The 1,153,433-nt window shown below is 36.4% G+C and overlaps 2 protein-coding genes, 1 non-coding gene and 1 pseudogene across 16 annotated transcripts; 1 reads left to right on the top strand and 3 right to left on the bottom strand.

The window, feature by feature from the left end:
* Positions 1 to 101,978: 101,978 nt before the first annotated feature.
* Positions 101,979 to 102,050, bottom strand: TRNAS-GGA. Its single transcript has one exon. It is a non-coding gene; the product is annotated as a tRNA-Ser (tRNA).
* Positions 102,051 to 204,001: 101,951 nt separating this feature from the next.
* Positions 204,002 to 204,771, top strand: LOC122428006 (annotated as a pseudogene).
* Positions 204,772 to 355,050: 150,279 nt separating this feature from the next.
* On the bottom strand, positions 355,051 to 1,064,294 carry ADGRL3 (adhesion G protein-coupled receptor L3). Of its 14 annotated transcripts, none has more exons than XM_043447764.1 (25): positions 1,064,220 to 1,064,294; positions 927,145 to 927,363; positions 904,594 to 904,797; positions 834,006 to 834,219; positions 733,638 to 733,747; positions 667,787 to 667,801; positions 664,597 to 665,397; positions 611,958 to 612,038; positions 537,884 to 538,186; positions 535,431 to 535,534; positions 521,550 to 521,735; positions 518,554 to 518,592; positions 497,386 to 497,569; positions 496,322 to 496,444; positions 486,015 to 486,223; positions 484,516 to 484,692; positions 462,478 to 462,687; positions 458,823 to 459,043; positions 446,908 to 446,974; positions 445,618 to 445,709; positions 410,750 to 410,918; positions 400,084 to 400,209; positions 389,965 to 390,061; positions 369,596 to 369,724; positions 355,051 to 363,131 (listed from the first exon to the last, which is right to left on the bottom strand). In XM_043447764.1, exons 2-25 carry the CDS (start codon positions 927,197 to 927,199, stop codon positions 362,332 to 362,334), a joined length of 4,716 nt encoding a protein of 1,571 aa, XP_043303699.1. In that variant the 5' UTR covers positions 927,200 to 927,363; positions 1,064,220 to 1,064,294; the 3' UTR covers positions 355,051 to 362,331. The 14 variants fall into 14 exon arrangements, with proteins under 14 accessions (XP_043303699.1, XP_043303700.1, XP_043303712.1 ...); XM_043447765.1 differs by having other exon boundaries at positions 537,884 to 538,171; XM_043447777.1 differs by lacking the exon at positions 904,594 to 904,797 and adding an exon at positions 365,052 to 365,103.
* Positions 947,033 to 955,698, bottom strand: LOC122428005 (dual specificity mitogen-activated protein kinase kinase 4-like). The gene is made up of 2 exons (XM_043447617.1): positions 955,643 to 955,698; positions 947,033 to 950,630 (listed from the first exon to the last, which is right to left on the bottom strand). The coding sequence occupies exons 1-2, from the start codon at positions 955,696 to 955,698 to the stop codon at positions 949,448 to 949,450; spliced, it is 1,239 nt and encodes a 412-aa protein (XP_043303552.1). The 3' UTR covers positions 947,033 to 949,447.
* Positions 1,064,295 to 1,153,433: the final 89,139 nt, after the last annotated feature.

Genomic DNA, 1,153,433 nt, shown 5'->3' with positions numbered 1-1,153,433 from the left:
TCAGGTGCTCTTGACTTCCTACTTTTGCATTCTAGTCCCCTATAATGAAAAAGGACATCTCTTTTGTGTATTAGTTCTAGAAGGTTTTGTAGGTCTTCATAGAACTGTTCAACTTCAGCTTATTCAGCATTACTACTCAGAATATAGACTTGGATTACTGTGATATGTAATGGTTTGCCTTGGAAATGAGCAGATCATTTTGTCATTTTTGAGATTGCATCCAAGAGTACTGCATTTTGGACTATTTTGTTGATTATGAGGGCTACTCCATTTATTCTAAGGGAGTCTTGCCCACTGTAGTAGATTTAATGGTCCTCTGAGTTAAACTCACCCTTTCTAGTCCATTGCAGTTTGCTGATTCCTAAAATGCTGATATTCACTCTTGCCATCTCCTGTTTGGACACTTCCAATTTGCCTTGATTCATGGACCTAATATTCCAGGTTCCTATGCAATATTGCTCTTTATAGCATTAGACTTTACTTCCATCACCAGTCACATCCACAACTGGGTGTTGTTCTTGCTTTGGCTCTGTCTCTACATTCTTTCTGGAGTTATTTCTCCACTGATCTCCCATAGCATATTGGGCTCCTACAGACCTGGGGAGTTCATCTTTCAGTGTCCTATCTTTTTACCTTTTCATACTGTCCATGGGGTTCTCAAGGCAAGAATACTAAAGTAGTTTGCCATTCCCTTCTCCAGTGGACCACATTTTGTCAGAACTCTCCACCATGACCCATCTGTCTTAGGTGGCTCTACAACTTATTAGCTTCAAGAAATTCAACAAGTGCTTCTGCATAACTAAAAGATTTTCATCCATCAAATTCATAGAATTCATTAGACTGAATATTTTCTAGTGTACAACATCTGGCTTTTTACTTAATACACTCTTTCATATTAATATTTCTCATTTTTATTTTAAACATCTGTCTTTTAAGATGCCTTTACATAACACAACAGACATTTGCTACTATCTCTCAACAGATGGTTTAATTGCTTTTACAGGAACAATGCCAACAAGAGTTCTCAGAAGCCTACTTCTTAAAAGCTACTTTTCCCCACTCTGACTTATAATCCCCTCTGAGTTATTTAGCAATGAATGATATTCATTTGGTTTAAAGAAATGGTGGAGCTGACAATGAATCTCCCTCATCCTATGGTAACAGAGCCCTTCCTTCTATTGCAATTGTGCCTTTTAATAAAGCTTCTCTTTACCTCATATCACAATTTCTTACACTACCATTCTACAACATTTAGAAAACTTATATTTTCTTGAGACATTAACTACGTGAAAATATTTCATAATCTGTAAAAGTGGAAATAAATAATACAAATGTCACTTCCTTATTTTTCCAAGTCCTGTTAAACTATAAACAAAAATCAAGCTTAATTAAAACAGAATATAATGTAAAAATAATGAGCCATTAAAAACCAATGACACATTTTCTCTGATCATATATCCTTTTTAGTTATACTTAACAAACTAGCTTTAAAATACCACATGTTGTATTGTGATTCTTCTACACATAAGCATCATATTCTACACCAACTTATTCCCCATGATGAACTTCACCAAGACTAGTCTAAACCTGTTCAATGCTGAATCCACTGATCACACACATAGAAGCACGAGGAGCCTTCAGTAAGACAGGAAATTAGTGGATAAGAAGTCAGCATTAAGACTAAAAATTAAAAGTACTCCTAGTTTAAATATGGCTATTGCATTAGCTAAGGAGTAATCAATTTTAAAATATTAATTTTCTAAATTAATTTTAAAGATGAAAGAAATGTTTAAATACCCTTTGAAGATCAATGGATATGTTTCTAATTCACTCTGTTAAATTCATTTCCAGAATTCTATTCACTTCATATTATCTCTTGACATATTTAAACAAATGAAAAATATAATAACCAATAGGAAGCTAATCAAAATATCAAAGGTAAAGAATTTGCTACACAATCAACTTGAGAAATCTTAAAGTCTGATCTTCAAAATTAAGTATTTTGCCCTTTCAGCTCTGAAGGACAGACTTAAGTTATTTAACATAATATATATGGTTGATATGCTAGAAAGGAAATTATGTGAAATATGTGAACATTATTTAGGGATAATAGTGGTATGTGGACAGAGCATATTAACACTAAGAAAATTTTCAAAAACTCATATAGGTTCCTTACCCAGCACAAAGAGAATACATTAACATGGAAAAGCAGATTTGGACTCACTGCCCACTTCTTCATTAAGCAAAAAATGTGGTGGCCACACTGAGAGTGAATTAACATTTTTACTGTTTCTTGATATATGAAATCAAAGCCAGGAATCATATTGATGTTCACAAAATACTTACTATGAATGCAGTGGTATATAGATTATTATTAAAAGACACCTACACTGATCCACAAAGTAATCCCCTACCCTCCTCCAAACTCTCCTTACAAGACCACGGACACAAAAACCAAAGTCACAAAATAAATGGTAACAAAATAAAAACTTTCCTCTCTTGTACCATGAGTTCCTCATTGATAAACAGAATAAGAGGCCATCAGCTCTGATTCTCTCATATCTGTATAGTCCTTGGTTCAAGAATTTTTTTTCATTAATTTGCACAGTTGGCTTCAATGAACTGGTTATCAAAATATCTACAGACACCTACCATATAGTAATTCTTTTTCTTCCTTTAATACATAGTTAATATTTTTCATCATCTTAAAATAGCATTCAAGAAAAGATTTCTGACAATAACTTCCTCTATTTTCTCTTTGTAATATTTGTCATTAATATTGCAGTGTGAAACCTTAAATGCTTCCCCAACTTTTGGTGTTGTCTGTACCTTTAGCAAGAAGTTATTCACTTCTACTGCATGGAAATTAAAGCATGCTATTTTTTGCATATTACTTTAAAAAATCTTCCTTAATTTACTGGATCAAAGATAAAAGAATCAATGACAATTTCCAACTGATTATTCCCAGTTCTTCCTTCTTCCATTCCTGCAATGAGTGAGCATCACCACCACCACCAGCCCACTAGACAACTCGTGTCTAAGTCTCCCTCTGCTAAGGAGGTACAGAAAGTGTCCCAGTCTAGGATGGCGGTTAGTCACAGGTAAGGTGACATTTGAGAGTGGGCAAAATCAAGGTAGACTCTTCAGGTTACAGGACAGTTATATTGCAACTGAGTGTTCAGATCAAAAGGCTGCAGTGTTGGAAAAAATCACCCCACAGTTAGCTAGGATCCATGCAGTCTCCTGGTGCCTAATACTGAAGGTATTTCTGTCTACTCCTCAGACAAGACAAACCCTTCCTTTCCTGCTTCCTTTCTCTCTCCCTTTGGTGCCTGCTCCTTCCTTTCTTTCATCTCCTGTCCCCGTTTCTTCCCTTTCTTCCCCTATCTGTATCATGCAAGACTTTCAGTGGATGTTTCTGAAGTGGGTGATTTTACTCACTCATGCAGTCGAGGAGAGTGGAATATTTCTCAGGCTATAAGCTGGATACTTCACAAGGAAACAGGGGAAACACATCAATTAATCCTTAAAGAAATGGTCTTGCCAGACACTTATGCCCCTATTTGACAAGGCTTTACAATGGAAAACAAACTGGGGAATAGTGGTAAATTAATCTCCGGTCAAATGTAATTCAGTTTTTTAAAGATATTCATAAATGCATTTCCTATTTGCACCTTTATTTTCCTGCTGCCTATGTGAAATCCTGCCACTTGCACATTTATGTGGCCTAGTATATACAGATTTTCATTTCACATTCAGCACTGGAGACCATTTCACTCTTTGTTTACGATGTTATTTTGGATTGTAGTGTTTATGTAACTCTTTCTATCACTTTTTATGCTTCAGTGAATCACATTTCAGTCATGGGTCCATTTTGAGTATCAGGGATATTATGCAACACAAGCATAAAAAAAATTACAAATTTAATAATGTTAACAGTAGCATGAAAATGGCATGAAAATATATTAGGTGAGACAAGTTGTATCATATTAGCTAGATATTTGCAAGTATCAAACCAATGTGGTCCTGGAAAAGACATATACAACCTTAGCAGTGGTCCCCAATCACTTTAGCACTGGGGACTGGTTTCATGGAGAACAATTTTTCCATGGGCCAGGGGGTTGGGAGATGGTTTGGGGATGATTCAAGTGCATTATATTTATTATGCACTTTATTTTTATTATGATGACATCAGTTCCACCTCAGATCATCAGACATTAGATCCCAGAGTTTGGGAACCCCAGCTTTAAAGGACATAATTATCATTAACTGTATGAGTAATGCTATTTCTATGAAAATAAAAATTAGCCTTACATTTCAGATTTGTTTAAGGCTGTAAACAAATTGTTTCATGGATTTTGGATTTTTTTCTCTTCAAACTGACAAACTGCCTTCAACATGGCCACAAACCATACTTGAACAAATACCACTCTATCAAAAAAACACCACTCTGTTTCCCTTCACATTTCTTGTCTCTAAATTCCCTTTATATTACATTGTATTTTGCCTTCTGAGACATTACATGTGTACACACACACACACATTATAATTAGAAAATAAATTAGAAGGACTCCTGTGTTTTGACCTCTTATCATAATTTAAAGCAATTAATAAAGAGTACAGGAACATAAAAACATATTTTGACCTTAGAGTACTTATCTCTATGAAGCCAGATAAAACACAGCAGTAGCTTTCATTTGTCCACAGCTTACATCTTCTCCACAGAATGTGCGATGACTGCACCCTAACTCCAGAGGGATGCTGTGCAATATCTAGAGCACAAAGAATCTGAAGGAAGGAGACGGAAACCATTGTGACGGAAAAAAAAAAAAACCAGCATTGCTGATTACAGCAATAATGATATTGCATATCCATTTAGAAAAGGGCATTCTGGAAAGAGTCAAAATTGACTTCTCTGACACACACTCAAGGCTATGATGAACAAGCATGTGCATTTATATACAAAAGTAGTTTCATGAATTTTCTAATAAATAGTTGGCAAATTAATTTTATTGCAAAAATAACTATTCACTGTGTTAGTACCAATAAGCTGGTTCAAACTGACATCAAACTTCTTTTCCTTACTTGCAAAACAGGAACAATAATACCTAAACTTCCTCTCTGAAGTCAGCATGTATTGAACTCATATCCTGAGCAAGACTCATTCTAGAGGAACAATACTTAGTCTTAATTCTTGCTCTCACTCTCTGTGTGGGGTGGGGTGGGGATTGGACATGTGCTACTGAAATAGTTATTGTATTAAACATTATAGAAAGCAGAGGAAAAGACAGTATTAACTGAGTCCTCAGCATGTTGGTTTATATTTTATCATTAGTTTTAAAAGCCATATTGAGTGAGATACTTAGTAGAGTTTATGGAAGGATCAATTATACACCAGGAGAGTGAAAGGGAGAAGGGAATAAAAATGCTGCAAGAGTTGCCTTTATAGTAGGGATGGTGTATAAGTCTTGAGTTGCTACACATACAAAGCGATAGTGATAGCTTCTGACCTCAGTGACAGACTATTCAGACAAAACTTGCTTTCTACTCATGGCTGGGCATATTTTTACAAGGTAGTATCATAAAGAAAGAGAGATTATCAAGGAAAACATTGATCCTAAAATCAATTATAAACTTGTTAATGTGTTCAGTTTCATCCATTTCAGGCCTGGTATAAACAATGGACATTTTAGCACTCCTTTTATATTGACAGAACTAAGAATTCTCAGTTCTATTATGATGGCAAAATATGTCATCTTGTCAAAAGTGAGTAATTATGACAACTATATTTCATGTGTCTGAGAAGAAGGCCATATTTAAAACTTCTTGGCTATTATTTTGAAGAACTAGAGGATTCCTAAGGCAATCAGGCTAAAGATTAGATGATCTGAAAAGGTGGAGAATTTTTGGAAATTAAAAAAAAAAAAACACAGAAGGAAAGAATTGGGGTACTTTTACAAGGGCAACTAAAAACATAGACTCCCTGACAAATATAGACTCTCTGGTAAAAAATGGATAAATTATATACATACATCTTTAAGATAATCATTATATTTCTTTGTATACTATACTTGAAGTAACTGTAAGTGGTTCTCTCAAGGCTAGATATGAGCAGTTATGATCATTTTGTCATCTAATATTTGCCAGATACTTTAAAATTATTCACTTGCATTCTTCACAATATAGACCCATCTGAAGAGATGAAAATTCTGAGTAACATGTAACCAAATACCACACTAGAGGTCAGCTGAAAGCTAAAACTCTATTGTCTCCCCTTGGTATAAAGTATGACCTAAGAACAAGTAGACTCAAAAATAATGGAAGACTGAGAGAGACAAAGGACAATATTTGAAATATGAAAATGTGTTTAAAACAATAAGTCAAATGAAGGTTTAAAAAATCTAATGAACGTATATGAGACCAAGTTTGAGAAGACAATTTTTGGCTTTGCCTTGTATAAGTTGTTTCTTAAACCAAACTTCTTCTGAAAAGAGAAGGTTAACATAAATTTTCCCAAAGGTTTCTCCAAGCATGAAAGTCGGCACAATAAAAGAGAGTATAGATTTTAAGGTTATTATTTTCTGGATTTTAATCTGAAATTTACCACATATCGGCTGGGTGAACAATGGCTAGTTAATTAGCTTTCATGAGTCTAAATTTAGTCTTAAATATGTACCTTTTAAGACTGTGCAGGAGAGGGGATTATATTTTTAAAAATGGAAATTAAGTGCTTGGCCATTGCAGTCAGTACCAAAATCATCTATCCCTTTTTATTAATTTAAAATTCTATAAATTATAAGTGATAGATTACTAAATTATGCTCTAAAGATTACTGTTTCTAGGTCTTTCTAGCTAAGTGAACTTGGGCAAATATCTGTTTCTTCATGTGTAAGTAGGGTGTAAATGTAAGCTTTCTTTTCCACTCCTTATGAAGAAGAAAAATAACATAAAAACATAGTCATGAAAATAGCTATACTCATGAAAAAATGGACACAGAAGGAATTAGCCCTTCTGGGTACTTACAGTGTTCTAGGGGATTTGCTTGCAGTATTATCTTCATTTCAATCCTGTGAGGTTTTATTATTATTATTATCATTTCACAAGTAAGAAACTGCAGCAAGGGTAGCTTGGCCAAGGTTGATCCGTCATCCAACTGTTAAGTCATAGAGCACCAAAGTCAGTCCACAGTATGCTCACCTACCCACTCCACACATGACTTCTGAATAACCAAGTTGTTAGTAGGAGAAAAGGACTATTTAATCTTAAAGCAAGAATGAAAAAGAGAAGGGTAAAGAACAGGCTAATAGATGCTATGAACAACTATTTAAGTGTCTGCTCATTTAGCAGAACCAAACAAAACTCACTAAGCTGACAAGGAGTCATAGATAATAGGTAAACAAATCACAGAGGAAATGGATAATTATTAAATACAACGAAATTGTTGAATGTGTATGTCTAATAGCATGTTTTTCCTATTTTTATAAAACTGCCAGTGAGAAGAGGAAGAAAAATCCACGTTAATTCATCATATATTCTGATACACTTCAGCTGCGGATTAAAGGAACGATGCCAGTTGCTGCAACTCCAGACAGAGAGCGAAGGAATCCTATACGAGCCCCCTGGGTTTATAGAAGTCTATCAATCACCCTGTCGGTCTTCCGGATCATTATTCAAGTTGCTATACCCAATTTTGCTGGATATATCAGATCAACTCCAGCTCCATAGGTAATTTCTCTCCCTAATGGGTTTGGAATTTGTTCTTTTTTATTATCTTTGGGTTAATGTCCTGCTCAAAATCTTTCTGAAAATGATGGTAAGAATGTCAATCATTACCCATGGGCGTGTGCATGTGCGTGTGTGTGTGTGCGCGCGTGCGCGCCTGTGCATTTCCTTCACAAACAATTACCTTACTGTTAATACACAGGGAATTTAAAGGTATAGACAGAACAGTTCTTTAGTGCTAGTAATATTAGCTGAATATCATGCTTTCTTGTGTTACTATTAACATATTATTTTATATATTCCTTTGCTTATCCTAAGGGGTCTTCAAGGATAAGGAAAAACATATTTAATGGTTCCAGGTTGATGCAAAAATTTGGCAGATATCTAGTCATCTGATCAATAAAGAACAACACACTGGGAAGATTTAACTGAATATTTATCAAAATTCAATCAGCAAACAGATATATACACATAAATATATATATATATGTTTATATATATACACACACACTCTGTCACTAATTTTATTACTATAGACAATATTTATTAATAATATCAATAATTATATTAATTATATGCAATATAACATTTAAATACATAGTGCTTAGTGACTAGTAGCAACATTAATGAAACAGGTATAGTTCTTGGACTTTGTGTGTGTTCAGTCACTCAGTTGTGTCCAAGGTTTTGTGACCCCATGAATTGTAACCCACTAGGCTCCTCTGTCCATGGGATTATTCCGGCAGGAATACTGGAGTGGATTGCCATTTTCTCTTCCAGGGGATCTTCCTGACCCTGGGATTGAACCCAATAATTGATACTCCTATTCATATTTGCCCTCCAGACTTTGTCCTTGTAATGTAGAATTTTCTTGATACAACTTCCCATCATACTCTCCCTATGTCCATTTACCTTGGAATATATCTTTGCTGGTAGAAGTTAATTTAATGTACCTAAAATTGTCCTTGGGGAGGATACCTTTCCAAATATAATTTTCCGTCAGCTGTGGCATTTTGAAAAGACCGTTTTTCATTGCAATTAAAAGAATTGAGTTCATATCTCAGACCTGACATAGACCAGGCATACAACTTCCTTTTCCATTTACATTAAAAATGATATCAAATCAAAACCACAGAGATACTGGAGATTATGATTTATTCTCAAATAACTCAATCCTTTTGTTCCTTAATCTTAATTTTGAAAGGAATAGCATCCTCTGACTTCCATATAAACACTTTTTCAATTCATCCTCATAACAACGAATGCTACAAGGTAGCACATATCAGCATTATCCATACTTTACACAGGAACAGATAGGAAACTTGCATGAGGCCAAATGCACTATGCCTGGCTCCATAATCATTGGACTTTCTGCTATATACTTATACCTTGCTTTGACTTTGGTTAGTCAATGAATCTGAGACAGTTATTGAGAGAAGTTACCTTTTATTATAATATATAAACAAACACATAATAATTACTTTTTTTTTGCCTTCATTGAAATAGGAGAATATCTGTCCTATGGGCAAAGTGGATAATTGTTTTATGAGGGTTATGCTTAATCCCTTATGCTTATGCAATTAATTTGTATGTTTGTCTTTCTATGCATATATATACAAGACTAACCTAATTTATATGCATATGTATAGACATCTATAATGTATGAACACATATATATACATACACACACAATTAACAAGCTTTCAATCCTATCGTTTACTACTCCAAGGGACACTTGTATTTTTTTCTCTTTGCTAAATATAGTGCCAGATCAATCTCTTACATATCGTAGATTTACTTGTTTCTGGTATTATGCATGTTATTAAAATGAGAATTAGATTTTCAAATCAGACACATAACACATTAGATATAAAAAACTTGCTAACATTAATTAACATAATTTTTTTGGTGGAAGTGTCCTGAAGAAAACAACAGCTGTATTGGTCTGGCACAATTAGTGAGGCAAGATAGTATAAAAGATTCTCACCATCTACAGATAACCTGAGGTTTGTGAGATTGTCAGGAAAAGCCATTACCTAAGTTACCATGGTTTCTTACACAAATATAATCATAAAACCTAAAATCATCATGTTGAATGGTAAATACATGTGGGATGTCATGAATTTTCCCATGAGTTTTCAGACTGATGATATTATACTATAAAATACATCTTTTACTATTCTGAATTTGGTGGCACCCAGTAAAAATGATTGCATATGTTATTTCAAATTATATTTAATTTTATCATCATTATTTTCTTTTCTTTCCAGATGGACAGTGTGTTTTCTTCCTATTTTTAAAGACAGAAAGGTGGAAAATTGGTGAATGTTATGAGGACACACTGGGAAGTACATTGTTACTATGGCAATAAAAAAGAGAACAAATGCCTCAATTCTTCTTGGTAAAATTCCATTTCTCTGTGTGAAATGTTATAGTTCACTGCATTAACTGTAAGAAAATAGTCTTTAACATTTTTAATTGAACTAGATATATTTCAGTTTAATTTAAATACATTTAACACCTACTATGTTCCTGGTAATTCAGTTTACAAACATGAACGAAGCACTTTTTCTGACCTCTTTGCAGCCTGTTTAGGAAAACTGGGAAACTGTTAACTTTGACATAAGAAGCAAAAAGTGGGGCAAGGGAGGTTTCCACAGGAAATAAAGCATCTAACACTCTCCTCCCCTTCAACTTGAAAATGCATGTTCAAAATATGAGGCCACCATCACCCTAATTCCAAAACCAGACAAAGATGCCACAAAAAAAGAAAACTACAGGCCAATATCACTGATGAACATAGATGCAAAAATCCTTAACAAAATTCTAGCAAACAGAATCCAACAACATATTAAAAAAATCATACACCATGACCAAGTGGGCTTTATCCCAGGAATGCAAGGATTCTTTAATATCCGCAAATCAATCAATGTAATACACCACATTAACAAATTGAAAGATAAAAACCATATGATTATCTCAATAGATGCAGAGAAAGCCTTTGACAAAATTCAACACTGATTTATGATTAAAACTCTCCAGAAAGCAGGAATAGAAGGAACATACCTCAACATAATAAAAGCTATATATGACAAACCCACAGCAAGTATCACCCTCAATGGTGAAAAATTGAAAGCATTTCCCCTGAAATCAGGAACAAGACAAGGGTGCCCACTCTCACCACTACTATTCAACATAGTGTTGGAAATTTTGGCCACAGCAATCAGAGCAGAAAAAGAAGTAAAAGGAATCCAGATAGGAAAAGAAGAAGTGAAACTCTCGCTGTTTGCAGATGACATGATCCTCTACATAGAAAACCCTAAAGACTCTACCAGAAAATTACTAGAGCTAATCAATGAATATAGTAAAGTTGCAGGATATAAAATTAACACACAGAAATCCCTTGCATTCCTATATACTAACAATGAAAAAACAGAAAGAGAAATTAAGGAAACAATACCATTCACCATTGCAACAAAAAGAATAAAATACTTAGGAGTATATCTACCTAAAGAAACAAAAGACCTATACATAGAAAACTATAAAACACTGATGAAAGAAATCAAAGAGGACACAAACAGATGGAGAAACATACCGTGCTCATGGATTGGAAGAATCAATATTGTCAAAATGGCTATTCTACCCAAAGCAATCTATAGATTCAATGCAATCCCTATCAAGCTACCAACGGTATTTTTCACAGAACTAGACCAAAGAATTTCACAATTTGCATGGAAATACAAAAAACCTCGAATAGCCAAAGTAATCTTGAGAAAGAAGAATGGAACTGGAGGAATCAACCTGCTGGACTTCAGACTCTACTACAAAGCCACAGTCATCAAGACAGTATGGTACTGGCACAAAGACAGAAATATAGATCAATGGAACAAATAGAAAGCCAGAGATAAATCCACGAACCTATGGACACCTTATCTTTGACAAAGGAGGCAAGGATATACAATGGAAAAAAGACAACCTCTTTAACAAGTGGTGCTGGGAAAACTGGTCAACCACTTGTAAAAGAATGAAACTAGAACACTTTCTAACACCATACACAAAAATAAACTCAAAATGGATTAAAGATCTAAATGTAAGACCAGAAACTATAAAACTCCTAGAGGAGAACATAGGCAAAACACTCTCCGACATAAATCACAGCAAGATCCTCTATGACCCACCTCCTAGAATATTGGAAATAAAAGCAAAAATAAACAAATGGGGCCTAATGAAACTTAAAAGCTTTTGCACTGCAAAGTAAACTATAAGCAAGGTGAAAAGACAGCCCTCAGATTGGGAGAAAATAATAGCAAATGAAGAAACAGACAAAGGATTAATCTCAAAAATATACAAGCAACTCCTGCAGCTCAATTCCAGAAAAATAAATGACCCAATCAAAAAATGGCCAAAGAACTAAACAGACATTTCTCCAAAGAAGACATATAGATGGCTAACAAACACATGAAAAGATGCTCAACATCACTCATTATTAGAGAAATGCAAATCAAAACCACAATGAGGTACCATTACACGCCAGCCAGGATGGCTGCTATCCAAAAGTCTACAAGCAATCAATGCTGGAGAGGGTGTGGAGAAAAGGGAACCCTCTTACACTGTTGGTGGGAATGCAAACTAGTACAGCCACTATGGAAAACAGTGTGGAGATTTCTTAAAAAACTGGAAATAGAACTGCCATATGACCCAGCAATCCCACTTCTGGGCATACACACTGAGGAAACCAGATCTGAAAGAGACACGTGCACCCCAATGTTCATCGCAGCACTGTTTATAATAGCCAGGACATGGAAGCAACCTAGATGCCCATCAGCAGATGAATGGATAAGGAAGCTGTGGTACATATACACCATGGAATATTACTCAGCCATTAAAAAGAATTCATTTGAACCAGTCCTAATGAGATGGATGAAACTGGAGCCCATTATACAGAGTGAAGTAAGCCAGAAAGATAAAGAACATTACAGCATACTAACACATATATATGGAATTTAGAAAGATGGTAACGATAACCCTATATGCAAAACAGAAAAAGAGACACAGATGTACAGAACAGACTTTTGAACTCTGTGGGGAATGTGAGGGTGGGATATTTCAAAAGAACAGCATGTATACTATCTATGGTGAACAGATCACCAGCCCAGGTGGGATGCATGAGACAAGTGCTCGGCCTGGTGCACTGGGAAGACCCAGAGGAATCGGTGGAGTGGGAGTGGGAGGGGGGATCGGGATGGGGAATACGTGTAAATCTATGGCTGATTCATATCAATGTATGACAAAACCCACTGAAATGTTGTGAAGTAATTAGCCTCCAACTAATAAAAAAAAAAAAAAAAAAGAAAAAGAAAAGAAAATGCATGTTCAATGAATTTTTCTTCAAAGAAATTTTGAAAAGCTTCATCTTCTTAACCAGTAGGGATATACAGAAGATAGTATGAAAAATTACTGTAGGATAGACTAAAAGGAATTATCAAGTATTTTGAAAAGAGAAATATGGTGATACCTTTTCAAGCCTAGATATAATCATGGCAATCACTACTTAAAACCAGTTACTAATGAGAACCAGTAACATGACTTAAAGAGCCATTTGAGAGTTAGCTCTTGCCTGCTTCTGAAGTCCCATTCCATTCCATTCTCTGTTTTCTCCATAGTTTGTCACTCTGATCTTCTTTAAGTTCCTTGAACAATGTTCTCCTTTCTCAACACCTCCATATAAACTGCTCTCTCTGCTTGAAACATCTCCTGAACTTGAAGTATTACTTTAATATCCTCGTAAAAGTCTAAGCTGTTCCAAATTTCCACCATTATCATCATTACCACCACTCCTGCCTTCACCAGACCAGCTCAGTTCCACTATTAAACTCATATAATATTATCTCCATTAAATCTATCCCATATTATAATTATTTTTGTGACTTACAAGCTCTACTAACTTACAAAAATGCATTGAGGTAGTGCTCTCAACATGGCAGAGCAGAAAGACCCTGGGAGCACCTCCTCTTACACACACACCCAAATCACAAATATTTACAGAGCAACTAGAGGAGAAAAAGAGGAACCCACCAGAAAACATAGACACTTTACAACAAAAGATAGATACTCTACAACTAAAGATATAAAGATGGAGCCAAACAAGGCAGCGAGGAGGGATAGAGTCACACTACAGTCAAGGTGAGTGACCATCAAATGGGAGAATAATTACAGCTTCAGAGATTCTCCCCAAGGGGTAGGGGGTCTGAGCCCCATATCAGACTTCCCAGCCCGAGGTTCCTGTACTGAGAAGATGTGATCCCAGAATATTTGGCTTCGAAGGCCAGCAGGGTCTACTTTAGGGAGTCTCAGACTACCTAAGGGAAATAGATACTCCACTTAGAGTGCACACACAAAACCCCACACATTCCAGGACTCAAGGAAGAAGCAGTAATTGGAAAGGAGCCTGAGTCAGACCTACCAGTTGATCTTGGCGAGGCTCTTGGGGAGGCAGGAAGTGATTCCAGCTCACCTGGAGGACCCAGACACGGGCAGTAGTCATTATTGTGAGCTCATTCTACCACATGCACACAGGACTGGCGGGTACCATTTTGGAATCCTCCATATAGTTTAATCATGGCATCACCGACTTGATGGACATGAGTTTGAGCAAGTTCCGGGAGTTGGTTATGGACAGGGAAGCCTGGCGTGCTGCAGTCCGTGGGGTTGCAAAGAGTCAGACATGACTGAGTGACTGAACTGAACTGAGAACATATAGTTTATTAGCTTCAGCATCCATTCCCATCCTCACCCACAAGCCTTGAGGCACCAGTACAGGGATGCCTCAGGCCAAGCAACGAAGTGTGCAGGGCACAGCCTCACCCAGCAGTGGACAGGCCTGCTCTTTAGACTCTCTTTAGACTCTCTGAGACTAAAGCCGCCCCTGGACACATCTCTGCCCACCAAAGGACATGGCTCCACACACAGGCACAGGGACAAGGTCTGAGACCTAGCAACCAGAGACCCTAGGACCAAGGGCTTCCCTTCATGGCAGGCCCCAACCCAGGATTCCCTAGGCCCTGGTCACACATACCAGCAAGCCTGCTCCAGCTTCAGGACCAGCCTCTCCCACCAGCAAGTTGACATTAGTTCAGTTCAGTCACTCACTCATGTCCAATTCTTTGCAACCCCATGAATCGCAGCAAGTCAGGACAGCCTGTCCATCAGCAACTCCCAGAGTCTATCCAAACGCATGTTCATCGAATCAGTGATGCCATCCAACCATCTCATCCTCTGTCATCCCTTTCTCCTCCTGCCCCCAATCCTTCCCAGCATCAGGGTCTTTTCCAATGAGTCAACCCTTCGCATAAGGTGGCCAAAGTATTGGAGTTTCAGCTTCAGCATCAGTCCTTCAAATGAACATCCAGGATTGAGCTCCTTTAGGATGGACTGATTGGATCTCCTTGCAGCCCAAGGGACTCTCAAGAGTCTTCTCCAACACCACAGTTCAAAAGCATCAACTTTTTGGCACTCAGCTTTCTTCACAGTCCAACTCTCACATCCATACATGACCACTGGAAAAACCATAGCCTTGACTAGATGACCTTTGTTGGCAAAGTAATGTCTCTGATTTTTAATGTGCTATCTAGGTTGGTCATAACTTTCCTTCCAAGAAGTAAGCATCTTTTAATTTCATGGCTGCAATCACCATCAGCAGGGATTTGGGAGCCCCCCAAAATAAAGTCTGATACTGGGTCCACAGTTTCCCCATCTATTCAACATGAAGTGATGGGACCAGATGCCATGATCTTAGTTTCTGAATGTTGAGCTTTAACCAACTTTTTCACTCTCCTCCTTCACTTATATCAAGAGGCTTTTTAGTTCCTCTTCACTTTCTGCCATTAGGGTGATGTCATCTGCATATCTGAGGTTATTGTTATTTCTCCCGGCAATCTTGATTCCAACTTGTGCTTCTTCCAGCCCAGCGTTTCTCATGATGTACTCTGCATACAAGTTAAATAAGCAGGGTGACAATATACAGCCTTGAGTACTCCTTTTCCTATTTGAAACCAGTCTGTTGTTCCATGTCCAGTTCTAACTGCTGCTTCCTGACCTGCATACAGTTTTCTCAAGAGGCAGGTCAGGTGCTCTGGTATTCCCATCTCTTTGAGAGTTTTCCACAGTTGATTGTGATCCACATAGTCAGTGGCTTTGGCATAGTCAGTAAAGCAGAAATAGATGTTTTTGTTTTTTTTTTTTTCTGAAACTCTCTTGCTTTTTTGATGATCCAGCAGATGTTGGCCATTTGATCTCTGGTTCCTCTGCCTTTCCTAAAACCAGCTTGAATATCTGGAAGTTCATGGTTCATGTATTGCTGAAGCCTGACTTGGAGAATTTTAGGCATTACTTTACTAGCATGTGAGATGAGTGCAATTGTGTGGTACTTCGAGCATTCTTTGGGATTGCCTTTCTTTGCAATTGGAATGAAAACTGACCTTTTCCAGTCCTGTGGCCACTGCTGAGTTTTCCAAATTTGCTGGCATATTGAGTGCAGCACTTTCACAGCATCATCTTTCAGGATTTGAAATAGCTCAACTGGAATTCCATCACCTCCACTAGCATTGTTCATAGTGATGCTTTCTAAGGCCCACCTGACTTCACATTCCAGGATGTCTGACTCTAAGTGAGTGATCACACCGTTGTGATCATCTGGGTCGTGATGATCTTTTTTGTACAGTTCTTCTGTGTATTCTTGCCACCTCTTCTTAATATCTTCTGCTTCTGTTAGGTCCACACAATTTCTGTCCTTTATCGAGTCCATCTTTGCATGAAATGTTCCCTTGCTGTCTGTAATTATGGTCAAGAGATCTCTAGTCTTTCCCATTCTGTTATTTTTCCTCTATTTTTTTTGCATTGATCATTGAGGAAGGCTTTCTTATTTCTCCTTGCTTTTCTTTGGAACTCTGCATTCAGATGGAGATATCTTTCCTTTTCTCCTTTGCTTTTGCTTCTCTTCTTTTCACAGCTATTTGTAAGGCCTCCTCAGACAACCATTTTGCCTTTTTGCATTTCTTTTCAATGGGAATGGTCTTAATCCCCATCTCCTGTACCATGTCACGAACCTACGTCCATTGTTCATCAGGCACTCTGTCTATCAGATCTAGTTCCTTAAATCTATTTCTCACTTCCACTGTATAATCATAAGGGATTTGATTTAGGTCATACCTGAACGGTTTAGTGGTTTTCCCTACTTTCTTCAATTTAAGTCTGAATTTGGTAATAAAGAGTTCATGATCTGAGCCACAGCCAGCCACTGGTCTTGTTTTTGCGGACTGCATAGAGCTTCTCCATCTTTGGCTGCAAAGAATATAATCAATCTGATTTCAGTGTCGACCATCTCATGATGTCCATGTGTAGAGTCTTCTCTTGTGTTGTTGGAAGAGGGTGTTTGCTATGACCAGTGCGTTCTCTTGGCAAAACTCTGTTAGCCTTTGGCCTGCTTCATTCTGTACTCCAAGGTCAAATTTATCTGTTACTCCAGGTGTTTCTTGACTTCCTACTTTTGCATTCCAGTCCCCTATAATGAAAAGGACATCTTTTTTGATGTTAGTTCTAAAAGCTCTTGTAGGTCTTCATAGAACTGTTCAACTTCAGCTTCTTCAGCGTTACTGGTTGGGGCATAAGCTTGGATTACTGTAATAGTGAATGGTTTGCCTTGAAAATGAACAGAGATCATTCTGTCATTTTTGAGATTGCATCCAAGTACTGCATTTCAGACTCTTTTGTTGACCATGATGGCTACTTCATTTCTTCTAAGGGATTCCAGCCCACAGTAATAGATATAATGGTCATCTGAGTTAAATTCACCCATTCCAGTCCATTTTAGTTAGCTGATTCCTAGAATGTCAGTGTTCACTCTTGCCATCTCCTGTTTGACCACTTCAAGTTTGGCTTGATTCATGGACCTAACACCCAGGTTCCAATGCAATATTGCTCTTTACAGCATCGGGCCTTGCTTCTATCACCAGTCACATCCACAACTCAGTATTTTTTTTTTGCTTTGGCTCTATCCCTTCATTCTTTCTGGAGTTATTTCTCCACTGATCTCCAGTAGCATATTGAGCACCTACTGACCTGGGGAGTTCCTCTTTCAGTATCTTATCTTTTCGCCTTTTCATACTGTTCTTGGGATTCTCAAGGCAAGAATACTGAAATGGTTTGCCATTCCCTTCTCCAGTGGACCACATTCTGTCAGACCTCTCCACCATGACCCGTCCGTCTTGGGTGGCCCCACACGGCATGGCTTAGTTTCATTGAGTTAGACAAGGCTGTGTCCCTGTGATCAGATTGGCTGGTTTTCTGTGATTATGGTTTCAGTGTATCTCCCCCCTGATGCCCTGTCGCAACACCTACTGTCTTACTTGGGTATCTCTTACCTTGGACGTGGGGTGTCTTTTCATGGCTGCTCTAGCAAAGTGCAACAGCTGCTCCTTAACCCCAGGACAATTGGAGCCCCACAGCATGCTGTGGTAGGACCTAGTCCACCCATCAGAAGACCAGCACCAGTCTATATCTGGTTGGTTCCCATCCCCAACACCAGCAGATCAACACAAGCGTTGGTATGCTCCCAAATCTTAAAATTTATTAGAAACACTAAAGACAACAAATAGCCAAAACTATCCTGAGAAAGAAGAGCAGACATAGAAGTATCAATCTTCTTGGCTTCAGACTACACTACAAAGCCACAGTAATCAAAACACTATGGTACTGGCATAAAAACAGACCCACCGATGAATGGAACAGAACAAGGAACCCTGGAGTAAACTCACATAGTCATTTAATCCATGACAGAGGAAGCAAGAATATACAATGGAGAAAAGATAGTCTTTTCAATAAATGGTGCTGGGAAAACTGGACAGCTACATGGAAAGAATTGAAATTAAAATTCTTCCCACACCTTTACAAAAACAAACTCAAAATGGATTAAAGACCTAAATGTAAGACAAGAAGCCATGAAACTTCTTAAAGAGAACAAAGGCAAAACACCATTTGACATAAATAATAGCAATATTTTTTGGATCTGTCTCAAGGCAAAGGGAGAAAAAAGCCAAAATAAATAAATGGGACCTATTTTTTTTTTTTTTTGGACCTAATTTTAAAAGCTCATTGATAAAGACAAATATACAGTAAAGGGAGTCAATCAATCTTGCACAAACCTATTAAAAGCAGTAATCATGAGGGGAAGAGAGTAAAAACAAAGAGTTGTTAAAATGTATCTGAAATTAAGAAATCAGCAATTTAATCATTCATAGATAGATAAGTATATATAAATCTTATGGTAATCACAAACCAAAAATCTATAATTGATACACAAAAATGAGAAAGGAACCCAAACATAACATTGAAAATAGCCATCAAATTATAAGGGAAAAGAAAAAAAGAGTAAAGGGACATAAAAAACTAGAAAAATAACCAGGAAATAATTAACATAATGGCAATAAGTACATGCATATCAATAAATATTTTAATGTAAATGTACTAAACACTGAATTAAATTTGAAAGTTTTGTAAGGCAAATTAAACCATCAATAAATAAAAAGACAACCTACCCAATGGGAGAAAATACTTGCAAATGATATAGCCTACAATAACAATATCCAAAATATATAAACAGCTCATACAATTCAATAACAAACAAAAGCAAATCATCTGATTAAAAATGGGCAGAACATCAGAATAGATAGTCTTTCAAAGAAGACATATAGATAGTCAACAGGCACATGAAAAATTGTTCAACATCATTAATTAGAGAAATGCAAATCAAAACCACAATGAGATATCACCTCCTACCTATCAGTGGCTACCATCCAAAAGAACACAAATAATAAATGTTGGTGGGGATGTAGAGAAAAGGGAATGTCATACACTACTGGTGTTGTTAATGTAAATTGGTACAGCCACTGTGGAAAGCAGTATGGAAGTTACTCAAACAACTAAAAGATAGAGTTACCATATTATCTAGTAACTCTACTCTAAAAGAAAACAAAAACATTAATTCAAAAAGATGCATGCACTTCAGTGTTCACAGCAGCATTATTTACAATAGCCAAGATATGGGAGCAACCTAAATGCCAACAAACAGATGAATGGATAAAGATGATGTATATGTATATGTATATGTATATATATATATATGTACATCTACATGTATGTGCATATATATATACACACATGTATATTCACATATATATACAATGCATACTACTTTATTTAAAAAATGATCATTTGCATCAATATGGCTAAATATGGAGGTTATTATGTTTAGTGAAATGAGTCAGAGAAAGAAGATTACTGTATGATATTATTTATATGTGGAGTCTATAAAACACAATAGTGAATGCAATGAAAAATAAAAAAAGCAGGCTCATAGATGGAAAGAATATGCTAGTGGTTACCAGTGAGGAGATGGAAGGGGGGAGGAGCTAGAACCAGTAGGTTAATAAGTGGTACAAACTTCTATGTACACAATAAGCAAGCTGTAGGAATATACTGGACAACACAGAGGCTATAGACCACATTTTCTAACTATAAGCTGATTGTATTAACAATGTTGAATCACTGTTGGACACCGGAAACTAACATAATATTGCAAATCAAATATAGCCATAAAAAATTAAATTAGAAAAAGTAGACATTTTTAGACTTGCATTTCTAGTCAACAGTAGATAAGTTTTTAATTTTTTCCCCAAATAAGTTTTCTACTCTGGACTTGGATTCATAATTTAATCATTGTCTATGTAAGCAATGCATATTATCATGAAAAAAAAAAAAAGAAAGCTGCCTCTTTTGCTAACTATATTATTCTGAATACCTACACAAGACTTGACATATAATCAGGGTACAATTGGAGAAGGCAATGGCACCCCACTCCAGTACTCTTGCCTGGAAAATCCCATGAACGGAGGAGCCTGGTGGGCTGCAGTCCATGGGGTCGCTAAGAGTCGGACACGACTGAGCATCTTCACTTTCACTTTTCACCTTCATGCATTGGAGAAGGAAATGGCAACCCACTCCAGTGTTCTTGCCTGGAGAACCCCAGGGACGGGGGAGCCTGGTGGGCTGCCGTCTATGGGGTTGCCCAGTCGGACACACTGAAGCGACTTAGCAGTAGCAGTAGCAATAAGGGTACAATGAATATTTGTTGAATGAATAGTGTTTTCAAGATCACATTGCTATAGGAAAGATGATTAAAAGGAAATAACACTAAGGACAACAAGAAGAATTAAGAAAGTTTTATGTGAGTCCAAAAATTTAAATAAGTCAAGAAAATTGTACAAAGGAAGGATGAAATAAATCTTATTAAATGTTCAGAGAATATTTCACCATGGAAGTAATATTTCAGTTGAATTAAAAGGAATATGGAAGACTTAAATAGAAATCATGGAAGCAAAAAACACTCAGGGTTGTTGACAAAGGCCTCCCAAAGATATTTATGTTCTAATCCCAGAAGCTATAAATACGATACTTTATGTGGCAAATGGAACTTTTAATGTGTGATTAAATTAAGGATCTTGAGATGAGACAATTAACCTGAATTATCTGGGTGAGTCAAATGTAATCACAGAGCAGTTTATTATAAAGAGGTAGGAGGGTTAAGTTTAGAGAAACGAGCTGCAATAATGGAGGTAGAGTTTTGAGTGATGCACTTTAAATATGGAAGAAAGCCAAGAAATATAGAAATCCTTAGAAGTTGTAAAAAGCAAGAAAATATACTCTCCCTTTGCAGGCTCCATATTAAGTAGAGGGAACTTCCTCAACTTCACAAGGAACATCCACCCAAAACACTGAAAGTAACATATTTGATGGTTAGATACTAGGTGATTTTCCCTTAAGATGAGGAACAAGGTAAGGATGTCCCTTCCCAGATCTCTGATAGAAAATCATTCTGAAACTCTTAGTTAATGCAATTAGACAAGAAAATAAAAACCTTTTATATTAGAAAGCAAGAAATAAAACTGTGTTCATTTGCATATGACTTAATTGTTTATGCAAAAGAATGATGTTCTAGAAGATAAAAGAGGAGAAAATCAAGGTGACTTTGGGTTTGGCAATGAATTTTTAGGTATAATACCAAACACATGTCATGAAGAAAAAAACTTATGTTGTACTTCATTAAAATTTATAATGGTTTGTTAACCTGACTTTATATCTACTTTGCAAAGACACTGTTAAGAAAACAAAAAGACAAGTCACACAGTAGAAGAAAATATCTGCAAAATAGGATTCATATCCCTCAAATCTGCAAGAACTCTGGAAACTCAATAGTAAGAAAACAGGCAACACAATTAAAACCTAGGCAGGCAATCTGAACAATCACCTCATGAAAGAAGGTATCCAGATGGAAATAAGCATATGAAATGATGCTTAATACTATATGTCAGTAGGGGATTGCAAATAATAAGACAGTACTACGGAATCTGGTGGGCTGCTCTCCATAGGGTTGCACAGAGTCGGACACAACTGAAGTGACTTAGCATGCATGCATGCACACACCTACAGAATGGCTAAAATCAAAAACAATGACAGCCCCAAATGGTGGTGAGGATATGGACCAACAGGAACTGCCATTCTTTGCTGGTGGGACTGCAAAATGATACAGCCACTTTGAAAGATATTTCGGCAAGGTTTTTGTTTACAAAACTAAACATAGTTTTACCACATGATTGAGCAATCAGACCCACTAAGTATTTACCTAAATCCACAAAATCCCACACACAAAAGCTTGTAGCAGTTTTACTATAATCGCCCAAAATTGGATGCAACCAAAATGACTTTCAGTAGGTGAATGGATAAACTGTGATAAATCCATACAATAAAATGCTATTCTTTGATAAAATAAGTGACCTATCAAACCAAGAAAAGACATTGAGGAGCCTTAAATGCATATTGCCCAGTGAAAGAAACCAGCTTGAAAAGACTACATACTACATGGTTTTAACTATATGATATACTGTAAAAGGTAAAATTAGAGACAGTAAAAAAGATCAGTAGCCTCCAGGATTTGGGGAGGGAAGGATGTACTGGTGGCGCACACGGTGTTTATAGGAAAATAGACCTATTCTGTGTAATATTGACATCATGCATTTGTCAAAACCCATTGAACTGTACAACATGAAGACTGAACCCTAATGTAAACTACTGACTGTAGTTCATTATAATACATTAATATTAGTTCAACAGCTGTAACAAATGTACCACACTAATGCAAGAGGTTAGTAATAGAGAAAATAGGCAGAAAGGAGAAGGAAATACACAAGAACTCTTTGTAAAGCTCATTATTTTCTGTAAACCCAAAACTGCTCAAATAAGTAAATTCTATAATTAAAAAAAAGAAGTTGGGAGAAGTATGTTTAAAAGAAATAAACTTGTGCCTAGTGTTGTATTGCTACTAGGCAAAAGTAGAAAAATCAAAAAATGGCTAATGTTCTACTTTTTGTTTTGTTTATATTTCTATTCTAGTCTATTTTTCCAATTCAAAAGTGTTCTCCAAAAAGACGTATTTTGGAACAGTTGACAACTTATTAATAGAGATAGCACTTCTGACATCAAGTGAGAATCAGTTCTATATTTCAACAACAGAACACAAAAAGGCTCGCATTCCTTAAGGATTTCACAAACCGCTTATTAAACTTTCACAGGCTACTTCAAAAAGTTGAAACAGGAGTCAGGTAAAAAACCTCAAAGGGGGAAGAAAAAAAAAAAACCTACATAGAAGGCCAACTCCTATTTTATTCTCCACACAAACACAGCTCCCATTGAAAATTTTTTTTTTTTTCTTTTATACAATGGCAGACCCTAAGAATTCTACAGAGAAACAAACCTATTCCCAAAGGGTACATAACTAGTACTGCCAAACAGAAGGTTATATCTAAAGGTGAAGCTGACCTCTTCACCATGAAGAGAACAGTGGAGAACAAAAAAGGTCTTTCATCTGGACATTTAAGGAACAACTGTGCAGGACTTGTTAGGGTTATAACTATAGATGACACTGAGAACCTGAATTTAAACATAGTCATCCTGAGTACAATATTAGCTTGGCTTAAAGGGCCTATAATATTATTTTTTGAAGAGGTTTGTCTATTAAGAGACTGAGAGCAATCAAAAATGGAATCTTTCTGTGTGGTTACAAGAATATAAAATCCTTTTTCTCCTCCAGAAGATGTTTCCAATAACAAAAAATACCCAAGAACTCAATTTATACTACAAAATTTATTCCCTATAATTATAATATGTAGAGTAAAAAGTAAAGTTGTATGAAGGTTTACACTCCTAAATCAAAAATATAGAAAGGGGCATAATATATAATAGATTTAAATGTCAATGTACACTTTTTCATCTATATGAAATACTGCTGGTAATTTCATACAGGTACCAAAATAGAGGTGATATTTTTCATCATTATGATTTGCTTATAACAGGAGGCTATTTCATAGCTGCAATCTTTTATAAAAAAATTATATGCTTTAAATGAGTGGAAGCTCTGAATATAGCCTAGGAGAAAAGGCTACTGTACTAAGATTAAATTTATCTATGAAAGCTTTGCTCAAAAAGTCTGCAGGAAATTACTTTATGGTAATAAATAATTTTTCAAAATTAAATTTATCATAAATATTGAGAAAATGTATGTGGAAGGCACTTTTAATGGGTGATAGGATTTTGACGTAGTTGACAGATAAGATTTGAGAACTACAGATTTCTAGCTGTACTTTCTCCTTCTCTCCTGCTAAAAGCAGCTAAAAACTCATCTGCTTCAAAAAGTCTGGGCTAAGTAACACTATCAAAATTCACTTTGATCCTGCATATTTTCTCATTTTTGTAGAACCATAATATGAATAATATCCAATGGATCTTTGAAAATAATATTAAATCTTTATTCCACATGCAGTTTTCTGGAGACCACAGTTCTTCATTATTATTATTTTTAGACCTCATCAGTTCAGTTCAGTTCAGTCGCTCAGTCCTATCTCTTTGTAACCCCAGGAACTACAGCATACCAGGCCTCCCTGTCCATCACCAATTCCTGGAGTTTACTCAGACTCATATCCATTGAGTCGATGATTCCATCCAACCATCTCATCCTCTGTCATCCCCTTCTCCTCCCGCCACCAATCTTTCCCAGCATCAGGGTCTTTTCCAAGGAGTCAGTTCTTTGCATCAGGTGGCCAAAGTATTGGAGTTTCAGCTTCAGCATCAGTCCTTCCAGTGAATATTCAGGCCTGATTTCCTTTAGGATGGACTGGTTGGATCTCCTTGCAGTCGAAGGGACTCTCAAGAGTCTTCTCCAACACCACAGTTCAAAAGCATCAATTCTTCGATGCTCAGCTTTCTTTATAGCCCAACTCACATCCATACATGACTACTGGAAAAACAATACCTTTGAATAGACGGACCTTTGTTGGCAAAGCAATGTCTGCTTTTTAATATGCTGTCTAGGTTGGTCATAACTTTTCTTCCAAGGAGCAACAGTCTTAATTTCATGGCTGCAGTAACCATCAGCAGGGATTTTGGAGCCCAAAAAATAGTCTGTCACTGTTTCCATTATTTCTTCATCTATTTGCCACGAAGTGATGGGACCAGATGCCATGATCTTAGTTTTCTGAATGTTGAGTTTTAAGCCAGCTTTTTGACTCTCCTGTTTCACTTTCATCAAGAGGCTCTTTGGTTCTTCTTCGATTTCTGCCTTAACGGTGGTGTCATCTGCATATCTGAGGTTATTGATAATTTTCCAAGCAATCTTGATTCCAACTTGTGGTTCATTCAGCCCAGCGTTTCTCATGATGTACTCTGCATAGAAGTTAAATAAGCATGGTGACAATATACAGCCTTGATGTACTCCTTTTCCTATTTGGAACCAGTCTGTTGTTCCATGTCCAGTTCTTTTTTTTTTTTTTTTTTGCAGTGCTTTTGTCTTTATTTTTTATTTTTTTCTTTTTTTTTTTTTTTATTAGTTGGAGGCTAATTACTTACACACACATTTTCAGTGGGTTTTGTCATACATTGATATGAATCAGCCATAGATTTACACGTATTCCCCATCCGATCCCTCCTCCCACCTCCCTCTCTCACCCGATTCCCTCTGGGTCTTCCCAGTGCACCAGGCCCGAGCACTTGTCTCATGCATCCCACCTGGGCTGGTGATCTGTTTCACCATAGATAGTATACATGCTGTTCTTTTGAAATATCCCGCCCTCACCTTCTCCCACAGAGTTCAAAAGTCTGTTCTGTATTTCTGTGTCTCTTTTTCTGTTTTGCATATAGGGTTATCGTTACCATCTTTCTAAATTCCATATATATGTGTTAGTATGCTGTAATGTTCTTTATCTTTCTGGCTTACTTCACTCTGTATAAGGGCTCCAGTTTCATCCATCTCATTAGGACTGATTCAAATGAATTCTTTTTAATGGCTGAGTAATATTCCATGGTGTATATGTACCACAGCTTCCTTATCCATTCATCTGCTGATGGGCATCTAGGTTGCTTCCATGTCCTGGCTATTATAAACAGTGCTGCGATGAACATTGGGGTGCACGTGTCTCTTTCAGATCTGGTTTCCCTCAGTGTGTATGCCCAGGAGTGGGATTGCTGGGTCATATGGCAGTTCTATTTCCAGTTTTTTAAGAAATCTCCACACTGTTTCCATAGCGGCTGTACTAGTTTGCATTCCCACCAACAGTGTAAGAGGGTTCCCTTTTCTCCACACCCTCTCCAGCATTGATTGCTTGTAGACTTTTGGATAGCAAGCCATCCTGACTGGCAATGTAATGGTACCTCATTGTGGTTTTTGATTTGCATTTCTCTAATAATGAGTGATGTTGAGCATCTTTTCATGTGTTGTTAGCCATCTGTATGTCTTCTTTGGAGAAATGTCTGTTTAGTTCTTTGGCCCCATTTTTTGATTGGGTCATTTATTTTTTCTGGAATTGAGCTGCAGGAGTTGCTTGTATATTTTTTTGAGATTAATCCTTGTCTGTTTCTTCATTTGCTATTATTTTCTCCCAATCTGAGGGCTGTCTTTTCACCTTACTTATAGTTTCCTTTGTTGTGCAAAAGCTTTTAAGTTTCATTACGTCCCATTTGTTTATTTTGCTTTTATTTCCAATATTCTGGGAGGTGGGTCATAGAGGATCTTGCTGTGATTTATGTCGGAGAGTGTTTTGCCTATGTTCTCCTCTAGGAGTTTTATAGTTTCTGGTCTTACATTTAGATCTTTAATCCATTTTGAGTTTATTTTTGTGTATGGTGTTAGAAAGTGTTCTAGTTTCATTCTTTTACAAGTGGTTGGCCAGTTTTCCCAGCACCACTTGTTAAAGAGGTTATAGATCAATGGAACAGAATAGAAAGCCCAGAGATAAATCCACGAACCTATGGACACCTTATCCATGTCCAGTTCTAACTGTTGCTTCCTGACCTGCACACAGGTTTCTCAAGAGGCTGGTCAGGTGGTCTGGCATTCCCATCTCTTGAAGAATTTTCCACAGTTTCTTGTGATCCACACAGTCGAAGGCTTTGGCATAGTCAATAATGCAGAAGTAGATTTTTTCTGAAACTCTCTTACTATTTTGATGATCCAAAGGATGTTGACAATTTGATCTCTGGTTCCTCTGCCTTTTCTAATTCTAGCTTGAACATCTGGAAGTTCATGGTTCATGTACTGTTGAAGCCTGGCTTGGAGAATTTTGAGCATTACTTTACTAGTGTGTGAGATGAGTGCAGTTGTGCAGTAGTCTGAGCATTCTTTGGCATTGCCTTTCTTTGCAATTGGAATGAAAACTGACCTTTTCCAGTCCTGTGGCCACTGCTGAGTTTTCCAAATTTGCTGGCATATTGAGTGCAGCACTCAAACAGCATCATCTTTTAGGATTTGAAATAGCTCAACTGGAATTCCATCACCTCCACTAGCTTTGTTTGTACTGATGCTTCCTAAGGCCCACTTGACTTCACATTCCAGGATGTCTGGCTCTAGGTGAGTGATTTCATCATCATGATTATCTGGGTCGTGAAGATCTTTTTTTGTACAGTTCTTCTGTGTATTCTTGCCACCTCTTCTTAATATCTTCTGCTTCTGTTAGGTCCATACCATAGCCCCCATCGCACTTTACAAATGTGAAATAAGCAGTGTGAACAGTTAGTTTTGAAGCCACTGTGGGTTGTCCTTATTTTCTGCATATTAATGCCCTAGATCACAAGAAGATATTTAAAATGTATTAAAATTTAAATGTTTCTAAACTTTGCTAGTGCATTTATAATTCTTGGATCTAAACAACATAACAAAACAGGATAACTTTTGAATGTCCAGTCATAAAAGAATGATAGAATAAAGTATTCAGCCCAGTATTACTGAAAGTTACACCATGATTAGAAAGAATGCATTTGATCTAGATAACTTTATTAATGGATAATTCCTTTTTTAAGTTACATCACTCCCTTGCTAGGAGTCCTTTACTTTAAATCCACAATTACATTAAAAAAGAGACACAATAATGCCTACAACAGTGTCAATTGATAAAAGCAGATAATTCTTTTTAAGTAGATAATTAGTGTATATAATATTTTTAAATGTTTGTGCATAGTACAATAATAAAGAATGTGCCTGCCAATGCAGGAGACTGGGTTTCAATCCCTGGGTTGGGAAGATCCTCGGGAGAAGGAAATGGCAATTCACTCCAGTATTCTTGCCTGGAGAATCCCATGGCCAGAGGCAACTGGTGGGCTACATGCAGACAGTCTGACACAACTTAATGACTGAGCTCACTGGCACACATGATTATGCACATGCTGAATAGCAGTAGCTGCCACTGCTGATTTATCAATAATTTGTATCAAAAAAAATAAATGATAATAATAATAATAATTTGTATTATAGAGGTAGCCAATTATGACATACAGGCCAATATACCAACAGCTTGTTTTTTAAAATAAAGTTTGAAACACAGTCATACTCTTGGTTTACATATTATCCATGGCTACCTTTATGTTACAATGATAGAGCTGAGTATTTACAACTGACCACATGGCCAGCTAAGTCCAAAATATTTACTTCTGGACTTTACAGATGAATTATTTTCTGACCCCTGATTTAGAGAAATACTGTAATTCCCTGGCTATTACAGTTGAGCATTTGGATAGTCTGGGAAGGAAGAAATGGTGAGTTTGGAGAAATGATACATATTTTATTTTGTTGTTAAAAAATGAGTTGTAAAAGAGAAAACAAATGTAGCTTGGCCTTTGATTAAATCAAGTTTCTGAAGTTTAAAAATAATACAAATGGTACCATTTGTTACATGCTTACCTTTCGCTTTATATGTAGTGTTTTCTTTAATAATAGTTTTAATGAGAAGGCAATGGCACCCCACCCCAGTACTCTTGCCTGGAAAATCCCATGGACAGAGGAGCCCGGTAGGCTGCAGTCCATGGCGTCGCAAGGAATCGGATACGACTGAGCGATTTCACTTCACTCACTTCACTCACTTCATACTTTATCACTGGAGAAGGAAATGGCAATCCACTCCAATATTCTTGCCTGGGCAATCCCATGGACAGAGCAGCCTGGCTGGCCATGGCCCATGGGGTCGCAGAGTCAGACACTACTGAAGTGACTAAACACACATGCACTTTTAATGAGGTGTTATTATAGTTCTTTTCCATGTGAGAAAAATGTGGTTTATATAGATTAGGAAACAGCAAAATTTACCTAGCAATTTACTTAGGAAGTGACGTGACTAATTCCTGATTTCAAGTCTGGTGAATTTCAAAGCTAAATGTTAACAACAAAGTTAAATTGTACTTTGTTCCTGAACAATGAAATATATCATGAATATGCATTACCAATATGAGGAAAAAAGTTTCAACTGAATGTCCCACTAAGAATGAGTTAATATATACTTCCTTAAAAAAAAAAGGCATAAATATGTTTTTATTTGTACTGCAAACATTTTCCTCAATAAGAAGGAAAAATGGCTGGAAACAGTTCATATAAGAATATTAATTAAATGGTTTTATAAAACCAGTTACCTACTGTTACAAAGAAACAAAAAGAGAATGTAAATGCAGTGAAACTCTGCTTTGCCACTCACTAATTTTGCTTTCTAGCCAAAACTTTTAAACTATCTGAGCTTCAAACTGATCGTCAGTAAAGCAAGACTAAGAAATTTGTATCCCAGTGTTCACAGCAACATTTAATTATAACTGCCATGATCTGAAAACAACCTAAGTGTCCATCAACAGATGAATGGATAGAGAAGATGTGGTCCATATCTATGCAATGGAACACCACTCAACCAGAAAAAAGAATGAAATTTTGCCACTTGTGACAACATGGATCAACCTGGAGGCTATCATGCTTAGTGAAATGTCAGCTAGTAAAAGACAAATACTATCTAATATCACCTATTAAGCAGAATCTAAAAAATTAAAAACAGTAAAACCAGCAAATGAATGAACAAAAGATATAAACAGGCTCACAGGTACAGAAAATAAACTAGTAGTTACCAGTTAAGGAGAGAGGAGGAGGAAGGGGCAAGATAGATGAGGGAATGACAAGGCCCAACAATTAGGTGTGCACTAAATAACAAGCAGAGCACAGGAAATACAGTCAATAGTTCATAATAACTTCATAAGGAAAATAATTCTACAAAAAGCAAAATTACTATGATGTATACCAGAAACTAATGCAATATTTTAAGTCAACTGTACTTCAATTTAAAATAAAGAAAAATTTACAGTAAGTAACTAATGCAACTATGAAACAAAAATGCATAGAATGTAGTAGTTAATAAATTTTAAGTGGTTAGTTATGAAATACATTGGTTACATAGGAAGACTGTTTTTCTTGCAAAAATATTTATTTAAAAATTTACTTACAGTCTAAAAGTATTGCAAAATAGTATGTTTTCATTTCTCTAAGATGTATGGTTTTCTCGTAAGAGTGGGTAGATTCTACGAAAGCAGGAATCAACAGTCTCTTGAGGTCTTTTTACTTCCAATAACTTAAAAAAAGTATTAGTTTACTGGATACAAATTAAGGCCCAGAGCTAATCTCAGCACAGTGGATATCAGGCATGTTTACCCTTGCTGCCACCAAACAAGTTTGCCTGATTCAAGCATTGTCTACCTAATACTTTCAACAGCCTTTGTCACTAACCTTACCATTTCCAGAAGCCCAGTTCTGTTTACTTTCTGAACACTTACTACTATTTATTAGAAAGTACAATAACATGCAGAAAATAAGAGTTTTATGGCAAAGATGTCATCTTGGCTAAGCAAGAGCTTGAAACTGGTAATTACTGAGAATTTTGCATTACTACTAAATCTGTTCCACATATATATGTATGCATACATATTATGTATATATATACAGTAAAAAAAAATCTGGCTTTGTAGTTATTCTTTCCAACCTATTTTAAATTCAGGAAAAAGATCATTTTCAAATGACGCTAATAGGCAATAAATATCATTCTACTATTAAAAGCAAGCAACTCACTGATTTATTATGGGCAGGTTTCTTGCTCTTCACTAACATTTACTATGTATTTACTATGTACTACATATGCTTATTATTTAATATTCATTAAAATTGCAAGAAATGTCTAGTCAGTATACATGAGAACTGAGGCTTAGGAACCATAATTTACCCAAAGTCTAAAAGCTTAGTAAGAGGCAGAAATGGAAATCAGTGACAGCCCTTTCTAACAATGAAGTGTGCTATTATACACCAGGGAATTATATTTGCATTTCAAATTGTGGTCATTTGGGATAGTGTGTTCTTCACTTGGAAATAGCTATTATTATAGTCAGTATGTGAAGGATTAGAAAATTATAAAAAGGCCTATTATGAGGACATAGGGACAAAGTGCCAATGTATTTATGACTTGCATTTACTTCATTAGATATGCAAAACAAAATGTGGTTTTAGGATGCAATTCTTATGACAAATTCTTTTGTACACTGACAAATCTCTGGTATGAAAATGTCATTATATGAAGTGAGACTGGTTAAAAGCAAGCAAGCAAAAAAAAAAAAAAAAGAAAGTTACAGCTAATAAAGATCTCTCTGTTTTGCTTCTACAAGGCATGAGTACTTTCAGATTTGACTTTCTATTGATCTGTTGAATTTCTGTAGGGACTCAGGTGCAATTGAGTGCAACTCTTGTCTTTTCTAAGTCTAAACTCTTTCTTTACACAATTATCCCTCATTTCATGAATCTAATGTGTGTCTGCCCCTTACCCCAATTGAACTTAACCTTTGAAACAAAATTAATCTAATACCAATAACTACTTAAGTGCTGTCTTTCCTGGGCATATTTGCATTTTAAGCCTGTTAACACTTATTTACAAAAATAGACTTGTAACCTTCTTCTGGTAAAATATATATATATAAATATATATATATATGACAAGGAAATGTGTCATACTTCAGAGAAGAGAATAAGCCATGTAACTCATGCACTTAGTCATTTTACAACAAGACTAATGAGTATGGCCATACAGAAGGTCAGCCCTGAGGAATAACCCAGGTACATTCTCTAGACTCCTATCTTAGGAGCTATTAAGGGTGGAACCCTTTCACTCCTGAGTCCAGAATCTAAGTTGCATAGCCCTGGAACCTATCGTTTCCCTCCAGTTTTCCTCTCTAACTCTTCTTCTTAACCCAGCCATGCATCTCTTAACCCAGCCATATATCTCTAGGAACCAAGAAGCCCAGATCTATAGATTAAATTCTTTGGATCTATACATAACATTTTTAAATGTTGTAATTTATAATATGTTATGATTGATTTCTGTGTTTTCTGTCTACAATTGGTTATTAGGGATAAAATGAATAATAGCATAGACTGGTACACAAACAATCCTTATTAACAGTGTCATTATTATTGCTGTTTACTAAGCAACACTGCTTTTAAGAATAATTATTTCACAAATCAAATTATTTGCTGGATGTATATTTTAATATATAAGAAAAGTAAGGTTTCTATTTCATGCTCAAATGTCACTTTGTACTTCAGACTTAGATATGAGTTATTAAAAACAGATGAAATTATTATTTTTCATAAATCATAACTGAACAGTTATAACCTCAAGGAGCTCAGCCTGACATATATAACAGACCTACAGGTTAAGTGTGACAATAACATTGTGCTCTTTGAGGTCAGAGTGTTATCTCCAAAGTAATTATTTTCTAGTCCTATTCTGAGACAGCATAATTGATTTAATATATCCAATCAATACGTATTTGTTTCTGTTGTTTCTGATTGTGGATTTTTTCAGAGAAGTCAGATTGTTGTTTTCAACAGAACAAATCTTTGCATATCCAGTGAAAAGGAAAATACTTAGAGAAATTGAAAGCTATCAACTTTAATTTTACCACTAAAAAACAGAAATAACCTCCTTGTATATTATCAAAAAAATAACTCTACTTCCTTTTTAAAAGATGAATAATCTTTTGCTTCTTCTCTTGATTCCAATGTTTTCCTCTTCAATTCATGCCACCTCTTTAGGGATTTGATCAAACAAGCACCACTTCTTGAATCATTATCCTTTTTCACTTTTTTTCACCACCCTGCCACCTCCCAACACATGCCAAACAGAATGCTAGAATCTCTAGGCATTAAGTAAATAGGCAATCTCAGTGGTGCCCTAATGCCTTTCTTTATTTTGTTATCAAGAATAAATATTAGTCTCAAGTTCATCACCTTCACTTCCTTGCCCTACATTTTCATTTCAGTTTTCAGAAATCTACATAGGTACTTTTTCTTGAAATTGCTCTCTCTAAGGTCATCAATTACTTCCTAGAGGCAAGTTCATTGAAAATCTCTTTGGTTGACTTCTCTTTGATGTCAATAGCATGCATGATCTTCTCAATTAATAACACCTCCTCTCTTTACTTCCGTGAAAAAGGTTTTCTTCCTTCTGCTACTCTCTACCATTTTCTGGTTCTCTACCAGTATCTTTCCCTCTGACTATTCTATGGGTTCACATCACCTATATATAGATGGTCTTCTTTCTCTTGAGCCCCAGACATTTGTATCCATATTTAAACTTGCATATCTATTTTGAATAAAACATAGACCACTCCACATAGATAATCTCACTGCATATGCCACACCAGTTCCTCTTCTTCAAATATTCTTTGTGAAATAAAAAAGTGAGAATTGTTTTCCAGTCCCCACCCACTCTAGTCAAAAAGCTTTGTGTCCTCTACATTTTCAGTCTCTTTCCACATTGCCCTACTGACATCACTCAAATTCAGTCCATCAATATGTCAATATTTCTACTTTTTCCCTCAGTCTCCAATGTCACCTCTGTCTGGTAAAGAATCCATCTGCAATGCAGGAAACCTGGGTTTGATTCCAAGGTTGGGATGACCCCATGGAGAAGAGAATGGCTACCCACTCCAATATTCTGGCCTGGAGAATTTCATGGACTGTATAATCCATGGGGTTGCAAAGAGTTGAACATGACTGAGCGACTTTCACTTTCACATTTTCCTCTTTTTACTACCTGCAAATTCTTTATTCATCCCTGAAACAACTTAGAGACTGAAAAACAGACTGGCACTTATTTTAACACAGTCATTATCTCCCCTATTATCCTCAATAAAAACTGCTTAACATACCTATGTCAACTCAACTTTCCTTCTCTCACTCGTGAGTATATGGGCTAAATTTCAGCTTTAAAGTTCATTTGACTTGTCCCAGATGAATGTCAATATCTCAGGGCTCTCTGCTTTTTATACATTTTCTGTTGGAAACTCCTTCCTTCTCTGAATAACTACTCTTAATTATTTGGGTCCAGAAAAAACAACACCATATATAAAAACGTATCTGTGTTATTTCTCACTGGCCTCAGAGAACAAGACAACCAATATTACAGCACTTACTAGGCAATATTACAACTTTGATATTCTTATCAATCACCTTTATGAAAAATTTTATGGACATAATATGTCTTAATCCTTGCATTCACTATGCCTAGTAGCTTTAGTTAAATATTTATGAAGAAAAAATGTTAACCTATAATAAAAGACAGAAATATCAAATTAATCAAAGATTAATGCATGAATGATACAACCAGAATGTTATTTATTATCCAGTATGGTAAAACCAAAGTATTTGGTTCAGTTCAATTGCTCAGTCATGTCCTACTCTGTGACTTAGGACTGCAGCACTTCCTTACCCATCACCAACTCCCAGAGGTTGCTCAAACTCATGTCCAGTAAGTCGGTGATGTCATCCAACCATCTCATCCTCTGTCCCCTTCTACTCCTGCCTTCAATCTTTCCCAGCATCAGGGTCTTTTCCAATGAGTCAGTTCTCCACATCAGGTGGCCAAAGTATTGGAGCTTCAGCTTCAGCATCAGTCTTTCCAATGAATATTCAGGACTGATGTGAGTCCCTTGGACAGCAAGGAGATCCAGTCAGTCCATCCTAAAGGAAATCAGTTCTGAGTATTCATTGGAAGGAATGATACTGAAGCTGAAACTCCAATACTTTGGCCACCTGATGTGAAGGACGGACTCATTTGAAAATACCCTGATGCTGGGAAAGACTGAAGGCAGGAGGAGAAGGGGACTACAGAGGATGAGATGGTTGGATGGCATCTATGACTCAGTGGAAATGAGTTTGAGTAAACTCTGGGAGTTGGTGATGGACAGGGAGGCCTGGTATGCTGCAGCCCGTGGGGTCACAAAGAGTCAGATACAACTGAGTGACTGAACTGAACTGAACTGGTGTGTTTTAGGATAGACTCGTTTGATCTCCTTGAAGTTCAAGGGACTCTCAAGAGTCTTCTCCAACCTAACAGTTCAAAAGCATCAATTCTTTGGTACTCAGCTCTCTCTATGGTCCAACCCTCACATCCATACATGACTACTGGAAAAATCATAGCTTTGACTAGTCAGAGTTTGTTGGCAAAGTAATGCCTCTGCTTTTTAATACGCTGTTTAGGTTGGTCACAGCTTTTCTTTCAAGGAGCAAGCCTCTTTTAATTTCATGGCCGCAGTCACCATCTGCAGTGATTTTGGACCCCAAGAAAATAAAGTTTGTCACTGTTTCCATTGTTTCCCCATCTGTTTGCCATGAAGTGATGGAACTGGATGCCATGATCTTCATTTTTTGAATGTTGAGTTTTAAGCCAGGCTTTTCACTCTCCTCCTTCACTTTCATCAAGAGGCCCTTTAGTTCTTCTTCACTTTTTGCCATAAGGGTGTCGCATGATGTACTCTGCATATAAGTTAAATAAGCAGGGTGACAATATACAGCTTTGGCGTACTCCTTTCCCAATTAGGAACCAGTGCATTGTTCCATGTCTGGATCTAATTGTTGCTTCTTGACCTGCATACAGATTTCTCAGGAGGCAGATAAGGTGGTCTGGTATTCTCATCTCTTTAAGAATTTTGAAGAGGAATTATGAGACACCAAACATCTATGGGTACCAAATTGCTCAGCCTTTAAAGAGAACAAATTCGTCAGTAAATTCCTCAGATGAGGACAAAGAGATGATAGAAAATGAAAAAAAATTTCAGCATGTGAAGCCAATAACCATGAAAAACAATGGATTCAAAAGCTAGAGCAGATGCAGGGCTGTGTCCTAAATAGGGAATATTTCCTACTACCAGAGCAGAGGTACAATACATTTATCCAGCAGGGTTTCAAAATTACTAATGTAGGTTTCTCATTCTTCTGCTTTCTGAACGGTAGTGTCTTATTTTCCTGAGTGGTAACGTCTTTTTCAAAGCTTGCAAGCGTGCTAAGTCACTTAAGTCGTGTCCAACTCTTTGCGACTCTGTGGACTGTAGCCCACCAGGCTCCTCTGTCCATGGGTTTCTCGAGGCAAGAATACTGGAGTGGGTTGCTGTCCCCCCTCCAAAGGATCTTTCCAAACCAGGGATCGAACCCCCGTCTCTTATATCTTCTGAGTTGGCAGGCATGTTTATCACCACTAGCACCAACTGCAAAGCCCTTTGCAAAGTATACTAGATGTTGTAATATATAATAACTAAAGATTTTACAATGCAATTTTAATTTATATTATAGATAAATTACAAATATGCAATATATAAATATTTTGTTTATTTATTTAATCAACATATATGCCAGAAAAAGAAAGCCAAAATTCTGAATCTTTTCCATTTTCTGGCAAAATGAAGGAGTGTGTGTGTGTGTGTGTGTGTGTGTGTGTGTGTGTGTGCACATATATATATATATATATATATATACACACATACAAATTACCTCCACCTCACTGCCTTTTCACTTATAGTGGCCCTTGCCTTGAATGTCCTTCTGAAAATGTTCACTTACTTACTCTCTTCTTGCCTTTTAGTCTGTGCTTAAATGCCATATAATCAGAAAATTCTTGGCCCAACCACTTGTATAAGTTAAGAAGACACATCGTTTTCCATCTCATTCTGCTTTATGTTTGGAGTGAAGTACTTAAGGCCATCCGATATTTGTGTTTATTACTTATTTTGTGTCCCTGCCCTCACTGTGTGTGTATGCTCAGTCGGGTCTGACTCTTTGCGAACCTATGGACTGTAGCCTGCCAGGTACCTCTGTCTATAGGAGTTTTCAAGCAAGAATCCTGCAGTGGGTTGCCATTTCCTCCTCCAGGGGATCTTCCTAACCCAGGGATTGAACCCGCGCCTCCTGCACAGACAGGCAGATTTTTTACCACTGAGCCACAGATTCACTGCAATTCCCTCAGTGTCCAGAAGAGGGCGTGGCTCATATTAGGAACTTAATGTTGAATACATGATTGAATAAATCATACAATGTTAATCTCAATAGGTTTCCTATCAAATTCTTTATGTAACAGATTGATCCTTGAAAATATATTAAACATATCACATCACTTAATATTACACTTAGAATATATCTAAACTACCTAAAATGCACCATGATCTGATCAGATGTATGTGTTCTGACCTCTGTCTACATTCTCCTGTGCAGAATCCAGGGGTAGATTGTGAATGTCAAAGTGGGGTTTTTAAGCTCCCTGTAATCTCTATCTGCTCTCCCAAAGTTATGATCAAAGTAAAAACAGTATACTTGTCAGGCTCATGATACCCTCCCAATCTCTATTCCCTAACAGATTTATTTCTCAGGCTACTTCTCCATGAAAACTCTAAGCCCCACTCTTCATTATCTTTTAACCATATTGGCCTTATTTCTATTTATCCAAACTTTCAAACTTTTATAGACCTCGGGGCCTTTGTGTTTTCTGAAACATACTAATAACAGATTCTCACATAGTGTTCTTGCTATTATCATGTGAGTCTCAAATATTACCTTTTCAGAGAGATCTCAGTTTACATGTCACATCCTCTGGGTGGGTCTTCCCTAAAGTATTGCACACACACCTTCATGTACATGCGTATACACACACATTCACATCCCTTAATCTTCAGATACTTTTCATGATTGTACTTATCAAACTCTGAAATATATTTTCATTTATTTCTTCTCTGGCTTGTGAAGTGTATTCTCTTCCATTAAAGAATAAGCTCCATAAGAGTAGGGACTTTATCTCTTTTATTCATCACTAGGCTTCCATTACCGGAAACAAATGACATAATGGAAGGCATTTAATGAGTACTAAAAAACAAAAGAAAAAAAAACACACAAATGAACCTAACATTCAGCCTGAATTTTAATACATTCAAATATTAACCTCAACTTTGTAAGGGGACACCATTTATGTGCATAAGATCTGTATTCTAGTCCTAGTTCTTTACAGGTCCTCTGGGACTCAGTCTTGAGTTTGAACTAATTTATGGTAACCCTTTGACTTCTAAAGTCCTGTAATTCTGTAGCAAATGAAATATCAAATGCCATTCTCATTAAATACATTTAAAGTCTTAACTATGTCGCAGTATTTGTACAGTTCAATTTCCTATAGACTTACTCTTTAAAGGAGAATACAGAAATATCAATGTATCTTGACTGGAATAATTTGCTGTTGCTGAGCAAAGCTCTACTGTTATCAGTAACATCCTTAAAAAAATGAAAACTGAGTCAATTGAGTATTCTTGTAGCACAGAACAGATTAAGCAATATTAAGGTATTTTTATGTTAAACTTTCCAAATGCAGGTAAACAGATTTAGGCTTAGGAAAGTCTATATGTATCAGTTTACTAGTTGAGTCAACTTCAATGAAAGATGGTGCCTACATTTCTAGAAAAATCTGAAAAGCAGAAGTCAGATAAAGTTACATTCAGTTCACTTTTGGTCAGTTTGAACAAATTATATAACTTCCTCAACTCTCACTTTTATCATATCGAAAATGAGATATTATTTGTGTTGTAAGTATTATCAATGATATGTTTATTATGTGTACCATAGCATATTTGCAATGTAATAGGCACTAAATAAACTCTACCTGCTGTTAAGATAATGATTAATTGGGAAATTTCATATTTATTGTCTTTAATAAGCAGGATTGCTCTTTTTTAAAATATAAATAATGACAAGGTAGAGATATCTTTTGATGGAAATAAAGTTATGTAAAATTTTTCTTAAAATATATTAAGATCTAGGTCATAACAGTTGCTATTAGTGTTAAAAAGCAGAGATATTACTCTGCTAACAAAGGTCTCTATAGTCAAGGTTATGGTCTTCCCAGTGGTCACATATGGTTGTCAGAGCTGGACGGTAAAAGTGGAGCACCAAAGAATTGATGCCTTTGAACTGTGGTGCTGGAGAAGACTCCGGAGAATCCATTGGACAGTAAGGATATCAAGCCAGTCAATCTTAAGAGAAATCAACCCCAAATACTACTTGGAAGGACTGATGCTGAAGCTGAAACTCCAGTATTTTGGTCATCTGATATGAACAGGTGACTCACTGGAAAAGTCTCTGATTCTGGGAAAGACTGAGGCAGAAGGAGAAGAGGGCATCAGAGGATGAGATGGCTGAATGGCATCACCAATGCAATGGACATGAACTTGGGTGAACTTCAGGAGATGGTGAGGGACAGGGAGGCCTGCTGTGCTGCAGTCCATGGGGTCACAAAGAGTCAGAGACGACTGGGCAATTGAACAACAAGTAGCTATTGATATATGTACATATTTGGACTGAACATGAGATTGAGTACCAAAGCTCTTTCTTGTTAGATTGTCAATGAAGAAAATGTTTTTGCAAAACAATGATATTTTCTAGATAAGAAATGTTCTAAATGTATATATTAATGCAACAATGATAACATAATTTTACCATTTACTGAGTCCCTGCAATTCCACCAAGAACTCTACAAGAGAGGATCTGTTAGCTTGAACTTTACAAGAGTGAATTTTTCAGCTTGATTTAACAGATGAAGAACCAGAGGGCTTCATTTTGTGACATAACATATGCTTTCCAAACATTACCATAAAACTAATATAAAAGATAATCAAACTGAAACAGCTTGCACAGATTTTTTCCTGATAAATATAAAAAGCAATAATGCACACTTATGACTATATAAGGGAATTCATAGTTCATCACAATCTGTGCACAGATTCAGTATGGTACCTGAAATGGTGTTATCATATTTAGTAAATTTTAGATGATTTGTTTATGATGTAATGTTCTAATTGAAAAGTAATTGGCAGCATATGTATGTTTTGCTGTCCTCTCTACTCCAAATAGGGTAATTTGTGGGGTTCATTGGCTACCTCCTTCATCGGAAATATTCTATTCTAAATCTGATTATAGTCCAGAAGTACTAACTACTCAAGTACAAGAAGATTAGATGCCAGCTTAATTTAGAAAAACAAGGATCTTAGGAAACTAACCTAAACTCTAAGTACCAAAAGTAAGGAGATTTGAAAGCTTATCACATCCATGAAAAATATATCAAGAAAATATATGTGTCAGGAGTTAGGCAAAGAGAAAAACAGACATTCTCAATCCTTCTGCAATTCAAAGGTCTTCCGAACAGAATACATTACACTTGTAAGAGATGAGCATCACTAAGATAAATTAAATTTAAAAACCTGCATGTGAAATGGTACTGTGAAAAATGTATATGTACACTTAAGGAAATATTTTAGGTCCTAGAATATAAAGCCATGTGCATCTTATTTAAAAGTTTATGGATATCCACTGTAACTGTTGTTTTAGCAAAAAGATTTTTACTAAATATATCTTAATGCTTCTGAAATCACAGATTTCTAAAAGCAAAATAAAATGAATGCTGTTGCTGCTGTTTAGTTGCTAAGTTATGTCCAGCTCTTTGCAACCGTTGGATTGTAACCCACCAGGACCCCTTGTTCATGGGATTTCCCAGACAAGAAAACTGGAGGGGTGGGTTGCCATTTCCTTCTCCAGGGGATCTTCCCAATCCAGGGATTGAACCTGCCTCTCTTGCTTGGCAAGCAAATTCTTTACCACTGAGGTATCTGGGAAGCCTAGAATAATAAGAACTATAGACTAAGTCCCTTTATATTTCTACTTAAAATATATAGCAAATGAGTTTTTGCCAGGACATTAATGAAATTGTTTTATTTTAATTCCATAAATAATGAAGCAGATGTTGTATTCCTCAAGGCAGAAACAAGTTTTCATAGGTTGTGTCATTCCTATGACATCACAGGTGGTCTGAACTGTATATGGAGGTGAACCAAATGTTTCCCATTTAAAGCTGGCCACAGTAAAGATTTCAGCTCCATCCATGTCATATAAACATGCCTTGGGCAACAGCTCAACAAAAACTTGTAAAAGAGACACCTGTGGTTTTTACATTACGCCCATTTGGTGTAATTAACCAGCTTTATTTTTCATAAGTCAACTTTTTTCATTGTTTTTTAAACTGTCCCTGTAGTGGTCATAAACACCAGGCAGTTTTAATGGGGTAGGATTTTGTTTCTTACAACCCCAGGCAATTTGAAATCAAATCCGTCAGGCCACTTCTAACAAGAAAAAAAAGAAATTGAGGGCTCTGGTTAACGCAGCTCTAGTTGTAGGCCAATTCAATCCAAATAAAATAGACGGACATTAGTGAAGTTCCATCTTATACAGTCTCAGTAGATTTACCTTTCCCTTGGAGGTTAATCCCCAGCGTGGCTATTGTTTTGTTTTGTTTTATTTTTTTGCAATATGGTTGGTTCATAACATGCTTTTTTTTGCATGATTATCCTTTAAAAATAACTGTGCATCCAAAACAAAATATAGCTTGAAATAAAATCTCAAAGAATTTCATAAAATTTATGTGGTTATTTTAAAATGTTTATAATATGTTTAAGAATAGCCAATACCATTTTTAATCAGCACAGCACAGTTGCAGATATGATATATATTTAGGAACTTTTTAGCATTATTTAAGGTTTCATCTGATTCCAAGTATATTTTACATTTATTGCTCTGCTTAGTTCTAGTCAGAGCAGAAATGTGTGACTCTTTGGTACATTAGAACAAGACACAAAAAATGTTTGACATGAACCTTTTTTCTTGAACAAAAGACACTCCTAGAAAGTGTGTATAATTTTTCAAAAAGTTTTCAGGAACAGTCTATAATATAAATATAAATTTATATTAATTATATTATATATATATTATTTATATATATTATAAAATTATATTAACAGTCTATAATATAAATACAGTCTATAATGAAAAGCATTTCAACTATCCTAGGAAACATCCTTATTTATAAGAAATAGCATATATTCTTAAGGAAATAAATAAATAATACATATGATTCTGCCAAATCATTTTCTTCTTCAATGCTATTGTACCACACACAGACTTCCAGTAACAGCACTATGCCTCACAAAGGGGCAAGGGAATAAAGATATATGCAAAGTGTCCCAAATAAGAGTGTATTTAAACACAAAAATTACATCAAGAACCTCAAAAATTATCAACTGTTGACCAAAATGGTTTCAACTTTTCAGAAAAATAATTTCAAATCTAAGAGTTTGCTATAGGGAAAGAAACAGAAACCTGGGCACAGTATGCAAAGTTCACAAAGAAATTCATTGTAGCATCATATGTAATCATAAAGAAAGGAAAACGATCTACATTCCAAACTAGAGGAATGGATACACAAACCACACATAATCTATTCAAGTAAAAAGTTTCCAATCGTGATTTGGTTTGCAGAATCCATTTTGGAAATAGTTTGGCATTCCTTGGGCTTCCCTGGTGGTTCAGCTGGTAGAGAATCTGCCTGCAATGCAGGAGACCCAGGTTTGATCCCTGGGTTGGGAAGATTCCGTGGAGAAGGAAATGGCAGCCCACGCCAGTATTCTTGCCTGGAGAATCCCATGGACAGAGGAGCCTGGCAGGTGACCCAGGGGGTCACAAAGAGTTGAATACGACTGAGCAACACACACACACACACACACACACACACACACACACACACACACACACACACATACAAGAATGATCACAAGAGTGTGGTTTATGACAGCAAAGTACTGAAAATAACCCACATGTCATTCATAATAGAATAAAATATTTCTGATAGAGTCAAAAATCATCACTATTGTATGTACCTATAAAAATACTAGCTATAGCTTCCATGTAATACAATGGATTACATATTTAAGAAAATGTTGGGGTAAAAAAGCAGGATACTAACTAATAATACAGTATGATTTCATGATATAAAGATCAAGAAAGCAAAACTATACCATATTATTCAGGGAAATACACATGGGTGATAAGGGTTTCCAAGTTGGCACTAGTGATAAAGAACCTGCCTGCCAATGCAGGAGATGTAAGAGACATGGGTTCAATCCCTGGGTCAGGAAGATCCCCTGGAGGAGGGCATGGCAACCACTCCAGTATTCTTGCCTGCAGAATGCCATAGACAGAGGAGTCTGGTGGGACAGTCCACTGGGTTGCAAAGAGTGAGACATGACTGAAGCCATTTAGCACACAGCACACATATAGGTGATAAAGTGTACATAGAAGTAAGAAAATACTTTTATAAAAGCACGTTTATAAAGACATCTTGGGGAGGGACCTAAGATGGCGGAGGAATAGGACGGGGAGACCACTTTCTCCCCTACAAATTCATCGAAAGAACATTTGAACGCTGAGCAAACTCCACAAACCAACTTCTGATCGCTAGCAGAGGACATCAGACACCCAGAAAAACAGCCCATTGTCTTAGAAAGGAGGTAGGACAAAATATAAAAGATAAAAAGAGAGACAATAGAGTTAGGGATGGAGATCTGTCCCGGAAAAGGAGTCGTAATAAAGGAAGTTTCCAAACACCAGAAAACCCTCTCACTGGCGGGTCTGGGGGAAGTTTTTGAATCTCGAAGGGCAACCTAATTGGGAGGAAAAATAAATAAAACCCACAGATTACATGCCTAAAAGCAACTCCCAGCAGAAAAGTACCCCAGACGCTCGCATCCACCACCAGCAAGTGGGGGCAGAACGGAGAGGAGCGGGCGCAGTGGTTAGGGTAAGGACCGGGCCTGAGTGCCCTGAGGGCAATCGGAGGGAGCTAACATAGCAACTTAAACTGCGGGAAAGAAAGAGAGAGAGAATTAAGTTGGGAAAAGCCCTAAACTTAGGCACTACCCACTGGTTCCCAGAAGGAAGGACTGAGCAAATACCAGAGAAGAGCTAGCCGGCGGACCGACCCATCCCCCACCGGAGGCAGGAGGCAGGGGGGAGGGGAAAGGGGCAAACTCGGCCCCAGAGACGGCATCCCCTACCAAACTGCAAACAGGCTTCCAGTCTCTAACCAAAGACTACCTGAGATTCTGGATGGTCAGCATCCACCGGCTGGGTCACAGCTAGAGTCCAGCTCCCCAGAACAGAAACAAAGCGCACCTCAACAGCGCGCCAGGAAACTGAGGCTGGGACCGCGGAGGGAAGGCGCCCTGCACCCGGGGAGAGTGCGCTCGTCAAGCTCCTGGCTGCCTGAGCTGCTCGGGCGGGGAAGGCACAGAACGCAGGCCCAACCGAGTCTGTGCTTTTGTGGAGGACCCGAAAACCTGAACCTGAGTGGCTTAGGCCTGGGAAGTGCACGCAACGCAGGGCCCGCTCCCTGGAGAGCAGCCTGGAGCCTGAGCAGTGTAGACAGGGTGAAAACACACACCCTCCCCGAACGGGGGCAAACCCAGTGTGGCCGGAACACCGCAAGTGCTCCCCACACACACCAGTGAGATTTGTCTGCAGCGTCCCCCCTCCCCGCAGCAGGACTGAACAAGCGAACCTAAACAAGAGACCACCTCCGCCCGCCTGTGTCAGGGCGGAAATTAGACACTGAAGAGACCTGCAAACAGAAGCCAAATAAACAAAGGGAACCGCTTCAGAAGTGGCAGGTGCAACAGATTAAAATCCCTGTAGTTAACACCGACTACACCGGAAGGGGCCTATAGATGGCAAGAAGTGTAAGCTCAAACAAGGAGTTATCTGAAACTGAACCGAACCCACACTGCCCGCAACAGCTCCAGAGAAATTCCTAGATATATTTTTACTACTATTTTTTAAATTTTTAATTAAAAAATTTTTTTTCTCTTTCTTTTTTTACTTTTTCTTTTTCTTTTTTTTAAAGTCCTCTATTACACCTCTATTACTCCTTAATTTTCATTTTTATAACCCACTATAACCTGGCAAAAAAAAAAAAAGGACCCTATTTTTAAAGTGAACTCCATATATATTTCTTAAATTTTTTTTGTGTTTTTGTGGTTTTTTACTATTGTATTTTTAAGAGTCTAACCTCTACTCTAGATTTTCAATCTTTGTTTTTCAGTATTTGATATCAATTTTGGACATTTAAGAACCCAAACTTCAGTACCCATTTTTACTCAGGAGTGTGATTACTGGTTTGATCACTCTCTCCCCCTTTTGATTCTCTTTTTTCTCCCCCAGATCACCTCTATTTCCTCCCTCCCCCTTCTCTTCTCAATCCAAATCTGTGAGTCTCTGTGGGTGTCCTGGGCTGAGGAGAACACTTAGGGAACAGAGTACAACCTAGATCTGTCTCTCCTCTCTTGAATCCCCCTTTTTCTCCTCCTGCTCACCTCTATCTCCTTCCTCCCTCTCCCCTTTTTCATGTAACTCTGTGAACCTCTCTGGGTGTCCCTCACTGTGGAGAATCCTTTTACCATTAACCTAGAAGTTTTATTATCAGTGCTGTATGGATGGAGAAGTCTTGAGGCTACTGAAAGAATAAGACTGAAATCCAGAGGAAAGAGGCTTAAGCCCAAAACCTGAGAACACCAGAGAACTCCTGACTACAGGGAACATTAATTAATAAGAGATCATCCAAAAGCCTCCATACCTACACTGAAACCAACCACCACCCAAGAGCCAATAAGTTCCAGAGCAAGACATACCATGCAAATTCTCCAGCAACGCAGGAATATAGCCCTGAGTGTCAATATACAGGCTGCCCAAAGTCACATCAAACCCATAGACCCATCTCAAAACTCACTACTGGACACTCCATTGCACTCCAGAGAGAAGAAATCCAGCTCCACCCACCAGAACACCGACACAAGCTTCTCTAACCAGCAAACCTCGACAAGCCAAACACCCAGCCCCACCCACTGGGAGAAACCTCCACAATAAAAAGGAACCACAGACCTCCAGAATACAGAAAGCCCACTCCAGACACAGCAATCTAAACAAGATGAAAAGGCAGAGAAATACCCAACAGGTAAAGGAACATGAAAAATGCCCACCAAGTCAAACAAAAGAGGAGGAGATAGGGAATCTACCTGAAAAAGAATTTAGAATAATGATAATAAAAATGATCCAAAATCTTAAAAACAAAATGGAGCTACAGATAAATAACCTAGAGACAAGGATTGAAAATATGCAAGATATGTTTAACAAGGACCTAGAAGAAATAAAAAAGAGTCAATTAAAAATGAATAATGCAATAAATGAGATCAAAAACACTCTGGAGGGAACCAAGAGTAGAATAATGGAGACAGAAGATAGGATAAGTGAGGTAGAAGATAAATGGTGGAAATAAATGAAGCAGAGAGGAAAAAAGAAAAAAAAAAATCAAAAGAAATGAGGACAACCTCAGGGACCTCTGGGACAATGTGAAACGCCCCAACATTCAAATCATAGGAGTCCCAGAAGAAGAAGACAAAAAGAAAGGCCATGAGAAAATACTTGAGGAGATAATAGCTGAAAACTTCCCTAAAATGGGGAAGGAAATAGCCACCCAAGTACAAGAAACGCAGAGAGTCCCAAACAGGATAAACCCAAGGCAAAACACCCCAAGACACATGTTAGTCAAATTAACAAAGATCAAACACAAAGAACAAATATTAAAAGCAGCAAGGGAGAAACAACAAATAACACACAAAGGGATTCCCAACAGGATAACAGCTGATCTTTCAGTAGAAACTCTTCAGGCCAGAAGTGAATGGCAGGACATACTTAAAGTTATGAAAGAGAATAACCTACAACTCAGATTACTGTACCCAGCAAGGATTTCATTCGGATGTGAAGGAGAATTTAAAAGCTTTACAGACAAGCAAAAGCTGAGAGAATTCAGCATCACCAAACCACCTCTTCAACAGATGCTAAAGGATCTTCTCTAGACAGGAACCACAGAAACGTTGTATGAACATGAACCCAAAACAACAAAGCAAATGGCAACGGGACCATTCTTATCAATAATTACCTTAAACGTAAATGGGTTGAATGCACCAACCAAAAGACAAAGACTGGCTGAATGGATACAAAAGCAATACCCCTATATATGCTGTCTACAAGAAACTGACCTCAAAGCAAGGGACACATACAGACTGAAAGTGAAGGGCTGGAAAAAAATATTCCATGCAAACGGAGACCAAAAGAAAGCAGGTGTCGCAATACTTATATCAGATAAAATAGACTTCAAAATAAAGGCTGTGAAAAGAGACAAAGAAGGACACTACATAATGATCAAAGGATCAATCCAAGAAGAAGATATAACAATTATAAATATATATGCACCCAACATAGGAGCACTGCAATATGTAAGGCAAATGCTAACAAGAATGAAGGGGGAAATTAACAATAACACAATAATAGTGGGAGACTTTAATACCCCACTCACGCCTATGGACAGATCAACTAAACAGAAAATTAACAAGGAAACACAAATTTTAAATGACACAATGGTCCAGCTAGACCTAATTGATATCTATAGGACATTTCACCCCAAAACAATCAATTTCACCTTTTTCTCAAGTGCACACAGAACCTTCTCCAGAATAGATCACATCCTGGGCCATAAATCTAGCCTTGGTAAATTCAAAAAATTGAAATCATTCCAGTCATCTTTTCTGACCACAATGCAGTAAGATTAGATCTCAATTACAGGAAAAATAACTATTAAAAATTCCAACATATGGAGGCTAAATAAAACGCTTCTGAATAATGAAAAAATCATAGAAGAAATCAAAAAAGAAATCAAAACATGCATAGAAACGAATGAAAATGAAAACACAACAACCCAAAACCTATGGGACACTGTTAAAGCAGTGCTAAGGGGAAGGTTCATAACAATACAGGCTTACCTCAAGAAACAAGAAAAAACTCTACACCTAAAACAACTAGAGAAGGAAGAAATGAAGAACCCCAGGGTTAGTAGAAGGAAAGAAATCTTAAAAATTAGAACAGAAATAAATGCAAAAGAAACAAAAGAGACCATAGCAAAAATCAACAAAGCTAAATGTTGGCTTTTTGAAAAGGTAAATAAAATTGACAAGTCGCTAGCCAGACTCATAAAGAAACAAAGGGAGAAGAACCAAATCAACAAAATTAGAAATGAAAATGGAGAGAGCACAACAGACAACTCTGAAAAACAAAGGATCATGAGAGACTACTACCAGCAGCTCTATGCCAATAAAATGGACAACTTGGAAGAAATGGACAAATTCTTAGAAAAGCATAACTTTCCAAAACTGAACCAGCAAGAAATAGAAGATCTTTACAGACCCATCATAAACACGGAAATCGAAACTGTAATCAGAAATCTTCCAGCAAACAAAAGCCCAGGACCAGATGGCTCCACAGCTGAATTCTACCAAAAATTTAGAGAAGAGCTAACACCTATCTTATTCAAACTCTTCCAGAAAATTGCAGAAGGCAAACTTCCAAACTCATTCTATGAGGCCACCATCACCCTAATACCAAAACCAGACAAGGATGCCACAAAAAAAGACAACTACAGACCAATATCACTGATGAGCATAGATGCAAAAATCCTTAACAAAATTCTAGCAAACAGAATCTAACAACATATTTAAAAGATCATAAATCATGACCAAGTGGGCTTTATCCCAGGAATGCAAGGATTCCTGAATATCTGCAAATCAATCAATGTAATACACCACATTAACAAATTAAAAGATAAAAACCATATGATTATCTCAATAGATGCAGAAAAAGCCTTGACAAAATTCAACATCCATTTATGATAAAAACTCACCAGAAAGCAGGCATAGAAGGAACATACCTCAACATAATAAAAGCTATATATGACAAACCCACAGCAAACATTATTCTCAATGGTGAAAAATTAAAAGCATTTCCCAAAAAGTCAGGAACAAGACAAGGGTGTCCACTCTCACCACTACTATTCAACATAGTTTTGGAAGTGTTGGCCATAGCAATCAGAGCAGAAAAAGAAATAATAGGAATCCAGATAGGAAATAAGTAAAACTCTCACTGTTTGCAGACGACATGATCCTCTACATAGAAAACCTTAAAGACTCTACCAGAAAATTACTACAGCTAATCAATGAATATAGTAATGTTGCAGGATATAAAGTTAACACACAGAAATCCCTTGCATTCCTATACGGTAACAATGAGAAAACAGAAAGAGAAATTAAGGAAACAATACCATTAACCATTGCAACAAAAAGAATAAAATACTTAGGAGTATATCTACCTAAACAAATGAAAGACCTATATATAGAAAACTATAAAACACTGCTGAAAGAAATCAAAGAGGACACAAATAGATGGAGAAATATACCGTGTTCATGGATTGGAAGACAAAATTGTGAAAATGGCTATACTATCCAAAGCAATCTATAGATTCAATGCAATCCCTATCAGGCTACCAACGGTATTCTTCACAGAACTAGAACAAATAATTTATACGGAAACACAAAAAACCTCGAATAGCCAAAGCCATCTTGAGAAAGAAGAATGGAACTGGAGGAATCAACTTGCCTGACTTCAGGCTCTACTACAAAGCCACAGTCATCAAGACAGTATGGTACTGGCACAAAGACAGAAATATAGATCAATGGAACAGAATAGAAAGCCCAGAGATAAATCCACGTACCTATGAACACCTTATCTTCGACAAAGGAGGCAAGGATATACAATGGAAAAAAGACAACCTCTTTAACAAGTGGTGCTGGGAAAACTGGTCAACCACTTGTAAAAGAATGAAACTAGAACACTTTCTAACACCATACACAAAAATAAACTCAAAATGGATTAAAGATCTAAATGTAAGACCAGAAACTATAAAACTCCTAGAGGAGAACATAGGCAAAACACTCTCTGACATAAATCACAGCAGGATCCTCTATGACCCACCTCCCAGAATATTGGAAATAAAAGCAAAAATAAACAAATGGGACGTAGTTAAATTTAAAAGCTTTTGCACAACAAAGGAAACTATAAGCAAGGTGAAAAGACAGCCCTCAGATTGGGAGAAAATAATAGCAAATGAAGAAACAGACAAAGGATTAATCTCAAAAATATACAAGCAACTCCTGCAGCTCAATTCCAGAAAAATAAATGACCCAATCAAAAAATGGGCCAAAGAACTAAACAGACATTTCTCAAAAGAAGACATACAGATGGCTAACAAACACATGAAAAGATGCTCAACATCACTCATTATTAGAGAAATGCAAATCAAAACCACAATGAGGTACCATTACACGCCAGTCAGGATGGCTGCTATCCAAAAGTCTACAAGCAATCAATGCTGGAGAGGGTGTGGAGAAAAGGGAACCCTCTTACACTGTTGGTGGGAATGCAAACTAGTGCAGCCACTATGGAGAACAGTGTGGAGATTCCTTAAAAAACTGGAAATAGAACTGCCATATGACTCAGCAATACCACTCCTGGGCATACACACCGAGGAAACCAGATCTGAAAGAGACACGTGCACCCCAATGTTCATCGCAGCACTGTTTATAATAGCCAGGACATGGAAGTAACCTAGATGCCCATCAGCAGACGAATGGATAAGGAAGCTGTGGTACATATACACCATGGAATATTACTCAGCCATTAAAAAGAATTCATTTGAATCAGTTCTAATGAGATGGATGAAACTGGAGCCCATTATACAGAGTGAAGTAAGCCAGAAAGATAAAGACCATTACAGTATACTAACACATATATATGGAATTTAAAAAGTTGGTAACGATAACCCTATATGCAAGACAGAAAAAGAGACACAGATGTACAGAACAGACTTTGGGACTCTGTGGGAGAAGGTGAGGGTGGGATGTTCTGAGAGAATAGCATTAAAACAAGTATACTATCAAGGGTGAAACAGACAACCAGCCCAGGTTGGATGCATGAGACAAGTGCTTGGGGCTGGTGCACTGGGAAGACCCAGAGGGATGGGATGGGGAGCGAGGTGGGAGGGGGGAATCGGGATGGGGAACATATGTAAATCCATGGCTGATTCATGTCAATGTATGGCAAAAACCACTACAATATTATAAAGTAATTAGCCTCCAACTAATAAAAATAAATTTAAAAAAAAAAAAAAAATGAACATCTTGGTGTAATGAGAGGATTATGACTGAGAAGGAATATATAGTAGGCTTCTGAAGTGTGAATTTATTCATAAATGTATAGGCATTTATATTTCACAATACAAACATAATGTTTGTAAGTGCATAATTTCAAACAACTCTTGAAGAAATAATTATGTTGTAATATTAGACAGAGTAGCAGGATTCTTTTGCATTTGTGTATGTTTGTGTGCATTCACATATATGCTTATGTAAGTACTATATTTTAATAGATGTATAAATATTTACATACATATTTTAAACTTTGCTATGTAATGGAGCTTAAAAATTACTTATACCAAAAATTAGATGATCAGAAATAATATAAATCTTTAATAATGAATGTGATCTTCCCAGGTCCCTATCCTTAATGGAGCAGGTAAAACTGTATTTACTTAGCTCCAACTCACTTTTTAGTCAAACCAAATATTTTTAAAATGTAATGAATCAGTCTTTCAATTCAGCAACAACTCAGTTTCTCTTATTTCTATTTCTTACCAAATTCCTGTTCCTAGTCAAGATAATGTTTAGTTAGATAACTGTGGGCAACCAGGTGACCTCACTGGCTATGAGAAGCATGTCATTGCATCTATATGTGGATTTAATTTTGATAAATATATTAGAAAAAATTTTGGAGATTTGTGTCAATTTGAAAAAACTCAAAAATGAACTGTATAGCCTAGGTAATTTTTTAAATTAAGAAAAACTTAGGTATGTTATGAATGCACAAAATATGTATCATTACTAGTCCACCATTACATAGGCATAAGGTGAGTGATATTTAATAAAAAATTAATAATTTTATGATTTTATTATTGTTCTGAACTTTGCTTTCATAGAAGTATATTACCATACGTTATGTCTCTCTTTTGTAACTGGAGCCTATCATCACATGTGCTTTTAATGTAACAATGCTTCCAATACTGTACTATGAATATGACTGCAATTATGTATGTCAAAGATTTTGTAATACCCATTCATTAGTCTATAGGTTAGGCTACCATAAAGCAATTATATTGTTGCTAGTTTTTATCAATGCACACATCATTATACTTGTAAATAAAAGTTACTTTTTTTCATATCTTTTCATTTTTGATGTCTAGAATTAGCATCTACAGTATGTTCATCATCATATGAGAAAATATTCATCTATTTACTGATGGAAGATTCATCTTATAAACAGACAACACAAACTTACAGTATGAATAAGTATAGTACAGGATTGTAAATGCATTTTCTCCTTACAATTTTATTAATAGCATTCTCTTTTCTCTAGCTTACTTTATTGTAGGAACACAGTTTACCAGTAGGAGTTTCCTGTATGGCACAGGCAGCTCAACCCATTCTTGACAACCTAGAGGGGTGGGAGATGGGAGGGAGGTTCAAGACTGGGGAGATATGTGTATACCTATGACTGATTCATGCCGATGTATGGTAGAAACTAGCACAATATTGTAAAACAACTGTCCTCCAATTAAAAAATAAATTAAAAAAAGAAAAAGAAAATCAAGGCAAGTAGAACAGTTAAAACAATTTTCAAAAAGAATAAAGTGAGAGAATTAAGAAAAGAATACAGCTTATAAAACATATATCACAAAAAATGTTGATTGACTGCTTATGTTATCAGTAAAGCTAAAGTTATATGTGGATTTTTGAATGCATGGGGGTTGGCCCCTAACCTCCCATGTTGTACAAGAGTTAACTGCAGTTTTAAATCAATGCCTTCCTCCCCTCCTCCACTGTCTTCCCCACCCATTTTGAGCTCAGCCCCTGGCTTCTGGCTTGAACTGACCATGATTTAGTCACTGAGTTGTGTCCGATTCTTGAGACCCCATGGGACTGTACCCTGCCAGGCTCTTCTGTCCATGGGATTCTCCAGGCAAGAATACTGGAGTGGATTGCCATTTCCTTCTCCAGGGGATCTTCCCAACCCAGGGAAGATCGAACCCAGGTCTCCTGCATTGCAGGCAGACTCTTTACATTTGAACCACTAGGGTAGCACCAGTTAAGGTAGGAAGATTCTAAACAATTTGTCCTGTAATAGAACAATTAAACAGAATAATAAATTGTTCATGCTTTTCTTTTTAAAAAACAATGAGACAATCAATGTTCTAAGTCCTGGAATCAACATAATATAAAACATACATATTAAAACATGAGAGCTAGCTTCAAAACAAATTAGAGAAATATAATTTAAATCACTAGAATTCATCTCAACCTAACAACCCCTCTAACTCTGTCTTTACTTGTGGTTAAGCCTGTAGCACTTGAAATCCTGTGTTTTTTCCTTTCTAATGTGTCATCATTAGAAATACAATCACCAAAAAAAAAAAAAAAAGACATCTCTGTTCAACATAGCCTTAATTATCTCAGTGTAAAAGCAACAACAAAAAATAGCTAACCAACAAAAAAATCTAATTTAAAATCAATCAAGGAAAGAAAATACAGTCTTTACTCTAGCTCAGAAGGTTTTTTCCATTATTTCCTAAATTTCAGATATAGCTTTGTTTAGGATAGACCACTTTTTTTAGGTATAATTTGCATTTTTGATGTTGAAAGAACTTATTCAAAATTTAAGTATTATCATATTTATAAATATAAAACTAAATAGATCAATGCTAAAAAGAGAGGAGGTAGAGTATTAACATGATCATTATCTGTAATTAAGCAGTTGTTTTTAACCCTCACAAACAGATTCACATGAGGGCAGTAGACCACAATGAAGCCTGGAATATAGAAAGTCACACAAAGATACACCAATAGGAAATGCATATTCAATGCTGGAAACTTTTCCCTTGGCAAGAGACACAGCCTCGTATTTTAGAAACCACAAGTAACCTGGGTTACTGGTATCTTCCTCATGAACAGTAAATCTTTTCTTTTTATATTTCAACATGCCAGTAGGAAAAGACTGTTTTCTCTTTTCCTCCCCTATAACAATTCATAAAGGATCTAGTCTCATAGAACTCTCAAAGTAAGCAAGATTCTAGTTCCACTACTTTCCTATATATATTGACTAAGATGAAAGATACCCCCGGTTAAATGAAAACTCCTGATGTGGAGAGACAGGAAATGGAGTAGACTATCAATTTAAATTTACCATTTTTAAAGCATTTGGATAGAGTTAGTCACTCAGTCGTGTCTGACTCTGTGCGAACCCCTGGACTGCAGCCCGCCAGGCTCCTCTGTCCCTGGGATTCTCCAGGTAGAAATACTGGAGTGGGTTGACATTTCCATCTCCGCTTTGTCGTTGTTGTTCAGTTGCTCAGTCACATCCAGCTCTTTGCTATCCCATGGACTTCAGCATGCCAGTCTTCCCTGTCCTTTACTATCTCCCGGAGCTTGCCCAGACTCACGTCCTTTGAGTCAGTGATGGTGTTCAACCATCCTGTTCTCTGTCATCCCCTTCTCCTGCCTTCAGTCTTTCCCAGCATCAGGGTCTTTTCCAATGAGTCGGCTCTTTGCATGAGGTGGCCAAAGTATTAGAGCTTCAGCTTCAGCATCAGTCCTTCCAAAGAATCCTCAGGGTTGATTTCCTTTAGAGTTGACTTGTTTGATCTCCTTGCTGTCCAAGGGACTCTCAAGAGACTTCTCCAGCACCACAGTTCCAAAGCATCAATTCTTCAGCTCTCAGTCTTTTTTATGGTCCAACTTTCACCTCCATACATGACTACTGGAAAAACCATAGCCTTGACTATATGGACATTTGTTGGCAAAGTAATGTCTCCACTTTAAGGAATGACAACTCATTTACTTAAACATTAAGAGAGAAAAAAGGTAGAAATAAACCATTTTAAATATCAGGCTTCTGACAACTCATTTACTTAAACATTAAGAGAGAAAAAAGGTAGAAATAAACCATTTTAAATATCAGGCTTCTGAATAATCTGAGAAAAAAGATTTTTGAAGTATTTATATATGTCTCCATTATTGTCAGGACTTGAAGTGATAGAAATTTTACCACTTACTTGCCCTTGCCTCTTCCATAGTCCATATATGATCTTCAGCACATCATCAATATTTGTTTTCTATTACTGTTGTAACAGATTACTACAACTTGGCTGTTTACAACAGCACACAATTTTTTTTTTTCTCACAGTTTCTGTAGGGTCAGAAATCTGAGAAAGGTCTCACTGGATGGAAACCAAGATGTCAACAGGAATCTGTTCCTTATTGCAGGCTCTGGAGAAGAATCCAGTCTAAGCTCGTTCATATTGCTGTCCAATTTCAGTCCATAAAGTTGTAAGATTAATTCCCTTTCTTTGCTTCTGTCAGCCAGAGACACCTTAACTCCTAGAAACCTCTCTCTAGCCCTCGTTGATGGGACTGTTACATCTCAAAACCAGAAACAGCACAGTGAATCCCTCTCATCTCAGGCTTGGGACCTCTCTGTTTTCACCTCGTGTTGTATCCCATTTACCTTTTGCTGCTGTTGCATCTTCGATTCCAACCAAGGAAATTTTTCTCTCTCAAGAGCTTACAGGATAAGATTGGATCCACCCAGATAATCTGAGATAATTTATCTATTCTGAAATTCATTTATCTATTCTGAAATCTAAATTATATTTGCAAAGTCCCTTTTGCCATGTAAGAACATTTTCAAAAGTTTCAGTTTGGACGTGGGCATCTTTGGGGAGTTATTATTAAGCCTGTCACCTCATTTGACTGAGAGGAGGCCCTGAAGGGAAAAGGGAAACATGAAAACAACAACAACAAAAGGAATAGACTATAAAGTGATTTTTAAATTTTTTTCTGAGGCTATTTTCATCAATTTCCTTAATGTGCCTTATGTGTTACAAGCTCATTGCTGCATGAATGTTTTTACTCATGCTCTTTGCTTAGCTGCACACCTCTTTTACGCACTGCCTATCCAAAAAAGGAGAAGAGGGTGTCAGAGGATGAGATGATTGGATGCCATCACAGATGCAATGAATGGACGTGAACCTGAGCAAACTTCAGGAGATGGTGAGGGACAGGGAGGCCTGCAGTGCTGCAGTCCATGGGGTAGCACAGAGTTGGACACAACTGGGCGACTGAACAACATTCAAAGCATAATCTATCCTCGGTTTTTAAGAAGACCCTTCTTCCTACAAGAGAGTACCAATATTTATTCAAAGTATTATTGACTTTTTTATTTTTCAGAATCCCTAAGCTTTTAAAAACTGAACCATTAGCATGTACTAATGATGGACTACTATAAATCTCACCACCTCCAAGTAATGTATGTTATGGTTAAGAGCATGGGTTCTATAGCAGAGTGCTTAGATCATATGCCAGATTATTTCCCAGATCTACCACTTAATAGCTGTATACGCTTAAGCAAGTTAATAAATCCCCTTGTGCCTCAGTTTCCTTCTCTGTAAAATAGGAATAATAATAGCAACAGCATGGGTTTAAGTGAGTTACTATACATAGAGTGCTTAGATAAGTGTCTAGCATATAGCAGGTACTCAGTATATGTTAACTTTGATAACTATTGGAGAAGGAACTGGCAATCCACTCCAGTATTCTTGCCTGGAGAATCCCTCAGATAGAGGAAACTGGTGGGCTACAGTCCATGGGGTTGCAGAATCTAACACAACTGAATTGACTTAGGAGGAGTTGATTACTATTGTTAATACCTGTTTAAGTGATTTGAAAATATATCTAATTTTTAGGTTATATTCAATAAGGCTCCAAGATCCTTAGCTATATATAATTTTCCCCTATATGATTTTGTGTATATGCCAGTAAAATATAGGTGAAAATTAATAAAGGTCACACACATATTGATGTTAATAATAGTCATTGTGTGTGTGTGTATTAATCGCTCAGTCATGTCCAACTCTTTGCAACCCCATGGACTGTAGCCTGCTCAGCTCTTCTGTCCACGGAATTTTCCAGGTAAGAATACTGGAGTGGGTTGTCATTATATACATTTAAACTTATCACAATAAAATGTTCTCTGTGCATTAATTACACTTTGAATGAGAAGTTATACTTACTTGTTTTAAAGTGAGGAAATTTTAATTGATTGTCCTAGACTTCTATTTTCAAACAAAATAAGTGAGCATACACAGATTTTATTTTGGCTTAAATCATTAAAATCACTGCAGCAAAAGATAGGTGACTAGTAGCTGCAATGTAAGGCAGTGTAGAAAGTCCACGAGAAAATAGAAGGAATGTAGATCATACCCTCCCAGGAATCTTAGGTTCGTGAACATTTTAACAACTTTATCTACATTTGTAATAACTGTTTTTTAAGTGATGTGTTCTAAAATGAATTTTATTTCATTCTATTTAGAAAGCTAAACTTTAAGCAAAATATCATTATTAGGAACAATGGCAGAATATGCCACTTGCTCATACATTCAACTATTACATATTGAGTTTAGAGATAGTACCGAAAAAAAAAAAAAAAACCTCATATTTTATGGCAAGACCAAAAAATTAAACAGTTTTCTCTGCCCTGTGGCCTCCTCTCTCATGACACTATGCACTGTGTATTCACAGTATGCATCGACCAAATCTCCCCCATTGGCAGAAATACCTGCTCAACCATAAAGCAAACACTCCCCTAGCACCAACAAAACAACTTCTTAAAAAATAGCATTCCTTCTTGATCTTATGAGGACCACATAACACTTAGATCTGGATTGTGTAAACAGTCAATAACACATCATTTAATGTACAGCCCTCTGTCTCAAAAACCTTCAGAACTGTGCCTTGACTTCTAATTGGCACAACAGTTCTTAGAGGTTTCTGAGATGCTCTTCCTTAGTTATTGCTCTCAATCTGGCTGGAATAAAATTTTCCATTTCTCTCATAGATTGATTGATTAATTTTTCATTGAGATAACTTCAAACACTAATCTTGGAGGCAATGTTAGGGGTGAAACGATTTTATCCTTGTTTTTCAGAGACTCTAAGTGTTGTCCTAAAGGCCACACAGCTTGCTATTGATAACATCCAGATTACAACTCTGTTTTGGCACACTTCACCGCCCATGGGGTTTCAGTATAAGGTACTGTTGCTCACTAACTGTCCTAATTTGTTCAGCATCCCCCATCCAGTGTCTAATAAATATTTGTTTCACTTTTTGAGCTTAAGAAACTTGTGTTGAATAACTGAATACATGAAACATATTGTTTATTAGATTATTAGACTATTCATTTGAGAGCGTCCAAAGAAAGAATTTGATAAAATCATGCATTTTAACTAGAACAGTAGCCCTAAAATGCTTTTGGCTTCAAGTAACATAACTACCATCAGTGACATAAACATATGGTTTTATTAATAAATCTTGAAGGACAAGAAGATCAGAGGTTAATTCAGTAGCTCAACCACATCGGACCTCTCAATCGTTTATGATTCTCCTATCTCTTTCCTCACGATCATCCAAAGCTGCTGCAAATCTCAGTCAAAAATAACTGTGTTGAAAGGCAAAGGTGGGAAGGAAATGAAGGGCCCCCTTATGCACCATCCTTTTTAATTAGAGAGGAAATTTTTGTCTAAAGTCCCTCAGCTGTGTTATTCTTACTTTTTTTTTTTTTAGCCAGAACAGGGTCACATGCTCAATCCTAAACCAGGTGAAGAAGTATAGGATTTGTATAACTGACTATATCAATTACTAGCCATGCTCTGTGCAGCACACAGCCTTCCCCTAAATGTGAATAAAATCATCATCCTGTTTGCAAAAATGAGAAGAATGGCTAATTGGTAGGTATCCAACAGCTGCAGGTGCTATTTTCTTAGTGTTCTCTCTCTGCCACATACTAGGCAGACTGCTGTACATTTTTTGAACATCTTAGAGATGAAACACACTTTCAATAATGCAATTGCATAGACATCATGAAAAAATACATAACAATGATAATAAGAATTCACACAAGACAATGTAATAGGTATTTTTGTTTTACCCATTCATCAATGAATAAAATAAGATTTAATTACCTCACCTGATATCAGCAAATCTCAGCAGAAAAGCTTGGACTCAAGCTTATGTCTTTCTGACTCTGAAATTGGAGTTCTTAATATCTAAGATACACTACCTAAATGTCACTGGAGGACTGCCATTTATAATAATTGAGATGAATTCTTGTTCCATGCATTTCCCTTCTTTACTTTGTAACAGTTTTAATATCAGCTGCTGCTCCTTTGGAATCAGAATTAATATCTATAAGAACATAATGTTGTGCAAAGTATTCGTGCATTATAAACACCAACATCTAGTTTCTGCCTTCTTGGAGATAGCAAGTCTAACGGGAAAAGACAGCAGGGTGGGTGGGGGTAGGGTGGAGCATTTCACTTTCAAAGTCAAAAGGAAAAAAGAACTGAGCAATATAATTCTCCCTCCCTGTGTCTCTCTCTCCCTCCTTCCATAACTCTCCTTCTCTCTCTTCCCTTTTTCAGACATATACACACACACACAGCTGTATGCATGTGACCTTGACCCATAGACAGCCTTCATAAAATCTAAACATAATGTATGAATCATTGTCTTAGAAATGAATAAACACCCATCTCTCTAGGCTAAAACTATAAATATACTAGTTTTATTAATATCAGCAAATGCCTAGAAAGTGTCTAATAAAAACAAGGTATCTTTCAATCAATGATAGATTAATTAAATTTAATATGGTAGGATTGGAAAAGTCACGGTAACTAATTGCCCTTACAGTCAGTGAATGCCTCTGACTGTGACATATAGTATCACACTTCAGTATTTTAGCTAAGGCTTTTGTTATTAAATTACCTTGAAACATCAATGTTGGAGGTTATAGAGCTCATTTACTATTTATCTGTATTCTAAGATAGAGGGTCACCTTGTCTTTTAACATTTAGTTCTTATATTTTGCATGTGTCTGCAGCTAATGATATCAACCTTAAAATAATGCAATGATGTTACCTAATGGAACAATAGTAATCAATCCCTACAAATACCTGGAGAAATTAAAAATATGCCCCAAAATTGATTGATTGCCCAAGCTACATCTTATCACCCAGTAGCTAGTAAGCATAATTTAACTACATGATGAGTGCTACCTATCATCTCCTTTCTGGTTTCAAATTTAGCAGTCTAAGAAGAAGCATTGTTCATTTGTTTGTAAAATGTCACTGACATAAACATTAGCCCTTATATAAGGATAAAAAAATCCATCCATCTTCTAAAAGCTCTGTGACTTTCACAGAGAGTCATTATTTACCATCTTCCCCTAAAAGCACTTCTAATGCTGAAGAATTATGCTTGTCCCACACAGATGTGGTTGTGTACAGTTCTCTCTATGACAGTTCATTGCTGGGATAATATCAAGCATTTATATTAGGGCTTCACAAATATCTTGATGTATCCAGAGGTGAAAAGAAGGACAAAAACCAAAGAGGTAGAAAGCGTATCTAATATGTACAAAGTGAAGTACTATCTTAGAGTCTTCAACAAAGTCTATGTTATAAATGAGATCATCTCAGAATAGGAGTATTGGGATGGCAGTAATTAGTTTCATGGTATCAGAGGTAAATAAAAACAATTACCAAAAATACTACTGTAATTATTGAATGTCTATTATATGCCAGGCACAGGTACACCAGACATGCAAATCACTTTAAGATAGAAGTGGGCTATCTGCTTCCATAAATAGACAGGATGTGCACATGCTTAGTAGCTCAGCTGTGTCCGAGAAAGCAGAGGAATTGAAGAAAAACAACTACTTCTGCTTCACTGACTATGCTAAAGCCTTTGACTATGTGGATCACAACAAACCATGAAAAATTTTTAAAGAGACAGGAGGACCAGACCATCTTACCTATTTTCTGAGAAAGTTCTAAGGGGGCCAAAAAGCAGCAGTTAGAGTGGGACATGGAATAATTGACTGGTTCAAAACTGGGAAAAGAGTACAAAGCTGTATATTGTCACCCTGCTTATTAACTTCTATGAAAAGTATATCACGTGAAATGCTAGGCTGGAGGAATCACATCAAGATTGCCAGGAGAAATAACAGCCCCAGACACACAGATGATACCACTGTAATGGCAGAGACTGAAGAGGAACTAAAGAACCTCTTGATGAGGGTGAAAGAAGAGAGTGAAAATGCTGGCTTGAAAGTCAATATTAAAAAAAAAAAAAACTAAGATCATAGCATTTGGTCCCCTCACTTCATGTCAAATAGAAGGGGCAAAAGTGGAAGCAGTGACAGATTTTCTTTTCTTAGGTTCCAAAATCACTGTGGACAGTGACTGCAGCCATGAAACTATAAGACACTTGTTCCTTGGAAGGAAAGCTATGACAAACCTAGACAGTGTATTAAAAAGCAGAGTGTATTAAAAAGCACTTTGCCAACAAAGATGCATATAGTCAAAGCTATGGTTTTTCCAGTAGTCATGTCTGGATCTGAGAACTGGACCACAAAGAAGGCTGAGAGCCAACTAATTGAAGCTTTTGTACTATGGTGCTAGAGAAGACTCTTGAGAGTCCCTTGGACAGCAAGGACATCAAACTAGGCAATCCTAAAGGAAATCAGCCCTGAATATTCATTGGAAGGACTGACACTGAAGTTGAAGCTCCAATCCTGTGTCCACCTTATGAGAAGAGCTGACTCATTTGAAAAGATACTGATGCTGGAAAAGACTGAAGGCAAAAAAAGAAGAGAGTGGCAGAAAATGAGATGGTTAGATAGTATCACTGATTCAATGGACATGAATTTGAGCAAACTCTGGGAGATAGTAAAGGACAGGGAAGCCTAGCATGCTGCATTCCATGGGGTTGAAAAGAGTCAGATACAACTTAGCAACTGAACAACAATGAGAAAATAATTGTAGCCTGTCATTCTCCTCTGTCCATGGGATTTTCTAGGCAAGAATCCTGGAGTGGGTTGCCATTTCCTACTCCATGGGATCTTCCTGACCAAGGGATGGAACCACCCACATCTCATGTCTCCTGCATTGGCAGGCAGTTTCTTTACCACTGAGACACTTAGGAAGACCCCAATATGGTGGATAGTAACTACTTGATCCTAGAGTAGGAAATGTCAACCCATTCCAGAATTCCATGGACAGAGGAGCCTGGAGGGCTACCATCCATGGAGTTGCAAAGAGTTGAACATTATTGAGCATGTGAGACTACAACCACCACTAACCACTTTATATTCTGTGGCCATACCATATGGTCTTTATCTCAACTGCTTTTTTTCTACCCTTGTAAAGGAAAGCAACCAGTCGCTACAAATGGGTATGACTGTATTCAAAGAACTTGGCATTGAGCCAAAATTTATGTTACATTTTCATTTACACAAGTTTGAAATATTTTATAAATTCAATTGTGATTCCTTCATTAACCTATGTATTTAGAACTAGCTGTGTTATTTGTAAATGTTTTGAGGTTTTCCAAGTCATCTTATTGATTTCTAGTTCCTATGGGATAAGAGAACATACTGTATATGATTTGAAATTATTTTTATTATATGTGTCAAGTGTATAGCATTTTAATTCAACACCTGTATATATCACAAAATGATCATTACCACAAGACTAGTTACCATCTATCACCATTCAGCTGACCCCTTTAACCCACTTCACCCAATCTCAAATCCCTTCTCCCTGACAATCACTAATCTATTCTCTGTATCTATGGATTTGGTTTCATCTTGTTTATTCATTTGCATTATTTATTTTTTTATTCTACATATGAGTGAAATAATATGCTATTTGTATTTTTTTCAATGAACATATTTCACTTAGCCTAATACTTTCAAGTCTATCTATGTTGCCCACTATGGTTGGATTTCATTTTATAAACAACTGAACAGTATCCCATTGTATACAGATTTTTTTTTCCTTTCATCACTTTAACTACATCCTGATACTCCTTTCTGGCCTGCAGAAGTTCTGCTGAAAGATCAGTTGTTAACCTTATGGGGATTCCCTTTTATGTTATTTGTTGATTTCCATTGCTGCTTTAAAATTTTTTTTCTTTGTGTTTAATTTTTGCTACTTTGCTTAATATGTGTCTTGACATGTTACTTTGGGCTTACACTGTATAGAACTCTCTGGGCTTCCTGGAGTTGGATACCTACTTCCTTTCCCATGTTAGGGAAGTTTTCAAATAAAATCTCTTCAAATAGTTTCTCGTACCCTTTATTTTTCTCTTCTTCTTCAGATGCCTATAATTTGAATGTTGGTGCATTTAATGTTGCAGTGGTCTCTGAGACAATCTGCATTTATTTTCACTTTTTTCTTTATTCTGCTCTGCTTCAGTTATTTCTACCATTATAAATTTCAACTCACTTATTTACTCTTCTGCCTCAGTTATTTTGCTATTGGTTCCCTCTAGTGTATTTTTCATTTGAGTTACATTGTTCATTGTTGACTGTTCTTTAGTTCTTCTTGGCCCTTGTTAAATATTTCTTGTATCTTCTCAATTCTTGCTTCCATTTAATTTATCTGTGCCTCCATTTTATCCCTTAGGTTTTGAATCATCTTTACTACCATGACTCTGAATTCTTCTTCAGGTAGACTTTCCATTTTCTCTTTGCTTGTTCTGATGGGTTTTGTTTTTTAACCACACTCCTTCATTTGCTGCATGTTTCTCTGTATTTTCCTTTTGTTTAATTTATTGTTTTGGGGGTCTCCTTTCTGCAGGCTGCAAGGTCATAGTTCCTCTTACTTATGGAGTTTGTCCCCCGTGGGTAGGGTTGGACAGTTTTCCTGGTAGCTAGGATCGGTACCTATGTTCTGGCTGCTGGAGCTAGATCTTATCTTTCTAAAAGGCACTATCACACCCAGTGTTATGTGATGGGGTGTCTGTGAGCTTGGTATGACTTTCAGCAGCCTGTCTGCTAATGGGTAGGCTTGTGTTCATGTTTTGCTAGTTGTTTGGTGTGAGACATCAAGCATAGGAGATTGCTGACCTTTGGGTGGGGCCAGGTCTTAGTGAGTGTTGAGATAGAGGCCTTTGAGAGAGCTCTTGCTGATTAGTATTCTATGAGGTCAGGAGTTCTCTGGTGTTTCAATATCCTGTACTCTGGTCTTCTACCTTGGAGCTTCAGGCCTGATCACTTTCTGGAGCACCAAGTCTCCACAAGCCACACAGCATAGAAGGGGAAAAGAAAGAAATAAAAAAAGAAAACAAGATAAATAAATAAATAAGAAAGAGAAAAAATTCAAACACACATACAAACAAAAACAACTGACAGAAAAAGCCCCAAGACAAATGGTAAAAACAACATTAATCAGACAGGAACATGTAAAGAAACACAAACTTACACTCACAAGAAGAAAAAAAGAAGAAAGAATAAAGAGAGGAAGTAAAACAGAAGAGAGCAATCAAACCAATAAATCCATAAATGAAAATAAACACTAAAAACTAGAGTAGCAAAAACAAAACTAGAAACATGGGGGAAAATGCAATATAATGGAAAGTTAGTGTAGAAATAGGAAAAAATAAATAAAATTAATGTAACAATAAAAGCATTAAAAAGAAGAAAAGGTAAGTAAAAAATAAAAATTAAAAAAATTTTAAAAAAAACAAATAAAAAAATTAAAATTAAAGGATTAATAAAAAGGAACAACAATTTAACAAAACAAAAAAGCATGTATGTATAGAGTGGTAGGAAGAAAATTTGCCTGTGACATCAGCTGTCCTTGTCACACAGTGAGTTCTAACCAATCTGCCTACTCAGAAAGTCCTCCAGTGTTTTTCAGAAGGTCTCTGGGCTTGCTGTGGGCACCTTGGGGTCAGTTCTGAATCAGATCTGGCCTTAGTCCAGCTTGTGAAAGTGAAAGTGGCTCAACTGTATACAGCTTTTTGCGACACCATGGACTATACAGTCCATGGAATTCTCCAGGCCATAATATTGTAGTGGGTAGCCTTTCTCTTCTCCAGGGGATCTTGGACTTGCTTCCAAAGTTCACATTTGCTCCCAAGGTCCACAGTCTCAAGCTAATTGCAGGGACTTAATCTGCTGCGCCTGCAGTTGCAGGAGTGGATTCCGTTCCTCTTCTTTGGTCATGCAGCCCTTGGTACTTCACTTTGGTTTTGGCCCTGCCTCTGCTTGTAGGCCATCCTTCTGCATTTGTTCCCTGCCCATACCAGAGGAGGTGAAGGCCGAGGCTTATTAGAGCTCACTTGCTCAGTGGCACTGGGGAGAGGAAGGGTATGGCAGCCACAGTTGGGATGGGCAGTGGCTATATAGACTCCTGGAAGTCCCTACAGTCGGAGGCGGCCGTGTGCTCCCCCAGGCTGTGGGTTCCTTGGAAGAGCCAAGCTGCAGAGGCTCCCAGGAAGTTGTAGGTGGTGACCTGTGCCTGTTCACAGCTTCATGGCCACTGCAGCAGCCATCACACCCACCTCTGGGATCACAGACCCCAGGCCCACCTCCCCCCCAATTTCTGGCATTTGTGTCAGCCTTGGCTGTGGCACGTCCACAAGCAGCCAGACCATCCTTCCTATGGCACTCGTGAAGGCAGGGTCTGCAGAGTTAGAGGGTCCCCGCGACAATGGTCTCTTGCCTTTCTGGCAAGTCCAGGCTTTTCCCTGGCCTCCCTCAGCTGTGTTATACTAGCCTGTTCAGAATACTTTCATGTCGGTCAATCTCAGTCCTCTCCCTAGGGTCTGGCCCCCAAAGCCTGAGACTCAGCACCCAGACCTCACTCGCCATGGAAGACCTGCACACCACATCTTGACTGAAGTGCTGGTTGGCAACAATATCTACGATGAATTCTCTCCATTTTGCAGTTTGCCTTCCGAGAACCTGTTGCTGCATTCCCTTCTGAGGTTCCGAAGCTCCCCGCTGTCCTCACCCTGATGGGGTGTCTGAGTGTGCAAAAACTTTGCCTCCTTCATAGCTCCTTCCTTGAGATGTACCACCCGTCTGGTTTCCTTTGTCTCCACTCCCTCCTGCCCCCCTCCGTTTTTCTTACTGCTCTTTCCCTACTGCTTTATATGGAGATTATCTTGCCTTTTTTGGAAGTCTGAGGTCTTCTGACAGCATTCAACAGGTATTCTGTAGAAGTTGTTCCACATGCAGCTGTATTTTTTATGTATTATGGGAAGAAGATGACCCTCATGTCTTACTCCTCTGCCATCTTCAACTCTTCCTCTGTTCTACATATAAACCACATTTTCTTATCCATTCATCCATTGACAGATGATTAGGTTGTTTCTATATTTTGACTAGTGCAAATTATGCTGCAATGAAGATAGAGGTGTATCTATCTTTTGAATTGGTGTTTTTTTATTCCTTTGAAATATACCCAGAAGTGGAATAGCTGGGCCATATGGTACTTAAATTTCTAATATTTTGAGGAAATTTTGTACTGTTTTTAAAAGTGACTGCACCAATTTACAGTCCCACCAACATCATTTGAGGGTTTCCTTTTCTCCACATTCTTGTTTTTGTTTTGTTTTGTGTTTGTCTAGAACTTATTATATCTCTAGGAAGTTCCTGTCCAATAGGAGCATTCATGATCATAAAAAGTGCAAAGTTGCCCAATTTTTGGAATGTGAATTCAGGGCTCTACATTTACCTTACTTTATTTTATTTTACTGGTTTTGGGCCATTGTTTAGTAACTTTTTCTAAATACATATCAAAATGCCTAGGAGTCATCAATAAAATGACTAAACTTACATTGTATGAATGAGATAATTTCAAATATTGTTTTTTAACATTCACTATTTTCCCTCCTAATTGTATTCCTATAGAAGAAATAGCTTATAATTATACTCACGACCAAAATTATCTATAGAAAATTAGTAGTTTAGACCAAGACATACCAATTCAGACTTTTTCCTAGGTTGTCACTAATTCTTGTCATATTATTTAAGCATTGCTGCAAAATACATACCTTGTCTCTCTTTTTCTAAGTTATGTGTGTGTGCATGTATATGTATTTTCATTGAATAAATATATATATGTAGGGTCATTGAGTATATATATATATATAATATATAATATGTCTACTATGCCTTGCTGTACACTAGAGATTAATAACCTAAAAGTTAAATTTTTAATAACCTAGTGACAAAACTGATAGCTCAGTTTGTAAAGAATCCACTTGCAATGCAGGAGACCCTGGTTTGATTCCTAGGTCGGGAAGATCCACTGGAGAAGGGATAGGCTACCCACTTCAGTATTCTTGGGCTTCCCTGTGGCTCAGCTGGTAAAGAATCAGCCTGCAATGTGGGAGACCTGGGTTCAGTCCCTGGGTTGTGAAGATCCCTTGGAGAAGGAAAGGCTACCCACTCCAGTATTCTGGCCTGGAGAATTCCATGGACTGTATAATCCACGGGGTTGCAAAGAGTCGGACACGACTGAGTGACTTTCACTTTCACAAAACAAGAATTATATGATTCCACTCATAAGAGGTGACTAACGTAGTCAAATTCATAGAAACACAATGTAGAATGGTAGTTTACCAAGTGCTGGGTGGAGGGAGTAGAAAGGGAGTTGTTGTCTAACAGATATAGAGTTTCAGTTTTGCAAGACGATAAAGTTCTGAAAATCTGTCTCGTAACTACATGAATAAACTTAGCACCAAGGAACTGAAAACTCAAAAACTAGTTAACATGGTAAAAAACAAATAATAGGGTAAATATATGTGCATATAAACATGGACAATAACCATATAAATAAATCCCATTGAGGGTGGGCATTTTTTTCTGTTTTGTTCACTAATGTAGGATCCACATCCAGAAAAGCACAAAGATACGGTAGGGGCTCAATAAATAAATTTTGAGTTATAAACATATTTCTTAGCACCAAAAAAGGTACAAAATAATATATGCCAATCTTTATTTAGCTTGTGTGAGTGTATCTGTGTTTGTATTTGTATAAATGCACACACACATACATAGACTACTCTTATAATCAGAATAGAATAGATTATGCTGCTGTAACATTCATAAATAAAAGGTGTTATTTCTAAAAAAAAAAAAAAAGTTATGTTTTCTAGAATTTTTGTGTAGCTCAGGGTTCCTCACCTCCAGAAGTGTGAGAAATAAATATTTGTGTTTTAAGCCACACAATCTGTGGTATTTTATTATCACAGCCTGAACTAAGACATATGGCAAGCTACCTAAGATCTTGTTTCAAAACGTCATTAAGAATCACACCGATGATATTCTTGAAAAATTACCATGGTGGCTTCTCCAGTGTAGACCATGGCTAAAAATGGGAGATAATGTCATTGCAATGAGTTCCATGAGAATCATGAAGTCCAGAGCTGACACCAAATAGCCACACCTAGCAGGCAAGATAATGAAGCTACTGGTGTCATAACGGAGAGCAAGGGTAGAGCAGTAATCAGAACTCTGTTGGTAGGCAGGCATGTCTGGTGGTTTCTAAAATCAACCTAGATAAAAAGCCCAAGAATGTTTCACTGTTTCAATATATATGAAAAACCTATAGATCAGATCAACAAGGCCTGATTTCAGCAATCAAAATAGAGAACTAGAACCTTTAAGTCAGTTCAAAGACTCAGAGCTCCTTGAATGAAGAAAACGGGCACCCTTCAGAAAGAAATAAGCAATAACATCACAAGTGCTTGCTATAAGTTTTGTTTGACAAAAGACCTTGCTGCTATTAACCAAGAAAGCTGTGGATTTAGAAAAGAGAAATGTCCAGACTTTTCAGGATTTACTTGAACCAGGCTCTGTATTACTTTTATATTGCCACCATAACAAGTTATACGAACTTACGATTCTAGAAGTCAGAAGTCTGAAATGGGTCTTATTGGGCTAAAATCAAGATGTAAGTGGAACTTCCTACTTTTTTGGAAGCTCTGGGGAGAATATGATTTCTTGTCTTTGCAGCTTCTAGAAGCTGCCTACACTTCTTGGTTCCTGGGCCCACTTCTGTACCTTCAAAACCAACAAAATTGGTCAAGTGGTTCATACCACTCTCACACAACTGTCTGATTCTTTCCTCTGCTTATTATTCTATTACTTCTACTATTTTCCTATTTCTACTTAGGACCCATGTGATTACATTGGGCCCTCTGGATATTCCAGTATAATCTTCCTGTATCAAGGTCAGTTAATTAGAAACCTTTATTCTGTCTACAATGTTATTTATTTTTTTTTAACACATTCAAAGGTTCTAGAAAGACATGAGCAACTTTTTAAAATTTTTTTGGCAGTGGAGGAAGAGGGGGGAACATTATTCTACCACCAAGTTGTAAACTAACCATTTCTGGCCACATCAAATATTATGGTGATCCAGCAGTGGATGTGGGAATTTATGAAGGTCAGTAATAGAGTCTGGTCTTAAAGTGATCTTAGCAGACCAGCTAAGTCATGACACTGGTTTCCTAACCCATGAAGTATGTGTTATCTGAAAAGAAAAGGGAGTTTGGGATTGATATATTCATACTGGTATATTTAAAATAGATAACCAACAAGCACTTACTGTATTGTATACAGAACTGTGTCCAATATTCTGTAATAACTCAATGGGAAAAGAATTTGAAAAAGAATAGATGCATGTATATGGATAACTGAATCAATTTGCTTTTCACCCAAACTCATATGACATTGTTAATCAACTATACTCCAATATAAAATAAAAGTTAAAGAAAAAATGAAAACTTCTGAAACTATACTTCCAAACCCAAGTAATAATGAAAAACAATGCCCCATTTTTGGGAGAACTATAAAGATTAGAGTTAACATTAAGGACTTGAAAGATGCACAGGTGAAATAACCTCTTATGTCCATTATTTAATGTGCTTCTTTGATCTAAGGAAAGAAGAAAAGGGCCTTACATTTGCTGGTTCAAATTTAGTCTCTACTGAAACAAAGCAACACATGCTTTGGTTCAATTAAAACAGACATACACATACACATTTACTTTACATATATTTGATTTACATTTATATACATGACAGTCAACACAAATTAAATAATATGTAGAATAGACACATTTTTCTTTTCTTTTTTTTTTTTTTTTTTGGTGTTAGTAAACATTATAGTTTCATCCAGGCATTACTGGATATCAACACCAGGTTACGAAGATGGAACTTCTACATTTCACCCACTGAAGTTGTCAGCCATTTATTCCAATTTAGAATTTAAAAAAAAAAAAAAAGTCCAAAGCAAAGTAATTCCTCAGAGTTCTGAATACACTGGATATACTAAGTAGATTTAGCTCTCTATGTAAGTTACAAAGTGAAGTCAGGACTTCCACAGTTGTCTCTTTTTCCCCAGTGGTTCTAGAAGACTCTTGGGGATGGGGCTGGGAAAGAATTTCCATTCAAAGTGGAAATATAAATTTAAACTCTTAGTTATATCATTTAACTCTCCTTTCATGTAAGATTTTGAAACCAAAACATCTTATTGCTGATAGAAACTCATCAATTGGTTTCACAGTTTGGGCTCCTGAGACAAACAACTCATGATTAAATGGTGTGAGCATTTTCCTTGTAATGTTAAATAAAACAATTCCAGCAATGAAATTAGCAACATTTGTCAGTAGTTTGCATGAGACTATTCTTCTTGCATGTATAAAAAGTGGAAACAGTAGTAAAATTACAGGGCAAACCATAGCTTGAGAACAGCTTAACATAACCACAGTTTTAACAGTTATTAATACAAGTGTTAGGGCATAATATAAGCAAAGATTTGATGCCCAAAAGGCATTCTTACAATAATATTTAATATCTGCCTGGGGTTAAAATAAAGTGATATAGAGTATTAGATTTATTATTCCCCAAAACATCAACTGCCAGAGGATGTTTACCAAAGAAATTGTCCACTCTTAAATCTTGAAGTTGTAGAACAAATAAACCCCTAGGATGACAGAATAAGATCATTTCACATATGCAGTTTTCAAAGATTTCTTTATACTTTTGAATGTCTAAGATAAATATTCCAGTATTTCTCACCTTACATTGTTTCACTTTTCCCATAAACATTTTACAGATGCTAATGTGATTGATAGTCACCCTTAAAATAAATGTTGAATTTCAAAAAGGCTACATCATAAGAATGATGTAACTCAAAATAATCACAAATATCTGGAAGTGGACTTCAGTGTATTAGCACAACACACTCCCACTTTGAGACAACCATTTCAATTGTGTCTAAAAGTCTTTTTAAAAAGAAATCTAAGTTTACAAAGGGGAGCTTAAAATTTGCAAACTATTTTGATAGCACTAAGACTTAAATTTATTTAAATAAAATATATGTAACTAGTAACACTTCGCTTTTGTTCACCTTGCTTACCTCCGGGCATGAAACCAACTTTTGGTAAAAATAAAAAATGCATAGCCTAGAGAAATGCATATTGTGCAGTCAAAGAGGATTAAGACAGATAAGAACTATCCTGGCTCCTAAGGTCTACCTTCCTCACTTGTAGCAGCCAGAGGGAAAGAAATGTAAAGCTATCATCAATGACTACTGTGACTTTCATATAGTTTGTTGGTACTGTTCCTGCCTACCTAGGGCCACTATTTAGCTCCAATCATTAGGCTGAGCAATGCAGTTCTGAACCTACAATAAGCAAACTAGAAATATCTGGTTGTCTCTAGCTGGATACAGAGCCCAGAAAAATTCTACTCTGAGGTGATACAGGTTTAAACATTTGAGAAGGCAAGTTTGGAAAGGTGAGAAAATTTACAGAATGGAACATGTGGCTACAGATTAGATGAAGACTTGGCTTGGTAATAGAGACTGCATTTATGAACCAGCCCTAAGTGAATATGGTTCAGGTCTTTTGCTTTATTGGCACTAGATGGCTAAACACCTTGTTTTTCCTCCAATACCCATCACTATCAGATAACAGTAAAACCACCTTAAAGTTAAATTTTTAGAATGAGATAATTCTTCACTATTGCTTTGATCAGGTTTGGAAGTAACTCCCCCTTCTTAATTTGGACCTGAACAAGTGACTTAAACTTCTAAACTTCTAATTCCTCACATGGACGGATAATAGTTATCTAAGGATTAAAATAACATCTACCATCTGCCTTGCACAGTGTTTGGTATATGTGCATTCCATATGGGGTAATTATCTTTATCACCTGCACACATAATTTTATTAAAGTAATGGCACTTGTGGTTTAATATATGTCATTAGTGGTAACTCAGTCAATCAAACTGCGTATAACTTCCTTCCTACACATTATGTTCTTTAGCATCTCATCCTTTAGCAAATCTACTGCCAACTACAAACTGGCACTTACCAATGGCACTGCCTTTGAACAAAGGTATGTGCCATGAACCCAATGCTGCTATAGCCTTTGACCTTCAACAACCCCTGAGGGGGTTAAGGGTGGAGTGAGGCACTCTGTGCTGCAGGGAATCTGGTGGAACAGGTCTTTAGATAGTTGGATGTTTTTAGGAACAGATTTTATGACCTCCTCCTTGCATCTTCTCATATCTAGAGAAGCACTAAATCCCTTCATGGTGACATCAGATCCTTAGGACTAATAAAAAAAAAAAAAAAAAACTTTTGTAAAATGAGTACTTCATGGTATTGAAACTTCCTTCACCAAAACCTTAAATATTGACCTTAACTACCGCTGCTTTGGGTTTCCCTCGTAACTCAGTCGGTAAAGAATCTGCCTGCAATGCAGGAGACCTTGATTCAATTCCTGCGTTGGGAAGATCCCCTAGAGAAGGAAATGGCGATCCACTCCAGTATCCTTGCCTGGAAAATCCCATGGACAGAGGAGCCTGGCGGGCTACAGTCCACAGAGTTGCAAGAGTCAGACACGACTTAGCGACTAAACCACAACCATTGCTGCTTTGGAGCAGTCTCTCAGAGCTATCTGAGATGCTGCCTCCCGGGCTGCAGCCCTCACTGTGCCACAAATAAAACTTAACTCACAACTCTAAAGTTGTACATCTGTTTTGAGTCATCATAAGCATTCAGTTAAGTAGTCTCTCAGTTGTGTCTGACTCTTTGTGGCAAGCCAGGCTTCCTTGTCCATTGCCAACTCCTGGAGATTGCTCAAACTCATGTCCATTGAGTCAGTGATGCCATCCAATCATCTCATCCTCTGTCATCCCCTTCTCATCCTGCCTTCAATCTTTCTCAGCCTCAGTCTTTTCCAAGGAGTCAGTTCTTCATATCAGGTGGCCAAAGTATTGGAGCTTCAGTATCAGTCCTTCAAATGAATATTCAGGACTTACTTCCATTAGGATTGACTGGTTGGATCTTCTTGCAGTCCAAAAAACTCTTAAGAGTCTTCTCCAACCCTACTTTTTGAAAGCATCAATTCTTCGACACTCAGCTTTCTTTATGGTCCAACACTCATATCCATACATGACTACTGAAAAATCCATAGCTTTGAATAGACGGACCTTTGTTGGCAAATTGATGTCTCTGGTTTTCAATATGCTGTCTAGGTCGGTCATAGCTTTTCTTCCAAGGAGTAAGTGTCTTTTCATTTCATGGCTACAGTCATCATCTGCAGTGACTTTGGAGCCCAAGAAAATAAGGTCTGTCACTGTTTCCACTGTTTCCCCATATCTGCTTGCCATGAAGTGATGGGACCAGAGGCCATGATCTTTGTTTATTGAATGTTGAGTTTTAAGCCAGCTTTTTCACTCTCCTCTTTCACTTTCATCAAGAGGATCTTCAGTCCCTCTTTGCTTTCTGCCATAAGGGTTATTGATCTCCAGAGGAGGGAAATTCAATTCAGGGCATATCTGAGGTTATTGATATTTCTCCCAGAAATCTTGATTCCAGCTTATGCCTCAGCCACCCTGGCATTTTGCATGATGTACTCTGCATAGAAGTTAAATAACCAGGGTGACAATATATGCCGTTGATGTACCCCTTTCCCAATTTGGAACCATTCTGTTGATCCATGTCCAGTTCTAACTGTTGCTTCTTGACGTGCATACAAATTTCTCAAGAGAAATCTGGTATTCCCATCTCTTGAAGAATTTTCCACACTTTGTTGTGATCTACACAGTTGAAGTCTTTGGCTTTGTCAATAAAGCAGAAGTCAATAAACCACAAATGGTAGAACAATTATACCAAAGAAATTCTCTTTGGTTAAGAAAGTTCTAGGACCCACAACAGATTTCCCTACCTGGGGATCTGTCAAAGGGACTGAGAACCCCCAGGGGATTTGACTTTGGAGGCCAGTGGAATTTGATTACAGAAATTCCACAGGACTGGGGAAACAGACTCTTGGAGGGCACAAACAAAACCTTGTGCGCCCCAGGAGCCAGGAGAAAGGAGCAGTGTCCTCATAAGAGACTGAGTCAGACTTGCCTGTGAAAGGTTGTTGCTGAGCCATGAAAGAAGCCAGGATTTTTGGCCTCCAGAGGAGAGGGATTCAATTCAGGGCCAGTGACAAGGCTTGATCACTCAGAGCTTTTGTGTAATAAAGTTTCATTAAGGTATAAAAGAGATAGATAAAGCTTCTTACATAGAAATCAGAATGGGGCAGAAAGAGTGCACCCCTGCTAGTCTTTAGCAGGAAGTTATATACCTACTAGTAGGCTGCTAATGAGAGAAAGGAAATGTCTCAAAACTCAGAGAGTGACCAGGCCCCTCACACACAGCATGCATTTTGAGTTAACATTGGCACAAGGTGAGTCATCTGGGCCATAAAATGATTGACATTAATCTTTAAGAAAGACAGGTTTCCAAGCAAATACATAGCCTCATTAACTTAGGTTAAGAGAACATCTGTGTGAGTAAAACATACTGGTTTGCTGAGTAAGACATACTGGTTTGTCAAGTTAGTCATGTATGGATGTGAGAGTTTGTCTATAAAGAAAGCTGAGTGCTGAAGAATTGATGCTTTTAAACTGTGGTGTAGGAGAAGACTCTTGAGAGTCCCTGGGACTGCAAGGAGATCCAACCAGTCCATCATAAAGGAAATCCAACCTAAATATTCATTGGAAGGACTGACACTGAAGCTGAAGTTCCAATACTTTGGTCACCTGATGTGAAGAGTTGACTCATTGGAAAAGACCCTGATGCTGGGAAAGATTAAAGACAGGAGAAGAAGGGGAGGACAGACAATGAGATGATTGGATGGCATCACCGACTCCATGGACATGTGTTTGAACAAGCTAAGGAGTTGATGATGGACAGGGAAGCCTGGCACGCTGCAGTCCATGATGTCACAAAAAGTCAGACTCTAATTGAGCAACTGAACTGAACTGATTGGGCTTGGAAAGTCATTACTAAGATCTGATAGAAATTAATAATGAGGAAATCATCCCAAGGCAGAAATCATAATGGAAAAAATTATCAAACTGAAAACAGTAACATAAAAATCATAATACATTACATCCAAACTTAAATAATTCCAGGAATGTGAAGTTGGACTGTTAATTTTTTTATGATCTCAATACATTTAGAAATATTTAATAAAATTCAAATTTTGGTAAACTGAAATGGAAGGAAACTGCTTAATCTGATTAAATTTCTATACAAGTAAAATCCTATAGAAAATATCATAAAAAAATCATAAAAATTAGTGTTTCTCTTGAGATCTAGAAAAAAGCAAGGCTACTCTATACATTACTATTTTTAGTTAATTTAGTTTTGTGGGTTCTAAGCAGTAAAATAAAATGAGAAAGATAAATAAAAGTTGTTGAGCTTGAAAGACAAAGCAAAGTATCTTACTATTCACAGATAAAATGATTGTATACATTGACAATCTAGAAAAATATTTAGACTATTAGTATTCCTAAGATTTAGAAAAATGCAGGATATATTTAAATATAACATAAAATCAACTATATTTGTATATACCAGAAAAAACACAATGTTGTCTTTAAATGATTTAAATAAGATAAAATGTCAAGTATCTAGGAATAAACATAACAGAAGATGCAGAAAGCTCTATTAAGAAAACTATAAACCTATATAGATAGAAATAAAAGAAGCCCCTAGAACAGTAGGTTACAGTATGTTCATGTATATTAGACCTAATTTTTTAAAGCTGCCCATTCCCCCCCCCCCCCAGGTTTTACAGATATAATATATTTCCCAATAGCATAGTGTGTGTGTGTGTGTTTGAAGAACAGGAGAAGCTAAATCTGACTTTTAAATAGAAAGTTTCAGAGCCAAAACCTGCAAAGAAATCCTTGGGGAAAAAAAACAAACAAGTAGTACAAATTACATTTCCAGATATTGAGACTTATAAAGCTATATAAGTAAGTGTGCTATTGGAACAGGTATAAAAGAATGGAATAGAATGGAATAGAATACAACATAACATAATAAACAGAATAGAATAGAACATAGCCTAGATAATGAGTCTTGGGAATATTTAAACGAACATTAGTTTTAATAACAGCAGCACTGCAGGGTAATGGAGACAGGATAGTATTTTTAACATGTGATTCTGGGAAATTAGTTATTCTAAAATAGAAAAAAATTGAACCTTTACTTCACAGTCTACATAAAAATTTCCATGGAGATTATGAATATTATATTATGAATAAGACAGAAGTGATAAAATCCTTCAGAAAAGTAATATGAAAAAAACTTCATATTCTTGTATAGGAAATAGTTTTTAAAATAAGTTACAGAAAGCACTGACTATAAGGGGGGAAAAGATAAATGGATCATGTTAAAAATAACCTAAATCAAATCTCTAATGATTATACAGTGGAAGTGAGAAACAGATTTAAGGGACTAGATCTGATAGACACAGTTCCTGATGAACTATGTACAGAGCTTCATGACATTGTACAGGAGACAGGGAGCAAGACCATTCCCAAGAAAAAGAAATGCAAAAAAGCAAAATGGCTGTCTGAGGAGGCCTTACAAATAGCTTGGAAAAGAAGAGAAGCAAAAAGCAAAGGAGAAAAGGAAGGATATATACATTTGAATGCAGAGTTCCAAAGAATAGCAAGGAGAGATGAGAAAGCCATCCTCAGTGATCAGTGCAAAGAAATAGAGGAAAACAATAGAATGGGAAAGACTAGAGATCTCATCAAGAAAATTAGAGATACCGAGGGAACATTCCATGCAAAGATGGGCTTGATAAAGGACAGAAATGGTATGGACCTAACAGAAGCAGAAGATATTAAGAAGAGGTGGCAAGAATATACAGAAAATCTGTACAAAAAAAGATCTTCACAACCCATATAATCACAGTGGTGTGATCACTCACCTAGAGCCAGGCATCCTGGAATGTGAAGCCAAGTGGGCCTTGGGAAACATGACTAAGAACAAAGCTAGTGGAGAAGATGGAATTCCAGTTGAGCTATTTCAAATCCTGAAAGATGATGCTGTGAAAGTGCTGCACTCAATATGCCAGCAAATTTGGAAACCTCAGCAGTGGCCACAGGATTGGAAAAGGTCAGTTTTCATCCCAATCCCAAAGAAAGGCAACGCCAAAGAATGCTTAAACTACCACACAACTGCACTCATCTCACATGCTAGTAAAGTAACGCTCAAAATTCTCCAAGGCAGGCTTCAACAATACGTGATCTGTGAACTTCCAGATGTTCATACTGGTTTTTGAAAAGGCAGAGGAACCAGAGATCAAATTGCCAACATCCACTGGATCATCGAAAAAGCAAGAGAGTCCTAGAAAAACATCTCTTTCTGCTTTATTGACTATGCCAAAACCTTTGACTGTGTGGATCACAAGAAACTGTGGAAAATTCTGAAAGAGATGGGAATACCAGACCACCTGACCTGCCTCTTGAGAAACCTGTATGCAGGTCAGGAAGCAACAGTTAGAACTGGACATGGAACAACAGACTGGTTCCAAATAGGAAAAGGAGTACGTCAAGCTGTATATTGTTACCCTGCTTATTTAACTTCTATGCAGAGTGCATCATGAGAAACCCTGGGCTGGAGGAAGCACAAGCTGGAATCAAGATTGCCAGGAGGAATATCAGTAACCTCAGATATGCAGATGACATCACCCTTATGGCAGAAAGTGAAGAAGAACTAAAGAGCTTCTTCATGAAAGTGAAAGAGGAGAGTGAAAATGTTGGCTTCAAGTTCAACATCAGAAAACAAAGATCATGGCATCTGGTCCGATTACTTCATGGCAAATAGATGGGGAAACAGTGGCATACTTTATTTTGGGGGCTCCAAAATCACTGCAGATGGTGACTTCAGCCATGAAATTATGAGACACTTATTCCTTGGAAGAAAAGTTATGACCAACCTAGACAGCATATTAAAAAGCAGAGACATTACTTTGTCAACAGCGGTCATATAGTCAAGGCCATGGTTTTTCCACTAGTCATGTGTAGATGTGAGAGTTGGACTATAAAGAAAGCTGAGCGCCGAAGAATTGATGCTTTTGAACTGTGGTGTTGGAAAAGACTCTTGAGAATCCCTTGGACTGCAAGGAGATCCAACCAGTCCATCCTGAAGGAAATCAGTCCTGAATAATCATTGGAAGGACTGATGCTTATGCTGAAACTCCAATACTTTGGCCACCTGATGGGAAGAACTGACTCATTGGAAAAAATCCCAGATGCTGGGAAAGATTGAAGGCATGAGGAAAGGGGATGACAAAGGATGAGATGGCTGGATGGCATCACCAATTCGATGGACATGAGTTTGGGTAGACTCTGGGAGTTGGGGATGGACAGGGAGGCCTGGTGTGCTGCAGTCCATGGGGTTGCAAAGATTCGGACACGACTGAGCGACTGAACTGAACTGAACTGAAAAATAAGAACATCAGTTCATCAAATGACTTTTTGAAAACTAATTAAAGTAATGGGATATCAAACCATAGAATGCAAGTGTATATATCTGCAATCCAAAAATTTTTAAAGGGCTAACATTCAGAATACAAAGAGCTTTATTAATATAAATCTGTTAGAAAAATACACAAAATTAAGCAGCTACAAATCACATGAGGGAATGACCTACACAAGAAAACATCAGAAGACAAAAAGCAGAAAGGCATGTACTCTTTAAGAACTGAGTCCCTTCCTCTGAGGCCCCTGGTTCCCCAAATCCTCTGGTTCCTGGCTGTCTGGATACTGGATGCTCTGATCCTCCAGCTCGCTAAAGTCTATAATGTGGCAGAGGTAGTTAGTGCTCAGTATTTTGTGTGTTGGGCTTCCCTGGTGGATAAACTGGTAAAGAATCTGCCTGCAATGTGGGAGACCTGGGTTCAATCCCTGGGTTGGGAAGATCCCCTGGAGGAGGGCATGGCAAACCAATCCAGTATTCTTGCCTAGAGAATCCCCATGGACAGAGGAGCCTGGAGGGCTACAGTCCATGGAGTCACAAAGAGTTGGACATGACTGAGCAACTAAGCACATTTGTGTGTTTGTTTGCTTTCCCCAGTCTTTTCCTATAGTTAAGTTGCAGCTATTTAACCTGTTCTGGTCAATGAACCATAAGCAGAAAAATGAATGTTCTTTTCTTCCCAAGGCAGTTCATCACTGGTATTCCTCTTCTTCCTTTCTACAGCATCTAAAGTGCCAATTATACCCTACAATGAAAAAAAGGCTGCTTGACTTGTATCTAACTTTGCATAAGAAAAAAATAACTGTAATTTTGTAGTTTAAGTTTTTCTGTGGTAAGCCCGAGTGGATATCTGCCATAATTTATATGCCAAAAAACATATAATACATTTGTTGGATATAAATATGAGTATATAATCTTATATCATGTAGTCTTTTAATGCTTCCTGCAAAATAAAGGAGGGTTCTTTTCCTTAAATATATCAAAGGAAATAAAAATAGTCTAGTCCAAAGACAAAAACAAAATATTTATTTTCTGTGAAAATATTTATCAGAATCTCATTACTTTCACAGACCAGTTCTAGTTGATCTTGTTGCTGTGCCGACTAATCCAAAAGTACAAATGTCTTCATCTCACTATTATACATTTATGAGAAATGAAAAACTCCTGCCTAACTCTCAGACAATAGAAACATAAGTCCTTTGATTTAAGCAATGATAGTATAGTTTGTTGTCAACCACAATGCACATCTCAAAAGATAAACTAGAAATGTAGGATGAAAGTATAAATCAAAATTTAAAAACTACTTGAAAGACTTTGCCTCTCTTGTATGTTAAAGCAGATCTCATTTTGGGGACTACGATTTTCATCAGAAAACTTAAGTTTCCATATATTTCCTAACAGCATTTTATTCTCAAAAATGGTACAACAAAAATGATTCTACAAATAATAAGTTCCAGAGAAGACATGGAGAAAAAGGAACCCTCCTACACTGTTGGTGGGAATATAAGTTGGTGCAGCCACTATGGAAAAGCAATATGGAGGTTCCTTAAAAATCTAGAGTTACCGTATGATTTAGCAATGCCAACTTGGACCTATATCTGGAGGAAACCCTACTTTGAAAAGATACATGTTCACCAACGTTAACTGCACTACTATTCACAGCAACCAAGTCCTGGAAACAATCTAAATGTCCACTGACAGATGACTGGATAAAGAAGGGATATATATGTGTGTGTGTGTACATATATATACACACACACACATATAGGTATATACCTATCTCAATGATTCCTGAAATCTGTAAAAACTGTCTACCTCTCCAGTGGGTCACTATCCTTGTCTAGACTTACCTGGACCACTGAAAGCTTTGTTCTCTGCATCTGTTTTCAGCTGTGCCTTCATCTTACACATTCTCCACAATGAATCAAAGTTTTCTCTGCAAATCCAAAGTCTGATCATGCCTGGCCTTCAATAACTATCCATAGGTTTCTATTATTAAAATTCAAGTATATATCATTGCCTGATAGATTAGCTATGTTTCTGTTCTTACTTCTTATTCCCTTAGGATTCTATCAAAGCAGACTTCTTTTAGTTATTAAGCATATTATCCTTATTATACATCTTTGCACTTACTGCTAATTTTACCAAGAACTTTAATCCTTTGTCCCCTCTCTTTTGGGCTTCCCAGGTAGTGTTAGTGCTAAAGAACCTGCCTACCAATGCAGGAGGCATAAGAGACTCAGTTTCCATCCCTGAGTCAGAAAGATCCTCTGGAGGAGGGCATGGCAACCCACTCCAGTGTTATTGCCTGGAGAACTCCATGCACAGAGGAGCCTGGAGAGCTACAGTCCAAAGGGTTGCAAAGAGTCGGGCACAACTGAAGTGACTTAGCACACACACACCCCTCTCTTTTAGCATAGCTCCCAGCCTTTTTTCAACAACTTCATGTCATGTACTTATCTCTCCCAGGAAAAATTTTCTGATCTTCAAGCTTGAGTTAAAATAACTTTCTAAAATACACCTATAGCTCTTATAGTTCCCCTCCATTATCCTTACCATGGAATACTGTAATTGGCAGTGGCCTCACTGTCTTATTCAACTATCTCCATTGCTTCATAAAGATACAGACACTTGCAATATTTAATTAGAAGATTAATGAGGTCAAAACTTTTGTCAGTCTACAATTGAGAACTATCTGTATAATAAAAGGAAATGCAAAACCACCTTTTTTTTTTCTAAAACTCTTTGTAAAAGTAATTCTCAATTAAAATCTCCATTACCTTGAATAAGGAAGCTATGATTCAATTTTTCCCAACTTTTTCATTCTAGATGTTTAATAAAGGACACAGAAACTAATGTTAACAATATTCTAAGCATGATTAGTAGCAATGTTGTGAAACTCTATATGATTCTATTAGCATTATTTGGCAACATTGCCCCTGATGGACAAGCTATTATCTATTGTAGCCCCAGTTGTCTCATTTTGAATGCCTATCTTTATCCAATTGCTAGAGCCAAATCTTTTTTTATTGTTGTCTCCCTTATAGGGTGATTTGATAGCTTAGTTGCAAATACAATTTCTTCCCAAGTTATCCTATCCATTTTTATTCCTTTCTATTATCTTGAGACTCCAAAAGACTAAGCAAAAAGGTGAGGTGCAAAATTCACTGTAACTTTTAGAAACAATGAGTCACATTGTTAAATCTTTTGGTGGAACTTTGGAAATGTATCTGTCTTTCCAATTAACTCTGATTGAAGCCTGATTGATGAAGGATGTGGTGAGAATCTGTCAATGACATCTCATGTAAATACACATGTAAGTGTTTAAGATGTGTCACTTGAAATTTTCCGGCAGAGTCTCAAAGTTTATCTTCTAAATTGTTTTGTATCATTTATTACCATTGTATGAAATGAACCCACAGTTTGCTTTAGGGCTCAAGGACAACTGTATAAACACTCATGTAATCAAAGCACACTGCATCAGTTGGTTTTAGTTAAAGAGAGACAAAACATTCAATGATTAAGGAAGTTAAGTATACAATACAGTAAAGATTTTAATAAGCTAAGTGATCTCTTTGAAATTAAATACCTTTTAGTACATTCCAGGAATCAGTAATTTGCTTAGATTTGTACCTTTATATTCTACTTTATTTCTACTCTGAAATCTCATTGATGGTGCTTTACATATATGCTGCTAAGAGCATATTCTCTACCTTTTGTCTCTGAACACATTAATGGTTCCCAAAGCATTCTGGGACATTCCTAAAGTCCTATCAGGTATCAGCATTCTTTTATTTATGTAAATGTTCCTTAAATTTGATTTTCAATTTATGATCTTATTTAGTCACCATGATTTAATTGGCCCATTTTCATTGGGGAATTGAAACAATACGTAAAAATTTCATAGTTCTCTCAACCCTGAAAACCAGTGTGAGAAGATGCTACCAGTATTATAAAGGGAAACTATACCAATATATTTTAAAAGGTCACTGAAAAATCGATGTAAGTTGTCAGATTTGGTCCTGAGATATTCACTGCTCATATTCAGTATTGAACTTCTAGCCCATCAAACCAGATATTTTAAATGCAAATAGACATTGCAAATTTGCTTGAGATCTGACAATCAAATTTCCCAAGTCTGTTAGAATATCAGAACCATTTGGAGAACAAAATATATTCCTGGTTCCAACCTCAAAACATTCTGAGTTAATAGACTGGAAAAGATGCTCAGAAATCCATATTTTTTAAATGTTCCCATAAGAATATATATTGTTTTTTGTTTGTTTTAGTAACATTTACATAAAGAGTAGTAAACTATATGCAAATGGCTACAGCATAACTTTTTAATACACACATAACCAAACACAAATGCATACAGGCAGGACATGTGCCAACTTTTTAATGGTTACCTCTGAGGAGGGAGGGAAGAAAATGGGCTTTGAAAAGAGAATTCTTTAATTCCAACTGTGATATTGTTTTTCCCTTAAAAAGAAAAAATTAATGAAAATAATGGCAAAATGTTAACTCTCAAATTTTGATCGTGGGTCTACAAGTTATTTGGAGAAGGCAATGGAACCCCACTCCAGTACTCTTGCCTGGAAAGTCCCATGGACAGAGGAGCCTGGTAGTCTTCAGTCCATGGGGTCCCTAAGAGTTGGACATGACTGAGTGACTTCACTTTCACTTTTCACTTTCATGCATTGGAGAAGGAAATGGCAACCCACTCCAGTGTTCTTGCCTAGAGAATCCCAGGGACGAGGGAGACTGGTGGGCTGTCATCTACAGGGTCGCACAGAGTCAGACACGACTAAAGTGACTTAGCAGCAGCAGCAGCTACAGGTTATTGTTGTTTATGTTATTATTTTTTAACTATTCAGAACATTTTATAATTTAAAAAAAAATACTATCCCCAGGTAATATAGATCACCATTCACGGTTGAGAACTACTGAAATAAAAACTGAGCAATGTAATTTATCATCCCAACTGGGACACTGTTTAGATTTAAAGAGAGAGCCATTAATAACTTTACCAGAATGAGAGGCAAACTAGAATGTGTGGTTACCTTAGGAATAAACTACTTTAAGTCCCACTTAATGCATGAACTTCTTAACAGCAAAATTTATTTTCTATCATTTTCTCTAACCTCCTTCTTTGTAAGTTATCACAGAGGTTATTGATCTAATTTCCCCAAATTATTATCCGTTTTTCACTGAAGCACTTTAGGGCAATATGTAAGTTTCAAAAGAGTCATAATAAATAGTGGAAATGCAGGACATTTTTTTTTTTAATTTTATTAGTTGGAGGCTAATTACTTCACAATATTTCAGTGGGTTTTGTCATACATTGATATGAATCAGCAATGGACTTACACGTTTTCCCCATCCCGATCCCCCCTCCCACCTCCCTCTCCACCCGATTCCTCTGGGTCTTCCCAGTGCACCAGGCCCGAGCACTTGTCTCATGCATCCAACCTGGGCTGGTTGTCTGTTTCACCCTAGATAATATACATGCTGTTCTTTCGAAACATCCCACCCTCACCTTCTCCCACAGAGTTCAAAAGTCTGTTCTGTATTTCTGTGTCTCTTTTTCTGTTTTGCATATAGGGTTATCGTTACCATCTTTCTAAATTCCATATATATGTGTTAGTATACTGTAATGGTCTTTATCTTTCTGCCTTACTTCACTCTGTATAATGGGCTCCAGTTTCATCCATCTCATTAGGACTGATTCAAATGAATTCTTTTTAATAGCTGAGTAATATTCCATGGTGTATATGTACCACAGCTTCCTTATCCATTCATCTGCTGATGGGCATCTAGGTTGCTTCCATGCAGGACATTTTTGAAATTAATGTATCTCTAAGATGCAATAGTTAGTCAAAAGTATTTAATGAACAGTACTTCCAAGTAAGGTATCAGGTCATATGAGGTTAAAAACTGAAAACATGCAGTCCTTATCCTCAAGAAATTTATATTTCAACTAACTCTATAGATAAAATACAGAAAGCAAACCAAGAATACAGATTCTATAATTGTGTAACAAAAGAATGAAACGTAATAACTATTAAAAAGCCCGGGACTAACGGATAGTAAAGTTAAACATCTTAAATAAGTCGTGTGATTCACCACTGATGCCAAGCGAGAGCTCAGTTTCTCTTCCCACATGTGTATCCTTGCTGCCACCAAAGGCTCTGTCCTGACGCCTGCTTCTCCAGTTTGCACATTATCTCATCATAGACATGATCTCTGCTTTATAATATTTTGACCAAAACACAAAGCTCAATCTGTTTTAGTTAGAAAGTTTTATGTAACTATACATAAAAGTCCTCCCCAAAAGTACTTAATGAAAAAAGCAATTTATTGGCTCAAAAAGGTGAATAGTTCAGATGTGGCTGAATCTAGGACTCAAGGGATAGAATCAAGACCCTCTGTACTTTCTTATGTTCTAAGTTCCTGCAAATTTTTGGCTTCATTTTCAAATCACCTTTCCTTTTAGCCACTAAATTACTTGCAACAAACCCCAAGTTGTTACCTGGGGAGCGGAAAATAAATTGACTATTTCCTAGGCCTTTAAAACAGAAATTCTAGAATTTCAAGCAGAAATTTCAAATGTAACTAGCCTGACTTGAGTCAAATACATTTCCCTGAATTAGCTATTGCTGAAGTTGAAACTTGTAGTTGTCTAGATTGGTTTCCCCTAAATCCTATGCTCCACTGAATCATGTAATCCAAAGTAGACAGGTTGTTATTACCAGTAGGTGGGTCCCTAAAGCAAAGTGAACGTATTGTAGCCATCAGAAAGGAAGATGAATGCTGGGTGGACAAACAGGAAGAAAAGAAAGAACTGAAAAACAAAGAGAAAGAAAAGGCAGGAAGGTATGAGGGAAGAAGAGAGGAAAGAGGAAAACCAAATTGCAAACAGAGAAGGGGAGACAGAAGAAGGGAGGAAGGGAAAAAAGATATAAAATACTCCACTAAGAGAGTGGTGTATAGGTAAATGTTTAACAATCAGCTTTCAAAAAATAAATAAGCAAACAAAACAAAATCTAAGACTTTTTTTGTACTGTTTCACGATTTTTATGCTGCAAATCTTCTCACCATGATGATTTCAAGCTATTAGGTCACTAAACATAGAGTTTAGTAAAGAGGCACAATAGTACTGTTCAGTTCAGTTCAGTTCAGTCGCTCAGTCATGTCCGACTCTTTGCAACCCCATAAATCGCAGCATGCCAGACATTCCTGTCCATTACCAACTCACGGAGTTTACAAACTCATGTCTGTCAAGTGGGTGAGGCCATCCAGCCATCTCATCCTCTGTTGTCCCCTTGTTCTCCTGGCCCCAACCCCTCCCAGCATCAGGGTCTTTTCCAATGAGTCAACCCTTCGCATGAGGTGGTCAAAGAATTGCAGTTTCAGCTTCAGCATCAGTCCTTCCAATGAACACCCAGGACTGATTTCCTTTAGAATGGACTGGATGGATCTCCTTGCAGTCCAAGGGATTCTCAAGAGTCTTCTCCAACACCACAATTCAAAAGCATCAATTCTTTGGCGCTCAGCTTTCGTCACAGTCCAACTCTCACAACCATACATGACTACTGGAAAAACCATAGCCTTGACTAGACAGACCTTTGTTGGCAAAGTAATGTCTCTGCTTTTTAATATGCTGTCTAGGTTGGTCATAACTTTTCTTCCAAGGAGTAAGCATTTTTTAATTTCATGGTGGCAATCACCATCTGCAGTGATTTTGTAGCCCCAAAAAATAAAGTCTGACACTGTTTCCACTGTTTCCCATCTATTTCCCATGAAGTGATGGGACCAGATGCCATGATCTTAGTTTTCTGAATGTTGAGGTCTAAGCCAACTTTTTCACTCTCCTCTTTCACTTTCATCAAGAGGCTCTTTAGTTCTTCTTCACTTTCTGCCATAAGGGTGGTGTCATCTGCATATCTGAGGTTATTGATATTTCTCCCGGCAATCTTGGTTCCAGCTTGTGCTTCATCCAGCCCAGCATTTCTCATGATGTACTCTGCATATAAGGATAAGCAGGGTGACAATATACAGCCTTGAAGTACTCCTTTTCCTATGTGAAACCAGTCTGTGGTTCCATGTCCAGTTCTAACTTTTGCTTCCTGACCTGCATATAGGTTTCTCAAGAGGCAGGTCAGGTGGTCTAGTATTCCCATCTCTTTCAGAATTTTTCACAGTTTATTGTTATCCACACAGTCAAAGGCTTTGGCATAGTCAATAAAGTAGAAATATATGTTTTTCTAGGACTCTCTTGATTTTTCCATGATCCAGTGGATGCTGGCAATTTGATCTCTGGTTCCTCTGCCTGTTTGAAAACCAGCTTGAACATCTGGAAGTTCACAGTTCACGTATTTCTGAAGCCTGGCTTGGAGAATTTTGAGCATTACTTTACTAGCGTGTGAGATGAGCACAATTGTGCGGTAGTTTGAGCTTTCTTTGGCATTGCCTTTCTTCGAGATTGGAATGAAAACTGATCTTTTTCAGTCCTGTGGCCACTGCTGAGTTTTCCAAATTTGCTGGCATATTGAGTGCAACACTTTCACAGCATCATCTTTCAGGATTTGAAATAGTTCAACTGGAATTCCATCACATCCACTAGTATTGTTCGTAGTGATGCTTTCTAAGGCCCACTTGACTTCACATTCCAGGATGTCTGGCTCTAGGTGAGTGATCACACCATTGTGATTATCTGGGTCGTGAAGATCTTTCTTGTACAGTTCTTCTGTGTATTCTTGCCACCTCTTCTTAATATCTTCTGCTTCTGTTAGGTCCATACCATTTCTGTCCTTTATCGAGCCCACCTTTGTATGAAATATTCCCTTGGCATCTCTAATTTTTATACAGAAATACATACTCACACATGCAGTGATACAATCAACATCAATAACCTCAAAAGCAACAGTAGTATTATGTACTAAAATAAGTAAAATTGATGTTTTCAGTAGTTATTTAACTTTGCTTTCAATGTGAATTATTTGCTTATAAGTTTATATAAGATTATTTTTGATAATGTCTGTATTTAACAAACATCTTACAAAATCCCTGAAATTTAAAAATATTGGCTATTCCAAGTTGATATAGTGTGTCCCCAGTACCACACTGAGAGAATGTCTTTCTCAATTTCTTTAACCACACACACACACACACACACACACACACAAAATAGCACTCACACAAAGCAGACTATGCTTGTGCACTGGTCTCCACTAAAGATTTGCTGGCAGATAGAGGGTTATCATTAAAACATGAGAACTTCAAATCAACCATTATATATCTCTATCCTTAGAAATATTACATCCTAGGCACTTCACAGTTTTTATCCTCTCATTTCACCTCAGAAGGCACTTCCCCTTCTTGTATTCTCTGAGTTCTCTCTTATCTCAGTTAAATTTTCATAACCCCTAACCACTGCATCTGCAACAATCCTTCTTACTCTCTTATGAAGAGTTATTTCATGATATTGACCCCTACACCCCCTCAAAAAAAAAAAAAAAAGCCTGCAGGTGTATCATTATATTTGCAAAGCAAATGTGGAAGAGTTCATAAAACTACAGTCTGTGGACCACCTCCTAAAAAAAAAGAAAAGAAAAAGAAACAACCCAAGTTGTTTAAAAGGCTGATTCCTCCATCATGAAACATCTTTGGGGAGAGGACCTAGATACTGCCTTGCTTATTAAACACTGCAGGTGTTTTTAGTGGACATAAAAGTATAATACCATCAGTAATAGGCTAGACAGAACTAACAGGCTCTCTACCGGAAAGAAAATCTTCATCTGTGCATGTATTTTTTCCTCATCTGTATTATGTGCTGTAATGCCATTCTCCCCAAGGTCTCCATGACCACGTGAATAACCTACAGAACCTTAGAGACTCACATAAAAGAGAGCTCTTTTGACCCTCATCTACCTTCAGAACTTTTCCTGACCTTGATTTAACCTGCTCCAGTTAAGTTTAGCCGTTTCCTTCCCTGACAATTAGAGTGCTAGGCCCATCATCTCAGTAAGTTATTGATTGCTTTTCCATCTATTTTTCCTAATAGGCTGAAATCTCCTTGAAATTCAAAACTGCTTCCTAGGCATCTGAATCACCTTATTTAGCATAATGCCTGGCAGTATGCATTCCATCGCTGATTCAGTGATGAAGCAAATAAAGGCAGAGAGAAGAGGAGGAAAGAAGGGGAATGGATGTGATAGACATCAAATAAGATAGAAAAGTATAAAAGAAAATGAAAGAAGAATATAATAAAATGGAGGTGTCTGCCTTAAGTTCTCACTTGGGCTTGAATTCCTGTTTCATTGAATAATATATTATTTTGTTCTTAGATAATTCAGACCTTTAAAAATAAAAGACCCTGAACTTTTATTAAAATACAAATTTCTATTACTGCAGGTGTCCATCAGACTTTCAGGTTTTAGCCTTATTTGTAACTTGCAAACTTAACAATAACTGCTCAACAAACTTACTTTTCATGTGTTCACACGCATTGCACAAAATAATTCATGTCCAGTAAGTGTAACATGTACAAGTCAGGTGCAATGAAGTACCAGGATGCAGACAAGAAGAGCTGAATTTCAAACTGGTTTAGATTACCCATGACCTCTGTGAATCAAGAAATAGAACCCTTTTACTTATTTTCTGTGTAGACATTTACTCATATTCCTTTAAAAATAAATAAATAAATAAAATGTTAGCTACAGGCATACCTCAGAGACATTGTGGGTTCAACTCCAGACAACCACAATAAAAGAAATACCAATAAAGGGAGTAATGCAATTTTGGGGTTTCCCAGTGCATAGAGAAGCTATGTATACACTATGCTGTAATCTATTACATATGCAATAATCTATTACAAATGCAATATTTTAGACATATTGTCTAAAAATGTACATACCTTAATTAAAAATACTTTATTGGTAAAAATGCTATTCAGAACTGAGCCTTTAGTGAGACGTAGTCTTTTTGCAATAGGAACATAAAAAAAAAAATCACAGACCACAATAATAAATATAACGAACAAGCATGAAAAATTGTAAAAATTATCAAATTTCCACTGGATCATGGAAAAATCAAGAGAGTCCTAGAAAAATATCTATTTCTGCTTTATTGACTATGCCAAAGTCTTTTACTGTGTGGATCACCAGAAACCGTGGAAAATTCTTAAAGTGATGTAAATACCAAACCACCTCACCTACCTCCTAAGAAACCTATATGCAGGTCAAGAAACAATAGTCAGAACCAGACATGGAACAATGGACAGGTTCAAAACTGGGAAAGAAGTACGTTAAGGCTATATATTATCACTCTGCTTATTTAACTTATATACAGAATACATCATGTGAAATGGTGGGTTGGATGAAGCACAAGCTAGAATCAAGATTGTTAAGAGAAATATCAATAACCTCAGACATGCAGATGACACCACCCTTATGGAAGAAAGCAAAGAAGAACTAAAGAATCTCTTGATGAAAGTGAAAAAGAGAGTGAAAGGCTTAAAACTCAACGTTCAAAAAAATAAGGTCATAACACCCAGCCCAATCAGTTCAGTTCAGTCGCTCAGTCATGTCCGACTCTTTGCGACGCCATGAACCGCAACACATCAGGCCTCCCTGTCCATCACCAACTCCCGGAGTCCACCCAAACCCATTTCCATTGTGTCGGTGATGCCATCTAACCATCTCATCCTCTGTCATCCCCTTATCCTGCCTTCAATCTTTCTCAGCATCAGGGTCTTTTCAAATGAGTCAGTTCTCCGCATCAGGTGGCCAAGTATTGGAGTTTCAGCTTCAACATCAGTCTCTCCAATGAACACCCAGGACTAATCTCCTTTAGGATGGACTGGTTGGATCTCCTTGCTGTCCAAGGGACTCTCAAGTCTTCTCCAACACCATAGTTCAAAAGCATCAATTCTTCTGCACTCAGCTTTCTTTATAGTCTAACTTTCACACCCATACATGACTACTGGAAAACCCATAGCCAGTCCAATCACTTCATTGCAGTGAAGTGAAACAATAGAAAGTGTGATAGACTTCAGTTTCTTGGGCTCCAAAATTACTGCAGATAGTGACTTCAGCCATGAAAGGAAAGACACTTGCTCCTTGGAAGAAAAGCTATGACCAACCTAGACAGCATATTAAAAAGCAGAGACATTACTTTGCCAACAAAGGTTCATTTAGACAAAACTATAGCTTTTCCAGTAGTCAGGTATGGATGTGAGATTTGGACCATAAAGGTTGAATGCTGAACAATTGATGCTTTCCAACTGTGGTGTTGGAGAAGACTCTTGAGAGTCCCTTGAATCTCAAGGACATCAAATCATTCAGTCTTAAAGAAATCAGTCCTGAATGTTCATTGGTGGAACTGATGCTGAAGCTGATGCTCCAATACTTTGGCTACCTGTTGCAAAGAGTTGACTCATTAGAAAAGACCCTAATGTTGGGAAAGATTGAAGGCAGGAGGAGAAGGGGATGACAGAGAATGAGATGTTGAATGGCATCAAAAGCTCAATGGACATGAGTTTGAGCAAGCTCCAGGAGACGGTGAAGGACAGGGAAGCCTGGCATGTTACAGTCCATGGGGTTACAAAGAGTCAGACAAGACTGAGCAACTGATCAACAGTCAATTGAACTTTAGAAATCACAGGCAAACAAAGACAGAATAGAGCCCAATTTAACATGTAAACACAGTATTTTGCACCACAACCAATGATACTAGAAAGTACCACATGAACAAATGTTTCCCAGTTATTCAAATAGAAACAATTGTAGGAAATATGAGGCCACATAGAGTGACCAGCAGTTGAGATGTGCCAAAATCAAAGGAATAGCAACACAGCAATCAGAATCACAGTCACAATGGGAACTGCAATTTGGATTCAGCAAAACAATCTTATCTGTCATATTAAATTGATGTTAGTCTGAATTTTATTGGTTTTGCAGATATGCTTGCATTTCATGTGTAAATTTTATTTTACATTTAAAGTTGAATAAGAGAGAAAAGCGTGAAGAATTTATCCCCTTTTTTAGGTTAGATACACAAACAGCAGTATAATAAATCTATGCAATAAGACTAGCAAGCCCTAAGAATATAAATTATTTTTTTCCTTTACAAAGAAAGACTGATTTAGAATAAAGTGCAGTATCGATGTGTCACCTCTTTTGTTCAAAAGGACAAATGCCAAGCTTCAATGCTACATGTGATTTTGGTAAGAATTTGATGAGATGTGCTCACATCAGAGTCCTCTCTCCCATATTGGTTCGGATTTTTTTTCTGCTTAGTTTTTTGTGTGTGCATGTGTTCTCAGTAGTATCCAACTGTTTGTGACCCCATGGACAGTAGTCCACCAGGCTCCCCTATCCATTAAATTTTCCAGGCAAGAATACCAGAGCAGGTTGCCATTTCCTTCTCTGGGGGTATCTCCCCAACCCAGGAATCAAACTGTGTCTCTTGCATCTCCTGTGTTAGCAGGCAGATTCTTTACCACTGAAACACTTGGGAAGCCCCTGCATTATACATATTTCTTCCTAAGGAATGCTTAGTGATTAAGAGTGTGCCCTATAAGTCTAAGTTGAAATCTTGACTACTCTTACTCCGTAACTGCAGTAGAGACTTGTCAGATGTTCACCAATCCATTTCCTTCTGTGAACACACAGGACAACTATATTATCAAAGTTTCTTTATACTAAGTTGGACCCACATGAGTGGTATGGTCAATGGTTAGGAGGGAAACAATGCCCATCATTTTGAGTAGTGGTCATTATCCCCCTTAAGCAATCCCTTATTCCCCTTATCCCATCACACATGGATTATGTCTATGATGACCTTGAGAACTATGTGTTCCTAATGTGTTGACTATAGTGTTATAGCAGCAATATAGAAGCAACTTGGGTCATCACTGTGAGGAGGGCTTCCTAAACCATGTGAGACTATTCATGAGCAAGAAATAGACTTGATAAACCTGTATTCTGTTAACCTCTAAGAATTTTTGGTGTTTCTTTGATAGGTAGCATGACCTCAACTCTCCTGCCTAATAGAATAACCACACAGGCTTGGACAAGTTAACTTCAGTGATAAGTTTCAGTTTCCTCATATGTAAAACTGGAGGAAAACATCTATCTCATAAAATAAATGTGAGAATCAAATCAAATAGTTCAGGTAAACCTGTAAAAAAAAAAATGCTTGATGCTGAGTAAGGATTACTATGAGCCTTTCTCCCCCTTTCTCTTCTGTAGTTCATTTCCTATTTCCAACACTTTTTAATTGCTTCATACATAGCCAATGTTAAATGTCTACATTATTTATTTTTACTTATTTTTGGCCGTGCTGGGTCTTTGTGGCTGCACGGGCTGTTCTCTAGCTATCCTGAGCAGCAGCTATTTGCTAACTGCAGTGTGTGGGCTTCTCACTGTGGGGGCTTGTCTTATTTCACAGCACGGGCTCTAGGGCACACTGGCTTTAGTAGTTGTAGCTCATGGGCTCAGCATTGCCGTCCCCCAGGCTCTAGAGCACCCATGGGTGGTAGACTCAGCAGTTGTGGTGCACAGACTTTGTTGCTGCATGACATGTGGGATCTTCCAGGCCCAGGTATCGAACCTGTGTCCTCTGCAAACACAGGTGGATTCTTTACCACTGGGCCACAAAAGAATCCATTTTTAAAAAATAATGTGTTTTATTGATAAATCTGATCTCCTCACAAAATTGAAAGTCCTCTCAAGCTCATCTTTGGTTTGTGTTCACATTGTATTGTTTCTCTGGCTTCATAACAATTATTGAGAATTCACTGCAGCAATAATACAGGTATGTTTTTTGTAATTCCTTATTTCCCTTGGATCTCCTCTTTCTCCATTGTTCTCTACCCTTGAGCATTTACAACACTGATCTACATTTGAAAAGAGTCATTAGAGTTGATTAAACTTAAATTTAATACCTTAATTTAAGTAGTTTTATGTAGAATGAGTCTCCCTGTGTCATCTATAGGATTATTCTCAAACTATAGAAATTTCATTTATCTATATGCTAAATAATTGTAATGAATCTTATTCTCAATCAGCAGAGAGAAGGATGAGCATATGAGAGCATATCTTTCCTTTGCCTCACAGTCACAGACCGATGACATGTTTTTTGTCCTATAGCTAAAATGACATGCATTCAGCTCTTCATTATGCCAGTGCATCTTCCTTCCAACAGTCACTGCTGCTCTCCTTTGGGAACTATTTTTTTGCTTATTTACATATTAGCCCCTACACCTGATGTTTAAGGACAAAATTCAAACTTACTCTATTAGCATCTCTAGCAAATGCCTTAATCACGGAGGAAAATGAATTATTGAATAAATATATTAACTCATTTGTCTGTGGATTTCCAATATGCATCCTGCTATCCCAGTTTCCATAGCAAGTTAAGCTCAGTATCAGATGAAAATCTGAGATATAAAGTGAGGGTGATAAATTAACAAGAGAGCAGGAATTTGCTCAAATGCTCAGGAAGGAATCACAAATACTGCAGCATACTGTCCAGACAGGAATTGTCTAGACAAGGAAAGAATAGGAAAATCAAAATGCTGAAGTCTTAAATTGCTGAATTTACCAATAAATTCATAAATACAATTCTGGGAGACATCTTTTAATAAATAATTACATTTTTTTTTATCAGAGACAAGTGGACTGATGAATGAGGAGACTTGTAATCATAACTGGACGATGAGAAAAGTATACTGCAAATGTAACTTCCTATCTTCAATCAAATTTTTAAAAGAGTAACTTGTATTTAAAAATTAAACATTGTTAATACTACTGTATATATATATTTGAAGATTGCTAAGAGTAAATCTTAAAAGTCCTCATCATAAGAAAAACAATTCTTTTGTAGCTTTGTATGGTGACAAATGTTAACTAGATTTTCTATGTGATCATTTTGCAATATACAAAATTATCAAAAATAATATAAAATGACAATAAAATCATCTACTAATTAAAAAAATAAGCTGAAGAGATGATGAAGGGTTTTATAAATGGTCAGATTATGTTCAATTTTAGGATGGTTTATAAGCCATCTCAATGTTTTTTCCTTCAAACCAATTCTAATTTAACTTTAAAGTTCATCTGATGAAACTGTCAATAATAGAACCAGAAGTATTTCCTTTTTGTGTTTGTAAGATTACATTAATATGAATCTTTTTCTTTTTATAATTCATTTATCAGGGATGCATTCCAATAATCAAAGATACTCTTTCATCATATTTTTTCTTGCTTATGTTAATCTATCATACTAGCACCAGGGAAGAGTAGAGTGGAAAAAATAGGTAGGTAGATAAATAGATAGAGGATACAGATGTTCCAATTTGACAAACTTAATCTTATCCAATAATGAAAAGAATAACTATGGATAATTCAGTCATGTCTATTTTCTCGATAAATTTTAATCTTTCAGGTTTCCTTTCCATTTCCATATTACTACCAGATGGTATCTGCAGTGCATACAGAAAGTGGGACCTTAAATAACTTCCAGTGCTGGGAGTACCTTCATGCAATCTACAGGAGTAAGATCTTGTTCCATCTCTGGCTCCTCTGATTTCAATGACGATCTCCTCAGGACACCAGGTATAATACTGAGTTTCAATGCTGAAACCTGAGGTTTATTAACAAGTGGGGTGAAGCTTAGACGGATTAGAACATGTGATCACCGGCACCCCCATGCCCCTTGATTCAGTACTTGCTGACACAATTTTAGTACTGGTATAACTTTCGTTTCAGCTTCAGGAAAACAGATCATTCCTAAAGATCTGACTCGCCAGTGCCCCATGCTGCCGGGGAACAGTCTGACTCGCCAGTGCCCCATGCTGCCGGGGAACAGAGAGCTGGTCTCTTCAAAGAGCCCCATATGGAAAATGAAACGTGACCCAGAGCAGGAAGATCATGACAAAAATGCCTCACTGGGTGTTTTTCTTCTAAATCTGATTCTTCCTACAATTCTAAGAGGGTTAAATAGTGCTGGTTTTCTGCTCAGTCTTCCCCTAAAGCCAAGATTTCCTGTGTGCGTGTGTGCATGCATATGTGCATGTGAGTGTGTGTGTGTGTGTAGCCTGCCAGGTTCCTCAGTCCACAGAATTCTCCAGGCAAAAATACTGGAGTGGACTGTCATTTCCTTCTCCAGGGGATCTTTCCAACACAGGGATCAAATCCACATCTCTTGTGAGATTGCTGAAGCTGAAGCTCCAATACTTTGGCCACCTGATGAGAGGGACTGACTCCTTGGAAAAGACCTTGAAGCCGGGAAAGACTGCAGGCAGGAGGAGAAAAGTACATGTGTCCACCTCCAGCAATGAAAATTTCTGAGAATATAAGTCCCTTCAACTTTTATTCTCTGCCCAGATGACTGTATTTCTTGGATTGAGTTAGCTCCATATTTATATATTCTTTAAGTCTCATTCTGATCTTATTTGCATTGCCTCTCTAGGTCTGAGAGGAGTGAATGAAGTGGGAGGCTAGGTGACCAGCAGAGCAGTAACTCTCCCCAAAGCAATAACATCACAAAGTGTTCTTGCTTTCCATTCAGTATGATCCTTTATTTTGTATCCTAAATATGACCAAATGATCCAAAGTTGTGAACCATTTCCTCTTGTAGATTCTGTATATGGCCTTTTTCTCTACATTTACTTAGGAGTCTGATATGTATCATTATTGACATCTCATTTAAAATAAAGCAGAAAGTATAATTTTATAAGCACAAACTATGTCCCAAAGAATTCAGTGATAAATCAATTTATTCACTGCTCTCACATAGCTTATAATCTGATGCAAGTCAGACAACAAAAAGCAAAGACTACAGTAAATAAATGATCTCACATAATGATAAATCATATGACTTTTTCTAAGAGACTTACCTCCAATAACATTTTGTTTGTCATGAACACATTGTTTTGTTTCCAGTGTTTCATTAAGAAACATAAATAGGTTTATATTTTGGGCTAAAAATGCAACTCTGGGGGAAAAAGCAAGCAAATTCCTTGTTCTAATGATGGAGTGGAGTGGAGAAAACAGACTATTGAAGTAGAGAAAACAGACTACTGGAGTAAGTAAATAAATAAAATAATTTAAGATTATGAAAATAGTCTAATGGAAATAAAGAGTATTCTGCAATAGAGAAAAACCACAGATGAGAAATGGGTGGTGATGAGGCCTACTACAGCTGGATGGTCAAATAAAGCTTCTCTTAGGAAGTAAAACAGAAGGTAAGACTTGAAGGATGAGGAAATACAAGTTATGGGAGAAACAGGAAATTTGTTTTCCAAACCCAGTAGAACAGGAAATATGAAGACTTTAGGATGAGAAAAGTCTTGAAGAGATCAAGGAACTAGAAGGCCAGTGTGACCAAAACACAAATAGCAAGAATAGTTCAAGATGAGATTGGATTCTAGAAACTTCTGCCAGTACAAATTATTTGGAAGGTATATAACATTCCTTAATGAAATCTAGATTGAAAGTGTCTCCTGTGATATTCACATTAATACACATAAAATATGTTAATTTCAATCAGAGAGCTAATTAGTGTCTGGCTTGATTTGTCAATGATCTTCCAAATTATACCTTGAAAGAAATAGATCCAATTTCAGGAGTATGATAAAATTCTTTGTTGAACAAAGAAACTCTAAAAACCCTTAGGGTGAAGAACTTTTTCTCTAATGCAGTGTGCTGGAGAAAGACAGCCAACTGTGCTCAGAGTGAAGTTAGCTGCCAAAGCTCAAAAACTTAAAAAAAAAGAAAGAAAAAACTTTGCAATTTGCAGAAGTAAAGATTCTACTATGAAAATTTCAGAAGGAAAAACTGCAAAGCTCACAGTATAAAGCAATTAAAACTAGGCTTCCAAAAACTCTGCACATTTATTCAAGCAAACAGTTATAGACAATGCTTATAAAATAAAATCTATCTGGGAGAATGAGATTTTCAAAGACAATGCCTCATACTAAGAAAGATCCCAAAGCATATTAAGTTTCACTATAAAACTGAATCCCAGCTTAAGTTTGTAAATATTTTGGAACTGAGCCTAGAACAAGCTTCACATGAGTCCCAAGGTGGAGATTCACACATCTCTTTAAATTTCTCTCTGACTTGAGCAATTGCTCTTCTGGGCCAAATTTCTGGACAAGAGGAAGACATCTTGAGCATCAGTGCACCTCTTTTTCTCTCACACAAAATTATTTACTTCCTACTCTCAGCTCCCTTGATATTTTGAAAGTATCTGTTACTTTGCTTCTCCTATTTGCAATCCAGTTAGTTAACCTTGTGTCTGCCCCTCAACTTCTCTTCCCTCCCCTTCCACCTCTACCAAAAGACAGACTTTTAGGCTTTTTGTATTTGGAAATCAGTGTGGTGGTTAAATGTATGTATTTGACTTGGTTAGATGCTTCATCCAATGCCAGACTTGATGTTTCTACAAAGGTACATTGTTTTTAGGTGTTCAGTTCAGTTCAGTCGCTCAGTCATGTCCGACTCTTTGTGACCCATGGACTGCAGCAAGCCAAGCCTCCCTGTCTGTCGCCAACTCCTGGAGTTTACTCAGACTCATGTCCAATGAGTCAATGATGCCATCCAACCATCTCATCCTCTGTCATCCCCTTCTCCTCCTGCCTTCAATCTTTCCCAGCATCAGGCTCTTTTCCAATGAGTCAGCTCTTCGCATGAGGTGGACAAAGTATTGGAGTTTCAGCTTCAACATCAGTCCTTCCAATGAACCCCAGGACTGATCTCCTTTAGGATGGACCAGCTGGATCTCCTTGCAGTCCAAGGGACTTGCAAGAGTCTTCTCCAACACCACAGTTCAAAAGCATCAATTCTTTGGTGCTCAGCTTTCTTTATAGTCCCACTCTCACATCCATACATGACCACTGGAAAAACCATAGCCTTGACTAAACAGGCCTTTGTTGGCAAAGTAATGTCTCTGCTTTTTAATATGCTGTCTAGGTTGGTCATAAATTTTCTTCCAAGGAGCAAGCATCTTTTAATTTCATGACTGCAGTCACCATGTGCAGTAATTTTGGAGCCCCCCAAAATAAAGTATGTCACTATTTCCACTGTCTCCCCAGCTATTTGCTATGAAGTGATGGGACCAGATGCCATGATCTTAGTTTTCTGAATGTTGAGCCTCAAGCCAACTTTTTCACTCTCCTCTTTTTAAGGTGTTATTAACATTAAATCAGTAGACTTTGAGTAAAATAGATCATCCTCCATAATGTATGTGAGCCCCATCCAATCAGTGGAAGGCCTTAAGAAAAAATAAAATAAAAAGACTGGGGGGCCTTAAATAGGAAGGAAGCATGCCTCCAGACTGTCTTCAAACTGGAAGTGAAACAGCAAATCTTCCCTGGGTCTCTAACCTTCCACGATTCTATAAAGATTTTGAACTTACTGCATGAAATTCTTCCTTAAAACCTCTCTCAGTAGATAGATATACAGACAGAGATAGATAGGTAGATATAAGTATATAAGTAAATATAAACATATATATATACACACACACACATTTATGTGTGTGTGTGTATATTTCATTGGTTCTGTTTCTATGGAGAACTCTGAATACATACTGTAAATTTTGATCTAATGAATGAATAAGCAAATGAATAAGTCAGTAAATCAGTCAATCTAATAAAATATGGAGAATTTGAGTTGAAAATGATTAAAAATAAAGGGGGATACCACAAGTAAATATAATTTCATATTTCTCCTAACTGTATTTGCAATTTCAGATTTCTCCAATTCAAAAAAATTTTTTTAAATTATTATTTGCTGGGCCTAAAAATTAAACAGTGATGTTTATGCCTTGTTTTAAACTGAGCTCCAGAGAAGTGCAGATTCCTTGGTGCTGTTTGTGTTGGAGAGAGGTGGGAGGGATTAGGAAAGTCAGGGTTTCATCATCAGAGGAACCAAGCCAAGGGCCAAATCTCAGCAGGGCCCATGCAGTTGTTTGGTTGGGAAGAAGCCGGTATGAATAGCACAATCCTCTGACAGCCTCCAGGTTTTACTTTTATACACTTCCTCTACATTTATCGTTTTAATAACTATCCTGTCAACATACTACTTCTGAAAGTGTTGATATGTGGTGCTTTTGGGAAAGGCACTCAGGAGAACAGCAAATCAGCTCTGCTTGTATCTGTCATTCAGACTCGATATGACTGGGATAAACTTCTGTTGTATGAATCCATGTTTTTCTAGATTCCCCCTTTCCCCTGTCCATTTAGCAATAGTACCTAGTGAGGGTGTGGGAGCAGGTGGTAGTTGTGGTGGAAGCCCCTACTTGTCTAGGTAGGGTCCTCAACTGAGCCAGTTTTAGACCCACCTGAATGGAGCCTGGGACAAATGATATCCCAGGGAAGGAAGGATTCCATTTGTTTCAAACTGTTTTATACTACTAAACTAGATCAGTGATGTCTGGATATATATTTTTTATCTTAGAAAATTTCAAATTCCATTTAAAAATCATCCTAATTAGATGAAAACATAATCTATTTAAATGTGCAGCTATTTCCTAAATTGTCTGAATTCACCTTAGCAAGCAGAACCTTTTTAACCCTTTAATCATATATACATTTTAAATTTGATTTGAGGACTAATGTAAGGATGAATGCATTCCAGCATAGACTGGAAAAATTTCCATGTAAGTTAAAGATATTTTTGTCAAAAAAAAAAATAAAAAAAAAAAGATATTTTTGTCATGTAGTTTACAGCAGCAGCATATGTGTTTAAACATTTACACTCAAAGAGGCCAATGAAAATGACCTATTCACAACAGAATTGTTTGTTAACTTCTTAGTTTGTGAGTCATTTAAAAAAAAATGTACAAAGTTAGGGACCCAAAAAACATGTTTCATAATAATAAAAAAAATTTTAAGACTTTTGTTTTTTTCATCCTTATTTACTTTGATTCCAACTGTCTTTTATTTCCAAATTTCTTAAATCTGTATTTAATATTTACAACAGTAGAAATCTATTCCTTGTAGACATTTAAGCAATGCATAAATTAAGTAGCTGTTCTAAAATCCCTAGCTTTAAATTTCCTCTCCACCCACGAACAAGTCTTAACAGACTGATAAATTTCCTTCTGTAACAGTAATACACACTCACACGTAAGGCATTTTGTTGCTGTTTTACCAAAATATAATTGTACTTTTCAAATTATTCTCAAATCTTTTTGATTTTTAAATTTATAGCACAATAGTCAACAGCTATAGAGATGTCTTTTTTTTTCACAACAGTTTCTTAGTATTATTTGATATTGCTACATGACAATAATGATAAACACCTGTGCTTAGTCGTTTAGTCATGACTGAGTCTTCGCAACCCCATGAACTGTAGGCCACAAGGCTCCTCTGTCCATGGGGATTCTCCAGGCAAGAATACTAGAGTGGGTTGCCATGCCTTTCTCCAGGGGATCTTCCCAACCCAGGGATCATACCCCTCCAAATCTCTTACATTGCAGGCAGATTCTTTACCCACTGGGCCACCACAGAAGCCGATGAATACTGGAGTGGGAAGCCTATCCCTTCTTCAGGGGATCATCCCAACCCAGAAATTGAATCAGGGTCTCCTGAATTGCAGGTGAATTCTTTACCAGTTGAGCTACCAGGGAAACCCTGGTAAATATCTTCGGGCATTCAATTTTTTTGCCAGTATCTTTTCAGTAAACCAATGTGTTAATGTATTTCTATCTATCTATAAAAGGGAAAAGTGAAAGTGAAGTTGCTCTGTTGTGTCTGACTCTTAGCGACCCCATGGACTGTAGCCCCCCAGGCTCCTCAGTCCATGGAATTTTCCAGGTAAGAGTACTGGAGTGGGTTGCCATTTCCTTCTCCAGGGGATCTTCCCAACCCAGGGATCAAACCTGGGTCTCCCGCATTCCAGGCAGACGCTTTACCATCTGAGCCACCAGGGAAGCCCTATACATATACATATATATGTGTGTGTGTGTGTGTGTGTGTGTGTGTGTGTACACACAAGGAGATCACACCAGTCAATCCTAAAGGAAATCAGTCCTGAATATTCATTGGAAGGACTGATGCTGAAGCTGAAACTCCAATACTTTGGCCACCTGATGCTAAGAACTGAATCACTGGAAAATACCCTGATATTGGGAAAGATTGAGACAAGAGGAGAAGGGCACGACAGAGGGTGAGATGGTTGCAAGGCATCACCGACTCGATGGACATGAGTTTGAGCAAGCTCTGGGTGTTGGTGATGGACAGGGAGGGCTGGCGTGCTGCAGTCCAACGGTAGCAAAGAGAAGGACACAACTAAGCGACCGAACTGAACTGAACTGAACTGATATATATGTGTATACACATATTTACAGCTGCAACTGTATCTAACTAGTATCCACATATGGATATTTACTTCTATGTGCAATATCCCCAAAAGTAGTATCTCAGTTTAAAAAAAAAAAAAAAAGGTAGGTAGTTAATTTATTCTTTTAATATTAAAAAGGGAAGTGAAGTGAAGTCACTCAGTCATGTTTGAATCTTTGAGACCCCATGGACTGTAGCCTACCAGGCTCCTCCGTCCATGGGATTTTCCAGGCAAGAGTATGGGAGTGCGTTGTCATTTCCTTCTCCAGGGGATCTTCCCTACACAGGGATCGAACCCAATCTCCCTGCATTGCAGGCAGACGCTTTACCATCTGAACCACCAAGCAAAATTTTAATGTTGAAGATACAGACAATTTATATTTCTTAAAACTATAGCAATGATTATTTCTATTAACACTGTATGAGTAGCCATTCCTCACATTCTCACCAGAATTAGACGTTGTTGTTCTATTTTGCCTTTCAAAATCAAGCGTAAAGTAATAATAATGGAGACATTAACCAAAAATGCTTTAGGTTGCTGCCATGACTTGTTTGGCTGTTAGGTTTCTAATTTAAACTGATTACTAAAATATTTTGTCTATTTGAGAAGAGACTGGTCTTTTTCTGATCACTTTGAGAAATTCATTATACTATGTATATTAATCTGATGCCACATGCATTTTACATATTTATTGTGTTACTTGCTATGTAATATTTTATGGTAGATACTTCTGATACCAAAATAACATAACAAAATAAAACAATAAAATTAGTTCAATATAGTTGTGTCTACTTTCCCTAAATTATTTTTCTTATTTTTCCACATTAATTCTTCTCACTTATCAAAATCATACAAATTTTCCTCTAATGCTTCAGGTGCTAAAAGATATTTAATATATTTAAATGCTCAATCCAGTGAATGTAAAACACTTGATTCTAAAATTATAAATTTAATGTTATCATATTGTGACAAAAATATTTAATTGATTAATTTTTTAAAATTATAATCTAGTTTAACTAAGAGCTAGATTCAGCTTCAGCATCAGTCTTTCCAATGAATATTCAGTGTTGATTTCCTTTAGAATTGACTTGTTTGATCTCCTTGCTGTCCAACCATGATAAATCAGACTTTGGTAGTCCATATTTGAAAATAACATTTATTGCATAATTTACTAGCAAAGAGTAAGGGAATATGTCCATTTGAGATGTTAAGGTATTCCTTATGCTTGAATAAGTCTGAATTGTTGGTAAGTGAACAACAAATAGAGCATTATATTCAAAGCTGTTTTGGAAATTGGAGCAAATTGAAATGAAAATAGATACAATCTTCCCATCATTCAGTGTTAAGGAAAATACCACCTATTATTGGCTCTTTCCTTCTATCAGTACTTTACATAGCAAGAAATTCTCAACCTTTTGAATCATCCTTTTTTGGAGAAGCTTATCAACTCCTCCCAATCACAGATACTTCTGATCCCTGTGTTCTTCCAAGATTTCTCTTTTATGTACACTTTTCTTTGCTTTTGGCTTTTGCTAGCAGCTTAAGGTGGCTCAACTTATTTCACTTTCTGCTGTATCTGATCCATCCTCAAATGTTATTCAACTTCTATGGGAAGAAAATTTGAAAACAACCAGGCTTAATACATCACCCCACTTTCCCATTCAGTGCAGACAAAATTGTGGATGTTCAGAAAATGATAGCTACTGTATCATTTTGAAGTGACTAGAAAAAAGAGTTGCCTAAATCTGATGTTCAGAAGCCATAAAGGAAAACAGCAAGAAATTCAACTACATAAAAACCAAGAACATATGCCTGTTAAAGACTTATAAAGTGAAGCGAGTGAAGCCACTCAATCATGTCCGACTCTTTGCAACCCTGTGGACTGTAGCCTACCAGGCTCCTCCATACATGGGATTCTCCCGGCAAGAATACTGGAGTGGGTTGCCATTTCCTTCTCCAGGGGATCTTCCCCAGCCAGGGAAGCCAGGGTCTCCTGCATTGCAGGCAGACGCTTTAACCTCTGAGCCACCAGGGAAGCTTGGACAAAGACTTATAAAGAATAATTCACAAATAAAGGGCAACTTTAAAGAAATACTGTTCGTGCACATATGCTGAGAGAGAATAAAATTCTTTAATGTAAAAGAAGTCTCTACAAACAAATTTTTAATAGAAAAATATATAGGATATAAATATGAAATTAACAGAAAAGCATACTGATGACAGTGTGTATGTTATTTTGCTAAATCCTATGAAAATAAAATGAATAATCATTTTTTCAAATATCATAATTGAAAAATGACTTTAAAGATTATTGTGAGTGTAAGTTAGTGAAAATTTTAGACACACCTTGGAAGTATCTATAAAAATTTTAAGTGTAAAAAGATATTTGGCTCAGGAATTTCAATTTTGAAATAAATAAATAAATAAATAAATAAATAAACTGAGGAAAAAAAAAAGAAATTTAGCCTAGAGATGAAAATCACACAAATATGCAAAAATATAGGTATAAATATTTTCATTACCAAATTATTACCAACACAGAAATCTAAAAACAGCCTAATTGTCCACTGATAGGTTAAAGAAATAGCAATTCATTGAGGTCTTTAAAGGAACTGAAAAATTAGGTTCCTTACCCTTTCCCTTATACTTTATTCCTTAACAGATTGATATTTGAGTGCAATATTGTTAGCATCAGGCTTCCCAGGTGGCTCAGCGGTAAAGAATCCACCCGCCAATGCAGGAGACATGTGTTCGATCCCTGGGTTGGGAAGATCCCCCGGAGAAGGAAATGGAAACCTACTCCAGTACCCCTGCCTGGCAAATCCCATGGACAGAGGAGCCTGGTGAGCTACAGTCCATGGGGTCAAAAAACAATCAGACACAACTTAGCAACTGAACCAAAACAACAATTGTTATCATTAACATCAGTAAGGGGTAAGTTAGGGCTGTGCTCATTTGCTTCAATAGTGTCCAGCTCTTTGAGATCACCAAGCTCCTCTGTCCATGGGTTTTCCCAGGCAATAATAACAGAGTGGCTTGCCATTTCCTTCTCCAGGGGAATTTTTTTTTGACACAGGGATCGAATCCACAACTCCTGCAGCTCCTGTTTCACAGGAAGATTCTTTACCACTTGAGTCACTTGGCTCTATTGGATAACTAATGTCAGCAAACTCCCCTGTGACAGCTTACGAGCAGACCTCTGAAGACTTACGGTATCAAGATGTAGAAATTAACTCACATTCTTTAGAGCCTAATGAGTTCTTCCCAGTTTTACCTGCCAGAAAGGCCTTTCTGTTAGGGAGAACTGGGCAGGAGTGGGAGCAAGGCAGAAGGAGATTAGATTTTACAATGTTGATCATCAAATCATCAAATCTTCCTGAATATTAAGCTTTTTAAGAGCTCATATTTAATGATAGAGAATAATTTGATTGAAGAAAAAAGTAATTTACTTAATAGAGTGGCACTTTTTGAACTTTAGGAAAAAAAAAAAAGAGGAAATGGAGAAAGAAATGTAAAAGTTTATGTATGTATATAGACATAAACATATCCAGAAAGACACATGAAAAAATTTAACAGAAGCCATTTGTAGGAAGAGAAGTATGCAAGAGATGAATATGACTAAGAGAAAGCAGAGCCTATGTCTAAAGAGAAAAAACTAGAAGAAAATAAAATAATAAAAGTAAAATTAAAGGAAAAATCAAACCCTAAAGTAAATAGGAGTATGTTATACTAGTATTGAAATAGATGAACAAAAATTAATCTTTGAGTTTTTCCTTTCCTACTTCTTTAACCTATCCCCCCCCGAAAAAAAAAAAAGCTAATGGATTTTTAATTGTTATCCATCTTCCACAAATCCTAGTAAAACTGAACTGATTTATACTTAAGTTTAATAGACAAAGAATTTTTAGAGAGCATTAACTATTGGATTCTTAAATAAAGGGTGAATTTTTCAGGCTATTTGTACCCAAAAAAAGGGTGCTATCACTGTCCTATATGCTTACATAATAGCCACTTGAAGTGGTTGTGACTTTGTATTTTTCATCCAATGATATAATTTGTTTAATACTTAGTCTTCCATGTAGTTAACCTGAAACAGTAAATTATACTATGAAAACACAAAAGATCAGATTGTCAAATCTGGGTCACGTGAATCAGAAATCTGACCCAGTAAGACAGTTTTATTAACAGTTTTGATGAAATGAATAATCTCAAAGCACATGCCAACAAAGAGAGATACATAGAACTGTTCCATAATTTAAAAGCTTTGAATTTTGTTTACTATAACTTATTATAGTCAACGTGGTCCAACCTGCAAAAACCACACCATAGTATGAACCATTTCAATAGTATTATCATTGGTTTGTTTGCTAAAATTTTTGTCATTAGCATGTTGAAGGAAGATTAGACTGGATCAACTTTCTTCTTTCTCAGAGAAGTCCCCTCTAAAAGGAGAGAGTTGATCACAGACCTGTTTAACCATTTGCATGCCAGATTCTTGGATGGAATCCTGCAAAGATTCTTTTGCAAAAAGAGAGATATGCAAATATAAGCAACTCAGGAATAGGTATACACAATGACTGATTTGAGATACAAAGAGAGAGAGAGAGATACATGCTACTCAAATTAGATAGCAGATCTCCTTTTTAACTATTAGTGTCTTAAAATATATGTATTTACTAATCTGTAATTTTGTACTATCTTTTACTACACTAGGATCATAGCTAAGACCAAAGAGTTGGAGTGCATTAAATAATAGTGCACTCTCTAAGAGACAGTGCAATTTCAGAATTTATACATGTTTATCAATGACTAAAGCTATATTTCTTTCTGTTGCAGGAAGGGGGACCACTTCCAGGGCCTGAAACTGGGCTCTTGTCTAACACTAAGAAAAAAATTGTCCAAGGAGACACATGTGCTGACAGAACAAGAGACTTTATTGGGAAAGGGCACCTGGGTGGAGAGCAGTGGGGTAAGGGCACACAGGAGAGCAGCTCCGCCAGGTGGCTCGCAGTCTTGGGTTTTATGGTGACGGGATTAGTTCCTGGGTTGTCTTTAGCCAATCATTCTGATTCAGAGTCCTTCCTGGTGCTACAGCCCTTGTTCAGCCAAGATGGATGCCAGAGAGAAGGATTCTGGGAGGTGATCGGACAGGTGGTGTCTCCTTTTGACCCTTCCTGAACTCTTCCGGTTGGTGGAGGCTTATTAGTTCCGTGTTCCTTACCAGGACCTCCTGTCGTAAAACAACTCATGCAAATGGTTACTATGGTGCTTGGCCAGGATGGAAGGTTTCAGTCAGTGTGCTTCCCTTAAAAAATGTCTACTCTCTGTTTGGTCCAGTACTAGAGTACTATGCTAAACAGTATAAACAATTGTGACTGACTAAAATCATCATTAAAGGTGGTAAGTATAGTCAGGCAAAAACACATTAACTTAGTTAAGGTAGTTGTTGTTGTTTTTAGTCACTAAGTCAAGTATGACTCTTTGCAACCCCATGAAGCCTGCCAGATTCCTCTGTCCATTGTATTTCCGAGGCAAGAATACTGGAGTGGGATTCCATTTCCTTCTCCAGGGGATCTTCCTGCATCTTCTGCATTGCAGGCAGATTCTTTTACCACTAGTGCCACCTGTTAAGGTAGTTGAATGTGGTAAATGTAGTACATTGTTAATATAATTAAGCATTTTGTAATCACTTTATAAAATATAGCCTTTACTGCTACTGCTAAGTCACTTCAGTCGTGTCAGACACTGTGCGACCCTTTACTACAGATGTCTATTTCATTATGCTCCTAGGATTTTATGTTTTCTTTATGTGTGTACAATATAGTGAGAAAACATCTGGCAGTAGAATTGTTCAAGATATTTGTTAATAGTCAATAAAAGGAAATCAATACTTGAACGACTTTTGGAATCCAGGTGTCAAAGCCCAGTGAAAACTTTAAAAATTGTAATTTCATTTACATGTTTCTGGCAGAGCCAGTGCATTCATAGCTGATGCTGTTGCTGCTAAGTCGCTTCAGTCATGGCTGACACTGTGCGACCCCATAGACGGCAGCCCACCAGGCTCCCCCGTCCCTGGGATTCTCCAGGCAAGAACACTGGAGTGGGTTGCCATTTCCTTCTCCAATGCATGAAAGTGAAAAGTGAAAGTGAAGATGTTCAGTCATGTCCGACTCTTAGCGACCCCATGGACTGCAGCCCACCAGGCCCCTCCATCCATGGGATTCTCCAGGCAAGAGTACTGGAGTGGGGTGCCATTGCCTTCTCTGGTATTCATAGCTGCTACCCACCAAAAGGTATGCAAATCACCAACTGCCAGATGAAAGGACCATATTTCTAAAATGTGTTCTTTGAATATTATTAATAGGTGCTAAGCTCTTCTTGTTTTTCTTAGTAGAGGAATTAGTTTATCTGCCTTCAAAAGCATGATTATACATGTCTTCCAAAGCATTACTCATCTCAATTCAAACTTTGGAAAAGTTTAAATTCAGTTAACTCTTGTTTGGCCTAATTTTTTTTCCTATATTATACACAGACTTGAACTGCCATGTGACTTTTTACTAATATGACATATTAAATTCAAACATGAGCTCTTGATTACTATGTCAATTAGTAAAATATATCTGGGTTTTAAAAATGGACTGAATCATCTTAATTTGCACATAATCCATTAAGTAAAAACTGCTATTCTAATTAGTAATAATGTAACTAATTAAGGTATAAAATCTGATTGGTACTTTGAAATTTAGCTTAATTGGTAATTGCTAATCTAATTAGCAAATGCAATAAACTTCATGAAGTGTTTCATCTGGGAAAAGAGAATAATGCAGTAATGCCAACAAAAAGAAAGAATAATAAAGAATTCAAATTGTGTTCACCTAACCACCTAGGACTCGATCTTGTAAACAGGATGATGACTCCAAATCTGTCTTGAGGTCCAAGAACTATTATGGGGTTCAGCATTTTGCTATTTGAAGAACATACCCAATATGCAAATCTGTGCTTGACAGTAACAATAACAGTTAAAGTTTATTAATAAAAAAAGATGTTGGAGAGCAGCCATTCTCTGATACAGAATAGCTATTGGGAAGCTCTCTATAAAATTCTTTATACAGGTCTTAAAAATTCTAGTACTACCATTCTTATGAAACATATGGCATTAATAGTCTGTAACTATTATGTTAAACAAAATATAATAGATTATATGTGCTCTTTTCAAGTGATAGGTTGCATATCTGTAGTGAAGGGGAGGAATATTCAGTGCTTACAAATTCTTATTTAAAAGCCTCTTTACTTAAACTTCAGGCTTGATTACTTGCTCTTTGATCTAGAAAGTAATCCCTATTTGAGACAGTGAAAGTGTTAGTTGCTCAGTCATGTCCCAGAGAGTAAATTATCGGAGTCTCGATGGTACAGAATTGAGAAGACAAAGTTTCCATAGCAGAAAAACACTTAATCATTTATTCATTTCTTTACTGATGGCTTACTATCCACAGCACAGTGGTAATGTTGCTGGGAAAGCAACACAAAGCAAGAGAGAAAGCTCTCGCCTTCAGTGACCTTATGTGGCAGTGGTGCAAAAATAAAACAAACCATCAATTAAGGCATAATAAGATGCTAAAAGGTGACAAACAGTAGGAGAAAAAGGAAGCAGAGTGTAAGGATTGCTACTTTAGGTAGGATGGTTGTGATAAGCCTATCATGAAGCGGAAAACTTAGTGATTTGAGGGAGAGAATCATATGAATTTCTGAGGAGAACGTTCCAAAGAAAGCAAGTGTCAAAAGTAAAGGCCCTTTTATGGGAGGGCATTTGATTTGTAGTATTTGTGAAACAAATCATTGAGGAAATTGGTGTGCCTATAACAGATAAAGGAAGGAGCATGATAGAGATGCACAAGTAGGAAGTCAAGAAATACCTGGAGTAACAGGCAAATTTGGACTTGGGGTAGAGAATGAAGCAGGGCAAAGGCTAACAGAATTTTGCCAAGAGAATGCACTGGTCATAGCAAACACCCTCTTCCAACAACACAAGAGAAGACTTTACACATGGATGTCACCAGATGGTCAATACCAAAATCAGACTGATAATATTCTTTGCAGCCAAAGATGGAGAAACTATCTATACAATCAGGGAAAAAAAAAAAAAGACCAGGAGCTGACTGTGGCTCGGATATTGACTCCTTATTGCCAAATTCAGACTTAAATTGAAGAAAATAGGGAAAACCAGTAGACCATTCAGGTGTGAATAAATCAAATCTCACTTACAGGAGAAGTGAAAAATAGATTCAAAGGATTAGATCTGATACTCAGAGAGCCTGAAGAATTATGGACAGAGGTCCATAACATTGTACAGGAGAGAGGAATCAAGACCATCCCTACGAAAAAGAAATGCAAAAGGGTGAAATGGTTGTCTGAGGAGGCCATACAAATAGCTGAGAAAAGAAGAGAAGTGAAAGGCAAAGGAGAATAGGAAAGATGTGCCCATTTGAATGCGGAGTTCCAAAGATTACCAAGGAGAGAAAAGAAAGGCTTTCTTAGTGATCAATGCAAAGAAATAAAAGAAAACAATAGAATGGGAAAGACTAGAGAGATCTCTTCAAGAAAATTATAGATATGAAGGGAATATTTCATGCAAAGATGGGCTCAATAAAGGACAGAAATGGTATGGACCTAACAGAAGCAGAAGATATTAAGAAGAGGTGGCAAGGATACAAATAAGACCTATACCAAAACAGACCCAGATAACCACAATGGTGTGATCACTCACCTAGAGCCAGAAGTCGTGGAATGCGAAGTCAAGTGGGCCTTAGGAAGCATCAGTGTGAACAAAGCTAGTGGAGGTGATGGAATTCCAGTTGAGCTATTTCAAACCCTAAAAGATGATGCTGTGAAAGTGCTGCACTCAATATGTCAGCAAATTTGGAAAACTCAGCAGTGGCCACAGGACTGGAAAAGGTCAGTTTTCATTCCAACCCCAAAGAAAGGCAATGCCAAAGAATGCTCAAACTACCACACAATTGCACTCACTTCACACGCTAGTAAAGTAATGCTCAAGATTCTCCAAGCCAGGCTTCAACAATACATGAACCAAAACTTCCAGATGTTCAAACTTGGTTTTGAAAAGGCAGAGGAACCAGAGATCAAATTGCCAACAACCGTTGGATCACTGAAAAAGTGATTGTGTGGATCACCACAAACTGTGGAAAATTCTGAAAGAGATGGGAATAGCAGACTACCTCACTTGCCTCTTGAGAAACCTATATGCAGGTCAGGAAGCAGCAGTTAGAATTGGACATGAAACAACAGACTGGTTCCAGATTATGAAAGGAGTATATCAGGGATGTATATTGTCACCTGCTTATTTAGCCTATATGCAGAGTACATCATGAGAAACACTGGGCTGGAAGAAGCACAAGCTGGAATCAAGATTGCCGGGAGAAATATCAATAACCTCAGATACACAGATGACACCACCCTTATGGCAGACAGTGAAGAAGAACCACAGAGCCTCTTGATGAAAATGGCAGAGGAAAGTGAAAAAGTTGGTTTAAATCTCAACATGTAGAAAACTAAGATCATGGCATCTGGTCCCATCACTTCATGGCAAATAGATGGGGAGACAATGGAAACAGTGGCAGATTTTACTTTGGGCGGCTCCAAAATCACTGCAGATGGTAACTACAGCCATGAAATTCAAAGATGTTTGATCTTTGGAAGAAAAGCTATGACCAACCTAGACAGCATATTAAAAAGCAGAGACATTCCTTTGCCAACAAAGGTCCATCTATTCAAAGCTATGGTTTTGCCAGTAGTCATGTATGGATGTGAGAGTTGGATTATAAAGAAAGCTGAGTGCTGAAGAATTGATGCTTTTGAACTGTGGTGTTGGAGAAGACTCTTGAGAGTCCCCTGGACTGCAAGGAGATCCAACCAGTCCATCCTAAAGGAGATCAGTCCTGAACATTCATTGGAAGGACTGATGCTGAAGCTGAAACTCCAATACTTTGGCCTCCTGGTGTGAAGAACTGACTCATTGGAAAAGAGCCTGATGCTGGGAAAGATTGAAGGCAGGAGAAGGGTTCGACAGTGGATGATCTCTGACTCAGTGGACATGAGTTTGAGTAAACTCTGGGCATTGGAGGTGGACAGGGAGGCCTGGCGTGCTGCAGTCCATGGGGTTGCATAGTTGAACGTGACTGAACGACTGAACTGAACAGAAGATAGATATGCTTAGAAAAGTAGATAGGATCTAATCACCAAGGTTATTGTAAATCTCACTAAAGATTGGCTTTTTTTTTTTTTTTTTTCCAGAAGCATGGTAGGGAAACATAGGAGGGTTCTGAGCAGGGGAACTATGATTTACATTTTTAAAGGATCATCTGACTATTGTACAAAGAGACTGTTCAGGTTGGGAAATAGAATATAAACAGCAGTTTTGCTTGGAGTCTATTGTTATAACCAAGTTAAGAAATTTTAGTGATATTGTTTCATAGTGGTAGCTCTAGAAGGGATTAGAAGTGGTAAAATTTGGAATATATTTTGAACTAGTTCCAACAAATTTTGATGCTTCAAGGTATTCAAGACTGAAAGCAAAATTAATAGTATTTTCTGATCAGTGTGATGAGTTGTGAGAAAAATAAGTCAAGAATTTCCTTGAGATTTCAACGTGAGCACAGAAAGAACAAGTTTACTAAAACAGGAAAGACTCAGGGAGGATAAGGTCTTTTGTCAGGTGGGTGGGGGAAGATTATCCAGAGTTGGTTATGCACATGTTAATTCTGATTTGCCTCTTAGCTAAGCAAGATAATATGCTGAGTAGAGAATCAGATACACTAGCCAAAAAATCACGGAGAGAAATCAAAGCTGAAGAGATGTATTTGAATATGGTCAGTTTGAGCATGAGATAATGTCTGAGTCACAGTACTGAATGGATTACCTTGGCCAAATACCAAAAAGAGGGGTGTTTGTGTTCTATCTGACAGTCTAGGTATACAAAATATCTTGTTGTTGATATCAACTAGATTGCATGTGGAAAATAAAAATTTTCAAGTGATTCAACTAGCTTACACAAATTACATTCCCAAAGTAATGTTATCTTTTCTAAAATGGGGTGCATGTGTGTTTAATCCAGTTTGGATAGTGTAATTGATTATATGAAACAAGCATATATTGTTGGTACCTATCTCTGATACCTATTCCTGATATGGCTTCCCTGGTGGCTCATTAGCAAAACAAGGCTTTGTACAGTGATGCTAAGCTTTAAAACTAGTAAGCGATCCGCCAAATAAAATGCAACGCAATTAATTCCTTGTTCTCTAACCAATTATACTAAAAACTCTTCTTTACTTGGGGAGAGGGAAAATGATAAAAAGATAGAGGCTAATTAAAGAAATAGAGATTCAACTGACCAAGTTAACTTCTTTCTTGTCTGCATTTCTTCCCCTTCCTCATCTCTTGGCAGAAAATGTTTACTCTATTTCTTTACACTTTCATGGTACATCTAATGGTCATCTTTCAGGCCTCATTGTATTTGACCCTCTCAACCCCATCCCCAGTGTATTTGCTATGGTTCACCACTAGTTAATTTTTCAACACTCCTCTCCTTAGTTTTCATATAAAAACATTTTCTTAATTTTTCTCTGTCTGGTTGTTTCCTCTCAATGACATTTAATGATCCTAACACTAATTAATATTAATATTCTTCAACTGAATGTGCAATCATTCCCTAAAACTTGTTCCTGCTCCAGTTGGCCCCATTTTACTGGATGTTTGCACTTTCATCCAAGTTTTCAACTTAGAACCTGATCATTGTTTTTGAAACCTCCCTCTCTAATATTCCTTATTATTCATATCCTCTAACCAAGTCTTGTTAATATATTCTTACATATTACTTAAATTTCCCCATTTCTTTCCATTCCCATTATTTCTTCTAGAGAAGTCTTAACATCTTATGTAAACTGTATTCCTTTCAGGTTTCCATGAATCCACTTTTCATCATATCCAATCCATCCTTACTACCATCAGATTGAACTTACCAAAAGGCATGTCTGATTTTGTCACTCCCATCAGTAAATTTTTACCATCAACTGTTACATCTCACAAAATTTTCCTTTTGTTTTTTATGGTCCAACCACAATGCTTATTCAGTGAATGGTGATGAACTATCTAGACTGGGGCAATATTTATCAATTAATTACTTTATTATTATAGCAGAGGCTCCAATGTTTTTAAACTGTATATTAGTGTATTAGAACTGCCATAAAAAATCATCACAGCCTGGATAGGTTAAAAAAACAGATACTTATTAATCTCACAGTTCTGGAGATTATAAATCTGAGATCAAGAAAACAGCCTGTTTAGTTCTTCTGAGATGTCTTTCCTTGATTTGTAGCTGGCCATCTTCTTCTGATGTCCTCACACAATCTTCTAGCATTGATTCATGTATCCAAATTTCTTCTTTTAAGAACAGCAGTCATATTAGATTAGGATCAACCCTATGAACCTCATTTTGATTTAATCACCATTTTTAAAGGTCTTATCTGCAAGCACAGCTCCTAGAGCTTATCTAAAAATTTTGTAAAGCTGCAGGATACAAAACAAAATACATAGAAATCTCTTGCATTCCTATATATTAACAAAGAAAGATCAGAAAGAAAAATACAAGAAACAATCCCATTTACCATTGCATCAAAAAGAAAAAAATATCTAGGAATAAATCTACTTAAGGAGACAGAAAACCTGTACTCAGAAAACTGTAAGATACTGATGAAAGAAATAAAAGAAGACACAAATAGAGAAATCCACCATGTTCTTGATTGGAAAACTCAATACTGTGAAAATAACTATATTGCCCAAAGAACTCTACAGATTCAATATAATCTCTATCAAAGTACCAATGGTACTTTTAAAAGAACTAGAACAACAACAAAATTACCATTTGTATGGAAACACAACAGACCCTCAATAGGCAAAGCAAACTTGAGAAAGAAAAACACAGCTGAAGAAATCAGGCTCCCTGACTTCAGACTATACTACAAAGATACTGTAACCAAGACACTACAGCACTGGCACAAAAACAGAAATAAAGAGAAGGGAAACAGGATAGGGAGCCTAGAGATAAGCCCATACACTTACGGACACTTTCTCTTTGACAAATGAGGCAGGAATATGGTGAAAAACAATCTCTTCAAAAAGTGGTGATGGTAAAACTAGACAGATACATGGAAAAGAATGAAATTAGTACGTTGCCTAACACCATGTGGACAAACCACTCACTCCTAAAAGAAGTCAACCTTGAATATTCACTGGAAGGACTGATGCTGAAGCTGAAGCTCCAACACTTTGGCCACATGATGCAAAGAGCTGATTCATTAGAAAAGACCCGGATACTGGGAAAGATTGAGGGAGGGAGGAGAAGGGGATGACAGAGGATGAGATGGTTGGATGGTATCACTGACTCAACGGACATGAGTCTAAGAAAACTCCAGGAGTCAGTGAAGGACAGGGAAGTCTGGCATGCTGCAGCTCATGGTGTCACAAAGAGTCAGACACAACTGAGCAACTGAACAGCAATGCACAAAAATAAATTCAAATGAATTAAAGACCTGAATGTAAAGCTGGGTGTTATAAAACTCTTGGAGGAAAACATGGGCAGAACACTTTTGGACATACATTGCAGCAAGAATTTTTCTTTAAATCCACCTCATAGAGAAGATGGTCAATACTGAAATCAGACTGATTATATTCTTTGCAACTAAAGTTGGAGAAGCTCTCTATACAGTCAGAAAAAAACAAGACTGGAAGTTGACTATGGCTCAGATCATAAACTCTATTGCAAATTTCAGAATTAAACTGAAGAAAGTAGGGAAAACCACTAGACTATTCAGATATGACCTAAATCAAATCCCTTATGATTATAGAGTGGAAGTGACAAATAGATTCAAGGGATTAGATCTGATAGAAAGATTGCCTGAAGAACTATGGACAGAAGTTCATAATATTGTACAGAAGGCAGTGATCAAAATCATCCCCAAGAAAAAGCAATGCAAAAAGTCAAAATGGATGTCTGAGGAGGCCTTACAAATAGCTGGGAAAAGAAGAGAAGTGAAAGGCAAAGGAGAATAGGAAAGATATGCCCATTTGAATGCAGAGTTCCAAAGAATAGCAAGGAGAGATAAGACAAACTTCCTCAGCGATCAGTGCAAAGAAATAGAGGAAAACAATAGAATGGGAATGACTAGAGAGCTCTTCAAGAAAATTAGAGATACAAAGGGAACATTTCATGCAAAGAGGGGCTCAATAAAGGACAGAAATGGTATGGGCCTAACAGAAGCAGAAGATGTTAAGAAGAGGTGGCAAGGATACACAGAAGACCTACACCAAAAAAGATCTTCACAACCCAGATAACGACGATGGTGTGATCACTCACCTAGAGCCAGACATCCTGGAATGCTAAGTCAAGTGGGCCTTAGGAAGCATCAGTATGAAAAAAGCTAATGGAGGTGATGGAATTCCAGTTGAGCTATTTCAAATCCTAAAATGCTTTGAAAGTGCTGCACTCAATACACCAGCAAATTTGGAAAACTCAGCAGTGGCCACAGGACTGGAAATGGTCAGTTTTCATTCCAATCCCAAAGAAAGGCAATGCCAAAGAATGCTTAAACTACTGAACAATTGCACTCATCTCACACACTAGTAAAGTGCTGCTCAAGATTCTCCAAGCCTGGCTTCAGCAATACATGATCGTGAACTTCCAGATGTTCAAACTGGTTTTTGAAAAGGCAGAGGAACCAGAGATCAAATTGCCAACATCCACTGGATCATCAAAAAAGCAAGAGAGTTCCAGAAAAACATCTATTTCTGCTTTGTTGACTATGCCAAAGCCTTCGACTGTGTGGGTCACAAGAAAGTGTGGAAAATTCTGAAAGAGATGGGAATACCAGACCACCTGACCTGCCTCTTGAGAAACCTGTATGCAGGTCAGGAAGCAACAGTTAGAACTGGACAGGGACCAACAGACTGGCTCCAGATAGGAAAAGGAGTACGCCAAGGCTGTATATTGTCACCCTGCTTATTTAACTTATGTGCAGAGTACATCATGAGAAAAGCTGGGCTGGAAGAAGCACAAGCTGGAATCAAGATTGCCGGGAGGAATATCAATAACCTCAGATATGCAGATGACACCACCTTTATGGCAGAAAGTGAAGAGGAACTAAAAAGCCTTTTGATGAAAATGAAAGAGGAGAGTGAAAAAGTTGGCTTAAAATTCAACATTCAGAAAACTAAGATCACCGCATCTGGTCCCATCACTTCATGGGAAATAGATGGGAAACAGTGGAAACAGTGTCAGACTTTATTTTGGGGGCTCCAAAATCACTGCAGATGGTGACTGCAGCCATGAAATTAAAAGACGCTTACTCCTTGGAAGGAAAGTTATGACCAACCTAGATAGCATATTAAAAAGCAGAGACATACTAACACATATATATGGAATTTAGAAAGATGGTAACGATAACCCTATATGCAAAACAGGAAAAGAGACACAGATGTACAGAACAGACTTTTGGACTCTTGGGAGAGGGTGAGGGTGGGATGTTTCAAGAGAACAGCATTGAAACATGTATATTATCTAGGGTGAAACAGATCACCAGCCTAGGTTGAATGCATGAGACAAGTGCTTGGGCCTGGTGCACTGGGAAGACCCAGAGGGATTGGGTAGAGAGGGAGGTGGGAGGGGGGATCGGGATGGGGAATACATGTAAATCCATGGCTGATTCGTGTGAATGTATGACAAAAACCACTACAATATTGTAAAGTAATTAGCTGTCAACAAATGAAAAAAAAAAAAAAAAAAGCAGAGACATTACTTTGCCAACAAAGGTCCGTCTGGTTAAGGCTATGGGTTTTCCTGTGGTCATGTATGGATGTGAGAGTTGGACTGTGAAGAAAGCAGAGTGCCAAAAAATTGATGCTTTTGAACTGTGGTGTTGGAGAAGACTCTTGAGAGTCTCTTGGACTGCAAGGAGATCCAACCAGTTCATCCTAAAGGAGGTCCATTTTGGGTGTTCATTGGAAGGACTGATGCTGAAGCTGAAACTCCAATACTTTGGCCACCTCATGCGAAGATTTGACTCATTGGAAAATATCCTGAAGCTGGGAGGGATTGGGGGCAGGAGGAGAAGGGGATGACAGAAGATGAGATGGCTGTATGGCATCACCGACTCGATGGATTTGAGTTTGAGTGAACTCTGGGAGTTGGTGATGGACAGGGAGGCCTGGCGTGCTATGATTCATGGAGTCGCAAAGAGTCGGAAATGACTGATCGACTGAACTGAACTGAAAAAGCACATGAAATGATTCTCAACATCGCTAATTATCAGAGGAGTGCAAATAGAAACTAAATGAGTTATCACCTCACACCACTCTGAAAGGCCATTACCAAAAATTATACAAACAATAAATGCTGGAGAGGGTGTGGAGACAAGGTGAACCTCCTACACTTTTGGTGGGAATGTAAACTGGATAACAGTATGGAGGTTTCTTAAAAACTAGAAATAAAGCTCCTGTATGTTCCAGCAGTCCACTCCTATGCATATATCCAGAGAAAAATATAATTCGACATGATATATCCATCCCAGTATTCATTGCAACACTATTTACAATAGCCAGGACATGCAAACAACCTAAATGTCTATCAACAGAGGAATAGATAAAGATGTGGTACATGGGTACAATACAGTATCACTCAACCATAAATAGCAAAGAAATATGCCATTGATAGCAACATGGAAAGCCTAGCAACTGTCATACCAAGTAAGTCAGACAGAGAAAGGCAAATATCATATGATATCCCTTCTATGTAGAATTAAAAAAAAAAAAAGCCTACAAGTGAACTTATCTACAAAACAGAAATAGAGTTACAGATATAGAAAACAAGTTTATGGTTACTGGGCATGGGTAGGGGTCAGATAATTTGGAAGATTGGGATTGACAAATTCTACTATATATAAAATTGGTAGGTAGTAAGGACCTACTGTATAGTACAGGTAACTCTTCACAATACTCTGTAGTCATCTATATGGGAAAAGAATCCCAAAAAGAGTAGATATATGTATGTATGTATATGTATATATAGAGACATATACACACACATATGTATATCTGATTCACTTTGTTGTACACTTGAAATTAACACAACATTGTAAATTAACTATACTACAATAAAATTAGAAAATAAAGTTACATTCTAAGGCACTGGGACTTAGGACTTTTGGGAGGATATAAGTCAATCCCTAATAAACCTGGCCATAAAACTTATCCAGATTCAAACTTTTCACTCTTGATTATGACAGTCTGTGTTTATGCCATCAAGAAAGGTAACCCTAGTCTAGAAATTCACCAATATTTATGCAGCATAATTTTCTTCTCAGTTTATTCACTCTTGTTAGAAATACAGATATTGGATGAAAAGTTTACTGTCTGCTTGAAAATTTTTTTTAAAAAAACATATATGTGGAGGGAAAATATTATATTTTCTTTGTCAGTCTGAATCATTGAGCTTTGGAAGATTATTATTTGCTAAAATTGTTTCATATAATCCAGGTTTTATTAATGGATAAAACATTTTATTATTGATATTTTACTTGCTCTCTCTGGAACTATTTTAATATTGCTTTAAGTAAACTAAGACAGTCTATTCTTTTCAGTTACCATTTGTAGCAGAACTTCAGAGTATATGTCAAAGGTATTTTTTAACAATGACATAAACTATATATAATAGGCAATGGCATTTTAAAATGTTACCTATATCAATAAAAGAGAGAATGTTTGGAGCAGTGAAAAGTAGACAGCTACTAGAAGAACTGTAATCGCTACATTGCATTCAAATATTTCTTTCTTGATGTTGGAAATCTCTTTTTCTTGGGACAATTAATGAGCTTTAATAATAATATATTTTTATATCATATATTGAAGAACACCCAAAAACATTCTATTACATTTTTGTCTTTTTCAAAATCTTAACATCCAGAAGATCATTCTATGTCAAGTTATCTTCTTTTCAAATACTTGCTAAGCTAAATATTCCCTATGATGCCATCTTTTTCTATCTGGGTCATTACGTTTTCAACCCATTTCTTTCCTGGATCTTGCCACATACCAAGATGAAGGAGACTGTGGTGGACATCTGTTGTTTTTGCTGCCCAGTACTTTCAGACAATCAAATTCTAATTTTCTTTTCAGTCCATTTGCTTCTGTTAGAGTTGAATCCATCTCCTAATACCATGTGATTTAGACGTGGAAATTTGAAGTATCGCTTTGTCTGGCCACAGCAACAGTTAAGGAACAAAACATAACCCAAGCTGAGCTGGTGAGATAGAAGACAATTTTACTCTTATTCCTGGAAAAGATATTCCTACTTTTTCCTGTGAGGCTTGAGATTACATAACAACTGGAGATCCTGCAATCATATTCCTACCACTTGGAACCAAGAATACAAAAGCAAGTCAAGAAATGATGGAAGATAAAGTGAGTTCTAATTACATTGTTTGCATCATGAAACCATTGGACTTTCTAGTTATGGGACCCAATAAATTTAATTTTGTTTAATCCAACTTTGATTCAGATATGCCATTTACAGCATTAAGAGTATCTATCTCAAAAGAGAAAGATACTCTTTTAACGAAAAAATTGTATAGTAGATGAGCCAGCAAATACATCTGCTTTTGGTTACATTGTAACAGGGGGAAAAAGGTATGATGTGCAGATACAAGGCCAGAAGCTACAAAAGGACATTGAGTCTTACAAATAATTTTAGCAAACAAATGCAAGAAGATCCATGTTTTGTACTGAAACAATTAGAAGTTTTGCTAGTATACCTTCTAAAGTCTGAAGTCATAATCAGGATTGCAAAGGCTGTATACAGACATATCTTTCCACATATTCATAAATTGATTCAGAAGGGAATGTATGCCACCTCACAACATGGCAGTAACTCTGGCATATGCAACAGATAGTGAAGGGTGAAATATTGAGAAGGAACAGAATGAGGGACCTAGAAACCTATGAGACAGGCTAAGTCCTCTCAAGTATGGACAGCAATGAAATACTTTCTGTCTCTACATGTGCCGAGTTTGGCTTTGGAGTACAAAATGAAGCAGGGCAAAGGCTGATAGAGTTTTGCTAAGAGAACGCACTAGTCATAGCAAACACCCTCTTCCAACAACACAAGAGACGACCTTATACATGGACATCACCAGATGGTCAATACTGAAATCAGATTGATTATATTCTTTGCAGCCAAAGATGGAGAAACTCTACCGAGTCAGCAAAAACAAGAAAAGGAGTGGACTGTGGCTCAGATTGTGAAGTCCTTATTGCAAAATTCAGAGTTAAATTGAAGAAAATAGGGAAAACCACTAGGCCATTCAGATAAAACCTAAATCAAATCCCTTACAATTATACAGTAAAAGTGAAAAATAGATTCAAGGTATTAAATCTGATAGAATACCTGAAGAACTATGGACAGAGGTTCATAACATTGTACAGGAGGCAGTGATCAAAATCATCCCCAAGAAAAAGAAACGCAAAAAGGCAAAATGGTTGTCTAAGGAGGACTTAATGAGAAAAGAAGAGAAGGGAAAGGCAAAGGAGAAAGAGAAAGATATACCCATGTGAATGCAGAGTTTCAAAGATTAGCAAGGAGAGAAAAGAAAGTCTTCTGAAGTGAATAATGCAAAGAAATGGAGGAAAACAATAGAATGGGAAAGACTAGAGATCTCTACAAGAACATTAGAGATACTAAGGGAACATTTCATGCAAAGATGGGCTCAATAAAGGAAAGAAATGGTATGGAACTAACAGAAGCAGAAGATATTAAGAGAAGGTGGCAAGAATACACAGAAGCACTATACAAAAAAGATCTTAATGACCTGGATAACTATGATGATATGATCACTCACCTAGCACCAGACATTCTACAGTGAGAGTTCAAGTGGGCTTTAGGAAGCATTACTATGAACAAAAGTTATTTGAGGTGATGGAATTCCGGCTATTCAAATCCCAAAAGATGATGCTGTGAAAGTGCTGCACTCAATATGCCAACAAATTTGGAAAACACATCAGTGGTCACAGGACTGGAAAAGGTAAATTTTCATTCTAATCCCAAAGAAGGGCACTGACAAAGAATGTTCAAACTACCACACAATTGTACTCATCTCACATGCCAGCAGGGTCATGCTCAAAATCCTTCAAGCTTGGCTTCAACAGTACATGAATGGAGAATTTCCAGATGTACAGCTGGATTTAGAAAAGGCAGAGTAATCAGAGATTAAGTTAACAACACCCATTGGATCATAGAAAAAGTAAGAGAATTCCAGAAGAATATCTACTTCCACTTCATTGACTATGCCAAAGCCTTTGACTCTGTGGATCACAATAAACTCTGGAAAATTCTTGAAGAGATGGGAATACCAAACCACCTTACTTGCCCCCTGAGAAATCTGTATGCAGGTCAAGAAGCAGCAGTTAGAAACAGACATGGAACAACAGACTGGTTCTAAATCGGGAAAGGAGTACGTCAAGGCTGTATATTGTCACCCTGCCTATTTAACTTATATGCAGAGTACATCATGCAAAATCCCAGGCTGGATGAAGCACAAGCTGGAATCAAGATTGCTGGGAGAATTATCAATAACCTCAGATATGCAGATGACACCACCCTTATGGCAGAAAGCAAAGAAGAACTATAAGGGCCCTTTGACAAAAGGGAAAGAAGAGACTGGTAAGGCTGGCTTAAAACTCAACATTCAAAAGACAAAGTTTATGGCATATGGTCCTGTCACTTCAAGGCAAATAGATGGGGAAACAATGGAAACCATGACAGACTTTATTTTGGAAAAGACCCTGACACTAGGAAAGATCAAAGGCAGGAGGAGAAGAGAACAGCAGAGAATGAGATGGTTGGATGGCATCACCACCTCAATGGACATGAATTGAGCAAACTCCGGGAGATGGTGAAGGACAGGGAAGTCTGGCATGCTGCAGTTCATGGCATCGCAGAGTCTAACAAGACTGAGCTACTGAACAAAACATGTGCCAGGGCATGTGCTCTTTGATAGAATACATTCAAAGAAGCAAGTGGGAAGCTTGAAAGGAAATCATTTAAAGTCACTGTATCTCATGGGAGAAAAAATTAAGAATCCAGGACCACTGCAAAAGAATGAGTATATTCAAAGAAGAATGTATAAAACAGTCTATTTATAAAGCAAAATAATATAAGACAAGTTTCCACAGACAGCTGACTGAAATATATGCTAAGTCGCTTCAGTTGTGTTTGGCTCTTTGCAACCCCCTGGACTGTAACCCGCTAGGCTACCCTGTCCATGGGGATTCTCCAGGCAAGAATACTGGAGTGGATTGCCATGCCCTCTTCTAGGGGATCTTCCCAACCCAGGGATTGAACCTGTGTCTCCTGCATTGGCAAGCAGGTTCTTTAACACTAGTGTCACCTGGGAAGCCCAGCTGACCTACAACCAGCCAGCTAAATGGGCAGGAAAACTATTAACTCCCTATTGTGTGGCAAGCAGTAGTTGGAGTGAGTTCTTTTTTTATCTCCTATGAAGATAGGGAGTGGTCAAGACTGAAGAGATTCTACCAGGGCAGCAGGTGGTGGAGCCGTGTTTGGTCTACTGCCCTGGCATCTTCTTGAGTACAGAAGAGAAACGCATCATCTTCCTATTATAGAGGCAACATGAAAGCAGGAATTTTCTGGATATTGAGAAAACTTGGGTCATCTTCTATTCCACTGTGAGTCCAGTCCATAATCAGAGAACCGTTTCCAAGCTCCCTTCCATTTGTCATCTTGAATCAGCAGTGGCAGTAGAAGGAGTCGAGTGACTGAATACAGAAGCCAGAAAGAGATTCTCAACAGGACAGAAAATCATTCAAGTGGGCTGAGAGTTAATAGGGCAAGAGAGGAGAATGGGGTCTAGAAAATAAAAGGAGTTTTGCTTAGTATTGATAGGAATGGACAAGTAGGTTTGAAGTTAGAAAGTTAATGCCCTAAATTTTACGGAGAAAATGAGCCTTGTGGGGATGAGGGTGTGGTGCATAAAATATATGGTGTAAGAAAAGTGTTTCCACATTTCTAATACTCTGTGGACTCTATAAATAACATTTTCCTATTTGAATCCAATATAAAGGAATTTTTTTCTATCCCACTCCAGAGCTTCTGTAAGTCATTGTTAATTGCTGACTATCCTTACTTACTAAATGATATGTTATTCTTTTTCTGATTGTTTTTAAAAAATAATTTTATCTCTTGTATCAGTATTACTTAGCTTCAGTTATCAATTTCTAGAAGCTTGAAATATTTGCCGTATGACTTAAATTATCTAGGTTCTAGGACCAGGGATTTATAGCTGCTCTTGCCTCTAAGTTTGATAAAAATTGATGTGCAAACTAAAAATTTCTTTTAACTTCAGGAAAAGAGTGATGTTCATCCTCTAATGGAAGAATAAAAAGAATAAGAATGAGTCTGACAGAGATATAATAGTTTCCTTTCCATTTCACCTTACTGAAAATTTATTATCAGATATATTCACATCTGCTTAGGATTTTGGTGACTTAGTGAGGCAAGCTGTCATAAACAGGTTGTATTTCAGATATTGTTATTCCTGATGTCTTATAGAAACAAACTCAATAAAGTATAGTGCTTTATATCACCTTACTCTGGATAAGGAGCACCACTTTCTTTAGCAGTCACTGAATTGTATGAAGTAATTTAGATTGTGTTTTGCGTAAAAATGATAGTACTTATTTTTGTTTAGTGCATCACAGTTAATAAATAGCACTTATATTTATATGTAAGTGTATATAGCTTTAAATGTTTATATAACTTGAAACATTTATAAGTGCTGTTTATTAACTATGATACACTGAACAGAAATAAATGCTATTATTTTTATGTAAAAAACATTTCAGGTAATTCAGTGAATACTAAAGAAACTGGTTGCTCCTAAGTAGTGGCTTCCCAGGTGGCACAGTGGGTAAAGAATCTTCCTGCCAATGCAGGAGGTATGATTGAATCCCTGGGTGGAAAAGATCTCCTGAAGAAGGAAATGGCAACCCACTCCAGTATTCTTGCCTGGGAAACCCTGTGGACAGAGAAGCCCGATGGGATACAGTCTACAGGGTCACAAAGAGGTGGACACAGCCAAGCACACATGGAAGAAGTGATATATAAGTAACAAGGTTAACATGGATGAGTTTTAACCCCAAGGTTATGGAATCACACGTGAAATGAGACAAAAAGGAACCTGTGCTATTAGAACAGAGGGTAAGACTGTTTAATGTTAAAATCAAATAATCTAGACTCTGAGAAATACACTACTGTCTTCTATTATGTTACTTTTTTTGTTAAGGTTTTGGGAACAGAACATAAAACTGTGTATGGAGATGAGGTTTCTTCTGAAGAAAAATGGACATACTTGCTATCATTCAGGCTCCAGAAATAAGTCACAAGTCTGTTTGGTGTGAGGAAAAAGCTTATTTTCCCTTTTAGAGTTGAGGAAAGATTTGGTCCGAATTTAAGTTGTGGAGATCTTAGTAAATTTCAATGCAGGAGTTCAATAGTCCTGACCACATGAAGAATAGTGGGCAATAAGGCAAGATAAGGAATTCTAAAATGACTTGGAATCCACATATTGCTGTAAATCAATTTCTGTGTTGTATTTCCCTAGAACCTGGTTTCCTAGACCTTTGGGACAATATCCTTAAAATTATGGACTGCTCTCAGTTGCATTTTGCTGCGCTTTGTAGAATTAGTACCCCGAAATCAGATGCTGTCCCATGCATCTGTTACAGTAACAGAGATCTGAACCATAGACCTGTGGGCTCTCATAGCCAGGATGGGGAAAGTAACAATGAATCCAGTAGAAAATGTGTGTGTCCAAAAACAGACTATAGGCAGTCATAGGGCAAAACAGACGGGGACAGAGCAAAAGGACTTCAGGGACTTGTCCTTGAGCAAATAAGAATCAGCACTCTGGAAACTACCTCTGAGGTGAAAGTCATTTTGAGGAGGATGGATTGCTAACAGTTAGGCCAGTGAGAGTTCAATACATGCAATCTGGGCATTAAAAATAATTTTGTAACAACATGTTGGCAAGATCTGGGAAACTGGTATTAATATATTTTCTCAGTCATATTCTATTAGTTTCCAAATGCCATTTAGACTATATTCTTATTATTTCAAATCTCCATTGCCATTGTCTTTGTTTGGGCCATCATTGTCTCTTGATTGGATTACCACAATGACTACCTAGATAGACTCCTCCCCTGTCTTAGGTAATACAGCTAAATTGTCTTTTTAAAATTCCTCACTACTGACTTCACATTCCACACATTATGGTGCCCTTACAGATTTGGCGGCTGTTTACTTAATGGTGTTTATTTCTCTAGACTCTATCTCTGCCTCAATTAGTACACCAACTTCTTGCAGTCCCATTAACATTCAAAGCTCTTTGTTACCTCCAAATTTTTCCATGTTATTCCTGCTACCCAGAATGCCCCACCCACCATCTACTTCCACTAAAAATTTTTCTTCCTACTTTAGTGTTAGTTACCACTTTAGCGTTAGCCATGTCTGATTCTTTTCCACTCCATGGACTGTAGCTCGCCAGGCTCCTCTGTTCATGGGATTCTTCAGGCCAGAATACTGGAAGGGGTTGCCATTTCCTTCTCCAGGGGATCTTCCTGACCCAGGGATTTAACCCGGGTCTCTTACATTGCAGCAGATTCTTTACCATTTGAGCCAAAGAAGCCCTACTTTACTTGCATCTTCCTACTTAATTTGCATGTTTCTCTCAACAGAACATTCCTCTGAGAAGTCTTCCTGATTCTTGCCCACCATATATATACAGAATAGGTTATGTTCTTAGCTTACCCTCTAGAATACATTACATTATTATTATAACAGTAATTATTATAATACTAATATTTTATTGATATTGCCTATTTCTTAAGGGACAAGACTGTTGTCTTGTTTACTCTAATGCTTAGCACCATTCCAGACTCAGTAGGTGCTCAAGAAGTGTTAGCTGAATACATTATTTTTCTTTCATTAGTAACACAGCTACTCTATGAGTTATCATTAATTATTATCTTACTTTAAAAGTATGAAAATATAAGAAATATTAAGTGACGTTTCCAATGTAGCAGAGATAGTCAATGATCTAACCAGAATTCAAATTCGGATCTTTTGATTACAAATTCAGCCCTTTATCTGCTCTGTTGCACTGACATTGGATATTATACATTTCTCTACAAATGTATCATTTTGCTGGAAGGCTGTAATCTAGATTTGAAAATTAATTATTGCAGAGATGCTATTGCTATTACAGAACAAAGAGTAGATATTTGAAGAAGATAAGTTCGTCCACATGGTTCTCACACGTAAATATGTATTGAAATTATCTAGAAGACTTGTTAATACACAGATTGTCCAAAGATGGTAAAAAGAAGTTAAAGAGGAACTTATACAATTCTGTAGCTCAGCAATTCTACTTACAGGAAACTAGAAGACAAGAAAGCTTCTCTACATCTTTTTTTTTTTTTCTTTTAAATCTTGTTTAATTGTTTTAAACATATTTCTGTATCTTCCTTATTTAGTACATTAGTTTAAGAAGGAAATTTCTCAATCAACCAGATATTTAGGAAATTGATTCAAGAAAGACTTAACCCTGCTCCTGGCAGGAAACCACCTTGGTTGTGTCAAATTTACTCTGGCAGTCCAAAGACTCCAGGAATGTGGGAATCATGAACATGGCCTCAATGGCCACATTTCTGGTCTGCTACATTCACTCACTATCTTGAAATGTCAATGTCCAGAAACTTTGGATCAATGTTAATACTCCTCCACACTCAGGCATGTATGAGATCTAAATGCTAGGTTCAGAGCTGGAACCTAGCAGTCTTTCTGCTGATCACAGATGCCTAAAAAATTATATTTGCCAAAGAAACTGATGGAAAACACTGCACCACACCAGATATCTCAATTTAGGAACATAGTTCCTTTCCACTTCATTTTTTAATTTAAAATTTTTTCTTTCAAATGTTTGTTTGTTTTGCTGGCTTTGTTTTCTTCCCTACATCTGTTCATTTGTTTGTTTAAGTAAAATTGTCTAATTTTTGCTCCTATTTCCTCTAGTTATAATGTCACATCTGCTTACCATCTTTATTTTTAATTGATTTGTGATAAATGACAGCTTCAAGCCTAACCCTTTAGCTTACAGTTTGGAGTTAGTATACACAATCAGAAAACAGAATTTTACCCTCCTGCTTTTGTCTAAGACTCTAGGATCAAAAAAAAAAGTTTTTTTCACTTACGTGTCTTCCTTCCTTTGGTTTAGCTCCTCAGTAAGGAAATTTATTCTGTTTGTCCACTGCCTAATCTCATGAAGATCTTCTATACTCATTTGTCAAATAGTGTTAATAGTGTAGCAGTCTGGCATCTGTAGCCTAACTTGCAAGATGCTGGTGACAGTGGATTAGAAGCAAATTCTATTAAAAGTTTATAAAATACAAGAAACATACACTTTGTATTTTGCATCAGACACATCACAGCTACCACAGTACCCCATATGTCAAATATTTTCCAAAGTAGTCTCTGAAGAATCTATTGCTAATGAGCATTAGAGTCAATAATTCCCAGAGGATCAGCTAAAATATCCTCTGCTGAGTGGTCATCAGGTACCATCTTATGATCTCCCCACTGGAATGATCCACCTTGCCCCTTTCCCCTCCACCAATGTGCTCCTCTGCTGGGGGCTAGGACTCAATTCAATGGATTTTCTCCATTTTAGTTCTCTGAACATTTCATAGATATTAACCAGGAAAGACCCCTTGTTTTTTCCTTGATATAGCCTGTAGTTAAAAGGCCTTCAGAGAAGTTTCATCAGAACAGTAAGTGCCAAGTTGGGACATATAAGTGCCAAGTAAGTGCACATATAATTGACACCTATTTCTTTCTCAAAATTTTGAATACTAATATAATGGGATAGAGTGAAAATACAGTGCAAGGGGGTCTCACTTTTTAGTGTGCCTCACCATCACCTGGAGAACTTGTTAATACACAGATTGCCAGGCTCCATCCCAAGAGATTCTGATTCAGAAGATTTAAGTTGGGGTCTGAAAACTGCAGACAAAGGTTTTCCTTTGTCTTCTTGTTGATCATATACAGTTTAAGAGCTGGACCGTAAAGAAGTAAGAGTGCCAAAGAATTGATGCCTTCGAACTGTGGTGCTGGAGAAGACTCCTGAAAGTCCCTTGGACAGCAAGGAGATCAAACCAGTCAATGTTAAGGGAACTCAGCTCTGCATACTCACTGGAAGGACCACTGCTGAAGCTGAAGCTCCAATATTTGGTCATCTGATGCAAACAGCAAATTCATTGGAAAAGTCCCTGGTGCTGGGAAAGAGTGAGGGCAGAAGGAGAAGAGGGCCTCAGAGGATGAGATGGCTAGATGGCATCACCGATGCAATGAACATGAACTTGGGCAAACTTCAGGAGATGGTGAGGGACAGGGAGGCCTGGTGTGCTACAGTCCATGGGTTTGCAAAGAGTCAGACACGACTGGGTGACTGAACAGCAACAAGTAAAAACTTGTATTTCTCACGAGTAATATCAATGCTGCTAAACTGAGGACCATACTTTGAGACCTGTTGTTAGAGTTTAAGGAATACTGATTTTAGAAGCAGAAGCTTGAGTCTGAATTACAACAGTTTTATTTGCTGTGTGACGTGGATTAAAAGACTCAGTATCTTTAATCTTCATCCCTCACTTGTATATATGAAAGATAGCAATCAACACTGCTTAGGGTCATTGTGGGGATTCAATTAAAATTAGAAACACACACACACACACAATATTAGGCCAGCATATGACTAAAGCGAGTGTTTTATAAATGTTCTCTGCTGTTCCAGCTCAGCTGGCCTCTTCACAAAGAAGCAACAACCTCTCCACTCTGGGCTATAGCAAAGCCAGCATCACTGACTCAATTCCAAAATAGGTTTTCTTTCTCTTAAATATAGTCCTGCTGGCAATCTTTCTGAGTTTCCCAGGTGGTGGTGGTGGTAAAGTACCTGCCTGCCAATCCAGGAGACATAAAGAGATGGGGGTTTGACCCCTGGGTTGGGAAGATCCCCTGGAGAAGGGCATGGCAACCCACTTTAGCATTATTGCCTGGGGGGATTCCATGGACAGGAGAGCCTGGTGGGCTACAGTCCATGGGATCTCCAAGAGACTATCATGACTAAAGCGACTTGGCTCAGCACATGCAGTAATCTTTCCACAATCTTTCCCTTGTTTCTCTAAAAGTTATAAAGGGCTCCAACTGCCTCCAAAATTATCATTAGATTCTCTGTGGTTCCCTGTGAAAACAGCCAAATGACAAAAGGTTTCTCTCTAATGACAAACACTGAATACTGGTTATAGCCTTACTTGAATGTGGACTGTTTAAAAGCTCCGAAGCCCTGTCTATCTATGAAAGCCTTCCTAAATAATATAAATTTAACTTGAGCAGAAGGAAACTCAGATTTAGAAATTCTCATCAAAGGACAACATAGGAAAGCAATACTTTCTTTTGAATTCTTTTTTTATTTTCTTTTCAGAGTATTTTAAATTGAATAAAGATATGTTAGCCAACAAAATTATACTTTCTCCAAACTTTTCTTCAAATTTCCATTTTCAGTCTTAATTTGATTTCACATTGGCTGTGAGTATGTAATGTCTGCAGAGCAGAAACAGGGAGCGGTGAGGCAAGGATGGAAGGAGATGACAAGTACTTAATCAAAATTTCACTGTTTACTGAACGTTCACTTTGTATGAGACATTATGCTGAGGCATTTTGCTTACACTCTCGTTTGATCTTGCAGTAATCCTGTCAGGTTGAAAAGTATTCCATCCCCATTTTATATATGACAAAACAGGTCATAAGAGGTAAAGCAATTTTACATAGATAGTTAAGTAGCACGGTCAGGATCCAAACTTGGTTTCCTAATGCTTTTACTCTTCATCATTACATCATATTCTCTTCTTATAAGCAATGAAGAGTCTATAAAGAATTCCTTAATCCTAAACATGCATGTTGAGATACTCAAGGATGAATTAGAACATACACACATATACATGCTAATATGGCAAACTTTAGCAATTGTTGAACCTAGATAAAGAGTATCAGAGATTTATTGTATTATTTTTTATAAAATAATATAAATATCAATATATAAATATAATTTATATCTATATAATATAAATATAATATTAAAATATAAATATAAAATAATATAAAATATTTTATAAAACTATTTTAACATTTTTATAATAAAAAAGCTGGATTAAGAGAGGCATTCAAATTTCATAAGGTGACAGCATAAAGATCAGTTCAGGATATGGATTTAAAAATAAAACAAGACAGAATGCAAACAATATAAAGAAGAGGTCACTGAATGAATTGAAATTCTTTGAATTAATGCCTGTGTGCAATCTGCCCTTAATACCCTTGACCTTGAACATTCCATATCTCTATAGCTTTATCTAAATATCTTCTTACACTCTCCCTCGGCATCTGCAATTGTCACAAAAGTTCACTTACTCATTTCAATGATAAAAATCATCTTCTAGCAGTCCTAATTGCTAGAGTACATATCTCTATTTTTTCCTTTATATATAGCTTTGCAAATTTACATGTTCTGCCAAATTGATGATTATTCCAGAAAATATAACAAATTTTCCTGTTCCATCGAAATAGCCATTTGAAGAATTATTTTTTTTTCTTTTCTAAATAATGCAGAGTCAAAGTAAACCAAATTCAATGATATTTATGTAACACTATTTGGATCATAATTTCTCAATAGCATAATTAAGATCAAGAGACCTTTATCCTGTACAGCCTTTTATACTGAAGATCCTGGATTTAAACAGTCACTATCATAATCCACTTAAATGAATGTGAGATACATCACCCAGGAGGCTTGTACTATAATGATTAAATTTAACACTAAAAACCAGGCCTGTCTTTTTCCATATCTATCAACAACATATCTTACATGTAATCGATTCACAAAATATAATAAGTCACCAGAAAATTTTAAATAACTATAATTATGCTCTAGGCTGTAGGCCCAGTCATGTAATTAGAACCAGAATTGTCTTGTTACAAAAATGTTCAGGGCAACCAAAAGGAATTCAAAATTTTTTAAGACAATGCCCAATTATTTTCTTTTGAGAGCTGGTCTTATAAGAACAGTGTGGAGGGGAGAGAAGCTTGAGCTTAGAAACAGACTGCTTATATTTAAGTTATTGTCTCACAATCACTCTATGCCTTTTGGGAAAGTTATTTGACCTGTCTTATCCTCAAATTACTCATCATTAAATGGAAATAATGATAGGAACTATTAGACAATACTGTCATAGGAATAAAACAAGGTAAGTCATGTAGGATTCATCCAAGAGGGCCTATTGATAATTAAGCACTTAATGCAAGCTGCTTGTTATTATCATCATTACAATTATTTTATGCAGATGTACCAGAGCATCTCAAATTCAGAATGTCCAAAACTAAGCTTATTCTTATCCTTTCCATTTTCACTCCTTCTTCTCTACCCTTTACCCTGACAGAACCATGAAGTAGACATGATCTACTTCATTCCCTCAAGATTGGAATCCAGGAGAAATCTGCCTATTATTTAATCATAGCATCAACTCAGCAATCACACTGTATTGATATCAATGACTAAAGCTCTCATATTCTGTATAATGGAGCCCATTATACAGAGTGAAGTAAGCCAGAAAGATAAAGACCAATACAACATACTAACGCATATATATGGAATTTAGAAAGATGGTAACGATAACCCTATATGCAAAACAGAAAAAGAGACACAGATGTACAGAACAGAATTTTGGACTCCAGGGGAAAAGGCGAGGGTGAGATGTTTCGAGAGAACAGCATCGAAACATGTATATTTTTTAGGGTGAAACACATCACCAGCCCAGGCTGGATGCATGAGAAAAGTGCTCGGGCCTGGTGCACTGGGAAGACCCAGAGGAATCAGGTGGAGAGGAAGGTGGGAGGGGGGATCGGGATGGGGAATACATATAAATCCATGGCTGATTCATGTCAATGTATGACAAAAACCACTACAAGATTGTAAAGTAATTAGCCTCCAACTAATAAAAATAAATGAAAAAAAAATAAATAAAGCTCTCATATTTGCCTTCTTTCCTCCATATCCTCTGATACTGATTTGATTCAGGTCCTCATCATTTCCCATCTGGATCATTGCAATGGTTCCTTTATTCCAGTCTAGCTTTCTCCAGGAAGTTTTCCACAAGGTTTGCATGTAATAACTTTTAAAATAATTATCATTTCACTCTCTTTAAAAAATTATATGATGGCTTTTAATGAAAAATTTTCAGGTGTATGTTCAGACACAGCAAATCAGACACATGTGATAATCCCTATTCCTTTTTTTAAATATTTTTTGATGTGGATCATCTTTAAAATTTTTATTGAACTTGTTACAATATTGTTTCTGTTTTATGTTTTGTTTTTTGGGCCAGAAGGCATGTAAGATCTTAGCTTCCTAATCAGGGATCAAACCTGCAGACCATACACTGGAAGGCAAAGTCTCAACCACTGGCCCACAGGGAAGTCCCTCTGCTCCTTCTTAAAATCTCTCTCTATATGCCATCTACGGCTATAAAATAAATAAGCCCAATTTAGCAACTTAAAACATTTATTTTTTCACCTTAATCTGTTCAGGCTACTATAAAAAACTACCATAAACTGGCTAGCTTATAAACTACAGAAATTTATTTCTTAGAGTTCTGGAGGTCAAAAGTCCAAGATCAAAAGACCAACAGATTTGGTGTCTGCTGAAAGCCTGCCTCCTGGTTCATAGACAGCTTCCTGCTGTATCTTCACATGGTGGAAGGGACAGGGGCTGTCTCTGGGGTCAGTCCTTTTATAAGGACACTAATACCCTGCATGATGGCTATCTTCATGATTTAACCTCCTGAAGGCCCCAACTCCTAACACCATCACCTTGTGAATTAGGATTTCAACATATTATGTGACATACACGCTCAGTCTATAAAAATCAGGAATTTGATGCAGCTTATTTGAGTACCTTCATCTCACGGTTTCTTACAAGCCAACAACCAAGGTGTCAACAGGAGCTACAGTCTTATCTGAAGACTTGAAAGGGAGAGGGGTGGTCTGCTTTAAGCTCATTCATGTGCAGAATTCAGTTCCTCCTAGCCTATTGCACTGAGGGCCTGTAGTTCCCTGTTGGTCATTGACCAGAGATCTCTCTTTGCTCCATGCCACGTGGGCTTCTGTATATAAGGCAGGTCACAATACAGAAACCTGCTTCCCTCAGAGCTAGTGTGAGAGTAAGAATGAGAATCAGAGTAACAGAGACAGAAAGTAAGACCCAAGTCAAGGTCTCTTTGTAACCTAATCTCAGAGGGGAAATCCCATTGCATTTGTCACACACTGTTCTTTATACATGACTTACTAGGTCCAGCCCATACATAAGGCGAAGAGGCTACACAAGCACAAGAATGCCAACAGGCAATGACTATCAGAGGCCATTTCAAAGACTTCCTACCAAACCCTTTAATTGACAGTAAAAGAATAAAACCAGGCTTAAGCCAGCAGGACTAAGTGAGTGGAAAAAGCAACAACAGCAGACAAGACATAGAGAAAGTAACTGCACTAATAGAATATGATTTAAAAGCTTAGAAAAAGCTATAATCTAAACCCTTAAGATGACTTAGTAACTCAAAGAAAACTGAAACATAAATCCCTAAGTGATAAGGTCAAACAGAAGCTAACCAATGCATAACTCAGAAATTCTATTGAGAAAGCTAAGATAACATCAGTCTACCAAGATGAGGGGATGCATCAGTAAAGAGGAAACAAGAATTCAAAAAATAATAGATGCAATGCTGGTCAAAGAAAGGGATTTTATAGATGGCAGTGTGAGAAATAAGCCAAAGGAACAAGTGAAATTACAGCAGGATAAAATGTCCTGAGAGTCTTGTCTGCTAGAAGAAAATTAAACTGATGTGATTTAATATATCAGTTATTTTCACTTTTATCAGAGATCATGGGGATAAATTATTGATAGGTAGAGAGAAAGCAAGCAGATGAAAATAAATTATTGAATATATTAAAGAAATGAAGTGCAAAATAAAGGGAAAATAATCATGGTGCATGTTATGTCCAGGCTGTAAAAAAATATCCAATCTTTTTAATGACTATTTTAAAAAAAATTGTAGTATAAGGATATTGGAGCAATGTGTTCAATTCAGTCACTCAGTCATGTCTGATTCTTTGCAACTCCATGGACCACAGCACACCAGGCCTCCCTGTCTATCACCAACTCCAGGAGTCTACCCAAACTCATGTTCACCAAGTCGGTGAAGCCATCCAACCATCTCATCCTCTGTCGTCCCCTTCTCCTCCTGCCCCCAATCTTTCCCAGTATCAGGGTCTTTTCCAGTGAGTCAGCTCTTCGCATCAGGTGGCCAAAGTTTTGGAGTTTCAGCTTCAGTGTCAGTCCTTCCAATGAACACCCAGGACTGATCTCCTTTAGGATAGACTTGCTGGATCTCCTTGCAATCAAAGGGATTCTCAAGAGTCTTCTCCAACACTACAGTTCAAAAGGATCAATTCTTTGGCACTCAGCTTTCTTTACAGCCCAACTCTCACATCCACACTTGACCACTGAAAAAACCATAGCCTTGACTAAACGGACCTTTGTTGGCAAAGTAATGTCTCTGCTTTTTAATGTGCTGTCTAGGTTGGTCATAACTTTCCTTCCAAGAAGTAAACATCTTCTAGTTTCATGGCTGCAATCACCATCTGCAGTGATTTTGGAGCCCAGAAAAATAAAGTCTGACACTGTTTCCCCATCTATTTGCCATGAAATTATGGGATCAGATGCTATGATCTTAGTTTTCTGAATGTTGAGCTTTCAGCCAACTTTTTCACTCTCTTCTTTCACTTTCATCAAGAGGCTCTTTAGTTCTTCACTTTCTGCCATAAGGGTGGTGTCATCTGCATATCTGAGGTTATTGATGTTTCTCCTGGCAATCTTGATTCCAGACTGTGATTTCTCCAGCCCAGCGTTTCTCATGTTGTACTCTGCATATAAGTTAAATAAGAAGGGTGACAATATACAACCTTGACATACTCCTTTACCTATTTGGAACCAGTTGGTTGTTCCACGTCCAGTTCTAACTGTTGCTTCCTGACCTGCATACAGGTTTCTCAAGAGGCAGGTCAGGTGGTCTGGTATTCCCATCTCTTTCAGAATTTTCTACAGTTTATTGTGATCCACACAGTCAAAGGCTTTGACATAGTCAATAAAGCAGGAATAGATTTTTTTTTCTGGAACTCTCTTGCTTTTTCAATGATGCAGTGGATGTTAGCAATTTGATCTCTGGTTCCTCTGCCTTTTCTAAAACCAGCTTGAACATCTGGAAGTTCATGGTTCACGTATTGCTGAAACCTGGCTTGGAGAATTTTAAGCATTACTTTACTAGCATATGAGATGAGTGCAATTGTGTGGTAGTTTGAGCATCCTTTGTGATTGCCTTTCTTAGGGATTGGAATGAAAACTGACCTTTTCCAGTCCTGTGGCCACTGCTGAGTTTTCCAAATTTGCTGGCATATTGAGTGCAGCACTTTCACAGTCTCATCTTTCAGAATTTGAAATAGGTCATCTGGAATTCCATCACCTCCTCTAGCTTTGTTCATAGTGATGCTTCCTAAGGCCCACTTGACTTCACATTCCAGGATGTCTGGCTCTAGGTGAGTGATCACATCATTGTGATTATCTGGGTCGTGAACACACTATATAAATCCACAAAAGCAAAATTAGCATCAAATAAATTCCACTGGAAAATATTTTGGTATTTTATTCCTTCAAGAAAGAATTCATTATCAGATGCAACATATCACACTTGCAAGTTCATATAGAATTCATCATGAAATATTGTACAAATGGCACTGTCGTTCTACAGAAAAACAAACACACGCACACAGACACAAAACAAAAAACCGAATGATGGTGTAGTTCTCTTAGTCCTTATCATATTGCCTCCTATTTACTTTGTATTGAAAATTATCTGGCTTTACTTAAAAGATTTGTTATGACTTTAGGCAAGTGATTAAACTATTTTTTCATTTCTACAAGACAAGGTAGGGGAATATGCTACTTAAATGCAGGGAAATATTTTTAAAATAGACTGAAAAACTAAATTAGTAAATTTTAAAAAGAAAGAAAAAAACATTAATATATGCAAGCTATTTAGAATATAGAAATACATGTCAAAAAACACCATAAAGTGGAAGTTTCTAGGTGAGATTAGACAGAGGGCTGCTATTTTTATAATCCTTATAGTATTAATTTTACTTTTTAAACTTGATACATTATTTTGATGGAAATAATATTTAAATTTTGATAAGTACTTCAGAATTAAACCCATTAAAGAAAAGATTGATTTTGATCATCTTTTCTAACTTATCTCTTCCAACTTCACATCTTGTACCAATGTCCCAGAAATACTAATTTATATGTGGTTTCCCAAAACCTGTCTTCTTGTGCCTGTGAGGCTTTTCCTGGGCTGTTTCATTCCCCGCACACTAGCCTTCCCTCTGCCCTGCATCTTTTTCTTTGTCTGAATCCCACTCCACAGGCTGGACACAACCTAGATTTCATTTCCCTTGGACTGTGAATTAGGCAGAGGAGTGGATGACTTTTGTGTTCTGTGCATGCCACAGTGGGGATATTTATCACAAGATGTTGAGTTTAACTTTTTTCCCCCACTTTCGTTAGAAAATGGCAGTTTCTCTGCCATATGACCCAGCAATCCCACTTCTGGGCATACACACCGAGAAAACCATATCTGAACGAGACACGTGCACCCCAATGTTCATCACAGCACTGTTTATAATAGCCAGGACATGGAAGCAACCTAGATGCCCATCAGCAGACGAATGGATAAGGAAGCCATGGTACATATACACAATGGAATATTACTCAGCCATTAAAAAGAATGCATTTGAATCAGTTCTAATAAGGTGGATGAAACTGAAGTATATAGTATACTAACGCATATATATGGAATTTAGAAAGATGGTAACGATAACCCTATATGCAAGACAGAAAAAGAGACACAGATGTATAGAACAGATTTTGGACTCTATGGGAGAAGGCGAGGGTGGGATGATCCAAGAAACAGCATCAAAACATGTATATTATCAAGTGTGAAACAGATCACCAGTCCAGGTTGGATGCATGAGACAAGTGCTCAGGGCTGGCGCACTGGGAAGACCCAGAGGGATCGGATGGGGAGGGAGGTGGGAGGGAGGTTCAGGATGGGGAACACATGTAAATCCATGGCTCATTCATGTCAATGTATGGCAAAAACCACTACAATATTGTAAAGTAATCAGCCTCCAACTAACAAAAATAATTGGGAAAAAATAAATAAATAAATAAAAAAGAAAGAAAATGGCAGTTTTTCTTGGTCTGCTCCCTCCTCCTCAAATGGTTGGTGCAAGGCACTGTAGAGATGACAGGAGATGACAGGGAAAGAGATAAGAACTGACTCTGAAGCAGGAATTCTGAACTAGAAGTATGGACTACTATGAGGCAATGTAACCTTATTCTAGGTTTGTAGGATGGAGTTTCGGATTTCCCAGGTGGCGCTAGTGGTAAAGAACCCTCCTGCCAATGCGAGAGATATAAGAAACATGGGCTTGATCCCTGGGTCGGGAAGATCCCCTGGAAGAGTGCAATGCAACCCACTCCAGTATTCTTGCCTGAGAATCCCAGGGACAGAGAAGCCTGGTGGGCTATGGCCCATAGGGTTGCAAAGAGTGGGACATGACTGAAGTGATTTAGCACAGGAAAGGGTTTATTTTATTTTATTAAGGTTTGGATATCAAAGAAAATGACAATACCCAAATCTAGAAGGCTTCACAGGCTCAAAAATCTCCAACTGGTTTCCCTGCCTAGCTCTCGTCCCAATCCAAACTATTCTCCCATATAGTAAGTACCCTGAGTGAGCTATCAAAAACACCAATTTGATTAAGTCACTTCCAAACATAAATAACAATTCAGCCCTTCTGAATCAAGTCACGTTTCCCCTTGCCCTTCAGTCTCATGCTCAGTCTACAAGAATATTCTCCATCATTATCATTCCCCTCCTCCATCTCTTTGGGTCTGTGACATCTTCACTTGATTATCCTGCTCCTTCAGGTCCAAGCTTATATTATATATCATATTTCCTAGAAAGTCTTCCCTGACACAGCTGTTTTGAGCTCTTGAACTTTGAACTTGTCCCATGAAAGTACTCATTACCACAAATTAATGTGTTTGCTTCATTGTTCATATTCTTTACCAGGCTAGAGACCCTCTGCATCGAGGGATTTGACTGTTAGTTTACAACAGAATTCTCCATACCTAAAACAAAGTTTAGCATCCTGCAGTCAACAAATACCGGGTTGACTATTTAACCGAATAGTGTAATCACCACAGTTTCAATTAATTACAAACATTCAAGTCATCTTAAAACTTACAGTTCTATAAGGAAATATCATTTGGGAATTAAGGGCCATTCTAAGAGATTTCATAGTTCTTACTTGGCTTATATTTTGTGAATTTGGGTGTTTTGGAAGGAGACCCACTTAATAACTAGCTCAGAAGACTAGGATGCTAATGAGAAAGACAAGCACAAAGGACTTCATTGTCATCGGAACAAATGAGCCACTTCTTCCAGTAAAGAGAAATCTGGGCAACTATAAAACAGCAGACCCAGAGGTTAATGCTAGGTGTATTTCGCTGGGACCGGCTACATGAATACCATCTCCCGTTTAACACTGTTGGATCAGTTTCTTCAAGGACCAGAAGGACCTCCCTTCACGTAATCTTCATGAACCTCTTACTTGGTCCAGCCATGTGTGTAGTTCTGAAGAAATAACTCTGATTTGACATGGCTTTTTCCCCATCATCTCACTCCTTGCTCATCACTTTTGGCTGAACCAGAGTACCTCTGTTCCATGCGCTTTCCACATACATATTTACCAGTTTCTCCCTCTCTCAGCTGGGAACTCTTTCTAATACAAGTTACAGGTGTACAATATAGTGAGTCACAATCGTAAAGTTTGTGCTCTATTTATAATTTTAAAATATTGGCTGTAGTCTTCATGCTGTACAATATATCCTTGTAGCTTATTTTATACCCCAGAGCTTGGACCTCTTACTCACTCTTAGTTTTCTTACATGAAAAACTGGGGTAATTATATGACCTGAGAGGTGTTATGAGGATGAAATTAATGCATACAAAGTACTCAAAACAGTGCAAGGTATACAGGATGTTTAATGTTATTTTTGTTTTAATTTTACTTCCACAAACCATAAAAGATCAAGTGACATTTCACAGCAGAATAGAGTTTCTGCCTCTTTCTCTACTATTTCTCTATCCTTTTATATATTTATATTCACAAATATTTATGTGTTGCATGGTGGTTCATAGTTTCATGAAAGATATAGATGATTTGTGGACTGTACTTTTTATAAATATGAATGTTTTTTCAATTTAATGTTTTCCATTTTAAATTCTACTTTGTCTAAGAATATACTAACACCCACTTTTTATTTTTTTTTTTCATTTTGGATTTGCTTATTTCATTCTTTGCATTTTAGTTTTCTGTATCATCTTAATTGTAGCTGTACAAGCATCATATATGTGGATTTTATTTGGAACCCATGCCAAGAAACTATTTCTTCTATCAACAAGTTCAGCCTTTTCACATTTACTGTCAAAGTTAATGCACTTTCTTTTCTTCTTTATTTTATTGTGCCTCTTGTTTTTTGTTGTACTTTCTTGCTATTCCTTTATTATGTATATTTTATTCTATGTACAAGGTTTTCTTAGATTTTTCATTCTTGTAATTTATATCATATACATATTGTTTTTACTTTTACAAGGATGTTAAGGTGTTAAATTTATATTTAGACATAATTCTTAAATCACTATCATCAAGGTGAAAAAGCATCTTGATTCACTGGGAAGTAAAACTAAATGAATAGCCACTTTTATTTTTTGTGTATATTATCTGTTAGTAGGATTTTATTATTAACATTTTATGTATTATTTAGTTCTATTTCCAATAGTTGGCTTTTGAAATTTTAGCCTTTAGCAGTTATATTTTCTCACCACAAATTGATGTATGCAAAAACGTTATTTTAAAAATATTCTTATAACTGAAATTAGAGTTTACTTCAAACCCTTGTTTCATGTGATTTGCAAAAAACTGAACCTAGGCTTTTTCAAGTAAACTCAGTAACTTCTGAGGTTGACTAATAATTTCAATTTTAAAATATGTCATTAGGGAATTGGTCTTTACTTTTCCTTTGCCCTGTGATGGCATCTAGGAGTAGATTTTGAGAGGAGCAGCCAGTTTGTATAGCATCACTGCATGAGGAATAAGCTGCCTTTGAAAGTCACTGAAAGCTACTTTCCTGTTGGCATCATTTTTTATACTTTTTTTTTAGTATAACAAAACAAAGACACATGCTACTGTGTTTATTCTCCTGGGGGCACTATGCTAGAGCAATGTAACTCAACTCCAAAAGACTGTTCACCTTCAGGGAAACACCTGACAAATGAGAAGATGTCTCTTTTCTGTCCTCAAATCCACCCAAGTCAAAGCTGGGGAGACCCCAGCCCTTGGCCTGTTAGAAGATGCAAACCTCTGATGTCATCTATCTTCTCCAGTCAGTTCCCTTCCCTTCTTACATCTACAGCAGGAAGGCTTATTCTCAGTAACGATATATTTTTCCAAAATCTATTATTAAGGTACATATTTTGACTCTGGATACTCTGACATCAGACTATCATCTATGCCAGAAATTTCAAAAGTCCATTTTGAAATGCAAAATCTCAAAATAAGAAATTTAATCATCTATTCTTTCACCCACACAGGTCTAGGTACTCAAATCTTTTCTAGAAATCATGACACAGGAATCACAGGAGCAAAAAATACAATGTAACATTATAATATTAACTCAGTTACCATTTTTATAGTAAATATATTTACAAACTATTTAAGTCTATTTAACTGTTTTGTTCATTTAACAATAATATTTACTTTACTTTTGTCTCTCAATTGACTGGAGTTTGTCTCTCACTGATTTCTTCTGTCATGAGAAATGCTGGGCTGGAAGAAGCGCAAGCTGGAATCAAGATTTCCAGGAGAAATATCAATAACCTAAGATATGCAGATGACACCACCCTTATGGAAGAAAGTGAAGAGGAACTAAAAAGCCTCTTGACAAAAGTGAAAGAGGAGAGTGAAAAAGTTGGCTGAAAGCTCAACATTCAGAAAACTAAGATCATGGCATCTGGTCCCATCACTTCTTGGGAAATATATGGGGAAACAGTGTCAGACTTTATTTTTTTGGGCTCCAAAATCACTGCAGATGGTGCTTGCAGTCATGAAATTAAAAGACACTTATTCCTTGGAAGGAAAGTTATGAGCAACCTAGATAGCATATTAAAAAGCAGAGACATTACTTTGCCAACAAAGGTCCATCTAGTCAAGGCTATGGTTTTTCCAGTGGTCCTGTATGGATGTGAGAGTTGGACTGTGAAGAAAGCTGAGCACTGAAGAATTGATGCTTTTTAACTGTGGTGTTGGAGAAGAGTCTTGAGAATCCCTTGGACTGCAAGGAGATACAACCAGTCCATCCTAAAGGAGATCAGTCCTGGGTGTTCATTGGAAGGACTGATGCTGAAGCTGAAACTCCAAAACTTTGGCCACCTGATGCAAAGAGCTGACTCATTGGAAAAGACCCTGATGCTGGGAGGGATTAGGGGCAGGAGGAGATGGGGATGACAGAGGATGAGATGGCTGGATGGCATCACCGACTCGATGGGCATGAGTCTGAGTAAACTCTGGGAGTTTGTGATGGACAGGGAGGCCTGGCATGCTGCGATTCATGGGGTCGCAAAGAGTCAGACACGACTGAGCAACTGAGCTGAACTGAACTGATTTCTTTTGAGGTGACTGTTTGAGTGCTATATATTTGACTATATAAGAAATTATTTATCTTAGAATCTTTCTCTGCTAGATTTACCCACAACAAGTAGGAATATATATATATTTTCCCCCACAAGATCTCTGTAGTCTGCTAATTTTGCCTTCTAGAACTATATATGTAAAGTAATCAAGGTTTCTAAACCAAGTAAATTGTCACACAAAAAAATGAGCTGAGGCCATTTACTGTTTTTTAAATTAATTTATTTTTGAAGGATAATTGCTTTACAGAATTTTGCTGTTTTCTGTCAAACCTCAATGTGAATCAGTCATAGGTATACATATATCCCCTCCCTTCTGAACCTCCGTCCCATCTCCCTCCCCATCCCACCCCTCTAGGTTGATAAAGAGCCCCTGTTTGAGTTTCCTGAGCTACACAGCAAATTCCTGTTGGCTGTCTATTTTACATATGATAATGTAAGTTTCCATGCTACTCTTTCCATACATCTCTCCCTCTCCTCCCCTCTCACCATGTCCATAAGCCTATTCTCTATGTCTGTTTCTCCATTGTTGCACTATAAATAAATTCTTCAGTACCATTTTTCTAGATTCCATATATGTGTGTTAGAATACAATGTTTATCTTTCTGTTTCTGACTCACTTCACTCTGCATAATAGGTTCTAGGATCATCCATCTCATTAGAACCGACTCAAATGCATTCCCTTTTATGTCTGAGTAATATTCCATTGTGTGTATGTACCACACTTCTTTATCCATTCATCTGTCAATGGACATCTGGGTTGCTTCCATGTTCTAGCTATTGTAAATAGTGCTGCAAAAAAATGAACAATGGGATACATGTGTGTCTTTCAATTTTGGTTTCCTCAGGGTATATGCCTAGGAGTGGGATTGCTGGGTCATATGTTGGTTTTATTCCTAATTTTTTAAGGAATCTCCATATCATTTTTCATAGTGGCTGTATCAATTTACATTCCCACCAACAGTGCAAGAGCATTCTCTTTTCTCCACATCCTTGGTAGCATTTATTGTTTGTAGACTTTTTGATGATGGCCATTCTGACTGATGTGAGGCGATATCTCATTGTGGTTTTGATTTGCACTTCTCTAACAATGAGAAATGTTGAGCATCTTTTCATGTGTTTGTTGGCAATCTGTATGTCTTCTATGGAGAAATGTCTGTTTAGGTCATTTTCCCATTTTTTTTATTAGGTTGTTTGCTTTGCTGGCATTGAGTTGTATGAATTGCTTGAATATTTTGGAAATTAACCCTTTGTCAGTTGTTTCATTTGCTATTATTTTCTCCAACTCTGAGGATTGCCTTTTCACCTCGCTTATAGTTTCCTTTGCTTTGCAAAAGCTTTTAAGTTTAATCAGGTCCCACTTGTTTACTTTTCTTTTTATTTCCATTACTCTAGGAGGTGGGTCATAGAGGATCTTGCTTTGATTTATGTCATTGAGGGTTCTGCCTATGTTTTCCTCTAAGAGATATATAGCTTCTGGTCTTACATTTAGGTCTTTAATCCATTTTGAGTTTATTTTTGTTTATGGTGTTAAGAAGTATTCTAATTTCATTATTTTACATGTAGCTGTCCAGTTTTCCCAATACCATTTATTGAAGAGGCTGTCTTTTCCCCGTTATATATTTTTGCCTCCTTTGTCAAAAATAAGATACCCATAGGTGTGTGAGTTTATTTCTGGGCTTTCTATCTTGTTCTGTTGGTCTATATTTCTATATTTGTTTTTGTGCCAGTACCATACTGTCTTGGTGACTGTAGCTTTGTAGTATAAACTGAAGTCAGGAAGGTTGATTCCTCCAGCTCCCTTCTTCTTTCTCAAGATGGCTTTTGTGTTTCCATATGAATTGTGAAATTTTTTGTTCTAGTTCTATGAAAAATGTCATTGGTAATTTGATAGGGATCACACTGAATCTGTAGATTGCATTTGGTAGTATAGTCATTTTCACAATATTGATTCTTCCTGCCCAGGATCATGGAATATCTCTCCATCTGCTTATGTCATCTTTGATTTCTTTCATCAGTGTCTTATAATTTTCTGTGTACAGTTCTTTTGTCTCCTTAGGTAAATTTATTCCTAGATATTTAATTCATTTTGTTGTGATGGTGAATGGGATTGATTCCTTAATTTCTCTTTCTGATTTTTCGTTGTTAGTATATAGAATTGCAAGTGATTTCTGTGTATTGATTTTGTATCCTGCAACTTTGCTAAATTCACTGATTAGCTCTAGCAATTTTCTGATATTAACTTTAGAGTTTTATATGTACACTATCACATAATCTGCAAACAGTGAGAGCTTTACTTCTTTTCTGATCTGGATTCCTTTTATTTCTTTTTCCTCTCTGATTGCTATAGCTAGGACTTCCAGAACTATGTTGAATAATAGTGGTGAAAGTGAACACCCTTGTCTTGTTCCTGAACTTAGGGGGAAGGCTTTCAGTTTTTCACCACTGAGAATAATGTTTGCCATAATCTTATTTTATATGGCCTTTACTATATTGATGTAGGTCCCTTCTATGCCCATTTTTTGAAGAGTTTTAATAATAAATGGGTGCTGAATTTTGCCAAAGTCTTTTTCTGCATCTATTAAGATTATCATATGGCTTTTATCTTTCAATTTGTTGTATCACAATGATTGATTTGCCTATATTGAAGAATACTTGCATTCCTGGAATAAACTCAATTTGATCATGGTGTAGGAGCTTTTTGATGTGTTGCTGAATTCTGTTTGCTAAAATTTTGTTGAGGATTTTTGCATCTAGGTTCATCAGTGATATTGGCCTGTAGTTTTCTTTTTTTGTGTGTTGTACTGGTCTGGTTTTGGTATCAGGGTGATGGTGGCCTCATAGAATGAGTTTGGAAGTGTTCCTTCCTCTGCAATTTTTTGAAAGAGTTTTAGAAGGATAGGCATTAGCTCGTCTCTAAATTTTTGATAGAATTCTCCTGTGAAGTTATCTGGTCCTGGGCTTTTGTTTCTTGGGAGATTTATGATCACGGCTTCAATTTCAGTGCTTGTAATTGGGTTGTTCATAATTTTTATTTCTTCCTGGTTCAGTCTTGGAAGATTGAACTTTTCTAAGAATCTGTCTATTTCTTCCAGGTTATCCATTTAATTGCCATATAGTTGTTCATAATAGTCTCATAATCCTTTGTATTTCTGTATTGTCTGTTGTAACCTCTCCTTTTTCATTTCTAATTTTATTGATTTGATTCTTCTCTATTTTTTCTTGATGAGTCTGCCTAAAGGATTTTCAATTTTATCTTCTCAAAGAAACAACTTTTAATTTTATTAATCTTTACTATTGTTTCTTTCATTTCTTTTTCATTTATTTCTGCTTGGATCTTTATGATTTCATTCCTTCTACTAATTTAAGGAGTTTTTTGTTTTTCTTTTTCCAGTTGTTTTAAGTGTAAAGTTAGGTTGTCTATTCAATGTTTTTCTTGTTTCTTGAGGTAGGATTGTATTGCCTTAAACTTCCCTCTTAGGACTGCTTTTGCTATCTCCCATAGGTTTTGAGTAGTCAAGTTTTCATTGTCTTTTGTTTCTAGAATTTTTTTTTATTTCCCTTCTTATTTCTTCAGTAACCTGTTGGTTATTTAGAAATGTGTTGTTTAATTGCCATGTGTTTGTGTTTCTTACAGGTTTTTTGTTTGTTTGTTTTTTGTTTTTTCCTTGCAATTGATAGCTAGTCTTGTAGCATTGTGTTTGGAGAAGATGCTTGATACGATTTCAATTTTCTTAAATTTACTTAGGCTTGATTTGTGATACCAAATGTGGTCTATCCTGGAAAATGGTCCATGTGCACTTTTCTTCTGCATTTGGATGGGATGTCCTGAAGATATCCATGAGATCCATCTCATCTAGTGCATCATTTAAGACTTGCATTTCCTTATTTTCTGTTTTGATGATCTGTCCATTGGTGTGAGTGGGGTGTTAAAGTCTCTTACTATTATTGTGTTCCTGTCAGTTTCTCCTTTTATGTCTGTTAGTGTTTGTCTTATGTAGTGAGGTGCTCCTATGTTGGGTGCATAGATATTTACAATTGTTATGTCTTCTTCTTGAATTGATCCCTAGATCATTATGTAGTGTCCTTCCTTATCTCTTGTAATCTTATTTATTTTAAGGTCTACTTTGTCTGATATGAGGATTGCTGCTCTAGTTTTCTTTTGCCTCCCATTTGAATGGAATGTATTTTTCCCCCTCTCACTTTCAGTCTATATGTGTCTTGAGGTCTGAAGTGGGTTTCTTGTAGATAGCACATATATGGGTCTTGTTTTTGTATCCATTCAGCCAGTCTGTCTTCTAGTTGGGGCATTTAATCCATTCACATTTAAAGTAATTATTCATATACATATATATATATATACGTATATATATATATACATATATATATATATACAATGGCAATGTTCCTATTGCCATTTTCTTACTTGTTTGGAGTTTATTTTGGAGATCTCTTTTCTTATTTTGTATTTCTTAACTATATAAGTTCTTTTAACATTTGTTGTAAAGCTGATTTGGTGATACTGAATTCTCTTAACTTTTGCTTGTCTGAAAAGCTTTTTATTTCTCCATCAACTCTGAATGAGATCCTTGCCAGGTACAGTAACCTTGGTTTTGATTTTTCTCTTTCAGTACTTTAAATACATCCTGCCATTTCCTTCTGGCCTGCAGAGTTTCTGCTGAGAGATCAGCTGTTAAGCATATGAGGTTTCCTTTGTATGCTGTTGCTTCTCCCTTTCTGCTTTTAATATTCTTACTTTGTGTTTAGGCTCTGTTAGTTTGATTATTATGTGTCTTGGCTTATTTCTCTTTGGGTTTATCTTGTATGGGACTCTTTGTGCCTCTTGGATGGCTGGGAGCTGGAGTTTAGGGATTGTGGAGCAATCCCAGGGCAAGGGCTGCTGCTGACTGTGGAGAGACAGATTGAGGGGCCATGTGGGAGGAGATCGTGGTGGGAAATGCCAGTGGAAGAAAGACAGACAGACATGGAAGCAAGGCGATGCTGCTGAGTCACGCATAGGGGGTGGAGCTATCACCATAGCCTCTCTCTCCCCACATGACATCAAAGGCCTGACACAGGAACTACAAAGAAGGACTTCACCCAGGGTGCCCCTTTAAGTGCCTGGTGCACCTATCTACACAGTAGGACCTCAGCCAGGGGGCCCTCTCTATGTGCCCGACACACCAAACAACAGAGAAGGACTCCAGGCAAGAGAGCCCTCTAAGTGCCTGAATGGACGGAGCTATGGAGAAAGACTGGCCAAAGAAGCCTTCTGAAGGCCAGCTACAAGAGGCTGGAAAAAGGACTCTGATAGGGCCATAACTTCTGCAGTGGAGGCAGTCCATGTCCCTGCACACTTGGCGCCTCCAGGGTCCCCACAAGCCAAGCAGCTGTGCCACCTTCATGCTCAAATCTCACTGGGGCAGGGCTGCCACAGGTTAAAAATGCCTTTTGTCTATGCATACAGGGTTGTTTCAGTCATGTCCAACTCTTTGCGACCCTGTAGACTGTGGCCTGCCAGTCTTCTCTGCTTCTCTGTTAAGGAGAGGCATTCTCCAGGCAAGAATACTGGAGCATATTGGCCAATACTGGTCACCATACCCTTCTAGAGCACTATATTTCTGCTGCCCTAGCCACCAATCCCCACTGAGGACCTGATGATGCCAGAACCCTCGCAACCCAAGCAGCTGCACCACCTCCACACCTGGCCCTCACAGGAGCAAACTCAAGTCCTCCAGGGAAGCCTGGTGAGCAAACCCCAGTGGATGACCCACATGTAGAGGTGGCAATAAAACCATGATTGAAACCCAGGGGCAGTGTGGTGAAGGAAGAAGACTCAAAACCTTCCCACACACTGTACAAGCTGCAGATGAAATCCACATGATTAACTGGGCAGACTCTGTGTCTATGAAATATATAAAAGGCCATTGAGAGCTCCCATAGCTGTGGACATTGGAGGCAAGAATACACAGGAGTAGGACCAGATTAGAATCTGAGCTCTCCCCACAGCAGGTCCAGAGATAGCATGGTGTTGGAGGGCATCCTAGGGAGGTAAGAGGGACTTTGAATGCCAGTGAGGGAAAGGACTCTGACAGCAGTGACTCAAGAAAAACATTTACTATTCTTATTTTTTAACTTGGTCTGTAGATTCTTTTGGAGGTTTTTTTTTTTTTCTATTGTCCTCCCTTTCCAAACCCCCCCCACCCCTCCATTGTAGCTGTTGATTTTATTGTCACTAAGAAACCCAATTAAGTTTTTGAACATCCCCCCCCACCCCAGTCACAATTTTTATTGTTTTTATAAACCTCTGCATCTGCATTGGGCTTTTGCAGTTCTGTGGAATTTTCCTTTTTTTTTTTTTCCTCCTTCCTTTTTGTTTTTTCCCCCATTAATCACTCAGTTTAATGACTTAAGTGTTAACTCATCAAAGTACAGGTTGTGTGGGCTTTTACTTAACTTATCTGGAAGACAAGTTTAACTTTGAGGAAATGAAAACCAGTTAAGTACTCAAAACCAAATGGAAATATATCAGATTATTCTCAATGTTAGCATTCATAATTTGGGTATAAAATGTACTTAGCTGTCACATCCCCAAAAAGAACATAAAAATCTGATATTCTAGCAAAGTGAAGTTTCTTATAGTTTTAACTCCATGAGGGACTAACACTTTGACAGTCCTAGTTGCATCTCAAAAGAGAGATCAATGAAGGACACTTACAAAATTTGGGAGACCAAGTTCAAAGTTCAAGATAAGAAATTGGTTCAATTTGAGCATGGAATGTGACATAATAATTTTGAAATTGATGGACATAACATGGTGAGGGTTTTGATGAGTAAAATCTTCTATGACATGTGAGTTTTTGCACCAGTGATCTTTCTATTTTCCTGACAGGAAAACTGTTTGCTCAGATAAATTAATTTATAGAAATTTCCTGAAGTAAGCAGTAAAGCTATTTTTTGTTTGTTTGTTTGCTTATACTCTTACCTTCCTGGGAAAGAACTTCCTGGGACAGAGTTTGGTTATATTATCATATGTGCTGACAATAAATCAATATCATCTAGGGGTGTGATCAGTCCAAGTCTGGACCACTCTTTGTGGAGTGTGATCATATAACAAATTCTGGTTGTGTTCATTTCAATCTCTACAAACTTTAGATTTTCTCATTCTTTTTAGTATATTATTATTTGAGGACAGTAGCTATATAACAGCATTTAAGACTCTGGGATCATACATTTGAGTACTACGGCACAGTAGTTTTCTTCTAGGCCAGAAGAGTGCCCAAATTAAGCCAAGAGAACAATCCTTTCATCAGTCTACTAGAAAGAGATATTGGGGTATTTATTAAAGCATGTTTATCATCTGCTGTGCATGCTACATGTATATGTATGTGCATTATGTCTGTATATGTAAATATACATACACAACATGATTACTTAGAGATAGGGTCTTAAGAAGTAGATGAGATGGTTAGATAGCATCACCTACTCAATTGACATGAATCTGAGCAAACTCTGGGAGACAGTGAAGGTCAGGGAAACCTGGCATGCTGTAGTCCATGGGGTCACAAGGAGTTGGATATGACTTAGTGACTGAACAACAACAACGGTCTAGTCTTTAAAGCAGAAATTAAGTAAATGAGATCATTAGAGTGGACCCTAGTCAAAAACGACTGGTGTCCTTATAAGAAGAGGAGATTTGAACACAAACACAAAGGAAAGGTCATGTAAGGACACAGGAAAACATAGACATTTACAAAAAGGCGAGAGACTTTAGAAGAAACCAACCCTGTTGACACCGTGATCTCGAAATTTTTGCCTCCAGAATCGTGAGAAAATAAAAGTATGTTACTTAAATGGCTCAGTATGCATCAATTTGTAAAGGCAGAAAGCCAAAAAATATTATTTCATAAGCATAAACCTATATCAGATAAGTTTTTAGGTTGATCATTCCAAGGCAATTGCATATACTTTTACTATACAACCATTCTATAAAATATAAAAATAAAGAAAAGCATAGATACAGGTAAGGACTAATGACAAGTGTTTTGCATCTTTTTCTTAGAAATTGTCCATGTGCCCAAAGATTAAATTATTAACTCAATAAAATTTGAGTCTAAAATCTTAAAGTAATAGTCTAAAACTAAGTGGATGCATTGTCTTTATCATTGGTAACATTGTAAGTATTCATAGGCTTAACCACTTATAGCAGTTATTCATTTAAAAAATTATTACAAGCTCTTTTAGCTAACTAAAACTGTGTAATATTTTAAAAATCTGTGGAAACACTGATGGCTTCACCCATATATTATATACAATATGTAGCATAATAAATGTTGCATAATATAAGCATTTTTAAAGTTTAACTCATAAGAAATTAGACTCAAGGCATGCCTTAACTAAAATATTGTGCTATTGGTAGTAAATCATGGAAACGATAAAAGTCTTGAGTTTTTCTCTTGTTTTGAAATATCAAAGGAACTTGGGATTTTACAATCCCACTAGTGATGCATAGGGATTTTCTTTTTCTGCATCTTCATCAGCATTTATTATTGTCACTGTTTTATTTTAGCTCTTGCAAAAGATATGTCATTTTGGTTTAAATTTTTATTTCCTTAATGGCTAGTGATGTTGAACATTTTTTCATGTATTTATTGTCATCCTTACATCCTTTTCAGTGAAATGTTTCTTCATATTCTTTGCCCATTTTCTGTTTGGAATGGCTTGAGATTTTTGTTTGTTTGTTTACTGATAAAGGGTTTTAAGTGGTCTGTTTTTGTTCCAGATATTAATCTTTAAAAGATAATAGCTGTTTGCTATTCTTTTCTCAGTCAGCATTTAACTCATCCTTTAGTCTTCTTAGCCATCCTTCTCAGAGCTAATGGTTTTCATTTTGATTATAATTTTAATTTAATCACTAAGTTCAATTTGTGATTTTTTTCTTTATCATGCATTTGATGTCATGTCTAAAGAACACTTGACCAAATTCTAGCTTTTCTCCTATGTTATTTTCTAAAAGTTTAGAGTTATCCAGTCAGAGTTATTTTTTGGATAAGATGTGACATACAGATTGAGGTTATTATTTTTGTCCATAGATGTTTGGTTACTTCAGTACCATCTATTGAGAAGACTACTCTTTCTCTATTAAATTGCTGTTGTACCTTCATCAAAAATTAAAATCAGTATTTTGGGGGGCCTATTTCTGGATCTAAATTTTGTTTTAATAAATTATTGGAATTGGTCATATTGATTTTCTCACTGGTTTTATGATTCTGATAAAAGTTTTTAGTGTCTGTATTTTATTCATATAATCCTTAAAGACAAGTAATATTACAAAATATATAATTATATTCTAATATAACTTATTTCACATTAATAAAAAGCATATTTCAGCATTTGAACTTGTTTTAAACGTTTTTTCAAACATTTCTTTCTTGATCTCTCCCATCTTCTTTATCCAAATAGTGAAATAGAAATTAGGGCTTACCTGGTAGCTCAGTTGGTAAAGAATCTGCCTGCAATGCAGGAGATCCCGGTTCAATTCCTGGGTTGGGAAGATCCTCTGGAGAAGGGATAGGCTACCCACTCCAGTATTCTTGGGTTTCCCTGGTGGTTCAGCTGGTAAAGAATCTGCCTGTAATGCGGGAAACCTGGGTTTCATCTCTGGGTTGGAAAGATCCCCTGGAGAAGGGAAAGGCTACCCACTCCAGTATTCTGGCCTGGAGAATTCCATGGACTGTATAGTCCATGGGGTCACAAAGAGTCAGACACTACTGAATGACTTTCACTTTCAAAATAGAAATTATATTCTACATTATATTCAGAACATAAAAGTTCTGTCCTCTAATTAGATAAGATATTCAAAACTGTGATTGAGAAAGCTTTCCTATTCTACTGGAATGGTGTCATTTGGAACAACATGTAATTAAATACTAGAGATGAGCTATTGTTGAAATAAGAACACTGTCTAAATGAATAATCTTTACTTACACAACTCTTTGCAATGTTCAAACATTGGCCAAAAAATATTGGCCTTGTAAAAATGATCTAGAATTTATTTTCCCCCATTTAATTCTCTATACAGCATGAACTTAAAAGGAAAGATAAATTGTTTCAGTGATGTTCAATATATGGCAACATTAACTGAATTATTCTAGGGGAACAATAGCTCATATCATTACAATCATCAAATTTTATCTCTATTCCTCAGCCATTTATAAAGTTTAACTCTCTACAGAGAAGAGAGAGATTAGATGTACAGGCACTGGCCCTTTCCATCAAGTACATTCCTTGACTATATTGTTTAATTGATGCTCAGGTTTAAAATTCTCTTTATAAAGAATTCAGACATAGCAAACAGCTATTAATACTTACTGAGTCTGAGTCAGTACAAAGCTAAATTAATAATACATAAAAGAGGAGTGACTTTTGCATCAGTTCTTCATCTCATATGTCAGGATTAGAGATATAAGTTGGTATAATTCTTCTGGTTATCACCATATTCAACTGTGAAGGTTAATTTTATATGTTAATTCAACTGGCCATGGTGTGCCAAATTAAATGTTATTTCTGTTTGTATCTGTGAGCGTGTTTCTGGGTGAGATTAGTATTTGAATCTGTGGACTCAAAGCAGATTGCCCTCCTATATGTAGATGTTTTGCTAAGTTGTTTCAGTCATCTCTGACTCTTTGCAACGCTGTGGACTGTAGTCTACTAGTCTCCTGTGTCCATGGATTCTCCAGGCAAGAATACTGGAATGGGCTCCCATGCACTCCCCTCCAGGGGATCGTCCCAACCCAGAGATCAAACCCGTGTCTCTTGCCTCTCCTGCATTAGCAGGCAGGTTTTTTTGCCATTAGTGCCATCTGAGAAGCCCTAGAATGTAGGTTAAGTAGACATTATTCAATCCATTGTGGGCCTAAATAGAACAGAATGTGAAGGAAGTAGGAATTTGCCCCTTTTTCCTAGATTCCTGCATCAGCTGGGACATCTCATCTCATCTTCTGCCCTAGGACTGGAATTTACAAACCTCAACTTTCCTGGTTTTCAGGCTTTCAGAATCTGACTGAATTATACCGCCAGCCCTCTGGATCCTCGGTTTAGTGAGGGCACTCACAGCATCCATATTACTTGAGCCCACTCCTCATAATTCTCCTCTTCTCTCCCCACACCCTTCTCCTCACCCAGAACAGGATTCTATTCTTTGGAGAACCCTAAAAAATACATCACCCTCCTCAAACCACCTCCAACTATACCAAGTTTCAAGCTAAATTCTGTAAGCTATTCCTTTGTACTGTAAATGCATATGATAAATAAGAATTGAAGTGTTTGTTTCATTGAGTTCAGACTCTTCAGTATCACATGGTTAAAGAAACCGTCATTACTATTTCATATAATTATAGACCTGGAAGAATCTCCACTATTTCATTACAATTAGGATGTGCCCAGCACTGTCCCACACCCCTTACATGTACTTCACACATGAAGAAATGGTGTCCAAGATGACGCTGCGAATAAATGACAAAGCCAATTTTACCCCTGCAGTCCATATGAAGAGATCTCACAAACCATATGCCTCAAATACTTTAAACAATACCATCACTCGTGGAAAGTCTCCTTTTACAGATATGAACCAATCCCTATAAATATTTTCTATTTTTAATCTTTAGTAGAAGCATTTGTAAATATCATTATCAAATGTTCTTGTATTTTACCTCAGCATGATATGTTAGCCTACTGATATTTAATACAGTTGAGTTATTTGTATTATGAAAACTATAACTGAAATATTAGAGCTCAATATTTTAAGTGTTTTTGAGCCTTGGTGGCCCAGTGACTAAGGCTCTGTGCGCCCAGTGCAGGTGGCTCAGGTTTGATCCCTGGTCAGGGAACTGGATCCCATGTGTTGAAATTAAGAGTTCACATACCACAACTGAAAAACAAGAAAGATTCCACATGCTGTAGCTAAAAAATTCCACACATGGCAACTAAGACCTAATGCAGCCAAATAAATGTAATATTGGAAATAACAGGTTCAAAATGATAACTCATAGTCTATAAGTGACTGATTTCTGCAAATCAGAAATCTGCAATGATTTAATCAACAATATAAAGATACACACACATACTATTGCCATCATTGTATGTGTCTCTGCATGCCATGTATGTATACATGTGTATGCCAAATATATATGAGTATACAGAAAATCACTGCAGACGGTGACTGCAGCCATGAAATTAAAAGACGCTTGCTCCTTGGAAGAATAGCTATGACCAACCTAGACAGCACATTTAAAAGCAGAGACATTACTTAGCCAACAAAGATCCATCTAGTCAAAGCTATGGTTTTTCCAGTAGTCATGTATGGATGTGAGAGTTGGACTATAAAGAAAGCTGAGCAGCAAAGAAATTGATGCTTTTAAACAGTGGTGTTGGAGAAGACTCTTGATAGTCCCTTGGACTGCAAGGAGATCCAACCAGTCAATCCTAAAGGAAATCAGTCCTAAATATGCATTGAAAGGACTGATGCTGAAGCTGAAACTCTAATACTTTGGCCACCTGATGCAAAGAATCGACTCATTGGAAAAGACCCTGTTTCTCGGGAAAGATTGAAGGTGGGAGGAGAAGGGGATGACAGAGGATGAGATGGTTGGATGCCACCACTGACACGATGGACATGAGTTTGAGTAGGCTCTGAGAGTTGGTGATGGACAGGGAAATCTGGCATGCTGCAGTCTATGGGGTCACAAACAGTTGGGCATGACTGAGTGATTGAACTAACAAACACACATGTATATGTGTATGTACATATTATGCACATATATACATTACAGGTATATATAAAAACATATACCATATATATGCACACACATATACACACTCACCTACATGCAAAGTAGTACCATGAATCAATTATTGCATATTTTCATTACAGTTGTCCTCTCAGTGTTTGTGGAAGACTGGTCCCATGACTCTCCTGTGGAAACCAAGATCTGCAGATGCTCAAATCCCTTGTATAAAACAGTATAGTATAGTTGGCCTTCTGCATCTGCAGGTTCTCAAGAGATTGGCATGTGTGGCAAACCAATTGGGGTATGTTTTCTAAAGAGAGTTGTTAATTCTGTAAATATAACACTTAATCTTAGAACACCCTGTGATTAACTTTAAGCTCAGTGGACTGTAAACTTGAGATCTAAAATTTCCTCCCAGTCCAAGAATTAGCAATAACTGACTGCAAGATTTTTAGTAGGTAGAGTATACTGGGTTGTATTTGAAGATTTGTGTAATTCCTCATAAATATGTTTAAAGAAAAATATCCTTAAAGGAAACACATTTTTATGTCAAGACTATGCATTAATGATGAGTTTCACAGATATGGTGATCTTCAAAGATAAAGTCTATATTTTGTAAATGAATAAACTAAGATCTCTGGCTGAAGAAGAAAGAAAGTGAAAGTTGCTCAGTTATGTCTGACTCTTTGTGACCCCATGGACTATACAGTCCATGGAATTCTCTAGGTCAGAATACTGGAGTGGGTAGCCTTTCCTTTCTCCAGGGGATCTTCACAACCCAGAGATGGAACCCAGGTCTTCTGCATTGCAGGTGGATTCTTTACCAGTTGAGCCATAAGGGAAGCCCAAGAATACTGGAGTCAGTAGCCTATCTCTTCACCAGAGGATCTTCTCAACCCAGGAATTGAACTGGGGTCTTCTACATTGCAGGTAGATTCTTTACCAAATGAGCTATCAGGGATGCCCAAGATATCTGGCTAGTATATCTTTATTGTGGATGCACAGCTATTTCGTGGCACAAAAAAATACTGTGCAGCTAAAAAAGTGCTCATTGACCTAAGCACTATCTTCACCTACCAAGAAAAACAGGAGTATATATGTTCCTGGACCCTTAGCATGGTGATCAGGGAATACTATCTGCACTTGGTCTTATGGATAGAACTGGAGATATTAGAAAAACTAAGAGCATATCCATTTATTACATGGGCAAATAAAAAAAAGGATCTTTTTCTCATAACTATAATCATGACTAAGTATTCACTATATACAAGGTACAATTTTAAGTATTTTAATAGTTAAATTTTAAATTTTTTAGACAAAGTACGTTACAGTGAGGTTAAATAACTTGCCCAAATGTCACCCAGACTTAAGGGTATAGTTCCAGGATTCATATTTTAATCAATGTGCTCTAGTGCCTCTTTGTATAGATTAAAACTCATCATTTTATATCTTCAGAAGCTGGTTCATAAACTTCCAGGCACATGGAAGACATTAATTTTACTTCCACTGAAAAACAATAGTTGGGAAACCCAAGGTCTAAGCCAGCTGTGTGATACATTTTGAAGTCTTAGAAAGGGAGCAACACCATGGTGTCCTTTGGCCACAGAGTGATGAGTAGTATCTTAGGCTTGTCATCTTCAAAGACCCTTTTTGACCCACTGAGTTGTTCAAATTGTTGATTGAGCAATACACTTGTCTCCTTTCTCTGAAGTCAAAGCCAGCGTCTGGGATCTACTAGTCTAGAACTTATTACAACATTCTTGAACAAAATTTTCCTGAGTTGCCAATTTTCTACCTGACTTTCATCACATCCCACCCTAACTTCTCCAAGCTTTCATGGGACCTCCTAAAGGAAGGAAGGTAAAGTTTATCCTTGCACGCATAGAAAGGAAGAAGAAGAAAAAACAAATCTGGAAAGAAAAACACTACAAAACAAAGAGTCCTTCAGACATATGAAGAAATACCAAAAAGGAATTCCTTTTGGAAGAGAGAGCTTTTCTTAACTTCCCCATCTGCCTCTGCCACTGAAATCTCTGACCCACAGTATATATTAAAGATTGCATTTTGCCTATTTAGCCTTTCATTCTTGAGATGGGAAAGAAAGATACTTTCTTTCATTTCTCAGTCCTAGTTTTCAAAGTGATCTACTGTTTTCAGATAATTAAAAAGTTTGGAAAATCAAATTTAAAAAGCAATAGACCATATTAAAGTATCAAGAATAAAAAAAAATACTAAATTCTACTTTCTCCAAGAAAGATAGATATTTGACAGATTATGAAAGCACCTTTACCAATCTATAGTTGCCAAGTCTTTTATACTATATATACACACACACATATACATGCAAACATACATACATGACAGAAAACAACATAATTCTGTAAAGCAATTATCCTTCAATAAAAAATTAATTAATTAAAAAAATCAGTTCAGTAAATTCAATCAGTCGTGTCCAACTCTTTACGACTCAATGGACCACATCACGCCAGGCCTCCCTGTCCATCACCAACTACTGAAGTTTACTCAAAGTCATGTCCAGTGAGTCGGTGATGCCATCCAGCCATCTCATCCTCTGTCATCCCCTTCTCCTCCTACCTTCAATCTTTCCCAGCATCAGGGTCATTTCAAATGCATCAGCTCTCCACATCAGGTGGCCAAAGTATTGGAGTTTCGCTTCAACCTCACTCCTTCCAATGAACACTGACCACCGATCTCCTTTAGGATGGACTGGTTGGATCTCCTTGCAGTCAAAGGGACTCTCAAAAGTCTTCTCCAACACCACAGTTCAAAAGCATCAACTCTTCAGTGCTCAGCTTACTTTATAGTCCAACTCTCACATCCATATATGACTACCGGAAAAACCACAGCTTTGACTAGATGGACCTTTGTTGGCAAAGGAATGTCAGCTTTTTAATATGCTGTCTAGTTTGGTCATAACTTTCCTTCCAAGGAATAAGCGTCTTTTAATTTCATGGCTGAAGTCACCATCTGCAGTAATTGTGGAGGCCCCAAAAATAAAGTCAGCCACTGTTTCCACTATTTCCCGATATATTTGCCATGAAGTGATGGGACAGGATGCCATGATCTTAGTTTTCTGAATGTTGAGCTTTAAGCCAGCTTTTTCACTCTCCTCTTTCACTTTCATCAGTTCAGTTCAGTCGCTCAGTCGTGTCCAACTCTTTGCAACCCCATGAATAGCAGCACACCAGGCCTCCCTGCCCATAACCAACTCCCAGAGTTCACTCAAACTCATGTCCATCGAGTCGGTGATGCCATCCAGCCATCTTATCTTCTGTTGTCCCCTTCTCTTCCTGCCCCCAATTCCTCCCAGCATCAGGGTCTTTTCCAATGAGTCAACTCTTCGCATGAGGTGGCCAAAGAATTGGAGTTTCAGCTTCAGCATCAGTCCTTCCAATGAACACCCAGGACTGATCTCCTTCAGGATGGACTTGTTGGATCTCCTTGCAGTCCAAGGGATTCTCAAGAGTCTTCTCCAACACCACAGTTCAAAAGCATCAATTTTTTAGCACTCAGCTTTCTTCACAGTCCAACTCTCATCCATACATGACCACTGGAAAAACCATAGCCTTGACTAGATGGACCGTTGTTGGCAAAGGAATGTCTCTGCTTTTTAATATGCTATCTAGGTTGCTCATAACTTTCCTTCCAAGGAGTAGGCATCTTTTAATTTCATGGCTGCAATCACCATCTGCAGTGATTTTGGAGCCCCCAAAAATAAAGTCTGACACTGTTTCCCCATCTATTTCCCATGAAGTGATAGGGCCAGATGCCAATATCTTAGTTTTCTAAATGTTAAGCTTTAAACCAACATTTTCACTTTCCTCTTTCACTCTCATCAAGAGGCTTTTAGTTCCTCTTCACTCTCTGCCATAAGGGTGGTGTCATCTGCATATGTGAGATTATTGATATTTCTCCCAGCAATCTTGATTCCAGCTTGTGCCTCCTCCAGCCCAGTGTTTCTCATGATGTACTCTGCATATAAGTTAAATAAGCAGGGTGACAATATACAGCCTTGATGTACTCCTTTTCCTATCTGGAACCAGTCTGTTTGTCCCTGTCGAGTTCTAACTATTGCATCCTGACCTGCATACAGGTTTCTTAAGAGGCAGGTCAGGTGGTCTGGTATTCCCATCTCTCAGAATTTTCCACAGTTTATTGTGATCCACACAGTCAAAGGCTTTGGCATAGTTAATAAAGCAGAAATAGATGTTTTTCTGGAACTCTAGTGCTTTTTCAATGATCTAGCGAACATTGACAATTTGATCTCTGGTTCCTCTGCCTTTTCTAAAACCAGCTTGAACATCTGGAATTTGATGGTTCACGTATTGCTGAAGCCTGGCTTGGAGAATTTTGAACATTACTTTACTAGCGTGTGAGATGAGTACAATTGTGTGGTAGTTTGAGCATTCTTTGGGATTGCCTTTCTTTGGGATTGGAATGAAAACTGACATTTTCTAGTCCTGTAGCTACTGCTGAGTTTTCCTAATTTGCTGGCATATTGAGTGCAACACTTTCACAGCATCATCTTTTAGGATTTGAAATAGCTCAACTGGAATTCTATCACCTCCACTAGCTTTGTTCTTAGTGATGCTTCCAGGCCCACTTGACTTCACATTCCAGGATGCCTGGCTCTATGTGAGTGATCACACCATCATGATTATCTGGGTCATGTAGATCTTTTTTGTACAGTTCTTCTGTGTATTCTTGCCACCTCCTCTTAATATCTTCTGCTTCTGTGACCTCTGTCCTTTATTGTGCTCATCTTTGCTTGAAATGTTTCCTTGGCATCTCTAATTTTCTTAAAGACATCTCTAGTCTTTCCCATTCTACTGTTTTCCTCTATTTCTTTGCACTGATCGCTGAGGAAGGCTTTCTTATCTCTCCTTGCTATTCTTTGGAACTCTGCATTCACATGGGTATACCTTTCCTTTTCTCCTTTGCTTTTTGCTTCTCTTCTCTTCACAGCTATTTGTAAGGCCTCCTCAGACAACCATTTTGCCTTTTTGGCATTTCTTTTTGGGGGAATGGTCTTGATCCCTGTCTCTTGTAAAATGTCATGAACCTCCATCCATAGCTCATCAGGCTCTCTGTCTATCAGATCTAGTCCCTTAAATCTATTTGTCACTTCCACTACACACATATGTGTAATTTTTAGTTAAAGTTACTACTTAATGCCCTGACAGCATAAAGTTATCTCATCTGTATGTATAACCTAACTTATAGTGAGATAAATGCAAAGAAAAGCTACACTTTGATGGCATTTCTCAACTATTATGCAAAAACCCAAAAGTTTTGCTATGTACTCTGTTAGGCAAAGTTGTGGAGAAACAAGTATCCTAACACATTGCTGGTGGAAATTCACAGTGGAACAACTCTCATGGTAGGGAATTTGGCAGTATCTTACAATTTCATATACTTTACCTCTTGACCCTATAATCTCATGTTTAGATATCCATACAAAATACATCCTGACAAAAATGCAGACCAAGTATCAGCAAAGCAATTTATTACATCACTACCTAAAACAATCATAAAGCATACAACCCCCTCAAAAGTCTATCTATAGCATATTTGTTGAGTAAATTATTGCAGTATTACTCAAAGTCTAGTTAATGCTCTGAAATCACTAAAATTCAGGCTGCAGATAATTCAACAGGAAAAACACCTTCATTTCTTTTGTAGAAAATTCTAAAGAAAAAATGTTAAATGGAGATAAAGCACATTCATCAAAAAGACTCAAGAAACAAACATTCATCTATATGCACAGAACTCATTTTGATGTTGAAATTAACAGATAAATTGTGGGTTCTAAAACAATGATGAAAAATGAATACTAACTGGATTTGATGATACTGAAATTGTTATTATTTAGATGTGATGCTTCATTTGTCATTGTCTTTTTTAAAAAGACTTTGTATTTTAAAGATCATGTGTTTTTTGTTGCATCCAACACTTTGTAACTCTATGGACCTTAGCCCACCAGACTCCTCTCTCCATGAGATTTTCTCAGCTTTAAAAATCATGCTAAAATATTAGCAGATGACAATATAATGTCTGGTATTTGCTTTCATGTGGGAGAAAAATGATGGGACAGTAGATGAAACAAGTTTGGCTGTGCCCTGATAATCACTGAAACTGGATGATGAGTATTCCATGTTCTTTTTACCATTATCTTTAATACTACTTATGTTTCAAATTTTCTGTAATAAAAATATTTTCTTGTCTCTAACCATATATACAACTCCAAAAAGTTTCTCATTATATCCTCTTAGTGTTCTATTTAAAAAGCAGACATGCATTTTCAAAAAGTTGATAATTTGCTATTATTTTTTTAAATTTTTTTTTAGTTTGGCATAAAAAATCCCATATCTATGAAATCATTCAGAAATACCCTATGAAGAATGGACACAAAGCAATGAGCATTCAGTTTTCAAATACTTATGATGACATAAATTGTATGATTAGAATATAAGTCATAAAAAAAACCCTTTGGGAAAGGTCTTCAGCAACCTAGGAAATATCATACAAAGGACAAAGATTCTGTTTTACATTCTCCCTTGTAAGGCACAGAGGAGTATGAGAATAGCTAGAGTAGATTAAATAGCAGTAACCAAATCGGTGGTACACCACTGACTTTTACTATGAGCTCAAACAGAGCACGTAGTCTAAATTTATAGAATTTTTAGATGTACCTTTGCCCTATTACTAGAGAACAGTTTGGTATAGATTGCTTAAGACGAGAATTGTTTAACAAGAGTTATTTTTCACAGGAAATCATGAGTTATAACCAGATCATTAAAGAGGTATAGCAAATAGCTCTTGTATTAATAAACAGCTAAGTAAAGGTTACAAGCAAGCCTATCTATACACTGATCAACTAGCAATGGTCAAAGAAAGGTAGTCGGTTACTTTTAGAGACAGCTTTACTCTACACATCTTAGACATTGCACGACCACTTTTAACAAAGAAGACTGAATCAGCTACTTGAGGTAATAATGTTAGTGTACATGGTAGTCACTAGCTCCATGTCACTTTAAATAAAACTTTAACTAAAGTTAAATGTCATTAAAAGTTATATTCTTGAGTTGCACTAGCCACATTCTATGTGCTCATTAGACACACATAATTAACGGTTATCATATTGGACAGCACAGATATAGAATACTTCCTTCATTGTGGAGAAGGTTCTGTTAGGCATTGCTCCTAAAGAGACTTTCCATTAACACAGCACCACAGTACTTATAAGCTACTTTTCATTCTCAAAAGTAGGCTAATATCTGAAATTACTATTTACTCATTTTATTATTAAAAACCTGATTTGCCAATTATAACCCAGTAACAGTCATTTGGGTGAGCAATGAGCTTATTCCTTTTCCTTTTTTACATGTATAGCATTTTTTAAATAACTATATCAATTCCTGCATTCTGCTTTCGTATGTGTGTATGAACATGTATTAAAGAAATACATTTTTGTTTTAAGCAAAAGATGACATCCTTGAATCTCCTTTACTGTTTTACAATCCTCTCCACTTCAGCTCTGGTTTCCTTACCCTTTCAGATTAAGCAAATTAACATTGTCAATTTACTATGAGTCAATAGTTGTTTAAAGATTAGAAATACAAGAGAAAAAAATTGTATGTTGTGGAAAATTACACTGGATAGATTACTGAAAAGGATTAACTTTTGTATTTTTCTCACATATCAACACAAAGGCTACACAATTGCAGTACAGATTATTAATGTTAAAAGATTTCCTAAATCAATTGGCTTAGAGTGGATTTTTAAAACAATTATCAACATGTGGATTACAAATAATTATTTACTGATATTTTCAATTTGCAATTGTCACAGATCCAGTTTACCTTCCTCTAAACAGAACATACCTGCCCTTAAAGTTTCCACCTGTGCTCTTCACCAACCGTTCTTAAACCCATCTGATTTCTAGAGTCAAATGGGGAACTTTTAAAAATAATTTAGAGACTATAAAGATCATTCTACAGTGGAAATTAAAGCACACAAAAAAAGTATCCAGGAAAACACTAAAAAGAAAAACTAGAAGTAACTAGCCCCACCAGAAATAGAAGTATATTCTAAGACCTCTATAATTAAAGCAATGTGGTACTGGGTTAGAAATAGAAATGAGACTAGTAAAAATTAATAAAAAGTCCAGAAATAGGCTCAAGGACATATGAAAATCTTACATATGATAAAGATAACTTCTCAAATTATTAGGGCCAAAAAAACCAACAATAATAGCGTCCAACACCCCTTCCATATCTGAAAACAATCTTACTCTGTGGTCCTTAAAGCTCTTCAATAACCAGCCTGACACAGCCACTCTAATGCAAATCCTGTGTTAGTTTCCTATTGCTATTGTAACAAATTACTACAAACTTGGTGGCTTAGAACAATAAAAACATATTATCTTACAGTTCTGATGGTCGGAAATCTGAAGTAGGTCTTATGAAGCGTATCAAAGTTGTTTTCTTTCTGGAGGCTTTTGGCTAGCACACATTCCTTACCACTCCCAGCTTCTGATTCCATCTTCACTTCTCTGATGTTGTCCTATAGACTCCCTCTTACAAGCATACCTGTGATTACATTGGGGCCACCTGAATAATCTCTCCATCCTAAAAGCCTTAATTTAATCACACCGGTAAGTCTTTGATCCACTTAAGGTTAAACATTCACCAGTTTCAGAAATTAGGATGTGGCCATCTAGCAAGAGTGAAATCCATTTGGTATGTTGTCTTGAAGTATATTGAAAAATTCTGGCCTCACAGAAATAAGTTAAAGAAGGGAGAACCCCAGGCAACCTTGTATCACATTTTGAAATTGACTGTTGTGGAGGAAATTCAAAAATATTAAGATTAGGAATTAAAATTTTGCCTTCATTTAGAAAGGACAAGAACAAAAGCAGGAGGAGGAAAAAAAAGAGGATCATAGCAGAATATTAAAAAAAACAACATAAAAAATATAATCAGAAACAAAAAAGAAAGTACTGACTAGATTCACATAACCATTCCTTTTCTGTTCTAGTATGACGGCTCCTCCCCCATAAAATAAGGCAAGCCCAGGTAGTCCTCAGTGAAAATCCAACAGCAAGTCAGAAAGTAAACCATTACTAGCCACAGTCCCAAAAGGGACTGGTACCTTTTTATTATCCACAACTTTATGGACATAGATGGTAGCTTGAGGGTATTCATGCAGGCTCCTCTGCTGTTGATGTAATAAGCCTTCTCTACATTCTGGACAGAATTATTAAAAAAAAAAAAAAACAGTAAAACAGCTGAGGAATTACTGTCAAAGAATGAAAGATCTAAAAGAACATCAAAGTTACCAGAAAGTATTCATCAAGTTATTACTCATATTTTAATCACTGTATTTTATTATATGAAAATAATAAGGAAATTCATTTGATGTCAACAAATATATAAATGAGGTAATTATATGATACTTCATACTTCCCACCAGAGGAATATAGTTTTGACCACAACATAATCTTTGATTTCAAGTAGAGAATACAATATTGACAGAGGAGAAGAAAGAAAAGTGCAGAAGGAAACAGCCAGTGGAAAGAGAGAAAGAAAGAAAACAGGGCAGGGGTGGGGGTGAGAAAGGGCAAATAGAAATGGTGGACACAATAGAAGATAATAACAATTGAATAATATATAGTAAAGGCACTGAAAAAGAAGCATGATAATATAAAACCATATTAAAGTAATGGAGAGAGTTACAAGAAGATTTCAACAGTGTTAAACACCAAAGTAAACTTCAACGTTTCTATAAAAGGCCACGTGATTTGGGACAAATATACAGTGACTGTTACTAAAATTAATATTCATTATTGGTGACCCTGAGACATAAGTTCCTAAAATGGAATCAAAATAATAAAAAGATAAAGTTTTATTATGCAGAATTAAGATATAAGCATACATATATTTTTAAGCTATATTTTAATTATATTCTAATTCATTTAAAACCTTGAATTTCAGTTAAAGAATTATACATTACATTTGCTTGGTGAATTAACTGAAAATAATTTGGCACAACTTCAACATCCGATAATATAGGTTTAATTGGGAAGTAAAATTAAATGTCCAACAAGAGGAATTAATTGGAACAAACTGTTTTTCACACCTAAGCATAAAATTAAAACAGAGCAAACCAGCAGAAGTGAAATAATTGGTTTATAATGAATTACAATTTTTAATCACCCAAACCTACTTATTTTCATTTTATAGTAAATTTTATGTTTAGATTAATTCTAAGTTTTCCTTATTACAAATGCAAAACTTACTACAGAGTAATTAAGATAAAATTAAGTGAAAAAAATTCATAGGGAAAACCACATGCATCCAGGCATTTTCACGTATGCAGATACCACCACTGATTTAACCTAGATGTTTATATTTCAAAATCCTAGTCTATATTTAAGTTTTATTGACTTGAGTCAGACTATCATATTTTACATAAGTATCTCATCAACTGTAAAACCTTTAAAGGGTTTCAAGTAAACCATTCTTGTTGAAGTTGTTCCACCCAGATTATTTTCAATTTTCTAACTAATGCCCTACTGTTTGTATTAAAATTAGCACAAGATTCTTTATGTTACAGATAGTGATATGTATGCATAACTGACCTAAAATTGATTATCAAAAGTATGAAACTGAGGGAATATAAAAATAAACTAAGCAGAGATCCATGATAATTTACAAAAACTACAACTTAAGCCCACACAAAAATTGCCAGTGCTCAAAACACTAATAACCAAGAGTCAATTCTCAACAATAATTATTATGTTGATCAATTTGTCTTCTCTTAAATTGCTTTAGGCAATTAGCAAGGGAAAGAGTTGGAAGGTTGGAAGAATTGCAAAAGTTAACTTCAAAATACTGTTCTCTCCCAGGGACTGGAATAAATGATTTTTCCAGGAAAAAGATTTATCAGGAAATAAGTTTCACTCTATCACTCCTCAGATTTTATTATCTTAACCTGTGGGATAACATTTAACCCTTAATAATTAAAAGCAGGGATGTGTCTGTGCCCCTGGGTGGAAATGACCATCATTCTCTCAGGCTGGTCCTACCCCCACTTGCTGATATAATTGCCATATACCAAATCCAGCTTGGGTTTCCCTGGTGGCTCAGCTGGTAAAGAATCTGCCTGCAATGTGGGAGACCTGGGTTCGATCCCTGGGTTGGGAAGATCCCTGGAGAAGGGAAAGGCTACCCACTCCAATATTCTGACCTGGAAAATTCATGGACTATAAAGTCCATGGGGTCACAAAGATTTGGACACAACTGAGAGGGTTTCACCTCCTTTTCTGAGAATACAGCTTGTTAGGAATATCATCCTGGGACCACTGGATGTGGGTTTAGCTTTTGCCTCAAGAAAATACTAGATTAAATCAAAATATTACACAAAATTAATTTCAAGACCACACTATCCGCACTGGTCAATAAAGATAAAAATTGCTTCCTGGAATAATTTCCATCCTAAATATTTTATATTTGTCCCAAGAACAGATAGAGGTTACTAGAAATTTGGAAATCGGTTCAATGATGCTAGAAACACACCTCAAAGAACACAAATATTCAAATGTCTAACATTTAAATACGATTAATTCCTCTCCCATTTATCAAAGCCCAGGGAGAAATTAAAGTCCAAAATTTAATTATACATCAAAATTACTAAAATCTCAAGAAATGAAGTCCACAGTTACCATCCTCATTTCTTACTCTGCTCACTCTCAGCCAGGGGGTCTCATGAAATCCCAGGTAATTATTCTCATGACTTGGTTTTCCCTGGAATTAACAAAAAAAAAGTTATTTTAGGCTTTAAAGTTGAATTGATTGAACCCTAAGTTTATTTATATTTTAGTTTAAGACATACACACTAAGAATGATCAATAAAATATTATTATTGTATGCATACATGTATGTCTGTATTACAGGGCCCTGAATAGTTACAAGGACATGCCTTGTGATTGCAAAACCAGACATGGGCCCACAAAATTCAGAGAACGAAAGAAATTCCCAAGTGTCCATAAGTAATCTTTCATTCTTAGTGTTTTGGCACTCCATACTAATATTGTTAAAGCTTCTTTTTATCTGAAGGAAGGTTCAGCCTACCAAAATGCTATGAGAATAAAGGAAATAGTCTCTTGGCTTCACCTCAGCAGGGTCCCAATTAGCCTGTGCAAATTGATGAAGCTTACAACCCATAGTTTAATATCAATGAATAAAACAAGTGGTTCATTATGACACACATTTATAGGTTGGGAAGGAAGGTGGGGCAGGACCAACTATTCCTTCCACCTCCTCTCCTGACAAGTAATAACCCATTTTTCATGTAAGATGCAGTGATGATCCCCACAGTCTGCTTTCTCTTCTAGTATTTTAACCCATTTACTTACCTTGGCTTCTTGCTCTGAAAATTGCCTTAGCCCTAGGAAATCTGCCCAGTAAAGAAAGCCTTTCATCATTTTTTCCCCCCAGTTGGAAAATGATCCTCAGCAGAATCTTGAATCAAAAGTACAAGTTGATCGTTTTGAAACACATGCCTCGAAATTCTGAAGAGGGCCATAAACTTATGTCAAAACTACCCTTCTAACAACTTCTCCATTATCCGTACTTTGAGTAATTCCACTACTTTGACAACAGCAGAAACAGTTTGTTTTGCCAGTTATGATTTTTTCCTGATTTAATAGGATGTCCCTCTAATATTTTTCTCTTCTGTTTCCTATTTTAGGCAGGCTCAGCAGACTCTAACCTTATTCAGTCACCGCTTTTCTTCTCTCCGAAGTGTACATATTTTAATTTTTTTCATTCTGCATTTGGTTCAAGTTATTATTATTTTTTTAAATTATTGTTACTATTAAATGCTCAACTAACTCAAGACTAGGCTCCACCCATTAATGTCCTGCTTGGTTTTCCTTTGGTATATTACATGTTCCCTATACTTTTCCTTTGAGTCCTAACTACACACATTTCTCTGGAGTGTTATTCAAGGATAAATGTCCTACTGAAACTAAGCTAAAAATGATATGATATGCCAAGGTTATCCTCTTAGCCTCTTTTCATATCTTTTCTTCTTACTACATTAATGTGTCACATTCCTCAATGAATGATTAACCCAAGAATGTTTTAAGTACAGATTCCATGTCTGAAGTTTAACAGGGAGTCTATCAAAAATGTACTTCTTTGGATCCAGGTTTTTTTGAGGGTATCACTCCAGTTCACTCCTTGAGATCACGATTCTTCTGTTAAATTTCTCTGACTCCAGTCAACCTAGTAATAACGCACATATAGCTGCCCTTATAATATTTTAAGAGCAGTAAGTTCTGAATATATCTGCTAAAGCATGAGCTCATAGAGGCAGGGGTTTGTGGCTCTTTTTTTCTGTGTGGTATAGCAAGTGCTTAAGTACTTTTTAAATGAATATATAAAACTCTTTTTTAGCCTGTCATATAGATCTAATTTGGCTTTAGTGACCTTGCCTTCTTTTTAAGTGTATTTCTCCAATACTTCTTGATACTTTCCCAGTATGCTTGCTGCAGTTTGCAGAATTTAAGTAATTTTCTGAACTTCATTCATCTAACATCTTGAAATTTCTTTGATGTCCCAAATTCTTACACTCTTTTGGTGCCAACAGATTTTCCACAACAAAGCAAGATTTCTTTATTTTGATCTTAGGAGGTGCAGTAATCTCATTCAAAGTTTCTTCTACCCCTTTCAAAAAGAATCAATATTACTGTTAAAACAGAGCCCCCCTCTCTATTTATCTCTTTATCAATAAATATTCACCACTCCTCTGTAGTTGAATATGCTGACTGGCTTCTGAAGTCAATGTTCACAAGTCAAGGCTTATGTAATCAATATATAACACATGATTTAAAGGGTGTATTAGAGGAAGGGGGGGGTGACCCTCCAACTAATGGGCAGGCTTCATAAATATGTAAGTTATTAGCTCTATAGTGTTTTTTCTTTGGTCTTGAATACAGCTAATAACAAGATAAAGTAGAACAATGATTTTGGCTATTGATTTATAACGCCAACTAATGACCAATACTAAAATTATAATGGAAAAAAAAAGAAAAGCTCTAATGGTTTGTAGCTTTGTGACAAATGGCTCGTCTTTCAGATTTAAAGTCACAGCCAGTAGGCTCTGTTGAGAAAAATGCAGAGAGGAAAAGGTGTCCCAACAACCAGTGTATACAAAGCCTATATACTGTTCCTTTTGTGGTAAGCTTGATGGCTCAGAGGTAAAGAATCTGCCTACCAACGAAGGAGACTCAGGTTCAATCCCTGGTTCAGGAAGATCCCCTGGAGAAGGAAATGGCAACTCACTCCAGTATTCTCGCCTGAAACATCCCCTGGGCAGAGGAGCCCGGTGGGCCACCATCCACGGGGGTCACAAAAGCTGAACACAGCTGAGTGACTGAGCTCACACACACCACCGCCGGGATGACAGAATAGTGGGCAGTAGACCTGAATGTGCTTACTCCTGAGGTCTTAAAAATCCTTGCGAGAGGCTGTTAAGGCAGGCTGTATGCTGCTCAGGCCGAGGGTGTGTTGGTGTTTAGGGAACTGACAGGAGAGAAATTTAATCCAAGTCTGTCAACTAGTGTTTTGTTCTGACTGATCAACGGGGCAAGCCTTTCAGCTAATCATTTAGGAGTCAAAACTGGGAATCCGGTGGGTCTGTGTCTGGCTTGTCATCAATAAAGTAGGAGGCACCCATGAGTCTTATCGATGTCATGTGGGAGGGAGGTTTCTTCCAAGTCAGACCTTTTCAGGAACACAAGAAGTCTGGGGAATCTCTTTAACCTTCACTGTTCCAGGATGACAAGGCCTAGTTCAACATTGTCACTACTGATCTGTTTGGAAAATATTGTCTTTTTCAAGATTGTATCTGCAATAAATAGGCAAACCAACCTAATCATCTGTCCTAATTCTCAGTAAGCATATACAAAATTCTTAGAATAAGCAAAAGGGCCCCATTTCAAATCAACTAAATTATGTAATAATTCAGAACAACATAAAAGAAAAGGAAAAGCTAGGACAACAAAATTATACAATCGGTCTATCATATAGAAACATCTTTTTATACCAGAATTTAACTGAAAGGACTCTGAGCTAAAATACCCCCTAGTGCTGGAACTCAGGACAAATCTTAACATTGCTTATGCAAAACAACAGAAGGAATTAAATCCAGAACTAGAGCTATGGGGGAAAAAAGAGAGATAGAGAGAAGATAAAGTACAGAGGTCAACAAGGAGCTATTTTACTTACTGCTTCCCTAGCTCAAATTCTGAAAGTCATCTCAAAGGAATCGTCCTTCTGCTTTCCACGCCTCTCTTTTTCATTATATTTTGACACACAGACAAGAACACAGAACGCCTGGACTGCAACAATTTAGAAGCGGTCCATCTATCATATACAGTCAGTATCTGGACAGAGTTATTAAATATTTTAGTACAAACTGCTAATGTGACTGGTGTTGTAGTAACAAAGAAAATAATGATAACAATGTTGTTGTCACTGCTGATGATGATAGAAAAAGATACATGCCTTAAGAAAGCCATAACTCTGAAAGCATTACCTTTAATAGGGAAGAAGACATTTTATCATCAAGCCATAAGGCCAATATAGTGTTAATTTTGATTTTTTTTCTCTGTGTTAACTTATTTATTTTAACTACCACTTTAACTGTCATTTATACGAGGACAATATTTTTCTACTGAGAAAGGCAATTGCAAGAGAAAATTAATTTAATTTGTGAAGCCCTTTGTAATTTCAAGTTACCCTTAAATCATTCCTTTCAACTACTCTGGTAAGGAGATATATCCAATGTCATGTTTTAAGAGCCAATTAACTTTTAAAGTCAGAAAGATATAAAATAGGCATGTACCTGCCCTGAGAGAATTTTGTTTATTACTCTGCCTTATAGAAGGTTCCAGGCTTAGAACTGAAGGTATACCTGCATTACTATCAAGATATATTTAAAGTCACGAACCATAAATTAGCCAGGAAAATGATAATACCATATACTTCTCCTTGTCTAATCCTGGTTAATAGGCTTTTACTCTGTGTGACTGCAACCATAAAGAACTTCTCTTCATTTTCCTTATCATTGCAATTAGCCACATAGGCTTCAATGCCCTAATTAATCAGAAGCAAAGGCTGGGCCCTGTTTCTGTTTTATCCACAGTGCCCAGAACATGGTCAGTCCTCAGTGACTGGGTCTCTGCCTATTCTATGCTCACACTGACAAAACTCAAATAATAATACTGATGGGGTCAATTTTTGAGAATCCAATTAGTTCCACACTTCATTTACTGGTCCTCCCAGAGAACAGTTCAATACTCTTCTTCTCCTAACATTCATTTTAGAGAGGCAGCCCTTATTTCTTAGTGCTTGCTTTCACTATCTTAAGCAAATCATCCTCTGAATAACACACAACTTTCACATATTTTTAGTGTACTTACTCAATCCCATTTGCAACTAATTCATATCCAAACAGCAAACAACACACCTTGAGGTTATTTTTCACTACAAATTCATCTTGGTTTGAATATACTGTCACTGTGTAAGTTTCTATATTTTTTTAAATTATTTATTTTTAATTGGAGGATAATTGCTTTCCAATATTGTGTTGGTTTCTGCCATACATCAACATGAATCAGTCGTAGGCATACATATGTTCCCTCCCTCATGAACCTCCCTCTACCTTCCACCTCCCACCCCATCCTACCCATCTAGGTTGTCACAAAGCCCAGTTTGAACTCCTGCATCATAGAGCAAATTCCCACTGGCTATCTATTTTACATATGATAATATACATGTTTCAATGCTAGTCTGTCAATTAGCCCCATCCTCTCCTTCCCCCGCTGTGTCCACAGGTCTGTTCTCTATGTCTGTGTCTCCACTGCTGCCCTGAAGGTAGGTTCATCAATGCCATCTTTTTTCCAGGCAAGAGTACTGGAGTGGGTTGCCATTTCCTTCTCCAGGGGATCTTCCCAACCTAGGGTTTCATCCCAGGTCTCCCGCATTGTAGACAGACGCTTTATAGTCTGAGCCACCAGGGAAGTCTTATATATGTGTTCAGTTCAGTTCAGTCACTTACTTGTGTCCAACTCTTTGCGACCCCATGGACTGCAGTACACCAGGGTTTTCTGTCCATCACCAACTCCCAGAGCGTAGTCAAGCTCATGTCCAAGAAGTTGGTGATGTGATCCAACCTCTGTCATCCCCTTCTCCTCCCTTCAATTTTTCCCAGCCTCAGGGTCTTTTCAAGTGAGTCAGTTCTTCACATCAGGTGGCAAAAGTATTGGAGTTTCAGCTTCAACATAGTCCTTCCAATGAATATTCAGGACTGATCTCCTTTAGGATGAACTGGTTGCATCTCCATGCAGTCCAAGGGACTCTCAAGAGTCTTCTCCAACACCACAGTTCAAAAGCATCAATTCTTCAGTGCTCAGCTTTCTTTATAATCCAACTCTCACATCCATACATGACTACTGGAAAAACCACAGCTTTGACTAGATGGACCTTTGTTGGCAAAGTAATGTCTCTCCTTTTTAATAAGCTGTCTACGTTGGTCATAGGTTTTCTTCTGAGGAGCAAGTGTCTTTTAATTTCATGGTTTCAGTCACCATCTGTGTTGATTTTGGAGCCCCTAAAAATAAAGTCTGTCACTGTTTCCATTGTTTCCCCATCTATTTGACATGAAGCCATGGGACCAGATGCCATGGTCTTTGTTTTCTGAATGTTGAGTTTTAAACCAGCTTTTTCACTCTCCTTTTTCACTTTCATCAAAAGGCTCTTTAGTTCTTCTTCAATTTCTGCTTTAAGTATGGTGTCATCTGCATATCTGAGGTTATTGATATTTCTCCCGGTAATCTTAATTCCAGCTTGTGATTCATCCAGTCCAGCATTTCTCATGATATACTCTGCATATAAGTTAAACAGGCAGGGTGACAATATACAGCCTTGACGTACCCCCTTTCCCAATTTGGAACCAGTCTCTTGTTCCATGTCCAGTTCTAACTGTTGCTTCTTGACCTGCATACAGGTTTCTCAAGAGGCAGGCCAAGTGGTCTGGCATTCCCATGTCTTTCAGAATTTTCCACAGTTTTCTGTGATCCACACAATCAAAGGCTTTGGCATAGTCAATAAAGCAGAAGTAGATGTTTTTCTGGAACTCTCATTTTTTTTTTGATGATCCACCAGATGTTGGCAATTTGATCTCTGATTCCTCTGCCTTTTCTAAATCCAGCTTGAACATCTAGATTCCATATATATGTGTTAATATACAATATTTATTTGTTTTCTCTGTCTGACTTATTTCATTCTGTATAATAGGTTCTAGATTCATAAACTTTATTGGAACTGACTCAAATATATTCCTTTTTATAGCTGAGTTTTTGACACCTGTAGAGAAATTTATTTTTTCAAGAAAGAAAATGAGTGAAGAGAAAGGGAGGATGGAGGACCAAAGTAGGATCTGAGAAAAGCTGAATTTTATTCCATATAGGGACAAGAACTCCAACAAATAACTGGAAACAATTGCAGTTTGGTGAGGAGAAAGTTGCAATTACCACATCAAATAGAAGCCCTCACACGTCTGATTGAGAAAGCCAAAAGAAAAGGTGAGGTAGTGCTAGTGGGTAAATATGTCGTCACAGTTATAAGAAAGAAAATAGAACAGAGTGAAGGTACTTACTTTTTGTTCCTTAGGCCCAGTTATAGGGCTTCCCTGGTAGCTCAAATGGTAGAAAATCTGCCTGCAGTGCAGGAGACCAGGGTTTGATCTTTGGGTCAGGAAGGTCCCCTGGAGAAGGAAACGACAAACTATTCCAGTATTCTTGCCTGGAGAATTCCATGGACAGAGGAGCCTGACGGGCTACAGTCCATGGGGTTGTAAAGAGTTGGACAGTTATACAGTTGGACAGGCCCAAAGTTTTGGGATTTGTGCACATTGAACCACGTCGATGTAATTTAATTGTCTCAAATGGATCATCTGTTCTTTTACATTTCTTGCCTTAAATAACCCATATCGAACTTTATCAAGCAGACCCAAGATTTCATCATGAAAACAACTTCAGAGAAAGGAAAGAATATACTCATATTCAAGAATATAATAGTCACAATTGTTAAGTACCTAGCAATCTATTTGGATGAAAGGTGCTATACAAATGTAAACCCATCATTTACATAAATAGATTACATCTACAATTGGTTTGCAAAAGTTTCTTCAGAGATTTCCATCTCTTAATTATTTTCTCTGAGCCTCTTCTTGCAATAACCATTCTTTATTGACAATACTGTAATGCAATTCTTTCTTCAAATAAAGGGTTTTATTGATTTAACTGGCAAAACACAGTAACTCAGAGACCCAGAGAGAAATTTCCATAATGATGAAGAAAGATAAAGCAAGCAAAAAATTAAAACTGAAAAATAATGAAGTGCAGGTAGCATGCAAGCAGTTTTGTTTTCTCTCATGTATTTTGCTCAGAAAGAGAGGCCTTCTAAACACAGATTAACTGAGAGGAAAAAGATGTTCACTTCAATTTCTCCTTTACTTTATCCTTTACATTAGCAGGGACTACAGATGCTAGTAGTTAAGAGAACTGATAGGACATGAAATCTCTTGATGGTACATGTTTGTACACATGGACTGCAACTTTGAGATTTTGAAGCATGGGATTGTTGAGTCAAAAAGCTCTCCAAGAGTATTACTGGGAAAATTACAGTCTTCCTGAACCAATCTTATTAATGGAGGAAATCAAGCCTAGCAGCTACTTCTAGTAGAAGTGACAGACTCAGAAAAACAGAAAATCAGTCATATTAATGACTAAGGTCTTTGTGTGTCTATTTGTATGTGCACCCATGCTTTGCTTTAAGATTGGCTGCATAGAAAAAAAAATTATATTGATATTTCAAAGCTACCTACCAGTTACTGTTTAGGTTTTCTAAGAATAATCCTTTCTTTTCCCCCTTCTTTCACTATGAATTTTCAGTGCAAATCAAGAAAAGAAATGAGGGGAAGAGAGTTTTGTCTCAGAGATTAGGATTAAGGAAGCATATTTTTCAATGTGAGATATTCCATGAAAGTTGTTTTTCATTTGTTATTTAAGAATGTAGATGGTAAAGAGTTTAAAAAGTTAGATTTAAAGGAGAACAAAATTTAAATTCATTCCTCTGTTTACTATAAACTCTGTCTCACTTATTCTGAAATCTTGCATTTAGTGTACCCACTATTACATAAATTCACTTCAGAATATTAACCTCTTATTGATAATTTATCAGTGCTAACTTGCATTTCTTCTATATTTGATGTTAGCACACTTGGCTCCAGGAGTTGGTGGTGGACAGAGAAGCCTGGCGTACTGCAGTCCATGGGTCGCAAAGAGTCAGACACTGCTGAGCAACTGAACTGAACACTTACTTTATAAACAATTTGAGCATATTGCTGTTTAATATTATCTGGATGGTACCTGGGTTTCAGAAAAAAACAAAAGATGGGATATCTCCTACAACAGCTGTTTATTTTGAGATTAACAAAGTTTAAGAAAGTATCTTCTGTAGTTCTTTCTTGAAAGCCCAAGATCTAAAATCACCGTATATAGGAATTAGGAGATTTTCTCTGGAGTTTAAATTGTGCCCTCTAACATAAGAAGGACATATATAGCTTAATTGATTTTTACAGTATGCAAACAAATTTGAATGAAAGTCAATGTTGAAAATCCTATGGCAGTTAAGAAATATAAATGTAGATCACAATAAGAACATATTTATTTAGCATTGTACACCTTTGAATTGAATTTGGATTTTTTTTTTCCTCCCCAGAATTTCCATGATTGAAATCCAAAGAACATTCTTTCTAATAAAATTCATGTAAATTAGTATTGAACTTATATCATCTGTTTTTATTCCCTTAACTTAGGAACTATGCTGGTCCAATTCAGGGGATGATAAGACTTAACTACAGTCATAAATACTGATGCTTTTTAAAATTACAAAGGAATTCAAAAGATCTATAATCTTCAAATGGAACCAAACCTGAAATTATCATAAAAAATATCTATTTAATTTAGCTAACTTTTAATATCATCTTTTCATATGAGCTTAAAAAAGAACTCATATCCAAATTAATGTCCTTATATTTGAAAATATTTTTCTTAGCCCAATTCTTATCAAAATTCAAGAAATACATGCTACTACCTGGCTGACTGTCATGTTCTGATTAACAGGACTATGAATAAAGACTAATAAAATGTCCTAGAAGTCAAATGATGCCAGGATGCCAGTGTGATTTTACTATTGTAACTGTAGCTGTAATTTTCTGGAGAATAATTCAAGAAAACAAGTTTACCTGCCCTTAATATGGCCTCAGCACAGTACTTTGCACATAGAAGATACTCCACAAATATTCAAATAGTTGAATATTTCTTATATTGCTACAACAAACAATTTCATATATTGCTGTGCAACAAATCACTGCAAACTTAGTAACTTAAGCCAGCACACATTATTATCTCACACTTTATATGTACCTTGAGACAGCACAGCTTAGACAGGTCCTCTACTCGGAATTCACACGGCTGCAATCAATGTTTCAACTAGGCTGTGTTCTCATCTTCTGTCTTGACTGGGAAAGAATCTGCTTGCAACCTAATGTAAGTTGTGGACAGAATTCATTTCCTTGCAGCTCTCTGACTGAGGGTCTCAGCTTTTTTTCCGGCGCTTGGTTAGAGACTGCACTTAGAGGATATCCACAGTTCCTTGCCATGGAGGTTTATCTAATATGACTGCCTACTTCAGGAAGTCCACAAGGAAAATCATTCACCTCAGGGAGGCCCCATCCTTATTTTAAGCATTTTTGTATGATTAAGTCCGGTTCACCCAAGATAATCTCTCTTCTGATTAATGCAAAATCAACTGATATATGACCTTTTTTACATCTGCAAAATCCCTTAATGTTTGCCATATTCTATTGATATAGCAAATCGCAGGTCCCACTGACACTCAAAAGACAGGCACATCTGGGGCAGGGAATCCTGGGGGCTACCCTAGGATCTGTCTGCCACAGAGGAGATCTGATTTACAGGAAAAATCATGAGGTTTGTTGTTATACTACCATAGCCTTACTGTCTGGAGAAGGTAATGACAACCCACTCCAGCTTTCTTGCCTGAGAAATCCCATGGACAGAGGAGCCTGGCAGGTTACAGTTTATATGGTTGTGAAGAGTTGGACATGATTTAAGAACTAAACAACAATAGTCTTTACTGTCACTTTCAGCATCATTTCATCTCTGTAACTGTCACTCTATCTATAAAAAGCAGTGACAATAATTTTGCATTATTAGTATGAATACAAATTATGAATGTGTAGTAATTCATAAATGGCTGGTAGTGATATTTTTATAACCTAGTCACTATGTGAGGAATCAGAAAAGATCAGACTTGATTTTGCCTTCAGCAAATTCAATGAATTTGTCAGACCTACACTAAACCAAATGTGTTTGTCACTGACACATACCAAGTTCTTGATTTCCTCTCTGGGTTCAGTTCAACTTTAGAGTAGGCACCTTGCACAAGCAAAGAAAAGATGAGCTTCTGTGTTTTAAGAACCTATCATTGGTCAGGCTTTGTGCTAGATGATGAGACAGAGAAAAAGAGATAAATAGAGACAGGATACAGACATAGATATGTCTGTATGAACATATATGAACATACATGTATATAGACCTAGATATGTCTGTATGAACATATATGTATATAGCACTCATATACATGACAAGAAGGAAACATTATTATTCCTATTTTACACAAGGAAACTAATCTAGGACTCTAAGGAAAACAGAGTAACACTGTCACACATAGTGGCTAGGAACAAGATAATTTAAGGTAAAAAACCTACCTGTAAATGACCACTTTCAGTTTGAACAAATTATTTAATTTCTCTGTGTTAATAACAGTACAGCTGACCCTGCTGTATCCAGGGGTTCCACATCCATGGATGCCAAGTGCTGACTTTCCTATGCTGTTTTATATGAGCGACTCAAACAACTGGATTTGGGTATCAGTGGGTGTTCTGGAACCAATTCCCCCGAAGATACCAAGGAACAACAGTACTTGCCTACATGGATTATTAATTGAAAAACATGTAAAGCATTTTGCACTTGCCTAAAACAATTCACATTAGCTCTTATTATCATGATTTTTATTTTTGGTAATAGAAGTATTAGAATGGTTTGGAACTGGGATTCTATTTCAGGTCTGACCACTAATAATTATCTATTCTGTGTCATGTTAGAAGGTATTAATTCCCCCCAAAACTAGGTTGAGTACCTAGCCCAAAGGCCAAGTTGCACCTGCAACTAAGTAAGCAATAGACAGACTGATTCACAGGATTGAGCTCACTCCATCTCAAGTGGCAACTAGATAGTTTCAACATAGAACAAGAAGAGTCCCCAAAGAACGATGGCCTGGAAAAGCTCATTCTTATTCACACAATGAAACAGGGAATTGCAAACAGCCTAGGGTGCTCTTTGTTTCAGCAGCTGTTGCACAGAAAAACAGGGCTTGTCAGTTTCCTTTGGGAGACCACGTCTAGTCTGGTACTTATTCACTAATCCTCCTTCTCCACTAATCATATTATATTTTCAGGTAATACATCTCCAAAAAGTACCTAATAAAGAAAATCCAAATAATAAAAGGAAAGGGATAGTATTGTCTCAAAACTCATCCTATCTCAGTACAAGTCTTTATAGGAAGGGAAAAAAAAACATATCAAATTAATATTAGTCAGTCTTTCTCATATATATTAAATATTTCATCATCCAGTACATTAATTAAAATGGGAAATTTTATCTGCAGATTTTTCTCTATAGATCCATTTTGATATTTTAAATTCCAACTTTAAATAGAAATGGCACATACTAGGACATGATGGAACAACACAGAAGTTCCATCCATTGGGTTAAGCTGGTTTCTGTGTTGGGTATGGGAACGGGTGTCCATTTGTCCAGGTTGAGCATTTATTTTAAACTGGTGGCTATTAATCAGATAACAAAGAAGGCAAACTCCCTATGATAGGAAAGGAAAATTAGTAACTATAGAAATACATCTGCATACATCTAACTCATTTTAGTTTCTTCATAAAGTGCTGGAAAAACAAGCTGCAAAAAATGCATATATAGAGAGTTGTGGCCATTACATTTCAATTATAATCCCTAGAAGTTAAAAAAGAAAACTTCATTTTCAACTGAGGATTATTAAGAATCCGAATTTTCTTTTCTTCTTCCTAACAATTGCAAATCACTAAAAATTCATAAGACTTTTGGCTTTGAAAGGAACCCTGGAAATCATTCCAGTCTGCCTCCTTATTTTCCAAATGTGTGCAGGGAAGCCTGGAGAGACTTAGCAACTTGCCTATATTATCCAGGTTTTAGCTCCTCATGGGAAGAGTAGAAGTCATGTAACCCTTCAGCCTTTATTTTCCATTAAATTTTTGCCTTCTGGGCAAAATTATTTTTCTAACTTCAATACTGCTCTCCATGTTGGGGGAGGTTTTGCTTTGCTGGCCTTTGACAGTTTTATACATAATTTTTTTCACTGCACATCATCACAGATGCATTTATTATCACGTATCTTGATGTTTTATACTTAGCCTCAAATATTTCAGGCAGATATATTTGGTAATCCTTTGTCAGTTTTTCAATAAAGGAAAAGACAGAAGCTGAGGTATGTACCTGTTCTGTTACAAACAGGGTGGCAAGACTACTGAATTTTAAACTACTTTTGATGACTTAGATAGGAAACCTTGTCAGAATAAAGGGAACTCAAATTCTGATTGATTAGTGTTTTCTGGCACATCATAGTCAGCTGCCTTAGACTGAGGATTGTGTGCTAGTGTTATTTGTGTGTTACTAAAGACAGGCAGAATGTGACCACCCAATTGCTCTTCTGCTGCTGCCATCACAAACACACAAAAACGATGAATTTTATAAGAGGTTCTCAGAGTACAGAAATTTTGAATAAAGAAACAAATGCATTAGTGGCTTGCAACATTTCAAGAACACTGTTCTGTTTGCTTCCTTCCCCTTTAAGATATTGTCTCCTAATATATTACTATTTTCCCTGTTTATTGTTTTTCTCTACCTCACTGTCTACAAGGTAAGGAATATGGAGGTTTGGTAAATGTGTTTTGCTATTTTGGTTGTCATTTCTTTCTGGAAAATATCTGAAAACATAGAGAATAGAGCACTGCACATTTTTCCTAGGGTTTCCTCACTTCTAAACTATAATATTCTGTTTCCTTTTAAAAGCTGTGAAAACTCATAAATAAAGTTATGTTGTACAGATGATATCCATGATACACTTCAGCCACTCCAACCTCAATAGTTTCTTTATAAATTGTTTATACTTTGTTTTGCTTAATTAGTTCCTGTTTTCTGTACTCCTATTTCTTGTGTTGAGTTTATAATACAGCAAATATCTGAAGGGCTGGAAAGGAACTAATTGTTGCTTAGAGAATATTGCTTACCAGAGTACTTTATGTATTGGTCCTGGTTCTAACTCCTCAGATCAATTTTATCAATGCTGAAGACTTTCATGTGTTCAATCAAGATCAATTAGGTCTTAGTGAAAATTCAGCCCATCTTTCCAAAGTATTTAATATTTAATAAATGAGATGCAAATTTAGATAGCTATCTACCTTTCTTAGCATTTTTAAATATTTTTACAAATACACTTGCTTCCACATAAAAATTCATCTGCCAGTCATAATTAAGTTTTCTAGCTTAATATAGACAATTATAACCATGGAATGTATTTTGCCATTATGTTGACACCAGGTGGAATTTAACCTCTTGAATACATTATTCTGGAATATATTTTGATTCTCCAGTTCTTCTAAGTTTAGGTACAAAAGTTTGATCCAGCTTGCTTTTTGACTCGCTGTTGGATTTTCACTGCGAGCTGCCTGGGCTTGCCTTATTTGTGGGGGGAGGTGGGGCGGAGTCATCAAAATAGAATGAAAAAGGAATAGTTATGTGATTTATGAGGATCTAGTCAGTACCTTCTTTTTCATTTCTGATTATATTTTTTCTGCTTTTTTTTTTTTCTGCTGTGATCCTCTTTTTTTCCTCCAGATTTTATTCTTTTCCTTTCTAAATGAAGGCAGTCCTTTAATTCCTAAATTAATTATTTTGAATTTCCTGCACATCAGTGAATTTCAAAATGTGGTCCAAAGTTGTCTGGGGTTCTCCGTTCTTTAACTTGATATCTGTGAGGCCAGATTTTTTTAATATACTTCAACCCAGACAACATATCAAATGGATTTCACTCCTGTGGGATGGCCACATCCTAAACCAATAATTTTTTAACATCATTTTATGAAGATGGTAAAAGTGTTTACTGAAACTGAATGCATTATGATCACATACTGAGAAAACAAAATTTAGAATACAATGCGTGTGTGTGTGAATGTGATGTTTAGAAAATTCTCAAATCTGTTTCACTTTCTCAGTAAGGAAACTTAATGATCTTTAAATAATATTGTTAAGATCATTCTTTCTATTCTGATCTGGTATGGATTTCTTTATGAAAGTTTCAAACGGTTACTTCCTATTACAAGTTGGCCCCAGTTATAGTTGGCCCCAGGCTGTCTACAATAAGATGTATACTTTCTTTTTTAAGGACCTTACTACTATTTGCAAATGTATTTGTTGAAAGGAAAGAAATCAAGCCCCAGTTCTTTGAAAAGTTGACGTAGTAGAGTGATTCATTGAGGACTGAGAGAGCTGTCATTTGTTTCTGCACCTTTCTCTATGAATATCTACTAGCAGTGGGTGGGGATGGGAGACCTAGGGCAGGGATGACAAGGTTGCACCTCTGTGGGAGGGAATCAGGATTACTGACTGCCATCCTTGAATAGCAGCCACGTGAAATCTGTCTGATCTAGGATGAATGGCAGCAATAAAAGCATCTTGCTGGACTCTATGGTACAGCGCATGAAAGATGGCAGGGTGAATGAAAATGATATCCAGGTTGCTGTTGTTCAGTTGCTAAGTCATGTCTGACACTTTGCAACCCCACGGACTACAGTAACCCAAGGACTAGAGCACACCCGTGGACTACCCTTCACCATCTCCTGGAGTTTGCTCAAACTCATGTCCTTTGAGCCGATGATGCCATCTTACCATATCATCTCTATTGCCCCTTTCTCCTCATGGCCTCAATCTTTCCTAGTATCAGGATCTTTTCCAATGAGTCAGCTGTTCATATCAGGTGGCCAAAGTATTGGAGCTTCAGCTTCAGTGTCAGTGTTTCCAATGAATAATCAGGATTGACTTCCTTTAGACTTACTGGTTTGATCTTTTTACTGTTCAAGGGACTCTCAAGAATCTTTTCCAACACCACAATCTGAAAGCATCAATTCTTCGGCATTCAGCCTTTTTTATGTTCCAACCCTAATACCCATGCATGACTACTGGGAAAACCACAGTTTTGACTATATGCACCTTTGTCAGCAAAGTGATGTCTCTGCTTTTTAATACACTGTCTAGGTTTGACATAGCTTTTCTTCCAAGGAGCAAGCATCTTTGAATTTTGTGGCTACAGTCACCATCCACAGAGATTTTGGTGCACAAGAAAATAAAAATGTGTCACTGTTTCCACTTTCTCCCCATCTATTTGCCATGAAGTAATGGTACTGGATGCCATGATCTTAGTTTTTGAATGTGGAGTTTTAAGCCTGGTTTTTCACTCTCCTCTTTTGCCCTCATCTAGAAGCTCTTTGGTTCTTCTTTGCTTTCTGCCATTAGGGTAGTATCATCTGTATATTTGAGGTTGTTCTTATTTCTCCCAGCAATCCTGATTCCAGCTTGTGCTTCATCTAGCCCAGCATTTCATATGATGTAGTCTACATAGAAGTTAAATAAGCAGGGTGACAATATACAGCCTTGACGTACTCCTTTCCCAATTTTGAGCCAATCTGTTGTTCCATGTCCAGTTCTAACGGTGGCTTCTAGACCTGCACACAGGTTTCTCAGGAGATAGGTAAGGTGGTCTGATATTCCCATCTCTTTAATAATTTTCCACAGTTTGCTGCAATCCACACAGTCAAAGGCTTTAGTGTAGTCAATGATGTCTAAGCATATTGTTAAAAACCACAGAAGACCGCAGGCTGTAATCTAACTGAACTTTTCTGAGTGGTAAATACCATAAACAAGTACAATTCTTCACCTTCAAGGGGTCATGTTAGCTTCTCCTGGGAACTAGAGCCTAGACAAATTTCATGTACTGCAGATAGTGAAGACTCAACCATGGAAACACATGGAAGTTGTCACAGTAACTCAAAGAAACACGGAAAGGTAAATCCAAATCCATAAGTATGTAGAAGGTGGACTTTTTACCTTTTGAAACCCTGTCAGGTTTCTGGGACAATCCAGCAAGAAGGGAGCCCTACAAGAATACCTTCATAATTCCAGAGACTTCAGCAGAATTTAATTTTGTTTAACCATTTCCTCATCCAGGGATTGAACCCATGTCTCTTAGGTCGCCTGCATCTTCAGGCTGATTCTTTACCACTGGGCCACTTGGAATCACCTAGGGCTTCCCAGGAAGATCCCCTGGAGAAGGAAATGGCAACCCACTCCCGTATTCTTGCTAGAGAATCCCATGGACAGATGAGACTGGAGGTCTACAGTCCATAGGATTGCAAAAAGTCAGGCATGAGTAAGTGATTGAGCACACACACAAGCATTAATTAAACAATGGAGACCTGCATGTAATTCAGGAACCAATATCATCTTCTCCCTAGTATGCATTCAAAGCTATCCTGCAGGTTTGATTGTTTCCTATCACCGAGTGACATATTGGGCAGGCCTTAAATCCTATATCCTGACTCAGAAAATAAAAGCTTTCAATTCATTTTTAGTTATGAGTTTAATCTCATTTATACAATTCCCCAGTGGCTCAGTGGTAAAGTGTCTGCCTGCAATGCAGGAGACCTGGGTTCTGTCCCTGGTTCGGGAAGATCACCTGGAGAAGGAAATGGAAATAGACTCCAGTATTTTGAAAACTCCCATAGACAGAAGAGCCTGTTGGGGTTGCAGTCCATGGGGTTGCAAAGAGCGACTTTGCACACACAAGCAATTTAAATGTCTATTATATCTAATACTCAGAAATCTTAATTCAAATTTAATGTTTCCCCTCTTCCCTAACTTAGGCATGATGCTAGTAGGAAGGTCAAATATGGCTAGTACTCTTAGGAGAGTCATGGTACATTCTGGACCAGGAATGTATTTAAAGCTATCCCTTTCTTTCTCAGAGTAGCATTATGGTTCTCTGGATTCTCTCCCATTACTTGAGATGTCTCACACTCTTGGATTGTACCTAAGTGAGCCCATGGCCAGCTTTTTCTTTCAGCCCAGTTTTGGTCCACAAAGAACATATAGTTTTGGCCTATCTTGTTGGGAGTTAACAGTGCAGTTACTGTTCTAATACAACACTCTATTCTGCTGCTATAGGCCATTTCAGCCAGCCTCTGTCCTCTAAACTTTTTGAGAGAATATAAGGAGGGAGAGTGTTTAGATATGCATTTGATAGTTCAATATGCTCCCAAAATGCAGGCACCATAGTCAAGAACATCACCCATGGCTTGAGGTGAGGTAAAGCATAATCTCTCCTACCTCTTGTGAAACAAGTATAAGCCTCTCCTGAAAAAATTCTTCCTTCTAATTCCCAAGCTCAACCTTTGAGCATGAGCTGGTTAGTGAACCAATGATCGCAAAGTTGAGTTTGACCTCTTCATTTGTAAGTCTGTTATAAGTATGTAGCACTTCACTTTATAAGACCAAAGCACTTGCCATCTAATTATTGGTGTCTTTGCCACCCGATCTTGGTGTCTTCTAGGACCATTTGGGCATTCTGGTATGTAGGCTAATAACAAAACATAAGAGTTATCACACCTTAAGTTAGTAGAACTAACCATATCAGTTTCCTTCCTTGCAATATGTTATCCAAAATGGTGACTTCCAGCTTCCTTAATTGAAAAGAACGGTGGGGTATTGATACACTCTAATTTTAGCTTTCTTACTCTGTGCTGATTACAAACTATATTCTTTATTCCCTAGTCAGCATTATCATTGTCATCACAGTTTTGCCTACCATGATGATGACAGAAATGTTTAAATTCCTTTGGCAGATAGACTCATTTCTTGTTGAAGGTATGAGCTGAGTTATGTTATGAGCTAAGCTCCATATGTTGAAGTGCTAGTTCCCAGTACCTCAGAATGTGATTATTTGGGAGATAAAGCTGTTAAAAAGGTAATTAAAGTTAAATGAGGCCATTGAAGTTGATTCTAATTCATCATAACTGGTGTTCTTATAAGAAGAAAAGATTTAAAACACAGGAAGGTATGAAGGAAAGAACATGCAAAGATACAAAGAGAAGATGGGTATCTCTAAATCATAGAGATGGCACAAAATAAATCAAACCTTATGATACCTTGATCTTGGACTTCTAGCCTCCAAAACTATGAGACAATAAATTTCTGTTTTTCAAACAATGCAGTCAGTCAGTCAGTTTAGTCACTCAGACATGCACAACTCTCTGAGACCCCATGAACTACAGCACACCAGGCCTCCATGTCCATCACCAACTCCCAGAGTTTACTCAAACTCATGTCCATTGAGTTGGTGATACCATGCAACCATCTCATCCTCTGTAGTCCCCTTTTCCTCCTGCCATTAATTTTTCCCAGCATCAGGGTCTTTCAAATGAGTAAGTTCCTTGCATCAGGTGGCCAAAGTATTGAAGTTTCAGTTTCAGCATCAGTCCTTCCAATGAAAATTCAGGACTGATTTTCTTTAGGATTGACTGGTTGGATCTCCTTGCAGTCCAAGGGACTCTCAAGAGTCTTCTCCAGCACCACAGTTCAAAAGCATCAATTCTTCAGTGCTCAGCTTTCTTTATAATCCAACTCTCACATCCATACATGACTACTGGAAAAACCATCGCTTTGACTAGACAGACCCTTGTTGGCAAAATAATGTTTCTGAAGCTTTTTAATATGCTGCCTAGGTTGGTCATAACTTTTCTTCCAAGGAGTAAACGTCTATGAATTTCATGACTGCAGTCACCATCTGCAGTAATTTTGGAGCCCCAAAAAATAAAGTCTGTCACTGTTTCCACTCTCTCCCCATCTATTTGCCATTACATGATGAGACCACGATGCCGTGATCTTAGTTTTCTAAATGTTGAGTTTTAAGCCAACTTTTTCACTTTCCTCTTTCACTTTCATCAGGAGACACTTTAGTTCTTCACTTTCTGCCATAAGGGTGGTGTCATCTGTATATCTGAGGTTATTGATATTTCTCCCGGCAATCTTGGTTCCAGCTTGTGCTTCATCCAGCCCAGCATTTTGCATGATGTACTCTGCATATAAGTTAAAAAAGCAGGGTGACAATATACAGCCTTGACGTACCCCCTTTCCCAATGCAGAACCAGTCTATTATTCCATGTTCAGCTCTAACTGTTGCTTCTTGACCTGCATACAGATTTCTCAGGAGGCAGGTCAGGTGGTCTGGTATTCCCGTCTCTTGAAGAATTTCCCACAGTTTGCTGTGAACCACACAGTCAAATGTTTTGGCATAGTCAATAAAGCAGAAATAGATGTTTTTCTGGAGCTGCTTGCTATTTTGATGATCCACCGATTGCTGGCAATTTGATCTCTGATTCCTCTGCCATTTCTAAATCTAGCTTGAACATCTGGAAGTTCACAATACACATACTGTTGAAGCCTAGCTTGGAGAATTTTGAGCATTACTTTCCTAGCATGTGAGATGAATGCAAATGTGCAGTAGTTTGAGCATTTCTTGCCATTGCCTTTCTTTGGGATTGGAATGATAACTGACCTTTTCCAGTCCTGTGGCCACTGCTGAGTTTTCCAAATTTTCTAGCATATTGAATGCAACATTTTCACAGCATCGTCTTTTAGCATTTGAAATAGCTCAACTAGAATTCCATCACTTCCACTAGCTTTGTTCATAGTGCTTCCTAAGGCCCACCCGACTTCACATTCCAGGATGCCTGGCTCTAGGTGTGTGATCACACCATCGTGGTTATCTGGGTCATGAAGATCTTGTTTGTATAGTTCTTCTGTGTATTCTTGCCACCTCTTCTTAACATCTTCTGTTCCTATTAGGTCCATATGGTTTCTATCCTTTATTGTGCCGATCTTTGTATGAAATGTTCCCTTGGTATCTCTAATTTTCTTGAAGAGATCTCTAGTCTTCTCCATTTTATTGTTTTCCTCTATGTCTTTGCATTGATCACTGAGGAAGGTGTTCTTATCTCAGCTTGTTTTTCCTTGGAACTCTGCATTCAGATGGGTATATCTTTCCTTTTCTCCTTTGCCTTTCATTTCTCTCCATTTCATAGCTATTTGTAAGGTCTCTGCAGACAAAAATTATGCCTTTGTATATTTCTTTTTCATGGGGATGGTCTTGATCACTGCCTCCTGTACAATATCAGGAACCTCTGTCCATAGTTCTTTAGGCACTCTGACTATCAGATCTAATCCCTTGAATATATTTGTTACTCCCACTGTATAATCATAAGGGAGTTGATTTAGGTCATACCCTGCAAGAAGATCCAACTAGTCCATCCCAAAGGAGATCAGTCCTGGGTGTTCATTGGAAGGACTGATGTTGAAGCTGAAACTCCAATACTTTGGCCACCTCATGCAAAGAGTTGACTTATTGAAAAAGACCCTAAAGCTGGGAAGGATTGGGGGCAGGAGGAGAAGGGGGATGACAGAGAATGAGATGGCTGGATGGCATCACCGACTCAATGGACATGAGTTTGGGTGGACTTGGGAGTTGGTGATGGACAGGGAGGCCTGGCATGCTGCGATTCATGGGGTCTCAAAGAGTCAGACATGACTGAGTGACTGAAATGAACTGAACTGAATGGTGTAGTGGTTTCCCTACTTTCTTCAATTTAACTTTGAATTTGGCAATAAGGAGTTCATGAACTGAACCACAGTCAGCTCCCAGTCTTGTTTTTGCTGACTGTATAGAGCTTCTCCATCTTTGGCTGCAAAGAATATAATCAATCTGATTTCAGCATTGACCATTTGGTGATGTCCATGTGTAGAGTCTTCTCTTCTATTGTTGGAAAAGGGTTTTTGCTATGACCAGGGTTTTTGCTATGCGTTCTCTTGGCAAAACTCTGTTAGCATTTGCCCTGCTTCATTCCATACCCCAAGGCCAAATTTGCCTGTTACTCCAGGTGTTTCTTGACTTCCTACTTTTGCATTCCAGTCCCCTATAATGGAAAGGACATCTTTTTTGTGTGTTAGTTCTAGAAGGTCTTACAGGTCTTCATATATCCGTTCAACTTCAACTTCTTTCCTGTGAGTGTCCAGGAGTCTCTGGTGAAGGTGTGGGTTGGTGGAGTCCTGCTGCAGGTTTGGGAGCACTGAGGATAGAAGTGGGCACATGAGGCCTTTTGAAGGAGGTTGCGTTATCTCCATTACCTCCAGGATAGTTTGGTCTCAGTTCACATAAGAGGGAGTGAACACAGCCCCACCCCTCAACAGAAAATTGGATTAAAGATTTACTGAGCATGGCCCCACCCATCAGAACAAGACCCAGACTCCCTCTGTCAGTCTCCCCCATCAGGAAGCTTCCATAAGCCTCTTATCCTTCTCCATCAGAGGGCAGACAGACTGAAAACCACAAGCACCAAAAACTAACCATCCTGAGCACATGGACCACAGCCTTGTCTAATTCAGTGAAACTATGAGCCATGCTGTGTAGGGCAACCCAAGATGGATGGGTCATGATGGAGAGTTCTGATAAAACGTGGTCCATTGGAGAAGGGAATGTAAACCATTTCAGTATTCTTGCCTTGAGAACTTCATGAAAAATATGGAAAGGCAAAAAGATAGGACACTGACAGATGAACTCCCTAGGTTGGTAGGTACCCAATATGCTACTGGAGATCAGTGGAGAAATAACTCCAGAAAGAATGAGGAGATGCAGCCAAAGCAAAAACAATACCCAGTTGTGGATATGACTGGTGATGGAAGTAAAGTTCAGTGCTGTAAAGAGCAATATTGCACAGGAACCTGGAATGTTAGGTCCATGAATAAAGGCAAATTGAAAGTGGTCAAACAGGAGATGGAAAGAGTGAACAACGATATTTTAGGAATCAGTGAACTAAAATGGACTGGAATGGGTGAATTTAACTCAGATGACCATTATATGTACTACTGTGGGCAAGAATCCCTTAGAAGAAATGGAGTAGCCATCATAGTCAACAAAAGAGTCCAAATTGCAGCACTTGGAAATGCAATCTTAAAACAACAGAATGATCTCTGTTCATTTCCAAGGCAAATGATGCAGCACATGCTACTTTGTTATGGAAACACTAGCAAACTAATTCAAGGTCTAAGCAGAAAACACAACTACACTAGCCAAACAGGGACATCATTACATTTCTTTTAAAAGCCCATTAAATTGCCTTCTTCTCATTCTCAAACTACAGAAACTTAGGAATGGCTTTCATTTAATCATTTCAAACTCATAATCATAAAACTCTGACAGTCTATGCACCACAAGAAGTATTATATGCACCTATATCTTCTCTTAAAGGAAAAGGCATCTTCCTGTAAACAAGGTATGTTTTTGAAAAGACAAATTCATTTAACTTATTAAAATATCTATTAAATGTTAAAATATGTGTATAAAAATGTGTTTAAACTAGAATGGGGCTTCCCTCGTGGCTCAGATGGTAAAGAATCCACCTGCAATGTGGGAGACCTGGGTTTGATCCCTGGTTGGGAAGATCCGCTGGAGAAAGGAAAGACTACCCATTCCAATATTCTGGCCTGCAGAATTCCATGGACAGAGGAGCCTGGCAGGCTACAGTCCATGGGGTTGCAAAGAGTCAGACATGACTGAGCAACTTTCACACAAGCTAGAAATGTGGAAGAGAATGAAAGTTCAACCATTTAACTGCTGTTAAATTTTGTGTAATACATAAGCAACGAGTTAGGGCCCATTTTCTTAACTCCACATATTTGCTTAATTCAAATATTTACACAGTTTAAAATAAACTTTTAGTTTTCACTTAAATATGTTAGCTTGTGTAGACATGACTCAGTTTTACTTTCAACAAGTAAGATAATATGGTAGGTGAGAATTTTTGCCACTGTTTTAAGAGTAGTAAAGATATATTATTTTACAGTTATACCTACAAGTAGTTCTCTTATCTGAAAGAAGTATTTCATTCCCTAATATGTTCAAAAATAATATATCCAGAAAAGTGACCAGTTTAGATCTTGAATTAACTTTAACCAAAATAAAGCCATTAATTGAGTTAAGAAAAATTTTCCCTAAGAATAAAGGTAGTTATTCCTTTAAAACATTTCATAGAATTTAGAAGATCTCATTCTAGCAATATAAGGTCTATTTATTCCATGAATAATACTAATGAATGTTAAGAGCAAGAAACTAATTATTACATAATTAATTCTCACATACATTTCCATGTCTTCTCTGTGGTAAAAATATTTCATTTTTCTAATGGCATATGCATTATTAGAATTCAAAGAAATAATTTCATGGTCATTTCCAAATACAAGACTTCTCTTTTGAAGTTAGTGATTTTTATCAAAATTGATTCTCCTTCAGATCAACTGTTCTGCTAAGGTAACATTTGTTCAAATAAGGTCAGACCTTTTAAAGATCCATACATATTCAATTTGATTTAAAGGTGGATTTCTTTTCCAAAATGTAATAATTTTCAAGTAGTTAGCAAACATTTTACAGTTGTCAAAATAAAATATATGCACATAGGCACTTTAAGAATACACAGAAATATGAGAACTCTAGAAGTCTCTTCGATGGCAGCAAAGCAATAAAATATACTAAGCTAAAATACACCAATGGAGAGAACATAGTAACAGAACTTGAGAGATAATAAAGTAGATGAACAAGCTTGTATACCTGATGTTTCACATATACTTTGGGGCAAATGATGCTGAATTGTACTATCAGAATTTATGAGATTTAAGCAATGATTTACTATAATTAAGGGTGGTGAAATATTGCACACGTCATGGATGTGTCCATAGTGAGAAAACCTATTAATACTGCATAAAAACCTGCCAATTACAAGTCCTATATAAATTGAAATTAAGGTTTTTTCCACAAACTGTTGTGGTGCTTAATTATATTATGATATCAACAAAATACTTGCCAGTTAAGTTATTTCTGTAACTTGGACTCCATCTCCCAGTGTCTGGTCTTCAGTCATCATGTCTCTATATCCTCTTTGTCATGTTTATTTCAAATATGTTTCTGAACATTCAAGTGTTTTCTATGGCATTGATATTTTAACATCAAGATAGTTTCAAAATTTTTAATCTAACAAACTTATCAGCCTTTCCTTGTGACACAATTTTCTCAAAAAACCCTTTCTGGTCTAAGATCATGAATTAACAGCATTTTGTAGATTTTTAAAATTCATTTATTATTTATTTTTTATGTATTTTGCTTTCAACACTTCAATTCATTTGGAGTTTGGGCATTTTGGATAATAAAGATGGCCTGATTTGATTATCTTTAAGTACACTTTTTCAGGTATTTGTTGAAAAATCTGTACTTCATTCCTAATAGTTTGTAATGATATCTTAGTACCACCTGGGAAGCCCATATTATATTCTAAGAAAATGATAAAATATGATAAATACAATAAATGAATATATTTTACTTTGTTTCATGACAACCTGTTCTATTGATCTGGTTTCTAAAGCTTGCTCGGTACTATGATATATTCATAATTGTGTAATTTTGCCTTTATAACATGATAGCATGCTTTTATATTTTGTAGGGCAAATCTATCCTTGTCACAATTTTAAAACCATCTTAATAATCTGTCATTATTTCTCCTGTTAATTTTGAGAATCGAGTTGAAGAGGGGGGAAATTGGCATTTCATCAGCTTTATACTAAGCCAATAAACTAATTTTGAAATAATTGATATTTTGAAAACATTCTATTTTTCATCCAAGAATATGATATGTGTCTATAATTATTCAAATATGTTCTTACATTTCTCTAGAGAATTGTATGAAGAGCTTCAAACAAGTATTGTGAAATTTTTAGAGTAATTTTCAAGTATTTGCAGTTTACTTTGTACCTGTTATTATTTCTACATTTCAACTTCTGGCATATAAAAATGCATTTTGATTTTGTGTATCTGTCTTAACCATAATTCATATAGTAAACGTTCTCATTATTTTTAAGAGTTTTAAGTTGATTCTCTTTGGTTTTCTAATGTTTAATTGTGGCAGAGACCATTGTTTTTTTCCTAATCAATAGTCATCCTTTTCTCTTTTATTAAAAAATCTCTGTTATTTGATATATCACTGCAGTTTTAAATTTTATTTTTCAGTCTCACTTGGAGAGTTGAGAAGATCATGGGACACAGTCTATATAAGCTGAAATTTTTAAATGGACTTTCCAGGGGGGCTGCGAGTATTTAAAGAGCAGGACGGACTCATCTAGTATCATCTTTCTTTTTTTTCTTTTCCTTTGTCCTCATCCTTCCTGTCCAGTAGCTACCTTGAAAACATTAACACAATCACACCTTAAGGAAGGAGAAAAAACTAGAAGTTTCATCCTCTGATGATGTCAGGAAAACTCATCAATAGTAAAATTCTACCCCTAGTATTCTTTATGTGCAATAATAATAATAGTAATAATAAATACCAATTTTGTAAGCCACTATTTTTCAGGACTTTAACGTGAGATGCAATTTCAAACAAATAGCTATATTATTTGTAAATAATGACAATCTTTTTCTTTTTTAACCAGTTATGTACTATCTTATTGTATTGGCAGGACTTTTCAGTCCCTATCAAATAATAATGGTGACAGCTTCTTGGATCTAGAACTCAATTCAAACGTATTTCCAAATCTATTTAGTCTTGCTGGCCTGTTCACTGATCCTCAATATTTAACTTGCTCTGGCTCACTTATTGATTGGCACCCTAAAATTAACAGGTCTCTTTATTTGTTGCCATCCTCAAATAGCAAGCTTTGGCTCCACCTTGCAAAGGTCACTATTCACCCATATTCAAAGCAATTGCAGTGATCTCACTCCGACCCTTCTTTCATTTATAACTGTGGTGAGTGTGAAGTAAAGTAGCAGAGAATCATGATGGAGAATGAAGTGTTACTTATAATAGCCTGATCAATGGCTTGGAAGTGACATAGAATTCTACTATTATTTGAAGTTAAAAAATAAAGTTGCTGAAAGAAAATTAAAACCTATGATAGACATGTGAAAACTTGTATCAAGAAAGTGAGATAAAAGCTACCATTTAGCCTGTTATGAAAAGGCTTCAGGAAATTATATGTGGTCATGGAAATATTGTGTTTCAAAAGACCCTTTCAAAAGAAATTGTACAAAACTATCTTCAGAGGCACTTTTGTGATTTTGAAAGGGAATTATTCCCTATAGAACAATGCACCTCGCATGGATGAAATGGGAGAATTATTTTTTTACTTATAACTTCTATGATTATCAGTAAGAACAAATTATTAAAGTGTAAAACAGAAAAAAATTCAATAAGATAGTAAGTCCATTAAGAGCAATGGCCTGAAAAACATGAGTTTCAATATCTAATATGTTGTAACTTTCAATCAGCTACCATAGAACAAAAGTAATAATACATTTATGAAAGTAAAGAAGTATGATAAAATTTATAAGAACTAACGAAATTACATAAAATAGAGTAAGAAATGCATGAAGCCATAGTTTGTTTAGAGGAATAATGATTAAAATTCCAAAAATAATAGGAAAGTGTAATGTCTAATGACATATATAGAAAGGCTTCCCAGTGGCTCAGTGGTAAAGAATCTACCTGCAATGCAGGAGACCTACAGGGGATGTGAGCTTGATCCCTGGGTCAAGAAGATCCCTTGAAGAAGGAAATGGCAACCCACTCCAGTATTCTTGCCTGGATAATTTCCCAGACAGAGGAGCCTGGCAGGCTACAGTCCACAGGGCTGCACAGAGTCAGATACGACTGAGCGACTAAACAACAACAACAATAATGGCTAATGACATACATAGAAATATAATACATAGATCATACATTTGTGGCTGTTAGAAATTTGTTATATCAAACACTGGTCCATTTACATTTCCATTCAATACTCTTTTCCTATCCCTCAAAAGGACATTGAAGAAAAAGAACACTATGGTAATCATCTTCAATATTAAAATAATTCTATGCCTGGAATCAGAAAGGAAGAAAAAAAAAACGATCAGTGATTACATGTGAATTAAGGAAACTGATATCTCTTTTCTCACCTAGAGAAGAATTAATCTAGGCTGACAATTAATGAAAAGAACTTTGATAAGAAATAAGTGAGAGCCATATATCACCAACTTTTACTCAAATTTATTCTATCCCACTACTCCCCTCAAATCCTGCCAGGGAAGGAAGGCAAAAAATAAAAAAGACATACAGGGTTAGCCCATGAAAGTTACCTGCTGCACATACATAGAGTGACAGAATTGGCATCTGGTGATTTGGAGGCTTACTGTTTCCATCTTGCTACCTCTGAATATTTTGACCTTGTCTGCAGGTTACTTCTGGACATAGTTGAAAATGACTACTCCATTTCCAGACATCTCCAAATGCCCATTCTGAACAATGCCCACAGGAAACATTTATCTTTTTCAGAAATTCTCAGTCTCCTCCCTTTCATATCTCAACAGCCTGAATTTTTTCTCATGTCCAAAACTAATGCACTTATGCTGAAGAAATGAAACCATTGGGATAAGGTGTAAGCCAATGGGACAAGTGATACACTGGGCACTGGCATCCCAGGGAAAGGATATCAACGGTTTTTGCTAATTTTGTGTAGGTTTTTTTTTTCCAATCAGATGCTAGTAAACAACATAATGACATTCATACTGTTTACTCTTAATTCTGTGCCTACCATAAAACCTTTGAATGATGCTGTGTCTTCCCATGATGCTTGTCCACAGGGAGATGATGTATAAAGACAGAGTGTCTCGGCTCTTTCACAGTTATTTCTCACTCAAGTTATAAATTATCCTGTAGATTTCATTAAGAAAGAGTAAGGAAGATAGTATCATAGCCAGAAACTCCTAAAGCCAGCTTTCTCAAATAAATTTCCTCCAAGGAAGTTTCTCAGCAGACTATATCGAGGTGGCAATAGAAAGAGAAAATGACACTATGAGTTGATTAACTGAGTGTGTGCTAAGTCACTTCAGTTGTGGATTGAACCTACATCTCTTATGTCTCCTGAATTGGCAGGTGGATTCTCTTACCACTAATGCCACCTGGGAATCTGCTTTCCAAAGCAGAACTCAAGCAGGGTTTAAGAAGAGCTCACCTTTAAAGCTAATGTGAGATTTCTCTCTAGGTCTAATTTTAAAAAGAAAATATTGGGATCACACCATATTCTGGTCAGCTCTGCACTTAAGAACTTGAAATTTGACAAGATTCTTAGGGAGAAAGTATGGATGTCATTGATGCTAATTATAGTAAGTGTTAGAATATATATTCAGATTCAACAGGTCACTGAATCCAAGAAGCCATTACTTTTTCACTATACCATTATTTCATGTACCACTAAGAAAATAAAGCTACCAGTTAAATTATGAAGTCATTGTTAAGAACTGTAAAGAGTGCACAATTTTACTGTATTTGGAACCTAACAAATTGGCTTTCCACAGCTTCGTGAACACAGGCAGAAGACAAGAGACTCTTGGGTCAGAGAAGAAGAGTGTATTACTCACAACATTAGCATTAGCCCAAGCATCCACATTCCTGTGTCAATTCCCTAGTTGCCAATTCCCACAGGGCAACATAAAGAGATTATATAACATCCCTTTACAAAGTGGACTGCATTACCATCACGGAACTCTTGAGTTATTTAGCCTGAATTTTTTTATAGCGTGTTGTCATATCTCCACAGCCATCTCAGGTAAATTTTTTAGATTTCATTACCAAAAATATATATTACTTATAACATGATGACAATAATTCCCAGCTCATGGGATTGTTTTGAATATCAAATAAAGTAAAACAGATAAATGCACGTTCAGGGTAACTACTACATAATAATGTGCTCAGTCATGTCTGACTCTTTGCAACCCCATGGACTGCAACCCCATCAAGAATCCCAGCAAGAATTCTGGAGTGGGTTGCCATTTCCTTTTCCAGGGGATCTTCTAGACCCAGATATCAAACCCACATCTCTTGCATCTCTTGCATTAGCAAGTGGATTCTTTACCACTAGTGCCCCCTGGGAAGCCCATACATTATAACAGGATTTAATAAATGTTAGTTTTCCTTTTTCCTTTAATATTTTCCCCTATGAAACAGACACTCCTAAATACCACAATTCACTCCTAGCTCCCCCAATTCTATACCAGTAGCTACTTAAAGCTTGGATTTCTCTTAACAGGGAAAGATGTACCATTCCAAAATCACAGCTATTGTTAACAAGTGAAATACTTACCTTATATAAAGTGATGAACAAAGAGCAGAGAAGATGGGTTTGAGGATGCAAGTGTATCAGTAAATACAGGGAATATGGACAAACAGTGAGAAAACATTCAGAGAGCAAAACTGTAGTCATAAAAGACAAATGTATTTTATTGTTCTATCTAACATTTAGGTGAGCCAGAACTAGTAAACAGACCATAACCTCTTTTATGAAAGAAAGCATGGAAATTTTGGCCCAAATCCAACCAGAAGCAATTAGGAAATTCCTAACTCATGCTAAATAAACTAATTAGTTCAATCAGCTAACTAAATGCTCTATTAACAAGCACAATGAAATTCTAAATGCAGGAAAAATTGAATAAATGAATAAACAAAAAGACAATTAAGTACAGTTCTGTACTTTAGCCTGTAAATCTTTGATCACAGTTGGGAAGATATGCTGTAATGATGTCTGAATGCTAGAAATCTTTTCAGTATTTTTACTTTCTCTGTTTTATCAAATCCAGTAGTTTGAAATAATTATATAACATTTCAAAGTAAATATATTTCATTTGGGATTGAATTTTTAAAATTTTATAGCTATTTCTCCACAATTTCTTTAAATGTTCACACAAAATTGTTGATATTTTGAAAGCACCAGTGACACATTTCCAAGTTATGAGTTTATTAAACCAAGTACACTAAGTTGGTTATTTGTTTTATCCTGCTTTACCATTTACATTTAATGTAAACTCAGAATACGGTTGCTTAATTTACCTTTTTCTCCAATGTCTTCTTTTAAAGGAAATATCTCTAAAAAGATTTAAATATTGCTGTTATCTTTATTTTTAAAATGTCACCCAATATTCATCATAGATAGTAACTCTTCATTTTGAATGACTGCTGTGAAGATCTATCTAGTCAAAGCTATGGTTTTTTTCAAGTGGTCATGTATGGATGTGAGAGTTGGGCCACAAAGGAAGCTGAGTGCCAAAGAACTGATGCTTTTGAACTGTGGTGTTGGAGAAGAATCTTGAGGGTACCTTGGACTGCAAGGAGATCAAACCAGTCAATCCTAAAGGAAATCAGTCCTGAATATTCATTGGAAGGACTGATGTTGAAGCTGAAGCTCCAATATTTTGCCCACCTGATGCGAAGAGCTGACTCATTGGAAAAGACCCTGATGCTGGGAAAGATTGAAGGAAGGAGGAGAAGGGGACAACAGAGGATGAGATGGTTGGATGGCATCACCAACTCAATGGACTTGAGTTTGAGCAAGCTCTGGGAGTTGGTGATGGACAAGGAATCCTGGCGTGTTGCAGTCCATGGGGTCTCAAAGAGTTGGATACAACTCAGTGACTGAACTGAACTGTATTTAGAAACTCCACAGTACATTTATAGAAATATGCCACAATAACATATACTTGAACATATGTGAGTATATGCACATTGGGAAAAGATTTTTAAATAACAGTTAACCCAATATTCAGTTTATCATCATAATTTTTAAAAGTGTTTTACAGAAAATTTAAGGACATCAGTAATAGCCATTAAAAATGCCATTCATAATGATAGAAACTTTCAAAAGATTATCTTTTCTGAGTATTGTGGTACTCTCAACCTCTCTATGTCAGCCCTAATATTTTTTTTTAATGAGAAATCAAGGAGACTCCCCTGGTGATCCAGTGGTTAAGAACCTGTGTTTCCACTGCAGTGGGCACAGGTTCAATTCTTGGTTAGAGAAATATGATCCCACATACTACAGGATGTGGCCAAGAGAAAAATCAAGAAAATGATGCTTCCAGTATAGACTTTCCTTGTTATTTAGTAAATCAAAATATCCCAATATTGCTAATGTCTCAGTGTTCTTAAATGGCTGCAACATTTAGATATTTAGTAGTTCACTATCTGTATTCTTTTTCTTCCTGCTGGTGGCAACATCTCCACCAGGCATTTATTCTTTGAAACAGCCATTTCAAAATGGATTGCTTTCTATTTTGACACTGTGCAGTCCCAGAAGGGCAAAGTTCTGTCGTTATGGCAATAAAAGAAGAAAATGATCAGGAAAAGACACGCTGACACACACACACAAACATAGAACACACACGTGCATCCCCACAAAGTCATGAATACATGATATCAAAGTTAGTCGCAAGAAAATATTGAGTCGTGTTAATTCCTTGTTCCCCAATGTGGAAAATTTTGTTCTTAGCTGCCTCCCTTCCACTAACTAAACACCATGTGGAATAAAATGATCCTTAGACAGGGGCTTTATCTGATGGAGAAAGTGGTAAATTGACAGTCACCCTCAAAAGCTGAGTGAAGGCTATGTGTATAACTCTGGCCTGGCCGAGTGAGAAACTTTTTTGCCAGTCTGGGTAGACATCCTCATAAAAATGTGCTTAAGATTTTGCAAATGAAATCCAGACTAGTCTGACAAACCCTTGGTGTGAAAGCCCCAGCCCACACAATCGACAACGCTCCTCACAACGCTCTTGCCCTCATCTGTCTTGTCAGAAAGACAGCACTTCATTGAACCCAGGCTAACTGAGCACTGCCCTTGAGCACAAAGACAAGGGATGGTTTTACACCCAGTTCCTTGAGGAAGTCATGGTGTTAAAGATCTAGCTTCATATTTATAAAAATTCAGGAGGATAATCTTAAGTGGAACTCTTACATGACAGAAATTAGAAGTAGGTAATGTGAAATAAACCACTTAGTAGCATTTAAGGCTAATTCTTACCCCAGTATCTCTGTGCGTGTTATTCCCCTCCCTGGGAATGCTCTTTCTTCTCCTTGCCTGTTCAGAGGCCCTTTTAATGTTCACATCCCCTATGAAGACTTCCCCAAATGTTTTTATCCTTATGAACTCCTCTCATCCTTGAACCTGGACTGATGGCTCACAAGGTACTTTGTACTATTAAGTTTTTTCCTAGTTATTCCACTCTCTAATTAAATTATACCTTTCTATGAAGAGAAACAGCTACCTTTATAAAGAGTATGTCTTTTCTTTAGATACTAGTGACAGAGTTAAAACAAACAAACAAACAAAAAACAAGAATCTAGTCCCCATGGAGGTTACTTTTTATTTGAAGGAGAAAGCCAATATATGATGATATCAAGTATATTCAGATAACCTCAAGAGATGTACAGACATTAAAAAATGTTGATGTGATATATGTGATGAAGGGGCATCATTTTATATTGGGAAAATTAAGAAAAGCCCCTCAAAGAAAGCAATTTATAGCTGAGTCCTAACTTACAAGAAAGGGTTGAGCACACATTGATTTAGAAGAATTTGTATCGGGCAGAAGGGAGAACAAGTTATTAATCTGTGAATTGAATTTTCTTTCCTCTAGAGAGAAAAAGCTTCAGCTGTATCTCTACAATTTGCTTCCCATTATATTTCTGGCTTCTTTAGCTCTACCCCTAGATTTCTGGTTTATCTTTTTAATCTCTCCAATTATGTTTGTTTATCTTTTCCTCATCTCCAGGAGTGGTAAACAATATGAGTGAAGTTGGCTAAATATGAGTGGAGTTCTAAAGAAAAAATCCAGAGGGAAGAGATTAGTAAGGAAAATGGATGTTAATAATTAACAAGAAAAAAAAAATAATAGAAGGAAGTAAATAGATCTGACAAACAAGGGAGGCTTTCTATGAATATGGAAGAGCAAAATGACTTGAAGAAACCGTATCTGGCCCATTCAGCACACTCTGTGTTCATGCCGGCTCCTTGAGCCAGAAGGGCAGCACAATGTTTAAATCATCCTGTTCTGTGCAAACCACAGAATAGCTCAAGCTCCTTTTTCTTTAAGCAAGAAAAACACTAAATTTTAATAGAAAAGATATTACCTAATCAATTAGGACATAAGGTTTGCTTTAAGTATTTCTTTGGGGGAGAAGATACTACATTCTATTCAATTAAGGGAGGAAAAATGTAACTTTTACAATCCATGAATTTATAGGGAATAGGTTCTAGTCACTCAGGCCCTTTACATGGGTGCTCACAAACTGTTCTCCTCTGGGTGGAGCAGGCTGGGGCTTCAAGTGAACCCAGATATCTTTCTCTTTTGGCTTCTTTCTTTCTTTTGGCAAGGATATTGCCCTTAACTTGTTACAGCAATGCTAACAGCCCGCTGGGTATACGCCAAACTCTCCCAGTTTTGCCAGGGTAGCCTTTGTGGCTTCTTTCTTTCTGAACAGTGTCCATTCCCTAATGTTTACCATATCACCTTTCCTGAAAATTGCCAAAAGAACAACTCCGTGTTTTCTAAAAGACCTAGAAAACACACAGCAGGTGCCTCTCCTCTCTCTGTGTTAAGTCATTTTGGCAAATTATTGGAAGATGGCAGTTCCCATGGGAAGGAGCTCAAATGTTTTAATACATGTAAAAAAGTACCTACTGTTCCACTGTCATTTAGAGGGGAAGTGGATAGAAATATAGCCACGAGAAATGCTTCATTTTACAGAAGTTAGCCCAAGCAAAGCTGCTGAAATGAAAATCTATGCTTTGGTCTGCACAAGACAATCATAAAGGTGGCTGTATAGATTTGACTATATCTTTTGACTGATGTAACTGCGGATAAACATTCATTTGATAATATATTCAGTCTTTGTAGTGCCTCCAGTGACTGACATCCTTATAATACCAAATCATCTCTCTTTATGTGCCATGATTCCCTCCTCTCAATTAATTCACTCAAGAATACTACATGCATAAATATCTCAAACAGCTCAGGAAAAATGAACGTACACTGTGCTAGCTGAATTGGAAAGTGAGGTGTTAGAAGGAATTCCTCTGTTGTTAAAAGTAATTGTTTGGCTTTTGGTTTTTGTTTTTCCTTTGTGTAGCTTCTGGCAAGCCCTTTCAGCAAATAGTTTAAATTGCACACTGTAGTATTTATGTAGGAAAGTGGCTACAAGATTTATAGCATAATAAAATACCAATTGGCACCATACTGGGTTGGTCATAATTATTATTAAGAACTACTTAACTAGGTGTTTCACATTTCATATCTTCATTAAACACTTGGAGTTCTTACTCTCTCTGAACTCTCTTATGTCTCTCAAGTTGGAGAACTGGTTAATAATATTTTTATTTTATTTCCTAGAATCATGGGGGCTATTTATAATTGAAGGTCATTGATGTGATTTAAAGTTTTCTCCAAAGAACAAAAAAGAAATGAAGATGTCTTTAAGAATGTAAATAAGGGTTCATCTTGAAAACAAGCCTGCTAAAAAGGTTATATGTACACCTTAAGGAGCTTTTACCCATTATGTTTCTTCAAAAAAAAAAAAATCTCAATTTTTTAAAAGTAGTTGTAGGAACTCATCAAGTGCATAGAACTAGAGAGGGCATTTTAAACCAGGAAGGGGAGGTAGAAAAGCATAAAGTTGTGAAATAATTGAACTATTACAATAACGTATAGACACAACATAATAGCTTAGACTTTCCCCTGTAGGTAACAGAGAGCCACTCCAGATAAGCACTGAAGCAACATAATCAGATTTCATTTGAGAAAAAAATTCTGATGATAAGGTAGAAAATGGTTGTAGAGGGATAAAGCTGCATGCAGGAAGATGAGATAGGGACAAGAGTGTAGGAGGGAAATAAGGAGGGTATGAGATTAGCCATGGAGATACTGCTAATCCTGCAGAAGGAATTAAGAGATGGGTTCAGCAGAGAAGGAAATTCATGAACACTTTCGGGATTCCAGCCATTGTATTAAACAACCATTTACTGATCATGTTTTGTGAACCTATCAATATTCAACCACAAGAACCTATTCATCAAGAAAGCTTACATCATCAAGTGAATATTTTATGATATAAAAATGTTTTATATCATAAAGTATTCTAATAGATCGTTTTTGTAAGACAAAAATGACATTTATTTAAAAGGTCTAAGCGGGGGGTGGCGGAGGGTTGAAGTCAGCGGTTCTTCAGCGTTGAGCTTTCTGGTGGGTTGTCCACGCAGCCGGAGGCCGTAGAGCGGATTCGCTCCGGCTCCGGGATGCTCCGAGGCGTAGCAACTGTGGTAGGGACAGATCTGCATTCTAGATACAGTTCCCGACACAGTTCTAGACACAGGCCCCGGGGCCCGCCGGCTGCGCCCTGGTCCAGCTCAATCCTTGGGAAGGTCTACTCCGTTCTGGGTGACGAAGAACAGAGAACATTATACGATGAACAGGGAACAGTGGACGAGGGTTCTGATGTGCTCAGCCAAGAGCGGGACTGGGAGGCCTATTGGAGATTACTCTTTAAAAAGATATCTCTGGAAGACATTCAGGATTTTGAGGAGACATACAAAGGTTCTGAAGAAGAGCTGACTGATATTAAACAGGCCCATCTGGACTTCAAGGGTGACATGGATCAGATTATGGAGTCTGTGCTCTGTGTGCAATGCGCAGAGGAACCCAGGATAAGGCACGTTATTCAACAAGCCGTTGATGCTGGAGAGGCCCCATCCTATAATGCCTTCCTCAAAGAATCAAATAGAAGATGAATGCAAGGAAAAGGAGGCCTCAGGAAGAGGCTAAAGAAGCAGAAATGAGCAGGAAGGAGTTGGGGCTTGATGAAGGAGTGCATAACTTGAAAGCAGCCATTCAGAGCAGACAAAAGGATCGGCAAAAGGAAATGGACAATTTTCTGGCTCCGATGGAAGCAAAGTACTGCAAACCTTTCAAACGAGAAGGGAAAAAAACGACTCTCAAGAAAGAAAAGAAATAATGGAATATTCTCTTCAAAAGTCCATAGGTGTTAACTGATACCTTTGTAGGCAAGGTACAGTCAAGATTTGAAGACAAAAGTCAACTCATCTCTTGAGAAAAGTTGTTTTTCAAGCCTAAATTATTTGGATCAACTATCTGAACCAAGTAGACGCTCTCAGCCTGGTCTTAGTATATCCTAGAAATACGCTGACATTCTGTGAGGTCCTCCTCTGAAGGAGGTTGGTGGTGATCACTGAGGGAGCAAGAGGGTGAATGCTTCCTTGGGAGCACTTTTCTGTGAGTCTTCTGTATAAGGAACTGTATCTAGAATGCAGAGCTGTCCCTACCACTTTTAGTCAATTGTTATTTTGCCATATAGGAGTGAGCTTCAGGGTATTCAGTGGTGTGTGTTTTTTAGGACATGTACTCTACCTAGCCTTCAACACTTGCTGGACATCTACTTTCCAAATACTTACCAGTTTGCTTTCAGTCTTGATGTTCTTGGATAGGCCCTCTCCTTTTTTTTTTTTTTTTTCCTACTCAACCAAATTTGGCACTCTTTGCTTGAGGTATATAGGAGAAACAGGTGTTCAGATTCTTTCAAGCACTTTTGTAAGAATTGTACAAGATTAAATAAGCAAATGAAAGATGACTGTTAAGTTCCCTGGACTTTTTAAGTGATCCCAATATGATCATTTAAAAGATGATTTATTAAATATATGAATGGTGCTTAGGATAAAGAAGAGAGAAGAAAAGTAGTTCTAGCAAGCATTGTATTAGATAGTCTTGTTTAAGTTGCATAAAGAGATGCTGTAATCCTCTCTGTAACTGCTGACTGTCCTTAAGAGTCAGGCTACTGAGCTTGTCAGAACTTGTTTCCTCATCTATAAAAGGGTGAGGGATCTAGGCTAAATGACTTGTTAATTCTGACCTTGAAAGGCAAGCTTTCTTGATCCAGTGGTTTGTTATCATGTACTTATGGTATTGATTTGTGAGAACAGTACAGAGATTTTCATTTATAGAATTGGTATGAGATCATTAGAATATATGAATTTTTTTAGAGACTGTTCAACTTAAAATCTCTGATTTGTAAGCTAACATATTAGAGACTGTTCAACTTAAAATCTCTGATTTGTAAGCTAATATATTCAATACCATATGCATAAAACAAGCCTTCTGTTACTGAGATTCATCTGCATAATTTATCTGAGGTAAGCATAAGACACAGTTTGTGATTACAAATAGGTTAAAAAATGCTCTTTTAATTGTATTAAAAATACAGTTTAATGCAAAAAAAAAAAAAGTAAAATAAAATAAAAGGTCTGAGCACAACGGCTAAGTGGGGGAAATGCATGATGTATTCTCACCAGTTGCCGCATCCTACGTCTGCAGTGAATAATGTTTATTGTTGCACCTCACTCAAGTCTGACCTCCAGTTGCTGGATAGTTAGAAGAGGAGCTAAATGTGTCCTCCAGCAATTTTCTACTTTTCCTAAATGCTTCAGTGCTTCATTCAAAAAGTGTAAGTCCCTCTCTGTCTCTCTTACTCACTCCCTCTCTCCCCTCCCCTCTTTCTTTCTCACATTAATAGCTGCCTCTAGAGCCACTTATGAAGTGAGAGTTATATCTGTAAAAGCTCAATAACATGCTAGGTAGATTCTAGCCAGCAAATTATCTATTTTTTCTGTCTTTTAATTGATTTGAAAAGTAACATATGTCACCTTTTCATCTTTCTCCCCTTCTTTCCTTCATCCTTCCTTTCTTTTTCCCTTGCTTCCTCTTTCTTTCTCTCTTTTCTTCCTTTCCCTTTCCCAAAAATGTTTTCTCTTAAAAAATTATTGATTCATTCTTCCAAGGAATGCTGCAACCTGCGGTCCCCCATTGCACATTCATAGTACATATAAGCATATTAAAATCTAAAATTTCCTGAAATGATAACTTTTATTTCACCTTGTTCAAACCAGCATTTTTCAAACATATGCAAGCTGAGAATTGCTAGCATATAATATGTCAACACCCAGCTAAAAATAACTCAAGAAATGCACTGGGGGACTATTATCAGAGAATGCTAAAGATGATTTACTTATGCAAATACCTGAACAAATAATAGAATGTTGTTGGTAAATGTTCTCCAAGGAGAAAAGTGCATGTGTGTGTGTTTGTGTGTGTGTGTGTGTGTGTGTGTGTGTGCATGTATGTGCATGCAAGTGTGTGTGAATAGACAACTTTCTATTATTTTCTATTTTGTGGGGCTAGAAAAACTGATTAATTTAATTCTACAGTTAATGTGCTTCTGTACATTTTAATATAAAGTATCACCTATTTTATATCAAAACTACTGCAATTATTAATTTATCTGCTTTATTAACTGTCACATAATTATTACACTGCATTTAAAAGAAAAAAAATCTTGTATTTGTGTAAGTGTATGATCATGTTTGCCTGTTTTTATATACATATATATATATGTATATAATACATAAATGCACACTGAAGTTCAGCTATGAGAAATTGGTAGAGATAAAAATACTGACACTTCCATATACTCAGAAAGCTGTGAAAGATTGGAATAAAGCTGAGGCTGCAGGCTGCTGCTTTGAGTCATGGAGGTGCTAGTTATATAAATAATGTTGAAAGATTTCTCCTTTTATACAAATAAAAAGATCAGTGATGTTAGAGGTCCCTGGTACCAGAGCCATAATATAGAAAGGCCATGAGTGATGGATTGATATCAGTGGACTCTGACCAATTAAAACCATACCAATGTGGATGGACCGGAAGGATCAAACTAGGTTATTTCAAAGGGCATTGGTGTAAGTTTGGAATGTTAGGACAGCAGTCATGAAGATCAAGGCCTCTGTCTCCTCACCAGCCTGTCTACTGCTGTCCTTTTGAGGCAGCCCCGATCTCAACAGAACTGAGTCTCCTCTGGGTGACCTTTCTTACAGAGGGCTAGAGCAGTCACTCAGGCTTGATTGTCTTAATTTTATCACCATCACTAAAGATGGGCAAATGAAGAAGGAAATCAACTTTTGAAAAGTCTGGTGTTTTAGAAAGACATTCATATAAGCATATTTTATGTGCCCAATTGGCCATTTAAGAGTTTTATCACAATGCAAACTCACATTTCCTCTCAAGGTTGTTATTTTTACTCTCTGACTAGTGAGAATAACAAAGAACCGGTCATGACTGAGCAACTTCACTTTCACTAGTGAGAATAACAATTTTTATTGCCTGATAATTCCCCAAAAATAGGGCAGGATTTAAGAAAGAACTTTACAGTAATATGTAATATCATCCTTAGATAGCATACCCCTAGCATGATATTCTCATGATATTGTGTGATAACAGACATTTATTATGTCATAGTTTCTAATGGTTAGTGATTCAAGAGAGGTTAGTCACTCAGCCATGTCCGACTCTTTAAGACCCCATGGACTGTAGCCCACCAGGTTCCTCGGTCCATGGGATTCTCCAGGCAAGAATACTGGAGTGGGTTGCTATTTCCTTCTCCAAGGGATCTTCCCAACCCAGGGATCAAACCTGCATTGTATGCAGACTCTTTACTGTCTGAGTCCCCAGGGGAGTGCTTAGCTGAGTGTTTATACCTCAGCAGCTCTCACAAAGCTTCAGTCAGTGTGGCAGCTAGGACTGCTGTCATATCAAGAGTCAGCTGGGAAGAGCTGTTTCCAAGTCCACTCACAAGGTTCTCAGCCCTCAGAAGATGTGTGTCCAAATTCACTCACATAGTTTTTGGCAGGGCTCGGAAGATCTCCTTCTGAGCTCACTCAGGCAGGATCCTCCAAAGGCCTGCTTCAGGATCTCAGACCGACCTCTCCCAGAACCAGCAAGTTAAGAGAGCATGAGGGAGCGCACCCACGGCAGAGCCACAGACTTTTTATAACCTAATTTCAAAAATGACTACGTATCATTTCTTACATTCTATTCATCAGAATTAAGTCCATCTCACAGTCAAGGGGGTAAGATTATACAAGTGTGTGAATACTGGGAGATGCAAACAATCCAGGGCCATTGTTGTGGCTGCCTATCTCAAGAGAAAAACAAATTAGCTGGGTCCTCAAAAAGCTCACTGACTGGATCATTTGAACACTGTTCTCTTGGGAAGTTTGCATTCAACCATCTATTTCTAGAAATAATACACGGCTACTTAACATTTTTGGACAGTAGTTTTGGCTTGATCTAAAAATTAACTTTAGAAGCAGTGTCTAAATATGTGAGGACTGCAAGAAAGACTAACATGAATGCAAAACAGGATTCCTTGAGTTTATTATGGTGAAGATTTAAAGTCTGTAAATTTTAACAAATGCAATTTTAAATTCTTTGCTATATGACTTAAGATAGCCAAGGTATCCTTATCCTATAAATATTGGTAGTTGAATCTATGCTATTTGTAATTTCTTTAATACTGACATCAATGGTCCCAAATTCTCCTATCAGAAGGTAAATAGACATTTTGGAAACTGACACCATAAAACCATATAACAGATTCAAAGTTCTTCAACTTTAGAGGTTTTAAGAGAACATTTGGTTCAATTCCAGGTATTGCAATGAATGATTTTTTAATAATTACAGAACTAAAGTCATAAAAATGATTTTGTAAAAAAAATAAATAGAAATAAAAGTAAAACTAATAGAAAAAAATGATTTTGTAGAAATAACTGAGTCTAGTGGTCTTTAAACTTATTTTTTAGTGCTTGCTCTGGGGGAAGGGTGGACTAGTCAGAGTGAATAGAAAAATGCAAAAACTCTGTAGTGGATAAGTAATTAGCATATTTGTGTAAACAGTGATGCTCAGAAATCAACTGAACAGAGAGAATAAGAAAGTGTAGAAAAAGACAAGATCAGAGAGATAGTAGGTAGAAGAGGGCAGCTCAAACAGGGCCTTGTGACAGGAGGTACCATATAGGGTAGGTTGTGTAAGGCCTAAGAGGGATGGGATACCATTGAAGATACATGAGCACAGAAATGACCTGATTTTACTTATCTTTTTAAAAGGATCATTCCAGCTGGTCTTTTGAGAACAAGCTATTGGGTAACAAAGGTAGGAAAGAGGAACCAGTTGGGAGGTTCTTGCATTAATCCCAGTGAGAAATGATCATAGTTTTGAACATGGTGGTTAACAGTGGAGAGAGCAAGAAATGATCAGACTTTTGAAAACAGAAGCAGTAAAATGTCTGTTGGTTATGGGCTTTGAGAAAAATAGAGGAATACAGGTGATTCCAATATTGTTATGTTAGTAGCAAAATATTTTCTTCAATTAAGCCTTTTATTTTTAAACAAGTAGGAACAGAATCAAACTAATTTAAGCAGGAGTGGTGAGCTCAGATCCCTCATTCAAGGTACCCCATTGCCCCTGACATCACTCTGAGGACCGGTCCTATAGACCTTCTCAGAGAACAGTTTGAAAAACACATGTAGTTAGTTGGTAACACATTCCTCAATCTGTATACACTTTTTTTTTTCATTTTTAAACTGTAACTGAACTTAGTTTGAACCTAGTTTCCAAAGATAGCTAAAAACATAATATTACTCAATATCAGATAAACACTCATTTCAGGTCAGTTCAATTGCTCAGTCATGTCCGACTCTTTGCGACTCCATGGACTGCAGAGCTTGCTCAAACTCATGTCCATCGAGTCAGAGATGCCACCCAATCATCTCATCTTCTGTCATCCCCTTCTCCTGCCTTCAATCTTTCCCAGCATCAAGGTCTTTTCCAATAAGTCAGTTCTTTGCATTGTGTGGCCAAAATATTGGAATTTCAGCTTCAGCATCAGTCCTTCCAATGAACATTCAGGACTGATTTCCTTTAGGATGGACTGGTTTCAACTCCTTATAGTTCAAGGGACTCTCAAGAGTCTTCCCCAACACCACAGTGTTGGAGAAGCATCACTTCTTTGGTGCTCAGTTTTCTTTATGGTCCAACTCTCACATCCATACATGACTACTGGAAAAACCATAACTTTGACTAGATGAACCTTTGTCAGCAAAGTAACATCTCTGCTTTTTGATATGCTGTCTAGTTTGGTCATAGCTTTTCTTCCAAGCAGCAAGCATCTTTTAATTTCATGGCTGCAGTTGCCATCTGCAATGAATTTAGGCTCCTCTTATAGGGATTTGACAGTGTCATGGTGACATTAATGGACAGGGGTAATAATATTTTGTTATACTGTTTACTACGCTGCCACTTGTATCTACCGCCAGGTAAATTTTGATGTGGTTGTGGGCACCTCTCTATTCATCTAGGTGCCCAGAGTTAAATGCAGTCTCTGTATATATGCCTCTTTCAACTGTTGTCTCTCCTTAAATAGAGTGAGAAACAGTAAAATGCAGCCACATTCTCACTCCAATCTAGTGCTGTGGGAAATTTCGTAGGGCTACTTCAAATCCTATTTGTCATTTACAGCAGGAGTGATCATCTAATTTATCATCTCAAACTGGGACATGTTGTCTGAGACAAATGCCATTGAAAAGCAGATGTAAATCAGGAGTGTCCTGGGCAAACCAGGCTGTGTAATTACCCCGTGTCCAACTCTGATAACCATCTATCTTCTCTTGTTCTCATGCCACAATGGTATAGCAAATGCCTGCGAGGCTGCAGTGTTCCAGTTTACAGGCAAATTTGGAAAGCACAGCTCCTTTAAACTCATAGCTGCCCAGATTTATCTGGCAGTTTTATTATCCCAAACTTGAATGGTAAGTCTCAGGGGTTGAGGGGTTAGAGCACAGAGCCTCTTCCTTGGTTCATAGATGGCTCCTTTTGGCTGTATTTTCATGTGACAGAAGAGATAAAGGAACTCTCTGGGGTCTCTTTATAAGGCCACTAATCCCATTCATGATGGTCTTCCTCCCATGAGCTAATCACATCACAAAGGTCTTATCTCCTAATACCATCAAATTTAGAGTTAGGATTTAATATAGATCTCTTAATTTCATCCATGGACTGTTACTTAAAGATCAAACATGTACAGTTTCTATTTACTGGTTTGCCTACTGTGGCCATACGAGCAACTGTGACCTTGTAACTCAGGTGGGCTCATGCATGGGATTAAAGCAAAGAGTTGGGTGGAGGAAAAACACAGGAAGTAGCCATTTATATTGTCAATCATTCAATATTGATCAAATAAAATCACTTTTTTGATGGCAATACTTATATCTCAGGTCATCTAGCAAGATAAAGGAAAAATCAGTTCTAATGCTTCCATTAGTGGACTTAATTCTTTGATGATATTAATACTTTTAAAAGTGCTGAATTGTGCTGTCTTTGTTTAGGTTGCTGTTTCCCACAAACTCCCACCAAAATAACACTGTTTCAAGATTTTAAATCTTTAGGCTTTGTAATATGCAGGACAGGTTTCCCTGGTGGCTCAGCAGTAAAGAATTCACCTGTAATGCAGGAGATGCGGGTTCAATCCCAGGTTCAGCAAGATCTCCTGGAGAACAAAATGGCAACCCACTTCAATAGCCTTGCCTGGGAAATCCCATGGACAGTCCATGGGGTTACAAAAGAGTCAGACATGACTTAGTAACTAAACAACCAAATCAATATGTAAGACAACTTCAGATAAACTCAGAGTGTCTGCTTTCTCTAGGTATATGTAAACTTCTTGATTTAAAGTGCTATATTTTTAAGTTTTGTCACTATATTTTAAAGGTTACTATAAAATATTTTCTGAAATAGTTCAATCAATTAAAGTGAGAAAAAGATATATTGCTATAAAGATGATAACAATTTTAAAAGTCTACTCAATTCCAAAAATTTTAGGGGTCTTAAAAACTTACTCAGTATAATAAACTATATCCACTACCTTTTACATGTTTCAGAAGCTTAAATGTGCAAAAAGTTGACATTCTTTAGATGGATGGCATCTTGGGATAGTTAAAGATCATACTACTCTATTTATAAAAGGACTCTTAACCAATAGAGAGCAATAAGGAACATGCTGTATTTTAGAGTACAGGTATACCATAGTATTTAAAATATATGATATATCTTAGGTAATCCAAGATATAGATTATCAACATAAAAAAGGAAAGAACTCATTTTTTAAATATGGAAAAATAATCTAAGTTTAGAGCTAGATTGTGGGTGTGTGTTAAAGTCGCTCTGTCATGTCCTACTCTTTTTGACTCCATGATCTATACAGTCCATGGAATTCTCCAGGCCAGAATACTAGAGTGGATAGCCTTTTCCTTCTCCAGGGGATCTTCCCAAACCAGGGATTGAGCCCAGGTCTCCCACATTGCGGGAGGATTCTTTACCAGCTGAGCCATAAGGGAAGCCCAAACCTAGATTAAACTTATAATAATATAGATTCCTAAATTCTTACTTATGGCTTTATTTAATTTTGTTCCTCTTCAAATCTATACATACAATAAGAATAGAAAAAGTATATGTTAAATTGAGTTACTAAATTTCCCTTTTAAGAATAAATTAGCAAACTACCCACTGAAAAACAATGTAAAGTAACTGTGAGGTATGTAAAAAGCAAAATTAAAATAGGTGATAGGGTAGAAAATGAAAGGTGGTAGAGAGCAGAGGATGTTATTCCAAATATTATAGATTTGCCCCTCCTACACTGTTAGTGGGAACATAAATTGGTACAGCCACTATGGAGAACAGTATGGAGGTTCCTTAAGAAACTCAAAATAGAGCTACCGTTTAATCGAGCAATCCCACTTCTAGGCTTATATCTGGAGAAACCAATAATTCAAGAAGATACATTCACCTCAATGTTCATTGTATCACTGTTTATAATAGCAAGGACACGAAAGCAATTTAAATGTCCATCAACAGATGAATGGACAAAAAAGATGTGGTACACATACAATGGAACATTATTCAGCCACAGAAAAGAATGAAAAATGGCATTTGCAACATGGATGGACCTAGGCATTATCATGCTAAGTGAAGTAAGTCAGACAGAGAAAGACTAATACCATGTGATGCCATTTATACGTGGAATCTTTTAAAAAGATGATACGGGTGAAAAAAAGGGATGCAGAAACCAACTTAAAGACTTAGAGGATGGGCTTGAGGCTGCCAAGGGGGAAAGACGGGGCCAGGGAATGAATTGAAAGGTGGGGATTAGAAAATGTGCCAGTCACTCAATTGTGTCAGACTCTTTGTGACCCCACGGACTGTAGCACATCAGGTTCCTCTGCGTATGGAATTTTCCAGGCAAGAATACTGGAGTGGGATTTCCTACTCCAGGGGCTTCTCCTGACCCAAAGAGCAGACCTACGTCTCTTGTGTCTCCTGTATCGGCAGGCAAATTCTTTACCACTAGAGCCACCTGGTAGGTCCCTGGGGTTGGCTATACACATGACTATATGTAAGACAGACGATCAACAGGGACCCACCGTTTAGCACAGAGAACTATACTCAGGACTCTGCAATAACCTATGTGGGAAAAGAATCTGTAAAAGAATAGATATATGAACATGTATAAATAAGTCACTTTGCTGTATATAGGAAACTAACACAATATTGTGAACCAACTATACTCCAATATAAAATAAAAATTTAAATATATATATATATATATACATATATATATATATAAATATATAGGTTCCCTAGAGATGAGCCTAAGTCTGGAATTAACGTTCAGATGACTTACTGGGGAAATGCTCTCAGGAGAGAGCAAGCACTCAAAGTGGGAAGCACAGAGGAAAAAGGCATAGTAAGACTGTGGTCTCAGCTAGAGACTAGCTTCAATCTGATCCTATAGGGAAGTTTGGGGATATCACTGCCCTGAAGAGTTGGCCCCATCTCACTGCCAGTTACAGAATAGCCAGTGTTTTTTAGTTTACTATCCTGAAGGGTAAGTTTCAAGACTTCTAGTTATTTACTTCTAGCTATTACTCTATTAGGTCAAGAAAGAAGTATGAGGGTTGTGCCAACAACTTAGAATATCCATTTATGTACCAGAGAAAAGAGCCAAATTTGATCCAGTGGGCCCACTGTGAGATGGACCTCAGCTCTATTTGGTACCTGATCATATTCAACCCTCCATGACAACACTTCGGGTCAGCATCAATTAAGATCCTACATCCAAGAGTCCTCTATTATTCCCCATCCCCCACTGTATGGTTACCCAAATAAGTGGCCCTCGGTTTTTTAGGGGAGAGGGTAGGGAGATCACTGCTGTTCAGTCTATGATTTCTGGGTCTGAGAATTGTCTCATATTTAGGAACTTTATAAGCAAAAGATCATAGCTTTCTATGGAGGCAGGTGACCTCCACTTGTATTAATAATACATGCCTCTTCTTGATCTTCTAGTCATATGTATTAAGCAGTAATCACTTATCTAGTTTTCTCCAAAAACAGGGCAAATTCCATCAAAAGTCACATGAATTTATTTTCAATATTTTTATGTTTACCAATGCTATATTGTTAGGGGAACTACCGACCAAAGATGCCCACCCTGCCCAGGCCCTATAGTAACCACTTGCATGACTTTACAACAGGAGGTCCTGATAAGCAACAAGGAACCAACAAGCTACCACCAAATAGAAGAGTTTGAGAAAGGTCAAAAGGAGCAAGGAGATGCCAGTCCATACATCTTACCAACCTCCCAGAATCCTTCTTACTGGAATCCATCTTGGCTGAGCAATATGCATACCACCAGGAAGAACCCTGAGTCAGAATGATTGGCCAGAAACAACCCAGAAATTAACCGCATTACCATAAAATCCAAGACTGCCAGCCACGTGACAGAGCAGTTCTCCTGTGTTCCCCTAACCTGCTGTCCGCCACCCTGATGCCCCTTCCCAAAGTCTCTTGGTCTCTCATCAAGTGTATCTCCTTGAACAATTCATTTCCGAGTGTTAGTTAGACAAGAGCCCACCCTCAGGCTCTGAAAGGGGTATCCCTTCCTGCAACAATATAACTGATATTATTACATTTTATTTTTCATGTTATAATTTTCAATATTAACAATATTTCTCTTTAATGTAAAAGAAATTTTACATTTTGAAAAGAAATTTTGTTAGGTATTGTACTAGGCATCATACTGACTTAGAACTAGAAGTATTACATTCAATTGCTGTGGCGATTTTGGAGAACAAAATACAAATTCTCATAACGTCAGTATCCCAGTCTGTACTATGAAAACAAAAATATCTGCCCTATTTTACCTTTCTATTTTGAAGTTCAAATTTTACATTAAATTTTTTTGAAAATCATAAAAGCCTTATGTAAATACAATTTACATAATTTGAGCAGATGTCTCAGGTGTGTACTATGTTAGAATATATATGTGCATTGTATGTATACATATATGTATATATCAGAGACATAAATTAATACATAAATGATAACCTGAGTTGGAATATTAAAAGAATTTTGACTATTGATATCTTTCTACTAATAATAATTCTGTCAGCTCATAGAAGCTGCATTTTTTTTTTTTCACCTTTTAGTATTCACTCTACTACTCAGGTCCTAAAATAAGATTTTCTTTTTTTTAGTTTAAATTTAAAACTGGCCTTTCTAATACACGACTTTTCTTGCTTCCAAAAAGGCCTCCTCGTAAAAGCTACAAAGGACTTCTCACCCTTCAAATAGTTCCCTCAGACATTTCGATAAGGGTAAATGAATTTTTTAATCTTCTGGCAGGTTCATAATGCCCTGCAGATGTGGCCCTGGCTCAGAAAATCGCATCGAGGTCTATAAGAGCAATGCTGTCCGCTAGCAGCTGTTATATTGCTTCCAATGCCTGAAGTGCTGTTCCCAGCTGCCATTTCATTCTTCCTAGAGAGCTTTTATGTTGCAAACTTCAAGTTAGGAGAGCTTCTCTTATTACAGCATTTCAGGAGTGACTTCCTTCTGACAAACCCCACTGCATCTGACTGGAGACTTGAATGAGAAAACAGCCATTGAGTCACTTTAAAGGTAACTTGTCAGAAAGGAAGTTTGAGGAGAGAGGCAGACTTGGGGGAGGAGGGTGGAAAGGAGGTGGGAAGGGGAATGAGAGAAGTTTGCACAGAAGCAACTTACTTAGGTGTCATAGGCTATTTTTCTATCCAGAAGTGACTATGTTTCTAAGGAAATATTACCAAGGCATGCTTTTCAACAATATTTGCTCTGAGGAACCTGAAGGATAGATGGAAAATGGAAGACTTCAATCTGAATGTTGCCCAGTGGAACAACTGGTAACTTATCCATGAATCATTGTCCTTCCCAAAACTGAGTTTACAATATCAGATTTTTAACGTTAACTCAAAGCAACCTATAAGACTACAGTTTAATCATATGGGCTAAAATAACATAATTACATACAGCAAAAACCTATCTTGAGCATGACATTTGCCATTTCATGTTACCTCTACTGTTACATCTTTTTTTTTTTTTTAATGAGGCATGACTCAGAAAGGTAAATTTTACATGTTATCCAAGTTCATTTTTTCCTTCAAGCATCAGGCATTTTATTTCAGTGCTTTGTCTTTCAATTTCTTTTTCTCATTACAAAATGTATTATTCATTTTAAAGCTCTTCTAGTTTAACAGGTATTCACTTCTGAGGGCTTTTCTAGAATGGATTTTCTACCGTAAAGGTAATTTATCATATTGAATACTGTCTCTCAAGCTAAAAAGGAAATTGGTAGATAATAAACATTCTCAATGCACCCTTAATATTTGCAAGTGAAGTCTTTAATAAGAGGAAAACAGCATGTGCTACAGTGCCTAACGTGTATATATTTACTCCAAACTACTTTTTAAAATTTAAACCAGTTTTAAAATGCCTCACTGTAGTAAGGCATTTGTAAAGTTTGAAACCCGGCCATGCTTTAAGATAACCAGAAGTGTCACTTTAATTTTACAACATATATACCTATTTCAGATATACTCTATTTTAAGAAATTCTTACATGAAAATACACTTTCTGAATATCTATATATTTTTATAAATAGCACACTAATATGAGACCTATTGATCCAAACTCATGACTTTTAAAAATACATTGTAAAAATTGATTGTATAACCAAGGTTTTAGGAATATGTTCATTTTCAAGAAACGAATGTTCAGGACTTTATCTGATGTGTCATTTCATGAGAAAGATCTCATGCCAATGAAAGTCTTTCAGTATTGAGGTCTTCACTGAGGGGAAATTCTGCATCTCTTCCTACATCTAAGTGTCCAGTTATATTTTATAAATATGCATTTAATGGGAGATTGGATAAACTATTTTACATAAGTGCTTTGGTTGACTTTCTGAGCTTTTTCCGCTTCTCCAGTTGTATGGAAATTACTGGTATGTGGATGACTGTGGAACCATATGTTGAACCACCAAAGCCTCTCCACAATGTCATTCACTCACATAACAATACTCATCAAGCACCTTTTGTAAGCCACACATTTATATGACACAATTTCAGCAGTTACCAGAAAATCTACTCCCCATCTAACTTAATTTCACTGGGACTTTTCTTAATGTAACCAAACATTTCATATAGTGATAAAAGCTATTAAGAATATTAAGCAGTGAAACGGGATAGTCACTGACTTAAGGGTGTGTAGAGGGCAGCTGTTGTTTAGTCGTTAAGTTGTGTCCCACTCATTTGCAACCTCATGGACTGTAGCCTGAGGCTTCTCTGTCCATGGGATTTCCCAGGCAAGAATACTGGAGTGAGCTGCTATTTTCTTCTCCAAGGGATCTTCCCAACCCAGGGATCAAACCCAGGTCTCCTGTATTATCAAGCAGATTCTTTACCACTGAGCCACAAGTGATTGTTAAATATCATGATGAAGGAAAACCTCGCTGAGGAAGAAACATGCAACATAGAATAACACTGTGAGTAATGACCACACAGAGATGGGAAAGAACACAGTGAGGCAGGAGATGATGGGAGAGACCAGAAACTTAGACTAGGTCAGTTGCTCTCTTACAAACCACGGTGTCTAGTTTAGTTTATTCCAGATGCAAAGGGAAAACATTAAAGGCTAACAACAAAGTATCATGATGAGACTAAAATTTTGAAAAGACAATATTATTTAGAAAAATCACAAGCTTTCCAAAGGGACGTGAACAAGTTGATGGCAAGAATAATAACTAGAATCTATAATTTGCATCTCCATTGCCCAACACAGTCCTAGACATCACATTACTCGATAAATGTGTGTTTAATTACTGATATCAAAGTAGTTATGAAAATAGTACACCGAAGGCAACCTTAAGCCTACTACTGGCGATGCTCTAGTTCTTTGGGGGAAGATTTAAACAGTTGGGCTCTTACTTCTGACTGGACAAATATTTTCTCTAGTCTCTCGTACTTTGCTTATCAAAGATTTCCCTTTCCAAGTGTAAAATTACCATAATAGGACATTACCTCAACCCATGTAGTCCAAAAGGTAAACTTTCTTCTCAGGGGCAACAAGGCAATTTCTTTATACTCACAAAAGCAGCAAGATCTGTATGACTAGCAAACATTTTCACCCACAGTCCACAGAGGACTTGATATGCTCAATATATGCTTTATTTAAAGGAATACAGTAGTAAAATATCATAAAGGTTTCTAAAGAATTCAGGGCATATAAGACACAAGGAACAAAGATCACAAGCATTTCTCATAGTAAGTATATAGTCAAAGTCTTTATCTAAAGTAAAAAGTAATTTTATTCTGAAATGCATTATTTGATTAAATGTTTACAAACCAGGACCCAATTCCTGATGAAACTGATAACACATATTTAGAGATGATGCATTTTTAGCATTGTCATTACACAGCTTTCTTCCTGGAGTGTTTTGCATGTAAGTTCCTTTTTCATGCTTCACTCACTTTCAATCACATTTCAGTTTCATTGTTTGAAGAATAAAGCTCTAATTCATTGCCACATACAATTTACAGCCTTGATGTTTGGGTGGACATTTCTTCTCTTAAAATGCACATGTACGTACAGCTGCAGTCTCCTGTCTTTTGAAAGGAATCTGGTAATGATAGCTACCAGCTCTGTCATCAGTCAGAAACTCGACGGCAGCAGCCTCAGCCGCCCTAAAGCATTCCCTGTGACACACAGACTGTCCTTTTACTTTCTTCCTCTCAGTTAATTTGGTCTCTGGGCTTCAGTTTTTCAATTCATCCCAGTTGTCAGTTTATACACTGTATCACCATCCTTCAAGCTTTACTTTGTATCATGCAAGGTGAAAAAAAAAAAAGCGATGACCTAATTCTTGGGATCAAAAATATAGAACATTCTCTAGTATATGAAATGACAGAAACAGAAGAATATACAGCAAAAGTAATACAATTAAAGAGAACTTATAATTTTGGAATTATTACCCTGCCATCAATCCCTGACCTATTAAGAATTGATATAGATTGAACTTCCATAATCTAATTATTGCTTCAGTAACTTCATCCCACTGAAGACCTACCATGTGCCAGGCTAAACAATAATGCTAGGGTAAAGCAGTGAGTAAGACAGGATTGCTATTTCTCAAGGAGCCTATATTTCAATACTATTTAAGAGAAAAAAAAAAATTAATTCCAATGTAATCAGAGAAATACTATGAGAGAAGTAGGGATCAATTAAATACAAATAAAAGGTTTTGGTGGTAACTTAAAAAAGCTTCTGACCCAGATTTGAGGGTCAATAAAGGCTTCCGATGGGCTTCCCTTGTGGCTCTGATGGTAAAGGATCTGCCTGCGATGCAGGAGACCCAGGTTCGATCCTCAGGTTGGGAAGATCCCTTGGAGAAGGAATAGCTATCCACTGCAGTATTCTTGCCTGGTGAATCCTATGGACAGAGGAGCCTGGTGGGCTACAGTCCATGGGGTCACAAAGAGTCGGGCATGACTAAGCGACTAACACTTTGACTTTTTTTTTCACTTGAAAAGTTCCCTATAGAAAATGTTATCTTAACTAAGACCTTAAATATGAACAAGATTCTTGGCAGAAAGGGCTTCAGGCTAAAATTTCCACAATAGTGCAGTATAAAGTACCAGAGACAAGAGGGAACATGATTTTTCTCAAGAAATGCCAGCTTAGTCCGCTGAAACATAGAATATAAGAGGTGAGCAAGAAAAGAAAAGAGTAGCAAAGGAGACAGAAGATGAGGGCACAGACACTGACAGAAGCTTATTAAATCATGCTGGGAGTTTCACTCACTTCTGTGGTCAAGGAAAAGCGCTTTGGATGTTGAACTGGGAATGAATTGGAAGGATTTAAAATTGGGAGAATGGTAGAAATATCAATACTAATGGGGAAATTTCCATATTAATCTAGTGACGATGTAAGTTAACATATCCGCACTAAGATTGGAGGAAAGCTGAAGGACTGGACAGATCTTTAGGAGAGACATTTTATTCTCCCAAGTAATTCAGTAAATAGCAGTAGAGCGAAGAATAATGAATGATTCAAAGATTCCTAATCTAAACAACTGTTGCCATTCTTCATGGGTAAAATAAACAGCCATAAATATTAGACAAAGCCTCTTTTCATAGCCTATACTATTTTTCCTTAGTTACTTGGGATACTTTTTATAGTTTCATTGTTCAGCAAATCCAAGCCCCTGAACTCTTTGCTATGGACTGAACTATGTTCCCCTCAAATTCATACGTTGAAGCCCTAGCGCACCATGTGCCTACATTTGGACACAGGCCTTTCAAAGAGATAACGACAGTTAATGAGGTCACAGAGTCCAATATGTCTGGTGTCCTTATAAGAAGAAGAGATTAGGACCTACAAGGCGAGACACCAGAGGAAGGCCATGTGAGGACACCATGAGATGCTGTCCACTTTGCAAGTCAAAAACAGAGGTTTCTGGAGAAAGCAAAGCTTCTGACATCTTTGGTCTTATACTTCAAACCTCCAGAACTATGAGAAAACGAACTGTTGCTTAAAGTCACTCAGTCTGTGGTGTTTTGTAATAGCAGATTTATGAAACTAAAACATGCCCCAAACTAAAATTTGTCTAAAGAGCAAATTCACCATAACAGTATAGGAAATGTATCACATTTATCAGAGATCATGTTAAAGTCCAGGTGAGATGTGCATGTTGAAAACATGCCTATTAAGGAAGGATGTCAAATACTATGTTGTAAAAAATATTCTTTCTCAGTCAATGCCCAAGCAAGTAATTTCAGTTGTTCAGACCAATGGAAAATTCCCCCAAGAAAGAAATCATAAGTTAGATTATGTAACACAATAAAGTCTTCAACTAGTGATCTCATGCAGGGGTATGACGTGGGTTGTTGTGAAGATGGGACTTCTCACTCCCAGTTCTCTGCCAGCCCCCAGCCATTCCAACACATCTATATTATAAGGAAAAGTAATGGGCTTCCTAAGTAAACACAGCTACAACGGTAAGTTCACAAACAAGATTTCTGGCCCTAAAGCTCTCCTTAATGAAACTTCTAGTACCACTGTGTATGTCCTACCGGCTTTTCACGTTTTTTTTATTTCCGTGTGGCTATAGGAGTTTCAGTACCATTGGGTTTCTGAAAAGAGATAAATGGCCCAGCATTTCATCAGTGAGTCATAATATTATTCAATGAGATGAAATACTTTATACCAGTGGTTTCCACCTTCGTCAATTTATAATAATTTATGTGAGATTAAATCTCACATTAGATTTTTTGAGAGTTATATACTCTATCTAGGATATTCTACAATGTTTTCACTATGTTAAAATCAAGTAAAAGAAACAATTGTATACTTTTAAATCATAGGCATTGAATTTACAAATAGCTTTTCTCCAAGAATATTTTGAAAGTAAGAATGTGGTTATTTAATACAATTTGAAGAGCATAACTTTAAAATGAATTGCCATACTGAAACCTCAAATATTTCAGGACTACTCATGGATTATTACTTGGGAATGAATAACAATAAAAAACTATCCTGTCTCTACTCCTACAATGAATTTTACCATTTTTAGAACATATTCTATGTTTTATTTTTAATACAGTTATTTGCAACTGCCTATATTCCCACATACATTGTAGTAACTTGAGAAAGTTACCATATATTTTTTGTTTTGGTTCCTACATAGCACCAGTCAAAATGGCTCATGCACAGTATATACTTCTAGATTGAATGAAACCAAATATACAATGAGAAAATCAACAGATTTTCTGTACAGAGCCTCATGAGTCCAGAGAGACTACAGAAACACACATAGTATTATTGCCAACAATTCAAAAATGAATCACAGGCTCCAATTAGTCTTCATCATTGATGTAAATCTTATCAGATAGATATTACTGAGAAAGAAATGAAGCTTAAAATACATTGAGGAAAAAATCCACAAGGAGTATTTATTCTTTTTTAATTATTAACTTCAAAGGGTGAATTCAGTGGCATTAATCCAGGCTTGAAAGAAGGCACACTACCTCTGGAAAAGATAGTTCCACAGGGATCAATTTATAAAGCCAGTGCAACTGAAAATGTAATAAAATTCAACAAGTCTAAAGCAAAAACAGTTGAAAGCTGCTAGCATTAAATAGTCTATCCTTTTTCTAAATTAGTGGCTCAAGATGCTCATAGAAAATAAATTCAGGCTCCAAACTACGGTTAAGTGATGGTAAAAATTTCTGTTCTCTTCTATGCAGCATCATAAGGGATTCTTCCTAGATCTAATTCACTGAGGGATTTGGGGAATGTGTGTCTGTGTGTGTGTGTGTGTGTGTAAATATATATATTTATATACATATGTATATATATATATACATATGTATATATGTATATATATATATATGTAAAATGGTGATGGAAATAAAAATGAGCGCAAGGCAAAAAGATAAAGATGCAAAAATTGTTTTACTCTTAATGTGACAGTTGTATGACCACATGTGCAAAGTACTGCATTTATAGACATTTAATATGCAAGTCATAACATAAACAGCACGTCAATCTAACCAGAACTTATAACTGCTTTGGTTGATGAAATTTAAATCTGAAGATACATAGCACACTTTATATCCAGATGCCAGATATATTTGTTTCTGCAAATTCAGTTGAAGTTGAAGGGAGAATAAATCATGGTGGTGGTTTAGTCACTAAGTTGTGTCCGACTCTTGTGACCCCATGGACAGAGGAACCTGGGAGGCTACAGTCCGTGGGATTCTCCAGGCAAGAATAGTGGGATGGGTTGCCATTTCCTTCTCCAAAGCATAAAATAGAGCAAGTGATGTTGGTTGTGTGAAATAGAGCATTAGATGGGTAACGAATGAGGATAAAGTTCAAAGCTATGGAGAACCTCGAGGGGAATTCATGAGAGAGAAAGGAGCTTTATTGACATTGAGTGAGTCATTAAGAAATGTTTAAAGAAAGTGTAATGAGCGGTCAGGAGAAAGAAAGCAAAATCAAGGTGACGGAACTAGCAGACAGCTCATGGGCAGCCAGCCATTATACAGATTATACAAACTTTAAAATTCCAAATTCTTCCTGCTCCTACCCATCTGGACAGACATGCTTAATATCTTTTTAATTTGTAGACTATGTCTTGTAGCAATTCATAGAAGTTTTATATCAATGTGAAATGGGTGTATGATTTTCTTTCTAAAACTGGCAGGTTATTAGAACAACCAGGGCACATAGGCCCTTTATCAATTCACTCTTATTGTTACAACTGGATATTACATAATGCATAAGGTTTTCCAACCTCTAAATGCACTATATTTCTTTGTCTTTTATGAGTATCAGTAGCTCCCAAGAACAGTGCCACACAAGCAAATGGCTACACTTTCAATGTGAGCAGTCAATTACATTAGGAGTGTTAAGATAGCTAATTAACCAGCCTGTGAGTATCTAGAATAAGTCAGTGCAATACATTCATGTTAAGAAGAAAGAATGACAATCCTGTTCTCTTTTTACTCTGGTATATAGGTTTAATTTAGGACTGAATGTATGAACAGTGAATCCTTCACTGATTCAACTGTGGGTTGTTTTTAGAAACCCAACAAATCCAAGTCCTAAAGAAACCAAAATGTATCCCTAGTTTCTAAAATTAAGATATTTAATAGATTATAATCCTTGAACTACAAAATCTCTTTATTTTTGGCTGCCATCACACAGCTGTACAATTGGCTCGAATTCTTCTCAACAAAATATGGTACCATCACAGATGGGAGAGTTTAAGGTTTTGTCTTGCAGAGAGTGTAGATGTTAGCATCACAATGCTATAACATTCCACTAAGCAGCATGACACTTTTCCTTCTTGCAAACAAACACAGGTGATAATTTGAAAATTTTGCACCTATTTTGGCACCTGCAACAATATTTGTCACAAAGTTGAAATAAGAATATGCTTCTAGTTTGTATCTCTCTAGCTGTCTTGGGCTTATGATGCTTCCTACATTAGTAACAAAATTGAAAACAAGATCTAGATCTAGTGTACACACACACAAACAGTACATATAAAGGAATATTTTGATTTCCTAAATAGATGCTAACTTTCAGTTGCTATCCTTTTTTTCTCTTATAGCTTCACAAAGGAGATTAACAGCTTCTATCCAATGTTTGAAAACGATTCAGAACATTTTTTTCACAAAAACTTTTGCACTTGGGATTTGTGTCCTAAATACTTGTCACTTGAGTTTTACTTCAGAGGTTTGGACATTTTCCCAAAATTTATCATTTTTAAGTTTTACTATGGAATTTTATGTAATAATAGGGTGCCCCACCACAATTTCAACTCTAAAATGGGCAGAAGCATACATTTTTATTCCTTTATTCCTTTTGTTATGAGAACATAATATACAATAATGTTGCCATTTTGCTAGATAACATAAAAAGTTGTAAAATTTCTGGAATTTCTTTAACAAACTAAAAGCTTTTGAACTCAATATTTCCTGCTTCCCTCAATGAAAAATTTATGTACTGACTTTAAAATGAGAATCACATTAATCCAAATGTATCTCCCATCACTCTCCAATATCCACTGCTGCCTTGGCTAACTAATTTATATTGCTGCCTCTAAATTAAGCTCTCTTCAAAAGAAAACACTACTTCAAAAAATACATGAACCCCAATGTTCAGGCAGCATTATTTACAATAGCCAAGACATGGAAGAAACCTAAGTTATCAATCAACAAACAAATGGATAAATAAGATGTGACATACATATATACACACACACAGATACACACACACAATGGAATATTACTCACCCGTAGAAAATAATGAAATTTTGACATTTGTAATGACATGGATGGACCTAAGGATTATTATACTTAGTAAAGTAAGTCAGACAAACACAAATATGTATGTTTTCATTTACATGTAGAGTCTAAAAGAAAATGAAAGAATGTAACATAACAGAAATGGACTCATACATAAAGAGATCAAACCAATGCCTCCCAGTGGGTGGGAGAGAGTGTGATAGGGCAAAAAGATCAAAGGGTACAAACTACAAGTTTTAAAATAAATAAAATACAGGAATTCTCTAGTGGTCCAGTGATTAGGACTTGGCGCTTTCTCTGCTGTGGGCCTGGGTTCAATCCCTAGTTGGGGAATTAAGATCCCACAAGTCATATGGCCAAAAAATGAATAAATAAAACACACACACAAAAATAAATAGGTAAATAAGATACAAGGATCCAATATATAGCACAGGAAATATAGCTAGTATTTTATTAAAAATTTAAATTGAATATGATCTGTAAAAATATCAAATCACTATGTTGTACATCCAAAAATAATATAACCTGTAATCAACTATAGTTCAATTAAAAATAATATCAAATTCTTTCCTACCCCTAACACTGACCAGGGTTCTACTTCACTTTGGGGAAAATCAAAACTACCCTCCCCAAGGACCCAAACACCATTCCTTTGATAATCTGCATGAGTAAATGATATATTTTTTTAAATGAGTAGTGAATAAGCAAATCAAGAAATATTATTAATGATAAGTTTTGTAATTCTCTAATCTTTATATTCCATTTTTATAGAAAATTCAAAGATTATTAAATAAAGTGTTTTGCACACTCAAATGTTCTTAAAGAAATAGCTAAATACAAAAAGTTGCTAGCACTTTACTGTATATTAATACTGTGTTAGAAATCCATGAAAAACAAGTAATTTTACTTTAAAGAAAATATCAAGGAAAATATCAATGCTCATATGTGCCTGTGCATCAGTTATCATCATGCTAATTTTAGTTGATGGCTGCTTCAGGCTCAGTTGCTCCCTTTAACTTCAGTCCAGTACACCCAAGGCAGCCTCAGAATGAATTCCCAATTCTGGGACAGCTGGGCTCATTAGGCTTCAGAATTCCTTGGCATGTTTATTTATCCTGACATAAGTTCTTGGGAAATTTCCTAAGGGCGATTTTGCAGACTATTTGATTACAGAATATCCCTTCTTTTGATCTAATTTCTCCCCTTCTTTGGATGAAAGATGAACGTGGAGAGTTGCTAGGGCTGCCACACAGGAGGGGATCATGAAGATATGGGACCAGTAGGAACTACGTGGAGACAAATGGTTAAGGGCCTGATAGTGAGAGTACCAAGTTTCAAGGGTGATTGAGTCAGAAAACTAAATGGGGGGCAGGCAGAGGAAAGGCTTCCCTGGTTGCTCAGATGGTAAAGAATCTGCCTGAAATGCAGGAGACCCATGTTAGATCCCTGGGTCGGTAAGATCCCCTGGAGAAGGAAATGGCAACCAACTCCAGTGTTCTTGCCTAAAGAATTCCATGGACAGAGGAGCCTGTCAGGCTATGTAGTCCACGAGGTTGCAAAGAGTTGGACACAAGTGAGTGACTATCACTCACTCAGGCAGAGGAAAGGGAAAGAAATTCAAAAAGGGAATGGAGTTGCTGGCTCCTCCGTCCATGGGATTCTCCAGGAAAGAATACTGGAGTGGGTTGCCATTTCCTTCTCCAGGGAATCTTCCCAACCCAGGGATCGAACCCAGGTCTTCCACATTGCAGGCAGATGCTTTAACCTCTGAGCCACCAGGGAAGCCCCAAAAAGTTTTTTTTGTACTTAAAAGTATCACACTACTAGGGGCTTCTGCCATGGCTCAGTGGTAAAGAATCTGCCTGCAACGTAGATGTGGTAGGAGCCACAGGTTCAATCCCTGGGAAGATCCCCTGGAGAAGGAAATGGCAACCCACTCCGATATCCTTGCCTGAAGAATCCCATGGGCAGAAGAGCCTGGTGTGGTCACAGAAGAGTTGGACATGACTGAGCAACCAAACAACAACAACAATGGCAGACATTAGAATAATGAATGCATTATCACAATCACTACTTCAGAAGTAATTTTCTTACTTGGAAGAGGAACAGAAAATGGCTTAGTTACTGCTAACTTTCAATAGATAAGCCTGAATTAGAGAAGTTCTCAAAGTCATTCTTTCAGAGAGGACAAAAACTGAACCCTGAAGCTAGTTGGCAGGTTAGTGGTCAAGAGGCCCCTAATTCAAAAACTCTTTGAATATATTTGAATATGTGAATTTTACCAACATTTAATTCCATTAAGGAATTCACAAAAACATCCCTGACCCAGCACCTTTCTGTACCAGAGTCTGTGGTAGGTGCAGGAAGAACTGAACTGATCCTGGCTTCTACTAAGTGTGGTTCTAGAAAACACCTTTTTAAAAGTTTTCATGTTAAATTTTTCTTCCATTGTTCCCAAGTCTTCAGTAAAGTGTTAAACATTACAACCTGTTCTCAGTGGTTCCTGGGGGGAGCTGAAAAGCCAGCTCTCTGCCCAAATGTAAAATGAAGCAGGTTGGACCAACAATAGTCACCTGAGAGAAGTTAGTCTTAAGACAAAGGGTGAGATGGCAAACCACAGAGCCCGTGGTGAACTGAGCAGACTGCAGAGTTAGAGTCTAGAGCCCGGGGGCTGCTTGTGTGCAAACGGAATAGAACAGACATATATGCTTTCTCTGAAGACTGCCAGAAGTAGGGTAATCTGGGAAAAGTCTGGACATAGCATAGTCAGGTGAAATAGCAACTGTTTGTACACTGTGCATGAGAAGGAAAAATCATATGATTATTGAATAAATTCTAGGATATTTGGCTGACACTATCATTAGATTAGTAATTTCATACATGACACATATACTTGTTACTAATACATATTAGCATGTTTTAGAAGAGTCAATGGGGGGCTTCCCTGGTCACTCAGTGGTAAAGGACCCACCTGCCAATGCAGGACACTTGGAATGGATCCCTGATGGGGAATCCCACATACCTGAAGAGCAACTAAGCCCATGCACCACAACTATCCAGCCTGTGCTCTAGAGCCCCGGAGCCACAACTTCGGAAGCCCGTTGTGTGCTAGAGCCCGCGCTCCACAACAAGAAAAGCCACTGCAGTGAGAAGCCTGCACACTGCAGCGAGAGAGTAGCCCCTGCTCACGAAACTAGAGAAAAGCATGCATAGCAATGAAGATCCAGCACAGCCAAAAATAATAAAAAGATCTTAAAGAGTAAATGGGTCTGAGACATTTTCATTCTGCTGTACTTTACCAATTAAATATTTCATGGCTAGGAAAAAACCTTGAAGGATATATGGCTCTCAAATTAAGTAACTTTAATTATGCATTCACCTATTAATTTCAACATCTAAAACATCCTCAATTCAGGGAAGGTTTGATGACAGAAGGAGAGCAGTGCGTCAGAGGATGAGATGGCTGGATGGCATCACCAATGCAATGGACATGAACTTGTGCAAACTTCAGGAGATGATGAGGGACAGGGAGGTCTGCCATGCTGCTGTTCATGGGGCCCCAAAGAGTTGGACACGACTAGGCGACTGAACAACAACAAACTCAGAGCTAACACTCTTTCTCAGTAAAATCTTTAAAAATAAAATCATTATTTCCCACATGCCTAAATAGTTTCCTGCAGTTTGTTCATTCAGTAGCAGAGAAACTGATTCAATTCAGTAGCAAATCTAGAAATAAATCTGGCCATCAGTCTTGGACTGCATATGATCAGGAGTGTACACACATGAACAAGTGAGTGAGGAATACATGAGCGAAGAAAAAATAGAATGAAGAAGAGAAAGAATTATAATGATAAGAATCTTACCCTTCTCCTTTTCTCCACTTTAGACACAAGCAACCCCATGTACAGTTTAAACAGTGGATTCTATTCTGGACACCCCTTCAGATGTGTTTACCCATAGGAAATAAGTTAATACATTATGAAAATTAAAGTGAAAGTCACTCAGTCATGTTCAACTCATTGCAACGCCATAGACTATATATATAGTCCATGGAATTCTGCAGGCCAGAATACTGGAGTGGGTAGCCTTTCCCTTCTCTAGGGGATCCTTCCAATCCAGGTGCCGAATCCAGGTCTCCCACTTTGCAAGTGGATTCTTTACCAGTTGATCCACAAGGGAAGCCCAAGAATACTGGGGTGGGTAGCCTATCCCTTCTCCAGCGGATCTTCCGGACCCAGGAATTGAACTTAGATTTCCTGCATTGCAGGTGGATTCTTTACCAATTGAGCTATCAGGGAAGCCCTAATACACTATATCCCACCCACCCATCTATTGAAAAGAAGTTGTCTTCTTGGACCCATGTAGCTTTTACATTACTCCAGAAGGAATAGAACTTCAGAGGATATTTTTTAGCTATGCTATAGAAAAAATTATATGATAATTCTTACCTAAATTTTTTTTGGTAAGGATTACAATATCATGTATATTTTTTCTCTTTTGGCTATAGTGTTCCAAGAAAATCTAATTTAAACAAGAAAATACACTTATAATATAGTCCTATCCCTATCATATATGTTAACTAATTTTGTATTTTAAGGTACATTGTCTAAATTTATGTTTTAGGAATTTTGCAAAGCAAGAAACCAATAAATTAAAGACTGAGGTATGTCTGTGTTTGTAAAATAAAAATATGCTCTACTTATAATTATTAAAGTAATTTAGAGGTGCAGCACAGATGATAAAAATAAAAATTACTGGTAACTGTCTTAATAATTCCATAATTATTACACTGTGCATAGGATCTTGTATTGTGTACAGATTTGGCACTATTTTAATTTAACAGAATATAGTTACATGTTCATAAGACTATGAATTTTATTTTAACTGAATTTTCTTCTAAGATTTGATATCATTATGGTTTTTGCCAGAAGTAGAACAAATTTTCAGACTTTAAAATCTGTGAATCTTACATTTAATCTTTAAACTTCTTTTCCTCTAATTTACCTCAAAAAGTCATAATATACTTAGGTAAATTTTCTTTTCTTTACAAAGACTGAATTCATTCAGAAATATGGGTCTAAGCTGGATTGGAAGGACATGGATTCAACCAATATGGAAAATAAATGAACGACTATTATAGTTTCCAATTTACAGTGAGATTTCCTAAATAAATAGAGATATAGAAGAGCAAATTTTATCTTATTTCATTCACTTTTTTAGTGACATCTCAGATATTTAACTTCAAATCTTTGTTGAGAACTAAAATTTATTTGCATTTTTTAATGCAAACGTTGTCCTGAATATAGGGTTATTGTTACCATCTTTTTAAATTCCATATATATGCATTAGTGTACTGTATTGGTCTTTATCTTTCTGGCTTACTTCACTCTGTATAATGGGCTCCAGTTTCATCCATCTCATTAGAACTGATTCAAATGAATTCTTTTTAATGGCTGAGTAATATTTCATTGTGTATATGTACCACAGCTTTCTTATCCATTCTTCTGCTGATGGCATTATCTAGACTAAGCTCTTTCTATCCATTCTTTCTGCTGGATGGGCATCTTAGGTTGCTTCCGTGTCCGCTGGCTATTATAAACAGTGCTGCAGTGACACTTGGGGTGCACGTGTCTCTTTCAAGATCTGGTTTCCTCAGTGTGTATGCCCAGAAGTGGTATGCTGGGTCATATGGCAGTTCTATTTTCAGTTTTTAAGAAATCTCCACACTGTTCTCCATAGCGGCTGTACTAGTTTGCATTCCCACCAACAGTGTAAGAGGGTTCCCTTTTCTCCACACCCTCTCCAGCATTTATTGCTTGTAGACTTTTGGATAGCAGCCATTTTGACTGGCGTGTAGTGGTACAGATGTATGAAACAGACCTCTGGACTCTGTGGGAGAAGGCGAGGGTGGGGATGATCTGAGAGAATAGCACTGAAATATTATCAAGTGTGAAATAGATCACCAGCCCAGGTTGGAAGCATAAGACAAGTGCTCAGGGCTGGTCCACTGGGAAGACCCAGAGGGATGGTATGGGGAGGGAGGTGGCAGGGGGGATCAGGATGGGGAACACATGTAAATCCACGGCTGATTCATGTCAATGTATGGCAAAAACCACTGCACTATTGTAAAGTAATTAGCCTCCAACTAATAAAAATAAATGAAAAACATAAATAAATAAATGCAAATGTTGTTACAGTTCCCTTGATTCTAAATATATAATTCAACAAATAATTTAAATTCTACTCTATCATTTACAGAAATGTTTCCTTGCTTCCTTGTAACTACATTCTTTTGTAATTATATTGTATTTATCATTTAATCCAAATATTCCAAAGTCTAGTTGTATGTTCCATTGATTATGAAAGAAAACATTATTATATCCAATGTCCCTTACTTACACAAAGGTTCTTATTGAATTTGATGTTTCAAATAACACACTTGACAATTTTATTGTTGTCACAGATAAGAATGCAGCGCAAACAAAACAAATGTCCTTTGCTGTCAAAGACAAGGATATCTTATGCCTTGAATGCCAGCACAGACAGGAAATTGCTAGCACTGGTTTGAAACAGGGATTTCAGGAAGGAAAAGGGAAAGACTTCTTGACAATCTACATTCTTTACAAATTGTCCATCAATCAAAGGAGAAAAAAATTCTTTAGATTAGATGTTAACTTTTTAACAGATGCATGTAGTTATGTCAAATAGTCTCCATGTAAGAAAAACCTAGGTACTGTAATAATCAGAAGAGCATATTCTGAAAAACTTAATGAGTTTTATTCATTTTGTTGAAATACTGTTAATTAAATTACATGAAATAAAATGAAACTGTATGGAAACAGGTATGCTAACTATAATTTAAATCAGGTTGGTTAAATGCAATGACAAAGTATGTGAAATTTCTGAAAAATAAACCTTAATTTCAAATCTTTTAGATGAAATCAGAATTTATAACACATGTATTTTAAAAGAAAAACTACAAATGATAAATAAATCACTCAAATACTTTAAAAGTCACAAATTAAGAATCAATTATGGATATATTCTCTCCAGCTTTAGTGTTACTAAAGTGTCTTGCTCTGTTATCTGGGGTGAAATCTCAATTGACTGGCAACTTATTATCCAGGTACTTTTGCTTCTAGAGCAACAAGCATTTTATTGCATTTTCTTTCCCTTGCACCTTGCCATATTCTTTTTTTTTTTTAATCAAGATATATATACTATTGCAAGTGGGTTCAGCATATTTTGAACAGAGAAAATCCTCCGTTTTCAATTGCCTTTGGGAAGTGGTAAGAAAATTAATTAAATATATTATACTATTGACTGGAAAACTTCAATGTCATTATTTACATTTCTCAAAATATTGCTACATTTCACAAAGGCATATCTGATTTATGAAACAAATCCTGGCCTGTGAGAAATGGGGTTAAAATGTAGTCATTCACAAATGAATAGGATTTAATCAATAATCCTTGGAAACCCATTTTATCTATAAGTTACTGCAGAACTCATCTATTTCATGATAAAAAGACACAGTGTAAAACCATTGCATTACTTTTTCTCTGAAATTAATAGAATAAGAACATCAAGATTTAGGAAGCATTTGTACGTTTGGGCTGTATGTGAGTGAGGTGTTGGATGAATTGGCTAACAAAGAGCCTATGTTTAAACCTGTAACTGAACTGGAAAAATATTGCCACTAATGGAAAAAAGGGCAGAGGCTTTACATCTTTTCTGTATTCCATCTCACTGTGAAGTCAATGGGGCGAGAAATATAGGCAAGTACAGAACAAAGATTCATGACTGAGAACTCACTGAGAAACAGTTTAACGTCTTAGAAAGAACAGAAAAGGCATCCCTAGTCATTAATTACCAAAAAGTCACAATAAAAAGCAATGCATTGAGCCTGTTATCCACCAAACCAATAGTATTTAGCTGCAGGCAAAATTATGTAGGACTCTGAGCTAAGATTTGGGTGTCAGACAACACAGGCTCTTTTTCTGGTTCTGTCACTCCAATGTTTTGTAACCCTGGCAAACCCAATTAATCTTTCTTAGCTTTCATTTCTCCATATTGACGAATGGAGCTAATAACTGCGGTACTGAAGTACACCTATGCCCGCAAGTCAATTTCTGCCGCGTTAGACAGTGCGCTGATGGACCTTGTATACTGACTCACAATAACTTCCTGCAAGTCATCAACGGAATAAAGTCCTGTGTTACTTTATCAGTCACTGATAGCCTTCATAAGATCTTAAAATAAAGATCTATTCAAAGTGATGACTTTTAAAGTTCTACAGTAAGTTTAAAAGTATATACTTGCCAACTCCTCTAGGGAAAGGAAAAAAAAATTATGCTTTGACTGCCCCAAAAAGAGCAAAATCCTACCTGGTAACCACATTAGGTCAGCAAGTTCAAACTGTTCAGGATAGCTGACATGATGAATGGATATAATTTTCTTTTATATTCAAACAAAAGTATTTGAATGATATTGACTATTTCTTTTCTCACTGTAAAGTGCTAAATAGAATGTTATACAAGATTTCTGGACATCATGTCTATAACAAAAAGTACTTCTTATGAAAACAAGGCCTTATTCTATCTTTAGAACACATGACTTGATCATGCAAAGAGTATCTAAGAATCATTCACAGTTCCTATAACTAATCATAATAATTCAAATGGGGATTCCCCGGGGGTTCAGCCCATAAAGGATATGCCTGCAATGCAGGAGACCCAGGTTCTATCCCTAGGTTGGGAAGATCCCCTGGAGAAGGCAATGGTAACCTACTCCAGTATTCTTGCTTGGGAAATCCCATGGATAGAGGAGCCTGAAGGATTACAGTCTATAAACACTAAAACACTGAAAAGCTCAAACAGTTTATATTATTATAGTCAGATTTATTTTAGCAAATACACGAAAAGTCATGAAACTAACTTTTCTGCTTGATGCCTCTTGGATGTCGCTCGATCTTCTTTCTGTCCTGCAACCACTTCAGATAAGTTCCAACTTCCTAATATTTGCACTTTTTCTTCTGGAGGAAATACGCTTCCTGTGAGTGTACACTAGTGTTGTAGCTTCTATTTTTCCCCAATACCACTAGATTCATTGGCTTAATTTTTTTTTTCATTTTTCTGTAACAAGTAGAAACCCATGTCTCAGGAAATCAGCAACTAGAAGGTTTCAAGGGTCCTGAGGAGCAAGCTCTGAAATTTGCATATTTGCTTCTACTGATAACCTGTCCAAATGATTTTTCTCCATATACCTACTATTGATACTACTCAGGTCACATGAAAGAAGGAAGATGACTGCCAACAGTCCCTTACATTTACATGAAAGAGATCAAATCACATGTGGAGAGACCAAGTTTCAATCTCTATATTTCTCTCTATCCATGACCTTAGCCCAAGTCCAAAATGTTTTCCCATTCTCCCTCCATAAAAGGGCTTTGGGTTGTCTTTGCACTGTTCTTTGTCCATCCCTGGGCCAATCAAATGCTACCAAGACCCTCAGGAATAGATTCTCTATAAAGTTAGGGAATTCTTTTGGATAGTAGTGTAATCCCCAAAGATATATTGGGTCACAACTGCCTGCAGGCTCCAATACCAGATGCCTCAGGTCAAACAAACAGCAAGATAGGCACACAGCCCCACCTATCAGCAAACAGGCTGCCCAAAGTCACACTGTGTTCACAAACACCCCCAAAATACACCCCTTGATGTGGCCCTGTCTATCAGAGGGACAAGACTCAGCTCCATCCACTAGGATGCAGGAACAAGTCCTTCCCAGCAGGAAGCCCACACAACCCCCTGGACTGACCTCACCCACCAGGGGACAGACACAAGAAGCAAGAGGAACAAGACCCCGCAGCCTGCAGAAAGGAGACCACAAACACAGTAAGTTAGATGAAATGAGACAACAGAAAAATAAATTGCAGATGAAGGAGCAAGGTTAAAAACCCAGGAGAACAAATAATTGAAGAGGAAATAGACAATCTACTTGAGAACAAATTCAGAGTAATGATAGTAAAGATGATCCAAGATCCTGGAAATAGTATGGAAACATGGATTTTACTCCTGAGTACACATCCAGAGAAAACCATAAAAAAAAATGCATGCACCCCAATGTTAACTGTGGCACAATTTACAATAGCCAGGACATGGAAGCAACCTAAACATCCATCAACAGAAGAATAAAGAAGATATGGTGTGTGTGCGTGTGTTTAAATATACAATGGGATATTACTTAGTCATAAAAAGGAACACAATTATGCCATTTGCAGAGATGTGAATGGACCTAGAGATTTGAATACTGAGGGAAGTAAGTCAGAAAGAAAGAAAGTGAAGTCGCTCAGTCATGTCTGACTCTTTGCAACCCCATGGACTATAACCTACCAGGTTCCTCTGTCCATGGGATTTTCCAGACAAGAATACTGGAGTGGGTTGCCAGTTCCTTCTCCAGGAGAGCTTCCTGACTCAGGGATTGAACCCAGGTGTCCTGCATTGTAGGCAGACGCTTTACCGTCTGAGCCACCAGGGGAGTAAAATCAAATACTGCATGATATCACTTATACGTAGAATCTAGATAAACGGTACATGTGAACTTATTTGTGAAGCAGAAACAGAAACACCGATGTAGAGAACAAACGTGGATACCAAAGGGAGAAGCGGGAGATGAACTGGGAGATCAGGATTGACATATACACCCTACTGTTTATAAAATAGATAACTATTCAGAACCTGTTGTACAGCACAGGGAATTCTACTCAATTTTCTGCAGTGACCTAAATGGAAAGGAAATCTAAAAAAGAGGGGATACATGTATACTTATAGCTGATTCACTTTGCTGTACAGTTGAAAATAACACAACATTTAAAGTGACTATATTACAATAAAAATTAATTTTAAAAAGATATATAGTGCCAATGGGATAAAACCTGCATGACATCCTGAGCTATCTGGACTTCTAACAGTGGGTAATTCAATGCCATTTAAGATTTACATCTAAAGTTTGGAGTTATTTTATCTATGCTTTGCAACAAAAATTAATTGAAGTGGAGAGAATAGTTTAGAGCTAGACAGATTCTGAACACAGGCACAAGAATCAGGAAGCTATTTTCATAGATCACAACACAGCTGTGGAGTTACTAAGTTAAAGCAATGTCTGTGAGGTTGTGATCAGAGAGGACAAATCTGAGAGATATTTCAGCAAGAATCTTCACAAAATTCAATGAATATGAAAATAAAGGGGCAGGCAAATGTTAAGGATAGCTGTTTTGTTTCCATTTTGAGTCCTCAGTTGGATGGTATCTTCATGCATTGATCCAGAGAGTCAGAAGAGCAGATGTGAACTGTGGCTAGGATGAGTTCAGGGAAGAAAAAAGATGAAACAATAGGTGAAATCTATGTAAATCTAGGCCAGCATGCACTGGCTGCAAAAACCAGGATCCACCACAAAGAAATATGAGTCTAATTCTTTACATACTAACCAGTCAGAAGGGTCTGACTATAGGTTTTCTTGAATGTATGGCCAAGAATATCACAAACTGTGCCATCACACTGGTAAGCATATATATACATACACATATACATATACATTATTTTTTTTTTTTTTAATTTCCTTTAGACTCTCACACTCCCAAGTTCCATTTCCAGGATATTAAGGACTTCTCTTCCCTTCCACTCTGTCCCCACACTACTACACTGTCACAATGCTCATCTCTCACCACATTTCCTCCAGATCTTGACATATTTTCAACCATGACGAGTCACTTGGAAAGTGTCATCAATCATCCATTAATTGGATTTCTTGAGCATTTTGCCTAGAATCCTAGTAAATAAAGTCTTCTTTTTCACATGTCATTGATTTGACAGTTATCGATATATGTAACTACTATAACAAGTAGTGATATAAACCAAATCCCTTATGAATATACAGTGGAGGTGACCAATAAATTCAAGGGTTTAGATGTGACAGATAGAGTGCCTGAAGAACTATGAAAAGTTTGTAACATTGTATGGGAAGCAGTGATCAAAACCATCCCCAAGAAGTGCAAACAGACAAAATGGGTGTCTGAGGAAGCCTCACAAATAGCTGAGAAAAGAAGACAAGGGAAAGGCAAAAGAGAAAAGAAAAGGTATATTCACCTGAATGCAGAGTTCCAAAGAATAGCAAGGAGAGATAAGAAAGCCTTCAAAGTGATCAGCACAAAGAAATAGAGGGAAAAAACATAGAATGGGAAGGACTAGAGATTCTTCAAGAAACTTAGAGATACCAAGGGAACATTCCATGCAAAGATGAGGACAATAAAGTACAGAAATGGTATGGACCTAACAGAAGCTGATTATCAAAAAGAGGTGGCAAGAATACACAGAAGAACCATACAAAAAATATCATAATGACCAAGATATCCATGATGTGTGATCACTCACCTGGAGCCAGACATCCTGGAGCATGAGGTCAGGGGGTCCTCTGGAAGCATCACTATGAACAAAGCTAGTGGAGTTGATGGAATTCCAGCTGAGCCATTTCAAATGCTAAAAGATGATGCTGAGAAAGTGCCTCACTCAACATGCCAGCAAATTTGGAAAACTCAGCAGTGGCCATAGGACTGGAAAAGGTCAAATTTCATTCCAGTCCTTAAAGAAAGACAATGCCAAAGAATGTTCAAACTACTGCGCAATTGCACTCATCTCACATGTTAGCGAGGTAATGCTCAAAATCCTTCAAGTAAGCTTTCTAGAACATGTGAACCAAGAACTCCCAGATGTTCAAGCTGGATTTAGAAAAGGCAGAGGAACCAGAGATCAAATTGCCAACACTCACTGGATCACAGAAAAAGCAAGAGAATTCCAGGAAAAAAATGTCTACTTCTGCTTCATTAACTACGCTAAAGTCTTTGACTGGTGGATCACAACAAACTGAAAAATTCTTTAAGAGATGGGAATACCAGACCACCTTACCTGCCTCCTGAGAAATCTGTATGCAACTCAAGAAGCAACAGTTAAAATGAAACAAGGAACAGCAGACTGGTTCCAAATTGGGAAAGGAGTACCTCAAGGCTGTATACTGTCACCCTGCTTATTTCACTTATATGCAGAGTACGTCATGTGAAATGCCAGGTTGAATGAAGCACAAGCTGGAAGCAAGATTGCCAGGAGAAATATCAATAACCTCAGATATGCAGATGTTACCACCCTTATGGCAGAAAGCAAAGAAGAATTGAAGAGCCTGTTGATGAAAGTGAAAGAGGAGAGTGAAAAACCTGGCTTAAAACTCAACATTCAAAAAATGAAGATCATGGCATTCAGTTGCATCACTTCATGGCAAACAGATGGGGAAACAATGGAAACAATGAGAGACTATTTTCTTGAGCTCCAAAATCACTGCAGATGGTGACTACAGCCATGAAATTAAAAGACACTTGCTCCTTGGAAGAAAAGCTATGACCAACCTAGATAGCATATTAAAAAGCTGAGACATTACTTTACCAACAAAGGTACATATAATCAAAGCTACAGTTTTTCCAGTAGTCATGTATGGACATGAGAGTTGGACCATAGAGAAATCTCAGCACCACAGAATTGATGTTTTTGAATTGTGGTGTTGGAGAAGACCCTTGAGAGTCCCTAGGACTGCAAGGAGACCCAACCAGTCAATCCTAAAGGACATCAATCCTGAATATTCACTGAAAGGACTGATGCTAAAGTTGAAGCTCCAATACTTTGGCCACATGTTGCAAAGAACTGACTCAGTGGAAGAGACCCTGATGCTAGGAAAGATTGAAGGTAGGATGAGAAGGGGATGACAGAGGATGAGATGGTTGGATGGCACCACTGACTCGATGGACATGATTGAGCAGTCTCCAGGAATAGATGATAGACAAGGAAGCCTATCATACTGCAGCCCATGGGGTTGCAGAGTTGGACATGACTGAGCACCTAAACTGAACTGATAACCCATATTAAAATCAATGAGCAATTCAGGAGAAAAGTTTACTGAATCAAGATGTGTCTAAGGTGGAAGGAGATAACTTAAGGGTATGAACACCAGGAGGCAAAGATCATTGGCTGTCATAAAATAGGCAAACTAGCAAAAATAATCTCAAATCTAGAGGTATGTTAGGTCAAATTTGAAGAATCAATATAGTAATCTTTATATATAATAATGATAGGCTTATTTCATTCTCAGTTAAAAGTAAATATTATCAAGTCATATTCAACTCATAACTAAATTGCAACATTTTAATAAAATATTTCCAAATGAACTTGTGTCTGTCAGAGATATTTTTACTCATTAAAACATACATGAAGATAATATTCACAATTATTTAAACAAACTCACTGGAATAACATAGGCTTTGTAAAGTAAATAATCTCAGAGGATATGTTAGAAAAAAAGTCATGTAAATTATTAATTTCAAATGACAAATTAAATTTAATATCAAACAGACTCCTAGTTATAAATATGTGTGCAGTGAACACATCTTGGGAAGTTCCCATAAATTTGAATTTGCTTGCCATGCCAAATTTTAGCACACATTCTTAAAACTGTGTTTTTTCTCCTTTCTTGCTCTCCCTCTCTCTCTCTCTCTCCCCCCCATACATAAACATGTATGCACAAACACACACACAGATGTTATTCATCATTAAAGATGTTTTAAAACCTAGCATTGACCAAAGAGAACATATTTGCTTATATATTTTTTTAATGAGGAAATAAAAACAACAAAAAAGTTTTTGAAAAAAAGAAAATAGAGTTGATACAATGGCAAGTGGTTTCCATAAAGACAAAAAATAACTTAACAAATCTTAAAATCCCAACAGAAGATTTAAAAAATAAATGAGCACAGCTTTGTGCAGCTGATAAAAATAACTATGCTTGGAGGAAATATTTGTTTCAAGTGATTTTTACAGCACAATAAATCAAGTGTTCTTCCTAATGAAATGTACACTAAAAGGGGAAAAAAAGTGAAAAAATTACCAAACTATTTTTAGTAATCATATTTTTGAGAGATAGTATTGTTTCCCTTAGTGGGCTATATAGGACAAATGAATAATAATAATGATGTCATTGAAAATTGCAATTTTGGTCATGAGAAAAGAAAACTTACATGTAAAAAGAATTTGGTTAAGTAAAAATCAAGAATTACTAAATTCATTAAATTTTAATTGGAGTATAAACATGAATAAATGATTTTTTAAAATATGTCTTTTCACTAAAAGGCCTACACAGGAACAATAAAAATCTTTTTGGTTTTCAAATACCATTTATCCAAAAGCAACTGGAGTGCCTCAAAAATTTTTTTAATTTCAAACTGTGGTAGAAAATGTGAGTTGAGGTGAGAGCATGCTGTCAAACCAAACAGTAAGGAAGCAAACACTACTGAAATAATGTCAAAAGGACTCAGAAGCTAACTGGGGGATACACCTACTATCCAAATCTAGGAAAATTTGGAAATAAATAAGAATAGTAATTTGAAATGCTTAAAGCCCATCAAATGTTTAAATTCATAAGCTCTTTAAAAATACATTTTAAAAAACTAATTCATGTTTTTGCAGATGATAAAAAGCCAACACATTATCCAGAAATCCAGTAAACAGAGAAAAGGCTCAAGCATTGCCCCTGTAGTTGTATCTCCAAATGCTCTGAATTCAGATAAACAAAGGGCTGATAGGGGAGAATGCTTTATCCAACTAAGCTTTTCAGATAATAACTGAAAAGGAATGAATGAATTAGAATGCTACCCTTTTACAACCCTTTATGAAATAATGGATCTAGCAGGGGTCATCTGCTAAATTCACCATAAGGACACTTCTAATGAAAATATGGCATCACCTATCAAGTAGCTTTGTCCAAAAGCATCAAGCCTCAGTCTGATCAATTTACAGGGAAAAAAAAAAAAAGAGGACCCATTTCAATATATCACAGGATGTAATCAGCAAAATTTAGACTGTGGGAAATTCTATAACACAAGCTATAAGGTTTCTTCAACAGATAACTGTGAGAAAAATAATAGTGAGATGAAGGTAGAAGCTACAAATTAAAAGAGACTTAAAAGACCTGTCTACCAATTGCTGCACATGGAATTTATTTGGATCATGATGGAACTGAATTGTTTAAAAAAGTGATATATAATTGTGGAACCTAAACAATTTTTGTATGTCCAGTTATATTAAGGAACACCTCCTAGCCTTTTATGTAATAAGAAAGGTTATATTTTGAAATGAGTCATCTTTTAGAGATACATCGAAGATACACACAGATAAAGTAGGATGATATGTGATACTTTCTCCAAAGTAATCCAAAAGAAAGAAGAGCAACAGGAAAGGCGTATAGATAAATCCAACTTATATGAGTTGCTAATTATAAGAAGCTGGGTAAGAAATATATGGAATGTATTGTATAATTTTCTTTATTTTGAATATTAATTTGCTTATTTTTCATTAAAAACAAGACTTTCAATGCTAACTTTTTAAAATAAAATAAACATTTGCCTGAATCTTGAAAGTCACATTCAGTTGGAACAGAGATCAAAAGAGAAAATAGAGTAGAAACTCTAAGGGAGTGAATGGCTAAGAGTAAATGGTTCAAGGATACTCCATTTCCTATGTTCTTCCCTACTAGCTCCTAGGCCAGAGACCTCAGTTCTGCCATCTTCTGCATCTTCTGACTGAAAGAAGTAATGTATTCAATGAAGCTAATGAATTAACTGGGGGGAATAAATGGAGAAAATACAAAGGCAATTTTAAGATCACAAGTTATACCCTCAGGAAGTTAAACTGAACTTCAAAGTAGAACTTTCAACAAAATTATAAAAGGATAAGTACAGGGATCAAATCTGCAATCATCATTTTTCCACAACCCTATCTGAAAAGAACGGAGGAAGGGCACTGTGTGACAAGACAAAAACAGATCCATAACTGTTCTGCTTTGCACCAATTTATTCAACAGCGTTCAGTATCTATGAAAATCAACAAAATGACCAAATAACTGGAGTGGGCATAAAGAGACGTGAAGGGACACTAAATGTATTATTTTAACCATCACAGTATATAGTCAGTAGAAGACACTCTCTAAGTCTATAAATCATATAGATGTTTAAGCATATTATAGAAATTTATAAAGTTACTTTCAATGAGTAACAAAATAGAAGTATAAACTCCCAAAATAATAGAAATAAAAAGAATCTTAAAAAATAAAAACATTTAAAACAAAATGGCAGAATCTATAAGCAAAACACTACAACAGATAATATAAATGACAGAAGTATGACATATAATTCATATTGAACACAAACATACTACCATGATAATAGATATCATATTTTCTTTTCAACAGATGGTGGAACACATATACACATTGATCATATGAAATCCTCAATAACTTACAAATTATATTGTAAACTACAGACTCTGTTAGCTAACTATGTAATCATTCTGAAAAATTTTCAAATTTATTAGCAAAGTATCTAACCAATTGGATATCTTATCTTAAACTATTTTTAAACTAAAAAAAAATACTCAAGAACTTAAATGTCTGATTATTTAGAATATAATTTTAGCAATAATTAGGATTATTCACAAATATTCTATTTTTCCCTTTTTGGTGGGAACATAGTTTTTACTTCACCATGCTGATATTTCCATGTCAATAACCATTTTTATAATTCACTAATTAAATGTCCTTCCATTCTTCATTTACTGATGTCACTTCTGTCACAAATTGAAATACAGTATGCATGTGTCTGTTTCCGCATCTCTATTTTGTTTTATTCATTTTGTTCCCTACAAACATCTCTTTTAATGAACCGAAGCTTCAAGAATAACCCTACAACGTATTGTTGTAGGACTAGTCTTCTTCTTAAATTCAGACCTTAGAAACATCTTGGTTTTGGGGTTCTTTCCATATTAATATATATGGTCTTTTAAATGTTATATATGCATTTTATTTTTTTTCATGCTCACTCTTCCAAAAGAGCAAACAGATTTTATGTGTATATCTCGCATTGCTTCTAGCTGCTTTCATGGTACATTTTAGAGTATACCCCACATACAGACAATCCACTCTCCCATAGGCGACAATTGTCTCTACAACTCCTCACTACAATCATAATCATGTCTCCTCAATGCTTATAGATTTCCTCCTGGGATATACACCAGGAGCTGGACTGCTGGCTTTTGGTGAGGGCACAATTATCATCAGTGATGAAGAATCTTGGTCAATGTAGTTGACCCTTTGTCTTTTCAGCATCAATGCACCAGATTTCTATCTTAAATATTCTCTCATTATTTTAAACTCATCATTTTTCCCTCCATCTGAGAGTACAACAGCACATCTAGGTTATGGGAGTATCTTTTCCATGTAACTCTTGTCTTGTCATTTGGTTTCCCTTATTTTCATTTCAATTAAAAGGCCTTTTTGGGGGTCGGGAGGAGTTGCTACTCGTCTGCTTTAAACCTAGATACTTACAAAGAATCAGAGTTCATGAGTTGATATCCCTTTCATCAAATAACATTGAATCCTGGAAACATATTTTCTTTTAACTTGGAATTTCAATCAAACAATCCCCCAAGTTGAAATGTTTTTAGATATACAAGAAAAGGAGATCAAAGACAAAAGCAAATTAACAAATCTTAAAGCACAAATTCTTAAACTATGAAATAGAAAAGCAAGCAAACTAGAACAAACAACAGAAGATGCTAATAAAACCAAATTGGGAGGGAGGTGGGAGGGGGGATCGGGATTGGGAATACATGTAAATCCATGGCTGATTCATATCAATGTATGACAAAACCCACTGGAAAAAAAAAATAAATAAAAAAAAAAAAAATAAGTCTATGTGACTAGGAAAGAACTTAAGATGAAAAAAAAAAAACCAAATTGGCTTTTTTTTTTTTTTTTTAAAAACCAAATTGGCTTTTTAACAAATGAAAATATATAAGTATACCTAATTAAATGAGAATTATCATTTTTACAGATATAATTTTCCAACTTGAGAATAGAAATATCAACTGAAGCACTATTAGATTTACTAATTATCAAATTTGCCATATATTAATCAGGTGAAAATCAATATCTTCCTATAAATAACAATCAGATATAAAAGAAAACTTACTGTTCACAAATCAACAGCTCTTTAAGGATTCTTAAGAAAGGGCAATCTGCAGCCCCCCAAAACTGGAGAGACAGGTGAATACAGGGAATGGTTTCTTCCTGGAGCAAAAGACACATGCAGTCAGCAGCAGGGCCCAGGGAGGAAAACCTAAAGGGACGTTGACCAACTGCTTGAACTTGGTGCAACTCTGACCCCTAAAAGCCCCAAGAAAATCCTCTAAGGTGAGGGCCCTATGAGACTGTGAGCTTTACCTAGGAGCTTGACCAGATCCCCACAGTATATATTTTAGGAATATACCCTTAAACATTCTGCAAAGGGCGGGGAAAAGGAGCCATTGTGAAAAATAGCAGAGCACTCTGTCTTCCTTCACAAAGCTGCCCTCAGGGGAAACTAGCTAACAAAGCCTAACCTGCTAGGTATTATCAGAGCCTAACTGACCTGGGCAAGGGAAATTTCTGCTACAAAGCTGGAGAAAGAAAATATTCAACTCCAGTCCACTCTAGCCATGCTATGCCACCTAATGGGGAGGGGGGTGGGCGGGGTGGGAACTGAGCCAGCCTTGTCAACTACATAGTCCAGAGGTGCAGGCTCACTAAAAGACTCAGACCTAATCATAGGATTATATACTTCATGTTACATATAAGGAGGAATTTAATACATTACTGAGTTGACCTTTGAAATCAGTAGGAAATGTATAGTTTATTTAGCTTGTAGTTTAGAGATCACATAAATAAGGGGTTTTATCTATCATGTAGGGGCTTCCCAGGTGGCCCTAGTGGTAAAGAATGCACCTACCAATGCAGGAGATATAAGAGATGTGGGTTTGATCCATGAGTCAGCAATAATGCCTGGGAAGAGGGATGGCAACCCCCCTCCAGTATTCTTGCCAGAGAATCCATTGACAGAGGAGCCTTTGGTGGACTTCAGTCATAGGGCCGCAAATAGTTGACACATAACTAAGCAAAACTTAGCACACATGCACACTGTTATGTAGTCAGTTCAGCCCAGTCATTCCAACTCTTTGTGTGCCCCATGGACTGTAGCCCTGTCCATCACCAATTCCCAGAGCTTGCTCAAAACTCACATCCATTGAGTCCAGCGAATGCCATCCAAAACATCTCCTTTTCTGTTGTCCCCTTCTCATCCTGCCTTCAATCTTTCCCAGCATTCACGATATTTTCCAATGAGTCAAGTCTTCACATCAGGTGGCCAAAGTTTGGAGCTTCAGCTTCAGCATCAGTCCTTTCCAATGAAATATTGAGAATGATTTCTTTTCAGGATTAGACTGCTGGATCCCTTGCAGAGTCCAAGGACTCTCAAGAGTCTTCTCCAACACCTCGTTCATAGAACCAATTCCTTGGCGCTCAGCTTGTTATAGTTGTACTCTTCACACCTATACATTGACTACTGACAAACATGGCTTTGACAGATAGACCTTTGTTTGGCAAAAGAATGTCTCTGCTTTTAATAGGCTGCCTGGTTGTGGTAGCTTTTCTTCCCAAGGAGCAAATGTCTTTTAATTCAAGTTGTACGTACACCATCTGCGTGATTTTGGACCAAGAAAATAAAACTCTCTTCACTGTTCCATTGTTTCCCCATCTATTTGCCATGAAGTGAGGGCTGGACGCCATGATCTTAGGTTTCTGAATGTTGATCTTTAAGCCAACTTTTTCACTCTCCTCTTTCACTTTCATCAAGAGACTTTTTAGTTCCTCTTCACTTTCTGCCATAAGGGTGGTGTCATCTGCATATCTGAGGTTATTGATATTTCTCCGGCAATCTTGATTCCAGCTTGTGCTTCTCCCAGCCCAGCGTTTCTCATGATGTACTCTGCATATGAAGTTAAATAAGCAGTATGGAAATATACAGCCTTGAAGTACTCCTTTCCCAATTTGGAACCAATCTGTTGTTCTGTGTCTGGTTCTAACTGTTGCTTCTTAACCTCCATAGAGGTTTCTCAGGAGGCAGGTAAGGTGGTTTGGTATTCCCATCTCTTTAAGATTTTCCACAGTTTGTTGTGATGCACACAGTCAAAGACATTTGCATAGACAATAAAGCAGAAGTACATGTTATTCTGGAAATCTCTTGCTTGTTCTATGATCCAACAGATGTTGGCAGTTTGATCTCTGGTTCCTCTGCCTTTTCTAAATCCAGCTTGAACACCTGGAAATTCTCAATTCATGTGCTACTTAAGGCTAGCTTGGAGAAATTTGAACATTATTTTGCTAGAGTGTGAGATGAGTGCAATTGTGCGGGAATGTGAACATTTTTGGCATTGCCTTTCTTTGGGATTGGAAAGAAAACTGACCTTTCCCAGTCCTCTGGCCACTGTTCAGTCTTCCAAATTTGTGGGCATATTGAGTGCAGCACTTAAACAGCATCATCTTTTACCATCTGAAATAGCTCAGCTGGAATTCCATCACCTCCACTAGCTTTTTTAGTGATGCTTCCTAAGGCCACTTGACTTCCCATTCCAGGATGTCTGGCTCTGGATGATTCATCACACCATCGTGGTTATCTGGGTCATGAAGATCTTTTTTTGTATTGTTCTTCTGTGTATTCTTGCCACTTCTTTTTAATATCTTCTACTTCTGTTAGATCCATACCATTTCTGTCTCTTTTTGTGCCCATCTTTGCATGAAATGTTCCCTTGGGATCTCTAATTTTCTTGAAGAGCTCTCTCATCTTTCCCATTGTGTTTTTTCCTCTACTTCTATGCATTGATCACTGAGGAAGACTTTCTTATCTCTCCTTGCTATTCTTTGGAAGTCTGCATTCAGATGGCTATATATTTCCTTTCTTCCTTTGCCTTTCACTTCTCTTTTCTCAGCTATTTGTAAGGCCTCCCCAGACAACCACTTTACCTTTTCTTGCATTTCTTTTTCTTGGGGATGGTCTTGATCACTGCCTCCTGTACAATGTTACAAACATCTGTCTTTAGTTCTTTAGGCACTCTATCAGATATAACCCCTTGAATCCGTACTTCCACTGTACAACCATAAGGAATTTGATTTAGGTCATACCTGAATTGTCTAGTGGTTTTCCCTACTTTCTTCAATTGAAGTCTGAATTTGACAACAAGGAGTTCATGGTCTGAGCCACAGTCAGCTCCCCATCTTGTTTTTGCTGACTGTATCGAGCTTCTCCATCTTTGGCTGCAAAGAATATAATCAATCTGATTTCAGTTTGACCATCTGGTGATGTCCATGTGTAGAGTCGTCTCTTTTTTTGTTGGAAGAGGGTGTTTGCTATGACCAGTGTGTTCTCTTAAAATATTATGTAATATTTTGTAGTAAGTTTAAAGAATAGTATAGCTATTCTAAATATAAGAATTTCTCTGCATGTATTAAGGTTAAAAACCAGGCTACAGAAAAAATAAATAAAAATATTACTAATTTTATAAACAAATGAATCAGACACTGTGTGGGAGAGAGGCTACATGTATGGATCTAGATATGTTCCTTTGTGGTTAAATCTATATCACCGTGTCTGAAATGTTTCACAGCAATCTGACAAAAGTTGTAGACTGAGAAGAAAGATGAATTCCTGTTTCACTGGACTGGCCAAGAATCTTATGGAAAAACTCAAATGAACTTTTTGGCCAACCCAATTAATTCTGAATGCGTATAGTTTAAGTTCTTTATAATAAAATGCATTTATAAATTCTTAAATGGTTCAGGAAAACTTTCCTTAATATGAATAAATTTAAGCTATGATCTTGAACAATCTCAAAAATTTTATTTCATCAAATATAAAATAATAATATTACCTAGATATCCTCTAGGTGCAAAAGGTCTAGAATCAAGCCTGGGTTTGGTTACCACAATCAAGATGACCTTGAAACTTGGTTTCCACATGAGTAATTGGAATTGCATAGAAGTGGCTAAATTGCAGTGTCTCTGTGAAAATGCATATCCCTGCAAAAACTGCAAAATTCAATGTATTGTTATTAAGCCCTATAACCCTGTAAATCTATCAGCAGTATATCATAATGCCCACAGAAAAACAGTTTTATATACATATAAATTTCTTTACTCTTGCAATATCAACTTGCTTCTGTAAGATGCTCCTTTATCCCTTGTAAACCTCAGTAAAACAACCTTATCTACAAAGAGAAGTTTGCCTTGGCAGTATTTATAAAATATAAATTAAAGTGAAGCTCTCTCTCTCTCAAGGGTCTTAATATACCTTTAAATCTTCTTAACTCTATTTTAAAAATCAGATGTAAATTTTTACTAAAAGGACTGGTTTCTCCCTTTTGAGAGGGAAAAAAAAGGAAAGACAAAAATTTCTTGAAATAGTTTTCACACAACATAGAGTATTAAATAGATGCCAATTGATTTCCCCTCACTTGATTTCTCCATGTCAAGCTACATCTAGCTGCCTCACCTCTAACTTACTTATTCTCTTAAAGTTTTAACAACTGATTCTTCCTAATGGAACAATTGTGCTCATGTAACTAGATCAATCATTCTTCATGAGGCTTGGGCTTGCATTTACTTGTCTAAATCAAGAAGGCTAAGGACACTGAGCAATTAAGAACTATGCTTTTCTAGCCACAAAGAAAATCATGAACCTAACTGGCAAAGAATGAGTTTTTAGATAAGAATGAAAATCTTAAAATAGCCCATTTGTTTACAATTTGCTGGGAAGGCTGCCCTTGTTTTAAACCCTATAGTTACATAGTTGCTTATTTTTAGTTCAGGACAATTATGTTAAATTAGGACCATACACTTATGGAATTACCAATACTGGAAATCTTTCATGAAAAACAAAATCATCTCTGATTATTAATAAATTTTAACATCAGATTAAAAACTTAAAGCTATTTTGAAACAATGAAAATGTGCTTTTGTAAAAGTTAATGTTATTTCTAAAAATCTGTGGAAAGAGTAGCTGAATATTTCAAGCAGAGTTCTACTTAATTTTTCTCTTCCCTGCACTAAACAGTATGCTTCAATTGATAAATCACCAAATGCAAATTAAAAAAAAAAATTCCACTCTCACTTGAAGTCAGTCATCTGCAATAAGAAAAATAAGTTCCTGGAAAAGGCAAATGTGAAAATGTGTCTCCTCTGTGAGAGGTGAATCTGTAAGTTTCCTCATAGCTATGAAATACTATAAACAGTGAACACAAGACGACTGTACTGCAGAGACGTACCAACACTCACTGATTCCTTATTAAGAGAAGAGTGTATATGAAAACTGACACACTTCTCCATAGAAGTTATGCCCTCTGTTCCCAAGATCAGCACAGTGCCTCAGCCTATGCTGACAGCCTGTTTGGGGAACAATTTCCCTCTGATCACTCTTTCCTTGTTTGCAGGTTGATGGAGCTCAGAAGGCACGGCATAGTACCTAGAAGGTTTTTCACAGAGAGGGTGTTTATTTATGGACAGGGGGGCTAATGACACAAATGGGAGCAACTGGTAGGAGATTTGCATCTCACCTGTGTATATTAGCCTGGTAGAATCATGTTTCTTTGTTTCTCAAACTGTCCCCCACCTGACAAAGTGACCTGCATTTTGGCAGCCAGTTCCTTCAATTCAAGCCCTCTAGCAAAAAGTACATGCCCTTTGAATACAAGGCAAAAAGCAAAAGACATTCAAGGGTGACACAAGGTTAGCCTTCATAGTTCTTTCCATTGTTCACTGACATTGATATAGTTAAAAAGAATAGAGCATTGGATGAGCTCTGCAGCAATTTTGAAGGCTTTTTGCTATCCTGGAAAAGGACATAGCCTTTTCAACAACTTGTCATTTTTTTAATTAATAATGATTTATTTCAAAAATTATTAGCTAATAGCAACTCTTTGTTAATGAGCTATTGTTATGTCTAATGGAACATGTCTTATCGAGACTTATGCTTTTACATTATTTTCAAAAATATTTCTTTCCCAACAAATCCTTATTTTTATAATTTCATAAATATAAAGTGACACACAGATGGTAAATATAGGACCATAATTTTGTGGGTGAGAAAGCTAAATCCTATGTGCAAGTTAGGGATTTTAGAATCCCAGCTGTTGATTCAGCTGCCACAGCAAAATCTCCCAAATGTGGTATTAGTGGTAGCTACTAGGTGCTGAGATCACTCACCACTCCTGTTTCCTGAAGTGACCTGATGTGACCCTAATTTGAAAGCCAACTTATTTGGTTGCCGGAAGAACAAGATGATATCATCTTTCCACATCTTGGTCTCACTCGAACCCTGGGCCAACTGCAAAGAAAAACCACTCCTCCAACTCACTCAGGAAGACATATAACAAATACCACTTAAACCCCTTAAGAATATGCCTTGAGAGCAAGCACATGTCTCTCTTGCTTGATGCACTATCCACTGAGTATATGAGCAATACCTTAAAATAGTCTGTTTGGAATTGGGGACCTGGGAGATTTATTATTTCCAGGACAAACCAAATAATTTTATATTGTTGGAGATTCATCTAAGTATAGCTCCATATTTGACCCACAGAAGCTGCAAGTTTAGTACATAAGGGTTCTTATACTTTATACTAATGTAAAAAGAGGGAGAGAAAAATTTTTCCAAAAGTTTACAAATATTTCCAAATATTTACAGCATTTTCCTTTCTGAAAATTCCTCCCTTTTGACTAATCATTCTCATCTATTAAAAAAAATTATGTATTAACAGAAAATAAATCTTGGTCACAGGTATAGCCAAAAGTTAATTATCATTCCTCTAGGAGGAGGAACTATACATTTGAGATATGATTTACTTGACAGAGTCAAGATGTATTTTAATGATCAAAAGGTATTAAATAATTAGATAGGCACTGTAGACAATCTTGTGACATACACTGAACTTTTACACTGCACACTTATTTGAGACATGCAAATGTGGCAAAATGTGGATGGAGGTTCATAGCATTGTACAGGAGGTGATGACCAAAACCATCCCCAAGAAAAAGAAATGCAAAAAGGTAAAGTGGTTGTCTGGGGAGGCCTTAAATATAGCTCAGAAAATAAGAAAAGCAAAAGGCAAAGGAGAAAAGGAAAAACATACCCCTCTGAATGAAGAGTTCCAGAGAATACCAAGAGATAAGAAAGTTTTTTAAAATGAATAATGAAAAGAAATAGAGAAAAACAATAAAATGGGGAAGACAAGAGATCTCTTCAAGAAAATTAGAGATATCAAGGGAACATTTCATGCAAAGATGGGCACAATAAAGGACAGAAATGCTATGGACTTAACAGAAGCAGAAGATATGAAAAACAGGTGGCAAGAATACACAGAACAATATAAAAATGATCTTCATGACCCAGATAACCATGATGGTGTGATGACTCACCCAGAGCCAGACATCCTGGAATGGGAAGTCAAGTGGCCTTAGGAAGCAACACTAAAATCAAAGCTAGTGAAGGTGATGGAATTTCAGCTGAGCTATTTCAAATGGTAAGAGATGATGCTGTTTAAGTGTTGCACTCAATATGCCCACAAATTTGGAAGACTGAGCAGTGGCCAGAGGACTGGGAAAGGTCAGTTTTCTTTCCAATCCCAAAGAAAGGCAATGCCAAAGAATGTTCAGACTACCACACAATTGTACTCATTTCACACACTAGCAAAGTAATGCTCAAATATCTGCAAGCTAGGTTTCAACAGTACATGAACTGAGAACTTCCAGATGTTCAAGCTGGATTTAGAAAAGACAGAGGAACCAGAGATCAAACTGCCAACATCTGGTGGATGATAGAAAAAGGAAGAGAATTCCAGAAAAGCATCTACCTCTGTTTTATGGACTATGCAAAATCCTTTGATTGTGTGGATCACAAAACTGAGGAAAATTCTTAGAATGGGGACTACCAGACCACTTCACCTGCCTCTTGAGAAATCTATATGCAACTCAAGAGGCAACAGTTAGAACCAGACATGAAACAACAGACTGATTCCAAATTGGGAAAGGAGTACCTCAAGGCTGTATACTGTCACCCTGCTTATTTAACTTATATGCAGAGTACATCAGGAGAAATGCTGGGCTGGATGAAGCACAAGCTGGAATCAAAATTGGTGGGAGAAATATCAATAACCTCAGATATGCAGATGACACCACCCTTACAACAGAAAGCAAAGGGCTTTCTAAAGGGCCTTTTGATGAAAGTGAAAGAGGAGAGTGAAAAAGCTGTCTTAAAACTCAATGTTCAAAAAACAAAGATCAAGACATCTGGTCCCATCACTTCGTGGTAAATAGATGGGGAAACAATGGAAACAGTGAGAGACTTTATTTTCTTGAGCTCCAAAATCACTGCAGATAGTGACTGCAACCATGAAATTAAAAGACACTTGCTCATTGGAAGAAAAGCTGTGACAAACTTAAACAGTATGTTAAAAGGCACAGACATTAATTTGCTGACAAAGGTCCATATAGTCAAAGCCATGGGTTTTCTAGTAGACATGTATCAATGTGAGAGTTGAACCATAAAGAAATCTGAGCGCCAAAGAATTGATGCTTTTGAACTGTGGTGTTGAAGAAGACTCTTGGGAGTTTCTTGGACAGAAAGGAGTTAAGCCAGTCAATCCTAAATGAAATCAGTCTTGAATATTCACTGGAAGGACTGATGCTGAAGCTGAAGTTCCAATACTTTGGTTCCTCTTTGCTTTCTGCTTTAAGGGTGGTGTCATCTGCATATCTTAGGTTATTGATATTTCTCCCACCTGACTCATTTGAAAAGACCCTGATGCTGAGAAAGATTGAAGGCAGAAGGGGACAGAGGATGAGATGGTTGGATTGTTTTACCAACTCAATGGACATGAGTTTGAGCAGGTTCCAGGAATTGGTGATGGACAGGGAAGCCTGGCGGGCTGCAGTCCATGGGTCTCAAAGAGTCGTACACGACTGAGTGACTGAAGTAACTGAACTGAACTGGGTATGACTTGTATTCTGAAAATACAGATGCAGAATGTTGTATTGGTCAGCTGCTTTGCAAAGGGGCAAAGTGGAGAGTAGATACTACCTTAAGATCAGTCTGATTTCTGATTAGGTTGGTTACAGGATTCCTGAATGTTTCTCATGGACCAGAGGTACACTATACATAAAAGAAAGTTTTAATTCCTTCCTGAGGATGGGAGGGTGCTGTTGGCCTACAAGAAAAAATATTTGTGTAGGACTGACAAAAAGTGAACAGTTGGCAGCTAGAGAGGCTAGAGAGAAATGCATCAACCATATCACAGAGTATAGTCACATTTTTCTAAGAAGCTTCAAAATCCCTTCACAATTTCCTGGGATAGAAAAAGTTAGTTTTAAATACACACCTGTCCCAGAGCACACAAAACCACTTTTCTAGAGTATCATTCAAGTTGAAATAATAATCACAGTAATTGTAGTTGATACATATAGAAGTTTTAACCATGGCCAGACATGATTCACACATGCACACACACATACAGAAGTGTGTACATTATATTGCATCAAACTTCAAGATGTCCGCATTCTCATATTGTAACACTTCTGAAATCCAGATGTATCTGACAGTCAGTAGAGTTCTATGGCTCACTCTTAATTAGCCTTTACTGCAGTTGTCATTGTCTGTCATATCTTTATTTGGTTACTTCTATGCAATAACTGGATGGAATAACTGGACAACTGCCCCCTTCCAAATATTTTAACCAATAAACCATTTAAGGATCTTTTGGAGGAAAAAATGTGAATTCTGATTCTTGTCTAAAACCCTTTTGTTGATAACTTTTGATAAGGTTAAGAAGAAACCTTCATTGAAACTTATAAGAAGGATGTCAGTCACTTAGAAGCAAATACCATAAACAGTAATGGAACATTCTTTTGAGAAGTGCCATATCACTAGCGACATCTATGGCACAGAAAGGAAAGGGTGTAGAGAAACACAGATGTCAATGTCACTAATCAAAAGTGATTCAAACCTGTTAGACTGGAAGTGGAGCTTTAGAACTGTATTAATAAATGTATTTCACTTAGAACTTATATATATATATATATATATATATATGCACATACACATTAGAATGGTCAAAAAATACCTAAGTATAAATAAACATAAGGGAATTCTTTCCACAATTAAAAAGTAGAAGAGGTTTTTTAAAAGTGTTGAGTCATAGTTTAAGTGGCAAAATTCACTTTTCTTATATTAGTGGTATGTAAAATAAGCGTGGTTTACAATCATTAGAGCCCAAATTCTACTAAATATGGTTTATAAGTTCATTTCTCACAAGAATATTATGAGCTAAGTGATATTTTACCACTATATTTCATCTCACACTTTTGAAGGGTGAGATAGAAAAGTTTATCAGAAGAGAAAGAAGTGAGAGAGAGAAAGGAATTGAAATAACCCCTTTCTTTAAAGCAGGCAGCCTACCCACAGACACTGAGGGGTCTGGGGAGTCTTATCTTTGAACAAATATTGAAGAGTCAATTGATAAAATAAACTAGAAACTTTAAGGCATGAATCCAGACTATTTATAGCAACCAAAACACTTTTCTGTCACTGAACAATGAATGGAAGGGTCATGAGTTTTCATGAAAGAGTCAGGAAAATCTATTCTGCCTGACCAGTAGGATAAAAAGGACAGTGGAAAATGAAAATAAAGTTGCTTTCATGATTATAACTTGTGAATATTTTTTGTCTAATGTACCCACTACACATGGAGTCAGTGGTGCTTTGAATTAAATACTGTGTTGGTTAGTAAGTTGGCTTGCATGAGTTTTCTCTGTACATAGAAGATGATGAGACAGAGACAGTGATATCAAAGATAGATAAGACAGATTTTTTTCCCCCTTAATGAACCACATTCTTTGAATGGGAGACACTAATTGGTGGTTTTAGTTTATTGGGCTGGGTCTAGTGACAGATTTGCCAACAGGTTACATGAATAAAGAGCCACTAGGTAGGCAACTGGAAACTACCCTCCAAACAATATTTTTTAAATTAAGGAAGATTTACAGTTTGTGGGATTTTTTTTTTTTTTTTTGATGTGGGGGAAGATAGGGGAGTCTTTTTTTTGCATACACTGTTTAAATCTGTTAACCTCAAATTCCACTGTGCTTTTCTTCTCTCTCTCTCTCTCTCTTTCTCTGGACTCAATAAATTCACCCCTGAGGCCAATGACAGACTCTCTCTGGAGCAGTTCCCTGGCTTGTGCCCAAGGGTAAAAGTCATTTCTGGCAGCCTATTTATTCCCAGGAGAAAGAAGCAGCGCTGTAACGATCACTGCCGGTCCCTGGCTGGCTCTCTACCACTTGTGCATGTAGATCCGGATCTTGGAGTTTCTGGAGAGGATTTAAGCTTCTGTCTAGAGCCCAGGGCCAGTTTCTGTTTTCTCCTCCTTCAGGCTCATCGCTTGCTTTCTATCCTTCCAGAATCCCTTTAACCTTTGGTTGTTCTGGCAAAACCTTTTCTTGATTTTCCAGGATTCTTGCCTGGGAGATCCCATGGACAGAGGAGCCTGGAGGGTTTCAGTCCATGGGGTCTCCGAAGAGTCAGACACCACTTAGCTTAGTGACTAAACAGCAACAGGGACAATATTGTATCTGTTGTTTTGTTAAGGTTTTTCTGTAATTTCAGAAGAATCCTCAAAGAGGAAATAGTTGCCTGAGATTGTATTTAGAGACACCTTTAAATGGTTGAATTCAGCCAGAGAAATATTTTTCAAGCAATTGCAGTAATTCATAATAATATATTAACTGGATCTATGACAGCATTTGAATGACTGTTTTTCTATATTTAGTTTAAATCATTAAAATACTTTAGAATTTTAAAATTTTCTTTGGGTGGAGATGTTGGAAAGAGAGCTATTTTTCAACCTTCTAAAAATTAAAATAAAATTTTAAATGCCTTTTGAATCTATTACTTACTGAAGAACATCAGAACCTTATGCTGCTATTCTTTTTATTTTCTTTAAAAACAATTGCAGAGAAGAACCTCATGGTTCAGGTGTTACACAGACTGGAGTTAGAAAATAGAAAACTAGAGTCACCTCCTCTGTCTTGTTGGAGGCACTTCCTGTCAATCACAACTTCTCCTCCCCCATAATTTTGATTTGTGTATGGCTTAGCTAGCTCAGCTTTCCTGAGTCCTGTGAGGAAAGCTGAGCACTGAAAAACTGATGCTTTTGAACTGTGGTGTTGAAGACTCTTGAGAGTCCCTTGGATTGCAAGGAGATCCAACCAGTCCATCCTATAGGAGATCAGTTCTGGAAGGACTGTTCATTGGAAGGACTGATGCTGAAGCTGAAACTCCAATACTTTGGCCACCTCATGTAAAGAGCTGACTCATTGGAAAAGACCCTGATGCTGGGAGGGATTGGGGGCAGGAGGAGAAGGGGACGAAAGAGGATGAGACGGTTGGATGGCATCACCAACTCCATGGACATGAGTTTGAGTGAACTCTGGGAGTTGGTGATGGACAGGGAGGCCTGGCATGCTGCAATTCATGGGGTCGCAAAGAGTCGAACACGACTGAGCAACTGAACTTAACTGAACTGAACTAGGTAGCTCAGGGTCCAGCTTTATTTAAACTTGCCACTTTGTATCTCACAAAAAAATTTACCTGTTTCCATATTACTCATTGTGTTTTCTTCTGTTTCTTGAAAAAGGCTAATCACATGAGGTAGTTGTGGCACAGTTGAATGAAAAATGGACCAAGAATCATATGATCTCAATTCAACAACTAACTCAGATGCTCAGTCAGTCATTATACCTCTAATACTCCTTTATTTCCTGTAAATCATGATTAATAAGAATTTTTACAGGGAGCTGTTAGCATCACATATGTATTAGAACAAATGGAGAGGGCATTATAAAATCCATATAGAGCTTTTGTTATCCATAATTGGAAAACTTTATCTTTTATAGTCAGAGATGACATCATCTGGCCATCAGCTTAATTTAAACTACAAACATGAGAAAGGAAATATTTTCTTTCCCAATCTGAACATAACAGGACACCATTCAAAATATATATTCACCATGTTAGAAAAAATAAATAAATACCTGCCATTTTCTGAAATTAGCAGTTCCACTTCCTTAGTAGTAAGTTAAATAGACTATATATAAATATATTAATATATATGTCAAATGTAGCAGGCTAGACTTTAAATATATATATATATATATATAAATTCTGACCAGAGCGAAGGATTTGCTTTCACGAGAAGAGTCTTTTTAAGCATTGAAAAGTGAACTTGTTCCTAAGTTCAGAAGTTCACTTCAGCTAAGCATCCCTAATATTTGGCAGTTGATCCAAATGTTATTTGAACTTTACAACACATATAATTATACTAAAAATCTTATTAAAACAGGATCACTGTCTGGTACTATTTCCATAAGTTTTGCTTCTGATATAGCCATAACAGAGGACTAGAAACATATGTAAAAGTAATTGATGAAAATTGCCCACATGTTTTTGAAATACAGGACAAGACTAAAGTTGGATCATACTCATATACAAAGTTCAAGTTGTTATAAATGCATTCCCATGTGGCAGTTCAAGGGAGTGAAAAGTGAACAGTTCAGGTGATAGCTTTCTCCTGAGTTGTGAAAATAGCCAACTCAAACACCAAATTTCTTCACATATAGAGAAGCAAGAATTGTTACATGTGTATTCAGAGACTAAAACTTAAAGTTAAGCTTTATTTCATTTTCTTCGAAGTGTATTTTGGTATGTGAATGACTATGACACCTCATTTTCCAACCCAAAAGGAGAGGAGATGAGAGGGAAAGTAAGAGAGAAAGAGAGACAGATTCATGCAGTTTGCCCATTCCAATTTGCTTGGATAAATGTTTCAGTTGGTATTGTGTTCACCTTTATATAACAACACAATGAAACAGAGCTTATAGGGCTTAACAACAGCAATAACAAATTTTTATTCTAACAGATAGTCCAAGACGGAGATCGCAGCAACACATCATCAAGTTCCCAAGTTTCTCCTCCCTTTTATTTCAACATCTTTGCTTCAGAGAGCTAGAGATTTCATGCTTCCTTGAAATCCAAAAATCCTCATGAACTAAAATTTCTTATTAAAATTTTTCTTTTCCATAAAATAACTGTATATCTATTATCTCTTATTTCAAAGAGCTTTCTTTGCAAGCCAAGTTTTCAAGGTAAACATCCTATATATTTTGATTACCACCTAATTCAGTAATACTTCTTCTTTGAGTTGGAAATGGAAAGCAGACTCTTGGAATGCATTTTCACAAGGTTCTTCCCACAGAAAGAGAGAAAATCTGTATTCTGATACATCAGCTTCTCAGGCAGGCAGGTGGCAAACACTACTTTGACTCTTAAACAATTTGCTTCTGAATCATTTTACACAACTCAGTCAAAATGTGATGTTTATGTAACCGATTTTAAATTTAGTAACTTTTTTTTTTAATAGAAAGAAAGAACATGAGAGAAGAAACCCAAGCTAGCTCATCCAAAACCATGTACGATAAAAAAAAAAAAAAAGTATCATGGAACACAAAAAGAAATAACCTCACTACATGTAGTCTTAATGCAGAAAGCACACGCACCAGTGAGACCACCCACATTCTTGTAAAAATCCACCTATGTATGCTCTCAAGACCTATTTTAAATGGGCATTTGGCCCAAATTTTATGTGTAGTACAAATCCTACTCCATTTAATAATTCCTCAGTGTTATTCCAACTGTCAAAGTAGTTCATATTTAGTTTATATTCATACAATTCACTGAAGAATAGGCAATTATCTGGATACTGTTATTCTTTGACTTAGAGCATCACTGAAATTCTTAGTCAGTTGGCTGTCTCTCTCTTAACACTAACAAAATGGACCCTAAGATTTAAGATAGTGAATCTAGAGCCAGAACCGGCCCTTAAAGAGGATATGAGAATGTCTCCTCCTGGAGGTGCCTTTTTTATTCATATATATATATATACCAAACAAAGAACCAAATGCCATTTAATTTTCCAAATCTAATAGTCTCCTCTACATCACTGTAAAACACATCTAATGCTATATTCAAGCCCTGTTTCAAGAGACTGTTTCAGTTATTTACCACCATAAATATAATTGTTCAATCATCTCACCTTAAAACTTGCTCAATTATTTTAACCATATTGTTTTCAAAAGAAAATTATTTTCCTTAACTATTAGACATAGTCTCTGAGGAATGTAGATAATTTTCTTGCCATCTTTGTTTCAAAAATGTCCTTCCTATTAAATTTAGCTACAAGAAATTTAAAAATAGCTGAGAAATTATATAACAAAAATATATTTTCCTTTTCTATTTTGATTATTGATGTCTTCTTTGCAGAATCCTCTGAAATCCTACTGCAACACAGGTCTTAAATTGACACCTGTCTGAGACAGCCAGCCCCACCAATTAACAGCTTATCTTTTTCCCTCCTAGATCCTGGCAACAGACCTGCATTTCTGTAGAAAAGAACCTCCAGAAATATCATGAATTGCTATTTCCTTGGAGGGAAAGAGAAATGAACCTTTATATTAGCCGAAAAACAATATTAAACAGCTGCTCACAAGTCTCTCTCCAAAAGCACTTGATTTCTATAATAAACAGAATTAAATTGTGTCCACTTCTGGTCCTAAACAACAGGGCTGGGCTTTAAAATGTAGACCAGGCACATAAAACGCCACTATAAAAGCCAGCCTCTGTCATAAATAGAGTAGTCTAGGGAAATTCCACATTGAAATTGTAAGCCAAAGCTTATTAACCAACTGCTTTAAAAGGACATAGACAAGTTTTATTTTAAGTTTTTTTTTTTTTCTTTATTCCTGGAACCCAAATGAAAAAAACAAAAACCACCCCCTTTTGTTTGACAAAGAAAGATTTTCTTTCTTCTTCTTTTTTTTTTCTCTTTTGCTTTTCTAATTTGGAGTGAAAATAAAATTAAAATTGCCATTCTTGTTTAAATGCCCACACATGTCATTTTTGCCAAAATGGCTTTATGCTGTGTACCAGCTCCACCAATTAAAATTCACAAGTAGAAGAGATGAGGAGATTTAATGATTTGCCTGTTGAGCAGCCAGTGAGCAAAGTAGAGACTTCACATGTAATCCCGAAGTACACACAAACCCTGATGAGAAGAGCTGGATTATTTCCAGGCTCCTTGCACTTTCCCAAAACCTTTCTGGCTCAGTTGTTGTTTTGCTCTGTGTGCCCTGAAGACAACAGAACTGAGGTCTTGAATCTATCCAGCTAGAACAGGATGAACTGGTCTGTGCAAGCACTTTGTCTTTAAATGCTTGAATAAAAGGAAGCTCTAGAAACCAGAGGAAACGGGGGCAGAACACCCAGAAAAAGACATATTGAAATGGCAAGAGGCCTGAAAGTAGACATTATGAAAGGCTCTCTGTTGTTTGGAGTTTTGTTTGTTTGTTTGGAGTTTTGTATCTGTTTTCTTTTCCCTTTTTGTGAATAGTTTCCACTCTAAACTGCAGAAGAAACACTACCGTCCCTTAGGCGTATAAACCTACACAGATTTTGCCTCTTGGATTTCTAACTGAGGCGTGAGAGCCTAGAAAAGGCTGAAGAAGAAGAGCATCCTGAGTGAGAACCTGGCCATTGAGAACAAGCACCACACTGGAACATGACCAGTTTATTAGCTTGGGTGGAACAAATGAAAAGGTTGTCTTTAACATGAGCTACTTGCTAAAATGGGCTTTCCCAGTGGCTCAGTGGTGATGAATCCACCTGCAAGGCAGAGACACCGGAGATATGGGTTGGATCCCTGGGTCAGGAAGATCCCCTGGATGAGAGATGGCAAACCACTCTAGTATTATTGCCTGGAGAATCCCATGGACAGAGGCTGGCAGGCGACAGTCCACAGGTTCGCAAAGGGTCAGACACTGAAACAACAGCACACACGCATTTGCTTAAATGGTTAATAACCTACTGTTTTAGATGCTCCTTAATTCACTCAAAATCTGTACAACTCAGTTACTGAGTAAGGGGGCTTGATGAGCAATAAGAATAAATCATAGCAAACATTTACTAGAGTATTTTTTATATAAGTTTATTTTCATAAATTATGTATGCATGATTGCAATGCAAAAAATATTAGTAAGTGTTTTGCTGTTGATCAGTCGCTAAGCTGCGTCCAACTCTTTGCAAGCCCGTGGGCTGCAGCACGCCAGGTTCTTCTGTCCTCCACTATCTCCTGGAGTTTGCTCAAATTCATGTCCTTTCAGTTGGTGATGCTATCTAACCATCTCATCCTCTGCAACCCCCTTCTCCTCCTGTCTTCCATCTTTCCAAGCGTCAAGGTCTTTTCCAATGAGTCCATTCTTCACATCATGTGGCCAGAGTATTAGATCTTCAGCTTTAGCATCAGTTCTTCCAATTAATATTCAGGACTGATTTCATTCAGGATTGACTGGTTTGATCTCCTTGCTGTCCAGGGGAGTCTTAAGTCTTCTCCAGCACCACAATTCGAAAGCCTCAATTCTTCAGCACTCAGCCTTCTTATGATCCCACTGTCACATCTGTACTGACTACTGGGAAGATCATAGCTTTGACTGTACGGACGTTTGTCTACAAAGTGATATCTCTGCATTTTAATATGCTGCCTAGGTTTCTAATAGCTTTTTTCCAAGGAGCAAGCATCTTTTACTTCCATGGCTACAATCACCATCCACAGTGATTTTGGAGTCCAAGAAAATAAAACCTGGCACTACTTCCACTTTTTCCCCTATCAACCCTGAATAGTCATCAGAAGGACTTATGTCAAAGCTGAAGCTCCAATGCTTTGGTCATCTGATGCAGAGAGCTGACTTATTGGAAAAGACCCTTATACTGGGAAAGACTGAGGGGAGAAGAAAGGGATGACAGAGGATAAGATGATTAGATGGCATCACTGACTCAATGGAAATGAGTTTGAGCAAACTCTGGGAGATAGTGAAGGATGTGGAAGCCTGGTGTGCTGCAGTCCATGGGGACACAAAGAATCAGACATGACTGAGTGGCTGAGCATACCCACACACTTGTGCCCCAGGGTGGAAATAATCTTTTCTTGACTACTAAGACTTCGGAACCAACAAAGCCAAAAATCATGGATCATGAACTATAATTTTTTTCAATAGATCATAAGGTATAAAAGTGAGAGCTTATATTCTGACTCCCAATTTCTTTGCTCCCAGATTCTAAGAAAAAACACCTTATATTACCATGTGGTATATAGCAGATGATATATTCTGCAAGATGTCAGAATGGCCTCATAAGATTGGTGCCATAATGTGTCTTCAATAATCTTACACACAGCAAGACCAGCAACTTTTGGTTGACACAGTACATAGCTAGACCTACAAATCCACTAAATATACATTTGTGCCTTAGTTCTGTTCCTATAAAATCAATTCCAGGATCAGAAGCACTGGTACATGGATATCATAGTGGAAGACTAGGCATTCAATTAGCCACATATATTAATCATGGAAAAGAGAGAAGGCAAATCCAAATTTCAAAGAGTAATTTATTCCAGTAAGGCCAAATCTAGTAAGGCCAAACTGTACAGTTCAAGGTAAGTCATCTATCCCTTCTCGGCTAGTTTGCACCTACCCTCAAGTATGGATGGTATCTATATGTAGGGGGTAAGGGTTCTACCCTACAAGGTTGGTGAACTAGAAATCTAACATAGTCAGAAACTGGTCACATTGTGTTAACAGAAAGATTTGTTGATTCAGTGCATATCTTTCCTATTGAAAACAAGAATTGAACTCATTTGTATTGGCATGGCTACTCACATTTGTATTAGCTGGGTCATCCTCTGTATCTAAGTATTAATAAACTCCTTCACAGAAAGCATGCTTAGTTTCATCATTTTAATGGAAAACAAGTAATCTCACACTCTAGGTAAATTTTATTTCCTATTTAAACAGCCCTTCCTTAAAAGGCCTTGCTAGCAATCGACCATTATTGTTCCTTCAAAAGCCCCTGCCTATACAACCTATACAACAAACTGGTTTCAAATAGGGAAAGGAGTACATCAAGGCTGTATATTTTCACCCTGCTTATTTAACTTATATGTAGAGTACATCATGAGAAATGCTGGACTGGATGAGGCACAAGCTGGAATCAAGATTGCTGGGAGAGATATCAATAACGTCAGATATTCAGATGACACCACACTTATGGCAGAAAGTGAAGAAGAACTAAAGAGCCTCTCTTGATGAAAGTAAAAGAGGGGAGTGAAAAAGTTGACTTAAAACTCAACATTCAGAAAACTAAAATCATGGCATCTGGTCCCATCACTTCATGGGAAATAGACGGGGAAACAGTGAAAACAGTGACAGACTTTATTTTTGGGGGGCTCCAAAATCACTGCAGATGGTGACTGCAGCCATGAAATTAAAAGACACTTGCTCCTTGGAAGAAAAGTTATGACCCACCTAGACAGCATATTAAAAGCAGAAACATTACTTTGCCAACAAAGGCCCATCTAGTCAAAGGTATGGTTTTTCCAGTGGTCATGTATGGATGTGAGAGTTGGACTATAAAGAAAGCTGAACACAGAAGAATTGATGCTTTTGAACTGTGGTGTTGGAGAAGACTCTTGAGAGTCCCTTGGACTGCAAGGAGATCCGACCAGTCCATCCTAAAGGAAATCAGTCCTGAATATTCATTGGAAGGACTGATGTTGAAGTTGAAACTCCAATACTTGGCCACCTGATGTGAAGAACTGACTCATTTGGAAAGACCCTGATGCTGGGAAAGATTGAAGGCAGGAGGAGAAGGGGACAACAGAGGATGAGATGGTTGATGGTATCACCGACTCAATGGACATGAGTTTGAGCAAACTCCGGGAGTTGGTGATGGACAGGGAGGCCTGGCATGCTGCAGTCCATGGGGTCACAAAGAGTCGGGCACGACTGAGCGACTGAACTGAACTGAACTGAACTGATACAACCTTACTATTATTCAGCATCTATGAATGGGTGTGAAAGGTGTCTAATGTCTTCTTTCCTTCTCAGACAAATGAGTAATTAGAAATATAGCCCCAAACTCTCCCCATTAGGATACTAATTCATTCCCACTCTCATTTAGGAACATCTCTGAGTACTACTGTAACACTGCAGAGGTCCATGTTTCTGATATACCATGCAGGATGGTCTATAAACCAAACCGAACTCAGTTTTTTTCTTCCTCTGACAATTACTCATTGGGACCTCCTTATGAAATCTTAGGTATGGATTAATGGAATGAATAAACTCATGTGATGGTAGAAGCTTGGCACACCAGGTATTTTCCAACATGTAATGCTGGCTCCGCTTACAAATCAGACTTCTGAATGGATGCTTCTAATTGGCAGAGACCTCTAATTTCATGGCCAATTTTCAAGGGAGGCTAGAAAAGTAAATTCCTGGTATTCTATTAAGAAGACAAGACTTTGTATGGCAAAAACCACTATAATATTGTAAAGTAATTAGCCTCCAATTAAAATTAATTAATTAAGAAAAAAAGAATACAAGCTTTATAAGGAAGAATACTCAAGATGAAAATAAGTTTTCAAAATGTGGTGGACAATCATTGAGTATGAAAAATGGTCATTACAACATACCCAGAGATCCTAGATTCTAATGGAATTGGCGTCTAATTTAAGATAATGGCAACTAAAATTCAAATACGAACACATTACATACTTTTTTGTAGAATATAGAAGCAAACAAAACAAAACCCCAACTCATCTGATCTAGATTATCTCACTGGAAGTTAAAAAAATTCTGCTGAAGAGAGTAATTAACTTTTCCACATTATTTATTTGCAGCATATGAATGATGACTTCATTGCTAAGCACTAAAGTTAGAAGAGTGAGCTTGCATTCCAGTGGGAAAGCTCAAAGAAGCACATAATTTGAAGTCAGACAGGGCTTTATGACCAGACTCTCAAAGTACAGTCCCAGCAAATGAAGCAGGTCTGTTCTGTCTAAATAAAAGTGAGCAGTTACAGCAAAACTAGAGATAAAATAACTCGCTTCCAAAAAAATTAAAAAAATGAAATTTTTATTTCATCACAAAAATGTCTGTTCAGAATTGCAATGAGTTATATTGAGTGATCTTGTTTTCTAACTCACTCTCTAATTAAAGAGCTTACGGAGATTTCTTGGTCCTTTTGAGCCTTTATTATTTTCTATGCATTGCTTCCACAGTGGCTAATAGGCAGGAAAGGTGAAAAAATAAAGTGAAAATGATAGTCATTGATCTTCTAGTCAACAAATTATTTCCAGGTTAGGCTTCCAGTCAGGTTGTAAAATGTTTCTTCGGCTAAAGTTTTTTACAAGGCAGATTATCAGGCATCACTTATCTATCTCTCTAAGAACATTCTTTAAATCAACCATACTGAGGAATATAACCTACAAACAGTAAAAAGTACCCATTTCAAGTGAATAGTTCTGAGTTCTGGAAATGTTGTACATATATGTAGCCACCACCACAATCTAGATACAAAACATGTTCATCACTTTAAAATAATTCTTTGTTCCCCTTTCTGTTTGATACCTCCCCAACTCCTAGCTATCATTTATTTTAATCTAAGAAAAGTTAACATTTGAGTTTTAAACTTTTTTAATCTAAAAATGCTGGAGTGGGTTGCCATTTCCTTCTCCAGAGGATCTTCCCAACTCAGGAATCGAACCTGTGTCTTGCATCTCCTGTATTAGCAGGCAAAATTATTTTTATCACCTGGGAAGTCCCTATAAAAGCTAACATTTTACCATTAGCTTCTAGATAGAATTTTTGTCATTGCTTCTCTCTACCTTCCTGAAACTCCAGTACTTTGGCCACCTCATGCGAAGAGTTGACTCATTGGAAAAGACCCTGACACTGGGAGGGATTGGGGGCAGGAGGAGAAGGGGACGACAGAGGATGAGATGGCTGGATGGCATCACCAACTCAATGGACATGAATTTGAGTAAGCTCCGGGAGTTGGTGATGGACAAGGAGGCCTGGCGTGCTGCGATTCATGGGGTCACAAAGAGTCAGACACGACTGAGCAACTGAACTGACTGACTGAACTGACCTTCCTGATTTTGCCTTCTAACTTCTGACAACAGACTTCACAAGGTTAAACTTATTCTGTATTTGGCCAAACTTCAGTGTATATCTGGCTGTGTATTGCTGTTGAATCTATAAGTGCAGGTCTTATGCCTATAAAGGAAAGACTTATTTACTTAAATCCTCATACTATTTGCCAGGCATTATATTTAGCACTAGTCTCAGACTATGATGCTAAAGTTTGACAAGATCCCCACCCTTATGTGGATTACAATCTAAGTCGAATAAATTTACTGTAAACCAAACCCTATACAATTAATTCTATTGACTCTAACATATTCCGTACAAATCTAACACCACAAAAATCACAAAACTGTTTCAGCAGATAGAAACTCCATATATTTAGCACGTATATAATTAAATGCCCATAATCAATAAGTACTTAAATAATCACTGTACATTTAGTGAATAAAAAAATTGTATGTTTTTCATTTATTTAATTAATTCAATATTTGTTTGATTTTTAATACAACATTGTAAATCAACTATATTTCAATTAATTTCATAAATTTTTTTTTGGTTTTAAGAATTATATAATCAGTATACATACATTAGATTTGAAAACTAGTTCTGAGTCTTTCATTAAACCAATTAACAAATTATATTATATGACAACAAAACTCTTCCACCAATATCTGGTTTTTTTCCCCAGTATCTACCACCTAACTCATCAATCTGAGATGAAATGACTTTTAAACTCCTCTGTTATTTTCCACAATGTTCTAACTTAGGAAAAAAAAAAAAAACTTTAAATACTAAACTTTATTATTAATGTGTTTCTTCTCCAAATAAAAAATAAAAGTTAAAATCAATTACATAGCAAAATATAGAAATGACTCAACAACGTGTGCAACTGAGGGAGCAAAACAGGCAAAGTCTGCATTATGCATTACTCGATGAAATAGAAATGGACAATAAACTGAATGAAAAAATATACAAGCAAAGATGGAATATAGCCAAAGAGCTAGTAAATGGGAAGTTGTAATTAAGCAGGCACCTAGTGGATTAGAGGAAATTAGACCACTGCTGCCGCATTTCTGCTGCCAGCACAGAATGCTTTTTAACTCAAAATAGTCAACAGCCTACCAAGAGGACTGTAATTATATATTTTTAATTTTATTTCACAGGATATAATTGCAGACAAGATAAAATCAACAAAACTGAGAGAACTGCCTACTATAGATGACATTAAGTTTAACAAGAATATCTCTGTGAGAAGAGTTACTAAATCTTAAGTTTAAAAAATTGGATTGTGTATGTATTTTAATTCTGGTCATGTGGCATTCAGTCAAAGCCTCCTAGATAAAAATCGAAAGGTAAATATGTGAAGAATTTCATTGCCAGCATCCTGCACAAGAAACATCTGGCATCATAATCTTAAACTAACATATATAGAGAGCAAATGCCTTGAGCTGAATAAACAAATTCAAAGCATCTCAGACTAGAGCATCTACATTTTGAATTAGCCCAGTTTCCTTTGGAATTCTGGGGACAAAATTTCAGAGATAATTAAAATTCAAAGGTAATTTTCAGAGAACTTGTGCATTAGCAAGTTTCTTTTCCCTCCATGCACCTTCTCTTCATACCAATCCTGCTACCCATCAATCTGTCTATAATTCTCATTCAGTTATCTACTTACCATGGACCTTCCCAACTCTGGATTCCCACAGTAGCCCCCAAAGTTGTCTCTGTTTACTAGTCCTGATGCCAAAAACAAGCAAGATAACTTAAATGCTAATAGTTAAAGGAATAATGTCTTTATGTGCTACTCATTGTAAAGAACATCTACCTACTGCAAATCATGCCACAACAGCAGACTAGGTGGTGATGGATGAGAAATGGAATGTTTCCTACATATCAGTAAACAAAGGCTGTCTCGATCATCAACAGTTGCAGCCATGCAGCCCTCCAATGTGAGCCAGCGAGTCCTGAGGAAACTCAGGAAGGAAAGAATATGGCCATCTAACAGCCATTAGGCTGCAGTCACTCCCTATGGTGAACCTTGAGGAAACTCAGGATGTGAAAACACAGGACACTGGCCCCAGATAGCTGAGCTGCATACCAAAGAAAGGATTTCAGTGAGCCCAGACTCTTGCATCTTCTCATACTAGAAAAGTGCCAAATTCCTTAACATTTCTCGTTTTCTTTAACTTACAATCATTTTTTTGACATCCAGACTACCTGCCCTTTGTTACAAACCTTTTATATAACCTGGCTCCTCCCACCTCACCTCCTTAGAGCAGTTCTCTCAGGTTGCCTTGAGATGCTGCCTCCCAGGCTTGAAGTCCTAAAAATTTCCACCAAATAAACCATAACTCAATTTTTAGGCTGTGTATATTTTTTTAAGTCAACGTGGATAACTAAGGCAAAGTCTATAAGAGGCTGGAGAAAAAAAAAATTCTAGAAATTAATGTTTTATCTATTGTAATCTCTGACTAACCCTTTCTTTTCCTTTTATTTCCCCAGATTATGTTATAGATCTGTCTGTTTCTTCTTCCACTAACACCACCAGTCATAACACCAATTGTTATAAATTGGTCATTCTGACTGAAGGCTTTTTAAAAATAAATAGAGAAAGTTAATCTGTTAGGGGAAACACTGACTGAAACCAGGCCCCCTGGGCAGGCACCACAGTAGCCATTTGCATGAGTTATATTATGATAGGAGGTCCTAGTAAGGACCACTAAACTATTAATATTAATAACAAACCACCATCAACCAGAAGAAAGATCAAAAGGAGACAGGAGACAGCAGTCCATGTGTCCTCCCAGAATCCTTCCTGCTGGAATCCATCTCAGCCAAGTGAGCAATTCAAGCACCACCAGCAAAGACCCTGAGTTAGAATGACCGCCCAAAGACAACCTGTAAACTAATCCCATCACCATAAAGCTTGAGACTGCGAGCCATGTGGCAGGACAGTTCTTCTGGGTCCCTTTACCCTCCTGCTCTTTGCCCAGTTGCCCCTTCCCAATAGTCTCTTGCTTTGTCAGCACATGTGTCCCTTCTAACAATTCATTTCCAAATGTTAGCCAAGAGCCCACTCTCAGACTCTGGAAGGGGTCCACTTCCTGCAACAAGTCTCCCTCAATTGAATGGGCTCGAGTTTACTGAAACTGTCATGTGTATTTGTAGCCAAGTACAGCTATTAGATTAAAAACTCAACCTCTCATCAAATCTTTCACAATTAAAAGAATGAAGAGGTATGAAATTAAATACAATGGAGATGTAATGCTACCAAATACAGAGAAAAATCATTAAGAATCACATTCTCAGTTACCTGAAGTATTTAGACTTGTGATTTGTTTGGTAAAACCTAGAAGTTGTGGACTATGGACTATTAAGTAACCATTTTTCAAAAAAGAAAATACTTGTTTTTAGATGTAAAAGCCCTTTTGCTATAATCCAATCAACCAAATTAGCTATTGAACACTTAAAATTATATAATCTTAGATTGGAAGGTACTTCAGGGTAGATTTGCTAAATATTTTCATTTAAAATACGATGAAATTGGGTCCTTGAAATAAAAAGCAATTTATACGGAATAACACAAGTTAAAACCAGAAGACCTATTATAACCAAGCAGGACTCTATGGGACCTTCCTGGGATAGACTCCTCCTCCCATATTCTGTGTTTTAGCTCCCCTCTGAAATACTTAGAGACCACTTGATTTTACACACACTTTTACCCACACCACTGGAAAACATTAACTACTTGGTGACCATTAATACACAGCCCCAGGCCTACTGGAGCCTAGGGATTGAAAATGTTAACCCCCTGTGACACCATCCTATTACCTTACCATCAACCAGAGAATTCTGCAGAAACTGATTACATACTCTGACATGCCCCTCTCTCACCTTACCTTTAAAAATGCTTTCCTGAAACCCATTGGGGGTTTGGGTATTTTGAGCACTAGTTGCCCTGAACTAACTGATGGATGCCCTGCAACGAATGTTGCCCTTTCCGTCAGCACCACCCAGTGACAGTAAATCAGCTTTATCGTGCATGGGTGAGTGCGCCCAAGTTTGGTTTGGTAACATCATGCCTTCCAGTTTTCAAAGCAGCATCTTACCTTGTATGCAATGAAAACAGAGGGGTCAATTCAGGAAAATGAAAATGATTATCAGACACATATTTTTCTTCCTTTAAAAGTAAAATAATTTTATTAAGAGTATGCAAAAAAAAAAAAACATATTCTGTACATTAAATTCTCAACAGAGGGTATTTCTGAGAGCAAGATGACCGGGATATTTCACTTTCCATGTTACATATATAACCAGAATAGTCTGATGTAATGCATTATTCCTGAGTTCAGTTCAGTTCAGTTCAGTTGCTCAGTCGTGTCCGACTCTTTGCGACCCCATGAGCTGCAGCACACCTGAGTTACCCTTTGTTAACAGCCTTAAAAAGTCATTTCGAGTCTTCACTCTATGAAAATGGAGCAGGTTCATTCTTCCGCCGACTATTTCTGAGCATTCCTGAGACACCAGACAAAATTAGAAGGGACACTTGCAGAATGGACCCTTAGACTTGCACAGACGCTTTATCTAAACCCTTGTTCCCAGTTTTTTTAAAATTACTGAGTAAAACCCAATGCCACCTCAGGGTGTTCCAGGAATCTGTATGTGACTTTCATGCCAAAACTTGTTTTTAATTTTAACACTAGACCTTGCATTGGTATAAGAACTTTATATGCATTAACAGGTTGAATCTTAAAAACAACTCCATGTAATCCACATGGAGTTGGGATCTGAATCCAGGCAAGCCTGGCTGCAAAGGTTGCGCTCTAAAACATGTCTGTACTGCCTCCATTCTCCAAGGTGCAATTTACATAGTGGTGTTGTGTGAAACTTCAACCAAATTCATGGAATAATGACTCACCATTACTACAGAACAAAAAACTAAAGATTAAAGATAAAATGGCAGCCAGTATTGCTCCTAAATTCCTAGCCATCTCTACCACAAAAAAATCTCTTACATTCCTGTTCCTCTCTTTGTTCTATAATTCCTCACTTTGCTGTTTCCATTGTAGGGCCACCTCTCCCATTTCCTCTGTGCCTGGAATCTTTTAAGGCAAACCAGTTTCACTCCTCTTGAGTCTTTAAGAGGCGAAGAACAACTCTAAATTCCTGTTACTCTTTTGAAGAAAGAGAATTTTTGTTACCTCTCCAAAACAGTCAGGCTTTTGAACTTCATAACTACTAAAAGACTATTATTCTACCTTTCCATCTTAAAAAATTTTATCTACCCCTGACTAGTGCTTTTTTTCCCCCTAAAATGACAGTATGAATACAATTCAGTTTTGTTTGATATTTTTTTCTTTGCATTGTATATATTTTACCCCCCAAAATATCATTTTTAAAATTAGAAGATATTATTCTAAATTACAAAGTCTGATTCCAGTTTAGTTTAGATGTCAATATGAAAATTGACACTGTTTATAGACACTAAAATGTAATGTAGGGATATATTTGAGAACTTGTACAGTAGAAGATCCTTTCTACTTTTTCTTCCTGTGTATAAGTGATAGACTGAACTATACATTTAGGTGGATTCATGACTATTAGGCTGTGTGATCTTAGAAGAGCAAGGAAAAATCAAAAAGAGAAAAAATGCTACCTATATAAACTGTTTAATGTAATAGAAAATATCTACTACATCATCATTATTTGGAATATTATAATTAATCATCTTAATTATTTAAGATGTTTTTCAGTTTTTGAGTACCAACTTAGAACCCGTTCCCAGGTGGTGCAGTGGTGAAGATCCTCTTACCAATGCAGGACTCCCAAAAGATGCAGGTGGGATCCCTGGATCTGGAAGATCCCCTGGAGAAGGGAATGGATACCCATCGCAGTCTTCTCGCCTGCAGAATCCCATGGACAGAGGAACCTGCTGGGCTGCAGCCCGAGGGTAGCAAAGAGTTGGATGAGAGACTAACACTACTACACTACACCAAGTTAGAACTGGATGAAAACTACAGACTCTTTATGGAGAAAAATACACATGCACATATACAAAAAGAATTGGGTACAAAATGACAGGAAGTTGATCTTTTTAAAAGAGGTCCATTGAGCTCTAGGGTTAAACCGTAATGTATTCTGCTAACTTTGTTTTTAAATGTTTCTTGTATAGCTTATTAATCTTATTTTTATTAATGAATATCTTTTTCTAAATTTGGACATATTACTACATTTAATCAAATCAAAATTATGTTCAATTGTAACATGTCTCATTATTTTACACTTCACAAAGTAAAACATTATTCAATTTTAATTATAGGATGCCATTGATTGTAAGATGCTTCCAGGTTTCAGAGGTGTTAAAAATGTGAAAAAGTGCATCTTAGAATCAATGAATTACAATAGTTCTTCTTTATTTTAGACATGAAAAATTGCTTTCATTTCAGATAAATGAATATATGAAATATTGATATTAGGTCTTAGAGTCTTCTCCATTTTTCTTTATTATTTTCCAAGAACTGAATTCACTTCCCTTCAGGAATTCATACACTTTTACCTAATGTGATTGTAGACCTATTATTTTCAAAAGATTATTTTAGCATGTCTGACCTTCTGCAAGCTTCTGACCTTTTTTTTTTTCCCACTTAAAATGATATCTCAAGACCCCAGGCTACCCATTCCAGGAGTTAGTATAAAATGGAGCAGAGGCCAACCAGCCTGCCATTTCTAGAAGCAATCATATTCATTCTCTGATTCCTGAGATGTTCTACCATTTGATATACTTCAGGGGAAATTTCTTTAGAGTCTAGAACCAAGATGTCTACCATACCACTCCTATCTATACTAATTTTTTTGTTCAGCCTCACATTGATGTAAAAGTCTACTATATCCCTGATCAAAACCTTTGCTTCAAACCAGTCCTAATGCTATCCTTTTGATCCACCTTTTAGAGTTATCAACAATACCAACATTAACTATAGGGGTGGCAAGGTTTCTCATTTAGAACATCTTTTTTTGGACCTGAGAGTTATTTTTCATTTCTTTATAAAATATATTTTTATTATCATTTTCATTGACATAAACCAAAGATCAAAAGTCAGTGATCAAAGAAAAAGCTTAAAAAGACTGAAAACATTAACATACTGAGAGCACTAAGTCATACAACTTTCTGCAAATGTCCAGAAAGAAATCAAAAGTGGCAATGTTGACAGGAATTAGCCTTATTTATGTTTTGATATCTTTAATTTTCCAGATGCTCTGGGAAGAAATTTGGACCAATGAGATCTATCCAACTCATCAGATACATAAAATAAAAAATAAAAAAAATTTCAATTTCAATTAGTATCCTTGAACAAAGAGAGCAATTAACTAGTTAGATGATCACTTTTAAATGTAGTTTAGAGATTGAAAATAGTATACAGAACATAGGTACTAGCTTTTTGTAATAAATACCCAAATAATGGCTAAGAGATTTTTACATAATGAAGCAAAACTAAAACCTACAAGGGATAAGCAAATTCATAGATGTAAAAAGTTTTTCAAAGTATTAGCAATTAACCTAGGCTACCAAATAGAGAGGTACTTCCCTGGTGGCTCAGACGGTAAAGTGTTTGCCTGCAATGCGGGACACCTGGGTTTAATCCCTGGGTCAGGAAGGTCCCCTGGAGAAGGAAATGGCAATCCACTCCAGTACTCTTGCCTGGAAAATTCCATGGATGGAGGAGCCCGGTGAGCTATAGTCCATGGGGTCGCAAAGAGTCAGACACGACTGAGCAACTTCACTTTGCCAAATAGAGAACAGTTATATAACTTCCCACATTATCATATTTATCTAGTAATAAAATAAACTAAGTTCTAAATGTTGAAAGGTATCAATGCTAATATAGAATTTTCAAGTATGTTAGATCACTGACTTACACTACTAATAATTGCAGTTTTTACATGCATATGTAAAAATCATAGCAAAATCATAGCACTACTTGTTAACTTCATATATGTATGTGCCAGTTGTTCGGTCATATCTGACTCTTTGTGATCCCATGGAGTCACAAAGACTCCATGTCACACATGTGACCCCCTGTAGCCCATCAGGCTCCTCTGTCCATGGGATTTCCCAGGAAGAATACTAGAGTAGGTAGCCTTTCCCTTCTCCAGGGGATCTTCCCAACCCAAGGATAGAACCCAGGTCTCCAGCATTGCAGGCGGATTCTTTACCATCTGAGCCATCAGGGAAGCCCTACTCTATATGTGTGTGTGTATACATATATATATGTATAAATATATATCCTCATTATTCACAAATTTCATATTTTTTAATCCATCTACTAGCTGAAATTTATTTGTAATCCAAAATCAATACTTGTATCTTTGTTGTCATTTTCAGACGTACTCAAGCACAGAGCAGCAAAAAATGTTCAGTATTAGCACTCACATTCCCTTTGGAAATCGAACAAGGCAACATTCTACCTTCTTGTGTTAGCTCTCATACTGTAAGCAAGTGTTCTTTTCACAGTTTATTTAGCACCACAGTTTGCATTTTTGTGCTTTTGTTGATGATTTTGGTGTTTAAAATAGCCTGCAAGCACAGTTCCAAAGTGCTATCTGGTGTTACAAAAGTCAAAAAGTCTGTGATGTGTGCTATGGGGAAAATACATGCATTAGACAAGCTTCATTCAGACATCAGTTGTAGTGCTGCTGGTCATGAGTCAAGGGTTAATGAATCAACAATGTACTGTTGTAAATACAATGTAAATAAATTTGTCTTTAAACATAAAAACAAATAAAAGTTATACATTGATTGATTGATGAAAATGTTGTAGCCAGAGGCTCAAAAGAACCTGATTCTGTATTTGTCCCTAACTGCAATGCTTAGTATTGGTTAATTCAGTGTTAAAGGAGACTTTATAGAACATAAAAAATGTGGATAACAATAATTCATATTTTTTTAATAATCCATATTTTTATATATAAAAATTTTATATACTAAACAAAAAATTTTTAGTATATAAAAGATTATATACCATGAGCTTCACTGGTAGCTCAGACAGTAAAGAAACCGCCTGTGATGCAGGAGACCCAAGTTTTTTCCCTGGGTTGGGAAGATCCCCTGGAGAAGGGAATGGCCACCCACTCCAGTATTCTTGCCTGGAGAATTCCATGGACAGAGAAGCCTAGCAGGCTACAGTCCATGGGGTCACAAAGAGTCAGATACGACTGAATAACACTAACACTATATATTATGCAATGCCAATTTTAAAGGACATCTTTAGTTTCCCATCATTCACTGTTTCTTCTTATTTGGTGGAAGGGATTCTTCCATTGTTTAAGTCTTGGCTGGAATGTCACGCTGAAGAGATCAGATACTGTTTCTCCATTATTTTGAGAGTAAGGGTCCAGGCCCTTGACCTAGTATCAGCCAAGTGAATGGTATTACTTATAATACTGTGTCTTGGGATGGACATGAAATCTTGTGGCATGAAGACAAAGGCCTAAGTTTTAATATATTCTCAAGGGGCAACTTTCACTGTCATCAGTGTTTTGTCATGGAAATCAGATCAGACAACTTTGCAGTGTGACCAGAGCTAGGAATCTTGATGCTGAAGTTTCCTTGTTTCCTATTCATTCTCTGAGCCTGGTTCTTTAGTCTGCCCAATAAATCTGAGTGACGGCCTATATATGTAGGTTTTTCAGTCACCCAGTTGTGTCCAGGTCTTTGCAACCTCATGGACTTAGCCCACCAGGTTCCTCTGTCCATGGAATTTTCCAGGCAAGAATACTGGAGTGGGTTGCCATTTCCTACTCCAGGGGATCTTCCCTACCCAAGAATCAAACCTGCATCTCCTACATTGGCAGGCGGATTCTTTACCATTGACCTGTGTGGGAAGCCTAATGGCCTGATTTATTTCCAAGAAATTCCTTTTCAGATACGTAGTAAGTATTTTTAGTGTGGCTTGCAATCCAGAATCCAGACTGATTAACCATATGTTATACCAAAACCTGTCAGGTTATAATGAAAACATACATAAATTTGGGGTTATTTTGAAAAGTAGAAAACATATATGAAGTAAATATATTCCCATAAAAGACTTATCATCTTATGTCTACCTTCTATCTAATATTTAATATAAATTATATTAGAGAGAACCAGAATTTTAAAAGATATTTAAGATAGTTTAAGAGATTAATATTTAATCAGTTGTACTATTAAGATATGTTAACAACCTAGAATGAACTAAAATTAGGCTCTATACTTTAAATCATTTCATTGGCAAACTGATTTTAATTTTCACTTCCTTATAAAATTAAGGAAAGACCTTTCAAAGACCTTTCAAGATTTTTTACCTTTTTCAATCTTTCTGAAATTTTAATTTTGTTTTACAAAAATATTTTGTAACTATAAAGCATAATGGAATTGCCCTTCAACTCCATCATAACAAGTAAAAATATATCTGACATTAAGTTAAAATTTAAGGAAGCCAAACAACTGTTCTACAGATATTTCTGACAAATATAAGCTTAAGAAATTTGACAAATTCTACACATTAGGTAAGTACATAAAAAAATCAGTATTTATAGGTTTATTTTCCTGGTATACTGTCATGAAGACATCTGCTTATGCTCTTCTATATTGGCCCCATGTTAAGAATATGAAGCCACCAATAAATAATATGCAGGCTTTGTTTTCTATTCTTCTATATTATATTTTATTTTACAAACTCTTCAGTCCCATGGTGCTTTTGGTTTTGTTTTCATGTATTTCATTTTCACATTTCAGAAGTGTTGAATAATGAAACTATTTTCACAGATGATATTTCCCCAAAATTGCTAGAGATACTTGCAATTTCTCTCACTTCTTAAAAAAGACAGTTTCTTGGTTCCACATGTTGAAGTGTTGAAGGGCCCCGGGGTGGGGGGTCGCTGGGGAATGAGATTTTTTGTTACTCTTAAATTAAGCCTATCACTAAAAGCAGTTAGAAACATTCTTTGCATACTGGAAATACAATTGTCAAGTTCTTGAAAGAATCATCATTAACCCCACCTGAGAAGCAAACACAACACAGAGCAAAAAGAGCCTCGTGGGTGCTGAATGTCTTCACAGCTTCTGAACCCAACATCCCTGGGTGTTTGTAAACCAAGTGAGCAAGACCAGCTCATCATAGAAATATGTTTGCATGCCATCTATTCAAATAAAATCTGCTAAAGTTAAAAAGGAAATGTACCATCAGTAACACAGTGACTGACCAAATTGACATGGATCATATTCATGCATGCTGTAGAAGATGGAAAAGCCAGATGGCTAAGAAGTTATTCTACATTCCATTATTTATACTGTCCAAAAAATAGCCCCTTTCATTTAAGGCATATTCTTTTAGAAATCTTTTCCTGAAAATACATTAACACTATTTTTTTATAATAGGATATTATAATTATTTTTTTCAAATCTTTTTAAGCATCCTTTAAGAGCTATAGCAAATATTATGGCTAATTCTATATATTATTAACAAATATCATTAATATAGTTTAAATGGTCATACTACCCAAAGGCATTTATAGATTCAGTGCAATTCCTATCAAAATTTCAATGGCATTTTTCACAGTAATAGAAAAAAGAATTCTAAAATTTATATGGAATCACAAAATACCCCAAATAGCCAAAGCAATCATGAGAAAGAAAAAAAACTGCAAGTATCACACTTCTTGATTTCAAGTGAATGTGAAAGTCACTTTGCCGTGTTGAACTCTTTGTGACCCCATGGACCATACAGTCCATGGAATTCTCCAGGCCAGAATACTGGAGTGGATAGCTTCTCCCTTCTCCAGGGGATCTTCCCAACCGAGGGATCGAACTCAGGTCTCCCGCGTTACAGGCAGATTTTACCAGCTGAGCCACAAGGGAAGCCCTCTTGATTTCAAAACTATATTAGAAAATTATAGTAATCAAAACAGTTGGAATTTGCATAAAAATAGATACGTAGACAATGGTACAGATTCAAGAGCCCAGAAGTAGACCTTCAGTTATATGTGTGCTGTGTGCTTAGTCGCTCAGTCATGTCTGACTCTTTGCAACCCCATGGACTCTAGCCCACCAGGTCCTCTGTCCATGGGGATTCTCCAGGCAAGAATACTGGAGTAGGTTGGCATTCCCTCCTCCTGGGGATCTTCCCAATGCAGGGATCGAACCCAGGTCTCCCATGTTGCAGGTGGATTCTTTCCCATCTGAGGCACCAGGGAAGCCCAAGAATGCTGGAGTGCGTGGCCTATCCCTTCTCCAGGGTATCTTCCCAACCCAGGAATTGAATTGGAGTCTCCTGAATTGCAGGTGGATTCTTTACTGATGTGGTCCACTAATTTTTATCAAGGGAACCAAGAATAATAAATGTGGAAAAGATAGTCTCTTCAGTAAATAGTGTTGATAAACCTGGATAACCACATGAAATGAAAGAAAACCCTTACCTTATATCATGCATAAAAATTAACACGAAACTGATTACAAACTTAAACATAAGACCAAAAACTATAAAACTTCTAGAAGAAAACATGCGGGAAAAACTCTCTTACATTGGTCTTGGAGATGAGTTTTTGAAACAGACACTAAAAGCACAAGAAACGAAAGCAAAAATGAATGAGATTACAATAAACTAAAATCAAAGAAAAAACCTCGGCACACCAAGGAAACAATCAACAAAATAAAAAGGCAACTTATATAATGGAAGAAAATAATTGTAAATCAATTATTTGATAAGGGAATACCATCTGGAATATATATGAAACTCATACAGCTCAATAGCAAAAAAAAAAAAAAAATCTGATGTTAAAATGGACAGAGGGTCATCCTCCATCCAGAGGAATCATATAGGCATCTCTCCAATAAAGACATCTAAATGGCCAACATGTAAATGAAAACATGTTTAACACTACTAATCATCAGGGAGATGCAAATCAAAATCACAGTGAGATGACATCTTATTCATGCTAGAATGGCTATTATTGAAAAGACAAAAGATAGAAATGTTGGCAAGGATGAGAAGAAAAGGAGTCCCTGGTGTACTGTTGATGGGAATGTATACTGGCTCAGCCACTATGGAAGACAGTACAGAGTTTCTTCATAAAGTTAAAACTAGAACTAACTTGTGATCCAGCAATCCCACATCTGGGTATAAATCCAAAAGAAATAAAATCATGATCCCCAAGAAATATCTTCACTATCATGTTCATTGCAGCATTATTCATGATAGCCAAGATATGAAACAACCTAAGTGTTCATCAATGGATGAGCAGATGAAGAAGATAAGGTACATATATACAATGGAATATTATTCAGCCAAGAGAAAGAATGAAATCTTATCATTTGTCACAACATGGATGGACCTTGAGGACATTATGCTAAGAGAAATAAGTCAGAAAGAGGAAGACCAATACTGTATATATCACTATTATGTGGAATCTAGAAAAAGAAAATAACAGTCATAGAAAAAGTAGAATGATCGTTCCCAGGGGCTGAGGGTGGAAGAAATGGGGAAATATCAGTCAAAGGGTACAAACTCCCAGTTATAAGATGAAAAGTTCTGGAGATCTAATGTACAGCATGATGACTATAGTTAATAATAACTGTTATACACTTGAAAATTGCTAAGAGAGTAGATCTTAATTGTTCTCACCACAAAGAAAGAAATGGTAATTATATGAGGTGATGGAGACGTTAAGTAACCCTACTGTGGTGGTTATTTTGCAAAATGAGCATATCAAATCATATGCAGTACACCATAAACTGACACAAAGTCATATGTCAATAAAACTTAAAACAATATATGTGATACACTAAATGATAATAACTTGTACAAAGAGAAATAAATCAGGTAAGATGAATAGGGAATTCCAGGTGGTAAGTGCTGTCTCTTTTCTGTCTGAGGATAACTAAGAATCAAGTGAAGGATGATATATGATATATGTAAATACCTTTATTTATAAGAATAAATGCAAAAGTCCTGAGGTTGAAACATGTTTTACATGTTTAAGAAGCTGCAAGTTGGACAGCATATCTGGACCTAAGCAAGCAAGGAGGATAAGAGGAGTTGAGAGCATAAATATGTGATGACACTCATAACTGGGACTTTAGATTTTAGCCTTGTGGAGATGGATAACCACTGTAGGGCTTTGTAGGGGATGATGTAACCTGACATGTCTGAAATAATCACCCTGACTATGTGAAGAGACTAACCTGTAGTAAGACAAAAGTGACAACAGAGACCAATTATGAGGCTATTGCAAAAGTCCAGGCAAGAAATAATATTGTTTTGGATGTGAATGTCAGCAATGGAAGTGGTAAAAATTAATATGTATATTGGACTGCCAAAATAGAGAGGATTGAATTTACTGTTAGTTTGGATGTAAGGTAAAGAGAAATCAATGATAATTTCAAAGTTTTTATTTGAGCAGTCAGACTAATGGAATTGACTGGCTAGAAGGTAGGATTATAGGTGATAAAAATTAGTTTAAGAAGAAAAATCAGGAACACAATTTTTGATACATTAATTTGATAAATCTAAGTGGAGGTGTCTATGGAGGTTTGACATACATTTCTGGATTCCATGGAAGTGGTTCAGGCTGGAGATATAAATTTTAGAGTCATCACAGTATCAGTGTTATTTGAAGCCATGTATGTGATCTGATGAGATCACTGGAAGTGTCTCAACAGGTTGACAGGATAGGTTGCTTCAAGAATGAGTCTCAAGCACTCCAACTTGCAGACACTGAAAAGAATGAAGCTGACAGAGTAGACTCAGGAGGAACAACTCATGAGGCAGGGTGAACCAGGAGAGAACTTTGTGCCAGAAGTCAGAAAAAAATGTTTTAAGGAGAAGGGTGTGATCAAATGTTTGCAATGCTGCTGATGGGGTTCAGGATTTGCTAACCTAAAACATGTAACCTCGGCATATTGAATATTTTAAGCTGAAGGAGTCTCAGAAAATGGCAAAAGCAGGAAGATACTCCAACCTCAATCTTGCCCTTTTTTCCCTGAAACAAATGATGAAATACCTAGGTGAGAGGCGCCCTCCCTATACCCAGAGGAAAGGAGCATCCTTATCTCCAAAGATAATGAGACATCAAGAAGAATCTGAACAAACAGGCCTTGCTGTTTCCCCTGTGAGCTGTACTTAGCTCATACTCTGACCCACTGTGTATCTGCACAACTGTGTATTCTTCATCAAACCTAGCAATAAAATACTCAGGTATATTTTCTTAGGGTCTTCATTTCCTTAATGAAAGCTCCTGGGTCACATAGTTTGTGTACTTTTCTACTGTTAATTGCTTTTTGTTAGCTTAATTTTCAGACTAGCTAAGGGACTGCAAGAGGATTGAATAACACTTTTTCCTCCCCTATAATGTTGATGGATGAAGTCAGCATTTAACTTAAGTCACTGGTATTGTCCAAAGCTGCAAGGAACACAAAACACCATGAAGGCATCTTCTCTCCAGAGATTATGGGGTGACTTTCTAGGGAAGGGTAGGTAGTCTCATGTGAAGAAGGAAACCAGAAACCTCCTCTTTCCTGACATCATGAAGCCAGATATGCCATCATTTCTATAGTGAAGGAAGCATGCCAATATTATCCATCTCTCTATTCTTTTATTTTTCTCACATCCAAATGTGGGACCACTAACTTTACCATGCGAAGCAAGTCCTCCCCAGGTGCACCTTCTAAGAGCTAACCAAGTCCCAGCATCTGTGAAAAACTGAAATGGCATAGAGATTGGATGAAATAGCAGTGGAGGTCATCAAAGATGTGCCTCCTGAATCAAGGCTGCAGGTAGAGTGGAGGAGTGGGGTGATTTCTGAATTAAGTAAACAAATTTTAATCACTCAAGGCACTTCATGATTTATGTAAATTTTTATAATTTAGAAATCAGTTATGCTATGTGTTAGAGAAGGTACTTCTCCCACAAGATTTGTAATTCCCTAATAGTCAGTTTTAGTTATATGTATATCTTTAGGGCCAAGCATAACACATGGCCAATAAATAGGTGCTTCATAAACGTGCTGCCAAAACCCAGTCTCAGTTAGTAAGTGAATAGTTGTCATGACCTCATTTTCCCTAGCCTGAATCCCTGCTTTGACACCCCTAGGTTCATCCTGGTTTGGGCTCCACACTATTTCTTAATATGTACAGGGTCTTAAGTTGATGGGAATACAAGACTACCTGACCTGCCTTTTGAGAAACTGGTATGCAGGTCAGGAAGCAACAGTTAGAACTGGACATGGAACAACAGACTGGCTCCAAATAGGAAAAGGAGTACATCAAGGCTGTATATTGTCACCCAGCTTATTTAATTTATATGCAGAGTACATCATGAGAAACGCTGGGCTGGAGGAAGCACAAGCTGGAATCAAGATTGCCAGGAGAAATATCAACAATCTCAGATATGCAGATGACACCACCCTTATGGCAGAAAGTGAAGAACTAAAGAGCCTCTTGATGAAAGTGAAAGAAGGGAGTGAAAAAGTTGGCTTAAGGCTCAACATACAGAAAACTAAGATCATGGCATCCGGTCCCATCACCTCATGGCAAATAGATGGATAAACAGTGGAAACCGTGGCTGACCATTTTGGGGGGCTCCAAAATCACTGCAGATGGTGACTGCAGCCATGAAATTAAAAGACGCTTACTCCTTGGAAGGAAAGTTATGATCAACCTAGATAGCATATTAAAAAGCAGATACATTACTTTGCCAACAAAGGTCCATCTAGTCAAGGCTATGGTTTTTCCAGTGGTCATGTATGGATGTGAGAGTTGGACTATAAAGAAAGCTGATCGCCGAAGAATTGATGCTTTTGAACTGTGGTGTTGGAGAAGACTCTTGAGAGTCCTTTGGACTGCAAGGAGATCCAACCAGTCCATCCTAAAGGGGATCGAGTCCTGGGTGTTCACTAAAGGACTGATGTTGAAGCTGAAACTCCAATACTTTGGCCACTTGATACAAAGAGCTGACTCGTTTGAAAAGATCCTGATGTTGGGAAAGATTGAGGGCAGGAGGCGAAGGGGACGACAGAGGATGAGATAGTTGGATGGCATCACCGACTCAATGGATATGGGTTTGGGTAAACTCCGGGAGTTGGTGGTGGACAGGGAGGCCTGGCATGCTGCAGTCCATGGGGTCACAAAGACTCGGACACAACCGAGTGACTGAAATGAACTGGAGTTGCTTGTATTAGACTATATCTCCACAATGCACTTTCTGATGCTGTGGGATTCACCTCCTGCTACCTGTCAGTCAGCTCAATTGTCCTTCCTTGGTGACTCAGTGATAAAGAAACTGCCTGCAAAGCAGGAGATGCAGGTCTGATCCCTGGATTAGGAAGAGTCCCTGGAGGAGGGCATAGTAACTCATTCCAGTATTTTTGCCTGGAGAATACTGTGGACAGTATGGCCTGGCAGACTACAGTCCTTGGGGTCACAAAGAGTTAGATATAACTGAGCAAGTGACCACACATACCCCCAAGAGAACATGTCCCTGTAATAAACCTACTAAAGAAGTGGGGAAAGGCATACTGATCACAGTTTGATGCTGGAAAGTTGAGGAAAGCCTTTTTTCAGCACTGTACTGAAAAGCGAAGGAGAGTGCATTCTTTTCTCTTGTTTTCCTTTTTTTGTTTTCAGGTTGCTGCCATTTGTTACCAATTCACAGAACAGGAGAATTGTGCTTTCTGTCAGATTACAAGAGACCAGGGTAAGCTTAACTATGAGGCTAATACAGCTTAAAGTTTGGGACCCACACTGTACCACATCCCTTTCAAGAACCTAGGAGGTGTCCTGTGAGTATGTGTTTGAAATTCTGTATTTCATTTCTTTAAAATTTTTAGAAACTTCAGACACAACAAAATGGTATCTGTCCTCCCTAAAATTTTTCTGTTTGACGGACCAGGAGTGAAAAAAACCTAGTCAAACAGCGCCAAGTACCATTAATTAATATTTGTTGAATAAATCAGTCCTCATAATAGAAAGATACTTGCTTAAAATATGTTTTACTTTGTTGAATATGGAAAATAATCTCTCTGCAAGAGTTGTCAGAGGGTGAAATTTATTATGATCAAAACGAAAGCCCAAACTGTAGGTTTATTTAAATGTTTTTGAAGTTTTGTCAAGACTATTGTGTCATTTTAACCTGTTAGTTCCCTTTGAGTAGGAAACTATATGTTTCACTTACATGGTAACAATATATAAACTTTATATTTTGGTATAATAGCCTTCAATCATAAAGTATTTGATATTAGGTCATAGGGAGATTATTGAAACTGGCATTTCTTAATAGTAAAATCTCAACATTTGCTTTTGTTTGTCTCTAAGCCTAAGCAAATAACATCTATCAATATCTATATGTTTGTCAATGTGTCTAAAAAATATAGGAACTCATTTTATAAGGAATCTTTCATGCTGAATCAAGAGATTATGTGAAACCTGCATCAGTCTGCTCTGTCTGCAATGACTTGCCAATCTTTAATGTGCTCACCAATTCTCTCCTGACCATCCGGTAATTCAAAAGTGGTCACTGGGACTAAGACAGAGTTTCATAAATATTGTTCAGTTTGTTCAGGGAGGATAAACTAAAATGAGTTTTAGAAAAAGTGTTTGTAGGTTTTGTGTGTTTAAATTCAATCTCTTTTTCTCCACATTCTCCGAAACCCAAAATAAGTGGAATTCGACTTCATTCTGGCTTTATTTCCAAATATTATCTGTCCCTGCATCTGTTTTTCTTTCTCAATTCCACAGTTGTTAAATGAAGTAGGCTTGCAAGCTCAAAATGAAGAAAATCTAATTCTTGTTTTGTGTGAAGCTTCAATCCAGGGAAGTAAATATTTCATCCACATGGGGAAGTAAATGTCTATAAGGCGTGTGCATGATGGGGGTCCTTTCTCTTCAGTTATATTTTATTGCTTCATCTATTGACTGGAGCATATTAATTCTCATGCACTTAATTTTTTGCACAGATGAAAGCATTATGCTGAAAAGAACAAAATTAAAAACTACTTGCACACATAAAGTATAATAAAGACAGGCTTTTACACTTTTTCCTCTCTCACCTTACCATTTCTTCCCCAAAGCCTAAGACTAGCAATAGAAAGAAAATGTTATTAGTAGGAAGCACAGCATATGCAGAGCTACCCCTTTATCTTTAAAGACTGCAAGACAGAAGCAAGAAATAAGATTCCTATTAATCGTCATAGAACAAAGTATTGAATAGAGTCCAAATATTTCTTTGTATATTATCATAGAGTTTCTGGGTTTCAGTTCAGTCTTCTTTTTGACTATGAGCTGAATTTTTCTTTGTTATTATTCAAACTGTGAAAATATTCATATTACTATTATTTCATATTATAAATGTGAAATTTTAAAAAATTTCCATCACTCGTCAAATATGTTAGTGACTATTTCCATTTTCATGGATAAACGTGTATTGCAGATGACAACATCTGCAAATCTCTGACCTCTTTGACTCTTTCTCCTGCAATGTATCTCTGTCTCTCTTCTGTTTTCTGCAAAATCAGTTAGAAATTTTAGCTTAGAAAACTAAATTTGCTCAAAGCAGCAAAAAGAGATATTGGTAGAGATAGACATATAAGAAGTGTCATCTGAACTGTGAAACTTAATAAATAATATCAAAACTTAGTAGAGGAAAAGATTTGAGTCAGCTCTCCTAGCAATTTATACCACATTACCCACAATGCCCAGTACTTGGAATAGTATGTAAGAAGTCTTAGTGATTACATGGGAAAGAATAAAAAGAAAACCCTGACAAATACCCAATCTAAATTCTTGAAATCATATTTGTGCTAATCACCTATTAAGTTGTGCTGAGGAGTACTTTTCCATGCTCTTTGTAAATAAATTTAAAAAAAAAAAAAAAGAAAGAAAGAAACAAAGGTAATTTGGCTACACAATAAGGGACTGCATTTGAGAGCAAAAGCAGGTCTCTACAGGGCCATCAGACAGCTTCCTGGAGTGGAATAATTAAGTTCAAGATTGCTGGAGGAGACTGCAATGGTATTTTAGTTTATAGCCTCAAAGCCAAGGGGACCCATTATAATGAAATAAGTGAAATTGTGCTAGTTCCTTGTAGGCCAACTACCTGAGTGACATCACCATCATCAAGGTAACATATTTAAATGATACTGGGCTACGTTTAACAATAGTGGAATCTCAGACAACGTTTCTGCCATGGTGTGTGTAGAGGGGTGTGGGGGAACAGTGTTCTAACGAAAGGGATCTGACCAAAAACGAGCCACTAAAGGAGGAACAATTAATTAAATTTTCCTGTGGGAGCTTGGAGAGCTGACAAACAGTCATGAGAAAGTCACTAAAATCTGATATTAAATGTGATTTAGCTGAATTAGTTTAGAAAGCAGTTTTACATTATGACTTTCAGACAGTCTGTCTCTAAAAGTCAGAGTTTTCTCATCTCCAGCTAGTGAGGTGGAAGACATAGTTGTGTGGAGTCATGAACTGACCCTGGATGACACACTCTCACTAACATAAGTGATTATGTTCTTCTGAGAATCAAGGTTGGAAATGAACTATATCATAACCTGAAATAGTATGGCACAGATATCAAGGATAAAGCATACATGGCTTATGTTTATTGAATAAAAGTGAAAATGATGGAGAATAAAACATATCTGTTGAAAGCTAAGTACTATTAGATTCTACCCATCTATTCATCTATGGCACTGTAAAAAAAAAAAAAAAAAAGTATGTTGCACAAAAAAAGAATCAGTTTCAAGGAGTACTAATGGCCTGAATTCCTTGTCAGCAGCGTAACTACTATGATAAACAAACAGAACCTAAGACATAAATAAAACACAACTTTCTTTTGCTCTCCCACCATCCCTTCAAACTTTCTATAATAAAGACCATCTCACTGTAGCAAGATGTGGATGGAAGTAGGTCCCAAGTTTTTTTTTTTTTCGCACATTTAAGGGGAGTAAATCACAAGATGGTCACTTTGGTTTACAAATACATTTTATTTCAGTAATTAGCATATCTAGTATCAGATACTCAAAACAGTTCAATCCTGATGTTGCTTGAAATCTCTTTCTTCCACAAACTGAAAGCTCAAGGAAGCTGGATCAGGGTGGTAAGCACCACTTCTCTCTTAGCTTCTCTCTTTACTTGCAAGCTGCAGTTTAGCTTCTCACCAGATTTGCTTGACTGTGTGACTTTGTGCTGTCTGGGTGGAATAGATGGGTAAATCTCTCAGTGACTTCAGCATACCTAGCTGATAAAGCCAACTCCTTCTCTCATAATCTTCTTTTATGAGCTTCAGAATGCTTCCATGCTCCTCCTCTTGCCTGAAATGCCCTTGTCCTTGATTGATCTGTCTCTACTACATGTGAACTTATGACTCAGCCCCAGACCTAGAGCATCTAGAGTATGCTTCCAGCCCTTATTAGCTTCCTCCTGATATCCAAGTGGATACTTTCCACCCCACCCCCCACTAAATCCTCATAGAGTGGTTCACATCTGACTCACCAGAAACGATCATACCTCTTTTTCCTTGGCAAGATTGGAGAGGGTGGGCCTATCCCAGTGCAGCCACCAAAGTTAATAGGACCTTCTTTCCTCCTCTGGATTTCTTGAGCAGGAAGAAACTCAAGAGCTCATTCTGCTTTACCTTGCTTTGTTTTGGTCAGGCACAAATGGTCAGTTTCCTGACTATCTCAAAGGACAAGAATTGCGAGCCTAGGAGCCTGCCCTCTTCAAGCTTGGGATTGGAGAGTAACTCCCTGCCTAAAGCCTCTTGCTCAAAAGAGGATGGAACAGCCAAGCAGTGCAACAGCTCCAGAGAAACCTCTTTACTAATCCCTTTCATAAGATCCTCTCTTCACACTGTGACCATCTCCATTATGTCCAAGTGCATGAGATGTTCAAGAAATAAAAGAGTAGGTTCTTAATCAGTTTCTTTGAAAATCTTCATGGGTAGATTTGTCTCACACTCACTTTGGTATCTGATATCAGAATCGAGTCTACTTTGAAACTGAAGCAGGAAGAAATCAGTCCTAACACATACCCCAGAGTCTATATAAATGCCATTTTATCTTTGACTGGAGATAAGCTTATTAAGTTACTAAATTAAATCATTAGGATGCACAAATGAAATGTACAGCTTTCAGGAATGTTACTTGGATAAAGCTTAATGGCTTTAAAAATGAAGTGGAACTAGCTTTTATTTGAGTAAAGCCTGTTAAAGCCAATAATATTAGCGGACTTTAATGACCAAATGAATGTATCACCTTCATCAATTAAAGGGCAGGATAATTTATTTATTCAGTGAAATACTGAAAATAGAGGGGAAAATAAATATTTTCCTGTAAATTATCTAGAGGCAGAAAGCTGAGATTTCAGCAATCTTAAGGTGTAGAGGGTCATGGGCCATCAGATTTGAGAGTCTGAAAATACTAAATAGGCCACACCCCACCCCACACTTACAAAAAACACAAACACACCTACACACACAGAAGAATGTTAAAATATTGCATACAATTTCAGCCATGAACTTGAGATTAAGCACCCCTCAAGGACATGACAATTATAGGTTCCTTCAAGCTGGGTTTCTACCTTGAGGAGCAATTTGTGTGTTACAGAACACATTCTCTGCCAAACAATCTTCTGTTAGCAGATTCCCTTAATAATTACAGCCCAAAATAGAAACAATTATGAACAATATAAAGGTATTCTTTCTGGATTATACTTCTGCTCATATATTAGTGTCAACCTGGGTTTTATTTCAATCTCCAAACTTATGCATTATATCACAGATATCTATAACTTTATGAAAGAAGTGAAAATAATGTAAAAACAATGAAAATACTAGGGAGAAAGAAGATATAGAAATGCCTATCCTAAAATCACTTTGTTTTTGTTGTCCAACTTTATAAATAAAACAAATATGTGAATTTTTAAAAATGTGAATTATCTATTTTATAATTGCAGAATGGAGAGAAATAAGAGATATAAAGCTTCTCTGACACTTTCTGTCACTGACTACATCTCCATTAACTTTCAACTATATCAAGAACTCATCACATGTTTGAGGAATCCTCAGATTTTAGTTTAAAATTGTAGTAGAAATTGGTCTCTGTATGTTTTAGTTGTAATTAAAGGGAAGTAAAGATGTGAGCAAATGGGAAGATACATTTACAGACAAAAGGGAGTAAATAACTGAAAGGGGAGAGATCAGATAAATAGCTTCTGGTAATTTTATGCCACCTGTAATTTCTATGGAAATTTTCTGTGACAAATGACAATTATCTCGCATAATGAGAATTTTCTCTGTAACATATATATATATATAAAATATTTGACCTCATTCTATGAGACATCTATCAATAGCTCATTAATATTCTCACCTTTTTTTAACATGTGCTCACTAATTATAAATTCAGCTAGAAAGAAAAAGGATTTGAAAATAAAATGATCCTTCTCATTACAATGCTGAAAATACTTTGCCATTTAATACTGAGTTTCCAGTTTATTAGTTCGAATTTTAAAACTCCTCAGTTTTATAAATATTGTAATCATGGCAAAAAAGAATTTTGTAAAAAATCTAAAAATAACCATAGACAATATTTAGGAAGCTATACTTCTCTCATATTAAAATGAAAATTGAAAAACTGCTTCTATTCAGGAAACCATCAAATGAATAGGCTATCTGGAAGTTGGTATCAGGTTGAAGTTCCCTGATAGCTCAGTTAGTAAAGAATCAGCCTGCAATGCGGGAGACCTGAGTTTGATCCCTGGGTTGGGAAGATCCCCTGGAGAAGGGAAAGGCTACCCACTCCAGTATCCTGGCCTGGAGAATGCCAGGGACTATACAGTCCATGGGGTCACAAAGAGTCGAACACGACTGAGTGACTTTCACACACATGCTTTAAATAGTAATACAGTATTTTAAAATAGACTATTTTAAACCCCTAGTGACTCCAAAAGAATTTCATAGTGTGAGGACAATGGCATGGTAAAGGACATTGAACATGTATACAGGGAATAAGTGAAGATCCATATATGTATACATACATGTACACTAGAATTCTGAAGACCTTTGAAACTTTTCAGCTCTCTGAAGGTAGGTGTAGATTAGTTTTATCAAACCAATTTTCCCTTTTTGCAGCAAACAATTTGCAATATTTGCTTTATCACCTAAAAGTTAAGATCATGGATATGAAAATCTAACTACATGTAGTTTTTGTTTGTTTGTTTGTTTTTTCTAAAAATCTATATAACATCCTATCTGCTATTTCAGTTCAGTTCAGTCAGTCAGTCATGTCCGAATCTTTGTGACCCCATGGACTGCAGCATGCCAGGCCTGCCTGTCCATCACCAACTCCTGGAGTTTACTCAAACTCATATCTGCTATTTACATATAAATAATAAGAAACCACTTTATTAGGAAAAAATCTAAAGATCATTATGTACACTCCTAGGCATAACTACATAAGATTTCATGAAATAGTCAGATGCTGGCCTTTGTCCATATAACTTCATAAATGCTAAATGACAAATGCTACCTGATTCAGGTATGAAGCACTGGGGACTCAAATTCTATGAATAGCTTGCTGTTGCAGAAACGATTTTGTCAAAAAGTGACTGATACTAAATAATCCTGGATAAGATTTTAAACAAAATAAAGTGCAATAATCCCTCAAAATACACAGTAATGTATATTTCTGGAAAAGTATCTCTATAAAATTATGCAAGAAGTCTTTATCTATATCTCTCTCCATAAAAAAACAGAATTGAGTTTCAATTTGAATAAATATGAGCAAATATGTCCCCCACATGAATGCCTTGTTAGTCATTTGAAAATCATGTGCAACAAAGGAGAACTGCATATATAATATTTCTGGTCTTTCTCACTCAAAGAGACTAGTATCTCCCACTTCCAATCATTATGACAAGAAAAAAAATGCTCTCAGATTGTGTAAAGAGCATAGATGTATGGAAACGGATGCATGGACATTCAATGTGGAATGGCCACTTAAGGCTATCCAGAGGATACAAACTGGCTTGCAAACAATGTTAACTTACAAGGTGAGTCCTGACACTTTTTAATTGGTCACAGCCCCCATTCACAATGACTTTGTGTGTCTATTTCCCCTTCTATCTCCTACACTTGAGTAAGAAATAACTGATTTTTGTCCAATTCTCTTATTTTACAAAGAAGTAAACTGAAGAGTTCAATTGGATATCAAATAAATAGTAAAAGCAAATCTTGCTGTTTTTTCACATTAAAGATTTAAATCCACACACTTATATATAACTAATGGAGAGATTTCATGTAAAGTGCATGTAATGTTATTGAGTAAAATGGTTCCCAGTGCCCCCCACATCACAACATCCAAAGTTGAAGACGAAGAAGCACTAACTACCCTGCATTCTAAGGAGGGCTGGTCAACAGTTGAGGGCAGACACTGTCTACCACCACCCCCACTCCTGAGTTAATTATGAGTTTGGAGAACCAGTTTCAGCTACCACAAACTGTTATTCCATCTTCTTCCCAAATCTAAGAAAGAGGGTGGGTCCATGTGAAGTCAGAAAGAGAAAGATAGCAGGTTATTTTTTTCTTGTAGAACCCGTAAGTTCTTAGAGAAATTTTATCAACTTCCACCACCACAACAGGGAAGAAGGTGCCGCTTCTCAAAAAATCTGAAATTATGCAGTACCCTAGAAATGACTGTCCTGCAGGAAAAAGAGCTGGCATACCATTCCCAGGTCAGTTGTCTATTAGGCACTAGACTCCTCAAAGCAAGACAATAAAATTAGGGACAGGTACAGAAGTGAAAGGACTAGAGCAACCTGTTTTCAGAAAGCGTGTGGTTTCTTAGAGATCAGTGGAATACAACAGAATGTCTTAGCTATCTTCTCAGTAAGCCATAAATGAGATTGACCTCAAGGCAAGAGGATGAGAGAAGCACAAACTTTTGAATACTCTGCCTGCTACAGGGATTAAGACTAGGAGGGAAATTTGAATTTGAAGCTCACCTTTCAGATTTGGGAAATAACAGTGTAAGATGGCCTAGAATTATCTTAAGAATTTGCAAATACACCCCAACAGGGCAAACATTTGCCACACACAGGCATCAAGAACAAATCTGAATTAGTTTCCCATGGCTGTCTTAACAAATTACCACAAACTAGGTGACTTATATCAAGAGAAACTTATTACCACCCAGTTCTGGAGTCCAGAAGTCCAAAATCAAAGTGTCTGAAGTGTTGGTTCCTTTTGGAAGCTTTGAGAAAGAGAATCAGAATCCTTTGAGCTTTGAGGAAGAATGCATTCATTCCTTGTCTCTCTCTCCTGCCAGCAATACTTGAAGTTCCTTGACTTGCAGATATAAAACTCTAATCTCTATCACCATCTTTAAATGACATCCTTCTGGGTATGTCTCTGTGTCTTCCCCTTTTCTTTCTCCTCTAAGGATGCACATCATTGGATTTAGGGGCCATCCTATAAAGTTAGAATGATCTCATCTTGAGATCCTCAATTACATCGCAAACACCCTCTTTTCAAATGTGGTCACATTCATAGGTGCCAGGGGCTAGGACTTGGACTATCTTTTTAGCATAATTATTCATCCAATTGCCAACTATTCTGAAAAGTTTTATAGCAAAAAAAGAAAAAGGGGGGGGGGGTGATACTTTATCTCTTCCTTCTGAAATGACGAGAATAATCTTGTCCCCTAAACTGTATCTTCAATTCCTGACAGAAAAAAAAAAAAAAACCTGGACCTCCTGGAAGAGGGAGGTGATGGATGTATTCCAAAGCTGTGTTCCTCAGCATTCCCTTCAGGTAATAGAGCCAGGAATCTGTTCTGCAACAAGTAGAGGTGAGGAGATGAGGTTTAACTTATTTTATTTTTTGACGATGCTGGGTCTTTTTTTGCTGCACATGAACTTTCTCTAGTTGCCGCAAGTGGGGGCTACTCTTCATTGCGGTGGCTTCTTTTGTTGCAGAGCACAGTAGTTTCAGCCCTCGGGCTCAGAAGCAGCCCACAGGCTCAGTTGCCCTGAGACATATGGAATCTTCTCAGACCAGGGATCAAACCCATGTCCCCTGCATTGGCAGGTATATTCTTTTTTTTTTTTTTTTTTTTTAATTGGAGGCTAATTAACAATATTGTGGTGATTTTTGCCATACAGCAACATGATCAGCCATGGGTGTACACGTATCCCCCATCCTGAATCCCTCCCCCCACCTCTGTCCCCACCCCATCCCTCTGGGTTGTCCCAGAGCACCAGCTTTGAGTGCCCTGCTTCATGCATGGAACTTGCACTGGTCATCTATTTTACATATGGTAATATACATGTTTCAATGCTATTGTCTCAAAACATCCCACCCTCACCTTCTCCCACAGAGTCCAAAAGTCTGTTCTTTCCACATGTGTCTCTTTTGTTGTCTTGCATATAGGGTTGTCATTATCATCTTTCTAAATTCCATGTATATTTGCTAATATACTGTATTGGTGTTTCTCTTTCTGACTTACTTCACTTTGTATAATAGGCTCCAGTTTCAACCACCTCATTAGAACTGACTAAAATGTGTTCTTTTTTATAGCTGAATGATATTCCATTGTGTAATGTACCAAAACTTCCTTATCCATTCATCTGGCAGGTGGATTCTTAACCACTGGACCAGAGAAATCCCAGAGATGAGATTTAAAAAGAGTTTATGGTCCAATTTTCTAACTTCACTGGTTATAGTAAGTGAGATTGACTGGCACTAAGGAATCTCTCTCAAATATTGTTTAAGGAACCAGAAAAGGAGATACGTTACAGCACAGCTAATGATAGTGATTGAAGAAAAATAAAGCTGTTTCATTTTTTTTTAAGCAGTTAAACTTATATAGCTCAACAAACTGGTTATATAAACCTTAAATGGGCCTGGTTGACTGGGAAGACCCAGAGGGATGGGGTAGAGAGGGAGGTGGGAGGGGGGATCGGGATGGGGAATACATGTAAATCCATGGCTGATTCATGTCAATGTATGACAAAAACCACTACAATATAAAATAAATAAATAAATAAAAGAAAAAAATATATACATCTATTTTTTTTTTAAATGTTGAAGAAAGTAGTCAAATTGTGAGAGGGGCAGACACCACTAATCAGATCCCCGCCCCCCATCCAGAAGTTATCCCCTCTCTTCAGTACTAAAATCTGGCCTGATACACTTATTATCTCTTTTCTTGAATAATATATTTAAATTTTTATCAACATGTCCTTTCTTCTATAGTTAATGATATGTTTTTCATGAATATATAAATACACAGTTTCTTGTAGAACAAGAATTTCTAATAAATCCAAGCTGAGCCAATGGCATGTTACATTTTATGGCTGGGATTTGTAAAAGATGAATAGAAAAGTGATTAGATGAAGAGCCTGTGAAGTGGATCTCAAGACTGCAAAATATAACAAGTCTTAGCTCATCTTTTGGATAAGTTTTATACTTAACAGGCTGAAATTAGTAATAGTTACATATTTTTAACAGTTAAAAATCTCACACCATCTAATTGGAAAAAATCCATTGGAATCTACATCAAGCTAAATTAAATTCAATCACATTAAATCTTAATTACTTACATATTACTGTGAGCAGTAAGAAGAAGTCAAAAGACACAGACCCTGTCTTGATAGAGATTAAAAGCTAATTGGGGAGATTAGACTTGAAAAATGAAAGACTTAGACAGCAGTGAGGAATAATTTATAAAGAGTATTTGTAAAGCAATAAGTAATATAAGATTTCAGAAGAGAGAGAGAGTTAAAGAGGGTCAGTGGGGAAGTCTTTGAGAAGTGGAATTTGAAGACTAGAAGAACAATTGTAGGGAGACATGGTTGGATGAAAGATTCACTTCTGTAAATGCAGATTTATTTTTCCAAGCATAGCATTAACCAAAAATCACAGCACTATAAGTTCAAAATAATGATATAAAAAAGATGATATAAGTATCAGCCTCATGTTAGAGCCCAATGTGTTTACCACTATTAAAAAATGTATATGTCATACCATACACTGTCTAGGAAAATATGATTATAGACCAATTCTTTCAGAAATTTTTTGTTTCTAGAAAATTATTATGAGAGAATTTCTGTCAAATCTCCTAAGTTATTTCAAAGGCACTGACCTTTGAGTTTTGATGAGCCCTGATGATAAAAAATTATAAAAGTCAGTTTTTAAAAATAAGATGATATTGAGGAGTTCAAGTAATTATACTTTAATAGATATCAGTATGAGTTTACCTATACTGAGACTTTTCATGCAAATATGTGGTAAGCTTTATATACATGATTATCCAGTGATACTCATAACCCTTCCATTTTTATGAACTTTTTCCTATTTACCTAATGACCCTAACAACTAACTTCCCTGTTAACTATAGTGGCACTTTTGTCATTTCTGGGTCAATATTATAGTTTCATTATCACAAGCTTAATAGAAAACTATGCCAAAAACCTAATTTATATCTGGTTAACTAAGAGTTCATGTCTCTTAACCAAATGTATTTTTTTATTATTATTGCTAAATATTTATAAGGGATGAATAAATTTTATGAGGCCTAATACTCATATAATTTGGGGGACTCTACTGAAGAAAAGGAGATCAAACTAATCAATCCTAAAGGAAATCAACTCTGAATAGTCATTGGAAGGACTGATGCTGATGCTGAAGCTCCAAAACTTTGGCCACCTGATGTGAAGAGCTGACTCACTGAAAAATACTCTGATGCTGGGAAAGATCGAAAGCAAGAGGAGAAGGGGGTGGAAGAGGATGAGATGATTAGGTAGCATTACAGACTCAATGGACATGAGTTTGAGCAAATGATGAGGCTTCCCTGGTGGCTCAGATGGTAAAGAGTCTGTCTGCAAGGCTGGAGGCCTGGGTTTGATCCCTGGGTCAGGAAGATCCCCTGGAGAAGGAAATGGCAACCCACTGCAGAATTCTTGCCTGAAAAATCCCACGGACAGAGAAGCCTGGCAGGCTACAGTCCATGGGGTTGCAGGAACTCAGACAAGACTGAGGAACTACCACACACACACAGGAGATGGTGAAGGACTGGGAAGCCTGGTGGGCTGTAGTCCATGGGGTCCCAAAGAGTTGGACATGACTTAGTGACTAAATAACAACTGAAGAAAACCAAACTAACATCTTTCAAAAAGTTGATTGTGGCACAAACATAAAAATGAGGGGGGAAAAGTATTTGTATTCATTAACTGCTTAACACCTTTGTACACTTTTCCTGAAAATTCCAAAAAAAAAAATACAAAATTAATTAAACTAACACATATAAGTGCAATTTAAATTTTCTTCTAGATTATAATGATCTATATAAGTAAGTTTAATTCAATTAAGCTCAATCATGTCCAGCTCTTTGCAACCCCATGGATTGTAGCCTGCCAGGCTCCTCTGTCCATGGTATTCTCCAGGTAAGAATACTGGAGTGGGTAGCCATTCCCTTCTCCAGGGAAACTTCTCAATCCAGGGATTGAACCCAGGTCTCCTGCGTTGCAGGCAGATTCTTTATGTCTGAGCCACCAGGGAAGAACAATAATCTTCTATAAAGGATATAAGAATATTCCACCCCAAAATATACCTCTTTGGCATAATACATTATTTTGAGAAATAGCACAATAGGAAAAGATCTGCAAAGAAGTAGAAAATGCCCTTTTGAAAGAGAATTTTACATGTATAAATCAAATCTTCATTTGTAAAGGCATCTCTCTCTCTATACCAGAAAAAGACATATGATTCTAAAGTCACAAGGGAATCTTATCAATAGAGAAAGCACCTGCTTAAGTCTTCCTAACAAACCTTATCCTTATTTATCAAGCTTTTCCTCGTAACCTCTCCATAACTGGCCTCCCTCGAATACATACCTTTCTTTCTTTTATCTTTGGCTTAAAATGATACTCAAGGTTGAGTTCTAAACCACTCCAGAGAGTTAGTCAGTTTTTCCTGGATCTTTTAGGTATACACAAGTAGTTCTTGCTCCCAGTCAGTTGTATCTGACTCTTTGTAATCTCATGGATTGTAGTCTACCAAGTTCTTCTGTCCATGAAATTTTCTAGGCAAGAATACTGAAGTGGGTTGCTATTTCCTACCCCCAATATATGAGTTGTACACATTAATAAACTTGTTTTTCTTTTGTTATTCTTGTATTACAGGGTCTTAGTCAAGAAATCAGAGGAAACATTATCTTTCCTCCTCTACATCTACATTCTTTATTTTTCACACTAATTTCCAAGTGCAATTGAGTTAAATAGAGATTATTGAAAGGTCCTTCTTGCCAACCCCTGTGCAACCTTCTCCCTGCAAGGAAGTATGTACTTTTATGCCCACTCCAGTGGTGTTTTCAGTCCTCAAATGAATGAATGAAAGAGTGAGTCTTACTCAACATTTAATGATGGTCAGTATATTCTAGGTACTGATAGGCTGGAACTCAGAGATTTGAATTGCTCTTTACTGTTTCTTCAGATTTTATTTCTCAAGCAAGATAGTCTGTTGTTTCAGAGTCTTGACTGGGTTTTATGGTTTATTTGTAGTCTGCTTATGTAGCTGACAATGCCCCTAGCTTGCTGCTAAGTCGCTTCAGTCATGTCTGACTCTGTGCGACCCCATAGACGGCAGCCACCAGGCTCCCCTGTCCCTGGGATTCTCCAGGCAAGAACACTGGAGTGGGTTGCCATTTCCTTCTCCAATGCATGAAAGTGAAAAGTGAAAGTGAAGTCGTTCAGTCGTGCCTGACTCTCCGTGACCCCATGGACTGCAGGCCACCAGGCTCCTCCGTCCATGGGATTTTCCAGGCAAGAGTACTGGAGTGGGGTGCCATTGCCTTCTCTGTCAGCTACCTCTAAGAGTCCTTTAAAAACTCAAAGACCATAGAAATAGTATAATTTTGTTACTACTTCTAATTCTCACTTAAGTCTTAGTGAACTAATGAATTTATTATCATTAAAGAGCTACAACTGACAAAGTGACCTAGACTCCTCCAACCATGGCCAGTGATGTAAGATGCTCTGATGCATGTTTCAGACTCAGCAAGGCTGAGCACACTAAATTAGGTATTTGTAATTATCAAAGTTCTGTTGTCACATTTGAGCCACGCTCTATTACCACAGCACATATATTGCTCATGCCTTATCAAATTATGCTTTTCATCTTCTTACTTCTTTTTATTTTTTTTACTTTTGGTAATCCATACCCACAAAGCATTCCTTTATTTGATCCATTCATCTTACGGATCAAGACTAAAACAATGGAAAGGGGGTGTAATGAAAAGAAAATTGGATCTATAAACATAAAGTCCAAGGTCCACGGCATTCTCCAAGTTTGATTGTTTTCCCTCTGCAGTGTCAAAAAGAGCACTATAATCAATATGCATACATACTGAACAAACTGAACTTGCCTAATCTGACTGTGAATTTTAGTCAGTTTTAATGAGGACCCATAACAGTAACACAGCTTCCTTTATATATCATGGACTTAAAATACTGCCAACTGCTCTTTTACTGAGCCTTTAAGTCATATGTTGAGCATGAGAAGATGAAGGATTCTATCAATTTTATTCCAGTCTTCCCTGGCCCTCGACATAGCACATCTCTGAATAGATTTTTCAAATAATTTCACTGAAATCGAGACTCTTAGAGTCCCCTCTGGCAGATCTATAAATCACAGACTTTAATAGTAACTTCTATTTTCTGGGCCTTCTCTATTTTTCTATTAGTTTGCACATAAGATTTTGTTGTTTACCTCTCAACTTCCATGAAATACAAAATTATAACCTTAAGCACGAAGTTCTGATTTCCTCCTGGATCAGCTAATTTAGCTCTTTACTTTTGTTATGAGAGTAACAATAATTTATCTCGTACTTCTATTTACAGCTACTTTTCAACTTCCAATATTTCTATTGCTGTTACAGATTGCATGTCTGTGGACAACACCGATGATCAAAAAATTTTTCTCTGTGCCTGCTAAGTAACAAAGCAATTGCTAAGCCAAAGATATTATGATATGATAAACAGTCAAATGCTATGAGTTGTTATCCATATATGAAAAGATCCTTTCAGATGACCTTGAAAGTCTTGAAAGCAGCTCTTTTGCCCCTTTGCTATTTGCCCTTTCCTGTTCATTCCCCTTTAACCTTAGAAGAACCTAACTATAGAAATTAAATCACTAGGCAATTTAGCCGAATTGCTGACTTATGCTCTACTGAATGCCTGCCATGCCTTACCAAACCTGTGGACTATTTTCCTAGATTAAAAGAAGTGAGGATGAAGAATTAACTAGTTAAAGAATTACTAGCTCTCCACCCCTCAAAATCTCCTCAGCAATCCCGCAGGCAGATCATACAGTCTAGATAAAATCTGAAGAAAGATAAGGAGGAGTCAGTCTGCATGTAATGGAGACTGAAACAGAATCTAACCCCCTGCCTCAACAATACACTGAGATTCTTCCCCTCTTTGCCCTTTAAAAACTCTCCATGAACTAGAATTTTCAGAATTGGTTTTGGATACAGGAGCCCACCCAGATTATCAGCCTTCTGATTAAAGCAACCTTTCCTTTCTACCAACACTTGCCTCTAAATTATCATCTTTTGAGGGGCAAGCAGCCAAACCTGAGTTTGGTGATAGTCTCAACACCTGGCAAAGAGTTAAATAAATTTAATTGCCAAAGACTTAGGGAGATAGAAGGAGTAGGAGACCAAACCATACAGATAGCACTACAAATTCCATTCATTCATTAGACTGAAACTTCTTTTCCCACAATGAAGGTTCGGAAATGTAGTGTGGCAAGAAAAGGAACTTTGCAGAAGAGAGTGGAAGGAAAAACAATTATTCTGATTAGTCCACAGATAACATGAGTGTTAAAAAAAAAAAACAACAACACTAAATTTGTGACTGCTACATTGCTTTCAGCCCTGAAATGATGGCAGAGATCTATTTTTGTGACTTTTAAAAGCAATGAAAAATAAGAGCAAATTTGAACTAATCCACAGCAAAAGACATGACAACTTACAGAATTATTTTTTGAAAGCCTATTTAAATACATTGATAAATTAGAAACCTAGAGGAGTATTATTTGGCAGGCTTTCTGAGGGAAAAAAAGTGAGTCTGAAGATTAAAATGTAGCCAAAAAGTAAATGGAATTAAAACAAATTCATTTCTAAAAATATCACCTATAATTTACAAATCAGAACAATTATTTATAAATTTAAAAAATATAAGCACTAGACCAAATTGAAAAGGTATACTATCTTAGTAGTGAAATTTATGAATTGCTTCAAGAATAGGCCTTGGCTTCTTTTTAGATGTTTATCAAAACTATTTTGCATTCGAGGCTTCCTTGGTGGCTCAGTGGTGGAGAGTCCACCTGCCAAGGCAGCAGACAGTTTCGATCCCTGATCCCAGGAAAATCCCACATGATGTGGAGTGGCTAAGCCCATACACCACCACTACTGAGCCAGCATCTAGAGCCTGGGAGCTACAGCTCCTGAAGCCTGCATGCTCTAGAGCCCATGCTCAGCAAGAGGAGAAGCCACACTATGAGAAGCCAGTGCACCTCAGCTAGAGAGCAGCCCCCACTTGCAGCGACTGGAGAAAAAGTCCTATGCAACAACAAAGACCCAGCACAGCCAAAGATAATACAAATCAAATAAATAAAATTATTTTCAAAACTCTGCATTTGGATAAGTTCAGAACAGCACACTATCACCACCCCATTATCATTTGAGCCATTTCCTATGGTTAAAGAATGTGTCCCTTTGGAAATTAGAATCAAATGCAACATAATCCTTTTAAAACTGTTAGTTCTTCCCTGTTATTACTCCAACCACATTCATTGTGAATCTTAGAGAATTCATGTGGTGATATTCTATGTTTCAATTTCAATCTTAGTCACAAAAGCAAGCCTTCTAATTCTGTTACCATTTGATGATTGATAGCTGATTTTACACTCATTTGACCTTTTCCAGGCTCTCTTGTTTGAGTTAGCAGCCCATTCCAGTTTTCTTACAATAAAAGGTAGAATGGATTAGCCAGTCAGAATTCAGAATATTTAAGTAAAAGCATAACAACAGATCACTGCTGGCATGTAAGGCAAACATTAAAATTCTAATGACTCATTCCCTTGCCACAGATGAGGAAAGGAATAGAAATAGACATAACATGGATCTACTGTTCTGAAACTAATTATAACAGGAGTTTGAGATGGTAAAACTTTATCCATTCATGCAAATCAGTGTTTTCTTTAGCTTGATGGGGAAGCCCTTGAGATTTACCAAAATTCAGGCTTGTAGAGTTTGGAATCAGGTTAGTTTAAGGTTCAGTATTAAAAGATAGTTTTAAAGATAAAAGAACAGAATGATGTGAAAGAAGGAAGAAAGGGAAGTTATAAATAAAGACGGAATCTCTTTAGTGAGGTTTAATTTAAGAGAAAACTTGATTTAAAAAGGAAACAAGACTAAGGGGAAAAGTTGGAATCATTCCATGACAATATATGAATATCTATACAAGATACCTCCTTTTTTTAACTCATGCTACAATAATATAACCTCAGATATTATAAACTATTTTTATCCTACACTATAAGAAATAATAGTCAAAATAATCTAATAAATGTATTTTCTGAATTTGGGGGAGGTGGTTTGCACAAGATATTAAGGATATCACTGTAACTAAATACAGCATGTTTCCTGTTTCCTTGGAGCCCATATACAAGTTAGTAAGAGAAACATTAATTAAACAATTACACAAAGAAATATAACCTTGTCATTGTAATAAGTAAGTGAAGGTTACAAGAATATGCCACCCCAAAATATGCCTCTTCTCTAGCACTGCAATTCAAAAGCATCAATTCTTTGGTGGTCAGCTTTAGAATTCCATGGACAGAGGAGCCTGGTAGGCTACAGTCCATGGGGTCAAAAAGAGTCATTCATGACAAAAGGAGAAAGTGAAAGTTGCTCAGTCTGTCTGACTCTTTGCGACCCCATGGGCTATACAGTCCATGCAATTCTCCAGGCCAGAATACTAGAGTGGGTAGCCTTTCCTTTCTCTGGGGGATCTTCCCAACCAGGGACTGAACCCAGGTCTCCCACATCTCAGGCGGATTCTTTACCAGCTGAACCACAAGGACGCCCAAAGTTTGTAAAATTTTCGTCCAACAATGCTGTTTTAGATTGAATTGAATTACTGCCCTGATTTTCACCCCTCAATCATCCACACTTTTCTGTGGCCTCATCATGAGACTGTTTCACCACCCTTTGACTTTGGCTTGGCCTTATGACTTCCTTTTACTAAGGGTCTATGGGCATAGGTAATAATATGCCACTGCCAAGCCTGGATCTTAGCAGGATATGTGTTGTGCTTATTCTCTTGCACCCGTATGCCAGTGCTATGAGAGGAAGGGACATCTCTGACAAGGAAAATGAGAGACACTGAATATGCCCACTCTGCCTTTGACCTTCAATTAGAAGTGGGACCTGAGGCACCACTGTCTGCAGAGCACCATCTAGACAAGTTCAGCTGAGACCAGCCAAGCCCCAAAAGACAACCAGATATGCAAGATTAAATGTGTTATTTCAATCCACTGAATTTTTGGGTGGTTAGGTACAGATCATTGTTGTAATTTCCTCAGAATCTTATTATGTTAGGAGCCTGAGAATCCCTCCATTAGAAGAGTCCTTCTCTAAAGCAGCATTAGGAAGTTCTAGATTAGAATAAGGCATATCAATCAGAAGTAATATTTTCCCTAAGTCTATGTTAGTTCAATAGGCTTTAGTTTTGGGGGGTAGCAAATGAGCTCAGTAATGTGTGCCACATGCTTTAAGATGCTGAATGGGATATTTTGATTCAACTTTAAAAAATTGGTGAAATCTCTAAAGCTGTAGACAGTAGGTGTTATATAACTCCCTCACTCAAAGAGAGCTATAAACATATTCCCACAGAACTTAATAACATGCGATTAAATTGGTTCTTTGACTATCAACTCCCACCACCCACTTTCAGTCTTTGGTAAAAATGATTGGAAGATTCATGAGGAAATTACTTAAAGGAAATTCAAAAGAGTAGAGAAGCCTGTGCCTCATTCTGTGGAAAGGAAAGAGTGTATCCACTGCCCCACCACCACCAAGTAGAGAGAGGCAACCCCCCAAATTATTCATATAAATAAGAATTTTCTACAGCATCTCTCTCACTATTTAGATCTTATGCTTGTAAAACTACAGATCTAATGACATGAAGCATGAGAGAATTCTTAAGAAAAACTAATGTGAGTCTTCTGGGTTTGTGGGTAATGTGAAGAGAAAGACTATACATACTTCTCTTGGGAAATTCAGAGGAGAGGATGATGCCAGCCTTGGTAACACTTAGTGACAAGCCGAAGGGAGAGGATGGTACAATAAGCAGGCAGCCATATGCCTTAGCTCTTCTGGGCAGTAAGTGAGCATAGTAACATATGCCATATGTTATGGGACATTTGATGGGATGTTGAATAGGGTATTTCATATCAACTTGAAAAATTTAACTAAACTCAGCATTTTATATAGCTAGAAGGCATACGTTCCCTTGGACCACAAGGATACCACTGTGGGTATGTGGCTTGATCTGGAGTTGTGGACTAGGGGACGGAATGACTGGGGAACAGAACTAATAAAAGGGAGGAAAGAGACCAGCACAAAAGGATTAGCTATTGTGTAAGAGCCTACATAAACCTAGACAGGCCTGATATGTCAGAGTATATTGAGAATCAGTCTATACCAGTATCCAACCAATGAAAATATCTACTCTATTCCTCTGTTGCATCTATACCCTACCTTGGCAGTGAGAGAGTCAATTCTTAGCTTTGTTTGTTTGAATTTACTTATTTTAATGAAACAAAGATGAATGTTTTTAATGATAAAAGGTAAAATTCACAAAGAAGATGGACATCATAAACCCTTAGACACCTAACAACAAAAGCAAGCAAACAGAAGAAATAGTCCACAGATTTGGTATGAGGAAAGGGAGAGGAAAAACTTAAAAAATTTTTTTTAATATTAAACAAGACCATTTTTATAGTTGACAGTGAGGTATATAGCTGCACGATCTGCTACAGACATGGCCATCAGGTCAGGAAAGAAGAGCCTACATTAAAACACAGAAAAGGGGGAAGAACAAAGCTGTCCTTTTATTGTACTTTACTAAGCTAAACTATTTGTATAAAACTAGCTCTTCTGTGTGGTAAAGAATTTGACCTTGCCCCCAAAGAGGTTGGCCTTTGTCCTAACCTTGTGCCGGGTGTTTGATGTCTTTGTTCAAAGATGGGGGCTTTGACCACACTGGACTTTCCCATGGTGCTGGTCCTGGCTGGAAAACCAATCATGTGATTGAGAGTAGGGGTTTTGTGCTTGCTTCAACAACACATATATTAAAACTGGAACAACAGGTGGGGGCTTTGGAATTTCATGGTATCAGTTGACCTGGCATTATCGGTTGAATGTTTGTGTTCTTCCAAGATTAATATATTGAAGTCCTAAACCGCAACCTGATGGTATCTGGAGATGGGGCTTTGGGGAGGTAATTTTGGTTGGATGAGTTCATGAGGGTGGGGCCCTGTTCCAATGAGACTGATGCTCTTATAAGAGACATTAGGTAGCTCTTTCTCTGTGAGTCCAGAGCAAGATGGTGATTAAAAGTTGGGAGAAGAGGCCTCAAAATGATATCTACCTTACCAAGACATTGATTGTGGACATCCCAGCCTCCAGAACTAGAATAAATACATTTCTTTTGTTTAAGTTATCCTGTTTGTGGTATTTTGTTATGGCAGTCCAAGCAGAATAATCTACCTGGTGGCTGAGTTAACCACATGGGCAATCAGTCAATTATATACCCATGTAACAAAGCCTCAGTAAAAACTCTGGACACTGAAACTCAGGTGAACTCTATTTGACAATATTTCAGGTGTACTGTCACCATCAATGCCAGGAGAGTATATCTTCCAGAAGTCAATAGAAGTTTCATATCGGAACCCTCCCAGTCTCTGCCCTATGCATCTCTTCCCTTGGCTGTTATTTTCATATATTGTCTTTCCCTGTAGTCATCTGAAATCATGAGTATACTGGCTTTCAGTAAGTGCTGTGAGTTCTTCTAGCTAATTCCTCAAATTTAGACTGATCAAGGTAACCTCCAAAACTTGCAGTTGATGTCAGAAGTCTTGGGTAGAATTGGCAGTCCAGAAGTATGTATCCTCAAACTTCACAATATGGACAACTTGTATAATTTTACCATATCTATGAGAATAAATGTTTTTTAAGTCTAACTAAATTCATATATATTGTCATGTTGCTCATACAACTGATCAAATTAATTAGCATTAATATAATTAATAACATATTTTCCAATTTATAAAAGTAATATAAAAAGATAAAAATTAAAGAACAAAATATATGTCATTTTAGAAAAATTTAGGAAATAAAATGGAATATAAAAAAGGAAATTAAAAGGATTACTAATTATATCAACCAGATACACGCAATATGATTCTATTAACCTTTTAGTGTGTTAACATATGTTCTGAGTCACATGAGCTAATATTAACATATTGTTCTGCAGAAAGGTTGTAACTACTTTCTAAGCACTGCTGAATTTCTAGACTCCAAACAATGTCATCCTTTCCTAGTCTCTTTTTATTTGTTTACTTGCTATGCTCTCCTTTCTTCTATATGCACACTTTATTCTCAGAGTGGCAAGATAACTGTAGTAACTGAAACATCATATATTCTTAGGTTCAAGTTCAGTGGGAAAGCTTGTTTACAGGCAGACCCCAGAAAGAGTCTAGGAATTGAATGGTTCATGCCCAGCCCTGAACTATTGACTGGCTTGAGCTTAGACTACGTGATTCACCACTGGGGTTGTGGGTGGGGAAGAGAGTCCCCAGATGAACTTCATGGAGTGATGTCAGAAGAGGAGAAAAGAACTGCTAGAGGGTTCAAGGAAAAACAAATGGTAGTCACAATATACATAAAGGCTTTTGGTAGTTCTCTGTGCATTATTTCCAAATTATATCCTGAAGTATTAAAATTTTCTTGTGGATTTGCTTTTTAAAGAATAAGAGCTTAAGGTTCTAGATTATATTTCTGTCAAATTTCTTAATCATATCTTTTCTTTCCAGTTTGTCACTACATTTGATTTGATGAACATTTATGTACAGAAATTTTTCTAAGGGATATAAATTATCCATCTTTTGTGATTTCTTTCATTTGTTTTGTGCTTTTAAAAGTCCTCCATGTAATACAATCAAAAAATTATCCACATATTTACATTTGTATTGTTTATTGTTTTGTTTTCATTTTGTTTTATATTTCTTGAATAGTAATATTATAGTATTTGTTCATGATCCTCCATAGGGCATACAAAGAAAAACACACTGGCATGCCAAAAGAGTACTTCATATTTTTCTGAAATTTGTCTGCTTGATTTTCTCTGTTACAAAATTCAGACAACTGTGTAAACTCTTCACATCCTTTAATGAAAAATTAAAGAATTCTGTCACACTTGAGAAGCCCATGAATCATGCTTCTCTCCTGTTTGCAAAGGCTAGCCATCTATAGAGCTTTGCAACCACAGATCTTACCGATTCCCATCATAACAGGAGATGAATTCCTAATGGTTATGTAGTGTGTGTTGTGGTCATGTTGGATATGATCTGACAGTCTAAGATCATTCCTCAGGAGGAAGAAGAAATAATCCATTGGATAAAGATTTTTCTCTCATGTCCTAATTATGAAATCTTTTACTCTACCTTTTTTGAAGTTACTAATAATTTAGCACCTTAAAACATTCTGGCATCACATCAGGAAATAACCCTGAAAATAGACAGGAGCTGAGTAGGAAAATTCTGCCTCACTGTGTCTAACAAGACCATTGCCTCTGATAGCTCCTAGAGAGCAGAAGGAAACTGTCAAGGTATCTCAGCTGAAAGATTCCCAGGGGCTTCACCAAAACACCATGGTCTCCTAAATAACCAGCCTTTCTGACTAATTTGTAGTCATATGTTTCCTATCTTATTCTTGATTTGTGAGATTTGTGAGGATGTTTCATCTAATTCTATGGGAGGGTTGGAGAAATGAATCCCATGCAATGGTTAAACAATAAGGAACATTAAAAAAAAAAAAATAGATGTGCAACAAAGGCCTAAATTGAAGGACAAAAGCTGTGAGTGCACCATGATCTCCAGCTTGTCAATTCTTTTCAGGCAAAAATGAAGGGTCTCCTTAGATAAATTGAAAAAGGACCCTGAAGTCTGACAAGTAACCTCACAACCAAGAATCTATATACGACAGGTACCAGAACTCCTCCTTCTCATTTCACCATAACATTCACATTCAAACAAGCATCAAATACTGTGAGATTCACCTCTAAGTAATCATTTGTCCACTTTAACCTGTCACAATCACCAATTTAGAATGAAGCTCAACTGTTTTACTGTAATAAGTTCTACCCTGCCCCACCCAATTCATCTCCAGTCTTGTCTTTTTCCCTTTTCCATTGCAGTATGAGTCAAAGAATGATCTTCCTAAACACCACTCCTAAAACACCACTTCACTTCAGGAATTCCTCTTTGACCTTTATATAAAATCTAAACTTCTTAAAATCACTCTCAACGTCCTTGGGATCTTGTGAACCTATCCAGCCATCTCTCTTCCCATTCTCCTGTCGTACTCAATGCTTCAGCACCCTCAAATTCACTCAGAACTTTACATAGAACATCCTCTCTTGTTCTCCAAGTCTCTGCTTTAGGCTTTTATTCTTCTTTTGAAAGCTGTATTCTCCATGTATTCATTGGTCCTCCTCTCCTTCATTAGTCTAAGGAGTGTTGATCCTTGAAGTCCCGTCATACAGAACATTTTCTCCAGGAACCAAATTCTGACCCTCCAAATCAGCAATAGTTGCCTCTCCTACAAGCTTCTATCACACCCCGAATGTCTAACATTCTCTAGCATGTCACTCTGGATTATAATTACCTGTATCATGTTTGATTTTTTTTTCTATTTCCCATACGTAACAAACTTCTTGGGCAGAGATTGTGGATTTCATGTTTATCAACACACACTTGATACACACTAAATTTTAAATCATTATTCATATCCTTGAACAACCTAAAACTCACTCTGTGTTTGGGAAAAGAATGGCTTCATCTTGACTTGTGTCAGTGAAACAGTTGATGGTTATGTCCTCCATTTTAGCCTAGGGAAAGCTGCTTAAAGTGTCCTGCAAGAAACAGCTATAAGAGATCTATAGATAGCAATTATTAATAATAAAGGAGCTTACAATAGTCAAGTTGCTAAAAGAAAGAAAAAATAGAAATATAGGGGAAGAGAAGGGCTCAAAACTGGTATCGAATCATCAGAGTGATGGAGAGAGAAATGGGTTGGGAATCTCACCCATGGTTGAGGGTTCTTGGTGAGTGGAACAAATCCAGTTGGCAGGGACAGAGGTACAATGCACGACAGCGGAGCTGAAATAGCGAGGACACAGGAAACGATGAAGGCGAACATCTCTGCAGATCAAGGTATCAAGAGGGAGAATCAGGACAGAAGTGGAAAGAAGATATAAAAGGATATAGAATACAGAGATGCCTCCTTAAGATCATATGAGGAGGAGTGGGAAGGGCGTTGGAGTGTTCCTGGTTTCTAGTCATTCCACTAGGTGATGCTCAGAGACAATTTTTAACTTTATTGTTTTGGCACCCACAGTCCTTGAATGATATCACACAACAGTGTGGCTTTTGAGGGATGCAAATGATGACTATGTGAATAAATATAAAATCACTGTATTACATAATAATGTTACTTTTTATTGAGCCTTCACTTAGAGGCACGCAAGAAGTAAACTAATAAGTATGCATCATGCTACTTCTGGTAGGCTGAATAAAGACCTAGGACCTGTGAATGTTTTCTGATATGACCAAAGGGACTTTACAGATGTGATTAAATATCTTGAGATGGAAAGATTATTCTGGATTATCTATGTGGCTCTAAATATAATCACAAGGAATGCAGATGGCCACTAGAAGTTGAAAAAAAGCAAAAAAAAAAAAAAAAAATTCTCCCTAAGAGCCTCTAGAGAAACCTGGCAACACCTTGACTTTAACCAAATGAAGCTTGTTTAGGACTTCCGAGTCTAGAACTGTAAGAAAAGACATTTGTATTGCTTTCGGCCACTAAATTGTGGCAATTCGTTACAGCTGCCAACAGGGAACTAATATCCTCCTTAGTTCTCACAACCACTCAATGTACCAACTATGACTGGAAATACAGTTCAGTCGTCTAATCCAGGTAGTCTGCATCCAGTCCTGGAAGTCTGATTCCATGAGAAAATTGATGGACATGCCCCGTATATACCTATGATCAATTCAGGTTGCTCAGTGGTAAAGAATCTACCTGCCAATGTAGAAGATGCAGGAGACGTGGGTTTAATCCCTGGGTCAGGGAGATCCCCTGCAGGGGGAAATGGCAACCCACTCCAGTGTTCCTGCCTGGACATCTCATGGACAGAGGAGCCTGGCAGGCTACAGTCCATGGGTCACAAAGACTTAGATGTGACTTAGTAACTGAGAAAGGCATGGACACAATCATATTTGTGTTTTTGATTAACCAATATCACACATTCAAAACTGGAAAGGTACATTTTTGGAAAGTTGGAAAATTTTTTCAGCTATTTTTCAGCTTCAGTTTCCTGATTGTTTCCCATAATAGAATAATTACTCCTTCTAATAAAGATTTTGAAAAACTCTAATAAGTCATATTAATTATTAACTATTGCAATCATGTTATTATTATATTCACACACACAATATGCTTAGCTGTAATTAATGTAGGATTCCATTCCAGAGGGAAAAAGATATAAAGTTCATAATGCACATAGTTGACTATTAAAGATTTGAACCTACAAGTTAGCAGACATGAATTTCAGCCACATACTTTCTCCTTAGAGTACAACCTTGAATAAGGAATTTAACCTCTCTTGATTCTCTTATCTATAAAATGTGGAGTTTGCCCTATCAGCCAACTTCCTTCTCTAAGATTCTAGGAGTCTGTGATTCAATTTGTTCCTTAAGCTTGTGGATGACACTGGACTTTTCCAGATAGAAAGTTATATTTTACTGGTTCTGAATACACTGCTCAAAGCTTGATTCTAAACAGAAATCCATCCGTTTGGTCTATTCACAACTGCTTTGCCTTGCTGGGAACGCTGATTTTGTAGCAGACTCAGACTGAGGCAATTTTAGTCCCATTACCGGCTGAGCCAAAATCTGTAGAAGCACTTACTGAGCATGCAGTATTTGTCAAACACTTCTGCATATTATTTCTTTAATCCTCACCAAAAAACTTTCAAAATAAGTGTATCATACTAATTTAATAGGTGAAGAATTTGTAAGAGACATACATAACAAGAATTTTTAAGTGGTAAAATATCCTGATCCCAAATCCATGCCTTTTCCACAATTCCATACTATATAATAATAGCTTCTACATGTTGAGTGCTGCAGGTGATTTTATTTTCTAAAAATGGTCACACAATGTATGTAACCCATCCCACATGTTCGTAGTACGTGACTGAAAATCTTCCCATCGAGAGGTATTGTTCCATTGTGTCTGGGCAGCGACTTGTAAGTGCTCTAACAAATGGAGTATGGTAGAATCATCTTACTGAGTTCTGCTCTCCCAGGACACTCATCCTAGCAACCCAGCCATCATGCCATGTGTGTGTTATGTTTTTCCAGCAAGAATACTGGCCTGGGTGGCCATGACCTCCTCCAGGGGATCTTCCCGACTCAGGGATTGAACCCACATCTCTTACCTCTTCTGCACTGGCAGGCAGGTTCTTTATCACCTGGGAAGCCCAACATGGAGGCGAGGTTCATGGGGAGAGGTAATTGCTAAGGTGAAGGACAGCAGAGCAGATAAAAAACCATCCCCATTGTGACCCGGCTGAATTCTGGAGCCACAGAACACATGGACAGCTGTACACCATAAGTTTTGGGGTGATTTGTTAGGGAGCCTTGGAAAGTGGAATAAGTATATGTCACATACGTGTGTGTGTGTGCTAAGTCACTTCAGTTGTGTTTGACTCTTTGCAACTATGAACTATAGACCACCAGGATCCTCTGTCCATGGGATTCTCCAGGCAAGAATACTGGAGTGGGTTGCCATGCCCTCCTCCTGGGGATCTTACTGATGCAGGGATTGAACCTGTATCTCTTATGTCTCCTGCATTGTCAGGAGGGTTCTTTACTACTAATACCTCCTGGGAAGCCCATGTCATATACACAGCGCCTTAACATTTTCTCATTTTACAGAACTGAAAACAGGCTCAAATAGACTTCATGACTCATTCTGACCCATACTATTAGTATGTAAAGAGACGAGGATTAAAACTCAGGCTGTTGTTCGGGGGCTTTTTGTTTGCTTGTTTTCCCAAAACCCATGTGACATTCACTTTACTGCATTATCTCCTGAAAGTATCCCAGTCTGGAAGTTTGTAAAATTTTTGGATACTCACAAGCCTACAGAATAAACCACATTTTAATATGACATTAAATTTATAATATTTGGTAAGTCAAAGACAATTCTATATATGTAACCTAACATCAACAAACAAAATCTTTTAGGAGACCTCATTATTTCTAGGTCACTTTCATTGGCTTTAAGGTATATTCTTATCTTGTCATTTTACATTGGAAGATATAAAGGCATTTTATTTTGAGAGATGTAGCTTTCACAAGAAATACAGCAATTAATATATTAACGTATAATGTAGTAACATTTTACTACTTCAAGTACACTGAATAATTTGACTCATTAAAACTGATTTCATATAAGCCCTTGGAAGCAGATGTAGTTGACTGCCTATCTAAAAATCATTCCATCTTTATCCTTGTTCTCAGAAATATGATGTTGTTTGATATCTACCACCCCTCTTCCAGGCTAGTGACAGATTATTTTTTAAATTGATGAGTTTTGCTAAAGTCTTTTGTCTGTTAGGAAAAAATATCTTAAAAAGAAATTATGAGGTAACTGATTTGGAGGAGGAAGTTCTAAAATAATATTATAGACAGCTCTTTCTTTTAAAATTAAGTCACTGAAACACTAGGTCAGACCCCAAAGAATGCTTTGTTCTGATTGCTTATTTTAAATGTTCCACTATGTATTCTGAATTTCTTCTCTGAAGCCAGACAATTTTTTCAATTTTTTAACCCTCTGTGGAAATAGGTCAATAATTTCACTGTGAGATTAAATGTTGATCTTCCTTTCTTTAAATATGAAACAATATAAATACTGGTACATTGTATAAATCTTTGCTATGCCTTCTCAACTATAATACAGTTGTTGCGTTGTTTTGTTTTATTTGTTTTAAGAGGAGAATGTTCCCCTTAGAGTCAATCAAGTATTTTGATTGGTGCAATAGATATTTGAAACTAGTTTTAAGGTGCTGTGCCTTTTAGTGGTAATTTAACAAATTCAAATGCTATCTAACATCCTGAGAAATTTTGTCACTGATAAAATCTGGCTCACAGTGAATGAAATGGAAGGCGTTTTTAAACTACACATATGTTTCTAATAATACTCTTGTGTATGCACTGTAATTCTTTCAATGTAGATGAGGTACACTGGTGACATCATCCTTTAAATTCTCTTTAGGTAAACCAGATGGTTGAATGTGAATGCAGTAATAATGTTGTTAAACTGTCCAGAGAGGGTAGTTTAATCATCTTTAAGAATGTAACTAATACCCAACATGTGTATTTTTAAATGGGTATTTATATTGAAAAAAAAAAATGATGTCCCCAAATCTGTTTCAGACAATGTTCAGTTAAACTAAGTGATAAAAGTTGCAGGTTTTCCTTAAAAAAAAAAAAAAGAAAGAAAAAAACAGGAAAAAAAACAATATCTTGAAAACTACAATTACGATATAAAAATGGAAAGGACAAACAGAACTTAGAACTTAAACTTCTTTGTCCACTCTTGAAACCTTAGAGCTAGAGATTTGACAAATAAATCTTGTCTTTGTGGCTTTCTTGTGCATTCCATATCCATAATGTCATGGGAAGAGATTAGCTTCTTATAGTGATATAATGAGTATAACTGAGGTTGAAGCCAGGGGAATCAAAGTAAACTGAGTTGATCCAAAGAATAAAAAAGTAAAAATAAATTTTAATTTGAGATTTGAGATTTTTATAGGTGAAATTTCACCATAATTAATGGTTTGCCTTGGATCCTACCCAGTGAGTCTCCTCCCACCCTGAAACTATAGATGTACTAGGAAAAAAGAAAAAGTTGGGCAGAAGGAAATATATGAAGTTAGCAGAGGTGTAGTAAAGAAGGTGCACCATTTGCTGATGATAAGAGGAAATGCACAGCATTTTAATTAAACATTCAAAGTTAAAATAAGTTTGAATTGATAGTTCCAAGGATTGTGCTAGATTTTACTTTTCTGAGGGTGTCACAAATCTCTATTTAATCTTACATAAGCTTAAAATGATCATATATTTAAGGTGGATGATCTATGCTTAGATTTTGAAAACTAACCAGAATGTTAGAATGCTATTATTTACCAGCACTAAAGATGTCTTCAATTCCAAGGTAAAATTAAAGTTTTGTGCTATTTCACTGCATTACCTTGAAAAAAAGTAAAATTCAAATTACCTTGATCATAGAAGGAGGAATGATGTTCATGATGGTGATGGTGCAGGAAGAAAGAAGCACAAGTCTCTGGGCAATTTCTGTGTTTCTATTGTGTTTGCAGAAGGCATGTATTCTGGTCTATTTATTGTCTTATTCTTAAGAGGGGAAAAGTCTGATATGTCCACTCTGGGATTATACAGTTCTCTCATTAATGGGGTGAGTTAGTCTAATACAGAGATGGATTATTAGTAAGTCAACTTAGCTTTACATCTAAATTTACCTCTTCAAATTATTCATGAGAGAAATGAATGTGATATTTTGTTTTTTGTCTGACCTCTAAGTCTATCTCTCCACTGGTTCCAAACTTGAAAAAAAAGAATAAACCTTGAAAAATGAAAATTCAGTGTGTTTGAATCTGAGATACATTCTACCTGAATTTTTCATCTTAGGAAATACATGAGAAATAACAATATTGAATCAGAAAAATATTTCACCTAACTCTGTGTCATACAGAGATAGTAAAAGGATATTTGCAAAGATAAACATTTCTGAGATCAATGATTGCCTTAATGATTATCAGTTCAGTTCAGTTCAGTCGCTCAGTCATGTCCAACTCTTTGCGACCCCATGAATCGCAGCACGCCAGACCTCCCTGTCCATCACCAACTCCCAGAGTTTACTCAAACTCATGGCCATCGAGTCGGTGATGCCATCCAGCCATCTCATCCTCTGTCGTCCCCTTCTCCTCCTGCCCCAATCCCTCCCAGCATCAGGTAGTCTTTAGGACTCTGCATTCAAATGGGTATATCTCTCCTTTACTCCTTTGCCTTTCATTTCACTACCTAACACCATATTAAAAAGTTAAGGCAAGGACTTCCCTGGTGGTCCAGTAGTTAAGAATCTGCCTGCCACTGATTCACGTTGATGTTTGGCAGAAATCAACACAATCAGTTCAGTTCAGTTCAGTCGCTCAGTCGTGTCCAACTCTTTGCGACCCCATGAATTGCAGCACGCCAGGCCTCCCTGTCCATCACCAACTCCCGGAGTTCACTCAAACTCATGCCCATAGAGTCAGTGATGCCATCCATCCATCTCATCCTCTGTTGTCCCCTTCTCCTCCTGCCCCCAATCCCTCCCAGCATCAGGGTCTTTTCCAATGAGTCAACTCTTCGCATGAGGTGGCCAGAGTATTGGAGTTTCAGCTTCAGCATCAGTCCTTTCAATGAACACCCAGGACTGATCTCCTTTAGGATGGACTGGTTGGATCTCCTTGCAGTCCAAGGGACTCTCAAGAGTCTTGTCCAACACCACTGTTCAAAAGCATCCATTTTTCAGCGCTCAGCTTTCTTCACAGTCCAACTCTCACATCCATACATGACCGCTGGAAAAACCATAGCTTTGACTAGACGGACCTTTGCTAGCAAAGTAATGTCTCTGCTTTTTAATATGCTATCTAGGTTGGTCATAATTTTCCTTCCAAGGAGTAAGCGTCTTTTAATTTAATAGCTGCAATCACCATCTGCAGTGATTTTGGAGCCCCCAAAAATAAAGTCTGACACTGTTTCCACTGTCTCCCCATCTATTTGCCATGAAGTGATGGGACCAGATGCCATGATCTTAGTTTTCTGAATGTTAAGCTTTAAGTCAACTTTTTCACTCTCCTCTTTCACTTTCATCAAGAGGCTTTTTAGTTCCTCTTCACTCTCTACCATAAGGGTGGTGTCATCTGCATATCTGAGGTTATTGATATTTCTACTGGCAATCTTGATTCCAGAGTGTGCTTCTTCCAGCCCAGCATTTCTCATGATGTACTCTGCATATAAGTTAAATAAGCAGGGTGACAATATACAGCCTTGACATACTCCTTTTCCTATTTGGAACCAGTCTGTTGTTCCATCTCCAGTTCTAACTGGTGCTTCCTGACCTGCATACAGGTTTCTCAAGAGGCAGGTCAGGTGGTCTGGTATTCCCATCTCTTTCAGAATTTTCCACAGTTTATTGTGATCCACACAGTCAAAGGCTTTGGCATAGTCAATAAAGCAGAAATAGATGTTTTTCTGGAACTCTCTTGCCTTTTCAATGATCCAGCTGATATTGGCAATTTGATCTCTGGTTCCTCTGCCTTTTCTTTTCTTTTCTTTTTTTAATGTTTATTTATCTGTTTGCCTGTGCTAGATCCTAGTTGTGGCATGTGGGATGTAGTCCCCTGAGCAGGGATTAAACTCTGGCCCCCTGCATTGGGAGCCTGGCATCTTAGCCACTGGACCACCAGGGAAGTCCCCCTCTGCCTTTTCTAAAACCAGCTTGAAAATCTGGAAGTTCTCGGTTCACGTATTGCTGAAGGCTGGCTTGGAGAATTTTGAGCATTGCTTTACTAGCGTGTGAGATGAGTGCAATTGTGCAGTAGTTTGAGCATTCTTTGGCATTGCCTTTCTTAGAGATTGGAATGAAAACTGACCTTTCCCAGTCCTGCGGCCGCTGCTAAGTTTTCCAAATTTGCTGGCATATTGAGTGCAGCACTTTCACAGCATCATCTTTCAAGATTTGAAATAGCTCAACTGGAATTCCATCACCTCCACTAGCTTTGTCCGTAATGATGCTTTCTAAGGCCCACTTGACTTCATATTCCAGGATGTCTGGCTCTAGGTCAGTGATCACACCATTGTGATTATCTGGGTCGTGAAGATCGTTTTTGTACAGTTCTTCTGTGCATTCTTGCCACCTCTTCTTAATATCTTCTGCTTCTGTTAGGTCCATACCATTTCTGTCCTTTATCGAACCCATCTTTGCCTGAAATGTTCCCTTGATATCTCTAATTTTCTTGAAGAGATCTCTACTCTTTCCCATTCTGTTGTTTTCCTCTATTTCTTTGCATTGATCGCTGAGGAAGGCTTTCTTATCTCTCCTGGCTATTCTTTGGAACTCTGCATTCAAATGGAAATATCTTTCCTTTTCTCCTTTGCTTTTCACTTCTCTTCTCAGAGCTATTTGCAAGGCCGCCTCAGACAACCATTTTGCCTTTTTGCATTTCTTTTCCATGGGGATGGTCTTGATCCCTGTCTCCTATACAATGTCATGAACCTCCGTCCATAGTTCATCAGGTTCTCTGTCTATCAGATCTAGTCCCTTAAATCTATTTCTCACTTCCACTGTATAGTCATAAGGGATTTGATTTAGCTCATACCTGAATGGTCTAGTGGTTTTCCCTACTTTCTTCAGTCTGAATTTGGCAATAAGGAGTTCATGATCTGAGCCACAGTCAGCTCCTGGTCTTGTTTTTGCTGACTGTATAGAGCTTCTCCATCTTTGGCTGCAAAGAATATAATCAATCTGATTTCGGTGTTGACCATCTGGTGATGTCCTTGTGTAGAGTCTTCTCTTGTGTTGTTGGAAGAGGGTGTTTGCTATGACCAGTGCGTTCTCTTGGCAAAACTCTATTAGCCTTTGCCCTGCTTCATTCCATACTCCAAGGCCAAATTTGCCTGTTGCTCCAGGTGTTTCTTGACTTCCTACTTTTGCATTCCAGTCCCCTATAATGAAAAGGACATCTTTTTTGTGTGTTAGTTCTAAAAGGTCTTGTAGGTCTTCATAGAACCGTTCTACCTCAGCTTCTTCAGCATTACTAGTTGGGGCATAGGCTAGGATTACGATGATATTGAATGGTTTGCCTTGGAAATGAACAGAGATCATTCTGTCATTTTTGAGATTGCATCCAAGTACTGCATTTCGGACTCTTTTGTTGACCATGATGGCTACTTCATTTCTTCTAAGGGATTCCTGCCCACAGTAGTAGATATAATGGTTATCTGAGTTAAATTCACCCATTCCAGTCCATTTTAGTTCGCTGATTCCTAGAAAGTCAACATTCACTCTTGCCATCTCCTGTTTGACCACTTCCAATTTGCCTTGATTCATGGACCTAACATTCCAGGTTCCTATGCAATATTGCTCTTTACAGCATCAGACCTTGCTTCTATCACCAGTCACATCCATAAGTGGGTTTTGTTTTTTTTTTTTTTTTTTTTTGCCTTGGCTCCATCCCTTCATTCTTTCTGGAGTTATTTCTCCATTGATCTCCGTTAGCATATTGGGCACCTACCAACCTGGGGAGTTCCTCTTTCAGTATCCTATCATTTTGCCTTTTCATACTGTTTATGGGGTTCTCAAGGCAAGAATACTGAAGTGGTTTGCCATTCCCTTCTCCAGTGGACCACATTCTGTCAGACCTCTCCACCATGAGTCGACAGTTTTGGGTGGCCCCTCACGGCATGGCTTAGTCTCATTGAGTTAGACAGGACTGTGGTCCTATGATCAGATTGGCTAGTTTTCTGTGATTATGGTTTTAGTGTGTCTGAATCCTCTGATGCCCTCTGGCAACACCTACCGCCTTACTTGGGTTTCTCTTACCTTTTTGGACATGGAGTATCTCTTCACGGCTGCTCCAGCAAAGCGCAGCCGCCGCTCCTTACCTTACCGGAGGGGTATCTTCTCACGGCTGCCCCTCCTGACCTTGAACGTGGAGTAGTTCTTTTCAGCCCTCCTGCGCCTCGCAGCAACCGCTCCTTGGAACTGGGGTTCCTCCTCTCTGCCGCAGCCCCTGTCCTCAGGCGCGTATAGAAAAGTATAAATTTACTACAAAACTTCTAACCTGGAGGTCCCAACCTCTAAAATGTTGCATGAATTATCTGTGGCAAATCTAATAATCAATCAGGAAGTAAGGAAGCTAGAGATTTATTTGTGTTTAAAAATATATACAAACATCAAACAATGCCTTCCATGTTGACTTTTCTCTGCTTACCTGTTTCTGATACAGTATATACAATGGTATATGATTACATGAAATCAACCGAAATAAGAATCAAGTTGAAAACTGCAATGGAGTTTATAACCAAATACAGGCAACACATACGATTTTCAAATTCCCATTCAAGTAGATCTGTTGGCAATAAATTTCTAACCCAAGCTAGCCACTGAGTAAAAAACAGAGTGAACACAGAAGAAAGCTTTCTTTTGTTGGTGATTAGATAAAGTAAAAATGTTTCCAAGAGGAACATGAAAAAACTTGCTGTCAGGAACCAAATGAAATAAAGTTAAGGTGAGCATATAAAGGTAAATAATTATAATAGTAACTAATTGTGGACTTTCCTAGTGGCCCAGTGGATAAGAATTCACCTTGCAAGGCAGGGGACACAGAATCGATCCTCAGTCTGGGAAGATTCCACGTGCTGAGAGGCAACTAAGTCCGTGTGCCTGTCCTCCACAATTAGAGAAGCCACAATGAGACACCTGTGCCCCGCAGCTACAGAGTAGCCCCCACTCACTCCAATTACAGAAATCCTGCGATTTACAGCAGAAATACAGCAACGAAGGCCCAGTAGCCAAATAATAACCACAACAAAATTTTACTGATGTGTTGAGCTATTGTTACCCAGCCCCAAGACCGATGAAAGAGCTGGGAGCCAGTGACAGAGATGTTGACAGCACATGTGCGTGCTCAGTCTTGTCTTGACTCTTTGCAACTCTGGACTATAGCCCACCAGGCTCTTCTGTCCTTGGGCTTCCCAGTCAAGAATACTGAAATGGGTTGCCATTTCTTTCTCCACGGGATCTTCCTGAATCAGGGATCAAACCCACATCTCCTGCATCTCCTGCATCAGCAGGTGGATTCCTTACTACTGAGACACCAGGGAAACCCTGGATGGCATACTAGACAGGGAATTTTACCTGTCCTCAGCAATATATTCTGGAGTGATATCTCAGTATGGACAGCAAATAGACAGGATAGGCAGCCATCTTTGCTACTCTGGGGAGAAGGAGGCTATAAAGTATAAGGAAAATTGACAGCAGGTTGGCTCATCACAAGGACTTTCCCTTTAATGAACTATCAGGTGAGCTGCATCTGCCCTAAGGATCAGAACAATCACAAGCTGAGGTTGAGGGCAAGCATGTTCATGTCAGTAGGGTATACATGTAGTGTGGACTACTTGAGCAAGGAATGTACAGAGAACAAGAATATAGCCATCTTGAGTGGCCTGACCAAACACCATGCTAACTCTCTGCTATGATATATACACTGTCTCTTTCAAGTCTCACAATTCTATAGAAAAAAAATATATATATAATGATTATTTCTACTCTACAGACAAGGATCCAAGGCTTAGGTAGCTGATGTAAGTAGCCCAAGCCCATGAAACTAGTAACGAGTTAAACCCAAATTCAAATCCAAGTCAGTCCAGCTCCATATCCCAAGCCCAAGTTACAATGTACAGTATTGTAATAGAGACAGAAAAGAAAGCTTAGATAAAAATAATTATATTTGTAAACATTCCGTTAATGGCAGGCCACAATCTGAACACCACAAAATATAAACCAGAAAAATCTATAAATATTACTTAGGAAGGTTTTGGTGTGTAATAAACTTTAATGACACTCAGCCAATATTTTATTCCATGAGATGTGCTTACAGAAAAATTAAAGAATATGATAACCTAAGAGCTGATGATTTCCATGATCTTAAACATCTTTATCAAGGTTACCTGAATTAGTTGCTTCCATCTGAGTTGTCCAATCAGTTATTTTTCTGTTTTGGAAATTAATATGGTGGTGGTGGTTGTTTAGTTGCTAAGTTGTGTCCGACTCTTGTGACCCCATGGAATGTAGCCCTCCAGGCTCCTCTGTCCGTAGGACTTTCTAGGCAAGAATACTGGAATGGATTTCCATTCCCTTCTCCAGAAATTAATATAGATGAGTCATATTTGTAAAATTTTAAAATACTAGAAATACATTGTTAATAGACACATTATGCCATTCTTCATATATAAAATTGGAACTATTGACCTGAATTAGGATCTAAATCTTAAACTGTTTGATTTTTCCATTAATGAAAATGAATGGAATATTACTCAGCCGCTAAAAAGAATTCATTTGAATAAGTCCTAATGAGATGGATGAAACTGGAGCCCATTATACAGAGTGAAGTAAGCCAGAAAGATAAAGAACATTACAGCATACTAACACATATATATGGAATTTAGAAAGATGGTAACGATAACCCTATATGCAAAACAGAAAAAGAGACACAGAAATACAGAACAGACTTTTGAACTCTGTGGGAGAAGGTGAGGGTGGGATATTTCAAAAGAACAGCATGTGTACTATCTATGGTGAAACAGATCACCAGCCCAGGTGGGATGCATGAGACAAGTGCTTGGGCCTGGTGCACTGGGAAGACCCAGAGGAATCGGGTGGAGAGGGAGGTGGGATGGGGAATACGTGTAAATCTATGACTGATTCATATCAATGTATGACAAAACCCACTGAAATGTTGTGAAGTAATTAGCCTCCAACTAATAAAAAAAATAAATAAATAAAATAAAATAAAAAAAGAAAATGAATTTGCAGTGATCAACAAACTCTCAAGATTACCTTTATAATTAAAGATATATACATATATATATGTATATCAGTTGATGGAGATTCTGCCACAATGTTAAAAGGTTAACAGGAAGCTAAAGGGTTATGTCTGGAGTAAAAGATACTTGAATAAAATCAATTTTTATACACCTGGTCCTGACTTTTTACCAGATTAGAACCATGTTTTAATTTTTAATCTGCATTCTAATCACCTGAGGATCTTATTAAAAGCAAATCCAAATTTCATGAGACACCATGCAGCAGAGATTCTAAATTTCTGACAAGCTCCCTGGTAATACCAGCGTTATTATTCCACTGACCATGTTTTGAGTGGTAAGGAGTTAGGGAAAGCAGCCTCTGGTCAAATATAAGAGATACTACTAAATCGTTGTCCAGCAACTCTTTCCTCCAAATATTCCCTTTTCTCTCCATCAACCCTGGTACAGTGGAAACCTTCAAGATTCTATTTGATTCACATCCCAGGAGTGAGCTCAGAACTCAACCAATCAGTTCCTTGTCAAATATTGAGAACTGAGACCCAGAGAGAGCCAATTTAGTTTTTCTCAATTACCTCATTACTTTACATAAATTCCAGAGCAAATGCTGGTGGTCATTTTCTATCGAGAGGATGAGCAAGAAAAAAACTGCCTTTCAATGAAGGAGAAAAATAAAGCATGATATTCAGAGAAAGATAGACATAAGAAGCACCAAGGGACTAACTTAATGTATTCTTTAGTGTGTTCCCATTCTAATTTCTATCCCCACGGCCCAAATACACTGCTGTCCTAACAAATTAGCTTTTTGCTCAAGCTGAGAAAGTTTCCATTTCATACAACCTAAGGACCTCTAACTTTATACTCTGAAGTGTAATGTACTTTATCATTATACATCTAAAAGCACATGAGCTTGGGAGTCATAATCATAGTTGCCTCATTTATGTGTAGTGCTGGACATCTGCACTAAGTAGGCACAAGTATGTACATAATAATATATATTACATGCACATTGTTGTAATGAATATTTGCATCAAATATATTATTTCAGTACATCTGCTGCTTTATATTTGGTTCTAAATAAATAAAGATGGCAATCATTAAAGATGTGCAATGATAGAAAAATCTATTAAGTGATATATAAGACTAAATAATATATCTTTATAAGCTAGGAAAACTGCTTTTAAAAAATGTGTGTGTTTTTTCTTTCAGAAGCTTAGTAGTTAATTATGATGATGAAAAATCTTATATTAAATACATATGTTGATTGCTAACAAAGGCACCAGAACGGAATTTTCCTTTAGATAAAGGTATTTTAAACTACTCTGGTGCTTAGATTATTATTCACAATATCTATTCATATTTAACTGCTTAAAAGTTTAGCCTGATTAAGCAAAACATTTACAAATAAGCAATGCCATAAAAACATCTCTACATTTTGGACTCTGGCCAAATCAACTTTCTGTAAACATTCAATGATGAATTCTATAATTGAATAGCTAATAAACCCATCCAACCTTAATCTTAAACTGAATTCACACATATATAGCAATCAGATCATTTCAGGAACACAGGTGTTATAGAGCTATTACAAACTGGGATCTGAAGGAAAGAACAAACACCCTATTTCTCAAGTGTTTAGACTAACTGCAGTGCAAACTCAAAGTATGGTTGTTAATCCTAAACACAACCAAAAACATTGTTTAAATAAATCAGCAAAATTAAATTTCCAGAGCCAATCTATAACATAGAATTGACTTTGTGAAGTAGTAACTCAGACTGGTCCCAAGTTGACTTTGAGGCCAAGAATTCACACTATACAGTTAATACATTAAAATGTGTCATAAATTTACAGTAAAGATGATGGAGATTTCTAGTGCTACTAGGGATTTGAAAGAAACATGAAAATCTTCTCTAGAGGAGAAAAGCTTCATTTTAGGACTCAGAATTCTCATGGATAATTTCCCCCTAAAACATAAGTAGTTCTAAGAAAAATTATTCAAAAAGTATTCAAGGGAATAAAACACTATATGTAAGAATCAGCAAAAAAGACAAAAAAAAAAAAAAGAAAAAAGAATCAGATCGCAGAAGTAAACCATGAATTCATCAAATATCCATACTATTTGAATAAAAAGTAATGATGCTGGCTAGAATTAAAGAAACAAAATATAAGCTTGAATCTATCTTAAGGAAACTGGAAACAATAAAGGAAGCAAGCACCTTTGGAAAAAACTCAGAGAACGTAACAGAAAGTTAAAATATAAAAATGAAAATAGAAGTTCAATGAGTGACTATAGGAGATTAGACACAATAGAGGCAAGGCATTTCTGCAATCGAAGCTAGGTAAGAAGAAAGCCCCCAGAATGTACCATAAAGAAGAAAAACAGAAACTATGAAAAAGGTTAAGTGATGGTGAAAATAACTGAAAGAGTCTAACATAGTTCAATTACTGGTCCATCAATTACTAGTCCAGATAAAGTGAAAGGAATTACTTGGTAAACAGAGTGTGGCTGAGAATATTCTATAACTAATGTGAGATGCCAAACAAAAGATTCAAAAAGTCCAGTGTGGGGTTTACAGAATAAATTAAGGAAATCCATACAAAGAAATATTTTAATGAAACTTCACACAGCAAGTAAAAAGATAAAAATATTACAGTGAGATAGAGGAAAAAGGTTCTTTTCAAAGGAATAAACACTAGATAGTTTACTTCTTAATAATAAAAATAGAAACCAGGAGATAGAGTTCCTTCAATTAAAAAAAAAAAAAACAGATCACACCAAATATCACAGACAATTGAAAAGAGAAAATCCTCCAAACTCATTCTATTATTCATGGATATGCCTGATATTAAACCCAGAAAAATATATTATCAGAAAGGAAAATACCAGAACCGTTTCATTCATTAATATAGAAGCAATATCCTAAACAGAATATTAGCAAATGGAATCCAAATGTATTTTTCAAATAATATCTGTTGGCCAAGAAGATACACCAGTTATGGGAGATTAGGTCAATATTTTCAAAGGCATACATTTAATTCAACACATTAACAGATAATAGGGGGAAAATGTGATCATCTATTTAGATTGAAAAAAGTATTTAATAAAATCCAATACACATCATAATGAATATTATTAGTAAGCGAGAATTTATAGCAGAACATTCTGAATCTTATAAAGAGAACAGATCTAAGATAATACCATCCTGAAAACATTAGAATAGTTTTTTTTATAAACAGGACTAAGACAAGGATACATAGTACCAATATTTTTATGAAACATTGAAGTCTTAAGAAAGTGTAAAAAGAAAAAGAATGAGACATCAAATGTAAAATAGGAAATATATTATTTACATAGAAAACAAAGAGTTTGTAAGTTACTATAATAACAGTGAGTTTGCTAATTTATATAATCAATATATAGCATACAAACTTTGTCAGTTGGGTTTCTAATTAACAGTAATAAACATTTTGAAAATACAATAAGATACCATAATCTACAATACTATATCAGTAATCTTTTAAAATGTTTAAGACTGCTAACAGGGAAATTTTTAAAGCTTTATGAACAGATATTTATTAACATCTAAATATATGGAGTAATATATCATGTCTGTGGTTGAAAGACTGATATTTGGATATAATATATCTCCTGATAAAGTTTATATCCAGTACAATTCCAATGTACACCAAGGTTATTCATGAAACATAATCTGATCCTAAAACTTTATGTGAAGAATTAAAAGGCCAATAAGAGCCAGAGAACAGAGTGAAAGGCACTGCCCAGGAAGTTATCAGTAATTATTATAGAGGTACAATAAGTGAGAAGTGTAAACTGGTACAAGGATAAACAAAATATTAACAACAACTGAAATAGAAAGCTAAGCATAACCACCCATGTTGATACATGACAGAGGTGAAATTTCAGATCAGTTGGGAAAGGAAAATGTTTAGGGAAAAAACGACTATCCATATGGAAAAAGATAAAATTTGGATCAACTCCATTCCATGTATAAACATAGAATGCAAAAATTTAAGGACGTGGTAAATGTCAAAAATGAAATGTTGTAAGTGTCTGGTAGAAGAACCTATTTTAAAAGATTTTAGATTTAGGGCCACGAAAATTTCTATAAAATACCTTTAGGGACTTCCCTGGTGGCCCAGTGGTTAACAACCTGCCTTCCAATGCTGGGAACCGGGGCTGCATCTCTGGTTGTGAGCTAAGATCCCACAAGCCTTGTGGAAACTAAGCCTGCAGGGCCTCAACTAGAGAGCCACCTGCTGCAAACTGCGGAGCCCGCTGCGCCCCGGGCCACGGCCAGAGGCAAGCCAGCCAGCTGCAAGCAAGAGTCCACGCGGCTCAAAGGGAGAGCTCGGCTGCCGCAGCTAAGACCCAACGCAGTGGAAACTAAATAAATACACGTATTTTAAAAGAAATAAAATACCTCTAGAGAGGGAGCCTGCCTGGCACGCTCACTCAGAGCTTGTCCAGAGCCCAGCCCCTGCTTGTGGCTGAGACGCGGACCCCGCCCGGCCTCTGCCTAGAACCCCACTGTCCCCCGCCCCGCCACCCCCACTTCGGGGAGGAGGTACGCCAGGTGCTCCCCATTCAGAGCCCCAAGGTCCAGAGTTCTGTGCCCAAGCGAGTGGCCACGTTCCTCTGCAGGTTTCGCGGTTTGAGGTAGATGCCCTAAACTGTTTAGTTGCCAAACCACACAGGCTACTCACACGGGGGGGCGGAGAGCTGAGCTCAGATGAGCTCCAGGAGCTATACGACGGGCTAAAGCTGAACAAGGTGAACCAGATGACTATATGCTCCCAGTTACACGAAAGGCGTGCTCTTCCTGGCCAGGGTGGTGGGCATCGTGTGGAGCTGAAGCATCAGAACTCCAGACTTGTGTGCACATGCGACCCCGAGATGGGACAGAAGTGGAACAGAGAAGGTCCGTGTACCACCGTGAGGATCTCCGTCCTGTTTACACAGAGAAGTCCTGCAAGTTGCAGACATCATCACTCAACTAAGCTGAGGCTGAGTTGCTGGGTGGGTTAGAGCCAGGTAAAAGCCTTAGTGGTGACGGACATGCTGCACTCTGGGCACTGACAGGGTGATCATCACCAGCTCGGAACTGTGGTCCCCAACACTCTTAAGGTGGCCTGCGAGAAAACTCCATCGGCCGTGCCCCATGTTCTGCAGCAGACCGTCAAAAAATGTGCAAAAGCCACTCTGGGAAAGACTGAAACACAGCCTGGCCCAGTTGGAGCTGAGGATGATCCAGAGCAAGAAGGACATAGAGAACCCAGAAATCATCATCCAGGCCAAGGTGCTGTGAGGCCGTGTGAACCCAGCTCCTTAACGTCCGACTTTAGGTAGCTCATTTGTGTCCATGTGAGAAATATGACTGTTGCCTTAGAGCTATGACAGAAACTTGATATATATATCTTTTTCTTTCATAAGTGTCCAGCATCCCTAACTGGGAAAATGTGCCCCCTCTTGCTTTTTAACTATAACAAAACAACCACAGAAATTTGTAATTTGGGATCCCCAGCTCCCCTCCCCCAAGACTCCTGGAAAACCAGCTCTGTGTTCATGTTTCTGGGGCATCTTCCCCAGGGCCCTGGCTGGCTTGTGGTACTGGTATATCCAAGTCCAACCAGAGGATGAGGCCGGGAGAGGCCCCTGTGTATGCCCTGAGTCAGGGGTTAGTGTTCATGTCCAGAAAAATGATGCTAAATACCTTTAAGCTTGCTCTGCCCTCACCTGTGTTCCCGCTTCAGAACTGTTTGCCTCTTCCTTTATGGCCGGTAGGATCCTGGAGGTGGGGGGAGCAGTGTTGTGTTCAGAGTCTCCACTTCTACTTACTGTGTGGACCGGTTCCGGTAAGCTCAGAAGCACAAATGTGCCAGTCACTTTGGCTGGGACCTTCCCTGGACCCCAAAAACCTGCATATCTCACGTGAGCAGGGCCCTGCCTTGTCAATCAGAGTGTCTCTAAGGAACACCCTGGGTGACAGAAGAGGCTGGTGCCCCGCTGTCTGAGGGCGCCTGTGGGCAGGCCAGCGCCTTGGACTCCTTTGAGAAAACACCCTATTTATGGTAGAACAGGTCAAGGTGTGTTTGCCACCTACTGCTGGTGACGGATGTGTCGTGTCTCCCTGTGGGTGTGCAAGGACAGAGCGCAGAGCGGGCTCCCGCCCTGACCTCCTGCCTCGGTGTGTTTAATCCCACCGGCCAGTTATCTCGCTCCCCTCCCTCCACTCCCCCAGCAGTGTCAGCCGGGTACCAGGCAGCTTGAGGGTTCTAGAAACCGGCTGCAGGCCTGCCCCTCCCCACAAGGGGCGGAGGCGGAGCTTCACGGGAGCAGCCAATCAGAGTCCTTGATTGCTGCGCCCGCAAAGGCCAGCGTGCAGGCTCTGACAACGGTCCAGTCCTCTGCTGCTAGGGTGACATCCCTGGCGCCGCTTTGCCCAGAATTCTGAGGACCCCCCACTATGGATGAGGCAGGGCTGCCCACGCTCAACTTCCACCCTGACTCCGGGGGTGGCTGAGGTGTGCGTCTCCTGGGAGTCTAAGGCTGAAGGGAAGCAGAGGCTTCAAGAAGCGGATCCCTGGGAATGCAGGCTCTCCTAGAGCAGCCCTTGTCCCTGTCTCCAGACCCCCACCTACCTGTGGCTGCGCCCGGTCTCCCAGACGCTCACCTCCTCAGTACTGAGTTCTCTCCTTTGTTGAAAATGCCCCCAGATGCAGGCTGGCTGGTCTCCGCTGGACTCTGCACCTTTTTCCATCTCCCCCACTCCGCTCATGTTCTGAATGTCCTAGCTCTCAGAAGTTAGTGCCTGCAAGCAGAGTCAGGGCTCCTCTGGTCCCTGCAGGGGCCAGCGGGTCAGGGTATGTGGCCCTGTCATGGCCTCACAGGGTCTGCTGGCCCGCGAGGAGGAGGAAGGCCTGGTGGGGGACAGCCCCCAGCAAAGCGGTCAAGGGACCAGCCACAGACCCACAGGGCCTTGGGCCCCTACAGCGCCTTTAATGGGAAACACTGTCGCTGCCAAGGAGAGCTGGGGAGATGGCTACACCGCCAGCCAGTGGGAAACCTTGTTTTTCTTTTCTTTCCAGTTTTTCTTTTTTTTAAACAGAAAGTGTAAGACTAGGGAAAAAACCTGAGTGCCTCCTTCTCTTCAATGAGACGGTGAAAACCCGCCCTAAAACCATGATGTTGGGGGCAGTGGCTTGTTCTGTGTGCACAATGACCTCAAAGAAAAATGCCCTCTGCAAACGCTGCTTCTTGTTTCTTTAAGTTTTCTGTCAGAGCCCTGGCCCCCACAGTGGGTTCCTCTCTTAGTTCCCGGTACTATGCAGAGTGATGAGAATTATTCCACCCATAAAATCATGAACACGTTTGTCTCCTACAACTGTAAAGCCCCAGTCATGAGAGAGGCCGTGGCCTGAGCCCTCTCTCCTGAGAGAAGGAAATCAGGACTGCTAGAGAGCCAGCTTCTGTGGGAAACCAGGTTGCACCTCCCCACCCAAAAAGTGAACTTTTTGTCATGATGTTGCTGAATCTGTGTATCTAAGGCTAGTTTCCACTGGGAAGCTAGTCTGTCTGTCTTGATGACTCCTGAGGTTCAGATTTGCTCATCCAGAAGTTACCTGTGACCTGTGGCAGTGGGTTTTGATAGCTTGGGCCCAAGTTAACCTTTTTTGCTTTTTTTCAATTTCCATAATTTAGTAACATAGAAAATAATATTTATTTTAATAATTATTATTATAAATAAAATAATTATTATTTTAAGATGAGAGATATATTGGCCCTGAATTGTTGGCTTTAGTAATAAAGTATAGAATTCAAACCTTCTCCTGAAGACCTTGAAGATAGATTACAAAATACGGTCCTTTTTTTTTTTTTTTTTTTTTTTTTTAAACTAAACTAGTATTGAATCATTGCCAAGTCCTGCAAAGGTTGCCAGGTTAGTCTGCACTGTTTTTGCAACATGTCAGTCATGGTTAAAATGGGAAAAAAAAGAAAAAAACCTTTAGGAAAAAGAGTTGACTATAAATAAATAAAAAGACACAAATCTATATCAAAACTGGGAACACATTTATCAAAAGATGTTTTAAAGTAAGTCAAAATGTTACAAAGTGGGAGAAAATATTTGCAATATACTTAACAAAGTACTAAGATGTTACATATATAAAGACTTTCATAAAGTAAAATATGAAAAATTTTTAAATGATAAATGGTCAAAAGGGATGGAAACTTTTCAAAGAAAAAAAAATTTACATGACCAATAAAAATATTAGCAGTGGACATGGAATGGAGAGAAAAGTTTGTAGTGAAATACCATTTTATATATACTATGTGACAAAACTAAAATAAATGATAGACAGAAATACAGATTTTGTAAGAATCCAGGGGCTTATTTAATTTGGGATTCTCTCTCTAAGAAAAAGAGATAAAGAATAACTAATAACAAATCTGACATAAAATTTAATATTTATTTAGAATGAAAAATCATAACAAATTATGTTTTAAGAGCTGGCAAAAACCACAAATGGGCTTCCCACATGACGCTAGTGGTAAAACTTGCCTGCCAATGAAGGAGACTTAAGAGAAGTGGGTTAGATCCCCTGGAGGAAAACATGGTAACTCACTCCAGTATTCTTTCCTGGAGAATCCTATGGACAGAGAGGCCTAACAGGCTATAGTCTATAGGGTCACCAAGAGTCAGACACAACTGAAGTGACTTAGCACACACACATCACAAATACCATAAGCCAAAACAAACAAATGAACTTTAAAAGTCTCCTTTTGGACATATCTTGATATGTCCTAAACTTTTTGACTGAATATTTTGTATTGCTCTTCACATAATAAAGATTTTGGAAAATTTTTAGTGAACAGAAAGAAAAATAATTCCAATTTTTTAAGTGTGATTGAAGGTTGTTTCTAATATTGATAAAGCAGAAAAATTTCAATTTTATGGCTTATTATTAGTAATATCATTTAGACTTTTTTTAAAAATTTATGTCAAAATTAGGAAAACCTGTTTGTTTTATATGTGAGCTGTAAGGTTTCAGAGCCTTTAAAATCTTCTCATACAGGAAAATACATTAAAGAATTATGTATTCATTAGTCAAATTACTTACAGGTTCATTGTGTGGCATATTTTATGGTATATTCATCAATGTTAGTATTTTGGGTCACATCAGCAGGAAACTTTTTTTAGCATGAGCCATACAGCTGCAACTTAAAAGACAAATGCATCAAATATACTAAGATGTGCTCCCATGTGTTGAGATGCATAAAACAAGGGTGGACATGCTGGTGTACAAACCTGGTTTACAGGTTTGTGCCCTACTGAACACTGAATTCTGTCGTGTAAGGTACTTTTTTAAAAGTATGTATTTATAACTGTACATGTAAATTACTGGATATGTACCAGACAGGACAGAGCTTCTGTCTTGAATAAGCACCAAGAAGGACAACATCCTCTACTTACAATTTGATTGGAAGATTTTTTTCTTAATAAGTAAGTTCCTACATTCTTGCTTTTCAAAACATTTTTCTCCTCCACTTCACATGTATCTTTGTTGCTAGGGACTGCAGGACAAGTTCATATGGCAGCTCATCTTCAGGGCCATAAGTTCCGTGTGGTGAAACCAGGTAAGACTATACCATAAGTGGTTGGAGAACTCTTAGAAGGCATTCCTACACCAACAAGGCAAACAAGAATTAAAAATCCAAGAAAGTAACTCTATAAACCACATAAACACAATTCTCTACTCCCAAAGTACTTATCTCCTTAGTTGAATCCCCCAAAGCTATTGATGTGCTATTGACATGCTATTGACATTGACCAGCTAGGGAAGTATGACTGCGGAAAAACAGAGTGGAAAAAAGTAACAGTCAGTCAATTACAGTCAAAAAACCTTTTACTGCAAATTTAATCAACACATAAGGTAAATGAATACATTGTTTAAGGACTTTCAAAGGACTTTCTGATAGGAGAAAGGTTTAGAATTGGAAAAGAGATACTTGAGAAAAAAAGAATTCTTAAAAACTTATAACACTATATTCTTAAAAAGAATGTGGATGTAGTTGAATAAATAATACAAAATAGACTTTATGTCAGAAAGTATAGCTAGTTATTGAAGAGAATAAGTATAATTTTCCGGAAAAATATAATCTGATAGAGTCCCTGAAAAACTATGGACAGAGGTTCATAACATTGTACAGGAGGCAGTGATCAATTCCATCTCCAAGAAAAAAATTCAAAAAGGCTAAATGGTTCTCTGAGAAGCCCTTACAAATAGCTGAGAAATGAAGAGAAGTGAGAGGCAAAGGAGAAAAGGAAAGACATTCCCATTTGAATACAGAGTTCCAAAGAATAACAAGGGAAGATAAGAAAGCCTTCCTCAGCGATCAGTGCAAAGAAATAGAGGAAAACAATAGAATGGGAAAGACTAGAGATGTCTTAAAGAAAATTAGAGATACCAAGGGAACATTTCATGCAAAGATGGGCACAATAAAGGACAGAAATGGTATGGACCTAACAGAAGCAGAAGATATTAAGAAGAAGTGGCAAGAATACACAGAAGAACTACACAAAAAAGACCATGATCCAGATAACCACAATGGTGTGAGCACTCACCTAGAGCCAGACATCCTGGAGTGTGAAGTCAAGTGGGCCTTAGAAAGCATCACTATGAACAAAGCCAGTGGAGGTCATGGAGTTCCAGTTGAGCCATTTCAAATTCAAAAAGATGATGCTGTGAAAGTGCTACACTCAATATGCCAGCACATTTGGAAAACTCAGCAGTGGCCACAGGATTAAAAAAGGTTAGTTTTCATTCCAATCTCAAAGAAAGGCAATGCCGAAGAATGTTCAAACTACCACACAATTGCCCTCATCTCACATGCTAGCAAAGTAATGCTCAAATTTTTCCAAGCCAGGCTTTGACATGAACCGAGAACTTCCAGATGTTCAAGCTGGATTTAGAAAAGGCAGAGGAACCAGAGATCAAATTGCCAACATCCATTAGTTCATCAAAAAAGCGAGAGTTCCAGAAAAACATCTACTCTGCTTTATTGACTATGCCAAAGCCTTTGATTGTGTGGATCACAGCAAACTGGAAAATTCTTAAAGAGATGGAAATACACCACCTGACCTGCTTCCTGAGAAACCTGTATGCAGGTCAAGAAGCAACAGTTAGAGCTGAACGTGGAACAACAGACTGGTTCCAAATCGGGAAAGGAGTTGTCAAGGCTGTATATTGTCACCCTGCTTATTTAACTTATATTCAGGTCTCCTGCATTGTGGGTAGATGCTTTACTGTCTGAGCCACCACAGAATCCCTATATACAGACTACATCCTGAGAAATGCTGGACAGGATGAGGCACAAGCTAGAATCAAGATTGCCTAGAGAAATATCAGTAACATCAGATATGCAGATGACACCACACTCAAGGCAGAAAGTGAAGAAGAACTAAAGAGCCTCTTGATGAAAGTGAAAGAGGAGAGTAAAAAAGTTGGCTCAAAACTCAACATTCAGAAAACTATGGATTGTCATCTGGTCCCATCACTTCATGGCAAATTGTCCCATCTGATCCAGTCACTTCATGGCAATTAGATGGGGAAACAATGGAAACAGTGACAGACTATATTTTCTTGGGCCCCCAAATCACTGCATATGGTGACTGCAACCATGAAATTAAAAGACGCTTGCTCTTTGGAAGAAAAGCTATGACCCACCTAGACAGCATATTAAAAAACAGAGGCATTACTTTGCCAACAAAAGTCTGTCTAGTCAAAGGTATGGTTTTTCCAGTAGTCATGTATGGATGTGAGAGTTGGACTATAAAGAAAAATGAGCACCAAAGAATTGATGTGTTTCAACTGTGGTGTTGGAGAAGACTCTTAAGAGTCCCTTGAACTGCAAGGAGATCCAACCAGTCCATCCTAAAGGAAATCAGTCCTGACTATTCATTGGAAGTGCTGATTGTGAAGCTGAAACTCTAATACTTTGACCATCTGATGTGAAGAACTGACTTATTTGAAAAGACCCTGATGCTGAGAGTGATTGAAGGTGGGAGGAGAAGGGGACAACAGAGGATGAGATGGTTGGATGGCATCACCGACTCAATGGACATGAGTTTGAGTAGTTCCAGGAGATGGTGACGGACAAGGAAGACTTGCGTGCTGCAGTCCATGGGTTCCCAAAGAGTTGGACATGACTGAGTGACTGAACTGAACTGATGGTTAGTTATTGAAGATAATAAGTATAATTTTCCAGAAAAATATAATCCTTTAATTTTAATGAATTTTTAATATTCAGGTAGAAACAAAAACTTAAAATGTAATAAGAAAAAATAGACAAATACATAATGAGACAAGTACAATTTTCTTATAAACTACTATGGGATGTAATTAACATAACATAAAATTCACTTGTCTGAAATATGGTTTCTAATGTTCGCAGAATCATGCAAACACAATCACTATCTAATTTCAAGGTCCTTTTTTTAAATCACACTTCAAAGAAACTCCATACACAGTAACAGTCACCACAAAATTTCCCTTTCCTTAAGCCTTTGGCAGTCAATAACCTCTTTCTATGGATTCATGAATTCTGGACATTTCATTTAAATCAAAACCTCAATGAGGTACCATTACACACCAGTCAGGATGGCTGCTATCCAAAAGTCTACAAGCAATAAATGCTGGAGAGGGTGTGGAGAAAAGGGAACCCTCTTACTCTGTTGGTGGGAATGCAAACTAGTACAGCCACTGTGGAAAACTGTGGAGATTTCTTAAAAAACTGGAAAGAACGTGCCAGTATGACCCAGCAATCCCAGTCCTGGCATACAACCGAGGGAAACCAGATCTGAAAGAGACACGTGCACCCCAATGTGTCATCCACAGCACTGTGTATAATAGCCAGGAACATGGAAGCAAACCTAGAGTGCCCATCAGCAGATGAAGTGGATAAGAAAGCTGTGGTACATAGTACACATGGAATTATTTACGTCAGCCATTTAAAAAGAATTAGTTATATCAGTTCTAATGCGAGTGGCTGAAAACGTGGAGTCCAGTGTATCAGAGTGATTAAGCCAGAAAGAGTAAAACACCAAGTACAGATACTAACCGCGTAGTGTATGGAATTTAGAAAGATGGTAACGATAACCCTATTGGCAAGACAGAAAAAAGAACACAGATGTATAGAACCAGACTTTGGACGTCTATTGGAGAAGGTGAGGGTGGGATGATCTGAGAGAAACAGCATTGAAACATGTATATGTAAAAGTGCGTGGAACAGTCGCCATTCCAGGTTGGATGCATGAGATAAGTGCTCAGGCTGTGCACTGGGAAGACCCAGAGGGTGGGATGGGGAGGGAGGTGGAGGGTGGGTTCAGGATGGGGAAACACATGTAAATCCATGACTGATTCATGTCAATGTATGGCCAAAAACACTACAATAGTTGTAAAGTAATGCCTCCAACTAATAAAAATAATTGGGAAAAAAATAAATAAATAAAAAATAAATAAATAAATAAAACTCAGTCAGCAAAAGAAAAAAAAATGAAAATACAATATTTGGCCCTTTGTAACTGGCTTCTTTTACATAGTGTGATTTTTTTGAGGTTCATCCTGGTTTTAGCATGCACAAATGCTTCATTCTTTTGTATAAGTGAATAATATTCTATATGTATGAATATACCACATTATTCAACCATTTATGTTAGTGGAATTTGGTTTGTTTCCATTTTTTGACTACTACAAACAATGCTGCTGTGAAAATCTGTGTGTAATTTTTGTGCGGGCATGTGTTTTCCATTCTCTTTGGTCCATCTTTAGAACCACTGCCACATTTAGTAGCCTTTGTTTATTTAGTCTTTTGAGGAACTGCTAACTGCCATCCTCAGCGCCTGCACATTTTACAATTTCACAAGCAATGTTTAATGGTTTTAATTTGTCCACATCCTTGCCAGAACTTGTTATTGTGTGTCTTTTTTTGTTTCAGCCATTTTAGTGCTTGTGAAGGGGAATCTCACTGTAGTTTTGTCTTTCCCTAATGGCTAGGGATACTAGCCTCTGTTTTCACGTGTTTATTTGCTACTTGTGTATCTTCTATGGAGAAATGTCTTTTAAATTTTTACCTATTATTTAATTACACTATTTAACATTTTCTTGTTGAGCTATGATTTTTTTACATATGTATTTAGGATACAAATTCCTTATGACTTGCAAATATTTTCTTCCATTCTGTAGGTTGTTTTTTCACTTCATTGGTGGTACTAAAGCACAAACTTTTTTTTAAAAAAAGCCTAAGTTATGACTGAGCAACTGAAGTGAACTGAACTGAAGTTATCTATTTTCTCTTTTGTTATTTGTGCTTTGAACGTTATAACTAAGAAACCATTTACTAATCCAAAGTCATGCAAACTGGCTTCTGTGTTTTCTTCTAAGAGTTTCATATGTTGAACTCTTAAATTTAGGTCTTTGATTCATTTTTAGTTAGTTTTTACATATGATGTGAGGTAGACATCTGGATGTCTCATTGCTCCAGCACCCCCAATGGCTCAGCGGGTAAAGAATCCACCTGCCAATGCAGGAGACACAGGAGAGGCAGGTTCGATCCCTAGGTCAGGACTATCCCATGGAAGAGGAAAATGGCAACCCATTCCAATGCTTGCCTGGGAAATCCCATGAACAGAGGGCTACAGTCGCAAATAATCAGACACGACTGAGCAGCTAAACATATGCACACATTTGTAGAAAGACTTCTGTCCTTCCCACCAACCCCTCCCCACAACTGAATTGATTTGGCACCCTTGTCAAAAATCAATTGATGGTAAATGTAAAGGTTTATTTCTGGAGCTTAAATTCTATTCCATTGATATGGAGCATGTCAATCCTTATGCAACTATCCTATTGTCTTGATAACTAGCTGCGAATCAGGAAGTTTAAATTCTTCAACATTTTTAACATTTATTTTGGTCATCTGGTGCCTGTGTGCTAAGTTGTTCAGTTGTGTCTGACTGTTTGTGAGCCCACGGACTGTAGCGCACCAGGCTCCTCTGTCCATGGGATTTTCCAGGCAAGAATACTGGAGTGGGTTTCCCATTTCCTCCTCCAGAGGCTCTTCTCAACCCAGGGATCTAACCCAGGTCTCTTATATCTCCTGCATTGGCAGGCAGATTCTTTACCACTAGCGCCATCTGGGAAGTCCAACCTATTGAACAGATATTCATTTGATAAAGTGACTTAAATGACAAAATGGAGTGGTTTCAAGGCTATGAAGAAGTTCATTTGGATAGGCAAAGGAACCGGATTATTATGTTTAACTGTTTGGTTTTAATTAAATTAATTTCCTATAAAATGTTTTAAAGTTTTCTTTTTTTAATCTCATCACTAATTGAATACAAAAGTAACCCTTGACAATACATATTTGTTTGACTCAGGTTTCATTCCCTCTCAGAGTTTAAAAGAGTGGGTTATGTAATCCCTACTTGATATTTATTGGAACAGATACCAAATTTGCCCAGAGAGCTCCATTGTATAATTGTTTTCTATCATCACATCTCTTGTACCTAGAGCCAAGCTAGATGTACAGGGTCATCTGAAGCCATTTTAAAAATTATTTTATTTTAATGAAGATGGTCCTTTAGTTAAATGAATGTGTCTTTTGTGTTGCATAGTGACTTCCTCCCAAAAGCATTCCATTCACCTCAGAATAAGGACACCTGATGTGTCTTCATCCTGAAGGTAGCACTCGTGAATCTGGGCATGAGCACAAGAAATTCAATTCTATCCAAAGTAATGAAGTAGGAATGGCAGCACAATTATCTGCAAATGGTTTGTGTCTGTTCAGGTTTTTTCACAGTTCAGGCTAATAGCTGCTGCAGGCTTATAAAATTTCTGTGCAGCAAAGTCTTACTATAGGATATATATCTCAACTTTAACTCATAGCTGGCTTTTACTTATTTATTTTTTTCAAACAGATACCCTAAGTCTTACCTCAAAGATGATTTTGGTCTCAAAATTAGTCACCAGAGATGTAGTAGAGAGTTTCCAGCTCACAATATTCAGAGAGAGTTTAAAAATAAACACATTTTTCTGTTTATAATGTATGATGGCAGTGGTGGAGTTGGAGATAGTTGTTTTACTAGTTGTGTGACTTGAGACAATGTTTTTACTGGTTGTAGGGCTCGAGACAAGTTACTTAGATTCTCTGTGCCCTGGTTTTGTCAAATATAACACGGGGGATTAGTGATCAGCTAATTCTTAAGACTGTATTAGTAATCTTATGTGAATACTAAAGGAAATAAACTTGTATGAAATTTAGTTTGCCACTGGCCACGCAGTAAGTCATTAAATAGCTGTTAACTTTTATCAGTTAGCAAAACTAAAGAATATATTGACAAAACTTTATTCTAAGAATATCTAGATTTAATTTAATTGATAATAATTTGTAAATTATTTCTTTTCTTCTATGACTCTGTTACGTAGACAAGTCAGGGTAGCAGAATTTAAGCAGACTTCTAAGATGATCTGTAGCGACGCCTGCCTTATGTTATTCATATCATTTTATGGTCCCCTTCACTTGTATGTGGGGTGAACCTAGTAACCTGCTTTTAATGATTTGAACCCAGCCAAGGCCATGGGATGGTGCTACCAAGACTAGATTCAAATCTGTCTGCCATTTGCTAACACGCCTTTCTCTTGTCTTCTTGCCTGATAGTTCTGATGAAGCAAGGTGCCCTGTTTTGAGTTGCGCTGTAGAGAGGTCCAAGTGGCAAGGAATTGAAAGCAGCCACTGACCAACAGTCAGTGAAAAACCGAGGCCCTAAATCCTACCAACAACTTGGTGAGTGAGCTTGGAAGTGGACCCTCTGTCAGTTGAACCTGACGATGACTGCTCTTCTGACTGCCATCATGACTGATTGCAACTTGAAACAGAATACTCAGCCTAGCCTCACTTGGACTCCTGACCTACTGAAACCATGAGAAAATAAACATTGTTGTCTTAAGGCAATCTCAGGGTAATATTTTATGCAGCTATAAATAGCTAATATAAGGAGGAAGGATTTGAAAACTTTTGAGGTTTTTGAGCCATGTTTTCCAATAGTTTAGACAATCTTTAAAGGAGAATTAGGGAACATGAATTAGGATCTTTATGTATAAACTCTCAAGCGATTGTTTTGGAGAAGAGATTATACTTACTCTGTTATTTCTAAAATACAAAGCTTGCTTCTCTTTTTTTAAGTATTCTGCTCCCATAAAAATGATTCCAAACAAAAAATTATCTTAGAAACTGTCTCTGTGCCCAACTGATGTATTTATGATATTTAAAATGACTACTTCTTTGGTTTTAAAAGACTTTATAAAGATTTATATATAATTTTTCTGAAGGGAAATTGGCAATAAAAAAGGATTACAATAGGATATTAGGCAATAAGCTCTCAAGCTCAAAAACAAAATAATTTATCTTTGTAGCATTAGCAGTTAACACAGAATCCGAAACACAGTGCACACCACAGATTTGTTTTTCTTGCTGAGTGAATTGAAATTTTTTAAAAAAAGAGCTATGTATATAGAGTATAAATTTTGGAGCCAGGCAGATTTTATTTCAAATGCTTCCTTTGCCCACCCTGAGATATGTGTCCTCAGGCAAGCTACTAACTTCCTTAGGAAACAAAAATTACAATTAAGTTTCATATAAGGAAAGAAACATTAATGAAAAAATGTTTAGAGGAACATAGTCCTTATAGATTAAAATATGCTGTAAAGATAATTTTACGTATACCTTATATGTTGTAATAATTTTGCAATTTATTAATTGGATTTTAATAGAAAAAAGAGTAGGCAGGCATGTCAGTGAATCAGAATTAAATGCTCATTAATTAATCCGAATACAATTCTGCAATTTGAGAATAATACATGTGGAATTTCAAACCATGGAAGAAAACAGACTATTTGGATAATAAGGTTTAAAACAACAAAATGTTCTGTGAAAAACAAGTGACATGGAACACTTAGGACGATATGACTTACTATACTAAAATTCTCTAAATAATTTAACCAACTTATTGATATATTAAATTAATAAACCAGTACAAATAAGACCAGGCAGACCTGTTAGAAATACATTCAAACGATATGTAAAACATTAGTTCACAGGAAATATACATCGTTGTCTGGTATATCCATGAATATAGCTCAATACCCCTTCTTCATAAATTGCATTCATGAAAGGAAACATAATACAGTGATCTACAACTGTTCGCTTGCTAGACTGCCAACGATGAAAAGTAATAATATCTAATGTTAGCCATGGGATGGGGAAAGAAACTCTCATAGACTGTATGTGAGAGTATACAGATTAAGACTTTGTTAAGGGAAATTTGTCCCACCTGTCAAAATTAAAAATCCATGTACCCTCTTTGCTAGAATATTATGAAATGATGGTTGTAGAGGTGTAATGTTGGACCTTCCAAACTCCCATCATAAAAAGAGATGCAGAAACTGCATAGTAAAACCCAAAACCTCACAGCGAGCAACTACAATAAAATTGACAAAAGTATTTCCATGGACTCCAAAATACTAGCAGATGGGAGTAGATCACCAATAATTATAGACTATAATTCATAGCATTCATTAAAGGGATAAAATTAAGCAAATGGGAATCCAAATGATCTGAAAGGAGGAGAATTCCAGAATTCCAAAAGATTTTTACCAGAAAACACAGGAGCTAAAAAGTGGGGGTGGGGGGAGTGGGGGGGTGTTTGCACATTCCAATTCCTGGGCGCACAAGTTCCATGGTAAGGTTTGACAGGATGGAGCAGTATGGTTTCTGTGATCATTCAAAACTAACCAGGCAAAGCTACCATCTAGAACAAAGGCCCACAATGAGAAGACAATTTGGGGAATAGATTCCAAGTGAGCAAGACAGGGACGAGATAAGAAAAGTGAAGGTCTGAATAAAAATAGAAGACTGCCAGATCAGAAGAGTTCAGAAAATCATATTTCTCATAACACTTTATAAAGAGGACCCCTGAAACTATGAAGCTAAAACAAAAATTCAGGCCCACTTCTCCTTTCTAAAAGTTTAGGAAAACTAATTTCAGATAAAAATAGGACACAGACAGGGATTGGTTTGAAACCCATACAAAACTTCTGGAAGTAAGGAAAGAATGTGGAGCAGAACTTCCCACAGACATTAAAGCAGGACAGATATGCTCCAAAAAGATAAAAATTATAACCTAAAATTTTAAAATAAAGTGGAAGAAATAATAAAATGATAAGTTGTGAAAGAACAATATATATTAGGATTTTAAAAGTTCAGACAAGATGATTGAACTTAAAAAAATAGAAATAAAAATATATTCAGTAATAAAAATAATTATACAGAATATCTGAGCTACTAAACTCAATAGATAACTTCTTAAAAGAAATACAAAGAAAAAAGGAAAATTGCAAAAACAAAAAGTGAGGAAAGCAATAAGAAATTAAAGAAAACAGATAAAGATGTGGGTAAATAAGTTTCAATATATCTATAATAGTAATCCTTGAAGAAGAAAACAATGGAATGAAATAGAAGTAAGCTATAATAGATGTCCTCAACAACAACAAAATCGATTCCAAGAAATGAAAAAAAAAAATTCTAAAAGTTATAATTCAGGAAAACTATCTGAAAATAAACCATATTGGAAAGGAATGCATACTGAAAAACTTGACCCAGAATGTCCACTCTTGAAGATATATTTTAATAACATCATAGAAATTTTAAGAAAAAAAACAAAAAAAGTCCTGTGAACATTAAGTCAAAATGACCAAGCTACACATGAGTAAAGAAGACCTGATTGTCACCTAATTGTCAATAGCAGCATTTTACGCCAAAAGACAAAGGAGTAGTCTAATCATCATATTTCAGATACTCAAGGAAAGCAAATTTGACTACGTTCTTCTTGCCAAAGTTTAGAGTATAAAAGTAGCAGTTCAGCTTTTTAAATCTTCTTTGAACTCAGTTCTCATGCCCACGCTCCTTCTTGAGAAATCCATTAGGGAAATAAGCCTCAGATAATGAAAATGGCTGCACATATATTGACATGAATATTGATGTCATTATCAATGGCTACTCATACTACATAGAGAGAGACAAACAGATGTGATTTGCTTCCTGATGATGAAAGAAAGGAAAGAAATGAAACATCACCTATGAAGTAATCTTGCTCAAATCACTGTACATGAATCTACTGAAGCTTCTGGATCCAACACTCATTGTAGAAGTGCAGAGAGTGGAAGAAAACTAGTAAAAGACATCATAGTGATGCATCAAGTAAAACTTGATTGTTGCAAACAAAAACAAAACAAACAAACAAAAAACAATTAAAAAAAAATCAAGGGGGGAGAATGGCTTAAAGACCTAATCAGCCTTACTGAGTGACTTATCTGATTCTTTATTCCAAAATATGTAAAACAATTGGCAGTTGAAAATATAAACACTAACTAGGTATTTGAGAATTTTAAAGAATTATTCTTTTATTTTAAGGCATGTAAATGATATCAGTTATGTCTAAATGAAACAGTAATCTCTTAAAGTGTCTCTTTAAGAGACACTTTATATGTATGGATATAATTGCATGATTTGCTTCATGAAAAGGAAAGTAAATCACAAAAATTGTTTATTTCAAAATAAAATGGGAAGGAAGGAGATGGATAGACATATAGATGAACACACTGGGTGAGGTGAGACAGGTCATAAGACATGTTTTATTGTATTTGCAATACTAGTTTGGGGGTTTTTTTCTTATGTAGCTATTTCGGTGCTTTATAAGTTTGTATCATTTGCACATGAAAATACTGATGCTTATAAAAGACATCTGTGGTTGTCTTCATTTACAGAAAAGGAAAGCATTCACCTGGCTGTCAGTTGGCAGTAATCTGTTTGAGAACCTATCAAATCAAATCTTCAGTCACTTTTAAATAATTATGTGTTAAGCTCTAACGATCTTCATTATTTTTCCTTGCAATCATTTGTTAAAACTAGTTTTTTCACCTGCTAGTACACCTAATTATACTTTTCCTGTTTGTTCCTCTTAATTTCAAGTAACAGAAATTTCAAGTAACAGAGTTACCTGTATGCATGCAGAGACATTCAGAAATGTCCATCTAAGCAATACTTTTACCCAAAAGTGATTTTACCCACCAATTGTGTATCATTTGTAAGTGATAGTATCATATGATGCGTGTCCTGTGTTACTGGGACAGAGTTGTATCTTACTGACATCTTTGGGTAAAATGGCATGGTTTTATCAAGAGGAAAAAAACACATACCTGATCATCACACCCCCTATGAGGATACTGCAGTATTTGTTAAATAGCCATTTCCTGATGTGTTTGCCATTATGACTCTTGCTAAACTTTATCTAATGCTCATTTTTAACTGAATAGTCAAGTGTTGATATAAACAGCTTTCATGCATGAGACAAGGAAGATTCGTGTTGCTATCAGGTTTTAATTGAAGCATACTTCACTATCATTTGACTGAATAGTCCATTGCCATTTTCATAATGGACTTCCCTAGTGGCTCAGACAATAAAGCATCTGCCTACAATGCGGGAGACCTGGGTTCGATCCCTGGGTCAGGAAGATCCCCTGGAGAAGGAAATGGCAACTCATTCCAGTACTCTTGCTTGGAAAATCCCATGAAGAGAGAAGCCTGGTAGGCTACAGTCCACAGAGTCAAAAGAGTCGGACACGACTGAGCGACTTCACTTCACTTCACTTCATTTTCATAATGATTACAACCTTGAAATGAAACTCCTCTGATAACTGTAGGCTAGTAATGAGAAATCATGCTGTGCTGGAGCTAAATGATGACTGAGATTTTCCTACAATAATGTATATATATTCCATGAAGAGATTAGAGTTAAATTGAATAGTCCTGTTTTAAGCAGTCTAAAATAAGACCATCCTGCAAAGCTGTAGTTTAATGTTGATGTGTAAAGTCCTACCACTTGAGAGAATCAATTCCTAGGCAGGTGGGTTCTTATCCAATAAGAACTGGGGGTTCCCAAGGAGAGAGGGGTCTGATGTTCTCATGGAAGAGGAAAAGATAAACTTTTTTCCCTCTACATTCCTTAAGATTATATAACAATAATGTATCCTGCTTGAGGACAGTTTCTGGAAAAAACCTTCTGGATAATCCTGTAATCTTAAAATGTAAATTATGGGAGTGGATCTAGTAAGGTCTTTACAACCTCCAGACATTCTTTTGATTCACTGTAATAACTAATAAAAGGTGTGCAACTCCATTGCTAACACTAGCAAGAGGGCACTCGTTCTGCCCCCTTCTGATGTCTATGTCATAAGCTTTCTCTATCTCTTTTATACTTTAATAGAACTTTCTTGCACAAAAGCTCTGAGTAATCGAGCCTCGTCTCTGGCCCAGGATTGAATTCATTGCCTCCGGAGGCTAAGAATCCCAGCATCTTTTGTGGTTCAGCAGAAACCTTTCACACTCTTTCCTTATTTTTCTTTAAAAAAAAAAAAATGGCACTATTATCTTTTCCCACACTTCTCATAAAAAGGAAATAAATAATAATAATTTTAATTGATTCACTGCTCTATCATTTCAGAATTATGTTTAGTTGCATGTGAGAGAAAAATCTAAGTGATGATCACTAAAATAAGATAGGGATTTAGTTTTGCTCAGGTTAAAGAAGTCTGAAGGTGGACATTTCAGGGTCCTACAGAAGCTGCATATTCAGCAGGGACTTATGCTCCTTGAATCTCTTGCTCTGCCATCTTTAACATATAGCTGCATTTTCAAGGTTGTCTAAGTGAAAGAGGAGAGTGAAAAAGTTGGCATAAAACTCAACATTCAAAGAACAAAGATCATGGCATCCAGTCCCACCATTTCATGCAAATAGGTGGGGAAACAATGGAAACAATAACAGAGTTTATTTTCTTGGGCTCTAAAATCACTGCAGATGGTGACTGCAGCCATGAAATTAAAAGATGCTTGCTCCTCGGAAGAAAAGTTATGACCAACCTAGACAGCGTATTAAAAAGCAGAGACATTACTTTGCCAACAAAGGTCTGTCTAGTCAAAGCTATGTTTTTTCCAGTGGTCATGTATGGATGTGACAATTGGACCATAAAGAAAGCCGAGCACCAAAGAATTGATGCTTTTGAACTGTGGTGTTGGAGAAGACTCTTGAGAGTCCCTTGGACTGCAAGGAGATCAAACCAGTCAATCCTAAAGGAAATCAGTCCTGAATAGTCAATGGAAGGACTGATGTTGAAGCTGAATCTCCAATACTTTGGCACCTGATGTGAAGAACTGAGTCATTGGAAAAGACCTTGTTGATGGAAAGATTGAAGGCAGGAGGAGAAGGGGTTGACAGAGGATGAGTTGGTTGGATGGCATCACCAACTCGATGGATGTTGAGTTTGAGCAAGCTTCAGGACTTAGTGATGGACAGGGAAGCCTGGCATGCTGTAGTCCATGGGGTCGCAGAGTCAGACATGACTGAGCGACTGAACTGAACTGAATGGTCCAAGATGACTGCTAAAGTTCCAACCATCACAGGAGGGAAGAGAAGGAATGATGAAAGACACAATGCCTAGCGGAGGCAATTGCTTTTACAGAGACTTCTTGGAAGCAATATCAATAATTTCTATCGAAATCTCATTAAACACCTTTGGCCACAAGAAAGGGTGAGTAATATTGACTTGTAGCTCAGCAAACTGCGGTGGTAATATAATATCAGGATTTTATTAGTAATAGTAATAATAGTTTAGTACTTATATATACTTTGTGTGTGTCAGGCACAGATGTGCATCACATATTCTAAGTGCTTTCATAGATTAACATCTTGCATTCTTATAACAATCCTATGGGAGAGGTAAAATTATTACCCATGTTTTGTGGATGAGGAAACTGAGGCACTGAAGTGTTGAGTAACTTACCTAAATCAGAAATAATCCAAGAATTGAAGCTTGATTTCTTGTTCCAGAATGTGTACCCCTAACTACTAATGCTGGAGTTGGTATTAAATAAAGGTTTTTCTTTAAAAAGGGCCAGATACTTAATATTTTAGTCTTGCCAGCTATAAGGGGTCTGTGCAATTATTCAACTCTACATTTGTAACCAGAAGCAGCAATAGATGACACAAATTGAATGTGTGTGGCTGTGTTCCAGTAATAGCTTCATTTCTTTTAGTTTATCCCTGACAAATATTCATCTTACCTCTCCTAAGAGGGACAAGGAAGACTGGATAGGTAAAATGCAGTTGCTTATTCACCAAAGAGTGAGCCTGTTCTGTTACTCCTCTCAGATATCTTCTTACAAAACAGAGCAGGCTTGAGATCTTGCTGATCCAGAACTAGGTTTAGAAATCAATACATCATGGACTAGTGATTACCATTCTTTCTACTTTAATTTCCTTCTTTTCTATCCCATCATAATCCTGAATATTATCTTCTTAATATTCAGTTTATGCTGTTTGGGGGAAAACACAATATTACAGATTTTGAAAACCTTGGGTTAAAAAATGTGTTTAATCTGTTTAATCAGTTTGTTTAATCTGAATTTACTTGACTCATATAAAATCCCCCTCCCCCCACCCAACACACACACATACATAATATCTCAAAGAACGGAAGATTATCAGAATAGTTTGGGAAACACTGACTTAAGTGTTAAAGTAACTTTCTTACACTTCATTGCTGCAGAAATGTCATCATGATAGAGATTATTTTGAAGGCCTGATAATGTTTCCAAAAACTCTTTGAATAAGATGTGTAAGATTAACATTCATTTACTGAAGGACCACTATGATTAGTTTGAGGTCAGTAGATCATTTTTTTTTTCCTCTTCTTTGGAAGAACTACAAAAAGGAAATAGTTATTCAAAAGCTTTATCTCTAGTCCTTTGTGTCTCAGTTTTTAACATCTTAAACATTCTTTTGCCAAGCTAGGGTAGCTTTTGAGAGAAAAAAATAACCCTAGCAGGATGTATTTAAAAAGTCACTTACTTGTAAGTGACCCTCTACAATCTTCTATTCCTCTACGTTATATTCCATCCACAAGCCTGCTTAATGTACTTCAAACTTCAGCTTAAAATTCTAAGGGGATCACTGTAAGGTTTATTGCAAAGGAGATCAGGTAATAGCAGCCAAGTAACTTGAAATCAGGTCAGTCTTCCTCCATCCTCCCATTTCTGCCCCCCTCCAAAAAAAAAATATATATATATATAATGCCTATTCTGGACAGGAAATTGTTCTGGGAATATTATTAAATATTTGTGAAATATCAATAATTGGAAATACTTATTTGGGTAGGTTGTTTCTATCTAGTAGTAGTTAAGTATTTGTTAGTCTACAAACTATACTGGTGCACTGGAACTTAATATATATTAGTAAATAAATATCTAATGAGATAATTAAATCTCACTAGGGACATAATTGCTGAAGAACATTCTAAAACTAAGGAGACAGCAGAACTTCAGCTCATTTAATCAAAAAGGTTTTATTATTTGCATAGACAGCTTGTATTTTCCCTCTAAAGAATGGTCTTTACAGTACCTATTTTCCATGACAGTCACTTCAGGATTTATTTGCAGCACAGTATGCTTTCCTGCTGGCTAAGAGGTTAAAGCATCTGCCTGCAATACTGGAGACCTGGGTTCAGTCCCTGGATTGGGAAGCTCCCCTGGAGAAGGAGATGGCAACCCACTCCAGTATTCTTGCTTGGAGAATCCCATGGATGGAGAAGCCTGGTGGGCTACAGTCCATGGGATCGCAAAGAGTCGGACACGACTGAGCGACTTCAGTTCACTTCACTTCACTTCATGCTTAAGTTACAATAGTCTTGAGAGTTAAAATCCTTTTCTGCATTCCCTTCTCTTGAAAGTGTTTTCAAACACTTGGGGCATGCAACTCCATAAGCCCCAAGTGTGATTTAATCCTCAGTATTTTCCTTTGTTCTTGAAGTTGATATTCCTCTGAGAAAAGTGAAAGTATGTGTTGACTTTGTATATTGTTAGCATTTAGGTAGGGTGACAAGAAATGGGTGAACATTCTATCATCTTAAAAACTTTAGCATACTGAGATTATTTAATGTATTATTTAATTAATATATTATTTAATTAATTAATGTATTATTTAATATTAATACATTATTTAATGTAAAGCCTATATAGATAAAGGATGAGGTCTTTTTTAGTAATCAAGTTCCAAAATTCCAAAATCCAGGCTTTTAAATCTAGCAAACTCACAATAGAGCATTAACATTCAATTGAATTTTACTTTTAAATGGTGAAATTTAATCTTATCTGTAATTAAATCACTATTAGGCTTTAATTTTTTCTAATTAAAGATTTGCATCATTTCCTTGTGATGGTCTCCCCTCTAGCTTGTTTGAAATTAAGTCTACTGGAAATAGTAATTTCCTCTGATGTATATCCAAGTTTTTGCATCTCAGATTTGGAACACTTCAAACTATTTTTTTTTTAATGAGACCACTCAATTAGCTTTTATTTTTATCTAGCTTTTAATATTTCTGGAAATGCTTCAAAAGAAAAATCAAAATTTAGTAGCACTTTTAGTTTGCTTATTCACAAAAATCTCAATAATTACTTCCACTTAAAACTGAAGAAACTAATAAATAAAACACACTCTACAGTCATATGGATCATGAAGCAGAAAAGGTAGGACTATAATTGTGTTTCACTTCTGACTTCTTTTGGTAGAACTGAAAATCCTATGGCATTATGCAAAGGGTTGGATATTTTCTTTAAACTAAAGAATATAGAACACCCCAGAGTACGACGCATATATATTCCTCCTTAGTGAAATTGGAAATGGGAACCCACTCCAGTATTCTTGCCTGGAGAATCCTGTGGACAGAGGAGCCTGGAGGGCTGCTGTCCATAGGGTCACGCAGAGTCGGACACGACTGAAGTGACTTAGCAGTAGCAGCAGTGAAATTGGGGGAAAGCTGATAGGATTTGCTTTTATTTGTTAGAATTATATATATATTGGAGTAGGAAATGGCAACTCACTCCAGTATTCTTGCCTGGAAAATCCCATGGACAGAGGAGCCTGGAAGGCTGCAGTCATGGGGTCACAAAGGGTTGGACATGACTAAAGCACATGCGCGCACACACACACACACACACACACACACACATACACACATATATATTTCTCCTCATTTTCCTCCCAATAGTTGTATGTTTGTATGTGTGTTGGAAGGTAAAATCAGCAATCCATATTCAAATAAACTGCTTTTTGTGCAAGCATACCTTGGGAAAAGTCCTGAGCATTATGTCTGAAAGACTGTTTCCAGCTGGTGGCAGCATGAATTGAAATGAATTGAAATGTAATTATTCTTTTGTACAGATGTATGTATTGTAGTGGGGTGTATCCCTCAGTTTTAAACCTTCAGGCTGGATGAGAATAACAGCTTCTCTGGCTGTCTCTTGCTAATCCTGGATTAAACCTAATAGCATTTTCATCTTTACCCTTTTTTGAGAGTTTTCATCAAAACCAATTTAATTATCTTTTTCAAGGACACATAAGTGTTAGAAAAAGTAGTATTTCTCTACTTGAAATTTTCAAACTTACAAAGTAAAATTCAGGACTTGACTGAGAGAATGAAACGTTCACTTCTGATTTTCCGATGTTTATAATTAGACTTATTAAGGAGAGGAGAGAAATTAATTGTAACTGAGGGAAATATGCCACTTTTGTAATATTGATTGGATTATGGGTTTACTAGGTGCTCTTGTGAGATAGAACTGAAACTAAATGAAAATAATCAGTTAAGGTCAGTCAGATGTAAAGCAGGATTTAGCTGTGAAAGAGTGACATTTACAAGGCCCATGTCTCAGATGGACTGGATGAGACAGCACTGTAAGAACTGATTCTACTACAAGTGTGTTTTTCCAGCATCCCCCTCACACTAGCTCCTGTTAAGACTTTGTTGTCCTAGAGCAGATAGGAACAGTAACCTAGGCTATTCCAATCATGGTACATAATCCCACAGAGAAAACTGGTCCAGGGTAAGCTATGAGAACCAAGCATGGTGAATCTGAATCACAGGACTAGAAAATGGAGGAGCAGGCTTTTAACTCAGGCAGTGTAGATTCAAAGTCTGGAAACTCAGTCACCATCAGATACTGCTTCTCAGTAGGGAAATCAAGCTAGCACGTAGGAAAAGCAGATAAAAATAAGACACGGAAGTCTTTACTGTGTTCATTGTCCTGGTTCCTAATTAGTTTTGTCTTCACCCTTTTCCTCCATGATTACATGAATCAATAAATCCCATTAAATATTTGATTTTTTTATTTGTTTAGCTTAGGAAAGATTGAGTTTTGGTTCTGTTGCTTAAAAAAAAGGATCTTGAAATTATAGTAAGAGAGGAGAAGCTATATCACATGTGAGGTAGACATATTGCCATAGGAAGGTTAAACCAGGAAAACATTTTAAAAATAACATAGTATAAAATGTGCTAATCAGGAAACCCTGATTCAAGAATTAGCTCCAGCATGAATCAGGTATGACAGTGAACACTTCCTTGTCCTCTGTAGTCCTCAGTTTACTTATCTGTGAAGTAAAAGGGTGGAACTAAATGATTTCAAGACTTGTCTCAGGTCTGCAATTCTGTGAATTTACCCCATGCATTGGGGACACAAATGGCTTAGAGTGATGAGCAGAGTCCAGAGAGATGGATGAAAATGACCTAGAAAAAAAATTTTGGTTGAGGACTAACACGAAAGTGGGTCTGGGAATATTGAAAGGAAAAGAAGGGAAACAAAAGAATGGATTGGCTGATGACTAACTTTTTAGACTGAGTGAAAGAAGGTGCTGTTGATAAGAAACAAAGGCAGAAATGACTTTGGTGAAGCACAGACTTAAGAGGGGAAAATGAGTAAGCCTAAGAGTAAAGATAACAGGGAGACTGAGACTGAGATTGATAAGGAGGAAAATATTAAAGAGAAAAGAGATCTCATATTTCTATGAGATTAGATAGAATATAGCCTGAATATGAGGGAGACTGGACAGGGATGTGGGAAGATGGAGGTGATGACTAGATAGAGGAGAGGAGACCTTAGGTATAGCTTTGTGAAAATAATGGGAACGGAAATTTTCTAAACAGTCCAATAAATAATATAAAGCAAACATGACAAAGAGATGGAATGAGTGATTATAGATAATTTTTCTGCTCCCCTTGTAAAATATTTCCTATCATTGCATAAGTGAAGTAGCTGTCATCAAAAAGGAGTTAGGACTCTGGATTCTTCTAAAATATGTGTCAGATATTTGTATTAACAACTTGTATATAAGAGATGAAAAGTGAAATTGAAAATGTTAGTCACTCAGTCATGTCCGACTCTTTGCAACCCATGGATTAGAGTCCACTAGACTCTATATATATACTATATGTTTATATAAATATATAAATTGCACATGAGTTGATTTATTACCCCTGTGCTTTTTTTTTTTTTTACCCTTACTATAGCAGACATAAAAAATCATTATGGGATTCCTTCTTACTAATCTCAGATGCATCTTTCAAAAGGTATGTTCGAAGCAGACATTAACATTTGATCAGTTGTCACTAGAGCAAAAACTATTTGACATCCTATCATTTTATCCATGAAAGTTATGTGTTAAGTAGCTTGGTAATTTAGATGTATTAATTCTATGTGTCATTGCTGACCACTGAAGGAGAACTTTAGTATCTGTGAGAACCCAACATAAGTGGTTATTTCTAATGAATGGTTACTGATTTTTCTCTTACCTTTCATGGGGTCCTCCATGCTATTCCTGATTAGAGAAACATTTAGGAATCAATATTAGGTGTTTACTAGAACTTAAAATAAAAATGTGAATTCGATAACCAACAGGTAAATATTAGCATTATATTGAAGAAAATTTACTATCTGTTATGCATTTTTAATAATAAAAAAGTATATCCTTCATCATTTTACAAGCAACTCATTTTTACAGTGAGTAGATTTTTGAATAGCTGGGACACTGTGCAAAATACCAGGTACATATATGGTTTGATAATAGTCAAATTTACAGGGAAAACTTAAAGAAACTTTTGTTCCATGCAGTTAATTCTTGGTATTTATCTTTGAATTCTGCATGATCTGAAACTAATAACTGACTTCTTTCTATATGATAATATTCATGGGCTTGAAAATGGTGATAGAAACCCAGATATTCTGAACAAGAGTTTTTCATCTATGAATTAAATAATGAAAAATATATTTAATAATCCAGTTGATTTCTACTTGAATAATATATAATTTATTTTCATAAAATGAGAGAAAAACCATTTAGGTGATTAATCAGACTCACCTGAGGATAAGAAATTTTCTTTGTAATTTTCTGTATATCATTTCTGCTTTAAAGAGAAACTTTATAATATTTTGAGCATATTTAAACATTTTATTAATGTTAATACCAGTATTCATTAAATTCTTAATTCTGTGATTCTCAGCTCAAGCTGCATATTAAGTCACCTGTGGGCTTTGACGATTAATTTATACTTGTTCACCACCCAGAGATTCAGATTTAATTGCTTGGAATGAGGTGTGTGTTTGTTTGCTTTCTTTTCTTTTCCTAATATGCTCTAGGTGATTTCTCATTGATGACAGGGCTGAGAAATACTGAGCTAACTATTGTATTGACCTTTATAATAACACATAAAAATAGCAAGATAAGTTTAATCTTCCTCTTCAAAATAAGAGAATGAAATGTAGCACTATTATTGTGTTTCATAGGGATTTGAATCAGTCTCTCTCTTTGTAAATGAGAAACATGATTGTTGAGTAAAAACTCTTTGTTTCCAGTTTCTGTTGCCAAATGGATATTTGATGTTAGAAGATAGGAAGCTATGTTAAAATAAAGAGATTCTATGATTAGGCAGAATTCTTAAGGTGTCATTCATCTTAATTGCTCTTTCTCCACCTGAAGATTGGGACCAGATATTTAGGGCCGATACTTTTGTAACATTATTTCACAATGAGTTATAAAACCAATTAATATTGGAGGAGTCACTCCTACAGCATTTCATTGGTATAAAATACTCAGGGGCAATAAAAAATGCAGTTGTAACAAAAATATTTTGGGCAGTGTTTTAGCAACTGAGTTCCATAGGTTAATCATTTTAAATTGTTGCTCTTCAAGTTCCTTGAGGATTATAGGGCCAAATAAGCTTAGGAAACAACACAATAAATACTCCTCTTTAACTTTGCAGTACATTCTCTGAAATCTTATAATAAAAAGTTATGTTACCTTGTTTAGCCTGACATCTCCCAAAAACGTTTAAACTCAAAGACATTTTTTTTTTTTTGTCAAATGAGACTTGCTGAAAAACAGTACACACGAAGAGTTTATTTAGTACAAAAAATCTGTTTTAAGAGGTTTTTTTTTTTTTTTTGAGAATTTCATGTGTGTCGAGTACATTATATATCCCATACAAATTAGGTGTTGCATTTACTTTAGAGATGAGATGCTCTATTCTTGGAAAATTAATTTTTCAAAAGTGTACAGTCAGTGACACTTCTCTTTCTCTCGATTTCTGCCAACTGCCTAGTAAAATGGAGTTTGCATAAACTTTGAGCTCTTTAAAAAGCAGGCTTCATGCTTTTCTTAAAGTTTCCTTGAATATCTGTTTTCACTCCTTTATTTAAGAAGTGAAAGTAAAAGTGTTAGTCACTCAGTCATGTCTAACTCTGTGACCCAGTGGACTGTACGTAGCCCACCAGGCTCCTCTGTCCATGGAATTGTCCAGGCAAGAACACTGGAGTGGGTTGCCATTCCCTTCTCTAGGGGATCTTCCCGACCCAGGGATCCAACCAGGTCTCTTGCATTGCAGGCAGATTCTTCACCATCTGAGCCACCTCAACTAATCATTTAGTTGATGTGATGAATACAATGGACTTTAGACCATTGACTTTAGACCATTTAGACTTTAGACCAAAAATCTCTTTTTTTGAACTGAAGAAGAGATTTTGGTTCTAAACTCACTAGCTCTATGACTCTGAGGTCTGAATTTCAATTTCCTTTGTGTGAAAAAATCCATTTCACCATATGATTGGAAAGATTAAATGAGGCACTGTAAAGTGTCAGGTCCACACTAGCCACTCAAGAGTTCCTGATTTCTGTTTCCTTTTCAAAGTATTTTTTTTTTTATGAAAATGTATTTTCAATATTACAAAGCAGAGGCATCTAAATTACATTTTCTCTAGCTGAAATTTGTACTGATGCTGAGTTAATAAACTAAATAATCAGAATCCCTGACAGTACAGAATGATTATATAATGTCTACCTTGGCGATCCACAACATTTACTATATATCATGCCTTTTATTCAAAAGAATAGTGGTGGCTCAGATGGTAAAGAATCTGCAAGCAATACAGAAGACCCAGGTTCAATTCTGGGGTTGGGAGAATTCCCTGGAGAAGGGAATGGCTACCCACCCCAGTATTCTCGCCTGGAGAATTTCATGGTGGGCTACAGTCCATGGGGTGGCAAAGAATCTGACGCAACTGAGCAACTAACACCTTCGCTTGCAGAGAGCACCTAATTCTCCTTTGGGCCAAAGTTTCATTGGTGACCGATTCTCCTACTTGCCAGTTCGAGAGGAGGAAAAAGAAATTGATCAGGCAGCCGATACAGGATTGCATTTGATTATATCACATCATTGCAAACTTTAAGGGCAAACACTAAGTTCTGAATTTAACTTTCTGTTTTCCTGGAAATAACAAATCAACTCATAGACACCTCAGATGGCAGCAGTTTTCTGAAAACTTAAACAAAATAACTTCATGTTTTATTTTCAGCTTGTCAGAGGAGATTGAAGGGGTGGGGATAGTAAGAGTCCATGTTTCAATTATTATCTTGCAGTTGAAATACTGTTCCCAAACCAAAGTTTGGGTATTACCATATAATAACAGTGACTACTTCACTTATTGTTTACTGATATTTTTTTATTGAGGTTTGTAGCTTATGGTTTTACATGTGATTGTACAGAAGATTTAAGGGAAAAAAAAGTTGGAAACGTTGTACAAGGGAAAAAAATCCAATAGATTGAAATCTGGTAGGTGTATATGATAATTTTTATGCCATGTGTAAATATATGAGAATGTAAGAGACCAAAGCCTGCAATAGCTATATTCTAGTTTCTAAAAAAGTGATTTTTCTTATCAATGAGAAATGGCTTAATTAGTTGTTAGTTTTTAAAATAAACTATCATTTTTAAAAAGATACATTTTTAAATTAGATTTAATGCTTGGCAAGTGGGAAAACAGTATGAAAAAAACTTTTCTAATTACCCTTCCATTTTCTAATATATTCACAGAAGTCATTAAGGGAAATCAAGTTGACCCTCTCTACAATTCTTGAGTTTGTAATTCATAGGCAAAGATCAGTGTTAGGATATACAAATAAGACTTGTTTATAACTGAACACATTCTGATTGTCCACAGCTGCTTCAAGACATATCATCTTATATTACTTAGGATGGTAAAGGAAATCTCTATTTTCAAATGAGGCATGAAAACCAATTTTAAATGTTTTTTTCCTATTCTCTTGATTCAGGATGTCATTCAAAACATAAGACATGGTGACAAGTTGAAATTCAAGGCATTAAAAAAATGCACTAGAGGACAAGGCAGTGGTCAGCATGAGAAGATATTCTGTTCTAGTCACTGTATCCTGAGTTCCATCCCCAAAGACCTCTACCTACTACTAAAGAGTTGTTGTTATTCATGAATTTTGCCATTTTTTTGAGGTCAACCAATATATTTTGTTTTGAATCTGGCACTATTTTACCTGTTCCACTTTCAGGAGAATCAGAGGAATTTTTAACATTTAAAAGCCACTTTAGGTACGGATTTCAAACCTATTTCCTTGACAATATATTGTGAAATTCTGCACTCTTGGGCCATTGAGACAAACTTAACTCCTTTAAAATTATCCAACATTGGGCTAACTGTAAACTTTAATAACCTCTCCCTCAGACCACAAAATGGAACATTTTCCTTTTAAAATTATTCATTCTGAATGACAATATTTATCTAAATAAGATCCTTAGAAGGCATTACTTTCTTCTTCTTTCAAGCTCTTTCCTTTGGTATTTTAGAATGAAAGAAGCACTGGGAACTTTCAGACATACTTGGATTATGGAGTAGTTTGATAACACGTCATGTGTGCAACTGTCTGCAGAATTTTATGAATTGACTACAATAACTGGAGAGAGAGAAGGGCTTGAGAGTACTATTTTCAGCAGTGTAATTATTTGTATTATTCAGTCTCAAAGTTTATTCATATATATATAATGAATTAATGATTATTGCTTGGTTATGAATTATTTTGCACAATGTACATAATTCCAATTTAATGTTAATTTAATGCTTATTAGAAAGATTCATAATAAAGCTCTAAAAGGTACAAAGCTACTAGTAGCATTAACTATGTTGACATATAATAGAGTAAGCAGACTAGAGTGTGAATGTGAATTGAGGCAAAAATATTTCTATTTAAGAGACGTTTATAAAATATTCATGTCTCCTTGAGACAAGACTAAACAAGAAATACCTAAAGAGGGTTAAAAGTGGTAAAAATTATAATATGGTAAACTTAAATTTGATTTTTTTCAATACATCAATAACATTTGGTACAGTGTTTAAGATTTTTATCACTCTAAGTAACTTTATTATTTTTTCCTGGATAACTTTTCTCTGTATCTCTAATTTAGTTCTAGTTACCTCACCATGAACTCCACTTGGTTCTGCTCTTCTGTTCATATTATGGTTGAAAACACTTTATTATCTCAACAGAGGTTTTTTTCCCTATATAATCTTCCTTGACTTCTTCACATAAATCAAAGTTCTCCTTTCACACGACTGCTTAAAAATCATAGTTTGTATTTACCTTTGAAATACTCTAAGGGGATATGAGTTTAGAAAGATTTGTGTGATGTACTATTAAGAGACAGAAATATTGAAATCAACACATTTGAATAATAACTTAAAGATCCTAGATATTAAAGAATTACTGGCTTTTAACTTCTTAAAAATAGGGAATGGCAATAACTTTATTTCAAATGAGAATATGCAAAACCATAACAACTACCTGTTTCATTGCAAAAATCACAAAGTTTGCAACAATGTAAACAAGCTGTTTCCTCTGTAAACAGGAAATAAAAGAAATGGCATATGGAAGTACCTGTACAGATGAGTTGAAGACTGATTTCCTTTTTAAAGCAAACAGGAAGTAATCAAGTTAATTAGCAAGTAGGAAAGTTCCTCTTATGGCCTAAGCAGGAAAGAAGAAGCTATCAACACTTGAACTTATTTTAGTCTAGAAATGAAAATTTAGATATTTGTCAATATTCTTCAGATGATTATGTAGGGACGTTTTTACTACTGATTACAAAATTGAATTTATGGTTGGGATCCATCTAATCTATTTTATAAGCTCAAAGATGATTCTCATGTAGAATTCATTTGCACAAAAATGCTTCCATAAGCTATTTTGCAATGTTGCTGCTTCACTTTTGTGCTTCCATGTTACTAATTTATGTGTAGTAATCTAACATAAGACATTTAAAGTATTACTTAGAAATGCATAATAATTACTTATGTGGTGAGCTATAATTAGGAATTGCTAAACATGAGCTAATTAATTCTTAATATCTTGATACTATTATTATAGTACATTGGGGAGATCATACATATTGCTATTTTATCTAAAATATATATTTGTTAAAGAAGAAAGGACATTCTTGTCAGTATTTTCAGAGTTACTCAAAATCAAATTAGGATTTGGGTTCTTTTTTTTTTCTTTCTAAATTTTTCTCTCTCTAAATATGAACTGACTACATACTAGTTCTACAGTGTTTTTTGAAAAATGCCATAAGCAGTTGCACTTTGGTATAGTACTGATGGACAACTTCTAAAAAAATCAATTATTCTTTCACTAATAGGAGGTGATGATTTTGAAGTTGATCTTTAGATAACCTAGAAAAAATATTTTCCTCTCCCTTTTGGTCTGCACAATTAAGCAAAAAGTTAGTCTTTGAAGTCTTTAATGTCATTTTTTAAAGCAGGCAAATTAGTCAATGGATTTGAGCAGATTTGAGGGAAAAAGCTGAAGATATTGCCTGACTTAAGTTTATGGGTTCTTAAATAATTCATTTATAATATATGATTTTTCCCATTATTATGGATATTTTTGTTACACCAACTAGGTTAATATTAAAAAATTTAAATATGAAATCTTAAAAACTTTGCCTCATAATGTCAACATTTTTAGACTAATGTTACTTTAAAAATACAAATCATAACTACATTTTAATTTCAGTCATTATAAATTAGTATTACAGGAGTAAAGGGGTGTCCTTTACCTGCATTTGATTACTACATTATATTGACTATTTTTAACCTCAAGAAAATTTTTCATGCCAGTTTTTTTTTGCCATTATGATTATTTTAGCATAACAATTTATTATTTAGCTATAGTATTTTTAATTTTAATAGAGTGAAAACAAAAGATGCTCAAAAACTTAATTGGAATTCCTGCCTATTTCTCCTCACAAAACTTATATTTCTCCATAAATATTATCAATTAGGAACATGGGCTATGCAACAATCCAACATTTTCTAAATCAACTAGACATGAGGTTTATAAGCTAACGTCTTATTAAAGTATCATGTGAAACAGACCTCAAAAGGGAAACAAAATTGTAAAATGTTATAAAAATGTTATTTTACTTAGAAATAATAACTTGTTTCACTGACATAATTTTTACTTCCAGCTCTCAAATAATGTGCAATGTAGTATAGTATGTTTGATGAAAATTTACTTTTTGATGGAAAATCAGATAAATACACCGAAATATGCAAATGAATGTCACAGAGTACTGAAAATATAGGGTCAGCCAAATATGATTAAGAAAATTTTAAAGTTATTATCAATTGCCACACATGAAAACGCATGTGAAAGAAGATTCAAATTCAGGAATTCAACCCTTGCTAGTGTAAAGAGGACTAGCGGAATATATGAGAGACATACACAAATTTCTATTGAAATGTATATATAATTAACTCTTTCATCCACTATTTTGTCTTCACTATAGTCACCTTCAATTTGGGGGAATAATCTCTTCTCGTGAAAGTCTTTGGGATCTAAAGTCTCTCTGAAAGCACAGCAATTATGATGTATGTGAGTTCAAAAATCTGACCCTTTCATCTTTACATAAGTGCTTGGTCGTTACCAACAAGGACTGAATGGCTTTCCACATCAGTCTATGTATTCAAGTGATCTTCTTCAACTTAGACTATGGAGAGCTGAGAGATTATCAGCTTCAAATTTCCATATAATGAAACACAAAAATAATGGTCAGGGAGGTAGCAATAGCAGAAAATCAGAATTGGCATCATCAGCAAGCTGAACTGAGGTAGTTTCCCCATCATTCTGTGAAACTAGCTTCTTATTGATGGAGCTGTTTTCATGTAGATTACTGTTGGACTGGCAAAACTAGCATAAGTCTTCATAAATCCACAGGCTACATTTGTGTTTCTGAAGTTACCTTAAGCATGTCTAAAAGGGATTCTTTCATTATCAAATGTATTCTATGTACCAGATAAGACTAACCACCTTTTAGGAGTTAATATTGCCATATGTGGTAACTGAAAACCTAACTACTCATAAAGCTTGTGGTTCTCCTGTAACTTAGAGACAATGTGTAGACTTAAAAAATACTTATGTCAACTGACTAAAAGGAATGATGCATAAGATATTTTGAGGTGATATTGATTTTAAGGTTATCATGTACTCTGGCCCAGTACAGAATTTTTTCTTTCGTTGTATATTAAAATTGTATACAGAGATTACTGGCTACTCTGTAAACTACTCTTTCTAATTTTAATTCAAGAAATTAATTCATGTTGTTTAATGATTAATTTTTTTGGAAAAATAAAAAAAAATCACCAAGAAATCATATAATATAATTAGAAATTATAATTTGGCAAATTCATTCTAACTTTGCCCTAGGAGGGTCCCCATGCTTGCACACTGCTGGTAAAGATTCTTCTTCAGTAACTGGAGATCTAGAAAGTTTCTTTGAAAGGACTTTTTCCCTCTCATTTTATCTATACATAGTAAAACAACAACAAAAAAAATAGCATAAAAATGTCTTCTGTTTATAAAATGGGTATTCTCTTTGCCATTATTCTTGCATTTTTAGCCAATGGAATGAATTTAAACATTCAACATCAAAATGAAGAATATAAGGGAGGAAAAAATATGATCCTTCTTTTCCGAATTCAATACTTTAAATCTCTGATTGAAGCTGACTTTTATAATAAGCTGTGTGACTGAAGCTGGCTTATAAATAAGCACATAGTAATCTATATATTAACCTGCTTGAAAGTAAGTTATGCATCTTATTTCAGCCAACATAAAAATGCCCATCTCATTTTTCTCTTACATTTTGTCTGCAAAAACTAATTTTGTGCTTAGTTTATTCATCTAGGCAGACTGATTTCTTTAGCATGGCTCATTTGAGCCACAGAGGATTAGCAGAATTTATATACTGAAAACAGAACGAAAGAAAGGTGAGAAAAATGAAAAGAATAATTAATCATATAGTACATACATCAATACAATATCTTCTAAATCTCAATCAGTTGTTTATTGGTTGGCAAACAAGTTTCACTTTTACAACAAATATTAGTAATGAGGTCATCCAACTTTGAGACCATACAAAATGGATCATAAATTTAAAAAAAAAAATTGTATGTGCTGCTGATTTACCTCTTATAGTCCTACATTACTTAAAATCCTGTCAAATAAATAATTTTCCTGTTAATAAACAGAAGAGTTTTCTTTTTTAAATCACTTCAAAATAACTTGACCTTTTGATTCTGTCTACAAGTGAGTGAATTGCCTTTAAAAATTGGTAGTGCAGGTGCCCACTTGGGGATCAGACTGAGTATTCAGCACTTTCACACCTATGGGATACCGTTTTTCACATGCAGAAGCTCCACTAGTTCTACTGACATCTCTTGACTTCTAGAATCATAGCTACTGTCTTAGTGATGAACTGCTTGCCAAATATGCTTTGCATTACAACAGATGTGCACTGTAAACATAAAAGTTCTTCCTGCTCTAACTTGCAAAAATGCTCTTGGAAATATTCTGACTGAATAAAGATATATAGTGAGGGAAGGAAGTCTAATTTTATTTATTTTATTTTTTTGTAAAAAATAATTTGTTTGCATTACTAGAAAATGATTCTTATAAAGTGATAGCTTCATTTATTTATTTATTTATTTATTTTTTGCCAGGTGAAATTTTAAAGAAAAAAAGGAATGAAAGAAAGAAAAGGAAAAAAAAAAAGAAATGAAGAAAGAAAAGAAAGAAGAAAGGAAGGAAACTCTGCTCTTATTGGTAGACAAACTTGCAAGACCAGCACGAAAGAAAAAAAAAAATTTCTTTTTTTTTTTCCACTACATTAACAGGACTCAAATTCTGGAGGAACAGAAAGCAGACTACATGTGCAATGCTAGTATCTGTACATTACATAGAAATTGTTCAGTTTTTTTTCTGCCATTAGTTTATCATCAGTTAATACAGCAAATCATAAAATATGCATTTAGCATATAATTCTAGAATTCGCCTCCATTTCATTATTGATTTTGTTGTTTGATTTTGTATGCCACAGCTATTCCCACTGTGGCGAATTCGGGTTGTGAGTGACTAAAAACCACTATGTGATACAGTTTGCTTTGCTTTTTATCTTTGTGCAGCACTCCAGTCTAGATGCAGCATTGTTACTAACTTCAAACCACTGTTCTGGCCTTTGAAAAAAATCAGGTCCTTGTAATGAGAGTAACAGAGCATCAGAGATGGTAGAACAAACACAACATAATTCAACAAGGCCACCGTGAGTGCCATTTTCTTCAAATCTCGTTCATTAACATAATGAAGTCTCCATCTTGGGGTGGGGGGGTGAAGGACAAGGAAGCAGAGGGCACAGGGGAATTTCAGCAGTTATCTTTCTCCCCTGGGCTGACCTAAAAATCCCAGTTTAAAAAAAAAAAAAAATAAGGAGTCTGAGTTTTGTGTTTGTCGTTCAAGAACAGCATAAAGATTTAAAAGTACACACATCATTACCACTGCGTATATCAACTCAGCACAGTCTATCAGGTGTTAGCAGTCTTGTTGGCTTCAATTTCTGTCGTCTTCTATAGGCTAGTGACCAAATGAGCTGGTCCTTTTGAACTTCCCTCTGGAGGGGTCCCATCTTTGTTTGGAGGAACTATGAACCCATCACTGCTGCCGCGACCTAGCTGGTAGTAGGTGTGCAGCTGATGGACGTGGTTTCTGGAGCCGAGGTTTGGCATGCTTTTGTAGTAAACATCTTCGGCATCACCACATTTGGCCGGCGGGGGTTCGGTCTGGGTGCTGGTGGTAACGCTCTCTGCAGGGGGCACGCCAGCCAGCGCTGGCATGCTGGTATAGAGAGAGTCCCTGTGGGGTGACTGCAGATCTTCCGTGTGCTCATTGGTTAACAAAGGGAAAAAGCTCTCACTGTGATCTTGGGGGATCCGCCTCCTGGTGTAATGGTGTAGCTGATGGTTCTCTGTGGAGTAGACTCTTGGGGGCAGCAAAGGAGCATCCGATTCCTCATGAATCAATTCCAGGCCCAGACTCTCCTCATGGTTAAAGGAGGTGGCATCATCCAGGACAATGGCATCATCTTCACTCCCACTGCCCAGGTTGTTCACCAGCTTGTTCATCAGATTCCTGTTCTGTTCGCTGGAGCGCTCATGGTTATTCAGGTAAGATGGGATATAGTTGGAAGTGAGTTCCTTCAGAATCTTTTTCTCTAGGGCTGTCTCGTTGTGGTTATAGCCACGGTCTATGATTTGCACACAGTTGCTCAGGTATTCGCCACTGGCAATGCTGTAACTATTGCCATGGTTACCATTCAGTGGTAGAGTATCCATGACACTTGTATCCCTGGCATTGTTCAGGAGCCCCTCTGAAAAAGATCACAAAACATTATGACATTCATGTCCGATTGGCCACAGAACACATACACAGAGACACAGAAGCAAAAACACCCGACTATGAAGTATGTATAAATTGGTAGCAATTTTAATTAAGTATAAAATGTTTGGAAATTAAAAAGCACTGTTAAATATATATGTACATATCTATATAAATATATATATATATATGTATACTTGGACAATTGATAGAAATCTTATAAACAGAAAATAAGTATTTACAGTAAATCTCTAAAAGAATTTTAAAACTCTATAAATTTGCACAAAGCCTTATAAAGTTCCATACAAACATTGCCTGACACTATTTGAAACATATTTGGTTATAACTTAGGAAAAACAAAATTTTCTGTAGTCATTCATAGCTTTCAATTTATACACACCAAAGTCAATTCAATAATTCATTACCTTTTAATTTTATATGTTGTCTTAACATTGAAATAGGTATAGAATTAGCATAATTCATGGTGTGGTACTTTGAATATACTAATCAAAGTAGAAGATTCAAGCACTGTCTAATAATTTGGTATGTAATTTTATAAAACTGAGAATATCCCTATACAAAAAACCACAAAAGGATTTTGTTAAATTTGTCAGAATGATATAGTTATGAAATAATGCCTAGGTAGATAAATGGCACATCAAAATAATTTGCAAATGGGAACTTTCAAAACAGAAATATTTTGGTTTACTTTCCAATTTTTTTTCTGTTATAAGCACTTTGGGTACTATTATATATCCATTAGTAATTGTTAGGGTCATTAGATAATTCTACAAAAGAATGTATAAAACATGGGCATCTAATTCCTATAAACATAGTGTCAGTATTTAAGGTTCCATTTCATAATGAGTGATGACTTTGTGTGCATATTAAGTTTTGGGTTTAAAAGAGATTAAACATCTTATTCTGGGAAGAAACAGCTGCAGTGATATAAATCTGACCATATGCTTCTTCAAGGTTTTTGCATTTTCTTGAATGAACAAAAATCCAAGAATCAATAATAGTTCCATAAATTACTTCAAATGCAACCACAAAATAAAATAAAACACAAACATTTAACCAGTACTACTAAATAAGGGTACTTCTTTATAGAACAGTTTTTTTTTTTAAGAATTCCATTAAACTTCTCAATACATCATTAACTTGTGAAAATATAGCATTCATTCTATATCTGTGATGCAGTTATGTTTAGCAAAAGTGAGCTAGTTCATTACTGGTTTAAATAAAGTGTTCCAAATATATCAATTTTTATACGGACTTCTGATACATACTCTGTGTTCAAGTAACACAGTTTTCAAAAATAACAATGCACTGAATACATTAAAAAAGCAGCCATCACAGACATAGGGTGAAGCGATTTATTTTCATGTTGTAAGATATCTTGTAGACAAATCCACGATGTTAAGAAAAAATAAAAGTAAATGTTTTTAAAGGGCCATATGTGATGGGTGACTGCTGCTGCAGAGGCTGCTATGGTATGCTTGATGATTATGGTTGAGCAACTGATGCATTGAAACGTGTTTATTATTTCTGTTGTCAATGCATTAGGTACCGGTTGAAAACAGCCATACTAAAAAAAGGTGGATACATTGTATGTGACATGTATTTGTGTGATGGAATGTAGTAATGAAAATTAAAAGTTTATGAATTACTTAGCAAAAAATAAATGCTTAATTTAAAAACAATTTAACTCACACAAACATTACATGAGACTTAACAACTATGTTACGTGACACAATAAAAGAATCAGACAACAAAAGCGTCTAATCTCTGTTAACATATATTTATATAAGTTGATTTATAGGTTCTTTAGTTTTTAAATTGTGAGATGAACTGTTTTTAATAACTACATCATCTATATGTGATGCAATAAAAGTGAACTAAAAAAAATTACATTTGATATGCAATGTTTAGCTTTACTCCCATACTTGTCTCTCTGTAGGGCTCTAAACGACAGCATGGAGAAAAGGAAAGAAAAACAACAAGTAAGCTTACAGCGACAGTAGAAGAAACATGAGTAAAAAGCAAATTGATGATATGCAGAAAAAAGAGTCAAAGGAAATCATTCCACTGCCCCAAAATTCATGAGTCTGTGTTACATGGCTTATCATAATTAAAAATACTGAAATGTTAGAAAATAAGAAACCCCCATAACACATGCTAATAAAATGAGTCTTTAATAAGCGTTTCGTCAGTTTGTAAATTTCAAGCAAATACACATTTATTTTAAGGTTAAAATTATCACATCAACCAAAGAGAGTAAAATCCTGAGGGCAAGCCATGACTTTTTCCACAACTTTAATTCAATATTACATATATATTTGTGTGTATGTGTTAGGACATACTTGCTTCTAAGGAATGTCACTTTAATTTTTTTCAGTTAGATTATAAGTAAATTCTTTATTTTGTACAGAGAGAAAAGAAAAACACTTCGAAGTTTTTATAATTATGTTTGTTTACTTATGTATTGTCTCATGTGCAAAGGTTATTTTTTCCCACTGTACCTATACAAATGCTTTTTATCATTTGTAAATAATACTGATCAATACTGTCATTTCTGAAGCTCATATTCAAAAGTTGTATTACTATGGAGAAAGAAAAATGTTAAATCCAACCATTTTTCTGTATCATGAAAATGTGAGGGAAAAAATACCACCAATCAGTATCAAGTTTTCCTCTGGATTGTTGCATAATCATATGCAATCAAACATTTTAAAAGGTAATACTTTAAAAGCAACCATAAAAACATTATTTTTAAAAATTCTCATATTTTAATCCAATCAAAAAACTGCTCTTGCTGATTTTCTTTATAAAAAGATTAAATCATCACAAAATAAAAACCAGCTCAGTCACTGGGCTAGATAATTACAAGAGATATAGACTTGTTACAATTTAACCACTGCTTTAGAGGTACTATTTTTGTACTTTAAAAGTTGACTTGCTTCTCAGCAAAAGACCAACAATATTTCAAAATGCAGAGAAAATTTCTTTTAAAGAAGAATTTGAAATAAAAAGCCAAATTAGTATAGCAACAGATGCAAAGTGCTTGTAGGCTCAGTATGGCCCCTTCTGTAAATGATAACATTTTAGAAGTGGGAAGCACAGGAGAGGTAACTGAAGTTCAGCTCCTGCTTTGCAAGATGAGGAAGCTGCTGCCAAGAGAGACTGAGGCTTATCTAACACCGCTCTGCCGACAGTGGCAGAACTGGGATCAGAAGGGGAATCTTGATTGACTTCATGCACTACTCTCCTCCACCTCCTTCTCTTCACATCCCGCCTTAGACTTCGAAAGCCATAACAGAATATTTAATTATATACTTTATACTATAACCTTGTATTCTTGACAACTATAATGTATTCTTCACGTATCCCATCCTAAAGATATGTCTTTCTTTAGAGTTTTAGAATTGAATTAAATTACCTTAAAATGTAAATTAATTTGTAAAAGCATGACTTCTCAATATATTACATTTTGTTGACAGGTTAATCTATAAGATTTATCTAAGAAAAACTGAACTATCCAATACGGATAGGAAGATAATGGTCCAGAAATACTATGCATGAAGTTTTAAATACTTCCACAAAGAGAATCTGAATCCAATCTAACAAAAGTATATTATTCATTTTTGTTCCTAACACTATATGCATCAGGAACACTATAACATATTTTTACATATTTTAAATAAAAGCATCAAAAACAAAAATGGATATTTTAAATCCAAATGCTTCTTTGCTTGGATGGCATTGGTATAACAGAATTAAAGGACCAACAGAACAGAACCAAGTTGTAATTCAACATAAACCACTCCAGTACATACCGAGCCACCTATATTTCATGTAAGATTTCACCTTGCCAGTAAGAATATAAGTGCATTCATCTGAAAGCATAAGATTAGTAGCAATATGATAGTCACCAAGTTTTATTTTTGGTCAGTGGTAAAACATCATTTTAAGCACTACCATAGTTTCTTAACATCTTAAAAAATACTAAAACATAAAGTAGTTGAACAATTCCATTTCTGATTCTGAAAACCAATAATAAAATTATTTACTTTTGTTTTTAAGAAAAGTCAGCCAAATGTAATTTACTGGCATAAACAACAAATCCATTCAGAAGTAAGCTTTGTGCATTTATTGATAATCTTAATAGCAATATTCAGTAATAGGCTCGACAGGAATAAAACTTTGGATTTATATGGTATTATTTTAAATTTTGTCATTAAAAATTCACTTGGAAAGTGTTTATATAATAGTGTTCCATCCTTAGAAAAATCTCCCAATTTAGAATGCCAATAATAAAGTAAGACAAGAAGGCAAATACTGAATTAGGGAAAACATAGATTAATGATTGTTACTTTTTCATTATGTATGACACTAGAAATTATATCTGAATAGTCAAAAAAGCTAAACACAATGTGATCTAAATTTATTCCTTATTTTAAACCAATTTCCAACAATTCTTCATGTAAGGTGAATAATGTAGAATAGATATAATTTGCAAATATGGTGTAAATCTTCATTTAATATCATTCAAAACTTAATATGTTAGCACACTTTAAAATGCTTTTAGTGACACAGTTATCTGTCATTTAGGCTAATGAAAATAAAGAAAAGCCCCAGACAAGCCTTCATAAAGTCTGCAGAATTGTTCTGCCAAGCCACATTTGGTGCATTGTGTAATATACACATAACTAAGTGCTACAACAAAATAAGGATATTGGCAAACAGCAAACAATATAAAGGGGGATAACCATGAAGAAACTTTCTTCTATTGATAGCACTAAGGCTGCTTTACTAGAATAAAAAGGTGACTAAAAGACTCCAGATTAACTACATTTAAGAATTTAAAGGATGCCACAGACAGCAGAAAAATGCTTTGCTCATCTTTGTTCTAGAAGGCAAAGCTAAGCATCATGGCCAGAGGCAAATTTCAGCTTGGTGGAAAGAAAAATATTTATAACAAATGGAACATTTCAACAATTGAATATCTAAGTTCCTGAGCTAGGAAGGGCATCACTAGAGGAAATATTTAAGCACAGGCTGACAGAATGTCCACAGTATAGCAAAGAGGATTCAATGTGTTCTCTCCCTTCTTTTAATTCTAGGTCTATGATTCTCAGGTGTAAATCTCAAGAAACGGGATAAAATTAACAGTTTGCTTAATTATTTTTCCTACTGACAAACAACTTGACTATATTCCTGAAGTCACTTCTGAATTATTGGCTTTGAGATTTTTGAAATCATTTAAAATCGTCTTTTGTATCTAACAAGGTGTCATCTAGGAAACTCGGATGATTTTAGAGAGATACCCAAAGACCATGTTGCAACAAACATGCTGTTTTTGGAATAAACATTCACACCAAGTTTTCACATTCATGCCAGTAAGTTGTTACCTCTGACTGAGGACACACACACGGATTCCCAAAAAAGGATAACAGACATTTTACTCAAGATTGCCTAGGAAGTTAAAATATATTTAATCTATCACGTCCAGCTTGAAGGAACTATTGAAGTCTCTTTGTTATAGTGAGTTATTTTCAAATATAATTTTAAATAGGTGGATCACTGACTAAAATTTTTCTTTTACAAAACTTTTACTTGAGTGATTTTTTTTTTCCTGTGGTCACTTTACTTATGATATGAATATTTTTAATTTTTGTGCCCCCAATATATTTTTATCTTAAAAAAAAGTAGTGTCATGTACAAAGGCTTAGATTGTAAGTGGTTTTAAAGAGACTTATGGTTATCTGAGCTACAATTTAAAGCTGGAGGATATACAGAGGAGCCATATCCAAAACCCTTGCTGTTGACACGCAGCCACAGTAGAGAAAGCATTTCACGACCTTCCTTAGTCGGTGCATACAGGCAATATTAAGATAGGGCAGAACTTGATCTGTTACTGCTCAGTTCTCTGTTCTTTCCTCCACAGCTTATTTCAGGGTTTTCCATGAAGTTGATCTAAATGCTTTCATTAATACTGATACTTGTGCCGAGTGTGCTTCATGGTAGAAGAGAGCAAGATTACTTTCTTGATCTTATAGCATTAAGATTACTGAATCAAGTCTTCTTTATCTTACTTACCTTAGGCAAATAGCTCATTTCTCAAAATGAATACATAGGTATTTAGTGTGGAAATCAATCAACAACAAGAAAAGTACTGACAAACCACAAAACATTTTATAACATTACAGAGAACAAACACGTATTGGTGAATCAAGCATTTGTTTATCAGAAGGGAAAAATCCATTTCTTACTAAGGAAAACCTAAGGAAAATGGAAAATAAAAGCACCAAGAAGGGTGAAAGGTGAAAAGAGTCTGTGTGTCTGCTTCCAAAAGAAAGAAAAGGCAGGAGGAAGGAAAGAAAAATAGAATGTGGCCATAAAAGCTACATAAAATGGGACTTTCACTTGAAAAAATTAAGATAAACTCCAGCACACCTTGTGTGTTGTACATGCTGACAGAAGGGTTGTTACAGACCGCCGGTTCCCCCAGCAATGTATTATAGGGATTGTTAGTACCATGCGGACGAAGCAGAGCATTGCTTATAAGATGATTAGCCATGGCTCCTGGAGCAGCCCCATAGAAAGACAGAGAAAAAAAAAAAAAAAAGGTCAATCAGGCAAAAGTGTTTGAAAAAAAGAAAGGAAACATTTAGAATGATAACAGTTGATATAGTCCTGATTACAAGCAGGCAGCTAGTCAGACTCAAAAATATATGCCACTAAAGCACACACGTTTCCAACAATGCACATATCTGAGTCAATGGGAAAGAAAGAAGATGATTTATCATGTTAAGCCACATTTAGGGTGTTCTCTTTCCCAGAGTGTAAGCAAGAATATATTCCCATGCTTGCTAAAAATGAAAGATTTTTTAAAAAAGCAAACTATAATCTTCCATATAAACAAAACACAAAACACAAAAGCTGAAAGAAAGTTTAAAACACAGAAAGAAAAGCTAAAATTAAAACATTCATTCAATCACAGAAACCACTGGGTTGTTTTCAATGAAAATAATAAAACGCAACATTTATGATAAAACACTCATTTGGAGAGCAGTTGTGGACACAACAGAAGATTTTGACATTACTTACAATTCTATGAAGAAGACTTATTCAAATTGAAATAAAATAAAATGCAATCATACTTGCTAGTTCACCATAGTAAGCATTAGGTGAAATTTCAAATCTGATAAAATGATCATAAGGATATTATTCTAAAATATTTTAAATAAAATATTAAGTTCGTGGTATCAACCAATACATATAATTACATTTTCCATTTTCCAGCTGGTGGGTTTTGGCATAGCAAAGTAAGAAAGTTAAACTCTTTCATTTCTTTATGAATAGAAGTACTTAGTCTCTAACAAACTGTCAGCATGCATTACAACCTCCCCCTTTCATAGCAATTTAACACAAAAGGCAAAAGCTTTAGAAGACAGTTTTATTAAATAGAATTAGGCCATATATGAAAATCATAGATCTATATGTATTTATGTTAGATGATAAAGGAAAAATAACTGAAGAAAGAAAAATACAAATTGCATAAGGGTAGGTTGAAAACATTGTATATTAATTTAAATATATACATATTAGAAAATGGAAATATAACATATAGAACAGGAGAAAATATGTGCAAGCAAATTTACAAATGTTGGCAGTCCAAAAAAGGACTAGTATCTGGGATATCTGGGACTTTGGAGAACTCCAAAAAGTCAACAGTAAAAAACAATCAACAAACAAAACCAAAAACAATTCAATTAGAAAATGGACCAAAGATATAAACAGACGTGTCATGGCAAAGTGTATACAGGTGGCAAACAAGTTCATAATGAGAAAAGGAGAAAGAATGCTTTAGGAAAATAACAGGTTAAAACCATAAAGAGATATCACTATACACTTAAAAGTGGAGATGACATCAAATGTTGGCATGGATAAAGAGAAATGGGGTCACTCATACTTTCCTGATGGAAGCATACAGTAGTACAGCTATTCTGAAAAGTAGTTTGGACTTTCTTATACAACTAAATGTACAATATTGTAAAGTAATAAGCCTCCAATTAAAATAAATAAATTAATGAAAAAAAAAGACTAAATGTACAATTACCATAACACCCAGCTACTGTACTCTTGGACATTTATCCCAGAGAATTGGAAATTCATGCTGGCACAAAAACCTACAGATTCTTGGCAGCTTTATTTGTAATAGTCCACAGTGGGAAAGCGTCCAGATGTCCTTCATCTGGTGAGTGGATGAACAATCTGTGGCACATCCATACCATGGAATACTACTCAGAAATAAAACCGAACAACTATCAATACACATAATGACCTGGATGAATTGCTCTTATACTGCGTAAAAGAGACAATTCCAATGATTTACACTGAATGATCCCATAAATATGTATATAATAATCTAGAAATGACAAAATTATAGAAACGCAGAACAGATTAGTGGCTTCTCATGTTGAAAAATGCAAGTGGGAAGGAGGTGGGCGTGGTCATAAAGGGGCAACATGAGGCATCCTTGATGGAATGACCCTGTATCTTGACTATGGTGGTGGATAAACAAACCTACTCATGGGGTTGCAAAGAGTTGGACACAACTGAACGACTTTCACTCACTCACTCACTCATTCTTGTAAGAATTACAGGGAACTAAAACACACACACACACAAATACAATTAAATACAAGTAAAACTGAAGAAATCTGAGCAAAACTGGTGGGACATTTCAATGTCAATATGCTGGCTGTGACTCTGTAGTATACTTTTATAAGATATTAATGAGGGAAACTGGGAAAAAGGTATATGATCTCTGTAGTATTTCATTACAACTGCAAGTGAATCTACGATTGTCTCAAAAAGTAATCTATACTGAATGCATAAAATAGGAACATTCAGTTGCTCATAGAAATGTTAAAAAAGTGAAAAGGGAAAACTTAGCCATGGCAGTTTTAATTTTTTTTTTAAAAATCATACTGTTATATGGTAAATTACCAGTCAAATAAATATTTTAAACTCAAAACTGGGAAAGTGAACTCTTGATTTAAAGGACAATAAAGCTTGTCTTGGGTTTCCTTGGTGACTCAGACAGTAAAGAATCCGCCTGCAATGTGGGAGACCTGGGTTGGATCTCTGAGTTGGGAAGATACCCTGAGAAGGGCTGCCCATTCCAATATTCTGGCTTGGAGAATTTCATGGCCAGACAAAGCTTGTCTGATCTGTAGAGCTGAAAGGTTTCAGTTATATCAGGAAATAAGCCATATGTTTACATCCTACACATTCTGCAAAGAACTAGCACACAACTTTTCACTTACTATATGCTTGATGAATATTTGTTAAAATTGTATTTCATATACATTTAAATGTCTTTACACAGTGAGATGACAGATTTTCAGCTTATTATAAAATAGGTACATCAGGATATTATTTTCCATTGATGAATTAAATACATGGTATATTAGTAAGGAAAGCTAAAATGAGTTGGCTATAGTGGTCTTTCAGATAAGAAACTGAATACTGTTCATCTTAAACATGTATATTGCTGATGTTACACAAATTTAAGATAAACTGACTGAGACAGGATTTGATTTGCCCAAATTTTTTAAAAACAAACTGCCTGTAAATTGTATCTATGTAATATTTATTATCACAGCCTTTTCTCAAATAAAAAAAGTTAGTCTTCTAATACAAGTAGTTGTTTTCTAAAGTTACTATAAATGAAAATTTAAATAAAAAATGAAAGGTGTAAGAACTTAAAATGAACTAGAGTAAAACTTAAAAAGATGAAAATTATTCAAACTCTTTATATTTTCTCATAGATCAAATAAGGGTAAGATCTTTATCTCTGGGACTTACATGTGCATTTCTATATATTTCCCTTCATTCCTACACATTATTGAAAGTAATAGGAAAACAAACAGTAGGCTGGGAAGATGGCTTGTCACTTTTTTTCCTTACTTCACATAGCTTATAAAAGAAAATATCCCTTTTTTTACTATGCCTATGTAAAAGATGATCTGCTTAAAAGTTACATCAGAAGAAAACTAATTATTTATGGTAAAGAATGTGAACTAGATTCATCGTGGGGACCATTTCATAATATATACAAGAAGTTAATTATGTCATACACTGAAAATTAATATGTCAATTCACCTGAGCTTAAAAACTAATACATAATACAAGAATATAATTAAAAATAGATGACCTATAGAACAAGCAAACAATTAAGTTGGGAAGAATCAAGCATAGGCAAGAAGCAGGTGACTCAAATTTTGGTTTCTGTTTAGAATTTGGTTTTCAAAAAAGCTAATAATAAGAGAACAAAAAGTGGAGTTCCACAATGGGATTCTAATGAAACTATCAAACTTTGTACAGATAATCCATCTGGTTCTAGCTTTCCTAGCATAAAGTTCCTGTTCAGCTTTTCTTAGGGGTTTCCTAATCTTTAAAAGTATTTTATTTGGAGAAATGTCTGTTTAGTTCTTTGGCCCATTTTTTGATTGGGTCATTTATTTTTCTGGAATTGAGCTGCAGGAGTTGCTTGTATATTTTTGAGATTAATCCTTTGTCTGTTGCTTCATTTGCTATTATTTTCTCCCAATCTGCTAACAAACACATGAAAAGATGCTCAACATCACTCATTATCAGAGAAATGCAAATCAAAACCACAATGAGGTACCATTACACGCCAGTCAGGATGGCTGCTATCCAAAAGTCTACAAGCAATAAATGCTGGAGAGGGTGTGGAGAAAAGGGAACCCTCTTACACTGTTGGTGGGAATGCAAACTAGTACAGCCACTATGAAAAACAGTGTGGAGATTCCTTGAAAAACTGGAAATAGAACTGCCATATGACCCAGCAATCCCACTTCTGGGCATACACACCGAAGAAACCAGATCTGAAAGAGACACGTGCACCCCAATGTTCATCGCAGCACAGTTTATAATAGCCAGGACATGGAAGCAACCTAGATGTCCATCAGCAGATGAATGGATAAGAAAGCTATGGTACATATACACCATGGAATATTACTCAGCCATTAAAAAGAATTCATTTCAATCAGTTCTAATGAGATGGATGAAACTGGAGCCCATTATACAGAGTGAAGTAAGCCAGAAAGATAAAGATCATTACAGCATACTAACACATATATATGGAATTTAGAAAGATGGTAATGATAACCCTATATGCAAAACAGAAAAAGAGACACAGAAGTACAGAACAGACTTTTGGACTCTGAGGGAGAAGGCGAGGGTGGGATGTTTCGAGAGAACAGCATGTATATTATCTGTAGTGAAACAGATCACCAGCCCAGGTGGGATGCATGAGACAGGTGCTCGGGCCTGGTGCACTGGGAAGACCCAGAGGAATCGGGTGGAGAGGGAGGTGGGAGGGGGGATCGGGATGGGGAATACATGTAAATCCATGGCTGATTCATGTCAATGTATGACAAAACCCACTGCAATGTTGTGAAGTAATTAGCCTCCAACTAATAAAAATTAAAAAAAAATTAAAAAAAAAGGAATAAAGCTATTGTAAAAAAAAATAAAAAAATAAAAGTATTTTAAATTTAAAGCACTTTTATCAGTGAAATCTACTAATGTAGGAAGACTGAATTTTAAAGTTTTCTTACTTATCATGAATTCCTGCTAAGTTAGAAAAGGCCAGCAACAATAGCAGCAATGGATTGGCATGCCTCTGTATTATGGTACAGTGTTGCTGAAATGGTACACTATCCATCTCTACCGCAAGAGTTTGGTAGGCTGTTTCAAGTCTGAGGGCAAGGAAGAATCAGCTACTAATCTACAGTCCTAATGAGTGACATTATTGGAGATCCAACTGCTGTTGAATCTAAAACCAGATAAACACTTAAAAAAAAATTTAAACTTAAAACTAAAATCAGCTTTCTCTTTATCATTGGTGTTAAGGAACTTTCTTCCTGATAGAAAAAGAATCACTATTTAAATTAAGTTGGCTTTTATACTATCACTCATTTTTATACCTCATGTACCATTTAAAACTAATATAATTAGTGTCACTGAAACTGACTTTAGTCCTGAAACCGAAGAGTTATAAGAAGAATGGGCTCAGTTACAAGAACTACAGATCAAGATGTGCAGTTTGGTGATCAATGTTTTGCAAAGGCTATAAGGTTATGGATAAGCTCTATGAGTTTGCTAGTTTGAAGTTTTGAGGCAGATATCTGAATAACTTGACAATTATGCTTCATTGATTCACCTTGTGTAAGAAGTTCATACCTTTTCATGGACACTCATAGCTGTTGTAATCTCAAGAGGCCATGTTTCCTGTTGGCGTGCCAAACAGGGCAATTTTCCTAGAAAGTGATGCCTATTTTTTGGGCTTCCCTGGTGGCTCTGTGGTAAAGAATCTGCCCGCAATGAGGCAAGACCCAGGTTCAATCCCTGGGTTGGGAAGATCCCCTGGAGAAGCAAATGGCAACCCACTTCAGTATTCTTGCCTGGAGAATCCCATGGACAGAGAAGTCTGGAGGGCTACAGTTCATGGGGTCACAAAGAATCAGACATGACTGAACGACTAACACTTTCACATTGTATTTCATTTGTCTTTTCCCCCAGGTCTGTTCTGTTTGCTTCTGGCTGCTTCTCCAATTTATTTGGGTCACTTTGAATTCTGATACTGTTTTCCAAGGTTCTGTCCATCCTGTCTTTTCCCTTTCTCTCCAAGTAATTTCTGATTCGTAAACTCCCCTTCTAATAACTGTGAAATTGTTGAAGACTTCCAAGAAGATCAGTGTTTACAGACCACCTGTCACTATTTTGCCACTAAAAAGTTAAGCCTACTGGTTAGTCAGTTTGAAGATAGAAATAAATTGATGTTGGGAGGTGGAGAGGAAGATAGTTACAACACAATGTATGGGAAAAGCCTGTTCATGTGCTAATTTCACTGTAATGGAAACCCCAGAAAACAGAAAATACATAGGGTTTTTTTCACTGCTCTGTATCTCATGTCTAGGATAGTTCTTAAGAGCTCAGTAAATATTTCCTTAATTAAAGAAAAAATTTATGTGAAATCCATGACATTGTGAAAATATGAAAACTAAAACAAAATCTTTTTTTTTTCAATTATAAGTAGTTTTATACTTCGAGTAAATTTTTAAAGAGTGTCATTTGTATAATTCCTACTGTGATTTCAGTTCAGTTCAGTTGCTCAGTCGTGTCCAACTCTTTGCGACCCCATGAATTGCAGCACGCCAGGCCTCCCTGTCCATCACCGACTCCCAAAGAGTTTTTCCAAACTCATGTCCATTGAGTTGGTGATGCCATCCAACCATCTTATCCTCTGTCATCCACTTCTCCTCTTGCGCTCAATCTTTCCCAGTATCAGGGTCTTTTTCAAGAGAGTCAGCTCTTCGCATGAGGTGGCCAAAGTACTGGAGTTTCAGCTTCAACATCAGTCCTTCCAATGAACACCCAGGATTGATCTCCTTTAGGATGGACTGGTTGGATCTCCTTACAGCCCAAGAGACTCTCAGGAGTCTTCTCCAACACCATAGTTCAAAAGCATCAGTTCTTCATCACTCACCTTTCTTTATAGTCCATCTCTCATATCCATACATGACTACTGGAAAAACCATAGCCTTGACTAGATGGACATTTGTTGACAAAGTAATGTCTCTGCTTTTGAATATGCTGTCTAGGTTGGTCATAACTTTCCTTCCAAGGAGTATGTGTCTTTTAATTTCACGTCTGCAATCACCATCTGCAGTGATTTTGGAGCCCAAATAAAGTCCGCCACTATTTACACTGTTTCTCCATCTATTTCCCCATCTACTGTGATTTATTTCCTTCCAATACTACACCAATGACCATACTACTGAAACTATTAAAACAAAGATAAATATTCATATAATTATTTGGAAATGGTAAACACTACCTGAATATTGACTGCAGATAATAATTGGGGGCGGGGGGGACAGCACAGTCTGCCATGAAATACTGAAACTATTAAAGCAGACAATATTCATATAATTATTTGTAAATAGTAAATGCTACCTGAATATTAACTGCAGATAATAATTAGAGGGGAAGAAAATAGCACATACTGCTATGATGCAAAAAGCTTAAACAGGGTAAAACAGTTCAAGGCGGCTATGTAAAAATAGCTGTTCTTTAATTCTTTGACTCATTACATCCTGACTACAGTCTAGTCAAACTTGATTATTTGCTATCAGAAACAAGAGGTAGCTCTTTAATAAAACCATAGGAAAGGAATTAGTATTGAATTTCAACATATGCGACTCATTAACAAGGCTGTCAACAAAGGACTAAGAACAAAATCTTTATCTTTGGCAAAAGCGTGATAGAAAACAAAATAGGATTTTCATATTCCACACTGAAAACTTAGAGGGTTTTCTGACCGGTTTTTGTCAGACCCTGTGCTACTGAAAAAGACTAAGTGTAAAATCAAAGGTAGTCATTTTACGAAGAGGTTTTTTAAAATAATTATATCTGAAAATTGAGGTTGATATAAAAGTTTTTGAATGAGTAAAATTTGAATGGAATAATGAGTATATTCTTTTCAAATGTGTAGTCTTTTACTACAAACCTGCTACATATCTTTCCTTAGGAAACTAAAATATGTGTTCTGACACTGGGAGGCCCTGATGACAGCATGCCTAGGCCAGTCAATGTGATACCTGTAATTGAGGACTGAAAATCTAAGGCAGATTCGCCTGCTTTGAAATTGTGAAGGGAAGAACAGATCTGAAACAAGATCACAGTTGGACCTCACTTGAATCTATATTATATGATTCAGAAACATAATTCAAACAATGTTTCTTCTTGACTGCAGGCTAACAAAAGTATACTGAAAAGTTCTTAAAATAACTTGAACTATCCCTCTCCTTTGCCCCTCACACTTCATTAAAAAAAAAAAAATCCACTTACATTCATACTGATCACATTAAATGGGCAAAATTGTATAATTTAAGACCATGGTGATCCAATGAACCAATTGAATACAACCATTCTCTAATAGTCACATATCAATATACCTCAATTTTAAAATTCTTATGTATAAATATATATATGTGTTAATATATATTTATATATAAGTATATTATATATGTATAAATATGTATAAATATAGCATAGTAAATGTTCTGTTTGGTTTCTTTCAATAAAATAGCTTTACCCAGATGGTTCCTCCCTCCTTAATATACCTCATCCTCCATTCAGTACCCTCACGGTTCTCTCTCCTTTGGTTTGGCATAGTTTTGTTTTGTCTTCTAGGAGGTCATTTTCATTATATAAATTGACCAATGCATACAAGTCAGAGTTTTACACAAAGCAGAGTTATGCCTGAGTGATGTCTTTGTGCTTTTGTTTTCAGAGAGTAATACTGGCCCACAGCAGAGGCTTCCTTTTGTATAAGTAAAAACAGTTTCACCAATAATGTATTTTTTGTAGAAATTTAGAATACTAACTTCAGTGTAAAGCAAGGACTCTTTCGCCAGGAAATGGTCTCTACAAGGTTGTGAAACCCTTAAAGCTGCATGTAAAATGCTTTAGGCGTATGTTTGTGTACTCAACTGTGCTCATACAAGAATGCGAGTACTGTGGCTTTTATTTCGTTTTTAAATATTTATGAAAAGTAGTAAACAGGAAAAAAGGCATGCATTTTTCTTTAGCAAGGGACCTATAAAATAAACAAGAAATCTGGAAGAAATGATTCAGAAATACCCAAAGTATACCTTACATATCTAAGTATCACCTAATCAATTGCAATGTAACAATGGAAAAAGGTTATAACCAAGAATTTACAATGCAATGAGATTTTAACATTATCTAAATCTACCATCATCACACAATATGTAAAGAAACACAGGTGCAGAGACATTCATGATTTATTCAAGGTCACACATGACTCTGGTCAGTATCAGTAGCTATCAGTTCAGTCGCTCACTTGTGTCCGACTCTTTGCGACCCCATAAACTGTAGCACGCCAGGCCTCCCTGTCCATCACCAACTCCAGGAGTTTACCCAAACTCATGTCCATAGAGTTGGTGATGCCATCTAACCATCTCATCCTCTGTTGTCCCCTTCTCCTCCTGCCTTCAATCTTTCCCAACATCAGGGTCTTTTCAAATGAGTCAGCTCTTCGCTTCAGGTGGCCAAAATTACTCTGGTAGTTTTTCTTAAATATATTTAAGTCAATGACTTTCAAACATATTTTAGCATCTTCTCCAAAAATATGTTTCAACAAAATTTTATTAGGAACCTTATAGTAGTGTATTACTTTTTCATCATATGGTTTTCTGTAAATTTAATTAGTTTATTTTTCATATTCACATATTAAATATAACAAAAATAAAAGTAGATAAAAGATACTTCTAGAACTATGGAGAACTGATTCAATAGGCAATTTATCTTTGAAATATTTTGTTTCCTACTTCTCTGCTTTTTTGCATAACAAAACAATATCAGTACACAAATGCAATCTACAGAAAGACAGTGAGAGCAATGATTAATTCAATTTTAAAGGGCTACTTTATAAAATAGAGATAGCCATATTAAGACCAAGATTTTTATAATGATAAAAGTAACATAGTTTGCATGGTATCATTAAAAGTGATACAAATTTTAAAGCCATAGAAACCATAACTTTATATTTTTTCACTGTTTTTATTCAAACAATTAATTAAATTACGAAGTGTCAAAGAAGAGATGTTTTATTGAAACTCAAAAGCTCGTTCATCATTTTTTCCCAAAGTCATAAATTGAAGAGCTGACATCTTGATTTATCACACTATGCACTTTTAATAGCCAACAAGTTTGCTATTAAATTTTAATCAACCTGCCTATTAAATTTCTTTCAAATGGTTGAGAGATACTTCAGTTTCTTTTAATAGCTAATTCATTCACTGGGAATCTATTAATATGGATTTCAATGACATGTTTTCTCCAGAGTAAAGACTGGATTATTGTTAGTTCAGTATAAAATGGAATATTCTGAATGTAGAGGTGTTGCCTCTATTTTAAAATGTAAACTCAGAGCTTTAGAGTCAGGAGGCCTAGATTTTACCTATTCTCTTCTCCCTTATTTTGTGCTAATTGGCTTTATACATGTCTTCTTGTCAAGATACACGAGTTTTTCTACAATAAATACTTAGAAGTAAAATTACTGGGTCATATGTTGCCCACATTTTCATTTTTTTCAAATATGTGTGTATCAATTCACACTTTCACAAGTAGTACATATTTCTTAAACTTTTGCCAGGATTTAGTATTGTCTGGTTGACATTTTGCCAATTTGACTGAGCATGAAATATATCACACTACCCTTATACTTCGCATTTTCCTGAATACTAGAGAGATGGAGTAATTTTTCATATATTTATTGATTGTAAGTGTTCTTTATTCTGAGAATTGCCCATTCATGTCTTTTGCCCACATACACATTAGATTGTTGAATTTTATACATTAATTTGGAGACATTCATTACAATGTAGGCAGTAACATTTTGTTGTTACATGTACTATTTACATCTCCTTCCAGTAGCTCACTTTTTTTGAGTACTGCTTAAATTTGAGATGAGAATCTTATCTTTTTCTTGTAGTTTATGTTTGTTATTTTATTTTTAAGAACTCCTTTAACCTAAAATCTAAAATACATTTTCTTCTAAAAGCTTTAAAGTATTTAAAGTAAAAAAAAAAAATATATATATATATATATATTTTTTTTTGCTCTGCAATGCAACACAACTTGGTTGTACTCTATTGAAGAAACTTATGCCATTAGATAGTCATTGTTATTTTTTACATAATTAGTTGAAAGACAGCTTCTCAGAGATCTTATGTTTTCTGACTACTCAAGTCAATGGTGGCAGGGCTGGAAATCAGAATTCTTGGTGAGTCTTTGCTTCACAAAATAGGAGGTGGATGGTGTGCAAGTAGAAATGATAAACCTAAACCACTCAGTCATTCATTTATAAAACTCATCTTCTGTGGTCAGAGCCATATCTTTCTGTATGCTTTTAACTTGGACATTTTGAATACATTGGCATAGTACTCAAAACAAAGAATACTGAGCCCAAAATAATAAGCCAAAAGTGCTTAACCACAGGTAAAATAGCAGTAAATCACATTTCTTTTTAGTAAGAATGTAGTGTATATAATGTGGTATGTGTTTAGTCCCACAGTTATATTCATTTGTAAATCACAATCTGCTTGTGATTTTTTGCTGAATAAAACAAATTTCAGAACAAAGGAAATATAATAATTAAACAACCTAAAATAACAATTTGAAGAAAATATGACTTTTCATAAAATTGTTTGCCCTATGTTGGCATACTTATAGTGTGCAAATTATCCAAACTCACATGCAGAAAGTCTGTGAAAGTTAGTGGTAGTTGCTCAGTCATATCCAACTCTTTGAGACCCCATGGACTGTTGTCTGCCAGGCTCCTCTGTGCATGGAATTCTCCAGGCAAGAATACTGAAGTGGGCTGCTATTCCCTTCTCCAGGGAATCTTCCCAACTCAGGGATCAAACCCGGGTTTCCCGTATTGCAGGCAGATTTTTTACTGTCTGAGCCACAAGGGGAAGCCTATACCAGCTAAAGTTTGTATTTTAAATTTGGAAACATTATTTAAAAAGTATATAGAGAAAAGTAGATATGAATTAAAACAAGGTGTCTATGAATACAGAGATTCTTGATAATGTTTTTCAGAGAAAACTTATTTTGTCATATAATCATAATCAGCTCAATTCTGTTTTGTTTAGACTGAGGCTATTTCAGGAAACATATTGTTTCTATTTTCCTACATCAAGACTAACTCTCTTCCTTCAATCTGTAATATCATCTTAAACCTATCTTAGTTCTCCAATGATTTTCTGGTGTTGTAAATTACTCTATGAATGTGATGGGTAACTTGTTGTAGTTTTTGAAGAACCCACATCCTTTACAATAATGTTATGAGGAAAGCCTATTACGAAGATCAAAGGAGTGCCTATGACATAAATACTTACTTTTAAATGGCAGGTTGTATATAAGGTTGAACTATATAAAATGAAAGATTCAGTATGCAATAAACAGGGGCTATTTTACTTGGATACTACAAAATTATTGGCAATGACAATTTAAGTATTTTTTTTCTAATAAGACTTTATTTATGATAAAAATACATCCCATTTCCACATTTTAATTTTTCATGTAAATGAATTAGCTTCTATTCACTTTCAGAATAGCAGATATAAGTTAATATAATCTATTTCTTAGGAAAAAATCTGAACAAGTGATGACTCAATTAACTTTGGATATTATATATTGCATTTATACTATCACAACTTTTATGCTTATAATATAGTAGGAGCATTTTTCCAGATAAGAGGTACAGTACCGTTTTGTTTGTTTTTAGATTTTGAATTAGAAGCTGTTTCATAGATTTTTTAAAAACTGAAATTAACACATAAAACTAATAAGTTTAACTTAAAACATTATCACTACCTAATTGAAGTCAACTCAAATAAATTTGCAACTTTTTTCTTGGTATTATTATACCAAGAAACTGTGTCTGAGAGGACACAGTTTCAAGGAACATCAAATTCACGAATATAGAGATTTGGAAAAGTTATATCTTTGGTTCTATTACTAAATTATTATAGGCAGAAGCGATATACCAGATTTTTTTTAACACAATCTTTGCTCTAATCAAAATATTGATCCTTTTACTGAAACATAAGAAATTAAAAATAAGAGAGAAAAGGATTCTACTAATAAAATTTCTTGATATTTTTTGTATTTGAGAACTTCCAGGAAAAAAGAATGATCATAAAATTCTTACAACCTAAGTCCTGCAGTTATATTTGAATATGTATAGTAAAACAGTTATGTTTAGTAATTCTGCATATTCAATATCAAATCATTTTGTAAAAAAATGTTATTGTCAATCCATCCCCCCATTTATGCACAATATCTTACAGTTTCTTTTTCCCTAAGTGAGTAGGATGAATGAATCCATACTAAAGAACTGTGCTTAGAACAAAATAAAGTGAAAGGAAATGAATATTGCATCAAGGCAATTAAGAAATGAAGACGTGAATAACTGTGCTTTAAGAACAAGGTAATAAAAATCATTCTGAAATACATTCTTGGAAAATACCCTAATTCTAATCCTCAGTAAGCTTCCTGAAAGTTGTCATCATAGGAAAATAATGAAAATTTTTATTGCTGTAAGTAGGACTCTATGGTCAGAAAGAATTTGTTTGGAATTTAGATTTTGTACTTTATTAGCCACATGATTTTGGGCAAGTTACCGAGAAATCCAAGTTATTCATGGGTATAAAGATAATGGATAATAAATAATGAACAGTGTACAATAAGAAAATGACAGTTACACGCAATAATGGAGAAATCTCAACTTTACGAAGGCTAAAGAGGAGCATATTGTGTTCTAGCAGAGAAAAGAACACCAGTCATTTCTGAAGATAAGTTGGAGTATTCATATTTAGTTCTCAAAAAAGATATTGTTCTCTAAAAAAAATAATATTACATCCTCAGCAACTTACACAAAACAGTAGTATTTTAAAACTAATTGGAAATGTTCTATAACACCATATTTAGAAGTTATCAAGGTATCTCACTGTGGCTTGTTTGGTTTATAACAAAGCAGTAAGAGATATTGCTAACTATAAATTAAATATAAAGGGAGAAAGATCATATTCTATAAAAATAAGAAATCGACACTACATAAATAACCCTCTTTGTGAAGAGATCTTTAAAAGCTATAATAATAATAACAATAGTAATAACATCATTTTTACTATTGTATTGTTGGCTGTGACAGCCTGGATGATTTCAAGGATTCCTAACAAAGGGACAAAGTTAAGAGCAAAACATAAGTAGGACTTACTGGGCAAGCATTTTAAAGGTTTTTCTTTTTCAGTTCCTGCTAACAATTCATAGCAAGAACATATGCCCCAGACTGACTAGAGATCAATATTTAATATATCTCATATTGCAATGGAAAGTTCATTCTGAAAATTACTTGGTCTTCCTTGAGGAATCAAGGAATCAGGTTATTAGTAGCATTGTTACATTATCTATTTGATGCAATATTTCACTTTTAAAATCTGTATCCATTTTGCTTTTTTGTATTGAACTGATTTCCCTAAAACAGGAGATACTCTTTTATTTTATCATATACTTTAGGAATACTGAAGACACATAGAAAGGAAAGAAACACAGAAATCACTGTTGCCTCATTAACAATCACAAATATAAAAGTAAAAAATACTAGATATAAATAAAATGGTGAATCTCAAATAAAAAATGTGTCCATGCATAGGATACTTACTGCATTTGCACTTATGTCATCATAATACTTATTCATAACAAAGTAATTTGTTATATAGCCCAGTCTGATCTGTTAGCTACGCAAGTTCTCTTAAGCATATGATTAATGGTGCCTACAAATTTCACAAATAGATATCAGATTATATTTGAATCTGGTTAACATTTACAGCCAATGATTTTATAATCCTTCAAACAGCAGGGCTTTGGGGGCAATAAGACCTATCATATGCATATAAGCCAAATTATACTTACTGACATTAATAAGGTGAAGTGAATGAGTTTGAGTATTCACCCTAGTAGTTTTAATATATATAAATCATTAATTACAGTGAAAGACCACTTATATATTTTCATTTGCATTTTTCTTTAAAAACTAAAAAAAAAAAAAATGTGTTTAGTAGCCTATATACTAAGGAGACAGCCAGTGATTTCTTGTGAAGTTTCATCTGTCCCAGTGACCAACCTCCTGGGAAAGACAATATAGGTTCTGAGAAGACATGAATTTAAAAAGGGAACAAGTCATATTCCTACTCTGCTATGTATATGGTTATCTAGAGGACCTGTCTACATTGAGCTAGTGTCTCTAAGCCTCTGAAGCACAGGAGGGCTTGGAGGAAAGAGAAGGTTGTGCTTGCTTATTCCATCTAAGGTAGGGAGAAAAAATATTTTACCTTTATTTCCTCAATGCTAAAATATATATACAAATCAAAAATAGCGCATTTTATGCAGGTGTAATTTGCATTTAATTTCTAATTCAAAAGAGACAATTCAGTTTTATTAGTTTATTTCCTTTGGTTAGTGTCAAGGGGAGCACCATATTAGGTAAATTATTTCTTTTACTTGACATTCAGGTAATTACCTCATTCCTCCTACCTATTACTAGAAACTACAAAGTGAAAGAAACCTTTGCAATGAAGGATGAATTTTAATATCTGATTACTTGAGAGCATTGGCAAGAATCAGTTTTCATTTGTTAGAAAATATTAATGAACTTGTGAATACAATAATAATAATAGTATTTATTATGTTCCTGGCATGTTGTAAGCAATTATGATATATTAACTCAATCCTTTCAAGGTCCCTCTGAAGTGGGTACCATTTATATCCTTACTGCAAAAACCCTGAAAAGTTCAGCAATTTGCTGAAAGTTCCTAGGTTAACACTCCATAGTCAAACTGCTATGTAAAATACAGCTACAGATTAGACATTCTTCTGTCATGTAACACTTAAACTTGGCTTACATAAATACAGCATTACTGGTCATATCTTCATGAAGAAAAATCTACACTGTGTGGGATGTTGATGGGATGGAGAATGGGAAGTAGGGGAAAATAAAATTCACAGTACTAGCCAAGTCATTGTTCCAAAAGGAGAAATGCCTTTTTGGTGGTTCTGTCACTCAAATGGGGCACATTTTTGCAATCCACAGCTGGGAGCGGGGGAGGCACCTTTTGATAATTCAGACATATTGGTAGCAGCTACCTACCAAATCTTGATTTTTAAATCGAAATTTCTGATGTCAATTCAACTTATTAAGCAAAAAGAAATGAGAGATATAAATACTATTCATGATGATAGAGCCTAATAAGATCTCATTTCAGAAAATATCCCAATTTCTATATAAATCTACAAAATGAGTGGAAACGTGTAACAATTATTATAAATGAACTACCAGAGAATTTCTCACCAAATGCTACATATTTGGATCAAACTCAAGTTTGCTAATCTAAATCACTCAGAATACAGTTTGGCCAGTAGAGACTGTGGGTAGGGGATACAGGTGGGAAAGCTAACCTTAGCTACAAATTGTTTCTACTACTGTCAGGAATTCTGAGCTACCAAAAACTTGAATTAGCATTCCACTGTCCTGGGAACAGCTTGGGAACTGAAGATGACTTCAAGGTATATGCAAATTGCATATATTTAAATGAACAAAGAAACAAACTATCCTGTGGGGTTTGTGAAACATGGCTTGGATCAGAGTTAACTTTGTCTGAAACTCTCTGTAAACAACCATCACCTCAGGGCTCTCAAAAAGCTCCTTCTCACTGTGTATACAGTAGCGTGGGTGGAGTTAACTTGATGTGAGTTCTGGGATTTGGGGAATTGGCTTCATGAAATTCTGGATTTGTATGAGTGTGTAGCATTGTGGCAAACCAGTCATCAGAAGAAAAATGTTTGAAAATGTATAGGGAACACTTGGAAAACATCTTCAAAATATAGATATTCCAAGGACAATGTAATGAAAGCTTTTAAAGAGATGAGGTGACCAAATAACAAAATCCCCAAGAGAACATATAAGAATGATTTCATAAATTTGAAAATTATCAATAAATCTTCCAAAGTCTTGCTTGATTCCAAGGAGTACAATCCCAATAGTAATCAAATTTATCACATTGGGGATTCTAGACAGATAATCTGGTATATAGGATATAACTAGTTGGTTCAAGAACCAAACATTAGAGATGATTTGAAAAAATATAAACCATTGAGAAGGATTTATTCACTGCATGGTAGATGTTTTTTTATTCTTAATGAATCCCAAAGATAATAATAATGGTTCTTATTGGAAAGAATAGATGATAAGACATACAGAATTTTAAGATAATTTTCTTTTAATGAATTGGACAGTAGTGTGAATAGAAAAGAAATCCTGGGTTGAAAATAGGACTAATTTTTAGACAACTTCTTGTAGTTTTCAAAGATCAGAAGCACTCTAAAGACAATCATAAGAGATTTAAAATATCTAATTTAGAAAGAAAGGAAAATGAAGTTGGAAATTAAAAAATTATAAGAAATTAAGAATGAATGGGAAGTTAGAATATATGAAGATGTAAAGATGTAGTGCCTAATGTTTTTATTTTAATAATAGAGAATATACTCTTTTGAATACATAGATGTAAATAATTATGCTGCTGAGGTGACTGAAGTGTTTATCTGGAAGGGTGAATCTTATATGCCACCTACCTAAATATGATACACACGCCTGAATGTAGGGAAGATAGGACCCTGGGGAACAAGACAAGATTAAAGAAGGAAGTTAAAGACTAGCTTCAGAGATATAATATGAAGAAATAAAATTTTAAAGTACTGAACTCATCTAAGATAAAAAATAATGAGATGAGAATGAAATGAGGAGTTTCTGACTCGGGGGACTAGGAAATTAATATAGGAGATCAGGAAGATCACTATGATGTCTCCCCATTAAAGTCACTGAGTGAAAGGAAGAATATATATCCTGAAGGAAAAGATCACTGCATAGGCATACTTCAAACAAATCATAAAGTCAATTTTACCCTCTCCCCAAAGTCATCATCAAATAACTTACTGGATATCACAAGAAATTTTGTACCTTTTCTTCAATAACTTTAAGAAGTATCCTTTAAAACTGAAGATTTTTAAAAACAGATTTAATATATAATCAGACAATACAAAATATTATTATTTTCTTTAAATATATTTTAAATTGACCTAGTCATACATAGCACATAGTCCAAGTTGATGAAATTTCTGAGAAGGAAATAAAAAGGGTAAAGCAATCTTATACAATGCAACTGATCTTAAGATCAAGGTCATAAAAATTATTCATTTAAAATATTTTTTAATAAAGCTACATACTTTAATGTCAATATAAATCTAGATCACAATGCTAAGCCAAGTAGTCTACATGTCTTCATGTAAGTAGTAGTTTTCTCTGTCTTCACAGTAAGCAAATAAATGGTGCATTATTACAATCAAATCTCATCTTTTGTTTAAATAATACATTCTATGGTTTCTGTGATCATTAGATGCAAGATACTCCTAACAGAAAATCTTATTAATAAGAATAGCTTTCAAAAAAGAATAGTTTTCTTAAAGGAACATCCTATACATTTTCAATGTATTATTTCTATGTATTATTTAAAGTAAAAAGAAAATCTGTCACGATGAAAGCAATTTATTTCCTAAACTTTGGAGGCATGTGTAGATAATATATTTGCTCTGATTTAGAAAGTATGTCAAAGAATTAAGAGTATTCATATTTAAATTTTCATAAAACTAATCATAAAAGTAAACTTAAAAAGAGAACACTTGTGAGATACTACATAAAAAAACTGAAAATGAAATAAAATACAAGAAGGTAATTCTTTTACTTTAATGTATTTTCTTCATTTTTGGAAGAATATTTGCACTCACTGTTCTAACTTAAGCAAAAGTGTTGTAGAAAATTTAATATCATCACTAGGTTATAGTTACTTTATCACTACCACACATATAAGCATGGAAGTCAATCAAGATTTATACAACATGGATGAATCCCTAAATCAAATTTAACTTTGACACTACTTGTTATAACTTCTTTTATATAAATAAGATGGAACTTATTTGACTAAAAGTAATCGAGAACACCAGTATCTGAATAATTCTTAATCATAAGCCATAATTAGTGAATTAGTTGTTTCTAAGCATTTGATGTAACACAAAGTAGACAGAAGCAGGTTTAAAGCAAACAATTCTAGTTTGGAGCTAATAAAAATAACAATATTGATCATAAGAAATCATGAAAATAACCACCGAACGTATGCATCAAAAAATGTCTCTTTTAGGACAGTCTGATTAAAATGTGCTCACGCCAGCACCATCCCCCAGATAAAACTATGTTCTACAGATTTCCCAGCACAGACTGTAGTGTACCCCAGCTCTATACATTGTTTCTACCCATTTTTACTGCAGTCAATTTAATTTTAATCTCTCTCTCTCACACTCACACATACATTTACGATGGGGAGGGGGAGGAGAGGGAGAAAGTGAGAGGGAGAGAGACAGAGGGAATAAGAAAGATCAAGCACAAACAAAACAGTAGATTAAAGGAACATCATTTTTAAAATCTAAATGATATTCCAGAAACATTTTAACCAGAAGCATATACACACCCAAAGAATTATTATATACATATATGTATAAAATTTACATATAGTGGGTTTTTCCTTCTGTATCTTTAAATATCCAATATTATCTGAACATATCTTTTTGATATTAAGATTAGATGGGATTTTTCCACAAATACACAGGTTGCCTTAAGTATATTAGACAGCATAATTTTACTTCCACAAAGACTAAGAAATTGCTTTATACCTGGGACAATGTGGAACTCTATGATGCTTAGCAGACTATATGGCCACATAATTGCCCATTTTCACAGCTTCCAATGAGGCCTGACAACTCACCAGTTTATAGCAGTGGCAGATGATTAGAGGAAGAAATTTCTCACTTTTTAACTTACTTTCAGAAAAGATCTGAAAACTCAGGATTGAAAAAAGAAGCCTTATGAATAATGGAATACACTGCTACACTCAACCACATTTTATATCTTTGCAATATTCCTATCATATGGAAAAAAGTCCAGAAGTTGCAAATAAAGCAATGCATTTAGGAACTTCTTAAAGTAATCACAAAAAGAGTAAATATGAAAAAATATTTCTAATTACCTCTGTTGAGTGATGCTGAGCTGTTTATATCTCCAGTAATGAAGGAAGACTCTGACTGCTTTCGGACCGTATCATTCCACATTCTACGAATTCGGCTCTGGGTGAAGAAAAAAGAAAAGGAAATAAAGTCACCACACAGTGAACCCTCACACAAGTCACTCTTTTTTTGTTTCTGTAATACAGGTTTATATGAGGCTTTCATTTCTGGCATCTGGCACACACAGCTCCCACAAGCTTGCAGTACAGGAACATGAGGACATCAGGAGCTAAATTAATGATGATCATTGGCTCTTTTAAGTGTATTCTTAAATGCCTATGCCAGAAGTCATTATAACTATTTAAAAGAAATAAATGTAATAGTGGTGGTTTCGTTGGTCAGTTGTGTCTGACGCTTCGCAACCTTACGGACTGTGCCCACCAGGCTCCTATGTCCATAGAATTTTCCAGGCAAGAACACTGGAGTGTATTGCCATTTCCATCTGCAGGGGATTTTCCTGACCCAGGGATCAAATCCATGACTCCTGTGTTGCAGGAGGATTCTTTACCAACTGAGCCACCAAGGAAGCCCCAAATGTAATATGATAATACCAATTTAAAAGATACATGTGATACATATGTGGATACATAGAAGATATATATGAAGATACATAGAAGGGTACTCTAGATAGAATTTAGTAATTTTAATTTCTAAGGTAAAACAAATTATTTTCACTGTAATTTTATGGGAATGTAATATTTAAATGTGCATTAAATTGAAGCTTTAGTAACAAAAATTTACTTAATTCAGAATCTTGTAAGAAGAAATAGTTTGGGATGAAAAGAACAGAGAGTATTATTAAGATGCTACTAAACTTAACATTTTCTATTAATTTTATAAGAAGATCAATGTAATTTTACATGTTACATACTATCTTGACTTTTCTATCTTTTGAAGGAAACAAAGGAAGTCAATTGATCTTTATTCATTTCCATGTAGTAGGAAGTTTTATAGAGAACTGAAATTCTTGCATCATATATCTCAAATTCAATTTTCTAAGTGTCTGATGATTCAAGAAAGCAGAACAATATTTTTCCATTGTGGAGGGAGACTTTTTTTCTGGTTTACTGTATAGCTCCTTTATTAGAGTTAGGGATCAAAAAAGAAATGACAGTCTTGTCAACAGGAAACAAAATATTTTCAGAAGCTTTTCCAAGGATGAAAAAGTTATAATACTAACAAAAGGGTTATGTTCCAAATATATTTGAACTCAAATAGTAGGAATACCTAATTCTCAAAATATTAGATGACTGGTTTTATGAATATTGAGTCATGTTTATCCTTTAGAAATACTATTTTGTTATATAAGTCAGAAAATACACATATTACATATACAAAGCAAAAATAATAAAAGTACAATAAGAAAACCGATGCAATAAACCTGACACTTAAAAAAATGTTTCTATTGAAAAATACTTCAAAATTCAAACTGAAATACTGTGAATCAATTTCTTACATTTGCTTTATTGGTTAATTGACCTCTTTAATGTAGAAAATAGAAAGGGGAAAGGCAAATACAAACATCTTTGCCTTTATGGAGCTGCTAGACTAATACATGACACATTAATCACATATAAATTAACAAAATAAATGCAAAAGTACAATATGTCCACAAATCTCTATAGAAGCATTACTAATGATAGTTGAAAACTATGCACAATTCAAATGACTATCAATGGTAGGATGGACACATAAATCATAGAATAATGTATAGTGATGAAGGGCTTCCCAGGTGGCTCAGTGGGCAAAGAATCCGCTTGTAATGCAGGAAATGCAGGCAGACACAGGTTCAGTCTGGGGGTTGGGAAGATCCCCTGGAGGAGGGTATGGCAACCCATTCCAGTATTCTTGCCTGGAGAATCCCATGGACAGATGAGCCTGGTGGGCAACAGTCCATGAAGTCACAAAGATTGGACATGACTGAATGGACTGAACACACATAGTAATAAAAATAAAAGAGCAACATAGTCTCCTGAAGCAACATAATGCCCAAGGAAAGAAGGAAAACATATAAAAGAATATGTACTGGATGATTTCATGTGGATAAGCATCAAACACATGTAAAACAAAAGCTACTGTTAAAAGTTAAGATAGTGATTATGTCTTGAGATGACTGATTAAGAAGCATTCAAATGGTTTCTAAGTTACTGCCAATATTCTAATAATTGATCTGGGGAAGGATAAATCATTGTGCCATACACTTAAATTTTGTGTGGTTTTGTTAATGTCTATTATGATACACAATTAAAATAATTTTTAAGTGTGTATAACAAAAGAACATGTCCTTGTCTAGGAAATCTGAGAACACTGCAGTGAAGAAGTGAAATCTCAACTGAGAGTTGATGGAATTATGCTTATTTTTGCATGCATGCTCAATTGTGTCTGACTCTGTGACTCCATGGGCTGTAGCCTGCCAGGCTCCTCTGTCCATGGAATTTTCCAGGCAAGAATAGGGAGTGGGTTGTCACTTCTTTCCTCCAGGGGTTCTTGCCCACCCATGTCTTCTGTGCCTTCTGCATTGACAGGCAAATTCTTTATCATTGAGCCACCTGGGAAGCCTCCTATTTTTAGGTGACATTTATTTGAGCTAGCCCCATTATCTTCTATTATTATTATCTTCTATTAGTCTCTCAACCTGGGCTTGCACACCTGTTCCCCTGCTGTTACTTAACAAGCCAAGCATGCTTCTGCCTTAGGTTTTGTATGATTATTTCTTCTGCATGGAGTACTCTTTCCCCAGATACTGGTATAGATAACTCTTACATCTCTTTTAATCTTTGCTCAAATACTTTCTCCATAGAGAAACCTAACTTGATCATCCTATATAGAATTGTATTTCATGCACCCAACTCTGCAACTTTTTGCCCTCATAGCTTTACCATTTTCTATATACAACATATTATAATAATATAGTTATTTCTTATATTTATATTTAATGTCTAAACAGTAATGTCCAATGTCTGCATTAGTTTTGAGGCTCTAAAAAACAGAAAGTTTGGGAATTCCCTGGTGGTTGAATGATTAGGAATCCATGCTTTCACTGCTGAGGGCCCAGTTTCAATTCCTGGTCAGGGAACTAAGATTACATTGGCCACATGAGGCAGCCAAAAGAAAAAAGTAAAATAAAAATTCTGTCCTTTTCTGTTCACCTGAAATGGTACCTGATATATAATAATTATTGTGTGTGTATGTAAAATATATATTACAAATATAACAAATATTTCAATCAATTCTTCGAGGCTCTATCATGTGTTTTTCATGTACTCACTCACTGAAATCTCCCAAGAATTCCCTGAGGTATGTACTCTTCTATTCATTAGAAAATTGAGATTTAGAGGTTAACATGCACAATATCACAGATCTAATAAGTGGTATAACCAATATTTGTCTTCAATCATTTGGATCCTGATTTAGGAGATTAGAACTTATTATACTATATCAAATAATAATTGAAAAAGTAAAAGGAGAAAGGCTAAAGTATTGTAAGCAGAGAAAAATATATAATATGTAGCATTAAGCTTATACTTAAATGTTTGTGGAAAGGAAACAAGCTTTAGAAAATTACAGTGAATAAAGCAAGTCACAGAAGATTGCACACAATAAGATATCATTTTAAATAAATACTTTAAGAAGGTGAAGTAATGAACATCTTTTGGAGAGGTGAAGAAATTTTTAGAATAAGTCATGAAAATGACAAACAAAGGTTAATAGACTGTCTCTGGCAGGGAGATACAGGGATTGCTTAGGGAGAAGTTTCAAGAAGGGAAAAACATATGGCAAATTCTCTATTTCCTAAATTTGATGGTGAGTTCACAGGTGTTGATTTTAACTACTCTTTACAATTTAATCTATGGTACATATATTTTTTGTTTAAAATACTGTATAACAAAAGTAAATACATCTACAAATTCAACAAAATAAATGAAAATAGATGACAGAACAATTAATGAAAGGTCAAGGTGGAAAGAACAATACTTCGGTTCAGAGTTTTTATTTTTTTATTTAATTTTTTTTCATTTATTTTTATTAGTTGGAGGCTAATTACTTTACAATATTGTAATGGGTTTTGTCATACATTGACATGAATCAGCCATGGAGTTACATGTGTTCCCCATCCTGATCCCCCCTCCCACCTCCCTCCCCATCCCATCCCTCTGGGTCTTCCCAGTGCACCAGCCCTGAGCACTTGTCTCATGCATCCAACCTGGGCTGGTGGTCTGTTTCACCCTTGATAGTATACATATTTCAATGCTATTCTCTCAGAACATCCCACCCTCGCCTTCTCCCACAGAGTCCAAAAGTCTGTTCTGTACATCTGTGTCTCTGTTGTTGTCTTGCATATAGGGTTATCGTTACCATCTTTCTAAATTCCATATATATGCATTAGTATACTGTATTGGTGTTTATCTTTCTGGCTTACTTCACTCTGTATAATGGGCTCCAGTTTCATCCATCTCATTAGAACTGATTCAAATGAATTATTTTTAATGGCTGAGTAATATTCCATAGTGTATATGTACCACAGCTTCCTTCCATGTCCTGGCTATTATAAACAGTGCTGCGATGAACATTGGGGTGCACGTGTCTCTTTCAGATCTGGTTTCCTCAGTGTGTATGCCCAGAAGTGGTATTGCTGGGTCATATGGCAGTTCTATTTCCAGTTTTTTAAGGAATCTCCACACTGTTTTCCATAGTGGCTGTACTAGTTTGCATTCCCACCAACAGTGTAAGAGGGTTCCCTTTTCTCCACACCCTCTCCAGCATTTATTTCTTATAGACTTTTGGATAGCAGCCATTCTGACTGGCGTATAATGGTACCTCATTGAGGTTTTGATTTGCATTTCTCTGATAATGAGTGATGTTGAGCATCTTTTCATGTGTTTGTTAGCCATCTGTATGTCTTCTTTGGAGAAATGTCTGTTGAGTTCTTTGGCCCATTTTTTGATTGGGTCATTTATTTTTCTGGAATTGAGCTACAGGAGTTGCTTGTATATTTTTGAGATTAATCCTTTGTCTGTTGCTTTGTTTGCTATTAGTTTCTCCCATTCTGAAGGCTGTCTTTTCACCTTGCTTATAGTTTCTGTTGTCGTGCAAAAGCTTTTAAGTTTCATTAGGTCCCATTTGTTTCTTTTTGCTTTTATTTCCAATATTCTGGGAGGTGGGTCATAGAGGATCCTGCTGTGATTCATGTCGGAGAGTGTTTTGCCTATGTTCTCCTCTAGGAGTTTTACAGTTTCTGGTCTTACATTTAGATCTTTAATCCATTTTGAGTTTATTTTTGTGTATGGTGTTAGAAAGCAGAGTTTTTATAAACCAACCTTTTATAAGTGATTACCACTGGGAGATCAATAGATGGAGAGAATTTTTACTTTTTAGTCTTGAAAATAACATCCCTCCATTACCTACATAGTAGCCACATGATTTTATTACATGTGGGTGATTTCCTGTCACCCCATTTCCTAAATTATATCCTTAACTTTCTAAATAGTCAAAATAAAATCAAAACTCCAGTTCTCTTACAAATACTTAAGGATCCATCTCCCAGCTTTCTTCAACTTCATCTCCCATTCACACACCACTTGAACCAATGACATTCTTCCGACTCCCAAAGTTTCAAGTTCTTACCTACCTAAATGCCTTTATATTTGATGCGCTCACCTGAAATTCTCTTTCCCTGAACATCCTTCCTGTTATTTCTCCAGTCTTTGCCTAGCACTTAATCCAAGTAACCACCTGGACTTTATGCATCATATGGCCATATTTGGTTCTGCACCAACTTTTATAATGTGGTATTTTCTGTTGGTTTATTTGATTGCTAATAAATTTTCTGCCTTTTACAGTTAGTATGAAAGCCCCAGATATTGGAGGAAGTTGCCTTTTAACCATTTTATCACCAGAGCTTATAAGATTGCTTGGCATTTTATAACATAAATCCAAAGTTTCTTAACAACAAAAAATAATGATTGTTATTTTAGAAGTCCTCTGATGTGGAAAAAGACACCTATACTCTCAAAATTTTACCTCAGTATCAGTGAGTGTTTTAGATGTTGCTCATGGAATTTCAGAGTTAATGTAAAATATTTGTTATTTCTACCAAAACAGACTATATTTAAGTAATATTACTTCATGTAGTTTAGACTGTCAAAGTTAAACAGAATCAGTATTATATTAAGCACAAGAAAGCAACATGAGGTTTTTCTTCCCAATATTATAATTGTGATGTTATAACTATAAAAGTAAAAAAAAAAAAAAGACACAGCTTTAAAATGTATACCTGAAATTATAGTCTGCAATAATGCCCCTAGTAAGTGATATCAATTCCAACTTTTAGAGCATATACAATTTGTCATGTTTTGTATACATTAGCTTAATCTTCCTAATGATGTAAGAAATCAGAAACCACTTTACTTATGAAAAAACTGAAGGCTAGTGAGATTTAATGACTTGTTTTGTGTCACAGCTGGTAGGAATATGGCAAGGCTAGAATTAAAACAAGGTCTACCCATTCACAAAGTTTATGATTGTTCTTTTAAGCTGCAGTATTTTATCTTGTGGGTTAGAAGAAATGCTAAACATTGCACAACTCTGTTCTAACATAATGCACGAAACTCTGAAATATTATGATTTCACTGAAGACATCTGCCAATAAAATGGTTGTGGGATAATGGTTGATGAGCTCAGTTTTATGAAAGGAATGCAGAAACAAATCAAGTTAAATGACATTCTGTAGAATCTCAGAAATTACAATTTAAAATTGTTGAAAAGACTGTTACAAAAAAGAGAGGTAAGAATTTATCAGGTTGACAGATCTGAAAGAGACACATGCACCCCAATGTTCATCGCAGCACTGTTTATAATAGCCAGGACATGGAAGCAACCTAGATGCCCATCAGCAAACGAATGGATAAGGAAGCTGTGGTACATATACACCATGGAATATTACTCAGCCATTAAAAAGAATTCATTTGAATCAGTTCTAATGAGATGGATGAAACTGGAGCCCATTATACAGAGTGAAGTAAGCCAGAAAGATAAAGAACACTACAGCATACTAACACATATATATGGAATTTAGAAAGATGGTAACGATAACCCTATATGCAAGACAGCAACAGAGACACAGATGTACAGAACAGACTTTTGGACTCTGTGGGAGAAGGGGAGGGTGGGATGTTTCAAGAGAACAGCATCGAAACATGTATATTATCTAGGGTAAAACAGATAACCAGCCCAGGTTGGATGCATGAGACAAGTGCTCGGGCCTGGCGCACTGGGAAGACCCAGAGGGATCGGGTGGAGAGGGAGGTGGGATGGGGGATTGGGATGGGGAATACATGTAACTCCATGGCTGATTCATGTCAATGTATGACAAAACCCATTACAATATAGTAAAGTAATTAGCCTCCAACTAATAAAAATAAATGAAAAAAAAATAATTTATCAGGTTTAAAATGAAAGAATGGATCCCAAGAAGGTCACACAGAAAGTATCCATGTGTGCCTCCACTCTTACGAGAAACTCAGATTCTGAATGACAATCTACTAGTCCTAACTCAGAAATCTCGGTCCATCTAATTTGGTACATTTGATTCCTTAATTTACAACTTTGCAACCATACTAAGGCATAGAAATAATAAAATAAATTCAAATTTTAAAAAACTGCCTATTATCTGTGGGAATAAGTTCCATGATCATTATGATAATTTGTGGTTGCTAAGTGTCAAGATAACTTGTCAAAGTAAAAATAAACTTTCTAAAACTAACATATAACTGACAGTTTTGACAGTTACATGTTAGTTTTAAAATGTTTAGTTGGAACTATTAGATTGATAATAGATATGTGGTTTTATTTATAAAATAAAACATAACTCCTTTAGTGTGGTGACAATATTTCTGAGAATATTGTTTATTATCTTTGGTTTATAAGAGTTTTTCAAGTGCTAGTTCAGTGTGTATAACTGTCCAGCCTGACAATGAATGTGTTTTAGAGAATCAGATATATTAGCTTGGCAAGTGATATTATAATTAAAGGTTACAAGGATATTTAATTTTCTAAGCCTAAGAATGGAATTGTTTAGGGAAACTGAACCTCTTATTTATAAGCCAATTGGAATTTGTCAAAGAAAAAATTATCTTTTTATTATATATATGTGTATATATATAATTACCAAATTAAAATAAATAAATTTAGAAGGTTGAGTTAACAGAGTTAAAATATGTTCTTGATTTATAAATTTATTTTGGAATTTCAAGTCTTCTTCAGAAAATTTCAATTAACAACACTACAAAAATGACTGTTTTTCCCACTGAACCATATATTCTTAGAAATATTAGTTTGGTAATTGGAACTCAAACTCACTCATGCATGACCCACATATGTCTTTTATTTGTTGCATTTTAGCATCCTAGAGTTGCTGAAATTTCTACATAATAATCTTTGAACTGATATTGTGTGGAAAATGGAAGACAAATAACTTTAAAGCTCAGAATTTCCTTTGAGAGGGATGAAACAGTCATTATTAATATATCTAGTGCTGATGTTGAAGCTGAAACTCCTATACTTTGGCCACCTGATGCAAACAGCTGACTCATTTGAAAAGACCCTGATGCTGGGAAAGATTGAGGCAGGAGAAGGGGACAACAGAGGATGAGATGGTTGATGGCATCACAGACTCAATGGACATGGGTTTGGGTAAAGTCCGGGAGTTGGTGATGGACAGGGAGGCCTGACATGCTGCAGTTCATGGGGTCACAAAGAATCAGACATGACTGAGTGACTGAACTGAAGTGCTGGACTCATGGGAGTAAGGACTTTGATCAGTTAAACCAATGATGCTATTTTGGTATTCTTCACTCCCTGAATTGTCCTTTGACCTAGTAGCATACAACTTGAAATGAGTTATAACTTTCTATGGCAGAAAGTGAAGAAGAACTAAAGAGCCTCTTGATAAAAGTGAAAGAGGAGAGTGAAAAAGTTGGCTTAAAGCTTAACATTCAGAAAACTAAGATCATGGCATCTGGTCCCATCACTTCATGGAAGATAGATGGGGAAACAGTGGAAACAGTGGCTAACTTTATTTTTCTGGGCTCCAAAATCACTGCAGATGGGGATTGCAGCAATGAAATTAAAAGACACTTACTCTTTGGGAGGAAAGTTATGACCAACCTATACAGCATATTAAAAAACAGAGACATTACTTTGCCAACAAAGGTCCGTCTAGTCAAGGCTATGGTTTTTCCAGTGGTCATGTATGGATGTGAGAGTTGGACTGTGAAGAAAGCTGAGCACTGAAAAATTGATGCTTTTGAACTGTGGTGTTGGAGAAGACTCTTGTGAGTCCCTTGGACTGCAAGGAGATCCAACCAGTCCATCCTAAAGGAGATCAGACCTGGGTGTTCATTGGAAGGACTGATGTTGAAGCTGAAACTCCAGTACTTAGGCCACCTGATGTGAAGAGCTGACTCACAGGAAGTACCCTGATGCTGGGAAAGACTGAGGGCAGGAGGAGAAGGGGACAACAGAGGATGAGATGGTTGGATGGCATCACCGACACAATGGAGGTGAGTTTGAGTAAACTCCGGGAGTTGGTGATGGACAGGGAGGCCTGGCTTGGTGCGGTTCATGGGGTCGCAAAGAGTCAGACACGACCGAGTGACTGAACTGAACTGAACTGATTAAACCTACTATTTCACAAGTAAATATTTTCAGTATACAATAAAGAATTATTAGACTAGTTAAAAGAAGCAATTAACTCAAGAATATTTATGTAAAATATTACTTTCTTAGAATTTTAGGTGAAGTGCCAAATTCCTTTCCTCACCTTCATTTTTCATTCAACTAGGAGCAATCTGAAATCATGAATTACTATACAAACTTAGACTCTAAACTTCAAATCTTTTCGCACTTTGGTTTCTTAAATTTCCGTCATAACCATACTCATTTGAGACATACTAAAACAAAACAACAAAAATGTGTTGTGTCAAGTGCTTGGGATAGAAAATAAATCTCACCAAGAAAGGACAGCAATGCATAGCAGAATACAGATAAGAGCTATTTCATTTTAACTAACAAATATCGTTTACCTGTGAGCCTGTGGAGTAGCGCCCGGGAGTTCTAGACCCAGACGTTTTCCCTGAGCCGATGGAGCTCTCTGCACTCTTCCCGCTACAGCAATGCGTTCGCAGGCATTTCCCATACTCTTTTCGTACCTAGTCAAGAACATCAACTTCCATTAGCAAGGAATTCATTTCAGCTAGAAATATAAAATGCATGTGAGTTTTATTTTCAGATAGTTAAAAAATTCTGCCCTACAGATATAAATAAGAAAGTCTGTTCAGAATACATTTTGTATGTTTTTTTTTTTACAATATAAAATAATATCCATACTGTCAAGATTGAAATTTGTATAACTGGACTTTTTAAAACACATATGCCCAATCACACCATAAAGATATAATCTCTCAGTTGAAAAAACAAAAACTTAATAATAAGCCGCTTCTATACTATTTTTAGCTTCACAGATCTGCTACAATGTATTCCTATTGGTGCAACTATTATTTAGGCAGAGGTCTAGCCAGGAAGTTAGAAGAGGAAATGGAAATGGGTGAGAAAGAAAGAGGAGACAGAATATTTAAAGACAGAGCAGAAAAAAAGAATGTGTTGGGCTAAGCATTTTTAAATAATTTATATTTCTTTGAAATTTATTTCTCTTAAAAGAGGTAAGTTGTCAATTTGAGAATATAAAATTCAAAATATTTAAAATTTATTCCCTCAAGATGGTGGTGGTTTAGTCACTAACTCATCTCCAACTCTTATAACCCCAAGGACTATAGCCTGCCAGTCTCCTCTGTCAATGGAATTTTCCAGGCAAGAATACTGGAATGGGTTGCCATTTCCTTCTCCAGTGAATCTTTCCAAACCAAGAATTGAACCTGGGTCTCCTGCATTGCAGACAGAGTCTTTACCAACTGAACTATGAGGGAAGACCTCCATCAAAATAGTTCTATTCAATAATTACAGAGAAGTATGATTTTTTCCTATGTAGGACTACAAATAACTACTTAATCTTTGTTGTAGTATAAAAGTCACAATATAAAAAGGAGATATACATTTTTTAGCTGAGACTTCCAAACAAGAAAATATATCAATAATTCTGGGGGAAATCAATTTAATCAGATAAGACTTACAAAGATAAACAGAAATTGTTCAAAATCATATCTCCACTAGTGACATCAAGAAAAATAAATGCCAATTACTTGTTTATCAATTAAAACATATTATAGGATAACTTACTGGTTTTACATTCACAAATTTTACATTCATTATGAAATAATATTGTATATATATTATCTTTAGTATTTCATTGATTTCACATGAGTCCATAGTTTCCAGAATTTGTGATAATGTAAAATTATTTAAAACAAACATAAAAACATGCTTTCCTGAGAAATGTTACTTAGAATCAAGAAAAAGTAAGGGGTGTGGATGATACATTAAAGTTAGTACTTGAAATTAAACATTATCTCAATATATTACAGTTCATTCCATCTATAATATGGCAAAATCAGAGACTGACTATATTCAGATTTGTTTGAAGAATTCACATTCACTAAATTATGTGATAGGAACAATGATACAAAGTCATGTGAATCAAAGCATGGAAAAGAAGTGCCGGATAGAAGTAGAGAGGGACCAAGAAAGGCTTCCCAGAGAAGAAGACTTCTGAGATAATCTTCATATGTATACCTATGGCTGATTCATGCTGAGGTTTGAAAGAAATCAACAAAATTCTGTAAAGCAATTATCCTTCAATAAAAAATAAATTAATTAAATATATACATATATATATGTTGGAATTTGTTGGTTTAGTGAATTAAGTTGAAAGATAGGATAGATAAGAGAAAAAAGGTGCTCAGTGTGAGCAGAACAAAGAGGCATGATGTGCTAATTTTTGAAGCCTTTCATTGGTTATGCCAAAATTACATATTTTAATATATTTAAATTATATTGTTTCCAACAAAGTTTTTTATGCCATTTATCATTAATTAGAAGTCATCATTTTTATTCACTATTTACAAGCCAATTCATATTTTGTTTTTTAAAATAAGTCTGTGACTGCTTCTGTGTGTGTGTGTGTGTGTGTGTTGAAAATATGTGTGAGGGTGAGATGGGAGGGTGAGATGAAGAAGCTTCTCCATCTTAAACATTCTTTGCTAGGAACTATGCTAGGTTCCTCCCTCAAAATGAATCTGGGAAATAATTATTACTGACATTTTACAAATAAGAACACTAAAAAGATTAAGCAATGAAAGTAAACTGAAAGACTGAAAAGGTTAAGTGATATGCATTATGTGAAAATATCCAAATCTCATGGGTGCTCTATGATCAGAAAGCTCTCACTAAGATGTCACATTTCTAATATTGATATAACCAACATAAGGCATAATATTATTAAAGTAATCTATTAAATTATCTCATTTTTTGTTTCTGGAGGAAATGAGGACAAATATTTAATTAGAATTTGAGGAAACTTAAAATAATCTCCACCCATAGGGAAGTATTATCAATTACAGTTTAGTAATTTGTATTCTATTTATGAAATATCTCCTAGAACCTAAATTTTCACTATAACCTATATCCTATTTTGTTTTTCCTAATGAACTCAACAAGTGATGCTTTTCTCCTTAGAAGAGGAAGTGTTTTTTAGTGAAGTGATTTAAATCTAAACAAATATTTTGGGGAGAGAGGCGCTATTAGAGAGAGAAGAGGAAAGGGAACCACTTCCATTTCTGTTACTTACAAAGGGAGCAATATTATATAAGCAGGAATTCACCATGGAAATTTACCAAAAAGGTTAAATGTTTTGAACTGATTATATAAATAACCAGTAAATAAAGAGATCTAGTGATACCTAGTCCCACATTTAGCTATGTTACTTACTGAATCATTACAGACCTTATTTTTCTATGATTAGATTTGAAGTGGTGAGTATGTGTGTTAAAAAGAAAAAAGCAAAAATAACATGCACCATCTCCATGAGAGGTATCTCTCCAGATTATAATATAACTTATTTGACAATTTAGTCATTTGCATATTCTAATCCACTATTTCACATGATACAACATCTTATCCCAATCAGATATGGCATGTGACTATTCAACATGATGTTGTTCTAGAATATATAAACATGGAAAAGAAAATATACCAGCCCAAGGAATATTTCTTTTATACTCTATGATCAGAAATAAAATAATTATGAAACTTTCTGGGAAGTTTCACATAATTGAGTTAACAACAAAGAAAATGTGACAACCTTAATGACAAAGTAGAGATGCTGGTGAAACAATCATATAACCTACACTCCAGAAAATGACTGACAATTCAAAGTTTGATTTTTTTTCGTTAATGAGTTGAATCAATCAACAAATAATCCTATAAAATATATATCAAAAATGGATTATTTCACATTTCTCTATTCAAATATGAGTAACTACATAAGATGAGCATATTACTGAAATCAGTCAGATGGCTTAAGAAAAACCTCCTACAAGAAATAAGAGTGTTAAAATGTCCATAAGAACCAAAGCTGTCCATAGGTTCAATGCAGTTTCTATAAAAGTTCCAATATTTTTCACAGATACAGAAAAAGATATCCTTAAATGTATACACAACCACCAAAGACTCCAAACAGCCAAAGAAATCCTGAGAAAAAAGAACAAAGACGGAGGCATCACATTGCAGATTGCACACCATACCACAAAACTATAGAAATCACAACAGCATGGTATTGGAAAAGTAGATAAATAGACAAAGGATCAGACTCTGAAGTGAAAGTCGCTCAGTCATGTCAGACTCCATGTGACCCCATGACTATACAGTCCATGGATTCTCCAGGCCAGAAAACTGGAGTGGGTAGCCTTTCCCTTTTCCAGATATCTTCCCAACATAGGGGTCAAGCCCAGGTCTCCCACATTGCAGGTAAATTCTTTACAAGCTGAGCCACAGTGCAAGCCCAATGGAACAGGTTGTGAGCCCATAAATAAACCCTTGTCTATACCTGGTCATAGTAAAAACATCCTCTTCCAACACACACGAGATGACTCTACACATGGACATCACCAGGGGGTCACTACCAAAATCAAAATGATTATATTATTTGCAGCCAAAGATAGAGAGGCTCTATACAGTCAGCAAAAACAGGACCAGGAGCTGACTGTGGCTCAGATCATGAACTCCTTATTGCCAAATTCAGACTTAAATTGAAGAAAGTAGGGAAACTAGACCATTCAGGCTGGACCTAAATCGAATCCCTTACGAATATACAGTGGAAGTGAGAAATAGATTCAAGGGATTAGATCTGGCAGACAGATAGCCTGAAGAACTATGGATGAAGGTTCATGACGTTGTACAGAAGGCAGTTATCAAGACCATCCCCAAGAAAAAGAAATGCAGAAAGGTAAAAAGGTTATCTGAGGAGGCTTCACAAATAGCCGAGAAAAGGAGAAGTGAAAGGCAAAGGAGAAAAGGAAAGATATTCCCATTTGAATCCAGAGTTCCAAAGAATAGCAAGGAGAGATAAGAAAGCCTTCGTCAGCGATCAATGCAAAGTAATAGAGGAAAACAATAGAATGGGAAAGACTAGAGATCTCTTCAAGAAAATTAGAGATGCCAAAGGAATATTTCATGCGAAGATGGCCATAATAAAGGACAGAAATGGTATATACCTAACAGATGTAGAAGATATTAAGAAGAGGGGGCAAGAATACACAGAATTATATAAAAAAGATCTTCATAACCCAGGTAACCACAATGGTGTGATCACTCACCTAGAGTCAGACATCCTGGAATGTGAAGTCACATGGGCCTTAGGAAGCATCACTATGGACAAAGCTAGTGGAAGTGATGGAATTTCAATTGAGCTATTTCAAATCCTAAAAGATGATGCTGTGAAAGTGCTGCACTGAATCTGCCAGCAAATTTGGAAAACTCAGCAGTAGCCACAGGACTGGAAAAGGTCAGTTGTGATTCCAATCTCAAAGAAAGGCAATGGTAAAGAATGTTCAAACTATGGCACAATTGCACTCATCTCCCACGCTAGCAAAGTAATGCTCAAAATTCTCCCAGTGAGGCTTCAACAGTGTGTAAACCATGAACTTCCAGATGTTCAAGCTAGATTTAGAAAAGGCAGAGGAACCAGAGATCATATTGCCAACATCGGTTCATAGAAAAAGCAAGAGAATACCACCAGAAAAACATCTACTTTTGCTTTACTGATTACGGCAAAACCTCTCACTGTGTAGATCACAACAATCTGGAACATTCTTAAAGAGATGGGAATACCAACCCCCCTGACCTGCCTCCTGAGAAACCTGTACGCAGGTCAAGAAGCAACAGCTAGAACTGGACGTGGAACAACAGACTGGTTCCAAATTGTGAAAGGAGTACATCAAGGCTGTATATTGTCACCCTGCTTATTTAACTTATATGCAGACATCATGAGAAATGGCAGGCTGGATGAGGCATAAGCTGGAATCAAGACTGCTGGGAGAAATATCAATAACCTCGTATATGCAGATGATACCACCCTTATAGCAGAAAATGAAGAGGAACTAAAGAGCCTGTTGATGAAAGTGAAAAAGAAGAGTGAAAAAGCTGGCTTAAAACTCAGCATTCAAAAACGAAGATCATGGCATCCAGTCTCATTACTTCATGACAAATAGATGGGGAAACTATGGAAACAGTGAGAGACTATTTTTTGGAGGGCTCCAAAGTCACTGCAGATGGTGACGGCAGCCACGAAATTAAAAGATGCTTGCTTCTTGGAAGAAAAGCTATGACAAACCTAGTATTAAAAACAGAGACATTACTTTGCCAACAAAGGTCCATCTAGTCAAAGCTATGTTTTTTCCAGTAGTCATGCATGGATGTGATAGTTGGACTATAAAGAAAGCTGAGTGTCAAAGAATTGATGCTTTTGAACTGTGGTGTTGGAGAAGACTCTTGAGAGTCCCTTGGACTGCCAGGAGATCCAACCAGTGAATCCTAAGGCAAATCAGTCCTGAATATTCATTGGAAGGAGTGATGCTGAAGCTGAAACTCTTTGGCCACCATATAGTTTGGCCACCTGATGTGGAGAACTGACTACTTGGAAAAGACCCTAATGCTGGGAAAGATTTAAGGTCAGAGGCAAATGGAGCAACAGAGGATGAGATGGTTGGATGGCATCACCGACTCAATGGACATGAGTTTGACCAAGCTTGAGAGCTGGTGATAGACAGGGAAGCTTGAGGTGCTGCAGTCCATGGGTTGCAAAGATCAGACATGACTGAGCAACTGAACTGGACTGATACGGTCAACTAATATGTGATTAAAAAGCTATGAATAAATAATGGGGAAAATACAATCTCTTAATAAGTGGCATTAGGAAAACTGGATAACCACACGAGATGAATGAAACTGAACCTCACTATCTTGTACCACACACAACATCTAATTTGTGAACTTTTAATTGCTGTGTGTAAGACCTCGTTCCCTGACTTGGGATCAAACAGGGCCCCCTGCATTGGGAGTGCTGAGTCCTGGCAGCTGGACCACCAGGGAATTCCCAGGCTTGGAATTTATTAAATCAATCAATCAATTTTTTTTTTTTTTTACAAATTTATGACACCTGTGGAGAGGAAAAAAAGAAAAAAAGATGGCACCCCAGAGCTAGAGCAGGCAGAGGGATATGCCAAAGATGCCAAAGTGCCCTAACTGGAGGGCATCCAAAAGCTCTTGGACGTATGTGTTAAGTTAGACACCTGCCCCTTAGGCTGCTTATACATAAGTAAATGAGTCTCTTTTCTCCTGAAATCTGGTCTCATGAGCAGCTGCAACTGTGCTGGACATGAGGTGGGTTTCAATACAAAAGAAGCCATCTGTGGACTCCTGGAGAGGACTACACCTCACCAAATGTTTGTCACGGGCTTCCCTGCTGGCTCAGACAGTAGAGAATCTGCCTGTAATGTGGGAGACCCGGGTCCAATCCCTGGGTTGGGAAGATCCTCTGGAGGAAGAAATGGCAGTCTACTCTTTAGTATTCTTGCCTGGGGAATTCCATGAACAGAGAAGCCTGGTGAGCTACAATCCATGGGATGGCAAAGAGTTGGACACGACTCTGCGACTAACACAAACACATAGAAAGAACAAGCAACAGAAGAAAAAGTAATAAGTTGCACTATATCAAACAAAAAGCGGCTGCACAGCAAAAGAAACAGAGTTGAATGGCTATCTACATAATGGAAGAAAATATTTGCCAATCATATATCTGATAAGTATATATCTGATAAGTAGTTAAAACCAATAATATACAAAGTACTCACACAACTCAAAAGTAGCCCCCCCCAAACAATCCAACTAAAAAATGCACAAAAGAAATGAATAGACATTTTTTCTAGGAAGACATACAAATGGCTAGCATGAAAAGATACTCAACATAACTAATTTAAAAAATGAAAATCAAAATCACAATTAGATACCACTGGAGGCTCAGAGGTTAAAGCGTCTGCCTGCCATGAGGGGGACCCAGGTTTGATTCCTGGGTCGGGAAGATCCCCTGGAGAAGGAAATGGCAACCCACTCCAGTACTCTTGCCTGGAGAATCCCATGGAGGGAGGAGCCCGGTAGGCTACAGTCCACGGGGTTGCAAAGAGTCAGACACGACTGAGCTACTTCACTTTCTTTCTTTCACATATGTTAGAATGGCTATCATGAAGAAGACAAGAGATAAGAATTGGTATTTCTCTGGTATCTCAGGGGTAAATAATTTGCCTGCAATGCAGGCGACACAGGAGACATATGTTCCATCCCTGGGTCAGGAAGATTCTCTGGAGAAGGCAACGGCAACCCACTCCAGTATTTTTGCCTGGGAAATTTCATGGATAGAGGAGCTTGGTGGGCTACAGCCCATGGGGTTGCAAAGAGTCGGACCTGACTTAGAGACTAAACCACAACAAGAATTGGTGAGAATATGGAAGAAAGAGAGCTATTGTGCCCTGTGGTGGTCATAGAAATAAATACAGCTGTTATGGAAAGCAATATGAAGGTTCCTCACAAAATTGAAAATAGAACTACCATATGATTCAGCAATCCCACTTCTGGACTTATAGCCCAAGGAAACAAAATCAGGCTCTTAAAGAGATATCTGCTTCAATGAAGCACTATTCACAGCAGCCAAGATATGGAAGCAACCAAACTGTCCATCAGTGAATGAATGAATCAAGAAGAAAACTATAGTTTACTGTACTCTCTTGTAAGGATTCACAAAATTGAGCTTGATGACATGTATGTTTTTAAAAATCCACCTCTGTTAAATATGTTCAATATACTAAAAACTATAATTTGTTATTGGCTTCTGAGGTTTGGTATCTCTACCCGGATATCAAAACAGTGACATGTATTTTGGACATAATAAAATAATAATTGGGAAAATTCTAATAGGTACTGGCTAATGAAAATAATCCCAATCAAAATAATTTATGTGTAAAGCACAAAAATCTTTTCTGTTCTACAGAAAATTTCAATACTCACATTGAAACTTAAAATTTCCAGCTAATACAGAAAATAATGGGCAAATCCAGTTCATTTTATTTGAAAATGTTAGTGTAACTAACTATGATGGCCCAATATTTCCTTATTTACATGAACAAATGCTACCTTTTCCTGATTTTGCTTCCAACTTTTTACATATTTCTCTTGACAATCAATTATGGCTCCTTTCTAACAAAAATCTAGAAATCTTTTCAAGTCTTTCTGACTTCTCTGCAGTGTTTTATAATACTGACCACTGTCTACTTCTGGACACTTCCCCCATATCTTTAATTCAGATACTATCTTTTCATTCATTCTTCTCAGACACTTTCTTCCATGTCTATTCTTACTCGTCACTCATGTCCCCGAGTCTTCACACTGATCAACTGTGATCAGTTGCTAGCTGGTTGCATTATAATACCCAATTCCTCACCTTCCTGGGGTACAGGAGGTAGACTGTGTTTCCCAGCCTTGTTTGCAGTTTGGGTGGTACTACTGATGGTGTCCTATCTGATAGAATGTGAGTGGAAATGATACGAACCATTTCCAGACTTTTTATACAAGGTCCCCTCTCTTTTTCTCAGATTATCTGCTAGATACCAACACCCAAAGTAACTATGGAAATCAAATAGTGAGGTTAGTTGAGCTGTCACCTGCATCAATTGGGCCATGAATAAAATCGAATAAACATTTATTAGGTTAAATGATTGCAATTTGGGGTGTAGGCACATTAAGTATTTAGGAAGATTCATCCATTCTAACATCATAACCTGTTTTCTGTAACCTACATTAACTGGCCTAACATTGTTATTGTTATTCTAGCCTACATTTAATATCATGGCAGCACATTTTTAATATCTAACACCATATAAAGCTGAAAACAGGATAAAACTGGACTCATCTCAGTAAGTGGACACACATTTCTCAAATTTGTTTAGTCTCTCAAACCAAAAAGCATACAGACTGATATATTTACTCTTCATTTTCCGAAGAAAAATTGTAGGTCTTGTTGCTTAGGAAAAAAAAAAAAAATCACATTTTCCCATTTCATCTTCAGTGCCACATCTCAGTATATCATAATTATTTTATTACTTCCATTTTATACATGAGGAAACTGGAGCACATGAATGTTAATTAAATGGCCCAAAGTCACATAAGCCATTAGAGGAACTAGTATTCGGACACAGTCTTGACTCAGGGGTCTATGTGATCAGAACTATAAAGACCACATTTTTAATTGAGTTAAAAAGTATAAGATGAGAAAATCAATGTTGAGATTAAAAAGAGCAATGTAAGTGTTTAGTTGCTAAAATTAACTTTTAAAATGAGCAATTTAGGTCCTGGTAGATGTGAAAAATAATTAAAAAATAGACCATTATAAAAATTAAATATTTCATTCTAATCATCAAAATCATAAATTTTAATAAAACATGCTTTTAAAGAAGTTCAGAGATCTTCAGGTTTCCCTGGTGGCTCAGACATAAAGAATCTGTGCAATGCAGGAGACCTGAGTTTGATTCCCGGGTCAGGAAGATCCCCTTGAAAAGGGAATGGCAACTCACTCCAGTATTCTTGCTTGGAGAATCCCATGGACAGAGGAGCCTGGTGGGCTAAAGTCCATGGGGTCACAAGGAGTCAGACATGACTGAGCAACTAACACACACATAGAGATATTTACTAAGTGTTTTACCATTCACTAAAATAATAAATGCTTTCTATCATAAATTGTTTAGGTATTATATTTCTTAGAATACACTAGTTTTTTAAAAAATAGAAAAATATATATTTCCTATGCCATGCCATATAATATATACATATGTATATTCTTTGATCCATACATCTTAGAATATCTACTTCCCAATAAACAAATTCCATGTGTCTGCCAATAATGATATCAAAGACAATAAAGTCAAATCTATAAGAATATTATTTTTGTGCACTGTCTAAATCAAAATATGATTCCGTCTTTTGTTGTTAACACATTCAGCAACTTTGACACTTGCATTTTATGTCTTTCTTTTCTATTATAAACATGAAATTAACCAAATAATATATTATTTTTCAGAGACAAAAAATTAAGAATGACTTATATTATGGGTGTTTTTTTATCATAGAATATATGCCATTTATTCTTTTTTTTTTGGTATGCCATTTGTTCCTGAACAGAGAATTCTAGCTTACCTTCTTTTGTAGGACACAATGGAAAATGAATATAAACATTCCCTGTAGAGAATTGAAAATGGTGAAGAGATACGCCATGATGACTGTGCTTTCATTAATATACATGAGTCCAAAGGCCCAGGTCAATCCTAATAGGCAGAGAAGAGCTATTGCACCTATAACCCATGACCTGCAAAGAGAAGAGAAAATTAAGGGTTATCAAATAGTTTGTCTTTAATTAACATAGTCATATCGTATCAACAATATTGACACTGAAAAAAATGTTACGGTAAGTTTTATTGACAGGAAATGTAAGACAGGTGGTATAAGTACTTCAAGATTTTAATGAGAACTTACAAGTTTTCAAGCTTGAGGAGATATACATGAATGAAAATGTTATGAACACAGAAATTCATTTAAGCAAAAGCAGATTTGTACTATTAAACTATTCATGTATTTGCAGCACATATGTGAATGATATGGAGATGCAATTATGGTTAATGGCAAGGGGGGAAAGTCTGTAAAGTTATGTTAGTCTCCACTGGTCTCATTGGTATGATAACATTTGTTTGATTATAGACTCTTTCCATTAGTGCTTCACCTGATACACTTTTACCCCATTTTTCCAAATTTCCTCTTTTTCCATAAAAAATTTAGTGTGTACTGATAAAAACAGAAGGAACCAATATATGGAACACATATAAATTTCAAAAGTTCAATCTGTCTGATTCTGTAGTTATGTAGAACAAATGTGAAATACAGTAGATGATAAAAAAAAAAAGTTCCCCTCTAGATCACCATCTACTCTTTCAGCCTTTGGATTGCTGTCTTCTGGGTTATGTTAGACTAGACTTTGGAAATCAGGCAATTGGCAGCTTTGTTGAAAAGAAGCCCAAAGGCTCAGGACACCTTCATGTCTTTGAAGTGTCTGTAAACTCATGGGAGATAATGAAGTTGAAAATGGGATGGAGAGGTATGAACAAAGTAGTCCAGAACGGAAGCCAAATTCTCACTCTCACTCCATTCCCTTGGTTTCCTCAAAGCTGCCATTCACAATACTAGTAAATGGATGACAAAAGTCCATATATTTGTGGTTATGTATTATGTATTCACTATCAACATAAAATAGACCTTTCCAATAGATAGGAATCCAATAATTGAAAATGGAATCTTCTCAACTTCTAAGTACATACGATAGGACCAAAACAGTCTAGATTTCTATAGTCTTAGCCCATCCTTTCCTTTCCCAATATACCTTCCTGAACATGGTAAACTAATATTTCTTTTCAGCAGACTATTATCCTCTACTTACATTGTTTAAGAAATGAGTATTTATGGGGATTGAAACTTTGCAAAACAAAGGATGGAAAATTGCATATATTTACTATAATCTGAAGCTGGGTTTAATAAATTTTTCAGAGAGAACTACATCTTAAGAAAGATATGTCCCAGAGTAGTCATTATTACGGTCTTACTAATCTCAAATATTTACCATTTTCCTTCTATAACCATCAGTCACTATATTTCAGATGTAAACATCCACTAAATTTAATGTGCTTAATTTAACACATTAATAATCTTGAATAAAGAATCCCTACAGGAAGTTTGCCATGCCACAAACATGTATGTGACATGTTTGTATATATGAATTAGAAAACATCTTAGAAGTTAATATCTTGTTTCACAAGCAGATTCAGAAGCATGAGAACTTTTAAGATAAAGCTCTCAGTTTTTACAGATATTGAAAAAAGGAAAAATGGAAAGAGTTGCCATTAAACCAAGACAAAATTGTTATTCAGCTTTAGAAATAAAATGATAGGATAAAATAGTCAAGTCAGCTATCCACTAGAAAACACATAATGGGCTCAAGTGTTAATGATATAAAATAGTGATGAGCCCAAATTCTAAAGAAAAAAGAAGTAAGAGCATGAAGAAGTAAGTGAAATGGTACTGTGGAGAAAATGAAAACAAAGGACTCTTCACCAGAAGAACAAACTGAAAGTCTACAGCAAGACCACCCAAAGGTTGCCAATCTTTTATGTTTATTGCTGCAGGACATAGAATTTTAAAATGTACAAAGGAGAAAAAGCCCAAATCTTAACATTTACGTTTATTTTTATTAGATTAGTACAGACTTGTAGCTTTGTTTCAGAAGCTTAAAAGATATGATCGATAATCAAGATATGTGTCAAATTTGAAAGAGGTTATTTTGCATAGGCAAGATTTAATTTTTGAAGGAGGCATTTCCCCTTCTTTTGGATATTTAGCCTAAAAACTTCATTAGTATCATTTGTAACTCAGTAGTTTCATATCCAGAAAATCGTTTGAAGATACAACACTAAGTCATGAAATAGTTTTAGATGAAAGATGTCCGAACAAGCACAGAAATGACGACATATGCAGCACAGAGAAGCACATCACAATGGAAGGAGAAAGCTAATAAAAGCAAAACAAGTCTGTACCACATCGAGTTGCTATTACTGTGGCACTAAGGGCAGGTGATATCCAATTAAAAGAGGTGAAGCAGAATTTCTCTGGCAATACACCTGCAGCATATTTACTCTGCAGAGAAGTTGTATGCCTGATTATTTTCCTGCACAGTTTGCTCTTCTGCCTCAATGTGAATGACAGAAGCTCTAATGATTTTTCAGTACTGATCTGACAGCTGGTTCATGGGACCACACTGATAAATGGAATTTATCAGCCATTCAGGTCATTCTTACTTGATGAAGGGTCTGTTATCCTCATAGCTAAAGAATGCATAGACATAAAGACAAGAACACCAACATTAGCATTTTATGACAAAGAATTTCATATGAAAAATATTCTCCTGGTTCCCAAAGGCCTCTGTCGCCCACCTCCCTAGAAGGCATCATAATCTTCCCTTTATATCCAGAAGGTAAATCCTAAAATGACCATGAGAACCTAAATAACAAGGAACAAAATCAATTTTACAATACTGCAATATCCCTTATGAGACTAAAATATTCCATTTTTTTTCATCATGTGCACATATTACTTGTGCCTTGACAGAGACATTTATTTCTAAGAGACCACATTTCTCTAGAGAATGAGAAATCTTATGAGCAACCTGGAAAAGGCTTGGGGGCATACTTAAAATGACAGATTTCATGTCACCTAAAGGTCTCCTTATTCTATAATATTAGTAGGTAAGATTACTTAATTATGGACAGTACACTTCTGAGTAATTTTAACAAGCAGATGATTGACCTGAGTTAAATCAGAACATTATAGCCCTTTGAAAATGATCAACAAGACTACTTTAAAATTATTTCTGATGGTGCACTGAGAAAAATTTTTGAACAATCTTTTGTAGCAATAGGAGCAAACAGACGGTACCTGTCTATTATCACGTATATGCACTATTTAGTATCATCCACATAAAATGAGATCCAAGCACCAAATTAGTAGAGATTAGTTAGGGGATATTTTGGATCTTTTTTTTTTTTTTGAAAAAAAACATAGTTGCTTCTCAGTGAATTGTGACAGGACTGAAAAGAAACAGAAAACTCCGTCCTCTATTCTCTTACCTCTAGCCAGAGGCAATGGTTTCTGATATCATGCATACAAAGTAAAGCTCTTAGAAAGGCTCCAACTGTGATGCATTCTGAACAAAGCGAACCACAGATAAAAAATCTCACTCTCCAGGGTGATAAAAGAGTAAAGAACAGATTGACAGCCTGGGATTTGAAGCCAGTTTGCCTGAGGTTTACATCCTAACTTAGTCACTTACTAGCTATTTGATCTTAGGCAAAAATATTAATAATTTACCTGTGGTTGTGTCAATTTTTACATCTATAAAATGGTGATAATTATAATGTAAGTTTCCTGTGATAATGAAATGATACATTATGTATCAAGTGCTCAGAATAGTACCTGACACAGTGTTTAATAAAGATCCCATAGTTACTATTAGACTATTTTCATTCTGAAAATACAGAATTTCTTACTAACCCAAAGAATATAACAGAAACTAATAAGTGTTGAACAGTTAAATCATTTGATGATGCTTCAGGAGTAAATATTATGCTGTAAAATAGATGTGGTGAAAGTTAAGTTTGGAGATGGAGCAGGGAGTAACTGACTGTAATGTCTAATACGGAGTTACTGGCCACATGGGTTTATTTATATTTAAATTTAAATTCATTAAAAGGAGATTAAGTTTAAAGTTCATTTCCTTTGGTCACACTAGTTACATTACAAATACTTAGAAACTTCAGTAGCTACCATATTGGACAGGGCAGTTCTAGAACATTTCTGTCGTTACAGAAAGTTCTATAGGACAGTGCTGAACTAGAAGATTCAAAGGGAGTTTTTAGCCAGAAAATGAAATTCTAAGAAATATTTTAAAAATGCCATGGATATGTAAAAAGAAAAATGGAGAAGAATTTCTAAGAATTGATCATATTTAACACTTGTAAACTGTGCCTAAAAAGAAAATCCTATACTTATATTAATATTGAAAACGTACAGAACATAATAGCATGATATTTATTCTACTATATGCATCCCCATGATATCAAAATTTTCCATCTATGATGCTAAATTTATGATTAGGATGACTCTATAGAGCTTATTCTCTTTGCTCTACAGCAGAAGCTAACATAACATTGTAAAGCAACTATGGCTCACTAAAAATGTTTTGTATATATATGTATATATACACACACACACATATATACATACATATATAGAACTTGGACTATAATTGCTAGAGTGAGATGTCTGCCTTTTTGAGAAATACCAAAAAAGAGAGATATCAGGGTGCAATTCTGTGATTTTTGTTGGCAACTCTGGGGATCAGCTGCTTGCTATACTCAATAGTAAAAACTGCAATTCCAATTCCAATTTTACTTAGAGTTCAGTTCAGTTCAGTTGCTCAGTCATGTCCGACTCTTTGTGACCCCATGAATCGCAGCACTCCAGGCCTCCCTGTCCATCACCAACTCCCAGAGTTTATGTTAGCTACACACAAACGGCAGAAAAATTATACCAAAGAAATTCTCGAACTGTTCAGAAAGTTCTAGGACCCACAGCAGACTTCCCAAACTGGGGATCTGGCAAAGGGACAGAGAACCCCCAGGGAATTTGATTATGGAGGCCATTGGGATTTGATTATAGAACTTCCACAGGACTGGAGAAACAGACTCTTGGAGGGCACAAACAAAACCTTGTACACACAGGAGCCAGGAGAAAGGAGCAGTGTCCCCACAAGAGACTGAGTCAGACTTGCCTGTGAGTGTCTAGGAGTCTCCAGTGGAGGCCTGGGTTGACAGTTTGGCCTTAGGCCAAACAACAGGGAGGGAACACAGCCCTACCCATTAACAGAAAATTATTATTATTATTAACAGAAAATTAGATTAACAATTTACTGGGCAATTCATCAGAGGGCAGACAGAATGAAAAACACAGTCACAGAAAACTAATCAAACTGATCAAAAGGACCACAACCTTGCCTAATTCAATGAAACTTGAGCCATGCCATGTAGGGCCACCCAAGACAGGTCATGGTGGAGAGTTCTGACAAAACATGGTCCACTGGAGAAGGGAATGGCAAACCACCTCAGTATTCTTGCCTTGAGAGCCCCATGAACAGTATTAAAAGGCAAAAAGATAGGACACTGAAAGATGAACTCCCCAGGTCAGTAGGTGCCCAATATGCTACTGGAGATCAGTTGAGAAATAACTCCAGAAAGAATGAAGGGACAGAGCCAAAGTGGAAACAACACCCAGTTGTAGATGGAATGGGTGATGGAAGTAAAAGTCCGATGCAGTAAAGAACAATATTACATAGGAACCCAGATTGTTAGGTCTGTGAATCAAGGTAAATTGGAAGTGGTCAAATAGGAGATGACAAGAGTGAACATTGACATTTTAGGATTTAGTGAACTAAAATGGACTGGAAAGAGCAAATTTAATTCAGAGGATCATTATATCTTCTACTGTGGGCAAGAATCCCTTAGAAGAAATGGAGTAGCCCTCACAGTCAATAAAAGAGTCTGAAATTTAGCACTTGGGTGTAATCTCAAAAATGACAGAATGATCTCTGTTCATTTTCAAGGCAAAATATTCAATACCACAGTAATCCAAGTCTATGCTCCAACAACTAATGCAGAATAAGCTGAAGTTGAATGATTCTATGAATTCCTAAAGACCTTCTAGAACTAACAATTAAAAAAAAAAAAAAAAAGATTTCCTTTTCAACATAGGGGACTAGATGCAAAAGTAGGAAGACAAGAGATACCTGGAGTAACAAGCAAGTTTGCACCTGGAGTACAGAATGAAGCAGGGCAAAGACTAACAGAGTTTTGCCAAGAGAATGCACTGGTCATAGCAAACACCCTCTTCCAACAGCACAAGTGATGACTCTACACATGGACACCACCGGATGGTCAATACCGAAATCAGATTGATTATATCCTTTGCAGCCAAAGATAGAGAGGCTCTACACAGTCAGTAAAAATAAGACTGGGCGCTGACTGTGGCTCAGATCATGAACTCCTTATTGCTAAATTCAGACTTAAATTGAAGAAATTAGAGAAAACCTTAGACTATTCAGGTATGACCTAAATCAAATCCCTTATGATTATACAGTGGAAGTGACAAATAGATTCAAGGGATTAGATCTCATAGAGAGAGAGCCTGAAGAACTATGGAAAGAGGTTCCTGACATTGTACAGGAGGTGGTGTCAAGACCATCCCCAAGAAAAAGAAATTAAAAAAAAAGGTAAAATGGTTGTCTGAGGAGACCTAACAAATAGCTGAGAAAAGAAGAAAAGCCAAAGGCAAAGGAGAAAAGGAAAGATATACCCATTTGAATGCAGAGTTCCAAAGAATAGCAAGCAGAGATAAGAAAGACTTCCTCAGTGATCAGTGCATACAAATAGAGGAAACCAATAGAATGGGAAAGACTAGAGAGCTCTTCAAGAAAACGAGAGATACCAAAGGATCATTTCATGCAAAGATGGGCACAATAAAGGACAGAAATGGTATGGACCTAACAGAAGCAGAAGATATTAAGAAACGGTGGCAAGAATACACAGAAGAACTACACACAAAAAAGATCTTCATGACCCAGATAACCACAATGGTGTTATCACTCACTTACAGCCAGACACCCTAGAGTCCAAAGTTAGGTGGGTTTTAGGAAGTATCACTACGAGCAAAGCTAGTGGAGGTGGTGGAATTCCAGGTGAGCTATTTCAAGTCTTAAAAGATGATGCTGTTAAACTGCTGCATTCAATATGCAAGCAAATTTGGAAAACTCAGTGGTGGCCACAGGACTGGAAAAGGTCAGGTTTCATTCAAATCCCAAAGAAAGTTCAAACTATCACACAACTGCACTCATCTCCCACGCTAGCAAAGTAAAGCTGAAAATTCTCCCAGTGAGGCTTCAACAGTACATGAACTGAGAACTTTCAGATGTTCAAGTTGGATTTAGAAAAGGCAGAGGAAATAGTCATCAAATTGCTAACGTCTGTTGTATCATAGAAAAAGGCAGAGAGTTCTAAAAAAAATTTACTTCTGCTTTATTGACTATGCCAAAGTCCTTTACTGTGTGGATTGCAACAAACAGTGGAAAATTCTTAAAGAGATGAGAATACCAAACATCCTTACCTGTGAGAAATCTGTATGCAGGTCAAGAAGCAACAGTTAGAACCCAGACATGGAACCAAAGAATAGTTCCAAATTGGGAAAGGAGTACCTCAAGGCTGTATATCTTCACTCTGCTTATTTAACTTATACACAGAAGACATCATGCAAAATGTTGGGCAGGGTGAAGCATAAGATGAAATCAAGTTTTCCAGGAGAAATATCAATAACCTCAGATATGCAGATGACACCACTCTTATGGCAGAAAGTGAAGAAGAATTAAAGAGCCTTTTGATGAAAGTGAAAGAGGAGAGTGAAAAAGCTGGCTTAAAATTCAACATTCATAAAAAATGAAGATCATAGCGTTGGTCCCATCACTTAATGGCAAATAGATGGGGAAAGAATGGAAACGGTGAGAGACTTTATTTTCTTGGGCTCCAAAGTCACCGCAGATGGTGACTACAGCCATGAAATTAAAAGATGCTTGCTCCTTGGAAGAAAAGCTATGACAATTCTAGACTGCATATTAAAAGCAGAGACATTACGTTGCCAAGAAAGGCCCATCTATTTTAAGCTATGTTTTTTCCAGAAGTATTGTATGGATGTGAGAGTTGGAGTATAAAGAAAGCCAATGAATTGATGCTTTTGAACTGTGGTGTTGGAGAAGATGCTTGAGAGTCTCTTGGACAGGAAGGAAATCAAACCAGTGAATCCTAAGGGAAATCAGTCCTGAATACTCATTGGAAGGGCTGATGCTAAAGCTGAAACTCCAATACTCTGGCCACCTGATGCGAAGAACTGACTCCTTGGAAAAGACCCTGATGCTGGGAAATATTGAAGGCAGGAGAAGGGGACGACAGAGGATGAGCTGGTTGGATGGCATCACCGACTCAATGGACATGAGTTTGAGCAAACTCCAGGAGCTGGTGATGGACAGGTAAGCCTGGAGTGCTCCAGTCCATGGGTTTGCAGAGTCGGACAGGACTGAGTGACTGAATTGAACTGATGGCAATGCGTTTAATTCATGGGAATATAAACATAGGTGAACTGTGACATTTCTGGGTCTTGGCAATTAAAAGATTGGAATTGGGTTTCCCTGGACCTTTTTATCCTTCTCTTTTCCTAAGAGACATTGACAGTACAGCCTCAGATCTAAAAGAAAGGCTGTTTACTGACGGGGAGCCACCTTTTAGATTTAGACCACTGATTTCTATACTCTAACGTAAATTTAAGCTACTAAAATTTAGAGAAATTTTTATTGTGCCTTAGCCTGTGCAATAATTACTAAAGCAGGTTTTAGCTGTAAGAATCCCTAGTTCACATGCAATGTAGAAATTCATGCTAAAGACAAAGAACTCTTCATTAATTTTACCTCCAGAATGACATGAATAATATACAATAGTTTAAAATCTAAATATCACTAAAGTTTATCTATAATATGTCAGCTATTTTCCATCATTTTGTCAGATATTCTACTGGCTTAAAGAATCTAGTTTCAGAATGTCTTTCATCAAATCTAAATTAAATTGATGATAATGTTGCCACCTGTTATGGTGACAAAGGTATATGCTATTGATTCACTTTTTATTTTAAAAAAATCTACATAACAAGTTTCTAAAGTTGAATAATTTTCATTCTGATTCACCAGTGAAAGCCCACTGAAACAGAAATTCATCCCAAGTTGTAAGACTGAAACAATTTTACTCTAATTATTTAAGGTTTTATGAAAATATGGTCACAAATGCTTAAGATGTTCTTGGCAGATGTTAAGAGGAACTTACAAGTTATCTTAGAATTTACAAGTAGTGACATGGAAAATGAAATAAAACATATTGTGTAGTTTTCAAGGTACAAATAAGAAAAAAGATCCACTTTTCTTAGTAAATACATTTTCCTTTTATCAGACATTTATCATTTTAACCTTATATTTAAAATTCAAAATTTTAAATATTAATGTCATAATATTATCTTTTTAGAGTGATCCTTACAATCAAGATCAGAATTTTTAGGGGCCTCTATGGTAGAGAATTTTTAGTGGTGGGTGCTAGTGGTAAAAAAAGTGAAAAGTGAAGTCCCTCAGTCGTGTCCAACTCTTTGTGACCCCATGGACTGTAGCCTACCAGGCTCCTCTGTCCATGGGATTTTCCAGGCAAGAATACTGGAGAGAGTTGCCATTTCCTTCTCCAGGGGACCTTCCCGACCCAGGGACTGAACCCAGGTCTCCCACATTGTAGGCAGATGCTTTACCATCTGAGCCACCAGGGAAGTCCCTCCTGCTAATGCAGGAGACATAAGACACATGGGTTCGATCCCAGGGTCGGGAAGATCCCCTGGATAAAGACATGGCAACCGACTCCAGTGTTCTTGCCTGGAGAATCCTGTGGACAGAGCAGCCTAGCAGGCTACAGTCCATAGGGTCGCAAACAGCTGAACACAACTGAAGCAACTAGCACGTATGCACGTAGATTGATAATACTTATGCATATGCTTATATAGTCTATAACAATTCCAAAGAACACAAAAGGGCTATTAAAATCTAGCCCCATAGAAGCTGAGCTAAAAACAGAAAAATACATCTTCAAAAGATTTCATAACCAAAACATTTACTTATAAATTAATGCTATAATTGTGGTTTAGTTGCTAAGTCTTGTCTGAGTCCTATGATCCCATGGACTGCAGCCCTCCAGGCTCCTCTGTCCATAGGATTTTCCAGGCAAGAATACTGGAGTGGTTTGCCAAGTCTTATAATATAATATGTCAGTATAGACAGATGACAAATGGACAGAAGCAATACAATGAATCAGTTTAGCTATAGAATATTCCTTCTCTGACTTTAACAATTCAAAATAGAATATTATTTTTAATAAATTTTTAAAAGGAAGCATCACCTAAACTTCAAGATAAAAAGAAGACTAATTCTTTAACTAGTTTTAAAATTTCTTCTTCATTATATTAGATACATATAATTTCTTTCTTTTTTTTCTTTTTTATATAGTTGAATGGGTAAGGTTTGGTGTGAAGGAAGATGGAGTCATTGGAGTCCTATCTGAGAATAAGATTTAATCCCCAAGCCAGAGTTGTTGATCTTATCAAATTCAAGGCTAATGCATCCCAAGACCCTCTGGAATTGCCAAATTACCTTATTGGTGTTGAACTGTATATTTAACTGTACAGTGACTGAACTGCATATTTAACTGTGAGAAAGAGAGCAATCATGATATACATTCTGGTCAGTATTCCAGTATTTCCAGGTTCATTATGCAGCTGAATTTACTTTTCCTGATATAAAACTGTATCAAAGGAATAAAGATATTTCTCCTTGGATTTGGTTTGGGTTACTGCAGAGTCAGACATGACTGAAGCGACTTAGCGGCAACAGCAGCAGCAGCAGGAAGGCTAAATGTAATAGGAGTAAGTTTCTCAAAATGAGAGTATTCTTCACTATTTATAAAAGAAAAAAAGACAAAATAGTAAAGACATGGTCTTTCATGACTGCAGTGTTCACAGAATATATAAAACAGTGGAAATAGAAAGAAAAGAATCAGATTTACTAATACAAATCCAGCAGACACAAATCTTAACATGCAATGGAGGAAGGATGTTTTAAATGGGATGTTATTCAAGTTTTAAATTGGTCAACATTTAATAACCAGAATGGCAAAGTAGCAAGATCTGTCTAAGACAGAGTTAAGATATTTGCTACCAGGTTGGATAAGGGATATTTGAGATAGCATAGTTAGAAGAGTAGTGATCAGAGAAATATTTAAACGTATCAATGTTTATACCTCGCTATCCTGAAAATGCTCAATCCATTAGTAACACTTATGATAGAGATCCTGACAGTTTTTATGTTTCTTTCAAATGTATTTTATATTAGTGGGACAATACCATTCTAGATTTATATTATTATTCCATTATCTTTTTTTAACCAGTGTAGGAAGATTAAAATGAAAAGTCATTTAGAATGTAATTCAATGTTTTTGAGTAAAATATAAACAATGTTTCATCATGGTCATATGTTTAAATTAGTTAGCATTAAAGGTATTAAAATCCTTTGAAAAATATGAAAGTATAACAAATATAAAATGTATAGAGAAGATTTTATTTCAACTGTGGATTTTATTACTATTAACATATTACTACTAAGAGCTATATCTTTACAATTTGCTCATATAAAAATATTAAGAGGAGAGTGAAATGAACCAAATAAAGAAAATAAATGGTTTTGAATATATCATAAACATTTTCATTCCTATCCCTCAATGTCCTTACAATAATATTACAGAGTTGAGGAGAGTAAACACCAATATTAAATTTTTAATCCCAGAATTTCACACTGCTGATAAATTGGGTAAGTCTGAAATTAGGAAGAATTGAGTATATAATAAATCAAGATTAATAAATATTAAATAAATGACTAATAAAACTTTAATTATATTATCCCCCCAACTCAATGCTATACAAATTCTTATAACTCAGTACAATATGGTCAAAGAGCTACTTACATATGAAAGACATTAGGAGTATCAATTATGAGAATGAGTAATGAATTAGCATATTGGACACAAACAGCAAAAAATTTTTTACACTTTAGTATCTCCATCTATCAAATTTATAAAATGAATTAGTAGGTTTATAAAAATGAATTTATGAAAATTTATAAAAATGAATTGGTAGTTCCCATGAAAATAAGATGCTTCCCCTGGTGGCTTAGACAGTAAAGAATCCTCCTGCAATGCAGGAGATGTGGGTTCAATCCCTGCGTCTGGAAGATCCCCTGGAGAAGGAAATGGCAACCCACTCCAGTATTCTAGCCTGGGAAATCTCACTGACAGAGCAGCCTGCCAGGCTACAGTTCATGGGATTGTGAAGAGTCGGACATGACTGAGCAACTAAGCACAAACACACACGTACAATTAAGATTTAAAATTTTGGAATCACATTGGAAGCAAATAAGATCATTGTATGATTATAAATATTAATACATGAAAGAAAGTGTATCTTAGTAACTGTAAGCACTAATTTGTGAATCGACCTGTCTGCACTTAGATGAGCATTCTACAACCTTGGGCACATTATTCAACTTCTCTGACCCTCACATTCTTCATCTTTGAAATGTGTATAAATATAGATCTTTGTTCATAGGGCTGTTGTGTGTATTAAACAAAAGTTCCAAAAAGCTCCTTTTATTTAATATGCAAAAAATTACTCAACATATAATTTTAATATACAAAAGTACCGTACACATATTTGTTATTACATTTGCTGTTGTGTATTGACCTTCTGTCCTCAAAAAAAGAGCTGCAGCGAAAAAACAGGTTCCCCTTTAAGTGTTTTGGAAATTCATATATTAACTAGAAATCCAAAGAGCAAGGGAGAATCACTGCCTTTTTCTGAAATTAATATTTAGATTGAGAAAACTTCAGTCTATTTGATATTTTATTCTGGATTTCTTTAGGCTTAGTATAGGCTATGAAATTCTACATTTTCATTTGAAATGGGCTATATACCCAGATTCCTAATGAACATTAAAATAGAAACCAATAGTTCTTTGTATTACATGAGAAATCCAAATTTAATTAATAAATATATTGTATCTTCAGTGTCAAAAAGTATAATAATAACTGCAATATTTCACTAAATGTAATCCTTTGATCAAGTAAGACATAAACAACATAAAATTATGTGTGAAATGTTCATGAAAATTCATTAAGATATCTGTTATAAAATTGAACTTCATATTTTCTCATTTTTTGAAAACTTGAAACTCTGAATAGGATAAAGTAAATGAAAAAATATATAAATATAAGTCTACATTTCTTACTAATGATTTTTATCTTGTAATCTATGAAAACTGTGGTTCTAGTGTGAGATAGAAATATATCAAGATCTGTAAAATAATGGCAACAAATTTGACATCTTTTATTTTTTAAAACTTACAGATTGAATCATGTTTCCAGTCTCATTATTTAAGGACCAATGTTTTTCAGACTTACAAGAAGAGTCTTAGAAGCCACTGACTCTTTAAAACAAGAGAGCTGATAAGCTTGATCATTGGAATGCAAGGAGAGGAAGTACTTTAAAGAATATATAACATACTTTCAGGGTTTCTTTTTTCAATTTAGAAGATATAAAAACTTTTAAGTTAGCAAAATAAGAGAGAAAAATTGATAACTTTTATATATTCTTGTCAAATGTGTTTTGACAGCTTGAATTGTTATATCTTTCTCATACCATATGGTATCATCACCTCTCATTTCAACAACTTGCAACAGAAACATTCATCATACCCTATCTGTGAATAAACACCTTATTATAAATTGCTTGTATGAACAACTAAAACATAAAATAAAAAAGTACAACTGTGTATTTTAAACATGTTGGTATTTACTAAAGATTCTAATAAATGGAACCAAGGCAGGCCTTGAAATACAATAGGACACAGACAAGTCTTATTTAATGTTGGTCAAGTAATGTAACTTTCATAAGCCCTAGTTTACTCACTTTCACAATGGATGACATAATCCATAATGCATATGTGTGTGCTCAGTTGCTTCACTTGTGTCCAACTCTCTGTGACCTCATAGACTGTAGCTCTCCAGGCTCCTCTGTCCATGGAATTCTCCAGCCAAGAATACTGGAGTGTCTTACTATGATCTTTTTAGAGTTGAATGCAACCAAGAAAAGAATAGTCTATGCCTCAACTGGTTTCTTGGATAGTGAGTAGACCTAGATAATGACCCACAATCTCTACTGCAAGTCCACTTCTAACACAGAAGCTCTGTGAGATGTTGTAGTCCCTAAGTAAATTTATAACTAGAAATTTGAATATAATCTTAAAATTACATCAACAAGAAAACATTGAGAAATGGTATAGAAAATTTAAGCAAATATACACATAAATCAAATTTTAAAGATATACAAACTCCAAATACCAAAATAACAGTTCTAAAATCAATCACACGTTAGGCCAAAGGGCAACCTTAATAAAATACTGAGTTAATATCAACCCAACTGCATTCTCTGATGATCATGACATCAAATCTTGAAATCAATAACTTAGAAAACATCCATAGATGTACACGAACAATTATCCATCTGCTGCTACATCTCCAAAGAAACCTCAAGACCCTGAATATTTTACAAATAAGTTCTATTCAATATCAAAACAACAAATAATCCTTTTTTCATATAGGTCAGGCCTAAACAAAAAAGAAGAAAAGCTTTATGAGACTACTATAACTTACTAGGTAGGGAAAATTTAAGAGAATAAATAAGAACATTTTATTTAAAATCTCACTTAAAAATCCTAAATAAGCTATTAGATAGCAAAATCTAATAGTGCATAAACATCATGATCAATTATTGCATAACAGTGAAGAAGAACTTTAAAAACTGATTCTGAAATTTACATGAAAGAAAAATGAAAGTCTAAGAGAAGCTAAAGCAATTTGGAAAGATGATGAAAACGGGAGGTCTCATGCTACCAGATACTAAGTAAGGTTGGTAATAATGAAACAATGGTAGAGAAGTGAGGTCTATGTCCATGGAACAGAAGAGGGCACGCAGAGATCTGCTGTGGGACAGTGTAGCAGCACAAATCCTCAGGAAAAGGAGGGATCATTTTGTGAACAATGAAACAATTGGAAATTTGCCTGATCATATTAGGAGCACAACATGTCCTCCAAAGACCTCAAAATCACACACTATAGAGGAAAATTTGATGGTTTAAATATATAATACTAAAAAAATAAAAATAAAATTTTAAAATTAAAAAAAATAAATACATATATAATACTGTTCTCTGTAATAAAACCAGAATCAACAGAGACATGACAGAGAAGCTACATTCAATAAGCAAAGCATTTAAACTGTATATTAGCAAGTAAATGAGAAAGTTTACAGAAAGGCTCATTGAAAAACAAAATGGGAAAATTTAAAATGTTTTTAGAAAGATTAAAAATAGAAACAAATGACCATAGTCATTTTACTAAAAGGGTTCCTATAAGTATGAACTGAGATGTTGAATATTTATTGTTTTATTGCTTTAAGTTTTTATATATTACACTAATGAAACTAACTGAGTGGAAGATCTGGTAATTTTAGATATCTTTCTACAGCTACCTGAACAAGATGTTGTAAATTCAAAGAAGGCATAAAAATGAGACAAGTACAATGACAATGACTATTGCAAAGAAAACTTGTCATTTTTTTTAACCTCTTGGCATATGTAATGTTAATATTCAATTACGTCAATATTTTTCACCGATATATTACTACTTTTTATACTCATGGCTTGCTGTCTATCTCATAAACAGTTTGAAATTAAAGCTAAAACCATTAATTGCAGTTCTGGAACTGAGAGGATTTTTGTGTTAGCATGTTTAAATGTCTCATTGAAAATATGAACTTCTACAAACAACATTCCTGAGTATTCTAGAATACATGCTCAAATATACATTTATAAAAGAGCCAGGGGACTTGGATGACAGATCTTTTTAAAATACATAATAGTATATAGTGGAAAAATCCAGCAACAATTGGGACTCAGCCAAGAGAAAATTAGATTAGGAAATTTTCAACCTTGGACTGAGCAGCTCAAGACACCTAACATTCCACTATACTGTCTGCACATTTTAATTACAAATCCAGTGCTTTACTACACAGTCCTTTATTTAAAATAACTATGACTTACATCGTTTCACTACTTCTTAATATGAGGTAAACTTTTTAAAAACAAAATAACACTCCTATTAAAAAAGTATTCCTGGAAAGTAGGAGAATGAGAAAAGCTAAAGTTTGAAAGAGTGTTGTTGCTTTAATGTTATTCTTATTTAAATGAGAGATATTCCCTTGGAATTAGGGGATATTGATATGCACCCAGAGTGTGCTGGTAAGTTTTTCAGCTCTATTGTGTAAACCATAATTTGTGATGATTAATTTGCCTGTCAGTGATCATCTATTTATTATCTTTAATCATAGAGCATTTCAATCTCCTTTGATGAATTGGAATATAGTTAAATAGCCTGAGATGTGATTTTAAGATTAAGTATCTTGGTATTTTCTAGAATTTGAGGAGAAAATGTATGTATCTAAGGCAGAGTGTTAGCAGTGTTTTCATCTATCTAGGGGGATTTTTCCATTGCTATGGGTACAAATTCTATTATCTAAGATTATAAGTGACTGTAATAAGATAGTAAAGATTGAATGGGGACCACAAAAAGTTCCAAGCTTGCTCCATCTAATTACTTAAAATTTTTATGCATATCTTTTAATTCAATCCGAATTTCCACCATTTCCCTTGTTCTCCCCAAATTCCATCCTGTCCTTTGAAATTCAGAATCTAATATCAACAAATTCCCCTACATTCTAATATTCCGTCCTGGGTGTGTTTTTGTCACCTTCATGCTTTAAGTGACATTGTTGTCTGCTGACAGTGCTTCCCCTAAAGACCACACAAACTCAAATATTGATTTTCTCACAACTCAGGCAGTAGAAGTAATATTGCCAAATCATGATTTTTACCTCCGTCGAAAACCCAGCTCCTTTGAGAGTCTTGCCATCAAATATCACTACCACCATTTATTTCCTATTTTCTTTTTTGTTATTTACTAGCATCTCCAGACATCCCATTTTTCAGTCGTTTTGTATTCATCCTTTCCTGCCTGACCAGCCTAGATTCTATGACCTTTAACTTCTTGTATTTCCTTTCATCTTTAATGATTTGAAAAAATATGCAACCCTGAATAGGTGAGTATTGAACAAACAACTATGATTTCTGAAGACATGCTAAATTCATGACAACAAATGTCTTATAACATTTAACAATATCCGGAAAATCAACTAAACTCCCCTATCAATCTGCTTTCCCCTACCCCATGGGGAATATTTAACATCTTTCTTGTACCTCAAACTTCCTTTTCACCCCAACACCTTCGGCTGAATATTGCCCCCTATTTACTTTAAAAGAAGCAATCTGATAGTTGCAAATGCATTGGTGCACTGTCTGGACCTCACAACCCCTTGTACAGATCCTGAATTTATCCCTTATCTGCTGCATGCTTAGCTGATAAAGATTTGTCCTGTGACCTGCAGATGACTGTTTTTCTGTACCAGAGCTACTAGGCCCACACAGCCAGAAGTGCCTGGGAGTTTACATTCCACTCTCACAACCCATCCCTTGCCCCCTCAACAAGACTGTAGTAAATTACGAACAGGTGTGAAATTATAGAATTCTAGTTCCTAAGCCTTAACGTTGGACAGTTCCAAAGTGTTATTTACACTCCAGAGCTCCCTCTGGGATCAGGGTCAGTCTGAGACTTCACCAGAATGACAACCTTGCAAAGTTTCTTCCTATTATCTATCCTGCTTCCCCTTACTTTCTTATCGATTTCCTATGAAAGGATTTCCTTCTTTAATTGTTTGTGCTGAATCCTTGGCTCAGAGTCCACTTCTGGGAGAACTCAAACGAGACTACTGACAGAAACGTCCCCATCTTTCCAAAACTGAATCTATAAACTACTTTCAACAGTACCCACACACACTGTGTTCCCCCCTTTTACAATGAGATAAATGCCTCTTTCTTAGTATGCCAACATATCCACTCATTCTGACACTTCTCAAGAACCGTGCTCCTTTGAGGATTGTTCTCTCCTGCTTTTTATGAATTATCTCCTCGTCTATAGGTTCATTCCCATCAGCAAACATACTTCAGTATTTCTTACTTTAAAAAACAAAACAAACACCTTCTAGATCCCAGATATTCTCCAAGAATCTTTGGTGTTATCTTTACTGAAAAATTTGTGAAGAGATTTCTAAACATATAATTCATATAACCTCACTTCTCATTTTTATAAAAGCCACTCTACTTAGGCACACATTCCTCATAACTCCACAATGTCCTGTCATGGCCAAATCCCTCGTCAACTTTTCCATCTCATCATACTTGAGTGCTCAGGAACATCATACCCTTCTATTTTTTGGCTTCTATGACATAATTTTTTATTTACCCTGTTGACTATACTTTCTGAGTCACCAAAGTGACTGTTTACAAAAACAACATCCTTCTAGGGTAGCTTCATTCAGTAATTCACTTTAAATTCTAGTTACTCTTAAATCTCTATCTCCAATTCTGATAAGACCACTGTGACATTAAGATTCCTGAAAACTGCACTTTACTAACCTTATTTTTCAGCTCATTATTTAAAATATTAAAATAATCACAGGATTCTGAAGATGGGGTTCTTGAGTCATGTATTCCAGTCTATATTTAAATTTAAATCTTCTTTAAGCATGTCTTCATTCAAAAATGATCCTTATGAAAAAAACTCAAGTGAAGCACAGTTTATTTGTAGATGTACAATGTGATATAATAAGGAATACATGGTAATAATTGGGAAATGGACTCTGAAACCAGATCGCATATTGGAATCCAAGTTTTAGCAATAAATAGCTGTAAGGTCTCAAGGTAAGTTAATTATCCCATTTGAAATCTCAAAGGTTTATTACAAAGATAAAATTTACACATGTAGAGGGTGCAGAACTGTGTCTAATACATAGCAAAACTTCAATAAATTAAGTATGTCTCATTATTTTGCTCACAGATTCAAAGAGAAAAAACACATGAAATCTTAAATTGATGTTGGATCAAATGCAACTATTAGGGCTGATTTAAGGGCAGAAGTCAAAGGCTTTGGTGTAGTCAATAAAGCAGAAGTAGATGTTTCTCTGGAATTCTCTTGCTTTTTCAGTGATCCAACAGATGTTGGCAATTTGATCTCTGGTTCCTCTGCCTTTTCTAAATCAACTTGAACATCTGGAAGTTCATGGTTCACCTACTGATGAAGCCTGGCTTGGAGAATTTTGAGCATTGCTTTGCTAGAATGTGAGATGAGTGTAATTATGTGGTAGTTTGAGCATTCTTTGGCATTGCCTCTCTTTGGGATTAGAATGAAAACTGATCTTTTCCAATCCTGTGGCCACTGCTGAGCTTTCCAAATTTGCTGGCATATTCAGTGCAGCACTTTCACAGCATCATCTTTTTTTTTTAAATAGCTCAACTGGAATCACATCACCTCAACTACCTTTGTTCATCGTGTGGCTTCCTAAGGCCCACTCAATGTTGCATTTCAGGATGTCTAGCTCTAGGTTGGTGATCACACCACTGTGATTATCTGGGTCATGAAGATCTTTTCTGTGTAGTTCTGTGTATTTTTGCCGCCTCTTCTTAATATCTCCTGCTTCTTTTAGGTCCATACCATTTCTGTCCTTTATTGTGCCCATCTTTGCATGAAATATTCCCTGGGTATCTCTACTTTTCTTGAAGAGACCTCTAGTCTTTCCTATTCTATTGTTTTCCTCTATTTCTTTGCATTGATCTCTGAGGAAGGCTTTCTTATCTCCCCTTGCTATTCTTTGGAACTCTGCATTCAAATGGATATGTCTTTCATTTCCTCCTTTGCTTTTTCCTTCTTTTCTATTCATAGCTATTTGTAAGACCTCCTCAGATAACCATTTTGCCTTTTTGAATTTCTTTTCCTCAGGGATGGTCTTGATCCCTGCTTACTGTACAATGTCACGAACCTCCGAACCTCCGTCCATAGTTCATCAGGCACTCTGTTTATCAGATCTAATCCCTTAAATCTATTTGTTACTTCCACTGTATAATAATAAGGGATTTGATTTAGGTCATACCTGAATGGTCTAGTGGTTTTCCCTACTTTTTCAATTTAAGCCTGAATTTGGCAATAAGGAGTTCATGCTCTGAGTCATAGTCAGCTCCCAGTCTTGTTTTTGCTGACTGTATGGAACTTCTCCATCTTTGGCTGCAAAGAATATAATCAATCTGATTTCGGTATTGATCATCTGGTGATGTCCATGTGTAGAATCTTCTCTTGTGTTGTTGGAAGAGGGTGTTTGCTATGACCAGTGCATTCTTTTGGCAAAACTCTATTAGCCTTTCCCTGCTTCATTTTGTATTCCAAAGCCAAAGGTGCCTGTTACTCTAGGTATTCATTGACTTCCTACTTTTGCTTTCCAGTCCCCTATAATGAAAAGGACATCTTTACTGGGTGTTAGTTCTAGAAAGTCTTGTAGGTTCTCATAGAACCATTCAACTTCAGTTTCTTCAGCATTACTGGTTGGGGCATACACTTGTATTACTGTGATATTGAATGATTGCCTTGGAAACGAACAGAGATCATTCTGTTGTTTTTGAGATTGCATCCAAGTACTGCATTTCAGACTCTCTTGTTGACTATGAGGGCTACTCCATTTCTTCTAAGGGATTCCTGCCCACAGTAGTAGATATAATGGTCACCTGAGTTAAAGTCATCCATTCCAGTCCATTTTAGTTTGCTGATTCCTAAAATGTCAATGTTCACTCTAGCCATCTCCTGTTTGACCACTTCCAATTTGCCTTGATGCATGGACCTAACATTCCAGGTTCCTATGCAATATTGCTCTTTACAGCATTGGACTTTACTTTCATCACAAGTCACATCCACAACTGGGTGTTGTGTTTGTTTTGCTCCATCTCTTCATTTTTTCTGGAGTTATTTTCTCACTGATCTCCAGTAGCATATTGGGCACCTATCGACCTGTGGAGTTCAGATGGGAATACCAGACAACCTGACTTGCCTCTTGAGAAACCTGTACGCAGGTCAGGAAGCAACAGTTAGAACTGGACATGGAACAAAAGACGTTCCAAATAGGAAAAGGAGTATGTCAAGGCTGTATATTGTCACCCTGCTTATTAAACTTATATGCAGAGTATATCTTGAGAAATGCTGGGCTGGAGGAAGCGCAAGATGCAATCAAGATTGCCGGGAGAAATATCAATAACCTCAGATATGCAGATGACACCACCCTTATGACAGAAAGTGAAGAACTAAAGAGCCTCTTGATGAAAGTGAAAGAAGAGAGTGAAAAAGTTGGCTGAAAGCTCAACATTCAGAAAACTAAGATCATGGCATCTGGTCCCATCACTTCATGGCAAATAGATGGGGAAACAGTGGAAACAGTGACAGATTTTCTTTTCTTGAGCTCCAAAATCACTGCAGATGGTGACTGCAGCCCCGAAGTTGAGACACTTACTCCTTGGAAGAAAAGTTATGACCAATCTAGACAGCATATTAAAAAGCAGAGACAGTACTTTGTCAACATAGGTCAGTCTAGTCAAAGCTTTGGTTTTTCCAGCAGCTGTATGGATGTGAGGGTTGGACTATAAAGCAATCTGAGCACCAAAGAATTGATGCTTTTGAACTGTGGTGTTGGAGAAGACTCTTGAGAGTCCCTTGGACTGCAAGGAGATCCAACCAGTTCATCCTAAAGGAAATCAGTCAAGAATATTCATTGGAAGGTCTGATGCTGAAGCTGAAACTCCAACACTTTGGCCACCTGATGTGAAGAACTGACTCATTTGGAAAGACCCTGATGCTGGGAAAGATTGAAGGCAGGAGGAGAAGGGGAAAAAAGAGGATAAGGTGGTTGATGGCATTACCAACTCAATGAACATGAGTTTGAGTAAATTTCGGGGGTTGGCAATGGACAGGGAGGCCTGGCGTGCTGCACTCCATGGGGTTGCAAAGAGTACGACATGACTGAGTGACTGAACTGAACTGAAGGGCAGATCCAGAGTGTTTAAGTCATTTATTTTGGAATTTATGACTAAATTTTTACCTGCAGTATGTGATTCAAAATGTAATTCAATATTTAACTTAATATTACCCACAAATTTTCTTTAAACATCTCCAAGAAACATTTTAAATATGGGTTGATTAGGATTTGCAAGCTAAAAATGTCTTTGAGCCCAATAATATTTATGCAAAATTTCTCACAACAAATTTTTAAAATCGTTTCAGTCAACTTTCAGACAAATTTGTAGGCTGATAATCATTGTACTAAATAGAATTTTCAGTTAAAAATAATTTGTGTCACTTTGTGCTGTTCTGTGCTGAGTTGCTCAGTCATGTCCAACTTTCTCAAAGAGTCACTTTAGAGTTATAGCAACCAAGACAGCTCTTAAAAACCACATAATTGTGATATCCATGAGATTTCATATATTTCATTCAGCCTTGAAGCAAGCATAGTTTGCACTTTATATTTTAAAGAAACATGACCCTAAGTAATCACTGGGGCAAAAATTGACTTATATATTTAAAAGAAAGATGATCTTTGTGGAAATAAATCAAAAGTGACTCAAATCTCTTTATTTATATTGAAATATATAGTTCCAAATCTATTATTTCCTTGTATAATTGTTTATAAGCCGAAAGTATATTAAAATAAATACATTACAAATTAATGAAAACACTTTAGGATAGAATTTGTGAGTTTAACCAATAGTAAGTAAGATTAAGTTTTACAAGACAGAATTAAACAAGATAATGCTAAATACATGTACCTGTTTTGAAAATGCACAGCAGTTACATTTTTAAAAATGAACAAAAAAGTTTAAAACAGTATGCTTAAACATTTTTAATTCCTAATAATAACTAGATTCTTACATTAATTTCTTCTATGGTCAGACTGGTTCCAAATAGGAAAAGGAGTACGTCAAGGCTATATATTGTCATCCTGCTTATTTAACTTATGTGCAGAGTACATCATGAGAAATGCTGGGCTGGAAGAAGCACAAGCTGGTATCAAGATTGCCAGGAGAAATATCAATAACCTCAAATATGCAGACGACACTACCCTTATGGCAGAAAGTAAAGAAGAAGTAAAGAACCTATTGATGAAAGTGAAAGAGGAGAGTGAAAAAGTTGGCTGAAAGCTCAACATTCAGAAAACTAAGATCATGGCATCTGGTCCCATCACTTCATGGCAAATAGATGGGGAAACAGTGGCTGACTTTATTTTTCTGGACTCCAAAATCACTGCAGATGGTGATTGCAGACATGAAATTAAAAGACGCATGCTCCTGGGAATGAATGTTATGACCAACCTAGATAGCATATTAAAAAGTAGAAACATTACTTTGCCAAAAAAGGTCCAGTCTAGTCAAGGCTATGCTTTTTCCAGTAGTCATGTATGGATGTGAGAGTTGCACTCTAAAGAAAGCTGAGCGCCGAAGAATTTTGAGAGTCCCTTGGACTGCAAGGAGATCCAACCAGTCCATCCTAAAGGAGATCAGTCCTGGGTGTTCATTGGAAGGACTGATGTTGGAGCTGAAACTCCAATACTTTGGCCACCTGATGTGAAGAGCTGACTCACAGGAAAAGACCCTGATGCTGGGAAAGATTGAGGACAGGAGGAGAAGGGGATGATAGAGGATGAGATGGTTGGAGGGCATCCCCGACACAATGGACATGGCTTTGGGTGGACTTCGGGAGTTGATGATGGACAGGGAGGCCTGGCGTGGTGCGGTTCATGGGGTTGCAAAGAGTCGGACACGACAGAGAATTGATGGTATAAATAAAAGCAAAGACTAGAATAAGTTCTATCTGTCAAAGAATTTGGGGATGAATGAACTGCAATAGTATAATACTTCCATTTTCATAATTTAGACATATACAGCAGACATTTAATGATGATAATTAGACATGAGAACAAACTGGAGAACAATTATATCAAAGAATTTCTTGCACTCTGGTGAAAGTTCTGGGGCCCACAACAGATTTCCCAATCTGGGGATCTGGCAAAGGGACTGAGAACCCAGGGAATTTGATTTTGAAGGCCAGTGGGATTTGATTATAGAACTTCCATGGGACTGGGGAAACAGACTCTTGGAGGGCAGAAAGAAAACCTTGTGCGTAGTAGGACCCGGGAGAAAGGAGCAGTGACCCCACAAGAGACTGAGCCAGACTTGCCTGGGCTTGTCCTGGAGTCTCCAATGGAGGCGTGGGTCCACAGTGGCCTGCATGGGGTAAGGGGCACTGAATACAACAGCTCTGGGAGCCATGGCATGCTGGCATAAGTCCTTTAAAAGGAGGTCATCATTACCCCATTAATCCTAGTAGGGAAAACAGCCCCACCCATCAATAGAAAATAGGATTAACGATTTTCTGAGCATGGCCCCACCCATCTGAGCAAGGCTCCAACTGCCCCTCAGTCAGTCCTTCCCACCAGGAAGCTTTCATAAGCTTCTTGTCCTTCTCCATCAGAGGGCAGACAGAATGAAAACTGCAATTTACAGAAAGCTAACCACACTGATCACATGGATCACAGGCTTGTCTAACTCAGTGAATCTATGAGCCAGGCCATGTAGGGCCACCCAAGACAGATGGGTCATAGTGGAGAGTTCTGACAAGACAGGGTCCACTGGAGCAGACCACTTCAGTGTTCTTGCCTTGAGAACCCATGAAGAGTATGAAAAGGCAAAAAGACATGACACAGAAAGATGAACTCCCCAGCTTGGTAGGTGCCCAATATGCTACTGGAGAAGAGCATAGAAAATAGCTCCAGAAGGAATGAAGTGGCTGAGCCAAAGTGGGAACAATGTTCAGTTTTGGATGTGACTGGTGGTAGAAGAAAAGTCTGCTGCTGTAGAAAACAGTATTTCATAGGAACCTGGAATGTTAGGTCTGTGAGTAAAGGTACATTGGAAGTGGTCAAACAGGAGATGGCAAGAGTGAACACTGACATTTTAGGAATCAGTGAACTAAAATGAACTGGAGTGGGCAAATTTAATTCAGATGGCCATTATATCTACTACTGTGGCCAATAATCCCTTAGAATAAATGGAGTAGGTCTCATAATCAACAAAAGAGCCTGAAATGAAGTATTTGGGTGCAATCTCAAAAACGACAGAATGATCTCTGTTCGTTTCCAAGCCAAATCATTCAATATTACAGTAATCCAAGTCTATACCACAACCTCTAATGCTGAAGAAATGAAGTTGAATGGTTCTATGATGACCTACAAAACCTTCTAGAACTAATACTAATAAAAGATGTCCTTTTCATCATAGAGGACTGGAATGCAAATTAGGAAGTCTCAGGAGATACCTGGAGTAACAGAGAAGTTTGGCCTTGGAATACAAAATGAAGCAGGACAAAGGCTAACAGTTTTGCCAAGAGGACGTCCTAGTCATAGCACCCTCTTCCAACAACACAAAAGACGACTCTACACATGGACATCACCAGATGGTCAATTCCCAAATCAGAATGATTATATTCTTTATAGCCAAAGATGGAGAAGCTCTATAGAGTCAGAAAAAACAATACTGTGAGTTGACTGTGGCTCAGATCATGAACTTCTTATTGCCAAATTCAGACTTTAATTGAAGAAAGTAGGGAAAACCATTAGGGCATTCAGTCATGACCTAAATGATTAAACAGTGGAAGTAACAAATAGATTCAAGGGATTAGATCTGATAGACTGAGCGCCTGAGGTACTAAGGACAGAGGTTTGTAACATTGTATAGAAGAGGCTTTGGATGATAGCACTCTTTTCTCTCTTTGTTTTTGCTTTTGAACACAACTGCTGAAGAGTAAGGTGGTGGGAACTGAAGGAGACACCTCTGGACCAAAAGCTGACACTGTGAGTGACAACAGCCAATAGGCTAAGGGTGATAAATGATGGAAAGATCTTAGGTACTTACTAATATCACTTAGCTATTAAATCAGCTACAGAGATACGTACTTTTGGATTTTAGTTTTTATTAATCACCAGGATCATTATGATGTATATACTCACAGCAAGGATATCCTAACAGAAACATACCATGACAAGGGACACAAACCAATCTGACTGGGAAATCACTATCTTAAGCTGTTGTCATGTCTGCATACTACCTTTACATTATTACTTTTTTATTAATCATCTCACTTTGCTTAATGGTTTAACAGGAAATATATCATTGTCATAAATGGAAAAAAAAAAGCAGAATCAGTTACCACTAGAGAAAGTAATAAAGATATATAAAATAAATCAATATTCAATATCTGAAAAACACTAAATGCAAAAATCAAATCAAATCAAACCTATATACCAATGATTTCAAATTTAAATCATCAGCTCTCTTTACTATTCCAACTGCTTATGCATCATCTACACTGCACTATTTAGTAAGTCTTTCAAAATTATGTTGTTCAACTCCCCTCCCAAATCTCCTAATCTGCCCCAAGTGTGTCTTTTCCTACAGTTCCATATCTCAATACCCAATGCCAAAAACCTTGGAATCACACTCTACTCCTATCTCTTATAGTCTGTGTAAATAAATTAACAATTCAGTAAGTTGTATCTTCAATACATATTCAAAATTTTATCACTTCTCATTTATTAAATAAATTACTGAGCAATTAAAGGACAAAAATAAAATCTGTTTATACATTAAACAAAATATGTGAATAATATGGAATATAAATGTTATTTAATTATAATTATTCTTGTGTTTCTTCCACCCTAATGAAAGTTTAAGTGAATATTTGCTCCTAGTTATTTTGGGGGAAAAACTATAGCCTTCTTATAACTACTTATTTTAGATTAATCTGTCATTGCATGTATAATTACTACAGAAATGCTGGTTTCATAAAATAATTCTGATTACCAAGCTTTCCCAGAGTCTGAATGCACATTTCATATAGGATACAAAGGAAATCTGAGTCTAGCCAACATACAAAGAACACAGGAGCTACTAACTTTTACGTTTTTCTCATAAAGGAGATTTTTTCCCCCCTCAGGCAGTCTTTCAGGCTTTCTCATCCTTAGGCTGTAATTGACTGTCCTAATCCTGATATAAACCTGATCATTTTGGGGAAAAGTGAAAGAATTATTTGATCTCAAGGTAAACTGCCTGACAGTTTTCCATTGTGCCTGTGACAGTCATCCTTCAAACTGTTTTTTCTTTTTTTTCCCCTCTCTCAGTGTCAGCTCCCAGAAAATCAAGTATGCCAAACACAGTGATGTAAAAAACACCTGGTTCCTAGAAAGAGCTCATGGGGATCTGAATGCATTTTAAAGAGAAAGCCTGAAAACAGAGACTAACACTTTTAATATTTCACAAAACTTAAAACTACAGCCTAAAATGCATGATACAATGAGACTGGCAACAAGACTGGCCGAATGCACAGCTTTGTGAACTGGTGGCTAAAGTTAATCTTCCACAGAAGTGATTGTTAAATGTTTGTAGTTGAAATTAAGCTAATCAGTTAAAGGACTAACTAAAAGCTGAGGAAAGTCTTAACTTATTTGAAGTAAATCTAGTGGTGTCATAAAAATACACAGAACTTCAAACAGTGCTGTTTAGATTATATTACTCTTCAAATACAACTCAGTCATTTATGATAACTTTGTGAGACTTTTTCAGTGATGTTTAACCACAGACCAAGGAAATGGAGGGAAGGTGGGGAAAATGAGATACTGAATGATATTCTTTTCAGAATATTCTTAAAAATTATTTTATTACAGTGAGTAAAGTAAATCAATTACTGGTTCTGACTCTCCTAAGAACTAAAGTGTTCACAGTGTGTATGGGTGTTGACAAGTATATTTGATTTAAAAGTTTTGGAAAAACACATCTCAGTAAAGTGTGTTGGCTGAGGAAATTTTTTACAAGAGGTGACGGTGTCTAAACACATCTCTAAATGCTTAAGCTAATTAGAAATCTATGGCGTTTACTTTAAATGTAGTAGTTTGGGTGGTGGAAGGTAAACAATGAATACAATTAATTGAATAGAGACACAATTTTTTTTTTAACGTCTTCATGGACTATATAAACTATACTGAGCTTCCTTTATAAAAGCCCAAAACAATATTTCAACCTTTTACATCATAGCTAGTATTTTTCCCTTCATGGATCACAACTTTGCCATGTTGAAGGGGCTTGAGTAACTCATGAGTTATGCTGTGCGGGGCCACTCAGGATGGACAGGTCACAGTGAAGAGTTCTGACAAAACATGATCCACTGGAGGAGAGAATGGCAAATCACTCCAGTATTCTTGCCAAGAGAACCCCATGGACAGTATGAATAAGCAAAAAGTTATGACACTGGGAGATGAGCCCCCAGGATGGAAGGTGCCCAACATGCTACTAGTGAAGAGCAGAGGGCAATTACTAACAGCTCCAGAAAGAATGAAGTGGCTGGCCAAAACAGAAACAATGTTCAGTTGCAGTTGTGTCTGGTGGTGAAAGTAAAACTGGACATTGTAAAGAACAATGTTGCATAGGAACCTGGAAATCAACCGTAAGTACTCCCTGGAAGGACTGATGCTGAAGCTCCAATACTTTGGCCAACTGGTGCTAAGAGCTGACTCATTGGAAAAGACTCTGATGCTGGGAAAGGTTGAAGGCAAAAAGCAAAGAGGGCAGCAAGGGATGAAATGTTTAGATAGCATCACTGACTCAATGGACATAAGTTTGAGCAAACTCAAACTTCTGGTAAGGACAGGCGAGCCTGGCATGCTGCAGTCCACGGGTCGTAAAGAGTCAGATATGAATTAGTGACTCAACAACAGTTAATATTTAAGAAGAATGAGAAAGTACTATAAATATTTTCCTCAAAACTCATCCAGAAGGCATTGAAGTGGGTGGATATTTTTACAACACATAATTCAGAACTAGGTTTCCAGTTTTCATAAAGGATTGAACTCTTTTTAAGATACTGCACTGACTACAGTATAAAAATGATAGCATTTTAAAAGCAGGAAATATATATATAAAATTCTATCTTAATATATTAATATAAAGAAGAAAAATCAGAGTATTGAAAGGTTTTGTGTACTGTTACATTTTTCATGATTATATCATTCTGCTTTTCCACCTTCAGTTTTTAAGAACCTACCACACTTAACTTCATGAAGTACTAATGTAGTACTAGCAAAGCTAAATGACTTAATTATTTCTACAAATATCTAGAAATACAGTACAAAGCAAAAGCTACCTTGTTAAGGAATAAGTAAGTTACTATGGATACTGTTAAAGTAAAACATTTTTCTATTCATCCCTGAAGCTACTCAGAAGCCTTCTTAGATTTCTTTATGTGTGGCAGATGTCCAAGTTCACTGAGATACTTTTTCCCCCCTAATTTAAAACTAACTACAGAACTTGCTACTTATTAATCAAATGAGCATTTCACTCCTGGAGCCAATTCTTTCTTAATAGGATAATTTTTGCCTAAAAAAAAAAAAAAGGATCATATCAGGTAAGTTCTACATGAGAAACAAAGCCAATCAAATTCTAATGAGATTTTGATAAGAGAATGAGCAAATTTTACTAAGGAAAACACTGAGATCCAAAGGCAGAAATGTATTTCCACATAGACTGATTAAAAATAATCAAACCATCCTATGTGAACACTAAATTATGTTCTGTATTCTTTATATATATATGATAATTTTAATTATAGCAAAACTCAATAAAGCAGAATCAATTATTCCTAATTCTGAGGAGGTACTAAGACTTCAGAGGCATGATGTAACTTGTGAGGTCATAGAACCAATTCGAAGTGAAATTGTGTATAACGTGAGTTGTTCCTTCTCTTCAGCACTATACCTTCCCTTAGGGATCAGAGCACAGGGAGGCAGGAAGGCACGTGAAAGCTGTTTCTTCAAACTATCTGAACATTGTGTTTGCCAATCCATCACTCATGCAAAACCACAGTGAACGGGAGATACCAGAAACTGGAAAACACGGCTCGGTCAAGATAAGAAGCCTGGATGCAGAAGATATCTGTCCCTGGAAAAGGGCAAAGGGACAGATAGAGGAAACAGAAATCTAGCAGATTCTTTTTTTCTCCATATGGGCACCAACTTTCTTTCTTTGCCCTAAAAATTCATATTATTTATTTTTATTATTCAAAGTCATTGTGATGCTGTTAAATATTTTTCAACGATACAAGTAGCTTATAGAAATGATAGAAATGATCAATTTCTGTGATCATAGATCAAATGATCAACTATAGAAATGATCAATTTTTGTTTCTCAGGTAAATGTCAAGAGTGCTATAAATGTTCCTCAAAAATTAAAGTTATACATGTCATAATACTTCAGCAATACTATAAATTAAGTTTGTGCTGATAACAATTAATTAATTGCTTTATTATATTTATATATATATATTTTTAAATTAGGCTAGATTTTCCTTATGTCTGAAATTCAACCCGAAAATTCAAGTGACTGGAGTTATTTTTTTCCTCCAAATATAATTAGCTATTTCGATGAAAAGAAGACAAAGGACAAGTAAGAAAAGAGCAAACAGAAATGCAGTTTTAAGTACTTTTCTGGTTATATCTGAGACGTGGAGTACCTCTACCTCCATAATTATGTTAACTATAGCAATTTATTATTATTTTTTCCCAGAGTATATCATTAATATAGTCATGATCCAACCAAATGAATACTGTATACTAACATCAAAATGTATTTATTTACTTATTTTTTATAAGTCAAATGCTAATTTATTCACTTATAATAAGAATTAACTGTCAAGTAGGCTGGAACACTTCATGTCAGCTGGTTAGCAAATATTCGCCCCATAACACACAAAAAAGATGTATTATTAATATGATGACTATGGAGTAAATTTAAATGAAAATATAACTAAATAGTTTTTAAATGATTAATTAATTAGAGTAGCATCAGTCATGCAGTGCTAGGGAAAAGAAAGTCTGTGGAGAAATAGCAGATAAGACCTGAAGGAAAAGTGAGTGCCTCTAGAATGGCCGGGGGGCACATAGCTTAAAATGAAGCTGTAGAAAGGGGCAACTAGATTAGGAAGGCTTACTGGAGAAGGCAATGGCACCCACTCCGGTACTCTTGCCTGGGAAATCCCATGGACGGAGGAGCCTGGTGGGCTGCAGTCCATGGGGTCGCTAGGAGATGGGCACGACTGAGTGACTTCACTTTCACTTTTCACTTTCATGCATTGGAGAAGGAAATAGCAACCCACTCCAGTGTTCTTGCCTGGAGAATCCCAGGGACGGGGGAGCCTGGTGGGCTGCTGTCTATGGGGTCGCACAGAGTCGGACACGACTGAAGCGACTTAGCAGCAGCAGTGGGCCATGGTATAAAGTTTGGACTTCAGTGTAAGAGTGACAGGAAACCACCGATGAGTTTTACCCAAGAGAGGTCCATGATCAGATTTAAACTTTTCAAGAGATCGTTCTAGCTAATGAAGGCAGGGGGGCCAGAATCAGTGTGGGGCAAAATGTCAGAAGACCATTGAAGCAGCTTTGCAGAGGTTCACTGTGGCATAAAAGATAGTGGTGTAGTGAATATGGGAAGAAGGAACACATTTTGGATAAAGAAGATATTTCTTCTCTGTGAAAGAACATACATAATAAAAGTAATAAATATTTAATAAATGTATGAATGAATGGTTTTAGAAAGACACTGTCTGGCAAAGGCCTTATATAGTGAGCTTATTTTCTCAGCAAACTGTGTAAAGTGGTGGGTTTTATTCATTATTTTACAAAAGAAAACATAACAAGAAAACATACATTTTTATGCCCTCTCTCCATACTAAAAAAGATTTTCCAAATAAATCATGCTTTTAAAGTAAATACCCTCATATCACCCATACCACTTAAAAATTTATATCATACAGATCCTTATTTTTACTAAAAACAAAAAGGATGCCAGATTTTGTATTTTGCTTTTTCTTAAATTTTTTTTTCTTTGTGATTATGTCCTGGTGATTTTTTTTACAAGTATCTATGAAATAGTTAACATATGTTGAATGAAATAAAATGTCCTTCAAATTCTGTAAAGTTCTAGGAAATATTTTCTTGAGACTTATTTTTTAATTTTCTCTCTCCCACATGTCCTCATAACCTGTAGATGACCATTTTTCTTACTTTGTAGAGGAGAACAGATAGAAATTCCTCAATTTACTGTTCCACTCTGGTTCTACCACATATGTATATCACACCTATTAACTATTTTATCCATTCTGAGTAGACAAGAATTCCCCTAGCTGGTTTATGGCATCTCAGAACAAAAGTGCCTCATGAAATCGAATGAAGTGGAATTACTGTCCCACTCTACTGGATCTCATTCCCCACAGTTTCTTGGATCAGGATTATAGCACATATTCCCTTTCCTCTATTTCTAACCACTTTTAAAACTGGTTCTTTCCCATCAGCATATCCATATGCATATCTTTCCATCTTAAAACTACCCTCTATATTCTTTATAACAGCTGCCATATTTACCTCCTTGTACCTTATTGACTTTTCCTTAAAAACCATCATCATTACATCATTACATTCCTGATTACATTCCTCTGCTCATTTGATGGCAGGGTATGTATGCTTCATTATTATACCCATTTTAAAGAAGAGAGAAAGGCTCAATAAACTTGCCAAAGGCTGTAAACTATACAGGAATTTAGACAGAATTCAAATCAAGACAGCATCATTTAATGCTTTATTTTGCTTCATAATATAAAATTTGATGCCATCTCTACTATTACATGTAATTATTGCTTTTGTGTGCTTGTTTTTCTAATTAGTAATATCACAAAGATTCAACTTGTATTACTTAAAGAAATACATATAAATAATGAGAAAACAAATGTATCTTTTAAAATATGTGACTCTACTAAGTTCAAGACATTTCTAAAATTTTTAATTTGGTAAAAGCTGTCACATAAACACCAAAGTGTTATTCACTTCTTTCTAATAGTACTTTAAAATGTAACAAAAATGATAAAATATTAAATGCATTTTACATTACATAAAGATAGATATAAAGATATAATTTATATGAAAGTGAGTACAAATATGCTAAGATAAAGAAGTTATATTTTATATGCCTATATAATTGATCTAAATTCAATACCATTAGGAACAAAGAGTCCAAGTAACTATAATGACATTTTAGAAGGGCAGTCTAGTTGTACATAATTCAAAAGTGTAATGACTCAACTTTGTAATATTAAACTACAAAAGACTATTACTCACAGTAGATAAGTTCTAGTTTGCTCCATTATATTTTTATTTTTTCTAACCCTTTAGCTACTTTTTCAACTGTTATAGACAGAAGATCCCTTAAACCAAATTAAGCACTTAATTTCAATGCACTTGGTCACTACAGTCTTTAATGCATGACTTTATTCTGAAAACACATTGAGGGCTTACTATAGGCAAGGATCTATGTCAGGTGCTAAACAAAAGTAGATGAGAAATGGGTGACAGAGCTATTATCTGACGTAGTTCAAGGAGAATGTCAGTAGCACATGAAAGTTACAGGCAACCTCATTAAACCTCTGAAAGTACATTCATTTAAATAAAAATATTTAACCAGTTTACACATAGCATACGCAATCACATACAAAAGCTACTTGATACAGACTATATGTTAATGACTAAAGTACATCTCCATACTATTCTTTTTCAAATGTCACAGCCTTTAAGGGAATAGGACAAAGTTCTTGGTTATACTAAATATCTTTTTTTTTTCCAGAAAATGTAAATTGGCTTCTTTTTGTGTATAGAAAGAAGTACTACTAGGGAGGAAAGGAATGTGGTTATTTTCTTATCTCTGCATGTTTCAGATTTTTTTGAGCATAAAAAAGCAGATTTTGGTTAAAGGATAAACCTGAGAGTTAAAAGATGATTGCATAGTGAGAGTCTTCTGGTGGGATTTACTTCCCAAGATATTTGCTAACATTTCAAAGAAGGTAAAATCTGGAGCCTTAAACTTGTATGCCATAGGATTCTACATTAGGGAGATGTGAAGTTTCTCTCTCTCTCAGGAGGACAGAAGGGCAGCAGTGTAAGAATTCCTCTGCAAACACCCAGATTACTAATTTCTGGGTTCCTCACCTGTAGTGTAAACACCCCCATTTGGTACTTGAAGATGGGACCATCTTGCTCCCTTCCCATTGCTCTGACGTAGGAGATGGAATGTTGAGTACTGGTGTGGCTATTGCTCTATGAAACAAGAGTCTGCCTGATATAGTAACTATGTATTTGCTTCCTGGACAAAATAAATAAAGGCATCTAATAAAAACTTGGTCTTCCCTGGTAGCTGAGTTGGTAAAGAATCTGACTGCAGTGTAGGAAACCCGGGTTCAGTCCCTGGGTTGGGAAGATCATGGGGTCACAAACAGTCAGGCATGACTGACAGACTAACACACTTTCAATAAAAACTTATCATTTTTTAAATTAGAATTTAGAAGAAAAGAAGTTTCTTTGAAGACAAAGCTTCACTATACTTATTTTCAGGCATATCAAGTCACCTAAGTAGTCAATAAATGATCTTATTCAGCAAAGAAAACACATTGATCTTTATCATTTTGTCATAAAAATCTCAATACAATTAAAAGTATGAATAGTTTAGTGGATCAAGGTAAGGTAGACTAAAGAAAAACAAAAGAAAAGTTACTTACTTGATATTATCAAGACAGCCAGATTCAGGTTTCAGAATGGCAGTGTGATGAAACATTTTATATAAAGCAATCCCAAGGAAGATTACATTAAGCTGGAATGTAAAAGGTACTGTTATGTAGTATAACTGGAATAGAAAAAAGAGTAAGTCTGTTTTCTATGACAGATGAGTTGTTCTGGGAAATTAGCTCTCATAAATAATTGGATCACAGATAATCATCTAGTATTTTTGTAAAGGCAGCTTGGAAACTTGAGATACCAAAGGATTACAAAGCATTGATATGCCAAATGCAAATAGAAAATCAGCAGCAGTTGGAATGATGCTGTAGAAACTATAAAACAATTCAAAGTCAAGTATATGTTTATAAAAAAGACAATACCTATTCCAGGTTGATATTATATCCACCTTCCAAACATGGACCTTAACTTATTGTTCAAATGATGTATTACAAAACTAATATTCAAAATCATAATATTTGTGAGTAGTTAAATCAAAAGGCTTATAAAATGCTGGTTAAATTCTCATGCTACAACAAACTAGAATTAAAGTAGTGGGCACCCCCAACGACATTGTTATATCACTGGACCAAAAAGAGCATATGACAGGAAATAAAACAAACCACATGTTAAAATGCCCTTGTTACCTGCTTTGTTTATACTTCAGAACTTGGGGCAACCTTGTCTTTTAAAATGATAAGCATATAAATAATGATACCAACAATAGTATCTAAATTAGGATAGACAGTTCATATTTGATAGATATTATGCATTTAAAAATAAAAAAGAAAGCATTATTCCAGAATGTTTACCTAACTCACTTGTCATTCTCAAGTAAAATCCTCTTAAATTTTAAAGTTTTTGAAATTTATATAAAAACAGAATTGGAAGGAACAGGAAGGTTATTTATTTATCTTTTTTGCCACATTTCCAATTTGATTGCATTCATAGTTCAAATTATCCAAATGAAAAAGAAAGAAAATGTACCACTGTCAAACAAAGTCATCACTGTTTAAAACCTATAAAACCAAATGGATTAGGCTAGATCAAGTTCTTGAGGAGCTATAGTACTGCATAAACTTGTGCAAATGCATGTTTTCTGCTCCCGAGGGTTTTGATTAAGCATTTTACAATACAAAAGTAGACTGAGTGTCTAATTGCTTGAGTTATTTAGGGTCAAATAAATACATGCTTACCCCCAAATTAATCTATGTAAAATAAAGATAGTCAGCACAGGGAGAGTGAAAGTTTTATTTCTTGACCTGGGGAACACATAGTTAATTAGGAGTTCTTACCATAATTATCAAGGTCGCTGGTCCTATAAAACTCCAAATGAAGTAGGTGTCAAGTCGGAGCCAACATCTGCAATGAAACACAGGGAGAGAAGGCATTCAAGGACTGGCTACGGGACATACATCAGGAGGGAGCTAGTGACAGAGAAGAATGTGAGCTGCAAAGCATTCCACGGGGAGACAGGAAATATTACATTGCTTGTTCATTTAAATGCTGAATTATGTGCCCAATTTCTGACAGCACTATTGATGGAGTAAGATAATTACCCCTGGAGGAAGCAGGAATAAATGGCACTGGGCCTATTTGCTGGGGCCTTTTGTGTCTGTCATAGAAATCTAAAGAAAAAAAAGAAAGAAAGAGCCATGCCTATAGCCATTAAGTCGAGTAGCTTTAAGCTATCCTTTTCTCTCCAATTATGGTGCTACATAACCTGCCTATCAGCTGTCAGGTAAAGTGACATTTTCCTGTCAAGAAGATCTGAGGAAATTCAGTACAAAGAAGAAATAAATTTGGTATCAGAAGATGGAAGTTTAATTAGGTTGGGCAGCCAACCTTTGAGAGTTCTTGAGTCTTAAAAACTGCATTGTTACTGCTAGTGCTTCTGCGGTTGCAAATGATCCTTAACATCCCATGAAGTTGATTCATGACCCAAAAGTAAATTATTAATCACTTAATTTCAGTTACATTTAATACTCCCCCAATTCTTAAAGCCTTTGGGAAATTACATTTTCTTTCTTCAGGATGACAGGAAGACAAAATGGAAGTGACTAGTTATGAGAAAGATTAACGTAAATTTTGAACGAATTACCTTTGATGTTAAAAATCATATCTTGAATTATTTGCCATTTGGATATACTTGAAGCATAATTAAAAAAAACAAACAAACTGGAAAATAGTTGAGGGGTGTGCTAAGCGTTCTAAAACAGCATGAATGTTGTCTGAAGTACGTAAATATTTCTGATTATGTAACTACTCATTAAATCTCATCAATAATGGAAAACCAGAAAAGCTATGAAGAAATTTATATATGTCAATACAGCAACAAACAAAAAAAAAGTTTTCAAGTGATGAAATGCTATAAAGTAGTGAAGAGGGAGGGTCTTTATATGTCAGTAAAATAGATCACAGTAACAAAGGTTAGTGAAAAACTAAAGTGACATATCTATATGACCTATAATATTCATATTTTTGACAGATATATATATATATGAATGCAATTTTTTTAATTAATTGGGAAAAATCACCTAACTCAATTAGTGATTGCCTCTCATATGAGTGTACAGAGGACTAGAAGTGCACAAGAGAGTCTTTAGCTATATGCTTCATTTTTAAAATTACCGAAAGCTACCTGCCAAAATACCAACAGTTTTGTCATCTGAGCAATAGAGCCAGTGAGCTTTACTATTTTTTTTCTTTTTACTTTTAAGTAACTTAAATTTTTTATAAAGGTTAAAAGTTAGATTTTTTAAGTGAAGAAATAACCAAATGCCCTGAAAAAACCTGATTTTAAAACAAGAAAATCTGGCTTTATTCTATAAAGTAAAATATTTGCGAAATAATTTGCATTGGGATCTATCTGCAGCCCAATAAGAAACTGACTACAAGTTCACATTTTTACATAATTCTCTTCATTCACAATAAACATAATAATCCTATTTGAAAAAAATGTTAGAGAAGCAATCAATACTCAAACTACTAGCCATTAATTTGTTTGAGTACTTAGTAGTCTTTTTGTTGTGCTGTTGTTAACAAAGTTTGGCCATGGAAAAATAAAAGTGTGGTATTGGCAATAAGCAGAAACAAACCAGAGAACTCAACAGTTGAAATACAAACATTGTCTTCATTCTGACCGTAGGCTAGTTTGTTACCCCTCTAATAATGAGTTCGTGTGTGTTGCCAGGAGACCAAAGCAGAGGAAATATCCATGGGTCTCTCTGGGTTTTCAACAAGGATTATATTTTCCCACAAATTAAGATCAATAAAGGACAAAGCACGAATATTTTCCCAGATTAAAACATACATAAGCACGCACGCACACACACACATACACCCACAGACACAGAGTCCAAGAAGGTTGCTAAAAAGCCAGGCTCCTCTGTCTATGGGATTCTCCAGGCAAGAATACTGGAGAGGGTTGCTATTTCCTTCTCCAAGGGGTCTTCCCAACCCAGGGATTGAACCCAGGTTTCCTGCATTGCAGGCAGATACTTTACCATCTGAGTGGCCAGGGAAGCTCTCTGAAATTATAGCAGCATGATATTCTAACAGCACATTTAAGAATGACTGTGATTTGTATAGCCCCTGTTCATGTGTAGGTCAAAGAAGTTTTTGAGAGTTAATCTGAGAACCAAAACATATTCTCTGCAAATTGTTTTCAAAGGGAAATGCATTTTGAGAATTTCTGAAAACAGTTACTCTACAGGTTAAGTACCTCTTACATGAGTAATTTTAATTACAATATTGCAGAATATCTTGGATTAAGTAGGAAAAAACTTTACATAATCTCACCAAATGTGTTGTTAAAATAATATCATTAAATTTTAGTCTTACAAAACTTTTATACTTTTTTGAAAAAAAGGTCTCTACTTAGCAAATGCTTTTTTTGGAAATAGATGTGCTTTTGACATAGTGATCTCTAAATGTAGAAGTGAAATTACTTTAGAAGTTTTTATTTTGGGGGGGGCAGTAAAAAAAATTCTTCAATATATATTTGGTATAAGTGAAATTACTGTATAAATGTTTTTTTTTATTGAAAGAAAATTCTTCAATATCTATTCAGTACAATAGATTTAAATTCCCTAGAGAACTAAACAGTGAATGAGGCAATACGAAAGACTTAACATGTGCCGAATAAATCATCCATCCCTAAGGGCTGCCTGGGCCTGACTATCTTCTGGAAGGCAACGTGGCAAGAATTCCTTTTCTAATTCAATTGCCATATGGCCATACCTGCTGTTTCTGGCTGCATGCTGGCTTTCTCAAAAGTTTCTGTATTTCCTCTCTTTCTCATTTAACTATCTCAAAAGTTTGTGTGATTTGTGCCCTGAGTTTCCTATGCCAGTGTTGAAAGAACGCACCCTAGCTTTAAGATCAGGGAGAATACAGACATCTCTCAGTATCCATGGAAATTGGTTCTAGGACCCCAAGCCCCCAATCCACAGATGCTCAGGTCCCTTACAGCTGGTCCTCTGTATTCACAGATGCTGAACCCATGGATCTAGAGGGCCAACTGTATCATGTGGGTGTTTTTACGTGCCTGGGCACATACAATCCACCTCATAGTATTCCACAAGTCTAGACAATTCAATGTCACTTAGATATAATGCAAAACCACTAATTAAGGGAAGACAAATGTTAAAGGAACAACTTATTGCACTAAACACAATAAAGTCTAGTTTGCAAATGACCAAATAGATATGTCACTGAAAAATATGATTTATCTGAAAATTTCCTTTATTCACTAAGCATCATTTAATTCGTGAAATTGGTAATTTTGTGCTTAGTCACTCAATCATGTCCAACTCTTTGTGACCCCATGGATTGTAGCCAACTAGGCTCCTTCGTCCATGGGGATTCTCTACGGAAGAATACTGGAGTGGGTTGCCATGCCTTCCTCCAGGGGATCTTCCCAAGCCAGGGAATGAACCCAGGTCTTCTGCATTGCAGGCAGATTCTTTACCATCTGAGCCACCAGGAAGCCACTGTTGTTTACTTTTGAAGATTATATCAATTCTTTTCTAATGAACTTCTGTCATTTATATATAATCTATAAATTAGGTTTATAGCAATATTGCAACAAGAGAGATAACCTGCTGTTGAAAGAGCAAGTGTATTCTGATGACACAACATGCTTATTTGACTCAAGTTTGGACAACCTTGTAAGACCAGATATATCCTGTAATTCAAAAGAGAACTTGTCACAAACCATAAACTTTGACTTTTCCTCCCATGTACCTATACAAAGATGTCATCAAAATTTTTTTTGTAGCAATTTTAAAAAATTATAAAATCAGCATATATTGCTAAATATTTGAAAAAGTCTTACTACATTAATTCAAGTTTATTGGTGCTAAAGAAGTAATGCCAATTTACATGGCTAAACTATCATTCTCTTCTAGAACTGTCTTCTTTCAAAATATAAGAAACACTTGCAAATTAGATGATAATAAAGGTATTGATATCTGGATCAGTCTCACATAAAAATATCAATTATCAATCCAGCAAGTACTACCTTAAAGTTTACTCAGAAAAATAAAAATAATGAAATTCATTTCTCAAAACAAGACCAGAGAAAACCATACTTCTAAAGCTAATTCTCTTCTACTAAAATACTCCTCATTGTTTTTCTTTCACCCTTTGCAGCCCCATGGACTATACAGTCCATGGAATTCTCAGGCCAGAATACTGAAGTGGGTAGCTTTTCCCTTCTCGAGGGGATTTTCCCAACCCAGGAATCGAACAGGGTCTCCTGCATCGCAGGCGGATTCATTACCAACTGAGCTATGTGGGAAGCCCTTCTTTCACTAGAAAAATGGTACTGAAGAATTTGTTTTCAGGGCAACAACGGAGAAACAGACATAGAGAACAGACTTATGGACACTGGGCAGGGGGAGAGCGTGAGACGTATGGAGAGCCTAACATGGAAACTTACATTACCATATGTGAAATAGATAGCCAAAGGGAGTTTGGGAATTTGCTGTACGGCTCAGGAAACTCAAACTCTGTAACAACCTAGAGGGTGGAATGGGGAGGGACATGGGAAGGAGTTCCAAAAGGGAGGGGATATATGTATACCTATGGCTAATTCATGTTGAGGTTTAATAGAAAACAGCAAAATTCTGTAGAGCGATTATCCTTCAATAAAAAATAAATTAATAAACACACACACACACAAAGGCATGAATGATTCTGTGTTTAGAAAAATGGTAAAACCAATTGCCCAATATATATAAATGTTACCAAAAACATATGACTTATAATGCTTTTAGATACTAGAAACACTACATTAGTGCAGTTCCTTATTCAAAGTTACCATGTTTAATATAGTGCCATTTAATTAAGAGGCCATGGTGCACTGTATTTTTTTGCCTGTTTATTCACTCTTATCAAAGTAGACATCTAACTATGAACCATTTTTTTGAAGTAATGTAAATTAACAATGGTATTTGCTTCATATTCTGCACACTCTAAATCACAGGCAAAACTGTCCTCGATGAGTATTAAATGTAACCAGTAAACAATCTTCGCTACTGGTAGATCCTGAAATTTACATGGTCTCATCAGATCAGATTGTTTATGAAAGTTTGTAAACTACATATTTGTCTTTTCTCTGTAACATATGCAGATCTGTGTATATTTGTACTACATATATCTGTCAAGATTGAGAGAGAAAAGAAGGAGTAAGGAGAATTGAGGGAAGAAAGGAAAGAAGAGGAAAAAGAACAGATAAATACTTCAAGTATAAATCTAGGTCTAAGCGTACTGACCCCATGGATTGCAGCCTGCCAGGTTATTCTGTCCATGGGATTTCCCAGGGAAGAATACTGGAGTGGGTTTCCATTTCCTTCTCCAGGGGAACCTCTTGACCTAGGGATCAAACTTGCACCTCCTGAATTGGCAGGCAAATTCTTTACCACTGAGTCACCATGGAAGTCCACATGTACACTTAGTTAAATATTTATACATATATATGCCCACACATACATACACATATGTATTTACTCATACACACAATTTCAAATATGGCAGTAGTTTCACAAGGTACTTATATAATAACCCTCATATTACAAATTAGAAAGTGAAACTGACTTGCTCACAGCCACATCGCTCATAATTAGTTGAGCCTGAATTTGATCCTAGTCTACCTGACTCCAAAGTCCCTTAACCTAGTGTTTCTCAAAAAAAAAAAAAATACACAAGATATAAAATAATAAAACCTAAGTTTTGTTGACAATTATAAATTTTAAATGATTAGATGAGAAATGTATATGTTGCACATAAATCACAGATTGCCCAAGTAAAAATATTAGATCTTTGCAATTATAAAGTGATCTCTTGATAAGCTATTATACTTCTTTGGTTCCAGTAAGAAGTTAAGTCTTACATTTGACATCAGTCATATTTTCTAAATAACAAGACAATAGTCTTGATGTTCTGTGATATAGCTAAATCTTACCAAAAAAAAATATGCTGAACCCTAAATTCTTATATACTGCATACAGTGATAATCTCATGCTCAGCACAGGTTCCTGGGTGATGAAATGATGATACAATAAGCCCTCAATCTCTGTAATTCATACATAAAACATGCTCTTGGCTTTAACAACATAACATATGACATACAGAGCACTCCTCACACACATCTTGAATGATTAGCTTGATATACGTCGATGATAAATACTTCTTCATTATCTATATTATTTCCCCCTGGCCAACTTAAAGTCAAACATGCCTGCTGACAACATATTCAATAAGGTAAATGCTTCATGTTAATGCAATATTACAAATAGGAATATTTTACATATAATAATATGATTAGAGAAATATTTCAGATGAATATATAATGTTCTATGAGTAGGATGAAGTGCTTAGACACTGTAAATGTATTGAATGAACCTATGCATATAACTTTCAGATACTATCAAGCATAATGTTCCTTGGCTGACTTCCTTCTTGAATGATAATATAATCCAGTATTTTAAAAATCAATAATCAGTTTTCTATCCAAATGATTATGCAAGTTAGAGAATGAAACTGAAATAAAGAAAGTGGAGGGGGATTTTAACTAGCAGAGGAGAGACTATGCTTTTTAGAGCTGTTGTTAAGCTCACTAGGAAGACAAATCTAAGACTTAATAGATGATTTATAATAATTTTCAGATCATAAAATTGATTTCAATTATCTTTAAGAGCTCAGTTATACTTCGAGAACTCAAGGATGTCCTGGTCCATTATAAATGTTCATGACCTAATCAACGTCTTTCAGAAACCCCTTACTAATTTTTGAACTTGCACTTTAATTCCTGGGCTACTCTCTGAGGTTTACTACTTCCCAGCACTCTCCCTCCTCCTCCTATTGGAACCTACTTCCTTCCAGCCCTTTTTCAATCTACCCATCACTTTAACCACTGCTTTTACTGCCCTAAACTTAGATTTCAAGGAAAGCGCTATAAAATATAACTGCATTTTTTCCTTTGAATAAAAATTAACTGTTCAAACAGTTTACATTTGGGGAGGTAATACTGAGGTAAATAAGGTTTACAGGAATTGAGTAGTTTCAGGTCATAAAATCAAACTATTTATCACAGAATTTCCACATCAGTTCTGTTTGAATTATTAAGTCAATGCCATACTTTTTATCTTTTGACAGAATCATACCCAATGGCCTCACTGAATATCTATATAAATAATAGCATGCATGCATGCCTGCATGCTAAGTCACTTTAGTCGTGTCTGACACTGTGCGATCCTATGGACTGTAGCCCGCCAGGCTCCTCTGTCCATGGATTCTCCAGGCAAGGATGCTGGAATGGGTTGCCATGCCCTCTTCCAGGGGACCTTCCCGAACCAGGGATCAAACTGGCGACTCCTGCATCTCCTGCATTGCAGCTGGATTCTTTACTGCTGAGCCACCAGGGAAGCCCCAAATAATAGTATAAGAGAGACTAAAGGAAGATATAAAAGAAGAGAGAAAATGGAAAAAATCCCATAGTCAGTACAATTTAGACCTGTGGTCTACTAGCTGAGGTTTTTATTTTAACAGTTGTACTGAAATTTTAATTTGATTTTAAGTATCTTATAATTGTGCCTAAATGTAATTCTAAGTCAATTGTCTCAAGAATAATGTCAACACAGATGAAAAGATTTCATTAAACACTATCATGAAATAATGAGATTCTCTTATAAACTTTGCAAATTGATGGCAAACTAAGCAACTTCTCAAAATCAAATTATGTATGCCTTGTGTGTCAGTATGTGTTTTGTACACAATAATCAATTCAACAACCCTAATAACATTTCATAGAAAAACACATCATAATCCATCAGCCAGATGGAATATGATAGTTACCTCTATCTGTATCAAAATAACATTTACTTAACCTACAAAAACAATTTTGTCTCTAATTTTATCTCCTACCATTGATACGATATTCTGTAATTTTTAGAAATGTAAGCTATTAATATTAAAGGTTTCAGAAATAAAACCTCATTGTTACTATAATAAAATACATTAAGAACACTAAGATGAGAAGAAAAGAAAGAGAAGCCTGTTATTTGGAATACTGTAATATATATTCAATGGTTTTATTCTAGATGTAATCAAGCAGTTGAGGCTAACAAGTAAAAATGTATGATAATAAAATTCCAAAAATAAGTAAAATAGACTTTTAAGACAAAAATTTTACTGTATCAAGTTTAATAATTTACAAAATAATGTGTGACAATATGTCTTTGAATTCTGGCTAATTGCTGTTTATTATGACTGTGGCCTTACATATTTGTATTAAAAACATCAATGTATCACATAAGGAGGTAACAGTGGCAAAAAAAAAACCCAAATAAACACTTAAGTATGATGAGCAGGAAGAAGGAAATGCCATTAGAAATAAAAGAAATAAGCAATAGTAACAAATCAGACAACAAAGACAAATTTAATAATAAGCAATAAGATATATAATTCTATATACAGAAATTCTTCTAGTTATATAAAAATTCTTTGCTTATATATACTTTTAAACGATATTTTGATTAAACTCCCTACAAAAACATGGTCTGTTCGTTTCAGCTTATCAGTTCAGTTCAGTTCAGTTCAGTCACTCAGTCGTGTCCGACTCTTTGCGACCCCATGAATCGCAGCACGCCAGGCCTCCCTGTCCATCACCAACTCCTGGAGTTTACTCAAACTCATGTCCATCGAGTTGGTGCTGCCTGGATTCATCTTATCAAGTACATACAAATGACTAAATAACATTTCGTTTTCAACACGTGCTTCCTCAATGAGCAAATCGGAACTCTATTAGACACTGGGCTGGATGAAGTCCCAAAGGAAAAAGTCAAACATTTTTTCCATGTATTTTGAAGGTCTCTCTCTGGACAATTTATTGAAAATACAAAAATGAGACACTAACTGCTCTGTGCCCACCTGTGACAGAGTTTTAGTGCAATTTTCCCTATCCTTTGCTATACTTCTTTCATTTATCCTTTATTTTATCTGTATCTGTTTTGCTTCTCCTTGTTTTGGGGAAAATCATAATGGTGAAACTGAATTATCATTAAGGCTTGTTTCAAATCAGTGCCTGGGAAATAAATTAGCCTCTATTCTTACAAAGTAATAATGTCAGTAAATGAGAGCTTCCAGGTATGGTGCAGGAAATTAAAGCAAGGAAATTAAGCCAAGGCTTTAACAAAGTTACAAGAGAATATATAGTATTGATTCTAAGGAAAGATAGATTCTTGCTATGCAGAAAATGACATCTCTTTCAAAATAAAAGACTAAAACATAAAGCAAACAAATTGTCAGTTTAGTAATAGGAAAATTTACAAATATTTAAAGAGAAAAAAGAACACAGAACAAAGATAAAAGTAAGTCAAACTGCAAGAGAGCAAAATTGAACCTACATAAGGACAATATTCTAAGTGTATAAGGTCACAAATAACTACGTCAGTCAATTTAATATATTAGAGGGGAAACACATTAATTAAAACATAAAATCCTATGATTTAAGGGCAGTGTCTGCTAATGGGTTTCTTTTAGAAAGGATAAAAATATTCTAAAATTAGATAGTGGTGATGGATGCCTAACATTGAATCTACTAAAAACAATGGAAGCATATTCTTTAAAAGAGTGAACTTTATGGCATGTAAATTATCAATAAAAGATTTTAAATTAAATTCTATCATCTATCTAATCTCCCTCTCCTAAAATGTCTTTACAGCAAAATATAGACAATATTTTTATCTAATCCTAATCTGGTCCATGATTGCCACCGAGATACACAAAATGACCTTAGATTTGACTATGATTCACAAGGTTTAGATTGAAAAATAATTACTACTAGCAATATTAGGCAAATGCTTTTATGTAGCCTGTCACTGTTCTCAATAAAAAAACTCAAGGGAAGTGACACGGTCTTCTTTTAAATAACTGTTGGTGCTTCTACACCAAAGCATGTTCTATTTTAACTATGCACCTTTTAACAAGGAGTCCTCTTGTCATTCCCTCCTGAATCTTCTCTTCTGGGAAATGAGCGCTTTATTGCTAGCATATTCAGGCTGCTGACTGCTGGTGGAAAGTCATGAAATTTGGCTTATTAACTTCTGTATAAATTGATGTTATCTAACCTCATCTGAGCCTTCACTATTGCTTGGAAATCTTTTTATTAATATCTAATTGGCTCCTTAACACATTTTCCATAGTGCTCATTTCAAAGCTTTTCAAATCTCCTGTCTTTTCAACATGACCTCACCTATTCATTCAGCAAAGATCAGCATCTCCTACTTGATGGAAAAGTTCCTCCACTTCCAAATTTATCTTATCTGTTATTTTCTTCACACCTCAGAAGACAGGGGTCATCTGACTATTTCAAAAACATCCTAGTTTTAGTGGAAATAAACCTGACTATTTCATTACATGTCTGCCACCATCTACCTCTATCATCATGTGCAAGGCAATTTACCTGGCTCCTGATTTTTCCATCTGTAAAATTAATGCCTTGGACTAGGTGAATTCTAAGGCCACTTTCAGTACTGAATCAAGGTTTTTCTCATCTTATGTCTAATCTATGCTTTTCTATCCCCCTAGGACCTTTCCTTTTCATTCAGCCTATATATGTTGAATACAAATGAGGCATAAGATACTTTCTCTCTACTAATCTCCTCTTCCCAACTTGATTCTTCATACCCTAGATGTACTTGCAGCTTCACTATTAAAAATTCTTCTTCGTCACTGCTATAATAAATTAATATTTGCACTATTTCTCAATCAAATGTTTGCAAGCTGTAGATAACACATGAAGACTCTATTGCCACTGATTTATCTCTTCACATCTTCCAATTTGGCTTCTGTTTCTAGCACTTTATCAAAATAGGACAAATGATTTTTCCTCCATGCTTACCCTACTTGCATTATCTTGGACATAAAGAACCACTTTGAAACTTTTTTCTCACTTTCTCCATAGTTCAAAGGCTTTATTCTTTCACCTCTTTTCCTTCTCTATTTTTATTTTCTTTCTTCAAACTATGTCTTAAATGTGAGTATTCATCAGAGATCTATCTTGTTGTTCTTTCTAAACTTTCTTCTATAGAAACTAATTAATTCTCAGGATCCCAGTTACTATAATGATGTGAATTACAGGAATTTTTTCACTGAATTTCTTTCCATAAGTATGCTTAACATCTCTATGGGTATGTCTCGCCAGTTTGAAGGTATGTTGAAAATAAAGGTCATCACTAGACCCCATTAGCTACTCAGGGAAAAAAGGGAAACCACAAGTTGCCCCCGATCCTATAAGTCAACCTTTCTATTAATGGTATAAGTTACTTTCTAGTGACTAGAATTGATATATCAGGAAGGAGACAAGGTTTTAATGTCAGAGACTACATTCTCCTCTCAATACACATCCTTAACATAGCTAATTCTTGATTTGACAAAAGTCTCAATGCTCTTAAAGATATTAAAAGTACTGTCCCCTTACAATTACTCAAGGTTGTGATGTAGATGTGGAATCTGGGAATATTATCTCTTTTTACATCTTAACAAAAGTACAACCCATGAATTGAATTATCCTCATTTGCTTCTATAGTTCTGTCATTTATTGCTGTACGGTGTTATAAAGATCTTGGATTCTGAGAAAATTCAAAGTTTCAATTTCAACTAGATTTAAAAAGAGGGAAAAAAAGGAAAGAAAACATAAACTCACACTTTGTCAGTTCCGTAACTCCTATAGTCCACAGCAGCTGACACAGCCACAATGAGGGCAGGCATCCCATAGCCGACCAGGTAGAAGTATTTCCTTCGTGAATGTTCGCTCTCAAACACCTCCACCAGCATGATATAGAGCTGCACTCCCTCCAGGAACATCCAGGTGAAGGCAGCCAAGAAGAAGAAATGTAATAGGGCGGCAAAAACTGCACAGGCAATCTAGGGAATGGAACACATGAGTCAGTCAGATAACTATCAAATGAAATTCCAATTGCCATAAAGTTAAAATAAATAGTTATCAAGACTACAGTAATAAAATAGGTCTGCCAAAGAACTGAGACAAGATTCATAAAATTCGCATATTAAAACCTAATCAAATATAACCTATATTTAAAAATCATCAGTTCAGTTCAGTTCAGTCACTCAGTTGTGTCCGACTCTTTGCGACTCCATGAACTGCAGCACGCCAGGCCTCCCTGTCCATCACCAACTCCAGGAGTTTACTCAAACTCGTGTCCATTGAGTCGGTGATGCCATCCAATCATCTCACCCTCTGTCGTCCTCTTCTCCTCTTGCCTTCAATCTTTCCCAGCATCAGGGTCTTTTCAAATGAGCCAATTTTTCACATCAGGTGGCCAAAGTAATTGAGCTTCAGCTTCAGTCCTTCCAATGAACACTCAGGACTGATCTCCTTTAGGATGGACTGGTTGGATCTCCTTGCAGTCCAAGGGACTCTCAAGAATCTTCTCCAACACCACAGTTCAAAAGCATCAATTCTTTGGCGCTCAGCTTTCTTTATACTCCAACTCTCACATCCATACATGACCACTGGAAAAACCATATCTTTGACTAGACAGACTTTTGTTGGCAAAGTAATGTCTCTGGTTTTTAGTGCTGTCTAGGTTGGTCATAACTTTCTTCCAAGGAGCAAGCATCTTTTAATGTCATAGCTGCAGTCACCATCTACAGTGACTTTGGAGCCCCGCAAAATAAAGTCTGTCACTGTTCCCACTGATTCTCCATCTATTCGCCATATTTAACATTTTATTAATAATATGTATGGATGAAAGTAGAGCATTATAATAAGAAAAAAGTATAACATGTAAGAAAAGATACTAAGAAGATCCTCTTGATAATTATACTGGAGATTAGCCTAAAGGTTTTAAAATAGATCTCACAATATTTTTTCTTGATCCTGTATAAACAATCCTGTATTTATTAACATACTAAATTCTTCAATGCAAATGAAGGAGAAACACTAAACCAAGGAGAAAAATAGCTCAAAATAAAAATATAATACTTAAAATATTTTATGAGATTATTACTTCTTATTATTTATGGTTTATTTCTTCCTTGTCTTGTTTAAGAAAGGATTTAAGCTAAAACTGTGAAGTTTGTACTGCAAAGATGTAAAAGTAGATCCGGTAAAAATAAATGTTCCTTAAGTGCTTTAATTTTCTTACTTTTTTGTGTTATTTTACTAAATGCTGGTCTACACAAGCTTGGTCAAAAAAGGCAGCTGGCCCTTGTTCTGCCATATTTTCTAAGGTACTACAAGTTTCAGCTGACCATATATTAATTTTCTTATGTCAGTTCCTGAAATTCTCACTCTTCTGGAGGGGAAGTCTTTATTTTTTATGAGTCCTAAGTAAAATCTGTGGTTCCTATTAGAAAAAAGGCAACAAATTCATACAAATGATCTGATTAGTATGGATTCAATGATGAGTATGATCCTTGAGAAATGAGGCAAAGGGCAGGTCTATATCCTTGGGTTAGAGAGATGATGATGTAGGGGTGATAAGGAAGTCAGGCACCAAAGGAGCTAGAGAGAGAAAAGGGAAGTGAAAGTCACTCAGTCCTGTCTGACACTTTGCAACCCCATGGACTTTAGAAGCCCACCAGGCTCCTCTGCCAATGGGATTTTCCAGGCAAGAATACTGGAGTGGGTTGCCATTCCCTTCTCCAGGAGATCTTCCCAATCCAGGAATTGAGCCCAGGTCCCCAGCACTGCTGGCAGATTCCCTAATGTCTAAGCCGCCAGGGAGGCCCACGGAGAGAGAAAGCAAAGCCTAACTGCCATATAAGATGCAGGAAGAGGACACATATCCAGCAACAAGCGCAAAGACAGTTGAGCTGAGCGGCGCTTATCCAAGTTGCATATCAATCATTGTCTTCATGCTACTGTCAGAAATTAGTTTTGTGCAGTCTGCAAAATTTGGAGAAGTTTATCATACCAGATGTATCATCAGGAAGCAAAAATAAGAGGAAGGTTTCTAAATGAAAGGAAAACTCAAAGAGCACTTGAATTGCAGGTTAAAAAGAGAATGAAATGATTTCTTCTTGGGAAATATCACAGTTTCTTGATTTTTAGAGTTAGGGCTTCAACTATTAACTTTTGTTATCAGAAAGTACTTTTTGGAGAAAGAAATGTGCACTTTGATTGCTTATTCATCTATATGCATTTCTTGGAAAAATTGTCACATTTGTATATGATAACCAATTAAAAGTATAATCACTGTAACTGCACCCTTTAATTAATCATGAATGTGTAATCACAAACATGAATCCAACTGCTTTTTCATTGTAAAGACTATACATATGGACTCATACCAGAGAACAGCATTAAGTGAATGAATTATTTATTATGCCTACAAGTCTTCTAAAAAATGAAAGTTTTCATTTGTAGTTTTAATCACAAGAACAAATGTGCTATTTTCATGAATCTCAAGGACATAGAAAGAGTCTCACAAAAGTTACAAGTGGGCATAAAGTTTGTTTGATATATTAGATATTATCTGTTGATCATATTTTCTGTTTGGTTTTTATCAAGAACAGTTGGCTGGTACTATTCCTTCTACTATACTCTTTTCTTTCTTTTCTTCCCTTCCTTCCTACCTCCTCCTCTCCCTCCTTCTCTTTCTTTCTTGATATAGCTAAATGTCATTAGTAATAAAGTATGAAGTTAGCATTAAAATGTAAACAGAACTTGAAAAAATAAAAAGTGTAAAACAAAATTTGGGACGAGTATATAAATTATAAAAACAATATACAGTTTGAACTAATTTCCAAAATAAGTCAATTAGAAAAGCCATGTTAGACATGCAATTTTCAACATAATTCCCATTGTCTTTAAACAGTATATTATGAAAAGAACCACAAATGCATGTTAGAAAAGATACTCTAACATTCCCTAATGACTTAACTCTCCTCAATATTCAGCTCTGTGATTGAAAAATAAAGACTAATAAAGAAACATGGTTCTTCAGAAAGGCAAATTTAGGAACAGAATTTCTCAAGAAATGTACATTCATACATCCATATATTCAATACTTCTTTATGAATTGACATGATCCTTCTATTCCTACTTTCTGGAGAGTTAGATAAATGGATGTTGAATTTTGTTGAAGGCTTTTTCTGCATCTATTAAGATAATTATATGGTTTTTATCTTTCAATTTGTTAATGTGGTGTATTACATTGATTGATTTGCAGATATTAAAGACTCCCTGACATGAAAAAGGGAAAACTGAGTAAGATATGAAAATCAATAACTAAGACAACTGGAAGAGAGGATACTTTCAAACAAGAATATTTTGAGTATTGGAAAGCTACAAATGGAGAAATTGTTTTCTAATAACAACATAAGTTGCTTACTGGTTGATCTGTTCTGTTGATCCCAATCAAGAAGAGCAGTTCTGCTACAAAAAGGCTGATGCAGAGGTTCTTATGGATGGTGTTACGGTCACTCTGGAGCCCACGGAAAAAGCAAAATGTGAAGATGCAAATCAGGAGACACACAAGGGACAGCAAAATTCCAACCCAGGTGATCACATCCAGAAGAAGGTCATGGACAGCATCGCTATGCTGGAAATACAACAGAAAATACATAAGTTCCAGTTATGCATAACCAATTACAAAGTTTTATAAGGGCCTGGATTCATGAAATGTGATTTTAAAAAGGCACTAAATATCCTCCACACAAACAATGAGTAAGATGACTGAATTATTTATTTTCTCCTAGTCCACAGGTAAAGCATTTTATCTTTACTCTGAGGTGTAAATCAGTTTGTCAGTACTGTCCACACCTTTCTTAGATATGTTCATTTTCAGCATATAAATAGCTGAAACAAAACAACTTAGTTCTGGCCAAAGATTTCAAGGTAAAGTTTTTCATTTTTCTATACCATGTTGCTTTTTTACAATTTTTTTAAAACAACTCTTGCTAGGGAATATTTTCTTTTAAAAGACACAATTCAATTGCATTAAAAATCCATGATTCTGATAGATCTCTGCATAAGTAGAAAAAAGAATAACGTGCATAGGAAACTTTTTAGTTGAAAACAAAGAGATGTGTTTCTAATTGACATCTTTTCAACTGTAGAGATCACACACATTGATTTTTGTTTTAGGATGGAGTTACTATTTACATTTAGTTGTCTCCCACATTGCTAGCTCATCTTAGCGCTATATATATATATATATACACACACACACACACACACACATATATATATAGTTTTTTTTTATTTTTTATTTTATCCAGATTTGTCCTTTTATGTTTTACGGAAGCTTCATACAAAGATTATTCTGAATGTGGGAATTCTCCTTACAAGTGAGCCACCACGCTGTAACCTGAATCACAGCACTTCACATACCTCCAGATACAATTTCACAGTTGTTATCTGATAAAGAACTCTGCTAGGACACTGTCAGTGAAACAGTTTTGATATATTCCTGCATAACTCTAGATGTATTTCTCAGAAGGAGCTCAAATCATGAAAGAAAACCACATGAAATTTTGCTTTAACTGCTTTTTTCTCCAGGGGGACACAGACTAGTGTTGGTCTCTGACAGCTGAAATTACTGTTACTATTGGAGAGTGGTTAGTGCTACTGGTTCCCTGAACAGAGGGCTATTTGCTCTCTTCTTTGACTTAAAGGAAAGATGCTGTAATTGAATATCAAGCACCGACATTCAGCACAGCAGTCTTTCATAATGGCACGTATAATACGTTCTCAAATGTATCCTAAAGACCTATAAAACTTAAAAAAAAAAAAGAAAAAAAGAAACCAAATAACTTCTGCCTCTCCTGGGTAGTTGCATTATTAGAAATGTATATATACTATACTCCATGCCTTCGCAGGTCTTCCAAAAACCTCATGCAGAGGTACTAAGAGAAGAATACCAAATGTCAAAACAACAGTACAAAAAGGACATAACATTCAAATGAAGAACAAAAAGTCTAGCAATTAATTAATAATCATCTTTCAGGTAATACTGTGTAGCTCAGAAAACATAAACATCAACAATCTTATATATACTATACTGTGATCAAATGCAACTCACCACGTGAATTTTATCAGTAAGATGAAAAAGAAAGAACAACGGGCATTAAATGTGAACAAGATCTACGAGTTTAGCTTTCTTTATAATAGTCTGTCATAACAGAACTTTCAGGAGACCAAACCATGAAAAAAACCAACCCTTCTTCAAGAGGATGGTCAATTGACTAAAACTCCTAGTATAGCTTTAACAATGCTATAACAGATCAAGTATTCTTATTTCCAAGGTTTCATGTTTGTGAATACTATATAACTCAAATCACCTTTGACATGAACTACATCTCATTATGTGACTTAAGATCTTTTTAAGCCTATATCTTATTATTATATCCCAGCACTCAGTACTGGACATGACACACAAAAAATGCTTAATATTTGCTTTTGAATGGTTATAACCCTACACCATTTAGACCAAATATCCTAGGAGCTGGACCCTCTTACATCAGTATAGCTTTAGCTTCCATTTAGTCTCCATTGGAATTTTAAAAGGATCAATATCAAATATTACATTCAAAACTGAGTCCCTTATCCTGTTTCTCCCTCCACTCACACTCCCAAATCAACATTTCCCTCTGTTTTGCTCATTTCAGTAAATAGCAACACTTCATTCTTTGAAGTGTTCCAGCCAAAAACTTAAGAGTCATATTGATTCCTTTTACACACACACAAACATACAAATTACTTTTAATCCATCAAGAAATCTTGTAGATCCTGTCTTCTATCTAACAGCTGCCAGTCATCTCAATTGTACCACACTGGTTAGATCCACCTGATTTTTTTTAACAGCCTCCTAAATGAATTCCCTACTTTGACCTTCATCTATTGCCCTTTCCTCTCTATTCAACAAGATAGAGATATTGGATGTTTCCATCAGTGAGTAAGATAAGAAGACTCATTGATGGAAGCATCCAATGTCTCCCATTTCGATAGAAGTAAAAACCAAAGTCTTTACAAAGATCTACAAGGTCCCAGAAGTCTGCGCTTCTGTGGAAACATTTTCTATTCTCCCCTTTGTTCAGTTTACTCAATCCCCGTTGGCCTCCTCTGGCCCATGAATATGTCCAGCACATTCTAACCTCACAAACTTTGTACTTGATGTTCTCTTGGTCTGTAATGCTCTTCCAGAAGATAGCTGTGTGACTTAATCCACTACCCTCCTTCACTACTTCATTCAAATGTCACCTTCTCACAGAGCTTTTTTGAATCATCCCATCTAAAATTGCAAACATCATTTACCCAACTGACTCTATTACTTTTCCTGCATTATTTTCCCCCTTAACATTTACCTATATTAGATACTTTATTAGTATTTATCATCTTTGGCCTTTACTAGAAATTGCACTCCAAGAGAATAAGTTGTTTTATCTCTTCTGAGCCCCAATGTATCTTCAGGTCCTATAAAGTTGCCTCCTAGAGTAGATGCCCAATTAACATGTGAACTGAATAAATGAATCTCTCTCTAATTCTCTCTCTCTTCTGAAATGGCCTTAGATTATAAACTAAAAGTTGCATCATGCTGCCCAATCTTTGGGACATTTTTTGGTCACACCGCATGGCATGCAAAATGCAGGAATGTGGGATCTTAGTTCCCTGACCAAGGATTGAACCCCTGCCCCTGAAGTGGAAGCAGAGTCTTAGCCACTGGACCAGCAGGGAACTCTCACTTTGGTTCATAAATCACCTGCTCTAAAATCTTGAGTAAGAGATAAAAAAAAATAGAGCTGGAGAATGAGGAGGCTGTTAAACCACAGTATCTTAAAATACGTGGATATGTCAAGGTGTCAATTATGACAATGAAGGCAAAACTCTACATGGAAATAAGAGGACTACAGGGTAAATCTGAGAGTCGAAAGATGCGGATTTAACCTTGTCACTCCAATCTTGCAATTGTTATCTTGAACTATACACCCTTTACAGTATCAAAACCTCACACATATAGAGATAAAATAACAGAGGATTTGGGTTATTGTGTGGTAAGTAAGATAATATATGTGAAAGTAAGAAAGTCAATGTTTCTTTGTTCTTGGGTAATCTAAAAATATTCTTAATTTTTTTCATGCTTGACAGCAACCTTCATTTAAAAGTTTATATGAATAATACAGGGTAGAACAGAAAAATAATAACTGTAACAAGAACAAATGTTAATGCTATTTTGCCTAAGGATATCAAACATTATTGCAACCAACTAATGAATTACCTAGTTTCTTCTTATAACACTGGCAATTTACTTATATTATTAATAATATTTGGGTTATTATAAATTAAGAGCAAAATATGTCCATAGCATATCAGGAGACAGATTTTAACTTTAGAACCTGAATTCAACCTTTATTGTTATATGTGTGTGCTAAGTTGCCTCAGTCGTGTCCAACTCTTTGTGACCCTATGGACTATAGACTGCCAGGCTCCTCAGTCCATAGGGTTCTCCAGGCAAGAATAGTGGAGTGGGTTGCCATACCCTTCTCCAAGGGATCTTCCCAGGTCAGAGATTGAACCTGCATCTCATAAGTCTCCTGCATTGGCAGATGGGTTCTTTACCACTAGGACCACTTGGAAAGCCCTTCATTACTATACAATTGTGTTTATGATGTTTAAATAACAAAGCCCAAAGGTACTTAATTTCACCTCTATAAATATTTTTCCAGAGTGTGTACCATAAACTGTTTGCTACTATAAACATTTGGAAAAGTCACAAAAAATAAAAATAAACAAAAGAATAAAAAAACTTCAAGGCAATTAACCTTTTAAAGATGATGGAGAACTATGAGAGAAAATCTTACAAGCAGAATGATTCATCAGAATATACTTCCAGGAAATTCACTGACTCTTCCATTTTAGAAAGAAATTTTTATGAAAATAACACTTGTTTTTCCAGCTTTTTATGAAGTTTATATTCACATATGAAATGCCAGATATTTTGTAAAGCCTATGGAAAGTTTCTGATTTCCCTTTTACCTTCATCTCAATGAATCTGCTTTGTGTTATCACTGTTGGGTTACTGAATAATTCAAATACCACAAAAGGAATAAGTATTTCAACAAAGGAAAAAGATGGCTTAAACAATGATGTTTTATGAAACTCTGTCAATATAAAACTCACAAATAAACCAATAGGTATATTTAATGAAACAAAGCCCAAATTCATGGAATAGGGAAATGTGGTTTTTGCCTCATGATATAAAAATAACTCAATCTGAGTTAACTAAGACCCTTATGTAAATTTTGATATTTCCAACGTTATTTTCAAAAAGTAAGTCAGCAAACAAGATGGAGAAATAGATTTTGAAATGCTTTTCATTTTAACTTCATAAGTGTTTCCAGATGGGACACAAACTGTACGAATTAATTTTGAACCCCTCTGGATATTTTCTCTTTTATATATTTTTAGAAAGCTGAATTTTCCAGACACTGCTTAAACAATTACCCTATAATAATTATTAATTGTTGGTCAGTAATTTTCAAGAATCTGTCTTACTTTATGTATTAAAATGTATTATTTTAATGTTGAGTCAGATTTGCTAAGGTATAATAATATGGTTTTTAAATTGCCTCTCAAACATATCTTGTTCTGAAGTGCTTGTAATATAGCTGAAATGAGTTTGATTTTTTTTATTCTTTGCCAGTGTAGGAGCACTAGATTTGTTATTAATGTATCACATCAGCATAAGGCATTGTTCTGACTCAAGAATTTCACTGAAGCCAGTGTGGTTATGAAAGCCCTATTTTCTGATAAATGTGGCAAGAACTCTGTGAAATAAGTTTCTTGCATTGCTCTAACAGATCATCAAACACAAAGGTCACCCCACAAATACTGGCAAAATAAAGGGCTCAATGATTTGAGGAAATAAGGGTTTTCTTTGTGGAATAGGGTGAAGGTCAAAGTTGAGTAACAGTAAAAAGAACGATATGGCTCCATTTTTTATGACTTCTGTAGTAAATTAACCAAAATAACTCAGCAGTAATTTCCAAATTTATATCAAATTGAAAAAAAACAATCAATCAAATATTTTCAGACTTTAACTGCCGAGAGAAACACTGGCAAGTGAGAGCATACAAAAACATACATATCCAACTGTCTTCAGAGCTCAACAGAACTTATTCAGAACGTCTCTTTGGTTTTAGAAGCACAGCATTGTATGCTTAAGTTATGTAAGATTTTCTTGATTTGAATTATTATTATTTTTTTAATTTCATCACATTTAGTGAACCAGATTCACAACTACATTAATGAAGGAAACAGAAAAAAAAAAAAAAAACAAAAAACAGGAAATGTGGAAGGTAAGTATCATACAGTAGCTGAGAATTAAATGCAGATATAGGTTTTTAAAAAGTATAGTTGATAAAAAAATAATTACTGGCCAATTAGAATATTTTTAAGTAAATGATGTAATCAAGCAATAAATAAGAAAAAGAGTTTAGAGAACTGGGGTGAGGGTAAGAAACGAAGTGAGGCAGAGAGAAAATTTCATCTTTAACCTTTCTGACAGTGATGATGATCATGGTGATAACAATAATGATGATGATAATGATAGCTGACACACAACTTTCAAAATACCAGATTCTTCTAGAAGTGCTAATTTATTTTATTAAGGTAGTCACTTTGTCCTATAAAACAATATGACATTATATTATTATTACTTCCAATTAACAGATGAAGAAACTGGAGCAGAGAGAAGTAATTTGAATAATCATTGAATTATTGTAAGTAAGTTGAATAATCATCAATCAAGTAAGTTAATCAAGTTGAATAATTATCAATCAAGTAAGTTAATCAAGTAAGTTAAGTAAGTTGAATAATCATTCAACTAGTAATGTGGCAGATATAGCATCAATGGCAGAGTAACTACCTATCCAGGTTCATTCAGGAATGTCTTAGTTTTAGCAATAAAATTTGGTATCCTGGGAAAATGCTCTCCAAGACAATGAAACTATTCCAGAGATCAGAGATAGGTTCAGTTTGAAAGAAAAGTACAAAATCCATATAACTGTTTAGAAAATAGAGGCTGGAGGCAACACTAATTTTTAGTATCAAATGTCTGTGGCGTTGAATATTCACTTTCCTCAGTGACTCCCGCTGTTCTTTCCCCTGACTGTTGATGTTGGAAACCCTGATTTGCAGTTCCTAGTATAGAGTCAAACATTATTGCATCATTCTGAGTGATGAAACCTAAGTATGCAACTTTAGTATCTTGTGATCCTGAATTCCTCTTTGACTTAAATGTCTGGATTAACTGTTGTACTTTGTATCAAGACTATGCTAAATTAATTTTTAACATTGTTAGTATTGGGACAATGTTTTCTAAGAGTTCACTATGAAACTGAGAACAGCTATAGTATAATAACATGACAATACAGAGAAAGAAGGCTAAACAACTACGCTATATTACAGATACATGAAATTAGATTATAGAGGTAACAAAAACAAAGCATACTGCACAAAATGCTGAAATTAATTTGTGACCAGGCAAAAGTGTGAATGTATGTATAGAGGCTGAATCTCACAAACCTAAGATGAGACAGGAAGGTTTTTGTAAGATAAAAAGTAATTTTTTTTTTAAAATCTCCCCTCAAATGGTACCAATGTCCAGTAGAAATTAATGATGGGATAAGCTTGAGTATTCCAAAAGAGTAAACATGCATTAATGCTTCATCCCCTTGATTTGTCTGTACATCTGAGTAAAGGTGCATTTTTCCTGATGTACTTTTTCAGATTCAGAGGTTGCAACTGAAATGTACTATGGGTAGACAAAAGGGGAAATTCTGATAACCAATGTTTTGTGCTTCCTTATAGTATAGAGCTGATTCTGTCAGTTCTTACTAACGAAAAAAAAGGGATGTGTTGAATCACAGAAACAAAATAATGTTTCCCCTAGGTCTTATATATTTTGATTTGAAAAATGAAGTTTCAATTATCGTCTTGATTTCCATAAAGATTTTGATTAAACTTCAGAAGACACAAAAGACTGTTGATACCTTGTCTAGACATAAAACAGACTTTGCTTAGCTATCTGCATATTTGATAGACATTGCAAATGTAAATTTTGGAAAATGTCATTCAGCCTATAATCTCCTTACAAAAGGAAATGAACAGCTCTTACCCACTAAATGTCCTGTATACCTTGTAGAAAAGGCTTCTAAAAAGGGATGTGATTTGCTTACTTGTGACAATGAGGATTCATAATGAAATTATTTGGTCACTTTTCAGTTTCCTCAAAGTGTGTGGAAGTACTCAATGAGCCTTTTCACTTTGTAGAAATGGAAGGAGACAGTCTCCTTGAGATGTGTGCCTTCAGGATGACTATTACTGGGGCTGGCCATAGACAAGATGCTATAATACTGACTTTCATAAAATCCTATTTTCAAAGTATGGAGCAAGAAAAATGTCTTTCTCTAAATTTTATATATATGACAGATGACAATGGAGAAAAATATTACAATATGACACATTTATATGTTTTTCCAAAACTTTTTGATGAGCTCTGAAGAGGCTATAGGGAATCTGGTAAGATACTCTACCTTATTCTACCTGAGTTGTGTGAATTTCTATGTAGGTTGGGGGAAAAAAAATAAATAAAGGAAAAACATTGCTTATTTTTGGGATTTAAGATTATTTACAAAAAATATCTCACCAGAAAAGAGCAGTTATGTTAAATAGGACTTTATGATTTCTATATTAAAACTAAAACTGTATTGGACTCCAATCTTTATTTCATAATTTCACAACTATTTAAGTGCTTTAAAGCCATTATCTCTGGTAGTGTTTTATCTTATGATGACATTCAATGTGCTTGAAAATGGTTCTAAATTATGAATATTTTGGATATGGACAGCCTATATAGTGAATTCAGAGATGCAAAGGAACAAATTGAAAAACAGCTGGTTTACCAGAACAAGCCTGTACATATAAAGTGAATGGGAATTTTTGGAGAGCTGGGAACTAATACCCACAAGTCTAAAAACCTACTAAGCAAAGTGATTAAGTAAAATACTAAGTATTCTTTGCTGAAAAGTTTTGTTGAGAAGATATTTATTTTTATGCCATCATATTGTATTGATATTAAGAATCAATGTAATCTGGGTTTGATAAGATGAAAACTACAGGTTAGAGTGAATTTTACCATACACTATATTCAGTTTTAACACTATCAAAAAAAGGATAAAGAGTACAAATAGAAAAAAAAGTCATGATTATTTTTATTAAACATATGCCATATCTGTTTAATTATTTTGTTGTAATAACTTATTTAATTCTCACACTTATAAAATGTGTAATAATATAGCCTAAAAATTTAAATATACAGTAAAGATTTTTGCTACATCAGAGGACAGAAAGAAGCAGTTAAAAAATATAATTATATCTCTTTTTCTGTCCTGCATAAAAGGTTATCATTACCATCTTTTTAAATTCCATATATATGCGTTAGTATACTGTATTGGTGTTTATCTTTCTGGCTTACTTCACTCTGTATAATGGGCTCCAGTTTCATCCATCTCATTAGAACGGATTCAAATGAATTCTTTTTAATGGCTGAGTAATATTCCATTGTGTATATGTACCAGAGCTTTCTTATCCATTCATCTGCTGATGGGCATCTAGGTGCACTGGGAAGACCCAGAGGGATGGGATGGGGAGGGAGGTGGGAGGAGGGATCGGGATGGGGAACACATGCAAATCCATGGCTGATTCATGTCAATGTATGGGAAAAACCACTACAATATTGTAAAGTAATTAGCCTCCAACTAATAAAAATAAATGAAAAAAATAAATAAAAATATAACTATAGGTTTTCACAATATTAGCACTACTACTAATTAGTATTAAATACTAGCTGTACCTTTTAAGTAGTAACTATAACTTTTAAGTAGTAATAACACAATTGCAGAACAATTATACCAAAGATACTCTCACACTGTTAAGAAAGTTCTAGGACCCACAACAAATTTCCCAGCCTGAAGATCTGCCAAAGGGACTGAGAATCCCTGGGGAATTTGACTTTGGAAGCCAGTGGGATTTGGTCACAAAACCTCCACAGGACTGGGGAAACAGACTCTTGGAGGTCACAAACAAAGCTTGTGTGCACCAGGCACCACTAGAAGGGAGCAGCGTCCCCACGAGAGACTGAGCCAGACTAACTTGTGAGTGTCCAGGAGTCTCCGGAGGAGGCAAGGGTCCACAGTGGCCTGCGACAGGGTCGGGGCACTGAATACAAAGGTGCATGCACAAGTCATCTTGAAGGAGGTCACCATTATCTGCATTACCCCTAGCATAGCTTGGGTTCAGGACAAAAAACAGGGAGGGAACACAGCCCTGCCCATCAACAGAAAATTGGATTAAAGATTTACTGAGCATGGCCCCACCCATCAGGACAAGACCCAGTTTCCCCCACAGTCAGTCTCTCCCATCAGGAAGCTACCATAGCCTCTTATCCTTATTTATCAGAGGGCAAACAAAATGAAAGCACATTCACAGAAAACTAACCAAACTGATCACAAGGACCACAACCTTGTCTGAACCAATGAAACTAGGAGGCATGCCATGTGGGGCCACCCAAGATGGACAGATCATGGTGGAGAGCTCTGACAAAACGTGGTCCACTGGAGAAGAGAATGGCAAATCACTTCAGTATTCTTGCCTTGAGAACCCCATGGACAAGTATCAAAAGGCAAAAAGATAGGACACTGAAAGATGAACTCCCCAGGTTGGTAGGTGCCTAATATGTTACTGGAGAAGAATGAAGAAATAACTCCAGAAAGAATGAAGAGATGGAACCAAAGTGAGAACAACGCCCAGCTATGGATACGACTGGTGATGGAAATAAAGTCGAAGGCAATAAAGAACAATATTATATAAGAACCCGGAAAGTTAAATCCATGAGTCAAGCTAAATTGAAAGTGGTCAAACAGAAGATGGCAAAAATGAACACGGACATTTTAGGAGTCAGTGAATTAAAATGGACTGGAATGGGTGAAATTAATTCACATGAGCTTTAAATCTACTACTGACGGCAAGAATCCCTTAGAAGAAATGGAGTAGCCCCCAGAGTCAACAAAAGAGTCCAAAAATGCAGTACTTGGGTGCAATCTCAAAAATGACAGAATGATCTCTCTTTGTTTCCAAGGCAAACCATTCAATATCACAGTAATCCAAGTCTATGCCCCGACCAGTATTCTGAAGAAGTTGAACTTGAATGGTTCTATGAAGACGTACAAGACCTTCTAGAACTAACACCAAAGAAATACATGTCCTTTTCATCAGAGAGGACTAGAATGCACAAGAAGGAATTCAAGAGAAACCTGCAGTAATAGGCAAACTTGGCCTTGGGGTACAAAATGAAGCAGGGCAAAGGTTAAAAGAGTTTTGCCAAGAGAACACACTGGTTATAGCAAACACCCTTTTCCAAGTGCACAAGAGGCAACTCTACACATGGATGTCACCAGATGCTCAATTCTGAAATCAGATTGATTATATTCTGCAGCCAAAGATGGAGAAGCTATACAGTCAGCAAAAACAGGACCAGGAGCTGATGTGGTTCAGACCATGAACTCCTTATGGCCAAATTCAGACTTAAATTGAAGAAAGTAGCTAAAACCACTAGATGATTCAGGTATGACCTAAATCAAATCTTTTACGATTATACAGTAGAAGTGACAAATAAATTCAAGGGATTAATCTGATACAGTGCCTGAAGAACTATGGATGGAGATTTGTGACATTGTACAGGAGGTGCCAATCAAGAACATCCCCCTCAAAAAATAGAAATGCAAAAAGCAAAATGGTGGTCTGAGGAAGCCTTACAAATAACTGAGAAAAGAAGAGAAGCCCAAGGCAAAGGTAAAAGGAAAGATATACCCCTCTGAATGCAGAGTTCCAAAGAATGGCAAGGAGAGATAAGAAAGCCTTCCTCAGTGTTCAATGTAAAGAAATAGAGAAAAATAATAAAATGGGGATGACCAGAGACCTCTTTAAGAAAATTAAAGATACCAAGGAAACTTTTCATGCAAAGATGGGCACAGTAAAGGACAGAAATGATATGGACCTAAGAGAAGCAGAAGATATTAAGAGGAAGCAAGAATACACAGAAGAACTATACAAAAAAGATCTTAAGGACCCAGATAATCATGATGGTGTAATCCCTCACCTAGGGGCAGACACCCTGGATTTCAAAGTCAAGTGGCCTTAGGAAGCATCACAACAAAAAAAGTTAGAGGAGGTGATGGAATTCCAGTTGAGCTATTTCAAATCCTAAAAGATGATGCTGTGATAGTGCTGCACTCAATATACCAGCAAATTTGGAAAACTCAGCAGTGGCCACAGGACTGGAAAAGGTCCATTTTCATTCCAATCACAAAGAAAGAAAGGCAATGCCAAAGAATGTTCAAACAACCATGCAATTGCATTTATCTCACATGCTAGTAAAGAAATGCTCAAAATTCTCCAAGCCACGTTTCAATAGTACGTGAACCAACAACTTCCAGATATTCAAGCTGGTGTTAGAAAAGGCAGAGGAACCAGAAATCAAATTGTCAACATCCATTTGATCATAGAAAAGCATGAGAGTTTTGGAAAAACATCTATTTCTGCTTTATTGACTATGCCAAAGCCTTTGACGGTGTGGATCACAATAAACTGTGGAAAATTCTTTAAGAGATGGGAGTACCAGACTACTTGACCTGCCTCCTGAGAAACCTGTATGCAGGTCAGGAAGCAACAGCTAGAACTGGACATGGAACAACAGACTGGTTGCAAATAGGAAAAAGAGTACGTCAAGGCTGCATATTGTCACCCTGCTTATTTAACTTATATGCAGAGTACATCATGAGAAACGCTGGACTGGATGAAGCACAAGCCGGAATCAAGATTGCTGGGAGAAATATCAGTAACCTCAGATATGCAGATGCCACCACCCTTATGGCAGAAAGCTAAGAATAACTAAAGGGCCTCTTGATGAAAGTGAAAGAGGAGGATGAAAATGCTGGCTTAAAACTCAACATTCAAAAAACGAAGATCATGGTATCCAATTGCATCACTTCATGTCAAACAGATGGGGAAACAATGGAAACAGTGAGAGACTATTTTCTTGAGCTCCAAAATCACTGCAGATGGTGGCTACAGCCATGAAATTAAAAGACACTTGCCCCTTGGAAGAAAAGCTATAACCAACCTAGACAGCATATTAAAAAGTAGAGGCATTACTTTGCAGACAAATTCTGTCTAGTCAAAGCTATGGTTTTTCTAGTAGTCATGTACAGATGTGAGAGCTGACCAAGAAAGTTCAGCACTGAGGAACTGATGCATTTGAATAGTGGTGTTGGAGAAAATACTTGAGAGTCCTTTGAACTGCAAAGAGATCTAACCAATCAATCCTAAAGGAAATAAGTCCTGAATATTTTTTGGAAGGATTGATGCTGAAGCAGAAGCTCCAGTATTTTGGTCAGCTGACGTGGAAAACTGACTCACTGGAAAAGACCCTGATGCTGGGAAAGATTGAAGGCAGGAGAAGGGGATGACATAGGATGAGATGGTTGGATGGTGTCATTGACTCGATGGACATGAGCAAGTTTGAGCAAGTTCCGGGAGTTGGTGGTGGACAGGGAAGCCTGGGTGCTGCAGTCTATGGGGTCGCAAAGACTTGGACACGACTGAGCAACTGTACTGAAGTGAAGACATGGAAGCAACATAAAGGTCTATTGACAGAAGAATGAATAAAGAAGATATAGTATACACAATGGAAAATTATTCAGACATAAAAAAGGAGGAAATAGTGATATTTCTCCTCCCAGCTTCAATCTTTCCCAGCATCAGGGTCTTTTCCAATGAGTCAGTTCTTCTAATCAGGTGGCCAAAGTATTGGAGTTTCAGCTTCAGTATCAGTCCTTCCAATGAATATTCAGGACTGATTTCCTTTAGGATGGACTGGTTGGACCTACTTGCTGTCCAAGGGACTCTCAATAGTCTTCTCCAACACCACAGTTCAAAAGCATCAATTCTTTGGTGCTCACCTTTCATTAAAGTCCAACTCTCACACCCATACATGACTACTGGGAAAACCATAGCTTTGACTAGACAGACCTTTGTTGGCAAAGTAACGTCTCTGCTTTTTAATATGCTGTCTAGGTTGGTCATAACTTTTCTTCCAAGGAGCAAGTGTCTTTTCATCACTTGGTCTATCTTAAAAATCATCTCACACATGAAGAAGAAATCCAATCAATGAAAAGATTATGTATACTTAGTACTAACTTATGATTGTAGTTAAAATTGAATTTGGTGGTGCTGACATTGCAGGAATTCACAATGTCCACGTAACCATTTTGAAGCATTGGGAGGTTTTGGGCAGCTATGATGAACTCTTGCTGCAAATCTATTTATAACTTGACAATTTCATTGTGAAAAAAAAATAATCTGTCACTTTGAACAGTGATGCAAAGCACTGGTCTAAATGTCTTTCTTTCAGGTACCAGTAGAGAACTGTTTATTATTAGAAACTCAATTAAATATTGGAGTCTTGATAGTTAACTACTCCTAGGATCAAAAGCTCAGAGGTTTTGAGGGCAGTTGAGTATATAGTAAATTAACAATGTATATTTTCAGAAATCTTTATAATTCTCAACATGATTTTAATAGATTTTGCTATTCAATCACTAATTTAACCCTGAGACAATATTAGAAAATAATTTTATTACCCTCATTTACCTGATTAATAATGGGTACAATGAGTTCAGATAATCTGCTGCAGAAGAAGAGGCAATTACTTCAAGAGCTGGAATCAGGACCCTAAGTTTCCTAAATTTTCTTATCCCAACTTCCCTTCAGATTATAAAACAAGGAAATAAATTATGGTGACAATACCTATTATGGTGCTATGGATCAAATAAGACAATGTAAGTAGACACTAAAGAAATTATATTAATTCTTACTATCACTGGCCTCTCTGAGGCTTGAAGTCCTTATCAGATCTCTACTTTTGGCAATCTCCATAAACTTGATTACTTATTTTTCTTTAAAGTATTTCTCACTAGAATTGCAGATGCAGCTCCAGCTGCTACTTTTAGCCATGTTTATGTACTGAAGACAATCAAGAACCTGAAAAATTTAAGGGTAAGGATTTAGGATGTGTTTGAGAAGATTGCAGGTTTTTTATTTTTGCTTAAAAATGCTACCATATCCCAGAAGTAAAACAAATCAGAGCAAGAATGCAACTAATACTCTCTAAAAGAATATAAAATTTACTGAAAATACACACCACAAAAAATTGAACCTCATTTCATGCTACCTCAACCCTGTCACTCATTTTGCTTAAAGTTATGGCATTTCATCTACAGCATCTTCTCTGACCTCTCAAGGTCAAATTAAGGCTTTCCTCTATGTGTTTCTCCCTGGAGGAGGAAATGGCAGCCCACTGTGGTCTTCTTGCCAGGAAAATTCCATAGACAGAGGAAGCTGGCCAACTACAATTCATGGGGCCGCAAAAAGTCAGACTTGACTGAGCAACAGCATGCTCACCATGTGTTTCTACAGCATTCTTTAACACAACAACAAGACATTTCTCAGAAGACACTAATCTTGCTGATTATTTATCTGTATTACTAATTAGATCAGAAATTTTGTCTGTCCCAAAGACAGTACTTATATATTTGAGGAACAAATGAAGGGTGGGGAAAAGTGACTACAATGAAATAAATTGAGATTGATAAAACTAACTTTTCATCTACATTTCTCTTAGTTAAAAACTTAAATGTTCCTGTACAATGTAACTTTAACAAGGTGATCAAACTTAGTGACTCTTATAAGTGGCTTTCTTCTGCAGTGGGAGTGAAAGTGTCAGTCGCTCAGTTGCGCCTGACTCTCTGCAGCCCCACGACTGTAGCCCATCAGGCTCCTCTGTCCATGGGATTCTCCAGGCAAGAATACTGGAGTGAGTTGCCATGCCCTTCTCCAAGAGATCTTCTCCACCCAGAGACTGAACTCAGGTCTCCTGCATTGCAGGCAGATTCTTTACTGTGTGAGCTACACAATGGGAAGGATACAGCATCTCCTACAAGGTATTATTTTGCCCCCAAAATTTAACCTGGATCTAATTATGAGGAAATAATCAGAAGGATTGAGATTGTGAAACATTCTATAGGACAAATAACCTGAACTCTGCAACATGTCATTTTCATGAAAGACAAAAATAGGTAGAGTTACTTCTAAAGAAGAGCAAAGAAATGTCACAACTAAGGGTAATGTGTGATATTTGAGTAGGTCCTAAGTGAAAACACAATGGCTATAAAGGAATTTATCAGGACAATTAGAACACCTGTATATGAATTATACAGTAGGTGATAATACTGAGTCAAAGTTAAATTTCTTGTGTGTCTTAATGGTAGGGACTTTTCCTGAAACACATTTGCTGCAAGATTTAGGAATCAAATATTATATAATTAGCAATTTACTTTCAAGGAGTCAAATAATACAATATATATGTTATACCCATACACAGAAAAGTAAAAGTCAAATGTGTCAAAGATTTAAATGTAATTCCGAATAAGGAGTATGTGAGTGTTTACCACTGTTTCATCTTTTTCTATTAAAGTTCTATAAAGAGTGGAGAAAATAAGTATCAAAAAAATTTTTTTTCCACTCCAACTACACTGTTCTTGCAGTTCACATCAGAATTACCCCCAGTTCAGGATTTTGTTCTTGTTCCTTCTGCCTGGAAGAGTCTTGCCCCAGATGATCTGTAAGACTGATTCCCATTTCTTTCAGGCTTCTGTTCATAATTCTGATCTTAGGGTCTGGCAGAGGAGGCAGACAATAAATCAGCATACTAGCAAATAAATAATTTCAGATTTTAGTAAACCTATGAAGGAAACATATTACTATGAAATTGTTTGATAAGAAAATCCAATAAAAGTTCTTGGTTCTAAGAGATTGTCAAAGATTTTGATAGAGTTAGTACATAAGATTATATAATAAAATTTTACATTTTTTAAACCATTTTGTTTTCATAGAATTTTACATATTTGGAGGGTATTCAATTTGTGAGTTACGTTTTTTTTTTCCTTCTGAATAAATACATCAATTAAAGTATTATATACTTTTGTTATTCAGTCTCTAAGTCATGTCTGACTCTTTGTGATCCCATGAACTGAAGCACACCAGGCTTCTCAGTCCTTCACTATCTCCCTGAGTATGCTCAAACTCATGTCCATCGAGTCAGTGATGCCATCCGACCATCTCATCCTCTGCCATCCCCTTCTCCTCTTGTCCTCAATCTTTCCCAGCATCATGGCCTTTTCCAATGAGTCAGCTCTTCGCATCAGATGACCAAAGTACTGGAGCTTCAGCTTCAGCATCAGTCCTCCCAATGAACATTCAGGACTGATTTCCTTTAGGAATGATTGGTTTGATCTTGCTGTCCAAGGGACTCTCAAGAGTCTTCTCCAACACCACAGTTCAAAAGCATCAATTCTTCAGTGCTCAGCCTTCTGTATGGTCTAACTTTCACATATACTCATGACTACTGGAAGAAAATCACAGCTATGACTAGAGGGACCTTTGTCAGCAAAGTGATGTTTCTGATTTTTAATACACTGTCTAGGTTTGTCAGAGCTATTCTTCCAAGGAGGAAGCGTCTTTTATTTTCATGGCTGCAGTCACCATCCACACGTCCACCTCAAACCCATTATAGAACAGATGACAATATATAAAATGAGAATAAAACAACTGGGAATGAAAGTGTACAAACTTTATCAACATACATTAAACATTCTATTTTTCACTAATAAAATCATCTCTTACACTCTTAACTTTTCTTTTGGACTTTAAAAATAAAATTACTCTTTTTGAAAAAAAAAAAAAAAATAAAATTACTCTTTTTGAAAAGCAAGTACTTTTCTTCATGCCCCACTGTAGAACCCTACAGTATATTTCCTTCTAACCTACAAAGTCTAGTTATAAAATATCTGACACACAGAATCCATGGTATGAAGTTAAAAATTTCAAAATTGTTTGAGATTGTTCAAATTGTTTTAAATCAATACTAAATTTAAAAAGAAATACAATGTATTTAAACAGCAAAATAATACCTATACTTGGACTGGGGTAATGTTGGGGTAAAAGCAATAGGATATACTAAGCTAAAAAGAAAAGAGGGGGGGAAAGAGAGATGCAAGCATCAAACTAAGGAAAATGAAGCCTTTTAAACATAATAAAAATTGACATCAAGTTGAACTGACAGGAATGATCAGGGGGACTTTTTAAATTCTCTCCCAAAGAATTATCATTTCAGTAGAGGAAAAAGCTATCGATGATTTCTAAAGCATTTGTTACTGTGTTCTCAAAAACCACAGTAGAAATGTTAGTCAATTAGTTTGAAACTTATGATCCTGCAAACTAAAATACTCTTCCCATACAGATTGTTCACAAAGAGAATTACTAGTAGGAGAAGAGACAGACATTTGAATTTAGTGTATTCAACATTTTACTGAACAGCAGACAAATCTGCACATGATTCCAATAATGAAAAGTTTTAAAAAATGCCATATATACTACCACAGTTTGGTATAAAACTGTATTATATAAACTTTCATCATGGTTACTTTTGTATCTAAAAGAGAAGAAAATCAAATGCTTCCATAGATAAGAGACGCAGAGAAAACTCAAAAGTAGTTAATCAGCTGTGTAGAGCTGCACAGGACCCTTTGGGGCTCCCAGGCAAAAAAGCCTTTCCATGTCCCCCATTTCTCATACGAAACAGGCTTCATTCAGCCTCCACGATCTTCCTTGAGTTCCAAAGGACAGATTCAAACAGTTGCTAATGAGAAAAGGGAGGAGATGAAGAGACAAGGAAGGAGCAGTCAAGAAATAATAGTGCAGCCTTGGGAAAGGGTTCTGGTTCTTCCTTAAGGCATATACATAGTAATGTCTTTGAGTTCTGTACAGAACCAAAACCCCCACCAAATGGAAGTTGTTAACTTAACGAAGCCTCCTTCATTGCAGACAGAAGGTCACAGAAGAACCTCAAAAACCACAGAAGCTCATCCAAAGACCACCTGATGCCAGATGACCTCTGGATTGAAGGAATGTGGGCCCTGCATGCACCCTCATCCTTATCAGCAACCCTGCCCCCAAACTCTAAACATAAGACTCCTCACAACAGCCCCCCAGATGGGGATGCACAGTTTTGAGGGCATTAGCCTGCAGTGGCCCCCTTTACTTGGTAAAGCAATGTTCTTTCCTAAATCACCCAAAATTCTGCATCTGAGATTCAGTTTGGTACTGGTGCACAGAGGTAGGTTTTCAGTAATATTGTCACTTCATGTGTGTGCGCGCTAAGTCACTTCAGTTGTGTCTGACTCTTTGCAACCTTATGGACTCCTCAGACCTTGGGATTCTCCAGGCAAGAATATTGGAGTGGGTTACCATGCCTTCCTCCAGGTGATCTTCCCAACCCAGGAATCGAACCCATGGTTCTTATGTCTCCTGCACTGGCAGGTGGGTTCTTTACCATTAGCACCGCCTGGGAAGACCTCTTGTCACTTTAGTGCATCCCTTTCCTTCAAAAGTCAGTCTTAACACTTCTCTCCCTTGATAAACTGTAAATTGGCTGAGGCCAGTGACCTCCTTTCTCTTACCTTCCACAGCATTTCGTGGAGATGGGTTATTCCAGAGCTTTTGGAAGGACAGAGTAACCATTTACTAAGAAAGAAAAGACTGATAGGAAAACACCACAAGTGTTGTTCTGGAATTGTGACCCTGATTAGAAGTCTAGATGGATTTATCAAGTTAACTATTGAATCTAGGAGTGTGGAGTTAAGAAATGGAGATAGAATCTGGGGATCATGGGATGATGGTTACAGCATACCACCATACGAGATCAACTACAGAGAAATGGATAGTGCCTGGAGTAGAGATAGGATTACCCTCCTGGCCAGGGCAACAACAAGAGGCTGTGGAGATGGGGAGGCACCAGCGAAGGAAGCTCAAAAGGACCAGTTGCCGAGGGAGGAAAGAGACAAGAGAGAAAAGTGTACCCAAGGCAAAGTGTTCCAAGAATGTGGCTGATGCAAATTTTACACAGGTTACCTTACCAAATTCATCCTACCTGTTCTTCAGCACAGGTCACTTTTTTGATAAGCCCTCTCTGAGCAGTCCTGCCTTAGATGAACCCCTCCTGTGTCCTAACTCACAGTGTAGGTATCAATTATAAGGCTTATCACAATTATGACTGAAGCTTCATTTCTCTGCCCTTCCCATCCCCTTAAAAATGTAAGCATCATGAATGACCTAAGTTCCACTGGAATGCTAGAATCTTGCGGTATCTCTGGCAGATCAGAAGGAGAGAGCTACATTTATTGAGAACCTGAGTCTTCCCGGGTGGCTCAGATGGTAAAGCGTCTGCCTACAATGCAGGAGACCCGGGTTCAATCCCTGGGTCAAGAAGATCTCCTGGAGAAGGAAATGGCAACCCATTCCAGTACTCTTGCCTGGAAAATCCCATGGACGGAGGAGCCTGGTGGGCTACAGTCCATGGAGTCGCAAAGAATTGGACACAACTGAGCAACTTCACTTTCACTTTCATTGTGTAACACATCAATATCTTTACTTAGGTGCTTGAAAAAGTCTTTAAAAGAAAGAAGGAAGTACTGAATGAATTGCAAGGATAACACAGATGATAGAAAAGAGCAACTCAGTACATTGGTAGAGCCCTGGAGTGAAGATACATCAGGGCACCACAGATTAATAGCAACAGCATCTAGACTCAGCTAATTCTTCTTGCTCTTTCCAAGCTCATCAAGCAAAATTCTCCAATGTAATTTTGTTTTCTTTATAGATTTTGCTGTGGAATTAGAAACTGATAACTAGACAATGTAAATATCTATTCTAACTGGCTATTGCATATCTCACTGTGCCTGAATGCACTAGCCTTCATTTCTAGACATTAGTCTAATGTAAGTTCGGTTGCTGTGTTTCCTCTCGGACTTTCAGGGATGATCATTCTGTTTGCTTCTCATTTTTCAAGTGTCAAATTAATGTTGCATGATCAAGATGAGAATGACTCTCATAGCTGCAAGAGATTGTGATATAAGAAATCCAGGGCATACTTTGTTACTGACTGCTGAAGGAAAATACTGATTTCCATCTATTTTATCTCTTTTTGACACACAATAATGGTCACAGTCAAGATTCTTGTGTAATGGACTGAGTAGAGATTGTTATTGCAATGAACTGAGCAAAAAATTGTATTTTCTTGTGACTTGAAATATGATCCATTTTCCTGTGTTTGAATTTATACCCTAAGCTGAAAAGAGAGGATCCTAGAGTCATACAAACACATTCCAGGTTTAAATCCAATATTTGTTAGTGTAGCCAATCTTGCTTAGCTTGATCAATTTGTGAAGTTCTGACAAAATACCATTTGTAGTCCTTAAAAGACCAAATTTGACTGTGTTGACACAGCTAAGGTAATTTATTAGGTGCTGAGTGGGCTTGGATTTGGTTTTCCTCTAAGATACCTTCATCATTTTTAACTTCAACAGAGCCATAGACAATTTTGGGTAAAATTATTGGATCGATGATATCAGGTAGATAAAATCTTTGTCATGGTTTTTATGTTTTAAGATGTATTGGACAATGATACTTCCTCTATTTTTATTGACATCAGGAAGATGAGAAGAGAATTCACAATCATAATTTCTTGTTACAAACTCATCTATCAATCTATAGCCAAGTTAATAATCCCTTTGTATTTTTACATCCTAACTATATCTAAAATCTAAATACTCATCCTGCCTTCTATGACAACCAGTCACCTAGAGAGACTGATGCATCCAAGTTAGCCATGTTTATGATTTTGGAAACAATCTATTACCCGAATTTTTTCCTTAGAATTGTGTCTTCTGAATGGGCAGAACCATTATTATTACAATGTGTTTAATGGCTATTTTCCCAATACTCATTTTGAGAGTATTTGATCTCGTGCATGGCTCCTTAGTCTTCAGCCTAACAGATTCTAGCTGCCTAACTCCGTCACCCTGACCTGTAGTGCTGAGGTCCTATCTTGCCCAGGTCATGAGGATATGGTATGACATTCATTCATACAAAATAAAAGGAGGGAATAACAGGGGGAATTTTATCAGCAAAATTTTATTTCATACCAGATTTCAATATTACGGACTATATTGATAGTAGGAAAAAAAAAGAGTTCTTTGAATCATTCACTAGGGTATGGGTTGAACATCAGAGAGTTCTTGAATAGAATTACTACAAAAGTTAGAATACTCTCCAAGATAGGTGCAGAGGTAAGACTTTTTATAGTTAATGTCTTAACTGTATGCTAAGGAATTTCACCGCATGCTATATATCTTACCTTAACTTCCACATGTGCCATCAGTACTGCAAAATTGGTTAGGTGGTTACAAGAGCATGTAGTATGTGTCTTATTTGTCGTCAGGAGCCGACAGCCTTGGGTTGACCAGTAACCTGTCATTGTGCGTTTGGAATAGCTCCAAAATGAACAGTTAGGATTGAAGTTTTCCTCAGATTGCTACAGAAAACAAAAATCAATAAAGCCAGTAAGTACTTTATGATCACGCAAATTAAGTAGGCATTTTATTTACATCTAACAAAACTTCATCCTATGTTCCAATATTTCTGGAGGTGTCTACCAATGTTTTCATATTAAGTGGGGCTTATCAATTCTCAATAAATTTGAATATATGAATATATGTTATTTACTCCCTTTGATTAGAGGTAAACTCATTTAAAAATAATATTGAAGGGATACTAGTATTATCTCAGAATCACGTCAATTAATATAATCTACAAAGCAAAGAATTGCTGTATATAATAAACTTCTGAGATGATAAAAGTGAAAATGAAAGAAAGTGAAAGTGAAAATTGGTCAGTCTTGTTTGACTCTCTGCGACACCATGGTCTGTGACACCATGGACTGGAGCCCACCAGACTTCTCTGTCCATGAAATTCTCCAGGCAAAGATACTTAGTATTTTAAGAGCTATAGGTTGCCATTCCCTTCTACAGGGGATCTTCTCAACCCCAGGATCAAACTTGGGAATCCTGCATGGCAGGCAGATTTTACACCATCTGAGCCACCAGGAAAGCCTCTCTGAGAGAACAGTTTTTAAAATTTTTTGTTCAATTTACACTACAATCTTTGCATATGCATAAAGTTATATCTACACACAAAGGACATAATTACTTGTAATGTCAGAGTGTAGCTATGCCCAGTTCCACTGAACATATTGCTAGTTCTTTTTAATTACAGAGAAGCATTTATAAATCCATCTATAAATACTTTTACTTAATTGCTACTTTTGAACTGTGATGTTAGAGAGATTCTTGAGAGTCCCTTGGGCTGCATGGAGATCAAACTAGTCAATGCTAATGGAAATCAGTCCTGAATATTCATTGGAAGGACTGACGGTGAAGCTGAAGCTCCAATACTTTGGCCACCTGATTCAAAGAACTGACTCAATGGAAAATACCCTAATGCTAGCAATGATTGAGGGAAGGAAAAGAAGGGGGCAACAGTGGATGAAATGGTTGGATGGAATCACTGATTCAATGGGCATGAGTTTGAGGAAGCTCCGGGAGCTGGTGATGCATCGACAGAGAAGCCTGGCATGCTGCAGTCCATCGGGTCGCAAAGAGTCAGACATGACTGAGCAACTGAACTGAACTGAATTGATATACATATACAAGAATTACTCTCCTCCCTCACTTTGGTGGAAAAAAGTCACTATTTTATAGAAAATGAATTTCTATATGTCAAATAATAGGACCAATGATAGGAAATTAATACACTTCATACTTACAACAAATATAATATGGATAAACATTTTCTTACCTTGATGTGTTTAACAGTGAACACCACAGGATCAGCCAAGTAAACCTTATTACTGAACTCTTTGTTTATGGCTGCTGTGATAACTGGAGAATTGACGATAACGGAATGATTGGTGGACATGGCCTCTGTTCCTAACTTCATGCTGGCATTCTCCGTGGACAAATAAGGACCCAAGTTGTTATAAAGGACGAAGGCCACTCTGATCTCTCCTAAAATAAGTACATATAAATTGGGAAGAAATTAATTAGCTTGAACATCCTTTTTAGACTACATGTTTCTAATCAGACTATAATCAAATTTATATTTGTTCATAATGAAATTCAAACATTCATTTCAACCAAACTGCCAGTCATTCATGAGGAAAGGAGCGTCTAATGATACTAAAACAACTACATATCAGTACTAAAAAAAAATCCTCAATCCCTATCTCATTCAAACCAAAGAGACTCTGGAACAAAATATCAGATATCTATGTGATCTTGTGGAAAGCAAAGATTCTTTGGATAGGACCCAAAAGCCACTAATTATAAAAGAAAAAAGATGGTAAACTAAACTTTATCAAAATTGAAAATCTGTGTCTACCAAAATACAATATTAAGAAAATTAATAAGATAGCCACAAACTAGGAAATATAAATGCATATGACTCATAAATACATAAAGCATTTCTGCTACTCAGTCAAATAATAAATATCATACTAAAATGGCAAAACACAAAACTTATTATAAAGTATTATTATACTTTATTATAGATATATAAAAAGCTAATAGATATGAGAAAAGCTGTCAACATTGTTTATAATTAGGGAAGTAAAAATCAAAATAATATTGAGATAGCATTTCATACCCACTAGAATCACTGCAACTCACACTACAAAAGACTAGCCACACTAATGTTGGTAAAAGTGTGGAACAAATGAACCTCTGCCTACTATTGGTGGGAGTTCAACTATTTAGAAAAATATTTGGCAATTTCTTGTAAAGTTAAACATATATCTACCCTTGCTAGATACATGGAAACATATATACACAAAGAAAGAAAAGGCTGTATAAGCAGGTTTATAACAATCTTATTCACAGAAGTCCAAAAATAGAAACAACTCAAAGAATATCAATAGGAGAATAAATAAATTATGGCTTATTAAAATAAAAGAATTACTATACATCAATAAAGAACAAACTAATGATAGACAGAGCGTCATGACTGAATCCACAAAATATTATACAGAGTTAAAGAATACGGACGGAAAGAGTACACACTTTATTGTTCCAGTTACATGAAGTCTAAGAACAGATAAAATTTGCAATTAGAAATATTAGTGAGAATAAAGCAGTTCATCAGGTGGGGAGATGGGGTGAGAAAACCAGAAAGAGGCATCAGGACATTCTCTGGGGTGTTGCTGTTCAGTTGATAAGCCGTGTCCAACTTTTTGCGATCCCACGGACACAGCATGCCAGGTTCCATGTCCTTCACTGTCTCCTGAAGTCTGGTCAAGTTCATGTCCATCAAGTTGGGGATGCTCTCTAACCACCTCTTCCTCTGGCACCCCTTCTCCTTTTGAATTCAGTCTTTTCCAGAATCAGGGCCTTTTCTAGCGAGTCAGCTCTTCGTATCAGGTGGCCAAAGTATTAGAGCTTCAGCTTCAGCATCAGCCCTTTAAATGCATTTCAGGGTTGATTTCCTTTAGGATTGACTGGCTTGATCTTCTTGCAGTCCAAGGGACTTCTCCAGCACCATGATTCAAAAATATCAATTCTGTGGCATTTAGCCTTTTTTATAGTCCAACTGTCACATCTGTACATGACTACTGGAAAAAACAGCTTTGACTGTATGGATTTTCATCTGCAAAGTGATGTCTCTGATGTCTAGCTTTGTCATTGCTTACCTTCCAAGGAGTAAGCATCTATTAATTTCATGGCTTCAGGCACTATCTGCAGTGATTTTGGAGCAAAAGAAAATAGTCTGTCACTGCTTATAGTTTCCCCTTCTATTTGCCATGAAGTGAGGGGACCACATGCCATGATTTTAGTTTTTTAATGTTGAGTTTCAAACCAGCTGTTTCATTCTCCTCTTTCATCCTCATCAAGAGATTCTTTAGGTCCTCCTCGATTTCTGCCATTAGATAGTAATATATGATATCTGAGGTTGTTGATATTTCTCCTGGCAATTTTAATTCCATCCAGTCCAATATTTCACATGATATATTCTACAGAGAAGTTAAATAAGCAGAGCAAAAATATACAGGCTTGTTGTACTCCTTTCCCAATTTTGAACCAATCTGCTGTTCCATGTTCAGTTCTAATTGTTGCTTCTTTCAGTTCAGTTCAGTTCAGTCACTCAGTCATGTCCAACTCTTTGCAACCCCATGGACTGCAGTATGCCAGGCCTCCCTGTCCATCATAAATTCCTGGAGTTTACCCAAACTTATGTCCATTGAGTCAGTGATGCCATCCAGCCATCTCATTCTCCGTCGTGCCCTTTTCCTCCCACCTTCAATCTTTCCCAGCATCAGGATATTTTCAAAGAGTCAGTTCTTTGCCTCAGGTGGCCAAAGTACTGGAGTTTCAGCTTCAACATCAATCCTTCCAATGAAAATTCAGGACTGACTTCCATTAGGATGGACTGGTTGGATCTCCTTGTAGTTCAAAGGACTCTCAAGAGTCTTCTCCAACACCACAGTTCAAATGTATTGATTCTGTGGTGCTTAGATTTCTTAATAGTCCAACTCTTATATCCATACATGACTACTGGAAAAACAATAGCCTTGACTAGATGGACCTTTGTTGGCAAAGTAATGTCTCTGCTTTTTAATATGGTGTCTGTGTTGGTCATAACTTTTCTTCCAAGGAGTAAGCATCTTTTAATTTCATGGCTGCAGTCACCATCTGCAGTGATTTTGGAGACCAAAAAAATAAAGTCAGCCACTGTTTTCCCATCTATTTCACATGAAGTGATGGGACCAGATGCCATGATCTTAGTTTTCTGATGTTGAGCTTTAAGCCAACTTTTTCACTCTCCTTTTTCACTTTCATCAAGAGGCTCTTTAGTTCCTTTTCACTTTCTGCCATAAGGGTGGTGTCATCTGCATATCTGAGGTTATTGATATTTCTCCCGGCAATCTTGATTTCAGCTTGGGTTTCATTCAGCCCAGCATTTCTCATGATGTACTCTGCATGTAAGCTGAATAACCCTTGATGTATTCCTCTCCCGATTTAGAACCAGACTGCTATCCCATGTCCAGTTCTAACTGTTGCTTTCTGACTGCATACAGATTTCTCAAGAGGCAGGTCAGGTGGCTGGTATCCCCATCTCTTTCAGATTTTTCCACAGTTTATTGTGATCCACACAGTCAAAGCCTTTGGCATAGTCAATAATGCTGATACAGATGTTTTTCTGGAACTCTCTTGCTTTTGCAATGATCCAATGGATGTCGACAATTTGATCTCTGGTTCCTCTTTTCTAAAACCAGCTTGAACATCTGGAAGTTCACGGTTCACATATTGTTGAAGCTAGGCTTGGAGAATTTTGAGCATTACTTTACTAGCATGTGAGATGAGTGCAATTGAGAGGTATTTTGAGCATTCTTTGGCATTACCTTTCTTTGGGATTGGAATGAAAACTGACCTTTTCCAGTCCTGTGGCTACTGCTATTCTTCCAAATTTGCTGGCATATTGAGTACAGCACTTTCACAGCATCATCTTTTAGGAATTGAAATAGCTCAACTGGAATTCCATCACCTCCACTAGCTTTGTTTGTAGTGATGCTTCCTAAGGCCCACTTAACTTCACATTCCAGGATGTCTGCCTCTAGGTGAGTGATCACAGCATCATGATTATCTGGGTCATGATGATCTTTTTTGTATAGTTCTTCTGTGTATTCTTGCCACCTCTTAATATCTTCTGCTTCTTTTAGGTCCATACCATTTCTGTCCTTTATTGAGCCCATCTTTGCATGAAATGTTTCCTTGACATCTCTAATCTTCTTGAAGAGATCTCTAGTCTTTCCCATTCTATTGTTTTCCTCTATTTCTTTGTACTGATCACTGAGGAAGTCTTATCTCTCCTTGCTATTCTTTGGAACTCTGCATTCAAATGGGTATATCTTTCCTTTTCTTCTTTACTTTACATTTCTCTTCTTTTCTCAGCTATATGTAAGGCCTCCTCACACAGCCATTTTGCTTTTTTTACATTTCTTTTTCTTCAGGATGGTCTTGATTCCTGTCTCCTGTACAATGTCACGAACCTCTTTACCTGCATATAAGTTACTCAGGCAACAGGCAAGGTGGTCTGGTATTACTATCTCTTTAAGAATTTTCCACAGTTTGTTGTTATATACAGCTAAAGGCTTTAGTTGAGTCAATGAAGTAGAAGTAGATGCTTTTCTGAAATCCCCTTGGAATCTTTATGATCAGTGAATGCTAGAAATAAGATCTCTTTGTCCTCTGCCTTTTCTAAACTCAGCTTTTACATCTGGAAGTTGTTATTTCTCACACCGCTGAAGCCTAGCTTGAAGCATAACCTACTAGAATGTGAAATGAACACAACTGGACAGAAGTTGGAACATTCTTTGACATTGCCCTTCTTTGGGATTGGAATGAAACTGAAATTATCCAGTCCTGTGGCTACTGCTGAGTTTTCCGAATTTGCTGCCATATTGAGTGCAGCACTTTAAAAGCATCACTCATCTTGTTTTATGTGATATAACAGAGGAATGTATAACTGTCAAATTCATCAAGCTAAATACTTAAGATCCTGTTGTTAAGTTGCCAAGTCATGTCCGACTCTTTGTGACTCCACAGACTGTAGCATGCCAGGCTTCCCTGTCCCTCACCATCTCCTGGAACTTGCCCATGTGTGTGTCCATTGCATCTGTGATGCTATCCAACCATCTCATCCTCTGATCCCCTCTTCTCCTTCTGCCTTCAGTCTTTCCCAGCATCAGGGTCTTTTCCAATGAGTCGGCTCTTTGTCTCAGGTGGCCAAAGTATTGGAGCTTCAGCTTCAGCATCAGTCCTTCCAACGAGTATTCAGGGTTGATTTCCTTTAGGACTGACTTGTTTGATCTGTTTGCTGTCAGATCAGATCAAGCAAAGAGATCAAACACTTAAGATAAGTGCATTTTATTATATTTCAATTATTTCTCAATTTCAATTAAAACAAAACAAAATATATAAAATCTTTACCTATGGTTACTGAAGGGGAGGGATTCTGGGAGAGGGAAGGATTGGGAGTTTGAGATTAGGAGATGCAAATTATGTAGAGAATGAATAAATAACAATGTTCTACTACAGAGTCCAGCATATTTAATATCCTGTAATAAACCAAAATGGAAAAGAATGGAGATATATATATATATATATATGTATATATATATATAATAAATATAACATTTTAACTTAACTGTATTTCAATAAATTTTTAAAATTCCTTACCTGTCTTAAACCTCAGCTATCATTTCAAGATCACATTCTTCTTATGTCCTTCTACCTTATTTTTTCTCTTGTGACAATCTCTTACATATAAATCCTCTGTAAAATTAACTTTTTAGTATGTTTCTTTTAAATTTTACCTAATTTCTTTTCTTAAAGCCCTATGCCTTACTTCCAGTATAAATCCACTTTGGTTCCCCAAGAGACAGGCACTGCCCTGACCACTAGGGTAACTAAGACAGGGAAATCCCTGAATCTTAGAGTGAAGTGGGAATAAAGATAAAAATTAATATTTTTTTTGAGGAGGGAGGGGGCTGTCCAATATATAAATTGCACTCCCACGTTTGGGAAATGCCCTACTCTTAGAGACTTATAGACACAAAAGGGACGTATATTTGCTTTCCCAGCCTGCCTTTCAAAGAGGTTGCTCGGGGCACTTCAGTTCAACATGCCCAGTCAGATCAGATGCACTAGACTCAGATTTCAGATGGGGACCAGTGACCTGAGGATGCAGGAGGTGGAGCCGCAGCAGCTTCCCTCGTGGCAGCAGGGACATCTCGCAGCAGTGTTTCCTTGTGATGACACAGGCTGCTGTCAGCCTCCTTGCTCTTGTGTGTTTTCTGGGCCTGATTATCTAGCTGTCTTAGTAATACTATAAGATTTCTAATCCAGTAAAGAGATATCATCTGAGCTACAGAACAGAAAGGGGCATTCTTATACTTTCTAACACAAACAATAATGTACTAAATACTTCTTGACTGTTACAACATAGCATTTAATTTTAGTTCTTTTCCTCTAGATTTAACAAAAAAAATGTTAATCTTTGGAGGGCTAAACTTAGGAATGGCTATGTATTTTTCTCGTTGACAGAAACAACTGCTATTTTAATTGGTTTATAACTGGCGATAATTCATACCAATTTCCCCTTGTGGAGTGGTGTCAGACTGTCATCCCACCTTGTTTTACCAGCACAATTTGTCATATGTAATTGTTACAGAATCTCCACTCCAGAATTCATGCTTAAATGTGGCCTAAAACACACACATACACATGCACACATTAATTTAGTAAATAAAACTATATGACTATGTAAACTATATGTCTATATGACTAACGTAGACATATTTTAATCTTTATTGGCTTTATATCTGAAAGTCCATATATTTGTTTGATAAACCCTTAGTGACTGCATCCTGTGCCAGGCACAAGGGTTACATCAATGAACATACTGGGAAAGCTTCTTGTTCTCATGAAGATCATCTCCTAGAGAAAGAATCAGACAATATGCAGGAAACTTAAAAAATAATTATAATTATTAATAATTTCATATAATGATAAGTAAAAAAATGCTATGAAGAAGCACTTGCAGAAAATGGCTAATGGGAAAAGAATGATTGGGAAAGACTAGTCTACCTTTGAGGCAACAGGAAAAATTTCCTAAAGGGTTAAGATTTATACTCAGCAGTGAATGATAGAGAAGCTTCTTGAACAAGTAATGTAAAAATTGCACTTCAGAAGAAAGAAAATACAAATGTCTGATGAGGGAATATTCTTGGTACATTCAAGAAATAGTCCTGAGACTAAACTAGGGAACCCTTGTGTATTACTGGCGAAAACATAATTGATGTATCTACTGTAGAAAGCTCCTCTTGGCCACCGTCCCTGACCTTGGACGTGGGGCAGCAGTGGCCACAGGACTGGAAAAGGTCAATTTTCATTCTAATCCCAAAGAAAGGCAATGCCAAAGAATGCTCAAACTACCGCACAATTGCACTCATCTCACACACTAGTAAAGTAATGCTCAAAATTCTCCAAGCCAGGCTTCAGCAATACATGAACCTGGAACTTCCAGATGTTCAAGCTGGTTTTAGAAAAGGCAGAAGAACCAGAGATCAAATTGCCAACGTCCACAGGATCATCAAAAAAGCAAGGGAGCTCCAGAAAAACATCTATTTCTGCTTTATTGACTATGCCAAAGCCTTCGACTGTGTGGGTCACAATAAACTGTGAAAATTCTTCAAGAGATGGGAGTACCAGACCACCTGACCTGCCTCTTGAGAAACCTGTATGCAGGTCAGGAAGCAACAGCTAGAACTGGACATGGAACAACAGACTGGTTCCAAATAGGAAAAGGGTATGTCAAGGCTGTATATTGTCACCCTGCTTATTTAACTTATATGCAGAGTACATCATGAGCAACGCTGGGCTGGAAGAAGCACAAGCTGGAATCAAGATTGCCAGGAGAAATATCAATAACCTCAGATATGCAGATGACACCACCCTTATGGCAGAAAGTGAAGAAGAACTAAAGAGCCTCTTGATGAAAGTGAAAGAGGATAGTGAAAAAGTTGGCTTAAAGCTCAACATTCAGAAAACTAAGATCATGGCATCCGGTCCCATCACTTCATGGCAGATAGGTGGGGAAACAGTGGAAACAGTGGCTGACTTTGCTTTTCTGGGCTCCCAAATCACTGCGGATGGTGATTGCACCATGAAATTAAAAGACGCTTACTCCTTGGAAGGAAAGTTATGACCAACCTAGACAGCATAATAAAAACCAGAGACATTACTTTGCCAACAAAGGTCCGTCTAGTCAAGGCTATGGTTTTTCCAGTGGTCATGTATGGATGTGAGAGTTGGACTATAAAGAAAGCGGAGAGCCGAAAAATTGATGCTTTTGAACTGTGGTGTTGGAGAAGACTCTTGAGAGTCTCATGGGCTGCAAGGAGATCCAATCAGCCCATCCTAAAGGAGATCAGTCCTGGGTGTTCATTGGAAGGACTGATGTTGAAGCTGAAACTCCAATACTTTGGCCACCTGATGCGAAGAGCTGACTCATTTGAAAAGACCCTGATGCTGGGAAAGATTGAAGGCAGGAGGAGAAGGGGACGACAGAGGATGAGATGGTTGGATGGCATCACCAACTCAATGGACATGGGTTTGGGTGGACTCCAGGAGTTGGTGACGGACAGGGAGGCCTGGCGTGCTACAGTTCATGGGGTCACAAAGAATTGGACATGACTGAGTGACTGAACTGGACTGAACTATAGAAAGGAAAAAATTAAATATATGAGGATTCTTCAAAAAATTGAAAGCAGAATTGTCAGATGATCAGATAGTCTACTTCTGGGTATGTATGTGAAGCAAATAAAAACAGTGACTTGAAAAAGACCTATGCACCCCCATGTTCACTATAGAATTATTTATAATAGCCAACATATGGAAACCTGTATCCATTGATAAATGAACAAATAAAGAGAATGTTATGTATATAATTATATAGAGAGATATAAAATGGGAAACGGAACACTCTTTAGCCATGAAAAGGAAAATTTTGTCATTTGCTATAAACTGCATGGACTTTGAGGGCATTATGCTAAGTGACATAAGTCAGATAGGGAAACACAAGTATCTCATTTACATGTGGCATCTTAAGAAAAAGACAAACTAGCGAACTAACTAATAAAGAAAAGAGACCTCTGGTGGCTAGAAGTGAAGGGTGATGGCAAGCAAAATGAAGGTAAAATGTAAAAACTTCTCTTTATGAAATAAATAAGCCATGAGGATGGTGACTATAGTTAATGATGCTATATTACCTGTTTTGAAAATTGATAAAACAATAGATTTAAAAAATTATCTCAAGAAAAAGAAAATTAACTCTCTATGGTGATGAATGTTAACTAGACTTATTGTGGTGTCATTTCATAATATATACAAATATCAAGTCACCATGTTGTACACCTTAAACTAACATAATATTATATGCCAATTATATCTCAATTTCAAAAAGAAAATCAAGACTGGACTGTCTTGATCACAGAGAGCATGCTAAAAACAGACATGAGCTGGAGCAGCTGAGGCAGGAAGGAATTGGACTAGGGAGCATGTGATAGGTCTGTGAAGTCATTTTATTTCATCCTAAGTGTAAGTTGGGGTGAAGAACTCTCTGTCAGCAGGATAAACTGATGCAGGCCAAGAGCCAAAGAAGGGAAACCATTAGGAAGAATCAGGAATCTGATTTCACTCTACAGAAAATCTTAGCAGTGCCTCAGTATTCACACTTAGCAACAAAATAAATACAATTTTAAGTTAGGGCTGATAAAATTTCCAACACTAAAGAATTTTGTTCTGCTGGCAACAAACATGATCTGTTTTTCTTGATATTATTTAAATCTCTCTTTTTCAAAACTATTTACCTTGTAATATGAAACATCAGCTTTGAGTTGGTTGTACAACCTGAAGTCATCTTCCTATCACATAGCAGGTTAAAAGCTATCACCTCCTTATTTAAAAATATTATTATTAGTGAGGCTTGAGACATACTCTCTGTGAGATTATTTTTTTAATATTTATTTAATATTAATTATACTCAGTTACTATAATCTGGTACTAAATTGATCTGTATCTATTAGTTCCATTGTCCAAAAGCATCTGCTTACATTTACGTTTTCTATATGCTTTGCAAAGGAAAAGCATAGAAACATTCTCAAAAATAAGTTAATAAGGAAAATATAATTTTTAAATTATATTTTAAACTTGACAGAAACAAAATCTGTCAAGTTGATGGGAGTTACTCCTTCCAAAGGAAAAAGTCAGAACTTCTGGATTTTGTTGTCTGTCAATTTTCCTCATATTCAAGTTTCTGATATTTTTCTACATCTGAAAGGTAACAATTTCCAAATATAACTGGGAATTTTGTAGAGCAAATATCATTAAAATATTGTTGCTGCAGAAGCTAAGAAAGAGGAGAAGAAAGAAATCAGTGGAGTGAGAGGAGAGGAAAGATTTTAGACAGCAGTTCTAAAATTCCAACCTAAGACGCAATGAATTAATGACAAGTTCAACTCCATCAAACTTAATAGAGAAATTCTAGCCTACCATTTCGGCCATTTTGTTTTAGAGTATTTGCAGAAAGCTGGATAGTGCTTCCATGACCGGTGTTTTCTGGAAATTTCAGGTCTTCCAAGTTTCCTTCTGTGCTCAGCCTTGCAACTTCCAATTCTATTAATGGTAAAAAGATGTCAGTACTCATTGAGAAACATGCCAAAGTTAAGATAATCTAATTACTGAAACTTTTCTGAAATAAAAACACTGGAACTGATCTTCAGCTGCTATACTTTATAGTAGTTCAGTGTTTTTAGAAATTCTTTTTTTTTAGTATTTCTATTGTTTTCAAAATAAAGCAAATAAAAGTTATTAAAAATCAGATATGTAAGAATATCAATTATAAAGCCTAGAATTTAAAATTAAAGCTCAAGTACAGTTTGTCATTGACTATCAGGCTACTTTCAAAATGTTATCTTTATTTTATGAATTAAGTGAAATCTTTTTATAATCTGGAGCTCTACTATTATATCAATATTGATTTACCTTTAAATCTAATAAGTTTGAAATAACTTTATCAAATCGTCTGAAATAAAACTGTCAGCTACATCCTTAAACACACTAATTAGATTTATACTTTTTATGAGCTAGCAACACAATTATCAAAAATTATTTTAACACCTTCACTTAAATTACTAGCTTCTTTATAGTTTATAATTCAGAGAGATTCTTGTTATAACTGAAGTGACCCATAGGATAAAATGTAAAATACTACCCTCCATAGATGGAAAATTATATGTATATATCAGTTCCATACATAAAAATTGAAAAAAAAAAAAGGGACTCACTGTCCTTGATCTCAGGTCAGGCTAATATAGTCAGTATTGAAATGTCCTTGGAAAGATACATACATGATTATGAGGATACTTCTAAGCTAATGACAAGTGATACCCTCCTAAGTATAGAAAAAACAATAGCTTATCTCCCCTGAAATAAAGTACCACTCATAATATGTGGTCCACCATAAATGCTACTTTTTTCTTTTCCCTCGTCTGCTGAACAAGATGATAGTTCTTTCTTGTCCTCTCTGGCTCTTCTGTATAACGAAAGCCACTTACGGATATTGTCTGTGTTCTCCCTGACAATGTCAGTCTTCAAAAGGTTATCGGCCAGCACAAAGGCACTTTCCTCCACGGTGTCAAGCAACATGGTGGCTGCTCGCAGTTGATCGCTTGTAGTCAGGTCTCTCCAGGCATTCAAGGCTTGTGGCTGGAGGAGGTTGTTAACTGTCTCGACCATTGCCTACAAGAAGAAGAACAGAATGACAGTGGTCTCTAGTGGACCCACAGGGCTGGCAGAAATCCAGGCATACATGCTGCCCAGCAAGTAAGAATCATTGGTGTGCATGAATGCAATATTGTCCCAGCCTCCCCTGTGACATGAGTGGAAGCATTCATTATTTTGTGCTGTGAAATACTAGCTGAGACTTTGCAAGGCAACAGGAAAACCTGCCTTTTGTTCTGAAGGACAACAAATAGAGCTATGCTTCTTTCTTAAAATCAATAGCAAAGGCTTCAATAAGACTATAATCACATAATTAAATTATTTGGCTGGGAAACTATTGGCAAGTAATTCAAACTAACACTTTCATCACATCACCACAAAAATGATTTCCTCTATACATCACCATAAAACTAGATGCTGAACATAATAGAAATCAAAAGGATGACTAAAGACAGGACAATACAAGAATTTGTTATGTATAGGTTAAGAACTCGCTAAGCAAACCAATTTTTTTTCTTAGCCAGCTAGTAAAACGTCAGGATGGGGAAAATAACAAAGCACACACACTCCCAGGGCTTTGGAAGAGAAACGTTTGTGTTGTTTAGTTCTAGGGAGGGGAGTAAACAGTTGAAGCTTGCTACCTATGGCCCTTGAGCATTTTTCCTTAAAAAAAAAGAAAAAATCAGCAGTAAGTACATTCACACGTACAGATAAAGTACCAAGGTTCTCTCTGCTTCATCCAAAAGAATTGTCTTTCTAGTTACAATTTATGTATTTCCCACAGTTAGCTCAATACTCTGGGTTGCAAGAAAAGACAGTTCTCCCATTAAGGTCTTCTTAAGATTTCACTCAAACATAGAGAATTGCACAACAGAAAAATACACTACCGGCAGTTTGAAAGTGATCTTCCTTGAACCTGTTGATTATGAAATATGCATCTAATCCAGAAATAAAGGTGAATAAACAGCAAACATAGGCACTTTCCAGGCAGTACATAGGTGTTCTAAAACAGGACACACAGTATTGATACTTTGGGAGAGGGAGTGGGAGAGACTGGGGGAATGAACACCCATTAAACTGCAGTGTTTTCTTCTGGCTGGTGTTTTCATAGTAACCAACTAACAACTGTTAAAAATTCAGCTTCATAATGAAACACCTTGCTGCCAATTAACACCAGCTTCAAAAACTAATCTGCCTTTTGATAGAAGTTGTTCTTGATATTTTTCCCAGCTCCTCCAAGTTCTGGCTAAAAATCGACATCACTGGATTTTTATATAAAATAGTTCTACTTGCAAGTTGAGTACTTTGCATCGTTAAAAAAAAGTCTCTCATGAGTTTAATGACTGAGTATTTCCACATAGTATGCTTAGCTCTGTCATTTGTTCTGTGTTTAAAACATGACCTAGAAACCAGACAAAAGAATTCCTGGATCACAACAATCTGATCTGCTTTCCAGGAAGTTCTCTATGGGGTGATGCCAACAGGACATGCCAAAAAAAGGAGGTGCCGGATAGAAATCAAACAACAAAAAAGTTTAGGTATTCTCTGAAGCCAAACAGAGGACACTGACCTCTTGAGTGCAAGGAAGTATTCTTTCTGGGATTCACTGATGTTCTTAATTCATTAGAAATGCTCTGAAAACCCCATATGTGACAAAAATTATGCTGGTTCTTTATGGACCAACCATTTTAACATTAGTGAATCACCTTTCAGTGATTAAACCTTACCTCAGGGAACATTTTGGGGAGATAATGCAATGTTTCTGTTCTGTCCTCTATAGATTTTATTTTTTTTTAATTTAAAAATGCAAAAGGAAAAGAAGCAACCAGAGTCAACTCTGAGATATTCTAAATAGGAAATTGTTTACAAATGGAGTGCTTTAGCTAAAATACTGAGTCTTTAAATTGACAGTAAATACATCAGACACACCACTTATTATCTTAGTTTTACAACTGAAAATATATAAGGTGCAATATTTTTTCATTATATATTTTGAGCATATTTTAACTGCTTCATCCCAAATAAGACAAAGTCTTTAGAGAAGTTTTCTATTAAAGCCTAAATGATTTCCAAGTTTATTGCAGAAACGGCAGGTCCTAAAATCTGGGTGGGTTAAGACACAAATCTAGTATTTATTTATTTTTAAAATAGCACCTGTTATGATTGCCTAAGTATAAAAGGAAATGTCAACACAAGAATTGAGACAGAATTCTCAGGTGCTAAAATCAGTGTGGGATTTGGAACCAGATCTGCTGAGTCTGTAATTATACTTTGCCACCTTATTAGTTGTGTGCTATTGGGCAAGTTTTTAAACTTTTTTTTAATTCTTCTGTAAATTAGAGATGATAATAAAATCATTTCATAAGGTTGCCTGGCTCATAACAAGTGTTTAGGTGTAATCCTATCTTTATTTTCATTTGATATCAAGGTTCAGTGTGGGAAGAAGAGAGGTATTCACTGAATAAAACACAAGTCATCCTTGATCATTGCAAAATATTCACAAGGAATGCCTCTTCTACAACGCAATCTCATAAGCAGAACTGATACACAATTTAACTACTATGGAGGAATGAGAGGAACATGTGTATTAGATAGTTCGGAATGTTCCCTGGTGGTACAGTGGATAAGAATCCACCTGCCATCATACCGGACACGCGTTTGATCTCTGGTAAAGTAAGATTCCGCATGCCAGGGAGCAATGAAGCCCATGCACAACCACTGAGTCTGCGCTATATAGAGCCCACAAGCGGCAGCTCCGGAGCCCGTGTGCCCCAACTGCCGAAGCCTGCGTGCCCTAGAGCATGCGTCCCACAACAGGGGAAATCCACCGCAATGAGATACCCACGCTCTGCAGGGAAGACCAGCCCCCACTCACCACAACCAGAGAAAACCCACACATAGCGACAAAGACCACATGCCAAAAAATAATAACAATAAATGATTTTTAAAAAGAATTCACAATATATATTCTAGAGGCTTGAACTAACTGATCTGTTTTCTGCTAGTGAGACAGCACAATTAAGTCAATTTTAATAGCTTCATAATTAATACAATTTGTGTAAGCTTTCCAAAGGTTGTTGACATGTTCCTGTTACCAGTTTCATGAAGACCAAATAAACAGTCACAAATATTCAATAGCAAAAGAACATCTATATTTCATTTTCCCTATATATTCATACATTTATACATTTACACACAAATGATGGTATTTGGTAATAAAGCCTTCATTTTGGGGGGTGTTTCTGGTCACACTAGTCATTGCATTGCTTTCACTACCTCAAAAACATCTCTTTAAAATACAAGTTGATTTTTCATTTTATTTGGTTGCAAAGAAATGAACTTAACTATAGTTTAGAACCAAAGTTGAACAGGAAATACACAATGAATTTGATTAAAGTGAGATAATGGGACATCATTTTATTGATCAATAGCTCTCATTATTTTCTCTTCTGCTATCATTTTTTCATTGACCTAACATCTATATTCTAAAGTTAGAATAAATAAGATTAATTCTGAATAAATCTTAAAAGATATATTCTAACCACAATGCTTTTATTGAAAAGGGAAAACGAAATTACCTAATGGTTTTGACATTATAGACCGAAATAATTTAAAATTTGGGGATATTAATTTAATTAAAAATATCTTGGCCAGAAACCAAATGTTAATTCACCTCACTATCTTTTTCAAAACACAAGAAACTGAATAGGAGGTGGACCTGGGAATTTATATTCTGGTTCCACCATACATTTCAGCGTGCCTTTGGGCAAACTGATGTTTTCTAACCAATTAACAAAGTGTGAACTGCATAAGAAAATAAGATGCATCACATTTCAATTTGAGGGTGGTGAGGGGCATTCTATATAAGATACTACTCTTCTTACTAAACAGTTTACAAACTAGACTCTAAAGTCACTTTTGCCTTCCTAAAAATCAAACATAAATTAGGAAGTGTGAAAAGTCAGTTAGATTAATACCAGAATTATGGACATCCCATATCTTTCCTGGTGGCTCAGACGGTAAAGCGTCTGCCTAAAATCCTGGAGACCGGGGTTCGATCCCTGGGTTGGGAAGATCCTCTGGAGAAGAGAATGGCAACCCACTCCAGTACTCTTGCCTGGAAAATCCCATGGATGGAGGAGCCTGGTAGGCTACAGTCTATGAGGTCGTAAAGAGTCGGACACGACTGAGCAACATCACTTTCACTTTTCACTTTCATGCATTGGAGAAGGAAACGGCAACCCACTCCAGTGTTCTTGCCTGGAGAATCCCAGGGACGGGGGAGCCTGGTGGGCTGCCATCTATGGGTTTGCACAGAGTCGGACACGACTGAGTGACTTCACTTTCACTTTCATATCTTTCCGGACATGTATTGGCATTGCACAATATTATCTGACCCCTGATCATTAAATTCAGATCTTAAGCAAATTCATCTGACTAATTTTACACTGAGCATTTAATTATAGCATGTTTGTTAAAAGATGTTTTAAACTGTTTAATCACACTTCATATATTTCAAAAGGGGCGCTGTATTTGTTGTAACTACTGTGAAATTTTGGTGAAAAATAGCTGTATATCTTTCCAATATCAATTCTCATCATCTTTTTCCAGGAGAACGTGCTTGTGAAATAGTCTAGAATTCCTTAGCAAGAATACATAAAAGGGTCCATGGTGAGAAATATATCAATGGCATTTCTTACCAAGGTAAACTCTAAATCTTAAGCTAGGTAAGGAAAATCACCTGGGAAACTTAGTTACCCTTCTTCCTTGCTTGATAACCATTAAAATAAAGATCCAAACAGAATGAATGCCTTTGAAAGGATATACAACTATACCATCATGGTATTTTTTTTGAAGACAAGTTTTTAATCATGATCTCATTCAGGTTTTAGCTCAGGTATCAGCTGCTCATATAGGTCTTCCATTAGCAGCATATCTAATACAAGTCACTCACTTAAATCCATTATCTGTTTTGTCTTCTTTGTAATAGGTGCCATTATCTAAGGTGTGTTAGATATTTACCTACCTACAAAAATATTTAACTGGTAGATCACTCACTCAAAAAAAGGTAAACTTCATGAAGGTAGTGATTGTGTCATTTGTAAGTGCCCCAAACTGCCTGGCACACAGTAAGCATTCAGTAACTCTTTGCTGAATTATTGCCATCTAGTGAAGATTCACATGGAAGTGAGTTTTCTCCCTTTTCACATCAGTAGAAAAAAAAAAATACTCTGATTTTATAAGAGCAAAGATTATTTAAGTACAAATAAAAAGATCTATTAACTAGCCAGTATTATCCAAATCATTATCATCAGAGACTCGATGTCACAATGGGATCCCATTTTTTAGTACTTATTCACCTTTAATAGAATTATTCATATTTGGGTCTGGTTTTCTCACTAGATTATGATGTCCTCAGGGGACATATCACATTCATTTTTATTTTTCCAGGGTAAATTTTAGTGTTTTGAGACATTTTAGTATTCAATAAAGGCTCATTAAACAAAAATATCCTACTTTTACTATGAAATCCTCAATACAATAGGGAAACTGAAAACATCTTCTTTTACTCCTATAACTTTTTGCTATGTCACCCAAGAAGTCTTCTGAGTGACCAGATGTCAGCATGGTTTGGAAGGAAGGCAGGATGAATTACAGGGAATGAAGGTAATTCATTTTAACTTTCATTGCAACTCATATTTTATTAAATATGTATGATATGCAAAGAACTAGGGAAATCACTGCTGGGTGAGGTTAGGAAAAACAAGGAAATCTGTTCTCAATTTGCCTACACTCCAAAGCAGAAGGTAAACATGTCGCATGGGACAGAAAGTACTGAATTCTTGCTGAGAAGGATAAAAGATCCTAAAGGTGTTTGGTTTTGAATCAGACATTAAAAGATAAATAAGCTTTCTTTACCTGAGAAGAGGAAATTTGAGGCTCAGGAACATAATAAGCAAGTTGATGAATAAAAAAGAAAAAATGAAGGTATTGAGGCAAGAAATAGGTTGGGTTTGGGGTGAGAAGAATGCATGATGTAAGAAAAGATATATTTAAAAAGTGTAAAAAGAGTGAAGTGAGAGAAATGGTGAGTATAATTCAGATCTTAGAAGATTTTCAGTATGATAGCAGTTTGGGCTGTATTGTGTAGAAAATCTACAGCCATTAAATATATACATAAATTAAATATTAATATTTAACTAAATACATTAAATATATACATAAAAGATTTATAAACTGAGATCTTAAGTTCTTGAGGTCATTCACAATTTTTTAATGCATTTTAATTTTTTTTCTTTTGTGTTGAAGCATAGGTTCATATATATGTATATTATCATTAGGCAGCCCATTAGGATGTTAAGAGCATTATCTCCCATTAGTGGACAAATTTAAATTAATAAATTGCTGACATCTTTTTGAAAAACTGCTTAGTAATATGAAATTTTATTTTTTACCTCTATATCTTTGTCTTTTTCCTGTGTTCTCATGAACACAATATTTTTTATCAATATATACAGTAATCATGCTGAACATTGTTTCTCTTACTATATCATATGTATATTTACGTTTAATAGAAAGAAAGAAAGATAGTGCTAAGTCGTGTCCAACTCTTGTGACCTATGGACTGTAGCCTGCCAGGCTCCTCTGCCCATGGGGTTTTCTAAGCTAGAATACTGGAATGGGTTGCCATTTCCTTCTCCATGTTTAATATATGTCATGTATAAATCTCAGGCTACGTAGAGAAAGAAAAATAAGTCTTCAGATCTTCTTTGCTCCAATTTCTTGCTTTCTCTTATATACATATATATAATTTACATTGATTTATAACTAAAAAATCAAAAACATTTAACTCTTCATTTTTGACTTTGTAATAAGTTTGTCATTTGAGAATAAAATAAAATAGAGCAAAAGTTTAACATCATTCCTGAATAGGGCACATTGTACTTCAATCTATGTTTAGACATTGATTCAAATCAAAATTTTAAAGGTCAAATGTTAGAAGTCTTCAAAACAGTTTTAAACTTGAAGTTTTTTTATTAGAAGTCAAGCTGAGTGACTGATATTTACACATCTGATCAATAAACCTACGATTCTTTTAATAATCACTGTCATTTAATATTACTAAGCATATAGAAACCACTAATCTCTGAACTCCCTTTTATATTACAGTAAAGTGTTGGCATTTTCAAGTCTTAATAAAAATGATTGTATAACACAACTGACCTGAATATAGTAATAAGAACCTTTAATAGTAGAACAAGATAAAACAGAAATTTTACAAAAAAAGACTCTGCCTCTTCAAGAAACTCGTTATTTAAAAATGTCTTTAACAAACTGTAACTGTATTATTTTTAAATCTTATATAAAATTAAATGATTGAATGCTGTCAAATCTATGTTGTTTTATAGAAATTGTGCTAAGTCCCTTCAGGCATGTCCAACTCTTTGCAACCCTATGGATGTAGCCTGCCAGGCTTCTCTGCCAGGGGATTCTCCAGGAAAGAATACTGGAGTGGGTTGCCATTAACTTTTTGCTTACTCAACATTCCTTCAACAAATATTAATTAAGTGCCTTTAACTGAGATACTGCAAAGAGAGATAGTTATTCTTCCTTCCTTCAAAGTGATAACAATATAGTGAAGCCAAGGAATTAAACAAGTAAAATACAGCATGACAGCATTATAATAGTGGAAACAAGAAGTACAAGCTTTGTATTAGAAAGACTCCATGAGAATGTCAAGCTTAAATACATTAACCAAACAGACAAGGGGTAAGTCAGGTCTTCCTACCAGCCATCTATCTATCTATCATGTAAAATAAAAGGAAAATATACATGATAGGGGGATTCAGAGTTAGGGGTGGGGTTGGGGACAGGGTGGCTTTTGATTTTACCTAGGACGGTCCAGGTGGGCCTCCTTGAAAATATAATGATTTAAAAAAGACAAAACTGCTGAGAGAGTTAGCCATGTAGATATTTGGAGGAGGTATTCCAAAAGGGTGAACAAACAGAATGTAATTCAACAAGTATGCAAAACATATTTAAATCTTAAAGAGGCCCATGTTTAGAGCTTTCTTTAGAAAACAGGAGGTGGCGGGGGTGAACCAAATCAATTGAGTGGGTGAACACTGCACATAAAACTAGTTTTCAGGTGAAGATTGAGAATTCAGTTATGAATGCGATGTCTATTAAAAAAAAGTGAAGATTTTGAAAAGTTACCTTCAGACTAATTTTGGAGTTCACGAAAGTGGTCTGTGCTGTAGATAACATGTGTGGGTCTTAGGCACATAGGTGCCATTTAAATCAATACGATCATCATAGGAGTGTCAGAACAAAGAGCAAACAAGAGCCGACTGAGCTAAGAGGCACCCAAACTCATGGATTTAGAAGAAAAGGAGCAAAGAAAGGAGACTGCAAAGAAGCAGCAAGAGGAGGAAAATCAAGAGAATGAGCTGTCTTCAGGATAGTGTATTAAGGAAGACAAAAAGATCAACTGTGTCTTCTGACTGGTTAAGTACAGTGAATTGACAACTGACTACTGAGTTCAGCAGCATGAAATCATGAATGACCTCAACTAGTGCAGCTGCAGTGAGGTACTGAGGGCAAAGTCTGATGAGGTGACATTAAGAGACAGTATAAGGAGAGGGGCTGGTGACAGTGATGTAGGGAAGTGTTGTGAGAATTTCTGCTGCAGTGGAAATGTTGCTATTGTTGTTCAGTAGCTAAGAAGTGTCTAACTCTTTGCCAACCCATGGACTGCCACACAACAGACTTCCCTGGTCTTCACTATCTCTCGGAGTTTGCTCAAGCTCATGTCCATTAGACCACTCTAAAGGTTGTGGCTATTTCTCCTAGCAGTCTTGATTCCAGCTTGTGCTTCATCCAACCTGGCAGTTCATGTGATGTATTCTGGATATAAGTTAAATGAGCAGGGTGACAATATGCCAGCTTTGATGTATTCCTTTTTTTCCTTTTCCAGTCTGTTGTTCCATGTCCAGTTCTAACTCTTGCTTCTTGACCTGCATACAGGTTTCTCAAGAGGCAGGTAAGGTGGTCTGGCATTCCCATCTCTTTTGAGAATTTTCCATAGTTTGTCTTGATCCACACAATCAAAGGCTTTCAGTGTAGTCAACACAGCAGAAGTAGATATTTTTCTGGAATGCATTTGCTTTATCTACAAGCCAAGAATGTTCAAAACTTCTGTATCACAGCTTTCATTTTCCAGTCCTGTGGCCACTGGTGACTTTTCTAAATTTGCTGACATACTGAGTGCAGCACTTTTCAGTTCAGTTCAGTTCAGTCACTCAGTCGTGTCCAACTCTTTGCGACCACATGTACTGCAGCATGCCAGGCCTCCCTGTCCATCACCAACTCCTGGAGTCCACCCAAACCCATGTCCATCGAGTCGATGATGCCATCCAACCATCTCATCCTCTGTCATCCTCTTCTTCTCCTGCCCCCAATCTTTTCCAGCATCAGGGTCTTTTCCAATGAGTCAGCTCTTCACATCAGGTTGTCAAAGTATTGGAGTTTCAGCTTCAACATCAGTCCTTCCAATGAACACCCGGGACTGATCTCCTTTAGGATGGACTGGTTGGGTCTCCTTGAAGTCCAAGGGACTCTCAAGAGTCTTCTCCAACACCACAGTTCAAAAGCATCAATTCTTTGGTGCTCAGATTGCTTTACAGTCCAACTCTCATATCCACACGTGGCAACTGGAAAAAAACATAGCCTTGACTAGATGGACCTTTGTTGGCAAAGTAATGTCTCTGCTTTTTAATATGGTGTCTAGGTTGGTCATAACTTTCCTTCCAAGGAGTAAGCGTCTTTTAATTTCATGGCCACAATCACCATCCGCAGTGATTTTGGAGCCCCCCAAAATAAAGTCAGCCAGTTTCCATTGTTTCCCCATCTATCTGCCATGAAGTGATGGGACCAGATGCCACGATCTTTGTTTTCTGAATGTTGAGCTTTAAGCCAACTTTTCACTCTCCTCTTTCCCTTTCATCAAGAGGCTCTTTAGTTCTTCTTCACTTTCTGCCATAAGGGTGGTGTCATCTGCATATCTGAGGTTATTGATATTTCTCCCGGCAATCTTGATTCCAGCTTGTGCTTCCCCCAGCCCAGCGTTTCTCATGATATCTGCATGATAAGTTAAATAAGCAGGGTGACAATACACAGCCTTGACGTACTCCTTTTCCTATTTGGAACCAGTCTGTTGTTCCATGTCCAGTTCTAGCTGTTGCTTCCTGACCTGCATACAGGTTTCTCAAGAGGCAGGTCAGGTGGTCTGGTATTCCCTCTCTTTCAGAATTTTCCACGGTTTATTTGATCCACACAGTCAAAGGCTTTGGCATAGTCAATAAAGCAGAAATAGATGTTTTCCTGGAACTCTCTTGCTTTTTCAATGATCCATTGGATGTTGGCAATTTGATCTCTGGTTCCTCTGCCTTTTCTAAAACCTGCTTGAATATCTGGAAGTTCCAGGTTCATGTATTGCTGAAGCCTGGCTTGGAGAATTTTAGGCATTACTTTACTAGCATGTGAGATGAGGGCAATGGTGCAGTAGTTTGAGCATTCTTTGGCATTGCCTTACAGATCATCTTTTAGGATTTGAAATAGCTCAGCTGGAATTCCATCACCTCCACTAGCTTTTTTCATAGTGATGCTTCATAAGGCACAGTTGACATCACACTCCAGGGTGTCTGGCTCTAAGTGAGTGACCACACCATGTGGTTATCCAGGTCATTAAGACACTTTGTGTATAGTTCTTCTGTGTATTCTTGTCACCTCTTCTTAATCTCTTCAACTTCTGTTTGTCCTTACTACTTCTGTCCTTTATTGTGCCTGTCTTTGCACGAAATGTTTTCTTGGTATCTTCAATTTTCTTTAAGAGACCTCTTGTCTTTCCCATTCTTTGCTTTCCTCTGCTTTCTTTGCATTGTTCAATTAAAAAGGCTTTCATATCTGTCCTTGCTATTCTCTGGAACTCCATTCAGTTGGTTATATCTTTTCCTCTTTCCTTTGCTTTTTGCTTCTCCTCTTTTCTCAGCTTCTCTTCTTTTCTCACCTCAAACAACCAATTTGCCTTCTTCCATTTAATTTTCTTTGGGATGGTTTTGGTCACTGCCTTTGTACAATGTGATGAAGCTCTTCCCGTAGTTCTTCAGGCATTCCCTACCAGATCTAGCCCCTTGAATCTATTAGTCACCTCAACTATATAATCATAAGGGATTTGATTAAGGACACACCTGAATAGCCTAGTGGTTTTCCCTATGTTCTTCAATTTAAGCCTGAATTTTGCAATAAGTAGTTCATGATCTGAGCCACAGTCAGCTCCAAGTCTTATTTTTGCTGACTGTATAGAACCTCTCCCTCTTTGGCTGCAAAGAATATAATTAATCTGATTTGGGTATTGACCATCTGGTGATGTCCATGTGTAAAGTTGTCTCTTGTGTTGTTGGAAGAGGGTGTTTGCTATGATTAGTGTGTTCTCTTGACAAAACTGTTAGCTTTTGCCCTGCTTCATTCTGTACTCCAAGGCCAAACTTACCTGTTACCCAGGTATCTCTTGACTTTCTACTTTTACATTCCAATCCCCATATGATGAAAAGGACATCTTTTTTGGTGTTAGTTCTAGAAGGTCTTGTATGTCTTCATAGAACTGCTCAACCAAAGTTTCTTTAGTATTAGTTGTTGGGGCATAGACGTGGATTGCTATGATGTTAAATGGTTTGCCATGAAAGCGGAGAGAGGCCATTCTGTCATTTTTCAGATTGCGCGCAAGTACTGTATTTCAGACTCTTTTGTTGACTATGATGTTACTCCGATTCTTCTAAGGGATTCTTGTCCACAGTAGCAGATATAATGGTCATCTAAATTAAATTTGCCCATTCCCATCCATTTCAGTTCACTGATTCCTACAATGTTGAGGTTCATGCTTTCCATCGCCTGCTTCACCATGTCCAATTTACTTTGATTCATGGACCTAACATCTCAGAGCCTGGGCAATATTTTTCTTACAACATCAGACTTTACTTTCACCACCAGACATGTCCACAACTGGGAGTCGTTCCTGTTTTAGTCCAGCTTCTTCATTCTTTCCAGAGCTATTTCTCCGTTCTTCCTCAGTAGCATATTGGCCACCTACCGACCTGGAGGGCTCATCTTCTGGTGTCATATCTTTTTGCCTTTCATACTCTTCAGTGCAAATACCATCAAACAATTGGAAACATTAGACGAAGGCCTAAGTTAAATGATAAATATTTAGAGGTCATTTTTCATGTGCTAAGTACAATTTAAATGGTCTTCAGGATATAGGAATAATCCTACTTATGTATCAAGTAAATGTTGTCAGAAAAGTGAATGCTATTGAGAAGAAGGGAAGGAAAAAGGAGAACAAGTAGAGAAGGAATCCAAGCAGAAGGCACCGTGACTACAAAGGCACAGAAATATGAACTGCAAGTCCTTAGGTCATTTGGGAGTGTAGAATCCAAGTTTATGGAAGGAGCCAGCTAAGATGTGGGAAATCAGCAAGAGGAGTCAAATTCTCAAACACTGTAGTCCAAATCAGGACTTCTTTTTTTTAAGGGAAAAAGACAGTCTTTGAGTGGGATCAAGTCTTGATCAATCTGCATTTTAAAAACACTTCTGTGAAAAAAATAAATAAATAAAAACACTTCTGTGGCTAGAGAGTATTCAATTATTTGGTGTAGCATTTTATTCAACTGGTTTCCTACTGACAAACTTGTTTTATTGATATAAACTGTGATGCAAGACTGCCTTTGATCATCAGTATATGTTTATCCTTTCAGGGGCAGAATGCTACCACATAACGTGAGTTTGCCACAGCTACTCTCAACGACCTAGTCGTAGGCAAGGAGAACAAACACTGTTTTGCGATTGTATGACAAGATTTATAAAGAAACATTATAAAAATATGGACGTGAGCAAAACTAGTCTTCCCTGATAAGATATTTAAGAGGTTGATAGAGTAATTGTTTTGAGGAAGGAGATATGAATTACTGGGGAGAGAGGCAGGGCTGCTTGACCATTCAGCTCCGAGGGGGCACCAGTGAAATAGGTCACACCACCAGTGGCATGCCCTGGAGTTAGCAATGCAGTGGCCTGAGTGGAAAGGAGACATATTTATTATTCTACTTTTTGAATTTTATAACATATACCTATATTAGCCATTCAGAAAAGTACTTATAAAGAAGGAAATGCCATCTGGAAATAATTTGAAATAACATTTTTTTTTCCTTTGAACAAAAATGATTGCCTTCAGACTATAACAATCAAAAGAATATTTTAATCTCTACTGAGAATTTAAAAGTAACCATTGGTATTGTATTATCATAACTCTCTGGCAGATATCACATCAAAACTGGATGAATATATCAATATGTACCATCAAATATGAAAAAAGTATTGTTTATTTCACCTAAGAATACTATTTCCCAATAATTCTGTTTTAGACACAGAATCATTGGACACTATGCCCAGATGCAACACTGTATCTATCAAAGAAGATTTTACTTATGTAAACTGAACAGCCAAGGGATATGGTTAGGAGTAGGGGAAATGATTAAATGTAGTTGGGTGAGATTTTTGGAAAGTTGTAACAGAAATGAATAGTTTACTGTCCTCCTCTCTGCATAGAAATTAGCATGAAGTGATGACTGGATCCTAAGTAAGCATATTGTCAGTTTGAAGATGGAAGCCCAGGTGCTAAAGACAATATAGCAGAAAAACAGATGAAGCCTTGGTCTCTGAAATGGAGTGTTCATACTAATCTTGAACTGCTTCAACTGCATTTCCTTTTTATTTATGAAAATAAAGTCCTAGTTTAAGTTACCATAGTTAAGTTTCTGTGACTACTGGCTGTACAAAATTCATACATGAGATAAGTGAAAATGTAAAAATTATAATTCTGTTGGGAGTAGTATTAAAAAATCATTTGTTTGGTTCCAAGTCATTAGGCAACTACTTTACTGCAAACGACACCTTAAAACTTCCATTTCTTTCCTAACCTGCACCAGAAATGCTAATGATAGGTTCAGAAAGTAGGATGTTAAATCTCTAATGCTATTTTAAATGTATTTTTTTCCTTCTGGGTAGGTATATGATCATAAGGCTTTTAAAGACACATAGTAAGGTAAATTGATGTGAACTCTCCTATGTTTGCATAGAAATAATATATATTTACATTCTATGCATTTAAAACTTCTCTGAAGGTAAACTCACGTTCAGAAAGCAATGATGCACTAGAATGGACTTTAAATGAATAATTTTACAATTAAATAATGATCCAGGCTTTAATCAAGAAGTTATAAGAAAGAAGAGAATAAAATTTGGTGGAAAAAAGTGAGAAAATACTTTTCTTTTAGGTGAAAGTATTTTATATAGAAATAAAAGGCCTTTGTCTCCCACCCTTATTAGAATTACTTCCTGAAGCATTTACAAACCATATATATAGAATATATTCTAGCTATATATATATATATATATATATATATGAAAACGAACATTTTGTTTATTTATAGGAAATGTGCAAACTGGAAGAGTTGGAAATAACTTTGTAAAGCAGACATCCCTGCCTGATCTGACACACTAGCCATGGGGATTTTGAGAGATTCCCAAAATGATGTTCTTTGCACGTCAAAGCAGAAAGTCCATCATCAACATTTGTCACCCTTTGGAGGTTTTCAAATCATTAGATTTATGAACTGACCTGTCCAAGATCTTAAATAATAGCCTGTATAATTTACACTGCTTATATTACATATGGTTTCACTATCTTTTGATTCAACAATTGCTTTACAATAGTATTTAATGACTACAACTTATAAAAAAGAACTCTTATATCTTCTTTATCTAAAGAAAACTACTTTTACATGGAAGTCACTTTCTTTGATCTCAATGTCTTTTAGCAATAGGTTCAGGGCACCAGAAACATGCAGAGTACAGATTTACATTTTGTCTCTTACACAAATCAAGTGCAGATTTATCAAGCTGTGAAATATATTAAGTTCATAGTGTTTTACCAAAGGGTGACCAAACCTCAAGAATCTGGTATGATTCAAACTACTTTCAGATGTCCTTTTAATTATACTAAATGAAAGTTTGAGTTGCCTTTGATGCTTATGGGCAAACATTGAAATTTCTTGAAAGAGCTGCTAAAAGTACCCCCGTTGCTGTAGTTAATATGCTACATTGTATGCACACCACTAGCCAATTTATTCTAGCCACTTTAACAAGGACATCCAGCCTGACAGGCCACAAAGAGTAGTATCACAAGTCAAGCCAAGTACAAATCATTAGAAGACTCAAAAAGTTGTCTGACATGCGCCACAGAGCTCTTTGTCACATAGCCAATTAAGTGCCCAAACAAGGAATTGAAAATACTCATTAATTTCTTCCTAGCAGTATAAATGGAGGTTAGAATCTTTTCTTGTCTCATCCACCAAAGGCACACAAGTAAAACTGGCATAATTCAATTTTCACTTTGTCAAAGGTGCAAGTAGCAACTTTGGCTCACAGAAAGTCTGTATTAAAGACAAAAAAAAAAGAAAAGTGAAAGCAATAGGTAGAAATGTTTATGTATCTGGGCTTTAGAATCTTAAAATTCATCAAATGTTGACAATTACTTTTATCGTTGAAAAGCTGTATTTGTGTTTCTGAGCAGATTCAGCAGCATCTGACATCCTTTCCTTTTGGGTGAGATAAGAACTTGAGTTGACTTCTGGATGCTATACTCTTTCGGTCCTCCTCCTCCTTAAGGTTTCTTTAGTCTCTGCTGCTGGTTACTCTTCCTCTCCTGGACCTCATCATACGACAGTGTCCTGGGTCTCAGCCCTAGGTTCTCTCCTCTCTATACTCATTTCCTTGATAAACTCGTCTAGGAAATGAAACGTTGACTGAAAACGCCACTCTAAGTGAAACATTGTTTTGTTGTTGTTATTGTTGTTTTCCAGTCGCTCAGTCTTGTCCGACTCTTTGCGTCCCCAAGGGCTGCAGCATGCCAGGCTTCCCTGGCTTTCACCATCTCCTGGAGCTTGCTTAAACTCATGTCCATTGAATCAGAGAGGCCATCAAACCATCCCATTCTCTGTCATGCCCTTCTCCTCCTGGCTTCAATCATTCCCAGAATCAGGGTCTTTTCTAATGAGTTGGTTCTTCGCCTCAGGTGGCCGAAGTACTGGAGCTTAAGTTTCAGCATCAATCCTTCTAATGAATATTCAGGATTGATTTCCTTTAGGATTGACTGGTTTTTGAAACACTCCTTCTAGCCTGACCATTCAGCTAAGTTTTAAGCTCATATACCTAACTGCATTTTTACCATCAATATTGCATATCTGATAAACTTAACATGCTTCTTAGTGAAGTTCTTTTCATGTTCCTCCCAAATTGGTCACAGATAGACCATTTCGGTAAAGGGCAACTTCATTCTTCCAGTTACTCAGGCAAAACACTGTGGGTCACTCCAACGCCTCTCTTTTCCAGACACTTCACCTTACAATCCCTTAGTAAATCCTATTTGTTCCACTTAAAAAAAAAATCTTGAACCAGAAAAATTATTTGAGCATCCCATACTCATATCCTATTTTAAGTAGTTATCATTGCCCAAATGGTTACCCTGTTTCACCTCTTACTTTTCCTGCTATCATCTATTTTCTAATTTTAAAACATATCAGACCATGTCAGCTCAGAAACCTGGAGTGGTTTCCTATCTGTCTATGAGTAAAAGTTGAGGTCCTTACAAAGGTCTATCAGATCTGGGCCCTTGACATCCTGTCATCCTTTTCTCTTCCACTCCCTTCCAGTTGCATTGGCTTCCTAGACAACACAGGCATATTTCTATCTCAGAAACTTTCTGTTTTCTTTGCCAGAATGCTTTTTCCTGCATATCTTCACAGTTCACTCCTTCAGAGTTTTTCTCAAATGTCACCTCACCTCAGTGATGCATTTCTTGCTCTGTTTTTCTCCATAACATTTATTACCTTCTCACATACCATATATTTACTGTTTATATCCTGCTGCTAGAAAGTTCACCCTAGGAGAGTGAGCAGGGATTCTGACCTGTTGTGGGCACTGCTGCATTCCCAGTACTGAGAAGATTATCGGGCACATGTGCTCAACTAGCAGTTCTTGAATGTTTTTGTTAAATACTCTGTGATTTTCTTTTTTTTCAACAGTTGAAGCTGAGATTGCTTTTTCACTGATAGTACCTAGGATACCATTTCTAGGATACAGATTTCTAGTGGATAATGAAGGTGAAACAAACAAAATAAATAAATAAATTGTAAGCCCAAATAAAATAAGTAAAATCTAATAAAAAGAGGGCTTATTTCAAATACTTTGTAAGACTTAAAACATAGACTATCTGCCTTTTAAAAAAATGAAAAATGGAAGGACGGATGGGAAGAAGAGACGAAACCAGGTGTGTCTTTTTAAAAAAAAATTGCAGCTATTTACTAATTTTTAAATCAATTCTCAGCCTAACTATGCAAATAATAGTGGTTTCCAAAGAATGACTCAAAAGATTCACATCAATAGCGATGCATGTGTGCTTAGTCACTCAGTTGTATCCAGCTCTTTGCAACCCCGTGGACTGTAGCCTGGCAGGCTCCTCTCTCCATGGGATTTTCCCAAGCAAGAATACTGGAGTAGCCTGCCATTTTCTCCTCCAGGGCATCTTTATGACCCAGGGATTGAACCCCCATCTCCCACATCTCCTACATTGGCAGGCAGACTCTATTACCATCAAGCAAGATTGACTGCGAGTCTCCATGGCGTCCACGCCACCTATGGCATTTGGAGGACAATGGAAACTGCTGGTAAAAATCAAAACATATTTCTTAACTAGGAAAATGTCCTGCTTTTAAAGCATTTAAAACAGTAAAAAATGAATGGCAGTCAATTTTAATAGTTCCTGCAAAAGAATATGAAATAAGAATTTATTCAAAATGCTTTTCACAGTGATGGTCACGATGCCTAATAAATGATTTATTCTTCATAATACATCACTGTTATTCTTAAGCATGGTGTTGAAGAAGCACTGGATGCACCAGGATAGAAGCATCAGCGCCATCCGTGTCACCTGTGTGACCTAGCTCCAGTCATCTGATCTCTCCAGATTTCAGTTCACTCATCTTCACGTCTATGGCCCCTCCTGGTAGTAATATATATGGTAGCTACTTAATATGCATATGGAACACAAGCCTTACTTGTCTTCTCTGGCATAAAACTTGAAACCCTCTTCTAAATGAAGATATGCTTTGTGTCTGGGATATGGTAATGATATTTTAATTTCATATATGTGAATACCTATATTTTAATAGTGAACAATCTTTTAGGGTAATCTAAAATTACAACTGAATAAAGAAAAATAAAACATATTGGACCCAGTTTTTTTATTTTCATTAAAATTCTTGATACAAAAGCATGAGTTTTAGGAGATTCATATATTATTTTGAAAAATCAAAGCAACTAACTTTTAATTGCTCACTTTTTATGATAACTGATAATAGATCAGTTATCATAGCTGACTATTGACAGTCCAGATTTCACTGTTATTTTGTGTGTGTGTCTGTGTGTGTGTGTGTGTGTGTGTGAAATAAAAAGTGGGAAGCAAGAAGTAATGAATGGATCTAGATAATTCATAAAATAGACAGTGTACTTCTAAATAATTAAATGCTAAATGTACTTAGATGGTCAAAATCATATCTAGAAGAATCACTGCTTGTGCCCATGGAAAGGAAAAAAACTTTTTAAGTATCTTGTAATAAATATTTTTCTTTCAAATTTAGTGTAAAAAATCTTTCTAGTATATTTCATTCCTATTTCATAGGTAGCTTAGAATGTGCTCTGAACATAGAAATAATAGTGAACATGTCGTTAAAAGCCAAATAGGCTAAAGATTTAGGTATTATTCAGTCTAGAATTTCACAGAATAATGATCTATACTAAAAGGAATAGAAATAATATCATGTATTAGCAAGCAGAGTATTTCCACTTCACCAATATTCTGTTTGTATTTGGTCTTATCAGATGTTTAGTCAATAGCTGAAACATTTATTCATAGCCAGTCAATTATAACAACAGGAAATCAGCCATTGAATAAACTGTGCTATTAATTTTCCATCAGAGATTCTTGTTTGAATGACCATGCATTTTATAGATTTAAATACTGAAAGGCTAATTCTAATTATTTCCAAGGCCCCATTAAAAGGATAACATAGATTGCAATCAAAAACAATCCTAATATTGCTCAAAAATGATCCTCAGCTTTCAATTCTGAACAGTACTTCAATTTTTCTATCTATTGCACACACTAAGCAGTATATACACATAAATCTCCCAAAGTAATTTCTTTTCCAAAATATTAGAAAAACCTGAGCAGTTTCTTATATACAAAGATTCATTATTTTATAAGAAAAAATTGCAAATTAAAAGGTTTTCTTCCTAACCTCTGTTATGAAGATTTTTTTTTTCCTTTTAAATGACTGTCTCACAAAATGCCCTTTTTGTGAATAAACTGCTGCTGCTGCTGCTAAGTCATTTCAGTCGTGTCCGACTCTGTGCGACCCCATAGACGGCAGCCCACCAGGCTCCCCCGTCCCTGGGATTCTCCAGGCAAGAACACTGGAGTGGGTTGCCATTTCCTTCTCCAATGCATGAAAGTGAAAAGTGAGAGTGAAGTCACTCAGTCGTGTCTGAGTCTTAGTGACCCCATGGACTGCAGCCTACCAGGCTCCTCAATCCATGGGATTTTCCAGGCAAGGGTACTGGAGTGGGGTGCCATTGCCTTCTCTGTGAATAACCTAATACAGTTTAATTTCTGGACTACCAGTCTGAGAACTAGTAACTTGGGTCTTGAGGACATCCCTCTTTACAAACGTAGTTGACCTTCCCCTTTAAAAATGCTGATATATCCACATAGGGAACAAAATTTACAGCTACACAGTGTCAGATTTTTCTTCCTTCTGATAAAGTTAATTTGTGTATTGGAACCCACAGAATGGAAGCTGCCTCAGTAGCCTGGCCCATATCACCAATCTAAACCTGCATTTATGGGAAATGACTGTCAAGGAGCCAATCACAATCCTCTAACCCAGCTAACTTTACCCTAGAAAACTGGATCTGCTAGCCTTATAAGGAAGTCCCCAATGTCCTTTGCAATCGCTGTTTCAAGTTGTCTCCATAAAACTAACTCTCGCCCAATATCCCTCAGGAAGAGTGTGCTACTGACCGTGAGGCACTGACTCCGGCAACCCATGGATTGATTTACTTTGAATAAAGCAGAGTGAAGTCATTACTAAATCATTTGTCATTTGACCTTGCCTCTCTCCTCTCTTCTATCTTCTGACATCCCCGCCCTTCTTTTCCTTCTTCTAAAAATAACTATGAAGCTTGCTTCTGGGATTCCTTTCCACAAGAACTCATAAACCAAGAAACTTTTTTTAAATCCTGCTGAGAAACAAATTACAACATGTTAACTGAAACAGTCACATTGGGATTCATGTGCTTATAATGAGTGGAAGAATAAGACCATTATAGCATGTCTTGATCAATTTGGTACAGAAGTGTAACATTCCAAGTATCCTGGAACTGTTGTCTTATTTGATTGAGTGCCATTTCTGGATGACTTGTTACTCAAGTATTAACCAGATCAATCTATGAATGAAATGTTTTCATACCCTCCTGAAGAAATTGGAGATTTATATATTACATCCAACTCACCTTTCAGTGACGATCAAAATTCTCACACCAAAGTTGCACCTCTTTGCTAGTCTGTGCTCCTCTTGTATGATAGAGCACTGTCTGTCAAATTTCTTTCTAGCACATGCTCTTTCATATAGCTTTCCACTCCCACCCTCGATGCCCTCCCTGAAATTCTTCAAGTTCAATACATTATCATCTTTCTATCAGATTCCCATACATGCTATTGCCAACAGAGACAATTCAACAACTTAACACATTTATAAAAACGCAGAAAGTACCTGGACATAGGCTCTGCAAGAGCGCTCTCTTTTCTGAAGCTGAATCCATTAAGACAGCAGATTAAACACAGAATAGAAAAAACAAGTTAGTGACAGAAGAAAACAAGAAAAATAAAAGAACACATCTACACAAACACCTTTTTTTGTTGTGCACTACTTTCAAGAAGAGAACGACAGCTAAGCAGCAGCAAAATGTCAGCATTGGCTTGAAAAATAGTAACCAATACTTTTCCAGAACCCAAGTGATAACTGGATGGTATAAAGCTGTTAATGATGGAAAGAAATCTTAGAATAAATTTAGTAGAAATTAGTAAAAATCAATATACTTTATTTTTTTGACATGATTCACTTCATATGAGGTTAGTTATTAACTTGTGGGCCACAGATGAAGATGTGTGAAGTTAAGGAAATTATGTCAAGAATTTGAAACCCATTTTTTAAAGATAGTAAATTGTCTGTGGTTTCAAGATAATATAGATAGTTAATATGTACCACAAACTATTTGTTCATACATACAAAAAGTTCCATTTATTGAGAATGCATATTCATTTGACTCATTGATTCAAAGGGACAAATACCAAGATATAAGTAACTTTTGATTAAAAGAATGTGATTAATATTTTGATTTATCTCTGTTTTTATTTCTTGAAGAATTTCTTTAAATGGTTTTGACCAAAAGATTTTACATATTTTAGAAACTTTTATGGAATAACAAGACTGTGTTTATTTGTTTGCATACAGAATGATGTTTTTCTGGGCAAAAGATTAGCAGCAACTCATATTCAGTACCAAATTTTTTTTTTCCTGGTGATAAAATGAATAATTAATATATATATTTGCTCAGTTTAAATAAATGACTGCAAATTTTATAAATTAGATTGCAGTTTTCCTCCTCTTCTAGTATTATTTTTTCCTTCAGTAGCCTTGATTGTTGAAGGAGAAAATTACCCATTTTGAAGCAGCAGTTACTCTGATACCTTTTGTGTGGCTAATGCTCTCCCAACTTTAATTCATACATTCTTCAATGAGCATAGAGTAGTTACTCCTCTACAGAATTAAGTGAGTAATGAGCACAAGTAAACTGCCAGTGTTGTCATTGGATCACTGACTTGCATCTTGGTTTAAAAGGTCTCTAAACTCTCCAGAATTTCAATGTGGAGCACAATTGATTTGCACCGAGTTGACTTTGCAAATCTGTTGGGTTACAACTGCTTCAGGGAACAGCGGGAGCCACAGGAGACAGGAGCAGGCCGGGAAGCACGTGAATAACCTCCGCCATCCCATCTCTTTACCCCGTCATGCGAATTAACACGTGACAAGCCACATTACATAAACAACCAAAAAGAGCCAAATAAGAAACAAAAGAGAGCATTAAAAAGCATCACAAGTGGAAATCTGCCCATTATGTAGTTACTTGATATTCAGACTAGGCAAGCTGATTAGCTGTAGCCTGTTAGAATGTGACATTAATTGCCAGCTTTACCTGATATTGCCAGACATCAACATCATTTTTAAATAAAGATACAAAATATTCTATAACAAGTAGTGTTATGGATATGTAGCATTAACAGAAATTACTACTTCTAGTACATTATAATAACAATAGCTGGCAGCGATATTCATTAACAGCATCCAGTAAGCCTTGGTAAAATCACAGCATGCCCAGATTACATGGACAGCTGTGGATTATATTCTATCAGGGGCTGGGCTGAGATGTATCATGGATATGAGTGACAAAAATAACTCCTTTTCACTCAGCATGAAAATAACCAAAAAAAAAAAAAAAAACCCTTAGTAATAAATTCTATCTAACTGATAGAACTACTGAATCTATTTTCTGAGGATGAAGTTGCAGAAAAAACTGCTAGATAAAATACCCAGCTTTTTTTTTCTTTAATGTCAAAGAATCATCATTTAAAAAGTGTCTTCCATCTCATGAGACACTTAGTCAAATAAGACAGAAAAGAAATAAACATAACAAAGACCACTCTGTAAAGTTATTTTTCATTCTAAAGGGGAATATTCATTCAGTGAATTCCATACATTATATTAGTCTGTTGCTGCCAAAATCTTGCTGTTTGACATATCCCTGATATTAGGATTATCCCTGATATTTAAGGCCTTAAAATCCAGTTTCAATAACTGATCATCTTTGTTACAAAAATGCCATTAAGAGAATATATGTTATCTAATGGCAGCGATTCTATTATCTTTTCACAATGTGAAATTGTGTTACATAAATGATACTCCTTATAAATATATATAAAACATATTTTATACACTTAAGTAAATACAACACTTATATCTGTATAAGTTATATACATAATGTTTACATATGTGTATATAATGTATATAAAAATATATTGTAGATTTATAACTATAAAACACATAAAATCCCTTAAAATTTAAAAATATTTTTATTACTTACAATTCAAAGTTGCTGAAATACATTAAAACCTATTAAGTTATGATGGTAGTGATGCAAAATAAGTTACTTAAAAATCAAAAGGAAAATTAAAACAAATACTTTGTCCAGTGAGCTTTTAAATGTAATAAGAATTGGGTTAAATTATTTTTTTTAAAAATCTATAATGTATTATTAATATCCTTTCTCATTGCCATTTTCTAAATTTCTCCTTATTGATTAGACATTTGTTTTACTATTAATCATATTAACATAAAGGCTTGAAAGGGAAAAAAAAAGAAACAAAAGAAGTGGCATTTATCTATATTAACCATGTCAGAATTTAGCATCCAGAAAGAATTCTACAGAAAACAGAATTATAATTCAAAATATATGCAAAGAGATTATCATTTATTGTTCCTTAGATTGAAAGTCAAAGAAGGTCATTATTATAATAAGACAGTGAAGTGAATTGAATATAGCTAGCAATTTTCTTTAGAATGATCTGATTTTATGGAAAGAGAGAAATTAATCAGGGAAGTCTCACTGCTTTTACTACAACTTTAAAGATGCATGTAACTAAGGTCCTTACCTTGTTCAAACTTCGGGCAGCACTATCTTTTCCACCTGGAGTCAAGTTCCGGAGCTGTACATCTAGGAGGCCTACCAGCTGATCCATGGCCCGGACAGAATAAGTGATATCTCCAGCATTCAAATGATTTCTTGTCTGTTCAGCCAGTTCTCTAGCAATGTTGGCAGCTGTCTCTCCAGATTTCAACTACAGTTTTAAAAACAGAACAAAAAGGAAAGAGATCTTAAGTAATTTTATTGGTTTCTTTGGACAATTGTCTTTGCATGTTATAATCATTGAGGTGAGTAAGTTATTAAACTCCCTCTTTATTTGGTACACATTCCCTGAGTTTTCCTGCTAATCCATTATTTTCCTTACCAGCTAACTTGAAAATCATGCTTTTAGGAAACTCCTCTTGAGGACTCTTAACTTCTAGAAATGATTCTCTCTTTACTCATCTGAGGGGTTAAGTCTAAGGTTTCCCCAGTGATTTTTCTCTATGCATTTCTAAATTGGACACTGATGAGTTTGTGTTGTGAACAACTGTGTTCTCAGAGAACAACACAAATTTTCCATTATGCCTACTTTAACACTTAGTTCACAACGAATACTCAGTCTGCTAAACTGTGAGAAAATGTAATTCCAAATAAAAACTCTGCTTTTTAAAATGGTCTTCATCTTCTTACTAAGTAAGAGATTTCACCCCCCATGTACTTGGTAGCAAACTATTGCTTAGCTTCTAGCACTTTCCTTCTCTAAAACTACGTGCTGATCCTTTAAGTATATTCTATAAGAATTGTTCAAATTGTCAACAATCCAAAGATGTTAAAAGAGATAAAACTTATATCCTAAGATCACTTGAACAAATTTGACAGCTCTGGGTAATAAGAAGATAGGCATATATATCAATTTGAAAGGAAGGCCTGTGAAACTTTAAAAAAAAAAGGTAAATAAGTGTAATTTTCCAAGTTATCATGTCCTTTATCTTTTTTAAAATTAAACTAAAGTACAATTATAACACATTTATGCAATATAGATATAGGTGTGCAATGCAAAAATAATGAGTGTCTCTTCTTTTGACCCTATACATTCCCACTTTCTAGAGATTATTAATGGTTTGGCATATATCTTTCCTAATTTTAGCCTGCCCTATTATTACTTATACAAAAGTGTCATTATTTAGAAGATTTTCTTTTCTTCTCTTTTTCTGTTTTTAACAGTCTGATACAGAATTTAGGATCACAAACAGAAAGGGCCTCTCGTTGTAAGGCCATCTTCCTAATCGATATTCAGAAAGTTGTAAGGGGTACAATAAAAAACTCAGTCAAACTGGTTACCACTATTTATGCAGGGATACTTAATATGTTTGTAGCAGGACTAAATGTTAAAGAAATAAATGAATAAATTGGAGCAATTGGAATACCTAAATTGTTAACAATCACATTGTTAACTTTATAGAAAATCCTAATTCAAATATGCAAAAAAAGTTTAGTAACCAAGTGTTGGCAAAGATTTGTATAAATGTATATGACAATCATAAACTACTACTGGATGTGTATATTTGTATACTTCCTATGTAAATTATAGTGTCTATTAAACTCTGAAATGTGCAGACTGTATAAGACAGATTTTTCTTATCACTATCAGCCATAAAAAAATAATCTCACTGTTACGAAAGGGAAATGTTCAAAGATATTCATTCCAGCTTGCTTATAATAGAAAACAAAATGGGTTATGTCTGTGCAAAACTGGACATATATATAAAAATTGTGGAATACTATACAACAGCTTTGTAATAAAGAGAAAAATATTGTTAACATCAATCTTCAACATGCAATATTGACTTAAAATAAATGCAAGTATAAAAATCATAAATATACTAATATATATAGGCATAGTATTTGTGAAATATGAATACTACTTGAGCAGCATATAAATGTGCTATGAAAAATAAATATTATATGTAGATATTTTGTGTGTTTATATATATATATATGCATGTTTAAACACAGGACAAAATTGAAAGATGGAAATTGAAAGAATCATTTTGTTCAATGCTTAAATTTTACAAGAAAATATATAGTAAGAAGAATATATTAAAGTATTATATGCTTAATTGGTACTTTTTAAAAACCTTTAAAATGAAAAAAGAAAAACACCCACACTAAATTTATTGAATTTGTAAAATATCATCAGGGCCTGAAAAAGAAAGATACTTGTAAGACCAAATGGAGTACATTATAAGGTTCAAGGATAAATGTGTAACAAAGTCAATGTAGATCAAAGTAGCATTCATGACCCAGTGATGGATCATGAAAGTACTTTGAAGTGCTCACAAAGTGACATAAATGTGATTATAATCCATATATTTAATCATTATATACAATTTTGAGCTATTTACTAGTAATCTATTAACTCACTTAATGATTTATAAAATTCAGTATTCATTAATTAAATTGGTGAAATGCTAGTATTCACAAAGTGTTCAGATTCAGCATTCCATCAATTAAGTCTGAACAGCTGATACGATTACTTAACAATGTTACAAAACCCCTGTGCACACGAGTATCCAGATGGCTGGAGTTCCTATAATATTCCAAAGGAATATTCTTTTAATCAGCGCACCATGCACAGAGTCTTGCATTTGCTATCGTGTTGCACCTATGCTATTCTCATAAAAATGAACATAGCTGTGAAATTACTATTGTTTTACTTTGTTAAGCATTGTGCTCTTGTGTAATTGTTTTATTACCATTGTTATCATTATCATTATTATTCTATTGTTTTCTTCTATGTCTTTATTACCACATAGTACTTTTTCTATGAGAAAATGTCAAGGCATATGGACCTCTGGAGTCTTGTGATTCAATTAAATGAGCCTTTTTGGAAAAAGGCTGGCATCTACTGGAATAAGTAATAGACTTCCTTTAACACATTATCTTCAAAACTAAAGATGCAACTACTGACTTTCATTACAGCTATCAGGGAACATTATAAAAAGAAAAATTACTTAACAAACAGAAGAAAATAATAGGTATTTTCATATTTCAATTCAATTTATTTTTCTTGTTCTGGGTAGTTGTACAAATGTTGTTTTCAGTATTAATTATTATAATATTGGGATAGGACATGATAAGATAAAAAAGAAGGCCTATTTAATTCCTAATATAAAAATTTAAATTTTTTTAAAATACAGTAATGAAAAAGCTGAAAATATAGATGACAAGTCAAAATATAACTGTTTTCAACATAAAAGATAATGATGTTGCCAATGTACGTGTCAATGACAGATAGTGTGTTGTTGTAAATGGTGAGTCAAGTACAAAAATCATCAGTAACTTATCTTAAAAATAGTTATTATGTTTTAGCATTCAAGAAGTATTTATTTATGAAGAATAAATCAAATCAATTCTACAAAAGAAGTCTGGAACTCAAAGTTCACCAACAAGAAAGCTGCAACAGAAAAAAAACAAACTAAAGTATAGATAAGTTATAAAAAAATGTTTAAAATAAAAATGTGAAAACCATATTTAAAGAAAAATAAAATTAGATACAACTATTTATTATGATCCCGTCTTCTTAAAATTGAAGAAATTGTAGTAGTAATATTAAAAAATTAAAAAATATTTTAAAATTAAAGAATATTAAAAAATTATTTCATTCATCTAACAATCATTTGGACACTTGTTATTTCCTAAACAAGTAAAGTCAAATGTTATATGCAGTTTTGCTCACATTCAGGAAGCTCATATTCTACTGCTTGGTATGCGGGGTACATAAAAGCAGATAGTATTAATTCAAAAATGCAGTTATAAGATAATGTCTGTGAGGTGTTATGGGAATATAGTACAGGGGTAATAAAGACCTGGAACTAGGTAAGAAAGCAACAGAAAATATCAAATAAGTTGAAAGTTAAAAGACAAGTTGAGGGTGACCTGGTAAGATAAAATTCTGATGGGGACTAGTAGGGAGAGAGCCAAGAGGATGCTATATAAATAAGTGAAGTCTAGAATAACCATAGTTTGGGAAGACAGGGTACTAAAAGTGGAAAAGAAATTTAAAAAAAAATTTATACCTTCAGAATTCAATCTGCTACCCACATAGCATAAATTGTGTATATGTATACATGTACATATATATATATATATAGTTATACATATATATATATATACAGTTTTTAAGAATAAAAAATCTTTATTTATAATTTCAAAAACTGTTCTATCATTCTATATGTCCATTTGTTATTTAACCACAATTTGAAATTCTATGAATAACACTATACTAACATCTGGGGATAAAATGGAAAGTAAACTGGTTTCCCATAATAGGATCTAGGAAGAGCTATTAATAAGTTAACTGCACAATTATTTAACTTTAATTTTTTTGAATTCAATCCAGAATCCCAGTGCAGTGGATCAAATTTAAAGGCAGCTTCGTTTTTAATTTTTTTAAATATTTGTTTATTTTTTGCAGTGCTGGGTTTTCGTTGCTGCTTCTGGACTCTCTCTGGTTGCAGTGTACGGGCTTCTCCTTGTGGTCACCTCCCTTGTGGAGCACGGGATCTAGGGTGATCAGGCTTCAGTAGTTGTGACGCGTGGGCTCACTAGTTGCAGCTCACAGGAGCCCGAGTGCTGGCTCGCTAGTTGTGGCACATGGGCGCAACTGCCCTGATACAGGTGGGACCTTCTCGGACCAGGAATTGAACAGGTGTCTCTTGCATTGCAAGGTGGATTCTTAACCACTGAACCACCAGGGAAGCCCTAAAGGCAGTTTAGCCTGGTGTTTGAAGTTAGGGAATAATTTAGGAAATGCTTCTCTGAGAAAGGATGTTTAATTTGAGAAGAAATAGAAAAGAGAATATTAGGTTGGGATGAGGAGAGGGGCTTCTAGGCAGAGAGAGAAGCTTTGAGGAAAGAGGTGCAGGGAGACTTAAGGGTCCTGCACGAAGGGGACTTGTGTCTGGGCTTCAGGCAGCTGGAGAGATGAGCAGGAGCAGAACAGTGGTAGCACTTGGAAGTCAGGATGACGATTTTGGGAAATTGTGCTAAGAGCAATGTGATGGTATTAAAGAGTCTAAATAGGAGTGGTCTGGTCAGGCTTATGTTTGGAATGAAACTCAGTGGAATGGATTAGAGGTTTCAGGAGTGAGTGAAAGGGGACGTACTATGAAGCTAACACAGTAGAAAAAGCTGCTGTGGATTAGGATTGGAGCAGCAGGGAAAATGAAGAGTGGCCTTTTTGGGAGAGATTTATAAGTACAGATAGGCTTACTCTCTGATTGGATGTGTGAGAGGAATGAGAGGGAGGCACCAAGACTCATTTCCAGGCTTCTTGTTAATGGCAGTGGTGCCATCAGTTGGATTCTCCCACAGCTACTATTCTTTGCAGCCAAAGGTGGAAAAGCTCTATACAGTCAGCAAAAACGACCCGGAGCTGACTGTGGCTCAGATCATGAACTCCCTCTTGCCAAATTCAGACTTCAATTGAAGAAAGTAGGGAAAACGACTAGACCATTCAGGTGTGACCTAAATCAAATCCCTAACAATTATGCAGTCGAAGGGAGAAATAGATTTAAGGGACTAGATCTGATAGACAGAGTGCCTGATGAAATATGGATGGAAGTTTGGGACATTGTACAGGAGACAGGGAGCAACCAAGAAAGAGAAATGCAAAAAAGCAAAATGGCTTTCTGAGGAGGCCTTACAAATAGTTGTGAGAAGAAGAGAAGCAAAAACCAAAGGAGAAAAGGAAAGATATTTCCATTTGAATGCAGAGTTCCAAAGAATAGCAAGGAGAGATAAGAAAGCCTTCCTCAGTGATCAGTGCAAAGAAATAGAGGAAAACAATAGAATGGGAAAGACTAGAGATCTCTTCAAGAAAATTAGAGATACCAAGGGAACATTTCATGCAAACATGGGCTCAATAAAGGACAGAAATGGTAGGGACCTAACAGAAGCAGAAGATATTAAGAAGAAGTGGCAAGAACACAGAAGAACTGTACAAAAAAGATCTTCATGGCCCAGATAATCATGATGGTGTGATCAGTCACCTAGAGCCAGACATCCTGGAATGTGAAGTCAAGTGGGCCTTAGAAAGCATTACTACGAACAAAGCTAGTGGAGGTGAAGGAATTCCAGTTGAGCTATTTCAAATTCGAAAAGATGATGCTGTGAAAGTGCTGCACTCAATATGCCAGCAAATTTGGAAAACTCAACAGTGGCCATGGAACTGGAAAAGGTCAGTTTTCATTCCAATCCCTAAGAAAGGCGATGCCAAAGAAAGCTCAAATTAACGCACAACTGCACTCATCTCACATGCTAGTAAAGTAATGCTCAAAATTCTCCAAGCCAGGCTTCAACAATACATGAACCTTGAACTTCCAGATGTTCAAGCTGGTTTTCGAAAAGGCAGAGGAACCAGAGATCAAATTGCCAACATCCACAGGATCATCGAAAAAGCAAGAGAGTTCCACAGAAACATCTATTTCTGCTTTATTGACTATGCCAAAGCCTTTGACTGTGTGGATCACAATAAACTGTGGAAAATTCTGAAAGAGATGCGAATATCAGACCACCTGACTTGCCTCTTGAGAAATCTGTATGCAGGTCAGGAAGCAACAGTTAGAACTAGACATGGAACAACAGACTGATTCCAAATTGGGAACGGAGTACGTCAAGGCTGTATATTGTCACCCTGCTTATTTAACTTATATGCAGAGTATATCATGAGAAATGCTTGGCTGGAAGAAGCACAAGCTGGAATCAAGTTTGCCAGGAGAAATATCAATAACTTCAGATATGCAGATGACACCACCCTTCTGGCAGAAAGTGAAGAAGAACTAAAAAGCCTCTTGATGAAAGTGAAAGAGAAGAATGAAAAAGTTGGCTGAAAGCTCAACATTCAGAAAACAAAGATCCTGGCATCTGGTCCCATCACTTCATGGCAAATAGATGGGGAAACAGTGCCTGACTTTATTTTTGGGGGCTCCAAAATCACTGCAGATGTTGACTGCAGCCATGACATTAAAAGACGCTTGCTCCTTGGTAGAAAAGTTATGACCAACCTAGATACCATATTAAAAAGCAGAGACATTACTTTGCCAGCAAAGGTCCATCCAATCAATGCTTTGGTTTTTCCAGTAGTCATATATGGATGTCAGAGTTGGACTATAGGGAAAGTTGAGTGCCGAAGAATTGATGCTTTTGAACTGTGGTGTTGGAGAAGACTCTTGAGAGTCCTTTGGACTGCAAGGAGATCCAACCAGTTTATCCTAAAGGAAATCAGTCCTGAATGTTCATTGGAAAGACCAAAGTTGAAGCTGAAACTCCAATACTTTGGCCACCTGATGCAAAGAGCTGACTCATTTGAAAAGACCTGATATTGGGAAAGATTGAAGGCGGGAGGAGAAGGGGATGACAGAGCAAGAAATGTTTGGATGGCATCACCAACTCAATGGGCATGAGTTTGAGTAAACTCTGGGAGTTGGTGATGGACAGGGAGGCCTGGTGTGCTGCAGTCCATGGGGTTGCAAAGGGTCATACACAACTGAGCGACTGAACTGGCTGACTGATAGAGACGATGACTTTAAGGTTCAAGCTCAGTTCAAAGTTTGCCTCTCCAGACCAGGCCTGCTTTAAACATATTCTTTCCAGTGGCATCCAGAAGCTACTCTTTTTTTCTGATTGTCCTATTTATTTCACTCACCACAGGTATTATTATCCTATTTCCATACAAAAATGTACACATATCTTACATCTACCTCAAGTCTTCTGTGCAAAGAAGCAAGACTGAAATAGTTATTTCGCTTATTCTAGCTTAAAGACATCATTACAATGTCTAACAATCCTTTTAATAAATTCTGCTAAAATTATCCCTCAGAAATAAGTACATGCATACTGAGAAATCTTATAAGTTTTGTGAGGATTAGTAAATTAATGCCTGTATTGAAATGGTGGGATTATACCTAGAGCTTGAATAGGGGAGGGGAAACCCTGCCGCTGTAGTTAAGGATAATAATTATGACAGAGATGGATACTATTTGCATTTCAAATTGTGACACAAGAAAAAACAGTTTTATTTGAAATAAGCTTTGACATTTCATGGGATTTATTGCATCAAACATTAATAAGGTGGCAAAACAATTCATGGAGGAGTTTCAGTGTTTAAGTACAAAGCTACCATTTCTTTGAAAGATCTACCTATTTTTTTATGAATCTGAGTCAAGTGGGTTTATAGACAATAAAATGCCTCTACCTTACAACTGAATGTAAGCTAGTTAAGCTTCAAGATGTGGAAATGCCACAAATCTCTGATAAAATTAATAAGCAATTTACTTTTATTCCATAGTAGATCTATGGGTGCTAAAAGAATGGTAAAATTAAGATCTGGGTGGCAGGCTTCAACCATAGTTCCAGAACAAACAGCTGGCTTATTTCGTACTGTAAAGGGGTTCCCAGGTTGTGCTAGTGGTAAAGACCTCGCCAGTGCAGGCGACGTAAGAGATGTTAGTTCCATCCCTAGGTCAAGAAGATCCCCTGGAGAAGGGCCTGGCGACCCACTCCAGTATTCTTGCCTGGAGAATCTCCACGGACAGAAGCCTGTGGGGCTACAGTCTATAGGGTTGCACAGAATTGGACACTATTGAAGCAACTTAGCAAGCACATAATATAAAACAGCATTACCATTTCTAGATCTACACATCCTTCTTTAGAAAATGCAGGAAGAACCTTACATTATCTCAAAATCTGTCAGTAACTTGTGTGCAGACAAAAGAAAAGATACTTTAGTTTGCTAGAAACAGAAAGACTATTTCCCACTAACAATTCAGGTGTTTCTTTTTCATATAATACTTGGACCAGTTAATGAAGTAGGAAGCAGATCTCATTTTACATGTAAATATTATAAATATGGAGGGTCTTCACAATTAGAATTTCACAGTTTTCAATTTAAAAAAAGGTACGAGGGATTATAAAGTGCAATGAATTCTTTACAGATATGCAAAAATAGAAAATATAAACTTTTTGAAAACTTCAGTTCAAGCTACAGGTCAAACTAAAGCCAGAGATTATGATTTCAGTGAAAAGTCTTTGAGAAAGGTGAGAAAATCAGATATTTCATCACATGTATCTGAGAAAGCAGAGCTCTAAACTAATTTGTTGGCTTCCATAAACAGGAAAATGTTTTTAAAACATTAATTTGAAGACATGTACTCAGCTTCACTATCTAATCTTTTTATCCAATCATCTATTTATCTTTGTATCTACCGTTCTGTCCACCTGCCCATCTATTTATCCACTCACCTACCAATTTCTCCTTCCTTCTCTGCCTCTACACTCCCCCGTTGCTGCTGAGGTAAATTTTCCTTTTCTTTTCTACACAAATTTGGCTTTTTATTAAATCTCACGATTATGAAAGTATTATGGCCAGTGTTTAACAAATTTCTCTGACTTTAAAGGCTTATATTTTCTCTAGTGAAATGTAATCTACTCTATAATACCACTCAAAATTTAATCTATCATTTCACCAATATATAAGTGGCCTGACTTCATTTGTGAATCACAAAACCATCAAGATTCTGTGCTTGATTTTTCCCTCCTTGCCTGACTGCAGGAGGAAAAACACAACTCATTTCTTAAGAAAAATGATAATGTTTGCTTTTTCCAACTAAAGTAAGCATTGTGATCCATTTATTTATGCATATTTGCAATCTACAGCAGTACCCACAAACTTGGGTAGGGGAAACTGAATATACTGTTGAAATGAGAGAATCACTCCCTCTCCCCCCCTCACCCCATCTATACTGTTATTGGGGGTAAACAGTGTTCCTCTACTTTAAAAATTCTCAGAACTACAGAGAGTGGAGGAGGGGAGGAATAAATCAGATACCTATTTCACTTTAAGTTTTTCAACATGGCATAAAACATAAGAAAAATGAGGAGGTCAGAGCAGAGGAAAGAGGATGGAGCAAGAGAAAGGAAGGTGGGAAGAGAGAGGCAGTAAAGAGAGGAAGAGGGGGCTGGGAAAGGGAGGAGGGGTGAGAGGAGTGAAGAAAAACTGAACTCTGCTGGATACCTTCCATTTCTTAGTCGGGGAAGACCCTTCCCATCCTCCTCCATCCTTTTCTGTCTTAGGAAATGGACTTACATGATATGATGAAGACAACATCTCTCCCTCTGGCTTTTGTGTGGGTTTGGCTAGTGGGGAGGCCGGGCAGGTGAGGCCAGGTAAGAGGGGTGGGGGTGGGTGAGATCAGAATATTTATTCCCCTAGATCTTTTCTGAAAAGTTGCCTGAGGCTAGGATGCGTCTCTTGTCTAGAGGTCATCTTTCCTCTCCAAGACACTCTGTTACCAATTTTCCATCATTCCTTTGATCTGGCAACCATAGGCCTGGGGTTGGGAACAGCTCCATCCGGGTTCCTAGCACTGGGATTCCTCTCAATCCCTTGCAGTTCACCTTTGCTCCCCCAATACTGTAAACAAACTCTCTGCACAGGTTCCATCTATTTGCTGTTGGGACTTGGGTACTGAGGGAGGAAATGAGGAAAGGGATGAATTCTGGGGAAGATGCTTTGGGGAGGAGGGAGAGAAAACAGAGACAAATCACTATGGGAAGTACATGAAGATTCTCTCTCAGAGGTTTACAACATCAATATTTAAATGTGTTGGAGTTTTGTGGTTACCTGTTCAACTACAATTATGTTTAATGAATGGCATAAATAGTTGGAGGTATAATGGATACACCAAGGAAAAGAGTGGAGAGAAGTGAAGAGAGACTAGCTAAGTGGGTGTGGGATATAAAGGCCATCATGATCTGTTCACTGTGTAGCTAGTGTTGTGGCTAAGCATGATGTCTTGATTAAGGTAGACCCAATTAAACACCGGCTCCAACACTGACCTGGCAATAAGCACATAAGTCAATTTGCAGGGCTCAAAAGCCCACTATTAAATGTTTGACAATTCTACAAATTTATAAGTAATCTAGCTAAGGTATTATAAATTTCAACTATCTAAACTGTATACTCTTTTTTTTTTTTAATTTTTTATTAGTTGGAGGCTAATTACTTCACAACATTTCAGTGGGTTTTGTCATACAATGATATGAATCAGCCATAGATTTACACGTATTCCCCATCCCGATTCCCCCTCCCACCTCCCTCTCCACCCAATTCCTCTGGGTCTTCCCAGTGCACCAGGCCCGAGCACTTGTCTCATGCATCTCACCTGGGCTGGGGATCTGTTTCACTATAGATAGTATACATGCTGTTCTTTTGAAATATCCCACCCTCACATTCTCCCACAGAGTTCAATAGTCTGTTCTGTATTTCTGTGTCTCTTTTTCTGTTTTGCATATAGGGTTATCGTTACCATCTTTCTAAATTCCATATATATGCGTTAGTATGCTGTAATGTTCTTTATCTTTCTGGCTTACTTCACTCTGTATAAGGGGCTCCAGTTTCATCCATCTCATTAGGACTGGTTCAAATGAATTCTTTTTAACAGCACCTTATCTTTGACAAAGGAGGCAAGGATATACAATGGAAAAAAGACAAGCTCTTTAACAAGTGGTGCTGGGAAAACTGGTCAACCACTTGTAAAAGAATGAAACTAGAACACTTTCTAACACCATACACAAAAATAAACTCAAAATGGATTAAAGATCTAAATGTAAGACCAGAAACTATAAAACTCCTAGAGGAGAACATAGGCAAAACACTCTCCGACATAAATCACAGCAAGATCCTCTATGACCCACCTCCCAGAATATTGGAAATAAAAGCAAAACTAAACAAATGGGGCCTAATGAAACTTAAAAGCTTTTGCACTACAAAGGAAACTATAAGTAAGGTGAAAAGACAGCCCTCAGATTGGGAGAAAATAATAGCAAATGAAGAAAACAGACAAAGGATTAATCTCAAAAATATACAAGCAACTCCTGCAGCTCAATTCCAGAAAAATAAATGACCCAATCAAAAAATGGGCCAAAGAACTAAACAGACATTTCTCCAAAGAAGACATACAGATGGCTAACAAACACATGAAAAGATGCTCAACATCACTCATTATTAGAGAAATGCAAATCAAAACCACAATGAGGTACCATTACACGCCAGTCAGGATGGCTGCTATCCAAAAGTCTACAAGCAATAAATGCTGGAGAGGGTGTGGAGAAAAGGGAACCCTCTTACACTGTTGGTGGGAATGCAAACTAGTACAGCCACTATGGAAAACAGTGTGGAGATTTCTTAAAAAACTGGAAATAGAACTGCCATATGACCCAGCAATCCCACTTCTGGGCATACACACTGAGGAAACCAGATCTGAAAGAGACACGTGCACCCCAATGTTCATCGCAGCACTGTTTATAATAGCCAGCACATGGAAGCAACCTAGATGCCCATCAGCAGATGAATGGATAAGGAAGCTGTGGTACATATACACCATGGAATAAACTGTATACTCTTAATATATTTTTACAGATGCTATAGGATTATACAAAAACCCTCCAAAAGAATGGAACATGTCTGTTAGAAAATAAAAACATTCCATCCCTAAATCAAATGGGCAACAACTGTCTGGTCTTTGCAAGGAACTGTGTCTTTTGTCATAAGATTAGCAGGTCTGCAGAGGAAAGGAAAGAATTAAGCAATATTATCATTTAAAGTCACCAGTAATTTCTGCAATGAAATATGCCAACTATATTCAGGAATTATCATGAAAACACAGCTTTCCAGGTGAATTATTACTGAATTAATGTTAACCCCAGGCTAAGTATGTAGGGAATATTTTTTAAAAGTTGCTAATGTAAGGAGATATGCTACTGATCTTTTAATCTGATCACATCCAGTAAGAGTTATTTGCCCTGGGGTCTGAGCTACATTGTAATAAAATCAAAGAACATAAAAACTGTGGCAGGAACAGTACTGAAATTGGAGAAGCATCATTATGAATAGCAACAAGTATGGAGATGCATATGTAAGAGGGTAACTAGAGTCAATATAACCACTGGTCTTCCATGATTTAGGGTAAATAGATAGTTATGGCTCATCTGCTAAATGATCTACTGGGTAGATATTTATGGATTATTATACAGTATATTACTGAGGATAAGCCTGGTTAAAAACAAATAGAGAAAAGAGCAAATGGCACAGACAGGCTTTTAGTGAGGCCATTGCTTGTAATATTTCTCAGGAAAAATCTCTTTCAAAAATTCCTCAGCATAGCTAATGTGCTATAGAAGGACTCTCCATTTTAGGAGTGCATAAATCCACACAAATTGCTATAATAAGGATTCATCCCATAGCCCTTTTGGCATAAATGCACATCTGGTCTCTGTTTGTAATGAAATCAATTCAAAGCTCCACAGTGCATTAATAATAAAAATGTTCAACATATTGCAACCAAATAAGCCCTGCAAATTTGAGTCTGCAAGATTCTGCCACACATGTGTATACTTTTAACACTGATAAATGAATAGGTTACAGAACATTTATCAAATGGATTAAGATTCCAAAGGTAGATTTTTTTTCTTTTGATAATTATTATTTCCACAGGAAAATCTGTATGTATGAATACTAGAAGCTTTTGCTTGTTTGATTTATAATACCTCTTGGACTTTTATATCTGTAGTTCAGAATACCATAAAATTTGTATTAATAATAAAACTATTATAAGCCATACTGCCAGTTTAGGGGAAATACACAGATTTGCCCTTTAAGAACAACAAAATTCTAGAATTAGCTCACAGCATACTAGAATTGTCATGAAATCTTGAGTTAAAATAAAATGGGAGAATTTTTCCCCATTAATTAAAACAACTATTGGCTATTTTGTTTTTAGCAGTTATATGCAACAACCGAGGATCTAGAACTGGCAAAGCCTTCCTTGACAGTCACATAGTTTACCTTCTGTGTTATATGGTTGACCCAAGGAGAAGAACAGTTGCTAAGGTCTGGTCCCTGGGGGTCCCAGATTCCATCAGGAGCCAGGCAGAGATAAGTTGATACTCCTAAAATAATGAGAGAAATAGGTCTGCTTCAAATATTCAAACAATCTTTCTTATAATGACTTTATGTCCATGATATTTTTACATATGAGCAGAAGATAAGATTGTGATCATTGAACGGAGGTAATGACTATTAAAGTACCATTTACAGTGCCTGGCAAGCAAATCAACTATCATTAGAAAAACATAACACAACAAACACTCAGTACTTTTAAAGCATTTACAGACAACTACACCAGGTACAGGGAATAATTTCATGAATTGGATGAATAAGCCTCCATGGGGCTTACTGCTTGAGTTTTCAGATGTAAGGTGGCAGCTGAGTCATAAAGGAATCAGTCTGCAAGATGGGTAAGGGCATTCCAGGCAAAGGGAAAATATGCTGTCTTTGGGAATCAAGTGTTCTGAATTGAGGTCTGCTGGGTAGGGGAGTTGTATTTAATGGAGTTGGAAAGGCTGGCAGAGCCAGATCGTAAACGCCCTTGTCTGTCATCTGCGGGTGCTGGAAAATCAATGAAGACCATTAAGCAGAGGAGACAAATGGGCTGATTTAGGTTTTAGAAAGATAACTGTGGCAGCAGGATGGAGGATGAATTTCGGGGAGTGATGCGGGGGCTATGAGGAAGCTATCACAATAATTCAAGTGAGAAAAGACTGTGTGGACCTGAACACATGATCATCAGAGGGGACAGGAAAAGGGTAAAAATAAGACCACAGCATAACATAGTCACCTGGCAGGGAGGGTTTTAGGTTTTCTTTAAATCTCTTTCTTCATTTTCACAGAAAAATAACGACATATTTCTGTAGTTCTTGACAGTTTGCAAACTGCTTTCAAAGAAAAAGTACTTCACTAACCTCTACAACAAACATCTGAAGTAGTTGGTGCTATTATTATTTCTCTTTTAGAGATAAAGGAATTGAGGTCCAAAATTAGGGGGACAGTGCTAGAGAAATTAAAAATGTTTTCTGATTCCAATACCATGGAAAACAATGGGACTAAACACTGTGCCCCTTCATAAAGGGAAGGAAGATTCCACAATAATTTTAAATACTTTGCTGAAAAAAATTAAATGTGCACTTTTATAAAAATCAATATACATCTTCTGGTCTTCTCATCACTTCATATACCATGAGATTCAGAAGTATGTGTCCACATTGAAACTTTGTTAAGACAAACCTGTTGAAGTAATCAAATCAATAAAATCCAGAGACAGAGTCCTAACAATGCTAGTTTAATGACATCTATTGCCTATTCATTTTATTTACATATTTTACAGAATAATTCAAATTTTATGCAGGGTATCAAGTATTAATTTTATGATGGTTTATATGTAACAATAAGAAATCAAACTATTTCTGGGTTTGGGATATTATGAATTGTTATCAGTGAAAAAAAGTGGGGGGCGGGGGGTGGTGGTGGAGGGCAAAGAGCTATCCAGTTCTTGACTGCCCCCTACAGAAAACAACACAGGATTGATGTCTCCAGTGGTTGTTTGGTAAGAGGAGGTTGGCTCCTACCAGTATCATCCCTGATAACAAAGAGCCTCTGATTATTAAGGCCAGCTATGAGGACTGGTAATAAAAGATAGTTAAATCTTCTCTCTTGTTAAATGATAGGTAGTTCCAATGATTATCTAATATAGAAGTCCTCAGTCTAGTTTTGTGTAATATATATTTGATGGTAATAAGCATGAGAACTAGCGCCTCCTCCGTCTAGCTTTGTGTAATCAACATTTGACGGTGACAAGCATGAGAACTAGCGCCCACCAGCCCAGTGATTGAACTCTGAGCTTTTGTGTAGAAGAGCTGGCTCTTTGGAACTTGGGCTGTGCCTCGTTCAGTTGCTCTGTCTTCCCACTCGTTGTGACCCTATGGACTGCAACCTGCCAGGCTCCTCTGTCCATGGGACTCTCCAGGCAAGATTACTGCAATGGGTTGTCATGCCCTCCTCCAGGGGATCTTCCCAACCCAGGGACTGAACCCAGGTCTCTCGCACTGCAGGCGGATTCTTTACCATCTGAGCCACAGGGAAGTCCCTTTGGAGCTTAGCTGAAACTTGACCTAGAACCTGCACAGCATGGCTGAGAACTACCGGTCTCATAAATAGCACCAGCAGATTCTCACCTGTGACTTCTTTAGGCTGCATTCTCAAACTCTGAAAATATTTTGCTTTCAACTGTAATTTAGCTGAGTCCAGAAGGTAATCAAATGTTAAAATATGTTGTGACAAAAAGCAAACAAACAAACCCCAAACCACCACCACCAACAAATAAACAAGACAAGAAAATGCCAGGAAAGCAAAAAGCCAAAGTAGCAATACACCTTTAGCTTCGTTTTGCAGGACACACGTACCTATAGTTCCTGCAGGGCACGGCTGCTTCGCCATCTGTCCTTGACGCGTCTTAAACCACATGATTTCACGAGCTTCCACAGCCTCACAGCTCTCTTCCAGGGCTGGGATTTGGGGCGATGCTGATGGAAGGTGTGTGGTGATGTCGTTAAGCACCTCGACGGCTGGCGATGGGGTGCTGGTGCTCCGGTTCCTTCTTCCTGACACGGAGGGGCTGGTACTCCTGCCTGGGCTCCAGGTTGTGGTCCGAAGGGTGGTGCTGATGGTGGTGCTGCCCGTGCCAAGAGGTCCTGCGGTAGAGATGTCTGAAATAAAATCCAGAAGAAAACACCTGCATTGCTGGTTCACAGGAGGACCTAAAGACATCCTAACACTTCAGAAGTCTTTTTTATTTGACGATTCAAGGAGCCTTAAACATGGGAAAGAAAAACCAATATCAAAATTTCAGAGTGCCACTTGAGTTTCAAAACAAGCCATTTGACTAATGCGAAATGCAGTCTTGTCTGTGGTTCTCTTCGACTTCAATTACAGAAAACAAAGTTACAGCACAATTCAACTCTTCAGTAAGCTTTAAGAAGCTTCAGGACTTTTCAACAATTAGGGGATTACAAAATTTAAAGCCCTCTCTTTACCATTTTCAAACTTAGTACAGATAGGAAGAGAGCTATATATTGAAAACAATACTTTTTTCCACATTAACCATAACATGAGTTTCTAAAATGTTGCAAATAGAGGAGAGACCAAAAAAAAAAAAAAAATCAGAAATTTAAGTGCTCACAAACTAAAAAGTAAAAGAGCAATTCTGAATCTCCTTAACGCAAATTGGAGTAGCTTGGTGATTTACTCTGATGCTCTTAAAAACTGACCCACTGTATCAGAACTTTCAAGCTTGATATTTGTTGTTGTTCAGTCACTAAGCTGTGCCTACTTTTTGAGACCCCATGGACTGCAGCCTGCTGTGTTTCTCAGTCATTCACTGTCTCCATAAGTAGTTCCCTATTGGTGTGTTCATAAAATTATTTACTAACGAGACTTTTTTAAATGGCATTTTCCCAATGTACTCCAAATTCCAAATAAAAGTGGTTAGGTTATTTGGCCAGATATTAAGTGAAAAGTGAAAGTGTTAGTTGCTCAATCATATCCAACTCGTTGTGACCCCATGGACTGTGTCCTGTCAGGCTCCGCTCTGCACTTTCTCCAGGCAAGAATATTGGAGTGGGTAGCCAGTCCTTTCTCCAGAGGATCTTCCCACCCAGGGATTGAACCCAGGTCTCCTGCATTGCAGGCAGACACTTTATCATCTGAGCTAACATGGAAGCCCAGATATTAACAGGTTATTAAATCTATAATGTATACAAAGGAATGTCCTCATAATAATAGAGTTTTGCCAAGAGAACGCACTGGTCATAGCAAACACCCTCTTCCAAGAACGCAAGAGAAGACTCTACACATGGACATCAGCAGATGGTCAACACTGAAATCAGACTGATTATATTCTTTGCAGCCAAAGATGAAGAAGCTCTATACAGTCACCAAAAACAAGACCAGGAGCTGACTGTGGCTCAGATCATGAACTCCTTCTTGCCAAATTCAGACTTCAATTGAAGAAAGTAGGGAAAACGAATAGACCATTCAGGTGTGACCTAAATCAAATCCCTTATGATTATACAGTGGAAGTGAGAGATAGATTTAAGGGACTAGATCTTAAAGACAGAGTGCCTGATGAACTATGGATGGAGGTTCATGACATTGTACAGGAGACAGGGGTCAAGACCATTCCAAAGGAAAAGAAATGTAAAAAAGCAAAATGGCTGTCTGGTGAGTCCTTACAAATAGTTGTGAAAAGAAGAGAAGTGAAAAGCAAAGGAGAAAAGGAAAGATATTTCCATTTGAATGCAGAGTTCCAAAGAATAGCAAGGAGAGATAAAAAGCTTTCCTTAGTGATCAGTGCAAAGAAATAGAGGAAAACAAAAATGGGAAAGACTAGAAATCTCTTCAAGAAAATTAGAGATACCAAGGGAACATTTCATGCAAAGATGGGCTCAATAAAGGACAGAAACGGTATGGACCTAAGAGAAGCAGAGGATATTAAGAGGTGGCAAGAATACACAGAAGAACTGTACAAAAAAGATCTTCACAACCCAGATAATCACAATGGTGTGATCACTGACCTAGAGCCAGACGTCCTGGAATGTGAAGTCAAGTGGGCCTTAGAAAGCATTATACAAACAAAGCTAGTGGAGGTGATGGAATTCCAGTTGAGCTATTTCAAATCCTGAAAGATGATGCTGTGAAAGTGCTGTACTCAATATGCCAGCAAATTTGGAAAACTCAACAGTGGCCACAGGACTAGAAAAGTTCATTTTTCATTCCAACCCCAAAGAAAGGCAATGCCAAAGAATGCTCAAACTACCGCACAATTGCACTCATCTCACACGCTAGTAAAGTAATGGTCAAAATTCTCCAAGCCAGGCTTCAGCAATACATGAACCGAGAACTTCCTGATGTTCAAGCTGGTTTTAGAAAAGGCAGAGGAACCAGAGATCAAATTGCCAATATCCGCTGAATCATCAAAAAAGCAAGAGAGTTCCAGAAAAACATCCATTTCTGCTTTATTGACTATGCCAAAGCCTTTGACTGTGTGGATCACAATAAACTGTAGAAAATTCTGAAAGAGATGGGCATACCAGACCATCTGACCTGACTCTTGAGAAACCTGTGTGCAGGTCAGGAAGCAACAGTTAGAACTGGACATGGAACAACAGACTGGTTCCAAATAGGAAAAGGAGTACGTCAAGGCTGTATATTGTCACCCTGCATGTTTAACTTTTATGCAGAGTATATCATGAGAAACGCTGGGCTGGAAGATCCACAAGCTGGAATCAAGATTGCCGGGAGAAATATCAATAATCTCAGATACGTAGACAACACCACCCTTATGGCAGAAAGTGAAGAGGAACTAAAGAGCCTCTTGATGAAAGTGAAAGAGGAGAGTGAAAAAGTTGACTTAAACCTCAACATTCAGAAAACTAAGATCATGGCATCTGGTCCCATCACTTCATGGGAAATAGATGGGGAAACAGTGGAAATAGTATCAGACTTTATTTTTTGGGCTCCCAAATCACTGCAGATGGTGACTGCAGCCATGAAATTAAAAGACACTTACTCCTTGGAAGGAAAGTTATGACCAACCTAGACTGCATATAAAAAGCAGAGACATTCCTTTGCCAACAACGGTCCATCTAGTCAAGGCTATGGTTTTTCCAGTGGTCATGTATGGATGTGAGAGTTGGACTGTGAAGAAAGCTGAGTGCTGAAAAATTGATGCTTTTGAACTGTGGTGTTGGAGAAGACTCTTTAGAGCCCCTTGGACTGCAAGGAGATCCAACCAGTCCATCCTAAAGGAGATTAGTCCTGGGTGTTCATTGGAAGGACTGATGCTGAAGCTGAAACTCCAATACTTTGGCCACCTCATGCAAAGAGCTGACTCATTCGAAAAGACCCTGATGCTGGGAGGGATTGGGGGCTGGAGTAGAAGGGGATGGCAGAGGATGAGATGGCTGGATGGCATCACCGACTCGATGCGCATGAGTCTGAGTAAACTCCGGGAGTTGGTGATGGACAGGGAGGCCTGGCGTGCTGCAGTTCATGGGGTCGCAAAGAGTTGGACACGACTGAGGGACTGAACTGAACTGAACTGAACTGAATAATACTACAGAAATAACCACTGCAGAGAATCATCTTTCTGGTAAAATACATTCAGATTCCCATCATAGGAATACAAGCATATACCAGCCCTCCACATACATACGCTGCTTTTCTAACTTTAAGGTTAGAAACCATTCAACCTCACTTACAGGCAACAAACAGGAGGGGCACTGGCTCTGGTTGGATTCAAAGTATCTCAGGATTAAGAAACTGGAGAGAGTCCTGTGATGAACCTTCTGTTTGCCATTCATGGTCTGCTTTACTGTGTCATCAACTAGACTCTGCTAATCCGGAAGAGTGGCCAAATCCATCACAGTGCATTTGGGGTTTAAAACAGGATAGAGGTGCTATTTGCTATTTTGTTTTCTTGCTTATTTTTCTGTTTCCTCTCCTCCTCCTTTTTCTCTTGTGTTGCCTCTCTCTATGGAAATGGTAATGGTCATAACTACATTTACTCAAAGTTCATACAAGAAAGCAGAGTATTCTTTTTTCCCTTCTTTTTCCTTATACACAATATACTTAAATTGCTAGGTCTGGCTGATTCTGTCTCATTAAAAAACTTTTCTTTCTTCCCAGGCACCATTATCTACTCAGCCTATCATCATCAGTGAATGAAAACAGCAGTCTTTTAACATTTTACTAATAAAAGCAAAAAAAAATGTGAACTGTAGTATTTCACTATCTACTTTTGCAAAATACAAAATCAGGATTTAGAAAGTAAAATTATTGGCCCAGCATTTAATTCAATTCAAATATAAAATTGAGCAACAAATTTTAAAATGCTAAGTGAAACTGAATTCTTAAAATAATAAACAGTAAAAATGATTTTAATATGTGTTTTTTGCATATAAAATTATCTAGATGTTTCAAAATGAAAACATAAAATTAATAAAATTTAATAATAAAAACTTGAAGTTTAAATATTATGTATTGATACTAATTAATGTTAAAATTAAGTGATATAATTTATTAATATTAAGCAACAGGTTTAAAAATGTGTGTCAATGGTGTCATTGCTGGGATGTTAACACATTTTCTGTGCAAATTTTTCCAGCTGATGGAAAAAGTTCTTTTATGACTTCTTACTGCTTGATGGAGTAGTAAGGCAATAGTTAAAAGTTAATTTCAAGTTATCTTTTCTGACTCCAATTTCAATAATGCCATCTCTCATTGGACTTTTGAAGGAGCCATTTTGAATAACAAATTTTTGAAAGGAACTGTAAATCTTTTCATTCATAGTGAGCTACAGTTTTTGTTTCATGCAAAGCATTTTGAGTTCTTTGTCTTCTAGTTCAATCATTGATTTTCAGTTGTCTTCCTTTTCTTCTTGAGAATTATGTAGGTACTAATGAATGCTTTCTGAATAAATGCACCCTTCTTCAGTTAGATATTTTAATTAACATACAACACTCAGGGAGAAGAGATTTGTTTGCAATCAGCTTTGCTCTGATAAAGATGCACCATCACATGTGCATCACATGTGTGGTGAGAAGATTCTTCAGCTTACTGTGTCAATCACATGGCTAATGCACAAGGAGTAATGACATTATCATAAGATTTTGCTTGCTATAGTTCCAGACTTGCCAAGTTTGAATGTATTTGTCTTTTAGCATAGATTTAACATGATCATTGTGCTTTATTTAAACGATCCCGATTTCAGTTTTTTAGAGACTACAGTATCCTACCAAACTATATTTAGCAATAGCATCACATAATGAAAATCAATGTTCTTTATTTTTCTCTAAAATTTCGCTATCCAAACCATTCTCTACCTTTTGCCAGGGGCATTCTTAGGGTATACATTGGAATAGGTGACTCTCCAGATTAAAATCCTTGAATGTTTTCCATCTGCCTTCCAAAGGCTTATCGCTTTCTCTTCATGCCTATAGCCCTTAGGAGTTTCTTTCTTCAGCTCATTTACAATGTTTTTTCATCTTTACTTCTCCTCTTAAACCATAGGAAATCACCAGTAGTTTCCCAGCTGTCCTGTTCTTTTGGCCCCAGGGTCTTTGTGTATGCTACAGTATTCCTACCCCCATTTCCATCTGGTAATTCCTATGTATTCTGTGGAGTTTAGATTGGATACCATCTCCATCAAGAGACCTTTTCAAATTTAACAAGACAGGGTTATCTGTTACAATGTGTTATGACAAAATTATTTTCTCAACTTTTAGCCTTGTGTCTAACTAAGAGCTCACAAGCTCCCAGCCAATATAGATGACCATCAGGGACAGGTCAAGGAAGCAGGGCAGGGTCCCATTGTAAAACTTCACAATAAATAGGAATGGATAATGGGGAAAATAGCAAGCAGCGCATCTAAGAATATCTACAGCTGATGGGCTGGGAAGTTTATTTCATCAATGCATTTTATTCTATATTCAGAAAATTCAAGAGATAAGTCAAACAGAAAATGAATAGGGACACCACAAAGCCCCTCTCTCCCAAATGACCTTATCTCAGAACAACCATGTTTAAATTGAATTATTTTTGTGAAGCAATAACACTGATAAAAATTATATTTTTATGTTTAATTTGTTGTGAAATACATTTTAAGGACTTTATTTAGTTTAATACAGAAATACTAATGTTAAGGATTAGTATAGAACTTTTCCCCTCAGAACTGTGCTTCAGAGAGATGTCTACAAGCAGGGTCATATCCTTCTGTTTGACTTTAAGCAGAATAAAAGTCTATTTTCAAAGCTGTCTCTGATCCTCCATCCCTTCCCTTGAATTTACTGCCATGTAAGACTAACAAGGGCTCTGCTCAATGCCAGCTTTGAAGAGTTAGGTACAACTAGTGATACGCATGTGGTGACCAGCACCCAAGAAAGAAGCTTTTACTGGTAGATGCTGTGGGGAAAGAGTGTTACCAACACACTTGGCAAAGTAAATGGCAGAGAACAACAGATTAATAAACATTTACTATCAGCCATGGTATTGCTGAAGGGAATGGCAACCCGCTCCAGAATTCTTGCCTGGAGAATCCCATGGACAGAGCAGCCTTGTGGGCTACAGTCCATGAGGTTGCAACGTGTCGGACACACATGACTGAAGTGATTTAGCACAGGACATGATATTGTTGTTTATTCCTCAACACAGCCAAGAATTATTGATTGCTTACCACGTGCTATTCTAAACACTGGGATACAGATATGAACAACAAAAACAGCAAAAGGGAAAGACTCTTGCCCTCAAAAAGCTTATATTTTAGTATGATAAATAGGACAGAAATGAAAATATATAGCATATTAAGAATTTAAAAGTGCCAATGACAAGAAGGAAAGAAACACAGGGGAAAATAATCAGAAGTGTTAGAAGAGGGAATTGCAATTTAGGATAGGGTGTCAGGCTTTGCTTAGCTGTTAAGGTGACAAGGAACAGCTGAAGGAAGTGGAGGACTGAGAGATGTGGATAACTGGGGAGCTTTCCAGGTAGAGGGAAAAGCATCTGCAGAAGTCTCTATGAAGTGAGATGGCCAGTGCGGCTGGAGCAACAGGAGGGAAAACCAGTGTGAGATGAGAGCACAGAGGTGTTGAGGGGCTGAGCATGCAGGACTTGAGGAATGGGGAGGACCTCGGTGCTCACTGTCTGGTGTGGGAAGCCACAGTAAGGTCTGAGCAGAGGAAAGACATGATGTGACTTAGGTTCACTTCGGTTGTTGTGTTGAAGACTAACTGAATTGGAAGAGAATGGAAGTAGGGAGAACAAGTTCCTATTTGACCATATATTTGAGGGTTCAGTGGTGACGAAGATGACTAGAATACTATGGGTCACATGCATACATACGAGAACACGGGGGTTGTAAGAGAGGTGATGGCTTTTGAATATGGATACTATATTCCTCATCAGTACATACTAGGCCTTCAACAATGTTGGTGGAATTGAGTCAATGCCTGAGTCTTTATTTGAACAAAAGAAGAGTTAGTCCTTCTCAAGTAAACTCTTTTTCAGCTCCATCTCAAATACTATTATTTACTTAAAATTGAAACGACCACATAGACATATTAACTTCAAACAGTATGAAAATATTTCTGAGAAATCCTGAGTTATAATCAGCAGAGTTATGTTGATTTTCTCATTACAGTAAAATTTCCAGAAGTTTTGATTTATGAGAATATTAAGTAAATTTTGGTGGTTACAAAACTATGCACACAAAAAAACTGGGGGAATAAATTCAACTGAATCGAATTTACTGAATTCTCAACAAGCAGCAAAACATTCAGAGTGTAATGATGCTGAATTGGTGCTAGGATTTAGAATAATTCCTTACTTATAGCCTCAATATTATATTTTATTTCTCTAGTTTTGACATCATTGTTATCCAGTTACTGAAGTTATTGCCTAATATTTGCAGTGACATATGTTTTATTATTAACTTGTGAATTGTAGTTTACCTATGAAGACAAAGTGGTTCCAAAATGTATGGGTTATACATGATTTATTTATAAATATGAAGTTAAAATAAATTCAAGAGAAAGAAAATTATTCTGTTTCTGGAAATGAAACACTCAAAGTGAACAGGGAAGAAGAGCTCATAATTTAAGCTCCAGGTTTTTTTTTTTTTTAAGAATGTAATTTTAGTAACTTTGATCTATTGCAGATGCTTGAAGTAATATATATGTGGTTATCCCTGTTACATATGCACAAGTTCCTAAGAAACTGATAAAATGTAAGGCCTTTTTTCAGGGTGGCTGAAGTTCTCAGCTATTTGTTTTGCTGTTTATGTCTAGAGTCTGGAAAAAAAGGAGGTCATTAGATTGTATTCTAAGCACTTTCTTAGAAGCAACAATTAAACAAACTCAAGTATTTTTTTTTTTTAACCAAAAGAACCTAACAGTGATACAAATGGGAGATCCAACTTGTTGCTAGAATAGGAATACAAGATTGAATATGACATGGCCCCTCTCCTCAAGGAGTCTATAGAGTAGGGTAGTCAGGCCTATTGTATTATGAGCTGCAGACAGTCAAATCTTGGCTCCTCACTGTGCCCATCATCTCTCTAACACTGATAAGACCACTAAACATTTCATTTCTTCACGTAATTGAAATTATAAAAAAGAGAGCTGCATAATTGTCATATAAATGATGCTTAATTTCAAGTAAAAACATAAACATTCTTCTAAGTCACTTAATAATCAGCATATAGATTACAGACTTGATAAATTAATTCATCCTTCCAAAACCACATTTAAACTCTTCAACTCTATAGCTCTTACTGAATGCAAGGAAATTTGATATTCTACCCTGTTTTCCATGCAAATATGCTACCTGACATATATTAAATACTCAGTAATTCATGATGAGTGCATGATATAATAATTATTTATGCTTTATTTTGAAAAGTATGTTCAGATATATGTATGTATGTAACTGTATCTCATTATATTGAGATTTTAACAAAGTTGGATTAAATAATTTAATTGTCCATTATAGATTAAATTTTGTATGATTTAATTTACAAGAGTTTCAAACTTTTACTTCCATAATATTAAGCCATAAGAAGAATATCAGAAAATACAGACCTAGACTCTTGAGAAACTTACATATTTAAATAGATACTGATAATTCCATTACTTTCCCCTAAAATACAGAAAGGCGTAGAATCTGTCTTTATTGTTGCTCAGTTGCTAAGTCGTGTCTGAGTCTCTGCGACCCCATGGGCGGCAGCACAGCTAACCACTCCACTGTGCTTACCAGAAGAACCCCGTGAACGTGAACAGCATGAAAATGCAAAAGATATGACCCCAGAAGTTAAGCCCCCCAGGTCAGAAGGTGTCCAAATATGCTACTGAGGAAGAGCGGAGGGCAATTACTGATACCTCCAGGAAGAATCAGGCTGCTGGGCCAAAGTGAAAATGACACTCAGTTGTGGGTGTGGGATTCCCTGGGGGCTCAGACGATAAAGCGTCTACCTACAATGTGGGAGACCCGGGTTCGATCCTTGGGTCGGGAAGATCCCCTGGAGAAGGAAATGGCAACCCATATCCAGTGCTCTTGCCTGGAGAATGCCATAGACAGAGGAGCCTAGTAGGTTACTGTCCAGGGGGTCGCAAAGAGCTGGACATGACTGAGCGACTTCACTAATAACTGATAATGTGGATGTGTCTGGTGGTGAAAGTAAAGTCTGATGCTATAAAGAGTAATATTGCATAGAAATTATCTATCTTGAGAGAATTAAGTGTTTGAGTGATTAGGCCAAGGTATTTTCTGTTATATATTCAGGAAAATAATTCAGGACATTTATCTCTAAGGCAAATGTTTTGACTAGTCCTCATATTGGGAACTTAGTAATTTCTCCTCACTCAAATATATACCAAATAGTTTATTTTCTTTTTACTATAATGCCAACCATGCCTACTGAACACCTTCCACCTAGAATAATAAAAACCTCCCCAGTTTGCTTTATCCTGGTGATTTTTCTTTTAATAAGATGGAGTCATGCATTTCACAGGTAGTAATAAATGGTCATAGAATAATAATTGGAATAATGATTTTGAGGTTTCTCTACTAAAATATATGGATATACACATACGTATACACACACATATGCATAAACATACACACAAATACATGCATATGCACATCTCACATATATTTTAAATTGCTAAGGAAACAAATAAATAAAATGGATACTGATTATACTGAGTTTTTTTTACTCCAAAAGAATTACGTTCATTTTCAGAGGCCTATGAAGAGACCTCAAAGGCTTCATAAAACAGTATATTAAAAAAATTAAAGACACTGAGGTGTACTGGAAAGAACATTCATTTTAACTTCAAATATTAGATAATCATCTACTAGCTGTGTGGATTTAGTCAAGTTAATTCTCCAAAAAGCAAAAATTAAACCTTTAAAGATGTGGATTCCTATATTCACTTGAATATAAGACATACAATATATTACATATTATAATATGTTCAAATTATTAAAAATAATACAGGCATACAATAGATATTCACGAACAATACCATGGGCTTCTTTGGTGGATCATCTGGTAGATCATCTGCCTGCAATTTTGGAGACCCTGGTATGACTCCTGGGTCAGAAAGATTCCTTGGAGAAAGTATAGGCTACCCTCTCCAGTATTCTTAGGCTTCCCTGTTGACTCAGATGGTAAAGAACCTGCCTGAAATGTGGGAGACATGGGTTCAATCCCTGAGCTGGGAAGATTCCCTGGAGGAAGGCATGGCAACCCACTCCTGTATTCTTGCCTGGAGAATCCCCATGGACAAAGGAACCTGGTAGGCCACAGTCCATGGGGTTGCAAAGAGTCAGACACAACTAGTGACTAAGCGCACACACAACAGTAACATTATTATAACCAAATGCAGGTTATCCTAAGATGCCACTGACTCTGTTTCAGGAAAGTTATAAACAGCCACCTAATTTAGAAGGTTGAACTATTTCCTGAATTTATATAACAAGGACTGCAATTAGACCAGCCTGAAGTACAGTCATAAAGTTTATCTTTTTTACCTCAAGCTCTGAAGGATATTTAAAACCCCACTAGTAATCTACTACCTAGTTTATCCAAACCAGCTTTAGAAAAGATATAGGATATTGTTACTTGCACTCCAATGGGAAATATATATATATATTTAAGTAAGAATAATGTAAATAAGGAGAAAATATTTCTTCAAAATCATTTGTCTGCTCTGTGGTATTTCAGAACATGAAATTTGGGAGTATACAGGGTATAACAAATCATTTTATCCCCCAAAATTCAATAATTAGCTTTAAAAGTAAAATGGGAGGGATTTTAGTTTCAAAGTGGAGAGAAAAAGGACATTTTAAATCAATATTGAAATATATGATATAAATAAGATCAAACTACTGTAAAATCAAAATTACAGATGGCCCACATAATTTAGGAGTCCACATATCATAATAAAATTCAATCAGCAGCTTGATCTCTTAGAAGCACAGCCTGGTCTTTATATAGGAGAGTGCCAAAATTTTATAACGCTCTCTCCAGGTATGATTTAGACACTTGATAGCCCAGAAGCCCCATTAAAGACAGACTCTTGCTGTTTTGCCCAACAGTGATTCTCAGTGCCTGCAATAGCCTGGGACACAGAGAAGTTGGCCGATTAGTATTCGTTCAGTAAAAGAACTCTAGCATCAACTGCTTTGATTCATTACAAAACCTCAACATTGGGACTTGCAAATGTGATTGTCATTGAGCCCAGAGGACATTGCCTTTCTCGTTCTTTAGCGTCATTCCATTCTAACCTAAGCCTATTCTATTATGATAGCCTTTTAGAACTCTTTTTTATTTTGAAATAAGCATAGACTCATAGGAAGTTGCAAAAAATAGTACAAAGAGTCCCTTCCTTTATCTTCCCTCCAATGGTGAATCATTATATAACTACAGTATAATGTCAAAGCCAGGAAATGGGCATTGGTACAGAACTGTTGGATGACTACAGACCTTCAAACTTTAATTTTCACTGTTTTTCACTTGCATTCATTTATGTACACCTGCATATAGTTCAGTGTGATTGTATCTCATGTAGACATGTTTGTGACCACACCACCTTAATGACACAGAAATGTTCTATCTGTATTCATACCTACACACTCTCCACTCATCCCTATTTCCTAGCAACCTCTTAACTATTCTGAATCTTCATAGTTTCAAGTAGAATCATAAGCATGAAACTTTTGAGACTACTTTTTTTCTTTAAGCATAATGCTCTTGAGGTCCACCCAGGTAGTTGCAGTTATCAATAGTTAAGTCATCTCCCTGAATCATCACAAAAATACCTGCAATCTTTCAGCTTTTATCTGAGTGATTTCTGAAAAATGCAAATATAATGTTGTTGCTCTTTAAAAGCTCCCAACTGATCTTACCATAAATTTGACATGCTTAAACATGATTTTAAAAGGCCTCTAATCCTCATCCTGCCTACTTCTCAAGTGTCACTGAAGCCACCCCGCCTTTGTTCTCTCCCTTCTAATAATCCTGGATTTACTTCCTGTCCCAAAAAGGCTCCCTGTCAACTTCAATGATCCAAATGTTTCTTTCTGGAATGTACTCTTCTCAGTCTTAACTACTTTTTCCCTTCCACATCCCACTTCCTTTATTTCACTAAATCCCTAATCATAATGATAGCTGTGATTTGTAATGATTGCAATCAGAAAAGGAGGAAGAGTGAATGAAATGATCATTTTTAGATGACTCATAATTGTATTCAGTGTATGTTTATTATTTTAGGACATTAATTTAGACTGAGAATTCAAGATTTCATTCTTCTGGGAGTGTTCTTTTTTTTAACACCACCAGTTAGGAAGAACCACATGAAAGGACGTTTGCATATGAGTACCAGCTGTTGTACTTTCTAGCTTTGAAACTTTGAGCAAACCTCTAAACCAGGAAAACTTTTAGTTCCCTTTTTTAAAAAATGGGCAAAATAGACTTATGAGTGAGAATGCAATATTGCACACCTAGTACCCACTTCCTGTTAGATAATAGGTGCTTAATAAACCTTTCGTGTATGTGTGAATATCCATGTAAGATATGCAAATGGCTCAAATGTCCAATGAAGCTATTTGAAAGAAACAGAAAATTCTATTTGACTATATAATTTTCATGTCCCCAAAATTATGTATTATGAATATATTTTCTATAAAATAGAAACTCTGAATTCTATGAATGTGAAAAATATACTTGATATCTATCAAACTGCAATTTTATCAGTCATCACATATGTATTAAGTACCATAGAATATGGCTTTTATAGTATAGCTAATAGATCAAACAGTAAACAGAAAGAACTATGGTTACTTGTGGGGCTTCCCTGCTGGCTCAGCAGTAAAGAATCTGCCTGCCAGGAGACCTGGGTTCCATCCCCGAGTTGGGAAGATCCCCTGTGGCAGCGTTGTTATTTACCAGTAGATAACAAAAGTTCTAACTGTTGTCACAGTTGTATATGATTTAGAATTTAAAATTTAAGATATGATTTGGTTCCACAACTTTATTGAGAGCAAGAATTCCCAACAGTGACACTACTTACACTTTGGGGTGTGTGTGGGTTTGTGCGTGTGTGTTAGGGAGTGGGGTTTGTCCTGTGTGTTTTAGGATTTTAACAACATCCTTGGACTTTATGCGCTAGATGCCAGTACTACTCCCTACTCTTAGTGGTGACCATTAAACATAACTTTAGAGACTGCCAAATAACCTTTTTGGGGAAAATCACCTCCATTTGAGAACCACTGATTTGCAGGAATTTCTTCATTTACCTCTTATCTATATTTATTCAATGAGAGGGCTACTGCATGCTGATAATGGTTTTAGAGTCTTTTAAACATATATTAATCTAAACATGAAATGGCTGGATGGTTGCTTTTCAATTTGTGAAATGAGTCAAGTCTGTAAATAAAGGAAATGGGATGGCTTTCAAAAACACAGATTATGCTTTTCAATTTCTAGTGATTCCATGCTTCTAAAACACATTTCCACAAATCACACATTAATATCGAAAAGCTGGCTGTATTTTGCTTTTTTACTTAAGGAGAATAGACATAACAGCATACTAGGAAACGAATGAAAAACACAAAATACAAAGCATCTCAACTGCATGCTTGAATTAGGTCAAGGGCGGGGAAAATTGGTGAGAGAAAGAAACACTGGTGGTTTCATGTTTTCTGACTTCAGTGATCACACTGCGCAGAATAAATTCTGTGAGCCTCTTGTTCACTGTATTAGATCTGTCTTCCAAAGATGTTCAAACGCCTTTGGTGTCCAGTTGCTTTCTGAGTGAGAAATCTGAGAATGAAACTTCTGGCTTTAATGCCACCGCATTTGGTGACCAGAAATTATCAGCTTTCACATAAACATACCTCATAGATGTCTTCTCAGGTTAAACATTTAAGGAATAAATTATGAAAAACAAACAAGTCTGCTACATGAAACTAGTTTACATCTTCCCCTTCTCATTTATTATACAGTTGGATTCACATCATTAACATGCAAATCATACTGCACTACAGTGCATTTTAAACAAAGAACTGAAAGCCGGGCTTGTAATTTCCTTATGGCTTGATAAATAGATTTTTGCCTTAAGAGAATAAAATAAACTCTAGTCACATTATGTTCACATTATAGGCCTAAAAATTTTTAAACTAAAGAAAAATTTTACACTTTTCTCACCCTGCCTAGGAACATATTTTAAGTTACTCTGATTTTAGTGTGAAAAATCTAAATACTGTTATCAAAGTAAATGATAACATTTATATTATTTATATTATCACTTATCATTCTACATATTTAATCAGAAACTTAAGAAAAACATAAATCAATCTCATATATGGCACTGACCTAATAAAAGATTGATATTTCATGTCAACTTGTATATAATAAAAGACACTTAGAATGTAAAAGTAATATTGAAAGGTTCTCTGCTGTACCCTTTATTAAAATAAGTTCATTTATATTTCTTTTTTGGAATATGGTATATATTCAGACAAATAAGTGTCATCAAAAGCACACAATGGCAACATTTTGATTAAGTGACATTTCCCATGAAGAAGAAAAAGTATATAAATTCACCTTTATCATGAAAGCAAAAATCCATTACCTCTTATCAATTACTCTAAATGCATTTAGTAAAACTTTAACATAAGGGCTATTCAGCTAACTTTAAAAAATAAACAAATGATACCATTCTTTCTCACTGGAACACTTTCATACAGCAAAATAAAATATTTGCTTATATTTTACTATAAACACTGGATGAATCTACTAGTCTAAATGTGTTGCTTAAAAGACTCTGTACTATTAATGCACAATTCAAGTTGCATTTTACTGCTCCTACTTTAAAGGATACACACACTATTTGATCTTAGACTCCACCAGATCCTTCTTAAAATCAACATCACTTAAATTACTTGGTAATGTTTTTTGGGGGAAAAAAAAAAAAAAAAAACTTACTGTCATTTGGAAGGCAATGCTAGTAACTCCAAATACAACCTCTTAGAAGTATTGCAGGGAGTCAAAATAAGATCTATCTGACTTCTATGCATGAACAGGTTGAATTTGCTCATGTTTTATTAACTATCTTTCTCATTTCTTGCTTTGACTTCACCTGGCTGAACACCTTCTCACACACTTAACTTTTTTCTCCTCCTGCCTCTCTTTCCCTCATAATGGTCTTCCTCCTCTTCAATTTTTAAATTTAATTCTTTAACTTACTATCAGGTGCAGATATGATTATCTCAAAAAATTTACCTTTAGATGTAAGTTTCTGGTTTCTGTTTGGTTTAATCTAACTAGTAATAATGCAAATATTCCTTAGCATATCTGTTAAGAAGCAGATATAAGCTAATATCAAAATCCCTTTTTTATGATGTTTAACCTAAGAAACAGAATTTGAAGGCCAAGTACACAGAATTTTTCCTGTTGTAATGAAAAAAAATTCTGTAAGAAAGTCAATACGATTCTTATAGTCTGTACATAATCTCTACTGTGCCTGTAGCTGACTCTCAGGGAAAACAGCTGAATGCCATGAGCTGCATAAGAACAGAGGAGGTTTTTACTTTGCTTTTTTTTGTCCTGTTTAATTTTGTTATTCAACAAGCATGTGGAAGATTGATCAATGTGACACTACCTTTAATCCCTAAAATAGAATGACAACAGACAGGAGAAAATAGTTTTCCTTCAAAAGAGGACTTGAGGGTGTGCTCAGGGGAGACATGCATTTTAGTTAATGCCGGGAAGTGAAAGGAGTCTTCAGTGAAAAGACTTGCTGAACAGGGAGTTCCTTAATTATAAGGTTCCAGAAGTCATACTGGAAAGCTTGGAGGTATTTTGAAATCCGAGTGTTTTCCAGCCTTACTATAGACACGAACGAAAAGAATGAGGTAGCTTTAGGCCAGTACCAATAGAATCTGAATTCCTCCTGCCACAGAGAACATATATGCTGAGGACAGGCTAACTAGCTCCAGAGCAGACAAATCTGTCATTAAATTGCAGACAGCCCTAAGGAAGTTCTCTGCACTCCTGGCCTGGCAGTTTGTACAAGCAATACGAACCTGAGGAATATGCAAACAGTGCAAATGGTGAGATATGCCACCATCGAGTGTGTTCAAGTTACTGAAGGGCTGTGTCATTGTTTCTCTCTCATTTAAACCTAATGAGAAAGGATTCACAGGAGCTTAATATGTATGCCCCAGAGTCTGTTGACAAAGCAGAGAAAAAAAGACCAAGATGCACAGAGAACTGGCTATAATTCTACTCTAAAGATGACAGCAAGGCTGCATAAGTTCTCAACGACCAGGGAAGGGTACAGCCTGGAAGCCCAAGATGACTTTTTGGAGGTGAAAAATGGTATTGGCAGAAGAGGTGTACAAAGGAATTTCCAGGGGGCATAAGGAGGAATTATGCGTGGTCACCCAGCTGGAAGAGTGTGCATCACTTGTTTTCACATGGAACACAGTCAAATATTTCTCAGTGGGACCTTTCAGCTTTCACATATCTGCCCAACACAGATTCATTTTATCTACCTTCCTAAGGAGAAACGATCTGCTACCCCATCTGAATCTATCACATAAGACGATCCCTATGCCTCACCTCTCCTCTCTTCCTCACCTGTGATGCTAAACCACTGGGATTAGAGGCAGTCTGTCCCACAGAAGACAAGCAGAAGTGTTCAGCGGAGAAATGGAGAGGAAGCAGGCTAGGCACCCAGTTCACACAGCAAGCTTCCTATAGCACCAAGGAGAGGGAAAGCTGAGAAGAAATTTTACTGTGAACGAACTTTGGAAATTTTGCTATCATATGGAACAGTAAATGGAAATTGAAACTTCAAAAATCAGATTATTCTTTGGACTGAAATGATGATTGTGGGGCAACGGGGGCTACAAAGGCAGGAAAGAAATATGGTAGGATTAGAACAAAAGGTGTTTTATGATTAGACTCAGAACATTTAGTGAATGTGTGATTACAGACTAATTATGACAAAAAGAAATGTTAATATTAGTATATAGGGCAATCTTCCCTGACATGAAATTTCTTTCAAATAGCTAAAATGTATTAGCAGGCATACTATTTATTTTCATTAGAAAAAAAAAAAAAAAGAGAGATTTTCCTCAAATATGGTCAAAGAGTTCAGTGGGTACCAATGGGATGATGGTGTCCTCTAGAGGACACTTAGCAATATTTAGAGATTTTTGGGTGTAATAACGGAGAGGGATGATATCCGGTGGGTAGAGGGCAGAAATGCTGTTCAACATTCCACAATACACAAGACAGCACCCAACAACAAAGAATCATCCTGCCCCAGATGTTAAAATGCCAAATGGGCACTTGCCAGAAGTGTGGAATGTGAGAAATTTTGCAGTAGGTAGTAGGGAGAAGGAACAGGTATAAATATTTTTGGATTTTTGCTCTCAAATAAAGAATGTGTGTGGGTTTCAGGGATAGTTGATGATCTGTTAACTGAAGTGGAAAAGTGTCAGACTGGTTCCAAAAACTACCCTAAATTCAGTTCAGTCACTCAGTCGCGTCTGACTCTTTGCGACCCCATGAACCGCAGCATGCCTGGCCTCCCTGTCCATTACCAACTCCTGGAGTCCACCCAAACCCATGTCCATCGAGTCGGTGACACCATCCAACCATCTCATCTTCTGTCGTCCCCTTCTCCTCCTGCCCCCAACCCCTCCCAGCATCAGGGTCTTTTCCAATGGGTCAGCTCTTCGCATTAGGTGACCAAAGTATTGGAGCTTCAGCTTCAACATCTGTCCTTCCAATGAACACCCAGGTCTGATGTCCTTTAGGATGGACTGGTTGGATCTCCTTGAAGTCCAAGGGACTCTCAAGAGTCTTATCCAACACCACAGTTCAAAAGCATCAATTCTTTGGTGCTCAGCTTTCTTTATAGTCCAACTCTCACATCCATACATGACCACTGGAAAAACCATAGCCTTGACTAGATGGACCTTTGTTGGCAAAGTGATGTCTCTGCTTTTTAATATGCTGTCTAGGTTAGTCATAACTTTCCTTCCAAAGAGTAAGTGTCTTTTAATTTCATGGCTGCAGTCACAGTCTGCAGTGACTTTGGAGCCCAGAAAAAGAAAGTCAGCCACTGTTTCCTGTTTCCACTGTTTCCCCATCTATTTGGCATGAAGTGATGGGACCAGATGCCATGATTTTTGTTTTCTGAATGTTGAGCTTTAAGCCGACTTTTTCACTCTCCTCTTTCACTTTCATCAAGAGGCTCTTTAGTTCTTCTTTGCTTTCTGCCAGAAGGGTGGTGTCATCTGCATATCTGAGGTTATTGATATTTCTCCCAGCAATCTTGATTCCAGCTTGTGCTTCCTCCAGCACAGCGTTTCTCATGATGTACTCTGCATATAAGTTAAATAAGTACGGTGACAATATAGATCCTTGACCTACTCCTTTCCCAATTTGGAACCAGTCTGTTGTTCCATGTCCAGTTCTAACTGTTGCTTCCTGACCTGCATATAGGTTTCTCAAGAGGCAGGTCAGGTGGTCTGGTACTCCCATCTCTTTCAGAATTTTCCACGGTTTATTGTGATCCACACAGTTAAAGGCTTCCTAAATTAGTAGGACTAATGAAAATTAATTCTCATTTAGCTTTCTGTGTTGAATATTTATTGTTTTTGCTTCCCTGACTTTCATTCCTTCTGCTTGGAAAAGCATCTCAATTTTGCTTTGTAGAACTATCTAACTTGTGTATATAAATTTGTGAAATGCCACTCAAGATGCCCTGACCCTCTCTGGTCTGAGTCAAGCTAGGTCAGTTAGACTTCCTGGGAATCTACATCCTGAGTTTAATCATACAGGATACAACTGTGCTAAGTCATTTCAGACATGTCCAACTCTTTGTGACCCTATGGATGGTAGCCTGTCAGGCTCCTCTGTCCATGGGGTTCTCCAGGCAAGAGTGCTGGAGTTGGCTGCCATGTCCTTCTCCAGGCATTTTCCCTACCCAGGGACCAAACCCCATTTCTTATGTCCCCTGCTTTGGCAGGCAGGCTCTTTACCACGAACACCATCTGGGAAGCCCAGGAAACAGGACAGCTACACAAAGGCCCTGAAGAAACCAATACATTTAGTTCCATTTTTTTGTTTTTTTAAACCCTTGTGGATGGTTCAAGTTTCTCATCTAAAATACTTATTTTATTCTAGACTAAAATTTTATTTCATAGTTTACACTTAGTTTAAACTAACCTCATTCAGTGAGATATAAATTATTAAGTGGATCACAAATATTCATTTATAAGTAATCCTGTCTACATTTTCTCCTAACAGGCTAAAAATCACTAGGTTTTGCGTCATTATGAAGATATTTGGGTCTTTCTGGATCAAAGTACCTACCATGTGATAATGTATGTCCATCAAAGAAAATAACCTCAAAACACAGTCAAATGAAACATTATATACTATGCTTCTATTGACTGCGTTTCAGTTCAATAGTTTCACAGCTTTACCAGTTTTTCCAACCTGTGCTTTTTAATGTGTCTTTGGGGCACTCTTCACAGAACTCTATATATTCAGTAAATGTAACATTTTTCCCCTCAGTCAGTTTAACACCAGATTCAAAAGAATCTTGCTTGAAAATTCCATTATTTGCTCCAGTTTCTGCTAGTGACCTCAGCTTTATTTGTTGCCACAGCAGTATAAAGCTATTCTACCACAAATAAAAGGGAATAGTAGATCAAAATTCTGATCTTCTAAAGCCAGCATGACTATAGTTTCTGCATGTGATTTAGGCAGTAAGTAACTGTCATAAAAACATCACAATAACATCTAAAAGCTTGGTTTTCTGGTGAGCTCAGTTTAACTTAAGTATCTGATACTCTGGGGTTTTGAAATGTTCAAATCAAATGCAAGATCAGGAAGAAGCAAGGTTTTACGTTGGACTTGCTAATATTTACTGAGGCTCCTGAAAGGCCTTTTGCACTGAGAGGAAAACTAGTTAGTTGGCCTTCCTGTTCTGATCAAGGACTTGAATTAAGTAGGGAAATTTTTATTGGTTTAGAGAAGATATTTTTAAAGATCAATTCCCAACATTTCATGCTAATTTCATAAATTCAAATGAATATCTGAGAATCAATCATGAGAAAACTGGTCTGAAGAGAAAGTCTAATGGATTTTTAGCTTTTAAATCTGAAAAAATATTATTGGCACACAGGTGATTTACAATATTGTATTGTGTGAAGTTCAGTTGCTAAGTCGTGTCCGACTCTTTGTGACCCCATAGACTGCAGCACGCCAGGCCTCCCTGTCCATTACCAACCCCTGGAGTTTACTCAAACTCATGTCCATTGAGTCGGTGATGCCATCCAACCATCTCATCCTCTGTCATCCCCTTCTCCCACCTTCAAACTTTCCCAGCATCAGGGTATTTTCCAATGAGTCAACTCTTCTCATGAGGTGGCCAAAGTATTGGAGTTTCAGCTTCAACATCAGTCCTTCCAATGAATATTCAGGACTGATTTCCTTTAGGATGAACTGGTTGGATCTCCTTGCAGTCCAAGGGACTCTCAAGAGTCTTCTTCAACACCACAGTGCAAAAGCATCAGTTCTTTGGTTCTCAGCTTGCTTTATAGTCCAACTCTCACATGACTACTGGAAAAACCATAGCCTTGACTAGACGGACCTTTGTTGGCAAGGTAATGTCTCTGCTTTTTAATATGCTGTCTAGGTTGGTCATAACTTTCCTTCCAAGGAGTAAGCATCTTTTAATTTCATGGCTGCAGTCACCATCTGCAGTGATTTTGGAGCCCAAAAAATAGTCTGTCACTGTTTCCACTGTTTCCCCATCTATTTGTCATGAAGTGATGGGACTGGATGACATGATCTTTGTTTTCTGAATTTTGAGCTTTAAGCCAACTTTTTCACTCTCTTCTTTCATTTTCATCAAGAGGCTCTTTAGTTATTCTTCCATAAGAGTGGTGTCATTTGCATATCTCAGGTTATTGATATTTCTCCCGGCAATCTTGATTGCAGCTTGTGCTCCTCCAGCCCAGCGTTTCTCACAATGTACTCTGCATATAAGTTAAATGAACAGAGTGACAATATACAGCCTTGATGTACTCCTTTCCCAATTTGGAACCAGTCTGGTGTGCCATATTTAGTTCTAACTGTTGCTTCCTGACCTGCATACAGGTTTCTCAAGAGGCAGGTCAGGTGGTCCGGTATCTCTTTCAGAATTTTCCACAGTTTATTGTGATTCACACAGTCAAAACCTTTGGCATAGTCAATAAAGCAGAAATAGATGTTTTTCTGGAACTCTCTTGCTTTTTTGATGATCCTGCAGATGTTGGCAATTTGACCTCTGGTTCCTCTGCCTTTTCTAAAACCAGCTTGAACATCTGGAAGTTCATGGTTCACGGACTATTGAAGCCTGGCTTGGAGAATTTTGAGCATTACTTTACTAGCCTGTGCAATGAGTGCAATTGTGCAGTAGTTTGAGCATTCTCTGGCATTGCCTTTCTTGGGGGTTGGAATGAAAAGTGACCTTTTCCTGTTCTATGGCCACTGCTGAGTTTTCCAAATTTGCTGACATATTGAGTGCAGTACTTTCACAGCATCATCTTTCAGGATTTGAAATAGCTCAACTGGAATTCCATCACCTCCATTAGCTTGGTTTGTAGTGATGCTTCCTAAGGCCAACTTGACTTCACATTCCAGGATGTCTGGCTCTAGGTGAGTGTGAGTGATCACACCATCATGATTATCTGGGTCATGAAGATCTTTTTTGTACAGTTCTTCGGTGTGTTGTGTTTGTTTCCACTAAACAGTAAAGTGAATCAGCTGTACATACATCCCCCTTTTTTTAGATTCTTTTCCCATATCGGCCATAGCAGAGTATTGGATTGAGTTCCCTGTGCTATAAGTAAGTAAGTTCTCACTACTTGTCTGTCTTACATACAGTAGCATGCAGATGTCAATCCCAATCTCCCTATTTACACCTAACCTCACTACCCTCTGGTAACCGTAAGTTTGTTTTCTAGATCTGTAACTCTAGTTTTGTTTTAAAGTAAAGTTCACTTGAACTTTTTCTTTAGAACTTTAACTCAGAAATTTAATGTCTTAGATAACCTACAAAGATACAGCCTATTTCTATAACAGCTTGGTGTCCACCATCTTTCACTTATATACATTGAGACTATTTTCAAAGTTTGATGACCCTGTAACTACTAGTAGTATAAAATATGTGCCAGAAGAGTTTATTTAAAACCACTTTCCTTTTTGCTCTCTTGCAAAGCTAGACATTCAGAATAATCAATGCTGACTAAAGCTTCATATGGATAATTGAAATTTAGCATTTCATTTTGAACACCTGTTAGAGCATAATTAAAATATCCTTTAAAAATCAATCCTTTCTGAAGCTATGCTGCTCAAAAATCAATGCTTATTAGGTGATGTTTGCATGATTTCAATCGCTTCAAACTGTGCCCACATGCTGGCAGTGAGGTTTTTTCATTTTATTGCCAATAATAAATTATAGCCCTAAAGTTATAAAATAGCTAACTTCCTTCCCAACTAAGGTGATATATTTGCAAGACTTGTGTTAAATAATGTTTGAAAATAAAGTAATTCATGTATACTTGAGTGTGTTTGTCTGTAGGCTGTTATCAACATAAGTATCCAATTTAGCACACTAAAAGATGTAGAACTGGAATTGCTGAGCATGAGTGATGTCCAGACACTAAGTGAAGCAGAATGTTTCCTTGTCAGTGATGTTTGGTCTTTGTTAGTGGGTTCAGGATATGAAGCATATCAGAATGTAAGAACAGAAATAATTCATTCTGCTCATCTGATTCAACCTGTTCATTCAGAGAGGAATCACACCGTCCTTAAGCGGCAAAGCTGGGCTGCAAATATTGGCTTCTGAAATTCAAATCCTGTGTTCTTTTGCCTATCTACTGGTTCCCTAATGTACTAAATCAGAATCATTTCAGTAATGCAACTTAGGAAGCTGATTTTTGTCTGATTTACAAATATACCTCCTATCCTGCTCCCCCCATATAAAAATTATTTGGATGCATAACCAGAATGAGGACCACAAACCTACTAGTTGTGCTGGGGTATTTTTGCTGGAGCCAAGCTTTTCACATTTTCTTGAGCATCATAGTCACCTGAAGAGTGAGTTTAAACAGATTCCTGTGTTACCTCAGAGTGGTTCTGATTTAGTCTGAGATAGAGTCCAGGAATTTGTAGTTCTAAGAAGGTCCTGGGGAGGCTAATCCTAGGGGTCCAGAGATGACATTCTGAATTGCTTTGTTATGGAGAGCAAGGCCACTGGCACCTGCAGAGACTCAGAGTTGAGGTTTTCCCCAAGGATACTATTGGCAGTGGTGCTACACATAGCACCAAGGAACATGCGGGAGGGGACAGCGAATGGTCTGCTTTGTTTTCATCCAGGGTCAGGTCATTCAATATCCTATCATAGATGAGTCTCTTTCTCTTCTAACCCACATTAGACCATGTCAACCAACATCTCTAGCTACAAGTGGGTCAGGCCACCTGAAACATGTGAATGTCTATGCTTTGGCTGATCTGGACTCTGGCTTCTCATAGTTACAGCTCTGCCCCCTGGTTTCTGCTTTTGGTACAGATTATATCTTGAGCAACTGTTCTCTTATTCCAAATGCTCTTTTGCACTTGGGCTTACCATAGAGAAACCAACATATCATGGCTTTCCCGGGACATTTCCAGTTTTAAAACTGAAAGGCTCAGGTCATAGTAACTCTCTAAGTCCTGGGGAAACAAAAAGGTTTGGCTACTCTACCTTGCCATGCCCTTATTAAAAGGGAGAATCTCACTCATCTCCCCTGAATTTTGCCTTTCCTTAGATGATGATGTTAGCTGTCTTGTAATACTGTGACAATTATTGAATAAGAAGTCATTAAGTGCTCCAAAGAGTAGTTGCCACATGGCAGGTACTTTCATAGCAGCTATTAACAACCTGAAGGAACTCTGAGAGGCAACTGCATGGGAATCGGGCCTTCAGTGACAACTCTTAGATGTAGCACCCGGGGGAAGTACTGCAGATGAAGTAGAGTGGATGAGAAGATTTGTATAATGTTGGCATTCACAAAAGGATCCAGATATTGGCGTCAGCACAGTGCATTGATGCCAGCATCATAAAAGTCTTCTTCTCCATCCAGATTCAGAGAGATAAAGGATTAGCTGACAGCTGCTGTTATCTATCTCTGCTTGTGGGTAAATTTGTTCACTTTCTGATCAGCATTGCAAATAATTCCACATTTCACTTCAACTCTAATAATCTGATTTTGGACAATGTTGGTAAGTAAATGTTCATCGGGCTTCAGTTTCTCTCCATATTGTTAAGGAAAAATAAAGAGAAGAGAAGGGCACTGTGCTCAGGTTAGCTGTCCTAAGCCAGATGCAGGGAAGGAAGTAAACAATACAGACTTGTATATATACTTGCACACAGCACAACTATGTCTCTTGCCTTTGACATGCAAGTCAGAAAACCCCTGGAGAGCTTTAAAAAATTACAAAGCCCTGCCACTCTGAAGCTACAGAATCAAAAGTCTCCACAGGTAAACCTGAAATACACCCTGTCGTTAAAATTTTTTTTCCAAAATAATGACCATACACACACACACACATACATTTACTTCTATTTTTTAAGTTAAGTATGAGGATTTGTGCTTTGAAAAATAGCTTTTAGTATAGTGGTATTTTATTAACCTAAAGGCAATAAGATCATATTTCTCTAACTCAGACAAGCATCAGAAAAACAATGTCATTTATTTTGCTAACATACATAATTAGGCACTGTCTTTATCTAAAATTGGTTTCACTGATGAGATAACTAGTTCTGTTTAGTAGTAGCCTCTTTAGTAAGAATAATGCCACTTTAATACCACACACTGTAGAATCAGATCATTACTGTGGATTCATAATCACATTAATTTCCTAGCATTTTATCAGAACTAAATTATAAATACCATTTAATAACATTTTTAACTTTTTGACATTTGAATTTCTTCTACTTACAGAACTGCATGTGGTTATTATTACTATGTCATACTTTTTAACTACTTACAAATTGGAAAGAGAACATTGAGAAAATATGGAACTTTGGGTCACTGAAACCTACCTAATGGTGAGGGACTTCATTAATAAATATTTTAGTTAATCATTTTTCACCATCAAGGAATTAAGAGAAACATAAACACTTGAGACCATCATGACTGGAGTATGAAAAAATTAAATGTAACCACTAATTTGCAATATTACCATTACTAATTATTTTATCATTACTTAACCTACAAGTTATTTCAAAGTTCTAAGCTTTTTATTTAGCTTTGTTTTTACTTATCTAGATTAATAGAAATAGAACACAACCTACAACTTTCTAAGTTAAATCAAACAGTTCTAAATAAGGGTATTTAAAATATTTTACTAACCATCCATCCTCCTTTAGACATTTTTCAAATGCAAATTCTACTGTAGGTAGAAAATACAAAGAAAAATGGAAATAGCAGTATAGTTTATATGCTAATAGTATTCAAATTCATAGTATATGTAAAGAATAATGATTATAGGATTATTCATAAAAATATAGGATTTGTTTTATTGATACTTTCCAGATCTCATTTACTGACACCTCTCAAATCTCATTACTGACTCCTAGTCCATAAACTCTGGTTCCCTAACCACATACTAGCCATGCTCTTTCCTCCATCAATACATAGACATCATGGTGTTCACAACCGTCACATCAGACCTCTTTGTATAGGTTAATACCAACAACAACAAAAAGTTCCCATCTCTAAGCCAGACCTCTTTCTAGGTCAAAAGTCAGCAAATTAAAGGATCTGGGGACAAATCTGCCCAACCGCACCCCCACCCCGGCCCCCTCCTGGTCTGTTTTTGAATGGTCCATGACAGCAGAATTTTTTTGTTCTTCTTTTTAATAGTTAGAAAAAAGGAACAATACTACATGACATGAAAATGATATGAAATCAAATTGTAGTGTTTGTAAGGTTTTATTGCCTCCCTCAGTTTGTTTACACAGTGACCCCGGCTGCTTCCCAGTTTCAACAACAGAACTGGGTAGCTGTGACAGAGACCTTAGATAGCCTTCAAAGACTAAAAGGGCTATACCATCTAGTCCTTTACGGTAAAACCTGCAACTCCCGCTCTAGATCATGTTACTCATTACCTTTTGGGTCTGTCATCTCTGCTTCCCGTTGGTATCTCAAACTCAATATGCTAAAACTCAATTCATTATCTTTCCTCACAAGCCAACTTCTGTTCCTTTCAATAATGAAAACTCATTTGGGATATCTTTATTCTCACTACTTATCAATGATTAAGTTCCAAATGATTTTGCCTCATCAAATTATCCCAAATTTGTCTTCCTCTCTGTCATTATCGTGAAGCCTTAATTCAGATCTCTCATGTGGACTTTAAAACAGCCATTCACCACCTAATCTCAGCTGTCTACGATTTTATGCTCTTCCAAAGGTTTCTTCAGCGTTCTACCCCAACACATTTAATGGCTGTTGTAATGCCACACTTAGGTGTACTATTTCATCAGAGCAGAGGAAATTAGCAGTGCCTAGGTGGTAGGAAGTTAAAATAAGGCCCCAACACTTTCTGATAGGCAAGCCACCTTCATTGTCCTTGCTTAACAGCTGCTAGAATAACTTGATTATTTTACTCTGGTATTTAAAACTCTAGCCAAGTTTATAAAGCTCCCTATAGCCTGGAGTATGCCTGTATTTCTAGGCTTTTCTCTTATAGAATTTCTACTCTCACCGTGGCTGAGAAGTTCTCAAGTACTAGCAGTTGCCTGAATCTAACATACTACTTTCAGGCTTCAGACTATGCGTTTGGTTTCCCAACATTTTCAGCATGATGAGAGATATTTAAGCTCTGGAATAACCTGTTCTGCAAAGCCTTTTTAAACTGTCCCTGTCCTCTGCAATTGATGATTCCTTCTTCAGGGCTCTCAGTGGACCCAGGCATAGTTTACTTAATTACTGTTATTGATTATATGCTCATTGCCCTCTACTAGACCATAACTTCTTTGAAATTAGGGACTAAGTTTGTATCTCCATAGCCTCACAACTGGTAGGCATTCAATTAATGTTTGTTGAAAAAAACTAAAGGAATTATATCTTTCACCTTTCAGTGAATATTAGGAAAGTATTTTCTTCACTCATAGCACATAACCCTCATAAAACTACTTTAAGATGATTTGAAGTGGATTATTAAAGCCCCAGTGTGGGCCAGTTGTGCATTTTATTAGTAACAAACTGCTGATATCTAAAAAACAAAATTTAAACTGTCATGATGTTTTAAATAGCCCAGGAAAATTGCTAAAAGTGAAAAATAATCTTTATTGATATCCCCTATTGCTATCTCAATATTCTTCACTGATTGTCAATTCACTCACAAAACAGTGTCTTTTAAATCAGAACTCCTTTCTGTTGAAAGCAAACAAACACCATAAGCTTTTCAGTTTCTGGATTTGATTGCTTCCAGAAAATGTTCTTCTATATAAAATCCCAGGCAACTCTATAAATGTGAGGTTTTTTTGTTTCATATTTTTTTCTCTTTTTTTTTAAATTTCATAATTAAAAATGATTCCTAGTTTACTACATCAAATTTGCAAAGGTTACTTTGCAACTGGTTTCCTACATACCTAGAACTCAGTTTCCCTAATTTTTAACACCTTCCATTATTGTAGTGTACTTGTCATAACTAATTTATTGTTGCTGTTCAGTCGTTAAGTCATGTCTGACTCTTGGCAACCCCATGGACTGCAGCATGCCAGGCTCCTCTGTCCGTCACTGTCTCCTGGATTTTGCTCAGATTCATGTTCTTTAGTTGGTGATGCTATAACCATCTCACCTCTGCCTCCCCCTCTCCTTTGCCTTCGGTCTTTCTCAGCATCAGGGCTTTTTCCAGTGAGTCTCTGCATCCAGTTCAGTTCAGTCGCTCAGTCGTGTCCGACTCTTTGCGACCCCATGAACCACAGCACGCCAGGCCTCCCTGTCCATCCCCAACTCCCGGAGTCTACCCAAACCCATGTCCCTCGAGTTGGTTTATGTGGCCAAGATATTGGAGCTTCAGCAATAGTGCTTCCAATGAATATTCAGGTTAAATAAACACCAGTTTATTAACTTTTCCTAAATGTCTTTTTTCTGTTCTAGGATCACACCCAGGATGTCACTTTACATTTAGTTTCCAACTCTCTGCAACTTTCTCTGGACTGTGACATGTTCCTGCATTTTGCTTGTTTTTAAGGATGTTGATAATTTTGATTTCTGGTCAGATAATGTGTAGAATGTCCCTAAATTAGGGCTTGTCTCTTGCCCTGTCTCATGATTAGACTGGAAATGTAGTCTTTTGGAAAGATGGCCACAGAACTGAAGTGTCATTTCAATCACATCATGTCAAGTGTATATGCTATTAACATGTCTGACTGGTGAAGATATTAGCATCGATCCTATGAGTGAGGTAGTGCTTCCCAAATTTCTCCACTGTAAACTTACTTGGGTTTTTTTCCCCCCTTCCATATTGTATTCTTTGATAGCACATTACTAAAGGAAATCAGTCCCTCCCCCTCTATTTATTTACTTGTTTAATCATTTACTTGTATTAGTATGGATTCATGGATATTCATCTTATATTGTTAAGTTGTTTTCCAATGTTACATAATTTAGTCTGTTGCACAAATTGTTTCCACTTTGCCCATCTGAGCTCCTCCCTCTTGGTCACGCTCATCATTCTTTGACAAATCATCATTGTTTTAGTTTTTGAGACATTCTTTACTTTCCGGCACTTTAAGATTTTCCAGACTTGTTCTGTATACTTTCTGCCCCAGTCCCAGAATCAGACATCCCTCCAAGGAGCTGGTTCCTTGACTGGAGAATCATTTCAGAAATCAAGTGCTACATGGTTTCTTTTATTTTTGAGGTTGGTTTCAACTATGCAAGGAAGATATTGACTAGTCAACTTTCTGGATGCCCACCATTATTCCATCACTCTTTCTAAGAATGCGAATATAAGCACAGTCACACATATGTAGTTCTACCAATAAAGAGTCAGTAAGTTCCCACCAACTCAATGGACATGAGTTTGAGCAAGCCCTGGGAGATGGTGAAGGACAGGGAAGCTTGGCATGCTGCAGTCCATAGGGCTGCAAAGAGTTAGATATGACTGAGTGATTGAACAACAAAAAATTCCCAAGTACGCTGGCTTATAGATATGTTAAGAAAGATTTCTTAGAAAATAAACTAAATCATATCTGCATATGAAAACTGTAACATATAAAAATCCGTAACTACCACCAACAACAACAACAAAAAAGATATGCTTTCAATGTATAGATCTCAAGTTCAGGCTATTGAAAAGAACCCTTTTCTATAAAAATTATTTCTATAAAAACAGTAATCATTATGGTTCATACTTTCCATATCTGGCTCTCCCATATTGAGTTTTATAAATGAACCTGATTCTTAGGATGGCTATTTGGACTCCTGGAAATTAAGAAAATATTTCAAATATTAGGAACTATATATAAACATCAACTCAAGGAATGCAAATCATGTAACAACAACAACAAAAAGCAGGTGGCTTTGAGTTTACCTTCTTATGGGTCAGAGGCAAGGGACACAAACATGCTTCTTCAGTGACTCAGGAGAGCAATGTTCTTCAAGATTATTAAAGTAATAATAATACCTTATAGCAGAGAGTACTTTTTAATTTCTCCAAGTATTTTTGTAGCCATTATGCTGCAGCCAAAAGTGAAATTATGTAGTAGAACGTAACAAAATTACCAGATGATTACCAGATGAGACAGTAAACATACTATGAATGCTTACTGATGCTTCGGGAGTGGAAAATCTGATCATAATATTCCACTCACTTCAGAAATCAAACTCTGGTAAAGTTAAAAAAAAAAAATATATATATATATATATATATATATATATATATATATATGTATATATGCATATATAGATATATATTTGGTCTTGATCCCTGGTTCCTGTCACTGAACTCCTAAAATTCTCAGAACATCCTAAGTAGTGTGAGTGTCTTTTCTCACTAATAACAAATTCTGAGTTCATCCTAATAGAAGTGACTCAGAGTGGGGTCTATTGATGGAGGGGGCTGGTTACAGAAAGACCAAACACAGGATTAGAGGGTGGGAATTTTAGGCCTTTTTATCTAACCTCCTGGGAGGGGAAAGGGGACTAGAGAGTTGGTTATAAAAACTCTTGAATTCCAGGATTTTGAAAATTTCTGGATTAGTTGAACACATTAATGTGCTGGGAGGTGACATCCAGAGAGGATACTGAGGCTGTGCAGAGCCCCACACATCTTCTTACTTCAATCTGGCTTGTCTTGAGTTGCATGTAAAGCTATAATGCTAAATAAAAATAGAGCATTTTCACGAGTTCAGAGTTCCATGGGTTGCTCTACAGAACTATTGAACCTGAAATGGGGAAGGGAATCAGAGTCACCCCTTGAATTTGTAGTTGGGCAGGCAGAAGTGTGGGTAGCCCAGGCATTCTTTTGTGCCTGGCATCTGCGTGGGGACAGTCTTCTTGGGAGTTGTGTCAGAAAACCAGACACACAAACAATATGAAAACATACTTTAAAAAATGAAAGATATACCATATAGTCCTGAAGAAGGAAATGGCAACCCGCTCCAGCATTATTGCCAGGAAAATTCCCACGGGCAGAAGAGCCTGGCAGGCTACAGGCCAGGGTTGGACATGGGGTCTCAAAGAGTCGTACATGCCTGAGTGACTGAGCAGAGGATGCAGTCCCTAAATATTCTAATCGCAGACTTCCTTTTCTTAGAGCCGTCAATGCAGCGTGTGTGAGTCGCTCAGCCGTGTCCAGCTCTTTGCCGTCCCATGGGTTGCAGCCCGCCAGGCTCCTCTGTCCATGGAATTTTCCACTTAAGAACACTGGAGTGGGTTGCCACTTCCTACTCCAGGGCATTTTCCTGACCCCGGGATCTAACCTGTGTCTCTGCATTTCCTGAGTAGGCAGGCAGATTCTTTACTACTGCAGTAGTAGTAAGAAAAAGAAATAGACACAAAAGAACTATTGTTATTATTTTGAAATTGCAAATGAGAACTTCGTTATCCTTTTTTAAAGATAATATTAGACACCAATAGCATAATAAGTATGCTTTCAGTCCAAAAAGGAAGTAGAAGACTGAGAGAAAAACACTAGGAATGCACTTTTATAGAAATTTAAAAAGCACTACAGATTGCTTGCCACTTAGAGAGGAAATGATGCATCATAGCAATGATGCTACAAAATCTTAAAGTCAAAAAGAAATGTTAAATATTGCATTAATCAAAAAACTGTTGAAAAATTTGAAGGATGTCTTTTTATAAGTAAGTACAAAAGCAAGGAATGTCATTAGGAAGCTCTTGAAAAGACAAACCTAGTAACTGCCTAAACCACCGGTTGTGAAGAGCCTGTGTAGGAACATATACCAATCCATGTCACTTCCACCCATAACTTAAAGTAATATCTTTTACTCTGAGATTATGATTTTTATTCTCATTTTCATCACTGGAACAGGGACTAAAATGTTATTTCTTCTTATGAAACTGATGCCAATAATAGTTTTTTCTTAAATATACATATATAGCTAATATCCTTATTGGCAAAAATGCTGTCCTTCTTGGTTTATCATCCTTGATTTATATATACATAGACATATGTGTGTATATATACACACATATGTATTTATTTGTTTAATTTCTACTAGTGAAAAAAAGACTCCTGTAGGGCATATAACATACACTGTCAGTATAGTTTGGGTGAACTGTGTTAAGGATAATAATATATTAGGTACCAGGGGTGGGACACAGAACTGGATAAATATGTCCAGCATTATTTATCACTGAAAAGCAAAGTATTCATTCACATTTCTTTAAGTTACTTAATAACTGCTAAATCTCATTGAAGACTACTGCTGACTGTGCACATTCTTGATTGTGAAGAACTCATTTCTAACATAAGATGGGATGTTTAATTAGACCAAAGTGAGTAGGAACCTAAAGAAAAACTGAATTTAAAGGGATTTTGTCAAACTTTTACATTAAAAATCAGTGCTATTCTAATGAGACAAATTAAGCCATTGTTTAGTGGCTATCACATGGCAGATAGAGAACATGTATGTGAGAGTAGTCTGGGTTTACTGTTTTGTTTGTTTCGTTCTTCTTGTGAAAATCATTTGGGAGCATGATTACTCAACTAAATGTTAAGAAATTTAAGTGAGGGATTTCCATAAATCAACTTATTGACTTTGCTATTTTGGGGAAGGGAACCACGATCTCTGGGCTTTAGTTACCTTGTCTGTAAAATGGGGAGAAATAGTTCTACCAGAAAAAGTTTTCAGAAGGATATAAAAGCAGTGTGTGTTAAGTCGTTTCAATCATGTCCAACTGTATGCAAAACTATGGACTGTAGCCCGCCAGACTCCTCTGTCCATGGGATTCTCCATGCAAGAACACTGGAGTGTGTGGCCATGCCCTTCTCCAGGGGATCTTCTCCACTTGGAGTGCTTTAAAAAGTACATAGGGAAGAGTTCTGACAAAACATGATCCACAGGAAATGGCAATTCCCTTGATTATTCTTGCATAGACAACACCATGGACAGTACAAAGAGGCAAAAAGATATGAAGTCAGAAGATGAATCCCCCAAGTTGGAAGGTGTCCAATATGCTACTGGGGAAGAGGGGGTGGCAATTAATAATAGCCCCAGAAGGAATGAATGACTGGGCAAAGCAGAAATGACCCTCAGTTGTGGATATGTCTGGTGGTAAAAAGTAAAGTCGGATGCTGTAAAGAACAATATTGCGTAGGAACCTGGAATGTTAGGTCCATGAATCAAGGAAAGATTGGCCATGGTCAAGCAGAAGACGGCAAGATTGAACACTGACGTTGTAGGAATCAGTGAACTAAAATGGATGGGAATGGAAGAATTTAATTCAGATGACCATTATATCAACTACTGTGGGCAAGAATCCCTTAGAAGAAATGGAGTAGCCCTCATATTCAACAACAACAAAAATCTGAAATGCAGTACTTGGGTGCAATTTCAAAATGACAGAATGACTCTGGTTCCTTTTCAAGGCAAACCATTCAACAACAGCAATCCAAATTTAGATCCCAACCACTGCTGTCAAGAAGCTGAAGTGGACTAGTTTTATGAAGACCTACAAGACCTAGAACTAACATCAACAAAAGACGTGCTTTTATCATAGGGTACTGGAATGCAAAAGGAAGTCAAGAGATACTTGGAGTAACAGGCAATTTTTACCTTGGAGTAAAAAATGAAGCAGGACAAAGGATAACAGAGTTTTGTCAAAAGAACACCATGGGCATAGACAACATCCTTTTCCAACAGCCCAAGAGATGATTCTACACATGTACATCACCAAATTGTCAATACCAAAATCAGATTGATTATATTCTTTGCAGCTGAATATGGAGAAACTCTATACGGTTTTTTGTTCCAGCAAAAACAAGACCTGGAGCTGACTATGGCTCAGATTATCAGCTCCTTATTTCAAAATTCAGGCTTAAATTGAAGAAAGTAGGGAAAACCACTAGGCCATTCAGGTATGACCTAAATCAAATTCTTTATGAATATACAATGGAGGTGACAGATAGTTTTGAAGGATTAGATCTGGTAAACAGAGTTTCTGAAGAACTGTGGACCAAAATTTGTAACAATGTGCAAGAGGTAGTGACCAAAACCATCCCAAAGAAAAAGAAATGCAAGAAGGCAAAATGGTTGTCTAATTAGGCTTTAGAAACAGCAGAGAAAGGAAGAGAAGTGAAAGGCAAGGGAAAGAGGGAATGTTATACTCAACTGAATTCAGAGTTCCAGACAATAGCAGACAGAGACAAGAAAGCCTTCCTATGTGAACAATGCAAAAAAATAGAGGAAAACAGTAAATGGGAAAGACTAGAGATCTCTTCAAGAAAATTAGAAATATCAATGAGACATTTCATGCAAAGATTGGTACAATAAAGGACAGAAACAGCAAGGACCTAAGAGAAGCAGAAGAGATTAAGAAGAAGTGGCAAAAATATAGAGAAGAATACGCTATACAATAAAAGTCTTAATGACCCAGACAACCACAATGCTATGGTCACTCACCTAGAGTCAGACACCTTGGGTGTGAAGTCAAGTGATCCTTGGAAGCATTATTATGAAGAAAGCTACTGGAGGTGATGGAATTCCAGCTGAGCTACTTAAAATCCTAAAAGATGATGCTCTTAAAGTGCTGTACTCAATATGTCAGCAAGTTTGGAAAATAGCAGTGGCCACAGGACTGGAAAACTCAGCTTTCATTCCAGTCCCAAAAAAGGCATTGACAAAGAGTGTTCAAGCTACTGTACAATTGTACTTATTTCACACGCTAGAAAAGTGTATTTAGCCACTAAGTCATGTCCGACTCTTTGCAACCCCATGGACTGTAGCCTGCCAGGCTCTTCTGTCCATGGGAGTTTGTAGGCAAGAATACTAGAGTGGGTTGCCATTTCCTTCTTCAGGGGATCTTCCCCATCTAGGGGTCAAACCTGTGGCTCCTTCTGAGTCTTCTGTATTTCAGGTAGATTCTTTTACCACTGAGCCACCATGGAAGCTGGAGAAGGCAATGGCACCCCACTCCAGTACTCTTGCCTGGAAAATCCCATGGACGGAGGAGCCTGGTAGGCTGCAGTCCATGGGGTTGCTAAGAGTCAGACACGACTGAGTGACTTCACTTTCACTTTTCACTTTCATGCATTGGAGAAGGAAATGGCAACGCACTCCAGTATTCCTGCCTGGAGAATCCCAGGGATGGGGGAGCCTGGTGGGCTGCCGTCTATGGGGCCGCATAGAGTCGGACACGACTGAAGTGACTTAGCAGCAGCAGCAGCAGCACCGTGGAAGCATGCTAGTATGCTCAAAATTCTTCAAGCTAGGCTTTCAGCAGTACATGAACCATGAACTTTAGTTCAAGCTGGGTTTTGAAGGGGCAGAGGAAGCAGAGATCAAATTGCCAAGAGTGGATCAACAATGGAGCAAGCAAGGGAACTCCAGAAAAGCATTTACTTTTGGAAGGACTGATGCTGAAGCTGAAGCTCCAATACGTTGGCCACCTGATGGGAAGAACTAACTCCTTGGAAAAGACCCTGATGCTGGGGAAGATTGAAGGCAGAAGAAGAAGGGAACAACAGAGGATGAGATGGCTGGATGGAATCACTGACTCGACGGACATGAGTTTGACCAAGCTCCGGGAGTTGGTGCTGGACAGGGAGAATTGGTGTGCTGCAGTCCGTGGGGTTACATGACTAAGTGACTGAACTGAACTGAACTGAGCTTTGCTTCACTAACTATGCAAAAGCCTTTGACTGTATGGATTACAATAAACTGTGGAAAATTCTTAAAAGAGATGGGAGTACCAGACCACCTACCTGTCTCCTGAGAAACCTGTAGGCAGGTCAAGAAGCAGCAGTTAGAATCAGACATGGAAGAAGTGACTGGTTCAAAACTGGGAAGGGAGTATAGTAAGGCTGTGTGTTGTCACCTTGCTTATTTAACTAGCATGCAGTGTACATCAAGCAAAATGTCAGGCTGGATGGAACAGAAGGTGGAAACAAGACTGCTGGGAGAAATATCAACAACCTCATAAATACGGATGATACCACTCTAATTGCAGAAAGTGGAACTAAAGAGCCTCTTGATGAGGGTGAATGAGGACAGTGAAAGAGCTGGCTTGAATCTCAACATTCAAATAGCTAAGACCATGGCATCTGGTCCCATCACTTCATGGCAAATGGAAGGGGAAAAAGTGGAAGCAGTGACAGATTTTATTTTCCTGGGCTCCAAAACCACTGGGGACATTGACTGCAGTCATGAAATTAAAAGATGCTTGCTCCTCGGAAGGAAAGCTATGACACACCTAGACAGTATATTAAAAAACAGAGACATCACCTGTCGAGAAAGGTCCCTAGAGTCAAAGCTATTGCTTTTCCCATAGTCATGTACGGATGTGACAGTTGGTCCATAAAGAAGGCTGAGGGCCAAAGAATTGATGTTTTCAAATTGTGGTGGTGGAGACTGGACGGCAAGGAGATCAAACCAGTTAATCATAAAGGAAACCAACCCTCAATATTCACTGGAAAGATTGTTGCTGGAGCATAAACTGCTATACCTTTGCCATTTAATGTGAAGAGGTGACTCACTGGAAAAGACACTGATGCTGGGAAATACTGAAGGCAAAATGAGAAGGGGGCAGTAGAGAATGAGATGGTTAGATAACATCACAGACTTAATGGACATGAATCTGAACAAACTCAAGGAGATAGAGGAGGACAGAGGAGCCCGGCATGCTGCAGAGTGTGGGACCGCAAAGAGTTGGACATGACTTAGGAACTGAAGAGCAACAATAACAACTTTAAAAAGTGCATGCTATGCTGTCAAGCCCATGACAAGTATTTAATAAATAGTTGTAACACAAACGGTCATTAATAATAGTAGTTTTACAGGGATGTGGCTCAGCTGGTAAAGAATCCACCTGTAATGTGGGAGACCTGGGTTTGATCCCTGGGTTGGGAAGATCCCCTGGAGAAGGGTAAAGCCACCCACTCCAGTATTCTGGACTGGAGAATTCCATGGAATGGAAGTCCATGGGATCATAAAGAGTGGGACATGACTTAGCGACTTTCACTTCACTTCTCCAGATCAGAGAGATAAATCAGCTACAATTATCAAAATTATTAACAACACAAATTCTATTCCACCATCATGAGTCTGTGTGTGTATGTGTGTGTGTTAATTGCTTAGTCGTGTCCTACTCTTTGCAGCCCCATAGACTATAGCCCCACCAGGCCCCTCTGTCCATGGGATTCTCCAAGCGAGAACACTGGAATGGGTTGCCATTTCCCTCTCCAAAAGGAACTATAGAAAGAAAGAAAGTGAAGTTGCTCAGTCATGTCTGACTCTTTGAGACCCCATGGACTGTAGCCTACCAGACTCCCCCATCCATGGAATTTTCCAGACAAGAGTACTGGAGTGGGTTGCCATTTCCTTCTCCACGTCATAAATCTAAAGGGTTACAATCTGGGAGATGGGTCCTGGGAATCTGCATGCCAGGTATTTCTTAAGGATATTGCAGTGTGAAAACCAGGAGATCCTTAAACAGATACTGGTTTACATTTATCCTATATGTTTACATTTCTTTAAGAAACAGGGATTGCTTAAGGCCATCAGTGAATACCAGATTAGTAAATCTTGCCCTTGTGAATCTCTACCCCCACCTCTGGCCTGGACACTGTGCTAATTAAGAAGAGGAGTACAAAGAGGGATAAGCTCTGACAGGCACGCACCTCTAGGGCACAAAACAAGTTTCTTCTATAGTCAATAGCTGGTGGTTTCAAAACAGGGAAGTTAGAAGTATTGGTAAGAAGTAAGAAGGTGAGTTCTAAAACAAACTGAACTGTGGGCAGAAATATCTGCCTGATAATTCCACATATTTTGAACCTTCATTCATAAAAGTTTTCCACTTTTAACTTCACACATTCTAACTAAATGAAACAAGCAGATTAAATAACCAGGGCATCTACATTTTAAAAACAGTTTTTAGTTGTATTAAGTAGCACACCAATATAATATCAGTGATAACTAAGCAGAGTTTAGAGAAACAAGGACAACCCCCCCACCCTTTTTTTTTATTAAAAAAATATAAATAAAAGCTCTTAAAAAACTGTCCTAATAAGTAAACAAAAACCTAATAATATAGCCACCATCCTGGCAGTCTCCTAACATGCAAACTTAAAGATCTAAATTTTAAATTCTTCAGGAAAAATGTAGACATTAACAATATATATTTTAGCTATGACATTTTTTTCCCTCCATAAACACATAATTATATCATCAGTTCCTGACAAAGTAAAACCTATGTTTTTTTCTAGTTGTATAGCAAAACAAATCTTTGTTATAGTAGGTTGACACTGTCTTTCAAAATTTAAAGAAGTAAACCCACTATATTCATTATGTTATATTAAAAACACAAACAGTATCACATGTCATTGGAGAGATTTATTCCATATAATACTTCAAATGAAAAAACAGTTTTAAATATAATATCAGGAGAAATGGAGCTAGGGTGAAATTTTTAACAAGACCAAAGTTACTATATAGCAACTACCCCCTAAAAGTACCACTTGAATGCATTGAATAAGAACATTAATTTGTTATTCACATTATAAGTACTTAATAAATGCTCTTGAAATTAATATATATCTTTCCTGAGCTATACATCTTTGTTCACTTAATACTGAAGATCTCATAATTTCTCTGCATAATATGACTTTTGGATAAATCACCATATTTAAAAAGAAATAGATAAAAGACTTGAATATCAAGGTAATATAAATAATAAAAATAGTAGATAAAGAAGATAAAGTTATGTCTGTTTTAGAATAAAATATACAAGCATTCAATTCAAGTCTCTACTAATGAATGGTTAAAAATGACATTTGGTTCACTTTTTAATTCACTTTCATTATTAGGGAATATGTTTGTGTTTATTTCAATGGGGAATGCTACTGGCAAAGATGATTTCATTTGGGGACAGAATTTTCAATAGCAGTATATCTTGATGGGGATAATTTATATTTTGTTGTATCTAAAGTATTTTTTTATTTTCCCTTTTGTTGCACAGAGGATAATTTTTATATAGATTACTGACAAAAAAATTCAGATTTTCTATCTATATTTAAGTTTCCACTTAAGTACAATCATATATAACATGGAAAAAAAATAGTGCTATTATAAAGAAGTAATAGCCTTGTCCAGAGTATTTTCCTTCTAGGGTTTATTTGTTTTGCTTGTGCTTTTAATTTATTTATTTAATATACCCACCCCATCCCATCTCCCTAGGTTGTCACAGAGGACCAGGTTTGAGTTCCCTGCGACATAAAGCAAATTTTCACAGGCTTTCTGCTCTACATATGGTAATATATATGTTCCAATGCTACTCCTCTGTCCCAACTTCTCCTTCCCCAGTGTGTCCACAAGTGTATTCTCTATGTCTGCATCTCTACTGCTGTCCTGCAGGTAAGTTCATCAGTACCATCTTTCTGTATTCCATATATATGCATTAATATACAATATTTTTCTGACTTAATTCACTCTGTATAATAGGCTCTAGATTCATCCACCTCATTGGAACTGATTCAAATGTGCCTCTTTTCATGGCTGAGTAACATTGCACTGTATATTTGTACCACAACTTCTTTATCCATTCATCTGTTGATGGACATCTAGGTTGTTTCTATGTCCTGGCTATCATAAATAGTGCTGCAATGAGCATTGAGGTACATGTGTCTTTTTCAATTATGATTTCCTTAGGGTATATGCTCAGTATTGGGTTATCAGTTATATGGTGGTTTTATTTGTTTTTTAAGGAAACTCCATACAGTTCTCCACTGTGTCTATATCAATTTACAGTCCCATTAACAATCAAGAGGCTTCTCTTTTCTCCAGACCCTCTTCAGTATTTAATGTCTGTATCTTTTTTAAGGGCAAAATGCTGCAAGGAAAATGCCTTCTAGAAAGATCCCAGAAAACTAGCACAATTATGCTGATATTTTCTATCATTAACAATACAATTTGCCTGCGTAATTTGAAACTTTTAAGCCTAGAATTAAAATTAGGACAAAGGATCTAAAATGGATCAGTACTATTAACTTAGTCACTAAAGCTATCATATAATAATGGTAAGACAGTCTAAAGTCTGATATCAAATCTGTTCTACTCATTGTATTTCACTGATGGTAAGTATCTAGAAAATTGAATAATAAACTTAAAGCTAGGAAAGAAAATACAGTTTCTCTAAGATTCAGTGTCTGCATCTTTAAAATGGAAAAAATTAATAATAATAATAATAATTCAGAATTATTGTGAGGATAAAAGGAGATAATCATAAGGTTAAGAAGCAGAGTTCATGTGGCCCATGTCATGTGCCCAATAAATATAAAGAGAATATAGACTGACCAGCCACTGTCCTGAATTAAAGAATTCCTAGTTACTGTTTTCATCAAGACCTGGATCAGAGGATATTACTACTTATCTCTTAGGAGTTAAGATTCTGATGTCCTCAGTTAGAGAAATTAGGAAAATAAAATAATGCCAAAAATTGCCTAAATATGCTATATCATAATTCAAAGGAATATTTTTCAGGTCAATCTGCTTTGCAGAAGCATTTTGTTTACATGTAATGTGCTTATACCTAAAATACTCATGACAATGTTCATTGGAGTATGAAAATATTTTAAGCAGTCCTCAAATTAAGAATAAACTAAATGTGTTTGGTTTTGTTGATTGCATTTGCTCTTTGTTTTTAAGAAATAAAGTTGCTGCTGGCATTTAGATATTAAATGAGTACAATATTTGTAAGAAAGAATTGAAAACAACCTAAAGGCAATTAAAATCAGAGATGAGAACCAGAAGATACAGAACTGTTTCTAAAGGTTACATACATAACTTCTATATAAATGGATAAAAAGACCCCCAACAAGCCCTGCAGAGGGAGTGTTGAATGGGGTTACATATGGAAGAGTTAATATATACCAGTCTGTGCCTGATCAAAGAGGGATCCAGTTTTTGAACTACATCTCACAAAAACTGTATACAATATTCCTCTTTTTACAGAAAAACAGAATATGCATTAGAATCTATCCTAATGATACAGAGAACTTGACAGACACTAACTGAAGCCAGGTAACAAATATAGCAGACAGCATTTAGAAGTTTGTGCCCTAAGGAAGCAATACTTCATTGGTAATACAAAGCTAAATATCACTGGATTTAAAGTGAAATTTGAGCATCTCTATAAGCACACAGGACTTTTATAGATAATAGTAAGTGCCCTTATTAAAAAAAAAAAAACAGTAGGAATTTTCTTTTTTCAAAACGAGAAAAGAATCAATAGAATTTAAGGCAGAGAAAAAAGAAATTCAGATCAGCTAAATATGAATTCTTTTTGTAACAGTGGCTAAGACTTTTCACTAGAAGAAAACATTATAACTATAACTTTACTGTATATTGTTAAAAGCTGAACTTGTTAAAATGTATATACTATCTATGTGAGTTGGTTTGGTTATTTTAAAGTATTTGGACAGCTTTATAAAGTACTTCTCTCTACATACTGGGATGGACAGAGGATTGAATGGGTTGGAACTTTCTTCATTGCTGTCTGTCATAATCTAGTCACCTGTGATATCAGTGGCATGTCTCAGAAAATCCTCAGTGTACTTTGATTTTCCTATTATTTGTATATAAGAGTATCTCTGGAACAGAAAGTAGTCACAAGGTGAAGGGTTTGGTGATTGAATTAATTTCTCATTGTATGAGATAATACTATTAAAAGTATTAACCTACCAGTAAGAACTACTATTACCTCATTATCAAAATAGATAATAATTGATTGGATAAGTTTTAAGATATATGGAGTAATGGGTTAAAATTGGTCCTCCAAAGAGAACTTGGCTGAACTCCTGACCCTGTGTGAATGTGGTCTGACTTTACAGAAAAAAGAATCTTTTCAGGTGTAATCAAGTTAAGATGAGGTCATACTAGAGAAGGGTGGTGCTAAATCCAACTTTACTGGTGTTTATCTTTTTTTCTTTTCTTTGACTGGCACTTGGAGATAGAGGTACACAGGGAAGATGTGTACCTGAAGATGTGTATGTGAAGATGCAGGCAGAGATTGGAATTATGCTGCCTCTAGTTAGGGAACTTCTGGAGCTAAGGGGCAATGAGGGATCTTGTTCTAGAGGGTTTGAAGAGATTATAGTACAGCTGACATCTTGACTTTGAACTTCTAGCTTCTAGAACTATGGAGTGAATAAATTTCTGTTGTTTGAAGACATTAAAATATGTGGTAATGATTTATTATAGCCTCCTTAGGAAACTAACTTATGTGGTTTCAGAGTTAGAAGAGTTACTATAGTTCAGTACCAAAAAAAAAAAAAAAAAAGACTGTGGTTTATAAGCTTTTTAGATACAGTACATGGTTTAAAAATATTCTTCCATTCTACTATTATTTAATACATAAATATTATTTCACTTCACATAAATTCCCAACTGGGACTTTGAAGCACATAGAATTCTAAGATAAAAATTTAATGATTCTTCATACAAAAAGTATAGTATCTACTTTCAAGTGATACACACACACACACACACACACACACACACACTACTTAAATTGTTAAACATTTTTCTAAGTGGTTCTAAATAATCAGTGAGATTTGGGGGACAGCCCTACTTAGATTGTATATCAGTGTGACATTTCTGCAGGACAACTATCAATGAATATTTTAAAAGATGTGGTAGCATTTTGCTTATCCTTAAATTTAGAAATTTCATTACCTAGGAGTTTAGTCTAAGGACACAATCACAGATGGGCACAAAAGATATAATCACACACTTTGCAAGAAGATTCACTGCAGAGTTATTTATAATAGGAATTAATTGGAATTATCCTAAATATCTCATAATATGAGAACAGTTAAATATACCCATCAAATGAAATATAATACGAACACAAATAATACTGTAGAAAAATATTTGTTGATGTAAACTTTTTTTCATGACCTATTTTGAAGTTAATAAAATAGATTGCAAAATAGAATGTACAACAATATTCCCTGTACAAACAGAACAGAAGGCAAGGTGGCTATGCACTAAGGTAACAACACTGCAATTTTCTGGGAAGTGTATACATGAGTAATTTTTAATTTTACTCTTTTCTAATTTTTAACATGTCCTACATGAGCAAGTGCATAATTTTTAATAAAGATATTATGAAAATATAAAGTTTTGCAACCAAAGAATGAAAGAATCACTGATAAAATAATGCAATGAGAATATATATTATAAAAGTGCACTAAGCAGTATACATTACTAGAATAGCACTGGTGGGGGTAACTGTCCACAGAAATTGGTTTACATCTCATCATATAAATATTCACACTGTTTCAGTTTAACTATTTTATTGTATCCCTTGATCTCTTCAATTTTCCACCAAAATGCCACACTTTTACCACAATAGTTATTGATTTCTGTCATTAAGGGTTAATATTACCACTAAGCAAATTCTGGGTCATTAAGTAGAGCATAGTGGAGTATAGTAATTGTCAATAAAAAAGAAGAAAAATGTAACAGGACTTATGATCAATAGTTGTGGATAGTTTCTTACTTTTCCTCATAAGAAATTGTTCAAAAATGAAAAGGGATCATTCCAAGAGAATTTATGTCTAAAAAATAAAATTAAGACACCAAGAATTAAACTATCAAAACACAAAACTGTAATAAAAAGCTTACTGTACACACTAGAAGTGTATATGATGACTGCACCTATCCACATAATATTTTTGATTAATATAAAGAAGAAAGCTGACTTACTCTAAGAACAACCCCTTCCTTCTTTCCTATCTTCCATCCTTTTTTCTTTCCTAATATTTAATGGGTAGCTACTATGTGCCCATTAGTCTAGACAGGTAACTGGCATGTAGGAACGAACATTGTCATTGTTTTTGACTGGCATGTAAAGAGTAACTACACAAGTGTTGTTAAGTGTGAAAGAGATACGCCACAGCACAGGCCATGAGGAAGCTGGTCAGATAAAGCAAAGAAAACAGTCCAAAGGCTGTGAGTGCAGTTTGAGTCTCCTGGAATACTGCAAATAAAAAGAACAAAACAATGCCATTTGCAGCATCCTGGGTGTACCTAGAGATTGTCAGACTGAGTCAAGTAAGTCAGACACAGAAAGACAAAGCATTTGATAATGGCTTATATGTGGAATCCGGAAAAAAAAAAAAAAAAAGAAAGAGGTACAAATGAACTTATGTATAAAACAGAAGTACTGTCACAGATGTAGAAAACAAATTTATGGTTACTAGGGAATAAGGGGAGGAGGGCTAAACTAGGAGTTTGGGACTGATATATACACACAATTACATAATAAAAAGGTAACTAACAAGAACCTGATGTTGAGCACAGGGAACTCTACTCAATATTCTATAACAACCTATATGGGAAAAGAATCTTAAAAAGAAAAAGAAAAAGAGTGGCTATATTTATATGTATAAGTGGCTCACTTTGTTGTACACCTGGAACTAACACATTGTAAAGCAATTGCACTACAATAAATTTTTAAAATTATGTGTCTATGAAGAGATGAAGAGGTTTTGCAAAAAAGGCAAGGACAGTTGGAATGGATATAAGGCTGGTCCTTGGGTGCTGAGTTGTGTCTGACTGCAGCCAGGCTCCTCTGTCCATGGGATTTTCCGGTCAAAAACACATTTCCTCCTCCAGGGTATCTTCCCAACCCAGGGATTGAACCTGCCACTCTTGTGTTTCCTGCATTGGCAGGGGGATTCTTTACAACTGAGCCACCATATAGAGAGATGAAGAGCTTTGCAAAAGGCAAGGCCAGTTGGAATGGATACAAAAACCACCTCAATGACAAGCTTTAAAGCAGTACTGTTCAACCTCCAAAACAGTGAATTTATTGCCACTATTCACTTTTAGCCAGTCTTTTCCCAACTTGTACATTAATAAGGTAAATATATAGCTTTTAATTAATTTTTTCTCTGAAAACTTTTTTGAATGCATTTGCTATGGTAAAACTAGAACTGCAAAAAAGAAAGGAAAGCAAAGATGAAAGAGAAACCACATAAAAATATAATTTTTGCATTTTTATACATTTTTTATATATAAAAATTTATATATACATTATATATATTATATATGTATATATATTTTGTATATATAAAATATATGTATATGCATATATATGTATGTATATATATTTTGTGTATATATATATGAAATATATGTGTATATATTTTATATATATACATATATATGTATATGCATATATAAATGTATATATATACATTTTTATACTCTAGAATCAGAGACCCTCACGAATTGATAATAGGCAGTCTACTAGTGATTATTGGATCTCATGCTAGAGAATAACAGGATGAGATTCAGTTGTTGGTGATTAAAAAATCCAACCTAAGAATGGTTAACTCAAGAGACCATTTTCTCTCTCTCTCAAGAGAAAACAGTTTCCCAGGGCTAATATGGAAGCAGGTGCCGTCAATCATGTTCTTTGCTTCTCTAATACATCAGAGTCTTCTACTTTGTGATCTATAATGGCTCCCCTAGAATATTGCAGCCAGCCAGTGGGGAGGATAAAAGAAGGGAAGGAGAATGCCAACTTCATCCAAGAACACTTCTTGGAAATTTCACAAACCACCTCTATTTAGGTACTGTTGGCTAGGACATATCTTAACCATTAGGGGAAATCTCTTTATTCCCTGTAGCTAAGGATCCAGCTGTAAATGAAGGCCCCATTACCACTTAAGAAAGGGAAACAGATACTGGACATCCAGTTGTCTCTGCTACATGGATTTTACATATCTATATGTCTATATCTATAAATTTAGAAATGATGTCAACTAGACAACTTCTGAGAGTGAAGGAAATCAAACAATTTCACAGCATGAACGATTCTGTCTGTGTCTGTACTATCACACCCTTCCCACCTAGGCCTACGTTTTGAAAGATTTAATTCTATGGTACCCTATTCCATTTGAGTCATTTGGCACTTGTATGAATGAGGTAATAATCATAAGAATTATGAGTTGCTCTTTTTCTTGTGTGTGTTTCCTCATAGCCTGCTACTGAAAGCAATCCCATATAGAACCAGTGCCGGAACACCTGTTTCCAATCTCCAGTGTATAAACTACATCTTGAGTGTATACTACATGCATTCATGACTAGAAGCTTCCATTTAGCTGATCTTTTCAAGAAAATTCATCAGCTACTGCAAACAACAAATGATGCAGCTTCATACAAAATGCAAACTGCTTTCAACTAGAGTTTTATATAAAGTCATCCTCTAACTTCAGGATTATAACAAATCTGAATGATTTTATTCAACCGAAATCAGTACATTAATAAGATTTTGATTTTCTAAATGATACAGTAGATTTAAAAAAAAAAAAACAAAAACTAAAAACACCTGAGGAGATGGCTTTATGGCCAGCTGCTATTTTCTCCCCTAGGAGGATGACTCACAGTATTTTTGTGTCTTTGTAACCAAATGTAAAGGAAAACCTAGTTCTCTAGCCTCTTTAATCAACCAGTTACCTAAATCTAAACTCTGAAAGGACTAAAGCAGGATGATGAAAACTCAATAACCTCTAGTTGTTACAAAAATGAATTATCTTGTAGCTTGAAAAATCCACTAGCTAAAAACGGAATGTAAACTTAATTATATACTTACCTACACAGAAAAATCCACAGGAAACAAGAAAGGGGTGGGGGTGGGGGTGGAGACTGTTAAAAAAAATCCTCTTAGTCAAAATATGATTTTCTCAGCCACCTGCAAGAATGTATCTCAATTCTCTCAGGTGAATAATATTTTAACCTATAGAACTTACTTTCACATCTCTGTAAAATATTGCTTTTGGTATTAAAAGGTTTTGACTCTATGGACTTTTATACACTGGGACCTTTTTAAAAGCTCTGTATTACAAAATTCTCTCATACATAGAAAAACAGATTTAAATTAGTCTTTGGGAGTTTGCCATTTCATAAAATTTTCCCTTAGGAGTTTCAGCTAATTAAACAAATGATTGCAAAATACCCACAGTGGCAACTTTGCTGGCTTCTACAAAGGATAACTAAAGTCAAATTTCAGTCATTTATCTCTATACAAGCTGGCCTTTTCCCATGCCCTCTCCTTTCCCACTGCAAATATTACTCTCTAATAGCAGAGTGTGCAAAGATAAGAGTAAAGTCCTTTAGGCAGCAAAGAACTAAAATATTCAAGTGTACAAATGATTTCACTATGGATTTTTTTTTCCTCATGATAACTTATTTGTCCAATAAAATTTTTTTTCTCCCATTCTACAATTTTGAAATTGTCATGATTTTAAATGATTAGGAGGAAAAGGGGATGACTGAGGATGAGATGGTTGAATGGTATCATCAACTCAGTGAACGTGGGTTTGAGAAAACTCTGGGATACAGTGAAGGACAGGGAAGCCTGACAAGGTGCAGCCCATGGGGTCTCAAAAAGTCAGACACGACAGCGACTAAGCAACAACAATGGATGTGCGCCTTCCTCTCTGGAAAGACAATTTGTCCTTCTTGTGTAAAATATTCTTAGTAACAAATCTGTGTTGCTTTGTTAACCTTTTCCCTCATTTTTCATTCTCAAAATCTCTACCAGCTACTATGTGGTGCTGACATGAAGTTTTGAGTCAATTAAGATGAGCAGTGAGATGAAAAGGTAGGGAAAACAGAAAAGTTTAAAAGAACTTCCTTAAGGGTACTGGTTATTGTGATTTTGACTTGAAAATCACCTGAGACTATCTGTTAGGCCTGAGGATGTGTATGAAAATTTAAGAAACTACATAATTTATATGCAAATACTTAAGTGAGCCTCCAGCATATTAGAAAGGACTGATGGAGACCAATGATTTTCAGTTTTGCCAAAAGACTGTCATACTTTTGGGTTTTCAAATGTTGAAGGTTTTAACCAGGACTTTTATTGTTGCCATGGTTACATTTGTTTGGGCAAAACAGGAGAGAAAAAAAAAAGGAGAAACCCTAGTGAAGAAAGAAAAGGAGAGGCTGGTGGTGGAAAGGCTGCCTTTAATGTAAAATATGGAATATTTGACTTTAAAACTTAGCCAATGTACATTTTCAGTTTACACTGATAAAGGACACCGGGAATTTAGTTATTACTTTCCCTAGAGACTAGAGGAAGTTTGAGAAGGAAATTTTTATTAGCCTTGGAAAAGAAAAAGAGAAGGAAGGATGGAAGGAAGCAATCCTTTAAGAAAAACATAATTTAAACCAAAACACACAAACCATCTCGTCTCCTTTGGCTGAAGGTGTAATCACTTCCTTAAGTAGCATATTTTGATAGATCATCCAGAGGCATTCTTTAACCTTTTCCTTCATCCAAATCCAGATGTAAACCCAGAAATATAGCTTTCCCTAATTATCTGACCCATTCTTTTTGGGAAAAAATGTCATTTCAAGATGGGACAGCAAGAAAATTAAGCAAACAACAAACACTTCTATTATAACCTCCTAAAGGATTTAGTGCTCAGATGGTAAAGAATCTGTGTACAAAGCAGGAGACCCAGGTTTGATCCCTGGTTTGGGAAGATCCCCTGGAGAAGGGCAGGGACCACTCCAGTATTCTTCCTGGAGAATCCCATGGACAGAGGAGCTTGGTAGGTTACATTCCATGGGATCACAAAGAGTCAGACACAACTGAGTAACTAACACTACTATTACTATTATTAAAGGCCCTAGCACAGTAACTAGTAAAATAAAACAACGAAAAAGAAAAGCAAAGCTAGAAAAGGTCAGTTAAAGGCAATATATTATGGCAGAAAGTGAAGAAGAACTAAAGGGCCTCTTGACCAAAGTGAAAGAGGAGAATGAAAAAGTTGGCTTAAAGCTCAACATTCAGAAAACTAAGATCATGGCATCCGGTCCCATCACTTCATGGCAAACAGACAGAGAAACAGTGGAAACAGTGGCTGACTTTATTTTTCTGGGCTCCAAAATCACTGCAGATGGTGACTGCAGCCATGAAATTCAAAGACACATACTCCTTGGAAGGAAAGTTATGACCAACCTAGACAGCATATTAAAAAGCAGAGACATCACTTTGTCAACAAAGATCCATCTAGTCAAGGCTATGGTTTTTCCAGTGGTCATGTGTGGACTGTGAAGAAAGCTGAGCGCTGAATAATTGATGCCGAATAATTTGAACTGTGGTGTTGGAGAAGACTCTTGAGAGTCCCTTGGACTGCAAGGAGATCCAACCAGTCCATCCTAAAGGAGATCAGTCCTGGGTGTTCACTGGAAGGACTGATGTTGAAACTGAAACTCCAATACTTTGGCCACCTCATGTGAAGAGCTGACTCATTTGAAAAGACCCTGATGTTGGGAAAGATTAAGGCAGGAGGAGAAGGGGGCGACAGAGGACGAGATGGTAGGACGGCATCACTGACTCGACGGACAGGAGTTTGAGTAAACTCCAGGAGTTGGTGATGGACAGGAAGGCCTGGCGTGCTGCAATTCATCGGGTCTCAAAGAGTCGGACACGACTGAGCGACTGAACTGAACTGACTGAAAGGCAATACATGGAGCTGCTTATTGATTCATAAGAGTTAGTTCAGACTTAGACTTACAAACGGTAGTATACTCAAAATGTGTTATTATCAGTCACAAACTCTTAGAGCTTCCCTTTCCTTATATGTGTAAAAAATAAATAAATAAAAAATAGTAAAGACAACAAGCCCCAAATGGAGCTGCTTATGGTAAGTCCCAGTACAGTTTTGGCTTTGCCAGAAATGGAGTCTTAAATCAGTCAGTTGGGAATTGCTTGATAGCTTCCCAGGTGGCGCAGTGGTAAAGAATCTGCCTGCCAATGCAGGAGATGTGGGTTTGATCCCTGGGTCGGGTAAATCCCCTGGAGAAGGAAATTGCTACCCACTCTAGTATTCTTGCCAGGATAATCCCATGGACAGAGGACCCTGGTGGGCTACTGTCCGTGGGATAGCAGAGTTGGGCACAACTGAGCACACATAGGCATGCACACTAGTTAGATGATCTGCTCGTAGATCCTTGCCATCCCCTGAAGGAAAGTAACCTTGCAATAATTAGTCTGTGTTTTTGCCTAGGATAACTTCCTTGATTTCACTCCCTTCTGCCTGTAAAAGGCTTTCATTTTGTACAGCTCCTCAGATCTTTCTATGTGCTAGATTGGATGTTGCCTGATTTGGTCAGTTTTTTTCAAATAAATTCTTAAAATTTTAATATGTCTTAGTTTATCTTTTAACATATGTAAATGGGATGTTTTTTATCACATTAGATATCTCTGGGAAAGTTAAATAGATGACATTCTATACCATTACATGAGAACCATGCTTTTATAATCTGCAATTTTTCATATCTCTTATCTCTAAAATCTATAAGTAAATCAAAAGTAACCAAATCATTAAAAAGAAGAAAACCTGGAAAATTATGGAAATTAAAAAGTAAAAAAAAAGCATAAGAATATTAACAGGAAAAATGTATTCTTATGGTATTTTTTTTCTTTTTTCAACTATAATTTTATAGTTACATAAAAACAAAGAATTATAGAACTATTGCACAAAGTATGAGAGTTTTAAACAGTCCAGCACATGCCTTATTCCTTCCTGCTCTCTCTTACTCCACCTTACCAATGAAGTTTCCTTAATAGAAAATCACTCAGTATTCTTGCCTAGAGAATCCCATGGACAGAGGAGCCTGGTGGGCTGCTGTCCATGGGATTACCCAGAGTCAGACATGACTGAAGCGATTTAGCGTGCATGCGTTGAAGAAGGAAATGGTAACCCACTCCAGTATTCTTGCCTGGAAAATCCCAGGGATGGAGGAGACTGGTGGACTGCCGTCTGTGGGGTTGCACAGAGTCAGACACGGCTGAAGCAACTTAGCGGCAGCTATCAACACAACCCTTTATGTTAAGTGATGCTGAAGAACACCTCTGTATTAGTCTCTCACGAATATTCAACCCATAGTTCTTAAAAGGTCATTTCCATTTTCTCTAGACACTTAAGACACATGAATGAATGAGAGTTACAGACAGAGCCTTTTATTTTGTCATTAAATTAAACCAACTCTCTTATCTCCTTCACAATAAAATATAACAAAGGGAAGAAATTAAATGAATCTGCATATTCAGACATTTTCTTAAAAGATAAATGGCACAGACTTTGTTTTACGTCCAGCCAGAGAAGTTACAGCTTTGCTTGTTAAAACTTCACTCATTAATATAAACAGAGTTGGGGATTCTTCAAGATGTTCCACATACTAGATAAACCTATATCTATATGTAACCAAAGTAACTCAATTGTAATGTTTGTATGTAGCTCTAATTTACTTCATAGAAACAAAACCTGAAGTTTCAACAAATACAAGAATAGTCTCAAATTTACCTGCTTGACAATCTTTCTTTAAATACAATAAATGTTAATTTGCTTTAAGAAACTAATAAAAAATTTCCTGTTCATTTCTGTTTCCTTTTTATAGAACTAGGTTCAACATTTAAGTAATTTTAAACTACCATGAACCCACATAAAACAGCACTGATTTTTCAGAAACTTCACAAGGTTTCTTGGTTTTTAACTGGATACTTATCTTTACACATAATGAGATGGCCAAAGAGATTTATGAACACATTTCTTCCTCTTTGTCCCATGATATAATCCAGCAGGTGTAATTATTACTAATATGATCAAAATGTGGTTTACAAATAGCTACCACTTGGGGTCTGGGTAATGCAACCAATGATAATGAAAGTTTGATGAGAAACAAATGTTATCAACAGCAACAAACAAGACAGTTCTAAAGTTTATTCCTAACTGCATATAGTTCAGTTCAGTTCAGTTCAATCACTCAGTCATGTCCGACTCATCGCGACCCCATGAATCGCAGCACGCCAGGCCTCCCTGTCCATCACAAACTCCCGGAGTTTACTCAAACTCATGCCCATTGAGTCGGTGATGCCATCCAGACATCTCATACTCTGTCGTTCCCTTCTCCTCCTGCCCCCAATCCCTCCCAGCATCAGAGTCTTTTCCAGTGAGTCAACTCTTTGCATGAGGTGACCAAAGTACTGGAGTTTCAGCTTCAGCATCAGTCCTTCCAATGAACACCCAGGACTTATCCCCTTCAGGATGGACTGATTGGATCTCCTTGCAGTCCAAGGGACTCTCAAGAGTCTTCTCCAACACCACAGTTCAAAAGCATCAATTCTTCAGCACTCAGCTTTCTTCACAGTCCAACTCTCACATCCATACATGACCACTGGAAAAACCATAGCCTTGACCAGATGGACCTTTGTTGGCAAAGTAATGTCTCTGCTTTTTAATATGCTGTCTAGGTTGGTCATAACTTTCCTTCCAAGGAGTAAGCGTCTTTTAATTTCATGGCTGCAGTCACCATCTGCAGTGATTTTGGAGCCCAGAAAAATAAAGTCTGACACTGTTTCCGCTGTCTCCCCATCTATTTCCCATGAGGTGATGGGACTAGATGCCATGATCTTAGTTTTCTGAATGTTGAGTTTTAAGCCAACTTTTTCACTCTCCTCTTTCACTTTCATCAAGAGGCTTTTTAGTTCCTCTTCACTTTCTGCCATAAAGGTGGTGTCCATCTGCATATCTGAGGTTATTGATATTTCTCCCAGCAATCTTAATTCCAGCTTGTGCTTCCTCCAGCCCAGCATTTCTCTTGATGTACTCTGCATATAAGTTAAATAAGCAGGGTAACAATATACAGCCTTCACGTACTCCTTTTCCGATTTGGAACCAGTCTGTTGTTCCATGTCCAGTTCTGTTGCTTCCTGACCTGCATACAGGTTACTCAGGAGGCAGGTCAGGTGGTCCGTTATTCCCATCTCCTTCAGAATTTTCCAGTTTATTGTGATCCACACAGTCGAAGGCTTTGGCATAGTCAATGAAGAAATGGATATTTTTCTGGAACTCTCTTGCTTTTTCGATGATTCAGCAGATATTGGTAATTTGATGTCTGCTTCCTCTGCCTTTTCTAAAACCAGCTTGAACATCTGGAAGTTCTCGGTTAACGTATTGCTGAAGCCTGGCTTGGAGAATTTTGAGCATCACTTTGCTAGCATGTGAGATGAGTGCAATTGTGTGGTAGTTTGAGCATTCTTTGGGATTGCCTTTCTTAGGGATTGGAATGAAAACGGACCTTTCCCAGTCCTGTGGCCACTGCTGAGTTTTCCAAATTTGCTGGCATATTGAGTGCAGCACTTTCACAGCATCATCTTTTAGGATTTGAAATAGCTCAACTGGAATTCCATCACATCCACTAGCTTTGTTCGTAGTGATGCTTTCTAAGGCACACTTGACTTCACATTCCAGGATGTCTGGCTCTAGGTGAGTGATCACACCATTGTGATTATCTGGCTCATGAAGATCTTTTTTGTATAGTTCTTCTGTGTATTCTTTCCACCTCTTCTTAACATCTTCTGCTTCTGTTAGGTCCATACCATTTATGTCCTTTATTGAGTTCATTTTTGCATGAAATGTTTCCGTGGTATCTCTAATTTTCTTGAAGAGATCTCTAGTCTTTCCCATTCTGTTGTTTTCCTATATTTCTTTGCATTGATCGCTGAGGAAGGCTTTCTTATCTCTCCTTGCTATTCTCTGGAACTTTGCACTCAAATGGGAATGTCTTTCCTTTTCTCCTTTGCTTTTAGCTTCTCTTCGTTTCACAGCTATTTGTAAGGCCTCCTCAGACAACCATTTTGCCTTTTTGCATTTCTTTTCCATGGGAATGGTCTTGATCCCTGTCTCCTGTACATCCTGACAAATGGGATTCAGTTCACTTCATTTCACTTTAAAATAATTATTCAATACCATTCTTTCAAACTCCACGTCTGGGAGATTACTATTACCTGATAATAGTGTGTGATCTTTACTTCCTAGAAGGTTATCACAATTGTTTTTGTTTTTACATTGTTTCCTAAGAGACACTGGTAATTTACTACTTTTATTATATATTTTACTGACTATAAAAATGTGGTTACTGCTTGGAATTTTTTTTTTTTTTTGTGGGGGCGTTCTCAAGGCAAGAACACTGAAGCATATTAAAAAGCAGAGACATTGCTTTAGTGACAACGGTCCATATAGTCAAAGCTATGTTTTTTCCAGTGGTCATGTATGGATGTGAGAGTTGGACTATAAAGAAGGCTGAGGGCTGAAGAACTGATGTTTTTGAAATGTGGTGCTGGAGAAGACTCTTGAAAGTCCCTTGGACAGCAAAGAGATAAAACTGGTCAATTCTAAAGGAATTCAGTCCTGACTATTCATTGGAAGGACCGATGCTGAAGCTGAAGCTCCAGCACTGGCCACATGATGTGATGAGCTGATTCATTGGAAAAGGTCCTAATGCTGGGAAAGACTGAGGGCAAGAAGAGAAGGGAGCAATAGAGGATGAGATGATTGGATGGCATCACTGACTCAATGAACCTGAGTTTGAGCAAGCTCTGGGAGACAGTAAAGGAGAGGGAAGCCTGGCGCGCTGCAGTTCATGGGGTCACAAAGAGTCGGACACAACTTAGCCACTGAACACAACAACAGGCAACAACAACTGCTTGGAATCTTCTGCAGGATTCTGGCTCTAGCACTTAATAGCTGTATAACACTGGATGAGTTACTCCATCTTCTCTAAGCCTCAGCTTCTTTTTTCTATAAAGAGGATAAAGAGACTTATCTTCCCAAGTTTTCATAAGAATTAGAAATAACCTATGTGAAGCACCGAACACTGCACCAGGTTTAAAACTGCCATTCACTTGGTGGTGACCTTTCTTGTTCTTAAAAGATATTTCCTAAGTCTTAGATTTCAAATTTTCTTCTGTTATTCAGTACTACTACGATAGTTACAGTTGGATAGAAGCTGAGTAAAAGTCCTTTTAAATTACATGTTTATAAAGGCAAAGATTTTGCATGACAGAATAAATAAAAACCACTCACTAATTCTTTTCTTAATTGAGAAGACATCAAAAAGTTCCACAAAAATAAATTTGTTTCATGATAAATGCAGTCACTTAAAAATGAAATGTTAATGAGTACTATAATAAGCACTCATGAATAATATTTTTAATTCAAGGAAAAATATTAGCATAAGGAAGACATTTGTGTTTTACATGTCTCTTGATTTGAAATTATGGGTACTTCAGATTAACATAGTTTTAGAAATGCATAATGGCCTGAATATCACACATTCAAATTTGATTGGTAAAATGAAGAGAGACTATAACATTTCATGTCAGTAATCTAACATTGGCTATTCTAAAACATAGAATACAAAAAGGAAAAAAAAAATTCTAGTGCTTTTGATAAAAGAAAGAATGCACTTAAATTGTTTCCACTTAGCTTTAACAACTTTATGACTCCAAGATTTCAATTATTTGCATCGTATATATTATTCAACAGTGCATACAATAATGAGTTTACATAATTTGATGGGACCCTAATTATACAATATTTGTTCCTCAGAGAACATAGAATTTTGGAGCTTTAATCTAGCAAATATTTCTAGTTTAGAAGATGAAAAGATTAAGCCCCAAACTATTTGAAACATGAAAAAAGAATAAAATCAGTAAAAACTTTTAGTTCTCAAAAATGTATGTAATTTTTCATTAGACTGGGTATACGTCAACTTCTGTAAATAAATCTAATTATTGTCCCCAAATTGCCAGCAGTTTAATGGATCAAATTTAATAATGATTCTAATTATATTAGAGGGAAAAGAATGTTGCTTACATTTTAGAATTATTCCATTTTTTGCTAACTGAAAGCAATTTACATTTTGCTACCCTGTGGCCTAAAATAGATGCTATATCTTAAAATTTTCTGTTAAATTCCAGAAACATTTGTCAAATGGCTAGTTTTCAAGATAAGATTTGTAAATTTATAGTCTTTTCACTGTGATTATACACACCTTGAAAAACTTATAGTTAGATCACACCACAGGCTTCCACTATGTTGTTATTATAGATTACTATTGTGCTATTTTCTACCATGAACTATTTCATTAAATTTAAAAAAATTTTTCTATTTTTATTAGAACTAAATATCCTCCCGTTCTTTATCCTCGATGATATTTTTCAGTTATGTGAGACATCCTTCCAAAATACATGGTTTAAGTTTATAATTCTAAAGAAGAAATTCATAATCTTCTGCCACCTAGTTTCCTGTGTGAATGCTACCACTCATCACATTGAAAGCTGGAACTGGGTTGAAGAAAAGCAGGTCTGTATTGTTAATATATAGGAGGAAGCTTTTTTTTTGGCAGTTTCATCCTTTCAAACAGCCAAAGGCAATTGTAATATGGTTTTGGTACTAATGTAGATTCATCCTCATACCATACACTTCTGTTGTCAGTTTGTTAACAATTTCCTGTCTGTATCATTCATCTTGTTCTAATCTGAAAGGTCAAGGTCTAAAAGTGGCACTGATTATTTAATAGCCTTTGAGATTTCTCTGCCCGTGTACTGGATCCTACCGTCACCCCAGTCCTCAGTTTCTAAACGGACAGTGGTTGAGACATCTCTAAAAGAACTTTTTCACAGATAGTAATTTCAATCTGAAGATCTGGAGTCTTCATAACAACTGAAGCTCTCTCTAATCCTGAACTTGGAAACAGATATGGTGAAGCTCTGGCTGTATTTTCTTAAGTCCAAAGAAAAGGGCTGAAGGGTTCTGCAGATGCCAATAGGAACGTCAATTATGATAAAACAACAAAATGCTAGTTCTGGTTCTCTTATTTCCCTCAGCTTCTCTCTCAGAAACTGAAGCTTCTCTTTTCACGATCTCTTACTATCTCTCTTATACATATCATTTAGGTAGTGCCACTGCTGATTGGGCTTCCCTTATAGCTCTGTTGGTAACAAATCTGCCTGTAATGCAGGAGATCCTGGTTTGATTCCTGGGTTGGGAAGATCCGCTGGAGAAGGGATAGGCTACCCACTCCAGTATTCTCGGGCTTCCCTTGTGGCTCAACTGGTAAAGAATCTGCCTGCAATGCGGGAGACCCGGGTTGTATCCTAGGGTTGGGAAGATCCCCTGGAGAAGGAAAGGCTACCCACTCTAGTCTTCTTGCCTGGAGAATTCCATGGACTGTAGTCTATGGAGTCGCAAAGAAGTGGACACAACTGAGCAACTTTCACTTTCACTTTTCACTGCTGATTATGGTCCAGTGGAATTATTACTGTTGGGATTATTATTATTTTGTGCTAAAAATACATAGAATGAAAATTTACTCTCAATGAACATTTAGATGCACAGTACAGTATTGTTAGGGCTTCTCTGGTGCTTGTTGATAAATAATCAATCTGCCAATGCAGGAGACATGGGTTCAATCCCTGGGTTCAGAAGATCCCCCGGAGAAAGAACTGGCAACCCAGTCCAGTATTCTTCTCTGGGAAATCTTATGGACAGAGGAGTCTGGCCACAATCCATGGGGTTGCAAAGGAATCCGACATGACGTAGTGACCAAACAATAGTATTAATGATATGTACCTTGTATCATTGTAGATTTCTGGGGAAACTTTTGCTTTTTCCTAAGAGCATTATCCCTTCTTTACCAAAATTAAATAAAAGTTCATAAGTAAATGATAGAACTGTATTATTGTTTTAAATAGATATGCACATTAATATATGCAATTGTACATCACATGTGATTCACATTTACCCTCTTCTCAAATTTCATAAATATAAACAAGACATCTTATATTCTAAAATCCCAAGAGGATATCAAATGAATACTATGTGTTTAAAAAAGGAGATGGTATTGGGAGAAGGAAATTTACAGTAAAAGTGACATGAATGGATCATTCATTTGTATGGCCACTAATTCTGTAGGGTAACTGTTCATAAATTAAATGCCTGACATTCAGTAATAGATGATGATATCTGACATAATGAAGCTATAATGAAGGTGTTCACACACTGCTTGACTATTAAGTGCCCATTTATTGTCCCTGCTCCAGGTGTGATAGTGATAGGTTATACAAATCATCCAGGAGAAATGTCAAAATAGGCTCATTTGCAGATAAAGCACCGCACATGTTTATTAATATAGCAGCTTGTCTTAGAACTGGTCCATCTGCTCATTCAAAACAAATCTTTTCCTGTAAGTATTTTGATGTTAAGAGCATGACCAGTAGTTAATAGTTTTAAGGTAATAGAAATGGAAAGGGAAGAGGAGAAAAAGGAAAACAGTTGGAACTTCAATACAATATTATCCTCTTTCTTTCACCTTAGGTACATCTAACAGAAGAGGTGGCGAGGTGGCTTTTAATGCGGCATTTGCCTTAAATTAGTGCTGCCTGAGCATCGGCCATCGAAAATGGTCCAGGCTCCAGCTGCTGCTGGGGCCAGGTGGGAAATGGCAAATTTCACCAATGTTTTTAAAATACACATTTCAGTAAAATGCAAAATGAAGTACTCAATTAAGAAACTCTCCAGAGCATTAATTCATATACATTTAAACTTACCAGAAAATACTTTAGCTTTTATAAAGAAAAATAATACCACATATTTTGGGGAGGGTGTTAAAAATCTGAGCATTTGCTTCTAAAAACTCTTCTTCTGTAAGATATCAACATCACCTTTTTATATAACAGAGAAAAACGACACAAAATTTGAATGTTTATTCCACCACCACCGCCCCCCTTTTTTTTTAAGAAATCAGAAGTACAAGGCTAAGATATTTTCCAGCTGGTATTCCAGGTTTTATGTGCTTGCAGTGCAGCCTCTATGTTCTGTGCTTCATCTTCAAGAATGGCTTTATCTAACAAAAAAGGAAACCAGTGTGCCCTGAGGCGCCCCTCTCAAATGAACACACACATTGCAAATGAAGGAGTACAATTGTTCAAAAGAGTGAAACAAAGGAAAGGCATGGGCCATTTGATGACCAGAGATGGTTTTCACTCTGGAGCCCTGCCCTCATTTATTCATTCATTAAAACCTAAATAAAATCTGGCAGGCATGCCTTTCAGGTTCCAGGAAAGAACTTTATCAGACTCAGTATCCCATAAATCCACTGGTCATACTCTTCTAAATAAATTACATCTTGGGATAACTAACCACCCTGTGACCAAAGGGCCAATTCAATTACTTGTAAAAGGTTAAAGGTTTCAGACACCCCTGAAATTATTTTTCGTATCTCCCGTGGACTGAAAGGAAACAAGTTCCAATCACATTTCATTTTGCATATATATTCAAAGAATTAATAATAGGTGATCTTTAGTTTGAACATGAATTTCCCTTGTCTTCCAGGACATTATCAATATTCACCCAAATTATCCAAATTAGAAATCAAGGAATTACATATTTTTTCTCTCTAATATATCCAAAAACTCACCATGACCTATTATAACTTTAACTGCAGAGTCTATGAATCCATCATGTCTTCTATATTCCCAAAGTTACTGTCTTTAAGTTTACACTCCCAAGAATCCTTTCTTGAAATAGCTGACTAATTTTCTTTATTCCCAATCCATTCTAAGCAAAGTAGTCAAAATTTCTATGCAGAATAGTGGTATTAATGCCTACCATGAACGTGTGCTAGGTTGCTTCACTGTGTCTGACTCTTTGCAACCCCATGGACTGTAGCCTGCCAGTCTCCTCTGTCCATGGGATTCTCCAGGCAATATGAATACTGGAGTAGGTTGTCATTTCCTCCTCCAAGGGATCTTCCCCACCCAGGGATGGAACTTCATATCTTAAATCTCCTGTATTGGCAGGTGGGATCTTTACCATTAGTGCCACCTGGGAAGCCTTCTATACCCAGAGTAATTTTTAGTTTCTATAGGATACACTGAATTGCTAGCATTAATACCCAAAGATCTGCTATAATCCCTCATGCTAGCTTCTGCCTTTTCATTTCATATCAGATCAGTTATGGACACTGAAGGCTTTCCCAGTTCCAGAGGCAATGCAGACCAACCTGACCAATAGGTTAACAATCTAGTAATCACCAGCCGAGAATCTAAAGCTGTTCTTGCTTTAACAGGGTCAATATTCAGTGTACCCAGCCTGGGCTTGGCAAATACAGTGTTTTCACGGGTTATCTGTTATCAGTTAATGTCCTTCTTCCCTCCAGGGACTATAACTTCCATGCATTTCTGGAATCCAGGCATGTGTTCCCTCAGGTTCCACTTCTAAAGGGCTCAACAGTTAGCCCTACAGCCAGTTTCCAAATTTTTCTCCACTTCTGGATCAGAGAAGTCACACATTACCCAAAGGCCAATAAGGTGAAAAATGGAGTGGGAAGTAGGAAAGAGAATCTTAAAAAAAAAAAAAAAAAAAAAAAATCAAGTGGCAGGAGGGAATTCTCTAAATGAAATTCAAATAAGGGTCACAACAATATGATTGGATTCTATGCCATTTTCCACACCGGATCTAGAGTCATGTTTTTTTTTTTTTTTTTTAATCAAAACCAGATTATGCAGAATTCTGTGTAAAAATTACTCAGGGATCCTTAAAGATCTTAATATAAAACCCAAACTCCTTTCATGGCCTACAAGGCTGACAGCGATTCTTTGCTTGAACAAACTTTAATTATAGACTCCTGAACCTTCTTTCAGGTCCTTCTGTGCACTTGTAAAATCCAGTTTTAACAATGACCCTGCTAAATTAGTTTAATTAGAACCCCACCCTTAGTATCTGATTGCCTTCCATAACTGATCATATTCCTCATCTCCACCATTGGACCTCATCAGATCCGTCTTCAGCTAGGATCCTATGAAGTTGGTTTCAGGATTACCTTCACCTCTGATGTTTCATCTTAGTAATTTTCCATCCACTGATCCCTGCTCTGTTCCTTGGCTATAAATTCTCACTAGTTCATGCTGTATTTGAAGAGGAGGCCTCTTCTATTCCAGAGTCTTTATTCTACTGCAATAGTTCTAAAAAAGAAACTTTTAAACCACTTTACTGTCCAGCTCTGGTTTTTCCTTGAAAAAGTCCTATATAGTCTGAGTCCTGACTAAATGCATTGCCTATACCCTCAGTTCTCCCTCTATGTTCAGAACTAATCACATCCACGTATTTGTTAATTATTTTGTTCATTTACTGTGTCTTTCACTGTCTAGAGTGTAAGTTTCATGAGAACAGAAGTGGGGACAGGCCTTTAAACTGCACAGTCCCAGGAGAGCCTGGCACATGTGAAGCTCTAATCAGTATTTGCTTAGTAAAACCATGAAATAACACCATGACTTGTCTATGTCAGGGGCTTTGATTACACTATCCTGCAACCTTAATCATGGCTAACTCATTTTCATTCTGATCTCACAGTTCAGCTCAATATTTATCTCCCTAGAACTGTTTTCATTGATCATCCACTTAGATACCTTCTTTATACTTCTAATCATAACCTATTCATAACCTTGGTTGTTGAATCTATATTTATATATTGGTGACTTCCTCCGCTACCAGGTTAAGCCCAGGTTTTCTCTCCTGTATATCACTGTATTGCCCATCTCCTGTACAGTGTTCGGCACATAATAATTATTCCCTATAGTATAGTTATTGCAAAATTAATTTGACTTAAATTCAATGATATTAACTCAAAAAGGATTTGAGAGGAGACCATTTGCCATTTTACTCAAGGAACACATGGCCCAGAGTGACGACTACAAGAGCTATGTCTCCTTGGTTCCATGTCTTCTCACACCATTATCACAAAAATACCTCCACTTCCAAGAGAAAATTGAGGTATTTTTATTCACATTTTCTGACATCCAACTCACTGTTGGATAAACCATATTTTATAGGTAATTTTGAGGATATCTCAAGGTGGGTTCTGTGGGTTTTTTCTAGTCTTAACCTATAAGCGCAGAAGCTAACCTATTCCTAAGATGTAACAGCACAGAATATTAAATAAAAATCAGTCTTTCAGGAAAGGACAAAAAAGCTGAAGTATAGCTTTATTGTCTGATACATTTTTGAGATTTTAAATGTACAAAAATTCACAGGGTAAACATTGATATTTTTAACGTGAAAATTTCATAGATAAGCCAATAGGATTTAAGGAGTATTAAAACATTGTAAACCCTCTTGAGGACTTATATTCTTGATCTTAGTGTGTATGAGGTATAATGAGATTTAGACTAAAGCAATAAAGCACTGGTGCTAAATTATATTAATATCTGTACAGTCACCTATAGTGTATGAGGCACTTTCACATATAGTATCATATTTGGTGTTTGATACTTAAAAAATCTTGGGAAAGAGTTTGTTGATGTTGTCATTGAATTTGTCCATGATCATATATAGTTAGCAAACTAAGGTTTGTTATTATTGTTTAATCACTAAGTCATGTCCAACACTTTGCAACACCATGGACTATAGCATGCCAGGATCCTCTGAACTCAATCATCTCCAGAGTGTGCTCAAATTCATGTCCATTGAGTCGGTGATGTTATCTAACCATCATATCCTCTGCCATCCCCTTCTCCTTTTGCCTTCAATCTTTCCCTGCATCAGGATCTTTTCCAATAAGTCCACGCTTTGCATTAGGTGGCCAAATTATTGGAGCTTCAGCATAAGTACGTCCAATGACTATTCAGGGTTGATTTCCTTTAGGATTGACTGGTTTGATCTCCTTGCAGTCCAAGGGGCTCTCAAGAGTCTTCTGGAGCACCACAGTTTGAAAGCATCAATTCTGTGCTCAGCCTACTTCATGGTCCAAATCTCACAACCCTACATGACTACTGGAAAAACCATAGCTTTGACTATAAGAACCTTCGACAACAAAGAAGTGTCTCTGCTTTTTAATATGCTGCCTAGGTTGGTCATAGCTTTTCTTCAGGGAGCAAGCATCTTTTATTTTATTTTTATTTTTTTGCATCTTTTAATTTCATGGCTGCAGTCAAAGTTCCCAGTGATTTTGGAGCCCAAGAAAAGAAAATCTGTCACTGCTTCTATCTTTTCCCCTTCTATTTGCCATGAAGTGATGGGAACAGATGCCATGATTTTAGTTTTTTGAATGTTGAGTTTTAAGCCAGGTTTTTCACTCTCCTTTTTCACTCTCATCAAGAGGCTCCTTAGTTCCACTTCACTTTCTGCCATTAGAGTGGTATCATCTGTATATCTAAAGTTGTTGATATTTCTTTCAATAATCTTGATTCAAGTTTGTGATTCACTAAGTCTGGCATTTTGCACGAAGTACTTTGCATATGAGTTAAATAAGCAGGGAGACAATATACAGCCTTGACGAACTCCTTTCCTAACATTGAATCAGTCAGTTGCTCAATGTCCGGTTCTAACTGTTGTTTCTTGATCTGCACACAGGTTTCTCAGGAGACAGGTAAGGTCGTCTGGTACTCCCATCTCTTTAAAAATTTCCTACAGTTTGTTGTATTCCACACAGTCAGAGGTTTTAGCATAGTCAGTGTTGCAGAAGTAGATTTTTTTTTCCGGAGTCTCCTTTGATTTCTCCACTATCTCTGATTCCTCTGCCTCTTCAAAATCCAGCTTGTGCATCTGGTAGTTCTCAGTTCACGTACTGCTAAAGCTGAGCTTGAAGGATTTTGAGCCTAACATAAACTAAGGTTATCATGATTAAATACAAAACTTAGAATTGGAGCTGCATAATTTCATAATATTCCACCCAGAAAAACCTGATGCCAAACAACAGGACTAACTGCTCCAGTGAGGGAATTTTTTTTTTTTTTTTGCTGGCCTCTGAAGAACTGGAAATAATTGCTGGACCCAAAGCTATAATTAGCTAAGAGAAAAGTGTTTCTCAGCACTGAGAGTGCCAAGTGCCTCTTAGTGTAAAGGCAATGCTGCTTTTGCGTGTCATGGGATTAATAATACCCAAAGTCGATACTTCCCATACATAAATGTTTTAGAACTAAGAAAACATGATCCTCACTCTCCTCATTCCTATGATATACACGATGTATCTGTGACAGCCTCACCTACTACCATCCAGATATAAAATATGAACCTGGATTAAAAAAAAAAAAAAAGATGAACCTGGAGAAAAGAGATTTTATCACATCACAGGCAGCTGACTGTAAAAGTAGAAGGTATTTTAAAGTTTAAAGATTTACTATACATTTTATCCTTATAATACCAATCTTCTAAATCTATTGTCAAGAATTATTTTTAGAGATGGTACTTCTGAGTGGCATATGTGTGTGTATGCATGCATTCTGGGGGTACACCAAAAAAATGAGAACCTTGCAGCTGTGAGTATTTAGCAGGTAGGGATGCAGGTGACTGCTATATTTGGAGTTCAAGCCAATTGCTTCTTCCCCATCCCAGGCTTTGGTGGTGGTGGCTAATACACCTGATAGCTGTTTGCTCCTGGCAGCACAATTATTTTGAGTATAGACATATAACATTATTTTTTAGTGATTACATAAATAAACCATTTTGGGGAGAGAATACTGGGAAACACAGTATTAGACACTCCTTTTGTAAGCAAAAAGTAACACATTTTATGAAGAGTAGAAGGTAACAAGGATGGCAACAGAACAAAACATTCTATTTATAGAAAAAAAAAAGCAACACACACACACAAATTGTTTCTCATTGGGCAGTAGTACATAAGTGTCTGAACTGCTTGTATCATATTGTGTTCTTGAGATGAGTACTGAGAGTGGTGAATTAAAAAAAAAAATACTCTACTATGGATGGTCAGACTCCTGTTGCTTGCTTATAGTATTTTATTACTAAATAGTTGCGATAGTATGTCGTTTTACAAATGAAAAACTGTCGTACCAGACTGTAGATGCCTCAGTGTGAATCTCAGCTCCAATACTTAATACTTGTCTGACATTTGTGAAGTTAAAGAAATTCTCTGTGTCTCAGTTTTTTCATTCCTAAAGTTACAACAATAATACTATCTGATTCATTGGATTTGGGAAATTATTGAAGTACTAATCCATGTCAAGTGCTTAGAATAGAGCTTGCCACAAACACTAAGTATAAATATCAAGTGTTCATACCAAGTCAACTCAAAAAAAGTAGTATCTACTGGAACATCCTGGCGAATACTATGAGAAGCTGTCTTTGAGAATTGGAAGGAAGGGGATCATATGGATAATTTTTAGGTGATCTTATGCTTAAGGTTAATTTGTATAATCAATGTTAGCTATTATTATTAATGACTAGTAATACCTCACTGTAAAGTTATGACATCTGGAAAACATTAAATATTTTTTTTCTGAACAAAATAAAGCAGTTCTACTCTCATGTATCTTAATGAGACTAAAACCAAAAGAAGACAAAGAGAAGTAAGTACTCGAACCTGTGGTGGCATTCTCAGGAGAGCTGGGCCATGGAGCAATCTTAAGAGGGTGAGCAGAGAGCCAGGGGTGGTTGGGAGGTGTGGGGAAGTGTGAAGTTTAGCGAACTGAACCATGGTCATAGCTTCTTAGAGATATCCTAATACCATAGACTTTTCCTTGGCTTGAACAATAGCTCCAGTGGAGGAATCATCATATTCAAGTCAAGGACCATTATCACTGGACCTACCATTAGGCTCACCAAATCTGAAGGAAAATGTACATATCACAACAGTATCAAGCTTCTGTCTTCACTTAATACCCCTTGGATACTAAGAATATTATTTAATCAAACCAATGGGGAAGGAGAGTTCAAACAAGCTCTCTTCTCAATCAGGCTCATGGAGAGAACACCAAGATAAGCTAACTAGGAGCCTAACGAGGTAACCTACCTGATCACACTCTTCTCTGGATAATTATTCACAACACATAAATCATCTTCCACAAGGGGGCTGCAGGAGTATACTAAATTATTTCAAATGATAAATATTGACTTTTCAACAATAATTTATACTTTGAAAGTAGATTACAATTTACAAAATCATCCTACTTATTCCTAAAGATATTGGGAAAAAAGTACATTTTACCATTGAGTTAGAATTTAACTTCAATTAAATTCAGCCCAAATTCAATTATTAATTTATTGTATTATAGTTGTATGCTTGATGCTAGAAATAGAATGATGATGACCAATAAGCCTGGCTGAAAAGTGACAGGATCCTTGTAAGACTAAAGGAGACAATGTGTATAAAATATTTTTTCTTGTGTCTGAATAAGATACATACTTAATGAAAGGGAGTGGTGTTTACCATTAATAATAACAAGCTATATACTCTCTGTATCTATTTTATATGTGTTCACAGTATACTTTAAACACAACATAAAAAGCTTGGCATTTGCAACAGTTGGAAGTTTATCCAACATGGTCAAAGTACTCCATTATATGCAAGTTTAATTTTTATTACCTTAGGTTAAGGGTGGATAAAGCTTGGAAATTATGTTTCACCATATAATATTTGTTAACCAAATAAATTAGAAAAACATAATCATAGCACAGTAAAGAAGCCTGGAGACTCCTCAGTAAGAATGCCAGATGTGTTGATCTTATTTTATTTTAATCAGTATCAAATGTTTTTATATTTCACTAAATAATATTGTGTGTTAACTAATGTCTCAAATTTGTGGTTCTATATCTTTGGCTATAGTCTGTTTTTGATATATATGCACCACACAGAACCATCTGCTTATTTTGAGCTGAAAAAATATTTTCTGTGTGTGGATTTGCTGAATGTAATTCAGTTTGGAAGTGAAACTTAATGCCTGGCATTATTCTATTCATTGATTATCTGCCAATGGAACCATGTTTACATTACTAATTTTATTACAGAAAAAGAAGCTTAAAAATGTATAAATTGGTATTGAGTACTGAGTATTAGGCTTATGCAACACATCCTTTAGTATTGAGTATTGAGTATTACTAGACTTCTGCAACATCCCCTTTGGAGCTTCACTGTGGCTTAGATGGTAAAGAATCTGCCTGCAAGGCAGGAGGATCCAGGTTCTATCTCTGGGTTGGGAAGATCCCCTGGAGAAGAGAACGACAATCCACTCCAGTATTCTTGCCTGGAGAATCCCATGTACAGAGGAGCTTGAAGGGCTACAATCTAAGGGGTTGCAGAGTCGGACAGGACTGTTCACGTCACATTAGGCTTATGATCAAATACAAGAACATACCTAAAGGAAGATTATACATAATACTATATAAAATATAACAATGTTTTTGCCAGCTTTATTACTACTGTCTCATCATATTGGAAGGCAGAAAGTATCTGGGAACAGTCAAATTTTTCTGCAGCATAATATTAAAAATATCACCATTAGTTACATACAGGGAAGACATTTTTCAGAAATTAATGTCTTTCCTTGGTTATTGACAGAACTTATCTGAATTGAATTTCTAATGATGTTGTGAAGAATTTATAGGAAGGGTTCTATCATTAACTGCTAAGGCTGTCAGCCAATTTTATAGAAAAAACAATGAAACCAAACCAAACAATAACACAACAGTTTCAAATGAAGTTCATTTCAGTCGCTCAGTCGTGTCCGACTCTTTGCGACCCCATGAACCGCAGTACACCAGGCCTCCCTGTCCATCACCAACTCCCAGAGTCCACCCAAACCCATGTCCATTGTGTTGTTGATGCCATCCAACCATCTCATCCTCTGTTGTCCCCTTCTCCTGAAGAGGGTGCCTCAACTGGTATAGTTGAATCTCAGTATTCACCTCTGCTTAGGATTCTGATTCAGCTCCCCAAATAAACTCCCTCCTAAACACTGAGAGATTGAGTGATTCTGCCTGTGACAGATCTGATTCTGGTGCAGAGTATTTTGTGAATAGTTAGGAAGCAAAATAAAGGTTAGGGAGAAAGGATCCTTGGTGAGGACACATGACCTTCAGAACTGCAACTTCTATTGAGCCCTGCTAAGAATTCCCTTGCCCTTATTTACAAATCTGCTACAAAATTACCAAAGTAGACTTTCATTTCCAATTGTAATACATAAAATTGGGAAATATGTCTGAAAAGCATAGAGAACTTATATGCATAAGAAATATATAATCAACCCTATTAAATTAAGTACAAATTGTAACAAACATTTTAATAATGAAGGGCTTAAAAATAATAAGGCTTCTAGATAAAGCTATTTCTTTTTAAGTCCTGATTAATGAGATGTGTGGCGAGAAAAATTACTACAATGGTGAATGCTGATTCAGGATCTTATTTTTATTAAGTAGTTTATAGTGAGGGCTGTGACTATTTTTCTATTTATAGTGGCAGCTCTGGTTAACTATCTTGTAATGTATTGTGACATTAATGCACTAGTAAACCATTGGAATTTACACCCCTGTGCAGTAATAAAATCTGTAAATTGAAGAATGCATATATAATCATCACAGGCATAAATTATGTGACCAAATGCCATGTATGATCACATTAGATTTAAGGAACAGCATCTCTCAAATTTACTCATCAGTGGGTAAGTGCTACTGAATTTATATACATCAGCTACTTTGAAATAATAAATTTCAACATTTATTCAAGGCTATTTGGTAACGTGCTACTACATTTTTCACATGGTTACAATGAGCATGTTGGTTACAGAATACACATTATCAAAGAAGAAATATATTAGAAAAACAAATGCATTAATTTTAAAAGACATTTTTTTCCCCCTAAAAATGAGAGCAAAAGTGAAAGAAGTCAAGAAAACTGAAAGGAGGTATTATGGTGACATGTAGATTAAAACTGGAATGATTCATATGTTATATAAAATTTAAGAGCATGAAAAATAAATGAAAATGTAATAGATACATATATTTGAAAACAATTATGTAATTATTTTTTAAAAATATCAGTTTAAAAATAATTCCAAGATTACCAATAATTAGTTCACTATCTCAAATTCTAAAAGGAAAATAACTATTAAAAAAAATAGTAGCAAGTAATACAAAACCTTTGGGGTGAGAATAGAATAAAATGGCAAAATATCAGAAGCAATCTGACACATAATTGTATGTTGGATAAATGACACTTTGTATTAAAAAGTCCCCTGGGAAAACATTGGTAAGTATATTGTTATTACTGTTGTTCATTTGTTAAGTTGTGTCCTGCTCTTTGTGACCCCATGGACTTCAGCACACCAGGCTTCTCTGACTTCCATTATCTTCCTGGAGTTTGCTCAAATACTTATCCATTGAGTCAGTGATGCTAACTAATCTCATCCTCTGCCGCTCCCATCTTTTGCTTTCATTCATTTCAAGTATTAGGGTCTTTTCCAATGAGCTGGCTCTTCACCTCAAGTGGTCAAAGTATTGGCGCTTCAGCTTCAGAAACAGTCCTTCAAATGAATATTCAGGGTTGATTCCTTTAGGATTGACTGGTGTGATCTCTTTGCAGTCCATAGGACTCTCAAGGGTCTTTTCCAGTATCACATTTTGAAAGGATCAGTTCTTCGGTACTCAGCCTACTTTATGGCCTAACTCTCACATCTGTCCATGACTACTGGAAAAATCATAGCCTTGACTATATGGACCTTTGTGGGCAAAGTGATGTCTCTGTTTTTTAATGTGCTGCCTAGCTTTGTCACAGCTTTCTTTCCTGCATTCTAAATATTATTTTTTATTGCTTTTTTGATGTAAAAAACTTAAGTATGACATTCTATGAAAATATAGTCAAGTCTGTAAAATACTCAAGGAATTAATATGAATATAGCAAGAATTCCTAAAACATGAACATCCATGTACATTAGTGGAAACTGGTATAGGAAGAGAGAGAAAGTATACAGTGAACTGTAAATTAGTGGGGGGGGGATGGATATCAAGCTCTCATAGTCTTAACATGTATAAAATTATGGAAGAAAAGTAGAAAAAGAAAAGCTAAAATAGCTTGTGTGGTTTTTCAGGTAGTTAAAGTATATTACTATATAATCTAACAAAAATTATTAGAGATAAAATTCCAAAATAAAGAACTTAATTTATCTTACTGCATATATTCAAATAAAAATCTATAACATGCATGAGAGCTCTCTCTATATATAAAGATAATTTATAGGTCATTTGTGTCATTTGACTTCATAAAAACATCAAAAATATACAGTGTAATTAAAAATAGTAAATGATGATAAATGAGGAGTGATAGTTGAAAGGAAATATTTTTGGTTCCAAAGTAATGATATTGCCTACTCTATGCTATTTCCAATATTTGTTTTTAAATTAAATATTAGATAGTTTTAATAATAAAAAAACAAGATCATTTGTACTACAATTTTGGTGATTTACACAAACCTCTTTATCTAATTAAATGTTCATTTAAAAAAGGTTCAGAACTATAACACACGAGCTAATAACTATAGCTGTAATTGTATTAATCAGAGTAGTTTAACAGGGTCTTGGGCATATAGAAGAAAGATTTGAGAACTACAAGTTATCAGGACAATCCTTCTAAGGTAGAGAGAACAATTTGAGGTGACTCAAACTGTAACAAATAAAACTACCTCCAATGCAGGAGACCCGAGTTTGATCCCTGGGTTGGGAAGATCCTCTGGAGAAGGGAATGGCCACCCACTCCAGTATTCTTGCCTGGAGAATTCCATGAACAGAGAAGCCAGGTGGGTTGCAGCCCAGGGGGTCACAAAAAGTTGGACATGACTGAGGGACCAACATTTCTACTTTTTCATAAAGCAGGGAAACTGTTGGATTCTGGTAATTCATTCTTCACCAGGTCAGTATCATCACTACTTTTACTAAGATGATGCCACTTTAAAGTGAAGCTCTTAATAATGCCAACTACCTCTTCAGAGTCTAGTTTATGTCAAATTATTTGCCAGGAGCTTGACACTAACTATTTCACTTAATCATCCTTATAAACTTGCCAGGGTTGCATTACTATCCTTGTGTTACAGATGACAGACAGAAGCTGCTTAAGGTCATGCAGGTCTGCCTGGCCTCAAGGTCAAATTTCTTCCCATATGCCACAACAGCAAACCCAAAAGTACCTACTAATAGCCACAATTTATCTAGAGCTTATCAAATGCCAGACTCTAATCTAGATTATCCCTAATCCTCACAAAGACACTGTTGAGTTCTTATTTCTGTCTTCTGTGTAGCAGTTGAGGAATTAAAGACAAGAAAGGTCTAGAAATCCAAAGTTTAAAATTACTGTCTCTAAATCCCTTTATTTTATCACTCAATTTTTGTCAAATTTTATTCTAAACTTATTTTATTCTATCTGCCTAGCTTGTAGGTTGCTTGTATGTGTGGTAAGTCGCTTCGGTCATGTCCAACTTTGCAACCCTATGGATCATAGCCTGCCAGACTCCTCTGTCCATGGGATTCTCCAGGCAAGAATACTCTAGGTTGACATGGCCCGAATTCCTCTCCTTCTTCTATCCACACTCTTTCAGATTGTGGTTCCTTCTTCAAGAGATGCAGTCTATATCTGAAGTCTGGGGATGATTATGTGACTGACTTGGGCCAACTGGACATAACAAACGTGGCAGAAGCAGAGTCTTGAACAACACCTGAGCTTTGGGACTTTCCTACTTACTGCTGGGAGTCCTGTCACGATGGGAATGATCCGGTGCCAGCCTCCTAGAAGATGAGAGTCATGTGGCTACCACCCAGAGGATATCAAAGAAAGAAAGTGAGGTCGCTCAGTTGTGTCTGACTCTTTGCAGCCTACCGGGCTCCTCCGTCCATGGGGTTTTCCAGGCAGGAGTACTGGAGTTGGTTGCCATTTCCTTCTCCAGTGTGTCTTCCCAGGGATCAAACCTGGGTCTCCCCGTTGCAGTAGATGCTTGACCGTCTGAGCCACCAGGGAAGGCCCAAGATGGCATCAGGCTGGCTACCAAACCTGAAAGTGAGTTTCCTCCCCTGCAAAACCGACCAGACTGCTAAGTACTAAACAGCCAGGCTCAGTCAAGTCAGTACACATGCAATGCAAACAACTCTGAGAACTATAAAAAATGCTTCTTGACTTAAGCCACTAAATTCTGGAGTGGATTATTATACTACTCTACTCATGACTATACAGTACTCTTCCCAAATTATACTGGGACTATGTATGAAGAACTGAATTAAAGTCACTAACTTGCATAAGTAGGCCTCCACCTCTGCTGGAAATGACATTCTACTAAGAATTAGCAAGGTTAAAACAAGGCATCTATTCATAATTCACATTTCCCTCATGAGGAGAAATCACATTATAAGCATTCAGGTAATTAATCAGTATAGAAATCTTAGAGGTATTTCTGCTCCTTCCCTTGTATCTGCTCAATCAATGCTATGTCTCTTCAAAATACTTCTCAGACCCTACCACTGCCACCAATACACTGTTAATTTCCCATTCATATTTTACCTGGATTACTGAATCAGCCTCTCTCTGTCAATCTTGCATCATCTACACTGACAGTGATATTTTTCTGATATCAAGAACTGATAATGTTATAATGTAACACCCCACTAACTTAATTAAAAATATTTGATGACTTTCTTTTTCCAGGATAAAAGACAAACTACTTGGCATATGACACAGAATCCTTTACAGTCTTTCCAGTTTCTTCCTCTAAAACTGCGTCCATTTTACTGTGCGCCTAGCATATTTCCTTAAAAAATCACAACCTTTACAAACCCATATTTTGGTACATTCTGTGTCCTCTTTGTGAAATCTCTTATTATTCCTGCTCAGCTTACTTCTTGAAAAAAATGAGGTTGCATCCTTCATGATATAGATAGTCAGATTCAGAAATCATTGTATGACTTCCCATTATGTGCCAAGCACAGAGCAGTGGTTGGAGGAGAAATAATAATTATGACACTTTTGCCCTGAAGGACCTTACAAAATAGAAAGGGAAACATTCAGCCTGAGAAACTAAAATGCAATGTACTTTAGGTACAATAGCTGAGGCAGGCACAGAGCACAGAGGCATGCACTTAGCTTCCGCCTAACACATAGTCAGCAAAGGCTTAACAGGAAGTGAAGATAGAGCAGGGCATTGAAACACTGGTAGAAACTTAACAGGCAGAAAAGAAAGAAATAAGAGACTCCTAGCAGAGGAGACATAAAAGACAGATCTAATGATTTTTATTGCATATTATTGAAGGTATAAGAAAATATACTATATTACTTTAAGTAAAAAAAATTAACCTTAGGATATTTGGTATTTATGAAATTAAAAGTTGTGTCTACTATTACATCAGATTAAACATTATAGAACATTAAAATTTGTTAACAATCCTTTAAAAGTAGAAAGATAAATTCTGTAGATGAGATAAATGTTGCTTTTAATTTGTTTTGTATGACTAGTTATTTTTAAAAACCTTTAAACACATGGCATCAATTTAAATTTACAATTTCAATTTATACAGTTTAAAAATAAATTTTATTAATACTAAAATGAGTTTTTAAAAGATAATAGAACTAAGATGTCAGTTTGCAAGGAAATAAATTTGTCAATGTAACTTAGTTTAAGACATCTTAATTTACTAAAAAAAAAAAAAAGATAGTAGAAGAGGAAAGTTTCAATAAAAAAGGTAATGATTATATGATAATCTTTAAATCTAGGTTGTTTTTCAATTAGTCCTTCACTATGGAGCTACCTTTCTTATTTGGTTAACAAGCATTTCTCAAAACAATATTTCACATCTTATTTTATAAATAAGACTTACTCTCTGTTATCATATTCCTTACAAACCATTTTCCTCCTTTTTTTTTAAACAAGCACTGCCCTGTAACATACATATTTACCATCATCTTTAATTAATTGTCTTCATCAAAGAATGAATAGAATTTCTTTTTCTTTAAAAAAAAAGAAAAGAATACAACAACTCACCTCTAACAGGGGGTCTTTCCAGGTCAGAGTCAAGGTGAATTGGTGGAGAGATGTATGATACCTGTCCATGATGTGCCTGTCCTGTGGACCCAAAAATAAACATTAAGATATTATAATTATGTCTTTATACCTTTTGGTTAGTTTTATGATTTCACACATCTCTCTGCACACTGAATTCATAGCCTTATAGAATACAAACATTATGTGTCATCCAAACATCAACTAATTAAAACAGTCCTTAAGCTAATTTTATTGTTGCTGTTTAGTTGCTAAGGAATGTCCGACTCTCTTGTGACGCCATGGACTCAACCACACCAGGCTCCTTTCTCCATGGGATTTCCCAGGCAAGAATATAGGAGTGGGTTGCCATTTCCTTCTCCAATTTCATTCTTGTTGCTTTTAAATCATGTTTATTGTGAAATGACACTTTGAAAAACACCATTAAAGTCATTGGCAAGAAAAATGAAATATAAAAACTAAAAACAAAGACATACAAAATACAGTCCCCATTTTTCATTTCTAAAGAGACATTAAATACTCTGTTTGCTTTAAATGTTTCTAAACATTGGCTTTTAATTTTTGCACTTATTTCAAGGCAGATCAGTAACAAACAATCTCCAGACAGGCATCCATGTCTTTCCATGTTATTGAAAGATAACACTTTCAATAGCTCTTATTTAGATAGCACTTATTTACAATCCTAATTAATTTTATTACTATGTTACTTTTCAACATTTTACTTATTATTTGAAAACTATTCCTACTTGCTTATTGTATTTGATGGAAAAATAACAACTAACCACAATATAAAAAGCAGGTAGATGGATTCATTCTCTGTTTCTTGTAAAGCATTTTGCCAGCTTATACACAAACTTGTAATACACTTTCTGTCATATGAGTTAAAGTGTTAAAGTTCCTTTGAAGACCAAGTTACTGACTGAAAAAAAAAATTCTAACTATAAACAAAAGGATTTTCTAATGCTCAAAGTAGCTATAGCTTGTATACTGATAATCCAGTAAGCAATTAGAATTTTAAAGCAAGAAAGTATAATTACAGAGTTCAATTACTAAAGCCACTTTATATGAAAAAAAATTTGGGTACAAGTAGAGAACCCATCACTTTCTTTCTACAAGGGATATGCAGTTGTATTTTATACATTTACTAAAGCACTTTACAGGGTTGTTAATCTCTTTTCCTAAACAAGGAAAGTTAATGATACATAGATTATGATAACAGTTAGAGTAACCTCCCCGTTTCAAGTAATATTCCACTTGTAATAAACTCTGCTGATTCCTCTTATGAGGCACATTTCAAATAATTAATATGGCTCCCTGTTGATAGTAGCTGCTGTTGCTCCCAGCATTTTTCTAGCTAACAGCAGACACAGTGAAAAGACTGTAATATACAGAGCCCCTCATAATGGTAACTAAGAATATTGTGCATTCACTGGCCGTGTTTCAGTGGAATACTAAAAGCACTGCTATAAAAGTAATAAGAGAGAAACTGTGCACTGTTATCAAGTTCATGTGTAATAGAGCTTATTAAAAATTTCAGATTATATTAATTATAAAAACATCTGACGTTTACTTATGCTGCATACTTTGTTGCAAAAGCATTTTTATTTTTAAGGTCCTGTGTTGTTACAAATGAATCAGTTTCAAACTTCATTGATCATGTAAATGAAAATAAGAGTCACTTTATATTGGTTCAAAATAATCTCAGCATATAAAATAGTGTTGATTTCAAGTCTAACTAAGGAACATGGCTTTTACTACATATCATAATAACTGCTAAGTATTATACATACAGTATCTCATTTTATGCAACCAGTATCACTATAAGCTTTCAAAGGTAGGTACTATATTAGTAAACACATATTTTTAAATAAACCATGCAGTCAAAATTTTAAATCAAATTTAAATCAAAAATTTAAATCAAAAATGTAAGTAACTAACAGGCAAATAGCAAGGCCAGCAGCATTCTGACTTTTGACAAAAGCATTTGACAAACAAACTTGAAGTTTGCTCTTCTATATCATAATATGTTTCTCAAAGAAGGTATACTAAACCTGGAAATAATGTGTGTAGATTTTAGTGATCAAATTCTGACAAGTAACTGCCTTTGAAACTGTCACCTCCATATTCAAAATGAAGCAAATGGTCCCTTTAAATGACAGCTTTGCCTCTGCTCTTGGGATAACCATGTAACTTCAGAGTACTCCACCCACATATTTTAGGTAGTGCAGGGGGAGGAGAATTACAATTGCAGAGGTTCTCTCCAAGGAGTGAGAAGTCTGAGCCCCATAATAGGCTCCGCAGTCTGGGAGTATTGTACCAAGAAGACAAACCCCCAGAACATTTTTAGTTTTGAAGGCCAGTAGGGGCTTAATCCGGAGAAGGCAATGGCACCCCACTCCAGTACTCTTGCCTGGAAAATCCAATGGACAGAGGAGCCTGGTGGGCTGCAGTCCATGGGGTCGTGAAGAGTCGGACACGACTGAGCGAATTCACTTTTACTTTCATGCATTGGAGAAGGAAATGGCATCCCACTCCAGTATTCTTGCCTGGAGAATCCCAGGGACGGGGGAGCCTGGTGGGCTGCCATCTATGCGGTCACACAGAGTTGGACACGACTGAAGTGACTTAGCAGCAGCAGCAGCAGCAGGGGCTTAATGTCAGACGGCTGTGGGAAAGAGAAACTCCACTCTAGAAGGACACACACAAAATCTCTCACATTCCAGGACTCAAGGCAGAAGCGGTAATTTTAGGTCAGACCCACCAGCTCACCTCAGAGAGCCGTGAGCAGAGGCAGAAGGAAAGTGAAGCTCACTGTGGAGATACAGACACTAGTGGCCTCACTGTGGGGAGCTGATTCCTTCACGTGGACAGTGGTACTGCTAAGCGCCAGTCTGGAATCTTTCCTCAAGTCTGTTAGCACTGGGACCTCGCCCTGACCACCAGTGTGTTTACACCAGTACTGGGATGCATCAGGACCAGTAGCTAACTGGGTGAGGCTGCCTTAAGATCCCCTGAGCCCTCAGCCTCCCGAGGACACCGCCCTGTACACCAGAGGGCCCAGGATATGGGCCTTCATATCAGTGCACAGGTGCTAGACCTGGGCCCCGAGGTCCCCGTGGCCAACCATCCTAGGCTCCAGCCCTGCCCATCATCAGTCAGATAACAACCTCAGGACCAGCTAAAACCATAAATAACTGCCATAATACAATATTGTAAAGTAATTAGCCTCCAACTAATACAAATAAATGGAAAAAAGAATAGCTGCCATAAAATTTTCTCTTGGATTTATGGTGAATAATATTCAACAACAAAAATGTGGTCAGCTCCAAAAAGAGCAAAGAGAGTAAAGTGAAAGTGAAAGTGAAGTCGCTCAGTCGTGTCTGACTCTTTGCGACCCTGTGGACGGTATGTAGCCCATCAGGCTCCTCCGTCCATGGGATTCTCCAGGCAAGAATACTGGAGTGGGTTGCCATTTCCTTCTCCAGGGATCTTCCCAACCGAGGGATGGAACCCAGGTCTTCCGCATTGCAGGCAGACGCTTTAACCTCTGAGCCACCGCGGAAGCCCCAAAGAGAGTAAAAAGCATGACAAATACATGTTTTTAAACATCTGACACATTTTTCACCATAATTGCATGTCTTATACCTAGTAGCTGGAATCAAGATTGCTGGGAGGAATATTAATAACCTCAGATACGCAGATGACATCACCCTTATGGCAGAAAGCAAAGAATTAAAGAGCCTCTTGATGAAAGTGAAAGAGGAGAGTGAAAAAGTTGGCTTAAAACTCAACATTCAGAAAACTAAGATCGTGGCATCTGGTCCCATCAATTCACGGCAAATAGATGGGGAAACAATGGAAACAGTGACAGACTTTATTTTGGGGGGCTCCAAAATCACTGCAGATGGTGACTGCAGCCATGAAATTAAAAGACACTTGCTCCTTGCAAGAAAAGTTATGACCAACCTAGACAGCATATTAAAAATCAGAGACATTACAAAGTCAACAAAGGTCCATCTAGTCAAAGCTATGGCTCTTCCAGTAGTCATGTATGGGTGTGAGAGTTGGACTATAAAGAAAGCAGAGCACAGAAAAATTGATGCCTTTGAACTGTGGTGTTGGAGAAGACTCTTGAGAGTCCCTTGGACTGCAAGGAGATCCAACCAGTCCATCCTAAAGGAAATCAGTCCTGAATATTCATTGGAAGGACTGATGCTGAAACTGAAACTCCAATACTTTGGCCACTTGATGTGAAGAACTGACTCATTGGAAAAGACCCGGATGCTGGGAAAGACTAGGAGGTAGGAAGAAAAGGGAACGACCGAGGATGAGATCATTGGATGGCATCACCGACTTGATGGACGTGAGTTTGAGCAAGCTCCAGGAGTTGGTGATGAACAGGGAAGCCTGGCGTGCTGCACTCCATGAGATCGCGAAGAGTCTGACATGACTGAGAAACTCAATTGAACTGATATCTAGTTTTACCTCGTCCTTGTAACCACAGCTTTGTATATCTAAATATATGATATCCTCCTTACTTTTCCAAATTAAAAAGGATACATATCTGATTATTTTTCCTTCTGATTTTAATGCAGTTTTCTAAATTTCAAAGCAAAAAAATCATACTGAAATTTTATTAGAATTACATTAATTCTGTAAACAATTTGAAGAATAAACATTCTAAATAGTTTGTCTTCATATATTTTAAATGGATTGATTTTTGTTTGAATTGCTTTTTAATGAAAATATTTTCTGAAGTTTTCTATACTTTGGTTATAAGAATATTTCATTGTGCAAGTATTTTATTTTCCCTATTTTTGAACAAAATTTCTAAATTTTCTTAATGACTTTCACTTATATTTTTTGACCTTCATTATTATAATTATCAGTTATTGATTCTACCTTACTAGGTCCTTAGACCTATATACACTGATAATAGCATTTTGATTATCATCTGTGATCTTTGTTTCTTATAAGAAATATATTCCCAGGTTAAGATTCACATGCATACATTTGTATGCATATATTTGTATTCATTTGTATGAATACATTTGTATGCATTTGTATGAAGATGTCATTGTATGAAGATGTCATTTGTATGATGATGTAATTTGTATGAAGATGTCATATATATGCATTTATGTGTACACATGTATGTACATAGACTAGAGATCTCTTCAAGAACATTGGAGATATTTCATTGTAAGACTACCATATATTTTGTATCCATTAATCAGTTGATGGACTTTGGGTATAATTTCCACCTTTTTACTATTATGAAAAATTCTGCTATGAAACTTCATCTACAAGCTTCTGTGTGGGCATATGTTGCAATTTTCTTGAATATATATACCTAGAATTGGAATTGCTGGGTCACACAGTAAATTCTATGTTTTAAACTTTTGTGGAAATTATTTCTAAAGAAGCTGTTGTTACTCAGTTACTAAGTTGCGTCTGACTCTTTGCAACCCCATGGACTATATTCCCCCGCACCCAGGACCCTGTGTTCATAGGATTTCAAAGGCAAGAATACTGGAGTGGGCAGCCATTTCCCTCTTTAGCGGACCTTCCCGGATTAGGGATTAAACCTGCGTCTCCTGCTCTGGCAGGCAGATTCTTTACCGCTGAGCCACCAGGTACCATTTTACTTTTCATTAGGGACATATTAGGTTCCGCTATCACAGAGACGGTTTTCAGGGTTTTTTGCTTGTTTGTTCATTTTAAGCTGATAGTGTAGTTAAGTTAGGATTGATAAAAACTTGAAATAATTAATATTAAGACAACTGGGAAGGGAATAATCTCACCAAATAAATAAACAAGATTTCGGTCAAATTTATATAGTTCATCCACATTGAGAGACTAGAGGAAAAAATGATCTGGCCAAAAAAAAAAAAACCACACACACACACACACACACACACACACACACAGACAGGAAAAGAAAGAGCAGCTCATATTCTGAAGTGAAAATGTGTGAACCATCCAGGGTTAGGCATGCCCAAAATACAGAAAAATTAAGGGTGCTTGTTAGTAGAACTTGAAGGGCCATTTTGCATTTTGGAAAAGCCATTTTTTTCTATCTTCAATCTCCCTTTCAAGTTTCATTTAATTTCCATCTCATTTAGGAATTCTGTGTGATTTCTACTGAAGTTCAAATATAGAAAAGACTTGGCCAGCACTAGCTACAGGAAAAGGCTTTCCCCCCTCTTTCTGTCAATACCTTACTTGCACATCAGAGCACAGAAATACATTTTTAGAACCATAGAATTTGGACATCTGAAGACATCTGATAGCATATAGTCCCAAACATTTTAGAATAAGAAAACTGACATCTTGAGAAATTGGTGACTTTCAAAAGCCAAATCAAGCCAGTGGTTGTCAAGAGTGATGTTAGAGGAACAGTGATAAAGGGGATGCAGCTAGTCTGCAGAAAACTGCCCTCAACTCCCTCTTACCTCTGAAGTCTCAGCAAGCCATTATTCTCAAGGTGTTTGGGTCGTGAACTTTCAGCTTTAAGTAGAGACCTTAAAGGGTTGAAAACTACTTACTTACAAAAATATGTACTTTTATTTTTTTCCATTTGGCTAGGTCTGTAAACTAAAGGCAGCTTAGTGTAACAGGTAAAATCATGCCTAGGACACAGAACTGCCTGTCTTAGTATTGGGATTCTGCCACATTTGAGCCATAGAATTATTAACCACATAAGTTATTAGCCAGCTCTATAGTCACTATAGAGCTGTTTAACTTCTATGTGCCTTGATTTCCTCATTTGGATAAGGGGGATTATAATAGCATAAAGCTCATAGGGTATTCTGAAAATTAAATTTATACATATAGGGCTTCCCTGGTGATTCAGATGGTAAAGAGTCTGTTTGCAATGCAGGAGACCAGGGTTTGATCCCTGGGTTGGGAAGATGCCCTGGAGAACAGACTGGCAACCCACTCTAGTATTCTTGCATGGAGAATTCCATGGACAGAGGAGCCTAGCTGGCTACAGCCCATGGAGTCACAGGGTTGGATACGACTGAGGAACTAACTCACTTTCAGCAATCAGAACAGTGCTTGGTGCGTGGCAAATTGCTTAGAATTTTTAGCTTTATGATCATTACCATTATAAATTCATTCATTCATTAATTCATCACACAAAATAAATGGCGTGACTAATATGTGACAGGTGCCTTCTTCAGTGGTTGACGTACATCACATAACAAATGATAATCCGCACTCTTACGTAGGGGAAGATAGGCAATAAGCAATTAACACAACAAATATTATATATGTGGGATGCTGAAGGCAATGGAAACAAATTAAAATAAGCTAAAGGGGAACTGAAGTGGGACTGGCAGTTTGCGATTTTAAGCAATGATCTGGAAGGCCTAATTCAATTTCTATGAACAGCATTTGAAAAGTTCAAGAAAAGGCAAGAGATCCTATCTGACTTTTAGAGGAAATTGTAAAAAGATAAAAATATGGATGAGTTCAAATCTATTTCTATTAATTAAGAATGAAAGACCAAAATGTGCTTTTATCAGATGGCTTTCCTAACATATTTATTTCAAATTTTACACACAGACACGTTAATAATATCACTTATAAGCAAAAGAGGACACAAATAATATATAGCAGTATGTAGTTGGCAATACAACTTTGTTCCTGAAGTAAAAACACACGTTAATAACAAAGTCCCCACTGGCTTCTCCAGTTGTACCAACTTTCAAATCAAATTTTCCTCATTTTCTACACAGTGCTGTAAACAAATTTAATAGTTTATGGCCCTCCAGGAAGATTTCATGCCTTCTTTTTGTTTGTTTGCTTTAAATTTTCAACTTCTGAACTTAATTATTTCCTCGAGAGATATGACATTTTCCCCTTCTTACAAACAATAAAATAGATCTCATATTTTTGTTCATGGGGTTTTTAATGATATTCATTTTCCTTTTACAAGCTTTAGAATGATAGCAAGTGATATCTCTGCATTTCTCTGCCCTACCATAATAATGATTCCATGTGGAATGTAGGAACCTATCATTGTTGTTCAGTCAATAAGTCATGCCCGGCTCTTTGTGATCCCATGAACTGTAGAATGCCAGCCTTCCCTATCCTTCACTATGTCCCACAGTTTGTTCAAATTCATGTCTATTGAGTTAGTGATGCTATCTAACCATCTCATACACTACCAGCCCCAGCTTTTTTGCCCTCAATCTTTCCCAGAATCAGGGTCTTTTCCAGTGAGACAATTTTTCACATAAGGTGGGCAAAATATTGGAGCTTAAGGTTCGGCAACAGCCCTTTCCTTTAATATTCAGGGTTGATTTCCTTTAGGATTGACTAATTTGACCTCCTCATAATCCGAAAGACTCTCAAGAGTCTTCTACAATACCACAATTCAAAAGCATCAATTCTTCTGTGGTCAGCCTTGTTTATGGTCCAACTTTCACATCCATATTATGACTACTGGAAAAATCACAGCTTTGACTATATGTACCCTTTGTCGGCAAAGTGATGTCTGTACTTTTTAATATGCTGTCTAGGTTTGTCATGGCTTTCTTTCCAAAGAGGAAGCATCTTTTGCTTTCATGGCTGCAAGTCACCATCCACAGTGATTTTGGAACCCAAGAAAATAAAATCTGTTACTGCTTCCACTTTTTCCCCTTCTGCTTGCTATGAGTGATGAGATCAGATGCCATAATCTTAGTTTTCCGAATGTTGAATTTCAAGCCAGCTTTTTCACCACCAGACACATCCACAACTGAGTGTCCTTTCCACTTTGGCCCAGCCTCTTCATTCTTTTTGGAGCTATTAGTAATCGTCCTCTGCTCTTCCCCAGGAGCACAGTGGACACTTTCTGACCAGAGGTGCTCATCTCCGATGTATCTTTTCATCTTTTCACATTGTTCATGGGGTTCCTGAGGCAAGAATACTGTGGTGGGTTGCATTTCCTCCTCTAGTGGACCGCATTTGTTTGAACTCTTCACTTTGACCTGTCTGTCTTGGATGACCCTGCTCGATATGGCTCACAGCTTCACTGAGTTATGCAAGGCCCATCACCATGAGAAGACAGTGATCCATGAAAGCGGGGAGGGGGTGACACATACTATGCTACCTTTAAGAATGTCAATGTATGGCAAAAACCACTACAAAAAATTGTAAAGTAATTAGCCTCCAACTAATAAAAATAAATGGTAAAAAAATAAAATAAAATTAAATTAAAAAGGAAAAAAAAACACAAAAGAATGGCATATGAGATTTTTTCTATGTTTTTCAAATACTCTGAAAGTAGATGAGCCTTCTCAAAAAAGAACTTAATTTTTTATTGTTGAAAATAATCTCAGCTACTGATTAAAAAAAAAAAAACAAAACAGATCAGTGTGCTGTATGTGCTGACGGAAAACTGGGTGTGCCTAGTATTACAACAGCTTGTGTTTCTGTCTTCATATAGTCTGACGATAACCATCTGGCATTCAAAAAGCTAGCTTTCAGGTGAAGATATAACACCAATCAAAAGTAATTACCAAAGAAAAGAGTTGTAAATTTGCCAGTTTAATGACTATCTTTTCACTCTGCTTTCCATTCCCCCCTTCATCCAATTACTCACACTTATTTTCAGTGACTTTAGTAACATACGAGGTAACAGAGAACACTGAATGCTGGACTTATTGAGGATATCAAGTCACTGGAGGAGGCTCAAAGGTCATTGCTGGGCTTCTCTGTAGATATCACTCGCCACACAGAAAACGAAGAGAGTAATTTGAAGCAAAGGTAACTTCTGTGAGTTTTGTTTATGTTTGGTGTGTATTTCATCCAGCAAATATTTCTTTAGTACCCACTCCCATTCTGTGACTAGTATTAACAGTAACTATAGGAACAAGAAACTGCAATGATTCAATCAAAAGATTGCAACTTGACCACATGTTTAGGTAATTGCAGTGAAGGATGATAGTACCTAGATAGAGGTGAGGGTCACAGCACAATAGCACTGGACTGCAGGAAGTGAAGTGAGGGAAGAACAGGATCTGAAGAAAGATGAGACGGAGGGAACAGCAAGTAGCAACGTAGTTAATGGGCCTGGCAGGCATGGGGCAGTAGAAGGAAGGATAGGAGGGAACGCTTGCCAGTAAAATGCGTGGGAGGGATACAGGACAGGAATCCACGAAGGAGGGTAGTCAGAAGAAGCCAACTAAAATAATACACAAATTCAAAAATGTATGAAAAAGGAAAGAATTAAAAAATACATGTGAAGGAGAACAGACTAAACCACCCCAAAGCATGCCACTCTGACTTATTGATTATTCTGAATTAAAGTTACTTGAGAAACAAACAATACATAAAAATACTCTGGCCCTTCTTGGTCTCCCTGAAAGCATGACATAAATCTCCCATGTGAAACGTATCCTATCTGTACACGGAGGACAGAAGGCATCACTGTCCCAGAGACAGGGCTGAGAAAGCTGCACAAACAAGCCTTGTTACTTCTTCACTAATTTACTACCCCAGGTTCATACCTTTTTGTCTTACAATGGTCAATTCTCTGAGTCATGTTGTTTCCTATATCATTGCCTATATTGTTTCGCTGGTCTCCTCCCATGCCTCTTTCCCCATCCCAGAATATGGGATGCAAACCCCAAACATCATATAATTTCATCTGTAAATTACTTGAGTATGTGTCTTTAAAATAAGAGTTCTTTAAAACAACCACAATACCATTATGATATCTAAAAATTAAGAAGATACACTAGGAAAGGAATTTAATGTAAAATTCAATGGAGCAATTTTCAGGAAGAATTGCCTTTCATATCCAAGAGAAATGAAACCTGCCGGCTTGCAAAATACCTCATTGGTTGTAGGTTTGAAATTGTATTGGATGGAGGAATGTTTTATATTGATGATGAATTTCAGGTGCTCACAGATATAGAGGGGGAATCTATTTTATAAAACCATACAAATGCTTCCCTTTCTTTCACAAGTGTGAAAAATAGACTTGGTGGTTAAAATGACAAACACTGAATTTTGGAGGCATCACTTCAAAATTATTCCTTGAAGTCTCAAAAACCTTTTGTAGCAAGCTTTACAAAAATAAACTAGAAAGAGAATAGAAAAAGGAAAATGAATCAGAGCATTTCTCTTTCCTGAATTTCTAGTTTTTATAAAAAAACTATAGTCCTCTTTTAGTAGTTTTTATAGTCCTTTAAGAAAAAAAAAGAGGAATGAACACTTTGAATACTGAAGATCATATTAATAAAAATGATTATTTTCTACAAGACTAATATCAAGAAGCACCATGTGAGGTAAATGTTGCTTCCCATTATAGAAATGCAGAAACTAAAGCTTTATAAGGTTAAGTGTATTTTCAAAGGTTACACAACAGTGTGGGTGGGAATCAGGTTTCAAGTCCAGAGACCATGTTCTTAGAATATAGCTTACTGCCTCCACATCCTATAAATATACCCACGAGGGCGGAGAGCGGCAAATACACTAAAATTCTGAAATTTTTAGTTCTCCTTTTCTAAGCTAACCTAAAACTAAGTATTTACATTACTAAATCACAGAACAATCAGGATTCTAAAATTACTTTCCTCAAACAATGGGCAAAACATTATGTACTACTTAACAACAGGTTAACTATATTAGTCTTCCCCTGGAATTTTTAATTTTATTTTAATGGAGGTCTTAAAAATGATAAGGTTCAGTAACACAGATCTCCTTGAATCATTTTGAATCCAAAAGCTAGAAAAAAGACTTTTGAGGCAGTCTTCCCCTCCATACACAAACTCAAATCTTTCCTAATGTTTATCATCATTGTACTAACCCCATGCTCTGCATAAGAAGAAAATACTACTGAAGTAGGTAATATTCAGACCTATTCCACTGAGAGTATGTGTTCAGGGTGAATTGGAAAAGCTAGATTGGAAAAAACACAGGCAAACCTAAAGACCAGAATTGTGATGTTAGCATGAAAACAGGGGTAATAAACTTCAGTTGGTCAATCATCACAGGCCATACAAGAGGCTATTTCTAAGACTTTTTCTCTTCTAGAGCAATTCTGATTTAGGAATTGCAGTCTCCTCAGATATTCTCCTTATAGCTTATGGCAGATAGAACAACAATCCTCCAAAGATGCCAATCTCCTAATCTTCAGAATCTGTGAATATGTTATTTTATGTGGCAGGAGGGAGTTTACAGATGTGATTATGGTTGAGATAGAGAGATTATCCTTATGTCAGTAGTTCTTGAAAGTCAAAAAGGGAGGCAGAAGAGTAAGTCAGATTGATGCAATGTGAAAAACACTAAATAAGTCATTTCTGGCTCTTAAGATGGAGGAAGGGGACCAGTGGCTGCTTCTAGAACTGAAAAACATAAAGATCCTTAACAGTTTATAGAAAGAACCTCTTTTAGTCTAATAAGACCTATGTTGAACTTCCACCTTAGAGAAATATAAAGAAATGATAAATTACCATTGTTTATCCTTCTGAGTTTGTGGTACTTCACTCCATCAGTGACAGAAAACGAAGACATGATACCATAAGTAGTGATGAGCTTAGTTGCTCAGTCATGTCTGACTCTGAGACCCCATGGACTATAGCCCATCAGGCTGCTCTGCCCATGGGATTCTCTAGGAAAGAATATTGGAGTGGGTTGCCATTCCCTTTTCCAAGGGCTCATTCTGACCCAGGGATCAAACCCAGACCTCCTGCATTGCAGGCAGATTCTTTATCATCTGATCCACCAGCGAAGCCCTATATATATCTTAAACACATTCTGTTCATATTAAATGTACTAATTATTTGAATAGCTAATACATGGATGTGGTACATATTTAACTGCAATAAAATGATAGCATCTAATCATATTGATGCTCCCCACAGGCAATCTCCTTTATCTAGTATACCATGCTGGAGTTATTCTATGCCCTTATAACACACTCACATACACACAATCTACCATGTATTTATTTATTTGAATTGCTGCCATATTGTAACACACTGAGATTCTGCATTTTGTCAGGACTGCTCTAAACGACAGCTCTAGAGCTTCAACTGCTTAACCACATCTTTCGAATGCATATAAATCCCTGCATTACATTATTAAGAATGTACAATCACTAAAATACGGCCAGTAGTATAGATAGGACAAAGTTCTTTTAATCAAAAAAGAGATCATTTCACGAGGCAACATAACTTGATGACTGTAAATAAATGATAAGCATAAAACACAACTATACAAAATAATTAGGCAAAACAAAAATCAGAGACGGAATACTTTTCTTAGAAATCATCTAGCCTAACTGTTGTGATTTACCAGAGGAAGTAGAATGAACGGGGAAGCCTGGCGTGCTGCAGTCCATGGCGTCTCGAAGAGTCAGGACATGACTGGGCAACTAAACTGAAGATAAAGGACTCACCTAAGATCACCCTCTAGTTAAGGGCAGAGGCAGACAGAGCATAATAATTATACACATTTTAGTATTCTGTCTGTTTATCATTTCTTATGAGGAATTTTTTAGAAAACTTAAAAATTTACAGCAAAGTTAAGGAGGAGATAGAGATTTCCCATATATCCTGTCCCACACAGGTATGGCCATTATCCATGCTCCCCACCACAGTGGTACATTTATTACACCTGATGAACTGACACTGTCACTTTATAATTACCCAAAGTCCATTTAGTATTAGGGCTCAATCTAGGTGTTTTATAGCCAATGGATTTGGACAAATGTATAATGATATCAGTCCATGATTATGGTATCATATGAGTATTTTCACAGCCCTAAAAATTATCTGTGCTTTGCTGACTCATCCTCTCTCCTCCTTTATTTCTCTTATTTTTATGACAGAGAATGGAGAAAGTGTAGAAACTTGGTTGGACAAAATAAGTCTAGGAATGCTGCATTATAGGAAATTTAAGTTTTATATAAAAGGGAGACGTGGAGTCAATCCACTTTCACAAAATTATCTAGGTCACAGATTTACGTGAGAATGAAATCAATAGTGACATAAAGATCACTAGTGTCCAGTACAGAATCACGGTTCATTAAACACACATTTCTTTACCGCTCCTACCCCTTTACTAAATATTTCCTTTTGGGTTATTTCATTGTTGTGTGGTGATTTTCTGATACCTAATTCATCAGTCAATATAAATGATAAGCATAAGTAATGAAAAATAATTTATTTTTTAAAATTGCTTCTTATTATCTAATTTTGAGGAGGAGGAAGACAAGACATGAAAATTTTGGATTGAACTGGAATCATTCTTTGTCATGTTTTTAACACTTAGGATCTAATTGTGCAGTGGGATATTAAAATGTGGGCTATTATGTATCAGCTGAATTTCTTGTTAATATTCAGATATATTGTGGTATATTAAGAATATAACTTTGTGCAGCATTGTGATAATAAAGTGTTTATCATGTTCTTGATGATATATCACTGTTCAAGAATTGTAAATTTTTAAAATAAAATACCAAATGTTAGTTTTATACCAGTTATTGATCATGGAACTTGCAAAAACTGAGTAAAATAACTCTAACTCAAATAATGGCAAAATAAAAAGAAAGAAATGGTGAATAGCTTTCATTAATTTCCTCAATTACTCATTTATTCATTAGGACAAATATTTAATGAATGCCTACTATATTTTGTGGTTCAGCTGGTAAAGAATCTGCCTGTAATGCAGGAGACCTGGGTTCTATCCTTGAGTTGGGAAGATTCCCTGGAGAAGGGAAAGGCTACACACTCCAGCATTCTGGCTTGGAGAATTCTAAGGACTGTACAGTCCATGGGGTCACAAAGAGTCGGACACAACTGAGTGACTTTCATTGATTATGATTGATACTAAGTGTTGGAAATAAGTAAACTGTTAACTCTTGGAATCTACAATCAGAGGTGAAAACTATGGGATTTAAGTGAAAAATCCACTTGTTAAGGTAAAGGGAGCCCAATAAATATGTATGTGTCTCAGAGTAAGTGTTCAACAAATACTTATTAATTGTATCTATAAGAAGGACAAAAATAACCTTGATTACTGACAAGTAAAATCTCGGGTGTCTCAGGAAAGACTGGCAGAGGAGCAGCACAGGGCAGATACTGTGACCCTATAGGACTAAAATTGTCATGTTCCCTCTCCTAATTCTCTTATGATATTTGGAAATATGATTCACCATATTAAAAAGTGCTTTTCAAGAGAGAGGAAAAGAGGTGTTTTCCATGGCATCTGATTTACGGCAAGAAATGCATAAAGAGCATAGTCTGTTCATTTCTTGAATCCACTTCTTTTCTTATAAATAAACTCAACTATCAAAACTTAATACCAAATGATAACAATTATTTAACCTTTTCAACATGCAGCCTAGGTATCAAATTCCAAAGGAATAAAAAAGATGATGTAGGTTTATACTCATTTTATGTCATGAAAACTTATATAATATTTATAAACATATGTTCTCCAGAAGATGTGTGCCATGTGGGAAAACATGAGTAGCAATTTTGTGCGTACATTTATATTTATCATCACATGCACACATAAACACACACACACATGCACATCTTGGCTACCCTCATATTATTCTATGATTTCCTAAACCTGTTTAAACACTTGTTACAATTTTATAAATATTAAAACTGAAACACCCTTTCACTTCTCTAATTTGCCTTTGTTGTTCAGTTGCTCAGTCATGACTGATTCTTTGCGACCCCAAGGTCCGCAGCACACCCGGCTTCCCTGCATTTACTGGAAGAGTAAGCTCACTGAACACACAGACTTTACAGAGGACAATCCAGGTAGAAGATTCCATGAGAGCTGGAAGGATAACAACTTCAGTTCCTATGTCTTCTGTACTGTTGCAGGACTCACCCAAATGTCTTAGTCACTGTAAAATTCAATGGACTTCTGATGAAAATTCATTTATGGCCATAAACATACCCAATCTCATCTAGTGAAAATTCACAATAAAGATATAAACAATTAAGATGAATGTTAAAAATACTACACTTCAAATAATAAACAAGGCAAATAGTAAAACTCTGGGAAAATTTCCATCACATATGGAAATAAATTCATAGCGCAACTAATTTTGTTTAATTTAAAAGTGTTACAAGTTTTATAACTATTTCAACTCTCTCATCTTGTCCATTTCTAGCAGAAAACATTTATGGGGTTCTTGAAGAGGTCTCTACCAAATGAGATGCATGGCAATTCTCCAAATACAGACTTTAACCCAATGTGTTTATGTAAAGTAGATCTTTTTAAAAACACCCTTCTGTTGGGAGAGAATGGATACATGTACATGTATGACTGAGTCCCCTAGCTGTTCCCATGAAAATGTCACAATATTGTTAACTGGCTTTAACCCAGCACAAAATAAAAAGCAGAAAAAAAAAAAAAAACCTTCTAGTGTAACTTTATCAATTTTGCTCCCCCAATACAATTATTAAGTAGGTGACAATTACAAAATTACAATAAATTGTAAAAAATTGGATAAATTGACACTATAATTCTATTTCTTTATCTGTATTTAATGAATTGAACATATTTAATGCCATAAAGGAAAGACTAAAACTGTGTATTTAGGATAAAGGGTTATAGTGCCTGAAAAGTGTTATTCAAACTACTTCAAATGAGAACTAGCAAATGAAAATTTGCTACTAGAATCACAGAAGCAAGCAGCAAGAAAAAATGTATAGATTAGATTAGGGTCTTCACAATAAAGAAGTTTGTTCCCTGGAGTACAGAGTCAGGAAGCTGGCCTGTTGTGCTTGTGTTTTTAGAGTTCTGCTTCAAAGATTATCCTAAGCATGCTAAGAAAAACATAACATGTTAAATTTCTTTTCCTCCCCACTGATAGATCAGAAAATATACAGCAACATTTATTCACAAAGCAGAATGATAAAGCATGTTAAATGTACTTGAAAAAAAAGTTCATAAGTGGATGGAAACAAAATGCTTACACTTTGCCCTTGGCCCTGGTCCCCATGGAAGGGTACAGAATATGAAAAATAGCAGCCTGGATTTGGTTGAATAAATGCTATCAATGGAGAAGTGAGATGGCACAGGTCTCCAAGTAAAAGCTACTGAGCATGTGTTACTCTCAAATGATGCCCTTCAGGCATTATTCCTCACAGCTCCTGAGTCAGTAAAAATTAGAGAAGACATACCTGTAGGAGAATTAGAATGAGAACTTTGGATATTATAGTGTAATAAATATACCTCAAGTTATTCCTGAATTGAAAGGAGTTGAAAAATTCAAATATATTAATTATAGGTCCAGTGTTCAAAGAAGTTCTTTACATGTGTAATTATATAGCTGCTTCCCCGGTGGCTCAGTAGTAAGAATCTGCCTGCTTCAATTCCTGTGTCGGGAAGAGGTGGCTCAGAGGGTTAAGAATCCCTCTGCAATGAGGGAGACCTGGGTTTGATCTCTGGGTTGGGAAGATCCCCTGGAGAAGGGAACGGCTACCCACTCCAGTATGCTGGCCTGGAGAATTCCATGGACAGAGGAGCCTGGCAGGTTACAGGCCATGGGGTCACAAAGTCGGACACAACTGAGAGACTTTCACTTTCACTTTGAACATAAAATTTATTTTTTTTCTAAAAGGAAAGAAATAAGGAGATGCTTATTTTCCCCACAATCAGGCCAGTTAGCTCAGAACTTATTTTCTCTCTTTTCATTAATCCATTGAATCTGTGAGGGGACTGATCATGAAGAGAGCCCAGCAGGCCCTGCTAGCACGTTCAGTTAGTTGTTGGAGATCAATATACACCCACAAAAGACCTGGATTCAGAAATTTCTGTGCAAAAGGTATTGCATATATAGGCTTTCAATAGTGGGACCAGAGTGCCTCGAACATGATAAGACTAGATTTGTACACCAAGAAATAAAAGGGTATGGATATTCTCCCAGGATGACGGCAGTGAATTTTACCATGTAATTCTTTTCATAAACTCTAAAATATATCATTGCATAGAATGAAACTGCCTGTACTGAAATTTTGACAACACCCCTCTGTGTGCTAAAATGCTCTCAGCTGAGAAGTCTGAACTCTTTGTGCAAATTATTCATTTTTGGCAGATTTATCCTACTTTTATGTTTGCAGTCTAAATCAAAGGAATTTGGAAAAGTTAGAATTTAGCTTTATACTCAAAGAATAGCAAAGCACTATTAGTATAATTTGGAGGTACTTGGCATTTATATTATAATTATCTATGAAAAGTTAAAGTTGTCATAAAAATGAAAATATTTATAAAGTAAAAGCATAGAGTTTGATTGCCAGGAGAAATATCAATAACCTTAAATATGCAGATGACACCATGCTTATGGCAGAAAGTGAAGAAGAACTAAAGAGCCTCTTGCTGAAAGTGAAAGAGGAGAGTGAAAATGTTGGCTTAAAGCTCAACATTCAGAAAACTAAGGTCATGGCATCTGGTCCCATCACTTCATGGGAAATAGATGGGGAAACAGTGGAAACAGTGACAGACTTTATTTTTTGGAGCTGCAAAATCACTGCAGATGGTGCTTGCAACCATGAAATGAAAAGACACTTACTCCTTGGAAGAAAAGTTATGACCAACCTAGATAGCATATTAAAAAGCAGAGACATCACTTTGTCAACAAAGGTCCATCTAGTCAAGGCTATGGTTTTCCCAGTAGTCATGTATGGATGTGACAGTTGGACTGTGAAGAAAGCTGAGTGCTGAAGAATTGATGCTTTTGAACTGTGGTGTTGGAGAAGACTCTTGAGAGTCCCTTGGACTGCAAGGAGATCCAACCAGTCCATCCTAAAGGAAATCAGTCCTGAATATTCATTGGAAGGACTGATGTTGAAGCTGAAACTCCAATACTTTGGCCATCTGATGTGAAGAGCTGACTCATTTGAAAAGACCCTGATGCTGGGAAAGATTGAAGGCAGGCGGAGAAGGGGATGACAGAGGATGACATGGTTGGATGTCTCATCCATCCAACTCAATGGACATGAGTTTGTGTAAACTCCGGGAGTTGGTGATGGACAAGGAGGCCTGGTGTGCTGCAGTCCATGGGGTCGCAAAGTGTTGGACAGGACTGAGCAACTGAACTGAACTTGGTTACTCGGACAGTTCTATCAAATATATCAGAAGATCCTATCAGGATTTTCCCTGGAACTTGCTAGTGTAATTTAGACAGAAAGAACACTCTTCTGAAGAGCTCCATGAAAAACTTACATTTGGAGATGCCAGTGATCATCTCGCTGCCATGTGGAGGAAGTATATCTGAAACAGGAGTCAATCACAAGCAAGCTGAGCAGCTTAGGGATGAATCAGATAGAGCCTTGATAACAGAAATGAACACTTCCTTTTTAGGTCTGAATCAAGCCTCTCTCTTTGGAAGTCTGTGTATGTCAGACATCTAATTCCTTCCTTTAGCTTTATCCAATTTGAGTTGAGTTTTTCTTAATGTGAAATAAAATCATCTTGTGTATGTAGAAATGTGTCTATGTGTCTGGGTAGCAGAAGTATTTTCTTCCTTTAATAAGCACACCTTACAAAAGGAAGCTAATCACTTCAGCTTTTTTCCTTGGCCATTCAAAAACTTACTAACATAGTTGCAATTCAATTAATTCAACCACTTATAACTCAACTAATATATCTTATTTTATCACTTTTTGAATGGGAATATATGGAGAGCTAATATACAATTTAAAAAAAATTGCTCATCATCATACCTCCTAAAGTGCTTATTAACTGGCAATAAAGGGGGTATGCCTTAGAAACTTTAGACAAAAATATCTATAAAAAATAGAGAAACTAGATAAATCATTAAATGTTGGTGATGAAAAAGCATTAACTCATTAAGGAGAATATTCATTTCTGGAAATTAACTATATCAAAATATTTTTATATCTTGAAAATGCATTTTAGGGACATTAGAGATCAATCAATATCGTTAACAAATTCTACTATGAGCTGCTAATATTATATAGGAGTGCTGGACTTGTTAGTGTATCCTCCTTTAGTTCAGAACAAGTAATTGAGCCTCATATCATGATACCAAGAGCTTCCCTGTTGGCTCAGTTGGTAAAGAAACTGCCTGCAATGCAGGAAACCAGTGTTCAATCCCTGGGCCAGGAAGATCTCTTGGAGAAGGAAACGGCAACCCACTCCAGCATCCTTGCCTGAAAAATCTCATGGACAGAGAAGCCTGGTTGGCTACAGTCCATGGGATTGCAAGAGTCAGACACTATTTACTGATTAAACCACAACCACCATCATGATACCATGAGGCATCATAATATTTTTCTTTTTCTTTTTTTGTATTTCACTGCTGCAATGCCAAAGAATTCTAGAATTCTTAACTTTATTCTAGAATCTAACATCTTATTTCTGTGAGATAAATGTGAGAATCTGTTAAAAAATAATAGCTAGAGAATGAATAGAATTCAAATCCTCTCAATTTAAAGTTTCTTCCATGTTTTGGTATATATAAATCATTGTGTCTTACCATTAATATTTTACATCAAGGGCTAGTGCTGTATTCAAATAGCCATTATGTTCTAAATGCTCATAGAAATGTTATCTCAAGAAAAAAAAAAACACATAAACCTTCCAAAAGCAATTATCTATAGCCTCTACTTTAGTGGTGACTTTACTGATTACCCATCACTAATCTTATTTCTGAAAATAAGCACATTCTCAAGTAGATTATCTGTGCAGAAGAGCATGAGGTCTTACCTATAGTTTCAAAACCAAAAAAGCAATATTGAATATTGATGGGCTGAGTTATCTCCCACTGAATGTCAAAGTTGACACTGTGCTAACTTCACGGAAGGTTTGAGGCTAGTGGATCCTCAATTATCTCTTCAGTCTGATCAAACTGCACAGTTAACTGCACAGGACAGGAGTCCTATATGTCAGGATGAAGGAGAACATCAGTACTAGAACATGGCTGAGAAAATAAAAGTTGGTCACAAAAAAGCAATTTAACTTCTCTGCCATAAAGGGTACTATTAAAGGAAAAACAGTAAGTGGTTATTACAGAATATGATTGTCACATTATCTATATAATATTATACACACTATTTTCATGAAAATCCTTCTTAAAATTATGTTTGATGGCCTACCGGCTCCAGAGGAGTTTAGTCCAAGTGTGAAAGTGAAAGCTGCTTAGTAGTGTCTGACTCTTTGCGATCCCAAGGACTATACAGTCCATGGAATTCTCCAGGCTAGAATACTGGAGTGGGGAGCCGTTCCCTTCTCCAGGGGATCTTCCCAACCCAGGGATCGAACCCAGGTCTCCCGCATTGCAGGTGGGTTCTTTACCAGCTGAGCCACCAGGGAAGCCCAAGCCTAGATGTTCATATTCCATTAAAGAAAATTATATTATTAGCCATCACAGGTTGGATGCATGAGACAAGTGCTCAAGGCTGGTGCACTGGGAAGACCCAGAGGGATGGGATGGGGAGGGAAGTGGGAAGGGGGATCAGGATGGGGAACACATGTAAATCCATGGCTGATTCATGTCAATGTATGGCAAAAACCACTACAATATTGTAAAGTGATTAGCCTCCAACTAATAAAAATAAATGAAAAAAAGACAATTATATTATTAGAATATGACCAAAGATGTTTGAACAAGTATCTTCAATTATAGTTCAAGAGAACTCCAGGGGAAATCTTGATCATGCAGGGTTATTTATCAAAACAACATGAAGGGTTTCAGTTATATATTGAACTTCTGTCATCATCATCTCAGCTCTGAGTTAATGATTTTCAATACACCGATGACCAGATATGTTATAACTTTTTCTGACCTGAATATATCTCAGTTGAGGTTGGAAACTTTATGAATTATCCTTACCTAAATACCACTCTTCTTATCGAGCAACAGCCAAAAAGGGTGCAGGCAAGGATGGACCCCCTACAGCAGAATTAAAATAATATGAAGTGATATGAAAATAATTAGCTAATGAATTTTGACAAGTTGTTTGGTCTTAAAGTATCACTCAATATCCTCATACAACAATCATTCCTGCTGAATCACATGTTGACAGCGTATGTCTTGCTTCAATTGTACTAAGGGAATCTTAAAAAAAACAAATATACATGAATGTATGTGTGTGTTTTTTTTTTTCTATTTTTATTGCACTCCCTAGCTCATTGTTACTAGATGGTTAAGAAGCTTAGTCTTTGCTAGACCTCACTTACAAGGCTGAGCTGAGATACGTTTCACCAATTCTAATCAAATATTCAAGAACACATGGGTTTCAGTAGAGAGGCAATGTAGTATCATGGTTATGAACACAGGTTGTAGAGACCTAAGACCTGTGTGTACTCATGCAGTTATATCACTTATGGATTCTGGGGTGTGGGCGTATTAGTCTTTTAGTGTCCATTTCATCTACAAAAAGCAAACAATAGCATTCCCATTTCTTATGATTGTGGTGAGGGTTAAAAAAAAAATCATAAATATGAAGCAGAGTGCCTGCCACATAATAAGGCCTGAATGTCAAACTTCTGTCATCATTACTGTTTGCGTCATGGCTATTTTACACTTGTTTTCTCTGAGACAAAGGAGAGTATCATCACTGTTCATTAAACCCTTTGAGTATGGAATAGTTTAACTTGGTGATTAGGATATGGTAGGAACTGAGAATTCATATATGTTGTGGTCAAATTTGGGCTTCCCTTGTGGCTCAGCTGGTAAAGAATCCAGCTGCAATATGGGAGACCTGGGTTTGATCCCTGAGTTGAGAAGATCCCCTGGAGAAGGGAAAGGCTACCCACACCAGTATCCCAATCTGGAGAATTCCATGGACTATATAGTCCATGGGGTCGCAAAGAATCGGACACGACTGAGCGACTTTCACGTTCACGTGGTCAAAGTTAATCTAAAAAGGAATATGTGTTTTGGGTTTTTCCCCTGATAGCATGAACATTTGGTTAAATATCCAATAAACCAATTCAACTGGTTTATCAATTGGTTTGGGTAATGATAAACTGCTACAAAAGATAATATAAAAATAATGATAATGTTGGTGATATTTGTTGAATATTCAGCTCTTTGCTAAATTCTCTGTTAAGGATTTTATAAGTCCATTTTTATCCTTACAACAAATCAATCCAGTAATTGCTCTAGTTATCATTGTTTAACAAATGAGGCAACTAACTCTCAGTTTAAATATGTTTTGCCCCCATATTCTCTGCCTCAAATTTGTAGTAATTTCACAGAAAATATAACCTTCAAATTAAAACTAAGGATATACCTTTTTGTAGGGTACTTAACATTGGTCTAAAATTAGACAGTTGATACGTTAAAACATTCTTTATCACGTAGCATAGAGTCTGAATGGCCTTCTTAGACACCAGAGTTCTGATTTTCTTCTGTTATAAATTTACATTGCTTAACTTCTGTGTGGATGAAAAGCTACCAAAGAACTGAAAGAAGGAAAGTAGTACCAAATTTCATTTGAATTGTCTATGTAACGAAAAAAGGCCAAGAACTTCTGAGAAATCTTTTTAATTCTTTGGAAAAGCAAAGGGTTCTGTGTTTTAGAAGAAAAAATAAAGAGGAAAAAAGAAAAAAACACAGGCTGTTAAGTGCTGACCTTTTAAAAATTCTAAAGAATAAGGGAAAACAACTCTACCACAAAATCAAATTGTTCGATTACAAAACGGAAAACACCAGAAGGGATGCAAACTGTTTTCTTTTTTCCTTTTGAAATCTGTTTCTACTTGGTTAGGATGAAATCATTACTGTTTAAAGTATTCTAAGGATGTTATGGAAAAACCTGAATGAACTTTTTGGCCAACCCAATACAATGTCTTAAGTGCCATAATGGATGTCAACAGCAGTAAAAACAGGAGATGAGCATTTCTGTTTGGGGAGAAACCATCGCAGAGGAGCTAATGTTTTAGACAGCTCTTAAGTAATGGGACCATACGGCCCTGTTGACATCTATTTTCACACTTCCTGTCTCGCTAGCTGTCCTTTTCTTCTCAAGTGTCCCAATTTGGGTGATTAATTCTATGATCATCCCAATCTCCAAAGGTACAGAGGACTTGGCTTCCTGAGTGAAGAAAGAAAGGCAGCACCAAGGTACCAGAACGTGGGGAAGTTCATTTACATGAAGCAGCCCAGGGCCATCTTTGTACTGCGTGCCAACTGCAAGGAAAAGTGGGAGGCGGGATAAGAGACATAAGCAGGAGCAGATTTTGGATATATTTTCTGAAAAGGTCACGGAATAATCTTTTGGGGGAGTTAAAAAAAAAAATCCTTTTCCAAAAAGGATTTTTCGTGTTTTTTCTGAACTACATATAATTCTAAGAAACAATGAAAACCCCTGTGAATAGCTGAAAAGTATTCCTTTGAACAGATTAGCTGATAAGCTGGAAAAGTGACTTCTATTTACTGTGAATAGCTGAAAAGTATTCACTTGCAGACGGTAGCTGATAAGCCGAAGAAGTGATTCATTTCCTTTATGTTTCCATATTTTATTTTCAAATTTTGCATAATGGATGTACTCTCTAGTCATAGTTAAACAGGGATGAGTTCAAATGATTTCCTCAAGGTCACATATAAACTGAAAGAAATGAAACTCAAGAATTCTAATCAGTAGTTGCTCTTTAATCATTCTTGATCCATTCTGTTTTTAAATCTAGGTTGAGCTCACACTGATTTTTTTTTCATTTTTAGAAAATAGCGATTATTGTTTCTATTTGATATACAGAAAAATCCAATGAATAGCTCTTCAATTTCTCCTCAGTGGCCTGACATAAAGCCATTCATGTAAAATGCATTTATTGCATATGAACTTTTTGAGCTGCTTAGGCATGAAAAGAGGTTAAGAGATAAGAAGTTATTCATGTGGAAGTAATTGTGAATGCAACTGTGATGAGTGACTTTCTTTAGAATAATTTTCAGTTAAGATCTATGCTTCAAATGGTCATTAGTTCACAAGCAAACATGACAGAAAACTGAAGGAGCCATCACCTAATGGTTTTCCTCATTTAGTCTCTACGACTTACAAATGAGCAAGTGCCTCTTAAACTCTGCTACCTTATTCTTAAAGCCAGTCAATCATCGCCAAGTGCATTTGAGTTCCTCTTCACTAAGAATATCTCCACAGGCAAGTGAACAATCACTTGTCTTTCCTTTCCAGGAAACTCAATAACAGGAAGCTTTCATTTGTTTCAAATTGGAAGAAACAGACAACTAGAAATGAATCATGGCTATTCAGATTTGCATTATCTCAAACTGAATTCACAGGAAAGCATCACACTCACTATTTAAGAAGAGACAGGTGTTCTCTTTTTTAGATTAATTGGTTTAAAAACTAACCAATTTGTCCTTTTTAGATAGTATTACAAGCAGAAATTTCCTTCCTGTTTTGAAGTTAGTAATGGACATCACAAAAGTATAAACTTATACAGTGGAAAAGTACTAAAGACTGTATGCTGTAATCATTCATCCACTTACATCATTACTTTTGTGAGGATAAAATTACCCCCAGCCAATGTTCAGGTGACAGTGAACCCACCCCCACTCTCCAATGGTAAACAAACTTATAGTAGGAAAATGGCTAATTTTGTGTGGATATTGTCAACTAGAATATAGCACATGTTTAAGACTCTTTTAACTACAAAAATAAATATGATCTACTTGGTTCTCTAAACACAATACAAATTTATCAACTATGACTATCTGCAGAATAGGTTATGACATCATGGAGATGGCACCTAGCATCCTTTCCTGTAAAACATATTTCCTATGAAACGACAACCCACTCCAGTATTCTTGACTGGAAAAATCCCGTGGATAGAGGGGTCTGGCAGACTACAGTCTACAGGGTGGCAAAGGGTTGAACATGACTGAGTGAGCATGAGCACAAAGAATATGTGGATCATTATCAGGGAATTATTCTAGCTTTTCTAATGTATTTAAAATCCATTAAAATAAGCTTACATTAATATTCTTATTTAGAAGCTAAATATATAAAACATTCTAATTTACAGTATAAATTTAGATGGAATTATGAAAACACATTGTTTATGATGAAGACTATATATTGAGGTCATATCTCTCATGATACAGTTCATAAGGCTAATCATAAAAGCAACAGGAAGTCAAGAAATCAAACTATAGGATTTAAATTATTGTTTTGAGTTTTAGAATTAGCTGGTAGCTGTGTGGAGGACAGACTGACAATGGGAATGAGGATAAAGAGGAGTCTGTTGAGACTACAAATTGGAACATGAATCAGTTGCTACAAGATGATAGGAAAGTGATGTTGGGAGCCTCAACCAATCTCCCACATTTCAGCCTCCAAATATGTAAAGGAAGACATGCTTCCATCAAAAACAGTGATTCACCCAGCAATAATTCTCAACAGGTGAAACTCTGGAGGATGAGGTGGTTTTGGAATCTTCATGTGTTCAGGTGAGTACAATACAGAATTTGTAACACCCCTACTCACACCTGAATAGAGGATCAATGGACTGAAGTAAAACAGTGATGGGAGGGTAAAAGGGGGGATGCCAAGGTTGTGTAATTTTAAAAAATATAAATAAATCTAGTATCCCAGAATTTAAAGGGAATGGATGCAAGTGAGGTAATTCACTATATCAACACTGTTCTAGCTTCAGTTTTTGATTATGTTAAATAATATGACAAATGCATTCATACAGTGTAATCCAAGTAATTTATGATTACACAAATAAATGCATAGCCAACTACTGTCATAGGAGCTGTCAAAGTTTAATTTACAACTACAAATGTTTGTAATGAATATATGTATTTAGTTATAGGCACTTAATTTCCCATAGTATCATAGTAAAAATAACCCACTTACTTTGAAACCAGGAATTTATATAAGAAATATATGTAAGTCAGGTCAAAAGCCACAAACATAATGATAATCTAGAGGGACCATGGAACAGTCAATTCAAGTTGAGCTAGCTTGACTACAGAAAAAAAAAGGCTGGTTAAATATATATATAGTGTATAGAAGAATTTACAGAAAGAATCTCTTCAAAAATATTAAAATGTGTCTTAAATGTTCTGGCTACTTAAACATTCTCATTTAGATAGAGAATTCAGCTATTCAAAATGACTCATTTCCTGAGAGATTCAAATAGGAAAACTTTCATTCCAGTTAATAACGGGTGCCGATAAAAGGGCATGGCTCATTTACGCATTTACACTTCATATTGCACATTCCAGTTTTGATTATATAACACTTTTTCAGTGTCATTTTGGAATCTTTACCACTGGAGTTATGGAATGTATATACTAGTAGATGAATGTATCTTGGCAAAAGTGGAAATAATTTAAAATTAATTACACCTTGCTGGTAATGAAGACATTTCATCCCTTAGAGAATTCTCTGAAAGTGGACTTTCAGTCATTTTTATTATCAAGTACCAATTAAATACTTAAAGTTCAAACCTGTCAATTAAAGGGAAGCTTAGCATACTATTTAGTAATATTATCTCATGCATATTAGAAAATCTAAAACAGTAATACATTTTAAATTCTGAAGAAAAAATAAAGTTTAAAATGTATAAGATTCCTGAAATATCTGCCCACATATATGATAAGCCTTAGAAAAAGTAATGTTGAATGTAAGATTTTCCTTTAGCAAGTGACAAAGCAATTACTTTACTGAGCACATTTGACAATTAATTGGTATGTGTTTGTGTCATATTAAGTCCTCAAAGGGCATTTGAAATTTTCTTCTTTTGTTAATAAATACTAACATATCTATAATTTTATCTGTATAATTTAATGAAAAGTATTCCAGGAAAATATAAAATCTCTATATAAACACTTGCTTTTCATTCCAATAATAGATAAAATTTAAGATATATTTTAACAAACATATTTTTAGGAATAACTAAAAACACAGTCAAGATAAACAGCACAGCTTTAATGCATGTGTTCATGCCATAAATATATAAATTTCTAATATTCTGAATCCAAGGTGAAAATTTAGTAAAATGTTTCCTATTCCCTACTTAAATTTTAAAAGTGAAGAATTCCTTCATTTAAGATCTCATAATTACTCTGAATTTGTTTTAAAATGTGGATTGTACATGTATATATAGGATTGAGGAGACATACTTTTATATTTCAAATAAAGAAATCATATTTTGGAAAGTTTTATAGTACTTGGTTTCTTAAACATAAATTCATCATGAACCAATGCAACAATACAGATGCTTAAACTCTGATATATTCAGTCTGCATTATAATGATTTAGTATTCTGTACAAAGTTAAATGTAGATTGAAATCTCAGTTCTTAAGCTGAGTTATGTGATCACAGAGATACAGTTCAATCTTTGTAACTTCCGGTTTCTTTATATATAAAAGGGAAAAAAAAATGAAACCTCACAGTTCATTGGAAAAGCTCAATAAATTTTAGTGGTGAACCATTGATGATAGTCAAACCACCTGTAATTGGTCTCATTATATCTCTATGTGGTGCCCAGTTTTGAGAATAGAAAGACAAAAGAAGATAAGCAGTCTTAAGAACATTGTCATGATGATACATGAATGAACCCTAAGGATGTTCAGACTGGAGAGTAAGACTGAGAATAAGCAATTATTAATTTGTGATGAACATTATTTTTAAAGGGAAGTTGATTCATTACATCCTTCTCCAAAGTGAAGTAGAACATATCTTTTAAACTGGTAAAAGAAATTGATTTCATATAAGGAAAAAAATTATTGCACTGAAATAATGGAATCAGTTCTTGACAGTGGAATCCATTCTCAGAAATGGAATATATATATTACATACATAATATAATATATATAATATGTATAAAAACATTTAATCACTTTTGAATGCAATATCTGATAATTAAGTTACATAAACATATACAAATAATTTTTTTATTATATTCTCATCAAAAGGAAAAGATCTTTACTGTCAAATTTGTGGCCGGATATTAGGTTATGTAATATGTCTTTTTAGACATTACTTTCTTTTTTTAATTAATTAATTTTAATTGGGGACTAATTACTTTATAATACTGTAGTGGTTTTTGCCATACATTCGCATGAGTCAGCCATGGGCGTTCATGTGTTCCCCATCCTGAACCCCACTCCCTACTCCCTCCCCATCCCTTCCCTCTAGGTCATCCCAGTGCACCAGCCCTGAGCACCCTGTCTCATGCATCGAGCCTGGACTGGTGATCTGTTTCATATATGATAATGTACATGTTTCAGTGCAATTCTCTCAAAGCATTCCACCCTTGCCTCTCCCACAGAGTCCAAAAGACTGTTCTTTACATCTGTTGGACGTTACTTTCCTCACTGTATTTTTTATTGTTTTTTTAGTCCTTTTCAGTTTTTATTTATGTGCTCTCATTCTATGTACTAAAGAGCCTCTTGATGAAGGTGAAAGAGGAGAATGAAAAATCTGGCTTAAAACTCAACATTCAAAAAATAAAGATAATGGCATCCGGTCCCATCACTTCATGGCAAACAGATGGGGAAATCATGGGAACAGAAGAGACTTTAAACACTGTGGATGGTGACTGCAGCCATGAAATTAAAAGATGCTTGCTCCTTGGAAGGAAAGCTATGACAAAGCTAGACAGCATGTTAAAAAGAAGAGACATCATTTTGCTGACAAAGGTCCGTATGGTCAAAGCTATGGTTTTTCCAGTGTCATGTATGGATGTGAAAGTTGGACCATAAAGAAAGTTGAATGCCAAAGAATTAATGTTTTTGAACTGTGGTGCTGGAGTAAACTCTTGAGAGCCCCTTGGACTGCAACGAGATCAAACCAGTGAATCCTAAAGGAAATCAACCCTGAATTGGAAAGACTGAAGCTGAAGCTGAAGCTCCAATAATTTGGCCACCTGATGCAAAGAGCCGACTCACTGGAAAAGATCCTGATCCTGGGGAAGATTGAAGGCAGGAAGAGAAGGGGAGGACAGAGGATAAGATGGTTGGATGGCATCACTGACTCAATGGACATGAGTTTGAGCAAACTCAGGGAGATGGGAAGCCTGGCATGCTATAGTCCCTGGGGTTGCAAAGAGTAGGACATTATATAGTGACTGAACAATAGCAATTCTATACCTTGATTATAGTAGTGAATTTAAAACATTTTATAAAATTTACAGAAATCTATACTAAAGTAGTGGATTTGACTGTATATAATTTATTCTTTAATTTAAAAAATAAAAAAAAATCTTTTTTAAATAAGGTAGGGACTGAATTAAAAAAATAAGGAATATAACATACAAAGAGTTCTGGCAAACTTTCAATGAATGATAAATTTCAAGAAAAACAGAATTATTTGGAATGGGTTTATTTTCAATATTAAATTTCACTGGATTGTTTTCTTCTTTCACAAGCTTAAGCTAATACTGAAATCTGTCAAACACTTTTTATGATGTTACTTTATAATATTTAAGGAACATACAATAAGATTTTCAAAGAAAACAGTGGCAAAATATTACTTAATCCAAATTCAGTGTTATGTGGTCCTATGAAAAAGTGAGATGTGTTAGCTCTCAGTCATGTCTCAATCTTTGCGACCCATGAGCTTGCCAGGCTCCTCTGCCCATGGAATTCTCCAGGCAAGAATACTGGATTGGTAGCCGTTCCCTTCTCCAGGGAATCTCCCTGAACCTGGGATCGAACTCAGGTTTCTTGCAATGCAGGCAGATTCTTTATCATCTGAGTCAAAAGGGAAGCCTTATATAGCCCTATACTTTTTAAAATCCATTATGTTATTTTTGATTTTAAATCTTATAGGGCATATCAATCAAAGAGAAATGATACCTCCCTTGTGAAGTTAGTGAGTTATTTACAAATTTTGACATTTATAGGATATTACAGCAATTTTCTTTCCTATAGCAACCTCACAGGGCATATCTAGTATGGGAAATTAAGAAAACAATATTTTTTTGAGGGGGATTCTCTGGTGGCTCAGATTGTAAAGAATTTGCCTGCAAAATGGAAAACCTGGGTTTGATATCTGGGTTGGGAAGATCCCCCAGAGGAGGGCATGGCAACCCACTCCAGTATTCTTGCCTGGCGAATCCCCATGGATAGAGGAGCGTCACATGCCCCAGCAACCTCCCAGGGTGTATCTAGTATGGGAAATTAAGAAAACTTAATACATTTTGAAATTAATTAATTTATATTCTTGATTTATCTTTATCTTTGTATGCTGGTGAATGCCAAAAGAATTAGCATCACTTTGTATGACAAATTTTCTTTTTTCCTTTTTTAATACTAAAGAAACTCAAGTAATCAGGATAAGACTTTACAGAAAACTAATTTTTGTTATTCATATTTAAAATGAAAGTTCTTAAATATAAAATATTTGCTTTTATCAATAATAGGACTATTTCGAATGTAAGGCTTATTACAGCCACAATATAAAGAGTATTTGGGGGATACCACATGGTAGCTCAGTTGGAAAAGAATATGCTTGCAATAACAGGAGATCAGGGTTCTATCCTTAGGTCTGGTAGATCTCCTGGAGAAGGCAATGGCAACCCACTTCAATATTTTTGCTTAGGAAATCTCCTGAACAGAAGAGTCTAGTGGGCTTCAGTCTATTGAGTCCCAAGAGCTGGACACGACTTAGCAACTAAACCACTGCTACCAACATGATGAATTCCTGTTTTATTCAGATAGCTGAATGACTCTCAATAAAAGCATCAACTGAGAAATTATATTACAGTAAATACATGAAAAAATAATGGGCAAGCATTAGATTATTTTTGGATCAAGCTAGTGGAAGTGATGGAATTCCAGTTGAGCTATTTCAAATCCTAAAAGATGATGCTGTGAAAGCGCTGCACGCAATATGCCAGCAAATTTGGAAAACTCAGCAGTGGGCACAGGACTGGAAAAGAGCAGCTTTCATTCCAATTCCAAAGAAAGGCAATGCCAAAGAATGCTCAAACTACCGCACAATTGTACTCATCTTACACGCTAGCAAAGTAATGCTCAAAATTCTCCAAGACAGGCTTCAGCAATACGTGAACCGTGAACTTCCAGATGTTCAAGCTGGTTTTAGAAAAGGAACCAGAGACCAGATTGCCAACATCCGCTGGATCATCGAAAAACCAAGAGAGTTCCAGAAAAAAACATCTATTTCTGCTTTATCGACTATGCAAAAGCCTTAGGCTGTGTATATCATAATAAACTGCGGAAAATTCTTCAAGAGATGGGAATACCAGACCACCTGAATGGCCTTTTGAGAAATCTGTATGCAGGTGAAGAAGCAACAGTTCGAACTGGACATGGAACAACAGACTAGTTCCAAATAGGAAAAGGAGTATGTCAAGGCTGTATATTGTCACCCTGCTTATTTGACTTATATTCAAAGGACATCATGGGGAATGCTGGGCTGGATGAAGCACAACCTGGAATCAAGTTTGCCAGGAGAAATATCAATAACCTCAGCTATGCAGATGACATCACTCTTATGGCAGAAAGTAAACAAAAACTAAAAAGCCTCTTGAGGAAAGTAAGAGAGAAGTGTGAAAAAGCTGGCTTAAAGCTCAACATTCAGAAAACTAAGATCATGGCATCTGGTCCCATCACTTCATGGCAAATAGATGGGGAAACAGTGGAAAAAGTGGCTGGCTTTATTTTGAGGGGCTCCAAAATCACTGCAGATAGTTACTGCAGCCATGAAATTAAAAGACACTCCTTGAAAGGAAAGTTATGACCAACCTAGACAGCATATTAAAAAGCAGATACATTACTTTGCCAACAAAGGTCCATCTACTCAAGGCTATGGTTTGTCCAGTAGTCATGTATGGATGTGAGAGTTGGACTATAAAGAAACCTGGGTGCCAAAGAATTGATGCTTTTGAACTGTGGTGTTGGAGAAGACTCGTGAGAATCCCTTGGACTGCAAGGAGATCCAACCAGTCCATCCTAAAGGAGATCAATTCTGAGTGTTCATTGGAAGGACTGATGTTGAAGCTGAAACTCCAGTACTTTGGCCACCTGCTTCTTAGAGCTGACTCATTTGAAAAGACCCTGATGCTGTGAAAGATTGAAGGTAGGAGGAGAAGGGGACGACAGAGGATGAGATGGTTGGATGGCATCACCGACACAATGGACATGAGTTTGAGTAAACTCCGGGAGTTGGTGACGGACAGAGAGGCCTGGCGTGCTGCAGTCCATTGGGTCGCAAAGAATCAGACATGCCTGAGCGACTGAACTGAACTGAACTGAACTGGACCAAGAACTTTTTTAGGGTAAAAATATCTTATTAGTTCATAAGCTCATCTGTGAGAAAGAACTGCAATTTTTTAAAATCCAGTGTTTATACAATCTAAAAAAGTGGATAGGCTATTGGTTAAAAAATAAAAAATACATAAAACTATGAGAAGTAAAATGCTTTGTTGGGTAATAGCAACTACGGAATGAGCATCTCCCCAAACTTCTTATATCTCCCCTTCTCCTAGAGTCATTCATGCCTTTTTCCTTTTTGAGTGTTATTTCATCAGTTTATGAATGCTCTTCCTGTTCCTTCTGCAGCTGGTTTATTCATTTATGGCTTGCATCCCCAACTGGCCTATGGTCATTTGGGGAAAATATATATATTTTTTCTATAATGTTAAATTCACACACAGGGCCCACCAAATATCTTCACTGAAAACAGAGTGAAGTAATCAATAAATGTTTAAACTGTATGAAGGTGAATAAGTGAACTTAATTATGAATAAGAGAACTTACTGAATGCCAAAAATTGACTGCTTACTAATCACAACCGTAACCTTACATGTACCTAACAAGGGGAAACTGGCCTTTTCTAAAACAGTCAAATCAACAATAAATAGCTTTCTATTAGCATAAATGTAGATATGTATCAGTGGAGACACAGCACGAACATTCTATAGATGAAACTGTGATACTGCAGCTAGTATACATACAACTAACTATCTAAGGTATATATATAGCCTTCAAGTGGATGTGATAACACTTATTTTTCTGGATTATTTTTGGATAACCTAAAAATATTGTAGGTTTAGAATACCAAGGGGAAAAAAAAACCAATTCTCTTTTAAGGAAATAATTTTTTAAAACACCATTTCAAAAGCTCCTCTTTCTTCATAACCATGGTTTTACTTTGAAAATGTTACATTATATTTACGTTAGCAAGAGAGGTTTCAGTAAATCCATTAAGAATAGTCCAAGGAAGAAGTCGCCACAGTAGGACCTGTTACTAAAAGAAATCTTAGATAATATTAGTAATAGCACTGTACTGACGAGATTTTATTTGGTTACAGAAAAAGAGAGGCTAAGAAAATTATTTGAATTTATTCAGATAATCTCTGGCAGAAGCTGGGAAAATGACCCTACCACCTCTGGTTACCAGCTATATTATCAGTCAGTAGGCAGTCATGCCCTAACATGGCATGTGCTCATGTTCCAAACCATTATTAGAATAAACTTTGTTTCCATATTTGGAGTTGACAATATTTCTGAAATTTGTGTAGCCCTTAAAAACACTGCCTCCTAGTTCACATGAAAGCTGTCAGGTTGCAGGGATGTTGAAGCTAATTTTGCCAATTCTGCATCATTTTAGAACCTACCGAAATTTAGGAAGGAGGAAAGGACTTCAAGATTATAATTGGCTAATTTTTTAAATTTTAAGTTATATTTTATAACATAATGTGATCTGTCTTCACCCTATGGTTTCTAACTACTTGCTCATGCTCACTGTAGGAAGAATCAAGTATGAATATCTTCTCATCCACAGACTTCAGGTCTTTGAAGACACCTCTGATTTCCCTCCTAAACCATTCTATTTATTTATCAATAATCTATTTCTCTCCCCCTCCTTTTCTAGCCATTTATGCCAAGTATTTTGCACATAATAAATACTCATGAAATGTTGAATAAATAAAATCTGATATTTTGAGTGTGCTCATAACCCATCCAACTAAAAAATCTTGAGAGGTTTTATGTACAATTTCCTGGAATTATCTCTTTTCAAAATATCTCATATCACCAATCTTCTAACTTCTCTTGGCTTTAATAACTTTGGCACTTCCCACTCAGATACAACACGCACACACACATATATATGATGTTTATAAACAAGAAAAAATACCTTTTCCCTCATTAAAAGTAACCTCTTCAGGCCTATGAGAATTGAATCCATATTTAATCACCCAGTGGGCTTGTCCACCCTGTGGGCTTAGAGCTACTGGTGATGGTGACATGACACAAGAATAAAGTAACATCACCTGCCACAATCACAATGAATTCCTGAATGAGCCATAGTATCCACTAAATTACAAATATTAAGAAATGTAAGTTTAACCTCTGTTTAGCCTTCAGGCAAAAATTGACACTGCATTAAAATACACCAATATAAGGATTTTCATATCACTGTATCAAATGCTACATGACACTCTAATGCATAGCCAGCAGAAGTGAATTTCTGATAACACCAGATCTAGTAAATGGAGACTGAGAATACTTTTCTTATCAGAATCCAGAGTTCTTAAGTGGACTTATGACACACAAAGTCACTTATAATTAGAGGAAAATATCAGCAGTGACTGTGGGATTCTTTCCAATTATGGATTTCCTGGTGCTTGAATTCAGACTTCTTTGGCTCTAATATGAAGCAGACTAACACACTCAGACTATGTCTATCAATATTTCTGGGCTGGAAAGCTCATGCAATTCCAGAATTCTTGGTAAGCCGTCTGCCTCTTTTACTGGCAGAGTCATCATCTTCTATCAGAGTGAATTTATTATTTAAAGATGATTGCTTACTTTCTGTTAAAGTAATCTTCCATTATCCACCCGTGTTGTAGTTTATTGTTAGGGGAGAAAAAAAAAAAAAAAACCCAGGGAAATTATGGTATGTGGATGAGTATGTTTATCTGCACTATTCTTTGGAAACTTAAAGCCAAAGGATTCTAATATGATTTTTGTAATCTGACCCTGTTTCCCATTTGTCTAAAGCTTATGTTTATCTGTGGATGACTACTACAATATTTTCAGTATTATTTACTAAAAGTCATCTCTTGAAATTCTGCTCAACATTACTAATTAACTTCTTCATTACCATAAGCATGCAGCCAAGCCATACTGCTATCATGAAATTTTTAAATGAATAAACAAAATCATGTAATATAAACAAGGATACAGCTGCTCATTGTTTATACAGCTCAGCATATAATGGCCAAGTGCTACAGACTGAATCAGTGAATATTATTCCTTCTCATTAATGGAAAAAGAAATGAATCTAGTAAAACCTGAGCATATCAAAATAGCAGGGAGCTCATATATTTAGGATGCAGTCAGTGTTACATCCTCTGCTTATAGTACCCATCGATACTCTGCAAAATGATAACTGTGTCCTCCTCATCCCATTTCAAGCAGTATAATCAGTCCACTTAAATGAATTGCTTTGAAATTTAAAAGGATCAATTCCATCACATATTCATTCTAATTAATTTAAGATCTTGGGTACAGAGCTGGGCATAAGAATTCAATAACTATTTGTTAACAGAGTGAATTACATAAAAACTTTAGCCTTATTATGTAAAATAATTAAAGAAATATAAAAGGCTTCTGAATTATCTCAAAGAGGATATACTTAGAATATAAAATAGGTAATCATGATGGCTATTAGTGAAACATGATTTTTAGATTTTCCATCTCTTAGATTTTCCTTTTTCCTACAGTTTAGATGCAAAAAATCCTAAAGGCTTGTGTGAGGCTTCATATTATTTTATTACTTTAGTATTTCATATTATTTTAAACAGGAAAAATAGCAGAATTATCTTTCATTCTAATCAGAATAGAGTACACTCAAAACAAATAAATCAAACTTCAATGCATAAAGAATGAATGACTGCATTTTCAGCTCTAAATTGGGAGAAGAGACAGTATAAAATTTAAAGAATTAGAGGAAACTGAACAAAAATATCTTTGGAATAAACAACTACTATTCAATCTAGTTACTAACCCAAACATTTCTAGGGATAACTCTGATAATAGATATATTTTTAAAAATGAAGGGAGAATTTAACATAAAGAAAAGTTTTTCTTAAAAAGTTATTTTGTTTAGTGACACAGCACTTCCAAGCACAATTTTAATTTAAAATAAAAATGATACAAAATTTTGAGTGCCTTTTAAGTGAGTTAGCATATTTATTCAACAGGTTCATATTTGAAAATGTGCTTTTGAATTTTACATCCTTATTGAGTCAAAGCCACCAGATGTTTCTGTCTTAAAAAAGAAAAGAAGGAGCGCAGCAGGGGGCTGGACAAAAGAAAGTTTACACATCAGTTTGATTCAGCATGGGCACATTTTCTGATTCCACTCAGATCTCAGCTGGCAAGGCTGAGCGCCATTCATGCCTGCCTTGAATAGCCAGAAGAAACAGTCATAAAGGGTGATCAGATTCAGAGAGCAAAACAGCATTTCAAAACATATCATCATCTGTCCATGTTTATGAAAGTGAGAGGGAATGGAAAGAAGAAGGACCTATCGTGTATTCCTGACCATGTGTTAATATACTTGGAAAATTATGAACATTAATGAAAAATTCAGAATTCTAGCTACCATCACTTTTGAGTATGAAATATAACTTAGCCTTAAATTAAAATACGGAAGTTTGAGGTATTGCTCATAGGATTATACTATACATTCTTTCAACTACAGGGAAAGGCCTTACTTGTTTTCCTGCCCCTTTTCTTACCTTTGGTGTTTGTTTCCCAACACATGATTATACCATGAGTGTTCGTAAGGCGATGCATGACTGCAAAATGTTTCAAGGCTCTTCTCACTGTGTTAATTTATTCCAGCTACCCAAGGTGAAGATGAATGGCACCTTGCTTTGCCAGGACAAGCCTGTGAGGGGATGTGTCCATCCTATATTAGGCTACTGTTCTTTTCTGTCAACACACAGGTAGTAATTCTATGAGGACACAAAACAGGGTCATTTAATCAAAACAAAATGATGCATTTCACTCCCAGAACAGCCTTAGTTCAGAGAGAAGGTAGAGAGTATATCTTGCTCCACAGATTCTTAATGCATTAAAATAACATTCCTGCTAAGATACCACTTTTATTTACACCTTACGGAATCTAAAGTAGTGATATATTTTTTCAAACCCAGAATCACTTTTTAAAAATACTGTCCCCAGATCTCACTTGGGACTGAATCAACATCTTAGGGCTGTGATTTGAGAAAGATAGGAAATCTGCATTTTAAAGTGTTCCCTTAGTGATTTATATAGCTTCTTTCAGACAGGGGGTTGGGAAACACTTACAGGCAATCAGAAATTTAGAAAGCAAAAAAAATTTAAAAAATAGTGTAATATTTTTATTATACTTTGTAGTATATACTACCCTACTTTATATAATTGAGGGATTATGGCCTATATAGTAATTCTCAAATTTAGCAGCCTGTTAAAAATAGGTTACTGAGTTCACCCCCAGATTTTCTGATTTGAAAATTTGGGGTGAAACCTGAGAACTTGCATTTTAAAAAATTTCTGTTGGACTATGCTTTGAGATCCATTATGCTATATAACTTAGGAATCACTTGCCTGTAACCTAATTGCAAATACTGAAATTTTATTATACAAAGAAATGTAAAAAGAGGCTTTAATTCATCAGAGTATTTAAACTCACTGATCTCTAGAACAAAATTATCTGCCAAAATAATTACATAAAACTGCAGCAAAACATTATAATAGTTTATCAACAGTTTTTAATATAATTACACAAAGATAACAACCATTAGTGCTTCTCAGTCATCTAAAGTATTTCTTGGATATCTTATTTTAATGGAACTGTGATGTTGGAGAAGACTCTTGAAAGTCCCTTGGACTGCAAGGAGATCCAACCAGTCCATCCTAAAGGAAATCAGTCCTGAATATTCATTGGAAGGACTGATGCTGAAGCTGAAACTCCAATCCTTTGACCACCTGATGTGAAGAACTGACTCATTTGAAAATACCCTGATGCTGGGAAAGATTGAAGGTGGGAGGAAAAGGGGACGACCGAGGATGAGATGGTTGTATGGCATAACCAACTCAATGGGCATGAGTTTGAGTAAACTCTGGGAGTTGGTGACGGACAGAGAGGCCTGGTAAGCTGCAGTCCATCGGGTCACAAAGAGTTGGTCACGACTGAGCAACTGAACTGAACTGAATAGTCAATATTCAATAAACGTACTTATTTTCTACTTGTTAGAAAATATAAGCATGTTGTTCTTGTTTACTTGCTAAATTGTGTTCAGCTCTTTTGTGACCCATTGGATTACAGTCTGTCAGGCTCTTCTGTCCATGGAAGTTCCCAGGGAAGAATACTGGAGTAAGTTGCCACTTCCTTCTCCAGGGGATCTTCCCAACTCAGGGATTGAACCTGCGACTCCTGCATTGACAGGCAGATTCTTTACCACTGAGTCATTTAGGAAGCCCACAAAAAGGGGACAGTTGTATACATAAGAAAATAATACTGCATGTCATAGATGAGCAATTAACCTGCCTTCCTGTCAAAGCTAAAAGTAAAATATTTAAGTTGCATCTCTGATTAGGAAGGTTGACTCTTTTATTCAACTTCAATGCTGGTACACTTAAATACATGGTTCTCTTTTTATATTTTTCCCTTTTCAATTTTAATCTTTATAAACAACTGGTGAAAACTGGTGGTTTAAAAAGTTTAAAAGTCAAAATCAACAGAAAGTACCACCAAACCAAATAATGTCTCAGTAATCAAGGGGTAGAGGTAAAGTTTCTAGGAATACCCAATACTTTCAAGAACTACAAATTTTCTTCTATAGCAAAGGAAAAAAAAAAAAAGCTAGAAATTGAGTAAGGCTTCCCCCTTTCAGTTTCATTCTCTCAAGAATATTTTGGCAGTTTCTTGTTTGTGTGTCCTAGTCACAAGTGGGTGAGAATCAGTTAGTTGGGCAATTGTCCTGAACACAACTAGAAAGCCTTTTAATATCTCATCATAGACTTCTAAAGATTATTATATTCCAATAATGTGCAATATTAATTTTAAGAAATGTGTTTCATATATTTTGAAGACTGCACATATTCACTACAGAAATTTGGAGAATCCCAGCTCAAATCTGAACCAATAAGAAATTAACTGGTTAAGACTTTGCGCTCCCAACACAGGGCACATGGGTTTGATCCCTGGTGGAGGAAGATCCTGCAAGCCTCATGGCAAGGCCAAATAAAAAGAACTAACTATCATTAAAACTTTGGATTCTATGCTTGTGAATAACTGTATTAGATATAATGAGTAGGTTTATTCCACATAAGGCATTTTTAAAAGCTTTGTATAAAATTTTTCAAATACAAATGAAAGTAGAAAAATGTATAATGACCTAAATTCCAAATCATTTAAACATGCTTTAAAAAGAATTAACAATACATAATGAACATTTCTCATATCATTAAATATTCTTATACCACAATACTTTTGTAGTTGTGTCATTTAAGCACTTGATAAGTGTTCTAATACTTGTATATAAGTTTAATGGGAAAGTACAAATCAATATATGTTTGGGGAAAAAGTTCTCATGTAAATGATTTACACAGGAGTAACTATAGAACTCTTTTTTAATACAAAGGAATTGTATCAGTTATTACACTCAATTTACATGAACTCATGTAGTTCTGTTATGTAATTAAATTACTGTAAAATTATACTTTGTAAAGGTACCATTTATTATGTACACTATACATCACACTATAACATATAATACTATCTCTGTACTTTGTAGGGATATATATTTTTTTAAAACCTCATTATTTTTATAAACTACTACAGGAGATTCAAAATAGGTTTGGTAATATTTAATTTTACTTTAATAGATGGTTTTAGAATCTAACCCAATATACCTTTCAACTCCACTAGATAATTATTTTCTTAAATTCCTTATGTGATATTCTGTTCTGAAATACAATACTTTTATGGCACAAATCTCTTCTGACTAACTCAGCTTTTTCTATTGTAACTCAGAGAACTAAAACCTCAACCTTCATTCACATGTAAATCCTCTAGTTCCCTATTTGGTTTAGAAAATTTTATATTTTCCATGCTTTCAAAAACTGGGCATTTGAGCTTATGATATGGCATTGCAAGTTCTTAACTCGAACATGATCAACCAACTCAGTCATCCTGTTCAGTCCCTGAAGTATTTTGCCATGATCCTGACAGCTTAAAAATTATTATTATACTAAAAGTTGTTATAAGAATACAGAATATATGGAAGGTTAGAATGTACGGCAGGTTAATCTATTCATACTCAGGGGAAAATTCAGTGAAGGTGATATAAAATAAATTTGAAGCAATTAAATCTTAAGAATTGTTTAATATGCACAGTGGCTGAAACACATGAGTTACTATAATAAGTCACACTCAATTAAAATTTCAGAGTAAAATTTCCTTTTCTGACAAGAAAGAGCTTCTTTTACAAATAGTGCAATGATTTCTGAGAAAGAGTTACAGGAGTTAAAGGCTGTTGGTGCTTGGGAAACTGTAATCCTAGCTTCTTTGAGATATTATAGCCAGCGTGAAGCCAGATGGATGATATTACTAGAAAGAGTAAATCTCAGGATAAGATTTTTTCTTATTTATCATTTCATGGGTACCAGTACCTGACTTGGTATATTTCTTTCTAAGGTATAACTGATCACATAATGCTTCCCTCTACCTTCAACACTGACCTGGTGACTGAGATGGTAAATAATCTGCCTGCAACGCAGGAGACCTGGGTTCGAGCCCTGGTTTGGGAAGATCCAAGGAGAAGGGAACTGTTACACCTACTCCAGTGTTCTTGCCTGGAGTATTTCATGGACAGAGGAGCCTGGGGGCTTACAGTGCATGGGGTTGCAAAGAGTTGACTGAACTACTAACACTTTCACTTATCAACACTGACCAGGGCTTTTATAATCTTTGGTGCCAGTGAAGATAAATGTCACATTCATATCTCCTATTCCAACTGCTTATTAGTCACTTGGGCAACCTCAAACAAACCTTGCTCTCTTAGGACAAAAGTAAGAAAGTTTCCAGAAGCAAATCTAAAAGTGGATTTGCTAGTATTTGTGTGTGTTAGTCAGTCAGTCGTGTCTGACTCTTTGAGACCTGGTGGACTGCAGCCACCAGGCTCTTCTGTCCATGGAATTCCCCAAACAGTACTGGAGTGGGTTGCCATTCCCTTCTCCAGGGTGTCTTCCTGACCCAGGGATCAAACCTGGGTCTCCTGCATTGCAGGAAGATTCCTTACCATCTGAGCCACCAGGGAAGCCCCTTGCTAGTATATAAGGAATCACTTAGACATCGGTCTACTAAATGCATGCTTGGTCACTCAGTCTTACCTAACTCTTTTGCAACCTCATGGACTGTAACCCACCAGGCTCCTCTGTCCATGGGATTTCCCAGGCAAGAATGCTGGAGTGGGTTGTCATTGCTTCCTTCAGGGATCTCCCTGACTCAGGGATCCAACCTGTGTCTCCTGCATTGGCAGGCAGATTCTTTACCATCTAAGTCAACTGGGAAGCTCCACGGGCTCTACTCGATATTGCCGAGTTGCCCTCAAGAGTGGTTAACAACAATTTATATTTCAACCAGCAAGGCATAAGTACACCAAATTTTGTCTTTAATTTTATCCTTAACCACTTGAGGTTATTTCTTATACCAATCTTGGAAAAATAACATTTTAAAATTCATGCTCTTTCCCCACTTTCTTCTTGAAGTAAAAGAACCATTCATTTCTCATCCATTTATTTTTAGGAGAAAAATGGTTATTTCCCCCATTTCTTGCCTCATCACCTCCTTTCTTTTGTTTCTTCATTTTTCCCCCATTTTACTAATCTTGCTCATAGATAGTAACCATAAAAGTATTGCTAGCAAAACATCTAGATTAAGAAAATGGAATTAATATAAGTTAAGTAAAATTAAATCTAATAAAGAGCCAGTCCCCAAATCTCTAAAGTCTTTTAAATTGCTCAGAATTTCTGCAAGTTTCTAAGTCTTCTAATCCTTCAATAATTAAGTCTGTTTCTTCAAGCATTTCTAAGAAGACACACACATATGCATGCACACGCACACACACAGAAAAACCATACACCATTATATCACATTCTACTGTATATTTGTGTGCATTACAATTTTTTCATTGTAAATACGAAGTGTCTCAGCTTCATGATTTACTTAAATAAACCTGGGCTTCTTTAAAGTTCACATCTACGTTCACAAACTGGGTTTCTCCAGACAGATGACATTACATTTCTGAGTCTTAGTTTTCACATCTGTACTTCACAGCATTGTTTTAAGTGTTAAACTATGTATGTGAAACCTAGTGCAATGTGGTGGGATGGCAGGTGCTTCTTTTAGAAAACAGAAGTGTTCTGGAATGATCTCTCCAATTCTCCAAATCTCTCTCCAGAAACACCTGTAGCTCCTCCATCCTACACCTTCTTCCTGACAAGCCCATGGCACCTAATTTTCTGAGAGCAGATCTCAGCCACGTGGGCAGAGTTCACGGGAAAGCAGCAGAGACTGCTTGCTCTTATCCTTCAGGCAAATGAAACCAGAGACCAAGGCGAGAAAGGTCTGCCTGTCTGACAGCGGCCCTGTGGTCCTACGCTGATACCGCTGGCCAAGCGCTGGGGCAAGGCAGATGCGAAGGAAGGCTCTACCCCGCTGCACGGACAGCAGACCCAGGGCCCTGTTCGCTGGGCGCTTTCTAACACTAGCTGCTGTGTGCTTGTCCTTGTTCTAAACGAGCTAGATGCGGCCTTGCCGCTTTGCATTTGCTACTTCACTTTACCTGCTTTACTTATATTCTATGTACTACCTCCACACTGCCTTCCTGCTTTCCCCTTGCTCCTTAACCATGGCACCTGTTTCCTTTTTAATTACCAACGGAGGCAACGCGACACAGTGGAAAGTCGGACAGTTAATACTTTAACTGCAACTCTGGACTATGCATGTGACATTTGAGTTATTTACTGTCCTCTGATCCTAAATTTCCTTAACTGCAAATGAAGCTAATGCTTTTTTGCAAGATTTTTGTTAGGATTAGATAATCTATGTAAAAGGCCAGAAAATAAAATACTCAAAAAATAGTAGCTAATCAGTAACACTGTTCTGACACACCGTCCCCCTTTCTCTTTTTGGTTCTTCTAAGTTTTCCCTATTCTGTAAACTCCACGAGGGCAGGGTCAATGCCTGGCCTGTTCAACAGTGGTAACCACAGAGCATACCTCAGCTCCCTAAAGACATGTGTCTTGAAGGATGAAAGGAAAGAAGGAAGGGAGGAAGAAGAGAGAAAGGGGAAGAAATAACCTATTAATCATTGGACTTCCGAATTAAGCCCAGTTTGGCTCCCTCTCGGGAGCCGGCGAGAGAAACCGCGCCCGTGACAAGGTCTGGGTTCAAGAAGCTGGCACGCAAAGGCGTCCGGACCTCCGGGGGTTTCTCGGGACCGCCCCACCATCCACTCCCAGGCCTTCGTCCTTTCATCTTCTTATGCTTTCATCTTCTGATGCTTGGCGTTCTTCTATGTTCCCTAACAACTAGTCTGACTCTTACCTAAAATCCCTCCTTGAAACCTTTGCATGGCAGCAACACAGTCCCCGGGGGCACATGGGTCCCAATAAACAGGCCTATCTATCCCATAAGCAAAAGTAGATAGAGTCCATTACGAGATTGAGAAGATTCCTTAGGGTGTGATCAGGAGGGAATTCATGAGACCTCTGACCCTTCCGCCTGGGGCTGAGCTTCCCAAGGTAAGGTTTGTAGATGGCTTTTCACAGTTGACTAGCTGCTGCCATTGAATTGTTTAAAAGTTATGTGTAGGTATTAACTGTTCTGGAAACTTATTTATGATGTAACCCATGATTATGCACCTGGTACAATCTTATCATTCCCCCCTCCTTAAACCTCTTTAAAGGATTATTGGTTTTAGGGTATATAAGCACTGATGTAAAAAAAATAAAGTAGTCTTGATCCTGCACTCAACCAAGACTCCACTCGCTTTCTCTTCTTCGCCGAGGCCGCTCATCCGAAGGGAACCCCTGGACTCCGCCAGGGCTGGACCCTGGCAGCTCCCTGCTGTGGCTTTCTATAGCGGGCTTGATTTTGTGCCTGAATTTCACTTTTCACCTCTATTTTAATATTTTTCAATTCCACTTTCAAGCTTCATCTCCACAAACAGGTTAAGGGATTTATTTTTTTTGTATCAAAATGAAGCATGAATTTTCAGAACTGCTCCCCACTATTATCATTGTTTCTCTAAGATTTATATCAGTGGGCTTCTCTATAAAATATAAAAATCTATTTTTAATATGCACATATGTATACTATATAGCAAAATTTTCATAGATTTTGAAAAGTTTGTTTTAAAAATTTTTAAAGTTTATCATTTTGTATTTTTATTGAACAAAGTGTTTACAAATAAAGTGCGATTTTTTCTCAGAGATAATTCTAAGCCATGAAATCAATAAATACCTAATTTCATGTGCATTTGTATATTTTTGGTAGAATTTCATTTTTTAACAGTTTTAAAAATCCAAATTCTAAAGCTAAAATAGTTCAGTCACATGACAGTAGGTGATTTTAATTTGTGTCTTCTTTGGGGTAAGTGGATACATAGAGTTTGGCCAAGGATTTGTACTATGAAGGGCATGAAGAAAACCAGGAAGAATTATTATTAAAGTACATAATCCATTTGTTTTCAGGGATATCTGACAACATGTCTCATTTCATAAAATTATATAGCATGGTAGATTACTCCTGTAATTTAGGTATCTTAAATTTCTGGTCATTCATCATTATTATTTGAGAATTTAGCTTTGTGGTGTAAAAGTAGTTATTAAGAAGGAAATATTTTTCTGCTTCAATTTGTATTTTTGCTTGGCAATCCTATTCTGTTTGTTCATTGTATAGAATTAAAAAAAACACGGAAAAATAAAGCAAATGTCAGACTTTACTATGTAATAAAGTCAGTTCTCACTTACCTATGGTAATATGGATAGAAGCAGAGTATTCTAAAGTGGGATCCCTTGATAACCAGAAATCCCATTTTAATCACTACTGCCAACCCTGACAAGATGCGCTAATAATGAACAGCCAAACTGTTTCAGTTCCACCTGTCTGCCCTCTGGTGGACGTGCTAATGAGCAGTGAAATGGTTACAGAAAAGACAGCTGGTCTGAGTGGGAAGCTTATTCACAAGTAAGTCATCTTTTATGACTGTGAGCTACATGTAGAAATAATTTTGATTACTGTTCTAATAATTATACATTTTTCAGGGATGTCACTGTGTAGGAAAAAATTAATAAAAATTTTGAACATTTTTATCCCTTGTATCTGTCTCCTTTATTAGGAGGATCACCTCTATGTGGGATGAAAGGCTAACACTGGGTTTGGCTGTAGAAACCCAGTTAAGTTTTGCTTTGTACAGGACTGAGATTTTGATATGAAGAGCCTGAAAAGCAGAGAGTGGCATTCTGGAAAGGTTTAGCCTTCAAATTACAAAGAAGTAAAATATAAAAAATGTAAAAACAAACATAAGAGAATTCAGCTGACATTAAGTGGCAATAGAATAGCTTTTGCAAAACTTGTAAGTTTTGGCTGTGCTCCCTGAAAAGTCACCAGCAGCAATGCCCTTCTGGCAGCAGCTGTCACCAAAAGCAGAGAAGCACAGTGGCAAGAAGGAGAGGGGGCGCCTCTGCAGACAGCCAAACAGCTGACACATAAAAATAAAGACCTGGGTGAAATTAGCAACAAGTAGCTGACTATTTTTTCCTTCTGTGAAGTTCACTCAGCTACTGAGATTTACATCAATTAAACTTTAGAGACAGTGTGGCATCTCGACTGGAACCATGAAGCAATCGCAACCTATATGCTGAGGGCAAGTTTGATTTAACATCCCACTACTTCCAGGCTCTATTTTGTGACTAGGATGCCACATATTTAAATAAACCGTCCAGGAAGCAGATTCAGCTACCTATTAAGCACGTGACAGCTTCAAAATGTTCAAGATTCTCTGCCCAGCATTCACATTACTCAGCTGTCAAAGTAAAGAGCTCAGATATATGATGTGAAAATTACATTTTAACGAGGTGTCATGTGTGTTTAAAATTCTTATTCATCACTACATAGCCACAGCCTTTACTGGAGACACAAATGCACTTAATTAGCATATTATAAGGACAGAAGGTTCACCTTATCTGCATTATTAAACTGTTATGTGTAGGCTTTTTGTTGTTTTAGAATCTACTATCTTCAGCATATACAAAATAATTACATTTACATAATCTAAAATGGTTTTCAAAATTTGGATTGCATTTGGGAAGCAAAAGAGCAGGCACTAGACAGTAGTTACATGTTGTCATCTGATGTTCATACTGACTGCCTGGTATGTTTCACTAAATCTCAACCAATAGGGTTGTAGATCTGTCAGATGTCCTAATTTTAGGAATTTTGGCATTGGCCTTCTCTGAATATTCTTATTATCAACCTGTGCATATTTCTTCTTTCTTCAGGATGAAATAGTGGAAAATATTTGTATATTTGACAAAGAGCATTGAGATTGTTTGGTTGACAGTTTAGAGACAAAATGAGAGAGTAAAAGATAATACCTCACATCTCTTTTTTATTAATGAATTATGAACTTAGCACAAGGTGATTTAAGAGGAAGAACTCCAAGAGTAAAAGTCATTCAACAGCAGTGAACTAAGGACAAGTAAAGTAACTACTTGATTCCCTCACATCAGACATATGAAGATATCAGGTAGAATTTTAGAATCATGATGGCAACATGAGAATCACTCAAATAACATGTGAAATAGCTAAGTACTGTTTGGAAGTTTTAAAAGTATATCTTACAAAAGATAGCCATTGAAGGCAATGATGAATGCATAATTTATCATATTTTATAAGAGAGGAAAAAAGCTCAGTTAAAAGTACATTTTAGGAAAATTGTAGATTTGCTAGTCCTTGGCTCAGGAAAAAAAAAAAAAGCAATTTCACATATTTACTTTACAGCTCAGGTGGTAATGCTTACAAGCATTTTAGATACTGGTGTCCAAAACTTAACCACCTATTCTGCAGACAAAATATATTTTCAAAGAAACACACTTATTCACTTGAATACACAGGTGCACTCAGTGGATTACATTTTCCATTTTCTTTAAGCTGAAAAGATTCATGAAATTCATCAGTGGGAAAATCTGAGATGTTCTGAAAACAAAATCCATTGAACAGTTGCTCACTTTCTTTCCCATTGTAAAACTATTGAGTAATTCTATAATAACTTCTAGAAGAAAATGCACTAGGTGCTGTAACGTGCTTCAGCACTTCTTACCACACCAACCTTCCTTTATATTACCAAATATCACTACGATCTGAGTGAAGATAAGAAGAAAGTGTGTGTGGTGGGTGGGGAAAAACTGGGGTGACTTCCAGATAATAACTTCCAGATCATAGGAGTGCATGGCCAACAGTGAAGGGGACTACCCGAGAAGCATATGTATAATCTTAATAAAATACATTTTTGGACTATTACTCCAATTACCATAATATTCTGAATAATAAGATATAAAATATGTATGTATATATTATAATTCATTGATATATTTCTTAAATTATTCAGCAAATCTTCATAGACTATGTGATTTCACCACTGAAAACCAGAAACACTTTTTCGGAGAGCAGATCTATGGTAATTATCTAATCATGAGATGTACAAATTAGATTGCCATCTGGAGGGTGCCTGGCACATGGGGATACTGAGATCACTTCTATCAAGTGAATGAATTTGGACACATTGTTTCAGTAAGCATACTTTCCACTTCTAGTGTCACAGAAGGGACCATGACTTTGAAGTTCATGCTGCATGTTAGTACTTGGTGATTTTTAAGAAAATTATATGAACAGTAGTGCCTTAAGCCCCTCAATTAGATAACATGGATAATAATGTTCCTTGTAGGGTTGGTATGTAGTTTTATGTTAATTCTGTTATATCTATACATATATCATCGCATTAAAATCTAACAATAAACTTCATGGACTTTAGCCTGCCAGACAACTCTGTCCATGGAATCTCCAAGCCAGAATACTGGAATGGGTAGCCGTTCCCTTCTCCAGGGGATCTTCCCAACCCAGGGATTGAACCCAGGTATCCTGCACTGCAGGCAAATTCTCTACGAATGAACCACCAGGGAAACTCAATCTTTGGACACAGGTATTATTATTATTATTATTTTACATTTTATAGTTGAGGTAATAAGAGCAAGAGGCCCACAGGCAAACAAGCACTAGAGGCAGAATTAAAACCCGAATCCTTTCTTTGGCTCCTAGGCTCATGTTCAGAAGCAGTATGCTACCTCCATGGATGTTTCACCTGGGGATTTTTATACATCAGGGGAACATATTTGTCTCAACTTCCAATACCCAGATATTTTAATTTACAGAGTAGTATTTTTGACCCTAAATATTTATAGTAAGTAAGTCTGTCCATACACAGACACATAAAAATGTCCATAAAAACAAATCAAAAGGAAATTTCTTTGAAAACTGTCAGTGTAATGTATACTAAAGAGAAATCCTCAGTTGAAACTGTTTTTGAACAACTTCCATTAATACTAGTTGAAATTCTCATATTGATGCATAAAATGTACACATTCTTATTCTCTACTTTTTCTTTCTACCTCTCTACTGTAGTAACATACCAAAGTTCTAGCTTTTTAATTTGAGCATTCATACATGAAAATTGGTCATTTTTCTTGTGATTACATATACAAGTTTAATACAGCTGAAGTCTCACTTTTTGGAAAACAGAAGCAATTTCACTGTCATTTAAAAAGAATGAAAACTGAATTTCCTGGATTAAGTTAGTGATTTGTTTCCAAAGCTGAGCTTTTTCATTTCTCAGTATTTGCCACTTTAATAATATCCTTTTAACAAATATGATAACTATTACAAGTGGGCAAGATGGCTCATAATCTAACTTCTATAAGCAAACACAGTAAGTATTAAGCGAGTGGTATAATTTTCCTATGTCCATGATTACAATGAATTATCATGCATAGGGATACATGTATGGGATAAAAATATAATTTTATTAATGTATGCCAGAAATATTTTTGACAAGTCTCTAAATACATGGGGCTATAGTATCATCTTTAAGGATAATTTACAAAAAGTAAGTTAAGAATTTGCTTCAGTCCACTGAGTCAAAATCTGGAATGCTAATTAATTTAAACTTATCTATTAGTCTAAAAAATAATGCATGATTTTACCAATAAATAAAAATAAGGTATATCACTGCCCTTATTTCACTAACATTAAAAGATGACTATGTTACTATGTATCATTTTTTCTAAGGCAATTAGATATTACTTTGGTTACAATTAAAAGTCAAAAAAGGCTAAGAACCACTCAACAATAGAGTTTCCACTGGCAAAATACTCAAGAATATCACAGATCTGAAAGAACTGTCTTCCCAGAATATTTCAGATGCTTAGCTTTTTAACTGAAATTAGGTTTCAGTTAAGGTTTAAGAAACCTTACCTGTACAGAGGTTAGCTAGGTCTAGGAGATTTTTCAGGACTAATAATGAGAAGTTACTTTTGCTGCTATTGAATATTAGGGTTTTTCTTCTATGAAAAGCAATTCAACATATATCAACATATATCAACATGCTGGTCATGGAAAGAACAGCTCTCACTCTTGTAGAAGCTTCTCAGTCATTAGAGAAAATGCCACCCAATTTGACATTCTATCATAGTGAGAAATAGAAAGGCATCCATTCATGCTTTCATCCATTCATTCATTCAGCAAAGAATTATTGAGTCTTTATTATCTTTATGCTATATATTACACTAGGATCTAAGAAGGCAGAAATAATGTTCAGGTGAAAAATAATAAAAAGATAAGTAAAGCAAGATTACTAGCTATATGGCACTTAGACTCTAATTGTATAAGATGATATGTATGTAATGAAGTAAGTTAGTAAAGCAAAATGACATGCTAGTAAAAGCATGATAAAAACAATGCAGAAAATAAGAAACAATAACTTGTAAGAATGGGAAAAAAATGAACTTTGAATTGCTATGTCACTATCAAAATTCAGACACATATCTTAATTTTCCATTATATTTTATCAGAAGGAACAATATCATCACTGTTTCCATTAATTCAAGGAAATGGATGGGGAAACAATGAAAACAGTGAGAAACTTTATTTTTGGGGGGTCCAAAATCACTGCAGATGGTGACTACAGTCATGAAATTAAAAGATGCTTGCTCCTTGGAAGAAAAGCTATGACCAACATAGACAGCATATTAAAAAGCAGCGACATTACTTTGCCAACAAATGTCCATCTAGTCAAAGCTATGGTTTTTCCAGTAGTCATGTATGGATGTGAGAGTTGGACTACAAAGAAAGCTGAGCACCGAAGAATTGATGGTTTTGAACTGTGGTGTTGGAGAAGACTCTTGAGAGTCTCTTAGACTGCAAGGAGATCAAACCAGTCTGTCCTAAAGGGAATCAGTCCTGACTATTCATTGGAAGGACTGATGTTGAAGCTGAAACTCCAATACTGTGGCCACCTGATGTGAAGAACTGACTCATAGTAAAAGGCCCTGATGCTGGGAAAGATTGAAGGCAGGAACAGAAGGGGACGACAGAGGATGAGATGGTTGGATGTCATTACCGACTCAATGGACATGAGTTTGAGCAAGCTCTGAGAGCTGGTGATGATCAGGGAAGCGTGGCGTTCTGCAGTCCATGGGGTCACAAAGAGTCGGACACACTGAGAGACTGAACTAAACTGAACAATAAAATTGCTAGTTAAAATAATTTAACTTCTAAACTGTGATAGATCTGCTCAGTTACGCAACTAAAAATGTAAAAGATGGATCAATTCATGACTATCTTCAAACAATATTAAAAGTAATCAGTATTTCCTAGAGAAGAAAAAGATACTTTTAAAGAAAGGGAGTTGTAAAAAAAATAAATAAATAAAATAAAGAAAGGGAGTTGAAATGTCTTTTTTTTTTTTTTTTGCTGAGTTTTGTACTGTTTTTTCTTTAACAATTGAGATCTATTCTTTTATCTGTATCAGTTATGAACATTTTTCTGTATATATCAATTAGATACACTTATACATATGAACAAACTGACAATATTCCCAGTAGGGGTGGTCATATATGATGCGCTCAGTGAGTTGAATATATTGGTATAGAGCTCCTAAAAAATTATATCAAGCCAACCCTTTGGCATTTTCAAGTAGAGGGCACTTTGTAGGGCATGTCACAATTAATTAGGTGGGATGGCATTCTATTTTTGCAAAGGTTTTGTATAGTTCACTACACACACAGACACACAAACTAACTACCTGATAATGAAAATGCCCTTCAAAGAAGGGATGAAAGTTGGAGATTAGCTGCACAAAGGAGGAAAAGTTGGATTCTCATGCCTATAAATTTTTTTTTTTACAGTGATTAACAGCAACATTTTTTAGCTAAAAAGAAAATGAAGAACTTTCAAAACACAGGCCAGAAGAAAAACCAGGAGAAAGAAGTCTAATCAAAATATACAATAAACTTACTAAGTTCAAGCTGTAAATAGTTCCCTTTAAAGTACCATCAAAAGTCAAACTTACCCGATCTACTATCCAGAGGTCCAAAATCCAAAGAATATTTCACGACGTGATAGTTATTCCATACATAAAGAAGGTTGTCCCTGGGGTTGTAATCCACAGCTGCTATGTACTGGTATGAATTAGGAAAGGGTACATCCACCAAACTGTCCTTACTTTGGTCGGTGTTGTAAATGTAGTCAATCTTATTTCCCGTGGCCTCATTGTCATCATCCTCATAGACAGATTTGACCACATACAGAATTCCACATATCATGAATGCATTGGAAGCTGACCTTTTATCATATGCAGTATCCCACGTCCCTTCAATCCGGAGGGTGTAAGGGTTCAATTGACTAATGACAATTTTACCATTGTTTTGTTCTGTTGCATAGATTACCCATAGCCCATTCTCGTCCACTGCCAAGTCTATGTCAGATTTGCCTCCCCAACGGTAAGGGGAGGTATCATGGTAATTGGCATTTGCTATGATGGCTTCTCCACTCTTTATCCTAGTCCGCAAATCAAACTTCACTATGTTTCTGGTGCGCTCTTTATTGAAGAACAAAGCTCCATCATACACTACAAATCCCGTGCCATCCACCCTGTGAGGGAGCTTGTAGGTGGTAGTTGGCCTTCCAGCAATGAAGTCATCCTTGGATGAGTACTCAGTCAGGGTGTCAGTTCTGTAGGGGGTCCAGGGCATATAATAAATCTTGTCAGAAGCCTGCAGAGGGTCTTTGCACCATGCCCCAGACTGGTGGTCGGATTCAAACAAATGTTCACTCTGGTATACTCCTTTTAGTAGTCCAGGACAAAGAAAAACTGTCAATTGGGAAAGAGTCAAAATAATAAATATATTAATTTACATATTTTGTCATATGTTCTTACTTTTCACCAACTGGAATTCAACTCTAATAAGAAATACCCACCACCACTTAATTATTTTGCTGTATTCTTCGGAGAACGTATTTTTCCACATTAATTTTGACATTTCTTTAGAATCATTCTGATTTGATTTGCTCATGAAATTTGGCCTTTTCATGAGTGGCTGTGCTTTTCTTTGCATTTTACCTTTGCAAGAGTGTTGCAATAATTTTGGATATGCTATCTATATAGATGTGACTTATGTCTGTGTATTCTATAAACATATAACAAATATAAACATTTACATGTGATGGTTTCATATATCTTATTTGAAAGTTTTTTAAAAATATTGCTTTCACTCTGATGCTAGTAACTACTGTATACTTATCATTAAGAAGCAAATGAAAATACAATAGTAATTAAAATACATAATAAGGGAAAAGAAAAACTTTGTGATACAGGCCACTGAATCTTAAGGAAAAAAGCCCTTAAAGCCGCTACAGCACACACAGAGCATGCAACTCACACAATTAAAAATGAGTGATGGATGGATACTGGAAGGAAAAAGAGAAAGGAAGAAAAAGAAAGGAAAGAAGAAATAAGGGAAGAAGAAAAGGTGAAAAGTTACAGAGAAGAACCCAAGATCTAGATTTTAATCAGTTAAAAATGTCCTGTTAAGTACAGTAGAATTGGAACTTAAAAACATGTACCTTTTACTGTTACATGAGAAGAACATTAAAAAAACAAGATTACTTGCTACAATATTTTGCTGCTCATACTTCAGACTGAAAATGGGCAGGAATTGTCTGATTCATTTTATTTTTAATATGATTCAGTAGCACATCATGTGAGTGGTGGTAAGGAAAGCTTGACTGATTCATCTGTAACAATGGGGCTAAAAAGCAATGTTTCCCAAAAGGAGGTCCTTGAAATACCTATTTATATGGTTTAGATATATAATACACAGAAAAAAAAACAAAACCCCACAAAAACAGGGATTCCTAGCCACACATGCTTAAGAAATATCTAACTAAAATAATATCAAGATTCTAAGTGCTGAGGTACATTAGTGACTCTTCAAGGTAGAAGAGGGGAGTGTGAGCAAATTTCCACAAATTAATTTGATCACAGAACCCTTTCTACAGAGCCTGATGGGATTTAATTTTCTCTTGAACCTGCTATGGGAAACACTGCTCCAATATTTTTGCAGAGCAAACACATTGAAAAATAATCATGCAGTCCACTGTTATGTTTGAAATGATTAGAAGTATATTGGGAAGAGAAATTAGGAAATCACAAGAAATTTGGAGGTTGACCCGTATTTTAATGATTAAAGCATTATTCTCTTGATATTAGTGATTAGCTCTTTAACAGCAATTTTAAACCTACATCTAAGAGAAAATCTAAGATGAAACTCAACTAGGGTTTGCAGGTTATTAAAAACAAAAGTACATTGTTAAAATGTCCAGTTTCAATTTTGGGAAAATGAGACATTTAGGGGGAAATTTAACTGTCAAAATCTTCCATAGCAAGGATAGAGGGCCATCATCAAATTATACTTAATAATAAAATTCATTATTGGAAGAATTTTTCAGGACTCTAGTATAATGTCTGGGCTTCCCAGGTGATGCTGGTGGTAAAGAACCCACCAGCCAATGTGGGAAACATAAGAGACTCAGGTTCAATCCCTGGGTCAGGAAGATCCCCTGGAGGAGGAAATGGCAACTCATTCCATCTTCTTGCCTGGAGAATCTCATGGACAGAGGAGCCTGGCGGGCTACAGTCCATAGGGTCACAAAGAATCAGACACGACTGAAGTGACTTAGCACACACACAATATGATGTCTATAATTATAAAGGATGGATAGGTATTATTGTCAAAATTGTATATAAACTTTATATTAGTTAATAATCAGCCCTTGCTTACAAAAGCAATTTATTTTAATGTATTTCAGAAAACCATCTCCCCTTTTCCCTTAATAGATAAAAATCAAAAGAACAGGGAATCGCTCCAGAGCTATGGAAAATCATCTAGTATAGAAAATAAAAACAAATCTGAAGCAGTCATTATGCGTCAGAATCTACTGGATTTCTAACTACTCATTTAAAAATAAAGAGGAATAAAATGCATGGTTGAAAACTTTACAGTATTAAACTGTTTTAGGATAAAAATAATCAAACCGGCACTGGTCAGTACAACAGATTAAAGTGAAGTTGAGCAGCAGAAGTAGTAAATAAATTTTCAGAAAATAGATAAAAATTAATAACAATTATTTTAACTAGATGTTAAACTGTTAAATAACTTAGCCTATAAATAGTATATAATTTATGAAAGGTATTTAATTACCTTTTTGTTCCACTTCTATTGGAGAGAGAGAAGTAAAGAGAGAAAGGAGAAAAGAGAATAGATTAATGGTACGATATTGGCCAAGCACTTTTTATTCACCTCTTGCAAACTGAAAGTAAATAATTTATTGCACTCAAACTTGATTTATTGAACATTATGTTTTTCTTAAAAGAACCCATTCCTCTATAAAATTATTTTTTAAGAAACAACCACATTATAAGCTTAAAAATACAGTACAAGCTTGAAAAAAAATAAGGCAAAAGTTAATCAAGCTAAGATTGAATTAACATATCATTCTAAACTATAGACACAGGAAATACAATACTCATAATAATAACACAAGGATTTTCTATTTGAAAGATAGGTTGGTAATTATACACAGAAAGCTTTCAGATAGTTTGGATAGTCTCATTTATTAATTATTGTTTATACCACAACTTAACAAAATAGTCTTGCTTTTTACCCATCTCAAGAATTGATCTCTTTGGAAGAAACTACTTTGTAACTAATCTCTTAGGGCCTAATATTTTCTATAGTTAATGAAAAATGTACCTTGTGAGGTGACCCATTAACAGGAAATGCTGTCATCCTGAATAAATATATTTAGAATCCTTACTGAAGAAGCTTTTCTTCCTCCCACTCATCAATATTTTATATTACTGTGGAAAAATACTATCTTCAGGAAAATATATATCCAAAGGTTGATACAAATAATGAGCCACCTGCTCTGGGCTTTTCTGAAATTCTAAAGCAAGTCTTTCAACAAACTCTTATAAGAAGAAATTGAGATTCTCAAACATGTTATGGTTATGTATCTTTCAAATTAGCTTCCATTATTATTTTAAGGTATCAGTTATTACAAGTAGAGGAAAATTCTGGGAAACTGTAACATATTCATGAAACTCATCAAGCGACATCTTCTTTTCTAATTAATATTGGTCTCATTAGGGAGAATTTGCCGAGATCACAACAAGGAAACAAACAAACAAAAAAGGATCAATGGGGGAAAAAACAGGGAAAGACTCAAGAAAGAATGGGCTCATAATACAAACATTAAAAAGAAAAAATAATAGGTTCCAAGTGATATAAATCTAAGATAATTTCAGTGGAAGGGATAAACTGAGCTACTATGTACAATAAATAAAACTCTAGGAAAATTTTAAAACAAAGGAGAAATATTTTTTTGGATATTTACTTCCAGGTAAGATTTTGTGCTTTGACCTAAGCTCATGTCTTCAATTACCAGCAAAATCACACTCATTTCTCTCCTTGACTTTTCTGAAAGCTCAAAATCACAAGTGTTAGAAGACAAAAATGGTATATATGAAAACGTATGTTTAGGAAGTTGTAAATGGTGTTATCCTTTTTAAGATATGTCTTTAATTTACAAATCTTATTTTTAACAGTATTTTTAGGACTTTTTAAAAAAAACTCTATGATAATCATATTATTTTTTTACTTATCATCATCATTAATTAAACCTATATCAAGTAAATGTAGTATTTACTGGACTGTATACTTCAATATAGTTCACTTAACTACTTTACCTAAGAGATGAACTTCTTGCTATGATTAGATTACTAACACACCTGAGCTCAGACTGACAACTAGAAGAAATGGAAGTAAGAGCTTTAAAAATTAATCTATAGTCTCAGGAAGTTTGTACTGGAGGCTCATTTCACAATGATAGTGGAGGCTGAGAGTGGTGTCTCACACTGAAGATAATATTTGTCAAGGACTATTCTACCAGGGGATTAATAGAACTAATTTCATTCTTTGGAATAGTTCTAGATATATATACTTTGGATTATACATGAAGCTGTTTATATTATACCACATAAAATGTACAATCATACAACTTTAGTTTTATTCCATATAAAATTCATCTTATTTTTGTGTGCAATTACCCTAACTTCTTGGTGACTAGTATTTCTCTCTCCAACAAATGCTTAATGAGCAAGATGGATATGTGGCAAAAAGTATTAATAGGTATTTATTACAATTTATAACTACTACCTTAAAGTTTAATGGAGATTTTTATTTTTCAAATAAATTTTACTTTTATTTTCTCAACAGTCATTAGGTAAAGTTTAACTTCTAATTCTCTGGTCCTGGTTTAATTTGAAGAAACTGTCATAAACTGTAGCCCAAGTAATGTGCCTCTGGCACTGCTTGTGACTTAAAATTAAGATTTATTAGGCAATTCTATTTCAGAGAAAATTATTATGGTGTTGCTTATGTCATGACTGGCTGTACCTCATTCATCATTTACTTGCCATTTCTAAGACTAAAGTAAAATAATCCTATAATTTAAGTTGAAATAAGTACATACAAATCATATTCCCATCACAAAAACGAGTATGGCAAACATAATTTGTCACTGAAAAGCTAAGTAACATTTAGGATTCTCCAGTTACTGTTCATCATCTAATTCTTATTCTAGATGCTTCCCTCACCTGAGAAATATATGCAAACAAACTGCCTGCATATAAAAACCATGCTTACCCCTGAATCTTTCACAAGCTCACAATGCCTGGCACGTAATGTATATCCAATGAACAACCTCTGAATTAATACACAATCCACATAGAGATAATTAATTCTGTTTTGTAGATATTTAAAGCATGTGATAAGAAGAAGAAAAGGGCAAAGAAGAATCTGGATTTGCTATATAGAATCACACATGGGATGCATATCTGTATGATGTCTTTGAAAATTTTAAAGGATGAGGAGGAAAGTAAAATTTATAAGCAATTTGCATCTTCAACTCATTAAATGTAAAACCAGAGGAAAAAAGGAAAAGAAAAAAAAAAAAGCATGGTCTTGAGGTTATAATGGCAAGAGAAATTTGTCACTATAAAGCAGTCTATGACAATCTAGAAACACAAGTGGAAAATACTCCCTTTATTCTCTCTGTTATGGGATCATGAATAAATGAATTGTATGATGACAACCCTGCTAGGTCTTCTTCAGGACCTCTTGTCTGTTACTCTGATCCAATATCCTGAATTCTGACATTTTAGCTGTTGCTGTTCATTTCCAAACCTCCTTGGAAGTAGTTTCTCTACTTTTCTGCCTTCAATTTTAATACCCAAACTACTTTTTTAATTCATGCAACCTCCATAAATATGTTTATATATTGCCTTAAAGTGCTTTTCTTGTTGTCCTTTGTCAAACTTAATGTCACAAGCTACATCCTGTGGTTAGCTACAGGGCAAATTCAAATTAAGGGTAACCCCATTCTGAATAAAAGGAAGAAACAGAAAGAAAAAAGACTAGCAGATTTCCCCTTCATTCCACAACAATTCATAAAATATAATACAGTCATGTTATTGCTTAGAAAAAATAAGATGTTATTAGTTCTATATTCGTTCTGTTCATATCTGTACCATATGCAATATTTGGGATTGTGTTCTTTAATTAGAAAACGTATGGATGAGAGAGCATTTGCATGCATTGCCAACTTTTTTCAAATAGTGTTACAAATTACAGAGAAATAAAATTGTCGCATGCCAAAAATTGTTAGAACTAAATTGCCATAACTGAGAACTATGAAATTATATTTAATGCTAATGCAGCTGAAAATTTCTTTTCTCTGCAAGTCATACAACCCATTTTCTATCTAAAATTTAAACATTCTAAATGAGCAGAATGTTATGCAATAATGCATCTAATCTAATATATAGAAATGACATTTATGAAGAGAATAAGATAGTTATAAAATATTAAACAATTATAAACAAATATTTTCATTATTGAAATGTAGTAGTATTTTGAAACAATCTCATTTCTTGGTTACATTTGGCTTAGATTATTAAAATGCACTTGGGTACACTTTTCACAGGACAGCAAAAACAACTCAGCAAAAACACAACCGGGAGCTGACTGTGGCTCAGATCATGAACTCCTTATTGCCAAATTCAGACTTAAATTGAAGAAAGTGGAGAAAACCTCTAGACCATTCAGGTATGACCTAAATCAAATCCCTTACGATTATACAGTGGAAGTGAGAAATAGATTTAAGGGACTAGATCTGATAGAAAGAGTGCCTGAAGAACTATGGACAGAGGATCGTGACACTGTAAAGGAGACAGGGATCAAGACCATCCCCAAGAAAAAGAAATGTAAAAAAGGAAAATGGCTGTCTGAGGAGGCCTTACAAATAGCGGTGAAAAGAAGAGAAGCAAAAAGCAAAGGAGAAAAAGAAAGATATACCCATTTGAATGCAGAGTTCCAAAGAATAGCAAGGAGAGATAAGAAAGACTTCCTCAGTGAACAGTGCAAAGAAATAGAGGAAAACAATAGAATGGAAAAGACTAAGACATATCTTCAAGAAAATTAGATACACCAAGGGAACATTTCATGCAAACATGAGTTCGATAAAGGATAGAAATGGTATGGACCTAACAGAAGCAGAGGATATTAAGAACAGGTGGCTAGAATACAGAGAAGAACTATACAAAAAAGATCTTCATGACCCAGATAATCATGATGGTGTGATCACTCACCTAGAGCCAGACCTCCTGTAGTATGAAGTCAAGTGGGCCTTAGGAAGTATCACTATGAACAAAGCTAGTGGAGGTGATGGAATTCCAGTTGAGCTATTTCAAATCCTAAAAGATGATGCTGTGAAAGTGCTGCACTCAATATGCCAGCAAATTTAGAAAACTCAGCAGTGGCCACAGGACTGGAAAAGGTCAGTTTTCATTCCAATCCCTAAGAAAGGCAATGCCACAGAATGCTCAAACTACCACACAATTGCACTCATCTCACACACTAGTAAAGTAATGCTCAAAATTCTTCAAGCCAGGCTTCAGCAATACGTAAACCGTGAACTTCCAGATGTTCAAGCTGGATTTAGAAAAGGCAGAAGAACCAGAGATCAAATTGCCAACATTCGCTGGATCATCAAAAAAGCAAGAGAGTTCCAGAAAAACATCTATATCTGCTTTATTGACTTTGCCAAAGCCTTTGACTGTGTGGGTCACAATAAACTGTGGAAAATTCTGAAAGAGATGGGAATACCAGACCACCTGACCTGCCTCCTGAGAAACCTGTATGCAGGTCAGGAAGCAACAGTTAGAACTGGACATGGAACAACAGACTGGTTCCAATAGGAAAAGGAGTACGTCAAGGCTGTATATTGTCACTCTGCTTATTTAACTTATATGCAGAGTACATCATGAGAAACGCTGGGCTGGAGGAAGCACAAGCTGGAATTAAGATTGCCAGGAGAAATATCAATAACCTCAGATATGCAGACGACACCACCCCTATGGCAGAAAGTGAAGAACTAAAGAGCCTCTTGATGAAAGTGAAAGAGCAGAGTGGAAAAGTTGGCTTAAAGCTCAACATTCAGAAAACTAAGATCATGGTATCTGGTCCCATCACTTCATGGGACCAGTGGAAGCAGTGTCAGCTTTATTTTCTTGGGCTCCAAAATCACTGCAGATGGTGATTGCAGCCATGAAATTAAAAGACTATTACTCCTTGGAAGGAAAGTTATGAGCAACTTAGACACCATATTCAAAAGCAGAGACATTCCTTTGTCAACAAAGGTCCATCTAGTCAACGCTATGGTTTTTCCAGTGGTCATGTATGGATGTGAGAGTTGGACTATAAAGAAAGCTGAGCACAGAAGAATTGATGCTTTTGAACTGTGGTGTTGGAGAAGACTCTTGAGAGCCCCTTGGACTACAAGGAGATCCAACCAGTCCATCCTAAAGGAGATCAGTCCTGGGTGTTCATTGGAAGGTCTGATTTTAAAGCTGAACTCCAATACTTTGGCCACCTGATGCAAAGGGCTGACTCACTGGAAAAGAGCCTGATGCTGGGAAAGTTTGAAGGCAGGAGGAGAAGGGGTTTACAGAGGATGAGGTGGTTGGATGGCATCACCGACTCAATGGACATGGGTTTGGGTAGACCTGGGAATTGGTGATGGAGAGGGAAGCCTGGTGTGCTGCAGTCCATGGGGTCACAAAGAGTTGGACACGACTAAGCCATCAAATTGAAGTTAACAAAGTGTTTTGATATGAATCACTTGCTTTTATTCTTTAAATGACAGTGTGACATGGTCCTGCTGCTGCATCACTTCAGTCGTGTCCAACTCTGTGCGACCCCATAGACGGCAGCCCACCAGGCTCCCCCGTCCCTGGGATTCTCCAGGCAAGAACACTGGGGTGGGTTACCATTTCCTTCTCCAATGCATGAAAGTGAAAAGTGAAAGTGAAGTTGCTCAGTTGAGTCCGACTCTTACTGACCCCATGGGCCGCAGCCTACCAGGCTCCTCCATCCATGGGGTTTTCCAGGGAAGAGTACTGGAGTGGGGTGCCATTTCCTTCTCCGGCAACATGGTCCTAGTTACTACCATATTAGACACAAAAGTCAACCAAAACTTAAAAGGTTTAAAAGCTTAACCAAGGTCAACACTGGTAGGTGGCAGAGTCCTAGCACTTGTCTAATATATACCGGTTCTCACAACATTTAAACTTAATGAAACACTATTGCGTTTTTGCTCTCCATTTCCTTTCTGTCATCAAAGCCAAGCAGGGGTGTAGAGGAGGTAAATGACACAAATAGAATCTCCCTAAGGGCAGGCACTGTGTCTGCTATAAAAGCCAACATTTATCAAGCATGTTAATCAAACCAGTCAATCCTAAAATAAATCAACCCTGAATATTCATTGGAAGGACTGACGCTAAAGTTGAAGCCCCAATACTTTGGCCACTTGATGCGAAGTGCTGACTCTTTGGAAAAGAATCTGATCCTGGGAAAGATTGACGGCAAGAAGAGGAGGGGATGAGATGGTTGGATGGCATTGCCAAGTCAATGGACATGAGTTTGAGCAAACTCCAGGAAATAGCAGGCCTGGCATGCTGCAGCCCATGGGATTGCAAAGAGTCAGACATAACTGAGTGACTGAACAACAATTAAGCATGTACCATATGCCAATATTGCATATATACTAATTGAATCATCTCACAACAAACTTATGAGGTAGATATTCTCATTATCTTAAGTTTTCAAATGACAAAACAGGAACAAAGATATATGGCTCTTTTATTAAGTAGCAGTAGAATTCAAATTCAAAACCAAGTTCTGGTCTTATTCATCACTGCATCTTCAATACCCAGCACACAGAAAGAGCTCAATTAATATTTCTCCCACCACCATGCAATGATGAATTGTACTGTGGTATTTTCAAAGAAAGGAACTGAATGCCATAGTTTCCAGTGCTATCAGGCTTCAGAATGGTGATGTAATGTATCTCTCTGGAGAAGATAAAATAAAAGAAAAAGAAATGGCTTCCTCATTTCTTGGCCAAGGAAACAAAATATTTCTTATCACCAGAAACAAACCAGTGCTGAGTAACTCGTGTCCTATTAATTATTATTCTGAAGCAGAGAAAATTCTCTCCTCATGCATTTCACATCCACCAAGAAAATACAAAAGCACTTCAGTAAACAGAAATAAAAAGATCTGTGATGTTCATTAATTTTTGGTATACTGCGTATCAAAAATTCTGACAGACATCTGTCTCTTTCCGTAAATAAAGTGCTAATACTTTTTTAATGAAAGACAAGGGTAATCTCTGAAGCTCAGCATCTAAACTGTGTTTTTAAATGATACCCGTGCACCAGTGAATAAAAGTGCTGCTCAATCAGCTTGTATTACAATGGCTTTATATAATGTGTTTCCTAAACTATCACCTCCTAATGAATTTCATCCTGGAGTATGTAGACTGAAAATATCAATAATTCATAAAATCCCTTCACTAGCCACATTATAATTTAAGCACTTAAATACAATATCTGTAGATGCCACAGAAACTGAGACTGTCTTTAAATTTGTATTAACTCTCTATTCCATTGATGGATCTGTAAAATCCTTCAAACTGTTAATTTAGATGCTTTCAATAATATGGTGCTACTGGTTGATTCTTTCGTGACTCCGTTGGTAATAACTTCTAGTAAAAAATAATAATTTTCAAAGTTATTATTGGTAACAGTAAAGTCAACATCACATTTGGTTCATCAAGGATGTACCCTTATCATAATGATTTGTCACACTATGTAACAACCATGTGGCAATTAGAGTTGTTAAAAAAGGCAGAGTCCCCTCAGAATGTCTTTGACTGTACATCCATATTTATATATTAGATCCACTAAAACTATTTGCTAAGTGCAAGGCCCTAAGAGATGTGAATACAGAAATCAGTAATAACAATCAAAATACCTAACAATTAACTGAACATGTACTGTGTGAATAATTATTCAGAAGATCATTTAATTGAATCCTCAAAAAGATGAACTTGGTTGTATTTTTATGGACATGTTAAAAAGGAGGTACGATTTCTGCCTTAGGGAAGCTTACAATCCAATAACTGGTGATTTTCAAAATACTTTTTTAGCAATGATAAGTTCTTTCTAAATGTCTTCAAAAGAACTGATATAGAAAGATAAAATAAAAAAAAAGAAGAGAAGTGAACAGCAGAGAAAGGGGGAACTGTTACGAGAGACTGGAGTTACAAACACAAGGCATCACAGTATGACTGCGATCAAATTTCCTATGAAAAATGTCATCCATTTGCTCTTGAGAAAGATATTTTTGATTGACGCCTGTTACTAGGTTCTATGGCTCCAGCTCTGTATATTTAAAAATAAAATATATTTCAAAGTGAATCTAAATCTAATCTCAGACAGTTAGTAAAAACTTACAATGAATTCTCCTTGGGTTCTACAGCTGAAAGTTTTTTTTTTTTTTTTATGATTATCTAGTCTCAGTAAAAATTGTATAAATTAGAAAAAGGAAGCCAGAGAATTAATATATCAGTCTCAACTCAGTTTACTTTTTAACTCAATAGAATTAAAATAAATTAATAGGAAACGTGATTTTCTTTTTGAGTCACTTAACATTATGCATTGTAAGGGGAAACATGGCTATCCTAATCTTCAGTTCAGTTCAGTTGCTCAGTCATGTCTGACTGTTTGTGACCCCATGGACTGAAGCATGCTAGGCCTCCCTGTCCACCACCAAGTCCTAGAGCTTGCTCAAACTCATATCCATCGAGTCGGTGATGCCATCCAACCATCTCATCCTCTGTCTTCCCCTTCACTTCCTGCCTTCAATCTTCCCCAGCATTAGGGTCTTTTCCAATGAATCAGTTCTTAGCATCAGGTGGCAAAATACATTGGAGTTTCAGTTTCAGCATCAGTCCTTCCAAGGAATAGTCAGGACTGATTTCCTTTAGGACTGACAAGTTAGATCTTCTTGCAGTTCAAGGAACTCTCAATCATCTTCTCCAACATCACAGTTCAAAACCATCAATTCTTCGGTGCTCAGCTTTCTTTATAGTCCAACTCTCACATCCATACATGACCACTGGACAGACCAGAGATTTGATTAGATGCACATTTGTCGGCAATGCAATGTCTTTGCTTTTTAATATGCTGTCTAGGTTGGTCATAGCTTTTCTTTTTATTTATTTATTTATTTATTTTTCCCAGTGGGTTTTGTCATACATTGATATGAATCAGCCATGGATTTACATGTATTCCCAATCCCGATCCCCCCTCCCACCTCCCTCTCCACCCGATTCCGCTGGGTCTTCCCAGTGCACCAGGCCGGAGCACTTGTCTCATGCATCCCACCTGGGCTGGTGATCTGTTTCACCATAGATAGTATACATGCTGTTCTTTTGAAATATCCCACCCTCACATTCTCCCACAAAGTTCAAAAGTCTGTTCTGTATTTCTGTGTCTCTTTTTCTGTTTTGCATATAGGTTATCGTTATCACCTTTCTAAACAGTCAGGATGGCTGCTATCCAAAGTCTACAAGCAATAATGCTGTGGAGAAAAGGGAACCCTCTTACACTGTTGTGGGAATGCAAACTAGTACGCTATGGAAAACAGTGTGGAGATTTCTTAAAAAACTGGAAATAGAACTGCCATATGACCCAGCAATCCCACTTCTGGGCATACACACTGAGGAAACCAGATCTGAAAGAGACACGTGCACCCCAATGTTCATCGCAGCACTGTTTATAATAGCCAGGACATGGAAGCAACCCAGATGCCCATCAGCAGATGAATGGATAAGGAAGCTGTGGTACATATACACCATGGAATATTACTCAGCCATTAAAAAGAATTCATTTGAACCAGTCCTAATGAGATGGATGAAGCTGGAGCCCATTATACAGAGTGAAGTAAGCCAGAAAGATAAAGAACATTACAGCATACTAACACATATATATGGTCATAGCTTTTCTTCCAAGGAGCAAACATCTTTTAATTTCAAGGCTGCAGTCACCATCTGCAGTGACTTTGGAGCCCAAGAAAATAAAGTCTGTCACTGTTTCCCTTGTTTTTCCATCTATTTTCCATGGTGTGATGGGAGTGGGTGCCACCATCTTTGTTTTTTGAATGCTGAGTTTTAAGCCAGGTTTTTCACTCTCCTCTTTCACTTTCATCAAGAGGCTCCTTAGTTCAGCTTCACTTTCTGCCATAAGAGTGGTGTCATCTGCATATCTGAGGTACCTGATATTTCTCCTAGCTTCATCCAGTCCAGCAATCTGCATGATGTACACTGCATAGAAGTTAAATAAGGAGGGTAACAATATACAGCCTTGACCTACTCCTTCCCCAATTTGGAACCAGTCCATTGTTCTATGTCTGGTTCTAACTGTTCCTTCCTGACCTGCATACAGATTTCTCAGGAGGCAGGTAAGGTGGTGTAGTATGCCCATCTCTTTGAGAATTTTCCAGAGTTTGTTGTGATCCACACAGTCAAAGGCCTTGGCATTGTCAATAAAGCAGAAGTAGAAGTTTTTCTGGAACTCTCTTGCTTTTCTGATGATTCAACAATGTTGACAATTTGATCTCTGGTTCCTCTGCCTTTTCTAAATCCAACTTGAACATCTGGAAATTCTTAGTTCATGTATTGTTGAAGCCTGTCTTGGAGAATTTTGAGCATTACTTTGCTAGTGTGTGAGATCAGTGCAACTGTGTGATAGTTTGAGCTTCCTTTGGCATTGCCTTTCTTTGGGATTGGAATGAAAACTGACTTTTTTCAGTCCTGTGGCCACTGCTGAGTTTTCCAAATTTGCTGGTATATTGAGTGAAGCACTTTCACAGCATTATCTTTTAGGATTTGATATAGCTCAGCTGGAATTCCATCACCTCCACTATCTTTGTTCGTAGTGATGCTTCCTAAGGCCCACTTGACTTCACACTACAGGAGGTCTGACCTAGGTGAGTGATCACACCATAGTGGTTATCTTGGTCATGAAGATTTTTTTGTATAGTTCTGTGTATTCTTGCCATCTCTTCTTAATACCTTCTGCTTTTGTTAAGTCCATACCGTTTCTGTCCTTTATTGTGCCCATCTTTGCATGAGATGTTCCCTTAGGATCTCTAATTTTCTTGAAGACATCTCTAGTCTTTCCCATTCTATTGTTTTCCTCTATTTCTTTGTATTGATCACTGAGGAAGGTTTTCTAATCTCTCCTTGCTATTCTTTGGAATTTTGCATTCAAATGGGTATATCTTTCTTTTTCTCCTTTGCCTTTCTCTTTTGTTCTTTTCTCAGCTATTTGTAAGGCCTCCTCAGTCAACCATTTTGCCTTTTTGCATTTCTGTTTTTGGGGCATGGTCTTGATTACTGCTTCCTATACAATGTCACAAACCTCCATCCATAGTTCTTCAGGCACTCTGTCTATCAGATCTAATCCTTTGAATCTATTTGTCATAATCTTATTGATGCAAAAAAAAAAAAAAAAGCTGAAGAAGTCAAATTACTTTACTTTTGTCTAAATATTATTCTTTCAGTTTCCACTGGAGTTCTTAAGATCTTGTGACTTATTCTTGGAATTGAAAATTTGTATAATCACTTGGTGCAAGGGAATAAGACAACAAAACTCACAATGACATTCAATAAGGAAAAAAGAAAATAACATTTTGAGAAATAGCTTAGGGATCTGAAGAGCTGCCACATAATCGTTACTTGGTATGACTCTTCCAAATATCCCAACCTAACTGGACTAGATTCAGTAGCCAAAGAGTAGAAAACATTTTTTATTTGGGAATAGCATGGTTAATAAGAACAAGATTAATAACAGAATTATGAAAATATAAGTATAAATAAAAACAAAGTTAGATCAAGAATTAATTAGTAGAAAATATACACCAAAAATGTCTTATTCATGTCATATGAATTTCTTGAAAAGTAGATTTAAGATCCTTCCTCATTTAGATTTTGGAATTTGATAAAGTTAACATGCTAATAATACCAATTCATCTGAACAAATTTCAGGTCTTTAGTTTCATTGCTTTAAACTTCAAAAAATGTGTTCTTTATGATATTATTCTCATTTTGTGTTTTACTATTTTGTCCCAGTATTTTTTTAAATCATTTTTCTTCATATACTTCACACCTATATTTATTTTTCAATATACTTCACACCTATATTTATTTTTCACCTTTTACTCACTCTGTAGCCCCTACCTGGAATGCCTCACACAATATATCTCAGTTAAGTCAAACTCCGTGTTCTAGGTTATTCCTCCATAAGCACTATCGATAATTATTTTCTAGGTCCGTATTGAATATGTGTATAATTCCAACAGAGTTTATGAAGAATGGTATTCTGTAATGTCCCAGTCCAATGATTGGCGAACTTTTTAGAAGCAGCCAGTTAGTGATTTAGGTTTTCTGAGCCACCTGTAAGCTTTGTCACACACTTGTTGCCTTTGTCCCTTTTTTACGAAACAACTGTTTAAAAATGTAAAAGATATTCTTAGCTCATGGGCCAGTATGTAGACAACCCACTGGATATTTATCCCTTGGCCACAGTTTGCTAATATCTATTGTATTTAATTTCACATATACTGTCTCATTTACTATCCTCCTGGCTCTTGGTATTTTAACCTTCTATCCTTCTTCTGGAAGCACAGCTGACTGTTAAATAATGTGAGTTTGAACTATGCAAGATGACTTATACACAGATACATTTCAATAGTAAATATTCTGGTACTCCATGGTCCATGGTTGGTTGAATCAGTGGATACAGAGGGCAAACCATAGTTATACTCAGATTAATCCCCAAGTTATTCAAGGATAAACTGTACTTAGAAGTTCTTGAAGGACTAAAATGCTATATCACTCACTCAGGGATTATAAGGGTCTATCTTAATGTCTTGTTATAACTGCTTGTCAAAAAATTTTGGGACTGATACACTTTTAAAATCACAGGCAAATAGTTCCAAATATGAACTTGATATGCTTTATTTGATGACGTGCACAAAAGAGAAGGGGCAAATCTTACAGACAGCAAAGTACTTCCGGGTAAACAGACAAAATCCCCCTTAGATACTACTTATTATCTTTCTATGATAGAGTCCATTGTAAGTCTCACTATCTACCAAAATGATTGTACATGGCAAAATGTTTCTTCTACAATCAATTACTAAGAAACATTTTGTAATTTCTGTTGAATTTCTCCTTAATGATATTGAAACAAATGAATTTTTTAAATTTTTAAAATATTTAATACTTACCCTATATCAGGCTATTTGTTGAATACTTTATCTAGATTATTTTATTTAATCCTCACCACAACCCTGATGAGAATGTTGTCAGTGTTATACAGGTGAGTTCAGAGTTCACATAATTAGCAGTTGGTAGAGCTGCTATTTGAACTTCTGGGCTTGCACTCTTAAACTCTATGCTATGCTCTCCAGCAAACAAGAAGGTGATGATGATGAAAATAATGAGGATAACTAATATCATCTGTGGGCTTACTAATTACTAGATGATCTATTATTTAAAATAATTTACATATACTATTCATATAATAGATAGCATCACTAACTCAATGGACATGAATTTAAGCAAAGTCCAGAGTCACTGGAGGACAGAGGTTAGCTTGCTACAGTCCACGGGGTCGTAAAGAGTCAGACACAACTTAGCGACTGAACAATAGCAACAAGTCACACAATAGTCACATTACCATTGTAAAATGGCAGCATTATTATTTCAGTATTCAAAGAAAGAAACTAGATGAAGATAACATAAATTAATAGCAAGGAGCAGACTCAGGATCCAATGCCAGGCCTCTGACACAAGAACCTAAGTGCTAATCAGTATCTTTCAGGAGCAAACTATTGTTGAATAAATCCATCAATTGAGGAATAGTATCTCGGTTATCCCTATTACTTTCTAAATGCCAGTAGTGCTTTATCCACTAAATTATACTTACCAGATATAAAAAAATGATTTCCTGACTGCAAGAAAAATATGTGATTTCAACAACAATAACCAAAACCTTTGAAAGGTTAGTATTAATAATTAATAATAACTTAACTTGAACAAAAGTATTTTACTGATTTCGCTAAAGAATCTCTTCTCAAAGCTGCCTATTTAAGATCTCTTTTGCGACAAGAGCCTTTCTTTTTACATGCCTTTTAGGGCAGTGTCTCATCCCAGACTCACAAGGCATGCACAGGTCCCCTGTAAAGACAGGAGCCAGCTTCTGACCCAAATCAATGATGTCAGACAGAACTGGAAGAAATGCAGAGGTAGAATAATTAAAGATACCATAATAAAGGTGATATACATAAAACTATCTCGTACTTTTTTTCCTACTAGAAAGAAAAATATGTTGTATTAATTATGCATCCTAGAGTAAACTGTAGACATAGCATGCTTCTCATATGAGAAATTTCTTTACTCTTCATTCTGTTTCTTTATTCTTCAGTGTCCATCATAGCGTGCCTATGACAATTTAGCAGCAAGATTTCATTTTAGTCTAGTCAAACATAGCTAATTGTATACTGAAAAGTTCCTACTTTTTTCTCACTCATAGGTGAGAGCATTCATAATAGACTTTAGCTCTGCAATGTTATATTTGACATAAGAAGTATTCTTAGGTCATATTCTTATGCTTTTAATAACCAGAACATAGTCTTCCTTCCTTTCCTTGTCATATTATGTTCTTCCTTTGAGAGACAATAACAGAAGGAATTAATCTTCCTTAAAAGATGTGTTGCAAATTAGCCAGGTGAAAGTTGCGAAAGGAAATAATAAGCGGGCAGCTCTTCAAATGGATATACTGTTTACAACACCCAAAGTATAGACATTAAATTTAAAATAAATATGTACAACATAAAGTGTGTTATCCCAATCTTTATAATACTCAGCCAACATCTGTTCAGTAATTCACTAAATGTACTCTTTAGTTTGTTTTAGTAAAATATGTCAAATTAAATGAAATGCAAGTTTTAGAGAATAAAATAAATAATCACTCTATTTTTTACTCTAGTCAACACTAGATACTTTACAGTTGACTTTATTTAACTTGACTCCAGTTGTTTGTCTGTTAGTTAATTTTGCCTTAGAAGCTATCTGTAGAAGGATTATAAAATACAAATTTCCTGGTTAGAGCATTCAGGAAGGAACTATCAACAATATAACATTATTATGCATAATTTTCTCACTTTTTAATTTAAAAACCTCCGATAAACAAACACAAAATTAAAAAAAAAATGCTAACTTGTAAACTGACAATGGGCTTCATGTTGGATCAGAGTGTAAAGAATCTGCCTGCAATGCAGGAGACCCCTGCAAGGCAGTTCGATCTTGGGCTGGGAGGATCCTTTGGAGAAGGGTATGGCAACCCACTCCAGTATTCTTGCCTGAAGAATTCTTGCCTGAAGAAATTCCATGGACAGAGGAGCCTGACCGGCTACAGTTCACGAGATCGCAATGAGTTCGACAAGACTTGGCAACTAACACTTTCACTTTTTTCCCCCCACAAACTGACTATAGATAGTAATTATTTAAATTTTTAATTTCGTGTTTACAGGTATAACATAAAAATGTTATTATTGAATCTACCACAGAAGGTGATTAAAAAATACTACATTAAAGACCAAAAATAAATTTCAAATAGAAACTATATATTTTCTCAGAAGCATCCATATTATGACATTCTCTATTAATCTACTAGAAAGTTAGTTGTATATATTCAAGGTCCCTCTTTCATTTTATTCATTGCTCTGTCCTAGCTCCTAGAATAGTGCCTAGAATATAGAAGCTACTCGATAAATATTCTGAATTTGTTAAATCAATACAGAGGGTCTCGATCTATGATGCTCTTGAATAGCTGGTAAAACTTAACTCAAATCACCAAAGATAAGATGAAAGGAAAAAAAAAATTAACTGATATATGTAGATTGTGTAATTGCTACACTGAAGTAAATATTTTCTACATATAATGTTTAATTAATAAACCCATTTGATATTTTAGATTACTATTTAATTACTTAAAAAAAGAAAAAAACACTTCATTTTAAAATACTGAACACTGAAAACAAAGTCATTTACATTTTTTGACATTATAAAACATGGCAATAACTGCATAATTTGAAACAAGAAGCATTTATAGTAACAACAGTTAACAGTTACTGAATGTGTACTATGTGGAAACCCCTACTATTAACTCATTTAATTATCAAAACAACTCATTAAAGTACGCATGAAAGTGAAAAAGTGTTAATCACTCAATTTGGTCCAACTCTTTGCGACCCCATGGATTGCAGTCTGCCAGGCTCTTGTGTCCATGGATTCTCCAGGCAAGAATACTGGAATTCACCTCTCCAGGGGATCTTCCTGGCCCAGGGATTGAACCCTGGTCTCCTGCATTGCAGGCAGATTCTTTACTGTCTGAGCCACCCGATACAATCACCATTTTACAGATGAAGTAGAAATTTTACAGATGAAGGAGGAATTATTTGCTTAAGGCCACAAATTTAGTGAGAAAAAGAGCTAGAATTTGAAAGAAGACAATCTGACTCCAAAAGCTTATTCTCATCAGATGGTTCTACATGATCTCCTGAGAATTACTTATCAGTTTATACTGACTAAAGTTTCTTGCTCAGAAAATAAAGTAACACAACAGTTTGATGCCCATTTTAAAAGTTAATAAATTTGAAAAACAGATTCAAAACTATGATATTTTGAATGAATTCTCAAGTTGTGAATGTTGGCTGATTTACCACTTATATGAAAATTATGTGACCTACAGAATTTGGTATCCACTTTCAAATGAATGACATGTATATTTGGAAAGAGAGTGTGAGGTTTCTTAGATTTCTCAAGTTGATATTTTCTACTTTCAAACAATAGCATCTCAACTCACCAGTCTTCTCTTAGCATCAGTTCATTTTGTTACGCATGCACCATGGATTCATTAGAAAACAGTGAGGATCTAAGTTTTACTGTGCCTAAAAACTTTAGGGGAGAGATTTGTGATGGAAAATTATAACTCCTTAGCAGCAAAAGTGAAAGTCAAATGCTGAAACTATGAAAAGAAGAACAGAGTGCAAAATTCTAGTGTACAGCAGAGTTATGAAAATGAATTTTCCTTCTTTTTCTTTTTCTTTCTTCTTTTTCAAATCAACTAATTTCTACGCCACTGTAAAAAATATTATCTTAATTTCATGTCAAAGTTTAGTTTATGCATTTGGAGAATGCACCAGTCTTTTATGAATCTTCTCTCTCAGACTGGTAAACTATACGTTGTCTATTGAATTCAGGGCCAATAAATTCTCGCAAAGTCGTTCCTGCACTATATACATTATTGGTCCTGTCTCTGAACAGGGCCCTCTTTCTGCTTTACAACTAATGTAACATTTCTCCATGGCATCAATAGATTAAAACATTCGCTACCAGAAAAAGTATGTGAAAATAGAGCAAGCTCCTTTTCCTACAAGATAACTCTATAAATCTCTCTAGCTTGCTGATGTTCACTTTAATTTAAAATCAGTAAATATTTATCTTGTGAACTTCAAGAAGGCACAGAGATAGGTTATTTTCCCTTTTTTTGTGGTCCCTGACAGAATGCTACTTTGTTAATGTTTAATAAGACTAGATATATATTTCTGATATATACTTGGGGATATTTATAAAAGGGAAAATGAGGAGTATATTAAGACTTTAAAAGATTCAATCTATTGTTTCTCGAGCCATACAACTCTTTAGTATAGAAAGAGGCAAGAGAGCTTAACTGACTGAATTTTATAATGTTAAAGTGAAGTCACTCAGTCGTGTCCGACTCTTTGTGACTCCATGGACTGTAGCCCACCAGGTTTCTCCATCCATGGGGTTTTCCAGGCAAGAATACTGGAGTGGGTTGCCATTTCCCTCTCCAGGGGATCTTCCCCACCCAGGGATCGAACCCAGGTCTCCTGCATTGAAGGCAGACGCTTTATCCTCTGAGCCACCAGGGAAGTCCCAGTTTGATACTTTTCTTAAATTGACTATAACAATGGCTTATTGATAAACCTAGATTATTTCCATAAAAATAAATAAAAGCAAATTTAGTTCAATATTCTTAAACTGATAATTGAGGGATTAAACAAAATGTTGGAAATAGTACTTCGCTTAAAAATATAGAGGAAAACATGTTTTACTTTGAAGGTAGACTCTTTGCCCTGTTAGTCCCTTCCCTCCCACAGAAGATGGTTTTGGATAAGCTTACATAGTCAATCTCCTAGAGCCATTCTGGGCAATTGGTCAAGCATGCCACAGTCAGAACACATGCTCACAGATAATAAAACCTGCTCTCTCCCAGTTCTATGTGGCAATCATCTTATCCTTGATTATGACAATATTGATGTTTACTAAATCAGAACATGCCCACAGCTGTAACATACCTATACTGTATTTCTTACATACCTAGCATAAGTACAAAATATCTCTCAGTAGATAAATGCCAGAATTTTTATTATGATAAATTTGATTTTACTTTTGAAAAGCTGTGTGTAAATTAATGTCTTGCTTTCAATTTTATATACTATTTTCTTGCACTCAAACTTGCCTTTTACATAAGAAAAAGCAAGTTGGTTATAGGGTCCCTCTCTCTCAAGCTATCTCTTTTGAAATGAAACACAATGATTCTCTTATAGCTGTGCCCATGCACACACCATTGGAGAAGACAATGGCAACCCACTCCAGTACTCTTGCCTGGAGAATCCCATGGATGGAGGAGCCTGGAGGGCTGCAGTCCATGGGGTTGCAAGAGAGTCAGACTCAACTTAGCAGCTAAACAACAATGCACATACCACTTATCATTTAATACTGACTTTCCCATTCTCCAATACATTTACCTAAGATTAGCTGAAATCCCACCTCTTCTGCGAGGTTTTTCAACAACTTCCTATGTGAACCACAGCTTTTAGGAAAGCCTGCTTTTGAAAAATAAGCCTTAGGAAGAAGATTTTACAGAAATTGCTCACTTTGGGAGATCTGGAGTAAGACACCACTTCAATTTGTATGTTAACAAGAAATTCAGCATTCAGTAGAATAACAGAGGAGCATTGGTCAACTGTTTCAAACATGTAAATCTTATTACTTCATCAGCAAGATTATAGCTGCTTTCGAAGAAGGTATATAATATGGTAAATGTTAAAAGAGGGAGTGAGATGATTAATGTTTTGCAAATCAAATTTACACAGAAGGCTATGAAATATTTTTATAACAATAAATAATTACATAATGGTTGGTAGATACTTACTGACAGATGATGCCTACAAATGTTTTGAGTTATTCAAACATAATAAATCCAAGCAATCTTATGTGGCATGGTATCTTAATTTGGGATCTCTGAAAAGTAGAGCCTGAGACAAGAACTTTGATGTAGGTAGTTTACTCAGGGGGTGATCCCAGGAAAGTAGTTTGAAGGAATGAGGAGAGATAAACTGAAAAGGAAGAAAAGTCACACTACGCATTATTATTGGAATTGCCACTTTTGGCAAAGAAAGCCAAATTCTGTCCAGATCTCTGAGATATTTCTGTGAGTAATATAAATCTGGGGTAATGATACACAGGCCCTTCTCCCCAGTGGTTGAGGTCAATCTTCATGAGATGAACTCCCCTGCATCCAAGTGAATGGCCGAGTGCCAATCACAGAAGCTTGTAGACTTCGGGAAAGTCTTATGGCAGAATATTACAAGAGAAAGAGAAGGCACAGAAAGTGAGGATGAGGTAACTGAGGTAGGCCTGAGCGCTCACAAAATAGTTTACTTTGGGTCTGGGTAAAATTTTGGCGGCCCTGGGGACTCAGACGGTAAAGAATCTGCCTGCAATGCAGAATTCTGGGATTGATCCCTCTGCCAGGAAGATCCCTAGGAGAAGAGACTGGGAACCCACGGTGGTATTCTTGCCTGGAGTACTCCATGGACAGAGGAGCCTAGTGGGCTACAGTCCATGGAGTTGCCAGCTGAGTGACTTTCACTCAGTAAAAGGGTAAAATTACAGTTGAGCCAAGGGGTTGCTATATGTATGTCAGAGGCATCTGCTAAGTGCCTGTGTGTGTGTGTGTGTGTGTGTGTGTGAGAGAGAGAATACTGGAGTGGGTAGCTGTACCCTTCCCCAGGGGATCTTCCCAACCCAGGGATCCAACCCAGGTCTCTCGTATTGCAGGCGGATTATTTACTGTCTGAGCCACTAGGATGTGTGTATGCATGTACATAAACAAAAACAGTACCTAAACCTTAATCTTTAACTTCCATTAACTCATAATCCTGAGTTTCAAATTTATTTAGTAATCCCTTCAATTTGGGATATAGGAAAAGATAGTTACTCATATGACTTTTCACATAGCAGTTTATCTTCATTCCTCCAAACCACCACACACAAAAAAACTTTACTACTGTAATATTGCTACTTTTGTAACATCCTTTCTGGTCACATGCAGCTGAGAGTGAAAAGTCCAGAAAAGAAGTGTAGTTGGAGGTCTAAAATTTACACATTCCACAGAACCTCTGCAGCAGACACAGAAAGGGGAAAAACAGAACTTTGCGGCTGATTCTGTCTATTCTCGTGTGAATTCTGGGAATATATAAAGAGAAAGATAAATCACCTAGATCACATATTCTCACTTCACAAGCAGCTAGGACCCAGTGGACAAGGAGAGATTCAACAGATGTAATCATCCTTTTCTGCTACTTTTTATGATAACATTCATTTAAATTTAGCCTTTTGATAGTCCTTCCTATTTTCTAAACAGAAAACATGTTCAGATAGACCTTCATCATAAGAAACTATGAAATACTACCTATGTAAAAACCATTATTCATTTTTGGGTGTCTTACTTCTTGGCCTTTTAAAATACAGCATGTGAAGTTATTTTAATAAATCATGTGCAGCTCAGGATGATTAAAGGAACCTAAAATTCTTGAATAAAGAATGACAAGATAGGCAATGCTGGCCATTTAAACTCACATATTTTAATTTACTAACTCATAAACAGAAAAGTGAGCCTTTGTAAATTTTAAGATTCCAAGAGGACATAATTTAAACTGAGTAGATCAAGGTCGATTAATCTACCACAGTAAATTAGGAAGCAACCTAATATATTTATAAGCAATTTAAAGGCAACAAAATGTATGCTTTCTTGAGCACTGGTTACACAGTAAATATTTGCTGAGTTATTGACTTAATGAACATGATGATGAGTTAATAAGAACTAATTTCTAGATGGAGAAAGAACATACTGAAGGTAAAAAGAAAACAGTACACTCACTGCTGGCCATACAAGCATAAGTGGTTTCTCACCGGAGGAAATGAGTACCAGTGACCATTAACTACTTGTTTAATTATTATAAAATGACAGTATGTTTATTAATGGAAAAGTAGCTACAGAATCAAGCTAGTAATATAGTTATAGGCATTCATACTTACACACTAAAATAATTTTAATAAAGTCTTATTACAGGAATATATTATTACTTTATAATGAGGAGGGTATTTGGAAATAACTGTAATATCAGTCCTCATCATTTTCCATGTATCTTGGTGTTGAGCAACTCAGATACCCAGGTTTAACTGATGGCCAATTTTGAAAGCATATGATAGTCACTTTTGTCAAAAGGGAAATTTTAGTTTGAAAACAAAACATTCCAAGAAGAAACACAGAAGGGAAGTGTATACAGAGACATGCGACTTCGAGACAAAAGCAACCAGAATCACAGTGAAGAAGGCTCCATTGGCCTTTGTGCAGATGACAGCCATCCCTTGAATTTCAACAGGTGGCAAGAACGTTCCCATTGTGATATCAGCTATGTAACTGTATGGACACAAAGGGGATCAGAATACGCCACCCTAAGACATGGTGCTTGACATATTAAATATTTTAGGAAACCTCAGGTGCAGAAAGGACTCTCTGACCTTCCTCTCCTCTCCTGAAGCAGGAGGCTGTCTTGTAAGAGGTGCCCTATTCATTCCCAGAAGACAGAGAGATGCTAGAAGAATCCAAAAGAAGAGGCCTAAGTTTCTATCAGTTTATCAACCATCATTCAAACATTTTGTCCTCTCATGTTTTCCCACAGATTCCTACTTTTTATCAATCTTGGTAAAAACACTCAGGTTAAGGTCTTCATTTCCTTATGGAAGCTCAGTGAACTAAGTAGTCCAAGTATATAAATCATAAAATTTGATTGACAAGCTTGAGATTTCGATCCAGACATGTAAGATTAAAAAATCTATATTCTTCCAAAAATTAGTTATAATTGAAAATGAGATACTGATACTCAGTAAATCCATGAAATACAGAAAAGTTATGATTTTTAACACAAATGACTGTATAATCAGGATATACTTATGGTGGACTTGTCATGGCAAATTTTTATTAACGTGTTAATAAATGATTTGTCAGATAATAAAAAAAAACTACATTCCAACCAAAATGCTATACATTTATTTGTGGATAGAATATAGAATGAAATGCAAATGTAAAATATAATTTCACTTGTGATGATTCTAAAAACCCTCAAAAATGTTTTTTCCTCACACTGTTCAAAGCTAATGGTATTCTAATTTAGTGAAATAGTTGCATCTATTAATTCTATAATTGTACTATTACAGCAAAATCTCTGAAGCATATGTTTTAAGACGGCACTGTTAGGTTGATAGCTGCAGCCAAATGGATCCTAACTTTAGTAACAGACAAGAAGGATAAAAAGAAGCACTAGCAATCATTGCGTACTCTTTATTTAAGAGCAACTCAACACTGCAAAGCAAATATCATGTACAGCTAGTGCAGTGAATAAAATTTTCCACTCAAATTATAACAGGCAAATAATATTGTTGACAGTCACGCTACCATATGTGTTTAATGAGCAAAGCAATCTCTGGTATAAGAAGAGACTGTACTTTTACTGGGAAGACCCAGAGGAATCGGGTGGAGAGGGAGGTGGGAGGGGGGATCGGGATGGGGAATACGTGTAACTCCATGGCTGATTCATATCAATGTATGACAAAACCCACTGAAATGTTGTGAAGTAATTAGCCTCCAACTAATAAAAAAAAAGAAAAAATAAATAAAAAATAAATAAATAAAAAAGCATCTTATCAGGTCATTGAAATTTAGGGACTGATTGTCCCTTAGACATAAGGCCCATTGTGCTGACTTAAATGGACAGTCTGAAAAGACTATAGAATTCATAATATGCCACAAATCCTTTACAGATGTGGTGCCAAATTTTGATCAATGTGCAAAATCATTATCATGATGCAACTGAGAAACATAAAATCTACTGGATAAAATGTTAAATTGAGTGGAGTCATGTGATAACACATGGGGTACAGCCACTGTCAAAAATAAAACCTTCCAAAATAAACACATTTTCAATCAACCTAGAGGGGCGGGGTGGGGAGGGAAATGAGAGGGAGCTTCAAAAGGGAGGGGATATAAGAAAGCTTTCCTCAGTGATCAGTGCAAAGAAATAGAGGAAAACAATAGAATAGGAAAGACTAGAGATCTCTTCAAGAAAACTAGAGATAGCAAGGGAATAATTTCATGCAAAGATGGGCTCAATAAAGGACAGAAATGATATGGACATAACAGAAGCTGAAGATATTAAGAAGACGTGGCAAGAATACACAGAAGAACGTTAAGACCCAGATAATCACATTGGTGTGATCACACACCTAGAGCCAGACCTCCTACAGTATGAAGTCAAGTGGGCCTTAGGAAGCATCACTATGAACAAAGTTAGTGGAGGTGATGGAATTCCAGCTGAGCTATATCAGATCCTAAAAGATGATGCTGTGAAAGTGCTGCACTCAATATACCAGGAAATTTGGAAAACTCAGCAGTGCCACAGGACTGGAAAAGGGCAGTTTTCATTGCAATCCCAAAGAAATGCAATGCCAAAGAATGCTCAAACTATCACATAATAACACTCATCTCACACGCTAGCAAAGTAATGCTCAAAATTCTCAAAGCCAGGCTTCAACAATACATGGACCATGTACCTCCAGATATTCAAGTTGGATTTAGAAAAGGCAGAGGAACCAGAGATCAAATTGCCAACATCTGCTGGACCATCGAAAAAGCAAGAGAGTTCCAGAAAAACATCTATATCTGCTTTATTGACTTTGCCAAAGTCTTTGACTGTGTGGATGGATCACAATAAACTGTGGAAAATTCTGAAAGAGATGGGAATGCCAGACCACCTGACCTGCCTCTTGAGAAATCTGTATGCAGGTCAGGAAGCAACAGTTAGAACTGGACATGGAACAACAGACTGGTTCCAAATAGGAAAAGGAGTACATCAAGGCTGTATATTGTCACCCTGCTTATTTAACTTATATGCAGAGTACATCATGAGAAATGCTGGGCTGGAGGAAGCACAAGTTGGAATCAGGACTGCCAGGAGAAATATCAATAACCTCAGATATGCGGATGATACCACCTTATAGCAGAAAGTGAAGAAGAACTAAAGAGCCTCTTGATGAAAGTGAAAGAGGAGACTGAAAATGTTAGCTTAAAACTCAACATTCAGAAAACTAAGATCATGGCATCTGGTCCCATCACTTCATGGCAAACAGATGGGTAAACAGTGGAAACAGTGACAGACTTTATTTTTGTGAGCTCCAAAGTCACTGCAGATCGTGAATGCAGCCATGAAATTAAAAGACGCTTACTCCTTGAAAGGAAAGTTATGACCAACATAAATATTAAAGAGCAGAGGCATTAGTTTGCCAACACAGGTCCATCTACTCAAAGCTATAGTTTTTCCAGTAGTCATGTTTCAATGTGAGAGATGGACTCCAAAGAAAGCTGAGTACCGAAGAATTGATGCTTTTGAACTGTGGTGTTGGAGAAGACTCTTATGAGTCCCTTGACTTCAAGGAGGTCCAACCAGTCCATCCTAAAGGAAATCAGTCATGACTATTCATTAGAGGGACTGATGTTGAAGCTGAAACTCCAATACTTTGACCACCTGATGGGAAGAGCTGACTCATTTGAAAAGACCCTGATGCTGAGAAAGAGTGAAGGTGGGAGGAGAAGGGGATGACAGAGGATGAGATGGTTGGATCTCATCACCGACTCAATGGACATGAGTTTGAGTAAACTCTGGGAGTTGGTCATCACCAACAGGGAGGCCTGGCATACTGCACTCCATGGGGTTTCCAAAAGTTGGACATGACTGAGTGACTGAACTGAACTGAAGTGAACTGATATGTATACCTATGGCTAATTCATGTTGAGGTTTGACAGAAAACAGCAAAATTCTGTAAAGCAATTATCCTTCAATAAAAAATAAATTAAATAACAAAAGAAAAATCCTAATCTTTAATATTCCCTTGAAATGTATAAAATAATTTTACATGTGTATAAGGATAGCAGTCCAGAAAAGTGTTATATTGAGAGGGGAACACATTAAAGTGAATATACAGTGCTTTATTTGTGAATTAAATTGAATTCATTCAAGAGACCCATCAAGATTCTGGTATTTGATGTGTCTTAATATATATATGTATACACACAGGTTCAGAATCATTAATATATACTCTAGGTATAATCTGCAATAACCTTACCCAGTACAGTGTTTATAAAATTCTGTCTGGGAATGCAGATGTTCAACAGAATGCTATACTCCTGTTTGCTTGTCATCTGGGCAGAAGAATCAAAGGATCTATGGTTCAAGAAAAAGGGAGCAACATCCTGCGGGTGAGGGTCTCCAGGCGATTAAATGGACATTTTGAAGAGTGACCTTCCATGGTACAAATTAAAGGGTATTATAAAGCTGAAGACTGGATTCATGGCCGTTCTCTAAGACCATAAGCTTTTCTCCAGGGGACTGTCCTGATCCAGGGATTGGACTGGAATCTCCTGCACTGGCAGGTGGATTTTTTACCACTGAACCATCAGGGAAGTTTATGAGTCCCTTTTATGACTTTGTAATTTTGCTAAAGACATTATTTCTATTAACTGAATAATTAGAAGCTTAAATACATGGGCAAATAAAGTAACATTTAAATATGAAATAAATTATCAGATTAAATATTTACATTGGTGCAAAAGTAATTACAATTTTGCATTGTTGAACTTTGCCATTTGATCTTGGAATACATTCTTAAATAAATGTGGTTTTGTTATACATCATTTTAATGCAACTTTCCTGCTTTATACTTTTTTGCTAATGCATTATTACTTGCAATTTTATATGTATTTTAGACTATGGAAATGATGTTAGACAGAAAGTGAATTTGAGTGATTTTCTTATTCTAGTTCAAAATGGGTCACAAAGTAGTGGAGACAATTCATAGAATCAAAATGCATTTGGCCCAGGAACTGCTAATAAATGTACAGTACAGTGATGGTTCAAGAATTCTGCCAAGGAGATGAGAACCCTGAAGATGAGGAGCATAGTGGTCAGCCATGGAAAGTTGACAACAACCTAGAGCAACATCAAACTGATCCTCTTACGTAAAACTTCATGAGAAGTTGCCCAAGAACTCAACACTGACCATTCTACAGATCTTTGGCATTTGAAGCAAGTCAGAAAGGTGAAAAAGCTTGCTAAGTGGGTCCCTAATGAGCTGACTGCAAATCAAAAAAATTGTCGATTTTGAAGTGCCATCTTTGCTTATTCTATGCAACAACAATGAAACATTTCTTGATCAGATTGTGGCCTGTGATTAAAAGTGAGTTTTATTATGACAACCAGTGATGATCAGATCAGTGGCTGGGCTGAGAAGAACTCCAAAGCAGTTATAAAGCTAAACCCACACCAAAAATAGATCATGGTCACTGTTTGGTGGTCTGCTGCTGATCTGATCCACTACAGATTTGAATCCCAGTGAAGCCATTATTTCTGAGAAGTATGCTCAAGAAATCGATGAGATGCAATGGAAACTGCAACGCCTAGAGTCAGCATTGGTCAACAGAAACAGCCCAATTCTTTTCCATGACAACTGCACATCACACAACCAACACTTCGAAAACTGAATGAATAGGGCTACACAGTTTTGCCTCATCTGCCATATTCACCTGACCTCTCACCAATCAACTACCACTACTTCAAGAATCTTGACAACTTTTTGCATGGAAAATGTTCTACATCCAGCAGGATGCAGAAAAATCTTTCCAAGAGTTCGTCAAATCCCAAAACATGGATTTTTATGCTACAGGAATAAACAAACTTATTACTGGCAAAAGTGTGTTGATGAATGGTTCCTATTTTCATTAATAAATATATGTTTAGGCTAGTTATAATGATTTAAAATTCACAGTCTGAAACTGCAATTACTTTTGCACCAACCTAATATAACTTGAGATAAAATAAAATGGGCTAAAATAAAGGGCTAAATTTAAGTAGACACAATTGAGCTATAAATTGAAAGAAGGGTGTAATATCAAAATGAATATAACTCTATGAAATGTTCTACTGGTAAGGTGGGACTGAAACTGAAAGATTAAGAAATGTTTAAAATCTTAGAATTGATCTTTTAATTTTGATCAATTTTCATTTATAACTTAAAAAAAATAAAAGTAGAAAGCATCATGTGTTTTCTTAAATTTTTATTGAGCTTTTCAGTCCCTACTTTAAAAAAAAAAAAAAAAACCCAAAAAACGTAGACCTAAGAGAGTCTAAATTTTGAACCTGGAAACTGTATTAAAAAAAAAAAAATCTAAGAACTTAAGAGTTTAAAAAACTAGTAACATGGCAGAAAACAGTACCATTAAAAACCTGTTTTAAACCACCTTTTTTTTTTTTTTCAGTATGAACATAGACTTTTATTCACCTTAATGAGTTTTTTGCTCTTAGTCATGGCCCAGTTGATATTTATCTCTATGAAAAAAATCAACTTAGACCAACTTTTAAAACCTAGAGCAGTATCTCCTTCCTGTTGAGCCAGCAACACATACCTGCGGTAAAGCAAAAACAAAACAAAACAAACAAAACAAACCTTTTTCATTTTGTTATAAACTAGCCCTAAGTGACAAGTATTTAAACTGCTTAAACCATCTTGAAAGATATTAAGAATACTCAGTTTTCTTGCTAGTGGTGTAGAGAAAAAAAAAAAAGCAACTGCAATTAAGGAAAGGCATTTGAAAGGTAAGATTTATTACTCTGATACATTACCTTATTTAGAATGAGAGAATTTATTATAGCCTTAAATTCCTCTGTAATCCAAATGACACTTACTGTTGGCACCACAACCATTTTCTCCCAGTGCCAGTGTAAATTCACATGGTATTTTTCATGAATAAGCATGAAAATGTCAGCAATTCTAAACAAAAGGGAGATGGCAAGTTTGGAAATAAGCCAATAACTGTGCCAAATGACCCAGGAAGCTTGAATTTCAGAAAAGAATGTCTGAGATTGGGGTAATGTTGAATGCAATATTCTGAAGAAAACATAGTTAAATTATACATCATAGCCACAAAAGGGGGTAAAGAATGAAAGTAAGATGAAGTGGCCCACAGTAAGCTTGAAATAAAGTAGCAGAGGCAGTGACATGGTGAGTTAAGGCCTCCAGAGTGCTCATATTGGGGTCCTGGTAGACCTGCAGCCAATATGTAAGCACATATGGGCCTTTCCTCAGGGGGTCTCAGCAGCAGACAGGCTTCCACACCAAGGAGTATATGCTGGGCTACATGTGAGGAGACACCAGCACATGAAGCTCAAGGGCTTTCATCTCTTTTTCATAATTCTTCTTTGTGTGCTTAAAAAATTTCTCAGTACACTTAATCATGCTGAAAAGTGTCCCTAAGATCTGATTAGATAGCTAGAGATGTTAACATGTTTGAAATAAGCTAAACTAAATAAGGCTTAAAAAAGTCAAGGTCAAACAAACATGTTTACAATCATTGACGAGGGGAGGAGTCAAGATGGCAGAAGAGGAGGGTGTGTAGTTTGTCTCGCCTCACAAATACATCTATCAAGAATAGATGTCTACAAAAGGGACAATTCTCAGAAAGGGCCTGCTGAACATAAGTGGAAGATTTCGGAAACCTAAAAGGACAAGAAAAATACCTTCACAACAGGCAAGATGAAAGAAAGAAAAAAAAAAAGAGGAATAAAAAAGATGAAGACCCTGGCAAAGTTTGTGGAAGAAGCCCTAGCACCATAGAAGCAACGCATTGTTATTGAGTGGCATGCAAGGGGCATGGCGGCCATTAACCCACTTCCTCATCTGCCAGCTTCTGCCTCCATGGGAACTGGGAGGGATTCATTTCCAAAATACACACACAGCTCATGCAGCTCAGAATCAAAAACAAACAAACAACCCAATTAAAAAATGAACAGAAGACCTAAATAGACATTTCTCCAAAGAATACATTGTTGTTTAGTTGCTAAGTTATGTCCAACTCTTTCATGACCCCCATGGACTGTTGCCCACCAGGCTCCTCTATTCATAGGATTTTCAAGGCAAGAATGTTGGATGGCCAACAAACACATGCAAACATGTTTAAGATCATTAATTACTAGAGAAATGCAAATCAAAACTACAATGAGGTATTACCTCACATGGTCAGAATGGCCAGAATCAAAAAATCTATAAACAATAAATGCTGGAGACTATGTCAGGAAAACGGAACCCTCTTAAACTGTTAGTGGGAATGTAAGTTGGCATAGCCACTATGAAGAGCATCATGGACATTCCTTAAAAAAACAAAAACAGAACTACCATATGACCCAGCAATCCCACTCCTGGGCATATACCCAGAGAAAACTATGATTCAAAAAGATACACTCACCTAAATATTCACTGCAGCACTCTACCACAGCCTGGACATGGAAGTACTCTAAATGTCCATCAAAAGAGGCACGGATAAAGATGTGCTACATATATACAATGGAATATTACTCAGCCATAAACAAGTAAGAGAATTGTGTCATTTGCAGAGATGTGGGTGGATCTAAAGGTGGTTATACAGAGTGAAGTTAAGTTAGAAAGAGAAAAACAAATATTGTATATTAACCCACATAGATGTAATTTATAAAAGAGGGATAGCTGACCTTATTTGCAAAGCAGAAATAGGATACAGACTTAGAGAACAAATGTATGGACACCAAGGGTGAAAGCAGGTATAAATAGGGAGATTAGGATTGATATAAATTCACTATTGTGTATAAAATAGAAAACTAATAAGAGTCTACTGTGTAGCACAGGGAATTTGACTTGGTGCTCTGTGGTGATCTAAGTGGGAAGGAGATTCTAAAAAAAGGAGGGGCTGTATGTATCAGTATGGCTGATTCACTTTGCTATGCAGCAGAAACTGACCCAGCAGTGTAAAGCAAATATACGTCAACAAAAATAAATAAAATCATTGAAAAGATATAAAGACATTAAAAAGAAATGAACACACTGTTATTTATTGTTTTTGAATCAAAATACTTTATAGTTTATCTTTCTTTCCAAATGTTTGTATTCCTGTGGAAATGTTTATTTATTGATAAGTAGAGAGACTTTGATACATATTTTCCAATCAGTCTCGGATATGCTGTGATATCAAATAACAAAGCCTGGGCACACTTGACCTTATTTAGCAATTACACTTTTTTATGTTCCCATTAAAATCCTTCAGCTGGTAATAGCGTTGCCCTGTGAAGCATTGTTAATGAGATTCCAAAGACTGCTATACATCGTCTAGAGACTATAGATGCTACCCCCAAGGAAAGTATCTCCATTCAACTTATGAAGCAAGCAATTCTGAGCCCCCAAAGATAAGAAACCACTTCCCTAAGGTGCAGATACTACTCCTCATCTCTTCTCCATTCTGGCCTCTAAACAAATGTCTTTACGTAAAAAGAGCAATAGTTAAAATAAATATCAAAGCAAACAATAGATGAGATATATCATAAAAGAGTATCCTATGGCCTGTTGAAGGAAGTGGATGTAAATTCTGTGGTGACAAGGTTTGGTCTTTTTTTAGCACCCATTTTCTCTGTCATCTGCCTCTCTGAGTCACTGCCCAGCAAGACTGTCCTAATTTGCTCTTCCTAACAATGGAAAGAACAGTCTTGATGTCTATCTCTTTTATAAATTGATCCATTTTTCCTAAAACCATACCCTATTTTTCTGATACTTGGCATTGTAACTTTAAATTTAGAAAATTATTTTAAGATGTTGAATGGATGGATAAACAGAACCCTTCACTATTACATATTTTTAACTGGAAAGATGTCTCCCACAAGCTGTTTTTGTAGAAATAATTAAAGACTAAGTTCCCAGCATAAGTCTCACATTCCTTAAGCTTAGCAATTGAAAGAAACTTCTATATGTATTCAATGACTTATAGTTCCCAAAATTACTTTCACCCTAGGTTTGTAAATGGATCTAGGTTCTTAGTCAAGACTAGGGTGCTGAAAGAATAATATCCAGGATTTGTTGAGCATTTACTGTGCAAAGTACATTCCAGCATTTAAGTTTATTTAATTCTCACAATGCTGTGGAAACTGAGGTACAGAGAATTTGAGTGCATAAATCAAGATGCTAAAGCCACCATGATAAACTACCTTAAAAATAGAATAATAAAATACAAAGGGAAGTTGTGGGGAAGCAAGAAGAAAGACACATGTCTTTAGCAGAAAGGGAGGAAATGTATGTTTAGAGAAACATATTAGTATACTGACTTAGGGTACAAGCTAGATTCTAGAATGAAGAGATGGGTACTAAGTACGTGAAAACAGAATCACAAATTATATCAAAGTAATACCACTTTCTTCATAGAAAACCAGGAAATACAGGAATAAAGATTTTACAGGACACCACATGGCTTTGAAAAAGCTTATCCTAATATGTAAGTGGATAGATTGTAGAAATAAAACAACAGAGATGATTAAGAGAAAAAGCCGCACCCAATGAGCCAGATGCAATTAATAACTGCACTCAAAGAGATCTCTGGGTAAGTTAAAGTTGGACAATGATGATAGCAGCTTTCAGCAAACCTTTGTCCTTCATGCTGATCACTCGAATATTAATATTCAGTTGGAGAAATCAAAAGGCATAAAAGTAAAATCTGCAATTCACACAAAGCGAGGGGCTCCCATAAAAAGAAAGTCAGAATGAATATTTGAAAAAGTCCTTTAAATACCAGGCAAGGATAAAGGGCTGATACTAATGAAATGTAAATGCAAATTGTAACGCAAAGTTATAAAATAACCTTAAAAAGGTGTTTCATTCATGTACAAAAGTTGGATAGCTACTAGAAGAATTTTAAAGATTCATATAAATTAAATACAATTGAATAAAATTCAAAGAGAACCCACCCTCTGATCACATTGTCAGAAAAGATGAAACACACAGTGTCCTAGAAAAAGGCAAGGGATTCTGTCTTCAGTTCTAAGCAATACTTTTTGAGATCAACATAATCAAGGTGGACGAGTTCAAAGATTGAAACTTGAAAGGAGTGGAGTCTAGAAACCACGGAGAGAGAAACTGGAGTTATCACCAGGACAGAATAATTCAGGGACTGGTATTCCTATCAACCTTTACACAGACCGGAGTCCCAGTGGTAGACAGCTTTGTAATCAATCTGGCTCCAGGGTAATTTTAACACAGTCATTAACCTAGTGGGCCTCACACTTTCCTCTTAATTCTACAATTCCACAACTCTCTTTCACTGTTTACCCCCAATCCTGTGTCCAGATTTAAACTGGCCTTTTATCTCTGCAACACCTCTTTTAACATTTCTTAGATTCTAGTGACTCAGAATCTTCATCTTACGCCTAAATGATTCTTTTCTTGAAAATATATTCAAATATGTAATTCCTAGGTTTAAAACATTAAAAAAAAGCCCACTAAGATGAAGCTAAATTTAATGTTTCTCTATAACTTTAACGTGCTAATTTACACTATGACTCTACAAGGTGAGAAGAAAGATGGTAGTGATAGCCTATTTTTTTTTTGTCTTACAGACTTACTTGATGATAGATGCAATCTTTCCTTTGCACTCCTCAATTATGTAGCACGGCTAATGTTCCGTAGAACACACTTTGAGAAATACTGCTCTACGGAATTCTACAAGTTAATGCGTTTCTTTTTTCTGTAAACTTCCTTCTCCTAGTTTTTGTGAGGATAGCCTTTTCCCGAGGTTCTGGACTAGCGTCTTTCAACTTAGACAAACCTTCTGCATGTATATCTTCATCCTGTCTTCAAAGTTTTTGTTCTCTATGCTCCACTCCTCTCCACCACCACTGCCGGCCTTCGGTTTGTTTCAGATACTTGCTCCACTCTCAAAATTCCACTTGTACCTCTCTAAAATTGATTCTCAAATATTTAGTTCCTTCTGAAGTGGCAGCATAGTGGTTTGGTTCAACAAAACAATGGTGAAGGAGGATAAAATTCAGGTCTACTTATTAGCTATATGACCTTGGGTTTTAGTAGTATTTGCTCAACAAATTTGGAAAATTTAGTTAGGTTTCAGGAAAAATGCCTCAAATATTTTTTATAAACTATTATTTTCTTTCCTGCTTCAAGTTCTTTTCTAAACCCAGGGCTATCGTCACTGCTGAGCACTATAAATTTCCCCAGCAGCTCAAACTTCAGATATTTAAGGACTTCCGAACCCAGTTCACTGAACTCTACACATCAACATTTCTTCATTTTCCTATTGTAAATAACAGTACTGCCACTTGCTTAATCACTACGGCTCAAAACTCAGTATTTGCTTTTTTTTTTTTTAATACCACACTCAAGAATTTGTTAGTTTCTGTCAAATTTTCTTCCCCACTTCACCCTAATCTCATTTCTCCCCCTCACCATCATGAGCACTTTAGTTCAGTGGAATCACTGAACACCTAGGTGGTGGCATTCATCTGCTTAACTATTCTTTCTGGAATTTACGGCACTTGAATGCAACTGTCACAGCATTTTCTAAAATTCTCTTCTTACCTATGGGTCTTCTTCCAAACTGATATTTAAGGTAAAATCTGTTCTCTCTTGAATGAAAACTTGATATTTTATTGTCTACTATTCTGAAATTTAAAAACTGCTTTGGTTCTGCAGTTAGATTAAATTTCTTCTTTCATATTCTATTTTGTGGTACTTCTGGTAGTGTGCCTAGTATTAGAGATTTGGGCAAGTATGCAGTTCTTCCAGTAGACTATGACCACTGAATACAAAGTCTCCCCTGGTGGTTCAGTCGGTAAAGAGTCTGCCTGCAATGCTGGAGACCTGGGTTCAGCCCCTGGGTCAGGAAGATCCCCTGGAGAAGGAAATGGCAACCCACTCCAGTATTCTTGCCTGGCAAATTCCATGGACAGAGGAGCCTGGTGGGCTATAGTCCATGGGGTCACAAAGAGTCAGACATTATTGAGTGTAACACTTGACACCTGGCTGAATACAAACACAAGGTAATACATTTACATCCTCTTTATAACTTTCCATAGTGGTTGGGAAATAAATGACATGACTATTTGTGAGTTTTTAAATATACTTTCATGACTTGACTCATATAATATATAGCCGCTTTCTCTTTTGCTGGTCATTTTCCCCTTAAGTGATGATTTTCTTTTTAGAACTCCTATAATACCCTATCTAGCCAATAAGACACATAGATAGATACACACTTGTTATCTGAGTGCAGATCTAAACTTTCCAATCAGTCTATAATTTCATAAAAGCATGATTTATCTACAATACTTTCTCCCAAGTTAAGCAATTTTCAAGAAGCTCCTGAATAAACAAAGCGGTATATTTTATTAGAAAATTCAACACATTCAACATTACTTATTCCTATATAATTGCACAGATTTCTAGAAGTTATTATTATATGTTCAGGAACCACTGAGCACAAGGTGAAGTTTTAGAGCAAAAACAATCAATATACAACATTAGAAATAAAAATCCTAATGGGTTTTCTCTGCTCACTGTGTTAAATCCCCTATTACACATTCTGTTGGGAGTGATTCTTTTTTAAAACCTAAACATGCTCTAAGCCCTTCAACAAACTTAAACCAAGACTAAAGCCCTTATCTTGGGCTTTAGGCCTTTTTCTTGGCCCATAAGCCTTATAGGATCTGAACTCTGTGTCTCTCCCACTTCACCAGCTTCTGTTTTGCTATATACTGTACTCAGTGTTTAGCATACCAGTGGGTCAGAGTAACCAGTTAATGAATAATGACTGGAAAATTATTTTTTAAGTGAAAATTAAATTTTATAATTGCTTATATTTCTAAAAAAATTTATATTCTTGTGGAGTACCTCTGATATTCAACTTATCCCTTCTCACATTTAAAATCATGTTTGGAGAACTCTATTTTTCTCCTTCACCCCCTTTTTCCATCTGTAAAACTGCAGAATTTCTTCTCAGCTAGTGGCTACATCTCAGGGAGGTGGAAAACATTAACAAGGTCATATTTTAAAATGCTCAAGACTTCTCTGGATGAAAGATGTTACTAAGTATAAAGTATAATTACCATTTCTGATAGGATTACATTCTGGATGGGAAAGTATAAATGGGAGTCCCTAGAGGAAGAAGAACACTAATGGTTTAAGTGAGATGCTGAAGCGTAAGGATAAACTAATTTAAGTCAAAGCTCCAGAGTTAAAAAGAAAGTAATTTTAACTGGATTAAATAATGCCACCCATTGCAAAAGAACAGCCTGCCATTTACATAAGACATAATTTAAAGTGGATTTTCTGGAACTCTATGTAATGTGCAGTTATCTCATTTTATAAGCTGGGGCTGGAATCAAAGATTGCAATACACTGTGATGGAATGAAGAACAACACACCAAGATGATTATGATATTTAATCACATTTCTTCTTGTGATAATCTCACATACTAAACAACTCTAAATAATTTATTTAATGTAAAATTAGTGGAATTAAAAACTAAGCATTTGAGAATATCACAAGAACTTGAATGTGTGTAACCTCTTTTCATTCTGTAAGGTCAGTGACCCACTATTTTTTTCACTTTTTGCTTCAGCTTTTTGCTAAGTGCCTAGTATATAGCACTGAAGCTCAGTAAATGCCTTTTTAAAAACAAATCATGAATTTTACAATCATTAATACTTTATAATGTCACATAGCGGAATAAGTTTTGATACAACTGTCTCAAAGAATGAGTCAGAAACCAAACAGAGAAAACTAGTACAGTTCAGTTCAGTCGCTCAGTCTCTGTCCGATTCTTCGCGACTCCATGGACTTCAGCATGCCAGGCTTCCCTGTCCATCACCAACTCCAGAAGCCTACACAACTCATGTCCATCACATTGGTGATGCCATCCAACCATCTCATCTTCTGTTGTCCCCTTCTCCAGTCTTCAATCTTTCTCAGCATCAAGGTCTTTCCAATGAGTCAGTTCTTCGCATCAGGTGGCCAAAGCATTTGAGTTTCAGCTTCAACATCAGTCCTTCCAATGAACACCCAGGACTGATCTCCTTTAGGATGGACTGGTTGGATCTCCTTGCAGTCCAAAGGACTCTCAAGAGTCGTCTCCAACACCACAGTTCAAAACCAACAATTCTTCAGTGCTCAGCTTTCTTCATAGTCCAAATCTCACATCCATACATGACTGCTGGAAAAACCACAGCTTTGACTGGATGGACCTTTGCTGACAAAGTAATGTCTCTGCTTTTTAATATGCTGTCTAAGTTGGTCATAGCTTTTCTTCCAAGGAGCAAGCATCTTTTAATTTCATTAAGATTAAAATAGAACACTAAAATGGGTAATATTCTTCTCTATGGTTCCTAATCCCGAATGGTGGGAAGTGCCTTGAATAGTTTTTTGTTGTTCAGTCATTAAGTCATGTCCAACTGCTTGCAACTCCATGGGCTGCAGCATGCCAGGCTTCCCTGTCCTTTACCATCTGCCATAGTTTGCTCAAACTCATGTCCATTGAGTCAGTGATGCTATCCAACCATCTCATCCTCTGTTGTCCCCTTCCTCCTCCTGACCTTGTCAATCTTTCCTAGTATCAGGTTCTTTTCCAATGAGTTAGCTCGTTGCATCAGGTGGCCAAAGTATTGGGGCTTCAGCTTCAGCATCAGTCCTTCCAATGAATATTCAGGGTTGATTTCCTTTAGGATTGACTGGTCTGATTGCCTTGCTGTCTAAGAGACTCTCAAGAATCTTCTCCAGCACCAAAGTTTGAAAGCAGCAGTTCTTTGGTGCTCATCACTCTTTATGGTCTAACTCTAGTATTTAGTAATTTTAAATATTACTCCCTAGCTAAGAGATAAGGGTATAGATCAGATTGATTTACTCTAGTCTTGTAATCACTCCTGGCTTTCATGTGGCAGAAATTTCTCTGTGGTTAAGTGATGCACATAACAGAATAACTTGAGATTAGTAAATGAGGTTCCATGCTAATAGTATAGACCATCTCAGGAAGAACTCATACAGAAGCTTTGTGAGTTTACAAAGAGAATACTAGCTCAAATTCAGAGACACAGTAATATACCGTACACATAACCACTATATGCTACAATTATTAGGCCAGTTTCTAGAGAATTCAGAAATGGACAGAAAACAGTTGATAGTGTTTTCTTGGAAACATCTCTGTCATTAACACTTCTTGCATAGGGTCTTCTGTTGTCTCACTGAGCTTTTGGATGTTCCCCCCTATTTTTTTAAACCAATTTTCAAATAATATCAAATACTTTTTGACTTAAAATATTATTACAACTTATTTTTTAACTCACTTCACTGTAGTCTTCTACCCTGAATCTTTGCCAATTTTTGTTTTTGAATATGTCTTTCTACTTCTATAGAAACTGGCTCATGAGAATTTTTATTTTTCACATATAAAACTATAAGAGTCATTCAGGAATTTGTATTTTCTCCTGAAACTGGTTATAAGCTTTTCAATATTCAGGTTATCTTTGTAGTTAGTCTTCAATTGGTCACTGAATATATAATAAGTATAATATATATTTAATGATTTGCATGCTAAGTTACTTCAGTAGTGCCCAACTCTTTGTGACCCTAAGGACCAAAGCTTGCCAAACTTCTCTGTCCATTAAATTCTTCAGGCAACAATCCAGGAGTGGGTTGCCATGCCTTCCTCCAGGGGATCTTCCTGACCAAGGGATCAAATCCATGCCTCTTAAGTCTCCAGCACTGGCAGGTGGGTTCTTTATCTTGTCAAGTAAGTATAATGTGACCACATCATGCATAATATATTTTCTACTTACTTCTTCTTTATATATGTCATCAGTATATTTAAAAAGGCACTGTAAATTTTCAATAGCACAGGGTAGAAGAGATGATCATGTGGTAGGTGTCTGGATTAGAAATGAAATGTAGAATACATACTGTTTTAAAGTCATAATCATCTGCGTGGTTCAGAAACTATTTTGTGAATTATAAAAGATATATATATAGATAGATAGATATAGATATACACACTCAATATTTGAAGAAGTAGAATACTCGAGAGTAACATAAGCCAATTAGAAAATGAATACCATACTTAAAACCTGCAGATGTAACACAAACTTTTAGCATTAGGGGACTATCAGAAGTTATCAACTATCTTAACAAAGAAGTTGGACTTTCTGATGCTCTTCTAAATAGATTCCAAGTATATCTGTTTCATATTAATGTACATATTCTTTACCAGACTTCACAATATGCTATTTAATATCAAGCTGAAGAAAGATGATGTGACTAGTTCTTTCTTGCCAAATACTGGAAAATTTAATTAAATAGACATTTGACTTCAAGTTGAAAACGAAATAAACTTTATCCTTTTAACTTTATTGACTGACCAAAGTAACACAAAAACATCAGTACTTCATCTGCAATAAGAACTCATATTCGATGAACTTTGTCTCTGTCAAGGATGTGATTACTAATGGAGGTGGTGGAGCCAGACTTAAAATCAAATTACTATGATGTGACAGCTTAATCTCAGACTTAACATAATCTTTATTCTACCACTTTGAAACTTCTTGGTGATTTAATAACACTCAATTTAAGGGTATAACATTATAAGCTTTAGGCATGCCAGTTAGAATTCTGGCATGCTAAATTGTTGGTTTGTCTAAAACTCTCATAAAATGGAATAAATTTTGCTTGGCGCTAAAGTGATCCATATCCTTTGAAGCTTGAAAAGAGTGAACGTGACAGTTTAAAGGTTAATCTGGTTATTTTGTGTAAGAAACTAAATAGCAGTGGCAATATTGAGTTAAAGTATGATAATAGAAGAGCATAAGACAAAAGCATAGGCTTTCTGTTATTATTCTAATCTTTTCACAAAAGTGAAGATCATTAAACCTCACAAAAGTAACAGTGAAAGAAAAATTGTCCTTAACTTTAAGTATTTTCATTCACGGATCCTGGCATTTTTCCCTGGGTTTTAATTACTATCACACTGGGAAGCTTTCTAAAAATGAAATTATATAATAGTTAAGGAAGGTGAAGAAATCACAAAGGAGCAAAAGGACTGGAGCGTGTTAATTTTCAAGATAAGAACTCACATTTTCCCACGAGCAGTCAAGAATACACTAAAGCTACTTGCAACGTGTCTGTGGAAGGATTAGGATCATTGAATTCCTCAAAGTATAAGAAATTTAACAAAATAAAATAATAATTATGAGATTGAGTTGGTGAGAGTGCTTCAAAATTGAAAGAAATATTGATAAGTCAAAAGGAAGAACTTAGTAAAGAAGGAAATAGTAGATGGTCACAACTACCGTGGAGATATTGAAAAGCAAGCTCTGAGAAAATAAAATTTGACTCAAAGGAAAGTTTCACATGGTTTTTGATAAAATACTATCAGTAAATCAGTGGAGGAAAAATATGGAGGGGAAATAGCTACTAACTGCTTAAGGAATATCATTAAGGTTAAAAAACAAACAAACAAAAAAACAAACTTCCAGCCCTCCTGACACTACAGAAATTAGTTCATTTGTATCATAGCCCTTCTGTTTTCTGAGTAGCTCAAAGTTACTTTGGTTCTTCCATCATAGTATTTTGATTAAGTGAGCTGTACTAGCTATGACAGATGTTATGTGATACTTCCAAAGTTTATTTAATAAAAATATTCCAAGTTCAGTGACAATACTGGTTCACAAAACACATGCCACAAATATTAACAAAGGCTAAGAATTGTAGTGGTATTGGGTCAATCACTTTGGTGGAGAATTATAAAGATCATAAGTTCAGTCCCATTCAGTTTGACTCTATATATTGAACCATTAACTTCAGTCAGCAAACAGGTTTTCTTATTCACGTAGCAAGTGCCTCACTGCTATTTCAAAGTAATATAAAACAAATGATTCTTAGTAGATTAACCAAGATCATCTTACTGGTAAAGATTTAAACATTATTCACCTTTTTACATATGAAGCAAAATGAAAATTTTCATCAATAGGAGAATGACTCAATACATGGTCTACATAAACCCATGAACTATTATAAAGCCACTAAAAAAGAACCAAATTATACCAGCTGACTCTGGCTAACTTCACAAAATATCATAAATGAAAAAAGAAAGATGCATATGCGATATGATCTCATTTTTGTAAAGACATACACACATACCTAGACACCCACGTATATAAATCTCTATTCATGTAAAAATCTCCAAAGGATTCCTGAGTACAAGAACTATCAAAAACATACACTGAATTATAAGTTTATATGTGTGTGCCTATATATATATATGTATATATACACATATATGTATTTATATATGCACATACATAAATACATATATATGTATGCTATATATATATAAAAATTCCATCCTTGTAAAATCACATGTGTATATATCAATGTATAAAGCAACACCTAAAATAATGGTTGGTACCAAAGATAGTTGAATTTACCTCCAGTTATAGAAACTCAAGTAAACTTTACTTTCATCTTCATTTATATTTTTGTAATATTTTTATTATTTGATCACTTATTCTTTATTTATGTAATCAGAAAAAAAGACACTTTGCTGTAGAAGAAAAAGGTAAGCAGACTGGTTTCAATTTAATCCATCAATCTGAAATCAGCCATGGACTGCCCATTTTCTCCTAGATAATATGAGCACTCTATGACAGTTGATATTTGATAAACAAGTATATTTGGTCATAAGCAATAAACAATAGAGCTTGACATATATTCTTGAAGTATATTGTTGAAGTATATTCTATACTGAACTATATTCTTTTTAAAATAAAATCATGCAGTTTAATTAAAAAAATAAAGAAAAAACTTGTGGAAGGCTGAATAATGCCCTCTTTCTCAACTGTCCATACCATAATCCCTTGAGCCTGTGCATGTTTTAATTTTCATTGCAAAATGAACTTTTACAGGTGTGATTAAGTTAAGGATTTTGAGATGAGAAGACAATCCTGAATCATCCAGGTGAGCCTATAATGGGTCCTTATGAAAGAGAAACAAGAGGGTCAGTGTCAGAGAAGAGACCTGAGGACAGAAGCAGAGGGTGGAGTGATGTGCTCTGAAGATGGAGGAAGGGGCCACAAGGCATAGAATTCAGGCAGCCTTTAGAAGCTGGAAAAGTCAAGGGAATGGACTCCTCTAATAGAAATGGATTCTATCAATAACCTTATTTTAGACTTCTGACTTTCACATCTGTAAGGGAATAAAATTATCACCATGTTGCAATATAGCGGCAGTAGAAAACTAGTGCAAGTGTTTAACAATTATTAACAGAAACAAAGCATTATAAATCAGATTCAGTTCAGAGAAAGACTTGCAAGATTTTTAAAATGGGAATTATACTACATAAATTTTTAAAAAAGCTCTAAGCATAAAATGATATAGCGTAAGTGACAGTGATCACCCTACTCACTAACGAGTTTCTCTCTTGTACCCCTTGTACTAACACAGGCTCCTAAAGAAGATTCCTACCTCCTGATGGAAATTGTTTTCATGTTAAGCTAACTTCAGCAAACATGACTCTAATTTTTGGGTATCGCCCTAAAGAATAGTAAAACATTTTGCAAAAGATAGCTGATAAGAATTCCCAGATAGGAAGCTATTTTTACCAGCCTTTAATAAAATGAACAGAATTGCATGAGTCAAAGGGACCTGTATTCAAATCCCCACCCCTTCTTTCCACCCATCTAGTAAGCATGAGAACTTGGACAAAATAAGGACTAAGAATATTTTCCTGTGTTCCTAATTTTTTTAATGGGAACTATATCGCAAAGAGTCGGACACGTCTGAACTGATTCTACATAAATAAACAAACTGCTATAGGACAAAATTGTTACCAAAAGCAAGTTGTGTGCCTGACGGACAGTGAAACCAAACAATACCAGAATGTCAGAGTCTGGAACAGAGAAGGAGATGGGTGGCTCATGCCTTAAAAAAAACAGAGTTCCCGAAAGCTTTAGCAAAGCCCTTTTCTAGGAAAGGTGAGAGAGGGGAGTGGTTAGTTGTTGCAAACTTCTTGATGTCAGATCCTTTGTTCTTTTTTTTTTTTTTGGAAGCAACCTAGATGCCCATCAGCAGACGAATGGATAAGGAAGCTGTGGTACATATACACCATGGAATATTACTCTGCCATTAGATCCTTTGTTCTTGAAGTCAGTAATGATGTTTCTGTAAACCTCTACCGTTTGTGCATGCATGCTAAGTCACTTCAGTCGTGTCCAACTCTTTTGTGATTCCATGGATTTTAGCCTGCCAGGCTCCTCTATCCATGGGATTCTCTAAGCTGGAATACTGGAGTGGGCTGCATGCCCTTCTCCAGGGGATCTTCCCAACCCAAGGAGCGAACCCCTGTCTCATGTCTCCTGCAATGGCAGGCGGGTTATTTACCACTAGCACCACCTGGGAAGCCCCAAATCTTTACCAAACAGAAGTTTTCCCTGCCCTGTCAAGAAAGGACTAGGTCCTGAGGCAATACTTTCACCTTCTAGGGACTCGGTCCTGGCTAAGAGGAGGCAGATTTGAATCGGCAGCTTCCTCAGGCCACCAAAATGGCTGGGGAGGGCGGGACGGCAGTTCCCACAAACTGCAACCCAGGCAGACTGCCGCTGCTGTTAGGTCACAGAGACAGGGATGGGGAAGATGTTCACCGCTGCCTCAATGAGGGCTCCAGAGCCCCGAACACAGCCCCCAGTTTGTCCCCTGAACCCCCAGCTCACATGCTGGTTCAAGGCTGGGTGAGCGCGAGGGCCCCAGGGAGAAGGATGGGATCCATCTCCTACCTCACTCTCCACTAAGGCCACCATTTCACCAACCTTTGGCCAAAAGCCTCTTCCTAAGCGACACTCCTTGGCAGATGGCTGCTTGTGGGCAGGGTCCACTGCGGTGCTGACCAGAGGCTCAGCATGACCACTAAGGGTCCCTTATTAACGGCTGGTTGCTTGTGAGAGGGCCCTCTGTGGTGCAGACCAATGGCCAAGTGGGACGTGTTGCCTGGTAACAGGGTGAGCGCTAATGGCACATAGAAGCAACTGCATGCTAAAGGCTGCCATTGGCCTTGCTGTTAGGACATGTTCCCGTATACAAAGTATTTAGCATAGTGTCAACACTTGGTACTTGCTCAGAGAACAATTCGGGAAAAATATTTCATTTTTCTCTAGCAATTTCTCCCTTTTATATTTTAATTTGGACAAAGAGAAAGAAAATCAGGTAGAAGAGTTACAAGCTATTTTTATTAAACACTCCACAGTGTTCTTTCTCAATCAATTGTTTCCTGGACCATCAGCTTCTAAGTCACTCCAGTTTCCACTCCAATCAGAGAATGATCTGCTAAATGTTTCAGAACTATTTGCATCAAATAGTTACCTAGCAACCATCATTAATGTAAAATTAGATTTCAGTTTCTGTTAAAGTATACAGTATATACTGAAATAATTCAAAGATAGATGAATACTAGTCCATATCACAATTTTAACTCTTAAAAACACTCTCAGGGAGAATATCTCAAGAGCCCAAATCAGGAAAGTACAATACTATTTATAGCTTGGGGCTTCCCTGGTGGGTCAGCAGTAAAGAATGATGTGGGTACAATCCCTAGTTCTGAAATATCCCCTGAAGAAGGAAATGGCAACCCACCCTGGTATTCTTGCTTGGAAAATCCCATGGACAGAGAAGACCTTTGTGGGCCTCAGTCCATGGGGTCACAAAGAGTAGGACACAACTTAGCAACTAAAGAACAACAACAATTCAGAATTTTATTTATTTAGTGTTTTCAACAATAGGCTAAGCTCTCTACCCATACTGTATGAAAGATTGAAATATTAATAGCAAATTTTTATCAAGCACTAATTACATGCCAGAAACTATTTTATTCTTTTGTGTGCATAGCTATTTGCAGAGTCAAAATAACTAATGTAAGTGCTTGCATTGAAAAGATAAATAACATTACAAAGCACTAGATTCATTTGAATATTTCTGGTAAACAGCGAGACTCTTCATCTATTTTTCATCAATGAGGCAGAAAAGATCCTTTCTGCCTTTCTAATACTTAAGTAAAATAAAATGGCCTTCATACATTGGTTCCTATTAGTTCTGAATCTTCAGCACTTTCAGAACCAATGACAAACGGGGTTTTTAGTGAAGAGTTACTACCAGTGTTTAAGTTACTCCCTGATGATAAGGAAAAGGCATTTCAACATTTTAGAAAATATCATCTGACACCCCCAAGGAGCACAGCTGGTAAGATTCAATCAAGTAATATAACATCATAAAATCTTGAGTTTTGTGTTAGAATCAGTGCTAATCGCAAATGTAGGCAAATGTTGAAAAATGACTGAAGGACTGCTGGGTCCTTAAGACAAAGAATAGTTTAAGTTTTTCACTTTACACTTATCACTCATTCTTTAAAAGAGTAACACATACCACATGTTGCAGAGCAGTCACTTCATAATTTATGAGATCTGAGCTTGATATTTGAAACTAATTCAATATGAGTATTAGTCCTTGATAATCTCCGCAATATTCTTTTACTAAGCGAGCACTTTTCCTGGAATTAAGCCTTGATGAATTTGGATAAATAGCTCGATAAATAGGATAGAACAGATCAGGATAAACCCAGAACACAGCCGTAAGAAAAGTTTGTTAGAATCTGATATACACAGGCAACTACCAGTTCAATCAGTGCTTGAGAAAACAGAATGAATACAGAAGGCAAAAAAAAAAAAAAAAAAAGCCCTGTTGCAGAAATAAATGCATTTTGTTTCCAACAAATTTGAATATGGTCTTCATCTGAATTTTTCCTTTTGTGTTGATAAACTTAACAACAATGAATTTTCTAAGAGTTAAGAATAGGAAAGAGAGCAAGTCAAGGAAAACAACAGTATAGGAAAGCCTATGCTCTGCCTTTTGAGAGAGATTCATTCCTCTTTGCCTTTTGAAAGAGATTCATTCTTTTCTTGTCTCCATAATTAGATTTGCTGGGTTTTGTTTCATTGTTTTTAACTGCAGACAGTTTTTAGAAACTATTAAATCTCAATGTAACTGAGCAGTGAATCTATTTCAAGCTACTTTAAAAACTAAAATGAGAAAGGATTTGCTGCAGAAATTTGGATGTAAATTTGAAAGCTTCCAAAAGTAAATAGTTAGCCTATAGTGAACATAAAAGGCAATGGCACACCCCACGTTCTCTAAAAATGTTCACTTATTGGCTTTCTCTAAGTAATTTTGAAATAAATTTATGAGACATGTTACAAGACTTGAAATCAAGCTGTATGCACAAAAGATTGCTCTTTCATGATATTGAGAAAGTTGGGTTTTTTGATGTCTCAATATACTATCCTAAAGTGTATTATGAAGAAGGAAATGGAAACCCACTCCAATATTCTTGCCTGGAGAATATTCTTGCCATGGAAAGGGGAGCCTAGTGGGCTGCTGTCCATGGGGTCACACAGAATAGGACACGACTGAAGTGACTTAGCAGCAACTTGTATTAATTATAGGTTATATTGAAGGTAAAGAAACACAAAATAACCAAGTTATTTACATGAGGGCAATTTTGAATTTTGAAATCATCATGGAAGAATTTTAATTATTATGAATTAGAATGCCAAATATCAATTAAAGGGGATCCATTTAAAACATATCATGCCCATCAGCAGACGAATGGATAAGGAAGCTGTGGTACATATACACCATGGAATATTACTCAGCATTAAAAAGAATTCATTTGAATCAGTTCTAATGAGATGGATGAAACTGGAGCCCATTATACAGAGTGAAGTAAGCCAGAAAGATAGACCATTACAGTATACTAACACGTATATATGGAATTTAGAAAGATGGTAATGATAACCCTATATGCAAAACAGAAAAAGAGACACAGATGTACAGAACAGACTTTGGGACTCTGTGGGAGACGACGAGGGTGGGATGTTTCGAGAGAACAGCATTGAAACAAGTATACTATCAAGGGTGAAACAGATCACCAGCCCAGGTTGGATGCATGAGACAAGTGCTCAGGCCTGGTGCACCGGGAAGACCCAGAGGAATCGGGTGGAGAGGGAGGTGGGAGCGGGGATAGGGAGGGGGAATACATGTAAATCCATGGCTGATTCATGTCAATGTATGACAGGAACCACTGCAATATTGTAAAGTGATTGGCCTCCAACTAATGGAGATAAATGAAAAACAACAACAACATATCTTTTAAAGAAGGCCTTAATCACTCCTTCTGTCTGTTACTGTTGTTTAGTTGCTCAGTCGTGTCTGACTCTTTGTGACCCCATGGACTGCAACATGCCAGGCTTCCCTGAACTTTACTATCCTGAGTTTGCGCAAATTCATGCTCACTGAATCAATGATGCCTCCAACCATCTCCTCTGTCATCCCCTTCTCTTCTTAACCTCAATGTTTCCCAACATCAGGGCTTTTTCCAATGACTCCACTGTTCTCATCTGTTGGTCAAAGTATTGGAACTTCATCTTCAGCATCAGTCCTTCCAATGAATATTTAGGGTTGATGTTCTTTAGGATTGACTGGTTTGATCTTCTTGTAGTTCAAGGGATTTTCAAGAGTCTTCTCCAACACCACAGTTCAAAAGCATCAATTCTTTGGCACTCAGCTTTCTTTATAGTTCAACTCGCATATTCATACATGACTACTGGAAAAACCATAGCTTTCAGTATATGGACATTTGCTGGCAAAGTTAATGTCTCTGCTTTTTAATACACTTGTCAAGGTTTGTCATAGCTTTTCTTCCAAGGAGGAAGCATCTTTGAATTTTATGGCTGCAGTCATGGCCTGCAGTGATTTGGGAGCCCAAGAAAATGAAGTCTGTCACTGTTTCCATTGCTTCCTCATGTATTTGCCATGAAGTGATGACTCATTGGAAAAGACCCTGATGCTGGGAGGGATTGGGGGCAGGAGGAGAAGGGGACGACAGAGGATGAGATGGCTGGATGGCATCACCGACTCGTGGACATGAGTTTGAGTAAACTCCGGGAGTTGGTGATGGACAGGGAAGCCTGGCGTGCTACAATTCATGGGGTTGCAAAGAGTCGGACACGACTGAGAGACTGAACTGATGGGACTGGAAGCCATGATCTTAGTTTTTCCTTAATGTTGAGTTTTAAGCAAACTTTTTCACTCTCCTCTTTCACTTTAATCAAGAGGCTCTAGTTCTTCTTCGCTTTCTGCCATAAGGGTGGCGTCATCTGCATATCTGAGGTTATTGATATTTCTCCTGGCAATCTTGATACCAGCTTAAGCTTCATCCAGTACAGCATTTGACATGATGTACTCTGCATTTAAGTTGAATAAGCAGGGTGCCATATACAGCCTTGACATACTCCTTTCCCAATGCTGAACCAGTCCCTTGTTCCAAGTTCAGTTCTAATGGTTGCTTCTTGTTCTGCATACAGTTTACTCAGGAGGCAGGTAAGGTGGTCTGATATTCCCATCTCTTTAAAAATTTTCCAGAGTCTGTTGTGATCCACACAGTCAAAGTCTTTAGGGTAGTCAATGAAGCAGAAGTAGATGTTTTCCTAGAATCCCCTTGCTTTTTCTATGTTCCAATGAATGTTAGCTATTTATTCTCTGGTTCCTCTGCCTTTTCTAAATCCAGCTTGAACATCTCGAAGTTCTTGGTTCCAGAACTGTTGAAGCCTAGCTTGAAGGCTTTTGAGTATTACTTTGCTAGTATATAAAATGAGTGCAATTATACAGTAGTTTGAAAATTCTTTGGCATTGCCCTTACTTGGGATTGGAATGAAAATTGACCTTTTCCAGTCCTGTGGTCACTGCTGTGTTTTCCAAATTTGCTGACATATTGAGTGCAGCAGTTTCACTGCATCATCTTTTAGGATTTGAATAGTTCAGCTGGAATTTCATCACCTCCACTAGCTTTGTTCGTTGTGATGCTTCCTAAGGCCTGCTTGACTTCACACTCCAGGATGTCTGGCTCTAGGTGAATGCTCACATCATTGTGTTTATCCGGGTAATTAAGATCTTTTTTGTATAGTTCTTCTGTATATTCTTGCCATCTCTTCTTAATATCTTCTGCTTCTGTTAGGTCCATACCATTTCTGTCCTTTACTGTGTACATCTTTCCATGAAATGTTCCCTTGTTATCTCTAATTTTCTTGAAGAGATCTCTAGTCTTTCCTATTTTATTGTTTTCCAAGGCTACATAAAACTATTCTGAAATTTAAAGAAACAGAGTAGGATGAAGAAAAGGACAGCTCAATTTACAATTAAGAATAAATGAGTTATAACTATACAATCATACTATACAACTCTACTCTGAATAATTAGGATGTTTACAAAAAAAAAAAAAGTTCAGATTGCTTCATAGCTAATCACTAGTGTTATTAACCTAGAGTCAGTATGTGAAAACTCATATAATAAGGGCTGCACCTATATTTGTTGAGTGAAATAACTGAACATGGCCAGGATCCACCTGGAGATGCTGGGGGACACTGACACCTTCTTATCTATTGTTGGGCTTCCCTGGTGGCTCAGAGAGTAAAGAATCTTCTTGCAATGTGGGAGACCTGAGTTCGATCCCTTGTTGGGATCTTCCCTGGAGAAAGGAATGGGAAAACACTTCAGTAATCTCACCTGGAGAATCCCACAGACAGATTTGCCTGGTGGGCTACATGTAGTCCAAGGGGTCACAAAGTGTCAGCCATGACTGAGAGACTAACACTTTCACTATCTATTGCGATCTATGGAGGAAATGGGTCTGGAGGTGAATAAACAAGCACTAAGAAGTTAATATCAGTGAGAAACGCATGACTCTAAAGGACACAATGCACAAATCCATAGTAAGATTGGGAGTGATTCATGCAATTTCCAGCACCTTTCAGTTCAGTTCACTTGCTCAGGCGTGTCTGACCCTTTGCAACCCCATGGACTGCAGCACGCCAGGCCTCCCCGTCCATCGTCAACTCCCAGAGTTTACTCAAACTCATGTCCACTGAGTCGGTGATGCCATCCAACCATCTCATCCTCTGTCATCTCCTTCTCCTCCCGCTGTCAATCTTTCCCAGCACCAGGGTCTTTTCAAATGAGTCAGTTCTTTGCTTCAGGTGGCCAAAATATTGGAATTTCAGCTTCAGCACTAGTCCTTCCAATGAATATTCAGGACTGCTTTCCTCTAGCACGGACTGGCAGAATATCTCTGCTGTTCCAGGAAGGAGACTCTCAAGAGTCTTCTCAACACCACAATTCAAAAGCATCAATTATTTGGCTCTCAGCTTTCTTTATAGTCCAACTCTCATATCCATACATGACTACTGGACAAACCAGAGCTTTGACTAGACGGACCATTTTTGGCAAAGTAATATATCTGCTTTTTAATAAACTGTCTAGGTTGGTCATAACTTTCCATCCAAGGAGCAAGCGTCTTTTAATTTCATGGCTGCAGTCACCATCTGCAGTGATTTTGGAGCCCCTCCCCCCAAAAAAGTATAGTGTCACTGCTTCCACTGTTTCCCCATCTATTTGACATAAAGTGATGGGACCAGATGTTATGATCTTAGTTTTCTGAATGTTGAGTTTTAAGCAAACATTTTCACTCTCTTTCACTTTCACCAAGAGGCTCTTTAGTTTTTCTTCACTTTCTGCCCTAAGGGTGGTATCATCTCATTTTCTGAGGTTATTGATATTTCTCATGGCAATCTTGATTCAAGCTTGTGGTTCATCCCATCTGGCATTTCTCATGATGTACTCTGCATTTATATTAAATAAGCAGGGCGACAATATACAGCCTTGTCATACTCCTTTCTTTGATTAGGAACCAGTCTGTTCCATGTCCAGTTCTAACTGTTGCTTCTTGACCTGCATACAGATTTCTCAGGAGGCAGGCAGGTGGTCTGGTATTCCCATCTCTTTCAGAGTTTTCCACAGTTTGTTGTGATCCACACAGTCAAAGAATTTGGCATAGTCAATAAGCAGAAGTAGATGGTTTTCTGGGACTTTCTTGCTTTTTCCAGCAAGATGATCCAGCAGGTGCTGGCAATATAATCTCTGCTTCCTCTGCCTTTTATAAATCCAGTCTGAACATCTGGAAGTTCACGATTCACGTACTGTTGAAGCCTGACTTGGAGAATTTTCGGCATTACTTTGCTAGCGTGTGAGATGAGTACAATTGTGCAGTAGTTTGAGAATTCTTTGGCATTGCCTTTCTTTGGGATTGGAATGAAAACTGACCTTTTTCATTCCTGTGACCACTGTTGAGTTTTCCAAATTTGCTGGCATGTTGATTGCAGCACTTTCACAGCATCAACTTTCAGGATTTGAAAGAGCTCAACTGGAGTTCCACCACTTCCACTAGTTTTGTTCATAGTGATGCTTCCTAAGGCCCAAATGACTTAGTATTCTAGGATGTCTGGCTCTAAGTGAGTGACCAACCCATCATGATTATCTGGGTCATGAAGATCTTTTCTGATCTTCATGTTCTTCTGTGTATTCTTGCCACCTCTTCTTAATATCTTCTGCTTCTGTAAGGTCCATACCATTTCCATCCTTATTGTGCAAATCTTTGCATAAAAATTCCCTTGCTATCTCTAATTTTCTTGAAGAGATGTCTAGTCTTTCCCATTCTATTGTTTTCCTCTATTTATTTGTATTGATCACAGAGGAAGGCTTTTTTATCTCTCCTTGCTATTCTTTGGAACTCTGCATTCAGATGGGAATATCTATCCTTTTCTCCTTTGCCTGTCACTTCTCCACTTTTCATAGCTGTTTGTAAGACCTCCTCAGGCAACCATTTTGCCTTTTTGCATTTCTTTTTCTTGGAGATGTTCTTGATCACTGCCTCCTGTATAATGTCACAAACCTACATCCATAGTTCTTCAGGCACTCTGTCTAACCCCTCGAAAAAGTGATTTCCCCTACTTTCTTCAATTTAAATCTGAATTTGGCAGTAAGGAGTTCATGATCTGAGCCACAGTCAGCTCCTGGTCTTGTTTTTGCTGACTGTATAGAGCTTCTCCTTCTATGGCTGCAAAGAAAATAGTCAATCTGATTTTGGTGTTGACCATCTGGTGATGTCCATTTGTAGAGTCTTCTCTTGTATTGTTGGAAGTGGGTGTTTGCCTATGACCAGTGTGTTTTCTTGGCAAACTCTGTTAGCCTTTGCCCTGCTTCATTCTGTACTCCAAGGGCAAATTTGGTCATTACTCCAGGTATGTCTTAACTTCCTATTTTTCATTCCAGTCCCCTATAATGAAAAGGACATATTTTTTGGTTATTAGTTTTAGAAGGTCTTGTAGGTCTTCATAGACTGTTCAACTTCAGCTTCTTCAGCATTACTGGTCAGGGCACATACTTGGATTACTGTGATATGTCTTGGAAAATTACAGAGATCACTCTGTCATTTTCAAGATTGCATCCGAGTACTGCATTTTGGACTCTTTTGTTGACTATGATGGCTACTCCATTTCTTCTAAGGGATTCTTGACCACAGTAGTAGATATAATGGTCATCTGAGTTAAATTCACCCATTCCAGTCCATTTTAGTTTGCTGATTCATAGAATGTCGATGTTCACTCTTGCCATCTCCTGGTTGACCACTTCCCATTCACCTTGATTCATGGAGCTAACATTCCAGGTTCCTACGCAATGTTGCTCTTTACAGCATCCCACTTTACTTCCATCAGCAGTCACATCCACAACTGGGTATTGCTTTTGCTTTGGCTCCATCCTTTCATTCTTTCTGGAGTTATTTCTCCACTGATCTCCAGTAGCATATTGGTCACCTACTGACCTGAGGAGTTCCTCTTTCAGTGTCTTATCTTTTTGCCTTTTCATACTGTTCATGGGGTTCTCAACTGAAGTGGTTTGCTATTCCCTTCTCCAGTGAACCACGTTTTGTCAGAACTCTCCACCATGACCCATCCATCTTGGGTGGCCCTACAGGGCATGACTCATAGTTTCATTGAGTTAGATAAGGCTGTGGTCCATGTGTTCAGATTGGTTAGTTTTTTGTGACTGTGGTTTTCAGTCTGTCTGCCCTCTGATGGAGAAGGGAAAGAGGCTGATGGAAGCTTCCTGATGGGAGGGACTGACTGAGGGGGAAACTAGGTCTTCTTCTGATGGGCGGGGCCATTCTCAGTAAATCTTTAGTCCAATTTTCTGTTGAAGGTTAAGTCTAAAGAGGATGCAGAGTGGGGAATATGTGCTAAAAGAATGCACAGAATTGAGGGTAGATGAGAAAAATTGTGTGATGTGTCAGTATCACTTCGGGGTCAAAGAGAACAACTGCATAAAATAGCACTGGTTCAAGAGCTAAATCATTAGACAGATTGCTCTGTAACTAGTTCTAAGAAGGACTCAAAACCCTGAGGTGATATAAAATTTAAAAAAAAAAAAAAAGCCGAAGAAGAATGAAGACAAAAGGTCTTGTCTGTGAATCTATACTGACTGTCTAGAGCAATAGAGATAGCTATAACTCTAGGATACCCAGGGCTTCCTGGGATAAATTAACAGCATAACAATTCTAAGCCCAAGTACACCATAGCACTGATTGTCAAAAAACTTTAGAAATGGGTGAAATGTCACAACCATCTTAATTTTAATAGTTATGATATACTCAGTATTTAATATATATACTGGGAATTTAATTTGATATGGTTGTCACTGTATAAACCTTTTTATGTATATTTAATTTTAATTTTCACAGACACTATGTGAGTTGATTATGATCCCTACTTTCTATGTGAAAAGACTCATTCACAGAGCAATAAAGTCATTTCACTAGAAAACAGCTATTAATTAGCAAAATCAGAACATAAATTCTAAGGTTCTCACTCTTAAGCACTGTTATAGTCTCATGCTTGAGAGAATTGGTAAGGGAATGGAAAATGTGACAGAACCTGCCATGTGCTTAAGTAATAATTAGAAATATGTCATTGCCATGAAGAACACTAGGAAAGAGCCACTTCTTTTGTCTCTATGTAACTTATTATTCTATCCTGCATTGGTTTCTATTCCAATTGAAGTATAAAAGCAATTAGCACAAAATATACTATTAAGACACAATAATAAAACAAAGGAATACTGAGTTCCTTTCCCTTTCTAATTCAATGTTAATATGATTACTCTAATGATGACAGAATTGTGAGAAGATTATGGTTTCTTGGAAGTTAGAAAACAATCATATTTATAATATTGGGGGCATCTAGACATTGTGTAAAATTCTGAAGATAACTAGGTTTTTATTGGGCTTCCCTGGTGGCTCAGATGGTAAAGAATCTGCCTGCAATGCAGGAGGCCAGGTTTTGATCCCTGGGTCAGGAAGATCCCCTGGAGAAGGAAATGGAAACCCACTTCAGTATTCCTGCCTGGAGAATCCCATGGACAGAGACTGGCAGGCTACAGTTCATGGGGTCGCAGAGTCAGACATGACTGAGCAACTAAGTGCTAATAAAATGGAATTAAATTAATACATGCAGAGTAGACTTGGAAGTCCATAAATAATGGATTTAATTCAAGTAGTACAAGTCAGTTACTGTGAAAATTTCTTCTTTGTTTAAAGTACAAGAAAATTTAAATGGAAACTCACTGCATTTATTCACCCTATCTGATTAGCTCATATATTTACCATAAACCACTTATTCACCCATTCAATAATTTTGCTGCCTACTATAAGTAGTAGATATATGTAATACATTAAAATTGATTTTTCAAACCATTAAGTTGACTTTGGTTTGCTTTAGGCTTGCTATAGTCATAGAATTAAAATGATTTCTGTCTATAACAACATGTTATGCATCTCATATCCAGCCAGTCCATGGCAGAGACTGTTTCCATGCTTACCTTTTAAAAATATCATTAGAGAAATACACAATAATCTTTATTCAGAAAATAAAACTGTCTTCACTAGTTTATGTCATAAGTAAAAAAAATGTTTTTTTTTTCAAATATGTTAATCATTTCAGAAAAAAATTGTAACAGGTTATACTTAGTATTCTAGTGGTGCTATAACAAATTACCACAAACTTGGTGGTTTTAAACAACATACATTGTCAGACGTTCGAAATAGGTCTTAAGGGCTAAAATTAAGAGGTCAGCAGAACTGTGTTCATTCTGGATGCTCTAGTGGAACGTCTATGTCCCTGTTCTTTCCAGTGTCTTACAGGACACCTGATTCCTTGGTCAGCAGTCCCTGCCTCCATCTTCAGCGTGCATCCCTCAATCTCTGCTGCTGTTGTCTTATCTCTTCTCTTGAATATTACTTATTACTTTCCTTTTTAAATTTTATTTTTAAATGGAGGATAAGTGTTTACAATGTCGTGTTGGTTTCTGCCATAGAACAAAGTGAATCAGCCATAAGTGTATATATGTCCCTCTCCTCTCAAACCTCCCCCTACTCCCCACCCCATCCCACCCCTCTCGTTTGTCACAGAGCAGTAGGCTGAACTCCCTGGGTTATACACCAGCTTCCCACGAGAGTTATTTTTCATGTAGTAACGTATATGCTTCAGTGCTACTCACTCAGTCTGTCTCACCCGCACCTTCCCTCACTCTGTCCACAAGTTTCTTTTCTATGTCTGTGTCTCTATTACTGCCTGCAGATAAGTTTATCAGGACCATTTGTTTCTAGATTCTATATATATGCATTAATATATGATATTTGTTTTTTCTCTTTCTGGCTTATTTCACTCTGCATAACAGGCTCTAGGTTCATCCCCCTCACCAGAACTGAGTCAAATTCACTCCTTTTATGGCTGGGTAATATTGCATTGTATATATGTACCACAACTTCTTTATCCATTCATCTGTTAATGTCTTGCCTCCTTTTTATAAGGGCATTTATGATTAGATTGGGTCTCCATGGGTAATCCAGGATAATGTCCCCATCTCAAGATCTTCAAAGTCTGTTATCAAATCTGCAAAGTCTCTCTGCCACTTATAAACACCTAATCATAGGATTAAGATATGGATTTCTTTAAGGGATCATATTGAGTCTACCATATAAGTATTTAATTGTGTAAAATAATTTGGCTTTTATAGCAGGGCTTTGAAAAAGTTTTAAGAAATTTAATAAAATTTACAACATTCACAGGATCTGTGATCTCCTATCATTTGAGAAAATCCTCAAAAATAAAACATAACATTAAACTTTATATACATTTTCCCTTTACTAATTACACATTTTCTTGAGGTACTATTATGCAAAAATTTTAATATTTGGATTAAGTACTTTCTACACAATTGATTATTTTTTTCTGGTTTCATAAGATTAATGATTATAATACAATAATACCCTTTCATAGTATTTCAATTGATTTTACAAGAATTTAGAAAAAATTTATCTGAAAAATAAACTCCAAAGATCTCACACATCATATTTGCTATGAGATGCTCCTAGTAACAAACACTTAGGAAAGAAAACCTTCACTTTCACATATTTTCACTACTTTTTTTCCCCTATGCTGTGTATTTTAAAAACAAAATGCTATAATCCATGTCTCTTTAAACGTCATGTTTATGTTATTCAATTTGAGGGTCTTATAAAACTTTATTTGAATTAAGTTCAAGTGCATTAGTTATATAATCTTACTATTTCAAATAAAGTAAGTGAGCTGGGTAAGTTAACCTCTGAAACTGTAAGTCTATAATAACATTTTGCTTCCTAAATCAAATACTTTCCTAACTTTCCAAATCCAATTAATTTTTAATCCTTGTAATTCATCTTGTTTACTGATAATTAGCATCATGTTTACATTTACATATTATTAAATGGCTGTAAATATATAAAAATTCTATCTAGATATTGATGCCATTTGATGTTTGGTTTATTTGATGTAAATTTACCTTTATGTTACTGTAGAATAATGTCACTTTAATTTCATCCTGCAATCATATTTTGACTATCAACAAATCCTAGAAACTTGAAAGAAATTGCTGCTTCATTATTAATGGTATTCAGTTCAGTTGCTCAGTCCTGCCTGACTCTTACGAAACAAATACACAAGTATTCTGAGACAGAAGGAATACCATTGTAACCGCTAACTACTAAGAAACAGAGTATCTCTAGTACTACCTTAGTGCTCCTTCCAATCACTCCCCCAGCCAGAAGCAAAAGACAGGGGTGCTATCAACATTAGCAGATAATGCAAAGCTCATTCCCAAAACTATGGCAGCCATCTGAACTCCCACTAATAGAATATCCCAATTTCTTTAATGATATTAATAGTATTAAGTGCTGGTTGGTATCTCTCCAAGTCACTTTTTCTTCATCTTAACTGGACTGAAGTCACATTGACTTTGTATTAGGTATTGGGACAAACAACCTTTTTCCAACCTCAGGAACTAATGACCTCTCTCTTTTGAAAGCTCTTTCCTGGGTTCTTTGCCTGACCGCATCTTTCTTCCTTCAGTTTGCAAATATCCTCTCTTGAGAGCATTCTTTTATCACACCTATATAAGCTGGCCCTTTTGTTGTTTTCTATCATACAACTGTGCTTATTTTCTTCTTTCATTTTTTTTATCACTGATGATTATATTTATGAGTTCATGTGTTTATTATTTGCCTTACCCTAGACCACTAGATCCTTAAGACCAAAATCTACTTTTCCCCAGCATTTAACACAGTGACTGACCTATAATAGGTACTGATTAAAAAAAAAAAAAAGGTACTGATAAACTTCTATTGGTAGAATTATTGTTGGTGCAAAAAATTAATACAATATATTTTGAAAATAAAAAGTAACTATTTAGAGTGCTTTTACTCCTATTAACATGGATTGGATACAAAATCTAGAACAAAAGTTGCAAGCTTGCCAAAATCCTCTGTATATGAAATCCATCAGCCAAGAATACTAGAGTGGGTTGCCATTTTACTCCTACAGGGGATAATCCCAACCCAGGGATCCACCTGCTTCTCTTGCATCTCTGGCTTTGGCAGGCTGATTCTTTACCACCAGGCAAAGCCCATACCCTACGGACCACCTGGGGAGCCCTTAATGAACAAGGTACAATACAAAAAGTAATGGAAATTACATGAAGTAGCAAAGAACAGACCCTGTTTAAATGGTGCAGCACATACTCAGCTCTGGTCTGCAGTTGCCCAAGGGAAAACAGGTCAAATGTTTCTCCAGACTTAATGTTAAAACTGACTTGTTGATATCTAAGAGGCCTAAAGAAATCTCCTGCAGGCTGTATTTGGCACACAACAAGCTCCAGGATTTGGTGATGGACAGAGAAGTCTGGCATGCTGCAGCCCATAGAGTCGCAAAGAGTCAGACATGACTGAGGGACTAAATTGCACAGTCTACTGAGGAGTTTGCTTCTTTTTAATTACATGTAGGCTCTTTCTGAATTTCTTACAGTCCTGATGTCCCAGGGTTTCCTTGGTGGCTCAGATGGTAAAGAATCCACCTGCAATACAGAAGACCCAGGTTTGATCTCTGGGTTGGGACAGTCCCCTGGAGGAGGGCATGGCAACCCACTCCAGTAGTCTTGCCTGGAGAACCCCAAGGACACAGCAACCTGGCGGCCTATAGTCCGTGGGGTCAGAAGAGTTGGACACAAGTTGGTGACTAAACCACCACCACCACCACCAGTATTCTTGCCTGGAGAATTCCACGGACAGAGGACCCTGTCAGGCTATAGACTATGGGGTCGCCAAGACTCGGAAATGACTGAGTAACTAACACTGATGTCCCAGCAGAGATCTTTACAGGACTGAGATTACACAGACTATTTTTGGAACTGATTTATCCAAACATGGAGTCCTTGCTGTCCACTAATACTCTCTAGATCACTGGATCTTATTTTTTCACACTTGAATTTTACCTTTTTCTCTTTTGATTCTGGAACTATTACTCTGTTATTTCCCAACCCCCTCTTCCCCCAGAAGACTGTTTTTCAACTTAGTCAAAGTTGATTTTTTTTTTGCAGATTGCAAACAAGTATTTCTAATTAATATATTAGTTAATTACATTAAAAATAATTTTCTATCTTTGTGTTCCTCACTGTGATGAGTATCAGGACTCAGAAGAATCCCAGCATAGAGGGACATCAGGATTTCTACCCTGCCAATCGATGGCTTCATTTCCTGTCACTCTCGTATTTTGTTTTCATACAAATACAAAACTGTTTTTGTTTTATATTCACCATAACAGTTTCTTATCTGTCATTGCCCCATCAGCCAAAACTGATTGCCCTTCTCACTAAAGTCTGCTCATTCTTTAAGGCTCAGCTCAAGGGTCATCTCTTTCAGAAAACCTTCGCTAAAGATGTACCCACCCATTACAAACATCAAGCGCTATAAGACAGGCGTGTCTTCTCAATGCGCCGGTGAATATGAAGTGCTCAACTGCTTTGCTGAAAAAGTAACAGTGTAACTTTGGGGACCTTGAGTCTCATTTGGCTAAATTCCTCAACGACAGAATTTTTATCTTAGCTTTCTACCAACTATTTAGCACAGTGTCTTGTCTGCAATATAAATTGATTGAGGAAAGGATAATAAAAGAGGAAGATCTTGAAAGCAACTGATATCATCTAGTTGAAACTAATTTTCACAAACATGTGAAGCAGCTAGGTAAAAGTATGAGAGAATTTAGGATGAGAACTTCTAAGAAAGTATATAGTCCACTCGTCCTTCCTGTTTTTCAAACGTATAATAGCAATTTTTATGAATATTTCATATTTATTATATACAATAAAAGTTTTAATTAACTGCTAAATAATCTGACTGACTTACAAAAGCTTTATAAATTGTATGTTAGGTGCAAGATACTGTCAAGTATAGAGAAAATATTTAAGAAAGAAACTAGTGGGGAGAAAAAGGAGAAAGGAAAGGGAGAATTTTGATGTTCTTTTAAGTATCATTCTAAAAACAGAGAATTTAGATAACTGACATTCCTCTTATAGAAGGATAATACTTGCTATATTATAAAAAGGTATAAAAAATAATATGGAAAACAAATTGGTTGCTAGTTGCATTCTTGAGGCATCTCCCAGGTGGCACTAGCGGTAAAGAACATGCCTGCCGATGCAGGAGACATAGAGACGCCAGTTTGATTCCTGGTTGGGAAAATCCCCTGGAGAAGAAAATGACAACCCACTCCAGTATTCTTGCCTGGAGAATCCCATGGACGGAGGAGCCTGGCAGGCTATAGTCCATAGGATCGCAAAGAGTCGGACATGACCAAAGTGACTTAGTACAGCACAACATAGCGTTCTTGAGGAATATAGTAAGAAACATCAAATAACTTGGAGAAACTAAAATTAATATATTCTGTTTTTTTTAACCATAGATCTTTCCTTTGAGTTAATATGGTTGGTCTTGTAGATAAGAGTTTCTTTTATCATTCTAGCAATGAACATAATACTTTTAGAGGATAAATTTTGATCACATTTATTCTTTCAATCATTCAATACATATTTATTGAATATCTCCTATGTATCAAACTGGAAAATGTACTGAGGCATTGGAAATCAAATTATATCTTGATATTATTTGATATTTAAAAACTTAAACCTATGGGTTAATTTCAGTACAATGAGCTTTAAAATATATGATGATTTATTTATATAATAAATACCAGTAGGAAACCAATGTGTTCACACTTTAAAATATACACTCAGTGCACATTTAAAAATATATACTCAGTTAAACAGTACTTGTAAAATATATTTGTGTGTGTGTTAGTAACTCAGTCATGCCCGACTCTTTGTGACCCCACGGACTGCAGCCCACCAGGCTCCTCTGTCCATGGGATTTTCTAGACAAGGACACTGGAGTGGTTTGTCATTTCCTTCTCCAGAGCATCTGCCCAACCCAGGGATTGGACCTGGATCTCCTGCACTGCAGGCATATTCTTTACCAACTGAGCTACCAGTGAAGCCCTAAAATATATTGAGTTATTTATAATTAAATATTTAAAGGCTTTGTTCACTTTAAATGTTGAAAGTATGGCATTTTTTTTTAGTAAAAAAAAAAGTAGATTATCTAATTAATTATAAGTATTAATTTCTGATAATGCCCTTTTTGCAAGTCTTTCTATAAAGACAATGTTATACATAATTCCAGATGGCTAATGTGAATGGTGGAAAGGTCTGTAAGTGCTATAAAATAAGACTGGTTTAACTAAACACTTGTTTCTAGTACCTCTCCAATTATGTGCTTCCCACATCTCCTAAGAAAATCTACCAGAGGAGAAGATTACTAGAATAAGTAAAATGTGCTTTGTATTTTTAAAAAGAAGAAACAACTGAATAGAAAAGCTGGACTGTGAGTGAAGACAAGCACTTTTTGAGTGTAATGTGCGTGAAATTGTATGCCTTGGAAGAAAGACAAATTGTCAGCAGGATATAAAGCAAAGATTTTTTTGCTCAGAAATACTCTGTGTAGGTGGTTAGTTGTTTTATTGTTTTCTTTCTAACTCAAGTCATCCCCGTAAATTGGCTAAATGAAGGAAGCTCTACTTAAAGATGCTTACAAATTTTATCCCAAATCAGGCTAGAAGTCATGGGGTGGGGTGAAAAGAAGATGAGAGAGCAAATATGTGGCACTGGTAAAGGCTGAGGTTTAACCTCTTGAATATTTGGGTCATCTCTTGGAGAGAAAATATCACAAAGGAGGAAAATCAAGTCGCAGAAGGAAAGGCAAAAGCTATAAATGTCACAGTGGAACTAAGGTGTGACAGCAACAGAAAAAATATTAATTCATCTTACCCCAAAACAGGGTACCTATAAACCCAAACAAGATAATACAAATAGTAGGAAGAAAAGATTAAATATAACTTTTACAATTTGAAAAAAAAATTGAGTACAAGGCATCCAAAAAACTCAGTGTAAGACAATTCAGTAGCCTCACTACATTGTTAACAATTACTCATTTTCCTTATTTTATTTCCTACTGTCATCTTTTCAAATGAAGTCATAACATTTGATTGATTCAGGTAAAGGTCCTTTTAAAACTTTGTTCAATTATCTACCTATTCACTGACTCCTAAAACTCTGTGCAAAAATTATTACAATCTTATCTTAGATATTTTCAACCTTCCTTCTCCTATGTGATACAACAGACTTTGTTGTATTTTTCTATATTACTTCTAATATGCTTATATGTCATTAATATTGATATGTTTTTATACATAATTTTGTTTTTCCCTGTATATCTATATTTCCTTCTTTTCTATATTTTGCCAAGAAAAAGCATCATCTTAGAAATCAATATTACCATGGAAAAATACAGAGCGTGTGTAAAATAAAAGAAAATATCAATATTTTCCCACACATCAATATTAAGATCAAATCATTTATAAATATAAAATATATCACTATATACACTTTAATTTATCATCTTAAATTCAAAATTAAAATGGATATTATAAAACTATATGACAAACAGAACCTAACAGCATCTCTTGTCTGGTTGTTTATTTGGTGGTACAGTTAGAAAAGTTTCAAATATTAATATTGAATTCTAAATATGATGTCTGTCTTCTACTAATACAATGAGGTCTTTTAACAAGCATTTTAATTACGTACAAGTTTTTTTTTCTTCTTCTTATAATGCAGGTAATTTAAAAAACGTTTAAAGTTACTATGTAGGTAAGAGCCTCATTCTAAATTGTGGGTAGTATTTTTAGAGTGCAAATTAGTCTTTGCCATAAAGCTTCACTAGATGTTTGGGAAAAAAAAAAGTTTGTAGCAATTCAGCTGCTTTAAGAGAGGAATACAAACCTCTTAAAAGTAAGTAGCAAAAGAACTGAGAAAAAGGGCCTGAGTTCTTGAAGCTCTTTCTTCATCACATGCCATTACTGTACTGATGAACGTTGAATATTGAACACCACTGAATAACTCGTGAAAATATAAAGGGGAACATCTATGTGTGGAAATAGAGTTGGGTCCTTAAGAACAAATATTCCAAAGACACTCAACTCTTGGCTCTGCCATTTTCTAGCTATTCTACATGATGTAAGAAACACTCTACTTATCCTACTGAGTCTGTTTCTTCTTTAGTAAAGTTGTGACACACATTTTTCACAGGGAGGAGATCGTGAGAATTAAATAAAAGAGAGTATGTAAACATAAAGGGCTTCCTTGAGAGCTCAGTTGGTAAGGATTCCACCTGCAATGCAGGAGATCCCGGTTTGATTCCTGGGTCGGGAAGATCCGCTGGAAAAGGGATAGGCCCACTCCAATGTTCTTGGGCTTCCCCTGTGGCTCAGCTGGTAAAGAATCTGCCTGCAATGTGGGAGACCTGGGTTTGATCGCTGAGTTGGGGAGATCCCCTGGAGAAGGAAAAGGCTACTCACTCCAGTATTCTGGCCTGGAGAATTCCACAGACTGTGTAGTCCATGGGGTCACCTGCAAAGAGTCTTATAACCAATGTAGTAAATGACATGTGGTAAATGTTAATAAATGTCAGCTCTTTTAATAAGTGAATATTTTCCCTTTTGGGAAAACAACAACAACAACAAACAGTGCTTTTTCATTCTGGAGAAAAGTAAAGGAGCTCATCATCACCTAAATCAGGACTTGTAATAGTCTCCCACTGACTTACCAATTCTAAGACCATTTTAAGGGGAATATATTCTAAGACCCTCAGTGGATCCCTAAAACTGCAAATGGCACCAAACCCCAAATACACTGTCTTTCTTCCTATACATATCTATGATAACATTTAATTTATAAATTAGTCATAGTAAAAAAAAAAATCCATATTTCCAGCATCACTCCTCGTGCACTCTGGGGCCCTTTACTAAGTAAAATATTGGTGACTTGAACACAAGAACTATGATGGCGTGATAACTATCATCACGAGACAGCTGAGGTGATGACCCAATGACTCCTGAGATACTAACAAGTGGGTAGTGAATACAGTAAACATACTACACAAGAGGATGATTCATGTCTGCGGGAGGACAGCAGATTTCATCCAGCTACCTAGAATGGCATATTATTTAACACTTACAAATTGCTTATTTCTAGAGTTTTCCATTTAATAATTTTAGACTGAGGCTGACCATGGGTAAATGAAACCATGGAAAGTGAAACCACAGATTAAGTGGGGTGATTGTTCTATAGATGAGGAACGTTGGTAAGGTGAGATTCAGAAAATTTTAACAGTTTACCTAAGCTGAAGTATCCAGGTTTTTGTTAAGTAATAGGATCCTGCTACCTGGTCATTTTTCTACTAAACTATCCTACTTTTCAAACAAGTCACTCTATTTTATTTTATGGTTTTCAATTTCTTTTGGATTCTTTTCTTTTAAATTCAAGTTAAATTTACTAAATGAATTTACAGTATTTATTATACTTTTAACTGAAACAGACTGAAGATAGTTTAAACAATCATACTGTATCATATAAATTAAAGCATGTATAACCTGGAAAAGTGGTTGCACCTTTGCTTATAATTCTTATTTAATGAAATAATCAGATAAATATTCTAATATAGTATGGACATACTTCTAAAGTAATCAGTACATTTTTAGGATTATCAGAAACTTGTAAATATAGGATATTCTGGAATCAAATTGCCCAACTCTAAAAATTTATGAGAGAGAGGAACTCTGTGGTAAATCACAATCCTGTTTTATAAATGTGTGGGAGCAAGTTCTCATTTATATCGAAATGATTTAAGAAAATGATTTTTCAGAATGAGTTTGGCATAGGATTTTGGAGTAGTTATCCTAAAAGAAGTTTGGAAAAGACATAAAATTGAAGAAACAGCTGTGAAATTCTTAAATTTTTAAAAATTGTGTAAAAAACCAATATACAAAAAGCCTTCTTCAGCTTTCATGTTTCAAAAATATAAATGTAAGTTTCTTAAAACTGTCTTTAAAACTGAAGCACACCTTAATTCATACTTTTTAAAAATGCCTTTGGAAGTAGTTATTCTATATTTTTCACAAAGATATTATTATTATGCAATCCAAGTATAATTGTCACAGTTCTAAAATAGACTACAAATTTTAGTTCTTTAAAATATCACTGATGAACAATAAATGGTCATTTAGCTTTATATTTTTATAGAAGGGTCAGTCCCTGGAGATAACAATGTAAGAAGAGGAACCTCAACTGGGATTTCAATAAAACCTATACAATTGTGCCTCTTTATAACAAAGTTAGCCTATAAAACTTCATTAGATATACTTCTAATCAATTATGTCTTAAGTAAGCAAACAATGGAATTTTCTCCTAACTGCTTTCACTATTACTTTTACATTTAAATTCATTTCTTGCTGGCCAAATTTCTATTATCAGAGTATGCACACATACAGCTCATGAGCAATGCACTGCTTTTTAAATAAACAGAAATGAGGGAAGCCTAGAAATATCTCTCGGCACAGTAAACTTGCTGATCCCCAGACAGTTTGTTTCTTCTGAGATGTCAAAGGATATCGGAACCTGGGATTTGTTTTTGATCCCAGGAGTTTTCTCCCTCTAGGATGAGTTGCATATTTAGTATGAGAATACAGGATTTCCTAAGTGATCTTCACTAAGGTATTCCATGAATAATTAACTAGTTAGATCAAAAATTTTTCTTTTGAGATGGTGATTCTACCTTTGAATTAAAAAAAAGGAACAAAAATGCTTCATTTTTGAATGTTTGATTTTTCATTATTCCTGAAGAAAAAAAAATAATTTACTGGTATATATTTTTTCTGACATAAAAGTTGCAACGACTCACTTCTTGGAAGTATAAAGGATACATTCTAAAGAGTGCTTTAGTTCATGTAATTCTTGCATTTTCTATCCAGTCTGTTCCCTCTGGATGAATATTTTTAATTCTCAATATGTTGGCAGCACAGGAAGCTTAGATTTAATTGCTTCTATCAAATTGAAAATGCATCAATTTCTATGCTACTATATATACAAGCATATTACTCACTTTGCCTTCTGTTTGTTGGAACTAGAGGGATATAGTACTGTCATATCATTCATTCATCCTTTTTCCTAAATATTTTATATTCTTGCATTAAGAAAAGAGTTTTAGAATAAGTATTGATTGATATATAAAAAAATATAGTCAAAATTAAATGCTGCAAGATCATGCAGGCAACATTGAATTAGTCCAAGTATGAGGATAATGTATGACCTTGAAAAATTTAAATTATCCAGTTTTTAATATAATTTATGTGATTATTTTTATGTTTTATAGAGACTATGTTGTCAATGCATGCAAAATAATGCTTAATATCTTTCCTTTTTTAAAAGAAGTACAAGAATATACATACTGTAAGGAACACATTCATACTGCACTTCAAGGTATTTATAGGTTCCCGGACAGGGGTCTGGAAAAACGTCAGGGCCTGCCACCACTGCACACTGGGTTCTGTTATTGCACCTAAAGTCAGAAGAGAAGAAAAATAATAAGTGCCTATATAGTTAAGTCATTATTAACATAAATACAAATTTTATCTTATAAATAGTTTCTAATTACATAGATTTAAGCAAGGTTTTGGGTAATTCAGCGTTTTAGGCTTACTAAGGAAATGTGGTATTTCCTCACTATGTAATATAGTAACTAAGTAATATAGTAATTCTTTACTAAGGAAATAAAGTATACTATAGTTTACTTTAAAAAGCTAGACATTAAAAAATTCATTCAGTTTATCCCTAGTAACTAATTGAATATTAGATTGAGCACAGCATGATATTGAGTTAGAAGTTAAAATACAGTTTAAGCAACATTAACTGGCCCATAGGATATTGTCAATGTGAAGACAGGACTATTTGGTAGGAAAACACTCTCATTATATAAATAAATAATAATAATTAAGAAAATAGAACCACAGAACTTTATAGGCACTAGTAAAATAAATTCACTGATTATCATATCACTTTTATAGGCCTTGAACATATGTTTTTGAAACACTTTTAGCTACACCTAAACAATAAACTCAGTAAAAAGTTAATATTTAAATATCAAAATATATCTAAGAATTTAATTTATATAAATTTGTGTAATAATACATAATCCCATAAATAAGACTATTTTTAAGTATGGACTCATATTCCTCATGATTAGCCAAGTAATGACATTAATATTGCAGATTTCTATTCACAAAAAAGTCAGCATCTTATCATTTAAAATAACTTAAAATTACCAAAGAGAAAGATCAGACATTACTAATGAAATAGAAAAACAAATTTTTTGTATTGTCAAAGAAAGAGTAATAAAGTAATAAAATAAAAAAAATTCCATACTCATCAGGCAGTTTAGAATAACAGCTAATTCTGATGGTCAACATACTATAGAATTCTCTTGCATAGATTTAGGTCTAAGAATGATTATCACACAATTGTATAAGAACATTAACATAAATGTGGCTGCCACCAACATACACAGATAATAGGTGGTGTAAATATTTTAGTGTATTAACATTTTTTTTAAACAGCAGTACTTTCCTATTACATACAAAAACCCTTTGAGAAAGCTGTCTTAAGTTAAAAGACATGACTTTTTTTTTTTTTTTTGCAGTTAAGAAGTACAATTTTAACATCACACCTTGAAAAAATAAACTCCTAAATCTGTGTCAGGATTTTATACAATGAGCAGCTATATAAACTCAGTTATATCCAGATGGTTACAGAAAAATCAGCTATTATCAGGAATGAATTCAAAGTAGAAATAATGAAAAATAAAAATATACATGACAAAAACAAGATTATATTTAACTGTTCTATAAGCAAAATACGATTGCTAATCTCAAGTAATTAAATTATAAGATTGAAATAAATATTATATATATATATATAAATATAATGTTTTGTTTCTTGGACTATTGTCTTACTGTGGCAATTTAAAAAAGAAAAATTGAAACTAGTACAGCCGCTATGGAGAACAGTGCGGAGATTTCTTAAAAAACTGGAAATAGAACTGCCATATGACCCAGCAATCCCACTTCTGGGCATACACACTGAGGAAACCAGATCTGAAAGAGACACGTGCACCCCAATGTTCATCGCAGCACTGTTTATAATAGCCAGGACATGGAAGCAACCTAGATGCCCATCAGCAGATGAATGGATAAGGAAGCTGTGGTACATATACACCATGGAATATTACTCAGCCATTAAAAAGAATTCATTTGAACCAGTCCTAATGAGATGGATGAAACTGGAGCCCCTTATACAGAGTGAAGTAAGCCAGAAAGATAAAGAACATTACAGCATACTAACACATATATATGGAATTTAGAAAGATGGTAACGATAACCCTATATGCAAAACAGAAAAAGAGACACAGAAGTACAGAACAGACTTTTGAACTCTGTGGGAGAAGGTGAGGGTGGGATGTTGCGAAAGAACAGCATGTATATTATCTATGGTGAAACAGGTCACCAGCCCAGGTGGGATGCATGAGACAAGTGCTCGAACCTGGTGCACTGGGAAGACCCAGAGGAATCGGGTGGAGAGGGAGGTGGGAGGCGGGATCGGGATGGGGAATACGTGTAAATCTATTGCTGATTCATGTCAATGTATGACAAAACCCACTGAAAAAATAAATAAATTAATTAAAAAAAATAAATAAAAAAGAAAAATTGTCAGATTGTCTTACTATAGTATGAACAAGTTTATGAACCTTGTTTTACTTCCTATTATCAACCTGTTTCCTAATTACTACAGCTTTATAGTAATGAAATTAATTTAGAATCTGTGCTGTTCTTATAATTTTCAGATATAAGTGGGCAATTTCAAATTTATACTGTTTAAGCAATCAATGTTTAATACCAGCAAACCAAATTACTAGTTATTTATGAGTCGGGCATAAAGGTTGAAATTTGCAATTATGACAGTGTTTGTTTCTAAGAATCCGTCTTGAATCAAAAACAATTTCACAAAAAAAAAAAAAAAACCCACTACAATATTGTAAAGTAATTAGCCTCCAACTAATAAAAATAAATGAAAAAAAAAAGTCTATCTTCTTATTTCTCTTTTACGATTTCAGTCACTGTGAGTTAAAATTAAATTAATATTATATTAAAGATTATTGATCATTATATACCAATAAGAGAACTTTTACAATTATATCAAAGTTGTCAAAACTAAATTTATTCTAAAATACCTTTGATGATAAAAGCAAAATAAAATAATTGAATGTTCTCATGTGTTTTACATTCAGTTTTTTCTGCAATTTCATTTTAATTCAGGTATACATTAAAAAATGTACATCATGAGAAATGCTGAGCTTGAGGAAGCACAAGCTGGAATCAAGATTGCTGGGAGAAATATCCGTAAACTCAGATATGCAGATGACACCACCCTTATGGCACAAAGTGAAGAACTAGAGAGCCTCGTGATGAAAGTGAAAGAGGAGAGTGAAAAAGCTGGTTTAAAGCTCAATATTCAGAAAACTGAGATTATGGCATCTAGTCCCATCACTTCATGGAAATAGATGGGGAAACAGGGGAAACAGAGGTTGACTTTATTTTTCTGGGCTCCAAAATCACTGCAGATGGTCTTTGCAGCCATGAAATTAAAAGACGCTTACTCCTTGGAAGGAAAGTTATGACCAACCTAGACAACATATTAAAAAACAGAGACATTACTTTGTCAACAAAGGTCGGTCTATTTTCCAGTGGTCATGTATGAATGTGAGAGTTGGACTGTGAAGAAAGCTGAGCGCCGAAGAATTGATGCTTTTGAACTGTGGTGTTGGAGAAGACTCTTGAGAGTCCCTTGGACTGCAAGGAGATCCAACCAGTCCATCCTAAAGGAGATCAGTCCCGGGTGTTCATTGGAAGGACTGATGCTGAAGCTGAAACTCCAATACTTTGGCCACCTGATGCAAAGAGCTGACTCACTTGAAAAGATCCTAATGTTGGGAAAGATTGAGGGCAGGAGGAGAAGGGGATGGCAGAAGATGAGATGGTTGGATGGCATCACCGACTCGATGTGCATGGGTTTGGGTAGACTCTAGCAGTTGGTGATGGACATGGAAGCCTGGCCTGCTGTGGTTCATGGGGTTGCAAAAAGTTGGACACGACTGAGTGACTGAACTGAACTGATGATGATCTGTTGAGGTAGACTTGCTGTGAAATATCTAACTGGCCCAATTTTCATTCAGATGTGGTTTGAATCAGGCATTCCAAGGATGTTATGAATTTAAATTAGCATGACTTAATGAGGCCCGCTCAATTCAAGTTGGAATGAAGCAATCAGAAAGATGAATCTCTGAACATAAGTTAGAAGGAATAATAAGACTAATATTTACTTATATATAAGACATAATAAAAGAAAAAAAGACAAAAACTGGCCATTTTAATTCAATCCATATACAAAGCTTCAAACTAAGCACAGTTGCCACCTATTGATAAAAGTTTATTTAAAAATATTACATAACATGTTCAATAGGATTAGTTATTAGTACTAAGTTTAAAGCAATATTAGTACTAATTTTAAGGTAATATTGCTTAACTTAGATGTCTTATGATGACTGTCAGGGAAGATATACATAATTACAGGATTATAAATTAGAACTGAATCATTTGTTGCTAGCTTATTCATTCTAATATTATTCATAGTAGTATAAGAAAAAATTAGTTAAATATGATAATGGAAAAGTCATACTGGGCAAAATTTCACCATAATGTATTGCAGAAAATAATAAAAATGAAACTGCTAGTTTTATGCACACATCATCTATTCAGTAAATTCTAATTATATAGAAAATAATCAGCCTCTTTTCTGCTAAATTTAATAAAGTTATGTTTGTTTTAACTTCCATATATAGATAAAAATTAGCATCCCATTAGCTGCAATTTAGTTACAAATACCTAAAGATGCAGAATATAAAATGAATACTAAACATAACTATATTTCAAAACATTCTTACATTCTAGATATATAAGGATTATATTGGTTGGTTCCATGGCTCTAGAATTCTATTATGGTAAAACTAAAAAATTTAAATAAAGTATTATTGTATTTATACACTAGGACTGTGACCATAGGGTTCTCCATTAATAAACCCAATTACATATTTTTATTATGCTCTTAAACTATTGTGTACAAAAAATCCAATCCAACAGATGTTCAGAAACTTCTCAATTAATTCTTTAGTTATGCAAATATATAAAATTCCATTTAAAATCATTGGAATTACAAGATATGACCATGTTAAAAAAAAAAAAGTACTTTGTGTCTTTTGCTAGCAAAATTAATCATATGAATTTATGTTAGTATTTATCACATGACTGATGAGAAACACATACACTGAGTATACCCAAGTAATACAGTATCTAAAATATGGCACATCAATATCTGAACCATATATGAGTAAGGCATTCTGTTCTAAGACTAAAATGTTTTATATCTGATCAAGAGATGTGGGTTCAATTCCTAGGTTGGGAAGACCCCCTGGAGTAGAGAATGGCAACCCATACCAGTATTCTTGGCTAAAAAAAAACCATGGAGAGAGGAGCATGGTGGGCTACAGTCCATGGAGTTGCAAAGATTTGAACATGACAGTGTGACTAAGCACATATAATTTATGCAAAAAGCAAGGTACTATCCTCATGCTACATTAGTGTTAAAAATCCAAAAATGGTTTAGGTAATCAGGATTTCCCTGCTGGCTCAGTGATAAAAAATCTGCCTGTCAATGCAGAAGACATAGGTTTGATGTCTGATCTGGGAAGATCCCTCAAAGAAGGCAATGGCAACCCAAACCAGTTCTTGCCTGGGAAATTTCATGGACAGAGGAGCCTGGCACGGTATAGTCCATGGAGTTGCAGAGTCAGACACAACTTAATGACTAAACAACAACAAATCAGGGTTACTAGCAATTTTTAATGCTCAGGATGGACTGTAGTGATATACAAAAAACAAATTCATGTATGAATATCAATAGCATTTTGCTCAATGTCCATAAGAACAATTATCTTTTCCTTAGGACAGTACTTTCCCTATGTGTCACTGTCCATTGCTCTGAGGCCTACAAATACATCATTCAGTTTGGACTTGCTTGGGAAGAATGAGGCAACTATCTTTTGGTAGAATATGAATATACGTATAATAAAGGAATCGTGCAGGTCTTAATTAGTATGATAACTAAATTGTCAGAGAAAAATAAATCAATATTTTTAAAAATTCTCTAATTCTTATAGCTTAGTTTTACACCTAAAATTAACAAAGGAATCTGCCAACGTTCTCCACATATACTCTAAGTGACAATTTAAAAAGAGCAACATGGCAAAACCAATATAATATTGTAAAGTAAAAAGAATAAATAAATAAAACTGAATAATCAACAAAAAATTTTAAAAAAAGAGCAACAAAAGTGATAAGGTCCTTATTTACTGTTTATATTTTTGAGAACATTGATTCTAAATCATAAACTAAAAGTATTGTAATGTCTTACAGAAGACACTATGCTGATGAATATAAATCAAGTTCTATGATTTACAAGGTAATTCTTTAACCCCAAGTCATTCATATTTTGTGTTTTTATGTTTTATTTCACATTCTTTACATTATAAATGTGATATGAAACAAGCAAGTAAAAACGTGACCAAAATGAGGAGTGAGGAGGACCACAGAAACTAGGATACTGTGTTAGTTTTCTTGTGGCTTCTGGAATGAATTACCACAAAATAGGTCTGGTGGTAGAAGTCCAAAATAGTCTTCAACGACTAAGACAAAGGTTTGGCAGGGTTGGTTCCATAGAGGCTCTGAGAAGAATCTGTTTTGTTTTTTTTTTTCTCCCCAGTTTCTAGAGGCTTGCCCTCATTCCTTGGCTTGTAGCCCCATACCACATCACCTTTTTCACCTTGATTCTGACAGCACTATGTTCTTCCTTCTTTGACCTTCTTGCTTCCCTCTATAAGGACACTGTGATCATACTTAAGGCCCACCTCCATAATCCTGACACCTCTGCCTCAAAAGTCTTAATATTGTTGCATACATAAAAATCTTTTATCTATATAAAGTAAAATTCACAGGTTATGGGAATAAAGATGTCAAGACCATTGAAGAGGTATTATGCAGCCTACCATAAGCACTTAAGCAAAAAGACTCACTGAAATTGCTTCCTGGGGCAGTCACTTTATAGAAGTCTTACTCAGGAAGATGCATGTTATTATAGTAGAGCCTGTTTAGTAGAGCCAAGATGTTCAACGTTTCCATAATATACAGTTTTATTTATTAAAAGGATGCATAGGCCTATAGTTACATATATAATGTTTCAGTACAAACAAACATTTTGATTACAGCTTGGCTAAAAGACATCATGTTATGCTTGGTTTTTTTTTTTTGGATCACAATGGGATTTTCAGTGGATAAAGCTTATTGCAATATAGATGTGAGAAGCTGAGCTAGGTTTGCCTGACCAACAAAGGCAATTATTAAAGCATTTTACAGAAACTAGGTCATTGTTTCAATTTTTTTATTTTATAAAGTATGCTGCTACTGCTGCTAAGTCACTTCAGTCGTGTCCGACTCTGTGCGACCCCATAGATGTCAGCCCACCAGGCTCCCCCGTCCCTGGGATTCTCCAGGCAAGACCACTGGAGTGGGTTGCCATTTCCTTCTCCAATGCATGAAAGTGAAAAGTGAAAGTATAAAATATCACAAATAAAACTTCATAAAATGTGAAATATCAAACATTAAGAAATTATTAATGAAACCCAACTGATGTATTAATTCATCTTCCAGTGTTATTACACCTTTACATGAATAAATAAAAAAGTGACTATTTCATGTTTACAGACTTAAGTAAACAGTTTTAGTTTGACAAAATTCAATCTAATATACTAATTTTCTACTGCACTAAAAAGATAATATTTGCCTGTGCTCTAAACTATTGCTGTGGCAATTTAAAAAAGAAAAAGTGTCAGATTGTCTTACTATAGTATGAACAAGTTTATGAATCTTAAGGGTTTATTACTGGGAATTTTTTTTTCAAATTGCCTTAGTAATAATAATAATAATATTCTGAAAATACAGAAATATATTTGAAAATGCAGTAATCTTGCAAGGAAGTCCAATTGCCAAATATTCCACACATCTCTGGGTAATATTTGATAGAACAAATTATCATAATCATCAGTCAGCATCCACAGAATATTTATGGAGCCCATTCCAAAAACGAAATGATTAACTATGTCAGACATGAATACAATTCATAGAAGCATGCATTCACAATAATGGAAATGTACATTTAAAATTAACATGCTCACAAGCATTGCTTGGAAGAGCATTTCAGTTCTGAGTTATGTGCCAGTGATTTCTAAGCTGTAATCTTCTAGTACTAGCTGAACGCTACAACAATGGGTATATAGAATTATGACAAACTTCTCATTTAAAAGTAATTGGAATTGCCTCTGTATTAGTTTATTAACCATCTACTTGCAGCAGCATATCAGAACTGAACGTTTTTGAAGTTGCATGTTTGGTTAACCGAATAAATCAGTGTGTGTCTGAATCCATTATCTTAAAGTATAGTAAATGGAGGTATAACTTGTTTTCTTCTAAAAGAGGAACAATATTTGCATGTATGTATTTTTCTTACTGAAGACAATGTTCACTTTGCCGACAGATTTTTTTTTTAAAGTTAAAAACAGACATAATTGATTTTACTTCCTGTCAGTGCGGCAAAGCATTCCTCCCTTCCCCGAGCTACAGGAACGTCCTAGCTGCCATGACAGGACTAAGACTGGAGACGTCATACTAATTCAGTTTAGTCTTTCGTCTTCTCAACGTGTAATATTTTCAGATCAAACTATTTATGTGTGATAAAAATAAAAAGGAATAAAATCTAATCCAGAGAAAGAAAATTGCAAAGAAATGGTATTTTACTAATGTTGGCTCCTGAAATCAGTTAACATGAAAGCCCATGAAAGGAACATGAGCTCAGAAAGATGTCTTTGATTTCTTCACATTTGCTTTCAATGAAGTGCCAAATAAAAGCAAATGAATAACTTTGTGTGTATGTTTGCACGTATGTGTGCACATGCCTACTTTAGGATACATATAAAAAGACTTCCAAAGGAGAATACACAGCAGAAATAAACTTTCATGTCTATCTGTCCTCATACATGGACTTTTTGAAGAGTGCAAGAGTAACATTTATATTACACAAAAATAATTTTAGCCATCTTTATAGATTGTAAGTATAATATACATGGTGCAGTATAATAAACTGTGAAAGAAAGCCCACATGTGCCAGTTTCTCAAGACCACTAATTCTCACAGGTCTGTCTCCTCTAAGATGCTTCATCTCTCCTTTCTGGTACCTGACCTAGTTGGGCTGGCTCTTTTGAATTAGGTCCAGTGATGACCTCAGACAGAGACTCTTCTATAGTGTACACCCTACCTGTTTTGAATTAAGGTATTTCCAGGAAGCAATAAGTACAAGATAAATGCAAGGACATTTCTACTTTAATCATAATACTTTAGACTGTAAAAAAAAAAAAAAACATAAATTAAAGTAGCTTAAAAATAAGGGTTGTATTATCTCACACATTAAATTTGGAAGATGAATTGATTCAAGTTCATTAATTCAGAGATTTAACACCGAACATATAACATCATGTCTCTGACTTGGATTCTGTGAAATTTTCTTGGATTTATGTCCTATGGTCTTAAAATGGCCACTGTATTTGTAGTTCTTACATGAATAAGTTAAATCCAAAAAAGTAAAGTTCCTACCTTGTGTCTCATTTTAAGGGTAAGGATGTTCTACACCAAAAGCCACTCCATAGGCAGCCCTTAAAGAACAATGGCCCAAATGAAAAAATGCCTATGCCTAAAACAGTCACACAAGGGGAATCCACCTGACTGGTTTTACCCAGTGAGGGTTCATCATCAGAGGGCTAGAGAGGCAAGCAGTCTCCTTTGATACACTAGCCACTTAACAGAAGATGGGATAAATTGTGGTTGCTAGTGAGGATGGGTTTGTCACAAGCAAGCATATAGATATACCAGTCTCTCAAGATTCCTTCTTTAGTGAAAAGCATCTCATATTTAAAATATTATAAAGTCTTCAGCACAGCAATAAAAAATATTGGGACATAAAAATAAGTCTTTTTTTCAAATTTAAAACACAACAGTTTATTTTGAAAGCATGCATATAGTATGTGCATTCTAAGGTACACGCTCTGGTTAAATATATTAAAATGCATGCCTATTGTGGGATGCTAGACAGCATTTAATGGTAAAGCAACTCTTCCTTCACTAATCTGCATAAAAAACAAAACCTCCAGATTTATATTTTAAATAAAAACATTAAACATGTGTATAGTTGAATATACGCATAAACTTAGGAAATATCTAGAAAGGATCTGCAGCAACAGTGATTATCAACGGGATATGGAATAAGTGTGAGTTCGTAATTTCTTAATATTGTGCTTTTTAAAACAAAGTGAATATTTACTGTTTCAAGTGAATATTTCAAAGTGAATATTTATGCTTCAAAGTGTACACAAAATTCATATAAAATGACAACATTTTTAGGACTATCCATACTAACTACTTCATATTCTGATAAATTTCCCAAAAATTGTATGTAATGCCATCTACAGCTTTCTTAAGTTCAGTTTTAATTCAGTCACTCAGTCGTGTGCGATACTTTGCAGCCCCACAGACTGCAGCACACCAGGCCTCCCTGTCCATCACCAACTCCTGGAGTTTACTCAAACTTATGTCCATTGAGTCTGTGATGCCATCCAACCATCTCATCCTCTGTCGTCCCCTTCTCCTCCTGCCTTCAATCCTTCCCAGCATCAGGGTCTTTTCAAATGAGTCAGATCTTTGCATCAGGTGGCCAAAGTATTGGAGCTTCAGCTTCAGCATCAGTCCTTCCAGTGAATATTCAGGACTGATCTCCTTCAGGATGGACTGGTTGGATCTCCTTGCAGTCCAAAGGACTCTCAAGAGTCTTCTCCAACACCACAGTTCAAAAGCATCAATTCTTCGACGCTAAGCTTTCCTTATAGTCCAACTCTCACATTCATACATGATTACTGGAAAAACCCTAGCTTTGACTAGATGGACCTTTGTTGGCAATGTAATGTCTCTGCTTTTTAATATGCTGTCTTGGTTGGTCATAGTTTTTCTTCCAAGGAGCAAACGTTTTTTAACTTCTTAAGTTATATTTCTATAAAACAAAGTTTCTCCAATATTTATTGTACATCTTTCTCCCTCTAAAACATTACTTTTCTTTTTAGTATTGAGGGGAGAAATAGCCTTTCTAGAGATAATGTAAAGGTGTAGGTCACCTAGAAACTCTGGCATAATGAAAACCTATCTTGCCACATGTCTGGAAAGCTTATACATATCCTTCACAATTGGATAATCTCTGCAACAGTTCCTAAGGAACTTAAGATGATAACAGTGTTGGTTGATTCATCTTAGAATGACTATGATGACAATTTTTGACAACTTTAAAGGCATTCATTGTATTCAGGGACTTTTCACATTTGTCCTTTGAAAGTTGTGGTCCTTATTCCATATATGAGAGAAATATATTCAAGTGGACTATACTACTCAATCCAACACAGTGATTATCTGGGATATATGATTCATAATTTACGCATGGTTGGGAAAGTCACCAATAATTTAAGGTTTGCAGTAAAAACAAAAGGGAAGAAAAAAATCTGGTATCATAGCTTTCCTTTAAAGATAGTAAGCAAAAGGTAAACACTATTTATTTATTTTCTTGGTTTCCAGGTTGCCATTTTGAATGACTGGCACTTGGTGTTTCTTTTTTGCATTTAGGATCATAGACAGATAGATAGATAGATAGATAGATAGAAAGATAGATAGATATTTAACAAATAATCTACACATTTTGAAGTTTAAGTGAAAGGACTTTGTATTACTGAACCCAAAAAGATTAAATGCATGTTTTATTAACATCCTTTATTAATATGAAATCACATATATGAAATAGAAATAAAATATGTAATATAATGCATAAGGCACAATTCTAAAATATTTGTAATGAAACATACAATTATTACTTTATGTCTTAAACTTGAGAGATAAAAAATCAGTAAATATAAATAAACTTAAACATTTGTTACACTACTCTTTAAGAATTGCTTCCTTTTAGAGAAAGATATTTATAAATATTTATAACTAATAAACACACAATAAAAACAGTTCTTTATGATACCTACTTTGTGCCTACCATGAACTAGACTTTTTATTATTCAAATACAGCACTTAACTAAGAGAATGTTCTGATGAAAGCCAATGGTTTCCAATTTTTTTCAGGGATATAGACTTCCTTTTTAAGAAAAATTCTGTTCTACTATAGAATAGCAATTGTGGTTTCATTGTTTTTTGATTAAAAAATCTACCATGGGAAGTGATCAGTTTATTTTTACTATTTTTAAATGTATTTATATTACATTGGTCAAATAATCTTATACACACTTGAAAATATGCAAAATGCACAAAGGAAGATTTCAGATTATGGAGAATGCTTGAAATGTGGAATAATTTTAAGGTTCTTAAAAAGTTCACAGCCAAGAGTTTAGATACCATTAGCAATATAGAAAGTATCCTAGAAGTAAGCTCAGAAGCCTATCTTTGAACATATACTAAGATGAAAAACAAGACAAAATATGTAATCTCTCAGGGTCTCACTTTCTACATATTTGTAATTATAATCTGTGATTATTTAAAGACTCAAAATAGATACTATATAGGATAATGCAATATATAACACAGGATGGTTTAGGTACTACTCATAAATGCTGGATTCCTGAATCAAAGATATATGATAATTAATCTTAAAAATGTAAGAAATCATTGCAAATATAAAAACAAAATAAATGAATTCTACAAAGCCTTCACTTTGGAATTCCAAGTAAAATGAAACAAATTCCCTGCCAACCAAGCAAAGCGCTGTATGTCCAAACCTCACAATTTCATTTTTGAACAGCTGGCTCAATGTAGAAAGTTACTCAGAAGAAAGAAGCCACTTAGCACTGTGCACTTCACTTCTGTTCTGTCAAAAAAAGTTATTTATATCACTGCGCTATTAGATCTTCTTCATGAACAGTTTAATTAAAATACTCTTGATTAATGGGGACAAAATTAGGAAGCTATTTAGTTTGGGTTTGGAAAATTGTGCTGCATTTGAAGACCCTACCCATCTCCAAAAACACACGATATTTTCCACAATTATAGAATAATCCATGAAGACAGAGAATGATTAAGAAACAGTTGTGGATTATTAGTTGCTAAGGGAAATAAACATGTAGATGAAGTCGGGGAAAGTAAGACTAAAATTACATATAAGCTTTAAGGAAAAAAATGAAATTAAAAGACTATTTTCACAGTAACAATTATACAAGCAAACCATTTATCCTTCTGAGTTTTACTCCACTCATGTATAAGACAACTGTTACAGGGCTTCACCTCCCTATATGAAAGACATGAAGTGGGGAATAGTGAGGAAAATGTAAACGTTTTATAATTACAGGGCATAATAACTTCAGTAGTGGTCTTACTGAGGTACGCATTTACAGAGAAAGGCATATAAAACCTCCTATATTTTCAAAAATATCATTCTACCAAATTCTAAAATTTTAGATTTCAATGTAGGAAATGGCTTCCCTGGTGGCTCAGAGGGTGAAGAATCTGCCTGTGATGCAGGCGACCTGGGTTTGATCCCTGGGTCTGGAAGATTCCCTGAAGAAGGGAATGTCATCTCACTCCAGTATTCTTGCCTAAAGAATCCCATGAATAGAGGAGCCTGGCAGGCTACAGTCCATGGGGTCACAAAGATTTGGACATGACTGAGCGACTAACATATGCATAGGAAATGGCAACACACTCCAGTGTTCTTGGACAAAGGAGACAATCCCAAGGACAAAGGAGTCTGGTGGGCTATAATCCATGGAGGTATAAGAGTCAGAAATGACTGAGCACACTCACACATCCATATCATGATATCTGCCATTTGATAACAGGTTCAAAAATTCATTCAACACTGCTTCCTAAACCTCTTTCTCGTCCTTCCCAACATTTAATCAGCCCCATACCTGTGTGTTCAACCCCATCTCCAGCATCCCTTCTTAACCGGACTTACTACTGCTGCTTTATCTCAGCTTTTCTCATAATCCTTACTTGCCTTTCATGGCCCTTCATTTCCTTCAGATTTTGAACTAAATATGACACCTCAGTCTCTTCATAAGTAGACTCTACTTTCTGATTAAATTAAGTTTCTGATGGTTCTGGAAGGGAAAGCATATGATGCCTGAAAATGAATCAGTAAGTTATAACTTCTTTCATTTATATTTTATAGATAAGCATGAAGTAATTAGATATTTTCCCCAAAGTTACACTAACAATGAGGACCCAGGGAAAAGAACTATATTCTCTTTGTTTCTGATTCAAGGTATTTCTATGTTCTTTCTCTTTGCAGTAATGAGAAAGTAAAAAATCAGATTATTAGGTATTATGTGACATTATCAACTCCTGTAATCTTTTGGATCACAAAACCTATTTTTAAATAGTGAACAATAATATGCTTACTTAATTGACATGTATTAAAAGCATATCATGTGTCCTGTGCTAGGAAGACAAAGGGATTAGACTTGGCACATACTGTAGAGAGTTTGAAATCTCTTAGAGGAGATACATGAACTGGTGATTAACACATGATGAGTTAAATGCAAAAACAGTGTATGACAGGTGATATGAACGTACACACGAGAGTCACTATTGTTGGAATTGTGTCTGTCAAAATATGTGTTTAAGTGCTAATCTCCAAGTACCTAAGAATGTGACCTAATTTGGACTTAGACTTGTTGCAGATGCAACTAGGAAAAATGAGGTCAGCCTGGAGTAGGGTGGGCCTTTAATCCAGTATCACAGTATAGGGAAATTTGGACACACAGCTGGAACATCATACCATAACTGAGGCAGAGATCAGAGTGATGAGGCTGCAAACCAAGGGGTACCAGGTTTGATGGCTACCACCAGAAGCTAGGAAGGCAAGGGAGGATTCCATCCAGGACCTCAGACCCATGACATTTAGCATATCTGACTTTCAGAACAGTGACGGAATTTTCATGGTTTTAAGCCACCTAGTTTGTGGTACTTTATTTTGGCAGCCCTAGGAAATACAGATATCTAATGGGACAGAACAGCAGATATCAAGGCAGCTTTCCTGGATATGACATCAGAATTGAGTGTTAAGGGATGAATAACAGTCACCTTGGTGAAATTACTAGAAGAGCAGAGCAGGCATTTCAGACAGATGACAAGAGAAAGAAAACTGAAACTACATACAGATCTAGAAGCCATTTTGTGCCCTTGGAGTAGAAGACACAGTCTGACAACAGAAGAGGTCAGAGAGGCAAACAGAGGCTCAAACACAGAGATTTTGTATAACATGTTAATAAAGAGAGTAGCTAACACAAATCGATCGCTTCCTCCGAGTTCAACACGGTGCAAAGTGCTCTATGTGCATTATCTTGTAATAATCTTCACAATGACCTTAATAGGCTTGTATACATGTGCATATGACGAAAGCAAGGCTTTGCAAAATTGTTATTTGTGTACACATTATCCCGCTAGTTATTGAAGGAGTCTGGAGTCAGTCTATTTGGTTAAGTGAGATCCCAGAATGTGTTATAAGCAAGGAAGTATTGGGTTGGCAAAAAAGTTTGTTCAGGATTTCCATAACATAGTATGGGAAAACCCGAATGAACTTTTTTGTCCATCCAATAATAAGCTCTCCTTACTTCTGATATAGGTTAATCTGACATTTCTATAGAAAATGAATCTGTGAAGTACAGGCCTATAGGCATGGGGATTGTATAACAGAGATGGAGAAATAGGTGAATTCAAAATATACTCAAGGTGGAAAAACTGAAAAGCCTTGATAATTGGTTGAAGTGTCAAGACTTAAAAGGCGGGAGGAACCAAGGTTGAAGACTCTAGCTTTGGAAATTAAACGTCTGGTGGTGGAACAACACAAGAAGGCAGAGACTAGAGGGAGGGGATATATCTATTCTTTTGACTGATTCATATTGCTGGATGGCAGAAACAGTACAAGAGTATAAAGCAATTTTCCTCCAATTATTAAAACATTAAAAAGACGGCAGAGAACAGAAGAAGGGGCATAATTTATAGTAGATCTACATTAGGAAAATGATACATGAAGCACTGGTTCTGGGTTGATGTGTATTTTGTGATCCCATGGATGGTAGCCTGCTAGGCCCCTCTGTTCATGGAATTCTCCAGGCCAGAATACAGGAGTGGGTAGCCATTCCTTTCACCAGGGGATCGAATTTCCCAACGCAGGCATCGAACCCAGGTCTTCCGCATTGCAGGCAGATTCTTTATCATCTGAGCCACCAGTGAAGCCCCTGTACACAATAGGAACTCTAAATAGCTGATGGTAAACCTCCAATGTCCTTCAGCAAGCACTGTTCCTCTGCTATATTCTGCTGTAAGGTATCACTCTGCTAAACAGACTCTCTTGTTCTCCAATGTTTACCATTATCCTCAAAGAGATTAAGATATAAACCTAAATCCCATATGTCAAAAGAAATATCTGGGGTATACACCCTTTGGTTTTCTAATACATTATATGAAATGTTTAACAATTTCTAATGCAATATACACATTCAAATAGCCAGATTGTGTTGTTTGTTCATTCTCCAAAGAAAGAAACATTTTCAGAATTAGAAAGATTCACATTTCTTAGAAGAACAAATATTAGAAGTGATTGAGGCAGTCAGCTACAGAATTAAAAGGACAGTCTTGTTTCTTGGCTTTGGTGTTAAATGAGAATTTTTACAACAGATTTTAAAGAATGGGTCTCCAGAGAGGACAGTACCTAAGTGAATAAAATCCCATACAGTCAGATATTGATTAAAGTTACTATCAGCTAGCAATATATTTTTGAGCATATGCAATTAAAAGTTAACATTTATAAGGTGTATATGTATGTCTGTAGCATTAGCGCTTGAGGGTTATAATGTCTGAGCATGTTGCAGAGATGACAGGCAGTCCCTAAAGACAGGGAAGAAGGTGGCTGATTCCTTCTGCAGCATTCCCTGTGGTCTAATTATACACAGCAATACTTTCCTCAGCTTGAGGGAAAGGCACTCCCATTGAGGGTTCTTAGCTGGAAGCAAGTTACATAAAAATGATGGAAAGAAAATGGAGAAGCCTGAAGGAAAGTATAAGAATGGACAGAAGCAAAGGTGAAAAAAAATTATGCTCTTTACTGCTTACCATATTTCAAGCATTTTAATTCACCTGATAAGTAAATAGACTTTTACAAATATATCAAAAGGGTCAACATTTGGCAAATGTATGCAAACTGAAGGATGCGTTTGCTACTTTTACATGGGGAGAAGAGTACTGGGAGACTGCCATTACTAGCACATCAACAGAGAAAATCAGTGGAAATACAGCAAAGAGAGAAATAGCAGGGAACAAAAGTTAAGCAGCAGCAACGGCTAAGTGAATCTGAAATATCTAAGTGGACATGAACAAGGAGTCACCTAACAAGTATAACCTGGGTGACGAGGCAGAAAAAGTTAGGAAATTCATTGTTTTTTCTACATTATACATTGGCTTTTTTTGTCCCCATCAATTGGAGACCCACTCTAGAAGTGTAGGATATAACTACTGCATCTCAACTTGCCAAAATTTATAAACTAATGAGATAAAAATAAAAGAAACTTTTTCTGAACTTAAATTTTACCTAGGGACAAAATAACTCATTTACATTGCCATTTATAACATGCAGTTTTAAAATTTAGATTCCAAAATTAAGGGATACGGGTTCCAATAAATATTTATTCTTATCGTCAAGGACTTCTTGAGTTCACTACTGCTGCTGCTACTGCTAAGTCGCCTCAGTTGTGACCGACCCTGTGTTACTCCATAGAGTAACCCAGAAGGCTCCCCGTCCCTAGGATTCTCCAGGCAAGAACACTGGAGTGGGCTGCCATGCAGCAGTAAATGAAAAAAAAAAAAAAAATGTAACAAGAAACACTTTTTATATGTTTCAACCAATTTATGTATACTTAATGCAAGTCATTCCACTCAACAAATGATCACGTATAACTTTAATTTCATAGAGAAAAAACTGAACTATAGATTCATACTAATCTTTTAAATAATTTTAAGATGCTGACTTACAATAATACATATAAGTCATCATACCAAAAGAGAGCACTGAGGGACATTCATGAAATGTGCATCTGTCTGCTGAAATATGAAATATATGACTCACTAAAGTGATAAGCATCCTTTTAGCAATACAGTGAACACTTAATGCTTTACTTCAACATTAAAAACATGATTAAGAAAATGCACGAAAAGCCACTGGAGAAAACCTAACAGCTGGGACCAAGTCAACCAATGATCCTGAATTTTAGCATTAACAAGGAAGCAGGTATTTTTTTAATACCAGATAGAAAAATACATTCCATATATAAATAGAATCTCATAAATCTAAAGGAAATACATGTTTTTATTCAAAATTTAAAACTATGGTAACATCACATGTGTTTTATTTGAACTAAATTCAAGTCAACAGTGTAACAGGCCTATGCAGAGTTCCATAAGAAGAAAAAATAATAAACCTTCTTTAGAAACTTGACTTATGCAGAAGTCAAATTTGCCAATTTTTATTTCATAATTTACCATATCACCCAGCATGTAGAAGTAATTGATTTAAAAATTTTTCTGAATGAATCTATCAATCTAGAGAAAAACGAGGGACTTAGTTGCTACTAAAAACCACCTCAAGCTTTAACTAGGAAAGAGAGGCATTTGCCTAAAATCAACTCAGTTTTTAGGTTATTTTTCCCTAATGTAAAGGTGTTTTTGATTATTTAAAATGTTTTCTCATTTTTAATTTTAATTTTATTTTATTTAACTAAGTTAATACTGATTTGACTTAATAGTAAGCCTGAGGAAGCACATTAATGTTCAATGAAATCATAAAAGATTTCCTAATGAAGTTTTTTTTTTTTTGTATAGTTCTGTGTATTCATGCCACCTCTTCTTAATATCTTCTCCTTCTGTTAGGTCCATACCATTTCTGTCCTTAATTGTGCGCATCTTTGCATGAAATATTCCCTTGGTATCTCTAATTTTCTTAAAGAGATCTCTAGACTTTCCCATTCTATTATTTTCCTCTATTTCTTTTCATTGATCACTGAGGAAGGCTTTCTTATCTCTCCTTGCCATTCTTTGGAACTCTGCATTCAAATGGGTATATCTTTCCTTTTCTGACTGAACGACTGAACTGAACTGAATGAAGATTTTATATATATACTATCGCTTTTATTATAAGTATTTTCAAACTACATGACAGAGGTAATTGGAGGTTCAGTTCAGTTCAGTCGCTCAGTCATGTCTGACTCTTTGAGACCCCATGGACTGCAGAACACCAGGCCTTCCTGTCCATCACCAACTCCCAGAGCTTACTGAAACTCTTGTCCATTGAGTCGGTGATGCCATCCAACAATCTCATCCTCTGTTGTCCCCCTCTCCTCCTGACTTCAATCTTTTCCAGCATCAGGGTCTTTTCCAATGAGTCAGTTCCTCACATCAGATGACCAAAGTATTGGAGTTTCAGCTTCAACATCAGTCCTTCCAATGAATATTCAGGACTGATTTCCTTTAGGATGGACTGGTTGGATCTCCTTGCAGTCCAAGGGACTCTCAAGAGTCTTCTCTAATACCACAGTTCAAAAGCATTGATTCTTTGGTGCTCGGCTTTCTTTATGGTCCAGCTCTCACATCCATACATGACCACTGGAAAAATCATAGCTTTGACTAGATGGACCTTTGTTGGTAATATAATGTCCCTGCTTTTTAATATGCTGTCTAGGTTGGTCACAGCTTTTCTTCCAAGGAGCAAACTGAAACTGAAGTTGCTCCATGGTATCTAACTCTTTGCAACCCCATGGACTGTAGCCTGCCAGGCTTCTCTGTCCATGGGATTTCCCAGGCAAGAGTACTGGAGTGGGTTGCCATTTCCTTCTCCAGGGGATCTTTCTGACCCAGGGATTGAACCTGGGTCTCTTGCATTGCAGGCAGACACTTTACCATCTGAGCCACCAGGGAAAGAGCAAGCATCTTTCAATTTCATGGCTGCAGTCACCATCTATAGTGATTTTGGAGCCCCCAAAAGGAAAGTCTTTAACTGTTTCCATTGTTTCCCCATCTATTTGCAGTGAAATTGGAGGAAGCCTTGCATAAATTAAAAACATTTGCTTAAAAATTATGCAAACTTGAGAATATATCATAGATCAATTATCAGCTATTATAGTTTATATAAGTTACTTAACCTCTCCAAACCTCAAACTCCTAATCTATATGATAGAGATAACAGTACCCATATTTCACAGGGCTCCTGTATGGAGTAAAAGAGGCCAACCATATGGTATAAGTAAGTGTAAGTACAATATTGCTTAAAAAGAAGACACTTTCTTTTAGGTATTAATAGTGCTGATACCAAAAGCCATGCCAAATATATATATATGGAAGGCAGTTAATTTAAAAAGGTCATGATTATTCTAAAAAAACTGCATTTTCAAAATAGTTTCTTTTCCAGTTTTCTTCATATATGTATATATAAAGGTCTTTTGCTATGTAATATAAATTTCATAATCAGTTTTATTTTAGGAAGTAATAGAGTATGGAAGAGAATTCTAAGAATTACAAAAGTGTTAGAATCATTTTCATATTTAATTTTCAAGTTGGTATGCATCTTACAGTATATTAACAATCTTATATATTCCCCTGGAAATATTTCTGGGCTTCCCTGGTGTCTTAGCAGGTAAAAAAATTGCCTGCAATGCAGGAGATACAGGAAAAACACAAGTTGGACCCCTGGGTCAGGAAGACTCCTTGGAGGAGGAAATGGCAGTTTACTCCAGTATCCTCACCTGAAAAATCCCATGGACAAAGGATCCTGGAGGGCTACAGTCAAAAGGGTCACGAAGAGTTGGACACAACTGAGTACAGAAATACTTCAAACTCACCTCATAGGGAATAATGAAATAGAGAATCCATTCTAATAAAAATGCTGTATTTATATTTATACCTAAACTTTGGGTACTAAGAATAAGTTCCTACATTATATATACACACATACACACACACACACACACATATATATATATATATATAAATGTAAGTCACATTCATTACAAAATTTTTCATTATCAGTGATATTAAAAAATTGAAGCTTTTAAAAAATGTTTCAAATTTCTAAATTAATTAATCACCAGGATATACATACTACAAACTTTACCAAAAAATAGTGTAGTCTACTCCCTACTGATTGATTCTACATGACCAAATATAAAAATCATATTATTTTTAGCCCAAAATATCACAAAGAAAATCCTAGTTATATAGAGTTACGTATTATTGAAAAGTTTCCCTAGAAGAGGTTTTCAGGTTAACTGAATGCAGTCAATATCAATTTGTCCACCTAGCACTCACTCCTGTAAGAGCATCTCGATTTCGCTCTGCAGAAAATTTTGCTCTGCAGAATCATTGCTCATAAGCTCAGTCTATTTAGACATGTAAGCCACATTTGCCTAATGAAGCTCCCTGGTCAGACTGACTGAATCAGGGATGGGCTTGCAATCCAACAGAAGTCAATAATATCCAAACTTGGAATTTTTGCTGAAAACACTGGGGGGAAAAAAAAATGCTGGTAACCTAAAACTGAGATTAAGAGTTCAAGTACATAATCCTGCTGCTGCTTAAAGGCAATATGCTAACACTTAAAAATGAAGCCCAATACAAGGTACAACAGAAGTGGAGAAAGACAGATTTCTGGCGGCTTCACTTGAACACGTAGATGAAGAGAGACCTAAAGTCAATTAAACCTGGGGCTTTTCAGATAAGAGAGTAATTCCATTCTCTGTAAGTCATTTTAAGTTAGGCTTGAGCTCCCTGCAGTTCAGAGTAGTAAACGGCTGAGTTTCCTTCAGGCCTGACTACATCTTGCCCATTGCATATAATGCATGTGTTGATTTAGATTATCTCTGACTCTCTCGGTGGATTGTGAACAAAATTATTCACTTTGATATCACTAGTACTTACTTGTTTTGTATCTAGCAAGTGTTCAGTAATTAATTAAAGCATTACTTAATTATTTCATTGGCAGACATTATATAAAACATGCTCTTACAAGAAAAAAGGTGATTATAATTATGACAGAAATACAAATATTGTAGATCAGGGAAGCATAAACAGAGATAATCTAGAAGAGTTTATAGATTCTGTAACCAAATGCATTTCTTCAAAATGATTTCTAAAATACACTGTAATATGGCAATAATCTATATATGATATACATGTATGTCTTCCTTTGAGAAGTCAGCATAAATTTTCTTTAAAGATCAGGTGGTAAATATTTCAGGCCTTATGGGATTGATGGGCTGTGTCACAACTATTCAGCTCTGTCACTGTAGCAAGAAAGCCTCCACAGACAAAAATCAAAAACATAAGTTGTGTTACAACAGGCCTCGTTTGGAATGAGGGTCATTGCTTGATCTCCCCTGCTTTATTTAATCAATCAACCTAAAGATCCCTCTTTTTTTGATTTCAGCAATAATAACTACCTTTAACTTTTTGACTGGGTGAAAAATAAGATGAACAATATTTATTAAAATCCAAAGCATTCCACCATTAAGTAATACTTTTAAAATTTCCCCCAATTTAAAAGTATATAGCTTTGCATTCCATGCATATACTGATATCTAAAACAAAAGAAACAAAAAACCACAATCACTATTATCAACAACAAAAACCATTTCAGTATTCTGTGACATTCTGTTGAAGTTAACTGTACTAAGACTACCCCTTAGATGCTTGGCAAAACAGAGAATAAATTGTGCTTTCTCCTATACACTTTTCAATTCCTTTAGATGGTATTAAGGAAATTCTTTTTAATATGCATATGCAAACTTTGTCAAAAAGATTGAAAAATAAGTTAATCCAATTACATTGCCTTCTTTGGCTTAAATATTTTTAATAACAATTTTGTTTTTAAAACATTGTTAAAATTATCTTATATATTATCTTAACAATTTATTTTAAAACATTACTCAATACAACTTTTAAGCCCTTCCCAAAGTAACACTGGTCTCTGTGTAAAAAGCACTAAACAGCACAACTAGTTGGAATATATTTTCAAAATTGCAGCTGGTGGATAAGGCTATTAGATAAGGATATTAGACGTGCTCTCATATAGCAAATAAGGACAAGACACGGTAATAATTCAGTCAATCTTTTTTTACCAGTTCAATAAATAATGTAAATATATCTAGTGGTATTTTAGTGATTTAGGAAACAGTTTAAACACAAAGGATTTATAGTCATTGTGCACATTTATTAGCTTATTTATCAGTTTTCATCATTTCATCATCCCATTTGCATTGTTTGATGATTGCAATTATCCATGTAATATGATCCAAAAAAAAAAAAATAAACATTTCTGCTTTCTAATGGATCGGTAATGAGTTGCTAAGATCTTTAACCTCATTCTCATATGGAAAGTGCCTGCATAAGCTGAAACTTTTCCTCCCAACATTTTACTACTATAACATTAGTGGGAAAAAAATAATTTTATTCAAGAAACATATTGATTGAAGTTGATTATATTATTTAAATATCTTTTGTCATGTCATTGATTCCTGTCTTCTTCTTATTATTATTACTTTTTGTTTTTCTTAAGCAGGCAATTAGGTATTCAAAAAATACCCTTAAAGAACTTCTTGATGAAAGGGAAAGAGGAGCGTGAAAAAGCTGGCTTAAAACACAACATTCAAAAAACTAAGATCATGGCATCTGGTCCCATACTTCATGGCAAATAGATGGGGAAACAGTGAAAACAGTGACAGACTTTATTTTCTTGGGCTCCAAGATCACTGCAGATGGTGACTGTAGCCATGAAATTAAAAGATCTTTGCTCCTTGGAAGAAAAGCTATGACTAATCTAGACAGCATATTAAAAAGCAAAGACATTACATTGCCAACAAAGGTCCATCTAGTCAAAGCTATGGTTTTTCCAGTAGTCATGTGTGGATGTGAGAGTTGGACTATAAAGAAAGCTGAGCACCGAAGAACTGACGCTTTTGAATTGTGGTTTTTGAGATTTCTGAGAGTCCCTTGGACTGCAAGGAGATCAAACCAGTCCATCCTAAAGTAAATCAATCCTGACTATTCAATGGAAGGATTGATGCTGAACTGAAGCTCCAATACTTTGACCACCTGAGGCAAAGAACTGACTCATTAGAAAAGACCCCAATGCTGGGAAGGATTGAAGGCAAGAGGAGAAGGGGATGACAGAGGATAAGATGGTTTGATGGCATCACCAACTCCATGGACATGAGTTTGAGCATGCTCTGGGAGTTGGTAATGGACAGGGGAGGCTGGCATGCTGCAATCCATGTGGTTGCAAAGAGTCAGACATGACTAAGCAACTAACTAAACTGAAAAATTATTTATTGCTCATTGCCCACAATCAGCATAGATTTTGCCAGGTCACAGATGACTCATGGATAAATATACTGCTGCTAAGTCGCTTCAGTCGTGTCCGACTCTGTGCGACCCCATAGATGGCAGCCCACCAGGCTCCCCCGTCCCTGGGATTCTCAAGGCAAGAACACTGGAGTGGGTTGCCATTTCCTTCTCCAATGTGTGACAGTGAAAAGTGAAAGTGAAGTCACTCCGTCGTGTCCGACTCGTAGTGACCCGATGGACTGCAGCCTACCAGGCTCCTCCATCCATGGGATTTTCCAAGCAAGAGTACTGGAGTGGGGTGCCATTGCCTTCTCCAAGTATAAATATAGGGGCTGCATTAATTTTCACTATTTTCTTAGTTTATTTTATTTGATACTTTATATACTACGGTTAAGGTGATGATAGCTGATATTCTCCATCATGACTTTGTAGTTAGAAAGTCACATTCATCTTCTTCAACTGATAAGGATACAGGTCAAATTAATATCATTTATTTACTCAGTTCACTTGATAGTCACCTATGCCCAAAAAATTGCAAAACAAAAGAAAACAATTAACATAAAGCCCCAAAATACATATTAAAATAAAAATGCCAAACACAGAAACATGAGGGCTAGTAGTCATAATTTTTAAAATAAACATTGCTCGTATTCCCCATCCCATGTAAATCTATGGCTGATTCATATCAATCTATGACAAAACCCACTGAAATGTTGTGAAGTAATTAGCCTCCAACTAATAAAAAAAATTAAAAAATAAAAAAATTAAAGCTACGGTTGTTATACACCATCCTAAAAAAAAAGTAAAATAAAAAAATAAAATAAACATTGCTATGAAAACATCAAAATTGGCATTTACTATTTAAGTTTTAGGAATATACCATTACAAAAGTTTTAGGAATACATCATTACAAAATATAAAACAGAGAAAATTCAGAGAAGATAAAGAGTGCTTACAAGATCATTGCATATGGAATCTGATAAAACTTTTGGAGGTCTTATAATGTGCTTCTATTCAATACATTTTTTCTAAAGTTATGGAGTATGTATTCCCAACAGTTATAATTTATTTCTTAACATGTAGTATTTTGAGTAAGAATCAATCTAATTTTGATTATACTTTATAAAATAGCATTGTATTTCATTGATTATCCTCCTTAATAAATTTCCTTTGTAAACCCTGATAACATAAAATATACAAATATATTTACTATTTTTAAGACAAAGATTAAAAGGTTTTATTCCTTTTGGTAGATTTAATTGCCCTAAGTTGCTTCTTCATTTTCACACCTTTAGCCGGTTTTACTATACGTAATTATTAACAGTAATGTTCTAAAAGGGCAGAAAAGACGCCAAACAATGGATTTGTCAGGCGAGTGTATGCTCCCTGGATTTTGTCTCATCACAACAAAGATTTGGAGTGACGGACATTAAAGCCCCCTGGGCATGTCACAGCTCTCTGGTCTTGGACAGACTGTGTTATAGCTCTCAGGTCTCAAATAGACCGTGTTATAGTTCTTAGACAAATCAGTGTCACAGCTCACTGTTACAGCTCTATTTTGTTTAGAAGATAACAGGAAAATCCATCTTTAAGGCATGAGGGTACGGGAAGAGAAGAGCGCCCCAGCGCACGGGAGAGAGAGAGAGCGAGCTTTGGCTCCTCTTTTTATATGTTTCTGTCTCCCTGGGTCTGTCCTATGTAAGTTGGGCCAGCCAGGAGTGCTGTTTGTTTTACCTGAAGTCCTCACTCCTCCCTTTGTTCTATTTTGCAGGTTTTTCCCTTCCAGGTCTTTTAGTCACTGCCATTTTGGACTCCTTTTCCCTATTCTAACTACCTAACAGATTGCAACTCCAACTCCAAGTGCCCAACCTGAAAAAGGTCACGGTGAAGGCTAGACAAGGTTAGATCAGTAAATCTTTGCCACATTTATTGGAATAAGAATCACAATTCTCTCCTAAATTCTGAAGGATCTCTGTAATAGGAATGCAGATTGAGATGTGGACTCAATTTCTTGTTTGTGTGTAGATGGATATCTTTTAGAGATAATAACTAGAGAGCGCTTGGTTCTGGTTCTAACTTAGCTACTTACAGGTCAAAAAAATATGGTATTGATATGTTAATTTTCTCATCTAAGAAAAAGGAATTGAACTTTCTCTAAAACTTTCATCTTAAACAACAAAGGGTGTAAAATGATAAGAAACCAATCATTAGCATTAGCCCAAAAGACATTCTGTGTTTTGCTTAGAGCTTAAAAAAAAATCATAGATCATTAAAATAAAGAGATGTCACAAAAGGTTAAACCCTTGCACAAAGTAAATAAACAAGCTCTTTTTATTCTCAGAAACGAAAAACCTCTAAAAAATAAATAATAATATAAAAAAAGAAAGGAAAGTTGAACCTATAAATTTACTGAGAACTGAAGGCATACAAATAAAAGATAAACAGGCCCAAAGAAGTAAGAGGCCTAAAGCTTTAAAAATTTATTTGGCAAATTTAGATATTGCCATTGTTAAGGATGAAATAGTTAGAGATGTTTATCTTATTAATAAAATGCAAAATATCAGAAAGATACATCTTGTTATCTTATTATTATAGAAATTTATGAATTTGATTTTTTCATTAACTAGTCATTGATGATTCTTCTATATATAACTAACTGCCAGAAAAAAATTAGATAGCACTATTTTTACTAGCATTCTTTTCCAAAACTTATTTTAACAGCTAATATCCATTTTAACTGTTTTATATCTAGAGCAATATAGAGAGTAAGATCTCATTTTCATAAATATATTCATATCTGATTGTTAAAAGTGGTTACTTAAAAGGACTAAAATGTGTTTTTTTTGGGGGGGGGGAGGCATTACTTCTATAAGTTGGATTACTTAAGAGGGAGAAAGATAGTATAAAGAATAATGGAAAGAGAAGGCTGAAGTCCTAAGAAACTGCGTCCCTAGTACTTTTAAGGTGAAAAGCTGTTTTTAAAAGTTATCACATTCAATGAGCCTCAATTTCTTCATCAATAAAACTGAATTTCTTCATCTAAATGCCTGACTTAGATGGGGAGCAATTGAAATAATATATAGAAGGTGCTTAACGGTGTCTGGCACACAGCGGTTACTTCATGAATACCAGTTTACTCATTTTCCTCCCTTTTTCATTAGTGAAAGTCAATAGTGTTTATATTCTAGACTTTTTTTTCTCCCCTAATTAGAGAATAGAAACATAACTTATTAGATATTTAGCTTCACAGACTTGAAAGAGGAAAAGACTTTTTTTTTAAAACCAAAAAACAAAACAAAACCCTCCTAGTACCAATGATACCTGTAACTGATAGGAATGGTAATGGGACAAATCCTTAACTTGATTAACTGAGTATCTGAGAAAGTAATGTGTCATTCCAACATTACTGAACAGGAAATCATTCATTAAAGCTATTTTCTACTTAAAAATATATACAGATTTAATTCCCCAATTCTTCAAACCTACTCACCAAAATTTTAGATTAAAATATTTTGTTTTGCAAAGGACAATGTCAAGAGAATGAAGAGACAGTCTATGGACTGGGAGAGAATATTTGAAAAATAGACATCTGATTAAGGACTGTCATCCTAAACCGGGCTTCCCAGGTGGTTCAGTGGGTAAAGAATCTGCGTGCAATGCAGGAGACATGGGTTCGATCCCTGGGTCTGGAAGGTCCCCTGCAGGAAGGCATGGCAACCCATTCTACCACTCTCGCCTGGCAAATTCCATGGACAGAGGATCTTGGTGGGCTACAGTCCAGAGGTCCACACAGGGTCAGACTTAACTGAAGAAGCAGCACACACGCATGCATCCTAAACATAAAAGAACTCTTGAAAACAACACAATTTAAGAAATGAGCCAAAAATCATAAAAGTCATCTCACCAAAGACCATATAGAGATGGCAAATAAACATATGAAAAGGTGTTCCTCATCCTATGTCACTAGAGAAAAATAAAACCAGATACTATTACATACATACTAGAATGATCAAAAACCAGAACACGGGCAACACTAATGTGGAGCCAAAGGAACTCTCATACACTGCTGGTAGGAATGTCAAACTCATAACCAACTTTGGAAGACAGTTAGGCAGTATCTTACAAAACAAACATACTAGAGGATCCAACAATCACTTTCCTTGATAATTACTCAATTGAACTGAAAACTTACGTCCACACAAAAGTCTGCACACAGATGAATGAATATAGCAGCTTTATTCATAACTGCCAAGATTCAGAAGCACTCAAGATGGCCTTCGTTAGGTGAATAGATAAACTCTCGCAAATCCAAACGATAAATATTAGTCAGCCATAAAAAGAAAACATTTCTCAAACCAGAAAAAGATGTGGAAATACCTTAAATGTGGATGACTAAATAAAATAAGCCAATCGGCAAAGGCTACATACAGTATGATTCCAACTATATGACATTCTATAAAAGGTAAAATTATAAAGACAATAAAAAATATGATCAGTGGTTGCTGGTGGGGGTGGGTGTGAAGATCACAAAGAACTTTTAGGGCAGTGAAAATATTCTTTATGATACTATGATGATTCATGTATGGCAGTATATTTTTGTCCAAGTGCATAGATTATATAACACCAAAGGGAAACTTTAAAGCACACTATAGACTCTGGATAATTATAATGAATCAGTGTAGGTTCACCCTTAATTACAAAAAAAAAAAAAAAAGTATCATTCTGGTGAATGAGGCTGATAATAGGGAGGTTGTGGAGCACAGGGCATATGAGTGGGTATAAGGAAAATCTCTGTACCTTCCTCTTGATTTGTTAACCTCAACCTATTTTTAAGAAATTAAAAAAAAAAAAATTAAAAGATCTATATCCATTAATCTAAAATACGAATAGTTATACAGAAAATGAAACAGCTTTGTCAAACTCTGGTTAATTCACAAAGGAAAACAAATTTATTCTAGAAAAATAAAACATTTTTGTTTTTCTGAGGGGAAAAAAAAAAAAAGCCCATCCAAGCAGAACTCAAGAATGATAATGATACCCAATGACCTATAAAAATGGTATCTTTTTCTAGGTACTGACTGGTGGAAATCAATATTATTTTAAGAAAAAGTGTCACATACAAATAAAAACTGTATCTAGTATGTGTCACAAAGTTCTGACAGAGATCACTATAACTGATAAATTAATAAAAAGGAATTTTCACACCCAGAGTTACGCTATGGAGAAGACATGGATATGGACAAATAGATTTAAAAAGTGTATGACAGACACTGTCACAACTATATGGTCATACGGAGAATACAGTGAACCAGGGTTTGTTCCTAAAGGCCCACTTTATGAAGCTGTGTGCCCTCAAAAGGCAATTATGGCTAACTATATAACAGCAATCTTCTGCGGGGTAGCATTAGCCTTCTTAGTTCACACTACAGAAGGCAAAAGTATCCTCCAATGGATACTGTCAGTGGCAGAAGGATTTGTTATGTAACTTATTCTCAAAAGATGACATCTGCTAAAAAAAACACATCACTGTAATTACTATTTCCTTTACTTTTTTTCTATACAAAATGAAGACATATTTTTTTTTCTCTTTCATATTCTGCTTTCTGAGTAGATTTATTTGGTGGCAGCAGCATGATAACGATCTGATTATCTGATCACAGGAGTTTAAATGATTCTAAGTAGTAAGTTAAGAGAAAGTAAAAAGAGGTTTAACTATTCTGACCACTTTTTGCCTAGGGAGGTAAGGATATCACACTCTGAACTGTTCTTTAGATTCCAGCTGTCAGGAGTAAAGTCAGAAGTAATTTATTCCAACAATTCCATTTTCCTTTAATGAGTATGGAGTACCCGTTAGCCTCTGTGAAATACAGATGGTCTCAATTGTTTTTTTATGTAATCTGTAACATGAAAGACTAAGTAGAAATCTAGATAGATACTAAAATTATTTGAGAAAATGGTCAATATTAATTAGAACTTAATATGGCCTCTATGACTAAAGTTTAAAAATTATGGTTATGAACACATAATTCTGGGTGAGAAATATCTGGACTCATTTTCTTTAATTTAACTCACTACTGAGACTACAATTTAAAAATCCTTTTTAATGAGATTTTATGACCTCTCTGCTACCAGTTTATACTTGTTCAGCCATTGTCTTCAGCAGGATATTATATTTTATTAATTGAGTAAAATAAATCCCCCTAATGAAACTGTCCTATTTTGCATGATAAACCTACTTTCCAGAGAGATTCTAATTTATATTCACTGTTTCCTGTTTTGAGTTACAAATGTAACTCTTGAAATGTCCTTTCTATGATCTCACCAGTATATAAGTTTTGATGACTGATTTCAGAACGCAGCAGTAATGTTTTATACTACTTTGGGAGATACATTTTCCATTTTTTTTTAATTGTGCACATCATTTTACTTATTAAGATATGCATTATTCACATACGACATTAAACATTATTCCAAAGTTTTACATTTCTCTTAAGAAACTTGTTAAGACCTAACGTGTCAACAACATCTTTTAATAATCATCACAACAGAGACTTCTCAGGTGATCCAGTGGTTAACAATCTGCCTTGCAAGGTAGGGGACATGGGTTCGACCCCTGGTTAGGGGACTAGAATCCCACATGTTGTGGAGCAGCTAGGCCCACGTCCTGCAACTACTGAGGTCGCGCGCCCACCACAACTAGAGTTACTGCTACGCAACTAAAGATCCTGCATGACACAAGAAGATGTAGAGTGCTGCAACTAAGAACCAATGCAGCCAAATAAATAAATATTAAAACAAAAATTATCACAACACTTCTAACAGCCTTGGGGAGGTTGAGGAAGGAGGTAACAGAAAAAAAATACAGTTAAAAACATATAGGTTTTCTACTTTAGAGTACAAAGACATACTGAGTTGGCATTTCTTCTGCTTCTAAACCTGTTACACACACAAACAAAATAATCTCACTCTTGTCATTGGCTGTTTTCAATAACTAGGTTTGATTCAGGGACACAGAGGTGCCATATGACTGACTGGCTTAAGACAACTGGGTTTCCTGAATTGAAGGCCGATTCTTCACCATCTGAGCCACCTGGGAAGTTCTAGAACACAGGATCAGTGCAATAAGCTACCAAGCCCTTTGGCACTCGGTGCTTCAAGAGAACTACTTTACATAAATGAAACATAAGCAGGCAGGTTAAGTGAGAGTCGAGAGGGGGAGGAACTCATTTACATATAATTATGTTTTCAGTAGAAGAAATTCACTGAAATGAGTCAGAGTCAAAATAGTTTCATTTAAGATTTATTTTGTCCACTGATCATCTCACTGATTCTGTATAAATAAACATAAGTGACATCATCCCCTCTATAAAACAGGGATAATCATACTGAGCCTTTCCTGTTTACCTTGGAGTGATTTTGAAGCCCGAGTCAAACTTTGCAAACTGAAACTCAGTATAAACATTTATATTAAATATTTGTGGTAGTAGTAGAAAGAGAAAGAAAGAAAGTGAAGTCACTCAGTCATGTCTGACTCTTTGCAACCCCATGGACTGTAGCCTACGAGGCTCCTCCGTCCATGGGATTTTCCAGGCAAGAGTACTAGAGTGGGTTGCCATTTCTTTCTCCAGGAGATCTTTCCAACCCAGGGATCGAACCCAGGTCTCCCACATTGTAGGCAGACGCTTTACCGTCTGAGCTACCCAGGAAGCCCTAGCAGTGGTAGTAGTAAGTGGATTAAAGCATAATTCACATTGTTCACTCAAGATAAAGTCAAGTAAAAATTGACTGCATGCCAAATAAGTAAATGCGTTTCATATTACAATTTTTTTTCAAGTTGTATACATAAAGAGATCTTAAATGTATTTCAATCAATGTTGGCAGATGTCTAGATTCACCTAACCCACACCACTATGAAGCATGGGTTATTCACATTACCCCAGGACCCACATATGCCTTTCTCACTGCACCCCCATGCTGCTGGAACACACATTTAAAACAAACAAACAAAAAACTCTTCTGATTCCTTTAATCATGAAATCAAACAGTATATATTGAGCAGTCGTGTTTCCTTTACTCAACAATGTTTTTCAGAGTTTTAGTTTCTGTGGCATCCATCAGTGGTTTGTTCCTTTTATCAGTGAGGAATCTCTTATTCCAGCAATATACCACAGTCTGTTTACTCATTCTCCTATGGATAAATATGTAGGCTATTTCCTGTTTTTCGCTATCATCAATAAATCTAGTAGGAACATCCTCGTATACAAGTAATTTTGTGGACATATGTCTTCATTTTTCATAGATAAATACTTAGGATTGGAATTACTCAGTCATAAAGTTGATACATGTTAACTTTTATAAGAATCTGACAAACTGTTATGATCCAGTCTGGCAATTTCTACCTTTTAATTGGAGTCCATTTATCTTCATTGCAATTACTGCACCATTTTAATTTAATTCACTATTCAGGTGTTTGATTTTGTTTCATGCAATATGTATTTTGTTTCTCTCTTCCTTCTTTCCTCTTTCTTCTTCCTCTCTTGTTTTGGGCATGTGTTAACCAAATATTTTTAGTATCCCATTTTATCTTCTCTACTGACTTTTTACTTGTGCCTTCATTAGTTCGCTAGGGAGTCTGTCCTATGCCCTTTCCCTTCCTTCTGGTGGTTTGCTGGTGATCTTTGGTGTTCCTTGGCTTGTTGAAACATCACTATGATTTCTACCTTCATCTTCAAATGGCATTCTCCAGGGTTCCTGTCGGTGTCCAAATTTCCCCCATTTATACAGATTCCCTGGTGGCTCAGACGGTAAAGAATCTGCCTTAGTGCGGGAGACCTGCATTCGATTCCTGGGTTGGGAAGATCCCCTGGAGGAGGGCATGGCAACCCATTCCAGTATACTTTGCTGGACAATCCCCATGGACAGAAGAGGCTGGTGAGCTACAATCCATGGGGTTGCAAAGAGTCGGACATGGTTGACTGACTAAGCACACAATCACATTGAATTAAGGGACCACTCTACTGCAATAGAACTTCACCTTAATTAATTATACCCGCAATGATGCTATTTCTAAAGAAAGGTACATTCTGAGATACTGGGATTAGGACTTGAATTTGGGGAGATGAAAGAATTCAATCCATATAAATGCCTTGCTCTGTTCACTTTGGTTATGCATCTTTAATTTATCACTGTCTAGTTATAAAAATAAAACATAAAAACCTTACAACCATATATTTCGAATTAGCATCCGCCCATCGTCTGTACTCTTACTATCATATGTTTAACTTGTATAGATGTTAGAGACACACTATATTGCTATCATTTTTCCTTAGTCACATAGATGTCTAACTAGATAGATATTTAATGTCTATGTATTATATAAATTATATGCATATATTACATACATACCTATTTCTGTATATATATATTCATATGTATATATTTCATATCTTTAAGGTATTCTTCACCTAAAAGCAAATCAGATACATATCTGCTATCATTTCCCAAGAGCCTGAAGAATCTTTTTTTTCTTTTTAATTTTAACATATCTATAATGGAAAACTCAGAGAAAATTTTGGCTTTTTTAATTTATAAAAAAAGTCTTCAATTCACTTTCTTTTCTGAAAAATATTTTTGTGAGGTGTTAATTCTAGGTTGCCAGATCTATCTTTCAGAATTTTAAATAAGCTATTCTGTTATTTCATGGATTCCACTGCATCTGATGAAAAACAGCATCATTTGCATCAGTTGTCCTATACTTAATACTTTTTTTCTATGGTTGCCTCTTTGAATTTTCTTTCTTATCTTTGATTTTCAGTGTTTGATTAGGATATTGGAGGTATGTTTTTCTTTGAATTTACACTGATTGAAGTTCTCTAGTGTTCTGATCTGTGGTTTGATGTTTTTCACTAACGTTGAAAAATTATCAATTTTTATTCAAGTATTTCTTCTCTCATTCTCTTTCTTTTTACATCTTGGGACTCTAATTAAACATAGTCTTACAGAAACTAGTCACTCTGTTATATTTCTTCCTGTGCTTTAAGCCAGAAAATTTATATTGCTCAATGTTGGCCAGAATCACTATTTCATGTGTTAGATTACTGATAAGATCACAAGAACTACTTAACTCCAATGCAGTATTTTTTTTTTGGGGGGTCTCTAGCATTCACATTTGATTTTTTGGTAGTTTCTATCTGCTGAAATTCACTATCTGCTCACATATGTTGTCCTTTGTTCGAGAAAATCTCTTAATATATTACAGGTATTTTAAAAAAAAATTAACGGGAGGATAACTGCTTTACAATGCTGTGTTGGTTTCTGCTGACACAAGTCAGCCATAATTATATATATATATATACACCCCCACCCTCTTGAGCCCCTTGTACCCCTTGCAGAGAGGTGCCAGGCTGGGCTCCCTGTGTTACATAGCAGCGTCCCATTAGCTATCTATTTTACACATGATATTTCACGTATGTCAATGCTAAAACATCAATTTGCCCAATTCTCTGCTTCCCTTGCTGTGTCCACAAGCCTGTTCTCTATGTCTGTGTTATTAGAGGTATTTTAAAATCCAGCCTGATAATTGCAATGTATTGGATCTCCTTCTATTGATTCTTGCCTCCTTTGAAAAAGGATATTTTCTTGTGCATTGTAATTTTGGGATTGATTATGAACATCATACGAAAAAATAAGGACTGAGATGAGTAATATTTATACACAGAAAAGGGTACACGTCTTGTTTGGGCTGGAAGTCAGAACAGTTTACATAGACATTATAAACTAAAGTGTGTAACCTCAACATTTATATGTCGAAATCCGAACTCCTAGTACTTCAGAATATGATTGTGATTAAATAAAGGGTCTTTAAATAGCTACGTTAGGCTTTATGTACTCATTAGGCTGGATCCTGTCTCATTATGACTAGTATCCTTCTAAGAAGAGGAAACCTGAACACAGAAACACATAGAAGGAAAACCATTTGAAGGCAGATGGTGAAGTCTGTTATCTATGATCCAAAGAAAAAAGGCCTCAGATGAAACCAACTCTGATGACACCTTGATCTCAGTCTTTCAGCTTTCAAAATCACGAGAAAATTCGTTTCTGTTAAGTCACTCAGGCTAGAGTTGTTTGTTACAGCACATCTATCAAACTAGTACAATGCACCAGAGTTTTGGTGCTGTTTAAATTCACCACAGGCTTAAATGTTGAAAGGAGAATTAGAAACTTCACTTTACAGTCTAAGGGACAGCAGATTTTGTCTTAGTTGTCATACTCTGCTTTCAGATGTCCCAGAGCTATATCTCAGCAATCTTTTTCCTATCCCAGTGGTATAAGAACACTTCCTGGTACTCTTAAGAGCAAGGGCCCAGAGTGCCTGTCAGATTTCTCCCAGTTCTGATCTTAACCCCTCAGCACACTGGTGACACCCATTCCTTCTCCATCTTAACACTTCATTCAACAGGGTCTCTGCACCTGTGGCTTAGGAAGCTTCTGTCTCAACTGTCTTCTCCCCCCGCTAAAGGAAGACAGACAGAGACTCACTCAGGGGAGGGTGCCTTTGGGCTTCTCTCCATTCTGCCTGCCCTCAGACTTAAGTGGGCTGGACAGGAAATCTCAGCTCTCCTCGACCTCCCCACCACCATACCCTGCCTCAGCCTTATGTCAGTGAACCTCAGATGGGGCAGTGGGGATCTCTCCTGAGGCGGACTGCTTCTGCTGCGTGTTGAACATGTGTCCCCGAATGCAGAAGCATTTCTCTTAGTTCTCATCGGCACATGGAGACCATAGCAGACTTGGTGAGCCTGCTCCTCGTAAGATGCACTTCTCATTTCTCCTGACCTTACCCTGACCTTTCTCATGGGCTCTCACTCAAGTGAAGGCCAATGAGAAAGAAGATGAGGAGAGAGCAAAGATTCCTCTTGTATCTAGGACTCCTAGAAATTCTAAACTCCTACGCCCAGCCCACATTCAGCATTTAAAAATTTAAAAGTTCAGCCACTTTATTTTTACTTTAGTGAATTCCTCCTCCCACATTTCAAAAATGAAAGCAGCTATATATCCTGAGAGGTTTGTCAAATGTTGGATTTTAATTTATTCAATTGCTTTGGGCCTGATTCTTTGATGGGCTAAACTTACTGATTTTATAGTTTATTCAGCTTGTTTTCCTTGTTAGGTTTGGAGGGACATTCCCCTGCAACACTGTACATCCTCATTAGAAATAGCAGCCCTTTTGCATTTCTTTTTAATTACCCTATCTCATTCCCCTGTTTCCCTTTTCATTTGCCCCTTCTCTACATGCCTGTATGCTTTGATGTTCCAGCAGTCTCAATATAGTTTCAAGTTTTCATTACTATAGGGAAAGAGCAAACTAGCCAAGGTGGCGTGGTCAGGCTCTCTCGCCCCACGGCCTCTCGCTCTTGCCCCACATTTTGTAAATAATGATTATGTAACAGCTGAGATCTGAGACCACATATAGCACTGTGCATTCATGTCACAAGGTACTCACTTGCTCATGGGCTCCTGTGGGCAGTATGCCTGTATGAGCTTCACCAAGAAAGCCCCGACTGCTGCTGCATCAGGGCTACATGGGAGCAACGCCATGACTACATTATATGAGGTTATGTTATGGCCACATTATGGCTACATTATGCTTAGGTTATGGCTGTTGCTACAGTTGCTGCATCAGCCAGGGGAGAGACTGTGTGTGGCTCCTGTGCCAGCCAGGAGGGAATAAATGTGTCTGCAATTCCTACAGTTCCTAGAGTCTTCTTCCAGCCTCTTAGACCGTTCCTTGCCTACCCTGGGTTCAGTGAACAGAGTGAACACTGTGAACAGCAAGACATCTAACATCATGAACAGGACCAGCAAGAAAATTCCATTGCTCTCTTCATGGCTAAAAATGAGCAAGTGTTTACTAAGTAGAAACACTGTATTAAGTGAATTACACATAGTATGGGCTATCCTGGTGGCCCAGAGGGTAAAGAATCTGCCTGCAATGTGAGAGACCTGGGTTCAATCCCTGGGTTGGGAAGGTCCCCTGGAGGAGGGGATGGCAACCCACTCCAGTATTCTTGCCTGGAGAGGGTTGTCTCCTCATGGACAGAGGAGCCTGTGAGGTTACAGTCCATGGGGTCTCAAAGGGTCGGACATGACTGAGTGACTAATCACACACAGCACACATATTATGTCATTCCATTTTCAGAACAGTTTAACAAGGGAAATGCTTTAATCGCATTCCCTTTACATGTAAGAAAACATGAGTCTTAAGTAACGTAGGCCAGATCACAAAGCTCACTCAGAAGGAGTGAATTAAAACTCATACGGTCTGACTTTATAGGTTATCTTGATCAGTTCAGTTCAGTTCAGTTGCTCAGTCGTGTCCGACTCTTTGCGACCCCATGAACTGTAGCATGCCAGGCCTCCCTGTCCATCACCAACTCCCGGAGTCCACTCAAACCCATGTCCATTGAGTTGGTGACGCCATCCATCCATCTCATCCTCTGTCGTCCCCTTCTCCTCCTGCTCTCGATCTTGATCAGTATACTGCTTTTACTTCCTAGCACCCTAATATTTGTTTCTTTTCTTTGCCTTTCAGTCAGTTCAGTTCAGTTCAGTTGCTCAGTTGTGTCCGATTCTTTGCGACCCCATGAATCGCAGCATGCCAGGCCTCCCTGTCCATCACCAACTCCCGGAGTTTACCCAAACCCATGTCCATCGAGTCGGTGATGCCATCCAGCCATCTCATCCTCTGTCGTCCCCTTCTCCTCCTGCCCTCAATCTTTCCCAGCGTCAGGGTCTTTTCCAATAAGTCAACTCTTCACATGAGGTTGCCAAAATACTGGAGTTTCAGCTTCAGCATCAGTCCTTCCAATGAACACCCAGGACTGATCTTCTTTAGGATGGACTGGTTGGATCTCTTTGCCTTTAGAATATGTGAAATTATATGCTTACAGAGTATGGTAACTCAGAAGTGATTTGAAATTATCATTAATGTTGGGATTCTCCCCACTTTATTTTTGCATTGTAAAACTAAGTTACAAAAGGTAAAACAAACTCAGGACTATACATGAAGTAGATGTTAAACCTAAGTGTGTATGCCAAACAATAATAATTCTTTAAAACAAAAAATTGGAACATGGGTCAATGTTATTAAATTACTACTTCAGGAATAAAGGAGTAAGGAATACTGGCTTTGGAGTCCCAGCTCCAAAACTTACTATATGTATGAGGACACAATGTAATTGACTCTCCAATAATGAGTTCATCCCTTCATTATTTGGAATAATAATATTTATGATCTTCAGTGTTGCTGCAAGGACAAGATAAGATAATATATGTGAAAGCACATCTGCAAACATGTAAATTACTTTCAAATATAATCTGTGAACATCACTGTTATTATCGGGAAGCTCCAAACTTCAAAAGTCATCAATACTTTTAAACTATTAATAATGTGAATTCACATATAGTAAATCAATGCCAGCCATATACGGTAGATCAATTAAGGTAAAAACATTCTGGAAACCCAGAAAGGTCATTTACCTCAGCCAACAATTACATTGTATAGATAATTTATATATACACCTTTAAGGACAGCAATAAAAACTACATGCAATCATCCTTAGCAAGAGGAATGAAATAAGCATGAGCAGAGGAAAGTTGTTTGGGGGTAATGAAGCTCTGAAAAGTGAAACAATAATTACCTTCCAGGTATAAAACATCAAGGACCAGTATCTAGGTTAGACTGAGACCTGGGTTCATTTTTATCATGGACTTAATAGGCATGACACCAGACTGTGCATCTTAATGTTCAAAAAAGAGTCTTCCTAAGCTTCGAGGCAGAGGAAAAACAAAAAAAATTAAAGTTCAAAGAGCAAAACAGAGAGCAGATCCCTTATTGATTTTTAAATACTGCATGCTTTGATGATCACTATTGCTTCTTTTCATTAACTTAAAGGAACAAGCTAATACTCATGAAGATTTGAAGACTCAATAACAAATTCTTAGTGTGACTTTCACAATATTTAGATAAATGTTTTATTTAAAATGGAAAATTATTATGACCTTAATATTTCTGGTACACAAAAATAAATAAATATATTTTCTGGACAGGAATTTTAAAATGTAAAACATTTCCCAATATAGTCATTAAAAATAAAATAACATATACAGAGGCAACTAAATGTTAAAGAAGTTATGAGCAAAATGACTGCAGCTTGATTTTGTCCCAGTAGTGATTATTACTTTTGAGATGGTATGTATAAGAAGCTATTTAGATATTTTGTTTCATAGTTCCCTTATAGGGACTTTACTCTTATAGATACATAAATAATTAGTTTTTTTTTTTTTAAGTAAAACAGTACTAGTTATCTGTTTTGAAATTATCTTAAGCTTATTTTAAGTAACTAATAAATGTTACATTCTAGCAAATAATATCTGATTTTAAATAAACTCATCTCTTTTTTCTCTAGGTGGTAACTATGATCAACAGAATTAGTAACCACTTTCTATATGCCCATTACATGGTGCTATTCCATAATTATTGTTTCAACAGGAACCTATAGGGTGCAGAGACTCAACAAGACAAGAAGCAAAAAGAAAGTGGTTAATTCCTTCTAATACGCTATACCTCAACATTTCCCAAACACTGATATATAGAACACTAGTCTCATGAGATTTGAATAGACACTCTATGATAAAAGAGTTAATTGGTCAAATGTTTTAAAGAAATGCTAGGATAATCAACATTAAACACAGTTTCTTTATCGTAGAATTTCTCAAAGCACTAATGTTCACTGTGACTATCCAAGGGGTGATAGAGTATGCATCTTTTCCAAATTTATTTGAAAATAGAAACCTTTTATTATTTCTTCCCAGAAGACACATTAATATCTCACTGGATATGACTATTCCACAAAACTCGATTAAGAAAGTGCTGATCTAAGGGAAGTCAGGATTTGGGAGATGCCATTGGAAATATTGAGAAAGGTACAAATTCACTATGCATAGTGAAGGGACAGTAACAAGAAAAATGTCTAAGAATGTACTAAAGAGGCATAAAGGAGATAACTGTCATGTTGTTTAGCCTGGGAAATGGGAAAATAATGAAGTTATCAACACAAATTGAGATACCAATAAGTATGTCAGCCTGCCAACTATTACTTCATTCATTTAATCAAACAATAAATATTTATTTAGAATTCAGAATTATTTAGGTTAGGTAGGCAGCCAGTGAGGAATAAACTATCTCTAGTTTCATGCATCATAGTTTAATGACTGAACACAATATTCTTGAAATGATAATATAACTCAACAGCTTTTAGGGTGTCTGCCCACCTCTTCTTTGAGAACTACCACCTATATCATTGTCCATTAAAAAGCCTCCACATTTATATATGCACTTTTCACACATTCATGTGAAAATGAATGTGTGAATCTTTGTGACCAAGGTTTACAATTCAACCTAAATGTTCTTTCCTGGGTGCTTGGCTAGCCAGTTTTGGCTGGTTTCTCGAACTGTAGACATATAAACTTGATTTCAATGGAATCTTTTTCAATCCTTATACAGATTAACTGTAAGAAACATTGAACACTGGAAAATTAAGTGAAAAAATAGAATTATAAAGCGAGTAATGGAAAAAAAAAGAATGAGAAGTACATGGAAGAGAGAAAGACCCACATCTTACTGAGTCTATGGAGTCTTTACAGCTCTTTGTTCCAAAAAAATGCAAAGTCAGTAGACAACACAATATATTCCTAAAAAATTACTTTCTCAATCAAACTATTTTTACTAAGATCCTATTTCTTTCACTAAAAAGACCTATGATTAAAAGAGAAATGTCATGGATAATATTATATATATGAATTTACAACAATGTAAATGGTTAACAAAAGGCTTCAATGCCAATAATGGAAAACTACTTCACTTTTTGATTAGCATTATATTATTTAGAGGGTCTCCCAGGTAGTGCTATTGGTAAAGAACTCCCTTGCTAATCTAAGAGATGTAAAAGATGCAGGTTCAATCCCTGGGTCAGAAAAATCCCCTAAAGGGGGGCATGGCAACCCACTCCAGTATTCTTACCTGGGAAATCTCCAAGACAAAGGAGCCTGGTGAGTTATAGTTCATAGGATCTCAAAGAATTGGACACAACTGAAATGACTTAGAACTCATACATGCATGCTAGTTAGAAGGTTAAAATGTGCCTGAATATTAGATATGTATAAATCTGCTTTAATATTTCAATTGCCAATTCAGTTAAAAAAATAGGATAATATATGGGTCAAATACACACAGTACAATAAAATCCATGAAAAATATAATACTCTTGAAGTAGTGATTTCACAGGAGAAATCTTTCACATTTAAATAAGCTGGGTATGTAAAATACATAGACAAAGAGACCTGTCAAGCTGCTCTCATTTTGGGATGTTAAAATAGCAGTATTGGGAAGCATTTGCCCAAAGACTGGCAGGAATTCTGTCAACGACTTAGCATAGTAATTTAGGGGAAATCCAGAATGTTTAGACAGAATTGATTAGAATTAGTCTCTACAGAATATCATGCCAACACATGGATACAATTACACATGTTCAATGCAAATGACTCTAATTCTGGCAATCTGCATCACGATTTTTAGGTGAATCCAAATTTTTTGGATTTTTGTTTTAAAGATGGAGGAAAAACATGTAGTACCACTTCAGATACTAATAATACATGGCCCTGCAATGAAAGATGTATGTTATTGAACTACAAATGCAAGTTCACAAAATAAGTAACAATGGAGACAGAAATAACTAATCTTTCTACATCATCACAAAATATACATTTTAGCCCTATGAATTTCTAGTAGTATCAGCACCAGTTGCCTGTGATTATTACAAGTTGTCCTTTTACAAAATGAAAAGGAACTATTTCTATTGGCATAGCACCTTCAAGGCAAAAAGGTTCCTAAAGAGAATCTCCATCTGTATATGGTAAGTTTCACTCATTCTCACTTTGCCGATCTGCAAATCATACCATTCTCACTGAAGTCTCACTTGTCTTTTCTGCGTGGATTTGTTGGTTGAGTGAGGTAGCAAGATCTCACATTTCAGAGACACAGAGGATCTCTTGCAAGCAAGGCTGTATTTGCTTTGCAGGAATAGGTGCTATATAAACAGAAATCACCACAACTATTCTGTGGCAGCACTTATTCTCCAGGTAATTTACATATTATCAAAAAGAACAAGGTCCAACTTTATTTCTTAAAAACTAAGATTATTAAATGGGACTGTGCCTAAGCTATATTTTGAAGCAGAAAAAGTTGAGTTACGGCAAAGCAGTTCTCAACCTCCTTACAGCCATCTCTTTTAGAAATGAACACTGCCCTCAAAACTTTAAAAGAACAACAAAAAAATGGAAGGAATAACATGTAAAAGAAAGGAAGCAACCATCTTTCACACTAGAGAGCCAAACAGATGTTTCCCTGCAAGCAGGTTAAGATGTCAAACTGTAATTTAAGCTCTTATTGCTCATTTATAATTACTAAAGAGCCTCTTGATGAAAGTGAAAGAGGAGAGTGAAAAAGTAGGGTTTAAAGCTCAACATTCAGAAAACTAAGATCATGACATCCAGTCCCATCACCTCATGACAAATAGATGGGGAAACAGTGGAAACAGGGGCTGACTTTATTTTTCTGGGCTCCAAAATCACTGCAGATGGTCACTGCAGCCATGAAATTAAAAGACGCTTACTCCTTGGAAGGAAAGTTATGACCAACCTAGACAGCATATTAAAAAGCAGAAATATTACTTTACCAACAAAGGTCCATCTAGTCAAGGCAATGGTTTTTCCAGTAGTCATATATGGATGTGAGAGTTGGACTATAAAGAAAGCTGAGTGCCAAAGAACTGATGCTTTTGAACTGTGGTATTGGAGAAGACTCTTGAGAGTCCCATGGCCTGCAAGGAGATCCAGCCAGTACATCCTAAAGGAGATCAGTCCTGAATTATCATTGGAAGGACTGATGCTGAAGCTGAAACTTCAATATTTTGGCCAACTGATGCAAAGAGCTGACTCATTTGAAAAGACCTGATGCTGGGAAAGATTGAAGGCAGGAGGAGAAGGGGACAACAGAAAACAAGATGGTTGGATGGTATCCCTGACACAATGGACATGAGTTTGGGTAAACTCCGGGAGTTGGTGATGGACAGGGAGGCCTGGTGTGCTACAGTTCATGGGGTCGCAAAGAGTTGGACACGACTGAGTGACTGACAAGAAACACCTGGAATAAACAGGGCAGATTTGGCCTTGGAGTACAGAACGAAGCAGGGCAAAGGCTAATAGAATTCTGCCAAGAGAACTCACTGGTCATAGAAACACCCTCTTCCAACAACACAAGAGAAGACTCTACACATGGACATCACCAGATAGTCGACACCAAAATCAGACTGATTATATTCTTTCCAGCCAAAGATGGAGAAGCTCTATACAGTTAGCAAAGACAAGACTGGGAGCTGACTGTGGTTCAGATCATGAATTCCTTATTACCAAATTCAGACTTAAATTGAAGATAGGGAAAACCACTAGACCATTCAGGTATGACCTAAACTAAATCCCTAAAGATTATACAGTGGAAGTGAAAAATAGATTTAAGGGACTAGACCTGATAGACAGAGTGCTTGATGAACCATGGATAGAAAAGGAAAGATATACTCATTTGAATGCAGAGTTCCAAGGAATATCAAGAAGAGATAGCAAAGTCTTCCTCAGTGACCACTGCAAAGAAATAGAAGAAAACAATAGAATGGGAAAGACTAGAGATTTCTTCAAGAAAATTAGAGATACCAAGGGAACATATCATGCAAAGATGGTCTCAATAAAAGATAGAAATGGTATGGAGCTAACAGAAGCAGAAGATATTAAGAAGAGCTGGCAGGAATACACAGAAGAACTGTATAAAAAAAGATCTTCAAGGCCCAGATGATCACGATGGTGTGACCAGTCACCTAGAGCCAGACACCCTGGAATGTAAAGTCAAGTGGGCCTTAGGAAGCATCACTATGAACAAGGCTAGTGGAGGTGATGGAATTTCAGTTGAGCTATTTCAAATCTTAAAAGATGATGTTGTGAAAGTGCTTCACTCAATATGCCAGCAAATTTGGAAAACTCAGCAGTGGCCATGGGACTGGAAAAGGCCCGTTTTCATTCCAATCCCTAAGAAAGGTCACGCCAAAGAATGCTCAAACTACCACACAATTGCACTCATCTCAAACGCTAGCACAGTAATGGTCAAAATTCTCCAAGCTAGGCTTCAACAATATGTGAACCGTGAACTTCCAGATGTTCAAGCTGGTTTTCGAAAAGGCAGAGGAACCAGAGATCAATTTTCCAACATCCGGTGGATCATCAAAAAAGCAAGAGTTCCAGAAAAACATCTATTTCTGCTTTATTGGCTATGCCAAAGCCTCTGACTGTGTGGATCACAATGAATTGTGGAAAATTCTGAATGAGTTGGGAATACCAGACCACCTGACCTGTCTCTTGAGAAATCTGTATGCAGGTCTGGAAGCAACAGTTCCTGACCTGCATGGCATCATGGGTCATGGGGTCCATGGGGTCACAAAGAGCCAGACACGACTGAGCAACGGAACTGAACTGAACTGAAAGTTATCATCAATGAGATGCATAACGTTAAATGAAAATGCTTAATGTACTCAGTCATGAGTAAACCACATTACAAATACCCATTAGTCTCTAAGAACTCATTTCTTTTAAAACAAATACTATCTCAAAGGATCTGAAACATGCACTATTTTGTCTCACTAATCATTAAGTCTCAAATCGCTGTGTTATGCATTAGCTGCAGTTATTATTATCATTATTACTACATTGTGTACCTCTTCCTTCCATGCTATCAAGTTAACTCAAAGGGGAGCTACCATAAAATATGCACCTATTTGACCAAGAGTCACGTTTCCTCAGGTTGATATCCTATCTGTATACTTGTTTCTGCATATTCTCCTTTCCTCTTTTGCGTCTCTATGCCAACCTATCACAAAATATAAGATAGTGACTCAAACATAATCTTTAATATAACGTGTTCATATTTTAGAAGAAACCTTAATGCAAAAAATGGTTTCAATGATTGGGAAATTAAGGCACTGTAAACAAGCAAAGGGGGCTAAGGAGAGTACTGTGCCCATGAAGTAGCCAAACACGGACACCTACTCTACTTTTTCTAATGCAATCTGTTATCATGCGTACAGTATACTGAGAGGATTTGATGTTAACAGTTACCAATGTACCAGCTCAAAAGGAACATTTAGAGAAAGATGATTATTATTTTTCACAAAGTACAAGCAGAAAAGGCAAATTTTAAATAAGGTAAAATGAATATAAGTTCTAGTAAAGATGAAAAATTCTGCAGAATATCAGAATAATAATTTCTTTTGATATATGAGGGACATGGTAATAAACATGTTAATATCAGAAGAAAAAGGGTAGAGTATTTTTCCCCCAAGTTCTTTGGAAAAGGGCATGTACATACTAAAATCATAAACTGATATGGTATATTATTGTTGTAATAAATGAGGATGAAAAGTCAAAAGGAAATACAATTGTTTACTACCTTAATGTCAGGTACATTACAAGGTGACTTGTGTATGATATTTTCTTTAATTTTCATAAAACTCGTTTATTTGATATTACTATTCCCATTTTAGAGATTAAGATAGTAATAGCCACAAAGATTAAACAAAGGAAATTTCACAAATAAACAAAATTATTATTAACTTTAGGTGTACATCATTTTAAAGTCAGTGTTCTTTTGTAATAAACTTACAGAATTTTCTTTTATAACAATAGAAATGAAATTAGAAATTATGCAATTTATAAGCTAAATTTAGGAAATGCCCTGAAATCTGAAATACAAAATTTAAGTAATGATTAATATTTGTTTTTGCATTTGATCCATCTTGAGGAGGAAACATTTTTACTTCTTCAACCTTGCCAGAGCGTAGACAACACTAACAGGATAGTAAAACACAAATCAATAGAGAAATAAATACAACTTTTAAAAAGTTTGAGGCCCTAGAGATTGTCATAGTGAGTGAAGTAAGTTAGACAGAGAAGGAGAAATATTGTATGATATCCCTTTTATGTGGAATCTAAAAAGAAATGATACAAATAAACTTACTTACAAAACAGAAAGAGACTCAGACTTAGAGAATGAACTTGTGGTTGCAGGGAGGAAGGATGGGGAGACGGAATAGTTAGGGACTTTGGGATGGACATGTACACATTGCTACATTTAAAATGGATAACCAACAAGGTCTTACTGTACAACACATGGAACTCTGCTTACTGTTATGTGGCAGTCTGGATAGGAGGGGAGTTTGAGGGAAAATGGATAGATGCATATTTAAAGTTGAATCCTTTTGCTGTTCATCTGAAACTATCACAATAAACTATTGGAAATTAGCTATATCCCAATACAAAATAAAATTTAAAAAATAGAAAAAAAGCAAATGATTTAAAACTAATGCTAGTAGTACTAGTTATATGCAGTATTTTAATCTAAATTTCAGGCTACAAAAATACTGGTAGTAAGGAGATGAAAATATGATCATGGTTTCAACTCCTGTAAAATGATTCCTAAATAATGTCTATATCTATTTTTAGTAACCTGGTTTTCCTGAAGGTAGTTTTGTTCCTATTTCATCTTTGTATTGAATGAATTCAGTTACTCTTCCAATCCAAATAGTAGATTTAAATCTCAATATTTTCTTACTTGTTTGAAGTGAAGGAATAACATTTGTTTCTATTTCCTCATTTAAATGTGGATAGTAATGTCCCTCATTTAGTTATTATTACTAAAATTAATTAACACACAGCAGAGTATGTAGTATATAAAATGTATCATGTAAATGTGCATTTCCATTTCACTGGGAACTCCTCATATCATCCCCATGGATCACCAACATTGTTTCCAGAAGTCTTATTTATTAATAAAAATAATGTTATCTTCATACGTATTTTTGCTATGAAGAGTAGAGAAAATATTCTGATACTATACTGTACAAAGGAGACCAATATGTATTTGTACACATATAGGTTATAATTCTCAATATGTACATATGCAGTTGTATTCTTAGAGAAATGTATATGAATGCATATATGGATATGTGGGTGTATGTTTATGTATCCACATGTTGTAAAAGAGGGCAAAGAATATGCTTTTAATAGATAAAACAGGCTCTGTTATTAGAGTATAAATGATAAACAATAATAATATGTAGCTTTGATTCATTTTTGAAATAGTTTTCCTTATCGAATGTGAATGAATGAAATACAAAAATAATTCATTGGTAATTAAAGCTTGGGCTCTTAATAAAAAAACTATTGAGGTACAACAATAAAAACAAGTAAAAGAGAAAGAAAAAAAAAGAAGTTTGAGGACAACAGAAGTGGCATATAGTCAATGACCCTAACTTGTTTCCAGCATGACTTTTCTGCTTGAAGAAATATGCTGAGTCAAGAATTTTATGAAAATAGAAATACTTGATGGTAAGTGGTTTAATCCAAATAAATAGGTATCTAGAGGAGAGGAAATGGAGCTGAAGACAAACAGATATAAGTTATGTTGTATGAAACATTCACTTAGTCACTTAAACAGTAATATTTCTGAATAAAATAAATCATTAAATCATGTAAAAATAAGTTATTAGATTCTTACAGACTTTTAAAGTAAGGGATTATTATTTCTACCTATAGTTTTCTTATTTGATATGAAAATGAAATAAAAGACTCTATACACATATATCCTACACTATAAAATGGTGAGAAACACAGATGTCCCTCATAGGTGATTGGTCCTAGGATCTATTTCAGATACTAAACTCTGCATTGTCACTCATCCAAATCCATGGAGTTTGCATCCATCAATTCAATGGACAATAAGTATATGTACACATAGTGAAAAAAAAAAATCCATGTATAAGTGGACTCGTTCACTTTAAACTTCATTTTCAAGGGCAAATTTAATTTACTCTGCAAATACATAGGATTTTACTTAATAAATAGTTACTATTTGTAGAACCAAATAGGATCTCCATTCTATGATATACAGAAGTATACAAAATAGAGCAAAATAAAATACTGTCAATTGATGCAATGCTTTCCACTACATACTTAATAACCATTAAAAATGAGTTTTAATAATATGCATAGAGTGCCCACAGCCACACTTATAATTAAATTTATTCTCCCATCAAGTAGCTAATATAATCTCTGTGAAGTGTCCTTCCCCACATGCATGCTAAGTCAAGACCCCTCCAAGTTCTCAGATTGTATTATGCATCTTAATATATCAGGAATATCAGGCCTGTGAATGGTCAGATGGTCAAATTCAAAAATATTTAAATTAGGAAGAGGAAATCATCTAAGTTAGTGTTGTTATAAATATTTTAAAAATTATCTATTGTAACTAATATGTAGGCTTCTATATACTAATAAATATATATAGGCATTATTCTAACATCTAAGTTTATTATCCAAAAAACAAAAAAACTAGCAAAAACTATTTGCTAGTCCATATACTTTTTGAAACAAATAATATCAATCTTGTTTATGATTTTTTTAACAAGAACTTTTCTGAACACCTTATATAAATAGAAATCTGGCCTACCCTACCCACAAGAATTCATTTTATCTAGTTTGTTCATAGATTTATGCCAGTGCCATAAATACTGCTCAGCATATACGAAGCACTAAATAAATAGTTACTGAATGACTAGATGAGAAACAATACTTTAATAGAATTACATCTAAAGTTCAAAGTTCAAATGCCATTGTTTAATTTTTTAGACATTTCATTTTCAACATTTAAGTCTCTTTTGGGGTCTTTATCACCACATGGATGATTTTTAAAAATAATTTCCAGTTTTATACCTCAAAATAGTAACCTATGCATACTTCAAAAAGAATTGTTAATATGTAGCATTTGTATTTTTAATACGAAGAAAAATTTTATCTCCAAAGCATGAGAAAGCCTACATTAATGATGCATATCTACTATCATATTATAGTGTTTTGTTTTTTTTTTTTGCTGCCTTGGTCTTAGCTGTGATATACCTGCTTACTTCCCCTGCAGGAAGTGGAATCTTTCCAGACCAGGGATCAAACCCAAGTTTCTTTCATTGCAAGGCAGATTCTTTACCACTGAGCTATCAGGGAAGTCTTATAGTAAAATTTTCAAGGACATATTTTATGAGTTTTTAAAAGATACATCTTAATTATATATAATAAAATATATAAGCTGTTTCTGAGGTATCATAGTTATTAAATACAATTAATTTATTATAGCTAGTCTCATCATGAGTTAAAAAAGAGATAAGAAAACTTTCCTCAGTGATCAATGCAAAGAAATAGAGGAAAACAATAGATGGGAAAGACTAGAGATCTCTTTAAGAAAATTAGAGATACCAAGGGAACATTTCATGCAAAGATGGGCACAATAAAGGACAGAAATGGTATGGACCTAACAGAAGGAGAAGATGTTAAGAAGAGGTGGCAAGAATACACAGAAGAATTATACAAAAAAGATCTTCATGACCCAGAAAACCACAATGGTGTGATCCCTCACATAGAGCCAGACATATTGGTTGTGCGAAGCTAAGTTGGCCTTAGTAATCATCACAATGAACAAAGCTAGTGGAGGTGAAAGAATTTCAAATGAGCTATTTCAAATCCTAAAAGATGATGCTGTTAAAGTGCTGCACTCAATAAGCCAACAAAGTTGGAAAACTCAGCACTGGCCACGGGACTGGAAAAGGTCAGTTTTCATTCCAATCCCAAAGAAAGGCAAAGCCAAAAAATCTTCAGACAACTGCACAATTACACTCATTTTATATGCTAGCAAAGTAATGCTCAAAATTCTCCAAGCTAAGCTTAAACAGTATATGAACCAAGAACTTGCAGATGTTGAAGCTAGATTTAGAACAGGCAGAGGAACCAGATATCAAATTGCTAACATCTGCTGGATCATAGAAAAAGCAAGAGAATTCCAGAAAAACATCTACTTCTGATTTATTGACTACGCTAAAGCCTTTGACTGAGTGGATCACAATAAACTGTGGAAAATTCTTACAGAGATTGGAATAATAGAATACCTTAACTGCCTCCTGAGAAACTTGTAGCAGGTTGAGAAGTAACAGTTAGAACCAGACATAGAACAACGGACTGGGTCAAAATTGGGAAAGGAGTATGTCAAGGTTGTATATTGTCACCCTGCTTATTTAACTTATATGCAGAGTACATGATGCAAAATGCTGGGCTGGATGAAGCACAAGCTAGATTCAAGATTGCCAGGAGAAATATCAATAACCTCAGATATGCAAATGACACCACAGAAAGCAGAAAGCAAACAGGAGAAAGCAATGGCAGAAAGCAAAGAGGAACTAAAGAGTCTCTTGATGAAAGTAAAAGAGCATAGTGAAAAAAAATGGTTTAAAACTCAACATTTAAAAAAATAAGATCATGGCATTAGGTTCCATCACTTAATGGCAAATAGATGGGGAGACGATGACAGACTTTATTTTCTTGGTCTCCAAAATCACTGTAGATGGTGACTGCAGCCATGAAATTAAACGATTCTTGCTCCTTGGAGAAAATCTATGAAAAAACTAGACAGCATATTAAAAAGCAAAGACACTACTTTGCTGACAAAGGTCCATATAGTAAAAGCTATGGTTTTTCCAGCAGTCATGTTGGATGTGAGATTTGGACCATAAAGAAGGCTGAGAACCAAAAAAGCTGATGCTTTTGAACCGTGGAGTTGGAGAAGACTCTCGAGAGTCCCTTGGACTGAAAGGAGATTAAACCAATCGATCCTAAAGGAAATTGATTCTGAATATTCATTGGAGGGGTGATGCTGAGGCTTAAGCAGAAATACTTTGGCCAACTGATGTGAATAACTGATTCATTGGAAAAGACCCTGATGCTGGGAAAGATTGAAGGCAGGAGAAGAAGGGGACAACAGAGGATGAGATTGTTGGATGGCATCACCAACTCAATGGACATGAGTTTCTGTAAGCTCTGGGAGTTGGTAATGGACAGGCGAGCCTGGCGTACTGCAGTCCATGGGGTTGCAAAGAGTCGGACATGACTGAACAACTGAACTGACTTCAAGGGACTGTATCAGTTCTCGAAGGTTGCATGTGTTTTATTTTGGAAAAACCTAAAAATTATTTCTAGAAAGGATTACTTCATATGATTCAAACAAGAAGTAAGATAATAGATGATTTTTGTGTTTGACAATAAATTCATACTAAAATCTTTTTAAATTGTAGAGTTGTGACCTAGAGTTCAAGCTCATCTCTGTTTGAACATGGTTCCTGTTCTTTTTCATTTTTTAAAGTTATCTTTAAAAAAAATAAAGTTATCTTTTGTTTTGAAGGATGGGGTCTTAGAAAATTAAGACTGCTGAGTTAGCTCTGGTTTTACTAGCAAGAAGCAAATAGATCAAATGAGTTAGGGAAGAAGTTAGGACCTTACATTAGAGAAGATATGTGGCAAAGACATAATAAGACAGTAGAATAAGGTTTGAATAAGGCAAAACTGGGTCATTTTCTTTAACTGCAAAAATCTTAGTTTAGGTCATGGTGGGAAAGAATGATCCTGGTTAATTGTCAACTTCAAATTAGCTTTTAGCATATTTTCCTATTAGCTTTCCTATTAATGTGACCATTGTAGGAAGCTAAACATATATTTTTCAGTATTTTCTTTTCCTTCTGAGATGCAAAGACTGAGAACTAAATAGTTGGTTTTCTCAGTTTTTCATAATTTTTCCTGAGAAAAATGGCATCATCATAGTTACATTAAGATTGGACTAAATTGTCACTAAGGAGGAAGTGAAGAACGTTATGGTTATAGTACATCCTTCAAAATGACTGCTTTGATTTCAATCTCAGCTTATTTGCTCATTAGCCTTATGACTTTTGAAATATTTAAAAAATTTCCCTGCTCCAGTTGTTTTAAATGGAAACGAAATTTTTATCTACTTAATAGTGAAGATTAAATGAAAAAAATTCACATTAAGCACCTACTAGAATGCCTGCATGTAATAAATACTTAATAAATTCTAACTATTCTTTTCACCTTCATCATGATTTTCATATTATTAGTATATTTTTATTTTAATATTATTATCCTACAACATGTATAAAAAGTTATCTTAATAAATCAGACTGAGTTCATAAAGGCTTTGGGGAAATGAGAGGCAATGATGAGCATGTTAAGATAGACCATTTTATAATGCTCAAGGAGAACTTCATAGGGACAATTTTTAACCCTGCAGCCATAATATCAATATTTGTTTGGATTACTGTTATCTTATTTTACCAGCATATCCTCAATAGAATTTATAGCATTTTTGAATGAAAATAAATATATCTCGCTCACTAATATCAGATCAATGATTATATCATTTTCCTTTAGGAGATTTTTTCTTTTCTCAATATATAAAAGAGATGGAGTTCCAAACTTTGTTTTGTGCATATGCCTCAAATTTGGTTGTATAAACTCTCAGAAAATGATAAAGAAATACTGACTGCTGCCGCTGCTGCTAAGTCACTTCAGCTGTATCCGACTCTGTGCGACCCCATATACAGCAGCCCACCAGGCTCCCCCGTCCCTGGGATTCTCCAGGCAAGAACACTGGAGTGGGTTGCCATTTCCTTCTCCAATGCATGAAAGTGAAAATGGCTAGGGAAGTCACTCAGTCGTGTCGGACTCTTCACGGCCAATGGACTGCAGCCCACCAGGCTCCTCCGTCCATGGGATTTCCCAGGCAGGAGTACTAACTAGTTTGATATAAATATACCAACAGCAGTCACAGAAATATAAGCAATCTCTTGATGAATAGTTACTGTGGTCTAATTGTCTGACTAAAATTTTGCTTACAAGTACAGGCATAGATGAAAACAGCAATTTCTTTTACCCTTCCACCTTTGAATAAATTATGTAAGTAAAAATTAATTGCCCTTTTCCGCTTTTATAACAGGAAATGAAAAGAAAACCTATTTTTTTCTTTAATTTTAAATTTCACAGCAAAAATTAAAAGCATCAACCCCCCCCCCCCCTAAAATCTGCCTTTTTGCACACAAGTTAATTAGCTCTGCTGTCCTAGTGAGGGAAGGAAAAGGAACATTAGCTGGTCCTAGTAAAAGGAAAATTAGCTGGTCAAAGTGTCTTTCAAAATCTTCTCCAGCACCAAAATTCAAAAGTATCAGTTCTTCAGTGCTCAGCTTTCTTTATAGTCCAACTCACATCCATACATGATTACTGGAAAAACCATAGCTTTGACTAGACAGACCTTTGTCAGCAAAGTAATTTATGTCTTTGCTTTTTAATATGCTGTCTAAGTTGGTCATAACTTTTGTTCCAAGGAGCAACTGTCTTTTAATTTCATGGCTGCAGTCACCATCTTCAGTGATTGTGGAGCCCGAAAAAATAAAGTTTGTCACTGTTTCCATTGTTTCCCCATCTGTTTGCCATGAAGTCAAGGAACTGGATGCCATGATCTTCATTTTTTGAATGTTGAGTTTTAAGCCAGCTTTTTCACTCTCCTCTCTCACTTTCATCAAGAGGCTCTTTAGTTCCTCTTCACTTTCTGCCGTAAGGGTTGTATCATCTGCATATCTGAGGTTATTGGTATTTCTCCCGGAATCTTGATTCCAGCTTGTGCTTCACCCAGCCTGGCATTTCATATGATGTACTCTGCATTAAGTTAAATAAGCAGGGTGACAATATACAGCCTTGACATATTCCTTTTCCTATTTGGAACCAGTCTGTTGTTCCATGTCCAGTTCTAACTGTTGCTTCCTGACCTGCATACAGACTTCTTAGGAGGAAGGTAAGGTGGTCTGGCATTCCCATCTCTTTAAGATATTTCCACAATTTGTTGTGATCCACACAGTCAAAGGCTTTGGAATAGTCAAGAAAGCAGAAGTAGAGGCTTTTCTGGAACTCTCTTGCTTTTTTGATGATCCAACAGATGTTGCCAATTTGATCTCTGGTTCCTCTGTCTTTTCTAAATCCAGCTTGAACCTCTGGAAGCATTAATCATTAATCAATACTAAATAGAGCTGTAAGACTGTTCATTATTGACTTACACTCTTTGAGTGAGGGGAATCTTCCACAGTCCAATGGAGGCTTAATTGTTTAAAACAGAACAAACAAAAAACTAAAGGGGGAAAACAGAAAAAAAAAAAAAACCAAAAGCCAAGTAAATCCATAAAATTTGATACAGAAGTGAACTATTCTATAGGAAGGCATAATTTACACTACATGCATTACACACAAGAGTAGAAAATAAGTCAGCCAAACTATTGCTTTGTCCGTTACTGCTTAAGAGATGAGCGAAAGAATAAAAGGCAAACTAGAGACACTTGTGTAGACTGAAGTGTCCAGGTTTCTCTGTGAGTGTCACTTATTAAATAACCATTTTTATTTTCTTTTCCACCTCTATCAGTTCCTTAAGACCTTTGGATGGGATTGATTTTAGGCTTTCTGCAATGTTAGTTTAGAACTGAAATTTCTTAGTTATACTCAAATAGTTATTTGCTATTCATCCATCTGCATTCCAGGTTCAAAAACTGCCTAGCTACTTTTTCTTTAGTTTCTTTCCAGTCTTGTAGCATTTACGTCTTAAAAAAAGAAAAAATCTCTTCACTGTCATTACTATGATTTTCAGAAGGGAAAGAAGTTTGTTGCATGAGTTAAATCTGCTAAATATATTGGAAATTGTTCTTGTTTGTACTTTATTATATTATTAAAGAACTCCTAACAATTTATGAAAAAAGCCTAAAAGCAAGCTCCATTTTATTTATACATACACGTATATGTATATATCAGTTCAGCCAGTTCAGGCACACAGTCGTATCCGACTCTTTGAGACCCCATGAACCACAGCACGCCAGGCCTCCCTGTCCATCACCAACTCCTGGAGTTCACCCAAACCCATGTCCATTGAGTCAGTGATGCCATCCAAAAACATCTTATCCTCTGTCGTCCCCTTCTCCTCCTGCCCTCAATCTTTCCCAACATCAGGGTCTTTTCAATTGAGTCAGCTCTTTGCATCAGGTGGCCAAAGTATTGGAGTTTCAGCTTCAGCATCAGTCCTTCCAATGAACACCCAGGACTGATTTCCTCTAGGATGGACTGCTTGGATCTCCTTGCAGTCCAAGGGACTCTCAAGAGTCTTCTCCATACATCTACATTAAATACATGTATATATATGTACATATGTCTCTCTAAAATATCAAAAAAGTATCCTAAATTATCTAAGAACAGATTTTAAGTATTCCGTTTATAATTTTACTCCACTTGACTCTTTTTTTACTGGTAAGAACTCCACCAGAAACTTGATGCAGAGAAATTTTAACTATTTGTTCTTTACCAGGATGAGTAGCAGCATATATTTGATCAATCAGCAGTAACCTCTTGACATTAAATTTGTTTTCTCCAGAATGTAAAATCCTTTGGAAAGATATGTTTCTTTTGAAACTGATGGTATATTTTAAGTAGAGAATGAAAAAAAAAGTGAAGTAAGTTTCAGTCCCTAGAACTTCCAAGTGTGAACTGCAGTGGCTACAGTTTCTCTGCTCTGAATGGCACCCAGGTGGCCAGAAAGCAGCAGTGAGCCTTGTGAGCTTCAGGCACTAGCTAGGACTACTTTGGACACCTGGGGGCAAACAGGATAAAAAATGTCATCAGAGTTGCTATATACCCAAAAGCATGACTATGTATACAACATACTCTCTAGAAGCCTAGCAATAAAGCTACCAAACAAAAACAGAATATTTCAAATGTAGATACTTAGTAGCACACAATGTTTTTTAAAAATAATTTTACTATCCCCTTCCAAAGAAAATAATTATTTTCTTACTTTGATTTCTTGAAAAAAAACCTACTTGGGAAAAACTTTTTATGGAAGAGTGCATTTAAAAAGACCAAGTAGAAGGAATAAAGTAGGTCGGTAAGGAAGCAAATGTGTTCAACTAATAGTAACAAAAGCAAACAAATGTCTGTGTCTCTAACCCTGTACAAATAGGTTCAACAGTACCATATCTCTAGATTCAATATATATGTGCCAATGTAAATATTTTATTTTCTCTTTCTGACTTACTTCACTCTGTATAACAAACTCTAGGTTCATCCACCTCAGTTCAGCTGATTCACATTCATTCCTTTGGCAGGAATGGGGAGAGGGAGGAAGGTTCAAAAGGGAGGAGGTACATTTATACTTATGGCTGACTTGCAATGTTCTATGGAAGAGACCAACACATTGCAAAGCAATTACCCTCCAATTAAAAATAAAATACAGATAATTTAACATTCAAATAAAAAGGGAAACCAATAAAAGAAATAAAAAAAAAAAAACAGATCCACTCTTCATACTGTTAATGTATAACTAATGATTAGTCCTGAGACAAACTGGAATGTAATTTTCAATATGAAAAAAAAACCCACAATGAAATAAGAAAAAAAGAATAAAATGACAAAAATTAAAATCTACAGAGTGACTGTAAATTACAAATATAGCCACAGATCATTCCTATCCATATATAAATAATACTTGAAATTTGAATTGCAACTATTCCCTTAAAAAGAGGTGAAGCTTCTTTCTCCACAATTGTCTCTGGGATTGGCCAAAGTGACTTGGTTTGGCTAATAGTTCACTTTTAAAAAATATGACTCAAGCAGAGATTTAAAAAGTGCTAGAATACTGGACCTTACTCTAGCTTGCAGTCCCTTGGAAACTTGAGACCACCTTTTAAAGAAGCCTGGAGAACTGGAGGCCTGGGAAAGCTCAGACAACCAGTTCCATCTGATCCCTCCAACTCTCCTCTAACCAATGGACTTTCTCTGCCAACTACTACCACCTACGATAGGTGTGGCTATCATAGACCATCAAGCCTCAGCCTAGCAGGCCAAGATCTGATAAAAAAAATCACACAGCTGACCAACAAAACTGCAAATCTGATAAATATTTATCATTTTAAGGCCCTAAGTTTTGGGATGATTTGTTAAATAGAAACTCCTGATATGGTAATTTTATGCACTATCTTATTTTTATTAAATTTCACTTTTAAAAAATAACATTTTAAAGCAAGTATTAATAACAATACAAAAGCTTATAAATTAAATAAAAATGTAAACCTTATAGTTTTTTTCATATTCATTCTGTTTCATATCTGGGCTTTTGCTATTAGAAATATCTTCCTATACCTTGTTTACTTTTCCAAGACAGAATCTTCCTCAGGAAGCTATTAGGTTGCTGCAAAAGTAATCATGGTTTTTCACTGCTGAAATTTGTCAATTCGTATTAGAATACATTCTAATAACTGTTGGAACATTATACATCATTTTATTGCACAGTTTTTGCTTTATGTTTGTTTTTTGTTGTTGTTGTTAATGACATTACTGGCTGCTTATTTTATATTTGTTTTAGACTAGGGAATGATTTTTGACAAAAACAAATCTAAGCGATTTTCTTTTCAAGTTCAAAATGAGTCATACAGCAGCAAAGACAACTAGCAACATCAACAACACGTTTGGCCTAGGAACTATTAATGAATGTACAGTGCAGGGGTGGGTAAAGAAGTTTTGCAAAAGGAGACAAGAGCCTTGAAGCTGAGTTCAGTGGCTGGACATCAGAAGTTAACAACAACCAAATGAGAGCCAAAATGATCCTCTTGCAAATACACGAGAGGTTTTCGAGGAACACAGTGTCAACCATTCTAAGGTCATTTGGCATTTGAAGCAAATTGGAAGGATGAAAAGCTCAATAAGTGAGTGCCTCATGAGCTGACCACAAATCAAAAAATTCTTGTTTTGCAGTGGTGGTCCCAGATGGGACCCAAGACATAAGGGGCCATTCCGTCCCTCGCTCTGGCTGGCACGCTCCATTGAGACAGACACCAGCTATAACAATCCTTCTCAGCACCCCGGTGGGCCCCCCTCCCAACCAAGTGAGCAACTGTCAAGCAGCAACCAGTTAACAGTCTTGCTCTGCCATTGGTTGGTGCAACTGAAAGTCCCTTCCCCCTCTCTGCATAGTATATAAAAGGACTCCGTATCCTGACTGAGATAAGATGGTTCTTCCAGATGCTAGTCTGTCATCTCCTTGGTCTGCCGGCCTTTCAATTAAAGTCATCACTCCTTGCTCCAATAACTAGTCTCCTGATTTACTGACCTGTTGTTTGGTGAGCAGCATGAGCTTGGGCTTGGTAACAGTTTTGATATGTCATATTCTCTTATTCTATACAACAAACAATTCCTCTATTGGATTGTGTTGGGTGATGAAAAGTGGACTTTACACAACAAATAGTGATGACCAGCTCAGTGGCTGGACTGAGAAGAAGCTTCAAAGCATTTCCCAAAGCCAAGTTTTCATCAAAAAAGGGCATGGTCACTCTTTGGTTGTCTGTTGCCCATTTGATCTACTACAACTTTCTGAATCCTGGCAAAACCATTACATCTCAGAGGTTTGATCAGAAAATCAATGAGGCACACAGAAAACTGCAATGCCTGCAGCTAGTATTGGTCAACAGAAAGGGCCCAATTCTTCTCCAGGACAACACCCACTCACACATCAAACAACCAAAGTTTCAAAAGTTTAATGAAGTGGGCTACAAAGTTTTGCCTCATCCACCATGCTACCTGACCTCTCAACAAATAAGTACGACTTCTTTAAGCATATCGACAAATTTTTGGAGGGAAAACACTTTCACAATCAGCAGGAGGCAGAAAATGCTTTCCAAGAGTCTGTCGAAACCCAAAGTAAATATTTTTATGCTACAGAAATAAACTTATTTATTGCTGGCAAAAATGTGTTGATTGCAATGGTTCCTATTTTGATTAATAAAAATGTGCTTGAACCTAGTCATAATGATTTAAATTTCACAGTCCAAAACCACAGTAATGTTTGCACCAACCTATTAGTCTTCAATTTCAATATTGAGCCAATAATTTATTTCTAGATTCCAACAGAATCCTGATCACACCTATAATTTCAGGGCTTAAAATATTAGGCTGAAGTTATCTATGTATGTGACTTTTACTAGATTTTTATACTCTTCAAAGACAGGAAGATGTCATATTGTTAGTTAGCTCTAATAACTCAGGCCAATTACAGATTTTAAAATAGTAGATATTCATATGATGTTACTGAGCTTATTTTACTAGAACAAGTTCCCTGATTTGACTGTTAGAGAGCAGTCAGAGAGACCCTAAGGTAAATAATAGAAGTAAGTAGATATTCAAGTAGAATCCATAACAATAATTGACAGAACAGATAGGTTAGGGTGAAATATTAAGCACATCTTCAGAATTCAAGCTATGTCAATAAGACTCATATTTGAAGAAATAAAAATAGAGTTGCTGAACAAGAAGCATTCAAGTGACTTGAGATGGGGCGGATGCTGTTTGAATTCTTGGCTGCCTCATACTTTCCATTTAAATTTGGAGCAACTTTGAAAAGAAGATTCTTTTTGATTGAGAGGTACCAGTCTTACTGGAAGCACTCAAACTAATTTGGGGAAAAAAGCAAGAGGTGGAATGACCAATTAATGACCACCAAAAATAATGAGAGGAATTAAACACCTAAAAGGAAGTGCTCATGGAAACAGCTGAGATAAAGCAGATGCTCAGGGGTTTTGAAGCTTAAGAAAATATAAATCATATAATGGAAAGAAAAGTTAAAAAAAATAAATACAGTATGGAGAAATGAATGTATTCAAGCAATTATCAGAAATTCTAAAGGCCAGTATTTGTCCTGAATAGCATAAACATCAAACTTGATAAGCCCACTATTAAATAAAAACACAGTATTCTTATGTGTAATTTGTATTTTTACACATTTAGTACAAAGAGAAAATCATTCCAATAAACAATACAGACCATTTGCATCTATGATCAAATTCCTTAGAAATCAAAATTAATTAATCCCATATCTATGAAAGTACCCCAGTAACTCCAGATTTTCATGAAATGGATTAAACAAAATAAATATCCACTGTATCATAATGATAAGAATTTTATATAGGAAGAAAGCAAAAATTATAGAATAATGTTTAAATATTAGCAACCCACCTATTGCTACTTTTTTTCTAATTTTGGATACCACCCTAAAAGAATATAACAAACTTATAAAAGCTTATTTTTCAAACATCAGTCACACTGTATAGTATGGATAACAGAATTGAAAGTAAAAAAGTAGTATCAGAAATCTAGCTTTTCCTTCCAGGTACCAATCGAAATCATAAATAAAAATTAAAAAGAAAAAAAAAATTTTGTCAACATGGGGAGGTTGTATCAATAATTGGATTAGGACTATCTCACTGGCAAGACAGCACTACTTAAAAGAAAAAGAAATATTCCATCAATCAAGCTGCTTGTGAAAAACAAGCCTTCTTGTGTGGTTTTTGTGTTGCTTAAAATTCTACACAACATCTTTGAAGGACAGAAATTTTAAATCCTTTCTCTGATTACAGAAGTGAAAATTAATTTCCAGTAGTGATAAAACTTTTTTCCCACTAAACTATTCAATGACTTTCACTCTGAAAATTAAAATATAAATGACCTTAAATTATAGTTTATAATGTCAATTGCATGAGGTTTAGGTGTCTGCTATGCAAATTTTAATATCTTCATAAGACATTGCTTTTAAAAAGCTTTATTTCTAATAATGCTTATTTTCAACATATCCACACTGCACAGCTATTATGCAACAGTTAATCATTTTGATCAAATATCTTGTGTCCATGTTTTCTTTTCCTATCACATATATTGTCAGCCTTAAAAAATAAATATTTTGGACCATTTTCTCTCAGTGTCTAATTTCCTCATAATTTCCAATGGGAGCTTTAGTATATTTTTTATGTCCTTCCCATGATTCAACAAAATGTTCAGTTTTGTTGAAACATATGTTCCCAGACTCTCTGAGATGCAAACATTCCTTACCCATCATTTTCTATAGAAAAAGTTTGTCCCTTATATTAAGATGTCTCTAAATCATTTAGAACAGAGCTCTGCCTTGATTCCACGTAAATATGAGGAGGAAAATGTCAGACTTTTAAATTGAAATGCATATGTATTGAGATTATTTTGGGTGCATTATCTATTTATCTTTAATAATAAAAAATCCATGGTAACAGCTGTCTATCCAAGCCATAAATCCCTCACCATATCAAAATAACTCACTAAAGTATTTGGCATAGCCTCTTTCTTAACACTCCTACTGCTTTAACTCCAGCCCTTAAAGGTGTTCTCTCAGTTGGGGTCACATTAAAGAATCAATTTCTAATATCCAAGGGCATTCACTGTATGTAAGGAATTAGCTTATCTTTTATGAATCTAGAATGGTGTTACCTATGAACCACTGGAAAAATTGCCAAAAGACTCACTCAAATAACTTTCTATAGGACTTAATTTCTCATAGAAGCCCAGCTGAGAGAGTCTTCCTGAATACTAGCTCTAATGATGATTCAAGAATGTCATAGATGATAAGACTGGAGGTGGCAGTTTACAGGAGGAAGGAAGATACACAGTTCCATGGTTAATCATGTTTGGAAATATGACATACATTCCCCCAACTTAGAGATTCATGATGCACACAGCTGTACTGAATTTGCTAAGAAGTTCTATAATAATAATAATAGAAATAGCAATAATAAAATAATAAAGCAAATAATAAACCATTTATCTTTGCTTAATATTCCCAAAACACAGCTGACCTTGCAATATTTTTTTCACCCTTTCTCAACAGACATTCCCCAAAGCCAGCATTCCACTGAAAAATCTTTGCGGGAAAACCAGAGGTCTAAGATATCAATCTCCTACCTTGCCACTGTCTCCCTCCAAAGTATTCATCACATTCTGGACATAGAAATCATTTTTTAAAAATACAATTTTGTTCAAGTTATATTCCCTTGCTTAAAATTCTTTGGCAGCTTCCTATCACCTGGAGAATAAAATGAAAATGCACTCTCTTACTCTGATACTCAAAACCACGATTTGTTCCCGCTTCATCAGTCTACTGTAGTCTGTCACACACACACACATACACACGTGATTCTGACCAGAATACGCAAATTCTTTCTCACACCTAGATCCTTTATGTCTATCCGATACACAAATCTCTATCATACTTCAAAATTAAATGTAAATAGTACATCTTTCTCAAAGCTTTCCCTCAAAATTGCAAGGCATTTCCTCTCTTTGTTCTCACAGAGCCCTATACTAGCTTCTATTTTAACACATACATTATTGATTCAAATGTACTGTAGCTGCTTTCAACTTTCTCCAGATATTGGACCTTTGAAGGGCAGGACATATGCTCTATTAATCTTACTATGCATAAGTCTAGAGTAATGTCAGGCATAGTAGGGATAATTTAATAATTACTAAAAGCCAACATATAGCAATCATAATTCAAGATGTTAGATTTCTTAAAATCTTCATCCTTATGCATATCTCATATAAATATTCATGTTTTCTCTCAAACTGTATTTTTTTATCATTATCTTATAAATTAATAGCTTTTTGTCCATTTTAAAGGGTTCTCTGTAAAACTCTTTTATATACTCTGAAACTGTTTATAAAAGAAAATTCCCTACTTCAGCTCCAGTGAGAAAAAAGGATAATACATTCCTTTTTACTCCACAACATTCTTTCATTTTTAAAGTGCCTGTTTTAGGTACTGTTTTAGGCAACAGTACTTTGCAGTAAGCTAAAAAAGACAAAGTCCTTACCCTCATAGAGATGATACTCTAGTCAGATGAGACATACACATACCTGCATACATTTCAATAGTTATACAGATTGGTAATCATGTCTGAAGAAAAATAAGTGAGAAGATGGAAACAAAATATGTGTGTTTGGGGGTAGGGGTCACCACTGTTCTTTCAGACATGGAGGTCAGGAAAGAAGTCTTTAAGAGATGATTTTTAAGCAGAGACTAAAGTATCATTCCACTTCCAATACATCATTTCTCGGCCTCCTGGATTTTTTCTCTGTATTAGACTTGATGAATTGATCTGAATTCTCAGAGCACTAAGGTGATTACTATGCTAAAAGGTGCTTTAAATCTAGTGTGGCTTACTGAGACTCTCAGAATCTAGCCTTTATGTTTTAGCCATCACGATCCCAATTGATTGCTCACATCCTGCAGTGCAAATATTCTCAGTAGGGATAAATGGTGCACAGAATAAGCAGTGACCTTAAGCATCACTGCCTCATAGCAGACAACAGCAACTGCTTAATAAGATCAATCACTTTCTGAACTGCATGCTATGAAGTTTGGAAAGAGAGCCTTCTGAAGTTTGCCACTTGGGATAAATTCAATTTTTTGAGATCACTCTCAATGTAAGCATGCATAATGCTATTATTGAGAGTACTGTGTGCTGGCAGCTTTTGAATCTCCCAGTGACAGCTTTCAGTTCTGTGGCTGTGAATATTGCAAATATAGTTAGCAGTAGGACCTTTTTACTTTGCAATATTTTTTTCTTGAGACCTGGATATTTTATTTCCTTTCTAAAAATACTTGTTTTAAACTTTATTAAAAATTAAACATGTGAGGAATTAATTCACTACCCATAATGCATCCCCACCAATAAATTCTGGACAAATTCACACTGATGATTTTGATGCTTATACCATTTAGGAATTTAACAAGCACCCCTGTCTTCACAGTTGGAATTTTGTACTCAATAGTGTCAAGTTGCAGCCCTGCTATAACATTGTTTATTTTCACACTGTGATATGTTTCCATAATAGGGCAGAGGATAAGATGGTTGGATGACATCACTGACTCAATGGACATGAGTTTGAACAAACTCCAGGAGATGGTGAGGGACAGGGAAGCCTGGAGTGCTGCAATCCATGGGATCACAAAGAGTCAGACACAACTGAGTGACTGAACAAAACAAATGTTTCCATAATTGAATCTCAGTTTATGTATTTCATGTAACACTGTACTGATTACAATTAAATCTACTACTGCAACACGTCTCCAGGACCCACTCTTGGGCAATTTTTTAAAGGAAATAATTCATCAAAAATATCAGTGAAAATTTTCATAAGAACTCAGAATTTTATGCTTAGGACTTAAATATACCATTCTTTACAGTAAAATATTCAAAAAAGAAAAATAGAGAAGAGAAATTAAAATTAAGCTCTTAGTTAAGCCAGCTTCAAAGCTTCCCCAGACCAACACAAAGAAAACGTTAAAGGGGCAAATCTAGGATCATAAACAACACTCGAAGGGAATATGGGGAGAATAGGGATCACGGTTAGGAGATACAGTGAGACAGGAGTCCACATCGTATTGAGTCTTGAGGGCCAGGGTAAGTCAGAAAAACACGATAATTTAAGGGATAATCTGCTCCTTCAACATTTTTTGTTAAATTACTTCAGCCCTATGAGGGTAGAGACTTGGCCTAAATTGTACATACATTTCCTATACAATTATTTAGGATGATGAAAATAAAAAGACAAATAAATTAAACCTCGAGATATAAAAAAGCTTTAGGATTTCCTCTTCTCCCCTTTCTTCCTTGAAGCAGATATCAGCTTCCATTCATGCTCTTGAGGTTACTTTATGTGGGACTGCCAATTTTATGTACACATTGGCTAGACTAAACTGGTGAGCATACAATTTGAGACATCCCATGTTTAACAACCAATAATTTAGCAGTGCTCAAAAGTAGTGAAATCTATAAATGGTTCTTTATTCTGCATACTACATTGCAAAAGCCTAAGTCTATCCCCTGTTTGTAGATAGTAATATAATCCATTTTCTCAATGGCAAAAGAGACTGATTTTTGTATTAAAGGATTTTTTTTTGAGTGCCTTCATCTTTTAATTCTCTCTCGGAGTATATTACCTCTCTAACAAGGGTAATAATCATCTTGTAAAAGTAAAGAAAAAGTCATTACTGTCCAGTATATTCTTTAGAACTAGTTAAAAAACTCTTCATATTTTTGGTTGATCCACAAATAAGTAAAGGTGTATGTTTTCAAGACAAATTACAAGAGTAACTGTGATTACCTTCACTATCTAATGTCTAGTGAGCTTTTGAGTATCATCTCTGTTTTCTCATGAGTCTTTTAGCAGAATAAATCACTTGCAGGTTTCTCAAAGATAAAGAGAGCAGGCTCCCCACCAGTAAATGCTTCAGCTGATAAAATTCACAATGATCTCAAGGCTGAAAGACTGAAAAATATCAAAATCATGCCAATTATATTGCATTGTGCTATATCTGTTTTTGTGTCTAAATTACTTATCATATGCTTAAGTTGGCCAGATTTCAATCTGACAAGAATAAAGAGATTTTTTTCTTTCATTATGCGAACTAACATAAATGTTTTCTAACAGGAAAATTAAGCAAACCCTATTTCATCTTTTTAACTTTTATCTCTTCAAACCATCAAAATTCCACTTTGTAATGGCTAAGTAAATAGAAAATGTGTATGATATACAGTAAATCACTAGGGTTGATGAGTTACTGATTACTAAAATTCATTTCCATAAAATTTATATAGACACATTTTTAAATATAATTAATAATTAACTCACTCACATGGCATTAGTTCAAACTGTGAAAAGGTAGTAACTGAATATCTTTTTCCTCCTGGGGACTCAGCTCACTCCACCTAGAGGTACCATCCTGATGGCTTGTTAATACTCATCTTTGGAATGGACTTTCACTATCAAATTAAATGTATCATAGTTACTCTGATAGAGACAGTTAGTTATTCAACAAAAAATTGTGTTCTTTACTCCAGAGTGTGGGAAGTAGCCACTCATAGAAACTAAAGGCCAGCAAGACACCTTTATCAGGAGTGTCTATGTGACTGTTTATTTCTTTATTCTTGGCTATGTGACTTGTTCTTGCCAGAGTCTCATGGTTGGAAGGGGTGACCTTTCCAGGTCACAGTTTTAAGGAGCTGGAGGGCTTCTGTGGTGGCTCAGATGGCGAAGTATCCTCCTGCAATGGAGGAGACTCAAGTTCAATCCCTGGGTCATGAAGATCTCCAGAAGAGAATGGCAACTCACTCCAGTATTTTTGCCTAGAGAACCCCATGGACAGAGAAGCCTGGGGGGCTTCAGTCCACAGGGTCACAAAGAGTCAGACACGACTGAACAACTAACACTTTCAATTTTGTGGGGTTCCTCTGTATCTAGTCCATGTCCCCTGTCTACCGTGCCAGCTGGATGGAGGGAATTCTTAGGCACCAGAGAAGATGGGAATCACAGTTAGAGGGAGCCCAGGTTCTTTGATAAACATATGAAAGAAAATAGCCTGCCAAAATATCAGCTCTGAAGTCTTATAAGGACAAGAAATACACTTCAGTGCGTTAAGCCTCTGAAGTTTTGGGGTTTATTTGTGAGAGCATCTACCATTTCCCTAAAAGAGACTATCCCTGAATATACTGACATTATTGACATAATGGACTTGAGAGACAAAAAGAAACAGAATACTTTCCCTATGCCAAGGAATATTAAAAGATTTTTATAAGTAGTGGTTGCTTTTTGGAAAAATTGCTAATGCTGATTATATGCAAACATTTTTCACCGCACTATCTATTTAGTATTTATTTTTTGACCTCTATGAAATGAATTTCTAATCTAAAAGAAATAAAAGACTTTCTCTTTCAAAGTACTCACGTAGCGTTCTGTTCCCCATGGTTAAAACCATTTTCTTTTCTCTTTGTACTGACAAGCAGATAATGTTAAAAGAATTAAATTGAAACATCTGAATGTTTGTCTATATTCTTGCTAAAAATCAAGGAAAAATATGATCTACTGTAATCACTTGACCATCTCACTATTATCTCCATGAAATTATTTTTAGAGGCTTTCTCTTCAACAAATACTTATATTTTGGCTGTTCTTTTAATCTGCCAGATCACTTACAGTATCAAAACATTAAGTGGTATTTCCCTGAGGTCAAGGACATCCTTTAAAGATCAGTTCTGATATAAGAAGGTGAGTTAACATATACAAATTTGAAATTACGCAGCTTCTAAAATTTGGTTTGCTGACTTACCTCTGGGCAATCTTTGGAAATAGGATCCATTAGACATAAAGAATCAATGCATTACTCAAATAAGTTTTAAATTAAGAATGGATTTTAGGAATGTGACACTTGTCTAAAAGAAAAGTACTAAGTCAGAGAGTCAGTAAATCTATAATTAAATGTTTGAATCATAGATTTTCCTGCATTAAAATAAAAATGAAATCAGTTTCTTTTATAAAAGAGACACATGTATCACTTCTCTTATTTTAACATGAAATGTTCATAAAAAGATAATTAATTCTGGAAGCTAGATATTATACACATGTCCTAGTTAAAGAACCTGCTTGCCAATGCAGTGGACATCCCTCATGGCTCAGTTGGTAAAGAATTTGCCTGCAATGCAGACCTTGGTTCAATTCATGGGTAGGGAAGATCCGCTGGAGAAGGGATAGGCTACCCACTCCAGTATTCTTCAGCTTTCCTTGTGGCTCAGCTGGTAAAGAATCTGCCTGCAATGCGGGAGACCTGGGTCCCATCCCTGGGTTGGGAAGATCCCCTGGAGAAGGGAAAGCTATTCTTGCCTGAAGAAATCCCATTGTCAGAGGAGCCTGGTGGGCTACAGTCCACAGGGTTGCAAAGAGTCAGACAGACTCAAGTGACTTAGCACACACGCTACTTGTATACTCCTATAATCTTGACATAATTACTAACAATGCCTACTTTGACTTTTAAAAATGTCTTTCTTTAAACAAAAATATGTATCAGCCTACATGAGACATGTCCTTGCTAACTACTACATATTTGTTTCATTTCAGTTTCTTTTGTGGGGGGAGAGTTTATCTCAGGCAGCAAAAAGAATCATTGATAATTTATGCCCATTTTATCTGCATATTAAAACCAGCTACTTATGGGCAATTTTTAAAATTCATATCAGAAGCTAGAGGATCCTAATTTGAAATATTTGTTATCATAATATTACACATTTGAAAGTAACTTGGGGCATGCCAAAGGGAAGAAAGATTAAGACATAATAATATTAGGTGAAGCTGGGTTGCTTAATCAGGACTGTATATACAAATATAGGAAAGAAAGTTCAGAAGGTAGAATTCTGAAATTCTTAAAATACACAGAAACTGAACCAAATAATATGCTAATGTATGAAACAATTCTTTAAAAATGAATTCCAGATATTCGGGGTCTTTTCCCAATGAACCATGTTTACTTCTTTAATTTTAAGAGCTATGCTATTAAATATTAATAGCTATGAAAATTAATCAGGCACATTCTTACTCATAAATGACTTTATAAACCCAATAAAAGTTTTAAAATAGTCTTTAGGGTGTAGTCCAAAATAGTATATACAGCATATTGTACCTTGCTTATTAATTATGTATTTGCACAAGTCTGCAGAGTTAGAATTTATTATTTCAGAAGGTGCAGAACAACACATGAGTGTAGATTTCTCTGGGAATAGTGATGAGTAAATTTTAATTAATCTCAACATTAAAAAATTTGGAACTGAGAAATCTTTTTCATTGTAATAATATTGGCAAACAGAATAACCAATAAGAATATTGTTGGCAAGGATTTTCCTTGCCTCATGCCTGCTGTGACTTCCTCTACACAGTTAATAGCTTCACAGTTGATAAGGCCTATCTACATAAACAGAAACAAATAAGCATTATCATGTATTTAACAGAATGCTAAACTGTAAAATGCAAAATAAAGGCACAATTTTAACACAAAAATAACTATCAGTTTTTTCTAATCATAATCCTAAGCAAGAAATTACAAATAAGTTCATGGGTAAGTCAGTGAATTATTAATTTTCCATAAAAGATAATACATTGTTTCCAACATTGCCATATTATTGAGCTGACTAGATGCCACTAACAAATACAGCAGGTATATTTATAATCTAAGTCACATCTTTATGATATTGTGTAGATCAGTGATTTAGACTATTCTCAATATTCTAAGTATAAAGTATAGTAAATTCCATATACCCATGAACTTCCAGTGCTTCCCTTTAATGACTTACCTCATAAAATTAAAGACACAGGTTTAAAAGATAAAACTAATAGATAAAAATGTCACCTCCTTCTCACTCTTACACATATGCATACATAGGATAAAGTATGTGAAAATGCCAGCAAAAGAACCAAATCAATAAAAGAATACTCTGTAAAAAACCTGAGGTTTCTCGATCCTGAATAACTAAGTTATATTTGAAAACTTATAAACAGTATGTTTCTATATTTTTCAACTATGGAAAAATCAAAGATAATTTTGTCCTAACTCATTTGCTCTACTTAGGCAGCATCTTCTCAAATTACAAATAAGTGAAGGCATACCGTTTCTAATGACATCACGTCTGAGGGAAAACATTTCTAATAAGCCTATAATCATTTATTATTTTGCTATCTGGTGCTAGCCAAATGTAATTATGAAAACATCGCTTTGACATAACTCCAATTTGTGTTTCAAAGCTATACTCTGACGGTCTTTACGCCTCCTTTCTTTACCACCACCCAGAACCTTGGAACTTACGTGAACGCTACTGAATTTGAAAGTAAACAGACAAACCCTGAGATGGTCGGTTCTGTGAACTTAAGAGACTGTCCACACTTATTAAAATCCTTGAATGATTGAAATGCATTTTAGACAGCAGGTTAAATAGAGCCTCGTTTACTGACTTCTTGATGTAATAATCATTATCCATGACAATTCATATTTGAATTCCCAGATTCTAGTAGACAGCCGTCAAATACAAGGTAAATCTCTTCTTCAGATAGCTTGTTCAACCCACACCTTATCTGATTCAATAGAATTTAGGAGATTGTTGTAAGTGTCCAATTTCTGACTTCTTTTTAATAATAAAAAGGTTAGCTGCACATGGCTAGCATTCCTACAATAAACCTCTACAGGGTATACAAATCTTTAGTTTAACACATTCCTTATCATTACCATCCTAAAGCTAACAGCCTGTCTTTATAATTCAATACATAAATAAACAAATGTCGATTGAGTGAGTCTGCAAAGTGCTGGTTTTCTTTTCCTTTTGCATTTCTAATATTGCCTCAGTTTTTGTTTGACTGTTTTGGGATTTTTTTTTTCTCGGCTTATTTATAATGTTGACTGTACTTAGGAGGTTTTTCTATTTTTCTGCATATACTTTTGAAACTGTCCACAGCATTCCACAGCAAGGTAACAAAAACAATACTTATGCTGTTAACTTGATTAACTGAAGAACCAACAGCATTTGTGTCAGTGTTGTTCAAGGGCAGGATCACGGCTGGATTAGAAGGAGCAAGACAGGGAGTACAGAGACAAGATCAAAGAAGCCACGATGTGTAGGCAAGGGTGGGAGGCGGGGAATGGAGGCAGGTTGGTCCAGCTTTGAAGGCCACTTTTTAATTCTTTCTATGTTAACCTGTACTCTTAAGGTAGAACCACAATTTTTGTAAGACAGAAGTTGGGACTTTAATTTTATTTTTTAATCCCTTTCTCATCTGCATCCAGTTAATGATACATTCCTCTCAATTCAGTCTGCCATTCTCTGTCCATTCTACAACTGCTCTAGATTAAGTGTCCCGTAACAGATAGCTTATTTTATGTTTCAAACTTGTCCTCAGGCCTCCATTATTTTTTACCTTCAAATCTATCTTCCTTATGCATCTAGACACAAATTTTACAAATGTAGGAATGTGCTGCTTCTCTTAAAATCTTTCAGTCGACTCTCTTCAAGTTTATCATTATAGACAAATGTGTTTCCCTCCAAATCATACGTTGAGGCCCTAAACTCCATATTTGGAAATAGGGGCTTTAAAGAATCAAAATTAAATGAGGCTATAATTCAATAGGAATCCTAACTTGCTCTCAGGCTTCCATTATTATTCAATAGGAATGAAGTACTTATAGGACGAGGAATAGACCAGGGATGCATATGTGCAGAAAAAAGACTATGTGGGCACCAGAAGCCATATGCAAGTCAGGGTGAGAGGCCTCAGGAGAAAGCAACCCCCTCAGCAACTTGATCTGAAACAACTAGCTTCCAGAACTGTTCAGAGTTAAATGTCTTTTTGTTTAAGCCACAGTTTGTGGTATTTCCTTATGGCAGTCCTAGCAAATTACTACAGCTATTATAAAATCCAATATTCTGAACATGATAGTCAAGGCCATTATTTTGTGCCTATATACCTCATCTTTTCCTAGACTGCAAATTCCAGTGTCACTGAACTGCATTAGTTTTTACTTCCGTTCTCATTTATGGAATCCCATAACTCTCCTTAGCCCTGAATGTTCTTCTGATGACTTTTTCATGTACACTTTAAGATTCAGCTAAGATTTCACACTTGAGGTTTCCCAGTCTACTACACGAGTTCTTTTGTTTATTCCTTAAAGTATTTGTATGATTAAAAAACAATCTTTTTCATTTTTGTGTATATCCATTGAGTAAATAAAATTGTTAATTTTATTTTGTGAGGGACACACCTTGATGTTTCATATCAATTTTCAATAGCAAACATGTGTTTGCAACATTAATAAATGGATAATGTATCGATTATCCACATCATTCTTACTGCATCTACCACATTTTTTTTCAATGTAATTGCTTATACAAGCTTTTCCATTAAACCTCCTTATAATGAAGGACTATTTTAGTCGGGCTTAAATTCCTAGCACTTATCAAGATTCCTGGCATAGTAGCATTAAGTAGGAGAGTCTTTAGGAATAGCTTATTCCTATTGTTAATTTAGTGTATCTGTGCCATCAAGCCTGGACTTGCTCAGCCTCAGCTTTTGATACTCATTTCAGATATATAAGCTTTCTATAAAGGTTGACTGAAATATAGAAACCCTGGCTATTCGTTAAATGTTTGAAAAGTAAAACTTGCCCTTCTTGTATGAAAGTAATTTTATTGACAAAATAAAACAGCAGGCTTTTTGTTTTTCTTATGCATTAAGTTTGAAATTAAGGATCTTGAACTACCCACGATACAATCATATCCCTGTAAGTTCCAAAGAGTTGCAAAGAATAGCAAGGAGAGGTAAGAAAGCTTTCCTAAGTAATCAGTGCAAAGAAAGAGAGGAAAACAATAGAATGGGAAAGACTAGAGATCTTTTCAAGAAATTTAAAGATACCAAGGGAGTATTTCCTGCAAAGATAGGCATAATAAAGGAAAGAAATGGCATGGACCTAACAGAAGTAGAAGATATCAAGAAGAGGTGGCAAGAATACACAGAAGAACTATACAAAAAAGATTTTAATGACCCAGATAACCATGATGGTGTGATCACTCACCTACAGCCAGACATCCTGGACTGTGAAGTCAAGTGGGCCTTAGGAAGCATCACTAAACAAAGCTAGTGGAGGTGATGGAATTCCAGTTAAGCTATTTCATTTCTTAAAAGATGATGCTGTGAAAATGTTGTACTAAATATGCCAGCAAATTTGGAAAACTCAGCAGTGGCCACAGGACTGAAAAAGTTCAGTTTTCATTCCATTTCCAAAGAAAGGCAATGTCAAAGAATGTTCAAACTATCACACAATTGTACTCATTTAGCAAGATAGCAAAGTAATGATCAAAATTCTCCAAGCTAGGCTTCAACAGTACGTAAACTGTGAACCTCCAGATGATCAAGGTGGATTTAGAAAAGGCAGAGGAAGCAGAGATAAAATAGCCAACATCGGTTGGATCATTGAAAAAGCAAGAGAGTTCCAGAAAAACATCTACTTGTGCTTTAATGACAACGTAAAAGCCTTTGACTCTGTGGATCACAACAAACTGTGGAAAATTCTTAAAGAGATGAGAATACCAGACCACCAGTAAATCCTAAAGGAAATCAACTCTGAATATCCATAGGAAGTACTGATGTTGAAGCTGAAGTTCCAACACTTTGGCCACCTGATATGAAGAGCCAACTCATTGAAAAAGACCCTGATGCTGGGAAAGATTGAAGGCACAAGAAGCGATGACTGTGGATGAGATGGGTGGATGGCATCACCAAGTCGATGGACATCAGTTTGAGCAAGCTCTGTGGGTTGATGATGGACAAGAAAGGCTGTTGTGCTGCAGTCTGTGGGGTCGCAAAGAGTTGACATGACTGAGCTACTGAACTGAACTGAATTGATGAAACATCAAGGTGTCTTCCTCACAAAATAAAATTAACAATTTTATTTATTTAATGGATATACACAAAAAGTGAAAAAAAAATCACTTTTTAATGATACAAATTCTTTAAGTTACTTAGTTATCTTCTTCCTTTTTTTCCCCTATCCACTCCAGTGGATCCTGTGTTCCAAATTACGTTTTATCAACCAAAGCATTTTGCCAAAAAGAACCATAATCAAAGCACAAAAGGTAAGAGGACAGCCTGGCAAAAGTTCTGTTGAGGTGATACAAGGAACTAAAATGTCCTCAATACTTAAACATAAGACATGACTAGAAGACAACATAGTCAAAACATTCTCTGATATAAATCACACTTTTATTTTTTTTAAGCCTCCCAAGTCAATAAAAATAAAAATAAGCAAATGGGACATAATCCAAACTTACAAGCTTTTGCCTAGCAAATAAAACCATAAAAAAACCAAAATGATAATCTACAGAGTGGGAGAAAATATCAATATTTGCAAAGTATGCAACAGACAAGGGCTTATTCTCCAAAATAAACAAATAGCTGATACAATTTAACAATAAACAAACAAACAAACAAACAACCCAACTGAAAAATGGGCAAAAGAGCTTAGTAGATATTTATCCAAAGACATACAGATGGTCAGTAGGCACATGAAAAGATGTTTAACACTACTAATTATTAGAAAAATGCAGATCAAAACTACAGTAAACCTTACACTGGTCAGAATGGCCATCATCAAAAAATCTATAAATAAAAAATATGGAGAGGGTATGGAAAAAAGGGAATCCTTGTACAGTGTTCGTGGTACGTAAGCTGACACAGCCACTATGCAGAACAATATGGAGTTTACACAGAAAACTATAAATAGAATTACCATTTTGATCCAGACATTCCGCTCCTGGGAATACACTGAGACAAAAATATAATTCAGAAAGACATATGCACCCATATATCCTTTTCATCATAGGGGACTGGAATTCAAAAGTAGGAAGTCAAGAGACACCTGGAGTAACAGGCAAGTTTGGCCTTGGAGTACAGAATGAAGCAGGGCAAAAGCTAATAGTGTTTTGCCAAGAGAATGCACTGGTCATAGCAAACACCCTCTTCCAACAACACAAGAGACAGCTTCACACATGGACATCACCAGATGGTCAGTACAAATATCAGACTGATTATATTTCTTGAAGTTGAAGATGGAAAAGTTCTATACAGAAAGCAAAAACAAGACTGGGAGCTGACTGTGGTTCTGATCATGAACTCCTTATAAAAACATTCAGACTTAAACTGAAGAAAGTAGGGAAAACCACTAAGCCATTCAGTTATGACCTAAATAAAATCCCTTAAATTATACAGTGGAAGTGACCAACAGATTCAAGGGATTAGATCTGATAGAGTGTCTGAAGAACTATGGACAGAGGATCATAGCATTAAACAGATGGGTGTTGATCAAAACCATATCTCAAGAAAAATGCAGAAAGATAAAATGGTTGATGAGGAGGCCTAAAAATTAAATAAGAAAAGTGTAGAAGTGAAAGGCAGAGGAGAAAAGGAAAGATATACCCATCTGAATGCAGAGTTCCAAAGATTGGAGATACCAAGGGAACATTTCACGCAAAGATGGGCACAATATAGGACAAATAAGGAAGCTGTCTCTCTTTGGTTTTTCTCTGTACATGTTTCCCTTTTCTATCCTGTCCTCATGGTGAAGAATCCTTCATTACCTTTCCCTGTTTCTGGCTTGGAAACTATATCCAGATAACAAAGCAGAGGAATCAGAAGTAGCTAACAGTTACATTGTTGAAGGCTGGGGCTTTAGATAAAAATACCCCTCTTCTTTCTCTAATACCTGACTGTCTCCTTTCCTGTCTTCTCACAGTGAGATAAGTTTAGACATTTCAAAAAAAAAAAAAAAAAGAAAGAAACTTAGCTTTTTATTTGCATTTTAATGCACAGTAGTTGTTTTTCTCCCTATAAAGACCAAGTTTCCTAATTTTTGGTAGATAAATAGACTTCATGTGTTTATTATACAGTATCTTTTTTTAAAATTCAGAATGGAATGAACAATGATTTCATGTCTTTTGTTGCTGCTAAATGCAGAGTGTATACATTGCCTTGCCATGGAAAAGGGGCTTGCATAACTCATGAAGCTATGAGCCATGCCATGCAGGGCCACACAAGAAGGATGGGTCATAGCAGAGAGTTCTGACAAAATGTCATCCACTGAAGGAGGCAATAGCAAATCACCCCAGTATACTTGCCTTGGGAATCCCATGAACTGTATAAAAGGCCAAAAAGATGTGATACCAAAAGATGAGTCCCCCAGGTCTGAAGGTGTCTAATATGCTACTGTGGAAGAGTGGACGAGAATTACGAATACCCCGGAAAGAATGAAGTGTCTGGGCCAAAGCAGATATGAAGTTTGGTTGATGATGTGTCTGGGGAAAAAAGTAAAATATGATACTGCAGAGAACAGTATTGTATAGGAATCTGGCATATTAGGTCCATGGATCAAGGAAAATTGGACATGGTCAGGCAGGAGACAGGAAGAATAAACATTGATATCCTAGGAATCAGGGAACTAAAACGGATGGGAATGGGTGAATTTAATTCAGATAACCATTATGTCTACTACAGTGGGCAAAAATCCCCCAGAAAGAATGGAATAGCCCTCATAATCAACAAAAGAGTCCAAAATATAGTACTTGGGTGGAACCTCAAAAACTACAGAAAGATCTCTGTTCGTTTCCAAGGCAAGCCATTCAACATCACAGTAATCCAAGTCTATGCCACTACTGTTGATGCCAAAAGAACTGAAGCTGATCAGTTCTATGAAGACCTAGAAGACCTCCTATAACTAACACCTAAAAAATATGTTCTATTTATCATTGGGGGTTGGAATGCAAAACTAGGAAATCAAGATATACATGGAGTAATAGGCAAGTTTGGCCTTGGAAAACAAAATGAAGCAGGGCAAAGGCTAACCGAATTCTGCCAAAAGAAGGTACTAGTCATAGCAAATACTCTTCAACAACACGAATCGACTTTACACATAGACATCACCTAATGGTCAATAGCGAAATCAAATCAATTACATTCTTTGTAGCCTAAGATGTAGAAGCTATATACAATCAGTAAAAACAATACTTGGAGCTGACTATGGCTCAGATCATCAGCTTCTCATAGCAAAATTCAGGCTTAAGCTTAAAAGAAAAAAAAAAGAAAGAAAGAAAGAAAGAAAAAACTGGTAAAAACACTAGGCCAGATAGGTACATCTTAAATCAAATCCCATATGAATCTGCAGTAGAAGTTACAGATTCAAGAGACTAGATATCGATAACAGTGTGCTTGCAGAACTATGGACAGAGGTCTGTAATATTGTACAGGAGGAGGTGAACAAAACCATCCCAAAGAAAAAGAGAAGCCAGAAGGCAAAGAGGTTATCTGAGGAGGCTTTATGAATAGCAGAAGAATGAAGAGAAGTGAAAAGCAAGAGAGACGGGGAAAGGTGCATCCAATTAAGTGCAGAGTTTCAAAGAATATCTAGAAGAGACAAGGCCTTCGTCAATGTACAGTGTTTAATAATAGAAGAAAACCACAAAAGGGAAAGACTAGTGATCTCTTCAGGAAAACTGGAAACATCAAGGGAGCATTCCACCTAAAGAAGGGCACAATAAAGGATAAAAATAGTAGAGACCTAGTAGACGCTGAAGAGATCAAGAAGATATGGAAAGAATACATGGAAGAACTGTGTAAAAAAATCTTAATGAACCTGATTACTATGATGGTGTGGTTAGTCACCCAGAGCCAGACAATCTGGAATGCAAAGTCAAGTAGCCCCTAAGAAGCGCTGCTGTTAATAAAGCTAGTGGATGCAATGAAATTCCAGCAGAACTATTCAAAACCCTAAAGGAGGGTGCTATCAAGGGTTTCCACTCATTGTGTCAGGAAATTTGGAAGACCCAGCAGTGGTTACAGGACTGGAAAAGGTCATCCTCATTCCAATTCCCAAGAATGGTAGTACCAAAGAATGTGCTAACCATTAGACAATTGCATTCATCTCTGATGCTAGTAAGGTCACACGTAAAATCTTGCATGCTAGGCTTCAGCAATATGCGAACCAAGAACTTCCAGATGTACAAGCTGGATTTAGAAAAGGAAGAGGAACTAGAGATCAAATTGCCAACATTTGCTGGATTATAGAAAAACCAAGGGAATTTCAGAAAAACATCTGTCTCTGTTTCATTGACTACACTAAAGCCTTTGACTGTGTGTGTGTGTGTGTGTAGATGTTAGTCACTCAGCCGTGCCCGACTCTTTGCAACCCCATGGACTACAGCCCACCAGGCTCCTCTGTCCATGAGACTTTGCAGGCAAGGATACTAGAGTGAGTCGCCATTTCCTTCTCCAGGGGATCTTCCTAACCCAGGGATCAAACCCAGATCTCCTGCACTGTAGGCAGATTCTTTACCAACTGAGCTACAAGGGAAGCCCCTTTGACTGTGTAGATCACGAAAAATTATGGAAAGCTCTTAGAGAGATGGGAATATCAGACCAGTTAACCTGTCTCCTGAGAAACCTGTATGAGGGTCAAGAAGCAAAAGTTAGAACACTGTATGGAACAACTGATTGATTCAAGATTGAGAAAGGAGTACAACAGGGCTATCTGCTGTCACCCCATGTGTTTATCCCATACGCTGAACACATCATGAGAAATGCTGGGCTGGATGAGTTACAAGCTGGAATCAAGATAGGCGGGAGAAATATCAACAACCTCAAATATGTGGATGATACCACTCTAATGGCAGAAAGCAAACAGGAATAAAGAGCCTCTATATGAGGGTGAAGGAGGAGAGTGGAAGAGCCAGCTTAAGACTATATATACATATATATACCCTAAGATTATATATATATATAATCTAAGACTAGATATATATAAGACTAAGATTATGACTATAGTCATAAGATTATGACTTAGAGTCACCCTAAGACTATATATATATATATACATATATATGTATATACACACCCTAAGATTATGGCATCCAGCCCCATTACTGCATGGGAAATAGAAGGGGAAAAGGTGAAAGTAGTGACAGATTTCCTCTTCTTGGGCTCCAAATCACTGCAGACAGTGACTGCAGCCATAAAATCAGAAGACAGTTGCTTCTTGGCAGAAAGCACTGACAAACCTAGACAGTGTGTTGAATACCAGAGACATTACACTGCCAACTAAGGTCCATGTAGTCAAGGCTATGGTCTTCCCAGTGGTCATGTATGGTTGTGACAGCTGGACCGTAAAGAAGGCAGAATGCCAAAGAATTGATGCCTTTGAACTGTGGTGCTGGAGAAGACTCCTGAAAGACCTTTGGGCAGTGAGGAAATCAAACTAGTCAATCTTAAGGGAGATCAACCCTCAATATTCACAGGAAGGACTGATGTTGAAACAGAAGCTCCAGTATTTTGGTCATCTGATGTGAACAGACGACTCACTGGAGAAGTCCTTGAACTGGGAAAGATCGAGGGCAGAAGGAGAAAAGAGCATCAGATGATGAGATGGCCAAAAGGTATCACTGATGCAATGAACGTGAACTTGGGCAAACTCCAGGAAATGGTGAGGGACAGAGAAGCCTGGCATGCTGCAGTTCACGGGGTTGCAAAGAGTCGGAAATGACTGGGCGACTGAACAAGATCTATATAAATATATATATGTATATACACACAAACATATATGCATATGTATTTTTTCCTGCTACAAATGAATTATACCATTTCCTAACAATGGTTCATTTAGTATATGTTAATAATAGAAATCAGGATGCTGTAAAAATTGCAGAAATTATTTTTATGGTAGAACATACAGAATTTCATCAAATTTAAAATTGCAATTTAAACTAAAGTATGGGGAAGAAGGGATTATTTGAGATTTTACATTGTTTTAAAAGTTTGTTTCTATTCATAATAAAAATTTTAAATATATAAAATTTTTCAGCATGGAATTCACTAGTTATTTCACTTTAATGTGACGACATTTCTTTTTACCTTTTATGAACAATGTTTCATTTCAGAGAAAAAAACACCACTGATTTTAAAATTTTTAGGTAACTTTACAGATTGTGGTCAGTATGAAGCCTGACCGGTGCTTCCCACATCCAGGTTCTTTCATCAGTTTGACCCCAACAACCTGGAGTGGAGGGAAGGTGAAAGAAAAAAGAGGCAGCCAGGTCTCAGATCAGAAGTAGCAGTGCACATTCCAGTAAGTTCCAGCCCAGGGCTTCATTATTAGTCTCCTCAGATCAGTGATGAAAAGAGAGGGAAAATTCACAAAGGTTTATGTAAAACATGTAACCAAACTAAAATCTGAATTCAAGTTTAACTAATGTCCCAAATCTCTTCTTGAAAAGCAGGATCTTCAATCTGATCATAGAGCATCTGGTGCTATGAGACTGAAACAGAGACACTGCTTTTCTTTCATCATTGAAGTACTATCCGCAGGAACAAGGTTTATCTTTAGTTTAGATTTTGTAGGGGCGGTGATACTGTGGAGGCCTGAAAGATGCTGAGATTCCAAGTCTTTGTGATCAGCATCGTTATTTTCAGTAAAGGGGAAATTGTTTCATGACATTCCACATAAAATATTAAATTGTGCTTGCAGTAGGGGATATATAGTGATTATCTCCCCAGGATTTTCCCAGGTGGCACTAGTGGTAAGGAAGCTGCTTGCCAGCAACAGGAGAGAGACATAAGAGATGTGGGTTAGATCCCTGGGTTGGGAAGAGTCCCCTGGAGAAAGGCATGGGAACCCACTCCAGAGCTCTTGCTTGGAGAATCGCATGGACAGAGAGGAGCCTGGTGGGCTACAGCCCATGGGGTTGCAAGGAGTCAGACATGCCTGAAGCAACCAGCACATGCATGCATCCCACCATCTATCCCTCATTTTCTGTCAAGAATACATAGATTTGCAGTGGTGAGTATTCTTCCCTTATTTGTAGCCATGAGCCTCCCTGAGATCAGAAACATTTTTTAGCCATTGGTGCTATTAACCAAAGGCCAGATGTCAGGAAAGAGGGAAAAAGGAAGAGAAGTGGGAATACGTTTAAATAGCTGCTTGTTTCTTGTTCAATGTTTCTTTCTGGAAATATCTCAATGCAGAAGAGATAACTACTTTATTCCCAAACCTATAGGCATATGTAAAAGGGCCTACTTAAATAATTCTGGTTTTAGTCTTATGGAGCAGGGTCTTCAGAATTCAAAGACAATTAAGTATCACATTATAAATTCTATTTAGGCTTTGTAGCCTTAGCCTACAAAGTGTCCAGCTATACTAGAAATTGTGTGGCAATGTGAGTTTGCAGAGGCCTAGTTTTCTAAGCTCCTAGACGGAATTGCCCAAGAGGCATTTCCCTAGAGGAGTACTTATGCTCAGTTTTAGCAAACTTTATATTCAGACCCTTCCTTCTGACACTTAATGGTTTCTATTTCACAGTTTTGCCTGTTGGGTTTCAAACACAGCTGACTCTCCATTGTGCTAGTTACTTCATTAAAAGGAAGATTCTGGAAAGATGGTTTTGCCTATGCTTCTTCCTAAAATTCTATCTCTGTTGATTACTAATGTAAATAGTGTGTGGGTGACTATTCCTTATGTATTCTATCAGGATGTTTCCAACAATATTGACAGAATAAAATGACACTGGTGAGACAAAATTCACAAGTATAAGACTTCCTTTAAAAATCTACAAAGATTACTGCTTGAAATATAATATTTAAATAGGAGAGAAAAAAATCTACAAAGCTTGATTATTCAATGCCAAGACCAAAGGAGTGACATGTGGAGACATTCGGAAGCCGCATTTCTTTTCAGACAAGTGACATCTTCATACTGCAAAATATAGCCTCTTATAAGTATGTAGGTGAACTCTTAATAAAGAAACAAACACTTTCAAGAAATAATAGCTTTGCTTATATCTGTAACATATTATACAATATTATGCCTGTTATTAATCTAGTCAACTGAAAGTGAAAGTCACTCAGTCCTGTCAGACTCTTTGTGACCCCATGGACTATATAGTCCATGGAATTCTCCAGGTCAGAATACTGGAGTGGGTAGCCATTCCCTTCTCCAGGGGATCTTCCCAACCCAGGGATGGAACCGAGGTCTCCCACATTGCAGGTAGGTTCTTTACCAGCTGAGCCACAAAAGATAAATCACTTTGTGATATTCCACATAAATTCTAATTTGACTTTGGAATAGGAGTGGCTAGTTTGGATTATCTCCTCAACATGTATTTCTCTCTTTCCTTGCCAGGACCAGACAGATAAAACTATGGTGAGCATTCATCCCTCATTATGAGGCATGTGCTTCACCTGAAATTAGAACCATTCTTAGTTTCAAAGGTAATTTTAAAGTAAGAAAGTAATGGCATTCTTATATAGGACTATAAAGCAAGGAGTGGGGCAGGGAAGGGAGACTAAATAGACTAAAACAATGAGGTCTAAGGTCCCAGAACATAAAGAAGTAAAAGTGCAACACATCCACCCCTAAAAATCTTTCTGGCTGTAAAAGAAACTTCATGTGTTTTAAGGATTTTCCCAGAACCAGAACTCTTTACATAGTGACCATAACATTTTTAAAAACTACAGCAAGAGAAACATCTACAAATGTAAACACATTCTATCATATTTCTTTGGAATATGAACTTGATTAATAAGGGAGACAGGAATTGTTTAAAAACTTTTGACTTTCATAAGAAAATAAACATCAAAATCCAGACTAACACCTCTTATTCAACAGTAGACGATAAAAGAAAGAGAAGATAATATAGAAAACATATCCCTAGACATAATAACAATCACTTTGGCATCATGCTATTACATATGTGAAAAAAACACAAACTTTCTATTCTCATTATGGCCCTTCAAGGCAAGTATTTTAATTCCAACTTGCTCAGAAATCCATCTGTACTGGGACACATGGTGTGAATTTAAAACCAAAGTCTGCTTCAAAGATCTCAAGGCAAAACATTCAATGCTCTGAACCTACAAGAGGGGGCATAGATATCTGAGAGTAACGGGGTGGTTTCTAAACGCCTTTTTAAAGCTATTAATGATATGATTTTGGAGCTTCAGAAGACATATTTTTCTTAAAAAGTCTCTATACCATTGCTGAATACCTCATTTCCAATTTGTTTCCACTTATAATTAGGAAATTTTATTTTTGAATTCTAAAGTCTAAGAATTTAAACTGTTTTTCTCATTTTGCTAATAAACAAAAGACATATTTTTATTAATAAAACTAAAGATAAGTCAGTCTGCTTTACAAATAAACTAGCTATGAAAACAGATTAATATATAACTAAACTTCAAGGCACAGGATCATATTTAACGTTGGATTAATCGTTTTATCTGTTTGATTATCAGTATCATAAATAGTAAAATAAAATAAATGTCTTATCTATCATCCTAAAACAAATAAATATTTTAAAACAAATATTTTAAAATGAAACAATCAAATAAATGGATGAAAAACATATCCCTCTACTTATTAGTAAATGAAAGAAAAAGTAAACATTAAATTTTGATAATGATATAACAACGTGATTCCAGGACAAATTTTTTTTTCCTAAAATCAATCAACATCGAAGAAATACATAAAATAAATACCCTATACACTTATGTCTCAGAAGTTATACTATTTATTTATATTTGTGTACATGCCAACACTGCTGATATAATAATTTCAAAACTAAGGATACACTGAGTTCATGCCACACCCATCAGAGCAAAATATTCTTCAGCTGGTTCCTGCAAGAAACTGTGGTACAACAGACTAAAGGACTCTGGAAGATATGACTTATATTGCAGCTCCTTTTTGGTCATTTGTTGCTGACATCCTATTATAATGCAATTATAGCTATAAAATATATACTTCCAATTATATCATATCATATAGGAAAATTATCTCTGCATTTACATACAATAATGTAACATTTGAGATATATGTTATGTACCTCATAACTTACAGTAAGACACATTTTTCTTTCCATTAGTTTGCAGAATAAGGGTCATATTCCATTCTAATATCCATGTGGACTTGTGTTTCTTTTATTAATTTACACTTTCTACATCTATGACTTTCATTAAAATATTTTATATAATTATTGTTGTTATAGCTGCAGTGTTTTCTTTTAATGTCACAGTAGGGAAATGCTATTGGAAGAAATAATTGAATGTAAAGTCATTAGCAAGATTCCACTGTGTTTTTTTTTAAGATCCAAACTTGGAAAGTAATTCAGAATCCTATCTCCTCAGGCAAGAATGATCTACTTGAAATCCTTGCAAAAGTAAAAGACATTTTAGGGCAGCAAATTTGCAGAGACTAATCTGTGAAAGAGGTGTGCATATTTGTGAACCTAATTTCTAAAATACTGTCAGAGAAATAACTCACACTGTGTAGAAGATTATAAATGATGAAACTGGTTATAAGTATTTTTACTCTATATTTTAATGGAAAGACAAAAAGTTGTGGTTTGGGGAGAGAAATGAGACTATAAAATATAGTATGTAAACAAAATGAGAAGCAGTGAAATATATCACAATCATATGTAGATACACACACACACACACAACAGAAATGATCAAGGAGGTAGCATATTGCAAGAACTTGGTGGGCATAATTCTGAAACTAAAGCAAAACCAATTACTATGAAAAAAGAAAGTCAATGTTAAATCAGTAAATAATATTAGAAAAGTATATTTAGTAAGATGTTTATACTGGTAGAAGACTTCTAAATTTTTCATGTAACATTACTATACTGTTACCTTCAAACCCATTGCCATTTTTATTCCTCTTTTCATATTAGCTCATAACCATATCCTCTTGTATTTTATAATACTTTTGAAGTATGTGTTTCTCTTTACATATGGCAATATATTTGTATAATTATATTATTTTACTAATATTACTTCCTCAATGAACTAACATGTCCAAGAAACAGCTCCAAATGTTTATTTTCATAAGGTTGATAGTACTAATAGTAATGAGTACTAACAGTTTTGGAAAGATCAAAGTCTTTTCAAGCCAAAACTCTCAACATATATTTATATATGGAAATAAGCCCATATGTATGAAAAAAAAAACATATTTTGCTTATACCACTTGTAAGTCTAGTTACAAGTAAATATGATTTACATATCTTGCTGCAACATATGTGACAAAGTATTATAAACACCTAATTTCACAGAAACTGTTATCAATTAATGCAATTTTTCATACTAACAAATGTTAGACTAACAGTTATTCTCCAATGACTTGGGAAATACCATTTTTTAATAAATTAATCACATAACATAATGAGAAATTCAAAGTGTATTACACAGAATGACTTGTTAATAAAGAGAAAATAAATCAGTTTAAGCTTGTGTCTAACACGGTATTCATGGAGGCAAAATTACCAATATGTTTTCAGCATAATGTGGCAGAAAATGAAAAATAAAATAGAAAATAGGAATAAACTGACCACAAATTAAACAAGGTTACCATAGTGTGGCACAAATAAAGATCCACTTTGTTTTCTGTAACTATTATCAAAAGCCTTGTAGAGATTTATGCTACCTAAAATCTCATTACATAAAACATTAGAAAGTTTAATATATTGTGTTATTCAAGTTTGATTTTAAAATGGTTGACATGATACATTTTCTCATTTATAAGTATTTCAAATTCCCATGTGATATATTTAGTTTCCAATTCATGAATCTCACTTTGCTAAAGTCTGCCCATCAACTGATGCCTATCTCCTTTTATGTACATACACATACAGAAACTGGTATATTATCCCCCATTATTACCTATAAGTTCATCTTTACTGAAGTTTTCTATAGATAATTGTTTCCGTATAAACTCTAAAATGTTTAAAAGAATAAGAAAATCTGATTTCATTATTTTTTAAGAAAAAACTTATCACAACTGAGTGATTTTTATCTGAAAACTTATCCTTAGAAAATTAATGTCATATAATTTAATAAACTTCATGCCATGTTTCATTATTTGTATGTGAACATGACAACTAAGCACTGATGGTATACATATGCATGGGGGGGTGAACATGCACACATATGTGTGTGTTTGATTTCTTTTCAGGAACAGTGACTAGTTCATACTTCTTTCCTGGGTAAGGTCTTTTATTAAAAATAGTGCATATTTTAGACAGAGCACATCAGGCAATAGATGGTACTAGTTATCATGATTTTGAAGCTGGATTCATTATGTTAAAACTGCAGCTCTGACATTAAACTGTATAACTTTGGGATGCTAACTAACTGAACTGATGCTTTAGTTCCCAGATCAGCAAAGGAAGGCTGATAATAGTACCCACTTTATATGAGTGAGAGAAGAATTAAAAATGTTAGTTCACATAATGTGCTTAGAGTATGTCTGGCTAATATGAAGTTCTCAATAAATATTGCTTGATATATGGTTATAACTGGAATATTTGGTAATTCAGTCAGACTTGTTCTATCAATGCATGTATCTATCAATGAAAGATGCATAACATTGTACTAAACATTTTATAAATATAATTGATTCAGGTAAACAAGGGGTTGAGAGGCTGGACAGTTTCAGATTCACAAAAATTAAATTTTTCTATCAAAAACTTCAATGATAAAAAATTTTTAGTGGCTATAATTGAATATTAATAAAACATGAGCTAAACCAACCTGTTATTTGGTTGAGTGTTTCCATGAGAGGTAATGAGTTTCTTTACTCACCATAATGAACACAATCAGGAGCACTGTTCTTAACTAATCTTAATATTTTATCATTCTTTCCATAGTAAACAAAACCCCAAATTCCTCAACTATGGCACTTTATGGGCTTAAAATAAATTCTAAAACAAGATAATTTCTATATGCTTTAATTATCTATTTTATAATGGGAGTAATAATAAAATGTATTTCCTAGTGTTACTGAGAGTAATATATGAGTTAATGAAGGTAAAAATCACTACCAGAATGTATAGCAAATAAAAAGCACCAATACACATGTCCAGGTATTATCCATAAAAACTTAATATGCTTTCTATTTGCTCATGCACATAATATTCTAGACATTATACTCCAGCAAAAGGTAAAATCAGTAAGAAAAGAAAGGATATTTTTCCGAAGATGAAACTAAATGCCTATGTTGATCAATTTTGTAAGACTGGTTTCATTAAAACCCTTATATACTTGACCAACAGAATGAATTATATGAAATGTGGATAGATTTGAATATTTCACTTGCTTTTTCCGATATACTAAAAAAGTAAAAAGACCCTTCCTTATGATAGAAATTATTCTTCAGTTCAGTTCAGTTGCTCAGTCGTGTCTGACTCTTTGCAATCCCATGAACTGCAGCATGCCAGGACTCCCTGTCCATCACCAACTCTGGGAGTCCACACAAACCCAGGTCCATTGTGTCGGTAATGCCATCCAACGATCTCATCCTCTGTCATCCCGTTCTCCTCATGCCCTCAACTTTCCCAGCATCGGGGTCTTTTCAAATGAGTCAGCGCTTCACATCAGGTGGCCAAAGTATTGGAGTTTCAGCTTCAATATCAGTCTTTCCAATGAACACTCAGGGCTGATCTCCTTTACGATGGACTGGTTGGATCTCCTTGCAGCCCAAGGGACTCTCAAGAGTCTTCTCCAACACCAGAGTTCAAAATCATCAATTCTTCAGTGCTCAGCTTTCTTTAGAGTCCAACTCTCACGTCCATACATGACCGCTGGAAAAACCATAGCCTTGACTAGACAGACCTTTGTTGTCAAAGTAATGTCTCTGCTTTTTAATACTCTGTCTAGGTTGGTCATAACTTTCCTTCCAAGGAGTAAGCGTCTTTTAATTTCATGGCTGCAATCACCATCTGCAGTGATTTTGGAGCCCCCAAAAATAAAGTCAGCCACTGTTTCCACTGTTTCCCCATCTATTTGCCATGAAGTGATGGGACTGGATGCCATGATCTTAGTTTTCTGAATGTTGAGCACTAAGCCAACTTTTTCACTCTCCTCTTTCACTTTCATCAAGAGGATCTTTGGTTCTTCACTTTCTGCTATAAGGGTGGTGCCATCTGCATATCTGAGGTTATTGATATTTCTACCGGCAATCTTAATTGCAGCTTGTGCTTCCTCCAGCCCAGCATTTCTCATGATGTACTCTGCATATAAGTTAAATAAGCAGGGTGAAAATATACAGCCTTGACATACTCCTTTTCCTATTTGGAACCAGTCTGTTGTTCCATGTCCAGTTCTAACTGTTGCTTCCTGACCTGCATACAGGTTTCTCAAGCGGCAGGTCAGGTGGTCTGGTATTCCCATCTCTTTCAGAATTTTCCACAGTTTATTGTGATCCACACAATCAAAGGCTTTGTCATAGTCCGTAAAGCAGAAATAGATATAGATGTTTTTCTGGAACTCTCTTACTTTTTGGATGAACCAGAGGATGTTGGCAATTTGATCTCTGGTTCCTCTGCCTTTTCTAAAACCAGCTTGAACATCTGGAAGTTCACGGTTCACATATTGCTGAAGTCTGGCTTGAAGAATTTTAAGTAACACTTTACTAGCATGTGAGATGAGTGCAATTGTGTGGTAGTTTGAGCATTTTTAGCATTGCCTTTCTTTGGAATTGGAATGAAAACTGACCTTTTCCAGTCCTGTGGCACTGCTGAGTTTTCCAAATTTGCTGGCATATTGAGTGAAGCACTTTCATGGCATCATCTTTAAGGATTTGAAATAGCTCAACTGGCATCCCATCACCTCCACTAGCATTGTTCGTAGTGATTTTTCCTAAGGCCCACTTGACTTCACGTTCTAAGAGGTCTGGCTCTAGGTGAGTGATCACACCTTCGTGGTTATCTGGGTTGTGAAGATATTTTTTTGTACAGTTCTCCTGTGTATTCTTGCCACCTCTTCTTAATATCTTCTGCTTCTGTTAGGTCCATACCATTTCTGTCCTTTATTGAGCCCATCTTTGCCTGAAATATTCCCTTGGTATCTCTAATTTTCTTGAAGAGATCTCTAGTCTTTCCCATTCTATTGTTTTCCTCTATTTCTTTGCATTGATCACTGAGGAAGGCTTTCTTATCTCTCCTTGCTATTCTTTGGAACTGTGCATTCAAATGGGTATATCTTTCCTTTTCTCGTTTGCTTTCGCTTGTCTTCTTTTCACAGCTCTTTGTAAGGCCTCTTCAGACAGCCATTTTGCTTTTTTGCATTTCTCTTTCTTGGGGATGCTCTTGATTCCTGTGTCCTGTGCAATGTCATGAACCTCCGTCCATAGTTCATCAGTTCATTCTTGTCATCTGTTTGACCACTTCCAATTTACCTTGATTCATGGACGTAACATTCCAGGTTCCTATGCAATATTGCTCTTTACAGCATCAAACCATCACTGCTCTTTCCATCACCAGTCCCATCCACAACTGGGTGTTGTTTTTGCTTTGGCTCCATCCCTTCATTCTTTGTGGAGTTATTTCTCCACTGAGCTCCAGTAGCATATTGGGCACCTACCGACCTGGGGAGTTCATCTTTCAGTGTCCTAACTTTTTGCCTTCTCATACTGTTCATGGGGTTCTCAAGGCAAGAATACTGAAGTGGTTTGCGATTCCCTTCTCCAGTGGACCATATTCTGTCTGACCTGTCCACCATGACGCGTCTGTCTTGGGTGGCCCCACACGGCATGGCCCAGTCTCAGTGAGTTAGAGAAGCTGTGGTCCATGTGATCAGATTGGCTCGTTGTCTGTGATTGTGGTTTCAGTGCGTCTGCCCTCTGATGCCCTCTCTCAGTTCCCACCGTCTTACTTTGGCTTCTCTTACCTTGGATGTGGGGTATCTCTTCACGGCTGCTCCTCCTTACCTCGGACGTGGGGTAGCTCCCCTCAGCCGCCGCCCCTGACCTTGCACAGCACGCGCGGCAGCAGCCACGATGGCACACACGTGCGGCCAAGAGGAGCTACCCCACGTCGGAGAAATTATTCTTAGCGGATCACTAATTACCAAAGAAATGCAAATCAAAACCACACTGAGGTATCAACTCATACTCAGAACAGATATCATCAATAATTTACAAATAATAACTCTTCTATTCTGTTGGTAGGAACGCAAATTGGTGCAGCCACTATGGAAAACAGTATAGAGGTTCCTTAAAAAACAAAAACTAGAGCTACCATATGACTCAGTGTTCCCACTCATTGGCGTACATCCAGGGGAAAAAAAAAAAGAAAGAAAGAAAAAATACTTTAAGCCAATGTTCAGAGCAGCAGTATTTATAAGAGCCAAGAGCCAATCTAAGCGTCTGTCAGCAGATGAGTGGGTGAAAGAAGACGTGTTACATAAACTCAATGGAACATCATCTTTCAGCTATAAAAAGAACGAAATATTACTTTTTAAATTGATATGGATGAACCTAGAGATTATCATACTGAGGTAAGTTAGTCAAAGACAAAATATTGTATTACTTATATGTGGAATCTAAAAAATAATACAAACAAATCTTTTTTTTTTTTTTGTCCATGCCACCTGGCCTACAGGATCTTAGTTCTCTAACCAGGGATCAAACCTGCACCCCCTGCATTGGAAGCATGACGTCTTAACCACTGGAATGCTGGGAAAGTCCCACAAATGAATCTAAATTCAAAACAAAAACAGATTCAGAGAAACAGAAGTCAAACTCACAGTAACAAAAGGAAAGGTGAGATAAATTAGGTGTAAAGGATTAACAGATATTAATATAACCTACTATATATACACCGACAAGCAATAAAGATTTCCTGTATGACACAGGGAATAATATTCAATATCATATAATAACCTATAGTAGAAAAATCATCAGAAATATAATTTCAGATAAATTTCTTAACTCTGTACAACTCAGCCTCCTCACCAGTAAAATGAAAAATGAAAGACAGTAAATATACTCTGAAAGCCACTCCTCCAATATCCTCAGCAACTTTTAAAATTACTTAATGATAAGAGAAACTGAGGTATTTATTCTGAATATCTGCTACATATCACTATAACTTATTTTCCTCCAGAGTCCAGTTACATTGCATTAATCAGGAACAAAATTTATGCTCCTAATTGTCAGTTATTTTCCATTTCAATTGAAGTTCTACTCAAGATAATAGCTTCAGTGTTTTTATCCTACGTTCTCTAATTTCAGAAAATTCTTATCCTTTTTCCCTTGTTAGTATCTTTTAAACATTTTACACAAGATGTCAAGTTCTACATGAGACCACAGGGTGTAAAATTTCTAAAAAATCTAGAAGTGGGGAAACAATCATGATGATCTTCCACTATAAATGAAAAAAGTGATTCTTATATTTTATAAATCAAATGTGAAATAGGACAAATTCTAGGTACATCTAACATTCTCACTCTACCTCTACTTCTAGGTTGCTTTTAGGTTTATTTTGTTTAGCATATTTTCCAATGCATTTGCTAATGGCTTCAGGCACTGGATTACCATGAATTAAAATAATTAAAAAGAACTCAGAAAATGTAAAGAGTGCCAGGGAAGAGTTTCCCTAAACATTCTTCAATTCTGTCTTTACAAGGCTGACTCTTTTTAAAAAAGAAAACTGATATCAACAATACACAAAAATTAAAAATATTTTCCACTATACATACTTATATAAATTTAGTTTCTCTAAAATATTTGTGTTTAGGATAATATCATAACAGGTCTATCTTGTCATTCCCACAAAATCACACTGCTAACCTGTGTAGTAATTTTATTAAAAAAAAATAGCTATTCTAATTTTCTAGTGTTTTAATCACTTTATTTATAATTTTAGCAGGTTTTATAATTTTATGAAACTTATGAGTATCTGAACAGAAAATTACATTAGTAATTTTTAGGCATGAGTTGAATTCTCATTTGATTTTATATTAGCAGGGGTAATGTATAACAGAGATATTAATCCCTTCAGAAATAATTCACTTATAGAAAATGTCTACATGATTTTAAAATAAATAGAATGAGTATTATGCAATGTAAAAATAATTAAAACAGAACATAAATCACTAATTTCACCCAGTTATTAGAAATGAAAAAAAAAATCTTTGGAAAATCATCAATTTTTCTAATTTTGGACTCATGACCTTAGCTCTTAAAATAATTAAGATTCCCAAGCTCTCAGTTTATATGAGTTATATCTATCAATATTTACCATATTAGAAATTAAATAACTGAGATATTTTTAAAAGTACATTGTTGCTAGTGCCTTGATCCCTGCTAATATTACCTACCACTGCCTTTGCACCATCAGTGCCTGCCCTAAATACAGTGAAAATGGCAAATATATTGTCAGAATTTTTATGAAAATAGTTTTGATCTTGCAGAATGCCAAGAAAGAACCCAAGGATTCCAAGTTTCCACGAACAGTGTTACAGCATGTCTGCACAAGGGGTTAACACTCCCCAAGGCCTATAAGAGATAGCCAACACAACCCTCTTTAACTTTCCCCCTAATCTTTCCTGAAACATTTGAATCAGTTACTAATTTTTAAATTTCAAATTACACATACATAACATAATTTCATTCAAAATCAGGTGACCAGTGAGGAGGACTAGGAAGTATTTTAGCAGAGTATTATCAAATAGGTATTCTCAGAATTGAAATGGGACAAAATATAAGAGAAGAGATAAATTCCTTTCAGATATAAACTTTTCAGTTTTTCCATATCCTCTACATTTGGGCTTTGGGAATGGGACTTGTCTTCCTTCATTTCCTTCACTCTTCTTTTTTCCCTTTGTGTTTCCTCAGTCAGCATACATATGAACATTACTGTTCATACTTAGAGCAAAGAGTTATATATTACTGTTCCTATGCTTATCTATTTTTTGTTCTTTTTGTTGCATTAAAATATGGATTCTATGAAAAAATTCCTGAACACGTGGAATTATTTTTGATCTGTTATAATTTCCAAGAGAAATACGTGACATAAAGCAATGAATCTGTCAAAGGAGCAAAGGAGAATACTCAAACTGAAAAATTCACGTCTATATACAAAGTTATTGCAGAATATACACTCAGCTATGTCCATACAAAAACTGTCACCAGCACTTCCTCCTTTACTGCTATTGAAAGAGTTCTTAACATCACTAGGATTGACCGCAACAAAAACAAAGCCCTTTTTGTACACTGTAAAATCCCCTGCAGTGGGACTGATAGAAACTGAAATAGAACTTTTTCAGAAAGATGAGAAACGATTTTCTCTCTTTCTTTCTCAACACCCCCCCCCCCTTTTTTCTTTGCGTGTTCCTGATGTGACTACGACATGTGGAAATTTGATATTGCTAAAATGGTGCTGGAAAGTTAAAAATAAAATTTAAATCATTTATTTAAATAGAAAAACATTACTACTTGATACATTTAACATCTCTTCTTGAGAGAAAACTCTAAAGAGGGTACTTTTTAAATGTTTAGATTCATGATATTTGATTCCAAGACAATCCAAAAGGCAATAAACATATTTATGTCCATGCCTCCAGAAATAACTGCTAATATTTCTTTGATAATATCCCCATTATTATCCCCCTAAATCTAACTGGACTTCATTATTATCCCCCTAAATCTAACTGGACTTCTTTAAAGAAGAATGCATCAAGGATGGATAGAAAGACAAAATATAGTAGAAATAACACTGGGTAGAGAAGGAGATGGAGATTAACAACAAACAGCATGAATAATCTTACTATGGTGATGTAAACATCCTGAAACTGATTTATGGAAATGATTGCACCTCTTGATAAACATACTAGAAAAGTTATTATACATGCAAAATGAGTGAATTACACGGTATATAAAAATGCTTCAATAAAGTTGTATTTTAAAATGAACACACTAATAAAAATAAATGGGAAAATAATGAACACAATGAGTGAGAGGAGCTAGACAGCAAAAACATATACTATATGAATCAATTTATTTAAATTTAAATTGAACAAAACTAATTTAAGGTAATAGACAACACAGTAGCAGCAATTCTTGGTTAGGGGGAATATGGGTGGTACAGAGCACAAGGTGGGATATCTGAGGTATACTTAATATTCTGTCTTCATTTGGTTGCTGTTAGATAAGCTTGGTTTGTAAAAATTCAGTGAGATGTACACTTATGAGATTAAGAAGAGGTGGCAAGAATACATAGAAAAACTGTACAAAAAAGGTCTTAATGATCCAGATAACCTCAATGGTGTGGTCACTCACCTAGAGGCAGACATCCTGGAGTGTAAAACAAGTGGGTCTTGGGAAGTATTACTACAAACAAAGCTAGTGCAGGTGATGGAATTCTAGCTGAGCTATTTCAAATCCTAAAAGATGCTGTGCTTAAAATGTTGCACTCAATATTCCAGCAAATTTGGAAAACTCAGCAGTGGCCACAGGACTGGAAAAGGTCAGTTTTCATTCCAATCGCAAAGAAGGAAATGCCAAAGAATGTTCAAACTACTGTACAATGGCACTCATTTCACATGCTAGCAAGGTAGCACTCAAAACCTTCAAGCTAGGCTTCAACAGTATGTGAACCTGGGAATTTCCAGATGTTAAAGTTGGATTTAGAAAAGGCAGAGGAACCAGAGATCAAATTGTCAACATCCACTGGATCACAGAAAAGGCAAGAACATTTTTAAAAAAAAATCTACTTCTGCCTCATTGACTATCTTAATATCTTTGACTGGGTGGATCATAATGAATTGGAAAATTCTTAAAAAGATGGGAATACTAACCAGCTTACCTGCCTCCTGCGAAAACTGTATGCAGGTCAAGAAGCAACAGTTAGAACCAGACATGGAATAATGAACTGGCTCCAAATTGGAAAAGAGTACATTAATGTTGCATGCTGTCACCCTGCTTATTTAACTTATACGCAGAGTACCTCATGTGAAATGTCAGGTTGGATGAATCACAATCTAGAATCAAGACTGCTGGGAGAAATATCAAAAACCTCATATATGCAGATGATACCAACTTAATGCTAGAAACTGAAGAGGAACTAAAGAGCCTCTTGATGAAGGTGAAAGAGAAGAGTGAAAAAGCTGGCTTAAACTCAACATTCAAAAAACTAAGACAGTGGCAACTGGTCCCATCACTGCATGGCAAATAGATGGGGAAACAATGGAAATAGTGGCAGATTTCATTTTCTTGGGCTTCAAAATCACTGTGGATGGTGACTGCAGCCATGAAACTAAAAGACACTTGCTCCTTGGAAGAAAGGCTACGACCAACCTACACAGCATATTAAAAAACAGAGACATCACCTTGGAGACAAAGATCTGTCTAGTCAAAACCATGTTTTTTTCTAGTAGTCATGTACAGACGTGAGAATTGGACCATAAAGAAGGCTGTGTGCCAAACAATTGATGCTTTCAAATTGTGTTGCTGGAAAAGATTCTCAAGACTCCCTTGGAGCAAGGAGATCAAACCAGAAAATCCTAAGGAAATCAACCCTGACTATTCATTGGACGGGCTGAGGCTGAAGCTGAAACTCCAATACTTCAGCCACCTGATGCAAAGTGCCAACTCATTGGAAAAGACCCTGATGCTAGGAAAGATTCAGGGCAGGAGGAAAAGGGGGTAGTAGAGGGTTAGATTGATGGATGCCATCACCAACTCAATGGACATGAGTTTAAGGAAACTCCGGGAGACAGTGAAGAACAGGGAAGCCTTGTGTGCTGCAGTCCATGAGGTCACAAAGAATCCAACATGACTTAGCGACTAAACAACAGCAGTGTGCAATTATTAGTACGTATGTTATACTGCAATAAATCACAGTATGTCATATACACAGTGAAACTGAAAGTCGCTCAGTTGTGTCGACTCTTTGGACCCCATGGATTATACAATCCATGGAATTCTCCAGGCCAGAATACTGAAGTAGGTAGCCTTTCCCTTCTCCAGGGGATCTTCCCAACCCAGGGATCAAACCCAGGTCTCCCACATTGCAGGCAGATTCTTTACCAGCTGAGTTACAAGGGAAGTCCAAGAATACTGGAGTGGGTAGCCTATCCCTTCTCCAGTGGATCTTCCTGACCCAGGAATTGAACTGGGGTCTCCTGCATTGCAGGAGTATTCTTGACCAACTGAGCTATGAGGGAATCCCTCATATACATATTCATATACATCCTGTGAAAGTCGCTCAGTCGTGCCTGACTCTTTGTGACCTCATGGACTACATAGTCCATGGAATTCTCCAGGCCAGAATACTGCAGTGGGTAGCCATTCCCTTCTCCAGGGGATCTTCCCAACCCAGGGATTGAACCCAGGTCTCCTGAACCCAGGTCTCCCACATTGCAGTAGGATTCTTTACCAGCTGAGCCATCAGGGAAACCCATTAGTATATACATGCTCATTCAAATTTCCTTTTCAACTTTAAAATTATGGGCAAGTGTATGTAACGTAAGGCTATTATACCAGATACTTAAAATACCTGTCAAAAGCTGGCTGAGGACATCATAAAATATGATTTTCAAACTTCCCACATTTACATGCAATTTGTGTTTATTTATTTATTTTTTGTGTGTGTGTTTAGTTTATAAGATGGACTCTACAGCAGCTTTATTAACAAGGGAATAGCATCCAAGCTAGTTTATTTTTGAATCGTCAAAGCTTTCCTAAGAGCATTTATGTTGAATCTACAGGAATAGTTGGTGGTGAGATGCTGGCCTCAGGCACATTGGGAAGAGGATCTAGAGAGATTAAGTTGTGCACAGCAGACATCAATAATAAGTCCTGACAGAAAAGGATGGGTGAATGTTTACTGAGTAGAAGCAGCTCCCCATGTTCTTTTCATTATTCACCCACTTCTATATCTAACATCACTTTGGTCTCTTCCAGTTACACTAATGTTGCAATCCTTCAAAGACCAGTCTAACACTTTGGCTTCAGCTGAATGCTCCCTGATATCCTGTAGGTAAAAGAGCACTTCCTGTTTTGAACTCTTCAATTAATGTAAATGAGATAAAAATAAATTACTGAACAAATGATATAGCGATTTAGTTTTTATTGAACAAAAATACATAGTTTTATGAATTACAATCATGACTGATGTATTTATCCACCAAACTCCAGACTAACTCTCACAGTGAACTACATGTCATGAACTTTTGGATATTCGTAGATTAACACAAGTATTTCCATTAATAGCTGGTGATAACATAACAGCTGCATTCAAGATATAAAAGTCCTGCAGGTATTAGTTGCCAGTCATGTTCATTTAGATTCAAAAGTTACATGTATTATATTTTATTTTATTTTTTTATGTGACAATGTATTTTATATGTAAAATACAAAGACAGAGTTATGAAATATAAAGTTATAAAAATTTAAAATAAAATTTTAGCTTATGAAATATAAAGAGAGTTATGAAAGATGAGAAAAAAAATATATCCTTAACAATTACTGAAACAAAGAACTAATGAGAAGACTGGAGGCTAAATCAAAAAATGTGTGGGTAGGACCCTGTATACTATGATGAGAAGTTCAGAGTTCATTCTAACCATGTGGGAAATCTTTGGATTTCTGTATAAATCTTTGGATTTCTGTATCAACTGTATAAACATAAAATGAAAATAAACAAAAATGAATCAGCTAATAAATTTAAGAAAGCTTTTAATTGGCATGACAAAATTGAATAGCATATGTATTTCTTCATTAATTCATATATTTGGATTGAGGGTAGAAGGAGAAGGGAATGACAGAGGATGAGATGGTTGGATGGCATCACCAACTCAATGGACATGGGTATGGGTGGACTTTGGAAGTTGGTGATCGACAGGGAGGCCTGGCGTGCTGCAGTTCATGGGGTTGCAAAGAGTTGGACATGATTGAGCGACTGAACTGAACTGAAGATATATGTATTTGACTTGACTTGAAATATATACATATATTTGATTAGTACATTCAAAATTTACTTTTAGGTAAAATCAAGAGCAAGTATGCACTCTAGAAGCCTACAGTTTACTTTAGACAAGGAAATGATCTAAAATACGGTAATACGCATCTATTATTTAGATGCAAAACAAATGGATGTAGATGATAGTAGGTGAGGGGCAGCATGAGAAGTTCTGAGAAGGGAAAGTAAATGTGTTCTGATATTTTAACAAGTCTTCTGGCAATATAATGAAAAAAAGAAGGCACAAAATACTCAGAGAAATTGGGGGAAGAATGGTATGAAAACACACTTGGAGTTGAGAACACCAGGCTTAATCTGAAAGGCAGTGAGGAAACTGAACTCTCTAGAGCAGATTCTACGGTTCTACTAGGGAAAAAAAAAAAGTAGAAATCATGTGTCATACCCTTTTTGATTCAAGTCCCCAGTTTTTCACACCAAATGCACATATTAGCATACAATTTATTTATGCATTCATTCAATGTGTATTCAAACATCCACAGGAATAACATGTCATGCCTGTCCTTGTCTGTGACATCTGTCTAATGTATGAGGTTGAAGTTATGAAGCCTTTTTTTAACAAGGTTATGCAAAGATACATAAATATTTTTTGACTTCAATAATAATTTACCCATTAGAGACATGCTTAAAAACTGTAGACTCTGATAAAATGTCCTTCTAGAAGTTTAAATAAAAGGAAACACAATAATTAACCTAAAATACCTTTTAAAAAGATGCTTTCTATTATGGTTTTAATTCAAACATATTATTTAAACTGTCAACATCATAATTAATATGTTACTTAGTAATTATGAGCATTATTTAACATGCTAGCATTGGCATGACTGTGAGAGTTCATTATGAAGGAGCTTAAGTGGACGTGATCATCCCATATATTGGGAACTTACAAAATGGAACCAGATTTCTTCTCTCCACTCATTCTGGACAGGTTTAAATATAGTACATTTAATAGTTCAAATACAAGCAAGAATCTTGCCTCCATGGAGAATTAACCACAGCTATTATAGTTAACTGACAATTCTTATTTGAGAGCCCCCCATCAGGGCTTCTATAAATGATTTACTCAGGGTGCTTAAAGCAATTTTATATGCAGATTTGTAACTTTACAGATGCATCCCATTTAATTCAGTAGCTACAGAGAATCCATTGTAACAGTCTTTTTTTGCAATAATTATATGATTAAGGGCTTATTTTGGGAGCCATTAATAATATCAATGAAAGGATTAAGACAATTTTTTTTTGTGTGTGAAAAATCATATAGAGATCAAAGAGCTACAGAAGTTAATGCTTCTCTACATTTTAAATAAAAACGTAATCACAGAAAAGCAGAAATTCCTCCTCAACCCACTCCCAAAAAGGATTCTGAAAAATCCTATGTTTGGTTTTCTAACCAAAACAAATACAATACAAACTTAGTTATGGTGCCAGTTCCATACTACTTGTAGAAAAACTGCTCTTGAAAGATGATATTAACACTTATATGCAACAAAATGATTAGATTTCTAATCACCAAACTTGTCTCAAATGGAATTCCTAATTTTAAAATCTTATTTCCCATTAACACACACCTTACCATGAGCCAGCATTTTAGAAACAGACAAATAAGCCCTCAGATTTGCCCAGAGACCATTAACTATCCTTCCATTATACCCCAGATGCTCTATCATCAAAATCCTGGCATGTTATAATTTCTCTGAATAATTTGCACAACAGAAATTTATAAAACTATAGACTTATGTATCTGAATTTTAAGTATCAAGAAGGTTAAAAATAAAGCAAGCTTTTATAAGTACAGGAAAGACAATCCTGAAAATCACTGTTTGTGCAATTATAATTCAATTTATTTTTACATATGGTATGACTTCCTCCATATTTTAAGAAATCCTTAAACAAAAGAAATGCCTGAATAGAAATTCGAATTAAAAACAAATTCACTAAATTGTTTATTAAGTTTTTAGAAAAATTACTTTGTGAGTACGTAGACAGGATGAAGGCTTGTCAAAGATAAATCACTTTGTTACTGATTTCTGACAAATCATAATAGTGAACAAATATATGAATGATATTTAGTATTTAACTAATTTATTAAGAAATACTTTGACCACCTGTTGTGAAGAGCCAACTCATTGGAAAACACTCTGATGCTGAGAGAGATTGAGGGCAGGAGAAGGGGGCAACAGAGAATGAGATGGTTGGATGGCATCATCAACTCAATGGATGTGAGTTTGGGCAAACTCAGGAAGACAGTGAAGGACAGGGAAGCCTGCAGTCCATGGAGTTGCAAAGAATCAGATACGACTGAATGACTGAATAACAACATTAAGAAATTTTAATATAAACTTTCTAAACTACAAATTTGAATAAACCAGTCTCTTTATAATTGAAGATTTTCTTTTACTTATCCAATGATATTGCATGGTATTTTAATTTATATTTATTTTAATATTATAATAATTCAGATAGTTTAAACGTATTAAAAGAATTAATTCATATGCTAGATATCTAAGGAAAACTTTTAAAATTGCTTTCCAAGGTCAAATAATCATTAATCAATATTCTTTACCATATTTTTTTATAAAATTGCCCATGAATCTAAATTTTACTTGCTTTTCCCCACACCAATGGAAAAGCATTAGCAGTAACATATTTTTTTCTGTAATTTCTGGAGAAAATGACATAATTCTGTTTTTGAAAACTGAAAAGTTAATTTGATTTCTCAACTAATGTATCTAGGTCTAGAGAATGCAGAAGAGAACACATGAAAAAATAAATAATCTAATACATTTTAATATTTTCCAGGTGCCATTTGCAATTTCTTCCACTAGCATTTTAGTGATACAGGGAACAGTTTGATATTGAAAAGGCATTGTAAAGTATTCTAAAGTACAAAATTTTATGTTCTTACCTATGCGTAATACATCACACAGATGCAGGTTGAGAGTCTACACTAAAGGCAGAAAGAATATTAGAAATATCATACCTTTGAGACATAATCTTATAGGCATCAGGTAGATAGCATCGTATATTCTCCATCTGAGCAGGGTCAGAGTCACAAATTTTGTCATCGGTCCTCCCATAGTTGGCACTTTCAATCATGATGACATCTGTTCCCGGACAGCGGAGCTCAATGGGGTAGCTCTCACAGGAGAGCTCTCTGCGAACCACAGCCATCGGGATGGGGGCACGGCTGAAAGCTACCAAAAGGAGGAGGAAGAAAAATAAAACATCTCTGTTACGTACAAAGGAAAAATATGTGGTTTTGGTCTACTAATACCAAGGAATAAAGCAATTCCAATTCATAAATTGAACTAAAAATGGAGCATTTCACTTCAGGAACTTGACAGGATTTTAAAAAATCTAATTATACAAATGAACTTACTCGCAAAACAGAAAGAGACTCACAGACTTAGAAAGTGAACTCATGGTTGCCAGTGGAAGGCACAGTGAAGCACTTTGAGAAGCAAATCTACACATTGCTATATTTAAAATGGATAACCAACAAGAACCTTTTGTATAGCACATGGAACTCTGCTCAGTGTAATGTGCCAGCCTGGATGGGAAGGGGATTTGGGATAGAAAGGATACATGAATATGTATGGATTAGTCCCTTCACTGTTCCCCTGAAACTATCATAACATTGTTAATCAGCTATACTCCAATACAAAATGCCTTTGATGTTAAAAAATAAAATTAAATTTAAAAAATCTAATTATAACAATTATTTCTTAAAAACCTAGTCTTACAGTTTGTTTGTTTTTTCCCCTTATAAATGGAAACAAAACACTCTGGATTTTCTAAAGCACTGGCTGGTAGATGAGCTAAAGACTATACAGAAATATCATCCAACTTGTAACACAAGAGTATCAAAAATCAAATTAACCTCAGGAATACTGTATTTGTTTCATTTTTCTATGGAAACCACTACCCCTCTCCAAAAAAGTACTGTTCTTGAACTTATATATACTTACTTAAAAAGGCAATCTATTTCAATTTTAAAATTGTTTTATTGTTTCAAGAAATAATTAAAATAAATCAGTATACTTTTTGAGTTAATGATAGAAATAGTGAATGTTCTTTTAGAAGATAGAGATTTATAAGGACACAAATTACAATTCATTCAGGTCCCTTGCTGCATCTATCTTTCAGTGTCAGGAGGTAACCAGTTAACAATGTGGTGACCTTCTTATCAAAATTGTCTACAGAAAAAAACATTGTATTTTTCTTCCCTTCCCTTTTAAAATTTTACTTAAGTAACTTTCAATCAGGTAGTATCACACTAAACATATTGCTTGATACACTGATTTATTTTACTTATTAATTTAACAATATATGGTGGAAATCTTATCATTTATAGTTGAATCTCACATTTTTAACACCTGCATTACATATATGTATACACATAAAATGTTATTTAATTGGTCTTATGCTGACAGGTACTTAGAAATGTCCCAGTGTTTTTGTGTCATAATATTGTAAAGAAGTACAAACCTGTGTACTTGGCTGTGATACTTTAGAAAAAATATAATTATCTAAATATATTTTATGGCATATGTCTATAAATAAAATTTATAGGGGGTAAATATATATGAAGTTTGAAAAATATCACCTACTAAATGTCCAAAAAGCTTAATATAAATGCACACTTTTATCAGCAGTACTTTCTTCTTTAAAACTACAGATTACCAATTCTTTCATAATTTGCCAGTGATAAATAATGATATAACAATCATCTGTATTTTAATTTTCACCATTTTATTTATACAATGAAATATATTGTCATATGCTTATTGATCCTCCACATGTATTTCATTTGTGAACTACTTGCTCACATATATAGTTTGTAATTGTTAAAGTTTTTGCATAGCAAGAAAATTGAAATTTTGTTCTTTGTGTTTTTCTTGTTTGCTGTTTGGTTTCAGATATATGCTGTGCATATATATTTCATTTTCATACAGCAAACCGTCTATCTTTTCATTTCAGATTTAACAGTTTCATAATCCAAGACTGTGAACATAATCAGTACATTATTGCAAGACAGTCAAATGTTTAATTGGAATAACTCAACAAGTCTTTTTTTAAAGGCACATGACTGAAATTCCAAAATTAAGTGTTTACCAACCAATTATTAAGTTGATATCCACGTAAGAGAATTAATTATAGAGATAAACACATGATAGCATTAACTTTTAATTGACGATTGATTAACTTAGTGTGTACATACATAAAAATGTATTTAAAGAAATACATTCAACTTTTCTTATGCTTTAACATGAAGTATGAAACCTGAGAATCAAAGAAGAGAGGAGAGAAACAAGAAAGTGTAAAAAGAGCTGTAATGGGGAAATGAGATTTTATTACTATAAACATTTTCACTTGAAACTTAGAGAAAATACTGATTTGTTTTATGAAACCACAACTTATATCTAAAGAAATTGACATTAGTTTTTATCTCATTTCAATACTACTTTGGAAAAACCATAAACACCCCCCAAAGACCCCAGGCATAACCTCCGAGTAAGTCACTCAAGCCACACTGTACAGTTAACTCCATTCTTTTCATTCAGCTTCTTTCTTGTTCTGTTCTCCATCACCTTTAAACACAGAGACAGATACACACAGGAAACACACACACACACACGAATCTAGCACAGCCACAGCACTATCGAAAGAGAATGAACATAGAGATTGGAGGAAACATTATTTTTAAAGTTTGATTTTGAGTCAATATTTGACAGAGTAGTCTCACAACAGACACTGAATTTTTAAAATGTGCATTTCTATGGTACCTAATATTATATATATATGTATATATATATATAAAATTTAGAAATTAGACACCTATTTTTAAACCTGAAGTTCTTTTTAATACTGAGATTCTTTCAAGGAAAAAGACATTTTCATTAATGTATATAGTATTTTAAATAATAAAATCATTGAAAAATAAACATGCTCCAATTTTGGAATCTAGTTTCATAACTTTGATCAGTTAAAATAAAATAATAGACAATTTTTTGCTTGTTTATTTACAAAACATTCTTGAAATCTGAATTTTTCAGAATATTTTACAGTAAACCCTTGAGCATTTGCTAAGGGACAATTTTTTGTCTTAACTTTGGTATAACTATTTAAAAAAATCACATCAAAACTGCTTTCAAACATTGAGTTGATCTTGCTATGTTTTGTTAACCTAACCAATTAAATCAAATTGTTTAAAACAAGTTAATTTAATAAAGAAAGAAAAACAAATAAGCAAATCATACAGTCAAAGCATTTGTCTAAGTGAACAATTTGACTGATTAAACTCATCAGTCAATTTTATTAAAACATGCACACACACAGACATAGCTTTATCTGAGTCTTAACTGTCAAAATATGATTTAGAACCAGACACTACAAAATGGCAAAGAGAGCTAAAATGCGCAGGGCCAATTTCCCATGTATCTCTTTGGATCCTATAAGAACTATTCAAAAGTTATAGATACGGACATTTTTACAGGGTACCAGGGTTGATTTGTGAATTCTTTCTTCTTTTTAACATGTAATTGAATTTGTATCAATAACTCAGTGATAAATTACATTCCTAAATGCAGATGCTTTGTTTAAAGGAATGTATCACTGGAAACTATTTTATAACATTATCTGATTACCTACTTAAATTACCTCTAATTATGTTGCTAAATGCTTTAATCAGCAAGCAATTCAAATGTAAAAATAAAATGCTTAAGTTAAAAGTTTTTTTTTTTCATCATTTTGTCTTGCTTTTCATTCAGTTATCATGATAACAATGGAGAGACTTTGGTTACTACAGAAAAATAATATGACAGTTTCCATGTCATAGTATATTTCCAATGCATAGTATATTCACTGCATTTAGCCAGTGAAATCATCTACCATTTTTTTAATCAGGATATATTGCACTGGGCATTGTGAAGCAGCTATAGAAAAATAATATGGGGCAAAAAAGACATATTCTTGAGCTCCAACTCACTTTCTTACCATGAGTTAACCTGTAGTAATAAGAGTTTACCTATTATGTGTGTGATAGACAGACTTTGACGGAATAAATTGGAAAACTAAATGTGAAACCTGGTAGATTTTTGATAGGATACCCACTGACCTTTGGGACCAGTGGGACTATCCACTGACCATGGGACCAGTGGGACTACCCACTGACCTTTTGATAGGATACTACCCATTGACCTTTGGACGGAATTTATTCCTTTAACGGAATAAATTGGAAAACTAAATGTGAAACCTGGTAGACTTTTTATAGGATACCCACTGACCTTTGGGACCATTGGGACTACCCACCGACCATGGGACCAGTGGGACTACCCACTGACCATGGGACAAAGGGGGCACAAATGAAAATGAACTTCTCTGCTACCAATGACCAGAACCTCAGAAAGTGCCCAAGTTCTATGTGAAAAACATCCTTAACTAAAAGTGCTCCTAACCAGGGATTAAACAACAAGAAAATTAGATCCCAGTTTTTGCTCACTTGTTTCAGCACAAATCACTCTGATTCTTCATTTTCTGAGACCTTGGCCACTCTGCTTTTGAAACTTCTTGTTGCTTTCCTATCATAATGCTGGGTTGATGACATTTGACTCAAAATACTTTAAATTATTGGTGAGTTATGGGTAACTAAAGATAACAATCTAAAGATTGCCTGGGCAGGGTGGAGGTGGGGTGAGTGGTGGTGCAGGGAGGTGGTTGATGAGGTTCAGAAATGGGTGCTAAAAGCTATGACCACAGGAGAGGTAATTCCTTCCACCTGGCTTCAAGAACAGAGGTCAGAGTCTTGCTAAGATAACTTCAGAGCTTTATAGAGGGGAACACTCAAAGAAGAGAGTGGAACTTGACACAGGATTTCAGGACAAAAGATAGCAATTAGGTAAAAGACTAAACAGATTAAGAGACAAGGGATCAGTTGGTTGAGGGTATTAATCTAGCATAATTAATTAAGTTTTTAAACAAGTTGAATTTAAGTGTCAGGATAATACTCAAGAATGTTTAATTCTCATTTGGATTCATGAGTCTAGAATTCAAGAAAAGAATATAGGCTAAAATCATGGTAATGACACAAAATTGCTTGAGGAGTACACATAGAGTAGAAGAGGATAAATGCAGAAGTTGAAGTATCAGTGGCCAGAGAAGACACATAGATGAGTGTATTGATTAGATGCTGGATATCTATAACATAGAGAAAAGCACTATTTATCTACTTTAAGAAGATTTTGAGTAAAAGGACTAACATACCTGCCACTACCACTTAGCTTCAGGACAGATGAATCAAGTATGTGTGAGTTCATGTATGCTCAGTCACTTCAGTCATGTCTGACTCTTTGTGATCCCATGAACTGTAGCCTACCCATTTCCTTGTCCATGGAATTTTCCAGAAAAGAAATATTGGAGCAGGTTGGCATTTCCTTCTCCAGGGAATTTTCCCAACCCAGGGATTGATCCCACATCTTTGTATCTCCTGCATTGGCAGTCAGATTCTCTCCTACACCACCTGAGAGCATAATATCCCATGTATGAAACAAAATTAAATTTGCTAAGAAAAATTAATCATAGAAAGGAAAATGCAAATTAGAAGGATATTTGCAGTAATAAAGATAAAATTTTTAAAAAATAGATCTCTTTCCTTTAAAGTAAGAAGTAAATTAAACCATTTATAAGTCAAAGCCAATGATTTTAAAGGAATTTCTTAATTATAGAGAATACTAACATATCTGGGAGTGGGTTAGTTTCTACCATAAATTATCAGTAATGCCTTCTAAAAATACTCCATTACGTAAATGCTGCCAAAAAGCAAATATTCCCAATTCTAAGTTTCAACAGAACCTATGACATAATTTTCTTAAATATGTATAGTTTCTCTGTGTTTTACATGCCAACATACTTATCCAATTTTTTAAAACTGTGCTCTGAAGATCTAGTCTGAAGTGTTTGGCTGCAAAAATAATATTGGAAACCCAGTGAAATATCAACCTATTATCTACTTTCTATAAATGTACATCTACTACCAGCAAGCATCCAATACACTGAATTTCAACAAGTCTACTTCAATAAAGAATACATATAATTTAAATACTTTAGTATTTAATAAAGTGTAACAGTGACAATTAAAACTGACACCATAAAGAAATAACCAAAGGCAATTATGGTCTGAGGTTAAAAAAAAAAAGCATGAAATTTACAATTCTGAAATTACAGGAAAAAGTATTCTAAAGAGAGTAATATCATGAAACAATTAATGCAAAGCTATCCTTTTGAATTACGGAGCTTTAACATTAATCATTCTTTTTAAAGATACATATACAAATCGGTGACCTTTAAGTGAAATTATCCACATGGAGGTTGCCTAAAAAATGTATCAAGTGTCTGAATAAATGAATTCATATCTACTTGTTATAAGTTTCAACATTTAATAAAATTATATTCGACATGTCTTCCAATTATATTCATGAGGGATAAAATGTCTAAAACTGTGTCAAATTTCACGTATCACAATTATCCCAGTCTTTTTCTAAATGTCAAAAACACCAACCTGGCTGTTCAAAATGTTCTTAAGACTAAAAATTATAATTTCAAGATAAACAAGAGTCTACTAAAAAAAATTATACAATTTAAAAGAAAATTTAAAAGATATGCCAATTTAATTTGAAATGTATATTTATCAGTTACAAGATGGCTGTGAACAGACGACTCATTGGAAAAGTCCCAGATGCTGGGAAAGATTGAGGACAGAAGAAGAGGGCATAAGAGGATAAGATGGCTGGACGGCATCACCAATGCAATGGACTTGAACTTGGGAAACTCTGGGAGATGGTGAAGGACAGGGAGGCCTGGTATCCTGCAGTCGATGGGGTCGCAAAGAATTGCACATGACTGGGCAACTGAACAACAAGGCTGCTGCTGGGTGTTACTAAACCTAAGACATGGATACTGTTTAAATTCTCCATCCACATTGGTGATGATCTCAGGCCTAGCAGTGGTCCTCTACAGAATGGGATTCCAAAAGTCTGGCAAAAAGACCTTCAGAGCTATCATACGAAATCAAGAAAATGACAAACATTTGCATGTGATGGTTAATTGTTTGTGTCAGTGTAACTGGACTAAGGGATGATCCAGGTAGCTGCCCCATCTTTAGGGCCTCTCTAGAAAAGATTAACAAAGTTTAGCATTTGATTCTGAAGACTAATCACTGTCACAAATTTAAGGTGGGCTGTTCCGGGTATGAATACAACAAAAATGCAGAAGTATAAATTTTCTCTCTGCATGAACTGGAATAAGTATCTTCCACCCTCTAACACTGGGGCTCCAAGATCTCAGGCCCTCAAACACAGGCCAGGACTTATATCAGTGACTCTCTGATTTTCAGGTTTTCAAATATGGATTGGAACTACATCATTGCATTTCACAGGCTGCCATCTTGCAAACCAGCAAAATATGAGACTTCTCAGCCTTCATAATTTTGTGAGTCAATACCTCATTATAAATTTCTACATATTGACCTCTCAGTAGATAAACATAGATATAGATAATAGAGATAAATTTGATATAAAGATAATATGGATAATGTGATATGTGAAATTTGACAGCTTAGAAATTTCATTCCTCATGAATAAAACTGGAAAACAATCTAGAGAAACCTAATGACATGAGTGTGGCAAATTCTCCAAAGCCAAAAGACAGTATCCATGATTACTAAAACCAAAGGTTACAGAAAAATGGCAACAAGATCTGATGGGTAAAAGTTCATAGCAGGAGAGAACAGACAGACAGATGGTCCAGAGCAAAAGAAATGAGAATCTTCCAGAGTGTTTCCACACCACTCTGAAAGTTTATAGTTGATAAGAAAATGGGCAACCTATGAAAGGTTTAACCAACTCAAAATACAAAGAAAATGGGAAACAAATGCAAAGTAATGAAGCAATAAACATGTTTGGGTGCTTAAGATAGATTTCTTAGGGAAGCAAACTTGAGATATCCTTTAAAGATGAAATAATATGTGAACACAGGAGAAGATAATATAATATTCCAGGCAGAAGTTCGGAGCAAAGAAAGATATATTTAATGTCCTGAGTAATGATGTCAGGAGATACCTGTACCCCCCTGTACATTACAGCATATTTTCAATAGTCAAAAATTGGAAACAGTATAATTGTATTATAATGTGAAAAATGATGGATGGATGAACAGAGCAGATGTGGTATATGTACACAATGGAATATCATTCAGTCAAGTGAAAAAAGAAAATCACACCATTTGCAATGCTGATGGACCTTGAGGCCATTATGCTAAGTAAGGAAAGTCAGACGAGAGAAAGTCAACTACTGTGTAACACAACTTAAGGATACACAGAAAAACTATACAAAAAAAGATCATGATGACCCAGATAACCATGATGATGTGATCGATCACTCCCCTAGAGACAGATATCCTGGAATGCAAAATCAAGTGGTCCTTAGAGGTCGAACAAAGCTAGTGGAGGTGATGGAATTCCAGCTAAGTTATTTCAAATCCTAAAAGATTTATGCTGTGAAAGTGCTGCAGTCAATATGTCAGCAAATTTGGAAAATTCAGTAGGGGCCACAGCACTGGAAAAGGTCAGTTTTCATTCCAATCCTAAAGAAAGGCAATGCCAAAGAATGTTCAAACTACCATATAATTGCACTCATCTCACAAGCTAGCAAAGTAATGCTAATAATGTACAAGTTAGGCTTCAGCAGTACATGAACCAAGAACTTCCAGATGTCAGGTTGGATTTTGAAGGGACAGAGGAATCATTGATCAAACTGCCAACATTTGTTGGATCATAAAAAAAAGGAAGAGAGTTCCAGAAAAACAACTACTTGTGCTTTATTGACTACACCAAAGCCTTTGACTGTGTGGATCACAACAATCTGTGATTGAATTCTTAAAGAGATGAGAATACCAGACCACCTTATCAGCCTCCCAAGAAATTGGTATGCAGGTCAAGATGCAACAGTTAGAACTGGACATGAAACAATGGACTGGTTACAAACTGGGAAAGGAGTATGTCAAGGTGGTATAGTGTCACCCTGCTTATTTAACTTGTATGCAGAGTACATCATGTGAAATACTGGCCTGAATGAAGCACAAGCTGGAATGAAAATTGCCAGGAGAAATATCAATAACCTCAGATATGCAGAAGACACCATTCTTATGACAGAAAATGAAGAGGAACTAAGGAGCCTCTTGAAGAAAGTGAATGAGAAGAGTGAAAAAACTGGCTTAAAACTCAACATTAAAAAAACAAAGATCATGGCATCCGGTCCCACCACTTCATGGCAAATAGATGAGGAAACAATGGAAACAGTGAGAGACTTTATTTTCTTGGGCTGCAAAATCACTGCAGATGGTGACTACAGCCTTGAAATTTAAAAATTGTTTGCTCGTTGGAAGAAAAGCTATGACAAACCTAGACAGTGTATTAAAAAGTACAGACATTACTTTGCTGACAAAGGTCCATATAATCAAAGCTATGTTTTTTCCAGTAGTCATGTATGGATGTGAGAGTTGGACCCTAAAGAAAGCAAAGCTCTAAAGAATTGATGCTTTTGAACTTTGGTGTTGGAGAAGACTCTTGAGTCTTGGACTTCAAGGAGATTAAATCAGTCAATCCTAAAGGAAATCAGTACTGAATATTCATTGGAGGGACTGATGCTGAAGCTGAAACTCCAATACTTTGGCCACCTGATGTAAAGAAGTGACTGGTTGGAAAAAATCCTGATGCTGGGAAAGATTGAAGGCAGGAGGAGAAGGGGATGACAGAGGATGAGATGGTTGGAATGCATCACCAACTCAAAGGACAGTAGTTTGGGTAAGCTATGGGAGTTGGTGATGGACAGGAAAGTCTTGCTGGCTACAGTCCATGTGGTCGCAAAGAGTCAGACACTACTGAGTGACTTAACTGAACTGATATATGGAATCTAAAATGCCAAACTCATAGAAACAGAGAATGGATTAGTGATCTCTGGGGGCTGGAGGTTAAGGAAATGGAGAGATATTACCAAAGGGTTTACATTTCTCGTAGTTATCAGATGGATAAATTCTGAAAATCTAATGTAGAGCATGGTGAGCACAGTTAACAAAACTGTATTAAATACTTGAAATTTGCTGAGTGGAGACCTTAAATGTTCCCATTACAAAAATAAATGTCAATTATGTGAGATGATGAAGGTATTAACTAACTCTATTATGGTAATCACTTCACAAAATACTTGTGTATGAAATCAGCGTATTGTATACCTTAAACAAACATATTATATGTCAACTGTGTCTCAACAAATGTGGGGAAGAGAAGACATATCACAAGAGGGTCAGTAGATGGCAGAAAGAACTAAACAGTAGTCAAGTCAGAAAGAGTCTTCAAATCAGATTCAGAATATACTCCAAATCATATAGGGTAGTGGAAAATTACAGCAAAAAGAATAACATCATATTAATTAAATTAATCCTAAAAGCCCTAGCCAATAGATTATTTGAAAAGAACAGAGTAAAAAATAAGTCTAGAAATTGATGAAACAAATATGGTAATAAGCTATAAGACCATATGATGATGGTAAGCTAATATATATCAGGTGCTTTAAAAGCATCATTTTGTTTTCTTATATATCACTGTATTTCAAACTCCAAACTATAAAGCTTGTCAACGTCATCATCCCCATTTGGTGTACACCAAGAAACTATGGTTTAGTCCAAAATGGCAAGAATGAGAGGAGTTAACTAGAAAGTCATAAAGGAAAAAAGATGCAATGACTCTCTTTGTATGTTACACAGAGAACGAAGGAAGGGGGATTATGTCAGGAGATACATAAGGCGATGGGACAATATCACACTAGTTATTAATAATATAACATTTATGGATTGCCATTTCTTTAGTGAAATTAAGCCTAATGTCTGAATATGAAATGCAAGTTATTATTCCATTTACTGTGTCTGGCAGGGCCCTTTTTTAGTAGCACAAAATACAACAGTATACTTTTATTATTTCAAAAATCTGTAAATTTCTTTCTAACATTTAATACACTTTAATATTATATCACTAAAACTAATATGAAAATTTCCTTTGTGTGAAAATCTACTGTGGTAAGATGGAAAAATCACTGATTTTAAATTACAGCATTAATTTTCAAATGCAATTATATTTTTACTACAGTATATAAATATATGATTTTCTTTATTGCAAATCACCAAGTTTAAAATATATGTTTTTCTTGTCATACACCAGAGAAAATCTGCAGTCATGCAGATTTCAATAAGAAATATACAGGAAATTTAGAGAAGGATAAATATCAGTTTTGAATGAACAGTGATGTCACAGGTTATGAGCAAATGATGTTTAATTTTAAAGGGAAGGGTTTCTAAGCAGTGAACGAACTCTCAAATGCACGGCAAATACCATTCAGAAATACACAAGCAGCACCTACTCACATTTTCCCCTCCTCCGACTTTCCCAGCAAACACAGTATATTCACTGGAAAGGATAAAGAGCTTTCAGTGGCTTATATGTTTTTGTTTTGCTTTATCCTTAAGGAAAGCAATGCTAAGACATCTCTTTCTAATTCAGCAGCACAAATCTTCAACAGAAAAGACCTTGTAAAATCCTCTTTGGTAATCTTCAATATTGAAAAACATATAGAACAATATTTATAATTTCTTTATCCACAAGACTCACAACAGCTTTCACATATATAAACTCACCAAATCAGTGCTGAGCATTAGTGTCTGTGTAATACACCTGAGATTAGAACAAAAAATCTAATCAAGAAGAGCCTGGCCAAATCCACATCTACATGTTCATTGGATTTTTAGCCCAAGTTTCCTACTACCTGTTTACAGAAGCTAACAAATGTTGCAAATGGACAATGCTGTTTGCAAGATGAATTATTCTTTATCCCCAGTGAATACTTTTATTAACTATGCTTTCAGATGAACACATTTCATTAAGAAGTTGACTAAACACTAAATACTGAATGTAAATCCTAGTTTTAAATACAGTGAAAGCAATACTTAGTGAAACAGTAAACGAGAAATGTACTAACTAACAAAACCTCTGAGCCTATGAAAGTTCAGATATTTGCTAAATATGCAAACTGTAGGATTAGGAAGAATAGTAACATGCTTTTTCATAAATACTGATGATGATTTCTTCTCCACATTAGGCAAAACTAGGAATCAGAATGTGGAAAAATCTAGCTAAAATGAAACTGTAAGTCCTAAACAAAGCAGCATGCAAACAAAAGTCCCAAGCACACGTTGAATAATTCTGAACATCAGGGAAGGTCTTTTGAGAGAAAATGAAATACACTGGGCTGGGTCAGAAGTGAACACTCACCTCTCCCCAACTTCATGGCAAAGCCACTAGGAGGATTCTGAGTAGATTTTTCTCTTTTCTCTAACAACAATAAACACATCAAAAACATTCTGAAGGCAGAAAAGCACCTCACACACTTAAGTTTCAAAATTCTTATGAACTGACTTCAAAAACCACATTTTAAAAAAATCACAGAAAACACGTGATAAAGATTATACCAAAGAATATTGTATATGTTGATGAAAACTGTATATGTGTCATGAAATTATATAAGACATGTCCAGCACTCTATTTTATTTGTTCAGCTCATCCTCAAAATACATTATTTAGGTTAATAAAATTTCCCCACCTATAAAAATAGTTAATACAAAGTATTTATATATTTTCATAACCACACAGCAACTTTTTTGAGATAGATTAAAACCAAAGAAATAAAGTTCTAAATATCCACTTTGATGCTTCCTCAAATCATTAAACAAGAAAACTGAAATAAAAACTAATTGTCAGGGTTATGGTTGAGAAATACATACTCTGACAAGTCTAAAAGATAAATATCAATCAGTGATCAATTTCATCTATTAATTCAACAAAAATAAATTGAGCATTAAAGGAAGCACCCAACACTGTTCCAGGTTGTAGGTATTCAATAGTCAATAAAACACTGATTCATGACCTTATGGAATTTATAACATAAATAGGAGAAAGGAATACACACTAAGAACAATTAAATAGGCAAGTGGTTAACTAACCCCCAAATAATCATGAGGACTCTGAAAGAAAAAAAAAAAAAAAGATACTTTGAGAGAACACAGCATAGTTTCACCAACTGAAGCCTGAACAAATGTGTGTCTCTGGTTTATCCAAGGAAGTTGAGAGTGTCTAAAATGATTTTAACAAGATTGTTTTTAAAGTTACTAAAACACAATTTTAAAATCTTATAGAGCTCAATGTTACTCAAAATAATTTCATTAAGTCTTGCTCAAATTCTTATTAGAGGAAGCTTTCAAAAATGTATTGTTACAAACAGACATTGACTTGAATCAATAAATTTTTGAAGAGCAACAGAAAGGATGATTATATTCATAATTGGCTTTCTGTAATTCATACCAAAAAAATGAAGGGATAAACTGCAATATTGATCCCACTTCAATCAAACCATATCATTTTACAAGTATGTTTAAACAAATGTGATAGAAATGCTGACATTTGTAAACAGATGATTTTCAGATCTTTGATTTAATTTGCAAAGAATATAATACTTGATAATCCCAGATCCCAATGCCTAACACTATGCTTAGCACATAGTTACTGAATAAGTGTCTTTCTATTGCTGATTTTCTGCATTAATGAACAACTGTTATTTTGGTCTTACAGCTTTGCTCAGGGGCCTATACATCTTATTTAAGAAATACACTAAAGTGCTCGCTTCGGCAGCACATATACTAAAAAAAAAGAAATACACTAAGAATTTGTCACAGAAATTCGGAACTTTTGTCAAAAGATGATCATTTACATAAAGATGCTTGGAGACTCAAATTGTCAAAGGCATTTCTTTATTTCGGTGGTCTCAAAGATGAGGTCATATCACAGAACGGGGCCTTGAGAACACATGCAATTTTCACAAATGTAATAATCTCTGCCATATTTAATTTAACATGACAGAAATTAATGCAGTGTTATTTCGGGGAAAAGTTGTGAAATAAGTGACATTTTTATAAATTATAAGTTGCTGGTATGTTATTTAATTTATAGTATTTTGAGATACCACATTGCCATAAATATCATATCACAAGCTTTAGGTTTTCTAAGATAGAGGAATATATTTTTAAAAGTATATACTAAAAAGGAATTTATCTGTAGTCCCTGAGATAATTCACAGTCTCATAAATTGCTCTTTTTAAAAACATATGCATTTAAACCATATTTGTTTTCTCACAATACAATATCTGGATAAATGAATTTTATCTGTTAAGTCTAAGGACAAACTGGGCTATAAATTGGTCTACAAGACAAAATAAAAGACCAAGTGAAGCTGAATTAAAAGTGGTCTTCACTGAAGCAAAAATGTAATATAAGTAAGAATAATTACACAGATAGGATTCACGAAGAGCCGAAGTTTTTTTTCTTCAATATTTGTGGTCCCCTGATCAGTTACTGTAGAGAAAATATAAGCCCACTGGAATAATATTTTCAGTTTTTAAAAAGTGGTGAATTGCATAATTATAGTGTTTTCTATGGTTTATGGGCCTGTTTACCATAACACTAAATCAATTAAAGCAAGTTTTGCCAAGAAAAAGGATTTAAAACAAGCCAAAAATTTTTTTGAAAACTCTCTAACAAATATTATTAAAATATTCAAAAACACTCAAACTCTTCATTTGGGAAACATCATCTGATGTGAACATCTTATTATTATTTGTAAGCTAATACAATTTATTTATCTATCTACTCAGTCATTAATTCTACAAACAGCTGTTGATTTTTATTATACGCCAAGAAATAAGCTTTATTCTCTCAAAGATGAATATGAGTGTAATGAATATAAATGTTATGTTTCCTATCCAAAGCTATTTATTCATGGACAACCTTCTCAAACTTTTTAAGTACTAGTCTTCTTCTGTATAAAATTAGGATAATAATTTGAATCTCCTTCATAGGAATTAAGTCAATTGTCAAGCATAGTGCCAGGCACATAATAAGTGCTTGATCAAAGTTATACATCTAGTAAATTTCAATACTGCCCGAGTTTTAAGTGAATATGAGAATTATACACAAAATCATTCCTAGCAGACAAAATAGTATAAATAAAGCTACGGAGTGTCATCTTGGGGCCTGGGAGGTTTACACGGGCATCCAGTAAAATAGCTACCTGCCTCCACGCTGCCACAAACCGTCACGCTCCTCTAATCCGAGCCCACTAATTGCCTCGATGTCTACTATGCAGTACCTTATGTTTGTGGTCTCCACTTCAGTATTAATCTCCTTTGGTTTTCACGCTTTTTTTTAGATCATACTTTATGTCCTTTTCTGTGTTTCCACTGTTTAAAGATGGCTTTCCAGATAACCTTGATTTCAGAAACACTTTGATCAATCCTCTTCTGTAATACAGAGTCATAGCCTCTAGCCTCAGTAATTCCCATTACCACCCACTTCTCCAGTTGGTTTAAATTGAAATTAACACAGAAATTAATTTAGGAAATGGCAGGAGGTCTACTTTTGCTATGGTTACAGGTATAAGACAAGAAATAATATATGCTACTAGTGAAAATATATAATAGGTTATGTTAAAGAGAGGTCTGGGTTTGATTTTTACTTCATTCAACAAATAATTACTGAGTTACACACATAGTCCAAAAAGCTGGAGCATAGCAGTAAACTAACAACAACAACAACAAAAAATATCTAACCTCATGGAGCCTAACTTCTGATTGGGGGAGATAGAAAATGAACCATAAATTTATGTTGTGTCCATTAATGGTAAGTATCATGGCAAAAAAAAATATAACAGAATGCAGTGTTTGATCCTGACATTAATCTGATTATAGTGCAAGTGTCTGATGCTAAACCTTTGATTTTGAGGTGTCCATTTCAAAAGACAACCATCTTGAATAAACATATTCCCCAGGTGTGTGACACAATCAGATAAGGAACTAGGCCACCCCCATGCATTAAGATCCCTCTTTTAGAAAACTCTTGGTAAGCTAGAAAACTAACTGCTTGAGTGACCCTGCATCTCCCTTCCTGGACCCTAATTCCCACTTTTATATTTCAACTTAGCCAATAAAGTGAACCCAGGAATGGAAATAAAGGCAGAACCCCAGGTCCTTCTTTGCCCTCTGTCTCTTACAACCGTCCTGTGTGGCCCCTGCGTGTGCCATGTGCCCTGGAGGACCTCTGAGCAATAAATCTTGTTCTTCAGAGTGCCTTGGTTGTTTTTGCTGAGGTGATTCCTCAGATAATAGAAAGAAGTACAAGGCCCTTCCAGCCACAACAATGGCCCAGTGGCAGAAATGTCTGGGGGGCTAACTATAAATAATACAGGCTCAAGTGAATGTCTCTGGTGTTCCCAGTTGACAGCACGATCATCAGTAGGCTTGGGACCCAGGGAACACAGACTTTGAGGGACAAGGAGGTGTTTCAGAGATGAGGCATTGATATCTTTGCATGGAGTCTCGATTTGGTCATAACCTCATATTAAGAAAAATAATCTGCTTGAGATGAGCAAGACAGATTTGAGAGAATTTACAGCAAAAAAAAAAAAAATGGTCAAACAAACAAACAAAGAAACCCAAACAAGATGCCAATTGTAATCATCCAGATAAGAAGAAATGACAATGTTAATAAAGAAAAAAGGAGCCTTGCAGGAATTAATAAATACTATTGACTTTCAATAGTGAGAAGAAAGGGTAGGATGGTATCAAAGTTGATAGGGATGGCTGCATTAGTAGCAGAGAAAGGAAAACTCAGGAATTTTCAAAATGGTGGGAAATGAGAAAAAGATAGGTTCACTTTAATTTTTATATACATAAAGACTCAGTAACTATTTAGCCCTTAAACTTCAAGTGCTTGTGTAAATCAATCTTGGGGGACACATGATAATCACCTGAATTAAAAATGATACATGAAGTACAACAGTTTTAAAAAGTTGCCATTAAAAGTGTGATGCAAATGTTCATAGCAGCAATAGTCATAGCCAAATACAAAAACAAAACAAATGTTCACCAACTGATGAATGATAAACAAAATGCAGAAGATCTTTCAGCAATAACTAGAAATGAAGTGACAAAAACTTTTAGAACTTGATATATGTAGTTATTGCACCCATAATGAATGTATTAAATGCCATATAAGTGTTCAATTTTAAATGGCTGACTTTATGTGACTTTCACCTCAGTAGAAAAATAAAAAATTAAAGTACTGATATGTGCTGTAACTTATATGAACTTTGAAAACACTGTGCCAAATAAAAGAAGCCAGTTTGTAAGATATGATATACTCTATTATTCTATCTATATTAAATATACAGACAGTCACATCTATAGAGACAGAAAGTAGATTAGTGGTTGCTTAGCACTTGGGAATTTGAAGAAAAATGTTGAGTGAATGCTAATAGTTATAGATTTTCTATGGTGGTGATGAAAATATTCTAAATTCTGTGTGATGACACTTGCTCAATTCTGTGAACATATCAAAAATCACTGAATTGTGTATTTTATGAGGATAGATTTTACTGCATGTGAAGTACTTTTAAATAAAGCTATTTTTCTCAGTTGCCAAGGAGGACAATCTAAACAGGGAGGCATTTCTGAAACTTTTTTGACCATGACTCTGTAGAAATAAATGCATTTTTACTTAACCCAAAACAAAGTTCTCTCTCTCTTCCTCTCTCTCTCTCTCTCACACACACACATACAGTAGAAAGAAGCCTCTCCAACTAATACTGATGTTCACCATATGAGGTTTATTCTATTGTTGTACACTAAAATAATTCTAATCTCAACCCTTTAGATTGACTTTCTAAATCAATCATCAATCATAATCTACAGATTAAAACAACAACAACACAATTCTAGAAAAGATAAGAAAGCTGAGGATTATCCTAAGAAGTAGACTCATTTGGAGGAGAAGGGGTAAAAATAGAAGAAGGGATTGTGAAGGAAAAAGAGAGTTAAAGAAGCAAGAGGAGAACCACGGTTATACTTTACAAAATCAGATGGAGTGAAGGGGATCATGAAAGAACTAGCAATTAATATCAAGTAATGTAGAATTTTCACTGATGATGAAGAGTGAAAAAGACCTATAACTTAGTGCTACAGGCTAAATGTTTGTGTCTCCATTCCCCTCAAATCCATATGTTGAAATCTAATTCCCAATATGATAGTATTTGCAGGTGGGATGTCTTTGGGAGGTGATTAAATCATTAGGGCAAAGCCTTCACACATGGGATTAGTTCCCTAATTAAAAAAAAAAAACAAAAAAAAAACAAGACTTCAGAGATTCTTTTTCCACCAATACCACTAATACCATGAGAGAATACAGCAAAAAGATGGCCATCTATGATTCAGAAATCAGGTCCTCATCAAACAACAAACATACCAGCACCTTGACCTTAGACTCTCTACTCGCCAGAACTATGAGAAACAAACTTCTGTTGTTTGTAAATCACCCCATCCATGGTCTATAACTGCTATAGCAGTCCAAACGGACTAAGACATTTAGTTAATACATTTGCATTAATATATTACAGTGGAACTAATATGAACTGTGGAAAAATTTTTTGTTACCGAGTTCTGACTTATCATTTGTTCAGTTTATAACCATTGTATAATTTCTCAATTCCTCAGAGCTTCAACTATGAGTGTGAACAATTATTTCAGAATTCCTTTCTTCTACTGCTTCCACATAACAAGAATTGGTTTTACAGTATAGTTAAAAGAACGAAAAACAGGAATTTCAATCCATAAAAGATAAAGAATAAATTTAGTTTCAAATTATTAGTATGATTTGATGGAAAAGTAGCAGAAGAAAATAGGTTGAACAGTATAGTAGATAGATTTTAGAAATTATAATTGCTACTATTTTGTTTTCTTTGCTTATTTGCAGGAGAATTCTTAAAGTGCTTATGAATATTTGGTATGGGGTCATGCAAAAAGATTCAAAATGAAAGGAGATAAGATTACATACTGATAGGAAAGGAAGTGTTCAAAGTCAGATCATATACTAATATAATTAGGTTGATTAAAAGATAAATGGAAACTGAATGAGGAAAAATATAAGGCACCATAATAAGAAAAATCACAACACAACAAATTAATAATTAGACTTAATTTACTTACTGCCTTGAAAAGAATGGTGTATGGGAATCATCAGTTAATTCAATAGAGATTTCAGATGGGGCTAAGTACTATCAATCTACTGGGATAATTAGAAGGTAGAAGAACATAGGGTCTTGTCCTTAGGTTTTAATATACTTTTCTTCCTAATGACTGGCCATTGATACCACTGGTAGCACAAATTGAGCTGTGACTTCAATAGTCTGAAGACTGCAGATACTCCCTATTTTCCCTACCTATGCATATATTTGCTTAACTATTTTTAGCATTTACCTATAGGGGTATTTGGAGGAAGGGGTGATGAAGATCAGAGTAGGTTACCTAGTAGCCCCTAAAACCTCCCATGACATTGATCTTGCTTGAACTGATTTTGAAATGAGTGCACTAGTTAAACATGCATTTTAGTATTTACTCTGCCACTGAATTAACTGTATGATTTTGACTAATTATTTAACTTCTCTGAGCCTTAGTTCCCTCACTGGAAAATTACAAAGCTGATGAACTCAAAGGTCATTTAAAGTTGTAAAACTTGTTGAATTTTTATTCTATGATTTTTGGTTTCTTGCCCAACATTTTTGAGTAACTGCATAGCATCTGACAAGCTGCTTCTCTGCTTCAGGAATCTATTTCCTTCTTATTAAACATGGTAAATAAATGATTAAGAATGTTGTCCAAGCTTAGAGTCCAAGTAGACTAGGAGATGGATAAAATACAGGCAGTTTCATATTCTACGAGTTAAAATGCCACATTTCTGTTGAGGAAATAGATCATATTTACTCATATAAAGAATTCATTTATTTAATAAAAAGGAGCACACATGTATTACTAATGATAGAAAAATTATACAATTTTATACTAAATTATTAAAAAATATCCTTTAAGAACAAAATTTCTTGCATAAAGTGTCAAAATTGCATTTATAAATATTTAATTTTATTTATTAACCATACATGTCTTACCATCATCAGACACAATAAAACTATTGAGTCTATTGAGTCTATGCCAAAACACATTTTGTTAAATCTCTTCTAACAGATATCAAGAGAAATCGTTCATAATTTTTTTTAAAAACTTTGAATAGCAGATCCAACCCTACTAGAAAAAAAAGCTGCAGATGTTTTTCTGAAAAGCAAATTTTCCTTCCTGTTACACATGTTGAAGGAAATTTTCTATGTTGAAGTCCTAACCCTCAGTATCTCAGAATGTGACCTTATATAGAGATAGGACCTTTACAAATATAATCAAGGTAAAATGCAGCTATTAGGATAGAGTGAAATCAAATATGATTGATATCAGTATAACAGAAAATGTGGACACAGAGACAAAACATAGAGGGGAGATTCCATGAAGAGAAACAGAGAGAAGACAGCCATCGATAAGTTAAAGAGAGGCCTGGAACAGGTCCTTCCCTCACAGAACTTAGGGGAAAACAATTTTAGCGATACCATGTTCCCAGACTTGTTGTCTTCAGACTGAAAATAAAATAAGTTTCTGTTGTTCAAGCCACCCACTATGTGATACTTCATCACAGCAGCCCAGGCAAGTTAATTGGAAGAACTGATGCTGAAGCTGAAACTTCAACACTTTGGCCACATGATGCAAATAACTGACTCATCCAAAAAGACCCTGATGCTGGGAAAGATTGAAGGAGGAGGAGAAGGGGACGACAGAGGATGAGATGGTTGGATGGCATCACCGATTCAATGGACATGAGTTTGAGAAAACTCTGGGAGTTGGCGATGGACCGGGAGGCCTTCAGTGTTGCTGCAGTCCATGGGATCTCGCAAAGAGTAGGACACGACTGAGTGACTGAACTGAACTGACTGAGCATGTTAATAAACTTACTAGGTTCTGGGAAAAATCTTCTCATCTTCCTTTCTTAGAATTAATATCCTTTTAGACCTTTCCAAAACTGTAACTTGGAAATCATAAACATCAAGTAAGCAGTTTATAACTCCATGCAAATAAAACAAGTGAGTGGGGAAAATGATCATTTTAGCTATATCATAGCTAATAACAGATCCTAAAATCAAAGAAGGGCTTCCTAGGTGGTACTAGTGAAAAACAACCTGCCTGCCAATGCAGGAGCTGAAAGAAACAGGAGCCAGGTTCGATCCTTAGGGGAAGAGAACACATACATAAACTGATGAATCCAAATTTAATTGATTTGGTCTCCTATTTTAGTTCCAATGTATGGGCAGTTAGAGACAAGATTTATTATCCTATACCATCATTGCAAAACTAACCAATCTAATCACATGGAACACAGTCTTGTCTAACTCAGTTAAACTAAGTGATGTCGTGTAGGGACACCGAAGACAGACGAGTCTTCAGGAGGAGTTCTGACAAATTGTGATCCACTGGAGAAGGGAATGACAAATCACTTCAGTATTATTGCCTTGAGAACCCCATGAACAGTATGAAAAGGTGAAAAGATAGGACACTGAAAGATACCAGATTCATTTTAGGTCATGTTAGGTCCATGAATCAAGACAAATTAGAAGTGGTCAAATAGGATATGGCAAGAGTAAACATCGACATTTTAGGAATCAGCAAACTAAAATGGGTTGGAATGGGTGAATTTAACTCACATGACCATTATATCTACTACTGTGGGCAAGAATCCCTTAGAAGAAATGGAGTAGCCATCACAGTCAACAAAAGAGTCCGAAATGCAGTACTTGGATGCAATCTCAAAAACAACCGAACGCTATCTGTTTGTTTTCAAGGCAAACATTCAATATGCCCTGGCAGTAATGCTGAAGAAGCTGAAGTTGAAAGGTTCTATGAAGACCTACAAGACCGTTTAGAACTAACACACAAAAAAGATGTCTTTTTCATTATAGGGGACTGGAAAGCAAAAGGAGGAAGTCAAGAAATACCTGGAGTAACAGGCAAATTTGGCCTTGGAGTACAGAATGAAGCAGGGCAAAGGCTAGTCGAGTTTTGCCAAGAGAACGCACTGCTAATAGCAAACAACCTCTTCCAACAACACAAGAGAAGACTCTACACATGGACATCACCAGATGCTCAACACTGAAATCAGACTGATTATATTCTTTGCCGCCAAAGATGGAGACGCTCTATACAGTCAGGAAAAACAAGACCAGGAGCTGACTGTGGCTCAGATCATGAACTCCTTATTGCCAAATTCAGACTTAAATGGAAGAAAGTAGGTAAAACCACTAGGCCACTCAGGTATGACCTAAATCAAATCCCTTACGATTATAGAGTGGAAGTGAGAAATAGATTTAAGGGAGTAGATCTGACAGATAGAGCACCTGATGAAAAATGGAGAGAGGTTTGTGACATTGTATAGGAGACAGGGATCAAGACCATCCCCAAGAAAAAGAAATGCAAAAAGGCAAAATGACTGTCTAAGGAGGCCTTACAAATAGCTGTGAAAAGAGAAGCAAAAGACAAAGGAGAAATGGAAAATTTACCCATTTGAATGCAGAGTTCCAAAGAATAGCAAGGAGAGATAAGAAAGCCTTCCTCAGGAATCACTGCAAAGAAATAGAGGAGAATAATAGAATGGGAAAGACTAGAGATCTCTTAAGAAAATTAGAGATACCAAGGGAACATTTCATGCGAAGAAGGGCTCAATAAAGGACAGAAATGGTATAGACTTAACAGAAGCAGAAAATATTAAGAAGAGGTGGCAAGAATACACAGAAGAACTGTACAAAAACCTCTTCATGACCCAGATAATCACGATGGTGTGATCACTCACCTAGAGCCAGACATCATAATGTGAAGTTAAGTGGGCCTTAGGAAGGATCACTATGAACAAAGCTAATGGTGGTGATGAAATTCCAGTTGAGTTATTTCAAATCCTAAAAGATGATGCTGTGAAAGTGCTTCACTCAATATGCCATCAACTTAGGAAAACTGAGCATTGGCCACAGGACTGGGAAAAGTCAGTTTTCATTCCAATCCCAAAGAAAGGCAATGGCAAAGAATGCTCAAACTACCACACAATTGCACTCATCTCACATGCTAGTAAAGTAATGCTCAAAATTCTCCAAGCCAGACTTCAGCAATAGGTGAACTGTGAACTTCCAAATATTCAAGCTGGTTTTAGAAAAAGCAGAGGAACCAGATATCTAATTGCCAACACCTGCTGGATCACTGACTTCCCTGGTGGCTCAGACACATCAAAAAAGCAAGAGAGCTCCAGAAAAACAATTTCTGCTTTATTGACTATGCCAAAATTTTTGACTATGTGGATCACAGTAAACTGTAGAGAATTCTGAAAGAGATGGGCACACCAGACCACCTGATCTGCCTCTTGAGAAACCTGTATGCAGGTCAGGAAGCAACAGTTAGTACTGGACATGGAACAAAAGACTGGTTCCTTGGAAAAGGAGTACGTCAAGGCTGTATATTGTCACCCTGCTTATTTAACTTATATGCAGAGTACATCATGAGAAACGCTGGGCTGGATGAGAAACAAGCTGGAATCAAGATTGCCTGGAGAAATATCAATAACTTCAGATATGCAAATGATACCACCCTGATGGCAGAAAATGAAGAAGAACCAAAGAGCCTCTTGATGAAAGTGAAAGAGGAGTTGAAAAAGTTAGCATAAAGCTCAACATTCAGAAAACTAAGCTCATGGCATCTGGTCCAATCACTTCATGGAAAATAGATGGGGGAACAGTGGAAAGAGTTGCTGACTTTATTTTTTTGGGCCCCAAAATCACTGCAGACGGTGACTACAGCCATGAAATTAAAGATGCTTATTCCTTGTAAGGAAAGTTATGACCAATCTAGACAGCATATTTAAAAGCAGAGACATTACTTTGACAACAAAGGTCCAACTAGTCAAGGCTATGGTTTTCCTGTAATCATGTATGAATGTGAGAGTTGGAGTATAAAGAAAGCTGAGTCCTGAAGTATTGATGCTTTTGAACTGTGGTGCTGGAGAAGACTCTTCAGAGTCCCTTGCACTGCAAGGAGTTCCAACTAGTCCATCCTAAAGGAGATCAGCCCAGGGTGTTCATTGGAAGGACTGACGTTGAAGCTGAAATTCCAATACTTTGGCCACCTGATGCCAAGAGCTGACTCATTTGAAAAGACCCTGATGGTGGGAAAGATTGAAGGCAGGAGGAGAAGGGGACGACAGAGGGTGAAATGGTCGGATTTCATCACCGACCAATGGAGATGAGTTTGAGCAGACTTCGGGAGTTGGTAATGGATAGGGAGGCCTAGTGCGCTGTGGTCCATGGGGTCGTGAAGAGTCGGACCAGCTGAGCAACTAACTGAACTGAAGTGATCATCAAGAGTGCCAAAATAATATGTGATTAAATATAAATTATAAGTCTTTACTCAGAACACTAATAATAGTGTCATCTTATGGGTAATAAATAAATTCTCAAGATGGCAAGCCTGAGCTTAGAATTAATAAACCACAGGATAGATGAAATGACAAGATAAAAACAAACATTATGATATATAATGAAAAATAATCTCTAAAGTCAACCTTAGAGAACTAAAACAATAATTCATATTTTTTTGGTAGACTTATGAGATTTATAGACTGTAATTTATAATTTCCATGAAGTAGAAATGGAACAATTGTTAGTACGTTTCACAATAGAAAGAAACATGCAGAGAATATCTACTTTCTGTGTAAGGAAGTAACTAATAACTATTTAGAATAAGGCTATGAAAATTTCAGGTATTCAAAAATTTACCCATTTCCTTGAATCATCTGTTTAAAAAAAAAGCAGTAAATTACTCATTTTTCTTTCTGAAGAAAATATGTATCAAGAAATCTAATGTACCTAGAGTTAAATGAGATTATAAATGAGACATGAGTTGAAATAATTAAATCTTGATAATTAAAATATCCTCATCCAGAACATGTATTTCTTTCTTGACATTTTTCCTCAGTAAGAATAATGGCAACAAAATATGTTCTTTTAAAATTATTTTTAAATGGCATTGTTAAATAAGACAAGCATAATTAATTTTTCTTTTATCTACTGCCAAAGAAGGTATTCAACATGGAGCACTGCACCCCAATAGAAATGAGTCTTGAAAGGCAGAATTAATTTTCCCTGGATGGCAAAAAAAATTTGATATAAAACCTTAGAATGTACTGTTCATATTATTTATAAAGCATACCATACTCCTTAAGCACCTTGAAAGTTAAAATAAAAGGTGCCATGTTCATTTATCTATATGGTACTGTAGCTTTCTCAATGTTTTTTAAGTTATTAGCAACACAAGTTATCATGACATTTCATCTAAAAGAAAACTGCTGCAACCATAAATAAATCAAAGAGTCTGTATTTTAGTGACAATGAAAACAAAACTATGACTGGAGAACAAATAGGCAGATCTGTTTCCCACTGTCTTATTGTCACAGTAAAAGAGATCCATGGATAGCAAGCCTAAGTATGGAGGCCATGTGAAATCAGCCGGATGAAGATAAAAGACTTATTTAGGTTCTTACGAAGGGGTAGATTGCACTCCTTTCTTTAAAGCAAGGTTCAGAAAAACAAGGGAAAATGCAGTGGGATCTGAAATATTAGACACATTTGCTAGGACTGGGTTTCTCAACCCCTACACACTTAGTGACATCCAAATGCAGGTATCCACCATAATCACTTTACGTGCTCAGATCATCACACTATTTCCCAAAAAGGAAGGCTAACCATCACAACAATTTCAGGATATAATATACTTGTACATTTAGAGTATCCTGGTCAGTTAAAGGTCAAACATAGTTTACCATTAATTTTTATAATTTTTACTTTGAAATGTAGGGAAATGACATTATATTACTGTAATTTCTGGATATATAAAAGATACCTTATTAACTATTATAGTTAGCATGCATTGTTTCATAAAACCATCATTTATTGTATATCACAAGTTAATCACTGTGCTAGGCATAATAGATTTAAAATAACAGAAAGACACATCCAGCATTCTTCCCCAGTTCATACTTTTATTTTGCTTCAGGTAAGTAATCAATAACAATATAACAGGCTAAGTGTCATAACAGACTGTGGAAGGCAAGCCATGGGAGCAGAGAGGGCTCTCTAATCTTCCCTGCCCAGGGAAGATGTAACAGCACAGGAGGATACAATGAGTCTTGAAGCTGAATCTTGAAAGATAGTTAGGAGTTTGTCATGTGAATCAGAGGCGTATGGTTAAGGATCAAAGAGAGAAAAGAGAATGCTATACAGACAGAATAGGTATGAATGAATATAGCACTCGCAAAGGGTAACACATACATCGCATATCCTAGGCAGTTCCTCAATCCCATCAAAGCTCATCTTTGTTCTATAAAACTAAAATAAAAATAAGATAATTATGATTATGCATAACTATCCCATTATTTCCTCTTTAGGTCAGTGGACTATACACCCTAATATGGACATAAGCAAATCAGGAAGAAAGACACAAATATTTTACTCATGCTTTTCTTGTTTCCAACATTTTTAGTCACACTTTCATCCCCTTATGGTACTGCCAAAAAAAGTAACACATAACAAATATGTCCACACATTGAGTACAAAATATTACAAGGCATGAACATTTGTGCTGGAAAAACCTACTGCAGTGTGTCAGATGCAGTGACTATTAGTAGACAAGAAGGAGCCAAACTCAGCCTAATAACATTAAATGCCATGGTGGGTGCAAGCCAAGGTTTTATTTTTAAACTTTTTCATTTTCTAATTTTTATGTAAGTATTCAGCTAGGCCATAAACAAAAGCAGCTTATATTGCCAAAGGGAGAACAACTTACAGAAGACTTTCAAGTAACCACACAAAAATTAAAGGGAATTAAACCAGTCGTAGTCACTGTCTCATCTTTCTACAAATAGATTATTTTAATTCTTAATCAAAAAATAAAATGCGGGATTTATACAAGGAGAAAGTGCCAATGGTTAGGGATGATGATGGCAGTGGCAATTCTAAGAAGCTACCACCACAGAGAGCTTACGTTGTGCAAAACACAGCATTAAATGGATTATGCAACCTGTCTCATTTATGCTATGTATAGCACAATATGTGATGATAATAATTCCAAAGTATGACGAAGCAGTTATCCTGCACCAGGACTTGTGCTAACCATTAATCTCATTTAATTTGCAATATGATTATTATGTACACATAGTATGCTCCTTTAACGCTTATGACAACCTGAGGGGTATTAGAATCTGCATTTCCCAATGAGAAAAGAAGAAAGTTCAAGTCCACTCAGAAAGTTCAAGTCATACGCCACTGTTCAAAGCACTTTGAAACTTTATAAGACATTTGAATATGTCAAATATTTCCATCAGGACCTAGAAATAGTTCTCATTTCAGCCAGAATCTTAAAATGATCCATTTTTAAAATAAAAAGTTTACTTTGGAGGAATTTTGAGATTTTTTTAAAAACAATTGGATACTAACAATAATTTCTTCAAGCAATTTTATAGGCAGTGAATCTGTGCAGATAGATAGGTACCGAGGAAAAAAGGAGTGTTCTATCTTATCTCTGGTGCTGGTAAAAGACAGTAGAACTAAAAGCAATATTATATGTTAGAGGTTTACCAAAGGGCTAAACACCATTCTCACAGTACTACTTTTTTCCACTCAGCCTCTAAAATGGTCATCAAATATAGACTGGGAAAGTATGAGGAAAGGAGCTAGAAACACAAAAGAAAAATGATTTAACAATATTAGAGTTCTATCAAAGCTCCATTCAACCAGACTATCATCATATTTTATAACCAGAAATTTAAATATGTTTTGATGGGAAAGAATATAAAACAATAACCTCAAAATCTGAACTAAACAGGGGTACTTTAATAAAACTCAAGATATATATTGTGACATTCCCCAAACTTAGGGCACGTTTTAAATCATATTTCACAAGCCACTATAACAAAGGTGCCATTTTTACCCATTAGTTTCCCACAAGATTTTACAATAACGATCCATATTACCTCATCTGTTTTGTAAATATTGTCATCCAGGCAATCTGTTAATCCCGTCTCATGAAAAAGTGCTGGAGTCAATTACAGTTAAGATTTTTTTATTAAAAAAACAAAAACAAAAAAAAAACAGACTACTAAAAATCCAATCAATGATTCAAGGCAAAAATAAGCAAAGTATATATACATACACATATACTTTTATTCTAAAGAAACCATACTCTGTGAGAGATTCCAAAAGTTAGTGTTCAAGTGTTCTTATTAACTGCAACTTTGGGGACCTACAGCACTTTAGCATTACAGACTAAAATGCAGTCAGCCTGCTAGGTAATTTTTCATTGGTGATAACTTGTAAATGCCTATTAGCTTTATCCATTGAAATAGACAGTGCATCATTAAAATACCCAATTATGTAGAGGGTACACATTGATAATAAATGGGTTATCGACTTTTACCATCTTATTTTTAACAAAACCTTATAGTGAGTCTTTGAATTCTAGCACTTCCTGGTGCCTCATGCCTGTGAATCAATGATATATTTGTAATGATAAAAAAAAAAATGACTGTACCTTGCATTCATTAAGGGTCCATAATGAAAATCTGTTTTAGATATCATACATATATATGAGTTCCTCTTATTTAAGGATAAAGTCTTCTAATGCTTGCATGTGTTAAGAATCATTTTATTGTGATAAAAATTGAAGATTATTAAAGGTAAAATAATTTAGGTCATACTCAATATTGGATTATGACTAAATATGTCTAAGAAGAAAACTTTCATAAGCCTTTTACCTAAAAAGATCAGAATATAAGAGCAGATCTCTCTCCCTTCATCTTTATCTCATCTCTTATTTATCATTGTTGAACCCACCAGCTTCATCTTGCTACATATAGATTAGAAAATGCAAACTGGAAACCTTCAGTTAAACCCTTCCCTCAGAAATGTTATAATCAGCTCAGATAGTGTTGGGTGATTGAGTGTTTTAAATACGAGTGAGAGGTCATACTTCTAAAGATCAGCCGATTTAACATAAAAATTAATTTTTTTTGGCTTCTTGTAAAAAATCTGAAGACCTAGAAACACTTGGGTCCATGTTATATTGTGAAAACTGGAGGTGAGCAATGACAGCCCTTTCACATCGTGCTTCCTCACTCACCAGGCTAAAATGCTTATCACTGAGGCAAAGCACCCATTTCCTTAATCCTCTTCACACCCAGTTGCTTTCAATACTAAGCTTTGCTCTTTTATGCTAACTCTAGGCCCTATAGGCATCTAAGTGTTTTCAGTAGAGCTTTAGGAAAATTTCCATCTCAAAATAAGGAAGGCCCTTCCCTACTGTTCTCTATATAATAGGCAGAAGGATTCTTGGAAACAGGGTAGTCAAGTCCTCTTACTCAGTCTCATTTTCCTTAGATGCAAACTCCTTACTCTGATCCAACCAAGCCCCTCAACACACAACCCTTATTTCCATAATTCTCCCACTCTGTAACACTCATCCATTTGCTCATTCTGCTTCAGTTACATCAATCGCCTTTCTGTTCTTCAATATACTCCTTTCTCAGCCTTCCTTTATTGTTTGTTCCTTCTGTCTCCCCCAAGATATTGATCAGAAGTCACTTTTTCATTGAATTCTTTTCTGACTGTTTTCTTTATATTTGCAAACTTTTTCATCTACCCTAACATTTTTCTTTATATCACTTTTTGATATATGATATGCCATGGTTTTTGATATACAATATTGCATGGGCTTCCCTGGTGGCTCAGAAGGTAAAGAATCTGCCTGCAATGCAGGGGACCCAGCCTCAATCTCTGGGTTGAGAAGATCCCCTGGAGCAGGAAATGGCAACCCACTCCAGTATTCTTGCCTGGAGAATTCCACAGACAAAGAAGCCTAGCAGGCTACAGTCCATGGGGTTGCAAAGAGTCAGACATAACCAAGTTACTAACACTTTCATTTTCATTGCAGAGCTTCAGAACAGGCCTCCCAGAGACCTATCAACTTGGTATGTGGATTATTTTAAGCTAAAGGCAATGGAGACCTTGAGGTTCAAGAGAAATCACTGCCCTCCTTAACTACCTAGAATAATTTGTGGGTTTTTTTTTTTATTTTTTTCCCCCAAAACAGAATTATTACCAGTGAGAAATTTTATTTAAATGATTCCATCTGTATGGCAGAGCAAACATCTAATTACCCAATATCTGTTCTCTTTATTGCACTGTGAATGACCCTCATGTCCTTGAGAATCTCAGGCCCATATCCCATTCTTTAGCCCAGGATGTCAAGTATAGTTTATTTTACCATTCTGTCTCTGAACCTCTCATGTATATGGGGTTAATGTATGCATGAAATTAAATCCAATTTTCTCGTGTTCATGTCTCGTGTTAGTTTTATTCTTAGAACATCCAGTGAAACAGAGTCCCCCTAAAACCAAGTTCCCCTGCCAAGTTTATGATTAACTTCTCCTTTCAAAACTCCATTCCCTTTTTATCCTACCCTTGTTCCCCTTAGGATAAAGGAGTATCAAAAGAGAGGGCATTGAAACAAATCTGGTCCCTACAAAACCCTCCCAGGTACAAAATCTCTTCCAAGTCCCACATTTCTCATTTGCAGAAAAAAGGTTTTAATCTTCTAGGCTTTTGCTGAGTTCCAAAGAGCAGATTCAAGCAGCTACTAAATAGAGAAGTGAGGGAAGGCAGAAACAAAGGAAAAGAAGTTAAGCAAGGCAGCTTGAACAGTAATTCAGCTATTAAATAAGAGTCCTAGCTCCTCCTCAAAATATACACATAACAATGTGATATATAACTTTAAGTTCTTAGGCAAAAACTGAGACCTCTATCTGGGGGGAATATGGTGACCATTAGCATGTAGACCTCAGACAAGTTTGGAAACATAAGGTTGATGACTGAGATTCCCAAAATACCACCTGTTACCTCACCACCAACCAATCAGAAGAAAGTAATGTATCCTGTAACCTTAACTCAAGACATTGCCTTTAAAAACCCTTCTATGAAAGTCATCAGGTAGTTCAAGTATTTTGAAAAGAGTTGCCCATTCTCCCTGCTTGGTACCCTGATTAAATGCTATAATTTTCTCAGTGTCAGTAAATTGTTTTGCTGTGTATCAGACATGGATGAAAATTAGGTTCTATAATACCAGAAGAAGCTAGAATGGTATAGGAATATTTTCCTTTGATATAGTATACCAATGAATTTTATTTCCAGTCTTGTCTTCTCTATCTGCTCTCCCAAGGCTGCCTACCAAAGAAAACAGAATACTGTCTATTGCTTATTTCTATCCCATTATTTTGCTCTTGTATCTAGAAGAGCTCCTAGAGTACAATGGTAGTCATAATATTTACTGAAAAAAGGCAGAATGTATATAACCCTGGCTTTATTTTTAATAGGCTCATTTGTCATTTGCATTCACTAAAATATAGATTTCTGCTACTTTTAAGATAGGAAATAAAGAGCTAAGGTGGTGCTACTGGTAAAGAACCTGCCTGCCAATTCAGGAGACATGAGATTCAGGTTTGATCCCTGGGTCAGGAAGATCCCCTGGAGGAGGGCATGGCAACACACTATAGTATCCTTGCCTGGAAAATGCCATGGGCAGAGGAGCCTGGCAGGCCACAGTCTTGAGGGGTGCAAAGACTCTGATGTACACTGAAGCCACTTAGCATGCACAAACAGCTAAGGTATACAATATATTAAAATTAAAACATGCCTATATTCATTGGAAGAAAATTCCCTTACTGGACACTCAGTGACATTCTAAAGCAAATGAAAAGGACCAGAACATGTCACCCCAAAATATGCCACATTGGTGTAAGGATTATCTTGAGCTGAAAGCTATGAAGAAAGAGCTGATTCAATGGATTTGAGTGTGAGCAACCTCCAGGAGTTGCTGAAGGACATAGAAGCCTGACCTTCTGCAGTTCATGGGGTGGCAAAGAGTCAGGCCCAACAGAACAACTGAACAACAACAACAAAACTCAGGAGGAGTTGTCCTTCCACTTTCTACCTAAAAGCAGGAGATACATGTCCTTTCTGCAGAGAAAATATCAAGGAAATTTCCATTTGTAAATGTGTCCTACTCCCCCTTTCCAGGAGTGAGTGTACAAATCTGGAGACAGCTTTTATCGGAGATGACTGGAGTCTGTACAACAAACCTGTCTAGAAAACCCTCATTACACTACCTTTCTTGGTCACCTTCTTACAATTCCTTCTCTCCTCCAGAATCCCCAAAACGTTTCCTGTAAAAAGTCCTTTATGCACACTTTATCATGCTTTGTTAAAATGGTATGTAAACCCCCACATATATCTCATTTGGGGGGATTTCATTTCCTTTCTGTGCAGTCCCCTTGTATGCATATGAATATGCATATGCATAAAACTCCTCTCCTGCTAATCCGTCCTGTGTCACTTTAATGTGAAAGCTCCAAATATCAAATCTAAGAAAGCAGAAAGAAAAGTTTTACCCTCAATTATATGGACTTTTTGTTTTTGTTTTTGTTTTTTTTTGGCTGCACCTTATGGCATGCAGGAAGTTAGTTTCCTGACTGGGTATCAAAACCTTGCCCCACCACACTGGTAGCATGAAGTCTTAATCACTGGAGCACCAGGGAAGTCTCTGACATACATTTTAATTCAGTGTGACCCTGAAATTAAAGTGTAGAAATGCCATAAAATGAAAAACCTGTAATTGTTTTTAAACACTTAGATATATCATCAAATTTCCTTCTTTCTCCTTTTTTCAGTTTCTCACTCTCAGGAACACACACACACACACACACACACACAGATGGTGGATTAGGAAACAGCAGAAAATATGCACATAAATGTTAGAATTGAAACCTAAATCAGGAGAGAAAATTTTTTACAAGTAGATAGAATCAAACAGTTTAAAGGACCAAGTGTAATTTACAGAAAAAAAGTCTGTAGCTAGTATGACTTTGAGATCCCCCTTAAAGAACTATCATTCCAAATTGGGCTAAAATATTTCTTAATAATCAAGAATTAATGAGGATTAGAATGAATCCCTAAAACAAAGACTGAAAAAATGGACACTTCACTTCTCCTTTTAATAGCTTTCACTCAAAAACTTTCTCCAGGGTCCTCCAACAAGTAGAGGCACTACCCTAGCACTAATTTGAAGGAAATTCCACATTTCATTGATATGTAAATTCTGATTGCTTCAGCTCAAATACTCTTCATTTGCATAAGCTAATTTAAAAATGGGATTTTAACTCTGTTTCAAGATTGAGAATCTAAAAACCCAAAGATATCAATTGCAGAAGTTAATTGAGAAGTTCAGCAAATTTCTAGCAAGTCTACAAATCATCCTGTTGCCTAGCCACTAATTAACCAAATACTTCCACTTAGTGAGGTGTTTAGAACAACAGTGTGAAAAATTAATACAGAATCCTCATTTAAATAGAGTTGAAAAACCAGAAGGAGGAGCTCTCATGCCTTATGATGATAACAGAGCCCAATATTGGGAAAAAAAAAAAAGCACCTCTTCTTCCGGACACTTTGAGCTCTCCCAACTTCCTTTTATACTCTAAAAAAGTGCTTTCCTTAAAAAAAAAAAACAACTTTCCTTTTTCTTCCCTTGCTGTATACATAATTGCCTGTGGTTCACCATTGTCACAGATTCCAAATTATAATTATTTGCTGATTCTGAATAAATCTATCTTTGCTAGAGAAATATCTGGCAATCTATTACTGAGAACATGATAGAAAAATGCCCAATGAATGAGAATTACTGTCATTTATTTTATGCTTACACTGATCCTAATACTTAAAAACCATCCCTTCTATTATATGGTGAAGATGCTAGCTGCTCAATCATGTCTGACTCTTTGTGACTCCATGAACTGTAGCCCACCAGGCCTCTCTGTCCGTGAGAGCCTCCTGGCAAGAATACTGGAGTAGGTTGCCATTCCCTTCTCCAGGGGATCATCCCAACCCAGGGATTGAACCTGGGTCTCTTGGATCGTAGGCAGATTCTTTCCCATTTTAACCACTAGGGATGCCCTATTATACTACAAGGTTAGCCAAAAATTAATTAGTACATATGGGAAAAAATAGAATTAAATGATGGTGAAAAGTCACAGAAATCCACCAGTTGTATAATCAACTGGGGAGATTGGCTCTATTTTAATATTAAATCATTTATACAGTTTAATTTTCTTCATTTATGCATTCTGAGAAGTTTTATAATCTGTATGTTTGTGGGAGCATAATTAATAGTTGTGCAATAATATTTTATCCAGCTAAAAACAATTCTTTCTCCTCTTCCTAAAACAAATCTATATCAATTTATCCATTTTGCCTATGCATTGAAAATATTTATTCTTATTTTTATTGTTAGTTTTGATCTTGATTAAATATTTTTAAGTACAGCAGTGTTTATGTCCCCTTCATGAGTCACAGCCTTGCTAAGGAGCTTGCATAAAACTCAGTGAAGCTATAAGCCATGCTGGGCAAGGCCAAACAAGAAGGATAGGTCACAATGAAGAGTTCTGAAAAATATGACCTACTGTAGGATGGAATGGCAAACCACTGTAGTACTTTGGCCATGAGAACCCTATAAACAGTACAAAAAGGCAAAAATATGTGACACCAGAAGATGAGCACCCCAGGTTGGAGGTGTCCAATATGCTATTGGGGAAGAGCAAAGAGCAAATTACTAATAGCTCCAGGAAAGAGTGAATTGGTTGGGCCAAAAGCAGAAATGGCATTCAGTTGTGGGTATATCTGGGGGTCAAACTAAAATCCAAAGTAGCAAAGAACAATATTGCACAAGAACCTGGAATGTAAGGTCCATAAATCAAGGTAAATTGGATGTGGCCAAGCAGAAGATGCTTACAGTTTTTCACCACTGAGAATGATATTTGCTGTGGGTAGGTAGTCACTATTATGCTAAGCATGTTGTCATTTCCTCCTCCAGGGGATATTCCTGACCCAGGAATCGAACTTGTGAACCCATGTCTCTTGCATCTCCTGCATTTGCAGGCAAATTCTTTACCAATTGCATCTTGAGTTCTCTTGGAAGATTTCATCCTAAAAGACTTACTGCAGTCTTTTCAAATTAGCTGTTATGGCCTGAGAGCACCAAGATGAGATTTATTTAATTGCCTTCCTTGTCCAACTTATCCCAAGGGCTTACAAATCGGCACTTACCTCTTTTCAAAAGAGCCACCTCCCAGCTCTTTGCCTCTTAGCAAAAGAAGGTGATTCCAGATAGGACTTAAAGAAAAATTAACTTTGACAAAGGAGATCTGTGGGTGATATAAATACTGTTGTTTCTTAAACAACTGAAAAGAAAAGTTCTCTAAATTATCAGGCACAGAATTTATAAGGTCCAGTTTCACTTGAAACATCTTCAAAAATGTAACTATGTGACTCTATGAGACTAAGTCCAAAGGAACCCTTGACAATATGGTGTATCACATTGATTGATCTGCATATAGTGAAGATTTCTAAATCCCATTTCTTTTAATGTATTGCTGGATTCAGCTTGCTAGTATCTTGTTGAGGCTTTCTGCATCTGTGTTCATAGGTGATTTTGACTGTAATTTTCTTTTTGTGATATATGTGTCTGATTTTGGTATCAGGGTGATGGTGGCCTCTTAAGGTTGGGGGTGTTCCTCCTCCTGCAATTTTTTGGAAGTTTTGAGGAAAGGTGTTAGCTCTTCTCTAAATATTTGATAGAATTCACCTGTGAAGCCATATTCCTGACCTTCTGAGTCTTTATATAGAGTTGGCCCTTGATCAATGTGGAGGTTAGGGGCACAAATCTCTGTGCACTTGAATACCTGCATATAACTTATAGTTGGTTCTCTATATGCACAGTTTCTATATTTCCCCTAGTCTACATCTTCTAATTCAACCAACCATGGATAGTGTAGTCCCTTAGTATTTCGTACATGTTCCCTTCTGAAAAAAGTCTGCATAAGTGGACGTGAGCAGTTAAACCCACGTTGATAATGGTCAACGATGATGTTATGTATAAATGCAATCACACCTTATATAAATGTTGACATGTACCTCCTATGAATAAAATGTTCTTGTGTTTCCAGTCATCACAATCCCTTCAGTCTCCTCCATAGTTATTACTCTTAATTTTCATGTTTGAAAGCAAAGACGAAGACCAAAATATTTTTAACATTAAAATATCCACAGTGTCATGATTTTGTAAATACTTTCAACTCTAGCTAAAATGAAGAATTCAAATTATGACCTTTGAGGTATACCTTTCTTCATTGACCACGAGGGAACAGATTTTGTCAGTACTCCTAAAATATGCTGGTTTTGCCTGAAGATTATTTTCAGTGAAAGATAATCAAAAATGCAACAGATTGAGGAACAATTCCCTATACCCCCCTCAATAGCCTTACTATCCATTGGAAAAAGGGGATTGTACCAGGAAGAGAGCTGTTAACAGAATTATCTTTTTACCTAAGAAACTGATAACAGAGCAACCTTTGTTTCCTAAACAGCTCTGCTTTCCTATGTATGGCTTTCCACCGTTCTGTATCCCCATACGCTTAGCCCTTTGCTTAGCTTAGGATGTTATATAATCTTTAATTTCCTGGCTGCCTTTTGAGTCTTCATCTTTATAGGGCTTCTTCATATACATGTAGTTGTGTCTGTATCCCTCCTATTAATCTGTTTTGTATCAGCTTAATTATTAGACCAAAGAACCTAAAAGGGAATAAGGAAAAATTTTCTTCCCCAACAAGTACATAACTGGCTTTATAATTACATAAAATATCACTAAGAATTTGCTAACGCTTGATAGGTGAGTTTCTAAATAATTAATCAGGATTTACCAACCTAGACAGCATATTAAAAAGCATAGACATTACTTTGTCAACAAAGGCCCGTCTAGTCAAGGCTATGGTTTTTCCAGAAGTCATGTATGGATGTGAAAGTTGGACTATAAAGAAAGCCGAGCACAGAAAAATTGATGCTTTGGAACTGTGGTATTGGAGAAGACTTTTGAGAGTCCCTTGGACTACAAGGAGATCCAACCAGTCCATCCTAAAGGAGATCAGTCCTGGGTGTTCATTGGAAGGACTGATGCTGAAGCTGAAACTCTAATACTTTGGCCACCTAATGCAAAGAGCTGACTTATTTGAAAAGACCTTGATTCTGGGAAAAATTGAGGATAGGAGAAGAAGGGGATGACAGGGGATGAGATGGCTGGATGGCATCACCAACTCGATGGACATGAGTTTGGGTAAACTCCAGGAGTTGGTGATGGACAGGGAGGCCTGGCGTGCTGCAGTTCATGGGGTGGCAAAGAGTTGGGCACGATTGAGCAACTGAACTGAACTGAACTATATAATTTCGAACAGTTACATCTGCTCCAAGACCTGATGCTAGAAAAATAGCCATAGAGTCCTTAATCTACAAAAAAATATGCACAGTGACTCTTGGGTCAGGTGTTTAGCTACAGTGTACTAACTGTGGAGTTGAAATGAGTAAGTATTATGTAGCTATTAATACAATGTGATAAATATTTTTAATGTAAAATTTTAAAAGTGTCTAATCACACACATAAACACACACACACACACACACACGAGCTGACAATTGAGAATTGAAAGATCACATGACTAGCATAATTTATAATGTAAATAGTGAGATGTTTAAGAATTACCTAGATTTATAGTGCTATTATTTAACAGGGTAACTACTTATTTGGCCACCTCCTTAGATTAATGACCCATAAATTAATAAATACATTGCAACACTAAAACTATACCTTAGTCAGCCCCTCAAAATCACTTAGCTTCACAAGTAAGAATACTTCTGGAATCATATTTATCAATACATACCTTTCTTTGTTATCCTAGACTCAACGCCTTTATCATTGATTCACCAGTCACCACAGCAAAATATACGAAATGTTTTGTCTGTTGCTTCATAAAGTGAATCAACAAAAATTATAGGACATTGAGGCAATCTGTATTCCTTTAATATTTTATTGGCCTATCAATTAGAAAACACACACATATGTGCATCAGCATATAAATTCCTATGCAAATAAGGCATGCCTCTTTTGAGAAAGTGTCAGTGGCAAAATCCACTAAGAATTCTCAGGAAATAAAAACAATCTGGGTAATAGGATAGTCTAAGCTTTTTCTTCCTTTTCCTTTGTATTCATAGCGTGCTGAGCACAGGGGCCTCAAACCCTTTACTTCAGACCAGAGTTCCTGCTACAAAATGGTTGTGCCCAATATCTAGATGGACAGGTTTGTGCAGAAACAAAGTAGAGGAAACATAGACTCAAAATGATGTCAGCAGGCAATGAGACAAAACTCTGTGCCTGGCTCTGGGATCTGAAGAAAGCAAGCACAGCTGCCCCTGCCCAAAGCAACCGCTCCCCACTAAAGACAGCCCTGTGAGCAACTCTGCCCACAGCCCGTGGGAAAGAGCTTGGACTAAAGATGAGCTAGCATCCCTCCATCCTCTGATCAAAGAATGAAACATTCTTTTGTTTCTGAAGCACACCCAGTCTCATTCTCTTAGCTCAAACAACACCAGGCAGAAGGATCCTTCCTGGGAAACAATGTGAGAGGGTTGATAACAAAAGTACACAAGTTCAAAATTGTCTAAGAAAAGTGAATTACTTTATCACCCTGTATGTGCGCATGCTCAGTCGCTCAGTTGTGTCCAACTCTGTGACCCCATGGACTGTAGCCCACCCGGCTCCTCTGTCCATGGGGTTCTCCAAGCAAGAATACTGGAGTAGGTTGCTCCTTCCTCCTCCAGGGAATCTTTCCAACCCAGGAATCAAACCTGCATCTCCTATGTCTCCTGCATTGCCAGGCATATCCTTTAGCAGTGAGCAACCTGAGAGCAATTTGTCATGCTGACTCTGACATTATTTACAGGACTGTCTTTTTTAGCACCCTTCAGTTAATTTTCTTAACTCAGAAACCACAATAGAAGAAAAAACAATCTAGTTCCATGAATTTACTTATATTTTGGACTTTAACTGAATTCCGAAGTAAAATGATTATAATAAAAAATATTACTTACAAAGATGAAAATACTGCATGAAGAGCAATGATGTGCTAACAAATGGTTGACTAGCTTTCTAGAAAATCATGAGTATATACAAATATTAAATTTGTTATAAATGTTACTGATATAAAAGATGTACAGCATAAAATTTGTAAACAATAGTAACATATATAATACCCTATGTTATAAATTCCATACAACCAACTGACTCTCATGGAATGCTGTCACTAACCTCTTATATCTGTAGCCAAAGTAAGGTTGAAACTGATGAACAAGTGGAGTTAAAGTTAATGTTGATTGATATTTCTATTTATTTAATGAGTAAGATGAAAACATAACAAAGACAAATGTTGAAACTTGACTGGTTCATCAGTAATGCAACTTCTGTGTTTTATTGCACAGTAGTTTCTAAATTCTGGAATATCTCCTCAAATTTTTGTGCAATCCATGGTTTGAAGTGAAGCGAAAGTGTTAGTCCCTCAAGTTGTGTCCAACTCTTTGCAACCCAAGGACTATAGCCTCTGTCCATGGAAGTCTCCAGGCAAGAATACTGGAGTGGGTAGGCAATCCTTTTTCCAGGGGATATTCCCAACACAGGGATTGAACCCTGGTCTTCTGCATTGCAGATTCTTTACCATCTGAGCCACCAGGGAAGCCCCACTTATAGATTACTCTGCATTAACAACCGTTTACAACACATTTTTATGTCTGGACAATCAATAAAACATTAAGTAAGCACTGATTTGTAATATTTGTTCTTTTCTATGGTGAAAATTCTCTCTTAAGAGCTGATATCAAGCAATCAACATGACTTTACTATACACTAAGTTAAGAAGAGATGGACAAAAGTAAAACCATTAGACAGTATTCAACCATATACACACAATATATATGAAAAGATCCCAAGAATGTAAACAATAGTATAATAAAATGCAATAAAATAATTAGGAAGTAATGAGCTTGAACCAGTTATTGCTTACCATGTAATTTAATTTATTGTGAGATTATATAATATTTTAATAGTTTATTTTAACAACTGACTTGCCAAGTTTTTGAAAATTTATCAATTCATGCTCACAGACAGTGCAAGCCAACTCCAGTTCAATGTAGATATAAGGTGATATGAACAAGGCTGAAGATATAAACAGGTACATGGCAGGTAAAGGTTTTATAAACCAATAGATGGAGTTTTTATTTAATACAAAGAATAAGAAAAAACCACTAGAATGTGGAAATCAGGGGAGAGCTGTGACAATTTGTGTTCTGAAACATTCCTTCTCTGTACTCTGGAGAATTAATTTCAAAAACATAAAAACAGATACAGGGAGACCAGAAAGAAGTTACTATAAAAGCCTGGGTGAGAGATAATAATGGCTTGGGAAGAAATTACTCATTGCGATGATGTTTTGGAGGGAACTTGACTTAGTGATGGATTGAAGTGGAGGCAGCAGAACCCTTGGATCAGGCTAAGAAGATCCATATCTCACATTCACAGAAACTCCTTTGTAGGTCATAAGAAAGCTTTTTTGAAAGCTCCACACCCAAAGAGAATTACTGGGAGAGATACAGGAACTGTCTCCAAAGTGCTTACAAGTCTGAGCACTGGAAGGAAAGGGTGGGAGGGTGGTGGTAGAAGGAGAGAACAGAGGAAAAATTACAGTAGAAAATCAGAGAAAAGAGTGGCTGCTTTTGCTTAAAGCTGTCTTTCTCAAATTATCTGGAGTCAATGTCTAGGAAAATATAGTTCCCTCTCTTTCCCCCTCTGCTTCCAAGAACCTAGGACTGCTTGGAAACCCGAAGTGGGAAAAGTGAGATACAGAGGAAAGGTATTGCCCACCCTGTCTCATTAGAGTTTGATGATATCAGTCCCGCCTCTGGGTAGATCCTGGATTAGACCAGCTTCCTAGCAGTTCCTACCAGTGGAACAGAACGACCTTTAAACTTATTAGCGTTTGCCCCACAAGGAGGGGAACTTCTTTAGCCTCCATATTTCAGGGTAGTAACATGGGCAGAGTATTGAAGTTAGCTTAATTAATAACGTTCAACTAGAATGTATGATATGCAGGCTTCGACATAAGCCCCTGTTCTAGCTAGACAAATATTAAAGACAACATAGCCGTAGTAGGAGGTAAACAAAAGAGAACTTTTGAAAAGAACTTCTAGAATTTTTCAGTTCAGTTCAGTCGTTCAGTCGTGTCCGACTCTTTGAGACACCATGAATTGCAGCATGCCAGGCCTCTCTGTCCATCACCAACTCCTGGAGTCTACATAAGCCCATGTCCATCAAGTCAATGATGACATCAAGCCATCTCATTCTCTGTCGTCCCCTTCTCTTCCTGCACCCAATCCTTCCCAGCATTAGGGTCCTTTAAAATGAGTCAACTCTTCGCATTAGTTAGCCAAATCATTGGAGTTTCAGCTTCAATATCAGTCCTTCCAATGAACACCCAGGACTGAACGACTTTAGGATTGACTGGTGGGATCTTCTTGCAGTCCAAGGGACTCTCAAGAGTCTTCTCCAACACCACAGTTCAAAAGCATCAGTTCTTTGGGTCGCAGCTTTTTTCACCATCCAACTCTCACATCCATACATGACCGCTGGAAAAACCATAGCCTTGACTAGACAGACCTTTGTTGGCAAAGTAATGACTCTGCTTTTTAATATGCTATCCAGGTTGGTCATAACTTTCCTTCCAAGGAGTAAGCGTCTTTTAATTTCATGGCGGCAATCACCATCTGCAGTGATTTTGGAGCCCCCAAAACTAAAGTCAGCCACTGTTTCCACTGTCTCCCCATCTATTTCCCATGAAGTGATGGGACCAGATGCCATGATCTTAGTTTTCTGAGTGTTGAGCTTTACGCCAACTTTTTCACTCTCCTCTTTCACTTTCATCAAGAGGCTTTTTAGTTCTGCTTCACTTTCTGCCATAAGGGTGGTGTCATCTGCATATCTGAGGTTATTGATATTTCTCCCAGCAAACTTAATTCCAGTTTGATTCCAGCTTGTGCTTCATCCAGCCTGCCGTTTCTCACAATGTACTCTGCATAAAATTTAAATAAGCTGGGTGACAATATACAGCCTTGACATACTCCTTTTCCTATTTGGAACCAGTCTGTTGGTCCATGTCCAGTTCTAACTGTTGCTTCCTGACCTGCATACAGGTTTCTCAAGAGGCAGGTCAGGTGGTCTGGTATTCCCATCTCTTTCAGAATTTTCCACAGTTTATTGTGATCCACACAGTCAAAGGCTTTGGCATAGTCAATAAAGCATTAATAGATGTTTTTCTGGAACTCTCTTGCTTTTTCAATGATCCAGCGGATGTTGGCAATTAGATATCTGGTTCCTCTGCCTTTTCTAAAACCAGCTTGAACATCTGGAAGTTCACGGTTCACATATTGCTGAAGCCTGGCTTGGAGAATTTTGAGCATTGCTTTATTAGCGTGTGAGATGAGTACAATTGTGTGGTAGTTTGAGCATTCTTTGCCATTGCCTTTCTTTGGGATTGGAATGAAAACTGACCTTTTCCAGTCCTGTGGCCACTGCTGAGTTTTCCAAATTTGCTTGCATATTGAGTACAGCACTTTCACAGCATCATCTTTCAGGATATGAAATAGCTCAACTGGAATTCCATCACCTCCACTAGCCTTGTTCATAGTAATGCTTTCTAAGGCCTACTTGACTTCACATTTCAGGATGTCTGGCTTTAGGTGAGTGATCACACCATTGTGATTATCTGGGTCGTGAAGATCTTTTTTGTACAGTTCTTCTGTGTATTCTTGTCATCTCTTCTTAATATCTTCTGCTTCTGTTAGGTCCATACCATTTCTGTCCTTTATTGAGCCCATCTTTGCATGAAATGTTCCCTTGGTATCTCTAATTTTCTTGAAGAGATCTCTAATCTTTCCCATTCTGTTGTTTTCCTCTATTTCTTTACATTGATCTCTGAGGAAGGCTTTTATCTCTCCTTGCTATTCTTTGGAACTCTGCATTACAATGGGAATATCTTTCCTTTTCTCCTTTGCTTTTCACTTCTCTTATTTTCACAGGTATTTGTAAGACCTCCTCAGACAGTCAGTTTGCTTTTTTGCATTTCTTTTCCATGGGGATGGTCTTAATCACTGTCGTTTGTACAATGTCACAAACTTTGCTCCATAGTTCATCAGGCATTCTGTCTATCAGGTCTAGTCCCTTAAATCTATTTCTCACTTCCACTGTATAGTCATAAGGGATTTGATTTAGGTCATACCTGAATGGTCTAGTGGGTTTTTCCTACTTTCTTCAGTTTAAGTATGAATTTGGCAAGAAGTAGTTCATGATCTGAGCCACAGTCAGCTCCAGGTCTTGTTTTTGCTGACTGTATAGAGCTTCTCCATCTTTGGTTGCAAAGAATATAATCAATCTGATTTCGGTTGACCATGTGGTGATGTCCATGTGTAGAGTCTTCTCTTCTGTTGTTGGAAGAAGGTGTTTGCTCTGACGAGTGTGTTCTCTTGGGAAAACTCTATTAGCCTTTGCCCTGCTTCATTCTGTACTCCAAGGCCAAATTTGTCTGTTAATCCAGGTGTTTCCTGACTACCTACTTTGGCATTCCAGTCCCCTATAATGAAACGGACATCTTTTTTGGATGATTTTACTAGCTATTAATATGATTCACTTTATCAGTGTCCCACAAATCAATCTAAATTCAATGTATTTCTAATTAAAACTTAATCATAAAATTTGGATGGAAACTTGACAATCTAGTTTAAAAAATTTAAGCCAATTTTTAAAAGGAGTAAAAGGAAGGAACTTGTTCCTACAGGTATTAAGAGTATTACAAAGTCATAGTGGCATACTGGATTAGATGCAGGCTAATGAACCAGTGAAAGAGAATAAAGAGGTATGAGTGCACACGAATTTGTTACACAGAAATAACATCACAAACCACTGAAGAGAGCTTGTATTATTTGGTAATATGTATTGAAAAAAAATGGCTCACTACATCCAAAAAATGTTTTATTTCTAGCTCATAACATGTTAAAAACACCAAGCTAATCTACTTGAATCCTAGGAGTGGCTCTAAATGTGAAAGTTAAAATATGTATGAAATTGGGTGAGGACTGGTTTTTGAAATACCTCCAAATCACAAACCAAAAGGGAGAAAATGGCACGTTCTGACTATATTTCAATGAAAGATTTATGCTCAAACCTATCTAAATGGCAAAAGAGAGGAAGAAGATATTTGCACAATTAAAAATCTCAAAGACTTACCATTAAGAGTTCTTACAACCTAGGGGGAAAAAACCCCAGAGAAAAATAGGTAATGACTGTGAAGAGTCAATTTACAGAAGTTACTATCCAAAGACCAATTAGTTTTGAAAGAGAATATCCAATCTCACTAGTAATCAGAGAAATGCAAATTAAAACATTGAGATACCACTTAATATCTATCCATAGACAAAACAAAAAGCTGGTTTCTACAATTAAGCTTTGGTGAAGCTAAGAAGAAGGAAAAGCTCTGACCTGTTTGTTGAAGTGAAAACTGCTGCAACCACTCTGAAGAGCAAGATGTTGCTGCTCAGTGAAGTTATCTGTGTGTGATCTACCCTGGAATGTGTTTATTCCCAAGGAAACTCATCCTGATCCACAGAGAGACAACTAGGACAACGCGTAGCACAGCTGGTTTTGATTATGAAGAGTTAGAAGCATCCTAAGTATCCATTACTGGATTAGTAAGATGTGACCCACACATACGATGGGCTAAGATAAGCAGACAGAATCACTACAAGACTGGATGGGTAAATGCAGTACATTCATATGATGAAATACGACACAACAGTGGAATACCTGATGATGGAGTATGTTTGAATCACTGAACAAGCATTACAGCAACATGGATAAAGCTCAACAATAATAGTGAGTTAAAAAAAGTAATAAACAAATAAGATGAATAGCACAATACCATTTCTGCATTCTTGTATGTAAAAAAAAAAAAACTCATGAAATATTTCCTAATTTTATAAGAATATAGGTACATTTAAACAATTGTGGAAAGTATGACTAAAAGAATATATATCCAAAGCACTAAAGTGGAGAAGGAGAATTAGTTTGAGAAAGGAAGATGAGAAGCATATATTGGTTTTCTACTTCTGAAATAACAAATTACCATGAACTAAGTGGCTTACAACAACACAAATGTTATTCTACAGTTCTATAGTCAGAAATTTGCTGTGGTTCTCAACAGGCTAAACTCCAGTAGGGCTGTGTTCTTTTCTGGAGTAGTTAGGGATTATATAGTAGTTAGAAATTAATTAGAATGATGACCATTTAGGGAAGCCATTATGCTGCCAACCACAGGGAAAGCTAAAAATGAATAAATAAAAACAAAGATTGAACAAGCTGGAAGAGTGATGATAGTTTGACACCCATGAGGAATCAAATAATCTCTGAATTCTCTGTACCCAACATCCTAAAATAGTGTAGAAAAAAGAGGACTATGAGATTATGGTGTTGTCAGCTATGTCAAATGATGCTGAAAAGTCAATTAACTTGATGACAGAGGAAACAAACAGTGAATTTGACAAAATGGAAATTCTTGGTGAATTTAAGAAAAGCAATCTGAGTACAGTGGTAGCAAAGAATGCCGGATTAAAGTGAACTAAGGAGAGGATGTTAGGTGTAGAAATGGTGCAAAAACACAGTGTCACTTCTCTAAGATGTGTTTATATTATGCAAAAATCTCCTGTTAGTAAAAATGAAATGTCACAAAATAGAGAGCACACAAATTATTCTATTTCTTAATAGAATATCATGCAAATGCAACTTTGTAAACACTTTTAATGAGTCTGTTTTCAAACTCTTGAAAAAAGATAAAAACTATAGTATATTCACAACTGCATTAAATATATAGATACATAAACAGCATAGATAAAAAGATAAAAAAAGTATGTAGAGCTCTTTATAGTGATTGCCTTTAGCAGCTTGATATATACTTTTTTCTTTAAGTTTCCTATGTTTTTCCACTATTATGCACATGAATTATTTTTTAATTTCCAGAAATAATGTAAATGTTAAGACATAGCTAGATTCCTCAAAATTGTTTTTGTTTAAACAACTAAAATGAAAATGTAAATAGTTCACTTAAAAAGCATATGTGTTCACAATAAAGAAACTAAAACTTGTTTAGAGATGAAACTGGGTCTGGTGTCAGCCCATTAACTATGGGGAAATTACATGAAGCTTCTGAGCCACAATTTTCTCATTTATAAATAAGTGGATTATAGACATGATCTCAAACGATCCATCTAAGCTTAAATATTTTTGAGAATATCCAGATTCAAATTACATTCCTACTTTCAAATAGGAAAGCAGGGATTTTTGTTTCTATAAAAATTTTTATTTATAAAACTTTTATTTATATAAAATTTTTATATAAAAATCTATAAAAGATAAATGAAAAACTGGGAAATAATGACAACTTACATCACAGTGTTGATATCCCTAGTATATAAAACTTCTAAAAACAAAGATGATAAAGCCAACAACTTTATAGAAATAGATAGTACACACAAAAAAGAAGTGGAAATGGACCTGAACCTTAAGAAACTAATCTCAAGCCTTTCACAACAAGAAAACTGTCCAGCCTTCTCACATTAAGAAAACTGCAAACTAAAACTCATTGAAATATTCATTTATCTACTATCAGATTGGAAAACCTAAAACTTTGACAGTATATTCTTTTTGGTGGGGCTATGGGAAAGCAAACACTCTCAGATCTAGCTGGTTTGGCAATAACTAGTGAAATGAATACATGCATTTTACCTATGTCGCCTGCAATTCAAATTTCAAAGATTTATCTAAAAAATACACTGGCAAAAATGAAATAATATTTATGTGCAGACATGGCTTTACTTGTCAACTTCAAATGTTGAATAAATTATTGTATATTCACATTAAAAAAGTCATATAATTTACCTAGATCAAAAATCATCAGACAAAAAGACACTCTCATTGACTACACTTCTGGTAATTAGTGCTTGTGAAAGTTTGGATGCATTTGCCATAACCCCACAGCACTATGTCACTAAAGATGGTCACAGGCAAGGATAGACTTAAGCCGGTTTAAATAATATCATATAACATCCCTTATATGTGGAATCTGAAAAGAAATTATACAAATGAACTTACTTACAAAACGGAAGGAGACAGACTTAGAAAATGAACTTATGGTTGCCAGAGGGTGGGCTGGAAGGGATAGTTAGGGACTCTGGGAAGATCATGTACACACTGCTATACTTAAAATGGATAACCAACAAAGACCTATTGTACAGTACATGGAATCCTGCTCAATGTTATGTGCCAGCCTGGTTGGGAGGGGTTTTAGGAGAGAATGGATACATGTATATGTATGGCTGAGTCCCTTTGCTGTTCATCTGAAATGATCACAACATTGTTAACCAGCTATACCCCAATACAAACTGTTTTTGGTGCTAAAAAAAAAAATTAAAAATAAATAAAATTAAAAGGTTTCAAAACTCAACCAGCATGGCCACTGAAATACTAGGATATGTACATATGTGTGTGTATGCCTCAATATATCCATTCCATCTGCCTCGTTGGTTGTCTTTCTTTATAGATTACTTGCTTTGAAAAGAGGGAAGAGGATACATTTACAGGCTCGAGGGAACTCTATCCATCATCTGGTTCTTTTAGCCCAGAGCTCCCTCTGGAAATGTACAGAGGAACTGCTCTCCAGGTAGTCCAGCCGAACAGAATTCACACTTGTTCCTTCTCGCTTTCTTGGGAGCTCTCTTCCTCTTTCCGATGACAGCTTTCCTGTCAAGATGACTATGGAGGTTAACTATGAGATGGAAGCAAATCAGCCTTACTGAAGAATATCAATGCTTCATTCCCAATCCTTCCTTTATAATGCCTTAGATCAGGCTTCAAGCATGTAAGAATGGCAGGCTTGTGGGCATGGGATTATTGGAAGAACCACTAAAATGTCTGGCTAAAAGAGTAAGCTACATGTGACTTGTCCAGTTGTCAAAAAAAAAAAAAAAAAAATCTACCAGAGAATAGCATCTGCTCTAGCCCTGCCCTCACAACAGTCAGCTGTTTTCAGTTATTCTCACCTGCTGGCCAGGTTATCTCAGGATGAACTCTCACTGGGGGTGAAACAAATAAAAATAGCCAACCCTGAGCAATCAAGCTGCTTCAGTCTTTTTCCTTTGCTGCTGGGGCCACGAACTCCTGCCCATCTTGCTCTGGACCTTCATTTCCTAGCACTCTCCAGGCTGCCAGCAGTTTCCCTGAACATGGAATGTTTCTGCAACTCTGTCTCTGATAACAATGTCCTAGAGGTTCAAAGCCATTACTGCCCCAGCTCAAACCAGCTGATCCAAATTACATAGTGACTAAAGGTGTGTGGCTTTTTTTTTTTCTTTATTTTGGGGACTATTTCCCTTTTTACCATATGAAACCTTTGATAAAAATCTAGTGAAATGAATGTTATGTATTTCCACTTCTTTTCTACATTCAAGGATGCCCCTTTTGGTAATTAATCAGTTGTAGTAATCAGTGATAGATTTCCAATATGCACAAATATAATCTTTCTTAAAATATAGCTTTGAAATATCAACTTGGGGATTTAAATTCAGGTTAACCTTCAAACACAATGAATTCAACTTGACAATTTTGCTATATTCTCAAATCTTCTCCCTCAAGAGTTTACTATATTTAATTCAGTTTTAGGAATGTGTTTAATAATTCTAATGTCTAAAACATATGGAAATCTTAGATTTCCTAAAGAAAGTCCATTGTATTTCACTGAGTATAATGTGGTTATAGATGTAAGGATTTCAGATTTTGCTACAGATTGCCTGGGGTTGAGTCTTACTTCTGCAATGACTTTGAATAAGTCATTTAATTTCTTTGTGTTCAATTTCTTAATTTGTAAAAGGAATAATAGTAGTTCCTACATCATAGGTTCGTTATGGAGTAAATAAGTCAATATATGTGAAGTACATATATTAATATTAATGTGAAGTACTTAACAAAAAGCACCTAGTCCAGAGTACATTTTTAATAAGTAAGCTATTTTTTATTGCTGCTGCTGTTCGTCTGTATCGTCTTTTAGCTAAAATATCAACTTTAATGATGAAGTTTCAATTCATCATTAATATGTTATGTTTTAGAGGATACTTAGATATTTGAACGCAAAGCTGTGCTTTCAGTTCAGTTCAGTTCAGTGGCTCAGTCATGTCCAACTCTTTGCGACCTCATGGACTGCAGCATGCCAGGCCTTCCTGTCCATCACCAACTCCTGGAGTTTACTCAAACTCAAGTCCATTGAGTCGGTGATGCCATCCAACCATCTCATTTTCTGTGGTCCCCTTCTCCTCCTGACTTCAATCTCTCCCAGCATCAGGGTCTTTTCAAATGAGTCAGCTCTTCGCATGAGGTGGCCAAAATATTGGCGTTTCAGCTTCAGCATCAGTCCTTCCAATGAATATTCAGGACTGATTTCCTTGAGAATGGACTGGTTGGAGCTCCTTGCAGTCCAAGGGACTCTCAAGAGTCTTCTGCAACACCACAGTTCAAAAGCATCAATTCTTTGGCACTCAGCTTTCTTTATAGTCCAACTCTTACATCCATACATAACCACTGGAAAAACCATAGCCTCAACTAGACAGACCTTTGTTTTCAAAGTAAAGTCTCTGCTTTTTAATATGCTCTCTAGGTCATAACTTTCCTTCCAAGGAGTAAGTATTTTTTTAATTTCTTGGCTGCAATCACCATCTGCAGTGATTTTGGGGCCCAGAAAAATAAAGTCTGACACTGTTTCCACTGTTACCCCATTTATTTGCCATGAAGTGATGGGACCAAATGCCATGATCTTAGTTTTCTGAATGCTGAGCTTCCAGCCAACTTTTTCACTCTCCTCTTTCACTTTCATCACGAAGCTCTTTAGTTCTTCTTCACTTTCTGCAATAAGAGTAGTGTCATCTGCATATCTGAGGTTACTGATATTTCTCCTGGCAATCTTGATTTCAGCTTGTGCTTCATCCAGCCCAGCGTTTACCATGAAGGGAATGGCAAACCACTTCAGTATTTTTGCCCTGAGAAGCCCATGAACAGTATGAAAAAGCCATGCTTTAGAAATCATAATATGAACAAATTCATGAATATGGACATTTCAAAAAATAGAAAATAGTAACCTAACCATTTGATATTAGACATGGTAAAGATTTGTGGTAGAAGGGCTAATGCCAGAAAACACAGGAAGAGACCTTTGAAATTTATTTAGATTTTATTCGGTGGTTCTTTTGGTCATTAAAGCTAGTAATAGTAAAACTAGTGAATATGGTTAAAATGAAGGTGATAGAGAAATACAAATGCCCTCAGAGAGATTACAATGCCAAGAACTGCAGTTCCCCAAAAACTTTACAGACTATGCAAGTCTAACTCAGTCCCACCATCTTTTCAAATGAAAGCTAAAAAGCACGCAGGCCAGGGATGCTGTCATGGACCACCTGATATAGAAGTAAATGAGTCAGAACTAGAAACCAGACCAGAGGTCTCCACCGAGAGTCACAATGACTTCACATGTTTGAAATCTTAGGTTGAAACTGCCAAGGCTGCATTTTCACAAACTTCATTATATATACATTTTACTGACCAGACTCCCTAAAGAGTAAAAGATATGACTCTGAGTCATAATTGGGCAGAAAAGTCCTTTTCATTAACAAATTCTATCAACCTTCTTGTCGATTTGTTTGTTCTTTGTGTCATGACAGATAGCTTTTCCCTAATTAAGCCTCCTTTCAGAACATAGAGATTAGGCGCTGCACCCTGAGAAAGCAAATCCCTTTTTCCTAAGAGCACCATGTTCTTAATTTCCAAAGGAACTGAGGCAAAGAAGTTGAACATAATCCAGTCCTCCTTTTGCAGCTGAGCTTTCATTTCATACTTCACTACAGTTTCTCTAATCCTCACTTTCTCTTTGGGTTGCAGTGGACGCCAAACACACAGCATGTTTAAAATCCCTGCTGATCCGTTCAGATGCTACACAGTGCATGACAGAGTTTGGCAAGCATGTGCGCTGAGACCTCAAAAAAAAAAAAAAAAATCTAAATAAAATGGAGTCTGTGCCACCATCAGTTTTACTCTGTTTTTGGGGCCACTATATCTTCTCCGTACTCCCAGGGGTCCCCCTTTTCCAACAAGCATCATCCTAATTGGGATCTGACCAAACAGCTGGATTTACAATGAAACATTCACCATCGGCTGAATTCCTTAGACAAACGCACACAGACACACACCCACATCCACACATGTATAGATAGCATCCTGCAAAAACAAGACTTACAAATGAATGCTTGAAGACTCATTTCTCACTCTGACCCCTGGGGGTCAATGATGTCAGAGAAACTATTTCTGAAAGGAGATCTTGAGTGGGAGTGAACAATCAGACCAACAATAATGAGCAGTTCTTGAAGGTCACAGCTGTTGAGCAGCTAATTGTAACTTGAAAAGCTGAGTACCAAGTTATTAATGATCTTGCTGATAAACTTTTTTCCACTCCAAGTCATACAAGCTTTTATTCCAACTTTGAAGATAAAGCAAGAGCTGGTGCGGCTATAAACGCAATGCTTTTCCTGTCCAGATGCAGCCATGCATATCTGACTGCCTCCTTTCCTCACACACTCCGTATAAACCGGTGACCTTCATATAAATTGAGGCGTGCTTTCTGATTCCAAGATCTCACCTAAGGAAAGGGACCGCCAACTCTGCCAAATATTTTTAGCTTGTTTTAGCTTGTTAACGACTCAGTATTATAAAACAGACAGAACTGAATCAAGTAAGTTATTTGCTCAGAAAGCCAAAATGATCCTTTCCTTGTTTTACATGCATGTGGTAGAAAACATACCACCTTAATTTGAAACACGGACACTGTATCATGGGAGGTAAAAAATAATACTTCCACAGGCTAACAAAAGTATACTAGAGAATAAAAAGATCCGTCTGCTTTTCTTAGGAATTACTAAGGGCAAAGTCAAGCAGACAGGAGGAAATGCAAGGCATACTATTAGAAAATCAGAGAGCATATCATATAAGGGAATTTTATTCCAACAATTATCCCTTCTCCTCTAATGATTTACAACAGGGTTGCTCTCCTTTCTATTCCATCTTCTGTCTTATTTATTGGTTTATCATTTCTTCCCAAGCTGGAGTCAAATCTTCAGATCCCTATTATTTATCTAAAGAGAGTCATTCATTTGCACACACTAGGTTCATAGTAAAAGCTTGCTGAAGGAAGGAAATTAAATGCTTTAATTATAATGTCTTTCTAACTGGAGAGCTGTTCATTGCTCTCACCACAGCAAGCCACCGAGGTTCTTGAATGAACCCCCGAGGCTATCATAGGATGATGAAAGGTACTTACCTTTCCTCCCCTCCAGAACCCCAAAGGAATTAATGAGCAGCTTCCACAAAGCCCAGAAGCAAACAACTAAAATCAGAACTGTAGCCTGTTAGGATAACACAAGTTAAACTAGGAGAAAAACATGTTTCCTGCAGGGTAGAGATGGGAGCAAAGCATCTAATTATTTAAGTGAGATTCAGGTCTGTGAAAGAACATGTGTGCAAACATGCACACTCATTTTATTTGCTTAATAAGCTCATCAGTGATATGCCATACAAGAATGTCAGTATTGTATCAGTAACCTCCTGCTTTCATAAATGGTTGTCTACAGCTCACAAACATTGTGCTATTTGTATTACAGTTATTATATGATTAAAGACATATTTATTGGATAAATACCCAAAGTCATAGATAATATATTAAGAACCCAGGCAAATGCATGATGAATAAAATTTCCTCAAGACTTTTGTAATCAGGTAAGGAGAAAAAGGTACATATATACATAACTATAATGTGACAGTGTGATAAATTCTCTACTATATTTGAGTGCCAAGTGTTATCATCTACACCTATACGAATTCCTATAAACTGCTAGGTATACACAGATCAATACATTTCCATCAATCTTGCTTCTCCATCCACCTACAAAAAGGAGGGTTTCCACTGAGCTCAAGTTATTTAATCACCCATCAAATCTCCTGGTATTTTCAAATTTAATGTGGTATAAGATCACACTGGTAGAATCATTTTTTCCAGTGGTGTCAGGTCATCACCTAAGCAGGGGTGTAGGGACACTTGAATAATAGATGACTGTATTACCCCAGCCCCTTCAAACTGGAATAACCATATATAAGTGCAAAATTCCAAACAGTAAAACCTCTCTATAATCTGTGTTCAACAAACTCAATCCTGGGCCATGAGATTTTCTACCCATCAAAAAAACTAAAATAAACAATGTTGCATTAAAATGAAATAGTTCAGATATCCATATATTCTAGGAAGATTTCTTTTTGCAGAGTACAGAAAATTCAGTTACCCTCTGGTAAGATTTTTAGTTGTCAATCTTGAAAGACCCACAAAGCAAGAATTAATTCACCAGTAAAAAATGTGCTATCCAAATTTTTCTTCACTTCCCTTCTACATCTACACTAACCCTTCTGGGACAATTCATATATTTATGTGATTTCCTCTCTGTAGATGATATCCAAATCTGTTGCTAAAAATCTGATTGACTTTAATTCCCATTATTCTCAAAATCCCTACAGAACTGGCTATGGATATCTGAAAATATATCACATTGAAAACTGAAGTTATTACCTTCTTCAAAAACCAGTATTCCTTGCCAACCATTTAATTCAATATATAGATAAGAATACAAGCAGAGGTTGAACTCACAGCCATAAAGTATTTTAAAAACCACATATAATAGTTTCAAAATGTTTTATTTAATATACTCCATTTTTAAAGAAATTAATAAAAGTGCTTTTAGTTTTTCAACTTTAAAGTTGATGGTCATAATGTCTCAAACATTTCACCTCAAGTATAAATTAAAACTGTAATTTTGTATAATTCAAAGTAGTTAATGCAAACATTTACATGCAACCTGCATTTAGGTCCAGTTCTAATGGAAAAATGTACTTGTCTTCAGGATAGTAGTTATATGAATAGCCTCAATGAAGTAAAATGGTTTATGCATTTTTTCCTTAGTATCAAAGACTTTTGGATTTTGCAAGGGCTTTACAATTAATAGCTAATCCACTAATGGTATAGATGGGGTATTCCGTAACTTACCTCAATTTACATAGTTACACAAGTAACAGATGGTGGATTAATACTAAGGTGGCAATATTTTGGGTTGGCCAACAAGTTCATTCAGATTTTCTGCAACATCATATGGAAAAAGCCAAACAAAATTTTTGGCCAACCCAATACATTATCATTCAAAACGGGACACTTCTGAGAATGGGAGAGGATACTATTAAGGATTATTGGAGGACAACAGGTATAAGCTGGGTCTCTTTGAAATCCAGAGATTATGGTTAGCCATAACACATGCAATGTGTATTTGCTACTTCAATTGAGATCATTTAATCTGCTATAGATATAAGAAACAAATGTATAGGTAAAACTTATATGTTAAATATACATTAAGTATAAGCAAGTAACTTGGGAGACACAGGTAAAATTCATAAAATGTATGAAGAATAGAGAGTAAGTTAGTAACCTTTATACATGTTACAGAATTAATGGAACAATTACAAGAATGGAACAAATAAGAGTGTTACTTAGAAAGGGATATAAAGATCATAAATCTTAAACATTCATAAAGCCCAGATTATTTCACCTCTAGATTGATGGTTACCTCCCCTCTACATCTGCGGAGAAGGCAATGGCACCCCACTCCAGTACTCTTGCCTGGAGAATCCCATGGACGGAGGAGCCTGGTGGGCTGCAGTCCATGGGGTTGCTAAGAGTCAGACACGACTGAGCGACTTCACTTTCACTTTTCACCTTCATGCATTGGAGAAGGAAATGGCAACCCACTCCAGTGTTCTTGCCTGGAGAATCCCAGGGACGGGGGAGCCTGGTGGGCTGCCGTCTATGGGGTTCCACGGAGTCGGACACGACTGAAGTGACTTAGCAGCAGCAGCAGCAGAGGCTACATCTGCATCCCTTAGTTATACCTGTTATGGCCCATTTCTGATGCTACGTGTTCTTCTCTTGAAAAAGGCCGACATAAGCCACAGCAGCCCAACACGGTAAACAGCAGGGTATAGTTGCAGTGAAGTGTACAAGTCTCTGCATCTCTCCAATAAAGTGAGCCAGTGTTACCTGTAGATACTTCCCAAACACTGAACTTCCTTGTTTATCTGCTTTTTGTAACCACATCAGTAGCAGAAATAGCTGACGAAGTAGAAAGTGAATGAGGCTATCGTGACACTGCATAAACAGAATTAAGAAAGTGAGACCTTTTCAACCATCCAGTGGAACTCGTCCCATCTGTGCAAACGTATCCTACAGCTTTGTAACGGGCTTCCCACAACAGACTATATAAAGCATGTAATTCCAGAATCTTGATGCCTTGGTCTGTGTGCCTTGCAGTCATAATTTCACTTGTCTGGTAGTTTACATAGAGGCTTTTACTGCACTGATATAAATTCCCACACAACAGCACATATCTCTCAAATCTCATTAATTTATTTACTCATTCAACAAATGTGAGTGCCTACCACACAGCATGCTCAATTCTGGGTGCCTGAGATATAAAAATGAAAGACAGGCCGCTGTTCTTAAACACAGTCCAAGGAGGAAAACACATGAGTAAACAGACAAGATACAATAATGTTGTTATACCTAGCCTCCTGGGATTGAGGAAGGCTTCCCGGAGGAAGGGACACCAAAGAACACAGTATAGAACAAAACAGAACAGAAGGAAAACAGGGACTAACATTTATTGTTACTGCATGCTGTACCGTTTTCTAACTCACTCAGTGCTCATAACAGCCCTATGAAGTAGTATTGCTATTATTCTATCTGAAAAATAAGAGAAGGAAGGCATAAAGAGGTGACACATCTAGCAAGTAGAAGAGTCAGGACTGAATGCAGAGCATTCTGGCCCAAGAAACCACCCTGTTCATCACCAAATTCCACTGTGTCCTATCCCAGGGGCCAAGCACCACAGTATGAATGGGAATTAGAAAGGCAGAAAAGGGAGGGAAGTGCATAGTGAGAATACAAATTAAGACAACCACCATACCTCCACAGAGTTAAAAACGTGGCACAGATATGAGGAATTGAAAGAGATGAAGTGGTTAAGTTAGGCAGGGCTCAGAACCTGAGATTCCCAGAGGCTTTATCAAAATACCTCGTCACCTTCCCTGTCATGTGCCCCCATAACTCAATGTGTAATTACAATATGTTAAGGGGAAAACAAGTGAATGCATCACGCAAATGCAATGCAAAAAATAAATACAATAAATGCAAAGAAGTAAATACATCATGCAATGCAAAAAATAAAACAAGCCTTGAAGTTTTCAATTAGTGACGACTTTCCTTTAATGTAAGGCAATATCTTATAAAAATTTCACATTCTCTGAACTACAATGCAATACAAAGAAAGATTTTAACTTACATCTACTCTAGTATAGTCCTATCCATGGATTACATAACCATGTTTATTTTGTTTAAATTCCTGTGAATATGCACCTATGTATATATTGACTAAGAATGTGAGAAATGAAAAGATGGACCTCATACAAGTATCTTTTCAACAACACTATGCTGTCATAGACGTTTAAGATGGTAAACAAATCTGTATAACAGGACAAATAAAAGATAGGTAAGAAGTAAGAAGAAAACCAACAAAACACACATCTTCATAGGCTAGTCAAATAATTCTGGCAGAATATCTTCCCAATATAATCATATTATTTTTCTAATGTTATAAATAATCACGTTACTTAATATAAATAAAAGAAAATTTATAAATACCAGATGAACAAATGGTATCTTTTTTCCTTTCAGATGTGAAACTGTAGGAATAAATTTCTCTTTCACAAGACCAGCAGTTTCAAATAAAATTTAAAAATCAATCTGCTTTGTATAATTCTTAAATTTTAAAGTGATATAAGTGTTTAAACAAGGCTTTTGTTTTCTTTTGCCATTGACTGCATGTATTTAGATCCAACCAGTCAAAATGTATTACAGTATATCATTTTTAGCTTAATTACTAATTTCCAAGTCTCATAAAAAAAACCCAGCATTTTTCTATTAATCTCAAACAGTATTACAATATTCTAGAAATTGAAATTTTAAAAAAATTTACATACTTCTAACATGTGTCCTCTCCTGCACTACCTTAGCCTGATGATTCACAACTAAACCATGATGAAAAAAGAATATGTGAAAATTCCAAAATAGAAGAAAATCACTAGACATAATCAATTTACCCCCAATTCCAACATACATACTAATAAATCTAATCATCTATCATAAGCTCTACTTGCTAGAGGATATTTGAGAAAGATCATCACATCACAAATCTGTCAGTGAGAATCAAAAATACTTTCATTTTGTCACTTATTAGCTCACACTCTCTCATCATCTTATCATGCATTTAAGAGCTTTCTGTGGATTAGCATCAGCAGAGGCTGCCAGAGTGGTAAAGCATATTAAAAGTTTGGGAGTTCCCTTTGCCAGTTGTATCAACCCATGATATGATTACCCCTCCACTGGCTTATAATATTCCCTTCTCTAAATGAAAGTGTGCCCCCAGGATATCTTCTTGCTCATTCTCTTTTCTGCTTTGACAATCTCCTAAACCCCAATAACCTTAACTATCTATCACCTTTATGATAAAAATGTCTAACTTCTATTACTAGCAATAACTTCTCTCAATATTTAGATTAATATTTCAAAGTCTGGTTCTCATTTATACATCTAAGTCAATATTTCTAAGATCAGATTCATCATTTTCCCCCTGAAAACCAAAGCTTACTCTTGTCATCCTAACTCTATGAATGGCCTAGTCCTCTAGGCATCTTTGATTTTTCCCTCATCCTCACTTCCTACATCCAATTAGTAGTCAAGCACTGCAGATTCAATTTCTGTGCATCTCTCACATTGTTCCTCTTCTTTCCATCCCCATTGCTTTCTCTCCAGTTCAGACACTCATTACCTTCTGCCCTAGGGCAACAACCTAACTGATCTCCCCATGCTCAAGTCTCTCTCTACCACAAACCTTCCTACATAATCCTGACAAGTTCTAAACTGCAACTCTGATCAAAAGCTTCCAAACAATCCCTATGACAGACAAAATTACATACAAAGTCTCACCCAGGCATTTAAGACCCCCTACAAGATGGCTACGAACTACTTTTCAAACTTCTTTCCTTATTCCCTTATTGTGGGTTAAACTAAGCTATTCACTGTTTGATGAAAATGTCATAATTTTCTTCACCTATAACTTTGTTCACATAATTCAATTCCCTGGAACATCTTCCACTGCCAGCACCTCCCATCTAAGCTTGCAAATGATTCTGGGGATTTTTCAAGAGTTAGTTAAAATATCACATTATCAGACTTTCCTGGTGGTCCAATGCTTCAAGACTTTGCCTTTCAATGCAGGGCATGGTCAGGGAGCTAAGATCCCACATGCCTTGCAGCCAAAACCAAAACATAAAACAGAAGCAATATCATAACAAATTCAATAAAGACTTTAAAAATAGTTCACATCAAAATCTAGAAATAAAAAAAAAAAATTCCACATTGTCTTAGCTTTACCTGTACTCCTTTCTCCAAAATCCCCAGCTCATACCAGGGAAGCCATTTCTTCCTCCTTTAAAATACGACAGCATTTGTATTACCCCATCATAATGTAACCCACCAGACTCCTCTGTCCATGGGGTTCTCCTAACAAAAAGAGTAGAGTGGGGAGCCATTCCATTCCCTGGGGGTTGTATGACACCATATTTCACCAAATCATTGAGTCAAATGCCTATGGTTTGCCAACTCTCTCTGTCACCAGCAACTGACTGTAAATCCTTGAGGAAAGAAATAGCCTTAGAGAGGGTTCTATGTGCATTATAGAAAAAGCCAATATGTAAACTAAATTAACTGAAGTTATTTTCTCATCAAAATACTTACACTCAGTTTTCAGTTACCCTAGCTATGAACCCATGATTGTGACAGAAACATGAAGCCAGTAATTGAGTACAGCATTTTGTCTCTTCCAAAGTCAACAAAAATATTAAAAGAAACTAAATAGTTCATTGAAAAATTATCATGGATCTTGCATTATATGTCTATGGTATGATTATTATAAAACAACACCAAAAAAAGGAATGCATACTAGGTCTCAAAAACTATGAGCTTAATCATATTTGATATATTTACATATGATGCTTAATCATAAGAACAACAATGTATATACTTTTATTAGTTCACTATACAGATGAGATAATGAAGATTTTTAAAAATGTACGTCCTTGGCCTCAGTTAATACAGTTAATAAACAATAAAGCTGAAAGAGTTAGTCGCTCAGTTGTGCCCAGCTCTTTGTGACCCCGTGGACTGTACTGGCCAGGCTCCTCCGTCCATGGGATTTCCCAACAAGAATACGGAGTGTGCTGCCATTTTCTTCTCCAGGGGATCTTCTCAACCCAGGGATTGAGCCCTGGCCTCCTGCATTCCAGGTGGATTCTTTACCATCTGAGCCACCACAGAAGCCCCTGGTGAGAATGAACTCAAATCTGTGTGACCCTAAATTTCATACAGTTACTGTAATTCCATAATACTACCCTCTCAATAGCAATAAAAACAAAATGGTGGAGAGTTAAAGACATGTATAATGATTAAGAAAAAGGAATTGCTTCGTTAGGATGTATTACTTGGGAAGGAAATTATCAGTTTGGCTAACTATACATATGAAAGAGAAAAATAATAAATTAGAGTGCCTGACCAAATGCACCAAATGCATTTCTGTGCTGGAGACATACATGAATAATGCAAAAATCTAAAAACCAGACATAAACCAGTCTATGAATGTATGATATTCTATGCAAAACAACACCTGCCCTCCTCTTCCCTTTCATCTTAATTTGAAGTTAAGGCTTCTATAAATATAATGGAAACTTCCTCTCTGTATCTGGAATACACTTCAGATCTTTCTCACTATCACATATTACTTGGGTTGAAGGGAAACATAAGAAAAAGGAAAAAAATTTCCAGTAAATAATTTATTCTGAAAAGCACCTGTGACTGGAAGGGTAAAACCTATTTCTTTGGAACATATACACAATTATTATTATGTGGCAAACACAATAAATTAATGAAATAATTTATATATCCCTAATTAACTCTTTTGGGGATAGAATGTCAAGGTTTTGTGTCTATTTTTCATGATACAAATTCTTGGTAACAAGAAAATTTTAATAGCAAAAAATATAATTTCCATGAGCATTTTGAAAAGCTACTCAAAATTTACTTGTCAGATGGAAAGGGAAAATAATTTATAATTTATGCAACATAAAGAAAAGTGTTTATCATATTTTCCTGGAAATATATGAAGGCCAATCTCATGAATGCATTTATTTTCCACTGGATACATCATTCTAGTATTTATACCATTTGGGGAAGAAACAAGATCCTAAAGAAATATTTAAAATATCACATTTTAAGCCAGAAAGTTTATTATTTTTTTAACCTCAATACTTTACCTATTTTCCTAAATACCTATTATCCTTCCCATGTAAAAATATAATATTGTGTACCTAATAATTCTAAAGGGCTTTCCAGTTAGTGCTAGCAGTAAAGAACCTGCCTGTCAATGCAGGAGACTCAGGTCCGATCCCTGGGTAGGGAAGATCTCTGATGGAGGGCATGGCAACCCACTCGAGTATTCTTGCCTGGAGAATCCCACGGGCAGAAAAGCCTGGCAGCCTACAGTTCATGGGGTTGCAAAGAGTCGGAAATGGCTGAAGTAACTTAGCACACACACACAATAATTCTAAAGGGTGGTGTCCAAATGATAAATTTTGCATATCAGTTCGACCTGACATTTTGTTTAAACTGGCAAACCTCACTGAAAGAAATAAATATGAACAGGGCTTTTATCTGAAATAATATTACACTGTCATGTAAAACAAGAAGCTAACAAAGCACTTTGAAGGCCATGTTATACTATTCTTTTGCAGCAACAGTTATATCCAAAAGACTGAGATTGTAAAGCAGAGTGTTTCCATTTTTGTAGCAACATTTATCTCTGTTCTTCTGTTACAAGTTCTTTCATCTCCTTAGCTCCCCCTGAATTCCTGGACTTAACCTATACACTTCAGATTGCAATGTAATAACAAAATAAAAACCAGATTTTCAAAAGTTGGGGAGTAAGAACATGAGAACATACTAGAAGAATAACTCATCAAAGTCAATATAAGTAACACGTATAAAAACATATGGGGTCGCAAGGAGTCGGACACGACTGAGCGACTGAACTGAAGAGTAAAAAAGGCTCAGGTTTTCCTGTGATCATTGCTTACATAAAATGAAAATATAAAAGCCAGGAGGAAGTGAAGAGAAGTTATTTACCAAATGCACACACACACACATCTTCAGGCCACTCTAATTCAGAATGAGAGGGAGGATAAAAATTGTTTGGTCAAGAATACAGCTAAGGATGAGGGCAAGGAGAGAAAAAATCAATTCGAGGCAGTCCTACATTGAATTTTTAGCTGAGCTGAGGAGGACTCAGGTGCTATAGGACATGCCAACCAGCAAAAATAATGGCACTTGCCAAAGATGTGGAAGGAAGGGGAAAGGGCTTGTCTGACAAATTGTTAGAAACTCCATGGGGTTGAAAGATAAAAAATGTGTGGAAGGAGATGTAGTTTGAGGTAAGAGAAAAATGTGCTACCTACTAATCTTATTCTGGGTTTCTCAGGTGGCTCAATGGTAAAGAATCTGCCTTCCAGTGCAGGAGATGCAGGTTTGATCCCTGGGTCTGGAAGATCCCCTGGAAGGGGGAACGGCAACCCTCTCTAGGACTCTTGCCTGGAGAATCTCATGGTCCACAGGGTTACAGAGTTCGACACGACTGAACGACTGAGCATGCATGCACTAATCTTATTTACTGGATGCATGTACTTTGGCTTGTAAATTTTAAAGCATCCCATGTTACCCTCCCTGTTCTTCACTTATTCCAGTGTCCATGACCTCCCCTCTCATGTTGGTGAGATCATGGTATAACTGGCTCCATTTCCAAATCACTGTCTTACAACTATCACAGTAAATGAGGTTTTGCTAACCTCCCCCTGCCTCCATCAGTTTATTTTAATGCCTTCATATGTACAACTAGGTGAGTTCTGCAGCTGTGGTCTTGGACCTATGACTTGAAAGTGTTTATTTTTGGGGGGAGGGCAGCTTTTATTTTTTGAGACTCTTAATCAATGATTTTTAGAAATTAATTTATTTATTTTAATTGGAGGCTAATGACTTTACAATATTGTGGTGGTTTTTGCCATACATTCACATGAATCAGCCATGGGTGTACATGTGTTCCCCATCTGAACCCCCCTCCCACCTCCCTCCCCATCCCATCCCTCTGGGTCATCCCAGTGCACCAGCCCTGAGCACTTGACTCATGCATCAAACCTGGACTGGCAATCTATTTCACATATGATAATATATATATATATATATATATATATATATATGTTTCAATGCTATTCTCTCAAATCACCCCACCCTTGCGTTCTCCCACAGAGTCCAAAAGTCTGTTCTTTACATCTGTGTCTCTTTTGCTATCTCACATATAGGGTCATTGTTACCATCTTTCTAAATTCCATATGTTAATATGGATTTCCCTGGTGGCTCAGACGGTAAAACGTCTGCCTACAATGTGGGAGACCCAGGTTTGATCCCTGGGTTGAGAAGATCCTCTGGAGAACGGAATGACAACCCACACCAGTACTCTTGCCTGGAAAATCCCATGGACAGAGGACCTTGGTGGGCCCATGGGGTTGCAAAGAGTCGGACATGACTGAGCAACTTCATACGGTATTAGTGTTTTTCTTTCTGACTTACTTCACTCTGTATAATAGGCTCCAGTTTTATCCACCTCATTAGAACTGATTCAAATGTATTCTTTTTAATAACTGAGTAATAATTGATCAAGCATTTCCTTAAGATAAAACATCATTTTACAATGCCATCAAGAGATATTCTGTTTTATTAATCATTTTTAATTAGGCAAAAGTATACATAAAGATTCATCTCTGAGGTATTCTCAAAAGCACATGAAGATTATTTTTTGTTATTATTTCATTAAACAATGTTGTCTGTTACATTGTTAATGAGCCCAAATATGAGGAGACTAATCTCTTACTTCCTTTCTGAATTTTGACATGGAACACTGAACTAAGGACTGAATGAATGCCAAATATATTTAGGCCTGCAGATCAACTGTATTAACCTCATTCAATTTGCCTCTTTGCCACAGTACTGAAAAGTATACATTCCAAAAGAACATATATAGGGTTTCACGGCAACACAGGAGAGTTCAAAATCAAATCACATCTTGGCTCCATTAAAGCCCTGCGAGGTATTACTGGGAAGTATTAGATAGAAGGAATGCCTGAATGCCTACCAGACGCTCATTTGTTGAAGAATCTAAGGCAAAATAGAATACCTAATGAAGAATAATAATTTTTTTCTTCTTTTTAATGAGAATGTCATGCTCAATTAATGGCATTTATATATATTTTTTCAGACTAACATATTATTTTTAAGTTGAGCATTCTTAAATTCAGAACCAGAAACCTGGGTTTTTATTCCAAGTAATGTATTGAAGAAGTCATTTGTAAATGTTTGGGTAACACCACCATCATTCCTTATCAACATTCTCTGTCTCCTCTTGTCTTTCTTATCTCAGTAAGTGATAGGATCATTCCTCATATACTCATGCAAGATAGAAACTTGGTAGTCTTCTCTGGGTTTTCCCTCTGTCTTACTCACTTATCCAATGAATCCTATAACTCCTGTCAATAGATTCTCATTATCACCAATGTCATTCTTTCCCAGAGTCAGTGCCACATCATTTCTTATCTGAATTAATGAATAAATCTCCCATTTCAAGCCTTGAAGCCTCTAGTTTATTTGTCAAATGCAGATGGCAGTTCATTCCTCCCTCAATTCCTCTAAAATTAACATAATATTACCTTTACTGCCATCAGAGAAATTCCAAACTCCTCATAACATTATATCATGCCATATTTACCTTCTGTAGATTATTTCTGGGCAAACAAATAGATATTATCCTTTCTGAACTAGGCCTGTGTACTCCTGTTTCTATATTAGTTGCTGTTGCTCAATTGCTGAGTCATATCCAACTCCTTGTAACCCCATAGACTGCAGAACACCAGGCTCCTCTGTCATCCACTAACTCCCAAAGTTTGCTCAAATTTATGTCTATTGAGTCAGTGATACTATCTAACTATCTCATCTTATGCCGCCCCCTTCTCCCTTTGCCTTCAACCTTGCTCAGCGTCAGGGTCTTTTCCAATGAGTTGGCTCTTCGCATCAGGTAGCCAAAGTACTGATGCTTCAGCTACAGCATCAGTCCTTCCAATAAATATTCAGGACAGATTTCCTTTAGGATTGACTGATTGATCTCCCTGAAGTCCAAGGGACTCTCAGGAGTCTTCAGCACCACAATTCAAAAACATCAATTCTTCAGCATTCAGCCTTCTTTATGTTCCAACTCTCACAACCATACATGATTACTGGAAAAACCATAGCTTGAACTATACAGTCATTGTCAGCAAAATGATGTCTACTTTCTAATACACTGTCTAGCTTTGTCATAGCTTTCCTTCCAAGGAGCAAGTGTCTTTTAATATCATGACTAGAGTCACCATCTGCAGTGATTCTGGAGCCTCAAAAAAGAAAAGCCTTCACTGTTTCCACTCTTTCTTCTTCTGTTTGCCATAAAGTGATGAGACCAGATGCCATTAGTTTTCTGAAAGCTGAGTTTCAGGCCTCCTCTCTTATTCTCATCAAGAGACTTTTTAGTTCCTCTTCACGTTCTACCACGAGAGTGGTATCATTTGCATATCTAAGGTTGATATTTCTCCCCACAAACTTGATTCCCACTTGTGATTTGTCTAGCCTGGCATTTCGCATGATGTACTCTGCATATAAATTAAATAAGCAGGATGGCAATATATAGCCTTGTTGTACTCCTTTCCCAATTTTGAACCAGTCAGTTATTCCACTTCTGGTTCTAACTGTTGCTTCTTAATCAGCACACAGGTTTTTTAGGAGATAGGTAAAGTGGTCTGGTACCATTTCTTTAAAAATTAATAGTATCTTTCTTCTTCTACCTCTAGACTTGGTTAACTACTATTTGGCTGTCAGATCCCAGGTTAAATGTCCTGTTTCTTCAGGAGCATCTTTTCCAATCTTCCAAAACTGAGTTGATACTCTCCTTACGTGTACCATTGGACTTTATACTCACTTTTGTAATAGCGTCTCAGTATTGCCTCTTTACTACAAAATTGCTTCTATATGGCCCTACATCCTAAAATGACCAGTGACATGAATAATTAAACCAGGGGTTTAATCAGGCCTAACTAATGAGGAGTAAATGTCCTTTCTGGAAATTCAAACTAAAAGGCAAGACCAGTGCCAGCTGGTGGTTAGTGCTATTGCTAAGGGCAGTAGTGTACAATTCAGGCAGGCAGTCATTTACAATGTTAATGAGCAAAGAAAGCTGCCAGAAAGCTAGAGAAGAATCAAAGAGGAACTAGGCCCATGGGGGGAGAAAAAAATCCCCTGGTATCATTTACTGATAACCAAGGTCCAGTGCTTAATAGTCCTTAGATTTCCAAAAGAATTATTTATTTTTTAAAATTTTTTGAATTAATTATGTATTTACTGACTCTGCTCCATCTTCATTTTGCTCTTGGACTTTCTCTCCTTGCAGCAAGCAAGCTCTCAGGCTACTCTCTAGTTGAATTGTGAGGGCTTCTCATTGTGGCAGCTTGTCTTCCTGCAGTGCCAGGCTTCTGGCCCGCGGGTTGAACTGTCATGGCATGTGTGCTTAGTCGCTTCATGGCATGTGGGATCTTCCCCGACCCAGGATCAACCCAGTGTTTCCTTCATTGCAAGGCTGATTCTTAACCAGTGGACCACCAGGGAAGTCAGAATTATGAATTCTTAAAACACTGCCCCTACAGATAGCACCTACCATCAAATACACACACACACACATACAAGGGCATAAGTTAATCAGTACTTTATAAGCAAAGCTCTTGCCTCTTTGGGTGCAAGGAAGTGATATCCTCTAGCAAACTTTTGCCACAATGTATTATTTTTATCTCCCAATACCATTAAAATTTGTTAGTTCTCCATCTCTGCCTTCCTGCCACTTTAGAGCAAGGCCCAGCATGCATCTATGAACAATTGAAAGAGGAAAAAATAAGTGACTCTATGGCTGATTCATATCAATGTATGACAAAACCCACTGAAATGTTGTGAAGTAATTAGCCTCCAACTAATAAAAAATTAAAAAAAATAAAATAAAATAAGTGAAGGCAAGAATGAATGAAGGAATTACCAGTATTCAGACTAGTTTAACTGGAGAAGGAAATGGCAACCCACTCCAGTACTCTTGCCTGCAGAATCCCAGGGACAGCAGAGCCTGGTGGGCTGCCGTCTATAGGGTCACACATGGTCAGACACGACTGAAGCGATTTAGCAGCAGCAGCAGCAGACGAATTTAAAGGCTGACTTGTGTTTAAAGCAATAAAAAAAAAAAATCAAATAGACTTTAATTAGCATGAAAGAATTCTCATCTATAAACATAAAAACCCAAGAATGGGGGAAAATGGAAAAAAAAAATTAGTGATGGCAGAGGTGAATGTGATTCATCAAGGGACTGAGAGACTATACAAGTTGCTTGTAAAAGCATTTTGACTCCCACAAAAGGTAAGCTTAAGCTTAAAAATGATCACGGACTACTAGAGTTTTTATGACCTGTCAGGATGGAAATGCTTCAGCTGTACTCCGAGAGAACACGTGTATGAACGCTGCACACTACACGTGTGGCTTGCAGGAGGCTTATGTGTAGATCATCTCAATGAACTTTTTATGCATCTGCACGAAAATCACAATTAAAGCAAGGAAAATGCTGATAAAAAACACATTAACATTCCTTTAGCTTCAAGGAAAAGTCTTGATATCTAGTCATTAACCGTGCAATCTGCCCTCAGACATCCTTCTGCCTTAATATGCTAAAGAGAAAAATGTCTTCTGAGGACAATGTTTTTTAATTCTTTATGCTTTGCTGCTCTGCTGTGCAGTCCTAATTCCTGTGAATCCAAACACTCGTTAACTCACAAGAGCTGCTATTAGCTATCTGGAATCAAATGAATATAAAGGGGAAAAAAAGGGCAATGCTTAATTTCAAATAAATAAAAGGGGTTTTGTTATGTTGTAAAGGCTGTGTTTGTTGGGTTTCTATTTGCTCCTTTGGCTATCCACAGAACAAACAGAGGTTAACTTTTTTTAAAGTAATATCAATTTTGTATTCCAATCAAAGACTGCATTAATATCAAGCTCTACTATTTATATTTCTCTGAGTTTTCTGTATCTTAAAATATCTTGTTTCTATAACAGACTGTTGTTTTTCTTTTAGAAAAGCAGGTAGAAGAAGGGAGGAAGCTGGAGTTCACTGACATTTTCCAGTTTGAATTCTTTCATGTCTTTTCAGTTTGAAGAGCTCAAAGTAATGTGATATCTCTTATTTTAATTTCATATTTAATACCAGTTCATGTGTTCTAGCTGTATGTACTATTTTCCATATCAAGAAAGATTATGCCCCTGTAATATTTACTTCATCTTCTTTATTCTTTCTATAGGAAGAATTCAAAGATGACCTTTAGTTGCTCTCTGACTGATAAAATTACTTTTGCACAAAAGTGACTTTCAGAAAGTATTACCTCATCATAGCAGATTAACATAATAACCTAGGCTCCTTTTAAATCACATGATATTTACCTAAGTGTTCATTTACAAGATCAAGTAAAGGTTTCCTGATATTCTCATTTTTGTCTCTGTCCAAAATAGAATATAATTCAATTTTCCTATTTGTAAATAGATAGGAAAATGTGACTTAATCCCCTTACTACAATGTAACCTGACACACAAATGGCAAAAAAGCAAAAGCTAGTAATACAGAAAAATCTTATTAAGCTGTAAAAGCTGTGGAACGTATAAATTCAGCCAACATATTAGTAAAAAGTACTATAGGAAAGAACTTATGCTAATTGACTGCTGGTTTGAATTGCCAACAGGGGTGTGTGTATGTTTCTGTGTTTATGTTACCGTTGCTGATTTAAACATTTATAACATCTACTCAAAAAGTAAAATTAATTTCTAGATTTCTTCTTCACTAGTACTAGAAATTGTGATGAACACATATGTATTTGAGCAAATTAAAAAAAAAACCACATTAATTTTGGGTCACTGTTTCATAATATAAATCAAAAGCCAATATCATGGTGAAAACTTTCTGATTGCTAAAGCACATTTTGAGAAAAATATAACTGTACCCAATTTAGAGAATTTCAGATTTAAAATGATAATACAAAACAGAAAAAAAAAAAGAATTCTTAAAGAATATATATTATACCTTTTCCCTGATTTGTCCAAACACTGGAGTCAATTCTATGTGCTTCTGTACAAATATATGCACTTACCACCCACCACTGACCCCCAATCATCACTGTCAGGGAAGTAATGCTAATCTGAATTGAAAGACTCTAGGCCACTAATTAAAATATGTGATTGAGTGGAAAGAGCCACTGTGAGTGCCAACATCACCACAAACTTACTCTATGTGGCTGAAGTAATTGAAGAATTAGGTTTAAATATCATAGGTCTCTTAAATCTCAAGGCTATGGTTTTTCCAGTAGTCATATATGGATGTGAGAGTTGGACTATAAAGAAAGCTGAGCGCAGAAGAATTGATGCTTTTGAACTGTGGTGTTGGAGAAGACTCTTAAGAGTCCCTTGGACTGCAAGGAGACCCAACCAGTCCACCCCAAAGGAGGTCAGTCCTGGGTATTCACTGGAAGGACTGATGTTGAAGCTGAAACTCCAATACTTTGGCCACCTCATGCGAAGAGCTGACTCATTGAAAAGACCCTGATGCTGGGAAAGATTGAGGGCAGGAGGAGAAGGAGACGACAGAGGATGAAATGGTTGGATGGCATCACTGACTCAATGGACATGGGTTTGGGTGGACTCCGGGAGTTGGTGATGGACAGGGAGGCCTGGGTGCTGCGGTTCATGGGGTCACAGAGTCAGACGCAACTGAGCGACTGAACTGAACTTAAATCTCAAATTGATAAAAAGGTGATGAATAACCCTTAGTCCCTGAACTAAAATACAGTATTCCAACATATTTTACCAGAGAGTTTTCATGGTGCCCAGATGATAAGATCAGTTAATATAGTGGCATTTCAGGTTCCTTAGACAGTATTTCCTATATTATTAAATTACGGTATAGGAGATGTGATTGTCTTTTGGGATAAAGCTTGATACTCATGGTTCCACCTGCCAGATGTTTCTCAACCTCTTTCATGTTGCAGACACAAAGAAAATTATTAATAAAGTATTTATATATATAGTGTATATACATAATAAGCACATAAGTATTAAATAATATTTGTGTATGTTATCTTATATTACATTATACATATTATGTTCCCTGAGAGAAATTAGAGGGATAAGAGTGTCTTCATAAAGTTTGATGAGTGAAAAGAAAAAACTCTATTAAGTAAATATTATGTAAAGATAAAAAATATATATATGAAGTACTTTGAAAAAGACTAAAACTGGATTTTCTAAAAATATTACATAATTTTCCTCATTGGAACTTCAAAGGCTGGGTGTCTCACACTGTACTTTCCAGTTGAAGAGACAATAATAAAAATAAAGCACTTTCCAACATTTCCATTAAAAAATTTGGTTGCTTCTGCAACCATCACTTTCCTATCAGGATGGACTCTTTAAATGACTACACACAATTCCTAACCAAGATGTTTTCACCATAATCTCCTCAAAAATCTTTCCACTTTCCACTGATGGGAATAGTTTTTCAAACAGATGATCAGAAATGTTAAACTGTGTCTTTTACAACCATTCAAATTTACAACCGTTGACATGGTCACTAAGAGTAATTTTAAACTTCCTGTGAAAATATTTCAAACCACATCGGAAATTTAAAGTCAAACATTTTGAAATAGTGATGAGGTTCTAATGTAGAACAAGCATGCACTGTTCAACAACAGGTCAGTATCTCACTGGCTGCAAACATCGGCCACAATGAGCTAATGCAGAGGTCTATGAGAAGACACGTTTGGGGCACAGCCTGGGGCCGAGCCTCCCCGGAGCCCCTACCCAGCCACCCCCAGCCCTCTCTCCCGACCACTGGCCGCACCTTGGGCTGAGATCTGAGCTCCATGGGCACCTGGACCACGAACTCCTCTGGAAGCTCCACGGGGCCCTGGTCCGCGATGAGCAGTGGCGCGCTCCGCAGCTGGCTGCTGAAGGAGGTGTCTAGGAGGAAGAGCGCCTCCTGGGCCGCGCTCAGCATGTCGCAGTGGAGACGCGAGGGCTGGATGTCGTTCACTGTGCTTGCCACCTGCGGGGACCGCAGGGCGCACCATCAGACTCCGCTCAGCTCAGGCCGGCCTCAGAGGAGCCCTGCTGGGGCTATTCCCAAGGCTGCTCTCTGCTGCGGGCCCGAGGCCCTGGACGCCACCACCCCAGGCCCACAGACAACCCTGGACCTAAGGAGCTCACATCTCCTGACTGCTAGCGCGATATGGACTGTGTAACTCTGTCCTAGTTAATCACGATCTTAAGTAACCCAAAAACCTCATCCTAACTCCTAACAACAATTAGAAAATTAACTATAATGATCGAAAGCAGAGAAAGCTGCCTGAAAAACATAATGATTATATTTGTTATAGATTCACAGCATTCTGTTAACAATTTATGGGCACTCATGTCTGTGTCAATGGAAATATTGGTTATTGAATTAAATATTTACACACAAAAAGCTTGATATAATAATGGGTTAAGAAACTTTCAGAAAGTTTTTTTATTAGTTTTGTTTGTTGAGTTGTTACATGGATTATTTTATATTTATTTATATGTTTCAGGTTATTTAACATTTTTGGAAAGATGCTGTATTAAGGTTTGTGGCAGACATTAGGATGAAAAAGATATACATACATTTTTGCCATATATATACACAGTGATTTCACTGACAAATGGTACATATTACATAAATGGATAAATATGGAAGACCAAGACAATAATGAAAAAATAAAATTACACACACATGACTAATTTTTAATATTCACAGAACAGTCATACATTTTATACTATGAAAAACAGAGCAATTTAAGTACAGAATTTTTTGTGTGTGTGTGTGAATTGGTACAGATACACTTTTCTATACTAATTGCAACTAGTGTAATAAATAGGAGTGATAGTGATAATGTTCCTGCTAACGAAAAGAAAAAGATTTTACAAGGAAAACAATTTTGCATTACATAATTAGTTTAACATATTATAACATGCATATTAAAACCATGATAATGATGCTATATGGCTACCATTCAACAGTCAGGAGAGAAACTAAGAAGTCTGATAAAGTAAGAGAATTTTATAATCATCTTTCTAACACTAGAAGCTTATACAGACGTGCTAAAATTATTTGGTATCTAAAGTATTTGAAAATTAAGAGTGAAAAACACATTCTCCTCCAAATCATGACAAATGATACAGCCGTTATAAAAAGCAAAAATGATATTAAGAAATTTGTCAAACAATCCATCTACAATGAAAAAGTTTAAAATATATCTTTAAGGCACCACCCTAAAACAAATTTTTATTTAAACTCATTATAATGTATGTACACTAAAATATCTAGCTAAAGGTAATCAAATGCTATTTTCACAGTTTGTGTGAATGAAAAGGTATCAAAAGAAGTAACAAGTTTTAAGGCCAAATACAGCTGTGCCAAAAATTAAAATATCTAAAAAGCCACCTCCAATGTCATCTTTTCCAACCTTTCAAATTGCAAAATATCATTCTCCTTGTACCCAAGTTGACAAAGTGACTATTTTTCTATTATTTTTACATGAATATGTGCATGCTCAGTTGCTCAATCATGTCTGATTCTTTGTGATCCTGTGGACTGTAACCCACCAGGCTCCTCTGTCCATGGGATTTCCCAGGCAAGAATACTGGAGTGGGTTGCCATTTCCTTCTCTAGGGGATATTTCTGGCCCAGGGATAAAACCCATGTCTCGACCTGTGTCTCCTACACTTGGGACAAATTCTTTTTTTTTTTTTGGTGGGGGGGGGGGGCAAATTCTTTACTGCTGAGCCACCAGGGCAGGCCACATGAACATATACAGGTATATATTCCCTAAAATCTTTATGGTCTATGGAAGGAAATTAGGAAAAAGATTATGAAGCTATTACATATCCTTCAAGCTTCAGTTATAATAAAGTTGAGAGATTTTGCCCTCAGCCAAATTAACAAACAAGAAGATCTGGAGTGATGGAGCATGCATTTACTTGTTCATTCAATCAACATATATGTTCTGAGTTGCAATTATATGTCAAGTTCTTTTCTAGGTGCTGGATATTTTAGTGAATAAAAGAGATCACATACCTACTTTAATGAATCACCCATTCTTATGTGGGAGACAGAGAACATACAAATACATAAATGATTTCAATATCATATAGATATGAGTAATCCACAGAAAGTTTAAATAGAATAAAAAATGCTACTATGTTTAGATTTTTACAGATTTACATATGGAAGCAAAATTTAAACAGATCTCAAGATATTAGAAGTTGCTAGTCATAAAAAATCAGGAGTAAAGAGCATTCCAAAGGCCTCAATCTGGAATCACCTTGGGCTGATCAAGAATTATCACAATGGCCAATGAAACTGTACAGTGGACTGGGAGAAGAATGTTCTGGACTGAGATAAGAGAGATGAACAACTGCCAGATCACTGGCCTTGTAAACCAGGGTAAGGAGTTTGGTTTGCGAAAAACCAGCCACTTGGTTAAGATACGGAAGAGAGCTTCTGGAGAAAAAGTACTAGGGCTGGATAGGGAAAAAGACAAAAGAACTGAACTAGAGATCAATTATTTCAGGAAAGGTAAATTGCTAGAGTAAGCAGAAAACTGTAATTGATTGAAAATGCATATGGAATGCAATCACTATCAGTTGAAAAATATGAGTGTCTGCATTAAATGAAAGAATCTGTTTAAACAAGAAATAAGAGTGCTTAAAATACTAGAAAGCAAGGTCTGTGGACCTATAAAGAATAGGTTTGGATCAGATGATAAAATTATTTCATGTGGTAAGATGGAGAAACACAAAAATACTAGGAATTTAAGTAGATTTTGACTCTTAAATTGAAGAAGACTAGATTGCAAGGTGTTCCATGAAGCCAGAGTGTGAAAATAGATCAAACTATCTTTAAACTGACCATTTCTACAAAGGAATCCGAGTCACCGACCACTAGCAGCAAAAGTGGAGGGGCTGTAACATTGCCCACATGGACAAAGTCTGTTCAGATCAGTTCAGTCGCTCAGTCATGTCCAACTCTTTGGTACCCCATGAACCACAGCACACCAGGCTTCCCTGTTCATCACCAACTCCTGGAGTCCAAGCAAACCCATGTCCATTGAGTCAGAGATGCCATCGAACCATCTCATCCTCTGTGGTCCCCTTCTCCTGCCCTCAATCTTTCCCAACATCAGGGTCTTTTCAATGAGTCAACTCTTCGCATCAGGTGGCCAAAGTATTGGAGTTTCAGCTTCAACATCAGTCCTTCCAGTGAATACCCAGGACTGACCTCCTTTGGGATGGACTGGTTGGGTCTCCTTGCAGTCCAAGGGACTCTCAAGAGTCTTCAACACCACAGTTCAAAAGCATGAATTCTCCAGTGCTCAGCTCTCTTCACAGCCCAACTCTCACATCCATACATGACCACTGGAAAAACCATAGCCTTGACTAGACAGATCTTTGTTGACAAAATAATGTCTCTACTTTTTTTTTTTCCCATTTATTTTTATTCATTGGAGGCTAATTACTTTACAATATTGTAGTGGTTTTTGCCATACATTGACATGAATCAGCCATGGATATACACATGTTCCCCATCCCGATCCCCCCACCCACCTCCCTCCCCATCCCATCCCTCTGGGTCTTCCCAGTGCACCAGCCCTGAGCACCCATCTCATGCATCCAACCAGGCTGGTGATCTATTTCACTCTTGATAGTATACTTGCTTCAATGCTGTTCTCTCTGAACATCCCACCCTCGTCTTCTCCCACAGAGTCTAAAAGTCTGTTCTGTACATCTGTGTCTCTTTTTCTGTTTTGCATATAGGGTTATCCTTACCATCTTTTTAAATTCCATATATATGCATTAGTATACTGTATTAGTCTTTTTATGGCTTACTTCACTCTGTATAATGGGCTCCAGTTTCATCCATCTCATTAGAACTGATTCAAATGAATTCTTTTTATGGCTGAGTAAAATTCCATAGTGTATATGTACCACAGCTGATGGGCATCTAGGTTGCTTCCATATCCTGGCTATTATAAACAGTGCCACTTGTTAAAGCGGTTGTCTTTTTTCCATTGTATATTCTTGCCTCCTTTGTAGAAGATAAGGTGTCCGTAGGTACGTGGATTTATCTCTGGGCTTTCTATTTTGTTCCATTGATCTACATGTCTGTCTTTGTGCCAGTACTATACTCTCTTGATGACTGTGGCTTCGTAGTAGATCCTGAAGTCAGGCAGGTTGATTCCTCCAGTTCCATTCTTCTTTCTCAAGATTGCTTTGGCTATTCGAGGTTTTTTGTATTTCCATACCAATTGTGAAATTATTTGTTCTAGTTCTGTGAAAAATACCATTGGTAGCTTGATAGGGATTGCATTGAATCTATAGATTGCTTTCCGTTGTATACTCATTTTCACAATGTTGATTCTTCCAAGCCGTGAACACGGGATATTTCTCCATCTATTTGTGTCCTCTTTGATTTCTTTCATCAGTGTTTTATAGTTTTCTATGTATAGGTCTTTTGTTTCTTTAGGGAGATATACTCCTAAGTATTTTATTCTTTTTGTTGCAATGGTGTATTGTTTCCTTAATTTCTCTTTCTGTTTTCTCATTGTTATCGTATAGGAATGCAAGGGATTTCTGTGTGTTAATTTTATATCCTGCAACTTTACTATATTCGTTGATTAGCTCTAGTAATTTTCTGGTAGAGTCTTTAGGGTTTTCTATGTAGAGGATCATGTCGTCTGCAAACAGTGAGAGTTTCACTTCTTCTTTTCCTATCTAGATTCCTTTTATTTATTTTCCTGCTCTGATTGCTGTGCCCAAAACTTCCAAAACTATGTTGAATAGTAGTGGTGAGAGTGCACAGCCTTGTCTTATTCCTGATTTTAGGGGAAATGCTTTCAATTTTTCACCATTGAGGGTAATATTTGCTGTGGGTTTGTCATATATAGCTTTTACTATGTGGAGGTATGTTCCTTCTATTCCTGCTTTCTGGAGAGTTTTTATCATAAATGGATGTTTAATTTTGTCAAAGGCTTTTTCTGCATCTATTGAGATAATCATATGGTTTTTATCTTTCAATTTGTTAATGTGGTGTATTCCATTGATTGATTTGCAGATATTAAAGAATCCTTGCATTCCTGGGATAAAGCCCACTTGTTCAAGATGTACAATCTTTTTAATATGTTGTTGAATTCTGTTTGCCAGAATTTTCTTAAGAATTTTTGCATTTATGTTCATCAGTGATATTGGCCTGTAGTTTTCTTTTTTTGTGGCATCTTTGTCTGGTTTTGGAATTAGGGTGATGGTGGCCTCATAGAATGAGTTTGGAAGTTTACCTTCTTCTGCAATTTTCTGGAAGTGTTTGAGTAAGACAGGTGTTAGCTTTTCTCTAAATTTTTGGTAGAATTCAGCTGTGAAGCCATCTGGTCCTGGGCTTTTGTTTACTGGAAGATTTCTGATTACAGTTTCAATTTTCGTTCTTGTGATGGGTCTGTTAAGATCTTCTATTTCTTCCTGGTTCAGTTTTGGAAAGTTATACTTTTCTAGGAATTTGTCTATTTCTTCCAAGTTTTCCATTTTATTGGCATAGAGCTGCTGGTAGTAATCTCTTATGATCCTTTGTATTTCAGTGTTGTCTGTTGTTATCTCTCCATTTTCATTTCAAATTTTGTTGATTTGGTTCTTCCCCCTTTGTTTCTTGATGAGTCTGGCTAACGGTTTGTCAATTTTGTTTATCTTTCCAAAAAACAAGCTTTTAGCTTTGTTGCTTTTTGTTATGGTCTCTTTTGTTGCTTTTGCATTTATTTCTGCCCTAATTTTTAAGATTCCTTTCCTTTTGCTAACCCTGGGGTTCTTCATTTCTTCCTTCTCTAGTTGCTTTAGGTGTAGAGCTAGGTTATTTATTTGACTTTTTTCTTTTCTTGAGGTAAGCCTGTAACGCTATTAACCTTCCCCTTAGCACTGCTTTAACAGTGTCCCATAGGTTTTGGGTTGTTGTTTTCATTTTCTTTTGTTTCTATGCATATTTTGATTTGTTTTTTGATTTCTTGACCAGACGGACCTTTGTTGGCAAAGTAATCTCTCTGCTTTTTAATATGCTGTCTAGGTTGGTCATAAAGTTCCTTCCAAGGAGGAAGTGTCTTTTAATTTCATGGCTGCAGTCACCATCTGCAGTGATTCTGGAGCTCAGAAAAATAAAGTCAGCCACAGTTTCTGCTGTTTCCCCATCTATTTGCCATGAAGTGATGGGACCAAATGCCATGATCTTAGTTTTCTGAATGCTGAGCTTTAAGCCAACTTTTTCACTCTCCTCTTTCACTTTCATCAAGAGGCTCTTTAGTTCTTCTTTACTTTCTGCCATAAGAGTGGTGTCATCTGCATATCTGAGGTTATTGATATTTCTCCCAGTAATCTTGATCTCAGCTTTTGCTTCTTCCAGTCCAGCGTTGCTCAGGATGTACTCTGCATAAAATTTAAATAAGCAGGGTGACAATATACAGCCTTGATGTACTCCTTTTCCTATTTGGAACCAGTCTGTTGTTCCATGTTCAGTTCTAACTGTTGCTTCTTGACCTGCATATAGATTTCTCAAGAGTCAGGCAGGTGGTCTGGTATTCCCATCTCTTTCAGAATTTTCCACAGTTTATTCTGATCCACACAGTCAAAGGCTTTGGCATAGTCAAAAAAGAAGAAATATTTTTTTTTTTTTTGAACTCTCTTGGTTTTTCAATGATCCAGTGGATGTTGGCAATTTGGTCTTATTTCCTCTGCCTTTTCTAAAACCAGGTTGAAAATCTGTAATTTCACCATTTACATATTGCTGAAGCCTGGCTTGGAGAATTTTGAGCATTACCTTACTAGCGTGTGAGATGAATGCAATTGTTCGGTAGTTTCAGCATTCTTTCGCATTGCCTTTCTTTGGGATTGGAATGAAAACGGGCCTTTTCCAGTCCTGTGGCCACTGCTGAGTTTTCCAAATTTGCTGACATATTGAGTGCAGCACTTCCACAGCATCATCTTTTAGGATTTGAAATAGCTCAACTGGAATTCCATCACTTCCACTAGTTTTGTTCGTAGTGGTGCTTCCTAAGGCCCACTTGACGTCACATTCCAGGATGTCTGGCTCTAGGTGAGTGATCACACCATTGTGATTATCTGGGTTGTGAAGATCTTTTTTGTACAGGTCTTCTGTGTATTCTTGCCACCTCTTCTTAATGTCTTCTGCTTTTGTTAGGTCCCTACCATTTCTGTCCTTTAGTGAGCCCATCTTTGCATGAAATGTTCCCTTGGTATCTCTAATTTTCTTAGAACAGAGCTAAAATCTTAATTTTTTTAAATTTTTTTTAATATTTTTAGTTTTGTTTTTAAAAATAGTGTATAAGTTATCCTTAAGGTATTATATATATATTCTGGGGAAATATTTGAGTTATAAATATAAACCTAATTTGTCTTCCTGAAGCTATTATAAAACTAAGTCTTCAAGATAAATATTGCAGTTATAGGTCTGGCATTCCATTAAAAATATGCAATCTCAAGTCTGGAAAGAACCCTCAACTCATATAATAGATAATAACTCTAAGATTATCCCTGCTAAAAATTGCTAAGTTTCATACAAGGTACTGTGACTACAAATTCACTCTGCTCTTGAGCCATCCCCCCAATTACATATGAAGAAGCAAGTCATTCCTCATGTTGAGAAACATGGGATATCTGTACTATGGCATTCTCCACCCACTTGTCTAAATTCAATGCAAACAGGCTATGTGCAAAACACATCAAGCTACTTCTAGAAGACACTTGTCTTCAAATATGTGTCTTTTTATTTCCAAGATTTAAGCAAATACAATATTGCTTTCCTTAAATTAAACTTTACAAACTTTACTTCTTTCCTTTTCTTCTTTTTTCTAGTTCATTCTTCTATTAACATATGCTGTTCTGACTGTTTTATTTCTAAATAAAATCACAGGTCCACAAAATAAGGTGATTCTCAATAGTTTGTTAAAATGCTTTGGAAGAAGCCTCTAAGAGTTGGTTAAGGGATTTTGATTTGAATTTCTCTCCTAATAACTATGTGAAATGTCAGTGCATCATTAGATTGATAGTTCCAAGTTTATTTGTGCATGTTTTAATTAATGATACTACTGTGTATGATTCAAAGAGTTGCTATGAGCAGTTACTGACATATTATGTGAAAAAGTGTTCAACTAATGGCAATGTGCTACATAAATGCTACAAATTATATTGAAATACTTGTTAACAAAAAATGACTGAGTTATACAAAATATCTAATCAAATTTAGTGCCATATCTATATCTATCTATTTATCTATAGAGAAAGGGTAGAAGAGGAGGGAGGGAGCAGGAAAGAAAAGGAGAGGGAGAGAGATGATTGCTATTATTTCTCTTCTTTTAAGTAACTGTCATTTCCCATTTTTTGTGCTTCTTTATGCATACCTGAAAGACTCTACCTTTCTGCCAGCACCTTTGTCTTGGCTATATTAATAAATTACTTCTTTCCTGATTTCTCCCTAAAGTATGTATGACAGCTGCAAAATTGCTTTATAGACTGGGTACAACTGCACTCATTTTGCATGCTAGGAAGTTTATTCTCAAAGTCCTTCAAGCTAGGCTTCAGCACTATGTGAACTGAGAACTTCCAGATGTACAAGCTGGATTTAGAAAAGGCAGAGGAACCCGAGATCAAATTGCCAACATTTGTTGGGCAATAGACAAAGCAAGCAAATTTCAGGAAAAACATCTACTTCTGCTTCATTGACTATGCTAAAGCCACTGACTGTGTGGATCACAGCAAACTGGAAAATTCTTAAAAAGATAGGAATATGAGACCTTCTCTTCCTGCTCACCTTACCTGCCGCCTGAGAAATCTGTATGTAGGTCAAGAAGCAAAAGTTGGAACCTTAATGGAATAACAGACCGATTCAAAGTTGGGAAAAGAATAAGAAAAGACTGTATAGTGTCACCCAGTTTATTTAACTTATATGCAGGGTACATCATGCAAAATGCCAGCCTGAATAAATCAAAAGCTATAATCAAGACTGCCAGGAGAAATATCCACAAACTCCATTGTTCAGATGATACCAGTCTAATGGCAGAGAGTGAAGAGGAAATAAAGAGCCTAATGATGAGGGGGAAAGAGGAGAGTGAAAAAGCTGCCTTAAATCTCAACATTCAAAAAACTAAGATCATGACATCCAATTCCATCACTTCGTGACAAATGGATGGGGAAGAAGTGGAAGCTGTAACAGATTTTATTTCTTTGGGCTCCAAAATGATTGTAGATGGTGAGTACAGCCATGAAATTAAAAGATGCCTGCTCCCTGGAAGGAAAGCTATAACAAACCTAGAAAGTAAAGACATCACCTTGCTTACAAAGGTCCGTGCAGTCAAAACTATGATTTATCCAGTAGTCATGTATGGATATAAGACTCAGACCATAAAGAAGGCTGAGCACCAAAGAATTGATGATTTCAAATTGTGGTGCTGGAGAGTCTCTTGACTCTTGAGAGTCCCTTGGACTGTAAAGAAATCAAACCAGTCAATATTAAAGGAAATCAACCCTGAATACTCATTGGAAGTACTGATATTGTAGCTGAAGCTCTAATACTTTGACCACCTGATGTGAAGAACTGACCCATTGGAGACCCTGATGTTGGGAAAGATTGAAGGCCAAAGGAGAAGAGGGTTGCAGAGGATGAAATGGTTAGAGATCTTCACTGACTGAAGGGACATGAATCTGAGCAAACTCTGGGAGATGGTGAAGGACAGGGAAGCCTGTAGTGCTGCTATCCACACCGTGGCAAAGAGTCGGATATGACTTAGCAATTTAACAGCAACAAAGTAATCTCTAACAATTGTCATAAATGTTCCAATTCTACCTGACTAAGGTAGAAACTATCAGGTAGAAACTACATCATGGGAGTTCTAATACAGAGAACACTCTGATTTAATTCTGGGTCTTAGAAGAAATGGCTCAGAAGTGATGAATTTTCTACCTGTATATGATGAAGCAACCTTTAGAGTATATTCATTTATTATTTAACTCAACAGATTCTTCTAATGCTTGTCTTATGTAGTGATCATATGCTCTACGTGTATATACAACTTTCCTTTCAAACTGAGTTTCTCGCTCTTTTATAAAACAGAGCTTGTTACAGGAAAATAAAACACTTTTAAATGTTTTAAACTTTCATCAAAGACTGAATATTCAAGTTCTAAAAGCTATATAAGACATCCTGACTAGTGGAAAAAGCAAACACCTGTTATGAATAAAGCTAAAGGGAAATTAAATTCCCAGTGTTAAAAAACAAAAGAAACAACATTAAAAGATTATTTTTAATTGTCTTTCAACCATGGTATCCTCTATGTTCTAAAAATAAATGAAAAATTGTGGTCCACTGTAATGGTTGCTTACTCTGAAATACTGCAATAGAAATATCTCAAACATTTGTTAAAATGAATAAGCAGAGAATAAAATTCTTGTACTGATACAAATTTGTAAAAAAAAAAAATCAGCTCTTGAAAGGACATTATTTTCATTTAAATTAAATAAAATGTCACAACTGTCTTTCTGTAAACATAATGCAAACAGATTTCAATTCATGATAACAAAAGTATAACTCTGGAATTTATTCTTTGGAGAATACAAATATTCTTTTAATTTCCCTTCCTCTTCTCTCCTCTTACAGAATGTTAACATTTTAATGGTATAGAAAATGTGCCTTCAGAATGTCCTAAATAATTTCTTTGAAAATCTTTATAACTATAGTAATGAGCCACTTTACCTTAATCCCATTGACACCTGCACTTGACATGTAGGGAAAAAAGAAACAGCAAAAAATTATACATATTTTGACAGAGATCTGTCTTGTTAGTGAGTGCTTTCTCCCCATCCTAAGCTAATCATAACTGGCATTTCTGAAGGTAGTTGAGAAGAATGAAAACGTTTTATGGATGATTTTTCAAATAATAAGGAACTTCTACCAATCAACCCCATCCTCAGCACATATACAAAATGAATGCCTAAATGCTGGTTCACAAGAAAGCAGACATGCTAACAGGCTCACAGGTCAAAACAACTGACTATGTTTTTATATTTTGATATATATAGAGAGATAGTGTGATTATTATTGGACTCTTACTTCTAAAAATTGACATGCTGATTTTTAATTTGTGTGTGTAGACACGAGGTCAAGCCTGCCTCTGACAACCGTGTGTAACCTGTAAAACATCTGGGCTTTCTCAGCTCTTCCAACTGTCCTGAGCCACTGTGACTAATATAAAAGGGTTCCCTTTAAGCAAATATGAGTGCTCCCTGGAGGGAGCATCATGTCAGCCTGTTGCTTTGAATTTTATGTATTATCTGTCTTCATTATTTAATCATGTGTCCTTAAGGTCTGCATGGTTTCACAAACTTCACTATCAAAAGGAATTTTTAAAATGGATCATTGCTAAACAGTCACCACCATTGTTGATTTATAACAAGAGCTACAGAAAATAAGAGTTCTGATCTAATTCAGGTAGTGTCTGTGATCACTACTTTCACAGTATCTCTAACAGCTTGGAGAGAAGCAGTAACATGTAAAAGCTGTTTCTTCTTTCATCCATATAGAGGATTTTTTTTTTTTTCATCTACATGGTCTAATCATGTCTGGATCTTTTTTCCTCATGATATCTGTTATTTTCTAAGTCAACAACAAAATTAACTGGTTTTGAAGTCATCAGAGTCTCGGAAAAAAAAAATGAATCATTGTAAAATACTATTTTGAATTTGAATATTATTTTATCTTTGTATTTAATCAAACAATGATTTTTCTAATTCAGCTCAATGTATTTACCCCTTTTTACTTTACATTACATTAATAATATCAAAGGGAGGTACATGTGTCACTTATTATTCAGTTTCTTCAAACCTGGGAAGATTAGTAAAGACAGGAAATTTCACTAGGTTTAGAGACTAATTAAAAGCAACAGGCTTAACAATGAATAGTTTTTCAACACTCAAACTTTTTTTTTTTCCTGCTTATCTAAGCTTAAGATGTTCATTAGTAACTCATTAAAGACTTGGTCACAGTCCAGTGGGTGAGTCCTGAATATAATGATGGAATGTGTGTACAAATGTGTAGACTCATAATTAGAGAAACTGTCACATTTGGGGATTAAGAATATACAATGCAGTCTTTGAAAAACACTATGGAAAGTAAGTGACCCAAGACAGTGTAGTATTTAAAAATTTGCTAACTATCCAGGTCATTTGGTTTTTAGGTCTAATTCCTAAAGGTATGTTTTAATGACCACATTTTCCCAAGATTAAATGTGTGAGGCTTGGTGCTAAGGCCTTTCTATACATTATTTTACTTAATTCTCATACTACAACAAAGTAGGCCTAATTACCCTTATAACAAATAAGGAAACTGTGATTCAAATTGGTTAAGGTCATGTTTCTTGGAAGTAACAGAATTAGATTGGAATTAGATTCTAAGGCCTGAAATCTTTTCACTTCATTCAATAGAACCATGCAAATTAGAATTCCAAAGCAGTTTAAATTGAATAATACTATACACTTCAGTTTCTGGGCTTCATGTAAGCATTACATTCTAAATACAACAACTTCCTTTATTCAGGGTTTCTTAAAAATGTAACAACTGTTCAATATTAATATTTATAAATCATTATCTTTATTTAGTCCTAATCTTTTCTCCTGAAATAGTTATATTTCAGATAAGTCCAATGCACTGAAATAGTGCAAGTTGACTAGGATTTTTTCCAAATAATACCTCAAGTCCTTTTCCACTTCTCATCTTTTTCTGTTTGTTTAAAGATGTGATATGAGTGAGTTCAAAGGATACTAAGTAACATGTGTAGATTTGACAGATACAACAAATCACATAACTTTCTTGAGATTTAAAGAGGCATTGAATTGTTTGTAGAACATACCAGAGAAAATAAGTCTATGGAAATAAAAGATGTGCCGTTTATAATTTGAGCCAAGATACAAAAAATGTAAAAAAGAGGATTTTCTGAATCTGGTAGAAGAATTCAGACTAGAACAAAAATAGAAACACTTTTGGCCATCACAATGAAAGCTTAATGTTCTTTATCATTTTCTTAAGGAGGAGTAATTGGAAACTAACTAGAAGAATCCAATGAATTACCTAACTATTCTGTGTATCATTCACCACTATACAATTCACATATCAGAATAAAGTTTCAATCATTGTCAATTAGTAGTTTTTGCAATCATATAAAAGAACAAGTTAATGAACTATTTTTAGAACACAAATTCATAAGTAAAAAAGCAGGTAGAGTGGGGCTAGACAAATGATATATGATTTCACAGTGAATTTAAAATAGCTGAGATTTAGGTGGGCAAATTCAAGCAAAAAGCTTCTTAGAAAATGCAATCTAAAGATTTCTTAAATCCAAATGTACTGTAACAATGGTACCCTGTGATCTTTTTACAAAAATATATTTATATAAAGAATACTTAGAAACAAAAAATAAAAAAGAAATGATTAAATAATATTTCTTCAAGTAAGATATGCAAATGACCAAGTACACAAAAATAGGCTCAAGATTATGCATTAGAGAAATGTAAATCAAGATTGGGAGTTTAGGACTGACATGTACAAACTACTGTATTTAAAATAGATCACCAAAAAGAAACTACTGAGTAGCAAAAAAAAAAAAAAAAATTTAGCTTGTCCAAAAAAAAAAAAAAATACAATGACATACTACTTCATTTTGACCAGATTGATTAAAAGAAAAAAGACAGTAACAAGTACAGTTGAGAATGTAAGAACATTCATGTTAATGTTTGCAACATATAACTGTGCAACCACTTTGGAAAGTAGTTCAGCACTTCCTCAAAATGTTGCATATAGTAATCATGTGACTCAGCAAGTCCAGTCCTAGGTTTATACCCAAGAAAAGTGAAAACATTCACACAACCATTTATGCATGAATTTTCATAACCACATTATACAAAATAGCCAAAAAGTGGGGAATAATCCAAATTTCCATCCACTGGAAAATATAATGTGGTATATTTATATAACAGGTTACTTGGAAACAAAACAAGAACTACTGATACATGCCATGGTATACATAAATTTTTAAAATATTATGCTAAATGAAAGAAGCAAGTTGCAATGTCTACAAAAGGGAATTGCATAGAGACATTGATTAGTGATGGTCAGGGACTGGGTCTTCCCAAGGGGAAGATGGATGTGACCACTAATGGATATAGGATTTCTTTTTGGAAGACTAATTACATTCTAAAAGGTGTACAACTATGCAAACACTAAAATCCACTGAACTAAGCACTTTAAATGGGTAAATTTTATGGTATATGAAATTTATCTCAGGAAAGATACTTTAAATACCCATTTATACATTAAAAAGATATTGATGCATCAAATCTAATTTTTAAAAAACTACAAAATATCTTATAAATATTTTCTTCTTCCTTCATCACAAGAGGACTACAATTTTCAGACTTATTTATAGGTGTGACTATGAGGCAGAGTTTTAATTAATGGAAGTGGAAGCAAAAGTAATGTGCACTATTTCCAAGCATATCCATATAAGAACCTCCCACTGGAATCCTCCCAATACTCTTCTTCCTTCTGTGGACAGGAATGACAATGAGCCTCAGAAAGATATTAGAACTTTTGTGCCATTAATAGACTGAGTCTATAAATAACTGTGAGAACAAGAGAATGGCATCCCCTCTGTCCTTTATACGCAGAGACTCGCATGCGCGCGCACACACACACACACAATCCAACCAGAAACATTTACCTTTCTTGAAATGTTTGGTGAACAAGAAAATATTCTCTAGAAGCTATTATTCATTTTGAATTCTACTGTGACCACAGCCAAAGTTTATGCTATCTAATACATTAAGAATGGAAATTAAAGTAGGCAACTCAAAGAAGTCTTTCTCCAGAAGTTTCATAATGTTTAGTTGGAAAAACACACACACACAATCGATTTGATCCTTATTTGACTCTTTCTTGTCTTAGATATTTGATTTTCTGAGGAGTCATTCCTTGAAAATTACAACACAAATATAAAGTGCAGTGATGTTTTAGCAATCTCATTTTCACAATTGATCAATTACCCTAATTTTGATATTATATCTTAATTACTGTTCTTTCATAATATATGTTAAATTTATATCTTCCTATTACTCTTTTTACCTTTGTAAAATTTTGCTTAATATTTTATATATATCAATATATATTTTAGAATAATGTTGTTAAATTTCTACACGGAAAAGCTAACATTGGTACTCTGAATGCAGTTGTGTGAGCATACATAAAAATTAACTTGGAGATAACTTACAATTTTGCTGTTCCTACCCTTGTTTTATTCAGGAACATGGTACAATTCACAGTAAGTTTCTCAGTTTTCTTCTTAAAGGTTTAATGTAGTTCCTCCTATATTCCCTAAGTAACTCAGGCATTTCATTTCTATTGTGATGTAATCATATATGCACGTATGAATCATAAACCTGAACTTAGTGCTCTAATTAATTCTGAGAAAGTTATTATATTATTAATTTTCTGAATGCATCATAATCCCCCTGCAAATAACTATTATATCTTAATATTTTAATATTTACTTTTATTTATATTTTGTTCATTATTATAGTAGCCAAAACTTGTGGAATTATTTTAAACAAATTGTGGTGATAATAAGCAAGGCTGTTTTGATCATTTACGACCATTTATTTTAGACAGTTGTGAATTAATAAAAAAAAGTCATTCTTTTACTTTCCATACTACCAAGAGATTTTCTTCTATGGGTACAAAGATACAGTCAAATTTTATATACAACCATGTTCCCTTATACTGTGATTTGTAACTGTAATGTATCAATGACCTTCAATGCTGAGCCAGTAATATATGGTTAGATAAATAATGATCCCTTCATATAACATGCTATCATAATTTTTGAAACTTTAATGAAGGGCTAGAAATGTCTTAATTTTAAGGTGAAATCAGTATTAAAGATACAAATTTTATTTCTAAAGTTATTCTACTTTTAAAAAATATGTGCTTTCACAACTGCAAAAAATATCTAACAACCATTAGTATTAATTATACCACCAGGTCATGGGATTATTGAATTTTAACCTTCTGATTTAAATTTGTTTGAGGGGGATTACTTAGACATTAAAATAGGTGACACTGGTAATGTCAAACAAAGAAATAGATGAGACTATGTTCTTACACTCTATCAAGCTATAACCTTGACTTCATGACTTCATACCACCACAAGCTACAGTGTGCATAGATCAAATAAACACAAAAAGTGTATTAAGTGTCACTGTGAGAGCCTAGTTTTGTTTGAAGATGTCTATCCGTTACTTTTGGAAATACAACCAGCATATTTCTCTTGCAAATCCTTAGCTAGCCTAACTCCTTTGGTCAAATCATTCATACACAGTTTTTCTGAAACAAAGACAAGTTTTTATATTTAAAGAAACTAGTTCTGCTATGATGGTAAAGAAACATAGATTCAAATAAAATAAAAATGCAATTATTAAAATAAAAAGTTTATTTTTAATTCACCAATTAAAAATCTGAAATAAATTAGAGAATGACTCAACCATAGTTTTCAACAGGGCCTTATTCTAAACTGTCAAATTAAAACAGATGATAATATAACATTGATATATAGCATCTTATTTGCATGATAAGACTCTTTCCTATTGCATTTCAATTTTTTGATTGGTCATTAGCAATTATTTTCCAATCTGAATGCAGGAAATAATTGTATGAAAAATGTCCTATGGCTATTTACATGAAATTATAAATATAAGAGCACTATTCTTACATTGAGAATGAAAATAAATAGCAATGCAAAGAAGAGGGAGACAGATAATTAGATACTTATATATTACATATCAAATTACTTGAAATTTATTCAACATCAAATGCACAACGACCATCCTAGTATAGTCTACCCCAAAGCCAAGAAGCACAAAAAATAATACATGATCCTAAACCCTCGGAACAGTCACAGTACATAAAATCTGAAGATAGAAAACACTACTTTGCTCTCAAAGTGCACATTTGTTACTTGCAGAGGAGTCTCACTACAATAAAATTCTCACAGAACATGTTTTGCAAAGGCAAAATAAAATTATTTTCCAATTGCCAAGCTGTACACTGAATGCATAGGGAAGGCTCCTAAACACATTCTTACAAAGGAAAGCTTTCAGGTGTCCATACTGGGAGTACATACGGCTGTACCAGAGACTGCACAGTTAACTTTTGAAATATATATTAATGTTTATTTTGAATTTCAGTACCAAGTGGCTAATGTATTAATAGACGCTATTAGATGTGTTCTCAATAATCTCATGTATCATGATGATGACAAAGATTTCTCAGTATAACATATTTGACCATACAGATAGTGATATTACTGCAAGGTTACAAATTGTCTAGGCTGGCAAGCATTATAAACATTTAAAGGATGATTAATTTCTAGAAAAGAAGAAGAAGAAAAAAAGCTAAGCACAGCTTAGACGTCAACCTACCTTTTTCACCATTAATAAAACATGGCTTCATAAACAAATTTATATGGTACTATTTTCTGTGGTAAAATTTAATTTGGTACTTTCTCAAGCTTCACATATTATTAAAGGTTAAAATATTTTGAATTATTATTTTAAATCATTGACACATTAAATATTACTGTAACTAAAAATAGATTAATAATAAGGCAAATTACATAGAAACATATAGTACAAGATATATGTGTTTGATCATTGTTTTGTCCCTGCTAAGAACTGTTTATAATAATTAACTTGTTAGCTTTAAAGTTCATTAATACATAAATACACATTCAACTTTACCAACACAAAATAGACTTGGGGAAAAAAGTACATATATGGTGGCTCATGAAATAATTTTTTAAATTCTACTTTTTTTGCAAAGATTCACTAAAACTACTGTTGCCTTTTACACACAGTAAGCTACAATGATCCTGTTTTCTATCTCTGTCATTGTGACATACTTGCTAAGTACAGTTTAATTAACATAAGATGCAGTTAAAATATTTGAGCATCGCAATCACCTTCTCAACTCCCAACCCATTATGGCTTGGGGGACGTTCCTCCCAAGGACAAATCTCCTAGTGTGGGTCGTATACTGAACCATGATACTGTTTTACGGCCAGTCAGGATGAGTCCCAGGTGTTCATGTTATCACCGGATTTTTGTTCTCTGATCCCTCTCTTTTCCCTTGCTCCCAACCACATCATTAGAACAAAACAGTCTTTTATCTTCATGCAACACTACATTAGTTAACAGCAAAGAACTGGCCATCTGCTTTCACTACATCTCTTTCCTTCTGCCAGGTCTCATTGCATTATAGATAAGGATTTTATGGTTATACAGGAAGGAGACACAATCATGGAAAACAGAAAAATAGAAATACAGAGGTACACAGAGACATAAAATATGGACAGATAAACACAGAACTAGAGACATTTCTTAAGTTTAAAGTTGTATATATATAAATATACACAAAATGTGGATATACTAATTTAAGTTTATTTTCCTATAAAAAATACTGGCCAGACTCTCTAGGATGATGTGGGAGATTACTCAACTAATGTAAATGTTATTCAGAATTAATTATTTAGCTTAGTTTCTAATTTTACCCATGCAGGAATCATGCAAAAATGCATCACTGACAATTACATACTACTACCACTGACAATAGAGAATTTTATACTATAATATACTGACAATTATATGTTGTCTTTATATATATCTAATATATACAATCAGTTTGACAATAATTTTGTTTATATACTAGTATTAAAATTTTCTGGCAAAACCAAAATCCTGAGGTTCTAGTAACAAAAGACTTCAATTCTCAGGGTAAGAATAAGTATAATTGTATATCTTCCTTATCTAATGCTGAGAGGTTTAGCTCTATTTCAAAGTAATTAGGGGTAGGAAAATAAAACAGAAAGATTTACTGAGTGACAAGCACTATGTTACAGATGAAAAGCAGGCTTACAAATTTCTTAGTTGCTATAAGCTTGAAGGAAGGATTAAAAATCCCTTGTTCATTACCATAGCTTTAGCAGCTAGCACAGTCATCTGACTCGCAGTCTATGATAAATGTTATTTGTTAACTAATTTACCAAGTAACTGTTACAGAACTTGTAGGCAGTAGAACTGAAATTTTATCTCAGATCTGTTAAGACCAGATAGGTCTATGTCCAGTCGGTCTATGCCTAGAACATGGAAGAGGCAGAAATCTACCTTTTTACCTCATCTGTTCACAAGAACCAGGAGAGCTGATGTGGAATTTTCTATAGGGAAGAATGGCTTTAACAGGAACTGATTATTTACTGGCAGTAAGACCAGAGCTCAAGAAGCTAAATCCTTCATTTTAAGACCTCTCTGGGTCTCATGTGCAACTTTAGTCAAGTTGTTTGGTCACTTGGTACCCCAATATTTTCACTATAAAAAGTTAATGGTAATGATGATAATAATAAGTAATATTAAACCCATGAGAATGCTGGGATAATTAATTGTACCAATACATTTAAAGTCTATGGCCATTGAATCACTATGTCCTTGTCACTCAGTCATGTTCAACTCTTTGTGACCCCATGGACTGTAACATGCCAGGCTCCACTGTCCTTGGAATTCTTCAGGCAAGAACACTGGAGTGGGTAAACATCCCCTTCTCCAGGCAATCTCCTCGATCTAGGGGTCGAACCCTGGTCGCTTGCATTGCAGGTGGATTCTTTACTGTCTGAGCTACCAGGGAAGTAGTCATCATTATTATTTACTCTGGAGAAAAGGCCAGAAATTCGGGTCATATCCAGAAAAGTTAATTCTCTTTCATCAGGAGAACAAATATAGCTAGGCATTGCATCAACAGTAGGCAAGGACATGCTATCCAGGGATGTTTTGGGGAAAAAGTACCTCTATTACTAAGACATCTATTTTATTTCAGTCCTCTCAGGTTTCAAGCTATATGGTTTTCCTTCAAGCCAGGACTGGTGGGGACTCTAAAAATGCCTAATTCTATTAGATTTCTGCACTGAACAAAGGCACACACACTTTCTGTTTATGAGCAAGCTGAACTCCAAAAGTCTGCTTGCATGGAGCCCTTCATTTACAAGTCTGAAGTGGCATCACAAGGCAATGGAGAAAGCCTTCCATAGAAGGCAGCCAAAACTGACTTGCATTTTCTCTGGTAAAAAAATTTTAAAATACTTACACAAGGTAATAAGAATAAAGTTATAAGTGGAAAGTTTCTATATTGTTTAGCCTGATATGCTTAGGATGATATAAAGTAGTTCACAGAAAATGAAAATATTATTTTAGTTTTTTAGTCAAAATATTTTATATATTTTTATATACTAGGGTCAGTATTCTCTGTGCTTTATTAGTTTTTAAAAACTTTTAATTAGAGTTACTTGAAGAGATTATATGTATGTTTATCTGTGCTTGTTCAGTACAGGTCTCAACTCAAGAATCATGGTGTAAGGCTCAGTGATCTTTGGGACCCATGAGATACATAGTAGGTGTCAGGTTTAGGAGACCAGAAACTGCACTTCTGAAAAGAAAGTCTTTCTTACAATGTGTATTTCTGCTATTTTTAACCTACCTTGCTCTAACAGTACAATTTTAGACTGACTCTGTAAACATGAACTGTACATATACTTAGAGGGTTTTTTTTTTTTTTCCTGAATATCAGTATCAAATGAAGAAGCTCTCAGGGTAAGCTAATTCTTAAATGTTACAATTTACTGGAACAAAAATATACTGGAAGGGTAGATAGTATGATGAATGAAATTAACATGTTCAATCACTTAATATCAGCCATGTTCTGTGCTAGATTTTTTACATATCCTATTTATTTAATCTTCAAATAACCTTATGAGTGAGACATTTTCATAATATCAAAAAGGCTAAGCAGAATCATCTTTAGGCACACTGACAATTAGAAAAGCATTTGTTTAAAGGAACATAATTCCTATACTGTCCCATATCACAAAATGTTATACATGCCCAAGTATGTGAATGTACAAGTGTCACATCAGTATAAGAATTAAGGAAAAAATTTGAAATATTTAACAAATTTACATTGTTTAAAATGAGATGGTTGTATAATTTTACTTTTATTTTTTAAAAAAAGCACTAATCTTATAGCAATTTGTTAGAAATAAAGTTGTGAAAGCAGGGGAACTTTAGGGAAAATGTCAAAAGACAAGTGATTTTATCCTGTTTTTATACTGACAGTAGAATGCAATTCATGTTAAAACATATGAATGAGTCAAATTAAGAACTGCATCACTGACAAAGTACAGTAGATTTCTATAGTCAATTAAAAACCAAAAGTGAGCCAAGGAGGCTAAAAAGTCATTTCAGCTGCCTGATAAACTATCATATTCTGAGACCTCCTAAGCAGTGGCAAGTGCAGCTGGGTCCGTTTTTCTTTGTTATAATTATCATTAACACATGTGACAGTGACTGTATTATGCCATTTTCATCTAAGGGCAAAACCAATGATAATCAATAGAAAACAATACATTGGGAAAGAGTAACATATGTATAGACTTTAATCTGGCAATTTTTAGGGGGATTAAATAAATATTATACTAAGTGGTACAGAATTTGTTCTGCTTATTTATTGACTAATTTGATGTTTTATAAAAATTTGCAAAGGAAGATAGATCATTTCTTACTATCATACTCATACTATAAGTACCAAGATGTCTAAATGAACAATGTATATAGTCTTTTATGAGTATATTAGCATGTTTCAGGAAAAATACATTTTTGCTTATGTTGGTACTCTTTTGATAATGCTTTTTGTCTCTTTTCTCGTTAAAAGGGATATCCCAATTCTGTCTTAATGAGAGGTTTCAATTTAATTTTGTGTGTTAAGGTATGAGCAAGGTACTAAACACTCAGAAACAAATAATTACTGGGTTCAGGAAAGCAGAGTTTGGGAGTGTTTTCTTTCAAAAGGACATTTACTGTATTAAAAGCTATTTTACTTAGCAAAATAGGTCAATTAAATTCATAATAAATGATAGTTAATAATTCAAATGATACTCCTTAAGGGTGATAAAAATAATAAAACATGAAATTTTTAAAAAATAGCTTGGTTAGATACACATTTTAAATGGTATTTTAAGAAATAAAACTAAACATTATTTATTGCAGCTTAAATTACATTACTTACAGTTATTATTACATGGTAGGCAAAAACTGCAAAATCATAGCACAAAAATTTAAAAGAAAGGGTCTAATGTAAATTACTGAGACAACATTAAGTGTCACAGAAAAATATAATTAAAAGTCTTACCATGAATTATCGGTGCTAAGAGCATCATGAAGACTAGTAGCTGTGATGGCCACATGGTCGTGAGCTCGGCAGTGAGGGTGCCTCGGGAGTGAGTGTTCTAAACTTAAAATAAGTGTCTTTCTGATTCTTTTTCTGTATCCCAAGATGGATGATTAAAAACAAAACAGCTCAAAAAGAAATATTCTTCAAAACAGAAACACCAATACCCAATTCAGAATCCTGCAAACAAGAAAAAAAAAGAAAAGTTATCAAATATAGGTTTTATCATTTCCTTGAAAGTTTCCTTGTTGACAAGAACATCTGTATACCTCCTCTTTTCTTCATTGTAATGAATACACACATCATATATAAAAATAAGTAAGTAACCTAAAAGACATTATTAACTTATGTATTACCACAGTGTTTATTTCCCAATCCCCAAACTTACTGAAACAAGTAATTCAGTCTCACTGGACAAATTAATATAAATAAACTATACTCATTAGTATAATAATTAATTTGTATAATTCATCAATAGGTTTAAATACATTTGGTGTTTACTCAGAGTAAATATATCCACAAATATAATTTTTACTAACAATAGAAAAGTTAAAAAAAAATCATTCATTATGATTACTATATGTGTAAACAAAACAGCTAAATGTATGAGTCTTGCTTTCATTCCAGACCCTGAGAATAATTCAGAAATTATTCTACATTTAAACCATATTACTTTTCTAATTATTTTTGTAATTAAATTTGTGAAGATTATAATTTATATTAATTAATTATGCTCAATCATAATCAATTCATTTAGCAGAAGTTTACTGAGTGTCCACTAAATTACAAAGTACTGTGCTAAGAAAATAGGGCAAAATATTGAATAAAACATGCAACCTATCTTCCAGGATCCTACAACTCAAAATAAGGAATTTTGCTTAAAAGTGTTAAATACATATAGAAGACACTAAAAATTTTAAGCATTGTAAAGTTATTTTACTGAACCAAACTGATATAGCTGCTCTCTCTTTAAAGTTTGCACATATATATCTTAGAAAGTAAAAGTATTGAAGGTACATGACCTCACTTTTGAGATGTTGTTTTTCACAGTGAGCATCTTTAAAACTGATCAATCAAGTGCTAACTGGCTCTTCCTTTTCTTTCTTTCTTTTCTTTCCTCTCTCTTTCCCTCTCTTCGGGCAACTATTGACAGTATATATTTCACTACTGTGAAATAGTGTGAAATGTATTTCACATTTTGAGTATAAATCTAAATTTTTTTTCTGGAAAGAAATATTCAAAATAGAGATAGTTTACTGAGGATTATAATAACCTTCATTCTATCAAAACACGTTGGAAAATATTTCTGAAGTGCTTGCATTCATTATAAGGCAAACTTACACAGATTTATCTGAATTTCTGGCACTACAATTCACAGTATGTAGTTAAGAGCACGGGTTCTGAAGCAAGACCATCTAATTTGAATTATTAGCTCTACTAGTAGGCTTCCCTGGTGCCTCAGACAGTAAAGAATCTGCCTGCAACTCAGGAGACCCAGGTTCAATCCTTGGGTTGGGATGATCCCCTAGAGAAGGGAATGGCAACCCCCTCCAGTATTCTTGCCTGGAGAATTCCATGGACAGCAGAGCCTGGCCGGCTACAGTCCATGGGGTTGCAAAGAGTCGGACATAACTGAGCAACTAACATACACACAACTCTACTAGTACTAAGACACTGGATAAGTCATTTAAGCATTCAGTTCCTTGGTTTCCTGTCTGTTAATGGCGGGGAAGCAATGTTACTAAATTCATATGGTTACATGAACATTAAATAGGTTAAAATTTGTCATATATTATATGCAATACATAAAAATATGTATTGTTCAGAATAATAAGTATGAAAGTGCTATATATCTTAACAATTCTTATACATCTCATGAATTTTCAATTTTATCCTACTTATACTTTTTATTGTGGTTGTGTAAGAAGCAAAATCATTTGAAAATTCAAGCAAAAATATTTACTGAGTCACTATTATACAGATAGGCTTGGAATAAACTAAATCTGGAAACAACAGGTATAATAATTTTCTTTCTAAACTCACAGACATGATAGAAAAACTAAGCTCATAATAAACATTCTCACAACATTTTACTTTTGCAAACAGAGAAAGCACTGACAAGAAAAAATGAGCTTGAGATAAATAATGTGAAAAGGATTTCTATGCAACATGTTGCTTGTTTTACTTATCAACACTTTGACTTGTAGAAAAACATTTAGAACTTATATTTAATTGTCGTGTCACAAGTATATAACTTTCTGAAAATAAATTTGAAAGCAGGTACTAATTTAAAATAGCCTTCTTTTACATGCATGTGATTATGGATACTTAAATAAGGATATGTAAATTGACTGACACGTCAACAAGTAAACAATCCCCCTCAACATTCAATTACCTTTTCTTCCCCTCTACAACTGTAGCATCGAGAGACATGTGTGTGTGCACAGACAAATACACACAAACACACGCACACACACATATATGTAGAAGATAAATATACACAGTACTATTTTAATAGCAACTCATCTAGGTGAGTTATTTATTCACTATTTCACAAATATATACCAAATATCTACCATGGTGGATACTATTGAGAATGCAACTAATGTAGAAAAATTGTTCCCACAACTTCTCCTGTTAACAGGAACATCATAATAAATGAAGTCTCAATAGAAAGAGAAGAATTAATATTTTTAGTTCTTATCATATGACTACTTTTCTAGGTTTACACAATTATATGATTAAATTATCCATACAGATCTATCATGCAGATAATATTGTCTCATGTCTACTGAGAAGGAAAATCAGACATGTTACTGAGAATTTCAAACTGAATGTCTGCCTCCAATATCAGTGCTCTTTCTTCTCTCTATGGTAGAAATAAACAAGATGTATGGGGCTTCCCTTGTAGCTCAGTTGGTAAAGAATCTGCCTGCAGTGCAGGAAACCCAGGTTCGATCCCTGGGTTGGGAAGATCCCCTGGAGAAGGAAATGGCAACCCACTCCAGTATCCTTGCCTGGAAAATCTCATGAACAAGAGGAGCCTGGTGGGCTGCAGTCCATGGGGTCCCAAAGAGTCGGGCACGACTGAGCGACTAACACTTACTTACTTTTGAGCATAATCAGGGGTGTTACTTGTGAAAAGGGATAGACAAAATATAGCAAGTTTTCAAGGAAAGACTTAGGCTTTGCTTAAACAGGTTACCCAATTATGCTGAGTAGAGAACAAAGGAACAGCATGGATATATGAAGTAGGTCTGGAGGGACAAAGAGAAAGAAGATAGACATGCTTAAAAAGGAAACCCTTTGAAGGAATCAAAAAATTATTTCCATAGTGAAATATGAGTACACAAATATGAAGTAAATTAAGTGCAGTTTTAGTGAAAACCAGCAGTTTATTTCATGTCTTTTCAACTTGATGAAGGAACAGGAGAAAATTATAGAAAGTATAAGAAAGTGATTATCTATAATAATGACTTATTTTAGGATATCATGGCAGGGCATAAAACCATGTCTACTAAGATTACTTTGAACTTAATTTATGCATAAACATTTGTTTTCAAGATTATAGTGTATCCATGTACTGTTTACTATGTAAATACCTGTGTGTAAACAGAGGTAAGGAAAGGAATTTAGATGAATGGAAGCTATTATTTGAGGACAGTGACATGTTTTCACACTCTAGCCTCACCATCCATGGACCTTTCACTCACAGTCCCACAATAATATGCTAATTTGGAGGTACAAATAATAAAATTGAAATTTTAGTAGATAATCTTCCAGACCAGAGTGTTAATAATCTACAGAAAAATAAGCCATTACGCTTTCAATACTAACATTAAAAAAAAGAAAACTTTTTGGAATGGTTTTTTTTTTTTCCAATTACATGTTGTTTTTAGCCAAACCAGTCATTTTTCATATAAAGTGGATTTTTACTCAAATCATTTCGGAAACACAGCTCTTCAAAAACACATAAAGAAGAAAAACCAAGAAAAGACATAAGATTCATTAAATCACATTTGAACAAAATGATTGCTCAAAAAAATTTACTAATAATCAAAAGAATTTGACAAGTCAAGTTCAACATATATTTCCAACTCTAAAGAATTTCTTTAAACTTTTCCATGTACAAAGCTCTATGTTAATACTAGGGGTCAAATAAGGAGAATGTGGCTGAAAGTCTAAAATATCACCATTTTAAAACAACTTTCAGTTAAATATGGATGCCAGAAGGTATACTCACCAATAATTTAAAGTGCTGTGCAAAATGTGATATGTGTTAAGTGAGATATTCTAGAAACATGTGCACACACACACAATTTGCCAGATTATCTTTTGAAAGAAACAGCAAAGGACTTAAAAACATGCTGACTGAACATTCTGGTGCTAGGCAAGTTTACAAAGCTCTCTGAATTTCAATTTCTTCAACTGCATAAGAGAAAAATATACACCTGTATTCTGTTGAGAAGATTAGCAATACAATAAATCACTGGGGCTTCCCAGGTGGCACTAAGAACCCACAGGCAAATGCAGGAGACAGGAGACGCAGGTTCAATCCCTGGGTTGGGAAGATCCCCTGGAGGAGGGTAGGACAACCCACTCCAGCATTCTTACCTGGATAATCCCCATGGACAGAGAAGTCTGGGCAGCTATGGTCAATAGTGTCCACAGAGTCAGACTGAAGCAATTTAACGCACACATTGCATGATGCAGAGATGTCACGTCATCATGCGTGTCTACCAGGACTTGTCTGTCATTCACCAATTCCTTTGTTTCCTTAATTTCTTCAAAACTGAGGAATAGACGATATGCTTGACTCTCACACCTCTCATTTACATATTTAGGAAAATCATACACAGTCTCCTTGAGAAAGATGCACACTGTCCTTAAGAAAGCTAGGGATGAATAAAGGATACTAAAACAATGTAAGATTTTATTTTTTAAAAAGAATTTTCAGTATGTTCTTCTTGTTTGAAATACACTGTTACTTAGGATATTAATTTCCAGTAATAAAACATATTGAAGTCACTCAGTCGTGTCCAACTCGTCGAGACCCCATGGACTGCATGGTCTACCAGGCTCCTCTGTCCATGGGATTTTCCAGGCAAGAGTACTAGAGTGGATTGCCATTTCCTTCTCCAGGGGATCTTCCCAACCCAGGGATCAAACCCAGGTCTCCCACATGGTAGACAGATGCTTTACTGTCTGAGCCACCATTAAATTACTTTAAAAATTAAGTTGCTTTAAAAGTACTACTGAACGATAGTTTCTAACTTACATCGAAGATTATCAGAAGACAGCAGACAGTTTTGCCTGCTACGGTATGAAAAATCTGGAGTGAGTGAAAGTCGCTCAGTCATGAAGGACTCTTTGCAACCCCATGGACTATAGCCCATCAAGCTCCTCTGTTCATGGAATTCTCCAGGCAAGAATAATGGAGTAGGTTGCCATTTCCGTCTCCAGGGGATCTTCCCAACCCAGGGATCAAACCTGGGTCTCCCGCAATGCAGGCAGATTCTATACTGTCTGAGCGGCCAGAGAAGCTCTCAAAAACTTGGAAGGAATATATTTATCTTGATTAGGATATCTGTCCTCCAACAAAACTATATAGCTTTACTACACTTAACAATATTAGAAAGGAAAAATTGAGGCTGATGAAAGTGTTCTAATTTATATCATTAATATTTAAGATTATAATTAGGAAACTGTGATTTGACTCATGTTCAACTAAACATTAAAAAAAATTCACAATACGGAAAACATTCTACAAAAGCTTATATAAGTAAACTCTTTCCTCATAAACAGCATGGAAAATTCCTTATTTGTTCAGATTAAAATTTAATAAAATTCCTTGTTTAATGCAGATTAAATTTAATTCATATCTAGCACAATTATATGCTAAAACTATTTTTTTTTTTGTTACTGCTGAAATAAAAGTTCTTCTGAACTTAGGACATTGATTTACTTTGAGGAAACTGGTACTTTAAATTCTGATGGCATAATTTTTTCTCAATTTAATTTTTTCATATATCCTTCTCAAATCATATTTGAAAGTTTATATTTGCTTTCTTTCTACACTCTAAATAAAGATTAGTATTAGCCTGTAAATGCCATTCATCTTGGAATTGTTGCTTCTACTTTAGCTATTCTTAACCACATATCTATAAAATAACTTAACCTCAATCTTTTCCAAATTAAATTGCATGTCATTATTGTACTTTTTCCCTCATAATAACCTACCGAAGATACTATGATATCTTCTTTATAATATTTTATATCCTCCCACCAGTTAAATATTCACTTATTACAAATTCTGCTAACTACAAATTGTATTCCATATCTACTTTACAAATTTATATTAATCCACATTTCATTTTTTATATTTACATGTTTTTCCATTTAAGTATTTTTAGAGCTTGATTTTTTTACATGTTTGGTACATGCCGAATGTTTAAAATGCCTTGTGGCACTGTTTTAATAACTGATTGGTACATAGTCCTATAATACCATTGCTAATTATAAAACAACAGTTTCCCATTAAGCAACATTTCCTCCTTCCAAATAGCTACACTGTAGCTATTTTCTCAAAAAAAGAAACAAACAAAAAAAACCCTACTTTTGAAATGTTTATAAATATTTTTTGAATGTAATCTATATTCCTCCAGGGTTATTAGACAGATTTTGAAATTTGAATGATTTGCAGTTACTTTCATTAACAAATATTAACTTCTTAGCAATATAAAACTGACATATGGTAACTTAATGAAAGTGATACATTTTCAAAAAAAGTTTATCTGTATTATTAACCAAAAAGGATCAAGTGTTTCTGAGAAATATTCATTTAACAAGGCTGAAAAATATATTTCAAATAGAGTATTTAATTATGCATAGATGCTTAGAAAAGGAGTTTAAATGCTAATTATTCAAATTTAATATGGCAATATTTCCATGATTTATTAATATTACACAATCATAAGCACACACAGGTCAGTGCTCCATAATCCATGTCCTATAAAACAATAGATGGTATCTATTCTCACAAACATGTCTTTCCAACATGGTTCTACATGGAAAACTCATTCTGCTGTGAATGGATGCTCCAAGTTATAATTAACTCTTAGGAAAAAGAAGTAGAGCAGTAAAAAGAAAAATTAGATGACTATTACACACTTCCTCCCATCACCATCTTATAAAATGTTTAAATGTCTGGTGTCAGTGATCACTGGGTAGAAGCAAAATAAGTTTTAAAGTTCAGACTGAGTAAAATACATATTTTTTTAAATGTTAGCTATAATTTATAATGTCTAAAACTTTAAAAAAAGTACTTTTTCTTTAAAGTTTTCTTGCTGCTTGCCAAGAGAATTATTATATATAACTTCTCAAATGAGAGTACATTTGAGTAGACTACGGAATTTTTAAGTTTGCAAGGATATTTGTGCTAGAGCATGAGTAGATAAAATTTGACTACACAGTGGTTGGGGAAGGATTATTCTAGGTTATGAGTTGTTATGAAGAAAGTTAAGAGTAGATAAAAAACAGCATACTATAGAACTCTAATTACTGAGTATGTAAGGAGCAAGGGAACCTTGTATAGAAAAGCATTTGGGTAGAAGAGAAAGGTTGTGAAAGCTATACAAAGAATTTGAATTCAATTTACTTAGTTTCCAACTATGAATTTTGAAATTTTAATTTTTTTATTTTAAAAGCACAATTTGCATAAATAAAAATCACTGCAAACATTTTCTTTCAAAATTGAGGGTATATATTTACAGTGAAAGTATTAGTCAATTCATGGAATTCTCTAGGCAAGAATATTGTAGTGAGTGGGTAGCCCTTCTTTTCTCCAAGGTATCTTTCTGACGGAAGGAGGGATCAAAACTAGGTCTCCTGAATTGCAGGCAGTTTCTTTACCTCCTGAGTTACCAGGAAAGCCCCAAGAATACTGGAGTGGGTAACCATTCCCTTCTCCAGGGGATCGTTCCAACCCAGGGATTGAACCTGGGTCTCTAACATTGTAGGCAGATTATCATCTGAGCAACCAGGAAAGTCAAATATTTATACAAAATATATTTTAAAAAATTTTAAATCTTCTACATTACTCTTAAACACTTGAGCATTTTGCTCTGAAAGTAATTTATGTGAATCATCTTTGGTTTGATATAAAGAGACTGAGTTAAGATATTAAATGAAATAGAAGTATTAAGTGAACCATCAAATTAATAAACTAACTAGTATTTAGATCGTACCTAACATGACACCACACAAAAATATGAGACTTTGCATTTTCATAATATGATACATTTGTCCGGGTTCTAAACTTGCATAACATCTCTAAGCAGCTGTTATGCTATCTGAGATCAAACACTGATTTCAGAAAATTACCACACTTTCACATACAATGGCATTGGTGTGCATTTAGAAGTGTATTACTACCAAATAACAGGCTACGTGTTTAACTCTGCTACTTATCTCAGATGTATATTTTATAACACATTGAAGACAAATACAACCTGGAAGAAATTTCACATACACTAGGTATATGTTTGCTTTGACCTAGAACCAGATGCGGCCATATCTTTCTCAGTCCCTTGCTGCTGCTGGTAAGTCGCTTCAGTCGTGTCCGACTCTGTGTGATCCCATAGACGTCAGCCCACCAGGCTCCCCCGTCCCTGGGATTCTCCAGGCAAGAACACTGGAGTGGGTTGCCATTTCCTTCTCCATCTTAGTCCCTTATTTCTGCACATTTTTTTTAAAAAAACTTCCTATCATCAAGTATTAAACAGAGCCGTCAGAATCAGCATGAATAGAAGGCATAATACAAGCTTTGGAGTGAAAAAGTTTTAAAGTTCTCTCTCTTCAAGCTGTGAGCTGTATGACCACAGGCAGATGACTTAATTTTTTCTATACTCTAATGTTCACATCTAAAATTAATACTTATTCCACCAGATGGTTAGAAGGCTTAAATAAAAGTTATACACTTACATGACCTATAAAGATACCTGGCAAGAGCAGGCATTCAATATGTGAGAAAAATCCTTTTTTTCATTTAATGAAGGGTTTTATATTCAAAAGTAGGATTATAAATGGTAAATGAGATTACATTTGGTGGTGACTGGGACAGAAGAATATTCAATAGGAATGGATGACTGGTTGTGTGAAAACTGGGATAGAATCAGAAAGTATAATGTAAACACAACACTTTGAGAAGATTAAATTGGTCCTGGCATACCGAGAAAAAAATGGAGAGGAAAGAAAATTTAGGCTAGTGGTATTAGTAACAATACTAACCAGAGTTTGTACTTTGGGAGTTCACAGAGACCTCCAAGTGTAGAACTGTGATTTAAAGTATAGATTACTTGGAGAAAGTCAAGACAATGATTTCCCATACTACAGAATATCAAAGTTATATATTTTGTAAGGGTGGAAAGAAAAAGAATAAATCAGGATGAAAAACAAAAAATAGAAGATAGTTAAGAATATACAGAAAAAAAAAAAAAAAACTAGAGTTAGAGAGAATAGTCCAAAAGTAAGACTACATGTCCACTAGAACTTTCCTGAAGTCTTTATTCTTTCCTCATTCCTTCACTACTATGGTCCCACAGATTCCAAAGTGATGAGAAAAAAGACCCATTTGTATTCAATTATTTTTTATTATTTACCCACCACACTTTTCAAGCAATGAAATGCTAAATCTCTACCCACTGTCTGAAACACTAACAAAGTATTTTTTACTGCTTAAGTAAAACACATATTGCCTTATAATTACATTTCAAACATAATTTGATGTTATGTAAGGAAACAGGTAATCCAGAAAGGTAACTTTTATAAGAAAGTCCTCTAGAGTAAAAGTCCCATCTAATTGTCTTTCAGATAATGTTATGATCTAACAAGTGTCTATTAATGTTTAGGAACAAATTTGGATTTAATGAACACTGCTATTTTTAGCTTTAGGGCAGCATATCATTTAGCCATGAAATAGATTGATGTTTTACTAAGGATCATTTCCTTGCAACGTGTCCTTGAGTTAACCTTTTCCCTGAGATTCTACAAAGCATCTGGTATTTTCCAATAGGCTTTGGATAAGATATTTGCCTCCATTGATATGTTCAATAGGAAATAAAATCAGTGAGTTTGAAATTAACCTAAGTATAAATAAGAGCATTAATGCAACCAGATTGAGAAATAATGCTGTTTGAAATGAGATAAGTAAAACTTAAAACTGGATCTCATACTCTTTCCATGTATATGATTTGTAAAATAGATACTCTGGTCTTTACAAATGAAAACTTTTGTCATCAGTAAAATCTCAAACTTTTATCATCAATATTAGCTGTGAAAAATAAGCCTGATGAACACAGCCATTATTTAAAAGGATATTCAAAAAATCAACAACTGTTTCATAATATGTCATTTATGATAATATTCAAGGACTGATTTCTATTTCCAAGCAAAGTAGAAATTAACAAAGTCAAGCAAGCTACATTTAATACATGCAGATTCATCAGGTTTCTATTTCAAAGTAAGTAATTCCACTTCTGACAAGAGAAGGTGAATCTATTCCAAAATCTAGAGCATGAGGCAAAATAAAAGTCCTCCTCACAATAACAGTGAACATTTACTGATTCCTTACTATCAAGCACTGTTGTAACACCCTTAATTTATTTTAAAAATAAACATTAATATTAATTCTGTAACAACTCCAAAGAAAGGAGCTATTATTATTCCTAACTGGCAAATGAGGAAATTGCAAGACCAAGAAGTTAGAGTTTGTTGAGGTCACAAAGCTAAAAATAAAATGCTCAGATTTGTACCTGAATAGTCTAGATACATGGTGTGTACTTTCATTCTTAAGATCCTACTCTATCTCATCACTTCGTTTGACTACTGACTCTATAGCCTACATACTATAAACTGCATGTTTGTCCCCCTTCCCCAAGGAGTCACATGTTGAATACAAATACCAAGGTGATGGAATTTGTAGGTGAGGGCTTTGAGAGGTGATTAGGTCATGAACCTCAAACATTTCTAATATTTATTGGATTTTTACTATCTGCCCTGACTTCATGATTGGGATAGATTAGTATTGTCTTATGTTGCTTTCTTTCTTTCTTTCTTTTTTTTTTTATGTTGCTTTCTTTTTGACAATTTTATAACTGAAATCACCTGGGTACTTCACAATTGATAATCATGATGATATATTCTATCTAGCATAAGTTTGAGTTACAAATTAAGTTCCAGGGTTTGCTGGAGAAATAAAAAAACATGATTATCTTTTCTCTAGCAAAAGTTTAAAAATATCATACCAATGCAGATAGTAATACAGTTGACAGTGGTAAAAAGGTATTTGCATAGCTGGGAACAATAAACTTTAAAAGTCAACTTAGATGCTAGAGTCATATCAAGCTGTAGAATGGGTTTAGAAGGCTGAATGGGGAGGGTGGGGAGTCTTAACACTACTTCTCTGAAAACAATGACGGTCACTGAATAACCGACTTAATTAAAAGTAAACCCTAGAATAGAAAAGCTAAAAGAACTGAGGTAGTGATATCAGATTCATTCTATTACAATTCCTTCAGGCACACAAGGAAAAAAAAAAAAATTACACATCTAGTTACAGCTTCTTTGAAGACTTTCCAAAACCAAGTGGAATGCAGGGGAAGCTAAATCTCATTATGAGCTAGATGCTAAGATCCGAGTTTCACTGTGGTTTAGTTATCATGACTAGTCAGTCCCATTCAACTCTTCCATATAAACAGTTTGACTTTAAACCCTTGATATTCACATTTAAAAAAAAAAGATCATTATGTATCTTTTCAAAAGAAGTTTAAACAAGTATTGATAAGAAAGATATTACTATAAAATAGTGGATTTAAAAAAAAATGTGTAACAAATAAGGTCTAAAAATAATTCCTTTAGAACCTCCTAACATAAAGATATCTATATATTTTACATGCCTTGTTCTTGAGATTATGAAAGAAATGTAGTGCCCTTTAAGAGTATACAGATATCTTTGCTATGCTTCATTCCTTGCAGTTAGTGTATCAGTAGTAACCAGGCAGGAGGAAAATTAGAGGTTTTGAAATTATCTCATCTCAGTAGGGTGCACCTGGATAGGTCTCAAATTAAACATCTTCCTTAATGGCCCGTTATGGAGTATCAATTCCTGAAATACCCAAAGGGAGTCAGGGACCATTAATGCTAAGGAAGAGTTTCTAAGGTTGTAGCATATGATGCAATATTTATGCTGTAACTTTAACATGACTGAGAGTTTATTTAAATATACACTTAATGGTTTTAAAATCAATAGCTACCATAGTCTGGTTTAATATAACACCAAAACACAGATTAAAAACTTGAATGCATCAATACACTTTTCTATTAATACTTTGATGATTTAGCATTTACAGGTAGCTATCAAATTATGAAACATGTCATTTTACAAAACTCAACTTTTAAGACAGCTGCTTGTACCTCAAAGTATATTTTTCATGGGGAAAAATATTATATCTAAACTATATTTAATCTCTATAATAAAATATGTATAATTTAGTAGAAATAATAATCTCATTATAACATCTATTCTTCAGGAGTTATAAAACAAGTATATGATGGAGCTATGGGTATTGCTCCTGAAGGTAAAGAAATTTATTTTCACATCAGCAACATTTCCTCAACTTCCAGGGTTTAACTAGTAGGCAAAACAGTCAACAGGAATTAAACAAAATCAGAATGAAATCATCTTTATGTTCCATTCATCATATTTCTAGCCCTATCACTATAGAAGCTGACCTGAGCAACATTGGGAAAAACTAAAAAGCAATTACATCTGGGAATCAGTAACTGACAGTCTGGGAAAGAAAATGTCAAGGAAAAGAAATATATTGAAAATTTCCTAGTGGTAGTACCTCAACAGAGAAGGAAACCCTAAACAGGTTTCACTAATGTCCTTAAATACAGAATAATAAAGGATGTATTTAGAGAGAAAAAAAAAATCAATGTAAGTCAGGTCCTGTTAAGATTCCCATAATTAAAGAATTTTATAACATAACTTATTATACTTAGTCATTAATACACTAATTTATTGATTCATATATATGTAACACATAATTTATATAAATGTCATATAATATTAATACAATGATAACATATAATCTTTTATCATATTCATTTTTATTCAGTAAATATTGTGATTTAAGTAACCTAATAAAACAGAATGCATATGAATAGATGAAACAAAGTGAAAGTGAAGTTGCTCAGTCCTGTCTGACTCTTTGGGACCCCATGGACTGTAGCCTACCAGGCTCCTCAGTCCACGGGATTTTCCAGGCAAGAGTACTGGACAGTTATCATTCAAATAGTCAATTTCTAACTCTCAGTGCACTTTCTATATATCTGGAATATTTTATAATGTTAAAAATAAGTGTCATCTTAAATTATAATAATGTCAAGAATTTTCACTTAAAAAATTAAACTGAATGACTCCTAAAGATGTCTACACAAATAACAGCACACATTTTCTGATGTAGAAAGATAATTAAACCAATTAAATATGGTGATTTAATTAAGACAACTGGTAAAAACAAAGGAACAAAAAAAACAGTCTTATTTATTGGGAAGAATAACCAAGTTGTTGTTGTTGTTGAAAAAAATAGTCCCATTAAGAACTGTGAAAATGCATGAAGATCAAGCCACACAAACCATACACATCTCACCTCGAAGTCCTTACACTCCATCCTCTGGTTGTCTATACTTTTCAAAGTGTTGAAAATCTACACACATCAATGAAATCAAATGAAATTTGAGCAAGATACTCTTTTACATACAGTGACTGTTTTTTATTTCCCATTAGATAAGAGGATGCTATAGAATTACTTCTAAGTTATATTTAACTGAGTTTAGGCTAAAAGTAATCCATTCTAGAAACTATGCAACTGAGAAAGCATAAGGAAACAAAACTTGAAAAGGAGCAGTACAAAAGTGGCTGCCTGAAATTATTGTGACAAAGAGTACTATTTAATATAAATGCCTGTAAGAAGCTTGCCTCATATAATTTGACTTTCTTAATAATTAAGATTTCTAAAATGACTTAATGGCTTCTATTTATTTAAAGATACTGCAGTTTTGATTCCCTAGAAAAAGCTCTTCTCCCCGCCTTTGGTAAAAATGTCTTTGAGTTATGTAGTTTAAAAATCACATTGACTCTTCAGTACATAAATCATTTCTTTCTTCAGTCTTTTCTCTGCAGAACGGGGATGATTCACAAGGACAATTCAGGAACACCTAGGTTCTAAAATAACCAAAATTGGCAAATTGTACAAAAAAGATATATAGTATCATTGTTCAACACTTGGCTCTAGCTAGAAATATAGTAAAGAAACACAGATCAACTGTGATGGAAAATCCATCAGAAACAACAAAACTGGCAGATTACTATACACAGTAATATCTGGACCTATTTAACCAACATTTTATTTAACTATTCTTCTAATATAATTCATAGTGAAGGCAGATAAAGAGCCAAAGTACATGATTTTCTACCGTGGAAACTGCTGAGGCATCATTAGGTTAAAAATATTTTTTGAAACAATAACTATATTTGCACTAACTTTGGAGCAGTTAAAATTTTGTGATTTAGAATAATTACAAAACTTTATTTTTTAGAAACAATGATTATCTATGTTATCTGGCTTTTTTTTCCCCTAGTACATCTATGATTACTGAATAAGACATAGCTGAAAGTACCCAAAAGACTATTTCTTCATGTTGTGGAGACACTGATTTACCTTTCAAGAATATTAAAAAAAAAAAAAAAATAAGGTATGCTCTGAAATATCTCAGAAACTTGCATTTCCAAAGAAACATAGTCTTGCTTTTAGGAATATGTACTATAGCAATAATTTTTAATGTTATTCATGAAACATAACATAGTTTAAACACAAAGCTTATAGCCCTAACTTTTTTTCCCCTAAACCTCTTAAAATAAAAGGCAGATAATTATTTTTCTTTGTAAAGCAATAAGATTATTTAGTCAAATAAAATAATGGCCTTTTGAAAAGGGTCTCTTCTTTCTTTTTTCTTTATGATGTCTTATTTATTACCTTTAATGAAAATGTATACTTTAGTATCTGATTCTTCTAATTACAAAATAAATGAGTTAGAAGGATGAAATGTACAGACTGGGTAACATAGTCAATAACAATTCAGTATCTTTGTATGGGAACAAAGGTAGTCAAAAGACACAAAGTTCCAGTTATAAGATAAATGAATAGTAGAGATATAATGCACAATCAATATAATTAACTCTGTTGTATTTATCTGTGAAAGTTATCAACAGAGTAAATCCTAAGAGTTCTCACTGCAAAAAAAAATAAATAAATAAAAACTTGTTTTAAATATTATACCAGTATAAGGCAATAGATGTTCACTAAATTTATTGTGGCATGAACCCATTCATTTCATATAAAATAAAATCATTATATATATAAATGATATATATATACATCATAATATACATAATTTTTATATATTTATACAAAATTTATATATATATAAAATCATTATGCTGTACAACTTAAACTAATACTCAGTTGTATATCAATTTTAACTAATAAAACAGGAAGAAAAAAAAACAGATTATACACCCTCAACACAGAGATCAAATTTCCAACATTCACTGGATTATGGAGAAAGTAAGGGAATTCCAGAAAAACATCTACTTCTGCTTCATTGACTACTCTAAAGACTTTGTGTGGATGACAACGAACAAGGAAAGTTCTTAAAGAGATTGGAACACCAGATCACCTTATCTGTCTCCTGAGAAATCTGTATGCTGGTTAAGAAGCAAGAGTTAGAACCAGAAATAGAACTATCTAGTTCAAAAATGGGAACGGAGCATGACAAGCCTGTATATTGTCACCCTCCTTATTTACCTTCTTTGCAGAGTACATCATGCAAAATTGCCAGGCTGGATAAATCACAAGCTGGAATCAAGATTGTAGGGAGACATATTAACAACCTCAGATGCAGATGATATCACTCTCATATCAGAAAGTGAAGAGGAACTAAAGAACCTGTTAATGAGGGTGAAAGAGAAGAGTGGAAAAGCTAGCTTAAAATTCAACATTCAAAAAACTAAGATCATAGCATCCAGTCCAATCACCTCATGGTAAATAAAAGGAGAAAGAGTGAAAGCAATGACAGAGTTTATTTTCTTCGGCTCCAAAATCACTGTGGATGGTGACTGCAGCCATGAAATTAAGACGCTTGCTCTGTAGAAGGAAAGCTATGACAAACCAGGGCAGTGTATTAAAAAGCAGAGATAACACTTTGCCAACAAAAGTCCATACAGTCAAAGCTATGGTTGTTTTGTTGTTTTTTTAATTTTTCCAGTACTCATGTACTGATGTGAGGGTTAGATCATAAAGAAGGTTCAGTACTGAAGAATTCATAGTTTTGAACTGTGGTGCTACAGAAGACTCTTGAGAGTCCCTTGGACAGCAAGGAGATCAAACCAGTCCACCCTAAAGGAAATCAGTCCTAAATATTCATTGGAAGGACCGTTGCTGAAGCTGAAACTCCAATACTTTGGCCAGCTGATGCCCAGAACTGACTCCTTAGGAAAAAAAATAAAAACCCTGATGCTGGGAAAGATTGAAAACAGGAGAAGGGGAAGACAGAAGATGAGGTGGCTGGATGACATCACTGACTGGATGGATATGAGTTTGAGCAAGCTCCGGGAGTTGTAATGGACAGGGAAGCCTGGATGCTGCAGTCCAGGGGTCACAAAGAGTTGCCCATAACTTTGCAACTGAACTGAAATGAAAGGAAATCAACCTTGAATATTCATTGGAAGGACTGATGCTGAATCTCCAATACTTTGGCCATCTGATGCGGAGAGACTACTCTGGAAAGGACCCTGATGCTGGGAAAGATTGAGGGTAAGAGGAGAAACAGGTGACAGAATGAAATGGTTGGATGACATCACTGACTCAATGGATATGAGTTTGATCAAACTCAGTGCAATAGTGAAGGACGGGAAAGCCTGGGGTGCTGCAGCCCATGGGGCCACAAAGAGCTGGACAAGGTTCAGCGACTGAACACCAATAACAACAAAGCATGGATAGTTGGTTTATACGGAGGTATTTGTGTTTTATTAATTTTCTTCTAACAGAAACATTTCAATCTGTTTGGGAGCCTGGTGTCAAAAAAGAAAAAAATTATTTGTGAATCAAGATGTCAAAAAGGCATTTCTTTGACAATCTTGTATAGAGTTAATCTGCCCATAACTAAGATAAAAAAAAAAAAAAAGGAAAAACTTCACCAGTTCAGCTGAAGTATAGCAACAAATATTAACCAATCAATCGAACAGTGAAAAGACAATGAATATTTCCTATTGGACCCATGGTATAGAAAGAAAAGAGCATTTTTACAGTGTATCCATACATTTTCTACACCATTGAAATATTACCTGAAATAATTATATTATTATTTCATATGAACATAAAACATACACATATGTACATTCACAGGCACCTTTAAAAATCTTAGATGGAAATGGATGTATTATTACAAGTTAGTACTTAAGGGAAAATTTGCTGAATATTGCCAGTAAACATCCAATGTAAAACAATTTCACCATCCAAATCCAAGACAAAGATACAGAAATGATTCACTTCATCTCAAACAGAAAAGAGTCAAATAGCCCCACACTGGATTTCTTAAATATTAAAGATTCAGAAATGAAAATACATAGCAGAGACAGGATGGCATTGTGGAGAACCTCAGTATTCCCTGGGACTAAAACAGTTAATGGAAAAGTTTCTTTGAATTCTAAGGAGCATTGAAAAATACATTTCAGATATCATTAAACCAAAAGCATCCATTAGCTCCTCTCAGACATGACCCCACAAGTTTCCTTCTTTTTTTCTTCATCTTTTACTTTGCTGACTTACAGTGGTCTAGCCGACAAAGCAAAGGCTCACTAACCCCATTACCAGAATCATCCTGGGATACAAATACATGTCTCAGTGTGAGTGTGTGTATCTTAAAAATTAGCCAGAAGACACAAAATTACCTGGAAAGAAATACAGCATTAATCCTTTTAGCATAGTGTTAATCTGAGATACCTATACAAATTACTCTGATAAGGATCAACAATTTATTGGTTTGGGGAGATCATATTCCAAGTGAAGTAATTATTATTCTATGCTCTATTCTCAAAGAAAATTTATATGGAAATAAAAATGAAACATATGACACTTAAGATACTCTATGGAGAAATTAACTAGAAATTATTTTATATATTTAAAAAGTACAAACTCCATATTTGGGTAATTTTGGTGTGTCAGAACAAAGGAAAACTCTTGCAATCATCTTCTTCAAGCCTTTTTAAAGAAGAGAAACGTAATGAATTAAACATTAAAAGTCAATGAGCTTTTATACACTTTGTGCCAAAATATAGTTTTTAAATTAATAAAGATAAAGAGAAATTATAAGAGTAAGAGAGAAAGTAGTAACTCAAACACAAAATATATTTCAAAATAATTATTAATTGAAGTATAGTGGATTTAAAATGCTGTATTACTTTAAGGTGAACAGCAAAGTGAATCAATTTTATACACACACACACACACACAAACACACCCACCAATCCCCCCCCACCCGCCACATCTATCTATTCTTTTTGAAATTCTTTCCCATGATAGGTTATTACTAGATACTGAATATAGGTTCCTGTGCAATACAGTAGGTCCTTGTTGTTTATTTTATATACAGTAGTATGTATGCACAAACTTTTAAATCTCCTAAGCCAAGTGAGAAAGAGATAATGTTATAAACTTCCCTAAGCTCTCTGCATCCTTCCCCTATACACACTTCTTAGTACTGAAATACATTTACCAAGAAAATATAAATACAGTAGGAATAGATTTCTGTTTACAATAAGCTAAAGTGAGAGTGAAATTTGCTCAGTCTTGTCCAAGACTCTTTGAGATCCCATGTACTATACAGTCCATGGAATTCTCCCAGCCAGAATACTAGAGTGGGTAGCCTTTCTCTTTCCAGGGCATCTTCCCAACCCAGGAATTGACCCCAGTTCTCCTGCCTGGTGGGGAGATTCTTCACCAGCTGAGCTACCAGGGAAGCCAAGAAGACTGGAGTGGGTCGCCTATCCCTTCTCCAGGGGAATCTTCCCAACCCAGGAATCCAACTCAGGTCATTACTGGAGTCTTCTTTATCAACTGAGCTATCAGGGAAGCTAAGGAGCTAAAGGGTATAGTTCAAATTCTTGATTCCACATATTTTTGTACCAAGTAGTTTTGTTCAGAGAATTAAATGGTTCTTGTAACATTAATGATTTTACAAAGAAAAAAAGTTTCAGGCTTTTTTGGTTCAACTCTTTTTGATAATTATTGATGTGGATCATTACCTCTTTAAATAAAGTAAATGTTACTGCAGCTTATTAGTAACAAAACATGAATGGCCACCAAGCCAATGCTTGACCATACTAATAGAAAAATTCTGACCATGAATACTCTAACATAATAATGAGGAATTTCATTAATGTCTCTAATGCAGTTGACTTTTTTGATTTTATACTATTTTTATGGGATTCCCAAGTGGCTCTTGATTAAAAAAAAAAAAATCTGCCTGCCAATGTAGGAGAAGATCCTCTGGAGAAGGAAATGGCAACCCACTCCAGTATTCATGCCTGGGAAACACCATGGCTAGAAGAGCCTGGCAGGTTACAGTCCGTGGGATCTCAAGAGTCGAGCACGCATGTACATGGAGACCCACACTGTAGTTGAAACTAGATAAATTGAACAAAAAATTATTGAAAAGCTATAAAAGATTTTTTTTTTCATCATCACATCCTAGATTTATTACAACTGACCTGCAGACAAGAGAAGAGAACTATTACATCGACACTTCGATTCCATGGATACATCTTAAATAGAGGGAGAATTCAAACAAGAATACAGGATAAACTATTCCCAAGCTCCAGGAAGCAGTCATGTGACTGAGCTGCACTTTTTACAGACAAATAAGGCAGTAGCCCTTCACATCAGCTTTCCGACAGTTTTTATACAATATGCTTCTGTGGTACAGGAGAGAAATAACCAGAGCTCACAATGTACAGTTCTTACACTATTGTCACAGTGTGTGAACACTGTACACCCTTTTGTTTTCATAAAGATACACTGTAATAAACTCCTTGCCCTTGAGTTTATAGTTTATAATAATCTATGATTAATACACTAAAATTGCCTTTTTTATGTGGTCGTCCACATGAGAGAACAGTCAGATCAGCTCCTGACGGTCAGCACTGTGTTCCTCTCCATCTGCATATGGCAAAGTGACCCCACGTGGAGTCCTCCTAGGTCCCTGGGAGCCGTGGGGATGGGGGGCGATGGCTTGGCGTGATCAGGGGCAGGCGCTGCGGGGCTTCCCCTCCAAGGCTGGGGAATCTGGGGTTTCCGATGCCACGGGGGAGAAAACAGGAAGATCAGGCAAGTGGACCAAAGCGAGAAACCACTGGTGAATTCAGAAATTGACAGGATGTAACTGTAAACAGCACCATTCTCCCTTTGTTGTTGAAAAGTGTCTGTGACCGTCACCTGGGAGGAGACACAGCGACACCCACCGCTGTTTGGTTCCGTCACAGCATCTGCCGCGTCTCAGACCTCGGCCGGTTTACGCTCCAGTGGGCGTGAGCTGCTCACGGCGCTGCTGGACAGACCTGACCGTCACACCTACGCAGGGCGTCCGGGCGGGGGCTGGAGGGAGACCATGGAGACCCAGCTCACGGGGAAGGGAGGAAGGACAGCAGAAGATGCAGATTTCAACAGCCTCCTAGAACTATTCTGGTGTTCTTTGGGGGTTTTTTGGTTTTAGGGTTGTTTTTTGTAGAATTCCAATCCTAAGAAATGTGGTGACCTGCTAGTGTCTTGTAGGTGAGGAACTCATGTAAAAGAAATCCTCCTCTGGTCAAGTGTTATCTCTAAAAGAGATGCTCTTCCATCACCCGCCACATCAGCTGGGCCCCACCTTCTCAGCCTTTTAAACTTGAGATCATGTGATACACTGGAGGCTGTACAAATCCTTGGTAAAGAACATCCCTGGTAATCATGAAGGTTTCCATTATAGGGAAAAAGGCGAGATACTGGATCAAGCAAAAGTCACGTAGGGGCAACAGACCACAGATGTGGGGAAAGAGACGCAGAAGCTGCAGACCCGGACCAGTCATGTCGCACAGCTGAGACCTGGTCTTTCGCTGCCTAAAAGACATCTTTATCTGATCAGTCAAGGCACACTGCTACCAGCTACTTCTCCCCGTCAGTGAGTTACAGAGGCTAGAGCATCAGGCTTGGGACCAGGGGAAATACATAGCTGCTACGAGTTGTTCCAGACAGGATTCTAGGATTAAAAACATCTGTAAACTTTGCCCTCCGTATTCTTCCCTTCTCAGCCCGGGTGGTTTGTGGCAGGTGGAACATCCAATTGGCAGCACACCGAACTCGGAGAATCAGCACCTTCTCTGACGCGTGGCAGACTCCTGTCTCCCCGATGGAGGGCAGGGGACTGGGGGTGGGGGCGGGGGAGAAAAGAACACATTCTGTCCTGTCTCGGCATTTTCACGTTCTCCTCTCTGAACGCAGCACGGTTTTTGGTAAAGATAAACGTGCTCTAATTTAACGTGATATTTCAAACAGGGAATTTGGCTGAGCACATGGATCCCCAAGCGTGGACAGTGACTGTCAAACAACAAAAGGTCCAATCAGTCAACCTATTGCACTTGGTGAAGAAAGTCTACCCCTCCTCCGTCTCCCAGCTCCGGAAGGCAAGGTGTCTCGCTGGCTGCGCCCGCTGCGCGCTCCAGCCCAGAGCCTGCATTCAGGCACAGCGCGGCCGCCACCGCGTCCATCCAGCATTCGGAAGCCTGACGAAACACCCTTCCAGCAGCTGCGTCTCCAGGCTTCGAGTCTAGAAATGAGTTTACAATGTGGTCTCATCACAGTCAGCAAGCTGATCGTACTGACATCCGGGTTCACGGGAGAGCGGGCGAGGCCTCTGGCCCGCGCTGACGCTGCGCGGGCGCGCAGGGCCGCGCGTTCGGGGTGGCGGGAGTATACAGACGGGATGAAAGAACACCAGTCACGGTGTGCGCGGTGTCTGGCGAGCAACAGAAACACTGTGGTGGGGGTGAAGGTTCTGGAAGTCTTGCTTCCTCTCAGCCCTTTGTCTAGAGTCTGACGGAGCGGCGACATCAATCGACATACATGGGGGAGCTCGGAGTGGCTGGCATCTGATCCAGGATTTTACACACATAGCATGCGACCTCGACAGCGCGCTCCTCATACATCAAAATAAAGGGGTGTTTCAGGAGTTCTTTATACTTTGGCCTTTTGGATTCATCCTTCGTAAGGCACAAGTTGACAAAGTTGATGAAACTTGGGGAGAACTCCCTTTCCTCAGAGTTACTCAGTTGTGGTGGATCCCCTTTCACGACTTGCGTTAGTTGATCAAATACGCTATTCCACTTTGGATAAGGAAATCGGCCAGTGGCCAATTCGTACAATGTGATCCCCAGACTCCAGACATCAGATCGGACATCGTAGCCTTGTCGTGATGCACTTGGGTCTATTCTTTCAGGTGCCATGTAGGGCCTGCAGCCAGCATCTCTCGTCTTGGCGATCGAGTCCACAAGCTGTCCACTGATGCCAAAGTCACAGAGTTTAATATTTCCACTTCTGTCCAGAAGAATATTGGAAGGTTTGATATCTCTGTGAATGATTTTCAAGTTTTCTTTTAAGTGGTTTAGTGCTTTCACAGTTGCTAAAGTGATTTTGCCTAAAATTTCTTCTGGAATAACATCATCTAATACACTATATACATATTTGTAAAACTTATCAAACGAGGTAGACATGAGTTCCATACAGATCCAACAGTCACCCTCTCGGAAGAGCGCGCCATAGAACTGAACAATGTACGGGCAGTCACTGCTCGGCATCACTACATCCAAATCCATGAGGAGCTGCTTCTGCTCTTTTTCATCCACTGTCGACCGGATTCTTTTAACTGCCATTATTTGCCCACTTGGTTTGTGGACCATTTTGTTGACAGAACCGTAAGCTCCTCGTCCAATCTCTCCGAGGTCTTTCAAGTCCTCTGCAGTGAAATCCCAGTGCTGCTCAGGGGAGATCTTCAGTTTTCCTGACGACTCAATGCTGTGGGTTCTCAGTCTCTCTATGTGTGGGTTTTGAACTCCTGCAGGATTGGGATTCAGAGTAAACCTTGCTGTAGATTTGAAAGGTGGATTTGCAAAATTCAACTTCAGTGCTTTGCGTTTACCCTGCATGCTGCTGACGGCCGGGTGGCCGGGCGCCGGGGACCCGGCGGGGCCCGGGGTGCCGCTGCCGCCCCCGGAGCCACCGCCGCCGCCGCCGCCGCTCAAAGATTTTTAAAATTAGGTATCAGACATATTACAGTACACTTTTTTTTTCAAGCTACAAAGATTTAGTGCATTATCTTTTCATTTATTTCTATATATGTCATCATTTTTTTTTTCCGCATGAGCTGAGTTCAAGTTTTTGCTTAATAAATAAATAAAATGGGAAGTAGGAGGTGGGGCTGAAATTCCCTAGAAGCAATAATCACTCTTAAATAATATTGATATGCAAGGATATTTGTTGAATACTTGATTATGTTAATGAAGGTTTTCAAATACTTAATACAGAAAGGAATTCACCAGAAGATAGAAGAGTAGCTATTGCACAACAGAAAATCTGACATATAAATATAATGATAAATATTAGGAACCTTATGACCCAAACTGAACACAGCTCAAAAAATGCCCCTGGGTCGAGACTGACTGTGATGCTGCCAGATTTTTCTGATAAGCCATTTAATCTTTTGAGTAAAGTCTAAATTCTTAACTAAAATTCTTGTGTAACATCTTGTGTGTTTTGAAATTAAGGCTGTCATTATTTTTTTCATCATTACACAGTCTACATATTTGCTTCAATGTGAATAGGATGATGTCTATAGATTTCAATACTAAATACACATAGTCTGTAAATCTACTGAGGTAATAGAATTTAGGAACGTCACTTATCCCTGATTTAACATTCTTGAATTGAAGTTTAAATCCCTGAAATATTATCAAGGCTTCTGAGGAATCTCCATGGTTGCAGCAGTTAACATAAGATCTTGGCAGGTATTTTGACAAAACAAAGAAAATGTAAGATCTGTTTTATGAATATTAATCAAAACCTATATTTGGTAGTCATAATTCATCACAGTTTCAAAAAATCAGAGTGGCTTTGCTAACATTTCCCAAATCTAACTTTAAAATATAACTTTATAGAAAAAAATCTTGCCATTAGCACTAACTCTTTCTTACGTACTTCAAAAAAGATCTAGTACCATGGGGACCAAGCAGGACTGACAGAAAAGAAACTATAAATCTATGTCACTTTTAGAAATGAGCCCTGAATTCAATCATAACGAACCGTGTTCTTTTTCTCTAAGCTAAAGTAACATAGCAGTGCTGTTAACAGTATCCCAATTTATTTTACCTCCTTCAGGTTCCAATAAAAAATGCTTACAATTTCATGATTCAAATATCATGATCTTTTACACAGAGAATCAAGGGACCCATTGACATGTGACATGCAATAGATACTGCTATAGAACAAATCAATAGTAAACAAAGAAGCACAAGAAAATGCCCCAGCTTGTGAAAATTCTCTTCAAAATGTTCAATCAGAGCACATTGAGAAGATATTTATTTTACATTTTTCCATCGCATTCTAATATAGTTTGTTAGATTAGCCTAAAGTAGTTGGATTGTTATTAAGCACACATGTTCTTTAGTGAGAAAATAATCATTTCAAATAAAATGTAACTTTGTACAATTGGAAAACAGTGACATAATGAAAGTTGGACAGCAATTTATATTAATTTAATCAGCAACAAAATCCTGCAGGGAAAAATAGATTTATCTTTGGAGGAGATACATTACATTTGAATAAATAGATGAAGTATAATAGCACTCGAGTGAAATAAATTTATGCTTTAGATACTAAACAGCAGGTAATTCCTTATCACTATAGCTTTGAGATAGGCAGGACTTTCCTGTTAATAAATCTATTACAGTATTGATGAAGTTAATATACTCATTATGATTTAGGGTGAAAAAACTGTAAAAATAACACAATGAGGACATTTCTCATTTTTTTGCTTAATTTTGCTATTTGAAATGTTCTCACTCTTCCTTCTTGTTACAGGTTCTCCTTGAAAAAAAAAAATTATCAGCATCTAAGGTCAATGATCACCTGACTGCCTCTTGAGAAACCTATATGCGGTCAGGAAGCAACAGTTAGAACTGGACATGGAACAACAGACTGGTTCCAAATAGGGAAAGGAGTATGTTAAGGCTGTATATTGTCACACTGTTTATTTAGCTTATATGCAGAGTACATCATGAGAAATCCTGGGCTGGAAGAAGCACAAGCTGGAATCAAGATTGCCAGGAGAAATATCAATAACCTCAGAAATGCAGATGACACCACCCTTATGGCAGAAAGTGAAGAGGAACTAAAAAGTCTCTTGATGAAAGTGAAAGAGGAGAGTGAAAATTTTGACTTAAAGCTCAACATTCAGAAAACTAAGATCATGGCATCTGGTTCCATCACTTAATGGCAAATAGATGGGGAAACAGTGGAAGCAGTGTCAGACTTTACTTTTTGGAGCTCCAAAATCACTGCAGATGGTGATTGCAGCCATGAAATTAAAAGACGCTTACTCCGTGGAAGAAAAGTTATGACCAACCTAGGTAGCATATTAAAAAACAGAGACATTACTTTGCCAACAAAGGCCCGTCTAGTCCAGGCTATAGTTTTTCCAGTGGTCATGTATGGATGTGAGAGTTGGACTGTGAAGAAAGCTAAGCGCCAAAGAATTGATGCTTTTGAACTGTGGTGCTGGAGAAGACTCTTGAGAGTCCCTTAGACTGCAAGGAGATCCAACCAGTCCATCCTAAAGGAAATCAGTCCTGAGTGTTCATTGGAAGGACTGATGCTGAAGCTGAAACTCCAGTACTTTGGCTACCTCATGTGAAGAGTTGACTCATTGGAAAAGACCCTGATGCTGGGAGAGATTGGGGGTGACAGGAGGAGAAGGGGATGACAGAGGATGAGATGGCTGGATGGCATCACTGACTCAATGGACATGAGTTTGAGCAAACTCCGGGAGTTTGTGAAGGACATGGAAGCCTAGCATGCTGTGATTCATGGGGTCGCGAAGAGTTGGACACGACTGAGCGACTGAACTGAACTGAACTGAAGGTCAATGATATAACTTCGTTTCCTGTGAATTTAGCAACTAATAATATTCAATAAAGACTTTGTGTTCAACAAATAATGTAAATAAGCCATCTCTGTGTCCCAAAATTACTATTTACCATAACATTCACTGATATTTCTTTTTTCTTTTTTTGGTTACGTGTCCTTAACTTTTAGAACATCCTATGGAAAAACAAAGCCTGCCATAGAAAAGACTCAAATTAATTGTTTTCACTGTCATTCACAAAAGATAACATAGGATCTTCAAATTATTTTCTTTCCCTTAGTTAAAAGTTATTCATATAAGACAGTTGTACCTAAATGCCAAGATTACATTCTTAATATTTCCAAGGGATTTGCACAACATTCTTATTGTACATCAGAATCCTAACATTTTTTATTGTACACTAGAACTTGAGCCTTGCAGATTATTCTGTCTGCTTGCTGTACTGTAAAATTAAAGATTCAGGATCAGCTCCATAATCATCAATATTAATAATACATTCATTAATCTTGTCCATTGCAAAGTAAATCTCACTTCTATAATATTTACAAATCTCTTTCCCTGTGAAGTTTTTTCTGACAAATTCATAAAAATTTCTATTCACAACTGTATCACAAAGTCAAGAATACTTTACTATTCTCATTTGTTCACGTATATGTGTCTTTTCCTAGAGAACAGGCCTAAAAGTACATGGTTATATTTAATTCATTTCTACATTTGCATCAACTAGCACAAAGCTTGGCATGTAATAGAAGGTGAATAAATTTCTGCTTCACTAATGTGTAATAGAATTAAGCCAATGATTAAAGTTTCAGATAAAAGAAAAGTAAGAGCTGGTTAGGTAAAAGAGAAAATGACTGTAAATATTTTTCCTAAATAAAAGTATTTAATAATAAAATTAACCATATATCAAGGTTTTATGCCCTATTATAAACAATATAAATGTTTTCGGCTTGTCTTTGTTTTTCTTCATTTATTTCTTGTTCAGTCCAGAATTATACCCATTTTACATATGGAAAAGCTGAGCCACAAAAAGTGTCACCAAACTAATTCAGTCCAAGCAAACTCAATCTAGTGCCTGCTCTTAGTCACATGCTGCTGCTATTGCTAAGTCGCTTCAGTTGTGTCCAACTCTGTGTGACTCCACAGACGGCAGCCCACCAGGTCCGCCATCCCTAGGATTCTCCAGGCAAGAACACTGGAGTGGGTTGCCCTGCCTGTAATAAAGGGAGAAGGAAAAGCTGCTTTCATTCATCTACCATCTCCTTGTCCTGCGTTTGCTTTGCTTCAGGCATTACACAAGTGTCTAAGACACAAAGGTGAATAAAGCTGAGGCTCTCTGGTCACCATCTTTCTCAGAAATATATGAAAGTCTCTAATGCTTACAAAAAAAGACATACATTCAAAAACATACATATCTTTTTCATTTCACTGTCAAATTTCTCACCTTAGCAACCAAAAAATAATGATTCCAATACCTCACAGCCACTTCACCCTCTAATTACTTCCAGTCACGTCTGTCTTCTTCACTCACTGAGAATTCTGTCAAAAAATTCCCTAATTGTCAAATCCAGCAGTCTCTTCATAGCTTTCAATCTATTTAATGTATTAGTAGCACAGGAGACCTTTATACCAATCAGATTCCAAGGAATTCAATCATATGCAAAGGATAAGAGGAAATAATATGAAATAATAATGAAAAGTTAGAATTGAACCTAACATTTCACTTTACAATGGGAACTCTTAAGATAAGTTAACTCTTTCAAGGTTGTATCTTGAGTTGACACAGAGTTATGGTTAAAATTTAGGGCTATCTTTTCAAAGTCTATCAATACTTTCTTCAACATAGATCTTTCTTTCAGTACTTCTACCAAATCTACATCTGAGGCTCTCATATCTGTGGTGGGCAGCCTCAAGATGAACCCCAGTGATTCTTGCCTGCAGGTATCTACGCTCACATGTAATCCATCGCCTTGTAGGTGAACTGAGTCTACTGACTCACTTCAAATAAACAGAATGGCAGAAGTGATAGGATGTCACTTTAAAGATCAGATTATAAAAATCCTGTGGTTTTCATCTTAGGCCTTTTGTGTTGTTTGCTCTGGAGGAATACAACTGCCACGTCATCATGTATGATGTAAGGTCACGATGTAACCGGTATGACGTCATGATGTCATGATGTAACCAGTAGAGAGTCCCAGGTGAGTAAGTTTAGTGGTGGATTCTCCTCCAGTTGAGCCTAAAGATGAGACTGCAGTCCAACAGCCTGACTGCAATTTCCTGAGAGAGCCAAGCTAGAGATACTCAACTAAGTAACACGAAGACTCATAAGCCACAGAACTACAAGAATATGCTTATTTTTGAGTAATTTTTTCTCATGCATCAAAGATAATACATCCTATCCTGAAACTACTTGTAATATTACTAATTGAAGTATCTCTTCATCCTATTTTGTACTGTTCTACTCCATTATCCTTCCAACAGCACACACGTCATGTTTTTCTGTTACTCAATGTCCCATAAGCAATGTCATAAAAATACTAACAAACACAGATATGTTAAAAATACTGAATCTAGTACCCAAAGCCAACCACAGTCTTCCAGTTTGTGTTAACCGGTTTACTGTTTCTCAAATATAAACAGTGGTTTCCTTCTGCTATTTGTTATTGGAACATTTGCAACCTTAGAATAGGTATTGAAATATTATTTTAAAATGTTCAAAAATAACAAAAATTCTGTACAATAATATTTACATTGACCACTTCTGCAATTCTAAGAAATCACTGTTACATAAATGCTTTGTCACTCAGATAACAGCCAGCCTGGATCATTGGTTCTACTGTTATTTTCAGTTGTTACCTAAGTTGTACAATAAACTCAGGTACGCCTACTCTGAGAATATAGAAACACTCTAAAAGGTATAGGATCCAGATAGCTTTAAGATAATCAATTTCCAGAACCTAAAATTCAAACCTGTTCTCTTTTTAAAATGACTCTGCCTCAGAAAGTACTGAGGATCAAGATTTTCCTTCCCATTCAAAATCATAGTTTTTCCAATTATAGGAAAAGGGTTTCCTATGAGCTGTCTAGAATCTTACTATAATGTACTGTCTAAAAGTGTGACAAAGTGATTACAATGAAAAAGCAGCATTTAAATTAGCCTTACCTATAAACATGAGTTTGAGTAAACTCCGGGAGTTGGTGATGGACAGGGAGGCCTGGCGTGCTGCGATTCATGGGGTCGCAAAGAGTCGGGCACGACTGAGCGACTGAACTCAACTGAATCAAAATATATAGCTAATAGTAAAAACTAAGGCACCCACGTGGTAGAAAATCAAACCATTCCTTCAGTGTATTTTTCTCCTTTAAACAAATAAGACACAGAGAAACAGTCTTATGGAGCACACAACCATGAAAAAACATAATATCGTCTTTTCCTTCCTAAGCACATACAGGTAGGACCCATAGAGTTGTATTTGACTTCTCAAAACAATTCATAAATAATTATATTCTAAATCAATGTCCATATTATATATTCTCCTGTCACTTGTATTCTGTGTAATAGTCTCATCCTGTAAATTACAATTGGTCTTGAAAATAGATAGCATTTAAAACTTATGAATCTTCATACAGCCAAATTTATCTCTTTTTCTCCATCTAAATTCAATCTCAAAAGAGAAACTGAAAATATTTTCCAAGGAATAAAATGTTATCAGGATGATACAAAAAACAAGTTTTAATATAAAACAGGTTTTTAAATGCTATAGAGCATAGCTTTCAAATGAAGGGACAAAATTGAATCACATAAACACACATATATGCACACACAAACAGAAAAGTGCAACTCTGATCAATGCTTCTAAACAGAAATCTATGGGGCAGTGTGCTCATAAACAGAGGTTTATAATTAGGAAAGCCTTTCCTATCTGAACATCTACAATGCACTCGGCTTCATTCAAAATACCTGACAAAGGTTAATTAATTCATTCCTCATGAACATTCTTTAAACATTATTTTCATCACTTTTATGGATAAAAAAAATTGAAATATAGAACAGTGAAGAATTTTCAAAGAAGACATCTCTGTCCACGTAGACACACAGTGGCCAAAAAGGGATTCAAACCAGGTAGTCTAAACTCAGGACCACAAGACAGTGTACTGCCTTTCCTTTTAAGATCTGAAGATTGACTTCCCAGTGAGGAGTAATGGTACCTGGACCTCTCGTAAGAACAGAGAAAAATGCCATGCTCCTTGAAGTAAGGGCAGGCTTAGATGCCAAAGCCCAGCCAAATAGAGCGCACAAGCCAGAAATTTGAGTCAGGCTCCAGGGATGCCAAAAAGTAGGAAGACTTTAATTACAACATGTTCATAATTTAGTAACCTATTTTACTTTTATCTTCCATTTTACCTATTACTTGAGAAATGAGAAGCTCTGTAAGTACTAAGAGATGATTGGGTCCATAGCCAATGATTGAAGTAGAAAAGCTGTGTCCCTTCCATGGCTGAGGTTGCGGTGTAGGCTCTGCTAAATGACATTCCCTCTCTTGATGCTAGTCCCTGCAACAGAGCCCTTTTTATCAAGTCCATTAAATGAGAAACAATGGCTTCTCACAGTTAATCACTGCCCTAGTCCTATTTCCAGCCTTTGTTCCAAGTCTCGCTCCATTCGCTCTCCACTATTTCCAACCTGTAGCTTCCCTAAGATACTATTATTCTGGACAAAGCAAGGAATTTTAACTCAGTTGAGTTTAAGATGTTGTTGATAAAGTGAAATCTTTTCTAAACTCTAGTCACCCTGTATATGACAGAATATTTGGGACATTCTGAAAAAGTCTTTTTGAGAAAAACGGTTCCTTTCAGGGTGATTTGACAAAAGCTGACCTTTTTGAAAAAAAAGAGATCCGTCTCTAGCCTTCTAGCACTGGCATCCCAGCTGCACCTCATAATGATTTAGCAAAGCTATGAAGTCAGGAAAACAACTGCTAAAGCTGAGCTACCTGGTATTTATATGCTAGGCAGTAAAACACAGACACAGTTTCACAAAGTGACCTCACTGCTGCTTAAGAGATTGTGATGGTTATACAGGCAGGGGCTCAGGAGAAGGTGTGGAAGAAATTATGCCTGAGGCAATAACTGTTTTTCAACAATGGGGCTTTTACTTGTTTTATTTCCTTTTATGCTTAATTCCTCTGTAGCACCTGTTGCAATATACTATATGCTGCTATGACTTAGAGAGCTGTTACTCTGAAGTGATTTTAAGTATAAAGACTACAGGGTAAAACCTATTGGAACCTGGCTATTTATTGCTTCCCTAGCACACAAGTAAAGGAAAGCATAAGTATTACATATGAATGTGTCAGAACATAAGTTCATGTATCTTCAATTACTTAATCCTAAATTATTGTACATTGTACATAGCATAGAACTATTTTATGTGAACTTCTACAACTCACTATTTTGTAAGGATGGCAACAGACATTCAAAGAAACAAAGGCAAATAATTTGACTGATATCTTTAAAACTTTGCATCAATATTCAATGCTGCCATTTTAAAGCTTTCTCAAGGTTTTATGTTGGCTTGATTCCACAGTTATGACTTATTCATATAAAAGAGGCATTCAGACCAGCCAGATGACTCCAAAGTTTAAAACATGAGCATCTGTCTCACACATTTGTCTTATTGACTAATGCTTGATAGATCATGTCTAAGGTAGCTACTTCTTACTTCAGTTCATCCCCTTACCCCATGTTCTCCTCTCTGGACATCTGTGTTATTCTCCATGTCCCTCTTTATCTGTGTTACCTGAGATATCATGGTATACCTGCCTTACTCAAGGTCTAATCTATCCTTCCTTTGACAAAGGTCAAAGATGTGACAAAACATTTTTAAGTAACAAGAACATAATTTTCCACAATAATCAGAACATTTTCCCAGGTGTACATGTCAATTCAGTGATTAATAAGACAGACATAAACAGACAAACATGCTGCCAACAGTCATGCACAGAGAAGAAAATATAGGTGGTTTTTCATAAATATTTACAGAGGTCCAAAAATCAAAAATTGATGAAAGGAAAGAGGAAGGGGAGGAGGGAGGAAAAGAGAGAAAGAGACAAAGGCGGAGAACCATGAAAATAAATCAAAGATTTTTTTTTTTAATGAAAAAGGAAAAATGTTGAAAGAAGAAAGTAAGATCTGCAAAGTTACAAATGGGAGAAAAAGGTTTAAAATAACTAGGAGGTGACTGAGCTGCATTCATATTAACTGTGAGAAGAGAACTACAGGTCACTTCTACTCCAGTGTTCTAACTTGAAATAAGAGTGTATTTCACTGCCACACTTCTTAAAGAAACTGTTCTCCAACTATATAAGCCTCAAATTTCATTTATTCACATAGATATGTGCTTCCCTGATGGCTCAGATGGTAAAGATTCCTCCTTCAATGCTAGACATCTGGATTTGATCCCTGGGTTGGGAAGATCCCCTAGAGAAGGAAATGACAACCCACTCCAGTATTCTTGCCTAGAGAATTCCATGGACAGAGGAACCCGGCAGGCTACAGTCCATGGGGTTGCAAAGAGTCAGATATGACTGAGCAACTTTCATTCACTAACTCACTCACTGTGTCCACACTTGCAATGCAATCAAACCTCACATTAATGAGGTTATTCATTCATTCATTCAAAAATTATTTATAGAGCTGCAGACACTGAATTTCTTTATACGTATATTATGCATTGGAATGCTTAAACTAATTGTATGATCTGATGATGTTCAGTCATTAAGTATCCTCTGACTCTTTGTGACCCCACTGACAGTTGCCCTCCAGGTTCCTCTGCCCAAAGGATTTCCCAGGCAAGAATACTGGAGTAGGTTGCCATTTCCTTCTCCAGGGGATTTTTCTGAACAAACCCATTGCTCCTGTGTCTCCTGCACTGGCAGGCTAATTCTTTACCACTGATCCACCTGGGAAGGTATCTTTTACACACGCTGTTAAATGCTTTAAACACATTTTTTTCCATTGGTCCTTATAATAGTTTTATAATTTACATATCATCATCCATACTTTATTAATGTGGCCACTCAGGTGCTTCTCTAAAATCAACACAGCTAACAGTCAAGCTGGGTTCTATTTGATTTTAAATTGACTTCATCGTTTTTCATATACTAAATTTTCACAAATGATTTATTGGTTTAATTGAACTCTTATTGGTCTAACAAACACAGGAAGACATCATTCATTCAACAAATATTTATTCAGTGCCTACTTTATACCAGACATTCTAAGTTGGGACAGAGCAGGGAATGAAGCTAGCAATCTCTGAGCTTATGGAACATTTAGTCTCTTAAGGATATTGAATTCTCCAAAAGTATTGGACACATTGGCAATTGAATAACACAAAGACGGTAATGTAAATCATACTCATCCAGAATCTGATTTTTGTATACTCACTGGTCTACCAAACTAGACAAACTACAGCAGAATTATCCAGTGTTCATCGTTCTTTATATTCACATGAGATACTAATGATACAAAATGTTCAGAATTTTTGAAAAAAATTTTCATATAAGAAAATAATGTATGAAATGTATTTTACAGTCATTTTAGAGATGACAAATTTCCCCATGGCTTTGTTTTCTGATACTGGCTAATGTATGAGACAATCTAGAAATAAGATTGAAAAGGATCAGAAAGTGGAAATTTTTTCAAATATTACTGTCAAATGTTAAATAATTTTACTTCTCACATTAAAGATGAGGTAATCTTTATTGAATTGGATACAATATGTCCAAACTGTATATCTCATATTTAAATGTAATTTACTGTACCATTCAAGAACGAGCCCAAAAACACACAAAAAAACACACTTTAATTTTCCACAGTCCTGTTGAACTAACTTAACTTACAAAGAGAAAAGAAGTTTTTGGAAAAATAATTTGGCAGTTAGAAATAATTCATACTCAAGTAATTACTGGACTTTTTGAACATTTAATTTTAAAATTATAAGAAGTATAAATAGAAAGAATATGTGTATTTTTTCAATAAATTACAATATGAACTCATCGAGATTATTTATAAAATGGACAAATGAATGTATTTGTAATTGTATCCAAATTATATTTAATCATAAGATTATGAATTGTATTACAGCTGATTAATCTGCTTGTTTAGGACAAAAAGGTGGCTATTTGTAGGTTGTATTTAGACCATTTAAAAATTTCTCACAATTATTTCCTAAAATCCTTCCCATATTCTTCTGGACAAGCTTTACTAATTTTAAAACGAAAGAAAAATATTTACTAAAATTAAATATATTTTCCAGTCTTGCAAATAACACTATTTTTATATTTGCATATATATGCCCACAAAGAAAAGATATTTGCATATATTTTATTGATATACAGAATACTCAAAATGCAGCATTAAGTATTGTCTACATGGGTGTTCTAAAAAAAATCACATACGTCAACACTTAATTAAGTGCGTTTTCCTAAAACATGCAATGACATCAGGATCCCAGTGTTGAGGATCAGTTATGACAGTGATTTATAAAGAACAATTCTAAAGGCTACCCCAAAGCCTTTTGTTGCAGCTTAAGATTCAGAAGATACAGATATTAAAGGAAAATTTATATCATTGTGTGTATGTATATATATATATATATATATACATATATATATATATATGTTTATAGTACTATTAGAGGCATTCATCAATTATATATATATCATAAACACAAACTGCTTGCCTGCATTAGAGAAGGTTGTAAAGAAAGTATTTATATGCTCCAACCTTGATAAGTTTTCTAAGGAACATATAATTAATAAATACACTACCTAAATTTTAAAGCAATTTTAAATCAGGAGGTCAAGAAAGAATAACTTCCATATAAAATACAAGCAATACATATTTCTAGTCCCAATATTAAAATGTGTATTACAAAACAGAAATTCTTTAGGAATTACAGTATTAGTTATATGTTATTTTAAAATAATAGAAATACATATTTTAAATGTTTGGATTTTATAACTTCAGCTAAAATATTTCCAAATGTCTAAATTAAATGCAGAAGGTACTACCAAGGTTGCTAGAGTAAATAGATACTTTTAAATACAAAATACATAAACAGTATAAACCAAAAGTTAAATTTAAGAAATTAGATGTAAGAAATGAAAATATGAAGACACCTTGGCAGAGAGAGTAAACCTGACTTAGCATGTTTCAGTGAACAAATGTTCATATTTATATTCCTAGTACAGGTATTAATGACTCGAAGTTTGACTCTTTCGCTATATACATATGTCCATGCACTCCAATATGCCAAACTTAAGAATGAAATTGAAAACTCATTTTGAAAACATAAATTTGTTTCAGATGCAACTGATGGGGTTCAGGAACCATTTGAACATAATGCAATTTTTAGATTTGTTTATTTAATAATTGGTAGGCAGAAAACTTTAAGCCAAAATCTGCAAACTCATGTGAAATCAGCAATGACCAATTTTTATTAAAAAAAAAAAAAATTATTGGAAGACAGCCAAGACCATTATTTTATGTACTGTCCACTACTTTCAGGCTTTAAAGGTCCAATAACTTTAAAAGACCTCTCTAGCCCCTTAGGTAAATGGCTGCACTAAACTGAACCCACCTGCAGAGGAACACACAAAATGAACAGTTCGGTTTAGTTCAGTTCAACTCAGTCCCTCAGTCTTGTCCGACTCTTTTTGAATCCATGGATTGCTGCAATCCAAGCTTCCCAGTCTATCACCAACTCCTGGAGCCTACGCAAACTGACGTCCATCACATAGGTGATGCCACCCAACCATCTCATCCTCTTTCGTCCCCTTTTCCTCCCATTGTCAATCTTGCCCAGCACCAGGGTATTTCTCAATGAGTCGGTTCTTTGCATCAGGTGGCAAAAATGTAGGAGTTTCAGCTTCAGCATCAGTCTTTCCAATGAATATTCAGGACTGATTTCCTTTAGGATGGACTGTTTGGATTTTCTTGAGGTCCAAGGGACTCTCAAGAGTCTTCTCCAACACCACAGTTCAAAAGCATCAATGCTTTGGCACTCAGCCTTCATAGTCCATCTCTCACATCCATACATGACTATTAGAAAAATCATAACATTGGCTAGATAGACCACTGTTGGTAAAGTAATGTCTCTGCTTTTTAATATCCTGTCTAAGTGGTCACAGCTTTTCTTTCAAGGAAGAAGTGTCTTTTAATTTCATGGCTGCAGTCACCATCTGTAGTGATTCTGGAGTCCCCAAAAATAAAGTCTGTCACAGTTTCCACTGTTTCCCATCTATTTGGCATGAAGTGATGGGCCTGAATGTCATGATCTTACTTTTCTGAACATTGAATTTTAAGCCAACTTTTTCACTCTACATTTTCACTTCCATCAAGAGGCTCTTTATTTCTTCTTCACTTTCTGCCCTAAGAGTGATCTCATTAGAGTATCTGAGGTTACTGATATTTCTCCCGGCAATCTTGATTCCAGCTTGTGCTTCCTCCAACCCAGCATTTCTCATGATGTACTCTGCATATAAGTTAAATAAGCAGAGTGACAATATACAGCCTTGACCTACCCCTTTCCCTATTTGGAACCAATCTGTTGTTCCAGGTCCAGTTGTAACTGTTGCTTCCTGATCTACACACAGATTTTTCAAAAGGCAGATCAGATGGTCTGATATTCCCATCTATTTAAGAATTTTCCACAGTATGATGTGATCCACACAGTAAAAGGCTTTAGTATAGACAATAAAGCAAAAGAACATGTTTTTATGGAGCTATTTTTTTTTTTTCCCCGATGATCCAACAGCTGTTAGGAATTTGATCTCTGGTTCCTCTGCCTTTTCTAAACCCAGCTCGAACATCTGGAAGTTCACAGTTCATGTAATGTTGAAGCCTGGCTTGGAGAATTTTCAGCATTACTTTGCTAGTGTGTGAGATGAGTGCAATTGAGCCGAAGTGTGAACTTTCTTTGGCAATGTGTTTCTTTTGGATTAGAATGAAAACTGACCTTTTCCAGTCCTGTGGCCACTGCTGTGTTTTCCACATTTGCTGACATATTGAGTGCAGCACTTTCACAGCATTATCTTTTAGGATTTGAAATAGCTTAACAGGAAATCCATCACCTCCACTAGCTTTCTTCGTAGCGATGCCTCCAGCTCTCCAGAGGAGACATACGGCACACCTGATCCAGTGTCCCCACAGCACACCCGGGAACCGAGCGGCGGGCCTGGGGAAGTGATTGAGACCCACGACCCACCTGGGACACTGGGCTCACCAAGCACCTGGTCGCCTGAGCGTCTCAGACCTGGAAAGGGCATGGAATGCATGCCCAGCCCACAGAGACTGATCCAGAACTGTGTCTGAGAGTCTCCTGTGGAAGTACACGTCAGCAGTGGCCTGGTGCAGGGGTTCTGGATGCAGCAGACCTGAGCATGGCATTAGCCCTCTTGGAGGAGGTGGCCATTAATCCCACCATGGAACAAACAGAACTTGCAGAGGACTGACTAGAGAAGGGAATGGCAAACCACTTCAGTATTCTTGCCTTGAGAACCTCATGAACAGTATGAAAAGGCAAAAAGATAGGACACTGAAAGATGAACTCCCCAGGTCGGTAGGTGCCCAATATGCTACTGGAGATCAGTGGAGAAATAACTCCAGAAAGAATGAAAGAATGGAGCCAAAGGAAAAAACAACACCCAGTTGTGGATGTGACTGGATATGGAAGCAAGGTCTGACTCTGTAAAGAGCAATATTGCATAAAACCTGGAATGTTAGCTCCATGAATCAAGGCCAATTGAAAGTGGTCAAACAGGAGATGGCAAGAGTGAATGTCGAAATTTTAGGAATCAGCAATATAAAATCAACTGGAATGGGTGAATTTGACTCAGATAATGATTATATCTAATACCATGGGCAAGAATTCCCTAGAAGAAATGGAGCAGCCATCATAGTCAACAAAAGAGTCTGAAATGCAGTACATGGATGCAGTCTAAAAAATGACAGAAAGATCTCTCTTCGTTTCCAAGACAAACCATTCAATACCACGATAATCCAAGTCTATGCCCAGACCAGTAATGCTGAAGAAGCTGAAGTAGAATGGTTCTATGAAGACCTACAAGACCTGTTAGAACTAACACCCAAAAAAGATGTCCTTTTCTTACAGGGGACTGTAGTGCAAAAGTAGGAAGTCAAGGAATACCTGGAGGAACATGCAAATTTAGTCTTGGAGTACAGAATGAAGCAGGGCAAAAGCTAATAGAGTTTTACCAAGAAAACACACTGGTCATAGCAAACACCCTCTTCCAACATCACAACAGAAGACTCTACACATGCATATCATCAAATAGTCAACACTGAAATCAGATTGATTACATTCTTTGCAGCTACAGATGGAGAAGCTCTACACAGTTAGCAAAACCAAGACTAGGAGCTGACTATGGCTCAGATCATGAACTCCTTATTGCCAAATTCAGACTGAATTTGAAGAAAGTAGGGAAAACCATGAGACCATTCAGGTATGACTTAAATCAAATCACTTACGATTACATAGTGGAAGTGAGAAATAGATTTAAGGGACTAGATCTGATGGACAGAGTGCTTGATGAACTAAGGATGGAGGTTTATGACATTGTACAGGAGACAGGGATCAAGACCATCCCAAGGAAAATGAAATGGAAAAAGCAAAATGGCTGTCTGAGGAAGCCTTACAAATAGTTGAGAAAACAAGAGAAGCCAAAAGCAAAGGAGAAAAGGAAAGAAATACCCATTTAATGCAGAATTTCATAGAATAGCAAGGAGAGAAAAGAAAGCCTTCCTCAGAGATCAATGCAAAGAAACAGAGGAGAACAATAGAATGTGAAAGGCTAAAGATCTCAAGGAAACATTTCATGGAAAGATGGGCTCAATAAAGGACAGAAGTTGTATGAAGCTAACAGAAGCAGAAGATATTAAGAAGAGGTGGCAAGAATACACCAAACTGTACAAAAAAGATCTTCATGACACATATATTCATGATGCTGTGATCACTCTCCTAGAGCCAGACATCATGGAATGTGAAGTCAAGTGGGGCTTAGGAAGTATCACTATGAACAAAGCTAGTGGAAGTGATGGGATTCCTGTTGAGCTATTTCAAATCCTGAAAGATGATGTTGTGAAAGTGCTGCACTCAATAGGCCAGCAAATTTGGAAAACTCAACAGTAGCCATGGGACTGGAAAAGGTCAGTTTTCATTCCAATCCCAAAGAAAGGCAATGCCAAAGAATGCTCAAACCACTGCACAATCTCACTCATCGCACATGCTAGTAAAGTAATGCTGAAAATTCTCCAAGCCAGGCTTCAGCAATATGTGAACCGTGAACTTCCAGATGGCCAAGCTGGGTTTAGAAAAGGCAGAGGAACCAGAGATCAAATAGCCAACATCCACTGGATCATAAAAAAGCAAGAGAGTTCCAGAGAAACATCTATTTTTGCTTTATTGACTATGCCAAAGCCTTTGACTGTGTGGATCACAATAAACTGTGGGAAATTCTTAAAGAGACAAGAATACCAGACCATCTGACCTGCCTCCTGAGAAATCTGTGTGCAGGTCAGGAAGCATCAGTTAGAAGTGGTCATAGAACTACAGACTGTTTCCAAACAGGCAAAGGGGTATGTCAAGGCTGTTTATTGTCACCCTGCCTATTTAACTTATATGCAGATTACATCGTGCGAAATCCCAGGCTGGATGAAGCACAAGCTGGAATCATGATTGCTGGGAGAAATATAAATAACCTCAGATATGCTGATGAAATCACCCTTATGGCAGAAAGTGAAGAAGAACTAAAGAGCCTCTTGATGAAAGTGAAAGTGGAGAGTGAGAAAGTAGGCTTAAAACTCAACATTCAGAAAACTAAGATCATGGCATCTACTACCATCACTTCATGGCAAATAGATGGGGAAGCAGTGGAAACAGTGGCTGAGTTTATTTTTTTTGCTCCGAAATCACTGCAGATGGTTACTACAGCCATGAAATTAAAGGAAGCGTACTGCTTGGAAGGACAGTTATGACCAACCTAGACAGCACATTAAAAAGCAGAGACATTACTTTGCCAACAAAGGTCTGTCTAGTCAAAGCTATGGTTTTCCTAGTAGTCATGTATGGATGTGAGAGTTCAACTCTAAAAAAAGCTAAGCACCAACGAATTGATGCTTTTGAACTGTGGTGTTAGAGAAGACTCTTGAGAGTCTCTTGGACTTCAAGGAGATTTAACCAGTCCACCCTAAAGGAGAGCCTTCCTGAGGGTTCATTGGAAGGACTGATCTTATGGCTTAAACTTTTGGCCACCTAAATGCAAAGAGCTGACTCATTTGAAAAGTCCCTGATGTTGGGAAAGATCGAGGGCAGGAGGAGAAGGGGATGACAGAGGATGAGATGGCTGGATGGCATCACCATCTCAATGGACATGAGTTTGGTTAAATTTGGGAAGTTGAAAAAAAAAAAAAAATTTGGGAAGTTGGTGATGGACAGGATGCCTGGCGTGCTGCAGTCCATGGGGTAGCAAAGAGTCAGACATAACTGAGCAACTGAATTGAACTAAATTAACTGAGGAAACAGACTCTTGGAGGGCACAAACAAAACATTGTGTGCACCAAGGCCCAGGAGAAAGGAGCAGTGACCCCACAAGAAATTGATCCAGACATGCCCAATGAGTGTCCAGAAGTCTCCAGTGGAGGCTTGGACCGGCATTGGCCTGCTGCAGGCTTGCTCTCAGATGCACAGAGAGCAGCAGTGTGTGATTGGGACCTTTTGAAGGAGGTCGCCATTATCTTCATTACCTCCACCATAGTTTGGCCTCAGATCAAGTAACAGGAAGGGAACACAGCCCTGCTCATCAACAGAAAATTGGATTAAAGATTTACTGAACTTGGCTCCACCCATCAGAACTAGACCCAGTTTCCCCTTTAATCAGTCTCTCCCATCAGGAAGTTTCCATAAGCCTCTTATCCTTATCCATCAGAGGGCAGACAGAATAAAAACCACACTCACAGAAAACTAACCAAATTGATCACTTGGACCATAGCCTTTTCTACCTCAAGGAAAATGAACAGACACAACTTCAAATGTCCACAGGTGACTTCAGTTTATCTAATATGACATTGAAACTTTCTATCCAATTTCACATAAACTTCATATCAATTCTTTCCCCACAACTCACAAACCCCCACTTCCATAATAAATTTGAAATCTTTTTCAAGGTAAAGTACCATATGTATTGTGTTTATTTTGTTGCTTTATTATTATTATTATTATTTTTAGTGTGTCCCCTAAATGTGGATTGCCAGATTACAGTAAAAAATGCAGGATGTTAGGTAATATTTTAATTTCAAGGGAACAGCATATACTTTTATATGTCTTCAGTATTGCCAGTCATTACACATACCCCGCCCATCCCTTGAACTTTCAAAGAGAAAAATTAAAAGGGGCTTCGTCTGTTCCTTTTCACATTTCCTTTCTATATTCACTTTACTTTTAAATTATTCCACCATGGGAAGAATATTAGTTGTGTAACTAAGGCTTATAATTTTCTACCGAACTCCCTGGAGGTGGGAACAAGCAAACATCTGAGCAGGAGGCCACTGAAACAGTTCTGATTAGCCCCAAATGTGACTGAGTCTTAATCTCCTTGGTTATAGGGATTGTGCTCCTTAGCTTTGACCTTTTGCCAAGAAGCAGGTACTGTACAACCATTATACTCATTGAACAATGACTATGTACCCTGCACAATACCATGTCATCTGGCTATGCTGACTGGCCCAATATACTAGGCCAAGGTGAAAACAAAACAGATGTTTTCTATCTTCTTTCTCTATTATTATTATTTTTTTAAATTTCTCTCAAATAATCAGATCCATTACTTCCTGCTGTTGACAGCTAAGAAACAGTTTATCAAGGGACAAGGACACTATCAAGTCATCACATCTTTTACTAATTATGTTTTAGTATGTAACAATTTTTTTTTTTTTTTTTTTTTTACTGATTCAGTGAACTTGGACCAAACCAAGCCCAAAGCATCCAGGGGACTGATGCCCAGTATCCTCTATTTCAAACTTATTGTCCTCACACTGTGTCTTTTTCCTTTAAAGGCACCCTTTTCTCAAATTCTCACTCCTTTCTTACCTGCCTTACTTAGAAATAATGTGAATAGTTCGTTTATAAAGCATAAAGTTCTGCTAGGGCTCAAGTTGTTATCCTCCCCTGGAACATCTGCATTTCAGTGAAAACCAAGAATTGATCTTATTGGAGATTAAATTCATCAGAAAAGAAGGGATTAGTGGATCCAGGGCCCTTCTGGAACCCTTGAAATAACAATAGCTAGACAACAATTTACTATGGCTATTATTAAGAAACAAGTCAAATTAGAAACACTTGATGAAATCATATTTCTTCCTATCCCCATTTACATATGCAATGAAGATAACCAGGCTCCTAAAAGAGCTATAAAAATTAAAGGTCAAATGTAAATTTTATAACAGGATGCTCTTTAATTACATGTATAAATATTACATTTTACTATACCTCATGCAGTTAATAATACATGCTTAGGCATTTATGAAGTTTTTGGCTGTTTGATTTTTTTAATTACTCTTTTCCTTAATTAGGAAAATGCAGCCTCTCTGAACAGATTAATAACAAAAAATAAAGAATGCCCTTGTAAGCTGACTCATATCAGCTATCACACATGGAACTTAAACTAGGTGTGATCTGGAGGTGAATCATTGATTCAGCTTGGGATTCAGCTTGGGTTTTATTTGTTACCATACCACATTTATATAGATCCATGAAATAAGATATCTACTAAGATCTGTGCTGGTGATTTAGAAAGATGAAACAATTCAGTTCCTGATAACTTTTTGAATTACTACTGATTTTTAAGATAAATACCTAAAAATATAATGTCAAAAAATGAGAAAAGGTTTAAAACTTAAGATTAAATGTGTATCCTTAATATCTAAAGAGACAAATTTATAAAGATAATTTCTATACAGTAGATGAGCTAAATAAGAGAAATATTTATTTTTGACTGTGATATAATGTTCAGCCTTAAAAAATTACCATCCATTATATCACTAAATATGAACATGTTTTTGAATAACTATCTCATTGGTGATATTCTTTTAAAAGTATGAAATCCTTTAAAAGAAAACATTAAAAATAGGAATTAGAAAAATAAATGGAACTGAATTTCTGAGATGCTAGAGTCACCCAAGTCACATTACAATATCAGTATTTCAAAAAGTAAATGATCTCAAGAACATTTAGGGATAATGGGTTTCCAAAAAGGAAGTAAATAAATGTTCCATAATTTAAAATTGTATTTCTTACATAAATTAAAATTAATTTTGGTCAGTAATATTAGATGACCTGAATAATTTGTGTTGGGTAATTCGATGAGGTAAAATTCAGTAACAGGGCAAGAAAACATTTTTTTTAAGTTAAATTGGTATCCAAGATTAAATTTTAGGAATTTATCTATTTCTATTATTTTTCCAAATTCATTTCTTCTAAGACACATCACTATTTGAAAGCAAAGGTGAATTTGAAATTGTATTAATTCTTCTGACCAAACAATTATTAATGAAGATTTTGCTTACTGCATTTTTAGAAATTTCCATGAAAATCAAGCAGAATAATTCATTTAATTCAGATTTGTAAAATAAAGAAAATTTGAATTTTTACACATGAACTAACAATTGTTTCATGATATTTTAATGAACTAAAACACCACTATTCATACTTATGGACATATCCAATTAGTTATTTTCACTTCCCATGAAAAAGATACAAATTAAATTGCAGTGGTTGAAAATCATAATGAAAAGTACCCCACTTATTATGACAAAAAGAAGAATGCTATCACATGGAAACTATTTTTAGACAGTTACCATGTACAAACACATTAACTCTTGCAAAGAATCTTGACAAATTTATGGCAAAAGCATTTCATGAAATCTGAACACTTCCAGAAAGAAGAATTCTATATTTGCAAGAGGCATTATAAATCAATGGCTATTTATTTATATTGGGAAATTAGGAACTCCAAAATCTCAAGATCTTTGTGAATAACTAAGAAATTCTAACCTTGTCCAATCTAATCATTTTATGTTAGTAAAATAAGAAATGCTAAATGACTTTCCTAAAATTGACACAGACTTTAAAAGCCAATACATGAATCTTAATTGCCAGTTTATATTCCAGAATAATATACTGAATCTAATCAGTCACAAAGAACAAAAAAATAAGTCAGAAGGGACTAAAAATGTAAATTAAGGCTCCATTAGTTTGATTAAGTTTCCATTATTAAACTATGTAATTGCATTTTAACAGAGGTTTTCAAACTAAGCTACTTCAGAACATGACTATTACATGATTTAAGTTGGGGGTCTCTGCTTTGAAAATTGTATTCTCAGAAAAGAGTAAGACAATGAACAGAGTCTTCTGATTTTTAATTTTTTCTTGACATTCTGTTAATATATAAGATGGTAAGCAATTTAATGAAAATTATATTTTTGTTAATTTATGTTTAATGATCAATTTCCAATCATTTTCCAAATTAAGCACTATGACTACCATACGCCAACCCCTAAGTATTTGAGGATAACTACATACAATTGAGTGAAATAAAATTTTTTAATTATGTAACCATTTTACATTGGAAAATTTATTAACTGGGGCAATTATATATTTTCAAACCATGGTTTAATAAAGGGAGACTAGTTTTTTAGAAACAATGCAAATAGCCACTGAATAACATTTTGAAAAACATTTATGGGGATGCAGAGTACCTCATGATATATTTTGACTTAAGTAAAAGATACAAACTGTGCATGCATTCTCATCTATAATGACTCTATATTAGAAAAAATATCATAGGTACATTTTTTTTTCCAGAAGACTAATGTATATCAAAAATGTATATCAAAATATAAATGATAGTCACTGGTAGAAAACATCAAAAAGGAATTTAGAGAGAAAGTGAGTTATATAACTCCCTACATTTTGTGCTGTGAGTGCTCACCCAGTCTTGTCCGGCTCTTTGCAGCATAGACTGGTAGATCACAAGTCCCCTCTGTCTATGGGATTTGCCAGGGAAGCATTTCCTACTCCAGCGAATCTTCCTCACCAGGGATCTTTACCAGGTTCTTTACCACTGAGCCCCAGGGAAAGCTGGACATTTTACGATATAATAAAATTTGTATGACTAAATTTTAACCATCTTCGCTTTTTGACAAATTCTTATGCATTATTTTGGGACTCACCTCATTACACAATTTTTAAAAACTCTTATTTACCTCTTCTAGACCCAGAAGTAAACCTACATAGTTTTATCTAAGTGACATCTCATCTTGTCTGTCCTCACTTGTTCCCAAAACTCTGCTGTTGTTGTTTAGTAGCTAAGCTGTGACTCACTCTTTTGGGACGCTATGGACTGTAGCCCACCAGGCTTCCCTGTCCATGGGATTTCCCAGGCATGGATACTGGAATGTGTTGCCGCTTCCCCCTTCAGGGGATCTTCCCCACCCAGGGATGAACCTCAGTCTCCTGCCTTGCAGGTGGATTCTTGACAACTAAGCCACCAGCCCTCCCAAAACTCTAGGGACTGTATTTTACATTATATTTGACTTGTCTCAGTAACAAAGCAATATGGAATAAATAAGTCATTGAGTTCCTTTAACATTTGTTTCATAATATTTTGTTCAATCATCTGGTTTGTTTTATTATTAAATATACATGAAACAGACAATTCAGTAGGGATCAAATGAATAATACAGATATAAGGCCTAGTAGTTGTGTGAAATTTGTCTGTAACAAATAACTAAATGGAATCTTAATCAGCGGAGCCACAAGGGAAGCCCAAGAATACTGGAGTGGGTAGCCTATCCCTTCTCTAGCAGATTTTCCTGACCCAGGAATCGAACCAGGGTTTCCTACATTGCAGGCAGATTCTTTACTAACTGAGCCATGAGGGAAGCCCCAAACAACTAAACACATATATCTATAATGTTATAGAATATATCTATAATGTTATAGATCAAAGGCGCTTTACATCTAATTCTGAAGTAACAGGTTTATTCAATTTCAAATATCTCAATTATGTAAAAGATTGAGTTTCTTTAAGTACAATAGGGCTAATACCTGGAAATGCTTTTATTTCATAAGCAAATAAAGAAGAGAATGTAGTAGAATAGGATAGAACAGAATAGCAAAATAGCTGAGTTGAATAGATAAGAATATTATTATAGTTGAATATGTATAGGCTATTATTATATTACTATAGCATATAACTCATATACTATATATACTCCATATAATATATATACTGCATATACTATAGTAATACAGTAATAGTTACAGAAAAGCATTTTTTTTCTCTCTGTTTTGTTCATACCTACACTCTCTGGGCCAGGCACATGGCTGATTCTCATTTGTTGAACAAATGAATAAACTACTTAGAATACAATGGTCACGGCATTCAGCCTCAAGATATAGCTAAGCTCTGGCCATATTTTTACCTTTTCTAGTTATAAGTGTCCTCATCTATAATCCTCATCATAAGAAAACATTTTCAAATTTGAAAATATTCCAAAGTTATGATTAATTCTTCTTTTTCATTTTTAATAATAGTGCTTTGATGCTTTTCCACTGACTTGTCCAGTCCTCCAAACTTAATGGGATATTCCAACTGCTGCAATTGTCATCATTAGTTAGAAACTAATGTCACTGAAGTCTTTCAAATCCAAAATACGTCTTTTCCCATCCCACCACCACTATGTTTGATTGATTACTTTTAGGTACATAAAAGGAAAATAGACTAAATTTAAGTCCAAAATCATGAAGTCATTTTTTAAGAGTTTTCTTTTGTTTTGCCTTAACAACAGGTAAAATATATTACTAGCTACATAATTAAATTTTTCATCTTTAAACTATAATACCACTGTCACAGGAAGGATTTCCAATGTGAAAGGCCTTCATGCTTTCTGATAAAGTGAGCTCTAAACAAAAGAAATTCCAAAGACAAATACTCCTCTCACAGATTAAGGGGGAAAAAAATCTTACATTCTGTCAAATCATATATTTTTATGATTTAGTTTATGATTATATATATTTATATATGAATCTACATGGACAAAAGATTAGAGTATAGGTATGTATACATATATCCTTACCATACACACATACACAAACAGACACACACACACAAATATATATATATCGCACAAACAAAAAGCTACCACTTGTTCAGCCAAATTCATTCTGATTATATGCAAAAAATTGCATTCTAAATCTCAGAAGAAGCTCACTGTTGTAATGTATGATTTATTCATATTAACTATCCATGGTTATAAATCAAGCTCTTCACACTCCAGTACAAAGTAATAATAGATCACTTTTTTTGCAAAAAAAAAAAGAAAAAAATCCTACTTGCATATATTCTCATTGCTTTGTTTAAAAACAAATCTTTGTTTTGAATTTAAAATATAAAATATTTGTGTCCTATTATAATTTATCTAAATATTACCCTAAACAGAAGGTTTAGGATAGAACAACTCAAGCAAGGGGGAAAAAAATGAGCAAAAGAATTTATCTTTCCTAAAGATATTCTTTTCTTTTCTCTCAGTGAGACCTGTATTCAGAAAGAAGTACAGATTTATTTTGTTAACTTCTTTTCTTTTCTCTTTTTTTTTTTTTTTACAGCTGGGCCGTTTGATAGGCAGGATCCTACTAGGGATGGAATCTAAGGCCCCTGCCGTGAAAGCACAGAGCCCTAACAACAGAACTGCTAGGGTATTCTCTTCAATTCCTTTCCAATTTCACTATGTGAAGGTGAAACTTAGTTATAGGAGCTATGTACATAAAGCCTCACGGAGATTTACAGCTGTGGGAAGAATTATAACTCAGGATAGGCAACAAGATAGCTGAAGTTTTCCTCGGTAACAGGCACTGTGCTGGTCACTCTTCATATGTTAACCATTTAATATTCACCCCAACCTTACAAAGTAAGAACTTTTAGTGTCCCTAACATTTATGCAAACAAGATAAAGAACTGAGACTATAAGTGACTTGCCCAAAGCCACTCACCAAGTAGCTGGCAGGGCCAGTATTTCAGACCTGACTGCTCCACATCCATGCTCTTCACTATGACATTTTACTTTTCATTGTAAACATTTCTTGCTCATAATCATGTTCATGCTCACACTCAGCAATCTCTGACTCTTTGTAACACCATGGCCTGTAGCCCACCCAATTCCTCTGTCCATGGGACTTTCCAGGTGAGAGGACTGGAGTGGGTTACCATTTCCTTCTTCAGGGGATACTCCTGACCCAAGGATCCAGCCTGAGTCTCCTGCATCTCCTGCAATGGCAGGTGAATTCTTTGCCACTGCACCACCTAGGAAGCCCCCTAAGAATGTTTATTAATGTCAAATCGTGGAGTAGGAGATGGTGAACCACTCCAGTACTCTTGCCGAGAAAATTCCATATACAGAGGACTCTGCAGCGCTACAGTCCAAGGAGTCTCAAAAAGTCAGACACAACTGAGCAACTGAGCGCACACGTAGAACTGTTGCCTAGAATATTATATTAAATATGTGAGCATTAGCGACTCTTATTTCTATTCAAAATGGCTAGTAAGTAATAGCCAGCTTGGTGTTGTATACATAAAATTAAGGATAAATGACACTTCAGAAAAAAAGAGTATAAAATGTGCTGCTTTATTTTTAGGTGAAGCGGTAGAACAAAGGAAGCCACCGTAGACTCATGGCAAGCCTGGTAATTACTTCTCTTCTCGGGGCTGCTACTCACAATTGGAAACAGGCTGGAAAGATTCTACCTACATAGACTTCAAGTTTTTACTTTTTACTTATCTCTTAATGAAACCTCTGTTAACATGAACAGGATCTCTCCTTACATAAGTCACATAGCTTTTAATAATGACATACTTACAATTAAGTGACAGATCTGGGAATTAGGAAGATACAAGTTCATTAAGAGTGATGCCTATCTATAGTTGGAAAGGTGATATTACTTATTTCCATTAACCACATGAAAAACAAGTTAGCAAATGTGAATTCACAGAATCTAAAAAAAGTGAAATATAAATAGAGAAGACAAGCAATTTTTTAAATTTTGAAATGCTAGCTATGTGACACCAAAGGAATTCAAGTGAATGAATATCTATATAAACACATTTATACATTTGTAATTGTATAAATGTAATATATGTATTATATAATGTATTAATTTATAATACATATATACATATGTATAAATTTATTTATACACTTATCATTGTAGAATTGTTTGTTGTAATACATTCATAATTGCATACATTTATTTTTTTAATAATAGGCTAATTACTTCATAATATTGTGCTGGTTTTCACCAAACATTGACATGAATCAGTCACAGGTATACAAGTATATACATTTATATATATATACACACACACACACATGTTGTATAATTTCTGCTTTATTGAATATGCCAAAGCCTTTGACTGTGTGGATCACAATAAACTGTGAAAAATTCTGAAAGACATGGGAATACCAGACCACCTGACCTGCCTCTTGAGAAATCCATATGCAGATCAGGAAGCAGCAGTTAGAACTGAACATAGAACAGACTGGTTCCAAATAGGAAAAGGAGTACGTCAAGGCTGTATATTGTCACCCTGCTTATTTAACTTATATGCAGAGTACATCATGAGCAACGCTGGGCTGGAAGAAGCACAAGCTGGAATCAAGATTGCTGGGAGAAATATCAATCACCTCAGATATGCAGATGACACCACCCTTAGGGCAGAAAGTGAAGAAGAACTAGACAGTCCCTTGATGAAAGTGAAAGAGGAGAGTGAGAAAGTTGGCTTAAAGCTCAACATTCAGAAAACTAAGGTCATGGCATCTGGTCCCGTCACTTCATGGCAAATAGATGGGGAAACAGTGGAAACAGGGTCAGACTTTATTTTTGGGGGCTCCAAAATCACTGTAGATGGTGATTGCAGCCATGAAATTAAAAGATGCTTGCTCCTTGGAAGGAAAGTTATGACCAACCTAGACAGCATATTAAAAAGCAGAGACATTACTTTGTCAAAAAAGGTCCGTCTAGTCAAGCCTATGGTTTTTCCAGTGGTCATGTATGGATGTGAGAGTTGGACTGTGAAGAAAGCTGAGCACCAAAGAATGGATGCTTTTGAACTGTGGTGTTGGAGAAGACTCTTGAGAGTCCCTTGGACTGCAAGGAGATCCAACCAGTGCATCCTGAAAGAGATCAGTCCTAGGTGTTCATTGGAAGGACTGATGCTGAAGCTGAAACTCCAATAATTTGGCCACCTCATGTAAAGAGTTGACTCATTGGAAAAGACCCTGATGCTGGGAGGGATTGGGGGCAGGAGGTAAAGGGGATGACAGAGGATGAGATGGCTGGATGGCATCACTGACTCAATGGACATGAGTTTGAGTGAACTCTGGGAGTTGGTGATGGACAGGGAGGCCTGGCGTGCTGCGATCCATGGCGTTGCAAAGAGTGGGACAAGACCGAGCGACTGAAATGAACTGAACTGAACTGATGTTGTATAAATGCAATTGTATTTGTATAAATTAATACATTTATAAATGTATAATTTTATACAATTATAAATGTATAAATATGTATATAGGTATATATGTTATAAATGTAACACATTATACAATGCATGTACTACATGTATACATTATAAATGCATAAATGTTTATGTATGTACATAATTATAAATTTTATACATATACATCGGAGAAGGCAATGGCACCCCACTCCAGTACTCTTGCCTGGAAAATCCCATGGACAGAGGAGCTTGGTAGGCTGCAGTCCATGGGGTCGCTAAGAGTCGGACATGACTGAGCAACTTCACTTTCAATTTTCACTTTCATGCATTGGAGAAGGTAAGAGTCGGACATGACTGAGCAACTTCACTTTCAATTTTCACTTTCATGCATTGGAGAAGGTAATGGCAACCTACGCAAGTGTTCTTGCCTGGAGAATCCCAGGGATGGGGGAGCCTGGTGGGCTGCCGTATATGGGGTCACACAGAGTCGGACACGACTGGAAGCGACTTAGCAGCAGCAGCATACATATACATATATATGTGTATATATAAATATATATATACATATGTATTCATTTATAATTGTGCTCATGTATATTTATACATTTTATACATATACATATTTATACATACATGTATATATAAATATATACATATTTATACATACATGTATATATAAATATATACATATTTATAATTGTATAAATGTAAAACATTTATTGTATAATATGTTACATTTATAATACATATATACAAATATTTGTACATTTATTTATATACACAGGTCTATATTTATAATTGTGTAAATGTAATACATTTATAAGTATATTTATATATAAACACATATTTATACATCAATGAATCTGGGTGTATGTACATGTATATGTTTGAGCATAGATGTAAGAAATGTGTCTCTTTAGAAATATTTATGCAAGTTTTAGCTAGTATTATTCCTAGGGCTACTACCTAGCAAAATGTCTTTAAACAAAATAAGTAAGATAGTGGAGACAACAGAAATCTAGTGATAAACTGAGTCTTTGTATAAGAAATGGACAATAATTTTAAGTACAGGTTAATGTATCTGCAAGTTAAAAATCAATTTTCCATTATTTACATAAGCATGAGATACTAGGTAAATCCAACATGGCTTTGTAAAACATAAATGTTTCCAAACCAATTGAATTTTCTCCTGGGATAAATCCTGAGGCAATGAAGATAAGGAGAAAGCAGTATATTTAATCTTTGGACTTCGGGAATGTTTTGATTTTAATCAATAACCATTACATCCGAAAATTATAATTTTGTGACTAAATACACCAATGCCCCACTGCCTAAAAGGGGTCTTTCAGCCACACAATCATCTGAAATAACCCACGTCAAGAGTAACCATAGGAATCATTCCATGGGATATGTAACATAAATATATTTGTAAGATTTCCAAGTAATGGAATTGAGAATATGACAATCAAGAAGACTTATATCCTGTCTTATTGAGATAACATCCCTTCCACCATTCTCTTCCTTTACCAGTTCATTTTACGTATCACTTTTTCATCTGTAATATATTTCTCATATGTTACCTAACCTGCCTCTTAAGTTGTTTAAAACTGCATACTACCTAAAAGGTAAAATTCAATATCCTTAGACTAACAGTCAAAATCTTTTAAACTTACTCCCATCTTACTTGACCTTATTCAAACTAAGATGTTCTCGCAATGCTGTATCCCAGTCTTTCACTACTGAACTAGTCTCTTAGCTTTTATGACAGTCTCCCAATCATACACTTCTGAACTACAGTAGCAAATTTAATTTACAAATTTAATCAGTTCTCATTTATGATTCCTAAACAAGCAATATATGCATGTCTAAGTTATTGCAAAAGTCAACATTAAACTTTTGGAAAATTTCTCCAAAGTAATCTATAAAATAGAATTTAAAAATCAAGAAAAATAATAATAAATTGTCCATAAATTGCCAAGCTGTTTTACATTCTGGCATCTTTGTTTCAGGCGTTTTGTGAAAAAAGAGCTGTCTCACTTGCCTATTCCATTATCAAATGAAAGTACATCATGAAATTTCATGTCACAAACACTCCAAATCTCAAAAGGGGTTGTGAACACATCATAATCATTATGGTTATGTGTACAATTTGAGTGAAAATGAGGAGAGTACAGGTTAGTCTTACATGTTTTGTGCTGTAAAGCCCTGCTAAGAATTAAAAAGATGCCAACGATAATTTCAAACACCAAGTAAGGTACATTTAAAAGATTCTCAAACATCACTCGAAGTTCATCTAAGAACAAGTTTGTTTTCCTGTTCTAGGAATCAACAAAAATTGAAATAATATCTGCAAAGTTTGGAATATTATCATGAATATGACTAGAGTTCTAGGTCATATTCCCTGGGAAGCACACCTTGAACACAACATATATTTGCAGGAAGAATACTGGGGGGGGTGGGGGGGCGCGGGGCGGCAGGAATCAAGATACGTTAGGAAAGCAGAGTTAAGCAGAGGACAAGGTTGAACTGTAATGAATACAGAGGCTTCACCCTAACAATGAAGAGACTTCAAAGAAAGATGGCCATTGTGGGCACTCATGTACAGCAATGGAGAAGGCCTGGGTACCCAACCACTGACCACTCATTGGAGGAAGACTTCCTTAGGACAAAGGCAAAACCTTGATCAAGCCACCTCCCAATCTAAGGAAAATTTCTGCAGAAAGATTTGGCTGTCAGCCCAAAGCAGCCACACTCCAGGCAATTATGGGAATCAGCTCTAAAGGAGAGGACTCTGGACCCTGTATAAAACGTAAATCACTAATCAGTGATCTCTTTTATGTAGGGAGAAAAAAGGGGATTTGAAAATGATGTGATACAAAATCAGAGTTCAGTACATTATTAACCTTAGTCTACTTTAGCAAAAACTCTTTAGTTGGTCTTGTTACTCTGACTTCTTGTGACTTCTGGTAAGCTGACCCCTTTCTGATCCACACAGAGCTGAAATGATTAACGGAAGGCTGGCCAGTTGAAGTGGTGTCCAGAATATGTTCAGATTAGGCTATGATTTTGACTACTCCAAACATGTGGACATTTGCATTCATCTATAGAGAGAGTTGGAAGTTTTCAGTTGGGTTTCCAAAGGCATAATGTAATCCTTACAAATGTTACTTTCTTCACCACTGTATTCTCTGGTGAGGAACATGAGCTCAAGGTCTAAATGTCCATTTATACAGAAAATATTGCCTATTTAGCTGCCATGTATCCAGACTGCTCTGAGATTTTTAAAAACATATTATATAAGTAACCTCTTCTATGTACCTTAGCAGTATCTAACCTGGCCAATCCATCAATCTGGAAATTGTTGAATCTATTGATATTCAACACAGTGGTTGTATAGCCTTCGTGATACTTTTCATTACCTGCAAGCTCATAACATCCTTCACCATTCAGAGAAAGTGCTGCATTGCCCTTTGCCCCTTTTTTTAATTAAAATGTTATATCTTTTAAATGTATTAGTTATACAGTTTGAAAGAGAGGAAACATATTTTTATAGAGGAGTCTAACAAATTAACAAAGCAACAGTTCTGAAATACTTCAATCTCTTTTGTTTGAGTCATCTATTTTATCATATAATCTGATCACATACAAATCAAGGTCAACTTCTAGGCTACCTATTCTATTCTAATGATTTGTCTGACTATTCTTATATCAGATTTACTCCTTCAAGAATATTTAACCTGGTAGATAATAAATGAAAGAGTCAGCAAACAATAAGTGATCATTAAATGGTTTTCAGATATTTTTATTAGTTATTCATAGATGTTTGAAATGTCTAAGACTGTAGTGTACAGAAATTTCTGGATAGCAAAATTTGAAACTTCTTTTGCTAATACATAATAAATCTATATATAATAAAACTTTCTATCTTTATTTTTATCAGATGCCTTTATTAAACATAGATTTCAATAATAAACTATTGCACTTTAAATGAGCTGAGAGAACAAAAGCAGATGGGGCAAATAGATATGAATCATGAACTTAATAGTCTTATATCAAAATAAATAATTATATTAGATATAATGCTGAAGCTAAAGCACCAATACTTTCATCACCTGATGCGAAGAGTTGACTCACTGGAAAAGACCCTGATGGTGGGAGAGACTGAAAGCAAAAGAAGAAGAGAGTGGCAGAGAATGAGGCAGTTAGATAGCATCATTGACTCGATGGACATGAATATGAGCAAACTGGGAAATAGAGAAAGACAAGAAAGTCTGGTGTGCTGCAGAATATGGGGTCACAAAGCTCCAGGTAGGTCTTATTGAATGAACAGCAACAACAAAACTCAATATGCCAGTTCAACAGGCAGAGATTGATAATCTGTATAAAAGGTAAGACTAAAATAAGTATTGTCACCAAATGGTGTCATGTAACAAAAAGTAACATATTTTTAAAAGAATACATCTATAGAAAAAGACACAAATAATTTAATGTGAAATAATAAAAAATATATATATATATGCAAAAAAAAGGACAGTCTTGCAATTAGATCTGTTCAGGTTCCCCTGCCTTTAAATTCTAAATGCTCTAAATAAATTATTTTGTCTCTTAAGAATTTCTTATTTAAAAAGGGAGGGAGTATAAATCTCTATTATGAACATTGTTTTCTTTCCCAGAATCTACCAATTGTTTACTTTATTAGTTTTTGCCATTAGTCCGGTTTTCTATGAAGTTAGCAATTTGGAGCCACACAACTTATAATACAAGCTATATATATATATATAATTTATTTAGAGTATTTAGAATTTAAAGGCAGGGGAACCTGAACAGATCTTTTAATTGTGAGACTGTCCTTTTTTTTCTTTTCTTTTTTTTTAGTTTATTATCTGGAAGAAAAAAATAAATAACTATCAGACTGTGTGACTAGGAAGATATGGTTTGAAAACTCTTTAAGTCTCACTTACTTATTCAAAGCATAAATAGATTCAATAAAGAGATACGACTTGCTCAGAATCACGTAACTTCCTGGATGCCCAGTCTGGACAATGAACATAATATACTGTGGTAACACTCTCTAACATGATGTTAATTACTTACAAAGTAGGTTCACACAAGTTATCATCTAGATAGCAGAAAATGTAATTTCTTTAGCCAAAGGTTTTTTTATATATCTAATTTTTAGTTGGCTAAATTAGAACTCTAGAAACCAATGAAAAGTAAAGTGTTCATATTTAACACCTTTGCTAAATACAATTAATGGTAGTCCATGGCATCTGACTTGGGCTTCCCTGCTGGCTAAGACAGTAAAGAATCTGCCTGCAATGCAGGAGACCTGGGTTTGATCCCTGGTTCAGGAAGAATCCCTGGAAAAGTGCATGGCAACCCACTCCAGCATTCTTGCCCCTTGGGCAGAGGAGCCTGGTGGGCTACAGACCCTGGGGTTGCAAAGAGTCGGATACCACCGAGTGCCTAGGCACACCCCAGCACAGCATGATGGAGGTAATGATAACACAATAATGTCCTTTTGAAGAATGAATTCTTGGTGATTGTTTTTCTCATGTCTATTCATTTGTTATTTGAACATCCCCCAACTCCAATGCTCTCATTAAATTGAAAGTGACACTGAAGAGAAAATATATATATTTCTATCATATTACTATATGGTATGGTATTAAAATGCTAAAATAAGCATCGGCTTAAACTTATAGATGAAAGAGTAAATAAATAGCTATGCAAGATGTAGTTAAAACCAATAATTATAAAAATAACATCTCACATTTTGAGTCTGTAAATTTTAACTAGCATTGTTTTTAGTTCTTCATGTACATTATGATATCTAAACCTTAGAAAAATCCAAACAATATCTACTATTATCATCCTCTTTTTATAAACTGTGGAACCAAGGAACAAAGTAAATTAACCAAATAGTGAGCTATAAATCAAACTCCACATGATATAAAAAGTCTGGAAATCTTAGTATATCCACAATTAAGGTAAAAGAAACTATATGATTTCTATTCATTCTATAAAGTTTGAGCTTAAAAGAGTCACTTCTTCATATTTTTCATATTTCATTAAATTCCCTCCGCTTCCCTTGCAATGTGAAAAAAACAAATATGAAAAATTTCCATTTTCTCACAAATTACACATCAATGCCTTATAATCTGACATTTTCTCTTAACACTCTACTAGGACCTTTAATATTATTTGTTTGAATATTTTATCAATCTAAAGCAACCAAGAAAAAATAAGCTGATCTTAATATTCAACTATTGGTCTATATTACAATATTAAGTTCCAGTCATAATTATAACTGCATGATCCATCTTCATCTATTTAACAGAAGGAAAATGATAAAATGTCTAAGGAGAGTTTTTTTTTTTCTTTCTCCCCAAAGAGTTAAAAGATGAATATAAGAATGTGCCATATTTTTGGGGAGAAGTATTTCTGTAGAATAATTAAATCTGCCATTGAATGACTCTAGGACATAACACATCTGTGAAAGAATTCAATTATATTATCTAATGCTTACTGTCATTTGTAACTTAGATGAATATCAAAGCCAAATATACAGGGCTGCTCTTAGCCCATAGTGTAACTGCAAATTCATTCGATAAAGATGCCCCATCTGTGCACATTCAGCCCAATCTAGAGAATATGCCTTGGGAAGTAGAGCAGAGTCTGGGTTTCAGACTTTATTTGCCTCCTTGACTTGCACAGTAAGCAAACTATACATTGTACATGACAACCCTGCAAATATTAGAAAGCAATGCACATGAAAATGTTGTCCAAAATATGAGATTACATATTCTGTTAGCTGACTTTGAAAGTGTCCTACTATGAGAAAAATCAAATGGAACATCAGCAGAAAGAGAATATATATATGTGTGTGTGTGTGTATATATTTTATTCTATATGTTCTCACATTTTTTCTTTTTGTTTCATTTAAGACAAAGTAAATGAAATGGTGGTTTCATGCACCATTATTCTTAGCAAGTCATACACTCTACAGATTATAAATACCTGTGGTCAAAGACTCCAAAAGACTGGAAAAACAATAGGTTATTTTTTTCCCTATATGTACATGATTCTCTGGCCTGACATATTCTAACAGCATCACTCCAAATTCTAAAAACAATTTATCAAGATAAATTCTAAAAAAAAAAAATTGTAACTAAATAATTATCAAGATGAATTAAGAATCTAGGTCTGATGAAAAAAATTAAGTGATGAAGGGTTTTTCAACCTCCCAACACACAATCTTCAATGCCATTTTTGCCCTTTAAAGCTGCTAATGAAGTGCATTTGAATCAAATTTCAACTTAATTATGTGAAGTCCACAGGACAGAAGGTGTAACACTGATCAAATGATGCATATGCCGAGAGCTGTTTTAAGCACTTTTAATTGTCATTTAAACCTCACAATAATCTATGGAGCAGTTTTATTATTTTCACTCCACAATAAGGAGCGAAACTGAAGCACAGGCAGGTAAATCACTTGCCCAAAATTCCCCAAGAGAATCTCATCCTTAACAGCTAGGTTGCTTAGAATTATTTTCCAACGTCTTTTATCTCTTACTATTGTCCCTTTGTCCACTTCTTCTTAATGTATATTTTCAGCTCTGTAGCAGCAAATGATTTGCTAGCAAATACATTTTTGTTGTTGTTGTTCCAGGCTAAGCCTCCAAGCAGTTAAATAAATATACACCTGGCTGACAACTGAGAAGGAAGCAGGAGAAGCTTCCTGCTACTCCTGTGTAATGTGTAATATCAGGACAATATTAGTGACTTCAACTAATATGTATCACTGCTCTGTGTCTGCCACTGAGGAAAATTCTGGGGATTTAACAAAAACAAGTTTGCCCTTGCCTTTATGTAAATCTTCTCTGACTTCCCTCATGCTCACCTATGTTTTCTCCAATGACCCTAGACAGGACACGCAGAATACAGCTTTTCAAACAGGCAGTGCTACGGCGCTGAGACTGGGCTGGGGCCTAGACTGTCTTTCAAGATACAGAAGCTACAAACATGAAGGGAAATTCCATATAGAAGCAGCACATTTTAGTAATTTGGCAGCTGTCAATCCCATCTCATAGGTTCAAGAAGGCTAATCTAAAGTGTTTGTCCTAAGAATCCAGGGATTATTGAGGGGGGGGGGAAACCATGAAACCTGGTTCATGATGAGCTTAAAACCATGGCAACTGCCTCTGGCAATACAGACCATATTGGGTTGGTTGAATGCCAGTGATGGATTATAAAAAAATGAAGTGCAAGCTGAGTGAACTGAGAAATAGCAACCCAAAGGGACATCTCTAACAGGAGATTAAACTATGTAAGTACATGATATACAGAATGCAAGAATTACCTTAAGGTAAGATCTAGGGCCATGATCAAAATCTTTGTAATTTATTAGAAGGTTAGAAAAAGAGATGAACGCGGGGATCTAGGCATACACAAACTGGAGTAAGGGAACAAAATTCAGTTGAGCCAAAGTGGGTTCAAATCAGAGGCTGGGCCCAGATATCAAGATAAAAGTCACTGACTGAATTTGGTGCTTGAGGGGAAGGGTTGAGCATGGTGATAGAAGTGTCCATAGACCAATCCAAGAGTTTGGAAAGGAGATAAAGCTAAGGATTCAACAATTCATAAGCTGGGAAAAAAAGAATAAAAGGCCTATGACCAGAGACAAAGTACTTCTAAAAGCTGCTCACCTGAAAGAATTAATCACATTACACTAAAAAACACACCAAATGAGAAGCAGTGCAAATATGCCTTCATATATGAATGCCATTCCATCCCAAATTGTTATGACTATTAAATGCATAGAACTGGTCTGATACTATGAACAAGGAATGCCTTTTTATTCCCCCAAATAGAGGGAGTCCCTTGACTATACTACATAATATAAATTCCTGTCATTGTTTTTCATCTAACAATACACACTGATTAAGCCATCAGAATTAGATATATCGGCAATGTATTTAAAGTGACATCCATTGAGAATGAAACCATCTAAATTTAGTGTTAATAAATTAATGTTCCTCATATAAATCTCACATTATTCATAATAAATTCTGTCCTTATAAACACATTAATTCTGAACAAAAACAAAAGGCTTTCATATTAGAAGTTAGTTATGACTTATCTTCATTTTGTTTTTCTTTGAGAAATTGATAGGTGGTTTCTCAATGACTATAGGGAGTAGGAAGGGCCAAAACGTGTGAACAAATTTTTACTGCATTGGTCAAAAACTTCATTACTTTTTTTTTTTCCATAGTTGTTATACAAAAACCCAAACAAACTTTTTGGCAAACCCAATATGCTGCTCACACACCACTGGTTTAAAGTAAGGAAAACCACAATCACATGAAGTGCAAAAACATGATCAAATATGTCTTCAAATCTAAAGAAATATTTTTAAATAACAGAATTAAAGGCTGGCTGGTTTACATGCTAAGTTTATTTGGAGTTTTTAATTTTGTCCTTTTTTCTTGCTCCTTGGCATGTGAGTTCCCATTTCCCTATGCCTCTTGCATTGGCAGCACTTAGTCTTAACTACTGAACTGCCAGGGAAATTCCCGGGCTTTTTAAAGGATTACTTAGATAAGATAACAACCATAAAAACTGAACAGTGATAATATATAACATCCCTGTTAAACATAAAACTACATGGCACCAAATGCTTTAAAAAAAAAATTACTTAAATTTTAAGTAAGATTAAATGGCAAGTTCTGAAATGTTCTTCAGAGCATGAGTTCCTGTAAATCCTCATTTAACATCTAAAAATAAATGGAGTATTTGCAAAGAATGTAGCTGTGTATGCTGCAATGGGATTTGGAAAATTACTTCATTTGCTGGTAAACAGACTGTTTTGCATAAAACAAAGACTAAGTGGCCTTTAGTTGAGAAAACTATATGACTTCATTGATATCACTGGCTGAATTTGGTAGGAAAGGGGTCAGAAACAGTGCACTAGATTTAGAACAAAATGGTTTTGTATTAGAGTCTTTCAACTACTGTTTAAAACGTTACACAGTGCATTTTGTGTTTGCAAGATACATTATATTAAACATATTTTAAGATAAAAATGAATTCAAATTGAAAAATGCCCCATAGCAGTAAGTGCCTTGAATAAAAATATTCTACATTTCCTTTTCCTGGTTAAAAAAAAAAAAAATTCCTAGCTTGTGAATGGAAAACTCTATTAACAAATAAATGGTTATGTTGCATTTTTTAAAGTATGAATTATTAAAATGCAGAAAGTGAAAGTTGCTCAGTCGTGTCTGAATCTTTGTGATCCTGAATTCTCCAGGCCAGAAAACTGCAGTGGGTAGCCTTAGGAGTTCATGATCTGAGCCACACGGAGCTCCCAGTCTTTTTTATTTGTTTGTTTGCTTTGGCTCTAGCTCTTCATTCTTTCTGAAATTATTTCTCCACTGATCTCCAGCACCATATTGGACATCTACCAACCTGGGGAGTTCATCTTTCAGTGTCCCATCTTTTTGCCTTTTCATACTGTTCATGGGATTCTCAAGACAAGCATATTGAAGTGGTTTGCCATTCCCTCTCCAGTGGATCATGTTTTGTCAGAACTCTCCACCATGACCCATCTGTCTTGGGCGGCCCTACACGGCATGGCTTATGGTTTCATTGAATTATACAAGGCTGTGGTCCATGTGATCAGTTTGATTAGTTTTTTCTGTGATTTTGGTTTTCATTCTGTCCGCCCTCTGATGGATAAGGATAAGAGGTTTATGGGAGCTTCCTGATGGGAAAGACTGACTGTGGGGAAAAGTGAGTCTTGAGTACTCCTGAATATTTCTTGGAAGGACTGATGCTGAAGCTGAACCTGAAGCTTTAATACTTTAGCCACCTGATGGGAAAAACTGACTCATGTGATAAGACCTAGATACTGGAAAAGATTGGAAGTGGGAGGAGAAGGGGACGACAGAGGATGAGATGGTTGGATGGCATCACCAACTCAATGGCCATCAGTTTGAGTAAGCTCTGGGAGCTGATGATGGACAGGGAAGCCTGGCATGCTGCAGTCCATGGAATCACAAAGAGCTGGACACGACTGAGTGACTGAATTGATTAAGATGCATCAGCATGTTTTGACTTCAAGAAACATACATATAAGCTAAAGTACTTAATAAACTCGAGACAAATTCATTATGATTGCTTCCCCTCCTAAACTCCCCTGCTTTCTCTATCAAGTAGACAGTATTATTACGACCCAGCCAGAGTTCAAGATGAAACCTAACTCTCTCCTTTAAATCCTTACTCAATGGAGTACTATTTTCTTTGACACTTGTCTCATTCCATTCTTGTTCTAAAGCCCAGTCTAAGCATGTTATTCTCACCAAAATTATTGGAAGTGGTTCCTAAAAGATCTCTCTGACCAGTACCCTCTCTCAAATCCAGATTTTATAATGCTATACCTAGGACTGTTTTGTTTCTCTGCTTAAAAGGATCTAATGGCTCTCTTTGTGGCCTCCCAGGTATCACTAGTGGTAAAGAACTTGCCTGCCAATGTAGGAGACATGAGAGAAACGAGTTTGATCCCTGAGTTGGGAAGATCCCCTGAAGAAGGAAACAGCAACCCACTCCAGTTTCCTGCCTAGAAAATTCCATGGGCAGAGGAGCCTGGTTTTCTTTGACCTATTCCAGCCAAATTTTAAGCCTAACCTCTTGTCATTTTCTCACACATATCTAATACTCTACCTCGTCAGCTTGACTTACTTTTTCTCTAGCACAACACACTAGTCATCCCTCCAAAAACTGTAGTTCACACTCTACTTTATTTGTAATGGGCTTCCCTGCTAGTTCAGATGGTAAAGAATCCACCTGCATTGCAGGAGACCAGGATTCCATCCCTGGGTCGGGAAGATCCCCTGTAAAAGGGGATCAGTCTGTTTACCAGCAAATGAAGTAATTTTCCAAATACACTCCAGGATTCTTGCCTGGGAAATCCCATAGACATAGGAGCCTGGTGGGCCACAGTCCATAGGGTCACAGAATCAGATATGACTGAACAATTAACACTTTTTTACTTGTAATGTCTTTCCTATACTCAGGTTTATGCTTCAAGTTTCAACTCAGATATAACTCTTTCTGTGAAATAACCAACTGTATCTATTCAATGTTTCTCAAATACTTTATTTGAACTAGCATTATAGTTATTATCAAAGGATTTTTGTTAATAATTGGAGTTCTATTTTAGGTACAGACTGGGGTTCTCTTTCATCTTCCTTACATTCAGAACACTGCACCTACTAACTGCTCTAAATATTTTCTTAAGCTCAAACAAAATTGTATTAGTATGTTTTATAGTTTAGTAATACTTTATAAGCACTAAAACAAAATATTAATAACTTTGATGAAGAAAACTATTTGCTCACTGCAATCAAATTATTCCTTTAGCTGAAACTACTCTTCCAAATTTTCAGTAAATAGTAAAAAATATTCTCAGTTTTTAAGCAAGAGTTTCATGAACATCATCTCAAACTATATTAATCTAGTAAAAAATGAAAGCATATTCAAACAATATGCTCAAAATCAGAATTAATATGATGGCAGCAAAAACAGTATTATATGTGAACTTAGAACTATAAAATTATCTATTTATTAATAGCCAAACTTAGAATTTAGATGAAGCCTGTTCAATTCAATAGACATTCATTAAACATCTAGACCAGAGAGAAGAAAGTTCAGCCAGCCATGGTCAATTTGTTCATGGAAGAGATTACCTCCCATTGGAAAAGTTACCTAAATAGAATGGATAAAGGGTAGAATTCAGCAAGGCAGAGGTTGGGGAAGATAGGACATTCAGGAAGATGAAAGAGTCATGCACGAGGACTTGGACATGTTGATAAGTAATGAAAAGTTGTCCATCTTCAATTGATGAATTGTGAAGGAGATTTCTGGATGTAACCAACATTTGTTGGCTTGCAAACACATAAGATAGTAAGTACCAAAATGGAAATATGGCAAGCATGCCCTCTCTAATTATTTTTGAACATGTGTAGGCAATGAAGACTGTTAAGAGCATAAAGAGAATCTTTTCAATAATTTCAGAAAGATTATTCAGCAGTGACATATAGACTTAATTTGTAGGGATATTTGTAGGATTTAAAACATGCTGAATAGCAATAATATTTAAAAGAATGCTATATATATGACAACAATGAAGAAAACTAGGGAACAAGATAAAAATCGACACTGTATGCCTCCTGCTTGTAGATAACAACTGAGAGAGCAGAGATAAAGACAATGTTGTGCGTGTGGGTGTTTAAAAGGACAAAGGTGATTTAACCAAGAAGAATCTATTTTCAATATTGTAGAAAGATTGTGATATTTCTAGAGTATTTTCAGGCAGAGGCATTGGTCAGACATTTGGAGACACAGAAGTGAGAAGAAAGAGAGGAATGGGATTATAGATATCAATTTAAGAATTATCTACCAAGACATGAAAATTGATGAAGCGAGAATGAATTAGTCTGGCAGGAAATATAAAGTACAAAAAGAAGAGGAATAACTGGAAAAATTAAAGTTTAGAGAATCACTCCATAGGATCTCAAAGATAATTGAACTTAGACACTGGTTCTGATATTTATTAGTTGCACAATACAGGACAAATGGGTTTCTCAGGGGCCTCAGCTGTAAAGAATCAGCCTTCCAATTCAGGAGATCCAGGACACGAGAGTTCAATCCCTGGGTCAGGAAGATCTCTTGAAGGAGGAAATGGCAACCCACTGCAGTAATCTTGCCTGGAAAATCCCATCAACAGAGGAGCCATGTGGGCTACAGACCACGGGGTCGCAAAGAGTCAGATACAACTTAGTGATTGAGCATACAAGCACTGCACAAAAAATTTAACATAAATCTTAAACTGTAATGATGATCAGATGTCACAATGTTTAAAATAAATACCACATGACCTATTACATATTAGGACTACAATTTTTAACACAATTTGATCATTACTTTTTGCTGTTGTTGCTATATTGCTATAATAATCATCATCACATCCCCTACCACCAGGGACAAAAAGATGAAAGGCAGGAACAATAAGAATCAGGACAACTTCAGTTCAATTCAGTTCAGTTCAGTCGCTCAGTCGTGTCTGACTCACTGCAACCCCATGGACTGCAGCATATCAGGCCTCCATGTCCATCACCAAATCCCAGAGTTTACTCAAATTCATGTCCACTGAGTCGGTGATGCTATCAAACCATCTCATCCTCTGTAATACCTTCTCCTTCCCACTTTAATCTTTCCCAACATCAGGGTCTTTTCAAATGGGGCAGTTCTTCACATCAGGTGGCCAAAATATTGGAGTTTCAGCTTCAACATCAGTCCTTCCAAAGAATATTCAGGACCAATTTCCTTTAGGATGGATTGGTTGGATCTCCTTGAAGTCCAAAGAACTCTCAAGAGTCTTCTCAAACACCACAGTTCAAAAGCATGAATTCTTTGGTGCTCAGCTTTCTTTATAGTCCAACTCTCACATCCATACATGACTACTGGAAAAACCATAGCCTTGATAGATAGACCTCTGTTGGCAAAGTAATGTGTCTGCTTTTTAATATGCTATCTAGGTTGGTCATAACTTTTCTTCTAAGGGGCAAGGATCTTTTAATTTCATGTCTGCAGTCACCACCTGCAGTAATTTTGGACTGCCAAAAAAATCCCACTTCATATCCACATCCCTTCATCACAGTTTCCCCATCTATTTGCCATGAAGTGATGCAACCAGATGTCATGATCTTAGTTTTGTGAATGTTGAGTTTTACACCAACTTTTTCACTCTCCCCTTTCACTTTCATCAAGAGACTCTTTAGTTCTTCTTTACTTTCTGCCATAAGGGTGGTGTCATCTGCATATCTGAGGTTATTGATATTTCTCCCAGCAATCTTGATCCAGCTTGCACTTCATCCAGCCCAGCGTTTCCCATGATGTACTCTGCATATAAGTTAAATAAGCAGGGTGACAATAAACAGCCTTGACATACCCCTTTCCCTATTTGGAACCAGTCTGTTGTTCCATGTCTAGTTCTAACCACTGCTTCCTGACCTGCATACAATCTTGAGAAAGAAGAATGGAACAGAAGGAATCAACCTGCCTGACTTCAGGCTCTACTACAAATCTACTACAGTCATCAAGACAGTATGGTACTGGCACAAAGACAGAAATAAAGATCAATGGAACAAAATAGAAAGCCCAGAGATAAATCCATGCACCTTATGGACACCTTATCTTTGACAAATGAGGCAAGAATATACAATGGAGAAAAGACACTCTCTTTGACAAGTGGTGCTGGGAAAACTGGTCAACCACTTGTAAAAGAATGAAACTAGAACACTTTCTAACACCATACACAAACATAAACTTAAAATGGATTAAAGATCTAAACATAAGACAAGAAACTATAGAACTCCTAGAGGAAAACATAGGCAAAACACTCTCCGACATAAATCACAGCAGGATCCTCTAAGACCCACCTCCCAGAATATTGGAAATAAAAGCAAAAATAAACAAATGTGACCTAATTGAACTTAAAGCCGTTGCACAATGAAGGAACTATAAGCAAAGTGAAAAGACAGCCTTCAGAATGGGAGAAAACAATAGCAAACGAAGCAACTGACAAATAATTAATTTCAAAACTATACAAGCAACTCCTGAAGCTCAATTCCAGAAAAATAAATGACCCAATCAAAAAATGTGCCAAAGGACTAAACAGACATTTCTCCAAAGAAGACATACAGATGGCTAACAAACACATGAAAAGATGCTCAGAATCAATCATTATCAGAGAAACGCAAATCGAAACTACAAAGAGGTACCACCTCATGCCAGTCAGAATGGCTGCTATCCAAAAATCTACAAACAATAAATGCTGGAGAGAGTGTGGAGAAAGGGAACCCTCTTACACTGTTGGTGGGAATGCAAACTAGCACAGCCGCTATGGAGAACAGTGTGGAGATTCCTTAAAAAACTGGAAATAGAACTGCCATATGACCCAGCAGTCTCACTGCTGGGCATACATACAGAGGAAATCAGAATTGAAAGAGACACGTGTACCCCAATGTTCATCGCAGCACTGTTTATAATAGCCAGGACATGGAAGCAACCTAGATGCCCATCAGCAGACGAATGGATAAGAAAGCTGTGGTACATATACCCAATGGAATATTACTCAGCCATTAAAAAGAATACATTTGAATCCGTTCTAATGAGATGCATGAAACTGGAGCCTACTATACAGAGTGAAGTAAGCCAGAAAGAAAAAAACCAATACAGTATACCAACACATATATATGGAATTTAGAAAGATGGTAATGATAACCCTATATGCGAGACAGCAAAAGAGACACAGATGTATAGAGCAGTCTTTTGGACTCTATAGGAGAAGGCGAGGGTGGGATGATCTGAGAGAATAGCATTGAAACATGTATATTATCATATGTGAAACAGATCACCAGTCCAGGTTGGATGCATAAGATAGGGCACTCAGGGCTGGTGCACTGGGATGACCCAGAGGGATGGGATGGGGAGGGAGGTGGGAAGGGGGTTCCGGATGGGGAGCACATGTAAACCCATGGCTGATTCATATCAATGTATGCCAAAAACCACTACAGTGTTGTGAAGTAATTAGCCTCCAACATTTTATTTATTTAAATAAATTTTTTTTAAAAAAGAAAAGATTTCTCAAGAGAAAGTTCAGGTGGTCTGGGGCAGGACAGCTAGCGCAACACAAAGCATAACAGGAAAGCTGAGCTGGGCACCTCAGGTCACCAACACATCATGATACATTATATGTATTTCTATTTCAAGTTTTCAAACAGCAGCTCATCTTCTGCCATCTGCAGATGTTACCCTCTTACGAAATCATCTGCCTCATGCGCTCTTAAGAAAAGCCACTGACAAACTTTAAGAAATCTACTGACATGGCTAATGCATTTGAGAAGCCCCTTGAGACAACAGATGGTGTTTTATAAATAGGATTTGAATCACCTGTTACATGACTTGAGCGGCCCAATTACCAAGCGCCTCTTCTAAACTTTGTCAGTTTCCATATGAAGTGTGAAAAAAATATTCTAAATATGAGAACCATAAACTTTATATTACAAGAAATACAGGACAGATATATAATTGATGGAAACAACTAATAAAATTATATTTATTGTATATGACATGCATACATGTTCAATCTATTTGTGTATATATATTCATGTATATGTGCATGTGTAAAACAGGTAACAAAATGGATAAAAAGGGAGTGGAGGTATAGAATGAGTGTAGGAAGAAAAAGAAAAAGTAGCATATTTTTTGAAATGCATCTTTTTCTAAGGGTCATCTTTTTAAGATAAAGGAATTTGTTTAAAATTAAAAAAAAAAAAACCCTCAGCCAATATATTTATACATTTTCTTACAAGAAAAAATGTCACCTCTTATGTGTAAGGGGGTCACTCTCAAGAATTATTTGAGACCAAATCTTGACAAAATATAAGCTGACAAAAGTTGCTCTTATCTAATACTGTCTTTCAACCTCTGAGGCCCTGTTCTACTTTTTCAATAATTTCAAAGCACAGTGACTGGAAAGTTAAAACACCTCTGATAGATTTACAGAGAAACTTCTTCATCAAATGAAGTCTGAATTGGGAAGATTAAATTGAAGAGATTACTACAACATAATGATGTTTTCACAAATACCTTAAGTTTGGTATTCAACATCAATTTTGGAGAAGCAATTCCCAGGTGACTGTGTGGTAAAGAATCCATCTGCAATGCAGGGTTCAGTCCCTGGGCAGGGAAGATCCCTGTAGAAGGAAATGGTCACGCACTCCAGTATTCATTCCTGGGAAACTCTGTGGACAAGGGAACCTGGTGGGCCCCAGTGCATGGGGTCGGAGAACAGTCAGGCAGGAAGACTTCGCCACTGAGCAGAAGCACATCATTTCATGTAGGCCTCATCTTAGATACCAAAATTGTACATTTTTGCTTGGTTAATTGATTAATTAATTAATCTAATATTGACTAAGTTCCAGGTACTACGCTTGTGCTGGAAACACAGTAGTGAAGACAGAGAAGTCTCCTATGGAGCCTAGTCCATGTATCACCTAGACAGAAATGCAACTAAATATGTAAAGAAATAAGTTCATTCCTGATACTTAATACTAGGAAGGAACTGAAATAGGTTAAGGTGAAAGAGAGTGATAGAGTGACTCGAATACCTACAGACAGTTTTATAGGTTTGCATGCATTTTAGCATGCGAATTCCTAAAAAGTGTATTAAAATATTCATAGCTTCTTTCCACTGCGTCATATTCATAGTCATCACTTCACTGAGGGCACATTTGCCTTATCATCCCATCATAAAACGCTTAAAGAAAGACTGTATTTTGACAGACACAACTCTAAGTATAAGGAGCTCCAAGCAGAACAAGAAAAATGTTAAGCCAGCTAGTTAGGAAAAACACGGTACACAGGGCTGGGAAGTCAGTTATGGAGACTTGTTAATACTGTCAACAATTCATTTGGATTAATTTCTAAGTGTGGATGACTTTCAAAAGAATTCAGAGAAAAATGTCACTGATGTCCAGTGAAGAATAGGATATGATCTGGAGTGTGAAGTGAGGGCAAGTGTTGGAAAGGGAGGGAGGAAGACAAAGAAAATTGTCAGCAGGAATAACAGGATGAAATACATATGGAGAATGTCTGTCTGAAGTGTAACTTAGGTCGAAGGAGATACTTGTATTTTGTAGAAGGAGACACTGGTACTGAAAAGGAGGCTTGCTTGTGGAAAACATTGTTCATGGATTTCTATCTGTATACATCAAGTAAGCCAATTAGTTCTGAAGAGAATAATATGATGAAAGTGATATTTTACAAATACTCGGGGACCAGTATGCACTTTTAAAAACAAGATAAGAGGAAATTTCCAATTAGATGACGAGTTAATATAAACCAATAGCAGCTGAAAGTTTAAAAGGACACATAAAACTGTTACAGATCTGATAGACAAGACACCATGACTAATGTGATGAATAGGTAAAAATACGGGAAAAGGGAGTTGTCACATTTACAGCCATTGCCAGGAAAACAAGGCGAAGTGTCCACTTTACTGCCAATGATATTATGATATATTCAACACTTCTGTTGAATAAACTTCAGTTCAGTCACTCAATCATGTCCAACTCTTTGAGACCCATGAACTGCAGCACACCAGGCCTCACTGTCCATCACCAACTCCTGGAGTTTACTTAGCAGTCACAAAAATTCAGTGGGTAGTTTTTAGTATACCTTTATTTTTAACATAAACCCTAAAGATTTTTTAGGTATCCGGTATGTTACATAAGTTTTATATAAGAGGATATTCAACTTTTCAAATCTTTGACTAAACTTAACTATAACAAGCCAAATTTTGACTTTTGGGTCAACGATGTACCTGTCATTATGCTCCTCATTTCAAACATGATATTTTATATTCACATATAACAACATTTATATAAATTCTTCTGTTTTCATTCTTTTAGGTTTATATCAACATGATTAAACCCAGAACTACTGGTGAACCCTCTTCCAACAACACAAGAGAAGACTTTACACACGGACATCACCAGATGGCCAACAATGAAATCAAATTGATTACATTCTTTGCGGCCAAAGATGGAGAAGCTCTATAAAGTCAGCAAAACCAAGACTGGGAGCTGACTGTGGTTCAGATCATGAACTCCTTATTCCCAAATTCAGACTTAAATTGAGGAAAGTGGGGGAAACCACTAGACCATTCAGGTATGACTTAAATCAAATCCCTTAGGATTATACAGTGAAAGTGATAAATTTAAGGGACTAGATCTGATAGACAGAGTGCCTGATGAACTATGGATAGAGGTTGATGACATTGTACAGGAGACAGGCATCAACATCACCCCCAAGAAAAAGAAATGCAAGAAAGGAAAATGGTTGTCTGAGGAGGCCTTAAAAATAGCTGTGAAAAGAACACAAGGCAATAGCAAAGAAGAAAAGGAAAGATATATCCATTTGAATGCAGAATTCCAAAGAATAGCAAGGAGAGATAAGAAAGCCTTCCTCAGCAATCACTACAAACAAATAGAGGAAAACAATAGAATGGGAAAGACTAGAGATCTCTTCAAGAAAATTAGATACCAAGGGAACATTTCATGCAAAGATGGGCTTAAAAAGGACAGAAATGGTATGGAGTTAACAGAAGCAGAAGGTATTAAGAACAGGTGGCAAGAATACACAGAAGAACTGTACAAAAAAGATCTTCATGACACAGATGACCAGGATGGTGTGATCACTCACCTAGAACTATACATCTTGGAATGTGAAAGTCAAGTGGGCCTTAGGAAGCACCACTACGAACAAAGCTAGTGGAGGAGATGGAATTCCAGTTGAACTATTTCAAATCCTCAAGATGAGGCTGTGAAAGTGCTGCACTCAATATGTCAGCAAATTTGGAAAACTCAACAGTGGCCACAGGACTGGAAAAGGTCAGTTTTCATTCCAATCCCAAAGAAAGGCAATCCCAAAGAATGCTCCAACTACCGCACAATTGCACTCATCTCACACGCTAGTAAAGTAATGCTCAAAATTCTCCAAGCCAAGCTTCAGCAATAGTTGAACCAAGAACTTCCAGATATTCAAGCTGGTTTTAGAAAAGGCAGAGGAACCAGAGATCAAATTGCCAACATCCGCTGGATCATCGAAAATGCAAAAGAGTTCCAGAACAACATCTATTTCTGTTTATTGACTATGCCAAAGCCTTTGACTCTGTGGATCACAATAAACTGTGGAAAATTCTAAAAGAGTTGGGGATACCAGACCACCTGACCTGCCGCTTGAGAAACCTGTATGCAGGTCAGGAAGCAACAGTTAGAACTGGACATGGAAAAACAGACGATCCCAAATAGGAAAAGGCTGTATATTGTCACCCTGCTTATTTAACTTACATGAAGATTACATTACAAGAAACGCTGGGCTGGAAGAAGCACAAAATGGAATCAAGATTGCCAGGAGAAATATCAATAACCTCAAATATGCAGATGACACCACCCTTATGGTAGAAAGTGAAGAAGAACTAAAAAGCCTCTTGATGAAAGTGAAAGAGGAGAGTGAAAAAGTTGGCTTAAAGCTCAACATTTTGAAAACTAAGGTCATGGCATCCGGTCTGTCACGTCATGGCAAATACATAGGGAAAGAGTGGAAACAGTGGAAACAGTGACTGACTTTATTTTTCTGGGCTCCAAAATCACTGCAGATGGTGATTGCAGCCATGAAATTAAAAGATGTTTACTCCTTGGAAGAAAAGTTATGACCAACCTAGACAGCATATTAAAAAGCAGAGACACTACTTTGTCAACAAGGTTCATCTAGTCAAGGCTATGGTTTTTCCAGTAGTCATGTATGGATGTGAGAGTTGGACTACAAAGAAAGCTGAGCACCAAAGAATTCATGCTTTTGAAATGTTTTGCTGGAGAAGACTCTTGAGAGTCCGTTGGAGTGCAAGAAGATCCAACCAGTCCATCCTAAATGAGATCAGTCCTGGGTGTTCTTTGGAAGGACTGATGTTGAAGGTTAAACTCCAATACTTTGACCACCTGAGGTGAAGAGCTGACTCATTTGAAAAGACCCTGATGCTGGGAAAGATTGAGGGCAGAAGGAGAAGGGAACAACAGAGGATGAGATGGCTGGATGGCATCTTCAACTCAATGGACATGGGTTTGGGTGGACTCCGGGAGTTGGTGATGGACAGGGAGGCCTCGCATGCTGTGGTTCATGAGGTCGCAAAGAGTTGGAATTGACTGAGCGACTGAACTGAACTGAACTGAAGAAACAAATTTGCTAAGTGCTAAAGGCATATAAAGTTTAGGGTTCCTAGAATTTCAAGCAATCCCAAGTTTTCTCTCTTACCTATCAGCTGACCAGTTTCAAATGTTTGTCTCCAGGCAAGACCTCTTTCTTCAATGTCAAATATTACAATATCTAAAGCATTCTTCAGTCTTTCATACACTCAATGACTTTCTATCAACGCTACATTTCATACATGGTATTAATTTTCTCATGTATAAACCTTACCACTAGAGTCTCCAGAAAACTGGCTCAACAGTTACAGGGAGCCAGCTCAACTGCTGTATTTTTACTCTGGCTACCACCACACAGTTTCACAGTTCTGTGTTTTTAAACATACCCCCTGGAATGGGCAGCTGCCAATGCTAGGTATCATAATCTCCCTAGTACTTGCTTCTTCTCTCTGTAAACTTGGCAGATTGTATTGTTGTCCTAAATCTCAGCAATGCCCCTTTTACATACATCTTTTAAGAAACTCATTACATTTTTCTGTAACTATTTATGTCAGCCTTCCCAAATCAACTATGACATACCCAACTATGAGCTCCTTGAGAACAGACACTGTCCAGGCAGATGGGCATCGCAAGTAATAATATAGAAAACAGTCTGTCACTCAGAAACTGTTCATGGAGGAACATGTGAATGAACACAGAAAAATCAGAATGAGTTTATACACATGGTGAATGATCTATTAATCACACTCTTCTATAGCATGAGGTACTGATCAAATTGTATATCCATAAACATTTATTCCATATATAAAATCAAAAATTTAAAATATTTTAAAATTCAAAGAAAAGCAAAAATGAATTGAAGCTGTCTTTAATTTTCCCAAGAAACAAAGAATATATTTTAATCAACCAACAAATAGACGTTAATGACGTGAATTAATCAGTATTGAAAAAAATTATTATTATGTAAAGCTGCTCACATCTGGAATCATAAGCTTTATTCAATACCCATCATGGCTTACTCTTGATTGCATGTAAAATGAAATTGATTTTTTTTTTGGCTTTTCATACTAATGAAGTTATTCAGGTACATCAGGTCAGCAAGAATTATATACTAATTAAATTCCTAGAATAAACTCCAAATTTATAAAACGTGTCTATTATGCAAGGTTCTATTTATGTATACATATTATAAGTTTAGAACTACTGTTAATTTAACTTCTTAGTACACTCTTTGAAATATGCTAGATTATAAAAATTGAGAGTTTCATTTTGCTGTTTTATATTATGTGTATTTATTTTGTCCATGCCACATGACTTGTAGGAATTTAGTTCCCCAACCAGGGATCAAACTCAGGTTCTTGACAGTGAGAGCACAAAGTCCTAACCACTGGATCACCAAGGAATTCCCTCACTTGCTGTTTTATGGATGAAAGACTGTCAGGGAACAAGATAGAGGACCAGAAAAAAACTTGTACAGTTTCCTAGGTGAGGGATGAAACATTCAGATTATGCATTGATTAAAGGAGATGATGAAAAAAAAAAATAAAGGAGATGATGAATACTATACCAACTAATACATATTTTAGAAAGAGATAATATTATATAGACAACAGAATACAGACTAGAATACACTGTACAGAATAGAATACATTGCCAAGCCTAAACAGTACATAGAAACCTAAGTTAACCTTTCTATTTTCACATTGAAAATGGGCATATGTATTCATCAATAATAAACTGGTACAGAGAAATAATATATTTATGATGAATCCATGAATGTCTGGTGGTAGTTGAAATTTAAGCAGAGGATTAGAAAGGGATCTCTACATTTTACTCTCTATATTTGCTATTATTTTTTTCTTTTATATTTATTAGTAACCTTGAACTCCTTTACAGACAGAAAAATAATTCTAATCATGAAAAAACATGAGATAAATGGCAAAATCAATGATTCTCTTTTAATTTCAGGGGCTACAACCTCATAAAAATGATAGTTCTAGCTGCATAGTAAAGTCAAGTCGCTCAGTCATGTCCGACTCTTTGCAACCCCATGGACTATAACCTACCAGGCTCCTCCCATGGGATTTTCCAGGCAAGAGTACTGGAGTGGGTTGCCATTTCCTTCTCCAGGGCTGCTAAAGTATAATAAATTTAAATGGTCACATCACACAAACTAACAAAAAATAGTATATTTGCATATGACCATGTATATTACTGATAAAATACTTTTAACATAATTAATAAAGTAAATCGTCCTGACATTTAAAACTAAGAGTTACATTGTTTTTATTTCATGATTTACAAAATAGAATTATAAAATCTATGTTCTTCAATTTAATGTTTGAAAACTTTCTCTTCAAAACTTGAGTGATATCATTTTTAAATCTCAGTGGCCATATTATTTATCTCAATTGAAATTTATCTCAAATGAATCAGTTCTGTTTTATAAATATAAATCAATATTAATTAATATTAAAAAATATTTGTAAAGTCCAATTGAATTAAAAAATGGGAGTGATAAATGCACATCTTCAAATTTACAAATCTTCATTTCGCTAATTTATGTTAGTTAAAATCAAGCTATGTGTATGTTCTAAAATCAGCTCTAATGAAAAAAAAAAACAAAAAAAACAGCATATCTGAAGTACTTTGGTTAATTTTGAAATTACTCAATGAATAAGAAAAATATTCACTAAATACAGTAGTATAAAGTATGCTTTCTGATTCAAAATTACTACATGTCAAATTGAGAAGTTTTAAAATAGCAGGATTCAGGATAATCATTAAGCTTTCATTTATGCTAAAGAAGGAAACTATTCTATGAATATATTATCTATTCTGACTATATAAACAAAGGATTAAAATCAGAATACCACCTGATTTTATTACTATTAAATGTATGGAATTTCATAGTGAGAAGCATATAGTTAGAGTTAAAGATAAATGTGCTCATGGCTTGCACAACACTTTTATCTAAATCATGAATTGCTCTGTCAAAACTTATCACTCTGTCAAAGTTCTAGACAGATTTCATCAAAAGGGCATTGAAATTTATTTCAAATAATATCAGTGTCAATTAATACACTGTCAGCAGTCTTTCTACCATGACTATGGCAAATTTTTATCAAAGTATCATTTACCAGTGGTTATAGAAGAGGCTCCTCCAGGAAGCCCTAATAAATCCATTCATTCATAAATATATTCCAATAACTACTGTGAGCCCGGTGCTGGGTTAATCACTTGAAAAATAACAAGAACCTCAACATATCTAATTATTGTGCTTAAGAGGTTATAATCTAGTGAAGGAGACTAAATCAGAAAACTAAGTGGCTTGGACTAAGCAGATGGTCTTTAGAAATATAATGAAAATCAGATTCATTTAAGACATATTCTGGCAGTGTCCAGTCAAGACAGAGGTATCACAAATGATTCAACAGTCTTTGGCATAATGGAAATCTTATTTATTGATATGGGAAGATTGGCAGTTAGAACAGTTGTGGAAGAGAGGGCTTTTTTTTTGTTTTTGATTTTTTTTTAACTTTTTATCTTTTTGAAAATGTTAACTTGAGAAGACTATAAGACACCCAAATTGAAATGTCAGGAGATAGCTAAATATGAGTCTGGAACTAAGTCCATATAGATATAAATTTGTGAGCCGGAAATAGTCAGTATTTACAGAGTAGGAATGCAAGAAGACAAGGAGGATAAAAAACTCAAAGAAAAAACTCAGTAAACAGGCAAAAGGCAATACTGAATGGTGGTGCCTGAAACTGACACGGAAATTCTAGAGATGTGATTTAGCTCACTGCATCAAAAAAAAAAAAAAGTGTCAGAAATAAAGGGAGTTATTAAGTGTTTTGAATACTACTGACACTTCACTAAGATGAGACTGGAAATTATCCATCATATTTAGCAACACAGAAGTTACAGGATTTGTGCTGAGTTAGGTGACTTGCTAGGTTAATTTAAAAAAGAAAAAAAAAGCCACTCACAATCCTGACACTGTAAATTATCATGGCATGCCTTTGTAAACATTTCACTAATATGATACCTAGATATCTTATCCACCATGTATACATTCATAAATTAAACTTAACAAACTTTTATTCAGTTTCTACTGACAAGTCCTCTGCAGTGAGATGGCAACTCAGAGGGATAATACACAAGATACCACCTTTACATATAATGAGCCCAAAACATCATGAAAAAATATACCTAAGAAACACTGAAAATACCAGATAGAAACAGTGCATAATGAAGTACCGGGATCACTGGAATGCAGGAAAATAATCATATCTCTAGTCTATGTATTTTTATTCTAGAACTGCCCCTACTAAATGTTGAGAGCCCTTATAAGGCTCTTGTAGCATACCCTGATCCTTTGCTTAAGGAAGTTAGTAACTTCATGCCTAAATGGAGCATTAGAAACACAGAAAACATCAAGGATGAGTAGAAAAGTATTATAATTAATGAGACATTAGGGATACTAACTTAGGATTAAGACAAGGTCTGATGTACCTGCTATTTACCAGGCTTCTCTTGTCTTTTCAAAGTTAAATCCTGCCTTATAATCTTATTGCTTAATGGGTAATTTAGACATGTGAAATGGACTAAAAATGGATGAGCATGGATCAAATACGTCATGGCTGAATAGTCATAACCAGTCCAACATGACAAAATAACTTGATTTAAAAGAGTCAATATTTATATGTACAGTTACTACAAGCAAAAAGTTATTACATGTACAGAATCATAAAATGGCAGCACATTTTCAATTATATTTTAAAATAAGCCAGTTTCAAGAACTTGGTATTACACTAATTCTTCAGGGGAAAAGATCAATTGGCTTACATACATCAAACAAAACAAGTGATTCTGCTATTATTAATTTTTTTAAATAATAGCAAATATTTAACTTACTTCCCTGGAACCCTTCTGAATACTCAACACATACTGGCTCAACTGCCATGACAAAACTATAAAGTACCTATTATTATCCCTATATTCAGTTCAGTTCAGTTCAGTCGCTCAGTCGTGTCCAACTCTTTGCGCTGCGACAGCGCAGGAGCGGCGGCCTAGAGGAACTACCTCACCTCTGACGTCAGGGGCGGCGGCCAAGAGGAGCAACCCCACCTCCAAAGAGCAGCTGCTGCCAGGCGCAGGAGGACGGAGAGGAGCTACTCCACGTTCAAGGTCAGGAGGGGCGGCCATGAGAAGATACCCCTCCTCCAAGGTAAGGAGCAGCGGCCGCGCTTTGCTGGAACAGCCGTGAAGAGATACCCCACGTCCGAGGTAAGAGAAACCCAAGTAAGACGGTAGGTGTTGCAAGAGGGCATCAGAGGGCAGCCACACTGAAACCGTAATCACAGAAAACTAGCCAATCTGATCCCAGGACCACAGCCTTGTCTAACTCAATGAAATTAAGCCATGCCGTGTGGGGCCACCCAAGACAGCCGGGTCATGGTGGAGAGGTCTGACAGAATGTGGTCCACTGGAGAAGGGAATGGCAGACCACTTCAGTATTCTTGCCTTGAGAACCCCATGAACAGTATGAAAAGGCAAAATGGTAGGATACTGAAACAGGAAGCCCCAGGTCGGTAGGTGCCCAATATGCTACTGGAGATCAGTGGAGAAATAACTCCAGAAAGAATGAAGGGATGGAGCCAAAGCAAAAACAATACCCAGTTGTGGATGGGACTGGTGATAGAAGCAAGGTCCAATGCTGTAAAGAGCAATATTGCATAGGAACCTGGAATGTTAGGTCCATGAATCAAGGCAAATTGGAAGTGGTCAAACAGGAGATGGCAAGAGTGAATGTCGACATTCTAGGAATCAGCAAACTAAAATGGACTGGAATGGGTGAATTTAACTCAGATGACCATTATATCTACTAATATAGGCAGGAATCCCTTAGAAGAAATGGAGTAGCCATCATAGTCAACAAAAGAGTCCAAAATGCAGTACTTGGATGCAATCTCAAAAATGACAGAATGATCTCTGTTCGTTTCCAAGGCAAACAATTCAATATCACGGTACTTCAAGCCTATGCCCCAACTAGTAATGCTGAAGAAGCTGAAGTTGAATGTTTCTATGAAGAACTGCAAAACCTTTTAGAACTAACACCCAAAAAAGATGTCCTTTTCATTATAGGGGACTGGAATGCAAAAGTAAGAAGTCAAGAAACACCTGGAGTAACAGGCAAATTTGGCATTAGAATATGGAATGAAGCAGGGCAAAGGCTAATAGAGTTTTGCCAAGAGAACACACTGGTCATAGCAAACACGCTCTTCCAACAACACAAGAGAAGACTCTACACATGGACATCACCAGATGGTCAACACCGAAATCAGACTGATTATATCCCTATCTTACTCATGAGAAATATGAAGCAGAGATAAATTAATTAGCTTACCTATGGTCACTGAAACAGGGGATAGCATTGCTTTTAATTTATTAAGTTCAGTTCAGTTCAGTTGCTCAGTTGTGTCCGACTCTTTGCAACCCCATGACCGTAGCATGCTAGGCCTCCCTGTCCATCATCAACTCCGGGAGTCCACCCAAACTCGTCGGTGATGCCATCCAACCATCTCATCCTCTGTTATCCCCTTCTCCTCCTGCCCTCAATCTTTCCCAGCATTAGGGTCTTTTCAAATGAATCAGCCCTTTGCATTGGAGTTTCAGCTTCAACATCAGTCCTACCAATGAACACCCAGGACTGATCTCCTTTAGGATGGCCTGGGTGGATCTCCTTGCAGTCCAAGGGACTCTTAAGAGTCTTCTCCAACACCACAGTTCAAAAGCATCAATTCTTCTGTGCTCAGCTTTCTTTATAGTCCAAGTCTCATATCCATACATGACCACTGGAAAAACCATAGTCTTGACTAGATGGACCTTTGTTGGCAAGAGCTTATAGTTATTTTTAAAATACTGACTCTATGACAAAAGTACATTATAAGCTACTACTGACATTAAAAATATGACTTAAAATATCTTCCTCCCTGAGGGAGATTTAGTACCAAAATCTATCTTTTCAGGTTTTCTTGCTTTCATTCTTCCCCAATCATTCTTACATGGTAAATTGACAATAGACATTTGTTTATTCCAATTTATTTTGTTGATACATATAAACTATGAACAATGCAGAGGTTAATCCTCTTATAATTTATATTCAGTACAAGTAACCTCCATTCCCGCACATCTACAATTTAAACCAATCAATGACTTAGTACTGGAGTATTTACTACTGAAAAATAAACTCCTATAAGTAGTATACCTACACAGTTTAAACTGGTATTGTTCCAGAGTCAACTACATTTAGTTTGCTCTCTGTATAACAGACACAAAAAAATTAGAACAGTTCAATATCAGTAGAACTTGTTATAGGTAACAAAAAGGTCCAGGCTCTGGAGCCTCAAAGTGTTAGTCATTCATTTGTGTCTAAATCTTTGCAACCCCATGGACTGTAGCCTGCCAGGCTCCTCTATCCATAGAATTCTCCAGGCAAGAATAATGGAGTGGGTTGCCACTTCCTCTGCCAGGCGATCTTTCCCACCTAGGGATAGAACCCGGGTGTCCTGCATTACAGGGAGATTCTTCACTGTCTGAGTCACTAGAATCAGTCTCAAGCCCCTTTGAGGTGGAACACTCCTACAAAAAATAGTTGTCTATCTCAGTCGGCCATCTTGTGTTGAGTGTTCAGTCTCAAAGGAGACAACAGCTTCCCTGGACAAAGGAATGGTCCCTACTGTGGAATGAGAACAGCCATTGAGGAAGGGGAGACAGGGGACAGCTGCTTCTGCCAGGTGGCCCTCACGTCCATTGGTTTTGTTTTATAGAGGGATTGTTTAAGCACTTCAAAGATCCTATTTCACGGTTTGCACAGTTTACCTCAGATTCCTCACAAAGACAGATTGTTTCAATTAAAATGACAGAAACTATAGAGACCGCATTCCCAATCCACCTCTTTTCTTTGGTTTCAAGTGATGATAATAATGATTACAATGTGGCTCAAACTTTCGAGAAACAAACCAAGACTTATGGAAGGAGAAGGCTCTTAGTAGCATTCAGTGACTACTTAAACATCTAAGACACTATGATTGAAAGTACTGTTTAATATTCATTATTCTTTTTATAATCACCCTGAGGCTTTCCTGAGCTTGAGGTTTTAATGTTGCCACTAAACCTCTTCTACCCTTAATATCAAAATACTAGGTGGAATATATTTTGATATGATATAAACATATCAGATACATGCTGTGTTCACAAGAAAAATTTTAACTATCCATAATCAGTTAGTGGCAGATTCAATTCCTTAATCCCATTATTTCCTAAAGGGCACTGAGAAACACCACATTTATATAAAGGACGAACAGATAATAAAACTAAGTACAAAATTTTTTCAATTTCATTTATTTTTGTATCTCAGTTTTATTGATTGTGGGTTTTAAGTACAAGCAATGTTAAAATGTACATTTCAGTATGGATGAAATACCTTGGCTAAAAGATGAATGAGAAATAGGAATAAATTTTCATTTGAATTCAATATTGTTAATGCAAGTTGCATGTTCAGTCCTAGTCTCCCTACAGAGGTTGCATTCAAAATTGAAATGTCATTGATATACTTTTATAAATCAGAAGTGCTAGTTCATGTATATTTTATTCTCTATACCAATCTTTTTAGGACATAATTAAATGCAAACAAACAGAAAAGAACTAACTTGAATCAATGTGTCCTTCCAAATGACACATCCTTCATACCAGTGAAGCCATCTCATCAGTTACACTATTGCACCCATGCTCATAAATTTGACAAGGTTGGTTGATTCACTTCCAATCCTATTTACATTTAGAAATAGGTAGCCATATAACTTATTTTTCTATTAATTTATAAAGTACTTCAGTTATGATGAAAGGCAAAATTACCTGTTTGTTCCAAAGTACAGGTTAATAATTTGATTATCTTCGTATTTCACTGTTGATGTAGAGTTTTTGAATATCAATATAAGACTGATTTTGCTGTGTTTTAGAAGACAAAGTATTCAGGTAGGATGCTCCAAAGCTATCAATGAGATCATCTTTCACTAGGGCCACTTAAGCCAAGATACAGATAAAATGATTCAGCACTTCAACTCTACAAGCCATTATTTCTAATTAAAAACTACCCAATAAATATCTATTTCATTGTGACGTTCATGTGATAAATAAATTCAAGTGATCATTCACCAAGAAAATTACCTTAAAAAATTACTTCATTTCCAAGTGTCTCTTCCTAATTAAAATGAGTATTTCCCATCCATATTTCTGAACTGTAATTGATAATAACTTGAGAGTCTGAATATCCAGTACTCAGGCAAGATAATGCCCTAATTTCTTCACTCATAATGCCTACAAACAGGAACTTTTAAAAAAACCATTTATTGACATTCTTGAAACGTGGACATGAGAATTTACAGAGCTACCTCTTATGTTCACAGAAAAACTGATAAAACTATAATCATTTCCCCAACTCTAAACAAGAGCACTGGGGTAAAAATCAGTTCAACTATAGTGAATGTAAAATGACCACATGCAATTTTAGAATATAATATATCTTATATGACATATGAACCCACATACTCCTAAAGGTGATGATCCAAAGTCTTCTTTCTCCAACTATTTACTTAACATATGCTTGATTTTCCTTCACGTCTAATTTTTCAGCATGCTTTCTACCCACACACTCTTTTCTGAAGTGACAACAGGGTGCAATGGAAACTACTTGAGGGTGACATTTCATTAGATACTGTTGTGTGCCTTTAATTTGCCATTGCTGGAAGTACTTTTTTAGGCAACAAAAGTTGCTTTGCTAAATTTCATTTTTAATTTTCAACCTCCAATCCCCTTTATTTCCTGGGATTTTGAGCTAACTCTCACTTGATATGCTATTATATTTCTTCTCAATATCTAAATACAAACTCTATTTTCAGACTGCAGAATCTTTTCAGATCTAACTTCTGTAACCTTTGACACTGTGCGTTGTTTTCCTTGAATTTTCCTCAATATTACCTCTGTGACATTGTTCTCCCTGTCTGTGTTTCCTTCTGAATCTCTCACATTAACCCTTCTCAGCTTCCTTCACTTATCTCCTCATCCTCTACTTCATCTTTACATGGAGTTTTCATCAAAGTCTCATTTTTAAACATGGTTTTACCCTACAATCCATCCTTGGCTTATGGCTACTATAAACACTGCCTCCCATTCTCCATATCTTGATTTAACTGTGCTCTTGTTTCTAAGTTCCAAAACAACACATTTCCAACCGTGTAAGGAAAAAAAAAACCAAGATCTTCAGCAATTCTGAAACACCCCACAATCATCACCCTCTCCCAGTAATCCAACTCTTTCACATCCTGTGATTTCAACCTATTAAAATAACATCACTGGTCTTCTAGTCAGTCACATTACAAATCCTGCTATAATTGTGGAGATTTCTCTCTTCCTCATTCTTCTCCACATATAAGCCTGTGGATTCCTTTAAACCAAATCCAAAATACCTCTTAAAGCCACCTCCTTCATTCTATTTCTGTCATTCCACAAGTTCAGGGCCCTGTGAACTCTTGTCTGACTTTCATCTTGCACATTGCTGCCAGCCAGGCTTATTTGAAAAGGTCTCTCCCTATCTCTTCATCAAGTCTCAGATGACTTCATGCTGCTATAGCATGAAATCTAAGCTCCCTACCATAATCAAGAACTCTTGAAATTCAACCTCAGTATACCTTTCTAGCTCATCGCTTGCTAATCTGCTCTACACCAGATTCAACGTTCCCCTAAATATAAAGAAAGTTCATGGCTTCCTGCTTTATTCATACTGTTCCCACTGTTACTTCTCAACCTAACAGAACTCTAATAACCCAGCTGCTTTAGTGAAATGATCAATGCCTTTTCTTGTTTTTTTCTGAGCAGTTGACTCTCAACTCCAAGGTTTATGTACAATATATATATTATGCAGAACAGATTTAAAAAGTGTAAAACTTTGGGGGTAATCAAGATGCAACCAACACAGACAAATTATATATTAACTCAAAACAAAATCTAGTTCCTCTCAATTTTAAAAAGTCTCGGTCATACTTCCCCACACACCAGAAATAATGCCAAAAATCACAAAATACAGTCCCCCTAGAACTTTTAGCAATACCTCTTCATAATATTAAGGCTAAGATTTAATGTTTCATCTATATTTACATTCATCAAAATTTCACAATGAAAATTGTTACTTTTCCTATTATCTGTTTAACATAATGCTTTTTGGCCAAAGCAAAACAGTGACTTCTAATTTCTTTCTTTCAATCATGTGATATGTTCTTAAGTATATATAATCTTATGTGCATACGTTATATATGAATAATACATAAGTTCTTAAAACTATTCATAAGAAAATAAAATAACCAATGATAACCAAAAATTTACTAATTAATTAGACAATGTAATACCCCCATGCCAGACTTAATCAAAATTTATAATACCAATGAATTAGATATTCAGCAGTATTCATATTAGACTCAAAATTTCTTATATGAATATACTACACAGAAAAATACCTTGAATAAATTTTGATTTTATCATGTTTTTAAAAATATCTTGGAATCCTTAGTACACAATATGCTTCATAACTCAGTCATGTCTGACTCTTTGCAAACCCATGGACTGTAGCCCAGTAGGCTCCCCTAACTATGGAATTTTCAAGCCAAGAATGCTGGAGTGGGTTGCCACTTCCTCCTCCAGGGGAGCTTCCCAACCCAGGGATCAAACCTGAGTCACCGAGTCACCTATGTCTCCAGTACTGCAGTTGGATATTTTAACACTGAGCCACTGGTGAAGCCCCAGTACTTCATAACCAAGTAAAAAGTAAGATGCTCCATAACTTAACCATAAACCATTTTGTCTTATCTGTGTGTATACATAAACAGGCTATGTTTCTGAATAAGTTTGCATATATTAACAAGCATAACAATGACATATGTTTGTTAAAATTTTAACTGAACATACATGATGAGAAATCAAATAGACTAAGGAAATCAGTCCTGAATATTCATTGGAAGGACTGATGCTGAAGCTGAAACTCCAATACTTTGGCCACCTGATGCGAAGAGCTGACTCATTGAAAAAGACCCTGATGCTGGGAAAGATTGAAGGTGGGAGGAGAAGGGGACGACAGAGGATGAGATGGTTGGATGGCATCACTGACTCAATGGACATGAGTTTGAGTAAACTCCAGGAGTTGGCAATGGATAGGGAGGCCTGGCGTGCTGCAGTCCATGGGGTCACAAAAAGTTGGACACAACTGAGGGACTGAATTGAGTTGAACTGAAGAAATCAAAATAACAGTTAGAAAAACCAAATCTTTAAGAATGTATTAAGAGAGATGTTTTAAACAGGATATTCTAGTTGGGAACCTTTTTAGAGATACTAAAATTAACACTTGCATAAAAATGGTTATACATCTGTTAGGTAGGTAGAATAGGGACCGGAGTCCAAAATGGCGGTGGCCAAAAGACAAGGAAGGGAAAAGCCCACGAAAAGAGAACAAAGGAAGGTCCGAGGACCGGAGTGAGGACCTCGGGTAGAACAAACAGCACTCCTGGCTAGCCCAATTTACACAGGGCAGGCCCCAGAGGAGGAAAAAAACATACAAAAAGAGGAGCCATAGGGCTGGGGTCTCTCTCTCTCTCCTGTGATCATTCTCTCCCCGCCCCCACCACGTGCACTCTGCTCGCCCTTTCTTCTCTTCCCGTCTTTGGGTCTGTGTGCCCTCATGCCTGGAGGATGTATATCCCTGCTATTTTCTAAATAAAATTGACCTGTAACAGGGAGCTGTAACACTGATCTGTCTAAAAGCTATAACATGGTCTGTTTGAGACCTGAGAGCTATAACGTGGTCTGTCAAGAGCTGTGACTTGCTGAGGTCTTTAATGTCCTTCACTTCAAATTTTTGTTGAGATGAGACAGAACCGAGGAAAATACACTCGCCTGTCAATTCCATAACATGAAAGATAAATAAGCAGGTCAAATGAATTAGGCATGAGAGCAATAATAAACAGTACTTTCTAAAAGTGCCATAGGGATATAAATTACTCTTGTTGTGGATACTATTATAAGACTTCTAGTGCTTTTCACACACATCTTATTTGATCTTCACAGCAATTGTGTGAATTTGTTACTAAGATGGCATTTGCCAGTTTTACAGAAAACTGATAAGTATTTTGCTCCAAGTTGTGCAGTTCTTAAGAAAAGAGATAACACTTGAAGATAGGTCTTCCAATAGCATTCTAAAACATCCAGAGTGGCATTTCTTATCTGGTATGCAAGTTTCCTCTTTGAGACAGGTGACAGAAAAATAAAGACTTAGAGGATGAAGTTTTACTTGACCTCACCCAATAAGTCACATTTTATAAATTTGGGTGTGACTCCAAATTACTTTATGCTTTCGTTTCTTCATCTATAGAAATGAGACTTTGAATAAGTCACCACATTTCTATCCACTACAAATGTTTTATTATTATATTAGAGTTTATCATGATAAAAATACGTATAAAGATTTATTAACCAATGTGTGCATTTACAGAAACCAAACTGTTTTAAAATTCCTGATTAGAAACTCTTATGCATATTCACAGAGCCATGATCCCTAATGTAAAAGACTCCATGTAAGGAAAAAAAAATAAGGAAAATAGAAAGCTGTATCTTAAAAATTTTAACTCTGTAGTCATGAACAATCAGATTGATATAAAGTTGTAAAAATAGATATTTTAACATATCTGAATATATTTTACTTCTCTGAAAATACCAAAATATAGTATTACAATTCTAAATATCTACTTGCATGTATCATATATGTATTATACACACATTTTAATGTAATAAATGTCATATATGAATTTCTAAAACTGTAAAACCATGGAAACCACTCTAAATCAAGTATACTATTGACACATATGACAAAGGATTTCTATTTATAATCAGTAACATGTAGATAGTATCTGAATTAAATCATATACTTTCTCTTCTTATATATGAATAATACAGAGTCTTTAAATTTTACTGTATGGGATCAATAAAGGACAGAAATGGTATGGACCTAACAGAAGCAGAAGATGTTAAGAAGAGGTGGCAAGAATACACAGAAAAACTGTACAAAAAAGATCTTCACAACCCAGATAAGCACAATGGTGTGATCACTCACCTAGAGCCAGACATCCTGGAATGTGAAGTCAAGTGGGCCTCAGAAAGCATCACTACGAACAAAGCTAGTGGATGTGATGGAATTCCAGTTGAGCTATTTCAAATCCTGAAAGATGATGCTGTGAAAGTGCTGCACTCAATATGCCAGCAAATTTGGAAAACTCAGCAGTGGCCACAGGAATGAAAAAGGTCCATTTTCATTCAAATCCCTAAGAAAGGCAATCCAAAAGAATGCTCAAACTACCACACAATTGCACTCATCTCACACGCTAGTAAAGTAATGCTCAAAATTCTCCAAGCCAGGCTTCAGCAATACGTGAACCAAGAACTTCCAGATGTTCAAGCTGATTTTAGAAAAGGCAGAGGAACCAGAGATCAAATTGCCAACATCTGCTGGATCATCGAAAAAGCAAGCGAGTTCCAGGAAAACATCTATTTCTGCTTTATTGACTAAGCCAAAGCCTTCGACTGTGTGGATCACAATAAACTGTGGAGAATTCTGAAGGAGATAGGAATATCAGACCACCTGACCTGCCACTTGAGAAACCTGTATGCAGGTCAGGAAGCAACAGTTAGAACTGGACATGGAACAACGGACAGGTTCCAAACAGGAAAAGGAGTATGTCAAGGGTGTATGTTGTCACCCTGCTTATTTAATTTATATGCAGAGTACATCATGAGAAACCCTGGTCTGGAAGAAGCACAAGCTGGAATCAAGATTGCTGGGAGAAATATCAATAACCTCAGATATGCAGATGACACCACTCTTATGGCAGAGAGTGGAGAGGAACTAAAAAGCCTCTTGATGAAAGTGAAAGAGGAGAGTGAAAAAGTTGGCTTAAAGCTTAACATTCAGAAAACTGAGATCATGGCATCCGGTCCCATCACCTCATGGGAAATAGATGGGGAGACAGTGGAAACAGTGTCAGACTTTAGTTTTTTGGGCTCCAAAATCACTGCAGATGGTGACTGCAGTCATGAAATTAAAAGACGCTTACTCCTTGGAAGGAAAGTTATGACCAACCTAGACAGCATTATTAAAAAGCAGAGACATCACTTTGCCAACAAAGGTCTGTCTGCTCGAGGCTGTTGTTTTTCCAGTGGTCATGTATGGATGTGAGAGTTGGACTGTGAAGAAAGCTGAGTGCAGAATTGATGCTTTGGAACTGTGGTGTTGGAGAAGACTCTTGAGAGTCCCTTGGACTGCAAGGAGATCCAACCAGTCCATCCTGAAGGAGATAAGTCCTGGGTGTTCATTGGAAGGACTGATGCTTAAGCTGAAACTCTAATACTTTGGCCACCTCATGGGAAGTGTTGACTCAATGGAAAAGACCCAGATGCTGGGAGGGATTGGGGGCAGGAGGAGAAGGGGACGACAGAGGATGAGATGGCTGGATGGCATCACCGCCTCAATGGGCATGAGTTTGAGTAAGCTCCAGGAGTTGGTGATGGACAGGGAAGCCTGGTGTGCTGCGATTCAAGGGGTTGCAAAGAGTCAGACGCGACTGAGCGACTGAACTGAACTGAACTGATGCTACCTGTATATCCAATCAAGAATTTCCTCTTAAACTCTACTCAAAGAAGCATGAGCATTCAACACAGTTAATACAGTTAGTACTGTGGTGTATTATATGAATGCATATTGATGATGAAAAGAACATTTTATGAGAAAATTAACAAAACAAACATTGGGCCTTACTGAGAATTTTCTGAGCAGGATGTTATTTCCCTATTCAAGTGGTCTGTTTTCATTTAAAGTGTTTTCTTTTATAAAATTTATCAATGCATATCATTTTATCAAAGAACATAGCCCTTGCCAAGACCAACAAAAAATGAAAAGGATATATTGTTAACAGGAAGACTGTCAGGAATAGAGTACTGCAAGACCATTAAAAAAAGAAAAAAGATAATACTCAAGATACTGAAGTAATGACCAGAGATGACCCTAAACAAAATTTTATATCAATTTGCTTCCATTTTGAAGACAAAATCAGACCAGATGTTCAGAGCTCAACATATGCTGAACTGGGGAATATCAAACCATTGCGATGGCAGAGACTTCCAGATGATTACCCGATATCCTTTCTCTAGTGTCTCCTTACTAACAGAACTTCATTCCTTGTGGCAGAAGCTCTGTTCTAACCATAAAAAGAAATATTTTCAACCCTTTCAAATATGAAACGTTACAATAAGAACGCTATTAAGCACAACATTTAGAAAATCTCCAAAATGAATGGTAGCGTTAGATGAAATGTGCCTTTTGCATCCAGCTCTTCTCCCTTTCCAGCCAGAACATGGTGATTGGCACTAGATAGTAACCAGTTTGCAAGCATGAGAATGAAGGTTACATATTAAGGACAACAGAAAAGCTTAGTCCTAGGAAATTACATTGTTTCCCTGTGTCTGTATGATCCATCATAGTAAAAAATTAAAGATTCTATCTTTAATCAGCTTGGACCAAGTTCAACTGCTAACTAGTAATTGTGCCTAAAATGTGTATCTCATTAAAAATGAAATTAAATTTTACCGAAAATCTTCACTGCTCTACTATCAATATGCAGTCAGTCTGATTCCTTTGGGTCTATTACTCCAGATGTCAAAGGTTTTGCCCTAAAACTCTCTGCCTCACCAAAGTTCAAGCTCCATACGTCAGTCATGGAGTAGACAGAGTTTAAGCACAAAATTGAATTCTCAATTATATTTCTATATAACTCTTCTTATAATGAAAAAATAAAATTTGACTTAAACTAAAAACTAAGCTACAAATTTAAAAATGACAAATTTTAAAACTAAACTAAAATTTAAACTACAACATCTGTTATATTTACCACTAAGGAAAATGTTTCTAAGTTTTCTCAAAAATACTAGAAATAAGCAGCTATTAGCACTTTGGAATTGATCCAAAGCCCATACTTACTATACCATTTTTCAAAATCATTTGTATTGGAATTCAAAAGTATAAGCAAAAATATTTTTCTAAACATGATTTTTACATACTTTGACCCAGTTTAGTACTCAATTATCCTTTTTTCTTTATCACATGTTGAAACTGAATAAAGCAGCATCATTTTGAGGAATCTGGGGAAGGCTTGGATGAAGAAGAAAAGGAAGTTCAATGACTTTTGAAAGAAGTTCAAAGTTATTTATTTTTTCTAATAGGTATATAAATATTAAAAAATACTCAACATCTTAGCTTTTACTGAAAAAGTACTAATTTCTTATCTCCCATTATGTTTTCAGCCAAAATTGAGACAGATGTAAGTCAATATTATGCTTGTGAATATATACTAACAATAAGATCAAATAACACGTTGTAATACATTTTACATAATTCATCAATTCTAAAAATGAGCACATAGATAAATATAACTGAAAGATGTATTTTTTAATATTCTGAAAATTACTTTCCATAATAACCTAAACTTCTTATCAGTTAGACTGAGGAATCTTGATGAATGTCTAACTAAACCGCAAAAGAGACAGAAGAAAGGGAAAAATTGCCTTTAAAAGGCATAGACTACTTAACTTCTGAAACCCTGCGGGAGAATGGCTCAAAAACGAGAACAATATGTTAGTGTCAGAACATGGGAAAAATGTCCTCATCTACATTCCCTACACTGAGAAATATCACAACCTGCATTATTGAAGTGTATGTCCCTGGCTCTATAAAGTGATTATTTGAAAAGCTGAAAATATATACTATATTGGGGAAAAAAAGGTACTTTAAATAGATGTGTGTGTTTTTGTTTTTGTTTTTGTTTTTAATGGGGATGAAGAAGAGGAATAAGGAGAGAAAGAAAAGATTGGTAAAAGGAAGTAGAAACAAAGAGGAAAATGAGATAAACTTAAAATGGTCAATTATATGTGTTACTAGTACTCATTAGAATTTTATCATCTTTATAAAAATAGCACCCCAATAATGATGTACTAGATGGTACAAACCTTCATGAGATGCCTTCATGAAATAACTTTCTAAGTTTTCCTAACTAGTTAGTATTAACATTCTACAAAATTTGCTTCAGATACGCAACTTTGGGGAAAAAAAAAAAAAATTTTTGTCTTTCCTCAAGAATTCATTAGTTCCTCGTTAAAAAAGTCTTCCTAAAATAAAAAGAATTCAAGAAAATAGGCAACAGTTTAGAAATAAATAAAATTTTCAAAAGTGAATTACCAATACATGAAAGGTAAACTAATATAAATATGTTTCTTATTATGTGACTCCTAGTAAGTAGATTGTAATTTAATCAATTAATTCCTAGTTTTAATTAATTTAATATATAATTTACATAGAATACTGTATTAAAGTACTCCACAATAAATTTGGTTAGCATTCAGTGATATATCTTAGTAGATATATCTTAGTAAAGCCTATTTTAATGGCTCTCGTCTTTTTATTCAAGACATATAGACCTTTTTCTAAAGTCAAAGCAAAACAACAAGAAATAGCTGGAAATAAAAACACAGCATCTCCTTCCACTCAGGTGAAAATCAGAAACCTACTTAGAATATTGGTTTATACATTTCCAGTTATTTTACAGCAACCAGAAAGCTACAGGGTAGATTAAGTAAATATTATTGCTGTTGTGCTGGGAGGGATTGGGGCAGGAGGAGAAGGGGACGACAGAGAATGAGATGGCTGGATGGCGTTACCGACTCGATGGACATGAGTTTGAGTAAACTCTGGGAGTTGGTGATGGACAGGGAGGCCTGGCGTGTTGCAATTCACGGGGTCGCAAAGAGTCGGACACAACTGAGTGACTGAAATGAAAAATGAATGAATTGCTGTTGTTGCTAGGCCATATCTGACTCTTTAGTGACCTCACGGGCTATAACCCAACAGTCTCCTCTGTCCATGGGATTTCACAATCAAGAATACTGGAGTGGGTTACCATTTTCTTCTCCAAGGATTCTTCCTGACCCAGGGATCAAACCCATGTCTCCTGCATTGGCAGGTGAATTCTTTACCACCAAGCAATCTAGGAAGTCCAAGTAAACATTGTATTTGCTTAAGATCTCCATGAAAGGTTGGAAAATTTAAACTGAAATAACAGAAAAACTTCCATATCATTATTTTGATGACTAAAGTTGGAAAAATAAAATTTTTATGCCTTTTACAAAAAATTAAGTGAAAAACCACTTTTACAGTTTATAACAAATATCAACTCCTGTAACAAGCAGAGAAAAATGAAAAGGAAAATAACCATAAATACAATTCTTGGATTTACTATTATTGCAAATTTAAGGACATGTATTTTCAATCGTGTCTGACTCTTTGCAAACTTATGGACTGTAGCCTACCAGGCTCTTTCTTCTGTTCATAAGATTTTCCAGGCAAGAATACTGGAGTAGGTAAACATTTCCTTCTCCAGGGAATCTTCCCAACCCAGGGACTGGACCCATGTCTGGCATCTCCTGCATTGGCAGGCAAATTCTTTACCACTAGCGCGAGCAAAAAACAAACCAATACTCATATTTTCTATGTTGTTGTCTCCTCTCCTCCATTTCCCTTAATATAACTGCATAAGCACAGATTAACTAATAACTTTTCAGGAACTAAACAATGAATACAAAACAAAGACACAACTTATGGAATGGGAAATCATATTTGCAAATTCTATATCCAGATAAAATGGATATCCAATATCCAAAACGTATAAAGAATCCATGTAACTCAACAACAAAATTGGGCAAAGAGCTAAATAGGTATTTTTCCAAAGAAGACATATAGATGGATAATAGGCATGTGAAAAGATATTAAAATCACTAATTAGTAAGGAAATGCAAATCTAAACCAAAATGAGGTATCACCTCATGCCTGTTAAAATAGCTACTATCAAAATGGCAAGATGATACATACTGGCAAGGACACAGAGAAAAGGGAACCTTTATACACTGTTGCTGGGAATGTAAACTGCTGCAGCCAATATGGAAAACAGTATGGCATTTCCTCAAAAAATTATAAACAAAACTACCACATGATCCAATATTTCCACTTCTGGCTATTTATCCAAAGAATATGAAAACATTAATTGAAAAAGATAAATGCACCTCTATGTTCATCACAGCATCATTTACTGTAAAGATATGGAAGCAACCTAAGTAACCATCAAGAGAGAAATGGATAAACAGGATGTGTTATGCATCTGCCTTTTGTGACAGCACAGATGGACTTAGAGTGTGTTATGTATGTTATAACATAAGACTTATGTTATAAGTCAGATGGAGAAAGACAAATACTGTATGATTTCACTTATAGGTGGGATAAGAACAAAATAAACAAAAAAGGAAAAGCTCACAAAATGCAAAAACTGACACAGAGCACAGAATAATAGTCAAAGAGTTAGCAAAATGTCAAACATAATAACAGAAACTTTTGAAAATATTCACTTGGATCATGTTACATTTACTAGAAGAGAAGAAAATTCAAACAATAAAATTCTTCTCTGGAAAAAGAGTGACATATACTTATAAAAGAATAATTAAATTCTTCAATTATCAGCTCCAATGTTCAAAATAATTAACGTGCACTAGTAGTAGAAAGAATAGTCTTGGCAGCGCCTCTTTATATTACATACAAGGGACGATGCATCTTAAGTTAGTGAAGCATTTTTCTGGAAGAGTTGATAAAACTTCGTCTGACTCACTCATAACTCAGCTGGTAAAGAATCTGCCTGCAACACAGGAGACTGGGTTCAATTCCTAGGTTAGGAAGATCCCCTGGAGAAGGGAAGGCCTACCCACTCCAGTATTCTGCCCTGGAGAATTCCATGGATGTATAATCCATGGGATCTCAAAGAGTCAAACATGACTGAGCAACTTTGACTTCACTAGTTATGAAACTTCCCCAGATTTTAATTGGACCCAACCAGAGGAAAGTGAAATCCTTTGATATTGTTTTTTCCATTTTTTCAGATGAGTTAGCTTCTGGGCTCCTATTTCCATGTAATGCTTTTTTCCCTTCACAATTATCTATGACAGCCTAAGAGGGTCTTCTGGTATAATTTTCTGAAATGTTTTCCACAAAGTTGATGAATTTCAGTCACAACAATATGGTTTAACTTAATATTAGAAATAGGACTTTGGGGCATAAATATTCCCAATAAATACAGGAAAATCACACATAGTTGCCAAATGTACATTTACTATTTGAAAATGCATATATTTAATAAACAATAAGATTTACAACATGCCATTTGAACACTTGACTCTTGTTTGGTTTCTTAATCTGAGGTACCAAGACTTAATACAAAGGAAAGAATAAAGAAAGCAAATAGAAGGAAATTAAGTTTACATGTATATTTTCTCATATTTTCAAAATGAAAATCATAATAATTTCTCATTCTTCAACATATCCATCATTAAATTGTTAGTACATTAATAGCAAGAATTAAAAAAAAAAAAAACTTGGTCATACAAATATCTTAAGAATGAAAAATTTGTCAAAGGACTGAATTAGTATGAATCACTAAATACTCTCAGAGAAAGGGAATAAGTTAACAAAAATAAAATGAAAACAATATAAAGTTAAAAGCTAGTAGCAAAGTTGTAGATTGGTAATATGAAAGCATTTCATTAAATATAAAGTTTCATACTAATCTGGCCTTTATACACAAAGGTACTTCATATCAGTGGGACATGATTTTAATATTTTTTCATTAATAGTCAAAAAATTAGCAATAACCCATTCACTCTCCTTGATCCTGAGTCCACACAGAATATGAAATGAATCCAATGGATAGATGTTTGGAAATTAGAGCAGTATATGGGATTGTTCTTCTTAACAAGGTAAAGAGAACTCTGATCCCAGCACGAGTTTGTGCTGTTGTTGCTTTGTTTTTTATTTCTTCAGTTAAGTAGAACTAAAAACCATGGACATTATACATAAAACAAATATAAGAAGACCCTGAAATCTGGAGAGAGTAGGCAGACACGCTCGGGTCCTCAAGATTCAAGGAACAACATGGTGGAGAATCCCTGGGTTTTCTCTTAGATTTATAGAACTTAGGCTTGGAACACAAAAACCTGGAAACCTAAAAAAATAACAGAGGCAGACAAAAAACTTCAACTAAAGCTTCCTCTCTTGAACCAAGGAACAAGGAAAAATGCATCACAGCAATGCAGGAAACTTAACAAAAACACTCTATCCAAGGCAAACAACATAGAACTCATTGTACCCCATCACCATTGACATCACCAAATACCAAGAAATGTCTGAAGTTCAACTCCTACTAAATTATAACAATATAGCTTAATACTTTCCCCACAAGTGTGATATCAGAGAAGGTAAAGTGGGGAGGTCACACTTTCATCCCCTCTAGGCAATAATACGAACTCCTAACTCCATGTTATCAATAAAAGCTACATGGGGAACTTGGATATCCACACTTAACAAGAGTAATGAAATATCTCTTATAAGGTTGGTGAGCAGAGGCCAAGTAGAGATTTTACCAGTGCACACAGGAGGTGGAAGCCACATAGCTAGTAATAATGGAGCACTCTTCTTCCTCCCAGTCAGGGAGATATCAGTAGAGGACTGGTGGGAACTGCATGTTCCAGCCTCATCCGGCAGTGATAAGGTGCTCCCCTTCAGGTTTTAACAATGGCCAAACGAGAACTTCTATCTCCATAAGAAAATAACAAAGCAGTACTCAATCTTCCCAGTTGGGGCAGTAACCAAAGAAATCAGCTGAAGAGAAGATTTAAACAAAATCCAGAGCTTCATCACATAATACACAAAATGTTCAAGTTTAAAAGAAAATTATTCATCATGTGAATAACCAATAAAATCTCAAAGAACTAAAAAAAAATTAGATGATGTCAGTAATGTGATGACATCTGACTATGCTTTTAAGGTGACTATCACAAAAATGTCCCAAGACCAATTACAGAAACACCTGAACCAAATAAAACAATCTTAGCAAGGAAACAAAAAGTTTCAGGAAAGAAATGTAAGATGTAAAGAAGAACCAAACAGAAAATTTAAGGCAGAAAAATACAATAATCAAAATTTAAAAACTCAGTGTATAACCCCAAGAGCCTAACAGATAAGAAAGAGAATATATACACACATACATACATACATATATATATATATATATAATTTTATATAGAGCAAAATAATTATCCAATTTAAACCACAGAGGAGAAAAAAAAATGAAAACAAAAATTTAAGGAGAGTCTTAGAAGCTATAATACAAGATCTACTATCCTCATTTTGATAGACACAAAATTCCCCCCAATCCCCACCAAATACTAATCAGTGGAACCTGTGAACACACTACATTATATATCAAGGAACATATGAACATTTCCTTCAGGAATCACAGGGAATAAAGGTATCCTAAAGAAATGTGTTGCCAAACAAACTATTCTAACAGAATGCCTGAAAGTGGTTCTCTAAATTGAATGGAAATAATAAAAGTAGGAATCACTGATTATAAAGAAAACAGTAAGATGAAAATAGTGTTAATAAAACAGATTTTCTCTTTCTTCTTGAATTATATTTGACTTTAGTAGCAAAATTTTGACATTGATGTGGTTCTAAATGTATGGAGAGAAAATAAGACAATTATTTATACATGAGGGAGGGTAAAAGTATGATAAGGGAGATAAAGCCTCAGCAATTTTGGTGGAGAAACTTGTACTGGTGAAAAGTTGACACCAGGTCACCAAGATGTCATTTATATATACTATAATGCCCAAAGAAAGCAACTATATAAAAACACATAAAAGACAATAAAGACAGGGCATTTTCCTGTTGGTCAAGTGGTTAGGACTCCACACTCTTACTGCCAAGAGTTTACATTTTAATACTTGGTGTAGAAACTAAATCCCAGAAGCTGTACAGTACAGCCAACAGAAAAAACCAACAGTAAAGATGCAAGCCTGAACATATTAACTAATTTACTATGAAAATTTAAACCAAATTAAATACAAAGATTGGCAGATATGGTGTCTATAAGAAACTCTCTTCAAATATTGATATAAGGAGATAGGCATATAGAAAGCAAAAGAATTTCACTGATCCAATGTCAGACCCAGTCTATGATATTCTACAGCAGTTCTGCCATATATCACTATTGGAGAAAACTTAGGAAAGGAAGACTCTCCATAGTATTTCTTACATGTCAACCTACATCTATCTGTAAAATTTATGTATGTTTTTAATTAAAAACAAAACAAAAAATTAAGTGTTAAAATTTGTTTAAATTAATGTTTCCTTATGAACTTTATTACAGGGCTTTCAATAGGAACTGTAATATGGAATAATGAGGCACTATAATTATGCATATTTGTAGATTAATACAAATATTACGTTCTCCCAATAATTTTCACAATGACATCAAAAATTTTATCTAAGTAATAAAATGTTCAAATATTTACCAAAATGATTAGTAAAGTAAATCCTAGGGATATTGTGTAATTTAATTTCCAAAATGTGCATACATATTCAACTGTTTATTAGATATGTACATAAAACATACAGTATTTTGAAATAGAAACATTTTATTATTCATAATCTTAAATTAAAGTAATTATATATTTATTAGACAACTTAATTACTTCTAGTATTATTTTAAAAGAATAAATTTCACATCATTATTTCTTAAATTGCAAAAATAAAAGTGTTGGTATCATTTCTTAAGATGTAAGGATAACTTCAGGAATTATTTGTCTTTCTGTTTACATACTATGTAAAATCACATGTAAATTATAAAATTGATGTAATTTAATAAAAAAAAACATTGCATTTTTTAGTACATGATTGATACCAAACACTGTATGCTATGGAAATATTAAGCAATAATACATATATTGAATATATTTGATGTACTTGAAATTCCTTAGTATGAAATCAATAAACCAAAGTTTTCAGTTAATATGTGGGAATATTTTAATGTGGGTTATTTTATAGTATTTTATATCTTTGTTATTTTACAAAGCATTATCAAATCTAAGCCTCCTGTCATAGGCTGCAATCTATTATCTAATAATAAAACATTTTTTAAATTATTCACTATATAAAACATTTTATCTACCTCTCAAAGTGTATGGAAAAATTGTTTCCAAGATGAAGTTTATTTGGAATATCACAAGCTTGGTACTAAAGCTTAGTTGCAGTAATGTCACATCGTCTTTTCTAATTTTCCTTGAAAACCCAAAACATTTGGGAGACTTCAATTGAGATTAACAAGTAAATAAAAAGACTACCTTAAAGAAAATCTAACTTTTCACTTTAAACTATAGTAGAGTGAAGTAAGAATGTAAAAGTCCACTAATCATCAGGGATGATCAGATCAAAACTGCAATGAATAATCACCTCACACTTGTTAAAATGGCTCTTACCAAAAAAGACAAGAAAAAACAAGTGTTGACAAGGATGTGGAGGAAAGGGAACACTTGTGCACTGTGGATGGGAATGTAAATTGGTGCAGCCACAATGGAAAACAAAATGAAGAATGTTGCTAAAAAATAAGGACAGAACTATTACATAATTGAGCAATTACACTTATGACTACTGATTATTTATTCAACTAGTACAAAAACACTAACTCATAAAGGTTATATGCATCCAGATATTCACTGCAGCATTAGCTACACATTCAATGTAGCTCAGTTCAGTTCAGTTCAGTCACTCAGTCATGTCCAACTCTTTGTGACCCCATGGACTGCAGCAAGCCAGGATTCCCTGTCCATCACCAACTCCTGGAGTTTACTCAATCTCATGTCCATTGACTTGGTGATGCCATCGAACCACCTCATCCTTTGTCATCCCCTTCTCCCACCTTCAATCTTACCCAGCACCAAATGAGTCAGTTCTTTGCATCAGGTGGGCCAAAATATTGGAGTTTCAGCTTCCTCATCAATCCTTCCAATGAATATTCAGGACTGGTTTCCTTTAGGATGGACTGGTTGGATCTCCTCGCAGTTGAAGGGACTCTCAAGAGTCTTCTCCAACACCAGAGTTCAAAACCATCAATTCTTCAGTGCTCAGCTTTCTTTATAGTCCAACTCTCACATCCACACATGACTACTGGAAAAACCAAAGTTCAACTAGATGGACCTTTGTTGGCAATGTAATGTCACTGCTTTTTAATATGCTGTCTAAGTTGGTCATACATCATTTATTAATCCTGAGTTTCTGCTTCTGCATAAGGTAGGTGGAGTATTTTCAGGGAATTATGGAAGTTCTTTTGGAGAATCGGTGTTATAAAATGAATAACCATTAGAGATGATAAAGTCATAAGACTTAGCCCCACTGAACTAAAATTATTGAGTTACCTGTCAATGACTCTAGCCAAATAGTGAGCTTTTTGAAACAAGCTACCACAGCACCTAGTCATCAAGCGTGGACATTTGAGAGGTGATGTACTACCAAAACTCAATTTGTGTTTATTAACATGAATAAATGAGTGCTAGCATTCATATTAACACATTCTTATTATTTAATTTAAAAACTAAGAAAAGTTTTAATGACTTTTTATTTAAATCATTTCAATAATTGGATCTCATCTTAAAATAGAATTATCACTCCACTAGCTGAATTGTTAAAGTGACTTTCTTAGTAATATCACTACATTTGAAAGTGTTCAGGAAATCTCTCAAATCTCCCAAGTATTTCCTGATATCCAGTAAGTAAAATATAAGGAGTCATTTCAGCAGTCCAGCTTAAGACATACTTGAAATTTCTGACAAGTCAGAAAAGTGTAAAGAACAAAATTTCAAGATAAGGTAAAGAGAATTGATGATTTATCCAAAAAAGATAAAGACTAAAAGAGGTATTGGCTAAAACTGTAATCTGAAAGAATGAAAATATTAATGATTCAAACTTAGAGCTAAATACTGCTCTTGTGTTAATATGTATTATATTAGTGTGAATCAGACAGTTATCCACATAAGAGGTGCACAAAACTGTGGCAAACTTTTAAGAAAGAATCCTGCTTTTTCAATATCATCTTTACAGAAGAGGGAATTTGGCAATAAGGAGTTCAAAATCTGAGCCCCAGTCAGCTCCTGGTCTTGTTTTTGCTGACTGTATAGAGCTTCTCCATCTTCGGCTGCAAAGAATATAATCAATCTGATTTTGGTATTGACCATCTGGTGATGTCCATGTGTAGAGTCATCCCTTGTGTTGTTGGAAGAGGGTGTTTGCTATGACTAGTGCATTCTCCTCACAAAACTCTGTTAGCCTTTGTCTTGCTCCATCTTGTACTCCAAGGCCAAACTTGCCTGTTACTCCAGGGATCTCTTGATTTCCTATTTTTGCATTCCAGGCTCCTATAATGAAAAGGACATCTTTTTTGGTGTTAGTTCTAGAAGGTCTTGTAGGTTTTCATAGAACCATTCAACTTCAATTTCTTTGGCATTACTGGTTGGGGCATAGACTTGGATTACTGTGATAATGAATGGTTTCTGTTGGAAACAGACATCATTCTGTCGTTTTGAGACTGCACCCAAGTACTGCACTTTAGACTCTTTTTTTTTTTTTACTATGAGGGTTATTGCATTTATTCTAAGGGATTCTTGCCCACAGTACTAGATATAATGGTCATCTGAATTAAATTTGTGCATTCCAGTCCATTTTAGTTCAATGATTCCTAAAATGTCTACATTCACTCTTGCCATCTCATGTTTGACCACTTCCAATTTACCTTGATTGGCAGACTTAACATCTTAGGTCCCTATGAAGTAATGTTCTTTATAGCATTGGACTTTTCTTACACCACCAGTCACATCCACAACTGGGCGTTGTTTTCGTTTGGCTCAACCTCTTCATTCTTTCTGGAGCTATTTTTCGACTTGTCTCCAGTAGCACATTGGGCACCTTCCAACCTGGGGAGTTCATCTTTTAGTGTCATATCTTTTTGGCTTTTCATTCTGTTCATGGGGTTCTCAAGGCAAGAATACTGAAGTGGCTTGCCATTCCCTTCTCCAGTGCACTATGTTTTCTCAGAACTCTCCACCATGACCTGTCTGTCTTGGGTGGCCCTATATGGCATGGCTCATAGTTTCATTGAGTTAGACAAGGCTGTGATCCAAGTGATCAGTTTGCATAATATTCTGCAATTGTGGTTTACATTCTGTGTGCCCTCTGATGCATAGGAGGCTTCTAGAAGCTTCCTAATGGGAGGGACTGGCTGTGAGAGAATTTGATTCTTGCTCTGATGGGCAGGGCCATGTTCAGTAAATATTTAATTCAATTTTCTGTTGATTGGTGGGAAGAAGAACTAAGGAGCCTCTTGATGAAAGCTTGATGAAATAGGAGAGTGAAAAAGCTGCTTTAAAACTCAAAATTAAAATAACAAAGATCATGGCATCCAGTCCCATCACTTCATGGAAAATAGATACGGAAACATGGAAACAGCAACATACTTTATTATCTTGGACTCTAAAATCCCTGCAGATGGTGACTGCAGCTGTGAAATTAAAAGGTGCTTGCTCTTTGGAAGAAAAGCTATGACAAAGCTTAAAAAAAAAAAAAAAAAAAAAAAGCAGAGAAATTACTTTACCGACAAAGGTACATCTAGTCAAAGCTATGGTTTTTCCAGTAGTCAGGTATGGATGTGAAAGTTGGACCATAATGAAAGCTGATCACCAAAGAACTGATGTTTCTGAACTGTGGTGTTGGAGAATACTCTTGAGAGTCCCTTGGACTACAAAGACATCAACCCAGTCAACTGTAAAGGAAATCAGTCCTGAATATTTATTGGAAGAATTGATGTTTAAGCAGAAACTGCAATACTTTGGCTGTCTGATGCAAGGAAATAACTCATTGGAAAACACCCTGATGCTGGGAAAGATTGAAGCAGAAGGAGAAGGGGATGACAGAGGATGAGATGGTCGGATGGCATCACCAACTCAATGGACATGAGTTTGAGCAAGCTCCAAGAGTTGGTGATGGACAGGGAAGCCTTTCATACTGCAGTCCATGGGGTCACAAAGAGTCAGACACGATCGAGCAAATGAACTGAACTGAACTGAACTGAATTGAGCTGAATGGAATAAAGAAGGAAGACTGGCAACTTTTGTTATTGACATCATTTGCCTCCTGATATGCTGTACTGAGAACATCATATCATTTTTGTGGTACTCATGTCAAAAATGTCTAATATAAATCTAACCATGAGAAAAAAATAAGAAAAAAATCTGACTGAGGTGCATTTATAAAAGAACTATCTTATAGAACTTACAAATATCACTTAATGAAATACAAAGAAAGGCTGAGAAACCACCACACACACACACACAAAAAAAAAAAAGGAAAAAAAAGTCTAAAGGGGCATGACCACTGAATATAATGCATGGTTAGGGACTTTTCTCTTGCTATAATGGAGATTACTGGTAAAATGGACAACATTTGAGGTTTATAAACAGTGATGGCTTCATGGACATGCAACCAATGCAGTCACATGAACCCCAAACTCAGCACTTTAGGCTAAATGCTCTTCAGTAACCATTTTGCAATTTTTCATAATTTTACCTTTGCATTTCTGTTTGCATGTGAAGCTGAAAACAATGATAAACCATGTACGTCGCTATGTTAAAAAAATGCTAATCGTTTTTAGGAACTGTGGTTACAGGTAAAAGTTTAATATTTGGGGGAATGTGGTTGAAGAATATACAGAAGTTCATTGTGTAATTCTTGCAATATGACAAATTAAAAGAATAAAAAATATCCTGTTTTCCAGCTCACCTCTCAAAACTTCATTTTTATAGCCTAGGTTTAAAGAATTACAAATATAAATTTATGGGAAAACATGCTATTTTAAAATGTCCAATACCAATTCGTTTAATGAATAAGTGGAAACAAATAAGTTTTAGAGTTTTTTTCTTCCCTTTCATTTGCCAAAGTGCTGATTGACACTTTTTTCCCAAAAAAAAAGAACATTACATACAAGTACACACAATTTAATATGGATTGATGATTATAAATATCAAGTAGATTTATATCTTGGGGCTTCCAAGGTCACATTAGTGGTAAAGAACCCACTTGCCAATGCAGGAGATGTAAGAGACACAGGATATTCCTGGGTCAGGAATATCCCCTGGAGTAGGGGACAACCCACTCCTGTATTCTTGCCTGGAGAATCCCATGGACAGAGGAGCCTGGTGGGCTATGGTCAATGGGGTTGCAAAGAGTCAGACATGACTGAAGCGGATGCAGCATGCATTACATACTCATAGACAAAAATGTAACTGTAATGCATTTCCTCTATCCTAAACTTCCTTTTCCTGATCCCTTAATTAAACTCTGAATTAAGTTTTAATCCTACGAAAGAATATTGAAAAAGTTTACTTAAAAATGTTGAGGTACAAAAATATACAAGCAACTCCTGAAGCTCAATTCCAGAAAAATAAATGACCCAATCAAAAAATGGGCCAAAGATCTAAATAGACATTTTTCCAAAGGAGACATACAGATGGCTAACAAACACATGAAAAGATGCTCAGCATCACGCATTATCAGAGAAATGCAAATCAAAACCACAATGAGGTACCATTACACGCCAGTCAGGATGGCTGCTATCCAAAAGTCTACAAGCAATAAATGCTGGAGAGGGTGTGGAGAAAAGGGAACCCTCTTACACTGTTGGTGGGAATGCAAACTAGCACAGCCGCTATGGAGAACAGTGTGGAGATGCCTTAAAAAACTGGAAATAGAACTGCCATATGACCCAGCAATCCCACTCCTGGGCATACACACTGAGGAAACCAGATCTGAAAGAGACACGTGCACCCCAATGTTCATCGCAGCACTGTTTATAATAGCCAGGACATGGAAGCAACCTAGATGACCATCAGCAGACGAATGGATAAGAAAGCTGTGGTACATACACAATGGAATATTACTCAGCTATTCAAAAGAATTCATTTGAATCAGTTCTAATGAGATGGATGAAACTGGAGCCCATTATACACAGTGAAGTAAGCAAGAAAGAAAAACACCAATACAGTATACTAATGCATATATATGGAATTTAGAAAGATGGTAACAATAACCCTATATGCAAGACAGAAAAAGAGACACAGATGTATAGAAGACTTTAGGACTCTATGGGAGAAGGCGAGGGTGGGACGATCTGAGAGAATAGCACTGAAACATGTATATTATCAAGTGTGAAACAGATCACCAGCCCAGGCTGGATGCATGAGACAAGTGCTCAGGGCTGGTGCACTGGGAAGACCCAGAGGGATGGGGTGGAGAGGGAGGAGGGAGGGGGGTTCAGGATGGGGAACACATGTAAATCCATGGCTGATTCATGTCAATGTATGGCAAAAACCACTACAATATTGTAAAGTAATTAGCCTCCAACTACTGAAAATAATTGGGAAAAAAAATGTTGAGATAACACTTCTTTAAAAATAAGGCACAACAAAACCCACTCTTCCTTTGGATTAACTTTTAGATCAAATCATCAATATTTTAAATTTTAAGAATATAAATCAAGCATAAAAATAAGTGTAATCATTTTCTGAATCCCAGTAAAGGTATTATGTCATGTTTACAAGTCACCTTAAAAAGAAAGTATAACATTTTATTTTCTGGTTCAAATTTTGGTTAAAATGACTTTTTATTAATATTATTTTTTTAGATATTACTTAAAAAGAATAAAAAATGAGGTTACTTTATGTATGACTGAAACATTTAGACCTCTGTACACAATTTGGTTTTTAAGATGCTTTACCTTTTTTTGGCTCATCTGGTCAAGAGTTTTGGGATTATGTATTAATTAAGATTATCACAATGCCTAATTTTAAGACATATCAAAAAGTAAACTAAATGGTATGTATACTGCTTGATGAATGGACTTCTTGGGTGGCTCCATGGGAAAGAATCTGCCTTCAATGCTGGAGAATGCCTGTAATGCAGGAAACACAAGTTTGATTCCTGGGTCAGAAAGATCCCCTGGAGAAGGAAATGGCAAACCACTCCAGTATTCTTGCTTGGTAAATTCTGTAGAAAGAGGAGCCTGGAGGGGTCCATGGGGTTCCAAAGTCAGACATGACTTAGCTATTTGATAAATATAAAAAGGATAAGTTTGAGAAGAGACATAATCTTCATAAATTTTTTGACAAAATTGGAAATTTTAGTGACTTTTCTAAACATATCTTTGTTTTTATAAGATATAAAATACCAAGAAAAGATATAAAATATAATAAATACTGATATAATAAATAAATATATAATATAATAAAATATAAAATACTGATATAAGATATAAAAAACTGGGGAATAAAAAAAATAATGAACCAGGCAGAGCTAGTCATGATGCATAAAATGCCAGTATCTGAATTCCATACACAAAATAATTGCTCTGACACATTAAGAGAAAAGAAGACAAAAGTAATAAGTAAACTACATTATGTAGACTTAAAAGTCAATATGTGTAAATCTGATCAGCAGCTCTCTTCATTAATAATGACTCTTCTAAATTAATCTATAAGAATAATTTATAAAACTCAGAAAAAAGTATACTTAAAAGCATATTTCTGGAGAGGGGAATGGCAATTCACTCCGGTGTTCTTGCCTGGAGAATTCCAAGGGCAGAGAAGCCTGGCGGGCTACAGTTTGTGGGGTCGCAAAGAGTCGGATATGACTGAGCAAATAACACACACACACAATAGTATGTTAGATTTAGCAAGAGACAATACAAACACCTCGGTATCATACAAATTCCGTGTTTTCTTATTCAACTTCCAGGAAAAGAAATCAGGCTATCATTGAATCTCAGTTTGAACCTCAGTCCATCTAAAACCATACATATGAGTTTCAAGAGTCTTGAGATTTATCATTACTGATTATCTTGAAACTTATATAAATTGAATAATCTACATTTAAAGAGCAAATTCCAAGTTAAATACTGGTATGCATGGGACGTTTGCACAAGGCTTAAAGAGGCAAAACCACGATTCAGTACAAAATCAGTCCTCCAGACCAGTAAGAACTGGAAAAATTGATGTGCAGCTTCTGGTAACCTATTCTCACAAGCAGGGAATAATCAAATTAATCTCTGTATAGCCTATTAATACGACCAGGCAAATCTTTACAAGCAAGAAAGAAAGGGAAAGATCTAATATCTCCATGAGCTACAAACACCCAGGTGCAGCTTCAGTAGTTTAAAATAACCTTCTCTTTGGTTAACTGGGGCCCAGAAGAGAAGGGCCAAACTAATAAGCCTAGCACATTTGGAATTCATTGCAGACAAAGAGAAGGGAAACTTTCCACAAAAAAAGTAAGAATACAGAAGAGTATAATAGTCAATTTAGTGTATGTACAAAAGAACTTTGCTGGATGTTAAAGTTTGTAAAATTTCTTTGAGGATCACAGATTCATCTTAGAATCAGCAGTTAAGAGTCCTTTTTTAAAAGTTTTATCTTACTTTACTTTCCTTCTCCCTCCTGTCCTATGTCCTCTGTGTTAGAAAATATGATGCACTGTAGGCTCACCATCTTCTGTATTTAAATTTTGTTTTCAGATGTATTTCTATGAATATAATCTACAAAATGTTTGTTATGGAAAACTAATTTATAATTTGAGTTTATGATTTATAAAAGAGTCCCTTCATTTACTAATATACTGTTATTCTCTAATGAATTCATTCATTCAGTTATAATTTATACACATATAAACATGAGAATGCAAGTCAAAAGAATTTTTAATATTTTTACTTATTTATTTGGCCATGCCAGGTGTTAGGGGCAGCATGTGGGATCTAGTTTCCTAACCAGGCATCAGACCCAGTCCCCCTGCATTAGAAGCCTGAAGTCTTGCTACTGGACCACCAGGGAAGTCCCCAATAATTTTTATAGCTTGAAGTACAGGCATTTCTGAAATTAATGGCAAAGTATGTACATTATGTATGAGCTAATCCAGTCTCCTTCATCTCTTGGGATTCGACTCTATTATTTCCCAATCCTTCAAGCTATGATGATGACAGAGAAACTTGTTATAGAGAACTTCGTGTGGAAGGTAAAACCAGATGCAATGTAAACTCAGAATTGGTTTACACAGCTGGTGTTTTCTTTTGTTTCTTATGGGCAACCCTAAGACATAATCAAGATGTTACGAAAAAAGAAAGATTATGAGAACCTCAAACCTTGAAGTTTGAGGGTTTCATAGGATATAAAAGAGGGAAATTAAAGGATTAACTACTCTATTTATTGAATTACGCTCAGATGAAGTTCAAATCTTAAAGGGCTGACACTATTCTATCATTATGGTTTGAGAAAAGAGAAAATTAATATATGAAAGACTAATGACATATCCTCTTTTGCAATATCAAAACAAATTACTTTTAAGCATATCTCTTTAGTATAATTCTTCAACAGATTTTTCCACATGGCTCAAATCTTGGCTTCCACTTAGAAAAATATTACCTCAAATTATCTTTATTATTAATTCTGCAAAAGTACACTAAAGTACTATGAGATTTCATTGTATCAGACTTAGGCATTGAATATAAATTTTATCACTGATATCCAAGTATAGAAGTCCTGTTGAATTACTTATACAATTACTTGCCTAACTCGCATACCATTGGAATGAAATAAAATCTATACAAATCTGACTAAAGTAATCATATTCATAACATTATACTTTGTTATTTTTAACCTTAGTTGTAATGTAAAACCCTATACAGTATTTTATGACAGTTGGTTCCATGGAATGATTTGTGGCATAAGGCATACTGTTCTTAGCTAAAGGAAATACCAATGACATCATTCAGCCATTACACTAGATAAGCTCACCTATTAAAGAACAATACTTACAGTGTTTTATATTTCTACTAAATTGACATGATGAATAAGTTGCACAGAATATTTTCCTCCACAAACACACTATAGTTAAAATATTTGAACTACCTTTGCCTCTCCAAATATGAATGTGTAGTATTGAAAAGGTTTAATAATTTCAATAATTTATCAGCCACCCTGTTGTATTTTGATAAACACAGGGTGTTTAAAATAATACAAAACTAGAAATGACTTTTTACAAATAAAAATGGATTATCTATCAACACGTTAGAAATCATTTTAAATACAGGAAAAAAAGTGTATGTTCCTCGGAAAAAATACCTTAATAAAATATTGCCTTCTCTATCTCCCTCAATATGTACCATCTTTAAAATGTACTAGTTATTCATAAAAGCAGCATTTAGTCCTCATTAATATTAAAAAGACATTTGACCTGTAAAATTTAACGACTCATTCTTCTTTTAGGTAGATCAAAAATCAAGTAGAAACTAAAGCAGCATACACTGAGGCTGTATTGTATAGCATTTTGGCCTCAGCTCAGATTCAAAGCTTGCCATATAATGTGGGAAAGCCCACATTAGCTATATGACTACCCACAATTTTTTTTCTCTCTAGTTTTCTCATCTATACCATGAAGAACAAATAGAATCTGCTCTCATAGTTGATGTAAAAATTAAACAATTGTTATGTATACAAATAGAAGGTGTGTAGGTCCTTCTCAATAAATGTTAACTGTTTTCACTATGAATGTTTTACTGTTTCAATGAATGAATGAATAAACTACTTAGGTTTGTTTATTCCCTGTAATATCTTTGATTTCTTTTCAAATACATTTTGCTGAACTAAATAAAATATAATGTAGCCATAAGTCACATCTGGAAAAGAGTATTTCTGATGGGTTTAGCATAATAGTGACAACCAGATGTTAAAATATACAGATCAAAATGCATTATTTTCCTGTTGTGGCTAACCATGGAGTAACATTAATTAATTAGGAAGCTTAGCATTTGGCAATCTAAAAAACATATTTTGCATTTAATACAAAGAAGCCTTTGAACATAAGAATTTGGTAAAGTTATGATCAAATCTAAATTTCATTTTGCATCCCTAAATTTCAAAAAACAATTTATGTCTCATAGTCAGTACTAATATTAACCTGTAATTTCACATCAGATATTTTTCACAGTTAGGAGGAATCTGAATCAACTACAATAAGTGATGTATACCAGAATATTACCTGGTGTTTCATTGGGCTTTATGGATAGTTCTCATGCCATAGGAATGCTTCAGTCACTCTGAACAAAAGTTTTTAATGTCATCATAAATCTCAAGCTAAAGAACTCCTTTGGGTATTACTCCAGATATGTATCTGGACTAGGTAGGTCATAACTATTACAATTAAGATCAAGTGTTAGGAGTCTACAAATTGTAGCTCTTAGAGAACTATGCCTTTTTACACACAGTAGAAAGAAATGTAAATAGTTACTATAATACAGAGTGCAATTAAGACTGAGCTCCTGTCACACATGGAACAATTTATCAAAGTGTATGAAATTTTATGCTTCCTTTCCAAATGGAATTGCTTATTCACTGTAAAATCATGTTATTTTTTAATCTGTCAATATTTTGGTATTCCCCATAATAAATAAGTAGCAGTGTTTCCAAAGACTCTTAACATCTACATCTTCCCTCCTCAATTAACCTCATCTCTTTTCAAAGATGTAAGTAGTTATATGAAAACTATCCAGGCTCCAATCTGGGAAAGCATTTAGCAATGAACTGGTCAAAGGGAGTGCATTTTAAGTATATGCACCACATCTTTAGTTACATCTCAGTTGTCAGTATATGTATTTATCATCACTTTCTATGTTATTCTCATGAATATTTCAATTATTTTATATTCTCTTGAAATGTTAGGACTACTAACATGCTACAATTCTGAAAAAAAAAAGGAAAGGCTTTTATTTAAGATATTATCTAATGATTCTGATATTCTGATATTTTGATATTCTGATCAAAAATACCAATTGACTTGAATTTTTAAAATAATAATAGATATTCCCTTTGACTAATATTAACCAGACTTTTTTTTTCTTTTTTTTTTTTTTGCAAAGGAAGAAAAGAAATACGATATCAGCTTAGACTAAACTACTTATATACACTATCAGGATTTTTATATTTCCTTCCAAGTGATAATAAAAAAGTGATCGATTGAAAGAATGTTCTATTTCGTAGCAGCAACATCTAGTTGAGGCATCCTCTGTTAATGAGCATTAAAGCCAAGATAAAGAAATATCAAATGTATGATTCTAAATTTCTTCAGATAATTTGTTTCAAATGTAACTAAATATTTACAGACTATGGACTTTTTTTTTTTTCCCTACAGATCAAAAGTTAAGCTACAATCAGAAAAAAGCAAGGTACTATTCCCCAGAGTAACTGAACAGGAATGACTAGAGGAGCATGCTCCCCACTGTGACAAGGAATTTTTTTTATTTTTCACAAGCTGCTTTCTTTCTTTAGAAGAGTCCTCTTCAGTCCTCAAGGAGAACTTTTCTGAACCTATCTAGGTTAGGATTTTTATTACATATATATATATATATATGTATATATATATATATATATATATACTCTTTATTATTATAATGATCTCAAAATAGAGTTTTTTTCCTTAGAGAAGTTACTTCACTTTCTATTACACGGTAATTAGTGAAATTACTTGAGTGATATCTCTCTCTGCCAATAGACTATAAACACCATGGCACTGAACCTGCTGACTAATATAAACACATCAACTGTCACAGAGCCAGGCCCAGAGTAGTTGTTACCGTATAAGCTGTCCCCTTTAAAAAATCATATATGGTAGTACGTGGATATGGGGCCTCTAAAAACAATGAAGGTGAACATGAGGATGAGGCTGTGATCTGATAGGACAACTGTAACTATCAAGGGTGCCTGGGAGCCCTCCCCGCGCTCATTCCAGGAACACACATGGAGAGAGATCAGGTGAGGGCAGCCAGCTACGAGTCAGGGAGATGCACACACCAGAGACCAAACAGGCGGGCACTGGGAGATGGGAGTTCCAGCCTTCAACACTGAAAAAATAGCACGGCTGCTGTCTAACCCACCCAGACGATGATCTTTTCTTACAGCAGCTAGAGTCAGCTAATAAAGTTCAGTTCCGTTCAGTCTCTCAGTCATGTCTGACTATTTGCCATGGACTGCAGCACGCCAGGCTATCCTGTCCATCACCAGCTTCCGGAGCTTACTCAAACTCATGTCCATTGAGTCAGTGACTCCATCCAACCATCTCATCCTCTCATCCCCTTCTCTTCCCACCTTCAATCCTTCCCAGCATCAGGGTCTTTTCCAAATGAGTCAGTTCTTTGCAACAGGTTGCCAAAGGATTGGAGATTCAACTTCAGCATCAGTTCTTCCAATGAATATTCAAGACTGATTTCTTTATGATGGACAAGTTGGATCTGCTTGCAGTCCAAGGGACTCTCAAGAGTCTTCTCCAACACCACAGTTCAAAAGCATCAATTCTTCTGTGCTTAGCTTTCTTTCTAGTCCAACTCTCACATCCATATTTGACTACTGGAAAAATCATAGCTTTCACTAGATGGACTTTTGTTGGCAAAGTAATGTTTATGCTTTCTAATATGCTGTTTAGGTTGGTCATAACTTTTCTTCCAAGGAGAAAGTGTCTTTTAATTTCATATCTAGAGTCACCATCCACAGTGATCTGGAGCCCAAAAAAATAAACTCTATAACTATTACTGTTTCCATTGTCTCCCCATTTATTTGCCATGAACTGATGGGACCAGACGCCATGATCTTAGTTTTCTGAATTTTGAGTTTTAAGCCAACTTTTTCACTCTTCTCTTTCTATTTCTTCAAGAGACTCTTTAGTTCTTCTTCACTTTCTGCCATAAGGATGGTGTCATCTACAAATCTGAGGTTATTGATATTTCTCCTGGCAATTGTAATTCTAGCTTGTGCTTCATCCAGTCCAGCGTTCTTATAATGTACTCTGCACATAAGTTAAATAAGCAGGGTGACAATATACAGCTTTGATGTATTTCTTTCCCAATTTGTAACCAGTCTGTTGTTCCATGTCCAGTACTAACTGTTGCTTCTTGACCTGCATACAGATTTCTCAGGAGGCAGGTAAGGTGGTCTGGTGTTCCCATCTCTTTAAGAATTTTCCACTGTATGACAAAAACCACTACAATACTGTAAAGTAATTAGCCTCCAACTAATAAAAATAAATGAAAATAAATAAATAAAAATAAAAGATAAGGACCTGAAAAAAAAAAAAGAATTTTCCACAGTTAGTTGTAAATCACTCGGTCAAAGGCTTTGGCGTAATCAATAAAACAGAAATAGATGTTTTTCTGGAACTCTCTTGCTTTTTTGATGATCCAGCAGATGTTGGCAATTTGATCTCTGGTTGCTCTGCTTTGTCTAAATCCAGCTTGAACATCTGGAAGTTCATGGTTCATGTACTGTTGAAGGCTGGCTTGGAGAATTGTCAGTATTACTTTGCTAGCATGTAAGATGAGTGCAATTGTGCGGTAGTTGGAACATTCTTTGGCATTGCCTTTCTTTAGGATTGGAATGAAAACTGACCTTTTCCAGTCCTATGGCCACTGCTGAGTTTTCCAAATTTGCTGGCATACTGAGTGCAGCACGTTCACAGCATCATTTGTTAGGATTTGAAATAGCTCAACTGGAATTCCATCACCTCTGCTAGCTTTTTTCCTAGTTATGCTTCCTAAGGCCCACTTGACTTTGCATTTCAGGATGTCTGGCTCTAGGTGAGTGATCACACCATTGTGGTTATCTGGGTCATGAAGATCTTTTTTGTATAGTTCTTCTGTGCATTCTTGCCACTTAGTCTTAATACCTTCTGCTTCTGTTAGGTCCATACCATTTCTGTCCTTCATTGTGCCCCTCTTTGTATGATAAGTTTCCCTGGGTATCTCTAATTTTCTTGAAGAGATCTCTAGTCCTTCCCATTCTATTGTTCTCCTCTATTTCTTTGCATTGATCACTGAGAAAGGCTTTCTTATCTCTCCTTGCTATTCTTTGGAACTCTGCATTCAAATGGTATACCTTTCCTTTTCTCCTTTGCCTTTTGCTCTTTTTTTCACAACTATTTGTAAGGCTAATAGAGTAGGTAACTACAACTAATAGAGTAGGTAACTAAAAAGATGTGTTGAATGATTGAATAAATGAATGAATAAAAGAGAGGAAAACCAAAAGCCTTTCCTCTAAATGTATTTTTTTTTTTTCCAGAGAAAGAACAGCATTTAATGTAACTTTCTGGCATTTGCCAGCCTTTGTTCACTCTGCTGTAGGGAAAAAAACATTGAGACTTATCAGAGGTTCAAAAAAGGAGCATGACATACCTGACTAGTTTCTTCTCTCTCTTCCATCTGTGGGCAGCCAGACATACACCAGAAACACAGATTCTAGTGTATCATTCCATAAATTTTGCAGCAGCAACAGTCTACATGGGGAGGCCTATATGTATTCATCTGCTTAATTCTGGGTTGCAATGCACATTGCACCTATATGTATACACTACCTTCTCCAATCACTTTATTCACATTTTGATCTCCACCTACCCAAATATCTGCCTAGCTCTTACCTTGATTAAACATCATATGTGGGGGGAAAAAACATGCTATTTTGGGATACTATTAAATCTATGTAGATGATATTACCATTGTTTCAAAATAGAATGTGTCATAAAAATATTCACATCATCAACAGAAACTGATGTAGAATTTTAAAAAGCAATTTTGAATACATAAGTGTCCAGTGTTTTAAGTACTAATTTTTCTCATGCTGGTAGCTATTATATTTTTATTTAAATTATATTTGTATTTCAATAAACCAAGAAACAAACCCTCTCCAAATATAAAAATAAAACAAAAATCGGAAAGTAAAAAAGACCAGGGTTTGGCAAACTACAGCCCACAGGACTAACATGTCATGTTACCTGTTTTTGTACATCTCACAAACTCAGATTTACTTTATATATTTTAGAGTAGTTAAAAGAAGATTTCATGTTGTGAAAATTAGATGAACCTCAAATGTCATCTACTTAATTTTATTATAGCCCAGCTATGCTTATTTTTTAGCATATTGACTGCAGGTGCCATTGCACTATGACAACAGAGCTTAGAAGTCAGGACAGACACCATATGTCAGGCAAAAACTTAAATCTTTACTATCTGGCCCCTTACAGAAAAAGTTTGCTGATATCTGCAGCAGACTAACTGTCTGCATAACAAGGTGCCAAAGTCTGACCCATTGACATTTCTTCCAAGATTAGGTATTCATAGAAAAGTATTTTATCTATGTTACTGATTTGAATATATGCTATAGCCTATATTTTGAGATATTTATAGGAAGTAATAGGATGATTAGCATGGTTTATATTTAGAGATGAAAATGTAGAAAAATATTTTTCTTATTTTTACTTATTCTTGTCAAAAATGTCACCAGATCATTTGTTTCTTAAAGCACTTAAATTTCTGTAATGACAAATCTAGAATAATTAACTCTATAATAGATGCTCAATAAATCACTACAGTAAAGGGAAAAAATCCTCATCAGACTACATCTCCCCTGTTTTTGCAGCACAAACATTATACTGTCATGCTTATACATATGTGTATTTTTATTTAACTGTATGAAACACATTTGTTTTCCAGGATATGCTAAATATTATATTCTGTAAAAATGAGACAGGAATGTGATGCAATGGTTTAGTGATTACTATCCCCATTCTTGACCAAAACGTATTCAAAAATAAATTCTTCTTTAAATACATTTTATCTATAGTGATCAGTGTCTTCAACTACTTTTTAACTATACCAATCTCTTTATGGGTTCACTGTTTTGTGGGTTTTTGCTTAGGCTGCAATGCCTGGCTTGCAAATTCTTTGTTCTCTGGCCAGGAATTGAACCCAAGCCCTTGTAAGTGAAGGTCCAGATTACTAACTACTAGATCACCAGGACATTCTCTTTATGGGTCCAATGCTCTTCTATGCCTTTAATTAGTCAATCTTGTTTCTTCCTTGGGACTCTTTTCACTTTGATGGTAAAACTTAACTTACATCTGAAAGAGACACGTGCACCCCAATGTTCATAGCAGCACTGTTTATAATAGCCAGGACATGGAAGCAACCTAGATGCCCATCAGCAGATGAATGGATAAGGAAGCTGTGGTACATATACACCATGGAATATTACTCAGCCATTAAAAAGAATTCATTTGAACCAGTCCTAATGAGATGGATGAAGCTGGAGCCCATTATACAGAGTGAAGTAAGCCAGAAAGATAAAGAACATTACAGCATACTAACACATATATATGGAATTTAGAAAGCTGATAACAATAACCCTATATGCAAAACAGAAAAAGAGACACAGAAATACAGAACAGACTTTTGAACTTTGTGGGAGAATGGGAGGGTGGGATATTTCAAAAGAACAGCATGTATACTATCTATGGTGAAACAGATCACCAGCCCAGGTGGGATGCATGAGACAAGTGCTCCGGCCTGGTGCACTGGGAAGACCCAGAGGAATCGGGTGGAGAGGGAGGTGGGAGGGGGGATCGGGATTGGGAATACATGTAAATCCATGGCTGATTCATATCAATGTATGACAAAACCCACTGGAAAAAAAAAATAAATAAAATAAAAAAAATTAAAAAAAAAAAAAACTTAACTTACTAAAAATGGAACTTTAAATAGCTGTCAACCTAAATATTAAAAATAAATAAATAAAAACTTTATAAGCAAAAGTGCAGGTGGCTCAGACAGTAAAGAATCTGCCTGCAGTGCGGGAGACCTGAGTTCAGTCCCTGGGTTGGGAAGATCCCCTGGAGAAGGAAATGGCAACCCACTCCAATATTCTTGTCTGGAAAATCCCACTGACAGAGGAGCTTGGTGGGCTACAGTCCATGTGGTCACAAACAGTCGAACATGACTGAGCGACTAGCCCATAACACATAATTTTATCTACACATTTTATAAAAATTTTTCACTCAAAAAATAAATTATCTTCCACATGAATTATCACGATTTCTCCAGGGTCAGATTCTGCAGATGTTAAAAATGAAAACCATAAATTGAATAAATTTTAAAAATGCAAAAGCTGCTATAAAAATAATCATTTGAAACCTAATGAAAACACAGCACCCACATGAGAATCACAACAGACCTTTCAGGCCACTGCACAGACACGTGACGTACTATTAAACAAACATAATGAGGGACAAGGGAGCTGGACTTTTTTTTTTTCTTTTTTTGGTAACTTTAGCTGCACATATGGAGGATTTTGTTTCACTTCTGGTTTACTTTCTTTTAATCAAAGACCCCCACTGTAATGCCTTCACACAGGGCTTAGTGTTGTGGTTACCAAGGAAACCATAATTCTGAATGTCCTAACTTGTGTGATTAAAATTTAACACAAAGTAACATTGATAGTCTCCCTCATTTCCACTACCAGCAATATCCAATTCTAATTAGCAGCACAATAACTGGTTTGGAAGGAATAAAGAGCTCTGACTACTATAGCCTCACACTGCCAGTTATTCACAAGAAATCTCACAGACAATGTATAGTGATGTTCTTCTTTTACTAAATGCCAGGTTTAAACAGGAATCATTTCTAGTTGTCTTTCTAGTCTCCTCTACAAAAAAAAGGAAAAAAAAAATATATATCATATTTCTTCTTATACTGTAAGTCTTCTTTAGTTCATATATTTCATTTGACTTTCACTGGAGCAAAAGCTTTTTATAATAATTATACTCATTTCTATCATTATTACACTCCTTTCAACATGGAATTTATCCTTCCAGATATGTTAATCATTAAGATACTATATATGCAAAATTTTTCTATTTAACTGAGATTTAAAAATTCAACTAGATATTTTCCCTTTTCATTTTTTTAAATGAATACTCTAATAGAAGCTGATAAATTATCCGTATTCCATTAAATATATGCTCTCTTGATTATTTTGATTTATAGAAAATTATATTATCTCAGGAGCATACTTGCACTTATCATGTGCCCTGCTACTCACTGCCTCTACTTATAACTAAGTATAAATTTATTGCATTTGTCAACACAACATTTTAAATTTGGAAATTATACCCTGTCATTCCGACTGAAGCTTTTGTCTATTTTATCATATATAAGAGCAAACATAAATGACATTCTTCTCACTTCTAAATTCCCAAAGGCAAGAGTTTAAGTTTGTAGACCACAAAGGAAAATTTAAATATCAAACATTTAACAAAAGAAAGATACCTCAATCATTAAGTTCAGTGCTCTCAAATTTACAGCAGAAACTCGTCTACAGAAGTGAAACCCAATCTTTAATATGTACAGTGAAAGAACCAGTTCTAGTAGTTTTAAATACTCATTTAGCATTTTTATTCACTATGAAGAGTTAAATATCTTATTAATTGATATCTTTTTCTACTCTTGCTTACAAACCTAAAAACTTTAAACTTTAAAAATGTAAAGTATATATAGTATTTGTAAAATAGATCTTGAAACTTAATCAAATTAGCCAAAAAGATGAAACAAGAATGAACTAATAATGAACTAATAATTCTGCTATAAATTATTGTCTAATATATGATCTATATCATTTAAAATTAGATTTCATATGGAAAATAAACTGCTTTAAAGATTAAATCGTTAGCCATGAAAACACACTTTTAAAGTCACCAGTGCCCTTTTCTAAATAATCCTAATTTCTATTGTGAAACATATAAAAAAATCACCTCTGTTCCTGAGAGCTTCACACAGTCCACTTCATGCTATTTATAAATTAATGACAAACAGAACACTAACTGAACTAAGAATCTTTCATGTCAAATATCCTGTTGACATTTGAATAAGAATAATTTTAGTAATGCTCAATTCTGTGGACAATTTCTATTTCCATATACTTTCTACTTACAAGTAAGGAATTGTCCTGTCCTATAAATGGTCCATTCAGTACTGTTATTTTTAATTAGAATATGTGAATAAATTCAAGTAACCCTAGTATACATTATTCTTTTCTTTACTGTAAGAGAGAATAAAGAAGTAAAAAAGCATTGGGTGTGTATATGCATGTGTCAGTGTTTGTTAGGGAGACAGTTATGAAAGGAGAAAAACACAATGCAAAAGAGAAGAGGAAGGAGAAAAGGAAAAAAAGAGAAGATTCCTTTATTTAAATGTTCTAGACATTAGATCTGATTCACTTCTTTAACTAAATATTAGATTTTGACAAATCCTTTGAATATGCTGGTTCATATTTCAGAAATATACCAATAAAGTCAAACATGGTTTTAAAGAAAGTGTTTAGTACCACCGGCTCCGTATATGGTGTCAGAGGGCAAAAGTACAGAGAAACCCAAACGGTGAAGCGGTCAACAAACCTAGGGGAGTCAGGGAAGATAGAAAAGGAGACACCATTTTCCCAGGTATTAACTGAATCAGGGTAAGGTTGATAGATAGGATTGTCATGAATTGAACTTGCTAACCAAGTTCAGATGATGACTTTAAATATGAAATTCTTGGCCATGCTTTAAATGCTAATAGACAAGAAAAAAGGTAACTTATCTCAACGAAAAAAAATATGGCTCAGGTTGAACTGTGATGCTATTCACCATCAATACATTTACAAAGGCTAAAAATTCTCACCTTCTAATATCTAACGAAAGGTCTGCTTAAATGTGTATTTTCAGTCGATCAAAATCCAAAATTAAAATCCCAAATTTTATATGGAATTTCAGCTCTACAGAGGATGATTTCTTATTTAATTAATTACTTTATCACATTCAACTACTTACTTAATTTTAATTTTTAGACATTTCACAAAGAGCACTGACAAATTTTCAGGATTATAGTTTCAGTGAAACGTTGTTCATTGAATTTTTTGCTCAAGGCAAAATAAATATATCAAAACTAATATCACTTTATTATTTCATCATTTAGAGTCTAAGCTGCTGGGTGTGATAAAGTTTTCTAAAATACGATGAAAAATGATTCACTCTAGAGCTTTCAACAGTTTCAGATTTATTTACCTGTTCAAAATATGGTTTAGTATTGTTCTCCAGTGAACGATTTATTACTCATCCATTCTATTTCTACAAATATACACTCAAAATATCTTTGGAGTACAATACAGAGAAGTTGAATCTTTATACTTTAAAATTCCTTCTTTAAAGAAATGATTCTTAAGAGATAAGAAATTCAGTATACTTCTCTGGACCTTGAAAAAACCATTTACCATTTTTAAATTTTTTTTTACTCCAGATTAGAAACTCCTGCAGTTATTTAATTTTTCTAAAGATAGTACTCACACGTGGCACTCATAAAACGTAAAGAATAGAACAGGACTAGTCTCAAGGGGCATCTTAGAAACACTGGGGTTCAACTTTGTGATGCAAAAGAGGAAAGAAAAGTTGGTGAGATATAGGCAACATAGCTAACTAGGAATTAAGGTAGGAAGATGCTATGAAACTCAAAATTCTCTGGAGGATTAAAACGGTATCTAAACGAGTTATAAAAGGCAAAATGTACATTCATATTTTCATATCCCCACATTTACCCCATTTCTCTTTTGGGTATCTTTCCTACTATTTGGTTTTTAATGCTGGCCAGATCACAGAAATGAAGGGGAATTCTGCTTCAGTCACATTGGTTCTATTCCTTAACTGATCTTGTAAAACCATTAAAATTTAAAATTGAGAAAGTTCCATGAGAACAAGAAGACTTTGTCATGGGAGAAAAACCATAAGTTATATCAACATGCAACAAAGAAAAAGTTCATTGCTTAAAAATCCTAACTTTATATAATTTTGTAATAATTGGTGAATGATGTTGTAATGATTCAATTAATTTTTAATATAATAATAAATAATAATGCTGGAAACTGCATGATTGTTGTTGCTATGTATTATTTTATAGTTTTAATATAATTTTATTATATTGGAACCTAATTATGAGATATCAAATGTTATTCTACTAAATCAAATTTCCATTCGTCACAATGTCTAGAGTGACAATCTCTTCTTTACTACATCAATGAGTTACTAGAAATTTCATTAAAATATGTTTCCTAGGATCTGGAAAATAATAGATTCTCAGTGATATGAATTTGAATGTGAAAAGCATCAGAAACACTAAAGCATGGCACAAATACGTGCTATCATGTCACTCTAAAAACTAATTTCTTATCTGGAAAAAATCTAGATTTAGAGCAAATTTACAGTAACTACATTATACATTCATAAAACAACAAATACAATTTTCTTCTTAGAAGAGTTAAACTTGGATATTACAGAAAATGCAGTGTCTGGGAAAGCCAAAGCATCTTGGCTACTCTTCATTTTTACCTATACTACACAATACGCTGTCAGAGATCACAGCCTTTCAGATGAAAAACTACTCAAAAATTCAGTTCAAATGTGTCATGATGGCAATAATTTTCATATATGTCAAAAATCTCTCTTCTGAGATTAATATTAAAAATGTGTTTCAGGTGACCACGTGGAGATTTGGGGACAATGGCACCCTGGAAAGAGTCATCTCCTCTCAGACCTTGCCCACTGCACCTCTCCCATGTGGCTGTTACTGATATTAATCTTTTGTAATGAGCCAGAGATCTAGAACTCACAGGGACAGAACAGAGAGGCCCGATTGTCTTTAATTTGTTCACTGGGAATCTTTCATGCCTCACTGGCTGAGTCCAAGACAGACTAGAAAACAGAAAAGAGAACAAGCCCTGAGCCTCTGCAGTGGGAGCACTGACTCCAAGACTCTAGACTACTAGAGAACTAACCCTAGAGCATAAGAAATAGTGAGAACTCACACAAACGAAACCACTTGAATACTAGACCCAGCATCACCCAACCATCAGTAGCACACTGTGCAGGACGCCTCATCTAAACAACAAAGCGAAAATGCAAACCCAATCATCAGCAGACAGGATTACCACCTCACTCAGCCTTGCCCATCAGAGGAAAAACAAACAAACAAGAACTCAGCACAAATCTCACCCTATTCAAAGCTTACACAAACCACTGGACCAACCTTAGGAGAGCAGAAACCAAGAGGAAGAAAGAATTCAACCTTCTTCAAGGAAAGAATTCAACTTTCCTTAAAGCCTGAGAAAAGGAGACCTCGAAAACAGTAAGTTAAAAAATAACAAAAAGTGAAAAGGTAGAGAAATACTACACAAATGAAGGAACAAACTAGAAACATAGAAATCCAAATAAATGAAGAGGAAGGAGGCGAACCACCTGAAAAAGAACTCAGAATAATGACAGCAAAGACGATCTAAAACCTTGACAACAAAATGGAGAAAACGCAAGAAGCAACTAACAAAGACCTAGACGACATAAAGAATCAACAGAGACAAACAACACAATTACTGAAATTAAAAATACTCTAGAAGGAATTAACAGCAGAATATCTGAAGCAGAAGAACAATCAGTGAGCTGGAAGATAAAATGGTAGCAATAACTTCTGAAGAGCAGATAAAGAAACGAGAATGAAAAGAACTGAGGATAGTCTCAGAGACCTCTGGGACAACATCAAATGCATGAACATTTGAAGTATAAAGGTCCTAGAAAAAGAAGAGAAAAAGAAAGGGTATGAGAAAATTTTTGAAGAGATTATAGTTGAAAATTTCCCCAACATGGAAAAGGAAATAGTCAATCAAGTCAAAGAGGCACAAAGTGTCCCATACAGGATAAACCCAAAGAGAAACAGGCCAAGACACACACTAATCAAACTAACAAAGACTAAACACAAAGAAACAATATTAAAAGCAGCAAGGGAGAAGCAACAAGTAACACACAAGGGAAACCTCATGCACTTAACAGCTGATCTTTCAGCAGAAACTCTGCAGGCAAGAAGTGAATGGCAGGAAATATTTAAAGTACCTAAAAGGGAAAAATCTACAACCAAGATTACTGTACCCAGCAAGTAACTCTCTCAAAATTGATGGAGAAATAAAAATCTTTTCAGATAAGCAAAAGTTAGGAGAATTCAGTATCACCAAACCAGTTTTACAATAAATGTTAACGGGACTTATATAGTTAAGAAATTCAAGAGAAGAAAAAAAGACCTACAAAATAAACCCCTAAAAATTAAGAAAATGGAAATAGGAACATATATATCATCAATTACTTTAAATGTAAATGTATTAAATGCTCCAATCAAAAGACAGACTGGCTGAATGGATGCAAAACAAGACCCACATATATGCTATCTATAAGAAAACCACTTCAGACCTCAAGACACATATAGACTGAAAGTGAGAGGATAGAAAAATATATTCTATGGAAATGGGAAGCAAAAGAAAGCTGGAGTAGCAATCCTCATATCAGACAAAACAGACCTTAAATTAAAGAAGATTACAAGAGATAAGGAAGGACACTACATAATGATCAAGGTATCAAACCAAGAGGAAGATATAAATATCTATGCACCCAACGCAGGAGCACATCAATACATAAGACAAACACCAACAGACATAGAGGAGAAATTGACAGTAACACAATAATAGTAGGAGACATTAAAACCCCACTCACACCAACAGATAGATCATCAAAACAGAAAATTAATAAGGAAACACAAGGCTTAAATGATACATTAGATGACATGGATTTCATTGACATCTTCAAGACATTCCATCCAAATGCATAAGAATACACCTTCGTCTCAAGTGCACATGGAACATTCTCCAGGATAGACCACAACTTGGGTCACAAATCAAATCTCAGTAAATTTAAGAAAATTGAAATAGTATCAAGCATATTCTCTGACCACAATGCTATGAGACTAGATATCAATTACAAGAAAGAAAAAAAAAAAAAGAAAAAAAACTGTAAGAAACACAAACACATGGAAATTAAACAACATGTTCCTAAATATCCAGCAGGTTACTAAAGAAATCAAAATGGAAATCAAAAAATGTCTAGAAACAAATGACAATGAAAACATGACAACTCAAAACCTATGGGATGCAGCAAAAGCAGTTCTAAGACAGAAGTTTATAGCAATAAAATCCTACCTCAAGAAACAAGAAAAACATCGAATAGAAAACCTAACTTTATACCTAAAACAACTGGAAAAAGAAGAACAATAAAACCCCAAAATTAGTAGAAGGAAAGAAATAATAAAGATCCAAGTGGAAATAAATTGAAAAGAAATGAAAGAAACAACAGTAAAGATTATTAAAACTAAAAGCTGGTTGTTTGAGAAGGTAAAACAAAATTGATAAACCATTAACCAAACTCATTAAGGAAAAAAGAGAGAAGAATCAAATCAACAGAATTAGAAATGAAAAAGGAGAGGTTATAACAGACAATGCACAAATACAAAGGATTATAAGAGGCTACTGTGAACAAATATATAGCAATATGATAGATAACCTGGAAGAAATGGACAGATTCTTAGAAAAGTTCAATCTTCAAAGAATGAACCATGAAAAAATAGAAATTATGAACAACCTAATCACAAGGACTGAAATTGAAGCTGTGATCAAAAATCTCCCAAAAAACAAAAGTGCAGGACCAGATAGCTTCACAGAATTCTATCAAACATTTAGAGAAGAGCTAATGCCTATGCTTCTAAAACTCTTCCAAAAAATTGCAGAGGAAGGAACATTACCAAGCTCACTTTAGGAGGCCACCATCACCCTGATACCAAAACCAGACAAGGACAACACAAAAAAGAAAACTACAGGCCAATATCACTGATGAACATAGATTCAAAAATCTTCAACAAAATTTTAGCAAACAGAATTGAGCAACACATCAAAAAGTTCATATGCCAGTAATAAGTTGGGTTTATTCCATGGATGCAAGGATTCTTCTATACACACAAATCAAATGGTGTGATGCACCATATTAACAAATTGAAAGAAAAAAGCCATATGATAATCTCAACAGATGCAGAAAAAGCCTCTGACAAATTTCAGCACCAATTTACTATTAAAATTCCTCAAAAAATGGGCACAGAAGGAACCTACTTCAACATAGTAAAGGCCGTATATTATAAGCCTATGGCAAACTTTATTCCCAAAGATGAAAAACTGAAAGCACTCTCCCCAAGGTCAGGAACAAGACAAGGGTGTCCACTTTTGCGACTATTATTCAACATAGTTCTGGAATTCCTAGCTACAGCAATCAGAGAAGAGAAAGAAATAAAAGGAATCCAGATCAGAAAAGAAGTAAAGCTCTTACTGTTTGCAGATGACATGATATTGTACATAGAAAACCCTAAAGATAGTATCAGAAAGTTATTAGAGCTAATCAGTGAATTTAGCAAAGTTGCAGGATACAAAATCAATACACAGAAATCACTTCCATTTCTATATACTAACAATGAAAAGCCAGAAAAAGAAATTAACGAATCAATCCCATTCACCACTGCAGCAAAAAGAACTAAATATCTCAGAATAAACTTACCTAAACACAGAAAATTATAAGACACTGATGAAAGAAATCAAAGATGACATAAACTGATGGAGAGACATTCCATGTTCCTGGGTAGGAAGAATCAATATTGTGAAACTGTCTATACTACCAAATACAATCTACAGATTCAATGCGATACCTATCAAATTATCAATGGCATTTTCCACAGAACCAGAGCAAAGAATTTCACAATTCATATGGAAACACAAAAGACCCCAAATAGCCAAAGCAGTCTTGAGAAAGAACAATGGAGCTGGAGGACTCAACCTTCCTGACTTCAGATTATCCTACAAAGCTACAGTCATCAAGACAATAGGGTACTGGCATAAAAACAGAAATATAAACCAATGGAACAAGACAGAAAGCCCAGAAATAAACCCATGCGCCTATGGGTACCTTATTTTTGACAAACAAGACAAGATTATACAATGGAGCAAAGACAGCCTCTTCAATAAATGATGCTGGGAAAACTGGATGGCTACTCATAAAACAATGAAATTACAACACTTCCACCACCACACACAAAGATAAACTCAAAGTGGATTAAAGACCTAAATGTAAGACCAGAAACCATACAACTGTTAGAGGAAAACATAGGCAGAACAAGAGCAAACAAGATCCTCTATGATCCACTTCCTAGAGTAAGGGAAATAAAAACAAAAGTAATATATTTATAGGGCGACAATGTAGAAACAGACATAGAGAACAGACTAATGGACATGGGGAGAGGGGAGGAGAGGGTGAGATGTATGGAAAGAGTAACATAGAAACTTATATTACCATATGTAAATAGATAGCCAATGGGAATTTGCTGTGTGGCTCAGGAAATTCAAACAGGGGCTCTGCATCAGAGGGGTTGGATGGGGAGGGAGCTGAGAGGGAGATTCAAAAGGGAGGGCGTATTTGTATACCTATGATTGATTCATGTTGAGGTTTGACAGAAAACAACAAAATTCTGTAAAGCAGTTATCCTTCAATAAAATTAAATAAATTTTTTAAATGGCAAAAAAAAAGAAATGTGTTTTAATGTAACTTGATATATATACATTCTTTAAAATGTATCAGAGTACCCAATTTTTGTTGATCTATGACATTATGAAAGATAGAAATACATAAATAAAAATTAAGACTTTATCATCACTAATGGCAGAAATGGACCAGAACTTTGAGTTTACATTCTAAATGTATTAAAGATGAATACACATAATCATAACAAAATCTAATATTATCTCACTAATTTAAACTATGCTGGAAATTTATTTTCTGCTGTAATTAAAGTTAAAAGAATTTTATCAGTGGGCATCATGTATGTACAGGAAATGTATCAAGCATTTGAGTAAAAGCACACATAATAGCACTTCAGAAACATCCTTTCCCCTTTAGGTAACAAAGGCTATAGTAAGTGCAATTTGGAAATGATCTCAGTTCAGATGTTGTCTTCAATTTATGATGAATACAGTTTGTTGGACACTCCATTAGCTCATTATTCCTTGTTGATCTATTAGCATTAGTTCAAAGATGGGATTAAAAAACATGCTACCCTTTCTAAGGGTTTCCTTTGTCTCTCAGCTGGCGAAGAATCCTCCAGTAATGTAGGAATGTGGAAGACCTGGGTTTGATCCCCGGGTTGGGAAGATTCCCTGGAGGAGGGAAAGGCTACCCACTGCAGTATTCTGGCCTGGAGAATTGCATGGACTGTATAGTCCATGGGGTCCCAAAGAGTTAGACACGACTGAGCAACTTTCACTGTCACCCTTTCTAAACGAACAGTTGGGCTATTCCCCTCCATATCAATGTTTTCCAAATTGTTTTATATTGAGTTTATTCCTTGTCATTATATGGAAGTTCATGCCAATTAAAATATATTCAGCTATGTTATCATTAGCTGCTAATGGGAGGGAATAACTGCTACAATATTTATTGATAGAGGTATAATGATAAGAAGCATTTATTTTCTTTGGATATTTACATATTCCTAGAATAAATATCAAACTTTTATTTTCAACTACTTATCACTAGATTATCCATAAAATAACAATCCAAAATAGTACTAATTCAGTGTATTTAATCAGGGATGAAATTAAATTGAAATGAAAAAGAACTCTATTAAGAACTTCATTTGTGGAATAATTAATAACATTCAAAGATTTCTTCACTCATGCCTGAGAACACTGAGACAATATAACAAAAACTGTTTGTCTACAAAACTCAGTTTCTTCATTCAAACTGACAATGGAGAGTTTACATGATTATATATGCATTACCACCACGTTTTATAAAAATCTAGCCATTCACAATTTTTGGCAACAAAGCCAGCAAACAACTGCTTGCTTCCATTACTCTTGTAAGAGGCAATTTGAGAAGCTACTCCCCAGGAATTAAATTTTGTGGATAAACATTTTATCTAATTGCATTATTGTTCTCAGAACATTGAAGGCAACACTAAGCCAAACCAAGAAATTCAATTTCTTTATTCTTTTTTCTTAAAGAATTAAATTCTCCTCCACTAACACATTTTAGAACTCAAGAACAAAATGTATATAATATACATGAGATGAATTGGAAAGAGATGAAAGAAATTTTTATTTATGTGTAAAATTTATAATGTTTTAAAGAAGAAAAACTGTAGTCCTCCTCAACTAAGTATGTTCTAAAGGTATATATGTCAAAGGTTTATATAAAAATGCAGGGGAGGAAGTTAAGCACTTGGAATTCATCAATGCTGAATACACTAGTGTTTCCGATCAGCTTACAGAAAACAGTAGCTATCAGTTCTACCCCTCTAGTTCATGTTTCTTATCTGATGGTTATATCCTACCTTTAATGCAACTCTCACACTTCCAAGAGATGTTGTTTTTTTTTTTAAAAAAAAGACAATATTGTTATAAAATTAGTTCTCTACTTAATATATAATCATATCAAAAGGATCTCTTATTATCCTTAAATTTCCTCAGGTATCTTTACCTAATACTCCATCACTGAGGAAAACTATATTCCCTCAAATAGAATATTCACTATTTTCTAATGAATACAGTATTTTCTAAAGAATATCTGTTCTTTTAGAATCTCCATTCTCTGCCTCAGGAAGTAAAATCCTTCCCATACGCTAGTAATTTGCAAAGCTTTCCTAAGGCCTTTTATTCAGAATTAATTACGTCCTTTTTCTCATGTTTCTATTATAGTATTTAGGACATTATAATGTAGCTAGTTTTACATGATCCTTTATCCCCTGCTAGAGTTGTGATTTTCTCTGTGTCAGGACAAGGACAACACAATCCCTCTAGACCATACCAGAGGTTTTAAGTATCCCAGATATTAATATAATACCCACTAAATCATTTTTTAAAAACAAATTTAATGTTTTAACCTTTATTCCTCTTCAAGATTCACAATGACATTCTTCAGCATTTGAAAAATATTACTTAATGAGGCAGTAGTTACCCGCATTAAGTAAATGTAACCAAAGATGATGTTTTTAATCAGTCCCCTTTCCTTGTGATTATATAAGTGAAAATTCTGTTAAAAAGAAAAAAAAAAACCTCATATTTACTCTGAAAAAAATTGAGAAATCATTATGAAGTCTATGTTTCATAATAAGGAGAGGTAAGTTTGAGTAGACTCCGGGAATTGGTGATGGACAGGGAGGCCTGGCGTGCTGCGATTCATGGGGTCACAAAGAGTAGGACACAACTGAGCGACTGAACTGAACTGAACTGAACTAATTCAATACATTTGTACTGATAGAAATTCTGGAAAAAATGATAAAACGCTATTTTCAATAAAGCTCTATAGTACTAAAAAAGAGGTTATCAGTTTATATTTACTCAAGTAAATACTTAATATAAAACAAATTCTAGAATTTTTTAAATTACTTAACTTTTGAAAAATAGTAAGAAAATTAATGATTTGATAATAGTCAAGGTTCCTAGAATGATTCGTGGATTTCTTCCAAGTACCAAAGCTGTTTTTCAAAGTTATACATATTTTTAAGTCTTTTACAACATACTGTATATATCCTTGCCTTGTGACAAAATATATTAAACACACACAAACTAACTTTTTCTTCTCAATGACCCAAGATCACTACAGAATTGCAGCATCCTATTTTTTTTTTTAAGAGCAAGAAGGTCCTTTATGGATAATCTAGCACTACCCTCACTAATTGCACAAAGGAGAATACTATAATCCAGAGAGATTATATGGTGTGCCCTGGGTCTCATAGCAAGTTAATGGCAAGACCAAGCCTAGAGGGAACAGAACCTGATTCAGAGGTGTTCCTAATGGGAACCACATTTCTAAAATATGTATTTCAGAAACTCTTAGGTACGTATGGAAACTTTACTCTGAAATATAATAGACTGCTACACTTACAAGATTTTTTATGATGACTTTCAATTTCTATTCATGCCTCATACTTGATAAACATTAACATTTAGTTTTTAGTATTTCTAAACTTTTATATGTGTTTTTTGTAAATTTTCACTTAAGTCTTGGATGCTAAATGACCAAATTTGTTAGAATATATTGTGTGTTTTTTTTTTTTCCAGTGAGGATCTTTTCTATGTAAAAAGTGCTTTAGTTAGAATAAAACTAATTTGCTTAATTAGTATACAAGCTAATATTGTACCTAGTGGATAAACAGTTAAACTGCAGTTCCTATGGTTAATTGTTTGGGGATCAATTTAAAGGAAACAAGACATATTCCCAAAGAAAAGTGAAAAATATTATGGAAGGAAATATCATGAAAGCAGCATTTTCCACTTGGATGACATATTTTTTTCTATTTAAATTCAGAGATAAATAAAAGCAGGTCTTGAAGTCAGCATTAAAAAAGTAACAGCTTAACTTAGCACTTGAAGATTAAAATCTTTGCATAGCACCAATTTATATAACAACAATGTCACATAAGATACAAATAAAATAGCAACAGGAAGAAAATAAGCCTGAAATACACAACAGAAACAATAAAAAAAAATAATATACACACTTACCATGACACAACACTGCAATTCTCAGGTATTTATACTAGAGAAATGAAAATTTATGCACATACACACATATGAATTTTTACAGGAACTTTAATTTCACCAAAAACTACGAACAACGCAAATGTCTTCAACTAGGGAACAGATGGATAAATGAACTGTGAGTTAGCTATAGATTGGAATACTGCCAGCAATAAAGAACATGTGAATTGTTGATATACTCAAAAACAAGGATGAATCTCAAAGGCATTATGATGAGTGAAAGAAGTCAGTTTCAAAAGCCTGCTTATTGTATGATTTGTTTATATGGTATTCTAAAAAACCTAAAAATGTAGGAATGAAGAACAGAATAGTGTTTGCAACGGATTAGACACACAGGCAGAAAATGACTAAAAATGGGCAGCAAGGAGAAACTTTTAGGTGCTATAACTACTTTGTATCCTACTTATGGTGATAGAAACATAGTTCTATACAAGTCTTAAATCTCAGAATAGAATGTAGAAAACAAAACACTATAAGCATAGATACATAGTCAGATATATAGATAGGTATAAAGACAGACAAATAACAGCCACAGTTTCATGGGTATACACATTTACTTCATAATTTGAAATACATGTATTTAGGAAAACATTTTAAATGTATATACTCAATTTAAAAATTATTTAAAAATCCTTTTCCTGCAAAAAATAAATAAAAATCGTCAGTAATAAACTATTTTTAGTTTTTCGCTATGGCACAAAACAAAAATTCCATTCCCTCCAACTTATAAATATTTACATTCTAGAGCAGTCCTCTCTATACTCCACATAATATCTCCAATTCAGGCAGAAATGACCAGTCTTTTTTGAACCATCACAATATTTTCAACGCCATAAATCAGGCAGGCAGTGTAGGGGATTGTGTGACCTGAGGCAGGAGAATTATCTGGGAAATATTTGCAATATCCCATGTAAGGGATAAAAAAGATTTAGTGTCTAAGGCGACAACACTGGGGACTTTGTGACAGTTCTGCATTTAAGACTCTGTATTTAAAGGATAAAACTGACCAGTCTTAGTGACTGATTGTATTTGATTAGTGAGAGTTGAAGTCTCAGTGGCACAAATCTCAATATTCTATAAATTCTATAAATCACATGATCTATATATAATTATTTTAAATGCTCAAAGTTTTTAAATTTTGTTTCTCATTATTTTTTTACTTTTGGTTTAGGTATTCAGCACTGTTCTGAAATATTAATGTTTCAGGTTTAGGGTGATGAGTGTGTTAAGTAGTAAGTGACATGCATACATAGAAACATAGAAATTGAAATTAGTAACAATAATAAAAGATACTTTTAATTGAAAATGACTTTATGCCTTACATAGGTTTGATTTTAGTGCAATATTCCCTAAATGGCAGTCTTTTATCAGACATATAAAATATAACATCTGAAAATGATTAAAGGGAGAAGGTGAGTATTTCGATAAATTGACTTTCTGTAACTAAATTTTAATATACATCAAAAGTTTTAAAAAGAGTTATAAATTAAATCAAAGAATTCCACCACTAAAAATCTATTAAAAAAATAATCACTATGTATCAACGGATTTATACATGTTTAGCTCAGTCGTATTTATGATGAATAAAATATAGTATAATGATAGTAAGAAAGTACTTGCCCATTTATGAGGCTATGAATATGCTTATTTATTTAAATAAATAAATATGCATATGTATATTTATCTGTTTAAAAGGATAAATAAGAATTTATACTAAAACATTAACTATGACTTTCTCTGAGTGTGACACTATGGATAATATTTAACTTTCTTTGCAATATTTCTAAATTGTCTATAATAATCATACACTGATTTTACAATACAAAATCTAGTAAACATATTAAATGATTAAATTTTTAAATTTGATATTCTAAAACAAAACTTTGAATAAAAATGTTGTAAGAAAAGCAAAAATACTGCTCCAAAGATATCTAGTAATTGGCTATAACTTTTTTAACTTCATAAAACTCTAATTAAAAACAAGTTATATTTGTTTTGGTCAGATAAGTATTATTGCCATTTTTGTATATACTCCATTTGCTATTTCTGCTTCATTGCCCACTTTGTTGTTTAAATGGTGGCTGACAACTTTCACCTTGCAACAATGACTGGCAGCTATCATTCCAATGCCAGACTTATCTTTATGCAAATTTCCAAAGGTCACCATTTATGAATGTAAATTCTGAAGGGTACTAACTATACAGCTGACAGATTCTGACAGCCACTATATCTCCAAGAATGGAATAAGCAAGGATGACTGTCTGAATAATTAATGTGTTTTTACTCTGCCCATGGCCAGTTTATACATCTTACACTTTCTGACTGTGGTTTTGAAATTAATTAGAAAATGTAATTTCAGAGCATACCAAGACGTTTTTTCTTAATTTCTATAAACAAATGGGTGAAGAATTTGAGACAATTAATGAAATGACCTTCAGTTTAAAGTGTTCTATTTCCAGAGATCATTCCTACCTAGGTATAAAAATTAACATCAAGCTTTGGAAATAATTTCTGCAAAAAAAAAAAAAAAACCAAGCTCTATTATTCCTAGGAAGAAAATTGTTTTTTTGTAAAAAACACACAGGGTCTCTAGAACCCTGCTCCCTAAAGCTCAGTAAATGGTGCCACCATCCATGGAGACATCAGTTTCAAGCTTCTTGAGATTTGTCTCACTGAGACTTCAACTCTTACTAATCAAATATAATCAGTCATTATTACTTGTCAATTTTCTTTAAATACAGAGTCTCAAATGCATTTCTACTACTCAATCCCCAGTGTTGTCACCTTAAATCAAATCTTTATTATCTCTTACATGAGATATTGCAAATATTTCCCAGATAATTCTCCTGCCTCAAGACACACAATCCCCCACACTGCCTGCCTCCAGAATTAACTTTTTAATATCCAAAGTCATGAGCAAGGCCAGTGGTACAATATAAAAGACACATTAAAGTAAAACTTAAAAGGATGCTATAAAGAGGAAATATTTCAAATATATTGACTAATAGGATGAGACAAGAAACAGAATTGTGTGTAATGTGGTATTATATGATCTGGAGAAAAAGAAAGCAAGAGAGGAGGGTGGGGTATGCCCCCAGACAGTTTCAATATTAAATAGTTTGTTCAAGGAAGGCTGCCATGAGAAGAGAGTATCTGAAGCCTAGGAAGTAAGCCATTGGAGTATCTTGGGAGAATGTGATTGGTAGAAGATGCTAAGACTCCTTGGTAGGGAGGGCTCCTGTGGTCAGTGAATGAAAATGGTGTCAGGGCAGCTGGAGTTCAGATAAGGTTGAAGGCAGAACAGGAGAGAAAACAGTGGAGCAAGAAAAACAGGAGACTGCTGCAATTCTCCAGTCAAGTGGATTGTGATTTGGATGTAGCAGACAAGGTACTCAGTAGCCCAACAAAAGATGCTGATGAATATGCAATGCATTTGAAAGAAAATTCAAGATTCACTCTAAGCATCTGTGCCTAAGGACTTGGAAGAATGGAACCATTAACCAAAACTTGTGTGAGCATGATGCTTCTGAAATACTTGTATTATTTTGAAAAATGTGATTTGATTCTTTCTGACCGAATCGATACTAAGAAGTCATTTACAGTGGAAAATATACTCCAATAAATCTTTTGTACAAGATTCAAAAAATTATAGTTCATTTTAAAAACATGAGTGTCCAGAGTGCTTAAATATACCTAGCTCTACCCTAAATGATATGTGGTAGATGATGTTGTTAACTCCGTATGTCTAGCAAAGAAATTGAAGCAGAGAGAAGAAAAGTAACACCTTGAAGGTCATATATAGAATCCTTCTTCAAAACTTTAGTCAGCTTCTTCTTCAGTCAGCTTCCTCTCAGGGGTTATTGTTTTTCTTTTGCCGTATTTCATTATTAACGAAGATTCTAGAAACACCCAGGACTGATACTGGCAGGAGGGAATGACTACAAACAGGCACAAGAGAACTTGTGTTGAAGGATACAGTCTACATCTTGATTTTGGTGGTGCATTTTAACACAACTTAATGCATCAAAATATAATTGCAAATTAAAAATAGTGTGTTTAATATACATAATTATATATCAATAAACATGAATTTAAAAAGCAATCTAGCAAATATCATAAACTGATTGATATTGGAAAAACAGGTTTTGTCCAAAGGCAAAACAAATCTCTCATACTACATAATTTGTTCTAACACTACTTTTTTTTTTCTGGTTAAAGCAATGTTTCTCATGTAATTTTCTAAGAATAGTTAGTGATAAAGTAACATAATTTTATTTGTTGCCATGTAATTTGTCTTGTGTGATTTCAACCATCTTTACCACAGCAGGAAGAACTATGGTTTCTCCAATGATTTCATTCCTTCTCTGCAGGAAATCTCAAATACAACTTCTAAACATTTATCATAAATTTAGTGAAAATTTGTAAATGACTAGATTGAGCATGACTTCAGACATTGCTGAAAAACCCAGAAAGGGGTGCAGCTGTGTTCCAGATATTATTAAAATTTTTGTATTAATGATGCTGTGTACTGTCACTAACCTATACCTCAAGACAAATACGCTCTTAGGCCAAGTTTAATCACATATAAGAGATTATGTTGTTTTTGACACCCTGAATAAATTTAAGGAGATTATCAATGCTTATAATGAATCTGAAAATAGGCTTTATATAGAGAAAATGCCAGCTATACCATTTGTTGTTGACTTATGCATGGGATTAATCAAATAACCTTTATTTTGTAAGTTTAACTCAAAATTCCCTGATGGCTCAGATGGTAAAGAATCACCTGCAATGCAGGAGACCCCGGTTTGATTTCTGGGTCGGGAAGATCCACTGGAGAAGGGATAGGCTACCCACTCCAGTATTCTTGGGCTTCCACTGTGGCTCAGCTGGTAAAGAATTCATTTACAATCCGGGAGACCTGAGTTTGATCCATGGGTTGGGAAGATCCCCCAGTGAAGGGAAAGGCTACCCACTCCAATATTCTTGCCTGGAGAATTTCATGGACTCTATAGCCCATGGAGTTGCAAAGATTTGGACATGACTGAGCGACTTTCACTTTTACTTTTGTAAAGACTTTTGTTTAAAGATCTATCTAGTTGAATCTAGTTGAAAATAGACAATGATTCTATTTCACATACTTATCAAAACACTTGTAACGTCAGTATACTAAAATACTCTTAAAAATACAATTGCCATCAAAATCCAATGAGATACCACTTGATATCCATTAGAACGGCTGTAATCAAAATGACAATAAAAACTTTTGGCAAGAATATGATGAAATTAGAACACACATAATTTTGGTGGGAATGTAAAATCCTTCAAATTGCTTTGGAAAGCAATTTGGAAGTTCCTCAAAAGGTAAAACATAGTTACCATTCCACCCCACCTATCCATCCAAGAAAAAGTAATACACATGTCTGTGCAAAAACTCGAACATATATGTTCATAGCATCATTACTGATAATAGCCAGAAAGTGTTAAAGAACCCAAGGTCCATCAACTGATAAATAGATAAACAAAATGTGATTTTATTACTATTATCCATGCATAAAATAATTGTCCTGATTCACACAAGAGTTGAAACTTGAAAACATTATGTTAAGTGAAAAGAGCAGATACAAAAATATTGTATGATTCCATTTATATGGTAAATCCATAGCAGCAGAAGATAAGTTAATGACTGCCTGCTGATGTGATGAGGCAGGAATGGGGAGGAACTGCTTATGGGTACAATGTTTCTTTGAGGAATGAGAAAATGTTTCTAGATTAGATAGTGGTGACAGGTACACAGCTCTGCAAATACACTAAAAATCACAGAATTATATACTTTAAAAGGGTGAACATATGGTATATGTATTTTATGTCAACTAAAAAACCAGGAAACAAATACTGTCTACCACTTAATACTGTAAAAATTTCAAAAATTTTCCAGAAATTTCATATTTGGGGGCCAGTAGCAATCATAGTAAATATTATAAGGTTTTTGTTGTTTCTCATATTTCTTAATGAAAATAGGCATCAGAAGAGATTTGAAAATTTTTTTCTCACAACCTTATGGATACTTAAGCACTCTAGAGACAGCTAAGATGGAAAATTAAGCTTTCGTCTGGTAAACATGATATGTTACATGAGCTGCTCCAAATCTACTTTTCCAGACTCATCTCTTAACATTGTACTATCACATGTGTAATCCCTCAGTCCTTCAATGGCCATCCCTTTCTTCTTTATGCACCCCTTCACAAGATATTGTGTTGATCTGGAATGCATGGCCACCCACATGGCCTCCCTTTCTCTCTATCAGCAACCTCTCTCAGTGAATTTCACAGCATGCATGAAGGTTTCAAGGGCCTCCAGCAAAAGTAAGCTCTCCCATGGCTGTTTCCTTAGCAGTTTGCTACTGACCCTTTTAAAATATATATAATCACTTCTATAGAGCTTCATGTCTTTCTCATTAGCCTTAACTTCTCTATAGCAAGCACATACAAGTTTAGCTTGGCTTAATTTTTTTTAAAATGATTAAAAAAAATGATTCAGACGGTTTTAAAATTTATTTCTTTCACTAAGTGCCAGAAAAACCACTTTACTCAAGTCAATAAAAGAACTTCTGTGAAATTTATATTGCAATGTATAGATAAGCTAGTAGATTCAATCACATCTATTCTGGAAAAGAGGGATAATGTTATTTGCTTGCTTTGTAAAGGAGTGGGCAGAAGAGAACAGTGACAAAGAAATTGCAAAAAAATATCTAAAAGAAAGAAAATCAAGGGGAAAATTTAGTATCTACAAAGGTGCCTGCAATGCTTTTATAGTCTTAAGTCACTCAATATTCTTCTTAGAGTAAAAAGAAAAATACAGAATCTTTGAAAACAGGCTTATAATGATTTATAATACATAACAATTATATCCTCAATTCAAAATTAGATTAATATGATTTTAATATAGAGAAAATAAAGTTAATATTTCTACTTTCAAGCTGCATGTTTATAATAGTGTACATTTTAGAAATTTCTAAATTAAGGAATTTAACTTTAGTAACTTCAAGAAGAAAGGAAATTCCAATTTTACCATTGAGTAATTAATTTTGTTTTCAAATGATTTGCTGCAAAACAAACTACATGTACTGGCCTACTGTAATACTCCTTACAGTCTCTTATGTTGTACTGCATACATATATTTATGATAAATAAAAACATTACTTTTGAAAAGAATGTGCTTTACATTAAATAGTCTGGTCTATAAGATGCATACATTTATTTCCTAATATTCATTTTCACCATCATGGATAGGTAATTGAGAGCAAATAGAACGGATTAAGCAAAAGTGACTTTAATGAATTGTCATATACATGTACTAATTTTTTTAAAAAATCTGTATAGTTATCCAATATTACTTAGGAGTGTAAGATAGCCATATGCTTTTCAAAAGTAGAACACTGATGAAATTATTTTTAGTAGCCCATTTAGTGTGCAAATATTTAGAGTACAATTCCTCACAACAAGTACTTTGTAGTATATTATTTACATATTTGTTCACAAGCAATGTCAATTTAATTTCCAAAACTATGTAAAAATTGCATTTCAATAGCCCATCAAACAATATGTTCAATTTTCAGTGAAACAAATAAAAGCATATACTAAGTCGAATATATTAAATATACTTTGAAATTACTAACAATCATGATTGGCAGCAATAATCTAATAATTACCTTAATTTGCGCTTCAGTTGCTAAAACTCCATATTTTTTTCCTCCGATTTACTGAACACTTAAACATTTCTGTAAAAAAAAATTAATTAGATGATGAGAAAAAATACATACTTTATAGTTATAGGTGTAGCACTATTTGAGTATATATGTATTTCTTATTGTTTGTCAAATGTATTTTTCCAACAAAGGTTAGGGTATAGCTGCTAGTCACAAAGTCATGTCTGACTCTTTGCAATCCCATGGGCTGTAGCCCTCCAGGCTTCTCTGTCCATAGCAGCAGAACCACATATAAAAACAAAATTCAATTCACATGTGATTTGTCTTCCTTCACCATCTAATTTACTCTAATGTTCAGTGGGAAAATTGAATGAATTTGATAGGTATGGTGCTTAAATATTTTCCCAATTAAATGAACACACAGGGTTTTAAAATAAATTCTGAGGTTTCCAAGAAATTTTGGAAACTTTTAGCTAAGATCCCGGGATATGTTTAATCACTTTTATTACTAGAACTATTGTGGGAAAATATTGGAGGAAGACCTTAATATATCTTGCTACTCTATTAGACAGATACACACAAACCCCAAAAATATACATGATCTGTGTATTTATGAACAAATAGATAGTGCTTAGGGGCTTCCCAGGTGGTGCTAGTGGTAAAGAACCCACTTGTCAATGCAGAAGACAGAAGAGATGTGGGTTTGATCCCTGGGTTGGGACGAAGGGAGAAGGGAAGGACAATCTACTCCAGTATTCTTGTCTGGAGAATCAATCCCACAGAGAGAGGAGCCTACGGGCTACAGTCCATTGGGTTGCAAAGAGTAGGACATGGCTTAAGTGACTTAGCACAGAACAGCACACATAGAATGTGATTATAATAATTTAGAGAAACTCAGACTTTAAAAGTATTATGAAGGAATAAACAATAACATTAAAGTTTACTTAAATGGCAAATTTTAGTCTTTATTTCCTGTAAACTACTATAGTATCTCCTATTTATCTTTTTATTAAAATAATATCAATGTCAGACATTTTATTCAAAAAGAAATAATATAAACACACACACACACACATATATATATATAAATTTTTAAAAGGGATAATGTCCTCCAAGGTATTTCTTTTGGTATTTCAGCATTTTCAGTGTCATGCAACAAGTTCAATTTCTGAACTTTACAGTGAGTCCATTTAATGCTTTATACAAGCATCACCTATTTCAATTATTATGATATTTGGTATTCTTTATGCTGTTAGTATTGTGCTATTAGCAGAGGTTAAGTAATCATGTACATGCCAAAACAATGACAAAAGCTATTATCTATTCTAGTATCTTGTCCCTCAAATAGATAAAGAATTAGTTATAGGCAGAAAGCCATTAGCATAAAATTAAAGTTGAGTTTTCCTTTGCAGACATTATTGATTACCATCAGATACATATGAAAACAAGCTAGTGGAAAAATATTCACTAATAGAAGCATTATATTTTGTTTCGGGATTTAAAAACATGAAAGCAATGGGACCGGCTGTTTTCTTCAATGAACATCAACTCATGTTAGGCATAAGCAACAAGGAGTGGCCTAGCGGAAAAGGACTGCAAAGCTGATCTTTAAAACCCATCCCAGACACGCCCAGGAGAGCTCACAGATAATGCCACAAAAAAAAAAAACAAAAAACCCACAGAGACTTTTCCAACTATTGCATGTGGGCCCTAGGCACACAGTAGATACAAACTAACTACGGGTGCTTCCTCAAGTAACCTTAGGCAGCTAGGAGCCCATTAAGGGTTCATAAATATTCTATACATAAATACATCTGATTATAGCAGACTGAATTTTGGGAAGACTCGCACAACAGAGCCTGCTGTTATTTAACTCGCAACTGTCAGTCAGCCCGTTTGCATTCCCTTTCCTGAGTGGTGATGGGTACAAGTCCCATTTTACACAGTGCACAACCAAGAGAATGAGGTTTGAAGCGTGAAAAAGGAGACCAAGAGAGATCATGAGTCCTTCAAGGTTGGCCTGCTCCCATGTCTTGGTGGGGTCTGTTTAACAAAAGTTCTGCCTGCTTGAGCTGCAACTGAGCTGTAACTTCCCTGCTGGTTTAAACCCTTCAGTCCACCATTTCAAATCTTTGCTGTAATAAGACAAGAACCAAGCGAGTGAAACAAACAGACCTGACAGAGGGACTGGAGAAGCAAACAGAGATACCAGACCAAATAACACTGTCCTCAGTATAAAGCAACAAGGCTGAATTTCCTTTCTAATTAGTAAACAGGTCTAAAGGGAGTTTTAAAAGAAGAGTTGCTACAGTTATTTTTGATCAAAGTGATTACTTTGAAGGAAAACACTCATGGAGGCTATAACAGCTCAATGTGTTTATATTGACATGTTTTCATTAGTGTTCAAAATTTATATAAATACAATTAACTGAGTATCACTGCAGTATTTCATTGACCTTTCACATTTACTATATAAAGTGTCTACTCATGACTTCCATAAACTTTCTTTTGTTTTTCCCTTATTGACTTTTAGGGTTATATACTAATTCTGAAAGTAATCTTTTGTTGGTTAAGTGGTACAAATACCTTCTACTTGTGGCCTGTCGTTTCACTAATTTTAATAATATTTTCTGATGAACATCAAATTCCTATTTTAATGCTATCAAATTTGCAAAATATTTACTTTAAAAATATACTTTTGGGGTCAGTTCCATTTGTTTTGGGGTCTTTCTTTTCTGTAAAAAGAAGGTATATTTTTAAAGTAAATATTTTACAAATCTGATAGCATTAAAATAGGAACTCAATGTTCACGAGAAAACATTATTAAAAATGAACTTTCCCTATCCAAAAATAAAAGTTATATAAAAACCAATTCATGAGCAATTATTGAAATTGTCAGTTGTAAGAGTTAGTTAGATGAAGTACTTGGATATGAATACTAGATTGCTTAAATTAAAAAATAAAGTTAAATTAGACCCTGCTGTTGATAAAATGTAAACAAACACAAATATATCAAAATGGAAAATAACATAACAATAAAGTTTGAGTCTCTAACTTAAAAAAACACAAGATAAAGACATGAAAGTTAAAGATAAATCTTCTGATCCTGAGATAGCAAGTTTAAAAAATAGACTAGCTTCTTTCTTTTCTCCCTTCTTTCTTTCTTTCCTTCCAAAAGTAATTAAGTATTTATCCTGTGTAAAGGCACTGATCTAGGTACTATGGATTCAGGAATGAACCAAACAGACAAAAATATCACTTACAGAGTTTACATTTTGTTCTCAATGGAAACTAAGAACAAAATGAGAAAAAGAGAGGAAGGGGAAGAGAGTTAAGTTTGACTTTATATTCTTAAGACTTTTTAAAAACATTTTTAAACTTTAAACACTATTTTCTGAACAATTAATATTGTCAGTGAACTTAAAAAATATTTAAATACAGTAAAATTTTATATTCTGCTTAAACTTTAGAAAAATTTTCTGAGGTTGGTATAAATGTTATGTTCTTTATTTTACAAATAAATATTCTGAGACACTGAATGGTAAAATTAGAATTTGCTTACAAATATTCCAGATTCACAGTCTAAACCCTCAAGCTATTCAAACAGCATTATACTGATTATTACTATCCATATATGTTAAGAGCACATTTACAATGAAAGACAGAAAACAGGCTTCCTTAAATGAATTTTTCAGGAAATAGTCATCTCAGAATTTCCTAAGATTCATGACTTTTAGAAGATATATTCATATTCTGATATTTAAATGAGATTCCCCAGGAAATCTCAGTAAAAATCAGTCTGGAATTAAGATGAAATGACATTTTATTATAATGCCACCATATCCTTGTGTGACATTAATTCAAAAGTACTTGACAACTCCTACTCAACTGTCCAGGAAAGGTTCATGAAGTGATAAAGAAGTGATATGCACAAACATATTTTTAAAAGATCATTTTAGTGTCAGTTAATAGATGGTCTGCAGCCTAAGATGAGGGATATTTTTAAAAGGTCAATGAGAACTTAGATTCATATAAAAATACAATAAATCAAAGAAATTATCATAAGGCAAATTTTTATCTATGAGAGTTAGAGCTCAATTCATTTTTAAATTAAACAAATAAACACTGGGTACCACAATTTATTATCTTACTGTAAAAGGAAGTATATAGTCTTCATATCTATCATTTCAAATTGTTTGGAAGTTAAGAAAATATAAGATTAAGCTTTATAAATAGATACAGTACAACACTATTGACATTCTACCTCCATGAGATCATATTATTCAAATCATTTTTCCAACTACTATCTTTCAGTCTCTCAATCTACTAGTCTATGAGTTATCTTCAAATATTTTCTCCTTAAGCCCTTATGGATGACCATTACTATGTACTACTATATTATTCTCTCTGTGGAGTGTTTAGATTTGTTTTTCACCTCTATTTCCAGTATCATAATTATCCCAGCCACATGAAGCAGGCAGAGACCAAAAAAAAAAAAAAAAAAATTCCTATTTTACAGATTAGAAAAGGCAACTCATAAAGATTATCATGGCTAGGAATCCAAAGTATCGGATACTTAGTTTGGCCACCTGTTATTACATGTTGTCATCACTGGCCCCTCCATCTGTCATACTGCAACAGGACTTGATATTCTTGGAGTACCATCTATCCCTCTCTTAAATCTATCTGCCAGAATAATCTAAGACCTCATTTTCCTCACTAATCCAAAAAAAGTCCCTATTATTTTCCATAGAGTCTTTTTGACACTGTCTACACCATTAAATAGAATTTTTCCATCAGCCAGCTTGGGTTGCTGGCTGGCTCCTCAGACAGAATATAGCTAAGATAGAGTACCTTGTTAATGTAAACCCCATGAATTTAGCCTGAATACTTTGTGTACAAACACATCTCTAAACTCATGGTGCATTTTAAACTGAGTGCAAAGTTTAGTTCTAAATGCACCATATTTTTCACACGTGATAGTTTAAGGACTCAAGAATGTATGCCATTGTAGAAAGGAGAATTCCCAGGTGGCGCTAGTGGTAAAGAACCTGCCTGCCAATGCAGGAGACATTAAGAGACATGGGCTCCATCCCTGGGTCAGGAAGATCCCCTGACATAGGAAATGGCAACCCACTCTTCTTGCCTGGAGAATTCCATGGACAGAGGAGCTGGGTGGGCTACTGTACACACAGTCACACCGAGTCAGACACAACTGAAGTGACTTAGCACATAGAAAGAAGAGTGTCTTAAGGCAGACTTCTAAATCAATTATAAAAATAGTGTCAAAATTTATCTATTTCAGGAGTTTGGAAATTGACTAGTTATACAACAGATTAGGTGCTTAAGCCAGAAAAACTACTCTACTTTTGGTAAGAACAGTAGGGATGCTGTGGCATTTACACCTGGGAATTTCACCATCTTTTTCCTAATTTAAAAGAACTGAAAACTATACAAAGTCAGTTGTCAAACCAAAACAAAATTAAAATAAAAATAAAAAAAGAAAGAAGTTTGGAAAATCTCTGGTATTTGGAAATTTTTAAAATTTTTCTAAACATCCAATGCATCAAAGAATAAATCACAAGAGAAATTTAAAAATACTTTCAACTAAGGAAAACTAAAACACAACATGACAAAATTTATGGATTGTAGCTAAAGTACCACTTAAAAGCAAATACATAGTTTTAAACACCTATATTACAAAAGAAGTTTCCATATCAATAACTAAAGCTGACACCTTAAATAGAAGAAAAGAAGAGCAAACTAAATGCAAACTTAACAAAACTGAGAGAAAAATAAAGGAAAGAAGGGATAATGTTGACCAAAGACCAATGTTAAGATGAATACACTCCCACTAGTTATTTTATGTTAAAAAAATTTTCATGTCTTTTCTAGCCCAAAAGTGTCTTCATTTTTAATGTGAATAAATTAGTCATAAACTTCTTCCCCATGAAAAAAAAATATAACATGTTTTTTGGAACAGTCAACAGATCTACAAAGGATATAAATTATATACAGTACATGACAACTCATAGTTTATTAGGGGAAAAGTACACAGATAATGCAAAATAGAGAATAATCTTCAAAGATCAATATATCATCCAACATTTTTACTGATCAAATGCTGAATTTCTTACATTTTGTTTAGATGAATAAAAAGTAAATTATAACTAAAACAAGACAAAGGAAGAAATATTATGATGACAAATACATTGGTTGCCTACATATAGAGAATAGGATTGTTAGATAAGATAAAGTAGAATAGTATAGGATAAACAGACACATGGAAGGGAAGGGAAAACTCTTTATTAGTGTCCACTGTATACCTCGTCTCTGTGGTTAATATAAAGGATTAGAACAGTGTGTACAAATTTCTTACAGAGAACAGTTTTTATTTATTAAAATCAAAACCAAAGAATAGGCCTTTTACTTTGTCTGTAATTCAATTACACACAAAGATTGTTTCTGCCCCACAGAAATGGTAAATTCCTGAATAATCAAAAGTTCATGGCATATATCATACCAAAACTCTCGTCTGGGTTAAGGCATTGCATTTGAGTGGTAATTCCTCCATGGGTCTGCTTTCACTGCATTCTTTTGGCCTTGATTATGATACTAAAAGGCAAGAGTTTTCACACCCACAGGTACCTCCTCCTTAGGGCTTGGCCCACTGAGTCATAGATGCTTTAGCTTGTTCCTATGTAAGGAACTCTGCGGCTATCACCCTATGGCATAAGGAAGAAAACATGACCTGCTGTGAATAATTCACCATCAAAAGGAGTTCAAGCACTCTATTGCTTACAGGAAAAATGAGAAAGTTCCTATGATGGGAGAAAAGTTGGTAAAATACACAACAGATGTGACTATTGAAGGTTAGAACCAATACTATAAAGGACTCAATTCATAATAGAAACTCTGTGTAGGGAAGATGGATTAATGGCTGAGGTCTGCAGGGCTTCCTGCTTTCCCTTTAACACTTCTGCATTACAAGTAGTCAGCAGCCCATTGCTCTAACCCTAAGAAGAGTTGGTGGAGTTCTAGGAAGATTATTTCCTAAGCAATGAATATTCTTTGCATTCTCTTCTTGAGAAATAGCTTTCAAGTTATCAATATAAAAAACATCATCCAATGTAATCTCTTTCTAACCCTCAAAAATGGTTATGTTTTAACCATAATAACACATATTTGCTTCCTAATCATGATTTGCAAGTTCTATAATGATAGGCGTTATCTAGCTTCTGTCATTTATAGTAAAAAGTGCCTACTCTATATACTTTTAAATAACAATTTTCTGGTAGAATACTCTAAAATCCACTTCATTACTTATATCATGAAGTATAAGTTGTTAAAAAAAATATACATATTTATATGGTCTCTAACAGAGCAGTACAAAATAATTTGACCAGTTTGCATTATAAGTAATGAAATATACAATAATTGATTACCCAAGAATTTTTATTAAAAAGAGGATTATTTAGATCCATGTCCATTTATTTCAACTTCAGCAGCTATATATAATATCAAATTTTGAATAACAAATGTTTTAAACATAGGAGTTAGAAAAAATGTGGTCTCAGAATTCTTTTTAAAATATGAAACTATGATTCCTAAATTATACAGAATTAATTTTCAAAATATATACCTCAATCAAGTGATACTGATTGCTACTGCTTCTTTGAATATACATTTTAAAGCTCATAATGTGTCCTTTTAAAGGTGGATTACAAAAAGAAAAAAGTACAGTCACCTTATTCTTTATATGTATTTTTGAATGGTTGCATATGAATTCATTCATTTTGAATATATTGCAGATATTTGCTATTTAAATGATCTCCAAATAACATTTTAATACAATGCATAATAATCAACTTTCAATGTATATTATTTAAATACCCTTCAATCAATACATCTCATTACCTTTGATACCAGTCAAGCAGACACTAGAGCCTAACATGAAGCATGAGTGTTAGAATGGTATTAACTTGAGTAAATTTCTGAGAATTATCTCAGAAATATGGGTGTAGAAAAATTTGTCATGTTTTATCTCATGTTGAAAATTTTAACAAAAAACTTTAACAAAAAGTACACTGAAGCAGAAATGCTGAAATATAAAAAGATATTTTCCTTTAAGCACTATCCTATTCTTAGTTATCAGGTTTTCAGTTGACAAAATTGTACTTTCCCTTCATGGTTAATTTAGACAAACAAAACAGCTTAACTTCAAATGATTATAAATAAGGAAAAGAGTCTAAGAACAAGTTAGTGTGCCAACTCTTTCTATGAAATAGTGTCAACACACACATGATTGAATTTTTTTTAAAAGTGTTACAGAACTTTCATATACTTATGCAGCTTCTGACTGTTAGCTCCAGAAAAATGATTTTTATCTCCAATGTCTGTGGAGCCAAATTGTCAGCTGCTATCAATCCCAAGGAAAATCCAATATGCCAGAATCCACACAGAGTTTTACTAACGATGAAGACCTGGCGTCTAATGAAGTGTTCTCAAAGGTTTAAAAGAGTTCGGACTGCCAAGTCAGACATTGAATCTCAGATGAGCTTTTTCCAAAAATTCTCATTCCACTGGTCATTAAAAAAAATCAATAAATGTTCTTTTGAAACATCCCACCCTCACCTTCTCCCACAGAGTTCAAAAGTCTGTTCTGTATTTCTGTGTCTCTTTTTCTGTTTTGCATATAGGGTTATCGTTACCATCTTTCTAAATTCCATATATATGTGTTAGTATGCTGTAATGTTCTTTATCTTTCTGGCTTACTTCACTCTGTATAAGGGGCTCCAGTTTCATCCAGCTCATTAGGACTGGTTCAAATGAATTCTTTTTGACGGCTGAGTAAAATTCCATGGTGTATATGTACCACAGCTTCCTTATCCATTCATCTGCTGATGGGCATCTAGGTTGCTTCCATGTCCTGGCTATTATAAACAGTGCTGCGATGAACATTGGGGTGCACGTGTCTCTTTCAGATCTGGTTTCCTCAGTGTGTATGCCCAGAAGTGGGATTGCTGGGTCATATGGCAGTTCTATTTCCAGTTTTTTAAGAAATCTCCACACTGTTCTCCATAGCGGCTGTACTAGTTTGCATTCCCACCAACAGTGTAAGAGGGTTCCCTTTTCTCCACACCCTCCCCAGCATTTATTGCTTGTAGACTTTTGGATAGCAGCCATCCTGACTGGTGTGTAATGGTACCTCATTGTGGTTTTGATTTGCATTTCTCTGATAATGAGTGATGTTGAGCCAGAGGAATCGGGTGGAGAGGGAGATGGGAGGGGGGATCAGGATGGGGAATAAGTGTAAATCTATGGCTGATTCATATCAATGTATGACAAAACCCACTGAAATGTTGTGAAGTAATTAGCCTCCAACTAATAAAAAAATTAAAAAAAAATAAAATAAAATAAAAAATTAAAAAAAAATAAAAATAAAAAATAAAAAAATAAAAAATAAAAAAAATCAATAAATGTATTCTAACTAAAGTTTAAAAAGCTTCTGAGAAGTGACCTCTGCCAAAGCCTTTTGGGGACATTCCAACTGTGCAAAGGGCAGAGTATGGGATCAAAAAGCAGAAAGAAAGAAATGCTTCTCACAAGAGGAAAAAAAAAGAAAAATCTGGCTTCAGGACCAAAAGAGATTAGCTTACATATCAAATATCAGATTTCCATTGCACCACACTGCTCTGCTTTCTCCTTTATATTTTTTTTTCTGTCCCATTCTTACACTGCCTATAGCTTTATTCCTCACTTTGTATAAGATTTCAAGCAGAAAATTTTGAGCACTGAGATCTTTAAAGCGATGTACATTATATGCCACTGAAATAAGTTCCTTATCTGAGACTCCACCATCTGGAAATCAGATCAATCTAACAAACAGTCCTTAATCAAGAAATATGTTGTAAAAGAAAATACAGTGCACTAAAACTCAATGAGCCTGACCCACAGAGAGGCCTTCAGTCAACTCTTATTATTTGTGTTCTATGGGGTCCGTCAGGTAGAAATCAGAAGTAGAGGCAGCACTGTGGCATTCACCGACTAACCACCACCACAAACACCCAAAGCTCCAAGGCAAACTGAAATCTACCTACAGAGAAGTTCGAAATGGTTTTATTCAAAGTATCAAACATTTGGAGCTCTGCCATTTTTATCAGATGGGGGTTGCTTCCAATTTTCAGAAGCTTTTCTCTGCAAAGAACACAATACCCAAATCAGATTTCTACACAACTGCATTTTTATTCATGTTCAATTCAGTAAGGTCAAACTATGCTAGTGTTAAATACAAGTAAAAGCTAACACCCTTGATAAAGTTTAAAGGATATGTATACACATAAGTGTGTTTTGTCCATGCCTTTTCAAGACATGATTTTAAGCATATCTATTTTATTTATATATATTATGTATATCAAAAGAAAAGCATATAAACCCACATTTTAAGCTATTTAAATACCACATACCCATGAAGGGGGAAATTCATATCACTCCTTCTAAATACTGTCCAGGCAAAACTTTTTTTTAATTAGTTGGGATTTTGGGAGGAGACAGGCAGAAAGCATATTTATTCACAGATCTCTTAAAAGTAATACATGTTGCTTGCAAGCAATCAACACAAATCTTTAAAAAGTAAGGTTGATCAAACCAAACTGTACTTTTCAGATTAACACGTCAAAGACTATAACACAATGAAAATCACTGAATTAAAATATTGAGCTTTTAAATTTTACTTGGAATTGATTTTAGTCTCCATTGTTACTGAATACAATCAATTTACTATAAATTATGCTTTCAGGAGGTGAAACATACAGGAAATATTAATACTAACTGTTCATACAAAAATTTTGTATTTTCCTCTAATTTTCCTCTTAACAAACTTAAGTTCCCAAATTCATATGTGATAAAATATGCAAATATAAATTGACCTTTAACTATTAAATGAAAATAAAGTTTTTAATGTTTTTCATTCCTTCAAACAGCATTTAGAACTAAATGACCATGCCTTATAGAAAACACAGTCATATATCTATTCCCTCTTATATGACTATGATATACCTATTATAATTGCAAACATAGCAGGCTATGGTTATTATAGTTAAAAATCAAGACCAAAGATGAATAAGGTATTTCTGGAAGAGTAAGTAAGAAAGGGCTTGAAAAACGGATGGAATCATTTTTCACCCACAAAATTAAATTTTATATTTCACTTTGTAATTTTACATTAAAGTGTATGGAAATTTTAAATATATTATAAAGCAAACCTAATTATATATTTAGATTTTAACTAAGAAAACTATTCATAGTCATTTTCATTCAATAATCAATCCAATATACAAAACCACAGAAAATCTGATGCTGAGTTAGCTAACAGCTACAAAATCTAATTAAACATTATTCTTGCTCCCAGGACACTCAGAGCTATTGTGCAAATTCTTAACAATGTACAACACCCTGCTTTGGAGCTATTTAATTACCAGCATTAGGAATCTTCCCTGGTGGCTCAGATGGTAAAGCGTCTGCCTACAATGCGGGAGACCCAGGTTCGATCCCTGGGTCCGGAAGATCCCCTGGAGAAGGAAATGGCAACCCACGCCACTGTTCTTGCCTGGAAAATCCCATGGAAGGAGGAGCCTGGTAGGCAACAAACAGTCCATGGGGTCACAAAGAGTCAAGACACGACTGAGGGACTGAGCAACTTCACTTTCTTTCCTTCATTAGGAATAACAATAATAATAGTAACAACAGAAAAGAAAAAAAAAAATAGCTGAAGATGTCAACTACCTTAAAGTGCAATTTACATTACAATCTGGACAAACACAGTGGAGTATAGAGGAAACTATACTGAAAACATTACCTAAACAATAAGTAAAAATAAAATCTTTCTCAACTTCACTGCAAATGCAACTTGATCCAATTAAACCAATTTAGGATACACAACTACTTAAAAGCCTGAGTGATGAAGGCAAAATGGATTCAGTCCAAATCTGCTTTATTTGCTTAGATGCTATTTATCAAGGCTATATTTTATTATACAGTAGTTATTGAAAAAAAAAAAAAAAACTACAATGTGACATGCAGTCATTTTCCACTGGGAAAAATAGATGCAGAGGTACTATTAAAACTCAGCACAGACAGCACGAAAACAGGCTACATTCCAACTGTGCCTTTACTGTGTGTGAATAGGCACTGATGTTTATGTGTCTAATGGTAAAGCTGGTCAAAACAACTGACACTTAAATGTTCCATAAAATTATGGCTTTATAGAAATCTCGAAACTTTTCAGCATTTCTAGTGTCTCTATACAATTTGGAAGGAGAAGAGTTGTTTTAAAATAAAGTTATTAAGTACCATTATCTCTTTTTAAAAAATAAAATAAAATGAATTTTCTCCCCCTAAAATTACTACCATACTTTTAGGAAAAATCATCTGGCATTTCATCATATTATAAATTGTAAACTTTCATTCAAATCAGTTATTCAATAAGTAGCCTAATTTGTTGAGAAACTGAATGAACTTCATAACACAATTAGGATAATAGCTTTCCTAAACCTCCCTTCATCATGGTTCTCATGAATTTATATTCAGCATGTGTTGAAACTTTTGCAGCCATTATATAGAATTCTTACAAAACAGAAATAAGAATTTTTTAATGTTTTTTTGGGAGCAAGAGAGAAAGAGAAGGAAAAATAGTTTTGGGGTTAACATTTGCAACTTCTAAGGATACTAACTGTTCTACACTTCACACTTTAGGCACCTCCCAGGAGGCACAATGGCAAAGAATTCACCTGTCAATGCAGGGGATGCAAGAGACTCAATCCCTGGGTCAGGAAGATACTATGGAAAAGAACATGGCAACCAACTCCCGTATTCTTGCATGGAAAATCCCAAGGACACAGGATTGTGGTGGACTACACCCCACGGGGTTGCAGAGTCAGACACAGCTAAGCACAAACATACACACATACACTTTAGACAAAAAATATCGTGGGGCAAAAGTTGAGGAGTTCTAGGAATTGCTCTTAGTTCTGAAGCAGAAGCAATTTTAGACTTGCTACCATGAAATACCACTTCAAAACTTTGGCTGATCCCAAAACTGAGAGTTTCTGACATGCAAGAGGATGGCAGCAAACTATCCCTGTGCCACCTGAAAAGGTACGGCAAGGTGGCAGCGAGGACACAGAAGTGTCTGCGGGACGTGGAGGGTGCAGTTCTTCTTTTGATGTAGTTTAGTCCAAATGATCTTGAGCACCAAGTAGCCTGTCTTTGCTGAGAGGCTCCTCTAGAAGTGTTTAATTCCCAGAATACTGGTCTTTTCAGCAGTCTCTGTAGAGCTAAAATACAGATTTTTACATTTTAGAAAAGTCAGTCAAACTTCCAGTGGTAGATTGAAGTTTTGTAGCTTTTGGCATTGTCATCTCCAAAGTCAAGTTGTCAAGTAAACTCAAGACTAAAAGTGGCTTTTTCCCCCCTCTCCTGTTTAGAACAACCAACTTCAGTTAGGATACCTAGGCAGTGGCATCTGCATGAAAATCATATTTTAACCAGTGTTTAATGGCTTGGTATAATGATATCAGCTTATATTTTATCTTTCATTTCCTTGACCAGACAAGTATTTGTCTTTTTTGTTTTTTGTTTTCTTGTTATTTAGAGAATATTCTGCTGCTTAATGTTCCCTCTAGAAATACAACCTAAGGCTAAAGTAAGGCTTATCATATTTGCTAGAATGGTTTTAAGAAAAACGACATTCAGTTGCTCAGTCATGTCCAACTTTTTGGAACCCCATAGACAACAGCACACCAGGCTTCCCTGTCCTTCACCAACCCCCAGAGCTTGCTCAGACTCATATCCATAGAGTCAGTGATGCCATTCAACCATTTCATCATTTTAAGAACATGGGTGCACAATTACTGTGTATTACATCTACTACAACATTACCCAAAATACAGCTGTTCAAAACTTGATAACATCAAGGTGCAGTTATTCATGAAAAGACTACTGCAAGTGACATTACAGTAACCATTAGTATTATTATTGCATTTTGGTTATCTAGCAAATGTCCCCATTTCAAACTCCAACCTGTTTGTATTATACATATCATGAGAAACATTTAGACTGTACTTTCCTAATTCTCCATTTATGCTAATGGCTTCATTTCCTTGTTCACTCATTCATCCTACAAAATGTATTCAAAATCTACTGGGTAGTAGTCACTACGTTATTATGTGTGATACAAAATAAAAAATGAGAACCTGGCTTACTAAGAAGCTCCACACCCAATGGAGGAAACGTGTGTAAATAAATATTCAAAAACATGAGGTAAATATCTTGTTTTTTAGAAAAAGAACTGAAAGCAGCAAAAATGCACAACAGGGTTTTATATAAGATAAGCATAATATCATCTTGTTCTGTATACTCTTTTTCATATTTCAAGCACCACATGATAAACCTATAGAAGATAGGATATATCACTGAGTGATTTATTACACCCCCAATTATTTATCATAAATTATATATACAATATATGAAATATCTATGTAATAACAGTAAAAAAAAAAAAAAACAAAGAAAGAAGCATAAAGTATATGCTCTGGAACCAGGCTACTCAATTACAAATTCTGACTCTGACAATAAGTGCATTAATTTAAGTTGTTTGTGTTCCTATTTGTTCACCTGTAAAACTGGGAAATGAGCTATCTTAAAGTATCTTAAAATGTTATTGAGAAGATTTTAAATAAATGATATGAAAAACCTGGAACCCTTTTCAGCACATAATAGGCACAAATTATTTTTTGCTATGAAGGCCATAAATGTTACACTGCATGTTTTATGTATGTAAGTCTTTATTTTATTTTTTTAAATTTTAACTTACAAAGTAAAGAAGAGTACCACCATTCAACAGATGAAGAATCTGCAGCATAGAGAATGTAAAACTTACAAAACATGAGATAAATACTAAATGGTAGAGTCAAAAGATAAAATAGCTCTACAGCATTCAAAAAGGACAGAAGTAAAAGACATGCTTATATCATGCTGGGCATCATAAGTTATGAGCTTACAATTCTAGTGATTTCAAGAAATAAGTGAGCACCACTACAAGAAAAAAACTTGCCAGAGTAAACAAAGGGAAACATTCTTTTTCAAACATTAAAAAAAAAAAAAACCTAAATATTCAAATACCACGAGCTGTAGATTTTTTTAAATTGGGACCCTTGTCTCAGGGATCTAGACAAAATATAGATATCATTGCATTATTTATTAGTAAACAAACCAGAACATTAAGTAATCACTTCTGATATTTTATATTATGCCTATTATAAAATATTTAAATTGATATTAATATCATCAGTCTTCTGGAGTAAGACTATATCATATAAAATTTAGATATAAAAATGCATAGTATTGACAAACTGTTTAAATAGAGAAACTGTAATTCTAACATGCATCCAATATAAAGTTCTAAAAGAAATATTTTACAGAGAAGGCAATGGCGACCCACTTCGGGGATGGAGGAGCCTGGTAGGCTGCAGTTCATTGGGTCGCTGAGAGTTGGACACGACTGAGCGACTTCACATTCACTTTCCACTTTCATGCATTGGAGAAGGAAATGGCAACCCACTCCAGTGTTCTTGCCTGGAGAATCCCAGGGACAGGAGAGCCTGGTGGGCTGCCGTCTATGGGGTCGCACAGAGTCGGACATGACTGAAGCGACTTAGCAGCAGCAGCAGCAAAAGAAATATTTTAAATTCTTCATGCTAGGCAGTTGTACTAACAATACAGAATTATAAATCAGAGAAAAAGTAGTTAAGGTCTAGTCCTCAGACACTGGTGTCAATGTCATGCTCTGAATTAAAATACAGGAACATGAGCTTGTCATTGGTAAATGTCTCTACAAACTTTAAAAATAGACACTAACAATAGACCCTGGGATATATTACAACAGAACTACTAGAACGTAACCTTTTTTGCTTACATACATATAATAAAAATAGCACTTTCAAATATATGCTTGTAGCATAAAAGAAAATACATCCTCAAAATACTTTCTACATTAACACATGATTTCAAAACTCCTTTAATTGCTTCTGTATATTTGTCTTCAATTTTATGACCAAATATGTATGTTTCACCATATATGTTTTTTTTTTTTAAACACTAAGTAAGCTCTGTGGCATTTTTAATAACATTTTTGCTAAATTTAATTTACAGAAGTCTATCATAGTTTTGTGGAGTAGGAAATGGCAACCCACTCTATTATTCTTACCTGGAGAATCCCATTGACAGAAGAGCCTGGCGGGCTACAGTCCATGGGGTCGCAAAGAGCTGAACAGAACTGAGAGACTTAGCACAATCATAGTTTTTCACTAATATATCGCCCATTCTCTACTAATTCACACTGTTTATTGCCTCCACAGTATGTGTTCTAAAACACAGGTAAATTCATAAATAAAATGCCTAACTTTATTACATGCTGGACCCTGCTCTAAGCCTTTTTGCAGGGACTCATCTAATCCTCTCAACATCATGTGAAGTGTTAAATCACTCAGTCATGTCTGACTCTTTGTGACCTATGGACTGTAGTCCACCAGGTGTCTCTGTCCATGGGATTCTCCAGGCAAGAATACTGGGGTAGGTAGACATTGCCTTCCCCAAGGTGTCTTCCTGACCCAGGGATTGAACTCGGGTCTCCTGCATTGCAGACAGATTCTTTACCATCTGAGCCACAACAGAAGCCCCTCAACAACAGGAGGGTAGCTATCATTTCTGTCCTGGTTTTAAGATGTAGCAATGGAGATCTAGAAATCTGTTAGTAATTGTCAGGACCTGCACTAGAAATCAAGCCTATTTAACCCCAATGCCCACACTTTTAACCATTTCATTTTGCTTTCTCCTTTCTTAGACTATTTCAATTACATCAAGACTCAAATCAAAAGTAGATATTTCAAAAGATTTTTTTTTTTTTAATATCAAGCAATCAGTCAAAACAGAGCTTTCTTCTCTCCCTTATCCATTGAAGCTGTTCTCTGATCCCTTGTGCTTATTAATACTCATTATATTCTAGGCACTATTTCTATACATGAGTCACCTGACAAATGATATAGGTAATATAATTATCTCCACTTTATAAATATGACAAAGGAAGACCTAAGGCATTTATTTACTTATTTACTTATTTTAGTTCTACCACTTTATTGCTACCAACCCATCTCCCTCCACCCTCGTGCACACACGCTCAGTCATGTAACCCCATGGACTGCAGCCTGCCAGGCTCCTCTGTCCATGGACTTTTCCAGGCAAGAATACTGGAGTGGGTTGCCATTTCCTTCTCCAGGGACCTAAGGCATTTAAAAGGTCACAGTAAACTGGTAAAAACTCAACCTAAGAAGCTGTGATTCCCACATTATGCACAGTACACAATATTCCATTGCTACTGGAAAGAAAAGAACTGGATGAGGAAACCTGGCCTTATATATAGGTCTCTTACTCACTATATTCACAGCCTTTGCTGGATTGTTGTACCTCTAAGCCTCAATTTCTTTAATGGTATTAATACTAATATAAAAATAGTGTCTACTTATCAGTACTATTTGAAGAAAAAGATGAAATAACATAGGCACATATTCTCTAAAAGACCCTGATACATAAAATTTACCTATTATTAGTAATATAATTGCTATTTACATGACGATGTCATTTACTAGGGAAATAGCTATTTGAAAGTTCCCTTCCTCAAAAATGTTGCCTATCAGTATTCATTATGCAAGGAAAAGATCTCGATAAATGTCTGAAGGGTTTTAGTCTTCATTATCTTTTACTTTATGAGAGAAAGCCCAATTAAGTATGTTGCGACTGAGCAACTATTATGAATCTAGAAGCCAAATCATTCTAAGAGTTTAGTTTATAGATCGATTTGAGGGAAAGGATTTTCATTAAAAAAATGAAAAAAAAACTATCAAGGAAAGATGAAAAAAGATGTCATTTTCATCACAGGTGACTGGAAGGCAAAAGTAGGAAGTCAAGAGATACCTGGAGTAACAGACAAATTTGGCCTTGGAATACAAAATGAAGCAGGGTAAAGGCTAACAGAGTTTTTCCAAGAGAAGGCACTAGTCATAGCAAATACCCGCCTCCAACAACACAAGAGATGACTCCACACATGGACATCACCAGATGGCCAATGCTGAAATCAGACTGATTACATTCTTTGCAGCCAAAGATGAAGAAGCTCTATACAGTCAGCAAAAACAAGACCATGAGCTGACTGTGGCACAGATCATGAACTCCTTATTGCAAATATTAGACTTAAATTGAAGAAAGTAGTGAAAAACAATACACCATTCAGGTATGACAAAAATCAAATCCCTTATGATTATATAGTGGAAGTGACAGATTCAAGAGATTAGATCTGATAGACAGAGTACCTGAAGAACTATGGACGGAAGTTTTAGACATTGTACATAAGGCAGTGAGCAAGACCATCCCCTGAAAAAATAAATGCAAAAAGGCAAAGTGGTTGCCTGATGAGGCCTTAAAAATAGCTGAGAAAAGAAGAGATGCTAAAGACAAAGGAGAAAAGGAAAGATATACCCATCTGAATGCAGAGTTCCAAAGAACAACAAGGAGAGATAAGAAAGCCTTCCTCAGTGATCAATGCAAAGAAATAGAGGGAAACAATAGAATGTGAAAGACTAAAGATGTCTATAAGAAAATTAGAGATACCAAGGGAACATCTCATGCAAAGATGGGCATAATAAAGGACAGAAACAGAATGGACCTAACAGAAGCAAATTTATTAGGAAGAGGTGGCAAGAATACACAGAAGAACTATACAAAAAAGATCTTCATGACCCAGATAACCACGATGATGTGATCTCTCACCAAGAGCCATGCATCCTGGAGTCTGAAGTCAAGCGGGCCTTAGGAAGCGTAACTAGGAACAAAAAGAGTGAAAATGATAGAATTTCAGCTGAGTTACTTCAAGTCCTAAAGATAATGCTATTAAAGAATTGCACTCAATATGCCAGCAAATATGGAATACTCAGCAGTGGTCACAGGACTATAAAAGGTCAGTGTTCATTCCAATCCCAAAAAAAGGCAATGCCAAAGAATGTTCAAACTACCACACAATTGCACTCATCTCACACACTAGCAAAGTAATGTGCAAAATTCTCCAAGCAAGGCTTTAACAGTTCATGAACCAAGAATGTGCAGATGTAAAAGATGAATTTAGAAAAGGCAGAGGAACCAGAGATCAAATTGCCAACATCCATTGAATAATAGAAAAAGTGAGAGCGTTCCAGAAAAACATCTACTTCTGCTTTATGGAATATGCCAAAGCCTTTGGCTGTGTGGATCACAACAAATTGTGGAAAATCCTTAAAGAGAGTGGAATGCCAGACCACCTTACCTGCCTCCTGAGAAATCTGTAATTAGGTCAAGAAGAAACAGTTAGAACCGGACATGGAACAACAAACTGGTTCCATTTGGGAAAGGAGCACGTCAAGGCCATATACTGTCACCCTGCTTATTTAACATATATGCAGAGTGGAAGTGAAATTGCTCAGTCATGTTTGACTCTTTGCGACCCCATGGACTGTAGCCTACCAGGCATCTCAGTCCATGGGATTTTCCAGGCAAGTGTACTGGAGTGGGTTGCCATTTCCTTCTCCAGGGGATCTTCCCATCCCAGGGATTGAACCCAGGTTTCCCACATTGTAGGCAGACACTTTACCCTCTGAGCCAGCAGGGAATATGCAGAGTACATCATGCTAAATGCTGGGCTGGATGCCACAAGCTGACATTAAGATTGCTGAGAGAAATATCAATAATCTCAGTTATAAGATGACACCATCCTTATGGCAGAAAGCGAAGAGGAACTGAAGAGCCTCTTGATGAAAGTGAAAGAGTGAAAAAGCTGGCTTCAAACTCAACATTTAAAAAACGAAGACCACGGCATCCAGTCCCTTCACTTCATGGCTAATAGATGGGGAAACAATAGAAACAGTGACAGACTTTATTTTCTTGGGCTCCAAAATTACCATAGATGGTGACTGAAGCCATGAAATTAAAAGATGCTTACTCCTTGGAAGAAAAGCTATGACCAACCTAGACAGCATATTTAAAAGCAGAGTCATTACTTTGCCAACAAAGATCCATCTGGTCAAAGATATGTTTTTATTCTCTTAGTCATATATGGATGTGAGAGTTGGCTCACAAAGAAAGCTGATCACCAAATAATTGATAGTTTTGAACCGTGCTACTGGAGAAGACTCTTGAGAGTCCCTTGGACTGCAAGGAGATCCAACCAGTCCATCACAGAAGAAATCAGTCCTGAATATTCATTGGAAGGACTGATGTTGGAGCTGAAACTCCAATACTTTGGCCACCTGATGCAAAGAGCTGACTCATTTGAAAAGACCCTGATGCTGGAAAAGATTGAAGGCAAGAAGAGAAGGGGACAACAGCGGATGAGATGGTTGGATGGCACCACCGAATCGATGGACATGAGTTTGAGCAAGCAAGAGAGTTTGTAATGAACACTGAAGCCTGGCATGCTACAGTCCATGGGGTCACAAGGAGTCGGACATGACTGAACTACTGAACTGATCATGGAAAGATAATTTTCTTAGATAACTTTATTATTTTAATATCCTCATATTCAACAATTCTATCTTAAAGGAAAGTAATACAATTGGGGCCAAAGATCATTTCTTACTTTTTACTTTGTTCTGTTTTTGGTAGTTATAGAAACCATTTGGTCAATATCCTTTGCCATATATGTATGACATTTCTCTTCTTCAGGCTAAATAATCTCAGTTTTTTACAAATTTAACATGTATCATCTTTCCTAATGGTTTTGGTCATTTTTAGGATTCTTACATCTAAAAAAAAGTCCCTTTTACATTGATTCAATATTATAAACTATATTCAGATTTATCTTAGAAATATTTATAATCCTTAAAATCACAACATGAAATTCTTGGTCCCAAGCAATAACAGTTGGAAAACCCATACCTCAGAGATAGGCTAATCTGTACTAGGTACAATATTATGTATAATAATGAAAAAATGACACAATAATAATAAACAGTGGAAACCAAATATGCAGTAAGTGATTTTAAATTTATTCATCAAAAAGTATCTAATTATTTGAATAAATGTATTGAGCTTTTCCTATGTATGTCCTTGACATTTTTTTCTTATATTCCTATCATGGAACATAGATAACAAAATGTGATAAGTAAAGTATATTGCATGTTTCACACAGTGTAGTGATAATAAAAGTGCATACAGATTTATAAATTTTTAGATCATATGATGAAAGAATCCTTCACTGAGAAGGTGACATTTCAGTATAAGATCTAAAGGAAGGGACCACAGTAGCAAGCTACTTGGGTATCAATAGCAAGAGCATTCTATGCAGGGGGAACTTCTACAATGACCCTCAGGCAAGAGCTGAAAAGGATATTTCAATAGCATCAAGAAGTCTAAAGGTCTGAAGCAGCCTGAGTGAGGGGAAGATGGAAGATGGTAGCAGAGATTAGACAGCTAATAGGGAAAAGGGTACAGAATCCTAACTCAAATGAACCCTGCAGGCTATTATTCATTCCCTGGCTTTGATTGTATGACAATACCAATGTAAGATTCTGAGCAGAGGAAGAAAATAATACAAACTTGTATTTTAAAACAATGACCCTGGCTGCTTGTTAAGAACAGATTGCAGGAAGCCAGGGGGACTAGTCAGAAAAATGATGATAATCTAGATGAATGAGGAAAGTGACATGGTTGCAAGGTGGTGACAGTAAAGATGAGAAGTGGTAGAATTTTTGATACATATATAAGATAGAGCCATTAAGATTTGCCTGTGAATTGTATACATGCTGTGAGAGATAGCAAAGTCTTTTCATTTTATTTTTTTTTACTATTACAGTGGAAAGCAAAGAGTTGCAATTGTGATACTATAAAAGGCTTCAGACAAGTTGATCTTAGGTATGTGGATAGGGAGTAGTTTGTGACACATTAAGTTGAAGGTATATAATAAAAATCCTAGTGAAGATGTTTGAGAAAGAAGCTATATATATGAATCAGTTTGGTGTAAATGGTTGGGCCAGAGATAAAATTCAGGAAAAATCAGAATTTAGAGAATTCTCAATGCTAACCTATATTAGTATATCTTAAACTATGTTATTCAAGAAAACACACTGGTCCTAGCAAACACCTCTTTCCAACAACACAAGAGGTGACTCTACACATGGACATCACCAGAAGGTCAATAGCGAAATTAGACTGATTATGTTCTTTGTAGTCTGTGTGACTCAGAACATGAGTGCATTATTGCAAAATTCAGGCTCAAACTGAAGAAAACGGAAAACCAGTAGGTTATTCAAGTATGACCTAAATCAAATCACTTATGATTAGACAGTGGCGGTGATGAATAGAGCCAAAGGACTAGATCAGGTAGACAGAATGCCTGAAGAACTATGGATGGAGGGTCATAACATCATACAGGAGGCAGTGACCAAAACTATCCCAAAGCAAAAGAAATATAAGAAGGTGAAATGGACGTCTAAGGTGGCTCTACAAATAGCTGAGGAAAGAAGAGAAGCAAAAGGCAAGAGAAAAAGGGAAATATATGTTTACCCAACTGAATGCAGAGTTCCAGAGAACAGCAAGAAGAGATAAGAAGGCCTTGTTAAATGAATCATATAAAGAAATGGAGGGAAAAAATAGAATGGGGGAAAACTAGAGATGTCTCCAGTGAAAATTGGAGACATCAAGGATAGGCGTGATAAAGGACAGAAATTGTAAGGACCTAACAGAAGCAGAAGAGAATAAGAAGAGGGAGCAAGAATACACAGAAGGACTATACAAGAAAAGTCTTAATGACCTGGATAACCTTGATGGTATGGTCACTCACCTAGTGCCAGACATCCTGGAGTATGAAGTCAAGTGGGCCTTAGGACACATAAGTACTAACAAACCTAGAGGTGGTAACAGAATTCCAACTGAGGTATTTAAAAGATGATGATGTTAAAGTGCTGCACTGAATATGTCAGCAAACATGGAACTCTCAACAGAGGCCAGAGGACTGGAAAAGGTCAATTTTCTTTCCAAACCCAAATAAGGGCAATGCGAAAGAATGTTCACACTACCATACACTTGCGCTCATTTGACATGCTAGTCAAGTAATGCTCAAAACCCTTCAAGCTAGGTTTCAGACGTACATGAACAGAGAATTTCCAGATATACATAGGTTTAGAAAAGACAGAGGAACCAGAGTTCAAATTGCCCATATCCATTGGATCATCAAGAAAGCAAGGCAATTCCAGAAAACAGCTATGCCTGCTTCATTGACTACATGAAAGCCTTTGACTGTGTGGATCACAAAAACTGCAGAAAATGCTTAAAGAGATAGGAGTACCAGACCACCTTACCTGTCTCCTGAGAGACCTTTATGCCAGTCAAGAAGCAACAGTTAGAAACAGGCATGGAACGACAGACTGGTTCAAAATTGGGAAAGCAGTACAACAAGGCTGTATACTCTCACCTTGCTTATTAAACTTCTATGCAGAGTACAGCATGTAAATTGCCAGGCTGCATGAATCACAAGCTGGAGTCAAGACTGGTTTTTGAAATATCAAAAACCAGAGATATGCAGATGATGCTACCCCTATGGCAATAATAAAAGAACTTATTGATGAAGTTGAAAGAGGAGAGTGAAAAAGCTGACATGAAACTCAAGATTCAAAAAAGTAAGATCAGGCATCAGGTCCATCACTTCATGCAAATAGATGGGGAAACAATAGAAAAAGCAATAGAGTTTTTCTTGGGCTCCAAAATCACTGTGGACAGTGATCACAGCCATAAAACTAAAATATACTTGGTCCTTGAAAGGAAACCTAAGACAAAGGTAGACAGAGTATTAAAAAGCAGAGACACTGCTTTGCCGACAAATGTCCATATAGTCAAAGCTGTGTTTTTTTTCAGTAATGTACAGATGTGACAGTTGAACCATAAAGAATGCTAAGAATCAAAGAATTGATGCTTTCTAATTGTGGTGCTGGAGAAGACTCTTGAGAGTCCTTTGGACTGCAAGGAACCAGTCAATCTGAAAGGAAATCAACCCTGAATATTCATTGGAGGCACTGTTGCTGAAGCTGAAGCTCCAGTACATTGGCCATCAGATAGAAGCAGCTCACTGGAAAAGACTAAAAGAGTGAGGGTAGCAGAAGGGGGAGTCAGAGGATGAGATAGTTAAATATTGTCGTTGACTTAAAGGACATGAATTTGAGCAAATTTTGGCAGATAGTGGGGGACAGGGAAGTGCGGCAACCTCAGTCCATGGAGTTGCGAAGAGTAGTATGCGTCTTAGTGACTGAACAAAAACAATAACAAACTATATTACAAGGAATTCAGTGTAATCTGAGATAGAAAAGAAGCAAAGACTGAGCTGTGAGAATGTCTAAGATTTACCGATTAAGGAGAATGAAAAGAAACCTTTGAAGAAAATTGAGGGAGTTGCCAAAAAACTAGGAAATTGTGATGACCTGGAAGAGAGCTGGAGTTTCAGTGAGGACAGATGATGAACTGTATCAGGCTGTTGAAAGATCAAATAAAGTGGGAACCTAAATTTATCCCTCAATTTAGGGATACTGAACAGAATACTGAAAATACGAATACTGAAAAGAAAAGTTTTCATAGAATGGTCAGGATTAAAGTCAGATGGGAGTAGGTTTAAAAGAGGATGAAGCAAGAAAGTTCACCTAGTACTTTTCACCCCCATAACTACTTGTAACCCTCTATGGAAATACTGCAGCTAAGCAAATTGGCAATAATTAGCCATTCTGGTTCTAAAGTCTATATCTTAACCACACTGCTATACTTCCTTTTAATGCCATGAAGTTTCTTTCACACATTATTTGTAAGTAACTGCTTCTGATTAGAGTATTTTTTTTTTCATAGAAATGTTTCATTGGTATGTATTAATATGAATTACTAACTGGCTTTTTGCTTTTCCCCAAACAGGTCATTATGGGTTTTAGAACTTTTCACATATGTCTGAAACTATATAAAAATACATTTTTAGATATTTATCAAGAGGCTCCCCAGTTATTAGAGCCAGTTGCTACCCAAAAGTGTGGATCTCTATGCCTAAATGAAACCATTCTCAATATGAAAAATGTTAAAACATCTTCACAATTAATAAGGCTTAGAATACAATGTGAACCAAATAAAGTAGGAAACACATATACGTAATGTAGATATTGTTGTTGTTCAGTCACTATGACATGTCCAACTCTTTGTGATCCTGTGACAGGCTTCCCTATCTTTCACTATCTCCTGGAATTTGCTCAAATTCAAGTCCATTGAGTTGATGATGCCATCCAACCATCTCACTCTCTTGTCACCCCCTTCTCCTACTGCCCTCAATCTTTCCTAGCATCAAGGTCTTTTCCAATGAGTCAGGTCTTTCTGTAATTATTGAAAATATGCTTTTAAAATAGCTATGAAAAGAATAAATATATTAAATATTTTAAAAATTGGTGATCTTGTAAGTGAAGATTTCTCATTTTCCTCTTTTCTCTATTTTTTCTTTAAAAGACATTCATTGGGTTTCCCATGTTGCTCAGTGGAAAAGAATACACCTGCCAAGTAGGAGATGTAAGTTCGATCCATGGGTTGGAAAGATCCTCTGGAGAAGGAAACCAGTATTCTTGCCTGGAGAATCTCATGAACAGTGGAGCCTGGTGGGAGAGTTCATGGAGTTGCAAAGAGTTACACATGACCTAGCAACTAAACAGCAGCATCAGTAGACATACATTAATACTATAATGGAAAAATACCAACATGCTCTACTATTATTCAGTTTAACTCAAAAAATTCTAACGTATTATTTAATTCCAATTATACCAAACTCCATATCCTCAACAACATTTTCTTCTTTCACATCACTGTTCTAGTTAACATCATATATGAAGAAACATATTAATCTTCATTAAGCAACTAATTGTTATACTCATATTATAAAATAAAAAACATAATTATTTGATAAAAGGCAGCTATGGGTCATTACCTTCTCCAGAGCAACATAATAAAATAAAACTTAAAATTCCCTAGCATCAGTACATAATGAACTGAATATATGATGACAAGGTTTAAAGCAATGCTACTTTAATTGACTAATTCAATCAACTTTGCACATTTAATCTCACCAACATTTTATCGAAAAATTATATATAAGGCACTACACTTTGTCAAAAGTGTAACAGGAAGTTACCAAGTACCAATAAGTAAGTTGAAATACAGTTAACAGTATTCAGGGAGGAAGGAATGCCCAATGTTTTTTAAAAAATCAGTTGTGTCATACAGAAAAATACAGACCTTTTCAGGGTAGGACTCTGCAGTCCTGGTATTTTAGTTGGCTATGTTTTCAAACTTATCTTTTCCATTCCTATGATTAATGATAAAATGCATTTACAAGCTATCTTGTTTATGAAGAGGAGCTGCAAGGAAAATACCAATGTTTGCTTTTAATTTAAAAGGAGACCAAGCAAAGAAAATTAAGAAGCAAGAACTGAAGAAGCCATTTAATGCAATGACCTTGTCAAATACCACATGGAATGAGCTATATTTGCTTCATGAGAGTATTAAAACATGCTTGCAAAATGAATTAAAAACTATGATTAGTATTATGGAAATGAAAAGAGCTACTGTATAAAGCCATTAGTTACATAACTGAAGTTTATTCCTCTTTGAAGAAAAAGTCTTGGATTCCTCCTCTTAACATGTGGAATAATTTTTCTGCATTCACAGAAACAATGTACCATTTTACTAGTGAGGTGCCACAACACAGTCTATTTGGTGGAACCTTAACTGTTCTGTAGAAAAAAATTCTACTTAACAAATTTCTGGATCATTCAGTTCAGTTCAGTTGCTCAGTTGTGTCTGAATTTTTGTGACCCCATGGACTCTGTGTGTGTGTGTGTGTGTGTCTGTTTGTGTGTGTATCCAAAAATCATTACATTATTAACATCAGTCATTGTAAATTTTAAAAGAACTAAATTAATACCATATTAATATGTCAGCAAATTTGGAAAACTCAGCAGGGGCCACAGGACTGGAAAAGGTCAGTTTTCATCCCAATCCCAAAGAAAGGCAATGCCAAAGAATGCTCAAACTACCGCACAATTGCACTCATCTCACACGCTAGTAAAGTAATGTTCAAAATTCTCCAAGCCAGGCTTTAGCAATTCATGAACCGTGAACTTCCAGATGTTCAAGCTGGTTTTAGAAAAGGCAGAGGAACCAGAGATCAAATTGCCAAAATCCACCGGATCATCAAAAAAAGCAAGAGAGTTTCAGAAAAACATGTATTTCTGCTTTATTGACTATGCCAAGGCCTTGACTGTGTGGATCACAATAAACTGTGGGAAATTCTGAAAGACATGAGAATACCAGACCACCTGACCTGACTCTTGAGAAACCTGTATGCAGGTCAGGAAGCAACAGTTAGAACTGGCCATGGAACAACAGACTGATTCCACATAGGAAAAGGGACACGTCAAGGCTGTATATTGTCATCCTGCTTATATAACTTATATGCAGAGTACATCATGAAAAATGCTGGGCTGGAGGAAGCACAAGCTGGAATCAAGATTGCCAGGAGAAATATCAATAACCTCAGATATGCAGATGACACCACTCTTATGGCAGAAAGTGAAGAAGAACTAAGGAGCCTCTTGATGAAAGTGAAAGAGGAGAGTGAAAAAGTTGGCTGAAAGCTCAACATTCAGAAAACTAAGATCATGGCATCCAGTCCCATCACTTCATGGGAAATGGATGGGGAAACAGTGGAAACAGTGCCTGACTTTATTTTTGGGGGGCCCCAAAATCACTGCAGATGGTGACTGCAGCCATGAAATTAAAAGATGCTTGCTCCTTGGAAGGAAAGTTATGACCAACCTAGACAGCACATTCAAAAGCAGAGACATTACTTTGCCAACAAATGTCCATCTGGTCAAGGCTATGGTTTTTACAGTGGTCATGTATGGATGTGAGAGTTGGAGTATAAAGAAAGCTGAGCGCCAAAGAATTGATGCTTTTGAACTGAGGTGTTGGAGAAGACTCTTGAGAGTCCCTTGGACTGCAAGGAGATCCACCCAGTCCATCCTAAAGGAGATCAGTCCTGGGTGTTCATTGGAAGGACTGATGTTGAAGCTGAAACTCCAATATTTTGGCCACCTGATGCAAAGAGCTGATTCATTGGAAAAGACCCTGATGCTGGGAAAGAATGAGGGCAGGAGGAGAAGGGGATGGCAGAGGATGAGATACTTGGATGGCATCATTGACTCAGTGGACATGGGTTTGGGTGGACTCCAGGAGTTGGTGATGGACAGGGAGGCCTGGCGTGCTGCGGTTCATGTAGTCACAAAGAGGCAGACATGACTGAGCGACTGAACTGAACTGAACTGAACTGAAGTAGCAGATTTAGGATAACACTTCAAAAATCTGAATATAACCATGAATATTATCTCTGAAGACACAAGACAACCAGTGAAACATAAACTTGAATTTACTCTTCATTCTCTTAACCAACATTTATTGAAAATCTTTCATTCCTTTTCTTCTCTGCTAGATACATTACTCTCATAGGGAAGTTAGCATAGCTGTGCTAAGAAATGGAATGATCAGCAGCTAAAAACACTTATGTATTTACAGAGAGTGTGTCAATATCTGTTCTGAATGCCAAGGCATATTTTGTCAACAAACATGGCCAAAAAGGACTCATTTACATTCCTTCCACAAATTGAAAACACTCAACTTAATTCCCAAATTATCACTTTTAGAAAAATATCATCTATCTATTAACTTTCTTAGAAAGGTACTACTTTACCTTAGAAAGATATTATCTACTACTTTTCTAGTTAACCAAAGGAGATTTCCATAGTTGGATATGTACCTTCTTCACTCAAGAACTTAGAAATGCATTTAAACCAAGCACAATAGCTGTGATTATATAACAGGAACTAACTTAATTTACATGAGTAATACATTACTATTATTAAAAGATTAAGAAATTATCAAAAAAGGTGGACTACAGACACACATATATATATACACACACACATATATAGATGTATATATATGCTAAAAGCAATATATGTAACCTAGAGGAAGTCTTTTTGGAAGAGGCTTAAAAAAGAACAAAAATCAGTTATAATATTAATGTAATAGTAAAATACAGGATTTGTTTGTAGCTGATGAATATGTTTTATCTTACTTGGGTTTCACATTTCTGAACAGTAAATATTTCATCTTATCAGATTTTCAGATGAGAATGAATCCTGCCTAGTTTAGTGTCTCATCTAATATTACCCATCAGGCACTTAAAGAATTGATAAGAGAAAAGAGATCTCTCTGCTCCTATTTTTATAAAATGAAACTAGCCTTTATATTTTTACTTTTAAGGAGCTAAAGAAAGGGCCAAGGACAAATTATTCTGCTCCACTGACCTTAAATATTCCGATCAATTCAAACTATGACAGAAAGAAATGTTGAAGCCAGAGACTGACTTGCTCTAGCAAGTATAAACTGAAAAGAAGCCATAAAACTGTACCACTGTTCAAACTAAGGCAGAACAGAAACTCAAGGTGAACTAGAAGCTTTTTAAAGAGTCTAAGCAAGGTCATGCTGATAAATTGAAATGAATACAACTTGGAACTACTAATAAATCATGCTAATTTCTTCAGAAACCACTGTCCTGGCCTCTCTGAACCCACAGGTAATGGGTATATCATTCACATTCCTGATTAATAATTTTTAAAATGTTATATATCTTACAATAGTTTATTGAGTCAGAGTTCAAAGTCGGAATTTGATTTGGGTCAGTAAAGCACTGGGAGAAAAAGTCTTATCCACTGGGGTTAGTAGAGAATTTTATACGAAGTATGTAACATATGCCATCATGCTTTGATACCCAAATAAACAATCTTGGCCATTAAATTGCCCTTCATTTCTACAATGATTTGCATTGCCCATGGCATATCTTTTTTTCTTAATTTTGTTTCTGGAAGTAAATTTTATATTGTAATGCAAATTTTATGTTGTAATGTAAATTTTATATTGTAATGGAATAAACTATTTCATAAGCAGAATACTTCAGTGGTTGATAGCATGATCAATGTAGTTAGATGGCTAACAACTCCATTCCCTGATGCCCCAATGACTACCTATGCAACCTAAGATAAGCCACTTGATTGTCTGTATCTCAAGGTGTTCCCCTGTGAAAAGGCAATATACCATTACTTATATCATAGGGATGTTATGAGGATTTAAATATTTAACAGAAGTCAATCACTTAAACCATATCTGTCAATATGGCTAGTATTTGTTATGATTTATATAATATGTCACAATAAACTGTGAAAAATTCTGAATGAAATGGGAATACCAGACCACCTGACCTGACTCTTCAGAAACCTGTATGCAGGTCAGGAAGCAACAGTTAGAACTGGACATGGAACAACAGACTGGTTCCAAATCGGAAAAGGAGTATGTTAAGGCTGTATACTGTCACACTGTTTATTTAGCTTATATGCAGAGTACATCATGAGAAATCCTGGGCTGGAAGAAGCAAAAGCTGGAATCAAAATTGCCAGGAGAAATATCAATAACCTCAGATATGTAGATGACACCACCCTTATGGCAGAAAGTGAAGAACTAAAGAGCCTCTTGATGAAAGTGAAAGAGGAGAGTGAAAAAGTTGGCTGAAAGCTCAACATTCAGAAAACTAAGATCATGGCATTCAGTCCCATCACCTCATGGGAAATAGATGAGGAAACAGTGGAAACAGTGCCTGACTTTATTTTGGGGGGGCTCCAAAATCCCTGCAGATGGTGATTGCAGCCATGAAATTAAAAGATGCTTGCTCCTTGGAAGGAAAGTTATGACCAACCTAGACAACACATTAAAAATCAGAGACATTACTTTGCCAACAAAGGTCTGTCTGGTCAAGGCTATGGTTTTTCCAGTGGTCATGTATGGATGTGAGAGTTGGAGTATAAAGAAAGCTGAGCGTCAAAGAATTGATGCTTTTGAACTGTGGTGCTGGAGAAGACTCTTGAGAGACCCTTGGACTGCAAGGAGATCCACCCAGTCCATCCTAAAGGAGATAAGTCCTGGGTGTTCATTGGAAGGACTGATGCTGAAGCTGAAACTCCAATATTTTGGCTACCTCATGCAAAGAGTTGATTCATTGGAAAAGACCCTGATGCTGGGAGGGACTGGGGGCAGGAGGAGAAGGGGACGACAGAGGATTAGATGGTTAGATGGCATCACCGACTCAATTGACCTGGGTTTGGGTAAACTCTGGCAGTTGGTGATGGACAGCGAGGCCTGGTGTGCTGCGGTTCATGGGGTCGCAGAGAGTCGGACACGACTGAGCCACTGAACTGAACTGAACTGAACTTATAAATTTAAATGCACTAGAAACAGAGATTCTGTAAAATGGCACAGTGTAGCATATATTTATATATGTATATAGCTATACACACATAGATGTGTATATATATATATGTACATATATATATATGCACACATACATATATATAAGCACATGCAGCCAGCACCTATTCAAAACAGCACACAAAGGAATTCCCTGGTAGTCCACTACAGGGGGCGTGGATCTGATCCCTGGTTGGGAACTAAGATCCCACAAGTCTTGTGATGAGGCTTTAAAAAAAAAAAAAGAAAAAAAAAAAAAACAGCACACAAATAAATGACAATTAAGAATACTTGGAACACTTTGCCTAGAACATTACCAAACTCCTCCTTGGAAATGCTAGGACCAGCCTAAGCTATAGTAGTTAGACAGAAAAGACTTCTCTCTTGGGACTTTTGAGCCAGGAATTAAAGAGATGGAGAGACTCAGATCCTTTCCAGTCATGTCAAAATGACATGTCTGGGAACTACCATGCATTGAATATTTTAATTCATGCCTGCATGCTCAGTTGTGTCCAACTCAGCAACAGCAAGGACTGTAGCCTCCTAGGCTTCTCTGTCCATGGGAATTCCCAAGCAAGAATACTGCAGTGGGTTGCCATTTCCTTCTCCAGGAAATCTTCCTAACCCAGGGATCAAACCCAAATTTCCGCATTGCAGGTGGATTCTTTACCTCTAAGCCACCTTTAAAAGTACTTTCAATTCATAACTTAAATCATTAGGTGACTGAATGTACTAAAGTAGTGATTATGAATAACATAAACAGCACCACCTCACTGTTTTTAATTTTATACTTCTGACAGAACAGTTATTATAAAGGTTTACATCTGCCTAAACAGAAAGAAAATATTCTATGAGAGAATATTTGGGAGGAGGCATACAATTTTTTGGAAAAATTACACTCTCTTCTTTGCAATTACTCTTCAGTATAAATTTCAAAATACAAAAAGGAAAATGACATCTGTATTAACTGAAAATATTACAGATATGGGTTCATGCTCCATTGACAACAGATCTCAAATAGTGTTCTCGAATTGTTATCAACATTGTGTTTGAATTTTTTTCCCTGTTTCCAGTTTGAGTCCCTTCTGAAATACTCTCTACCACACCTGGCCCAAACCTTCAGTTAAACACTCAATTTGTATTTACAAAATGAATGAAACTTTAAGATAAATAAATACATCCTAATCTACTGATTCATTTAATTTATATTCAGAGTGTATCATGCAAAATGCCATGGTGTACAAAGCTCAAGCTGGAATCAAGATTGCTGGGAGAAATATCAGTAATCTTCAGATATGCAGGTGACACCACCCTAATGGCAGAAAGCAAAGAGGAACTAAAGAGCTTCTTGAGGAAGGTGAAAGAAGAGAGTTGAAAAGCTGGCTTAAAACTCAATATTCAAAACACTAAGATCATGGAATTCAGTCCCAAATATATGGGGGCAAATATATGGGGGGGGGGGGATGGAAACAGTGAGAGATTTTATTTTCTTGGGTTCCAAAATCACTGCAGACAGTGACTGCAACCATGAAATTAAAAGAAACTTATTACTTGGAAGAAAAGCTATGACAAAGCTAGACAGCATATTAAAAAGCAAACACATCATTTTGCCAACCAAGGTCTGTTCAGTCAAAGCTATGGTTTGTCCAGTAATCATGTACTGATATGAGAGCTGGACCATAAAGAAGGCTGAGCACCAAAGAATTCATGCTTTTGTACTGTGGTGCTGGAGACGACTCTTGAGAGTCCCTTGGACTACTAAAAGATCAAACCTGTCAATCCTAAAGGAAATCAACCCTGAATATTCATGGGAAGGACTGATGCTGAAGATGAAGCTCCAATACTTTGGCCACCCAATGTGAAAGTTGAATCATTGGAAAAGACCCTGATGCTGGGAAAAATTGAAGGCAGGAGGAAAAGGGGGTGACAGAGGATGAGATGGTAGGATGGTATCATCAACTACTGGACATGAGTTTGAGCAAACTCTGGGAGATAATAAGGGACAGGGAAGCCTCATGTGTTGCAGTTCATGGGGTCTCAAAGAGTCAGACACGACTCCGTGACTGAACACCACCACCTATCTACGGACAACCTCAGACTGTGTCACGGATCTAAGTTACTACTCAATAAACATTTGTAGAATAAATGTAGGAAGTAAAGCATGTTTTTAAATTTTCAGTGGCTAACTCAAAAATAAGTAGGAGTGAGGTATAGTGTGAAAAGGCCATCTATGAACCACTCATTCATTTTCTGATTCATTTAACAATCATTGACTCTAGGGAGGCACAATTTTGGAAGCCATGGATAAATATTATAGAAAATGAAGCCCCAGGAACCCATAATTTAAAGGAAAATAATGGCATCTAACATTTTTGATTGGTTACTTTATGTAAAGGTACTAGTATTTATTAAACCTTATTTCATTGTTTCCCACTACAACCTACAAGACAAGCACTAATATTGTGCCATCTAAGAGATGATCTAAGAAGTAAGTCATAGCATTGTGTGTGATGCAGCCAGGATTCTGGACATGATCAAAGTTTATAAAGGGACACTGTATATTATAGTATAGTGAGCCTAATAGAGAGAATACAGATAATTATGGTGTGGCATTTTAGGAAGAGAAAGAGGTTTATTTCTAAAATAATCATAGGGTATTATTGTTGCATTGTATTTTCTATAATCACAGAAAAGCAATAACCAAACGCTTAATTATCTTTAAAGTAAAAATGTATCACAGGTGGTTCTCAGTGGAATGAAAATGTTCAAAAATTGTTATTCTTTTCTGCAATTCAGAGAATATAGGAAAGGAATCAACATACGAAAGTGGAATGTCAAAGTGAAATTGCTCAGTCATGTCCAACTCTTTGCGACCCTCTGGACTGTAGCCCACCAGGCTCCTCCTCTGTCCATGGGATTTTTCCAGACAAGAATACTAGAGTGGGTTGCCAGTTTCTTCTTCGGGGATCTGCCCAACCCAGGGATCGAACTCAGGTCTCCCACATTGCAGGCAAACTCTACCCTCTGAGCCACCAGGGAATCTGGAACACACATCTAAATACTAAAATTAAAAGTCTGTTTATCAAGTTTCACTACAAGATTCAAAATATTCTGTAACTTTTTAAAAATAACACTGCCTTTGTATGTGAAACTAGTAACATGATACAAGCTTTTTTCTTAGCATTCAAACATAATCAGATCTTATAGAAATACCTTAAGGCAGTTAAATGAAATGCATATATCCTAAATAACTACCCTTCCAACTCATTCATCTTTATTTCAAATTCTCTTCTTAAATTATATCAAGAATACGGTTAAAATAACAGTTCTGAAAAAAAAAAAAAATAACAGTTCTGGATTTAAGTCCAGAACTGTTTTACTTATATCTCTATCATTACTTAGTCAAGACTGAAGATTTCCACATTCCTTAAGACAGATTTAGCTAACTACTGCAGTAGAAGACAAAGGAATAATTTATTTAAAAAATTAACCACTGAATATTAAAAGGCAAATTTATCAGATTGCCAAGTCTTCCAGTTTATGAAACAAAGTTTAATAAAATGGCAGTCATGATTTACTATGATTTTTTATTTCATTTTTATATCTACCATATTTTATACCTTTGACTATTTCTTTTCTCAGATTTAAGCTTTCTGTATTGTAGAAATTTATGTTCACCAATTAAATAATCTTAATTCTGCCTTGTAAAAATTTAACTTAGGAATCAGGCTTCCACATTCCAAAGAACATAAGTTTTGTATTTTAAGAACATATATTTATTCTGATAGTACTACTAGGATACTCATTTGAATATACCATGCTTTCTCCACAACTCAGCTCTGCAATAATAAAGAATATTTATTACATGATTTCAATGAAGTACTCCTGGAAGAATATTACAAAATGTTGAATGAGCAACTGTGACTTATGTTTTAAATAAAATATCAACAAATATCTCAATGCACATTCAAAAATTACCCTCGAGGTAATTTCAAATTCTATGATATAAATACATACACAATAAAGAATCAATTACATAGGAAAATAATCACTTTGTAATCATTTTGATTAAAATATTCATATGTGCATTTAAGAATAAAACGTGTCTGTCCTTGGGTTTGAGGGTTTGATTTGGTTTCTTCTCTTTGGTAATCGTGTTTTCTGCTTTTTCCAATAATATCTGCTTTTATTACAAGCTTAGAAAATGTGCTAAAATTTTCTAAGAGTGCTCTACAGTGGTTTCAGGTGATGAAGAAATATTAACAAGTCAGTTTGTCTGATTTTAATAAATGATAGACAAATGATCCATTAGGGGTACAATAATTTACTAACAGGCTCTTCTTAAGATATAAGAAGAAAAATTCTCCGTAGAGATTATATACATAGATACAGAAAGTATAAAGATATAAAATTTCTAATAATACTTTAACAAGTATCTCCAGTTGAATGTTTTACCATGATTAAATAAATGCAAACTCTCCATACATAAAATGTAAAAATATGGGTTAATGAAGAAATACAGCTTGGCTCACACTAGTGAAGGCATCTCTTGATTTTGGTTTTGAGCAAGTATAAAACTTCAACAATTTTCCTCACGGAATATCCAAGACTTTCAAGTACCTGTGATAGGTCCTTTGATTTGAATCAAGTCATTGCTTTTCCTGAGACTTTAAACATGAATCAGTTTTAACCCAGGCATACATTGATTTTTGTTTGTTTGTTTTGGTGAAACCAGACATCATACTCTAAGACTGTAGTTCAAAGAACCATTCTAAGTAGTTGTGAGTTATATACTGAAAACCAGTTTGGTGCGTTAGTAACCCAATGGGCTCTATTACTTGAATAATGCATTGAAAGATACCTGCTGGCCTTAAAGAGCTAATGTGCCGATTAACCAAATTGAATATACTGTCTTCCTACTCAATATCATGAAGTATATACATTTATACCGCTTTTCTTTCTTCCTACAGTTGGAAATATTCACTTTGGTGTAATGAAAGGTACATAAAGAGTTTAAAGCAATTCTCCTCACAATCATTTCAAAGAAGGTTTCACATACCAATAGAGAAGCTTACGGATCCTAATATCCTCACTGTTTATAACTTAAACAGTTTTAAACAGTTTTAAACTGAAAACTGTTTTAACTCTCACACATCTTTGGTACACTTATACTTCAGGACACAAAGAATAGTGAAAACATGGATTATGGCATTTGCACATATCAATACAAAGCTTTCACATCCCTAAGGATTCTCTTGCTTAGGCTAAACAGTTCTTTATATAATACAGTCTAGACCTTCTACACTACTGTATTTTTCATAGTTAGGGTTTGTAATTCTAATTCTTGTTTGTAAACCTAATTCTTAAGTTTCAATTTTTTTCAATACTATATACAACATTTTATTCTGGATAATATTAATAATTGTCATTAATGATAGCACCACAAGGTCAAACTGTGGTAAGGTAATTGAAACCTCAAACATCCTAAGTAATGTGCGCATTAAAACAATCTTAATTTTGTTTCTATGCAAACCTTCTACTTCTGAAAGCGCATCTATTTTCACTACCACCATCAGTTAGTGAACACCTATTTCAACTGTTCTACGGGTTCCTTGGGGGCTCAGGAAGAGCTGAAGCTAGCATGTAGTCAGCGATCAATCAGGTTTGACAAATGAATAAAAAAATCTTCAGTCCTATCTCACCTTGCAGCTCCTAACTCACGTCATGGTGATAGAGTATTTTCTCAGATGGTTTCTTGAAGAAATAAGATGCCATAAACCTCTTCTTGTATAACTCATACAAATTTTATAGCCTATAGAGACCAATTTTGGAATTTATTTCTGAAACATAACATTTTGCTACCAAATAAATGTCCTCCTCAAATCTGGAAAAAATTCCCTTTGATGTCTTTCTTCAAGTCATTAATAAAATGTTGAACTTTTTATAAGAGGGCAAAAGAGACAGAAAAGTGTAGTATGCCACTTAAGGACTTCCTTTCAGAAAATATCAATGACCATCCTCTTGGTATAATTCATGAATCAGTTAGTAATACATGGAACTGCTCTTGTATTTGAACCACAGTTTTTATTCTTGCCCGTGTAGTAAATGTATAGAGATTTTGCCTAGTTGTATCATGGGCTTTTGTTTGACTTAGAAAACATTTCCCATACAACAAAAATCAATAAACTATGTGAAGACTCAATCAACATCACAGCCAATAAAACAATTAATTTTTAGAAATAACAAAATATGTAATTATTTAATCATAACAGTTATCAAAATTAAACATAATTTAATTGCTTACTCAGAGTCATTAATTATGTAGAGTTGAAAAATTACACTACTGAAGCAATCATTTAATCATTAGCACTAGAAAAATCTCTAAGTACTAATTCATTATTTCTGCCATGCTCTTGGGGAATTATATCCCATATTTATAATAAAACCAACATAATTATTTTAAAATGCATAACTAATAACATTTGCATGAATCTTTTATATGCTAACTTAATACATGAAAAAGGTCAAATTTAGAAATATTCTCTCAAAAAAGTAAACTTAAGACAATGACACATGGGAACAAAAAATAAAGAGATGTATACAGTTTAAAGAGCTCTCATTCACATATAGTGTATTTAGTTAAATAAATTGAAAGCTAAATCTCTTATTACTTAATGACCAGAAAAGGCTCTACTATCATTTCCACCAAACTCATGTTGTTTTAACTTATATAAACATTTTAAAAAAAAATTTTTAAAGGTCCCTTGGTTTTTACCATGCCAGGAAATACCTAAGTTTGAAAATTCTCTTCAGGGGAACAGTAGACAGAAGCAGGACTTTTGGCTGACCTTTTAGGGGACATTTTTCAAGGATTCATATGCTGCAGAATTACAATTAGTCTATGACAGTGACTTCTGTTAATCAAGTTTCCATTTTGTTTGAACTTCACAATCCTGTACTTGCATGCGTCTCTTTAACTTGTACTTACTCAAGCAACCTACCAGAATCACTATATTATGCAAAGCAAGGATTGGCAATTCTTACATATCTGCATTGCCTCCCCCACAAAAATGCATCTACTTCTTCATTAAGTGACTTTGAGGGAAGGTCTTAAAGAAACCTTCATATTCACTGACTGAGGACTGATGAATAAGGGATTGCTTGCCACACTGTCGTTAATAAGTCACAAGCATTGCTTTTCTCTCTAATACAGCATATAAAATATCGCTGATCTCAAAAAAATACTTCCTAAGGAAGGCCCACGGTCAAGCACTATTTGTGGGTGATATGTAGCATAAATCCATCTCACTGAATTACAGACAAAAGGAATTGTATCTATCCTAGATATGCTTAGTGACTAAAACAAGCACATAAAACAAATTACAGAATCATGAAATTAAAGATCAAAAATAAACAGCTCCAAAGATAATCTGGCCCAGCAATCCCAAATGTGTGTTCAAGGTAACTCAAGTTCTGCAGATAGATATTAAGTGCGTGAGGCCCCATAGTCAAATAGTTTGAGAAACAATAGGATAAATAATGTCAAATTGCTTTTTCCTCCCCATAGGACTCCTCAGAGCCTTAAAATGCTATTATGCAGAGTGAATTTGTAAGAGGGAATAATACGCAAATGCATTTGACTATGGAATTTTTTTTTATATAACACCTGGACCTAGTGTCTGTTATATTTTAGAAAATGATGATCTAGTCTAAATACTACAATTCACACAGGCTAGATCAGCGTAGTGACTTGCCAAGGTTATATTGCTAGTCAGCAGAGAGAGCAAGGACTAAACCTGATGTGGCCACGGTCCTTCCAACACATCATTTTTGACATACGGTAAAGCATCTCACCAGGCTAGTGTGATGAAAACAGAGCAACAAGGGTTTTGAGAGTGTTTGCAAGATTGTAAGAAAAATGATGATCAACGAATCGAATACGGTGAGGGCAAAAATCAACGTATTAATGGTACTGATGTTATGACAGTACCTGAGAAAGTTAATTGGAAGAAGAGAAGACTGTAATCAGAAGTAGGTCTGATTTCTGTGGTTTTGAAAACTGAAATAATCTGGTGATAAGATTTGTGATAATCATGGCAGATGGGTAAATTTATATGAGATAGTTTGATAACTGAGCTGTATTGAAATCATGGCTGCTTGAGGTTACAGGTTCAGTAAGACAAAAGCTATAAGAATAATCCTAGAAGGTTGCCTGAATGAGAAAATGATAGGAGCTCAGTCATGTCAACAATAAGAGGCAAGAAAGTGGTAAAGCCCAGTGGCAAAAGCTTCAAAAAAACATAGTCGCTCCGTCGTGTCTGAATCTTGCGTCTCCATGGACAGTAGCCCATCAGGCTCCTCTGTCCATGGACTTCTCCAGGCAAGAATACTGGAGTGGGTAGCCATTTCCTACTCCAGGAGATCTCCCTGATCCAGGGATTGAACCAGGGTCTCCCGCATCGCAGGCAGATTCTTTACCATCTGAGCCACCAAGGAATATGGTTTATCACAAAAAGAAGACATATGTGAAGGAGCAAACGGCAACAGAAAAAGAAACTAACACACTTTTTCCTTCTCTGAGGTGCACGGTGTGTGTGATGGGTGGATGCAGACGACATGGTCTCCGAAGCGAGCACCAAGAAATACACAAAGTTGAAAGGAATTCTCATGCATATTGAATTTCTCTGGAGACTCTCGGTTTTCATTATTACTATTAAACATTCATGTTATTGAATTGTTCATTATTGATTACCCCACTACACATGATGCATGTAAAACTACACAATAAGTAAATAGTCCTGAAATGTCTAATAACTTGGGCCAATTGGCAAAGTTCAAGTTGTAATTCTAAGCCAAAACTATAAAGGAGTATCTATAACGAATAAAAAATAATATTCTAAGTCTAAAAATGAAATGGGTTGTAGCCTTCCAAACATCATAAAAACCCATCAGTAGCAGCCTGGGAATGCTGAAATAGGCATACTTCAACCCTACAAAAAGGACTGCAATTGATACAGTCTTTGTGGGAAATAATTTGGCATCTAAGTGCATCATAGTATTATTACTATTTAACCCAGTATTTATATAACTTTTAATGTGTGCTAAGAGACTAATATGAAACACAGAAAGCTTTTCATAAAAGATATTTCTTACTATCTATGACTGCTGAAAATGGAGACATATTAAGTATCAATATAAAACAGAGAAATATAGTTTAAGTATCATGCTAGTGCTATATAATGAACAATGAGGGAATCAGTATATCAATGTTTTAATATTTCTAATGATGCAGGGATAAATGCACTATAATGATAAATAAGAAGATCTGAGGTATCAATACAGTAAAAATTATGCATACGAAAATATGGACAGGAACTAAACATATCAAAAGAGCAACAGTGCTCACTTCTAGATGTAGGATTATAAAGCTTTTCATTTTATCCCTTAACATTTCTATAATTCTAAATTCTCTATAATGGATATACATTATTTTATAATTAGAAAAAAGTGTACTTACACTAAACTACCAAGATCCTGTTATTAAAATGACCACGCGAAAGAAAGAACTCCTGCGTTTGCATTGTGTTTTGGCAATTTCATAATTTCCCCTATAATTCCACTTTTACAAATATAATCTCCCACAATACTTGCACCAATAAACATGCCCATGATGTCTGCTGCAACAGAAATCAAAGTAGGAAAGACCTGAAAACAATGCAAAAGGCCAAGAAAAGGAGATTGAATCACTATACTGTGGACCTGGTAAATAAAGAACCACTAGAGCAAAGCTCAGCTGGTAGAGAATCTGCCTACAATGCAGGAGACCCCGGTTCGATTCCTGGGTCAGGAAGATCCCTTGGAGAAGGGATAGGCCACCCACTCCAGTATTCCTGGGCTTCCCTTGTGGCTCAGCTGGTAAAGAATCTGCCTGCAATGCAGGAGACCTGGGTTCAATCCCTGGATTGGGAAGATCCCCTGGAGAAAGGAAAGGCTACCCACTCCAGTATTCTGGCCTAGAGAATTCCATGGACTATACAGTCCACGGTGTCTCAAAGAGTCAGACACGACTGAGCAACTTTCACTTTCAGAGACTGATAAAAAGGAAAGAAACAAATGTATCTACACTAAGACAGAAAGATTTCTAAGATAAGTTTTGAAGCAACAAAAACATCTGAGAATGTTATGAATAACAATACCATTTCCATTTTAATGAATGGAATTTACAGGCTTTATAGGTATACGTCACATATATGTATAAGCATATATTGCATACATAAATGTGTTTGTGCGCATGTGTGCTCGGTCATGTCCAACTCTGCAACCATTTGGACTGTAGTCCGCCAAGTTCTTCTGTCCAAGGAATTTTCCAGCAAGAATACTGAAGTGGGTTGCCATTTCCTACTTCAAGGGATCTTCCTGACCCAGGGATCAAAGCCACATCTCTTCTATTTCCTGCATTGGCAGGTGAATTCTTTACCATTGTGCCACCTGGGAAGCCCATATATAAATACACTGCCCTATATATGACTACACAGGGCTTCCCTGATATCTCGGTGGTAAAGAATTTGCCTGCAATGCAGGAGACAGAGGCAATGTGGGTTCAATCAATGGGTTGGGAAGACCCCCTGAAGGAGGAAAATGCAACCCACTTCTTTATTCTTGCCTGAAAAATTACATGGACAGAGGAGCCTGGTGGGCTATAGTACAAAGGGTCACAAAGAGTTGGATGCAACTGAGCACACACATGACTGTATACATAAGGAAAAATCTAGAAAAATACACACTAAATCATTTACCATATTTACTTATGGCCAGTAAGAGGGGTTGGGAATTTTTACTCAACTTGATACACCTCTGTAGTCCTTAATTTTTATAAGCATTTATAAACTGGTTTTATAATTATTTTATAATATATTAAAATGAAATTTTCCCAAAGGAAATAGCAACTACTATCATAATGTTAACAAATATCTCCTTAGATTAACTGCTTTGAAAATATGAAAGTAGCTATTCCTCAGAATTATACTAATTTCAATAGATTATAGATTTAACAAAACAGTTTTGCAATAAAAATAAGAACAACAAAAATACACACACACACAAATCATTATACCAAATATGCATTATAAAAACCTCAGTGCTACCTTGGTACAATTCATCTAAGGGTACATTTAAAGCAAACTCCCCTTAAAGAACTGATATTAAATCTTTCACTTCAAAATTGTCTCGATTCCTCAAACTAATGCACTTGTTGCCACTGTTCGTACCACATGACCCCTTGCACACAGACACACAGAAATCTATAAAAACAAACAAACCTAAAGAAAGTCCTTTGGCTCTTGGTGTATTATTATCTATTATTGTTTTTCAATTGTTCAGTAAACTCAGTTATGTCCAACTCTTTGTGACCCCATGAACTGCAGCACACCAGGCTTCCTGTCCTTCACTATCTCCCAGAATTTGCTCAAACTCATGTCCATTGAGTTGTGATGCTATCCAACCATCTTATCCTCTGATATCCTCTTCTACTCCTGCCTTCAATCTTTCCCAGCATCAGGGTCTTTTCCAACAACTCAGTTCTTCATATTGGGTGGCCAAAGTATTGGAGCTTCAGCATCAGTCCTTCCAAAGAATATCAGTGTTGATTTCATTGAGGATGGACTGGTTTGATCTCCTTGAAGTCCAAGGGACTCTCAAGAGTCTTCTATAGCACCACAGTTTGAAAAGCATCAATTCTTCAGTTCTTAACTTTCTTTATGGTCCAACTCTCACATCTGTACACGCCTACTGGAAAAAACATAGGTTCAACTATGTGGTCCTTTGCTGTCAAAGTAATGTCTCTGCTTTCTAATATGTTGTCTAGGTTTTTCGTAGCTTTTCTTACAAGGAGTAAGTGTCTTTTAATTTCATGGCTGTAGTCAACAACCACAGTGATTTTGGAGCCCAAGAAAATAAAGTCTGTCCCTCTTTTCACTGTTTCCCCATCTATTTGCCATAAAGTGTTGGGGCAAGATGCCATGATCTTAGCTTTTTGAATGTTGAGTTACTGTTAAATAATAGTGAAAAACAGCTTTGTAAAATGTCTTTAAAGGAGAAAGTTGAGCAAAATTTTCCAGACGAACTGTACTATTTCAGAGCAAGAAAGTTTGAGATGGGACATTATAAAGTACATTTAATTACACTGTACAATAGCAACACTGTTCACTCAAGATCAGCTATACTTATTAAATTCTACCTTACAAAGAAGTATCCAAATGGCATGTTCATTCATTCCACTTTTATTAAGCACTGAAAATGTGCCTGACATTACACTGGGGACTTGAACAAACAAAACTAAAGCTGTACAGTAAGAGTGTGAGAATGCCCATCTCACACTTGCCATCAAATAACAACCTTCTGATAATCATTTACACTATGAGACAAAAAAGTTAAAAATCAGTGATTGCTAAAATAGAGAGCAGCATGGCAGATATTGTATAAAAGAAGACAGTGGACAAGGGTTTACTGAGAAGGTGATATTTTGGTCTGGACTTTAAAATGAGGATTAATGGGGCCAGTCGGGTCACTCTCTGATAAGCAGCTAGCATTAAGATGTGAGTAGGGCAGAATTACTCCCTAGAGCAAAATGCCCAATTTAGTTTGAACCTGAGGGATGATGGTTCTGATGCATGTCCTGTCTAAAACATGTGCCTAATCACCACATCACAGCTGCCAAAATAAAGCCCTGCATCTTCAGATGGAGTTACATTATGAAGTGCAGAACAAGTCCTGTCAATACCCCTCCAACTTTGTACTTTTCTTTACATGGCAGCCAGTGTCGGCTGAAAAGGAATTATCCTGAACTGGGATCCAATAACTTTGGTTCTCAGTTTTGTTGACCAATCTGACTGCTTCTATCTGCCTGAAGAATTATTTCCAGAGCACCACCTCTGAGAATAAACCAGCTGGCAGCAAACTGGCTCCAAAACACCTGAGCTTCACAAGCCCAAGGACCAAGAGGTCTAAGACTGTCCCCCTGGGCTCCATCATCATGTGGAACCACTGCCAAGCTATAGAATCGGGTCTGCCAATTTTTATTCATATACAAAGTGCAAAACAATTGTAGTTCAAGGCTGTTTGATATATGCTGTATGCTGTTATTAGACCCAACTCAAAGAGAAAAATGTTAAAAATTCAGTATAAAACAGTTTTATATTCCTGCAAATATTTAAAATACATACAAAATATCTTTGTTCCCCTGGAAAAGGAAATGACAACCCACTCCAGTATTCTTGCCTGGGGAATCCCATTAACAGGAACCTGGCAGGCTATGGTCCATAGGGTCACAAAGAGTCAGACGTTTCTGAATGACTAAACCACCAACCACTACCACAAAATATCCTATACAGTGTAAGTGTTTATCAAATGCTTGCTATTTGATGACAATAGCCCAATTTCTGTGACTTAAGGCACCATACTTTAATATTCAGAAGTATAATGAGGCTAGGAGATGTGTATTCCATAGTTGGAGCAAGTAAATCAGTGCCAGCTCCAGTGCCAGCTTATTAATTATTCTACATGAAGTTCCTCAGTTTCTGAAATGAAAAATGGTGGCATGGGTGTTCACTTAAAAATCTCTAAGATCTCTTTTAGTATAAAGTAAACCAATCTAACTGCCTTCTTGAGTTTAACAAATACCTAAATAAAAACAAAATTGCTGATACCCACAATCAAAAAAAAAATCCAGAGATGGTATGTGCTTCCTAGACACTCTTGATCACCTAACTAAACATTTATGGAAGGTTCAATATGTGTGAAGCACTGTGCTAAGGGTTCTGCAAATATATTTGCATCAAGCATCAAAATAAACCTATAAGTTAGAACTATTTTTATAATTTCTTAATGCCAAGTACCGAGAAGGCCGACAAAGGTCCATATAGTCAAGGCTGTGGTTTTCCCCTTGGGCACGTATGGTGTGAGAGCTGGACAATTGTTCAGTCGTTCAGTCGTGTCGGACTCTTTGCGACCCCATAGACGGCAGCATGCCAGGCTTCCCTGTCCATCACCATGTCCCAGAGCTTGTTCAGACTCATGTCCAATGAGTCAGTGATGCCACCCAACCATCTTGCCCTCTGTTGTCTGAAGAATTGATGTCTTCAAACTGTGGTGCTGGAGAAGACTCCTGACAGTCCCGTGGTCAGCAAGAGATCGAACCAGTCAATCTTAAGGGAAATCAACCCTGAATCATTGGAAGGACTGATGCTGAGGCTGAAACTCCAGTATTTTGGTCATCTGATGCCAAGAGCTGACTAACTGGAAAAGTCCTTGATGCTGGGAAAGACTGAGGGCAGAGGGGAAGAGAGCATAGGAGGATGAGATGGCTGGATGGTAGACATGAACTTGGGCAAACTTTGGGAGACGGAGAAGGACAGAGATGTCTGGTGTGCTGCAGTCCATCAGGTCACAAAGAGTCGGACATGACTGGATAAGTGAACAGCAGCAACAACTAGAAGTTAAGGATCCTAAGCAAAGACTAGAAAAGAATGAGTCTGTGTCAATCACTGCTGAAGTCAGTCTGATCAGAAAGCACTTAAACATTTTATCGGTGGGCCTACAAAGAGCAAAATCTTTCAGTACTCATTAATGAGTGAGCAGGTAAGGATTAGGAATCATACATCTGCGTGAAATGGAATGATCATGAGTTAGGTTTGTAGACACACGGAAATAGGATTACTTGATAAGCTCTACCTAATGTAAAAGACACTTTCATAATATTGTAATATTTGTTCAGAGTACCTACAATGTCAGAAGATTATAATAATCCACATTCACATAAAATGTTCATTATGATTTGTACACTGACATTCATTTAATAGCTATTCAATAATTTTGAATTATGAATGGAAACCAATATAGGATATTATCTAAAATATAAATATTTACATATATATATGTATATATAATAACCAAATATAGATTAAATGGCCCTTCTGGTGATCAAACTTAGAAATGATAGTTAAACTAGCTTAGATGATCAAAGTCTCACACAGAATGATTCATTTATAACACACTAGAGACCACACACGAAGGCTTTCCTCAGTGGTCCTCAAACTGTGTCTTCTGAGCCTCTTGTGTGAAAATCAGAATGTTTATTTAATATGCATATCTCTGTGCCACATAATAGCTACTAAATCAAATCAGTCTCATCTCTGTCACATAGACCATAACACGAGTGAATCAAATGCACACTAAATTTTCAGAACCATCTACAAACAGGAAGAACAGAAAGACACCTTCCTTCTTTTATATATTGTCATAGAAGTCCTGAAAATACCACTCTGAAGATGTAGTAAAAGTCAATGTTAGAGAGACCACCATATAACAGGGACTTTCTTTTCTTTTAATTACAGTAACTAAAAGACCTAGGATCTGCTTGTATTCATCTGTACTGATGAAGACCGTAACAGACCCTACTATAACTAGTGTATTCTGTGTGTCTGTCTGTGTGTGTGTTTGTGTGTGCATGCATGTGCATATGTGCGTGTGCATGTGTATACATTTATGAAAGTCAATGGTCTGCCAAAACAAGAAGGTACAGTAGCATGAACAGACTTAGGATTCTTAAGAAGCCGAAGAATCTCCAAAGGAAGCTCTGACTTCATGGTCCTATGTAAGTTTATCAGTTAAATGAGAAAAGTACATGTGAACCAGAGTACTGGGCAAGTGCTCAAAACCTTAATACACTAACTTAATCAGTTTACACTGAAATTTAACAAAAAGAGTAAATATATCATTTCCAACTATGTTAAGTATTTCAACAGAAAGGAGGAAGAAAGGAAGAGAGTACCCTGACCCTCACAAAGCTTGTGTCAGCCCCCAAGAGAGGCAGGAAGGACAGAAGCAGAAGACAGCATTTATCTGAGTTTGCTGTAGCATCCCAACTGTGTCGCTTTTCCTCATAACTCAGAACTGGAATTCTGTCTCTAAAGTAATGGGAGGGGGTGTGGAACGAAGGAAAACAAGTCTTCCTTATTTCATTTGTAATTGTCATCTGTCTGCTGATTGAAGATGCTGTCATTCTTTGTTCTCAAAACCACACTGCACACCCACAGAAAAGAGAAGATAAACAAGAGACTCAGAGGAGGTGACCGTAAAGAGGTCAGAGGCACATCTTCCTTTGAAAAAGGAGTTCAAAGTTAAGAATCGTCCAGGACTGCTGTGGATAAAGCAGGAACTCACAAGGGTCACAGAGGTGCTTCTAAGGCACATGCCAAAAATAATCAACGTAGCCACCTGCCAGGCAAGGTAACAGATGAAGACAGGTGCAAAGTCACCCACGTCTCCACAGGTAGAAAATTAGTCTTAGACATAGCCAACTTTAGCCAAAGAAACAAATCTAGCTTTAATATTAGAAACTCCCCCTTCTTCCCAAACACTGTATTATGAAAGTATAGAACAGCGTGGTGAAAGCATATTTTCCTTCCTATTCTCAGAAAATCCCTTCTTCAAAGCTGGTTTGGGCATTTTTGTGTTTTGTCTTGTTTTAAAGGATTATAAGAAGACTAAGTAATACAAAGATGCCTTTGTGGCTCAGCACACTGTCTATATAGCCAGATATCATGAAGCTTTGCATTCAAACCCCAGTTGTAATGGAGTTCCAAAGTACAACGGATACAGTGAATGCAACCACCATGAATGTTGGCAGATTATGATACAAAGGGCAGTTATCCCACAGAGAGGTTGGCAGGTTGACAGGGGACCAACAAACGAATAAACTGAAAGGCATAATGAGCCCAATTTCCACCCTAACACCTCCCCACACACTTATACACTGAGGCTCAGAGGCTTGCAAAATAACCTGCTACCCTCCAAGCTCTTCACTTTCCTTTCACGGGAGAAATACTCTCAACAGATAGACTTCTCAAGACAGCGCAGTCCCATCCAGAGACAGAACATAAAAGAACGGAGCAGAGGCTCACAGACCACACAGGATTTCATGGACTCATACAGATCCCAGAGCATGGGCATGCAGGAAGGGATTTTCAATCCATGTGGAATGTGGATAACCACCACATCATTCCTCAGTGCCAACTGACTTTTTAAATGGAAAAGAAAAAGAGCCACCCCAATCCATTATCTCACAAAAGGAGAATTTTCAGAAATTTGAGGAGAAGCTCACTGTTTGGCTTTACTGGCACCTCGAAAACTGTACCCTTGTAGAATCTTTCATTGATCCCAATACTATCTGCTGAATGATCAACACAGCTGAGCTAATATTCATATTTATAGTACTTTTAAAATAATTTCACTTTATATATTCTAATGAAGTACTTATTGAGTACATCTTATATATTTTACATTAATATACAGAATCTTTGTACTCTATCCAACTTCTTTTCCACATACATATGCTATTTTTAGTTTCTTAATTATCCATATACATACAATAAATAAAATTATAATTATCAATGAAAAGCTCTCAATCACAGTTTCAAATATTTAGATGTAAACAACAGTTAACTGAAAACTTCTTTACTTTCAGGCAGTCACAATGATACCCTTGGCTGCAATTCAAAAGTCACTTAAGAGTTTGAATTCAAGAGTTTAGAGGAGTGAAAAAATACTTCTCAAAACCTGAAATTTAGGAATGAGATGCAGCCTTTTATATACACAGGCACAGATTATTCTGATCTCTATTTACCTTTTACATCATGCACTGTCCCTTTTACCTCATACACCATCCTGAAAACATATAAACTTAGAAAACCCTGTATTTGAACATTTACTCCTATTTTCTCATATGATCAGCCAGACCTTGCCCTGATGGCTGTAACTGTCAAATCTCTTGCTTTTTCCCTGGGTAAATTGCTCTAAGTAAAAAAAGAAACTGACATTCTACTCTTAAAAAATGAAGCTTTTGACATTTCAGCATGCTAATAGATGGATAAACTGTATAACAGGAACATCAGTCCTGAAAGAATTTGACCTGAATAGCCATACACTGCACTCATGCATTTATAATTGCACAAGGAGATGAATGAGAAAAGATGAAGTCGAACCATTTTTTCAAGATGCATGCTGTGATTTCTCATTATAGGGATAATCTCAAGCAGTAATGATATTCCTTTAAAAGCTGAATAACTTTAAAAGTAAAACAGAATGAAAAGGAATCTATGCATTAGGTACTGCTTTTTTAGGTATTACCCAGAAATGTGAGAAAAGTCCAGTGTCATATCCCAGAGGTAAATTCTCTACAAAGAGATGAGGTTCATCTAAATGTCTCTTCTTCAAACAAAAACCACAATAATTGGTTATTAACTGAGGATTATATTAGTATTTTAACAAACCAGTTTCATTACTTTAAGCAATCTCCACCAAGAAAAGATAGAAATCATTCTACTTTTTTCATAAGAATAGCTTATAAATGTGCCATTAAAAGGAAGAGTTAAGAATTTTTCATATGGATTATAATAGGCATTCTTCAATAAGGAAGCAAATATTGTATCCACTATATAAATTTGATAAATTTTATTCAATGGAAACAACTTAAGATGAGATTTTTGTCCCCATTTAACTGATTAGGATGATAAACCTCTTTCTAAATCCAATTTGATAAATAGAAAAATTCTACCAAAGCTGTCACAAATCTAACTCAACGGAATTTGAAAAAGACATACTTTATAGTCTTGTCTAGGAGTCTTTTTAAAATATATAACATTCTATTCACGTTGGTTATTCCTAACCAAAAAAAGAAAAAGGGAAAGGGAGGGGGAGATCAACACAGTAAAATGCAAGCAGAGATATCTACAGAAGCTTCCCTAGGGTCCTAAAATGTAGCTAGAAAAACTTTGCTTGTAGGGTACATTTTCTAGATCTGTGGGAATGATCAGTTTGTATGAGGAAGAAAAGGTTGTCCCTGACAACAGTTACTGATGGTTCTTGATAGTCACATCTCTGTTTTTTTCTTGGAATGCATTAGGTATCCAAAGTTTATAATGTTTCCTTTCACTTTCATTTCAAGCGAAATGCACACTTTTACATTTTGCTACATGTAATTAATATCTCTTCACAATACAATTTTCTCAGAGCTTCTTTCCTGATCAGACCAGAGGAAGGAGATCAACTACAAAAAGTTCTGAGGGTGGAAGTTCTCTCCCCATTGCTCCAGAAAATCTATTCCAACCCTTGAAGAGAGAAATAAATTTAAATTATCTGCAAACTACGGAAATTTATTTTAATTTTTTGCAAATAAAATTTATATTAAAGGATATTTTGAGAATAATAAGATCAGGATATTTAATAAAGTTGAAAGGTTAAGTAAGAATTCAACATACCCAGATTAAACACAATACATTTAAGTGACATTCCAAAATAAAACTGTGCAGCTTCCAATTCAGTACATTCCCGTTATTATACTACTTATTTTCTGCTGTTTTACTGTACCTTGAGAAATAGAATAAAAAACGAAGTAAAATTCCATTAGTTCATATTTATAAGGATGCTAAAGTTCCAGATTTCAAATCATGTCCCCTGAGTTATCACAGCTCTAGGTACTAAAGACATAGAATATACTTAACTTATAACAAAGTTATTAAAACTGTCAACGATATTAGTATTATTTATATCAGAGTTAAAATTTCACAATGTATTCTTTTTCACTAATATACAAAGAAAATAAAATTTCAATAAATATTTTCAAGTGCTCATGATTTGGAATTTAGCCATTTTTACCTGTCATTTCTTGATAAGGAGACAACTTTGTCAGTCAAGATAGCCATATGCACCTTGCCTCATCTCCCCGAAGCAAAGGAAATAAATCTCATCATTTTACTTCTTTGTAAAGTACACTATTTATTACCTAAGTAAGAAGTTCACCCATTGATGGAATACAAATTCTTTTACCATGCCAGCAACCCAACTGTCAGAGCCTTCAGAGACAATACATCCATTAACCTTGATCTAACACATTTAATCATGTGTTTTCTCAAGACAAAATCCACAAAGCTTGAGATGACAACTTTATTTTCACTGAAGTTCAGTTTATACACACCATTTCAATTTAATTATAAAAAGCAGAATAAAATAATACACCATTGTAAAGAGAATGGAACAGCTTGATTTCCTTAACTACTGTATGTAAGTATACATAATTTTAAGCTAAAATGAGCTCATACATACATATATATATATCTCATAATAGGAAAGAGCATTTAATTAATTTTAGTGATATTTTCCTATTTTTCTCATCCTCCAACCACTTATTTGAATTAATATTTCCATAGTTCATTTTGGCCATTAGCACTCATCAGCAAATGAGCTTATATTTAATAGACACATTAAAACCTTAATTATCAACAAAGTCTCAACTAAGATAAACTCTTTCTTATTGTATTTAGTTTTTAAGAGAAAGATAAATCACAAGAAAGTATATTATAAATTATTATTCTTAAAACATTATCACCCAGAGTACATCCTAGACTCAAGAAATGAGTATGACATAATTTTGTTTATAGCCCATAATTACAATTAAGAGCTTCATATTTCAAAAATTGATCAAATATTGTAAGAGCCTAAATCAAGGAGGATATATCATTTCTATAGTGTTCTATGCTTAATTTAATGGACTAAAGTATTATAGAAGAATTTTTAATACAACTGAAAAAGTGAGGTGACTTGTTTATACTTTATTGTGATAAATTTGAAGATCCTTTAAGTCAGAACAGTTAATTATCCAAGAATTCTATTTTTAAGTGGTTTCTCATAAGTCTGAATTTAAAATATTTGCATTTTTAATAGTCGCACAGGCCCACTAAAGATTTCCTTTTAAGGATTTAATCAAGAAACAATTTGCTCTTAAGTCAATTTGTGATAGCAGTACAAAATAGAAATAATAAATTTTCAAGTGTTCTCTCCTATTCACAGTTGTTAATTACTATTCGTACTTTACTTTCAAAGTATATGCGATTCTCTTCTATGCTGGTTAAATGCTTATTTAAAGCAAATGATTTAAATATTTTTAGAATGGAGCCTTTACAGAGAGTAAATTTCAACAAAAAATTGGCCTTATTAAGCCAAAAAAAAATGTGTCTACTGCCAAACGATGACAGATTTAAAAATCAGTGATGGATTTAAAGCCGTATAAATATATCTTCTGTGAAGAGAATATATACTAAGATTTTTACAAGACTCATTCCAATGAAAAGAATGCCAAGACATAATACGAAGTTTGGACAGTCTGAACTGGCTGAAGGACTACTTGTTCTACAACTGCTCCCATCAAGAATAGTTCAAGTTACGGGGAAAGGAACCTATAATCTTTTATCTACTGAAGTAAACACAGTCCCTTACCTTTAGGGAGCTTATAGGCTAGAGGAAAAACAAGATCAGAAAACTAAAACACTGTACTGTGGTAAACACCTTAATAGCCGTATGAGCAAAAGATAAAATCTACCCCACAGGCACGGACCGTGTGAAAGATAAAGTCTATCCCACAGGCACGGATCGTGTGAAAGATAAAGTCTATCCCACAACCACGGACCGTGTGAAAGATAAAGTCTATCCCACATGCACGGACCGTGTGAAAGATAAAGTCTATCCCACAGCCACGGACCTTGTGAAAAAGTCTATCCCACAGGCACGGACCATATGAAAGATAAATTCTACCCCAGAGCCACGGACCATGTGAAAGATAAATTCTATTCCCAGAGCCACGGACCTTGTGAAACATAAAGTCTATTCCCAGAGCCACGGACCGTGTGAAAGATAAAGACTACTCCCACAGCCACGGATGTGAAAGATAAAGTCTAACCCACAGCCACAGACGTGTTAAAAAGTCTATCCCACAGGCACGGACCGTGTGAAAGATAAAGTCTATCCGACAACCACGGACCGTGTGAAAGATAAAGTCTACCCCACAGCCAGGACCGTGTTAAAGATAAAGTCTATCCCACAGCCATGGACCGTATGAAAGATAGAGTCTATTCCAACAGCCACGGACTGTGTGAAAGATAGAGGTTATCCCACAGCCACGGACCATGTGAAAGATAAAGTCTACCCCACAGCCACGGACCATGTGAAAGATAAAGTCTATCCCACAGCCACGGACCATGTGAAAGATAAAGTCTACCCCACAGCCACGGACCATGTGAAAGATAAATTCTATTCCCAGAGCCACGGACCTCGTGAAACATAAAGTCTATTCCCACAGCCACGGACCTGTGCGAAACATAAAGACTACTCCCACAGCCACGGACCATGTGAAAGATAAATTCTACCCCACAGCCAAGGACCGTGTGAAAAAGTCTATTCCACAGGCACGGATCGTGTGAAAGATAAAGTCTATCCCACAGCCACGGACCGTGTGAAAGATAAAGTCTATCCCACAGCCACGGACCGTGTGAAAGCTAAAGTCTCCACCACAGCCACGGACCGTGTGAAAGATAAAGTCTACCCACAGCCACGGACCGTGTGAAAGATGAAGTCTACTCCACAGCCATGGACCGTGTGAAAGATAAAGCCTACCCCACAGCCACGGGTGTTGGGAAAGATAAAGTCTACCCCACAGACACGGACCATGTGAAAGATAAAGTCTATCCCACAGCCACAGACCATGTGAAAGATAAAATCTACCCCACAGCCACGGACCATGTGAAAGATAAAATCTATCCCACAGGCACGGACCGTGTGAAAGATAAACTCTATTCCACAACCACGGACCGGGTGAAAGATAAAGTCTATCCCACAGGCACGGACCGTGTGAAAGATAAAGTCTATCCCACAGCCACGGACTTTGTGAAAAAGTCTATCCGACAGGCACGGACCGTGTGAAATATAAAGTCTATCCCACAGTCACGGACCGTATGAAAGATAAATTCTACCCCAGAGCCATGGACCATGTGAAAGATAAATTCTATTCACAGAGCCACGGCCCTTGTGAAACATAAAGTCTATTCCCAGAGCCACGGACCATGTGAAAGATAAAGACTACTCCCACAGCCACGGACCATGTGAAAGATAAAGTCTAACCCACAGCCACAGACCGTTGAAAAAGTCAAACCCACAGCCACGGACCATGTGAAAGATAAAGTCTATCCCACAGGCACGGACCGTGTGAGGGATAAACTCTATCCCACAACCACGGACCGTGTGAAAAATAAAGTCTACCCCACAGGCACGGACCGTGTGAAAGATAAAGTCTATTCCCAGAGCCACGGACCGGGTGAAACATAAAGTATATTCCCACAGCCACGGAACGTGTGAAAGATAAAGTCTACTACCACAGCCACGGACCATGTGAAAAATAAAGTCTACCCCACAGCCAAGGACCGTGTGAAAGATAAAGTCTACCGCACAGCCACGGACCGTGTGAAAGATAAAGTCTTTCCCACATGCACGGACAGTGTGAAAGATAGAGTCTGTTCCCACAGCCACGGACCGTGTGAAAGATAAAGTCTACCCCACTGCCACGGACCATGTGAAAGATAAAATCTATCCCAGAGCCATATACCGTGTGAAAGATAAAGTCTACCACACAGCCACGGACCATGTGAAAGATAAAGTCTACCCGACAGCCATGGACCGTGTGAAATATAGAGTGTAATGCCACAGCCACGGACCATGTGAAAGATAGAGTCTATCCCACAGCCACGGACCAGGTGAATGATAGAGTCTATTCCACAGGCCCGGACCATGTGAAAGATAAAGTCTATCCCACAGGCACGGACCGTGTGAAAGATAAAGTCTACCCCACAGGCACGGAATGTGTGAAAGATAAAGTCTAATCCACAGCCACTGGCCGTGTGAAAGATAAAGTCTACCCCACAGCCACGGACCGTGTGAACGACAAAGTCTATCCCATAGGCACGGACCGTGTGAAAGATAAAGTCTATCCCACAGGAACGGGCCATATGAAAGATAAAGTCTACCCCACAGCCACGGGCCGTGTGAAAGATAAAGTCTATCCCACAGGCATGGGCCGTGTGACAGATAAAGTCTACCCCACTGTCACGGGCCATTTGAAAGATAAAGTCTACACCCCAGCCACGGACCGTGTGAAAGATAAAGTCTATCCCACAGCCATGGACCGTGTGAAAGATAAAGTCTATCCCACAGGCACGGACCGTATGAAAGTTAAAGTCTACCCCACAGCCACGGACCATGTGAAAGATAAATTCTTTTCCCAGAGCCACGGACCTCGTGAAACATAAAGTCTATTCCCACAGCCACGGACTGTGTGAGAGATAAAGACTACTCCCACAGCCACGGACCATGTGAAAGATACAGTCTACCCCACCGCCACGGACCGTGTGAAAAAGTCTATCCCACAGGAATGGACCGTGTGAAAGATAAAGTCTACCCCACTGCCACGGACCATGTGAAAGATAAAGTCTATCCCACAGGCACAAACCATGTGAAAGATAAAGTCTATTTCCACAGCCACGGACCGTGTGAAAGAGAAAGTCTTTCCCACAGGCACGGACCGTGTGAAAAAGTCTATCCCTCAGGCATGGACCGTGTGAAATATAAAGTCTATCCCACAGGAACGGGCCATATGAAAGATAAAGTCTACCCCACAGCCACGGGCCCTGTGAAAGATAAATTCTATTCCCAGAGCCACGGACCTTGTGAAACATAAAGTCTATTCTCAGAGCCACGGACCGTGTGAAACATAAAGTCTATTCCCACAGCCACGGACCGTGTGAAAGATAAAGTCTACTACCACAGCCACGGACCATGTGAAAAATAAAGTCAACCCACAGCCAAGGACCGTGTGAAAGATAAAGTCTATCCCACAGCCATGGACCGTATGAAAGATAGAGTCTATTCCAACAGCCACGGACTTGTGAAAAATAAAGGCTATCCCACAGCCATGGACCATGTAAAAGATAAAGTCTACCCCACAGCCACGGACCATGTGAAAGTTAAAGTCTATCCCACAGCCACGGACCATGTGAAAGATAATGTCTACCCCACAGCCACGGACCATGTGAAAGATAAAGTCTCTTCCCAGAGCCACGGACCTTGTGAAACATAAAGTCTATTCCCACAGACATGGACCGTATGAACGATAAAGTCTACTCACACAGCCACGGACCGTGTGAAAGATAAAGTCTATCCCACAACCACGGACCGTACGAAAGATAAAGTCTGTCCTAGAGGCACGGACCGTGTGAAAGATAAAGTCTATCCCACAGGAACGTACCTTGTGAAAGATAAAGTCTATCCCACAACCACGGACCGTGTGAAAGATAAAGTCTATCCCACAGGCACGGACCGTGTGAAAAAGTCTATCGCACAGCCACGGACCATGTGAAACATAAAGTTTATCCCACAGGCACGGACCGTGTGAAAGATAAAGTCTATCCCACAGGCACGGACCGTATGAAAGTTAAAGTCTACCCCACAGCCACGACCATGTGAAAGATAAATTCTATTCCCAGAGCCACGGACCTCGTGAAACATAAAGTCTCTTCCTACAGCCACGGACCGTGTGAGAGATAAAGACTACTCCCACAGCCACGGACCATGTGAAAGATACAGTCTACCCCACAGCCATGGGCCGTGTGAAAAAGTCTATCCCACAGGAATGGACCGTGTGAAAGATAAAGTCTACCCCACTGCCACGGACCATGTGAAAGATAAAGTCTATCCCACAGGCACAAACCATGTGAAAGATAAAGTCTATTTCCACAGCCACGGACCGTGTGAAAGAGAAAGTCTTTCCCACAGGCACGGACCGTGTGAAAAAGTCTATCCCTCAGGCATGGACCGTGTGAAAGATAAAGTCTATCCCACAGGCACGGACCGTGTGAAAGATAAAGTTTACCACACAGGCACGGACCGTGTGAAAGATAAAGTCTTTCCCACAGGCACGGACAGTGTGAAAGATAAGAGTCTGTTCCCACTGCCACGGACCGTGTGAAAGATAAAGTCTACCCCACAGCCACGGACCATGTGAAAGATATAGTCTACCCCACAGCCACGGACCGTGTGAAAGATAAAGTGTACCCCACATCCACGGGCCGTGTGAAAGATAAAGTCTACCGCACATCCACGGGAACATGTGAAAGATAAAGTCCCCCCACAGATGGATCGTTGTGAAAAGATTCAGAGTCTAATCACACAGCAAAGGACCATTTGAAAGACGAGTCTATCCACAGGGCACGGACATTGTGAAGATAGAGTCTATCCACAGGCACGGACCAATCTGATGTGTAATTCTTACCCACAGCCACGGACCGTGTTGAAAGATAAATTCTACCCCACAGCCACGGACCGTGTGAAAGATAAAATCTTACCCCACAGCATGGACCATGTGAAAGATAAAGTCTCTTCCCAGAGGCATGGACCGTGTGAAAGATAGAGGTTTTAATCCCACGAGCCACGGACCATGTGAAAGATAAAGTCTACCCACAGTCACGGACCATGTGAAAGATAAAGTCTCTTCCCAGACCCATGGACCTTGTGAAACATAAAGTCTATTCCCACAGACATGGACCGTATGAACGATAAAGTCTACTCCCACAGCCACGGACCGTGTGAAAGATAAAGTCTATCCCACAACCACGGACCGTATGAAAGATAAAGTCTGTCCTAGAGGCACGAACCGTGTGAAAGATAAAGTCTATCCCACAGGAACGTACCTTGTGAAAGATAAAGTCTATCCCACAGCCACGGACCGTGTGAAAGATAAAGTCTATCCCACAGGCACGGATCATGCGAAAGATAATGTCTATCCCACAGGCGTGGACCGTGTGAAAGATAAAGTCTATCCCACAACCACGGACCGTGTGAAAGATAAAGTCTATCCCACAGGCACGGACCATGTGAAAAAGTCTATCGCACAGCCACGGACCATGTGAAACATAAAGTTTATCCCACAGGCACGGACCGTGTGAAAGATAAAGTCTATCCCACAGGCACGGACCGTATGAAAGTTAAAGTCTACCCCACAGCCACGACCATGTGAAAGATAAATTCTATTCCCAGAGCCACGGACCTCGTGAAACATAAAGTCTCTTCCTACAGCCACGGACCGTGTGAGAGATAAAGACTACTCCCACAGCCACGGACCATGTGAAAGATACAGTCTACCCCACAGCCACGGACCGTGTGAAAAAGTCTATCCCACAGGAATGGACCGTGTGAAAGATAAAGTCTACCCCACTGCCAAGGACCATGTGAAAGATAAAGTCTATCCCACAGGCACAAACCATGTGAAAGATAAAGTCTATTTCCACAGCCACGGACCGTGTGAAAGAGAAAGTCTTTCCCACAGGCACGGACCGTGTGAAAAAGTCTATCCCTCAGGCATGGACCGTGTGAAAGATAAAGTCTATCCCACAGGCACGGACCGTGTGAAAGATAAAGTCTATCCCACAGGAACGGGCCATATGAAAGATAAAGTCTACCCAACAGCCACGGGCCCTGTGAAAGATAAAGTCTATCCCACAGGCATGGGCCGTGTGAAAGATAAAGTCTATCCCACAGCCACGGACAGTGTGAAAGATAAAATCTACCCCACAGCCACATACCGTGTGAAAGATAAAGTCTACCCCACATCCACGGACCATGTGAAAGATAAAGTCCACCCCACAGCCATGGATCGTGTGAAAGATAGAGTCTAATCCCACAGCAAAGGACCATTTGAAAGACAGAGTCTATCCCACAGGCACGGACCATGTGAAAGATAGAGTCTATCCCACAGGCACGGACCATCTGATTGATAAATTCTACCCCACAGCCACGGACCGTGTGAAAGATAAATCTACCCCACAGCCATGGACCGTGTGAAAGATAGAGTCTAATCCCACAGCCACGGACCATGTGAAAGATAGAGTCTAATCCCACAGCCACGGACCATGTGAAAGATAGAGTCTATCCCACAGGCATGGAGCGTGTGAATGATAAAGTCTATCCCACAGGCACGGACTGTGAGAAAGATAAACTCTATTCCCAGAGCCACGGACCGAGTGAAAGATAAAGTCTATCTCACAGCCACGGACCGTGTGAAAGATAAATTTTATCCCACAGGCACGGATCGTGTGAAAGATAGAGTCTATTCCCACAGCGACAGACCATTTACAAGATATAGTCTATCCCACAGGCACGGACCATGTGAAAGTTAAAGTCTACCCCACAGGCAGGGACCGTGTGAAAGATAAAGTCTATTCGCAGAGCCACGGACTGTGTGAAACATAAAGTCTATTCCCACAGCCACGGACCATGTGAAAGATAAAGTCTACTACCACAGCCACGGACCGTGTGAAAAATAAAGTCTACCCCACAGCCATGGACCCTGTGAAAGATAGAGTCTATTCCCACAGCCACGGACTGTGTGAATGATAGAGGCTATCCCACAGCCACGGGCCATGTGAAAGTTAAAGTCTACCCCACAGCAACGGACCATGTGAAAGATAAATCTATCCCACAGCCACGGTCCATGTGAAAGATAAAGTCTACCCCACAGCCACGGACCATGTGAAAGATAAAGTCTCTTCACAGAGACACGGACCTTGTGAAACATAAAGTCTATTCCCACAGACATGGATCGTATGAACGATAAAGTCTACTCCCACAGCCTGGGACCGGGTGAAAGATAAAGTCTTCCCCACAGACACGGAACGTGTGAAATATAAAGTGTATCCCACAGGCACGGACCGTGTGAAAGATAAAGTCTACCCCACAGCCACGGACCGTGAGAAAGAAAAGTCTATCCCACAGGCACAGACCGTGTGAAAGATAAAGTCTATCCCACAAGCACGGAGCGTGTGAAAGATAGAGTCTATTCCCACAGCCACGGATCGTGTGAAAGATAAAGTCTATCCCACAGCAACGGACCATGTGAAAGATAAAGTCTATCCCACAGTCACGGACCGTGTGAAAGATAAAGTCTGTCCTAGAGGCACGGACCGTGTGAAAGATAAAATCTATTCCACAGGCACGTACCGTGTGAAAGATAAAGTCTATCCCACAGCCACGGACCGTGTGAAAGATACAGTCTATCACACAGCCACGGACCATGTGAAAGATAAATTCTATTCCCAGAGCCACGGACCTTGTGAAACATAAAGTCTATTCCCACAGCCATGGACCTGTGCGAAACATAAAGACTATTCCCACAGCCACGGACCATGTGAAAGATAAAGTCTACCCCACAGCCAAGGACCGTTTGAAAAAGTCTATTCCACAGGCACGGACCGTGTGAAAGATAAAGTCTACACCACAGCCACGGACCGTGTGAAAGATAAAGTCTACCCACAGCCACGGAACATGTGAAAGATAAAGTCTACTCCACAGCCACGGACCGTGTGAAAGATAAAGCCTACCCCACAGCCACGGGTGTTGTGAAAGATAAAGTCTACGCCACAGACACGGACCATGTGAAAGATAAAGTCTATCCCACAGCCACAGACCATGTGAAAGATAAAATCTACCCAATAGCCACGGACCATGTGAAAGATAAAGTCTATCGCACAGCCATGGACCTTGTGAAAAAGTCTATCCGACAGGCACGGACCTTGTGAAATATAAAGTCTATCCCACAGGCACGGACCGTATGAAAGATAAATTCTACCCCAGAGCCACGGACCATGTGAAAGATAAATTCTATTCCCAGAGCCGCGGACCTTGTGAAACATAAAGTCTATTCCCAGAGCCACGGACTGTGTGAAACATAAAGTCTATTCCCACAGCCACGGACCGTATGAAAGATAAAGTCTACTACCACAGCCACGGACCATGTGAAAAATAAAGTCAACCCCACAGCCAAGGACCGTGTGAAAGATAAAGTCTATCCCACAGCCATGGACCGTATGAAAGATAGAGTCTATTCCAACAGCCACGGTCTGTGTGAAAGATAGAGGTTATCCCACAGCCACGGACCATGTGAAAGATAAAGTCTACCCACAGCCACGGACCATGTGGAAGATAAAGTCTATCCCACAGAAACGGACCATGTGAAAGATAAAGTCTACCCCACAGCCACGGACCATGTGAAAGATAAAGTCTCTTCCCAGAGCCACGGACCTTGTGAAACATAAAGTCTATTCCCACAGACATGGATCGTATGAATGATAAAGTCTATTCCCACAGCCTGGGACCGTGTGAAAGATAAAGTCTACCCCACAGACACGGAACGTGTGAAAGATAAAGTCTACCCCATAGCCACGGACCGTGAGAAAGAAAAGTCTATCCCACAGGCACAGACCGTGTGAAAGATAAAGTCTATCTCACAGCAACGGACCATGTGAAAGATAAAGTCTATCCCACAGTCACGGACCGTGTGAAAGATAAAGTCTATCACACAGGAACGGACCGTGTGAAAGATAAAGTCTATCCCACAGGCACGGACCGTGTGAAAAAGTCTATCCCACAGCCACGGACCGTGTGCAAGATAAAGTCTATTCCACAGGCACGGGCCGTGTGAAAAAGTCTATCCCACAGGCACCCACCGTGTGAAAGATAAAGTCTGTCATAGAGGCACGGACCATTTGAAAGATAAAGTCTATTCCACAGGCACGTACCGTGTGAAAGATACAGTCTATCACACAGCCACGGACCATGTGAAAGATAAATTCTATTGCCAGAGCCACGGACCTTGTGAAACATAAAGTCTATTCCCACAGCCATGGACCTGTGCGAAACATAAAGACTATTCCCACAGCCACGGACCATGTGAAAGATAAAATCTACCCCACAGCCAAGGACCGTTTGAAAAAGTCTATCCCACAGGCACGGACCGTGTGAAAGTAAAGTCTATCCCACAGCCACGGACCATGTGAAAGGTAAAGTCTATCCCACAGCCACGGACCGTGTGAAAGCTAAAGTCTCCACCACAGCCACGGACCGTGTGAAAGATAAAGTCTACCCACAGCCACGGAACATGTGAAAGATAAAGTCTACTCCACAGCCACGGACCGTGTGAAAGATAAAGCCTATCCCACAGCCACTTGTGTTGTGAAAGATAAAGTCTACCCCACAGACACGGACCATGTCAAAGATAAAGTCTATCCCACAGCCACGGACCGTGTGAATGATAAAGTCTATTCCACAGGCATGGACCATGTGAAAGATAAAGTCTATCCCACAGGCACGGGCCATGTGAAAAAGTCGATCCCACAGCCACGGACCGTGTGAATGATAAAGTCTATTCCACAGCCACGGACCGTGTGAAAGCTAAAGTCTACACCACAGCCACGGACCGAGTGACAGATAAAGTCTACCGACAGCCACGGACCGTGTGATAGATAAAGTCTACTCCACAGCCACAGACCGTGTGAAAGATAAAGCCTACCCCACAGACACGGACCATGTGAAAGATAAAGTCTATCCCACTGCCACAGACCATGTGAAAGATAAAATCTGCCCACAGCCACGGACCATGTGAAAGATAAATTCTATCCCACAGGCACGGACCGTGTGAAAGATAAAGTCTATCCCACAACCACGGACCGTGTGAAAGATAAAGTCTATCCCACATGCACGGACCGTGTGAAAGATAAAGTCTATCCCACAGCCACGGACCTTGTGAAAAAGTCTATCCGACAGGCACGGACCGTGTGAAATATAAAGTCTATCCCACAAGCACGGACCGTATGAAAGATAAATTCTACCCCAGAGCCATGGACCATGTGAAAGATATATTCTATTCCCAGAGCCACGGACCTTGTGAAACATAAAGTCTATTCCCAGAGCCACGGACTGTGTGAAAGATAAAGACTACTCCCACAGCCACGGAACATGTGAAAGATAAAGTCTAACCCAGAGCCACAGACCGTGTGAAAAAGTCTATCCCACAGGCACGGACCGTGTGAAAGATAAAGTCTATTGGACAACCACGGACCGTGTGAAAGATAAAGTCTACCCCACAGCCAGGGACCGTGTGAAAGATAAAGTCTAACCCACAGCGATGGACCGTGTGAAAGATAGAGTCTATTCCCACAGCGACAGACCATGTGCAAGATAGAGTCTATCCCTCAGGCACGGACCATGTGAAAGATAAAGTCTACCCCACAGGCACGGACCGTGTGAAAGATAAGTCTATTCCCAGAGCCACGGACCGTGTGAAACATAAAGTCTATTCCCACAGCCACGGACCGTGTGAAAGATAAAGTCTACTACCACAGCCACGGACCATGTGAAAAATAAAGTCTACCCCAAAGCCAAGGACCGTGTGAAAGATAAAGACTACCCTCAGCCACGGACCGTGTGAAAGATGAAGTCTACTCCACAGCCACGGACCGTGTGAAAGATAAAGCCTACCCCACAACCACGGGTGTTGGGAAAGATAAAGTCTACCCCACAGACACGGACCTTTTGAAAGATAAAGTCTATCTCACAGCCACAGACCATGTGAAAGATAAAATCTACCCACAGCCACGGACCATGTGAAAGATAAAGTCTATCCCACAGGCACGGACCGTGTGAAAGATAAAGTCTATACCACAACCACGGACCGTGTGAAAGATAAAGTCTATCCCACAGGCACGGACCGTGTGAAAGATAAAGTCTATCCCACAACCACGGACCGTGTGAAAGATAAAGTCTACCCCACAGCCACGGACCGTGTGAAAGATAAAGTCTACCCCACAGCCACGGACCGTGTGAAAGATAAAGTCTATCCCACAGGCATGGACCGTGTGAAAGATAAAGTCTATCCCACAAGCACGGACCGTGGGAAAGACAGAGTCTATTCCCACAGCCACGGACCGTGTGAAAGATAAAGTCTACCCCCCAGCCACGGACCGTGTGAAAGATAAAGTCTACACCACAGCCACGAACCGTGTGAAAATTAAAGACTACACCACAGCCACGGACCGTGTGAAAGATAAAGTTTATCCCACAGGCACGGACCGTGTGAAAGATAGAGTCTATTTCCACGGCCACGGACCGTGTGAAAGATAAAGTCTATCCCACAGGCACGGACCGTGTGAAAGATAGAGTCTATTTCCACAGCCACGAACCGTGTGAAAGATAAAGTCTAGCCCACAACCACGGACCGTGCTAAAGATAAAGTCTGTCCTAGAGGCAAGGACCGTGTGAGAGATAAAGTCTATCCCACAGCCACGGACCGTGTGAAAGATAAAGTCTATCCCACAGGCACGGACCGTGTGAAAAAGTCTATCGCACAGTCACGGACCGTGTGAAACATAAAGTTTATCCCACAGGCACGGACCGTGTGAAAGATAAAGTCTATCCCACAGCCACGGACCGTGAGAAAGATAAAGTCTATACCACAGCCACGGACCATGTGAAAGATAAAGTCTATCCCACAGGCACGGACCGTATGAAAGATAAAGTCTACCCCACAGCCACGGACCATGTGAAAGATAAATTCTATTCCCAGGGCCACGGACGTTGTGAAACATAAAGTCTATTGCCACAGCCACGGACCGTGTGAGAGATAAAGACTACTCCCACAGTCACGGACCATGTGAAAGATACAGTCTACCCCACAGCCACGGACCGTGTGAAAAAGTCTATCCCACAGGAATGGACCGTGTGAAAGATAAAGTCTACCCCACTGCCACGGACCATGTGAAAGATAAAGTCTATTTCCACAGCCACGGACCGTGTGAAAGATAAAGTTTATCCCACAGGCATGGATCATGCGAAAGATAAAGTCTATCCCACAGGCATGGACCGCGTGAAAGATAAAGTCTATCCCACAACCACGGACCGTGTGAAAGATAAAGTCTATCCCACAGGCACGGACCGTGTGAAAAAGTCTATCGCACAGTCACGGACCGTGTGAAACATAAAGTTTATCCCACAGGCACGGACCGTGTGAAAGATAAAGTCTATCCCACAGGCACGGACCGTGTGAAAGATAGAGTCTATTTCCACAGCCACGGAACGTGTGAAAGATAAAGTTTATCCCACAGGCATGGATCATGCGAAAGATAAAGTCTATCCCACAGGCATGGACCGCGTGAAAGATAAAGTCTATCCCACAACCACGGACCGTGTGAAAGATAAAGTCTATCCCACAGGCACGGACCGTGTGAAAAAGTCTATCGCACAGTCACGGACCGTGTGAAACATAAAGTTTATCCCACAGGCACGGACCGTGTGAAAGATAAAGACTATCCCACAGCCACGGACCGTGAGAAAGATAAAGTGTGTACCACAGCCACGGACCATGTGAAAGATAAAGTCTATCCCACAGGCACGGACCATATGAAAGTTAAAGTCTACCCCACAGCCACGGACCATGTGAAAGATAAATTCTATTCCCAGAGCCACGGACCTTGTGAAACATAAAGTCTATTCCCACAGCCACGGACCGTGTGAGAGATAAAGACTACTCCCACAGCCACGGACCATGTGAAAGATACAGTCTACCCCATAGCCACGGACCGTGTGAAAAAGTCTATCCCACAGGAATGGACCGTGTGAAAGATAAAGTCTACCCCACTGCCACGGACCATGTGAAAGATAAAGTCTATCCCACAGGCACAAACCATGTGAAACATAAAGTCTATTTCCACAGCCACGGACCGTGTGAAAGAGAAAGTCTTTCCCACAGGAACGGACCGTGTGAAAAAGTCTATCCCTCAGGCATGGACCATGTGAAAGATAAAGTCTATCCCAAAGGCACGGACCGTGTGAAAGATAAAGTCTACCTCACAGCTACGGACCGTGTGAAAGATAAAGTCTTTCCCACAGGCACGGACAGTGTGAAAGATAGAGTCTGTTCCCACAGCCACGGACCGTGTGAAAGATAAAGTCTACCCCACAGCCACGGACCGTGTGAAAGATAGAGTCTAATCCCACAGTCACATACCGTGTGAAAGATAAAGTCTATCCCACAGCAACGGACCATGTGAAAGATAAAGTCTATCCCACAGTCACGGACCGTGTGAAAGATAAAGTCTATCCCACAGGAACGGACCGTGTGAAAGATAAAGTCTATCCCACAGGCACGGACCGTGTGAAAAAGTCTATCCCACAGCCACGGACGTGTGAAAGATAAAGTCTATTCCACAGGCATGGACCGTGTGAAAGATAAAGTCTATCCCACAGGCACGGACCGTGTGAAAAAGTCGATCCCACAGGCACGAACCGTGTGAAAGATAAAGTCTGTCCTAGACGCACGGACCGTGTGAAAGATAAAGTCTATTCCACAGGCACGTACCGTGTGAAAGATAAAGTCTATCCCACAGCCACGGACCGTGTGTAAGATACAGTCTATCACACAGCCACGGACCATGTGAAAGATAAATTCTATTCCCAGAGCCACGGACCTTGTGAAACATAAAGTCTATTCCCACAGCCACGGACCTGTGCGAAACATAAAGACTACTCCCACAGCCACGGACCATGTGAAAGATAAACTCTATCCCACAGCCACGGACCGTGTGAAAGATAAAGTCTATCCCACAGCCACGGACCGTGTGAAAGCTAAAGTCTACACCACAGCACACGTGTGAAAGATAAAGTCTACCCACAGCCACGGACCGTGTGAAAGATGAAGTCTACTCCACAGCCACAGACCGTGTGAAAGATAAAGCCTACCCCACAGCCACGGGTGTTGTGAAAGATAAAGTCTACCCCACAGACACGGACCATATGAAAGATAAAGTCTATCCCACAGCCACGGACCATGTGAAAGATAAAATCTACCCCACAGCCACGGACCATGTGAAAGATAAAGTCTATCCCACAGGCACGGACCGTGTGAAAGATAAAGTCTATCCCACAACCACGGACCGTGTGAAAGATAAAGTCTATCCCACATGCACGGACCGTGTGAAAGATAAAGTCTATCCCACAGCCACGGACCTTGTGAAAAAGTCTATCCGACAGGCACGGACCGTGTGAAATATAAAGTCTATCCCTCAAGCACGGACCGTATGAAAGATAAATTCTACCCCAGAGCCACGGACCATGTGAAAGATATATTCTATTCCCAGAGCCACGGACCTTGTGAAACATAAAGTCTATTCCCAGAGCCAAGGACTGTGTGAAAGATAAAGACTACTCCCACAGCCACGGAACATGTGAAAGATAAAGTCTAACCCACAGCCACAGACCGTGTGAAAAAGTCTATCCCACAGGCACGGACCGTGTGAAAGATAAAGTCTATCCGACAACCACGGACCGTGTGAAAGATAAAGTCTACCCCACAGCCAGGGACCGTGTGAAAGATAAAATCTAACCCACAGCGATGGACCGTGTGAAAGATAGAGTCTATTCCCACAGCGACAGACCATGTGCAAGATAGAGTCTATCCCTCAGGCACGGACCGTGTGAAAGATAAAGTCTACCCCACAGCCATGGACCATGTGAAAGATAAAGTCTCTTCCCAGAGCCACGGACCTTGTGAAACATAAAGTCTATTCCCACAGACATGGACCGTATGAACGATAAAGTCTACTCCCACAGCCTGGGACCGTGTGAAAGATAAAGTCTACCCCACAGACACGGACCATGTGAAAGATAAAGTCTATCCCACAGCCACGGACCGTGTGAAAGATAAAGTCTACCCCACAGCAACCGACCGTGTGAAAGATAAAGTCTATCCCACAGGCATGGACCGTGTGAAAGATAAAGTCTATCCCACAAGCACGGACCGTGGGAAGATAGAGTCTATTCCCACAGCCACGGACCGTGTGAAAGATAAAGTCTACACCCCAGCCACGGACCTTGTGAAATATAAAGTCTACACCAACTCCACGAACCGTGTGAAAGATAAAGTCTACACCACAGCCACGGACCGTGTGAAAGATAAAGTCTATCCCACAGGCACGGACCGTGTGAAAGATAAAGTCTACCCCACAGCCACGGACCGTGTGAAAGATAAAGTCTATCCCACAGTCACGGACCGTGTGAAAGATAGAGTCTATTTCCACAGCCACGGACCGTGTGAAAGATAAAGTCTATCCCACAATCACGGACCGTGTGAAAGATAAAATCTATCCTAGAGGCACAGACCGTGTGAAAGATAAAGTCTATCCCACAGGCACGTACCTTGTGAAAGATAAAGTCTATCCCACAGCCACGGACCGTGTGAAAGATAAAGTCTATCCCACAGGCACGGATCATGCGAAAGATAAAGTCTATCCCACAGGCATGGACCGTGTGAAAGATAAAGTCTATCCTACCACCACGGACCGTGTGAAAGATAAAGTCTATCCCACAGGCACGGACCGTGTGAAAAAGTCTATCGCACAGCCACGGACCATGTGAAACATAAAGTTTATCCCACAGGCACGGACCGTGTGAAAGATAAAGACTATTCCACAGCCACGGACCGTGAGAAAGATAAAGTGTGTACCACAGCCACGGACCATGTGAAAGATAAAGTCTATCCCACAGGCACGGACCATATGAAAGTTAAAGTCTACCCCACAGCCACGGACCATGTGAAAGATAAATTCTATTCCCAGAGCCACGGACCTTGTGAAACATAAAGTCTATTCCCACAGCCACGGACCGTGTGAGAGATAAAGACTACTCCCACAACCACGGACCATGTGAAAGATACAGTCTACCCCATAGCCACGGACCGTGTGAAAAAGTCTATCCCACAGGAATGGACCGTGTGAAACATAAAGTCTACCCCACTGCCACGGACCATGTGAAAGATAAAGTCTATCCCACAGGCACAAACCATGTGAAAGATAAAGTCTATTTCCACAGCCACGGACCGTGTGAAAGAGAAAGTCTTTCCCACAGGCACGGACAGTGTGAAAAAGTCTATCCCTCAGGCATGGACCGTGTGAAAGATAAAGTCTATCCCACAGGCACGAACCGTGTGAAAGATAAAGTCTACCGCACAGCCAAGGACCGTGTGAAAGATAAAGTCTTTCCCACAGGCACGGACCGTGTGAAAGATAAAGTCTACCCGACAGCCACGGACCATGTGAAAGATAAAATCTATCCCACAGCCATATGCCGTGTGAAAGATAAAGTCTACCCCACAGCCACGGACCATGTGAAAGATAAAAACTACCCGAGAGCCATGGACCGTGTGAAAGATAGAGTCTAATCCCACAGCCACGGACCATGTGAAAGATAGAGTCTATCCCACAGCCACGGACCGGGTGAATGATAGAGTCTATCCCACAGCCACGGACCGTGTGAAAGATAAAGGCTACCCACAGCCACGGACCGTGTGAAAGATAAAGTCTATCCCACACCACGGACCGTGTGAAAGATAAAGTCTATTCCAACAGCCATGAACCGTGTGAAAGATAGAGTCTACCCCAAAGGAAACGACCGTGTGAAAGATAGAGTCTATCCCACACCACGGACCGTGTTAAAGATAAAGTCTATCCCACAGGCACGGACCGTGTGAAAGATAAAGTCTACCCCACAGCCACGGACCGTGTGAACGATAAAGTCTACCCCACATCCACGGGACCGTGGAAAGATAATGTCTACCCCACAGGCACGGACCGTGTGAAGATAGTTTATCCCACACCACGGACGTGTAAAGATAAGTCTATTCCCACAGGCCGGACCGTGTGAAAGATTTAAAGTCTACCACAGCACGGACCGTTGAAAAGAAACTTGTCTACCCCACAGGCACGGACCGTGTTGAAAGATAAAGTCGTATCCCGACAGCATGGACCGTGTGAAAGATAGAGTCTATATTCCCACAGCCAGGACCGTTTGAAAAGATAAAGTCTACCCCCTCCACGGACCAGTGAAAGATAATGGTCTACCCACAGGCACGGACCTTGTGAAAGATTAAAGTTCTATCCCACAGCACGGACCGTTGTTGAGAAATAAAGTCATTCACCACAGGCACGTGACTTGTTGAAAATAAGTCTATCGACAGCCACGGACCGTGTGAAGATAAAGTCATCCCACTAGTGCACGGAGTGTCGACAAAAAGTCTATCACATCAGCACGGGACCAGTGAGGTATAAAGGTCTATCCACAGGGCACGGACCGTGTGAAAGATAAAGTCTACCGCCACAGCCACGGACCGTGTGAAAAATAAAGTCCCTATCCCTCACAGCACGGACCCGTGTGAAAGATAGAGTCTGATTCCCACAGCCATTCGGACCGTGTGAAAGATAGAGTCTATCCACAGCCACGGATCATGTGAAACGATTAAAGCATAATCTCACAGGGCCGATACGTGGAAAGATTAAAGTCTACCCCACAGCCACTGACCGTGTGAAAGAAGTAAGTCTATCCCACAGGCACCGACCGTGTGAAAGATAGAGTCTATGTCCAGCAGTAGCGGACCGTGTGAAAGACTAGAGTCTGATACTCCCTACCAGCACGGACCGTGTGAAAGAGAAAGTCTACCCCACAGCCACGGACCGTGTGAAAGATAGAGTCTATTCCCACAGCCATGGACCGTGTGAAAGATAAAGGATACCTCTATCTTTCACACAGTCCGTGGCTGTTGGAATAGACTCTATCTTTCATACGGTCCATGGCTGTGGGATAGACTTTATCTTTCAAACGGTCCTTGGCTGTGTGGTAGACTTTATTTTTCACACGGTCCGTGGCTGTGGTAGTAGACTTTATCTTTCACACGGTCCGTGGCTGTTGGAATAGACTTTATATTTCACACAGTCCGTGGCTCTGGGAATAGACTTTATCTTTCACACGGTCCATGCCTGTGGGGTAGACTTTATCTTTCACACGGTCCTTGCCTGAGGGATAGACTCTATTTTGCATATGGTGTGTCGCTTTGGGAATAGACTCTATCTTTCAAACGGTCCATGGCTGTGGGTTAGACTTTATCTTTCACACGGTCCGTGGCTGTGGGAATAGACTTTATCTTTCACAGAGTCCATGCCTGTGGGATAGACTCTGTCTTTCACATGGTCCGTGGCTGTGGGATAGCCCCTATCTATCACACGGTCCGTGGCTGTGGGAATAGACTCTATCTTTCACATGGTCCGTGGCTGTGGGATAGACTTTATCTTTCACACGGTCCGAGGCTGTGGGAGTAGACTTTATCTTTCACATGGTCCGTGGATGTGGAAATAGACTTTATGTTTCACACGGTCCGTGGCTCTGGAAATAGACTTTATCTTTCGCACGGTCCGTTTCTGTGGGATAGACTTTATCTTTCACATGGTCCGTGGCTGTGGGTTAGACTTAATCTTTACATGGTCCGTGGCTGTGGGAACAGACTCTATCATTCACACTGTCCGTGACTGTGGGGTACACTTTATCTTTCACACGGTCCGTGCCTGTGGGATAGACTTTATCTTTCACGTGGTCCGTGGCTGAGGGATAGACTTTTTCACACGGTCCGTGGCTGTGGGATAGACTTTATCTTTCACACGGTCCGTGCCAGTGGGATAGACTTTCTGTTTCACACGGTCCGTGGCTGTGGGATAGACTTTATCTTTCACACGGTCCCAGGCTGTGGGATAGACTTTATCTTTCACACGGTCTTGGCTGTGGAGAACTTTATCTTTCACACGGTCCGTGGCTTTGGTGTAGACTTTATCTTTCACACGGTTCGTGGCTGTGGGGTAGACTTTATCTTTCACACGGTCCGTGGCTGTGGGGTAGACTTTATCTTTCACATGGTCCGTGGCTGTGGGATAGACTTTATCTTTCACATGGTCCGTGGCTGTGGGATAACCTCTATCTTTCACACAGTCCGTGGCTGTTGGAATAGACTCTATCTTTCATACGGTCCATGGCTGTGGGATAGACTTTATCTTTCAAACGGTCCTTGGCTGTGGGGTAGACTTTATTTTTCACACGGTCCGTGGCTGTGGTAGTAGACTTTATCTTTCACACGGTCCGTGGCTGTGGGAATAGACTTTATATTTCACACGGTCCATGGCTCTGGGAATAGACTTTATCTTTCACACGGTCCGTCCCTGTGGGGTAGACTTTATCTTTCACACGGTCCTTGCCTGAGGGATAGACTCTATTTTGCATATGGTATGTCGCTTTGGGAATAGACTCTATCTTTCAAACGGTCCATGGCTGTGGGTTAGACTTTATCTTTCACACGGTCCGTGGCTGTGGGAATAGACTTTATCTTTCACAGAGTCCATGCCTGTGGGATAGACTCTGTCTTTCACATGGTCCGTGGCTGTGGGATAGCCCCTATCTATCACACGGTCCGTGGCTGTGGGAATAGACTCTATCTTTCACATGGTCCGTGGCTGTGGGATAGACTTTATCTTTCACACGATACGTGGCTGTGGGGTAGACTGTATCTTTCACATGGTCCTTGGCTGTGGGAGTAGTCTTTATCTCTCACACGGTCCGTGGCTGTGGGAATAGACTTTATGTTTCACAAGGTCCGTGGCTCTGGGAATAGAATTTATCTTTCACATGATCCGTGGCTGTGGGGTAGACTTTATCTTTCATACGGTCCGTGCCTGTGGGATAGACTTTATCTTTCACATGGTCCGTGGCTGTGGTATAGACTTTATCTTACTCACGGTCCGCGGCTGTAGGATAGACTTTATCTTTCACACGGTCCATGCCTGTGGGATAAACTTTATGTTTCACACGGTCCGTGGCTGTGCGATAGACTTTTTCACACGGTCCGTGCCTGTGGGATAGACTTTATCTTTCACACGGTCCGTGGCTGTGGGATAGACTTTATCTTTCACACGGTCCATGCCTGTGGGATAGACTTTATCTTTCGCATGATCTGTGCCTGTGGGATAGACTTTATCTTTCACACGACCGTGGCTATGGGATAGATTTTATCTTTCACAAGGTACGTGCCTGTGGGATAGACTTTATCTCTCACACGGTCCGTGCCTCTAGGACAGACTTTATCTTTCACACGGTCCGTGGTTGTGGGATAGACTTTATCTTTCACACCGTCCGTGGCTGTGGAAATAGACTCTATCTTTCACACGGTCCGTGCCTGTGGGATGGACTTTATCATTCACACGGTCCGTGGCTGTGGAAATAGACTCTATCTTTCACAAGGTCCGTGCCTGTGGGATAGACTTTATCTTTCACACGGTCCGTGGCTGTGGTGTAGACTTTATCTTTCACACCGTTCGTGGCTGTGGTGTAGACTTTATCTTTCACACGGTCCGTGGCTGTGGGGTAGACTTTATTTTTCACATGGTCCGTGGCTGTGGTAGTAGACTTTATCTTTCACTTGGTCCATGGCTGTGGGAACAGACTTTATGTTTCACACAGTTCGTGGCTCTGGGAATAGACTTTATCTTTCACACGGTCCGTGCCTGAGGGATAGACTATTTCACACGGTCCGTGCCCGTGGGAAAGACTTTCTCTTTCACACGGTCCGTGCCTGTGGGATAGACTTTATCTTTCACATGGTCCGTGGCTGTGGGAAAGACTTTCTCTTTCACACGGTCCGTGGCTGTAGAAATAGACTTTATCTTTCACATGGTTTGTGCCTGTGGGATAGACTTTATCTTTCACATGGTCCGTGGCAGTGGAGTAGAATTTATCTTTCACACGGTCCATTCCTGTGGGATAGACATTTTCACACGGTCCGTGGCTGTGGGGTAGACTGTATGTTTCACATGGTCCGTGGCTGTGGGAGTAGTCTTTATCTCTCACACGGTCCGTGGCTGTGGGAATAGACTTTATGTTTCACAAGGTCCGTGGCTCTGGGAATAGAATTTATCTTTCACATGGTCCGTGGCTGTGGGGTAGACTTTATCTTTCATACGGTCCTTGCCTGTGGGATAGACTTTATCTTTCACATGGTCCATGGCTGTGGTATAGACTTTACCTTTCTCACAGTCCGTGGCTGTGGGATAGACTTTATCTTTCACTCGGTCCTTGCCTGTGGAATAGGCTTTATGTTTCGCACGGTCCGTGGCTGTGCGATAGACTTTTTCACACGGTCCGTGCCTGTGGGATAGACTTTATCTTTCACACGGTCCGTGGTTGTGCGATAGACTTTATCTTTCACACGGTCCGTGCCTCTGGGATAGACTTTATCTTTCGCATGATCCGTGCCTGTGGGATGGACTTTAGCTTTCACACGGTCCGTGGCTGTGGGATAGACTTTATCTTTCACAAGGTACGTGCCTGTGGAATAGACTTTATCTTTCACACGGTCCGTGCCTCTGGGACAGACTTTATGTTTCACACGGTCCGTGGTTGTGGGATAGACTTTGTCTTTCACACGGTCCGTGGCTGTGGGAATAGACTCTATCTTTCACACGGTCCGTGCCTGTGGGGTAGACTTTATCTTTCACATGGTCCGTGCCTGTGGGATAGACTCTATCTTGCACATGGTCTGTCGCTGTCTGAATAGACTCTATCTTTCACACGTCGTGGCTTGGGGTTGACTTTATCTTTACACGGTTCCGTGGCTGTGGGATAGACTTTATCTTTCACACGGTCCGTGGCTTTGGGGTAGACTTTATCTTTCACACGGTCCCAGGCTGTGGGAGTAGACTTTATTGTTCATACGGTCCATGTCTGTGGGAATAGACTTTATGTTTCACAAGATCCGTGGCTCTGGGAAGAGATTTTATCTTTCACATGGTCCGTGGCTGTGGGGTAGACTTTATCTTTCACATGGTCCGTGGCTGTGGGATAGACTTTATCTTTCACATGGTCCGTGGCTGTGGGGTAGACTTTATCTTTCAAGGCTCCGTGGCTGTGGGATACCTCTATCTTTCACACAGTCCGTGGCTGTTGGAATAGACTCTATCTTTCATACGGTCCATGGCTGTGGGATAGACTTTATCTTTCAAACGGTCCTTGGCTGTGTGGTAGACTTTATTTTTCACACGGTCCGTGGCTGTGGTAGTAGACTTTATCTTTCACACGGTCAGTGGCTGTTGGAATAGACTTTATATTTCACACAGTCCGTGGTTCTGGGAATAGACTTTATCTTTCACACGGTCCGTGCCTGTGGGGTAGACTTTATCTTTCACACGGTCCTTGCCTGAGGGATAGACTCTATTTTGCATATGGTGTGTCGCTTTGGGAATAGACTCTATCTTTCAAACGGTCCATGGCTGTGGGATAGACTTTATCTTTCACACGGTCCGAGGCTGTGGGAATAGACTTTATCTTTCACAGAGTCCATGCCTGTGGGATAGACTCTGTCTTTCACATGGTCCGTGGCTGTGGGATAGCCCCTATCTATCACACGGTCCGTGGCTGTGGGAATAGACTCTATCTTTCACATGGTCCGTGGCTGTGGGATAGACTTTATCTTTCACACGGTCCGAGGCTGTGGGAGTAGACTTTATCTTTCACATGGTCCGTGGATGTGGAAATAGACTTTATGTTTCACACGGTCCGTGGCTCTGGAAATAGACTTTATCTTTCGCACGGTCCGTTTCTGTGGGATAGACTTTATCTTTCACATGGTCCGTGGCTGTGGGTTAGACTTAATCTTTACATGGTCCGTGGCTGTGGGAACAGACTCTATCATTCACACTGTCCGTGACTGTGGGGTACACTTTATCTTTCACACGGTCCGTGCCTGTGGGATAGACTTTATCTTTCACATGGTCCGTGGATGAGGGATAGACTTTTTCACACGGTCCGTGGCTGTGGGATAGACTTTATCTTTCACACGGTCCGTGCCAGTGGGATAGACTTTCTCTTTCACACGGTCCGTGGCTGTGGGATAGACTTTATCTTTCACACGGTCCCAGGCTGTGGGATAGACTTTATCTTTCACACGGTCGTTGGCTGTGGGAATAGACTCTTTCTTTCACACGGTCCGTGGCTTTGGGGTAGACTTTATCTTTCACACGGTCCGTGGCTGTGGGATAGACTTTATCTTTCACATGGTCCGTGGCTGTGGGATAGACTTTATCTTTCACACGGTCCGTGGCTGTGGGCAAGACGTTATCTTTCAATGCTCCAAGGGCTGGGGATACCTCTATCTTTTCACACAGTCGTGGCTGTTGAATAGACTCCTATCTTTCATACGGTCCATGGTGTGGATAGAACTTTATTCTTTCAAACGGTCCTTGGGCTGTGGGGTAGACTTTATTTTCACACGGTCCGTGGCTGTGGTAGTAGACTTTATTCTTTCACACGGTCCGTGGCTGTGGGAATAGACTTTATATGTTCACCGGTCCGTGGCTGTGGGAACAGACTCTATCATTCACACTGTCCGTGGCTGTGGGGTAGACTTTATCTTTCACACGGTCCTTGCCTGAGGGATAGACTCTATCTTGCACATGGTCTGTCGCTGTGGGAATAGACTCTATCTTTCACACGGTCCATGGCTGTGGGTTAGACTTTATCTTTCACACGGTCCGTGGCTGTGGGAATAGACTTTATCTTTCACAGAGTCCATGCCTGTGGGATAGACTCTGTTTTTCACATGGTCCGTGGCTGTGGGATAGACTTTATCTTTCACACGATCCGTGGCTGTGGGGTTGACTGTATCTTTCACATGGTCCTTGGCTGTGGGAGTAGTCTTTATCTCTCACACGGTCCGTGGCTGTGGGAATAGACTTTATGTTTCACAAGGTCCGTGGCTCTGGGAATAGAATTTATCTTTCACATGATCCGTGGCTGTGGGGTAGACTTTATCTTTCATACGGTCCGTGCCTGTGGGATAGACTTTATCTTTCACATGGTCCGTGGCTGTGGTATAGACTTTATCTTACTCACGGTCCGCGGCTGTAGGATAGACTTTATCTTTCACACGGTCCATGCCTGTGGGATAAACTTTATGCTTCACACGGTCCGTGGCTGTGCGATAGACTTTTTCACACGGTCCGTGCCTGTGGGATAGACTTTATCTTTCACACGGTCCGTGGCTGTGGGATAGACTTTATCTTTCACACGGTCCATGCCTGTGGGATAGACTTTATCTTTCGCATGATCTGTGCCTGTGGGATAGACTTTATCTTTCACACGACCGTGGCTATGGGATAGATTTTATCTTTCACAAGGTACGTGCCTGTGGGATAGACTTTATCTCTCACACGGTCCGTGCCTCTAGGACAGACTTTATCTTTCACACGGTCCGTGGTTGTGGGATAGACTTTATCTTTCACACCGTCCGTGGCTGTGGAAATAGACTCTATCTTTCACACGGTCCGTGCCTGTGGGATAGACTTTATCATTCACACGGTCCGTGGCTGTGGAAAAAGACTCTATCTTTCACACGGTCCGTGCCTGTGGGATAGACTTTATCTTTCACACGGTCCGTGGCTGTGGTGTAGACTTTATCTTTCACACCGTTCGTGGCTGTGGTGTAGACTTTATCTTTCACACGGTCCGTGGCTGTGGGGTAGACTTTATTTTTCACATGGTCCGTGGCTGTGGGAATAGACTCTATCTTTCCCACGGTCCGTGCTTGTGGGATAGACTTTATCTTTCACACGGTCCATGACTGTGGGATAGACTTTATCTTTCACACGGTCCATGCCTGAGGGATAGACTATTTCACACGGTCCGTGCCCGTGGGAAAGACTTTCTCTTTCACACGGTCCGTGCCTGTGGGATAGACTTTATCTTTCACATGGTCCGTGGCTGTGGGAAAGACTTTCTCTTTCACACGGTCCGTGGCTGTAGAAATAGACTTTATCTTTCACATGGTTTGTGCCTGTGGGATAGACTTTATCTTTCACATGGTCCGTGGCAGTGGGGTAGACTTTATCTTTCACACGGTCCATTCCTGTGGAATAGACTTTTTCACACGGTTCTTGGCGGTGGGGTAGACTGTATCTTTCACATGGTCCGTGGCTGTGGGAGTAGTCTTTATCTCTCACACGGTTCGTAGCTGTGGGAATAGACTTTATGTTTCACAAGGTCTGTGTCTCTGGAAATAGAATTTATCTTTCACATGGTCCGTGACTGTGGGGTAGACTTTATCTTTCATACGGTCCTTGCCTGTGGGATAGACTTTATCTTTCACATGGTCCATGGCTGTGGTATAGACTTTACCTTTCTCACAGTCCGTGGCTGTGGGATAGACTTTATCTTTCACACGGTCCTTGCCTGTGGGATAGACTTTATGTTTCGCACGGTCCGTGGCTGTGCGATAGACTTTTTCACACGGTCCGTGCCTGTGGGATAGACTTTATCTTTCACACGGTCCGTGGTTGTGCGATAGACTTTATCTTTCACACGGACCGTGCCTCTGGGATAGACTTTATCTTTCGCATGATCCGTGCCTGTGGGATGGACTTTATCTTTCACACGGTCCGTGGCTGTGGGATAGACTTTATCTTTCACAAGGTACGTGCCTGTGGAATAGACTTTATCTTTCACACGGTCCGTGCCTCTGGGACAGACTTTATGTTTCACACGGTCCGTGGTTGTGGGATAGACTTTGTCTTTCACACGGTCCGTGGCTGTGGGAATAGACTCTATCTTTCACACGGTCCGTGCCTGTGGGATAGACTTTATCTTTCACACAGTCCATGGCAGTGGGGTAGACTTTATCTTTCACACGGTCCCTGCCTGTGGGATAGACTTTATCTTTCACACGGTCCGTGGCTGTGGGGTTGACTTTATCTTTCACATGGTCCGTGGCTGTGGGATAGACTTTATCTTTCACCCGGTCCGTGTCTGTGGGGTAGTCTTTATCTTTCACACGGTCCCAGGCTGTGGGAGTAGACTTTATTGTTCATACGGTCCATGTCTGTGGGAATAGACTTTATGTTTCACAAGGTCCGTGGCTCTGGGAAGAGATTTTATCTTTCACATGGTCCGTGGCTGTGGGGTAGACTTTATCTTTCACATGGTCCGTGGCTGTGGGATAGACTTTATCTTTCACATGGTCCGTGGCTGTGGGGTAGACTTTATCTTTCAAGGCTCCGTGGCTGTGGGATACCTCTATCTTTCACACAGTCCGTGGCTGTTGGAATAGACTCTATCTTTCATACGGTCCATGGCTGTGGGATAGACTTCATCTTTCAAACGGTCCTTGGCTGTGGGGTAGACTTTATTTTTCACACGGTCCGTGGCTGTGGTAGTAGACTTTATCTTTCACACGGTCCGTGGCTGTTGGAATAGACTTTATATTTCACACAGTCCGTGGCTCTGGGAATAGACTTTATCTTTCACACGGTCCATGCCTGTGGGGTAGACTTTATCTTTCACACGGTCCTTGCCTGAGGGATAGACTCTATTTTGCATATGGTATGTCGCTTTGGGAATAGACTCTATCTTTCAAACGGTCCATGGCTGTGGGTTAGACTTTATCTTTCACACGGTCCGTGGCTGTGGGAATAGACTTTATCTTTCACAGAGTCCATGCCTGTGGGATAGACTCTGTCTTTCACATGGTCCGTGGCTGTGGGATAGCCCCTATCTATCACACGGTCCGTGGCTGTGGGAATAGACTCTATCTTTCACATGGTCCGTGGCTGTGGGATAGACTTTATCTTCTAATGGTCCGTGGATGTGGGAATAGACTTTATGTTTCACACGGTCCGTGGCTCTGGAAGTAGACTTTATCTTTCGCACGGTCCGTTTCTGTGGGATAGACTTTATCTTTCACATGGTCCGTGGCTGTGGGTTAGACTTAATCTTTACATGGTCCGTGGCTGTGGGAACAGACTCTATCATTCACACTGTCCGTGACTGTGGGGTACACTTTATCTTTCACACGGTCCGTGCCTGTGGGATAGACTTTATCTTTCACGTGGTCCGTGGCTGAGGAATAGACTTTTTCACACGGTCCGTGGCTGTGGGATAGACTTTATCTTTCACACGGTCCGTGCCAGTGGGATAGACTTTCTGTTTCACACGGTCCGTGGCTGTGGGATAGACTTTATCTTTCACACGGTCCCAGGCTGTGGGATAGACTTTATCTTTCACACGGTCGTTGGCTGTGGGAATAGACTCTATCTTTCACATGGTCCGTGGCTGTGGGGTAGACTTTATCTTTCACACGGTTCGTGGCTGTGGGATAGACTTTATATTTCACATGGTCCGTGGCTGTGGGATAGACTTTATCTTTCACATGGTCTGTGGCTGTGGGGTAGACTTTATCTTTCAATGCTCCAAGGCTGTGGGATACCTCTATCTTTCACACAGTCCGTGGCTGTTGGAATAGACTCTATCTTTCATACGGTCCATGGCTGTGGGATAGACTTTATCTTTCAAACGGTCCTTGGCTATGGGGTAGACTTTATTTTTCACACGGTCCGTGGCTGTGGTAGTAGACTTTATCTTTCACACGGTCCGTGGCTGTGGGAATAGACTTTATATTTCACACGGTCCATGGCTCTGGGAATAGACTTTATCTTTCACACGGTCCGTGCCTGTGGGGTAGACTTTATCTTTCACACGGTCCTTGCCTGAGGGATAGACTCTATTTTGCATATGGTATGTCGCTTTGGGAATAGACTCTATCTTTCAAACGGTCCATGGCTGTGGGTTAGACTTTATCTTTCACACGGTCCGTGGCTGTGGGAATAGACTTTTTCTTTCACAGAGTCCATGCCTGTGGGATAGACTCTGTCTTTCACATGGTCCGTGGCTGTGGGATAGCCCCTATCTATCACACGGTCCGTGGCTGTGGGAATAGACTCTATCTTTCACATGGTCCGTGGCTGTGGGATAGACTTTATCTTTCACACGATACGTGGCTGTGGGGTAGACTGTATCTTTCACATGGTCCTTGGCTGTGGGAGTAGTCTTTATCTCTCACACGGTCCGTGGCTGTGGGAATAGACTTTATGTTTCACAAGGTCCGTGGCTCTGGGAATAGAATTTATCTTTCACATGATCCGTGGCTGTGGGGTACAACTTATATCTTTCATACGTGTCGTGCCTAGTGGATAGTACTGAGTTATCTTTCACATGGTCCGTGGCTGTGGTATAGACTTTATCTTACTCACGGTCCGCGGCTGTAGGATAGACTTTATCTTTCACACAGTCCATGCCTGTGGGATAAACTTTATGTTTCACACGGTCCGTGGCTGTGCGATAGATTTTTCACACGGTCCGTGCCTGTGGGATAGACTTTATCTTTCACACGGTCCGTGGTTGTGGGATAGACTTTATCTTTCACACGGTCAATGCCTGTGGGATAGACTTTATCTTTCGCATGATCTGTGCCTGTGGGATAGACTTTATCTTTCACACGGACCGTGGCTATGGGATAGACTTTATCTTTCACAAGGTACGTGCCTGTGGGATAGACTTTATCTCTCACACGGTCCGTGCCTCTAGGACAGACTTTATCTTTCACACGGTCCGTGGTTGTGGGATAGACTTTATCTTTCACACCGTCCGTGGCTGTGGAAATAGACTCTATCTTTCACACGGTCCGTGCCTGTGGGATGGACTTTATCATTCACACGGTCCGTGGCTGTGGAAATAGACTCTATCTTTCACAAGGTCCGTGCCTGTGGGATAGACTTTATCTTTCACACGGTCCGTGGCTGTGGTGTAGACTTTATCTTTCACACCGTTCGTGGCTGTGGTGTAGACTTTATCTTTCACACGGTCCGTGGCTGTGGGGTAGACTTTATTTTTCACATGGTCCGTGGCTTGGAATAGACCTCCTATCTTTCCCAGCGGTCCGTGCTTGTGGGATAGACTTATCTTTCACCGGTCCATGCCTTGGGATAGACTTTATCTTTCACAACGGTCCCCATGGCTGAGGGATAGACTATTTCACACGGTCCTTGGCTGTGGATTAGACTTTCTCTTTCACATGGTCCGTGCCTGTGGGATAGACTTTATCTTTCACATGGTCCGGGTCTGTGGGATAGACTTTATCTTCCACACGGTCCGTGGCTGTGGAAATAGACTTTATCTTTCACATGGTTTGTGCCTGTGGGATAGACATTATCTTTCACATGGTCCGTGGCAGTGGGGTAGACTTTATCTTTCACACGGTCCATTCCTGTGGGATAGACTTTTTCACACGGTCCGTGGCTGTGGGGTAGACTGTATCTTTCACATGGTCCGTGGCTGTGGGAGTAGTCTTTATCTCTCACACGGTTCGTAGCTGTGGGAATAGACTTTATGTTTCACAAGGTCTGTGTCTCTGGGAATAGAATTTATCTTTCACATGGTCCGTGGCTGTGGGGTAGACTTTATCTTTCATACGGTCCTTGCCTGTGGGATAGACTTTATCTTTCACATGGTCCATGGCTGTGGTATAGACTTTACCTTTCTCACAGTCCGTGGCTGTGGGATAGACTTTATCTTTCACTCGGTCCTTGCCTGTGGAATAGGCTTTATGTTTCGCACGGTCCGTGGCTGTGCGATAGACTTTTTCACACGGTCCGTGCCTGTGGGATAGACTTTATCTTTCACACGGTCCGTGGTTGTGCGATAGACTTTATCTTTCACACGGTCCGTGCCTCTGGGATAGACTTTATCTTTCGCATGATCCGTGCCTGTGGGATGGACTTTAGCTTTCACACGGTCCGTGGCTGTGGGATAGACTTTATCTTTCACAAGGTACGTGCCTGTGGAATAGACTTTATCTTTCACACGGTCCGTGCCTCTGGGACAGACTTTATGTTTCACACGGTCCGTGGTTGTGGGATAGACTTTGTCTTTCACACGGTCCGTGGCTGTGGGAATAGACTCTATCTTTCACACGGTCCGTGCCTGTGGGGTAGACTTTATCTTTCACATGGTCCGTGCCTGTGGGATAGACTCTATCTTGCACATGGTCTGTCGCTGTCTGAATAGACTCTATCTTTCACACGGTCCTTGCCTGTGGGATAAAATTTATCTTTCACACGGTCCGTGGCTGTGGGATAGACTTTATCTTTCACACGGTCCGTGGCTCTGGGAATAGAGTTTATCTTTCTCACAGTCCGTGCCTGTGGGATAGACTTTATCATTCACACGGTCCGTGCCTTTGGGATAGACTCTATCTTTCACACGGTCCATGGCTGTGGGGTAGACTTTATCTTTCACATGGTCCGTGGCTGTGGTGTAGACTTTATCATTCACATGGTCCGTGCCTGTGGGATAGACTCTATCTTTCACATGGTCCGTGCCTGTGGGATAGACTCTATCTTTCACATGGTCCGTTGCTGTGGGATTAGACTCTATCTTTCACACGGTCCATGGCTGTGGGGTAGACTTTATCTTTCACATGGTCCGTGGCTGTGTTGTAGACTTTATCTTTCACACGGTATGTGGCTGTGGGATAGATTTTATCTTTCACACGGTCCGTGTCTGTGGGATAGACTTTATCTTTCACACGGTCCGTGGCTGGGGGGTAGACTTTATCTTTCAAATGGCCCGTGGCATTGGGGTAGACTTTATCTTTCACACGGCCCATGGCTGTGGGATAGAGTTTATCTTTCACACGGCCCGTGGCTGTGGGATAGACTTTATCTTTCATATGGCCGGTTCCTGTGGGATAGACTTTACCTTTCACACGGTCCGTGCCTATGGGATAGACTTTGTCTTTCACACGGCCCGTGGCTGCGGGGTAGACTTTATCTTTCACACGGCCAGTGGCTGTGGATTAGACTTTATCTTTCACACGTTCCGTGCCTATGGGGTAGTCTTTTTCTTTCACACGGTCCGTGTCTGTGGGATAGACTTTATCTTTCACATGGTCCGTGCCTGTGGGATAGACTCTATCATTCACCCGGTCCGTGGCTGTGGGATAGAGGTCCATGGCTGTGGGGTAGACTTTATCTTTCACATGGTCCGTGGCTGTGTGGTAGACTTTATCTTTCACACGGTATGTGGCTGTGGAATAGATTTTATCTTTCACACGGTCCGTGGCTGTGGGAGAGACTTTATCTTTCACACGGTCCGTGGCTGGGGGGTAGACTTTATCTTTCAAATGGCCCGTGGCAGTGGGGTAGACTTTATCTTTCACACGGCCCATGCCTGTGGGGTAGACTTTATCTTTCACACGGCCCGTGGCTGTGGGGTAGACTTTATCTTTCTCACGGCCAGTGGCTGTGGATTAGACTTTATCTTTCACACGTTCCGTGCCTGTGGGGTAGACTTTATCTTTCACACGTTCCGTGCCTGTGGGATAGACTTTATCTTTCACATGGTCCGTGCCTGTGGGATAGACTCTATCATTCACCCGGTCCGTGGCTGTGGGATAGACTCTATCTTTCACATGGTCCGTGGCTGTGGGATTAGTCTCTATCTTTCACACGGTCCATGGCTGTCGGGTAGACTTTATCTTTCACATGGTCCGTGGCTGTGGGGTAGACTTTATCTTTCACACGGTATATGGCTGTGGGATAGATTTTATCTTTCACATGGTCCGTGGTTGTGGGGTAGACTTTATCTTTCACACGGTCCGTGGCAGTGGGAACAGACTCTTATCTTTCACACTGTCCGTGCCTGTGGGAAAGACTTTATCTTTCACACGGTCCGTGCCTGTGTGGTAGACTTTATCTTTCACACGGTCCGTGCCTGTGGGATAGACTTTATCTTTCACACGGTCCATGCCTGAGGGATAGACTTTTTCACACGGTCCGTGCCTGTGGGAAAGACTTTCTCTTTCACACGGTCCGTGGCTGTGGAAATAGACTTTATCTTTCACATGGTTTGTGCCTGTGGGATAGACTTTATCTTTCACACGTTCCGTGTCTCTGGGGTAGACTTTATCTTTCACACGGTCCCAGGCTGTGGGAGTAGACTTTATCGTTCATACGGTCCATGTCTGTGGGAAGAGACTTTATGTTTCACAAGGTCCGTGGCTCTGGGAAGATTCTTTATCTTTCACATGGTCCGTGGCTGTGGGCTAGACTTTATCTTTCACATGGTCCGTGGCTGTGGGATAGACTTTATCTTTCACATGGTCCATGGCTGTGGGGTAGACTTTATCTTTCACATGGTCCGTGGCTGTGGGATAACCTCTATCTTTCACACAGTCCGTGGCTGTTGGAATAAACTCTATCTTTCATACGGTCCATGGCTGTGGGATAGACTTTATTTTTCACACGGTCCTTGGCTCTGGGGTAGACTTTATTTTTCACATGGTCCGTGGCTGTGGTAGTAGACTTTATCTTTCACTCGGTCCATGGCTGTGGGATTAGACTTTATCTTTCACACGGTCCGTGCCTGTGGGTTAGACTTTATCTTTCACACGGTCCGTGCCTGAGGGATAGACTCTATCTTGCACATGGTCTGTCGCTGTGGGAATAGACTCTATCTTTCACACGGTCCATCGCTGTGGGTTAGACTTTATCTTTCACACGGTCCCTGGCTGTGGGGTAGACTTTATCTTTCACACGGTCCGTGGTTGTCGGATAGACTTAATCTTTCACACGGTCCGTGCCTGTGGGATAGACTTTTTCACACGGTCTGTGGCTGTGGGTTAGACTTTATCTTTCACATGGTCCGTGGCTGTGTGAGTAGTCTTTATCTTTCACACAGTCCGTGGCTCTGGGAATAGACTTTATGTTTCACAAGGTCCGTGGCTCTGGGAATAGAATTTATCTTTCACATGGTCCGTGGCTCTGGGGTTGAATTTATCTTTCATACGGTCCGTGCCTGTGGGATAGACTTTATATTTCACACGGTCCGTGCCTGTCGGATAGACTTTTTCACAAGGTCCGTGGCTGTGGGATAGACTTTATCTTTCACAGGGTCCGTGCATGTGGGATAGACTTTATCTTTCACACGGTCCGTGGTTGGGGATAGACTTTATCTTTCACATGGTCCGTGCCTGTGGGATAGACTTTATCTTTCACACGGTCCGTGGCTGTGGTGTAGACTTTAGCTTTCACACGGTCCGTGGCTGTGGGGTAGATTTTATCTTTCACATGGTCTTTGGCTGTGGGATAGACTTTATCTTTCACATGGTCCATGTCTGTGGGGTAGACTTTATCTTTCACAACACCCGTGGCTGTGGGGTAGGCTTTATCTTTCACCCGGTCCGTGGCCGTGGAGTAGACTTTATCTTTTACACGGTCCGTGGCTGTGGGTAGACTTTATCTTTCACACGGTCCGTGGCTGTGGTGTAGACTTTAGCTTTCACACGGTCCGTGGCTGTGGGATAGACTTTATCTTTCACACGGTCCGTGGCTGTGGGATAGACTTTATCTTTCACACGGTCCGAGCCTGTGGGATAGACTTTTTCACACGGTCCTTGGCTGTGGGGTAGACTTTATCTTTCACATGGTCCGTGGCTGTGGGAGTAGTCTTTATGTTTTGCACAGGTCCGTGGCTGTGGGAATAGACTTTATGTTTCACAAGGTCCGTGGCTCTGGGAATAGAATTCATCTTTCACATGGTCCGTGGCTGTGTGATAGACTGTATCTTTCACACGGTCCGTTGCTGTGGGATAGACTTTATCTTTCACACGATAAGTGCCTGTGGAATAGACTTTATCTTTCACACGGTCCGTGCCTCTAGGACAGACTTTATCTTTCACAGGGTCCGTGCCTGTGGGATAGACTTTTTCACAGGCCCGTGCCTGTGGGATAGACTTTATCTTTCACACGGTCCATGGCTGTGGGGTAGACTTTATGTTTCACACGGTCCGTGGCTGTGGGATAGACTTTATCTTTAACCCGCTCCGTGGCTCTGGGATAGACTTTATCTTTCACACGGTCCGTGGCTGTGGGATAGACTTTATCTTTCACACAGTCCGTGCTTGTGGGATAGACTTTATCTTTCACACGGTCCGTGGCTGTGGGGTAGACTTTATCTTTCACATGGTCCGTGGCTGTGGGGTAGACTTTAACTTTCACACGGCCGGTGGCTGTGGGGTAGACTTTATCTTTCACACGGCCCGTGACTGTGAAGTGGACTTTATCTTTAACACGGTCCGTGGCTGTGCAGTAGACTTTATCTTTCACACGGTCCGTGGCTGTGGGGTAGACTTTATCTTTCACATGGTCCGTGGCTGTGGGATAGACTTTATCTTTCACACGGTCCGCGGCTGTGGGAATACACTTTATTTTTCACACGGTCCGTGGCTGTGGAAATACACTTTATGTTTCACACGGTCCGTGGCTGTGGGAATAGACTTTATCTTTCACACGGTCCGTGCCTGTGGGATAGACTATATCTTTCACACGGTCCGTGGCTGTGGGATAGACTCTATCTTTCATATGGTCTGTGCCTGTGGGATAGACTCTATCTTTCACACGGTCCATGGCTGTGGGAACAGACTTTATCTTTCACACGGTCCATGCCTGTCGGATAGACTCTGTCTTTCACATGGTCCGTGGCTGTGGGATAGCCTCTATCTTTCACACAGTCCGTAGCTGTGGGAATAGACTCTATCTTTCACACGGTTCATGGCTGTGGGATAGACTCTATCTTTCACACGCTCTGTGGCTCTGGGATAGACTTTATCTTTCACACGGTCCGTGGCTGTTGGAGTAGACTTTATCTTTCACACGGTCCATGGCTGTCGGAATAGACTTTATGTTTCACACGTTCCGTGGCGGTGGGAATAGTCTGCATCTTTCACACGGTCCGTACCTGTGGTGTAGACTTTATCTTTCACACGGTCCGCGGCTGTGGGATAGACTTTATCTTTCACACGCTACGTGGCTCTGGGATAGACTTTATCTTTCACACGGTCCGAGGCTGTCGTATAGACTTTATCTTTCACACGGTCCTTGGCTTTGGGGTAGACTTTATCTTTCACATGGTCCATGCCTGTGGGATAGACTTTTTCACACGGTCCGTGCCTGTGGGATAGACTTTATCTTTCACACGGTCCGTGCCTGTGGGATGGACTTCATCTTTCACACGGTCCGTTGCTGTGGGGCAGACTTCATCTTTCACACGGTCCGTGTCTGTGGGATAGACTTTATCTTTCACACGGCCCGTGCCTATGGGGTAGACTTTATCTTTCACACGGTCCCTGGCTGTGGGGTAACCTTTATCTTTCACCTGGTCTGGGGTGTTTGATAGACTTTATCTTTCACACGGTCCGTGTCTGGGGGGAAGACTTTATCTGACTCACGGTCCGTGGCTATTGGGTTGACTTTATCTTTCACACGGTCCGTGGCTGTGGGATAGACTTTATCTTTCTCATGGTCCATGCCTGTGGGATAGACTTTATCTTTCACACGGTCCGTGTCTGGGGGGAAGACTTTATCTGACTCACGGTCCGTGGCTATTGGGTTGACTTTATCTTTCACACGGTCCGTGGCTGTGGGACAGACTTTATCTTTCTCATGGTCCATGCCTGTGGGATAGACTTTATCTTTCACACGGTCCGTGGCTGTGGGAATAGACTCTATCTTTCACACGCTCCGTGCTTGTGGGATAGACTTTATCTTTCACACGGTCCGTGGCTGTGGGGTAGACTTTATCTTTCACATGGTCCGTGGCTGTGGGGTAGACTTTAACTTTCACACGGCCGGTGGATGTGGGGTAGACTTTATCTTTCACACGGCCCGTGACTGTGAAGTGGACTTTATCTTTAACACGGTCCGTGGCTGTGCAGTAGACTTTATCTTTCACACGGTCCGTGTCTGTGGGGTAGACTTTATCTTTCACACAGTCCGCGGCTGTGGGAATAGACTTTATTTTTCACACGGTCCGTGGCTGTGGGAATACACTTTATGTTTCACACGGTCCGTGGCTGTGGGAATAGACTTTATCTTTCACACGGTCCGTGGCTGTGGGATAGACTCTATCTTTCATATGGTCTGTGCCTGTGGGATAGACTCTATCTTTCACACGGTCCATGGCTGTGGGAATAGACTTTATCGTTCACACGGTCCATGCCTGTCGGATAGACTCTGTCTTTCACATGGTCCGTGGCTGTGGGATAGCCTCTATCTTTCACACGGTCCGTGGCTGTGGGAATAGACTCTATCTTTCACACGGTTCATGGCTGTGGGATAGACTCTATCTTTCACACGCTCTGTGGCTCTAGGATAGACTTTATCTTTCACACGGTCCGTGGCTGTTGGAGTAGACTTTATCTTTCACACGGTC

Source organism: Cervus canadensis, chromosome 26, assembly GCF_019320065.1.
Source record: "Cervus canadensis isolate Bull #8, Minnesota chromosome 26, ASM1932006v1, whole genome shotgun sequence".
NCBI classification, from domain to species: domain Eukaryota; kingdom Metazoa; phylum Chordata; class Mammalia; order Artiodactyla; family Cervidae; genus Cervus; species Cervus canadensis.
The sequence above is the reverse complement of the archived record's forward strand: the minus strand, read 5'-3'. Positions and strand labels throughout refer to the sequence as shown.

Coding starts and splice junctions, on each gene's coding strand:
- ADGRL3 (XM_043447764.1), bottom strand. CDS start 927,199: ATGTGGCCATCACAGCTACTAGTCTTCATGATGCTCTTAGCACCGATA. Junction 486,224..496,321: donor AAAACAAAATGGCCGAAATG/GTAGGCTAGAAT, acceptor TACTTATTTTAG/GAGAGATCAGAGTGGCCTTC. Junction 363,132..369,595: donor CAGCATGTACAACACACAAG/GTGTGCTGGAGT, acceptor GATCTTTTTCAG/AGGGGCTCCTGAACAATGCC.
- LOC122428005 (XM_043447617.1), bottom strand. CDS start 955,698: ATGACGTCATACCGGTTACATCGTGACCTTACATCATACATGATGACG. Junction 950,631..955,642: donor TACATGATGACGTGGCAGTT/GTATTCCTCCAG, acceptor AAAATCTTTGAG/CGGCGGCGGCGGCGGCGGTG.